General features: G+C 34.0%; 59 protein-coding genes, 7 long non-coding RNA genes, 3 other non-coding genes and 2 pseudogenes across 106 annotated transcripts; 21 read left to right on the top strand and 50 right to left on the bottom strand.

The window, feature by feature from the left end:
• Positions 1-6,699: 6,699 nt before the first annotated feature.
• On the bottom strand, positions 6,700-7,530 carry LOC135128382 (uncharacterized). The gene is made up of 2 exons (XM_064055293.1): positions 7,338-7,530; positions 6,700-7,277 (listed from the first exon to the last, which is right to left on the bottom strand). The coding sequence occupies exons 1-2, from the start codon at positions 7,385-7,387 to the stop codon at positions 6,872-6,874; spliced, it is 456 nt and encodes a 151-aa protein (XP_063911363.1). The 5' UTR covers positions 7,388-7,530; the 3' UTR covers positions 6,700-6,871.
• Positions 7,531-7,867: 337 nt separating this feature from the next.
• On the bottom strand, positions 7,868-10,368 carry LOC135128381 (transcriptional regulator ATRX homolog). Of its 3 annotated transcripts, none has more exons than XM_064055290.1 (5): positions 10,129-10,368; positions 9,786-10,079; positions 9,562-9,732; positions 9,300-9,503; positions 7,868-9,253 (listed from the first exon to the last, which is right to left on the bottom strand). In XM_064055290.1, exons 1-5 carry the CDS (start codon positions 10,188-10,190, stop codon positions 8,074-8,076), a joined length of 1,911 nt encoding a protein of 636 aa, XP_063911360.1. In that variant the 5' UTR covers positions 10,191-10,368; the 3' UTR covers positions 7,868-8,073. The 3 variants fall into 3 exon arrangements, with proteins under 3 accessions (XP_063911360.1, XP_063911362.1, XP_063911361.1); XM_064055292.1 differs by having other exon boundaries at positions 7,868-9,247; XM_064055291.1 differs by having other exon boundaries at positions 9,300-9,500.
• An 8,001-nt stretch (positions 10,369-18,369) lies between these two features.
• On the bottom strand, positions 18,370-42,465 carry LOC135127878 (uncharacterized). The gene is made up of 23 exons (XM_064054542.1): positions 42,416-42,465; positions 42,290-42,364; positions 42,160-42,196; positions 41,960-42,108; positions 35,635-35,777; positions 35,190-35,587; positions 34,700-35,139; positions 34,275-34,654; positions 34,017-34,222; positions 33,789-33,966; positions 28,319-28,549; positions 27,938-28,264; positions 27,632-27,889; positions 27,370-27,585; positions 27,180-27,320; positions 26,988-27,133; positions 26,448-26,936; positions 26,220-26,400; positions 26,029-26,172; positions 25,775-25,983; positions 20,056-20,399; positions 19,772-19,998; positions 18,370-19,690 (listed from the first exon to the last, which is right to left on the bottom strand). The coding sequence occupies exons 1-23, from the start codon at positions 42,435-42,437 to the stop codon at positions 18,389-18,391; spliced, it is 6,243 nt and encodes a 2,080-aa protein (XP_063910612.1). The 5' UTR covers positions 42,438-42,465; the 3' UTR covers positions 18,370-18,388.
• LOC135128380 (uncharacterized) lies at positions 40,052-41,389 on the bottom strand. 2 transcript variants are annotated; one of them, XR_010280382.1, is made up of 5 exons: positions 41,091-41,389; positions 40,947-41,035; positions 40,841-40,863; positions 40,715-40,783; positions 40,052-40,663 (listed from the first exon to the last, which is right to left on the bottom strand). It is a non-coding gene; the product is annotated as an uncharacterized LOC135128380 (long non-coding RNA). The 2 variants fall into 2 exon arrangements; XR_010280381.1 differs by having other exon boundaries at positions 40,055-40,663; positions 40,720-40,783; positions 41,091-41,384.
• A 174-nt stretch (positions 42,466-42,639) lies between the features above and the next one.
• LOC135128379 (uncharacterized protein y4hQ-like) lies at positions 42,640-43,740 on the bottom strand. Of its 3 annotated transcripts, none has more exons than XM_064055287.1 (2): positions 43,572-43,740; positions 42,640-43,518 (listed from the first exon to the last, which is right to left on the bottom strand). In XM_064055287.1, the coding sequence occupies exon 2, from the start codon at positions 43,473-43,475 to the stop codon at positions 42,669-42,671; it is 807 nt and encodes a 268-aa protein (XP_063911357.1). In that variant the 5' UTR covers positions 43,476-43,518; positions 43,572-43,740; the 3' UTR covers positions 42,640-42,668. The 3 variants fall into 3 exon arrangements, with proteins under 3 accessions (XP_063911357.1, XP_063911358.1, XP_063911356.1); XM_064055288.1 differs by having other exon boundaries at positions 43,576-43,740; XM_064055286.1 differs by having other exon boundaries at positions 43,580-43,740.
• A 268-nt stretch (positions 43,741-44,008) lies between these two features.
• Positions 44,009-45,177, bottom strand: LOC135128378 (uncharacterized protein y4hQ-like). Its single transcript, XM_064055285.1, has 3 exons — positions 45,071-45,177; positions 44,747-45,004; positions 44,009-44,700 (listed from the first exon to the last, which is right to left on the bottom strand). Exons 1-3 carry the CDS (start codon positions 45,091-45,093, stop codon positions 44,058-44,060), a joined length of 924 nt encoding a protein of 307 aa, XP_063911355.1. The 5' UTR covers positions 45,094-45,177; the 3' UTR covers positions 44,009-44,057.
• Positions 45,178-48,831: 3,654 nt separating this feature from the next.
• Positions 48,832-96,628, bottom strand: Ltl (larval translucida). 2 transcript variants are annotated; one of them, XM_064054537.1, is made up of 7 exons: positions 96,540-96,628; positions 57,955-58,123; positions 50,808-51,200; positions 50,527-50,757; positions 50,250-50,471; positions 49,850-50,063; positions 48,832-49,787 (listed from the first exon to the last, which is right to left on the bottom strand). In XM_064054537.1, the coding sequence occupies exons 2-7, from the start codon at positions 58,021-58,023 to the stop codon at positions 49,228-49,230; spliced, it is 1,689 nt and encodes a 562-aa protein (XP_063910607.1). In that variant the 5' UTR covers positions 58,024-58,123; positions 96,540-96,628; the 3' UTR covers positions 48,832-49,227. The 2 variants fall into 2 exon arrangements, with proteins under 2 accessions (XP_063910607.1, XP_063910606.1); XM_064054536.1 differs by lacking the exon at positions 96,540-96,628 and adding an exon at positions 77,822-78,224.
• Positions 96,629-96,661: 33 nt separating this feature from the next.
• On the top strand, positions 96,662-97,322 carry LOC135127876 (MIP18 family protein galla-2). Its single transcript, XM_064054540.1, has 2 exons — positions 96,662-96,863; positions 96,918-97,322. Exons 1-2 carry the CDS (start codon positions 96,740-96,742, stop codon positions 97,271-97,273), a joined length of 480 nt encoding a protein of 159 aa, XP_063910610.1. The 5' UTR covers positions 96,662-96,739; the 3' UTR covers positions 97,274-97,322.
• A 10-nt stretch (positions 97,323-97,332) lies between these two features.
• On the top strand, positions 97,333-98,071 carry LOC135127877 (transmembrane protein 234 homolog). Its single transcript, XM_064054541.1, has 4 exons — positions 97,333-97,433; positions 97,493-97,635; positions 97,695-97,854; positions 97,910-98,071. Exons 1-4 carry the CDS (start codon positions 97,418-97,420, stop codon positions 98,002-98,004), a joined length of 414 nt encoding a protein of 137 aa, XP_063910611.1. The 5' UTR covers positions 97,333-97,417; the 3' UTR covers positions 98,005-98,071.
• Positions 98,072-98,144: 73 nt separating this feature from the next.
• LOC135127874 (uncharacterized) lies at positions 98,145-99,984 on the top strand. Its single transcript, XM_064054538.1, has 3 exons — positions 98,145-99,263; positions 99,314-99,413; positions 99,466-99,984. Exons 1-3 carry the CDS (start codon positions 98,752-98,754, stop codon positions 99,598-99,600), a joined length of 747 nt encoding a protein of 248 aa, XP_063910608.1. The 5' UTR covers positions 98,145-98,751; the 3' UTR covers positions 99,601-99,984.
• A 3,658-nt stretch (positions 99,985-103,642) lies between these two features.
• Positions 103,643-109,744, bottom strand: LOC135127869 (large proline-rich protein BAG6). Of its 4 annotated transcripts, none has more exons than XM_064054530.1 (17): positions 109,441-109,744; positions 109,224-109,290; positions 109,052-109,169; positions 108,771-109,005; positions 108,408-108,623; positions 108,169-108,351; positions 107,249-107,387; positions 107,008-107,199; positions 106,745-106,944; positions 106,424-106,689; positions 105,639-106,360; positions 105,393-105,532; positions 105,158-105,326; positions 104,838-105,062; positions 104,576-104,785; positions 104,224-104,518; positions 103,643-104,168 (listed from the first exon to the last, which is right to left on the bottom strand). In XM_064054530.1, exons 2-17 carry the CDS (start codon positions 109,284-109,286, stop codon positions 103,963-103,965), a joined length of 3,579 nt encoding a protein of 1,192 aa, XP_063910600.1. In that variant the 5' UTR covers positions 109,287-109,290; positions 109,441-109,744; the 3' UTR covers positions 103,643-103,962. The 4 variants fall into 4 exon arrangements, with proteins under 4 accessions (XP_063910600.1, XP_063910602.1, XP_063910603.1 ...); XM_064054532.1 differs by having other exon boundaries at positions 107,011-107,199; XM_064054533.1 differs by having other exon boundaries at positions 107,249-107,375.
• A 39-nt stretch (positions 109,745-109,783) lies between these two features.
• Positions 109,784-110,953, top strand: LOC135127872 (magnesium-dependent phosphatase 1-like). The gene is made up of 4 exons (XM_064054535.1): positions 109,784-109,990; positions 110,042-110,099; positions 110,150-110,371; positions 110,420-110,953. The coding sequence occupies exons 1-4, from the start codon at positions 109,882-109,884 to the stop codon at positions 110,589-110,591; spliced, it is 561 nt and encodes a 186-aa protein (XP_063910605.1). The 5' UTR covers positions 109,784-109,881; the 3' UTR covers positions 110,592-110,953.
• Positions 110,954-111,039: 86 nt separating this feature from the next.
• On the top strand, positions 111,040-119,700 carry LOC135127870 (calcium-independent phospholipase A2-gamma-like). Of its 3 annotated transcripts, none has more exons than XM_064054534.1 (2): positions 111,040-114,159; positions 119,467-119,700. In XM_064054534.1, the coding sequence occupies exon 1, from the start codon at positions 111,661-111,663 to the stop codon at positions 113,254-113,256; it is 1,596 nt and encodes a 531-aa protein (XP_063910604.1). In that variant the 5' UTR covers positions 111,040-111,660; the 3' UTR covers positions 113,257-114,159; positions 119,467-119,700. The 3 variants fall into 3 exon arrangements, 1 of the variants encoding a protein (XP_063910604.1); XR_010280293.1 differs by lacking the exon at positions 111,040-114,159 and adding an exon at positions 115,373-116,379; XR_010280292.1 differs by lacking the exons at positions 111,040-114,159; positions 119,467-119,700 and adding exons at positions 115,373-116,379; positions 118,914-119,460.
• A 3,833-nt stretch (positions 119,701-123,533) lies between these two features.
• Positions 123,534-273,612, bottom strand: LOC135127866 (F-actin-monooxygenase Mical). 12 transcript variants are annotated; one of them, XM_064054522.1, is made up of 20 exons: positions 273,419-273,612; positions 195,373-195,708; positions 195,251-195,323; positions 194,958-195,201; positions 186,421-187,608; positions 186,237-186,364; positions 171,773-171,985; positions 170,964-171,200; positions 165,235-165,556; positions 165,030-165,184; positions 158,123-158,625; positions 157,883-158,064; positions 135,227-137,625; positions 131,419-134,358; positions 131,243-131,272; positions 130,880-131,015; positions 124,959-125,115; positions 124,575-124,858; positions 124,405-124,519; positions 123,534-124,062 (listed from the first exon to the last, which is right to left on the bottom strand). In XM_064054522.1, the coding sequence occupies exons 2-20, from the start codon at positions 195,666-195,668 to the stop codon at positions 123,975-123,977; spliced, it is 9,690 nt and encodes a 3,229-aa protein (XP_063910592.1). In that variant the 5' UTR covers positions 195,669-195,708; positions 273,419-273,612; the 3' UTR covers positions 123,534-123,974. The 12 variants fall into 12 exon arrangements, 11 of the variants coding, with proteins under 11 accessions (XP_063910592.1, XP_063910594.1, XP_063910587.1 ...); XR_010280291.1 differs by having other exon boundaries at positions 123,974-124,062; positions 124,137-124,519; XM_064054517.1 differs by having other exon boundaries at positions 123,970-124,519.
• On the top strand, positions 226,983-228,203 carry LOC135127868 (bifunctional endo-1,4-beta-xylanase XylA-like). Its single transcript, XM_064054529.1, has 2 exons — positions 226,983-227,807; positions 227,864-228,203. The coding sequence occupies exons 1-2, from the start codon at positions 227,025-227,027 to the stop codon at positions 228,113-228,115; spliced, it is 1,035 nt and encodes a 344-aa protein (XP_063910599.1). The 5' UTR covers positions 226,983-227,024; the 3' UTR covers positions 228,116-228,203.
• LOC135128376 (uncharacterized) lies at positions 234,661-235,525 on the top strand. Its single transcript, XM_064055284.1, has 2 exons — positions 234,661-235,057; positions 235,104-235,525. The coding sequence occupies exons 1-2, from the start codon at positions 234,773-234,775 to the stop codon at positions 235,350-235,352; spliced, it is 534 nt and encodes a 177-aa protein (XP_063911354.1). The 5' UTR covers positions 234,661-234,772; the 3' UTR covers positions 235,353-235,525.
• A 9,000-nt stretch (positions 273,613-282,612) lies between the features above and the next one.
• LOC135127864 (ER membrane protein complex subunit 1) lies at positions 282,613-285,565 on the bottom strand. The gene has a single exon (XM_064054515.1). It carries the CDS (start codon positions 285,490-285,492, stop codon positions 282,862-282,864), a length of 2,631 nt encoding a protein of 876 aa, XP_063910585.1. The 5' UTR covers positions 285,493-285,565; the 3' UTR covers positions 282,613-282,861.
• A 98-nt stretch (positions 285,566-285,663) lies between these two features.
• Positions 285,664-288,058, bottom strand: LOC135127865 (ADP-ribosylation factor GTPase-activating protein 1). Its single transcript, XM_064054516.1, has 7 exons — positions 287,843-288,058; positions 287,249-287,775; positions 287,082-287,196; positions 286,907-287,029; positions 286,736-286,795; positions 286,456-286,649; positions 285,664-286,403 (listed from the first exon to the last, which is right to left on the bottom strand). The coding sequence occupies exons 1-7, from the start codon at positions 287,900-287,902 to the stop codon at positions 286,166-286,168; spliced, it is 1,317 nt and encodes a 438-aa protein (XP_063910586.1). The 5' UTR covers positions 287,903-288,058; the 3' UTR covers positions 285,664-286,165.
• Positions 288,059-288,327: 269 nt separating this feature from the next.
• LOC135127862 (gamma-soluble NSF attachment protein-like) lies at positions 288,328-294,951 on the bottom strand. The gene is made up of 7 exons (XM_064054512.1): positions 294,746-294,951; positions 294,625-294,692; positions 294,488-294,572; positions 294,195-294,420; positions 289,432-289,502; positions 288,968-289,373; positions 288,328-288,914 (listed from the first exon to the last, which is right to left on the bottom strand). The coding sequence occupies exons 1-7, from the start codon at positions 294,934-294,936 to the stop codon at positions 288,831-288,833; spliced, it is 1,131 nt and encodes a 376-aa protein (XP_063910582.1). The 5' UTR covers positions 294,937-294,951; the 3' UTR covers positions 288,328-288,830.
• LOC135127863 (DNA polymerase epsilon subunit 3-like) lies at positions 294,901-295,467 on the top strand. The gene is made up of 2 exons (XM_064054514.1): positions 294,901-295,271; positions 295,319-295,467. The coding sequence occupies exons 1-2, from the start codon at positions 295,001-295,003 to the stop codon at positions 295,417-295,419; spliced, it is 372 nt and encodes a 123-aa protein (XP_063910584.1). The 5' UTR covers positions 294,901-295,000; the 3' UTR covers positions 295,420-295,467.
• Positions 295,429-298,768, bottom strand: LOC135127861 (E3 ubiquitin-protein ligase LRSAM1-like). 3 transcript variants are annotated; one of them, XM_064054511.1, is made up of 13 exons: positions 298,522-298,768; positions 298,232-298,474; positions 297,884-298,184; positions 297,749-297,834; positions 297,585-297,614; positions 297,274-297,375; positions 297,118-297,226; positions 296,829-297,072; positions 296,537-296,780; positions 296,321-296,487; positions 296,152-296,270; positions 295,875-296,101; positions 295,429-295,827 (listed from the first exon to the last, which is right to left on the bottom strand). In XM_064054511.1, exons 1-13 carry the CDS (start codon positions 298,576-298,578, stop codon positions 295,705-295,707), a joined length of 2,052 nt encoding a protein of 683 aa, XP_063910581.1. In that variant the 5' UTR covers positions 298,579-298,768; the 3' UTR covers positions 295,429-295,704. The 3 variants fall into 3 exon arrangements, with proteins under 3 accessions (XP_063910581.1, XP_063910579.1, XP_063910580.1); XM_064054509.1 differs by having other exon boundaries at positions 296,537-297,072; XM_064054510.1 differs by lacking the exon at positions 297,585-297,614 and having other exon boundaries at positions 296,537-297,072.
• Positions 298,769-299,052: 284 nt separating this feature from the next.
• On the top strand, positions 299,053-330,809 carry LOC135127857 (cyclic GMP-AMP synthase-like receptor). The gene is made up of 10 exons (XM_064054506.1): positions 299,053-299,214; positions 328,633-328,752; positions 328,813-329,072; positions 329,127-329,271; positions 329,321-329,479; positions 329,536-329,667; positions 329,723-329,845; positions 329,895-330,087; positions 330,138-330,284; positions 330,334-330,809. Exons 2-10 carry the CDS (start codon positions 328,636-328,638, stop codon positions 330,738-330,740), a joined length of 1,683 nt encoding a protein of 560 aa, XP_063910576.1. The 5' UTR covers positions 299,053-299,214; positions 328,633-328,635; the 3' UTR covers positions 330,741-330,809.
• On the bottom strand, positions 299,364-328,473 carry LOC135127856 (muscle M-line assembly protein unc-89). The gene is made up of 4 exons (XM_064054505.1): positions 327,377-328,473; positions 322,255-322,445; positions 315,149-315,365; positions 299,364-299,921 (listed from the first exon to the last, which is right to left on the bottom strand). The coding sequence occupies exons 1-4, from the start codon at positions 328,324-328,326 to the stop codon at positions 299,555-299,557; spliced, it is 1,725 nt and encodes a 574-aa protein (XP_063910575.1). The 5' UTR covers positions 328,327-328,473; the 3' UTR covers positions 299,364-299,554.
• A 9-nt stretch (positions 330,810-330,818) lies between the features above and the next one.
• Positions 330,819-331,915, bottom strand: LOC135127859 (uncharacterized). The gene is made up of 2 exons (XM_064054508.1): positions 331,364-331,915; positions 330,819-331,317 (listed from the first exon to the last, which is right to left on the bottom strand). The coding sequence occupies exons 1-2, from the start codon at positions 331,849-331,851 to the stop codon at positions 330,819-330,821; spliced, it is 987 nt and encodes a 328-aa protein (XP_063910578.1). The 5' UTR covers positions 331,852-331,915.
• A 3-nt stretch (positions 331,916-331,918) lies between these two features.
• On the top strand, positions 331,919-334,766 carry LOC135127858 (uncharacterized). The gene is made up of 3 exons (XM_064054507.1): positions 331,919-333,400; positions 333,461-333,521; positions 333,569-334,766. Exons 1-3 carry the CDS (start codon positions 332,958-332,960, stop codon positions 334,691-334,693), a joined length of 1,629 nt encoding a protein of 542 aa, XP_063910577.1. The 5' UTR covers positions 331,919-332,957; the 3' UTR covers positions 334,694-334,766.
• A 4,815-nt stretch (positions 334,767-339,581) lies between these two features.
• On the top strand, positions 339,582-341,853 carry LOC135127855 (cyclic GMP-AMP synthase-like receptor). 2 transcript variants are annotated; one of them, XM_064054504.1, is made up of 7 exons: positions 339,584-339,956; positions 340,011-340,264; positions 340,318-340,456; positions 340,508-340,663; positions 340,713-340,850; positions 340,904-341,047; positions 341,097-341,853. In XM_064054504.1, exons 1-7 carry the CDS (start codon positions 339,819-339,821, stop codon positions 341,280-341,282), a joined length of 1,155 nt encoding a protein of 384 aa, XP_063910574.1. In that variant the 5' UTR covers positions 339,584-339,818; the 3' UTR covers positions 341,283-341,853. The 2 variants fall into 2 exon arrangements, with proteins under 2 accessions (XP_063910573.1, XP_063910574.1); XM_064054503.1 differs by having other exon boundaries at positions 339,582-339,956; positions 340,904-341,853.
• A 148-nt stretch (positions 341,854-342,001) lies between these two features.
• LOC135127854 (cyclic GMP-AMP synthase-like receptor) lies at positions 342,002-343,738 on the top strand. The gene is made up of 7 exons (XM_064054502.1): positions 342,002-342,355; positions 342,407-342,660; positions 342,709-342,850; positions 342,895-343,047; positions 343,095-343,232; positions 343,280-343,423; positions 343,472-343,738. The coding sequence occupies exons 1-7, from the start codon at positions 342,221-342,223 to the stop codon at positions 343,649-343,651; spliced, it is 1,146 nt and encodes a 381-aa protein (XP_063910572.1). The 5' UTR covers positions 342,002-342,220; the 3' UTR covers positions 343,652-343,738.
• Positions 343,739-343,814: 76 nt separating this feature from the next.
• Positions 343,815-345,691, top strand: LOC135127849 (cyclic GMP-AMP synthase-like receptor). The gene is made up of 7 exons (XM_064054495.1): positions 343,815-344,280; positions 344,327-344,580; positions 344,635-344,776; positions 344,823-344,975; positions 345,022-345,159; positions 345,212-345,355; positions 345,401-345,691. The coding sequence occupies exons 1-7, from the start codon at positions 344,116-344,118 to the stop codon at positions 345,584-345,586; spliced, it is 1,182 nt and encodes a 393-aa protein (XP_063910565.1). The 5' UTR covers positions 343,815-344,115; the 3' UTR covers positions 345,587-345,691.
• LOC135127853 (cyclic GMP-AMP synthase-like receptor) lies at positions 345,629-348,797 on the bottom strand. Its single transcript, XM_064054500.1, has 8 exons — positions 348,597-348,797; positions 347,464-348,070; positions 346,779-347,032; positions 346,579-346,732; positions 346,363-346,521; positions 346,175-346,312; positions 345,983-346,126; positions 345,629-345,934 (listed from the first exon to the last, which is right to left on the bottom strand). Exons 2-8 carry the CDS (start codon positions 347,578-347,580, stop codon positions 345,746-345,748), a joined length of 1,155 nt encoding a protein of 384 aa, XP_063910570.1. The 5' UTR covers positions 347,581-348,070; positions 348,597-348,797; the 3' UTR covers positions 345,629-345,745.
• Positions 348,798-348,866: 69 nt separating this feature from the next.
• On the top strand, positions 348,867-352,321 carry LOC135127850 (cyclic GMP-AMP synthase-like receptor). 3 transcript variants are annotated; one of them, XM_064054496.1, is made up of 7 exons: positions 348,867-349,178; positions 350,235-350,478; positions 350,529-350,939; positions 351,183-351,329; positions 351,379-351,519; positions 351,570-351,879; positions 352,175-352,321. In XM_064054496.1, exons 2-7 carry the CDS (start codon positions 350,365-350,367, stop codon positions 352,225-352,227), a joined length of 1,176 nt encoding a protein of 391 aa, XP_063910566.1. In that variant the 5' UTR covers positions 348,867-349,178; positions 350,235-350,364; the 3' UTR covers positions 352,228-352,321. The 3 variants fall into 3 exon arrangements, with proteins under 3 accessions (XP_063910566.1, XP_063910568.1, XP_063910567.1); XM_064054498.1 differs by lacking the exon at positions 348,867-349,178 and adding an exon at positions 349,211-349,699; XM_064054497.1 differs by lacking the exon at positions 348,867-349,178 and having other exon boundaries at positions 349,962-350,478.
• A 528-nt stretch (positions 352,322-352,849) lies between these two features.
• On the top strand, positions 352,850-355,492 carry LOC135127852 (cyclic GMP-AMP synthase-like receptor). The gene is made up of 7 exons (XM_064054499.1): positions 352,850-353,227; positions 353,308-353,624; positions 353,675-354,076; positions 354,336-354,482; positions 354,532-354,672; positions 354,723-355,032; positions 355,330-355,492. The coding sequence occupies exons 2-7, from the start codon at positions 353,511-353,513 to the stop codon at positions 355,380-355,382; spliced, it is 1,167 nt and encodes a 388-aa protein (XP_063910569.1). The 5' UTR covers positions 352,850-353,227; positions 353,308-353,510; the 3' UTR covers positions 355,383-355,492.
• Positions 355,493-380,740: 25,248 nt separating this feature from the next.
• LOC135128191 (anillin-like) lies at positions 380,741-382,157 on the bottom strand. The gene is made up of 4 exons (XM_064055084.1): positions 382,071-382,157; positions 381,672-382,017; positions 381,338-381,624; positions 380,741-381,280 (listed from the first exon to the last, which is right to left on the bottom strand). Exons 1-4 carry the CDS (start codon positions 382,155-382,157, stop codon positions 380,741-380,743), a joined length of 1,260 nt encoding a protein of 419 aa, XP_063911154.1.
• A 10,112-nt stretch (positions 382,158-392,269) lies between these two features.
• Positions 392,270-394,020, bottom strand: LOC135128189 (craniofacial development protein 2-like). The gene is made up of 2 exons (XM_064055083.1): positions 393,369-394,020; positions 392,270-393,315 (listed from the first exon to the last, which is right to left on the bottom strand). Exons 1-2 carry the CDS (start codon positions 394,018-394,020, stop codon positions 392,270-392,272), a joined length of 1,698 nt encoding a protein of 565 aa, XP_063911153.1.
• A 23,100-nt stretch (positions 394,021-417,120) lies between these two features.
• On the bottom strand, positions 417,121-420,875 carry LOC135127836 (uncharacterized). Its single transcript, XM_064054480.1, has 7 exons — positions 420,794-420,875; positions 419,120-419,427; positions 418,721-419,069; positions 418,387-418,673; positions 417,978-418,335; positions 417,311-417,375; positions 417,121-417,252 (listed from the first exon to the last, which is right to left on the bottom strand). The coding sequence occupies exons 2-6, from the start codon at positions 419,411-419,413 to the stop codon at positions 417,314-417,316; spliced, it is 1,350 nt and encodes a 449-aa protein (XP_063910550.1). The 5' UTR covers positions 419,414-419,427; positions 420,794-420,875; the 3' UTR covers positions 417,121-417,252; positions 417,311-417,313.
• On the top strand, positions 420,000-949,066 carry LOC135127835 (puratrophin-1-like). 5 transcript variants are annotated; one of them, XM_064054474.1, is made up of 20 exons: positions 420,000-420,199; positions 651,312-651,776; positions 685,127-685,312; positions 837,286-837,883; positions 874,722-874,811; positions 901,710-901,827; positions 909,437-909,620; positions 920,660-920,901; positions 921,051-921,306; positions 935,376-935,507; positions 940,102-940,428; positions 945,791-946,515; positions 946,567-946,906; positions 946,954-947,184; positions 947,231-947,377; positions 947,431-947,644; positions 947,702-947,818; positions 947,884-947,991; positions 948,047-948,298; positions 948,447-949,066. In XM_064054474.1, the coding sequence occupies exons 1-20, from the start codon at positions 420,110-420,112 to the stop codon at positions 948,515-948,517; spliced, it is 4,893 nt and encodes a 1,630-aa protein (XP_063910544.1). In that variant the 5' UTR covers positions 420,000-420,109; the 3' UTR covers positions 948,518-949,066. The 5 variants fall into 5 exon arrangements, with proteins under 5 accessions (XP_063910544.1, XP_063910546.1, XP_063910548.1 ...); XM_064054476.1 differs by having other exon boundaries at positions 420,001-420,199; positions 948,047-948,274; XM_064054475.1 differs by lacking the exon at positions 420,000-420,199 and adding an exon at positions 562,330-562,872.
• Positions 422,070-422,511, top strand: LOC135128375 (uncharacterized). Its single transcript, XR_010280380.1, has 2 exons — positions 422,070-422,164; positions 422,229-422,511. It is a non-coding gene; the product is annotated as an uncharacterized LOC135128375 (long non-coding RNA).
• On the top strand, positions 425,188-425,690 carry LOC135128374 (uncharacterized). Its single transcript, XR_010280379.1, has 2 exons — positions 425,188-425,270; positions 425,411-425,690. It is a non-coding gene; the product is annotated as an uncharacterized LOC135128374 (long non-coding RNA).
• On the bottom strand, positions 426,429-427,506 carry LOC135128373 (farnesol dehydrogenase-like). The gene is made up of 4 exons (XM_064055283.1): positions 427,365-427,506; positions 426,843-427,307; positions 426,632-426,793; positions 426,429-426,575 (listed from the first exon to the last, which is right to left on the bottom strand). The coding sequence occupies exons 1-4, from the start codon at positions 427,458-427,460 to the stop codon at positions 426,534-426,536; spliced, it is 765 nt and encodes a 254-aa protein (XP_063911353.1). The 5' UTR covers positions 427,461-427,506; the 3' UTR covers positions 426,429-426,533.
• Positions 427,762-428,812, bottom strand: LOC135128372 (farnesol dehydrogenase-like). Its single transcript, XM_064055282.1, has 4 exons — positions 428,646-428,812; positions 428,130-428,591; positions 427,909-428,070; positions 427,762-427,858 (listed from the first exon to the last, which is right to left on the bottom strand). Exons 1-4 carry the CDS (start codon positions 428,751-428,753, stop codon positions 427,817-427,819), a joined length of 774 nt encoding a protein of 257 aa, XP_063911352.1. The 5' UTR covers positions 428,754-428,812; the 3' UTR covers positions 427,762-427,816.
• LOC135128371 (farnesol dehydrogenase-like) lies at positions 429,578-430,580 on the bottom strand. The gene is made up of 4 exons (XM_064055281.1): positions 430,457-430,580; positions 429,945-430,406; positions 429,735-429,893; positions 429,578-429,675 (listed from the first exon to the last, which is right to left on the bottom strand). The coding sequence occupies exons 1-4, from the start codon at positions 430,550-430,552 to the stop codon at positions 429,634-429,636; spliced, it is 759 nt and encodes a 252-aa protein (XP_063911351.1). The 5' UTR covers positions 430,553-430,580; the 3' UTR covers positions 429,578-429,633.
• Positions 430,860-432,020, bottom strand: LOC135127832 (farnesol dehydrogenase-like). The gene is made up of 4 exons (XM_064054472.1): positions 431,773-432,020; positions 431,256-431,717; positions 431,045-431,206; positions 430,860-430,989 (listed from the first exon to the last, which is right to left on the bottom strand). Exons 1-4 carry the CDS (start codon positions 431,878-431,880, stop codon positions 430,948-430,950), a joined length of 774 nt encoding a protein of 257 aa, XP_063910542.1. The 5' UTR covers positions 431,881-432,020; the 3' UTR covers positions 430,860-430,947.
• LOC135127833 (farnesol dehydrogenase-like) lies at positions 437,965-439,013 on the bottom strand. The gene is made up of 4 exons (XM_064054473.1): positions 438,876-439,013; positions 438,359-438,820; positions 438,140-438,301; positions 437,965-438,084 (listed from the first exon to the last, which is right to left on the bottom strand). Exons 1-4 carry the CDS (start codon positions 438,981-438,983, stop codon positions 438,043-438,045), a joined length of 774 nt encoding a protein of 257 aa, XP_063910543.1. The 5' UTR covers positions 438,984-439,013; the 3' UTR covers positions 437,965-438,042.
• On the bottom strand, positions 440,872-441,161 carry LOC135127848 (uncharacterized). Its single transcript, XR_010280290.1, has 2 exons — positions 441,057-441,161; positions 440,872-441,001 (listed from the first exon to the last, which is right to left on the bottom strand). It is a non-coding gene; the product is annotated as an uncharacterized LOC135127848 (long non-coding RNA).
• LOC135127837 (farnesol dehydrogenase-like) lies at positions 442,737-443,904 on the bottom strand. The gene is made up of 4 exons (XM_064054481.1): positions 443,750-443,904; positions 443,233-443,694; positions 443,018-443,179; positions 442,737-442,962 (listed from the first exon to the last, which is right to left on the bottom strand). The coding sequence occupies exons 1-4, from the start codon at positions 443,855-443,857 to the stop codon at positions 442,921-442,923; spliced, it is 774 nt and encodes a 257-aa protein (XP_063910551.1). The 5' UTR covers positions 443,858-443,904; the 3' UTR covers positions 442,737-442,920.
• Positions 442,737-459,233, bottom strand: LOC135127838 (farnesol dehydrogenase-like). 4 transcript variants are annotated; one of them, XM_064054485.1, is made up of 6 exons: positions 458,308-458,386; positions 457,463-457,617; positions 456,946-457,407; positions 456,737-456,895; positions 456,647-456,680; positions 442,737-442,809 (listed from the first exon to the last, which is right to left on the bottom strand). In XM_064054485.1, the coding sequence occupies exons 2-6, from the start codon at positions 457,568-457,570 to the stop codon at positions 442,805-442,807; spliced, it is 768 nt and encodes a 255-aa protein (XP_063910555.1). In that variant the 5' UTR covers positions 457,571-457,617; positions 458,308-458,386; the 3' UTR covers positions 442,737-442,804. The 4 variants fall into 4 exon arrangements, with proteins under 4 accessions (XP_063910555.1, XP_063910554.1, XP_063910553.1 ...); XM_064054484.1 differs by lacking the exon at positions 458,308-458,386 and adding an exon at positions 457,813-458,218; XM_064054483.1 differs by lacking the exons at positions 442,737-442,809; positions 456,647-456,680; positions 456,737-456,895; positions 456,946-457,407 and adding exons at positions 458,513-458,974; positions 459,027-459,233 and having other exon boundaries at positions 457,491-457,617; positions 458,308-458,466.
• LOC135128370 (farnesol dehydrogenase-like) lies at positions 445,141-446,187 on the bottom strand. The gene is made up of 4 exons (XM_064055280.1): positions 446,025-446,187; positions 445,512-445,969; positions 445,303-445,461; positions 445,141-445,247 (listed from the first exon to the last, which is right to left on the bottom strand). The coding sequence occupies exons 1-4, from the start codon at positions 446,134-446,136 to the stop codon at positions 445,209-445,211; spliced, it is 768 nt and encodes a 255-aa protein (XP_063911350.1). The 5' UTR covers positions 446,137-446,187; the 3' UTR covers positions 445,141-445,208.
• On the bottom strand, positions 448,568-449,671 carry LOC135128369 (farnesol dehydrogenase-like). The gene is made up of 4 exons (XM_064055278.1): positions 449,507-449,671; positions 448,990-449,451; positions 448,777-448,938; positions 448,568-448,721 (listed from the first exon to the last, which is right to left on the bottom strand). Exons 1-4 carry the CDS (start codon positions 449,612-449,614, stop codon positions 448,680-448,682), a joined length of 774 nt encoding a protein of 257 aa, XP_063911348.1. The 5' UTR covers positions 449,615-449,671; the 3' UTR covers positions 448,568-448,679.
• LOC135128368 (farnesol dehydrogenase-like) lies at positions 455,369-456,474 on the bottom strand. The gene is made up of 4 exons (XM_064055277.1): positions 456,272-456,474; positions 455,760-456,221; positions 455,549-455,707; positions 455,369-455,489 (listed from the first exon to the last, which is right to left on the bottom strand). The coding sequence occupies exons 1-4, from the start codon at positions 456,377-456,379 to the stop codon at positions 455,448-455,450; spliced, it is 771 nt and encodes a 256-aa protein (XP_063911347.1). The 5' UTR covers positions 456,380-456,474; the 3' UTR covers positions 455,369-455,447.
• Positions 459,456-460,548, bottom strand: LOC135128367 (farnesol dehydrogenase-like). Its single transcript, XM_064055276.1, has 4 exons — positions 460,350-460,548; positions 459,819-460,280; positions 459,613-459,771; positions 459,456-459,559 (listed from the first exon to the last, which is right to left on the bottom strand). The coding sequence occupies exons 1-4, from the start codon at positions 460,455-460,457 to the stop codon at positions 459,518-459,520; spliced, it is 771 nt and encodes a 256-aa protein (XP_063911346.1). The 5' UTR covers positions 460,458-460,548; the 3' UTR covers positions 459,456-459,517.
• Positions 463,702-464,708, bottom strand: LOC135128365 (farnesol dehydrogenase-like). Its single transcript, XM_064055275.1, has 4 exons — positions 464,574-464,708; positions 464,047-464,508; positions 463,839-463,997; positions 463,702-463,785 (listed from the first exon to the last, which is right to left on the bottom strand). The coding sequence occupies exons 1-4, from the start codon at positions 464,679-464,681 to the stop codon at positions 463,744-463,746; spliced, it is 771 nt and encodes a 256-aa protein (XP_063911345.1). The 5' UTR covers positions 464,682-464,708; the 3' UTR covers positions 463,702-463,743.
• Positions 465,117-466,228, bottom strand: LOC135128364 (farnesol dehydrogenase-like). The gene is made up of 4 exons (XM_064055274.1): positions 465,976-466,228; positions 465,459-465,920; positions 465,251-465,409; positions 465,117-465,203 (listed from the first exon to the last, which is right to left on the bottom strand). The coding sequence occupies exons 1-4, from the start codon at positions 466,081-466,083 to the stop codon at positions 465,162-465,164; spliced, it is 771 nt and encodes a 256-aa protein (XP_063911344.1). The 5' UTR covers positions 466,084-466,228; the 3' UTR covers positions 465,117-465,161.
• Positions 468,858-470,041, bottom strand: LOC135128363 (farnesol dehydrogenase-like). The gene is made up of 4 exons (XM_064055273.1): positions 469,803-470,041; positions 469,288-469,749; positions 469,072-469,230; positions 468,858-469,020 (listed from the first exon to the last, which is right to left on the bottom strand). The coding sequence occupies exons 1-4, from the start codon at positions 469,908-469,910 to the stop codon at positions 468,979-468,981; spliced, it is 771 nt and encodes a 256-aa protein (XP_063911343.1). The 5' UTR covers positions 469,911-470,041; the 3' UTR covers positions 468,858-468,978.
• LOC135128362 (farnesol dehydrogenase-like) lies at positions 470,154-471,538 on the bottom strand. The gene is made up of 5 exons (XM_064055272.1): positions 471,449-471,538; positions 471,041-471,187; positions 470,533-470,994; positions 470,323-470,481; positions 470,154-470,273 (listed from the first exon to the last, which is right to left on the bottom strand). Exons 2-5 carry the CDS (start codon positions 471,146-471,148, stop codon positions 470,232-470,234), a joined length of 771 nt encoding a protein of 256 aa, XP_063911342.1. The 5' UTR covers positions 471,149-471,187; positions 471,449-471,538; the 3' UTR covers positions 470,154-470,231.
• Positions 471,858-472,876, bottom strand: LOC135128361 (farnesol dehydrogenase-like). The gene is made up of 4 exons (XM_064055271.1): positions 472,719-472,876; positions 472,208-472,669; positions 471,997-472,155; positions 471,858-471,944 (listed from the first exon to the last, which is right to left on the bottom strand). Exons 1-4 carry the CDS (start codon positions 472,824-472,826, stop codon positions 471,903-471,905), a joined length of 771 nt encoding a protein of 256 aa, XP_063911341.1. The 5' UTR covers positions 472,827-472,876; the 3' UTR covers positions 471,858-471,902.
• On the bottom strand, positions 477,490-478,560 carry LOC135128360 (farnesol dehydrogenase-like; annotated as a pseudogene).
• Positions 484,447-485,505, bottom strand: LOC135127840 (farnesol dehydrogenase-like). Its single transcript, XM_064054486.1, has 4 exons — positions 485,321-485,505; positions 484,809-485,270; positions 484,608-484,757; positions 484,447-484,543 (listed from the first exon to the last, which is right to left on the bottom strand). Exons 1-4 carry the CDS (start codon positions 485,426-485,428, stop codon positions 484,502-484,504), a joined length of 762 nt encoding a protein of 253 aa, XP_063910556.1. The 5' UTR covers positions 485,429-485,505; the 3' UTR covers positions 484,447-484,501.
• Positions 488,820-489,815, bottom strand: LOC135127839 (farnesol dehydrogenase-like; annotated as a pseudogene).
• LOC135127842 (farnesol dehydrogenase-like) lies at positions 494,663-496,475 on the bottom strand. The gene is made up of 4 exons (XM_064054487.1): positions 496,301-496,475; positions 495,786-496,247; positions 495,586-495,735; positions 494,663-495,530 (listed from the first exon to the last, which is right to left on the bottom strand). Exons 1-4 carry the CDS (start codon positions 496,406-496,408, stop codon positions 495,489-495,491), a joined length of 762 nt encoding a protein of 253 aa, XP_063910557.1. The 5' UTR covers positions 496,409-496,475; the 3' UTR covers positions 494,663-495,488.
• LOC135127845 (farnesol dehydrogenase-like) lies at positions 499,984-501,425 on the bottom strand. Its single transcript, XM_064054491.1, has 4 exons — positions 501,230-501,425; positions 500,671-501,132; positions 500,478-500,624; positions 499,984-500,422 (listed from the first exon to the last, which is right to left on the bottom strand). Exons 1-4 carry the CDS (start codon positions 501,323-501,325, stop codon positions 500,381-500,383), a joined length of 747 nt encoding a protein of 248 aa, XP_063910561.1. The 5' UTR covers positions 501,326-501,425; the 3' UTR covers positions 499,984-500,380.
• Positions 502,909-505,398, bottom strand: LOC135127843 (farnesol dehydrogenase-like). Its single transcript, XM_064054488.1, has 4 exons — positions 505,259-505,398; positions 504,744-505,205; positions 503,063-503,209; positions 502,909-502,986 (listed from the first exon to the last, which is right to left on the bottom strand). Exons 1-4 carry the CDS (start codon positions 505,352-505,354, stop codon positions 502,942-502,944), a joined length of 750 nt encoding a protein of 249 aa, XP_063910558.1. The 5' UTR covers positions 505,355-505,398; the 3' UTR covers positions 502,909-502,941.
• On the bottom strand, positions 504,462-507,104 carry LOC135127846 (farnesol dehydrogenase-like). Of its 2 annotated transcripts, none has more exons than XM_064054493.1 (4): positions 506,856-507,104; positions 506,339-506,800; positions 506,147-506,290; positions 504,462-504,677 (listed from the first exon to the last, which is right to left on the bottom strand). In XM_064054493.1, exons 1-4 carry the CDS (start codon positions 506,949-506,951, stop codon positions 504,633-504,635), a joined length of 747 nt encoding a protein of 248 aa, XP_063910563.1. In that variant the 5' UTR covers positions 506,952-507,104; the 3' UTR covers positions 504,462-504,632. The 2 variants fall into 2 exon arrangements, with proteins under 2 accessions (XP_063910563.1, XP_063910562.1); XM_064054492.1 differs by lacking the exon at positions 504,462-504,677 and adding an exon at positions 505,917-506,010.
• LOC135127847 (farnesol dehydrogenase-like) lies at positions 515,989-517,238 on the bottom strand. Its single transcript, XM_064054494.1, has 4 exons — positions 517,106-517,238; positions 516,591-517,052; positions 516,402-516,542; positions 515,989-516,094 (listed from the first exon to the last, which is right to left on the bottom strand). Exons 1-4 carry the CDS (start codon positions 517,199-517,201, stop codon positions 516,050-516,052), a joined length of 744 nt encoding a protein of 247 aa, XP_063910564.1. The 5' UTR covers positions 517,202-517,238; the 3' UTR covers positions 515,989-516,049.
• Positions 517,594-518,785, bottom strand: LOC135127844 (farnesol dehydrogenase-like). Its single transcript, XM_064054489.1, has 5 exons — positions 518,768-518,785; positions 518,560-518,709; positions 518,043-518,504; positions 517,851-517,994; positions 517,594-517,709 (listed from the first exon to the last, which is right to left on the bottom strand). The coding sequence occupies exons 2-5, from the start codon at positions 518,653-518,655 to the stop codon at positions 517,665-517,667; spliced, it is 747 nt and encodes a 248-aa protein (XP_063910559.1). The 5' UTR covers positions 518,656-518,709; positions 518,768-518,785; the 3' UTR covers positions 517,594-517,664.
• Positions 521,266-521,712, top strand: LOC135128359 (uncharacterized). Its single transcript, XR_010280378.1, has 2 exons — positions 521,266-521,346; positions 521,398-521,712. It is a non-coding gene; the product is annotated as an uncharacterized LOC135128359 (long non-coding RNA).
• Positions 528,157-529,224, bottom strand: LOC135128358 (venom allergen 5-like). The gene is made up of 3 exons (XM_064055270.1): positions 528,691-529,224; positions 528,581-528,641; positions 528,157-528,530 (listed from the first exon to the last, which is right to left on the bottom strand). The coding sequence occupies exons 1-3, from the start codon at positions 529,131-529,133 to the stop codon at positions 528,177-528,179; spliced, it is 858 nt and encodes a 285-aa protein (XP_063911340.1). The 5' UTR covers positions 529,134-529,224; the 3' UTR covers positions 528,157-528,176.
• Positions 529,536-530,542, bottom strand: LOC135127750 (venom allergen 5-like). Its single transcript, XM_064054341.1, has 3 exons — positions 530,066-530,542; positions 529,963-530,002; positions 529,536-529,920 (listed from the first exon to the last, which is right to left on the bottom strand). Exons 1-3 carry the CDS (start codon positions 530,515-530,517, stop codon positions 529,537-529,539), a joined length of 876 nt encoding a protein of 291 aa, XP_063910411.1. The 5' UTR covers positions 530,518-530,542; the 3' UTR covers position 529,536.
• Positions 547,319-549,433, bottom strand: LOC135127831 (uncharacterized). Of its 3 annotated transcripts, none has more exons than XR_010280289.1 (5): positions 548,950-549,433; positions 548,719-548,900; positions 548,319-548,669; positions 547,972-548,266; positions 547,319-547,919 (listed from the first exon to the last, which is right to left on the bottom strand). It is a non-coding gene; the product is annotated as an uncharacterized LOC135127831 (long non-coding RNA). The 3 variants fall into 3 exon arrangements; XR_010280288.1 differs by having other exon boundaries at positions 547,972-548,669; positions 548,950-549,147; positions 549,291-549,432; XR_010280287.1 differs by having other exon boundaries at positions 547,972-548,669; positions 548,950-549,432.
• LOC135128476 (U6 spliceosomal RNA) lies at positions 610,529-610,635 on the top strand. The gene has a single exon (XR_010280421.1). It is a non-coding gene; the product is annotated as a U6 spliceosomal RNA (small nuclear RNA).
• LOC135128357 (uncharacterized) lies at positions 807,226-808,045 on the top strand. Its single transcript, XR_010280377.1, has 2 exons — positions 807,226-807,427; positions 807,486-808,045. It is a non-coding gene; the product is annotated as an uncharacterized LOC135128357 (long non-coding RNA).
• A 16,226-nt stretch (positions 949,067-965,292) lies between the features above and the next one.
• On the bottom strand, positions 965,293-965,365 carry Trnav-aac (transfer RNA valine (anticodon AAC)). Its single transcript has one exon. It is a non-coding gene; the product is annotated as a tRNA-Val (tRNA).
• A 76-nt stretch (positions 965,366-965,441) lies between these two features.
• Trnav-uac (transfer RNA valine (anticodon UAC)) lies at positions 965,442-965,514 on the bottom strand. Its single transcript has one exon. It is a non-coding gene; the product is annotated as a tRNA-Val (tRNA).
• Positions 965,515-972,060: the final 6,546 nt, after the last annotated feature.

Below are 972,060 nucleotides of genomic sequence, written 5' to 3'. Positions count from 1 at the left end.
TTAAGTATGTACTTACTTAATAAGTACTTAATTCGTAACAAGGTAAGTAGGTATAGGAAAATATGTAAAAATGAAAAGACTTGACGAACCACAATTTATTGTTTACAGTAAACAACAATATGTTGTTGAACCATTTATATTTACCAATTCGTAGTTCCTATGTTACGTCACAGTAAACAGCATTAATTTTAAAATAGCTATTTTTATGTTCTCACAACTGAAAATAGCATTATTTACTTGACGTCGTTGAACTGCAACGGATGGAAAAGTCAAAAATAAATCAACCGCACGAAGTTCAGTACTACGAGTGTGTTTCCGGTGTTTTGTGTTCACTAGTTTGGTTGACACTGGAAAAATTGCTATTTCATTTAAGGGTGCCCAGTAGCAGACCGAAAAATGAGTTAAATAGATTTTCATTTTACGGGCGTAATTTCAACTTTGAAAAAAAGATCGACATTTCAATTGATAGATTATGTCTACATCTCTGGGGAACACACAATATTTTTTAAAATAAGTGATTGTTTAGTGTTTCATTAATCGTTCATTCTTCGAAGGAATTTGCATTTTTAGACGAGGAGAGAGCATTTTACGCTTCAACTTTTATATTAGTGCAAATACAACACTGAGCTCAATGGGGAAGACCCGGTCATTTTTATTTAAAATTTACATTTATCAAAATATTTGCTTTTTAAAAAAATACTGACTAATGAAAATAAAGTGAAACTAGGCAACCCTATTTACAAAGTTTTCCGTTTCAATAAATGGTTGAGTTTTACACAGCAGGGAGCTTTGCCGCCGACCCTTTCAGGTAATCAGTCCAGGTACTTTAGGTCATAAAACTCATAAATACTCTTAGCTGACCAACATTGTTGAAACTCTTTTACAAGTCGACTTCTTTCATTGCTGACATAATTTGATCACATACCTTCCAAAAAAATAGAGGATGGGTGGGCGGGGCTAGTTTTGGTAAGATAAATCTGCTTTCGGCACTTTTAATATTTTTGGACCATTTTCAACCATTTTCGAAATAATTGAACTCATTTTACTGTAGATTTCGATACCCAGTTTTTGAGCTAATTTTGGGACCCCGTTTTTTTTTTTTTGAAAAATTTAAAACGGGGTATTCCTGTTTGGAACGAACTTGAAACTGCTTTGGAATCTCGTGTCTTTTCTTATAATAATTTAATTAAATTTCTTAAAGGTTACGTCATTTGAAAACTCACTCTTATTTTAGCAAGTACTAGCATTTTTACTTTTACAATTGGTCGAATTTGAAGTTGTCTATTTTTCGGGTTCTCAATTTTTACATATTTTGTAATTCTTCTTTTTATAATTTTTAGATAGTTTTTCACTTTTTAGCTTCTTCTTTACGAACTTACGATTGTCGTTTTTTTTTACTTTTTTCACATCGACACAAATTTTACAGCTAAATTTAACTTTTTCTGTAGAATCCTATAAGCAAGTAATAGCCCCGCCCATACATCCCCTCTTCATTCCAGTTATTACTTTTAATATTGTTTAGTCATTTACCGAAATCAGTCTAAAACAATATTAAAGCGTAATGACTGGAATGAAGAGAGGGTGGGTGGGAGGAGCTAAACTTAACTTTTTTCTGTAGAATCTTTTATAAATAAACAATAGCCCCGCCCACCCACCCTCCTCTTCATTCCAGTGATTACTTTTAATATTGTTTAGTCATTTACCGAAACCAGTCTAAAACAATATTAAGAATAATCACTGAAATGAAGAGAAGGTGGGTGGGCGGGGCTAAATTGAACTTTTTTCTGTATAATCTTAACAAGCACGCAATAGCCCCGCCCACCCACCCCCTCTTCATTCCAGTGATTACTTTTAATATTGTTCAGTCATTACCGAAATCAGTCTAAAACAATATTAAGAGTACTCACTGGAATGAAGAGAAGGTGGGTGGGCGGGGCTAAATTTAACTTTTTTCTGCAGAATCTTAGCAAGCAAACAATAGCCCCGCCCACCCACCCTCTCTTTTCTTAGAGAGTATGTCATTTGCCTGAATCAGTTTTATCTTATCTAGCTAGTACTTGCTAAGATAAGACTGATTTTGGCAAATCACAACCCTCCAAGAAAAGAGAGGGTGGGTGGGCGGGGCTAGTATTTGATAAGATAAAACTGATTTTGGCATTTTTGACATTTTCGACCAATTTTCGAAATACTTGAAGTCATTTTCTTGTAGATTTCGATATCCAGAAGTTATTTTCGGCTTCATTTCTTCGGAAATTCCTACCGTTTTCTCAAAATCGCCAACTGAAATATAGCAATTTTTACAGTTCCGTCAAAATAGCTGCTTATAAAAATTTTGTAGATAAAAAAGCAAATAATTATTAATTTCTGTTTCACAAAATACAATTATTTTAAGAATGTACTTTGTGGTTTTTATATATTCACAGAAATGTTTAAAATTTGTTTATTTGAATAGAAAAATCAGAACAGGTCAGGAGACGTTAGGTCAAGTCAGGTCAGATGCATGAAATAAGAAATATATTTTATAGCAAATAGTATAACAAAAGAAGTTACGATTGGCACTTTTTTTTACTTTTTTCACATACTTTTTCCACTCCCACTCAACAGAAGAACATAATTAGCTCCGCCCACCCACACTGTCTCTATTTTAGTGATTGATTTTATCCGGTCTGAATGAAATGAATGATCTTATATTGAATAGAAATAAAATTAGTGGTTAGAATGAGAAGAGAGAGGGGGGGGCTAGTAGTTGCTAAGATAAGATTGATTTTGGCAAATCACATACCTCCCAAGAAAATAGAGGGTGGGTGGGCGGGGCTAGTTTTGGTAAGATAAAACTGATTTCGGCACTTTTAATATTTTTGGACCATTTTCAACCATTTTCGAAATAGTTGAACTCATTTTATTGTAGATTTCGATGCCCAGTTTTTGAGCTAATTTTGGGACCCCGTTTTTTTTTTTTTGAAAAATTTAAAACGTGGTATTCCTGTTTGGAAAGAACTTGAAACTGCTTTGGAATCTCGTGTCTTTTCTTATAATAATTTAATTAAATTTCTTAAAGGTTACGTCATTTGCCAAAATCACTCTTATTTTAACAAGTACTAGCATTTTTACTTTTACAATTGGTCGAATTTTAAGTTGTCCGTTTTTCGGATTCTCAATTTTTACATACTTTGTAATTCTTCTTTTCATAATTTTTAGATAGTTTTTCACTTTTTAGCTTCTTCTTTACGAACATACGATCAGCGTTTTTTTTACTTTTTAACATCGACACAGATTTTACAGCTAAATTTAACTTTTTCTGTAGAATCCTATAAGCAAGCAATAGCCCCGCCCTCCCACCCCCTCTTCATTTCAGTTATTACTTTTAATATTGTTTAGTCATTTGCCGAAATCAGTCTAAAACAATATTAAAGTGTAATGACTGGAATGAAGAGAGGGTGGGTGGGTGGAGCTAAATTTAACTTTTTTCTGTAGAATCTTTTATAAATAAACAATAGCCCCGCCCACCCACCCTCCTCTTCATTCCTGTGATTACTTTTAATATTGTTTAGTCATTTACCGAAACCAGTCTAAAACAATATTAAGAGTAATCACTGGAATGAAGAGAAGGTGGGTGGGCGGGGATAAATTGAACTTTTTTCTTAGCAAGCAAGCCATAGCCCCGCCCACCCACCCCCTCTTCATTCCAGTGATTACTTTTAATATTGTTCAGTCATTACCGAAATCAGTCTAAAACAATATTAAGAGTACTCACTGGAATGAAGAGAAGGTGGGTGGGCGGGGCTAAATTTAACTTTTTTCTGCAGAATCTTAGCAAGCAAACAATAGCCCCGCCCACCCACCCTCTCTTTTCTTAGAGAGTATGTCATTTGCCTGAATCAGTTTTATCTTATCTAGCTAGTTCTTGTTAAGATTAAGGCTGATTTTGGCTTTTTTGACATTTTCGACCAATTTTCTAAATACTTGAAGTCATTTTTTTGTAGATTTCGATATCCATAAGTCATTTTCGGCTTCATTTCTTCGGAAATTGTTACCGTTTTTTCAAAATCGCCAACTGACATATAGCAATTTTTACAGTTCCGTCAAAATAGCTGCTTATAAAAATTTTGTAGATAAAAAAGCAAATAATTATTAATTTCTGTTTCACAAAATACAATTATTTTAAGAATGTACTTTGTGGTTTTTATATATTCACAGAAATGTTTAAAATTTGTTTATGTGGGACAATAGAAAAGTCAGAACAGGTCAGGTCACGTTAAGTCAAGTCAGGTCAGGTGCTTGAAATATAAAATAAATTTTATAGCAAATAGTTATAACAAAAAAATTACAATTGGCGCTTTTTTTTACTTTTTTCACATCCTTTTTCCACGCCCATTCAACAGAAGAACATAATTATCCCCGCCCACCCACCCTGTCTCTATTTTAGTGATTGATTTTATCCGGTCTGAATGAAATGAATGATCTTATACTGAACAGAAATAAAATTAGTCGTTGGAATAAGACGAGGGGGGGCTAGTACTTGCTAAGCTAAAATTGATTTTGGCAAATCACATACCTTCCAAAAAAATAGAGGGTGGGTGGGCGGGGCTAGTATTTGATGAGATATAACTGATTTTGGCAGTTTTAAGATTTACGACCATTTTTCAACCATTTTCAAAATAGTTGAACTCATTTTCTTGTAGATTTCGATATCCAGTTTTTAAGTTAATTTTGGGACCCTGTTTTTTTTTTTCAAAAATTTTAAACAATTTTAAGGTTTTCCGTATTCCTGTTTGGAAAGAATTTGACACTGCTTTGGAATCTCTAGTGTCTTTTCTTATAATAATTTAATTAAATTTCTTAGAGGATATGTCATTTGCTAAAATCAGTCTTATCTTAGCAGGTACTAGCCCCGCCCACCCACCCTCTCTTTTCTTGGAGGGTATGTCATTTGCCAAAATCAGTCTTACTTTAGCACATACTAGCCCCGCCCACCCACCCTCTCTTTTCTTAGAGAGCATGTCATTTGCCAAAATCCTCCAAGAAAAGAGAGGGTGGGTGGGCGGGGCTAGTATTTGATAAGATAAAACTGATTTTGGCTTTTTTGACATTTTCGACTAATTTTCTAAATACTTGAAGTCATTTTTTTGTAGATTTCGATATCCATAAGTCATTTTCGGCTTCATTTCTTCGGAAATTGTTACCGTTTTTTCAAAATCGCCAACTGACATATAGCAATTTTTACAGTTCCGTCAAAATAGCTGCTTATAAAAATTTTGTAGATAAAAAAGCAAATAATTATTAATTTCTGTTTCACAAAATACAATTATTTTAAGAATGTACTTTGTGGTTTTTATATATTCCCAGAAATGTTTGAAATTTGTTTATTTGAATGGAAAAGTGAGAACAGGTCAGGTGACGTTAGGTCAAGTCAGGTTAGATGCATGAAATAAGAAATATATTTTATAGCAAATAGTATAACAAAAGAAGTTACGATTGGCGCTTTTTTTTACTTTTTACACATACTTTTTCCACTCCCACTCAACAGAAGAACATAATTAGCCCCGCCCACCCACCCTGTCTCTATTTTAGTGATTGATTTTATCCGGTCTGAATGAAATGAATGATCTTATACTGAACAGAAATAAAATTAGTGGTTAGAATGAGAAGAGAGGAGGAGGGGGGGGGGCTAGTAGTTGGTAAGATTGATTTTGGCAAATCACATACCTTCCAAGAAAATAGAGGGTGGGTGGGCGGGACTAGTTTTGATAAGAGAAATCTGATTTCGGCACTTTTAATATTTTTGGACCATTTTCAACCATTTTCGAAACAGTTGAACTCATTTTATTGTAGATTTCGATACCCAGTTTTTGAGTTAATTTTGGGACCCCGTTTTTTTTTTGAAAAATTTAAAACGGAGTATTGCTGTTTGGAAAGAACTTGAAACTGCTTTGGAATCTCGTGTCTTTTCTTATAATAATTTAATTAAATTTCTTAAAGGTTACGTCATTTGCCAAAATCACTCTTATTTTAGCAAGTACTAGCATTTTTACTTTTACAATTGGTCGAATTTTAAGTTGTCTATTTTTCGGGTTCTCAATTTTTACATATTTTGTAATTCTTCTTTTTATAATTTTTAGATAGTTTTTCACTTTTTAGCTTCTTCTTTACGAACTTACGATTTGCGGTTTTTTTCCTCTCCCATACTCGAAAGAAGAACATAATTAGCCCCGCCCACCCACCCTGTCTCTATTTTAGTGATGGATTTTATACAGTCAGAATACATTGAATGATTTTATTATAGTCAACATAAATAAAATTAGTCGTTAGCATAATTATCGACACAGAACTACGGCATGGACGTGAAGACTTTTTACTTCCCGTTGGCTAACCAAAATAACATTCGTGATTTCCAGATGTTTGAATCTATTGGACCGTACTATAGAATTTTAGGTAATTTTCTATTTCAAGGTTATTGATAAACAAAATATCTGATCCCGCCACAAATCTAATGACGTCATCAATATTCGCAAAAAATAGTTATAATACCTAGTTATAGAACTGATTTTAGAATTTGAACATACACTGAAAAAAAAATTAATGGACCAACTTTAATTTTGTTCTATAGTATAGACGTGACAAGGAGTGGGTGTTATTAAAGATTTTTTAAGAGTGAATGAAATAAATACCCAGTACATAATATATCCATGCTGATTCTCCATAAAAAGTATATTGAAAAAGACATGCACATTAAGTTATTACAAACTATTAAACAGTAGAAAAAAAATATCTATGAGTAAGTCCAACCATGTCGTCCACATTAACACAATATAACATAGTACCTCACCACTTTCAGTATTATAAATGAAATAATAGTGGAATCCCAACATTCTTACCCTCTCGCGCACCTTTTTGATGGCGATAAAGTCATCAACACTCTAATAATCTCTTCCAACCAGTCTAGCATTCGTTCATGAACTTGTAAAATAATTTTGAACATTTCTAAAAGTCTTTTATAGTTTATACATATATCATAATAGGTCTTCAACAGAGAACGGAGTTCACCTGAATATTCAGACTCTCTCCATGATGAAGTCTGGGGTGAAGCTTGGGGTAAATCCGTTTCTTCGCTTATTTTTGGCTCTTGTTCGTCAGCTTGCTTGGTCACATTTTCCCCGATTAATTTAACACGGAGGTCTTCAGTTTTCAGTCCAATTTCTGGTTCACCTTTTTGTAATTCATTTTTACTCGGAAACTGATTGTTGGAATATTTGTTTTGGTTGGATGGGGTTCCAATGCTTGAAAAAAGACCACTTTAAACCTTAACCTTAATTTTTAAATTCCATAAATTTACTTACTTTGTTTTTTTCGCTGCTGCGTTGTTCGAGTATTTATAGGACCTGTCCATTTTATTTATTCTTTTTCGACAAAATACAACGGATTCACAGAAAAATTATAATAAAACTAATAAATTGTTACTTAGTTTTAAATATCCGTCTAATCTTAATTAGTTTTTCGATGGGAAATTAAAAACTTGTACAAAAAACAGGAACTGCGATCAGTAACTTTTGCGTGACCAACGTGAGAAATTAAACAACCAAAATCCCAATCATAAAAGATAGCAGGGATTTTTGATGAACTTATACTCTTGATTTCTACTCTGTGCAGCTGGGGGAAACCCTGATCACAAGTAATGTTACGGTACATACCAGCATGTTATTCCGCACGCTCCAATTAAAACTTGCTTTGCAAAATATTGGAGTGACGTCACTAAGTTTTTGGAAGGGATGAACAGGTAAGTGGAAAAGTAAAAACCGTATTTTGTCAGCAAATATCAGAATGAAAAGCTTTAATATAATACATTAACTACAAAAGAAAAGATGGAAAATAACGACTTAACTATAATATAATAAACATAACACAGTAACTACAAAACAAAAAACAATATAATACGTTAATACTTTGTCACTGATGACAACTGAAACCAGTAATTCTATAGTCTTATTATCTATAACCTGCCTCTATTATAATTAAATCGTTGGAGATCAATTTGATAAAAAATAAAATGGCACCCCAACTTTTCAATATTACACATTACAGGCCAGCTGGAGCCCAAACCCACATTCTCACCTTCCTGAACACCTTCTTTTTGTCAAACTTTTCAGGATCCCAGCCAGGATTGTACTCGCCCAACCAGTCGGTGATTAATTCTTCGTACTCTTTGTGACTAGGATTTTTATAAACTTCCACCAAATGGTTATACCCATCGACCCCGCCGCAGTCTTCCGGGGGACACGCCCGCTTCCCCCCTGTACATTTAGGATATTCTGCTTTAGGTGGCGGCGGCGGCAAAATTTTTTCCACAATAACTTCATGCACCCAGCTATCACCTAAATCAAATTCATACAAAAGTCTATCATCTTTCGCCGACAGAAATCTTGACAATTTAGTAGTTTCTTCTTTGAGCAGATGTCGTTCAGTAAAATCGTAAACTAAGCCTTCAAGGGTTCCATTAACGATTAATATATTTGAGTTTGTTTTTGGATTGGAAACGATAAATTGGTGAGAACGGTCGGAAATCCAGCCCATGGCTTCATTGATGTTGTTGCGGAGATCGAAAAAAGTGCTGTTATTCAAGACTTGAATGCGGCGAAAAATTGGAGGGGTGATGTCTCTCAAGGAAATTTTTAATTGTAGAATGGATTTGTTCGGGGGCTTGGGAGCTTTTTCCTCTTTATTTGAGGAAGGAGTGGCTTTCTTTGGCTTAGTCACTTTTTTTGTAATGGGTTTTTTAATTTCAAAATCGTCATCTGGAGAAACGTCGTCTGTTTCTAGATCTTGGGTTTGTTTGTTCATATTTGCATCACTTTCTTGTTTTTCTAATTTTTTATTTTTCTTTTGTTTGGTTGCTTTATTTGCAGGTTTGGTCTCTTCTTTACTGTTGGAGTCATCCGATTTTTCGTGTTCAGATTTTTTATCCTCTCTTGTGGCTTTAGTTAGTTTCTTATTTTTAGTAACAGGTTTTTTGCCGTCATCTAATTTGGTTTTCTTTTCAGGTTTTTCAGTATTTTTGGTTTGTCGGGTCCGTTTTTTTGTTTGTGGCAAGTCACTAGTTTCTTCTTTTATTACTTCTGTACTAGTCATTTTAGATTTTTGGACTCTAGTTTTTTTGCTTGTCTTGTTTGAATTTTTGTCAAGTTCTGCAACAGCTTCAAACTTGTCCTTCTGTTCATCTTTAACATCATTTTCTTCCAGAAGAGCCAGTGAACTGCCACTTTAAATTAAAACACTTTCAACCTTATTTAACAATACAAACTTACCTGTCTTTAAAGTTCATTTTTTCTATCTGCACTGTTGGATTTTTCTTGTCATTCTTAGCCTGTTCATCTTTAGGCTTCTGGGCTCTATTTCTTTTGCTCATTTTAGTTGAACTTTTGTCAGGTTCTGCAACACCTTCAAACTTACCCTTTTGTTCATTTTTAACATTGGTATCATTTCCTTCTTGGGGAGTAGGTGAAGCGCTACTTTAAATGAAAAAAACTTTAACTCCTACTGGAACCTTTACAACTAGTACTAACTTACCTCATATCTTCATCTTTCTTGTCGATTTTAGCTTGTTCATCTTTAGGCTTCTGGACTCTACTTTTTTTAATTCTTTTATTTGAATTTAGGTTAGGTTCTGCAGCAGCTTCAAACTTATCCTTCTGCTCACTTTTGACTCCATCATCACTTCCTTCTGAAGGAGGCGTTGAACTGTCATTTCAAACAAACAAATTTTCAATCTTCAAAGCTTAATATGAACTTACCTGTCTTCGAATGAGCTGATTTTTTCTACCTCTTCCATCTGATTTTTCTTGCCAATCTTGGCCCGTTTTACCTGTTTTCTTGGCGGCTGATCAAAATCTGAGACTTCATTTTGTGCTGTTGCTTCACAATTTTCATCCGTTGTCTCTGGAACGTCATTTTCCTCCTCGATAACGGGAAGATTTGCAGGCCGCTTCTTCCGTTTTTTAATCAACTCTTCTGACTTCAGAATTTCGGTTTTCTTTGATTCATCAACACTCAAAGTGCTATCATCCACGATCGGCGCACTTTCGTTACTAAAAACGACACTCATTATTTATAATTTTTAATTTGAAAATAACTTACTCTGTGTTGCTAGGCAATTTAGTTTTCGCTGCACGTTTGCGGGATTTGCCTTTGTTATTCATTTTAGAGCTTGATTACCACTTTCAAATACACTATTTTCTAACCTTTGTACTTGGTCTTCAAGTAAGGAAGCTTTATTTAAACACCTGGTTTCCGTTTCGCTATTATGAAAGTATAATAACGAAACCACAACGAAATATGTGTCTGAAATCCCGCGTTCCAAATAACGACATTTGTGTTGCCAATATTAACGTTGCAAAAGCAGAATTGCCAACCTGACGAGAAAACAGGGATTTTAGGGTACGTGTGTTTTTCAGCTCTGCGAGATTAGATCAGGGGAAATACGTATATCTCTGCTTACTGGCCGAGCCACACTTTTAAATACGGGTATGTAACACTTGCAGGGCTTTGTATTTCTCTCAATGATAACACTCAAATGTGTAATATGTTTTGTCTTATGGTTGGCCACTCTGTAAATTTTCGGAAATGTTTTAATAAAATGCGTTTTTACGACAAATTAATTAAATTAGTCTACATAATTGTTCTGAACGAAAAGAGTGTTAAATGCTCGGTTAAATGCGTGCTTTATGGTGTCATAATATATAAAATATTTATACTGAATGATTGTGAAAAAAGTTACTAAAGCCTCCGCACAAAAAACTAGTTCTAGCGGCAATTTTAAATTAAATAAAATTTACTTTATTAACCAACTTTTACTGATTTCTGACGGATCCAAATGGCACCAGTAAAAACAAATCCTTGAAGTTTGTGTTATGATAGAAAAGTTACTAAAAATTCGAAATCTAATAGTTTAACAACCTACCTGTAGATCAAATATCACTGATAACTCGTGATACCCTTTCTCACTACTGTGACCTTGGAAATTATAAAATAAATAAAATATAAAACGAGATATTTTCTGTGGATAAATGATTCTTTGGGAAAAGTAAAACTTATTTTATTTTGAAGATGTAATCGAAAAACCGGAGTTGTGACATTCTCCTTTTTACTTCCCGATATGATACCATACATTAATATAGATGAGGCTGATTTTGCAAAACCACCCTTATTGACATTGGAGTCCTCAACCGCCAAAGACAAGCGCCAAATTTAAATAGTCGATGCCAATAAAAAAACTTGTTTCACAGCTCGTCGGCTGAGAACTTGTTTGATCTACAGACCAGAGTGCGCTCAGGCCAATGTCGACTCTAAAAGCGTTCAAAAGCGATTTGGTTGGTTTGGACTATAATTTCTGGTCGGTTTTTATAACGACCAAGTCAATATTTTTGATATATTAAACTAAGAATATTGTTGAAATCGTAATAACCCAATGGATTTTTTTCGGGAAAATATTTTGGAAACACTGTTCTATTTTGTATGCATTTTTAAATGTTTTTAGTGACAATTTTTGTGGTTGTTTTCGATACACTGTATGATACTAACAGTGAAAAAAAAAAAAATGAAAAATTCGAAACCCTAAAAAATCGTAAAACCGAAACATTGAAAAATCTAAATATCGAAGAACTGAAAATCGAAAAATGAAACACCAGAAAATCGAAAAATGTAAAATTTAAAAACCGAATAACGAAAAATCGAGAAATCGAAACTTCCAAATTTAAAAGATCGGATAACTGAAAAATCGAAACATCGAAAAACTGGAAAATCGAAAAACCGAGAAATCGAAAAATCAAAAGATCAAGAAATCGTGGGGTCGAAAAGTCGAACAATTGAGAAACCGAAATAGGTCTAAATCGAAAAATTAAAAATTGAGAAATTGACAATCAAAATATCGAAAAATCCAAATCTCGATAAATCGAGAAATCAAAAAACTTAAAAATTCGAAAAATTGAAAAATTGGGGGATTGAAAGATCAAAAGAACGGGAAATCGAAAAGTGATGAAGTCGAAAAATCGAAAAATAGAGAAATCGACAAACAAAAAGTTAAAAGTTGAAAAATTGAAAAAGCGGAAAAATCAAAAAACGAAAAAATGGAAAACTGGAAAAACTGAGAAACCGAAATAGGCCAAAATAAAAAATTGAAAACCTGATAAATCGAAAACTTGAATAATCAAATCTCAATAAATCGGGAATGAAAAATTAACAAATCGAAAAATTGAAAATCAGAACATCTAAAACCAGGAAGTCGAAAAATCGAAAGACTAAGAAATATTGAAAAATTAAAATATCAAAATATTGAAAAATTTAAAATCCAAAAATTGGAAAATCGAAAAAGTAAAAAGGTAGACACATTGAGAAATCCAGAAGCCAAAAACAGAAAAGCCGAAGAATTGCAATATTGAAAAATCCTAAAATTGAAATATCTAAAAACTGAAAAATCGAAAAATCAAAAAGTGAAGTCGAAAAATAGAAACCTTAAAAAATCAAAAAATTAAAGAATTGAGGAATAGGAAAATCGAAACACTCGAAGGTCAAGAAATGGGAAAATCAGAACATCGATTAATTGAAACATCGAAAAACTGCGAGTTTATGAAAGTCAAATTTGAAAAATTAAAAAATCGAAAATTTAACAAAACGACAATTGAAAAACAGAAAATGTAAAACCGGGAAGTCGAAAAATCAAAAGATTAAGAAATCGAAACATTTGAAAAATTCGAAAACGTGAAAAATTCAAATATCGAAGAACTGAACTGAAAAATCGAGAAATCGAAAAATCTAAAATTTAAAAATCGAAAAAGTAAAATAATCAACACATCGAAAAATCCAAGAGTCAAAAATCGAAAAGTCGAAGAATCTAAATATTGAAAAATCCCAAAACTGAAATATCGAAAAACTGAAAAATGAAAGAAAAACTGAAAAATGGAAAACCTGAAAAATTCGAAAACTGAAATATCCAAAAACTGAGAACCTAAAAAGTCGAAAAATTGAGCAACCAAAAAAATCCAGAAAGTGAAGTTGAAAAATTGAAACTTTAAAAAAACTAAAAAATGAAAAATCGAAAAATTAAAGAATTGAAGAACAGGAATATCGAAAGCATCGAAAGTCAAGAAATGGGAAAATAAAAACATCGGTTAATTGAAAAATCGAAAATTTGAAAAAACGACAATTGAAAAACAGAAAACCTAAAACCGGGAAGTCGAAAAATCGATTGATTAAGAAATCGAAACATTTGAAAAATTAAAATACCAAAAAACTGAGAAATCTAAAATTTAAAAATCGAAAAAGTAAAAAGTCGACACATCGAAAAATCCAGAAGTCACAAATGAAAAAGTCGAAGAACAGAAATATTAAAAAATCCCAAAACTGAAATATCGAAAAATTGAAAAATGAAAGAAAAACTGACGAATCGAAAAACTGAAAAATCCCAAAACTGAAATGTCCAAAAACTGAGAAATTAAAAAATTGAAAAATTGAGAAACCGGAAAAAACAAAAAAGTGAAGTTGAAAAATCGAAACCTGAAAAAATTGAAAAACTGAAAAAACAAAAAACCTGAAAAATCAATTAATTGAAAAATCGACAAATAAAGAGTTTAAAAATTGAAAAATCGAAATATTTAAAAGTCGTAAAATTAAAAAGAAAAACTGAAAACCGAGAAATTGAAAAATTGAGAAATTGTAAAATCCAAAAATTGAATAATAAATATGAGTAAACTGAAAAGTCCCCAAACTAAAATTTCGAAAAACTGAGAATTCGAAAGTTGAAACATCAAGAAATTATGGTCGAAATGGCTAATAAATCAAATCGTTTCCGAACGCTAAGAGTCGACATTGGCCTGAGTGCGTTCTGGTCTGTAGATCAAACAAGTTCTCAGACGACGAACTGTAATTCTTGTGACCTGAATTAAAATGAAGGAAATAGTAAGCAGCTTGTAATATTCTCGTTAATTTGTCGAAAGTAAAACGCGTCGTTAAAAATATTATGACATTTTTTCTATTGTACAATAGTTAATTTTATTCCTAGTTAGCAACAAACACTATTTCCAACATAAGTCGAGGAGTCCTCAAGCGTCATTTAATATTAAACTATGACGCTTCTCTATGTTCTCTGATGATACTTATGATAGGCATGATAAATTTTTCATCAAAATATATTTACTTATCCCCTCCAAAAAATTGATGACGTCAGGTCAAAATTTTGCCGAATAAATCCTATCTAAAATGTAGAAAATATGATGAATCTGTACTTATGATTTATCAATCCATTCATATTTTTGGATTTGCTTATACAGGCTGACTCAAAAAAATTACCGAATGCGTGAATTTATTTTATTGATTTAATCAGGAACTACAAAATCGAATGCTTTGAAATCTTGGAGATGTCTTAAAAATATCACAGCATGGTAAATTTTTGATCAAAATGTATTTGCTCATCCCCCTAAAAAATTTTGCTGAACAAATCACTGCATTAATATTTTTTAGATTTGCTTATAGGGGGTGCCTTAAAAAAATTAATGACTGAGTCAATTTATTTTATTGTTTAAATCAAGAATTGCAAAACTGAATATTTTAAAATCTTGCAGACGTTTTGAAGTTATTGTAAGCATTATGGAGACCGAATTTGAATTAAAATTTCGCGCTGAAAAAATTAACAGCGGCCCGAAATCGCATTTGAATCATTTGAATTTGAAAAAAAAATCAATCAAAAAAATCGTTAAACATAGGCAACGTTAGGAAATTTCTGTTGGTGGATAGAGGGGCAAGAGTTGTTACTTTTGGTTTGTGTATTGTACATGAAGTTATGTGGTGAGTAAGCTAGGTTAAGTTTAGTTGGTTTGGTAGTTAATAAAAATGGAGAGCCTTTGTTTAACAAAAATTAATCGTAACGACGACGACGCCACAGTTTCCCCAACACGCGCTACCACGTGTAAATTTGGTTCATTGTTTGTAAATTCCTAAATTCACAGTTCGTGTTAGGATTTTAATCGTTAACAGTCATAAGTTTGTTCAGACAACAGCACTTACTAGCAGGTATCGTGGACTGAGGTCCAGTGGGTTTACAAATTCCTCTCCTTAGGCAGTTATTATCATCATATCATCAATACATCACCGAGACATTTTCTCGCAACATGGAAAATTACATCACCGAGACGCATATTCCTCGCAGCGCCTAATGCACTTTGTGTTTATTTACCATGTGTTTTGTCTGGGATAAGCTGAGGACAGTTCACGATATAAACTCTCAAGCTAATTGTTTTAAGTAACCAATCAATTGGATACTGGCATAATTTAGCATGATGTAAATTCTTTGTTTGAATAATCCTCGATAAAGTGCGGCATAATTTAACATAATGTAAATTCTTTGTTTGAATCGTTGATAAAGTGGGGCATAATTTAGCATAATGTAAATTCAGCACATGTTTGAACTGTAAAATTTTATTGAACAAATTAACAACATTTTTTTGTTTGAACGACGCATTCGTCCGACGCCATTTTGAGTATCCAGATTGCCTGCTATGTTTTTTTATGTTTGTTTGGGGAATGTAAAACGTTGGCCCACAATGCAGCTGAATTATTTCACTTTTGAAAATTAACCAATAACTCGATGGACATAAAATATTAAATTCATGTAATTTTATTAGCTTTTGCAATTTTTCACCTCATACAATTTTAACCTCAGTAATTTTCTATGCTGTATAATTTAATTTCAACGTAAATTTTCATGCTCTGGAATTTCTAACCTCACGTAGTTTTACAAATCTTTGCTAGTTTTTTTTTTCTTGTAAATATTTTGTTAATGCTTCCATCATATAATTGTCTGATGTCCAATCCTAATCTCAGATAAACATTTTTGCTGTTTAAAAATTTCGTAGTATATGGCGAATTTAAATGTTGTTTATTGACTTTTTGAAAGTTTAACACTTGTTCAGCTATCGTTAATATAGGTATAACTCTGATAAGTGAACATTTAAATGAAACTGAGGTTAAATAATACAGAAACACGTGGCAGAAGCGGAGGGCGCGGTGTCTAGTCGAGCTGGCGGGATTTATTGCGTCATCTGCACAAAAGTGGAATATGCATGTATTGTTTGGCAACCAGAATAAACCGTTAATTACAGATAGAACGTATTCAGAGACGATTTTTGAAATTTCTTTCTTTCAAATGCGATGGAGTATATCCTTCTAGAAATATTAAACGCTACATTTATGTGGAAATTAATTCATAACTATGTAGATTGTGCCCAACTTCTTGCTAGTATTAATTTTCATGTGCCACGTTTATTTTCGCTTTATTCATCTACATTTTGTGTACAAGCGCCTAAATCCAATGTATTAAGGAATTCACCAGTACGTGATTTATGTCGGAATGCTAACAATGTATATCTTGATATATTTTTTGATAAAATTTAATTAATTAGGAATTAGAATAGTACTTTGGGTAGCCAAAATTTATAGTAAACCTGTTTTTTGTTCTAATGTTGATATTATTTTGTTACATATTTATAGTGTAAAGAATGTATTTAATTTAAGTTTTTTATTTTGTCCTGTTATTGGGGTTACTCCTGTTGGGTAATAAAGGATTATTATTATTAAAAGACGCAGATTTGAATGGAAGTCAGGGGCGGTCGAAATAACGTGACGCTGTCGGCTTCTCCCCATAGCTGAGACCCAACCACGGGTTTGCGACCGTAAGGGCCTGCTCGTAATGGAGGGGTGCTTGCTAGAATGACCGTCGTGGGTAGGAGAACAGCCACGACCAGGGGCCCCAAACTCCGGTCGAGCTACAACGCCCCCTGTGGGTAATCCTGCTGTGTTCTAATTCGATCGCCACACTCTTATGGCGCTCTGGTGCCGCTGCATAGTCTTTTATTAAAATTTTGTTCTCTTGTTGACTGTCATAATTTTAAATTTGCCGCCACACGTCCGTAATAACTTGTGTATTTGCATCCAGTTACTCAAATTCAGATTTTTTCGTTTTTATTAAATTTGTGATATTCAAATATTTGCATTGATTCAGAACGTTTAATTTGATTCCATTCAAAATTAAGCAAGGTTTTTTTTTTAGCTGAGCATGAAGGGATAAATAATTATGAACGCATTCCGCCACAGAAAAAAGCACACAACGTAGGTTCCATTTTGTTAGGCGATCACAACCAAGGCCAAATTTTTGAATTGTTCGCGGGGTTTCAGTTTTTTTTTCATATGTCAATTTAAGGCGGGATGTTTGGATTATCACAGCACTGTAACTTTTTAATCAATCAACCCCAAAAATTTAATTACGTCATCTCAAAATTTTGTCGAATAAATCCTATTTAAAATGTGCAAAATACACGGAGGTAGAAGAGTCTCTTCTACCTCCGTGGTAAAATATGATCAGTTTATACTTGTAATTTATCATCGCATTCATATTTTTTAGATTTGGTTATACAGGATGACTCGAAAAAATTAATAAATCGGTCAATTTACTTTATTGAATAAATCAAAAATTGCAAAACTCAATGCTTTGAAATCTTGCAGACGTTTTAAAGTCATTGTAAGCAAGGTAAATTGTTAATCAAAATAAATCTGCTTATTCCTCCCAAAAAATTGATGACGTTATCTCAAAATTTTGCCGAATAAATAACACCCAAAATGTGAAATGAGTTTTTACTCGTACTTCATCATTGCGTTGCATTTTTCCCGAAAATGTGAAAATACAAACGTGTTTATTTAATAAGAATTATATTAATGATATTCAAAACGTTTTGTCGATTGTAGCTTACCTACTACTTAATAGTTTTGATCGTCTGTTTTGAGGGGACGAACTAATTCAAATCAAACTAATTTCTACGTGACATTGTTCCGATGTATAAACAAACACTTTCAAGTTGTTTTTTTATCGAGGATGACCTAATAGTCCATCGGACAATTTGGTACTTTCATATTTTTTAGATATTTCGTAACTCCTAGACAAGGCCGTAGTTAGAGGGAGGCTAGGGCATGCTAAGCCTCCCCTAGATCTAGACACGTTATAATTAACCAAATGTGAATTACAACATCGAAAATCAAAATAAAATGTAGTGTTTTATTCAATAAGCGGGAGTCAGAGCAATAAAAAAGTCTGGACCGTCGGCACTGTGATCCGGTTATTGCAATTCGTAGGAAACATCTTTTAGTTTAGTTTCTGTTTCACTCTCACGTCTATAGGTTGATAAGTGTTAGAGACAGGTAGACTTTTGGAAGGCCAGGCACTTAAATCGAGATAACCTACCAAGTTTTTGTAATGTGTATATAGTAACCCGGCGCATCCGCGAAGTATATTCACTCACAAACTTCAATTCAGACTACCCAGCAAAAAAACACACATTGAAAAAAATCTTTACTTCTAATTCAAATTACGTAACAACCGATCAATCGAATCAAACGTAAAAGACATCAACTTCAACTGCAAACTCCACTTTCTTAGCATATTATTCTTCTGATGAATCAGTCTGACGCAGCGAATGAGTGTTACATCACTTCTTGACGTTGTGGGTTCGTCAGATTTCTGTTTGAACATTAACTTAACAAAATCAGCAACTTTTGTAATTCGCTTTTCATCAATTAGACGAACTCTTTCTTTCTCGAAATGCCCCTTAAAAAATAGTTCATACTCGTCTTGCTCCTGATTTCCCAGAACAAACGACTGACAAACTCCGAGCATGAGTTCTGCTTCGTACTCGGTGAGTTCATCTTGCTCTTGCGCTGATTGGCTCATGTTTCTCACCACGCAAGAAACGATGAATCGCATGGATTGGATCTGTTTTTTGGCAATTCCAACACAGTTCGCATACCGAAATTCATCGGCTTTTGGGGTTACTATGTGGTCTTCTTTTTCTCCTGCTCTCAAACGGTGTAGTTTGGTTTTTATTAGTACAGGGAGGTATTCCATGCGTTCTCGAATGTAATCGCCAACTGTGTAACTGTCTGGTAACACTGAGAGTTCCAACTGAGCTTTTACGTACGCCATAATGATCACCGTGATGTACAGAAGTAGGATCACTTGCATGCACACCAAGTAAAAACTAAAGTAGCAATACGAAATTTGGAAATCTAAATAATCGCTTAAGTCGAATTGGTCAGGCTTTAGGGCCATTTGAATAAGAGTAGCAACGATTTTTATAAATGAGGACAGTTCAGGGTATTCATTTCCTAAAATCAGAATTCCCGAAAATCCAAAACCTGTTAAAATGATGGCAAAAGCGAAAGTTACAGATAAGAGAGGAAACGCGGCTATCGAAAGAGTGCGTTCCATAACTCTGAAAAATATTCCGAATCTCAGAAATTTCCACAAACGAATAGTTGCTACTCCGACGAGAATCCCAGAAAATAGTGTGAGAAATCCTTCGGCATACAACAAATTGAAGTAACTCACGAATTCATTGTGCTTTACTTCTTCCAACTTTTCAAGGTACTCTCCTACACTCCGCATTCGGAGTATAAATGTGGATATAGTGATAACACTCACAAATATTATGAGAAAGTCGATCATTACCCATACTTTTTTGTAGAAAGTTGCAAGGTTCTTAAGAATGTCGAAGAACAACTTCAGGATAAGCAGCGTCAACCAGACGCTAAATAAAATGAAGAAAACCATCGTGGCGTGTTCCATTTCGTTTTGGACGAACAGCATTCGTATCACGTCCACCTAGAATAAAAGAAGTTGTCTAGTAGACCATGAAATTTATTTTTAAAATGAAACGAATGAGAGTAAAAAAATACATTTTACCTGTATAGTTTTGGCAGCATATCCCGTAGCGCTGTACTCGTACAACAACGAAACCACCACAAATACGTTATAATTCGCATTGTACATCAAAAATTCAATAAAAAAAGCTCGTGTTTTGTGATCCACCCAGAAACCTCTCCACAGTTTCAGGAAATTGGCGTATGAATTATAAAAGTGGCGTCCTAGATATGAAACATATCCTCCTCCTGGATACGAAGCCATCCTTCCTGAAAACAGAGCAAAGAAATGCTCGCTATAAATTAAGTAACACTGTTTAAACCTACCCCAATTTAAAAAAGTTTCAGTCTCCTTTTGAGTCTGATAATAATATATATCTTTCATTCTATCATATTCGTCACTTGGGTGAAATTTACCCCACTGGTAGCCAAACGTTCGATATTCGGCATTACCCATAGTAAATTCTGGCCAGCAAGTAGTGTTTAAGAATTTTAACAGTTCGGGGATTACACAATCGACTGGGGCCATCCGATGTTGTCTCAGTCTGGCGATACCAATGTATTTGTTTGCATTGTCTATCATAAGTCCGGCGTCCGGAATTGAATAATTCGCGTACCATGTAACAGGTTGCATTGTTGGAATTAAAGTTTCATTGATATACTGGTATATTCTAAAACACAAAGTATTATCAGTAGCAGATAAAATTAGTAAAGTGTATATTATGGAATGGCAATTTCCCATTTCAAATGTATAATTTTACTATGTTGTGCTAAAGTGCCAATAAGTATGAGAAAAGTTACCTTAACCACAACACATTTCACACCTTATTCGACTTTAGTACGTTCATATGTCGAGAAGCATCAGTGGAGGCATTTGTGTTAAAAAATGAAATTTGATACATTCTATTTAATTATCTTAGATCTTATCAAATAATATACTCCTATATTTGTGGTTTATAAATCCGCCTTGGTTTTTTAAATCCGAATTGTATAATATAGCATACAAGCAGCCGTTCCCGACTTGTCAGTGGGATTTATAAACTAGGTGTTGACGTTGAAGTTCCCGTTGCAGTAATTTTGATATTCAACTTTTGCCGTATTTAAAGGGGTTGTAAAAGAAATGTGGAGGATTTAAGTTGATTATTACAAAAATTTACGATTTTAGACGTGTTTTAAGTTTCTTGTTGTCGAAATAAGTATACAGATACTAAGAAAAAAAAGACAAAATGTAGCCCCACCCACCCGCCCTATCTCAATTATGACGATTTTTTTTATTCGTCGTGAGCCAGGAAGGCGGAGCTTAACTGCAAAATCCTTAATTCTCTACGAGAAATTAAAAACAAGTTTTTGAGTATCGTGTTGTTTAAAGAAGACCATGTATATTAAGAAAAAAATTATGCTAAAGATTAGGCCCCACCCATACCTACCCTGATCTAAATAGTAATGAAGTTTTCATTTGTTGGCAGATCTAGGGGCGGAACCTAATTGCAAAATCCATATTTCCTTACAAAAATTTTCCATTTTAAACGTGTTTTAAGTTCCTAAGAAAAAAAAAATGATCACAATCGAAATGGGGTGGGTGGGCGGGGTTTATATTTTGCCTTTTTTCCTTAATATACGTCGTATTCTTTGAACAACACGATACTCAACAACATGTTTTTAATTTCTTGTAAAGCAATAAGTATTTTACAGTTAAGCTCCACGCCCTTGGTTCACGGTGAATTAAAAAACATACAATTGAGATAAGGCGGGTGGGTGGGGTTTATATTTTGCACATAGGACAATTGAGAAATCGAAAAATAAAGAAATCGAGAATTTGAAAATCTGAAGAATCGAAAAATTGGAAAATCCCAATACTGAAATATCGAAAAAATTAAAATTGAAAAATTGAAAAATCGAAAAATTGAAGAAAAAAAAACTGAAAAAACCCAAAACTAATATCAAAAAATTGAGAAATCGAAAGTTTAAAAATCGGAAATTCGACAAACTGAAAAATTAAAATAGAATTGAAGAATCAAAAAATCAAAATTTGAAGAATCGAAAAACTGAAAAATCGAGAAATTAAAAATTCCAAAACTGTAATTACGAAAAATTGGAGAATCGAAAAATCAAAAAGCTGAAAAGTCGAAATGAAATAGAAGTCGAATATCGAGAAACCGAAACATAAAAAAATCGAGAAAAATTGAAAAGTTGAAAACAGGAAATTAAAAAAATCGGTAAAAATAAAAAAATCGATAAATCGAAAAATCGTGGCGTGGAAACTTTGAAAAATCCCCAACCGAAATATTGAAAAATGGAAGAAAAATTTAAGAATGGAACAACTGAAAAATCCCAAAACTGAAACATCGAAACACCAAGAAACCATGAAATGGGAAAATTAAAAATCGATTAATCAATTTAGAAATGTCAAAAATTGAAAAATCGAAAAACTGAAAAATCAACAACCAGAAAATTAAAATACACATCGAAATATTGAAGAATCGAAAAATTTAGAAATCGAAACATCAAAAAATCGAAAAATTAAAGAATCGAAAAACTGTAAAATCGAGAAATTAAAAAATCCAAAACTGAAATTACGAAAAATTGGAAAATCGAAAAATCAAAAAGCTGAAAAACCGAAATGGAATTGAAGTTAAATATCGAGAAATTGAAAGATTGAAAACAATTGGTAAAAATGAAAAAGATCGATACATCGAAAAATCGTGGCAGGGAAACATTGAAAAATCCCAAACTGAAACATATCTCAATTCTGATGATTTTTTTGTATTCGTTGTAAGCCGAGGGGCGGAGCCTAACTGTAAAATTCTTATTTCTTTACAAAAATTTACCATTTTAAACATGTATTAAGTTGTTTTGAAAAGATAGCTAGGTATATTAAGAAAAAGAAGGCAAAATATAAGCCCCGCCCACCCACCCTATCCCAATTCTAATGATTCTTTTTATTCGTCGTAAGCCGAGGGGCGGGGCTTAATTCTACTACGAGAAATTACCATGTGAAATGTGTTCTTAAGTAATCGTGCTATACAAAGAAAACCAAAAGAGAAGCCCCACCCATCCGTCTCCATCTCAATCGTGATGAATTTTTCATTCGTTGTCAGACCAAGGTACCGAGCATAATTGCAAAATCAATATTTTCCTATACATTTTATACACGTTTTAAATTTTTTGTGCTGAAAAGACGACCTCGCATAGTAAGAAAAAATGCAAAATATAAGCCCCGCCCACCCGCCCTACCTCAATTGTGATGATTTTTTTTTTAATCTTCGAGAACCAAAGGAACGGAATTTAATTGCAAAATTCTTATTATTTCTCTAGAAGAAATTACCATGTAAGATGTGTTGTTGAAAGAATACTGTGTATCTTAAGAAAAAATTAAAGCCAAATATGAGAAATCGAAACATCAAAAAATCGGAAAATTGAAGAATCGAAAAACTGAAAAATCGAGAAATTAAAAAATCCAAAACTGAAACTACGAAAAATAGGAAAATAGAAAAATCAAAAAGCTGAAAAGCCGAAATGGAATTGAAGTTAAACATCGAGAAATCGAGACCCACCCATACCTGCCCTGATCTAAATAGTAATAAAGTTTTCATTTGTTGGCAGTTCTAGGGGCGGAGCCAAATTGCAAAATCCATATTTCCTTACAAAAATTTTTCATTTTAAACGCGTTTTGAGTTTCTAAGAATAAAGAAAATCATCACAATCGAGATGGGGTGGGTGGGCGGGGTTTATATTTTGCATTTTTTTCTTAATATACGTCATATTCTTTGGACAACACCATAGTCAAAAACATGTTTTTAATTTCTTGTGAAGAAATAAGTATTTTCCACTTAAACTGCGCACCCTTGATTCACGGTGAATAAAAAAAAATACAATTGAGATAGGGCGGGTGAGCGGGGTTTATATTTTGCAAATAGGAAAATTGAGAAATCGAAAGATAAAGAAATCGAGAATTTGAAAATTTGAAGAATCGAAAAACTGAAAAATCGAGAAATTAAAAATTCCAAAACTGGAAAATCGAAAAATGAAAAAGCTGAACAGTCGAAATGAAATTGAAGTCGAATATCGAGAAACCGAAACATAAAAAAATCGAGAAAAATTGAAAAGTTGAAAACTGGACATTTAAAAAAATCGGTAAAAATAAAAAAAAAACGATAAATCGAAAAATCGTGGCGTGGAAACTTTGAAAAATCCCCAACCGAAATATTGAAAAATGGAAGAAAAATTGAAGAATGGAACAACTGAAAAATCCCAAAACTGAAACATCGAAACACCAATAAACCATGAAATGGGAAAATTAAAAATCGATTAATCAATTTAGAAATGTCAAAAATTGAACAATCGAAAAACTGAAAAATCAACAACCAGAAAATTAAAATACACATCGAAATATTGAAGAATCGAAAAATTAAGAAATCGAAACATCAAAAAATCGAAAAATTTAAGAATCGAAAAACTGAAAAATCGAGAAATTAAAAAATCCAAAACTGAAATTACGAAAAATTGGAAAATCGAAAAATCAAAAAGCTGAAAAACCGAAATGGAATTGAAGTTAAATATCGAGAAATTGACAGATTGAAAACAATTGGTAAAAATGAAAAAGATCGATACATCGAAAAATCGTGGCAGGGAAACATTGAAAAATCCCAAACTGAAACATATCTCAATTCTGATGATTTTTTGTATTCGTTGTAAGCCGAGGGACGGAGCTTAACTGTAAAATTCTTATTTCCTTACAAAAATTTACCATTTTAAACATGTATTAAGTTGTTTTGAAAAGATAGCTATGTATATTAAGAAAAAGAAGGCAAAATATAAGCCCCGCCCACCCACCCTATCCCAATTCTGATGATTCTTTTTATTCGTCGTAAGCTGAGGGGCGGAGCTTAATTCTAAAATCCTTATTTTTCTACGAGAAATTACCATGTGAAATCGTGTTATACAAAGAAAACCAAAACACAAGCCCCACCCATCCGTCTCGATCTCAATCGTAAGACATGTTTTAAAATTCTTGTTCTGAAAAGACGACCACGCATAGTAAGAAAAAAGGCAAAATATAAGCCCCGTCCACCCGCCCTACCTCAATTGTGATGATTTTTTTTTAATCTTCGAGAACCAAAGGAACGGAATTTAATTGCAAAATCCTTATTATTTCTCTAGAAGAAATTACCATGAAAGATGTGTTGTTCAAAGAATACTATTATATTTTGCTTTTTTTTTCTTAATATACATAGTATTCTTTGAACAACACGATACTCAAACACTCCACACTACCGCAATTTGATTGGTTGAAAACCCAACGTCAACGGCAACATAACGGCGAAAGTTAAAAGTTGGTCATCACGAACGTCACCCCAACGGCATGCCAACTTTCAGCGGATGATATAAACAACGCATACCTTCGCTACGTGTTTATCTTACAACGGCAACGTCAGGGACAAGTTTATAAATCGACTTTAAATGCGGTAAACATCAAAATCAGGTGGGTTTGGTGGCATCTCAAGTTCCGTGTATGTGTTAAAAGACAAATTAAACCCCACATTCCTACGACCCAGGATATTGTTAATTTGACTGATGATAATTAAGGTCCTTATTCTCAAAATTGATCAACGTTAAGGATTTTTATATGTGAGCACTGATTGCTTTTCAACTTAATACTTTCAATCAAAAATTAACAAAAAAAGGAACGAGTTGAAGTCCACCGGTCAATTTCGGCAATGTTAGCTAGTTTCAACCTTCAACCTACTGAAAGTGCACCTAGTCATAGCTTATACTTTTTCTTTTTTTGCCTCTCCAGAATGGAAGAATTAACGATTTTTGTCTTCCATCGAAAACAAAACGAGTTAGCTGTGACAGGTGTGTGCAGGTGGTACCACTTCATAAATGTCATATCAACCGCAGTTGTGGTACGAAAAAAAATTAGTTGAACGTTATGGTGGTACTGACTAAGGCAGTAGTACCACACAAAGTTTGACAGGCACGCCAACCTTAATTCATTTTATTTTCGACCGCACGCTATTTAAACCTGTTAAAGAGTGACACTTACTGAGGCAGAGATTTTATCTTGGAAAAAGACAGAGTTCTTGTGTGTTGACCCTCCATCATACTAATTACTTCAGTTTTGCTGATTGTGGTGAGGTCACCTTTGTTTAATAAAATTACCACGTACAACATTATATTGTAGATCCCATACATGACCAAGTCTTCCAAATCATTGTAAATACCAGCCCTCAAGTTTCCCACTATTCTTCGTTTCTAAAAAAGTTATTCTAGATGAAAATTGAGCTTCCTATAACTTACAGTAATCTGCATAGCTCTCAACGGCCTGTATAAGTGACTCATGTATGGTCGTAATAAAGTCGTTCCAAATTTTGTGTGCAATTCCAGACGTTCACTCTCCACAAATTTCACAATTTTATTGTAGCCGCCTTCGACAAAAATTGACTAAAAATTCGTCGATTAAAACGAGCCATAACTTTTTTCTCTTTTACCAATCTAAAATTACAGATGAATGCCTGCACAAGAATAAAAAGGTTTTCTAACACGACTACGTCAAAGAAAATGGCCATGATACAGCTAATCAGCCAAACCAAACTACTGTGGAACGGCACCCAAAATCCGAAAAAAACCAGCGACGTTATAGAAAATGCAACTAACAAGCCAAGTACAATCCTGAAAGCTTTGACTGCAGTATTTCGATTTAAAACCACAACACTCACCAGCAGAATATGCTGAAGTCGAGTACACGTTCCACCCTCCTTCTGCAAATAAAAAATTCCATACTGCTCGAGATGCGAAAAATCCAGGCAATGATAATGTGAATCAGAAACGACAACGAGCCCGCGGTTACAGCTATGTTCAAAGCATCTTTGGAAATATAGAAGCTCTGGTATTCGTCAAAACTATCTCTCAGATCTAAAGCAGGTACACCTTGTAACGCGAGCACTATGGTATAAACCATCACAATATTTGAAAAAACAACGGTCAGTCTTGCAGTAAAAGAAAAATTTTTTTCCATCGCCCACAGTTCCCACGTGTGGAAATGGGTACAGATTTTCAGGCGAGAAAAAATGTTTCTTTGTTCACTGAATTCTGTTGGAAATGATACTAAATAGGCAACTCCGTTGGTAACACTAAAGTCAGTTTTTACTCTGAAGTACCATTGTGTGTCTTTCTGCATATCGTGAACGAGGATATCTCTACAGTACCTGAAAAATAGTTGTCTGGACGCACGTAAGTTAATGGAGATGAGTAAGTACCACGAAGGGCTTGCTCCGGTGCAGTCGTACCAAATTTCAATTCCTTGAAGTTTTCCTAAATGTTCTGGGGTAGTCAACATAAACATATCTTCACCCTGTTTTTGCAGCAAACGTAGTTTCGGATCGGGGTAATTGAGTACGTGTGGCTATAAATATTTCGTTAGAAGGAAAAACCCTTGATGTAGTACCTACCTCGCTCGAGCCTTTTGTGCCGCTGAGTCTTACCATCACGTTCGATGTAGTACCTGCATTCCTTCTGTTCTCGGTTCTAACAATTAACAAATACGCATACAAGTCATCTTGCGAGTTATCACTTAAATAGTACACTGGAGGCTGTTAGAAACACAAATCAGTGAAGGCAAAATCTAGCTATTGTAAGTACTTTTTGCCTGACAGCGAGTAAAATGAGTAGGATACAATATACTGCCACCGTTATAGAAAGAGTAATAAAAATAATGTAGCAAGAATCCAGATCCAGTAAAATTTCAATCGGTGACAATTCCTGTGTCAAGGATTCCGCATTTTGCAAATACCCCGCAAGAACAGAGAAATGTAGACATTCACAATTAATAACTTTAAGAGTAGTCGCTAACCCCGGCTAAAACCACAAGAAAATTTTAATCATCACTTTATTGCTAACTCACTCTGCATGATGGCTTCCACACTTTATCTTTGCGTTCCCAGCGCAGACAAAATGAAGTCAAAAAAGTCACTTTGTACTTCATCACACGCGCTCTACTGTGATAAAGATCCCGCTTACTGGGCAAAATCGCCAAATAACCCCAAATATCGTACTTTTCGTAATTTATAATCCGTAAGTAATAGCTATCGTCCTGAGTATTGATCGTTTCGTTCACAACGAAATTGCTGCTAGATGGAAATTCAAACTTCGTAACAACTACCTATAGAAATTCCTGCCAGACTGTTACAGACACTCGCAAGCCACTTACGTCAAACACATCCAAATACGATACTCTTTCAAACTTGATATGTACAACAGACAGTGCGATGATTCCAATCCTATGAATGCGTATATACGGATTTAATTTTTCACCAGATATAAGAGTATATTCTTCGGGAATGGTAACATTACTTTCAATCAAGGTTTCATTGAAGGTGTCTGAAGCGGTCATGCTCATTAATAAGTTCACAGGAGACTTGAAACGCTTGATGCGTTTCTTGCAAGAAGAATGCCAAAACTGCACGCTAAGAATGTTTGTTGATACGCGAGTCTGCTTTAAATTCCACCACATTATGTCTTTAGACCAACTAGACATCTGCAAAGTTTGCTAAAGGAGTCAGAAAATTTGACTAGTAGGATAGTGGTTTACAATGATGTCGAACTTATGTTCCTGGTTATCGAAATCGTGAGACGGTATTAAAACTACATCCAGTAGTTGTATTTTAGTTACAGCTAAATGTTCTCCTTCGTCCTTAGCTACAAGGGTGGCTGAGTATTTTCCCGAGGTTTTTGCAAAGTGTTCTCCTGAAGCTGTAGCCAGTGCTAGGGACTTCGCTGCTTTCGCAGTGGAGTCAATTACGGTGTTTGTAATCTCGTTCAACTGATTGGATATCAAAATGAAAAGCGGAAAATTACATCGGGATTAAACTTTTCCAGTTCATACGTAATTCTTAAGATAGATATAAAATTTGACAACAAGTGGTCCAGTAGTTTTGGAGATTATCTATATAAATATCGACGCAGAGAAAAGTAATGAATGTTTTGACTTAAGTTATTACTTGTTACGTTATCCACACTTCATAAAAATTCTTGCCCGAGAATTATAAATATAATAGCTCATTCATGAGATTTAAAATTTGATCCACTTTCAGAAAAATAACCTTGAAAATTTTCATCAGTCAAACTAATTACGAGCTAAATTTGTAATTTTAATTAATGTATTATATTTTAATACATAGGATTTAAATTTTAAGTGACATTGTATTTTGCCTTTTTTTTTCTCTATATACATAGCCATCTTTTTACAACAAGAAACTTAATACATGGTTAAAATGACACAGTTTTGTAAGGAAATATGGATTTTGCAATTATGGGGCGGAACCTAATTGCAAAATCGATATTTCCTTATACAAATTTTCCATTTTAAACATATTTTAAGTTTCATGTTGTGAAAAGAAGTCACACATTAAAACAAAAACGCAAAATATAAGTCCGTCTGTACTTGAAATACTGTTTGCTCAGTCGGAATATACCTGTTTATTAAATGTTTATGACTTTATGACTTAAGACAAACCACCCTTTAAAATCAAACTGCAAATGTAAACTGTAATAAATTTTCAGGTATATGTATTTAAAAAAATACCAAAAAAAACAAACAGATGTTCAGATGTTCTTAGACTTTATTTTTTAAAATGAAACCTGAACATGCTCGCTCCGCTCGCATTATAAACGTTTTTTTTTCACATTTAGCCTCATCAATATTTAAAAAAGTGTGGTAGCGAAATTGTTTGGGTTCAATTATAGCAAATAATAAATGTCTTGATTTTTGAAAAATACGCCCTCAGAATACGAGCGCAACGAGCACGTTCAGATCTTTCCAATTTTAGTACTTAAGTGATTAAGAAAGAATCTCAGTCAAGTTACCTAGGCTTTATTGAAATAATAAATCTAAAATTGTCTTAATTAGTGAAGTTCTTTGGGTTCAGTTAAAGTAAATAATAAATCTCTACATTTTTGAAAAATACACCCTTGGAGTATGAATATAGAGAGTACGTTCAGATCTCTCCAACTTCAGTAATTTTTTTGTAGACGATAAATACATTTTTATTATAGTCGAGTCCATCAGCCAACTCTAGAGGGTACTTTATTTGGCAATATCAGTCTTAACTTGGCAAGTACTAGCCCCGCCCGCCCACCCTTTATTGTCTTAGAGGGTATGTCATCTGCCAAAATCAGTCTTATCTTCGAAAGTACTAGCCCCGCCCACCCACCCTTTCTTGTCTTAGAGGGTACGTCATCTCCCAAAATCAGTCTTATCTTGGAATACTTTTTTCTTTACAAGAAATTAAAAACATAGTTTTGAGTATCGTGTTGTTCAAAGAATACTACATATGTACATTAAGAAAAAAGGCAAAATATAAACCCCGCCCGCCCACCCCATCTCAATTGTGATTTTTTTATTCCTGCAAACTTAAAACACGTTTAAAATGGTAAATTTTGTAAGGAAATATGGATTTTGCAATTACGCTCCGCTCCTAGATCTGCCAACAAATGAAAACTTCATTACTTTAGATCAGGGCAGGTATGGGTGGAGCTTAATATTTGGCTTTAATTTTTTCTTAAGATATATAGTATTCTTTGAACAACACATCTTACATGGTAATTTCACCTAGAGAAGTAATAAGGATTTTGCAATTAAATTCCGTTCCTTTGGTTCTAGAAGATTAAAAAAAAAATCATCACAATTGAGGTAGGGCGGGTGGGCGGGGTTTATATTTTGCCTTTTTTCGTACTACGCGTAGTCGTCTTTTCAGAACAAGAAATTTAAAACATGTTTAAAATGGTAAATTTGTATAGGGAAATATTGATTTTGCAATTATGCTCGGCCCCTTGGTCTAACAACGAATGAAAAATTCATCACGATTGAGATCGAAACGGAGGGGTGGGGCTTCTCTTTTGGTTTTCTTTGTATAACACGATTACTTAAGAACACATTTCACATGGTAATTTCTCGTAGAAAAATAAGGATTTTAGAATTAAGCTCCGCCCCTCCGCTTACGACGAATAAAAAGAATCATCAGAATTGGGATAGGGTGAATGGGCGGGGCTTATATTTTGCCTTTTTTTTCTTGATATACATAGCTATTTTTACAAAACAACTTAATACATGTTTAAAATGGTAAATTTTTGTAAGGAAATAAGAATTTTACAGTTAAGCTCCGCCCCTCGGCTTACAACGAATACAAAAAAATCATCAGAATGGACATATATTTCAGTTTGGGATTTTTCAATGTTTCAAGAAGGTATATCATCTGCCAAAATAAGTCTTATTTTGGAAAGTACTAGCCCCGCCCACCCACCCTTTATTGTCCTAGAGGGTATGTCATCTGCCAAAATCAGTTTTATCTTCGAAAGTACTAGCCCCGCCCACCCACCCTTTATTTTCTTAGAGGGTATGTTATCTCCCAAAATCAGTCTTATCTTGGAATACTTTTTTCTTTACAAGAAATTAAAAACATATTTTTGAGTATCGTGTTGTTCAAAGAATACTACATATGTACAAAAAGAAAAAAAATTAAAATATAAACCCCGCCCGCCTACCCCATCTCAATTGATTTTTTTTCTTTCTGCAAACTTAAAACACGTTTAAAATGGTAAATTTTGTAAGGAAATATGGATTTTGCAATTACGCTCCGCTCCTAGAACTGCCAACAAATGAAAACTTCATTACTTTAGATCAGGGCAGGTATGGGTGGAGCTTAATATTTGGCTTTAATTTTTTCTTAAGATACATAGTATTCTTTGAACAACACATCTTACATGGTAATTTCATCTAGAGAAATAATAAGGATTTTGCAATTAAATTTCGTTCCTTTGGTTCTCGAAGACTAAAAAAAAATCATCACAATTGAGGTAGGGCGGGTGGGCGGGGTTTATATTTTGCCCTTTTTCTTACTATGCGTGGTCGTCTTTTCGGAACAAGAAATTTAAAACATTTTTTTTGTATTACACGATTGCTTAAGAACACATTTCACATGGTAATTTCTCGTAGAAAAATAAGGATTTTAGAATTAAGCCCCGCCCCTCGGCTTACGACTAATAAAAAGAATCATCAGAATTGGGATAGGGTGGGTGGGCGGGGCTTATACTTTGCCTTTTTTTTCTTGATATACATAGCTATTTTTTCAAAACAACTTAATACATGTTTAAAATGGTAAATTTTTGTAAGGAAATAAGAATTTTACAGTTAAGCTCCGCCCCTCGGCTTACAACGAATACAAAAAAATCATCAGAATTGAGATATATTCCAGTTTGGGATTTTTCAATGTTTCAAGAAGGTATGTCATAATCTGCCAAAATCAGCCTTATCTTGGAAAATACTAGCCCCACCTACCCGCCCTCTATTTTCTTAGAGGGTATGTCATCTGCCACAATCAGTCATATCTTGGAAAATACTTTTTTCTTTACAAGAAATTAAAAACATATTTTTGAGTATCGTGTTGTTCAAAGCATACTACATATGTACATTAAGAAAAAAAGGCAAAATATAAACCCCGCCCGCCCACCCCATCTCAATTGTGATTTTTTTTTTCTACAAACTTAAAACACGTTTAAAATGGTAAATTTTGTAAGGAAATATGGATTTTGCAATTACGCTTCGCCCCTCGATCTGTCAACGAAAAATTCATCACGATTGAGATTAAGACGGATGGGTGGGGCTTCTGTTGGTTTTTCTTTTTTAATTAATACATTAGTTTTCTTTGTATAACACGATTACTTAAGAACATATTTCACACGGTCATTTCTCATAGAAAAATAACGATTTTACAATTAAGCTCTGCCCCTCGGCTTACGACAAATAAAAAAATCATCAGAATTGAGATAGGGTGGGTGGGCGGGGCTTGCATTTTGCCTTTTTCTATTTATCTATGAAAATCTCTCGTTTTGTCATGAACATTTTTTTTATTAACAAATCGGGGGTGGCTCTCCTAAAGTTTTCACTAAAATTTTTTCGTCTTAAGACAGAGGACGATTTTTTATTAAATATTTAACTGAGTTCATTTTTTTTAATCAAACGATTTCACTCGCGCAGAAAGGAAATGAAATCCCGCACATCATGTGACTTACTGGTAGGGTCACTGTTCGAGTAGGACCAGATTCCAATACCGCGACTAAACGCACGGTTTCCATGCCAACGGTGTAAACAAATCGTCTAAATGAGGCATGACTTGGTCTCCGCTTTTATCAGTACTTCAGCAACGTATCATACATCCAAGACACATCTTTAGATGTATGTTTTGTTACATTTTATACAAATGGAGCGAAATAAAAAAATTAGTTTTGATAATTATGACACAAATTTCCGGATATTTTTTTAAATTTTGAAAATTACTATTTTGCAATGTCCAGTGTGTTTGTAGACGTTCAAATTTTAGGGGGGCACGTACAAAAAGGCAAAATGTAAGCCCGCACACCCGCCCTATCTCAATTCTGATGATTTTTTTTATTTGCCGTGAACCAAGCTTAACTGCAAAATACTTATTTCTTTACAAGAAATTAAAAATATGTTTTTGAATATCGTGTTGTTCAAAAAATACTATGTACATTACCAAAAAAAGGCAAAATATAAATTAAGATCCGCCCCTCGATCTGACAACGAATGAAAAAATGCATCACAATTGAGAATTAAGATCGGGTCGGGTATGGGTGGGGCCTAATCTTTGGCTTTATTTTTTCCTAAACATACATGGTATTTTTTAAACAACACGATACTCAAAAACTTATTGTTAATTTCTCACATAGAAATAAGGATTTTCCAGTTAAGCTCCGCCCCCTTGGCTTACGACGAATAAAAAAAATCATTACGATTGAGATAGGGCGGGTGGGCGGGGCTACATTTTAGCTTGTTTTTCTTAATATGTGTAGACTTATTTCGGCAACAAGAAACTTAAAACATGCCTAAAATGGTAAATTTCTGTAATAATCAAGTTAAATCCTCCACTTTTCTTCTACAACCCCTTTAAATCTAAGCTTTATATACGGAAAAAGTTGAACACCAAATTAAGTTTTTACGTGAACTGTAAACTTGTTTAATCCCCAACCAAACTATTTATACTTACGTTGTCCAAATGTTTCCCATACATCTCGTCAAAATCAATGTAATTGGGATAATATTCAGAAACTACTACTCCATCTACCGATGGCGCGTCCAAATCAAGTACTGTAATATTAAATGACACCGGTCTAATAATATCGAAATTTTCTCGCACGTTGGCCTCCATACACTTGGTCAAAACGCTAGAAAACCTTGATAAAATCACATAACAAAACAAAAATAAAATACACACGTTCCGACTCTGTTAAACTGTGCTTCAGAATTCAGTGGAAATTTCTGTCTTTTTATCTCGTCGGCGTGTGCGTCTATCATATACTTGCACACTTTTGACGCAAATCTTGCGAGTAAAGGGTCTGATTTTGCCAGGTCGTGATATTCGAGCATTCTAGTAACAGACTCGCTAACAGTGACCAACTGCAACGTGTCATTTGGTGGCGACTAAAAAACTAAATTTCAAAAAGAAAAGCAATCTTTTGAAACGGAAAATCACCTTCAGAAGATCTTTAACAACGGAATAAGTGATGTTTTTCACAAATTCGTACGTTTCGTCTATAGGTTCATTGGCGATTACTTCGTTGACCAAAGCTTGAAATATCTTAATTCCTTCCTCTTTAAACTCGGGTTTCTTACTCAAAAGTAACTGGGAAACACTCATACCGTGACTGCCGTTCACGAATTTTTGGTAGATCTCCAAAATTTCGGCTGTTGTTTTACCCTCAGATGCTGCCCTCACATCAGGATTTACATTTAAAAATATGGCCGGTCCGCTCCCTTCCACAATTTTAACTACAAATTTACGCCCTTTTGAAGGCGGCAAGAGGAATTTTATTCTAAATACGTCTGGGTAGTAACCGTCCACTACATACTCAGCTGCAAAATCAAATTAGTGCCGTTCTTTATCAATGACACACTTACTCAATGCCTCGTTTATAAACAAGTAATAGAAATTGTTTTTGTCAATGGGTGGTTGTTCCTCACAACGAAGCCTGAACCACGTCCGCAGACTTATTCCTGATGATGGCTGGGTTTCACAACTGGTCACCAGTGGAATTTTCGCATATTTCACAATCATTTTTGCTTGACCCACAGTACTATCCTTAAATCTCACCGATATGTAGTAATCTGTGCCCGCTTTAAGGACGTTTTTATTGATTATAAATTTAGGCCCATTCCTTCCAAACTGGGTATCACGATCGTAGTCAAATTTGAAACCAGGATCATCTTTCACTGGTTTGATTTCCCAAATAAGGTTATTTTCTTCAGTTTCAGTACAATTCGACAGGCAACGAGCGAGAAAAAACGTTATGGATTGGATATTTGGTGCATCACTCGCAGGAGGGCAATTTTTCCTACATCTGCAACCAAATTTTGCACACCCATGGTACTTAAGCCACAAAGTACTTACACAATTGTCAAAGGGATGGCCATAGGCCGCACTTCTGCGACTTGAAATGTACTGCTACGTTGAAATCGTGTTGAAGTCACTTCTACCGTCGCATTAATAAAGTCACCTTTCAAAACATGTTGTTTTGGTACTTCAAAATACGCCTTATCGTTCACAGATGATCTGCTACAGAATGAACCAATCGTCTGCGTGCACGACCAGTTGAATCTCAAAGAACGTGGGGTGTTTATTTCCCTATAACGTTCATCCAAATCCATCGAATAATCGGCATGGAAAACAAGTTGTTCATCTGCCGGTACTACTCTGTGAACCCCCCCTCGTATCACTGCAATAGGTGGTAAAGGTTTAATATAAAAAAAGCAGTTCTTCGTTACGGCTGAGAGTTTTTGTTTAAAGATCTGCAAGAATAAATAAAATTACTTTTTTCTATGTAGTTCTTACTTACATCACACGGTGTGTATGTAGTTCGTAATCGGTAAAGTCCTACCGTTCCCTCGTAAGCAGTAACTAGTATAGATCTTTTACTATTCATGAATTTTTGGATGTTAAAGGAGTTTGGAGAGCGCCCGTTTTCGTAATCACTTGGGTCTACAAAATATGAACTGTCATAAAATTTTGAACACGTACGACTAGGGTCACTTATAACTATGAAACATTGTTGATTGTTGATTAATTAACTGGCGCCGGTTTTACGTTAAATTATTTTTTGTTCTTTTAATTGGCTTAATTGCACGCAAAGCACATATACGATATAAAAGGGGCCAAGTTTTTGACACACTTTTGAATGTGATTTTAAAACATGTTGGTGATATTTGTCTTGCTGTTTGCAATAATAATAATAATAATAATAATATAAATTTGCCAAAATCAATCTTATATTAGGAAGTACTAGCCCCGCCCACCCGCCCTCTATTTTCTTAGAGAATATGTCATTTTCCAAATTCAGTCTTATATCTTGCCCCTTTTTTCAATTTTATAATTTTAGATTTTTTCTATTTTTCAGTTATTAATTTTAAAACTTTTTCATTAATTTATTTTCCGATTTTTAATTTCCCAATTTCTCGATATTTAATTTTTCAGTTTTTTTATCTTTTGGTTTTTCGATTTCACAGTTTTTGGGTTACCAATTTTTCGATTCTTTTCTTTTTTTCTGTTTAACAATTTATGGATTCATTAACTTTTTTCGATTTTTTTCTTCCATTTTGAATTTTTCGATTTTACAAATTTTCATTTTTTCAATTTTTCGATTTCACAATGTTTCCATTTTTCATTTATTGGATTTTAAAACGATTTCATTGATTCGATTTTTAATTTCTCAATACTTACATTTTCAATTTTTCGGTCTTTCAATGTTACAGTTTTCCCATTTTACAATTTTGACGATTCTGTAATTTTTCGATTTTACAATTTTTGGGTTTTCGAATCTATTCAATCTTTATTTTTTCTTAAAAATCGAAGAACTAAAGATTGATTGAATAGAACTTGAAAAATCAAAAAGAATCAAAAATGAAAAAGCGAAAATGTAAAAATGAAACGTTTGAAAACTAAAAATTGGAAGAACTTGAAAAACTGAAGGAACGAAAAATTCAAAAATCGAAAAAATGGAATATGTGTTGCAAAATCGGGATATTGAAATTTAAAGAAATCGGAAAATCGGACAACTAGAAATCTTGCAAAATTGAATATTTTAAAAATACGAAAACTGAATAAACGAAAAGTAATAGAATGTAAAGAAACATTAAAAAAAATAAAGGAAATGAAAAAATAAAAAAAATTTGTATGAAATCGAGGAAATCAAAGTGAAAGTCGTGAAAAAATTTGTTCGTAGAAAAATAAGGATTTTGCAAATAAGCTCCGCCCCCCGGCTTACGAAGAATGAAAAAAATTCGTCACAATTGAGACAGGGTGGGTATTCATTTGTTCACCATAAGAAACTTAAAACATATTTGAAATGATAAATTTTTGTACGGAAATATCGTTTTGCATCTCCGCCCATCTGTCTGACAACGAATTAAAAATTCATCACAATTGAGATAGGGTGGGTGGGTGGGGTTTATATTTTAACTTTTTTTTTCTTAATATACGTAGTCATCTTTGCACAACAAGAAACTCAAAGCATGTTTAAAATGGTAAATTTTTGTAGGGAAATATCGATTTTGCAATTACGCTCCACCCCTAGGTCTGACAATGAATGAAAAATGAATCGAAATTGAGATGAGGGGGGGTGGGCGGGGCTTATATTTTACTTTTTTTTTAATATCTTGGCTATATTTTAAGTTTCTTGTTGTGGAAAGAAGATTACGAATATTAAGAAAGAAACAGGTTAAAATATGAGCGACAGAATACGAAAAAATCCAAGAGAATTGAAAAGAATTCTAGAACAAATACAGAAGAAAACGATAGAAAACAAAAAATCCAAGACAATCGGAGGAAAACCGAAAAAATCAGTGTTTTGCCCATTTGTGTATTTTTGATTATGAGTGCCTTTTTTGCATTTTTTCTGTCTATATTATTCTAAAATCTGAAATTTCTATATGCCTAAGCACATGTCACTTTAATATTTCCGGTACTATAAAGTACTTGCTAAGATAAGACTGACTTTGGCAAATGACATAGCTTATAAGAAAATAAAGGGCGCGTGGGCGTTGCTAGTTTACTTCATAAGATACGACTGATTTTGGCAAATAATATACCCTTTAAAAAAATAGAGGGTGGGTGGGCGGAACTAGTATTTGCTAAGAGAAGACCGAACAATATCATGAGTAGTCACTAGAATGAAGAAGAGGTGGGTGAGCAAGGCTACCCCCCCATCTCCTTTCTCCATTTCACTGACTTATTTTATTTCCTGTAAAATAGAAATTGAATTCTGTTTTGAAAAACGGTACAACCTGAGATTTACAACAAAGTCAGAAATTGCCCCACCCACCCACCCCTATTCTGTTTCGATTACTGATGTTATCGGCTCTGAGATGGCAGTTGTAAAGCTATTGCTTGCTTATAAAAGACCTTGTAGAAATTGATAAATTGATAGTTAATACACCCCGCAGTATTCCACTCCAACTGAAGAATCAAGGTAACAGTTGAGTTTGGGTAAATGGGTTGCCCTCCTACAACTTTCCCCGCCCACCCACCCTCTATTTTCTTAAAGGGTATATCATTTGCCATAGTCAATCTCATCTTTACAAGTACCAGCCCCACCCACCCGCCCTTTACTTTCTTACAGGGTATGTCATTGCCAAAATCAGTCTTATTTTCGCAGCTACTAGCAAAATCCATATTTCCTTGCAAAAATGTACCATTTTAACCATGTTCTAAGTTTCTTGTTCTGAAAAAACGACTACGTATATTAAGAAAAAATGCAAAATATAATTCTGATGATTTTTTTTATCCGACAGAATCCAAAAAAATCCGAGAGAATCTGAATAAATACACAAGAATACTGGAAAATACGAAAAAATCCAAGAGGATCCGAGATAATTCGAGAGAATCCGACAGAATCTAGAACAATCCGAAAAAAATCCGAGATATTCCAGGAGAATCCGATAACATCCGAAAAAATTCGAAAGAAGACGCAATAATACGAAGAAATCAAAGAGAATCGGAGAGAATTCTGGAAAATCCGACAGAATCCAGGAGAATCCGTGGAAATACTTAAAAATAAAAACGAAAAAACAAAGAAAAAAATGAGAGAATTAGAATAGTCCAAGAGAACTGCAGGGAATCCGAAAGAATTCGGAAGAATACTAGAATATGAAGAAATCCAAGAGAATCAGAAAGAATTCGAAACAATCAGGACGAATTTAAAGGAATCCGAGAGACTCCAAAAGAATGCGAAAAAATACGGGAGAATACGGAGGGAATTTGGGAAAATCGGAGAGAATGCGGAAAAATACAAAATAATACGAAAAAACCCACGAGAATTCAAGAGAATCCAACAGAATCCCCAAACGAAAACGTAAAAATCCGAGAGGATCCGAAAGAATCCGAGAATAAACGAAGAAATCTAAGAAAATCGGAGAGAATTTGTGAAGATTCGAGCGAACCTTGAAAAATTCGAGAGAATATGAGAGAATACGGATGAATAGGTACAAGGGAATACGAAAAATCCAAGATAATCGGAGAAAATTCGAGAGAATCTGCAAGAATCCGAAAAATTCCTACAGAATACGAAAAAATCCAAGAGAATTGAAAAGAATTCTAGAACAAATACGATGAAAACGATAGAAAACGAAAAATCCAAGACAATCGGAGAAAAACTGAAAAAATCCGTGTTCGCCCATTTGCTGTATTTTTGATTGAGTGCCTTTTTTGCATTTTTTCGACCTAAATATTATCCGTTTTTTCTGTCCATGTTGTTCTAAAATCTGAATTTTCTATATTTCTAAGCACATGTTTCTTGCGAAGGTCACTTTAATATTTCTGGTACTATAAAGTACTTGCTAAGATAAAACTTACTTCGGCAAATGACATAGCCTATAAGAAACTAAAGGGCGGGTGAGCGGGGCTAGTATACTTCTTAAGATACGACTGATTTTGGCAAATAATATACCCTTTAAAAAAATAGAGGGTGGGTAGGCGGGGCTAGTATTTGCTAAGAGAAGACTGAAAAATATCAAGAATAGTCACTAAAATGAAGAAAGGGTGGGTGAGCAGGACTACTGGTTGCTTATAAGACTCTGTAGAAAAAACTACCCCCCCATCTCCTTTCTCCCCCCAGTAACATTTTATATGTAATCAATATTGAAGTTCTAACATTTAAATAATATGGGTAACGACAGATTTTTTTTTAAAAAATCAATATTGGTTTTAAATATTGAATATATATTTATTTTCAATGTTTAATACTTATTTAGTTCAGAACATTTAATAAATGTTCTTCATATGAAAGGGGGTATGGATATAAAAAAAAACTTGTATGGAATACAATATAATATTTATTAAATACAAAAATACATTGTCACTGGAAATAACAGTGTATTTGAAACGTTGCGGCAATATTTATACATTTAAAAATAATTTGTCCTAGAACCAATTCGTTGAAAATTTGTACCGGGTGATTTTTTTTTAATTTCTGCTTTTTTTTTCAGTTTCACTGCTTATGTCAGCAGTGAAACTGAAACTGCTGGCATAAGCTTCATGGGCAGAAATTTAAAAAATCACCTGATGTGAAACACAATATAAATTTTTTAAACATAAAAATACACTGCCAACTTACAATGAAATAAAAATACATTGTCAATGGAAATAACAATGTTCTGCTACATTTCAATCGTTATACAGAAATATTTATTTAATAATTATTTGCTCTATAACCGATTCATTGAAAAGCGATATAATTAATTAAAATAAAAAAAATCATACCTCATGTTTTTTTCGATGAGAATTCACTCTTGCTTTTGTCTGCGCTTAATGAGGTCCTACCATTTTTTAAATTTCAGCAGTTGTGGCGTTTTTGTGACGTTTCCGTGTGGTACCTACAATTAAATTAACTTACAAATTTCGTAATTTTTAAAAAATCACATAACTTTACATATTGTAGCCTTGTTAATTGTGAGTTTACTAAAAGAGAGCTTATTTTTTCCTTGCCCTGAAAACTTGAAAGCAATTTGGTTCATTATTAATAATTTCTTCAAAATTGCATAGGTACCTACATGTTTTTTTACATCTTCTCTTCCTGGAAAATAAACATTATTATCAGTCTGAAACTAACTAGTTTATAAATACTAGGAGTTAATAATAAGAATAATAAATGCTTACCAATTCATTCAATTTCTGCGTATCTCCCGCAATTTCTAACTGGATTTCTTCTTTTTTTTGGTTGCGCCCGGACATTCATCATTTTGTTTCTACATTCATAATGTGCTTATATTCAGGAATATTAAACCTCTTAAATATACTTACGTGTTGAGAAATTGCATTTTCTGCATTGCTTGTAGAAGTGAGGTTATGTAGAATTAGTACTGTTTTCTTGACAAAACGGTATTTACTACACTATTCTGAATTTATCGCAGTACCGATAATCACAATTCACAATAGAACAAACACCATGAACTTACAGAAAATACTTTTTGAACCACCAACAACAACAGAAAATATGTATATGTTGCACATTGCGCAAACGCGTTCCAGCAGAGCAAGCGCAAATTTAAGTAAGTTTTACAAAAATGATGAATAAAATTATTATTTTTTGTTCGCAAAAATAAAAAAAATATTACTTTTTAATGAGCAATTAATAGTATGCAACACGATATTTCGAATAGTGTCAATTTCACAATAGGTGGTATTTTTTCAAATCAATTTTTAATATTGCTCCGATAAAAACCCTATGACATAAATTACCTACAAGTTGTCCCAACATGGTACTTTTTTTTCATTTTTGTTGTTCGGTATCTTGATAAAAAGACATTTCATAAATATGTAATATATGTTGAAATTCATATATAAATTTATAAATATAAAATGAATATTATATAAATATTTGTAATATCTAATCAACATTTAATATTATATCAATCTTATATAAATATTAGAAAAATATTGCTTGCTACTGGGGCCATTTCACTGACTTATTTTATTTTCTGTAAAATAGGAATTGAATTCGGTTTTGGAAAACGGTACAACCTAAGATTTAAACCAGTCAGAAACAAACTGTTCGGTTTGAAATTATAGAGAACTAGGTATTTGCTTATACATATTACTTTTTTACAAAATTTCACCAGATTTCACGACAATAAATGAACAAAGATGAAAATTACGTTATTATCACATACCTGACCATCTGTCTGCCACCACTTGTATATTATAATAATCGTACGGATCGATGTCTTCTTCGTCTCCTGTTTCACTCCATATTAAACTTAGAGTAAACCCATTCCTTATCAAAAAGTACTGCTCCACGGCACTTTTAGCATCTGCCACGCTACATAAAATAGACAGTTAAATCGACATAACAATAGATTTTTTATTTTACCAGTTAGCAATATCTGGCTTTCCACGGGGAACTTTCTCTGAAAATACAATACATTACTTGCCTAGCCCAGCTTGAGAATCGCACACACGTATAATTATCCCATTACATACACAAAATTTATACCACTTACCAAATGTTTTTTTACAAGCATGTGCCACATTTTCAAATAAATACATTAACAGAATCGACTTCACGATTATCATACCTACAACAATAAATATTTATATAACATTTAAATACTTCCAGAAAAACCTACTTCCAACTGAGTTACATATCATTTTCACAAAACGTCAGAAATTGACATCCATGCTCTTGGTAACAAATAACATTCACTGCTTGTGATTAATAAGTTTATTATCTATGGTTTTACTGTAAAATAAAAACATTCACGCATCTCAATTTGGCACAGAGATGTTTTCACAAACATAAATTTGGTGATTATCAACACAAATAAAAATAACTAAAAAAAACTTCCTCTAAATAAAGCTCCAAAAATAATTACATTTAATTTAATCCTTTTTAAAAACTGTGTTTATATCAAACGTTTCTGGATCAAATCCAGGATACAATCGATCTAACCAGTTTACAATCAACTCTTCGTACTTTTCGTGCTCTGGATTACTCCTGACTTCCAAAAGCTGCAAATACCCACGAACACCCCCACAATCTTCCGGCGGACAAGCCCTCTCTCCCCCCACACATTTTGGAAAAGGGTGATTCCGATTTACAGGAAGAAGCAGGAACTTCTCAAATACTATTTCATGCTCCCAGGTGTTCCCATGGTCGTACTCATACAGTACCGTGTCTCCGCTTGTTTTAAACAGCTCTTTCAAAGTCACCTGTGCTTCTTTGGTGACTTCAGTGCAGCCCATTTCTGCGTAAATATTATACGCAAACTCACTCACTAACGTCACGTCTTCACAAGTGAACGAATGTGCATGGCAAGATTTCCACCCCATGACCTCCTGAACGTAGCGGTGAAGATTTTCAAAATTATCATTACAGAGGACTTGTATTCGGCGCCAAATTGGCGGCTGAATATCTTTTAAGGTGATTTTCAGTTGCATTATCACTTCTATGTCGAGCTCTGACTCATCTGTTTCACTTTCAGATTCACTGGAATCTTCGAATGTTAGTTCAAAGGGGTCACTTTCATCCAAGTCTGTTGCAGTTTCTGACATATCGGCCAGATTTAGTCCTATGAATACTTCAAGTGGTTCTTCATTTAGATTACTACAGCCTGCTGGATTATCTGGTAAAGCTTCTTGTTTTGTTATTTTGAACTGGTCGATGCTATCAATTTTGGGGTATTTCATTTTAATAGCAATTATATTGTCATTGTGGTCCTTAATGTGTTCTCTGCTCACAAAGCAACATGAAATGTAGTGGCCTAGAATTTAACGAGTACTTACATACTTACATACTTTGTTGACCGGTGGCCATTTTATCCAATTGTAGGATTTTAAATGTGAATCTGTTTGTAACAACACGACAACATTTGTAATAAAACAAGCTACATGTAATCATTGACCACGATATTTTAAACGACTTGTTTAAATTTTATAAACCAGAACAAAAAGATGGCGGCCACGTATGTTTAAATAATGTAGGAAATTTAGTGGCTACTGCGAATTCTGTTGGTAGTTCTGGAGCATGGCCACCTCTATGTATTTAAAACATTCTTTTTTTGGAAAAATTCATCATCATAAATGTTTAATTAGAAATAAAAAATTACACTATAATGCTTATATTTATATTTCAGACAACTAGGTTAATGGATAGAAAAAATGATAACATAAAGGCTTACTTGAGCTTCTAAAATTATCAACATCTAAACAGAACAAATATTCTTAAGTCTTTTTAACGCAATTGGAAAGGAACATTAAGTTGCTTGAGTCTTACGAAAAAAATCCTAATACATCTGGGTCAAATTTATCAGGGTCAAAGTCTGGATGAAAGTTGTCTAACCAATCTGTAATTAAATCTTGGTAATCCTCATGCTCTGGATTAGCTCGCACCGCCAACAGGCGCTGATATCCATAAGCGCCCCCACAATCCTCTGGAGGACATGCTCTTGCTCCTGATACACACCTTGGATATTCTCTTTTGCGATCATAAGTTAACACCTCTTCTACTACAACACGATGGGTCCATCCATCACCAAAGTCATACATATAAATCACCTTATCCCCTCGCTTGCGTAAAAATTTATACAACTGTGTTTTATTTTCTTTCCTTGATTTACAAGAAGGCACCCCAAGCATCTGTTGGAAGAGACGGAGTTGGACACTTTCTTCTTCCATATTATCAGCAATTATGCGCGTTTTACGCCCCTTTGGCCTACGTCTGCCCGAAAATTCGTGAAGGTGGCAGTCCCACCACCCCATGGACAATTGAATGTAGTTGTGAAGATCTTTGAAAGTGTCAAGATTGGAAACCAAGATGCGCCGCCAAATTTTCGGTCTGCAATACTTGAGGACTATTTTTAACTGAAGGATTGATTTCTCTGGAGGGTCAGGTTTGTGAGCTTTTTGTGGTGATCTAGAGACAAAAATTAATGTTAATGTTGCAATTTTGCGATTCTTACTTTTGTGGTCGAGGCTTCCATGAATTTTTGTTCAATATTTCATTAGCATCTGAAAGTTCGATTTCTTCCTCGGTTTCCCACTGCGAGTCGTCGTCTGCGTCAAGTAGAGCGGTAGAAGCTTCCGATGCGCTATTCAAAGATGTGGTGTCGTCGGATATTGCGTTGTTAATTGAATCTCCTGCGCCTGCCGTTTCGTCAGGGTTGTCATTTTCTCTGTTTTTCAGTTCGTCAGTTGGGGTAGAGGCGGTTTCTTGCACCCTGTGGATTAAAATGTTATAATCATGTAAATTCGCTTTCCCCACTAGGGGAAAATGTAATCTTAACCTGGTTGCTTCAGTGGATTCCATTGTGGCACAAATTTGGTTACAAATCACGCTGAACACAGATTTATTGCTTTAAATTAAAAACACAGATTTTTAACACGAAAGTTTTTTCAGTTTTTTTAGGCTATTTGAATTTGGTTATTTTACTTCTTGGTTATTGGCAGCAATGCAAGGACTAGGTCGCTCATACTTCGTTTCAAATCAATATGGTCAAACTTTTTGCAAATAATCTCTAATTCAAATCATTCAGTTACTCGCTACGATAAGACTGATTTTGGCAAATGATCTATTCTCTAAGAAAACAATGGGCGGGTGGGTGGGGCTAGCACTTGCCAAATAACCTACCCTCTAATAAAATAAAAGGCGGGTGGGCCGGGCTAATATTTGCCAAAATAAGACTCATTTTGACCAAGGACCTACTCTTCAAAGAAAATATACTAGCCCCGCCCACCCACCCTTCATTTTATTAGAAGAATAAGTCATCTGCCAAAATCAGTCTTATCTTGGCAAGTACTTGCCCCACCCACCCACCCTTTATTTTCTTAGAAGAGTGGATCATCTGCCAAAATCAGTCTTATCTTTGCAACTATGAGACTGAGTTTTGCAAATGACATATTCTCTACGAAAATAAGGGTGGGTGGGCGGGGCTGGTACTTGTCAAGAGAAGACTGATTTTGGCAATTGACCAATTCTTCTAAGAAAATAAAGGGTGGGAGGGCGGGGCAAGTACTTGTCAAGATGTGACTGATATTGGCAAATGACATATTCTCTAAGGACGGTGGGCGGGGGCTAGTACTTGCCAAGATAAGACTGATTTTGGCACTTGACTTACTTCTAAGAAAATAAAGGCTGGGTGGGTGGGACTAGTACTTGCTAAAAATTAAAAAAATAAACAATGACAAATTGAAAAATCGGAAAATTGTACAACTGTATAATCGGAAAATCAAAAACTGAAATATCGAAAAATTGAACAAAAAAAAAACAAATCTCATAAAATGGAATTCGAAATTCCAGTTTTCATTTTCTTTTATTTTTTAGATTTTTCAACTTTTGAATATTTCATTTGATAATTTGTTTGGCAGTTTTGCTGTTTTTAATTCCAATCTTTTGATTTTTCAAGTTATAACTTTGGAATTTTTTGATTTCTAATTTTTCAAGATCTCATGTTAAAATTTGATTTTCGGATTATACAATTTTACAATTTTCCAATTTCTCATTTATTCGATTTTTCAATTTGTCATTTTTTAATTTTTACATTTTTTATTGTTAGCAAGTACTAGCCCCACCCACCCACCCTTTATTTTCTTAGAGGCGTGGGTCATCCGCCAAAATCAGTCTTATCTTGACACGTACTGCCTCACCCACCCTCCCTTATTTTCTTAGAGGATATGTCATCCGCCAAAATCAGTCTTATCTTGGCAACTATGACACTGATTTTTGCAAATGACATATTCTCTACGAAAATAAGGGTGGGTGGGCGGGGCTAGTACTTGTCAAGATAAGACTGATTTTGGCAGATGACCCATTCTTCTAAGAAAATAAAGGGTGGGTGGGCGGGGCAAGTACTTGTCAAGATGTGACTGATTTTGGCAAATGACATATTCTCTAAGGAGGGTGGGCGGGGGGCGAGTACTTGCCAAGATAAGACTGATTTTGGCACTTGACTTACTTCTAAGAAAATAAAGGCTGGGTGGGTGGGACTAGTACTTGCTAAAAATTAAAAAAATAAACAATGACAAATTGAAAAATCGGAAAATTAAAAACTGGAATATCGAAAAATTGAACAGAAAAAAAATATATAAATCTCATGAAATCGAATTCGAAATTCCAGTTTTCATTTATTTTTTAGATTTGTCAACTTTTGAATATTTCATTTGATAATTTGTTTGGCAGTTTTGCTGTTTTTAATTCCAATCTTTTGATTTTTCAAGTTATAACTTTGGAATTTTTTGATTTTTAATTTTTCCAAGATCTCAAGTTACAATTTGATTTTCGGATTATACAATTTTACAATTTCTCATTTATCCGATTTTTCAATTTGTCATTCTTTAATTTTTAATTTTTTTATTGTTAGCAAGTACTAGCCCCACCCACCCAGCCTTTATTTTCTTAGGAGAATAAATCATTTGCCAAAATCAATCTCTTCTAAGAAAGGGTACTAGCCCCACCCACCCACCCTTTATTTTCTTAGAAGCGTGGGTCATCTGCCAAAATCAGTCTTAACTTGACACGTACTAGCCCCGCCCACCCACCCTTATTTTCTTAGAGGATATGTCATCTGCCAAAATCAGTCTTATCTTGGCAACTATGACACTGATTGTTGCAAATGACATATTCTCTACGAAAATAAGGGTGGGTGGGCGAGGCTAGTACTTGTCAAGATAAGACTGATTTTGACAGAAGATCCACTCTTCTAAGAAAATAAAGGGTGGGTGGGCGGGGAAAGTACTTGTCAAGATGAGACTGATTTTGACAAATGACATATTCTCTAAGAAAATAAGGGAGGGTGGGCGGGGGGCTAGTACTTGCCAAGATAAGACTGATTTTGGCACTTGACTTATTCTTCTAAGAAAATAAAGGCTGGGTGGGTGCTACTAGTACTTGCTAAAAATTAAAAAATTAAAAAATGACAAATTGAAAAATCGGAAAATTGTACAACTGTATAATCGGAAAATCAAAAACTGAAATATCGAAAAATTGAACAAAAAAAAACAAATCTCATAAAATGGAATTCGAAATTCCAGTTTTCATTGATTTTTTAGGTTTGACAACTTTTGAATATTTCATTTGATAATTTGTTTGGCAGTTTTGCTGTTTTTAATTCCAATCTTTTGATTTTTCAAATTATAACTTTGGAATTTTTTGATTTTTAATTTTTCAAGTTCTCAAGTTAAAATTTGATTTTCGGATTATACAATTTTCCAATTTTTCAATTTCTCATTTATCCGATTTTTCAATTTGTCATTTTCAAATTTTTAAATTTTTTATTGTTAGCAAGTACTACCCCCACCCACCCAGCCTTTATTTTCTTAGAAGCGTGGGTCATCCGCCAAAATCAGTCTTATCTAGACACGTATTAGCCCCGCCCACCCACCCTTATTTTGTTAGGGGATATGTCATTTGCAAAAATCAGTCTCATACTTGCCAAGATAAGACTGATTTTGGCAGATGACCTACTCTTCTAAGAAAATAAAGGGTGAGTGGGCGGGGCTAGTACCTTTTCCTAGAAGAGTAGGTCATTTGTCAAAATGAGACTGATTTTGGCAAATGATTTATTCTTCTAAGAAAGTAAAGGCTGGGTGGGTGGGGCTAGTACTTGCTAAGATAAGACTGAACAATATTAAGAACAGTCATTGAAATGAAGAGAGGGTGGGTGGACTTATAATAAGACTCATCAGAAAAAAGCTAAATTCAGCCCCGCCCACCACTTTTCTTTATTTCACTGGCTTATTTTGACAAATTGTAGAATCTAAGATTTAAAACAAAGTACCCCACCCCTATTCCGTTTTGATCATCCATTCTTATTGGCTTGGATTTTATATCGATATATTATTAAAAAAAAAAAAACGATTAGAATGCGAGCGCAGCGAGCTGGTTCAAGTTGCAATGGTTTGTGAAGGTAAATTACTTTGAAAAAATCAACGACAAAAGGCGAGCGTAGCGAGCATGTCGAAGATGTTTCAGCATGTTAACACAAAAAATAAAAAAGAGGTCATAGTGACACACGAGACATCGAATATAATAAAATATATTTTTCAGTAATATAAATACACACAGTTTCCTACGACTAACTACATTGTTTTATCATTTCAGAAATAGTGGAAAAGTTAGTAATGAAGTATTTACATCACTAGTGACTACTGGATGAATTCAAAATCATAAAATTAAAAAATAAAAACGAATTAAAAGCTACTAAAAATATTTCAATAAATCAATGGCACTCGTTATTGTCATATACTGATCTAAAAATAAATTGTACTCATAACTAAACATCAATACTTTATCCCCTCTTTTGTCTTCAAGACAGCCCTAAATTTCTCCCTCATCGTCTTGATAAATTTCTGCGTTTACTACAAATGACTAGGAATAAGTTACTTGCGTCACAATCTACACCTAACGTTAAAAAAGATTAAAAGGCACTACGACACCTCCCCCCATTCAAGGCTTCCTATCTTCTCCTAACTCTTGATTTGGCGGCTTTTCCGTCGACTTATTGCCCAGCTGCTGATTCAGCAGAATCTGGTTCTGACTGGCCAACTCCTCCACCCTACTCCTCAACTCCTCAATTTCCGACGCTAACTTCGATAGCTGCTTTTCCTGCTTCACAGGATCGATTGTGGCTTGCGCCTGATCCACTCTGTACTGATCGTTTTGATGGAGATCAACCACTTGATCTTGCTGGACGTGGTGATTGGGGTCTTCCAAGTTGTTCCTATGGGGTATGGACAACTGGATGGCTTCGTACGCGGACGTTTTGTACAAAGGTTTCACTTGATTGTTGGGCTCGCCATCTTGTTCAATCGTGGGAAGGTTGGCGGAAATGGCGGCGGGGAGAGAAGGGGTGGTGTCGGGGACGTAGCCCAGAAAAGCGTTGGGTTTACTAGTGACGGGTTGCTCGCTTAGGGGCGGACAGTGGGCTACACCGTAGATGCGAGTATGGTTGATTTCCATTGATGACGTAATTTCTGGGAGAGCAGCGTCACACAAAATGGGGTTGTCTGGAATAAAAATATGGAAGGTTAGTTAGTTTGGTTGTTTTGATCGAGCACGAGTACTCTACCTTGGAGGTAGATTTTCAGAGTATCCCAGGTACCTTCATGGACACCATGACCAATTTTACACCGAGTTTTGCTAACTAAATCTCTGCCTAGTGCGACTATTTGGTTATTTGATAAATCTGCGTGACACAAGACCGGGAGTCCGTGGAAATCCCTTTCTAGTATTGTCAGGTAGTTGTGACTGGCCCTTAATTCTTCTAGTCGTGGAAGGAATGTCTAAACAGAGTTTTCATTTAAGAAAATAAACCACCAATAATGGAAATTTTTAGATTAAGTGTGCCGCTCACCATCGCAGAAACCTTTACTACACGTCATAAATTGACATGACGTCACGTCGACAGTGACTATAATCCACGTTTTGACAAGGCGGCAAATTTTATACCTTATTTTTTTGACTCATACCTTGCTTGTCTCTTCCATTGTGGTTAAATAGTTGTGAGAGACATCCAAGAGCCTTAGTTGGTCTAAACCAATAAGGTCATCCGGCGAGATTTTTCGTAGTTTGTTGAAGCTTAAATTTAACCTCAAAAGCTCCGGTAAACCGGATAAAGCACCATTCAACGACTCAATTTCATTGTGATCTAGCTTCAACTCCGTCAGCTTTATATTCCATTCAACTAGATTCTACACAAAGAAGAAAAATTGAAATCTGTTTAAAAATCTTTTCATATTTATTTACCGTAGCTGGTCCAACCAATGTTCGGATTTGGTTATAAGACAAATCGATACTTTTCAATTCTTGCAGCCCCACTATCTCTTGAAACGAGAACTCAGTAAGTCGGTTCATCGTGATATTCAAAAAGTTGAGACTTTTGAGGTTGAGTAGCGAGTTATTCAAAGCCGGTATGCGGTTGTGGCCTAAAATCAGGGATTCGAGTATCTCATTCTCAGCAAAATCTTCTTTTGTTAACTGCAAATTTAAACAGTAATACTTGAGAGATGACATTCGGGTTTACGTACCATGCTGATGTGGTTGTGCTCCAGAACCACCCTTTGAAGTCTTCTCGCTTTGCCCAAAGTGCCGTCTAGGCTTTTCAGGTGGTTGAATTGGAAGAAGAGCGAGTCTAAGTTTGTGAGGCTTTTTAGTTGTTGGGGAAGTCTTTCAATTCTGTTGTTGGAGAAATGGATCATTTTGAGTTTTTTCGCGTCGTACGGGAGCTCTGCTTCTATGTCTGTGAGGTCGTTGGAGTTTGCGAATAACCAGACTAGGTCGGATAGGTTGGTTAGGGTTTTGTTGAGGGTTTTGAGGTTGTTGCGGCCTAGGTGTAGTCGTTCGACTTGTCTGGGAAAGGTGTTTTGGTCCATATAGGAGATTGAGTTGCCGGCGAGGACTAAACAAACGACGGGAAGACCCTGGAAATAGGTTTTTATTAATTTTTTAAAACAGGAAAATATAAAAAATTTTCATTTATTTATTCATTTAAATTTTATAACCGTGAGATAATGTTTTATCTTTGTCCTATTAGTCAATAAATGTATTTTATTTTTTTAGTTTATAAATTTATTTCTTTGTTGCATAATAATAAAGATCTGTAGACTGGTAAGTACAGCTGATTATAAAAAGAAAACATGATATTAAGAATGGGAATAAAATATGTACGAAATACCAAATAATCTCCGAAATTTCCATAATCTTGATTACGTTTGGTGTCATAATCTATAAAAAGGTGATGACATATTGTTCCACGAAAAATGGTATTTTAATAAATACTGAGCTTTACTATTATCAAAAATTGGATTTGTATAATTATCCCTGTAAAGATAAGCGAAACAAGTAAACATCATAAATTTTCATGGAACGCTGTATTGGCAGTCATGTATGAACATCTCCTACAGACTTTTATTGAGACTTTTATACCATAAGTACTTTTTATACAGGGTGTTAATACATCTAGAAGTGTATTGTTTGTGATAAAAAAATAAATGTTAAAATTTGATTCTAAGATTGACAACTAATTAGTTCTCAATTGACAGATTAATTCATCTAGCAACAAGTCAAATGAAGCGGCACATTAATAAATGAATTTCATAGACGTAAATCATTTATTAACATCCTGTCCTTTTTTCCAAGATATAAAAAAGTATGTATTAAAGAATATTGAAAAGTATTTTATAGAAGAATATTTTTATAATATTTCCTGTAACAATAAATTAGAATAGAATTTGAAACACAAGTAAGAAGTAAGAAAAATTCATTTCAGTTCAATATGCAACCTTTATTGTGATTTTGGTCAACTTGCAATTTGTTAAAGGTCAAGAAATTAGTTAATGTGGATAGATACATGTTAATTTTTTCAGGGTATTCAGGGAAACTTGTGTCCAACAACACTGAATTTAGATGGCGCACAATGACTTAAGAAAGATTAAAAATGCCGTAAAAAGACATATTATTCTTGAATAGGAAAATTTAAAAATATTTTCACAATTGTCAATGCTGTCATTCCTGGGGGTTATTTACGAGAAGCTCGACGCGTAAAAAATTTAAAACGCAACCTGAAATACAATTTCAAAACCACGTTTATTTAATTTTTTATTTATTTTTTGTTTTAACCTAAGAATTAATATTCATTTCCTAATTATCAAAACCTAACTGCTGTTTTGCTAAAAAAAAGTGATACTTACTAAATATCAAAAGTTCAGTACAGGATCTTTTTCGGGTTGGAACTGTGTAAATTGAGTTTTTGGGCTCAATGTTTCGCACACTTTCGTAAGTGGCATCTTCAGGAGCAGGTTAAGAATAATAATGAGTTACCGTGCTCTTTTGCCTTATTCTTAACCCTGCTCCTGAAGATGCCACTTACGAAAGTGTACGAAACGTTGAGTCCAAAAACTCAATTTACACGGTTCCAACCCAGAAAACGATCATGTATTGATTCCGACCGTGAAGCCTCCGAAATTGATATCAAAGGTTGCTATAAATTGTATTATTGGTTGCGTTTTGAATTTCTTAGGCAAGCAATTTCTCGTGACCATGGCCGACTAGTATAAAGATTATGGCCTGTCCAAGACGTACCATACGTGTTGCCATCTATTAATAATTACACTTAATAATTTAGCAAAATTTTAATCTGATTTGACATTATGAGACTTCAAAACGTGTAATGGTCGTTTGTTCGGTATTAATGCCTTTGTGCCTTTCAAAAAGTGTTAATAATTCTTTTGTCGATTTTGAATTATTAATAGATGGCAGCACGTATATGTACCCTTGGACAGGTCATAATCTTTATACTAGTCGGCCATGCTCGTGACTAACCCTATATAAATAACCAACAAACACATAATTTTTTCTATAAAAAAAAGTTTTTTCTAAAGCCTAACGAACTGCTACATTTTAGCTTATACTATTGAATTAATTATGTGTTTTCGCTTGTGCTAGGTTGAATTGTTATGTATTTTTTTACCACATTCTCCATTATAATATAATAAACTGTCATTTATAAACTCGGTTCCAAAGTTACCGTTTATAGTACTTTTGTTCAACTTTTGTGGTATTTAAAGGGGTTGTAGAAGAAAAGAGGGCGATTTAAGTTGATTACTACAAAAATTTACCATTTTAGACATGTTTTAAGTTTTTTGTTGTCGAAATAAGTTTACACATATTAAGAAAAAAAAAAATATATAGTATGTATATTAAGAAAAAATTAAAGCCAAAGATTAAGCTCCACCCATACCTACCCTGATCTAAATAGTAATGAAGTTTTCATTAACTGGCAGATCTAGGGGCAGAGCTTAATTGCAAAATCCCATATTTCCATACAAAAATTTACCATTTTAAACGTGTTTCAAGTTTCTAAGAATAAATAAAATCATCACAATGGAGATGGGGCGGGTGGGCGGGGTTTATATTTTTCTTTCTTTTCTTAATATGTGATATTTATTCTCTGTACAACACGATACGCAAAAACATGTTTTTAATTTCTTGTAAAGAAATAAGTATTTTCAGTTAAGTTCTGCCCCCTTGGTTCACGGCGAATAAGAAAAGTCATCACAATTGAGATAGGGCGGGTGGGCGGGCTTACATTTTGCCTTTTTGTTTTAATATAATGTAGACTTATTTTCACAACATGAAACTTAATACATGTTTAAAATGGAAAATTTGTATACGGAAATATCGAATTTGCAATTAGGCTCCGCCTTATAATTGCTAAATCCATATCTCCTTGCAAGAATGTACCATTTTAACCATGTTCTAAGTTTTTTGTTGTGAAAAGATGGCCATGTATATTAAGAAAAAAAAAAGGCAAAATATAAGCCCCGCCCGCCCACCCTATCTCAATTCTGATCATTTTTTTAATTCGTCGTAAGCTGAGGGGCGCAGCCTAATTGCAAAATCCATATTTCCTTACAAAATTTTACCATTTTAAACGTACGTATTTCAAGTTTTTAAGAATAAAAAAAGCATCACAACGGAGATGGGGTGGGTGGGCGGGGTTTATATTTTGCCTTCGTTTCTTATTATATGTGGTATTCTTTGAACAACAAGATACTCAAAAACATGTTTTTAATTTCGTATGAAGAAAGAAGTATTTTGGAGTTAAGCTCCGCCCCCCTTGATTCATGGCGAATAAAAAAAACACCACAATTGAGATAGGGCGAGTGGGTGGGCTTACATTTTGGCTTTTTGTTTTAAGATGTGTAGACTTCTTTTCACACCATGAAACTTAAAACATGTTTAAAATCGAAAATTTGTATAGGGAAATACAGAATTTGCAATTAGGCTCCAATTTGCAATTGTAAAATCCATATTTCCGTGCAAAAATGTACCATTTTAATCATATTCTAAGTTTCTTATTGTGAAAAGATGGCCATGTATATTAAGTAAAAAAAGGCAAAATATAAGCCCCGCCCACCCACCCTATCTCAAATCTGATGATTTTTTATTCGTCGCAGGCCGAAGGGCGGAGCTTAATTGCAATCCTTATTTCTCTACGAGAAATTAAAAACATGTTTTTGAGTATCCTGTTGTTCAAAGAATAATATGTAAGAATATTGAGAAAAAAATAAAGCCAAAGATTAGGTCCCGCCCATACCTGCCCCGATCTCATTTCTCAATTGTGATGAATTTTTTATTCGTTGGCACACCTAGGGGCGGAGCCTAATTGCAAAATCCATATTTCTTCACAAAATGTACCATTTCAAACGTGTTTCAAGTTTCTAAGAATAAAAAAAATCATCACAATGGACTTGGGGTGGGTGGGCGGGGTTTATATTTTGCCTTCTTTTCTATATGTGGTATTTAACTCTTTACAAAACGATACGCAAAAACATATTTTTAATTTCTTGTAAAGAAATAAGTATTTTGTAGTTAAGCTCTGCCCCCTTGGTTCATGATGAATAAAAAAAATCATCACAATTGAGATAGGGCGGGTGGGCGGGGCAAATTTTGCCTTTTTGTTTTAATATGTGTAGACTTCTTTTAACAACATGAAAGTTGTTTAAAATCGAAATTTTGTAAAAGGAAATATCGATTTTGCAATTCGACTTCGCCCCATAATTGCGAAATCCAAATTTCCTTGCAAAAATATACCATTTTAATCATGTTCTAAGCTTCTTGTTGTGAAAAGATGGCCATGTATATTAAGAAAAAAAAAAGGCAAAATATAAGCCCCGCCCACCCGCCCTATCTCAATTGTGATGATTTTTTTTATTCGTCGTAAGCCGAGAGCCGGAGCTTAACTGCAAAATCCTTCTTTCTCTACGAGAAATTAAAAACATGTTTTTCAGTATCATGTTGTTCAAAGAGTATTATGTATATTAAGAAAAAAATAAAGCCAAAGATTAGGTATCATACATACCCGCCCCGACCTCAATTCTCAATTGTGATGAATTTTTCATTCGTTGTCTGATAAAAGAATTTACCATTTTAAACAAGTTTTAAGTTTCTTGTTCTAAAAAGACGACTATGTAGGTATATTAAGAAAAAAGGCAAAATATAAGCCCCACCCACCCACCCTATCTCAAATCTGATGATTTTTTTTATTCGTCGTACGCCGAGGGCGGAGCTTAACGGCAAAATCCTTATTTCTCTACGAGAAATTAAAAACATGTTTTTGAGTATCGTGTTGTTCAAAGAATAATATGTAAGTATATTGAGAAAAAAATAAAGCCAAAGATTAGGTCCCGCCCATACCTGCCCCGATCTCATTTCTCAATTGTAATGAATTTTTCATTCGTTGGCAGACCTAGGGGCGGAGCCTAATAGCAAAATCCATATTTCTTCACAAAATGTACCATTTCAAACGTGTTTCAAGTTTCTAAGAATAAAAAAAAATCATCACAATGGACTTGGGGTGGGTGGGCGGGGTTCATATTTTGCCTTCTTTTCTATATGTGGTATTTAACTCTGTACAAAACGATACACAAAAACATATTTTTAATTTCTTGTAAAGAAATAGTATTTTGCAGTTAAGCTCTGCCCCCTTGGTTCATGATGAATAAAAAAAATCATCACAATTGAGATAGGGCGGGTGGGCGGGGCTACATTTTCCCTTTTTGTTTTAATATGTGTAGACTTCCTATGACAACATGAAAGTTGTTTAAAATGGAAATTTTGTAAAAGGAAATATCGATTTTGCAATTCGACTTGGCCCCATAATTGCGAAATCCAAATTTCCTCGCAAAAATGTACCATTTTAATCATGTTCTAAGTTTCTTGTTGTGAAAAGATGGCCATGTATATTAAGAAAAAAAAAGCAAAATATAAGCCCCGCCCACCCGCCCTATCTCAATTGTAATGAATACAGCCAAAGATTAGGTACCACCCATACCCACCCCTATCTCAATTTTCAATTGTGATGAATTTTCATTCTGAATTTTTCTTGTTCTGAAAAGACAACTGCGTAGATATATTAAGAAAAAAGGCAAAATATAAGCCCCGCCCACCCGCCCTATCTCATACGAAAAAAAGAGTTCGGCTTTGTTTAGAATATGACGGAAGACATTTTGTTTAATGCATATACGTGAAAAATATGTATTTATTGAAATAAACTTATTTACTGGTGCCTCAGATCCCAAATTTGCATATTCTAAATTATTGGAGATATCGAGATATCGACGAACCCAAAGCTGTACAGATGTTTATTTTTTATTGTTTCTGTTTTCAATTGAGTGATTTTTATTATATCGAGAAATCAATAAAAACACGATCAAGAACAGCCATGGATTTTTAAAGATTTGTCTTTGGTAGAATTTTCGTTTTGTCAGATTACTGTCACCGTGAAAGTTCGAGTTGCGAAGACAAACTTTCAAAAATCCATATCCGTCTAAGATCGTGTTTTTGCTCCCTTGATACATATTTTGTATATAGTTGTATATAATGGCATATTGTATATAATACTCCATATTTTTGGTTTTTACTACATATAAATACACTGACCGACAAAAAAAGCGGCCACTCAGAAAAATTTCGTAAAACCACTTGAAACATTATTAATTTAATTGTGATCGTTATTTTATTAAAGAACTATTCACTATTGACACATGATGTACAAATTAGCAAAAAAAGAAGGGAAATAAACGCAGAATTAAATTTAATTTAACAAAATAACAGAAACAGACCAAGTTACGATATTTTATTAACTAAAACAATAAAGGAGGCTGTTGTAGACAGTGTTTTTCATCATTTGATTATAAGTTTGGCAGTTAATAAACGTTTTCACGCGAAAATTATGCCGTTAACTCTTACAGACGTCTCTCAAATTGTCACTCCGTTTCTGTTATTTTGTTAAAATTAAATTTAATTCTTTTTTTTTGTTAATTTATACATCATGTGTCAATAGTGAATGGTTCTTTAATAAAATAACGATCACTAGATAAATTCATAGTTTTGAAAATTTGGTTTTGCGAATTTTTTCAGGATGGCCGGTTTTTTTTGCCGGTCAGTGTATATATTTTGTACATAATATCAGTTCTTTGCATTTTATTTTTATTGCTGAAAGATTTTTCGCTCAGGTTTGAATAAACAGGCCAAGTATAGTCCGTTCACCGAACAGATGGAATGATCACAACTTATTTATTTAAATTTTGTCCTGTATCGGTGTCAATACACACATGCCTTTCAACTAATTTCTTTCATGTTTGAAAAAGCGCCTTTGACTTTCTCCCGTACCTTAAAATTGGACTCGGTCAGCTCCGTGATTTTCGTCCGGCCCAGATCCACCGTCTTGACCCCCGTCATCCGCTTCCACAGGTGCTCCGGCACCTTCCCCAGGTAATTATCGGCCAGGCTCAAGAACACCACCTTGTTGAGGCCCTCGAACGTGTCCGCCGCCAGTTCCCTGCAACAACACAGTCGACGTTAGTCTCATCTCGCGTATTAGTGATTCGATTTGGTTTTTCTGACGGGGTCAACGATACAGCCGATGGCGCCTACGAGAAGAAGACGATGGCCGGCACGGCGACGGTCTAGGTGTCCCTTCGCCGCCGAATGTGACATGGCGCGACTTCCGGCACACAGGAATGCGGGAAAAAGCGGTCTGGAAAAATGGCCGGGCGTTGAAGTCTCCGCAGACAGAGAGCTTTCTGTCTGGGCACGCGACGTCTTGTTTACGAACGAGCTTGAGCGTGACGAGTAATCGGAGATTGGCGCCGATGTTCACTTGATGGATCGAGGGCACAGAGGTGTCGAGTCGGCAGCAGGTCGCGGTTACGTAACGCCCGAAATCTGGCAAGAATGCCGAGGCTTGGCGGCAAGAAGAGCGACGAGATAAAGGATGCGACCCTGCGCCAGACCGGGTCATTAAGAAGTTGTAGCTTCTTCAAATTATTGAGAAATTTAAGAAATAATATGTGTACCAGTGTTTCAGGATACAAATATTTTTTGTTTTTCAGGTAGAATTATAATTATACCAGGTGATTCAAGTGATTTTATATTATATTTGCATTTTCAAAAAATAGATATTTTGAAACAACCGTAAATTCAGAGCGATACTGGCAGGTGATTTTAGTGGGATTTATAAACTTGCTGTTGACGTTGAAGTTGCCGCTGCAGTTGCTGTTCCCGCTGACGTTGCTGCTAGAGCTGAAAATTGTCATTTATAAACTCCGTTGGCAGTTGCCGTTCGCACAGGCCGCAGCTGTCAAATCCAATTGTGAGGTTACGTTTTCACGTCAACATTGCGTACTTTCGAACGAGTTAATTGTTTTAAGTGAAATGAAGTCAACCAAAATGCGACAAAAGTACTTATTAGGTTCTCTCGGCTATCTTTTGTGTGTTTACGCAGCCTCATTATTTGATTTTGAAATTTGATTTTCGTGGAATTAGTGCTGTCAACCAGAAAAAGGTCCCGCCTACTTCAGGGAATTTTCTTTCAAGTTGACAGCACTGCACACCACCTCAATTTGATTGGTTGAAAACCCAACGTCAACGGCAACGTAACGGCGAAAGATAAAAGTTGGTCATCTCGAACGTCATCCCAACGGCGTGCCAACTTCCAACGGCAACGTCAACGGATGATATAAACAACGCATACCTTTGCTGTATATTTATCTTCCAACGGCAACGTCAACGGCGAACAGCAACGTCAGCGTCAAGTTTATAAATCGACCTTTAAGAATAATTCATAAACCAACTGGATGATGCAAGGATTCATTCAACAAGATGGTGCCACGGCCCATACACCCAATACAACAATCAATCAGAATACATAATGAACTGAAGTTTGTCCAGCTATATCATCTCAATTTTTAATTCATGTTTATAAGAATCCGAAAAAAAGAGTTCGGCTTTGTTTAGAATATGACGGAATACATTTTGAACAATTTTCCAAAGTTAAACCACTGGTTAAACTTTATTTCCAACTTTTAGACAACCAGTAATACTTAACAACAAAATAAGAAAAATATTTAAAATAACAGTTTAATTTTCCTTTTAAGCCTTAATTTTTTACAATAAAATAATCTCATAATAATGTTAAGTGACGTAGTAATAATCTGGTAATAATGATCAAAGATAAACAACACATTACTACTTTATCTCTAAACATTCACTAAGAACGGTAATGTGGTACTCTGATGGAGATGCTTCATATCTGAATAGTATTTTTCAACATTTTGCAACAAGAACGATTAATTAGAAATAAACGTACTAAAGACTGAGATAAAATATATTTGGTTCACGTTGCATCAACTCTTTCAAGGTCACTCAATTATAAACATATTTTAATAGTGTGACTGTGACTTCTCTGTGTACGTAACCAACAAGGGTCGGTTTAATGACTATGTCAAGCTTTCCGTCACTTTTTATTCTGTCAGATATGATTTGAGAATTTGACGTTTACAAAGACCGAAAACCTGGCAAATGTTTTCAGTCATCTAAACATCAAGATAAAAAAATCCCCAATGAATGACATACAGGTATCCAACACTATTCTAAATTTGACACGGTTACTGCGAAGTGAACTAAGTTTACTTTTACGACGTTAAAAGTCAGATACAAATGACAAATTAATGTTCCACAAGACCTCACTTCAATTTGTTACAGAGTGTAAAATCAGGCTCTGTTCATCGTATGACGACTACCTAGCTTCGACGGATTCATTGTAAGTTGTATTTTTTACGTGGGATACCTAATTATTTTTACTATCTGCGAAATATAACCAAATTATCAGTGTTTGAGACGCAAAAAATAGGTATCCCGTTTCTGTCCGTCTGTCTGTTTGTCTGTCTGTCTGCTGTCTGTCCGGATTTTTATTTGACAGATAATCTCCAAAAGTACTGGGCCGATTGTTGTCAAATTTTGTATTTATATTAGGAATATCACGTAGATGGTAAAACAAGAATCAAAATTTGTCTAATCATCTCCACCAATAATGTGATGACGTCACTTCAAAATTGTACATACTAAATGGGTCTTAAATTGTATAAAATAGATTTCCAAATCCTACACATGTAGTTTATGACACGGTGTTGCGTTTTTACCCGAAGCGTCCAGATTTTTGGAAAGAAAAACAAAATTATAAAACAACATTTCGCAATTTAATTTTGAATCTGCAACACCGAATGCTTTGAAATCTCGCAGGATTTTTAATTAAAATATATTTGCTTCAAAAATTTTGCCGAATAAATCCTAAGTAAAATGTGCAAAATATGATGAGTTTTTATCGTAGGTAGACATCGCGAGTTTTTGAAAGAAAAAAAAAAACAAAACAAAATAGCATAACTAATTTTCGAATTTTATATTTATTTTATTTCTCGATTTTTCAACTTTCTTTTCTCAATTTTTCGATTTTCAAGTTTTAGGATTTTTTCAAATTTTCGATCTTTCAATATTTACATTCTCGATTTTCTTTGATACTTCAGTTTTGAGATTTTTTAATTTTTTCATTCAATTTGTCGATTTTCTTAAATTTTCGACCCCTCGATTTTTTATTTTTCGATTTCTCCGTTTTGCTATGTTTTAGTTTCTCGATTTTACAGATTTTTTAAATTTAATTTTCAATTTTTGTCGTTTCTAAATTTTCCATTTTTGTATTTCTCGATTAATCGATTTTTCGACTCTTCGATTTCTCGATTTTTTGACTTTTTGATTTTCCCATTTTTCGATTTCTCAACTACTGATATTTGGAGTTCTCGACGTTTCGATTTCTCGATTTTTCTGTTTTTCAATTTTTTAAATTTTCGATTTTTCGACTTTTGGATTTCTCGATCTTTCAATTTTTGATTTTTCAATTTTTCTTCGATTTTTCAATTCTATGATATTTCAGTTTCGGGATTTTATCAGTTTTTTGATTCTCCCCTTTCTGGATTCTTTCATTTTTAATTTCGATATCTACTTCACTTTTGGAATTTTCAATATTTCGATTTTTCAATTTTCAGACTTTTCGATTTCTAGATTTTCTAGTTCTTCGATTTTTCAATTTTTTGATTTCTTTAATTTCAGAATTTACGATTTCTCAATTTTTCGATTCTTCAACTTTTCATTTTAATTTTTCGATTTTTTAAATTTTAGAATTTTCGATTTCTCAATTTTTCAATTTCTCGATGTTTCGGTTTCTCCATGTTTCAATTTCTACATTTTGCCGTTTTTCAATTTTTCGATTTTCGCAATTTTTGATATTTCGGTTTTTCAGTTTTCTGTTTGTGGAATTTTTCCATTTTTTGGTTTTTCGATTTTCCAATTTTTCAGTTTTTTAATTTCGAATCTATCGACATTCCGATGTTTCAATTTTTCGATTTTTCAATTTTTAAATTTGAGTTTAGATTTTCAATTCTTTCATACTTCAGTTTCGGGATTTTTCATTCAAATTCTCGATTTCTTTAATTTTCGATTCCTCGATTCGAATTTCGATTTTCAATTCTTTGATACTTCAGTGTCGGGATTTTTCATTGAATTTTTCGATTTTTTTAAATTCTCGTTTCCTCGATTTTTTATTTTTCGATTTTTACGATGTCTTAGTTTTTCGATTTTACAATTTTTTAATTTTCAATTTTTGCCGTTTCTAAATGTGTCATTTTTATATTTCTCGATCTCTCGATTAATCGATTTTTCGACATTTCGATTTCTCGTTTTTTTTGACTTTTCGATTTTTTGATTTTCCCATTTCTCGATTTTTCGACTCTCAATGTTTGGAGTTCTGGAAGTCCCGATTTTTGATTTCCCATTTTTCGATTTCTCGACTCTCGTTGTTTGGAGTTCTGAAAGTCCCGATTTCTCGATTGTTCAGTTTTTCGATTTTTCGACTTTTGGATTTCTCGATCTTTGAATTTTTGATTCTTTTATTTTCCTTCGATTTTTCAATCCTCCCATGTTTCAGTTTCGGGATTTTTAAGTTTTTTGATTCTTCACTTTTTCGACTCTTTAATTTTTCGGATTTTTAATTTCTCGGTTTTTTAATTTTTAATTTCTAGATACCCACCTCACTTTTGGAATTTTCAATATTTCGATTTTTCAATTTTCGGATTTTTCGAATTCTCGATTTTCTAGTTTTCCATTTTTCAAATTTTTGATTTCCTTAATTACACAATTTATGATTTTTCAATTTTTCGTTCCTTCAACTTTTCAACTTTTCATTTTAATTTTCCGATTTTTCGATTTTTGCAATGTTTGATGTTTCGATTTTTCAGTTTTCCGCTTGCTGAATTTTTCCATTTTTTGGTTTTTCGATTTTCCAATTTTTCAGTTTTTTAATTTCTGGATTTATCGACATTCCGATGTTCCAAATTTTTGATTTTTCAATTTTTAAATTTGAATTTCGATTATCAATTCTTTGATACTTCAGTTTCGGGATTTTTCATTGAATTTTTCGATTTTTTTAAATTTCCGATTTCTCCATTTTTTTATTTTCGTTTTGATGTCTTAGTATTTCAATTTTACAATTTTTCTGTTTCTAAATTTTTCATTTTTGTATTTCTCGATCTCTGGATTAATCGATTTTTCGACTTTGCGATTTCTAGTTTTTTGATTTTTTAAAGTTTCGATTTTTCGACTTCTGGATTTCTCGATTTGCAATTTTTGATTTTTCTATTTTCCATCGATTTTTCAATTCTCCTATATTTCAGATTCGGGATTTTTCAGGTTTGTGATCCTTCAGTTTTTCGATTCTTTAAATTTTCCGATTTTTCAATTTTTAATTTCTCAATTTGCATTTTTCATTTCCTACTTCAGTTTTAGAATTTTTCAATTTTGCGTTTTTTTTCAGTTCAAGATTTTTCGATTTTTAAAATTTTTCAATTTTTCGAATTTTTTAATTTTAGATTTTTCAATTTTGATGTTTCGATTTCTCCATCTTTCGACTTTTAGATTTTACGGTTTTTCAATTTTTCGGTTGTTGAATTTTTACATTTTTTTTTGTTTTTCGATTGTCCAATTATTCAACTTCTCGAGTTTTCGACTTCTGGACTTTTCGGACTCCTCGACTTTACGACTTCTCGATTTTTTAATCTTTTAAAATTTCGATTTAGCAGTGTTTCGATTTTTCGGTTTTTAGATCCCTCGGCTTTTCGATCTTTTGATTTTTAAATTTGAATTTCGATTTTCAATTCTTTCATAACTCAGTTTTGGGGTGTTTCATTCAATTTCTCGATTTCTTTAATTTTCGATTCCTCCATTCGAATTTCGAGTTTCAATTCTTTGATACTTCAGTTTCGCGATTTTTCATTGAATATTTCGGTTTCTTTAATTTTCGATTCCACGGTTCGAATTTCGATTTTCAATTCTTTGATACTTCAGTTTCGGGATTTTTCATTGAATTTTTCGATTTTTTCAAATTTTCGATTTCTCCATTTTTTTTCCGATTTTTACGATGTCTTAGTTTTTCGATTTTACAATTTTTTCGTTTCTAAATTTTTCATTTTTGTATTTCTCGATCTTTGGATTAATCGATTTTTCGACTTTGCGATTTCTAGTTCTTTTGACTTGTCGATTTTTCGATTTTGCTATTTCCCGATTTTTCAGTTTTTTGGTTTTTTAAATTTTCGATTTTTCGACTTTTGGATTTCTCGATCTTTCAATTTTTGATTCTTCTATTCTCCTTCGATTTTTCACATCTTCCATATTTCAAATTCGGGATTTTTTAGTTTTTTGATTCTCCAGTTTTTCGATTCTTTAATTTTTCCGATTTTTCAATTTTTAATTTCTCGATTTGCATTTTTCATTACCTACTTCGGTTTTGGAATTTTTCAATTTTTCGAATTTTTTAATTGTAGATTTTTCAATTTTGATATTTCGATTTCTCCATCTTTCGATTTTTCGACTTTTAGATTTTACGGTTTTTCAATTTTTCGGTTGTTGAATTTTTCCATTTTTTTTGTTCTTCGATTTTCCAATTGTTCAATTTCTCGATTTTTCGACTTTTCGGACTCCTGGACTTTTGGACTTCTCGACTTTACTTCTCGATTTTTTAATCTTTTGAAATTTCGATTTAGCAGTGTTTCGATTTTTCGGTTTTTAGATCCCTCGGCTTTTCGATTTTTTTATTTTTAAATTTGAATTTCGATTTTCAATTCTTTCATACCTCAGTTTTGGGGTGTTTCATTCTATTTGTTTAATTTTCGATTCCTCGATTCGAATTTCGATTTTCAATTCTTTGATACTTCACTTTCGGGATTTTTCATTGAATGTTTCGATTTTTTTAAATTTTTGATTTCTCAATTTTTTAATTTTCGATTTTTACGATGTCTTAGCTTTTCGATTTGACAACTCTTAGATTTTTCAATTTTTAATTTTTGCCGTTTCTAAATTTTTCGTTTTTGTATTACTCGATCTCTGGATTAATCGATTTTTCGACTTCTCGATTTCTAGTTTTTTTTGACTTTTTTTTATTTTCCCATTTCTCGATTTTTCAGTTTTTTGGTTTTTTAAATTTCCGATTTTTCGACTTTTGGATTTCTCGATCTTTCAATTTCTGATTCTTCTATTTTCCTTCGATTTTTCAATTTGTCCTGTATTTCAGATTCGGGATTTTTCAGTTTTTTGATTCTTCAGTTTTTCGATTCTTTCATTTTTCCGATTTTTCAATTTCTCGATTTTTCAATTTTTAATTCTCGATTTGCACTTTTCATTACCTACTTCAGTTTTGAAATTTTTCTCAAGATTTTTCGATTTCTCCATCTTTCGAATTTTCGACTTTTAGATTTTAGGGGTTTTTCAATTTTTCGGTTGTTGAATTTTTCCATTTTTTTTTTGTTTTTCGATTTATCAACCTCTCGACTTCTTGATCTTTTGAAATTTCGATTTATCGATTTTTCGATTTTTTGATTTTCCCATTTCTCGATTTCTCGACTCTCGATGTTCTGGAAGTCCCGATTTCTCGATTTTTCCGTTTTTCGATTTTTTAAATTCCGATGTTTCGACTTTTGGATTTTTCCAATATTTCGATTCTCCAACTTTTGATTTTAATTTTTCGATTTTTTTCAATATAAAATTTTTCGATTTTAAAAATTTTTCAATTTTTCGAATTTTTTAATTTCAGATTTTTCAATCTTGATGTTTCGAATTCTCCGTCTTTAGATTTTTCGACTTCTAGATTTTACTGTTTTTCAATTTTTCAGGTTTTTTTTGTATTTCGATTTTCCAATTGTTCAATTTCTCTCGACTTTTCGATTCTTCGACTTTTCGACTTCTCGATTTCTTGATCTTTTGAAATTTCGATTTGTCAATTTCTCGGTTTTTAGATTCCTCGGCTTTTCGATTTTTTGATTTTACAATTTTTCCAAGTTTCAGTTTTGGGATTTTTCAATATCTCTAGACTTTTTAGTTTTTCGATTCCTCAATTTTAATTTTTTTCGATTTTCAACGTTTTGAATATTGCAAATTTGTCAATTTCCGGTTAGTTTTGATTTTTCAGTTTTTTTGATTTTTAAAATTTTAGACGATTTTTGATGTTTCGATTTCCCAATTTTTTATTTTTTTTTAATACGTTTCAATTTCTCGATTTCTCGACTCTCGATGTTTAGGGTTCTGGAAATCCCGATTTCTCGATTTTTCAGTTTTTCGATTTTTTAAATTTTCGATGTTTCGACTTTTGGATTTTTTCGATTTTTCGATTCTCCAACTTTTCATTTTAATTTTTCGGTTTTTTTCAATACATTTTTCGATTTTTAAAATTTTTCAATTTTTCGAATTTTTTAATTTTAGATTTTTCAATTTTGATGTTTCGAATTCTGTGTCTTTTGATTTTTCGACTTCTAGATTTTACTGTTTTTCAATTTTTCAGTTTTTTTTTGTTTTTCGATTTTCCAATTGTTCAATTTCTCTCGACTTTTCGACTTCTCGATTTTTTGATCTTTTGGAATTTAGATTTATCGATTTCTCTGTTTTTAGATTCCTCGGCTTTTCGATTTTTTGATTTTCCAATTTTTCGAAGTTTCAGTGGGATTTTTCAATATCTCTAGATTTTTTAGTTTTTCGATTACTCAATTTTAATTTTTTTCGATTTTCAACATTTTGATTTTTAAGTTTTTCAGTTTTTTTGTTTCGATTCCTGGATTATTCAATTTTCAATTTTTCTAATTTTTAAATTTTATATTTTTAAATTTTTTGATGTTTTGATTTTTCGAGTTCTCGATTTTAGATTTTACATTTTTCAATTTTTCTGATTCCAAAATTTTTGATTTTTGAATTTTTCGGTTGTTCAATTTTTTGATTTTAAAATTTTCGATTATAGAATTTTTGATGTTTCGATTTCCCTATTTTTAATTTTTTAAAACATTTTTCAATTTCTCTACAACTCCGTTTTTCAATTTTTAAAATTCTTCGAATTCTCAGTTTCAATTTTTCAACTTTCGAGTCCATCGGACGAAATGCCACTTTTATGTTTTCTCGACGTTTCATGACTCCCACAGTACGAAAAAAGTAGTCTCCCGTTTCCGTCTGTCTATCTGTCTGTATCCATTTTTATTAAACACGTAATCTCCGCAATTCCTGGACCGATTATTATTATCAAATTTTGTATGTATATTAGAAATATCATGTAGATGGTTAAATGCTAACCAAAATTTGGCTAATCATCCCCACCAACAATTTGATGATGTCATTTCAATGAATGGTATTCTAAAATAAACTTGAATGGTACACAAAAATATACTCATATATATGTACTTGTAGTGTAAACACTCAAATTTTCACAAAAACATTTGCAAGGTATAATAACGTTTTATTCCCGACACGGTTTGGACGTCTCTCAATTCAAAGTAACTTCTACGTAACATTCTTTCGATGTATAAACATAAATAAACACTGAGCTTCAGATTGCTATTACCTACTGCTGAAGGACAAGGGTGTTATTTATGCCTCTGGTTTTTACTTTGCAGCGATTATCACAAAATGAAAATCGTAAAATCATTTTTTTTTATTTTTTAAAGAGCCGGATTTGTTGGATTATACTTATAGCCTGCGACCAATTTTTTGTACATCAAATTAAGAACCACATTTTTAGATTTGCTTATACAGGTGACTCAAAAAAAAATTAATGAAGCAGTCAATTTATTTTATTGTACAAATCAAGAAATGTAAAACTGAATACTTTGAAATCTTGCAGATGTTTTGAGTGATTGTAAGCATGGTAAATTGTTAATCAAAATCTGTCTGTTTATTTCTCCCAAAAAATTGATGACGTCATCTCAAAATTTTGCCGAATAAATTCTAGACAAAATGTGCAAAATATGAAGTTTTATTTGTTTTGTGTCTTATATATTTTTTCCCCTTTTTAATAAAGAAAATACGTAACGTTCACAAGAGCATATATTTGAAAATAAATTTCGTTGTAGTTCTAAATGACAATTCTTAACCTTTGTCATTTTTGCAATAACCATAGAAAATGGGCAATTTTCAACTGTCAGACCTTTAGGACACCCTGTATATTTGAAATAAAATTAATTAAATAATTTCTCGAATGAATATCGTCTCCTGGTGGGGAAAAGCATATTTTATATTAATCTTGGTCTGTAGATCGCATTATGTTCATCGAATTTCAGGGACAGTTTAATAAACTACAATAAATCAGTTAGTGAATTTTTTTTTATTTGCTGGTTACTCAACAATGTGTGAAATTATTTGTTCAGAATTTTCTGAATCAGTAGAAGTGTTTTTCTCAGAAAAGATTTATTTAATAATTTTTGAGATGGTGTCATCAAATATATTATTATTACTGATATGTATAACAGCAATCATACCGTTGCTGAGTTCTAAGAAATGCAGGACAATTGAATGAGTTGTTTCTTAATCAATTCACGTCGTGTGTTACCGATTCTAAAAACAAGAGCCTTTTATTGAAACACCCAGAACACCATATTTTAGAACGTAATGTATCTACGATTAAAGATTTACTACTTCATCAACTTTCAAAAGGGAATTAACAAATTTTTATTGTTCTGTAATTCCCAAGTTGCTTTTAGTGTTTTACCAAGATTTTTGGGAAATCCTGACATACATTGTAAAATTTGATCAAGTTAAATACACAAATTGATTATTATTACAGGCAATTGAGTATCACGTCATGCGTATCCCGACACAGATTCATTTAACAGTATTTTCCGATGATATTATCAATTTTTAAAGTAATCAGTGTGGTAACGGATACACACCAGACAAAGACAGAACACAAAGAGAAGTTCAAAAACTTTGTAAAATTCTACAATATCTGATGAAAAATGTTTTGAATGAATCGATCGCTTTTTCTCAAAGGTAATAATTCGCAGTTTCAAATTTACATAAACATAACAAACTCGAAAACAGGAAATTATTTAAATATATGTTAATCCACTATCTAAATAGGATAATTTTATCAAATTAACACAGTCTACGATTATTTCATTAAAATGATTAAGAAAATAAATTAATGTTCACTGGCAGCTTTTTGTGTGGCAAAATAACACACATAACACCTGGCTTTATTCCATTAATAAGATATGCAGAAAAATTGTATACCAACAAAAGTGAGGTTATTTCCATTGTCAGTTGTCATCTATTAAATTTAAGGCCAACTTGATGACTTTTTCAATTCAATAATATATATTTAAACCAAGAGTCAGGAGCTCAGTCGAAGATGATACGGTTTTCGTCCTTGATAAAATTAAATTCAATAAAATTAATTAAAATATCAATGGAATTAAGGAGCCTAAATAAATCGATAAAAATTTCACGGACAATTTTTTTAGAATTCATTGAACAAGACGTCTTAAAAAATACTGAATGGAGCAATTTATTCTATTGAATAAATCAAAAACTTGCACGCAAACTTAAACAATAACAAATCAGAATTCAACTAAGTTTCTTTGGTGCTTCTGACGGACTCATTACTATTACAAGCACGTACTATTAAAAATTTGTCTGATAAAATGGTCTAATAACTGGTGGCGCCAACAACTCTGGAAATGTATTCATCCGTTCTTGTTGTCCCATTATAGTATATCGTAATGGCCCCCGTAACGACCAAACTGGCGTGTTTACAGCACTCTTAATTGCCTCTGAATGAAATTTCGAACCTTTTTCGGGGTTTAGCAACAATGATTCGGTTTGTTATTGTGATCGAATAGAAACAGGTGGTTGCAGCTCAAATTGATTCGACATTTGCCTATTAACCTAGTTAACCTCTTATTTGCATTAATGCGATGACAGATTTATGAATCGGAACGAAATGAATACGTCAATTGCTCGTAAATAATAAACCCTGGAGCGCGATTGATGACCAGCAAAAACGCGTAAAATTCGTTACAAAGTAATCGTCACATTCGAGCCACTCTTCCGGTTTGGTAATTTTAGCAAAATCGGGCATCTCGTCGTCTCACGTCACGCCAAGGAGGAAAATCCTAATTATGCTCAATTCGGCCAGAACGTGACCGTTTAAAACAGTGTAAATACTCGAATGCGTTTCACAGAAATAAATCTAGCAATTTTCTTAACACTTGGCAGGATTTTTCGGAAGGCGGCAACCTTCAACTTTGGCCGCACCATCAAAAAGGCATTTTTTTTGTTCCATTCATTAAATCCGACACTTCATCAACAAAATGTAGTTTATCGACACAGCGTGCCATGTTATTAGAGAGCAATTCCGGGAAAATTAATTTAACAGTGATAATTATCGAACGAATAAATCAAGTAGGCGACGCTGTTATAACGTGTAATTGATACATGAGAAGGTCGGAGGTTATCTACATACTTTGACTATCATTTGTCAGTGCGTCTATTTGTCATTAACGAATTTCAAAATTAATCTAATTTCGTTGTTTTACTTACAATGTTTTCAAGTTCGCGTTTCTCGTTAAAAGTTCGTTATGAAATGCCAGCAGCAACGATTTTCGCATCACGCATCATATGGCGGAGAAAAAAGTGGTCCAGCAACCTTTGAAATTTAATGTTAAAAAAACATAGGTTTTTTATTTATTTATACGTATATTTATAGGCTATTGTACTCTCAGAAGCAAATACATTCTCATTAGCGATTTATTACATTAACAACTATAAATTTTTAAATTTCTTCAAAAAAATTTAGAAGTAAAAAAATAAAATCGGGTTAATAAACCACAAATATAAAAACATTGTTAGCATAATTAGATAAATTTTGGTTTCATCTACACGACACTCTAGAGTTTATTTCACTTATTAAGTAATAGTGCAAAAAATTATTTCACCAATTTAAATTGAATAATAATAACTTGGGATTCATTCGATAATAATTTTTAAAAATAACTATGAGTAGGTCAATAGTGTATGATAAAAAGTTAATTTAGGTTGGTCGCGGATAAAATTAAAATTCATTATTATATGCAGGTTTGCGTTTAATTTGTACTTGTCATTTGTTAAAAAATTAAAATTAAAGTTATCTGTTATATCAAATTGAGTAAAAACAACCAGGTGTTACTAAAATTTAATTCATTGATTCAATTCGGAGCAGTGATTTTTTTTAATTCTAAACAGACATCCAGCTGACATCGTGTTATTAAAAAAGAATATTAAACATCCCGTTACGCATCACCAAAAATACATCAATTAAAATAACTTTCGCGAAATAAATCAAACCTGGAGAAGACTAATTAAGATTAGATGAAATATTACGTCAAATACGCAAATTTAGAAATCTGACATTTCGCAATGAATACGGATTTTGGTGTTCTTTTAACAGTTGGGATTTGGTGAGATAAAAAAATCTGTAAAATTGTTTGACAGTTACGGTCACGTGACGGTTAAATAACTGTCAAATAAAGTGCAATGCCAACATCATTGTTTTAAAACTAAATTTCGTGGCTTACTTGAGATTATATTATTTTTCTAGAGAAAATTTGACCCACAGTCATAAGAAATGTCTATTGCATGAGTTCCCAGTTTGAAGTATTTAAACATATAATAAGATTTATCTAGGCTATTTTTTGTATAAAATTTTTAAACGGTATCTTAATAATTCAAAGTAATTCTTAAAATAAAAACTAATGACGTTATATCACGAGATAAACTACAAATTATTAACTGTATATTTAATAAATCAATGATTACAGTTAAAAGTTGGTAAAAATGTCTAGTAAATGTGATTTTTTTTTTATATTAAACGTACAAACTTGTTTCTAAATTCATTCGTTCAAGTTCAGTGTGCTAATAAAATTGATAAAAAAAAAAAACAAATCAACCCTTAAGGACTCAATTTTTATATTTTTATTACGTCGAAATGACTTTCAGGAAAAACATGTTTTGGTTTAGTGATTAGAAAACAAAGGTCACATTGCAATCTTTCATGCAAAAAACTTATTTTTCATGGTTGTGATTTCATGAGTGTAAGCTTAAAAACTCAAAACCGACAGCTAATATACGAATTTTTAGCGACACTCTTTTCCAGTTCGGATTTCAACATATGTATTATGTTTGACAGTTAGTATTCGGTATAAGAAAATATTTCGGTTCTAATCAAATTTGCCCTTTTAAGTATTACAGCATCATATTGTCTCAAACATCTTGCATGCAGTCGTGAAAGTATGCTGGATCCTGTCTAGAATAGTCCTTTCACTTTAAATTTTGGTTCGTGTATTTAATTATAATATACTCGTATGTAGTACAAGTTTTCTTCTTCGTTTGAATAGGACAGCTTCAACTTTACTTTGTAACATTTAAATGAAATGAACTTTGGTCTTTCTTGCAGTGTAGGGTTTATAAACAATGATAAATAAAATTAAAGTGGAAACGGGGAATTCAATAACATAAAATAAGAAAATAGTAAACATTTACAAGAGTATAATTTTTAATTAAAAATTGGTCTAAAGTTAATTAGACAGAATTGCCCTCGCCTCTGAAGTACAATCAAACAAATGTAGTTTCTTAGTAAAGTATAAAATTTACTCCGGAAAACTGAAAAAAATTTTAAGTAATATTTATTGTGTCTAAGATAATCTTAAAACGTTTGCAAGATTTCAGAACATTCGGTTTTTGTAATTTCAAAGGTAAATTTCCAAGTTTTATTAAATTTTGATTTTTACTTCCCGAGCGTAAGCAAAGAAAGTATTGTAATCGACTCTCTACTTTTACGTTTTCTCGTGTCTGTCTGTCTGTCCGTCCATCTGTCTGTCTGTTTGTCCGTCTGTCTGCTTTTTATGGACTTTTTTTCCTGTTACAATTAACAATGAGATGTTTTTCCAAATTTTGTGTTTTTTTCTTAATATTCGTAGTCTTCTTTTCGTAACAAGACACTTAAAACGTGTTTACAACATGAAATATGAATTTTGCAATTACGCTCCACCCCTCAGGCTGACAACGAATAGAAAATTCGTCACAATTGAAAACCAGACGGATGGGTGGGGCTTATCTTTCTTTTTTACTTAATACACATAGCTTTCTCTGAGCAAGATCATCAATGAAGAACACGTTTCATATGGTAATTTTTGTAGAAAAATACGGATTTTGCAATTAAGCTGCGCCCCCCTTGATTAACGAACAGAGAAAAAGAGTCACAATTGAGATAGGGTGGGTGAGTGGGGCTTATGTTTTGGATTTTTTTTTCTTCTCAATATATACTGTTTTTTTCCACAACAAGAAACTGACAGCATGTTTAAAATAGTAAATATTATCCCATACACTTCTCTACAAATTTACCCTTTTAAACATGTTTTCAGTCTCTTGTCGTGAAAAGAAAAGTACGTATAGTAAGAGAAAAAAAGGTAAAATACCAACCCCGCCCACCCGCCCTCATCTCAATTGCGATAACGTTTTTATTCGTTGTGAGCCGAAGAACGGCGTTTATTGCAAAATGCTTATTTCTCTACAAGAATGTAGTGAAACATATTTTTAAGTAACATGTTGTTACTTACTTAGGAAACTCTATATATTAAGAAAAATAAGCCCCACCCACCCGCCCCAATCTCAATCGTAATGAATTTTTCATTCGTTGTCAGACCGAGGGGCGGCGCTTAATTGTAAAATCGATGTTTCCCGACAAAAATTTACCATTTTAAACGTTTTAAATATATTGTGAAGATTGATACGCATATTCAGAAAAAAGCAAAATTTAAGCCAAGCTCCACTTACCCATCGCCATCTCAATTGTAATGATGTTATTCGTTGTGAATATTTAAATTCTAAAAAAATTGTTATGTTTCATATTGTAAATTGTGGAGATGCGAGGGAAGTTCTGTCGAAACAACTTCCGAACAATTTTTTTTCCTAAAATCTGTTTAGGGTAAAAACTCAACGAATTCATAAACCACAAGTGCAGGAGTATCTTATTTTATGACACTTACATAATATTTACTACTGTAAATTTTGGAGATGACGTCATCCCATTGTTGGGGGGGATGAATAGACAATTTTTATGTTTTTAATTTTTCGTAGAAAAATAATGATTTTGCAGTTAAGTTCCGCCCTCTTGACTCACATGAATAAAAAAAATCGTCACAATTGAGATAGGGTGGGTGGGCGGGGCTTATATTTTGCTTTTTTTTTTCTTAATATACATACCCATTTTTTCACAACAAAAATTCCATTTGACAGCAATGTTTGCCTGGTATAAAGCGAAGGTACAAATCAGCAAAAATCGAATAAGCAGTTAAAACTGTTTGACGTTTCAAAAATTGTCAAAGTTTTCAAAACCCTACGTTTAAAATGTTCACAGTTAATTTTAGGTGCCCTGGTGTTTTAATTTCAGATAAATTTAAGGAAAGTTTTTATTGTTTTATTTTTTATGAATTTGAAAAAGCCTTGAGTGCCGCAGTGTGTTTTTTTTTTTAATTCGGGAGACTCTTGGTGTATTATTTTGGGAGCCATGGAGATTTTTTTTGTAAATTATTTAAAATAATTTTGGGGGACTTTGGTGTCCTATTTTTGGAAAATTCGGACCTGACCTGTTTTTGACTTAATTCTGGGACCCTGTTTTTTTTGAAAAATTTAAAATAATCTTGAGGTTCTAGGTATTCCTGTTTGGAAAGAATTTGAAAGTGCTTTGAAGCCTCTAGTGTCTTTTTTATAATAATTTAATTAAATTTCTTAGAGGATATGTCATTTGCTAAAATCAGTCTTATCTTAGCAGGTACTAGCCCCGCCCACCCACCCTCTCTGTTCTTAGAGGGTATTTCATTTGCCAAAATCACTCTTATCTTAGCAGGTACTAGCCCCGCCCACCCACCCTCTCTTTTCTTGGAAGGTATGTCATTTGCCAAAAACAGTTTTATCTGAGTAGGTAATAGCCCCGCCCAGCCACCCTCTCTTTTCTTAGAAGGTATCTCATTTGCCAAAATCACTTTTATCTTAGCAGGTACTAGCCCCGCCCACCACCGCCATCAGAATTGTAATGATTCTTATTCGTTGTGAATACTCAAATTCTAAAAAATTGTTATATTTCATATTGTAAATTTAATAGACAATTTTTGGTTAGCCTTTTACCATCTACACGACATTCCTAACATTTTGACAACAATCGATCGAGTAGTTCTAAGAGATTATCAGTGTAGTAGAAATTGACACAGGCGATAGACAGAAAGACAGATAGGCGATAGACAGGCGGAAACGGGAGACCTACTTTTTCGTACTCTATGAGTCATGAAACATCGAGAAAACTTGAAAACAGGGATATTACAATAATTCCTTAGCTTACGCTCAGGAAGTAAAAAGGGACAAAAAACAGGACAAAAAATCCATAAAAATGCGACTAAAAGAAGATAGTCGAAAAAAGGTCCACAAAAAGGCTACAAAAAACAAATGCAACAAAAGTGTATAGGAAAAAATTCAACAAAAAGGCGAGTACAACACAAAAAAGCGGCTGCAAAAAGCGACAAAAAAAAAATAATAAAAAAAAATCACAAAAAATGCGAAAATAAAAGACAAAAACCATAAAAAATGTGAAAAATAAACCACAACAAAAAGACTAACTAAAAAGGGGACCAAAAATGCGACTAAAGGAAGAGAATCAAAAAAACGACCAAAGAAAGACAAAATAACACGATCATACAGAGTGATTAAAAAATTGCGCACCAACTCGACTGTACAGTATTAATTATATTCACAAGTCAAAGTTCGAGAGAATCATTAAAAAAATCCTTACGTCAATGTGACGTTGACTTACAAAAACAAAATATCCAATGAATCAAAATATGATCAAATATATAAAATAAAAAGGCATTATATTTTCTACATTTGGGCGTTGGGCCCCAGGATTTTGAAAATCATTTTTTCTTTGCTCAATAAACAGTTCTTAACAGCGTGTCATAGGGTTAGAGCGGTATTTTTTAATCACCCTGTAGATGTACATATCTTGTTTTAAGAAATTTAAATGACATTTACTATGCAAAATTTTGAGGTGACGATGACGTCATCAAATTTTTAGTGGGTATGATCGAACAAATTTTGGTTAGAGATTTACCACCTACACGATATTCCTAAAGTACATCTAAAATTTGACAACAAGTAGCCCGGTAGTTTCCGAGAATATATGTCTAATAAATGTCGACACACACACAGAGAGAGACGGATGACAGGCAGACGGAAATAGGAGACCTATTTTTTTAAAAGTAAGAAAATATGAGAAAATTTACAACAAATAAACAAATTAATTAAAAAACAAATACATACATAAATAATAAATAAATTGTTATTTTTAAAAAATATCTGCAAATAAGAGTAATAAAATTTCTACTTTTCCAAAATTTTTTTGAAATACTATTGTGTCCTATTCTTTGTTGTCCCAGACTATAAAATAAAATATAAAAAAACAACGAATGCCATCTTTTTCACAAACATAATGAATCAAAGAGGAGATATTTTTCACAATTTTTTTTCGAGATGACATCATCTACTTTTGAGAGATTTTCAGAAAAAATGCATAAGAAATATGTTCCTCTGTGTGTCAAATAAGATTTTCTCGACTAAAAATTTTTGATAGCATCACAATTTTTTGCTAGTAAATTAAAATAGTTACATTCTCTGTGTAGATAATTCTAAAATACTTATAAAAAATTACACTATCAAAACACCAACAATTTAGTAATCACGACATACTTGGAAAAAAATGTATTTACTGAGATGACGTCAGTAAGTTTTCGAAGGGAACAAATCAATAAATTTTTGTTCTCAATGTTAAAGTCTTATCATTTTTTTTTAATAATAATCTCTGTGTGTAAGGTCGAAAACACGAATAAATTATCAAACCACAGATAAGCGAGGCCGCTAAAAACATCAAGTGACGTTTACGTTATAAAATTTTAAGATGAGGTCATAATATTTTTGGAGGGGATAAGTGGTGGCGTTTTACTACTGACACAATAATCTTGGAGTATAAATAAAATTTTAAAGTTCCGCATTTTCGAAAATATGTATCCGACAAAATTACAAATAAACAGACGGACAGACGGAAATAGGGGACCGATTTTTTCATTCGTAAGCTGACAGCGTGATTTTTGTGTTTTCCAAAAATTTTTAAATGAACCATTGCTTACATTACCGATGATGTTAACGTTTATGTTCCAACCTTACCTTTCATCATTAAATTTTAATCATTATTACTTTGATAACAAAGTAATTAAATTTCAGCAAATTCATTAGATAGGTACTTTCACCATTTTCTAATAGCACTTTAAATTCATAAATTTTATTTTCCTACTTTAATCAACTAATACTTTTGGAATGCATAAAATACCATTGATTAGTATCCAAATGAATTTGTTTAAGTTTATTGACATTTTAGAAACTTTTATTTATGAAAAAAAAACCTTATCCACGTTTTTGCTAGTTAATTATTTAGACACATTTTACAAAATTTCATCACAGTATTTCGTAATAAGTCACAATTTTTGTTAGGTACCGCTCGAGATAAGAAACAGCAAGAAAGACAAAAAGTTATCAACTGTCAAAATTATCCCACCTTTTGCATATCACTGCCATTTCTGACGTAATAATTCTGATAAAACCTTTAACTCTATAAGAAACACTAGCACAATGCTCGTAAGAAAAATTTCAAACCGACACGATTTTAGGGCGCAAATCTCGCTTGTTTCAAGACACCACACCATCGCCAAATCACCCTCCTTAATTCCCGCAGCAAGAAAATCCTCTTTCTAGAAGAAAATCTCACCCCAAATTGTCGTGGTTGAGCTTCAAATTCTCGATGGACATGTTCAGCTCCTTGAAGCTCCTGAAGGGCAGATCGTCCAGCTTGCTGAAGGACAGCTTGAGCGACACCCTGTCCGCCGGCGAAAAGTGCCCTTTGAGCAACTTCACCACCTGGTCGTACGATGTCATCCGGTCGCAGTGGATCGTGGTGAGTTTGGTAGAGTCCATCCGGCAAGTGCAAGGGACGATCTCTTTCCACATGGGGCAGTGCGGGATGCCCACGGACAGGCCCAGAATGGAGAGAAGAAGGGCCGACATTTTCGAAACTAGCATCAGAGATCACCGGACGCGGATGCCCTTCGCGGAAGTTGTAGGGCTGGCGGTGTTTGCTTGGTGGCGGTCAACGTGTGACTGAATGACGGTGGCGCCTAAATTTTCTTGAGTGGATCGCGCCGTGCGGCGCCACTGCCGGTCATGGGCGTCGATTACGGAGCAATTAAGGGGCAGGAAGGATGTTTTTTCGCTGGATTGGCTCGGCCGGAATCTACGGGTTACGTAAGGCTCGGACGAATGGAGAAAGGGGATTCTCGAAATTCCTGAAGCTGGTTGAGATACTTTTTCCTCAAACGTGTGCGGTTATTTTTGCAGTTTTGCGAGGCCGTGGACTGGTGCAAGTTTATTGGACGTTTGACGTTTCGTTTTTTAAAGTGATCAAATCATGAGAAAAGAGAACTTGTTTAGTGTTTTTAATATAAGCTAATAAAAAAAAATCCTCCAGTAAGCTTTGAAATTTGACGTTAAAAATTATAGTTTATTAAAATATTATTACTAATTATTATTATTAGTACTAATTTTTTTAAACAAATACTAACATTATAATTTCTAATTCCCTGCCTGAGTGGAAAAACATATATTCTATATTTTATCTTTTAAAAACACATGGTAAAAAGTAAAATGAACGCGCACGTGCCTAATATTATTGCCCTCTGGGGCTTTTTCAAGTACTGTATGACGCAAATTATAAGCAGTTGCCAGAAAATATGATAAATTATACAGTGTTGAGTGGCAGGAAGTCGATTTGTTGTATACTTTATTATACAGTAACAAAAACGAAGGCATTTTAATTAGCAAATATGATTTGGCTGACTGACGCATAACATTTTGGCTATTATTATACAGGATATTCCAACGGTTTGACTTATTGAAAAAAATTCTTGATGTAGTCTAACAGAATTCATTTAAGGTTTTTTTTAAAATATATCGGGTGTTTCCGTTGAGAGTTCCATACCACATTAGCGACATTTTTAATCGTAAGTAACGGATTTTTGATATTAGGTCTTACTAAAAAACGAAAAAAGTCAGTCAGGCAAAACGATTTTTTGATCTACAATGTTGTTATATAATTTTTATTTTTGTCTAAAGAATGGTCCTTTTGACACCAAATTTGGTAAGATTAGTTATAATAATTATTTAAGAATTATTCTTATATTATTTTGATAAACAAACTGGTATCAAAGAAAGCCTACTTAGAAACAAGTTCTTGAAGAAACTGTCAATCTACAAATTTAATCACCCTGTATAACAAAATTTAAAGTTTTTTTCCATACACATTAATAAGAAACGCTCGCAACTGATACCACTTATTTCTTTTTTGACATGTAAAGAAGCTAAATCTGTGAAAATATATAGGTGTTTCATAAAAGAATACAATTTTAATGTGTAAACGTCTTGTATATTTGAAAATAACCATAACTTTTAGTGCTATTAAATTTCGTCGAAGATTTTTTTCAGTGGTATATAAAAAATGTATAATTTTTTGTCACCAGATTATTGGGACAGCCTGTATGGATTATTGTGTATATCAGATGTAAAATTGAATGCATGGAAAAATTTATGGTTATTCCAACAGCACAACGGTGGTGTTTAAGTTTAAGATAACACACATAAGTGATAAATGTTTTGACATATTTATAAAAAATATATAAATTTTATGACCTACTAGAAAAAAAAAATTGGATCATGTGGTTCCAATTATCTGCAACCAGTAGTCACCAGTCCTTGTCTATTATTATTAATAAAAGAAGCTGTTATTTTTCATTAATAAATAAACCAAAAAAAAATCAATGAGGCATTTATAAATTAGAAACAAAACAAAACCAACAAAAGAAAAATCTATTAAAGCACAACCAACTAAACACTATAGAGAAGATGTTCAAAATTCCTGCCTTGAAATTTTGATCATTTTTGTAAAAATTAGTCATCAATACTTGCTAAGATAAAACTGATTTTGGCAAATGACATACCTTCCACGAAAAGAGAGGGTGGGTGGGCGGGGCTAATACCTACTCAGATAAAACTGCTTTTGGCAAATGACATACCTTCCAAGAAAGGAGAGGGTGGGTGGGCGGGGCTAGTACCTGCTAAGATAAGAGTGATTTTGGCAAATGAAATACCCTCTAAGAAAAAAGAGGGTGGGTGGGCGGGGCTAGTACCTGTTAAGATAAAACTGATTTTAACAAATGACGTATCCTCTAAGAAATTTAATTAAATTATAAGAAAAGACACTAGAGGCTCCAAAGCACTTTCAAATTCTTTCCAAACAGAAATAGCTAGATCCTCAAGATTGTTTTAAATTTTTCAAAAAAAAAAAAAAAAAACATCTCAAAATGAACTCAAAAACAGGTCAGGTCAGAGTTTTTCAAAAATAGTCCCCCAAAATTGGTTTAAATAGTTTACACAAAAATCCCCACAGGCTCCCAAAATAATACACCAAGAGCCCCCAATTAAAAAAAAACACTGCGGCAGTCAAGGTTTTTTCAAATTCATGAAAAGCTCAAAAGATTGTTTCAAATTCATCCAGCAACAAAACACCAGATTCACTTAAATTTATCCGAAACTAAAACACCTGGGGACCTAAAATTAACTGTGAACATTTTAAACGTAGGGTTTTGAAAACTTTGACAATTTTTGAAACGTCAACGTCATTTTTAACTTCTTACTCGATTTTTGCTGATTTGTACCTTCGCTTTATACCAGGCAAACATTGCTGTCAAATGGAATTTTTGTTGTGAAAAGATGGCTATGTATATTAAGAAAAAAACAAAGCAAAATATAAGCCCCGCCCACCCACCCTGTCTCAATTGTGACGATTTTTGTATTCATCGTGAGTCAAGAGGGCGGAACTTAACTGCAAAATCCTTATTTTTCTACGAAAAATTGAAAACATATAAAAATTGTCTCTTCATCCCCCCCAACAACGGGATGACGTCATCTCCAAAATTTACAGTGGTAAACATTATTTAAATGTCATAAAATAAGATACTCCTGCACTTGTGGTTTATAAATCCGTTGAGTTTTTACCCTAAACAGATTTTAACAAAAAAAAATATTCAAAAGTTGTTTCGATAGAACTTCCATCCACAATTTACAATATGAAATATAACAATTTTTTAGAATTTCAATATTCACAACGAATAACAATCATTACAATTGAGATGGCGGTGGGTAGGCGGAGCTTAAATGTTGCCTTTTTTCTGGATATACGTCGTAATAATCTTCGCAAGACCGATTTTGGCAAATGACATACCTTCCAAGAAAAGAGAGGGTGGGTGGGTGGGGCTAATGCCTGATAACATAAGAGTGATTTTGGCAAATGAGATACCCTCCAAGAAAAGAAAGGGTGGGTGGGCGGGGCTAGTACCTGCTAAGATAAGACTGATTTTAGCAGATGACGTATCCTCTCAGAAATTTAATTAAATTATTATAAAAAAAAGACACTCGAGGCTCCAAACCACTTTCAAATTCTTTCCAAACCTAGAACCTCAAGATTGTTTTAAATTTTTCAAAAAAAAACAGGATTCCAAAATTAACTTAAAAACAGGTCAGGTGAAAATTTTCCAAAGATAGGACACCGAAGTCCCCCAAGATTGGTTTAAATAATTTACAAAAAAATCTCCATAAGCTTCCAAAATCATACACCATACAGAAGGCTTTTTCAAATTCATAAAAATAAAACACTAAAAGGTCAAAGTTTTTTCAAGTTACAGCAATAAAACACCAGATTCTCTTAAATTTATCCGAAAATAAAACACCAGGGCACCTAAAACTAAGTGCGAACTTTTTAACATAGGGTTTTGAAAATTTTGACAATTTTTGAAACGTCAAACATTTTTAACTGCTTACTCGATTTTTGCTGATTTGTACCTTAACTTTATGTCAGGCAAACACTTTTGTCAAATGGAATTTTTGTAGTGAAAAGATGGCTATGTTGAGAAAAAAAAGGCAAAATATGAGCCCCGCCCACCCACCCTGTCTCAATTGTGATGATTTTTTTTTATTCGTCGTGAGCCAAGAAGGCGGTACGTAACTGCAAAATCCTTATTTTTCTACAAGAAATTAAAAACATAAAAATTGTCTATTCATCCCCACCAACAATGGGATGACATCATCTCGAAAATTTACAGTAATAAACATTATTATATTAAGATACTCCTTTTATTTACAATAGAAATATAACATTTAAAATGGTAAATTTTTGTTGGGGAATATCGATTTTAAAATTAAGCTCCACCCCTCGGTCTAACAACGAATGAAAAATTCGTCACAATTGAGATTGGGGCGGGTGGGTGGAGCTTATTTTTTTACTTTTTTTTCTTAACATATATTGTTTCGTTTCAACAGCATGTTACTTAAAAACATGTTTCACATGGTAGTTTCTTGTAGAGAAATAGTCATCCCGCCCTTAGGCTCAGAACGAATAAAAACGTTATCACAAATGAGATGAGGGCGGGTGGGCGGGGTTTGTATTTTACCTTTTTTTTCTTAATACATGTACGTACTTTTCTTTTCACCACAAGAAACTGAAAACATGTTTAAAAGGGTAAATTTGTAGAGAAGTGTTTAGGACAAAATTTACCATTTTAAACATGTTTTCAGTGTCTTGTTGTGGAGAAAAAACAATATATATATTAAGAAAGAAAAAAAATTCAAAACATAAGCCCCACCCACCCACCCTGTCTCAATTGTGACGCTTTTTCTTTGTTCGTTAATCAAGTGGGGCGCAGCTTAATTGCAAAATCCGTGTTTTTCTACAAGAGAAAACTATGTGTATTAAGTAAAAAAAATAAGCCCCACCCATCTGTCTGGATTTCAACTGTGACGAATTTTCCATTCGTTGTCAGACTGAGGGGTGGAGCGTAATTGCAAAATCCATATTTCCTGTTTTAAACACGTTTTAAGTTTCTTGTTACGAAAAGAAGACTACGAATATTAAGAAATACAGGTAAAATATAAGCCCCGCCCACCCACCCGATCTCAATTGTGATGATTTTCTTTATTCATCGTGAGCCAAGAGGGTGGAGCCTAAAATCTTTATTTGTCTACAAGAAATGATCATGTAAAACATATTTTTGAGTATCGTGTTGTTCAAAGAATACTATGTATATTAAGTAAAAAATAAAGTTATAACACGTGGTTTATTCCGTAAAAACTTTATTCAACAAGACACAGTATATACACTGCATAGACATAGACTGGTTACACGAGTTCTTAAAAATGGTCACTCCGCGGACGAACAGTCCTGATAACTCGTACACTCGCGAACACCCGGAGCGTTTTTCCACGGCCGGACCTGCGGGACCCCTCGGATACGCCGCTGATACTCAAGCCGACTTACTACTCGATTTGGACCTCCAAGACCCCTCGGATGCAAGGTGATACGCAAATGAGCTGTGAAGTTCGCAGATGGAAAAACTTGCCGAATCTGGCCGCTCGGGTCCTATGTAAAGGCGGCTAGAAATGCGTCGCGTGGGAGTGAAAGGGCGCACCGCCCTCTGGTAAGGGAGCGAGCGAGTACCGGGGTGCTGCGGCAGGGTAGTGGTGGTGCGTGGGCGTGACAGAGGGCGCTAGGGGTACTGATCGCGCTACAAAGTCAAAGATTAAGCTCCATCCATATCTCTGTCGATTTATCTCAATTCTCAATTCTGATGACTGATGAATTTTTCGTTAGTTGTGAGATCGCAGTTGACTTAAACAGTAAAAATTTAATATTAAAGTCGAAAAAACATTGTAACTTAGGAAAATACAGGAAAAAACTAATTCCTGAAGCTTCCAACTCGTAGTTTCTGGAATTGGAGATGCTTGTATACCACGTACAGTAATTGTTTAACAAATTAAGCAAAATATATATTGTATAAATGAGATGGACATTTTTTGACACTTTGTTTAATATACAGGTGTTTGACTCCAATTGTCAAACTGAACAGCGAATCCGTTGGTGTTGCCAACATCATTGTTTTAAAAACAAATTTCATGGCCTACTAGATGACTTGTTTTCCATCATATGAAATTACTTAACACCTAAAACCATATTATTTTGAATGTACATAATTCTTCATCGTTAAAAAATCTAGATACATACAGTATATTAAATAAAATTATTTAACGAAGAAATTTCTCTATAATTCCATTATTAATCCACGCCGTCTATGGCCTGATCATGTGTCTCTATCGATGTCCCCGGGGTATATGTATGCAACAAACTCCAGCTTTACCACAAAGATAATTGGACACGAGCGGTCCACCAGCTGCATTCTTCAAGTAGAAGATTTACGGCGAAGTGGCGCCAACATACCACTTCCTCATTTAGACCGGCGCCAAGTAGAAGAATGTACGAAATTTCTTAGAGTTTCTGTTGGTACCTCTGATAAAAGTCCCAAGTCTGACACTAATCGGTAATCAGTAATTAACTTTGTCCCAAGATGCGTCCTCGAGACGACGTACACTCATTAGCACAGACGGCCTTATCATTCTTGGGGGAATTTTGTTTGTGTGTAAATTTGAGCGACCTTGTAATTCGTGGATCTAGTTCTGCAAAAGAACCTCATGACTTTTAATGTTAATAGGTCATATCACAGCGGACTCATCGTGTTAGTTTTGATTGAAATATTTTGAATCGGCTAATCGCTGTTAGATGAGGAGCAGACGTCTCCGCTGTGATTGTGACTTTAAACACTGTTATCGCTTATCAGTGTCGAATGTTTTTAAACAAATCACCCTAAACGATCAACTTATCATTCACAAACAATTACACAGTGTAAAGAGTGCAGTAAATTTACGTAAATACATCGCTCTGGATACGTTACAAGGACCGTAAATATAAAGTCATATACTCATTAAACGGTAGCGCTCACGGTAATTTACAACACACGTTCGAAAATTCTTACATTCCCATAGCGGCCTTAAAATATTAGGAATTTTCGACGTCAACGATCGTAAACACACAAGTAAATCAATGATGCTCACGCTGGAATTCTACTTATTCACAAAATAAATTTTATGACTCGACGCGATTTTGTTCAACTTTGTCTATTAATAGATAAAAGTGACACGCTTACTCTGCGTCTCCTCTACAAATATATTTCTCTTGACATAATTATTTTAAATAAAAAAATCTATTAAGAGCGCCATTAAAAAGCCGTATGTTTGGAACGACTTTTCAAAATAAAGTTTTTCGAGAGATATTAAAGCAGGTGTGGTCGTAAATAAAATCTGGGTTTAAAAAAATATGGCTAGACGGTTTACATAAGCTTTGCGGAAATGGGACTGGCGCATCCACCATTCTTGATGTAGACGGTATCGCAAGTTCGTATTATTTTTTACAACTTGAAAACACATAATTTTTTTAAATCGCACCTTTATTCGCTGGAATGAATTAAAAGTAATGTATCACAATAAAAAAATTACCAACTTCAAAATGCTTATGGCAGCACTGAGATTCCAGTTATGACACCGTCACTTGCACTCTATAAACTCCAAAACAGGCTAGTAGTTTGTGGACTAACAAATTTAAGAAAATGTTAAATTCGAATTCAGATTCAATCAATGAAAATTTCAAAGATAATCCGCAAAAATTCAGAATCGTGAATCGCAAAATTTTAAACTTTGGACAGTATACGCAACATAACCTTGCATAACTAAATTAGTGATTACATCACAGTACAGTCAAAAAAGCGATATCAACTCAAATTAATTCTCAAAACTTTAACAAGGTCGATTCGAGTTTTCACCAAACTTACTTATTTAAAAAATTCCCCTTGTGTAAATGTCAATGTTATTTCTGATATTTTTATTATTTTGAATTTTATTACGTATTTTATTGCACACAATTTTGAATGATTAGATGAACCATAAAAAATATGAAGAGTGTAGCGATCGAACTATCCCAGTTTAAGTTTAGAGCACAGTCAAAATTACCCATACTCCTGACTTCTATTCTAGCCTGCATCCTTTGTGCAAAAGGCGCGATAAATCCTGCCAGCTCGACTAGGAACCGCGCACTCCACTTCCGCTACGTGTTTCTGTGTTATTTAACCTCAATTCCACTTAAATGTTCAATTTCTATGACTCTGATATTAAACTACAACTGACAAGTATCAAAGTTTCAAAAAGGGCACTAAACAACATTTAAATTCGCCATACACTCTTGTGACATTTTAAACAGAAAATAATTCTTATCTGAGATTAAGATTGGACATCAGACAATTTATATGATGAAAACATCAATCAACAAAATATACGAAAAAAAAAACTAGCAAAGATTTATAAAAACAAAAAAAATCTGGTGTGGAGTAAAACTTGTGCAGACAAAAATTATGTGAGGTTAGAAGCTGCAGAGCATGAAAATTTACGTCCAATTTAAATTATACAACAAAGAAAATTACTGAAGTTAAGGTTGTGAAACACTTTATCAACGATTCAAACAAAGAGTTTACATTATGTTAAATTATGCCACACTTTATCCAAATGACTGGTTACTTAAAACAATTAACTTTGGGAGTTTACATCGTGAACTGTTTACCCCAAACAAAACATATGATAAATAAACAACACAAATGTATCAGGCGTTGCGAGGAAAGCTCCTCGGTGATGTAATTATCCACCTTGCGAGATAATATGTCTCGGTGATATAGCTTTCCACGTTGCGAGATAAATGTGTCGGTGATGTGATGATGATATGATGATAATAGCGATGGTAACTGCCTAAGGAGAGAAATGTTTAAGAAATGTGTAATCCCCCCCTGTACCTCAGTCCACGATATTATGAATTCTGCCGTAATGGACTATTAGCATCCTTGTGTGAGGAATTAAGAAGTGTTATAACGTAACACTTAAGTATAGGCATCCAGAAACTTATTTATCTAAACAAATTCCTGATTAATAAATTGTGTTAGAACTAGTTAATGATTAAACTCCTAACATCAACTGTGAATTTACAAACAATAAAATAAATTTGCACAACGGGTTGGCGTCGGTCTAAAATTCGCTTTTAATTTTTTTCAGCGCGAAATTTTAATTCAAATTCGGTCACACACTATTATTACGCCAACGTTTCGAGACTGTATTTTCTCTTCTGCAGGGCTAGTAATCACTTTAAAATATTACATTTAACCATGTAACCACTAGTATAAAGATTATGGCCTGTTCAAGGGTACCATACGTGCTGCCATCTATTAATAATTCAAAAACGACAAAAGAATTATTAACACTTTTTAAGTAAGGCATACAGGCATTCATACCGAAACAAACGATCATTACACGTTTTTAAGTCTCATAATGTCAAATCAAATTAAAATTTTACTAAATTATTAAGAGTAATTATTAATAGATGGCAACACGTATGGTACCTCTTGGACAAGCCATAATCTTTATACTAGTCGGCCATGATTTAACATTGTTATTTAATAAACAAATACATGAATAAAATTGTCGTTAAAACGATTGAATGATGAGATCTCAAAATTGTCAAAAAATTTTAAACTGAAAACGAGAAAACACGGTCTCGAAACGTTGGCGTAATAATCAATATATTGTTTGGTCCTCTTTCCTCATTACTTCTGATCTAAATTAATAACAACGGTCGTGAATCTTATGAATCATAATTTTTAACTTTATACTTGCCAAGATAAGACTGATTTTGCCAAATGATATATCTTCTACCCTTCATATTCTTACGGTGTATGTCATTTGCCAAACTCGGCCTTATTTTAGCAGGTACTAGCCCCGCCCACCCGCCCGTTCTTTTCGTAGAGGGTATACCTCATTTTCTAAAGTCACTCTTATCTTAGCAGGTACTAACCCGGCCCACCCGCCCTATCTTTTCTTAGAGGGTATCTCATTTGCCAAAATCAGTCTTATCTTGGCAGCTAGTAGCCCCGCCCACCCACCCTTTCTTTTCAGAGGGTATGTCATATGCCAAAATCAGTTTTATCTTAGCAGTTACTATCCCCGCCCACTCACTCTCCTTTCTTGAAATGACTTTATTTTTTTCTTAAGATACATAGTATTCTTTGAACACGATACTCAAAAACATGTTTTTAATGTCTGTTTTTACAGAAATAAGGATTTTGCAGTTACATTCCGCCTTGTTGGCTCACGACGAATAAAAAAAATCATCACAATTGAGATAGGGTGGGTGGGCGGGGCTTATATTTTGCCTTTTTTTCTTAATATACATGGCCATCTTTTCATAACAAAAATTCCATTTGACAACAATGTTTGCCTGATATAAAGCGAAGGTACAAATCAGCAAAAATCGAGTAAGCAGTTAAAAATGTTTGACGTATCAAAAATTGTCAAGGTTTTCAAAACCCTTCATTTTCTTAAAGTATGCCATTTGCCAAAATCGGTCTTATTTTAGCAGGTACTAGCCCTGCCCACCCCCCACCCCCTCTCTTTTCTTAGAGTGTATGTTATTTGCCAAAATCAGTTTTATCTTAGCAGTTACTATACCCGCCCGCCCATCCTCTCTTTTCTTAAAATGGCTTCATTTTTTTCTTAAAATACATAGTATTCTCTGAACAACACGATACTCAAAAACATGTTTTTAATTTCTCTGAGAGAAATAAGGATTTTGCAGGTACATTCCGCCTTGTTGGCTCACCACGAACAAAAAAAATCATCACAATTGAGATAGACTGGGTGGGCGGGGCTTATATTTTGCCCTTTTTTCTTAATATACATGGCCATCTTTTCATAACAAAAATTCCATTTGACAACGATACTTGCCTCACATAAAGCGAAGGTATAAATCAGCAAAAATCGAGTAAGCAGTTAAAAATGTTTGACGTATCAAAAATTGTCAAAGTTTTCAAAACCCTTCATTTCTTAGAGTATGTCATTTCCCAAAATCGGTCTTATTTTAGAAGGTACTAGCCCCGCCCAGCCGCCCTCTCTTTTCGTAGAGGGTACCTCATTTGCCAAAATCACTTTCTTATCTTAGTAGGTACTAGCCCCGCCCACCCACCCTTTCTTTTCTTAGAGAGTATGTCATTTGCCAAAATCAGTTTTATCTTAGCAATTACTATGCCCGCCCACCCACCCTCTCCTTTCTTAATAAAAAAAATCATCACAATTGAGATAGGGTGGGTGGGCGGGGCTTATATTTTGCCTTTTTTTTCTTAATATACAAGGCCATCTTTTCATAACAAAAATTCCATTTAACAACAATGTTTGTCTGGTATAAATCGAAGTAAGCGGTTAAAAATGTTTGACGTATCAAAAATTGTCAAAGTTTTCAAAACCCTTGATTTTCTTAGAGTATGTCATTTGCCAAAATCGATCTTACTTTATCAGGTACTAGCCCCGCCCACCCGCCCTTTCTTTTCTTAGAGGGTATCTCATTTGCCAAAATCAGTCTTATCTTGGCAGTTACTATGCCCGCTCACCCACCCTCTCCTTTCTTAAAATGGTTTTATTTTTTCCTTAAAATACATAGTATTTTTTGAAGAACGCGATACTCAAAAACAAGTTTTTAATTTCTCTGAGAGAAATAAAGATTTTACAGTTAAGTTCCGCCTTCTTGGCTCACGACAAATAAAAAAAATCATCACAATTGAGATAGGGTGGGTGGGCGGGGCTTATATTTTGCCTTTATTTCTTAATATACATACCCATATTTTCATAACAAAAATTTCATTAGACAACAATGTTTGCTTGATATAAAGCGAAAGTACAAATCAGCAAAAATCGAGTAAGCAGTTAAAAATGTTTGACATATCAAAAATTGTCAAAGTTTTCAAAACCCTTCATTTTCTTAGAGTATGCCATTTGAGTATTTCATTTGCCAAAATCAGTTTTATCTTAGCAGTTACTATCCTCGCCCACCAACGCTCTTGTCTTAAAATGGCTTTATTTTTTTCTTAAAATACATAGTATTTTTTTAACAACACGATACTCAAAAACATGTTTTTAATTTCCCTTATATTTTGCCTTTTTTTCTTAATATACATAGCCATCTTTTCATAACAAATTTTTAACTTAATTCAGTATTTCAACCACTATAAAACCGAACGTTTTTAGTTTGTCGCACTCATCTGTTCACACCTTCCAAAAAATTGATGACGTCATTTTAAAATTTTGTTACGTCAATCTAATTTGAAGTTTACAGTATAACATTATTATCTGTGGTTTAATAATAAAATCCAGGGCAGTTCTATTTATCGACTTGATAAAAATTAAGGTTAGTTACACTGCCCTGCTTGGGCTTTTTGTTCATATAGTTGACAGACATGAGACTAAATTAAATTTGTGGCGGCACAATAATACGTAGTAGTAAGCGAGAAAAGATAAGCTCCTCCGTAGTCTAGTGGTAAGGGCACCCGCCCGGCAAGCGGTAAACGTGCGGTTCGATTCCCACCGCAGAAGCAACATTTTTCTTCGCTTACCTACAAATTAAATTAACTAAAATTAAGTGGCTGACTTTAACTTGGTGTTTTTTACGTAGAAAAATACAAAATTTCATTTAACGATATTTCTTGCCCAAATCTTGTACTAAAAATTGCATTGTGTCAAACGGGCTTTAGAAAAAGAGAAGTTACAATCACACTGCCAAAAATATAAATGTGTGACCTTGTAACGGTTAATACAACTTGAACCAAGTAATATATAATTTTCCCAAAATTGTGAGACCATAAGTGTATTTTTTATAATTTGTCTAAAATAAGCTTCAAGATAAGATCATAGTACTGTTTTTAAGTCACTACACTATAATTAATTTCTAATTTAGTTTGTCAAAGCAACAGTAATAGTAGTAATAATACCTTTACAGTTTTTTTTAATCATATTTTTGGCAGGTAATTTAGGGTTCAGTGAAGATGAAACAGCCTGTAGATGTGAGATTTTGCATAATAGTGTATGTAAATTTTCTGTCGATTTGTGGTTGGCGCTAAAAAGTGAATCTCCTTTGTTTGTGGTACAAAGTAGCCAAATCGTGAACCGTTCCGCATGATCATACTCTTGTTCGGTTTGTAGAGGCCCAGTGGCCTAGGTCAGTGGCACTCGAGGCCGTTTGCGACGCAGTATAATTCCGTGGAACCGGTCCCAAATATGCATAAAAAGAGTGTCGTGCATCACAAGCCATAAATTTAATATGGAACGTGTTCGAAATTCCAAAAATTCCAAATCAACAACCGACCAGATAAATATAATAACATGTTACCAAATTTATAAGGCTTTCGTTTATTTTTACCCGGTTCAGACCCACGCAATTCGTGAGTGTCCCCCTCGGTGTAACAGTCGACTTCGGCATCCGAAATATGCTAGCAAAAAGTCGAAAATCGGTGCAGTTTTTTCAGCGCCCTCTGGCGACGCCGCGGACCGAAAATCGCGCGACCCTTAGCAGTGTATTTTCTCGGCGATAATCGCAGACGTCAGAAATTAATTAACAAATTGCTCAACAAACCGGCTCGATCTGAATAATTTTACGACCGTTTTATTGCTAGTTTTAAATATTCAATTATCTCCGTTTATCAATCAAAAAACATCAACATGTTGTATGCCATCAGACCCATAAAATCATAGCTGGCACCAAAAAACCCCTAAAATTTAATTTATGATATTTTTCGTATCGGGTCAGAGGGTATCGCCCAAAACGAAGCTGGGGGTTCGGTATATCCGGTGATGACGAGTGGCGCCTCAGTGGCGTCCGTCAACTCGATGACCAAAAAAAGACAATTTTCTGGTCTCGATGTTGATTGATAGTTTTATAATCTAGATAACGGCGTTGTGGAGACGTCAAGAACCCTGATTTAGGTATAGCAGCATTCTTATGACACAATCTTCGAGCCTGACGCCGGCGCCTGAATATTTCTACACACTTTTATTTTTATTTACATATTGATATATTAATTGCCCCGTGCTGCCGCTCATAAACAACATAAAAAAGACAGTTTAGTGCTGGCGGAATGTTGACACGTCGGATTTTATTGACTCAGTGTGGACAGGATTAGCGCAAGCCAGTAAAATCACTTTAAGACACTTTACTTAGTATCGATATTGCGAGATTTTTTGCAAAAAAAAAACTTTCTACGATGTTATTATTGCCTGTTTTTAACATTTACTATTATCAGAGAACAGAAAAAAATCTGATGATATTACCAATGTTTCTTGTTTTTTTTTGCTTAAATTTGCAATTTGTTATATGTATTATAAAATCACAAAAAAAATTACGTGCCACCTAGTACTTCCTTATAAAATCTATATCTGAGCTTCTTTCTTTCCACAAAAAAGATTCCAAGTGTTATTCTAGGAGTATAATCATGTTAAGGTATTTTTTATATAAAAAAAATGTAAACAATAACACCTGTTAATCTTAAATTTAAAATGTGTTTAAAAGTTCCTGCAAGAAATATTAAAATACAGTGGATCGAAAATAAAATAGATTAAAGTTGGCGTTGCGTGTCAAGCTGTCAAGATTTGGGTGTTACTACTGTCCTCAGTTTGAATTAAATGAGTGCCAACATAACCTTTAATTAATTACTAAGTATTGGTACATCATATGAATACATACATTACGGTCAAATAAAGCGTCAAATAGCGGCAATACCAACATCATATTTTAAAAATAAATTTCATGGCCTACCAGACGTCTTTTTTTCAATCATTGGTCGTCTAAATAATTACTGCATTTTTAATTGTTCAGTTTATTTAAGTCTATAATTATTTTTTCAGTTAAATTGGGTTGACATTTTTTAAATTTCTTCAAAAACTGCCTTTACACTTTACCACCCAAAGGTCAAATTAAATTTTATTGCTCGTGAAGAGTTGTCAATAATAATTATGATTACATTGCTGCCTATATAATTTTTCAAATTCCTATTAATTTTCAAAGAAGTCCAAAGTATCACCAGTGAGGCCAACATGGCGACATTTTGACAATTTATAAACTTGTCGCTGACGTTGTAAGATAAATTAAGCTCCAGGCCCCCTTGGCTCACGACGAATAAAAAAATCATCCGAATTAATATAGGTCGGGTGGGTGGGGCTTATATTTTACCTTTTTTTTTCTTAATATACATAGCCATCTTTTCACAACAACAAACTTAAAAAATTGTTAGAATGGTACATTTTTGCAAGGAAATATGGATTTTACAATCATGGGGCGGAGCCTAATTGTAAAATCGATATTTCCTTATACAAATTTTCCATGGATTTTTCAAAATTTCCTTTTTTAAAATTGTTCTATTTTTCAAGTTTTGATTTCTCGATTTGTCGAACTCAGATTTTTCGATGTTTTCATTGTTCAATTTGTCGATTTCTCGATTCTCTGATTTTTCGGTTTCTCGTTATCTCAATTTTTAAATTTTTCCATGTCTTGATTTTTGGCCTTTACGGTTTTTCGATTTTTTGATTTGTCATGAGTTCTTCCTATTTTTCAATCTTTCAAATTTTGACGATGCTAAATTTTCAGATTTCCGATTTCTCAATTAATGTATATTATATTATCGAAGATTCGATTTTTGAGTTTTTTAATTCTTGGATTTTTCGACTTTGCTTTTTTGGTTTTTCGATTTTTCAATTTCCAATTTTTAAATTTTTCAATTTTTGGATATTTCATTTAGTTTTGGGATTTCCCAATATTTTGATTCTTCGACTTTTCGATTTTTCGACTGCTGGATTTTTCGATTTTTTATTTTTTGGATTTTCTCTTTTTCGATTCTTAAACTTTAGATTTTTTAATTTTTGGACTGTTTTATATTGCGATTTCTCAATTTTTCGACTTTCCGATATTTTAATTTTTCAATTTTTAAAATACTAGATTTTTCAATTTCTCAAGTTTTCAGTTCTTTATACTTTAATTTTTGAATTTTCCGGTTTTTTAAATTTTCGATTTTTCAATTTTTTGAGATCTCGATTTAACGAGATTCGGATGTTTCTTTGATTGCGTAATTTCTCGCTCTATCAATTTTTCCATTTTTAAATTTTCGATTTTACTTTTGGTTTCTGAATTTTTTGATTTTTCGATTTCTCCACCTTTCGACTTCTCGACTTTTCGACTCTTCGATTTCTCGATATTTTCATTTTTCGATTTCTCGATGTCTCAGATTTTAAATTTTCGATGTTTCGATTTTTGAATTATCCGATTTTTTAATTTTCGCATTTAAATATTTTTTTTTAATTTTTTGATGTTTCGATTTCTCCACTTTCAATTTTACGATATTTTAATTTTTTATTGCTTTAAATTTTAGATTTTTCAGTTCTTCAATATTTTTCAATTTTTCAAATTTTGACGTTTCTGAATTTTCAATTTTCCGATTTCTCAATTAATCTATTTTGATTTTCCCAAGGTTTCGATTTTTCAGTTCTTCAATTCTTGAATTTTTCGATTTCTTCAGGTTTTTGATTTTTCAATTTTTCGATTTTTTAAGTTTTCCAATTTTTTAACTTCCCAATTTTTGGATATTTCGTTCAACCCTATGATTTTTCAGTTTTTCGATTCTTCAATTTTTCCTCTATTTCTTTAATTTTTTCATACTTATTTCAGTTTTGTAGTATTTCGACTTTTCGATTTTTCGAGTTCTGGATTTTTCGATTGCTCGACTTTTTACTCTTTCGTTTTTTAAACTTTGCATTTTTCGATTTTTCGGCTGTTTTATACTTCGATTTCTCAAATTTTCAACGTTTCCTCGAGTTTTCAGTTCTTCTATATTTAAATTGTCTCAGTTTTCCGAATTTTTGAATTTTCGATGTTTCAAATTTCCCTTTTTTAAAAGTTTTCGATTTTAAATTTTTTGGATTTCTCGATTTGTCGAATTCAGATGTTTCGATGTTTTGATTGTTTAATTTCTCAATTTATCAATTTTTCAGTTTCTAACTTTTCTTCTCGGCTTTCCATTCGTCGATTTCTCGATCCTCTGACTTTTCGATTTTTCGATGTCTCAGTTTCTGAATATTTCTATGTTTACACTAAGTCTATAATTATTTCAGTTAAATTAGGTTGCCATTTTTTAAATTTCTTCAAAAACTGCCTTTACACTTTACCACTCAAAGGTCAAATTAAATTTTATTGCTGGTGAAGAGTTGTCAATAATAATTATGATTACACTGCTGCCTATATAGATTTTTTTAAACCCTATTAATTTTCAAAGAAGTCCAAAGTGTCACCAGTGAGGCCAACATGGCGACATTTTGACAATTTATAAACTTGTCGCTGACGTTGCAGTTCGCCGTTAACTTGCCACTGGAAGATAAATTAAGCTCCTCCCCCTTGGCTCACGACGAATAAAAAATCATCAGAATTGAGATAGGGCAGATGGGTGGGGCTTATATTTTGTCTTTTTTCCTTAATATGTGTAGACTTATTTCGACAACAAGGAAAACAATAAACTTAAAAGATGTCTAAAATGGTAAATTTTTGTAGTGATCAACTTAAATCCTCCAGTTTTCTTCTATAACCCCATTAAACGGCAAAAGTTGAACATCAAAGTTCCTATCAACGGCAACTTGGCAACAGAGTTTATTATTTTGCCATCTGCCACTCAAAACTCCGGCCAAACGTTCTCTGTTTCCAGATTTTTTTTGATGATTTTAAAAAATAGAAACATAATATTGGAATAAAGTTATTTAATATATAATTTTTTTTACGGAACACAGTAAACGTAGAAACTCGGTGTAATATCAAGCACTGGTACAGTCCTCGCATCACGAGTTAAGTAGAATTGCGGCTCTCCGTTCAATTCGCTCTTCGTATTTACGCTGCCATGGGCAATTTGAATTAATTTTATCCATTAAACAGTACAGAACCAACGAAAATTTTTCTGTTCGTCAGAAACAACAAATAACAGTAAATCAATAATAATTTTACCCTTACGCGTACGGATTGCCGTAAAAAAATTAAGAATTAAATTTTTCTTCAAACATGTATAACCCGTTTTTTTCAATTTTGGTAGTACGTACATATTTATATTAACTAATATCTGCACAATAGTACAAACCGACTTTGTAAAGAAACCAAGTATACACTAAAGCATCTGACGTCTGACGTATTTATATATTGTGTTATACATAAGTATAAAGTTGGTTGCCGACCTCCTCGACTAAACTTATTTGTGTTTTTAGCATCAAAAAATTGACTTATTGGAGGCGAATTAAGAGGTTTAATTGCAATTAATCCTTAAATTTGAGAACCCGATTGGTTAAACTTGCATTACTTGATTGGTTAATTGAGTGATGTAAATAATGTTTGTAAACGGTCTAAACATAATAAAATTAGAAAGTTAGTGCGTGCTGTAAATGTCTTGCTGATAAAAATGTTTCCATTGGAGGATTATCACTTATCAGTGAATAAGAAAGTACAGATTACTTTAACCTGGGAATCACCGAAAATAACCACTTTTGTCAGCACAGAAAACGAAAAATCGAAATACTCCAATTAAAATTAATAATAATTGATAAGTACTACGTACCCTTAACTCCATCACAATTCATAATACAGTTTTTGTGTTTGAATTAACCTTTCAATCACACAGCAATTACATCTCGATGACAATGATGACGAACTGTCACTTTTTTTGAATCGTCAAGTTGGTATTCGTTTACAACAACGACAACCTGACAACACAACAATCAACCATGTAAATAGTAAATAGCAATAATAAAATCAACCATGAAGCTAGATCAACTCGAAAACGAGAACCCCAATATTTACAGCAAAACCGACGACCGAATCGCAACAGCCGAAGAGGAAGATGACAACATTGTGGACGAATTTGACCCTAGAGAAATTTTCGGTGAGTAAACATAACCTCACAAATTAAAATTGTGTCAACGAAAACGATCCCCAGATCTGATCCGCACCATAAACGACCCAGAACATCCCCTCACGTTGGAAGAACTTCACGTGGTGCAAGAAGACCTGATCGAAGTAGACAATGGCAAAAACACGATTTTCGTCAATTTCACCCCAACCATCCCACACTGTAGTATGGCAACTCTGATCGGTCTTTCCATTCGAGTGAAATTACTCAGGTGTCTACCAGCCAGGTTTAAAGTAAAAGTGGAGGTTACGAAAGGAACGCACAACGCTGAAAACGCCGTGAATAAACAGTTAGCTGACAAGGAAAGAGTGGCTGCTGCCTTGGAAAATTCCCATTTAATTCAAGTTATAAATCAGTGTATAGCTAATAGGCGTAAAGCTTAATTGTTTTGTTGAGTTTGATCGTGTATAAAATAAATAGGGTAGGCGAGTATTCCAATTTTTTTTATTTGGTTGGTACAAGATAAAAGAACGTTTATATTGACAGATAAAAATGTGAGGTTATAAAGAACTATTTTTTGGGTCAAAATGATTTTCGAAACAGGTAAACGGCGTAAAACTACTTTTTAATTATACAGTGTTTGGTATTTATCCCTCTTACAGCATGTTTGATTGGTGTGGCCATGTTGTGGGGCGGGACTAACCCACTGTTGAAGAAAAATTCAAAAGATATAACGAAAATCAAGGAAAATTCTAAAGTTAAACAGTTTTTGTTAGAAGTTAAATATCTAGCAACTAACACCAAGGCCAGTATTTATGATTAATGACTCCTGATTTACTGACTGAATATGGACTCATGTTATAGTATTTGGTACCAATGGCCCTAAATCAAACTGGATCTGTTGTTTATTTTCTTACACTACAAAATGCCGATTTGTCGTTGTCTGTCCCAGTGGCAAATTCCCTCACTTTTGTTTTTACTGCTGTTTCAGGTTGGATTTTAGGAGAACAATTACCTAAAAAGAGTAAGTTGTTGAACTTTGTCTTGAAAAGTGGGGACTGAATTTTATTTCATTCCAGACACTATGTTAGGAGTAATTTTGGTGTTACTAGGAACGACCTTGTGTTGTTATGACAATTATCTACGGAGTTTTCAAGATAAAATAATTAATTAGTGGTTGTAAAATAGGAAAATTCCAAAGTCCTGTGATATTAAATAAATAAATATTATTATTATTAGTAGCTGAAAAAATTGTCCGTTGAGTTGAAAAATGACCTGTAATCCAATAATTCTGACTGTACAGAAACTAACTTTCAGGGAGTTGTGATTAAACAAGTTCCAAACTTATATAGAACTTTCATATGTATAACAACCACTCATAAAATGTCATCAACGTTGAACAGCAATCTTCCAGAATTCCTAATCCAACAAAAACCTCATTTTAAGTACGTAATTGGTAAAAACTCGGTTATTAGGCTAACGATAAAGCTACAAACTTTCGGAAATTATAGAGTAATATATAATACTCAGAACATCGTTTTTTTCAAGTTCAGTACTAGGCCAGAACATCATGGTTCTGTTAGATCTTGAAGGTGAATTTACACTATACAAAGGTGGCGCTTAATTTTATAGCAACAGATCCTGAGTTTTAAAAATCCGTTTCAGTATTTCCGGAAGACCCGTTACAGTTTTTATATAACTCCACAATGGGACTAATTCGTTTCAAAATTATTAGAATCGCTTCTTTAATCACATTCGTCATTCATGCCATTATTAGTTTCCTATATTTGGTTGAACTGGTGATGACATTCGACTCAACTTTGCTCACAAGCTACGGACCGATGATTTTTATTTTTGGAAATGTGTTATTACCTGTCTGTGGTATTGTATAATTTTTATCAAAAAATATTTTTAGGGGTTTATGGGTCTAGCCGTTATCTTCTACATAGAACACACAATCAGGGTGTTATTGGGTCAAACGATTGGACATTTGTGGGAATTCGATACCCAGTCACCGTTATACAAACGCATTTCCAAAGAAGCAAAGACATTTTTAGCTGCAGTTCATTTGAATAATTTCATAATGGCGTTGATGATGTTTTTTGATTTTCCAATAGGGGGTAATAACACTAATATTTATTACGCGAAATATTTCTTTGATAGAGTTTTACCAAATTACACTACGTATTTGTGCTACTTGTACTACGCAACTTTTCCTCTTTTGGGATATATGATGGTAATCAACCCCAATTTAATGTTGTATATAACGTCTCAGTTGAAATTCCAAGTGTACTATTTAAACGACTTGTTGATGAATATCGGTGCTACGTACCAAAATAACGACGATTATGATTTAATACGAAACGAAAATTATCAAAAAGAGGTTTCCATTCAACTTTCACGTTGTGTACAGAGACACTGGATTCTTAAATAGTACGTCGGACGGTAGCCTTAACTTCCACAAATATATTTTTTTGTTGTAGTTGGGAGAAAAAATTCAATGAAACAATTTACATGCCATTGATTATCCTCATGGGCTTATCAATAATGGCCTTCATTAGTTTGTTCTTTGGTATTATTGTGGTATTTTTATAATTATCAGACTTGTGTCTGTTATCAAATTTCTGTCTTCCAGGAACGCCAAGAAACGTATCTTCTTAGAGTTGGTTCTTCACTAGTCTTTGCTTGTATTACGACTTTCTTTGCGGTTGCTTCGGGGCAGCTTCTAACGAATGAAGTTTATTCTTTCATTATTTTTTTTTTAAACTAATGTGTTGATTTTTCTTTTTAGTCTGCGAATATTCTAACTAGTGCAGCTAACTGTCGTTGGACTTCGTGGAATTGTTCAAATCGGAGGACTTTGTTAATTTTTATGATAAACGCCCAAGAACCGTTCATTATCGGGACCCCTTTTTTTCTTTGTGAATACCCCTTCATTATCTCAGTAAGTTTTCATTCGTCTTGATAGTATGAGAAAAAATGTGTTGCAGGCCGGCAAGTTTATTTCTTCAATGTGTGGATTTTTTCTCCAGATAGCTAAAATGAGGGAGGCTGAAATGTTAGCAAATACAGTTTCTGATTCGCCTGAAAGCAATTGAATATTATGTAAAAACGTGTTAAATTATCGACAATATATATTTTTTGTGGTTAACAATATTTTATTTGAAAAAAAAACTGCAGCGCGAAATCACATTTGAATAATTTGAATTTGAAAAAAATTCAATCAAGAAAAACGTTAGTGCTTTTTGGGTGGTTGGTAGCTCTCCTAGGGAATTTTCTGTTGAGAGGGTTGGTAGAAGTTGATTTAGTTGTAGAGGGGTGAGAGGCGTCACTTTTGGTTTGTTTGTTGTGAGTGAAACCACGTGGTGAGTCAGCTAGGTTAAGTTTAATTTTTAGTTTTAATTAATTAATCGTACCGATTGCGACGCCACAGTTTTCCCAATACGCGGAGCTAATTCTTGGGGTTTTTCCAAGCGGAAATACGCGGATTTTCGACCGACGCTAACACGTGGTATCAACTTGTTTTGTTGTTTGTACATTCACAGTTCATGTTAAGATTTTAATCGTTAACTCTATAGTTTTAACGATACTGAAATTGTTTAAATACAGCACTTGCTAGATTTCATGGAATTCACTTAGTCAGGACTCATCCTTTTTTAATCCTGTTCATCAAATTATGAATAAGGTTTCTGGATACTTATACTTAAGTGTTGCATTATAACACTTCTTAATTCCTCACACAAAATTGCTAATAGTTGATTTACGGCAATTAAATCAACCTAACGTTGTCCCACTGTGGGAAAAGGACCGTGAAAGTACGGCAGAATTCATAATATCGTGGACTGAAGTACGGGGAGATTAAAAATTTCTCCCCTTTGGCAGTTATTATCATCATATCACCGAGCAGTTTTTCTCGCAACGCTGGATGCTTTTTTGTGTTTATTTATCATGTGTTTGTTTGGGATAAGCTGGGGACAGTCCACGATGCGGGGGACACGATATAAGTTCTCAAAGCTAATTGTTTTAAGTAACCAATTACTTGGAAAATGGCATAATTTATCAGCATGTAAATTCTTTGTTTAAATCGCTGATAAAGTGTGGCATAATTTAACATTATGTAAATTCTTTGTTTGAATCATTGATAAAATGTGGCAAATATTAAACTCATGTAATTTTGGTAGCTTTGCAATTTTTCACCTCATGCAATTTTTCTCTATCTCACAACTCTAGCTGCAGCTTACTCTTTGTTTTTTTTAACATATAGAGTTTTCTTTTAACAACATATTTTCAGTTTCTTGTTGGGAAAAAAAGACTTCGTATATTAAGAAATAATGGACTAAATATACGCCCCGCCCACCCACCCGTTCTCAATTGTAATGAATGCTTTATTCATGGTAAGCTAAAGTGCGGAGTTTAAATTGCAAAATCCAAATTTCTCTACAAGAAATTACCACATGAAATATGTTTTTAAAAGGGTAGAATTTTTTAGGGAAATATTGATGTAGATTGATGAAAGGAAGTATTGTAACCGAGTCCGTCGGCTGATTCTCTACTTTTACATTTTCTCGACCTTTCATGACCCCTAGAGGACGAAGAAATAGGTCTCCCATTTCCGTCTGTCTGTCTGCCGTCCCGGATTTTTATTAGATAGACAATCTCCGAAAGTACTAGGCGGATTGTTGTCAAATTTTTTATTTATATTAAGGATATCATGTATATGATATCACGCTAACCAAAATTTGTCTAATCATCCCCACCACTAATGTGATGACGTCACTTTAAAATTGTACATAGTAAATGGGTTTTAAAATGTATAAAATAACGCATGTAGTTTATGACTCCTAATTGAATTTTTACCCGAAACGTCCATTTTGCAATTTAATTTGGAATCTGCAAAACCGAATGCTTTGAAATCTTGCAGATGGTTTACAGTTATGATAAGAATGATATATTTTTAATCAAAATATATTTACTTATCCTCCCTAAAAAAATGATGACGTCACCCCAAAATTTTGCTGAATAAATCGTATCTAAGATGTACAAAATATGATGAGTCTGTAGTTCTGATTTATCATTCCATTCATATTTTTTGAATTTGCATATACAGGTGACTCAAAAAAATTAATGAATGCGTACATTTATTTTATTGATTTAATCAGGAACTACAAGACCGAATGCTTTGAAAATATTGGAAATGTTTTAAACTTATCATAGCAATGGTAATTTTTTTATCAAAATGTATTTGCTCATCCCCCATAAAAAATTGATGTCATCCCAAAATTTTTCTGAAAAAATTCTTAAATGTATAAAGTATGATGAATGTATTGTATACTTGTGATCTAACACTGCATTAATATTTTTTAGATTTGTTTATACGGGGTGACTGAAAAAAAATAATGACTGAGTCAATTTATTTTATTGATTAAATCAGTAATTGCAAAACTGAATATGTACTTTGAAATCTTGATGTTGTGAACTTATTGTAAAAAAAAATTTATTAGGTCATCTCAAAATTTTGCCAAATAAATTCTTTCGAAAATGTGCAAAATATGATCAGACTATACTTGTAACTTATCATTGCATTCATATTTTTAGATTTGCTTATATATGACAAAAAAAAAATGAATCAGTCAATTTATAAGAAAGTGAAACCAGAAGTGAGGGAAGTTCTGTCGAAGTAACTTTCGACCAATTTATTTTTTTTTCATGTAAATATTTTGTTGTTTAATGTTTCCATTAAATTGTCTGCTGTCCAATCTTAATCTCCGATAAGAATTCTTTGCTGTTTAAAAATTCACGACTGTATGGCGAATTTAAATGTCGTTTATTGCGTTTTATTTAAATGGCAGAAGCGGGGGGCGCGGTTCCTAGTCGAGCTGGCGGAATTTATCGCGTCGTCTGTACAAAGGACGCAGACCTAGAATAGAGTTACAGGCGACCGAGATGACGTGACGCTGTCGGTTTGGCCCAATAGCCGGGACCCAACATCATGTGGGGAGAACAACCACGACCAGGAGTCCCAAACTCCGCTCATGTTACAAAGCCCCCTATGGGTAATTTGGCTGTGTTCTGGAATTAAATTGATATAGTTTTTATTGAAATTTTGTACTTTTGACTGCCATAATTTTAAATTTGCCACCACACGTCCGTAATAACTTGTGTATTTGCATCCAGTTACTTTAATTCAGATTTTTCTTTATGTTTATTAAATTTGTGATAATCAAATATTTACATTGATTTAGCACGTTTAATTTAATTTAATGCCAAGGCCAAATTTTTGAAATTTTTCAAATTTTGTTCACATGCCAAGTTAAGGCGGGATGTTTGGGTTATCACAACACATGTCTCAATTAATGAACTGTTAATGATTTTGGGGGAAATGTCAATATAAAGATGTATAGGAACGACTTTAATTTATAGTTTTATAAAAAAGATGCAGAGAAAGTGCAAGTGATTATTAATAAGAACATTAAGACTGTTGAGTAAACTATTAAATTCGAATTCAAATTAAAATGCGGTTGGCGCCTAAATTGGAGCATATGATTGGTTGAATATGATCACATGATGACAGCCGTGCGTTTAAATTAATGGCGCAATTACGTAACTTTTCAGCTACAATATACAAAGTGACGAAATAATTTAAAAGCTTTAAATATTTTGATGGGTTTAGTAAATGAGGCCTTCTTTCTAAATAATATATTTTACAATCAGTTTTATTCTCATTATTCTAGTAGTTTTTTTAATGTCGATTTTTTATTTGTCTAACTTAAATTGAATTTATTCATTTAACACGCTACTTAAATTACTCCACATATAAATAACTGTTGGTGATTTATTTATTCAACTGTCTAAATTTACAACTTTTTTTTTCCAAAGAAAAACAATATCAAAGCACATCTCATCACTAATCACATAACACATACTTAATAAAAATACAAATTAACTGAAAAAATCTATATACTAATCAGTTAAACAATAAATTAATTACAAGTGTGAATGCAATCAAAGATCTTACAATATAAGAAAAATAACCCACAAAACTATAAACAACCAGTACTCACAGTGATGATGATAATAATATAGGATAAATACAACGGTTAAAGTGAGACTATATTTGTCCAATATTATAATATTACTGCGTCTTAAAATAAGTTGAAGCGTTTGGAAACCTCTCTGGCGTGAACTCAGCGTTATCTCTTAACGCAGTCTGCACTGTCGTTCTCAACAAACTCCTATAAGCGGCTTGTACATCTGCAGAATCGCCTGCTCCTTGGGATACTACTTCTAGGGGTGCGACTGATGCCAATCCCGTCGATGTCACCGCTCTCCTTACGCTCTCTACATCACACGACAAAATTACACGAAATAGTTGGCAACCCTGACAATCACCCACCTGCAATGACCTGTGGAAGACTCCCTTGTGGCTTAGTACTATTAACGATCTTTCTCCTCTTGGTTGGCATTCCTGACAAATAGGCGTCACTAAAAGGCGCTTGTGGGTTTTGCCGCCTCTGCCTCTGTACATCCCTTGTGATAATCGGCACCCAGTCCTCAGGCACTTGACCATGCCACGGTTCCGCACCTAACACTATATTAGGTAAAGGCTCTTGATCATCACCTAGTGACAGTGGCGGCAGCTCAGGCACTGGCGTCTCGCCTGTAGCTAAAGGCTCATCCAACTCCATAGGCTAAATTAATCATTATAAATTTCCTTGTTGTATGACTTCAAACTGTCAAACTCTTACCTCTGCTTCTTGTTGTGACGTACTCCTAACCTCACTCTGTACCGGCTGCTCAGGTGGCGTTGGCATCGGCACATCCGTGTTTCGGACAATATACGGTTCAATTTCAGCCTCGTTGAGGCCTAAATTTGCCATAAAGTGCCGCAGGTTGGCACAACTGGTGATCATCGTCCAGTTTTGTAGCTCCGCCGGGATTCCTTGCATGTACGACGTCTTTAATAAAAATTATGTTTGGAAATGTTTATGCACACGTTTTCGGACTTACGATGATTTGTTGGAACGTTTCTTCGACTCCTTGCTGACCGTTAAGGCTACTGTGGAGAGCTAGTGCGCACATCATTTTAGCCAACATTAAACACTGATCGACCAGTGTTCGCATGTTTTCGGAAGTGAGGTTGGTAGCAGTGGTGATTATGTCGGGTAACCGTCTTCTGAAAAGGGTCTCCACGGATCTGACTATGTCTATGTCGTCCCGAACGCGCAGGCGGCTCTGAGCATAAATATATGAGTCACCGTGGTCTAACCAATCGCAGCCGAGTTTTTTATAAATGGCGAGTGTTTTGCTTTTTTTACTCTGTAACTTACAAAATTTTGGAAGAATGGCTGCATCTCGTTGACGAATCTATCCACTCCCGCATTGATAGCTTCTGGTGTGTTTGAACCATCAAGCACTCTGGTATTGAAGAAAGTTCGTATTTCATTGGTCACTCGATTCAAGGGTTCGAAATTTCCGGTATTCAAAGTAATCATGTCACTGAAATTTGACAACGAACAATGACGTAATGACAATATTCTGTTTGTAAATTGTTAGCGCACTTACACGATAGTCAAATTTCTCGACAATAACATGATGAGGTCAGTAATGATGCTTTCACCAGGATTGTCCTGAGACTCGTCAAGCGGTAGTTGTTGCAAGATGTCTGCAATTGTGGGTCCTTGCAACATGCTGGGAAGATTGGCCTAAACATTTATAACAATTTAGTGTAATAGAAATATTTCTTTGTTCACTTGCGGCGTTGAACTCGGGCACCAGTTTTTATTGTTTTTTTTTTTTTTTAATACGTACCAACGTGCTCTGCAAATTCGGCAACAAATTGGCCAACCCCGGCGGCATTTGTCCAGCCGCCAGCCCGGCGCCAACTCCGCCCTCCGGCCGGCCCTCTCCGCTGGCCTGCCCACTCGAACTCGCCGCCTCTGCGCTGGCTCCGCTCTGCTCCGCCTGGGCGCCGTTCGGGGGCGGCGCGTTCGCGGCGCTGGCCTCGCGCCTCCGCCTGTACGCTGTCCTCAGCGACGAGTAGATCTCGTCGAATAGACTGTGCAGGTTCTGCGTGGGCGGCCGCTCCCGCTGCTCGCCTCCCTCCTCCTCGTCCGGCTGGCGGGGCGGCTGCCTGGCGGTGGGCACGCCCGTCGCCTGCGGCTGCACCCGCCTCCGGTGAGTCACGTGGTGCGAGTTGCACGGCAGGAACGGGTCGAAGCCGCCCTGCATGGCCTGCTGGGCCAGGTGGACGTGAGGCCGCGGCGTCGAGCGGGTGTGCGTCGACGTGGTAGGATTGGTCTGGGTGTTGCTGCGGGCCTGGGTGCTCTGGGTGGCGGTCATCTGCGGCTGCGGCGGCGGCGTGGTGCTCGCCGCGGAGGAGTCGGCCGAGGCGGTCGGCGACGTCGTCGTCGTCGTGGTGTTCGTGTCAGAGGTGGGGGCGGTGGTGGTGATGCGGTTCATTATCTGACCGGCCATTTGGACGAGGGATTGCAAGAATTCGGGCGGAGGACCATTTAGGGTTCCTTGCAAAACTAGAAATAAATTAAAACAACGGTAAATGTGTCATGATGTTCAGGTCTTGCATTTCTTCTAACCTTCAGGTGTCACTTCCATAAAAAATTCAACACTGGAATTATTAAAGTTGGGCACGTTAAAAGTATTTGTTGTAGACGTCGAAGTTGTGGGGGTCGTGGTGGTCGGCGTCGAAGTGGTAGTTCTATTTTCGCCAGCTCCGACTGTGTTATTATTATTATTCTGCATTCCTCTAGCGTGAACTACGTTCACTGGCCGCGATGTAGTCCGAACTTCAATCGGGAAAGATTGCACGCGCATTGAAGCAGCAGGAATGAACGGGAACCCCCTGAAACACCCCAACTTACAACCACTTCAAAAGTGTATCCACGAAAGAAAACCACCTGAAATTCATCGTCGGTGGAGTTCCAGTTCCAGTTCCAGTTCCGGTTCCGGTTCCACTTCCATTTCCCGTCGCCGCCTGCGTAGTCCTCGTCGTATCCCCCGAACTCGACGCCGCCGTCGTCGTGGTCTCAGTGCTTGTGGTGGCAGCACTGGTTGTTGTGGATGCGTTTGGACGCTCCGCCGACAGGTTAAATTGAGCCTTTACGTGAGAAAATGTCAAAATCACAAAATACCGTTTTTAATCGAATTTCCTGTTACTTACTACCTCGACTTGGATTGGGATTCCGGCCTGCACCACCGCAGAATGCTGAATCAGGATTGGACGACACAGCAGCGGTCTTGGTGGGGGAGTGCGAACGCGAATGATGATGTCGCTGAGGGAGTGGTAGGCGTGGCCTAGGAAGTGTAGCACTTCGGAGACTCGGGTGAGCATGGCTTGGGTTTGACGAACATTCTAGGGAATGCATTTATATAGTCACCGAAATGGGGAAGCTAAAACGTACTTCTTGTGGTATTATGGGGTCCTCGACCATGAAATGGCGGTACCGTTCCAAGAATGGCTGGAATCTGGTCTGTAGTTGGTTTAGTGTTGATAGAAGTTCCGCCATCTCTGAGGTCCGGCAAGCATTTCTAGAAGCACGACTTACATAAAAACGATATTTTCTTGTTTTTAAGTGAAAGCTGAATTTCTAAAGCTATATATAAAAAAGTCTCTGGTTTTTTTGCAACACTTGAAAATGTATTTGTTTGGTTGTACGTCAGTGACAAGGTAAGTTTTGTCTAAATAAATTTAGACCTTTTTTTTGGTGTTATTTTTCTTCTTTAACTTTTAACTTATTACAAGATTTATTAATCAACCATTTGTTAAAGAAAGATCTATGAAATAATTGTCGAAAGTTACTATCGCACACAAAAGTATTGTCGGTACCCAGCAGCGACGGGTATTAAGACTGCTCCGCCTCCTCACTGACTGTTTCCATAATCCCTAAACATCTAAATAGAATACAATGGACAAAGATCAAAACTTTCTAGTTTCCATAAATTAGGAAAAAAAGTTAGCCGAAAACGCTCAGGAAGATTTTTGCTTGCATCGAAAATCAAAACAAAATGTAGTGTTTTAATCAATTAGCGGAAGTCAGAGCAATAAAAAAGTCTGGACCGTCGGCAATGTGATCCAGTTATTGCAATTCGTAGAAAACATCTTTTAGTTTAGTTTCTGTGTTTTAAATTACGAGTACCATAAATGATTTTCAGTTCTGTCTGCAGTCGCACCTCTGTTATTAGATACGGCAGCCGTGATTAAATTGTTTCGTTATTTATTGATTATAAATCACTATTCAAGAATAACAATACAAAAAAAAAAAAACGAAAAAATTGTTGCACCTTAACCTAGATAATTTTTTCAATATTTCAAAAAACTCACTCTGCAAGAGTCCTAGCGCTGACGCCGCCGCCAGCTCGCTGTTCACTGCTGGACCCTTCCGCCGCATCCGCCGGGGGCGTTGCTTCCTCTGGTGTTGACGACGCTGACCGTTCAGCCGGGGGAGACTCTGAAGTGCTTTGCGTCGGATTGTTAGCATCAATGGTGACCTCAGCTGCCATTGGTCTAAATCAACACAATCGGTCGCAACGTATTTACACACAAAATAAAAAATAAGTTACATGGAGCCCGAAGCGGCATCAAACAACGTGTTCTGTACAGCCGATAGAACCATGGCCTCGTCAATAGTTTCGTTATTTCCAGGAGGAACTATGACGCGTGCTTCTATAATAGGAGTGACTTCCTCTTCCTGCTGTTCATCTGTGGATGGCTGGTCATTGGGTCGGGCCGAGGGATTTTCCAATAAAGTTATAACAGCATCAGCACGTCTCAGCATTCTAAACATAAACCACTTTTTAAGTAAAGCAGGCTGTGTCTACATCTGTCAATGAATGTGTCATTCATGACAGCTTAACACTCGCCTACGCTGATTTAACGTTTGAAATTAAAATGTTGTTCGGATGACGAATATATGATAAAAGTACCTTCTAGCGACGTTCAGACGACTCCCGGCTAAACTATGTGTCGGCGGCGGGGGTACAATCCCCTGTGACTCCATTAAATTACTGGGGAAGGCCATGGAACCCAAATACATAGTGTTCTCGGTTTCAAAGCCTCTGAAGCCCCGTCGCTGGGGCTGGGGGGACGCGGACCGCGTAGTTGGGGGGTTCTGGCTTGGCGGGGCCCTTTGTACCAAGTGTACAACCTTCCCATTGACATCTACCAACAACAATCAATAACGCTTCAATGTTTCCACAAAACTCACCATAATCGCTAAGTTTCGCGCTATCTTGTAGCACACGTCCACAGTATATGATCCTCTGCGTATCCGCCGGAATGTTCACCGTGTCTGCAATTTTCGCTTTAAATTCCTCGACGGTGATCTATCGAATCAAGTTATTAATGCAATTTTACGATTTGATTTTCAGCGCACTTACGTCGTCGTCGACCGTGAAGGTGTGATTCTGAGAATCGAGGGTTTTCACCGTGAGCACAATCATTTTTCTGGAATGTGAAGGAGGTTAGTGGGCTTATGGAAATGACGAAGTGACGACGCCCGTTCAACTACGCACCGAAAACGATTAATTATCGCGGAACGGTGCACAGTTTGTTGCTCACGCAAGATAATTTTATCGTTTGGGCAATTTGCTGTACCTGAATGTTTTCGGATCTCACAACATTTTTAGAGGTTAAGCGATAACTTTGGGGGCGCAACAGATCGTCCACCAATGTACACACAAATTTGGAAATGAACCTGTACTTGGAGCGATTGCTAGTTTTTTTTTAAACACACCTTTCACAACAAAATGACGACGGATAGACTCTGCGGAAAACGCAAAATGACGACGAATACCACACGACGGTTAATGACAGGACGCGATCATTGGCTGCCAACGTTGCGCAACGAAATATAATTGCGTCTTTTTGGAAATATCACCCGTATTACCTATTTCAACCAGTTTTTGGTCGTGCGTGGCGATTTCTAAAGTTTACTTGAATTAGTAACGGGTATATTTTGCTTGAATCGGTGCAAAAGTATTAAAATAAGAATCAAAAGCCCCCATAGTTACTTTTAGTACCACCTGAAAATCAACAATGCTGCCAACTAACCTCGTATCTACGTGTATTTTCATTGTTCAATTTGCAAAAACTCTTTCAAGTCAGATGGCAGGTGTTAAACCAAAGGTCTTAGTTTTCGATTTGGGTAATCACGTACGAAGTTATCATTGCAAATATATAATTATTCATTTTATAGATTACACACTTTGGCCTTTTTGGGTTGATACTCATGTTACCCCCCCTTTCCGAAAAACGTAACTATTTCAAAATTTACAACAATAACAAGTTAAATAATAACTTCTAGGTCACAAGGAGTGATTATTGATTCACTTGGCTATAACGTCAATCAATATCCTGAGCCCTCAGAAGTTCTAAGTGACTTGCATAAGCAAGGTTATATTTTAGCAGTGGCGTCTCGTACTGGAGAAGTTCAAGGGGCCCAACAGCTTATTGAATTACTTGGTTGGAAAAAGTACTTCTCGTACCAACAAATTTACCCAGGCGGTAAAACTAAGCATTTAACAAAGTGAGTACAGATGTTTTTAAGTGAACAAATAGCGACTTCTCTTTTAAGCATAAAAAAAGCCTTGGGGGTGGAGTTCAAAGATATGATATTCTTTGACGACGAAGGGAGAAACATTAGAGACGTTTCAGAACTGGGAGTACTTTCCATACTTGTGAAAAATGGAGTAACAAAGAAAGTGGTCAATGATGCAATACAACAATTCTCTGCACAAAGGTCATAAATTTTATAAAGTTTAAGCAGAGATGGTTATTTGAGTAACAAACACAGGCACAGGCAAGGTAACGGCGGAAGCAGCCAATTGCGTCAGAACAAAGCCAAAGAACATATTTTTCCAGTATTTGTTTTCTATCAGATGTTAACTTATTTTGTTTTATTTTTGTAAATGTGTGGCGTCTTTAATTATTCCTTGTAAATTAAGTTCTTCAGATTGTTGAACTCTTTGTTTGTGTAAATTTCGTCATTGGAACTTACCTAAAAAAAATCATGAACTTATGTTGCATAGTATGTTAGATCTAACCTTTAACGCTAATACTTCCAGTACGGGGCTTAATTTGTTATCTAATAATAATGAATAGTAAATGATCGACTTCTCTAAATATAATCTACAAACCCGCTGCGTCATTCTAGTACAAATATTTAAACATTTACAATGCACATAATCGCCTTACACAAAAGTGGCGCGTTGAACAGAATAGGGAACACTCGTCTCTGGAAAATCAAACACCCTGTTTTCTTGTGGAAAACTTCGAATACAAAACCAAATTGTTTAAAAAATAAATATTGACATAACCTCAATTACACCGTGACGAATATCACACACCCCCACGTGACGTCAGGTTGGCATTACTTATCGTTTTTTAGTCATCAGTCCATCGAGCGTTGCTATAGTAATTCGGGTTTAAAAATAACCTCTTCACTTGAAAATTTTCTATATTTATGTGACGATGCACTTCTTTTTCCGATGAATTTTAAAATGAGACACACTTTCGAAATTAATCGAAACAAAATTCCCGAGTTGTAGCTAGCGCTTTGGTCTGTATGCACCATACGTCAGCTGTTATTGTTTACCAACTGATGAGGTGATTGCGCAAACCCCCTACCACCAGTTTATCTCACGCCACTCACTGCGTAACATCACAATGGTATAAAGTAGGAAGTGTAAATAGTGAATCAACACTTTAAATAGTTTTTGGTTAACAGTCATTTAAAAATTACTCCAGTGATCGATTTTTTCGAAAAATCGCGTAGTGACAGTTCCGCGATTGTACCATGAACTGAGTCTTCGAAGTATGCAAGGACGAAATTTGATTGTTTCTCAAACGAAATTAATGAGTCAGTTACGAAGTTATTTATCCAAGCTTGTAACGGATAAGACTGTCGACAATGCCTTCAACCAGGAAGTTGCACAGTTTTTACAAAAGTTCCAACCAACCATCAACAGTATTAGTTTTTGGAGATATTTTGACTCCCAGTCGGAGACAGCCCTCAAGAAAATCGACCCATCGGAGAAGGCAGAAGTGATCCCCGTGAAAGACAGTCCAAAGGAGCTTAAAAAAATCGTACCGAAATGGAAAGAAACAAGTGTCATAGTGAGTAAGGAAAGTGTGGCTGCACAAACTCACCATATCTTAACACTTATAACAACCGCGACCACAAACCAGTCAATACTGAAGAGAGTAGAAGACTTAAACACCCAATTAAACAAGCATGCCGATGCCAAACATATCGCAGAAAAAGCAAACGCTGTGAGACTGCTTTTAAGGCTACGACAAAAAACCACAAGCCACGAAATCCATAGTGCCACGAACGAAGCGCTGTCTTTGTTGGGGTACGCCAGTCCCGTCAAAGGAAGAGGAATCAGGGTCCTATCCATCGACGGCGGCGGTGTTCGTGGAATTCTCGTCATCGAAATGTTAAAAAAATTGGAAGAACTAACCGGTAAGCGCATTCAAGAGATGTTTGACTTGATTTGTGGCGTCAGCACGGGGGCTATCATCGCAAGTTTAGTAGGAGTGAAGCAACACACCCTGGACGAAATCTCCGAGATTTATAAAAACCTCAGTATTCAAATTTTCACGCAGTCTGCTTTGAAAGGTACAAGCAGCTTAGTCTGGAGTCACTCTTATTACGACACAGCTCTGTGGGAGAAGCTCCTTCAAGAAAAAATCGGCGACCAGACACTAATAAGCACGTCACGGAGCCTAGATTGCCCCAAACTTTGCATTCTTTCGGCAGTGATAAATCAGTCATCACTATCAGCCTACGTTTTTCGGAACTACACCCTATCGTGTCAGGTTCATTCAAAATACGACGGCAACCACAAACACATGATTTGGGAAGCCGTTCGGGCGTCGGCGGCAGCCCCCACGTACTTCGAGGAGTTCAAACTAGGCAACAAGCTGCACCAGGACGGGGGGATTTTATTTAATAACCCCACGGCTGTGGCTATTCACGAAGCGCGCCTACTCTGGCCTGAGACCCCCATTCAGTGCGTTCTTTCGTTTGGGACCGGGCGCACCATTCCTCTACCCGTCGACCCGAAAAATCTAAACTCCGTGAGTGCGTCATCCTGGAAGAGCAAATTTTACGCGGTTATTGAAAGCGCGACGGATACTGAAGGGGTTCACACCATGTTGTCTGATTTGCTTCCTGACAAAATTTATTACAGGTTCAATCCGTATCTAACCGAAATGCTAGATATCGCGGAGATTGATTCCAAAAAATTGGAGCAGTTGAGGAGAGACGCAGTCATGTATTTGAGGAGGAATGAGGACAAGTTTCAGGAGGCTGCGCGGATTTTGAATCACGAGAAGACGGCGAGTCAGAAGGTGGTTGATTGGTTGGGGTTGCAGAAGGAGATTCTGGGATTAAAAATGATAAGATAAGGGTGGGCTTGTATTATTGTATGTAACAAAATTAGAATATAAGTTGCTGCGGTAGTGGCGTGTTACCCGAGTTTTTGTTATTGTTTTTATTATTGCCGTGAAGATGTTCTAGGTAGATGTACCTAAGGTTTTGTTTATAGATAAGTTTTAAAAACCTACAAAAAATGTGATGCAAAGAATGTGATATTTGACTTAAGTAGAAAAAAGTATTTACTGTGTTGTAATGACGATATGCAAATAAATATTTTAGTTTTGATTAAATTTTTTTTATTTGTACTGATGGGTTTGGGGTAACTTGAAAAACTAGAAATTAAAAATAGAAGTGTCTAGATAAATTAATTGTTGGTGCCAGTAATTTAAATGAAAAATTCCGCTTTCAGTCTACATTGAGCTGAGGCCTAGGCTACGAAAATTATTGTTGCTATCTTGTTTACTGCATAAAATATCTGGAGGTGTGTCCCACACACGTGCCGCTGTACCTCTATTTTTATAAAATGTTGACACTGACACGTGTGTTTACAAAGGATTCAAGGATCAAGTGTCTACGTTTTATTATTGTTTTTTCTTAAAGCTCCAGAAATAATCTAAGAGATTTGCAAGGCCATTGTAAAACGAATAATGTTTATCTGAACCGTAAAAAGCAACGACAGTTGTTATTTATAGCCTGCAGTTCCGGCAATTATTTTTTGTTTCAATTCCAAGAATATAATATAGTCAGTATTAAGTAACTAGCTATCAATGATGTTGCCAGTTTGTTAACACCCCGAATTTTAGAAATAAGTGGACATAAATTCTGCATAATTTCTCCGGCACCGACTAGTGTTAAAAATCATTGTTTATTTATTAATTGCGCAATTGTACATCCTTGTGGCTTTATCAATCCGTGACTTCATTGCGTAGTTTGTAAGTGGTTGTCTCGCACTATTGTGCTGCTGAATCGTTATCATTTCCTCCTAATAATTAATAACACAAGCTAAAAAAAAAGCTTCAATCTGTTTTATTTTCTAAGCTAAACAAAGAGAAATATTGTAATAGCGTTTAATAATAATTTAATATCGGGAGTCCAAATAAACACGTTCACAACATTTCATATTAGAAAATCACTTGTCGGAGGGGGACAGTGGCGTCGAATGTGATTCATTTTTGTTTAAACAATAATTTCTCTTGGGTGAAATTACAAATAAAAATTTATGTACCCTTTCTGTTTACAAACACGTGGTTTTCACTAAAATGGCAAAACAAGTGACGTGGCAAAAACAGAAGGTGTGAGTGATGTCCTTTTATAATTATATTTTGCTTTTTTTTCTTAATATATATATATACTATTCTTTGAATAACACGATATTCAAAAACATGTTTTTAATTTCTTGTAAAGAAATAAGTATTTTGCAGTTAAGCTCCGCCCTCTTGGTTCTCGGCGAATAAAAAAATCATCGGAATAGCGATAGGGCGGGTGGGCGGGCTTACATTTTGCCTTTTTGTTTTAATTTGTGTAGACTTCTTTTCGCAACAAGAAACTTAAAACATGTTTAAAATGGAAAATTTCAATAAAGAAACATCGATTTTGCAATTAGGCTCCGCCCCATGTTTTATGTTTCTTGTTGTGAAAAGGTGGCTACGTATATTAAGTAAAAAAAGCAAAATATAACCCCCGCCCACCCACCCGGTCCGAATTCTGATGATTTTTTTTATTCGTCGTGAGCCAAGGGGGCGGAACTTGACTGCAAAATCCTTATTTCCCTACGAGAAATTAAAAACATGTTTTAGAGTATCACCCATACCTGCCGTGATCTAAATATGCAGTAATCAAGTTTTCATTCGTTGCTAGAGCTAGGGGCGGAGCCTAATTGCAAAATAATTGAAATAGGGTGGGTGGGCGGGGTTTATATTTTGCCTTTTTTTCTTAATATACATTGTATTATTTGACCAACACGATACTCAAAAACATGTTTTTAATTTCTTGTGAAGAAAAAAATATTTTGCAGTTAAGCTTCGCCCCCCTGGTTCAAGGCGAATAAAAAAAATCATCACAATGGAGATAGGGCGGGTGGGCGGGCTTATATTTTGCCTTTTTGTTTTAATATGTGTAGACTTCTTTTCACAGTATGAAATTTACAACACGTTTAAAATGGAAAATTTGTACATATAAGGAAATATCGATTTTGCAATTTGGCTCCGCATTTTAACCATGTTTAAAGTTTCTTGTTGTGAAAAGATGGCTACGTATATTGAAAAAAAAAAGGCAAAATATAAGCCATTTTTTCAAATATAATATGGTCTGATTTTTTCCGACAAAATTTGTGACACAAATTACCGAGTAGCTGTTGCGACGAAAATCACACGAGTCGACGAAGGAGACGAGTGTGATTTTCCAAAAGCAACAGCTACGAGTTAATTTTCACACAAATTTTGCAGAAAAAATCAGATCACGAGTTATATTCGGCTTGACAATCCAAAGAGAAAATTTTTATTTACTTTTTACGGACAATAATTCACATAATTTATAGTTAGCATAGTAGTTGAGTAACCATACCTACCCAGTCTAAATAGTAACAAAACAACAAGACAAAACGTAAATAAATTTCTAAACATCAAATTTTGTGTGTGCTGCTGGTTGATTTTCTTAATTATGGGAGCAAGATTTGGTAACAAGACTGTGTTTGAAATTCGAAATGCAGTGAAAGAAAGTCAGTGCCGAAACACTGCAAGAACGCAAGATTCAATTTGGAAGCAGTTTACAGAATTTTGTGAAATACGCAAGTTTTCTCTAAATAAAGCAGTCGAAATGAACGAGGTGGGCAGTATTTTGGAAGATTATGTCTTTAACGCCAACAGAAAAGTAATTTGTATTATCATTTTTTTATTAAAGTTCATTTGACAAGTTTGACAAATTAATTTGACATAATTTATTTCGCTGAAAAACAGTGTTGTTGCCTGACAGAAGAATGTTTTTTCACTGAAAAAATTTTTCGGTGAATGCCATTGGACAAATTTCAAATAATTCTGCCATTGTATTGGTTAAGAATTTTCGAATTGGATTGTCATAACAAAAATTCCATTTGACAACAATGTTTGCCTGATACATCCTGATATAAAGCGAAGGGACAAATCAGCAAAAATCGAGTAAGCAGTTAAAAATGTTTGACGTATCAAAAATTGTCAAAGTTTTCAAAACCCTACGTTTAAAATGTTCGCAGTTAATTTGAGGTCCTCAGGTGTTTTATTTTCGGATAAATTTAAAGGAATCTGGTAGTTTGTTGCTGGATAAACTTGAAAAATATTTTGAGCCTTTGGTGTTTTTATTTTTTATGAATTTGAAAAAGCCTTGAGTGCCGCAGTGTTTTTGGGTATCCATGGTGTATCATTTTGGGAGCCTATGGAGACTTTTTTTGTAAATTATTTAAACCAATTTTGGGGGACTTTGGTGTTCTATTTTTGGAAAAGTCTGTCTTACTGACCTGTTTTTGAGTTAATTTTGGGACCCTGTTTTTTTTTGAAAAATTTTAAACAATCTTGGGGATCTAGGTATTCCTGTTTGGAAGGAATTTGTGCTTTGGAGCCTCTAGTGTCTTTTCTTATAATAATTTAATTAAATTTCTTAGAGGATATAGGTTTTTGATTTTTCAATTTTTCGATTTTTTTAAGGTTTCGATATTTCGACTTCACTTTTTTGATTTTTCGATTTCTCAATTTTTCGATTCTTTAGGTTCTCAATTTTTGGATATTTCAGTTTTGGGGTTTTTCAGTTTTTCGATGTTTCAGTTTTGGGATTTTTCAATATTTCTGTTCTTCGACTTTTCCATTTTTGACTTCTGGACTTTTCGATGTGTCGACTTTTTATTTTTTCGATTTTTAAATTTTACATTTCTCAAATTTTTAGTATTTTAATTTTTCAATATTTAAAATTTTAGATTTTTAGATTTCTCGATTTTTCATTTTAGCTCTTCCATATTTCAATTTTTCAAATGTTTCGATCTCTTAATCTTTCGATTTTTCGACTTTCCGGTTTTAGATTTTCTGTTTTTCAATTGTCATTTTTCAATTTTTCGATTTTTGAATTTTCGATTTTTCAGTTTTTTGATATTTTAATTTTTCAATATTTAAAATTTTAGATTTTTCGATTTCTCGATTTTTCATTTCAATTCTTCGATATTTCAGTTTTTCAAGTTTTCGAATTTTTCAAATGTTTTAATTTCTTAATCAATCGATTTTTCGACTTCCCGGTTTTAGATTGTCTATTTTTCAATTGTCGTTTTTTCAAATTTTCGATTTTTCAATTTTCAAATTTGACATTTATAAACTGTCAATTTTTCGATTTTTCAATTAATCGATGTTTTGATTTATTGCTCAATTTTTCGACTTTTTAGGTTCTGAGTTTTTGGATATTTCAGTTTTCGGATTTTTCAGGTTTTCCATTTTTCAGTTTTTATTTCATTTCTCAGTTTTTGAATAGTTCAGTTGTGGGATTTTTCAATATTTTGATTCTTCGACTTTCCCATTTTTGGCTTCTGGATTTTTCGATGTGTCGATTTTTTTACTTTTTCGATTTTTAAATTTTAGATTTTTTAATTTTTAGAATTTTCAATGTTTCGATTTCTCGATTTTTCAATTCAGTTCTTCGATATTTCAATTTTTCAAGTTTTCGAATTTTTCAAATGTTTCGATTTCTTAATCTTTCGATTTTTCGACTTCCCGGTTTTAGATTTTCTGTTTTTCAATTGTCATTTTGTCAAATTTTCGATTTTTTAATTTTTCAAATTTGACTTTTATAAACTCTCAATTTTTCGATTTTTCAATTAATGGATGTTTTGGTTTCCCCATTTCTTGACCTTCGTGTGTTTCGATTTTCCTGTTCTTCCAATTCTTTAATTTTTTTATTTTTCAGGTTTTTTATTTTTCAATGTATCGATTTTTTAAGGTTTCTATTTTTCGACTTCACTCTTTTGATTTTTCGATTTTTCAGTTTTTAGATATTTCAGTTTTAGGATTTTTCAATACTTCAATTCTTCGGCTTTTCTATTTTTGACTTCTGGGTTTTTCGATGTGTCACCTTTTTACTTTTTCAATTTTTGGATTTTTGAATTTTAGATTTTTCAATCTTTTGATATTTTAATTTTTCAATATTTCTTAATCTTTCTATTTTTGGACTTCCTGGTTTTAGATGTTTCTATTTTTCAGTTATCCGATTTTTTAAATTTGGGAGTTTCGATTTCTCGATTTTTCGTTATTCGGTTTTTAATTTTTTGATTTTTAAATTGTACATTTTTTCGATTTTCAGTTCTTCTATATTACGATTTTTCAATGTTTCGGTTTTACGATTTTTTAGGTTTCGATTTCTCGATTTTTTTAATTGTTCATTTTTTTTCACACTGTCAATATCATGCAGTGTATCGAAAACAACCACAAAAATTGTCACTAAAAACATTAAAAAAAAATTCATGCAAAATAGAACAGTGTTTCCAAAACGTTTTCCCGAAAAAAAATCCATTGGGTTATTACGATTTCAACAATATTCTTAGTTTAAGACGTTTTGCTAGAATAAAATACAAATAAAGAATTAATTCTTAGTTAAACAAAATATGTAAAATCATCTAAATATGTACCAAAAATATTCACTTAGTCGTTATAAAAACCAACCAAACAACTATTTCCCGCAGAAATTATAGTCTAAACCAACCAAATCGCTTCTGAACGCTTAGAGTCGACATTGGCTTGAGCGCGTTCTGGTCTGTAAATCAAACAAGTTCTAAATTTGGCGCTTGCCTTTGGCGGTTGAGGACTCCAATGTCAATAAGGGTGGTTTTGCAAAATCTGTGGTAGAACAGATTGGATAGATTCAAAGACTTTAGGTAATATTCATATCCACAGCATCCACTTTAATACTGTAGGGTGTTTTTCAGTGTTTGCTGGTACACAGGAATAAGTGGTTAAGAAAAGAAGACCACAGTAAATAAAGTTGGTTTCACAAAAAACGGGAAAAATCAGGTTCTCATAGATCAATGAAAAGCAATGGGAATATGACGTTCATGTCACTGTCATTTGTCCCGTTTTTTTTTTGAAACCAGCTGTATGTGATCATTTTCTGCTGAAGAAAATTTAACAGTATGAGTGCGCCAACAGATGAGCGTTTTATTGACGATTTGATCAGAAACTCATCAGTTATTTGTACAACGCGAACACAAGGATCAGATTTTATTTTTTGGTTTCTAGAATATCCAGACTCATTCTGCTCTAGAGGATCTCAGCTGATGAACTTGGACACGTTTCCATTGAAGAGGATCCACTAGATATTGAAAATGTTTGCCTTCCAAGACCCCACATTAAGTGTTAATATACAAGAATTGAAAGTAATTTTAGACAGAAATGTGCAGGAGCACCAATCAATTTAAGTCAAATGGACTGTATAGTGTATAGTTTCTTAAATAAATGTATTTTATTATTTCATATGTAGTTTTGCTCTTCCCTGAAATTGACGCCCTTGCAGGGGTGTTATTTACGCCACTGGAGCGAGGGAAGTTCTGTCGACCAATATTTTTGTTTATAATTATTAGATTTGGTGGGAAATGCTTGAAAACATTACAACAATAGCAGTAATTAAAGTACAATCAAACCTAATAGCGCATAAAATTCGTTCCCCTGTAATAAATAAATTCCGGGTCTTCAATCAAAATTGGGAAATTTATATAATAACGTGGATTTTCGCTCGGCTAATAGGATCATAGAAAGTGAAAGAGGTCTCAAAACTGCGATAATTACTCCTGCTTTGACATTTGTTGCAGGTTTCTGTAATAGAACTGTCAGCTGTCACATATTATTATGGCCACATGATGGCGCTGCGATCGAGTAATCACCATAGATAAAATAAAACCATAATATAGAACGCAAAGTCCCTAAGAAATTTTGGGTACAGCGCCACCTATCCGCGTGGTGACGGTGCAAAACCACGACCTCCCAGGACTTTACATTTATTTTATTTTTTTTTATTTTTTCGCACTTTTACAGAAAAGAAAATGCTACGAATACTTTCGATTTTTTATTTTTAACCTTTTGTTATACAATTCCGAGGCTTTTTTATAAACATTATTAGTAAATATTTTTGTTCGCGTATCTTTACCGCTTAAAATTAAATTCAACCCTTTAACATAAGTAAATATTGTTAAAGAAACCATTTTGTCTATAATTTCTTCTTCAATTTTGTTTTTGTGCTCACAGGTGAATGAAAAATTAATGTGATATCGAAGGACAGTTAAAATTTTGATTTTAATATTATTTGCCGAGGTAATGTTACTTAAAATAATTTTGGAAATATTATATATTTTGTTGAGGTTTTTTATAAACTCTAAATTGCAATATGTTAATTTTCGACGTGTTGGGTTATATTCTCTTGTACTGATCAATTCATGGCATGGCTCATTTTCGGAATATTGACCAACTATGTGAGATTTACATACTGAACACTCTAAATTTTTTAAAGTTTTACAGATCCAACCGGACACATATCCAATAACGCTTTGGTGTAAATTTTTTTCTAATTCAAATGCCGAAAGATTTGATATGTACCTGTTGACATTAAAGGTTTCATAAAAAATTTCGTTGTTTTGATCATTATTACTACACTGGCTAATTTTATCTATTATTCCACGTACATTAAATAAATCGGGAATATTTGTACTTTCACAATTTGTACCTATTGATTTTGATCCACAAAAATTTCGAATTAAAAATGATTTAAAATTGTCTCTAAATTGTAAAGCTGTTGGATTTGTGGCTCGGCTTCTTTGACTTCGAATTTTTCCAAAATAATTTTCAATGACATCCTGATTTAGAGCACGAGGTAAAAAAAACTTACACTTGCCACCTTCTATCAAAATCTTATATAAATTTAAAAATCCTTCCAACGTTTTGATCCAATTCTTTAGAGAAGGGGGTACTGTTTTCTGTCCATTACTATCTACAAAATACATATTGCCCAAGTGTTGAATAGCTTCTTTCCAAAATTTTGTATGTCCCGAATTTCTGTAAACCCCACCAGAAAAAGGCTTTCCACAGCGTGGACGAAGTGTTCCTCCATTTATGCTATCGAATAGTTGGTCAAAAAATTTTATAATCCTTGCAGTTCCCAGGGTTTCTCGACTTAATTTGGTATTACCTATTAAATATACATATTATACATCAGGTTATTACCTACAGTGATTTTACCAATTACCACTCTCAACTAATAGTTTTATAGTTGACGCCATCGAATGACTCAACACTTGAGTTGCATATGCCACTTTCATTTTTGGAATTTTGTCTGGTATTACATGCAGGTCCGTAATTTTATATAGTGCTCTTAATTCGCCACACGCTGAATCATTGACATAAGCTTCCACAATATCATCCCATTTTGCTACTAAAATTTCGTCATTTACTTCCCAAACCAAATTCTTCGTTAACATATTGTTTCTTATCCCCTTTATCAAATGAGGCCCGTCATACAATGGTATAATTTCTTGTTCTTGTACTATAATTTTTCTTTCTAATTGCCGACTAGATTCTTCGTTAATTTTGAATGTTTCCTTTATTAACATATTTACACCTGCTTGGTTTGTTGGTCCCTGGTCACAAACTGTAGCGATAACGGTTAACCCACAATTTTGAACTTTTTGAATCAAAAATTTCAATAAACTGGCTATACGCGTAGATTTGGTTGTAGATGACGAAAATCCGCAATAAATAGGTTGCTGCCATTTCTTAAAAAGCCCAGCGAGAAAAAATACAAGAGCGTGATCCGCAATTTCTAAACTTTGTTCCTCACCAAAATCTTGAAATCCATAAAATTTATCACTACTTTTTTCGTAATCAATATGAGGCATTATGGCCATTTCATCAAAAATCATGCTACAAATTTTATCTCTTTCTTTCAATTTTAACACAGCTTCCCTCAAGTTATCAAACACTAATTTATTAAATCCAGGATTAATTGAGACCTTATTCAACATCGACATAACTGTTTGTCTAGTTGGAAGAGCAAAAAACTGTCTTAATTTTGAATAACCCCGTCCTGTGTATTTGTGTAAGCAGAGTGCAAAAATTTTCTCTTCAGTGGTGTACCTGCGTCCTCTTGGTTTCACATTTCTTTTTCTCAACTGACTCAGACAAAAATTTATAGCGTCCTGTCCTAATACTTTGCTGTTCAGTTTCATTTCAAATTTCGAAAATATTTTCAAACGTTGGCGGTAAGATGCTGCTCTAATTTTATCTCTGCGATTTGGAGGTTTAAAGTGGGACGAACATGTGGATGAAGTGGCAGGAATCTTTCTTAGTTCAGGAGAAGTCCTGTTTTCCAAATCTAAATTCGGTATTATACTGTCTTCCGATATATTGACTTGTTCACCCGAATGCGTGGGCAAATCGCTTAGTGTATTATTAGCAATTTCTAAAAAAATAATTGTTTTGTATTTAACTACTTGGTTAAATACTTAAAGTTACCATTTGGAATCAGTATACTAGGCACAGCAATGTTCCGTAGTTGTTTACCGTTTAGAAAATCAGATGCGGTAAAGTGCAGACTACAAACCCGGTGTGATTTATAAACCTGCGTTGGATCTAATGTTTGGAGCGCAGGATTTTGGATCCGTTTCAGCCATTCCCTGAACCGTGTTTGGTCTTTTAAGGGATTAGGAAACCTGTGCCCCTTAGCACCAACACTGTAGCACTTGTGGACGCTACACAGCCTCATTTTAAACAGCTAGTTACTCAAATAATAAATAGACAGAAGCACTGACAATGACAGTATTCAAAAATTTTTTTGAATAAAAGTCAAATTCCCGGTTGCGCCAGCTATTGGCGTGGTGACGGTGCGCAAAAAAATTTCTTAGGGACTTTGCGTTCTATATTATGGTTTTATTTTATCTATGGTAATCACGCGGCTGTTATCGCCTTTCGCCACCTCTTCGACGATCTGTGATCCTGGTCCAAAGCTGAGCATCGAGGCTCGCCGGCTTTAGCACTGCCAGCATGGATTTAGCACCGACAGCATATATTTTCGCTCGACCAAGCTCGCCCGTCTAATAGGATCACAGACAGTCGAGGAGGTCTTGAAATTACTACCAGAAACCTTGTAATAGGCGCAAAAATTAGGCAACCCAAAAAACACATGCTATAACTAACGCACCGATTTTAGTTATTTTGTTTAAATTAAATAAATATATTTCGTTAAATGTTTACTGGCGTTGCATGAAAATCAACAATTCTTTTAAACTTTTATTTTGTATTAGAAATAAAACTGTAGAACGTATGATGTATAAAAGCATTTATTCACACAAAGACAACACTTATAATGCATTCACAAAATAATATTCCTTTGTACAGTACTTTACAATTCCTTATCAAAAAATACAATTCACAATCACAATTCATGTTTTAAATATTGTAAACTTAATGCTAACAAATGTATCACTAAATCATAACAAAAGACTAGTTAACGTGAATTAGCAGAAATGGACGTTAATAGAAATAAACAAAATTCGAAAAATATAATAATTATAGTGTTAAGAGTCTATAGGTATAGTCAGAATAAACGAAGAAATACGAAATAAAAAAAATTGCACGTATCAAACCAAACTCGTATGTTTACCCTGCCTATCCTCCTAGTTAATAAAATTGCCCTAAACGAATCAAAAGTGATGTTAATATGGAAAACATAATTTGCTAGAGAACAATTTGTTATGAAGCGATTACTTTTCGGGCGTTTTCCTAATCGGAGTTAATCTCAAACCTTTAGCGAGCATCTGTTCTTCGAAATCCCGATCTTCGTTAGAATACCTGCAAAAGGGAAGTTCTTGTAACCTCTGTAACTACGAAATCCCAACGACAAGAGTCAAATGAACATGCCTTACCTATTCTACAAGCTTGCCGCTAGGAGAATAGGTGCTCTATAATGTTTAAACTAAAAATGCGTGCAAGTGTTAACGGAAAGCGACTTAAAGAAAATGTTAATGGAGGTAAACGTCAAAATCGATACTGGAAAGACCCCAATGCACAACTAAGCCCCACACGATATAAGCAAAGAGTAAAAGCAAGCATGCGAGTATGGAGATTCTCTGGTGTTCAGGCTGCCGACCGGTCGTCAGATGAGGTGCTGAATCTCTACGTCTACTTAAACACCTTAAGCGGTCTTCCTCTAACAGAGCGATCAAAGAGTCTCTCTTCGCTACGATCTCCATCATTTCGTTGATGATACTGCCCTCGATTTCGACTTCCTCCTGCGTTTTTTGTTCCTCTGAAAGAACAAAAAATGTGTATACGATCGACTTTATGTATAATATTTTAGTTACCATTTTCTAGTCGTTCTCTCAACTCGTGCTGCAACCTAGCATGCCGGTCCTCCAGTTCCAATTCCTGCGCCCGAACCATCAACTCCCTCTCGTACCGCCTCAGCTCAGTCCTATCTCTCATCAAATCGAACCACTCTTGCAACAACTCGGATTCTTCTTTGGGATAGCGACCCTCGACTTCGCCTCTGAGTGCCTTCTCCACTAAAACCCCCCTTTCTTCCAATTCGCGCGTCTTCACTTCCGTCTCTTCGAGTTTTCGTTGTATTTCTTGCGCCATACGATGTCTGTCGAGTTAGTTTTGTTAATTAGTTTAGTTAGTTAGTCAACACACTAACAAACTTTAGTTTTGTTAAGTTGTCTACTAGGTAAGTATGGGGTGTTTACCGTTTTAACTGAGCCTGGCGAGCCAATTTCCGAGCACTTTTACTCATTCGGTTGTTCGAGAGACTTGAGACCGAGTCGAGAGTCCCGGACTTGTCCAGAGTATCGCATGAGCTCCGGTCGTGCCGCTTCCAGTCGTGCTCTCCATCAGAACTGTCATCTGTCGTAAATTAAAGTTAATTTTAACAATTTTCTTGTATCTACGAACGCCAGAATGTATAAAACTAACTCAAACGTCTCCTTTTCCTAATCTGAGACGATTCTGCATGCTCTAAGTGTGTTTCGTCGCTCAGAATCATCAAAAAATGTTGAAATATAGTTCAGATTTAACAAAAATCGACAAAAATACTGTTTCTAGTTAAAATTTGATCGTTTCGTTGCTCTTTCCGAGACCGTTGGGTGTCTGATTGGCTTAAAACTACAAGAAAACGCTACAAAAGTGACGCTTCTGAAGAATTTTAACAATTTTCTTGTATCTACAAACGCCAAAATTGACCCAAACTTCTCCGGAAGGTCAAAGAGTACAGAGGAAGCAGAAGAGGGTACAAGCAGGAGACATGGACGAAGTAAAGAATATGTTCAAAACGTTAATGGAGGAAATCGCAGGAATGAAAAGAGACCAAAGAGCATACCAAACAGAAGTAACAACACTAAGGGAAGAAAAGTAAAGACTGACCGAAAGATTAGAAAGAGTGGAGCAACACTTAGAAAAACTGGAAAAAGCAGAAAGGAGAAACAACATCGTAATCAAAGGAGGGAAACTACAAGGAAGCGAAATAACAGCAGGGGTTGAAGAACTCCTAAAAAATAAGGTAGGAATCCAAACTAAGATACAAGACGCAAGATTAGTCAGCGAAAAATACGACATAGTAGTAGCAAAGATAGAGAACTGGGACACAAAAAGAGCAATCATGAAACAGAAGAACAAATTAAAAGGATCAAAAACGTTTATTGAAGACGATTACACCAAACAAGAGAGCGAGATACAGAAGAAAATAAGAGGAATAGCAGCAGCAGAAAAAGGGAAAGGAGTCGAGGCAAAAGTAGGGTACAAAAAGATGATATGGGCAGGAGAAGTCTGGCATTGGGACACTAAATTAGACAAATTAGTGAAAGCACCGTCGCACCCCAAAGAAAAAATCCAAAAAACTAACAGAGGAAGAAACCACACACCGGAAAACAATGACGACGTATGCAAAGCTCATGGATGACCCGATAGGAATTACGAAGAGAAAGAAAAACCCGAAAATTAGAATAGGAACATGGAATGTTCGAGGAACATATAGCGAAGGAAAACTCAAACAAATAGTTCAAGAATTACAAAGGTATAATATAGATGTAGCAGCTATACAAGAGACGAAACAAAAAGGCAAATTCATCACTGAAATAGACAACTACATATTATTTAATAGCGGAATTGACAACAGAGAACTAGGAACAGGATTCATGGTGAAGAAGAGCCTGAAAGGAGTAGTAATTACTTTCAAACCAATCTCAGAAAGAATGAGCTATATAAGATTGAGAAGTAAGTACAGGAAAATAAGCCTACTGAATATACATGCACCGACTGAACAGAAAGATCTAGAAGTAAAAACAGAATATTACGAAGAACTAGAAAGAGAAGATGTGAAAATACCAAAGCATGACATTAAAATGGTTATAGGAGACGCCAACGCAATGATAGGTAAAGAGAATTGCTACAGGCCAACAATCGGGAAAGAAAGCAAACACCAAAAAACGAATCAAAATGGAGAAAAACTGATAGAGTTTGCAGAAGAACATAAAATGGTAGTCAAAAGCACCTTCTTTGCGCAGAAAGAGATCTACAAAGGCACATGGATGTCGCCTGACGGAAAAACGGTCAACCAAATATACCACATACTGGTAGAAAGGAGAGATGCCCAACTAATAATCAGATTAAGAAGCTACAGGGGAGCAGAAGCGAATTCAGACCACTTTCTAGTAAGAGCAGACCTCAAACAAGAAATACCGAAGAAAAAAGAAGGAAAGAAGACGCAACGTGATATAAATGTAAACAAACTTAAGAAAGCTGAAGTACAACAGGAATACGAACAAAAGATGAATGAGAGAATAAGATCAACAGAGCAAGACATACCTATAGAAGAGAGGTGGGAAGAACTACAAGAGAACATATGGAAGACCTCGGAAGAAGTACTACGGTTCGTCAAAAAAGACAACAAAAATAGAAACGAATGGTTTGACGAGGAATGTAGAAAAGCAATAGAAGCGGGGAGGTCAGCCAGACAGAAATATCTAAAATCAAAAAATGAGAAGAACCAAAAAGATTAACAAGAAAAAAGGAAAGAGTACAAGAAGATATGCAGAAATAAGAAACGAGCAAAGATGGAAGAACAAATACGACAAATAGAAGAAAACTTCAACAAGAATGAAATAAGGAACTTCTACCAGGGCGTGAAAAAAGAGAAAAGAGGCTATCAACCACGAGTAATATATTGTAAAGACAAGGACGGCAACCTGATAGGAGACGAACGAGCAAGAATAAAACGATGGGCAGAATACTTTGAAGAGCTGCTAAACGAACAGGATACACAGCAAGATACGAACGAAAGAGTGAACGACTCGGATGACCCAGAAGAAACAATAGAAATTGACGAAGGAGAGATCAGAGAAACACTAAGGCAGATGAAAAACAACAAAAGTCCTGGTAGAAACGGAATAAAGGGCGAGATGGTAAAGTACGAAGGAGAAGCAGTAGCAGCAGAGATACATCGACTAGTGCTAGAATGTTGGAAGGAAGGAAAAATGCCAGAACAATGGAGTGAAGCAGTATTTTGCCCTATATTTAAAAAAGGAGATATTACGAAATGCGAAAATTATCGTGGAATAGCGCTGCTAGACGTAACGTATAAGGTAATGGCCACTTGCATCAACCGAAGACTAAAGCAGCATATGGAAAAAATAGTGGGAGAATATCAAGCAAGGTTTAGGAAAAATAGATCTACTATAGACCAGATATTTATATTAAATCAACTACAAGAAGTACATTACGAACAGGGAATCAACTTATATCTGCTGTTCATAGACTTTAAAAAAGCCTATGACACGGTTAACAGGAAAGAACTGCTAGAAGCCATGTAAGAACTGGGAGTCCCAAGAAAACTAATAAAACTGACAAAGATGACCCTGTAGAGCACCAGAAACAGAGTCAGGATAAATGGTCTGTTGTCAGAACCATTCCAAGTAAGAACAGGACTCTGGCAAGGAGATCCAATATCGACTCCCTGTTCAACCTAGTACTCGAAGCAATAATAAGGAGAAGTGGCATCCACAGAACGAGCACGATATACGAAAAAAGACACCAAAATATAGCCTTTGCAGATGACGTGACATGTATAACGAGAACAGACGCAGAAATGAAGAAAATGACAAAAAATCTAATCAGAGAAGCGAAACGAATGGGTTTAGCGATCAACCAAGAGAAAACGAAGTTTATGAAGATGGAAACAAAACAAACCCCAGCAAAACCACTGAAAGTAACTACAGAAGAAGGAACAACATACGAATTCGAAGAAGTAAATAGGTTCAAATATCTAGGAGTAGTAATTACAAATAAAAACGAAATGAACGAAGAGATAGAAGAACGGATCGCGAATGCAAACAAGAGTGTAGGAAGATTAAACAGATTTCTGAGTAGTAAGAATGTAACACGACGAACAAAGAAACAAGTATATAAGACAATAGTAAGACCTACAGTCCTGTACGCTAGTGAAACATGGACACTAACGAACGAAAAGGAACAGAAGTTGGCAGTATGGGAACGCACGATACTACGAAAGATATATGGAGGTATAAAAGAACTAGACCAATGGAGAAGAAGAACAAACCGAGAGATCGAGGAAATATACGGAGAACCAACAATCACGAAGATAATCAGAGCACAGAGACTAAGATGGCTAGGTCACGTCGGAAGAGCACCAGAGGAAAGGACAATTGGGAAAGTATTAGACCGCTTAAAAGGAGGAAAGAAAAAGAGAGGAAGGCCAAAACTGAAGTGGATAGACGATGTTCGAAAAGATCTTCAAAACTTAGGCATTGAAGATTGGAGATCCAAAGCAGCCGACAGGAACAAATGGAAAATTATTGTTAAAAAAGCCCAGGGTCTTTAAGGCCTGCAGAGCTGAATTATATATACGAACGCCAGAATGCATAAAATTGACCCAAACGTCTCCTTTTCCTAATCTGAGACGATTCTGCATGCTCTAAGTGTGTTTCGTCGCTCAGAATCATCAAAAAATGTTGAAATATAGTTCAGATTTAATAAAAATCGACAAAAATACTGTTTATAGCTAAAATTTGATGGTTTCGTTGCTCTTTCCGAGCCCGTTGGGTTTCTGATTGGCTTAAAACTACAAGAAAATACTTCAAAAGTGACGTTTCTGAAGAATTTTAACAATTTTCTTGTATCTACGAACGCCAGAATGCATAAAATTGACCCAAACGTCTCCTTTTCCTACTCTGAGACGATTCTGCATGCTTTAAGTGTGTTTCGTCGCTCAGAATCATAAAAAAATGTTGAAATATAGTTCAGATTTAATAAAAATCGACAAAAATACTGTTTCTAGCTAAGATTTGATGGTTTCGTTGCTCTTTCCGAGTCCGTAGGGTTTCTGATTGGCTTAAAACTACAACAAAACACTTCAAAAGTGACGTTTCTGAAGAATTTTAACAATTTTCTTGTATCTACGAACGCCAGAATGCATAAAATCGACCCAAATGTCTCCTTTTCCTAATCTGAGACGACTCTGCATGCTCTAAGTGTTTTTCGTCGCTCAGAATCATCAAAAAATGTTGAAATATAGTTCAAATTTAACAAAAATCGACAAAAATACTGTTTCTAGCTAAAATTTGATGGTTTCGTTGCTCTTTCCGAGCCCGTTAAGTTTTTGATTGGCTTAAAACTACAAGAAAACGCTACAAAAGTGACGTTTCTGAAGAATTTTAACAATTTTCTTGTATCTACGAACGCCAGAGTGCATAAAACTAACCCAAACGTCTCCTTTTCCTAATTTGAGACGATTCTGCATGCTCTAAGTGTGTTTCGTCGCTCAGAATCATCAAAAAATGTTAAAATATAGTTCAGATTTAACAAAAATCGACAAAAATACTGTTTCTAGCTAAAATTTGATGGTTTCGTTGCTCTTTCCGAGCCCGTTGGCTTTCTGATTGGCTTAAAACTACAAGAAAACACTTCAAAAGTGACGTTTTTGAAGAATTTTAACAATTTTCTTGTATCTACGAACGCCAGAATGCATAAAATTGACCCAAACGTCTCCTTTTCCTAATCTGAGACGATTCTGCATGCTTTTAGTGTGTTTCGTCGCTCAGAATCATCAAAAAATGTTGACATATAGTTCAGATGTAATAAAAATCGACAAAAATACTGTTTCTAGCTAAAATTTGATGGTTTCGTTGCTCCTTCCGAGCCCGTAGATTTCTGATTGGCTTAAAACTACAAGAAAACACTTCAAAAGTGACGTTTCTGAAGAATTTTAACAATTTTCTTGTATCTACGAACACCAGAATGCATAAAATTGACCCAAACGTCTCCTTTTCCTAATCTGAGACGATTCTGCATGCTCTAAGTGTATTTCGTCGCTCAGAATCATCAAAAAATGTTGAAATATAGTTCAGATTTAATAAAAATCGACAAAAATACTGTTTCTAGCTAAAATTTGATGGTTTCGTTGCTCTTTCCGAGCCCGTTGGGTTTCTGATTGGCTTAAAACTACAAGAAAACACTTCAAAGGTGACGTTTCTGAAGAATTTTAACAATTTTCTTGTATCTACGAACGCCAGAATGCATAAAAATAACCCAAACGTTCCCTTTTTAATTAACTCCCTCCCTTTGGAAGGAACGCGGAATAGTCAGTCACGTTACTCACCAGTGCCTTTGATCGAGTGTCCTGTGTAATTGAGCGGTAATGGCGGCACCGGAGGCGGCGAGCTATTGTCGATCATAGGCCGTTGCCTCACCTCCGAGAAGCTGTTTCGTCGGACCGGCTCTTCAATCACCACGTCCTGTTAACAATGACTTTCAATTCTCTCGATTTTGACACGCGAGAAAAAAAATTCTACAAATTAACTGTACTTGAATACGAAAAACTACAGATGAATGATGGTGTCGAGATGAGTACATGCAACAATAAAGTAAAACCCAATGCAAAAAACGAGGAAAGACAGGCGTGCAAAGAAACCAAACGACACACAAAAATACACATAGTTAAAAAAAAATAATAAATTCTTACAGGATCTCTCAGGTCCAGATTCGCACACGACTGTAAAATACATAATCCAGTTAAAATGTTGTAGACCGTTTAAGCTCGTATTAGTCATCGACATTGTACAAGTTAATAAAACAAATAAATAAATAAATAAAAATGATGGTGATGACTCAATGACTAGTAGCTTCGGTAACAGTTACCTTTGAAACGTCTTTGGCTTTAGGCGAAATCCTAGACAAGAACCCTCTACCGTTGCCCGGGGGACTCTTCTTCGAGAAGAACGTCGTAAACAGCTTAGTAATACTTTTCCTCCTCTCTTTATCTTTGTTCTTCTTCTTCCCCTTTTTGGAATCCATGTCCAGGAGATTCGGATCCGACTTACAAATCTTCTCCACGCTCTTAATACTCTTACTTAAGTCTCCAACCGACATCACGGTATCCTCCCCACTCTTCGACCTCGTAAACAAACCCTCTCGCTTATTCAAAGCCTCAGTGGAGTGCAAAAACGACTCAATTTTAGCCACCTTGGGGACATCTTCTTTCTTACTCAATTTTTCCTTCAACTTTAGTAGTTTATCTTCAGGGCTCAAACCTAACTCTTCGTTTGACAACAATCGAGCCCTTACGCGAGCCTCCTGCTTTAGTTTCTCGGCTGTCCGCTTCGCTTCTTCATGTTTAAGTCTAGGAGGCGCCACTGGAGTTATAAACTCCTCAGAGAACAACTCTTGCCTCACATCAGGTAGGCTAGGATTCTCCTTAATCGGCTCCTCATTGGTCAAACGTTCCGTTTGAGTCACATGGAAACTGACAGGTCGCGACAGTGGCGTAACAAACTGGTCACTCTCGGGTGACTTCAAAGTCGACAAAAGAACATCAGGGGTAGCATACACGCTGGAACCACTGGAATACGTTGAATTTCGATTCGAATCGTCCAAGTTGTGGTTAATTTCAGACACGACGTCAGTCGTAGCCGACCTAGACAACTCAAACTGTCGACTTCGACGTCGTTTCCTCTCCAAACTTTTATTCTCGGCTTTCATTTTATTCATCACCATTTCTTGCACCAACTTCTGGTTCACGTCTCTCTCCTTTTCGATGACGTCTTTTCGGTAGATGACGTCAGGTGTTCGGACAGTGGGTGACAGTTGAAGCGTGAAGTTCGGACTCGGAGGCGGCGACTGCATTTCTTCTTGAATGAGATCGGGTTTCTGGGGCGAATCTTTACTCTTTCGGCGCGACTTTCGCACATCTATCGAATCTTTCACGTTACTAAACTCAAACTTCGACTGGAGTCGTTGACAGTGTTCGTCGAATTCCACATTGTCGACGTTGTTGTGACTAGATTGTTTGGAAGCTTGTTCGGCTTTCAACTTGGCGAGTTTCTCTTCGAGTCGCTTCTTCTGGAAGTTGTTGTTTTCGATCGGGTCTTCCCGTCGCTTGTCGGTCGATATTTCGGTCAGATTTTTGACAGTCGAGTCGCTGCACGTGTTTTCTTCGGTCGTCGTACCCTCCACTATCAATAAACTGTCTTCGTCGTGCTCGGTCGTGCTTTGTTTGGCTTTGAGTTGTTCTAAATCGGATGGCTTCAAGTCGGTAACTGAAGCACCGAAGTTGTCTTGGGTGTCGATAATGCAGTAACCTGTGTTTTTGATTGCTTCGTTCTTCGTTTCCACGACGTCGTTGACGTTCGGGTTTAGACTATCCTCGGCCAGTTCGTCTTCGTCGTTGAAGAGAACGTACCCGTTTTGACTGTCCACCACACCGTCATCACTACTAGTCTCAGTCCCCGTGTCCATGAATTCGATATCGAGATTTTTACTTAAGACACTATTTAAAGCTTCAGTTATGATGGTTTTGTTCAAGTCTTCCTTGCCACAAACGTGCTCGAGTTCCTCCATTTCGGCCATCCGCGGTTTTTCCCCGAAGTTGATTTTCTTCTGGAGAGTCGTCTCCAGGTTGAGGTCGAAGTCGTCACCGAGGTCGTCCGAAACCGCGCCGTCTCGGGCCCAATCGGACAGCTCCGTCTCGGTGAGCGCTGCCGTCGGTTCCGCGATTGAATCAGCTTCCGAATCGCCGGACTTGTCGCCTTCGTTCGACAATTTCCGCTTGACGTGTAAGACGTCGTGGATCTCGGGAAGCACGTCTTTGGTCTCCAATTCGGGTAGTACTTTGGGTTGGTTGAGGGTTTTCTTCTCGCTCGTGATGGACTTCGGGGGTTCACTCGACGCCACCGATCGGTTATCTTCGATTTTCTCTTCTTCCATGCACAAGGAGTCCGGCGGGATCTCGTCGATTCGTACGGTTGGAATCGACTCGAAGTTGAATTCGGGCGTCTTCGGAGCCTCGCCGTCGCTCACCGAATCCGTCGAAATACTATCGTCGGTCTGCTTAGTTTTGGACCAATCGATCTTCGGCACGATGATCGACGTTTCGTGAACGGGGCTCCTCGGCCGGCCTTCGGGTTCGTTGACCACGCCTCCAGTTTCTTCGACTTTCTTCGTGTCGAAGCTCTTCGGAGACGGCGGTGTGAGGATCGGGGACGCTCTTTCTGTGAGTTTGTTGCAGAAGGTCTGCATGGCGGCGCTGACTTCCGGCGCCGGTTTTAACATCTTCTGACAGTCGGTGATGTTGCTGTGGAACGACCTCAACTTGGTGTCCAACGTGGACGCGCTCCCCGACTTCTGTATCGAGCCGGGGCCGCTTTCCCCTAACAAATACTTCTTTTTTAACTCTAAGGAAACCTTAGCCGCTATCCCGCCAGTGCTCTGAGTGCGATTTAGAGCATACCCCTCCGTCCGGGGCAGCAAACTCGGTGCGGTCTTTCTGACGATAGATGGTGCTGAAGGCACTAGAGGTGTGAGCTTGAGTTCGATATCTTGCTGGGGTGAGGCGGTGGGTGCTTTAGCCTTGTCGGAGGGGCGCTGCAAGTAACCACTCGTCACCTGGATTTTCCGCAAGGGGGTGGAGCCCCGGGCGCCGGTGCCGCGCCTCTTGGTCACGTTGGCGTCGTTGAAGGAGGTGAAGGGCAGCTCGCGCGTGGGTGTGGGGTCGTCGTGGGCGAACTCCGAGTCGGTGGAGATCTCGGTGGCGGAGTTGCGCACCTCGCTGGAGGAGTCCGAGGTGCTCTCGTCGGAGACGATCTGCAACAGACGGGTGGTTGCTTGAGAGTGCGGGGACTGGGTTCAGGAAAATTAACACTGAGCGGACGGTAGTCAAGCGGACGTGTACGACGGGTATGGACTTTGCCTGTCTTCGCGTTAATTTCGGGTTAATTTTCCTGAAAGGGGTGCGACAAGCGCAGTCGGCTGCTCGAGCACTATGTATACTAGACAAGGTTATTATGGCGGTGGCGGTGTTTAGACCGGATTGAGTCGCCCTGCGTCAGCTGCAGAAAAAGGGGGCGGAGCGGCGGTGACAGGTCTCGCGTTTTCTCTTTCTTTTTGTGAGAGAGAACATGTGTGAATCGGCTTCCTGCCACCGCCGCACACAGTGTTAGCGTTTGGGTTAGAACAACACTCACGTCAGCAATGGATTAAGTTGCACACCAAAATATGGGAAAGAAAAAACAACAAAAAACAAAAACGACACGCCATAGCCATAGTTACCTTCTCTACCATTGCTTTAACGTGACTGTTGGCCACACAGTGATGTCGTACTCGTCGTCCGGTCAATATTTTGCGAATGCATTATACTACTTAAACATTTAAAAAGCGCCAACACTGATAAACTTTAACAACTCAACACTGAATAAACTTTCGACAACTCAACAATTAACAAATAAGAAGCGTATAAAATCGCAGCTTTCGCGGAACTTCTCCGTCGATTAATCGCGCGCGTACAAAAACGACAAACTATATAAAATTAGAAAATTAGTAAAAATGCTCATTGTAAATTGCAGTCTTTATCTTTGTCCTTGATTTTATTTTTCGACTTTGAATCGAGAGTCCGTGCTCGGGACGCGTTCTGAAGACGAGGCAAGTCCTTCAAGCGGACGATTTCTTTTCTAACCTCTAAATTTGTGGTCGAACGGCTTTTAGTATCGTGTTTAGGCGCTGGTGGCGCTAACATCGCCTTGTGTTTAGGCAGAGGAGAAGAAGTATTGGCTCTCTTACGCTGGGGCGCCACTGGAAGAAACTCGTCGTTGTTATTAGGTTCGGTGGGGGTCTTAGGGTGGTCGTGAGATTTTTGACGTTGAGGTCTTTGCGGAGGAGGAGGAGGAGGAGCCTCCTCTGTGGATTTCTTACGGTTGCGGCGAGGTACTGGAGGCGACGAAGTACGTAATGGAGGAGTTGGGGCCCTCTCTTTACGGGGTTTGTTTACTTTAGCGTATAAATCTTCAATGTTTAGGACCTTTTTGGGTTCCTCTTTAGGGGGGTCGTTGTTTTGGAGGTTCTCCAACTCTTCGATTGTTGCATATTCAGGACTTGGGTCTTTAGAAGGGGTTTTTATTACATCTAACGACTCTTCTATATCAACTACGGGATTAGAATCAACAGTAAGTAGGTTTTGGTTTTGAGCAACTAATTCTACTTCGTTTTTATCTTTTTCTGAGGCTATTTTTTCTTTCATCGATTCTATTTCGTCTGTTATTACTTTCATAGTTTCTTCAATTTCCGATTCTTCATCAGAATCTGTCTCTGAGCTGCTTGTTGAACTAGCGTCGGTACTTTCTTCCTCATTATCATCAACGTCAGGTGATAATTGATCTAAGTCAATATTTACAACATCGTTTTCTTTGACACTATTTTGATTATCGTCTATTACGGATACCACTTGTTCTACATCTACAATTTCGACTTCTTCGTCTTGTATTTTTGCTTCTGTTTGGTCTACATCTACAATATTGTCACACGAGTTTGTGTTGTTCATTTCATCCTGATAACTTAGATCGAAATTTCCCAGTCCCAAGTATTCTGGATTTGGTATAGTGGAAACCGTGATATTGACACACCAATCTTTACTCTCTTGCTTCTCCTGATCTTCCATATTGTCAACAACACTTTCAAAATCTTTGATTGCAGCCTCTAGATTCTCAGAGTAGCGTCTCTGGCTATCCCTCTTTTTCAAATCAGCCAAAGAAAACCTCTTCCCAAAACTCCTTCTAGGAACGACTTTGTCTTTCTCTTTTTCTTTGTCGTTTTCTTGTTCCGCGGTCTCAAACTTCATCATAACTTTCTTAATATCGAAATTACTTACCGCATCCAAGTCCACAGAGGTGCGCGGTTTATTACAATAAACGTCTGTCTTAGACCTGGCCAAAGCGAAGGTTTTCGGTGGTTCTTCTTCATCGACACTTTTCCCAGCGAGAAGTCGCTCAAAATATTTAACGTTGTCTTTTGGTAGTTTACTGACAACGGAATCCGCTCTTCGAGGAACTTTCAACGATCTTTCCAAATTTTTGTATTTAGCGTCGCTCAATGACCTATACGCTTTCCGATCACGTGACTGGTGCTCTAAATCGTCCATCCAGTTGAGAAGATCTTCGATCTTTTCATCAATTTTGTGATCGATAGTTGGGTCACCTTCTGGCTTAGTCTCAGTCTTTAGCGCTTTGAACAAGTCTTCAATACTGCTCGAAATCGCGTCTTCTTTCTTGTCATCCTCTTCCTCCTCGCTTTCCGGCTCCGGCTTAACCGCGTATTTCTCGGGATCAATCGGCTTCATCAACTCCTCCTCGTTCGCCAGGAGATTCTCAATATACGTATCGATCTCCCCGCTATCCTCCAACGGCTCGAAATTAAACCTAACCTCGCTCTTTTTCTCGTCCTCCTTCGTCTTCTCCGGCAGACTCTTCTGCTTGACGAACTTGTTCCTCGGCACGCTCGCGACGGTTTCCGATCGTTTCAAGATCGGCTTTGGCTTCGGCTCCCCGAAGTACTTTTTCGCGTTTTCGAAGTTGGCCGAGACGGCGACCTTCGGCTTACCTATCTCCTTGGGCATGTTCAGCTTACTGGGGGTTCGTTTGATTATTAGGAGCGGTTCGGGGTCGCTCGCGGGGAACTTCGGCACGAATTCCGCCCCGAAACTCTTGCGCTTTTCCCTGGGCGGGAGGATAAAGTTTCTGGAGGGTTTCGGGGGCGGTAACGCGCCGGCGGTCGCGCTTTTCGCGAGGGCGAAATTTTGGGCTTTAGTCTTTGCGTCGTCGGAGTCTATTTCGGGCTCACAACCGGAGACGGCGCTGCTGAATTCGGCCGAATCGTCGTCCGAACCGGGCGATTTCGACTCGGGGACGCGCAAGTGATTGTCGGATAGAATGTCCGGAATTGTGGATAAGTTAGATGACTTCACCTCTGTGTCTGTGCCTGTGTCGGTTTGGACGACTGGGGGCTCCACGCGGACTTCTTGACGGCGGAGCTCGCGGGCGCGGATTTCCTCTTCGCCTTCGGTGGCGGTGTCGCTGTCGTCATCTGGAAAAGACAGATAAAATAGTGGGGGTAGAACGGGGGAGATATACAGGGTGTATAGTGTTAAGTTCCGAGCTTTACCAGCAGATGTGTGCTTACACTTACCATGTGCAAAATATACATTTATTATTACAAATACAATCAATTTGTGTTACATCCTGATTTGGTGTAGGGTCACAATGACGTCACGCGCAGATTTCAAACTGCTTTAAGTTGTTCTAACTTGAAAGCTACACATGTTAGTTTCTCTTCGAGGCATTCTTCACTAAAGCTTTTTAAAATATTTTTTTGAAACTGCTGGCAAAATATTGAACTTAAGTACACTACAGCCTGCATACTGACATACAAAATGCAACATCTATAGCCATGAACCTTCCAAAAACTGTTTTTTAGTAGTAAGAAGCAACTGATTAAATTCTGCCGCAGAAAAATAACAAGTACATGAGTTATTAATAAATTATGCGTCATAGCGTCATACTTATCGTCTCCCGATCCTGGCCAGAGGTCTTTGAAAATGCTTCCAATTATGTTGTTTGTACTCCTTTGCATCCACAATCAGTTTGTAGTATTCTCCCAGTTCTAAGAACCTGATCTTTGTCTTTACCAAGTTGAGTTTCGTAGCGTGCTCCAGAAAAATAAAGCCTGGGGCACTTTAGCAAAGGAGGTAAAAGTTATCTTAGACGTTTATCCATGCAATGATTAACCTCTGACGACAGTGGATCGGAAATAGTTGCTTGTAGCGTTGAAAGAATACTAAGGACTGGTGCAATTTTCCATCTTCGGTAGACTACATACATGTTCCATGTAATAACGCACAATTTTATGACAAGAAAAATGCCACAGATGTCACCTTTGTTTGATGTATATACATCCAAATGTAAATTTTTCAGTTGCTTCAAAGTATAGTAATTTCAAATTCCGTTTCACAGGTGTTATTATAACCTCTTCAAACCAAAATTTTTGACAGTTGGCAAACGCACCTGTGTAAATTTCAACGTTCCAATTTTTATAAGCTGTTGCATTTTATACGTCAGTCAGTGTATATTCAAAATGGTGATGAAATAAAATGAAAAATCATAAATGAATGAAGAAGAGTAAAAAAACACTTAGCCTAATTAGATTTTTCATATGCCATACAATGACTACGCATAATAATTTGTTTAATGTACATTTCTACGTTTTGAATCATTGTGTGACCCAAATTATAAAAAAATACAAATTTTAACGAAATTTGTGAAAGAACATTATTGTTTGTAAGGTTTGTACATATGTGACATGTATTAGTTTAGGAAGGAAAGGTATGTAGAAGTGATGAGTGAACACAAAATGGAGATGTGTGACGCATAGATGCCAATAGGCACTGTAGAATTACTAAATTATTTGACGATGTATTATTATTTTATTAACATTATTACCTTTGAAAATTTGTTAATTATTTAAAAAATTTTAACATTCTAATTAAAATTCTTGAGACTAAATAACAATTATAAAATTTTTAAAAAACATTAGAGTATTTTCACAGTATAATTGATTAAATAAATATAGATAATCCCATTCTATAAGATTAATATTATTTTGGATAAGTAGCAGTGACTATGATAATCCTTATTTTATTATTATTAAATACAGGCGAGCGCAACATTACTGCATTCTCAAATTTTCCAGAAAATGGAGTGAATTGTTCTTGATTTGATCAACAAAAAGATGTCATCGACTTCTGAAATCGATATTACTCAGCACCAAAAAATGAAAAAACTAGGTAATGGCTCACCACGTACTATTTGAAAAAAGCTCATTTATATTTAAAAAACTGTGACTTTTTACCCAGAAATTTCCTCGCTTCTGAAGCAAAATGTAAACTGTATATGTGGCAGTGTAATATTTGAAAAATTTTAATGAATGTCAGGGGTCTCTGGTGTTTTATTCCTGAAAGTGTTTAAAGATCTTGGGAAGCCCTCCGTGTTTTATATTCGAAAAATGTTTAAAAGATCCTGGAGTTATCAGGTGTTTTATATTCGAAAAAGTTCAATGAATTTCCGGGAGCTCTGATGTTTTACATCGGAAGTGTTTTAAAAAACTTTGCGGGCTGTCGTGTTTTATTTTGGAAGATTTGTAAAGAATCTTGGAGTCCTCATGTGTTTTATATTTGAAATATATATTATATTTGAAAGTGTTTTAACGAGTCTTGGAGTGGGCTTTTAAAGATCATGAGATCCTCATTGAAAGCGTTTTAAAAAATCTTGCGGGGGGCCTCATGTTTTATATCTAAAAAAAAATTACAGAATCTTGAAGTCCTAAGGTGTTTTAGAATTGCGACAATTTAATGAATCTCAGGGGCTTCTGGTGTTTTATTTCTGAAAGTTTTAAAAAATATAAAAATATTGAGTGCGGGGAAGAAGGGGGGGGGGCTTGAGTTTTGTATTTGAATAAAATTTAAAGGATCCTGGAACCCTCAGGTTCCATTTTAATGAATCTCAGCGCTCTCTGGTGTCGCTCGTGTTTTATGGGGTCCCCTCGTGGTTTATATCTGAAAAATTTTAATAAATCTTAGGAGCCCCTGGTGATTTACATCTACACGTGTTTTAAAGAATCTTAGGGGGGCCGTTGTGTTTTATATTTGAAAAAAAATTAAAGGATCCTGGAACCCTCCGGTGTTTTATAACGGAAAGTGTTTTAAAAAATCTTGGGGACCCTCGTGTTTTATTTTGGAAAAATTGTAAAGCATTTTGGAGTCCCCATGTGTTTTATATTTGAAATATATATTATATTTGAAACCCTGGGTGTTCTATCTCTGAAAATGTTCTAAAAGATCTTGAGATCCTGAGATGTTTGATGTCTGAAAGCGTTTTAAAAAATCTTGGGGAGGGGGGCTCATGTTTTATATCTAAAACAATTTTAAAGGATCTTGAAGCCCTAAGGTGGTTGATATTTGTGAAAGTTTAATGAATCCCAGGAGCTTCTGGTTTTTTATTTTTGAAAACATTTTAAAGGATCTAAGGATCTTGAAACCCTGAGGTGTTTTATAGGTAATTATAAAATTTTAATGAATCTCAGGAGCCTCTGATATTTTATACCTGACAGCGTTTTAAAGAATCTTGGGAGGGCGCTCGTGTTTTATATTTGAAAAATTTTAATAAATCTTAGAAGGCCCTGGTGTTTTACATTTATAAAATTTTGATGAATCTCGGGAACTTCTGGTGTTTTATAATGGAAAGTGTTTTAAAAAATCTTGGGGGCCCTCGTGTTTTATTTTGGAAAAATTGTAAAGAATCTTGGAGTCCTCATGTGTTTTATATTAGAAATATATATGTATTATATCTGAAAGTTTTTTAAAAGATCTTGAGATCCTTAGATGTTGTATATTTGCAAAAATTTAATGAATTTCAGAGGCTTCTACATCTAAGTGTTTTAAAGAATCCCAGGGGGGGGGCCACTTGTGCTTTATATTTGAAAAAAAAATTTTGAGTATCCTGGAACCCTCAGGTGTTTTACATTTATAAAATTTTAATGACTGTCAGGAACTTCTGGTGTTTTATAACGGAAAGCGTTTTAAAAAATCTTGGGGGCCCTCGTGTTTTATTTTGGAAAAATTGTAAAGGATCTGAAAGTGTTTTCACGAATCTTAGAGGGGACTTCATGTTTTATAGGGACTCTTAGTGTTCTATCTCTGAAATTTTTTTAAAAGATCTTGAGATCCTCAGGTATTTTATGTCTGAAAGCGTTTTAAAAAATTTAGGGAGGGCCTCATGTTTTATATCTAAACAATTTTAAAGGATCTTCAAGCACTCAGGTGTTTTATATTTGCGAAAATTTAATGAACTCAGGGGCTTCTGGTGTTTTATATTTGAATAAATTTTAAAGGATCCTGGAACCCTCAGGTGTTTTATATTTGAGAAATTTTAATGAATCTCAGGGATTTCTGGTGTTTTATAACGGAAAGTGTTTTAAAAAATCTTGTGAGCCCTCGTGTTTTGTGAAATTTGGTGGTCAAATATAATTTAGGATAATGTTCACAAATAGTACAAGGTATTGTATCTTCGTTTTAAAATTTCGGTAGAATTTTTCATGACCTGTCTTTAAAAATCCATATCTTAATTAAGTATTTAAACAAATTTCGGAACACGGTTTTCACCACTGTTTTCAGCTTAAAAATCGATAAATAGTATCAAAAACATTGTCAACTTTTTTGGACGGAAATGAGATAAAAAACTTCTTCGACACAACCTGTTTTTGATTTACTGTACCTTTCATTTGACACTTACACAAAAAAAAACCTATATCCATCCAAAGTAAAGGAGTAATATTTTCCCATTATTACATTATTTACTGCCCTAAAAAACTAAGGCAAAATTTGAATATATATTCAAGAAAAAAATCCGCAGACAAAATTTTAACAAATAAAAATTGCATTAATACAGTGAAATTATTTTTGGAAAATGAAGTTAATAATCACTAACAAGTGTTTTTTTTTTCAATATTTTATGTCAGTAGAGGAGGGCTGGAAATAAACGTGCCCCCCCGGGATTAAACCCCTGGTGTGGGGTCGTCAAAACAGCCCCGCGGACAAGCTCCCGCGTGTTTGTGCCGTGCGTGGAGACCCGTAAGGTGGGATGAAGGAATCCTGGAGGTTGAGCTCCCCTTGGTGCAGTGTGTCACCAAGGCTGGGCAACACGCCTCTTTGGCCTGGATTTCCACCAAAACGGGAGGTCGAGACTAACCCATCTCAGATCAATCGGCTGTGTCGTCGGGTCAGACCGCCGACAGGGTGAGTCCTTGGGGGAAGTGTAGTCTGAGCACGAGTAGCCTCACTAGTTGAGGCTGCGTACTGCAGGATGAGCTTCCCTGGGGGCTATATCCTTCTGCTAGCCCTGACGTCGAAGTTCGACGTCCCCTTGTTGGACTCCGTGGTGGGTGGGGACGCAGGAGGACGAAATCAAAATCCAGATTATGGAAATCGACAATAAAAAAGCCACTGAGGAAGTGCCTTCGGGTGCACCTCAAACAGAAAACCCAGCCAATGTGGGGTCGCAGCCTCCTAGGAGGAAGCGAATCTGCGGGGCTGAGGTAAAAAGGCGGAGGAAGGCTCGTTTGCAGGCGGAGGCGGCGAATACCGACCTGCCGAAACCGGGTCCATCCTCCTCCGGGATAAACCCCAAGGGTAAAGGGCAGGCTACGATAGCCAACCCTAAACAACCCGCGGGGAAAAAGACCTCAGGGTCAAAGAAGAGAGTGAGGTCTTCAACCTCCACACCTCCGGCAGCTGAAAAGCAAAAGAGGATGAGGAGGCAGGAGACTACCTCTAGAGAACAGAGCTACAGGGAGGCGGCTGCAAGTCATCTCCGTGTAGCTGTGATTGATGTGCAGCATCCACTTGGTAAGCTGACTGCTGACCAGGTGGAGATAGTACAAAAGGGCCTGATGGGAGCGCTGGACAGGCAACTGGACCAGTGCTTGGCATCGGGTAGACAAGCAGCCACTTTCAGGGGCATGAAGTACACAGGGGAAGTCCTAAGGATAACCTGTGAAGACGAGTTGTCCCTGAAATGGCTACAACAAACAGTGCGCTCCCTAACACCCTTGTGGGAGGGCGCACAACTTAACGTGGTCTCCTTGGCTGAGCTACCAAGGCTGGTGAGGGCGACCCTGTGGATACCGGGACCACCGGTGGATGCAGGAGTCGTACTTCGCCGCCTGGAGGGTCAGAACCAATGGGCCCACGTCAAAAAATGGCTTCTTTTCCATCGCGAGGCCAAACCCGAGGCTGCCTCTCCAGGCAACCTCTTTGTGTTTGGTCTTGGGATGGAAGAGGCCAAGATAATCAGGGAGAGAGAGGGCAGAATCAACTATATGCTGTCCTCTTTCAACCTGAAACTCAAGGAGAACGAGGCGTCGGCTCAGGAAGGGCGGACCCCTATGGAAGAGGTAGAAACCCCAGGGGGTGAAGCCTCTACCAGTGGGGGCGGGCCCACCTGAGACATATGCCTCGCGTCTCCTAGGACAATTATGGGATTTTTTGGTTGCAGAGATGGCGCTGCAGCAGATAAATTTCATTCAGATTAACCTGCAGCATTGTCGCATGGCGACGACTGTTTTGTGTCGTCGTCTAGACAAGATGCAGAACACTATAGCAATAATCCAAGAACCATGGATAGTAAAATCCAGGATCGCAGGGTTGAGCAATTTAAATGGCACTGTTGTTTCAGGTACCACAATAGAATCTCCAAGGACATGCGTCTACATTCCGAGGAAAATTAAAGCCGTCCTCCTACCTCAGGTCAGCTCCAGGGATGTGACTGCGGTAAATGTTAAGTGTAACATAGGAAGAGGCGAAGAGCAACTGGTAATAGCATCCGTGTACTTACCACAGGGAGCACAGGAACCATGTCCAACATGGGAAATGGCGAACTTGGTGGAACACTGTGATACCGGAAATATAAACCTCATCGTTGGTGCCGATGCGAATGCCCACTGTCTGTCGTGGGGGAGCAAAGACACTAATGATAGAGGAAGAACACTAGCTGAATATCTTTTATCAACAAATCTAGAGATTCTCAATCGAGGCTGCGAACCAACTTTCGTAACATCACGTAGTCAGTCAGTAATAGATATTACACTGGCTACATGGGATATCTCACAATATATAATGGGATGGCACGTCTCTAAAGAGGCGTCAGTGTCAGACCATAGATGGATCATGTATACATCAAAATGTATAGACATGGAGACAAAGACGTACAGGAACCCTAGGCTGACGAACTGGGCTTTATACAACGAAGAACTGGACGACAGACTGGGGACCTCCGTGCAGTCTATACCAACAGAATACAGATCGACAGAAGACATAGAGAAAACCTTGACCATTATCAACGACTCTCTAATGTCAGCGTATGAGAAAAGTTGCCCCCTAAAGAAGGAAGGTCTGGGCAAAGGTACACCATGGTGGAACCGAAGGCTCAGCCTACTTCAATCGGGGCTAAGAAAACTTTTCAATAGAGCAAAAAACACTAAGAAAACTGAAGACTGGGAAGCCTATAAAGAGCACCGGAAAGAGTTTAAGAAAGAATTAAGAAAGAGGAAACGGGAAACGTGGAGATCCTTCTGCAGCGACATAACGTCGACTGCTTCGGCCGCAAGGCTGAAGAGAGTTCTCTCGAAGGACCACACACATCAACTAGGTTTCCTAAAGAAAGAAGATGGCACCTTTACAGCCACCCTAGAAGAGTCCGCAGAACTTTTGCTGCAGACCATGTTTCCAGGCAGCACAAGGACTACCTCTCATTCCAAAAGGGATGTAGCCGGTACTCAACCTTCCCCGAAGGACTGGGCGCTGGCTGCAAAGGTAGTCACGGAGGCAAGACTGGAGTGGGCAGTGGACAGCTTTTCCCCATACAAATCTCCAGGAGTTGACGGTATTTATCCCGCCCTCCTGCAGAGGGGAATGAGCAGACTACGCCCTATTTTGTTGCCAATGCTTCGGGCGTGTCTGGCTTTCAGCTACATACCGAATGCATGGCGAAAAGTAAAGGTTATCTTTATACCTAAGCCAGGACGACAAGATTACACCTTGGCTAAATCCTACAGACCAATTAGCTTAACATCATTCTTGCTGAAAACGCTAGAAAGACTAAGCGAAAAAGAGATTCGGGAGACTGCTTTGAGCAAGCGACCTCTACATCCGAACCAACATGCCTACATCCAAGGAAGATCCACCGATACGGCCCTACACACAATTGTAAACCGTATAGAGTGGGCGATGGAGAACAAACTCTTCACCTTAGGAATGTTTTTGGATATTGAAGGAGCGTTTGATAAAACGACCTTCAAAAGCATAGAGCTAGCCCTACGAGAGCACGACGTGGACCCCACCCTAAGTAGGTGGGTGGCCGGTATGCTGAGGAACAGGGAAGTAATGATTAATGTAGGTGGCACTGAGATCGAGGCTGTTGTAGACAGGGGATGTCCTCAGGGAGGAGTTCTCTCTCCTGTACTGTGGGATACTGTCGTTGACAGCCTGATACGACGCCTCAATGATCTTGGCTACCACACAATCGGATACGCGGACGATCTAGTCATTCTGCTAACAGGAAAAAACGCAGATACATTATGTGAGATAATGCAAGCTGCAGTAAAAATAGTCGAGGAATGGTGCAGCAGACATACCCTCTCCGTTAATGGAGAAAAGACGAAACTAATCCTGTTCACTAGGAAAAGGAAAATTGGCACACTACAGATGCCAAAAATATTTAACACAACGCTTCAACTTTCGGACGAAGTCAAATACCTGGGAGTTGTATTGGACTGGCGACTGAATTGGAAGAAGCATGTTGATGATAAAGTAGAAAAAGCACGCTCGGCTCTTTGGCAATGTCGTAGGGTGGTGGGAAGGTCGTGGGGTTTAAATCCCAAGATCGCCCTCTGGATCTACACGGCAATAGTCAGACCGATGCTGTGCTATGGAGCTTTAGTTTGGTGGCCCAGAGCCAGACAAAAAACAACAGCCCTGCAACTTGAACACGTTCAGAGAATGGCGTGTCTCAGTGTTACAGGAGCAATGAGGACCACTCCCACAGCGGCTCTGGAGACTCTTCTTTGCTTAGCACCTCTTAATCTTCACATAGAGGAAGCGGCAATGACGACGTCTCTAAGACTTCACTCTCTGGGAGTATGGAACAAGCAAGGCCGCACAACGAAGCACACTCGGATCTTAACGGAGGCGTTCAACAGGATACCCTTGTTAAGGCTGGGCTGTGACCGAATGGGCACAAAATTAATATATGAGAAGACATATAGAATATCAATGAATGAAAATTCAGAAGGACGAGCCGACATAGATATCTATGTCGATGGTGCCAAAACAGATAGTGGTTCAGGAGCCGGCATCTACTCCGAACAACTGAACGCACAAATCAGTGTACCTCTCGGCACCCACACGTCTGTCTTACAAACAGAACTGATGGGAATAATGCTGGGAGCTAGAATCATTGCTGAACGTGAAATCGGCAACAAATCAATACGCATACTTACTGACAGCAAGTCTGCACTACTAGCCCTGGACAGCTGTATGGTTCGATCCGGGCTGGTTTGGGAGTGCAGACAAACGCTAAAGTATGTAACGCAGAGGAATAGTGTGGAACTTCGTTGGATCAAAGGACACAGTGGCAACGAAGGAAACGAGAGGGCAGATGAGATGGCGAAGCGAGCCGCGCGCATGCCCTTCTGGGGACCTGAACCGGCAATCACGCCTTCGGTCGCCCTCTCGAACGAACTCGTAAAGCAATATACCCAGAGACGCCATGAGCAGATATGGGTGAAGTTGAGCAGCTGTCGGCATAGTAGAGCTTGTATGGCGACACCAGACCGTAAGTTGACGAAATTTTATCTCTCACTTTCAAGGGACAAACTGCGTAAACTGGTAGGATTCCTTACGGGACATTACCAGTTTAACAAACATCTACATACGATAGGGGTGGTAACAGACCCAATCTGTCGTGGATGCAATGAAGAAGAGGAAACAGCTGAGCACATTCTTCGTGAGTGTCCAGCCCTAGCCTCCTACAGGGAATCCATACTAGGGGACGTCTGGCCTAGTATGGCAAATATCAGGGAGTTTCCACCCTCTGCATTACTCAAGTACATTCAAGCAGTTGGGTGGCTTGACGAGTAGAGGAGCGGGAAAACACCCTGATATGGACTTGGGGAAGGTACAATGGGCCCAAAGGCGAGGCCTAAGTGCCGGCTGGCTACGGTCAGCCCCCATAAATTAAGAATCCAGAATCCAGATGACTGTCAGGAACTTCTGGTGTTTTATAACGGAAAGCGTTTTAAAAAATCTTGGGGGCCCTCGTGTTTTATTTTGGAAAAATTGTAAAGGATCTGAAAGTGTTTTCACGAATCTTAGAGGGGACTTCATGTTTTATAGGGACTCTTAGTGTTCTATCTCTGAAATTTTTTTAAAAGATCTTGAGATCCTCAGGTATTTTATGTCTGAAAGCGTTTTAAAAAATTTAGGGAGGGCCTCATGTTTTATATCTAAACAATTTTAAAGGATCTTCAAGCACTCAGGTGTTTTATATTTGCGAAAATTTAATGAACTCAGGGGCTTCTGGTGTTTTATATTTGAATAAATTTTAAAGGATCCTGGAACCCTCAGGTGTTTTATATTTGAGAAATTTTAATGAATCTCAGGGATTTCTGGTGTTTTATAACGGAAAGTGTTTTAAAAAATCTTGTGAGCCCTCGTGTTTTGTGAAATTTGGTGGTCAAATATAATTTAGGATAATGTTCACAAATAGTACAAGGTATTGTATCTTCGTTTTAAAATTTCGGTAGAATTTTTCATGACCTGTCTTTAAAAATCCATATCTTAATTAAGTATTTAAACAAATTTCGGAACACGGTTTTCACCACTGTTTTCAGCTTAAAAATCGATAAATAGTATCAAAAACATTGTCAACTTTTTTGGACGGAAATGAGATAAAAAACTTCTTCGACACAACCTGTTTTTGATTTACTGTACCTTTCATTTGACACTTACACAAAAAAAAACCTATATCCATCCAAAGTAAAGGAGTAATATTTTCCCATTATTACATTATTTACTGCCCTAAAAAACTAAGGCAAAATTTGAATATATATTCAAGAAAAAAATCCGCAGACAAAATTTTAACAAATAAAAATTGCATTAATACAGTGAAATTATTTTTGGAAAATGAAGTTAATAATCACTAACAAGTGTTTTTTTTTTCAATATTTTATGTCACCATTATGTCATTAATAAATAAAAAAGACGATCAAAGATTGCCAGGAATTTTTAAGATAACATTGGTGCCGCCATCTCTTATTTTATTCGCCGGCCGTTGAGTTGCATGCTCGAAACTATAGGATGGAACTATCTATACGTATTTAAACAATGGCAGTTTTTACTCAGCCCAACACGAGATGCCAGAAACACACTAGATAGATTTCCTTGTATTGAAACCTATGTGTCCCACATCTCCCATATAAAAATAACTGTCTTAGAGTTTATAGTTTATTGCACACTAATGAATCCAAATGAGTTAAAACAACAAACTACTTAATTAAAGATACTAAAACAACTGCGTAACAACCCAAAATCGAAACACGAAGTGAGCCTCTAAAAGCTTGTAAACAACATTTGTATTTGTAAGTTTCAGTTCTGGAAAAGTTAGTATATAACACTACTTACAACTACGATAAATTTACAAACAAAAACGATAACACTGACATGAATTTAGGTTACTAATACATCGAGCTGTTAGTTAAATTATTCAAAATTCTACAAATGAATATTCTTCTTTTTCCTAATCACAATTTTTAGTTGTTTCTAATAACGACAAAAGTGACTTTTTCGTCAGTCAGTGGGCAAATCATGAGAGCCCACGTCATGTGTGACCTCTATGCTGAAGAAAGAAAAAAATTTAAATGTTAGTGTTAAAAGTAGCTGCATTTAGTAGAACTGAGTTTTTCTCATACTAAACACAGATATCATTTTATCTTTTTTAGTTTCAGAGGATCCCCTTCGGATCATTCATCTAATAACGGTAACGTTAGCACAAGTGCGCCCTTTACGATTTTGTGTAAAAATCGGGTTTGTCTTTCACTTGATTATAAGCATAATCGAGTTAATTCATGGATTGGTGATTTTCAACGGAGACTTTTTAACTCAATATGGACCCTTTTTCCTTATGACATGTCAGGTAAATTACAGCCACGTTGACAATAGCAACTTTTTTTTTATTTTACAGGGGCAAGCAGCTGTAATAATACTATTCAACTCCGACAAGAAAACCATACAGATAATGAACGAAACGTTTCTAAAAATGTGGGACTATGAAACCTTTCACCCAAAAATAGCCAAACTGGTTAAACAAAAAGCACGAACGATAATGTTTTTCGTATTCTTGAATGATACTTTGGCTTTAATAGCTCTCGTATTGTATTGGCCAATAACGGGACAAAACGACGACATCTATTACGCAATTAGTCTATTTAACAAGGTACCAATCGAGAAAATTTCGTATTTTTTGAAAATCTCTTACTATTTTACACTTCCTTTCGGAGCTTATTTGGGTATCTCGCTTTGTCACTTTATAGTGTACTTAATAATGCACTGGACGTTTCAAACCTATATTACCAATACACTTTTCGAAAATATTGACACAGAATACAGACACTTTGACGACGTTAACTTAATTCACGACCAAAATTATCAACAAAAAGTCGCGACGAGACTAAAAGTGTGCATTCGTCATCATCAACTTTCTAAAACGTAAAATCAGCGACTGTTGTCACGACTGTCAATATATTGCTGCTTTTAGTGCTATACGAAGGATCAATGACGCTATTTTCGTTCCATTTTTGACTCTATTAATTCTGGGAACAGCATTTATTATTGCTGTATTGTTTGTAATCATTGTGGTAAGTGATCACATTTTCTATAGTCGCAAAAAGTCGTCATACGTTTGTTAGGAACGCGTCGAAGTCGACTTTCTTCGGATTTTCTTCACACTCTTCGCCGCTTCTATAAACGCATCTTTACTTTTTTATTCCGGACAATCATTGGAAGATCAAGTAAGTTAGACATAGGTACATGTTTTGGGTTTAATAATTTTTGCAGAATTTGAAAATTTTTCGAAACGCAACACACTGTCGTTGGACGGCTTGGAATAAAGGAAATAGAAAGTTGTTAGAAATTTTTCTAATCAACTCCATGAGTCCTGCGACATTTGGTAATTCTAGTATTTTTGTGTGCAACTATGCGAACACTCTCAAAGTAAGTTTTTGACGTTCTTTTATCAAATTGATCGATATTTTTTATTGTTAGCTTTACTTACTGATCATTTTCAGATAATACAATTTCTTTTATCGTTATGCACATTTTTCTGGCAAATATCACAACTGAAATATGCCTAAACATATGAGAAAAGTTGTAGTCAAATATTATTATATTGGCAGTCGCCCCCAAGTAGGTGGATACATATATGTTGATAATTCACATTTTCTTGGTTCTACAATCATAACAGCATTTACCCAAAGTCTACGAATTACAAATTTATTTGAAATACACATTTTTTATTTATTTGCCACAACACTTTCGACGAGGTTCCAATTATCACCGAAGTGTGGAACAACTCTTATCGTCTCTGGATTTTCCAGAGCCACATCTTCATCTCCAGCAACCAAAGGTTGACTCTTCTATAACAACTTCGGTTTTTTTAACTTTCATAAACTTTCGTTATGTCGCGAAGCAATTAGGTGCAACACGAGCTCAAGTAGAAACTCTATAGACTCTGCGAAGACATTCAGACACATAAGGAAGAAAATAAATAAGAACACCACTGCGTAAATCGCTTTCATGATTTATGAAACGCGAATTTTTCATTTTGTATCACATTAATTTTTTTGTGGAGATGACAAGAAATTTAGCTTGTCATTCGCGTCATTTATTTTGGACAAATAAAATTTGACGTTATCCCGTGATGATTGTTGTGGTTCAGTGCAACTGAAGAAACAATGAAGGTCAAAATTTAAATTAGTACTTTTATTAACACAAAATGGGACAATTCTTTTTAATGCCATGACAACCACTTCCAAGTCAGTAATGTCGTTTTTAACCATTGATGTCTATTATTAAAGCTATTAAGTCCATCATAAAGTCCATTATTCCGTACAACGCAGTCGCGGCGAGTTCTAACCCGTCCGCTATACTTGCACTAGCAAAAACAATCACACAGTAAGTAGTGAGAATCATCGTAAGAATAACGACTGCTGTCCAGAAGAGAACTATGTAAAAGGCGTGTAAGACAACGAAGATGTTTCTCTGCTGCGGCTGCATGGTCGGGTTTTAACTCATGTACATGTAATTTCCCATTATGAAGATTAAAAATGTCACATAACTTGTCAGTTTTTTGAAAAAATAAAATTAAAAAAATTGGTATGTATTTTGTTAAGTCTTGGATACTAGATCTGTAAATAGGGTCAATTCGACGAATGGCTGATTTATGGTTTGTGGTGCCTCAGACCTTGTAGAATACGAAAATGCATAGTGTTTCCGCGATTTTATTAACTGAAAATTAATACATTGCGATTTTTTGTCTTCTTGGTTTTAGATTTTTCAGTTTTTCAATTTTTCGGTATTTAAAATCTTTGATTTTTGAATTTTTCGGTTTTAAAAATTTTTCTTTTTTCGATTTTTCAATTTTCCGTTGTTTCAGTTTTACAATTTCTTAATTTTTCGCTTTATTGATTTTTTAATAAAAAACTTTTCAGTTTTTAACTTTTCGATCTTGCCCTTCTTCGATTTTCCCAAATTTTCGACTTGTGGACTTTTCAATTTCTCGATCTCTTGATGTTTCGATTGTCGATGATCAAGTTTTTGAATTTTTTGATGTTTAGATGTTTCAGTTTCGCAGTTTTCCGATTTTTCGACTTTTCGACTTTCCGCTTTTTTGATAATCCGATTTTTCATTGTTTGAACTTCCCAATTTTTCGTCGTTTCAGTTTTTTGAATTTTTCAGTTCGTTCGATGTTTCGGTGTCGGGATTTTTCAGTTTTCAGATCTCCAATTTATTTTTTTATTTTTGATTTCTCAATTTTCCGACGTTTCGGTTTTCCGATTTTTCAATTTTCGATTTTTCGAGATTTCCTGATTTTTCAATTTTCAGTTTCTCAATTTCTCGCAAAAAAGTCGGAAAACTGCGAAATTGAAACATCTAAACTTCAAAAAATTCAAAAACTTGATCATAGGGAATCGAAACATCGACAGATCGAGAAATTGAAAAGTCCACGAGTCGAAAAATTGGGAAAATGGAAAAAGGGCAAAATCTAAAAGTTAAAAACTGAAAAGTTTTTTATTAAAAAATCAATAAACCGAAAAATTAAGAAATCCAAAAATAGAGAAATTGAACAACCAAAAAATCTAAAGATCGAAAGCTCGAGAAATCGAGAAATTGAAAAACTAAAAAATCTAAACCTAAGGAGTCAAAAGATCGAGAAATCAAAACATCAAAAAACTGAAAAATCGAAAAACTGAAGAATCGAAATATTAAAAAATCCCGAAACTGATAATATGGAAAAGTTGAAAATTGGAAGAAAAATTAAGAGATCGAGATACTGAATAATCTAAAATTTAAAAATCGAAAAGTAAAGAATTGAGAAATCGAAAAACTGAAACTCAAAATTTTAAAAATCCCAAAACTGATAATATCGAGAAATCGAAAAATCAAAGAAAAATTGAAAAATTCCAAAACTAAAACATCGAGAAATTGAGAAATTTAAAAATGAAAAAAATCAAGAAATTGAAAATCTGAAAACTGAAAAATCCCGACACCGAAATATCGAAAATCGAAAAATTGAGGAATCGAAAAAAACTGAAAAATTCCAAAACACAAACGACAAAAAATCGGATTATCAAAAAAGCGGAAAGTCGAAAAGTCGAAAGCTCGAGAAATTGAAAAACTAAAAAATCTAAAACCAAGGAGTCAAAAGTTCGACAAATCAAAACATCAAAAAACTGAAAAATCGAAAAACTGAAGAATCGAAATATTAAATCCCGAAACTGATAATATGGAAAATTGAAAATTGGAAGAAAAATTGAGAAATCGAGATACTGAATAATCTAAAATTTAAAAATTGCAAAATTAAAATATCCAAAAATTGAAAAATCTAAAATTTAAAAATCGAAAAGTAAAAAATTGAGAAATCGAAAAGTCGAAAAATCGAAAAACTGAAACTCAAAATTTGAAAAATCCCAAAACTGATAATATCGAGAAATCGAAAAATCAAAAACAAACCGAAAAATACCAAAACTGAAACACCAAAATTGAAAAATCTAAATATGAAAAAAATCAAGAAATTGAAGATCTGAAAACTGAACATCCCGACACTGAAATATCTAAAATCGAAAAATTGAGGAATCGAAAAAACTGAAATACTATTCCAAAACTGAAACGACGAAAAATCGGAAAACTGAGGAACTGAAACATCTAAACATCAAAAAATTCAAAAACTTGATCATCGTCAATCGAGACATCAAGGGCCGGTTGCATTAACGCAAATCAAATTTAATCTCTGATTAAGAACAATTGTAACTATGATAATAACAATCGTTACTATGGAGTTAATCAGACATTAAATTTGATTTGCGTTTATGCAACCGGCCCTTGATGTCTCGATTGACGATGATCAAGTTTTTGAATTTTTTGATGTTTAGATGTTTCAGTTCCTCAGTTTTCCGATTTTTCGTCGTTTCAGTTTTGGAATAGTATTTCAGTTTTTTCAGAAATTGAAAAGTCCACAAGTCGAAAAATTAGGAAATGGAAAAATAAGAGAAATTGAACAACCAAAAAATCCAAAGATCGAAAGCTCGAGAAATCGAAAATCTAAAAAATCTAAAATACTTCAAAATCAAAAAATTGATAATCTGGAAAAATTGAAAATTGGACGGAAAATTGAGAAATCGAAAATCTAAAACATCGAGGAAATCGAAAAATCGAAATCTTTAAAAAAAAATCCTTGGAAACTTGAAAACCTGAAAAATCGAAAAATTGAAAAATCGTAAAACTGCAACGTTGGAAAATTTAGAAATCGAAAAATGAATAATTTTAAAAACCGAAAAATTGAAAAACTGAAAAATCTGACACCAAGAAGTCGAAAATCGAAACATCGAGAAATGGAAACACTGAAAACTAAAAAATCGAAAACATAAAAATTCGGAAAATGGAAGAAAAATAGAGAAATCGAAAAACTGAAACATCGGGGAAATCGAAAAATCGAAATCTTAAAAAATCAAAACATTGAAAAATCGTAAAACTGCAACGTTGGAACATTGAGATATCGAAAAATGAATACTTTTAAAAACCGAAAAATTGAAAAACTGAAAAATCTGAAACCAAGAAGTCGAAAATCGAACCATCGAGAAATGGAAACACCGAAAACTAAAAAATCGAAAAACTGAAACATCGAGGAAATCGAAAAATCGAAATCTTAAAAAATCAAAACTTTGAAAGTCAAAAACCAGAAAAATCGTAAAACTGCAATGTTGGAAAATTGAGAAAACGAAAATTGAATGATTTTAAAAACCGAAAAATTGAAAAATCGAAAAATCAAAAATTTTAGAAACTGAAACATCTGAAACCAAGAAGTTGAAAATCGAAAGATCGAGAAATGGAAACACCGAAAACTAAAAAATCGAAAACATAAAAATTCGGAAAATTGAAAAATAGAAATGTCAAAGAACTGAAAAATTGGGAGATCGAAAAGTCTAAAATTTAAGAATAAAAAAATTAGAATATCTAAAACTTCAAAAATCGAAACTTCGAAAAATTAAGGAATCCAAAATTTATACATTGAAAAATCGAAAACGTAACAAATGGAGAGACATCGAAAAATTGAAGAATTAAAATCCTAAAACTGATAATATCGAAAAATTGAAAAATGGAAGAAAAATTGAAAAATCCCAAAACTGAAACATCGGAAAATTGAGAAATTGAAAAATAGGGAACACGAAAAGTCGAAAAACGGAAAATTTAAAAAATCAAAAGATTGAAACATTAAAATATTGTAAAACTGAAACGCCGATCGTTCAATTTATTCTTCGATTTTTCAGATTTTCGTTTTTTTATTTTTTTTTTAATTTCTAATTTTAGATTTTTTGAATTTTCCATTTCTCGACTTCTCGATTTTTCAATGCTAAAATTTTTCGATTTTTCAAGGTTTCGATTCCTCAACTTTTCGGCATTTCTATTTTGGGAATTTTTTCGTTTCTGTATTTTTCAGTTTTTTGATAATTTAATTTTAGATTTTTCGGTGCATCGATTCCTCAAATTTTCGACTTTTCGATGTTTCGGTTTCTCGATTTCGCGTTATTTCGATTTTTCGGCCTTTCGATATTGCAAATTTTCAATTTGCGAAATTTCGAATTTTCAATTTATTTCCTTTTCGATTTTTCAGTTTTTCCATTCTTTAGTTCTTAGTCTTTTCAATTTGCTTTTCGATGTTCAAATTTTGAATTTCTTTACTTTTCGATTTTCAGTTTTTCCGTTCGAGAAATTGAAAAATCGAGAAATCTAAAAATCGAAACATCGAAATCCGGATCATTCGAAAAATCGAAAAATGATAATACAGAAAAAATTTAAAAACTAAAAAATTGAAACATCAAAAACCGAGAAATCGAAGAAATTAACAACAAAAAATTGAAAAATCATAACATATAATTGAAAAATCCTAAAATTCGATCTCCAAAAATTGAACAATCGATAAGTTGAAGAATTAAAAAATCTCAAAATTGAAAAAGAAAAACTGAGATATCGAAAGATATCAAAATCGGGCCGAGACGCTGAAACATCGAAAAATTGAGCAATGGAGAAGTGGGAAAATCAAAATATTCAAAAATCGAAAAATCTAACAGTCAAAAGGTCGAGAAGTCGAAAAATCGAAAAGCCGAAAAATTGGAAAAGTCAAAAATGGAAAAGTGGAAAAAAAAACACAATCGAAAAATCAGTCGATCGAAAAATCGAAAATTTAGAAACACCAAAAACTGGAATATTAAAAAATCGAAAAATTGAAAATTCGAAAATTAAAAAATCCTAGAACTCGAATGTTACAAAATTTTAAAATCAAAGAAAAATTGAACATAAAACTCAAAAATCTCAAAACCGGAAAAATTAAAAAATCGAAAATGCGAAAAGTCGAGACACCGAAACACCGAAAAATTGACCAATCGAGAAATAAGAAATTCAAAATATCGAAAAATCAAAACACCTAATAGTCGAAAAAGCAAGAAGTCGAAAAATCGAGGAATCGAAAAACTGATTGACAGAAAATTAGAAAATTTAAAAACACCAAACACTGGAATTTTTAAAAATCGAGAAATTGAAGAATCGAAAAATTGAAAAATCGTAACACTGAAATACATATCGGAAAATAAAATAATCGAGAAATAAAAAATTGGAAAAATCGAGAAATAAAAAATTGGAAAAATCGAGAAATTTAATAATCGAAAAATTCAAAAATCCCAAACTCAAAAATTGAAAAACGGATCAATCGGTAAATCAAAAATTTGTCGAAAATTGTACATTTTGACTAAAAAGTTACCATGCTTACAATAACTTCAAAACGTCTGCAAGATTTCAAAGTATTTAACTTTGCAATTCTTGACTTAAGCAATAAAATAAATTGATTCAGTCATTAATTTTTTTTGAGACACCCTATATAAGCAAATCTAAAAAATAATCAGACTCATCATGTTTTGCCCATTTAAGACAGGATTTATTGGGCAAAATTTTGAGCTGACGTCATCAATTTTTTGGAGCCGATCAGCAAATATATTTTGATTAAAAATGTATCATGCTTATCATAAGTTTTAAATTTCAGAGCATTCAGTTTTGTAGATTCAAAATTAAATTAAAAAAATCTGGACGTTTCTGTTGAAAACTCAACACGGCGTCATAAACTACATGTGTAGGACTATGTTATTTTATATAATTTAAAACAGATTTACTATGCACAATTTTGAAGTGACGTCATCACATTATTGGTGGGGATGATTAGACAAATTTTGGTTAGCGTTTTACCTTCTACATGATATTCCTAATGTAAATACAAAATTTGACAACAATCGGGCCAGTACTTTCGGAGATTATCTGACTAATAAAAGTCGAGAAAACGTAAAAGTAGAGTCGACCGACGGACTCGATTACAATACTTCCTTCACTTACGCTCGGGAAGTAAAAATAAAGCAAACATTCTAGAATCGATCATTTCTGTACGTTTTTATTGACCTTTGTTAAAACAATAAAAATTTCCAAGAGCAACGCAGGATTGACAGTTCCATGACAACGTCAGTTATGTGCGTCTTTCAAAAGTTCCGAAGATAATTCATTTGGTCTCGTCCAAATAAGAACTCTACTATACTTCCAATGAATGACAGAAATGCGGCCACGGCCACAAACGTAAGCAGAATCATCCCCTTAACTAGAATTTCGGCGATCAAAATCCATACACCGAGCAGCAGAAAAATCACCATGAAGGGGAAAAAAAATATCCACAGCAGAATAGCGCAGATAATAGATAGAACGTGAATGCACTCCTGTTGTCGCTCCATTCCACAATTTGTTAGCTTTTATTGATCACATATTGATTTGTACGTAGTCATAATAAATTGATTTTCAAAAATGATTGTCAAAATGAATATCATGGAAACGTGTTTCTCCAAAGTAACAATAAAATAAGAAAAACTCACCGTCGCTGGTATTCTCATAGTAACTCGACCTATCGGAACTGCTGTAGCCGTCTGAGTCCGAGTCGTCGCGCTTCTTCGAGTAGCGTCGGTTAAATCGCTCCGCCCACTTCAGAGTTCCTTCTTTAGTGGCCGGTTCCTCCAACGCCTCTTCGTACGCGTCCTCATCATCGCTATCAGTGTCGCTGAATTAAAAAAAAAAACACTCATTTCTTTTCTTCTTTATAACAACTTAACCTGTACCTCAAACTCGACGACTCGTCGTCGCTGCTTCCCAACTCCGCCGCCGAAGCGCCGAAGTTCTTGTCCGTCCACTCGTCTTCGTCCATCTGGCTCAGGGACTCCTCGTGGTCGGAAGGATTCACGCCGCTCAGGTTGGCAAACTCGATCCTTTCGGGTGTTTGTACTCTGTCGAGCAGATCGACGCCGGCGATTCCGCTCAGGGGTTTCTTCTCCGGGCTCTTGCCTGGCTGCCGCTGAGACGGTTTGCGCGCGACCTTGGTGGCCCGTACTTCGCCCTGCATGCCGTAGTGGTGGATGCAGAAGAACTTGTGGTCGTAGATTCCGTCCCTGTCGAAAGCGTAGGAGCCGAGGCGAAGCTGGGTGTTGCAGTATTGACATTTGAAGCAGCCGTGGTGGAAGAAGCGGCCCTCGGCGGACAGGCGCTCCATCAGGTAGACGCGTTTGCCGCAGAAGTGGCAGAATTCGGAGGCGTTTTGGCTAGGGAGTATCACAGGGCGGGAGTTCTGCAACGAAATTTGTGTTTGTTATTTTTATTTGGCATTTTCTGTCAAGGGTAAAATAAAAAGTATAGATCGATTTTTTTTTGTTAAAAGTGAAAATAAAAGATGAATTATCCAGAAAATCATCTGTTGTGACGACTGACTGAATTATTTTTTGCAATGTAAACCTAAAATGCAGCTAGAAGTGCGGATTTTGATCGTTGATGGGATAATTTTTCTTTGAGGTTATTCATCCCATATATTCGAGGTAAACGTTGCAGTTTCAATTAAACTGTCTCAACTAACTTTCCAAAATTTCATACTGTGAATAATTCGTCAATTTTGTAAGTATGCTATCAATCGATAAGCATGATTTTAAAAATGAATTGCACAGTCCACTAGAGGAGTTTTTTTCCCATGTGGTATTATTACAAAAAAAATTAGGTCAAGTATTTCCACCAAGGAAATTTCAAAAGTTAAGTCAAGATTTGTAGAACAATTTTTCAACTTTCGGTTTCCCAGTTTTTCGATTTTTCAACTTCCGGATTTTCAAATTTTTCAATTTCCCGATTTTTAAAATTTTCGGATTCTGGATTTTTTATTTTTCAATTTTTTTATTTTTGGCATTTCTAAATTTTTGATTTTTCGATTTCTGAATGAATTGATTTTTTGATTTCCTCATTTATCAACTGTTCCATGTTTCAATTTCTCAATTTATAATAATTGCATTTATTAACGCCAATAAAGCTATTACAGAGTAAAATAAAAAAAAAAAAACTACAATAAACTACAATAAACAGAAACGCACAACTTACATTCTAAAATAAATTCCTAAAATAAATTAATTGCATAGAGAGACGAATTAATGGAGCTTGTCATGGTTTTATGGTCAGCTGGGTGCTTCTTCGAAAAAAAATATTTACCAAAACACCTTCAGGCCAATAACTAGGAGAGAGGAGAGTTTCTTTAAGATCTCTGGGAACTTCAATTTTAAAAGAAGAGTAAACATCGGGTTTCTTGGAAACTAACTTTTCACATAAAACGTACTTGTTCAGAGTACTAAGGTAATCTAAGATATCTCGTTCAGTTGTGGCAGGGACAAGGCGACTTAGATGTATAGAGATAGTAGACTTTTTGAGAACACTTAAGAGTTTTCTGTTGTTTGAAGTGCCGATAATTGGTTTAGTCTTGTTTTGAGTGAGGCCGGTAGAAAAAAAATCGACAGACTTCTTAGGATTAGCCTCTGACTCCTTGACGTTACTTTTGATAACATTTCTTTTTTTCTTGTATACCACTTCTTTGAATTGATTATTACTGACCAAATCTTCGATTGGATGAGAGTTACTTACATCGTTGTTAATATCAATTAGTGAGTTCATTACAGTTTTCTGAAGTTCTTCCAATTCATGAAGATTTTGTTTTGTATTTAGATCATCACTCGTAGTGAGAGATAAACTCAGACCAGCGGCATGTGTCGTTTCCGAAATTTATCTATTTTTTTTACAATTAAAATTCTTCAGTTGATTTTGGGCTATTTTGATTTCCCGATTTTTGGTTTTTCGGCTTTACTATGTTCGATTTCTCAAGCTCTCGACTTTTCCATTTTTTAAACTTTTTGATTTTTGGATTTTTCAAGTTTTCGATTTGTCAGTGTTTCAACATTTCAGTTTACGGTATTTTTCCTTTTTTTTGATATTTCAGATTTTTCAATTTTCTGATACATCGATTGCTCGGTCTTTCGATTTTTTGAAATTTGGATTTCATTATTTCGATTTTTCAATTTTTCAATTTTTCGAGATTTCGATTGTTCAATTTATCTTTTTTTCAAGTGTTTTCAATTTTTCGGTTTTGGGCTAATTCGATTTCTCGATTTTTCCAGTTCTCAATTTGTCGATCCTTTGATGTTTCGATTTTCCAATTTTTCGATTTTAGATTTTTCAATTTATCGATTTCGAAAATTTTGGACATTTCAGTGAGAGAATTTTTCAATATCTTGATTTTTTCGTTTTTCAACTCGTCGATTTTTCAAATTTTACATTTTTCGATTTTTCCATTTCTCGATATTATGATTTTTTCATATTTCGATTTTTCGATTAAAAATATTTTTTTTATAATTCAATTTTCCGATTTTTCGAGTTTCCGATTTTCCAATTTATCGATTTCTTGATATTTAAATTTTTTGATTCTAAATGAATTGATTTTTTGACTTTCTCAATTATCGATTTCTCAAGTTTTCAATTTCTCAATTTATCGATTTTTTCATTCTTTAGTTTTTAATGTTTTGATTTTCGGCTATTTCGATTTCTCGGTTTTTGGTTTTTCGGCTTTTTTTCGACCAAAAAATGATTTTTTTTTAATATTTCGAATTATCAAAATTTCGATTTTACAAACTCTCGGTTTTTCCATTTTTTAAACTTTTCGATTTCTGGATTTTTCAAGTTTTCGATTTCTCAGTTTTTCAACATTTCAGTTTACAGGATTTTTCATTTTTTCGAGATTTTAGATTTTTCGATTTTCTAATGTTTCGGTTCTTCGGTTTTTCGATTTTTCGAATTTTGGATTTCAATTTTTCGGTGTTTTGATTATTCGATTTTTCAATTTTTTAATTTCTCGAGATTTTGATTGTTCAATTTTCCGATTTTTCAAGTGTTTTCAATTTTTCGATTTTGGGCTATTTCAATTTCTCGATTTTTTGATGTTTCGATTACGTGATGTTTGAATTTTTCGATGTTTCGATTTCCCAATTTTTTGACATTTCAGTGTTATATTTTTTTATTTTACATTTTCCGATTTTTCCATGCCTTGATTTTATGATTTTTTAATATTTCGACTTTATTTTTTATTATACTAATTTTTCGATTTCTCACCCTTCGGTTTTTCCATTTTAAAAATTTTTTCTACTTTTCGATCTCTGGATTTTTCAAGTTTTCGATTTCTTAATTTTTCAACATTTCAGTTTTGGGAATTTTTCATATGTTCTATATTTTAGTTTTTCGATTTTTTTATATTTTAAATTTTATGAAGTTTCGATTGTTCCATCATTCGATTTTTCGAATTTCCCATTACAATTTTTCGGTTTTTCAGTTGTTTTTTAAATTTTTGATTTTTCAGTTATTCGATTTTTCAATTTTTCAAAATTTCTAATTTTCGATTCATCGAGATTTCGATTTATCGATTTTTTTTATATTTAACATTTTTCAATTTTTAATTTTTCGATTTTGGGCTATTCGATTTCTCGATTTTTCGCCTTCTCAATTTGTCGATCTTTTCAGTGTTAGAAGTTTTGAATATCTTGATTACATTTTTCGATTTTTCTATTTCTCGATTTTACAATTTTCTTGATATTTCGATTTCCCTATTAAAAATAATTTTTTTAATACTTCAATTTTCCGATTTTTTGAGATTCCAATTTTTCAATTTATCGATTTTTGCCCATTTCGATTTCTTGATGTTTCAATTTCTCGATTGTTCAATTTTTTAATTTTTGGCGTTTCTAAATTTTCCACTTTTCGATTTCTAAATGAAATGATTTCTTGACTTCCTGATTTATCGAACTTCAATATTTCAATTTCTCAATTTATCGATTTTTTCACACTTAAAATTCTTCAGTTTTTAATATTTTGACTTTTGGGCTATTTCGAATTCTCGGTTTTTGATTTTTCGGCTTTGCCATTTTTCGATTTCTCGACTGAAAAATTATTTTTATATGTATCAAATTATTAAGTTTTGCATTTCTCAACCTCTCAGTTTTTCCATTTTTAAAATTTTTCGACTTTTCGATGTCTGGATTTTTTAAGTTTTCGATTTTTAAAATATTTACTTTTTACGATTTTAACACTTTTGGACTTTTGTGTTTTGATTTCACGACTTCCCTATTAAAAATAATTTTTCGACTTTTCCTTCTCTAGATTTTTCAATTTCTAAATTTTTTTAACATTTAAATTTTGGGAATTATTTATATTTTCGGTATTTTAGTTTTTCGATTTTTTATTTTATATTTTAGATTTTTTGAAGTTTCGATTATTCAAACTTTTTCAGCTTTTAGATTTAAAAATTTTTTGATTTTTCAATTTTTAAAATTTTCTAATTTTCGATTAATCGAGATTTCGATTTATCGATTTTTCAATATCTTATTTTCTCAGTTTTTCAAATCTTCGTTTCTTTAAATTTTACATTTTTCGATTTTACGATTTTTTGATATTTCGATTTCCCCATTAAAATTTATTTTTTTATACTTCAATTTTCCGCTTTTTCGAGTTTCCAATTTTTCAATTCATCGTTTTTTTACATTTAAAATTCTCCTATTTTTCATTTTTTCAATTTTTGCCCATTTCGATTTCTTGATGTTTCAATTGTTCAATTTTTTTAATTATTGGCGTTTCTAAATTTCCGATTTTTCATTTCTAAATGAATTGACTTTTTGACTTCTTCATTTATCGATTTCTCAAGTTTTCAATGTTTCAAAGTTTCAATTTATCGTTTCTTCACACTTAAAATTCTTCAGTTTTGATTTTGGGCTATTTCATTGCCTAGGTTTTTGATTTTTCGGCTTCTCGACTAAAAAATTATTATATATTTTTTTAATTTCAAATTATCAAATTTTTGATTTCTCAACTCCTCGGTTTTTCAATGTTTAAAATTTTTCGACTCTTCAAGATTTCGATTCCTCAGTTTTTCAACTTTCCAGTTTTGGGTATTTTTCATGTTTCGATATTTTAGATTTTTTGATTTTCGCATATTTTGGTGTTTTGATTTTTATTTTTTTTTATTTTTTGTTTTTTCAGTTTTTCAATTCTTCAATTTTTCGATTTAGAAAATTTTTGATTTTTCGATTTTGGGTTATTTAAATTTCTCGACTTTTTGACTTCTGGACTTTTCGATTTTCCAATTTTTGAATGTGTCGATTTCCCAATTTTTTGACATTTCAGTGTGAATTCTTTTAATTTTTCATGTCTTCATTTTAGGATTTTAATGTTTCGACTTCTCCATTAAAAAATAATTTTTAATATTCTAAATTTTCGATTCCACGACCTCTCTGTTTTTTTATTTCAAAAATTTTTCGACTTTTCGATCTCTGGATTTTTCAAGTTTTCGATTTCTCAATTTTTCAACATTTCAATAATTTTAGGAATTTTTTACATCTTCGATATTTTAGTTTTTCGATTTTTTATACATATTTGAAATTTTTTCGATTGTTCGATCTTTTGATTTCTGAATTTCGTGTTTCAATTTTGCAAAGTTTCTAATTTTTGATTAATCGAGATTTCGATTTTTTTTTCATATTTAAAATTTTGCAATTTTTAATTTTTCGATTTTGGGTTATTTGCAATTTCTCAATTTTTCGACTTCTCAACTTGTCGATCTTTTGATGTTTCGATTTTTCCGCTTTGCGATTTCCCAATTTTTCGACATTTCAGTGTTAGAATTTTTCAATACCTTGATTTTTCAGTTTTTCAACTCTTCGATTCTTTAAACTTTTTTCGATTTTTCCATTTCTCGATTTTACGATTTTCTTGATATTTCCCGATTAACCTTTTTTTTTTATATTTGAAGTTTCCGATTTTTCGAATTCACAATTTTTCAACTTATGGAATTTTGGGCCATTTCGATTTCTTCATGTTTCAATTTTTAGATCTTCCATATTTTCGCTGTTTTGATTTTTCAGTTTTTTGATTTTAGAAATTCTACATTTTTCGATTTTTTGATTTTTCGTTTTCTCCATCTCTCAGTTTTTAAATTTTTTTTGACTTTTTCAGTTTCTCGAGTTTTTCAAGTTTTGAGAATTTTTCAAATTTTTGATATTTCAAATTTTAGATTTTTCGATTTTTCAGACTAGTTTTCCATGAGATTAGTTTTCTAAAATATCTTGTAAAACGTGTCATTTTTTGATTTTTTTCCACTTTAAAATAAAAATTGCGGTTTTTTAAATTTTGGGGAATTTTGTTGTGGTTGGTACAGCAAATGGCAGATTTTAACATTTTACATTTAAAATTTCACGATAATAAATTATTATTAATAATGTGCGAAGCGGAAAACAACTTTATACCCCCCTAAATACGGAAAAGTAGCACCCAAAATTTATTATCGAATAAATATTGTTCTGTGTACGAAAAACAATTTTCATTGTTTTGTCGGTTATTTCATTAGTTATTTGGCAGTGACATTTGTAACGAAATTACTACCAATCTTGAAAACATAGATTACACCAGTTCTATCACGAAATTCATATAAGTTATTTGTGTTGGCAATTCTGAATTAATGGTAACAATGCTAATATGTCACTGCGAAGTGCTTAACCTAAAATTCTAATAGGTCAAATTTCAAATTGTACTTGATATTCTGTCAGTAGTACCAACTTGCACACAAAAAGCATGACCCACTAGATATCAAGTATTAATGAAAACCCTGTTTAAAACCTGTATACTTACGCTTTTCTGGATGGGCTTAAGCTCAGGCTCTGGAGCTTTACTTGTAAGTTTCTCCGTAATGGAAGCTACTTTATTTTGTCCTAATTCTCTACTATTGCCTTCTTTCAATTTGAGATCTAAATGCTTAATACTCTTGTCTATATCTGCAAACTTGGCTGCAATGAAAACGTTTACAAACATGAAACCACCAATAACGAAAACTTACTACCTTCGGCGCTATCTTGTCTGTCCAAATGCTGCTTTTCCATCTTCGTCTGCCGCGCCTTAAACTGCTCCTTGCTCCATTTTGGCACCTTCTCTTTATCCTTACCGGCAGGTTTTCCTAACTTGTTTTCGCGAATTTTCTTCTCGATTTCTTTAATATTCCAGTCTGAAGTCTCTATTTTGCCTATTGCACGTAAGAGATCTCTTGGTTTCTTCTCAGCAGGCTGAGGATCCCTCCACTTATCTTCAAGATTTTTAATTCTAGCAGCAAAATCTTCATCGGCGTTGCCACGAGTCTGATTGGGTAGTTTGTTCTCATAGTCCTACACAAAAACACAAAAGAGGTTTTTAGAAGTATGTCAAAAATAAAAACAGTCACGGATGCTGTGTATGATGTTGGTATAACCATGTTAGGTTCATGCATTTTTTCAAACATGAGTGATAAAGTAGTTTTTGATTCTCCTATTGTCTAATAAAACTTTATTAGTGTTGTAGCTTTCGATTCTTTGAAGCACAAAATAGTTATAGCTAAAAGCTACTGTACTTACTTTATAAATATAATCAAAAAGTTAATGTCAAATACAAGTCGAATCAACTTCAAAACAACATCACCTGCTGAAATTTTCAAAAACTTGTTGAAAAAATTGGTCGAAGGTTATTTTGACAGAACTTCCCTCGTCTCTGAAGTGTAGTCCAACAAATCCCGCTTCGTTAAAAAATTATATATTTTTTGGGATTTTTGTTTTTTGATGGATAACCAGTAAAAATCAGTGGGGTTAATAACGCTCCCGTAGCCCCTGCACCGCGGGGGCGCAAATTCTAAGTACAAGTACAGACAATATGAAATATATTTAAAATAGAGGACCAAAGGGAAAAATGCTTTTCAAACTACAGAAAAATCGAATCCAAAAATTGAAACATCCGAATATGGATAAATCGAGAAATCAAAACATTTTAAAAATCGAAAAATTGAAAAATTTTTTGCAAAATGAAAAAACCGAGAGGACCAGAATTCGAAGAATTGAATTATTACAATTTTTTCATCGGGAAATCCAGTAAAAAAATAGTAAAAACGAAAAATGAAAAAAATAGAAAAATTGAAGAGTCGAAAAACTGAAAATTCAAAAAATTGAAAAATCCGATCACTGAAATGTTGAAAAATTGGGAAATCGAAAAATTGAAAAATCGAAACACTGAAAAATTAACATCGAGAAATCGAAAATTTAAAAAATCGAATGATAAAAATATTGGAAAGTTGAAAAATTTCCAAAATTGACATGTAAAAGCGCAAAATGAAAAAACTGAAAAATAGAAAAACTCGAGTCGAGGGGGTGAAAAATCAAGATACTGCAAATTCGAACATTGAAATGTTGATAAATGGAGAAATTAAAAAATTGAAAAATTACCATCGAGAAATCGAAATGGCCCAAAATGGAAAAATTAAAAATTGAAAAATTTTAAAAATAAAAAAATTCAAAATTTGAACACTGGGAAAATTGACCCGTCGAGAAATCGAAAAACGGAAAAATTGAAGCATCGAAAGATTTATAAACCGAAAATGAAAAAATCGAAGTTACGTTTTAAAAATTGAAAAGCTGAAAAACTGAAACATCGAAAAATTTATAAACCGAAAATGGAAAAATGGAAGTCAAAAATTTAAAAAATCGAAAAACTGTAAATCCAAAATTGAAATTTTGAAAAACTGAGAAATAGAAACTATAAAAAAATTGGGAAATCGAAAAGTTGAAAATTTTTTTAAATGAAAATGAAAAAATCGAAGTCAAAAATAAAAAAAAAAATTGAAATGAAAAACTGAAAAATCGAAAGATCAAGCATCAAAACAATCCAAAAATCTAGAATTTAAAAAAATCGAAAAACTGTCACATTTCTAAAATTAAAATTTTGAAAAACTGAGAAACAGAAAACGTAGAATTAAAATTCGAGAAATTGAAAAATCCCAGTAGTGAAATGTCGAAAAATTGGAAAATCGAGAAATCGACATCGAAATCAAAAAATTTTTAAAATGGAAACTTTTTTTTTTTAATTTTTTAATCGAGACATCGAAACATCAAGAAATCGTAAAACGAATAATGGAAAAATGGGAAAATTCGAGTCGAGAAAGTAAAAAATCAAGACATTCAAAATTGAAAAATTGAAAAGTTGAAAAATGGGGAAATCAAAAAATTGAAACATTGATAAATTAACATGAATAGATCGAGATATCGAAATGTCCCAAAATGGAAAAATTAAAAAACTTTAAGAACTTTAAAAGCAAAAAAATTCAAAACTCGAAAACTGGGAAAAGTTGACTCGTCGAGAGAAAAAGTGAAAAAATTAAACATCGAAAGATTTATAAACGAAGATGAAAAACTGAAAGAACGAAAAATGGAAGTGAAACATTTTAAAAATCGAGAAATTGAAGAATTGAAAAACTCGAACAATCGAAGCATCAAAAAAATCTAAAATCTCGAATTTAAAAAATTGAAAAACTGTAAAATTATCAAGATTGAAATTTTGAAAAACTGAGAAATAAGAAATTTAAAAAAAGCCAGATATCGAAAAGTCGCAAAAAACTCAAAAATCTAAAAATGCAAAATTCAAAAATCGAGAAATTCAAAAATCCCAACAGTGACATGTTGAAAATTTGGGAAATTGAAAAATCGAAACATTTAAAAATTGGAAATTCGAAATATCAAAAAATCGAGAAATCAAAAAGTGACAAATTTTTGAAACGGAAAAACCGAGAAGTCGAGAAATCGAAAATTCGAAAAATTGAAATATTAAAATTTTTTAAATTGTTTAATGGGGAAATCAAAACATCAAAAAATCATAAAAACGAAAAATGGAAAAATACAAAAATTGAAGAGACGAAGAAGTGAAAAATCAAGACATTGAAAATCCGAAATTGAAATTGAAATGATGAAAAATGGGGAAATAAAAAAAAAATGGAAACATTGAAAAATTTCAAAATTAAAAAAAACAAAAACAAATTGAAAAATGGGAAAACTGACCCATCGAAAAATCGAAATCTCCGTATGTCGAGAAATCGAAAAGCTGAATTACTGAAACATCGAAGAATTTATAAACCGAAAATGAAAAAATCGAAGTCAAAAATTTAAAAAATCGGAAAATTGAAGAATTGAAAAATGGAAAAGTCTCGAATTTAAAAATCGGAAAAACGTTAATATTACCAAAATTGAAATTTTGAAAAACAGAAATAAAACATTTTAAAAATGCAGAAATCGAAAAGCCGAAAACTGAAAAATCGAAAAATGTTAAATTAAAAAAAATCGTGAAATTGAAAAATCCCAACAGTGAAATGTTGAAAAATTGGGAAATCGAAAAATCGAAACATTGAAAAATTGCAAATTCGAAAAATCAAAAAATCGAGCAATCGAAAAGTCAAGAGTTGAAAAAGCGGGAAATCGAAGTAGCACAAAACAATTGAAAACGAGGAAAATTGACTGAACTATCGAAAAATACAAAATTTTAAAATTCAATAATTGAAATTCGAAAAGTTGAATATTCGAAAAATGGAATACCGAAACACCAAAAAAAAATCGAAAAATCTTCAATTTAAACAATTGAAAAATTGAAAAATTCCCAAAAATTAAATCTTGAAAAATCGTAGAAATGAAAACTCGAAACATTTTTTAAAGGGAAAAACCGAAAGTTCGAGAACTCCAAAATTCCAAAAACTAGAATATTAATTTTTTAAATTTTTTAATCAGGAAATCGAAACTTCAAAAAATTGTAAAAACGAAAAATGGAAAAACAGTAAAATTGAAGAGACGAAAAAGTGAAAAATCAAAACAAGAAAATCCGAACATTAAAATGTTGAAAAATGGGGAGATCAAAAAATTGAAAAATCGAAACACGGAAAAATTAACATCGAGAAATCGAAACATCAAAGGTCGAGAAATCGAAATGCGCCAAAAACTTCGAAAAATTGAAAAATTTTAGAAGTGCAAAACAGAAAAATGGAAAAAACGAAGGCAAAAATAAAAAAAATTGAAGAATTGAAAAACTGAAAAATCGAAAAATCGGACAATCAAAGCAACAAAAAAATCCAAAAATTTAGAATTAAAAATATCGAAAAACTATAAAGTTCCTAAAATAAAAATTTTGAAAAACTGGAAAATCGAAAAATGTAAAATAAAAAAAATCGAGAAACTGAAAAACCGCAGTAGTGAAATGTCGAAAAATTGGGAAATTGAAAACTTGAAAATCGAGAAATCGGAAAGTCAAAAAATTTTTAAAATGGAAAAACCAGGAGGTCGAAGTCGAAAAATTGAAACGTTTTTTTTTTTAATCGAAAAATAGAAACATTAAAAAATCGTAGAAACCAAAAATGAAAAAATAGAAAAATTCGAGAAGGTGAAAAATAAAAAAACAAGCAAATCAAAAAATGAAAAATCAAAATTTTAAAATTGAATAATTGAACTCCGAAAAGTTGAATATTCGAAAAATCGAATATGTACCGAAATATCAAAACAATCCAAAAATTAAATCGTGAAAAATTGAGAAATCAAAAATCGAAATTTTTTTAAATTAAGGCGAGACACCGAAAATTCGAGAAATTGAAACATTAGAAAAAATTTTTTAATAGACAAATCGAAAATATATATTTAAGAAATCGAAAAAAAAAACGATAAATCGATAAATTGAAGAATCGAAAAACTTAAAAATCAAGAAATCGAAAAATTTCAAAACAGAAATATCGACCATAAAAAAATCGAAACATCAAAAGATCAAGAATCGAAAAATCTAAACATCGAAATCTTGATAAATCGAGCAATTTAAAATTAAAAATTTTAAAAATCCAAAAATTGAAAAACCGAAAAATCTAACATCGAGAAATCGAAAAATCGAAGAATTAAAAAATTGAAAAATCGAAAAATTGAGAAATCCAAAATTCGAAAAATCAAAAATCGATTAATGGAGAAATTGGGAAATCGAAATTGAAAATTTAAAGACGCAAAAAACTGCAAAATTCCATCGTTAATTGGAATATCGGAAAATTCAGACATCGAAAAATAAAGAAATCGAGAAATCGAAAATGTGAAAAATCAAGAAATTTAAAAATTCAAAAAACTCAAATATCAGAAAATTGAAAATCGGGAAATTGAAAAACTGTTCGGATTATCGATTTCCCATGTTTCCGATAACCTTAAAACGTTTGATTCGTTATATCAATTTTGATTTTTTTCCGAAAATCTGGATGCCTAGGGTAAAAATACGGATTCATAAAGCACAAGTTAAAGAGTAAAGAGGAGTACGTTATTTTATAAAATTTAAATAACATTTACCCCTCTAAAATTGGAAAATAACGTCACTCCATTGTTGGTAGGGATGTTTACACAAATTTTGGTTAGCGTTTTATCATCTACATGATAATCTTAACATGCAGACAGACAGATTGGCAGACGGAACCAAGAGACTTATTTAATCGTACTCTAGAGGTCATGAAACGTCGAGAAAACACGAAAATTGTCAGTCGCCCAATGGCCTCGATTAAAATACTTCCTTAGCTTAAGCTCGGGAAGCAAAAATCACTGTATGCAGAAGCGACTTAAGTCCCCCCTACATTAAAATAAAGCCACATTTTGTTACTAAGTCCCCCAGCAGGTGACGACAATAAGCTCAATTTCATTCTGCTACCCTCAAACATTTGTTAGTACCACGAAACACAAAAGCAAACAACACTCTTTAGCAAACAACACTTCTTACGGGTACGTAAGTGAACTTTTTCTCTAAATCTTTGACTCTGTCTTCAAAATTGGGAGCAGTTTGTCTATAGACAAAAAGTGAATAGTCTTCAAAAGGCAAATCGGATTTAGCATTCGCTTGCAGCATCTGCATGCTCTTTACGAATTGTTCAGTTTGCAATCTTCTTTGCTGCCTTCTCTTGTTTTGTCTCTCTGTTCTATTCGCGGCTATTTCTTCTAGAATTTTCTGCCGTTCCTCCTTCGAAACGGAATTAAATGTCAAAATGTGGTGACACGATTCATTTACCATGCGCATCCACTTTGCTAGTTGACGGATTTAGGAGAGCATGAAATTCTCAAGCTTCATGGTCTCCTTTCGTCCGAAGTACAATTAGAAAAAGCCATTAACAGTAGGGTCCTTACTATGTTATTTAAATAAAACAAAAAGGTACGATACAGTTTACTTAAAAATAATTGCTTGTGAGTTCAGGGGGAGTCTGTTTGGAATTTAGGAGTAAGTCCAGGACGACAAGGACAAACCCCACGAGGGTGCTTTCAAGGAAGGCGTTCAGGAAGTTGCGAAAAATCTGAAAAGGAGGACATTTAGTGCGTTAAGTAGGAGTGATGGAAACATAAAAAAATTAATAAAACATACTGATGTATTGGAACACAAAACTAATCTATACATGTCAAAATAAGTTAGTAAAGGATAAATTATTAACATGCAAAGAAAATAATGGACAGGATCGACATCAAGATGATGTAGAAAGTTGAGCTTAAATTGTGGCACAGTATGTCGGTCCACAAACTAGCTAACAAAATTGTACTCACAACACTAGCACCGATTTTTTCGAGAGTCCTTCGCTTCCTCGTTTTCCTCTCGAGGCTCTGTCTGTTGACGGAGATGGGCTCCGCGTGCCTTTTGTGCCTGCTTGAAGGTCTAGGAACCGAAGGTTGATAAGATGGAGGTTGCGGCTGTTGCTGAAGCGGAGTGACTTTAACAGATTTGAAAGAGATTTCGCTCTTCTTCGTCTCGGGTAACTCCTGTAATAATCCCAAAAAAATTAGTACGGATAAATAAAACAAATACCGCTGAAATAAAGGGCAGCTTAAGGAGGAAGCACTTCATGCCCACCTCCCACGAACTCTGAACGAACTTTCCTCGACCCTGAAGTACAGCCCAACAAATTCCGCTTCTTTGAAAAATTATACAACATTTTTTACATTTTTGTTTTCTGATAACCTCTATAAAGTAAAAACTAGTGGCATAAATAACACTCCCGCAGCTTTTTTGACCTGGATTTTTCAATTTTTCGATCTTTATTTATCATTATTTTAATCTTTCGTTGCTACAATTTTTCGATTTGCAATTTTTCAATTTTTTATTTTTTTCTGTTTCTTCAATTTAACGATATGTAATTCTTCAAGTTTTTATGTTTAAATTTTTCAGTTTTTCGATTTACCAACTTTCGAATGTTTGAATTTTTAATTTTTCATTTTTTTATGTTTCAATTTTTCATTTCGTCAATTTTTTATTTTGTTAATTCTTCGATTTTTCCTTTCTTCAATTTTTCGATTTGTAATTTTTCTATTTTTTTGTTTCCTCAGTTTTCTGATTTTCCAACTTTTGGATGTTTCAATTTTTTAATTTTTCAATTTTTCATTTCTTCAATTTTTCGATTTGCATTTTTTTGTTTCGGTTATGTTTTGTGTCTCGGCAATTTCACGAGTTTTCAATTTTTAATTTTTCAATATTTTGATTTGTCATTTTTTTTGTTACTTATTCAATTTTACGATATGCATTTCTTTGAGTTTTCTATTTAAAATTTTTCTGTTTTCCGATTTTCCAACTTTTGGATGTTCCAATTTTTTGTTTTCCAATTTCAAATTACCTCAATTTTTCGATTTGCAATTTTTTTGTTTCGGTTTTTATTTATTTTGTCTCGGTTTTCAATTTTTCAGTTCTTCAGCTTTTCGTAGTTCAATTTTTTATTTTCTTTACAATTTTTCGATTTTTCCTTTTTTCAATTTTTCAAATTGCATTTTCTCAATGTTTTATTTTTTTTTGTTTCCTGTTTTCTGATTTTCCAACTTTTGGATGTTTCAATTTTTTATTTCATAAATTTTTCGATTTTCATTTTTTTGTTTCGGTTTTATGTTTAAGGCTCCTTTCTTAAATTTTTAGATTTGCGATTTTTCATTTTTTCCTTCAGTTTTCCGATTTTCCAACTTTCAATTTTTCAATATTTCGATTTTTCAATTTTTCATTTCCTCAATTTTTCGATTTGCAATTTTTCAAATTACTATTTTTTTTGTTTCCTCAGTTTTCTGTTTTTTTTATGTTCAGGTTTTAAATTTTTCGTTTCTCCAATTTCAACTTTTTCAATTTTTCATTATTTTTTGTTCCTTCAATTCCTGCAAGAAATGCATATCTTCTTCCAATTTTCGTTTTAAAATTTTTCTGTTTTCCGATTTTCCAACTTTTGGATATTTCAATTTTTCATTTCTTCAATTTTTCGCTTAAATTTTTTATTTTTTTGTTCTTACAAAAAAATTTTCGATTTTTCCTTTCTTCAATTTTTCAAATTGCATTTTTTAATGTTTTATTTTTTTTGTTCCTCAGTTTTCTGATTTTCCAACTTTTGGATGTTTCAATTTTTTGATTTTTCAATTTTTCGATTTGCATTTTTTTTGTTTCGGTTTTTATGTTTTATGTCTAAGTTTCCAATTTTTCGATTTTTCCTTTCTTAAATTTTTCGATTTGCAATTTTTCATTTTTTTCCCTCAGTTTTCTGATTTTCCAACTTTTGGATGTTTCAATTTTTAAATTTTGCAATTTCACGAATTTTTCAATATTTCGATTTTTTCATTTTTTTTTTGTTTCCAATTTCGACTTCTTCAATTTTTCATTTTTTTTTGTTTCCAATTTCGACTTCTTCAATTTTTCATTTTAAAATTTTTCAGTTGTCCGATTTTACAACTTTTGGGTGTTTCAATTTTTCGTTACTTCAATTTTTCGATTTGCATTTTTTTTTTGTTACGGTGTTTATTTTTTTTTATTGTCTTGGTTTTCAATTTTTCGATTTTTGAATTTTTCATTTCTACAATTTTTCGTTTCAGTTTTTTATTTTCTTTGTTTTTACAATTTGTCGATTTTTCCTTTTTAAATTTTGTGATTTGCAATTTTTCATATTTTTATTTTTCAATTTTTCATTTCCTAAATTTTTCGATTTGCAATTTTTCAATTTTTTATTTTTTTCCCTTAGTTTTCTGAGTTTTTTAGTGTTGAGGTTTTATAATTTTTCGTTTTTCCAATTTCGACTTTTTCAATTTTTTGATTTTCAATTTTTCATTACTTCAATTTTTTGATTTGCAATTTTTTTGTTTGGGTTTTTATTTATTTTGTCTTGGTTTTCAAATTTTCATTTCCTCAATTTTTCCTGTAGCTTTTTTATTTTCTTTATTTTACAATTTTTCGATATGCATTTCTTCGAGTTTTCATTAAAAAATTTTTCAGTTGTCGGATTTTTTAACTTATGGATGTTTCAATTTTTCGTTTCAGTGTTTTATTTTCTTTGTTTTTACAATTTATCGATTTTTCCTTTTAATCATTTGATTTGCAATTTTTCTTTTTCATCTTTTTTCTCAGTTTTCCGACTTTTCAAGTTTCGGATGTTTCAATTTTTAATTTTTCAATATTTCGATTTTTCAACTTTTCATTTCCTCAATTTTTCGATTTACAATTTTTCCTGTAGGTTTTTTATTTTCTTCATTTTTACCATTTTTCAAATTTTCAATGTTCAGGTTTTATAATTTTTTGTTTTTCTAACTTCGACTTTTCCAATGTTCTTTTCTTGTTACTTCAATTTTATGATATGCATTTTTTCGAGTTTTCGTATTAAAATTTTTCTGTTTTCCGATTTTCCAACTTTTGGATGTTCCAATTTTTTGTTTTTCAATTTCTCATTACCTCAATTTTTCGATTTTTCAATGTTTCAGTTCTTCAGTTTTTGGTTTCAATTTTTTATTTTCTTTATAAAAATTTTTTCGATTTTTCCTTTATCGATTTTTCAAATTGCATTTTCTCAATGTTTTATTTTTTGTTTGTTTTCTGATTTTCCAACTTTTGGATGTTTAAATTTTTTGATTTTTCAATTTTTTATTTCTTAAATTTTTCGATTTGCAATTCATCATTTTTCCCCTCACTTTTCCGATTTTCCAACTTTTGAATATTTCAATTTTAAAATTTTGCTATTTCACGAGTTTTCAATTTTTAATTTTTCAATATTTCGATTTTTCAATTTTTCATTTCCTCAATTTTTCGATTTACAATTTTTCGTCTACGTTTTTTATTTTCTTCATTTTTACAATTTTTCGAATTTTCTAATGTTTTTTTCTGTTATTTCGATTTTACGATATGCATTTCTTCGAGTTGTCATTTTAAAATTTTCCAGTTTTCCGATTTTCCAACTTTTCGATGTTTCAATTTTTAGAATTTCACAAGTTTTCAATTTTTAATTTTTCGATTTTTCATGTCTTCAATTTTTTGTTTCGGTTTTAATTTTTTTTCAATGTCTCGGTTTTCAATTTTCTGATTTTCTAATTTTTTTTCAATGAGGAATTTTTCATTTTTTCGATTTGCAATTTTTCGATTTTTCAATTCTAGATTTTTTTTTAATTTTTCGTTGCTTCAATTTGCGATCTGCAGTTTTTCTAGTTTTCGCTCTAATACATAACCTAATAATCTTTATAATTTTTAAAATTTTATACTCTTTCAATTTCAAGATTTCAGAATTTTTCAATTTTTCGATCCTCCAATGTTACAGTTTTTGGACTACAATTTTAACGATTCTATAATTTTTCGATTTGATTCGTCTTTTCTTCTTTCCAATTTTTCGATTCATTAGTTTTTTAATTTTTAAGTTTCTCAATTTCTAGTTTTCAGTGTTCAGATCTTTCGTTTCTTTAGTTCTTCGTTTTGTAATAATTCAGTTCTTCAATTTTTCAATGTCCTGATTTTATCATTTTTCTTTTTTCAATGCGAAATTTTTCCATTTTTTGATTTGCAGTTCTCCGGTTTTTCAACTTTTAGATTTTTTAATTTTTCGTTTCTTCAATTTTTGATTTACAATTTTTCTAGTTTTCATTTTAAAAATGTAATAATAATCATGGTCATTAAAATTTTTCACTTTCTCAATTTTTCAATTTTTACAGTTTTTCGACTTTGCAATTTTGACGATTCTATAATTTTTCGATTTTACAATTTTTGGGTTTTCTAATTTTTCCGATCGATTCGTTTTTACTTCTTTCCAGATTTTCGATTCATTAATTTGTTTCAATTTGTAAGTTTCTCGATTTTTAGTTTTTCAATGTTTGAATTTTTCGTTTCATCAGTTCTTCGATTTGCACTTTTCGATTTTGCAATATTTTTTTTGTCTTTTCAGTTTTTCAATTTTTCAATTTTTTCCAATTGTTTAGTTTTTCCACTTTTAATTTTTCGATCGTTCAACTTTTCAATTAAAAAAAATTGAAAAACTTCAAAATTGTAAAATTAAAAAATCTAAAATGAAAAAACGAAAAAGCTAAAAATTGGAAATTAAGAACTTGAAAAACTGAAGAAATGAAAAATGGAAAAATCGAAGGATTAAAATTGAGCAACTTAAAAATCGGAAAAGTGAATTATTGAAAATTAAATAAATTTAAAAAAAGGGGAAAATCAGATAATTGAGAAATTAAAAAATTACAAAATTGAAAAATATAAAAATTGGAAAATCGAGAAACTGAAAAATCAAAAATTGAAAATTTGAAAATTCATTAAACGGAAAATTGTAAAATCGAAAGAAACAGTGAAAAGATGAAGAAATGAAAAAACAAGAAACTGTGAAATACAATCGAGAAAATGAAAATTAAAAAATCGGGAAAATGAAATATAAAAATCAAGAGCTTAAAAAATCGGGGAAAGGAAAAACTGAAAAATCGAAAAATGAAAAATTGTAATATGAAAACAGTTGGTCGAAGGTAAATAAATCCAGGTTTTTCAAAAAAATTGTAAGATTTCGGAGCATTCGGTTTTGCAGTTTTAAAGTTAAATTACAAACTTTTTTTAAATCTGGATCTTTAGGGTAAAACTGAACACGGATTTTTGAACTACATGTGAAGGATTATCTTATTTTAGAAAATTGAAATAATATTTACTAATGTAAATTTTGGAGATGATCCAAATTTTCCTAATACATATATGTATATAATTTAACCACAGTCGATTGTTATCTGTCTAATAAAAATTAGATCCGTTTTTTCGTACTCTAGGGGTCATAAAACGTCGAGAAAACGTAAAAGTAGCTACTCGTCCATTGAACGCGATTACAATACTTCCTTAGCTTACGCTCAGGAAGTAAAAAGCCACCCTCAGCCACACCCTTTATTCAGTACGGACAAAACAAAGCCGCTATCATAAATTCATAAAAATACAAGGAAATGATGATATACAGGCCAAGGATCAATAAAAGGATAACGTTAAGGTGGGAACATACTAGCTCTTCCCCTTCGACGATAACGGAAAAATGGCTCGGCGACGACGTCCTGTTCCGGCGCTTCTCGAACGGCGAGTACTGCGAGAACTTGGTCAACGTCTTGATGAAGCCATCGTCCTTGTCCTTGCACTCCGTGATATCGCCGCACTTGACGACGTCCGTCCGCTCTTCGACCACCAGTCCGTCGTTGAGCATGACGCCCCCTCTCCGGGTTCGTTCGATGTTCTTCGTGACGGAGGTGATGTCCGTGATGCCGTCCACCAGGTTGGTTTCGACGCCTTGGTCGTCGTGTGGCCGGAAATCGTGCGTGCTTATCCAGTTTGACACTCGGTTGAACACATGATCCGGCTCGGCGACGTTGCTGTTTTCTTCGGACTCGCTCATTTTACCACACGGAAATTTCAAGACATGTTTATTGACTTTGTGACAAACTGACGCACGGCCTTCTGATATTATGTGGAGGACGTTCGATGACGGCTCGAATTTGATCCTTGGCGACGGGATGGTTGATGTGAGGAGAGAATTTCGAAAAAAGTGGAAGATCGAAGCGAATTTTTGTTAACAAAAATAAATCTAGGGTTCTATATAGTTATTTTTTATTTTTCTCTGTCATTTTTATATGTATGAATTATTTATTTATTATGAAAATGTGAGGTTTCAAAATCCTGAAAGGCCGTAACGCATAGGAAAATACAAACGAGTTCTGAATTGCCAGTTTGAATTTCGTAATGTAACTTGCAATACTTTAATTATATCCACACAGAAAAACTAACATTGGAGACTGTTCTATATCTGCACACGACAGGTCAAATTTAAAAATTTTTTGACTCTTCTAAAATTTTGAAATCAGAACTATGATTTTGGAACTAAAAAAAATATATGTTCACAACTTTTTTCAGTTAATGTTTGTTGACAATATACAGGTATGTAAAATACATTTTACAAAAAAATTGAGAAATGAAATTTGATAAAAATGCTCTAATACATTACATTAGTTTTTACGAATACATGGACTTCGTCAAGAACCATACTGAAAATTTTGTTTCTGAAGAAGATTATTTTAAAAAAGAACAAAAATACCTTATAAATATACCGAGAGAACTTTAATAACTCATTTGTTTGTATTGAAATGCAAAAGAAATAAAAAATCAAACATTAAAACGTAATTAAAAGTTAAAAAAAAATCGAAAAGCAGAAACATTGAAAATTCAAGTATCGAAAATTGAAAACGTGTGCCGACTTCGACTTTTTCTGCATCTTTTAATGTTTCGATTTATCGATAGTTGTTTAATTTTCATTTATTCGAAGTTTCGAATTTTCTCGGCTTTTCGATTTTCCAATTTTTTGATGTTTCAATTTTTTTATTTTTCGATTATGCAATTCGTCTTTTTTAATTTCAGATAAATCAATTTCTCGATTTCTCGTTTTTTGATTTTTTAGATTTTCGTTTTGTTAAATTTCCCATTTATCGATTTTTCAATTTTTCCATTTTACGATTTTTTTATTTTTCTTTAATTTCGATTTTTCGAATTTTCCATTTCTCTACTTATCGGTTTTTCAATTTTAAAGTTTTTCGATTTTTCAAGTTTTCTGCACTTTTATTTTGGGAATTTTCTCGTTTCTGTATTTTTCAGTTTTTTGACATTTTAATTTTCGATTTTTCGATTTTCCAATTATTGCTCAATTCCTCAATTTTTCGACTTTTCGATTTCTTGACGTTTCAGTTTTTCCATTTATCAAGTTTCCGGTCATTTGATATTCGATTTTTTTTTAAATTCGACCAATATTCGAATTTTCAGTTTATGTATTTCCTTTTCGATACTTCGACTTTCAGTTTCTGAATTTTTCCATCTTTCAAACTTTCAAACGAATTTTCGCATTCTCGATTTTTCAATTTTTCCATTCTTCAGTTCTTACACTTTTCAATTTCTTTGCTTTTCGATTTCTTGATGTTTGAATTTTTCGGCTTGCGATTTTTACGTTTTTCCAATTTTTGAATGTTTCGATTTTTCAATTTTCGAAATTTCGAATTTTCAATTTATTTCCTTTTTGATTTTTGGACTTTCAGTTTTTCAATTCTTCGATTTTTCAAACTTACCAATTTTCGCATTTTCGATTTTTCAATGTTTCCATTCTTCAGTTCTCAGTCTTTTCATTTTATTTGTTTTTCGATTTTTCGATGTTGGAATTTTCAATTTTTTTACCTTTCGATTTTCAGTTTTTCCGTTCTTTAGTTTTTAAGTCGAAAAATTGAAAAATTGAGAAATCTAAAAATCGAAACATCGAAATCAGGATAATTCGAAAAATCGGAAAATGATAAAACTGAAAAATTTTAACATTTAAAAATCAAAAAATTGAATCATAATAATTGAAAAATACCAAAATTCGATCTCCAAAAATTGATCAATCGATAAATCGAAAAACTGTAAAATCGCAAAACTGAAAAAGGAAAACTGAGACATCGAAAAATTACAAAATCGAGAAATCGAAAAGTCGAGGAAGAATCGAAAATATGAAAATGGAAAAATCGAGAAACCGCGAAATTGAAAAGCCGAGACGCTGAAACATCGAAAAATCTAATAGTCAAAAGGTCGAAAGTCGAAAAATCACAACAATCGAAAAATCGAAAATTTAGAAACACCAAAAACTGGAATATTAAAAAATCGAAAAATTTAAAAATCGAGAAAAAGATGATCCGAAAATGAAACAATCCTAAAACTAGAATATTGAAAAACTGAGATAAGGGAAAATTTAAATATCGAGAAATCGCAAAGTCGAGAAATAATCGAAAATACGAAAATCGAAAAACTGCGATGTCAAGACATCGAAACACGGATTAATGGAGCAACGAGAAATGGAAAATTCAAAATATCGAAAAATCAAAACACCTAATAGTCGAAAAATCGATTGATAGAAAATTAGAAAGGTTAGAAACACTAAATACTGGAATATTAAACAATTGTAAAATTTAAAAATCGAGAAATTGAAAACTCGTAAAACTGAAAAATAAAACGGAAAATAGAGAAATCGAAAAATAAAATAATCGAAAAATTCAAAAATTCTAAAACCCAAAAATTGAAAAATTAATGAATCGATAAATCAAAAACTGAAAAATATAAAAATTTAAAAACCAAAAATTGAAACATCGAAAAACCGAAAAATCAAAATACGAGAAATAGAAAAATCAAAAAACGTAAAATCCAGGAATCGAAGAAATTAACATGACAAAAAATTGAAGAATCATAATAATGGAAAAATACCAAAATTCGATTTCCAAAAATTGATCAATCGATAAATCGAAAAATAGAAAAATCCTAAAATTGAAAAAGAAAAACTGAGATATCGAAAAATTTCAAAATCGAGAAATCGAAAAGTCGGGGAAGAATCGAAAATATGAAAATGGCAAAATCGAGAAATCGCGAAATTGAAAAGCCGAGACGCAGAAACATCGAAAAATCTAATAGTCAAAAGGTCGAGAAGTCGAAAAATCAAAAAGTCGCAAAAGTCAAAAAAGGAAAAGTCGAAAATTAACAAAATCGAAAAATCAATTGACCGAAAAAAATTTAGAAACACCAAATACTGGAATATTAAAAAATTGAAAAAAAAGATTCGAAAATGAACAAATCCTAAAACTAGAATTTCGAAAAATTTTAAAATCGAAGAAAAATTGAAGAACAGAAAACTGAAAAATCTCAAAATTGGGATATCGAAAAACTGAGATAGGAGAAAAGTTAAAAATCGAGCAACTGAGAAGTCAAGACACCGAAACACGGAAAAATTGAGCAATCGAGAAATGGGAAATTTAAAATATCGAAAAATCAAAACATCTAATAGTCGAAAAGTCGAGAGGTCGTAAAATCGAGGAATCGAAAAGTCGAAAAATGAAAAAATCGATTGATAAAAAATTAGAAAATTTAGAAACACCAAACACTGAAATATTAAACAATCGTAAAATTTCAAAATCCAGAAATTGAAAAAACGTAAAAATGAAATATCGGAAAATTTAATAATCGAAAAATTCAAAAATTCCAAAACCCAAAAATTGATCAATCCATAAATCAAAAAATTGGTCGAAAGTTGTACATTTAGACTAAAAAATTACAATAACTTCACAACGTCAAGACTTCAAAGTACATAATCAGTTTTGCAATTCTTGATTTAATTAATAAAATAAATTGACTCAGTCATTAATTTTTTTCAGACACCGCGTATAAGCAAATCTAAAAAATATTAATGCAGCGTTAGATCACGAAGTATACACTCATCATACTTTGTACATTTAATTTTGGGGCAGCGTCATCAAATTTTCAGGGGGATGATTTTGATCAAAAATTTACCATGCCTATGATAACATTAAAACATCTCTAAGTTTTCAATATGCAAATCCAAAAAATATGAATGGAATGATAAATCACAGGTACAGACCCATCATATTTTGTACGTTTTAGATAGGATTTATTCAGCAAAATTTTGGGGTGACGTCATCAATTTTTTAGGGGGGATGAACAATTATATTTTAAAACATTTGCAAGATTTCAAACAATTGATTAAGCAGATTCAAAATTAAATTGCAAAATAATAATAATAATAACTTTATTGAGTATCAAAAAAAAATAACAAATAAAGAAAATAAGTAAACAAAAATAAAAATAAATAAATAATGTATACTCAAAAGGGGAAAAAATTTGTTTTATATTTTTGATTTTTTTTTCCGAAAATTTGAACCTTTTGGGTAAATAAGTCATAAACTGCATGTGTAGAACTGTTATTTTATACAATTTAAAACTGTGTAAAGTGACGTCATCACATTATTGGTGGGGATGATTAGACAAATTTTGCTCAGCGTTTTACCATCTACATGATATTCCTAATATAAACACAAAATTTGACAACAATCGGAGATTATCTGTCTAATGAAAATCGGGACGGCAGACAGATGAACAGACGGTCAGATAGACAGACGGACAGACAGACAGACGGAAACGGAAGACGTATTTCTTCGTCCTGTAGGGGCCATGAAAGGCCGAGAAAACGTAAAAATAGAGAGTCAGCCGACGGACTCGATTACAATACTTTTTAATTTCGTATACATATGTATTTTTTATATGCAGGTGTCCAGTTTCCTTATTTCTTAAAAACGGGAAGGTATTGATTGACATTCTGTAAACAGCGTTGTTTTTAGTTTGAAGGGTCAAGGTTAATTTAGTGCCACCACTTTATTTTACAAACAATTATCAAGAACTGTTTCAAAAACTTAATTAACCATATTTTCGAACGTATTACTTGCTAAAGAGCAGCCAATTTATACAAAAAAGTCTAATGGTGTTAAATCTGGACTGCAAGCTGGTCAGATATACCTCTAGGTATTGCCGACCCAATTTTCTTAATAAATGTTTTCCAGAATTCAAAAAATTCAACCATTTTCTACATACAGTATAAATATATTGTAGTAGTCCAAGATTTCTGATTTTAACATTTAACACCCGTAGGGTAATTGCAGGGTAACTTCTGTTTCCACGACAGCTAATCCTTTTAGATAATTTGTACTTACAGTTAAAACTAGTACAACACATACAAGTGGTTTAGGTTGTTGTATTAGTAACTTAATGATTCATCAAAATCCGTTAAAAAAGTCTATGTTGCACAATGTACTAACTAAATTAAGTTTCCACTTTCAAGCTAAAAACAATGACGTTTACAGAATTTCAATATTTTAGAATAAAATTTTGATTTCTAGCAATTGATATCACTGTCCGAAGTTGGTACGGAATACAACTGCTTAACCTGCAATTTACTGAAGTTTTTGAAAGAAATTGATCGAAGGTTATTTCCACGGAATTTCCTCGCCCCTAAAGTACTGTCCAACAAATACAGCTTTGAAAAATTTATCAAATTTAATTTTGATTTTTTTTTTTTGATGATAATAATCCCTATGCATCGTATGCATGTTTTTAGTGAGTTTTTCCATATACAAATTTTAAAACGTTTGTAAAGTTTCAGAGCATTCGAATTTGCAATTTCAAAATTAATTTGTGAAGTGTTGTCATACAATTTTGATTTTTTTTTTTCAAAAATCTGAATGCCCAAGGTCCATCTACACAATATTCCTAATACATATACTTAATACAAAATTTGACAACAATCGGTCCGGTAGTTTAGAAAATGATCTGTCTAATATAAACGGGCACAGACGCGGTTGGACGGCAGACAGACGGATACGAAAGTTATTGTAAGCATGGTAAATTTTCAATCAAAATATATCTGTTTATTTCCCCCAAAAAATTGATGACGTCATCTCAAAATTGTGCCGAACAAATTCTACCCAAAATGTGCAAAATGTGATGAGCTTTTACTTATGATTTATTGCATTCATATTTTTTTGATTTGCTTAAACAGGTGGCTAAAAAATTAATGAATGTGTCAATTTATTTTATTGATTAAATCAGGAACGGCTCACTCTATTTTCCGAGCAAATTTTGGAAATAAAATACAGTTATTTTTTAATTTCCATTTTACACTAAATAAAATCTCAGTGAAATGGAGAAACGAGGTGAGGTGGGCGGCTAAATTTAGCATTTTTCTAGTTTTATGAGCAAGCAGTAGTCCCCCCACCCACCCCTTCGTCATTCCAGTGACTACTCTTAATATTGTTTAGACCTAGCTTAGCAAGTTTTAGCCCCGCCCACCCACCCCTTTTTTTCTTAGAAAATATGTCATTTACCAAAATCAATCTTATCTTAACAAGTACTAGGCCCGCCCACCCGCCCTCTATTTTTTAGAGGGTATGTTGTTTGCCACAATCAGTCTTATCTTAGCAAATACTACTCCCTCCCACCCACCCTTTATTTTCTTAGAGGATATGTCATTTATCAAAATCAATCTTATCGTAACAGATACTAACCCCGCCGACACACGAGATTTTATCTCTCTTCAAATGAGATCCACCTTTCATACGGATTAGACAAATTGAATCACTGAAACAGAAGCGGAGTGGGTGGGCGGTATGAATTGTATGTTCTTTTGTAAAGTGAGAATGGAACTGATAGAACCTTGACTGTTAAAAAAAGCGTTAATCGTATTTTTTTTTGTTATACTACTTATTTGCTATAACATTTATTTTTTATTTCTGAAGAAAAAATGAGAGAACGGGTGGGTGGGTGGGGGTCAAGTTAAATTTTTTCATATAGAATCTTTTATAAGCAAGCAATAGCCCCGCCCACCCACCCCCTCTTCATTCTAGTGATTCCTCTTAATATTGCTCATTAATTTACCAAAATCAATCTTATTTTAACAAATACTAACTCCGTCCACCCGCCCTTTATTTTCTTAGGGGGTATGTAATTTGCCACAATCAGTCTTATCTTAGCAAGTACTATTGAAATTGAAGAACATTGTGTCACCATAATTTGTATATTCTTTTGTAAAGTGAGAATGGAACTGATAGAACGTTTGCTGTTAAAAAAAGCGTTAATCGTATTTTTTTATTATACTACTTATTTGCTATAACATTTATTTCTTATTTCTGTAGAAAAAATAAGAGAAGGGGTGGGTGGGCGGGGCTAAGTTGAATTTTTTCAAATAGAATCTTTTATAAGCAAGCAATAGCCCCGCCCACCCACCCCCTCTTCATTCCAGTGATTGCTCTTAATATTGTTCAGTAATTTACCAAAATCAATCTTATTTTAACAAATACTAGCTCCGCCCACCCGCCCTCTATTTTCTTAGGGGGTATGTAATTTGCCACAATCAGTCTTATCTTAGCAAGTACTATTGAAATTGAAAAACATTGTGTCACCATAATTTGTCACTTAGGTTTTGATTGGTGGCCTATAATAATTTATCAGACGTGTCTACCTGCGTCGATTTTTATTAGATAACTAACTACTGGACCGATTGTTTTCAAATTTTAGATGTACAAAGAACATACGTTATGAATATCGTGCAGGTGATAAAATGCTAACTCAAATTTATCTAACGATTTGATGACGTCATTCCAAAAGTTTCGCAGTCGCCTAACGCAAATAATTTATACGCCAATTAGACAAACTCGCTGCTTCTCTTAACCACCAAAGCGTTGTATGTTTTACGCTTAAAGACCGAAAACATTAGTGAATGAAACCAAAACGCGTTGTGGTCGACTGTTTCGCTGAGCGAGGATTTTCAGTATTTAAGTCTAAATGACTACGTAATCCAACCTGTCTGACCTTTTGTTACACAAAAAATCGATACAGCACTTTAGTTATTGATACAGTCGATTCTATTAAAATGTTACAAAATCAGAACGTCATAGCTTGGTGTTCTGCAATATTTCATACTTGGTCCAAGATTATTTTAATTTTATGCCAATAATGTACAAAAATTACTTCGAACCCACTTTTTTCGCAGCGGCAAATTTACCTTTTTATACTTTCGGACTCACGAGCATTCACAAACTTCACATCGACGACTTTATTCGATGTCTTTTGTTTTTCCGCAGTCACGTTGACCATCGATGTAGTAGGGTCATCACATCGACTGTTGGGGACGCTTTCGTCCAACAGCTGAGACCTTTCCGAAAAGGACTTGTCCGAACTTATTGTTATTTCTTCAGGGATCGTGTCAAACGTAACGCATCTTGAGGAACTTTTGAAATCTATTGGTGGCGGATGGGGTTTAAGAGGAAGACAGGGAACACATCTTATGAATCTTGGACGTGTCAAAGGAGTTACATCCAACGGAAGGTTTGAAGAATCTTTTATATTCTGTGTTGTTAAGGGACTTACCAGTTTTGGATGCTTGATGTGAGGTATTTCGCAGCGGAAACTATCGTATACTTGCGTCAAATAAGTCGCCATTGCTAAGTAATCCGAGGTAGTTGTGATTTCTTCACCAGTCATTATGGGTGAAATACCTTCAATAAAATTCTCAAGTTTATAACAAAATTGATTAAGAAATATTTGAACTCACCTATTTCCCGCTCAAAAATATCAATCGCTAATTGGTTCATCTTCGCCGGCCCCTCCCCTTTCACGGCCCCATAATCCACCAAATCAGGCCTGTAGTGATTCAAAATGGCGCACAACACCTTCCCGTCCTTGAACACAGACGCAATATCAGAGAGCTCGATATCACCGTGTTCGCGAACTTGTTCGCCGATCCAGCTGAGCAACACTTCGTTGTCCACGTTTCCTCGCCTCCTCTTCTTCGGGACTTCGACCGGAGCGACATCCAGCGAATTCCTCCTCAACTTCTCCACGCTCTTCGGGTCGTCGCTGTCGAACAGCCCGACGGTTTGCAGCGGCATCACCATGTTCTTGTTCAAGTTGGGGTACCTGGTGGCCGGCTCCAAAGTGTACGACTTCCACTCTTTGTTGAGGTTGTCGGGCGTGGTCTGGCCGAGGAGGCGATAGATGGACTCGCGCTCGGCTAGCACGTCGAGAGGGGTCATGGTGCCGGAGCACCAGCTCCTGATGGCCCACGCCGCGTCCAGAGACGACAGGAAGCCGCGGGCGCAACCCGACCCGGTGGGCCAAAAGGGCTCCAGGAGACTATCGCCGACCAAAATCATCAACAGCTTATCCCCGTTCCTCTCCAACACCTTCGACGCGTTCTCAGCGGCGTACATCGACGTGAAATCGAACATGGCCACGTCGGGTTGTCCGTAATGGTTGACCGCGAATTCCAAATCCGGCATCTGGTAGTGCGTGCTGAAGTTGGCAGCCTCTATGGCGTAATCCATCAACGCTTCCCTGTTGACGTTCTCAAGGGAAAGGAGGCGTTCCGTGTCGGCCAGATCCTGCTTGATAACGCCCTTTTCTATAAGACTAGGTTTTTTAGCTGTCATAACGAAGTAATGGGTTTCGTCCTTATAATAAACTATATTCTCGAGATCAATTCCAGTCGCTTCGTACAATTCTTTGAAGAACTTCTGGTTGAAAATGAAAGCTACGCCGCTGATTTCTTCGACGCGGGCTTCCGCTTCCGTTCTTTTGTTGATGAAGTTGGCCGTGATGGCTATGGCTAGCTTGCCGCGGAATTCTTTTCGTTTGAAGCCCTGGAGGGTGTTGCGCTTGCCGTCGGCGCCTATGACTACGTCGAACTCGAACTGGGAGACTGGGTGAGTGGACGGTTTGAATTCGGCCTTCCAACCAGTTTCTAGAAATCGTGAAAAATATATATTGTTGTATTTTGATTGAACACGGCGATCATTTTACTGGAAGAACCTTCTCGAAGTAGGTTTTTTCGTTGTTTTAGTTATGTGTTTGTGAAAAATACATTCAAGGCTTGAGTGAGATATCGTACGAGTTGGGCCCATTTATCGCGAGTATGAAAATTTTATGAGCCGAAAGCGAACGCCACAATTCACACGAATGAGAAATGAGTACTATATGACTTTTTTTTCGACTGCTTCTAATATTTTTTTCTAGTCACTTCTTAATTTTGTTTTGGCTGAAACGTGAAACTTTTTGTAGAGGAGTAGAGTAAATTTACTTTTTTAAAACAGTTTCTTTTACTTGGTTTGCTAACTAACGAACCGATTACTTTAGCGGAAACGTAAAACCTGACACGCTCATTAGCCTGTGGTATTTACATTGACCTCTTCACGTCTGAGACTAACTAATTCAGTATTTGTTCATAATTTTACATATTTTAAAGGTTTTTGGTTTTTTCCACTAGTTGAATAATTTGTAGTAATAAAATAATAGTTCTTTGTATGTCTTTTTAAAAGATTTTATGTAGAAAATAAAAAAATCGACGCCTGGAAATTATGTTGTTATGCAACCAGTTAAACACAAGCACTTTCGTAGCCATCTATTATAATAATCGATGTCTGTGTTTGTAATTCATTATATCAGAGTTCCAGCTAGCTTTATTGCTTCCGATATTCATATATTATTTACCAGTGGTACCCAACAAAAATAAATTTAGTTCCTTTTGAGGAATTAGATGCTAATTTGTCCAAAATATAAAATTCAAAATATATTACCTCACTGAAAGTAATTGAAATAAGTGTAATTTTGTAATTACGAAAAAAAATCCAGTGTTCTATTTTCAGGGGAACACGATATTCAAATTTTCGCCGTGTTTTGATTAATTGCGTGTATACTTCAATTTTGAAGGAATAATGGGGCTATTACGAGCTGACAACGTCTATTTAACACTGAATAATAACTGTAACAACTCAATTACTTAATGTCTCAGAGAAAATAAGCTAATGAAAATAATAAACTGACTTTAATAAGACACCTGACAACTATCAATATCACACATGAAGAATAACACAAAACTATTTCGAACAAAGTATTAATATTGTATAGTTTTAAACGTCAGATTTAGGTAAAATATCCTAAATTTGGTAACAATGATCGCTTACAACAGAATTACACGAGAAAGTCGCTAGTTGCAGCTGGATATGCACAGCTGAACAAATATCGTGCACCATGGTTGCTTTTACATTTCTAAATTATGGTTAAACAACAAACGTTCAGTTATACACATTAACTACACCATCTATTTTTAGAGATTCATGTATCATACTTTAATCATCGAAACTCTACCACTGTCCATGATTATGTTACGAAAAACACTATTAACTTGTTTTTTATTTTGTATTTTTAATGAATTTTTCTATTTGAAACAAGGACACTTATGTCAATTCCGACACGTGCAGGGCAATATGTATAAATAATAAAACACTGGGGTGTGGCTTTCTTGAGATTTGATCAACAAAAAAATATAGATAATAGCAGTAACAGTGTAAGAAACAACACACTCCATTCGAACGTGCGCGCATTTTGCGTTACAAATCCGAAGGTGAACATTTTACGCGATAAGCTACCGAATAATCTTGTACGCTTATGTTAGAATAAAAGGTTGCTGCACAAGTTGTTTTTTGTTTGGGGAAAATTTGAATGCCTCGGGGAAAATCTCAAGACCGATTCATAAACAACAAGTACACGAGTATGTTATTTTTTATAAAATTTAAAACCTACGTATGAACAATTTTGATGGGATGTCATCACATTGTCGATAAAGATGATTAGGCAAATTTTGGTTAGCGTTTTACCCGGCCCAGTAGTTTCGGAGATTATGTGTAATAAAAAATTTATTATTTAATAATATAAAATAAATCCCGCTTCTTCCAAATATTTTTTGCAAATTTTTTCTGATAAGTTAGTAAAAACCAGTGGCGTAAATAAAACGCGGGGAGGGATGAGCCATTTGAAAAATTGATACATCGGAATATTGAGAAATAAAAAAAATAAAATCGAAAAATAAATAAACCGAAAAATCCAGAAATTAAAAAAATTCTCAAAATTGAAATGTTGAATAAATGAGAAATCGAAAAATTGAAATGTTAAAAAAATAAAAAATTGAATCAAAAAAATGGAAAATCGAGAAACTGAAGAATCTCAAAATTGAATTGTCGAAAAATTGGGAAATCGAAACATTGAAAAATCGAAATATTGAAAAAATAAAAAATAATGAAATCGAACAGCAAAAAAATCGTATTGAAGAATCAAAAAAATGAAAAATCTCAAAATTGAATTGTGGAAAAATTGGGAAATCGAAACATTGAAAAATCGAAAAATTTCAAAAAACGAAAAATAGAGGCCGAGAAATCGAAAATACAAAAAATTGGTAAATAGAAACATCAAAAAAATCGTAAAATTCAAAAATGAGAAAATACAAAATAGTATAGCAAAATTTAAAAAAATCGAAAAATTAAAAACCCAAAAAAAGCAGAAACTAAAAAATCTACAACTTAAAAAATCGAAAAATTGAAGAATCTCAAAAATTAATTGTCGAAAAATTGGGGAATCAAAACATAAAAAAATCGAAAAATTAAAAAAAATGGAAAATCGAGAGGGACCGTGAAATCGAAAATACGAAAACCGAAAAACTGAAATGTTAAAAATTTTTAAAATTAATAAATCGAAACATTAAAAAATCGTAAAATCAAAAAATGAGAAAATAGTATGGTAAAATTAAAAAAATTGAGAAATTAAAAAACCAAAGCAGAAATCGAAAAATCTACAATCTAAAAAATCGAAAAATTGAAAAACTGAAACATTGAAGAAACTCAAAAATTAATTGTCGAAAAATTGGGAAATCGAAACATTGAAAAATCGAAAAATTAAAAAAAAAAAACGAAAAATCGAGGGGCCGAGAAATCGAAAATACGAAATACCGAAAAACTGAAATTTAAAAAAATTTAAAAATTGGTAAATTGAAACATTAAAAAATCGTACAATCATAAAAGGAGAAAACAGTATGGCAAAATTTAAACAATCGAAAAAATTAAAAAACCAAAAAAAGCAGATACCAGAAAAATCTACAATTTAAAAAATCGAAAAACCAAGGGCCAGTTTATTTAACGAGGCATTTGGGGACATTTGATTGGTGCAGAGTCGGTCATGTGGTACTTTAATGCCACGTTAAAAATTTAATCGCAATGAAATATTTAATTGTACTTTCGTAAATCCCCATTTAAACTTAAAAAAATAAAAAATTGAAATCTCGATAAATTGAAAAAATTAAAAAACGAAAAATGAAAAAATGGAAAATTTAAAGTTTAAAAATTCGGAAAATTAAAAAATAGAAAAATCGAAAAATTAAAATATCGTAAAACTGAAAAATCGAGAAATCAAAACATCAAATCTTAATCGAAGAAGCCAAAAATCGAAAAAGTAAAAGATCAAGAAATCGAAAAGTCAAAAAATCGAAAAATTGCAAAATTTAAACATCGGAATATTCAGAAATCCAAAATTTTTTAAAATCGAAAAATGATAAACCGAAACATCGGGGATCGGTCAACCGAAACATCAAAAAATCCAGAAATTGAAAAATTCTCAAAACTGAAATGTTGAATAAATTAGAAATCGAAAACTTGAAGAGTCTCAAAATTGAATTGTCGAAAAATTGGGAAATCGAAACATTGAAAAATCGAAATATTGAAAAGTAAAAAATAATGAAATCGAACAGCAAAAAAATCTTAAAATTGAAAAAAGAAAATATAGTACAGTAAACTTTAAAAGATCAAAAAAATGAAGAATCAAAAAAAGGAAAAACCGAGAAATTGAAAAATGTCACAATACAAAAAATCGAAAAACCGAAATGTTAAAAAATTTAAAAAATCGAACCCTCAAAAAAATGGTAAAATCAAAAAATGAGAATATAGTATAGCAAAATTCAAAAAACCGAAAAATTAAAAAACCAAAAAAATCAGAAATCCAAAAGTCTACAATTTAAAAAATCGAAAATTCTACAATTTAAAAAATCGAAAAATTGAAGAATCTCAAAAATTGTCGAAAAATTGGGGAATCGAAAAATGGGAAAATCAAAAAATCGAAACTTCAAAATCGAAAAACCAAAGGCCAGTTTATTTAACGAAGCATTTGGGAACATTTGATTGGTGCAGAGTCAGTCATGTGGGACTTTAATGCCACGTTAAAAATTTTATCGCAATGAAATATTTAATTGTGCTTTCGTAAATCGCCATTTAAACTTAAAAAAATAGAAAATTTAAAAAATTTAAAAATCCAAAAATCGGGAAATAAAAAATTGAAATCTCGATAAATTGAAAATTTTGAAAAATTAAAAAATTGAAAAATCGATCAATTAAAATATCGAAAAACTGAAAAATCGAGAAATCAAAACATCAAATCTTAATCGAAGAAGCGAAAAATCGAAAAAGTAAAAAATCAAGAAATCGAAAAGTCGAAAAATCGAAGAAAAATTGAAAAATCCCAAAACTGAAACATTTAAAAATTAAAAAATTGAAACATCGGAATATTCGGAAATCCAAAAATTTTTAAAACCGAAAAATCAAAAAATCCAGAAATTGAAAAATTTTCAAAACTGAAATGTTGAATAAATGAGAAATGGAAAAATTTTAAAAATCGAAAAATCGAGAGATCCAGAGTTTGAAAATTCGAAATATGTATTAAAAAAATAAAAAATTATACAATCGAACATCAAAATATGAAAAATCAAGAAAATGCAGAATCTCAAAATTGAATTGTTGAAAAATTGGGAAATCAAGACATTAAAATATTTTAAAAAAAACGAAAAATACAAAGGCCGAGAAATCGAAAATACGAAAAATATATAAACAGAAATGTTATAAAATTAAATTGGTAAATGGAAACATCAAAAAATCGTAAAATAAAAAAATGAGAAAATAGTATGGCAAAAATTGAAAAATTAAAAAAGCAAAAAAGGAGAAATCGAAAAATCTACAATTTAAAAAATCGAAAAGTTGAAAAACCGAAAAATTGAAAAATCGGGAAATCAAGATATGGAAACATCAAAATCCAAAAATCTAAAATTTAAAAATTCGAAAAAATGAAAAATTAATATATATATCGAAAAACTGAAAAATCGTGAAATCGAAACATCAAATTTTAATCGAAGAAGTGAAAACTCGAAAAAGAAAAAAATCAAGAAATCGAAAAGTCGAAAAATCAAAGAAAAATTGAAAAATCTCAAAATTGAACCATCTAAAAATTAAGAGATTTAAAAATTAAAAAATTAAATAATTGAAACATCGGAATATTGAGAAATCAACAAAATTTTAAAATCGAAAAATAGATAAACCAAAAAATCGTAGGATCGGTCAACCGGAACATCAGAAAATAAAAATCCACGAATTGAAAAATTCTCAAAATTGAAATGTTGAATAAATTAGACATAGAAAAATCGAAAAGTTCAAAAATTTTATAAATTGAAAAATCGAGAGGTCCAGAGTTCGAAAATTCGAAAAATAGAAATATTAAAAAAATAAAAAATTGTAAAATCGAACATCAAAAAATCTTAAAAACGAAAAACGGGAAAATCATAACGTAAATTTTAAAAAATCGAAAAATTAAAAAACCAAAAAGAGGAGAAATCGAAAAATCTACAATTTAAAAAAATCGGAAAATTGGAAAACTGAAAAATTGAAGAATTCCAAACTTGAACTGTTGAAAAATTGGGAAATCGAAAAATCGAAACATCAAAATCGAAAAATTAGAAACTGAAAAATTTAGGGCCAGTTTATGAAATATTTAACAAGGCGTTTAGCGAGATTTGATTGGTGTAGAGTCGGTCATGAGGTACTTTAATGCCAAATTAAAAATTTAATCCCAATCAAATATATATTTAATTGAGCTTCCGTAAATCGGCTTTAAAACTTAAAAAATAAATAAATAAAGAGTTAAGAAATTGAGAAATCCAAAAATCGGAAAATTGAACAATTGAAATCTCGATAAAATGAAAAATTGAAAAATCGTAACATCAAATCTTAATGGAAGAAGTGAAAAATCGAAAAAGTAAACAATCACGAAATTGAAAAGTGGAAAAGTTGAAGAAAAATTGAAAAATCGCAAAACTGGAACATCTAAAAATTAAGAAATCTAAAAATAAAAAAATTGAAAAACCGAAAAATTTAAAAATTGAAAATTTAAAAGATCCAAAAATTTAATTTTTGAAGAACCGAAAACCTGAAAAATCGAAACATTCAAGAACTGAAAAATTGAGAATCGAGAAATCAAAAACTCGAAAAACCGAAACACTGTTAATTCAATTTTGATATTTTTAGACAGAAAGACGGACGGAAATGGGACCCCATTTTTCGTACTCTTGGGATCGTCGAACGTCGAGAAAACATGAAAGTAACCAGTCACCCGATGGACTCGATTACAAGACCAACTTAGCTTACGCTCGGGAAGTGAAAATCGACACAGACGGCAAACAGATAGACAGACGGAAACGGGAGACCTATTGTTTAGTACTTTAGGGGTCATGAAACGTCCAGAAAACATGAAACATGGACGCTGTTACAACACTTCCTTGGCTTACGCTCGAAAAGATAAAATCAACAGTGCATTTTACTTAAAAAAATTTGAGAACTTTCCTCGCTTTCGAAGCACCTCATCTCCAGTTCATATAAAAATTATGAAAGGTGATTTTGCAAATTTCATTTCTTTTGCGATACGGTGTATCAACTTAAATGGGATTTACATCGAAAATGTTTGAGACAGATAATTGTCAATTCCTCAAGCCTAAATTTCAGGGCAATTAATTTAATATTTTCTACAATAAATGGCAGAATTTTGATTTTTTTCCCAAAAATATGTCATTGTAGGGAAAAACATGTAGATTTAAAACAAGTTTTAATCAATTTCTTTGTACAATTTTCTTTTTTTTTTTCAAAATTCAAGTACATATGTACAAAAATAGAGCGGATTAATAAACCACCAGTGTAAAAGCAAATTATTATGTAAAATTAATGTGGAGTTACTTATCAAAATTTTGAAGTGACGTCATCAAATTGTTTTTGGATATGAACAAACAAATTTTAGTTATTCTTTAAGCTTTTACACTATGGTCTTAGCGTGTCTTTTTGTCTTTCACTTATGTTACTGAAGATTAATTAAAAGTGTTTTAGATCCTACTCACTGAGTCATTTTACTTATCATAGTGTAGGTACTTAAATCTTAAATTGCAATGAACAAACTTACTTTCGATGGGATCCGGCTCAACCAATCTCTCAAAGCTCACTTCGGTGTGAACTTCCACGCCTAGCAGAAGCACGACCTTCAGCAAGATGCATTGCAGTTGTCTAATACTAATATGATCTATAGCACCCGCGCAGAACTTCCCAAAAAACTTCTTAGCACCAAGAGCCCTCAAATCCTCGATCACGAAAGGCCACAAGTGGAGGACATTGTGCCGTGACAGCCTATCCCTCTTCTCGACAACCACCTTCAAAAACACCATCAAACCACACCCAAACACCCCATGCCACACATACCACTTTAGCTCCAAGAAGCTGCGCCTCGATAGCCGTCCGCAGTCCGCACGGTCCCGCCCCGATGATCAAAACCCTGCAAAACCGCATTACTCCGGTGTGACCAGCAGTCGTCCTCCACGTACCTGCTACTCGTGCACAACTTCCCCTTGCCGTAGCACTTATGCACAGCCCTCGCGTCGAACTTCTTCCACAAAGCCTTGGCCCTCCACGAGGTCAGATACGACTTCAGCTTCGGATAGAACAGCGGAAAATGGTTGGGCTTGAGATTGAGGTGTTCACAGATGCTGCGGTAGTATCCTAGGATATTCTTGAGACTGGTGGCGTTGAGGAAGTGCTCGAAGTAGTCGTTGGCTTGAGCCACATCTTTGGCAGTGACAGTCCGACCTCCGCGAGGAGGCGGCTGGTTGTGGTGGTCCATGAAGATGGCGGGATTAGGTTTTCAAATGTTCGAAACTCATCTACAACAAAAAAGTCAATGAATGATTGTTTACATCGAGTGGACTGTCAAAAAATGTCATTAGGATTCGGGCGTCGATTACGGTCGGTGGAACGATTTACAAGACGTAAGTCGGCTCAGGCGCGAGAGGGAATTTTAATGGAGGAGTTGCATGCACGTTTCGGACGTGGAACGCTTAGTCATGTGACCTGTTATAGCCACTTCACGTAAGTCTAATAAAGCGAATATTATGAATGCAGGGCTGCTTTGAGTCAATGGCTTAAGTATAGTGCGATATAAATAATTCGAATGCAGTGCGTCATTGCGATTTAAGTAGTTTCGGTTGAACTTTATCAATGTCAGTAGTCGCCTTAAATGTAAATATTTACGTACGTAAGGAGTTTAATGGTAGGAATTTGTTAAAATTCAAAAACAAATTCATATACAGGAAGAGAACTTTAGCAAAAAAATTTAATTGGAATGCGTGTGGTTTGAAGCGAAAGTACTTAACATCTGCGCGAATAATTCATTAATAACTGATTTTCTATTACGTTGTACACCGCATAATTAAAAAGGGGTGTGGACGATTCTTCATAAAGATAGTATTGCAAACACAAGTGTGAATCACCGTCTTTATAAATTATAATTAAATTAACCTTCATGTACATACTAATGAAATAACGAGCGAAATAATAAATACAGAACAATGCACAGCAACAATTTTTTAGAGTTGAATATTTCAGCTGGGTTTGGATTGGACGCGTTTGATTTAATTAACATTTCCCCCTGAGTGTAAAATAATTGAAAATTTGTTTATAAAAAAGTCCGATTCGCTCTTTTTAAACAAACACGAACATACTTTTTTAGAAATGTAATAAAAGGTTGTGAGCGAAACATGGTAGGCACAAATAGTAGTCGTTTAATAACCACACAACATAAACAAGTGCCAACTTTACGACCAAAAAACGATTCTTAACCTTATTTCAAGAGCTTAAATTCGTGGAGGAATTGTAATGTATAATTTTAACGTGAAAAAAACTGTGGTTCTAGCTTCATAAACCAATTTATTACTGCATTGTTGTCCCAGATTTGATTAGCACATAAGACATGAAAAAATGCCATTTTTAATTAATCATTTATAAAAGTATAACACTTCAAAAATTTACGCAATGCAGTTTGCGAAAGTTTATTAAATTCCATCAAGATTAATTGAATTTGGAGATTAAATGAATGCTATTCCACCGGGTTTTTCTTATCTCTACCTTTCAGTAGCGTAATGCAGTTATTTATAGTAATTTAGAATCTCCGAGAAAAATTCTAAATTGTTTGAGTCATTTATTGTTGATGGTATCTAGTTAGTATGGTGTAATTTCGAAACATTTTAAGCGAAATGTCAGTTATATGAAATTCTATTAATATTACCTTTATTAAAGATTTTTTTTAATTTCATCGAAGCCCACCTACAATCAATCGATAAAGTAAATTGAATGAATCAATTTATTTAATTAATTCATTATTAATATATCGGCGTTCTTATACAAAAATGAAATTTGTAGTTAACTTTTACAATTTTTAGACAACTTTTAGTAAACATTTAAACTATCTACTTTAAGAAATGGCGTGGTCAAAAATCTACTTCTGGATATTAATCGGTCCTGTAAAGTCGTACCTTAAATCATGTTTAAGTATTACTGACAAATAAAACGACTGCGTCCAAGTTTATTCAGTTGGACGCTGCTATCATTTGTTATTTTTAGCGAGAAATATTTATTAAAGCACTTATATTTTTTGTCTAGCGCGTTTCATAATCTAAAATAAACCACAAAAAACGTTCACTACGGAAATTTCTTGAAACTGTATTTTTTTGTAACATCTGTCGTTTAGTTTCCTTCGTTATAATAACCTCACTTTTTTGAGATATCGTATCTATGTAACTGTAGACATGATAATCTTAAGGTATGTTAAAACTCTAAAGTAAACGGTACGAAAGTTTTGCAGATTATTTCATTAACATTTCTTAAACTGACAAACTGAAGATCTTATATTTTGAATATTTATGTAAGCAAAATTTTTTATAGAAAATGTAAATCAGATATATTAAAAAATAATCTTTGTACAGAGTTTTTTTACTTCCTAAACCTAAGCTAGGAAGTATTGTCAAAGAGTCCATTCGGCCGACGGCTAATTCGATGTTTTATCGATGTTTCATACATGTGGAATAAAAAAAAACACATGGAATGACGGTACTTCAAAATTATGTATAGTGAATGTTACTTAAATTTAATAAAATAACGTATTTTTATACATGTGATTTATGATTATGAATCCGCCTTTATTGTTTAGCCTCATTTTAATATTAATAATTTCATTTTAGCAGTGTGGACCAACGCCGTACTCACAACTTTTGAACCCCGTACTATATGAACGATGGACTTGCGTACTTTCTAAATTTTGAACGCAGTATTTTGTATCTTCTGAATCAAGTACTCCGTAAATTCTGAACAATGTACTCGACAATGATGGGGGTCCTGAGACAAGTGGTCGAAAAATAAATGATGGGAGTCCTAAGACACGCGGTTGACAAAAAAAATGATAAGTCCTAAGATAAGGTCCAAATGGTCGACAGAAAATGATGCCGTTTCTAGAAGAAGCCGAATTAGTTGACAGAAAATGATGCTCGTTCCAAAACAGGTCAAATTAAACGACAGAAAATGAAGGTAGTTCTAAAACAGCCCAAATTAGTCAACAGAAAATGATGCCGGTACTAAAAGAGGTCAAATTAGTCGACAGAAAATGATGGGGGTCCTAAGACAGGTCCAAATGGTCAACAGAAAATGATGCCCGGTTCTAAAAGAGGTGAAATTAGTCGACAGAAAATGATGGGGGTCCTACGACAGGCGGTTGACAAAAAAAATGATAAGTCCTAAGATGAGATCCAAATTAGTTGACAGAAAATGATGCTGGTTCCAAAACAGGTCAAATTGATCAACAAAAAATGATAGGGTTCTTAAGACAGCTCTAAATGGTCGACAGAAAATCATGCCGGTTCTAAAAGAGGTCAAACTAGTCGACAGAAAATGACGGGGGTCCTAAAACAGGTCCAAATGGTCAACAGAAAATGATGCCGGTTCTAAAACAAGTCAAATTAGTCGAAAGAAAATGATGGGAGTCCTAATACGCGTCAAATTAGTCGATATAAAATGAAGACAATTTTAAAACAACCAAAATTAGTTAACAGAAAATGATACCGCTTCTAAAACAGATCAAATTGATCGACAAAAAAACGATGGGGGTCCTAAAACAAGCCAAATTAGTCAACAGAAAATGATGCTGTTTCTCAAACAGATCAAATTGACCGACAAAAAATGATGGGGGTCCTAAGACAGATCCAATTGGTCGATGATAGAAGTCCTATGATAAGGTCCAAATTGTCGACAGAAAATGATGCCGGGTTTAAAACAGGTCAAATTAATCGATAGACAACGATCGGAGTCCTAATACAGGTCAAATTAGTCGATAGAAAATGATGGGCGATTCTAAAACAGCTAAACAGTCAATGACCTGTTAATAGAAAATGATGGGGGTCCTAAGACAGGTCCAACTGATCGACAAAAAATGATGGTGGTTTTAAAACAGGTCAAATTAATTGACAGAAAATGATGGGAGTTCTAATACAAGGTCAAATTAGTCATAGAAAATGATGGGGGTCCTAAGACAGGTCCAATTGGTCGACAGAAAATGATGGGGGTTCTAAGACAGATCTAATTGATCGACAGAAAATGATGCCGGGTCTAAAACAGGTCAAATTAGCCGACAGACAAGGATGGGAGTCCTAATACAGGTCAAATTAGTCGATAGAGAATGATGGGGGTCCTAAAACAGGGGGTCGACGAAAAAAAAGTCACAGAAGTGCTAAGATGAGGTCCAAATTGTCGACAGAAAATGATGCCGTTTCTAGAAGATGCCAAATTAGTTGACAGAAAATGATGCCGGTTCTAAAAAAGGTCAAAATAGTTGAAAGAAAATGATGGGAGTCCCAATACAGGTCAAATTAGTCGACAGAAAATGAAGACAATTTCAAAACAGCCCAAATTAGTCAACAGAAAATGATGCTGGTTCTAAAACAGGTCAAACTAGTCCACAGAAAATGATGGGAGTCCCAATACAGATCAAATTAGTCGATATAAAATAAAGGCAGTTCTAAAACACTTCAAATTAGTCAACATAAAATGACGCCGGTTCTAAAACAGGTCAAATTAGTCGAAAGAAAATGATACGAGTCCAAATTCAGGTCAAATTAGTCGATAGAAAATGAAGGCAATTCTAAAACAGCCCAAATTAGTCAACAGAAAATGATGCCGGTTCTACAACAGGTCAAATTAGTCGATAGAAAATGATGGATGATTCTAAAACAGAAAATGTGGGGGGTCCTAACACAAGCGGTTAGTCCTAAGACATTCCATTCTAGATGTTAGAAAATGTTTTGTTAAATTTGGACGCGAAATTAGTCAACAGAAAATGATGTCGGTTCTAAAACAGGTCAAATTGATCAACAAAAAATTATAGGGTTCCTAAGACAGCTCCAAATTAGTCGACAGAAAATGATGGGGGTCCAAATACAGGTCCAAATGGTAAAGAGAAAATGATGCCGGTTCTAAAACAAGTCAAATTAGTCGAAAGAAAATGATGGGAGTCCTAATACAGGTCAAATTAATCGATATAAAATGAAGACAATTCTAAAACAGCCCAAATTAATCAACAGAAAATGGTACCGTTTCTAAAAGAGATCAAATTGATCGACAAAAAATGATGGGGGTCCTAAGACAAATCCAATTGGTCGACAGAAAATGATGCCGGGTATAAAACAGGTCAAATTAGTCGATAGAAAATGATGGGTGATTTTAAAACAGCTAAACGGTCAATGACCTGTCAATAGAAAATGATGTGGGTCCTAAGACAGATCCAATTGATCGACAAAAAATGATGCTGGTTTTAAAACAGGTCAAATTAATTGACATAAAATGACGGGAGTTCTAATACAGGTCAAATTAGTCTAATAGAAAATGATGGGAGTCCTAAGACAGGTGGTCCACAAAAAAAAGTGATAGAAGTCCTAAGATGAGGCCCAAATTGTCGACAGAAAATGATGCCGTTTCTAGAAGACGCCAAATTAGTTGACAGAAAATGATGCTGGTTTTAAAACAAGTCAAATTAATTGACATAAAATGACAGGAGTTCTAATACAGGTCAAATTAGTCGATAGAAAATGATGGATGATTCTAAAACAGAAAATGAGGGGGGCCCTAACACAAGCGGTTGGTCCTGAGTTGTTAGAAACTGTTTTGTTAAATTTATGAATATTTATTCAGGTTATTTCATCTCTTTTGTTTTTTTTTTTTTTGGAAAGTTAACTTTTATTTATTTTTGTGTTATTGTAAATTTACTTTATGTCCTTTTGGATCTTTTTGTTTCAATTACCATTAAATGTATGTATCATAAAGGGTATCCTGTTGAATAAATAAATAAAATAAATAAATAAATAAATAAATCAATCAATAAGGTCCAAATGGTCGACAGAAAATGATGGCCTTTCTAGACCACGCCAAATTGGTTGACAGAAAATGATGCCGGTTTTAAAACAGGCCAATTTAGTCAAGAAAAAATGATGCCGGTTCCAAAACAGGTCAAATTGAACGACAGAAAATGAAGATAGATCTAAATCAGCCCAAATTAGTCAACAGAAAATGATGCCGTTGCTAAAACAGGTCAAATTGATCGACAAAAAATGATACCGGTTCTAAAACAGGTCAAACTGATTGACAAAAAATTATAGGGTTCCTAAGACAGGTCCAAATGGTCGACAGACAATAATGCCGGTGCTAAAAGAGGCCAAATTAGTCCACAGAAAATGATGGCGCATTCTAAAACAGCTAAACGATCAATGACCTCTCGATAGAAAATGATGGGGTTCTAAAACAGCTCAAATGTGGTCAAACTATTTTAGAACTCCCATTATATAACTACTATTGTACATTCTGAAAGCCGTACTTCATAAATTTTGGACGCTGTATTTATAAACGACGTAGGCTGTATTTTGTGCAATCTCAACATCGCATTTTATAAATTGTTTGAACGCCGTCTTTCTAAATTTTGTACATTCTGAACCTCGTATTTTGTAAATTCTGAACATCATACATTATAAACGCTGCATTTATTTAAATTAATGCATGTGTCTTAGCAAAAATGTTGGTGACGTCACCACAAAATTTTGTGACGGAAAAACTCACTTGAAACATACGCACAGCACTCTTTTTTACTTGCACTCTAACAGACCTCACGTGTATTTCCACTTACAGAATTAAAATTTTCAAAACGATATTTTAGATATATGCATGTATTTTTTATTAATGTATTATTTTTTTTTAACATTGAAAATTAAAAACTGGTCAAAAGTTATTTATATTCCTGTTTCATATCTAGCATGCCATGCAATTTGTTTGTAAGTTGATTCTACTGACATACTGTCGAGTTCAATTTGAAATTTGATGTTAAGAATTTTAAATTCCATGGCCTAGTAGATATAGAACATTAATGAAAGGCCGTTTGTTAGAAAAATTATAAATAAAATTTGATTTTTAGTGACAAGTGTGACGTCACGTTGACGTAAGCGACATCTACAATTCTTCAGTTTGCAGGCTGAAAAATAGAATGTTCTACAATTTTAATTTTTATTTAAAACAATCTGGTTGTCTAGGGTAAAAATCAAGGTGGATTCATAAACTACCAATATAGAAGTAAGTTATTTTAAAACTTAAATTTCATTTACTTTGCAAAATTCATAAACGACAGACGCCAGTTCGCGAGACTTGCAGAAGATGTTAGAGAATACAACTTTTTAGTCACCGAAATACTAAACCCAAAGTCGATCACTTTAAAACAAACACTTCTCCGTAAATTTTTAAAATCCACCGATAACACCAAATTGCGCAACGGAATGCACTTGCAACAACCCAAACCCACAATCTTTTCACAGATTACTCCAACACCCCCGACACCGGCACCATTTTCCCCTTCAACCCTCGTAAATCTGCGATTTTTATCGCTTTCTTCTTCACACACACAAAAACCGCCACCACACCACCCTATAAAATGTAAATTTAACCCACGACCATAACCCACACGTCGCACTCGAGTCCTCCGAATCGATGAAACTGACCTACCCGTCGGCGACATCGACAAGAACAAACATCGCTGCGATATCGAAAAAGCGACAAAACAAAACCCACACCGGAACGATGTAATTGCGGAAACCTTACACAACGTACTAAATTGATTCGTGCCGGCTTCACAGAGACCACGATGTCTTTTTCATGTCGTATCGATTGCGACAATGGTATAAATAACTCACCGATTCATCTGATGTAGTACGCTGCCAGCGAACCACTGGGATACAATTAATCTGAATTTACACTGAGACGGAGTGTTTGGGCGCGTCAATCAAGATTATCCTTATCGAGATCTTATCGATGAGTAATAGTTTCTTGTTGTTTTTGGCCGGGGAGACTTTGTAATTTTGGGGCGATTAAGGCGAGGAAGTGGCGATAAAAGTGCATGGTTGATTCCGAGAAGTGGATTATTTAAATTGGTTAAGTGAAACGTGAATATCACTTTTGTTTTATCTATCAACGTCAGTGTTGTACGTGTATTAGACGTCCATTAATCGATTGTTTTGGAAAAATAAAATATGTATGTATGTGAATGGGGGAATGAGCACTTACCAAAATAACACTTCAATGAAAATGCTGTTGAATTTACCACAAAAATTTTTTCCACAACAAGATATTTCCTGTTATAACACAAAGTCGAGAATAAGTACACGTTGTGATACAAATACAGCGCAAAACAAAATAAATACAGACAGATATTGTTTATGATCTTAACATTAAATACTTAAAACCCGTGTTCTGCTTGTTACCGTAGTAGGTAAAAATTCCGATAAGGATAATTTTGAGTGATTAATAAACCATTTTGCCTTTTAAGTAAGTAAATTCTCTTCATTGTGAAAAAAAATCACACGTACGTATCTAATCTATGATAATTTGATAATGACGATTTATCTTTTACCTTTAAAGGAATTGTAAAAATTATCTTATCAGACAGCAGTAAACTTGAAAATGTCATTTATACTTACGACATGCAATGAGAGAAATACGTGTGACACAAATCAGTAAGTTAAGATCTGATCTTTTCCTAACGTGGTTCATTGTTTGTGTCGTCATGAAGTTTGAACTGTGTACCATGTCACAGGCAATTTGACGTTAATTTCACAATAAATTATCAAAAATGGGTTTCCCGGAATATTCTTCGATAATTCTATTAAAAAACGTGTACTAGTTAACTACTTTCCTTTTTTCAAATTTGAATTTGATCTGTTAAGTGTGCTAAACACCCATTTACAGTTCGGAACGTTTTATTTTGGTAAACCACAAGACGCTCCAAATTACTCATGCCGTTAACTTTGAAACTATCTACTGTTGATATCAAATGTTAAGGGGACTCGCTAGACGAGGTATAACATTTTTTTGGTTTTTTGTATGAAAAAATGATATTAATACAGACGTATCATACATCAAACTGCAGCTTTTTTCATATTCTAGAGCGCAGAGACCAGTTCAATTAACTAAAAAAATATGGCTGAGAAATATCGTAAAAAAAGCACCATTGTATGTTTTCTTTTCAAGTTTTGTGAGTCATAACCATCATAGAATCGCTTGAAAATTCGCACATGGATAAAACATCACTTTTTACAGGGCGCAGAGTCATTAAATGTTTGTTAGTGGTACAATTTGTTTAAATAATAATGTGTTTATTAAAATCAAAATATACCACAAATTAATGCAAAACACGTCGAATAATTTTAACAGGAATATCAGAGGAAAATTAATGATCTATTGGTTAGCAGAGTTTTTAACAAAAACTAACAATTATTGAAAAAAAATGGGTATCAATTCGACAGAATTTGAGCAGTTAGTTCAGTACTTTGCCGATAGGAGCGCCACTAAAATTTACGGAAGCGACTTTCCAGGTAAAACCCTTATCGCCTGCTCTACCACAAGCTGATTGTTAGAGTTCTCGGCTGATTTTTTTAATTTATGGCAAGGAACTCAGTTTTATAACAAGCCGCCATTGTTAATATATATTTTGCTTTCTTAATTAATAAAACTAATAAACATATTTATAATAATAATAAAAAATATATAAAATACAGCTTTTGTTTAACACGTATAAGTAGCTAAGTGTATCTACTACTTATCCCAGAAAGGAGGTGTTTTAAAAAAGCTCTACGCCTAGTAACTTCTCCCTTCATTGTTTACTCGAAAAAAATGCTCGTATATGTTTTCATTTGCCGAGAGATCATTTTCAAAATATATTTATAATAAAAATATGCAAGTCTTGGTGATGAAAAATGTACTCCTAATAAATTATTAAAGTACATAAAAAAATAGAAACAAATTTTATTTATTTAAAAAAAATCTCTCGAAAAGGCAGGTTCCTCTTTCTTCTTGAATCAATTATTTCGGGCAATAATGCGCCAAAGTAAAATCTGCGAAGTTTATCTGCCATCTTTTTACATATGTTTCTTCGTCTTTATATATTTCTTTTTTATATTTATTCCTTTGGGTGTCCATACAACAAAATAAACTTGTGAAATACCCGTAACAAGCATTTGTCCCTGGACTTGAAAGTAGTAATCATGATTCTTTTTTTAGTTTCAATTCTCTGTCTGTGAATGTACACAATTTGATTATTTTTTTTCTAACCGCTTCTTCGGGAGACAAATCTTGCGATTTTGAAGGGCACTTAATTTCGACTAATGCCCTCCTATCCTCTAGAACCCTGTCTGGACTAGCAGCCAAGTAAGGAAATTGTTTTGAAATAAACAAGCCATACCGTTCAGTTTTTATATTTTTATTTATTTCAAAACACTTGACACCTTTTTCCTCACTTTGCTGTCCATAGTATGTATGACTATTATCTCTAAATGTACTGTACAACAGAGACTCCACAGTTTTAGCTATTGCTGTAGTCGGTCTAAGTTTGTAAATACGTCCAAAATTTGAAGCCGTAACCCTAATTTTTCTTTCTTTTGCCCAAATGTGCCTGTTGCCTAGTGTCTATTTCAATTTGGTCTAAATTCAAAGATAATTTTCTCAAAAAAACCTCTTTGGCTGTCACAAATGTTTCTACATCCATGACAGGATTTTCTAAAAAATATTTAAACCATAATCGCAGTCGGAACCAGCATACATAAATTTTTTTACGACATACTTTTTTACGAATACTTTGTCTAAGACGAGCTTGTTTTATAGACGAACAATATTTTTTTGTTATTAAACCAAGACCGTTTTAATCACAATATGTTTACTTATCCCCTCTAAAAAATTGATGACGTCACCTCAAAATTTTGTTGAATAAATCCTATCTAAATTGTATAAAATATGATGAGTCTCTTCTTGTGATTTATCATTCCATTCATGTTTTTTGGATTTGCATATACAGGATGACCCCAAAAATTAATGAATGCGTAAATTTATTTTATTGATTTAATCAGGAACTACAGAACCCAATGCTTTGAAATCTTGCAAATGTTTTAAGGTTATAAAGAGCATAACAAATTTTTAGTCAAAATATGTTTGCGTATCCCCTCCAAAAAATTGATGACGTCAGCTCAAAAGTTTGCCGTATAATCCTATTTAAAGTTTACAAAATATGATGAGTCTCTTCTTGTAATTTATCATTCCATTCATATTTTTTGGATTCGGAATACAGGGTGACTCAAAAAATTTAATGAATGCGCAAATTTATTTTATTGATTTAATCAGGAACTACAAAACCGAATGCTTTGAAATCTAATGTCAAAAAAAACATAATAGGCATGCAGTCGTCACGTTTCCGATAGCGAGGGAAGTACTGTCTAAACTCTTTAGATCAATTTTTTTGATTTTCCAATTTTTCCATTTCTCAATTTTTTAATGTTTCAGTTTGGGATTTTTTCACTGTTTCGATTCTTTAATTTTCCTTCCATTTTTAGGTTTTTCAATATTTCAGCTTTGGAATTTTGCAATATTTCGTTTCTTCAATTTTTCAAATTTTTGATATTGTGTTTTCTCGGTTTTTAAATTTTTCGATATTTTAATTTTTCAGCTTTTAAAGTTTTAGGTTTTTAGATTTCTCACTATCTCGACTTTTCGATTTTTCAGTTCCATGATTTTTCAATTTGTCGAATTTTTAAATTTTAGATTTTTTGTTCTCGATCATTCAATTTTCAGGTTTAGATTTTTTTTGTTGTTCAATTCTTGGATTTTTAAAATTTTTGTTTTTTAAATTTTCCAAATTTATCAACTTACTGGGATTTCAATGTTTTGATTTTTTGATTGTTCAATTTCTCGATTTTTTGAATTTTTAGTTGATACGATTTTTTTTTCAATTTATTAACTTTACGATATTTCAGTTTTACGATTTTTAATTTTTTTATTTTTCAGTTTTCAATTTTTGACGTTTCTAAATTTTTCGATTTTTCAATTTTTCGATTAACTGATTTTTTGATTTTCCCATTTCTCTATTTCTTGATTTTTCAATTCTCTCTTCAATTGTGATTTTTCAATTTTTCGATTTTTCGATTTCTGGATTTTTCAATGTTTCAGTTTTGGATTTTTTCACTTTTCCGATTCTTCAATTTTCTTTCCATTTTTCAGTTTTTCAAGATTTCAGTTTTGAATTTTTTCACTTTTTCGATTTTTCAATTTTCCTGCCATTTTTCAGTTTTTCAATAGTTCAGTTCTGAGATTTTGCAATGTTTTGGTTCTTCCATTTTTCCATTTTTTGATGTTTCGATTTCTCGGTTTTTCAATTTTTCGATAGGTATATAGTTTTTAAGTTCTAGATTTTCCGTTAATTTTATTGTTTTCCTTGATGTTTTGATTTCTCGATTATTCGATTTTTCAAGTTCTCGGTTTAGATTTTTTGGTTTTCCAATTCTTCGATTTTTAAATTGTTTAATTTTTAGATTGTTCAATTTCTCGATTTATAGATTTTTCAATTTTTCGGTTTACCGATTTTTTTCATTTAAAATGTTTTGTTTGAATAATATAATAATTATCCCGAATATTAAAATTAATATGTCAAAAGAATACGAGAAATGATTATTCTGTGCTGAAGGTATGTTGTGGTCCGCCTGTCATAAGAGACGCTTTTATGACCCACGTCCGGTAGTCGTCTATCCCAGCGCGTCAGGTAGATTTAAAGAATTGCTGGTTGCGTTTAAGGCAACAAATGGCGCCCAATTCAAACTTGTCTCTCGTCTAGCGATCCCCCTTAACCATAATGATTTTTAAACTTTGAAAAAGTTTGACATTTCCGAGGGTTAAAAGTATAAAAAATGTATGTAGTATTCAAAATAAATAGTGATACTTGATTTGTCGCAGGAATTCATCCATGTTACACCGGAAGTCAGTTATACTACTCTATAAAATCTAATAATGTATAGTTATATAGTTACGGTTTCAAAGTTATGTAGACATCAGGATCATTATTAATAGAAATGCTACTTCAAGACATATTTTAACACACAAAAACCATTAATTGCAGATGTTCGGTCGAAGCTTGGCGGTGGGCAAACGGTGAACAGGGACGGACTAGTTTTATGTTATATTATAACTTTGATTTTCAACATTAGACAATTTTGTTTTAGTATTTGGGCTAATGAGTTTCTGACGACCAATAAATAATTTTAAACACAACCCTGAAATTTAAATTTTCATTCAATAATTTTTTTGAATCACGTGTTTGCATAAATCTAAAAAAGATCATTGCAGTGATGTTTACTTGTGTAAAAACTCATCATATTTTGCACATTTTGGGTAGAATTTATTCGGCAAAATTTTGAGATGGCGTTATCATTTTTTTGGGGTTGATAAACATTTTGCTTAAAATTTAGCATGCTTACAATAACTTCAAAACGTCTGCAAGATTTCAAAATTTTCGGTTTTGCAATTCTTGATTTAATCAAGAAAATAAATTGACTCAGTTATTAATTTTTTAGAAACATCCTGTATAAGCAAATCTAAAAAGAAATAATACAGTGATAAATCCCAAGTATAGATTCATCATATTTTGCACATTTAAGATAGGATTTATTCAGCAATATTTTGAGGTGTGGTCATCAATTTTTTAGGAGGGATGAATAAATAAATTTTTGGACAAAAATTTACCATGTTTATGAGAACTTTAAAATATCTCCAAGATTTCAAAGCATTCGGTTTTCCAGATTCAAGATTAAATTGCCAAATGTTGTGTTATAATTTTGACTTTTTTTTCCAAAAATCTGGACGTTTTGGGTAAAAACTCAACACGGTGTCATAAACGACATGTCTAGGACTATGTTATTTTATACGATTTAAAACCCATTTACGATGTACAATTTTGACGATCGGTCTAGTACTTTCGAACAGACGGAAACCGGAGACCTATTTCTTCCTACTCTAAGGGTCATGAAAGGTAGAGAAAACGTAAAAGTAGTTGTCTACGCTCAGGAAGTAAAAATGTGGTTGAAGGTTATTTCGACAGAATTTCCTTCCACGGGAAGGTGGTATTTAAAAAAAATAACCAACGGAAAAAATATATCAGTCCATGCTTAATTTCGATTGTTTATGTTTATACTACATAGAAAGAATGTGACGATTAAGTACATAGTAAACCACTACTTAAGCTACAATAGAGTAAAGCGGTTTGACTAGTATTATAATTCTTATTTTATTATTATTAAATACAGGCGGTCGCAACATTTTTGTATTCTCAAATTTTCGCCAAACTTATTTTAGATTTAATTATTAAAAAAAAAAAAAAAACAAATAACCAAGTCAACCGAACCAGCGACACGCAACTTTCCATATGGGTATAAAATGTGATGATGTAATTTAGATTTTTTTCGGAAAATCTGGGTGCCTAGGGTACAAAATCAAGGCGCAGTTATAAACCACAAATATAGGAGTATATAATATACATATAAAATTTGACAATTATTTTTTTTTAATTTGTTGAGCTGGTGGCTGAAAATTTTTACCATTTTTTTTTCTTTCAAAAAATGCAATAAAAGTAGAGTTAATACTTAAAAAGTAAAGTATAACTAAATACACCGGACTACTTATTATATTTCGACTTGTGGGATATGGTATTTTTCTAGTCAACCGACATTTAATAATCGTTTTTGGTCACGACATTTTCCAAAATTTTAAATTTAAAATTTTCCCCTTTTCTGATCCATTATTCGACAATCTGATTCATAGGTTTTGGATTTTCGGTTTTTAAAATTTTCGATATTGCAGTTTTGGGATTTTTCAATGTTTGGATTCTTCAATTTTTGACTTTTCGATTTTCGTTTTTTACTTTTTCGATTTTTTGATGTCTCAATATTGCAATTTTTCGCGTTTTTAAATTTTAGATTTTTCTATTTCCCAATAATTTTTCGAGTTTTCAATTTTCCAGTTTTTTTATTTTAAATTTTTCAATTTTTTATTTTAAATTTTTTTTGACTTTTTCGATGTTTCCATTTCTCGACTTTCCAGTTTTTCAATATTTCTGTTTTACAGTTTTTCAACTTTTCGATGCTTCAATTTTTCGGTTTTCAATTTTTTCAATATTCAATTTTTCGATTTTTTTGATATTTCGATTTTTCTGATTTCACGACTTCGCGATTTTTCGATCTCCCGATTTTTCACTCGATTCAATTTTTCGTCGATTTTTCAATTTTTCAATTATACGATTCATTTTTTACTTTTGAAATTTTCAATTTTTCGATTTGATGTGTCGATCCCTAGTTTTTTCAATTTTTCGATTCTTTAATTTTCCGATATTTTAATTTTTCAATATTTTAAATTTTAGATTTTTACTTTTTTGACAATTTTTTTTTTTAATTTGTTGAGCTGGTGGCTGAAAATTTTTACCATTTTTTTTCTTTCAAAAAATGCAATAAAAGTAGAGTTAATACTTAAAATGTAAATTATAACTAAATACACCGGACTACTTATTATATTTCGACTTTGTGGGATATGGTATTTTTCTAGTTAACCGACATTTAATAATCGTTTTTGGACACAGCCCACGAAATATTTACACAAAATTTTAAAAAATCGTCTGAAATACACTCAAACAAATCCAGTTGTTTAGAAAAAAAACTGAGTTCGTACCAGTCAGTTAAGATAAAAAAAAAATTACTACAAGTTTTATATGGGCCGATCCTTTGCGTTGTTTCATATCAGTATAAGAGTTTATTATGGATTTTTTTTGCGAAAATCTAGACGCCTAGGGTAAAAAATCAAAATAAATTAATGAATCACAAGTACACAGCATTTACCATGCAAAGTTTTGAGGTGACGTCATCAAATTGTTGGTGGGGAGAATCAAACAAATTTTGGTTAGCGTTTTACCATCCACATATTTGACAACAATAGGTCCGATACAGTCCATCCAACAAATGGCTACTTTTATGTTTTCTCCACATTTTATGATCTCTAAGTACGGAAAAATAGGGCTCAAGTTTCCGTCTGTCCATCTGTCCGTCCGGCGTCTGTATCGATCTTTATTAGAAATTGCCGCACTGATTGATGTCAAATTTCGTTATGTATATTAGGAATACCATGTAGATGGTAAAACGCTAACCAAAATTTGTCTGATCATCACTACCAACAATAGAATGACGTCATCTTCAAATTTTACGCTCGTAAAAATATTTAAATTTTATAAAATAACGTACTCCTCCACTTGTAGTTTATAAATCCGTGTTGAATTTGTACCTTAGATAACCAAATAGAAAAAAAAAAAATCAAAATTGTATAACAATTTTTCGAACTTTCGATTTTTGATTTTTCGATTTTCAAATTTTCGATTATGTACTCAATTTTTCGATATTTCAGTTTGAGGATTTCTCAATTTTTGAATTTCTCGAGTTTTCAAATTTTCGGCTTCTCGATTTTTAATTTTTGGATTTTTCAATTTTTGGCGTTTCTAAATTTTTAATTTTTTGATTTCTCATTTCTCGATTTCTTGATTTTTTAGTTTTTCAATTCTTCAACTTTTCGATGTTTTTATTACTTACGTAATGTCTGGAACTATTGGACTGACTGTTAATTTTACACATCTTTTAGGAGTATCATGTAGATGGTAAAAGACTAACCAAAATTTGCCTTGGCATCCTCACTAACACGATTTAATGACGTCATCTCAAAATTTTGCATAGTAAATTTCTTAAAATAACATACTTTTACACTTCTGCTTTATGAATCCGCCTTTATGTTTTGCCATGGACAACCAGGTTTTTTAAATTTTAACAGTGTACTTTACGTACCACCGACTCCGTACTTTGTGAATTCTGACGACGTACTTTTTAAATTCTGAACTGCCTAATAGACCATGAGCGGTTTTTTTAATATAATATATTTCTTACTAAAATTCGTCACTTCCCAAAAACTATAATAAACAACAAAGTTTGTTTTTTTGGTTACTGTGTTTATGGTAATGTATATTCTGGGTAGGTTAATGTGAGCTTCTCCATATTTCATTAATTTTTATTGACGTTAAACTGATCTAAAGTTGTTTAAACAGGATTTCCCTTGTACGTGAATTCAAACATTTAAACCGACAAAGATGGGATTCGAACCCACGCGCGTAGAGCTCAAGTTCGATGCTGAGGCGTCCACTGACAGGTCGTTATGCGTCTATTTTGGTAGAGTAATTATGACAAAAATCAAGGCGGGTTGATGAAACACAAGTACAGAAGGATGTTGTTTTACATAATTTCAATAGTATTTCCTAGGCGTACAACTTTGGTTAATTTTTTTTCTGTTAGTACTGAATTAGTTAGTATTATTTATTACATATACGTATAATTAACATTAAATAAATTTTATAAACTATATATGTAGTTTTTTATTATTTACCACCAAACCGATTTAATGCTACTGAAACAAGTGCACAATTAAACAATATGTGCTAACTCATCCAAGTAGTTAACACAATGAACTTATTGTTACTGATTGTAATCTCTTGAGTTTCAGATTGACAATACACTTACGCGAACTCTTATATAAGTTATTTGTGAGTGGGAAAAACATATCACTGTCACCTATTACGAAACTAATTGCTAGGATATTTGTCACTTGTCAGATGGCCTTTTCCAATAATGGTAAAAGCAACGATTAGTGGGAAAATCTATCACTAACTGTCCCATTAATTAGAAAATAGCTTATTTCTTCTCACATCAAATGAGCAGGATAAATGTTCCTATAAGCCGAACAGATCTTTTTACCTACATTTCAAAAGTTCAGAAAAAATGCTTTTGTATTCGAGATAAAATTGGAGACATTTCTGATTTAGTCCCATTATAAGTTATTAGCCTACAAATTCATTAACCTGGTTTTAGATAGATAACCTTCACCATTTTTAAGATCTGTATCTAAATCATCTCATTCTATTTCAACAAAATAAACATTGTTTCTGTATTAATGAGGTTAGAGCAATACAAACTCGTGCAGAAATATCTATGTTTTTGACTAAAACAGCCTAACATATTTTATAAGGTTTTGTTTAACTTTTTTTCGTAATACAATAACTCCACTCTGTAACCATTAATAAACCGAACATAGCCCAAAATCAATTACCGATTCCCTCAACCCCTCCACGCTTCCACCACAAAAACGATCATTATAAAACAATCACCCAAACTTCATTAAACCAACCCAACCCCACCCATCAGCACACGGTTTTTACATTCGCCACCACATGTTACCTCTCCTAATCCCCAAATCCGAAGCTAACTGTTTCTGCTAAAATCCTCCGTTTAAAATGCACAGCTCGTCCTCCGCCCACTTTTCCGCCAAATTCGACCCATCCCTCTTCAATTAAAACCCACAACGCACGAAAACAATCCATTAGGCATTTCGGTCATCAAACTGCATCGTTACGCACGCCACTGGGTCAGACACCTGGTGGGAGGGCCGTTGACACCGGCGTCTTTTGCCGCTGCTCCACTGACCTTGACTCGGTGCAACTCTTCCGGGCGCGCCCGGAGCAGTTCCGATCAATTCCGGTACGTTGACATTATTGTAATTTTGGCGGTAAGTGGGATAACCGGTGCGGCCCCCGCGCGCCGGGTGTGGCCGGCGCCTCTGTGCGAACCAGTGGCGTAACAACCATCAGATTTATCGTCGACAAAAAAATAGAAAATAATGTTTTTGTTATTGTAAGTCACATTAAAAAGAAAAAAACCACAAGGGGAACTGAAAATTAATGGCTTGTTTATAGTTGCTATTGTATTCTGAGACTACAATTTACTGTGGCACAATACATATATTACGATATAACCATATACAACGTGTCTTCTCGAATTTCTTTATGTCACTTATGTCAGTCCAACTTTTTTGGTTGGTAACGACCCCCACTCTTTGTTGCGCCACTGGCGGTGTTGGCAGAGTACCAAAGTTCTGCGAGATCGATCTTGTTTTCGCGGAGGCGAACTTGTGGTAGTTTTGCTAAGAGTTGCTTTCGATTGGTTAATGCGTCACTGTGCCATAATTAAACTTCCGTTTGAGATGGGCATGGGCGGAGAAGAGGAGGGGGGCAATGACATTTGGAGTGATTAAGTCGTGATTGAAGATGGACGACAGATTAGGCAGTTATTGAGGACTGTTGGTTTTAGACGCTTCGTTAAAATTTTCCACTTCATGTGCGTCAAATCGCGAAAGCTTATGACTGCAAACAATAACACATAAGTTGTACCTTTGTTCAAATATGACATTTCCTGTAGGCTTTAAATAGTGTGTAATGATAATCGTAAAGTTTATTTGCGGATGGTCAACAAAGAAAGACTAATGACAAATCCAGTCAACGTTATTATGTTACTTTTGATTTCATGATTAATAAATGCGTAAGTTTTAATTCATAGTTCGACGACAACGTTTGTACTTTATGGTTTAAATCTAGAATTAATATCAAACTTGCGTGGCTAAATTCTAATATTGATTCTTGACAGATATCCGATACAGATAACGAATAAAGTTTACAGTGTGTAGGTATTCATAAAATATGTATGTTCAATCAGTTGTATTTTTATTTTTCGAGCTTAATAGCTCAAGAAATATTGTAATCGCTTCCGTCGAGCAACTGGCTACATTTTTGAAATCACAATTTTTCAATTTTTGGCGTTTTTAATCGATTTTTGGTTTTTTGATTTTCCCATTTTTCGATTTGTCGATCTTCAATTTTTCAATTGTTCAATTTTTTATGTTTTTGATTTTAGAATTTGCCAATTTTTCGACTTTTCGATCTCTGAATATTGCAGTTTTTCGATATTACAATTTTATAATTTTTCAATATTTTCGTTTTTAAATGTTAAGACTTTTTCGATGTTTCGATTTCTCGAATTTTCGACCTCTCAGTTTTCCAATCTTTCGATTTTTAAAATTTTGAATTTTTCAATTTTCAGTTTTTCGATATTCCTTCTTTTTCAATTATTTGATTTCTCGACATTTCACTGTTTCGATTATTCAGTTTCCTTATTTCTTTACGTTTAAATTTTTCAATTTTGGGATATTTCGATTTTCCAATTTTTCGACATCTCAGTTTTCGAAATTTTCAGTTTTTTTAATTCAACAATTTTTTGACTTTTCAATTTCTCGATTTTTAAACTGTAGATTTTTCAATTTCTCAATTTCTAGTTTTTTTAATTTTTAGATTTTTTATTTTTAAAATTTACATTTCGATTTTGCCATTTTTAGATTTTTTTTGATGTTTGATTCCAACTTTTCCTTTTTAAATATTCCAATTTTTCGACATCTCGCTTTTCGATTTTCCAATTAAGTAATTATTTAACATTTCAATTTTTAAAATTTTTCAATTACTAGATTTGTTATTTTTTGACTTTTTAATATTAAATTTCTTTCGATCTTTCAATTTTTCGATTTTTAAAATTTTTAATTTTTCGATGTTTCAAATTTTCGATTTTTAAAATTTAAAGTTGTGTTACAAGGTAAGACTCAACTTTACGATCACATATTTGGTATAACAGAATACACCTGACTGTAAATACAACGAATCGTTATATAAAATAGCAATTTTTTCGATATTGCAGTTTTGGGATTTTTCAATATTTCGATTCTTCAATTTTTGACTTTTCGATTTCTCGTTTTTTATTTTTTCGGTTTCTTGATGTCTCAATATTGTAATTTTTCGAGTTTTTCAATTTTAGATTTTTCTATTTCCCAATAATTTATCGATTTTTCAGTTATTCGATTTAAAAAAATATATCTTTTTTTAATTTTTGATGTTTCGATTTCTCGACTTTCCAATTTTTCAATTTTTCAATTTTTGTTGTTCCTAAATTTTTTATTTTCCCATTTTTTTGATTTCTGGACTTCCCCATTTTTCGATCTTCACGTTTTCAATTCTTCAATTTTTCAGGTTTTTGATTTTGCGACTTTTCGATCTCCCGATTTTTCACTTTTTTCATTAAATTTTTCGCCGATTTTTCTTTTTTTCGATATTACAGTTTCGGAATTTTTCAGTAATAAAAAATCTTTTCAGTTACTGAAAAATCGAAAAATTATTAAGAAATAGAAAAATCTAAAATTTAAAAACTCCAAAACAATTATAATGCAATTCATTTTTTACTTTTGAATTTTTCAATTTTTCTATTTTTTCATGTGTCGAGTTCTCGTTTCTTTAATTTTTCGATATTTTAAACTTGAGATTTTTCACTTTTTTGGTGTTTCAATTTTTCGATCTTCTGACTTTTCCACATTTCAATTTCGAATTCTTCGGTTTTTTAACTTTCGATTCATCAATTTTTCAATTTTTCGATGCTGCAGTTTTAGGGTTTTTCAATTTTTTGATATTTTGAATTTAAAATTTTTCATTTCATCAGTTTTTTGATTTTTCCAATTTTTATTTCGATTGCTTACTTTTTTATGTTTCAATATCTCGATTTTTCGACTTCTACGTTTCTCAATTTTTTAATTTTTCGATTTTTAGTTCTTCGATTTGTGTTTCAATTTTTCGAATTTCTAAATTTTAGAGACTTTGTTTTTTGATGTTTCGATTTCTCGAATTTTCGGCCTCTCAGTTTCCAATCTTTCGAATTTTAAAATTTTGGATTTTTCGATTTTTCAATTTTCAGTTTCTCGATTTTCCTTCTTTTTGATTTCTCGACATTTCGATGTTCGGATTATTCAGTTTCCTTATTTTTTTTTTCAATTTTGGGATATTTCGATTTCCCAATTTTTCGACTTTTAATTTTTTGAAATTTTAATTTTCGATTTTGCCATTTTTAGATTTTTTGATGTTTGATTCCAATTTTTCATTTATATTTATTTCATTTATATATATATTCCAATTTGTAGATTTTTCGACATCCGGGATTTCGATTTTTAAAATTTTTCGGTTTTTCAATTTTTCAAGTTTTCGATTTTCCAATTTTTCACCATTTCATGTCTGAGAATTTAAAATTTTTCAATTTCTGAATTTGTAATTTTTTAACTTTTTAATTTTAAATTTCTTTCGATCTTTCGATTTTTCGATCTCCCGATTTATCAATTTTTGGATATTTTGATGTGTCGATTTCTCGTTTTTTCAATTTTTCGATATTTTAATTTTTCAATATTTTAAATTTCAGATTTTTCACTCTTTTGGTGTGACACTTTCGAGATTCCGATTTTTCGAATTTCGGTTTCGAATTTTTCGGGTTTTCAATTTTCTACTAATCAATTTTTCAATTTTTCGATACTGCAGTTTTAGGATTTTTCAATTTTTCGATATTTTAAATTTAAAATTTTTGAGTTTTTTTTTAGTTCTCTTGTTTTCAATTTTTCGAATTTTTAATTCGATTTTTCAGGTTTTTTGTTTCAAATTTCTCAATTTTTCAGTTTTTCGATTCCACGATGTTTCGACTTCTCCATTTTTTGTTTTTTTTAAATTTTAGATTTTTTGATTTGTCAATTTATATTTTTTATTTTTTAGTTTTTCAATTTTTTAAAATATTTACATTTCCGATTTTAGCATTTTTAGATTTTTTTCATATTAGATTCTAATTTTTGATTTTTTAAATATTCCGATTTTTCGATATCTCGGTTTTCGATTTTTAAAATTTTTCGGCTTTTCAACTTTTCAAATTTTTGATTTGTAATTTTTTTACTTTTTAATTTTAAATTTCTTTCGATCTTTCGATTCTTCGGTTTTTCAATGTTATATAAATCTGACTGTAAATACAACAAATCATTATATAAAATAGCAAATATTGCGCACTTTGAGACTTTCAAATCCTGGTGGAAAGTCTTATACCCAAAAATCGGACCATTTGATTGAATTCACACCCAGCTGTGTTCAAGTCGTCTCACGCCATATACATAGTTAAATTTTTATGACAAAATATATGGTTCTGTTGTATAACAGCAGTGTTATAATCTCAAACATTGATAACTTAAACAAGCTTGTGTGCTTTTCGTATTGTTTACATTTATATAGGATGAAAGTCAAACACATATTTATTGTGAATCATAAATAGAGACGCATTAGAGGTTGAGAAGTATAGAATATTTTCTGATTTTATTGAAGGACGAAAACCCGGCGCATCCACCAAATTTCCACAACGTATATATTTATAAAATTTTAATTAAATTAATGTAATTAATGTGAGACGAGATTCTGGCGAATAATAATTGACAGTGTAATGAACCTCGCGTCGGAGCACGTCATGACAAAAATTATATATATATAAAAAAATAATAAATAAAAATTAACATGTCCTGCTAGGATTTTGGGATGATTATAAATAACGTTGAGGCTATAATCGATATACATTTATTCCCACCAAAAAATATTACATAAATCCCTGATATCCAAATAATATTGATCCTGTTTCGGAGGGAAGTCCTCTCCAAATGCTTTCACAATCTTCCAAGTTATTTTTACCCACAGCAAAAAACAAGTAAAATTAAGTGAAAACACTACCTACTCTGACAACAGACGAATCATTTATGCATCAATCTTAATTTCCTGTTTCGAATGTGCTAACTTTAACTTAAAATTTTTCTAAAAATACACCTTTGAAAATTTAAACGAGACAGTGCAAATTTGAGACGTAACCGAAAACGACGTGGGAGGAAAACGAACTTGATATTTAACGTGAGGTCCTCTTTGTGGATGTGCGATTACGAAGAGGTTATCCGAGGCCACGAAAGCCGCTAGTTAGTCAGACTGGTGTATTATTAACTCAGATTTGCATTGACTGATTTAAAGCTTTCCCCTGTACTTCAAAGCGCTTCGTAAGCCGGCATTCCCACTTTTGGGTCCGCTTTTTATCTGACAAACTCGCAAGTTTGTTTTCCTTCGTCTCTAGTTTCCCATGCATGATTTGATGTCTATATGATGCAAATGTGGCCCGTCATGAACTTTTCCCATTTTAACGTGAAAACATGTTGACTTTATAATGTCCGCTAAAGTTCGAACAAGGTGTTCAAATTTTTACAATTCACCTGTGACAAAATATTTATTTACATTTAAATTTTAATTAACGAGACTTTGCTACTTTTTTCGTATATTTTTGTATTTATTCAAAGTAAATGTCAGCATAAAATTAAAAATGGATTTCTTTTATATCTTTGTTTTTCAAAGCTTTTGTACTGTATTTACGAGCTGCTTTAGCCCTAAATTTGGTTTTAAATTTAGTGTACACCAGAGCTTTTTAAGTTTATAAACCTTTAAATTTAAATGATCAAATTTGTTTGCTGTAGTTCTCAATAACTCTAAAAAAATCATCTTTGTGTCTTTTTAAAGTAATATGAAAGAATCTTGCAGGTCCCTTATGTATTGTTTTTAAAGCAGTTTCAAAAAATTCTGGGACCCTGTGTCAGGTCAGGTTAGCTCAGGTCAGGTCAGATTTTTTATAAATAGTAAAAGAATGTCGGGCTCCGCAGTCTTTTTTTCCAAAATACGAAAGAATCTTGCGCGCTTCTTGTGTCTTTTTTTTGTCACGAAAGTAACAAAATCTTGAAAGCCCCTTGTGTTTTTTTAAAGGAAGTAAAATAATCTCAAGGTCCTTGGAATCTTCAGTGTATCATTTAACAAAATGTGAAAGAATTGTGAGGACTACTTGTGTCTTTTTTTTTTAATGAAGTTAAAAAAGCTTTGGACCCCTACTTTTTTAAGTTTATGAAAGTGAAAGCATCTTGAATATCCCTGGTGCATTTTTTAAGAATGTGAAAAATCTCTAGTGTCTCTTTTTATAAAATGCGAAAGAATCTCTTGAGGACCCCTTGTGTTTTTTTTTCAAGAGAGTAAAAGAATCTCGGGGTCATTTCTGTCATTATTTTTACAGAATGTGAAAGAATTTCGGACCCGTGCTGTATTTATTTTTACGAAAGTGAAAAAATGTTAGAGCTCCTAGTGTTTTTTTTTTGTTTAAGAAAGTGGAAGAATTTTGGGGACTCCTTGTGTGTCTCCTTTTTTTCAGGAATGTGAAAGAATCTCGGAAACTCTAGTGTCTTTTTTTCTAGAATATGAAAGAATCTTGAAAAACGCTTGTGTATGTTTTTGACGAAACTGAAATAATTTTGAGGAATTCTTGGGTTTTTTTTTACGAAAGTAAGAGAATACCGAAACACCTGTTTTTTTTTTTAACAAAGTGAAAGAATGTCGGTGACCTTTGTCTTTTTTAAAGAATGTGAAAGAATTTCGGTGTTCGTAATATAATTTTTATAGGATGTAAAATAATCTTGACCTCTTGTGGTTTTTTAAGAATGTGAAGAAATCTCAAGATCCCTAGAATCTTTATTTTTATAGAATGTGAAAGAATTCCGGGGCCTCACTGTGTTTTTTTACAAAATGTGAAATAATCTTGAGGACCACTTGTGTCTTTTTTTTACAAAGTTAAAGAATTTCTGGACCCCTAATGTATTTATTTATAAGAAAGTGAAAGAATCTCGGAGGTCGTAGTGTTTTTTTTTTAAATATAGAATGTGAAAGAATCTTGGCGACCGTTGTCACTTTTTTTTAGAAAATGAAAGAATATCGGGTACTTTGTGTGTCTTTGATTTAAAGGGCATGAAAGAATCTTGGAAGCTCTTTACGTTTTGTTTGTGAAAGAGTTTGAAACAATCTTGAGGGTCTCTTGGGTCTGTTTTTTAAGAATGTGAAAGAATCTTGAATACCCCTGGTGCATTTTTTTTTAAGAAAGTGAAAGATTCTCTGAGTCATTTTTTTTAAGAATGTGAAAAATCTCTGGTTCCCTAGTGTCTCTTTTATAATATGTGATAGAATGTTGAGAACTCTGTGTTTTTTGAAGAAAGTGAAAGAATTTCGGAATTCCGAATTTCTTTTTCTAGAACGTGAAAGAATCTTGAGGACCCGGTTGTATGTTCCTTTTTTTTAAGTGAAAGGTTCTTGGGGGGCCCTTAGTGTATTTTTGTAGGATGTGAAACAATTCTGAGGACGCCTTGTCTTTTTTTAAGAAAATGAAAGAATCTTGGGGACCGTTGACTTTTCTTAGAAAGTGAAATAAACTTGGCGATCCTTCTGCCTTTTTTTTCTTTACGTTTTGTTTGTGAAAGAGTGTGAAACAATCTTGAGGGTCCCTTGGGGTCTTTCTTTTTTTAAGTGAGAGAATCTTGGGGCTTTAGTGTCTTTTTTTAAGAGAGGGAAAGAATCTTGGAACTCCAAGTGTTTTTTATTTATAGAATATGAAAGCATCTTCAGGACTTTTTGTGTCTTTTGTTTAGAAAGTGAAACACTCTCGAGGACCCCTTGTGTCTTTTATTTAAAGGATGTGAAAGAATTTTAAGGAATTCTTCTGTATTTCTGTTTTTTAATGTAGTAACAGAATCTCGAGACGCCTGGTGTCTTTTAAGAATGTGACAGAATCTTGGGGACCATTATGTCTTTTCTTAGAAAGTTAAAGAATCTTGGCGATCTTGTGCCTTTTTTTAGAAAGTGAAAAAATCTCGGGGACTTCTTGTGTCTTTTATTTAAAGGATATGAAAGAATCTTGGATGCTCTTTACGTTTTATTTTTGAAAGAGTTTGAAACAATCTTTGGGATCCCTTGAGTCTTTTCTTAGAATGTGAAAGCATCTCGAGGACTTCTTGTCTTTTTTTAAGAAAAAAAGCCTATTGTTTTTTATTTGTAGAATGTGAAAGAATCTTGAGCATCTATTGTATCTTTTGTTTAGAAAGTGAAAGAATCTCGGGGACTCCTTGTGTCTTTTATTTAAAGGATGTGAAAGACCTTTGGGTCCCTAATGTCTCTTTTTATTAAAAGTGATAGAATCTTGAAGATCCCTTGTATCTTTTTTGAAGAAACTTCCAATGTTTTTTTTCTAGAATGTGAAAAAATCTTGAGGATCCTTTTGTGTCTTTCTTTTTTTAAGTGAAAGCCTCTTGAGACCGTTGTCTTTTTTAGAAAGTGAAAGAAACTTGGCGATCCTTGTGCCTTTTTTTTAGAAAGTGAAAGAATCTCGGGGACTTCTTGTGTCTTTGATTTAAAGGATATGAAAAAATCTTGGAAGCTCTTTACGTTTTGTTTGTGAAAAAGTGTGAAACAATCTTGAGGGTCCCTTGGAGCTTTTTTTAAGAATGTGGAAGAATCTTGAATCACCCTGGTGCATTTAAGAAAGTGAGAGAATCTCTGAGACATTTTGTGTCTTTTTTTAAGAATGTGAAAAAATCTCTGGGTCCCTAAAATGTGATAGAATCTCTTAAAGATCCCTTGTGTCTTTTTTTCAAGAAAATGAAATAATTCGGAACTTCCAATGTCTTTTTCTAGAATGTGAAAAAATCTTGAGGATCCTTTTGTGTCTTTCTTTTTTTAAGTTGAAGACTCTTGGGGCCCCTTAGTGTCTATTTTAAAGAATGTGAAAAATCTCTGGGTCCCAAGTGTCTCTTTTTATAAAATGTGATAGAATCTTGAGGATCCCTTGTGTCTTTTTGAAGAAAATGAAAGAATTTCGGAACTTTCAATGTCTTTTTTTAGAATGTGAAAAAATCTTGAGGATCCTTTTGTGTCTTTCTTTTTTTAAGTGAGAGAATCTTGGGGCTTTAGTGTCTTTTTTTAAGAGAGTGAAAGAATCTTGGAACTCCAAGTGTTTTTTATTTATAGAATATGAAACCATCTTCAGGACTTTTTGTGTCTTTTATTCAGAAAGTGAAAGACTCTCGAGGAGCCCTTGTGTCTTTTATTTAAAAGATGTGAAAGAATTTTAAGGAATTCTTCTGTTTTTTTTTTAGGTAGTAACAGAATCTCGGGACGCCTGGTGTCTTTTTTTTAAGAATGTGACAAAATCTTGGTGACCATTATGTCTTTTCTTAGAAAGTGAAAGAATCTCGGCGATTCTTGTGCCTTTTTTTAGAAAGTGAAAAAATCTCGGGGACTTCTTGTGTCTTTTATTTAAAGGATATGAAAGAATCTTGGATGCTCTTTACGTTTTATTTTTGAATGAGTTTGAAACAATCTTTGGAATCCCTTGGGTCTTTTCTTAGAATGTGAAAGCATCTTGAGGACTTCTTGTCTTTTTTTAAGAAAAAAAGCCTATTGTTTTTTATTTGTAGAATGTGAAAGAATCTTGAGCATCTATTGTATCTTTTGTTTAGAAAGTGAAAGAATCTCGGGGACTCCTTGTGTCTTTTATTTAAAAGATGTGAAAGACCTTTGGAAGCTATATGTTTTGTTTTTGAAGGAGTTGAAAAATCTTGGGGACCCTTGTCTCATTTTTTTTTAATAATGTAGAAGAATCTTGAAAACCTCTGGTGTCTTTCTTTTAAGAAAAAGAAAGAATATTGGGGAACTTTCGTGATTTTTTTTAAAAGAATATGAAAATTTCTTTTTTTATAGGACGTAAAAGAATCTTGAGGACCATTTGTGTCTTTTTTTAAGATACTTTCGGGAACATTAACATGAATGCTTAGCCCACGAACAATTCGGATAAACAACATATTCTTGTGTAATAAACCACAGCACAGTCAAGATAAAATAAATTTAGCGAAATTAAATTGACAGTTATAAATTAGTCATTGCACACAAATGTTGTTAATAAAATTTTAGTGGTAAAATAAGGAAATATTACAACCGGAGACTGCCACTTTCATGTTTTCTCGACGTTCCATGACCACCAGATTATGAAAAAATAGGTCCCCGTTTTCGCCCGTCTGTTTGTCGATTATGCTAATAAGGTAATTTCCGAAACTATCGGACCAAATTTTAGATGTAAGTTAGGAGTATCGCGTATCTATGTGGTAAACCATTGACCAAAATTTCGGTCACCCCCACCAAATTTTGATGACATAACCTCAAAATTTTGCATTTTCGTAAAGAAATCCACATTGCATACATAATATTTTCTACTAATTTAGGAGGAACGTTTCGGAAGCGGTCGATGGCTCGGCGCGTGCTAGTAATATGATGAATGACTATATTTAATATATATAAAAATATAACATTATATGTGTACTTTATTACATTCAGTTCACTTTTTTAACTGAAAAGTCGTTGTTTGTCTCTGTGTCTGCCTTTTTTATTTGAAAGTTGGTTTAATCGGGTTCGCGCGAAGGGGGAGAGTGTGTCGACCGTCGCAGTGAATCTTAACCAATTCCAGACTTTCGTTCGTTGTTTTTGAATATTAATTTGTTCATTCACTACATTCGTGACAATAAAGTGAACTTCACGGACCCATTCCATAAATAACTATCAATAAGCCAAGTAGTATTTAGTAATTTTCATACAGCAGCACAATAAATGTCTTTAAAAAACTTCTTTATACTTAATTATACTTATCAAGCGTAATTACCGTCGTGTGCGCATACATGGAAAAGCAAAGTTGGTATGTTTTTACTGTTTACAGAAATTAAAAGAAAATCAATAAACCGGAAACACGAAGTGACGAATCGTTATACAACATCGTAATGACCAAATAGTTACTTAAGTCATTTATTTCATTTGACATTAAACTTATTTTTACGTACGTATTTATTGTACATAACAACGATCGCCATACGAATTTATTTTAGCTGAAAACCATACTTCATTAAAAAGTAAATGTAATTAATTACTATTTTATGGAAAATGTTTCAATATTTTCAACCCAACTACAATTTAATAAAACACCAATGACAAATACAAAACCAAAAATAACAAAAAAAATCCCTGACGGGCAATTAAAATACGTTGTAAAGTTTGTGCTAGATCAACCTTTTCCCCAAATAGATATATGAATTAAAGTAGAGACTGATAACAGTGATATCAATCTTTACGTAATCCACACTAATAACAAACATTCTTATAATATTACGAAAGAAGCAAAATTATCAAAATATTTTCAAGTACAAAAATATAAAATTTTAAAAATTAATCTGAAGTCTGGTGAAACTAAAATGGAAGCACGAATACGAGTTACACAATTATGGAATTCACATGTTTACTTGTCAGCAACAAAAATAAAAATCTTCACATAAAATCCCGACGCGTTTCGTAAACAAGGTTGGCACTATCAGGATTAATAGTTGCCAATTGACTGCATTGAGCTAGGTATTCCAGTGACATATGTCACAACGGTGGAATGCTTAGTTACAAAATTTCTCAAATGTTAAATTCACGCCAAAATGTTGGCAGTCTCGAACCCTTCAATTAAAAAAAACGATAAATAAACATCGTAACGACCTGTAAAGTCTAAATTTGTTGAATGACAACTAAAACGATAAATTAAAAAATAACTATAATCCAGGCGAAATAAAAATTAACTACTTGTCTATAAATATTGATATGATCTATCTGACGACTTAACAGATTGTAAAGAGCGCAAGTTGCACTTTAAAGCAGCTAATCCGCCGATATAACAGCTACCGTAAAACTGCGTAGACGTGATATGTTTTAATTTTATAACATGATTTGGATGCACGTAACAAAGGTGGTAGTTCTTTGTGTCTATTCCGAGTTGTCTAGAGCGTTATGTCCAATTTAACTTGGCTACGTTCCATTATTCATGACGAAGTCTGTTTATGACACAAAAAATATTTCGCCTGCACCTGGATGAGTAATTCAAATTGATGGTACGTCAGCAACAAAATTAAAAACGTATTTTTTTTTTTTTTTCGAAAAAAAGGTAAAACGAGGTGTGCGTTTTTTGGAATTTTCATTCATGATTCTATACATAGATATGTAGTATGGTTCTTAAAGCCAGTGATAACGGTAAGATTAATTGATGATTAAGAAGCTTCAAAAAAATTAAGCCAGGCTTTACGCCAAGATATTAGAAATAACCTTCAATTTGGCGGATTGCGGCTCATCAATTTTTATATATATCTCCGAAACTACTGGACCGATCGTTGTCAAATTTAGTATATATGAGAAACTTAAAAATCGAAAAATTATATATAGTTCTTGAAGGAATGAATGACCGTTATAAATAAAAATTCGAACATTGCATCGATATCTACCAATGCAAGGCCAGTATCACGATGCAACTCGATGGCCGTTGAACAAACGATAATGTTATCAGTCTAATGAAACATAGCGCTTTAGCTTTACACAAACAAAAATAATTCTTGTACAGATAACAAAACAGCACGCGATGTATACTATTTTCAACGTAAAATCCAATTCATGCTTTCGGCCAAACCAAAAAAAAAAATATAATAATAGCTTTATCGCTGTAAATCGCCGCAAAGGTCACGCCACCACTCTCACTCAACTAATGAAATTTTTCCCGCCAAAGCAACGAAAAAAAAGATGAGATTTCTCCTCTCGAACTAAGTAGGTAAACGGGCTGCCGAGTTCGGTATCGCAATTACAATCAAACTCGGTCACTTCATTCATTTTGGTAATACGTGCCTGGACTTTATTGTCTTAACGACAGGTCCGGAACGGCGATAATTGCACTTTTACCTGAAGATTCGCGCCTTCGTCATCCAAGTTAATACAGCGCGACGATGATGAGCAATTTCTGAATAGGACGAATTATTTACTTTCTTTGGATGATGAGCACGATCTTCTAAATTCGGCGTGAATCATTCGATGAAATTGTATTTTTTTTTAAATCTGCGAAGTCAACAAGCGACTCCTAACAATAGTGATGAGTAAAATTTCAAACAGAAAATTACAGCCAGCTTTCCCGTATAAACAAAAATTATTTATGATGCTGTTTTCTCTGACGCCACAAGTTTGCTTTTCTTATCGTGGAAACGCAAAATCTTTCTATATAAAAGAGTCGCAGGTAATGTGTTAAGTAATTCGAAAGTTGAGTGATTAAAAATGAGAGTGCTTTTATTAATTGTTGCTCTAGTGGCCTTCATTGTTAAAAGTGAAGCTCAGAACAGTACCCAATGGAACGCAACAGCTCCAGTGGACACACCGGTGATCAACAGACCTGGGTGGAACTTACCACGATTTAACAGAAGCCAGTGGGACTTTGGATTTAATAGAACCCAACAGAACCCTTCTGTCAACAGAACCCAACTGCTTGGTCAAATCTTGAACCAAAACCAGAACAAAACGTCATGGAAGAATCAATTCTTTGACAGAACTAATAATCAAGCCAAGAACAGAACTAACGGGAGACATCAGCTGCTGAATAACACTCTAGCGAACATTACATCAAAAAACTCGAGTCGACGAAATGGTACCATTTTTTACAGACCGAAGCGCAGCGATCGTACATGGGTTGTTCCTGTGAGTAATCAAACCGCAGACTTAAACAGAAGCCAATGGGACGTACCCGCCTTTAATAGAACCCAATTGCTCGGTCAAATCTTGAACCAAAACCAGAACAAAACGTCATGGAAGAATCAATTTTTTGACAGAACTAATAATCAAGCCAAGAACAGAACTAACGGGAGACAACAGCTGCTGAATAACACTCTAGCGAATATTACATCTAGAAACACCTCTCGATGGAATGGTACCATTTACAGACCTAGACGAAGCGATCCCAAATGGGTCCCTCCTGTAAGCAACCACACCTGGAACCAAACCACGCACAATGGGGACGTGATAGTGGGTCAAATTGGGTACTTGGATCGCCTATTGTTCAATCAGGTACTACATTCTTTTTCAAACTATGCGAATATCATTTAATTGTGTTATTATTTTAGACGTATCGTAAAGAAAGTCGCTGGTGGTCCGGACGTGAGAAAAGTATCGAATACCCGCACGATTTAGGAAAATATGGCGTAAACAGACAAGAAACAATTACAGCGATAAGAATCTACAATAAATTCCTAGATGGACTGCATTCGTCGGCGAAGATCTCGTCCGGTGGTGTCGGTTATAGATACGTAAAAATAAAACTGTCGTCTCCTTGGAACAAAGGCTTCGAATACCTTGTGCAAATTTTTGGACGCTAGTCGAAGCACTGAACTTTTGTAATAATAAAATTCCAATATTTATACAGTCGCAAGTTACAAAGTAAATATACTCTTGGCAACAGTAAAATACTTACTTTTTTAATAAATATTATTTTCCGCGAACCAAGAAAAACACACTTGTTTAGATGGAGATTAAACAAAATTGCACTGCTGGGCGAACGAAGGTCGCAGTCTGATGAATTTATAAGCGGTGTAATTTCTTCGGGGAAAAATTGGGTGATTCATGGAAGCTCACGGGCACTTACCTAAAACAAAGAAATATCGAATTAATAGAATTCTTTATGGGTGGGAAAAATTTATGGCCAAACATAATTAAAAAATCGATTATTTTTTTTTAATATGATTGAATGTTAAAGTAGCGGATTTATGGATGCTTGGAGTCAGTCAAAGAGGAGATTAATCGCGTAATCATCATCACGCTAATTCGATTAACAGTACTCCTATTGACTGATGCAAAAAAAATAGTAATGTTTTCTCGATGTTTCTAAGCTATTCAAATACGAAAATGTTGGTGTTTTGCTTCCGTTCTGTCTGTCATCTGTTTGTCGTTTGTCTGTCACATGTCTGTCGTTTGTTTATCGTTAGTCAAGCGTACGTGGGTGATTTTAAAGGCGGATAATCTCCGGAACTGATTGCCTTGAAATTTTCGGTGTATTACTTTATGCTTATCAGTATCACATAGATAGTAAAACAAAATTTATCCACCTATTCAATCCGAGGAATTATTGACGTCATCTCAAAATTTCGTTCCACCAATCCCGCTTGAAATTTATAGTGATTTAAAGTTTGTCTTAAATATAAACACAACAGATTTATTTGGACTTTTGAAAGAAACGCAATGTAAGTGTGTTACGTCCTAATGTACTGCCTGATTTATGAAAAATTAATGTGTGCAGCAAACTGGAAGTCACTGTCACTCACTTAAATCTACAAAGTGTCATACTAAGTAAACTGATGAATTAATTATGCAACGTAAATGTAACTTTTATACATACACGGGAAAACCTGATGTTTTGCGATACATATTTATATATGTCGTACACGTGGTAACCTATGAAAAGTGGAAAACTTACAGCAATTTCAACTTTATTTACCTTAGCAATTGTAAATTCCTACAAATGGAGTTTTGATTGCTGTTTTAAAAGTTTGATAAGTGTCAAAATTTTAAAAACTGCGTCGTATCGTTGGCTTAACGACTCTTTAGAAATGTGCAACTTTTCAATCAAATATAATATAGAAAAATTGGTTTAAGGTTGTTTAAACGTAACTTCTCTCGAACCTGGAGTACAATCAAACAAATCCAGTTTCTAAACTTTTTTATGATGACAATTAAAGTTTAAAACAAAAACAGGTATGACAATCATGTTAAAACTAGGTGTAGAAGTATGGTATAGGTGTGGTTAAAAAAACTACAAAAAAAAACGTGCGAAGACAAAAAGAGGGATTAAAAAATCACAACAAAAATGGGAGTCAAAAGAAGACAACAAAAAAGGTCACTAAAAAGGCGATAAAAAGAAGACACAAAAATTAGAAAAAAGGCGATTACAAAAAAAAAAACAAAAAAGACGATAAAAAAGGACCAACAGAAGGAAATCAAAGCTTCCAAAAAATTCAACAAAAAAAATGGTAAAGAAGAGAAGAAAAAAACATAAAAAATGAGAAGAAAGGCCACTACAAAAAATTACTACAAACGGGACTAAACAATTCGACAAAAAAAGCGACTAAATGAAGAGAGTCAAAAAAGGCGAAAAAAGCTACCAAAAAGTTCCCAATAAAGGCCATGAAAACAAAAAAAGAGGGACAAGAAGGTCCACAAAAAAGTAAACGTAAACGGTGACTACAAAAATTCACAAAACAAATCCACACAAAAAAGCGTCAAAAAAGTAACAAAAAAGGAAATTAAAAAAAAGACAAAAGTCTACAAAAAAAAGGCGACAAAAAATGTGAAATATTCGTAACAAAAATTGGGTGAAAAAAGAGAAAAAACCCGTCAAAACAATTTCAGAGAAAATGCATAAAACGCGATTAAAAGAAGGGAGTCAAAAAGGGGGAAAAACACAAAAAAAATACTACAAAAAAATTGGGCGATAAAGCGACACAAATTTCAAAGATAAATCAACAAGGAGACTATAAAGTGTGACAAAAAACGATTAAAAAAAGATAAAAAACGCAACGAAAAAATCCACAAAAACACCACTACAAATAGTCCTTTTTTGTTACTTACTTGTCATAAAAAAAAGACAAAAAACGCGACAAAAAAGACGACTACAGAAAAATTACAAAAAAAAGACCAACAGAAGAGGATCTAAAAAAGTGGCAAAAAAATGCAACAAGAAAAGACAATGAAATAAAAATGACAAAAAATCCAAAAAAAGGCGACAAAAATGGAAAAGTGGACAAAAAATCGACAAAAATTCCACAAAAAATGAGAAAAAAGTTCACTACAAGAAATGGCAAAAAAAGGTTTATTAAACGCGACAAAAAAGCGAGTAAAAGAAGAGAGTCAAAATGGTGACAATAAGTGTGACAAAAAATAAGAATAGAAAACGCTAAATAAAAAAAAGACTGCAAAAAAACCTACAAAAACAGATCAAAAAATTTTACAAAAACGAAAAAAAGACGATAAAGAGACAAAAAAGCACAACAAGGTCCACAGAAAAATGAAACAAAAAAAGATGAATACAAAAATTGCTAAAAACAAAAATACAAAAAACGACGGCTACAAAAACCGCCGAAAAAATAATAAAAAAAGAATAATTAAAAGAAAGACAAAATCTATAAAAACAGGCAACAAAAATGAAACCAGCGGACAAAGAAAATCCATAAAAATGCGAAAAAAGAACGACAAAACGAGGGAAAAAATGCGTCAAATCAATTATGTATAGAGAAACTGCGAAAAAAAGATGACTACAAAAAAAATGCAACAAAGAAGAGGTTACGACTAAAGAAAGTCAACAGGGCGACAAACACAAAAAAAACGCTACAAAAAAAGTGCACAAAAAATGGTAAAGAGGACAAAATAAACATAAAAAATGAGAAACAGGCTACTACACAAAAATACTAAAAAAAATACACCAAAAAAAAACGACTAGATGAAGAGAATCAAAGAAAGGCGAAAAAAGCAACCAAGAAGTTCACAAAAAAGACAGCAAAAAATGGTAAAGGTGAGGACAAAAAAATTAGAAAAAGGGCTAAACTACAAAAAATGACTAAAAAAGGGGACCAAAAAACTGCGACAAAAAAGCGACTAAATGAAAAGAATCAAAAAAGGCGAAAAAAGCGACCAAAAAGTTCTCAAGAAAGCCTATGAAAACAAAGAGAGACAAGAAGGTATACAAAAAAAGTACATAACAGAAAAAGGTGTCTACAAAAATTCACTAAACAAAACCACAAAAAAAGCGCCAAAGAAGTAACAAAAAAGAAAGTTAAAAAAAGACAAGTCTACAAAAAAAGGCGACAAGAAAACGAAAAATCCATAACTAGAACAGGGTAAAAGAAAGAGAAAAAACACCTCAAAACAATTCCAGAGAAAATGCGTAAAAAACAAGACTACAAAAAAGCCTTTATTGGCTTGGAGACAAAAAACGCGATTAAAAAAAGGGCGACAAACAAAAAAGAGGACAAAAAAATGACAAATTTCACAAGACAAATTGACAAAAAAGGAAACTACAAAAAGAGACAAAAACAATTAAAAAAACGCAATCAAAAATCCACAAAAATACGACTACAAAGTGTTTTTTGTCACTTTTTGTAGTAGCGATAAAAAGACAAAAAAAAAACGCAACAAAAAAGTCAAAAAAAAGACGACTACAGAAAAATTACGAAAAAACGACAAACAGAAAGGGGCCAAAAAAGGTGACAAAAAAATGCAACAATAAAAGACAATGAAATAAAAAGGGCAAAAAATCTACAAAAAGGCGACAAAAATGTGAAAGAAGAAAACAAAAAATCAACAAAAATTTCACAAAGAATGAAAATAAAAAACGCTAAATAAAAAAAACAAAAACAGATCAAAAAGTTCTACAAAAGCGACAAAAAGACGATAAAAAGGGATAAATAAAATCACAACAAGAAGGTCCACAGAAAAAGATAAATGCAAAAATCGCCAAAACAAAACCACAAAAAAACGACGGCTACAAAAATCACCGAAAAAAAACTAAAAAAAAATTGAATATTTACAAAAAGACGAAATCTACTAAATCTACAAAAACAGGCGACAAAAAATGAAACCAGAGCAAAGAAAATCCATAAAAATGCGAAAAAAGAATGACAAAAAGACGGAAAAAAGAATAATAAAAAAAGACAAAACTGCGAAAAAAAGATTACTACAAAAAAAGCAATAAAGAAGGGGTTAGAAAATGCAACTTAAAAAAAGTCAAAGGGGCGACAAACACAAAACAACACGATAAAAAAGTCCACAAAAAAATAATAAAAAGGTTACTACAAAAACTGACTAAAAGAAGGGAGTAAAAAAGTCACAAAAATGAAAACAAAAAAACGGTTGAAAAAACGACAAAAAGCCTACAAAAACAACAAAAAACTCAACAAGGCCCACAAAACGCAACAGAAAAAGGTGACTACAAAAATTAATTAAACAAAACCACATAAAAACGATGTCTACAACAAACGCCAAAAAAGTTACAAAAAGAAAATTAAAACAAAAAGGACAAGGACAAAACCCCCAGAAAAACCGTAACAAAAATGAGGAAAAAGGGTATAAAAAAAGGAAAAACCGAGTTAAAAAATTCTAAAGAAAATGTGGAAAGAAAACGATTACAAAAAAGGCTATAAAGAAGGGGTTAAAAAAAGCGACTAAAAGAAAGTAGCCAAAAAATACGACAAACAAAAAATGCGACAAAAAAAAAGAACAAAAATGTAACAATTCTACAAAAAAATCAAGACAAAAGGTGACTACAAAAAGTGACAAAAAAATAAGATAAAAAAAGTGAAAAAAACGCAACAAAGATATTTATAAAATTTGAAACAGCAAAATTTCATGTATTTTTATTATTATTATGTATTTGTTGCTGCATATCGGTTACATGAAACGCGTGGGAAATAGTGTATAAAAAAATCATAAATTAATTATGATGAATATCAGAGCGGATTCATAAACCACGAGTACAGGAGTACATTATTTTATCAAATTCAAATAACCTTTACTACGCAAAATGTAAGCAGATAGAAAACACTGGATTTTCACTTATTGCACGTAACTTCTAATTCACTACTATTATCTGATTATCTATGAAGTGTTTTGCAAAGTTGCTTAAATTCACGAATGTTGAAACCTATTTCCCAATTAGATCAAGGAGTAATAAATAGTGTACAAAACGTTTATCATATGTGGCACAATCCATAAAGATGTACATTTGTATTTGAATACATTGACAACGAAACGCGAAAACAGAGAGTAACTAAGAACGAGAATAACCACTGATATTAATTTATTTCTCTTTAGAGTGTTCTAGTTATTTAGGCTTTCAGAGCTTAAAATTTTTTGGTAAAATTTTAAAACCCACTCATATTTCATTATATTTCGCAATATAAATTAGGTTTTTTTTCTGCGTTAAAAATTTTCATAGGACTAAATTAGAAGTATGTATTAATAACAGTAATGTCAAATGTTTTTTTGTGAGCATTCCCATATTATACAGACGTTTTCATCATTTTATAAGTTCACAGACGACTTTAATATTGCTCAGAATGAATGTGTCTTATTTTTCGCATTTTTAAATCTATTTTGTTTTTGGACATGAATGTCAAATTGACGTACGTATTATAACAAAAATATTTTGTTTTGTGAAATATAACACACAAAGAATTACTTTTTATGTACTTTACTTTTTATACACAACACTTGTGAATTTCTAGTCGAAAATAATAACCACTTAAAACCTTGTCATACCAAAAAAGATAAAAATCTGCGATTCTAATAAGCGAGTTTTGTGCTAAACAATTTGTTTACTCTTAAGAACAAAAACAATGCCCCCGCTCCTTAATGAATACGGCATTCTCGTAATTAAATTTTTCCAAGTACTTTCCTTTCGCTTCCCGCAAAACAATGCGTCGGATTAAGACAAAGTCAAAACAACGAACTTCGCCCACCACGCACGAATTAAAGGAAAGATCAAAACAAAATTTCCAACTCCTACTCAAACGAATACGCCGAAAACCGCCTTACCGGAAACGCTGCGCTCTAAATTCAAAATGATACTCGCCGAACGCGCAGGAACGTAAAACTGAAATGTACGTTCTCAACAAAAATATACATCTTCTAACAAATCTAAAAGCGCGCTTCGAGAAACGATAAATTGACTATAACGGTGTTTATTCCAGAAGCGCGGAGTGTATTTCACCTTGCAAGACATTTATTTATTGCACACGACTCAATGTTTACAACTGCACCGTAAAGCCACGTGTTATCTATAAAAATAAAACAAATAAATGAAATTTTCCCGTTGCTTCTGCTGGGTCTTCCCATTTTTGCATTAGTTTTTCATTAGTTTGAACAATCAGTGACATCCCCCAAATGACGTTTAAAAGCAAATTTGCACTTCTTATCTATGACACGATTGCCTGTTATAAAACCCCGTGACTTGACGCCACCCTTCAATTAACCATCAACGAACGACAATGAAGGTGCTAGTTTTGGTGCTATCGCTATTCGCACTTTTCCTTTGGGTGCAAGCCCAAGTCCATTACGTGCCCGCCCACGTCCTCATCCCGACGCTCAACATCTCAACGGTGCAAATCCTGCACAATGCGACCATCAACAACAAAACAGAACCCAGGAATCACACTGGGTACAATAATCCTCTTTTGAACAAAACAGGTGACCAGAACTTCAACCAGACCAACTCCAATGGTGATTTAATCGTCGGGAAAATCCATCCCATGGACCATCGTCTGTTTAAACAGGTATGTTTAGGTGGAAATGGCGCTTTAATTTTGACTAAAGATTTAGATTTACTGGAAAACGGGACGATGGTGGTCTGGCAGAGAAAAAATTATACAGTATCCCGCTGATCTTCCTGGAAGTTATGGAAGACACGAGACGATTTCTGCAATTAGGGCCTTTAATCAGTTTTACGATGGGCTGAATTCAAAGGCCGAACTGGTGTCAGGTGGTGTTGGAAAGAGGTTCGCCAAAATAAAGTTGTCGTCGACTTGGGGAAAAGGGTTTAGATACTTGGTGGTAATTTATGGGCACTGAGTCTATTATTCTGGTATTTTACTAGTCTTGTAAAAAAACTAACAACATAATTAATGGAGCTATGTACTTTTGAGTATCTATTGATGTTTTGTAAAAAACGTATAATAGATATTGCAAATTATTATTTATTTATTTACCTACTACATAAATAAAATGATAAGATATTCGATGTATATTATTCTTTTTGTGTTTCAATTCACACCTATGTGTAGTTTTAACTGCCATAATATGCAATTACTAATTAATTAATTAATTTCTGAAGCGTGAACATTTTAATTTTCTAAATTGATACAAAGCGAAAGAGGAGGCAGAACGAAGGAGAGAACAAGACTGTAACACTTTCTTCATTAATTTATAAATAAAAAATTCAGTCGGAATAGAAATTCGTATCATCTCAGTAATCTTAAATTCCAGAAACTGGAATAATTACTCTGGTACATGTCGACTTTCTCACACTTCCGAACACTAGCACCCAAAGTGAGTAACATTATCATGAAAAATTTAATACCAACCACAATTTACAAAAAAAATTAACAAAAATTAAATTACAAAGTCTGTCGTTTCACGAGTCGTCAAATAAGAAAATGAAAGTTTCCCGTTTCTGTCTGTTGTCTGACTTCCGGAAATTTATTGTCTAATAATTTACTGTAATTTTCGCTAGTTTTGATGATTATCTGTGTAAATAATCTCCTGAACTAGCGAACCGATTAGTTTTTTAAGCATTCTTTAAGACTACGGAAAACGTTGACAGAATTTATCCATTCATGCCTTTAAAAAAGCGCACAAATTTTAGTTTATCTCAGAAACGACTTATTCAAATGTTGGAAATACAGTTACGTCGTAGTTAGTGACACATTGTACATATCAAAATTAATATATGTATTCCCACGAAAAGCTCGATGTCATTTGGAAAAAATATTCTTTCAATACAATTTCAATATCGTATTCTTGAATACCACTTATATTAAGAACATGTAAAATGTTGGTATACAATTGTGAATTTTTCCATTCTTGATTTGATCAATTATTTGCTTCATTAATTAGTTCTTTTCTGTCGTCGAGTATATGCAATTATAAATTAAAAATACGACCTTCGTTTTTTATAAAGCAGGACAATGGAAGTTTGCAATTTAACATCTTTAGATTAATAAGTTTTTACAGGATTAATAGGGGCAAAATCAGTACTAGGCCCGCCCACCCGCCCACTCTTTTCTTGGAAGATATGTCATTTGCCGTAATAAGTCTTATCTTAGCATATACTAGCCCTGCCCACCCACCCTTTACTTTCTTAGAGAGTGTGTCATTTGTCAAAGTCAATCTTATCTTAGCGAGAAATAGGCCCGCCCACCCGCCCCCTATTTTCTCAGAGGATATGTCATTTGCCAAAATAAGACTTGTGCGAGGAAGTACTAGCCCCGCCCACTCGCCCTTTATTTTCGCAGAGGGTAGTACTTACTAGTACTTGCTAAGATAAGTCTTATTTTAGCAAATGTCATATCCTCTGAAAAAATAGGGGCGGGTGGGTGGGGCTAGTACTAGCTCAAATAAGACTGATTTTGGCAGACGCCATAGCTTCTAGGAAAATAGAGGGTGGGTGGGCGGGGCTAGTACTTGCTACGATAAGACTGATTTTGGCAAATTATGTATATAAACTCTGAGAAAATAGATGGCGTGTGGGCGGAGCTTGCACTTGCTAAGGTAAGACTGATTTTGCCCCTATTAAACTTGTGAAAACTTGTTAAATTTAAAAGGTGTTAAATTGCAAGTTTCCATTGTAACGAGTTAAATTTTTAAATCTGAGACACCTTGTATAAGCAAATTTAAAAAATATTAATGCAGTGATAAATCATAAGTATAGACTCATCATATTTTGCACATTTAGCGGTCCCTCGAGTCCGAACTGGTAACTTATCCAGGTCAAAAACTATTAGACACGACTAGAAGACTCCAATTTATCGAGTGGTACAAACTCCAAGTCGAAATCTTGAACCGTTTTGAAATGATAAATCCGTAAACTCAAAAAATATTTTTTTGGGATTTTGATTGAAACACGATTTCAATTGAAATGGAATTGATTCAACAACTGATGACAAAAATAAATTTTGCACGCCAAAATTAGTCTTGACACTCAAAATCAGGCAGATTGGAAGAGATTCATTTTTGCACCTCATTTTTCTCTATTGCGAAAATTTTGGACTTCCGCTCGTTTAAAATATCTCGGTTAATTAGGGTCACAGCGTTCTCAGAATTAGTCGCCTTACTAATTCGAATCTCCTGAACACAAATTCGCATTCAGAATTGACCTACGGACTTTCCTGATTTTTTTTTGCTTTTTTGATGATAGCACCCAAAAAAAATGACATAGGTCCGTCGAGTTCGAACTGGTAACTTATCCGGGTCAAAAATTATTAGACGCGACTAGAAAACTCCAAGGAATCGAAGGGTACAAACCCCAACTCAAAATCTTGAACCGTTTTGAAATGGTGAACCCGTAAACTCAACAAATATTTTTTGAGATTTTAACTGAAATGCGATTTGAGTTGAAATGGAACTGATTCAACAACTGATGGCAAAAATGAATTCTGCACTACAAAATTAATCTTGACACTCAAAATCAAGGAGATCAAAAGAGATTCATTTTTGCACCTCATTTTCCTCTATTGCGAAAATTTTGGACTTCGGCCCGTTCAAACAATCCTAGTTAATTAGGGTCACAGCTTTCTCAAAATTAGTCTCGTTACTAATTCGAATACTCTGAACTCGAATTCTGTTTCAGAATTGTCCTACGGACTTTTCTGATTTTTTTTTCGCTTTTTTGATAATAGCACTCAAAAAAATTAACATGGCTTGCTTCATCGGTCTCTCGAGTCCGAACTGGTAACTTATCCGACCCAAAAATCATTATACGCGACTAGAAAACTCCAAGGAATCGAAGGGTACAAACCCCAAATCAAAATCTTGAACCGTTTTAAAATGGTGAACCCGTAAACTGAACAAATATTTTTTGAGATTTTAATTGAAACGCGATTTCAGTTGAAATGGAACTGATTCAACAACTGATGGCAGAAATGAATTCTGCACTCCCAAATTAGTCTTGACACTCAAAATCAAGGAGATCGGAAGAGATCCATTTTTTCACCTCATTTTCCTCTATTGCGAAAATTTTGGACTTTGGCTCGTTTAAAATTTCTGGGTTAATTAGGGTCACAGCGTTCTCAAAATTAGTCTCCTTACTAATTCGAATCTCCTGAAGACGAATTCTGGTTCAGAATTGACCTACGGACTTTCCTGATTTTTTTTTTTTTTGCTTTTTCGATGATAGCACCCAAAAAAATGAGATGTTTTGCTTAACCGGTCCCTCAGATCTGAACTGGTAACTTATCCGGCTCAAAAATCATTAGACGCGACTAGAAAACCCCAAAGAATCGAGTGGTACAAACCCCAAGTCGAAATCTTGAACCGTTTTGAAATGGTGAATCCGTAAACACAAAAAATATTTTTGGAGACTTTGACTGGAACGCGATTTAAATTGAAATGGAACTGATTCAACATCTGATTGCAGAAATGAATTCTCCACTCCAAAATTAGTCTTAACACTCAAAATCAGGCAGACCGGAAAAGATTAATTTTTTGACCTGATTTTCCTCTATTGCGAAAATTTTGGACTTCGGCTCGTTTAAAATATCTCGGTTAATTAGGGTCACAGCGTTGTCAGAATTAGTCTCCTTACTAATTTGAATCTCCTCAACACGAATGCGAATTCAGAATTGCCCTACGGACTTTCTTAATTTTTTTTTGCTTTTTTGATGATAGCACCCAAAAAAATGACATGGTTTGCTTAATCGATCCCTCAGGTCCGAACGGGTAACTTATCCGGCTCAAAAATCATTAGGCGCGACTAGAAAACTCCAAGGAATCGAACGGTACAAACTTCAAGTCGAAATCTTGAACCGTTTTGAAATGGTGGATCCGTAAACTCAAAAAATGTTTATTGGGATGTGGATTGAAACAAGATTTGAGTTGAAATGGAACTGATTCAACAACTGATGGCAGAAATTAATTCTGTACTCCAAAATTAGTCTTCACACTAAAAATTTGACAGATCGGAAAAGATTAATTTTTGGACCTCATTTCCTCTATTGCTAAAATTTTGGGCTTCGGCCCGTTCAAATTTTTTAGGAGGATGAGCAAATACATTTTGATCAAAAATTTACCATGCTTATGATAACTTTAAAACATCTCCAAGATTTCAAAGAATTAGGTTTTTCAGTTCCTGATTAAATCAGGATTACAAAATGTTGTTTTATGATTTTGATTTTTTTACAAAGATCTGGACGTACCTGCTAGTACTTGCTAAAATAACTCGTATTTAGGCAAATGACATATCCTCGGAAAAATACGGGCGGGTGGGCGGGGCTAGTACTTGCTCAAATAAGACTGATTTTGGCAAACTCCATACCCTCTAAGAAAAGAGAGGGTGAGTGGGCGGGGCTAGTACCTGCTGAGACAAGACTGATTTGTTAACGACTCTTCCACCATCGAGGACTCGATTTTGCATTGATACAAGCGCATTATTCTAAGAAACCATAAACGGAGATGCCCGACGGACACAATTTAGGATTGTTTCTTTGATTGGAATACAAAATTCAGTTTCTTCGAAAAATTATCAAATTAAAATCAACACTCACAGGGTAAGGAAAAAAAATATATAAATTGGAGATCGAACCCCGGATCCTTCAGATACAATGCTTTAATAAATCAACATGTCTCAATTACGAGAAATATTAAATAATAAAAATTATAATAATAACAAATTCAAGGCTAATTCATAAACTACAGTTACAGGAACGTGTTATTTTATAAAATTAATACACACATAAATTTAAAAAAATCGAATTTTTTATCTACATCACTTGTCCACTATTTTAAATGATAGTTTACGAAGCACGCGATTTATTTTATTTTTTCCGCAAAGGTCACTGATTTTATTTTAAGAATCCGCGGCTTCACTTCGTTGTTAACAGTCTGATATAAAAATGTTTTTTATTTGAACGTGTTCCAAAAAACAAATCACATACAACAAAATTCTAACCAAATGATTGAAAATTTCATGTCAAGAATGCTCTTATCAACGACACACTGTTTCAGCCATTACTCAAAAACAGTTTTAATGTACACAAAATTACCTGTTGTAAACTTCGTGCTGCTGTGTCGGAAAATAATAAGTTTCCCAACAAAAGTTAGAACATGAAGCCTTTTAACAAAGAAAATTTGTTTTCATTTCCGGAAACCGAAACCGCCAAGACTAATTTTGCGAATACTTTCAAAGTAATTTGATTAATCACTTGATACCGAAAAGTTGCACATTTTGACGAAAACAAATTTCGTTATCACAGAAAAATAACGACAACTGCGGCCATTGCACTAAAGAGCAAGTACCAACCAGAGCCGTCCTGTGGTAATTTTCACGCAAATAACCCCTCAATACTGTCCTGCTTCCTGTAACGATTTTTCAACCATATCTATACTCCGACACGAAAGCGCGCTCCGGCGGTTCCCCGACCCAATTTTTCTTCTTCAGCTGCAGGATTTTCGTCAGGTTAATGCGTCACGTGATCCGGAACTGCGGCTCCTCTTCCGGAAAACGCAATCGTCCGTAATTTCTTCGGTCACGTGACGCCGTGATTTCGGCCGGTGGCGGTCAGCGGCGCGGAAAAAACCACTTATTTTTGTGTGTGCGTGCATGAGTTGTGCGTTGGTCGGGTTTGGGTAGGTTACATTTTAACGCAGGTGTTAATGGGCATCGCCATTTCCTATTTGCTTTTGTGTTTTTGGACTGTGAAGAGCGTAGCTCCGGCTGGCACTGCTCCAATGGAGGTGGTGGTGCAAGATGCAGGCGGCCTCGTTTTGCTCGTTTCCCGGTTTGTTGGCGATTATTTTTGAAGATGTTGCTAGACAATTTCACGATCTTATTTTGGGCGGCACAGAGGCTGGATCGCGGTGTAATTGGAGTTCGATCAGGCCAACTGAGAACCTGCGAGTTTTTTTACGTCGAGCTCCGGACAAATTATTTAAAAGTTTGTTTTTAAATAAAAAATTGGAAAAATAATTTTGGACGGCATCAGCAAATTTCAATTAAAGCCCTGTAATTTCTAACTCAGTATTAGTCTGCTATTTACGATAAGTCTATGGTGTAATTTCAGAGATCAAAGCAACGAAGTATAATTTACGTTGAACAAAATTTGAAACGAGGCAATTAATTATTTTTTGAAAAGAACGAACAAACAATTTTAATTGGTATTAAACCATCTTACGATAATCGTCAGGTATCAAGTTGGAGAATTTCAAATGTTGTTTATCTAATGAATCCCAAACAGAAGCGGAAAATCTGTCTTTTCTTACTCACGAAGTCATTAACAACGAAAAAACCCAGTGCTACTTCATGTTAATTATTCCGGTGCAATATTACTTAAGTGTAATGTGTATCAACTGCAAAGTAAATTTTAAAAGTCGTAAAAATAACGTAAGATTTACAACAAGCAGCTGCAGGACGAGGTCGTGGTGTCAGCCTCGACTTCGGAGTGAAAATTTTCAATCAAGTCTCACAGCTATTTTCAACTATTATTATTACTATTATTATTTAAAAATACTGATGATACTTCCCTTCTTTACGAGTCACGACATGCCACAGGAAAGTGGTGTTGACTGTAACACTTTAAAATCCAACCTACTTGGCTTCAAATGTACTACTAAAAAAATTCCGGAAATGCAGCGAGTGGAGATTAAACATAAGAACCTGAAAGATAATATTTTTCTTGTTTCTGAACAAAATAACCATAAAATTGAGTTGTATTAAAATTGTGTTACTTTGTATTACATTGTTCTTTTAACTTGTTCTATATTTCTTCTGCTTTGATCTAAAACCAACTTAGAATTTAATATCACGACGGTAATACACAAAGTATCCATCAAAACATATTTTTAACCATCATATCGATAATGACAAAGAAAAATTCAAAGAAGAGGCTGTTGATTTTGAAACTGGAATTTGTTAATTTATGTGATAGAACGGTTTTTGCCATGGAACGTATAAAACGTACGCATTACTATTTACGTAGATTAACACTGACTGGATAAAAGGAAACTGGAATGTCTTTTTCTTAGGTCGACAACTTTCCCGATATGACCATACCACTACTGAATGGGGCAATTTTTCTTTTCCTGTAAACAACCAGTTTATAAGAACGTGATTCTGAAAAATGGGAAATTATTCTTTACTATTTATTGTAGAAGAACGGAAACAAGTTTTTAATAAAATATATTTTTTATTAAAGTAGGTAAATGCACACACTGAGATGACATTTAGTTCATATTTTTGTTCTATATGGTAATGCTTAATTCCAACCACATGATCGACAAAAAAACTCCTCTAGTAGATCGTGCAACTTATATTTAACTATTTGACTCTTGATTTGACAGCTATTTGACTGTAATTGTTGAACGAAACACGGAACACGTTAGTGGTGCCAACATCATTATTTTAAAAATAAATTGCCAGCCTACTAGACAAGTACGGGATATTGAAAAATGTTGTTTTACAAAAAATTGCAATATTTTAGTGGAGGTCCAAATTCAGTACTGCTATTATTAGGACTCCACTGACGTCATCACAAAATTTTGTTATGGAAAACCTTAGTTGAAATATACACATACCACGATTATTTACCTGTACTTTAACAATCCACACATATTTTGTTTTAACTTATAGGGGTTATCATAAAAAAAACCATCGTCAAAAATTGTTAAATTTTTGGAAGGAGCTAGATTTATTGAGCTGTACAGGGCGAGGGAAGTTCAGTCTAATACCCTGGACCAATTTTTCGTACTTATGGATATCCCTCGACAACGTACTCCAAAGAGTGTTCACGACATTCCAGACAGCCTGTATATTCTGCGACATTGTAAAGAACACAGGTTCTGTCTTTCTAACTATGTTTTTATTAAAATACACCAATGTAATAACAAACAATAACTTCTACGCGCTGAAAAAATTTTAAATGTTCATACATTTCACTTACATAACTATTTACGAATTAAAGTGACTTTAATTTTTTTTACATTTTCTTTTTTATTTTTCTAAGGTAAAATTTTGCTCAGTTTGCAAACGTGAAATTAAGAATTATTAAAGCCTTTTCTAGAACTTTTCTTGGAGAACAGTGTTATTTTTAAAATGAGAGATGACGTCATCAAGTTTTTGGAAAGGATGGACAGCTGGTGTCTGTGTCCATTTTTATTAGACATGTAATCTCCGAAACCACTGGACCGATTGTTGCCAAATTTTATCTGTGTATTAGGAATACCATGTAGATGGTTAAACACTAACCAAAATTTGTCTAATCATCCCTATGAAAAACGTGATGCCATATTCTCAAAATTTTTAACAATAAATATTTTTCAGGAGGCGGAGCTTAATTGAAATGTGTATATTTCTCTATAAGAAATTACCACGTGAAACATGTTTGCAGTATCGTTTTGTTGAAAGAAAACTATATACATATATTTAGAAAAAGAGTCGAAAAATGTGTCCCACCCACCCACCCGGGTTCAATTGTAATCAATTCTTTATTCGTTGTGGGTCCAGAGGGCGGAACTTACTTGCAAATTTTGCTTTTGAGAGAACAGGAATATTTTTCGCCACTTTTTCGCAAAATAGTCCATTTTCAACAATATCATAACACCACAAACATATTTCTCTTGGTAATTTCTTCTATAGAAATGTAGACTTTGCAATTAAGCTCCGCTCTCTGGTCTCGAAACGAATAAAATATTTGACACGATTTGAGACAGGGTGGGTGGGTGGGGCATAATTTTTGGTTGTTTGTTCTTAATTTATATAATTTTCTTTCAGCACTATGATACTAACAATATATTTCACGTGGTAATTTCTTGTAGAGAAATATAAACTTTTCAGTTAAGCTCCGCCCCCCGTCTCACAACGAATACAATGTTAAGCACAATTGAGATGGAGGATAAGCCCCACCCACCCGCCCTCATCTCAATTGTGATGAATTTTTTATTCTTAGATACTTAAAATACGTTTAAAATGGTAAATTTTTGTAGAGAAATAATAAGGATTTTGCAATTAAATTCCGCTCCTTTAACTATCGACGATTAAAAAAAAAAACATCACAATTGAGATATGGTGGGTGGGCGGGGCTTTTATTTTGCCTTTTTTCTTAATATACTAGTCGTCTTTTCAGAACAAGAAACATTAAACATGTTTACAATGGTAAATTTTTGTAAGGAAATATCGATTTTGCAATTAGGCTCCTCCCCTAAGTCTGCCAACTAATGAAAACTTTATTACTATTTAGATCAGGGCAGGAATGAGTGGAGCTTAATCTTTGGCTTTAATTTTTTCTTAATATCCATAGTATTTTTTGAATAACACATTTACTCAAAAACATGTCTTAAATGGTAATTTCTTGTAGAGAAGTAATAAAATAGAGAAATTGAAAAATCTAAACTTGAAAAAATTTAAAAATTTAAGAATCCAAAAATTCAAGAATTTATTGAAAAAAAAAATGTATAAAATCAGAACGCTGAAAAAACCTCAAAATTAAAATATAAAGAAAGAACAGAAAGAAAAAATTGCAAATCGAAAAATTGAAGACAAGAAAAATTAAAACACCGAAAAATTGAAAAATTAAATTTTGAAAACTCGTGAAAATTTAAATTTAAATACTCAAAGAAATTTTACATTGAAAAAAACAACATTTATAAAATCAGAACATTGAATAATCTAAAAATTGAAAAAATTGAGAAAATTAAAAGCCGAAACGAAAAACTAAGGAAATGAAAAATTGCAAAATCAAAAAATTAAAAATTGGAAAATCGAAAAACTAAAAAATTGGGTAAATTGTAAAATTGAAAAAGTGGAAACTCTAAAAACTGAAAAGTAGCATAAATGAAGAAGTTGTAAAATCCATTGAATAACTGAAAAGTGAAAAAATTCTATAATCGTAAATATGAAAAATTGGAAAATCCAGAAACTGAAAAATCTAACGCGAAAATTTTTACAGTTCAAAAGAATTTGTTTTTTTTGTTATTACTGTTTTTTATATTTCTTTTTTATTGATCAAATTTCAAAAACGGTACACTCCAGTGTTTCATTATTAATATTACACTACATGTCGGCATAGTCCTTGCTGAAATAATGTTGACAATTTCAGCAATAAATTTAACAAGTTTTTACAGAATTGCACCTCTAGACTCTACCGTTATCAACGCATTCATATTTTTGTAGCAATTATTAATCCGTTTCCTGTTATGGTCACTCCAGACGAAATATAAACAAGTGTGTTTTCGTAACATAATGCGCTGGAATGCGAAGTGGCACGGTGTGGGTAATTAAAGTATAATACATTAATGAAATGAAAAAAACACGCTCTACAAAAATCTGAAAAAAAAATTATAGAGTATCATTAAAAAAAGAAAATTGGTCAAAAGTTGTTTCGACAGAACTTCCCTCGCAGCGAAAGTACGATCAAACATATCCAGCATTTTCAAGCTCAGTTTTACTTTACACAATTTTGTGATGATGTTATCAACATTTTTGCAAGGACACGTATATGAACTTGGATTGGTGCAGTGCAATACTTGCTAAGATAAGACTGATTGTGGCATACCACATACACTCTAAGACAATTGGGGGCGGGTGGGTGGGGTTAGTACTTGCTATGATAAGAATAATCACTGGAATGAAGAGGGGGTGGGTGGACGGGGCTATTGTTTGCTTATATAACATGCTGTTGGAAAAAGGTAAACTTAGCCCCGCCCACCCACCCGTTCTTTCATTTTTTTTTATTCTGAAATAACAAATAAATAGTATAACAAAAAAAATACGATTAACGCTTCTACATTCAATTAGTTTCCATTCTCACTTTACAGAAGAACATATAATTCACCCCGCCCACCCTCCCCGACTCCATTTCGGTAGCTCATATGCAGTCCGGGCTAGTATCTGCTAAGATAAGATTTATTTTGGTGAATGACACACCCTCTGAGGAAATAAAGGGTGGGTGGGAGGGGCTAGTATTTGCTAAGATAAGACTGACAAACGACATACCCTCTAAGAAAATAGAGGGCGGGTGAGGGGGCTAGTACTTGGTAAGATAAAATTGATAAATCACATTTTGCACATTTTGGGTATAATTTATTCGGCAAAATTTTAAGATGACGTCATCAATTTTTGGGGGGAATAAACAGATATATTTTGATTAACAATTTACCATGCTTATAATTGCTTTAAAACATCTCCAATATTTCAAAGCTTTCGGTTTTGTAGTTCCTGATTAAACCAATAAAATAAATTAATGCATTCATTAATTTTTTCAGTCGCCCTGTATAAGCAAATTAAAAAATATGAATGAAAGTATAGATCCATCATATTTTAGATAGGATTTATTCAACAAAATTTTGAGCTGACGTCATAAATTTTGCAGAAGGGATAAGGAAATATATTTTAATTAAAAATTTATTACGCTTATCGTAACTTTAAAACATCTGCAAGGTTTCAAAGTATTTGGTTTGGCAGATTCAAAATTAAATTGCAAATATTTTTATAAATTTGATTTTTTTTTTTTTTTTTCAAAAAATGTGGACGTTTCGGGTAAAAACTCAACATTTTGGTGAGGATGATTAGACAATTTTGGTTAGCGTTTTACCATCTACATGATATTCCTAATATAAATACAAAATTTGACAACAATCGGTCCAGTATTTCCGTAGATTACCTGTCTTATAAAAATCCGGGACGGCAGACAGACGCACAGACAAAGGGACAGACAGACGGAAACGGGAGACCTATTTCTTCGTACTCTAGGAGTCATGAAAAATGGTCGAAAAAACGTAAAAGTAGAGAGTCGGCCGACGGACTCGATTACAATACTTCCTTTGTTTACTCTCGGGAAGTAAAAAGTGGGTCTTAGACGAACACAAAAATTCTAGAATATCAAAACACATTTAAATTATTACTATTATATTGATTTTAATGTATTTAGGTTATCATAAATAAATATTTAGAAAATTCTTTTTTTTAATTTTCCAAAATAACGGGATTTTTTGGGCTGTACTTCATGAGCGAAGAAAGTCCTGTAGAAATAAACTTCGACCATTTTTTTTTAATATAAAATCTTTCGGTTGTTACCTGAATTGTTAAGATTTCAGATTTTAAATTGCAGGTTTTGTATTTTATAGGGTTTTGTAAGCTGAAAATAACGCTGAAAATCGCGTTCCGAAATTTCCTTAAAATAAAATAATTCAGATACTGATTTTTAAAGAGAAAAAAAAACTGCAATTGCGTTGTATAGAGAATTGTGGACAGGTTCTATTTAAAATATATACATCTACTAATAATGGAGATACATATTATACTTCTAAATCTAAAATTGTATCCCCTTAAACTACAAATATTAATACGGCTTTTAATTTCAAAAACTAGTCACCTAATTTTTATTATCTTATTAAGTTTTATGAGTCTAAAACAGTTACGATTTTACTTTAAAAATGTACTAAAAAAAGGGGTAAATGCTAGTTGCACCATAATTGATATTCTAGAATAAAACACCATAAAGCAAATGTTTGTCAAATTCTTAATTTATAAAAATAATAGTATAATATAACAAAAATGTCTTACTTTTTTTTAACAATCTGCCATTGTGTTTTCAAATTTTGGGTACAAAAATGTGTTTAAATTTTTTTCATTCTAAAAATAGTTCTTTACAAGATAACTAAAATACATTCAAGTGTTCAGGTTGTTGGTCGACGAGTATATTTAATTTATGAACCCAAATGTATACCGTAGATAATTTTATGTTCTTTAACAAAATCTATTTGCTCAAAGTATTAGCACCAAAATATAAATATAAATTGTCACCCATAGTTTGTAAAAATCAGACAAACCTTCCTTCATTAACATTTGCGCATCCTTCACAAAAAACAAAATTTTGCACAATTGCAATGTTCAAACCCAATAATCATGGAAATTAGGAGCCATCTCCCAAAAAACATCTCCTTGGACTCCCAAATTACTTTCAACAAACAGCAATGACTTGGCAGAAAGTCATTAATTATATAGCAATTTCGTACAAACCTAACGTGACTGAACCTCACCAAATTAAGTCAAATTTCGACAATAAAATGCAAGATAACGGCACCACATAAAACCATAATTCTTCCTGAATGATATTAATTAATTAATGAATGGTCTAATGCACCTCCACTGCATTAAGACGCCAATTATCGCGATCATTAAAGAGAAAAAACGGCAAAAGTGTGTCACTCGTTGACGCTACGCTGATTTTTTCGTTCCTTCTCAGATCGCTTCGAATAATAAATTTTGACGTGGTTCGCGTTAAAACTCAATCAATTCAGAAAAGCATCGCTCGAAAGTCGCCGATTACTGTAAATTACGAATCAACCTGATTTCTACGTAATTTGTCGTGTGCAACAACCGATAATTTGTCTCTAAACGCCGCCTCTAAACCGCCAATTATTCGTGAACGCACCGTCGATTCGCTAACTCGACCTGATGGATAAATTTTTTTAACAGTTCTGGAGCCTGCTTCTGCCTGCAGCCGTTTTAAATTTCAATTATGCTTCGAGACGATGTAATTTTGCAATTTTGCAGAAAATATTACACGGGTACACGCCGCATCGCATCAGACGAAAAAGAATGCGTGAAGACGTGGATTCTGAAAGTTTATTTAGCTAATTGTTGAAACACCAATTTCGTTGTGTAAACCTGTAATCTTACATGGAGAAATTAGCCAAGCATCAATTTTTCGGAATAATTAAACGGGCTGTGCTGAAGGCGGTCTTTACAAACCAGTTCATAACTGTTAATCGTTTAGTAAAATTTATTTATAATTGCGATGGCTTGATTGAAAATCGATTATAGTCTTAAAACGAATCTCTTGTCAACTAGGAAATTATGCAAGATTATTAGTTCGACGGACGATTTCGTCATTAGCTTTATTCATGATGCCCCCCTTTGTTGGCGAAAGGCGTCAAATATAGTGTTTTCTGCAATGCAAAGCAGACAACAAATTACTATGGATCTTTCCATCTCCACGTAAATGTACTATCGTATCATTTTTCATTGTTGACAGCTAAACAACTTTCCCAGAACTGTGAAATTATATTCCCAGAAGCACGCCGATTTTTTTCCCTAAGAGACTACTAATTTATACCGTATCGATCCAACACCTAAATAATAAACTTCCCACCTTAACAATATGCAGATTACAAAACGTCGAACTGTCAACATCGCACAGCTTCCATTCTATCAATCTTATTAGTCTTACGTAAAGGTTGACGTGGGTAAAACAAGTAAATCAGATCAACATCTCAACATCTTCCATAAACAGTGATTTTATTGATTCAGACATAAATCCCACACGGTATAAAACAAGAACTCTGTGTCCATTGCGGTAATTGCCGCCCACAACGGAAAATTCGTCCGCTTGAAAAATTATGGATGGAGTCGGCTTTATTCAGGCGCAAAGCAAACACGCTGTTCGGAACATACAAAGTTTACACGAGTGATTATGTCAAATAAATAAACAATCATCGAGAGATGATGCACAATCAACAGTGTTAACAGGACGAATAAACAGACGTTGCATTGCGATGTCTCTGGAATTTTAAAATTAGATGTTACAGATTTTGATAGTTTTATTGAAATACAGTCGCGTGACGGAAGCCCCCGCAACAATTGGGAAGACTTAAGTTGTTAAAAAGCCCACTCCAGATTATCTTTTACTACGTAAATCACACTGTTAGTTGAGTCGAAGAAAATCCACATTCTTGCTGAAATTACTGACAACGGCAGAAAATTGGCAAATTGTAGCTTTACTCCAACTTATGATAACAACACTTACAGAGAAAATTGGTTTCATAATTACAATTTAATTTTATTTGTATTCGTATAACCTTGCTTCTAGATTTTTTTTATTGTTTCTTCAAAATATTTTATTCAACTATATTTCATATTTCATTAATATTAAATAGGCTTCACTTGGTGAAATTTTGAGATAACGTCATCAAATATTTGGTAGAGATAAACAAATAAAAAAAAGGTTATTGTTCTGTCATCTATAGGGTAATCCTAAAATATATCTAAAATTTTAGGCTAATTTGTCCAATAGTTTTCAAGATTTTTTAGCAACTCATTTGAATTTCTACCCTTTTTTGAATGTAATTAAAAAAATTACTTTTACAGACAATTTTTGGAAAATATTGGACCTCAAACAATCAATATTTTTTAAATCAACTCGTCGAGGTCTACATCTCACATTTTATTCATATTTTTTTATAGGCTACATACAGATATTTTCGAAATTTTGAGATATTTAAAAAAATCGCTTGCAAATCGAACTTTTCGAAAATCTTGGTTGGGTAGTCTTTACGATTTATATTTTTCAAATCAGATCGTCGAGCTTTATATACCAGAATTTTCTGAGGATTTTTGGGCAACTTTTCAAAAATCTCAATCTTTTAATACCCGTTTGAAATTTGTGACCTTTTTTCGAGCTTCCGAAAGTTGTCTATCTAAAAAAAATATTATTTTTAAACCGAATTTTTTATTTTTTATACATCTCGTCGAGAACCATATCCCTCATTTTTTTTAGAATTTTTTAGTAACTTTTCAAAAATCTCAATTTTTCAATAAACCCACGTATGTATTTTTTTACCCTTTTTTGAATTTTTGAGATATCTATTTCCAATCTCAATTTTTCCTAAATCTTGGTCGGGGATTATTAACAATTTACATTTTTCGAATCAATTTAGGTCCCAAATTGTGAGGATTTTTAGACATTTCAAAAATCTCAATATTTCAATACTCGTTTGAATTTTTTGACCTTTTTGCGAGCTTCAGATATTAAAAAAATCATTTTTAAACAGATTTTTTTCAAAATATTTATTGCATTTTTAACAATTAATGTTTGTCGAATCAGTTCGTCGAGATCTATATGCCAGATTTCTTTAGGATTTTTTAGCAACTTTCCAAAATTTCAGTTTTTCAGTACAACCCAAATACGAGTTTTTTTTTGAGATATCGAGATTTCAAAATTTTTATTATCACGCTGAATTTTTTGAAACTTGGTGGAAGACTGCATTTTTTGAGGATTCTTTGGCAACTTTTCAAAAATCTCATTTTTTCAATACTCATTTGAATTTCTGACTTTTTTTGATATGAATTAAAAAATTCATTTTTAAAGAAAATTTTTCGAAAATATTGGGCCTTAAACACTTAATGTCTTGTGAATCAACTCGTCTCGCATTTTTTTAATGATTTTTTATAGGCTACATCCGAATCATTTCAATTTTGTATGAATTTCTTTACCGTTTTTTCGAAATTTCGAGATATTAAAAAAAAAAACACTTTCAAACCGAATTTTTCGAAATCTTAGTTGTAGCCTTTACGATTTATATTTTTCAAATCAGATCGTTGTGACCCTTTTTCGAGCTTCTGAAATTTATGTATTTAAAAAATTTATTTTTAAACAGATTTTTTTAATTTCTATACACCTCGTCGAGAACCACATCCCTTAATTAATTAGGATTTTTTAACAATTTTTCAAATATCTCAATTTTTCAATACCCACATATGAATTTTTTGACCTTTTTTGAGCTTTCCAGATATTTATTTCCAAACCCAATGTTTCCGAAATCTTGGTCGGAGATTGTTAACAATTTATATTTTTCTAATCAATTTAGGTCCCAGATTTTGAGGTTTTTAGAGATTTCAAAAATCTCAATATTTCAATACTCGTTTGCATTTTTGGACCTTTTTTTCGAACTTTCGATATAAAAAAAAAAATCATTTTTAAACAGTATTTTTCGAAAATATTGGGTTTTTAACAATTAATGTTTTTCGAATCAGTTCCTCGAGATCTATATCCCAGAATTCTTTAGGATTTTCAGTACAACCTGTATATTTTTTTTAAGATTTCGAAATTTTAAAAATTTTATTCTCAAACTGAATTTTTCCAAAATCTTGATGGGAGACCGAATTTTTTAGGATTCCTAGGCAACTTTTCAAAAATCTCAATCTTTCAATACTGATTTGAATTTCTGACATTTTTTGAAATTAATTACAAAATTCACTTTTAATGAAATTTTTTGGAAAATAGTGGACCTTAAAGAATTAATGTTTTTGGAATCAGCTCGTCGAGGCGATTGTATCCCAGAATCTTTTTTGGATGTTTTAGCAACTTTTCAAAAAGGCCATTTTAAATTTTTTTCACTTCTAAATTTGTTTACATTTTTTGAGCTTTCGATATACAATGGACATATTTCAAAAATTTTATTTTCAGACCGAAATTTTCGAAAATCTTGGTAGGGTACCATTAACAATTTATATTTTTCAAATCAGCTCGTCGAGATTTATATCCCAGATTTTATGAGGATTTTTAGACAACTTTTCAAAAATTTCAATTTTTGAATATGATTTTTTTAACTTTTTTCGAGCTGGCAAGATATGTATTTAAAAAATTTCATTTTTAAGCAATATTTTTAAAAAATATTGGACCAACAACAATTAATATTTTTTTAATCAACTCGTCAAGGTCTATATCTCACATTTTTTTGATAATTTTTAATAGGCTACATCCGCCATTTCAATTTTGTATGAATTTTTTTACCATTTTTCGAAATTTCGAGATATTTAAAAAAAACATTTATTTTTTTATATAGCTCGTCTAGATCCATATCCCATCAATTTTTTAGATTTTTGAGCAATTTTTCAATACTCGTTTCCATTTTTTATCCTTTTTTTCGAGGTTTCTACAAAAAAAAAATATTTATAAACAGAATTTTTCAAAAATATTGGATTTTAACAAATAATGTTTTTCGAATCAGATTTTGAGGATTTTTAGACGTTAAAAAATTTTAATATTTCAATACTCATTTGCATTTTTTAACATTTTTTTCGAGCTTTCTACATAAAAAAAATATTTATAAACAGAATTTTTCAAAAATATTGGATTTTAACAAATAATGTTTTTCGAATCAGATTTTGAGGATTTTTAGACGTTAAAAATTTTTAATATTTTAATACTCATTTGCATTTTTTAACATTTTTTTCGAGCTTTCGGTATTAAAAAAATCATTTTTAAACAGAATTTTTCGAAAATATGGGATTTTTAACAATTAATGCTTTTCGAATTAGTCGTCGTGATCTATATTCCAGAATTTTTTTTTTCAGTTTTTAACAACTTTCCAAAAATTTCAGTTTTTCAGTACAACCCAAATATTTTTTTTTTTTTGAGAATTGGACATTTCAAAAATTTATTTTCAAATTGAATTATTCGAAAATTTTGGTGGGAGAACAAACTTTTTGAAGATTCTTAGGCAATTTTTCAAATCTCAATCTTTCAATATTTATTTGAATTTCTGACCTTTTTGAAATTACATAATTAAAAAATTGATTTTTAAAGAAAATTTTTAGACAACATTGGACCTTAAAGAATTAATGTTTTTGGAATCAGCTCGTCGAGGCGATTTTATCCTAGATTCTTTTTTGGATGTTTTAGCAACTTTTCAAAAAGGCCATTTTTCATTTTTTTCATGTCTAAATTTTTTATATTTTTTGAGCTTTCGATATACTATGGGCATATTTTAGACAAGTTTTCAAAAATTTAAATTTTTCAATATGATTTTTTAAACTTTTTTCGAGTTTGCAAGATATGTATTTAAAAAATTTAATTTTTAAGAACAATTTTTTAAAAAATTTTGACCAACAACAATTAATATTTTTTTAATCAACTCGTCGAGGTCTATATCTCACATTTTTTTGATAATTTTTAATAGGCTACACCCGAACCATTTCAATTTTGTATGAAATTTTTTAGCGATTTTCGAAATTTCGAGATATTTAAAAAAACAATCATTTATTTTTTTATATAGCTCATCGAGATCCATATCCCATCATATCCCAACACTTTTTGAAAAATTTCAATCTTTCAATAGTCGTTTCCATTTTTTGACCTTTTTTTCGAGCTTTCCATGTAAAAAAAAATCATTTTTAAACAGAATTTTTCGAAAATATGTATTGGATTTTTTACAATTAATGTTTTTCTAATAAGTTCGTCGAAATCTATATCCCAGAATTTTTTTTGAGTTTTTAATAACTTTCCAAAAATTTCAGTTTTTCAGTACAACCCAAATATTTTTTTTGAGATTTCGAGATTTAAAAAATTTATTTTCAACCTGAATTTTTCGAAAATCATCTTGGTGGGAGACCAAATTTTTTGAAGATTCTCTCTTTTTAAATCCCAATCTTTCAATATTGATTTGAATTTCTGACCTTTTCTGAAATTACATAATTAAAAAATTTATTTTTAAAGAAAATTTTTAGAAAATATTGGATCTTAAACAATCGATGTTTTTCGAATCAGCTCGGCGAGGCCCATTATCGCAGAATTTTGTTTGGATTTTTTAGCAACTTTTCAAAACTGCCAATTTTTCATTTTTTCACGTATGAATTTTTTGAGCTTTCGATATACTATGTATTTCAAAAATTGTATTTTCAGACCGAATTTTTTGAAAATCTTGGTACCATTTATCGAATCAGCTCGTCGAGATTTACATCCCAAAATTTGTTGAGGATTTTTAGATAACATTAAAAAAAATCTCAATCTTTCAGTACCCGTTTGAATTTTTTGATTTTTTTTTCGAGCTAAAAAATTTTATTTCCAAGTAAGATTTTTCGAAAATATTGGGCCATTAACAATTAATGTTTTTCGAATCAGCTCGTCAAGATCTACTACGTTCCAGATTTTTTTTCTCAAATATGTAGGTATCTCAATTTTTCAATACACCAACATATGAATTTTTTGACCTTTTTTTCAAGCTTTTCAAGCGAATTTTTCGAAATTCATAGTCAGGTACCAGTAACAATTTATACTTTTGGAATCAGCTCATCGAATTTTATATCCTACAATTTTTTGAGGATTTTTAAACAACATTTCAAAAAACTCAATCTTTTAAAACCCGACTTTTTTTCGAATTTTCGACATATTCAAAAACATTTTCAAACCGAATTGTTCGAAAACATTGGATGGGGACCATTAACAATTAATGTTTTTCGAGATCTAAACAATTTTTCAATTCGAAAGTTTCAAAAATTTCATTTTTTCACCGAATTTTTCAAAAATCTTGTTAGACGACCATTTATATCTTACGAATCAGCCCGCCGAAATTTATGTATTAAATTTTTTTGACGAATTTTAGATAACTCTTGAAAGAATCACAATTTTTCAATCCCGATCCGTATGATTTTTTTACCGTTTTTCGAGATTCGAAATATTTAAAAAACGTCATTTTTAAAAATCAAATTTTCCGAAAATCTTGGTCCGGAACATTTTGTTTTTCGAAAAGGTTCGTTGATTTTCATATCTTTTGGGGTCATGAAACGTCGAGAAAACATGAAGTACGCATTACGAAAAATTTTGTGGTGATACGAAAAAAAAAATTGTTATCGTTTTATAATCCGCGCGGTAATCCTGAGACATACCTAACTAGCTACAAACACATAAGCTAAACTACATTAAACCAGTTATAAATAAAAAAAAACTTCAAATGAAGCGTGAAGAAAGAAAAAAGAATGAAAAAATTAAAATAGGGTCAAATTAAAAGGGGAAATAAGATGAATAAAATCAGAAAATAAAAACAATCCTCATCCATCAAGTAACTACTTCAACCTACCTATTTCCCTTTTGGTTACTGCAATTTTTTTACCAACCACCAATTTTACACCGTACCCAGAAAAAAATTAACCAAAGCAAAAATTACATGAAAACATCACTTTTTCAACTGAAAACAAAACCCGACCCGTCCTGCTTCTTCGTGGTTTGAACTTAATCTCCAAACCACAAAACTTTCAGAATCCTAACATCCACAAATAACCCAGTAGCGCTATTCAAGATCACATGCTCACTTTTTAAACCGCGCTATCGATTACACCTGTCAAACACTAAAGCTACCTGTTTCATTAAAAACCGTCCAAGCGATAAGATACCCCGACGATCCCTCGGCAAACACGAATCCGTCGCCTAATAAATTCAGGCTTAGCCGTGGACCGTCCCGATCCCAGTCCCATCGAAACCGCGTGGGCCGCCGATTCTTAAATAACTCACACTCGATTTCTCTCACGTCAGGAATAGATGACAAAACGAGTTCAAACTGTCAGCGACACGACCAATTTTGACGCGGCGCGAGCCAACAGAAAAATTATTGACTTTTCACACGGCTGATAAATTTATTTGGACAGTGAACCCTGGCGATAAAACAACAAAACATCGGATTCGAAAAGCGATTTACGGTCTATAAAACAAATCGGGAGTGGGATTAGGCTTGTGATAAGTTTGGCGATTGTAGTGTTGATGTGGCGTTTATTGTCATCAACGTTTCCTTGATTTGTACAATTTTTATTTTGGGAGTTGGCAAATTCTCAATTTTTCATGAGGTTAGTGACCACGGTGTTTTTCCGTTTTCTTTTCGAAATAAACCAGACTCTGGACTCCCCGTGTGGATCATATTTACGATTTAGTGGGTGTTCTGACCACTGTACTATCCGTCGACGACAGAACTCTGCATTTGCGTATTCCACGGCGTGTGGAGGCCAAGAAAACCGATATAGTCGATTTTTTATCGCAAACCCATAGAATGTTCCTTGTTTGTTTTGCACTGAACCCATGACAGATCGTTGGAGTTCCACGCACCCAAGCAGAACGCAATGCAGGTTTCTCGGTTTGTTTTTTCCTGCCTTTTCCGCTTTGGTGGTTTCGCGTCGATGAAAAATTATACCGAAAGAGAAAACTGCAATGATCGACGTTGTACTAAGAGAGGATTCTTATCTTATCTGGAGCGGTTCTCGACCGAACGAGGACTCGTCGCAGTTCGAGTGCATATTAAGATCGTAAAAATGCTGCTATTTAGAAAACAACGAGGGACGATAATTAGTTAAATGCCTGATACGGCTGATATGGAATGCGTTCCGCATAATTGTCATTCCAGGGTTAATTAATGGATTATTGCGGCGAGCTGATTATTTCCGGGGTTTCGCACAGGTGAAATTTCAGCCACAATCAACGGTTAAACGATGGGAAATGGGCAAGTGTTATCGTTTTGTTAGTGCTAATGCTAATGGGTTATTGGGGCTTAATTCCACCGGCATTGAAACCGAACAAGGGACAAATAGCGATGAGCTAATTTTTAGGCAAATATTGGCAATGGAATTTGCAACGCTTGTTTAAGGTTTACAAAAGTTGTGATAAGGTTGCAATCATTCTTATTATCGCAGACTAAATAATTTTATTTGTAAAAAAACGAATTTTATGACTAACGTTACAGGAATAAATAAAATCGAAAAAATATAAACCAGGTTGAACACTTTATCATTGTGTATCCATTAGATGTGGGTTATTCAATTAAGTTAAGCTAGAAACGTATGTGAGATGTAACTGGCTAGTGAGTAATAGGAGTAAAATTGTAATTACGCGATCATATTTCTCATGTTGTTTCAAGTAAAAAAAGATAAAACAAACACGTTCTTAACTACACACTTTCTACATTAAAGGTTATACAATAAACTCGGTAATTCCATCAGAAAATAAAGTTTCTACAACGGTACGTATCACGATTTTTATAAAAAAGGTACATTAAATTACACATATAAATAAAAAACAATCATAACAATAACGGCAGTGTTTGGAATTGCTGGCTTATCAGCTATTAGACTTCGTTCACACGAGCGCGTTTTTGAACGCAACTCCTTTTTAGGAATTTGAATGTTCAAACACGCTATGCTACTGCTCAAAAAATTTTAGACTCTTTGATACACAAGTGGGCCATCTATCACTGAACTTGATACTTGACGTTGCTACCAAGGATACATCGATTAGAAGGGCTGGAGCACCGGAAGGGAGACTCGCAATGATACTAAGGGTTTCTAGATCTAACGCCATGACGTTCTGATATATTTCATACACGGCACGCGAATGCTATTTATAGGTATCTTTGTAAGCCGTTATTTTAGCACTCATGCGTATGACTACGTCGAAATTCATACGATTTATTTACTAGAGGTAACCGCACCGTCCGAAAAATAGACTAGAAAGTGTTCCGTTTGGAAAATCTTGGCAGTCTTTTAAGTATACACTAAAAAATGTTTTATTTTGATCGGCGGCAAACGTAGCCTTAATGAGTAACTTTTCTTTACCCTCCAGCAATAGGTCTTACTATTATATTTATTTTTTATAGCAGAAGAAACTTCGTTTTTCCTCTTCTTTTTCGATGCTGGGTTTTGTATCAACGGATGATCATTTTATGGCATTGTTATGAAAACTGAAATCGAAACGTTCTTCGAAACCTGGAAGATTATATAGCCCCAATAAAATAATTCTGTTGTGGTAAAGTTAAGATGTTTACAGTTGAACAAATTCAGGATTGTAAATAATGTGATGCGTGCTTTTGCCCCCTTATCGTTTCGTTCAGGGTTGGATTTAAGACTCTTTTGTAACATGGCAAACAGCAACTTTCTCGAATGTGGTTATTATTTTTATGTGAGGTTTGGCAATAGTTACCCAAATTTATGGAATGTACTATTACCTTTCCCCATAACAAAAGTGGAATTCCATTTAATCCGGCTCTGCTGAGTTTAACAGAAATGTTTGGAGCATGATTTATTTATTACCTGCCCGGGAGTCTCCCCACGGATGGCACAAGAAAAATATGTATTAAATATTTTCGGCTCAAAATTCAGGCAATAAAACTTAAAATTGTCCTCGACTACATAAAAAGAGGTAATAATTAACCCATAAAATTTGGATTCCTAAAATACATTAAATACAAAATTTCACAACAATCAGTCAGATTAGAGAAGACGACAGACAGACGGAAAAGGGACACATATTTTTTCGTGCTCTAGGAATTATAAAACGTCGAGCAAACATGAAAGTGGCCGTTCGCCAGATGAACCCTATTACAATAGTAAAAATCAGACCATCCTGATACGTTGCACGAGTGAACCAAACGCTCTCCAAAAGCTGACATCGTTCCTATAGAAAATACTTGTAGGTAGCCAATCTAATCACAAGAAAATAAAGCTTTCAAAATATTTTTCCTGCTGTTTTTGTTTGTTCTTTTATTAATATATGTATTATTGACATTTCATTAGGTATTTCGTATTTTGTATAGTATTTTTACTTCCCGAGCGTAAGCTATGGAAGTACTGTATTCAAATCCATCGGGAGACTGGCTATTTTCGTATTTTCGCGACGTTTCAGAGTACGAAAAAATTTCCGCCGTTTGTGTCGATTTTTATTAGACAATCTCTGGAACTACCGGACCGATTGTTGTTAAATTTTATATTTTGTATTAGGAATGTCGTGTAGATAGTAAAATTAAATGTTTTTAAATTTTACAAAATAATAATAATAATTTATGAATCCGTGTTGAATTTTGATTCTAGATATCGAGATTTTTGGAAGAAAAATTAAAACTGTATAACAATCTTTGCAATTTCGCAAATTAAAGATATTTCAATATTGGGATTTTTCAGTTTTTTTATTTGATTTTTGAATTTTTCAGTCTTTCGATTCTTAGGTTTCTCGATTTATTGAGATTTCGATGTTTCAGTTTTTCGACTGTTCAATTTTTCGATTTTTTTTCAAGTTTAAATTTTTCAATTATTAATTTTTCGATTTGAGGCTACTTCGAGTTCTCAATTTTTTGACTTTTCGATTTCTCGGTGTTTCAATTTTTTGATCTGGTTTTTCAAGTTTTTTATTCTCCAATTTTTCGAGGTTTCGATTTTAACATTTTTTGATGTCCCGATTTTTCGACATTTGAATTTTGGGATTTTTCAATTTCTTCATTCTTCAATTTTTTGATTTTTTAAATTCCAGATTTTTCGGTTTCTCGATTTTTTTTTTAATTTTCAGTCTTTCAATTTTTCAGTGTTTTTAAATTTCACATTTTCTATTTTCCCATTTTTCAATTTTACGACTTTTTGATGATTCGATTTCTCGATTATTAATTTTTTTAATATTTCGATTTTTCGAATTTTCGATTTCTCATCTCGGATGTTCGATTTTAAAAAATTTTCGACTTTCAATTTCTCAATTTGGGGCTATTTCGATTTCTTAATTTTTCGACTTCTTGACTTTTCGATTTCCCGGTGTTTCAATTTTTCCATGTTTCAATTTTTGCATTTTTTTGACTTCCCGTTTTTTCGACATTTCAGAATTTTTGATTGTTCAATTTTTTCAGTTTTTCGATTCTTAGATTTCTCGATTTATCGTGATTTCAATGTTTCGATTTTTCGACTGTTCAGTTGTTCAATTTTTTCAAGTTTAAATTTTTCGGTTTTTAATTTTTCGATTTGGGGCTATTTCAAATTCTCAATTTTTCGACTTCTCGACTTTTCGATTTCTCGATGTTTCAATTTTTCGATTTCCCAATTTTTCGACATTTTCAACTTTGGGATTTTACAATTTCTTCATTCTTCAATTTTCTGATTTTTTAATTTTTAGATTTTTCAATTTCTTCAGTCTTTTTTCAAATTTCACAATTTTTCGATATTTCGATTTTTACATTTTTTGAATTCCCGATTTTTGAAGATTTCAGTCTTGGGATTTTACAGTTTTTTGATTAAGTTTTTCGGTTTTTTAAATTCTAGATTTTGCAATTTTTCGATTTTCATTATTCAGTTTTGTTATTTTTCCGTTTTTCGATTCTTAGATTTTCCGATTTATCGAGATTTGGAAGTTTCAACTTTTCGACTGTTCAATTGTCCAATTTTTTCAAGTTTAAATTTTTCGGTTTTTAATTTTTCGATTTGGGGCTATTTCGAATTCTCAATTTTTCGACTTCTCGACTTTTCGATTTCTCGATGTTTCAATTTTTCAACTTTTCAATTCTCCAATTTTTCCATTTTTACATTTTTTGATTTCCCGATTTTTCGACATTTTCAACTTTGGGATTTTACAATTTCTTCAGTTTTTTTTTAAATTTCACATTTTGTATATTCTCACTTTTCAATTTTACGATTTTTTTGATGTTTCGATTTCTCGATTTTTATTTTTTTTAATATTTGGATTTTTTAATGTTTCGATGTCTCGTTTTTTAATGTTTTTAATATGTATTTCAATTTTTCGAATTTTAGAATTCTCGTCATCTCGGATTTTCGATTTTTAAACTTTTTCGACTTTCAAATTTTCATTTTTCGATTTGGGGCTATTTCGAATTCTCAATTTTTCGACTTCTCGACTTTTCGATTTCTGGGTGTTTCAATTTTCCGATTTTTCGATCTCAATTTTTCAACTTTTTAAATCTCCAATTTTTCGATGTTTCGATTTTTACATTTTTTGATTTCCCGACTTTTCGACACTTTCAACTTTGGGATTTTTCAATTTCTTCATTCTTCAATTTTTCGATTTTTTAAATTCTAGATTTTTCGGTTTCTCGATTTTTTTTTGAATTTTCAGTCTTTCGATTTTTCAAATTTTCAGTTTTTTGAAATTTCACATTTTTCAGTTTTACGATTTTTTGATGTCTCGATTTCTCGTTTTTTAATTTTTTTAATAATATGTATTTCGATTTTTCGAATTTTCAATTTCTCGTCATCTCGGATTTTCGACTGTCAAAATTTTTCGACTCTGAAAATATTCTCAATTTTTTGATTTGGGGCTATTTCAATTTCTCAATTTTTCGACTTCTCGGTTTTTCGTTTTCCAGGTGTTTCAATTTTTCCATGTTTCAATTTTTACATTTTTTGATTTCCCGATTTTTCGACATTTCAATTTTGGGATTTTTCCGATTCTTGATTCTTCAAATTCTTCACTTTTCTAAATTCTAGATTTTTCGATTTCTCGATTTTCAATTTTTCGATTACTCGATTTTTGGATTCATCGAGATTTCGATGTTTCGATTTTTCGACTGTTCAATTGTTCAATTTTTTTCAAGTTCAAATTTTTCAGTTTTTAATTTTTCCATTTGTGGATACTTCGATTTCTCAATTTTTCAATTTCTCGACTGTTCGATTTCTGGGTGATTCAATTTTTTTATGTTTCCATTTTTACATTTTTCGATTTTTCAATTTTTCAGTTTTTTAAATTTCACATTTTCGGTTCTTTCATTTTTCTATTTTACAATTTCTTTTAGATTCGATTTCTCGATTTTTACTTTTTTAATATTTCGATTTCAATTTTTCGACTTTTCGACTTTCGATTTTTTTTCAATTTCTGTTCTTTTAATTTTTCGAAATTTTAAATTTTAGATTTTTCGAATTTTTGATGTTTCGAATGCTCGATTAGTCGATTTTTGGATATTTCAGTTTTGGAATTTTTTCAGTTTTTCGAATCTTCGGTTTCTCAATTTATTGAGATTTCGATGTTTCGATTTTTCGACTGTTCAATTTTTCAATTTTTTTCAAGTTTAAATTTTTCAGTCTTCGATTGGGGCTATTTCGATTTCTCAATTTTTCGACTTCTCGACTTTTCGATTTCTCGGTGTTTCAACTTTTCAATTTTCTAGTTCTTAAATGTTTCGATTTTTACATTTTTTGATTTCGCGATTTTTCGATTTTTTAAATTCTAGATTTTGCAATTTTTCGATTTTCAAGTTTTCAGTTATTTTAAATTTCTCGATTTTTAATTTTTGTAACATTTCGAATTTTCGATTTCTCGACATTTCGGTTTTTCGATTTTTAAAAGTTTTTGACTTTTCGACTTTCGATTTCTCAATTAAAATGTTGAAATTTCAATTTTGGGAATTTTTTAATTTTAGATTTTTCGAATTTCTGCTGTTTCGAATGCTCGATCATTCGATTTTTCAATTTCCCGGTTTTTAAAATTTTTCATTTTTCGATTTCCACGTCCCCTTGGAATTTGCGCCCTTTGAAAAAAAAACGGGGTTTGTTGCGAGGGAAGTTGTTACCTGGATTTAAACAAATTAAAAAAAAATGCATCTGCGTCATACCTACTACAATTTTTTATGAAAAAAAAAAAACTATATTTTTGTAGACAATTTTAAATCATAAACATTTTTATTTAGAGATTTCTTTAAGAATGTTTGGATTTCAATCTTTGGAAATTTTTAGTGCACTACGCAGAATGATTCATCAAAGTTCTCTGCCAAAAATGCATGGTAGCTCAATTTTGTCTGCTATTTTTGCTAGTTGTTATGAATTAGAACACAAATAATTCCAAGATTTACGCACTTAAATGATTTTAAATCGCAACCATCAACATTTTTACTTTCCAAGGGTAACCTAAAGAAGTAAGGTAAGAAATAATCTACTCCTATACATGTGCTTTATGAATCCGCCTTATTTTTGTTTATTATTATTATTATTATAAAAACACAGGCACAACCTTGAGCGTTAATCGAGCTCTATCATCAGTGGAGAAGTGCAAACTGATAAGTCAACGCGTTTTCGTAACATAACGCAATCAAATCAAAGTCAGTGGCGGGGTACGGGTTATTAGTTACATAAGATCAGTTTTAAATATTCCAATACAAACAACCTTTGTGGTACCTGTGGCTTATAAATCCAGCTTTATTTTTAAAATAACAAACAAGGTTTGTCGAAAAAATCAAGAAAAGTTAACAAATTTCAATCTTGTGAAACTATGTATATAGGGCACCGTTTCCCGTACTTTTGCAAATGTGAATCAAGTACAAAGGTATCACATAAACACAGAAAACTACTTTTGCTTTACTCCAACCACACTTTCTCCACGTTCACTGCGTTTCCGTTCATGTTTATCTATCTTCACGACATGGTTTCGATTTTCCTTTTGACCATCTTTATAATTTACTGCAGATAACAGCCAACTATCGCACATACCAGACACAAACACGTTATATTTCTCGTTAAATTCAGCATCATGGTGCCGCAAACACAAAACACCCATTAATTCCACCATCGGCAATCACCTACGACAATCATGCACAAAAGCCTATCGATTTTTACGATACCTCCCAAACGTCAGACCTTATCGCAATTCGCCAAATCCGTGACGCAAATGAACAAAGACCCACTTCACCACGCGGTAAACAACCAATCCATTTTCCCTTGTTAATTTTTGCGAAAAATATTTCAGACTTTCGCATTTAACAAGACAGAGAAGAGAGCGAAAAAGAGAAAGACAAGATATGACTCAACCGAATTTCAAAAGACCAAAATGGCCCTGCGACGTCATCGACTTTCCCAACCTTTTCCCAATGACAAACGAACGTTGGCCGGCGTCCGCCTCTAAATATAGAGGCGGCTGTGGTGGCAGAACCACATCCAGCGCTCCGCGAACCGAGTGTATTGTGCTGTACGACGTTTCGACGGCGGGACGTTTCGATCGTGTCGGCATCCGCAGTGTGGGCCGATGACTCATCGCTGATCGACGAGATCGCGTTGGCCGAGAGCACAGCCACCCTTGATCTTCCAGCTCGCCGACGGCTAGACCGTGGTGGAGTGGCGCGGAAATCCGACGTCGAAAGGAAAAGTTTATTTATTCACACGCCACCTTCGCGTTTGCGGTGTCAATGCATCCCCACCGACAATTTGATGACGTTAACCCAAAATTTTGCATGGTAAATGCTATTTAAATTTTATAAAATAACATATAGACCGTAATAGGTAATCAAAATTTACCGAAATTTTTCTTACGTTCTTCTGCGAGACTTTTCGGAAAAGTGAAAACCCACGCGCGACTTATCTCCACAATGTAATCGAGAAAATGTTTGAAGCTGCGGCTGTTTATATTTGGGCCACAATGTGGGTGTTTATGGACGGCATCGCAAAACAAATTCCTTTCTTAATTGCATTTTTAAATTCGTTTTTTTGGACTAATCCGTCCCACCTGAATTCACTAATAAATTATCTGATTATGCGACTCCGATGTGTTATGTAGAGCGGGCATAAATCATTCGTTTACGCGCATTAATGTTGATTGGCTCGTTTTAATAATTGAGACATAATAAAAATAGCGAAATTGCTGGATGGCCCGATTCTTTATTTATTGGTGGCTTTTAGACTATCGATTTGAGCGGAATTAAGCTCTAACGAATTGCGAAACAGATGGCTACCAGAAATAAACACCGGCTAATAATTTATATTCAGGGAAAGGTTTGGTCACGATTTGAATTTCCCGAAATATTCTTCGTTTGTGGAAGTTTTCCCGGTTCGAATAGGATACACGGAGGTCGGATCTACCCGCATATTTTCAGAGTGGGGAAAATTATGGGGGATTTTAACGATTAATGTTTCGTAGTCGACATTAATATGCAAAAGATTCCAAGAAGGGGTCAAATTTTCCCTCTGGAGAAATCCCCGGTTTGCATGATTTACTAGTCGGTTATTTATTTCCTAAAGTACGAACCATTAATATTCCCTTTTTCCATTTCCAAAACGAAAAAATTGAAATTAGTGTGTAATTAGCGTAACAACTTGAAATGACGTCATCAACTTTCCAAAGGGATGACTAACAGAAATTTTGAAATTCGTACAATAAAAAAAGAAAAGTCAAAAAACGCGTTACGGTTAGTTCCCTGAAAACCAATTATTTAAAAATTATAAGATGATTCAAAGTTATGAGTAATAGTGACAAGTTCTTTCTATGTTGGTTCACAATAACCGCCGACCGAGCTCAATGTTCTTGTTTCAGGTCTCCTTTGTTGGTCTAGATGCCATGTCAAGACTCCTAATTATTGATTCCTACTGAGTTCTATACTAAATTCTACGAATATTTTGAATAAAATGATTAATTCTAAAATTGTTCGTAGCTCCCGCATTAGAAATGAAAATTCCAGAGTGTAAAGCATGCGACTCATGGTAGAAAAACACTAATTAACTTTAATAAAACTAATTACGTGCTTATAATGTACTGACGTAGCCGTATTAATATTTAACTCACGCAATTAAAGAAACATGAAAAATATAATAAATAGAAGAAAAAATATTCTATGTATATTGCAAATATTTAAAGCGTGCTATTATTAAAATTTGAATAGTTTTGAATTTATTTATAATTTTCAATAAAACTGGAGTAACACTATGGAAGTAGGTAAAACAGGAATTGCGTCATTTTGTGTTTGACGCAGGTCTCGCCGATGAATTGCACATGCATTTTAAATTAAAAAAAAATAGTTTGAAGGTTATTTTGACGGAACTCCGAAAAGCTGAAAAAAGAAAGATCGAGAGCAATTGAAACATCAAAAAATAAAAAATATCGAAAAATTGAAAAATTCCCAAAATGAAAATGTTGAAAAATTGAGAAATAGAAAAATTCCAAAACTGAAATGACGAAAAAATTGAAAAACCGAAAAGTTAAAAATTAAAAAGAAATCGAAAACTTGAAAAATCGAGAAATTGAACACTGAAAACATTGAACCATCGAAATCACGATAGACCGAGAAGTCGAAACACTGAAAAATCGAAAAATCAAACATTTTAAGAATTGAATAATTAAAATATAGAAAAATTGAAAAATCGAAAAATTTAAAAACTGAAAAATTGAGAAATTGAAAAATTCCAAAAATTGAAATGAGGAAAAATTGGCAAATTGAAACATCAAAAAATACAAAAACTCAAACATCGAGAAATCGAAAAGCTGAGAAGCCGAAAAATCGAAAAATTGAGAAATCGCAACCAAAATTAAAAAATCCAAGTTAAAAATTAAAATACTCGATAAATCGAAAAATTGAAAATTCCAAAAATCGAGAACGTGAGCAATCAAGAAATCGAAAAATTTAAAAATCGAAAACCTGAAAATTCAAAAATTTTAAAAATTGAAAATTTGAAATATCGAAAAATTTAAAAATCAAGAAATCAAAACATCAAAAAATCGGAAAATAGAAAAATTATTATAGAATCGAAATATTGAAAAATTCCAAAGTTGAAATAAAAAATCCCAAAACTGAAACATCGAAAAATTTAATAATCGAAACATTGAAAAATCGAAAAACTAAAAATTCGAGAAATCGAATAACTGAAAAATAACGAAAAATTGAAGAATCGAAATACTGAAAAATCCAAAACTAAAACAATGAAAAATTTAAAAATCCAAAATTTAAGAATCGTAAAATTGAAAAATCGAAAAACTAAAAAAGCTAGAAATCGAAATATGTAGTAAAGAAGAAAACTGAAAGATGAAAAATTGAAATAAGAACGAAAAATTGAAGAATCGAAATATTGAAAAATCCAAAACTAAAACATTGAAAAATTGAGAAATCGAAAAATCGAAAAGTCACAAAAACGAAAAATTGTAGAAACTAAATATTGAAAAGTTCCAAAGTTGAAATCTCGAAAAATTAAAAAATCCCACAACTGAACATCGAAAAATTGAAAAATCTAAAATTTGAGAATCGAAAAATCGTAGATTCGAAATATTGAAGAATTCCACATTTGAAAGATGAAAAATTGAAAAAAAAATGACAAATTCAACAAACGAAATATTGAAAAATCCAAAACCGAAACATTGAAAAATTGAAAAATCGAAAATCGTTGAATTGAAATATGTATTGAAGAATCCCAAAATTGAAAGCTGAAAAATTAAAAAAAGGGCGAAAAGTTGAAGAATCGAAATATTGAAAAATCCAAAACTAAAACATCGAAAAATTGAGAAATCGAAAAATCGAAGTCAAAAAATCGAAAACTTAAAAAAATCGAAAAATCTAAAATTCGAAAATCAAAAAATCAAAAGACTGAAAAATCCCAAAGTGAAATAACGAAACATTGAAAAATGGTAGAAAAATTGAAGAACAGAAAAATGAAAAATCCCAAAACTGAAACATCGAAAAATTCAGAAATCGAAAAAGTAAAGTCGAGAAATTGAAAAATTGAAAAATCAGAAAATTTAAATTGAAAAATTGAAGAACAAAAAAACAAAAAAAAAATCCAAAACTGAAATACCAAAAAACTGAGAAGTCGAAAGTTGAAAAATCGAAAAATCGAGAAATGGAAAAGCCGAAAAATTGAAAAATTATAGAATCGAATTATTGAAAAATTCCAAAGTTAAAATCTCGAAAAATTAAAGAATTCCAAAATTGAAACATTGAAAAATTGAAAAATCTAAAATTTAGGAATCAAAAAATTGAAAAATCGAGAAATGATAGAATCGAAATACTGAAGAATCCCAAATTTGAAAGATGAAAAATTGAAAAAACAACCAAAAATTGAAGAATAGAAATATTGTAAATTCCAAAACCAAGACATCGAAAAATTGAGAAATCGAAAAATTGAAGATTTAAAATATCGGGAAATAAAAAATCGAAAAGTCGCAAAAATCAAAAATTTTAGAATCGAAATATTGAAAAATACGAAGTTGAAATCTCGAAAAATTAAAAAATCCCAAAACTGAAACACCGAAAAATTAAAAAATCGGTAAATCGTAAAATCGAAATATTGAAGAATCCCAAATTTGAACGATAAAAAATTGAAAAAACAACGAAAAATTAGTGAATTCAAAACTAAAACATCGAATAATTGAGAAATTGAAAAATTCAAATCAAAAAATCGAAAATTTTAAAAATCGGGAAATAGAAAAATCGAAAAATCGCAAAAACGAAAAATTGTAGAATCAAAATATTGAAAAATTCCAAAGTTGAAATTTCGAAAAATTAAAAAATCCCAAAACTGAAACATCGAAACATTGAAAAATCTAAAATTTAGGAATGGAAAAATCGAGAAATCGAAAAATCGTAGAATCGAAATAGTGAAGAATCCTCAAATTGAAAGAAAAATTGAATAAAAAAAAACGAAAAATTGAGAAAAATGGAAGGCAAAAAATCGAAAATTTAAAAAATCCCAAAACTGAAAGAGTCAAAAAATTGAAAAATCGAAAAACAAAAAAATCGAGAAATCGAAAAATCGTAGAATCGAAATATGTATTGAAAAATTCCAAAATTGAAGTCTCGAAAAATTGAAAAATCTGAAAACTAAAACATCGAAAAATGGAAAAATCTAAAATTTAAGAAGCGAAAAATTGAAAAATTCAACACCAAATCATCGAAAAATTGAGAAATCGAAGTTAAAAAATCGAAAATTTTAAAAAATTGAAAAATCTAAAATTCGAAAATCGAAAAATCAAAAGACTGAAAAATTCCAAGGAGAAATATCGAAAAATGGTAGAAAAAGTGAAGAACAGAAAAATGAAAAATCCCAAAACTGAAACATCGAAAAATTCAAAAATCGAAAAATTGAAAAGTGGAGAAATTGAAAAACTGAAAAATCAGAAAATTGAAAAACTAAAAAAATTCCAAAATTGAAATACCAAAAAATTGAGAAGTCGAAAGTTGAAAAATCGAGAAACTGAAAAACCGAATAATCAAAAACTTGTAGAATCGAATTATTAAAAAATTACAAAGTTGAAATCTCGAAAAATTGAAAAATCTAAAATTTAGAAATCGAAAAAAGAACGATAAATTGGAGAATCGAAATATTGAAATATTCAAAACTAAAACATCGAAAAATCGAATTTAAAAAATCGGGAAATGCAAAAATCGAAAAGTCGCAAAAACGAAAAATTGTAGAATCGAATTATTGAAAAATTCCAAAGTTGAAATCTCGAAAAATTAAAAAATTCCCAACTGAAAACTAAAAAATCATAGAATCGAAATATTGAAGAATCCCAAAATTGAAAGATGAAAAATTGACGAAAGAGGAATAATTGAAGAATCGAAGTCAAAAATCGAAAATTAAAAAAACCGGAAAATCTAAAATTCGAAATTCGAAAAATCGAATGACTGAAAAATCTTAAAATGAAATATCAAACAATTGAAAAATGGTAGAAAAATTGAAGAATAGAAAAATGAAAAATTCCAAAACTGAAACTTCGAAAAATTCAGAAATCGAAAAATTGGAAAGTCGAGAAATTGAAAAATCAGAAAATTCAAAAATTCAAGAATATAAAAAAAACTAAAACAAATCGAAAACTGAAATACCAAAAAATTGAGAAGTCGAAAGTTGAAAAATCGAGAAATTGAAAAACCCAATAATAAAATTTATAGAATGAAATTATTGAAAAATTAAAAAATCCCAAAACTGAATGAAACATACAAAAATTGAAAAATTTAAAATTTAAGAATTGAAAAATCGTAGAATCGAAATATTGGAGACTCTCAAATTTTAAAGGTGAAAAATTGAAAAAACAGAAAAATTGAGAAATTGAAAAATCGAAGTTAAAAAATCGAAAATTTAAAAAAATCGAAAATTTAAAAAAATCGAAAAATCTAAAATTCGATAATCGAAAAACTGGAAAATCAAAAAACTAAATAATACAGAAATGGAAAAATCGAAAGACAGAAAAATTCTAAAATGAAACATCGAAATTCGAAAAATTCCAAAACTGAAACATCGAAAAATTGAAAAATAAGAAGACTGAAAACTGAAACACGGAAAAACTGAGAAGTCGAAAGTTGAAAAGTCGAGAAATTGAAAAGCCGAAAAATTGTTATATTTACAATTTCGATTTTTTCCAAAAATCTCGATATCTAGAATAAAAATTTGAAACGGATTCATAAATCACAAGTTCAGGACTATGTTACTTTTAACATTTTAATAACATTTATTTGACAAAATTGAACAGACAAATTTTCCTAACATACGTACAAAACTTGAAAACAAAGTAAAAGTCTCAACACACAGCAGACAGACAGACAGACGGAAACGGGAGACCTTTTCGTACTTGAAGCGTCGAGATTACAAGACTTCCTTAGCTTACACTCGGGAAGTAAAAAATGTGTCATAAATTTGTGTTACGGCAATTGCAATGCGCATTGTTTGTATTTTTATTAGTAACTTCAGCGTTGTCACACTTAACTGAGTCATTATAATTACATCTACCTAAATCTCATGGCACATTACTGTTGTATACAATTTTGTACCTAAAGTCGTCTTTCATACGTTTTTCATCAAAATGCACTACATTAATTAAACCTTTTTATGTTTCTACTTCATAAAAATTCATTATCAGTAAAAATGAACCACATAAATTACATTTTCAAATAAAGTTGATTGTTTTGTTGCTGTTTTAATCAGCGATAAATTAAAAAAATATCTCCCCATTATTTTACCTGTAAATACGAATCACCTGTCACGTTGTCGACTTCTAAGAATAGAAAATAAGATAACATAAAAATAATATGACTCATACCAGGAAACAGAATACAGAAAATACGAAAAAACAAACTAAAATTTATGGAACTGATAAAATATATAGTGTAAACAATGCACGCAGCTTGAATCACGTTGCGAAATATGTAAAAATCGTGCGTACAACAATTTTGAAAAATTTGTCCGAATGTGATCAAACTTAACAATTAAAAATTCAAAATTCGTTGTACGTATTTTCATGAGTGTTAACCAATGCAAGACAAAATTTAATTAGGTTCGTTTACCTCCTGCACGGTCCAACGTAGCAAGATTATATTTCGTGAAGCATTTTACGGTCTATTTGATAAACAATATTTCAATGTAGTGTAACAAAAATATTTTTTTTTGTGTCATTGTTTAATTTTATTATCTCAGTGTGTGGAGGCTGTTTGTGTTCAAAATTACGATGAGCTATGGAAAATTATTGCGGCATTATTTCTGAGAAAACCACATTTATGATTAACAAATAAAGTACGCACATATTTAAACAACTAAGAAATCTGTAATTTGGTTTTTGTAAGATTTTAACAATGTCTAATTTCGAGTTTTTCGGGATCCCAAAGCTCGTAGAAGATTGTAAAACGATAAGCGAAATGTGTCTATTGTTTGAACGAGATAAAATAATGCAAGAAAATAATCATAAACCGGAGCAACGATTTTTTCTGGACATCTTATTCCTCTTATTTCGATTCTCCTAAGGTCATCTACATCGACGGCAAACATTTTGGCGGGCGCTGATGAGATTTACGTAAAACATCAACACAGCATAAACAAGCCGTAGTTAGAATTACGTTGTTGACTGTTTCGCATCATTAAAGTTAATTGCAATTGTGACTTCTATGGTAAAAACAAGTTTTTTATCAGACACCAATTTCCCGATTAGCATAAAACCATATCAAAGCTTTATTGTCTTGTTCATCGTAATTTATTTGCATGCGTTTATCAAAATATTTCGGAGCAGACGACCTCACGCATTTTTATTAATACAGCTTCAGATATCTAATGCAAAAGTGTCAATCTACTTTTAGACATTACCTCATACCTACGTCCATTAACGTGAGAATAAATTGAAAGTTATCTTTAATTTTAAATGGATATAAATGACTCCGTAGATTTGCCACAAGATAATTAAAAATAATTGCCAATTGATGTTGAAAGGAATCACACAAATCTTCATTAGCAACAATGAAATGTCGAGAGAATTGCCCCCCTGATCGCTGTACACTGTCAAGTCCGTAAATTTACGAAACCGTAGAAACTGAAAGGAAAAATCTTTCTTCTGATTGAAACTGTCCGACTCTGTCGCATTCATTGACATTAATGGCATTATTATTAGGAAACGTGGGAAAATTTATTATAAATAATACCGCTACAATTACGCCCAGAGACAATCCGCGTTTGAAGGACGAATGCAAGGATAAAACAGACACTCACTTCCGGTCGAAGCTGCAAGACACAGGATCAACTCCTCAAGGATCACTCGCACAAACACTCTCTGAAAATCCAATTATTTACGCACTCACGCACAGCATCTGCACACCTTCGCCTCCACGAGTCAACTGAAATAAAACATCCAAACGAAAATATTTGCGGTCTGTTGTCGGCGCTCTTAACGCTGAACATTTCAGCCATCCCAACACTTTTAAGCCGGGATTCTCTGGCTGACAACAACATGAACAAAGGGGAAGGATCAAGGGAAAATCTATCGACATTTTTCAAGGATTTCGCTCACGCACACGCACGCATTCGCATTCCGTGCGTGTTGGCTCGACTTAGTGAAGCCCCTGGGGTCAGCCTCCGACTTTTTGAGTGAAGACGCCCCACGCACAAATAAAAATCAAAAACTAACCTTCAAAACGAATCGATGAGAAGCGGCTTGTGCTCGCACTTGTGGAGAGGAAATTCGCACTTGAGTTCAATAAACTGATAAGTCTGTCGTGACGGTTTCGCGTTTTTACGATTTTTCACATTCTGGTTGTGTTATTTGTGTTTTTGACGCGAACGGTTGCACCCCGTAAACGTCAAACTGGCGACTGACATTTCGAAGCGTGAAGCGGCCTCTGGTGGCGGGATTGAGAGAGGGGCCACAGGGGCGGAGCTAAGGTTTAAATCGGTGGGATACACTGGTGGACACAAATTTCGACCAATTAGGTGGTTGGACCACGTTTACAACAACACTGCATGGAATTAGAATGTCAATTATTAATTAGTTGGGTAATTGAATTCATATCAAGAAAGTAAATCAAACTGAATATCAAATTAAATTATGCTTTAAATTATTTAAACTCCACATTATGAGCGAAATATATCACTGTCATTTAAGGTGGATCATGGCCAAACTGATAACAAGAGGCAGATAGGACCATCTGAAAATCGGGCGCCGGTGCCCGAATCCAAGTTTTATACAGTTTTAAATGAAGTAAAATTTAGGTCCTTCAAACCCTGGTCTAAATTTTTCCCGTACTGGTTCTTCGACATTCTGTCAAAATACTTCAAAAACTAAACACACGGAGTCCTCGAGAGTCTTTCAAATTACTTCAAAAGCAGATAAGGGATCTCCAAGATTCTTCCGAACTACTTCAAAAACAAAACAAAAGGGGTCCCCGAGATTCTTTCAAATTACTTCAAAAACAAGACACAAGGCGTCTCCGAGATTCTTTCAAACTACTTTAAAAACAAAACACACGGGTCCCCGAGATTCCTCCACATTACTTCAAAAACTATTTTCATATTCAGAATTACATAACGCCTCAACAGCATGGTTTTATGAGTAAACGCTCCACTGAAACAAATCTCACATGTTTTTCACAATTTCTTTCAGAGGCACTTGACAATCAGTCCCAAGTTGACACTGTTTACACAGACTTTGCAAAGGCCTTCGACCGAATTGATCACAGGTTATTATTGTTAAAGTTAGAATCGTACGGTTTTTCTGGTAAACTTTTGGAACTTATAAGATCATACTTAAGTGATAGATTGCAATACGTTTTTTACAATGGTTTTTCATCATTCTTCTTTAAGGCAGTATCCGGTGTTCCCCAGGGCTCCAATCTTGGGCCCCTACTTTTTTCTGTTTTTATCAATGATCTCCCTGATTCACTGAATTGTCACATTCTATTATATGCAGATGATGCTAAGCTTTTTTGTATTATAAATGATCTTAATGATGCTTTGCAACTTCAGGAGGACTTACATAAACTTACAATTTGGTGTTCTAATAATAACTTCTTCTTGAATATTAGTAAATGTAAAATTGTGTCATTTGGTAATAAAAAATCTCTTATTGTATTTGATTACACAATAAATGGAGAACACGTCACCAGGTGTGATGTTGTAAAAGATTTGGGAATTTATTTTGATTCTCGGCTCTCTTTTCGGTTCCATATTGATGAAGTAGTAAAACATTCACTCTCTTTGCTTGGATTTATAATTAGACAATGTCGTGACTTCACTTCTACTGAACCTATGAAGATGCTGTTTAATACGTACATTATATCACGCTTACAGTATGGTTGCCTAATTTGGTATCCAATCTATTATTGCTATATTAATGTCATCGAATCAGTTCAAAAAAAATTTCTTAAATATTTATGGTTTAAAAAATATGGCACCTACCCTGCTAGAGGATGTGAGAATTTGATACTTCAAAGAGAGTTTAATATACCGTCTTTACATGCTAGAAGAGAAGTTAGTGCTGTAATGTTTCTTTTTAAAATCGTCAATTATAAAATTGACTGCAGTGAACTTTTGGCCAAAATCTTCTTTCATGTACCACGTGTAAATAACAGACACTCTTTACCTTGGCATCTATCCACCGCTCGCACAAATATTTTGGTAAAAAGCCCGATTAATGTTATGTGTAGTAATTTTAACAACAAACTGAGAGATTGTGACATTTTTAATATAAATCTAAAAGATCTTAAGTATTTAGCTTTAAGTATCTTCGCAAGAGAGTAATTATTAATTATCACTTATGTTTAGAATTATTATTATTATTATTATTTTTTACTTTATCTTATCTTTTTCGTCTGTTTTCTACTTGCTAAGTAACTCTTAATTTAGACTTATTATTCAGGTATCCGGTATATTTATTTGTACTTATTTATTTACTTTTCATTTTTTGTATTGATAATACTTTAGTTTGTGTCAATTGCTCTGTAATAGGTTCATATGAGCTGTTGGGCAATAAACATATCATTATTATTATTATTATTAAAAACAAGATATAAGTGGTCCCCGAGATTCTTTCAAATTGCTTCAAAGACAAGACATCACGGGCATCTGAAAATCGGAAATTTTCCCAGAGGCAGTAGCAGTGGTACACTTGGTATATTTTTAAATGAAGTAAAATTTCGATCTTTTAGGCGCCGGTCTAAATTTTTCTCGCGTTGGTTTAGCAGGTCTCATCCGCCCCTCTGATCCTATAAAAAAATATTGACATACTTCAGAAAATGAACAATTAGGTATTAAAAAAATTAACCCCATCAATGCAAAAATGTTCATATTAAAAAAATTGGTCGACAATTGTCTCGAACTTCCCTCGCTCCTAAAGTACAATGAAACATATGCAGCATTCTCGAGTGTTTATTTATGTTTATACTTCGAAAGAATGTCACGTAGAAATTAGTTTGATTTGAATTATACCACATTCGAGCAAAATGATCTGAATATTATAATTCTTATTTTATCATTATTATTATAAAGACGAGTTTTTCACATTTTCGAGGAAATCCGGTGATTCGTTCTTAATTTGACCAATAAAAAATTGCCACGGGGACTCCTGTACTGTCTTGGCAATATATATAAGCGTATTGAACCTTGGAATTGTTTCTGCGAAAATTTGAACGTTTAGCGAAAAACCTGAAAACGGATTCGTACACTATTGTACAAGTATAGGAGTATATTTTTATTAGGGATGTACCGACTAGTGGCCGACCGGTCGGATAAGCCGACTATTCGGCCGTTTTTCATCGTCGCCTGCAGTCGGCGACTGGTCGGCTAAACAGCCGACCGGTCGGCTTTTTTTATTAAAATTAAAATAGTCTATAAAACAATTAAACCCGGTTCACAGAACCTCAATTAAATATTTAATTGCGATTTAATTTTTAACCCCGCGTTAAAGTACCATGTGACCGACTCTACGCCAATCAGACGTCGCTAATGGCCTTGTTAAATGCGCGATCAACTTAATCTTAGTTAAAATATTGTATAAACTGGCCCTAAATTGTGTTATTCTTTATTTTTGTACTGAGTTACTAAAAAAATTAAATGTTAAAATTATCCAAACAAATTTAACACATTTTTTGGAAAACAAAGGAACTTTAGTTATTCCTTTTATTAAAATAAAACAAATTTTTAAGGTAGTCAGAGAAATAGAAAAAAAAACACACTGTCTGTCGCATTTATAAACCGGTTTTAGCAAAGCCGAACAGTCGGCCGACTAGTCAGTTTTTACTGGCCGAAAAATCGGCTAGTCGGTTAGTCGGCCAGACCTACAGTCGGTACATCTCTAATTTTTATATAACATTAAAATTATTTTAAGATACGATTCAATGAAATGACGTATGAAATTGTTAGTGGGGATGATTATCCAAATTTTGGGTAGTATTTAACCATCTACATGATATTCCTAATATACATACAAAATTTGACAACAATCGGTCCAGCAGTTTTGGAGATTACTTGTCTAATAAAAATGGATACAGACACCAGACAGACAGACAGACGGAAACGAGAGACTATTTTTTTCGTACTGTAGAGGTCATGAAACATCCAGAAAACATAAAAGTGGCACTTCGTTCGATGGACTCGATTACTATACTTCCTTACGCTCAGGAAGTAAAAAGCTTACAAATGTGAAAAAATATACACATTTCATGATCAATAATTTATTCATCCATCCAAATTTAAGTAATTGCCATAGAAGTCCTTCCATCTTTTTGAGCTTGAACCCTCTTACAGAGAGCTCCCATAAATTGGGTAAATTTCAATCGGATTCTATTTTAGAACTTAATAATTGCACTATATCTCAACCTACTGAAGTGAGAGTTCCAGCATGAGGCTCAATCGATCCTATAAGGGTTGCGTGTTGGATAATTCTTCTTGTAAGACTCGACAGTAACCTCATGTATCAAGGGGGGCATTTCTTATGGTTCTTCAAACATGTTGGACTCTATTTGACAGCTTGGCCCAAGATCTTTTTTTAAGAGGACCCCCTTGTAGTAGTCCCAGTTTGAATGCTAAATCGGATGTATCGATGTTCTGCTGAATTGAGCTCTATTTTTGATTTCATGAGTCAACCCTATTTAACTCAAAGTCATGTCACTTTAGCAACGAAAGTAGGTTAGTTTCCACCGTTCAGAATATCCAAACCCGTTATAGCGATGTAATTCATAAGAGGATCTCCTCTGGAATAGACATCAAAACTCCTTCATACTGTGTTGTATGAGTTCGCACTGCATCCTAGGTTGAGAGGCCATCCCTTAACCTTTTGCTAAAGTCTATTACCACTATTAACTCAGCTGAGAGTGGCAGCTAAGGTGTGTAGGTAAGCGAAGAAAAATTTTGCTGCCCCGGTGAGAATCGAACCCAACTTCTCCCAGTTCCCGGGCGGGTGCCTTTACCACTAGACTACAGAGCTGTTTATCTTTCTCTGCTTACTACTACTTATTATTGTGTCGCCACAGGTAAATCATACACCAAATTGTATCCGAGGCCGAGCACACTATCAGTGTTCGCGACGTTATACGACTTATGATATTTACACGGGAGCCACTACATCCCTAGAGCATAAGTGTTTCAAAGGAAGGACCTGTACCCGTTTGGATAAGTAAAGGTAAGCTCTGTTTTATATTCGATAGGACCAATAATTACTGATCCTTTCTGGAATGACAGACTCCTTACCCGCCCCTCTAATATCCAAGGTTCCTGAAGAAGCCCAATGTGTATACCCCAGATGTGATGCAAACTGAGCTGCAGAAATGACAGCCGGCCCTTATTCACTAGGTTCTATCATTTTCAGCACCTTATAATCGCCGGGTTGAAGACATAGAAAATCCTGAAATTTCTCACCTTCAAGGTTGCTATGTGGATCTTTCCCATAGCCCAATAACGAACCGGGGTTTGTGAAGCCCAAGACTTTGGACTTCTAAGAGCCTCACGGTTACCTCGGAAACCACAAGTGGTCTGGAGAAGTACCAAGGCTTTCCTTGGTCTTAGAAGTTCCGAAGTTCCTGAGTTCTCCCATTCTCACACTTTACATCGATTACCCTCTATGAAAGTCATCTATTTACAATGAGAGATTGAATACTCATCTATGTGCGACACTCAGAGGAGTCTAAATCTGTCCCCGGCTCCGTTTAATACTGGGTATCGGTTCAGTCTCTCTATCCACTAACCTAGAGCCATTCTTCCCTTGGGCACGGTAGATTATCTCACGGTATTTTGAATGCATTTTAGAGACTTTTATCTTACGCGGCATCAGACGGTAGCGGTATTCTTCAGCTCCTAGAGACAGAGCACTAAGTTACTGTTACAAGTATTACTCTTGTGGCGGCACAATACCACGTTGATAAGCGGAGAAAGATAAGCGGCCTTGTGGTCTAGTGGTCAGGATACCTGCCCGGCAAGCGGGGATGGTGTGGTTCGATTGCCACCGAGGCAGCAGCATTTTTCTTCGCTTACCTACACTCTTATTATAGCATTCCTAAACGCCGCCTTGAAAACGGCACTAATGAAACAATACTGTAATCGAAAATGCTGATATCGATATCTACTTGCTTTATATTTTTAAATGTCAACAGTACCTTCTGTGGGATAAGTGTGGCCTGGCTCCTTTGAAACCGGGAAACCGGGACGGATAAGCGGTACTTTCGTATGGATGGCATGAGAGGAGCAGTACGATCTTACCGATACAGCGAAGTACCGGCAAAACCAATGGCAAACTCACACTAATCTTGGCGGTACTTAGGTGTAGACATAGGACGTACTTCATGGAACAAAGAAGGGAAAATATAGCCTCTCTTGCTCTACGTCTACTCTTCAAAGCCTTCATCAGCTCCTTGTAAAAGGGCTGAGAATTTGGTACCGGATGCTTCTACCGCATTGGTACTCGGCTAGTGAGAGATCCTGGGGCGGCAAGGAGTATGAGGAAGCCATGAAGAGCTTTTGCCGGTCTTGAGGAAAGCGGCAAGCTGGTTTCCAAGTCAACCCTGCTGGTACCTGGGTCGTGGAAACTCCCACTACTGGTCGCCGACCCGATGAAGCATTTAAGGTTTAGTTTTTCGAACTGGACAAATTTAGGCTTCGAAGGTTGTGAGGTAGCCGTACCCGTGTGGGAGGCAAGAAAGAGGACAGTTAAACACCTTTAGGGTGTATTCATTGGGAGTACTCTTTGGAGTGCAACTTTAAAAAAAATGAAAAATGTGCGCACCAATGAGAATTATTATTATTATTATTATTCAAATGCTACTGCTACTAACGTCGGTTGACGCGAATATGTAGCCTCTGACATTTAATAGATCAAGGCTTATTAATCTCGAAGTGATACAATGGCCAGTACCCATCGAACTTAGGAATGCGATGCACAGTATTGTATCTACAGTCCTTACGAACCAGCTTTACACAAAACTGGTACATGGAAATGTGAAAACGGCTGGTCCGATGAGGAGTGAGTTACTTGCTCTTTCGCAGTTCAAATCCTGGGACCTCAGGCTGGTGTTCCAAGACTCACCGGATGAAAGCTGTCTTCCGGTGTTAACCCGCATTGGTATTGGACCCGCGGAGGTAGTAAAAAGCTTCTTGATGGTGGTTCCTCCTTTCAGGGAAAGTTTTAGAACCTTAGAGCGAGAAAGGTGGGAGCGCGGTCTTGTGGTCTAGTGGTCAAGGCACCCGCCCGGCAAGTGGGAGACGTTGAGTTCGATTCCCACCGGGGCAGCAACATTTTTCTTCGCTTACCTACATTGGTGACCACCGACAGAAGCAACGCACGTTCGCACGCAACATCTTTCTGTTACCGCCCTGTGCCGGCTGTGTTCGGGGTCCACAGCACCGCCAAGGTTCGAACAACGACCGTAAGAGTAGCAGGAGCGACGCCAGCACCTATTTCCTTCGCACCCAGCACGACCGCGCTATGTCGCTAGGGGGGAGGTACTGTTGGGGCACAATAACAGGTTGGTAAGCGAAGAAACATAAGCCGCTCTGTAGTCTAGTGGTCAGGACACCCGCCCGGCAAGCGGAAAACGTGTGGTTCGATTCCCACCGGGGAAGCAATATTTTTCTTCGCTTATCTACAACAGCTTTTAAAGTGGCCTATTTCTCGTTTCATTTTAAAATATGGTTTCGGGAGTTATTTAACTCAGTTGTGAATTTTTTAGACTTATAAATGATCTCGCAAGAAAGTTGTCACTATTCTTCAGGGTACCTCATGTTTCAGAACTCAAATCATTCTAGAATTTCCTAAAAAGAAATATAAATGTGTCCCTTTCGAGTGGTCTAAAAGATTGTCAAGTTGATAATTTTTTTTAGTAAATAAATCTCTATAAATATAAAAGATGTCCTCTGTTGGACTCAAGTTTGTTAATTCGACATTATTTTTTCAGGGCAGTATATCTCGTGTTTTTAAAATGCAACTCCTGAAACCTCGATGATGTTCCCCATGTTTTTAAGATAGGACGAAACTAGACCAGACGGAAACCTTAACAAGATCATTGATTTTAGACATCTTAGAAAATTCTCCTCCGATTTTTGTAGCGTTAATAAGACTAAAACGTAGTAGAGAAATGTCAAAAGTAACTAAAATAAAAGCGTTCAAAAAAGTTCGAGTCTGTTTGGTCTGTTTTAAAGACAGTTCTCACCACTAAAACATCCAAATTTTCGTTTTCACCAATCTAAAGATCACGTCCTAGGATTATTCACCTCCATGTCCAAACTCTGTAGAAGACAGCAAGCTTTGATCTGCTAAATTGAGTGTTCTGTGGTTTCTAATACTCTTTGTTTAATTTCAAATTTGTTGTTTAAAGTTTAAAATAAATAATAGTAATCAATAATCTATATCTATCAGAGACTTTAAATACATAGACTGGCTGTTAGTAACATTTCTAATGCATTTTGGTGAAGCCACGGCGCATGGTAGTATGGACGCCATTGCTATAACTTTTATGTCAAATTAATATTTAATAAGTGAGGTTGTGGTGGTTAGCAGCAGTAGTTTCTAGTACAGAACGTTTCGAGACCTCGAAATAAAAGTGGTTGTGTGTCGGGACTTACGAGATTGTTTGTAAATATGGCCATTAAAAATGATTTGGTAACTAAAATGTTTGCCTTAACTTTGCGAAGTAGGACCATACATTTTTTTTCTACATAATGAACATTGTTTAGTATGGATTAGTTGGACGTAAATAATTCTTATTTTAATTTATTGCTTAAATTAATTTTAAGAAATTATTTGACTCTCGGAACAAGTTATGAGTGCCGCTTAAGTACTGAGCGTGAAAAAGCTATCTCTTTAAGACAAAAATTCACGAAATTAATTTTGTTTCAAGGACATTAATATTTTTAAAGGAATTTACATATACATATAGATAGTCTTATGCTAAATAAATAATTACAATTTGTTGTCTTTTTTATTTAACATTTTAAATTGCATTTTGTGACCGGAAAATTCAAATTTCGCGCACTTACGGTTATAAGCAATATGGCGGTCGAAAAACTTCACGTTTTTCCTGACACAGCCAGTCTATGTATTAAAGTCTCTGATATCTATATAAAGCTAAACCACGTCCATATTATAATGGGTGTTCAATTGAAAAACCGCTGAGTGAGCGTTGGAATTTTATTTGACACAAACGGCACGTGGATTCCTATAACATGCATTTGATAGAAACATAACCTTACCAAAGAGCTGCTAAGGCATCATGTAGAGTTATTATATTAGAACTTACCTAGTTCGTATTCTTTTTGGATAGCCTCTAGACATAATGTTTCCAAATTGGTTTTAAAAAATGCGGGAGTCAGGGGCAAAGAAAAATGATCTACAGTATCACCTCACTTTTGATTTTTTTATTTGGTCTTTTATACACGTTCCAACAATTCTAAATATACAAAAATTCCATACAATTCGCCTCAAATGTCCTTATTTTACAAAATGCATGTATAAATACGGTATCAAACAACAAAACAACATATTGATGTACAACAGAACAACAAAGGTGCATATAAAACACAAAGAAACCATTTACTATAACCACAACTGACAAAACACAATTTTATTGCCTAACAAATTGAACCTAAGGATTATTTCCAAGCCTGTCGCAGCGTCTTTTTGGACGCCAGGTACTTGGTAACATAAGAAGCTATAATGAGTCCAGACAAAACAAGTACTATCAATTTATGATCAAAGTCTTCTTTCAACAAATCGAAAGTCTTAGAGGGCGCCACTCGAGTATAAAACAAGTCCAAACCGTGCACTAGAACGTGACTAGTACTTTCCAACTTGGCCGGAGCCACCTCGATTCTCCTGATTCTACTCAAAGTCTGATTGTAGTTGATGATGGCTTCAGCCGGCAATGGGATTTCTGGCATGTACGGAATACAACTTTCTTCGGGACCACACGCTATGTCGGCAAATCTCGGCTGCAGCAGCATCCACGGGATTTCCACGACGCTGCCCGAACTCATCCCCACCAACAGAAACTTGTTGGTGATCCCCCGCTCGGTGAGGGTCACAGTCATAGACACTGGGTTGGCGGGGGTTATGTACGACTGCGTTTGAATGTGCGGCAGCTGGCTCACTCCAAACGAACTAAAAGCGGTACTGTTGCTCTGAATGTGACCCTCGTACAACTCAGCTGCCACGATTTCGTTCCTTCTGAACCTTTCATTGAAGAAAGAATAAACGAGCCAATTCTCCGAATGTACTAGATGCACCGGTCCTTTAGCTTTTTTATGCGACGCCGAATACAAGACAAGTCCGGTAACGCCATCTATCAAATACACACTCAAAACATGCTTGTGGATGGGGTCGTCATGTAAAGTTGCCAACGCCACGAGATTCGGGTTGACGTATTTGTAATATACAGATCTATCCGGAAGCACGCGACCTTGAGAATGAACGCGTTCGTTGATTGGTCGAGTGCTGACAGCCACTAACTCCGATGGTCCCAAATTGACTTCCCACACTTGTGTCAGGGCAAAGTTTGCCTTGATTTTGTAACCCCTCATAATAGTTCCATCAAGCATGTACAAGAACGTCGTATCGCTGTGTTTCTGCACTACACTGCGGCCCTCATCAGGATACACGTGTACGGCGTTGTCACTTGCGACCACGACGATTGGTTTAACGTGATCGTCGTCTTCGTGCGGCAGAAGGAACGCCTGCTTTATCTTGTAACCCAAGCGCTCGATGCCACGTTGCGACATCCCACTAATCGGATCGAAGGTGAAGCTAACCCCCGCCCCGGTGTTCGCGTCTTCGGCCAATAGCACACACTGGGCGGGCAAAGGGGCGTAGCGTGCCGTTCGTTGCACCAATAGCATCATGGCGGAGTCTTTGAAGGGTTTAACGTTAGGGAGGCGATAAGTCCACACGATGGAACCCGTGAGGGTGTCGATTCCGAATAATTTACCGACATTGGTGGCCACTACGATGATTCTATGGAGACCGAATTCGTCACGAACTAAACCACTATTTCCCAAAAGTTGGCCGCTTAAGACGAGATTGTAGAGTTGTCTTGTTTGGGTGGATATACGATGAGAGAACATGCTCACGACGTCATTCGAGGCAATTGCGAATTCTTTCTCTATGCTAGCGTCAAGTTCCGACACCGGTAGTTCAAAAAATTCGACTGAGACGATGTTGCTTAAGGCCTCCTCACGTGTCCAAATTACTTTACCTTCAGGCAGACGTACCAGAGTCAAGGCGTTGTCGGTGCTGGAAAGTAGTAAATCACAGACTCCGCCTCTGCACTGACCTGCTACGATATAAGGGCCTCCTAAACCCAAAGGGTAGTCAACCTCAACCGACAACCCTTCTTGTCCAGTCAACAAATTCAACGACTTCACTTTTATTAGCTTGTCAGGGTTTTCTAAATTGGCCTCTAGTTGATAAATCGCATTTTCTACGTATATGGCGTTAGAAATCAACGAATATGGTAAAGCTTTGGCAGTTTCCTCATCTACTTCAACTACTTTAGCGTTATTGTTTCTCACTAATAAAACTGCGGGTTTAGGACCCTCAAATTCGAGGAGGTGCAGATTCCCTGGGTCCGACTCCCCTATCAAAGTTTGAACTGACTGCGAACGATGGGTGTTCGCATCACTATTTACAACGTTAAACCAAAACAACTGGCCATTTGAAACACAGACAAAGTATGGGTTGGCGATAGCGCATTTGTTCGTTCCTCCGACCCACGTTTCCGGGATTTTTCGCGTCTTCCAGCGCACTTCTCCCGTTTTTGCGTTGTAATGGGTCACTTCCATATGGGATCCGGGGAATGGCGCGATGTGAACGAGCGTATCGTCTTTGACCAGCCAAAACGAGTCTGCACTTTTCTCGGTAGCTATGACCCACTCCCATAATAGGCTGCCCGTTGGGGAGTCCCAGCCGCGAACATAGTGGTTGTTTCTGTTGCCCGAAACCGTGATCACGTCTTTGTCTACATGTAAATGTAGCGGCTGCTGTTCCTGGGGGTTCTCCATCACCTGGCGCCATAGTATTTGGTCGTTTTTAAGGCTTAAACTAGCGACGACATTTTCGTGTGAGGTCACAATCAGTCGTTTGTTGTCAAATCGAGCATGTTTCACTTTACCGATAAAAGAACGTTTCCAGTCGAATTTCCCAACTTGGTCTTCGTATAAGGCATTCGATAAACTTATTGAAATTATTGTTATTGATATTGTGGCTATTATTGATCGAAAATTAGCCATTTTTGCTACATCGAACCTAACCTCTAGCGAACGAACCCACTTAACCTCACTTACTTGACAGATCCGGCAAGTCACTAAAAAGTGATAAGGTGACGAAACGAAAAGCGCAAGTTTTTTCTTATCAGCTGTTTATCAATGCACTATTACGGGATTGTTATTAACGAAGTGAAATTAATGCATAAAATAATATTTATTTACCTTAAAATTTGGAGTAAAACATGTTTATCATAATATATAACATACGTCTGCCTTAAATTACGCTAAACTATTGTATGCTACAGAAAATATTTACATTAACGGCAATGGACAACAATAAATGCGTTTCGTCAATTTATGGTTTGTGCTGTTGCAACACTGACCAACACGACAAATTTTAAGGAAGTTTCCCATTTCTTTTGCAGTCTTCGTTACATAAATCAATTGACCGTGGTTCACCATAAACAAAAAATAGTAATAAAATAAATAATCTCAAAGTACGCTGCTCTAAGCATCGATAATTGCGTCTTGTTGCAATGAAGTAAATAATAATGATAATAAATAAATTAATAAAAGTCCGTTGGTAACACTGAGCTAGCAGAGTTATAATTTCTCTAATAAAAAGATTTAAAATAATGAACATCCATGATGCTGAATATTATTTCACAAATTAATTGGTCTAAATTGGTCACAGTTGTTACTTATTCAGGCTTTCCCATAGTTCGTCGTCGCCCCATTTATCGTCCCAATTAGGCTTCTTCTGCTCTTTGGACTTTTTCTCTTTTTTACTATGCTTCTGGGAGATGGAGCCAGTTGGCGATGTGGCGCTGCTTCCCGAATATTCCCTAGATTCAGACTGGTAACCTTGAGGGTCACTTTGATAACCGCCCCAACTACTGTCCCAATTCTGACCTGGAGATTTTGGACTAGATGCCCTATTATAACATTATGGATGAAAACAGCCTTTTATAGAGTAATAATAACTACTTTGAGCCTTGTTGACTACTACAACTCCAGTCGTCGTCCCTAACATAGCCGTTACCGCTGCTAACTAGTGAAGATTTTTCTCCAGGCGAATGGTAGTTGTCACCACCGACTTGCCCATAACCGCCCGAATGGTAGTCCCCACTGTTACTACCACCAGCCACTTCTTTCCAACCCTTACGTCCTAATTCGCCCATCTATCATCAAACTCGTTTTAGAAATTTAAAGTACTTCGAGTTGTTCAGAACATGAAATAAATAAATAAAATAAAAGTGTGCATTACCTTATTGGTGAGACTAGTAAACTGATTTCCTACATCTTCTAATAAAGTACCCTCTTTTACCTGACATGAAACACAAATAAAATCAATATAAAAGAAAACAACAGCAAAAAAAGATAGTGTGAGATCTAGAAAGAAATCACGAAAGGGAAAATAAAAGAAAACAAAACGAACCTTGTCACCTACATGTGAGCTAATATCAACTACCTTCTGAGTGGCAAGTCCGCCATATTTGACGGCGTTTTCGGTAGCTTTGGTTGCTATTTTACTGGCAGATGAAGACAAAAATGACCAACCCTACACACAAAAATTATACAATGTGCCAACGTGACAACAATAAAATAATTACGCTTGCTAAAGAAGAAATTGCTGTATCCACAAATTCTTGCGATTGGCTCCTCGGGGGCGGCTCCATCGTGTATCCAAAACCACTGTACTTGCCACCCTGACTAGGAGGTAAGTCCCTGAAAAAAAATTAGTCATTATTTAATCCACAGTGCAAATAATAATAATTACCCTCGCCGATTGGCATTTTCCGCCTGCTTCTTCGCAAAGAACGCATCCTTCTGGTCTTTAAACTCCGTCGAATTATAATTCTGGTACCCCCCTTGATAGGAGTCCGAATTCTGGTAAGTAGTAGTTGAATTTGAGTAAGAACCAGAAGTACTATAGCTATTGCTACTATTAATTAAACTCCCTGTGTAGTTCTGAGCTGGCGACTTTTTCTCATCCCAGGCCTTTCCTTGAGCTAACGTCGAAACTTTGTCTCGATAAAGGGCGGCAGCTTTAGTATTGTATTTCTGTTGAATGGTCATATGGTCGTCCCAGTCGGGTTGTGCTTCGAAAAATACGCGAGCGTTGCGGTTGCCCCCTACTTTCATTTTTTCTAATTCGATGTCTTTCCATTTATCCATCGTGACGGAACGGACAAAGGATAAATGCACGCCGAGGCCCCGATGTTTGCCAGAACACTCGAGACAGATCCATATGCCATAGGTTACGGACACCCATTGAGGGTTATGGGTGCCACATTCGAAACATTTCTGTCAGAAAGATGGAAATATGAACAATGTGTGTGGATTTTAGGAGAAATGACCCCAATTTACTTACATCGTTCTCGTCGTGCGGCTTTAACTCTTGTAACACACGTCTGGTCCGGGGGCTTGCCATTTTCACTCTTTACTTAGAACCAGCAAGGGGCACCAATTTGGTACGGCACGAAGTTAATAAATCGGCATTTTTTATATAAAATAAATTAAATTTTATTTAAATTAGGTAAATGTCAAAAATGATGTTGACGTGTGAAAAGTTCGATTGGTGATTGGTAACTTATGACGTTACTGCCAACCCAGGCGCAAAAAATTACTACATCTGGAATTTTAATCACAAAGATATTCTAATTCACCAGTAAAGATGATAGAAAACAAAACTAAACAATGCAATTCTTGAATACTATGTATATTCTAATATAGCTTGATTTTTTGTTTTGTTATTTAACTCCTCTTGAATAGTTTCACAAACATAAAAATAAGATCAACTCGTTACTTTCATAGACGTATAAATTCTAGATCGTCCGAAAAGAAACAACCACAATGCTCATTTTTGCTTGTATGTATTTACAACAAATAGGTACAGGAAAGTTACAATAAGTACATTTATTACTTTGAAGTGGGTCTTTAAATGATACAAATAAAACCTATTATCTACAAGCTGTTGACAATACCCGCATCATGAGCGTTTGTTGAATGTTAACATACATATTCCATACAAAACTCTGTTAAACAAAACATACGAGTTGTCAATGAGTTCAATCACATTTTTCACAAAAAATCATCCTTTTTATCACTGTGAACGACTAGATTGAAATGTACTTATTCAAGGATAACCAACAAAAATATATTCTTTAGTGATAACAAGCTAAAAAGCCTACCTTAAAAACATCAGATCAGTCATCAATGCAAAATCGCTTAACTTTTTTAATATCTCGGCGGCAAACGAAGCTAAAACTTTGAACTTTGATGGAATGTTAAATAGTATCAACACAACTTTTCACTATACTAGAACTCAATCAGAAAAATGGTACAACAAAACACATCGTTTAACACAGTCCACCTTCGAATTCGTCGTCACTGCCCTCTTTCGGTTCGCTTTTCTGGCTTTCGCCTTTCTCCTCAGGACGGTCCTGGAAACGACTTCTGGGTGAGCGAGACACGACTATGACACGCAATTACTCACCTGCACAGTCGCCGTTGTCTGGGAGTTCGGCGACACGTAAGAGGGCGCTGCGTTCTCTCTGACTGTTGCTTTAGGTGGTACCGATATGCCTTCAGGTAGAGGCATATCTCTTGCTAAAATCGCGTATTCTACGTCCATGTGTTTAATGAATGGATTATTCAGGGCTCTCTTCGCCGATTCTGGATCTTCTTCGTCGTATGCTTGTAGAAGCATTTCCAGGGTTTGTACCTCAGGGGCTTCACAGTAATTTCCCCATTCTTTAAATGCCTTCTCTGCAGCCACTACGTCTCCTCTGGCTAACTGGACAAGGACCAAGGCTACGGCTAAGCGACCTGTCGCTTGGAAAGACTCGTTCTGTTGGTGAAGACCTAGTTCGCGTCTGATGGCGTCGGCGGCTAGATCGTACCTTTAATATCGGTAGATTTTACATTAGTGGCTTTGTTTTAGTGTCATGCAGTACTTACTGTTGTAGTTTGACGTGGAGTCGGGCTACTTTGCTTATATATTCTGCCGCCTGTCTGGAACTGTCCTGGATCTGTAAAAAACCAATATTTAATAGTTGTAAATACAGAGATGTTAAAAAATTGTTTTTTATTAAGTGGGTTTGTTTTTTTTTCGTTCTATAATTTCAAAATTTCTGCTCTCTCTAACAAAAACAAATATTAGTCACATCAAACTTCTGAAAAAGCAATTAAAAAAAAAAGCATGTCTCATGTTTAAAACAAAACAAAAAATGTTTAAAACAGTCAGTTTGGACACCCGAGACTTTCACATTGAAAAAAAAAAAGCAAAAAAAAAAAAATGGCGCCCCTGAGGTTTTAAATTTTTAAAAATGACAATTGGGACCCTTGAGAAAGTTGCACATTTTTAAAAAATACACTTGGGGCCCCTGAGGTTTTACATTTAAAAAAAGCCAGTTGGGACCACCGATAAGGTTTCACATTGTAAAAAAAAAAAAAAAAATTGGCGCCCCCGAAATTTTACAAAAAAAAGCCAGTTGCGACCACCGAGAAAGTTTCACATTAAAAAAAAACATTTGGCGCCCCCGAGGTTTTACATTAAAAAAACAATAATTGGGACCCCTGAGAAGGTTTCACATCCTTAAAAAATATATTTGGGGTCTCTAAGAACGTTTTACATTTTAAAAAAGTCAGTTGGGATGCCCGAGAAGGTTTCACATTCTAAAAGGAAAAACATTTGGGGCCCCTGAGAAGGTTCTACATTTTTAAAAAAGCCAGTTGGGACCCCTGAGAAGGTTTTCCATTTTAAAAAAGCCAGTTGGGACCCCCGAGATTTCACATTCTAAAAAAAAACATTTGGGGCCCCTGAGAAGGTTTTACATTTTCAAAAAAGATAATTGCGACCCCTGAGAAGGTTTCATAATTCCAAAAAAGACAATTGGGACCCCCGAGGTTTCACTTTCTAAAAAAAAAAAACATTTGGGGTCCCTGAGAAGGTTTTACATTTTTAAAAAAGACAATTGGGACCCCGAGAAGGTTTTACATTTTAAAAAAAGCCAGTTGGGACCCCCGAGAAAGTTTCACATTCTAAAAAAAAACATTTGGGTTCCCTGAGGTCTTACATTTTTAAAAAAGACAATTGGGGGCCCTGAGAAGGTTTCACATTTTCAAAAAAAGCCAGTGGGGAGCCCCGAGAAGGTTTCACATTCTAAAAAAAATCATTTGGGGCCCCTGAGAAGGTTTTACTTTTTTAAAAAAGACAATTGGGGGCCCTGAGAAGGTTTTCCATTTTCAAAAAAGACAATTGGGATCCCCGAGAAGATTTTACATTTAAAAAAAAGACAATTGGGAACCCTGAGAAGGATTCACATTCTTAAAAATTATATATTTGGGACCCCCGAGACGGTTTCACATTAAAAAAAAAGCATTTGGGGACCCTGAGAAGGTTTTATATTTTAAAAAAAGCCAGTTGGGACCACTGAGAAGGTTTCACATTCTTAAAAAATATATTTGCGGGCCCTGAGACGGTTTTACATTTTAAAAAAGCCAGTTGGGACCCCCGAGAAGGTTTCACATTCTAAAAAGAAAAATATTTGGGGCCCCTGAGAAGGTTCTACATTTTTAAAAAAGCCAGTTGGGACCCCTGAGAAGGTTTCACATTCTAAAAAAAAATATTTGGGGCCTTTGAGAAGGTTTCACATTCTAAACAAAAATATTTGGCGGCCCCGAGCTTTTACATTAAAAAAAAATACATTTAGCCCCCCTGAAAGGTTTTAGACTTTAAAAAAGCCAGTTGGGACCCCCGAGAAGGTTTCACATTCTAAAAAAAAAAACATTTGGGGACCCTGAGAAGGTTTTACTTTTTTAAAAAAGACAATTGGGGGCCCTGAGAAGGTTTTCCATTTTCAAAAAAGACAATTGGGACCCCCGAGAAAATTTTACATTTTAAAAAAAGACAATTGGGAGCCTGAGAAGGTTTCACATTCTTAAAAATTATATATTTGGGACCCCCGAGACGGTTTCACATTAAAAAAAAAGCATTTGGCGCCCCCGAGAAGGTTTTACATTTTTAAAAAGGTAATTGGGACTCTGAGAAAGTTTCACATTCTTAAAAAATACACTTGGGGACCCTGAGAAGGTTTTATATTTTAAAAAAAGCCAGTTGGGACCACTGAGAAGGTTTCACATTCTTAAAAAATATATTTGCGGCCCCTGAGAAGGTTTTACATTTTAAAAAAGCCAGTTGGGACCCCCGAGAAGGTTTCACATTCTAAAGAAAAAAACATTTGGGGCCCCTGAGATGGTTTTACATTTTTAAAAAAGCCAGTTGGGACCCCCGGGAAGGTTTCACATTCTAAACAAAAACATTCGGCGGCCCCGAGGTTTTCTATTTAAAAAAAAAATACATTTAGCCCCTCCGGAGAAGGTTTTACACTTTAAAAAAGCCAGTTGGGACCCCCAAGGTTTCACATTCTAAAAAAAAAAACATTTGGGGCCCCTGAGATGGTTTTCCATTTTCAAAAAAGACAATTGGGACCCCCGAGAAGGTTTTACATTTTAAAAAAAGCCAGTTGGGACCCCCGAGAGGGTTTCACATTCTTAAAAATTTTATATTTGGGATCCCCGAGACAGTTTCACATTAAAGAAAACCATTTGGCGTCCCCGAGGTTTTACATTTTTAAAAAGAGAATTGGGACCCTGAGAAAGTTTCACTTTCTTAAAAAATACACTTGGGGACCCTGAGGTTTTATATTTAAAAAAAAGCCAGTTGGGACCACTGAGTAGGTTTCACATTCTTAAAAAATATATTTGCGGCCCCTGAGGTTTTCCATTTTCAAAAAAAAAACATTTGGTGCCCCCGAGGTTTTACATTAAAAAAAAGGACAATTGCGACCTCTGAGAAGGTATTACATTAAAAAAAAAGACAATTGGGACCCCTGAGAAGGTTTCACATTTTTAAAAAAGACACTTGGGGCCCCCGGATATTCGCACCTTTTCGATAAGGTGCGGTAAATTCATCAAAAATAAAGTTGTTATGACGTCATAAACATAGATATGTAATACAGTGAAAAAAAAAGAAAAGAAAAAAAAAGGCCAAGTTTGGAATTGAACGTGCGTCGTCCAGACACCAGACAGACAGTCATTCGTCCGATGGTCTCGATTACTATACTTCCTTAGCTTACGCTACGGAAATAAAAAATAGCTCAGATGTCATTTTTGTCAGTTGAAGTTATGATTTTGAAAAACTAAACTAAAGACGTCACTCTTATAAAAATTTGTGAAATAAGCAAATTCAAAATGACGAAGATTACGTTACGGACTGACACACGTGTTCCTGACAAGACAATTGAAATGTCAATAATGAATTTCACAATTATGAAGCTAACCTACTGCTAACTTTATTTCGTATTTTCATAGCTATCTGCGTCGACAACCATTTTAAAATACATAATAAATATTCTTGCTAAAATCTACATTAAATTGTACGAAGATTTCTGAAAAGTCCCGGAAAACTTTAAATTCATCTGTGAAGATTTCCGAATGATACCCGAAGATTGTCGAAGGCATCTGCCGAGCGCAGGTTGGATGTTCTGAGATCGTGTTATAACGTTTATTCATAATTTTTTCAAGCTACCTATCTTGTTACTCATTTTTGTTTCTATATAAACTAGATGCTGAAATTACATAAATTTATTTTGTCGGTTTGGCAGCAAAATTCCAAGGCAAGTTTTTGGTTCTCACTTAGAACTAATTACTTAGCTATCACAGAAATATTGCAAATACTTATAAATAAATAAGTTCAAAAATGTTTAAAATTCGGTGACAAAATATTAATTGCTTCAGCAAAACATTTTTTTTACACTTGTTACAGAATTAACTATCACTGTTTTGTTCAAACCGTTAGTCATTTTAATGTTTTGAATTTGAAACTACAGCGAAAATTTTGCAAGAATAGTAAAAGCTACACTCCAGTCTGTGAAATTAATTTTTAAAATAATGAAGTTGCCATTGCAGTTCTTTGACACTAACTGTTGTAAATGTTGCCAACATTATTATTTTAAAAATAAATTTCATGGCCTTCTAGAGAACTTTTTTCGATAATGTTACGACATTGTTAAATTATTAAAAAATGTAATTCAAATAAATAATTAATAGTAAAATAAACAAAGACTTTTGTGTGACATTTTGTTTATTTATTATTGTGGAGCAACGAATGAACTTTTCCCGATGAATTTATTTTTAAACTAATTTGTAAGGCTTTTAATCTGCAAACGAAGTTAAAACGAAATTCTATGTCGAGGCAAATTGCGTTGACCTTTTCAAATAAGCGCTGACCTTTCAGGGTAACTGCATGAGATAAGTTCATGAAAACAAATTTCATTTGCAAAATATCAACACTATTCTCAGAGCTCCAAAATCCGACCAAAGTGAAATTAATGCTTAGAGGAGCATCAGGCGATATTAAAATTGCAATTTTGTTAAGCTCGCAAACTACAATTTATTTATCTGCGTTAGAAAGGACGAATAAATAAATTACAGATATACACGTGTACTACCAGTGTACTGAAAATGACATTTATGTAACAATATACAATATTACGTCATAATTTTTTTGGGGGGGATCAATACACATTTTGGTTAATCAACACAAGACCGTCGTTCAAAAAGTTAAGAAAAATGCTGCAATTCCGCCAAAAATAACCATTAATACCGCACACGGAATTAAACAAAAACCTAGACAAGATAATAAAAAAATGATTTCCTACCATCGCCACCTCCGAGGCATGCTGGAACAACTTCAGAGCTTGCTCTGGATGTTGCGCTTCCAATATTTTCGCCGCTTTATCCAGAGAGGCTGCAGCTGTGTCACTGCTACCGTGGTTCTGATACATGTTTGCCGCTCTTTCCGCCAATGACGCAACATCCTGCAGATCCCCCAGTTCCTTGCATATTAGAACCGCCTGATCTAGAGCTTTGGCAGCCGAAAACAATCTAAACACTGTTAAGAAACATACCCATCAACGCACTAAAGCCGCTAATTTGATACCAAAAAGGATACGCTCTGTTCTGTTTATAGCAATCGACAGACTTCAACAGACACTCCTTGCACTGCGCAAAGTTCTTAGCGTTACGAAAACAGGTAGCTGCAAATAATCCCGTAAAAATTGTCCACATAAATCCAACTTATCCACAAACCTGCTTTGTTATATTCGTCTGCGGCGGAATCGTAATCGGGTCGCCATTTCAGCAGGGACGTCTTCAGGCTGTAAAATAACACTTATATTGAAGCTCTAGACATTGCTAGACGAATTTTTACTGTTTTTCCGCATTGCGGATGTGTTCCAGACCCTCTTCGTTCTTTTTGTTGGCCGACATCGCAAGTGTTCTTGTTAAGTTTACAGATGATTTTGACAGCAATGACAGTGGGCAGGTCAACGTTTTGTCGTCGTTGTGGTGGTATTGCTGTTTCCCTATGTCAATGTCACTGATGTCGCGGTATCGCAACATGTTTTTGGGGGGAAAGTGCTTATTTTGATCGTTTTAAGAAAACTGCAGCGTGTTTGGTGTAACAATGGCTGAAAAGTTGGAAGATTTGAATTTGCCGAACTTGACAGTGCAGAAAATTATTAAGGACGCTTTACCTGATAGTGTGAATGTGGGGAAAGACGCTCGGTCTGCTCTATCCAGAGCCGCTTCTATTTTTGTTTTATATATCACGTCCCAAGCGACTAAGGAGTCGCAGAAAGTTAATAGGAAAACGCTGTCGGGGCCGGATATAATAGCGGCGTTGGAGGAATTAGAGTTTGACGAGTTCGTGGAACCATTACAGGCTATGTTGAAGGGTGAGTTCACTACTGATCCAACAAACATCACCGCTTTTCAATTTTAGAATTTAAAGAAGCCAAGCAGAAGAAGAAAAGCCGGAAAAGCGGAGACGTTGAAACCGAAGAAAACGACGAGGTTGTGGAGGAAGAGGAAACGGGTGAATGAGCTGTATAATTCAGTTTTTCTAAATATATTTTATTTAAAAAACCACAATATCATGACTTTAATGTTGAAAATAAAGTAACATGCAAAAATTGAGTAAAACTTCAACAACTATTTAGAACTTATTAAATATAAAACCACGCGAGATTTAAGACTAGATTGAGTTTTAAGGCCACACAGAATCGTGCATTTCACATTTGTTCATTAGTAATAAAATAAACACCAATGAGCAGTACGAATTTATCTTTGGCAGTTAAATGTCTTTAAGCTTTGTTGGATAGTGGAAAATTATGTAGGGATTATTCTTATTTTGCGCTCAATGGGCGATCGACACATTGGGCAATCTGTCAATGTGGTGGGACACTCAGAACAACAACAAAAGTGTCCACATGGCACGAAAATTACTTCACACTAGAAAAAAACTGTGGTATAAATTCAACAAGATGATGAATACTTACGGATTTGTCCATGCAAATAACGCATTCTGTGGTCATGTTTGAAACGGTTTCAAGAGGTGGGGCGCTTGCTTCCTCTACAGGCAAGACTGGAGCGGTAGGCGTGACCGGGGAACGACTCACCAGCTCCTTTTTGTACATTTGGAATGCATCTAAAGTGTGAATTCTATCAGATCTGTTACTAATTCCGGCCTCCTTTAAATCATCATCTGTAATTTTATCGAGATCACCTAAAAAAAGTACGTGAGCGTTAAGACACTTGGGATATATTTTTATTTACATTGGCACTGTGTCATGTTCGCCAAAAACGGTAAACAACTAATCACTCCATTCATGAGTAGAGCTTGCGCTAGAACTGGATCAATATTCTTTTGGGCTTCTGATAAACCAGTGGGCAACCTAAACACGCAAAATTACGCAACGAAAACGAAAATTTACGTACGAATTACTTATCCAGTAATCTTTGATACTGCTTCAACCAAAAGTCGTCTGAATTATCGTTAAACTCTTCCAAATTTTGCAGCGTGGATAACAATTGCGTCCGTCTATCTTTCTGCTGCTCCAACAAGTCAATCAATAAACACGACAAATGCATTCGTTTTTCACACAAATCATTCTACAAAAAAACTATCACACGTTATGTCACACATTTTTAGAAAAAGCACCAAATTTTGATCAATTTCTAATTTCCGCTTCTCCATTTCAATGACTGTCAGTGCTGCCAACTGCGTTTCTACCAACTTAACCTGCTGTAACAATCCCCAACTCCTAGCGTCGCCTCGTTCCAGCAAAGTCCCGACTGCGGCTTTCTGCAAGTCACTGTCTTCATGCAACTTCAGTAAAAGCTCGGCTTTGTGCAAATCCTGATTTTGCAATATCTCGGAAACGCGGTAGTCGTGATCGGTTTCTCTGAAAGACAAAAATGAGTCACTTAGTGTGAGAATGGTTGTTTCATACTGTTCCAAAATGGTTTTGGATGCCTCTAGACGACTCTCGTGGAACTGCTGAAACCTGAGCAGTTCTTGCTCAAGCAGGACTTGCATGTCCTCCAAAATGTCGTCTTTGCGTAAAGCTGCGTTGTATTTGTTGGCGGCGGCCAACAAACGCTCCTCTTCCTCTTTTTCTTGTTCTAGGAGCTGCGCCAGGGGCTCACTGTTCATTTCCAGTAGCTGCTTTATCGCCCAGTCGGCTTTTTGTTCGTCTGAAACGACAGTGTAGTGGGTGAATGCGCTAACAAGAAAGATACCTTGCAGAACTTTCTCGACCAAGTTGAACCGCTCAATTTCCTTTTCTTGTTGTACTTTCAACAGCTGCTTGTCAAATTTGTTTTGTAAGTGAGTGATGTCCGCTAGTAGCTATAATTACACAGTCAAAATGTAACTCTGGGGTATTAAATCAGTACCTTCTCTTTGTTGACCTTTTGGGCATTGGCCAATTCAAACTCTTGTTTTTGTAATAACTCATTCGCCCGTTCCATCTCTAAGAAATCTTGTAATCTTTGTTTCTAAAATGGTGAAAGCATCACATTTTACGTCTCTGGCAGTTGTATCGCGTGCAAAAAAATTAACTTAAATATGTGTGACTTGAAAAATCAAGTAAACAAAGCAAAAGCGAAAATCACAACTAAAGCAGAAAGCAACGGAAGTGTTGAAGCCACTAAAGCAATTTGTATTGAAAAAAAAAAAAAAAAAAAAGTAATAGAAACAAACATGCCTTAATATTTTCTAGCTTCCATATTTTGGCCTAAAAAAACATAAAAAACCAATTAGAAAACAATGAATGGTTAAGACTATTGCTTATAAGCAATAATGATGTTATGTACAGCGACTGTCAAGGATAGATTGGATCGCTGCACTATCTTATATACATTGAATTACCTCAAAAGCGTCAATTTGGTCCCCGCCATCATCAATCGCTTCTTGTTCACACTCTTGCTCAAAATCTAAATAATCAACACCCACATCTGGAAAACAATCACACAGTTTTCAGCGTTTCATACTTCAAAAAATTACCATCACAGATATATTTTCTAATGGCTTCAGTTCCACCCTCCACAATACCACTCGGTGGATAAACGAAATTAGCAGCGTCGGCTTCCAAGATCGCCAATCTCTGCGCTTTACAAATACTTTTGGGCAAATGTTTTAAATGTTTGTTAGCATTAATACTCAATAACTTTAAATTTTTCAAATTCCCTACATTTTCCGGCAGCGATTTTAACGAATTATTAGCGACATTTAACACAGCTAAATTACTTAAAGTACAAAGAGTTTCAGGCAACTTTTTTAATTGATTATCGTTCAAATAGAGTTCCTGCAAGACAAAAATCAACGTTTGGTCAAACCTCAACGCCTAATCACCCTTAAGTTTTTCAACAACTGTATATCATCGGGAAGATACACAAAGGCATTATTATGTAGATCCAATATTTTTAATTGAAGTAGGTCCTTCAGCTGCCCGCCTCCGGTCAACGACGACAAGTAGTTGCCGTCTAACCGTAGCACCTCTTTGAGGAACACCCGACATAGCGAGTAGATCCCTTGGGGGACCTGTCGCAAGCCGCACTCGGACAAATCGAAAACGGGCTCGGGGGCCTCCCTGGCCTAAGACTGCCGGTTTAACAAAGTCTACTTGGGGGTGAAATACTCACAAGGTATAATTTATGTTCTAACTTGGCTTTATTTTCCTTGTTGTTCCGTCGAAACATCACGGGAACATCACATCACACGAAAGGCACTGTTGAAAATGACGCGGCCAAGGGTTAGGTTATTCGGTGGCCGATCAAAAATTGTGCGGGTTTTCCAGGGAATTCCGTCATTAATGATTTGCTCGATTTGCGCAATTTATTTGTTGTTGTGAACCGCGGCCATTGTGTGCGGTTGCAGAAACGTCACAAATGTCAAGTGTCAGGTTTTATCAATAAAGCAGCTAAAGAGTAGTTTACACTTGTGAAACGTCAATCGAAACCATTTGTTTTTTAAAGACCACGACAAAATATTTATGCAGCTATAATGTGGGCTACCACTTCTACTACTATAGTGTTTAATTTACTTCTAGAGATACATTTTTTAATTTGATTTTAATTAAAGTCAATTATCGATTTGTAGTGTGAAAGTAGCATTATCATTATTTCTTTATTGTCTATCTTAGTAATTTTCGTTTGTGGGTTTGTAGTCCTGTAGAGGTTGACGTATTTCGGCCGAGGGTGAAGTACACAAATTGTCGCATATAAGGCGGTGTGGGACACGTCAGGCGTAACTGCAGGTCAGTGACGGCTGGAAACACTGCAGTCTTGTATTTTCTATACATTATTCAACAAATTTTCAGTAAATCCCCAGTTTTGGTGAGTCAGTTTTAGTTTTCTGCTTTTGCTTCTATAGTGGACGTAATCGACTCCCTAGGGTGTCGCTCTAAACGTTACTTTGAATTGGTGAACCCCATAGTCGATTCCACCCACTACATCACAGCGGGTAAAAGAACGAAACGATCCCAGGATTCTTATAATTTATTTCTTTTTTTCTATAAAATATAAGTTGTGCGTTTGTCGCATACATACATATAAAATTATTTGCCTCTATAAAAAGAAATTGTATAAAAATCCGTCTATAACAAGCGCTGAACAAATCTCGGGACTACGGGGAAGTACACAAATGGCCGGCCGTCGCCATTTTCCTACGTCTAAATTACGGTGGATTTGTTTCTTCAGTTACAGGCGTAACACTTTCTCTTCTCCGCATTCTGTACTCCGTGGGAGTCAACATTCCTCTTAGAATCGTGTCGTACGACACTTTCAACCCTTTATCCGTCATTTTGCAGTACATATCCCAGCACTCCTTCTCTTTGGTCGAACCAAACTTCGGCTCGTCGTCATTCCCTTCCTTTTCTTTCGCTTTAGTCTCGACTTCCGCCTCAGGAACGATTTTCGTTTTTTCCTCATTTACCGTTTCTTGTGCTTCAGCCGCCTTTTCTTTAATGTCAATTGTGATCGTGTCGCTGTTCACCGGTTTCTCTCTTTCTTCTTCAATCTTGGAAGCGGCGTCCTCTTCGGGACTGGAATTAAAACACATTTAAAAAATGTCTGCAATTTTTAAATAAGTGTACGATAAGGGTGTAATTTCATCCCGTGGTTCGTCGGTTACACCATGGGAATGCCCGGCATTCTCCAACTGGTTACACGCGAGTGCAACACATGAAACTGTTTTTTCCGTCTATATGTTCGTTTCGTTTAATAACATCATAACGATTGATTTTATTAATACTGAAAGCAATGGGGAAATTTCAATAACTTAGCAATGTCGGCTGGTACCGATCGCGAATGAATTGCGGGTTGAAGCAGTCAATAACCGAAATATTACAAGCTTGATTGGTTGTTTTCAGGATGGACAGTTGTATTATTAAAAAAGAAATAGCTGTTCGCATGTTTCGTGGGGAAAAGATTATATTAAATTTGTGCTAAAGTTTTATCAGTCGGATCGGAAAGTCGGAAGGTTGTTCGACCTGGGGGGAAATAGGTAACTGGGACGAGCTTTTCCGGTCTTTTATTTTGCATAACAGCTTGAATAAGAGGTCAATTATTGATAGGGGTGGATGATTCATTGGTTTGTGGGTTCGTATCACCGGAGTTTTTCCTTATTCGGCGTCTGGAATTTTATTTTAGTCAGGAGATCAAGTTTTATCTTTGTAAAAGTCATTGCGGTAAATAAATAAATGTTGGGTTTTAACAATGGTTGATAAGCGATGCTTGACTGATATTATATAGATTAAAATCGTCAAGTGTTAGTATTGTCGCAAAATTTTATGAAAGGTAAGTGACCTTGTTAGAGTTCGTTCATATATTTACGATTTATGTGTGTATTTGTTCAGGCGTCTTTTTACTTTGATGTTGTATTTTTCTGAAACACACCGTATTACAGTTAAGAAATGGCATCTCTAATGCAAACAGTCAATAACTATTCTTGATTTAAACAATTAAATTATTATTTAAGCCCAAACGTATTTTTTGAACAAATACCGGATGACTGAAACAAATTTTTGTGTTGGTAGTTCTGAATAATTGGCAGCAGTGCTAGTTTGTCAGTTTACACTTATCAATTTTGACATGCCATCATAAAATTTTGAATATTTTGCCAACCTGACAAAAAAAACACAGATATTAATACATTTTTGCGATGAGGACGTTAACTTTCTAAAAGCGATGAATAGATAAATTTTAATCATTAGGAAATTCAAATAAAATTTACTAAACAAAATTTTGAGTTACGCATATTGTTTTTTCTGTATTTTAGTTATAAAAATAAGTGTTTAAGGTTATTTAGATAGAGCTTTTTTCGCCTCAGTCCAACAAATCCAGCTTCTCCGAAAAATTATAAAATTGGATTTTGAGAAATGTTATTTATTGTGTGATAACCTTTATAAGTTTGTACGTATTTAACAACAATTGTATTAAAATAAAAAATAAATCAGATAAAAAGATTATTTCGCGAAAAATTGCAAACTCGTACAACTGAAAAAAGAAAAGTTGGAAAATTCAAAAATTGAAGAACGGAAATTAAACAAGAAATTAAAAAAATAATTGATTAAGTCGAGAAATTAAGAAATCTAAAATAAAATAATTGTAAAATGGAAAAGTTGAAAAATTAAAAATCGAGAAACTAGAGGACTGAAAAATCGAAAAAAAGAACGTCGAAACATTAAATAATTAAAAATCAGGATATGAAAAATTAAACGAGAAATTGAAATATCGGATTATTGAGAAATCAAGGTCACAGAATTGTAAAACTGCAAAATTTAAAAATTGAAAAATCAAGGCACTGAATAAATCAAAATTGAATAATTGAGAAATTGAAAAATTAAGAAATCTAAAAGTTGAAAAATTACAAAATCATAAAATTGAAAAATCTAAAAATTTAAAATGGAGAAGTTAAAAAATTGAAAAACCGAAAAGTCGAAAAATGGAAAAATTGAAAAAAGAAAAATTGGAAAATCTAGAAACTGAAGAGCTGAAAAATTAAAAGTCGAATTGTTGAAACATTATTAACAAATAATTAACAATCTGGATATGAAAAATTAAACGAAAAAAATTACAGCATCTAAACATTGAAAGTTTGAAAAAATCAAAATTTGAAAAATTGAGTCATCAAAAATTTAAAAATTGAAACATCGGATTGAAGAATCGGAAAATTATTAAATTGAAAAATGAAATATTCAAAAAATTGAAAGATCGGATTGAGAAACTGAAAAATGACAAAATTGTACTTTTGAAAAAATAAAAATTGAAAATCGAGATATTGGAAAATTAAGCAATTGAAAAATCGAAAAGCTGGAAAATCGAAAAATTGAAAAAAAAAGTCGGGGCATGAAAAATTAAACGAGAAATTGAAAAATTGGATCATGATAAATCGAAAAATTACAAAATCCAGAAATTCGAACAAGAAATAGAAAAAATCGGAAGTTGATAAATTCAAAAACTGAGAAATTGACAAATTAATCTAAAAGTTGATTAATCAAAAAATCGTAAAATGTAAAAGTTGAAAAATAAAAAATAGAAAGATCGGATTGAGAAATTGAAAAATTACTTAACTGAAAAATGAAAAATTCGAAAAATTGAAAAATTGAAAGTGGATTGCGAAATTGAAAAATTACAAAATTGTAACTTGAAAATTTTAAAGCTTGAAAATCGAGAAATTAAAAAATTAAATAATTGAAAGATTGAAAAACTAAAAAATGGAAAGATTGCAAATTCGTAAAACTAAAAAAAAAAGTACGATTTTGCAATTTTTTCAGTTTTTTAATTTTGAAATGAAAAATGAAAGCCGGAAAATCGAAAAATTACGAAACTGTAAATTTGAAAAATTTGAAGCTTGAAAATCGTGAAACTAAAAAATTAAACAATTGAAAAGTCTAAACAAAAAAAAAATGGAAACATTGCAAACTCATACAACTGAAAAATGAAAAGTTGGAAAATTCAAAAATTGAAAAACTGAAAAATTAGAAATTGGGACATGAAAAATTAAACAAGAAATTAAAAAAAATAATTGATTAAGTCGAGAAATTAAGAAATCTAAAATAAAATAATTGTAAAATGGAAAAGTTGAAAAATTAAAAATCGAGAAACTAGAGGACTGAAAAATCGGAAAAATGAACGTCGAAACATTAAATAATTAAAAATCGGGATATGAAAAATTAAACGAGAAATTGAAAAATCGGATTATTGAGAAGTCAAAGTCACAGAATTGTAAAACTACAAAATTTAAAAATTGAAAAATCAAGGAACTGAATAAATCAAAATTGAATAATTGAATCGAAAAATTAAGAAATCTAAAAGTTGAAAAACTACAAAATTATAAAATTGAAAAATCTAAAAATTTAAAATGGAGAAACTAAAAAATTAAAAAACCGAAAAGTCGAAAAATGGAAAAATTGAAAAAAGAAAAATTGGAAAATCTAGAAACTGAAGAGCTGAAAATTAAGAGTCGAATTGTTGAAACATTAAATAATTAACAATCTGGATAAGAAAAATTAAATGAGAAGAATTACAGCATCTAAATATTGAAAATTTGAAAAAATCAAAATGTGAAAAATTGAGCCATCAAAAATTAAAAAATTGAAACATCGGATTGAAAGATCGGATTCAGAAACTGAAAAATGACAAAATTGTACTTTTGAAAAAATAAAAATTAAAAATGGAGATATTAGAAAATTAAGCAATTGAAAAATCGAAAAGCTGAAAAATAGGTAAATGGGGAAAAAACACTGTAAAATCGAAAAATTGAAAAAATAAAAGTCGGGGCATGAAAAATTAAACGAGAAATTGAAAAATTGGATCATGAGAAATCGAAAATTACAAAATCTAGAAATCGGAACAAGAAATAGAAAAAATCAAAAGTTAAAAAATTCAAAAACTGAGAAATTGAAAAATTAATTTATAAGTTGAAAACTCAAAATATAGTAAAATGGAAAAGTTGAAAAATGAAAAATTGAAAGATCGGATTGGGAAATCGAAAAATTACTTAATTGAAAAATGAAAAATTCGAAAAATTGGAAAATTATTGAAAGATTGGATTGCGAAATTGAAAAATTACAAAATTGCAATTTGAAAAATTTAAAGCTTGAAAATCGAGAAATAAAAAAATTGAACAATTGAGAAATTGAAAAACTAAAATAAGTGGAAAAATTGCAAAACCGTAAAACGGAAAAAAATACGATTTTGCAATTTTTCCAGTTTTAGTTTCGAAACGAAAAAAGAAAAGCCGGAAAGTCGAAAAAATATGAAATTGTAAATTTGAAAAATTTAAAGTTTGAAAATAGAGAAATTCAAAAATTAAATAATTGAAAAATCTAAAAACTAAAAAAAATTTGGAAAAATTGCAAAATCGTAGAACGGAAAAAAGAATTGCGATTTTGCAATTGTTCCATTTTTTTGTTTTGAACTGAAAAAAGAAAAGTCAGAAAATCGAAAAATTGAAAAATTATAAATCGGGTCATGAAAAATTAAACGAGAAATTGAAAAAATGAATCATTATGAACTCGAAAAATTAAGAAATCTAAAAGTCGAAAAATTAAAAAAATTGTAAAATAGAAAAGATGAAAATTTAAAAATCTAAAAATTGAAAATTCGAAAAATTGAAACATCGAATGGAAAAATTGAAAAACTACAAAATCATAAAATTGAGAAACCTAAAAGCTAAAAAATGGGAATAGAAAGAAGAAAAACTGTAAAAGCTAGAGACTGAAAAACTGAAAAATTAGTGGTTGAATTGTTGAAACATTAAATAATTAACAATTGGGGTATTAAAAATTAAACAAGCGAGAAATTGAAAAATTGAATCATAAGAAATCGAAAAATTACAAAATCCAAAAATTGGAACAAGAAATAGAAAAAATCAAAAGTTGAAAAATTCAAAAACTGAGAAATCGAAAAATTAGTCTAAACGTTGAAAAATAAAAAAATCGTAAAATGGAAAAGTTGAAAAATTAAAAATTGAAAGATCGGATTGAGAAATTGAAACATTTCTTAATTGAAAAATGGAAAATTCGAAAAATTGGAAAATTGAAAGACTGGATTGCGAAATTGAAAAATTGCAACATCGTAAAACTAAAAAAAGAATTACGATTTTGTAATTTTTCCTTTTTTTTAGTTTTGAACTGAAAAAAGAAATATCGGAAAATCGAAAAATTGAAAATCGGGACATGAAAAATTAAACGAGAAATTGAAAAAAAATGCATAATTGAGAAATCGAAAAATTAAAAATCGAAAATTAGAAAAATTGAAAGATCGATTTGAGAAATTGAAAAACTACAAAATCATAAAATTGAAAAATCTAATAATTGAAAATAGAGAAACTAAAAAATTGAAAAATCGAAAAGCTGAAAAATTAGAGGTTGAATTCTTGAAACATTGAATAACAAATAACAATCGGGATATGAAAAATTAAACGAGAAATTAAAAAACTGGATCATGAGAAATTGAAAAATTACAAAATCCAAAAATTGGAACAAGAACAAGAAAAAATCAAAAGTTGAAATATTCGAAAAATGGAAAGATCGGATTAAAAAACTGAAAAATTACAAAATTGAAAAATCGAAAAACTGAAAAATGGAAAAATTGCGAAAAGAATAATTGGAAAATCGAAAAAATGAAAAAGTGAAAGTCGGAACATGAAAAATTAAACGAGAAATTGAAGAATTGGACCATGAGAAATCAAAAAATTACAAGAAAAAATAAAAGAAGAAATTGAAAAAATCAAAAGTCGAAAAATTAAAAAATTAAACAATTGAAAAATCGAAAAACTAAAAAAAAATGGAAAAATTGCAAACTTGCAAAACTGAAAAAAGAATTACGATTTTGCAATTTTTCCATTGTTTTAGTTTTGAAATGAAAAAAGAAAAGGCGGAAAATCGAAAAATTACGAAATTGTAAATTTGAAAAATTTAACAATTGAAAATTCCTAAAAAAGTGGAAAAATTCCGAAATCGTAAAACTGAAAAAAGAATTACGATTTTGCAATTTTTCCATTTTTTTTTTGTTTTGAACTGAAAAAAGAAAAGTTGGAAAATCGAAAAATTGAAAAATTATAAATAGGAACATGAAAAATTAAACGAGAAATTGAAAAAATTAATAATTGGGAAGTTGAAAAATTAAGAAATCTAAAAGTCGAAAAATTAAAAAAATTGTAAAATAGAAAAGTTGAAAATTTATAAAATTGAAAAGCTACAAAATCATAAAATTGAAAAATCCAAAAATTGAAAATAGAGAAACTAATTTAATAATTAAAAATCGGGATATAAAAAATTAAACGAGAAATTGAAAAATCGGTTGATTGAGAAATCGAAGTTATAGAATTCTAAAAGTACAGCATCTAAAAATTGAAAAATTGAAAAAATAAAAATTTGAAATATTACTAAACAGAAAAATGACACATTCGAAAAATGGAAAGATCGGATTAAGAAAATTGTAATTTTGAAAAACCTAAAAATTGAAAATCGAGAAACCAGAAAATTAAACAATTGAAAAATGAAAAAACTGAAAAATGAAAACATTGTGAAATCATAAAATTGAGAAAAGAATCATTGGAAAATCGAAAAATTGAAAAAGTGAAAGTCGAGACATGAAAAATTAAACGAGAAATCGAAAAATTACAAAAAAAAAAAAATAAAAAAAGAAACTGAAAAAATCAAAAGTTGAAAAATTCAAAAATTGAGAACTTGAAAAATCAAAAAATCTACAAGTTGAAAAATCGAAAAAATTTGGAATTGAAAAAGTTGAAAAATTAAAAATCGAAAGATTGAAAGATTGGATTGAGAAATTGAAAAACCAAAAAATTGTAAAATTGAAAAATCTAAAAATTGAAAATCGAAAAATTAAAAAGTCGAAAAATTGATAAATTGAAAATCCGGAAATGAAATATTAAACTATGAGTTGAAAAATCGGTCGATTAAGATATCGAAAAATAACAGAATTGTAAAATTAAAAAATTAGAAATCGAAAAACTGAAAATTGAAAAACTGAAAATTGAAAAATTGAAAGATCGGATTGAAAATTCCGAACAATTTATGTATAATGTATATCTTTTGAAAGAGTTAGACCATTAAGCATGTATAGAATTCGCGGTGGCAGAAAATAAAGTGCAATATTTCGGCAAGCACACGCATGTCAATTCAGCAGTGTATTCTAAACAACAAGAAAAAAATTTAAACAATAAAAATAATAAGAATAATAAACAAAAGTGAGGTGGATTCATAAATTACAAATACAGGAGTATACTATTGTATAAAATTTAAATGGTGTTGACTAATAAAAATTTTAAAGTGACAATATTCCTTACGTGTACATAAAATTTGAGAGATTGTCTAATAAAAATCTGGGTACACAGCAGACAAAAAACACTTTTTGCTTTTGTAAACTTATACATCATTTTATAAAAAACGTTAATTTACCTTAAACAACATCCAAATGGGTTATAGTTAAGGAAAAACTGATTTTTATAAAATAAAGGCCATAAAACACATTATACATAAAACACAATCCAAACACGCACGACAATAAAGCAAAAGAGAAAGAATTTATCGCAGATGTATACTCAGCCCTGATTTTTAATAGTGGACTCGTCCGATCTTTGTTTCGCCTTCTGCGCAAGTTTGTGGGTGTGTTATTCTCAAATAATTTTACTTCTAATCCATTTTCATTTTCAAATGGTTTTATCCTACCTTGACACTTTCAATTAAATCAGAAATATGTTTTGTGATGTTTGTTGTATGAACAGTAAAGCTTTAACCAAAATTGATTTGTTCATCCCCGCCAAAAATTCGATGACGTCATTTCAAAATTTTGTGAAACTCACTGGAAATTTGTATTGTGTGCACTGTAACAATTAATTATTAACTGAACCGAGAGTAAAATGACAAGTTTTACGCAAGTTGCATGCAACATTTTTTCTAGTGCCGAGAATTTAAGAACTGTATTGGAAGTTAGGCAATTAAAAAAATATAGTTTTTTGAAACACTAGGGGCTCTCAGCCATTGTAAAACAGATAGCCTTGGGGCTTTTGTTCTCAAGTTTTATCAGCTGGCTTTACTTAAAACTAAAATTAGTCGACTAAACAATATAACAATCTGTTTCAATATATTGATTGATTACTTCCAAGGATGTCATTACAAATTTCGAAAAGAATTATTAATTATGAATATTACTTAGAGATAATTCAAAACGCTGCCTCGTTATTAACACCAACAAAAGCGCTCCCGTCAGAAATTAATCCCACAATGACCTCCCATAAATCACTACCGGTAACCCAAAAATCCATTGACACCATATTAATCCCTCAGTTTCGTCCAATTATCTAATGCACCCCAATTTTAATTCTCGATTAAAATGTATGTCAATGTACTATTGACGTGTTGTCTGAAGTTTGCGCGTTTCGGTTCAGTCTGGGGTCGGAGTTGAGGCGTAAAAAACAATAAATCATACAAACTCCTCAACATTTTCGTGATGGGTAAGGTTCAGTTGCAGAGATATCTCTAGGTAATACTTGAATGTCTTGTAAATTTTGTTCGAAAACAAGGAATTATTACGTTATGTTGCATATTCAGCTATGTAGCGGAGAGGAAGTGCATATTGACTGTTGTTAATACGAGGGTCACGATTAAGGCTGATTCATGTTATTTAATGTTGTGCGACTTTTTTGTCACGTTCATGACGTGACTTCCACGTTAGAAATAACACGCGACGTATCTCAGTCAAATTTAGGTCTTTATTTTAAAGCGTAATCAGTCGTGATTTATGACGAAACACCGAGGAAGTGATAATTCTTGTTTTTAGTGGCATGAGTTATGAAGAGGAAATTAAATGGGTAAAACGGTGGAATTTGAAAAGCGGAAATTGAGATATTTTTAAAAGGGTGCGCATGATGAAAAAAGTCTTCATTATTTGTATAATTTTTTTTATTTAGTACGTAACACTAGTTACACAACACGTAATTTTTGTTTATCAGTCAGCACGAGCCACTTTATCTTTTTCCAATTATTCGCATGCTTTACAATGTTATCACTTTTTACAGTTCATTTACACAATATAAATTTACATAACTTTCATCAGACCTACTAATTTTATGTCAGAATTTGCATCTGGAAATCCAAAGTTGGGGTAAATCTGTTAAATAAATTCAAATATCACGACTTCTTCCCCCGAAACGCGACACATTGTTTCGGTTTATTTTTACATTTTTAACACCCTTGCATGTTATAGCACGAATACAAATCGAAAATGATTTGGCCATATTTTTTATATACCCAGGATCGCGTTTTAGGTTCAACTTGGAATCTTTCAGACCTTCGCCTCCTTTGAAATACTTTGCTCGACCTCTGGAAAGGAGAAACTTTCAATTTAGTTAAATTTAGCGGAAATTTGTTTTTTTTTTTATGAAATAAGGTGATGATTTTTTTCTTATTGTAATTCCAATTCTATTGTTCTATGTAATTTAAATTCCAAATCAGTGTTGATTTTCCAGTTACAATGTTGTACTTGGATTTTTAGATAAGACTATTTACGGAAGAATGTACAATGAATTTGTTGAAATTTGGAAAAACTGAAAAATTGAAAGTTCGGATTAAAATATTACAAAATTGTAAAATTGAAAAATCTGAAAACTGAAAATCGAGAAACTAAAAAATAACAAAAAATTTAAATCGAAAAGTTGAAAAAATTAAAAATTGAAAAATCAAAAAATTGAAAATCTGGAAAATGGAAAGATTGCAAAATCGTGAAATTCAAAAACAAATCTTGGAAACTGAATAATTGAAAAATTGATAAATTAAAAATCGGGCCAAAAAAAATTAAACGAGAAATCAAAAATCGTTTCGAGAAATTGAGAAATTATGAAATTAAAAAACGAAAAATTCGAAAAATCGAAAAATCAGTGGGATTGAGAAATTGAACAAGTATAAAATTGCAAATTAAATCAAAAAAGAAAAACTGGAAAATCGAATAACTAAAAAATTAAAAATTTGGATATGAAAAATTAAACGAGAAATTGAATAATCGTATCGTGAGAAATCGAAAAATTACAAAACAAAAATTTGAAAAATCGATAAATTGTAAAAAAAAACATTTGAAAACGAAAAACTGAAAGATCGGATTGAGAAATTGCAAACTTACTAAATCGAAAAATTAAAAAAATGAAAAATTGGAAAATCTAAAAATCGAAAATGGAGAAACCAAAAAATCAAGAAATCGAAAAGCTGAAAAGTGGAAAAATTGCAAAACCGTACATATGGCAAAAAAAAAATCGAAAAATAAAAAATCGGGTCATTAAAAATTAAACAAAAAATTGGAAATCAAAAAATTAAAAACTGAAAAACTGAAAATTCAAAAAATTAATGGGGTTGATAAATTGAAAAAGTACAAATTTGTAAATTTGAAAAAATCCAAAAACTGACAATAGAGAATTTAGAAATTAAATGAAAAAAGAAAAACTGGAAAATCGAATAACTAAAAAATTAAAAGTTGGGATATGAAAAATTAAACGAGAAATTGAAAAATCGTATCCTGAGAAATCGAAAAATTAAAAAATTAAAATTTGAAAAATCGATGAATTGTAAAAAAAACATTTGAAAACGAAAAACTGAAAGATCGGATTGAGAAATTGAAAAATTACTATAAATCGAAAAATTAAAAAATTGAAAAATTGGAAAATCTAAAAATCGAAAATGGAGAAACCAAAAATCAAGAAATCGAAAAGCTGAAAAGTGGAAAAATTGCAAAACCGTACATATGGCAAAAAAAATCGAAAAATTAAAAATCGGGTCATTAAAAATTAAACAAAAAATTGGAAATCAAAAAATTAAAAACCGAAAAACTGAAAATTCAAAAAAATTAATGGGATTGAGAAATTGAAAAAGTACAAAATTGTAAATTTGAAAAAATCCAAAAACTGACAATAGAGAATTTAGAAATTAAATGAAAAAAGAAAAACTGTAAAATCGAATAACTAAAAAATTAAAAGTTGGGATATGAAAAATTAAACGAGAAATTGAAAAATCGTATCCTGAGAAATCAAAAAATTAAAAAATTAAAATTTGAAAAATCGATGAATTGTAAAAAAAACATTTGAAAACGAAAAACTGAAAGATCGGATTGAGAAATTGAAAAGTTACTATAAATCGAAAAATTAAAAAATTGAAAAATTGGAAAATCTAAAAATCGAAAATGGAGAAACCAAAAATCAAGAAATCGAAAAGCTGAAAAGTGGAAAAATTGCAAAACCGCACATATTGCAAAAAAAAACCTGAAAAACCGAAAAATTAAAAATCGGGACATTAAAAATTAAACAAAAAATTGGAAACTTAAAAAATTAAAAACCGAAAAACTGAAAATTCAAAAAATCAAAAAACTGTTAACAGAGAATTTAGAAATTCAAAGAAAAAGAAAAACTGGAAATTTGAATAATTGAAAAATTAAAAATTGGGATATGAAAAATGAAACGAGAAATTGAAAAATCGTATCTGGAGAAATCAAAAATTACAGAATTATAAAATTACAAAATAAAAATTTGAAAAATCGATAAAATGTAAAAAAACATTTAAAAAACTGAAAAACAAAAAAATTCAAAATCGAAAACTGGAAATTCGAAAAATTCAAAAACTGAAAGATCGGATTGAGAAATTGAAAAATTTCTTCATCGAAAAATAAAAAAATTAGAAAAATTAAAAAATTGAAAGATTGAGTTGAGAAATTGAAAAATCTAAAAATTGAAAAACTGAAAAGTGGAAAACTAAACCGTATATTGCAAAAAGAAAAACTGAGCAATGGAAAAATTGAAAAAACCAAAATCAGGACATGAAAAATTAAACAAAAAATGAAATTGAATAAATTACAAAATTTTAAAATCTAAAAATTGAAAATCGAGAAACTAAAACTGAAAAAGTGGAAAGTTGAAAAATAGAAGCACTTCAAATTCGTCGGTTTGAAAAAAGAAAAACGGGAAAATCGAAAAATTGAAAAATTAAAAATAGGGGCATGGAAGACTAAACCAGAAATTGAAAAATCGGATGATTGAGAAATCTAAAAATTACAGAATTTTAAAATTACAAAATTTGGTTAAATGTAGAAACTGAAATATTAAAAATTGAAAAATTGAAAGTTCGAAAAATTGAATAAGCTGAAAAATTGGATTGAGAAATTGAAAAGTTACAAAATTATAGAATCAAAAAATCTGAAAATTGAAAGTCCAGAAAATAAAAAATTAAAAAATTGGAAAATCGAAAAGTTGAATATTGAAAAAAATGCAAAATGAAAAATTGAAAATTCTAAAAATTAAAAATTGGATGATGGGAATTAGAAAAATTACAGAGTTGTAAAAATGACAAAATCTAAAATTCGAAAAATGGAGACATTATAAAAATAAAAATTTGAAAAATTGAGAAATCAAAAAATTAAAAGTCGCAAAACGAAAATTCGAAAAATTGAAAAAGTGGGAGATTGGATTGAGAAATTCTTCAAAATCGAAAAATTAAAATTTTGTTAAAACTTGAAAGATGGGGTTAAAAAATTGTACAATTACAAGGTTGTAGAATTGAAAAATCTAAGAGTTGGAAAATGGAAAAATTGCAAAATCGGAAAATTAAAAAAAAGTAGAATCGAGAGATTGAAAAATTGAAATACTAAAATTTGAAAAATTAAAAATCGGGATATGAAAAACTAAACGAGAAATTCAAAAATCGAGAAATTAAAAACATTAAATATTGAAAAATTTTGCAACGAAAAACTGAGCAATTAAAATTCGAAAAATTTAAAAACTGAAAGATCAGATTGAGAAATTGTAAAATTACAGAATTGTGAAATTACAAAATCAAAATTTGGAAAATCGATAAATTTGAAAAAGTCAACATGTGACAAACTGAAAAATCAAAAAATTAAAAATCGAATAGTTGGATATTCTAAAAATTCAGAAACTGAAAAATTAGACGGAGCAATCGAAAAATTACTAAATCGAAAATAAATTACAAAAATTGAAAAATTGAAAGATCGGATTGAGAAATTGATAAATTTAAAAATTTAAAATGGAGAAACTAAAAAATCGAATAGCTGAACACTGGAAAAATTTGTGGACGTATTTGAAGAAAGAAAAATTGAAAAATCCAAAAATTGAAAACTTGATAGATTAAAAATTTGGACATGAAAAACTAAACGAAAAATTGAAAAATCAAAAAATTTAAAATCGAAAAATTGAAAATTCAAAAAATTGAGAAATTGAAAGATTTATATAATTACAAAATTTTAAAATTGTAAAATCTAAAAGTTGAAAATCAAGAAAATAAAAAATCAAAAAATTGATAAGTCGAAAATCTGAAAAATGGGAAAATTGCAAAATCATAAATTTGAAAGAAGAAAAACTGGAAAATCGGGAAATTGACAAATCAGAGGATGAAAAATCGAAAAATTACAGAACAATAAATTGTAAAATTACAAAATCTGAAAATTGAAAAATCGAGAAATTGAAAAAAATCAAGTACTAAAAAATTGAGAAATCGAAAAATGAAGAAATCGAAACGTTGAAAAATTGAAAAAATTGTAAAATGGAAAAATTAAAAAATTAAAAATCCATAAAAATTTTAAATTCGAAAAATGGGAAGAACAGATTTAGAAATTGAAAAACTACAAAATAGTAACATTAAAAATCTAAAAATTGAAAATTTAGTTTCTCGAAAATAAAAGCTGAAAAAATGGAAAGCTGAAAAGTGGAAACACTTAAGTTCGTAAAATTGAAAATAAAAGAATAACTCGAGAATCGAGAAATTGAAAAATTAAAAGTTTGGCCATGAAGAACTAAACGAGAAATTGAAAAATTGGATGATCGAGAAATCTAAAAATTACAGAATTGTAAAACTGATGAAAAATTGGATTGAAAATTGAAAAGTTAGAAAATTATAATATCAAAAATACCTGGAAATTGAAAATCGGGAAAATAAAAAATCAAAAATTGGAAAACCGAAGATGAAAAAACTTGCAAAAGCGAAAAATTGAAAAATTAAGAATCTAAAAATGAAAAATGTAGAAATTGAAAACATCGAAATTTGAAAAACTGAAAAATCAAAAAATTAAAAATCGAAAAACGAAAATTTGACAAATTGAAAAATTGGAAGATTGGATTGTGATATTGAAACATTACTAAATCAAAAAAACAAAAATTTCAAAACTTAAAAATTGGATTGAAAAATTGTATGATTACAAAATTGTAGAATTGAAAAATCTAAAAGTTGAAAAGTGGAAAAATTGCAAAATCGTAAAATTGAAAAAAGAAAAATTGGAGAATCGAGAGATTGCAAAATTGAAGCACTATAAAAATTGAAGAATTAAAAATCGGGTTATGAAAAATTAAACGAGAAATTGAAAAATCTAGAAATTGAAAAAATTGGGCAATTAAAGATCGAAAAATTAAAAAATTGAGAAATCGGATTGAGAATTTGGAAAATTACAAAATTGTAAGATTGAAAAATCGACCTGTAAAAGGAAAAATTGCAAAATCGCAAAACTGAAAATTCGAAAAATTGGAAGATCGTATTAAGAAGTTGAAAAACTACGAAATTATAAAATTGAAAAATCTAAAAATTAAAAACTGAGAAACCGAAAAATAAAAAAATTGAAAAATCGAAAAACTGAAAACTGGGAAAATTATAATTAAAAAAAGAAAAACTGGAAAATCGAGAAATTGAAAAATTGCAGAATTGTAAAATTGTAAAATCTGATAATTGAAAATTTGAGACAATGAAAAAATTGAAAAAACGAGAAATTGACCAAATTGATGGAGACATTTAAAAGTCGGATAGAATACTACGTAGACAAAACTTAATTAACATTTTAAGTATGTTATGATATATTAAATCTGATAGGCAGACGAGGGGCAACCGACAAACAGACGGAAACGTGAACTCGCATTTTTTTATGTTATGAAACGCCAAGAAAATGTGAAATTTGAGATTTCTCAAAATAACTGAATTAGAAGCCTTATTTTCCGTTAATTAAGTTACTTATATAGTTGCTGTGGTCACAATATGGCGTCATATTTTTTTATAGAATCATATTAGTTATCTTGTATTTGCACTTTGTTAGCTTTTATTATACTGCTATTGATAATTCTTCCAATTATCAATATTATATCAGAGTGATCAGATTTTCGTTCAAACTATGCCTTATCAACATCGTTTAGTCCATTACCTCTAGCGGAACACCCTGTATATTTGTACTGTCTTCTACAACCTTGATAATTTAATAACACAGTTACCTTCTTTGTGTCTTGTCCGTCGCACTCCTCACCAGCCTCCGTTTCGGCCCCCTTTCGTCGTCATCCGGCGTCGTCGAGTTCGTGGCCCTCTTCTCTTGATTTTTTTGATTTTTCATTCCGTGTGCGAGAATCAAGGACGTGGCCATCGAAGCGCGTCTGGCCGGAAAGCTCGCTGAAAAACTTCTGATGGCATGTATGCTTGATGATTGGAACGAAACTAGAAGCAGAAAATACGCATAAAAGTTGCAATAATGTGCCGTGATTAAAGATATAACCCTTGCAAAAAGGGAAATAATCGTTGAAAGTTATTGGAAAACGATCGCTTTTTTTTCTGCTACGTTATATATTTGTGACATGACAAGAATATGTTGGGGGAGGTTTATGGGGACGATATTGTCATGTCGTGCTCTTATTATCAATAGTTTATGGTTTGTATTCGATTAAACATATTTTGTTGATTTTATTAGGACGCGCAGTTTGACAGGGGATGCACGCTAACGACTAATCTTGTATTGTTTTTGCAATAATTTTCATTCTGGGTGCTCTAGATATTGGATTTAAAATCATGTGCGGGAAGCGCAGGAATGGTTTATAATGAAGATTCGCAATGAATAGATCTGTTCATAAATTGAGGTCTCGCAAGTTGAAATAAACGATTTGCTGTTGAACAGATTGGCTATAAATGGTTGTCACACCGTGGCACTGACACCAAAAAATTGCTCGTTGCTCATACCGACTATAATGTACATGATTTATCGTCATTCTTAAAAAAAAAAAACATTTTAAAACGTTTGAATATTATAATTTTAAAACTTTGGTAAAAGTGGTGAAGATCGAATTCAACCCTAGTTCTCTGCATATTAAACGTTTGTTTTCAGACGTTTCAGTCTTCTGCGACGTCTGCAATTCTTGTTTCAGAGTCACTTCATATTTTTCGAGATGACATCATCAATTTTATGATGGGTATGTAGGGAAATCTTGTAATAGAATCCACTTAAATGAGCCATTTCATGAAAAAATAGCTCCCTCGTTTCCGTCAGACTGTCTGCTGGCTGTCGGCAATTTTATTAGATACGCAATCTTCGAAAGTTTATCTTAGATAATAAAAATCCGACTTCGTTGAAATCGTATAAACATTTAGGGTTATCGTAAACATGGTAAATTGCTAATCTCCATTCAACTATTTATTTCCTTCAAAAACTTGATGACGTCATCTGAAAATTTTATGAAAAAAATAATTTATTTAAGAAACTAAATTTGTTATCGTGATTGTGTTGCCAAGACGAGAAAATAGAGTTTTTTTTTACGATGAACATAACACTCTGAAGCGTTTTTTTTTTTTCTAATTATTAACAATTGTGACTTCCTGAGGGTAACCTAAGGTATTCTGATAGGGTCCATCCGACGAATAGATACTTTCGGGTCTTGTCGACGTTTCATGATCGCCAGAGTACGAAAAAATAGGTGTCTTATTTCCGCCTGTCTGTTGTCTCTGTGTGTCGATTTTTATTAGACAGATAATCTCCAAAACTACCATACCGATTGTCGTCAAATTTTATATGTATGTTAGGAACAGGCGTGGATAGGACTATCTGGAAATCGGGAATTTAGTAAAATTGATTTCCTTCAGGGGACGGTCTAACATTTTTCCCGCTCTGGTTCAGCAGGTCCGAGCTCCAAGATTCTTTTAAACTATTTCAAAAACAAACCACAAGCGGTATCCGAGATTCTAAGTAATTGCTTCAAAAACAAGACAAGGGATCCCCGAGAATGTTTCAAACTACTTCAAAAACAAAACAGAAAAGGTCCCCGAGATTCTTTCAAATTACTTCAAAAACAAGACCCACAAGAGGTCCCCGGGATTCTTTCAAACTACTTCAAAAACAAGACACAAGTGGTCTTAGAGATTCTAATTAATTATTTCAAAAGTAAGACAAATAATCCCTGAGATTATTACAAACAACTTCAAAAATAAAACACAAGGGATGCACAAGAAACTTTCAAACTACTTCAAAAACAAAACACCAAAGGGGGTGCCCTAGACTCTTTCAAATTACTTTAAAACAAGACAAGGCATCCCCGAGATTCTTTCAAACTACTTCAAAAAACAAAACACAAGGGGTTCTCGAGATTCTTTTAAATTACTTCAAAAAACAAAACAGAAGAGGCCCCCAAGATTATTTCATATTACTTCAAAAACACGACACAGGTAGTCTCAGAGATTCTAATTAGTTGTTTAAAAAACAAGACAGGAGATCCCCGAGATTCTTTTAAATTACTTCAAAAACAAAACCCACAGAGGTTTCCCGAGATTCTTTCAAACTACTTCAAAAACAAGACACAAGGGTTCCCCGTGATTCTAATTAATTGCTTCAAAAACAAGACAAGGGATCCCCGAATTGTTTTAAACTAGTCCAGAAAAAAATAGAAGAGGTCCCCGAAATTCTTTCAAATTACTTCTAAAATAAGACCCACAGAGGTTTCCCGAGATTCTTTCAAACTACTTCAAAAACAAGACACAAGGGTTCCCCGTGATTCTAATTAATTGCTTCAAAAACAAGACAAGGGATCCCCGAATTGTTTTAAACTAGTCCAAAAAAAAAAAACAGAAGAGGTTCCCGAGATTCTTTTAATTTACTTCCAAAAACAAAACACAAGGGGTTCCCGAGATTCTTTTAAATTACTTCAAAAAACAAAACAGAAGAGGCCCCCAAGATTATTTCATATTACTTCAAAAACACGACACAGGTGGTCTCAGAGATTCTAATTAGTTGTTTAAAAAACAAGACGGGAGATCCCCGAGAATCTTTTAAATTACTTCAAAAACAAAACCCACAGAGGTTTCCCGAGATTCTTTCAAACTACTTCAAAAACAAGAACCACAGGAGTTCTCCCACATTCTTTTAAACTACTTCAAAAACAAACATAAGGGGTCCTTGAGATTCTTTTAAATTATCAAAAAAAGACCTACAGGGTGTTTCGAGCTTCTTTCGAACAGTACCTACTTCAAAAACAAAACACAAAAGACCCCTGAATTTTTTTCAAATTACTTCAAAAACAAGACAAGCAATCCCCGAGATTCTTTCAAACCACTCCGAAAACAAAACACAAGGGGTCTCCCAGATTGTTTCAAATTACTTCAAAAATAAGACAAGGGATCCCCGAGATTGTTTTAAATTGGTAAAAAAAATACACAGATCCCTGAGAATATTTCAAATTGTTTTAAAGACTACACGTCACAGGTAGGGGCGGAATCCAAATTTTCTATGGGTTTAAATGAATTAAAATTGCGGTCTTTCAGGTGCCTGTCTAAATTTTTTCCGCTCTGAGAGTTCTTAAGGTCCCATCCGCCCCTTCATTTAGTAAACGTCATTTGCATTTTTTAAAATAACATACTCGTGTATTTGTGGTTTATGAATTTGACTTGAGTTTCTACCCTAGGCATTCAGATTTTTTCGCAAAAAATCTAAATTGTTTCATCACATTTGATACTACCATAACAACATTAACGTGTGGTAAACTCTGTGTTCGTGCCTTAGAAATGTTGAATTACAATTTTTTTTTTTTATTGATCAAATAAAGAACTTTTCAACGATTCACCCCCTTTTTCTCGAAAATTTGAAAATACAGTAATGTTGCACACACCTATATTTAATAATAATAATAAAATTAAGAAAAAAAAGGGCGCGTGGGCTATCCAAAAAATATCCTTCATATCCTTCGAGCACTCCGAAAATTAGCCAAGCGCAACTCACTTTTTTAATACGAAATTTTGACTTTTTTTCAGCCACCTCCGAAAATTACCTAGAGAGATTTTTTTTACAGATGTCGACCTCTAAAAGTTATTTTTGGCTTCATTTTGTTAGAAAAGTCCCACCGTTTTTCCAAAATCGCTCATATACTAAGTGACATGGAAATCAGAACACCCAGTAATAGTAAGAATATTTTAATAATTTTTTGTATACATATGTATTAGTGTAAGATAAGTAGAGTACTACTTGCCAAAATAAGACTGATTTTGGCAAATGACATACTCTCTACAAAAACAAAGTGTGGGTGGGCGGGCTAACAGTTGTTTACTAAGATAAGACTGATTTTGACAAATGTCCTTCGAGCACTCCGAAAATTAGCCAAGGATTTTTTTAATGACCTTAGGTTTGTAGAAGCTGTTTTCGGTTCCATTTCTTCGAAAATTCCAACAATTTTACCAGAATCGATCAAATGAAAAAATGTCAATTTTCGAGGCAAAAAAATTCATTATAAAACCAAATTTTTCGAAAATTTTGGTCTGTGGGCATGAGCACTTTTTGTTTTTCAAATAAGCTGTCCAGATTTATATCCCAAAATTTTTTTGAGTATTTTTAAGCAAGTTTTCAAAAATCTCAAATTTTCCACCGCATAAATTTTTTCAGCGTTTTTCCAGCATGATTTGGAAATTACTCAGACATCATTTCATCAAAAATTCCAATAATTTTTCCAGAACTAATAAAATGAAAATTGACAATTTTGAAGATGTTTGTTTGAAGATTTTCATTTCAAACTGAAGTTTTCGAAAATTTTGGTACGGGACCATCAACACGATAAGCTTGCTATTACTAAGTGTTCTGATTTCCATGTCACTGAATATATTCAAAATAATATTGAGAACATTTTGCTCCAATGTAGCTTAATTAATAATTATAGTCGATTCTTCTGTTTTGAGGAGAGGTCATCATTCAAATCGGGTAGTTTCCTACGTGCTTAATCGTCGCATTCTTTCGATGTGTATACAATACAATTATTATAAACAATTAAAGTTAAGTAATATTTTAAGGTTGTCGTAGTCATGGTAAATCGTTCAGCAAAATTTTGAATTGAATTGAATTTTTCGTTTTGAAATTTTTCAAATTTGCAATTTCTCGATATTATAATTTGTCATTTTTCGCGTCTTCAGTTTCTCAATTTTTAATTTTTCGATTTTCCCATTTTTTGTTTCCTTGGTTGTCAAGTTCTTTATCTTTATTTTTCGTTTTCCCGATTTTTTAATTTTCATTTTCTTGATTTTATTCACAATTTTTCGATTTTCATTTTCTTTATTTTTCACTGTTTCTTCCGATGCTACAAGTTTTCGTTCATTTCATTCTTCAAATTTTTCATTTTTCAATTCCTCGATTTTCCAATTCTCAAATGTTTCAATTTTGCAATTTTTGAACTTCTCAATTATTCGATTTTCCGATTTTTTTGTAATTTCCAGTATTTCGGTTCTACAAAATTTCGTTTTTTCGATTTTGTAGTTATTCGATTTGTAATGCCCGTTTGTACCGCTTAATCTTTGTTTTTTTTTTTAATATGTAGAGTTTTCTTTCAACAACAGGATAGATAAACATGTTTTCAGTTTCTTGTTGGGAAAAAAGACTTCGTATATTAAGAAAAAAATGGACAAAATATTAGCCCCGCCCACCCACCCGTTCTCAATTGTGATGAATATTTTTATTCATCGTGAGCAGAAGGGTGGAGCCTTATTGCAAAATCTTCATTTTTCTACTGATTAGGAATGAAAAACTCGTCACAATTGACATTGGGGCAGGTGGGTGGAGCTTAATCTTTGTTATTTTTTCTTTATGTACGTAGTTTTCTTTCAACAATTTTTTAATAACTTTGAATGTACTTCTAATGTTAGCCACGTTTTTCTCGAAAAAAATTGAATAAACAATAAATTAAAAACTTCAAAATTCAAAACTGGTGAAATTTCAAATCGAAAAACTGAAATATTTAAAAGTGAAAACTCTAAAAGTTCTCGTAGATTTTGTTTTTCAAAAAAAAACAAAAAAATGAAAAATTGCAAATGGAAAAATTAAAAATCGAAAACTCGAGAAACTCAATCGAAAAATTGCAAAATCTATAAATTGACAATTTCAAAAGTTGAAAACTCGAAAAATTTGAAATCGAAAAAATGAAGGAATAAAAAAATGACACATTGAAGAACTGAAAAATTCAAGTCAAAAAAGCTGTGGGCAAAAAATATGACGTAATGTTCTATGACGATTAGTTCAACGTTGACGCGAAAATTTCAGGGAAGTCTGTTGTGTGGAATTAGAGGGAAATTGTAAAGTTTTATGTAATTTATATTTTACGGCAGCCACTGAGCTCGTTTTTGGAGATTACGTCATCATTTCTTTGGAAGGAGCAAAATGAAATTTTATCATTCGCATTACTGAAATAATAAAATACAGTTTTCAGTTTATTAATGCTGTAAGGAAGTGTTGCTGTTTCGAAAACTAATTGGGAAAATTTTTAGAATGTCTAAAATAAAATCGTATTTTCGAAATGGACAGAAGATGAAAAAAGAAAATTAATTCCGGGAAGAATTTTCCAACATTCTCGACTATACCCATCTTGTGATTTGTCATTTTTTGACACTTATCATTTAATCACCGACATGTCAAACCCAAAACCAGAAGTTGATAAAACTGGATTGAGGAGCATTTGGTTGCATTCCTAGAAGTTTCTCTTAAGAATGTATGGATTTGTTAGCTTTCCGAGTAGCTAGGTCATACAACGGTGTGTGGTTTCAGGGTTCTTTTCTTCCCATAATTAGCGCAGTGCCCCGGATCGATATTTGGGTGTTCAGTTCGATTAAACATATTCGAATGATTAGTGCGAAGGGTGGCGTTTCCTATGGATGCAGACCAAACATCCAATTTGGTCCCACCATCTCCATTTCCCCTCGAATCTTGGGGTTATCGTTTCCGCGAAGGTCGTGCGATGGCGTGACTTCCGCTCCACTCCTTCTCCGCAATTAAACTTGTTAATTAACAGGCGTAGCTGAAACTTGGCGATTCCTCGCCGGCACAAAGAACCCACAAGTTTTTCCATTTAACCGGGAAAGTTTTTCTCGTGGTGATTGACGCTTTTTGAGTGGAAGCTTTCAAAATTTTAATGAGAAATTCGCGTTAGCACAATGGCTTTTTTCCACTCGCCAAGCACACGGAAGCTCGTTGTGCTTTTAACTTTTTCATTACGGGTTTTAATCGATCAAATAAGTGTTTCTTCAACAGGGACGATTCCAAGTTTTATGGTTCGAATGTCGCTTCGTGTGATGGACCGCGGCACGCGATTTTCCTCACCTGATTTCACCGTTTTTCGCAAGGACACGTTCTTCGCGCCGTCCTTCTCCTCCTTTTTGGCCGGGCTGGGCTTGCTGGGGGAGGTTTTGGCTTTGGGCTTGACTTCCACTTCCACTTCGTCGGTGTCGCTGGCGGCGGGGCTGATGAGGGACACCATGGTGACGATGTCAGTGCCGTTGACGGCGACGAATCTGCCGACATTAACGTTAAGAGAAGATCAAAATTCGACTTGGCGTTTTGAAAGTCCATAAAAGTGCGATTTTACTTTTTTGATTTTTTCGATTTCGTTGCGTGAAAAACTCAAGCAGTTGTCCTCATTCATTTTATCAAAGAAACTTTTTAATGGAATGAATTTGGCTCTAATCCAGGTGAATCGGTCGTTGAAAATGAAAACATTGGGCTAAGAATGCAATTGATTGGGCTCGGAGAAAGCGTGCAAGTGAACCAAGAATTAAAACAATTCTAACTGCGAAATATGCGAGTAAAGCAGGGTGTTACAATGCGGCTTAAATATAATGTGGTCTAAATTGTAGTCCTATAGTATTTAGTCGCAACTTATTTGGTGAACAAAAAAGACTTCGAAAACAGCTTTATTGTTTCAATAAAATTTTAATAAAAAACTTGTCTACCTTTGGAGGACTAGAACAATTCCTTATACAGTTTTTGACAAGTAGTTATTCCAAAGACAAGTAAGTAATCAGTTTAAACATTATCTAAAAGAAGAGGAAAAATATCTAGAAATGGTAGTGAAAACCGAGCCTTTCTGTTTTTATACTCTTAAGACTTAAAGTGGCGAAATCTGCGCGTGGCGCATGACGCAGCAGAAATAGATAAAATCATGCATTTTGCCCTCTACAAGATGTTAGACTAACGATTTTTGTATTTGAGAGTTTCTTCTGTCATAATAAAAAATTAACAATGATTCTTCATTTTTAAATTCAGCACTTTCGCATATCCGAGCATGATAAATTAGAGTTTTTTGGACTGCGTGTCACTTAAGCTTTGACCAAAAGCATTTTAAAAAGTGTGTTTTCATATATATTTATATTATATAGATACCGTGAAAAAAACTGACTTGAATAAAGACAAAAAATACTTATTTCAACCTATTCCAAAACAAAACGTAAGGGGTCTCCGAGATTCTTTCAAACTACTTTAAAAACAAGACAAAAGATCCTCAAGATTCTTTTAAACTACTTCAAAAATAAAACACAAAGGGTCCTCGAGATTTTTTCAAACTACTGCAAAGATAAAACACGAGGGGTGCTCGAGATTCTTTCAAATAATGTCAAAAACAAAACACAAGGGATCCCCGACATTCTTTCAAATTACTTCAAAAACAAGACAAGAGATCCACGAGATTCTTACAAACTCCTTCAAAAATCAAACACAAAGGGTCCCCGAGATTCTTTCCAATAGCTTCAAAAACAAGACCCACAGGAGGTTTCCGAACTTTGTCGAACAGTACTTCAAACACAACACACAAAAGACCCTTGATTTTTTTCAGATTACTTCAAAAACAAGACCCACAGGAGGTTTCCGAACTTTTTCGAACAGTACTTCAAACACAACACACAAAAGACCCTTGATTTTTTTTCAGATTACTTCAAAAACAACACAAGGAATCCCCGAGATTCTTTCAAACTACTTCAAAAACAAAACACAAGGGGTCCCCGGCATTCTTTCAAATTACTTCAAAAACAAGACAAGGGAACCCCAAGATTCGTACAAACTCCTTCAAAAATAAAACACAAAGGGTCCCCGACATTCTTTCAAAATTACTTCAAAAACAAGACAAGGGATCCTCGAGATTCTTTCAAACTACTTCAAAAATAAAACACAAAGGTCCTCGAGATTCTTTCAAACTACTTTAAAAAATAAAACACGAGGGGTGCTCGAGATTCTTTCAAATAATGTCAAAAACAAAACACAAGGGGTCTCCGGCATTCTTTCAAATTACTTCAAAAACAAGACAAGGGAACCCCGAGATTCTTACAAACTCCTTCAAAAATAAAACACAAAGGGTCCTCGAGATTCTTTCAAACTACTTCAAAAACAAAACACAAGCGGTCCCCGGCATTCTTTCAAATTACTTCAAAAACAAGACAAGAGAACCCCGAGATTCTTACAAACTACTTCAAAAATAAAACGCAAAGGGTCCTCGAGATTCTTTCAAACTACTTCAAAAATAAAACACGAGGGGTGCTCGAGATTCTTTCACATAATGTCAAAAACAAAACACAAGGAATCCCCGACATTCTTTCAAAATTACTTCAAAAACAAGACAGGGGATCCTCGAGATTCTTACAAACTCCTTCAAAAATAAAACACAAAGGGTCCTCGAGATTCTTTCAAACTACTTTGAAAACAAAACACAAAGGGTCCCCGAGATTCTTTCCAATAGCTTCTAAAACAAGATCCAACAGGAGGTCTCTGAGCTTCTTTCGAACAGTACTTCAAACACAAAACACAAAAGACCCCTGAATTTTTTTCAAATTACTTCAAAAACCCCCGAGATTCTTTCAAACTACTCCAAAAATAAAACTTTCAAATTGAATCTATTCGACAGTAAACAAATCTAAGGGATAAATCGATTCGAACAATTTTTATCCAAACTATCCAAGTGGAATTTGGACTTTGAAATGGGTGTTTTGTATCCGTAAGTCATTCATAATTCATAAGGGACGATGGTGTCATTTACGGGATATTTGACCATTACCAATTGTGAGTCTAGTGATGTGGAGCCTTTTAACCACTATTTTTCGAAACTTTTCGAAATTTTCATTTCCCAGTAAAATAAATCCTGTCAAAATTGGTCAAAAGTCTCCTAAGTGGGGGAATTTAGACGGTTTTTTGGAATTAAAAAAAAAATGACAACAAAAATGAGAATTGACAGAAAAACAAAACATTGTTCCAAACTTATTTAGAGAACTGCCCTCGCTCTTGAAGTACAGTCCAACAAATTCCGCTGCTTCGAAAAATTGTAAAATTTGATTTTTTAGAAATTTTATTGTTTATATTAAGTAGTAATAAGTGTCTGTAAGTTAAAAAATTATGGGGAATACCAGTCATAGTAAATTAAAAAAATGCTGCGTAAGATAATCGAGCAACTGCAAGCGCTATTAATATCAAAATTTGTTACTCAATTCTGATTTTTTTGCGAAAATCTGAATGTCAAAGGAAAAAACTCAGACGGATTTCAATAACTGGTTCATAGTTTTGAGGTGACGTCCTCGAAGTGTTAGTGGGGATGATTAAACAAATTTTGATTGGCGTTTTACAGTCTACATGATATTCGTACCCCACATAAAATTTAACAATAATAATAATCAGTCCAGGAATTTCGTAGGGTATCTGTGTAATAAAAACGACAAACAGACAAACGACAGACAGACAGACGAAAATGGAAGACCTATTTTTTCGTACTCTAGGGGTCATGAAACGTCTAGTCTGCCGATAGACCATATTACAATACTTTCCAAGCTTACATTCGAGAAGTATATAAAAAGTCACAACAAATCTTTTGTTTTTTTTTTTCAGGTGATATAAAGTAACCATGAAAATTTTGGAATCTTTGATAACTCGGTGCACGATAACAGTATAGCGTTTATTCCCGACAACCCCGAAAATACAAAAAATTGTTGACGCGTTTCGCCAACCACATTGGCATCATGTAGACAAGACTAATTGAAGTTTAATCTTTCATCAAATTCTTGATGAAAATGATACAATAGTAGGCCATGAAATTTATTTTTAAAAGAATGAAGTTGGTATCGCCGTTATTTGATAGTTAATTGACCGTAACTGTCAAACCGAACGCGTTGCCAAAATAATTATTTTAAAAATAAATTTCTTGGCCTACCAAACGATTTTTTTTCAATATGTTTTGCTTTCAAAGTTATATATTCGAAATTATTTTCTAGATCCAATTTCGTTACTTCAACATGTAATGAGGGAGATTTCTGGCTGCAGAAATTGTAGTAAAGGCAGATTAAAACTTTCTGTAGGTATTCTTTTCCGAAAAATTGAATTTTAATGATTAAGCCACATCTACGTCCTCTAGTAGGCCATGAAATTTATTTTTAACATAATGATCAACGCCCTCCTTATTCAGTTTGACAGTTGCAGTCCAACAACTGTTAAATAAAGTGTCAAATTGCTGCAGTGTCAACAATATTATTTTAAGATTAAATTTCATGGCCTACTAGAGGACTTTTTTCTTCGATCATGTGGTATCAGTTTTCAATACACACTTTACTGTAGGTTGTTTAACAAAAAACTTCACAGCCCGCTACGAATTTTTTTCTTTTAAAATTTTTAAAACTCTTCTATCTTCAGCAAATTTTAGTTTTTTCGGTTATTATGACTAGAAATTTATGGGTAGAAAATTATTCCATAAAATTCATGCATGGCTTCATCCGAAACAAATTAAACCATATGATCGAAAAAAGTCGTCTGGTCAGCCATGAAATTATTTAGAAAAAAATGTGTCGGCAGAATCTGTGCCGGCATCGGTTGATTTTGAGGTTATATGAGGTTATTAAAATTCACAAAAAATTTCTGTGCATCGTATTCACCGTTTTCTTGCGTGACTCAATTTCGGTAATAACTTTAAATAATAAAAATTTTATATACTGTTTCAAGCATTTTTTAGTACACTGACAATACAAATGTTAAACTGACTTCAATGGTATTCGACAGTGCTGCCGTCAGTTAGGAAAAAATAATTCCACGGCTGACTAGACGACATTTTTTCATCCATATGGTATAAATAAGTTATCATCGTGTTGTTCTACGCTTTGTAGGGTATTTTTGGCTGAAAACTAAAGACCTGTGACTACTCAAAATAATAATCCAGTATTCGTTTCACTTTTGTTTTTTTATTTGCTTATTTTTAAAAAACAATGGGTTCTTTAACTACCGAATTTTTTATATCATACTTGTGGCACGTGTAAAAAACAAAGTCGACTTGGAATACTCTGCATAATATTTATTGCAGTTTGAATGACATGCTATGTATTTTTATTTGGAGCAAATTGGTGCGTGCGTTTTTCTCATTTTTAGTATCGAATTAGTTCTTCAGTGACATTAATTTTACACAACTAAAGCATCTCCCACTTACCTGTTCAACTCTTTTTTACTTTTAGGATTCTCCTTATTACTAAGACTGTCATCGTCTTCGCTCGTCGGCGTCTTCGGCCCTCGGCCCTTCCCCGACTTGATCTTCCTCTTCGTAGCCAAAAACTTCGGCTTGACTTGCTCCGGCTTCGTGGGCGCCGATAACGACCTCACTAACGGCGGCCTTATTGCCCCTTCTTTAATCACGGAGTTGAAAGCTGTGTTATTACGCCTCTGAAATCTTTCGCGTTTGGCAGCAGCCGTGGCAGGTCTAATTATCACATTTTTTATTGCTTTGGGGTCTTGTTTTTCGTAACTGCGATCGCTAGAAGGAGGAGTACTTACATCTTCAAGAATCTGCGGCGGCTCCTTCTCCACAATGGGTATCACCACAACGGCGTTGGATTTCGTCGGAGTGTAGGCCATCTCCTTGCTCTTCCTTATCTGGAAGACGTTCTTCATCGTGTTCTCCAAGGGGGTTAGCAGCGGCTGCATGATTTTCGGCGACTCCTTCGGGAGTATTTCCGGTTCGTGGGCTTCGTAGATGTCTTCTTCGGTGCTGGTGTTGTGAGCTAGGAAGATGTTGAGGTTAGGTTTCTCCTGCTCGCGGTCTTTGAGGGCCTGCCTGAGCCTCTCGGCCAGTTCTTGTTTGGAGTAGAGGATCGACTCTTTCTCCAAAGAGCTGTGTCTGCTCAATTTTGGCGGCTTTTTCACCTCCTTGATGCACTTCTTGGCTATGACGCCTTCTTCCTTCGGGGATGCGATGCTCTCGTCGGCCCATGCTATCCGGATAGGATGCGGTCGGTCGCGGGTTTTCGCTCCGATTTTCTCCTTCGCGTCGCAGAAGTCTTCGGAAAATTGCTTCCTGAGGGACTTTCGCCGCTGGTCAATCGTGGGACTGTCGCAGTTCAGCGAGAACTGCCGGAGCGTTGAGAGTTTTCGCATGTTTGCCATTGTGCTAACAATAGTCGATTCGCATCTTGGAGCGGTTCACGGACCTGCACCGGAAACGGGTTGTTTACCCTTGGCTCGGAAAACTTTGACTGAAACGTGCTTTACATGCTTTCGTTTCAGTCGGTCATTATCGATTGCGACTTTCGCTTTGTCGCTGTCACTTCTTTGTCAAGTCGCGAGTTGTTTTTTCGGTTTTTAAGGGCATGCGACCCTTTTTTTGCCGGGTCGATGATCTTGGAAGGGCTTGTTTGGTTGCTATGGCTACTTTTTCTAGGAATGTGAGAATGAGAGTGACGTTTTTTGCAGGACATGAACACCGACGATTACAAGAAGTACAACATTTTGGAAAATATTTTTCAAAAGATAAATCAGAAGTATGTGGCCCTTCCAAATGACGAGACCAAACGGAATAATAAATTATTGCAGGTTGGCAACGTGAATAGAATTTAAATAGTCTTTTTTTACTCACTTTTAAAAATTGCGTAGGTCATTGATCGTATCATCCAAACGTTGCAAAACAAGAGTACACTGTTCACCAATTTGTATCAAAATAAATTTTATGGAGGGAGCTTTTACGACGGTTTGAAAGTCGGTAAACCCTCAGAGTATGACTTGGATTGCCTATTGTGTCTTCCAAAAATCGTGGAGCCCACCGTTAAGGTCAGTGACAAACCTGGCTACGTTCACATCGTCCTCAACAATATGGAAGCCCTCAGGAAAAGCGAAATAGAAGGACCAAAATATGTGTATGTGAAGACCGTGGATAACTTACAAGTATTTATGTCTTATTTACTTTTCAGTGGTTTGGACAATTTGTTGGTTGGAAATCGCTTATCAACGCAAAAAGTTAGATCATGGATGGAAAGTTTAATGACTTCGGCCGTCATTGGAAACAGCACAATGGAAATAAAAATGGATGATTCGGATTCCAAATGCGTCGTCAAAGTAGGTAGTACAGTTTTCATAAAATTAGTGAATTAATAAGTTGAAGTAGTACAAGGTGTTCAAAAGTGGACCAGCACTAACTCTCAAGTTGGAAGGCAACCTGAATGGCCAGGACTTTAAAATAGATATAGATTTAGTTCCGTGTTTTACCTTTTTTGATGATCACTGGCCAGGAAATGAATATCGGCCCAACCCATCACAAAAAAAGGTAAAATTTAATAAAAACACGATAAAGTACTACATTTTCACTTTACTTAACCCTAGAACACATTTTTTGTCGTACCAAAAAGTCCCAGTGAAGATGCGCCCCTGCACTGGAGGTTGAGCTTCCAGGAGCAGGAGAGGGAACTCCTCAGTGGCTACGCAGTCATGAAGCCTACGATTCGCCTAATCAAAGTAATAAAACACGTTTTCACTTACAATGCTATTAAACATTGTCTCCTTGTTTTAGAAATTGCGAGACAGACATGAACACAAAATCGCAAGTTACTACATCAAGACTGTTTTCTTGTGGGAGTTAGAAATGCTGGATAAAAATTTCTGGAATAAGCCACTCAGCTTTGTGTTCGTAACGGTATGTTTTTCGCTCTCACGTTGCTTGTCGTCACGTAATTTTGTCATAGATGCTGAGAAAATACGCAGAATATATTGAGAGAAAAAACATACCCTATTATTGGAACGACTCCAATAATCTCCTTGGGGACTTAAATGAGATAACGGCCTCTTGTATTGCCAACAAGTTAAAAAACATCGTCGACCATATTGACAAAATTTGCAATTCAAAATTGGGTTTCTACGACGTGGTCACCTATTTCCGTAAGTTCTAAACACCTTTAATACCTAAAATTCCAACCTTAATCTTTTAGTAAGATCTGAAGAAGTCAACATGGACACTTTTAAAGCGGAAGTACCTCTTCAAAAAAAATTAATGAAACAGATGGAGGCCGCAAAACTACTAGAATCCCCCCCTCAAGCTCAAACTCCTCAACTAACTGCGAAACCTCAAGAGCATGGTTTGCACTTTCCTTTCAATAGTTTCAAATTTTCAGAGATTTGTTTTAGTTTTACCGACTTCCGCGTCTGCAACGTCGTCTAGATCGTCCAGTTTTGAAGACATTTCCAAAGCCATGGTATCCGAACTTGCGAAACCAAGTTTTTCGCAAGATTGTTCGAAAATGTTGGTCAGAGTGGAAGCCCAATTGATTATGGTGGCTTCAGAACAAAAACGAATTTTTGGATTGATGGAGACGATCCTTGATAAAGTTGAACGATGCGAGAGTCAGCTTCAAGAATTGAAGACTGAAGTTAATAAGAAAGCAATCGAAGATATAGTGCGTATGCACACACTGGAAAACAAGATTACAGAGATGGGGAAAAAAATAGACAATGCAAAGAACGAAGCGCCCTCTGTGGATGATCTTTTGGGTTTAACCCATCGACTGACTAGTTCGTTGAATTTCCAACCGTGAACTATATGTTATTTATAATTTTACAATGTGCTTTATTAAAATTTACTATTAAAATTGGTTTTTAGATTATTTTGTGTCTTAAACTTGGTTACCAGGATGTAAAAGCACAAGTAAACCGCAAACGGCTGGTAAGGTCGTGAAGACTCCGTTTTGTGTCGCTGTAGAGTTTTCGGGGTAAACAACCCATGGGTCGGGAACTGCCTGTGGCGCATCCTTCCAATAATATGTGGGAACAGGCGCAAGTTTGCCACATAAAGATGTATACTGTTTGTTACATTCGGGATCATCGAGTTCCCAGAAATACGGCGAAGGACATTCACTGCACCCTGGACCCTTACTGTAAAGCTGGACGCCTGGGCGATAAGCAGCCACTGATCCTTCCCAACTTGCCAAAAGGCAATAAATACGCATCCTTCGACCCACACTTTGTCCAGGTTCCACGGATCTTGCACACCCGATTTTAAAATGTTTGCTGAATATTAACTGGAAACAAAACTGTAGCTCGTTCTCCAGGTACGGATCCTGGCCTGTTTTATCCATTTGTTCTGGGTTTAATGTTTGGAGACAATCGTCAAGCCTAAAAAAATTAAATAGTATTTGCAACTAAAAGTAGCATGACAAACTTCTGGTCGAGAAAAGCCATAGCGTCAGCAATATTGTTTATCATCCAACTTTTATCCTCCGGCATAAGCATCACAGGAAAGTTACCTAATGCTTCGTGGTTTTTGTTTCTGGTACATAGATCCATACCAGCCGACTGAGCTCTTTTCAAAATACATGCAGCGGAATATTCCAGTCCTACGTCATAATTTAGCACCATCATATCTGCACCGGCGGGCATGTCTGTTGAACCAGAAGCTATTTTATTTCTGAACTGGTTCAGTTTGTCTAGAATTGCTTCACGGAACCCGAAAGTTGAATTAAGAACTTTTAGGCCAAGTCGTGGTGTGACTTTTTCACATCCGCAAGCTACATTTACTTTAAATTTAGTTTTGGTTTCATAACACCTTAGGTCACAGTAGTTATGCTCTCTCAAGTTGAAAAACTCTTCTTTAGTATCATAAGAAGTTATACATAATGGCGCAGTCAAAAAAATTAGCAAGTTCAACATGAATATGACTTATGCTGTCAGTTCATTACATGTTCATTAATTATTTGACAATATGCTCACGATCACGATCATTCAGTAGCTGCTATGGTAATTTGTTTCATCTTCAAAGTGTGGTCTGCTAAACAGTAAGTGTGGTTGGAGGATCAATTGCTCTTTGATTTTATACTGGGTGTCCCCTAGAAGTACACACGTTCACACGTTATTATTGGGTTACTCGCCCTTTCTTAGACCTAGCCTTAAGTTTTAACACGTGTTTATACTGCACTCACTAAACAAGAAATATCCGCTAGAAACAAGAAGTGAGGGCTCTTTCTGAATTCCGGCTGCCTCATTATCAACTCTTGATCACTACTGTGGGGGCTGGCAAGTCCCACAAAATTGTATAGTATTTGTATATAATCTGTATTTAATTATTTCCAACCAGTATCCGAAACTTTCTCTTCGTCCACCTGCATGTCGTAAAACCTATCCTTTGTTCACCCTTCTCAGTAATACTTATCCTTTCCCAGATTTCGAATACCTTCCAAGAACCCTTTAGACACTACTGTATTCACCGCTTTCTACCGACCTTTCTTTTCATTTCAATTTCACAAACTCTAAGACTCTTCCTTCATCTGCCGTACCGACAACATCAAAATAAATACGGCAAAACGCAAGTACTGTTTCAATCACCTGATCACCCCACACTACCAACGTAAACGATAACATTCACTAATTCCCTAGATGCTCTACAATGTACATAGGTGATTGCTTAGGTTATTGAATGATTTTTCTTAGTTTCAATTTTTCAAACGCAGTTGCCAGAAGCTACAGCCAAAGTACTCAGTGGATTAAAAATTTGAACATTTGACTGATCCAAAAGTGAAAAAGTTCGTAAGTTCCTCCTTAATTTTAAGCGCACGATTTCTGCGGAAAACGTAGGAAATGCCACTGCCATGAGAAACCAGAGGACGCTTGCTAATCCCTAGTTTCACGTGAACCAATGTTGTTCCAGCAAATTTTCAAAAATTTTGGTTTTTACAACAACTCAGAATATCATCACCGTTGTTACTCAATCTAGTAAGCAACTTATTTTCAATTTACTGACATGAGAGTACACGTCAAAAATGATATTTGCTCTTCTGATCTTTTCGTGCCTGAATATCTATGGCGCCGCAAGTTTTGATCCTTCAAGAATTAACTATTGCGAGGGAAGATGTCCAACTGGAAAACATGTAGCCTGCAACTGCGGCAGACTTCAACCACCTCGAAAATTATTTAGCGACAACGTAGACGCTTTCCGAAAAGAAATTGTTCACAATCACAACTACTGGAGGAACTATGTAGCATCTGGAAAAGCGCATAAACTAAATTCAGCTGTTAAACCGGCGTCTGATATGAGGGTCATGAATTATGATTTAGAACTGGAGTATATTGCTACGTGTTACGCTGCTAAATTCATTGAAGGCCATGATGGTTGCAGAAAGAAGGCAAATGGGTATGAGATCGGTCAAAACTTATATGGAAGTACAAACCAAAGTGTAACTATAAAAGAAATACTACGGGACTGGTGAGTAGCTGTCTTCATTTTGTTTAGTTATCTTTGAAACGCGGTTAACTGTTGTTTTAGGTTTCGCGAAATGAAGAATATTGAGTCCGAAACACAACTCCAATTTTTTACGTCTGTAGTGGTAAGTTGTAGTCGAAATCGAACTATTAGTCAAAATATCTGTTTCAGACCAGTAAAGGCTTTATTGGTCACTTTACTCAAATGGTTCACGCCAAAAGCGATATTGTAGGATGTGCCAGAGTCTGGAACTCCAAGGCTGCCAACAAAGCTTGGTCGTATACACTTATTTGTAATTATGGATCTGCTTTCGGAAATGGAACGCAAGTCAGAAAGAGACCCATTTATAAAACCGGACGTGCATGTAGTAGTTGTCCTAATATCAGACGGCGGAACAAATGTGGAAGTAAAAGATACCCTGCCTTGTGTGGCAAGGTCTTAATTCCTCCTGCTAGTCCTGCTATTGGTGCATCTCTCAGTAGTTACAAAAATCCAGGGCGTCTTCGTGTTAGACGTGATTACGCACATCGTACACGTGGAGCTAAAATTCAAAGGGCAGCCCAACGTGACCCTGATGATGATCCTGACGATTCTGAACCTAAGAACCTTGCCGAACCTGGGACCCTTGACGAACCTGAGCATCCTGACGAACCTGAGAGCCTTCAGATTCCTGACGCGCCTGACGCTCCTGACGATTCTAACGTTGCTGATCATTCTGCTGGTCCTGACGATTCTGATATTCCTATTCCTGACACTCCTGAGGGATCTGAGAGTCTTTCCATTCCTGAGGCTTCTGAGGAATCTGAGACTTCTTCCACGGCTAGCGTTCCTGATGATTCTGGCGACTATGTTGACAATTCTGAGAGTCCTCCCAATCCTGATGCCCCTGAGGATTCTTTCCACGCCCGAGCTCTTCCCACTAGTGACGATTCTGATGGTGATGATTCTGTCGGTGTCGACGATTCTGAGAGGCTTCTCAGTCCTGACACTAGTGACGATGATGAAAGTTTTTCCGTTCCTGACGATGTTGACGTTTCTGAGAAGCGTGGTAATGGTAACGCTAATGACAATTGTGTTACTACTACTACCCCTGCTGTCGAGTGTACGACTCTTCCAGGTCCTAAGCGTCTCGCCAATAAGACCAAATCTAACAATCCTGGCAACGATAGTGATAAATTTCTTGGTGGTGCTCCACGTGAAACCCAAACAGCCTCATGTTTTTCAGGAACATATCACATTCGGAAAAATTCATTTGTATTAGTTGTTAGTCTTCATATCTCGCTTCTTTTTTACTAATTTGTTAGAAATAGAAGGAAATGTGCATGAAGACGCTGGACAGATACAGGAATTAATATATATACATATCTTTAAAAAACCAAGTGTCTGCGTTATTTCCCAACCCACTCCATATGTCAAATGTCATAATCACAGTATGATAAAGTCGTCAAATTTTATATGTATTTTAGGAATATCGTGTAGATGGTCAAGATTGGTTAACAAACCAATAATTTGATGATAATACTAATACATTTGTGGTTTATGAATCCGCCTTTTTTGGCAAAAAAACCAAAAGTGTATGAAAACACTTCACAGTTTAACTTGGTAGAGTTGTCATGTGCTCAAAAAAATCAGTAAATGACGATTTTATTTTATTGATGAAATCAAAAATGATTCATCCAGTTTTTTTGAAAATTTGGGACTATAGGGCTATTAGAAACTGGCTTTTAGCTTTTCAATTGAAATTAAGGCACGAAGGAAATTCTGTCTAAATGACCCCAGGCCATTTTTCTGTTGGGAAATCGTAGCTAATGAGAAAATCAGCGCTAATCATTTTTAACTGACTGCAATTCTTCAAATCGTGAAAGAATTCAGTACACCATTTGAAGAAAAGTATTTCCAAAAACTTCAAATCAGGACAATTTGTTTAATAAAATTAAAAATTACAAAAATCACATTACAGAACATATACATATTATATATGATTTTACTTTTTTCTTCTTCTTAATATACACAACCTTCACCGACAAGGACTGAAAACATGTTTGAAATGGTAAATTTTATCCCCCACACTTCTCTACAAATTTACCATTTTAAACAAGCTTTCAGTTTCTTGTCGTCATTAGAAAACTACGCACATATAAGAAAAAAAATTTAAATACAAATCCCTCCCACCCACCCTTATCTCAATTGTGATGAATTTTCTTATTCGTCGTTAACCGAAGGGCGGAGCTTAATTTAGGTTTTCCTTTTTACTTAAAACTTTTCTTTGAAGAACACGCTTACTTAAGAACGTGTTTCAAATGGTAAATTCTCGTAGAAAAATAAGGATTTTGCAATTAAGCTCCGCCTCCTTGCTGACAACGAATAAAGAAAAATCGTTACAACTGAGACAGGGTGGATGGACGGGGCTTATGTTTTTACTTTTTTCTTCATCTTAATATACACAACCTTCACCGACGAAAACTGAAAAGATGTTTGAAATGGTAAAGTTTAACTCCCACACTTCTCTACAAATTTACCATTTTAAACAAGTTTTCAGTGTCTTCTCGTCAATAGAAAACTACGCACATATAAGAAAAAAAGATTAAAATACAAACCCCGCCCACTCGCCCTCGTTTCAATTGTGATGAATTTTCTTATTCGTCGTGAGCCGAAGGGCGGAGCTTAATTTAGGTTTTCCTTTTTACTTAAAACTTTTCTTTGAACAACACGCTTACTTAAGAACGTGTTTCAAATGGTAAATTCTCGTAGAAAAATAAGTATTTTGCAATTAAGCTCCGCCTCCTTGCTGACAACGAATAAAGAAAAATCGTTACAACTGAGACAGGGTGGATGGGCGGGGCTTATGTTTTTACTTTTTTCTTCATCTTAATATACACAACCTTCACCGACGAAAACTGAAAAGATGTTTGAAATGGTAAAGTTTAACTCCCACACTTCTCTACAAATTTACCATTTTAAACAAGCTTTTAGTGTCTTGTCGTCAATAGAAAACTGCGCACATATAAGAAAAAAAGATTAAAATACAAACCCCGCCCACCCGCCCTCGTTTCAATTGTGATGAATTTTCTTATTCGTCGTGAGCCGAAGGGCGGAGCTTAATTTAGGTTTTCCTTTTTACTTAAAACTTTTCTTTGAACAACACGCTTACTTAAGAACGTGTTTCAAATGGTAAATTCTCGTAGAAAAATAAGTATTTTGCAATTAAGCTCCGCCTCCTTGCTGACAACGAATAAAGAAAAATCGTTACAACTGAGACAGGGTGGATGGGCGGGGCTTATGTTTTTACTTTTTTCTTCATCTTAATATACACAACCTTCACCGACGAAAACTGAAAAGATGTTTGAAATGGTAAAGTTTAACTCCCACACTTCTCTACAAATTTACCATTTTAAACAAGCTTTTAGTGTCTTGTCGTCAATAGAAAACTGCGCACATATAAGAAAAAAAGATTAAAATACAAACCCCGCCCACCCGCCCTCGTTTCAATTGTGATGAATTTTCTTATTCGCCGTGAGCCGAAGGGCGGAGCTTAATTTAGGTTTTCCTTTTTACTTAAAACTTTTCTTTGAACAACACGCTTACTTAAGAACGTGTTTCAAATGGTAAGTTGTCGTAGAAAAATAGGGATTTTGCAATTAAGCTCCGCCTGTTTGCTGACCACGAATAAAGAAAAATCGTCACAACTGAGACAGGGCGGGTGGGCGGGGCGTATGATTTGATTTTTTTCTTGTTCTTAATATACATACTCTTCACATCAAAAGAGTGAAAACATATTTGAAATGGTAAATTTACCAATTTAAACAAGTTTTCAGTTTCTTGTCGTCAATAGAAAACTACGCACATATAAGGAAAAAAGGCAAAAAAAAGAAGTAGATGTTTAACCATCCAGCTATGAGAAGAGAAAGGTTGGAACTTCAATATTTCAACACAAGTTAGAACGTCAAATTGTATTCATTTCATCGGTTAAAAGTCACACTTCAAGACTTTTGCTTCGTCGAGGTCTCACCATCATTGTCATCCTATTCAGACTATAATCGCTGTCCCTGAACGTTCCCCAGTACATAATTTTCCACCTAATCCCTGAATCTCTAGCCTTCTTCAAATACATCGCCGTGGGGTTACTTCGGGTACACTCGTTATACCACCAAGCTCCATCTGCAATAACCTTCCCCTTCAGAGCTTACGTTTATCGATTGTACAGTTACTATTATTTCGCATATCGTGGTCCTTATCTTGCGTGGTAAACTTCATCCCAGAATACCAATACATGGAATCGCCAGCATCTTCACTATACCCACTCACAGCTTTTAAAACGTACCCTTCGTTTTCCGAACCCACAACGAAAACCTTATAGTGAGCATACGCAATCTTGTTGCCCCAGTCAGCCATTTTCACCAACATTTCGTAATCCCCTGAAGCTAAAACACAAAATACAGCAGGTGGATTTATTGGTGTTAAGGTAGTACCAGTGATCTGATGCAAGTACTCCAATCCCAACCAGTGCTCCCCCACTAGGCTACCGAACCCAATTTTCTATTCGTTCCACTTCAAATAATAGTCCCTAGAACCATCAAACTTGTGCAAGAAGTACGTCCACCCTCCTCCTCTAGTGTCCATGTCGCAGAAGACAGCAAAGGGCTGCGGCCATATAATAGATTTATATTTTTTGGATTTGCATATACAGGGCGACTTAAAAAAATAATGAATCAGTGAATTTATTATTGATCAAATTAAGAACGAGCCACCCCATTTTCTCGAAAATGTGAGAATATGCCCGTCTTTATAACAATAAAAAATTGATAAGTTAAGAATGATAATAACAACATTTAGAATATTTTATTCAATTGAGGTTTATTAATAATTTTAGTGATCTGTTTCGAGGTGATTAACTCATCCAAATTAAACAAATATCTACGTGACATTCTTCCGATGTATAAACATAAACATTGTAAATACTACGCATATTGCTCAGATACCATTGTTCCCTTTGGTAATATACTGAAAATATATATTTTGCTTCTGAGGCTGGACCATCAGGCCATCTGGCCTAAATGTAACGGAAAATAAAATTTATTTGCTTTTAATTTGGTTATACAAAAATACGATTTCGCCTTCGACTGACCGTTTGTTGACACATTTGATCTCGAGATTGTGCAAAATGCAACATTGGCCACTTCCGGGCGTTCCCATAATTTATGACTTGCAGCCGGGCAACCACCTGCACAAAGAGCTGTCGCCTGAGTTTTGTTTGCACTATCCTTTCTCATTCTTATTTTGCTTTTTTATCGTTCAATAAAGTATTCCGCACACTTTCGATTTGCTTATACAGGGTGATGCAAAAAAAAAATTAATGACTCAAGTTATTTTATTGATTAAATCAAGAACTGAAAAACCGAATGCCTTGAAATCTTGCAAACTTATTTGAAATATACGCGTAGCATGCTTCTTTACATTTACTTTAGCATTACATATTCACATATGTTTATTCCAAATTATATAATATTATAACAAATATAAAATCCGCAAAATCAAATTTTATATAATTTTTCGAAAATGCTGGATATGTTTTCATTGTACTTCAGGAGCCTGGGAAGTTCTGTCGAAACAACTTTTGACCGATTTTTAAAGAAGTAAAGAAGTGCGTTTCCAGTTCATGCGCTAGGAGCGTGCTAGAACAGCTCGAATGTACGTTGTTAGGGATTTCCCCGAAAAATATATCGAGTGCAATAATAACGATGATGAAACCACAGAGCACTTTTATCTTAATGGATGCCTCAAATAATATTTGTATTGTTTTGTTATTTTTAACGTTTACGCTCAACAAACTTATTGATTAATCAAAGTCGGCGTCACCTGTGATAACGATCCAGGTACTTAATCACTCTTATATTTTATTAAAATAATGAATTCCTTAATATTTTATTAAAAACTGCTGAAACGAATATCTGACATATTTTTAATTCTTGATTTTGTAGTTGGTGACCTTACAATAATCGCCTCAGGTTATTCCAAATTGTGTTTAAAGCAAAAAAAATCTCTTTAGTCGAAAAATGGCATTTCTGATGCAGTTTTTCTCTCCTCATGATATTTTCAAGCAACATAAGCGACTTATCGCATAAAACAGTGCACCAAACCGACCTTGAACGAGGTCATTATCAAACCGCCTTTATAAATAGCAGCAGAAACTACTAACGCAGTTAATCAGCCAGTGGACACTGTGTGTAATTGTAGCGAATAAATCCAAACGCGATTTTGATCCTTATTATTTCCAAACATAATCAGTGTATTTATCTAAAACACTCGACTCCTTTTAGTCACAACCGGTATATAAAGAGTGAAACTGCTCCAGATTTCATTATTTTAAGAAAGTTATCCACAACGATCGACATCCTTATATTGTGTAACATTGTGCCAAACAATGTCCAAAGCAAGACTTAAAAATGAGGAAGATTATCGTGAGTATGTCGGGATAGAGCCTGGACCACAATACGCCAATCAGCAATACATTTCCATCGATAAAGATGATATGGAAACGAAGAAATTCTACGTTGAGCGTGTAAGTGTCAAAATATGACTAATAATAACTCAGATAACTCAATCCACGATTTAGATTATCCGTTTCCTTATCCAACTGATGAAAGCCGAATCTCCGGCTTTTAAGCGCTTGTATGTCGATCTCTTTGGCGGTGGTAGCGGCTACGAAGGATTAAAAATCACCAAACCTGACGAATTTGATATTGATATTCTCATGCGAATTCCTGAACCTGCTGCGCCTGTTCTACTGGAAAATAATATTCCTGGATACGTGAACTTGAAACTAGAACACTTTCAGAGGCTTCAGCACAAGTACCCGGAAGTGTACGAGTGAGTGAAACCCCCAATCGTGTTTTATTATTAAATTATCAAATGTTGTCTAGGGTGATGCAAGATTTTGTCGACGACAATAATTACTTGTTGACTAAAGAAATGAAGAGCTCGTTCATGCAAAGTATATTTGATAGGGTCATGAACACCATTTCCAACAACACAATCCAAGTTTTGGGTTCAGATTTCAGAGTAAGTTGATGATCGTTAAAAATTTTGACGTAAGTGTGATATTTTAATTAGATATCGCGTGTGCAAAATTTGGGACCAGCTTTTACGTTGACTATTGAAGGCCTAAATGAACTGAAGATTTCTGTAGATCTTGTGCCTTGTATTTTGTTGGACGGGAGTCAATGGCCTGGTGAAGGGTTCGAGCCGAATCCATATACATCACCAAGTGTTAGTAGATTATTTTTGTCTAAAATTATCATCTATTGCCACATTCTAGGACTTCTTTATAGTTCCGAAGAGTCCTAGACGGGACGTGCCACACATTGACCGTTACTGGAGATTGTCGTTCCAGAAACAAGAAAGGGAAATTATTTTTGACAGGCAGTGGCTTAAGCCAACGATAAGAGTCTTGAAGGTACTTAAGTTTGTATTTTGTAATGTGTATATATCTCAGTTTTTATATTTCAGCGAATTCGTGACAATTTTCAACATCGAATTTCGAGTTATGCCATCAAAACTATGTTTTTTAGAGAACTGAAGATAGGCAATCCCACTCTGGATGACGACACTCCCGCACTCTGGTCACTACCATTTAGTTATTGCGTTGTGCACGTACGTCACATGTTGTTAACTGTGGTTGAAATTTACCGTCCCATTGTAGATGCTCGAGGTCTACGCAACTTGTCTACACAATTCCAAAATTCCCTACTTCTGGAACAAGAAAATGGACCTTTTGGACGACTTAACCCCCGGACAAAAAACACAGTACAAAAACGACATCGAGAACATGCTCGACGACATTAAAGCAAACCCCGATTTTGACACAATTCTTAGCTACCTAGACTAAACCGCTGTGAAAAATGGATGGAAAAATTTTGGCGCCGGAGTGTCAATTTTTTCATTTTTGGAACTTCGCCAAGTCGCTATTTTCAAAATCTTGTGGCGTCGTGTGTTTTTCGTTTCGGAGCTTTGGGTTTCTTTCCGAGGGGAACTTTGTAATTTTCGGCCACGTTTGATAAATGTCAAACGTGGCCGACAAGATCGAAGTTGTTTTCGGAAAAAGAACCCAAATTTCCGAAACGAAAATCTCGTGTAACGCCACAACTGCTTGAAACTGGCGACGCGGTGACGTTTGTGGAATGAAAAGAATGGTGTTTTGGCGCAAAAATTTTTTGATCTAGGGTGTGTGTGTGATGGATGAAAATGATTTCGCAACAAGCGGCACCTTTGTAGGGGTTTAAACGTCAACAGGGTGACTTTTTAAAAATTACGAGTAAGCCGGAACGCGACTCATTTTAAAGTAATCACCCTGTAAATATTCAAAGTCCTAAAAAGGTGGCGTGTGTTTGGAAAATGTTTTAATCTAGTCATTTTTGTATTTTTTCATAAAAAAAATTTAATAAAGATTTTTTATGAAACTGTTTTTTTTTATTTTATGTACGTATTACAAGCGTATACAATCAAATAGACTTATATAATGGACCATGTACAATTTTTGCTAGCTATTTTTATATCCCCGTAGTTGGTAATACTTGACGAATTTGTAATAAAATTATGTTCACTATGTTCTTAGGGGATTTTAGTTACATTAGTAATTTTAGTACACGTGTTTTCAAGTGGTCTGTGCAACAATTGTCCCCACTCTCCTCTAATAGACTTCCCGAAAGTTGTCCGATGAACCACGAGCACTAACGACCTCAAGTCACGGTTTTCCCCCATTTTCTTCGCGTCTGAATAATTGCATCTTCATCATAAAACTACCAGTGTTAACCAACCCGTGCCAACATGAAAGACAAATCCAAAGTAATCGCACCCCGAAAATACATCCAAATGGAATTGGCTTTAGCTGAAGCAAGCAAAAAGTGCATTGTTTCGTGTGACAGGGTTGCCATCCACGGAACTAAACTCATAGTTGAGAAGGTACCAACGTTTTTATTATTTTTGGTTATTCTAATCAAAGTATATTTTCAGATCATCCGACGAATTGTTTCAGCTATGAAAACGCAGTCTTCCATTTTTGCCTCCATGTACGTTAAAAACTTCAATGGTGGCAGCATTTACGAAAAAACCAAAATAGGAAAACCTGACGAGTTCGATATTGACATTTTGTTGAAAATACCGGAAATTATGGGTGCGGTGTTGAAAGAAGGATACGCCCCCGGATTCGCACAAATTCAGCTGACAAATTTTGGAAAATTGCCGGACATAGACGAACAGTGGCAGACGTATTTGTTACATCTTTTGCGGTATTTTTTCTCATTTTCTGATTTTAGAGTATTCGGGGAATTTGTGGACCCAGAAAACTACGTTCTATCGAGTGAAATGATGGCGTTTTTTGTTTGGAAAATTTTTGAAAAAGCTCTCTTGAACGTTTTCCCAGATTCGGTGATCAAAATTCAAGGCAACTGTTACAAGGTACGTGAGGATTGTCACACTTTTGTTTTAAAACGAAATTGTAGATCACTAAAATCGAATATATTGAACCAGCTGTGACTCTAACCATCGAGGGTTCTAATTTCTACGTTGACGTTGATTTAGTTACGTCTTTGGTATTGGATGGACGATTCTGGCCTGGAGGTTCATGTCGTCAGAACCCTTACATCACCCCAAACGTAAGGACTTTTCGTCAAATAACAAAGTGAGCAGCCACAAATTTCAGGAATTTTTTCTCACTCCGACCAGACCTAAAGGGGACTATGACCACAGAGGGAGGTTCTGGCGGTTGTCTTTCCACATGCAAGAAAGACAAATTGTTTTCAATCGGTATAAAATGAAACCAGCGTTCAGGGTGCTCAAAGTAAGTGCCACCATTCGAGAGAAAAAAAAGTAACTAAATTTTTGTAGTGGATACGTGATTATTTTGACCACACGGTTCGCAGCTACGCTATTAAAACGATATTTTTGTGGGAATTGTGTAAAGATAATCCAGTTCTGGATCAGGATACGCCTGATTTGTGGAAAGCTCCTCTCAGTTATATTGTGGTTCACGTAATTTAAACGAGTGTCCATATTCTTTTGTTTTATGGTTCATTGTAGATGCTGGAGAAATATTTGGAGTGTTTAGCGCAAGCCAACATTTCCGATTTTTGGAATAAAGATCTGAATCTTCTGTGTTACCTCTCGGAAGCCGAAATGGAGGTGTACAAAAGGGACACTGCTGAAGTGCTTGATCACGTTAAGAATAATCCGAAAAATTTACTCAGATATCTAGAGTGAAATGATCCCGGGTACTTTTTACACTTAAAACTTAGATCTGATAAATGTATATTAAGTATTTTCTAATAAATGATCTGCTGCTTGTAACGACTTTATCTAAAGTACTTAAATTAATTGCAGAAAATAATACACGTTATTCAGGTGTGATTCCCGCAATTTTCGAATTTTCATTCCCAAGAAAATGTGTCGAATAACAGTCGTTAATTATATTTTGACGTATCTAGGTTACTTCGGCTACCTCTTCCGTGTTTTTATCTTCGCAAAGTTTGCTCTGAAGATTAGAATGTCCGTCGTTACAACACGTCCATTGTTGGCAAATGCAAAACCTCCAGTGCTTCCCCTAAAGCCAATGCTTTATCGCATTGTGGGAGGGGTGCTTTCAAGGAATCACCAGAACCATCGTCGGTACTTCCTCAAATTTTCTACTTTTCACCGAGTCATCTATAAATTCGAGTTTTTAAACTATGACTTCAGTTCCACCTGAAGCCGCAACAATGAGAATTAAAACCAGAGTAAGTGATAAGAAGGTGTTGGCTGAACTGGACAGGTGTTTGGTTGAGGCGAACCGAAAACACCTAATTTCCTGCAACAAACGCGATTTGCACGAAACCAGAACCCGAGTCGAGCAAGTAGGTACTTCATTATTTTTGGCGCGAGTGTAATTTAAGCTTGTAGATTATTAATAAAATCGTGGCTGCGATGATCAAACAAAGCCCGACCTTCTCCAAATTGTATTGCAAAATTTTTGGCGTGGGAAGCAGCTACGAACAAACCAAAATCGAAAAACCGAATGAGTTTGATGTCGATATTGTTTTGAAAATACCAGAAGTGGCAAAACCGGTACTACAGCACGGCGAAGTGGGAGGTTTCGCCCACGTTCAACTAGAAAATTTTGAAGTGTTGTCCAAAGTTGATCCAGATATGTACAGGTATGAAAAGTACAATTGTAACGAGTTAGTATTTTATTTTGTTTTTTTTGACAGAACCTTGAAGGTGTTTGTCGACCAAGAGAATTTTCTTTTATCTGAAGAAATGATGTTGCTGTTCATACAAAAAGTTTTCAACGATGCAAAACTTCATGATTTTCCAGATGGAGTTATCAAAATTGCGTCTAAAGAATACAGAGTGAGTAACTTAGAATTTTAGAAAAAATGTCTATACCGCATTTCAGATTACAAAAGTCGAGTACATCGAACCTGCCTTGACTTTAAATATAGACGGTCCCGAGTTTTCGGTTAGTGTTGATTTAGTGGCGTCTTTTCTTCTTGGTGCGAATTTTTGGCCACCAGATAATTACAGGAAAAATCCGTATTCTCCTGAGAACGTAAGTCGAAAAAATGTCAAAATGTGTAACTGTGGTTGTTTTTAAGGACTTTTTTCTGGCTCCGGCACGACCTATTCAAAACCACCCTCACAAAGAAAGATTCTGGAGGCTATCGTTTCACGTCCAAGAAAGACAAATTATTTTTCATCGATATCGTCTGAAACCTGCGATGCGTGTTCTCAAGGTGGGTACTCCCGTCCGTTTGACTACACAAGTTATAACTTTTTTTTTTGTAGAAAATCTGTGGTCACTTTAACCAAACAGTTTATAGTTACATCATTAAGACTATCTTCTTGTGGGAGCTCTACACCGAAAACCCTAGTTTAAGTTCCGACACGCCTCTTCTATGGAAATCCTCGTTAAGCTATATCGTGCTCTATGTAAGTCTTAAATAAGAAAAACCTTGTTGTGACGACTGTTTGCAGATGCTGGAAAAGTATCTACAGTGTTTGAAAGAAGGTACTATTTCTCATTTCTGGGACGCACGCCTGAACCTCTTGTCGTATTTATCTCAACAAGAAATAGAACAGTACCGGAGTCAGATTGACGCGTTGTTGGAAGACATAAAGCACAATCCTCACCCGGAGGTACTTCTAAAGTACCTTAAATAACCCTTCCAAATACTGAACTTGAATGATAAATGAACAAATCTGTTTTGTTTGTAATTTTTATTTATATTTATTAGAAGTATAAAAAATAAAATTTTATTCTATGTATCTATGTAATTCAACTTCTAAATTACAATCATGAAGCACAAACATTTTGAAATATTAAAACGTCAAGTAGTTGGTAATAGCGAACTGAGTTGGATTTTGTTTGATGCTTTGAAGCAATTCGTCGATTTGTCTCCTATAAGTGTTGATTTGTTCCTTGCTCAAATTATCCAAAAGGTTCAACTTTTTATTCCAAAAATATGAAATCGTTTCTTTAGTCAAGCACTCAAGGTACCTTTCTAACATCTGCAACAAAGTGTCGATAACGTGAAAATTAAAAAACATTGTGTTTACGTGGATGAAGCAACCGCTGGAAGATTTTTTCCACAAATCCGGAGTTTCCTGAGTGAGCTCTGGATTACCATAGAATAATTCCCACATACAGAGTGTCTTAATGGCGTAACTACACACGCCCTGATTGAAATGTTTTTTAATACACTGCAACTATATGATCAAAAAAGGGTATAAAGATACAATAGATTGTACCTTTATTATTCTAATCGTCGGTTTCATCCAGAACCTGTGACTGATGATAATTCTCTCCTGAATTTGGAAAGATAATCTAAAATATCTGTTCAAATGAGGGTGATCCCGTTTTGGTTGTTTTGGAATTAGAAAAAAGTCCTAAAATATGTGACCTGAGAGTCGTCTAATCTGAGTAAGACTCGACTTACGCCACGTCTCGGACAAGGATTAGCTCTAAAACCGCCTTGTGGCCAGTGGCTCTTATTTAACAAAATACAAGGAACCAAATCGACTTCAACAGAAAATTTCGTGTTAACACCGTTTATTGTAAGAGTGAAAGCTGGTCCTGCTTTTCGAACTTTTGAAATCTAGAAGACATGCAATGAATTTTTCAAAAGAAAGACAATTTTTTTCGTCTGACTTACTCTAAATACTTCGTATTTATTTCCTTTAACTGTGACAATTCCTCCCGGAAAGTACTTGGATCGGGTTTTGTCAAAAATGCTTTGCATAAATGTCGACTTGAGTTCTTCGGTTAAGAGAAAATTCTTCTCATCGACAAATTTGTTGTTCATAGCTCTACAAAAAACCAGTAGTTTTGAAAACCAACTCAGAAAGTACTTGCTTGTATAGTTCCGGGTCCTTTTGTTCCAACTTGTGGAAATTTAGTAGCTGTAACTGGACATAACCGGGGATATTGTCTTCGTGTAATTTTGGTTTGGTTATTTCTGGTATTCTAAGGAGGATGTCGATGTCGTAATCTCCTTCTTGTCCTGTTTTTAATCCTTCGTAGCTGCTACCACCACCAAAAGTTCTCACGTATAATTTAGCAAAAACTGAAGATTGTTTTTTCATGTCAGCGGTTATTTTTTTCACGATCTAAAAATGCAGAAATTGAAAGTAACGTGAAATTTGTTTGGATTCAAGAAATGTAGATTTAGGAAAATGTTCTGTTTTTAAAAATTTCCACTGGTTTATTTTCGTCAAAAATTTTCAATAAATCACAGTTACATATATTATTTCGCATATTTGAAAGAGGTGATACCTAGCAAAATTTTAATACGACGTCAGCAAATTTTTAGTTTCCGTCTGAATGAGTAAATTTGGATTTAGCATTTTTATGACATATCGCAATCGGTACGACAGTTTCACAGCATACTCGTCCACAAAATTTTCACTAGATGAACACAAGAAACCCGAATGTTTGTATTCCATGAGCTAGGAACCGTTGAGACAACATGAAATTAGATTTTGATCAAAATAATCTGGTTATAATGCCCCATCACCCAATAGATTACAAGAAAACATACCTTTTCAACCAAAGTCTTCGTGTCATGGTTTATTTGCTTGTCCAGTCGGATTTTTTTGTTGGCAGCAGACAGTCCAGGCTCTAAAGCGGCGTAAGGGTTTGTACTTTTTTTGCCCATTTTCTACCAGAACACTTCGTTCCACAAAGCTTCTCACCGACTGTTGCTTGTTTACAGCACCGTCAGAAAACGTGCGACTACGCGTGACTTACAACTCCGCACCAATACAAAACGTTATATAAATAATTTTAACTGTATTGTTGTTTTGTTGGATTTATTCCATCGGTAGTACCCACATGTCAAAAACGACATAAATCTCTAAATAAATTTTAAGTCTGACTGTGGTAATTGGGTGCCCCTAAAAATTCTCAGGTTTTCCCGAGTTTTTACCATTCTGGCAACAGTGCACCTGCCATGCGCGGCTTTACTTCCATGCGTTCGAAAACACGAGTGCTCAGCAAATGACTCATACTTATCATACGTTATGTCTACTTCAATGTGTTGATTACAGTGTCGCTGCTATCTATTATTTCTCGGAATTTTGTACTATAAGCTTCAAATTTAGAGTTGCTTTCGTGCTGATCACATCCATAAATTCTCTCCAAATCTCCTACTCAAAATTAAAGAAATTATGAATTATCTTGTTATTATTATTATTATGAATTGTTAAGAATTAAAATAGCGATGTCAGAGATAACGATAATTTTTATTGTTATTGTTTTATTGATGGAAATTTTTTTAAGGTAGATACCGCCGGGGGAGTCCCGGTTTTCGTGAAAGTCAAGGTGACACTGAACCGTCGTAAACAGATTACTAGAACAAACTTTACAGTTGTACAAATTTGCTAAAAAGTTTAAATCGATACGAAAATTAATCGTCTGATTCTCCGAAATTTTGGGCATAGTCTGAACCAAATCTAACATAACCGGAAAGAGGAATTGTAGTGAAGTAAACGAGTGTACAATTCTCATCAAACAATCAAATTTTTTACCAGTGGTGTTTTTGCCAACGATATCTAGAATAACGAAATTGCCCAAATATTTGCATAATATGTGTAAAAAATGACATTGAAGGGAGAGACATTGGCGATAAGAGTTTTTATGAAACCCTCTGCTGTGGGTTATTCCAAAGCTCACCTGTGGAGATCCAACTTTATTGAGTCTTTACATAAGAATCATAATAAGACCGAGTTTCCAAACAGGGTGACATCATTGCACTTGATTACAAAGTTTGAATTATAAATACATATAAATTTGGAAAGTTGCTTGATTTCACAACAGTGGGTCACATCATTTTACGAATATTTCTCTCTTATAGCTCAAAGTACTGAGACATTTTTTTGTGCTGCAACCTGCAACTAAAAATGTGCGTAAAAATTATCTTCCAATAAGTTGTAGTGTCAGTCCAATTAAATTGCAGTTTTCAGATGACGTTATTAGTTTTGGGGGGGATACGAAAAGATAAATTTTAGGTAGTGTCAGTTTTTATGGCTGCGACTGAGTTTCGCAGGTCTCTTGTGTTAAATTTGCCATAAATCATAAATTTTGAGGTCCAAGTTGAATCGCCAACGGTGATCGGGAATGAAAAAAGCATCCATTCGTAATGTTTTGGGAATAGTGATCGGTTTAAAAGTTTTGGAAAGAAGAAAGAAGAAGAGTTGAAAAAATAAATGGCCTGTATTTTCAAAAAAATGTCATAATTAATGACAAGGAAGCAAGGTAAGTACTGAACAACTCTTATTTTAATGAAATGTTTCCAAGTGTAAATTTTGCTCAAATTTTGCGAGTCAAAATTGTTCAGTTTAAGAACTGCCAAAATCTATGTGTACTGTAGTCACATTTAGCACTGGTACACAGGTTGCATGAACCAAATACGTTACACACACCCGCGACATCGAAAATTTTGGTCTGCCGTTTTTGCATTTCAACAATCACGTTTTACAATAAAAAAATTATTCATTTCGTTAACCACAATAAAAAAAAAATGTTTCTTCTGGTACGAACATCTTCACGGAAAACAATGTTATCGTTATCGTTGTTTATCAAACAATACAAGTTTCATCGTCACCAATGTTTTTGTGTGCTAAAAAAAACGGAAAGCAATAATAAGATAAATAATGCGCCATCAACAACAAACGTTCGCAAATTGGCTATTTTTCTCATTGTTTGTAACTTGACACTGGCAAATGATGAAGATCGGGCGCCAAATTGAAGACATTTTTGTTGATTTTGATTGAAAGGTTTGTATTTATATATATTTTTTGTGTTATGCTCAGTATTTATCCAATTCTTTCTTGACACTTTGTCACAACAATTGTGGAATTTATTTCAACATTGTGACCGATTTTTCTTGTTTTAGCTATTTCGTTACAATTGTAGTCCGTAAGATATACAAAGTGGGCCAAATTTCGGATGTAAATTCTGTCGTTAATACTGAAAAAAAAGTTTAAATAATATTTTTCTAAAAATTATTTTGTTTCGTGATGCAACTCTTTGGAATTTAACACACAATATTTCTTCATTTCTTGGTGTTCGTCTATGACGAATTTGCTCGGAAATTGATTTTCTTGGGACAAATTGCTCCAGAGCTAAATTTTACATTGCTGTGGAATTAAAAAAAAAATAGATAATAGGTAAATGTTTCACTCCAAACAGCTGCAAAATAAGAAGAAATCATTTTAGAAAAAAACTTGTTTGAACTTGTTTCTTCAGTGTTAACCAAAGAAGTGATGGCCTACACACCCTGTATATACCATTTTAGCATTCATATTTCAGAATAATCGATAGATGTCAATCAATTTACTGGCAATGAACGGAGATAAGCCAGATAATATTTCTCAGACCCAATAAAAACTCAGCGACGTTCGAAACATATGCTGTCAGTTTCGGCCCCCCGAGAGTGAAGATGGCTGAAAAGAAAAAGTATAATTACATGGAAAATGTCCTCACCGAAATTAACAGAAATTTTATATCACTCGATGACAACGAAGTGAAAAGAAATAACAAAATTTTAGAGTCAGTGAGTATTTATCGCTCCAGTTAATTTGTGCCACATATCAGAGTTTCTAGATTTTGTCAACAATTATTGACAAAATGAAACAAAAGGATCCACTTTTCAAAGACATGTTCAGTCGCGTTTTCTACGGTGGAAGCTATTATGACGGCTTGCGGGTTGGTAAACCCGAAGAGTTCGACTTGGATCTGTTGCTAAGTTTGCCGAAGTACGCCGAACCCGAGGTTACGACAAGTAACATGCCTGGATTTGTCCACGTGCAGCTGAAAAAATACGATGCTTGGATAAGGCAACCTGAAGCGATGCCTACGTATAGAAATTTTGGCTCGTTATTTGACAAAGATTATTTTGCGGACACGCAAAAGGTGTTGGCTTGGATGGAAGGAATTGTTCAGAAAACATTAAACGAATTTCCGAAAAAAGGACCCAAAAGCGTTTTGACCACCCAGAAGGATGGCAGTTTTGAGGTGAGTTGATGGTTTGTCAGGACTGTGTGGGTAACTATTTTGTTATGAAATGTTTATATTTAAACAGAGAAATGCGGAACGATAAAATCCGATAAAATAATTTAGCCTTTAATAAGTTTATATTTTACTTGTTGAGTTTGCTTCCGCAAGTAGTTGAATTTCTAGGAAAACGAATACGATATTTTATCAAATATATATTATTGAATCAATAGATAAAAAGGTAACTAATAAAGACATTTTCAGATTATCGTTCAAAAAAGTGGACCAGCCTTGACACTCAAAATTTCTGGTTCTGGTATTACCATGGACGTTGATCTCGTCCCATGCTTCGTTTTTCGTGAAGACAAATGGCCTAAATCGGGATTTAAACCCAATCCTGTAAAATCGAAAGTAAGAGAATACACTTTCATTAAATTTAAGTCTCTTCGAAAAATTGTAGCCTGAATTTTTTATTGTTCCGAAAAACCCTAAAACCACCAATGGGACCCCAACCAGATACTGGAGACTGTCGTTTCAAGAACAGGAACGAGTTTTAATAGACAACAAACGCACTCTTAAACCAACAATTAAATTGTTGAAAGTGTGTACGAAGACAAATGTCAATGTGTTAAGTAATCGTCTGTTTTTTAGAAATTAAGAGATAATTTGCAGCATAAGTCTATTGCAAGCTACTATATTAAAACTGCAGTTTTACATATTTCCGACACCAAATCTGATGACTTCTGGACAAACTCGCTGAGTTATACTTTTATGACAGTATTAAAGGAATATATAAATTTTATTAAAAATGGAAAAATTCCTTATTATTGGAATACAAACAACAATCTAATAGGAGGGCTTAATCCCAGTACCTTACAAAATATGGTTAATAGACTTAATGCCATGGTAACTGTCATCGAAAAAAAACCAGATGATCCTTACACCATCGCAAAGTATTTACGTAAGTATTACACGAAATCGTTAATTATAAGCGAATTAGCTAAACTTATAAATGAAAAAGTTTCAAATCTAAAGTTATAAATCTTATTTTCAAATTTCAAAAATATGTTTTGGAAAATGAAAAACTTCTGTGCCAAACTATGGCATTACTGTTATCAATGTTATCGCGTCTTATCATATTTTAATTACATTAAACTTACAACCTGTCAATCCACATCCGAATCTGTGGCTAACTCTAAAGTACAGGTCCATTTTTCATAATATTAATTAATAAAACAGTTTTCTCTTATTTTCAGTGAACAACGAGGAACAAATCATTTTAGGTATGGGCGGACTTGCACTAAAGTAAGTGTTTTTATGGATCGTTTGCTCTATATGCAATATGAAAAGTGGTGTGAAGCCAGTGTGGAACAATGTACAAATAAACTTTTATTTATTATTTTCATCAGTATTTTTTTCACCCACAGATGTTCACCTAGATGAGATATGTTATAGTGTACACCGAAATGAAATTCCATAAGTTTAGCATCAATTCATCACGATAATTTAAAAATCTTCTATATTATATGTAACCAAATAAACATCGTAAATTTGTACTAGAACTCAATAATCAAGGGTTTTACTTTGAGGATTAGTTCCTATTTGAGTGCTCTGAGTTCCCAAAGGATTCTGTACAATTATTCGAAGCCATTTTCTCAATCAGAGGATATTTTAAATGGGTTTCAAAATTAAAAATATGTTAGAAATATAGTTTTCAATTATATCTACATAAATAATTAAGACACAATTACAAAAGGACACTGTTAGTAATTTAACACACGGTATTACCGAGATTTGCGTATAATAATCATCACCCGGAAAAGTGTAAATTTTTGGGTCTGCAGACCATAAGAATAATTTTTTGTGAATTTGTTACTTCCCTTATTTTCCCTAAGAAACGTTTTTAAATCGCAAATTTCTTTTATGTAACAAAATATTTAGTCAGTAATAAAATTAAATTAAAAGAACTACTCAGCTTTAATGAAATTGTTCACGTCGACTACCGGCTTCAGTTCGACGAGTCAAAGGATTTCGCACATTTTTAAAAATGTTAGGGATGTTGCGAGTTCTTTCCACAATGACTTCAACGAAACCACTTAGGTCTTCCAAACTGTCAATCTTAATGCTGTAAATCTTGTTCTGTAAAGCACTCCAGAGGAAAAAAACACGTGATCGTGCGGGACACTGAATTGGCTTCTTCATTTCTTGGTTCGTTTATAACGAATTCTCCCCGAAATTGATTTTCTTGGGACAAATTGTTCCAGAGCTGAATTTTCCATTGCTGTGGAATTAAAAAAGATAGATAATAGGTAAATGTTTCACTCCAAACAGCTTCAAATTAAGAAGGTAATCATCTTGGAAACAAATTTGTTTAAACTTTTTACTTCAGTGTTAACCAAAGAAGTGATGGCCTACACTTTCCGAAACATCCTGTATATACAATTTTAGCATCCATATTTTAAAATAAACAATACACGTCAATCAGTTTACTGGTAATGAACGGAGATAAGCGAGATAATATCTCTCAGACTCAATAAAAGCTCAGCGAAGTTCGACACATCTGCTGTCAGATTCGGTCCCCCAAAAGTGAAGATGGCTGAAATGAAAAAGTATAATTACATGGAAAATGTCCTCACCGAAATTAACAGAAATTTTATATCACTCGATGACAACGAAGTGAAAAGAAATAACAAAATGTTAGAGTCCGTGAGTATTTATCATTCCAGTTAATTTGTGCCACATATCTGAGTTTCTAGATTTTGTCAATAATTACTGATAAAATGGAAGAAAAAGATCCACTTTTCAAAGACATGTTCAGGGGCGTTTTCTACGGTGGAAGCTATTATGACGGCTTGCGGGTTGGTAAACCCGAAGAGTTCGACTTGGATTTGTTGCTAAGTTTGCCGAAGTACGCCCAACCCGAGATTACGACAAGTAACATGCCCGGATTTGTCCACGTGCAGCTGAAAAAATACGATGCTTGGATAAGGCAACCTGAAGCGATGCCTACGTATAGAAATTTTGGCACGTTATTTGACAAAGATTATTTTGCGGACACGCAAAAGGTGTTGGCTTGGATGGAAGGAATTGTTCAGAAAACACTAAACGAATTTCCGAAAAAAGGATCCAAAAGCGCCACCAAGGATGGCAGTTTTGAGGTGAGTTGAGGTGCTTTGATGGTTTGTTAGGACTGTGTGGGTAACTATTTTGTTATGAAGTGTTTATATTTAAACAGAGAAATGCGGAATGACAAAATCCGATAAAATAATTTAGCCTTTAATAAGTTTATATTTTACTTGTTGAGTTTGCTTCCGCAAGTAGTTGAATTTCTAGGAAAACGAATACGATATTTTATCAATTATATATTATTGGGTCAATAGATAAAAAGATAACTAATAATAACTAAGACATTTTCAGATTATCGTTCAAAAAAGTGGACCAGCCTTGACACTCAAAATTTCTGGTTCTGGTATTACCATGGACGTTGATCTCGTCCCATGCTTCGTTTTTCGTGAAGACAAATGGCCTAAATCGGGATTTAAACCCAATCCTGTAAAATCGAAAGTAAGAGAATACACTTTCATTAAATTTAAGTCTCTTCGAAATATTGTAGCCTGAATTTTTTATTGTTCCGAAAAAACCTAAAACCACCAATGAGACCCCAAGCAGATACTGGAGACTGTCGTTTCAAGAACAGGAACGAGTTTTAATAGACAACAAACGCACTCTTAAACCAACAATTAAATTGTTGAAAGTGTGTACGAAGACAAATGTCAATGTGTTAAGTAATCGTCTGTTTTGTAGAAATTAAGAGATAATTTGCAGCATAAGTCTATTGCAAGCTACTATATTAAAACTGTAGTTTTACATATTTCCGACACCAAGTCTGATGACTTCTGGACAAACTCGTTGAGTTATACTTTTATGACAGTATTAAAGGAATATATAAATTTTATTAAAAATGGAAAAATTCCTTATTATTGGAATACAAACAACAATCTAATAGGAGGGCTTAATCCCAGTACCTTACAAAATATGGTTAATAGACTTAACGCCATGGTTACTGCCATCGAGAAAAAACCAGATGATCCTTACACCATCGCAAAGTATTTACGTAAGTATTACACGAAATCGTTAATTATATAAGCGAATTAGCTAAACTTATAAATGAAAAAGTTTCAAATCTAAAGTTATAAATCTTATTTTCAAATTTCAAAAATATGTTTTGGAAAATGAAAAACTTCTGTGCCAAACTATGGCATTACTGTTATCAATGTTATCGTCTCTTATCATATTTTAATTACATTAAACTTACAACCTGTCAATCCACATCCGAATCTGTGGTTAACTCTAAAGTACAGGTCCATTTTTCATGATATAAATTAATAAAACAGTTTTCTCTTATTTTCAGTGAACAACGAGGAGCAAACCATTTTAGGTATGGGCGGACTTGCACTAAAGTAAGTGTTTTTATGGATCGTTTGCTGTATATGCAATATGAAAAGTGGTGTAAAGCCAGTGTGGAACAATGTACAAATATATGTTTTAAAGTACAAGTAAATTTTTATTCATTATTTTTATCAGTATTTTTTTCACCCACATATGTTCACCTAGATGAGATATGTTATAGTATGCACCGAAATGAAATTCCATAAGTTTAGCATCAATTCATCACGATAACTTAAAAATCTTATATTATATGCAACCAAATAAACATCGTAAATTTGTACTAGAACTCAATAATCAAGGGTTTTACTTTGAGGATTAGTTCCTATTTGAGTGCTCTGAGTTCCCAAAGGATTTTGTACAATTATTCGAAGCCGTTTTCTCAATCAGGGGGTGTTTTAAATGGGTTTCAAAATTAAAAATATGTTAGAAATATAGTTTTTAATTATATCTACATAAATAATTAAGACACAATTACAAAAGGACACAATTTATAATTACTGCCAGAAATTAATTATGGCAAAATGAAAGCTATCACAACATTGTACACGTAATAATAATTATTAACACACTATAGTGACACATACATTAATCGACTTTTGTTCCAAGTTTTGATTTGTGTAAGTGCAATATTTAGGTACTTAGCCCAACATTCAAATTCCTGTTGCGTTTCAAAACACATCAGAACGCCGTCACTTCCATTTATTTTCAAACAAATGGTGCGTTTCACAAAACACTCTTCCCTTGATGGAATTGTTAACTCACAGGTTTCTAAGTTTATAACATCTATTGGTGTGGTCTCGCACAGGTCGTTTGGCCGATAGTTATAGTAATTCAAAACTCCATCCACGAAGTAACAAAACTTTCTATCCCAAGAAAGATAATGTTCCCAAGTTTTGTTTACATATACAAATCCATATAATTTCATATTGATATTCGCACGACTGGAGATACGAGCTGTAAGGAGTCCGGAATCCATTTGTATTTGCAGATTGCCAGATTTCGTTAGATGACGAAACTCGATGTCCTCTTCACCGCAAAGCGAAAAAACTGATTTTCGATAAGGGACTTCATTCTCGTACTCACGGTAATCACAAAAAGCGTCTGAGGGGCTAATTTTTTTTAAGTCCTGTAATTGATGAGTTTGTTTATTTTCTGATAAATTAGAAAAAGGAAAAGAACATACCTTAGAACAAGCCGAATATATTTGAAGATTCAACTTAAAATTGGGTTGTAAATTAGGTATCTTGAATTTTGTGTTAAAGTAAATTCCGCCGTTGGATTTCATTTTCTCTCCTTCAGTAGCAAATACCTTGGACCCGGAAATAATCAGACACACAAAATGTTGATTTTTGTACATTTTAGGAAACACATGGATATTGGAAATTTCGATGTCTCCTGAACTAAATCAGTTTGCATTTTCAACAAGTGCAAGTTGTTTAGGTTCGCAATAAAGCGATTCTAGTCTTGCATCTGTAAAGAGAATGTAAAAACTGTCCAATAACATATGCACAAGATTTACCTATGATAAGAAGTAATTTTTCGGCTTCCAGCCTCCCTTTGCTCAAAGTTAATCTGTTTTGCTTTTCGTGACATTCCATTGCTTTCAATATTTGGTCCTTAGTTTGTTGTAGAATCCAATATTTTGTTTTCAGTAATTCTAACGACAAGTTAGAACTTTTGTCGCTACTTGTTTTCTCGGTTTCAGAAGAATATTCTTCAGACGACGGTGAACTAATCTCCTGTGTTGATGTATCTGCATTTATGCAATTATCCAAATAGCGTAGCACATTGTCAACAAATTCCCCAATCGTTGAAATTCCACGTTCATTTGAAATTAAAGTTGATAAATCTGACGTATTGATGCTGAGACCAGAGTTCTAAAAGAAGTTGTTTTTAATAGTTAGCAACTTTATCGAGTTGTTTATGCTTACGTTTTTAGTAATTTTGGTACTACACTGCGAGTTTTCGCAGTTACTGCCACTGGAGGAGCCAACCATTTGCCACTTTGGTCTCCGACAAGACGAATTTACACAATTTTTGTGAAATCGGGAACCAAATTTCGACATTACTAGAGATTGCACAACTTCCTTGTTTCTTGTGGGGTTGAAAGAATTTTCAGTAGAATTAAGTGATGCACCTCTAAATGGACACACAGCACACAATGCTCTTCGAAATACTGATGTCCCGGACCAGGTATAGGGTGGTATTTATCCTTGAGAGAGATAAACCCAACGCAAATGTTTTGAGCCTATGGGCGGATCGGTTTAGCCTGCCCTCACCGAAGAAGGCGGTCCAAATCCTTCAAGGGCAGAATTTGTAGGTAGGCTCAAACTACAACGAAATTTACATTTGGTACATGGCTCACACCAGTTCTCTCGAATTTGTCGGAGAAGATTTAGCAGGTAGTTGTTCCCATAAAATAATGGTCACTTTCGTTCGTGAGTAACGATGGTCCGGACAGGAATTATTTTGCTTTCTAACATCTTTCGACCACTTGTTCCGTATAAAAAATTTCATCACTTTTTCAAATAAAATACTCTTAAATGTTCATAATAAATAAATAAAAAAAAAACGATATTGTCGTTGAGTGACATGTATAACTGTCATAATAATAAAAACGTGCCATTTTTGTTAACTGATATTTTTTTCATAAATGTCGGAAAATTATCATATTTGTCTAATCATCCCCACCAATAATGTGATGACGGCACTTCAAATTTATGCATAGTAAATGGGTTTTAAGTTGTATAGAGTAACATAGTCCTACACATGCAGTTTATGACTCCGTGTTGAGTTTTTATCCGAAACGTCCAGACTTTTGGAAAAAAAATCAAAATTATAAAACAATATTTTGCAATTTAATTTTGAATTTGCAAAATCGAATACTTTGAAATCTTGCAGATGTTTTAAAGTCATGATAAACATGATACATTTTTAATTAAAATATATTTGCTTATCCCCTCTAAAAAATGTATGACGTCACCTCAAAATTTTAGAAGAAATCCTATCTTAACTGTATAAAATATGTGATGTTATGAGTTTTTATACTTGTGATTTATCACTGCATTAATATTTTTTAGATTTGGTTATACAGGGTGTCTCAAAAAAGTTAATGACTGAGTGAATTTATTTTATTGAAGAAATCAAGAATAGCAAAACTGAATACTTTGAAATATTGTAGATGCAGCATTTCAAAGCATTTGGTTTTGCAGATTTTATTGATTTAATCAATAAAATAAATTGACTTGGTCATGAAATTTTTGAGACAGCCTGTATAAGTAAATCTAAAAAATATTACTGCAATGATAAATCGCAGGTATAGACTCATCATATCAAATTTTGCGATGACGTCATGCATTTTTTGGCGAAGATAAGCAAATACATTTTGATCGTGGCTTTGAAAGTATTCTTCGACTTTCGTTCCATTTCAAAATTTACTCTTTGTATATTTCAGTGGTCACAACGAGCTCACTAACTACGCTGAAGTATGCGAAGATTAAATTTGTCACCGAAAAGATGTCGGAAGTAATAAATTATCCTATCGGTCGAAGAACGTTCGGTCCGGTGTTACACCTCGACCCAAGAAAGACCGCAGTAAAGGATAACAAATGGAACGAATAAAATAAAGCGTCAAACATGGTTGATAAACTTTAAACCAAAATTATGAAGTTTATAAACTGAACATTTTTTTTGTTTTATGAAATGTAGTACACTTCAAAAAATGTCCGTGACTTATTTTAATGTGAATTTTATAACTATGGTTGGTACAATTAGACCTAATATTAGTGTGATTTTGAGCATATTCTCGATTTTATTAGAGCAGAATAGGTTTTTTTTTTCTAATTTTATAAGTTACGGAAACTAATAGCACATCACAGATATTGCAAAAAAAATTGGGCTCAGGTTCCAACTAATTGACAAGATTTCAAAGTATTCAGTTTTGCAATTCTTGATTTCTTCAATAAAATAAATTTACTCAGTCATTATTTTTTTTGAGTCACCCTGCATGTATAAACAAATCCAAAAAATATAAATGGAATGGTAAATCACAAGTATAGACTCATCATATTCTGAACATTTTAGATAGGGTATTTATAAAATTAAAACTAATTCAGAGTAAGAATTTGGTCAACACGTAATTTCGTTGTACTTTGAGCCTACCTACAAATTCTGCCCTTGGACGATTTGGACCGCCTCCTTCGGTGACGACCGGCAAAAATGATCCGTCCATAGGCTCAAAACATTTGCGTACGATTGTAAAGATTCTCCAGAATTATAAGAATTTTATGGACTCCCAACGTTAATTTGTTTCATAGTTCAAGCGTCAACTCTATTGTACAGGTAAAGAGCCTGTCAGGGGAAAACCGATCTTTTCTGTACCTGAGTTCGTCCCGCTCATCAGCTAAACAATAAAACTGACAACAGGGCTGTAAAACAAATTAATTTTGGGAGTCCATAATTCATATAATTCTGGACAATCTTTACCACGAATACGAGTTAATCCGTTCTAGGAAGAGAAGAAAATATTAGTACTATAAGTGCCAGTTCAGCACAAAACTCATCTCATGGTTTTTTACCCTGTTTTTAGAGGTATATTTAAAAATGTAACATTTTTAAACACGTTACTGGGCTTTTAAAATACGTTAAAAAAGTTAAAATTTTAAGGCATTTTGACCTGTTTTTAAGTTTGTACTGTAAGGGTCTGTTCAGTACAACTGTTAAAATTTTGAGGATTCTGCACTGTTTTTAAGGTAAAATCGGGAAAATGAAAAATAAAAACCAAGAATTTGAAATATTGAGGAAACGAAAAATTGAAACATTGGTCTAAAGAGTTTAGACAGTACTTCCCTCGCTGTCGGAAACGTGACGATTCCATGCCTATTATGTTTTTTTTTGCAGTAGATTTCAAAGCGTTCGGTTTTGTAGTTCCTGAGTAAACCAATAGAATAAATTTACGCATTGATAATTTTTTTTGAGTCACCCGGTATATACAAATTCAACAAATATGAATGGAATGATAAATTACAAGTACAGACTCATCATATTTTGTATATTCTAGATAGGATTTATTCGGCAAACTTTTGAGCTGACGTCATCAGTTTTTTGGAGAAGATAACCAAATATATTTTGACTAAAAATTTATTATGCTCTTTATAACCTTAAAATATTTTACAGATTTCAAAACCTTCGGTTCTGTAGTTCCTGATTAAATCAATAAAATACGTTTACACACTCATTAATTTTTTTGGGTCACCCTGTATATGGGGTATTCCATACCAAATCGACCACTTTTTAACCCGACCCCTTTTGATATGCCTGAAAGTTTTTCATCCTTTTCTATCCTATAAAAGACGTTTCTCAGAATTTTTTCAATTTTTTTACCCGACTCAAAAAAAGTTATGAATTTTTGAAAAAAACCGCTCATTTTTTTTTGAACTGCTAGAACTTTTTCAAAAATTGACCGTTTGGGACCGTTTTTTTTTCAAAATTTTTGTTTTTAAATGTACTTTTCGGAAAAAAATATACCAACATTTTTAAAGTTCATCTTATAAGAAATTTTTCAGTTTTTTGAGAAAAACCATCAAATTTTCGAAGTTCGCCATTTTTTATTTTTTATTTTTTTTTCTCATAAAAAACTTCAATCAATTCTCCAATTATCCCCACTAATCCCGGAGTGGGCCGATTCTTTTTTCTATTTTTTTTATTTAATTGAAAAAAAAATCTTTTCATTTTCAATAGTAAACAATTTTTTTTTTTATCTATATTATTTATATTACAAAAGAAACATAATTAAATGATTTTCAGGTAATATATTTTTTATTTATAATCTTAATTTAAGATTTTATTGACCAGGATTAATAATTGACACAGTAAATACTTAATAAAATCTTAGATTAAGATTATAAATAAAAAATATATTACCTGAAAATCATTTAATTATGTTTGTAGGAACAACCGTTCCCACAAAATCAGGTGTTCTACCTGAGGGGAGTCATAGTAATTGTATAAATGTAAATACTTCCTATCTTTCGTCTACCTGCCCTAAGATCCTACATACTTTCTCTTTTCCCTTCTAGAATTTTCTAAACTCCGTTTTTACCTACTTCCACCTCTTCGAAACCGAGCTTACCTGTGTACCATTTTAAACACCCTTCCTTCTTCTCCCTGGCACCCTCGAACAGTAAACAGCGAAATAAAATCTCAAAACCGTACCGTCGCTTTTAAATCACCAACAATACCCACAACTGGTGACCCCGACGTGATTGAAAGAAGAAAAAAACGTGAGTATTACCAGTGATCGCGACGAGTAGAGTGCGGAATTTCGAGAGAAAATCAAAAACAATGGCGCCAAACGATACAAATAGCCCGTCAGTCGATCGCGTTGCCGTAAAAGTTCCACCGTTTTTGCCCGAGGATCCGGAATTATGGTTCCTGTTACTTGAAAGTGGTTTTGAAGGGTCGGGCATTACGCAAGAAAGCACTAAATTTAGTTACGCGGTCGGCGCCCTGGATGCGAAATACGCGGTCGAGATACGCGATGTACTCCTAAAGCCCAAAAGCGAGCGGACATACGAACTGCTAAAACGCGAATTAATCAAACGGATGGGGCCATCAAAGGAAGAAAACACGCGCCGCCTCCTGGAGAACGGTCCACTTGGGGACCGCAAACCCACACAGTTCCTCCGCCACCTACGAGTTCTCGCCGGGACGGAGTTCCCAGAAGAGGTCCTACAGACGCTGTGGATGAGACGCTTGCCCACACACATGCAAGCGCTGCTGGCCGCGCACAAGGACCTCACGCTGGATAAGAGAGCCGAGATCGCGGACTCCGTTGCGGAAGCTTATGGTAACCTGGGTAAAATAGCCGAGACAACCATATCACCCGCAACCCCGTCATCGACCCAGGAGCAATCGAGGATAGACGGAGTGGAACGCACCTTGGCGGCCGTCTTGCAAAAGTTTGCTGCAATTGAGATCTCCCAAATATCGCAGCCCCAGAACCGTTCGCCTTCAGACTCGCGGCCAGAGACATCGTCGCGTTCGCGTTCGCGATCGAGATCCCGTCATCGAACGAAAGGCGACAGCGGTATTTGCTATTACCACTGGCGTTTCGGCGACACGTCAAGAAGATGCGACAAGCCGTGTAGGTACAGTTCCCTGTCGGCGGGAAACGCCGAGGGCAGTCGTTAAAGACGGCCATTGACGCCTGCCCCACCACCCCTACAACAACATCGAGCCGTTTATTCGTCACCGAGAGGACAACAGGTAAAAAATTCCTCATCGACACCGGCGCCGATCTCTGTGTGTTCCCGCATGCCCTGCTACCAAAACCGCGTACGAAGTCCGCATATGAACTTTCCGCGGCAAACGGCACCGTCATCGCAACGTACGGAACAATCACGTTGTCGTTGAATTTAGGCTTACGACGCGATTTTACGTGGAGATTTGTTGTCGCGGACGTGGTGAAACCCATTATCGGAGCCGACTTCCTGGCTCACTACGGACTCCTGGTGGACATAAGAAACCAGCGACTACACGATCAAATTACCCAACTCACTTCCATCGGAGAGGTGACTGAGTGTGAGATCCCGTCCGTAAAAACCATCGCCGGAAGTTCACCGTTCCACGAACTCCTCCAACGGTTTCCCGATGTCACACGTCCAGACGGAACCCCTAAGGCGGTGAAACATTCCACCCGCCACCACATCGTAACCACGCCGGGCCCTCCCATTGCGCAACGTCCCCGAAGACTCGCGCCCGACCGACTCCAGGCAGCAAGAAAAGAATTCGACGCCATGGTCCAGCTAGGAATTGCCCGCCCTTCCCAAAGTTCATGGTCTTCACCGCTTCACATGGTGCCCAAAAAGGGCGACGAATGGAGGCCATGCGGAGATTATCGTGCCCTCAACGCGAGAACCTGCCCCGACAGGTACCCGGTGAGGCACATCCAAGATTTTGCGCAATCCTTACACGGCAAAATCATATTTTCAACGATCGATCTGGTACGCGCATTCAACCAGATCCCGGTCGCAGAAGAAGACGTTCCGAAGACTGCCATTACCACCCCATTCGGCTTGTTTGAATTTCAATTTATGACGTTCGGCTTACGTAACGCAGCGCAGACGTTCCAGCGATTCATGGACGAGGTGTTGCAGGGTCTCGATTTTTGCTATGCATACATCGACGACATCCTCGTCGCATCCGCATCACCACAAGAACACCTCCAGCACTTGGAAACTGTGTTTCAGCGTTTGAGAGAGTACGGCGTCGTTATCAATCCCATGAAATGCGTCTTCGGCCAGCCAGAGGTCAAATTCTTAGGATATCTCGTTTCCGGCGCTGGTACACGTCCACTTCCAGAAAAGGTCGAAGCAATCCGCAGCTTCCCGCAGCCAAATACAATAAAAAAGTTGCGTCAGTTCTTGGGTATGTTGAATTTTTTCAGAAGATTCCTACCTAAGGCGGCAGAGACTCAAGCACCTTTGAACGACCTCCTCCAGGGCAACGTCAAAGGAAAAACCCCGGTCAACTGGACACCAGCAACGGTGGCCGCATTCGAGGCGTGCAAGGAGAGCCTCGCCGGAGCCACATTATTGGCACATCCCGAGCCAAACGCACCATTGGCTATTTTTTCGGACGCGTCAGATTTCGCCGTCGGAGCAGTCCTCCAGCAGAAGGTTGACGGTCACTGGCAACCGTTGGACTTCTTTTCCAAAAAACTGAGTCCCACCGAGTCAAACTAAGGGGCTTATGATCGAGAACTACTAGCCATTTATCTCGCAGTCAAACATTTTAGGCATATGGTAGAGGCGCGGTCTTTCACCATTTATACAGACCACAAGCCGATCACGTACGCCTTTCAGAAGAAGAATACCGAGTCCTCGCCCCGCCAAATACGACACCTGGACTTCATCAGTCAATTCACGACTGACATTCGCCACATAGCAGGGAACGAAAATGTTGTCGCAGATGCTCTTTCTCGCATCGAGGCCGTGGAAACCTCGATTGATTTCCAGGCTCTGGCAGCAGCACAACAGCAGGATGAGGAACTCGAGAGATTTCGAACAGGTAATACAGGCCTGCAGCTCAAACTGGTACGAATCCCAGGCTGCGACGTATCGGTACTCTGCGACGTCTCCACGCGAACAGCGCGTCCTTACGTCACCGAGTCATTTCGCCGAGCTGCATTCGAGTCGATTCATCGTCTATCCCATCCAGGCGTTAAAGCCACCGTAAAACTGGTGACGCAACGTTACGTCTGGCCATCGGTCAAATCAGATTGTCGAGAATGGGCCCGCAACTGCGTAGAGTGTCAGCGTTCGAAAATCTCACGCCATGTCTCTTCGCCCATCGGTACATTCTCGCCACCATCAGCGAGGTTTGAGCACGTGCACTTGGACATAGTAATTATGCCACACTCAGAGGGTTATCGTTACTGCCTTACCATGGTAGATCGGTACACCCGCTGGCCAGAAGCCGTACCCATTAGCGACCAGGAAGCAGCAACCGTGGCACGAGCTTTTTACGACACATGGATCGCACGATTCGGCACCCCGCTACGAATAACCACCGACCAAGGTAGACAATTCGAGTCGTACCTATTTAAACAACTAAATTGTTTATTAGGAACCACTCATTTGAGAACTACAGCCTACCACCCCTCAGCCAACGGAATGGTTGAACGCCTACACCGACAGTTAAAAGCGGCAATCATGTGCCACCAGAATAATCGCTGGACTGAAGCCCTATCCACCGTCATGCTCGGCATTCGTGCGGCATGGAAAGAAGACTTCCAGGGTTCCTCCGCGGAGCTCGTATATGGCCAACCTCTCCGCCTGCCCGGTGAATTCCTAGGCATCCCACGCGACGAAAACAGCGCAGACAACAGCACCGCAAACTTCGTCAAAGAGTTACGTCAACACGTGCGTAACTTGAAGCCATGTGAGGGAACACGGCATGGAACAAAGAAGACCTTCATTTTCAAAGATCTCGCCACGTCAGAACAAGTTTTTGTACGCCACGACGGTCCCAAGCAGCCGCTTCAACAGCCATACGACGGTCCGTTCAGAGTCGTCAGGCGATCGGCGAAAACGTTCGTCGTCAACATCAAGGGTCGAGATGTCACCGTTTCAGTAGATCGGCTCAAACCCGCGTACATACTCAATGACGACACGCCCACGTCATGGTTTGGCCGCGACACTACGAGGACGACGCCCACAACAGACGAACCAGCGCCCTTCGCAGATCAACCCCACGACGACGACGAGATGCCAGCTTCCACAACGACGAGGACCACGAGGTCAGGAAGACGGGTGCGCTTCCCTGAGCGCCTGCAAAGCGGTTTTTCATAAAAAAAAAACACTAGCAGGGGGGTACTGTAGGAACAACCGTTCCCACAAAATCAGGTGTTCTACCTGAGGGCAGTCATAGTAATTGTATAAATGTAAATACTTCCTATCTTTCGTCTACCTGCCCTAAGATCCTACATACTTTCTCTTTTCCCTTCTAGAATTTTCTAAACTCCGTTTTTACCTACTTCCACCTCTTCGAAACCGAGCTTACCTGTGTACCATTTTAAACACCCTTCCTTCTTCTCCCTGGCACCCTCGAACAGTAAACAGCGAAATAAAATCTCAAAACCGTACCGTCGCTTTTAAATCACCAACAATACCCACATGTTTCTTTTGTAATATAAATAATATATATAAAAAAAAAATTGTTTACTATTGAAAATAAAAAGATTTTTTTTTCAATTAAATAAAAAAAATAGAAAAAAGAATCGGCCCACTCCGGGATTAGTGGGGATAATTGGAGAATTGATTGAAGTTTTTTATGAGAAAAAAAAATAAAAAATAAAAAATGGCGAACTTCGAAAATTTGATGGTTTTTCTCAAAAAACTGAAAAATTTCTTATAAGATGAACTTTAAAAATTTTGGTATATTTTTTTCCGAAACGTACATTTAAAAACAAAAATTTTGAAAAAAAAGAACGGTCCCAAACGGTCAATTTTTGAAAAAGTTCTAGCAGTTCAAAAAAAATGAGCGGTTTTTTTCAAAAATTCATAACTTTTTTTGAGTCGGGTAAAAAAAATTGAAAAAATTCTGAGAAACGTCTTTTATAGGATAGAAAAGGAAGAAAAACTTTCAGGCATATCAAAAGGGGTCGGGTTAAAAAGTGGTCGATTTGGTATGGAATACGCCATATGCAAATCCAAAAACTGTGAATGAAATGATAAATCACAAGAAAAGACTCATCATATTTTGTACACTTTAGATAGGATTTATTTAGCAAAATTTTGTGGTGACGTCATAAATTTTTTAGGGGGGATGAGCAAATACATTTTGATCAAAAACTTACCAAGTTTATGATAACTTTAAAACACCTTCAAGATTTCAAAGCATTCGGTTTTGTAGTTCCTGAGTAAATCAATAAAATAAATTTACGCATTCATTAATTTTTTTTGAGTCACCCTGTATATGCAAATCCAAAAAATATGAAAGGACTGATAAATTACAAGTACAGACTCATCATATCTTGTACAGTTTAGATAGGATTTATTCGGCAAACTTTCGAGCTGAAGTCATCAATTTTTTGGAGGGGATAAGCAAAAATATTTTGACAAAACATTTATTATGCTCTTTATAACCTTAAAACATCTGCAAGATTTCAAAGCATTCGGTTTTCTAGTTCCTAATTAACTCAATAAAATAAATTCACGCATTTGTTAATTTTTTTGAGTCACCCTGTATATGGAAATCGAAAAAATTTGAATGGAATGATAAATAACAAGAAGAGACTCGCCATATTTTGTACATTTTAGATAGGATTTATTCGGCAAACTTTTGAGCTGAGGTCATCAAGTTTTTGGAGGGGATAACCAAATATATTTTGACTAAAGATTTATTATGCTCTTTATAGCCTTAAAACATCTGCAACATTTCAAAACATTCGGGTTAGCAGATTCAAAATTAAATTGCAAAATGTTGTTTTATAATTTTGATATTTTTTCCAAAAATCTGGACGTTTCGGGTAAAAACTTAATTCGGAGTCGTAAACTACTTGTGTATTACTATGTTATTTTATACAATTTAAAACCCATTTACTATGTACAATTTTGAAGTGACGTCATCGCATTAGTGGTGGGGATGATTAGACAAATTTTGGTTAATCCGGGACGGCAGACAGACGGACAGACGGACAGACAGAGGGAAATGGGAGACCTATTTCTTCGTCTTTTAGGGGTCATGAAAGATCGAGAAAACGTAAAAGTAGAGAGTCGGCCGACGGACTCGATTAAAGTGGCCGTCAAATTAGATCGAATGCTGCCTGTAATTTTTGTTACTCTCTACTGTTTGGCCACAGCGTTTCTCTTATTTAAGTACTAACTGCATGGAACGCGGCATTTGGCCCAAATTTATGGCATCTATAAGCTGTGGTTAGGGGTTTATTGAGTGCTTGAGGCGTTCAGCTTATTGTGACAGCTACCATACAATACTTCCTTTGTTTACGCTCGGGAAGTAAAAATACAAAAAATAATGAAACTGAGACATTGAAAAATTAAAGAAAATGAAAAATCGGAAAACTATGATTACAAATAATTGTAAAATCGAAAAAAAAAAAAAACGATAAACGATAATTCATTAATTTTTTTGAGTCACTCTTAATAAGTAATTCTAAAAACCATGAGTGCACTGATAAATAAGTAGAGTCATAATATTATGCATATTTCAAAGCGGATTTATTCGGCAAAATTTTGAAATGATAAACGAATACATTTTGATTAACTTTTTACCATACTCACGATAACCTTAAAATGTTTGCAAAATTTCAGAGCATTAGGTCTTGCAGTTTCAAACAACTTAAATTGCAAAATGTTGTTGGGGAATTTTGATTTGTTTCAAAAAATCTGGGTGTGTGAAAACAAATTTGCTATTGTAAATTTTGGAGATGACGTCATTAACTTGCTGTTGATTGGTATTGTTACTTATTATTATTATGGTTTATTATCTACATTGAAATAAAAATATATCTCATTAAATTAGAATAGTGGACACGGTAATTTTGACGTTCGCCGAAACTAAACTACCTGCTGGTCGTTAAACACCCGTATTTGAGAATTAAACCTATTGACAGAAATACTGATAATTATCACTCTCTTTCAACCTTTTCAAGCTGTTGGTATCATAATGTCAAAGAATTTTTAAAACTTAGTTAATACGACTGTAGTGTCCCAAAAGGATTATAGTGATTTACGATTTTAACTGCTTCATTACCCACCTGTTTCAAAGAACAGTTCAGGTTGTTGTATGCAAATTTATGCGGCCACCCTATTCTTAAATAGCGGCTCTTTGTTATATTTGGGAAGAAGAAAATTTCAAATTTTGTTAATCTTCTTTGATATTTGGCTGGTAGGCTTCTTGACTGTTTTTAAGTTTTCGTGGGTATTAATTTAAAACGTTCTTTGTTTCCAAACTAGAATGTGCAAAAGAAAACCACAAGATACCTGGTCACATACGCTGAACACTCTGAACTTTGTGACCAGTGGCGTACCATTTACTTTTTAAAACGAGGACACTGCAGACATCTTTGCGAGACCAGAAATGCACTCGCGTTTTACTAATTTGTACTATAACTGCAACCCTTTACACTTTTACCTGCATCTTTATTATGACTTAGGAAATCCATTGAAACATAAGAAAAGAATGTAATTTCCATGTCTTTCCACGGATAAGTTTAAAAAAAAATCCGAAATATTTGAAAATAGTATGTCATCATAGTCAGTGTCACAGTGTGCCAAAGAGAAAAACACGACCAGTTGAGTCCATTTTCAAATTATAGGGAGGGTAGCTGCACCAGTGGCGTTCGTTGGTTTGTTCGTGCTTCGTCATTGGTGTCGTTTGCTGTATTTGGATTAATATTACTGTATAAAAATCAGTTATTTATTGCTTTATCACATTACAATTTATGTAAAAAACCGCAAGTCCAGTCCAAATCAGTGTAACCTTTATATAAAATGTTGTGTTTTAGTTAAGTTACAGTGTTGTTACTTCCACTAAAACGATAACTTTATTTTCAGTTTTTGTATTTTTTCGTGTAGTATTTCATTTTATGTGATAATCTTTTTGGTGAAACTAAGCTCCATTTACAAAATCATACGTAAATTAAAAAAAAAAATGTCCGCCGTTTATTAATCCGACACTTTTGTCTGCTTCCATCTTCGACCATTGGACATTGTGAAGTAAAAATTATGTGTTGGACAGTATACAGGACGATTAAAAAATGGATAAGATCGATGGTACGTTTTTGAGAAGCCACTGTAGAACTCGAAAAATGTTTAAAAAAATTCTTGCACCAAAGTTGTGAACATATTAAATTTGGAAATTAAAGAATTAGCTTCGTAATTCTGATATGTTTTAATGAACTGCATGTCTAAATAGACAGTTAAATATTCAATTATTCTTAATTTATAATAATTTGCTGGACTACTATCCACAAAGCCATGATTTTACTGTTGGCTTTTTTTACTGTATCTAGAAATACGGTTTCCATTATATAATATGAAGTTCTCTCATTAAGGCGTTAAGGATAGTGATTCAGGCACTCCAGGTATCAGTGACAAGAAAATAATACAACATTTTGAAATGTTGATGTCCAGGATCAGATACAGGGTCCTATTTATATAAAAAATTAACAACATTAGGAAAGATTATATTTAGCAAAATTAATACTATCACAGTATGTACATATTCTAAAAATACGATAGTAAGTAGTATAGGTATACAATTCTTAAAGCACTTTTCCCTCGATGGCATTGTTAACTCACAGGTTTGTAAGTTTACAATATGTGTCGATGTGGTGTCACAAGGGTCACTTGGTGGGTCATAACAGTTCAAAACTCCAACACTTAAATACCAAAACTGTCTCTCTCGGGAAGGATATTTTCTCGAACTTTGTTCACATGTACAAAACTCGATAAATTCTTATTAACATTAGCATGAATTGAAATGCAAGCTGTCAACATTCCATCATCGAACTGCGCTTGCATCTGGCCAGTTGTTGAATGATTACAACCTTTAATATGAATTTTTCCCCAAAGGGAAAAAGAAGACTTTCTAAAAGCACTATAGTTGTGGAGATCTTGTAACGAGCTAGATGTTTCTAAGGCCTGCAATTAAGTGGTTTGTTTATTTTCTGCTACAATAAAAAATTAGAACATACCTTAGCAGTAGTCGAGTATATTTCCAGACGCATCTTAAAATCGGATTGTAAATCAGGGATTATGATTTTTTTGTCGAAATAGATTCCTCCGTTTGATTTTATTTTTCCTCCGTCAGTTGCAAACACATTTGACCCGAAGACGACTAGGCAGACGAAATGTTGATCGTCGTAACATTTGGGAAATATGCGGATATTGGAAATTTCTATATTTGCTGAATAAGACCAGGTTATACTTTGACGATATTTACGTTCCGCAATTTCAGAAAAGAGGGATTCCAGTTTTAAATCTACAAAAGGAATGTTAAAAATGTCAAATAATAGGCAAAATATTTACCCGTCACAAGAAGTAATTTTTCGGCTTCGAGTCTCTCTTTGTAGAAACTTAACTCCTTTTGGTTCTCCTGATATTGGATCGCTTTTAGAATCTGTTCTCGAGTACGTAATAACGTAAATTCTTTCCTAATAAATAATTCTAATAATAAATTTGTACTCTTGTCACCACTTGTTTCTTCATCTTCTTCTTCTTGAGACCAGGTTGTACTTGCACTTGAATTTGAAATTAAATCGGATAAATCAGCTGTACTGACGCTGTAATCCGAGTCCTAAATTTTTTTTTTAATAATTAACAACCATTTCTAGTTATTTATGCTTAATTGCTTACCTCTGAAGTACTGTTGACGCTGCCACTACACAGTGGGTTTTCGCAGTTACTGCTCCTGGAGGAGCTACCTCTTTCGAATTTTAATCTACGCGAAGTCGATTTTAACATATTTTTCTGTAAGCGGGAACCGTATTTTGACATTATTAAATCTTCTTCAATTTCTTTGATTTTTGTAGGATTGAAAGAGTCTTCAATAGAACGGAGTGGATGTGAATAGTTTTACTTTCGAGATGGATGATTGTGATAAAGTATTCTAAAATAATTCAGACAGTATTAGATTGGTGATCATATCTAAGAAATGTACATACCTCGAAACGCACACAACACTTGTCGAAATACTAATGTGATGTCCAGTCTCAGGTCCTTAAAAATATTTAATATGCCCCACCACGTAATAACGATATGTGATAACGATACGTGGTGGGGGTGTTGCTGTGCCAATAGAAATAGAGGGGTTGGCACATTCTAGGAAAAGAAGAAAATATTTTCAGACTTTTCTTAAATTCATAAAACGGTTTACAACTTTTTTGTGAAGTTTCAATGTATAGTTGCATCAACACTTTAAGAAACTTTGACTGAAGTTATAATTGATAACGACAAAGAAACTCGTCGGATTTAAATACCTACTTTACCACAGTAAGTGGGCTAAATACGCCCCTCTGATAACGTTAATGCACCCCATCCTTTTATACCTGCTTTATTTCTATAATATCTTTGATCATTCATTGACACTATTATTACTATCTAAATTAATTTAATTCAACTAAAGAGGCTCTGCAATGGGGTCGTATGTACCCATACTGGCATTTGAGGAATATATAAATATTACACATAAAGCAGGTAGAAAAGGATGGGGTGCATTAACGTTGTCAGAGGGAAGTATTAGCCTAAGCTAGTTACTGCGGTAACGTACTTAAATTCGACTCAAAATATTACTTGAGGCGGTAAGCTGTAATTTATGGCCCACACAATAGAGCACCTTTGAAATACCTTAAGCTTATTTAACCACCCTTTGCATTGTCTGACAATAGCATTATAAGAAGGTTAACTGCGAGTAAAATTTTGACAGAAAAATGATGACATTTGTACGTTCTTGTTTTGATTTGATTCCCCCTTTTAATTAAATGAATGATATTAATTAAATGGAATTTTATTATTGAAATACATTTATTCAAGCCATATTAGGGATATAGGATGTGTTTAAACAATATGTGCACTATGTGCAGTAAAGGAAATAAAATTGCAACTTCTATAAATTGCTACAATTCCTAAGACTAAGAGTACTTACAAGGTACAGATTGAAAGAATTTCCAAGCAGCAAATATAAATGTAGGTAAAAACTGTAATCTATATCTATACTTATATAATAAAGCTGAAGTGTTTGTTTAATTGAACACGCTAATCTCAGAAACTACTGGTTCGAATTCAAAAAATCTATTTGTGTTGGATAGTTCATTTATCGTATCTACATATAGGTTATATAACATCATGCTACGATCAGTAGGAGCGAAGTAGCAATGAAAAATTCGGAAAAACGGGAAAATTATTCCTCCTTTGACAGCTTCCGTTGCTTACGCTGCTTAAACGGTTAAAGTTACGTAAAAATCATGTATGACGAAATTGTTCCCCTCTAAAAGTTCTAAAGAAAAGTCCGCGACAGCATATGTCTATCTTTTAAAGTCGGTTCAGTATAACCCTTTTTATGGTAATGAAATTTGTTCTAAAATAATAATGCATTTATGTATAAAATTTTCGCGTCACAGTGTTTGTAACCGAATTCCTCCGAAGTGGGTTGACCGATTTGTATGAAATTTTTTATGTATATTCGGTAGGTCTGAGAATAGGTTGTAAAGAATTTTTGTTTATTTTTTTAAGATTTGGCATCAAAAAGTACATACTTATAACCCTAAATTTTCACCTTTCAACCACCAACCCCCATTTTTTAATCTTCTATATAATAAAAATCAATTGCTGTTCCTGTTAGTCTCGCTAAAACTCAAAAACGGCTTGACCGATTTGAAGAATTTTTTATATTACGGGGATGCTTTATAAATAAAAAATAGGGAAAACTTAAAAAAACAGCTAAAAAATCAAAAAATTCTAAAAATTTTGTATGGGAATCGCCACTTCAAATTAATTTCAATAATTGACGTTCCTGATGACGGACCTGTCGTCTAACTGACGTATCATACAAAACTATTTCTTCCGTGCGATTGTGAAAAATATATTGCATTTCAAATCGTTCTTTGTTTTTTCGTAAAAAAAACGTCGTTTATTTTAAGAAAAGTCTTGGTTAAAATGAATTTACTTACACATTGCGAAAGTTTCTTATTAATTTTGATCTGCCATTCTATTTACCTATATTCACTTTGTTGGTTTTGTTCGCAGGCCACAAACAATGTTTTCGTGGTGTTGTCAGTGTTGGGGACAGATACTTTTAAAAGTATCTAGATACAGATTGCTTTCGATTTTTTCGAAATGTATCTAAATACAGATACAAGAAAACAGATACTTTTTGAAGCTTTGGCGAATAAAATAACTGCAACCATGTTTATGTATTTTTTTATGTATTGTTTAATGAATTTTTTAAAATTAACAACATTTCGATTTGTTACCTAAATTATTCCTTTTTGGTGTCAGAATTTGGTTTCCGCTACTACGAGCCCTAACAACTAAATGTTCGGACACGTATTCTTTTATACAAAAAAATGTAATTTAATGAAAAAAAAATGTATTTTACAAAAACAAAACTAGAGTAATATATAAGTAGGTATCTTTAATGCAATATTCTCAACAAAAATTGTAATATTATTAACTTAACAAAATTATAACACAACAAGAAGCTGATATGAACGAATAAACTTGGCAACTAAATATTCGGACATGAGTATTTTTTTTTACTTAGTATGGTGTAACATCTCCTTTTGCTTTGATTACTGCGCGTATCCTTGCAGGCATAGTATTTACAAGACTTCTGCAGTATTCAGGAGTAAAACTTGCCCAAACTTCGTCGATTTTTGCTTTTAAACCTAAGAGTGTTCGTTGGGGGTTGTTGCGCAAAACGGATTTTATGTCGTGCCAAAGTGTCTCAATGACATTTAAGTCAGGGCTGTTCGCAGGCCATGAAAAGACTCTTATATCATGATCCCCAAACCATTTCTTAGTACTTTTTGCGGTATGACATGATGCATCGTCCTGTTGAAAAATATAATCGTTGTCCGGATACAGTTTTTCAACAGAGGGCAACAAACTGTTTTCTAAAATTTGTTGGTATTTCATGGCGTTAATAGTCGTTTCCACCAATTCATAATTCCCCAACCCTTTAGCTGACATGCACCCCACACCATTATTCCTTTAGGAAACTTTACAGTTCGTTTTAAACAGTCTTTATTGAACGCTTCACTTTTTGATCTCATCACTCTTCTCCGCAAATCTCCCACGCCCACATCAAATTTTGACTCGTCACTAAAAATGACCTTTGACCAATCTTCCATGGTCCATGCCAGCTTAGACTTTGCCCAGTTGTACCTATTTTTCTTTTGATTTGCCGTTATTAAAGGTTTTTCTTTGGCCTGTAACGGCACGGTGGAACAAATGTAAACCAAAAACTTAAAAATTACCTTATAAAAACTTAATCGTGACTTGTGAATCAATTTCCTACAACATTCTCGTGACAGCTTATGCCCTATTGCATCCGTCCATTGTGCTGTTATGTCCCGCAATGTGTTTCTTCGATTTTTTTTACAAAGTTTTACAAGGAGCCTTTGACTTCTCTGTGAAACTAATTTCGGTCTTCCTGAACTTTTTCCTTTAACGTCTAGTCCACCAGTTTCGCGATAATGTGAGATTATATCCGCTACAGTGGACTTTGCTAAATTCAGTTCTTCACTAATTTCCAGAATTTTTTTACCTTGGCAATACTTCTTTACAATAAGTGCACGTAATGATTTTTCAAGTGGACGTCCACGAACCATTTTGTTAAAGAATATATATATTTTTCTATGGATCTTACAACACAGTTAGGTAAAGCAGGAAGAGGAGAATGATATTTATTAACAATCAAACAATTCACAGCGCCTACTTAGTGAAAATTAATTTTTTTATTTATTTGTCCGAATAATTAGTTGCCAAAGTGTATTCATTTTTTCTGAAAAATCCACAGTCATATTTGAATTAAAATTCTATGTAAAGTAAAACATTCAACTTTTTTATTAAAAACTATTCTTTGAAATCTTAGCTTCCTATTTTTATGTGATTTGATAATAAAAATTAAAAATTAATTCATAAAGAGTGGTTTTTGAACGCTCCGGTTAGTTTGTCCGAACATTTAGTTGTTAGGGCTCGTAAACACCCGTTCCACAGGTGCAGAAGAAGGGATTGTGGTATTAAATTTAAAAAATAAACATTTTACTGTAGCATAGTTATTCAAGACTGAAAACTCTTTTCCTTTTTCCTGCAAATAGGCCATCGCTTCGCTGTTTGATGTGTCGCAAATTGTGCAATATTTATTACGTACGCTTAAAAACAATATTTTTTTTATTTTTATTCCCATACTGCAGTGTCCAAATTGTGCTTGAGTATATCTAATAATTATCTCCAGCATTAAAATTAATATTTCTGTTGTCGGCAACCTGTCATAAATTATTATTCTTCAATATCGGTTTAGGATGTTTTTATGACCATGTCCGGTAATCGTCTATCCCGGTGCGGCAGGTATATACATTTTAGGAAGAATTGTTGGTTCCGTTTAAGGCAAAATAAGTACAATTTTTTAGAAAGGTATTTAAACCCCTTATAACATATATCAAAGGCTGCCTGGCAGGCCGGAATCACCAGAGTGCAACTTTAAATTTTCAGATTTTTGTGGAAACTCATTTTATTTTAATCTCGTTTCACGTTTTCTGAGAGTATATCACGATACATTATTCTACCGAGGGTTGTAAAAATATTAATTTTATTGCCCAAGATTTAAACTTAAACATAATCGGCACATTCTAGGGCAAAACGGACCTGCCAAGCCCGCCTCGCGTTAGGTCCAACAATCAAAAGTGAAGAAATGACACATGTGGCAACAGGAAAAGATGCTACATTTGTCTGAAAAATAAAGGTATAAAACAAATATGCGATTTATGCGAGAGAAATGTATGTATTGAACATTCGATTAGTCGATTACAAAACTTTGTGTTAATTGAAAAAATTAATCATTATGTAACACGCAATTATTTTCTAAAAATAATAACATACCTTAAGGGGACTCGCTAGACGAGGTATAACATTTTTTTGGTTTTTTGTATGAAAAAATGATATTCATATAGATGTGTCATACATCAAACTGCAGCTTTTTTCATATTCTAAATGTTTGTTAGTGGTACAATTTGTTTAAATAATAATGTGTTTATTAAAATCAAAATATACCACAAATTAATGCAAAATACGTCGAATAATTTTAACAGGGATAAGCAGAGGAAAATTAATGATCTATTGGTTAGCAGAGTTTTTAACAAAAACTAACAATCATTGAAAAAAAATGGGTATCAATTCGACAGAATTTGAGCAGTTAGTTCAGTACTTTGCCGATAGGAGTGCCACTAAAATTTATGGAAGCGACTTTCCAGGTAGAACCCTTATCGCCTGCTCTACCATAAGCTGATTGTTAGAGTTCTCGGCTGATTTTTCTAATTTATGGCAAGGAACTCAGTTTTATAACAAGCCGCCAGGACCGGCCGTAGTAATCTATTGTTAAGGAAATTAACTTTTACGTAATGAGGTACTATCATAAAACCGAATTAAAACCTGGGAACTATAATATTTTTACTCCACCCAGGATGCTGAATTCAATACACATGATTACTAAAAATTCATTGTAATATTATTGTTAATATATATTTTGCTTTGTTAATTAATAAAATTAATAAACATATTTATAATAATAATAAAAAATATATAAAATACAGCTTTTGTTTAACACGTATAAGTAGCTAAGTGTATCTACTACTTATCCGAGAAAGGAGGTGTTTTAAAAAAGCGCTACGTCCAGTAACTTCTCCCTTCATTGTTTACTCGAAAAAAGTGCTCGTATATGTTTTCATTTGCCGAGAGATCATTTTCAAAATATATTTATAATAAAAATATGCAAGTCTTGGTGATGAAAAATGTACTCCTAATAAATTATTAAAGTACATAAAAAAATAGAAACAAATTTTATTATTTAAAAAAAATCTCTCGCAAAGGCAGGTTCCGCTTTCTTCTTGAATCAATTATTTCGGGCAATAATGCGCCAAAGTAAAATCTGACAAGTTTATCTGCCATCTTTTTACATATATTTCTTCGTCTTTATAAATTTTTTCTATATTTATTCCTTTGAGTGTCCATACAACAAAATAAACTTGTGAAATACCCGTAACAAGCATTTGTCCCTGGACTTGAAAGTAGTAATTAGTTTCAATTCTCTGTCTGTCAATGTACAAAATTTGATTATTTTTTTTCTAACCGCTTCTTCGGGAGACAAATCTTGCGATTTTGAAGGGCATTTAATTTCGACTAATGCACTCCTACCCTCTAGAACCCTGATTGGACTAGTAGCCAAGTAAGGAAATTGTTTTGAAATAAATAAGCCACACCGTTCAATTTTTATAATTTTATTTATTTCAAAACACTTGACAGATTTTTCCTCACTTTGCTGTCCATAGTATGTATGACTATTACCTCTAAATGTACTGTAGAACAGAGACTCCACAGTTTTAGCTATTGCTGTAGTCGGTCTAAGTTTGTAAATACGTCCAAAATTTGAAGCCGTAACTCTAATTTCCCTTTCTTTTGCCCAAATGTGCCTGTTGCCTAGTGCCTATTTCAATTTGGTCTAAATTCAAAGATAATTTTCTCAAAAAAATCTCTTTGGCTGTCTCAAATGTTTCTACATCCATGACAGGATTTTCTAAAAAATATTTAAACCATAATCGCAGCATACGTAAAATTTTTTACGACATATTTTTTTTACGAATACTTTGTCTAAGACGAGCTTGTTTTATAGACGAACAATATTTTTTTGTTATTAAACCAGGACCGTTTTAATCACAATATATTTACTTATCCCCTCTAAAAAATTGATGACGTCACCTCACTCAAAATTTTGCTGAATAAATCCTATCTAAATTGTATAAAATATGATGAGTCTCTTCTTGTGATTTATCATTCCATTCATGTTTTTTGGATTTGTATATACAGGATGACCCCAAAAATTAATGAATGCCTAAAAATTTATTTTATTGATTTAATCAGGAACTACAGAACTCAATCCTTTGAAATCTTGCAAATGTTTTAAGGTTATAAAGAACATAATAAATTTTTAGTCAAAATATATTTGCTTATCCCCTCCAAAAAATTGATGACGTCAGCTCAAAAGTTTGCCGTATAATCCTATTTAAAATTTACAAAATATGATGAGTCTCTTCTTGTAGTTTATCATTCCATTCATCATATTTTTTGGATTCGGATATACAGGGTGACTCAAAAAATTTAATTAATGCGCAAATTTATTTTATTGATTTAATCAGGAACTACAAAACCGAATGCTTTGAAATCTAATGTGAAAAAAAACATAATAGGCATGCAGTCGTCACGTTTCCGATAGCGAAGGAAGTACTGTCTAAACTCTTTAGACCAATTGATTTTCCCATTTTTCCATTTCTCAATTTATCAATGTTTCAGTTTGGGATTTTTTCACTGTTTCGATCCTTTAATTTTCCTTCCATTTTTAGGTTTTTCAATATTTCAGCCTTGGAATTTTGCAATATTTCGTTTCTTCAATTTTTCAAATTTTTGATATTGTGTTTTCTGGGTTTTTAAATTTTTCGATATTTTAATTTTCCAGTTTTTGAAGTTTTAGGTTTTTAGATTTCTCACTATCTCGAGTTTTCGATTTTTCAGTTCCATGAGTTTTCAATTTGTCGAATTTTTAAATTTTAGATTTTTTGTTCTCGATCATTCAATTTTCTGAGTTTTCAGGCTTAGATTTTTTTTGTTCAATTCTTGGATTTTTAAAATTTTTATTTTTTAAATTTTCCTATTTATCAACTCACTGGGATTTCAATGTTTTGATTTTTTGATTCTTCAAATTTTCGATTTTTTGAATTTTTAGTTTTTGATACGATTTTTTTTTCAAAAATTTTCAGTTTTTCAATTTATTAACTTTACGAAATTTCAGTTTTACGATTTTTAAATTTTTTTATTTTTCAGTTTTCAATTTTTGACGTTTCTAAATTTTTCGATTGTTCAATTTTTCGATTAACTGATTTTTTGATTTTCCCATTTCTCTATTTCTTGATTTTTCAATTCTTTCTTCAGTTGTGATTTTTCAATTTTTCGATTTCTGGATTTTTCAATTTTCAGTTTTGGATTTTTTCACTTTTCCGATTCTTCAATTTTTCAGTTTTTCAAGATTTCAGTTTTGAATTTTTTCACTTTTTCGATTTTTCAATTTTCCTTCCATTTTTCAGTTTTTCAGTATTTCAGTTCTGAGATTTTGCAATGTTTCGGTTCTTCAATTTTTCCATTTTTTGATGTTTCGATTTTTCGGTTTTTGAATTTTTCGATAGGTATTTTAATTTTTCAATTTTTAAGTTCTAGATTTTCCGTTAATTTTTTTGGTTTCCTTGATGTTTTGATCTCTCGATTATTCGATTTTTCAAGTTCTCGGTTTAAATTTTTTGGTTTTCCAATTCTTCGATTTTTAAATTGTTTAATTTTTAGATTGTTGAATTTCTCGATTTATAGATTTTTCAATTTTTCGGTTTACCGATTTTTTTCATTTAAAATGTTTCAATTTTTCAGTTATTAAGTTTTCGATTTTTCAATTTTGGTGTAATTTGAAAACGGGATTAATAATACATTTAGGCGAATAAACTAATAGACGGGCTTGATAAGCCTTGTTTGCTCTACAGATTCTAAATTGTGTTTGAATAATATAATAATTATCTCGAATATTAAAATTAATATGTCAAAAGAATACGAGAAATGATTATTCTGTGCTGAAGGTATGTTGTGGGCCGCCTGTCATAAATTATCATTATTCTGCATTATCGGCTTACGATGCTTTTATGACCCACGTCCGGTAGTCGTCTATCCCAGCGTGTCAGGTAGATTTTAAGAAGAATTGCTGGTTGCGTTTAAGGCAACAAATGTTTCCGCGAACGGGTTAAAATTTTGTGTCAACAATTCGCGTATTAAGAAATAAGCAAATGACGAGTTTTGATTTGATTGGAGCATTTTTAACCCCCAGTCTGCAAATTAGAGAGTTTGTTTACATTGTTTATGTAGGGTTTGAAAAATAAATACAGAACTCAATTTTAAAAATACAGTTTTTAATTTTATTTAGCTAAATAATTAGCACACAATTACAAAAGAGCACAATTTATAATTATTACAAGAATTTAATTATGGCAAAATGAAAGCTATCACAACATTGTACACATTCTATAGTGATACATACATTAATCAAATTTTGTTCCACATTTTTATTTGTGACACTGCAATATTCAGATACTTAGCCCAATATTCAAACTCCTGTTGCGTTTCAAAACACATCAGAACGCTGTCACTTCCATTTACTTTTAAACAAATGGTGCGTTTCCTACAACACTCTTCCCTTGATGGAATTGTTAACTCACAGGTTTCTACGTTTATAACATCCGTTGGTGTGTCCTTGTTCAGGTCATTTGGCGGATAGTTGTAATAATTCAAAACTCCATCGATGAAGTAACAAAACTTTCTATCCCAAGAAAGATAATTTTTCCAAGTTTTGCTTACGTTTACAAATCCATATAATTTCATATTAATATTCACACGACTGGAGATAAAAGCTGCAAAAAGTCCGGAACCCATTTGTATTTGTAGATTGCCAGATTTCGTCAAATGACATAACTCGATGTCCTCTTCTCCCCAAAGCGAAAAAACTGATTTTCGATAAGGGACTTCACTCTCGTAGCTAGGGTAATCACAAAAAGCTTGTGATAATAGGCTATTTTTTTTAAAATCCTGTAATTGATGAGTTTGTTTATTTTCCCATAAATTAGAAAAACAAAAACAACATACCTTCGAAGAAGCCGAGTATATTTGAAGCTTCAACTTAAAATTGGGTTGTAAATTAGGTAGCTTGAATTTTGCGTTAAAGTAAACACATCCTTTCCATTTCTTTTTCTCTGCTTCAGCAGCAAATACCTTGGACCCGACAATTATCAGACATACAAAATGTTGATCTTTGGACCCTTTAGGAAACACCTGCATATTGGAAATTTCGATGTCTCCTGAGCAAAACCAGCTTTCATTTTCAACACGTGCAAGTTCTTTAGGTTCGCAAGAAAGAGATTGTAGTTTCGCGTCTGTAAAGAGAATGTAAAAACCAGCCAATAACTTGCATAAGATTTACCTGTTATAAGAAGTAATTTTTCGGCTTCCAGCCTCTCTTTGCTCAAAGTTAACCTGTTTTGCTTTTCATGGTAAGCAATTGCTTTCAAAAGTTGATCCTTAGTTTGTTGTAACATCCAATTTTTAGTTTTTAGTAATTCTAACGATAGGTTCGAACTTTCATCACCACTTGTTTCCTCGGTTTCAGAAGAATATTCTTCAAACGACGGTGAACTAATCTCTTCTGTTGACGTACCTCCATTTATGCAATCATCCAAATAGCGTAGCACATTTTCAACGGTTTCCCCAAGCATTGCACTTGATATTGAAGCTGAATAATCTGACGTATTGATGCTGAGATCAGAGTTCTGAAAAAATTGCTTTTAATAATTAACAACTTTTTCATATCATTTATACTTACGTTTTCAGCAATTTTGGCACTGGTACTACAATGCGAGTTCTCGCAATTACTGCTACTGGATGAGCCACCTATTTGCCACCTTGGCATCTGAGAAGACGAATTGAAACATTTTTTGTGAAATCGGGAACCAAATTTCGACATTATTAGATCTTGCACAACTTCCTTGGTTTCTGTGGGGTTGAAAGAATTTTTAGTAGAACTGAGTGAGGTACTGTCTTTGATATAATATCACATGTCTTTTTCACAAGACGCGCAATTGTGGATAAATTTACCTCTAAATGGACACACAACACACAACGCTCTTCGAAATACTGATGTCCGTCACCTGGTATAGGGTGGTATTTATACCTACTGACAGAGATAAGCCCCAGGTAATTAGAATGAGAGTTAATCTGTTCTAGGAAGTGAAGAAAATATTAGGACTATATAGACCTGTTTAGCACAAAACCCATTTCATTGTTTTTCACCCTCTTTCTAAAGAATTTACTGTTTTAAACATATATTTAAAAAGTAAAGATTTTAAGGCATTTTGAACTGTTTTTAAGTTTATACTATAAAGGGCCTGTTTAGAACAACAGTTAAAATTTTGACGATTCTGTCCTATTTTTAAGATAAAATAGGGAAAATGAAAAAAAAATTCCAAGAACTTGAAAAATTGAATAAACAAAACATTGAAAAATACAAAAAAATATGAAACCGAAACATTGAATAATAATTAATGAAAATGAAAAAACGCAAAACTGTAATATCAAAAAATTGGTCGAACCCAGATTTTTCGAAAAACTTTAACATTTGATTTCTCGTATTTAATTTTTTTATGATAACCATTATAAGTTAATGTAATGTTCAAGTAAATGTATAGAAGCGTGCTACGCGATTGTGTCAAGTGAGTTTTTCCATTACAAAACTTTGTGATGACGTCATCAACATCTTTTTTTTGGATAGATGCACTGTGTGCTCGAATTTCAATATCAATACCATATGCAGTGTCATTTATTAATTTTTTTGACTCACCCTGAATAAATAATACTAAAAACGATGAGTGCACTGATAAACCAATAGTTTGCATATTTCAGAGAGGATTTTTTTGTCAAAATTTTGAAATGATGCCATCAATTTTTTGGAAGAGGATAAACGAATAAATTTTGATTCACGGTTTACCACGCATACGATAACCTTGCAGTTTCAAAGTTTAATTTCAAAATCTATGATTTTAATTTTCCTTTCAAAAAATCTGGGTGTGTAAGGTGTAAACTCAATATAGATTTCTACAGTACAAATTAGACATAATTAAAAAAAAAGTGAACTTAAATGAAGTAATTGCAGTTTTAGGAGATTAATTTAGTTTTATTTATTCTCTACAATGAAATAAAAATATTTCTTTATCTTTATATAATATTAGGATCGTGGACACGGTAATTTTGACGTTCGTCGAAACTGAAGTACCTGGCTCTTAAAGAATTAAACCTAATGACAGAAACAATATTAGTACTAAATCTTTTTCAACCACCGCTTTTGGTGTTATAATGTCAAAGAATACTACCCCTAAACATCTCTGAAGACAAAGAAAGTGTAGAGTACAGTGTTCCAAAAGGAGTACAATGATTTACGATTTTAACTACTTCATTGCCGACCACGGCGGTGGGTGGTCATAAAACCCACCGGTCAGTTCGATCAAGGTGTTCGACCTGAGGGATTAAATAGATAAGAGCATTAAGTAAAGGGTGAAGATGGAAACAACCATTTTTTTTATTATATACATTTAAACAAAAGAAGAAAAGTTACAGAGTAGGCAAGTACATTACAAAAGTGTAACGAGATATAACACAAAGTCAATTTTCCGTTTAACAGTTTTTCTGGGATTTTTTATAGTTAAGTTAACGGTTCTAATCTTAAGGGGGAACGCTAGACGAGAGACAAGTTTCAATTGGGCGCCATTTGTTGCCTTAAACGCAACCAGCAATTCTTCTTAAAATCTACCTGACACGCTGGGATAGACGACTACCGGACATGGGTCATAAAAGCATCGTAAGCCGATAATACAGAATAATGATAATTTATGACAGGCGGCCCACATCATACCTTCAGCACAGAATAATCATTTCTCCTATTCTTTTGACATATTAATTTTAATATTCGAGATAATTATTATATTATTCAAACACAATTTAGACACGGTAGAGCAAACAAGGCTTATCAAGCCCATCTATTAGTTTATTCGCCTAAATGTATTATTAATACCGTTTTCAAATTACACCAAAATTGAAAAATCGAAAACTTAATAATTGAAAAATTGAAACATTTTAAATGAAAAAAATCGGTAAACCGAAAAATTGAAAAATCTATAAATCGAGAAATTGAACAATCTAAAAATTAAACAATTTAAAAATCTAAATTGGAAAACCAAAAAATCTAAACCGAGAACTTGAAAAAAAGAATAATCGAGAAATCAAAACATCAAGGAAAACAAAAAAATTAACGGAAAATCTAGAACTTAAAAATTGAAAATTAAAATACCTATCGAAAAATTGGAAAACCGAAAAATTTAGAAACGTCAAAAATTGAAAACTGAAAAATAAAAAAAATTAAAAATCGTAAAACTGAAATATTGTAAAGTTAATACTTTTGAAAAAAAAAAATCGTATCAAAAACTAAAAATTCAAAAAATCGAGAAATTGAACAATCAAAAAATCAAAACATTGAAATTCCAGTAAATTGATAAATAGGAAAATTTAGAAAACAAAAATTTTAAAAATCCAAGAATTGAACAACAAAAAAAATCTAAGCCTGAAAACTCAGAAAATTGAATGATAGAGAACAAAAAATCTAAAATTTAAAAATTCGACAAATTGAAAAACTTTAAAAACTGAAAAATTAAAATATCGAAAAATTTAAAAACCGAGAAAACACAATATCAAAAATTTGAAAAATTGAAGAAACGAAATCTTGCAAAATTCCAAAGCTGAAATATTGAAAAACCTAAAAATGAAAGGAAAATTAAAGAATCGAAACAGTGAAAAAATCCCAAACTGAAACATTGAAAAATTGAGAAATGGAGAAATGGGAAAATCAAAAAAATTGGTCTAAAGAGTTTAGACAGTACTTCCCTCGCTATCGGAAACGTGACGACTGCTTGCCTATTATGTTTTTTTTTCACATTAGATTTCAAAGCATTCGGTTTGGTAGTTCCTGATTAAATCAATAAAATAAATTTGCGCATTCATTACATTTTTTGAGTCACCCTGTATATCCGAATCCAAAAAATATACTGAATGGAATGATAAATTACAAGAAGAGACTCATCATATTTTGTAAATTTTAAATAGGATTATACGGCAAATTTTTGAGCTGACGTAATCAATTTTTTGGAGGGGATAAGCAAATATATTTTGACTAAAAATTTATTATGCTCTTTATAACCTTAAAACATTTGCAAGATTTCAAAGCATTGGGTTCTGTAGTTCCTGATTAAATCAATAAAATAAATTTACGCATTCATTAATTTTTGGGGTCATCGTGTATACGCAAATCCAAAAAACATGAATGGAATGATAAATCACAAGAAGAGACTCATCATATTTTATACAATTTAGATAGGATTTATTCAGCAAAATTTTGAGGTGACGTCATCAATTTTTTAGAGGGGATAAGTAAATATATTGTGATTAAAACGGTCTTGGCTTAATAACAAAAAAATATTGTTTGTCTATAAAACAAGCTCGTCTTAGCCAAAGTATTCGTAAAAAAAATATGTCGTAAAAAATTTTACGTATGCTGGTCCCGACTGCGATTATGGTTTAAATATTTTTTAGAAAATCCTCTCATGGATGTAGAAACTTTTGTGACAGCCAAAGAGGTTTTTTTGAAAAAATTATCTTTGAATTTAGACCAAATTGAAATAGACACTAGGCAACAGGCACATTTGGGCAAAAGATAGAGAAATTAGGGTTATGGCTTCAAATTTTGGACGTATTTACAAATTTAGACCGACTACAGAAATAGCTAAAACTGTGGAGTCTCTGTTGTACAGTACATTTAAAGATAATAGTCATACATACTACGGACAGCAAAGTGAGGAAAAAGCTGTCAAGTGTTTTAAAATAAATAAAAAAAAAAAACTGAACGGTGTGGCTTGTTTGTTTCAAAACAATTTCCTTACTTGGCTGCTAGTCCAGACAGGGTTCTAGAGGATAGGAGTGCATTAGTCGAAATTAAATGCCCTTCAAAATCGTAAGATTTGTCTCCCGAAGAAGCGGTTAGAAAAAAAATAATCAAATTTTGTACATTGACAGAGAATTGAAATTAAAAAAAAAATCATGATTACTACTTTCAAGTCCAGGAACAAATGCTTGTTACGGGTATTTCACAAGTTTATTTTGTTGTATGGACACCCAAAGGAATATAGAAAGACGAAGAAATGTATGTAAAAACTTGGCAGATTTTACTTTGGCGCATTATTGTCCGAAATAATTGATTCAAGAAGAAAGAAGAACCTGCCTTTGCGAGAGTTTTTTTTTAAATAAATAAAATTTGTTTCTATTTTTTTATGTACTTTAATAATTTATTAGGAGTACATTTTTCATCACCAAGACTTGCATATTTTTATTATAAATATATTTTGAAAATGATCTCTCGGCAAATGAAAACATATTCGAGCACTTTTTTCGAGTAAACCATGAAGGGAGAAGTTACTGGGCGTAGGGCTTTTTTAAAACACCTCCTTTCTGGGATAAGTAGTATATACACTTAGCTACTAAACAAAAGCTGTATTTTATATATTTTTAAGACCCACCACTGACCCGGAAATGACCGGCATTCAGGCAAGACTTCTATCATTACTACTAAGACCAAGTAATGATATGCATTGATTAGATTTTATTATTATTATTATAAATATGTTTATTAGTTTTATTAATTAAGAAAGGAAAATATATATTAACAATAATATTACAATGAATTTTTAGTAATCATGTGTATTGAATTCAGGATCCTGAGTGGAGTAAAAATATTATATTTCCCCAGTTTTAATTCGGTTTTATGATAGTACCTCATTGCGTAAAAGTTAATTTCCTTAACAATAGATTACTACGGCCGGTCCTGGCGGCTTGTTATAAAACTGAGTTCCTTGCCATAAATTAGAAAAATCAGCCGAGAACTCTAACAATCAGCTTAAAGTAGAGCAGGCGATAAGGGTTTTATAGTGAACCAAGACCTATAAGGTTATATGGCCGTCATAAAAGTAGTTGACCGCAAATATATACCCCCTTTGTGTGGTTCGCACTAAGCTTACCGATTGGCAATAAATCATCTTCTAAACATTTCTTGCTCATATTTAACAGGGCCGGCTTTCAAAGCGAGTGGTTATTTCGGAACCCTCAGCGGCTGCAGGTAGTAAAGAAATAGTGGAGTGGTGGATTTTCATATTTAGTGAAAGCCGCCCCTGAACGAAACCACAAGAGCCGGTCGAGCTGCAGTGGACACGTTATTTACGACCCTAAAACCTTTTCTATTGTAAACAACTTAACTTCGACACAATGGGATGATTTTATGATGGCCATATAACCTTATAACTCTTGGTTCACTATACCTGGAAAGTCGCTTCCGTAAATTTTAGTGGCGCTCCTATCGGCAAAGTACTGAACTAACTGCTCAAATTCTGTCGAATTGATACCCATTTCTTTCATTAATTGTTAGTTTTTGTTAAAAACTCTGCTAAACAATAGATCATTAATTTTCCTCTGATATTCCTGTTAAAATTATTCTACGTATTTTGCATTAATTTGTGGTATATTTTGATTTTAATAAAGACATTATTATTTAAACAAATTGTACCACTAACAAACATTTAATGACTCTGCGCCCTGTAAAAAGTGATGTTTTATCCATGTGCGAATTTTCAAGCGATTCTATGATGGTTATGACTCAAAAAACTTGAAAAGAAAACATACAATGGTGCTTTTTTTACGATATTTCTCAACCATATTTTTTTAGTTCATTGAACTGGTCTCTGCGCTCTAGACTATGAAAAAAGCTGCAGTTTGATGTATGATACATCTATATTAATATCATTTTTTCATACAAAAAAAAATGTTATATCTCGTCTGATTATGCCGTTTTTACTGGTGTGGACTTGGAGAATTTAAAACCATCACATATTAACATGATATTCCCATTTTCGCTGCACATCGTTTCTGCTTGAACTTTTGAGTCTGCCATCGTAGATAAAATTGTTAATTATTCCTTGTCATTCATACATCTGTTTTGCAACACAAATAAGTTAGGTAAATAAACTCCTTAATACATCCACGATAGTACTCTTCTCTCACCTAATGCATAGATCGCCTCCGTCTTTAAACATCTACAAAGTGGTCTACAAGACGTAACTACTCATATAATTACGATTGAACTTCCTTAAGGTTAAGTCGTTTAATCTTAAATTATCAGTGGTCTTCGAACTGACCGGTAGTCCTAATCCGTTGGGTTATAGCTAAAAGGATTAAGTCTGTTTGGTAGTCGAACTTCCGGTTATTGTATGCAAATTTATACGACCACCCTATTCTTAAATAGCGGCTCTTTGATGTATTTGCAAAGAAGATTAACAAAATTTCAATTTTCTTTGGTATTTAGTCGGTACGCTTATTTTAAACAGGACTTACTTTATTTTTCGCGGTATCAGTTTAAAATGTTTTTTGTTCTCAAACTAGGACGTGCAAAAGAAAACCACTAGATCAAACTCGCTGAACAGTCTGAAGTTTGTAAACTTTAATGCCAAGCCTACAACTTCAGCTTTAGACAGTCTTTTATAATTGTATGAAATTTCGTTTATTTGGAGTTAAATTGAAAATACTGTGACCAGTGGCGTACCATTTACTTTTTGAAACGGGGATATTACAGACTTCTTCCGGGTCTCTATTAGCGTTTAGATAACGCGGTTAGTTCCCTCCATTGTCTTACTACCACGTTGCGGTTCGCTATTAGCAGTGAGATTAGAAACGCACTCGAGTGTTACTAATTTGTACTATAACTGCAACCCTCTACATTTTATGGTTTTACCTGCGAAAGTTATAAATCATAACGACATTGAAACCCCTCGCAGAATACCTCCCTCTGGTAACATTAATGGACCCCCATCCTGTTGTAAGTACCTAGGTTTGAAGATAAGATTTCCCAGAAATTTGTCTGTGCCGAATTTCACAAATCAAATTACTGCAATTCTTTGATTCTGAATAAATACATATGTATACATTTCTTTGCAATACAGGGTGTTGTTGAAAGGTACGTACAACAAAATGGACAGTTCTGCGTGAAGTCTAAGAAATCTGAAAAACTTATTTTGTGTTATTAAAATTATAAGGGCAAAATTCACCCTTATCCAACCTTTTTAGACGCTACTGAACGACAATTAGGTAAAATTAATTTATTTTACTTAGACTAAATGCTGCTATAGAAACGAAAGAAGATCGTTTTATCAGAGGCGTATAACGAATTTGGACATACATTTTAATCTCTAAAAGGAGAACACTTTTACGAGTACCTGAAATTTTTTTAACTTTTAGCATCCATACTTTGAGAGCAATTGCCGATTTTATTTTGTACGTACCTTTCAATAACACACTGTATAATATAAAAAAATTCAAAAATTGGTTAAATACTTAATAATGTTTTTTACTTTCTATGTGGTTCAAGTCGGGCCAACATAGAAGTTATGACTTTGGGAATCTACTGAAACATAATAAAATAATGTTATTTCCATGTTTTTCCACGGATAAGTTAAAGAAAAATTTAAATTATTTGAGAATAGCATGTCATCATAGTCAGCGTCACAGTGTGCAAAAGAGAAAAACACGACCAGTCGAGTCCATTTTCAAATTGTTAGTGGGGTAGCTGCAGCAGTGGCGTTCGTTGGTTTGTTTATCGTTAATTTTGCTCGTGTTTCGTTTGTCATTGGTGTCGTTTGGTGTGATTAGATTAATTTTAGTGTATTTTTGTCTTTGTTTGGTAAGACTTTGTTGTTTTATATAAAAAAACGGTTATTTATTGCAAATAACCCCTCCAAAAATGTAAAACGCCGACGCTACTGACGATCAACGGCTGCGACTTAATTTGTTTAACGTTTCCAATAATATTAAAATAATAAAACGAAAAACTCTTTAATTATAATTTAAATTTAGTCGCAAATTTTCGACTATTGGACATATATATATTACTATCAATACATGGCATTACATTTTATTAAATTGTAGCCGCTCTGTTGAGCTCTTTGGACTCGGTTAGTCGTGGGGAGTCAGTCCACCATTTCCTCTTCTGAATTTACAATTGCCTGTACGTTTTCGCCTGCTCTACTATTTCTTTCCACTGTGTCCGGTCCTGGATTTTCTTCGACCATTCTTGTATATCTAGCTTTGACAAATCCTTTCTTACTTGATCCTCCCACCTGATTTTTGGTCTTCCTCTTGATCTGTTATTGTCAGGGTTCCATTCAGTAATTTTCCTCGCGTGTTTGTTTTTCTCCATTCTTTTTAGATGACCATACCAGCGTATTCTACGTGCCTTTATCGCTCTTACTATGTTTTCTCCTTTGAGGATATCTTCTATTTCGTGGTTCATTAATGTTCTGTATTCTTGGTCTTGTATTTTTTTTCATCCCCATTATTCTTCTGACTATTTTTCTTTCAAATCTACTCATCTTTTCTTCTGCATCTCTAGTTAGGCTCATTGTTTCTGCTGCGTATGTCACTACAGATCTTATTGCTGCCTTATAAACTCGCAACTTTGTATCTTTGGATATTCTGCTACTCTTCATGATGCTGCTATATTTGAAATACGCTCTGTGACCAGATTGTATTCTTTGCGTTATTTCTACTTGCCGTTTGCCCTCATTATCAATAATGCTTCCCAGATACCTAAAGTTTTCAACAATTTCAAACTTAAAATTTCCTATTTCAATTTCTTTTTTGTCTCTTCCTTCTTGCCTCTTACTTGTTGATAAATATTTTGTCTTCTCCACGTTAATGTCCAATCCTCTTTTGCTTGCTTCATTCGTAATTACTGCTAGTAATTTACTAAGACTTTCCTTGTCTCTCGCAATTAAAGCTAAGTCATCAGCATATGCTATGATTTGCACTGACTTATTTATAATTGTTCCTTCCGCATGAGTGTTCTTAACTATTCTGTCCATCACAATATTAAATAAAGTAGCTGACATACCATCACCTTGTCTAACCCCGGCGTTGAAAGCAAATTCTTCAGAATTTCCATTCTTTGCTGCTACTACTGCTTTTGAGTTCTTTATGCACATTCTGACTAAGTTTATTAGTTTTCTAGGTATCCCCATCTTTTCCATATCTTGGACCATCGCGTCTCTGTTGATACTGTCAAACGCTTGCTTAAAGTCGACGAAGAGTATATGTATGTTGATATTGTGCTCACAGCATTTTTCAATTATTTGGTTCATACTATGGATTGCATCGATTGTTGATCTTCCACGTCTGAAACCATATTGATATTCCCCTACTTCTGTTTCCGTAATTTCTTGTAACTTCTTATTTATTAAACTGGTTAATAATTTATATGCAGCATTAAGCAGACTAATTCCTCTGTAATTTGTACATAAATGTGGTTTGCCTTTTTTCAGTATTGGAATTATTATTCCTGTGTCCCATTCCATTGGCATCTTTTCAGTAATCCATATACTCGTAATTAACTCGTACATCTTCTCTTCTAGTATTTGACCTCCATATTTAAACATCTCATTCACTATACCATCTATACCTCCTTCTTTGTTCATCTTTAAGCATTTCAATACATTGAAGTATTCTTCTTTTGTTGGTAGGTATTGCTCATCACTGGTGTCTCCGTATACTATCTGATTTTGGTCCATTATATCTGCATTGTAATCTCTTCTCAGTAGTTTCTGAAAATGTTTTTCCCAATCTTTACTATCAATGTTCACAATTGTTTGTTTACTATTCTGTTTTCTGATCTACTGATATAGCTTCACATTGTTCTTATTGTCTTTTTCTAATTCATCCATTGTTTCTTCAATCCATTTCGTTCTTTTGCTTAATAGTAGTTTTGTGCATTCTTTTCTTATCGTCTTGTAATTCTGGTATTCACTTTGTTTACCTGATTTTAGCCATCTTATTCTTGCATTCCTTTTCCTGTTTACAATCCACTCGCACTCGTCATCAAACCATTTCTTAAACGCCCTCTTTGGTTTTCTGCCTGCTATTTTTTCTGTCGCTTTTATCATACAATTTTTTTAAATGTCCCCAAGTATTGTCAATATCATTTTCTTCTACTTCCGCTGCCAGCTGTTTTCCTAACTCACTTTCATATTCATCTTTTTTCTCTTTTAATTCTTCTAAATTCCATCTTTTCTTATTTTCCGTTTTTATTTTCTTATTGACTATCGTTCTCATCTTCATTTTCACTATTACCAGATGATGATCGGTATCAACATTTGCTCCTCTGTAGGATCTTACATCTTGGACCATCTTTTCTCTCTTTTTTGATATCAAAGCATGGTCGATCTGGTTACCTGTAGTTTTGCCTGGTCGCATCCATGTCACTTTGTGCTCTGGTTTGTGCATAAACTTTGTGCTCACAATAAACATATCTGTCCCTGCTGCCAGGTTGCACAGCCTCTTCCCATTGTCATTCGAGATATTGTGCAATGATTGTTTCCCTGCTACTTTTTCCAGGTATTTCTCTTTTCCTATTTTGGCGTTGGTGTCCCCAATAATAATCATTGTGTCATGTTTTGGTATTGATTCACATGCTCTCTCTAAGTGGTCATAGAAATCGTCTTTATCGTTCTCGCTTGCATCTTCCGTAGGGGCATATACATTTACTAGTGTAATGTTAGCAATCTTATTTTTGATTCTTATCGTAGATATTCTACCATTAATCCTTTTAAAGTCTATTATCATATCTCTATATTCTTTGCTTATCATAAATCCTGTTCCATTTCTTCCCTGCTTATCTTCTCCGGCATACAATAGTGTAAAGTCCTCTTTGTCGACTTTCCCTTCGCCGCTCCATCTTATTTCTTGTAAAGCTAATATTCCAATATTATAATTTTTCATTTCCCTTGCTATTTCTTCCATTTTTCCTACTCCTAGCATTGTTTGTATGTTCCAAGTGCCAATTTTCGTCGAAGCTGTTTTCTTGTTCCGCTTTTTCCAATTCATTTGCCCATTCATATCCCTATTTTTAGCCTTGTCGTCTTTAATTGAGTTCAGTCCTACCTCAGTTATTAGTTTTTTGCAATCTTGCTTTGCTGTGTCACCTCCTCACTTAACGGCGACCTTTCACTAGAGGTTCGTTTATCTTTGCTCTTAACTGTCATTTCAAAGTGCTCTTTACCATACACCTTTCCGTCTATGATCATTTTGTTGTACCTGAGATATGCTGTACTTCCTTGCTGTCTAACTTGCTGTAAATAAGTTGTTAGGCATTTTCTTTCTGCTTGTACCTTTTTTGAGAAATCATCATTGATCCATATGTCCGATCCTTTCAGATTTTTTGTTAATTTGTAAATTTCCATCTTCGTTTTCCATTTTTGTAGCTTCACAAGTATTGGCCGATTTCCATTCGGCTTATATGTACCTATTCTTCTTATCTCAGATGCATCTATCTCTACATCAACCTTAACTCCCATTTTCGTCAGTATATTCTGAATTTTCTCTGTTAGTTTTTCCTCTTTTTCGTCGTTTTCGTCAGCTACTCCCTGAATAATAATGTTGTTTTTTCGGACTTCTTTTTCTAATAGTTCGAGTCTACTATCCTGCTCTTTAATTGACTCCTTTAATAACAGATTTTCTTTCCTTATTGTAATCATAGCTTCTGTGTTTCTATCAAGTTTTTCCTCCACCACTGTTAATTTGCGATTTATTGCGGAGAACATTTTCCTGATTTCAGTCATTTCGCTCTCTTCTTTTTCAGACATTTTAGTAGTCAATCTTCACTGTTTGAATAACACTTAGTCCTATCCTGCCCTTCTTTTTGCAGCGCTGTTTGTCCAAGCGATAAGGCTCTCCGCCCCGGTCGACCCGTCGAAAGCGTGACCTTTTCCTGCGCCGCTCGTGAATACTACTAGTTGAAAAACAATTCCAATGTTTACCTCTTAATATAGATGTACGATGATTAACACAAGGCACAAACACCCTTTACTATCTTATTTGAAACCTGTTATACTACACTACTTAAACTTGTAATTATTTTGCGCTAGATTTCACTTTCTCTGCACAGCTGATATTTATGCGTCTACTCTCAGACAACTAAAAATTATACGGTTATTTAATTACTATTTAAATTTAGTCGCAAATTTTCGACTATTGGACATAGTGAAGTAAAAATGATTTGTTGTTATAAATTGTAACATAGTAAAGTGGCCGTCAAATTAGACCGAATGCTGCCTGGGGCGCGGTCGTGCTGCCACTCATTGAACTGATTAGGATGGTTGTAATTTTTATTACTCTCAACTGTTTGGGCACAGCATATCTCTTATTTAAGTACTAATTGAATGGTACGCGGCATTCGGCCCAAATTTATGGCATCTATAAGCTGTGGTTAGGGGTTTATTGAGCGCTTGAGGCGTTCAGATTATTGTGACAGCTACTATGCTAACAGGCACTACTTAAGTAGTGAGATCCGAAACGCACTCGAGTGTTACCAATTTGTACTATAACGGCAACCCTCTAGATTTTATGGTTTTACCTGCTTCTTTTCTTTTGTTGATTAGTGGAAGGGTTTGTAAGTATAGTCCCCTCACCACTTCAATAAACTTTAACGAAAGTTTTAAATCATAACGACAGAGAAACCCTTCGCATTTAAGTAATAAGTAGCTTAGGCTAGATACTTCCCTCTGGTAACATTATTGGACCCCAATCCCGTTCTAAGTACCTAGGTTTGAAGATAAGATTTCCAAGAAATTTGTTTGTGCCGAATTTCGCAAACCAAATTACTGCAATTCTTTGATTTTGAATAAATACATATGTATACATTTCTTTGCAATACGGGGTGTTGTTGAAAGGTACGTACAACAAAATGGACAGTTCTGCGTGAAGTCTAAGAAATCTGAAAAACTTATTTTGTGTTATTAAAATTATAAGGGCAAAATTCACCCTTATCCAACCTTTTTAGACGCTACTGAAGGACAATTAGGTAAAATTAATTTATTTTACTTAGACTAAATGCTGCTATAGAAACGAAAGAAGATCGTTTTATCAGAGGCGTACAACGAATTTGGACATACATTTTAATCTCTAAAAGGAGAACACTTTTACGAGTACCTGAAATTTTTTTAATTTTAGCATCCATACTTTGAGAGCAATTGCCGATTTTATTTTGTACGTACCTTTCAATAACACACTGTATAATATAAAAAAATTCAAAAATTGGTTAAATACTTAATAATGTTTTTTACTTTCTATGTGGTTCAAGTCGGGCTAACATAGAAGTTATGACTTTGGGAATCTACTGAAACATAATAAAATAATGTTATTTTCATGTTTTTCCACGGATAAGTTAAAGAAAAATTTAAATTATTTGAGAATAGCATGTCATCATAGTCAGCGTCACAGTGTGCAAAAGAGAAAAACACGACCAGTCGAGTCCATTTTCAAATTATTAGTGGGGTAGCTGCAGCAGTGGCGTTCGTTGGTTTGTTTATCGTTAATTTTGCTCGTGTTTCGTTTGTCATTGGTGTCGTTTGCTGTGATTAGATTAATTTTAGTGTATTTTTGTCTTTGTTTGGTAAGACTTTGTTGTTTTATAAAAAAAACGGTTATTTATTGCAAATAACCCCTCCAAAAATGTAAAACGCCGACGCCACTGACGATCAACGGCTGCGACTTAATTTGTCTACAGTTTCCAATAATATTAAAATAATAAAATAAAAAACTCTTTAATTACTATTTAAATTTAGTCGCAAATTTTCGACTATTGGATATGCTGAAGTAAAATTGATTTGTTGTTATAAATTATAACATAGTACTGTCGTATATATACAAAAATGGATAAGTTCGATGGTACGTTTTTGAGAAGCCACTGTAGAACTCGAAAAAATACTTTAAAAAATCCTTGCACCAAACTGGGAAATATTAAACTTGGAAATTGAATAATTAACTTCGTAATTTTTATATATTTTAATGAACTGTATAATGATAGTCAACTTTTACTGTTGGCATTTTTTTCAGAGAATTCTTAACAACGTACCATCGAATCAAGCTTCAACACTAAAAAATACCAGAGTTATGAATTTTGGTAGTGCATTGTTTGAGAAATAAAAAAAAGTTAGTTTTAAAAGCAGAGGTTTTATTTTTAACTATTTAGACAATTACAACCAATACGCTACCTATAAACCTGAATAAACAACAAACAATAATTATTGTCAAATTAAAACAAAATCAAAGCTATTACAATATTGCACAAACAAGTAGTCAAGTAGTCAATCAGATTGTAAGATTGTCAATTAGGGATTGTGATTTTTTTTGTAGAAATAAATTCCTCCATTTGATTTCATTTTTCCTTCCTCAGTTGCAAACACCCTTGAGTCGGTAATGATCAAACAGACGAAATGTTGATTTTTGTAAAATTTAGGAAATATCCGGATATTGGAAATTTCTATATTTTCTGAATAAAACCAGTTTACACTTTGAAGATATCTACGTCCTGCAGTTTCGAAGAGCGGGATTCCAGTCTTAAATCTGTAAAGAGAATGTAAAAACTGTCAAATAATAGGTAAAATATTTACTCGTGACAAGAAATTCTCATTCATTAAGAAAATGTGCGCAAATTGTCTAAAAGTTGTATAATTATTCACCGAAACAGTAACAGGTCCAAATTTTTTGTATTCATACTTTTGTCAACTTGTCCCAATTGCTTTGTAAAGAAAGAATTTGAACTCGTGGAAACTCACATCTCCTCTTATCTAATCATCTCAATATAAGAACCCATTCGCCATTGCAATTATTTAGTCTAGGAATAAAATTTGAAGTGCCATCAACTTACGAGTTTTTGTGTCCAATTCTCCTAAAGCCCATAACAACCGATAGCTTTTAAAATATGTTTTCTTATACGTATTAAAATCAACTTTTTCCTAGGTAATTCTAATGATATACCTGTACTCTTGTCACCACTTGTTTCTTCATTTTCTTCTTCATCAGACGAGGTTGTATTAATCTGTTCTGTTGAAGTAGTGTCGATTGTGCATGTGTTCGAATGGATTACCATATTGTTATCAGTTTCCACCTCACTGGTTGTATCTGGACGTGCATAGGAAATCAAATCTGATAAATCAGATGTATCGATGCTGAGATTCGACTCCTAAAATTTTTTTGTAATAATTTACAATCATTTCGAGTTATTTATGCTTACCTCTGTAGTAATTTTGACCCTGGCACTACGCTGTGAGTTTTCGCAGTTACTGCTACTGGAGTAGTTACCCATTTTGCGTTTTAGTCTCCGCGAAGTCGATTTTAAAATATTTTTCTGAAAGCGGGAACCATATTTTGACATTATCAAATCTTCCACAACTTCTTTCATTTTTGTAGGGTTGAAAGAATCTTCAGCAGAACGAAGTGACGTACTGCCACTAAAGGTGGAATTGTGAATAGTTTTACTTTCCTGATGCATCATTCTGATAAATTATTCTAAAATAAAGCAGGCAGTATTAGATTGGTGATCATATATAAGAAACGTACATACCTCGAAACGCACACAACACTTGTCGAAATACTAATGTGATGTCCAGTCTCAGGTCCTTAAATTTTACGGTAGGTGGAGGGGTGTTGCTGTACCAATAGAAATGTTTGGCGAAGAGGGGTTGAAACCTTCTAGGAAAAGAAGAGAATATTGTCAGTTTTTCTTAAATTTATAAAATAGTTTCCAACTGTTTTGTGAACTTTCTGTTTATGATGGGGCACTTGTTTTTTCTACTTTTTTTAATGTTGCATTATATAGTCTAGTGGCGGCTCATGACCTTTTGAAATGGGGGACACACACTTTGATTGATGAGTTAATTGTGAAGATATAAAGCGGCCTGTTATTAGTATTACCAATTAATAGGTGAAATTGTAGACGGAAATAAATACAAAACTACATTCAGTAAAAGTGAAAAAGTATTTGTCTACAAACTTTTTTGCCTTCTGTCAAAATTTTACAGTGAGAATAAAAGTGAAACATCAACATTCAAATGCGACCCGATTCCAGCCAAATACAGCGGCTAGACGCGCGATTTCCATGGCAATGGTGTAAATAAAACAAAATGAGTCATTATTTTGGTCTCACAGTCTCCGCTTACAACATCTTTGGACGTAAGTTTTGATACTTATGACACTAACTTCAGTATAATTTTTTTAAATATGAAAAATTACGATTTTGCTATGACAAGTTGTGCATCAGCCACCTTTGATATAATTAAAAAAAAATCAATGTTAATTGAAATTGATAATTTTACTGAAAATTTTTTCAGATTTGTTTGGACAGAACAATAGAAAGTTGTTTAAGATTGAACGATCTTGATTAAAACTGCATAAAATTTTAGTATGGAGAATTTTTTGTCAAGTTTTGAGTTTCACATTCCAAATCGGTTAGGTATATGAAGTCAAAACTTATTCTTATTTGATTTAATTGTTGTTTTACAATATCATTATGTAATACGCAATAATTTTTTTTTTTAGGAAATATATAATACACTGACTGGAAAAAAAAACCGACCACCCTGAAAAATTTCGCAAAACCAAACTTTAAAATTATTAATTTAATTAGTGATCGTTATTTTATTAAAGAACCATTCACAATTGACACATGATGTATATATAAATTAGCAAAAAAAAAGAAGACAAATAAAGGCAGAATTAAATTTAATTTAACAAAATGACAGAAACAGAGCGACAGTTTGAGAACCGTCTGTAAGAGTTAACGGCATTGTTTTCGCGTGAAAATGTTTATTAACTGCCAAACTTATAATCAAATGATGAAAAACATTGTTTACAACAGCCTCCTTTATTGTTTTAATTAAGAAAATATCGTACTTGGTCTGTTTCTGTTATTGTGTTAAATTTAATTGTGCGTTTATATCTTATAATAACATATAACAGGGATTTCTACCAAGTGGATGTTATAAGAACAGACATGCCGTTTGTGTTAAATGAAATTCCAACGCTTTCTCCAAGTGATTTTTCAATTGAACACCCGTTACAACCAACTTCATGCCTAAGCAGGTAAAATTTGTTGTCCCTACAAGCACAGTATCTATAGTAGTCCAGAAGCTATAAGGTTATATGGTCATCATAAAATTATTCCATTCTGTCGAAGTTGAGTTGTTTACAACAGAAAAGGTTTTGGGGTAGTAAATAACGTGTCCACTGGAACTCGACCGGCTTTTGTCGTTTCGTTCAGGGGCGGCTCTCACTAAATATCTAAATACACCACTCCGTTAATCTGCTATTACCTGCAGTCGCAGAGGATTCCGAAATAACCAGTCGCTTTGAAAGCCGGCCCTGTTAAATGTGAGCAAGAAATGTTTAGAAGACGATTTATTGCCAACCGGTAAGCTCAGTGCGAACCACACAAAGGAGGTATTTATTTGCGGTCAACCACTTTTATGATGATCGTATAACCTTATAGCTTTTGGGCTACTGTACATATCTACCGCCCGCCTAACCCCAACTTTCAGGTAGTCCCCACCCCCAACCCTAATTATTATCAGTGGTGGTCGAACTGACCGGTAGTCCTAATCCGTTGGGTTATAGCTAAAAGGATTAAGTCTGTTTGGTAGTCGAACTGACAAACTCCGCCATTGCCTACCGATTTCAAAGAATAGTTGACCGGCTCTTTGATGTATTTGCAGAAAAATTAATTTATTTTACTTAGACTAAATGCTGCTGTAGAAACGAAAGAAGATTGTTTTATCAAAGGCGTACAACGAATTTGGACATAAATTTTAATCTCTAAAAGGAGAACACTTTTACCTGAACTTTATTTTAACTTTTAACACCCATACTTTGAGAACAATTACCGATTTTATTTTGTAGGTACCTTTCAATAACACACTGTATAATATAAAAAATTTCTAAAATTGGGTAAATACTTAATAATATTTTTTCCTTTCTATGTGATTCAAATTGGGCCAACATAGAAATTATGAGTTAGGGAATCTATTGAAAACATTATAAAATAATGTTATTTCCATGTTTTTCTACGGATAAGTTGAAGAAAAATTTAAATTATTTGAGAATAGCATGTCATCATAGTCAGCGTCACAGTGTGAAAAAGAGAAAAACACGACCAGTCGAGTCCATTTTCAAATTATTAGTGGGGTAGCTGCAGCAGTGGCGTTAGTTGGTTTGTTTATCGTTCATTTTGGTCGTGTTTGGTTTGTCATTGGTGTCGTTTGCTGTGATTAGATTAATATTAGTGTGTTTTTGTCTTTGTTTGGTCAGACTTTTTTGTTATATAAAAAAAAATAATTATTTATTGCAAATAACTCCTCCAAAAATGTAAAACGCCGACGCCACTGACGATTAAGTTTGCGACTTAATTTGTCTACCGTTTCCAATAATATTAAAATAATAAAATGAAAAACTCTTCAATTACTATTTAACTTTTGCTTTTTCACATTACAACTTATCTAAAAAACAGTAAGTCCAGTCCAAATCAGTGTAACTTTTATATAAAATGTTGTGTTTTAGTTAACTTCCACTAAAATGATAACTTTATTTTTCAATTTTTGTATTTTTAATATACTTATTAATCTTTTTGTTCAAACTAATCTTCATTTACAAATTCGTATGTAAATTAAAAGAATTGTCGGTCGTTTACTATTCCGACAGTCCGCGACCATCTTCGACCATTGGACATGGTGAAGTAAAAATAATTTGTTGTTATAAATTATAACATTGTACTGTTGTACATTGTACAGGGCGATCAAAAAATGGATAAGTTCGATGGTACGTTTTTGAGAAGCTGCTGTAGAACTCGAAAAAAAGCTTTAAAAAATCCTTGCACCAAACTTTTGAAAATATTAAACTTGGAAATTGAAGAATTAGCTTCGTAATTCTGATGTTTTAATGAACTGCATGTGTAAATAGACAGTTAAATATTCAGTTATTCTTAATTTATAATAATTTGCTTGACTAACATCCACAGAGCCATGATTTTACTATTGGCTTTTTTTACTGTACCTAGAAATACGGTTTCTATTATATAATATCAAGTTCTCTTATTAGTTTGAACTGGAGTTAAGGATAGGGATTAAGGCACTCCAGGTATCAGTGTAACGACATATAACCTTCCACTGGAATTGATGATGATGTAAAAGAACACAACGTTTTGAAATGTTCATGTCCAGGACCAGGTACAGGATTCTATTTATATAAAAAATTAACAACAGTAGGAAAGATTATATTTAGCAAAATTGATACTATCACAATATGTACATATTCTAAAAATAAACATAGGATAGTAGTATAGGTATAAAATTCTTAAAGCACTTTTCCCTCGATGGAATTGTTATCTCACAGGTTTGTAAGTTTACAATATGTGTTCATGTGGTCTCACAAGGGTCACTTGGTGGGTCATAACAGTTCAAAACTCCAGCACTTAAATAACAAAACTGCCTCTCTCGGGAAGAATATTTTCTCGAACTTCGTTCACATGTACAAAACTCGATAAATTCTTATTAACATTAGCATGAGTCGAAATACAAGCTGTCAACATTCCGGCATCCAATTGCACTTGTAGGTGGCCAGTTTTTGAATGATTACAAGCTTTAATATGAGTTTTTTCCCAAAGGGAATAAGAAGACTTTCTAAAAGGAACATAGTTGTCATGCCCATAATCACGAAAATTGTGGAGAGTTTGTAATGAGGTAGATGTTTTTAAGGCCTGCAATTAAGTGGTTTGTTTATTTTCTGACACAATAGAAAATTAGAACATACCTTAGCAGTAGTCGAGTATATTTCCAGACGCAACTTAAAATCGGATTGTAAATTAGGGATTGTGATTTTTTGGTTGAAATAGATTCCTCCGTTGGATTTCAATTTTCCTCCCTCAGTTGCAAACACTTTTGACCCGGAGATGATTAGGCAGACGAAATGTTGATTGTCGTAAAATTTGGGAAATATGCGGATATTGGAAATTTCTATATTTCCTGAATAAAACCGGTTTACACTTTGAAGATTTTTACGTTCTGCAGTTTCCCAAGAGAGGCATTCTAGTCTTAAATCTGCAAATAGAATGTTAAAAATGTCAAATAATAGGTAAAATATTTACCCGTCACAAGAAGTAATTTTTCGGCTTCGAGTCTCTCTTTGTAGAAAGATAACTTCTTTTGGTTCTCCTGATACTGTATCGCTTTTAGAATCTGTTCTCGAGTACGCAATAAAATAAACTCTTTTCTAGTACGTAATTGTAATGATAAATCGGCACTCTTGTCACCACTTGTTTCTTCATCTTCTTCTTGAGACGGAGTTGTACTTGCAACTGAATTTAAAATTAAATCGGATAAATCAGATGTACTGACGTTGAGATCCGACTCCTAAAATTTTTTTTAATAATTAACAACCATTTCTAGTTATTTATGCTTACCTTTGAAGTACTTTTGATGCTGCCACTACACAGTGAGTTTTCGCAGTTACTGCTACTGGAGGAGCTACCTATTTCGAATTTTAACCTACGCGAAGTCGATTTTAACATATTTTTCTGAAAGCGGAAACCGTATTTCGACATTATTAAATCTTCCACAACTTCTTTGATTTTTGTAGGGTTGAAAGAGTCTTCAATAGAACGGAGTGACATATCACCGCTAAAGGAGAATAGTTTTACTTTCCAGATGCATCATTGTGATAAATTATTCTAAAATCAAGCAGGCAGTATTAGATTGGTGATCATATCTAAGAACCGTACATACCTCGAAACGCACACGACACTTGTCGAAATACCAATGTGATGTCCAGCTTCAGGTCCTTAAATTTTACGAAACGTGGTGGGGTGTTACTGTGCAAATTGAAATGTTTGGCGAAGAGGGGTTGATACATTCCAGGAAAAGAAGAAAATATTTTCAGACTTTTCTTAAATTTATAAAACAGTTTACAACTCTTTTGTGAAATTTCTATGTATAGTCGCCTCACCACTTTAAGAAACTTTGACTGAAGTTATAAATGATAATGACAAAAAAACCCGTCGGATTTAAATACCTACTTTACTACAATAAGTAGTAGGGAGTAGTTCGTTATTGCATATAACCCTTCCAAAAATGTAAAACGCCGACGCCACTGACGATCAGGGTCTGCGACTTAATTTGTTTAACGTTTCCAATAATATTAAAATAATAAATCGAAAAACTCTTTAATTACTATTTAAATTTAGTCGCAAATTTTCGACTATTGGACATAGTGAAGTAAAAATGATTTGTTGTTATAAATTATAACATAGTAAAGTGGCCGTCAAATTAGACCGAATGCTGCCTGGGGCGCGGTCGTGCTACCACTCATTGAACTGATTAGGATGGTTGTAATTTTTATTACTCTCAACTGTTTGGGCACAGCATATCTCTTATTTAAGTACTAATTGAATGGTACGCGGCATTCGGCCCAAATTTATGGCATCTATAAGCTGTGGTTAGGGGTTTATTGAGCGCTTGAGGCGTTCAGCTTATTGTGACAGCTAGTATCCTGCCCCAGTTAGCTAACAGGCACTATTTTAGTAGTGAGATCCGAAACGCACTCGAGTGTTACTAATTTGTACTATAACGGCAACCCTCTAGATTTTAGGGATTTACCTGCGTCTTTTCTTTTGTTGATTAGTGGAAGGGTTTGTAAGTATAGTCCCCTCACCACTTCAATAAACTTTAATGAAAGTTATAAATCATAACGACAGAGAAACCCTTCGCATTTAAGTAATAAGTAGCTTAGGCTAGATACTTCCCTCTGGTAACATTATTGGACCCCAATCCCGTTCTAAGTACCTAGGTTTGAAGATAAGATTTCCAAGAAATTTGTCTGTGCCGAATTTCGCAAACCAAATTACTGCAATTCTTTGATTTTGAATAAATACGTATGTATACATTTCTTTGCAATACAGGGTGTTGTTGAAAGGTACGTACAACAAAATGGACAGTTCTTCGCGAAGTCTAAGAAATCTGAAAAACTTTTTTTGTGTTATCAAAATTATAAAGGCAAAATTCACCCAACCTTTTTAGACGCGACTGAAGGATAAATAGGGAAAATTAATTTATTTTACTAAGATTAAATGTTGTTATAGAAACGAAAGAAGATGGTTTTATCAGAGGCGTACAACTAATTTGGACATAAATTTTAATCTCTAAAAGAACATTTTTACCTGAACTTTTTTTAACTTTTAGCAGCCATACTTGTACATACCTTTCAATAACACGCTGTATAATATAAAAACTTTCTAAAATTGGTTAAATACTTAATAATGTTTTTTACTTTCTATGTGGTTCAAATCAGGCCAACATAGAAATTATGACTTAGGGAATCTATTGAAACATAATAAAATAATGTTATTTCCATGTTTTTCCACGGATAAGAGAAAAACACGACCAGTCGAGTCCATTTTCAAATTATTAGTGGGGTAGCTGCAGCAGTGGCGTTCGTTATTTTTGTTTATCGTTCATTTTGCTCGTGTTTCGTTTGTCATTGGTGTCGCTTGCTGTGATTAGATTAATATTAGTGTATTTTTGTCTTTGTTTGGTAAGGCTTTGTTGTTTTATAAAAAAAGCAGTTATTTATTGCAAATAACCTCTCCAAAAATGTAAAACGCTGACGCCACTGACGATCAAGGTCTGCGACTTATTTGTCTACCGTTTCCAATAATATTAAAATAATAAAATGAAAAACTTTTTAATTACTATTTAAATTTAGTCGCAAATTTTCGACTATTGGACATGGTGAAGTAAAAATGATTTGTTGTAATAAATTATAACACAGCACTGTCGTATATACAGGAGGGTCGTAATTAAGTGTGCATTATTTTTAATACTTTGTGCATTAAATTTTATACTATGCACAATAACATTTGTGCATTAAATTTACTTTGTTGCGCCATAAGTTTTTGCATTTTGTGCATTATATTAAGTGCAAATTGGAATAATAAAATTATTGTTTTAGGCAATGATTTTCTGTACTGCGTGCATTATTGAAACTGTATAGAAAATAACAAACAAAAATAGACCTGCTGTACTAAAATGTATTTTATGAATGCATACAAAATTAACAAAAACAAAAGATATTCATAGCAAAAAAGTAGCCAAACAAATTAAAAGTTTTGAAAAAATTAACAAAAAATTTTTAAATAAGCATTCTTTCATCAAAAAACTCAATTACCAAACATTATTAATTTATTGAATAATAATAATTAATGCTTTTTTGTGTTTAGAAGGGCGGATTCGTTCCCTGCCGAACTGGCGCGAAATAAAGCACATGACACGTCTTTTAAAGAGTGAGAGTGTAATGCCCACTTTACTGTGAACTAATGCACATTTTAGTAATTTACGGAACATTTGAAATGCTCGTTTATTTTTTCTCAAATACAAATTGATTTATTAAAGAAACAGTTATTTTAACGAATGAGCAAATTTAATTAAATAATTCTAAATTGCATTATTTATTGCGCAAATAGAAACAATAATCTGCCATTATTTTATTTATTGCCCTTTCATTTTTACAAATGCTGAAATAGTTTCTTCTGTGCGGAAATGTTTTTAATAATGCTGTGACTTATTTCACATTTCATTAAAACTAGTGCGCATTTAAATTGTTCTCTATACAGGACGATCAAAAAATGGATAAGCTCGATGGTACGTTTTTGAGAAGCCACTGTAGAACTCGAAAAAATACTTAAAAAAATCCTTGCACCAAACTAGAAAATATTAAACTTGGAAATTGAATAATTAACTTCGGAATTAATATATATTTTAATGAACTGCATAATAATAGTCATCTTTTACTGTTAGCGTTTTTTTCAGAGGATTCTTAACAACGTACCATCGAATCAAGTTTCAACATTAGAAAATACCAGAGTTATGAATTTTGGTAATGCAGTGTTTGAGAAATAAAAAAAAGTTTTAAAAGCAGAGGTTTTATTTTTAACTATTTAGACAATTACAACCAATACGCAACCTATTAACCTGAATAAACAACAAACAATAATTATTGTCAAATTAAAACAAAATCAAAGCTATTACAATATTGCACAAATAAGTAGTCAAGTAGTCAATCAGATTGTAAGATTGTCAATTAGGGAATGTGATTTTTTTTTGTAGAAATAAATTCCTCCATTTGATTTCATTTTTCCTTCCTCAGTTGCAAATATCTTTGAGACGAAATGTTGATTGTTGTAGAGTTTAGGAAATACGCGGATTTTGGAAATTTCTATATTTTCTGAATAAAACCAGCTTACACTTTGAAGATATCTACGTCCTGCAGTTTCGAAGAGAGGGATTCCAGTCTTAAATCTGTAAAGAGAATGTAAAAACTGTCAAATAATAGGTAAAATATTTACTCGTGACAAGAAATTCTCATTCATTAAGAAAATGTTGTATAATTATTCTCTGAACCAGTAATAGGTCCAAATTTTGTCTATTCATACTTTTGTCAACTTGTCCCAATTACTTTGTAAAGAAAGAACTTGAACTCGTGGAAACTCACATCTCCTCTTATCTAATCATCTCAATATAAGAACCCATCCCCCATTGCAATTATTTAGTCTAGGAATAAAATTTGAAGTGCCATCAACTTACGAGTTTTTGTGTCCAATTCTCCTAAAGCCCATAACAACCGATAGCTTTTAAAATATGTTTTCTTATACGTATTAAAATCAACTTTTTCCTAGGTAATTCTAATGATATACCTGTACTCTTGTCATCACTTGTTTCTTCATTTTCTTCTTCATCAGACGAGGTTGTATTAATCTGTTCTGTTGAAGTAGTGTCGATTGTGCATGTGTCCGAATGCATTTCCATATTGTTATCAGTTTCCACCTCACTGGTTGTATCTGGACGTGCAAAGGAAATCAAATCTGATACATCAGATGTACCGATACTGAGATCCGACTCCTAAAATTTTTTTGTAATAATTAACAATGATTTCGAGTTATTTATGCTTACCTCTGTAGTAATTTTGACGCTGGCACTACGTTGTGGGTTTTCGCAGTTATTGCTACTGGAGTAGCTACACATTTTGCGCTTTAGTCTCCGCGAAGTCGATTTTAAAATATTTTTCTGAAAGCGGGAACCATATTTTGACATTATCAAATCTTCCACAACTTCTTTCATTTTTGTAGGGTTGAAAGAATCTTCAACAGAACGGAGTGACTTACTGCCACTAAAGGTGGAATTGTGAATAGTTTTGCTTTCCTGATCCATCATTGTGATAAATTATTCTAAAATAAAGCAGGCAGTATTAGATTGGTGATCATATCTAAGAAACGTACATACCTCGAAACGCACACAACACTTGTCGAAATAGTAATGTGATGTCCAGTCTCAGGTCCTTAAATTTTACGGTAGGTGGTGGGGTGTTGCTGTACCAATAGAAATGTTTGGCGAAGAGGGATCGAAACCTTCTAGGAAAAGAAGAGAATATTGTCAGTTTTTCTTAAATTTATAAAGTAGTTTCCAACTGTTTTGTGAACTTTCTATGTATGATGGGGCACTTGTTTTTTCTACTTTTTTTTTTAATGTTGCATTATATAATCCAGTGGCGGCTCATGACCTTTTGAAATGGGGGACACACTTTGATTGATGAGTTAAATATGAAGATATAAAGCGGCCTGTTATTAATATTACCAATTAATATGTGAAATTGTGGACGGAAATAAAAACAAAACTACATTGAGTAAAATTGAAAAAGTATTTGTCTACAAACTTTTTTGCCTTCTGTCAAAATTTTACATTGAGTATAAAAGTGAACTAACGTAGTTGAAACATCAACATTCAAACGCGATCCGATTCCAGCCAAATACAGCGGCTAGAGACGCGATTTCCATGGCAACGGTGTAAACAAAACAAAATGAGTCATTATTTGGTCTCACAGTCTCCGCTTACAACATCTTTGGACGTAAGTTTTGATACATTTGATACAAATGGAGCGACATAAGTTTTGATACTTATGACACTATAATTTTTTCAGTATAATTTTTTAAAAATGAAAAATTACGATTTTGCTATGACAAGTTGTGTATCAGCCGCCTTTGATATAATAAAAAAAAGATCAATGTTAATTGAAATTGATCATTTTACTGAAATTTTTTTCAGATTTGTTTGGACAGAACAGTAGAACGTTGTTTAAGATTGAACGATCTTGATGAAAACTGCATAAAATTTTAGTACGGGCAATTTTTTGTCAAGTTTTGAGTTTCACATTCCAAATCGATTGGGTATATGAAGTCAAAATTTATTCTTATTTGATTTAATTGTTGTTTTACAATATCATTATGTAATACGCAATAATTTTTTTTTAGAAAATATATAATACACTGATCGGAAAAAAAACGACCATCCTGAAAAATTTCGCAAAACCAAACTTTAAAAATTATTAATTTAATTAGTCATCGTTATTTTATTAAAGAACCATTCACAATTGACACATGATGTATATATAAATTAGTAAAAAAAAAGAAGACAAATAAAGGCAGAATTAAATGTAATTTAACAAAATGACAAAAACAGAGCGACAGTTTGAGAACCGTCTGTAAGAGTTAACGAAATTGTTTTCCAGTGAAAATGTTTATTAACTGCCAAACTTATAATCAAATGATGAAAAACATTGTTTACAACAACAGCCTCCTTTATTGTTTTAATTAAGAAAATATCGTACTTGGTTTGTTTCTGTTATTGTGTTAAATTAAATTTAATTGTGCGTTTATATCTTATAATAACATATAACAGGGATTTCTACCAAGTGGATGTTATTAGAACAGACATGCCGTTTGTGTTAAATGAAATTCCAACGCTTTCTCTAAGTGATTTTTCAATTGAACACCCGTTATAAGTTATAACCAACTACCTGCCTAAGCAGGTAAAATTTGTTGTCCCTACAAGCACAGTATCTATAGTAGTCCAGAAGCTATAAGGTTATGTGGTCATAATAAAATTATTCCATTGTGTCGAAGTTAAGTTGTTTACAATAGAAAAGGTTTTGGGGTAGTAAATAACGTGTCCACTGGAACTCGACCGGCTGTTGTCGTTTCGTTCAGGGGCCGCTCTCACTAAATATCTAAAAACACCAATCTGCTATTACCTGCAGTCGCAGAGGATTCCGAAATAACCAGTCGCTTTGAAAGCCGGCCCTGTTAAATGTGAGCAAGAAATGTTTAGAAGACGATTTATTGCCAACCGGTAAGCTCAGTGCGAACCACACAAAGGAGGTATTTATTTGCGGTCAACCACTTTTATGATGATCGTATAACCTTATAGCTTTTGGGCTACTTTACATACCTACCGCGCGCCTAACCCCAACTTTCAGGTAATCCCCAGCCCCAACCCTAATTATCAGTGGTGGTCGAACTGACCGGTAGTCCTAATCCGTTGGGTTATAGCTAAAAGGATTAAGTCTGTTTGGTAGTCGAACTTCCGGTTATTGTATGCAAATTTATACGACCACCCTAATCTTAAATAGCGGCTCTTTGATGTATTTGGAAAGAAGACTAACGAAATTTCAAATTTCTTTGGTATAGCTGGTACGCTTATTTTAAATAGGACTTACTTTATTTTTCGCGGTATCAGTTTAAAATGTTCTTTATTCTCAAACTAGGACGTGCAAAAGAAAACCACTAGGTCACACTCGCTGAACAGTCTGAAGTTTGTAAACTTTAATGCCAAGCCTACAACTTCAGCTTTAGACAGTCTTTTATAATTGTATGAAATTTAGTTTATTTGGAATTAAATTGAAAATACTGTGACCAGTGGCGTACCATTTACTTTTTGAAACGGGGGATACTACAGACTTCATCCGGGTTTCTATTAGCGTTTAGATCACGCGGTTAGTTCCCTCCATTGTCTTATTACCAAGTTGGGGTTCGCTATTAGCAGTGAGATTAGAAACGCACTCGAGTGTTACTAATTTGTACTATAACTGCAACCCTCTACATTATATGGTTTTACCTGCGAAAGTTATAAATCAAACGACATTGAAACCCTTCGCAGAATGCCTCCCTCTGGTAACATTAATGAACCCCCATCCTGTTGTAAGTACCTAGGTTTGAAGCTAAGATTTCCCAGAAATTTGTCTGTGCCGAATTTCGCAAACCAAATTACTGCAATTCTTTGATTTTTGAATAAATACATATGTATACCTACATTTGTTTGCAATACAGGGTGTTATTGAAAGGTTCGTGCAACAAAATGGACAGTTCTTCGCGAAGTCTAAGAAGTCTGAAAAACTTATTTTGTGTTAAATAAAAATTATATATATATAATTCACCCTTATCCAACCTTTTTAGACGCTACTGAAGGATAAATATTTTCCTAAGACTAAATGTTGCTATAGAAACGAAAGAAGATTGTTTTATCAGAGGCGTACAACGAATTTGGACATACATTTTAAGCTCTAATTAAAAGGAGAACACATTTACCTGAACTTTTTTTAACTTTTAGCACCCATACTTCGAGACCAATTGCCGATTTTATTTTGTACGTACTTTTCAATAACACGCTGCATAATATAAAAAATTTCTAAAATTGGTTAAATACTTAATAATGTTTTTTACTTTCTATGTGGTTCAAATAGGTTCAACATAGGAATTATGACTTAGGGAATCTATTGAAACATAATAAAATAATGTTATTTCCATGTTTTTCCACGGATAAGTTAAAGAAAAATTTAAATAATTTGAGAATAGCATGTCATCATAGTCAGCGTCACAGTGTGTAAAAGAGAAAAACACGACCAGTCGAGTCCATTTTCAAATTATTATTGGGGTAGCTGCAGCAGTGGCGTTCGTTGGTTTGTTTATCGTTCCTTTGCTCGTGTTTCGTTTGTCATTGGTGTCGTTTGCTGTGCTTAGATTAATATTAGTGAATTTTTGTCTTTGTTTGGTCAGGCTTTATTGTTTTACAAAAAAAAAATCAGTTATGTTTTGCAAATAACCCCTCGAAAAACGTAAAACGCCGACACCACTGACCATCAACGTCTGCGACTTCATTTGTCTACCGTTTCTAATAATATTAAAATCATAAAATGAAAAACTTTTTAATTACTATTCAAATTTAGTAGCAAATTTTCCTTTTTCACATTGCAACTTAAAACAGGAAGTCCAGTCCAAATCAGTGTAACTTTTATATGTTGTGTTTTAGTTAACTTACAGTGTTCCACTAGACTAGAACGATAACTTTATTTTTCAATTTTTGTATTTTTGTTAATAGGTATATCAATATCAACATTTTTGTTGAAACAAACCTTCATTTAGAAAATCGTATGTAAATTAAAAGCATTGTCGGCTGTTTACTAATCCGACACTCCGCGACCATCTTCGACCATTGGATATGGTGAAGTAAAAATGATTTGTTGTTATATAACATAGTACTGTCGTGTATACAGGGCGATCAAAAAATGGATAAGCTCGATAGTACGTTTTTGAGAAGCCGCTGTAGAACTCGAAAAAATGCTTAAAAAAATCCTTGCACCAAACTTTTTAAAACATTAAACTTGGAAATTGAAGAATTAACTTCGTAATTATTGTATATTTTAATGAACTGCATAATAATGGTCATCTTTTACTGTTGGCATTTTTTTCAGAGGATTCATAACAACGTATCATCGAATCAAGCTTCAACATTAAAAATAAAATAAAAAAGCCAGTTTTAAAAGCAGAGGTTTTATTTTAAACTATTTAAACAATTACAACCAATACGCTACCTATAAACCTGAATAAACAACAAACAATAATTATTGTCAAATTAAAACAAAATCAAAGCTATTACAATATTGCACAAATAGTTATAATAAACGTACCTATACTAAAAACATAAAGACATAAGAACGTCGTCACTTCCGGTTATTTTTAAATAAATGGTGCGTTTTCTAGAACACTCCTCCCTTGGCGGAATTTAATAATAAGTTGCTTGATTACAATCCAAAAAGCCATTTTTTTCAGAAGATTCTTAACAAAGTATAATCCAAGTTTATCCCTACAATTGAGTGGTTTGTTTATTTTCTGATATAATAGAAAAACAGAACACACCTTAGAAGTAGTCGAGTATATTTGCAGACGCAACTTAAAATCAGATTGTAACATTGTCAATAAGGGATTGTGATTTTTTTTTTTTGTAGAAATAAGTTCCTCCATCTGATTTCATTTTTCCTTCCTCAGTTGCAAACACCCTTGAGTCGGTAATGATCAAACAGACAAAATGTTAATTGTTGTAAAATTTAGGAAATATGCGGATATTGGAAATTTCTATATTTTCTGAATAAAACCAGTTTACATTATGAAGATATCTACGTCCTGTTGTTTCAAAGAGAGGGATTTCAGTCTTAAATCTGTAAAGAGAATATAAAAATTGTCAAATAATAATATGTAAAATAATTACTCGTCGCAAGAAAGATTCGTTAATATCTCTTAGTATGCCATTCTCATTCATTATTTCATTAAGGAAATGCGCACAAATTGTCTAAAAGTTGTGTAAATATTCACCGAAAGAGAAGAATAAAATTTGAAGTGCTGCAATTTACGAGTTTTTGTGTCCAATTTTTCTAAAGCCGATAACAACGGATAGCTTTTAAAATATGTTTTTTTATACGTATTAAAATAAACTTTTTTCTAGGTAATTCTAATGATAAATCTGCACTCTTGTCACCACTTGTTTCTTCATCTTCTTCTTCATAAGACGAGGTTGTATTAATCTGTTCTGTTGAAGTAGTGTCGATTGTACATGTGTCCGAATGGATTACCATATTGTTATCAGTTTCCACCTCACTGGTTGTGCCTGGACGTACATATGAAATTAAATCGGATAAATCAGCTGTACTGACGCTGTAATCCGACTCCTAAAATTTTTTTTAATAATAATTAACAACCATTTCTAGTTATTTATGCTTACCTCTGAAGTACTTTTGGCGCTGCCACTACACAGTGAGTTTTCGCAGTTACTGCTACTGGAGGAGCTACCTATTTTGCATTTTAATCTACGCGAAGTCGATTTTAGAATATTTTTCTGAAAGCGGGAACCATATTTTGACATTATCAAATCTTCCACAACTTCTTTGATTTTTATAGGGTTGAAAGAGTCTTCAATAGAATGGAGTGACATACTGCCACTAAAGGTGGCATTGTAAATAGTTTTACTTTCCTGATGCATCATTGTGATAAATTATTCTAAAATAAAGCAGGCAGTATTAGATTGGTGATCATATCTAAGAAACGTACATACCTCGAAACGCACACAACCCTTGTCGAAATTCTAATGTGATGTCCAGGCTGAGGTCCTTAAATTTTACGATACGTGGTGGGGTGTTGCTGTGCAAATAGAAATGTTTGGCGAAGAGGGGTTCCAACTGTTTTGTGAATTTTCTGTGTATGATGGGGCACTTGTTTTTTCTACTTTTTTTTTTAATGTTGCGTTATATAATAGTTTTACAATATCATTGTATGACAGTTTCAAACTATGAGTTCTTATAATTTATTAAGGTAAATCCGAAGTCATCTTAAAAATAAAAATGAAACGGTAGCGCTCCGGTCATTTTCATTATTATTGTAGCAAAATTTTCTGAAATGTTTTTTTTTACTTTTTACGTATTTTGTAACTCGACAATTGTGAAAAATATTAATGGATTAATGGTCTAATTGAGGAATAATAACTTGTGTATGTAAAAAAAATATGCTTAAATACTATTGATTTTTTAAATGGTTAATAACGACATGATTAACTTAGAAAGTTTGTTATATCTGTTTCCTTATCAGCAGCTTGTGAATGGTCTTTTTCGATTTTTTGTTATTTTATGTCCCAGATTAGAGTGCACCTTACAAAATTTTTAGCTTCAGTTCTTTATTGTTTTAGTCAAATTTGGTAAATTTGCCTGGAAAAGGATTTTACGTTTCAACTCAAAATTAAAAATAAATTTGGTCTTTGAAAAGATCATTTGGCTTCGAACATTAAGTACTGATTTAATTACAAGTCGGTAGTTACTGGTTTCCGGTTTTCTGGTAAATTATCTGTCGTTACTCTGAGCGGTCACACAGTCCCTCAGCGCACAGAAATGGCAGATTCTAATTATGGACATGTCGTCGCCTGAGAACTTGTTTGATCTACAGACCAGAGCGCACTTATGCCAATATCGACTCTAAGCGATTTATCTATAAGCCGACTTTCGTTAGAGCTGATCTGATACACATCCATTACGAAGGACTAACCCGTTTCGATCATCTGGTCGGACTTTACATTTCAAATGGTAGAACGTTCACCAAAATTTGTCACCATCAATGAAATGACGTACTCTGCAAATTTTACAGCAGTGGATGTAATTTAAATTTTATATCCTCCGTTTATGGTTTATGAATCCGTGTTGAGTTTTTACCTTAGATGTCAAGATTTTTGGAAAAAAATCAACATTTTCCAATTTATAGTTATTGGAACCAAATGTTATTTAAATGTTAAAAAGTAGCATAGTCCTGAACTTGTGGTTTATAAATACATTATTGAGATTATTCGGCTTTTCGATTTCTCAATTTTTCAACTTTAGATGATTCAACTTGTCACTATTTCAATTTTGGACATTTTCGATTTTTCCATTCTTTAAATTTTCGGTTTCTTCATTTTTTTATTTTTCGATTTTTCAATTTTCCGATGTTTCAATGATACAATTTCTCAATTTTTATCCTCTTCAATTTTACGAGTTCTAAATATTTCGATTTTTGAATTTTTGAATTTTTCAAATTTTGACGTTTTTAAATTTTCAGTTTTTCGATTTCCGAAGTAATTTTTTTTATTTTCCCATTTCTTCCCAAAGCTTCGACTTTTCATTTCTTCAATTCTTCAATTTTTCGATTTTTTAGGTTTTTGATGTTTCAATTTTTCGATTTTCATTTTTTCGTTTTTTAAACTTTTCGATATTTTAATTTTTCAATTATTCTAGATTTTTGATTTCTCGAGTTTTCAGTTCCTCTATATTTCAATTTTCGGGATTTTTAAAACTTTCGATTTTCCAATTTTTATTTTTTTTATTTTTTCATGTTTGGATTATTTATTATTGCTAAAAGTAAAAGTAAGAAATAACTACCAAAATTGTAACTAAAAATATGTAAAAATGAATAGAAAATATTTATTCTCTATATCGAAATATGAATAAAAATATCTGTGTTTAAGTCAGGATAATGGTGACGGTAATTTTGACGTTCGACGAAACTGAACTACCTGGCCTTGAAACATCATTATTTTAGGATTAAAACTAACGGCAGGAATAATGATAGTACTAAATCTTTAACTGCTTTTGGTATTAGAGAGCCAATGAATATTGTCGTTGGAAATATCTGGAGAGAGAGAATTTTTAAAATGTGGTTGACAAGAGTTTAGTGTGCCAACGAATGTAGTAGTTGTATGACGTTAATCCTTTCATTACCCTCGTCAAGGAATAATGCAAGTTATTAAATGCAAATTTATGAGATCACCTCATACTTAAATAACAACTCTTTTTTGTATTTGGGTGGTATACACTTCTCCCCCAAAAAGGACCGGCTTATCTTTAGCGGTATTCCAGCCACAGGGACGTGTTATAGTCCTGGCAAAAAGAAGTGGCAGACCTAACTTTAAAAGCCTCCATAGCACTACCATAAAAGTATCAACTTCTAACACAAATTTCTCTAATGAGTCCAGTATTTGACTTGCAACACTACAAACACCAGTCTTTTTTCCTATTGACTGTAAAAAACTAACGAATGCATTTGCCATTATAGGCAACCAAATAAACACGAAAATTACAAGCAAAAAACCGGAGTTATGAATTTCGGTTTTGCAGTGTATGAAAAATAAAAGAAAACCAGTGTTAAAATCAGACGTTCTATTTTTAACTATTTAAACAATTATAACACAATACGTTATATATAAACACGAATAAACAACAAATAATAATTATTGTCAGAAATTAATTACAGCAAAATCAAAGCTATTTCAACATTGTACAAATAGTAATATAATACATGTACACTAAAAACAGAAAGACACTCGTCCCTTGATGGAATTGTTAACTCACAGATTTCTAAATTTATTGACTTGAAAGCGTGCGAAATGCAGATGCTTTAACAGAGCAGAAAAAGTTGATTTTACAACGTACTATAGAAAAACTTGAAAGCTATCGCCTACCACGAGAACCAAAAGAGATTAACTGTCTATAGAGAGGAACTGGAAGCCGGAAGGATTCTTCTTATAACAGGTACAGTTTTACAGATTCAAGACTAAAATCGCTTTTTTGCGAAACTCAAGAACCCACATATGCGTGAAATGTATACTGATTTAGTTCGAACAATACAGAAATTTCCAATAACAGTTATTTCCTGCAATCAACATTTTGTCTGTTTGATCATTTCCGGCACATATGTATTGGCAACTGAAGAAGGAAATCCGAAATCAATTGGAGGCAGCTATTTTAACAAAAAATTAATCTTATCTACAACCCGATTTTAATTACATATGGAAAGGTATGTTCTGTTTTTTCTAATTTATCAAAAATTAAACCTGGCCTATCGCAAGTTTTTTGAAATTTTCGTGAGTATTTCAGAAAATCTTCTTTTTCGCTTTGGGGAGAAAGTCATATGAAAGCTTTTCATCTTACAAAATCTTGCAACCTAGTGTAATTGGATTCCCGATTTTACAGCTTGTATTTCGAGGCATCTTAACGTTAATTACAACTTAAATGGATTTCTAGATGTGTGTAAAACTGCGAGGAAATATCTTTCTTGGGACAGAATGTTTTGCACTTAAATCTGCCCTGTTAAAGTCTGCATGTATTCAAATAACATAGCACATTATGAACAGATTGCATCAATAGTTGTTTCACGTTTCACTGAAGGAGTTACCTATTTTCCAGCTTGGTCCTCGGGAAGACGAACTTGAACGATTTTTGTGATATCGAGAACCATATTTTGGCTTTACTGGGGTTTCCACATTTTCCTTGATTTCTGGGAGAGTTTCCAATAGAACTGTGGATAGTACTTAATACTTCTAAAATAATGTGTATAGTATTAGATTGGTGATTACATCATAAAAGGAACATACATACTTCTCAACGAACACGACACTCTTTGAAATAATAATGTTCAGGACCACGTACATATAAGGGTAAATCTGAAACATAAACCACAGATAATAACAATATATTGACACAATGCAAATATAAATATTTCCCGAATAGCGGTTAGTACCTTCTAGATCAAGAAAATATTGAACATTTCTTAAACTTCCAAAAGAATTTCGAATTTTGATTAATGAAATTTCTATGTACAAAATAATAAAAATCATAGTGATGTAACTAATTTTTTTTTAATATAGAACAGCAAAAAGGTGATTCTTGAAGTTTGGGATGGTGTCACAAATAAGCAGGATCAGGTACAGGCATATAGATGAAAAAAAGTTTTCAAAGTGAGTCAATGTAATAAAGACGAATACAAAACAGCAATAGAGAATTATTGCCACAAACTATTTAATAATAAAATCAAAGCTAAAAACATCTACATTATAGTAATAATTAACTTACTATAGAAATACATAAATTTATCAATCTTTGTTACAAGCTCTTATTTGTGACAGTGCAATATTTAGGTATTTAGCCCAACATTCAAACTCCTGTTGCGTATCAAAAGACATAAGAACGCCCTCACTTCCATTCATTTTTAAACAAATAGAGCGTCTCCTAGTACACTCTTCCCTCGATGGAAATCTTAACTCACATGTTTTTAAGTTTATAGTGCGTGCTGGTGTGCTCTCAAGTGGATCACTTGGCGGGTAGTTATAATAATTCAAAATTCCAGCATTTAAAGAACAAAACTGTCTATCCCACGAAGGACATCCTTTTGAAATTTTTCTCACATTTAGAAATCCCGATAAATTCTTATCAACATTAGCATGAGCCGAAATACAGACTGTAAACATCCCAGAATCCGCGTACATTTTTAGGTAGCCAGATTTTGAGAGCTGGCAAGCCTTGAGACGAATATGTCCCCATAGAGAAAAACTGGACTTTCGAGAAGAGATATCTCTGTCGTAATTACGAAAAGTTCGTGATGTGCTAGATTTTTTTAACAACGCCTGTAAAGAGAGATTTGTTTATTTTCTGATACAACAGAAAATAGTACATACCTTAGAAGTAACCGAGTATACTAGCAGATGCAATTTAAAATCAGATTGTAAATAAGGGATGGTGATTTTTTTGCTGAAATAGATTCCTCCGTTTGATTTCATTTTTCCTCCCTCAGTTGCAAACACCTTTGAGCCAGAAATGACTAAGAAGAGAAAATGTTCATTGTTGTAATAGTTAGGAAATATGTGGACATTGGAAATTTCTATATTTCCTGAATAAAACCAGTTTACACTTCGCAGATATGTATGTTCTGCAGCTTCACAAGAGATGTGTTCCAGTCTTAAATCTGTAAAGAGAATGTAAAAACTGCTAAACAATAGGGCAAGTATTTACTGGTTAGAAGAAGTAATTTTTCGGCTTCGAGTCTCTCTTTGTAGAAAGTTAACCTGTTTTGATTCTCCTGATGATAGATCGCTTTTACGATCTGCTCTCTAGTGCGTAATAAAATCATTCTTTTTCTGGTAACTAGCTCTAACATAAAGTCTGCACTTTGGTCACCATTTGTTTCTTCTTCTTTTTCACAGGAGGATGAATTAATCTGGTCTGTTAAAGTACTGTCAATTGTCCATGTGTCCGAAAAGCTTACAACATTGCCACCAGTTTCCACCCCACTGGTTGTGCTTTGACGTTCACATGAAATTAAATCTGATATATCGGATGTATTGACGCTGTAGTCTGACGTCTAAAACAAATTGTTTTAACAAATAGAACTTTTCAGCTGTTCATACTTACTATGTCAGCAATTTTGAAAGTACTTTCTGAGTTACTATTTGTGGAGAAGGTACTTAGTTGCGATCGTGATCTACGAGCAGCCGATTTGAAACAATTTCTGTGATACCGGGAACCATATTTTGCCATTACTAAAGAGTCTACAATTTCTTTGATATCTGTGGGTTTGTAAGAAGTTTCGATGGAACTCAGTGAAGTACTGCCACTGCTATATTGCCAGAGGTGTTTCGTTTCTGGATTAAGTAGATTTTCATCAAATGTGGAATTGTGGATGCTTTCATATTCTGGATACCCCATTCTGACAGGTTATCCTAAAATAATGCAACATTTTGGAAGTTTGGTGTAAAATTTGTAAACATTCATTACTAATATAATTATTTAACATAGCATTTTTATCATCTACCACATAAATATTAATTGCACAAACTATCCTAGACATGAACCGAATATCAATCACCTATTTAAAAAACATTAGCTAGGCGCACCTCAAGACTCCTCCCAGAACACATAACGGATGCTCTTTATGATCCCAGAATGTTTAAGACTGCTAATTATATAGTTCAGACCTCAATGAAAACAGGCAAATGGTAGCAAGGTTAAAAACAAAAATAAAACAAACTATAGTGATCCGAAACGACCTATCACCACAAATTTTAATTAGGTGTAAAACAAGAATAATCTTTGCAAACTTTCAACAATCATACAAGGAAAAAATAAACGCAATAAAAAGTCAAAATCTGTTTATTTTACGTCAAGCGTCCGCTATTTATAACGTATGATTTGGACACCCTTGAATCGCCGAGAATACTCAATTGGTGCCAAATCAGCACGATTTGCTGTAGTCCTACCTGTTGTTCCGTACACACGTGTTACTATTGTTTATTTTATTAGTGCCGTAATAATGCGAGGAGACAAGTGACCGAATAAGGTGGCCGATTGCGGAATAAATTCAGTGCTTGTGTTACAGACTTTGGGTGTTGGTTTTTTCGGAAAATGTTTTGTGGACAGTGCACTGAAGAAAAGGCGGATGATGTTTTGGATGTGTTGTCCCAGTTTAGCGGAATTTATAAATATTCATATGAGGTAACTGCTATATTTAAATCGATCTAGGTACTTACAGTATTTAAAATTTACATGTCAACAGTTTAATATTTTTTGGCGTATTTCCATTTGGTAATTATTGGAAATTGATATTTTATTTAGTTATGCAGGTACTATATTATTTTTTTTGCATAATTGGTTATCGTGTTTTGTATTTTTACTAAAGTTCCTAGTTGAAGGTGATTTTTTTCAATTTGCCAGTTATGTATCTTCCGGTTAATCAACTATATTTAATTTTAAAAATGGTGATGTCATTGAAGAAAATATCATTGTTTCTTTAATGTGCACAAAAAAACACTTTAGAGTACATGAAAATGGGTTATTTTTGCTTCATCAGAGTGCAAGTGGCACCGCTAAAGCGTCAGTTTTTAAAATAGAATTATTATTTTATAACTCTAATAAAGGTGATTTTCTTTTGCTTTGTTAAAAAATGTATGGAAAGTTGAAAACTTCGGAAATATAATAAGACCAAGCGATGTTAACGCGACGTGTACAAGAGCAGCCCCAAAAAATCCACGAAGTGATAAAAAATCAACACCTACGCTGTGTAGTAACAATTAGTTCAACTTTACTTACGTATTTAAAATTGTAGAGATATTACCACTGTAGTTGGAATTGAAAGTAATTGCAAAAATATGGTTCACTGTGGGAGCGTCCTACACCCAACGAAACACCTCCGAAAAAGAAAAAAGTAAAAAACCCCAAGCTTACTTTTTTCTCTAGTGTCATGCGTAGCGTAGCAGGTGTCTGAAGAAAAAACTGACCTTTTTTAGTCTTATGCTTTTGCTAAAAATCCTCATTGTCAACACATAGTTCTACTTTTAAGTCGATTGTAGTAAATAAAACAAAAACATTTTTTTTATTCTATATTTTAAGACACGTCAAGAATCAGCCGGATACATTGTTCTAAGATCAACCTCTGGCGGCAGCAACGCTTCCTCCACTGACTGCCAACTGGCTGAAATAATCGCTCAAACTTTTGAAAAGCTCCACGTTGCTTTTGTATGCAGCTTCTTGGCCCTGTATGTTGGGTTGCAGATAAAAGCCGTAAACGGTGGCCAAAGCAAGAACGAAGATCAAAAGAACGGCTTTCATTTTGGCTGTAAAAAAAATAATTGCGTTTTAATTTTTTAAAAGCTGGGTATACATACTTGATATAGCTTTCCTTCACACTTGATAGAAAAGTTAGTGATGATCCACAGGCACTGGGAGCTTTTATATGATTGTAGGCCCAGAAGATAAGCCCTCAAAATGTAATAGGATGGGTTCTAAGTAGGTAGTAATTGGTCCCTCTAAATTAATTAATGAAAAGTTGTTCATAATGTGTGGCGGAGATTGTGCATCATCATGCACTATTAATACGATTCACTGCAATTGGATAGGTACAAGATAAATAAGTTCTATATGAGTAAGTCAATATATATTTTTCTGTATACAAATAGGACATTGTTTTATTTTGAGAGCTCGTAACATCTCTAATATTTTTTGAAAAAGTTTTTTAAAATTAATTCTTGGGTTTTCCTATCATATCCAATTTCATGACAAGTATATTGATAATTAAATTACGAAGTATTTAAACTTTTTTTGTATTGATGATAGAATTTACATCCGAAATTTGGCCCACATTTTCCGAAACACCTGTATATTACATGTGTAAACGCAATTTTTCAAAAAATTTTGTTTATCATTAGAAACGTCTCTAGAGACTGAGACTTTTAGTTTTTGAAAAATTTGTATTGTCATGTAGTACAAATAAAGTGGTATCTTTTGTTATTATATTAACCCCTTTCAGCAAACGCCAGTTAATTAAAATATTGCTTCAATAGATAACACCTACACGTGAATTGTTATTTGTTCTAGACTCAGTTTTACTTCAATATATAAAGGGCGTCTGAATTGTTTGTATTATAACACTTTTCTATCAACTGTACGAAAAGTCATAAAAAGGTATATATATTTTATTGTTACTATTTTGTTTTCTATACTAACTAAGCGAATATTTGGTTTTTAGCCAAAATGAGAGCCGCTCTTTTGATTTTTGTTCTTGTCTTGACCACTGTTTACGGATTCTATCTTCAACCGAATATGCCTGGACAGGCTGGAGCCTACCAAAGCAATGAACAACTCTTCAAAGCTTTGAGCGACTACTTCTATTCTTTGAGCACTGGAGCTGTTACCGGAGTTGCTGCTACCAGAGGATAAATCAGAATCACATGTCTTGATTTCTACCGTTTAGTGTTTGGGCTGATATGATTTCATGAAATTAATTATCTTAAATAAAAAAATCAAAATAATTTTTTCTTTTAATTTTTTAATAAACTGTTCTCTTACAATTATTAGTTTTTAAATAAACACCTTGTACTAAAAAACTATTAAAGGAAACATTCCATTAACAATTTACAACATATGGTGCAAAGAAAGTCAAAGATCAATATTTGTTTGAAAGTTAAATTGTCTAGAAATTAATTTTTGCAAGAAGTCTAAATTAGGACAGAATTTATTTAATAAAAATAATAATAATAATATTCAAAACATTCTGTTCCACTATGGCTTAATTCATAATTTTAGTCCCCTGTTTTGAAATTCCAAATTAAACAAATTTCTGCGGGACATTCTTTCGATGTACAAACAAACACTTGAAGTTATTGTTGTTATTATTGCTGAGAGGCAATTTTTCCTGTTGGTGATCTGTTTTAAATATATTTCACATTGTCCGTACTTGTGCAATTTGCGCAATTCCTTGCAATTTGAGCCCCCATGACCTTTATAGAGGTTATCACGAAACGAACACAGCGATATGTTATTTTATAATTTTTCGAAAAGTGGGATTTATTGGATTTGTACTTCAGGCGCGGGGGAAGACCTGTCGAAATAAACTTGGACCATTTTTTTATTGGTGTAAATAGAACTGCTAAATTATAGGTAAATCGGTATATTTTATGCACACTTAAAGTGAAATTTGGAGAAAACGACGCAACTTTCTGAAAAGAATGAATAGAAAAAGTTGGGTTAGCGTTTTACGATCTTACTCTCCCAAAATGCTTCCTTACAACACCATATTTTAAATTAATATTGTGACACCTTTTTACGAAATTATGTAGAGTATCCAAAAATATTGCGTAGATATTTTTTTTCTTAAAAAACACTTAATCTTTGAAGTGTTCAAAACTTTAAAAAATCTAAATAAATGAACAGAGTCCGAAACTGCTCTTGAGTGGAACAAAATGATCTGCTTAAAGTGGGATTTATAAACTTGCTTTTAGAGCTGAGAATTGTCATTTATAAACTCCGTTGCCAAGTTGCCGTTGATAGTAACTTTGATGTTCAACTTTTGCCGTATTTAAATGGGTTGTATAGTTTTGGAAATTTCATTCTACCCTATAAAATTTTATTGACAATAACGAGACGGACCTCGCACAACATTTAACAGGTAGATAGATGTATTAACAAAATAATGGTCATTTTCATTAGTGAGTAACAATGGTCCCTGTCCGGACCTGGATTATTCTGCTTTCTAACATCTGGGAAATACCAGCAAGCGACAACTTTAAGTCTTTATCTCTTGCTATTGTACTAGTGTCCGTCTCGTTATTGCCAATAAAATTTTATAGGGTAGAATGAAATTTCCAAAACTATAGAAGAAAAGTGGAGGATTTAAGTTGATTACCAGAAATTTAACATTTTAGACATGTTTTAGGTTTCTTGTGATCGAAATAAGTCTACATATATTAAGAATAAAAGGCAAAATGTGGGTTCGCCTACCCGCCCTATCTTAATTCTAATGATTTTTTTTATTCGTCGTGGGCCAAGGGGGCGGAGCTTAACTGCAAAATCCTTATTTTTCTATGAAAAATTAAAAACATGATTTGAGGATCGTATTGTTCAAAGAATACTATGTATTAAAAAAGATAAAGCCAAAGATTAGGCCCCACCCATACTGGTCCCGATCTCAATTTACAATTGTGATGAATTTTTACTCGTTGTCAAATCGAGGGGCGGGGCTTAATTGCAAGATCCATATTTATCTACAAGAATTTACCATTTTAAACATGTTTTAAGTTTCTTGTTTTGAAAAGACGACTACCTATATGAAAAAAAGGCAAAATATAAACCCCGCCCACCCGCCCTATCTCAATTGTGATGTTTTTTTTTTTTGAATCGTCGAGAGCCAAAAGAGCAGAATTTAATTGCAAAATCCTTATTATTTCTTTATAAGAAATTACCACGTAAGACATGTTTTTGAGTATCGTGTTATTCAAAGAATATCATGTATATTAAGAAAAAATTAAAGCCAAAGATTAAGCCCCACCCATATCTAAATAGTAATGAAGTTTTCATTCGTTGGCAGACATAGGGGAGGAGTCTAATTGGAAAATCCATATTTCCTTACAAAAATTTACCATTTTAAAAGTGTTTATTTTTATTTTATTTTATTCTATTATGTTCCCCAACAGGCCAGGGGCCCAATTACAGTATTCTTTGAACACCACGATACTCAAAACATGTTTTTAATTTTTTGTAAAGAAATAAGTATTTTGCAATTAAGCTGCGCCCTCTTGATTCACGGCGAATAAAAAAAATCATCACAATTGAGATAGGGCGGGTGGGCGGGCTTACATTTTGCCTTTCTCTTTTAATATGTTTAGACTTCTTTTCACTACATTAAACTTAAAATAAGTGTATATCGATTTCTGTTGATGCATTTTTGACAAATTTGTTAAAACAGTGTATAACAGTTTGATTATTTTTTTTTTTCACTGTAACATTTCTAATATTTCTCTTCAAACACTTTACACTAGACAAATAACACCGAAAATTAATTATTTCTAAAAACGAAATTGTATTCGTATTTGTTCTTTTTTGCATATATTTAATTTTCCTCATATTTAATTAAATACAGCAAATCTTTAATTAAAATATTGTGATAAATGATGACGCTTCAGTTGTATTTGTTTTGCACTCGTTTGCATGTACAATCAGGTGCTATAAATTCGAACCTGAATCGCTTTTGGCGTAGTACTTTTCTGCACCGTTTCTGCAAAAGTTTGTTGAAGTAAGTAGATATTTCTTTTTTATACAAAATTATTCCTTTTTTTTTAATAGAATAACTATGTTAATAAGTTGGCTGAAAATGCAAACATTAATAACCTTAGTGGAATGAAAAATATTTCTTTTCTATTTTTTTTTTTTCAGTCAAAATGAAAGCCGTCGTTTTAATCTTTGTTCTTGCTTTGACCGCCGTCTATGGCTTCTATTTGCAACCCAATTTGTCTGGACAGGCCGGTGCCTACAAAAGCAACGAACAGCTTTTCAAAGCTTTGAGTGACTACTTCTATGCCTTGAGCACTCGAGCTGTTAACGGTGTTGCTGCCACCAGAGGGTAGATTCGATAACTTTTAAATACGATTATTGGAGTTGTGGTATGACTATGTATTAGATACAATATAATTATTAATAAAAACATAAAAAAACAGTGAGTTGTTTTAATAGGTTCATAATGTTTTTATTTTGGGTAAGTACATATTATTACGCTAATTATTATTTTATTATTAATAATATACGTGCATGCGACATTAGCGCATTCTTACAATGATAAAAATGAAAATGATGGGACTTCATCTTTGAAACGTCTTATTATTAGATACTTTAAAAGGTCTATCACCAGCATTACTTTCTGAATATATTTCTAAACTAAGGTTTTTTATAACGGTTAGATTTTCCAAAGTGTGTACATAATAAACTGAAAAAAAAAGTGATTACGGACAAACAAACAAACTGATAATGGTATCAACAGAACTAAAATCGTATACTGCTTTTCAAGTACCTACTTAGCGGCATACTTTTTATTTAAAAATGAATTTCGTGTTAAGCTGAACGTGATATTAATCTGAAATATAATTAGGTGCACTAAACGAGTTTTTCCGTATATAATATTACGTACATAAATATACAGTGTGTCCAAAGCATCAACCTAAAACAAATTGGACAAAAAAAAACAGAACTGAGTTCGATAGATAAAAATTACATTGCTGGCAGCCAAATATTACGTCAAAAATGTCACGAATGCAAGTGACACTTTTTTTAAGTTCTTAAACCTTTTCCTTGACACATGAGCACAGCATAACCGGAAGATTAAGCTAGATTTTTGAAAAACAGCCTGTATTAGTAGAAGAAAATGTCGTCAGGAGTAATTATTTTTGTTGTTATTTATTTGAATAAAATACATACATAGCACTTCAACTACTCTGTTATTAGAGAACACAGTAATTGCACATATTAGTAACGAATTAAATACAATACAGTAGTACACGGAAAGCTATATAAGGTCACCGACAGGTCTAATAATTATATCTTCAATCTAAACAAAATTGTTATTAAACATATAATTTAATTTTTTGTATTATTTTGTCTCACCTGAACATGTGGAGGAGTACTCAAAGCATACAACACTGCTTCGGCAACATCTGTTGCCTGTAGTGTCGGCATCGTCTTCAAAGTATCTGCGAATGTCGAATCCAAACTCTGGCTGACAGTTGCTCTGATAATCTCAGTATAAACTGCACCAGGACTGACACTCTAAAAGCAAACCCAAATAACTGGTGTCCTATGATAATTTACCACTTACCGAAACCTTAATCTTAAGACCCAGCGATTGTAACTCCTGCTGAAGAGTTTCTGTGACTGCCCTCAACGCATATTTGGACGCTGGAAACACATTAGCGTCCGGAAAAGTATAAGGCACTCGGTGTCCGCAAATACTGTTAATATTAACAATATGACCATCGATTTTGTTCGCTTTCATAATCTTTACGGCCTCTCTGGTTGCAATGCAAACGCCTAACACATTCGTGTCGAAGACTTTTTTCCATTTTGATGTGTCGCCACTGGTTAGGTTGGTGTGTTGGAGAACTCCGGCGTTGTTAATTAAAATGTGAACTGGGCCTACGTTTTCCGCTACCCATTTGAATCCTTTTAAAATGTCCTCTTCTTGGGTTACGTCTACTTTCACTGCATACAGTTTTCCTTTATGGTTTTTTAGTTTTTGGGATCTTGCTTCGATGCGTTGGTGTCTTCTGGCAAAACCTACGACCTAGTTTTTTTTTTTATTTTGATACCTAGAAACCACAAATTTGACTAAAGTAATTACTTGCAAGCCTTCTTCTACTAGTTTTTCTGCAATTGCTGCCCCTATTCCTGCACTAGCTCCTGTAACTATAGCTACTTTGCCTCTCCAACGATCCATTGTTCAGATGTAGAAGTTGAGTCAGGCTCGACTGAAATGAAAATGACGGCAGTTGTACTAATATTGCAAATAATGAGTTCGTGTTTTCCGCAAAGTACCTCATTATTATGATTTACAAAATGATAAGGAACTATTATCTGCTTTACGAGAGAAAAATCAATAAAAATTACATCGGTGTACTTCATCCAGGTTTAAAAACATTTTTTTTTAATTTGAATATTCCTGAGAACTGAGTACAATGCCATGCTCATTCATTGCTGTTGCAACAAAACTCTAACAATTTAAACTAAACTGAAACTACTTATAGAATACAAATTCATTTATTGTACATTATTAAACACTGAATATGTCAACAATTACATGGGTTCTCCAACAGGCTTGATCATTAGTTCATGCACCTAAAACACTAAAATCAATACGAAAAAGCAACAATTTATTTGTGTCGAACCTGTACGTGTGGAGGTGTTGCCAGAACGTACAGCACCGAATCCGCAACATCTTCAGCTTTCAAATATGGAAGTTTTGAAATGGCTTCCTTCGCTTTTGGGTCTTCAATCTTCCAATCGGCTGCTTCCATTATTTCCGTAGTAACAGCCCCAGGACTCACACTCTAATTTTTCAATTTTATATTTTTCTTTAGTATTAATAAAACACGCAAAATATACCTACCGTGATTTTAATTTTGAGTCCAAGATGGTTCAATTCTTGCCTCAACGTTTCCGTCAGTGCGGTAACAGCATGCTTCGATGCCGGATACACATTCACTTTTTCAAAAAATGGCACTTTATGACCGGCGATACTGTTGATGTGGACTATGTGGCCATCAATCTTATTAGCTTTCATTATCTTCACGGCCTCTCTTGTCGCGATACACAGACCCAAAACATTAGTGTCGAAAATTTTCTTCCACTTTTCGGTTTCTCCCTCTGTCAGATTTGTGTTTTGAATAACGCCAGCGTTGTTGATGAGAATGCTGACGGGGCCCAGGTTGTCTGTAACCCATTTGAAACCTTTGAGAATGTCTTCTTCTTTAGAAATGTCGACTTTAACAGCATGAACTTTTCCTTTTTTGCCGCTGAGCTTTTTGGCTAGTTCTTCTACGCGTTCAGAACGTCGGGCGAAACCGGCTACCTAATTCGAGGTGATTAATAATTACGAAGGGGAGAATTTAGTTGGTGTGTTTACCTGCAAACCTGCTTCTGCAAGTTGTTCGACGATGGCCGCTCCAATTCCGGCGCTGGCACCAGTGACGATTGCCACTTTGCCTTTCCAGCGATCCATAGAGATTACCATGGTTATATAAGTGGAAGATATGAGTTAAGCAAGGTTTAAAAATTGACTGAGTGTTTATTTCTCTCTACGATTTAAATAGGATGATAACTATTAACTAGGTACTTTATTTTGAAGTGGGAGATACTGCCGAATCATAACCTTGATTACTCATCATTAAATTGTAGAGTATCGGAAAGGTTATTAAAAATTGCATGCAGATAGAGCAATGCAATTTTATGGCGTCAAGTGTATTAATAAATAGTGGAATAGTACGTTAAGATAAAGGTGGTGAAAGAAAAATTTAAAAGACCACCTAATAGCGTAGTATATGTTTTCTTATTTACATATTTATGTTATAGTAAAGTGTTTAAGGAAATGTCTATAGTAACCAAATTTAATAATAAATAATAATAATTATTACTGACCTCAACTTATTAATGCCAATTGATTTTTGATGGGAGTTTCTGAGTTTCTAACGGTTTACTTTGACAATTTTATAAGATCCATTACTCTCACAACGAATTTTACCTGTTATTTTCCCAATCCAATAAGGATGTAGAGTTTATTATTCTACACTATTTTCAAACAGGCTTTATTCATTGAACTTTTGAAGTGACGCCATTAGATTTTTGGTAAGAATGAGCAAACGTGTTTTGACTGCGTTTTTTTCAAAAATACAATAAAATTGTCAAAAAGCAGACAGAAATCAGATATTTTCAAATGGACCTTATTATGTAATTTTTACTTACGCCTGTAAATTAAAAATTAGTATAAATAACGAACGTCTTGAATACCAATTTAAACAATTGATTTTACAAAACTGAAGTTTACATTAAAGCCACAAATCAAACAACTATCCAATAAAATTTTATTTAAGCCTTGTACAGTTGTAAATAACATCTCACTCTTTGTTTCCGAAAGGGTTAATAATTAATTCATGCACCTTTAAAAACAAAATTGTAACAATTTTGTGAAGAATATTGTTAATTTTATAATACATACTTGAACATGAGGTGGCGTTGACAGAGCATACAATACAGAGTCAGCTACATCTTCTGATGTCAATTTCGGGATTTTGTTTACAATTTCCATTAGTTCCTTACTCATAACCAAATCGTTGTTTTCAGCCATTGAAGTACTAACCGCTCCAGGACTAACACTCTACAATTTGTAGCCACTGTAAATGACAATCATAATTTCCAAAAAACTTACCGTGATTTTAATTTTGAGACCCAAATGGTTGAATTCCTGCCGCAGAGTTTCAGTCAAAGCTGTTACTGCGTGTTTTGATGCCGGATAAAGGTTTAAACCAGGAATATTTAACACAGAATGACCCGCAGTGCTATTAATATGGATAATATGTCCATCAATATTATTAGCCTTCATGACTTTGACAGCTTCTCTTGTGGATATGCATAAACCAAGAACGTTTACATCGAGGACCTTTTTCCACTTTTCGGTTTCTCCATCACATAAGTTGCATTGTTGGATGATGCCTGCATTGTTTATTAAAATGTGAACAGGGCCCAAATTGTCGGACACCCATTTAAAGGCTTTCAGGATGTCTTCTTCCTTAGAAATGTCTGCTTTTATGGCGTGTAATTTTCCTTTTTTGTTTTGGAGCTTTGTGGAGAGTTGTTCTATGAGCTCGGAACGGCGCGCAAGTCCGACGACCTAAGTAAATTAACAAAGTATACTTTTGTAACTATAGTTGGAATAAATACTTGCAAACCCTCTTCTACTAGTTTTTCAGCAATGGAGGCACCAATTCCGGTACTGGCTCCGGTGACTATAGCTATTTTGCCCTTCCAGCGTTCCATTGGCACAACCACCTTTTCTATGTGTTGTCGGTACCTGCTTAGATCGACAAATGTTTCAAATGACAGTGTGGACAAGGCTCATTTTATCACTTAGATAAGAGTGTGCTGATTTTTTATAAGGAAATCATTTTTAAGGAGTAGGGAGTACAATATTTCAAAAATTCTTTCCAGTCGTTTTAACAGCAATTAAAAAAAAAAACATAAAGATATAATACATTTTTTATTTGGTCACACATTTTGAGCTTTTTTAGCTTTTGCCATCACACTCTGTATCTCTATCAATATAAACTAAACTAAATTGAAACTATTTATGGAATACATTATCATTTATTGTACAATGTGTATAACTGAAGATTGAAACTATTGTGTGTGCTTTTTTTCTAACTTGTCAACAATTATACGGATTCCCCAATAGGCTTAATCATTAGTTCATGTACCTAAAATGCAAAAATTAACATGAAACAGCAACAATTTATGTTTAAAGTGTCGAACCTGTACGTGTGGAGGCGTTGCCAAAACGTACAACACCGAATCCGCAATATCTTGAGCCTTCAAAAATGGAAATTTTGAAATGATTTCCTTCATTTTTGGATCGTCACTCGCCCAACCGGCTGCCTCCAAAAATTCCGTAGCAACAGCCCCAGGACTGACACTCTAATTAAAAAAAAAATGAATATGATAAAACAGTCAAAAATATACTTACTGTGATTTTAATTTTAAGTCCAAGATGGTTCAATTCTTGCCTCAACGTTTCCGTTAGTGCGGTAACTGCGTACTTCGATGCCGGGTATACATTCGCATCTCCAAACTCTGGCACTTTATGACCGACAACACTGTTGATATGGACTATGTGGCCATCAATCTTATTAGCTTTCATTATCTTCACGGCCTCTCTTGTCGCGATACACAGACCCAAAACATTGGTGTCGAAAATTTTCTTCCACTTTTCGGTTTCTCCGTCTGTTAGGTTTGTGTTTTGAAGAATACCAGCGTTGTTGATGAGAATGCTGACGGGGCCTAGGTTGTCTGTAACCCATTTGAAGCCTTTGAGAATGTCTTCTTCTTTAGAAACGTCGACTTTAACAGCGTGAACTTTTCCTTTTTTGCCGCTGAGCTTTTTGGCTAGTTCTTCTACGCGTTCGGAACGGCGGGCGAAACCTGCTACCTAAATTCGAGGTGATTAATAATTGCGCAGGAGAGAATTTAGTTGGTGTGTTTACCTGCAAACCTGCTTCTGCAAGTTGTTCGACGATTGCAGCTCCAATTCCAGCGCTGGCACCAGTGACGATTGCCACTTTGCCTTTCCAGCGATCCATTGAAATAACCATGGTTATGCAAGTGATATGTGTGTGGGCTAACCAAGGTTAAAAAAATGACTGAGTGTGCATTTGTATCTACGATAAAAATAGGATGATAACTGCTCTATGTTGTAGTGGGAGATACTGCCGAATCATAACCTTGATTACTCAGCAAAAAATTCGACATTATTTGAGAGCTTGTTAAAAACTGCATACGGTTAGAATAATACAATCTTAGATATCAGCTGCATTAACCAACAGTGGAATTATTACCTTAAGATAAAAATTGCGAAATAAAAATTTAAGAATTAACCTGTGGTACATTTTTTCTTATCTTATTAATCATTAAGAAACGTTTAGTAAAGTGATGCATCTGAGATTTCAGGTTTTGTTTAACATTTAAGAACTTTCTTGTTAATGAAGATATCCAATAAAAGCCAAATTTAATGACAATGTAATAATAATTATTAAGACCCACCACTGACCCGGAAATGACCGGCATTCAGGCAAGACTTCTATCATTACGGGTACTAAGACCAAGTAATGATATGCATTGATTAGATTAACAGAACAACTTTCGAGATTCTAGAATTACAGCATACAAATTAGTCTGCTATTATTCTCTAATCTCACCCCATCCCCAAAAGTCCAGCGTAACCACCGACCATTTATCCGCGCATCACATGAAAAGTGACCTACACTACTCTGACCTACTGGTGCTAATCTAATCTGACTGACATGATCAGACTGTTCAAGAAACTTACGAACAATATGACATGTTCCTAACAAAACAGCTTTTTGAATTTTGACAATTATTGAATCATTCAAATGCAAAGACTTTAAATTCTCAACTAAGCTATTTGGAACTACACCTACATTAGAGATAACTAGGGGTAGAATTGAAATTTTTTTAAGATTCAACATGGATTTCATTTCTATCGATAATTGTAGATATTTTGAAATCTTGGTGTTGTATGTTTGAATAATGTTGTTTCTGTTAGGAATAGCAATGTCAATGGGAATGGCTTCGTTCGTGTGTTTTTTGATAAGTATGATGTCTGGTCTGTTAGCTGTAATGTTTAAGTCTGTAAGTATTGTGCGATCCCAGTATAATTTGTATTTGTTATTTTCAAGGAATGGAGACGGAATGTAAGTGTAATAGGGTGTCGTATCTTCGATTAAGTTCATAAGTGTTGCTAATTCTTTGTGAATGATTTTGGCTGCGTTGTCGTGTCTAGCTTTGTAATCAGTTTGTGCTAGGATGCTGCAAGAAGAGATTATGTGCTGGATCGTTTCAGGTTTTGCTTTGCATAGGCGACAGCAGTCGTTTTTTATGTTCGGATCTTTGATGATGTATTTTCTATAATTCTTGGTATTGATTACTTGGTCTTGAATAGCAAACACAAATCCTTCTGTTTCGGCATACAAACTTGATTTTTTTAACCAAATCAATGACATCTTCTTATTGACATGATTTTCTTCTAAGTCTTTGTAGAATTTTCCATGTAGTTGTTTTTGTTTTAGCCCACTTATTATTTTATCTATTGTGTGGGGGGTGTGGATTTCTCGGTGTTCGACAGATTTAAGGGTGTGTGGTTCAAATCTGCTCTTGTGATGGTGCGAAACATTTCATTTCTTTCCGCTCGTTTCAAGAAATACTTCTTCAAATCTGAGATTTGTCTCTGATATAAGTTTTCTAAGTTCTGGAAACCCCTTCCTCCATTCTGTCTTGGTAATGAGAATCTTTCAATCGACGATTTTGGATGATGCCTTCTATACTGTATGAAAATTTTCCTTGTTGCGATGTTTAAATTTTCAAGATCAGTTTTGGACCATTTAATGACTGATCTCAACTTGTTAATAATGCCTATTAACATTGTTCATACTTTTGTAGCACACAAAAAATGCTTTTTTATAGCATACATATCATTCATTTATAGAAATAAATCAGGTATATAGTGAGAATTTCTGAGTTGACAACTCTCTAACGGCTTCGCTATAGTCTTGTCGCAATATAATAATTTATGAAGAAACATATTTTATGTCCATTGCTATCATACGACGCAAGGTTATAAAACGAGCAGTTTTCGGCGAGTTATAAAGAACAACTAAGATAATCACCTTATAAAATAAGAGTTCGATACTTTTTTTTTATTGACGAAATTTATAAAAGTTGTCAAAATAAATTTAGTTACTTTGACAGTCTTAATTGGCAGTCATGCAAGTTACTGTTGAATTTTGGCCCATCGGACCTTGTCATATTTGATATTAAATTAAAATAGAAGATTTGTGGTAATAAGGTTATAATAAAAATAAGAATTAAATAAGAGCGATATCTCTGACTTTATAGGTTCACCAATTTGACTTATATCTCGACGACTCCTATTAAACAAAATCGTCCTCACCATATTAGAATTAATATAATCTCTTTAATACACAATATGGTGCGATTTTGGTCTGTACTTCATGCAAATACTGGACAATAACATTAGGTAAACTCATAATTGGTCGCAAGATGGAACTTCTCCCTGAAGAACAGTACAAACAATACAGCTTTTTCGAACAATTATAAAATTTGGTTTTTGCGAATTCAGGAAATTCCGAAGGTGAATATGTTTCAAAGGTTCACCAAGCCATAACAGAAAGTAGTTCTGGAGTTCATACTAAAAGGTATATTCATAGAAGGAAAGCGGTGTTATGTCGAAAAGTCTCCGCTATGGCAGAGTGAAGAGAAACACAAAAAGAGCTCCAATGGACAGGGAGGTCTTAGAAGAACTAAATGATAGTTATGGAAACAGATTACACAAAACTGTGGCATAAATAATAATAATATTAATAATAATAATAATAATAAGTTTATTGTCCCACAGGTTTCACTAATTACAGGACAAAATATAAAAAAAATACGTAATAATAAATATACAAATAACTAAATAAAAGGAAAGAAAAAACAGCACAATCGACCACAATACAAACAGGACTAACCCAAGAAAACATCACTCACGAGCTTACTAGCACATTTGCACATCACTGAAATCGGTGAAGGGCATAAGACGTTCGTGCGTGGAGACGGCACATAAAAGGTAACTACATGTCGTGAAGAGAATTGTGGCACATTAAATTCAACTTTCGATAGTAAGGACGCACAGTCAATCCTATTATTAATTAATTTTACAATAAAGTTCGCACACTGCCCATCACGCCGAGATGAGAGGGACATCAATCCATGACGCTGGAGCAGGATCACCATATCACAACCTCTACTAGGATAAAATCCGTCCAGTTTATATGACAGATATTTAAGGAACTTCCTGTGGATTCTATCTAGTGGCATATGTTGGCACAAATAAATTGGGTACCATATAACTGACGCATACTCCAACTTGCTCATCACAAATGAAAAGAAAAGAGACTTAAGCAGATCGATGTCATTGAAATATTTTTTAGAGACACGCATTATGAAGCCAAGTGATTTACTAGCAGAACTGCTGACGCATTTTATGTGATCATTGAAGGTAAGTTCCGAGTCAAATATCACTCCTAAGTCCGTAATAGATGTCTTTCGTTCCAATGATTCTAAACCGATGCCATATGAGGTGACAATTGGCTGTAATTTACGTGTAAATGTGACATAATAACACTTTTTTGTGTTCAAAAACAGTTTATTTTCGGATGAGTACTGCACTATCTTGTCAAGGTCCGTCTGAAGTAGTGCAGTATCTACTATCGACGAAATATTATTGTAGATCTTGACATCATCGGCGCGAGGCAGGAGCATCTTAGCGAGGAGAAGAGATCATTCAGGTAAATGTTAAAAAGTAATGGACCAAGATTGAAGCCCTGCGGGACTCCTGATGTAGATATAAATTCAGACGATGTGTACCCATTGTAAAATACATGATTTACCCGACCCGTTAAATAGGATGATAATAATTTCAGTAAAGTGTCAGAGCAGCCAAAGCGATGCAATTTAACGAGCAAGATGTTGTGCGATATAGTGTCAAAGGCACGAGAAAAATCCGTATAGATAACATCTATCTGACCCCTTCTATCAAGTGACTCACATAAATATTGGGTTAATACAGCTAAATTTGTAACAGTGGATCGCGCCGTCATAAATCCATGTTGGTTCTCAGAAATGTAGCTATGAACGTTACCATCTATACATCGATAGAGAACTTGTTCAAAAACTTTTGCAAAATTGGGAAGGATGGAGATCGGTCTATAATTACTTAACAGATGTGGGTTATCCTTTTTTAAAACTGGGATAATTCTATTTCTTTTCCAACGACCCGGAAACGAACCTGAACGTAGCGCCAAGTTTATTATTATGGCTAAAGGCTTCGCACGAACCATGAAGCTAGGGATTGAATCATCTCCAGCAGTTAGATTGTTTGAGCATTTTGCCATTATAGGGATTAGATAAATAACCCAAATAAAAGATTTGACTAAGGAACAATCAAGTTGTAAGTACATTGAGGCATGAAGAAAGACGGATCCGTTTTGCACCTTCCGCTTTCGGTCGAATATCTAAGCTTCGACATCAAACAGAGTGTTCTAAGTTTAGTAGCCCCATTTCGATAGGATTTAAAGGCAACACGAGTACCAGGTATGGAACAGACAATGAAACAATAGCGCGACGCGAAATGGAAAGTATTTTAAAAGGAAAAATTCGTCCATGTGAATTATTTATTCATCCAGTCAATATGACGGCGATAATATACTTTTGGAGATAAAATGACCATATGCGGCCAGATTCGTCACACCTGAAGAAGCCTTTAATCAAAAAAGTAGACATTGCAACAATTGTAAATAATAAATTCACACTTAAACGCAATCTCAACTATTATTATCAGATTCAAGGGCAACTCTACGTTGCTAATAAACAAAGTTGCTCCTTTGTTTTTTGGACGCCAAAGGAAATCTTAAATGAAGAAATTTACAGAGATAAAAAATTTTATACTGAAAATATGCATCAGAAATTGAACGATTTTTTTTTTCAAATATTATGTGAGCGAATTAATTATGGATGCTCACAAAAGTTAATTTTTAAAAGTAGGAGGCAGAAAGTCTTTGTTCCATATGTTTGAATTTTGAATTGTTTGTTGTCGTTATTATTGTTATTTTATCGTTTACACTGTAACTCGACTACACAAAATGTTCATTTTACATTTTGCATTATTTGTGGATGAAGAAATTGTAACAAACTTTTATGTTTTCGTATACTAATTATTCTTATAATTATTTATTAGTAGGTACATGGTACTGAAATTTTATTGAACTCTTATTCTATGAACCTATTCCACTATTTTTCTAATATTTTCTAATTTTTGTTTACCAGAAATTTTTTAGACAAAGACGTAGTAACATACGAAAAAGGATTATATGCGTACGGTAGTAATTTACAGTTTATTTTATTTTTCATAATGTACTCGTATCAAAAAATTTGTAAAAAAGTTTAAAAATCATACCACCATCATTATTTGATCCCTTAGTGTAGAAAATTCGAATCATTGCTTTTATAAATTATCATTCGGATTTACTGGTAATGTACTTGATCGGAAATCGTTTGTGTACATAAAATGAAAATGTTTCTTTCGACTTGTTTGTCGTACCGGCAATCGCGGTACCAGTTGAAGTTACAGCATTCGCCCCCTTAAGGTAGTCCATTACAATGCCATTTGCTAATCATAGTAAAACACAACTTCACAACACATACCGTAATTTTTATTTTAAGTCCAAGATGATTCAGCTCTTTCCTAAGACTTCCAAAGCTGTAACTTTGAACCTGGGGTGGGATTTTGTTTCTACCGATACGGTACGAAGCGATAAATGACAAGGATGAAAATATAAATTTCAGATACGAAAGAAAAAGACGAGCAAATTTTTTGTAGCTATTGACAAACCGATGACGTTGGTATCAAAAATTTTCTTTCATTTTTCTGCGTCTCTTTCAACTAAGTTGGGGCTATCTTTTTTGTAACTCATTGGAAGGTTTTAAGTATATCTTCCTCCTTAGAAATTTCGGTTTTTCCTGCATGCACTTTTCACCTTCGGCCTATAAGTCACATTTTGAGATTTTTTACCTTTTGTCACTAAACTAAACTGAAACTATTTTCGGAATACAATATCATTTATTGTACAATGTTCATAGCTGAACAGTGTGAGTATTTTTTTCTAACTTGTCAAAAATTATATGGACTCCCCAACAGGCTTAATCGTTAGTTCATGTACCTAAAACGCAAAAATTAAGACGAAAAACCAACAATTTATCTTTAAAGTGTAGAACCTGTACGTGTGGAGGTGTTGCCAAAACGTACAACACCGAATCCGCAATGTCTTCAGCTTTCAAAAAGGGAAGTTTTGAAATGGCTTCCTTCGCTTTTGGATCGTCACTCGTCCAATTGGCTGCCTCCATTATTTCCGTAGTAACAGCCCCAGGACTCACACTCTAATTTTATAATTTTGTTTTATTTTGATTTTAACAAAACACGTAAAATATACCTACCGTGATTTTAATTTTGAGTCCAAGATGGTTCAATTCTTGCCTCAACGTTTCTGTCAGTGCGGTAACAGCATGCTTCGATGCCGGGTACACATTCAACTTTTCAACAAATGGCACTTTATGACCGGCGATACTGTTGATGTGGACTATGTGGCCATCAATATTATTAGCTTTCATTATCTTCACGGCCTCTCTTGTCGCGATACACAGACCCAAGACATTGGTGTCGAAAATTTTCTTCCACTTTTCGGTTTCTCCTTCTGTTAGATCTGTGTTATGAATAATGCCAGCGTTGTTGATGAGAATGCTGACGGGGCCTAGGTTATCTGTAACCCACTTGAAACCTTTGAGAATGTCTTCTTCTTTAGAAATGTCGACTTTAACAGCGTGAACTTTTCCTTTTTTGCTGTTGAGCTTTTTGGCTAGTTCTTCTACGCGTTCGGAACGTCGGGCGAAACCTGCTACCTAAATTCAAAGTGATTAATAATTAGGAAGGGGAGAATTTAGTTGGTGTGTTTACCTGCAAACCTGCTTCTGCAAGTTGTTCGACGATGGCGGCTCCAATCCCGGCGCTGGCACCAGTAACGATGGCCACTTTACCTTTCCAGCGATCCATAGAAATAACCATGGTTATATAAGAGATATGTGTGTGAGCTACGCAAAGTTAAAAAAATGACTGAGTATTTGTATCTACGATAAAAATAGGATGATAACCATTAACTAATACTTTATGTTGAAGTGGGAGATACTGCCGAATCGTAACCTTGATTACTCATCATAAATTGGATATTATTTGAGAGGTTCGGGGGACTTTTGGGTACCCACGCCGCATTATTTTGGGAGCAAATGATGAGATTTTTTTTATGAATTATTTATAGCAGTTTTGAGGGACTTTTGTGTTCTTTTTTGAGAAAATTCTGACCTGACCTGCTTTTGACTTAATTTTGCGATCCCGTTTTTTTTTTTGAAAAATTAAAAAAAATATTGAGGTTCTAAGTATTTCTGTTTGAAAAGAATTTGAAAGTGCTTTAGAGCCTCCAGTGTCTTTTTTTATAATAATTTAATTAAATTTCTTAGAGGATACGTCATTTGCCAAAATCAGTCTTAACATGTACTAGCCTCACTCACACGCCCTCTCTTTTCTTAGAGGGTATGTCATTTCCCAAAATCAGTCTTATCTTAGCAGGTACCACACCACTGCATGATTGTAAAACGAGTCGTTTTTGGCGAGTTGTTACCAACAACGACTGAGATAAACACCTTATAAAATAAGAGTTTGATACGTTTTTTTATTGAAGAAATTTAACGTTTCTATTTATAAAAAATTTCAAAATAAATTTAGTATAAAATTTAAGCAAGAGTGATACTCGAAGATTATTGACTTTACACCATTCAACATATCACACAATTTGACTTTCATCTCAACGAGTTCTATTCACCAAAAACGGACTCACTAGTAGATACGTTAAAATTAATATAATCGCTTTAGAACACAATATGTTGCGATTTTGGTATATAATACTTAGTTAATGTAAATACTCATTAACATTAACATTAGGTAAACTCCAATAAAATATTGGGGTCAGGTGATTTAGATCGAACTTCTCTCGCCCTTGAAATACAGTACAACATATCCAGCTTATTCAGAAAATGATAAAATTTGGTTTTGCGAATTTTATTTTTGTTGGGATAACCTCTACAAGTTAAAATAAACGTAAAGAAGCATGCTGTGCTTATGTTCCAAGCTCACTCTTTTTCTCTCACAGGTTAAATATTTAATTCATGCACCTTTAAAAAAAATGGTAACGACTTTGTGAAGAATATTGTTTAATTTTATAATGCATACGAGGTGGCGTCGACAGAGCATACAATACAGAGTCAGCTATATCTTCTGATGTCAATTTTAGAATTTTGTTTACCATTTCCATTAGTTACTTACTCATAACCATAACCAAAACGTTGTTTTCAGCCATTGGAGTGCTAACCGCTCCAAGACTAACACTCTACAATTTGTAGCCACTGAAAATTACAATAATAATTTCCGAAAAACTTACCATGATTTTAATTTTGAGACCCAATAATGGTTTAATTCCTGCCGCAGAGTTTCAGTCAAAGCTGTCACTGCGTGTTTTAACGTTGGATAAATGTTCATACCAGGAATATTTAACACAGAATGAACCGCAATGTCCATCAATATTGTTAGCCTCCATGATTTTCACAGCTAATTTTATCACTTAGGTAGATAAGAGTGTGCTGATTTTATGAAAATAAGGAAATCATTTTTAAGAAGTAGGGAGTACAATATTTCAAAGATTCTTTCCAATCATTTTAACAGCAATTAAAAAACATATAATATATATATTTTGTTTTTGGTCAAATGACCAAATTTTCTTCCTTGGAAATGTCGGCTTTTACGGCATGCAGCTTTCACCTTTTCTCTACAAGTCACTCATTTTGAGCTTTTTTAGCTTTTGCCTTCACACTCTATCAATATAAACTAAACCAAATTGAAACTATTTATGGAATACATTATTATTTATTGTACAATGTGTATAACTGAACATTGAAACTATTGTGTGTGCTTTTTTTCTAACTTGTCAACAATTATACGGGTTCCCCAACAGGCTTAATCATTAGTTCATGTACCTAAAATGCAAAAATTAAGGCGAAAAAGCAACAATTTATGTTTAAAGTGTCGAACCTGTACGTGTGGAGGCGTTGCCAAAACGTACAACACCGAATCCGCAATATCTTCAGCCTTCAAAAATGGAAATTTTGAAATAATTTCCTTCGTTTTTGGATCGTCACTCGTATGATAACCATTAACTGCTTTATGTTGAAGTGGGGAATCATAACCTTGATTACTCATCATAAAATTCGACATTATTTGAGAGGTTGTTAAAACTGCATACGGTTACAATAATACAATCTTAGATATCAGCTACATTAACAGTGGAATTAATACCTAGATAAAAATTGCGAAATAAAAATTTAAGAACTAACCTGTGGTACATTTTTTCTTATCTTATTAATCATTTAGAAACGTTTAGTAAAGTGGTTAACACTTGCATCTGAGATTTCAGGTTTTGTTTAACATTTAAAAACTTTCTTATTAATGAATATATCGATATGACAGTAAAAGCCAAATTGAATGACAATGTAGTGATAATTATTACTAATCTCAACTTGTTAATGCCTATTAACATTGTTCATACTTTTGTAACACATCAAAAAATGCTTATTTATAGCATATAATTCATTTATAGAAATAAATCTGGTATATAGGCAGCCATGCAAGTAATTGTTGAATTTTAGCCCATCCGATCCTGTCACGTTTGATATTAAATTAAAATAGAAGATTTGTGGTAACAAGGTTATAATAAAAGTAAGAATTAAGTAAGAGCGATATCTCTGACTTTATAGGTACCATTCACCATATCATTCAATTTGACTTAAATCTCGACGACTCCTATTAAACAAAATCATCCTCACCATATTAGAATTAATATAATCTCTTTAATACACAATATGATGCGATTTTGGCCTGTACTTAGAACAACCTTTACAAGTTAAAATACATATAAATGTAGTGTTAAAGTAAACGTAAAGAAGCATGCTGTGTGCTTGTTTCATTAAGCTCTTCCTTTACAAAAATTTTGAGATGACGTCATAATTTTTTTGGGGCATGAACATAAAGATTTTGATTAACGATTTATCATGCTTACGGTAATCTGAAATCGACTGCAAGATTTCATTTCGTGTTGCAGTTTCTAAGTTAAATTGTAAAATGTTGATAGTCTCCGAAACTACTGAACCGATTGTTGTCAAATTTTGTATGTATTGTTACGTTGCAGGGGTATTTAAAATCGACGTGGGTAAACTCAACAATGTATTTATTAGTAACTCAAATTTACACGACCAATTACAAGCGATTATGTACAAAATAACTTCGGCGCAACTTGACTGAATCCATTCAGTGGACTCGACTCGTTGACAGAATTGACTGAATAATCTCTATTTAAACTCATACTTTAGTTCTAGATGTTCCGCAATCGAGATCTTTCTGAAATACCCATCGCGACTTTCGCTTTCAAGTTTTTCTTTAGCGAACGCCGCCCGGCCGCCGTCACCGACACCACACAATTTTCAATGAAGTTTAGAGTTGACATTAGATTTTTGATAAGAATGAACAGACGCATTTTATTAGAGTTTTCATGTACCTAGAATTTAACACTAATCTGTAATTTATCCATTACTTTCAAAAAATAACAAAATTGTTAACGAAAGGACAATCAGACGGAAATCAGATGTTTATCAGATGGACGTTGTTATATTTTTCCACCTGTGAATTAAAAATGAGTATAAAAACGAAGGCAAAAAATATAAATATATAATTTTTTTATTTAGTCACAATCATGAACAAAAATTTTGAAAAAAAGAAAATCTCTATTAACCTGCTTCAACTGGCTGAACTGTTTGTTCATGTAATAAAAACGGAAAACTTGTTAACCACGTTTCCCTCTTCTTTAACTAAGCATACTTTCTTTTTTGTAACTTGTCAACAGTTATACGGATTCCCCAACAGGCTTAACCGTTAGTTCATGTACCTAAAACGCAAAAATTAACACGAAAAAGCCACAATTTATGTTTAAAATGTCGAACCTGTACGTGTGGGGGCGTTGCCAGAACGTACAACACCGAATCCGCAATATCTTCAGCCTTCAAATATGGAACTTTTGACATGATTTCCTTCACTTTTGGATCGTCCTTCGTCCAATTGTCTGCCTCCATTAATTCCGTAGTAACAGCCCCAGGACTCACACTCTAATTAAAAACAAAAGTTGAATATCGACAAAACACGTCAAAAATAAACCCACTGTGATTTTAATTTTGAGTCCAAGATGGTTCAATTCTTGCCTCAACGTTTCCGTTAGTGCGGTAACAGCATACTTCGACGCCGGGTACACATTCGCCTTTTCAAAATGTGGCACTTTATGACCGGCAACACTGTTGATATGGACTATGTGGCCATCAATCTTATTAGCTTTCATTATCTTCACGGCCTCTCTTGTTGCGATACACAGGCCCAAAACATTGATATCGAAAACTTTCTTCCACTTTTCGGTATCTCCGTCTGTTAGATTTGTGTTTTGAAGGACACCAGCGCTGTTGACGAGAATGCTGACGGGGCCTAGGTTGTCTGTAACCCATTTGAAACCTTTGAGAATGTCGTCTTCTTTAGAAATATCGACTTTAACAGCGTGAACTTTCCCTTTTTTGCCGCTGAGCTTTTTGGCTAGTTCTTCTACACGTTCAGAACGTCGGGCGAAACCTGCTACCTAAATTCAAGGTGATTAATAAGTACGAAGGAGACAATTTAGTTGGTGTGTTTACCTGCAAACCTGCTTCTGCAAGTTGTTCGACGATTGCAGCGCCAATTCCGGCGCTGGCACCAGTGACGATTGCCACTTTGCCTTTCCAGCGATCCATAGAGATAACCATGATTATATAAGTGAAAGGTATGAGTTAAGCAAGGTGTAAAAATTGACTGAGTGTTCATTTCTAATTACGATATAAATAGGAGAATAACTATTTACTAGGTACTTTATGTTGAAGTGGGAGAAACTGCCCAATCATAACCTTGATTACTCATCATAAAATTACAGAGAATCTAAGCGCATTGTAAAAATTGCATGCAACACAGTAATGCAATTTATCGCGTCAAGTGCATTATCAAACAGTACTTTCAGATAAAGATGTCGAAAAAAAAAGTTTAAAAGACTACTAACAGCGTAGTATATTTTTTCTTATTTATTTATATTTTAGTAAAGTTTTAATAACGAAAGCAGATTATTATTAAAGTTGATTCGCGATTAACTTTTAATTGGGGTCCATTGCTAGGAAACGATGTGTTAACCAATCACGGGCTCATATCCTACATTTTAATTTTCTCTAAAATTAATTATTGAGGATTAAATTTTTAATTCGCTTTCTATTAGAAACTGGCCCTAAATCTGGTATTTGGTTTTGAGTTTCGGAGTCTCTAATCGCTTGCTTTGTAGTTTAGTAGCAATGTATGTAGTAATGTATTAAAAAACATATTTTAGAAGATTCATAACAATCACACGAATCCAAAGAACGAGTATAATAACGACCTTAAAAATAAGTTTCTTTAACCTATTTTTTCTTACTTTTACTTTTTTTACTTCATTGTTGATTTGTCATATGACCTACATGTCTAAACCACCGTAACGGTCCTTCTATTTTATCATTATTTTATCGAATCAATTTGTAATAATTTCTGGGAGTATGTTTCATTTCTTATCTTATCCCTATTGGTTTTATTTTCTATTTTTCTCAAGAATTTCATTTCAATTGCATTAACACGGCTTTTTTTTCTGCCGTTTTCCACGTTTCACTATTATACTCGTACATAAAAGCTGGTATTACTAATTTTTCTACTATTTCTAATTTTATTTGTTTTGGTATTTCCTTTTTACCTGTTATTGTCCACATCGTGTTCTCTTCACTTACCTAAGATTAAAAATAAGGATATAGAGTTTGACACAACCATGTTTTCTGTGTGTGTTGGTACCATATCGACATATGTTTCAAATGACACTATGAACTCGGATAATTTTGTCACTATAGATAGGAGTGTACTGATTTCATGAAATAAAGAATATACATATAAAGAAGGAAATAATTTCTAAGGTGTTGGTGAGTACAATATTTCAAAGGTTTCTTCTCAGTGCTTTTAACAGCAGGTGAAAAAAAAACGTAAATATATATATACATATATTTTTTTATTTGGTCACAATCATGAACAAAATTAATGAAAAAAAAATCTATGTTAATCTGCTCCAATTGGCTGAACCATTAGTTCATGCACCTAAAAACAAAAAACTTGTTGACTATGTTTCTCTTTTTTTTTAACTTAAACATACCTGAACGTGTGGTGGCGTAGACAGTACATAAACTACAGCGTCACCGATATCTTCAGCATCTAGTTTCGGAATTTTTTCAAACTCTTTCATCAGATTTTCGTCGACCACAAAGTTATTAGTTTGTCCCAGTTCGGAGGTGGTTATTCCGGGACTAACACTCTAAAATATCATTAGCTAATCGTACTAAACCACAACTTGACAACTCGTACCGTAATTTTTATTTTAAGTCCAAAATGATTCAACTCCTGCCTAAGAGTTTCAGTTAAAGCCGTAACGGCGTACTTTGAAGCCGGATATACATTTGCGAAGGGTTGGTAAGAAATCCTGTGAGCTAATGTGCTGTTGATGTGAATAATGTGGCCGTCAATTTTGTTTTGTTTCATGATTTTTACTGCTTCTCTTGTGGCTATTGACAAACCGATGACGTTGGTATCGATAATTTTCTTCCATTTTTCTGCGTCTCCTTCAACTAGGTTGGTTTGTTGGACTATACCGGCGTTATTGATTAAAATGTGGACCGGGCCTAAATTTTCGGTAACCCATTTGAATGCTTTGAGGATGTCTTCTTCTTTGGAAATATCGGCTTTGAAGGCATACAGTTTGCCTTTTTTGCCTGCAAGTTTTTTCGCGTGTTCTTCGACTTTTTCGGATCGCCGAGCTAGACCTACTACCTAAAAGAACAAATATTTTTACACCATAAACTACGAAGATTGTGTGATTACGTGCCACTAGACCCTCGTTCACCAGTGATTCAGCAATGGCGACACCAATTCCTACACTGGAACCAGTCACAATGGCCACTTTGCCTTTCCAACGTTCCATCGACAGTACCATGATTATATAAATGAAAGGTATGACTTAAGCAAGGTGTAAAAATTGACTGAGTTTTCATTTCTAATTACGATATAAAATGGAGAATAACTATTTACTAGGTACTTTATGTTGAAGTGGGAGATACTGCCGAATCATAACCGTGATTACTCATCAATCACCATAGAGTATCTAAGCGCATATTAAAAATTGCATCCAGACATAGTAATGCAATTTTATCGCCTCAAATACATTAGCAAACAGTGGAATAGTACATTAAGATAAAGATGCTAAGAAAAAAGTTCAAAAGACTACTTAACAACGTAGCATATATTTTTTTATTTATTTATGTTTTAGTAAAGTGTTTAACGAAATATCTATAGTAAACAAATTCAGTTATAATTATTACTGACCTGAACTTATTAATGGCAACTAGCCTTAGGTATTTAACTTCTTTGTAACATAAAAATAGTAGCAATGTAGTAGTATACTAAAAAACATATTTTATAAGATTCATTACTATCACACGAATCCAAAGAACGATAGTCCGGTCAAAATAGACATTTCAAATTACAAAAACTTCGACAGAGCTGAATTTTGGTAGAAACCTTGGGTACACCAGTAGAAATAAAGGGGCAAAAGTCCCCATAGATCCCATGTGGGCTAAAAGTTATACAAAGTCAAAAGTCAAAATTTTTGGTTTTTTGGATTTTTCTCGAAAACAGTAAGTTTTATCAAAAATATAGTTCAGACAAAAATGATGCTTATACTGTTTTTCCTAAGAATCGCCATTCCCAAGATATCGCCGTTCTAAAAGTTGAAAGAGTTACATTCCACATGATATGCACACAAATGCCACGTATATACATAGTCAGACTCTTAATATAAGTAAAAATGCCATTCGTGTCTTTTACATGTATAAAATATCTACGAACAATATAATAAATAACTAACAACAATTCTGGGAATATACACTCAAAAGAAACTCACTCCCTTAGCCAGTCCCTTCTACCATAGATTGATAAAATTATTTACTTTTTAAAACCTGGAAAGGCTCAACAGCGAACAGAAATATATTCTTCAAGAAGTTTATCTCATATTTTTTTGCCTTTTTTTCTCAATATGCATAGCCATCTTTCCACAGCAAGCAACTTAGGACATGGTTAAAATGGTAGGTACATGTTTGCAAGAAAATATGGATTTTGGAATTATGAGGCGGAGCCTAATTTTAAGTTTCATGTTGTGAAAGGAAGTCTACACATATTAAAATATAAAGGAAAAATGTAAGCCCGCCCACCCGCCCTATCTCAATTGTGATGATTTTTTTTATTCGACGTGAACCAAGGGGGCGGAACTTAACTGCAAAATACTTATTTCTTTACAAGAAATTAAAAATATTTTTTGACTATCGAGTTGTTCAAAGAAAACTATGTACATTAAGAAAAAAAGGCAAAATATAAACCCCGCCCACCCACCCCCATCTCAATTTTGATGATTTTTTTATTCGTATAAACCTAAAACACGATTAAAATGGTAATTTTTTTTAAGAAAATATGGATTTTGGAATTAGGCTCCGCCTCTAAGTCTGCTAACGAATGAAAACTTTTTTTTTCTTAATATAAATGTACATAGTATTCTTTGAATAACACGATATTGAAAAACATGTCTTACGTGGTAATTTCTTGTAGAGAAATAAGGATTTTGCAATTAAGCTCCGACCCCTTGGCTCACGACGAATAAAAAAATCATCTGAATTGAGATAGGGCGGGCGGGTGGGGCTTATATTTTTCCTTTATATTTTAATATGTGTAGACTTCCTTTCACAACATGAATTTGAAGAGTAGGAATCAGATTAAAATGTTAACAGAAATTAGAACTATAGTTTAAATCAATCAACTAAATATATCAACATCAAAATCAATAATCATCATTCAGTAAATACAGTATTTTCCAATAAAATTCCGTCATAACACTGGGGAAACCACGTTAAACTCTTCCCCCCCTGCCCCAGTACACTACCCCACAGGTGATGTGGAAATATGTGCATATCATGTAAAATGTAACTCCTTCAAGTATTAGAACGGCGATATCTTAGAAATGGTGTTTCTTAGGAAAAAAGTATAAGAACCATTTTTGTAGATAATTTTATGCTCTCTAATTTTTGTCTGAACGATATTTTTGATAAAACTTACCGTTTTCGAGAAAAATCCAAAAAACCAAAAATGTTTACTTTGACCTTGAATAACTTTTTTAGCACACATGGGATCTATCGGGACTTTTGGAACTTTATTTCTACTGGTGTATCCAAAGTCTCTACCAAAATTCTGAGTTTTTGTTATTTGATCACTATTTTTATCTCTATTTTGACCGGACTACGAGTGTCGGCGTTTACAGTATGCAGCTTTCACATTTTGAGCTTTTTTAGCTTTTACCACCACACTCTACAATGTAAACTAAACTAAATTGAAACTATTTATGGAATACATTATCATTTATTGTATATTATACAGTGTGTATAACTGAACATTGAAACTATTGTGTGTGCTTTTTTTCTAATTTGTCAACAATTATACGGGTTCCCCAACAGGCTTAGTCATTAGTTCATGTACCTAAAACGCAAAAATTAAGATGAAAAAGCATCCAGTTATGTTTAAACTGTCGAACCTGTACGTGTGGAGGCGTTGCCAAAACATACAACACCGAATCCGCAATATCTTCAGCCTTCAAAAATGGAAATTTTGAAATGATTTCCTTCATTTTTGGATCGTCACTCGTCAAACCGGCTGCGTCCAATAATTCCGTACGAACACCCCCAGGACTGACACTCTAATTAAAAAAAAGTTTAATATCGATAATGCACGCCAAAAATATACTTACTGTGATTTTAATTTTGAGTCCAAGATGGTTCAATTCTTGCCTCAACGTTTCCGTTAGTGCGGTAACAGCGTACTTCGATGCCGGGTACACATTCGCATTTTCAAACTGTGGCACTTTATGACCAGCAACACTGTTGATATGGACTATGTGGCCATCAATCTTATTAGCTTTCATTATCTTCACGGCCTCTCTTGTTGCAATACACAGACCCAAAACATTGATATCGAAAACTTTCTTCCACTTTTCGGTTTCTCCGCCTGTTAGATTTGTGTTTTGATGGACACCAGCGTTGTTGATGAGAATGCTGACGGGACCTAGGTTGTCTGTAACCCATTTGAAACCTTTCAGAATGTCTTCTTCTTTAGAAATGTCGACTTTAACAGCATGAACTTTTCCTTTTTTGCCGCTGAGCTTTTTGGCTAGTTCTTCTACACGTTCGGAACGTCGGGCGAAACCTGCTACCTAAGTTCGAGGTAATTAATAATTACGAAGGAGAGAATTTAGTTGGTGTGTTCACCTGCAAACCTGCTTCTGCAAGTTGTTCGACGATGGCGGCTCCAATTCCAGCGCTGGCACCAGTGACGATTGCTACTTTGCCTTTCCAGCGATCCATAGAGATAACCATGATTATATAAGTGAAAGGTATGAGTTAATTAAGGTGTAAAAATTGACTGAGTGTTCATTTCTAGTTACGATATAAATAGGAGAATAACTGTTAACTAAGTACTTTATGTTGAAGTGGGAGATATTGCCGAATCATAACCTTGATTACTCATCCTAAAATTATAGAGAATCTAAGCGCATTTTAAAAATTGCATTTAGACATATTAATCCAATTTTATCGCGTCAAGTGCATTAGCAAACAGTGGAATAGTACCTTCAGATAAAGATGCCGAAAAAAAAAGTTTAAAAGATTACCAACAGCGTAGTATATTTTTTCTTATTTATTTATATTTTAATGAAGTGTTTAACGAAGTGTCTGTAGTAAACAAATTTAATGATAATTATTACAGACCTCAACTTATTAATGCCAACCAGCGTTGTTTAACTTCTTTACAACATATAAAAATATACTTTTGCATAGTATATCATTCTTTTAAAGGAATCAGACCTGGTTTATAGAAAGCAGATTGTTAAAGTTGTTTGAACCAATCACGGGCTCACATCCTACATTTTAATCTTCTCTTAAATTAATTAAGGATTAAATAATATTTAATTCGCTTTCTATAAACTGGCTCTAAATCTGATATTTGGTACGAGCTTCTGAGTCTCTGACCGTTTACTTTGTACTTTAATAGCAATGTAGTAGTATATTTAAATAGTATATTAACCACGTTTGTGAAGCCAATTCTAGACCTCGCGCTTTAGAGCCCTCGACGCTGCGCGTCTCAGATTCTAATTTGCGCTCGGTCTAGAATGATTGTCTTCACAACCTTGATTAATAATATACTATTATAAGATTCATTACTATCACACGAATCCAAAAAACAACCTTAAGATTAGGTTTTTTTAACCTATTTTTTTCTTCTTATTATTTTTAATCCTATGCCTTTATACCGTTAAGTGTAAGACGGTATATTCCGTCTTCTTGCAGCTTGTCTATCACAGTCATTCTCTCCTGGTCTTCCTTTCTTGCTCTTCCCTAATACACGCGACTCATACACTTTTTTACTTCATTGTTGATTTGCCATATGGCCTACATGTCCAAACCACCTTAACTGTCCTTCTATTTTATCATTATTTTATCGAATCAATTTGTAATAATTTCTGGGAGTATGTCTCATTTTTTATCTTATCCCTATTGGTTTTATTTTCTATTTTTCTCAAGAATTTCATGTCAATTGCATTAAGGGGACTCGCTAGACGAGATATAACATTTTTTTGGTTTTTGTATGAAAATGTGATATTAATATAAATGTATCATACATCAAACTGCAGCTTTTTTTTATATTCTAGAGCGCAGAGGCCAGTTCAATCAACTAAAAAAATATGGCTGAGAAGTATCGTAAAAAAAGCACCATTGTATGTTTTCTTTTCAAGTTTTTTGAGTCATAATAACCATCATAGAATCGCTTGAAAATTCGCACATGGATAAAACATCACTTTTTACAGGGCGCAGAGTCATTAAATGTTTGTTAGAGGTACAATTTGTTTAAATAATAATGTCTTTATTAAAATCAAAATATACCACAAATTAATGCAAAATACGTCGAATAATTTTAATAGGAATAAGCAGAGGAAAATTAATGATCTATTGGTTAGCAGAGTTTTTAACAAAAACTAACAATTATTGAAAGAAATGGGTATCAATTCGACAGAATTTGAGCAGTTAGTTCAGTACTTTGCCGATAGGAGCGCCACTAAAATTTACGGATGCGACTTTTCAGGTAAAACCCTTATCGCCTGCTCTACCACAAGCTGATTGTTAGAGTTCTCGGCTGATTTTTCTAATTTATGGCAAGGAACTCAGTTTTATAACAAGCCGCCAGGACCGGCCGTAGTAATCTATTGTTAAGGAAATTAACTTTTACGCAATGAGGTACTGTCATAAAACCGAATTAAAACTGGGGAACTATAATATTTTTACTCCACTCAGGATCCTGAATTCAATACACATGATTACTAAAAATTCATTGTAATATTATTGTTAATATATATTTTGCTTTGTTAATTAATAAAACTAATAAACATATTTATCATAATAATAAAAAATATATAAAATACAGCTTTTGTTTAACACGTATAAGTAGCTAAGTGTACCTACTACTTATCCCAGAAAGGAGGTGTTTTAAAAAAGCCCTACACCCAGTAACTTCTCCCTTCATTGTTTACTCGAAAAAAGTGCTCGTATATGTTTTCATTTGCCGAGAGATCATTTAAAAATCTATTTATAATAAAAATATGCAAGTCTTGGTGATGAAAAATGTACTTCTAATAAATTATTATTAAAGTACATAAAAAAATAGAAACAAATTTTATTTATTTTACAAAAATCTCTCGCAAAGACAGGTTCCTCTTTCTTCTTGAATCAATTATTTCGGGCAATAATGCGCCAAAGTAAAACCTGCCAAGTTTATCTGACATCTTTTAACATATATTTCTTCGTCTTTATACATTTTTTCTATATTTATTCCTTTGGGTGTCCATAAAACAAAATAAACTTGTGAAATACCCGTAACAAGCATTTGTCCCTGGACTTGAAAGTAGTAATCATGATTTTTTTTTACTTTCAATTCTCTGTCTGTCAATGTACAAAATTTGATTATTTTTTTTCTAACCGCTTCTTCTGGAGACAAATCTTGCGATTTTGAAGGGCATTTAATTTCGACTAATGCACTCCTACCCTCTAGAACCCTGTCTGGACTAGCAGCCAAGTAAGGAAATTGTTTTGAAATAAAGAAGCCACACCCTTCATTTTTTATATTTTTATTTATTCAAAACACTTGACAGCTTTTTCCTCACTTTGTTGTCCATAGCATGTATGACTATTACCTCTAAATGTACTGTACAACAGAGACTCCACAGTTTTAGCTGTTGTTGTACTCGGTCTATGTTTGTAAATACGTCCAAAATTTGAAGCCGTAACCGTAATTTCTTTTTCAAAAACCTCTTTGGCTGTCACAAATGTTTCTACATCCATGTCAGAATTATCTAAAAAATATTTAAAGGGACCAGCATAAGTACATTTTTTTAAGACACATTTTTTTTACGAATACTTTGTCTAAGACGAGCTTGTTTCATAGACGAAGAATATTTTTTTGTTATTAAACCAGGACCGTTTTAATCACAGTATATTTACTTATCCCTCCTAAAAAATGGATGACGTCACCCCAAAATTTTGCTGAATAAATCCTATCTAAATTTTATAGAATATGATGAGTCTCTTCTTGTGATTTATCATTCCATTCATGTTTTTTGGATTTGCATATACAGGATGACACCAAAAATTAATGAATGCGTAAATTTATTTTATTGATTTAATCAGGAACTACAGAACCCAATGCTTTGAAATCTTGCAAATGTTTAAAGGTTATAAAGAGCATAATACATTTTTAGTCAAAATATATTTGCTTATCCCCTCCAAAAAATTGATGACGTCAGCTCAAAAATTTGCCGTATAATCCTATTTAAAATGTACAAAATATGATGAGTCTCTTCTTGTAATTTATCATTCCATTCATATTTTTTGGATTCGGATATACAGGGTGACTCAAAAAATTTAATGAATGCGCAAATTTATTTTATTGATTTAATCAGGAACTACAACTAATGCTTTGAAATCTAATGTGAAAAAAAAAACATAATAGACATGCAGTCGTCACGTTTCCGATAGCGAGGGAAGTACTGTCTAAACTCTTGTCGATTTTTTTGATTTTCCCATTTCTCCATTTCTCAATTTTTCAATGTTTCAGTTTGGGATTTTTTCACTGTTTCCATTCTTTAATTTTCCTTCCATTTTTAGGTTTTTCAATATTTCAGCTTTGGAATTTTCCAATATTTCGTTTCTTCAATTTTTCAAATTTTTGATATTGTTTTCTCGGTTTTTAAATTTTTCGATATTTTAATTTTTCAGTTTTTAAAGTTTTAGGTTTTTAGATTTCTCACTATCTCGACTTTTCGATTTTTTAGTGCCATGATTTTTCAATTTGTCGAATTTTTAAATTTTAGATTTTTGTTTTCTTTAATGTTTTGAGTTCTCGATCATTCGATTTTTTGAGTTTTCAGGCTTAGATTTTTTTTGTTGATCAATTCTTGGATTTTTAAAATTTTTGTTTTTTAAATTTTCCTATTTATCAACTTACTGGGATTTCAATGTTTTGATTTTTTGATTGTTCAATTTTTTGATTTTTTGAATTTTTAGTTTTTGATACTATTTTTTTTTAATTTTCAGTTTTTCAGTTTATTAACTTTACGATACTTCAGTTTTGCTCGATTTCGATTTCTCAATTTTTCGACATATTACTGTTGGGATTTTTCAATTTATCGATTCTTCGATTTCTCGATTCTTCATATTTTCGGTTTGTCGAATTTCTTCATTTTTCGATTTCTCAATTTTCCGATGTTTCAGTTTTACGATTTTTAATTTTTTTTTATTTTTCAGTTTTCAATTTTTTACGTTTCTAAATTTTTCGATTTCTCAATTTTTCGATTAACTGATTTTTTTATTTTCCCATTTCTATATTTCTTGATTTTTCAATTCTTGCTTCAATTGTGATTTTTCAATTTTTCGATTTCTGAATTTTTCAATATTTCAGTTTTGGATTTTTTCACTTTTCTGATTCTTCAATTTTCTTTCCATTTTTCAGTTTTTCAAGATTTCAGTTTTGAGTTTTTTTACTTTTTCGATTTTTCAATTTTCCTTCCATTTTTCAGATTTTCAGTAGGTATTTCAGTTCTGTGCTGAAGGTATGTTGTGGCAGCCTGTCATAAATTATCATTATTCTTCATTATCGGCTTACCATGTTTTTATGACCCACGTCCGGTAGTCGTCTATCCCAGCGCGTCATGTAGAGTTAAACAAGGATTGCTGGTTGCGTTTAAGGCAACAAATGGCGCCCAATTCAAACTTGTCTCTCGCCTAGCGTTCCCCCTTAACACGGCTTTTATATTTTTCTGCCGTTTTCCACGTTTCCCTATTATACTTGTACATAAAAGCTGGTCTTACTACTTTTTCTACTATGTCTAATTTTATTTGTTTCGTATTTCCTTTTTACCTGTTATTGTCCACAACGTGTTTTCTTCACTCTTTCATTTATTTTTTGATCTATTTTCCGTTACTTTGTATTATTTTTCCCCAATTTTTGTAACTCTGCAGGTGTTGTATTATTTTTGCTCGGAGCTTTATGTTACTCAATTTTTTTACCCTTTGGTTGTAACAGTTTTGGTTTTTCCGAGGTAGGTTTTTCCTCATATTTAATTATAATATTTCCTTGTTCAAGATTTCTAAATCACATTGTAACATTAGTTCACTCAGGTAGAATTGTTGCGCCTGCCGGTATCCCATTTTTAGTTTCTTTTATTCAAGTTAGATTCGTTTAGTAAAATTTGGAAACGACGTCATCAGGTTTTTGGAAGGGTTGAACAAAAATTTCCCAAAAATATTTAAAAATAAAATAAGTTAAAAATAAGGATATTCTACACTATTTTCAACTTGCCTTTATTTCATGAAGTTTTGAGATGACGCCATTAAATTTTTGGTAAGAATGAACAAACGTGTTTTGACTGGGTTTAAAAAAAAACAACAACAACAATATTTTGTTGTTATTATATAATTTTTACTTACGCCTGTGAATTAAAAATGAGTGTAAAAATCGAACGTCTTGAAATACCAATTTAAAAATTTGATTTTACAAAACTGAAGTTTTCATTAAAGCTACAAATCAAACAAATGCAATAAAACGTTATTAAATCCTTGTACATACAGTCGCAATTACATACATATCGTCGTAAATAACAGCTCACTCTTTTTCTCCCACAGGTTTAATAATTAATTCGTGCACCTTTAAAAACAAAATTGTAACAATTTTGTGAAGAACATAGCTAATTTTATAATACGTACTTGAACATGAGGTGGCGTTGACAGAGCATACAATACAGAGTCAGCTATATCTTCTGATGCCAATTTCGGCATTTTGTTTACCATTTCCATTAGGTCTTTACTCATAACCAAATCGTTGTTTTCAGCCATTGCAGTACTAACCGCTCCCGGACTAACACTCTACAATTTGTAGCCACTGAAAATTACAATAATAATTTCCAAAAAAACTTACCGTGATTTTAATTTTGAGACCCAAATGGTTCAATTCCTGCCGCAGAGTTTCAGTCAAAGCTGCCACTGCGTGTTTTGACGCTGGATAAACGTTCATACCAGGAATATTTAACACAGAATGACCCGCAATGCTGTTAATGTGGATAATATGTCCATCAATATTGTTAGCCTTCATGACTTTCACAGCTTCTCTTGTGGATACGCATAAACCGAGAACGTTAACATCGAGGACCTTTTTCCACTTTTCGGTTTCTCCATCACATAAGTTGCATTGTTGGATGATGCCTGCATTGTTTATTAAAATGTGAACAGGGCCCAAATTGTCGGACACCCATTTAAAGGCTTTTAGGATGTCTTCTTCCTTAGAAATGTCTGCTTTTATGGAGTGTAATTTTCCTTCTTTGTTCTGGAGTTTTGAGGAGAGTTGTTCTATGAGTTCGGAACGGCGGGCAAGTCCGACGACCTAAGTAAATTAACAAAGTATACTTTTGTAACTATAGTTGGAATAAATACTTGCAAACCCTCTTCTACTAGTTTTTCAGCAATGGAGGCACCAATTCCGGTACTCGCTCCGGTGACTATAGCTATTTTGCCCTTCCAGCGTTCCATTGACACAACCATGTTTTCTATGTGTTGTTGGTAGCTGTTTAGATCGACAAATGTTTCAAATGACAGTGCGAACTCGGCTAATTTTATCACTTAGATAAGAGTGTGCTGATTTTATGAAAACAAGAAAATCATTTTTAAGGAGTAGGGGAGAACAATATTTCAAAGATTCGTTCCACTGGTTTTAAGAGCAGTTAAAAAAAAACATAAATATATATATTTTTTTATTTAGTCACAATCATGAACAAACATTTTGAAAAAAAAAAGAAAATCTATATTAACCCGCTCCAACTGGCTGAACTGTTAGTTCATGCACCTAGAAACAAAAAACTTGTTGATCATGTTTCTCTTTTTTTTTTAACTTAAACATACCTGAACGTGTGGTGGCGTAGACAGTACATAAAGTACCGAGTCAGCGATATCTTCCGATTTTAGTTTCGGCATTTTTTCAAACATTTTCTTCAGATTTTCGTCGAAAACAATGTCATTAGTTTGTGCAAGTTCCGAGGTGGTTACTCCCGGACTAACACTCTAAAATGTCATTAGCTATTCGCAGTCAAACACAACTTCACAACACGTACCGTAATTTTTATTTTAAGTCCAAGATGGTTCAACTCCTGCCTAAGAGTTTCAGTTAAAGCCGTAACGGCGTACTTTGAAGCCGGATACACATTTGCAAAGGAGTGGTAAAAAATCCTGTGACCTAATGTGCTGTTGATGTGAATAATGTGACCGTCAATTTTGTTTTGTTTCATGATTTTCACTGCTTCTCTTGTGGCTATTGACAAACCGATGACGTTAGTATCGAAAATTTTCTTCCATTTTTCTGCGTCTCCTTCAACTAAGTTGGTTTGTTGGACTATACCGGCGTTGTTGATTAAAATGTGGACAGGGCCTACTTTTTTTGTAACCCATTGGAAGGCTTTAAGTATGTCTTCCTCTTTGGAAATGTCGGCTTTCACAGCATGCAATTTCCCGCTTCTGCCTATAAGTCTTTTAGCGTGTTCTTGAACTTTTTCGGATCGCCGAGCTAGACCTACTACCTAAAAGGATAAAAAATTTTACACCATAATGTACGAAGACAGTGCGATTACGTACCACTAGACCCTCATTTACCAATGTTTCAACAATGGCGGCACCAATTCCTACACTGGCACCAGTCACAATGGCCACTTTTCCCTTCCAACGTTCCATCGACAGTACCATGGTGGTTAATCTTGCTGTTTACTTCTACGTATACATAATGTCGAAAACTAGAAAATCCGTTGATTATATAATCTCTAAAAAAATGTGCTGACTTGTAATTTAACAGATAACATTTATTGATTGATAATTAGTTATTGTCCTAGATAACATTGTTTTGAAAAAAAAAGTTACAAGGTAGTTCTAACTTTAGAATAAATCAGTATAGAAACTGTTAATAAAATAATTTGCTAAGTTATACCTACTGCTGTTTAAATTCTGTAACCTTCGAACCAGAATTTTAAATAGTAGCTTACAACTTCTAAATCACCTAGGTATTACAGAAAATTGCGCAATACTTGATTGGGAAAATATCAATTAGAGTTTTATCTACCACTCAGCCGAGACATGCAAATTTAGGTGCTTGTCCTTGAAATACGTTACTTGCAAAAATGAGTTGTCTCGAATTTAAATATCCCGATCTTCAGTCTGTCGTCAATATTCGAATCCAATAAATCAACATGGTACAAAATCAAGACGGATTCATAAACCATAAACCACAAGTGTAGGAACATAAAGTAAAAGAACATGCACAAGTTGTTTGAGAATTTTGAGTGTGTCATATTTTTATTTAGTCACAATAATGAACCAAAACTTAAAAAAAAAATCTAGAAAGGATCTCCAACTGGCTTGATTATTAACTCATGTACCTGAAAACAAAAACTAAGCCACGTTTTCCTTCTTCTTCAACTGAACCATACCTGAACATGTGGTGGGGTCGACAATACATAGATCACACCGTCGGCAATATCTTCAGTTTTAACGCGCAGTCTTTTTTCCATCATTTTCTTCATATTTTCGTCAAAAACAAAATTATTAGTTCGTGCAAATTCCGACGCGGTTGGTCCCGGACTGACGCTCTACAACACCATTAGCAACAATATTCAAAGCTATAGTATCACCTACCGAAATTTTTATCTTAAGTCCAAGATGATTCAACTCTTGTCTCAGCGTTTCAGTTAAGGCCGTAACTGCGTACTTGGAAGCCGGATAGACATTTGAATACCGCTGGGACACAACTTTGTGACCTAAAGTGCTATTGATATGGATGATATGACCGTCGATTTTGTTTTCTTTCATTATTTTCACTGCTTCTCTTGTTGCGATTGACAAACCGATTACGTTAGTGTCAAAAATTTTCTTCCATTTTTCTGCGTCTCCGTCAACTAGAGTTGTCTGTTGGATAATACCAGCGTTGTTGATTAAAATGTGGACCGGGCCTAAATTTTCGGTAACCCATTTGAATGCTTTGAGGATGTCTTCTTCTTTGGAAATGTCGGCTTTGAAGGCATGCAATTTGCCATTTTTGCCTGCAAGTTTTTTCGCGTTTTCTTCAACTTGCTCGGATCGTCGAGCTAGACCTACTACCTGAATTTATAAAACTATATAAAAGCAAAATATTTTCTTTTGTACCAAGTACCTGTAAACCTTGCTCCACTAGTTGTTCAACAATGGCAGCACCAATCCCTACACTTGCACCAGTCACGATGGCCACTTTGCCCTTCCAACGTTCCATTGACAGTACCATGGTTGTTAATATTGCTGTTTACTACTACGTAAAGTACAAATAGTTGAAAGATCTACAATGCGTTAATTATATAGGTTCTTAATGAAGTTTGCTGAGTTGTTGATTAACGTGATAACGTTGTTACTATAGATAACATTGTTTATTTTTAAAATAATGTGAAACAAACCTATCTTTATATATCTCGTGTCTCCGAGTGAATAATATTTACATTTTTACGTATAAAATGAGGGTTCTGGATCCTCTTAAATTTAATTTCTTTTTTCAGTTCTAGTGTGTAAGAAGAAATAAGTGTACTAGTTTATAATAAAAGATCTATTGACATAGTTTTCCATATTTTTATTTAGCCATAACAATGACCCAAGATTTTAACAAAAATAAAAGGTCTAGTAAGGATCTCCAACTGGCTTGATTATTAATTCGTGTACCTAAAACAAAAACTTATAACCCAAGTCTCTCCTTTTCTTCAGTTGGAGTATACCTGAACATGTGGTGGCGTTGACAATACATAGATTACCCCATCGGCAATATCTTCAGTTTTAACTCGTACTCTGTCAGCCATCATTTTCTTCATATTTTCGTCGAAAACAAAATTACTAGTTCGCGAAAATTCCGACGCGGTTGGTCCCGGGCTTACGCTCTGAAACACTCCTACTAGCCAAAACTCAAATTCACAATATCACGTACCGAAACTTTTATCTTCAGTCCAAGATGATTCAATTCTTGTCTGAGGGTTTCAGTTAAAGCTGTAACGGCGTACTTTGAAGCCGGATATACGTTGGAAAACTGCTGGTACACAATTTTGTGACCCAAGGTGCTGTTGATGTGGACAATGTGACCGTCGATTTTGTTTTCTCTCATTAGTTTCACTGCTTCTCTTGTCGCTATTGATAACCCGATTACGTTAATATCAAAAATTTTCTTCCACATTTCTGTGTCGCCTTCAACCAGGGTTGTCTGTTGGATAACTCCAGCGTTGTTGATTAAAATGTGGGGAGCGCCTAAGTTTTCGGTAACCCATTTGAATGCTTTGAGGATGTCTTCTTCTTTGGAAATGTCGGCTTTGAGGGCATGGAGTTTGCCTTTTTTGCCTGCAAGCTTTTTGGCGTTTTCTTCAATTTGCTCGGATCGTCGAGCTAGACCTACTACCTAAAATGATAAATGTTCTCAAATTAGTTCAAAATTTATAGAAAAGAACAATATTTTGTAATTACGTACTTGTAAACCTTCTTCCACTAATTTTTCAACAATAGCAGCACCAATTCCTACACTGGCGCCAGTCACAATGGCCACTTTGCCCTTCCAACGTTCCATTGACAGTACCATGGTTGTTGATCTTGCTCTTTACTGCTACGCACAATATAAATTAACTGCTGAAAAGCCTAAAATGCGTTCGTAATATAAGTTCTTACTAACATTTTAGTTATTGATTAATGCGATAACGATGTTATCGCAGATAGCTGTTTATTTTTTTAGTATAATGTGGAAAAAAAGTTATCTTTAAACGTTGTTGCCTTTAGCGCACTGTTAGCCCAAGGTAAAGGTACCCAGTGTAAAATCGGGAGCGCTGACGAATATTATACTGATGGTGGGGGTAAATAAAGGTGAGCAGTAAAAGAAATATGTCAAAATCCATTAAGAAAAAGTAAAAACTACAAAAATTCAATTTAAAGAAGACGACGGAAAATTAGATCAATTTATCAGAATGATGCAGCAAATGAAAGAAGACCAAAAAGAGATGACGCTCCAGATACAGAAGATTCTGAAAGAACCGAAAACATTTAATGATGGGAGAACTAAAAGAAGAAAACAAAAGTCGGAGAAAAGAAAATGTGAAATAATAATAATAAAAGAAATAATTCGTTATCTGAAGACAGAGGGAATGAAGACACAAAAAAAGAAGGAAAAATAAGGTTATGATAAATGGGTTAACGATCAACGCAGACGATCCAGCGATGTTAGAAAATGGGATAATAAATTTCCACGAGAAGAACCGGGACGTAACGAAAAATCTATCATAAATTACCTTATAAAAGAAAGATCATCGATGTCAAGGTGAACTGAAGTGCTGTTAGAGGAAAAATCAGAACTGCTAGTAATAGTGTAAACAATGTCTAAGAAGTTAAAGTGGAAATCAAAGAAAAGAAAACTAAATCGAAAATCTATCTAAATGAAAAGAATTAGCAAGCTTATAAAACATACAATGAGGCAAAAAAAAGAGTCAAAAATATGATAAAAAACGCAAAAAACAGAAGAAAGTCTGGATGGAAAACCAAAAACTGTTCCATAGGGTATTCAGAGGTATGCGAGGGAAGAAAGGACGTACAGTAAACTCACTTGACATGCACTTTGTAAAACTTTTATGACTTAATCGGCTTAAGCCAAACCACCCTTGTCAGTCAAACTGGCTATTGTAAACTTTATGGACCCGAACCGCAAGGATTATTACTGTCCATTGTTGCCATAATGGGGCTGTGAACTGAGTTAAGTCAGTTTGACTTATAAGGGTGTTTTGACGTAAGCGGCTTAAGTCATAACAGTTTTGCAAGGTGTAAGTCAAATGAGTTTACTGTAATCCAAGACAAATTTAGCACAAAAACGATAAACTACTCAGTGAATCAAGGGAAGTCATACATAGATGGAAAGAGTATTTTTCTGAACTGCTAGAAACAGCAGCAAAAGAAAAAGAAGAAGAAGAAGAAAACGAACTAGAACAGGATATAAATGGACTAACGGAAGGCAGATCAGGGAAAATAAAGATTGAGGAAGAAAAAGAAGCTCACGACGAACAAAAAAATATATCAGAATAGAGATAGGGCGGGTGGGCGGGGCTTATATTTTGCCTTTTTTGTCTTAATATACATAGCCATCTTTTCACAACAAGAAACTTAAAACATGGTTAAAATGGTACATTTTTGCAAGGAAATATAGATTTTGCAATTTTGGGGCGGAGCCTAATTGCAAAAGCGATATTTCCTGGTACAAATTTTCCATTTTAAATATGTTTTAAATTTCTCGTTATGAAAAGAAATCTACACATATTAAAACTAGAAGGCAAAGTGTAAGCCCGCCCACCCGCCCTATCTCAATTGTGATGATTTATTTTATTCGCCGAGAACCAAGGGGGCAGAGCTTAATTGCCAAATACTTATTTCTTTACAAAGAATTAAAAATATGTTTTTGAGTACCGTGTTGTTCAAAGAATACTATGTATATTAAGAAAAAAAAATACAACCCCGCCCACCCTCCCCATCTCAATTGTGATGATTTTTTTATTTTTAGAAACTTGAAACGCGTTTAAAATGGTGAATTTTTGGAAGAAAATATGTATTTTGCAATTAGGCTCTCTTTCGTTTTTAGAAATAATTAATTTTCGGCGTTATTTGTGTAGTGTAAACTGTTTGAAGAGAAATGTTAGAAATGTTACAGTGAAAGAAAAAAATAAATAATCAAACTGTTATACACTGTTTTAACAAATTTGTTCAAAAATTCATCAGCAGATATCAAAATACACTTAAGGTCGATTTATAAAACTTGCCGCTGACGTTGCTGTTCACCGTTTTTTTTTTTAATTTAACAATTAAAGCTCCCCCCTCGGCTTACGACGAATAAAAAAAAATCATTAGAATTGAGATAGGAGATAGGGCGAGTGGGCGGGGCTTATATTTTAGCTTTTTTTTTCTTAATATACATAGCCATCTTTTCACAACAAGAAACTTAAAACGTTGTTAAAGTGGTAGATTTTTGCAAGGAAATATGTATTTTCAATTATGGGGCAGAGCTTAGTTGCAAAATCGATATCCTTATAAAAATTTTCCATTTTAAATATGTTTTAAATTTTTTGTTGCGAAAAGAAGTCTACACATATTAAAACAAGAAGGCAAAGTGTAAGCCCGCCCACCCGCCCCGTCTCAATTGTGATGATTTTTTTTATTCGCCGACAACCAAGGAGACGGAGCTTAATTGCCAAATACTTATTTCTTTACAATAAATGAAAAACATGTTTTTGAGTACTGTGTTGTTCAAAGAATACTATGTATATTAAGAAAAAAAATACAAAATATAAACCCCGCCCACCCACCCCATCTCAATTGTGATGATTTTTTTATTTTTAGAAACTTGAAACGCGTTTAAAATGGTAAATTTTTGGAAGGAAATTTAGATTTTCCAAGTAGTCTCCGCCCCCTTGGCCCATGACGAATAAAAAAATCATCACAATTGAGATCGGGCAGGTGGGCGGGGCTACATTTTGTCTATTTTCTTAATATGTGTAGACTTATTTCGACAACAACAAACTTAAAACATCTCTAAAATATAAATTAAAACTTTTTACATAATCGTGTTTACTTATTTTTGTTTAGTGAAATTTTTGACACCATCGACTACAAAGCTTCAGATCTCTTCTGTATATTACAATGCGTATATGTATGTATAGAGAATATCTAACTATAGATATTTACGAAAATCAGTTCAGTGGTTTCAAAATGTTTAATGACTAATATAAGTCAAATTATTATCATTATTAATGTAAGAGAAATATAGACCTATAGAAACTTGTTATTTTTTTATTTGGTCACAATAATGAATCAACACTTTAACATAAATTAAATATCTAGAAAGCTTCTCCAAGTGGCTTAATTATCAGCTCATGCACCTAAAACCAAAAACTTATCATCCAGATTTTCCTTTCCTTTAACTGACACATACCTGAACGTGTGGTGGCGTAGACAAAACATACATCACACCATTAGCAATATCTTCCACATTAAGTCGAACCCAATTTTTACGCGCTTTCTGCACTTTTTCATCGAAAACAATATTATTAGTTTTGGCAAGTTCCGACGCCGTTACTCCGGGACTAACACTCTAAACATTATTATTAACCAACTAAACCCAAATCTACGACATTACATACCGAAATTTTGATCTTAAGTCCGACGTGGTTCAACTCTTGCCTAAGAGTTTCAGTTAAGGCAGTAACGGCGTGCTTTGACGCCGGGTATACATTTGAAAACGGCTGATACACGATTTTGTGACCCAATGTGCTGTTGATGTGGACAATGTGACCGTCGATTTTGTTTTCTTTCATGATTTTCACTGCTTCTCTTGTTGCTATCGACAAACCGATGACGTTAGTATCGAAAATTTTCTTCCATTTTTCTGTGTCTCCTTCAACTAGGTTGGTCTGCTGGACGACACCAGCGTTGTTGACGAGAATGTGGAGAGGACCTAAGTTTTCGGTTACCCATTTGAAGGCTTTAAGGATGTCTTCTTCTTTGGAAATGTCGGCTTTGAAAGCATGGAGTTTACCCGATTTGCCTGCAAGCTTTTTTGCGTTTTCTTCGACCTGCTCGGATCGTCGAGCGAGACCTACTACCTACAATAGCAAAAATTAAAAAGCTTATTTTTTCAAAATGTATATAAAAAATATATATTACGCACCTGTAGACCTGCTTCTACCAGTTTTTCAACGATGGAAGCACCAATTCCTACACTGGCACCAGTCACAATGGCCACTTTGCCCTTCCAACGCTCCATTGACAGCACCATGGTTGTTAATCTTGTTGTTTACAGCTACGTACGGTACAAATAGTTGAGAAAGCTAATTCCGTTAATTATATAAGTTCTTAATAAAATTTGCTGAGTTGTTGATTAGCGGGATAACATTGTTACTACAGATAGCATTGTGTATTTTTTAACATAATGTGAAAAAGAATTATCTTTAAATATCACTTGTCTTAGATGTTTGTACATTTATCGATTCCCTGTTTATTTTTTTAGTATATGTCGTATTTTTGACGCCATATGATAAAAACAGGCTTATTCTCAAAATTTCAACAAGCTGTTGTGTATTTTATTATCAAATCTGACCCCTGTATATACATATTTACGTTTTTACGAAAATTATGTGGAATGTATATTAAACAAACTTGGTTTACATATAAACAATGAGGTATGCATAACAAAAGAAATTAGACGCAGAAAAACTTGCTATATTTTTATTTATACACAATAATAAAACTTTATTATCTAGAGAGCTTCTCCAACCGGTTTAATCGTCAGTTCATGTACCTACAAAAAGCATTGTTAATCTAATTTTTTCGTCTGATGAAACTTACCTGAACGTGTGGTGGTGTAGCCAATACATAGAGTACGGCTTCAGCAACATCTTCGGATTTAAGTTGTGGCCTAGTTGCAGCCGCTTTTTTCATATTTTCGTCCATAACAAAATTATTAGTTTGTCTAAGTTCTGTAGCAACCACTCCCGGACTAACACTCTAAAATACGTTTAACTGTTACATCTAAATCTGTAGTGACACCCCTTACCGTAATTTTGATCTTCAGCCCAAGATGATTGAACTCTTGCCTAAGAGTTTCAGTTAACGCCGTAACGGCATATTTTGAAGCTGGGTACACGTTTGAAAAAGCGTGGTATGCAACTTTGTGCCCCACTATACTATTAATGTGGACAATGTGACCGTCAATCTTGTTTTCTTTCATGATTTTCACCGCCTCTCTTGTGGCTACCGACAACCCGATTACATTGGTGTCAAAAATCTTTTGCCACTTTTCTGTGTCTCCTTCAACTAGGTTAGTCTGCTGGACAATACCAGCATTGTTAATTAGAATGTGGACAGGGCCTAAATTTTCTGTAACCCATTTGAATGCTTTAAGGATATCTTCTTCCTTAGAAACGTCGGCTTTAAAAGCATGCAGTTTGCCCTTTTTGCCTGTGAGCTTTTTCGCGTGTTCTTCGACTTTTTCAGATCGGCGAGCTAGACCTACGACCTAAAATGATTCTTGTTTTTAATAAGAATATAGAGGTTATGAGAAAAATACATACCTGGAGACCTTCTTCCACCAATTTTTCAACAATAGATTCACCAATTCCTACACTTGCCCCAGTCACAATGGCGACTTTGCCTCTCCAACGTTCCATTGACACGACCATGTTAATTCTGTTGTTTACCTGTGCGAGCAAGTATATAAATTAATACTGTAAAAATGCGTTAATTTATATAATTTCTGGTTAAAAGTTGCTGAGTTGTCGATTACGCGATAGTATTCTATTCAGTGTTCGTTTAGATAACATTGTTTACTTCTTAAAATAACATGAAGATAGCGCCGTTTAAATATATATTATAGATATAGAGATATCCAGTTCAAAATTAGTTATAATTATAGGATAAGTAAGTATTTTTTGGGATTACGTGAGTTACACCACTGTAAAATTTTCAAAACTTTCCGAACCATGGTTCTATGTCGTGACTGTTATCTACGCGTAGTAAGTAGTTGAAGTTTTTAAAGAAACGCTAAATCATGTATTTGTACATTGCAGAAAATTGTGCAATATTGACTAAGAAGGTGTGTACTTGTTACTCATTTACATCTATAATATAATTTTATTATTAAAATTAAAACACTTATCGATCTATAGTGTATTCGTGGCAGCAAAACGAATGCAAGAACAGACACAAAGAACTACCTAAAATTTCTTAATTCGGTTACATTTCCAGTACAAATTTTTGACCACCTCTGTCAAAGTTATGACTGACGTCATCGATTTTATATAACAACTTTTAAGTAACACGTTCTTTCAAATTTTGTGTTTAAGTTGTTTTAAGTTTAATTTTTTGGGTAAAGTTTATGTAATAACTAAAAAGCGGCGAGGAGGTTTTAATTTCATAGGTCTGCATAACTTTGTTTGAACTCTAATCAAGATCGAACATTTGCATACACGACAAGTGTTCGCTGTTGATTTTCGTGCAAGTATTTTGGAATCAAAATCATTACAAACATTATCTTAAACCATACTCTATAAAAAGTGTACATTGTTAGAGTGTTTGGTTTTATTACTGTTAAAAAACTAAATCAAAATTTTGAATAGTTTTTGAAAAATGACTCGATAACAAAACAAAAAGGTTAAATAAATAAATTGGTAGGTTTTGATAACTGTGGGTATATTTCAAGGGAGACTTTCTTAACAAATCGTACTTTTTTTCTAAAACGTAGTGTACAATGTTCAAAATAAGACGAATTTATAAACTATAGTTTAATCGTCGACAAACAATAGGTAACAGACGACAGACAGACGGAAATGGAGAACCTAATTTTCATATTCGTAGTTTACGCTTATTGCAAACATACAGTTTGAAACTACCACCTACCTTCTGAAGTTAAAATTAAATTTGCATTTATTCCACGATTATATCTCCAGTTTTGATGTGACGATAATTTGACAGAATGAAAATTCTATCTAAGACAATTTTTACTTCCCGAGCGTAAGCAAAGGAAGTGTTGTAATCGAGTCCGTCGGCCCACTCTCTACTTTTACGTTTTCTCGATCTTTCATGACCCCTAGAAGACGAAGAAATAGGTCCCCCATTTCCGTCTGTCTGTTCGTCTGTCCGTCTGTCCGTCTGTCTGCCGTCCCGGATTTTTATTAGACATATAATCTCCGAAAGTACTGGACCGATTGTTACGAAATTTTGTACTTGTATTAGGAATATCATGTAGATGGTAAAACGCTAACCAAAATTTGTCTAATCATCTCCACCACTAATGCGATGACGTCACTTCAAAATTGTACATAGTAAATGGTTCTTAAATTATATAAAATAACATAGTCCTACACATGTCGTTTACGACTCCGAATTGAGTTTTTACCAGAAACGTCCAGATTTTTGGAAAAAAAAACAAAATTATAAAACAACATTTTTCAATTTAATTTTGAATCTGCTAACCCGAATGTTTTGAAATGTTGCAGATGTTTTAAGGCTCTAAAGAGCATCATAAATCTTTAGTCAAAATATATTTGGTTATCCCCTCCAAAAACTTGATGACGTCAGCTCAAAAGTTTGCCGAATAAATCCTATCTAAAATGTACAAAATATGGTGAGTCTCTTCTTGCGATATATCATTCCATTCATATTTTTTGGATTTGCATATACAGGGTGACTCAAAAAAATTAATGAATGCGCACAATTTATTTTATTGATTTACTCAGGAACTACAAAACCGAATGCTTTGAAATCTTGAAGATATTTTAAAATTATCATAAGCATGGTAAATTTTTGATCAAAATGTATTTGGTCGTCTCGCCTAAAAAATTTATGACGTCACCACAAAATTTTGCTGAATAAATCCTATCTAAAATGTACAAAATATGGTGAGTCTCTTCTTGTGATATATCATTCCATTCATATTTTTTGGATTTGCATATAAAGGTGACTCAGAAAAATTAATGAATGCATGAATTTATTTTATTGGTTTAATCAGGAATTACAGAACCGAATGCTTTGAAATCTTGGAGATGTTTTAAAGTTATTATAAGCATGGTAAATTTTTTATCAAAATGTATTTGTTCATCCCCCTAAAAAATTGATGACGTCACCCCAAAATTTTGCTGAATAAATCCTATCTAAAATGTAGAAAATATGATGAGTCTGTACTTGTGATTCATCATTCTATTCATATTTTTTACTCTTTAGACCAATTTTTTTTATTGCTTTCTCAGTATATCTTTAGACATGAAAGAAACTGAATTTTCATATTCTAAATTCCTTGTCTTATAGAGATTTGTACGTATCTTGACAATGAGTCACAGTTTTACTTATGTCTGAATTTTTGTGTAAATATCTAAAAACGTTTTAATGGAACGACGAAAAGATTATTTATTATTGATAAAATTATGCTGAGTTAACACAATAAATCTGTAGTGGCAACAATTTAGAGAAATATTTTTAGATTGCGTTTACTGCTGATAATTATATAACGCATTATCTTTATTACACAGCATTATAAACACTTTACTAAAAATAACAAAAAAAGTACATCTTCTTTGTAACTATTGTAATTCGCCTATTGGTTTAATAGTCAACTCATGGACCTAAAAATGAAAAATTAGATATTCGAAATCCTGGATGAGTCATAGCTTTACCTGAACAGTAGGTGGGGTAGAAAGGACATACAAAACGGAATCTGCAATGTCTTCGGGCTGCAGATAGGGCATACTTTTCAATAGTGCCTCAGTTTGGGCATCTATTACAAAATTGTTAGTTTGGCCCATTTCGGTACTGACCGATCCAGGACTAACACTCTAAATAAAAAAAAATAGGAGTATAAATTAAAATTAAACAGAAATCAGCAATCTTACCGTGATTTTAATTTTTAAATTAGCCTGACTTAGTTCCTGCCTCAACGACTCAGTCACAGCAGTTACAGCGTGCTTGGAAGCCGGATAGATATTCAAACCAGGAAAATCTGGAACGTTATGACCAGAAATGCTGTTGATGTGGATAATGTGACCGTCGATCTTGTTAGCTTTCATCACTCTAATAGCTTCTCTGGTAGCTACACATAGCCCTAAGATATTCGTATCAAGGACCGCCTGCCACATCTTGGTGTCTCCTTCCATCAAACTTGTTTGTTTAACGACTCCAGCGTTGTTCACGAGGATGTGAACGTGGCCTACGTGCTTTTCCACCCACTGGAACGCCTTCAAAATTTCCTTTTCCTTGGAAACGTCGGCTTTAACGGCGTGAAGTTTCCCTTTTTTGTCGTGGAGTTTCTTCGCAAGCTCTTTTACGCGTTCAGCTCGTCGAGCGAAACCGACGACCTAGAGGTAAATCGGAATTGTTGAAATAGGAAGACGATTTTGGGGGTGCTCACCTGTAAGCCTTCTTCTACAAGCTTTTGGGCAATGGCTGCACCAATTCCCGCACTGGCTCCGGTCACGATGGCCACTTTACCGACCCATATTTCCATTGATCCGTCCATGATTTGGTTTCTGCTGGGAAGGGTCGATTTTATTCTGCACCTTGATAGTTGGCTAGCAATAAATATATGACAACACTTTGAGCAATTGATTGTTATATCTTAATTGCTTGTGGATTTTTACAGATAAAAGTGACAACAAAATGTTCTAGTCACGATACTTTTCGGAATTAGTCATGATAGTTTTTGCAAGATTAAATGCAATGAAAGTGTTTGTGCTTAGGGACACAGAAATATAGCGTCAAGTAATCTTAATTGTTTATTTAAATATTTATTTATTTATTTCTGCAATAATATACACAGTGAATAATATCTTTATTTTATTTACAGTTTTTCTCCAACAGGTTTGATAATCAGCTCATGAACCTAAAACCCACGAGAATTAAATCTCAAAAACGTACTATCTGTTTGTTACCTGGACATGTGGAGGTGTAGACAACACATACATAACAGAATCAGCTATATCTTCCGATTCCAATGGCGAAACATTTCTATTCATCTCCATTACTGCAGGATCTGGCTTAAAGTTGTTAGTTTGAGCAATTTCAGTACTGACACCACCAGGACTAACACTCTAAAAACTCACAACTCAACCGACAGCGTAAAAACAACAAGACAAACCTACCGTGATCCTGATTTTAAGACCCAGATGGTTTAATTCCTGCCTTAGGGTCTCTGTTAGCGCCGTCACCGCGTGCTTGGAAGCTGGATATACGTTGACACCAGGAATATTAATCGCGGAATGGCCGGCAATGCTGTTGATGTGGATAATATGGCCATCGATCTTATTAGCTTTCATTACTTTAACAGCTTCCCTTGTAGCCACGCACAAACCAAGAACATTAGTGTCAAAAACTTTCTTCCATTTTTCGGTCTCTCCTTCAACCAAGGTGGTTTGTTGAACTATTCCTGCATTGTTAATTAGGATATGAACTGGGCCTAAATTTTTGGATGTCCAGTCGAAAGCTGCCAAAATGTCTTCTTCTTTGGTTACGTCGGCTTTGAGTGGATGAAGTTTTCCTTTTGCTCCTTCCAACTGCTTGGCGAGTTCTTCTACGCGCTCAACGCGTCTAGCCAGACCTACAACCTTTACAAATATGAGTAAGTTTTGGTGTTTTAGTGGGGGAACAGACTTGTAGGCCTTCTTGGACGAGGGCTTTAGCGATGGCTGCACCAATTCCTGCACTGGTACCTGTGATGATGGCAGTTTTGCCCTTCCAACGATCCATCGACAACACCATGTTTAAACTTTGGTTAACCGGTAGACTTGTAATGGTGAACTAGCAAAAAAAAACAAGTTAATATGTTTTGGAGGCTAGAGATAGCGAGTTATCTAATCACAGATGGTGATAGTCGTTAAGTATAACTAATTACACTCGTTGTAGGGGACCGTGGCGTCGAATGCGATTTGTTTTTGTTTAAACAATTGCCCTTACACAGGCGCTAAACTTTGTTATTTTTCTCTTTGCGCGAAATTTTATTTTTAAACCGGGACACCACAATTTAAAATGATTGGAAAAAAATTACAACTTGTTACTCACACTTTGATTAGATTCCTTCGTTTCCACGCCTAATTTGCCTTTCCCTGATAAGTTTCACAACACTTGTGATCACGTTCCCACATAGTGCTGCTACTTATAGAAAAATAAAATTCAAATTCAAATAACTATGCAATTACACTGATGCATTTCGTCAATAAATTTATTTTTATGAGGATTTTAAGTGGTTTTTAAATGTCCTGATTATGCTAACCTTGTCAATGATGCGTCAACATATTGTATACAATTTTATGTTGTCGTGGTGTCAATTCAGTGATACGCCTAGCACACTGATAAAGTGGGTTCCTTTTAGTTTTCTTTACAAATTTTGGACTAATTCATCAAATTTTCGAAAAGGATAAATACATAAGAAGACTTTGTTCGGGTTTATATCAAATATTAAAAACTAACACACATTATATTTCTTTATTTGCCGTTTTACATTGTCAACTATAAATTAAAATTTTTCTCCGATTGGTTTTATGGTCAATTCATGCACCTGAAAAAATCAAACCTAGATTTAACACCAAAACGTTATCTCCAAAATCTACCTGAACATGAGGAGCCGTGGACAACACATACAGCACCGAATCAGCAACATCTTCCGATTGTAAAAAAGGAAAATCCTTAAACTGTTCCGCCAATTTAGGATCCATTATAAACTCATTAGTCTGAACAATTTCAGTGGCCACTCCACCTGGACTCACACTCTGAAATCTCCCAAATAAGAAAATCTCTCACAAACTAACAAACCCCTTTTACCGTAATTTTAATTTTAAGCCCCAAATGGTTCAACTCTTGCCTCAGAGTTTCCGTGAGAGCCGTCACAGCATGTTTAGACGCCGGATACACGTTCATTCCCGGATAATTAGGTACACCATGACCTGCTATACTGTTGATGTGAACAATGTGGCCGTCAATTTTGTTAGCTTTCATGATTTTGACGGCTTCTCTGGTGGCAATGCACAAACCGAGGACGTTCGTGTCGAAAATTTTCTTCCATTTTTCGGTGTCGCCTTCTGTTAGATTGGTTTGTTGGATGATTCCGGCGTTGTTTATCAAGATGTGGACGGGCCCTAAATTGTCTGATACCCACTTGAAAGCTTTCAAAATATCTTCTTCTTTCGATATGTCAGTTTTTAGTGCGTAGAGTTTCCCTTTTTTACCTTCGAGTTGTTTGGCGAGTTCTTCAACGCGTTCGGAACGTCGGGCTAAACCCACCACCTTTAAAATCGTATTTTTATGGTGAGATAAAAATCGTTGTATGTTTTACCTGGAGGCCTTCTTCGACTAGCTGTTTGGCGATAGCGGCGCCAATGCCGGCACTGGCTCCGGTTACGATGGCGACTTTGCCTCTCCAGCGGTCCATTGATAACACCATTGTTAGATAACTCGTGTCTTACTGCTTTAAATTTTCACTCTAAACTGATGCGAGTGAAATTAGAGGTTCTAAATATAACCCGAGAACCTACTGAATCATGACCTTGCCTATCTTCCTCTTAACAGTTTATGTTACAAAAGAATGCACTATCATGGTGAGAAATGTGTTTATTTATGATAGCATTTTTTCTATAGACTGTGACACAAGTTTTGTATCAAATCATGTCATTTAATAGCAGATAATTTTAAGTGTTTTTATCTAGTGCATAATTGCGGTGGAGTCTTGATTCATATGAAAATTTAACAAATTTTTGTTTTTTCTTTTTCAATCTTGCACATCGTAATTTGTACTATTTTTGCCACATTGACTTAAGACAATTATCACGATCAAAATCAAAAACTTTGAAAATCGCTGCAATTATTAGTAGACGATAACAGACAAATTAAGAAAAGTTATGTCCACAACACAAACACTCTACTGTGGCGTCCCTATTTAAAATTAAATTTTGCGCCCAGAGAAACAAAAACAAAGTCGCAAAACTCCATTGAAAATTAACGTAGGCAACCATCCAAGTTACTATAATCTTAAATATTCATCCACCATGAGATAAATTTAAATTAAAATCACCGTATCATGGTTTACAAATTAACATTTTAATTCGACTGATAACGATGTCATTTAAAAATTTTTAGTAATTGTAAACTCGTGATTTCCGTCATGTGTCAAAAATATTGAAATTTAAATTTTCGATGACACACATTTTCTATTTTTTGATCCTTGAAATTAAAGATACTTTTGGCAAGTCGGTAAAAACAGTCTTCTTTTAGCTTTACAAGATAAAAAAAAATATTTGTTAAGTGGTCGCTTATAAGCCTAACTCATTTTATTTATGGTTAAAATGGGAATTAAATTCTATTTTGACAAGTGGTTCAATCTAAGATTTAAAACAAAGTAAAAGGTGGCCCCTGCCGTTTTAATCATTCATTCTTATTGACTATAAACGAAAAATTTCACGAGTTTCCATTTTTTAATTATTCGCTTTTCGATTTTTCAATTTTTGACGTCTTCAATTTTCCGAACTGCTTTTTTCAATTTTCCTTTTTTTGTTACTATTTGCTACGATAAAACTGATGTTGGCAAACGTCATATCCCCTAAGAAAATAGAGGGCGGGTGGGCGGGGCTAGTATTTGCTAAGGTAAGACTTCACAATAATAAGAGTGGTCACTGGAATGAAGAGAAACTTAGTGGGCGGGCCTACTGCTTACTTACAAAACTCTTAAGAAAAAACCTAAACTCAGCCCCGCCCACCCTCTTTCTCTGTTTGACTGACTTATTTTATTTTCTCTACAGTGGAAATTGATTTCTACTTTGACAAGCGATAGAATCTAAGATTTAAAACAAAGTCAAAAATGGTACCTCCCACCAACCCCTCCGTTTTGATCATTCATTCTTATTGGTGCTGAAGAAAGAATTTCACGAATTTTATATTTTTAATTATTCACTTTTTGATTTTTCAATTTTTTGGATGGCTTCAATTTTTGGGATTGCATTTTTTCAATTTTTCTTTTTTTGTGTTAATATTTGCTAAGATAAAACTGATTTTGGCAAATGACATATGCTCGAAGAAATGAGAGGGCGGGTGGGCGGACCAAGTACATGCTAAGATAAGACTAATTTTGGCAAATCACATACACTCTAAGAAAATAGAGGGCGGGTGGGCGGGGCTAGTATTTGCTAAGGTAAGACTGCACAATAATAAGAGTAGTCACTGGAATGAAGAGACACTTAGTGGACAGGCCTACTGCTTGCTTACAAAACTCTTAAGAAAAAACCCAAAACTTAGCCCCGCCCACCCTTTCTCTGTTTGACTGACTTATTTTATTTTCTCTACTGTGGAAATTGATTTCTACATTGACAAACGGTAGAATCTAAGATTTAAAACAAAGTCAAAAATGGTATCTCCCACCAACCCTTACTCCGTTTTGATCATTCATTCTTATTGGTGCTGAAGAAAGACTTTCTCGAGTTTTCTATTTCTAATTATTCACTTTTTGATTTTTCAATTTTTGACGTTTTCAATTTTTCGAAGTGCATTTTTTCAACTTTTCTTTCTTTTTTTTTTAGTATTTGCTAAGATAAAACTGATTTTGGCAAATGACATATCCTCGAAGAAAAGAGAGGGCGGGTGGGGGGCCTAGTGCATGCTAAGATACGACTAATTTTGGCAAATCACATACACTCTAAGAAAATAGGGGGCGGGTGGGCGGGGCTAGTATTTGCTAAAGTAAGACTGCAGAATAATAAGAGTTGTCAATGGAATGAAGAGAAACTTAGTGGGTGGGCCTACTATTTGCTTACAAGACTCTTAAGAAGAAAGCTAAAATCAGCTTTTATTATTATTATTAATAATTTAAAGAATCTAAGATTTAAAACAAAGTCAAAAATGGTACCTCCCACTAACCCCTACTCCGTTTTGATCATTCATTCTTATTGGTGCTGAAGAAAAAATTTCACGAGTTTTCTATTTCTAATTATGCACTTTTCGATTTTTCAATTTTTGACGTTTTCAATTTTTCGAACAGCATTTTTGCAATTTTCCTTTTTATTTGTTAGTATTTGCTACGATAAAACTGATTTTGGCAAATGATATATCCTCTAAAAAAAGAGAGGGCGGGTGGGCGGGCCTAGTACATGCTAGGATAAGAGTAATTGTGGCAAATGACATTGATCGTTCGATTTAAAACAAGCCAAAAGTGCTCATCCACCCGTCTGACCTCTATTTTCTTAGAGGGTAATATATATCATTTGCCAAAATCAGTCTTATCTTAACCAGCCCTGCCCACACACGCTGCTCTCATTATAACGATTTTATTTCTATTCAATTGAGATCTATCTTTCATTCGAACTAGATAAAATGAATCACTGAAATGGAGGCGGGGTGGGTGGGCGTGGTTAATTGTATGTTCTTTGGTAAAGTGCGAATGGCAACTAATACGTAGGCTGTTAAAAAAAGCTATAAGTTTATTTTTTTTCTACAGAGGCTTTATTAAGCAAGCAATAGCCCCGCCTACACACCCCCTCTACATTCCAGTGATTACTCTTAATATTGTTCGGTCGTTTATCAAAATCAGTCTTATATTGACAAATACCATAGCATTAGGTTTTTTCTACAGCCTGAATTCGAACATTTATTCTCTCATTATGCCTGTTCCTAGAGAACCGAGACTACCAAATTTTGACCGTGTTTAATACATGCCCCTCGTATTTATTTCATAGTGCTTTATTTTACGTTATAAAGGAATTTATAATCCTGTGTGGCGTAATTTAATGTTGTTGCTTGCTTTCTCGTAATTCTAGACCTCATTCAGCTATGGTTCTAAATTCTACAGATACAGTTCGCAACATTAATTAGAATAAATCAAAAGCTGACGGGTTTTTTCTGATGTCATTTGCCCTAATAGATGTTCAATTCATGGTATGACCGGAGTCCGCGTGAAATGCGCAAGCAATAGTTGGTTGTTTTGCGAAGACGGGGTATAGCGTAGAATATGCGGCAGATTTCCTGGGCACAAAGATGTGGTGTGTGTTTTACCTGGATTAAAATCACAACGTCCTCTGTAGCACGTTACTTGTCTTCACGAGTGTCAGTGATATCAGATTTTGTCAGGAAGCAAATATAAAAAAACATTCTTCTTAACATTAGAAGACATCATTGGTGATTCCAATGATTGTATTGTTTTTGTTTGTTTAAATAACCTCGGGACTTGTCAAGGTCATAAATTGTTAATAAATACATTACAAGACAATAATTAACAAAAAAAGTGTAAGAAACGTGAATGTAAAAAAAAAATAAAAAGATAGACCCAGGAAAGCATGGTAGATATTAATGATGTTAGAGTGCGAGAAGTAGGAGAGGAAAAAGGAATAACAGAGACAGAATTAAAACCGCAAAAACAGTTTTTATAACATTAGATAGTAAATAAAAAAACATTTACATAAATCAATATCATTGCATGACGATAGACTAGAAAATTTTTATGAAATATACAATAAACATCGTTCAAAATGTTGTCAGACACTTATTGCAATTCAAGTAGTAAGATTTAGAGTTACAATCGACACTATGGAAGTATCAATGAAAAGATGCAACGGTAAATTGGCTAGTGCCGAAAAACTTCTAGAAGAAGACCTGTAAATGACAAAAATTGATACAGTTAATTTGTCCCCTAAGACATTCTCGTCTCTCCGCCTTATCTTTACCTATTCATGTCGGTATGTTGGCTGACCGTAAGTATTACTGATTATTATCAGCGCATTGAAAGTGTTTGATACTTACATCGAGTGTCTGTACATCAAAAATGCATTGCTTTGTTGACTCATCTTTATAACTATCTGTATATCGTGGAGAGTATCTGCACACCTCAAGGTTTAACCACTTAAAAGAAGTACGTAAAGCGGGAATGTATGGTATGGTAAAAGTTACATCGGATTTTTGGCACCGCGAAAATATAGCCAAATTACAAGTATCAGATTCCGTCTGGCACATTTGGTGATGGATAGCTCACAATCCTTACATTTTTGCAGATTGTGTAACTGTAATTAATCCAATATCAACCCTTACAACTTAAAAGCGAGTTTATTAGTAATGTTGTTAATTCTCAAACAAAAATATTTAAAAAAATACTAGCCTCTCCTACACGATTTTATTTGAATACTGATGAAAATAAAAGCATAAGCCTTTAAATATACAAAAAACTAACCAATAACGAATTAGACAGTTTCTCCGACCGGCTTAATAGTTAATTCGTGCACCTGAAACCAAACAAAAATATAAATAACGTAAGTAATAGACAAATAAGCGACGAAATAAATTACCTGAACATGAGGTGGTGTCGATAACACGTACAACACGGAATCAGCAATATCCTCTGATTCCAGAGAATTCATTTTTTGCAGTTGTTCCGCCGTTATGCCCGAGTTGTTAGCTTCAAAAATGTCAGTACCGACAAGACCTGGGCTGACACTCTAAAAATGTAACCTGCTATCTTAATCCTGACCAACATCGTGCAACTTTACCGTAATTTTTATTTTAAGTCCCAAATGGTTCAACTCTTGCCTCAGAGTTTCCGTGAGAGCCGTCACAGCATAAGGTATTTAGATGCCGGATACACATTCAGTCCCGGAACATTAGGTATCTTATGACCTGTTACACTGTTGATGTGAACAATATGGCCATCAATTTTGTTAGCTTTCATGATTTTGACGGCTTCTCTTGTGGCTATGCACAAACCGAGGACGTTCGTGTCGAAAATTTTCTTCCATTTTTCGGTGTCGCCTTCTGTTAGATTGGTTTGTTGGATGATTCCGGCGTTGTTTATCAAGATATGAACGGGCCCTAAATTGTCTGTTACCCACTTGAAAGCTTTGAGGATGTCTTCTTCTTTAGATATGTCGGTTTTAACGGCGTAGGGTTTACCCTTTTTACCTTCAAGTTGTTTGGCGAGGTCTTCAACGCGTTCGGAACGTCGGGCTAAGCCCACCACCTTTAAAACCGTAATTGTTATAGCGAGGTAATAATTGTCCGATTTTTTACCTGGAGGCCTTCTTCGACTAGCTGTTTGGCGATAGCGGCGCCAATGCCGGCACTAGCTCCGGTTACGATGGCGACTTTGCCTCTCCAGCGGTCCATTGATAACACCATTGTTAGATAACTCGTGTCTTACTGCTTTAAATTTTCACTCTAGACTGATGCGAGTGAAATTAGAGATTCTAAATATAACCCGAGAACCTACTGAATCATGACCTTGCCTATCTTCCTCTTAACAGTTCACGTTACAAAAGAATGCACTATCATGGTGCGAAATGTGTTTATTTATGATAGCACTTTTTCTTTAGACTGTGACAAAATCAAATCATGTCATTTCATAGCAGATAATTTTAGGTGTTTTTATCTAGTGCATAATCGCGGTGCAGTCTTGATTCATATGAAAGTTAACAAAATGTTTGTTTTTTCTTTTTAAATCTTGCACATGGTAAACTATCACGATTAAGATTAAAAACTTTCAAAATTGCTTTAGTTATTTAGTCGACGATAACAGACAAATTAAGGAAAGTTATGTTCACAACATGTTGAAAATTATTCGTGAAGCTCATAAATTTTTCGTAGACGGCAAATCAAATTGTGAAGTAAAAACACTTTACTGTGGCGTCCCTATTTAAAATTAAATTTCGCGCCGATAGAAACAAAAATAAAGTCGCGAAACTCCATTGAAAATTAACGTAGGCAACCACCCGAGTTACTAAAATCTTAAATATTGATCCACTCTGAGAGAAATTTAAATTAATATCATCGTACCATGGTTTACAAATTAACACTTTAAGTCGACTGACAGCGATGACATTTAAAAATTTTTAGTAATTGTAAACTGGTGATTTCGTAATTTCCGTCATGCCTCAAAAATATTGAAATTTGATTTGTCTAAATTTTCGATGACACACATTTTCTATTTTTTGATGCTTGAAATCAAAGATACTTATGGCAAGTCGGTGGAAACAGTCTTGTTTTAGCTTTACAAGATAAAAAAATTATTTTATTTATTGTAAAATGGGAATTAAATTCTATTTTTACAAACAGAAGAATCTAGGATTTAAAACAAAGTAAAAAGTGGCCCCTGCCGTTTTGATCATTCATTCTTATGACTCTAAAGAAAAAATTTCACGAATTTCCATTTTTTAATTATTCGCTTTTCGATTTTTCAATTTTTGACGTCTTCAATTTTCCGAACTGCTTTTTTCAATTTTCCTTTTTTTTGTTAGTATTTGCTACGATAAAACTGAGTTTGACTTTTAGGAAAAAAGTTAAACTCAGCTCCTCCCACCTTTCTTTTCTTTTAACCGACTTATTTTATTTTCTGTATCTGCGGTACGAATTGAATTCTATTTTGACAAGCGATAGAATCTAAGATTTAAAACCAAGTCAAAAATGCTACCCTCCACCTACCCCTACTCAGTTTTGATCATGCATTCTTATTGGCGATGAAGAAAGAATTTCACGAGTTTTCTATTTCTAATTATGCACTTTTCGATTTTTCAATTTTTGACGTCTTCAATTTTTCGAACTGCATTTTTTCAATTTTTCTTTTTTTTTGTTAGTATTTGCTAAGATTAAACTGATTTTGGCAAATGACATATCCTCGAAGAAAAGAGAGGGCGGGTGGGCGGGCCTAGTGTATGCTAAGATACGACTAATTTTGGCAAATCACATACACTCTAAGAAAATAGAGGGCGGGTGGGCGGGGCTAGTATTTGCTAAGGTAAGACTGCACAATAATAAGAGTAGTCAGTGGAATGAAGAGAAACTTAGTGGGTGGGCCTACTGCTTGCTTACAAAACTCTTAAGAGAAAACCCAAACTCAGCTCCGCCCACCTTTTTTCTCTGTTTGACTGACTTATTTTATTTTCTCTACAATGGAAATTGATTTCTATTTTGACAAGCGATAGAATCTAATATTTAAAACAAAGTCAGAAATGGTACCTCCCACCAACCCCTCCTCCGTTTTGATCTTTCATTCTTATTGGAGCTGAAGAAAGAATTTCACGAATTTTCTATTTTTAATTATTCACTTTTTGATTTTTCAATATTTTGGATGTCTTCAATTTTTCGGATTGCATTTTTTGAATTTGTCTTTTTTTTTGTTAGTATTTGCTAAGATAAAACTGATTTTGGCAAATAACATATCTTCGAAGAAAAGAGAGGGCGGGTGGGCGGGCTTAGTAAATGCTAAGATAAGAGTAATTTTGGCAAATCACATACACTCTAAAAAAATAGAGGGGGGGTGGGCGGGGCTAGTATTTGCTTAGGTAAGACTGCACAATAATAAGAGTAGTCATTAGAATGAAGAGGAAGTCAGTGGGCGGGCCTACTGCTTGCGTACAAGATTATTAAGAAAAAAGTTAAACTCAGCTCCGCCCAACTTTTTTCTCTGTTTGACTGACTTATTTTATTTTCTCTATAGTGGAAATTGATTTCTACTTTGACAAGTGGTAGAATCTAAGATTTAAAACAAAGTTTAAAAAAAAATGGTACCTCCCACCAACCCCTCCTCCGTTTTGATCATTCATTCTTATTTGTGCTGAAGAAAGAATTTCAAGCATTTTTTCAATTTTTCTTTTTTTGTGTTAGTATTTGCTAAGATAAAACTGATTTTGGCACATGACATATCCTCGAAGAAAGGAGAGGGCGGGTGGGCGGACCTAGTACATCCTAAGATAAGAGTAATTTTAGCAAATAACATACACTCTAAGAAAATAGAGGGCGGGTGGGCGGGGTTAGTATTTGCTAAAGTAAGACTGCACAATAATAAGAGTAGTCAGCGGAATGAAGAGAAACTTAGTGGGTGGGCCTACTGCTTGCTTATAAAACTCTTAAGAAAATGCCCAAACTCAGCTCCGCCCACCTTTTTTCTCAGTTTGACTGACTTATTTTATTTTCTCTATAGTGGAAAGTGAATTCTATTTTGACAAGCGGAAGAATCTAAGATTTAAAACAAAATGAAAAATGGTACCTTCCACCAACGCCTACTCCGTTTTGATCATTCATTCTTATTGACGCTGAAGAAAAAATTTCAGGAATTTTTTATTTCTAATTATTCACTTTTCGGTTTTTCAATTTTTGACGTCTTCAATTTTTTGAACTGCAATTTTTCAATTTTTATTTTTCTTTGTTAGTATTTGCTAAGATGAAACTGATATTGGAAAATGACATATTTTCTAAAAGAAGAGAGGGCGGGTGGGTGGGCCTAGAACATGCTAGGATAAGAGTAATTTTGGCAAATGACATTGATCGTTCGATTTAAAACAAGTCAAAAGTGCTCATTCACCCGTCTGCCCTCTATTTTCTTAGAGAGTAATATATGTCATTTGCCAAAATCAGTCTTCTCTTAGCAGATACTAGTACCAACCACCCGCCCACCCTCTATTTTCTTAGAAAGTACATGATTTGCCAAAATCAGTCTTATCTTAGCAAGTACTACCCCCACCCACCCGCCCTCTATTTTCTTGGAGGGTATGTAATTTACCAAAATCAGTCTTATCTTAGCAAGTACTAGCCCTGCCCACACACGCTGCTCTCATTCTAACCATTTTATTTGTGTTTAATTGAAATCTATCTTTCATTCGAACTCTTAGATAAAATGAATCATTGAAATAGAGGCGGGGTGGGTGGGCGGGGTTAATTGTAGGTTCTTTGTATTAGCTTGTTTTTCCCCAAATTTAGAAAAACACAGCGTCCAAAACAAATTCTTTATTCGCAGCTCCTTTACAACGTATCTCGTACAAGCTCAGCTACTGAATGACGCCTCCACCAGTCCGTGGTAGTTTCCTTGCATGCCTCTTGACCTCGCACCGCTTCTCATATTCCCAATCGCACGATGCTCAGCACAAGCTCAGCCTTGAGTCGCGACGTCCAGCATAAGCGGCGCTAACATTTGCTAGAGTACGAATGGCAACTAACAGAGCGTAGGCTGTTAAAAAAAGCTATAAATTTATTTTTTTTCTACAGAGTCACCCCCTCTACATTCCAGTGATTACTCTTAATATTGTTCAGTCATTTATCAAAATCAGTGTTATATTGACAAATACTATAGCATTAGGTTTTTTCTTACAGCCTGAATTTGAACATTTATTCGCGAATTATACCTGTTCCTAGAGAACCGAGATTACCAAGTTTTGAACGTGTTTAATATATGCCTTTCGTGTTTATTTCATAGTGCTTTATTTTACGGTATACAGGAATTTATTCCACCATATAATCTTGTGTAGCGTAATTTAATGTTACTTCTTTCCTTTCTCCTAACTCTACAGATACAGTTCGCAATTTTAATTAGAATAAATAGAAAGCTGACGGGTTTTCTCTGACGTCAGTTGTCACATGTACAATTGTCAGCTATTCATGGAGAGACCGGAGTCCGCGTGAAATGCGCAGGAAATAGCTGATTGGTTTGGGAAGACGGGCTGTAGCGTATAATATGCGGCAGGTTTCCTGGGCACAAAGATGTGGTGTGTTTTACCTGGAGTAAAATCACAACGTCCTCTATAGCACGTATGTTTGTATTGATGAGGCTGATACGTGTTTAAACTCCATATTAATTTTAATAATAATGAAAAAACTTTCAGAGTTTAAATAATATATTTGTAGTCACTGCTACACGTGTTTCGGAACACAGTACCGTCTTCAGGCAGACGGTACTGTGTACCGAAACACGTGTAGCAGTGACTACAAATATATTATTTAAACTCTGAAAGTTTTTTCATTATTATTAAAAATATAGCACGTATGTTGTTTTCTCGAGTGTTAATAATATTACATTTTGTCAGTAAGCAAATACATATAAAAAAAACATTCTTATTAACCTTAGAAGACATTGGTGATTTTTTCAGATCGCTTTTTAGAAGTCAGGTAACTTCTATTCAGGCTTTAATCATTGCAGTTTTTTATTGTTTTTGTTTGTTTAAATAACCTCGGCACTTGTCAAGGTCATAAATTGTTAATAAAAACATAATAAAACAATGATTAACAAAAAAAGTGTATGAAACGTGAATGTCTGAAAAAATAAAAAGAAATACCCAGTAAAACATGGTAGATGTTAGAGTGCGAGAACTAAGAGAGGAAAGAGGAATAGAATGGAGCGGAATTAAAACAGCAAAAAACAATTTTTATAACGTTAGATAATAAATAAAAAAACATTTAGATAAATCAATATCATTGCATGACGATGTTTTTTTGTGTCCTTAGGCACAAACACTTACAGTACAAACAGTTCAAAACGTTGACATTTATTGCAATTCGAGTATCAAGGTCTAAAGTTACAATCGACACTATGGAAGGATCAATGAAAAGACGGAACGGTAAAGTGGCTAGTGTGAGAATTGGTATAGCCAAAGCCGAAAATCTTGTGAAAGAAGACCTGTAAATGACGAAAATTGACAAAGTTAATTTGTCTCATAAGACATTTTATTCTTTTCGCCTTATCTTTATCTATTCATGTCGGTATTTTGGTTGACCTTAAGTATTACTGATTATTATCAGCGCATTGAAAGTATTTGATACTTACATTGAGTGTCTGTACATCAAAAATGCATTGTTCTGTTGACTCACCGTTATGATTATCAATTATCACACCGCAAGGTTTAACCACTTTAAAAAAAGTACGTAAATCTGGAATGTATCCGAAATTTTGAATATGAGTTATTGCAATCAGACGTACACATATTTTCGGTAATTGAAACAATTCACCTAATAATGAATTTCAAATACATGACGTAAAAGATCACTAAAAATACATACTTTATAAAAAATAACCACTACGAGACTAAGATTATTTTTGATATTGATTATGATACCTAAAAGTTATATCTGATTTCTGGAGTCGCGAAAATATAACCAAATTATCAAATTACGAGTACCTTTGGCACATTTGAGGATCGATATCTCACAACACTTTACACTTTTGCAGATTGTGTAACTGTTATTAATCCGATATCAACCCTTACAACTTAAAAGCGAGTATATTAATAATGTTGTTAATTCTCAAAAAAAGGGTATTAAAAAAAATAGTAGTCTTTTCTACACGAGTTTATTTGAATACTGATACACAAAAAACTAACTAGTAACGAATTAGACAGTTTCTCCGACCGGCTTAATAGTTAATTCGTGCACCTGCAACCAAATGAAAAATATAAATAAAGTAAATAATAGACAAATAAGCGAGGAAAAAAATTACCTGAACATGAGGTGGTGTCGATAACACGTACAACACGGAATCAGCAATATCCTCTGATTCCAGAGAATTCATTTTTTGCAGTTGTTCAGCCGTTATGCTCGAGTTGTTAGCTTCAAAAATTTCAGTACCGACAAGACCTGGGCTGACACTCTAAAAATGTAACCTGCTATCTTAATCCTCACCAACATCGTGCAACTTTACCGTAATTTTTATTTTAAGTCCCAAATGGTTCAACTCTTGCCTCAGAGTTTCCGTGAGAGCCGTCACAGCATATTTAGATGCCGGATACACATTCAATCCCGGAAAATTAGGTACCTTATGACCTGCTACACTGTTGATGTGAACAATGTGGCCATCAATTTTGTTAGCTTTCATGATTTTGACGGCTTCTCTTGTGGCAATGCACAAACCGAGGACGTTCGTGTCGAAAATTTTCTTCCATTTTTCGGTGTCGCCTTCTGTTAGATTGGTTTGTTGGATGATTCCGGCGTTGTTTATCAAGATATGGACGGGCCCTAAATTGTCTGATACCCACTTGAAAGCTTTCAGGATGTCTTCTTCTTTCGATATGTCAGTTTTAACGGCGTGGAGTTTCCCTTTTTTACCTTCAAGTTGTTTGGCGAGGTCTTCAACGCGTTCGGAACGTCGGGCTAAGCCCACCACCTTTAAAACCGTAGTTGTTATAGCGAGGTAATAATTGTTAGATTTTTTACCTGGAGGCCTTCTTCGACTAGTTGTTTGGCGATAGCGGCCCCTATACCGGCACTAGCTCCGGTTATCACGGCGACTTTGCCTGTCCAGCGATCCATTGATAACACCATCGTTAGATAATGCGTGTCTTGCCACTTCGAATTTTTACTACAGACTGACGCACGCACTAATCTAGGAACTGGAGTGGAGATTGATGCCGCAGTCGAGGCCACCTTAAATCAGTAGGTAGCATCGAAGCTTTTCGGTAAATACCGGAAAATGTCGGTAGATTTAGGAATGATGAACTTTACATTACATATACTTTAATACAGTGAGTCAATAAGTCAACGTCAGTGGCTAATTTGTTGCCAATTTCTTTTCCATGGGTTTTTTTGTACAAGAAAACCCTTTCTACATTACCAAAACAATGTGGTAGACAAAGTAAACTAAAAATAAAATTCGAGTGACCCAAATATAAAAGTTGCATCACTCGAGATCATTTTGTGAATTTCTTGACAAAATATTTCTATACTGTCAGAAAACAATATCTGAAGATTGAATGTCTAACTTAGGGTCAGTTCTGAACTGCTCCATGCTGCTGAAAATGCTTAAAAAATAGCAAAACAGAATAAACAAAATTAAAATCGAAGAATTGAGACTTTTCGAAATAAATTCAACACGTCTAAATTCGGAATGAAATCATGGATTCTCAATGTAACTCTAAAACCTACTGAATCATGACCTTGTCTATATTCTTCTTAAGAGTTTACGCAATAAAGAAATGCTGCATCAAGGTGAAAACTATATTGTTTGCCAAACTAAAAAAACGCTACCTGTTGATTTTAGTTTAAAAAAAAAAACCTCCAGTGGTGTTTTTCATATTCTTAGGACGACACTGCGTTTTATACCGTTGAAACTTCAACGAACATCAAAGTTGTGATCACAAAACACGCAAGTAATAAGTTCTACAACACCCGATCTAGTGAATTTAATAACTTGCCAGTCAGACTGTTGGTCCTAAACGGCTTGGAGCAACAAATCATTGAGGATTATGTCCAAATAACCAACGTTTGTATGAAACAAAATCTTTTTGAATGTAACGGGCAGTGTTGGACAGTATCTAGATACTTGTATCTAAATAAAGTATCTAGATACATTTTTGGGTATCTAGTATCTGTATCTAGATAAAATCGAATTTAAGCACAAAATATCTGTATCTAGATACAAAATTAATGGCGCAGATACAGATACATTTTTTTATTTCACTTTTTTTTTCAGTAGTTATTAGTTGAGTTATACTAGTAGTAATTTTTGATACTTCATGTTGGTGATTTTGGTCACATAAACAAAAATAGAGGTAAGAGGTCCACTAATAGTGTTCTGTCACGGAAATTTTCATATTTTAAATACCATCATTTCCTACATTGTAGCCTTCAGTACTTATACATCTTTAAATATAATCCTGAGGGGTAACAAATCTAAGCCATGGTAAGATGGTATTTTAAAAACTAAACCACAATTCACTATTCACTGCGTTTTACGCTTGTCGGGGCAATGCATTTTATCTGTGTACCTGAGCAACCCGGGTACGGTAGGCCCGCTGGTTGTATTTGTGTTATTAAATAAGAGTAATTTTTATAGTAAATATATTTGTTTAAGGTATGTTATTATTTTTAGAAAATAATAATTGCGTGTTACATAATGATTAATTTTTTCAGTTAGCACAAATTAGTTTTGTAATCGACTAATCGAATGTTCAATACATATATTTCTCTCGCATAAATCGCATATTTGTTACTGTTTTATATCTTTATTTTTCAGACAAATGTTGCATCTTTTTCTGTTGCCACATGTGTCATTTCTTCACTTTGTCATTGTTGGATTTAACGCGAGGCGGGCTTGGCAGGTCCGTTTTGCCCTAGAATGTGCCGATTATGTTTAAGTGTAAATCTTGGGCAATAAAATTAATATTTTTACAACCCTCGGTAGAATAATTTATCGTGATATATTCTCCGAAATCGTGAAACGAGATTAAAATAAAATGAGTTTCAACAAAAATCTGAAAATTTAAAGTTGCACTCTGGTGATTCCGGCCTGCCAGGCAGCCTTTGATCCTATAAGGGGTTTAAATACATTTCTAAGAAATTGTACTTATTTTGCTTTAAACGGAACCAGCAATTCTTCCTATGTATATACCTGCCGCAACGGGATAGACGATTACCGGACATGGTCATAAAAACATCGTAAGCCGATATTGAAGCATGATAATTTATGACAGGTTGCCGACAACAGACCTTCAGTACAGAATAATCATTTCCCGTATTCTTTTGAAATATTAATTTTAATACTGGAAATAATTATTAGATATACTCAAACACAATTTGGACACTGTAGTATGGGAATAAAAACAAAAAAAATATTCTTTTTAAGCGTACGTAACAAATGTTGCACAATTTGCGACACATCAAACAGCGAAGCGATGGCCTATTTGCAGGAAAAAAGAAAATATTTTGCAGTCTTGAATAACTATGCTACAGTAAAATGTTTATTTTTTAAATTTATTACCACAATTCCTTCTTCTGCACCTGAGGAACGGGTGTTTAGTAGCGGAAACCAAATTCTGACACCAATAAGAAATAATTTAGGTGACAATACGTTCAAAATGTTGTTAATTTAAAAAAATTCATTAAACAATACATAAAAAATACATAAACATGTTTTCAGTTATTTTATTCGCCAAAGCTTCAAAAAGTATCTGTTTTCTTGTATCTGTATCTAGATACATTTCGAAAAATTCGAAAACAATCTGTATCTAGATACTTTTAAAAGTAGTGGTGATAGTCGTTAAGTATAACTAATTACACTCGTTGAAGGGGACCGTGGCGTCGAATGCGATTTGTTTTTGTTTAAACAATTCCTCTTACAAACTAAATTGGATACTGCTCAGGTCGGTGCCTTTGTTTTTTTTTCTCTCTGCGCGAAATTTCATTTTTAAACCGGGACACCACAGTATAAAATGTTTGTATTTGACAGTTTGAGTTGCGAGTGCAATGATTGGAAAAATATTACAATTTGTTACTCACACTTTGATTAGATTCCTTCGTTTCCACTCGCACAAATTGCCTTTCCCTGATAAGTTTTACAACACTTGTGACCACGTCTCTACATAGTGCTGCTACTTATAGAAAAATGAAATTCAAATTCAAATAACTATGCAATTACACTGATGCATTTGGTCAATAAATTTATTTTTATGAGGATTTTAAGTGGTTTTTAAATGTCCTGATTATGCTAACCTTGTCAATGATGCGTCGAAATATTGTATACAATTTTATGTTGTCCTGGTGTCAGTTCAGTGATACACCTAGCACACTGATAAAGTGGGTTCCTTTTAGTTTTCTTTACAAATTTTGGATTAATTCATCAACTTTTTGAAAAGGATAAATACATATTTTTTGGGCTTTGTAATCTTGGAGTTAATAAGAAGACTTTTGGTATTACATCAAATATTAAAAACTAACACACATTATATCTCTTTATTTTACATTCTACATTGCTAACTATAAATTAAAATTTTTCTCCGATTGGTTTTATGGTCAATTCATGCACCTGAAAAAATCAAACCTAGATTTAATACCAAAACGTTATCTCCAAAATCTACCTGAACATGAGGAGCCGTGGACAACACATACAGGACCGAATCAGCAACATCTTCCGATTGTAAAAAAGGAAAGTTCTTAAAATCTTCCGTCCGTTTAGGATCCAATATAAACTCATTACTCTGAACAATTTCAGTGGCCACTCCACCTGGACTCACACTCTGAAATCTTCCAAATAACAAAATCTTTCACAAACTAACAAACCCCTTTTACCGTAATTTTAATTTTAAGCCCCAACTGGTTGAACTCTTGCCTTAGAGTTTCCGTGAGAGCCGTCACAGCATGTTTAGAAGCGGGATACACATTCATTTCCGGATAATTAGGTACACCATGACCTGCTGCACTGTTGATATGAACAATGTGGCCATCAATTAGCTTTCATGATTTTGACAGCTTCTCTGGTGGCAATGCACAAACCGAGGACGTTCGTGTCAAAAATTTTCTTCCATTTTTCGGTGTCGCCTTCTGTTAGATTGGTTTGTTGGATGATTCCGGCGTTGTTTATCAAGATGTGGACGGGCCCTAAATTGTCTGATACCCACTTGAAAGCTTTCAATATATCTTTTTCTTTCGATATGTCAGTTTTCAGGGCGTAGAGTTTCCCTTTTTTGCCTTCAAGTTGTTTGACGAGGTCTTCAACGCGTTCGGAACGTCGGGCTAAACCTACCACCTTTAAAACCGTATTTTTATGGTGAGATAATAATAATCGTTGTATGTTTTACGTGGAGGCCTTCTTCGACTAGCTGTTTGGCGATAGCGGCGCCAATGTCGGCACTAGCTCCGGTTACGATGGCGACTTTGCCTCTCCAGCGATCCATTGATAACACCATTATTGGATAACGCGTGTCTTACTGCTTCAAATTTTTACTCAAGACTGATGAGATTCTAAATATATCCCGAAAACCTACCCAGGCTATCTTCTTCTTAACAGTTTACGCAAAAAAATGCAATGTCATGGTGTTTGTATTTTTATCACAACATATTTCGTAACATTGCTCATTAAATTGATTTTTTATTTGTTTCTCTCCTTAAGGTGACGCTGCTTTGATTAAATCATGTCAATTAATTGCACATAAACTTCGGTGTTTTGATTGTTATGGAAATTAATAAGATTTTTGCAATGCGAATTTTTAAAAGCATAGACTTCATTTATGAAAGAACCTAAAACCAAATGAAAAATATAAATAAAGTAGATAAAGCTGGAGCACATTAGTATTGGGGGCTTATTGATGGAATGGATTTCTCCCTTTTTATCAAATCGTACTTTTTCGATCAGAGTAAGATCTTCTCACTCTCAAGCTCTGAACGTTTTGTCGGGTGTCCCTCAAGAGTCGTGCTGAGCCCTTTACTATTCACCTTACACATAACAGATTTCGCTTGTTTTGATCCAAAGTCATTACTTGTTCTATACAAACGATCGTAAGGTCTTTCTATGGTCCACGAAGTTAACAGATCCAGATTGTGCTGCAAGATTTCACTATTTCGAAGGGTACTAATAGATAAGAAAACTGTGAGATCATCAGTGTACAGTAGCTTTTGATAAGTTAAAAAGTTTACGACATCATTGACGAATAGCAGAAACAGCAAGCGGCCTAGATTGGACCCTTGCGGGACACCTGACGTGGGACAAAATGGCTCGGAAACAGAATTACGGTACTTAACTGAAAGCTTTCTATTAAGTAAGTATGATTCAAGCAGCAGGAGCAGATAATCCGAAAATCCGAAATGATTTGGTTTACGACGTAGTAGGTAATGACCAATCTCATCAAAGGCTTTATGGAAATCTGTGTAGATAACATCTACTTGGTTATTTTGATCAATAGCCTCTGATCTTTTCTCCATAAAGCCCATGCTGGAAGTACGAGATTAAAATTTTAACCGAGTAATGCAAACGTTTATAAATGACAAATTCAAAAAATTTTGAAAAGTTGCAGAGAACACATATTGGTCGGTAATTTTCAATCACAGACAGATCGCCTTTTTTAAATGCTGGAGTAACTATGGCTTTTTTCCAGATAATGGAGAGGTTTTACAAAGTATGATAAAGCTGAGAATGTTATCTGCACTTGCGATTAAAGAATCTTTGGATCGTTTTAACGCTTCAAGTATTTCGTCTTCTGTAGTCAGTGCACAATATCCTCAAAAATATACTCGACGCTAGATATTACCATAATGTTTACTAGTGCCATGAATGATTGTCTTACGTATTTGAAATTTCGCATGTCATGTTAATTTGAGTTAAATAGGTTTCATAACCTCTGCTCACTGTACAATAATAACAATAATAATACTAAATTGGAGGTTCTAAATATAACCCAAGGACCTACTAATCATGACCTTGCCTATCTTCTTCTTAACAGTTTACCGTACAAAAGAATGCTGCATCATGGTGAGAACTGTGTTCATTTATTGCAAAGTATTTCATAACATTGTGCATTAAAGTGATTTCTTATTTTTCTCAAAATGACGTTGCTTTGATCAAAACGTATTAATTGACATAATGCAACTGGCCATAAAGTTCGGTGTTTTCATCTAGTGCTTTCATGTCCATTCGTAGCCACAGAATGTTTTAGTCGGGTTTTATGCAATAAAAGTTTAAATTGTTGATCGGTCGCTGCATCAGACAACATAACTAAAATCTTCTCTGTCAGAACATTGATCAGGAAGAAAGGAATTCAGGAAAGTTAAATCTTAATACAGTTAGAATGTTGTTTTTTCCTAGTTGTTTGCATACAAATAAATAAATTCGCTTAAATAGCCGACCAGAAATGGTCTCATTGCCAATATCTGGTACATCATTTTTTGTAAGCGTACTTTCGTCCGGTATAACATATTTACAATTTTTTTCTGACGACACTTTCAAACCATAGTCTTGGCCTTTTTAAGAGGAATACTGATATTTGGAATTTGCGCTCAGATGTTATTAAAAAAAAAAATTAAAGCGAAAGCAGATTAAAACAATCATGTTAAAAAATATGCAATATAAATTAAAAGAAAAAACACTTACCGTTTTCCCACAAGCATTGAAGAAACCACCCAGGCAACATGATGTCGCCTTTGTCACGTGAATAAATGGTCGTCAATTACGTCATAGTGACCGAAGATTTCACGTGATATTGACGTACCAATGACGGTCAAATGTCTCGTCCAGATGACATAATTTTCTAACGAACTATTGACGTGATGTACTGACGTCTTAGAGACGGCATTTATTGTCCATTTTAAGACGTTTTTTAAATTTTGATTTTTAGAAAAAAATATGGAATAAATAAAACGCTGAAATAATTTTATATTTTTATATTGTTTACCTTAAATAAAATATTATAATTCGTTATAATCACCAGGTAAACCCCAAAACAAAATATCTATTAATTAAACTTAAAACAAATAAAAAAATATATCTCAATTAAACAAATTAAAGATAAACCACTTCTATGAACACAAACAAATCTACATACAGGTAATTACGAGTATAATTATTTAGTATAAACAAAAAAAAAGGATAATATACAATCAAAAATAAACGTTGCAATAAAATATGCTATTTAAAGAAAAATCAGTTTTAAAAACACAAAGAAATCTATTTAGTTACAAAGAATATTAAAAGAAAACTATAATAAACTATAAATCAGTCTTATAAACACAAACAAATCTATTTACAAAAAATATTTAAAAAAAAACTAGAATAAAGGGAAACGACAAATGAATCGCATTGTTGAAGTTACTTGATTTGAAAATGCACTGTAAAACTATCTAATTCACAACGACTTGACTGTCCCCAACACATAAAAAAGTACCATTAAGAATTAATTCTGTTTTAGCAATCATATTAATAACCTAAGTTTTTTAAGGAAAACGTATAGCCTATCAGGAAAATCTCGTTGTAAATACTTTTAACAATGAAGCGATATGGGCCATGTATAGTAAGTTACCAAAAAGTATCGTAGTATTACAGGCATCTACCTGTATAAAAATCCAATATTATGTTATACATATATGTACATATGAATTCATTGTATTTTTTTAACTTACAAAAAAATATGCTTGTTCTAATAGGCAAAGATAATCTTGTAATTCGTCAAAATTTGTTTAGTTGTGGTCTTGGCGGCATAATTTCTATTTTTGTTTTCTTTTTCAGTTTTCAGATTTGATGACGTTTCCATGTTGGAGATTTTTTCACTCGTTTCCTTTAGCATTTCTTTCGTTTCGCACATTTGTTTTGTATTTGTTTCAAATCTTGTCCCGTTTTAGGGACAATGGACAAAGAATTTTTTTGACTTTGTTTGTGTCGTTGGGTCTTTTCGCTCAACCCCAGATGTTCTATTTATAATTTGCCAAGCAGGTACTTACAAAATTACACTTCCAGAGTAAACAAGTTTTCAGAAATAATTATTTTATTAGAAATTATTAGAATGAGAAAACTTGTCTTTGGTGTATTTCTAATTAAGGCGTTATATTTTTTGCTCTAAATATAATTAAGCATTATCAAGGCCACTTTTTAAAGAATACGACGACCCACATCTAATTGATCATATAATCTATAAAAAATAACGAAGAAAAGATGGCCTTTTGACGTGATTAATTGACGTCAGAAGTAAGTCATAAAAATCTCGTCATTATCACGTGATTTTTTGGGCGAATGACGTCGCCGACGAGTTATGACCAAAAATTGACGTGAATTAGACGACAGTCTGCTGCTTGGGCCTTCTTCACTCTTCAGTGTCTTGTAGTGAATGAATTAGAAATATTTTGTCAAATTATTCTCCTTATCTTTATTTGCCAATGTCGGTATGAAATACTATATGCTCAGTCGACCTAGCTAAACTTTTATGACTTAAGATAAACTACCTTCATAAATCAAACTGGCTAATGTAAACTGCCACAAACAAATTTTAAGGTAAATTTATTAAGGAAAAAAGGTAAATTTATTAGGGAAAATACAAGAAAAACTGAAACCGATATATATTCGGATGTTCAAACCGACAAAATATGCAATGGATCGTCAAAATATGCAATAATAATTAACCTACGACAATCAATTTAAGAATAAGAGGATATACTAAAGCACTTATTTGTCTTATCGAAAATACGGGATATGAAAAATTTGGATTTTTTAAATTTCTGGAATTTTGTCGTGGTTCGTACGATAAATGTCAGACTGTAATATTTGAAGTTCAAATTTTCACATAATACTTAATATCAAGATATTATTTTTAAATGTTCTTACGTTGATGACAGAAAACTTATTTCAAGTTTTTTAAGCATTTTCTTTATTAGTAACAAGTTTCAAATCCACCTTTAACAACGTCGCATATTATACGACAAAACTATTGAAAAAATAGACTAAAGTTATATAGACCGAACTTCCCTGTCCCTGAAGCACAATTAAGTCCAATTCCAAAATAAAAACCTGTACTATATTCTGAATTAAAAAACAAAAATACTACTAAAGTGCAAATAACGTTGCATCTAAAAGCACATTTTAAACAAACCTTATTAAATAAAGTTTAAGGATAACGTGATTGACTTTAACGTCCTTAAAAAAAAAGTATAACATTTTTCATTAATTTTTTTTATAATGGATACGTTTGTTTTATAAAGCTAGAAACGTGAAGTGCCATCCGTTTTTTTACAAAAACTATGTCATATAAACGTGTCATGTTTTAACTGAAAAAATTTAAACATAAACCATAGAAGGCTGCCGACCGATCAACACTTTTGTCAGAAATTAGAACTCATTGAAAAATTTTGTAATTTAGTTCTTTTCTGAGTACTTTGTATTAGTTTCTCAGTGTTTTGTGGTACTTTGTGTGCTCGCTCAATGAAATCGGACATCCATGAACATTTCTCGTGCACTTTTGACGAAATTATTAAGGCGGAAAGTACGGCCACATTGAAGCTCCTGCCGGAAAAATCCAAGAGCCAGAGTTTAAAAGAGTACGACTTATTTTTGAAATGGAGGGCTGCTTTTGAAGTAGGTAGTTCTTGATTTTTATTACGAATGTGAAACCAGTTTTATATGCAAGTCGGGAGTAAAGTTACTTTTTCTGCTCGGCCTTCAGTTCGTGTGACAAATCTTAAAAAAAAAACACTTTACTCACTTGTTGCATAAATAACTATTAAATTTTTATTACAATAAATCACATATATACTTAAAAATAATAATATAGATACATAATTAAATCACAAATAAAGGACCATGGAACTTTATAAATTTAAGATGACTTCATCATGATATTTCGTCAGTGTTGACTACTTCAAAAATCGAAAATAAAATGAATACTCCCAAAATAAAAACATCGTATAATGACGTATGGTGTAACGAAGTCCCAGGTATGTACCTGCTGAAAAAATAATACTGATAACTCATAAATAATACTGTTAATTTTGTTTTTCTGCCCAACGTTCAACTTTTGACGTTGTGATGAAATATATCTTAAATTAATTATTCTATATATACAAGATATCATTTTTTTTTTAAACAAATTTCCGTGGTTGCTCTAGTAGTTACATTTCATACAAATGTGTTAAACTAAAATTGTTCTCCAACTGGTTTAATTGTCAACTCGTGCACCTAAAAAACAAAGTCAATATTCAAACATGCTATACCAAATACTAAGAAAAAATACCTGAACATGTGGTGGCGTAGACAATACATAGATCACACCGTCCGCAATATCTTCTGCTTTCAAGTACGGTATACCTTTCCAGTCCTCTGGATTTACATCAAAATCATTACATTCCAAAATCTCTGTGTCAGTTACACCAGGACTAACACTCTAAAAAACAAACCATTATCCTCGCTCTTACTAAACCATCATCACTGTACCGTTATCTTAATTTTAAGTTCCAAGTGATTAAGTTCTTGCCTCAGTGTTTCCGTTAAAGCAGTGACGGCGTACTTGGACGCTGGATACACATTCTGCCCCGGATAATTGGGCACGGTATGACCTACCACACTATTAATGTGAACAATGTGACCATCGATTTGATTCGCTTTCATGATTTTGACGGCCTCTCTTGTTGCAATGCACAAACCGAGGACATTCGTGTCGAAAATTTTTTTCCACTTGTCTGTGTCACCTTCTGTTAGATTCGTCTGTTGGATAATTCCGGCGTTGTTGATTAGAATGTGGACGGGACCTACGTTTTCTGATGTCCATTTGAAAGCTTGGAGAACGTCTTCTTCTTTGGAAATGTCGGTTCTGTAGGCGTACAGCTTGCCCTTTTTGTCTTGGAGCTGTTTGGAGAGCTCTTCGACGCGTTCGGAACGACGAGCGAGACCAACAACCTTTGGAACACTAGTTTCAAGAATAATGTATTGATAGAATTAGAATTACTTACTTTTAAACCTTCTTCTACTAGCTTTTTGGCAATTTCGGCTCCAATGCCAGCACTAGCTCCAGTTACAACGGCAGCTTTGCCTACCCAGCGTTCCATTGACAATACCATTGTTTGTGTACGAAATTCGGTGTTGTTAGTTCGATGGTTCGGTTTAGACTGACGAGGATGACGGACGGTGGCGGTACTAAGCTAAAGAACTAACAATGGAATCTAGTGGGAATGACCGTTATCAAGCTTGCGCAACTATGTATAATCGTATACATAAAACTGATAAAATAAACAAATTATTCGTGTTATCTTTATCTAAAAATACGAATTCGGGGGATGGACTCTGAGCTCACAGCTAAATTTTTCAAAATTTTTTTAAAAAACTTTCACCTTAAAATGTTCTTCCATCAAACTGAAGTTTTATAAAGCTAAACAAGTACGAAGCGAGAACGAAGCAACGACTTTATTGTTCAGCAATGAAATTTTTGGCGAATTCTACACGAATTCTTTCCGAAGAAACCGGAAAAGTATTGTAAAGGTGACTTTGTCTGTGAAAAAACTGGAGGTTATTTTATTATACAAAAAGTCTCCGCAAAGTAATTAACTGATTGCATTGAAATTTCTGCTCAAATAACCAGTCTAAGATAGAGCTTTCTAAAAATTATCTACCTCTCTATCTGAAACTGTAAAAAAATTGCTGCATCAAAATTTTGTCAAGTAATACCTCTTGAAGTTTGGACTCCATATTTCAGTTAACATATTGGCGTTACTTTAAATTAAATACATAAATTGTCGAAATCGTCCTCAAAGTCAGAAAAGATGACCTCAAAACTAATTTCTCTTTTTCTGATGTTGAAGTCATCCAAACAGAACAGAGCTACAAAATTAAATAAAAAATAGAAATAAATATGAAAATGTTATATAGGTTTCGTGGCCTCCAACTCTGCTAGATTAGGATATTGTGTACGTGCGAATCTGGCAGGCTCTTTTTTCAGAATAATAATAAAAAAGTTATTCGTATAATTCTAAAATTTTGACTGTGACAGGATTTATTGAACACATTTTTGAGATGACGATATGACATTTTAGAAGGGGTGAAATTTTAAAGCGTTTCCAAGATTTTAGAGCAGTTGGTTTTGTAGTTTCTAAGCTAAACTATTGCTGCAAAATTTTAAACTTTTTCTAAAAATTAAGACGGATTGATAAAACACAAGCATAGAAGCATATACCGGGATATCCTTTTTCATCCTTTAAAGGTAAGAGATTTCGAGAAACCAAAATTAACTATTAAAAATAATCAAAGAGGGCGTGTATTACTTGTATGAAATAATTTTCAACAAAGTATTTAAAGCCTAATGATAAAATCAACAACAATATTGAATACATTTTTATTAAAAGATATAAAAATGTCAAGTTGTTATTCGCTAACTGCGCATAATTAAGCATTATTAATAGCCCGGAGAATATTATTTTCAAGATTCCAGAAATTTTTGGCATCGACGAGTATATACAATTTTTTATTGTTGCGTTTGTTGTAGCTTCTTGACCATAGTATTAGAACAAAAATCTCTCGATAATAGCACATCACACAAAAGGCACCCGTAACATTGGTCATAATTCGTCATCATTCCATACATTCCGTCATCATCCTTCACAGTCCGTCATGATCCGTTATCATAAATAATAGTAAGTAAATGTTCTATTAATACTTCCTAATCTGTCATCATAAATAACAGTAAGTAAATATTTCCTCATCCGTCGTCATCATCCGTTATGACGGAATATGATCTGTCATAATACGTCATAATCTGTCACCATCCATGATAATAAATAATAATAAATATTCCGTCATCGGTCATAATAGGTCAACATCCATCATAATCCATCATTATCCGTCATCATTTGTAATAATAAATAATAATAAATAAATATTTCGTCATCCGTCATAGTCCGTCATAAAAAATAATAGTACCATTATTTTTTAATATTTACTTACTTAAGTAAATATTCGATCAGTTGTCATCATCCTTCAAATTAAATAATAATAATAAGTAAATATTTCATCAACCTTCATAATCCGTCTCTATCCATGACAATACGTCATAATCGGTCATCATCCGTCACAATACGTTGTAACCTGTCATCATACCCCATCTCCATCAAAATAATTAATAACAAGTAAATAATCCACCATTCATCATCATCATTATCCGTCATAATCTGTGCCAATCATACCCTATGATAAATAATAGTAGGTAAATATTCCGTCATTTATTATTATAATCCTTAAAAATAATAATAATAAGTACATATTTTGTCAATTGTTATAATCCGTCGTCATCCGTCACAATCCGTCATAATCTGGAATAACTGGCTAAAACTGAAACATTTAATCGTCTTGTAAGATTTTTACTTCCCGAGCGTAAGCAAAAGAAGTATTGTAATCGAGTCCGTCGGCCGACTCTCTACCTTTACGTTTTCTCGATCTTTCATGACCCCTAGAAGACGAAGAAATAGGTCTCCCATTTCCGTCTGTCTGTCCGTCTGTCCGTCTGGACCGATTGTTGTGAAATTTTGTAATTATATTAGGAATATCATGTAGATGGTAAAACGCTAACCAAAATTTGTCTAATCATCCCCCACCACTAATGCTATGACGTCACTTCAAAACTGTACATAGCAAATGGGTTTTAAATTGTATAAAATAACATAGTCCTAGACACGTAGTTTACGACTCCGAATTAAGTTTTTACCCGAAACGTCCAGATTTTTGAAAAAAAATCAAAATTATAAAACAACATTTTGCAATAATTTAATTTTGAATCTGCTAAGCCGAATGCTTTGAAATGTTGCAGATGTTTTAAGGCTATAAAGAGCATCATAAATCATTAGTCAAAATATATTTAGTTATCCCTTCCAAAAAATTGATGACGTCAGCTCAAAAGTTTGCCGAATAAATCCGATCTAAAATGTATAAAATATAATGAGTCTGTACTTGTGATCTATCACTCCATTAATATTTTTTGGATTTGCGTATACAGGGTGACTCAAAAAAATTAATGAATGCGTAAATTTATTTTATTGATTTACTCAGGAACTACAAAACCGAATGCTTTGAAATTTTGAAGATGCTTTAAAGTTATCATAAGCATGGTAAGTTTTTGATCAAAATGTATTTGCTCATCCCCCCTAAAAAATTTATGACGTCACCACAAAATTTTGCTGAATAAATCCTATCTAAAATGTACAAAATATGGTAAGTCTCTTCTTGTTATTTATCATTCCGTTCATATTTTTTCAATTTTCATATACAGGGTGACCCAAAAAAAATGAATGCGTAAATGTATCTTATTGATTTAATCAGAAACTACAGAACTGAATGTTTTGAAATCTTGTAGATGTTTTAAGGTTATAAACAGCATAATAAATTTTTAGTCAAAATATATTTGGTTATCTTCTCCAAAAAAACTGATGACGTCAGCTCAAAAGTTTGCCGAATAAATCCTGTCTAGAATGCACAAAATATGATGAGTCTGTACTTGTAATTTATCATCCCATTCATATTCTTTGAATTTGCATGTAGCGGGTGACTCAAAAAAAAATAATGCATACGTAAATTTATTTTATTGATTTACTCAGAAACTACAAGACCTAATGCTTTGCAATCTACTGCGAAAAAAAAACACAATAGGCATGCAGTCGTCACGTTTCCGACAGCGAGGGAAGTACTGTCTAAACTATTTGGACCAATTTTTTGTTATTAATTTATTTACCTATCTTTATTCATCAACACTTTATAAATTTGGACTTAAAATTCACTGATTTTCAGTTGTACTTCTTGTTTGCTTTGATAAGCTGATATTTGGTTCCAGTTACATTACAAGTAAGCAACTAATTTGCAATGCATGTATGTATTGAAAGTGTTTGTATGTTATAAATGCATTGCTCGATTAAACTTATATCTTTAAAATTAAAAAAAAGTGTGTATGTCAGCAAAAATAAAATGTTATATAACCTATAAAGACCCCTCTAAATCCCATATATGTATATCTAATAAAAAACTTGCACACGCCCTAATTTCTTTTTATTCACTTAAAACATCTCTCCAATTGGTTTAATCGTTAACTCATGCACCTAAAAACCACGCAAATAAGCCAAAATATGGCAAGAGAAAATAACAGAACTAAACCTGAACATGAGGTGGTGTTGACAACACGTACAACACAGCATTCGCAACATCTTCAGGTTTTAAAAACTCCAAATTCATCTCTTCAGGAGTCGTTGCCGTTTCACCAGAATAGTAAAACTCAGTGTTCACCACACCAGGACTAACACTCTAAAATAAAATTTAAACATTCATCTTCAAAATAGTTCCAGCCTACCGTAATTTTAATTTTGAGTCCTGCCCGAGTCAGTTCTTTCCGCAAAGTTTCCGTCAAGGCGGTAACGGCATATTTTGACGCCGGATACACGCTTACGGTTGGAAAATCAGGCACAGTGTGACCAGCTATACTATTAATGTGGACGATGTGGCCATCAATTTCGTTCGCTTTCATAATTTTCACAGCTTCACGTGTGGCAATACACAAACCGAGGACATTCGTGTCGAAAATGCTCTTCCACTTTTCCGTGTCGCCGTCCATTAGGGTTGTCTGAGACATGATACCGGCGTTGTTGATTAGTATGTGAACGGGGCCTAAGTTATTGAGGGTCCACTGGAAAGCTTTCAGAATGTCTTCTTCTTTGGAGATGTCGGTTTTAAGGGGATAGAGTTTTCCCTTTTTGCATTTGAGTTGTTTTGCGAGTTCTTCGACGCGGTCGGAGCGGCGGGCCAGACCTACAACCTTTGAAAGTCTAAAGTTATTTAGATACAACTTTATTACCATTGTTTAAGTATATTATACTATTAGACGCCTAGGGTAAAAATAATTTTGTACTTACTGTCAAACCTTCTTCTACTAGCAGCTTCGCCAGTGCTGCGCCCATACCGGAACTAGCTCCAGTCACAATTGCTACTTTTCCTCTCCAACGGTCCATATTTTCAACACTGTGATCTTATTAGTTTTACGTACTAGTTCTGGCACTACATACGAATAGAGGATTAACATGTATGGGTTTTGTACACTTTGCTTGCATTAAAGTACTGTCCTCATAACTTATTCCTGACAGACAGTTTGAATTTATCATTGATAATGTTGAATTATTATTATTTTGTTTACAATGAACTGTTTTGCCTTGATTGATTTATGTGAAGGACACTTTCCGCAAAAATAAATTATTATTATAGTTTTAGTTGCTTCATAAATTATGGTTTAGCTTCTAAAGTAGAAATTTAGACTGATAAAGTTTGATGTTGTGATAACCCAAATATCCATCCAAAAATTGACAAGTGAACACACACTCCACATTTCTATACCCAAAAAACCTGCCGCATAATTATACTGTCTACCCGATCTTGGAACAAGCTACGCCTTTTACGCGAACACGAGTCTATCCTAAAGTTTAATTTCAACAACTATTTAGGAAATGCCAAAACCACAAACTTAACTAGAAACCGTGTGTTTCGCTTTCGACACGCGAACTTGTGCCGTTTTTTTCAATTAAGTTAAAATTATATCCCTTTCGAATTGAAAATTTCAACCAACAAAGATTTAGCATGATGGTCATTTTACCTCGTTAATCGAAAAACCCCCATATCACATACAAACAAAAAAATAAACATATATTCAATGCGGTCAAAATTAAGATGAGCTGGGCTCGGGAACGCTACGCTTTGAGCGGCACCGTCGAGAATACAAGTACACAACTTTTATTGTAAATAGTATGGTAGCAATAAATTTGTGTCTACTTACAATATATTAATACATATGTTTGTTTTAGGTAACGTTTTGTGTAAATTGTGAACGAATTCCGCTAATATTTGGGTAAGCAATGTTTTCTATTTATTCATAACTTACTGTATCGAGTTCGCACAAAATTTGTAGGCATGTATTGAATTCTTCTAGGTATATTTAAACGTTTCAGGTAGAATTTTTCTCCCACAGGTTTAACAGTTAACTCGTAAACCTTCAAATTGTAAAAATTTCATAAATGATATAATTATAAAACCGCGTTGCGAGTGCAAAGCATTCCACTCTAACAAGCCTTTCGGGTCAACTTGGATATCATTAGTTTGAACAATTTCAGTTTCTATCGCACCGGGACTGACACTACAATTCTCCACAATGTGTAACATGTTCACCCAAATTTGTCTACTATACCGAAATTTTAATTTTAAAACCCAAGTGATTAAATTCTTGTCGCACGGTTTCCGTCAAAGCGGTCACAGCACGTTTGGACCCTGAATTTGCCTTTTTTGTTTTGGAGCTTTTGGGGAAGTTCTTCTACGTGGTCGAAACGTCGAGCTAGGTCTACCACCTTTAAGTACTTGATAATGATAATCACAGGAAGAAGATTGTTAAAACACTTACTTGTAAACCTTCTTCGACCAGTTTTGCTGCGCTAGCGTCAGTTACAATAGCTGTTTTATTGCAGGGTGGAAATAAATCAAAACACAATTTTTGATTGAAGGAGACTCTATTTATTTAACATAATGATTCCGAGTAACTACAGGAACGACCCACGTACAAATAATTGACATTTACATACATGTGTTACACCAGTGTTTCTCCAACAGGTTTAATACATATTTCGTGAACCTGTAAATTTATCATTATTATTATTGCAGTGAAATCAAACACATCCTAAAATAAAATTGTGTCCCTTGTATGTTACCTGTACGTGAAGCGGGGTCGAAAGAACGTAGAGAACACAATTCGCAATGTCTCTGGGTTCTAAACCAGGTGCATCATCGAAATTTTTATCCACTGCTACATCATTATTTCTCGCAATCAAAGTATCAACTCTTCCTGGGCTAATACACTAAAACCTAGTACATAGTATAAGCAGTAACTTACGCCAATCTCTTACAGTAACTTTTATCTTTAGACCAAAACGATTCAGTTCTTGACGATAGGTTTCAGTTAGCGCTCTGACTGCGAATTTAGAGGCCGGATAAACGTTGATCTCCGGAAAGTTGGGTACGGTATGACCAGCAGCACTACCAATATGAATAATGTGACCATCGATATTATTCTCTCTCATAATTTTGACAGTTTCTCTTGTCATTATGCATAAGCCCAAGATATTTGTGTCGAGAACGGTTCTCCAGGTGTCTGTTTTACCCTCGATTAGTGTATCTTGACGAACAATGCCAGCACAGTTGATGAGGATGTGGACTGAGCCTAGGCTTTCACTAATCTTTTGGTAAAACTTTACAACTTCTGCGTCGTTAGTTACGTTAACTAAATAGCCGTGTAAAGATTTGGTCTTGTTTTTGAATCTTGTAGTCAGTTCTTCTAGTCTTGTTGAATTGTTGTCAACAGCTACAACCTTAATCATTTTAATTATTTTATAATATACTTATAGTTTATTAGAAAACTGTTACTTTTAAGTCTTCTTTCAGTAGTGTTTCAACCATTGCTGACCCAATACCACCGGCGGCACCAGTAACAATAGCAACTTTACCTCTCCAACGGTCCATTGATAAGTCAGTTTCAGTGGACGTGATACCAAACGCACTGTTTTTACGGAAATGTGTTTGTGTATATAAATGTGCGTTCAATTACGTAAGAGTAATTTAAATCAAGTTATACCAATGGATTTAATTGAAGCGTGTTTTATTTTTAATTATACCTGGTGTCCTAGTGATTAAATTAACATCTCGGTAATTAAATACTGTTCAAACCATACACTCCGCGTTATGATATTTTCGAGTTCTAAGTCAGGTTTTGGAATTATTTGGAGACTTAAAGGACAAATATAATTACAAATAGTTCATTTGAGAAGGAAAATTTTGTTAACTTAATTCGATTAGATCTGGTTAGGTTTGTTTTCAAACGCTACGGGAGTGGCGCCTTCTAAGGGGGACAGATAAGAAGGTTTAGAGTGACAAAAATAAAAACAAAGTGGAAGTGTATTAAATACTCCAGGTTTCGTAGAATAAAGTAAATATCATTATTATTATTTTTTTAATGATTACATATTATTATTTAGAACGTAAACAAATAAACAATTTCTTGCCAATCAAGTTTAGTTATAAGTACTTGTAAATAAAAACAAGTCTGAACTTGAATCTTTGGTGTAAGTCCATGGGTAATTAAATAACTACATGGGGTACTACAAATCACATCTAATCTGAAAACAAAGCTACTTATATGATGGTATATCTTTCCTTCTTTACAAAGAGTGGAATAATAAATATAGAATCATTATAAAAGTGAATGATTAATGCGTTCTTAATTTTTCAAGTCCATATTTCTCCAATAGGTTTAACACATATTTCATCTACCTGTAAACCCATTGTTATTAATCTCGTAAAACATAGCATACGACGTAACTTACTAAAATCTCTTACAGTAACTTTTATCTTAAGACCAAAACGATTCAGTTCTTGGCGATAGCTTTCAGTTAGTGCTCTCACTGCAAATTTGGAGGCTGAATAAATATTGGTATCCGGAATATCAAGTACGGTACGTCCAGCAATACTACTAATGTGAACAATGTGACCATCAATTGTGTTCTCTCTCATAATTTTGACGGCTTCTCTTGTCATTATACACAAACCCAAGACATTTGTATCAAAAACGCTCTTCCAGTTTTCTGTTTTACCATTGATAAGTGTATCGTGACGAGCAATTCCGGCACAGTTGATCAGAACATTCACTGGACCTAAAGTTTTAGTAATGTCTTGATACAGCTTTATCACTTCTTCGTCCTTAGTTACGTCAGTAGCATAGGTGTGTAAATCTGTAGTTTTGTTTTCGAATTTTTTGGTCAATTCTTCGAGTCTTGTGGAACTGTTGTCAACAGCTGCAACCTTGACAATTCTCGATTTTCTGTAATGTTCTCATAGTACTAGAAAAACCTTACCTTTAGTTTTGCCTTCAACAACTGTTCAACCACTGCCGATCCAATACCACCTGCAGCACCGGTAACAACAACGACTTTATCTCTCCAACGGTCCATTGTTCAGACAGTTGTAATGGTCGTACTCTAAATGAGTCTACTAGAATATCGTGTTTTTATACATAAATAACAGATCGATTACGCAAATTTGAAACCCGGTGCTACAAAAAATGGATAAAACTGTCACAAGGCAAACTGGAATCTGGGAAGAGCAAAGGCGATCTCGTTTTATTGGAGACATTATAAAGTCATTTATATAGTTTATAGCTTTGTAATAGTGTATTTTGTGTAGTACTCTGGCTGTTATGAAGTATAATCTTTTTACTAATTAATTTTGGTTTAACACAAAATGGGATAGGCATATATAAAGTGTTAACATAGACTTTTAGAGAATGAGCTGTACAATATCAGGTACGAAAAGTCATAGAGGATGAAACGAGAAGTGTAATTTGGGAGAGATAAAAATCACAGAAACAATGGAACGAAAAAAAGAAAAAGCCTATCGTAAAAAGCAATACTGCATTACTAGTATACAAGTCAATGACATAAAAGTGTTTTGTCTCTCTTACGGGGTGTGGATTATTAATGAAAATAAATGTGAAACATTGTATAGTTTTTATTAGTAAAATAAAATAGGGATCCACCTATTTAATGATAAATGCGTCCCTAATTCAGCTGTATATTTCTCCAACAGGTTTAATACATATTTCATGCACCTGTAAATTCACAATTATTATTAATCTTGCAAATAAAAACAGACATGCATCCAAAAATAAAGCTTTCGTTTTAACTTACGTATTAGAGACGTTGGTATTAAATAAATACTTAATTATTTTGTTTCTCCTAGTTTACCTGAACATGTGGTGGAGTCGCAAGGACGTAGAGAATAGAATTTGCGATATCTCTAGCTTCTAAACTAGGCGACTCTTCAAACGCTTTATTAGGTGCTACACCAGTTTTCGCAAGTAGAGTATTGACTTTTCCTGGGCAAATACACTAAAATCTGGAACTTGGTACTCGGAACGACTTATTAAAAATTCTTACAGTAACTTTTATCTTAAGCCCAAAACGATTCAGTTCTTGACGATAGGTTTCAGTTAATGCCCTTACTGCAAATTTGGAAGCTGGATAAACGTTGAGTTGTGGAACGTCAGGTACATTACGACCAGTAACACTACTAATGTGAACGATGTGACCATCAATTTTGTTCTCTCTCATAATTTTGACCGCTTCTCTTGTCATTACACACAAACCCAAGACGTTTGTGTCGAGAATGATCTTCCAGTTCTCTGTTTTACCGTCAACTAGTGTATCTTGACGAATAACTCCAGCACAGTTGACCAAGATGTGAACCGCACCTAAACTTTGAGTAATTTCTTGATAAAACTTCACAACTTCTTCATCCTGGGTTACGTCAACTGCATAACTGTGCAAACTTTCAGGTTTGTTTTCGAATTTTTTAATTAATTCGTTTAATTTTATTGAACTGTTGTCAACTGCCGCAACCTTAACAATTTAAATTTTGTGATAATCTGCTCGTTGTGTAATAGAAAAAGGTTACCTTTAAATTTGCTTTTAATAGTTCTTCAACCACTGCTGATCCAATGCCACCTGCGGCACCGGTGACAACAGCAACTTTTCCTCTCCAACGATACATTGATAAAGCAGTTGCAAGAATGTCGATGCACTGAATGCTCTGTAGATGTGTCTTCTGAAATATTGTGTTTTTATACCTACGCAAATAAGTGGTCGATTAAGAAGCGACTTTTCTAGCGCAATTGTACCAATGGGTAAAACTGGTATATACAAGGCAAACTGGCCTGAAATAAAAACAGTCTACTTAAATATATCAGATACATTCATAAACAATGTTTATTTGATACCACAATCAGCCACTCAGTGACATAATAGTTATTTATGCAACTAGTGAGTGAAGTAAATTTTATTAATTAATATAATCTTTTTGTTGAGCGTATTGTTACTTTGAATGGGTGATTAAAATCGACAATAACTCAAATTTGCACTACTGATTACACGGCGATTATGTACAAAATAAATCCGGCACAACTTGACTGTACTCTCGAGGACGGAACTGGCTGAATAATCCTCGTTCCCGAAGATGAGCTCTATTTAAAGCTATACTTCCCTTCTGGAAGTTCCGCAGTCGAGGTCTTTCTGGATTGCCTATCGCGACTTCCGCTTCCAGGCTTTTCTCCGGGCGCCGTCACCGACAGTGACATCATCGCCGTACATACTAGAACCCATAGTCGTCTTACCGGGGCGGCGTATGGGTTTCTTTCGTAACAGTACGTTATGTGGATTCAATTCAATAATAAATAAATGAAGGAATCGTATATGATAGTGTTATTTGTAATTTTTCGTATATAAGTAACCATTTTTTCTAATACAAAAGAGTCACTAACAAATACTGTTTGAATGAGAAATAGATTTAATTAATTCCGAAACATTTTTTTGTGGTGCCCAATCTGATCCAAATCCTTAAGTTATAAATATTAACAATCTCAGACATCCTCAGTATTTTTTACCTGAGTTTAAATAAAGTTCAAGAAAGAATCTGACAAGTAATGGCTAATTTTTATGCGCAACTAAGCACATCACAAGAAACAAATGTGGGAGGGCGATTTATAACCCTGGAATCGTGTAGCTGGTGAATATAAGAGTATATAATTCATTTTTAAAAAAGAAGTGGGATCTATCTAAACTAGAGAATGGTACGGAAGCGTAGAATGGTCAGGTGGAATTTTTTTTGGAAAAAACTCTACATGCCGAGATTAAACTCGACATATCGAGAAAAAACTCGACATGTCTAGAAAAAACTCGACATGTTGAGAAAAAACACGGCATGTCGAGAAAAACTCCACATGTCGTGATTGAACTCGACATGTTGAGAAAAAACATGACATGTCGAGATTAAACTCGACATGCCGACATTAAACTCGACATGTTGAGAACAAACTCGACATGTCGAGTTTAATCTCGACATGTAGACTTTTTAATGACATGCCAGTAGTAAATGCGTCTCATTAGGCAACTTTCACCACTAATTACCCGCGCCTCTAATTACCAGCGCCTTAATAACTAGCCCACCAAAATGACCACTGTATTAAAAGTGCCGCCTGCTCTAATGAATTAATGAATCTATATTAATAAAAATGAATCGCCGAAATGTATGTACGCCCATAACTTCAGAACGGCTGCACCGAATCGGACGATTCTTTTTTTTACGTGTTCCTTATCGTCAGGACAAGGTTTATATGTAAGAAAATTTATAAAAAATAAGACGGCTAAAAGATTAAAAAAAAAAATAAAAATTTTGCATGGGAATCTCCACTTCGAATGAATTTGAATAGTTGGCGTTTCTGACGGACCTGTCGCCTAACTGACGTGTCATACAAAACTATTTCTTCCGTGCGATTGTGAAAAGTATTATTGCATTTTAAGTCGTTGTTTGTTTTTTCGTAACAAGAAACGTCGTTTATTTTAAGAAAAGTGTTCGTTAAAGTGAATTTAGTTACGCATTGCGAAAGTTTCTTATTAATTTTGATCTTCCATTCTATTTACGTATATTCACTTTGTTGGTTTCGACAAAACCTCAAACTTTACCGTTATTCGAGGATTTAATTTGAAATTTTCAATATTTTAAAATTCTCAAGACAAAATTTACAGATTTGATTGACGGTGAAAATAATTCTGTGTCGTTTTATGCCGAGAAGACGACAAGCTGACATACGTCCACGAAGTCAATCAAATGTGCGACGAACTACCTCAGGTGCAAATCGCAATCATTTATTTCATGGGTAATTCGGATACGGAAGTTGATCAGCGTTGTGCTCATAATCAACATAATAGTCAAACATTGAAGCGAGACATTGGGTGGTATGAATAAAACTGAGTAGATACTCATATTCGAAGTACGAAGTACCTACTTGCCAACATTGTATCTCCCCGGACACAAATTGAACATCTACGTGTTTTGTGAGCATTTAATCTAAAAATGAGCATCGGTGTGGCAAATGACTATTTCTCCTCATAAATAATAAATTAAATGTAATATATTTTTGTTTCCTTAATAATACAAAGTTAACAAAGTTAGTTGAGTTACAAAAGTCTCTTTTGCTCCACGTTGGCCACCAACGAGCGATTTTCAAGATTTTTGTGAAACTTTGCTGGTTTTGAATTTGAATTTCCTGTCCTCGATAGTTGATGCTCAGCAAGAACCACGGGAAGGTCTGGAGCAGATCTCGCTAGGAAAGGAGAGGGCTAGGATTTGTTAATGAGGGATAGAACGTTATACAGTACAATACAATGGAAATACAATACAGGTACCTACAATCTAACTACAATACAGAATACACTACAGATACAGATACAATTCAGATACAATACAAATGCAAAGTTAGTAGCCAATACACCACCGGAAGAAATTGCACCAAAAATTGAGAATGTTGCAAAATGAAAACCCAAGCAAGCACACCCATGGAACTCGGAACGAAATCTATTGGTCGCAGCGCTCACACGCCTAAGGGAGAACGCAGCCGCATAAATCCAAGGCCGACTGACCTCATCCTTATAGGAGATGCGACCCAGCGTCTAAGGGCCAACAATACCCCCCCAGGCCAAAGCGTCTGACGACATGGAGAATTCAGACTCTGAACCAAAGTATGCACTGTTGCAAAATGAAAACCCAAGCAAATGCACCATGAAAACAAAGCATTTGCACCACTGGAGCCAAATTGGCAAGACCCAAGTTAAGTTAGTAACACATACAATATACAGTACAAAATGCTTAAATTACAAAAGTTACAATATACAAATTTCTCCACGTTTGCCACCAAAGAGCGATGACTTTGCTCGCTCGTTGCTGTTGCCCAGCAAGAACCAAACAATACGAGGAGGTCTGGAGTGCGTCTTGCCATTAAAAGAGAGGACTAAGGTTTGATAGCATGGGTGAAGGACACCGTATTTTGTAAATTTGGACGCCGTACTTTAAAAATGATGAATACGGTATTTTGTGAATTATGAACGCAGTACTTTGTATATTCTAAAGGCGTACTTTATCAGTCCTGAATGCATGTTATTAACAACATATTTAAAAAAAAATCGGGCATTTTTGGAAAAATATCTACTTTCCTTCACAGCACTTAACAAAAAACATTTTCGCTAATATTTATTAACAATAAATTAGAAATTCGCGAACATGTGCTACTTTTAACCGAAAACGAAGCTCCAATGTTGCTGCTACCAGACCGGAATCAAAACTGAACAGAAAGGATCGAAAATGTGACCTTTTATCTGGTAGCTCACGTGACAGTGACATCATCGTACGTCACGATGAGATTGCAAAAATTATTTTTCATATTTTAGATCAGAAATTGTACATTTTCGGGGTTAATGCAACAACGTTTAAACAAACTAATTTGTTTTTACTAAACTCGTGTTCTTAGGAAAACGGATTTCGGTTTAATTATCATATATTGATAGTTATCATATTTGAACATTATGAATTGTATTAATTATGTTTAAATTTTATTTAATTATATCGCGAAAATGTATAGCTTTGACCCTCCAACTTCAATCGTTTCGAAAATTTATCCAAAATGTAAACATTGTCGACTAAACGAATCACGGAATCCGATAAATTAAAACTGAAGTCGTACTTACCCTGTTTTCGGTCCTTTTCGGAAAAATATCCATTTTCGTTCGTGTTCACAGCACTAACACAACATATTGTCCGCAATATGTATTAATAATAAACTAGAAATTCGCTAAAACGCTCCACTTTTACGCCGAAATGAAGCGACGATCTTGCCGCCATCAAACAGAAATTAAAACTGAACACAAAGGACCGAAACACGTGACCTTTATACAAGTAGCTCAGGTGACATTGACGTCATCGTACGTCACGATGAGATTGCAAAATTTATTTTTCATATTTTGGCCGGGAAAATGCACATTTTCGGGGATAATTACATTGTTTAAACAAATTGATTTGTTTTTAATAATTTCAGGCTTGTAGGTTTCGGTTTAATTATCATACATTGATGCTTATCATATTTAAACATTATAAATGATATTAATTATGTTTAAAATTTATTTATTTATGTCGTGAAAATGTATAGTTTTGATCAACCGATTTCAATCGTTTCGAAAATTTTCCCAAAATTTAAATATTGTCGAGTGAACGAATCACGGAATCCGATAAATTAAAACTGAACTCGAACTTACCCTGTTTTCGGTCCTTTTCGAAAAAATATCCATTTTCGTTCGTGTTCACAGTACTAATACAACACATTTTCACTAATATTTAAATATATAAATTAGAAATTCGTGGAAAGAGCCCTACTTTTAAGCCAAAACGGATGTTGCTGCCACCAAACCGAAATTAAAACTAAACGCAGAGGACCGAAAAATGTGACCTTTTATCAGGTGGCTCACGTGACAGTGGCGTCATCGTACGTCACGATGAGATTGCAAAAATTATTTTTCATATTTTCGCTGAGAAATTGTACATGTTCGGGGTTAATTTAACAATGTTTAAACAAACTAATTTGTTTTTGCTAACCTCGTGTTCTTAGGAAAATGGTTTTCGGTTTAATTATCACATATTAATAGTTATCATATTTTTTGTACGACCATTGCTTTTTCGATCATTTACCGTACAGGTTTCCATAGCAGTAAGTTCAGTTTACGGGTTGCTACGACTAACAACTAAGAGGCGAACGGTAAGTAAATTACTTACTGTTCAGCTGAACGGTAAGTAATCCTGCATTCAAGATTTTTTTATTTTAAATTCCGTGCGTGTTCGACTTCGACATTTTCGCTTTCAGAATCACTCATGACTGATATTTTAAGCAAATAAATCACTCACTAAAAGTCGCGGAATGAAAATTAACTCGACATCAAGCCAGATCAAACCTAAATCGACAGCGGTCAAAATGGAAACTGATTTTTAAAATTGTTGTTTATATTAATCGAAACCATAGTAACAAATTTTAAATTAAAAAACGACCTTGTTGATGTTTGATATAAATTCTTTCAATTTATGAATTTGATAAAAAGACGCAAATCTTTTGATGGTCGTACAAAAAATAGTATAAGCATCACGAACGTTAAGGGGGTTTACTGGTTACCGTTCTCAATACTTAATATACTATAAACATTTTGAATTATATTAATTATGTCATTTCTGCAACTCTTGAGTTATTTCTAAAATAAATTGACTGATCCATACATTTTTTTGTCACTGTAAAAGCAAATCTAAAAAATATGAATGCAATGATAAATTTACGAAAATATACTGATAATATTTTGCAAATTTTAGATAGGATTTATTCGGCAAAATCTTGAGATGACGTCATCAAGTTTTTGGGCTTGATAAACAGATATATTATGATTAAAAACGTACCATGTCAAACAGTAACTTCAAAACGTCTGCAATAAATTTAAAAATTTAGTTTTGCAATTCTTAATTCAATCAATAAAATAAACTGACTCAGTGATTAATTTTTTTGAGACACCCCCTATAAGCAAAACTAAAAAATATGAATGGAATGATAAATCACAAGTATAGTCTCATCCTATTTTGGATATTTTAAAAAGGATTCATTTGGCAAAATTTTGGGCTGACGTCATCAATTTTTTGGAGGAAGTAAGTATTATTTTCAATACAAATTTATTATGCTTATCAGATGTTTAAATCATCTGCAAGATTTCAAAGCATTCGGTTTGCAGATTCAAAATTAAGTTGTAGGTGAAACGAAGTTCACGGGGTCAGCTAGTTATATGTATAAAAATATTAAATTACGTAAGACAAATTTCAACAAAAAAAATCCGTGACTGCAGGATCTTGTGTCAACAAACGATCAGTCAAAGATGGAATCGTATTTTTGTAATAACCAAACTAAAAACAAATACATTTTATTTTATTACATTTAGGCCAGAAGGGGTCCCTTAACTTGGTCCAGCATCACAAGCATATCCGTATAATAATAAAAGTTAGGTGCTCTGTGGTATAAACCGTCTCTGCACAAGTACGGACATATTAGTAATAGTAATTTACACAACTAGTTCGGGATAGCCTGCTTCCTGCATGGACGGTTACGGAAATGCAGGAAGCAGGCTTCACGAACGTGTTTGGTACAAAATTTTTTGCAACGAATAAACGTTTAAACCAAAAAGATTAATTGTGAGTTATTTATAAACAATGACGTTGACAGCGGCGTAAACACTTGCATTTTGACATTTCCGGACTATTTTAAGGTTACCATGGCAACGGAAAGAAAAAAGCACGTGTGCGAGAAGTTCGACCTCGCATGCTGGTGAATGCCGCAGTTATCAAAAAAGGTCATAAGTGCAAAAAACATATTTACAGCATATTATCAACGGGAATAAAGCTATCTGAGCAACATGCGTAGAATTAAAAATGTTAATGTTTTATACATCGGAAGAATGTCACGGAGACATTTGTTTGATTTGAATGAATTTATCGCCTCAAAACAGATGACTAAAATTATTCAAATTTCTAGTTCCCCGGTCAAACATTAGAAACCCTTTATGTTTTTATACTGACATTTCTAGAACAAATGTATATTTACAGTTTCTCTGTTTGACTCTCACGTATGCTATGTTACGCTTGTCGTCTTAAATTAAGAATGCTTATACATAACCGATTTTCAGTTGCCTCTCCTAGTATACGCCGGCGCCGTATACGTGAGTAAATTGTTTCGTTATTTTATTGATTATTACAAATCAATATTCAAAACGACCCAATTCATTTTCCTGAAAATTTGGGAATACAATAATCTTATTCTTAGTATTACACTACATCTATCCCAACTGACATACGTGTCCTTGCAAAAATGTTGATGACGTCATCGCAATTTTTTTTTAAATTCCCACTTCAAAAATGTAAGGAGAAAAAAAAACACAATAGGCATGCAGTCGTCAAGTTTCCGACAGCGAGGGAAGTACTGTCTAAACTCTTTAGACCAATTTTTTGGAACGGAAAAGTAAACATATTTTAATCAAAAATTCATCATGCTTATCATAACTGTAAACCATCTGCAAAATTTCAAAGCACTCAGCTTTGCAGATTCCAAATTAAATTGCAATATCTTGTTTCATAATTTTGATTTTTTTTTTCTAAAAATCTGGACTTTTCGGGCAAAAACTCAATTCGGAGTTATAAACTACATGTGTAGGACTATGTTATTTTTTACGATTTAGAACCCATTTACTATTTGCATTTTTTTTAAGTGACGTCATCACATTTATTGGTGGGGATGATTAAATAAATTTTGGTTAGCGTTTTACCATCTATGATATTCCTAATATAAATACAAAATTTGACAACAATCGGCCCAGTACTTTCTAAGATTATCTGTGTAATAAAAATACGGGATGGCAGACAGACGGACGGACAGATAGACAGACGGACACAGGAGACCTATTTCTTCGTACTGTAGGGGTTGTTGAAGGTCGAGAAAACGTAAAAGTAGAGGGTCGGTCGACGGACTCGATTACAATACTTCCTTCACTTACGCTCGGGAAGTAAAAAGTCTAAATGTCGAGATTAAACTCGACATGTTAAGTTTAAACTCGGCATGTCGAGTTTTTTCTCGGCATGTCGTGTTTTTTCTCAACATGTCGAGTTTAATCTCGACATATCGAGTTTTTCTCGACATGTCGAGTTTTCTCTCGACATGTCGAGTTTTTTCCAAAAAAAAATCCACCTGACCATTCTACGCTTCCGTAGAATGGCCAATAACCTACGTTGAAATTATTTCCTAGGCTTTCATAAATGTTTCGTACGTCTAGTCTCTAGTGAACTGTGAAATTTACAAATGCTGCAGATTTGTCACTTCTGCGTAATTGTAGACATTTTTATAGTGTTAACTATTATGGTTAGTATGGCACCTGTCAGAATCATTATGATGGAAAAACTTAGCAATCTCCCCCCGTGAAAAACATGGTTCTAAACATGGAAATTCTTACGATTATCTGGTTCCTGGAATGTTTCTGCGAAAATGTGTGTTTATTTGGTTGCCTATATCACAGACGAAAAAATGCAGGAAAGCATATAATATTATATGTATAATTATATTCATTCGTCCATGTTGAATACAATAATACCCTTACTATACGATTTTACAACGAGTTATGGCAAAAGAATGAAGGAAGAAGAAGGAACAATGATAAATTCCAACAAGACACAGTAGGAGAATATGACCCTAAAGAGATTTTAAGACATTTGAAAAATGTTTGAAATATAAGTAAGGTCAAAACACTAGAAGCTCCGAAGATTTTTTAGCATCTTTTCAACAATATAACGCCAGACGTCTCCAAGATTCTATAAAATTAAAAACAGTAAATAAGTAAAACACCAGGAATTCCTGAGAATCTTCCAGATCCATTCCAAAATAAAACAACAGGAGACCCTAAAATTCAAAAATCAAATAAAACACCAGCGGCTCTCGAGATTTTTTTCATTTTTTGTAATCGAGTCCCTCGGCCGACTCTCTACTTTTACGTTTTCGCGACCTCTCATAACCCCTAGAGTACGAAGAAAAAAGTCAAATTCGCTTACGCTCGGGAAGTAAAAACAAAAAGTTCGAACTATACTATAGATGGTATAACTTTCCCCCTTTACAAAGGGTGAAATAATAAATAAAGAATCATTGTCAAACTTTAATATAAAAAAAATACCAAGCCATACATCAACAGTGCATCCTTTATTCAAGTCCATTTTTCTCCAATAGGTTTAACACATATTTCATGCACCTGTAAACCAATTGTTATTATTATTATCACAATAAAATAAACACAGCTAAAAACAGAATAACTTAGATTTTGAGTTACGAACTCTAAGACCTGGTTTATAGAAACCGAAGTTAAAGTTACTTCGCGATTAACTTTTAATTGAGGTTCGTTGCTAGGCGACGTGCAGGTTTTAACCAATCACGAGCTACCATTCCACATTTTAATCCAGTGTTAAATTAATCGAGGATTAAATATTTAACTCGCGTTTCTATAAACCGGCCCTTAATTTTTTATATTGAATAATTAGAAAATTACGTATGTAATTTACCTGAACATGTGGTGGAGTCGAAAGAGTGTAGATAATAGAGTCTGCGATATCTTTAGGTTCTAAACCAGGCATCTCGTCATAACTTTCATCGAATGCATTATTTTTCGCAATCAAAGTGTTGACTTTTCCTGGGCAAATGCACTAAAACTTAAAACATAGCATACGACGTAACTTACTAAAATCTCTTACAGTAACTTTTATCTTAAGACCAAAACGATTCAGTTCTTGACGATAGCTTTCAGATAGTGCTCTCACTGCAAATTTGGAGGCTGAATAAACGTTGGTATCCGGAATATCAAGTACGGTACGTCCAGCAATACTACTAATGTGAACAATGTGACCATCAATTGTGTTCTCTCTCATAATTTTGACGGCTTCTCTTGTCATTATACACAAACCAAAGACATTTGTATCAAAAACGCTCTTCCAGTTTTCTGTTTTACCATTGATAAGTGTATCGTGACGAGCAATTCCGGCACAGTTGATCAGAACATTCACTGGACCTAAAGTTTTAGTAATGTCTTGATACAGCTTTATGACTTCTTCGTCCTTAGTTATGTCAGTAGCATAGGAGTGTAAATCTTCAGTTTTGTTTTCGAATTTTTTGGTCAGTTCTTCGAGTCTTGTGGAACTGTTGTCAACAGCTGCAACCTTGATAGTTCTCGATTTTCTATATTGTTCTCATAGTACTAGAAAAACCTTACCTTTAATTTTGCCTTGAGTAATTGTTCAACCACTGCCGATCCAATACCCCCTGCAGCACCGGTAACAACAGCGACTTTATCTCTCCAACGGTCCATTGTTCAGACAGTTGTGATGGTCGTACTCTAAATGAGTGCTAGAATATCGTGTTTTTATACATAAATAACAGATCGGTTACGCAAAATTTGAAACCCGGTGCCACAAAAAATTGATAAAACTGGTATCTATACAAGGCAAACTGGAAGCTGGGAAGAGCAAACACGACGGAGATATTTCAAAGCGATTTACTTGCCCTCAGGATCAGCACAAAAAAATTGTTTATATCTTTGTGACAGTATATTTCGTGTAGTACTCTAGCTGTTATGAAATATAATCTTTTTACTAATCAATTTTCATTTAACACAAAACGGGATAGGCAGATAGAAGGTGTCAAAATTGACTTTTAGACATGAAATTGGTGTGGTGTGGATTAGTAATGAAAATAAATGTAAAACATTGTATAGTTTTTATTAGTAAAATAAAATAGGGGTCCACCTATTTAACGATAAATGTGTTCTTAGCTCAGCTGAATGTTTCTCCAACAGGTTTAATACATATTTCATGTACCTGTAAATTCACAAAGACTATTATTAAGCTTACAGATAAAAGCAGGCATGCATCCAAAAATAAAACATCGTTCATTTTGACTTACCTATTAGTGACTTTTGTATTAAATAAATAGAAATAATTTTGTTTTTCCGATTTTACCTGAACATGTGGTGGAGTCGAAAGAACGTAGAGGATAGAATTTGCGATATCTCTAGGTTCTAAACTAGGCATCTCTTCAACCGCTTTATCATATGCTACATCAGTTTTCACAATTAAAGTATTGACTTTTCCTGGGCAAATACACTAAAACCTGGGACTTACTACTCGTAGCGACTTACTAAAAATTCTTACAGTAACTTTTATCTTAAGACCAAAACGATTCAGTTCTTGACGATAGCTTTCAGTTAATGCCCTTACTGCAAATTTGGAAGCTGGGTAAACGTTCATTTCTGGAAAGTCAGGCACATTACGACCAGCAGCACTACTAATGTGAACGACGTGACCATCAATTTCGTTCTCTCTCATAATTTTGACCGCTTCTCTTGTCATTATACACAATCCCAAGACGTTTGTGTCGAGAACGATCTTCCAGTTCTTTGTTTTACCGTCAATTAGTGTATCTTGACGAATAACTCCAGCACAGTTGACCAAGATGTGAACAGGACCTAAACTTTCAGTAAGTTCTTGGTAAAACTTCACAACTTCTTCATCTTGGGTTACGTCAACTGCGTAAGTGTGCAAACTTTTAGTTTTGTTTTCAAATTTTTTGATTAATTCGTTTAATCTCGTTGAACTGTTATCAACTGCCGCAACCTTGAAAATTTAAATTTTGTGATAATCTGCTCGTAGTGTAATAAAAAATTATTACCTTTAGATTTTCGTTTAGTAGTTGTTCAACCACTGCTGATCCAATACCACCTGCGGCACCGGTAACAACAGCAACTTTTCCTGTCCAACGATCCATTGATAAAGCAGTTGCAAGAATGTCGATTCACTGAATGCTCTGTAGATGTGTCTTCTGAAATATATGTAGTGTTTTTATACTTGTGCAAATAAGTGGTCGATTAAAAAACGACTTTTCTAGGGCAGTTGCACCAATGAGTAAAACCGGTAAACAAGGCAAACTGGTCTGAAGTAAAAACAGCCTATTTATAAATATATCAAATATATTCATAAACAATGTTTATTTGCTACCACAATCAGAGAGATAACACATAAAATGTTCTCATCTTCTTAAGTTCTATATTTTAAGTTTTATTGAACATTAACTGAAATAAATTTTTTATTTATTTAGATTAAAAAGATGGAGAATGAAATAGGAAGATATAAAATACAAAATAACAAAAATACCTTACAAATGTGAGACAATGAGCTTCCAAACACTAGAAATTTTGTTAATTAATATAATCTTTTGATTGAGCATAGATAGTGTGATTAGTAATTTTACTACTATATAAATATATATACATAAATAAGTAACCATTTTCTAAGTTAATAAAATATATACCTTTATATAGAACAGTGTCACTAACAAATACTGTTTGGGTTGGATAACAATGTGCCGTTTTTACCATTTAGACTATTAACCATGGTTCTTAGATGTTTCCGCGAAAATGTGTGTTTATTTGGTTGCCAATATTATCACAGACGAAACGAAATCATGCAGAAAAGCATACATATAATCTTCTATAATTTTAAGATATTTCAAAAAAGTTTGAAATATAAAATATAACAACGGTCAAAAGACTAGAAGCTTTATCATCTTTTCAAAAATCAAACATAGGATTCTCAAGGATTCTTTCAAATACTTCCAAAAACACAACACCAGAGGTCTCCAAGATTCTTTCAAATTCTTCCAAAAACTAAATAGCATTCTATCAAATTAAAAAAAGTAGAGGCCCCTGAGACTTTTTCTGTTTTCTTTTTTTTTTAAAAAAAACGAAGGATCTCCAAAATTCTTTTTTTTTAATAGAACACCAAGCGCCTCGAGGGACATTTTTTTTTTTCAGAAATAGAACACCAAGTATCCCACACATTATTTGAATTCTTTCATTTTCAAAAATTATGCACCCAGGATTGCCAAAATGCTTTCAAATTCTTCCAAAAACAGCATACTAAAGACCCACAAGATTCTTTTTGCACTTTTTGACTTTATTGTTTATAAAATAATTATTTTTTACCTACAGAAGTAGTAAATTTGTCCCATTTACTGACAACAAATTATTATTTGCCTAGAAAAATAAAGTTAATAAAATTGTAATTTTTTTCCTTCAACCGAGAGAAAAAAAAACATGTTATAAAAATCACATCAAGGGAATAGCTAATAATAATTAACATGTTTTTCTAATCTTTAGGATAATATACTGTTCTGGGTATAGGCAATCAGTTATACAGTGAACACTGCAGGTTACATAACATCTTATATTAAATGACATTTAGCTAACATTTTTACTTGTTATTTAAGTACACTTGAAACAACTTTTTTTTTCAAATACAAATAACAATGGTAATTAATTTTTACCCATTTATTTATGAAGAAAATTTTGACCAGAATTATTGTAACTTTTTTTTTATCAAAAATTGTTCTCATCACTGCTACTTTTCAAATAATTTCTTAAAAAATGTTGCATCTAAAAGGGTATAATAAAATATTCACCATTATACTATTATACTCAAATCAAATAAAAAATCAAGTTTAAAAGGTCTGAATTGACAAGTATAAGTTAAAAATTTACCTACTTCTGCACAGTTACTACTTTTCCTGTAATGTCCTAATCTAAAAGATTAGATTCTATTTATCAGTTTTGTTGTCTTCTGCATTAATGTTTCTAATTTAAAGTATGTTAGTGTAGCTTTTCTGTTTGGATTTAATGTCAGATGTGATAAACTTTTATTAATTCAGCGACGACCTAAATACCGTTTTCCGATCTTGATAAAATCTCTTGTACTCTATATTGTGTGTTTAAATTTGTTGCTTGTTATATTCACATAATTTTATGTGAATAACGCTGCCTGTAATTATTTGTTTGAAGGATTAGAAAAACCGTAATGCTTTCAATTAACTAGGTTTAAATACGTTATTCACTACTTTTTGCATCGATAAAGTCAATCAGTGACATATTTTAAATTGTTAATTACCAGCATTCCTATTGATTTTCAATCAAATTAACGACACAACACAGGATAAATCGCAGACAACGAATAAATTCTTGCTTGGAGTAAATGTAAACATTTTCTAAAAATATAGTTCATTTCGGTGGAAATAACTTAGCTTTGAACTTGATCATCACCTTCCTTAATGTAAACTTCTGAGCCATTTATTTAAATTTCGTAAAAGTATTACGAAACAAAAGTAATTCTTTCAGCATTAGTGGCGTTGGTATGAAGGATTTCAGTGTTAATTAAATTAGATAAAGATCTTATTTCTGATATAAATCTCAGCAGTTTGTTTGCATGGTACTTCACAAAGAATAAATTAAAATATTTTAATAATAAAAAAATATAATAAAAAAGTAGAGATTATTTATTTGGTGTATTACAACCCCACAGATATAAATAATAAAAAGATAACAGGAGTGGATACGTACTATAAAAGACCGTCCAGTTGTTGTTGAATTAGTCTCATCGTTTCTGTACAGTGTATACAATCGAACAAGTAAGCTCTACGATTTATTTTTGTGTTGTTAATTACTATGTATATTTGTAGCAAAAATGAAAACCTTCGCTTTATTTTTCATTTTCGCCCTAATTTGTGCGACCACTTTCGCCAAATACTACCAACCCAACATCTTCGCGGGACACCAGCGTGTCCTGGACCAGCGAACCGAACCTGCTGACATTTTCAAAGCCCTAGGCGACTTCTTTAACAAATTGAGCAGCGCGAATTCAGGCTAGAAGAGACCAACGATAAATAATTTCAGAAGAAAAGCTCCTGTCATTTGTCCACCTACTATCACGGAAGTAATAGCGTATCATAACCATATTCAAAAGAAATAAATTTCATCCCTGTCAGTTTGATTAACCACGCCATGATTTATTTCCCCTAGCATTCATAATCTTTCTGGTGACCAGTAATGGACAATCCCATTCATGATACCTTTAACCTCTAGCGGTGTAAATGTCAGTTACGAATTTAAAAGAACAAGAGACCATGTAAGGCTGCTAACGGGTGTTTGCCACTCCCAATGGGAGTTTTGTCGAAGGGTCATTTCGATGGTTTAATTTATCAAATTAACGTGTTTATCTTAGCGTGTCACTACTTTAAAATATAAATAAACATTACCAGACTGCAAACAATGTTGAATAAATTTGATAAAAATTTAGAAAATATTTGGACAAAAACGGTGTCAATGAAATTACTTTCGGCAGTGTGCAAGTAACTGTTTTATTTACTTGATTAAAACAAACTGAGTCCACAAGGGTCTAACTTGGGTCCCCTGCCTTTGTTCATATTTATCAACGATTTATTAAATTTCAAAAATATCTTTTCGCATCTATATATTCTATGCTCCCAAATTATAAACAAAACATTGACAATGACCGCAACCAGTTCCATAACTGAGACCATTAAAATAGTTTGAAAGCTCTGAGCGTCTACAAGGACTGGAATTCCACCATGAATCATAACATAACTCTAATTGATAGTCTGACGTAACAATCGAGGACATCTTCGGATCGTCCTGGGAATGATGTCAATCTAATTTTTATTGAATTGACAAAAGACGTTTAAAAGACCACCCTCTGAGGTGTAATAAGCGTTCGAACGAGCAGAGATAAAGATCTTAAATTAACCCAGAGCCCCAGTTAGACCTAGAATGATATAATCGTCGACTTCGTGCCTGGATTTCTAAGGCGGATGGAAGTTCGCGCACGAACGGCTGATTTTGACATTTAGGAACAAAAGATCGGTACCGTTAATGACGATGCTCCGGGTTCACTGATTTTCTTAGGAAAAAATTCAGCGCTGAGGGTGACGAATTTCATGCAGAATCGTGGACCAAGTGACATATATTGTTTTAATGGATGATGATGCGCTGACCCAGTCTTCAACAAAGAGCTGGAGTTAAGTGTAATGAAGACAAGTCACGAAATGTGGAATCTGATTTTGACTGGTTTTGGTGATGTTGTTGTTTATGCGGATGTGGTTCTTATAACCTGTATCCATTTTGGGCAAAAGTCGATAACTACCTGATTTACACTTGCTTGATTTGTTCACGACGTGGTAAATGATGTGAAAGGTAAATCTTCCAATTTATGCCACAAGATGAAAAAACATTATTACAGTTTTTATGTAAAACAAATATTACGGTTTTATTATTCAACCCAATGAAAGTATTTTAAAATGTAAATACCGAGTTTATTGTTTTGCAATTAAATATTTGTTGGATCCATCTGAAGTCCGATTGTGCAATTGTCATAATCACGTTATAAAATTATAGTGGACATAAAAATAACGTTCTGAGTATATTTTTAGCCAAATTTTGAAAAATAATGTTATTTAACTATTGTTTTTTGATACACTAACAATGGATTTTTTCTACAAGTCGAACAGAAGAGTTAAGACAGAAAAATATATAATACAGGAAGGAAACGGTAAGGAAATTGAAAAGGGAGTCAGGGAACGAAAATGGAATAGGGTTGTTTATGGTGCTAAAAGGACTTAGAGGAGAAAAAACGTCAGGTCAGGTTAGGTTAGGTTAAGTTAGGTCAGGTCAAGTTGGGTCAGGTTAGAAATATATTATTATTATCATTAAAGGTCGATTTTTAAACTTGCGATTCGTCTCAAAAACAAATTAGGTAACATTCCGCCCTTTTTTCTTAATATGTGTGTTGTGTGAATCTGTAATCTTCTTTTTACAACAAGAAAGGTAAAACATTTTTGTAGGAAAGTATTGATTTTGTAATTAGACCCCGCCCCTCTGTCTGACAACGACTGAAAAATTCATCACAATTGAGCTTGGGATCTTAATTTTTGGCTTATTTTTTTCTATATTGTATTCTTATAGAGAAATAAGGGTTTTACAATTAAGTTCCGCCCCCTTGGCTCACGACGAATAAAACAATCTTCACAATTGAGATAGGGCGGGTGGGCGGGGCTTATATTTTGCTTTTTTTCTTCATATACATAGTCGTCTTTTCAGGACAGAAACTTTAACATGTTTAAAATGGTAAATTCTTCCTGATCTAACAACAAATGAAAAATTAGTCACAATTGAGAAATAAGATCGAGGCGGGTATGGGTGGGGCTAATCTTTGGCTTTATTTTCCTTAATTTTTCGATTCGATCCCTTCTTTCTTTTTTTCCAATTTTTGATTCATTAATTTTTTTCAAGTTGTAAGTTTCCCGATTTGAAATAGTTTTTCAATGTTTCGATTTTAAGTTTCTTCAGTTCTTCAACTTGCAATTTTTCATTTTTACGCTTTTTCGATTTTGCAATTTTTTGTTTTTTTAGTTTTTTGATTTTTCAGTTTTTCGATTTTTCGAATGGAAAATAAGGAAAAACTATAAAATTGTAAAAACGAAAAAGTACGAAATGAGAACTTTGAAAAATCTACAAATTGACAAATCGAAAGATTAAAAACTGAGAAACTTAAAAATCCAAAATATGCAAAATCAAAAAAGCCAAATATCAAATCGAAATATTGCAAATTAAAGAAATTTTAGACATGTTTTAAGTTTCTTGTTGTCGAAATAAGTCTGCACATATTAAGAAAAAAATGCAAAATGTAGCCCCGCCCACCCGCCCTATCTCAATTGTGATGATTTTTTTTTATTCATCGTGAGCCAAGAAGGCGGAGCTTAACTGCAAAATCCTTATTTCTCTACGAGAAATTCATGTGTTTGAGGATGGTGTTATTCAAGGAATACTATGTATATTAGGAAAATATTAAAACCAAAGATTAAGCCCCACCCACACCTGTCCTGATCTAAATAATAATAAAGTTTTCATTCAGACATAGGGGCGGAGTCTATTTGCAAAATCCTTATTTCCTTACAAAAATTTAGCATTTTAAACGTGTTTTAAGTTTCTAATAATAAAGAAAATCATCACAATTGAGACGAGGTGGGTGGGCGGGGTTAATAATTTGCCCATTTTTCTTAATATGCGTAGCATTCTTTGAACAACACGATACTCAAAAACATGTTTTTAATTTCTCGTATAGAAATAGGGATTATGCAGTTAATCTTCGCCCCTTTGGCTCACGACGAATGAAAAAGATCATCACAATTGAGATAGGGCGGGTGGGCGGGGCTACATTTTGCCAAAGAATACTATGCACATTAAGAAAAAAGACAAAATATAAAATATAAACCCCGCCCACCCACCCCATCTCAATTGTGATGATCTTCTTTTATGCTTATAAACTTAAAACACGTTTAAAATGGTTAAATTTTTGTAAGGAAATATGGATTTTGCAATAAGGCTCCACCCCTAGATCTGCTAACGAATGAAAACTGCATTACTATTTAGATCAGGGCAGGTATGGGTGGAGCTTAACATTTGGCTTTAATTTTTTCTTAATATACATAGTATTCTTTGAACACGATACTCAAAAACATGTCTTACATGGTAATTCCTTGTAGAGAAATAATAAGGATTTTGCAATTAAATTCCGCTACTTTGGCTCTCGACGATTAAAAAAAATCATCACAATTGAGGTAGGGCGGGTGGGCGGGGCTTATATTTTGCATTTTTTCTTAATATACATAGTCGTCTTTACAAGAAATTTAAAACATGTTTAAAATGGTAAATTCTTCCAGACAAATATGGATTTTGCAGTGAAGCCCCCCCTCTCGATCTGACAACGAACGAAAAATTCATCACAATTGAGAATTGAGATCGGGGCGGGTATTGGTGGGGCCTAATCTTTGGCTTTACTTTTTTCTTAATAAACATTGTATTCTTTGAACAACACGATCCTCAAAAACATGTTTTTAATTTCTCGTAGAGAAATAAGGATTTTGCAGTTAAGCTCCGCCTTCTTGACTCACGGCGAATAAAAAGAAATCATCACAATTGAGATAGGGCGGGTGGGCGGGGCTACATTTTGTCTGTTTTTCTTAATATGTGTAGACTTATTTCGACAACAAGAAACTTAGAACATGTCTAAAAGGGTAAATTTTTGTAGTAATGAAATTAAATCAACTTCAACGTCAACAGCAAGTTTATAAATCCCACTTAAATGTTGGAAACTGATGGTTTTTCCTGGATTAGAATATTTTGTATTACTATTATTCCTAACATCAGAAAGTGAAATAAATAGGAAGGAAATTAGACAGGGGGTCATGGGAGCGGTGTTTGAAAGACAAAGGGAAAGAAGAAAATGAAAAAAGGTTATTTATGGTTCTAAAGGGACTTAAACGGGAAAAAATGTCAGTTCAGGTTGAGTGAAATCAACCCACTTCAGATCAGGTCAGGTCAGCTTATGTCACATGTGCTCAAGTCAGGTCAGGTCAGGAAATTAAAGTGGGAGTTATGGGAAGAATAGAAGAAAGAAAATGAAAAAAGGTTACTTTTGGTCCTAAAAGGGCTTAGATGGGAAAAAATATCAGGTAAGATCACGTCAGGTCATGCTTGGTCACATCAGATCATGTCAGATCATGTTAGGGCACATCAGGTCATGTAAGGTCAGTTCAGGTCAGGTCAGTTTAAGTAAAATCAAGACAGACAAAAGGTACCGTGAGTCAAAAATAAAGACGAAAAATCATTGAAAGGTAAATTAAAAAAACGGATAATACGTAAATTATTCGCTTTTGAGTTAAAAAAATTGCAAGGTTGACAAAACGGGAAATTAGCAGGTCTGACGCAATTTAGACAGAATTTCCCTCTCTCCTCACATACAATTCAACAAATCCCGCTTCGATAAAATTTTATTTCGGGAAATATTTTTTTTGTGAGAACCTCTATAAGTTAAAAAATATATATGTATATAGTCATAATGTTAAAAAAAAAACGCCGCGTGTGTTAGGATTAAAGGTCCTTGTTCAATTCTATTTTTTTTTTGAGAAAGTCTCCTTACGGAAAAACTCAAGGTAGATTCATAAATCGCAAGTACAGGAGTATGCTATTTTACAAAATTTAAAGACCATGTATTATGTAAAATTGACAGTGACGTCATCGAATCGCTGGTGGGACTAGACAAATTTTGGTTAGCGTCTCACCATCTACACAATACTCCTAATATATATGCGAGTGTAAAATTTAACAACAATCGGTGCAGTAGTTTCGGAAATTATCTGTCTATTAAAAATCGACACAGACAGATGACAGATAGACAGACGGAAACAGGAGATCGCCATTCTTCGTGTTGTAACATTTCCTTAGTGTACGTTCGGGAAGTAAAATTGGGATACTCTGAATTGTGCGGACAAAATATTGGAAACAGACTCAATCTTATGATTGTGATGGTGATTTCGACAACAACATTTTCAGGAATTCCTGCAAAGAATCGCTTCCACTGTTCTTTACATTTTCAGGAATCTTGACAAATCGCATTTTTTCGGTACCCACAAGCTAAAACGTAGACAGATTATAATCTAGTATTCGATTTACCTACAAGAGCAGAAACAACATCAATAAACAGGAATATGTAGTTCTATGAAATAAATAATTATTTAGAATAAAATTTGAAAAATGTTTTTGCTTGTACGAATTTCTTAAAAAAGTTAAAACAATTCTCCGTGTTTTTTAATCCGCATACAGATTAAACGCACACCGTTTTCCGTTGCGTACAACAAAGAACTAACACTTTCCTCTGCCGCATCTGCCTGAAAATTCGAACTCGCGCGAAACAAAGGGGAAAGTAAAAGTCCATTCACAATTACGCTTTAAAAAAATCGAGACGTTACCAAAAGATAAAGCGGGAACCAGATTACACGATTTTGAGACGCATTTATTCATTGAGCCATTGTATACTACCAAAATAAATAAATTAGCATGGATTTTACAACCGCACGTCCCAATTAAGCAACACTTACGACCGTTAATCTCCAATACGAAGTCGTAGGAGAAAAAAGTAGGATAATAACCTACACGAAGACAAATTGGTATCTCCAAACAACAATAGACAATAATACGTCATTTTTGAATGGCACCGAGGACACGTGACGTTTAAACTCAATTTAATTATTGTTCGGATAGAGTTCATGTACTCCAGGTAAACACGCACTACCGGGTATAAAAAAGGATCGATAGAATAGAGGAGCGCCGTCTGGACTACATATTGAATTGCTTTGTAATGGGTTGTGTAATTTCTTTTGTCTGGACGCTGACCACGATAAGACCGACAAAGTTTGAGTCTTGAGGATTCAGTTGTATCAAGTGTTGCAAAAAATGGAAGAGAAGAAATTCTTTACGATAATAATTAATTTCTTTAGTTATTTTCTTCGGACAATTTACGTTATGGTTACATCCATGCGTACTAGCCATGAATGAGGTTATAGTAGTTAATTTAGTATCACCCATGAAAATTTAATGGTAACTTTCAAAAAAATAACATCATTACAAGAAAAGCAGCGATTACAAATGGACTGATGGAAATTTGGTTTGGTTGGCCTGACTCTATCGCTAGAGCGCGCATACTATGCGCAGTCAAAGGGTTGCCACACAAAGCAGGATATTTTCCAGTTTCACATTTAAAACCAGAAGGACAGTCACTACATGCATCACCCTTTATGTAGACCGATTGCCCTATTAGATTGCTTCCAGCTCCAGACGTGCTTCCATAGTTACATATAAGGCTATAACTCCAACGCAAGCTACGTGCTTGAGGGTTCCAGACCCTAGCACATCCTACAAGATCAGCATTCGCCCAAACCATTTGAGTGAAGCGCGCAATCTGAAATATCCATAATAATTTTTCTCTTCGTTGCGCCTTTAACAACTTACCTTAGTACTAGCAAAAGACTCTAAAGTTGCTTCACTGTCCACTGCATTAATTTCGTCGTACCTAACGACATAATGAAAGAAAATCACCACTAATAAAGTTAGTTACGTACCAGCTTGCTATCATTTTACCTAGATCCTCGTTTCGTACGCTACTTCCAGCTAAATTCTGACCCACTTGGTCACCTTTATGTTTATTTCTGCATTGGTCATGATGTTCCTTAAATTTGCCAGCCAGACAGGTTGCGATGTATTCCAGCTCCAGATCATAATTCATAACCCTCATATTAGAAGCTGGTTTGACAAATTCGTTGATTTCTTCTTCTTCTTGGCCAGATGCCACTTTGTTCCTGTATTCATTATGAATGTCGATAATTTTTTGGCGAAAAGCGTCCATATCTCTAAGATTAAGTTCTCGTGGTGGCTGAACCTTGCACTCGCACGCTGTATGTTTTTCCCCGTTGCAGCTGTGGTCGCAGTAGTTCACAGAAGATGGATCGAAAGAAGAGACGATATAAAATTTTAGTAAGAAAAGTATTAGTACCGAGAATGTCATTTTTCATTTTGCACACTGACAATTTTTGCATTTATTCGCTGTCATAGAAACTTCCTTATGTCGACTGATGGGTCCATTAAAACGGTTGATGGTCCCTGGGTCCCTCCAATTTATTATAATAATCGTCCGACTTGTCAAAAGGGAAAATATTAAAGAACTCCCTCACTTCGGGAGTTACAAGAATCTGTAATCGACACGGACACGTACAGACAGACGGCAGACAGGAAGACGGAAACGAGAGACTGATGTTTTTATACTTTAGGAGTCACGAAACGTTGAGAAAACATAAAAGTAGCTAGTCGTCTGATAGACTCGATTTCAATACTTCTTTAGCTTACGGTCGGGAAGTCAAAAAACAAGTTCTTAAATTTTTAAATTACTCGGTAAAGTTTGATCGTGCATTTTAATAAAATATAGTAAATACAAGGAAAGCGGCATTTAATACAAAAAATGCACTGCTGGAACTTTGTTTTGATTGGCTTGATTTTTTGTTTAGATCGTAAGTAGGTACAGGCAGAAGTTTACCACACAAAGCAGGGTATTTTTCAGTTTCACATGTAAGACCGGAAGGACAGGCACTACATGCACGACCTCTTGCGTAGATTGGTTTTCCAACTGTTGCTTGGCCTGTTATATTCTCAGACGTACTTCCATAGTTACAAACAAGTATGAAAGACCAGTGAAAGACAGTCTCAAATTGCTTATGCTCAAAGGGTTTAGGGGTGTAGGATTTAGCACATCCTATAAGATCAGTATCCGCCCAAATCATCTGTGAGATCCGTGTAACGTACCCCCATCAAGGTACTACTGAATCAGTATAATCGTCTACAGTAACTGATTCGTCGTCGAAATAACTGATCTCGTCATACCTAACGAAATCATAAAACGAAAATCACTGCTGAACTTAAAAACAAAACTAGACAAATGCTTACCAATAATTTGTCCATTCATGTGGATCATCAGATCTGAACGTAATTCCACCTAAGAGCTGACCCACCAAACCCTCTTTTAGATTATTGTGAGTTTTTCTGCAACTGTCCTTGGTTCCTGTAAATTTGCCAGCGTAACATTTTGCGATGTACTCCAGCTCTAAATCGTAATTCATAACCCTCATATTAGAAGCTTCTGGGACAAATGTGTTTTTATGTTGCGCCATACCAGATGCTACTGTGTTTCTGGCTTCATTATGAATATCTAGAATTTTTCGGCGAAAAGAGGCAATCCTTTTCACAAGTAGTTCTAGAGGTGGCTCAACCTCGCACTTGCACGCTGTATGTTCGACGGTTTCGTTGCACTTGAAGTCACAGTAGTTAAAAGTAGACGGATCAAAAGTAGAGACAAAAGAAAATATTACCAAGAAAAATATTAGTGGCGAAAACGTCATTTTTAATTTTTCACCCTGACATGCTTTTAAGATAATACCTTACTGCATTTATTCGCTGTCATAGCAATATGCCTAGGTTTATTGACATTATAATACATTTTAATAAAATGAAGTGAATGCAAGAAAAATAATACTTAGTGCAACTAAACTGCTTACAATTTGACTGATTTTTGCAACATTGAAGTATATAGTCTAAGGCAAATGCAGGAAGTTGAGATTATGGACAAAGGTTATAAATATAAGGAAAAAAAGACCAAAGGGAGAAAAATAGTGAAGAATCACCTCACCAATGGGACATGAGCAGCAAAGAAAAGAAAATTTCAAAGTAGGCATTAGAGATAGACTGAAAGTTAAGAGTGTAGTGATTAGGATAGAAACTCAACAGTTAGTAGAAATATTGTTCCTATAGAAACTTAGCCGCCCAAACTTAGACACCACTTTTCACCCTCTTTGGGGTCGAATCTCCGAAAATGCTTAAATACGTGTTTCGTTATTTGTGTTGAAGAGCATTATTAATACCAAGTTTTAAATAAACATCACCTCAAAATTTACAATAGAAATACTTTTCGGATACAAAATTAGCCACCACTTTTCACCCCCTTTGGGGTTGAATCTCGGAAAATGCTTAAATAGTCTTTCATTATTATTATTTATGTTTAAAAGCACTAATTCTAAATTTCACGTGAAAATTTAATTTTACAATGGAAATACTTTTTCCGCACAGAGTTAGCCAGTACTTTTCACCCCCTTAAGGGTTGAATCTCGAAAAATGCTTAAACAGGTGTTTCATTATTTGTGTTGGAGACAATTAGTGCCAAGTTTCACGTAAAAATTTAAATTTACAATAGAAATATTCCCACACAAATCTAGACACCATATTTCACCCTCTTAGGGGTTGAATTTTAGAAAATGCTTAAAGGCGGGTTTCATTATTTATGTTGAAGAACATTAATACCAAGTTTCACGTAAAAATTTCAATTTATAGTAGAAATATTGTTCCTATACAAACTTAGCCGCCCAAACTTAGACACCACTTTTTACCCCCTTAGGGGTCGAATCTCCGAAAATGCTTAAATACGCATTTCCTTATTTGTATTGAAGAGAATTAAAATGTGCCAGGTTTCACGTAACGATCTAAATTTACAGTACACATATTGGTCCTTTACAAATTTTATCACCCCTTTTTAACCTCCTTAGGGGATGAATTTCGAGAAATCCCTTCTTAAACGATGCCTCCAGTATAAAATGAACATTCTCTCGAAATTTCAACTTTCTATCATAAGCGGTTTGCGCTGGGCGTTGATATGTCAGCCGGGACATTGCCTTTTATATATAAAGATAACCCGTATAACTTTTTTATTTTTAAAGATAAACCTATAGTTCTTTGACCAGAATTATATTTTGGACATGACAATGACACCAACATCATTTATTTAAATGGAATATTCCCCTTTTTTTAAGTGGAAACCTTGCACCCTTTATTTTCTTCGAAGATATGTCATTTGGCAAAATCAGTCGTATCTTGGCAAGTACTAGCCCCGCCCACCCGCCCTCTATTTTCTTGGAAGGTACGTCATTTGCCAAACTCATTCGTATCTGAGCAAGTACCTACTAGCCCCGCCCACCCTCCCTTAATTTTTTGAGAGTAGGTCATCTGCCAAAATCAGTCTTATCTTGGCAAGTACTAGCCCCGCCCACACGCCCTCTATTTTTTTGGAAGGTACGTCATTTGCCAAACTCATTCGTATCTTAGCAAGTACTAGCCCCGCCCACCCTCCCTTTATTTTTTAGAGAGTAGGTGATCTGCCAAAATCAGTCCTATCTTGGCAAGTACTTGCCCCGCCCACCCACCCTTGTTTTTCTTAAAGAATATGCCATTTGCCAATATCAGTTTTATCCCAACAAATACTAGCCCCGCCCACCCTCCCTTTATTTTTTTAGAGAATAGGTCATCTGCCAAAATCAGTCTTATCTTGGCAAGTACTAGCCCCGCCCACACGCCCTCTATTTTTTTGGAAGGTACGTCATTTGCCAAACTCATTCGTATCTTAGCAAGTACTAGCCCCGCCCACCCTCCCTTTATTTTTTAGAGAGTAGGTGATCTGCCAAAATCAGTCCTATCTTGGCAAGTACTTGCCCCGCCCACCCACCCTTGATTTTCTTAAAGAATATGCCATTTGCCAATATCAGTTTTCTCTCAACAAATACTAGCCCCGCCCACCTTCCCTTTATAAGAATAGGTCATCTGCCAAAATCAGTCTTATCTTGGCAAGTACCTCCTAAGAAAGAAAGAAAATAGAGGGCGGGTGGGCGGGGTTTTAGTACCTATTTGATAAGGTAAGACTGATTTTGGCACTTTTGACATTTTCTTGTAGATTTCGATATCCAGAAGTCATTTTCGGCTTCGTTTCTTCGAACATTTCTACCGTGTTTCTAACATCGCTAATTGAAATACAGCAATTTTTAGAGTTTCGTCAAAATAATTTTCTATACAAATTTTGTAGATAAAGAAGGAAATTATTGTTAATTTTTGTTTTTGTACCCCATGTCAATAAAAAATTGTTCTTAAACTATTAAAGTTATAGCTTTAGATATCCAGAATTTCGTTAATTTTATAAAAATGTAATGATTTTTTAAACTGACGAAGAGAAGTTAAAAAAATTGGTCTAAAGAGTTTAGACAGTACTTCCCTCGCTGTCGGAAACTTGACGACTGCATGGCTATTGTGTTTTTTTCTCATTACATTTTTGTAATGGGAATTTAAAAAAAATTGCGATGACGTCATCAACATTTTTGCAAGGACACGTATATCAGTTGGGATAGATGTAGTGTAATACTAAGAATAAAATTATTGTATTCCCAAATTTTCGGGAAAATGAATTGGGTCGTTTTGAATATTGATTTTTTATAATCAATAAAATAACGAAACAATTTACTCGCGTATACGGCAACTGAAAATCGTTTATGTATAAACATTCTTAATTTAAGATGACAAGCGTAACAGCATACGTGAAAGTCAAACAGAGAAACTGTAAACAAAACGACCATCGGTTTTATTGCTTCGACTTCCGCTTATTATATAAAACATTGGGTTTTATTTTAATTCTTGACGGTGAAATTCACAATTGGTTGATTATAAACATGTCTATTTCACATTCGCGGAACCAAGTGATCGCATAAAACAAATGCAGGTCTGTAATGTTAAAGTCGATATAAATAAGCGATGCTACCCTTATGTTTCAACCGAGTTTTTCCTTTAACAAATTTTGTGTCTACCAAATTGGGTTGGTTGGGGTGTAATACTAATAATAAGTGTTGCCTTTAATTTAATCAATAAAATAAATTGACTTCATTAATTTTTTTGAACCACCTCTTAAGAAAATCTAAAAAATATGAATGGAATGATAAATCACAAGTACAAACTCATCATATTTTTTGCATTTTAGATAGGATTTATTCAGCAAAATTTAAGGGTGACGTCATCAATTTTTTTAGGAGGGATGAACAAATACATTTTGAACAAAAGTTTACCATGCTTATAATAACATTAAAATATTCCCAAGATTTCAAAGCATTCGGTTTTGTAATTCCTGATTAAATCGATAAAATAAATTCACGCCTTCATTAATTTTTTTGAGTCACCCTGCATATGCAAATCCAAAAATATGAATGGAATGATAAATCACAAGTACAAACTCATCATATTTTGTACATTTTAGATACGATTTATTCGGCAAACTTTTGAGCTGACGTCATCAGTTTTTTGTAGAAGATAACCAAATATATTTTGACTAAAAATTTATTATGCTCTTTATAACCTTAAAACATCTGCAAGATTTCAAAGCATTCGGTTTTGTAGTTCCTGATTAAATCAATAAAATTAATTTACGCATTCATTAATTTTTTTGAGTCACCCTGTATATGCAAATCGAAAAAATTTGAATGGAATGATAAATCACAAGAAGAGACTCACCATATTTTGTACATTTTAGATAGGATTTATTCAGCAAAATTTTGTGGTGACGTCATAAATTTTTTAGGGGGACGACCAAATACATTTTGATAAAAAATTTACCATGCTTATGATAATTTTAAAATATCTTCAAGATTTCGAAGCATTCGGTTTTGTAGTTCCTGAGTAAATCAGTAAAATAAATTTACGCTTTCATTTATTTTCTTGAATCACCCTGTATATGCAAATCCAAAAAATATGAATGGAGTGATAGATCACAAGTACAGACTGATCATATTTTGTACATTTTAGATATGATTTATTCGGCAAATTTTCGAGCTGACGTCATCAAGTTTTTGGAGGGGATAAGCAAATATATTTTGACTAAACATTTATTATGCTCTTTATAACCTTCAAACATCTGCAAGATGTCAGAGCATTCCGTTTTGTAGTTCCTGATTAAATCAATAAAATATATTTAGGCATTCATTAATTTTTTTGAGTTACTCTGTATATGCAAATCCAAAAAATATGAATGGAGTGATAAATGACAAGTACAGGCTGATCATATTTTGTACATTTTAGATATGATTTATTCGGTAAACTTTCGAGCTGACGTCATCAAGTTTTTGGAGGGGATAAGCAAATATATTTTGACTAAACATTTATTATGCTCTTTATGACCTTAAAACATCTGCAAGATTTCAGAGCATTCGGTTTTGTAGTTCCTGATTAAATCAATAAAATATATTTACGCATTCATTAATTTTTTGAGTCACCCTGTATATGCAAATCCAAAAAATATGAATGGAGTGATAGATCACAAGTACAGAGTCATCATATTTTGTACATTTTAGATATGATTTATTCCACAAACTTTTGAGCTGACGTCATCAAGTTTTTGGAGGGGGTAAGCAAATATTTTTTGACTAAAGATTTATGATGCTCTTTATAGCCTTAAAACATCTGCAACATTTCAAAGCATTCTGGTTAGCAGATTAAAAATTAAATTTCAAAATGTTGTTTTATAATTTTGATTTTTTTTCCAAAAATCTGGACGTTTCGGGTGAAAAGTCGATTCGGAGTTGTAAACTACATGTGTAGGACTATGTTATTTTATACAATTGAAAACCCATTTACTATGTACAATTTTGAAGTGACGTCATCGCATTAGTGGTGGGGATGATTAGACAAATTTTGGTTAGCGTTTTACCATCTACATGATATTCTTAATATAAGTACAAAATTTCACAACAATCGGTCGAGTACTTTCGGAGATTATCTGTCTAATAAAAATCCGGGGGCAGACGGACAGACGGACAGACGGACGGACAGACGGACGGACGGACAGACGGACGGACAGACGGACAGACGGACAGACAGACGGAAATGGGAGACCTATTTCTTCGTCTTCTAGGGGTCATGAAAGATCGAGAAAACGTAAAAGTAGAGAGTCGGCCGACGGACTCGATTACAATACTTCCTTTGCTTACGCTCGGGAAGTAAAAAGAAGACCTTTTAACATATCTTTCAAGGAATTTTCTAAAATGTGTGTTGATTTCACTAACAATAAACCTCGAGAAAAATTAACAACTTAACTGAATTTATTAATTTTTTCCAAACAGTTTTGAATGTTTCAGTATTGTCAATTTTTAATGCTATCAGCATTTTTGGGTATTCTTAGTACTATAACCAATTTATAAAATTTTGAGAAAGAATTATTTATTTTTATCGAAGTTTCAGATTTTCAAAAGAACGATTTCAGAATATTTCAGAATACAGGAAATCGTTTTACAATTTTTAGATAGTCAAGCCTTCAAAAAAGAGAAATATTTTTTTATTTTAACAGAAAAAGTTACGATGAGCACTTTTTCTTCTAGATTCTATTATTAGTTTCCATTCCCACTCCTTTTCAGTGATTATACTGAACAGAAATAAAATTAGTCGTTAGAATGACAAGAGGGCGGGTGGTCGGGGCTAGTATTTGCTAAGATAAGAATAATTTTGGCAGAAGACATATCTTCCAAAAAAATAGAGGGCGGGTGGGCGGGGCTACTACTTGCTAAGATAAGACTGATTTTGACAAATGACGTATCCGGAAAGAAAAAGAAGCTGGGTGGACGGGGCTAGTACTTGATAAGATAAGACTGATATTGGAAAATTACCTACTCTCTAAGAAAATGAAGAACATAATTATCCCCGCCCACCCACCCTCTCTCCTTTTCAGTGATTATACTGAACAGAAATAAAATTAGTCGTAAGAATGAGAAGAGGGGGGGGATGGGCGGGACTAGCTCGCTTTATTTTTTAGAGAGTAGGTCATCTGCCAAAATCAGTCCTATCTTGGCAAGTAGTGAAAATGGGTGAAGACAGATCAGCAAAAGTGATTTGGGAAACCCATGTCGATGCAAAGAAGAGGCGGGGAAGACCCGAAAGAACATGGAATAACCAAATCGCTAATAATCTAGGAAAACGGGTCTCAATTACTTAGGAAGGAAGCGAAGAATATGGCAAAAGGCAGAAAATCCTGGAGGAAATTTATCACCTCGACACCAAGAGTAGAAGAGATTGCGGATAAGTAAATAAGGACAGAGACGACAATCGGTAATAGATTATTCAGTAGTTAATGAAAATACATGACAAGAAATTTCGCATTTCAAAGTAGGATAAAGAATAAATTCCGACCATGTCCATTGGAGGTTGAAATAGAAAGATATGAAAAAAAAGACCAAAGGAAGAAAAGTAGTGAAGGATCACCGTACTAATGGAAATTGAGCAGCAATGAAAAGAAAATTTCAAGGTAGGCATTAGAGATAGACTGAAAGTTAAGAGTGTAGTGATTAGGATAGAAACTCAACAGTTACAATGGTTCGGTCATGTAGTGAAAATGGGTGAAGACAGATCAGCAAAAGTGATTTAGGAAACCCATGTAGATGCAAAGAAGAGGCGGGGAAGACCCGAAAGAACATGGAATAACCAAATCGCCGATAATCTAGGAAAACGGGTCTCAATTATTTAGGAAGGAAGCGAAGAATATGGCAAAAGGTAGAAAATCCTGGAGGAAATTTATCACCACGACACCAAGAGTAGAAGAGGTTGCGGATAAGTAAATAAGGATAGAGAGGACAATCGGTAATAGATTATTCAGTAGTGAATGAAAATACATGAGAAGAAATTTCGCATGTCAAAGTGGGATAAAGGATAAACTCCGGCAATATCCACTGGAGGTTGAAATAGAAGGATATGAAAAAAAAGACCAAAGAAAGAAAAGTAGTGAAGAATCACCGCACCAATGGGACATGAGCAGCAAAGAAAAGAAAATTTCAAGGTAGGCATTAGAGATAGACTGAAAGTTAAGAGTGTAGTGATTAGGATAGAAACTCAACAGTTACAATGGTTCGGTCATGTAGTGAAAATGGGTGAAGACAGATCAGCAAAAGTGATTTGGGAAACCCATGTAGATGCAAAGAAGAGGCGGGGAAGACCCGAAAGAGCATGGAATAACCAAATCGCCGATAATCTAGGAAAACGGGTCTCAATTACTTAGGAAGGAAGCGAAGAAAATGGCAAAAGGGAGAAAATCCTGGAGGAAATTTATCACCTCGACACCAAGGGTAGAAGAGGTTGCAGACAAGTACATAAGGACATAGAGGACAATCGGTAATGTATTATTTAGTAGTGAATGAAAATACCTCAGAAGAAATTTCGCATTTCAAAGTACGGTAAAGGATAAACTCCGATTATATCCACTGGAGGTTGAAATAGAAGGATATGAAAAAAAAGAGCAAAGGAAAAAAAGTAGTGAAGGATCACCGCACCAATGGGAATTGAGCAGCAATGAAAAGAAAATTTCAAGGTATTAGAAATAGACTGAAAGTTAAGAGTGTAGTGATTAGGATAGAAACTAAACAGTTACAATGGTTCGGTCATGTAGTGAAAATGGGTGAAGACAGATCAGCAAAAGTGATTTGGGAAACCCATGTAGATGCAAAGAAGAGGCGAGGAAGACTCGAAAGAACATGGAATAACCAAATCGCCGATAATCTAGGAAAACGGGTCTCAATTACTTAGGAACGAAGCGAAGAATATGGCAAAAGGCAGAAAATCCTGGAGGAAATTTATCACCTCGACACCAAGAGTAGAAGAGGTTGCTGATAAGTAAATAAGGACAGAGAGGACAATCGGTAATACCTATATTATTCAGTAGTGAATGAAAATACATGAGAAGAAATTTCGCATTTCAAAGTGGGATAAAGGATAAACTCCGACAGTGGCACAAAGATTATTTAAATTCTATTTATAAAATATAATAGAGTTTAGAACCAAAAAACAATAATTATTAAAACGATCTAATTTATTAGAATTCGAGATTTAACTTTTGTTGATACTTAAAATTAAGTTTCATTGTGCCATGGTCTTAAAAAGGACGGTACAATAGTTAATGATTAGAAAAAAATTATACTCTTATCCACAAACTTATGACAGCCAAGGAAAAATGTTGTGTTACCAACCTAACGCACCCGGAGCAGGAAGACGAGAACTGTCACTCGCCATCCCAAAGTTTCCGATTACACAAGCGCCGCCTCGTGAGAGAAACCCGTAATGAAATGTAAACGGTCGACGTTTCGACATGTGTAGTCGAGCGCAAATCTTGACAAAACAATCGTCTAACATTTCAATACACAAATCAGCTGTCCGAGCTTTCACAGATAACGAAGTCGATGACAAGAATTGTCCATGACGGAGATGGAATCATTGATCAGTCAGTCGGTCCAGCTGTAACGCACACCCACCCACCAACAAACATTGTCTGCGCATTTTGTACAACAACCCGCGTACACTGGAAATTTGCATATTTTTTGTGTAAAACTTAAGGACAAGACGGTGTCAATTCTATTTTTAGTTCGACTAAAATAAACATTGCAAGATAGTGTTTGTTTTTCACAGGTACCGTTGCTGTTGGAGTATCGATGGTATTACATTATCGTTTTAATGAATTTTGGAGCTTCCTCGAGGTTGTAGATTTTTAGTGAATGAAGCTTAACCGAACCATCCACCAAATTAACAAATATTCAAATAGGTGTTATGTCTGTGCATGTAATTCATGCAGCATATACATTACGTAATTTAATTAAAATTATTACCATTATCTGCATTAAATTTTAATTTATAATCACCTTTTTACGAAGTTTGTGTCATGAAAAAAATTTAAAAGTGCCCACTTCATATGCAGTAGTTATCAGAAAGGAAAGAGAAACGAATTTTAAATAGCGTCTATGTTTATTAATAAGTTACTAACGAAGCCTTTGTTTAAAATGTAAATTGCAACGGTTTCTTATCAAAACAATTACATTCGGTTTGCATTTAATGAAATAACGGGTAAAATTATGGGTTATATTTTATCTCATGTGGTATAATTTACAGATTTCTGAAAATAATAACAATGAAGAAAAGAATTAAAACGCACGAACAATTAAATTGGGTTAAATGGAACATTGTTAAATGTGTAGGAAAAACTAGACGAATAACCGTTAAGCAGAAAATAGTATTAATTTTATAGGGTCACACATGAAATATTTGCCATTAAATTATTAGCTATAAATTACGGGTTAGATTACACTACTAATTAATTATAGTTTTAAATTATTCAAATATGTTAAAATTGAGTTATTGAGCTGATTTCTCAATTGGAACCTAATGTTCTAAACAATTGAAAAACCATTGCGTATATTGTTGCCATAAATTACTTAATTATTTTTTTTTATACTATTAAACTATAGACTGAGTCGCTGAGGGTTTCGTCTGTGTAAATTTTATCTTGGGGAAAACATTACTATAAATGTTTCAATCAAACAAAATTCTTCGCTTCTAAAGATTTTCCCATCTTTAGATTTTTAACATCTAAATTATTACTTTTTTTTCGCTTTTAGCGAAAGTTTATGCCATCACAACGAATTGTAAACAAATTTTAGGAATTAAATTGGCTTGGACATTTACACAAATTTTAAATTAGTGTGCAAAAAAACTTGAGTAAAAAAATAAGTTTCCCATTAACGTATGTGTCTGTTCGTCTGCTGTCTGTGTCGATTCTCATTATTCATATTATCTAGATGGTAAAACAACAACCAAAATTTGTATGATAACCTCCACCAACAATTTGATGGCGTCACCTCAAAATTTTGTATAATAAATGTTATTTAAATTTCATAAAACAGCAGACCATATAATTGAAAAATAAACTCCCCAAATAGGTCGTACAATTTATATTTACAATAATGAATGCAGCTATTTGGCCCTAATGGTCAAACTGAACAATTGTTGTTTTATCGCGTTTTTGATTTATTTCTTATAGTGGCATTTTTGGCACCAACATATTTTTGTCGTGGCTTTTTTTTCTGTTGTCGCATTTTTTGTCACCTTCTTTGTAGTGACTTTTTGTCCGGTTTTTCCTTTCTTTGTGATTTTTTGTCACTTTCTGTGGTCACTTTTCTAGAATTTTTCCTCTATTTTTGTAGCCTTTTTTGTATTTTTTGCTTTATTGTTGCATTTTTTGCCACATTTTCCTTATAGGCTTTTTGTTTTTTGGCACCATTCTTTTGAGGAAGATTTTTTTTGTAGGGTTTTTGTCCTCTTTTTTATTCTCTTCCTTAAGTCGAATTTTTGTAGCAGTTTTGTTGTCTGTTTTTAGTCAGTTTTGTCGCGGTCTTTTTCCGCATTTTCTATTATTCACTTTTTCCTCTGTTTTCGCATTTTTTGTCGTCATTTTTGTGGCTTTTGGACTCTTTTTCTCTTTAGTTGTGACCTTTTTGTCGTTTTTTTTGTGGATTTTCTCGGTCACTTTTTGTAGTCGGAATTTTTCTTGTTAAATTTTTTTGTCCTTTGTTTTTGTAGCAATTTTTGTGAGCATGTTGTTTGCTTTTGGTAGTATTTTTAGCTTCATTTTTGCCTTTTATTTCTGTTTTTCCTCGGCGCTTTTGTGGACTTTTGTCGATTTTTTCACTGTTTTTCATTGCATTTTTTGTGAACTTTTTCTGTAGTTAATTGTTTTCCTTGGTCACTTTTTTGTAGCCGCTTTATTTGGAAATCTTTTTTGAAGCGTTTTTTGTCCCCTTCTTTTTGTTGTATTTATTCGAATTTTTTAACTCGTTTTTTGATTACCTTCGTTTTGTCGCATTTTTTGTCGTATTTTTCGCTTCTTTTTTTAGTCATTTTTTGTCGTCGTCTTTTTTCGTATTTTCTATGATTCTTTATGTTCTCTGTTTCCGCGTTTTTTTCGTCCATTTTTTCAGCTTTTGGTATCTCTTCTTTCTTATTTGTAATTTTTTTAGCCGCTTTTTTTTGTGGATTCCTTTGTAGCATTTTGTATTCTTTTTTGTCACTGTTTGTGGTCACCTTTCTAGTTGAATTTTTCTTGTTCTTCATTTTGTAGCCTTTTTGTAGACTTTTTTGTTTTTTTTTTTTTGCTTTTTTGTTGCATTTTTTGCGACCTTTTCCTTGTACCTTTTTTTGTCATCATTTTTTTGAGGGAGGGTTTTTTTTAAAGGGTTTTTGTCCTTTTTTTTCTATTCTCTTTTTTAAGTCGAATTTTTGTAACATTTTTGTTTTCCATTTTTGTCACTTGTGTTGTGGTTTTTTTTCGCATTTTCTATTATTCTCTTTGTGCAGTTTTCATATTTTTTGGCGTCATTTTTGTGGCTCTTGGACCCTTTTTCTCTTTCTTTGTGACTTCTTTTGTCGTTTTTATTTGTAGATTTTCTCGGTCACTTTTTGTAGTCGCCTTTTTTTCGTGGACTTTTTTGTAATTTTTTATCATCTTTTTTTATTTTTCGTAGTCATTTTTGGTGATTTTTTTTTTGTCTTCTGTTTTTGTAGCAATTTTTGTAAACTTACTTTTTCTTTTTGGTGGTGTTTTTTGCTTCTTTTTTGTAACCTTTTTCTGTCGTCTTTTTTCTTTCTTCGTTGCATTTTTGTGAACTTTTTCAGTAGTATTTTTTCTTGGTCACTTTTTTGAAGGCGCTTTATTTGGAGGAAATGTTTTTTGAAGCGTTTTTTGGCCTCTTCTTTATGTTGTATTTGTTCCAATTTTTTAACGTTTTTTTTATTACCTTCCTTTAGTCGCATTTTTCGCTTCTTTTTTTGCCATTTTTTGTCTTTTTTCGTATTGTCTATGATTCTTGATGTTCTCTGTTTTCGCATTTTTTTCGTCCATTTTTTCGGCTTTTGGCACCTGTTTTTTCTTTATTTGTGACTTTTTTGTTGCGATTTTTTCTTGTTTTCCTTTGTCAATTTTTGTAGCCGCCCTTTTTGATGTAGCTTTTTGTATCCTTTTTTGTCATTTTTTGTGGTCACCTCTCTTGTCTTTTATTCACTGTTTTTTTTACCATTTTTGTCCATAGCTTTTTTTGTCGCTTCCTTGTAGTTTTTTCTTTGGGGGGGACTTTCTTAATATTTACAATAATTCATAAAAATTTTGTAGCAAGCTAAAAATCTTTTTATTCTCATATTTGTTGTAATTTTTTTTGTTGTAGTTTTGGTTCCCTTTTTTTAGTCACTTTTTATCGCAGTGTCTGTCCTTTTGAAATTGGGGGCACAATTTGAGTGATGAGTTAAATACGAAGATATAAAACAGGCTATTATTTTATTTTAGCAGGAACTAACACCGCCCACCGCCCTCTATTTTCTTAGAGAGATCTCATTAGCCAAAGTCAGTCTTATCTTAGCGGGTAGTAGCCCTCTAGGAAAAAAAAGGGCGGATGGGTGGGGCTAGTACTTGCCAAAACAAGACTGATTATGGCATATGACCTACCCTCTAAGAAAAGGGGGGGCGGGCGGGCGGGGTTAGTACTTGTTAAGATAAAACTGATACTGCTATATGACTTATCCTTGAAGAAAATAAAGGGTGGGTGGGCGGGGTCAATATTGACAAAATCAGTCTTATCTTAGCAAATACCAGCCCCGTCCACTCGTCCTTCATTTCCTTAGAGAGTAGGTCATTTGCCAATATCAGTCTTATCTGAGCAGTTACTAGCCCCGCCCACCCACCCTCTTTTTTCTTAGAGGATATGCCATTTGCAAAAATCAGTTTTGTCTGAGCAGGTGCTAGCCCTCTAAGAAAATAAAGGGCGTGTGGGCGGGGCTAGTGCTTGCCAAAGTAAAGCTGATATTGCCAAATAACATACCTTTGAACAAAATAAAGGGTGGGTGGGTGGGGCCAATACTTGCCAAGATAAGACTGATTTTGCCGAATGATATACCCTCCACCCTTCATTTTCTTAGGGGGCTTGTTATTTGCCAAAATCAGTCTTATCTTGACAGCTATTAGCCCCGTCCACTCGTCCTTCAGTTTCTTATAAAGTAGGTCATTTGCCAAAATCGGTCTTATTTTAGCAGGTACTAACCTCGCCCACCCACCCTCTTTTTTCTTAGAGGATATGTCATTTGCAAAAATCAGTTTTTTATCTTAGCAGGTATAAGGAATTCACGTTCGGTAGATGTAACTAGATTTGGTAACTTTTTTTTTAAGCTGTGTAACTGCGGACATAATTGTTCTAGTGTATAATGTATTACTGGAATGTCAAAAAGTAGCTATCAAAAATGTGACATGTAAGTAAGTAAAGGTCAAATATCGAAAATGTGATGGTTTTGTGGTAATCTGGTGAATCTATTTTTGAACCAAGGAGAAAATCGCATCCCTCTAAAAGCCCAAAGAGCAACCCGCATGTAAAATTTTGAATCTTTTCCCATCACTAGTTTTTTTAGGAGGACAAGCTTTGATGTCATCATCATGGATCCACAATTTCACCATGGATCCGTTCTGGTATATCCATGTCTCATCCAAGAAAATGAAAAGTAAATCTTCACCACAATCACGCAATTGGAGATAGGTACCACCTTAGAAATTTGATTCTGGCAGCTATAACGTGTTTAAAATGTGAAAAACTTCGCCTTCGGAAACCTAAATTTATATGTGTATTACGTACAATTATTTTCAAAGCCGAGTGTTTTCCCTCTTACAAAACAATAACGATTATATAAAACTTAAAAACCAATTGTAGAACGGAACCAACAAAGCATGTAGGTATATAAATCTGCGCAGTCGTCTTTCTGATTCTGATCATAATATTAACGGCACAAGCGCCGCTGTATCTGTATTATTTTAAAATACGAAAAACACTCGACAACACTAGCGAACTTTACGGAGAATATTTCTGCCACCAGTTTAACTGTTTCCGTTTTACCCAATTTTTTGAAAACCACGAAATATTTCTTGTTTCTTTTCCTTTAAAGTGGGCTTTCTCGTGACTACTTTTATGGAAATTGTTTCCATGCTGTATTTAAGGATTTTCTTGAAACGAAGCGTGTTAAAATTAGAAAAACTTCGTTTTTTTTCCACACAATTCAGATTTGACATTTGAATTAGAAAATTAGACAGTTGATGCCAATCTTAAATTTCTAGTGATCTTAAGATTGCAACTTAACCACAGAAAAGTTTCTGTCAGTTACTTCTACCGAACGTGAATGCTTATTACTATAATTAATAGACGAAATTGTGTGACCGATATAATAAATAATATAATGATAAAAAAAAATATTTGTCCACACATACCTTTAGTTTTAACTCATTACTCATTACTGAGTAGACACACGAAACAAAACAATTTATAATTTTTTTTACAACCGCACATCCAGGAATATTTGTCATACGTGTTACGTCTATTAAAATATCAATGAAAGTCTCTCGTTTTGCCATGAACACTTTTTTTATTAATAAATCGGGGCTAGCTCTCCCTAAATTTTTCACTAAAATTTTACCGGCTTGACACAGAGGACGATTTTTTATTAAATATTCAAGCCAATTCATTATTTTTATCTAAAATCAAACAATTTCGCTCGCGTAGAATGAAAATTAAAACCCGCAATTGAGTTACTGCTGGTGGGCACTGTCGGAACAGGATCCAATTCCAGTTGAATACCGCGACTAGACGCACGGTTTCCATGGCAACGGTGTAAACAAAACGTCTAAATCAGCCATGATTTGGTCTCCATTTCCGCTTTTATCACCACTTCATTAGCAATAACGTATCATATATCCAAGACACAACATCTTTAGATGTAAGTGGATGTAAGTTTTGATACATTTTATACAAGTGGAGCGAGATAAAAAATTTAGTTTTGACCCTGTTTTGTTAGTCGCACTTTTTGTGACCTTTTCTTTGTAGCTTTTCTGTTTTTTATCATTTTTTAGCGGCGTATTTTGTCGCATTTTTGTGTTTTTCTTGTCGCTTTCTTTTGTATCGATTTTTTGTCGTCGTTTTTTGATTCCCCTTTTTAGTCGCAGTTTTTCTGGCTTTTTAGATCTCTTTTTCATTACCTTTTAGTTAATCGCTTTTGATAGTAGTCTTTATTTTTGTCATTTTTTTTTATGGAATCGTTTTGGTGCTTTTTTTCCGCTTTTTGTCGTCCTTTTGTCGCATTTTTTGTCGTCTTTGCTAAAGAGTTGATGACCATAAAATTTTGTTAAAAAAACTCACTTGAAACGCCCATAAGATACTCCTTTACCTATAGTTTAACAATCAACATTTGTTTTTTTTTTTTCAATGTTTTCATAAAAAAAAATCTAAAAGATTCTAGTTTCACTTGCTTTTTCTTTTGTAATAAAATTTCAAAACTTTATTTATTACTAAATTTAGTGCTTAACTTATAAATTAATAATATTTTGATTAGTGTAACATTGCTGACGTTAAAATTAATTTTAACTTTACCGACAAGCTTATGAACTGCATAAGGAAATTTTTTCCGATAAAAATGTCTGTCAGGAAATTTTATGCGCTCTGACATGTACGTGATATTGGCGATGTTGGAAACCACTTTCAACACCGATTTTTGTGTAATTAAATAATAATCCGTCCCTTCTATACTCCTGATCAAAAAAGCGGGAAGGCGGATATAGTCAGGATCACGAAGCAATGCGTACACGTCACGGACTCTGTATGACGTCATGCGTCTACCACGTTTATTATACAAATGAATCGGTTTGAAAACTGTCAACAAACATGTCGGCTTGTTATTGTTTTGGTTTGTTCTATTTATGATTATAGCATGAGAAGACCGTTAGTGTGAAGCAACAGTTTAGAAATAAGCTACACTTGCAGTGTTTCAGCATACAAGGGCATGCTGCAGGCTGCATAGACGCTATGAATTACAAACTCAGGCACAGGAAAGATCACGACTGTAACCCCTTTCACGTGTTCCTAGTCACTGAAGCCTGCCACTCACGTTCCAACGCCGCGGTACAATTGTGTAGGATATGACAAAATTGAAGTGTTTTCGAACATCTGTGTATGCGATCAAGCAAATCGGTTGGATGTGAACGGTTGGTGAACAAGTCTGTCTGCAGCAGTACAATCGTGTTGTATTGGTTGGAAACTTAATCGTGTGGGGACAGTGTATGTTATACAAACCGTGAAAGCAGGTATAAAAGTCCATTTTCTTCGGACATGTTGCCACCACGATCGCAAATTTTTAACTGCAAGGTCGTAACGTGTGTGTACTGCTGCTTTTCAGCAAAATTGTACAGCAGTTGTATCCAATACAATCGTACCCCGGCGTTGGAACGTGAATGACTGGCTTTAAGAACGTTCATTTTTGCATTGACTGCTGGTAAAAACTGCTGACAATTGGGTGTTAAACACATACTTGGAGGGTGGTACAAGGCTTCATACTGTACTTAAAGCTACCAACGAGAATGTTAACATACGTCTCAAACAGACAGCATTGAACAGTTGTGACAGGCTTCAAGTTAGAGAAATATGCTTACCGTCTTCAATGCCACAATAGGCACGTCACATCTACAGAATAAGTTACTTTATTGACATGGAATAGATACAAAAGTAAAGTATAAACAATAATAAGTATGCATGTTGCACAACGTCGTCGTCTGACCAGTGATTTGTATATTTGGCCAGTGAAGTGATAGTGTGATTATAAAAGACATCAGCAGAACATGCCGCTAGTACAATCAATTAGGATGGTAATGGAAAATAACCTACATGTTACAGTGGCTGAATGCCCTCTGCAGTATTAGAATCTTCACTGTCATAATCACTAAAACTATAATGTGAATCTTCGTTAATGTCGATTATAAACGGCGCAATCTCTTCACGGTCAAATACTAATTCCCGTTCCCACCACTCCCGTATTATTTTATTCATATGGTCAACAGTATTTTTCCACATTGTGGGCGTGACATGTGCTAACGCTTCTTTCCACATTTCCACGGAATTTTTTGACCATAACCATCACGCCCAATGTGTTTGGAATAAAAATTTGTAGTAATTCCCCAAGTATTTTCTATAGGGTTAAACACACAATGATATGGCGGCAATCGCAATACTCTATGGCCATTCTGTTGGCCCAATTCACGGCAACATACGTTTTTGGAGGTTTATTTCTGAAAAACATGATATTTTAAATGAAACGATAGAGAATAGTATATGCATTACTGTGCAACCAAATGAAGAAGTTCCGTTTTTAACAGCTGTGAATCTGAACTTACGTCATGTTGTTAAAGCCATTCACGAATTTCTGCTTTTTTCCATGAACCACTGGGACATTTGTTTGCAAAGGTACTGTGGTAGCTTGCATTGTCTATAATAATCTGTGGTGGTTCTTCAAGGTTCATGAGCAATTGAAACCACTTGAGAAAATTCTGTTGATTCATTTCGCCATGATAGTCTGGATTTTTGGTATTAGAAGAAAATACTAGCGCTGCTTCATCAATAAATCCATTGCTTGTACCTGCATGTAATACAATATACCTAAAATATAGTGAGAAGAATAAATAACTAACGTGAAACTGACACATTACTAAATTTTCCCTTCTATTTTGAACATCCTGATACTTATGACACTATCGTCTTGCAATGACCTAACTACCGAACCATTTTCAAATATCCATGTTTCATCAAGATATACACATGGCAAAGAATTTGGGTTCTGCTGATTGTGCATGTATTCACGTAAGAATTTGGTTCTTGCATGAACAACATGTTGTAATTCCATAAGACGCTTCCGTACACTGGTTGGCGAATAACGAAACCCAATTGAGAATGTAAAATTTTTCCTAACGAGCTCACAGAACCCTCAAATATATGTTTCTCCTTCAAGCAATCAATTAATGGCGATCGTGTAACATGTATTTCTGTAAAATAGTCGTTAGTATCTATAAAGCGTGCGCATCAAATTCATACTTTCTTCGACCATTCCATATAAGCATTCTCGAATAGCACACTGCTCCGAAGTGCTAATATCACACACTTGCTTTGTTCGGGGGTCTCTATTTCTTGGGAGAATGTACACCTTCTCCGGTTTTTATTTGTTGTACCACGGAGTTCACTGTTCGCACACATACACCCAGAGCAGCAGCAACCCTCTGTACAATGTGACTGCATTAGTAATTGTAATAAAATACACCTACTTACGTCTTGAACAGCTGTTAGTGGTAAAAGAGGTTCCCCGCTATCGCGTTCTTTAGCAAAATAGTCCACTAAATTATCGTCCATTTGCTTTACATCTTTGTGCAAGGGCTTCGGCATGGTGGAATGTTTACGTTCAAGCAAGCGACACGTACCACGGTACAGGACAGTTAACTTGGAGTTCTATAAAGAACTGTTATAGTTCTGAAAAGAACTGATACAATTACACGAGCAGAAAAGTAGAAAAACGCGAAAAATCAAACAATAACACAACATAACCAAAGTTGACACCAATGACACTTGTGAAATCGATAAAACTTTAGCATATGTTTCGCTATCAGTCGTACCAATATAATTTCCCCCAAATTGATCGATTTTGATCCGTATTGCCACGTATTGCGGCGCGTATTTTTGATTTAGTGTTGGTAACGGATCTACGTCATCCATGACGTGTACGCATTGCTTCGTGATCCTGAGTATATCAAATTGTTATACGAATAACACACATGCTGTGCAAACAAACATACAATCGACCAATGCACCGTAATAGGGTCAATAAAATTTAAAACAAACAGCTAAACAAGCACATAATATTGTTTGCCCACATAATAATTTTACAAGTGTCGCTTACACACTCCATCCTTTTAAATCTTCCAACGCCGACGAAACCCTCCTTCGCTCAGCAACTTCGTTCCGTTTTCCGCAAAAATTCAAGTCCACACCGCATTGTTCAAACCGGGGTCTAATCTACATGTGGAAAGTCAAAGGTTAGACAGGTTTTGTCCGTAGAAGACGAAGTGGATCAAGATTATTCTCAATTCGCCGTAAAATTTTATAACAAATGCGTACAACTCGCCAGCCGGAGAAACAACACATGCAGATCCATTTTTGGAAAATGCATACATTACCAAGAAAAAACAAAACAGATCGAGTTGGTGAAATCTAGCGATGTGCAATCAACTGAAAGTTTCCAGTCGCTGCAAACCGCTGTGGACAGGAAATGATATCCTGGAAAAATATGCACAGAGGAAGGAGTTTATTTTTAATGTTTCACGAAAGTTCCAAGTGTAATCCGAGCCGAGTACGTGCGGTGAAAATAAAATAAATATTTAAAGAGTGGAGTGGAAAAAACGCCCACATTTCCACAAATATGGCAATATTGTTATTGCTACATTGGTACAACAATGTCTTGTAGTTTTATCTCGCACATGGCTATTTGAAATTATGATGTTCGTGGGCCCGTTGCTATGTTAATTGAATTATTCATTCTAGAAGTGTTAATTGCTAAATCGTTTAGTAGAACGGGCACGGAAATTTAGAAATTACATACAAGTAAATGGTGCGCAAGAAAATTAGTTTACTTAAGTAGGCGGATCTTGACAAATACTTGGCTGAAAATGGTTGTCCTGAAAAACTATTTTTCGATTTCTTTGAACTGGTTTCCACGTAACAGGGTCGACATCGATAATGTCACCTTTTGTTATTTGTTTTATGATGTTATAACAACCAATAAGGTCACAGCCTGCGCATACCAAGATACGAGGAATAAAATATACTTTCTTCCCGAATTGCACCCACAGTTTTTCTACCACGGAAATATACTTTCTGCAAAATGACTATAAACGACAGGACCAAAATCTTTTTGCCTTTTAAAAGCCCTACAAATTCTATTCTGTACTGCGTTCCAGGTGATTTTTTTTTTTATTTTTGCATGACTTGTGAATTTATGAAGCTCAAGCCAGTTAGCGATATTCCGAATAGCAGAGATGTATTTCTGGATTACTGGAGTTACTAAACCTTAGTAATCTTGAATTGGACGTATAACCCGCATCCTGACGACATTTGTCTCCGCTCCTTTCCTAGTACTTCTCTTTGGTGTACCTCAAGCCACGCATTCTGGACCTATTCTGTTGTTACTATTTGTAAATGATCTGATTTGCTATTTTCAACATTCAGATTGTCTGTTATACGCTGATGACTGGAAGCTATTTAAAGTCATTCGTTGCATTCAAGACATGCAACTTTTACAACTTGATTAGGATAATTTATTTAAATGCTCTGACAGAAACTAGTTGCGCAATACACACACACGTTTGTGGGTTGGTATTACGGGTTTTTTTAATTTTAAGGGATTGTGAGGTTATGTTGGGCAATATTAGATCAGGAAAAACATCTATTTAAGCAAATTTGATTGTGCTCATGGAGTAGTTTATTGATTTCCATAGCTTCTAGGTAATAAAAAAATCAAAAATCGCAGAAATTGTAGACTTTGGTAAAAAGCTACAAAAAAGGAAAACAGAAACGATTAGAAAAGCTACAAAAAATGGACAAAAAAAATTGTTGAGTAAAAAGTGTTCAAATAAGGGCGTTGTGAAAAAACGAGAAAAAAGCGACAAAAAACGACAAATAAAAAATCGAAAAAAAAGGACGTCCAAAAAAGCTGTAACAAATACCAAGAGAGCATCAAAAGTGTTCACAAAAAGCGACAAAAATGTGCTATTAAAAAAAGGACAAAAATAAAGTTATAGAAACAGGTGAAAATAGCGCAACAGAGTTTAACGACAAGAAAAGCGTTAGACAATCCATAAAAAAGCGAAATAAAATGCGACCAAATATAAAAAAGAAGACAAACAAAAGAAGCGTAAACAGAAAGCAGCCATAAAAAGAGGCGCATAAAAGACGACAAAAAATTGAAAAATAGGCGACAAAAAAACAACAAAAACGGGCATAAAGGAAATAACAAAAAGTACATAAAATCGACTAAAAATGAACATTTGAGAATACTGTAATGTTACACGCGTCTATATTTAATAATAATAACATAAGAATTGTTAAATGATTCTCATTTTATTATATTATAGCTTAATAATTTTAGTCGCCTTCTCTGTCTTGAGGAGAGAAACTGATGATGCCACTAACTAAATGAAGCATAAGAATGGGACAAAAAAAAGGACAAAGAAAATGCCACTAAAAAATGCTACAAAAGAATGGAAAAAAATGGCTGCAAAAGAAGACTGAAAAAGAAGCGGCATAAAAAGAAGTGAACAAACAAGCAAGGTTACTTAAAGAACCGCGGAAAACAAGTAAAATGCGATAAAAGTGCAAATTTGAAAATACTGTAATGTTGCAGCTGACTATACTTAAGACTAAAAATTATTTTATTATATTGTGGCCTAGTGTTTAATGGTTGGATTCTTCCGAACTATATAAAGATAACCAATCGACGTTAGGCACGTACTGATATTTTTTTCCATTGGTTATCCGTTTTAAATATATTTAATATTATCGGGGCAGGAGCTGCGGCAGTGCGCCACTGATTCTTTACCAATACTTTAACAGTCTACAGGTAAGTTTATTTTAAATTATAATAAACCATAAAACAATAAATAAAATTCGCAAAATTAAATTTTACTATTTTTCGAAGAACCTATATTTATTTTACTGTACCTGAGAGACAAAGGAAGTGCTGTCTAAATAACGTTAGGTCAATTTTTTTGTATTCAAAAAGTTAGGCAAATTTTCAAACAATCAGATACAATCGTAAATTTTACCGTGGCTTCCTTTTCTGAGTTTATGGTTTCTTAGAATAATGCGTTTCCATCAATGTAAAATCCAGTCCTCTATAGCGGAGAAGCCATTAACAATTCACTGTTCTCTTTTATATTTCGATGTATGTGGTTGTTTTGAGTGACACCTTAAATTGAATTATTTACATAGAATGACCCTAAAAAAAATGAACAATAGCGACAATTTCTTTTTTTGATTAATTCAAGAATGGATCACCCGATTTTGCTATAAAAGACTCCCTAGAAAAAGTTAAACTTAGTACCGCCCACCCACCCGTTCTCCCATTTATTTTTCTTCTGAAATAAGAAATAAATTTTACAGCATTTCAGTGATTAATTTTATAAAAAAATAGTACTACCAAAATTTATTGCAGCGGAAAGAAGACGAAATTTATTGTTTAAAACAAAAAAGTCACAGTTTAAATTTAGGTAATTTAAAAATTAATAACAAACTGTCCAAAATTTTGGACTTTTTAGACTTTGCATTAATTTGTATTTTATATTTTCCTTATAACACACTTTTTTTTGTATTTTTATCTGACATGCCATTAACGTATGTTGTATATGTAATACTCGCGAACATCACTATCACTATCACTATAAACAAAGAAAAAATCCTTGAAATATAAGGTGTGGATCGAATAATTTATAGAAGCAAAGTAACAATTTATCTGTTTTCTCACCAACGATTTAATACATTTGCCGAAGATTCTAATAAGACAATAATATTGTCAGTAATTGACAGTATTTAGAGTAGTCGCCAGAATGAAGAGGGGGTGGGTGAGCGGGTCTTTTGCTTGCCTATAAAAGACTCTCTTGGAAAAAGTTAAACTTAGGCCCGCCCACCCACCCTTCTATTTCCTAAGATAAGACTGATTTTGGCAACTGACGTAATCTCTAAAAAATAAAGGGCAGGTGGATTAGAGGCTAGTACTTATAAAGATAAGACTGATTTTGGCAAATCATATATCCTTTAAAAAAATAGACAGGGCGGGTGCGTGGGGGTAGTATTTGTAAAGATAAAACTGATTTTGACAAATGACATACCCTCTAAAAAAATAAAGGGCGGGTGGGTGGAGCTAGTACTTGGAAAGATAAGACTGATTTTGGCAAATCATATATCCTTTAAGAAAATAGAGGCCGGGTGGGCGGGGCTTGTACTTCCTAAGATACGACTGATTTTGGCAGATAACACCCTCAAAGAAAATAAAGGGCGGGTGGGTGGGGCTAGTACCTGCTGAGATAAGACTGATTTTGGCAGATATATTCTCTAATGAAAGAGGGGTGGGTGGGCGGGGCTAGTACTTGCTAAGATAAGGGTGATTTTCGCAAATGAGATACTCTCTAAGAAAAGAAAGGGTGGGTGGGTGGGGCAAGTACTTGGAAAGATAAGACTGATTTTGGCAAATGATATATCCTTTAAGAAAATAGAGAGGGGCAGTGGGCGGGGCTTGTACTTCCTAAGATACGACTGATTTTGACAAATGATACCCTCTAAGAGAATAAAAGGCGCGTGGGTGGGGCTAGTACTTGGAAAGATAAGACTGATTTTGGCAAATTATGTATATACGTTTTAAGAAATTAGAGGGCGGGTGGGCGGGGTTTGTACTTCTTAAGATACGACTGATTTTGGCAAATGCCACCCTCTATGAAAATAAAGGCCGGGTGGGTGGGGCTAGTACCTGTTCAGATAAGACTGATTCTGGCAAATGATATATTCTCTAATGAAATAGGGGGTGGGTGGGCGGGGCTAGTACCTGCTAAGATAAGAGTGATTTTGGCAAATGAGGTACTGTCTAAGAAAAGAGAGGGTGGGTGGGTGGTTGGTACTAGTATCTGAGAAAAAATAGGGAATGAATATCGTATCCTCTCAAAAGCAAAACGAAAGAAGAAAAGAAACTACATATACAGAAATAAAAATTTTGGTATAAACTCGTATTTGCTGAATCAAATTTTGTATTTATCCAAGAAACTGAACTTTTTCGAAAATCATCAACTACGATTGTTATAGCGATTACCGATTATAGACCATTGACAAAATTTTATTGCTTGATCTTTTCCAAAAATACAGACGACGTTAAAAAGTACACTAAACAAAAAATGTTACTTATACTAAAATAAGGAATGATGAATCAGTTTAAACATGTTTTTAGTTTTCCCAGAAAGAGTCGGTCAGATTTTTATTACACCTAAAGCGTCCCAACCAATTCCCGTGAAATTCGTAGAACCCATTAACGTCATAAAGTTTTTGCATACAGATAGTGAAATTAAAATGTTTGTCCTTCCGAGACATTGATATTGTGTTGAAAAATTCGCACTAAGATGCATCAAAATTGATTGTGCTTCGGGGCCAAAGAAAGTTCGATGTAAATAATTTTACACCAGTTTTTAACGTGATTTTACACTCGATTAATTTTCTAATAATTGGATCCCATAATGGAGACAAGACTTCTGAGTTTCTACCCAAAATAAAAGAAACTGAAACTAAATACGTAAACATTCCTCCGTCGCAAATCCAGTTTGTAAATTTTTTAGGAGCATTTTACACAGCATGTAGTACGAACAACGATCTTTTTGTAGTAAATTGTTAAATTTTTATTTTTCCTTGTGTTGATCAGAAACCAGCATTATTGTTGGGTGGTCATTCGGAATTTCGTTGCATTTGTATTCACAAAAAAATCGTTCTTTCAAAAGCAGCGAAAAATTATAATGGAAGTAAATATCACTACGGCCATTACGTAGATTACAGATGTAAGCATAATACACCAAAACTCGTTTGCAAGTTCAATGAAAGAGATACTTTTATAAACACATCTACGTTGAGTTCCACTAAATTCACAACAAATGAAAACTTTATGTCGTGTAACATTTACACTTACAGCTGTAAAACTTGTACCTAAATCGAGCACAATAATTTTTATACCGCTATTTATCCAACTTTTATTATTTTTATAGCAATTTCTAACAACATCATTAACTACAATGATTTACAACGGTGTTTTAGCGAAAACAAACTACATTTACACTTTTACAAGTCGACTGTTCTTTCCACCATGCTTTCAATTCAAAGTTCCTTAACCTCCAGTTTTACAAGTGAATTATTTTTATATCAATTTTTATTTGATTTATAACATCCTTCCCCGATAGTAACAAAATGTTTCTTCCATATATTGTTCGCTCGTCCGCAAAAAATGAGCAATCTCCGATTACTATTGACCAGACCACCTACTCACTTGACCCCACAAAAATCACAAGACTGTGTGAAAAACCGAAAATACTGACTCGATTACTGCTTCAGATCGCCAGGGGCCGTTTTCACGTACAAAAACAGCCGCTTCAAAAATTCGCACCTACCCACAACCACCATTATTATAGAGCTCCTACGTTCTGCGGTTCTTGCATATCTGGTCTTGGTCATGGCATAAATTACTCTGTTTGTTTTGATAAAATGTGAGCGAATTCCGCAAATATCGCACGCCCAAACAAACGAGCTGAAATAGCCAGAAAGTGTTCTTTGTAGCTGCTTCAGACTAATTAATTTGAGGAAAAATTAACGGTGCGTTAATTAACTTCCTTCGAGTTTGTACCACGAAATGAACCAGAAAGGAAATTCCATCTACGTTCGTGAACTACCAGACAGGTTTCGGAGGAAAGTTGGTATTTCGTCAATTTTTATGTCGGTTGGTGCTGTGTGAACAAAATCGTGGAGATGTCGCTTTTAAATTTCGAAACGTCGATTTTTGTGTTTTTGGGTTAACAACAACAATCGGTTTCCGCTAGATTTAACGGTCAAAGTCAACTAAAGTGAAAAGAGGGACCCTCTGAATTTTTTTACCAGGTCTGTGGTGTGTAGTCGATTTTTTTTTTATTAATGTGAAATTTTAGGGGAATTTTAAGAATATTGTGATGGTAAAACGTTAATTTGTCTACTTTCCTCCCAAAAATTTGGATATGTCATCTTAAAATTTGCAGAATTATTATCCGAGTTCAATCTTTGGCATGTTTGATATTTTTTTTCAAAATCATGATAATATATATTCTAAATTGCTATTATATTCAAATCTTCATATCGGATTTTTGAAACAGAACACACTGTACATTATTACCCTTTTTTTTTCAAACAATTTGATGTTTTTTAAAAAATTGAAAAATTGCAAAAACTGTCAATTTTAGGTAGAGAACATATCAGTAAAAGCCAAGATTTTTCTGAACACTCTATATATTAATGCATCTTGTTTTTGATTTTATAGTAAAGCATTTTTTCTATCTATACATAAAATACTTCTACACATGTCACGTTTTTTTGTAAACTTCTCCATTGTACGAAATTTCAAGAAAATTAAAATAATTTGGGAATGTCGTTTAAGAATTTCAAAATCAGGGTCTCAAAAACAGAAAATAATTTTATTAAAATTTTTATTTTGCAATTTTATCTTATTTTTATGATGACCTCAAAAGTTAAAATAAGTATAGATGTGAATTTTTCAAAATAAAAATTTGGTAATTAACTGTTTGGCAAGGACAAGAAAAGTAAAAAGACTCAAGAATAACATACAAAACGCTCTTGAAGTACAATCCAACAAATTCCGAAAAAAAAAATATATAAAATTTGTGTTTTCAGATAACCTTTATATAGTAAAAACCAGTGGTGTAAATGATGAATGAATTTCAAGGAGGTGCCATCCGCAGATATACAGACAATATGAAATGTATTCAAAGCAAAAAAGCAACGAAAAATAGTGTATATTATTATCAGTGTACATGCTTAACTTCAATTGTTTATATTTATACATCGAAAGAATCTCACGTAGAAATTTGTTTAATTTGAGTGAGTTGTCTCCTCAAAACAGAAGACTGAAATTATTAAGTCACAATGGAACAAAATCTTTTGAATATGATTATTATTATTCCCATTTATTTATCATAATTAAATAAAAACGTGGATATTTTCACATTTTCTAGAAAATGAGGTTCTTATTTGTAATGCGACAAATCCAGCTCTTTAAAAAAATTATAAAATTTGATTTTACGATTTTCGTTTTGTAATAACCGCTGTAAAGTAAAAACCAGAGACATAAATAACACCCCTTGTCCTTCAGCACTAGGTAATAGCAATCTGAAGCTTAAGTGTTTATTTATGGTTTATACATCGAAAGAATGTCACGTAGAAATTATTAATTAAACCACAATCAAACAAAATGTTCTGAATATTATAATTCTTACTTTATCATTATTATATAAAGACATGCGTATTCTTCACATTTTCGAGAAAATGGGAGACTCGTTCTTCATTTGACCAATAAAAATGTGTGATGACGTCATCAACATGGATAATTCTAGTCACAGCACAAAAGAAATGTAGCCGTAGCGTTATACCAACGCAAGAAAAAAAAAGGAAAGGGCCAAGTTCGGCATCGAACCCACAAGCGCAGTACCCCAGGTTGGCGTTCTCTTCGATACACCCACTGCGCGACGGAGACGTACAAACCGTGTTGGAAATAAAACGTTATTATACCTTGCAAATATTTTTGCGAAAATTTGAACGTTTAGTGAACAACCTGAAAGTGGATTCGCACACTACAAGTATATCAGCATATTTTTGTGTAACATTCAAATCATATTAAAATACCATTCATTGAAATTGTTGGCAGGGATGATTAGTCAAATTTTGGTTAACATTCAAAATTTAACAACAATCGGCAGACATACAGACAAACAGAAACGGGAGACTGCTTTTTTCGTAGTGTAGGGGTCATGTAACGTCGAGAAAACATAAAAGTGGCCATTCGTCCGATAAACTTGATTACAATACTTACTTCGCTTACACTCGGGAAGTAAAAATGGTTAAAAAATGCGACAAAAAAGGCAATTTGCAATTAAGTTCCACCCTCTGGCCTCACAACGAATAAAAAAATTAGTCACAATTGAAATGGGGTGGGTGGGTGGGGGTTAACCTTTGGTTTTCTTAGTACATATACATAGCCTTCTTTCAAAACTAAGATACTTAAAATATCAAATGGTAAATTTGAAGTAAGAATTATGATTTAAATGTCTTGGGGTTGAAAATAGGTATACTTTAAGACAAAGGAGCCAATAATTAAGCCCCACCTACCCACCCTTGTCCCAGTTGTGATCAATTTTCTATTCGTTGTCAGACTAGAGGGCGGAGCTTAACTGCAAAGTTTATATTGATGTACAAGAAATTACCAAGAGAAACATGTGTGTGGTATTATGGTATTGTTGAAAACCGACTATTTTCCGAAAAAGTAGAGAAAGAATATTCTTATTCTCTCAAAAGTAAAATTTGCAATTAAGTTCCGCCCTCTGGTCTCACAACGAATAAAAAAAATAGTCACAATTGAGATGGGGTGGGTGCGTGGGGCTTAACCTTTGGTTTTCTTAGTACATATACATAGCCTTCTTTCAAAACTAAGATACTTAAAATATCAAATAGTAAATTTGAGGTAAGAATTATGTTTTAAATGTCTTGTGGTTGAAAATAGGTATAATTTAAGACAAAGGAGCCAATAATTAAGCCCCACCCACCCACCCTTGTCTCAGTTGTGATCAATTTTTTATTCGTTGTCAGCTAGAAGGGCGGAGTTTAACTGTAAAGTTGATATTGCTGTACAAGAAATTAGCAAGACAAGAAAATATGTGTGGTATTATGGTATTTTTGAAAACGTACTATTTTCCGAAAAAGTAGCGAAAGAATATTCTTATTTTCTCAAAAGTAAAATTTGCAATTAAGTTCCGCCCTCTGGCCTCACAACGAATAAAAAAATAGTCACAGTTGAGATGGGGTGGGTGGGTGGGGCTTAACCTTGGATTTTCTTAGTACATATGCATAGTCTTCTTTCAACAATCAGATACTTAAAATATCAAATGGTAAATTTGAAGTAAGAATTATGTTTTAAACGTCTTGTGGTTGAAAATAGGTATACTTTAAGACAAAGGAGTCAATAATTAAGTGAAAAAAGTGATAAAAAGTGATTACAAACCCGTAAAAAACGGTAATAAAAGTGACAAGAGATAACGGCAGAACAAAATTGAATAAAGGCGACTAAAAAAGAGCAATAAAAAAAGTACAAAGGAAACGCCAAAAAGTCCACCAAAAACGATAAAAAATCCGATACAAAAACACATAAAAACGAGAGACTAAAAATGGCACAAAAAAAACAACAAAACAAAAAAAGGGCTAAGAAAGCCAACAACAAAATCGAGAAAAAGACACAATGAAAGTGCCAAAAACTGCATAAAAAGTGATACAAAAGGCGCTAAAAAGAAGGTGATAAAAAAGGACACAAAAAGTTAAAAAAGGCAAAAAAATAGGCAAAACCATGAAAACTTAATAAAATGCAGTGCCGGGTACAAAATCGACAAGAAAAATGGGAAAAAAACGCGATATAAAAGGATAAATTAACACCAAAAAGTATACAAAAAAACGCAAAAACGACTATAAGAAACGAAAAAAAAAATGATACAAAAATCAGTTGAAAAACGGGGACTAAAAAAGCTAAAAAAGGACTCAAAGGGTCAACAAAAACCAGTTGGGGAAAACGGGGGTAAAAAATGCGGAAGAAGTGAAAAAAAAATACAAAAAAGATGCCAAAGAACAAAAAACAATAAAAAAAGGCACAAAGAAAACGCGAAAAGGTAGTAAATGGCCAACAAAAAAGTGAGACAAGAGGGGCGTCCAAGTAAGGACGACTAAGAAAGCTACAAAAAATCAACGAAAACAAAAGGGCAACAAATAAAAAGCGACATAATAAAGGGACAAAAACACAACAAAACACGGGGGCAAAAAATGCGACAAAGAAGAAGCCAAAAAAGCTGAAAAAAAAGACGACAGAAAAGCATTAAAACAAAAGGGACAAAAATGATGAGTAAAAGAAAAAATACGGCAAAATATGCAGAAAAAGACGATAAAAAATGGTTCAAAAACAACAAGTGATACGAGACAAAAAACGCAACGAAAAAACAAAAAAGACGAGTTAAAAAGCTATTTAAACGATCAAAACGGCATATAAAATAACAAACAATCGAACAAAAAGGCACAAAGAAAACATCGATAAAGGAACGACAAAAAAGGGCTATTGATAAGAGCTACAAAAAGAAGGCAAAAAAAGGTTATTTCGACAGAACTTCTCTCGCCCCTGAAATACAAAAAAAATATCCAGCTTTTTCGAAAAATAATAAAATTTCATGTTGCGAATTTTTTTATTTTTATCACTACTTCCAGAAGTTAAAATAAAGATATATATGCAGTTTTTCTTTTATAAGCTTTTATGATGACGTCATCTACATTTTTGCAAAGACATGTATAATTAGTATATAATACTAATAATAACGTAATTGTTTTCAAAAATTTTCCTAGTTTAATCAATACAAAAAATTGACTCCTTCCTTAATTTTTTGGGCCGTCCGGAATAAATAGATTTCAAAAATATAAAAGCAATGAAAAATGACAAGTATATATCATATTTGCACATTTTTTGGCAAAATTTTGAGACACGTCATTAAATTTTTGGAGGTGATAAACAAATATAAGTATATAGATTACAAATTTACTGTACTTGCGATAACTTTAAAACGTCTAAAAGATTTCAAAACATTCGGTTTTGTAGTTTCTGATTTAATCAATAAAATAATTGACTAATTCATTAATTTTTTTGAGTCACCTTGTATAACCAATTCTAAAAAATATGAACAAATATATGCTTAACACATTTTCAACAGGATTTATTCGGCAAACTTTTCAGATGACGTCATCAATGTTTTGGTGGGGATAAACGAATAAATTTTGAATAACGATTTACCATTATAAGATAACCCTAAAATGTTTGAATGTTTGCAAGATTTCAGGGCATTAGGTTTTGTAGTTTCAAAGTTAAATTGCAAAATGGTATACAATTGTGATTTTTTTTTCTAAAAATCTGAATGTCAAAAGTGAAAACTCAAGACTGATTCACACATCACAAATTAAAAAAATATATTATAGTACATTTTGGAGAAGACGTCATCCCTTTGGTATTGGGGAAGATTAACGAAATTTAGGTGAGCATTTTACCATCCAGATGATATTCCTAATGTACCTACCTACAAAATTTGACAACAATCGGTCAAGTAGTTTCGGAAACTATCTGTCTAATAAAAATTCGGACATACCGCAGACATACAGACAGACAGACGGAAACGGGAGACCTATTTCTTCGTATTTTAGGAGTCATGAAATGTCGAGAAAACGTAAAAGTTAAAACAAAAAATGTTAAAAGACGCCAAAAGAAAAGACATAGAAAACCCGACGAAAATAAAAAAGATAAAAAAAGGCGACGACAACCGATTAAAAAGTGCTAAAAAAGCCACTAAAAGGACAAAAAATAAAAAAGTACCCAAATGGTGATAAAAAAAACAGACCAAAGAAAACGCGACAAAAACAGAAATCCTGCATTTTCGTGGTTTTAGAGTTACAAAGTTACAGAAGGATATTAACTCGAAGAATTATATTATTCAAAAGAAAATTATAACTTGACTTTGTTTTGTATCGCGTTATTGTAACCAATCACTACACCCCCGATCGAAAATCGATCCCTTACCGTCTAATCGTCAAATTACAAAGTACAACATGTCGACACACCTCCAGACAGCGACCGTCAAATAATTAATGACAAAAAGATCCACCCTCTCCCTCTTCGTCGCCGCTCTCTCTCGCTCTCTCACTTTCGCCGATTCTCCTTCGCACATTCCTCGCCGAAATCTGTCGGAACCCGCCGAAGAAGCACGTGTGTCGACCGCAGTCGTTCGTTTCGCGCGCGGCCAAGTTGATGCAAGTTTACCTTTGCTACCGCTGGATTGTCGGCGCAAAATGTGGCTGTTTTCCGCGTTTTTCGCGATGGACATCCGAGAACCGCCAGTTCCGGCACTTCCGGAAGTCGCGATGTGTTTAGTGCGGCCGTAAATACCGAACAAGATTAGAATTTTTTTATGATGAACAAACAAGAATTCGTGTTAGGCAAATATAATTATCTTCGTAATCATTTTTAATGCTGCGGTGTTCAGTGTACGATAGAAAACAGTGGGCTGTGAATGCAAATAGGTGGTCACGTGCTGTGTTCAACGTCATTTACCTGAAAAAAGTGGTATTGTCTTGTAATTGATAAACCAAATATGTTGGGTAAAAATAAACAAAGCTGATTGTGTGTGGTAACGAGACCTTCGGGCGAATTTTGCAACAGGTTTTAAAGTTCTTGGTGTTGTGATTTTCGGCGACAAATGGTTTGTGGTTGTGAAAATGGCTTACGTCATATGGAGAGTTGTCATGAAGAAGTACTCGAGGATCAGGTTGGGGCTAAATGGAGCATCGGTAGGTTGCAAATTATAGGTTAATAAAACGAATTTCATGGGCTGATTTATGCCATGATTCAAGGTTAAATTTAGTGATGCACACATGCAAACATTCAAAGAATTAAGCCAGGTATAAATTAAAGCAGCAACTAAGTGCGAAACGTCAACTTCATGTCTGCTTTTTTGTTTAATTAAAGAGCTGGTTTTTCCCAGACACTAGGAAATTTTATCATTATTGTTTTGAATTTTTTTAACGTACCTAAGTTTTCGACACTTCGGACCCCATTTTTGTATTGTACTTTGTGTCTAAATAACCACATAAATACGGTTTATTTCACCAAGTTTTCTTTACGTCCGCACGAATCAAACCTCATAACAAGTAATTCCCTCGACATAATACATACTCTAATTTGTGACAAAATTGAAATGTGCAAAGAAATAATGAAGCATTACAGTCAATGATCCTGTCACATATATTAACAACAACTCCTACGTCATAATAATAAGTAACTGTCTTGACATGGTGCCTGCGGTAACCCAGAATTCGATAGAAAAATCAATATTTGACCCCCCATCAATTTTACTTAAGTTTAGTAAGAAAACCGTTGTGTTTTCTATGTTAATTCATCAACAGTTACTCTTCAAGCAGCTCTGTCACTTAATGCATGATCAGGAGTATCAGGATTTTTTTTCTTCAAGTTTAGTGTCTTTGGTTTTCACCCTATATAGATGTGTTTAAGGAGACATGTTGCTTGTCTTAGACGACGTGTGTGTAAACATCTTGAAATAAATTAGATTTGTTAGATGTTGAATAAGTCAAATATTATGTTTCTTTGTTGGAAATAGTCGCTGGCGGATCCACTTATTGGTTGTTTTTTTTCAAATGGTTTTGTCTAAACGTCGAAAATTAAATTTCCTGAGGAAAGGTACATTTTTTAATGGGTTACGTTGCTCGCATTGTTTTTTGAAATTTTGTTAATTTTAGATCCAGGAACCCGAAATTTGTATAAGGGTCCACATTAAAATCTTTGCCATCGAGCATATACGTTATTTTTTCATTACTTTGTATAACAAGGGTAAATAGGGTCTGGAAATTTTTAATGATGTTTAGTGTCCAGTGTCGTAAGTTACATCTTGCAAAAAGCGATTTTATACCTAAAAGGTAAAACTTTTTTTTAACAGTGTATTTTATTAATGTTTACAAATTTCACTTTCTAGCTAGGGATCAACATTTCTTTAGTTGTGAATACAATTCGAATTTATTTTAAGAGTCAATTGTTTTTATGTATCAAGAGATCCCGTACTATAAAGAGACGAATGTTTCCGTTTTTGGGTCCCTTGGGAACGTTTTTGAAAAAGTAATTCATGAAATTAGCATTTAGATAAATACGAAAGAAAGTAGCTGGAAGACGACAGAAATAACGGTGGTAAAACCCTTGTTTGTTCAAAATACCCCCTCTCCAACTGATGACGTCACGTCGGAATTTTGTTAAGTATACACCATTTGTAACTCCCCTGTTATTTTAGTTGTCATACCACTTTTAATTTTTCTTATACGGGATTCCGTATAAAAAGGAATTTTCAAATTATTTTAAGGTTTGAACACTGACAACACTAATTAGAAAAATTTGTTCTTCATCAGCTCTAGAAAATTGACGTCGTTTTTAGATGTTTTCTGTTCTTAAATTTACTCTTCACTGTCACCATCGTGCTATTTGATCGAAAAAAAAAAAATGCCAGTAGACTATGAAATTTAATTTTAAAATATTGATGTTGGTATGAAAAAGAAATATCAAACTTACTAGAGGACTTCTTTTGTCGACCAGATGGTATATCTTAGATAATAATATTTCAGGTTCTTGCTTCATATAATGCTAAAAAAATTGGTCGAAAATTATTTCCAGAAAACTTCCCTCGCCCCTGAACTACAACCGAACAAATTGCGCTTTTTTGATATATTATAAAAATATTATTTTTTGCGATTTTTGTTTTTTTATAGCCTCCATAAAGCTAAAATCAGTGGTGTAATAACACTCCTGGAGCTTCTTTGGACTTGAATTTTTCAATTCTTCAATTTTTAATTTTTTTGTTTCTTCAGTTTCTCGATTTGCAATTTTTTGAATTTTTAAGTTTGTTTTTAAATTTTTGTACTTAAAATTTCTGCAGTTTTTAATTTTTCAATTTTTCGATTATGTAATTTTTCATTTCTTCAAATTTTCGATTTTCAATTTTCCGTTTCGGTTTGTTATCTTCTGTTTTTCAATGTTTTGATTTTAAAATTTTCTTTTTTCAGTGTGAATTTTTCAAATTTTCGTTTTGCAATTTTTATAGTTTTCGCTTTAAATACATATGTAATAATAATCATAATTTTTAAAAATTTTCACTTTTTCATTTATTCAAGTTAATTTTTCAATTTCTCGACATTTAATTTTTCAATTTTTCGATGTTTCAATGTTATGTCGTTCCACTTTACAACTTTGAGTATTTCATAATTTTGCTATTTTAAAATTTTTGGTTTTTCCAATTTTTCGATTGGATTAATTTTTTCTTCTTTCCAATTTTTTGATTTATTAATTTTTTTAGATTTTTAACTTTCTGGATTTTTAGTTTTTCAAAGTTTCAATTTTCCGTTTCTTCAGTACCATTCCATTTGCAATTTTTTCGAATTTGCTATTTTTTCTGATCTTTTAGTTTGTCGATTTTTTAATTTTTCTATCTGCAATTTTTCGATTCTTCAATTTTTTAGTTTTTCGATTTTCCAAAAATTTTCTAAAAAAATGGTTAAAATTGGTTCAATTAATCGAAAATTGGTGTCAAATTTTAGATAATCTTCCGCCGGTTTCAAATTCGAAATCGGTTATCTATTGAAATAAAAGTAATACATATGGTTCCAAAATTTCGAAAAAAATGGTTAAAATTCCCGGTCCAATCGACCATACATTGGCGTCAAATTGCAGATAATCATTCGTCAGTTACAAATGTAAAATCGCGGTCTGGGTATCTGTTCCAATAAACACGAAAAGAGAATTGAAAATTTTCCAAAAAAATGGTTAAAATTGGTTCAACTAACTGAAAATTGGTGTTAAATTTTAGATAATCTTTCATCAGTTACAAATCTGAAATCGCCGTCAGAATATCTTTTTCAATACACGAAACGAAACGAAAAGTGAATTCAAAATTTTCAAAAATTTTCCAAAATAATGGTTAAAATCGGTTCAATCCACTGAAAATTGGTGTCAAATTGTAGAAACTCTTCCATCAATTACAAATCCGAAATCGTCTTCACGCCATCTATTCACATGAAAGTAAAGTTTGATTCTAAAATTAAAAAAAAAAAAACAAAAAAAAATGGTTAAAAGTGGTTCAATTAACCGAAAATTGGTGTCAAATTATAGATAATCTTCCGCCGGTTACAAATTTGAAATCGCCTATATATTAAAATAAAGGTAATACATATATGGTTCGAAAATTTTCAAAAACTTTCCAAAAAAATGGTTAAAATTCCCGGGTCAATCGACCAAAAATTGGTCGATTGAACCGGGAATTGCAGATAATCAACCGCCAGTTACAAATCTGAAATCGCGGTCTGGATATCTGTTCCAATAAACACGAAAAGAGAATTGAAAATTTTCCAAAAAAAATGGTTAAAATTGGTTCAATCGACCGAAAATTGGTATCAAATTTTAGATTATTTTTCATCAGTTACAAATCTGAAATTGCCGTCAGAATATCTTTTTCAATAAACACGAAAACTGAATTAAAAATTTTCTAAAATAATGGTTAAAATCGGTTCAATCCACCGAAAATTGGTGTCAAATTGTAGAAACTCTTCCATCAGTTACAAATTCGAAATTGTCTTCACGACATCTATTCAAATAAAAGTAAAGTTTGATTCTAAAATTTAAAAACAAGTTCCAAAAAAATTGTTAAAATTTGTTCAATCAACCGAAAATTCGTGTCAAATTGCAGATAATCTTCCGTCGGTTACAAATCCGAAATCGCCTTCTTGACATCTATTGAAATAAAACTATAATTATGGTTCCAAAATTAAAAAAAAAAATCCAAAAAAACGGCTAAAATGGGTTCGATCGACCGAGAATTGGCGTCAAATTGTAAATCATCTTACGCCAGTTACAAATCTGGAATCGCCATCACGATATCTGTTCGAGTAAGTACGAAAAGTTCATTCAAAATTTTCAAAAAAAAGAGGTTAAAATGGGTTCAATCCAACGAAAATTGGTATCAAATTGTAAATAATCTTCCGCCAGTTACAAGTCTGCGATCACCGTCAGGATATCTGCTCCAATAAACACGAAAAGTGAAATCAAAATTTCCAAAAATTAGCGAAGAAACTGAAAGCGGATTCGTATACTACAAATATAGGAGTACATTTTTGGATAACATTAAAAAATCATTTTAAAGTACGGTTCATTTAGATGACGTGATCAAATTGTTGGTGGGGAAGGTTAGCCAAATTTTGGTTAGCATTTAACCATCTAGTACATGCTATTTCTAACATATATACAACAAAATCTGACAACTATGGGTCCAGCAGTTTCGGAGATTACGTGTCTAAGAAAAATGGATACAGACACAAGACAGACAGACAGACAGACAGACAGACAGATGGACAGATGGACAGATGGAAACCAGAAACTCGCTTTTTTTCGTACTATAGGGGTCATGAAACGTCGAGAAAACATAAAAGTGATTACTATACTTCCTTAGCTTATGCTCGGGAAGTAAAAATTAAAATAATTGATGAAAAAACTTCAAAAATTCAGCAAATGCTTGATATTGAAGGCTAAAACCAGTACCCTCAAGTCAGAAAGTTGAATAATTCTACCGGATTATGTTACGTTAATTACGAAACAGAATTGTAAAGTCAGTTTAGAGAGAAATTCGCTCACCTCTGAAGCACAATCAAATTTTCAGATAATACAACTGTAAACCCCTAATATTTTTCACATTGCAGATACTATTTATTGAGGAACATTTTTATATTAAGTTTTTAGAGAGGATAAAGAGATCAATGTGACTACTTCCAGCATTTCAGAGTAATCGATTTTGAGTTTTAAAATTAAATTATGGAATGATTTTGATTTTTTTTTTCCAAAAATTTAGACAAGAATACATAACGAACGATAACAACACTCCTACTTATGTCTCTCGATGCTCAAATGTTTTCTAGACGTGTGGCCTAGCTAACAATAATTTGATTCATTCACGAGTTTGACACTGATAGACGTGTGATGTACGATGTTAACTACGCCGTACGTTGAAAAAAACGTTTGTGCATCTAATAGTAACAAGAGATTTTTATTTTTGATCGCACGTTATATTATTTTCTAACATTAAAAAAAGGATTTATTTGTGTAAATTTTGAGCTGACATTACGAAATTGTTGGTGACGATAACCACACAATAATTTTTGTTAGGGTTTCACCATCTACAGGATAGCCCCAAAAAACACGTACAATTTCACCACAATCAGTCCAGTAGTTTCGGATATTAACGGTCTAATATAATCGCCAACATATGCCAGATATTTTAGGAGCTACGAAAGGTCGTGAAAACAAGAAATTGTGAATATCGTGTAGATGGTAAAATGCTAATGAAACAACAATTTAATGGGGTCACCGGAAAATTTTGCATTGTAAATGTTTTTAAAGTTATAAAATAACATACTTGTGGGTTATGAATCCACCGTGATTTTTTGTATTAGGTATGCAGATTTTCACAAAAAAAAATCCAAATTGTCTAACAATCTTTTATACCAATACAAAAGTCGTGGCTTCGTTCCAATCACGGGTTCGTTCCCCCCCTGGGCCACTTAATTTTTTCTTACACTGAGATTGGTTTTATTTTTTTTCCTAAAATACTGATTTTGTTTGATTGTACTTCAGGGGCAAGAGAAGTTCTAAAATTGTATTCAAAATTGGTACCCCAAACCAACGGTTCTACCAAAAATTATATTGTGCTTCTCTAGACATTTTTTATTTCTTTGACAAATATGTGATAATTTCGATTTACTAAGGGCCGGTTTATAGAACAGCGAGTTAAATATTTAATCCTCGATTAGTTTAACAGAGAATTAAAATGTGGAATATGAGCCCGTGATTGGTTGAAATATGTACGTTTCCTAGCAACGGACCTCAGTTAAAAGTTAATCGCGAATTAACTTTAACTTCGCTTTCTATAAATCGGGTCTTAAACTATGATAATTATACAAAAATATCTTTAATCTCAAAGGTCTTTTTTTGGTACTCTTGTCAACAGAATTAGAAAAATACTGTATCAAGCATGTGGCAAAAGTGTCTTTTATATTCACGTAGCATGTTAAAAGTATCACTTTTACTTTTAGTTGTATAAATAGTTGTTCGACTTTGTTACGGTTCATTCAATTTAAAAAACCTGTGCGTTGTATACGCAGAATTTCCTTTGACGCCAAGACGGAAATAGCACATGCATGTTAGGACGTGGCAGATAATTTATTTAAACCGGAATGATTTAATTAACTTTTTATTATTTTTTGTTTAGGACTCCCAAAAAAATTTCGAAAAAATCGTCAAGTGATCTTAGGTAGCAGATGTGCTTACACTTATATAAAGTCTACTTCCATTTTCGCGTTCTAGACATTATATATTTAAAATTAGAAGCTTATACGATTTGAATTTCGATTTCAGCTATTGCCAATGTTGATATTTGAGTCGTGAAGAGAAATTTTTAGAGATCAACACATTATTTATAGCTTTAATTATAAATATATTTGTTAATGAATGTACTCCGACATGGTACAGTCGTTATGTTATCGCTAACCTACTATCAGAAGACTTTGCGTTAATGGACTGTTTTTAAAAAGGAAGTTGAGTAATGTGTCGTTATTGTTATAAAATAGTTTTCTTTTGTTTGCTAATTATATTTTCTTGTAGTCTCCTATGAAACCGGATTGTTAATACAATTGCACTTATATGAGACGAAGTAAACAATAAGTCTATTATTAATTTTAGTGATTATAAATTATATAAAAAAAACATGGCACCAGACTGGCTCCACGGATTATTTGTCTGCTTTCTGCAAACTCTGATAAAGTTATTTGTTTTGTTTGTTGGCGTTAAAAATACGATTTGAAAAAACTTCTAATCTGTTTAATTTAAAAATGTTGCAGTTTGTAAAATTCCGGTACATCAGTGCGCAATAATCAAGACTTCTACAAAATTTGGGTCACTTCTTTCGCATAAGTATCCCACTTTAATTGTTTATATGTAGTGCATCTAAATTATCAACTTAAGAGAATGATGTCAAAAAAAATCAAAAGCAGTTTTCAAAAATGACACATTTGTGTTATGCATAATTTTGCACACTAATCTCTAATTACGTCGTTTGCCTTTTCCCAGTAGAGCTTGTTAACACTGCACTAATTACAAATTTAGCAAGCATTAAGATTCCGAACAATTTTATTACCCATACACGAAACAACCCTAATTGCCTAATTGCCTATTATTTCTCTCAGTAAATTGGCAGTGCATAATACAAGTGGCTCGCTTTCGGAGTACTCCACTCTTAATTGGATTGTTTTGTCACGTTTCGTCGCCCGTTGCGCATCATCAGGCATCGGGAACGGTTACATCACACCAAGGCCGTCGGATCAACTGTCACTATCTGTCAGCTGATGTCAACCTAGCGTAATTTTACATAACTCCTTACCGCACTTTCAAATTTATGACTTTGGTCGTGCCGATGTATAAGGAGTTTTATGTAAGCGATAAAAAATTGTTTAACACGTTCGTGAAATCGCATTTACAGTACGGTTCAGAGAATTTTTTGTCGAATTTGGTTCGTGTTGTGTCTGATTACGACACTCCTGACGTTGCGTTTTACTCGAATCGACGTTTCGGCGCTGACACTGAGCAACATCAATTTGCGTCTAGCGGGACATTCGCTACCTTCCTTTTCCTGTCAAACCAATTAGATTCTCGACTTTGCAGATTATTCGCCGGGATTATTAACAGATGCCATATGGAGTTTTTATTGCTTTATTAGTTATTAGTTTATTAGAGTTGTCAGTTTAATAACCGCTTGACGCTAATTTCTTTAGATTTTCCTGTGCTCTACTGGTTTAATTGCTCTAGATAAGGCAAGGTGAAGAAAGCGATTTATCTAGCACGACTAATGAATAAAACACAATTCAGATGTGCGCTGTTATCTAAAAGTCTCATTAGTTGTGAAAAATTAATTCCATTTTTGTGATTTCCTGTTTTTAATTATTCTTGCATAAAGTGAGAATCCGAGTTTTTAATTTTTAACAAGCGAATACGGAAATCGGTGTTATGTGATACTTTTCCCCGTTTTTGGATTTTTCTCTTCCACTTTCGGTTTTTATGCGTCGTTTGTCCTTCGTCCATTCGTCGTCCGACAGATTTAATAGCGCCTACAAAATTTTTATTTCATTTCTAATAATAACAAATGGCACTCGTTGCTTTCTTATCGATTTCATCCCGTTTAGAACGACAATTACAATTTTACTACGACGTTTACAACACAAGCTAAATAACGACTCCGAACACTATCTTTAATTAACATTAGAACGGGTTTTGTATCACATTTTACACTCGTTATTCAATTACTGATCGTTTTTCATTCAACCGCAAACGAGGGAAAGTTCCGATTTTTACTGCACTTTCTGCATATGCTAATGAAAATCTTCGTGTAATCTGTGTGAATGCACTTTCCGGTGCGTTTTGTGTTTATAACACAGGGTTGGTGTGTGAGGGTCGTTTTGTAGCAAATGCGATTCGAAAATCACCCTGAAATTGTATTGCGTGACCCCATTCACAAAAGTTGCCCAATATTTATCTTGATTTGAGGTCCACGAGGCCACGAGGGGTTCACATCTATTTTTATCTTTATCTGAAAACTTGCAATTGCGTTTGTTGGGGTTTCGTGTAGTTGATCGTGCAATTCATCTTTGGTATACTTTTTATCGTCACATAACGAATCATAAAACTGAAAACCCGTTAATGATAAATATTTTAACAAGTCATGCTATATATTTTAGCGGAAAAAGGGTTTGATTGGTTGGGTTGTAATGAGGGTCCTTGTTTCCTATAAATCGTTGCACCCCATTTTCTAGCTAATGAAACCGATTGTTTTTTAAACAAAACTGCTAATGAACCATTATGTGGGGTGTTTTATCTCAATGATCTTTCAGTAGTGTGTCAAAACTACTATCTGTTTAAGAAACAAGGAAAATTGATGATGGGTTTCCGGTCTCGTTGGATAAGAATCGACGTTTGTTTTTTAAATCTAGTAACACATTCTTTTACATTTTTTTGAAGATAATTCATAACATAGAAGACAGAAGAAACGCAAAAAATTAGAATCTAGTTAGTATTATACACACTCTGTATTATAAATTTTTTTCATTTAAAATAGAACTGGGTGTATAACTGTATAGTACGTATGTTTCAATATTCATTCTGGAAATTAGTAATAAGTAGTATGAATTCAATAATATAAACGTCTCTTTCAAATATCTGAGACCTTGAGTTTATTTATAACTAATCAAGATAATTTGGATAATTGGTTACAGAATTAAAATTTCAGACATTTTTTCCCGGTGTCATCACAGTTCATACTCTTTTCCTATAATTGGCACTGTAGCAAAATATGCAAAATTATTCAAAATACTGAAGTTTCCGTTAAAAACACTAATTAAATATTAATAATGGATTCAGTTTTCACATCTCCGATGATCATAAAAAGTTATTGTTGAGTAACGTGTTAAAAATATTTCGTCAAATTGGTAGCATCAAGAGGAAATCAAGAAGTTGCACATTAATAGAACTGACTTTGATTATTTGGGCCCGTTTTCTCCGAGGAGTAAGTTATAGCTGCGAAATATCAAAACATGCTGCAGGAATTTATCGATCAGTTTGATTCTGAAGACTTGCAGAATGGATGTTTTCAGCATGACGGCGCAACAGCTCATACAGCTCAAAGAAGTTTGAATTTTCTAGGGGAATTTTATGGCGACCGTCTAATTAGCTTCCACACAGAACTATCCACCTCGATCACCTGATTTGACATCTTTGGATTATTTGTTGTTCCCGACTTCGAAATATTTTATATTAGTAGCATACAATTCAAGACCTAAAAGTAAGATTTATGGAAAAATTGCAGTAAATTAAATTAAAAATGTTACTTATCATAAATAAATGAGTTTAATTCTTGTTGACATAACATAACCTAGCTTTCTAAAGTGGCCGAACAAATTCTTGGGTTACTAGATAACAAATCAAAAAAAATCATCCAATCAAGGATCTAAAAAAAGACGATGGGAAATCGTGAATATTAATATACATTGTCAAAGAAAATTTAGATTACCTACTCTTTTTCGCAGAGAAAAGATGTGTCAAAATTTTTCGTCTGAACTGATTGTTTAAATTACGTTAAAACTACATACCTTTTGTAGGAAAATAACTTAAACTAGAGGATCCATAAAGTGTAACCTCTTTAGAAACATCACACAAGATTATTTTGTGTTACAAAATTATTTTATTGTTTTTGATCAAAAAAAAAACAGCAATTAGTTGGTAAAAATTTGATTTATTTACTTCTAAAATTTTTAAAACTTAACAATTAATGAAAAGTAGTTCTTTTGATGATATTTTGTAGTTCCAGCTAAAAATGGCAATAGTAGATATATACAGGGTGAGTCACTAAGCGCACGATCCTCGATATCTCATTAATTGAAGGGTGTCAGGAGAAAGCAATGAATGTCACATTGGATAAAAATCCAGATATTTAAAATGTAGTCTATGAAAGTATATATTTTTTTATTGTCACATTATATTTTCATAGTTTACACAAAAATTGTTCAAATCGAACAACACTTAATTTGAACAGAGTATCGATACGGTTGGGAGAAAACTGTGAATATCCGGGCTCTGTTCTGTCCATATATTTATCTATAGGAAAATGTCAAGTATTAGCTAACTATAAATCTCACATTGTGAGATTGGGTGGAGTTAGTTTTAGGTTTTTGTTTAGATTCCACTGTTGTTCAATATACAATGCGCTTTTCGTCCAATCAAATGAGTGACCAAAAAGAAAACCGGGTGGGTGGGCGGGGCCACTTTGAATATTTTAAGCCTAATTCGCCACTTGACGCAGTAAAATTCAGTCTTCATCTAATCAAAAAAACTAATGAAATTCAAAAGCGGTGGTGGGTGGGATTGTTTTACGTTTTTTGTCTTGATTCCAATGTTTATCAACATAAAACCTATTTTTTGTCCAATAAAATGAGTAATCAAGACGAAAATCGGGTGGGTGGGCGGGGCCACTTGGAATTTTATAAATAAATTCGATCACATGACAAAATAAAATTCAATTTCCCTCTATCCGAATAAGACAATGAATTTCAAAACCGAAGGTGGGTGGGGTTAGTTGTAGATTTTTGTTTAGATTCCACTGTTATTCAATATAAAATTCACTTTTCATCCAATAAAATGAGTGACCAAAAAGAAAAGCGGGTGGGTGGGTGGAGCCACTTCGAATTTTTTAAGCCTAATTTGCTACTTGACGTAGTAAAATTCAGTCTTCATCGAATAAAAAAAAAATCAATGAAATTCAAAAGCGGTGGTGGATGGGATTCATTTTACGTTTTTTGTGTAGATTTCGTTGTGATATTTATTGTTTTCTCCTCATCTGTTTAAGTTTTACGTAGACATCCAATGTTTTGTCCCACACAAGATTTTGGTATTTCTAATATTATTAAGGACTACTAATGTTTTCTCCTCATTTTACAACATTTAAAAAGATACTCATTGAATTTTTGTAAAATTATTAATAACTAAAAAAATAATAAAGATGTGACATTCATTGTTTTCTCGCAACAACCTTCAATTATTATAGAGATAGAAAAAGGTCAAAGACGAAACAGATCTTTGAGGACTATACTCTAAAATTATTTTTAACTATACAGAATGTTCTGTTGTCAGGTGTAACACATAACTTAGTTTTTTTTATCGAAACACCATATATATTTTTATATACTTATTCTGATTGATCTCTTCGTAAGCAGCTTACTCTTGAAATCCGATACGACGTTGCCACGTTATTCCAATTTTCTTGAAATGGCAATGGAAGGGTCCACAAAAAATTCGCAATAGGGGTATTTTTAAAGTCTGTATTACAATATTTTGTGGAAGGATAGATGAAGGTACGCGCTTTGTTATGGTATCAACTAAATCAAATTTGAATATATGGATATGTTTATAAAAAACTATGAAAGTTTACAATTTTCAAATTTGGATATATCAGTTTTTTTCAAATGGAACATTTGAATTCTATCATTTGTATTCTGTCTTTTGGCCTTATTCTTGTAATTTGTCGATCAGTCCCTTAAAGAAGTAAAAAGTAGCTGTGACTGTCAACTGTAAATATAGAAAATACTCAACAACAAAGAAAGAAAATAAAAAATAGAATCAGATGCAGTAATAAAATAGAGGGTGTTCTGTTTAAAAGGGTAAAAAAAACTGAAATATCGATATTTAAAAACCATAATATGTAAAACATTTTTTGTATTTCCTCTGTATAAAATGTCCGTTGCTAAAAAATTTCAAGAAAATTGGAATAACGTGGCAACTGCGCATCTTAATGTCAAAAATACATTGTGGCTGTAGAGCCTAAGAAGAGGTCAACTAAAATATGTAAAGGTATATAGGGTGTTTCATTTTAAAAAACTAAATTATGTGTTACCCCTTAAAAACAGAACACTTTGTGTAGTTAAAAATCATTTGAAAGTATAGTCCTCAAAGAACCGTTGCCTTTTTTTCTAGTTCTAATGATTAATGAGATATCGAGGAACGAGCGCTTACTGAGTCACCGTGTATATCATAAAAGATGTTTTAGGAGGTCCACGAGGTCAAGTTTGTAAAACGGGCCTTGATCGGGTTTGACAATAACCTTATAAAAGGTTTTTGTTATACAATTTTTTTCTATTGAGAAAACTTAACGTCTTTATTTAAAAAAATCATCAAAATAAATTTAGTTATTTGGACAGCTTTACTTGGCCTCCATACAACTCTGTCGAATGTCGGCACACACTCCAATAAATGTTAATTTTTACGTTAAATTAGATAGAAATAAGATCTGCGTTCTCCTTCTTGTGTAGATAATGCCAACGTGGTTGGCGAAACGCGTCTACAATTATTTTGTGTGGTTTCGGTGTTTGGTAAATAAACATTATAATTCAAAATGTATCCAAATTTAAAAAGGGTTTCTACGTTTCGCAAGAGGCATTTTCAGGAAGCAAAGAACTAGAAGAACGAGAAGTTAGGAAAGAAATATCTTCGATTTCGTTAAAATGGCAAATTATAAGGAACTCTTTGTAGTAAATTACTATTACTACTACAAATATGTATTTAGTGATATATTATACAACTTTCACAAATTATTATTAAAAATATACGCAGGAATTATGTAACTAACATCTTTACTATTCTTTACACGTAACGACTTTTATTGTTGAATGTTTTGTTTTTAACGTTGGTGAGCTCTGAATTACAAAACGTTCTTGCAGTACGTCTCTGTATTAGCAAACAACTTTCAAATGAAATTTCTACCATTAATTATAAAAAATGCTTTAGTTTCCTTATTATTGGTTTTGAGAAATCGACAACAGCTGGACAACAGTGAGCGACGTATTAAGGGTGTGAACTACTGTTTTTTATCGAAGTGTGTAATTGAAGCCTGAGCATTTAGAGAGGGCTACAAAATACTAAAAGACAATTTGTGGACTCAAAGCTGGAATTTTCCTCGAATTTTATAAATTTTTCATTGCCAAATGAACTACAGTTGTGAAAAGTCCAAGATTTGCAAAGCTGTTATTACAAGTCACCAAATTTGGACGTTTAACCGCTCTTCAGAAACGAAAGTCGCATTGCATTGGATTATAGTCCGAAAAATGAAAAAAATTAACCAGAGATCGAATTAATGAATTCTTCCGGAAGCTCCTGACAACAACAAATGAAAATAATTAATGAAATTGATGGATTCGTTGATAATGATGATTAATTTTAAAACAAGTCGTATTAATTTATGGAATTTCTGGTGCGTATCGCCGCAAAGAATAAAAAAAAAATGACTTTGGATGAGGTACGACAATAAAAACTAATTTAGAGGATGTTTGCTACAATAAATAAGTTATAATATGCTAAGCTGGTGATAGGAAAAAATACGCTTGGAGTAAAATAGCAAGTTTCCCAAATCCATTAAATCCTGAACACTACACTGGACATGGCTTCAGGCGAACATCATTAGCCACCCTTTTAACTGACATGACTGCAAAAATATTATTAACAGTCGATCAACGGTGACTAAAGAGAAGAATATAGCATCAATTTTGCAATCATAATAAAAATGTATCAGTCCTATCAAACTATTTTATTGCTGAAGTGTAGTCGTAAAAAATCTGTGTGTAACTCGTGTCTTTAGACTCTGGAACTTAGGTGGAGAAATAAATAAAAATGACTGCAATATTGTGTATTAGCTTTTATTACCCTTCACAGCGTGACTAATCGCAAAACCCAATAAAAGTTCGTCTACTGACAAGCTTGTTTGCCTGCGGAGAGATCAGTACCGGACTCGAAAAATTTATAAACCTGTTTATTATTATTAAAATAAGGTGTGTAGATTTACAAAAATCCCTATCATTAGTCATAGTCGCAGAGATACTTAGTACTACAAGTGTGGTAGTTGGAACCAAACCGAACTCGAACTTAGGTACTATAGTAGTGGTAATTTTTAAATGAATATTGATATCGACGTCTTACATTTGTCTGTGTTGCTAGTAACATTTAACTTGTGAGCCCAATACGTACGAAATAAGTCCTTGAACTACATTTAAACTGTGTAGTTTTGCGGACCACAAACAATGAAATCATTTACACCCAGGCGGTACCATATGAATAGCTATAAATCAGTTCCTTTAATAATATACCTACTCAACCAACGAAATTATTCATTTCAATACTTTTCTAAAAGACCTAGTTACTTTTTCTAAAATTGGAAGAGCAGTTCTCTTGTGATAGTGAACTTCGTTCTCTCAATCATTGAGTTGTTTATTGCCCGATCCTGGTACTATTCCCCTAGGGCCATCGGACCCTTAATTAGATAATGATGAACCATTACATCTCTTGAATGAATCCAGCATCAAAGTGTCAACCACACCGACGGATTAGGTAAGGTCAGAGAACAAAAATAAACCAGAATAATAAAAGTGTCGCGGCCATGAACCATGCGTACCTCATTGGAGCTGCACAGCTTGAATGTGCAATAAAGCTATAAAACGAACGAAATGGAACAGCATTTAATTTTCTCGTTGTTTCGTTCCGAATGACAGTTTCGCTCAACTAAACGCCTAATTATTATCTTTTTCTCCCCAGGCTACGAAAAATAGATTAAGCAACGTAATAGACGCTAATGTTACGTTATCATCACGATATTAAAGCCGGGAAAAATTGCTTTGTGAACGTTGCACGTTTAACCTATTTATTTATCGTAACGTAATAAATCAAAAGACAATTAAGCGGCAATCGGTTCCCATGACTCTTTTCTTTGACGATTGCCGATCGAGAAAATGCATCGGGGAGTTTCCCAGAAGACTCGGTGTCATTGTGCGATCTGAAGAAGATCTGGTTTTTGTTTTCGAGTTGTGGCGTTCCATTTCCACATTTGCACTAAATAAGGCGCGGGATTTTTGTGACCCGCGGATTAACAACGTACCTTGGCACAGAATGCGTTCTTGTTGCAGCTGCGTTTTCGATTTCTTTCCGTTCGCGGACTGCTTTTAACATGTAAGCACTTGAAGCCTTCAGCTAGATCGGAACCTTCTCCTTCCGCTGTTTATTGCTCAACAATTTGTCGCTTTGTCTTATTTCGTTTCACGGACCGTGTTTGGAGCATTTTTTGGACGCAGTAAATCTTGACATGTGGAACGGATGCGATTGTAAATCTACTGGACTTTATAAAGTAGGTGCAAAATGATAAAAGATGTAAGACATTAGAAAGTTTAGTATTCAGATATTTTTTTCGTTGATTTTTCGAAAACCAGTTAAACGTCCAACGGTCACCTGCTGTTGAGTAACAGTTGTAGCAAGGTTGTGCAAAAAGTACCATTGTCTCACCCGTTGTTTCTTTTGTTGATGAATATGGATATTATGTTGGTGGCTCCTAAAAGCTTTCTGTAATTGCATATAATTTGAATTTAATAGCAGCTCTTTCCAGTTTTATATTTATTTTCTGATCACTTGAAATTGGCAAGAGTGTGGGAGAAAATGTAGGCACTTGGGAGTTCTAGAAAACTTTATTAAGAAATTATTCGAAGGTTTAAACATAAATGAGCTACCTACAAGCTGTAGGCGTGAATTAATTCCATTGCAAAAATATTTAATTTGGTTAATATTTGAAAAGTAATTGTTCGAGTCACGAATAGATTGTTTTTGGTGCTGGTTTTTATGAAATATAATATTTTAAAATTTTTCCAGGAAGACAAAAGATATTTAAATTAAGTAAGTGTAAGTAAGTGCTAAGTTTGGCAATGTTTGTGTGTTTCAAGGTAGTGAAGCATAGTTTAAAAAAAGTGGAACACTAAAATTCTTTATTTGGGAGCATAGATTTTGGTGTTTTTTAAATTCTGGTAGAACTGGATTTTAGTATTTTGTCTTTACTTATGTTTTAATATAGCTGAATATTTATAAAAGGCTTAATTTGAAAGTTTTGAGTTTACATTGCTATTTATCATGTTTAGGCAAAATTAACTGTCGTTTTTACTTACATATCTGCTACTCTATTATTTTTTTATATCCGTAATTTAAGAAATATATGTATGTTTTGTGAATGGTAGTCATGACTAATCAAAAAACCATTTATGGTATAAAACTGTCCTTGGCATTGATACACACCTGCACAATTATTACTTATGACGGAGTTCAATTGTTGTAAACGGGAATAAATAACTTATAAATTTGTAATCTTGTTTTGACGCAAGAATTGGAAAACTTGGAATAGTTCGGTAATTACTGTTAATTTATTCGAAGAGTTATTAGATTATTATAACTAGTACAAAAGGACAACGAGGCATAAACTGAGTAAAAAACATTAGAAAACGAATCTTTTATAGAGCTGCTCAAGTAAATTGGTAAATTATTCCGTATTGTTATTGGCTTCATTTTGCATTTTCTGCTTTAAATGAAAGGAATGAAAGATCCGTTACCAGAGGAATCACTATTGAAATATACCTCTGAACCTTGCACGAAAATACTTTTTGTATATAGTTCGTGGATATTTTCGAGAGTTGCTTTAAACAATTTGAAAGATATATTATTATTATATGGTTAAGTTCGTTTGTTTACACCGAAAGAATGCGACGATTAAGCACATAACAAACTGTCTCTTCAAAACAGAGGAGGCAGGGATATATAGTGCTGGTATATAATGTGAGAATATAATTTGGATTTTTTTTACGAAAATTTGATGTCTAGTTTAAAAAGTCAAGGCTGAATCATAAACCACGAATATAGGAGTATGCTATTCTATAAAATTTAAATAGCAATTAGTGCTAATATATGTGCATATACAATTTGATAACAATCTTCACAGACGCCAGACAGCAAACATTTTTTTCGTACATTTGTTACAGCTGTTTTAGATATTTTCTAAAATTGTATTGTAGTTATCTTATAGATTTTTTTTTAATTTACGTATATGAGTAAGACTGATGGATAGGATCAAAATGACTACATCTTCCCAATGGATTATGACGAAAACAAATACTCGCAACATTTGGCGCAATTTAAAAAAAGAGCAGGAACCTCAAATTCTTGCTAGTTCATTTCAAGTACAAAATATTACAGTAGGGCTCATCGGACGAATGGCTGCCTTCAAGTTTTATCGACGTTTGATGACCCCGACAGTACAAAAATAGGTCTCCCGTTACCGTCTCTCGTCTGCCAATGTTGAATTTCAATAGAGGAATAATCTCCGAAACTACTGGACCGATTGTTGTAAAATTTTATATGTAAGTAAGGAATATCGTGTAGATAACGTTAACCTAAATTTATCTAATTATCTCCACTACTCCTGTGATGACGTCACATGAAATTTTCCAAAATAAATACCACTTAAATTTATAAGATAACATATTTTTTATGCTTGTCGTTTATGAATCTTCCTTGAGTTGAGTATTAGAGTATATAGTTTCCACAATCGGCGAGAACTTTGCTATGTGTAACACTAAAAATGTGTTTCGATAACAATTAATGACATGAAAGAGCTAATTTTTGCAATAGTTGTAGAAAAAAATAAAAATTTAATGCAACTAATCATCAGAATATCGAATAAAAATGGCAAACTTTGATTTGGTTTGTAAAATTATTAAAAAATTCAAATGTCTCTTAATACCAAATAGTGTACTTACGTATTTCTAAAGAGGGATTTGGAACAAGTGGCGACTAGAATTTTTTTGGTAGCAGATTTTAAATTTTGGATTCATGAACAATTTGGAAAATTTTAGTCTACCAAATGAAATACCTTGGTAAGTATTATAAAATTTAAATAATGTTGATTGCCAAAAGTGGCTACGAGCTTAAGGAATATTAAAAGTTTTTCACTGACATGAACCGAAATGCCGTAATTACTTAAATTTGTGGAAATAAAAAAAATTTTCGGAACTCCTGGACAGATTGTTGTCAAATTGCTTTTAAATTTTATAATAAAACATACTCATGTAGTTGTGGTTTATGAATCCACCTTGAATTGTTACCCTAGGCATCTAAATTTTCGTAAAAAAAAAGTGCGTCTACTTAGGGACGCACGGATGGAGTTTAAACTCTGCGTTGTCAATTTATATGAATTAAACACGATATGCGGCGAAGTCACAAATGTTCTTTTAAAAAATAATAAAAGCCAAAAATATGTTGCATTTGTATTTTTTGACAAAATGGTGATTAATGATGATGATTGGGTTAATTAAAGTAAATATCCATGTAGTGTCAATTGTTGTTTATTATAAAATATACTTTTTTATTATTATTAAGACCCACCACTGACCCGGAAATGACCGGCATTCAGGCAAGACTTCTATCATTACGGGTACTAAGACCAAGTAATGATATGCATTGATTAGATTAACAGAACAACTTTCGAGATTCTAGAATTACAGCATACAAATTAGTCTGCTATTATTCTCTAATCTCACCCCATCCCCAAAAGTCCAGCGTAACTACCGACCATTTATCCGCGCATCACATGAAAAGTGACCTACACTACTCTGACCTACTGGTGCTAATCTAATCTGACTGACATGATCAGACTGTTCAAGAAATTTACGAACAATATGACATGTTCCTAACAAAACAGCTTTTTGAATTTTGATAATTATTGAATCATTCAAATGCAAAGACTTTAAATTCTCAACTAAGCTATTTGGAACTACACCTACATTAGAGATAACTAGGGGTAGAATTGAAATTTTTTTAAGATTCAACATGGATTTCATTTCTATCGATAATTGTAGATATTTTGAAATCTTGGTGTCGTATGTTTGAATAATGTTGTTTGTGTTAGGAATAGCAATGTCAATGAGAATGGCTTCGTTCGTGTGTTTTTTGATAAGTATGATGTCTGGTCTGTTAGCTGTAATGTTTAAGTCTGTAAGTATTGTGCGATCCCAGTATAATTTGTATTTGTTATTTTCAAGGAATGGAGACGGAATGTAAGTGTAATAGGGTGTCGTATCTTCGATTAAGTTCATAAGTGTTGCTAATTCTTTGTGAATGATTTTGGCTGCGTTGTCGTGTCTAGCTTTGTAATCAGTTTGTGCTAGGATGCTGCAAGAAGAGATTATGTGCTGGATCGTTTCAGGTTTTGCTTTGCATAGGCAACAGCAGTCGTTTTTTATGTTCGGATCTTTGATGATGTATTTTCTATAATTCTTGGTATTGATTACTTGGTCTTGAATAGCAAACACAAATCCTTCTGTTTCGGCATACAAACTTGATTTTTTTAACCAAATCAATGACATCTTCTTATTGACATGATTTTCTTCTAAGTCTTTGTAGAATTTTCCATGTAGTTGTTTTTGTTTTAGCCCACTTATTATTTTATCTATTGTGTGGGGGGTGTGGATTTCTTCGGTGTTCGACAGATTTAAGGGTGTGTGGTTCAAATCTGCTCTTGTGATGGTGCGAAACATTTCATTTCTTTCCGCTCGTTTCAAGAAATACTTCTTCAAATCTGAGATTTGTCTCTGATATAAGTTTTCTAAGTTCTGGAAACCCCTTCCTCCATTCTGTCTTGGTAATGAGAATCTTTCAATCGACGATTTTGGGTGATGCCTTCTATACTGTGTGAAGATTTTCCTTGTTGCGATGTTTAAATTTTCAAGATCAGTTTTGGACCATTTAATGACTCCAAAAGAATATGTTAGCAGTGGAACGCAGAATGTATTTACTGCTTTCATTAAATTTTTTCCATTTAACTGTGTCTTCAATATTAATTTTAATCTCGCTACGTATTGATCTTTCAACTGTGTTTTCGTTTTGGTATGATTGATGTGGGAGGATTGACAGAAACCCAGATATTTGTATGTATCGTTTCGTTCTTGGGCTTCAATTATTTCCTTATTCTGTGTTATATGTGGTACTTGGTGAAACACGCCTTTTCTGATTGCTTGGGTCTTACATTTCTCAATACCAAAGGACATACCAATATCACCGGAAAATTGTTCAGTCAGATTTAATAGGTTTGTTAACTGATTTTGTGTACTTGCATATATTTTTATGTCATCCATATACAGCAAGTGACTTATTCTGTTTTCTCTTTGTTTGTTAATTCTTATATTGAACCCATAATTGCAGCTGTTCAGGATATCGGAGAGGGGATTTATTGCTAAGCAGAACCATAACGGGCTAAGAGAATCGCCTTGAAAAATTCCTCTTCGGATCATTATTGGGTCTGACTGAATTGTTTGTTCATTTAAGGTTATTTGGAGGGTGGTCTTCCAAAATTCCATGGAACATTTGAGAAAAGTGCAGATTTTAGTATCAATCTTGTATAATTCCAGAATTTTGCATAGCCAGGAATGAGGGACAGAATCGTAAGCTTTCTTATAATCAATAAAAGCAGTATATATGTTTCGGTTTTCTTTTCTAGCTTGTTCACAGATGATGGAATCTATGATTAATTGCTCTTTGCAGCCAAAGGATCCTTTAATACATCCTTTCTGTTCTTCATTAATGATGTCAGAGTTAAAACAGTGTTGATATATTTTTTGTGTAATGCATGAGGTTAATATTTTATAGATTGTCGGTAAACATGTGATAGGTCTGTATTTTGATGGATTTTTTGTGTCGTTATCTTTAGGTTTTAAGTATGTTACACCATGACATAAGAATGTTGGAAAAGAGGATGGGTCAAGAAGGAACTGATTTAAGTGATGTAGTAAATGAATATGTACACAATTTAATTTTTTTATCCAAAAATTATGGATTTTGTCTGGTCCTGGTGATTTCCAGTTGTGTGTCTTATTGATGGTATTTATTAATTCGGCAAGTGTTATCTGATGATCATTCATTGGTGTAACGGTGGATAGTTTATTATATATATGAGGAATCCATTTGGCAGATTGGTTAAATTCAAATTCTTGAGACCAAAGTTTTGACCAAAATGTTGTTACATCTTGTGAACTTGGTAGTTCACCGGATAATTGAGTTTTGCTTGAATTAGTTAAATGTTGATAGAATAGTTTTTCGTTGTTTAAAAATTTAGTGTTATGAATTTTTCTGAGATGTGATTGTTTGTATCTTTTAAGTCTTTTGCTATATAAGGAAAGCTTTTGTAATAGTGTATCTTTAATTTCGGATAGTGTTGTGTTGTACTCATCGTAATCAGTTTGATGAAAATTATTGTTGGTCAGTATCGAATGCATACATGTCATGATGTGTGGTGTTTTAACTCCTCTAAGGTACTGTGTTATTTGACCCAGTTGTTTTCTAATGTTATTAATTTTATAATTTAACCGTGTTTCCCAATGAGGGGTGGAGGGTATGCGATTGTTGTTTGTATTTATTATGTTATCTTTACATGTGTTAATTTGAATACAAGTTAAAGCTGCACAGTAGATAATTGTATGAAGTTTTTCAAAAGAGATCGAGTTTGTGAGATATTTTGGTAAAATGAAGGAGTTCATTATTTCTACAATTGCCAGAAACTTTTTAGAATAACACTGGCGGGGAAGTGATTGTCTATCATTTGGTTTTAATTTAGAACATGTTTCGAAAGTTAATTTAAATTGGTCTTCAATTTCATTTTGGAAATTTTTGTTTACAGTTTTGATTAATGTGTCTTCTTTGTTGTAGTACGTGTTTTGTAGATTATCTGTGATGTTAATTTGGTTTTGGTTTGTTCTTGATGAATTGTTAAGTGATTTGTCAGTTAATGTGTTGGTAATTTGTGTTACGGTTGTGATCTTATTTTGAGGTGTTTTGTTTAATAAATCTTTAGTAAATCTGTCAGTTCGTGTCTCTGGTGTATTTAATATACTACTATTACTATTTTGTGGTATAATTGGGATCTTATTTTGAGATGTTGTTTTTGACAAATTGGTGACAGATGTGTCAGTCAGTAATGTATTTGGTACTGTGTTGTTGATATCTTCAGGAAGTGGATTAATGGTTTTAGAAAGTTCATTTTTTAATTGTTCTAGAGTAAGTTGAGGTATGTAGTTATTTTTAACTATAGCTCTACGTTGATCTGCTAAATTTTGAATGGTAACTGGAAAATTTGGGTACTCACGGCTGAAGGCTTCGTGTAGAGCTGTACGATAATTACTTACATCAGTTTCATTGTTTGTAATTTTATAATATAAGCGCATAATATGTAAATTCATGTCTAGAGACCATTTTTTACGCTTTTTCGGTTCTTCTCGTCTTCTAATGGTCTGAGGCTGATTTGTCTGAGAAACATTAGAGACTAATACGTTGTTAATTTATTTATTTATCATATAGAAATATCATAATTAATTATTTTAATAATATTGTATAAAAAAAAATTACAATGTGTAATTTACCAACTAACAAAGTAAATATTTACGAATGCTAGCGCAGTATTTATAATTTATTCGATTTAAAATACAAATTACTGGCCAATCATAGCGCTTTCGGTATCTTTATCCCTATCATTTGATACAGTTAGTAGTGACTTATGATGACTAAAATGAGTGATATAAATATCAGTTTTTAAATGAGTAATAAAGCCTGTGAAAACGGCATCAATTGTTGTACCTAATTTAGTCGTTGGAACAGTCAAGCGAACACATTTTATTAAATAGTTTATTTCTCTCTCTCTTTCTAAAGCGCGGCGATACATGCGTATGTTCAGACTCAAGTCAAACCGGTGTCGGTGTCGAGAACACCGACACCGACGTCCTATTCCGGCGTGCGTCGTATACGTGTTCTATAAAGAAAGGAGTTAAAACTCCAAAAATATGAAAAATGTGTAACATTTTGTAGTAATATAACAGGAACGTTATACATATTATTAACTAACGACCGAATAGCCCAGATGGTTACAGCAACTGTTAATATTCGACCCTCACGGGTCACTTTTTTTCTTACATTGTCATTGGTATTGTCTATTGATTTTTTTTTCCGAAAAACTGGATTTTGCAGTTATTTTTAACGCAAAGGAACTGCAATATCCAAATTGATAAAAATATGTGCATTAAAATTTGTCTCCTGTTTTCGCTTGTCCCAACACCCTCTGCAGAATATTTCTTCTCCTTGAAACAAAAACAGATACACTGAACCAACTTTGGAAAAATATATACATTTTTCTATCACTGTACTGTGAAATAACAAATGTTGGAAATAATCTAAATCTGAAACGTCAACACTTGACGTAACTGGGTGATCAATATGGGGTCCAGTAATGTAGAAAGTCGGAAATATTATCCCAGCGAAAACGCAGATTTTACGCTTCTCGGATTTAACTCGTACGTTAATAACAATTGGAAATATTGACAGTATAAAATACGGTGCCAACTTTACGACGACGTCGACATCCAAACTTTAACTTAAATTTTAAAGCTTCACCGCTTCCGGTTCCACTGTCTGCACACCGTTCGACCGCGCGCCTCCCCAAATCGCTCGGACCTTGTAATCCCACCTTAACCCGATAAATCTCGACAGCATCCATTCATGACGAAGAGTACCCCCGAGGTCAGTGGCTCACAATCAGTGCAACTGCACTCTCGCCACCAATTCATTCGCAGGACATATGTCGCAGCCTCGTCCACACAAAACCCGCCTCCTGGATATCGTTCGCACGTCTCTATTAATTACGCCGTCGTATCTGACCCCTAGCGGTGCAATGTTGAACCTTATTGTTGAAGAAACTTTATATTATTACATGGACGATTATAATTAGCGGGTCATTCCGCATTTACATATCCATCTCTCACGGTTCTGCCGTGCCATTTCCTGTTTGCGCCTCGACTTCTCCAGATTGACATTTAGCACGTGACCTAAATCTGTTTCCGCTGTGCACGCCATATTTATCGCTTTGTTACGTATAAAGGGGGTGGTGGGTGATGTGGGGGTCGGAGCCGCTGGCGTGTGTATGGGGCGCTAAAAATACATTGTGGTGGGACCTACGTTGTGTATTTGTCTTGGTGTAGGGAAATTTTGAGATAACGATACGAAGTTTGAATTAGGAATCAACGCAGAATACTTATTTTTTATTTTCCGGTCACATATTTTTGCTGAATTTATCTGGTTTCAGGGGCTTAGAACGTAAAAAAGGTCCAGTTTGATGCTTTACTTACACCTATCTCTTTAGCTTACGTTCAAGAAATAAAAAGGAAGAAAATTGTTGTATCTTCTCTAGTGAGTCCCTTAACACCGGTCTGGCGTCTGAGGGGTGTTGGCCGGTGGGTGGCCACACCATCCAAAGGTCACTGGGTTTTCCCCATCACCGAATAAATCAGCTCGATCCCGTAACAGGAGGCAAATTGATTGCGAATGACTTGAAACCGCTCCTTTATTTAGTTGGTAAAAGCGCCGCCTCTGGCGTGGGCGCCGTAGTCGTTCTTCGAAACAAGCGCCACTCCTTTTTTTGGGATTATGATGTCTGAATTTTTTCAGACTATGATTTGTGAAAACGATTTTTGAAGCAAACTGTACGCATATGTCACGTGGGTGTGGAAACAGCGTTCAGGGTTATAAAAGCAAATTAATTATTACACGTAACTATTGTTTTCGATACGGTTTGTTTGGTGGCGGTGGAGAGTTACTTCACGCATTTTTGAGATTATAGTTGCCAAGAAGTGCAGACTAGGGGGAATTTAAGGTACGAGTTCACGTATTGGCATCGGTCGTATTTTTCAAACAATATTGTACTGTAGACGCGTAGCTTTACTTTAATCTGCATGTTGTATAAACCCTGGGGGATGGGGTGAGGTTGGTGGGTGTATTGATTGCACTCGTGTGGATTTTCTGACGTGGAAATACCTTGACCCAATCTGTAAAGTGCTGTGTTGGTCTAAGTCTAATTTGCGGTCATTATGCGAATACCGGAAGTAAAGGGAGTTATGGAATTTTGACCTTTGACATAGCTTTTTTATGGGCGTGGAGAAGAGTTTAGGGACAGGGTGTGTCACCACGGGGAGTTCACTGAAACTACTAAAAGTCAAATAAAATGAAAATACCTTGGAGAATATTATGTAAATGCCCGTAACACTGTTGCAAGCAGTTTCGGTTATGTGTGCACTCGTGGGTACATTAAGTTTGTTACATGGCGGAATTCTGAGAGATCATTTTGCATCTTTATGGGGTATTTCAGTAGCTCCTTTATAATGTGACAGATATGGCTGTGATAAATATAACTTGTATGACAACAAATCGGAGAATTTTTGGAAAGATAATACTTCGATGAAGTCGTAGCTATGCAACTTTGGGAAATGGAAAATAATTCCTGGAAAATTATACATTGCGGGTTCAGTGCACTTGTCCCATATAAGTGGTGGAGCGGAATGATCTTATCAGTAAGGACGATTCGCACATTGTGTGATAATGATAAGTGACACCGGTGTGAGTTATTCTTATAAACTGTCTAGAGCCGATCGCCACGTTTCTACCAGAGTTCTAAATAAAAGAAACAGCACTTTGCTGGAAAATATGCACCTAATTTTCATTTTAAAACTCCTTTAATTAACATATTTTTCCCATTAATAATTAAAATCATAATAACACTACCAGTAATCATCAAATACGGGGAATTGTCAAACTAAAAATAGCAACAACTACTTCAATGTAATTCATTTGGTTTTTAAAAAGATACATGTATCATATTTTTCTGAAACAATGTTCTTTTATTGGAAAATTCTACAGCCTTATACCCTGAGACCAGATAAAAAATTTGACATTTTGAAACGCCATTGTCTTTAGCTTGAAGGAGGAACATATCGTTTTACTTCCCGAGCGTAAGCAAAGGAAGTATTGTAATCGAGTCCGTCGGCCGACTCTCTACTTTTACGTTTTCTCGATCTTTCATGACCCCTAGAAGACGAAGAAATAGGTCTCCCATTTCCGTCTGTCTGTCCGTCTGTCCGTCTGTCCGTCTGTCCGTCTGTCCGTCTGTCCGTCTGTCCGTCTGTCCGTCTGTCCGTCCGTCTGTCCGTCTGTCCGTCTGTCCGTCTGTCCGTCTGTTGTCACGGATTTTTATTAGACAGATAATCTCCGAAAGTACTCGACCGATTGTTGTGAAATTTTGTACTTATATTAAGAATATCATGTAGATGGTAAAACGCTAACCAAAATTTGTCGAATCATCCCCACCACTAAAGCGATGACGTCACTTCAAAATTGTACATAGTAAATGGGTTTTCAATTGTATAAAATAACATAGTCCTACACATGTAGTTTACAACTCTGAATCGACTTTTCACCCGAAACGTCCAGATTTTTGGAAAAAAAATCAAAATTATAAAACAACATTTTGAAATTTAATTTTTAATCTGCTAACCAGAATGCTTTGAAATGTTGCAGATGTTTTAAGGCTATAAAGAGCATCATAAATCTTTAGTCAAAAAATATTTGCTTATCCCCTCCAAAAACTTGATGACGTCAGCTCAAAAGTTTGTGGAATAAATCATATCTAAAATGTACAAAATATGATGAGTCTGTACTTGTGAACTATCACTCCATTAATATTTTTTGGATTTGCATATACAGGGTGACTCAAAAAAATTAATGAATGCGTAAATATATTTTATTGATTTAATCAGGAACTACAAAACCGAATGCTCTGAAATCTTGCAGATGTTTTAAGGTCATAAAGAGCATAATAAATGTTTAGTCAAAATATATTTGCTTATCCCCTCCAAAAACTTGATGACGTCAGCTCGAAAGTTTGCCGAATAAATCATATCTAAAATGTACAAAATATGATGAGCCTGTACTTGTCATTTATCACTCCATTCATATTTTTTGGATTTGCATATACAGAGTGACTCAAAAAAATTAATGAATGCGTAAATTTATTTTATTGATTTAATCAGGAACTACAAAACCGAATGCTTTGAAATCTTGCAGATGTTTTAAGGTTATAAAGAGCATAATAAATTTTTAGTCAAAATATATTTGGTTATCTTCTACAAAAAACTGATGACGTCAGCTCAAAAGTTTTCCGAATAAATCGTATCTAAAATGTACAAAATATGATGAGTCTGTACTTGTGATTTATCATTCCATTCATATTTTTGGATTTGCATATGCAGGGTGACTCAAAAAAATTAATGAAGGCGTGAATTTATTTTATCGATTTAATCAGGAATTACAAAACCGAATGCTTTGAAATCTTGGGAATATTTTAAAGTTATTATAAGCATGGTAAACTTTTGTTCAAAATGTATTTGTTCATCCCTCCTAAAAAAATTGATGACGTCGCCCTTAAATTTTGCTGAATAAATCCTATCTAAAATGCAAAAAATATGATGAGTTTGTACTTGTGATTTATCATTCCATTCATATTTTTTAGATTTTCTTAAGAGGTGGTTCAAAAGAATTAATGAAGTCAATTTATTTTATTGATTAAATTAAAGGCAACACTTATTATTAGTATTACACCCCAACCAACCCAATTTGGTAGACACAAAATTTGTTAAAGGAAAAACTCGGTTGAAACATAAGGGTAGCACGCTTATTTACATCGAGTTTAACATTACAGACCTGCATTTGTTTTATGCGTTCACTTGGTTCCGCGAATGTGAAATAGACATGTTTATAATCAACCAATTGTGAATTTCACCGTCAAGAATTAAAATAAAACCCAATGTTTTATATAATAAGCGGAAGTCGAAGCAATAAAACCGACGGTCGTTTTGTTTACAGTTTCTGTGTTTGGCTCTCACGTATGCTGTTACGCCTGTCATCTTAAATTAACAATGTTTATACATACACGATTTTTAGTTGCCTCTGATACGTAGGTATACGTGAGTAAATTGTTTCGTTATTTTATTGATTATTACAAATCAATATTCAAACGACCCAATTCATTTTCCCGAAAATTTGAGAATATAATAATTTTATTCTTAGTATTACACTACATCTATCCCAACTGATATACGTGTCCTTGAAAAAATGTTGATGAGGTCATCGCAATTTTTTTTTAAATTCCCACTACAAAAATGTAATGAGAAAAAAAACACAATAGGCATGCAGTCGTCAAGTTTCCGACAGCGAGGGAAGTACTGTCTAAACTCTTTAGACCAATTTTTTACGCTTAAAATATTTACAGTGGCGAAGAATATAGCGGTCAAGGGTAGAACAAGATCATGAAGTTAATAATGACAGTAAAGAACACATATAAGAATAAGTAGTATAAAATTAATTGCCTGTTCGAAGCGAGGAATTAATGAGTGAATTATAACACGGAATTTCTGCTATGGTTTCGATATTAACGACATTTTATTTCTTATTACATAAGACAGGATAACATAAACAATATTGTTTCAGAGGTTTTAAGCACGTTTGACTTGACATTCTTAAATTGTTATTAAAGTAACAATGGAAATGTATGCACTCCAAGTGAGTTTTGCTGAATAAAGCTTTGTGATGTCATAATGTTTGTAGTGGGGATAAATACTCTAATTTTGATATGTACATCATAAACAAATTTTACTGTGTTCTTGGAATTCCAGAATAATTCGGTGAGGTCTTTTTAATTTTATACGGGTATATAAAAAAAATCATAAATTATTTTTCAGAAATTTTGCACCCTACGATCGAAAAAAAGTCGTCTAGAAGGTCATCAAACTTGTTTTTAAAATAAAGAGCTCGGCATTGCAGCTGCTTGACAGTTATTTTATTTCATTAAATCTTTAAATCAATATAGTGTCTTCAGGTCAGTTTCAAAGAATTCTGCTATGTAGGCTCTAAGAAAAATTGTAAAATCTTATTTTATAACTTTATTCTTATGATTTATTAACATGTTAACATCTTTATAAAAATTTTGAATTTTTATGAATTTCACTTGTCTAAGATCCTGAGATTTTGCCCAAGATACTCCTAATCTTGAACTTTTTGTTTTCAGATTTCTTTAAAAATACACAGGTTTAATCTCAGGTTTGTTACTGACACATTCACAGTTTTCGAGAAATTCCGAATTTTTATTAATTTCATTTTTCATTGGAATCTTAATTTATTTTTCAAAAATTGTTTTATCCTTTCAAATCTTGAAGTTTTTGTGTTCACATCTTTTTTCAGAATCCTCAGTTCTTGAAATCCCAGCTTCGTTATTAATATTTTTCTGAAAAAGTTTGAATAATTTTTAATCTATTTTTTTCAGAATTTTGTTGTAGATATGCTCTTTTTAAGATCTTGCATTTTCCCCCAAAATTTCCACTTTTTTTATCCCAGGTTCGTCATTGACACCACTGAAGATTTTGAATTTTTTATGAATTTTACTTCTTCTCGAAATCTTGTTCTTTGACAAAATTTGTTTACCCTTGGACGGTTTTGACATTCCCACCCCAAAATATTCCAGATGCTGAAATTTTTGTCTTGAGAATTTTTTTAAACCCCAGTTTTAATCTCAACTTCCCTACTAACTGACACAGCGACATTTTTCCAGATTTTGAATTTTTGTTAATTTCACTTTTCCTCGGAATTTTAATTTATGATTAAAAAGTTTGTTGGATGGTTTTTTAAGACCCTGAGATTTTGTCCAAAGTACTCTGAATATTGAGATTTTTGGCTTTAGATTATTCTTTCAAAATTTCCAGCATTTTTAAATCCTAGCTTTTTTATTAATATTTGTCTGAAAAATTTGAATTTTTATTAATCTTAATTTTTTTCTTTAAAATTTTGTTTTTTTTTTATCCCCAAAATCCCCACTTTTTTTTATTTAAATTTAACTTCGTTATCAGCATCCCATTTTTCTGAAGATTTTGAATTTTTATGAATTTCACTTGTGTTTTGTCAGTTTGTTTACCCTTCCAGAACCTGAAATTTTTGTCTGGAGATTTTTTTTAATTCAATTTTAATTTTAATTACTGACATAATTTTTTGAAAGATTTTCATTAATTTCACTTTTTCTCGGAATTTTGATTTATTTTTCCACGTTTGTTGTACATATCTTCAAATTTTTTAAAATCCCAGCTTTCTTTTTAACATTTCCCTGAAAACTTTGCTTTTTTTATGATGCTCATTTTCTCCCAGAAACTTTTTTTTTGAAAATTTGTTCTGTTTTGTTTTAAATTTATTTCATCTTTACATTTTTCCCAAAATAAACCGGATACTACTGAATTTTTTGTTTTTTTTAATCGCATTTTTTATTGACATATTAACATTTTTTGCAAGACTTTGAATTTTTTTTAATTTCACTTTTTTTTACTCTTATTTTTTCTCAGTTTGTTTACCCTTTGAAGGTTTTGATATCTCCACCCCAAAATGTTCTAGAAGCTGAAATTATTGTGTGGGTTTTTTTTTTAAATTCAGTTTTTGACATGATTTTGAATTTTTATTAATTTCACTTTTTCTCGGAATTTTGATTTAATTTTCAACGTTTGTTGTATAAATTCCATTTTAATTACTTTATTGTTGATATAATTTTTCTAAAGATTTTGAATTTTCATTAATTTCACGTTTTTTGGAATTTTGATTTATTTTTCAACGTTTGTTGTATCTTAATTTTTTTTTCCAAACTCCCCTTTTTTTGAAATCCCAGCTTTGTTTTTAACATTTTTTTGAAAATTTCGAATTTTTAATGATACTCAATTTTTTCCAGATTCTTTTTTTTTGAAAATTTGTTGTGTGCATTTTTAAAGTCTTTAGAGTCTTTTTCAGTATATTCCAAACGTAAAAAGAAAGTTTTGGTTTTCAAAGTCTCCACATTTTTTTTTTTTAATTTTAGCTTCGATATTGACAGGACCATTTCCTTGAATTTTTATCAATTTCAGTTTCCTGAGACTCTTGTTTATTTTTATTTCGTCCTGATATTTTTCCGAAAATAATCCGGATGCTGATGAATTTTTGTTTTTTTAATTACCAACAGGTTTTTTATTGCATTTTTTACTGACATATTCATATTTTTTTGAAAGTTTTGAATTTTTATGAATTTATTCTTTTTTTCAAAATCTTGTTTTTTGTCAAAGTTTGTTTATTCTTTGAAGGTTTTGATATTTCCACCCCAAGACGTTCTAGAAGCTGAAATTTTTGTCTGGAGATTTTTTTTCAAAAAATTCAATTTTTGCCATGATTTTTCCAAAGACTTTGCATTTTCATTAATTTCACTTTTTCGCGGAATTTTGATTTATTTTTCCACGTTTGTTGTACATATCTTCAAATTTTTTTCCAAAGTCCACATTTTTTAAAATCCGAGCTTTCTTTTTAACATTTCCCTGAAAATTTCGATTTTTTTATGATGCTCATTTTTTCCCAGAAACTTTTTTTTTGAAAATTTGTTCTGTTTTATTTTAAATTTATTTCATCTTTACATTTTTCCCAAAATAAACCGGATACTACTGAATTTTTTGTTTTTTTTAATCGCATTTTTTATTGACATATTAACATTTTTTGCAAGACTTTTGAATTTTTATGAATTTCACTTTTTTTTAATCTTATTTTTGCTCAGTTTGTTTACCCTTTGAAGGTTTTGATATTTCCACCCCAAAATGTTCTAGAACCTGAAATTATTGTTTGGGTTTTTTTTTTCAAAAAATTCAGTTTTTGACATGATTTTGAATTTTTATTAATTTCACTTTTTCTCGGAATTTTGATTTATTTGTCAACGTTTGTTGTATAAATTCCATTTTAATTACTTTATGGTTGATATCATTTTTCTAAAGATTTTGAATTTTCGTTAATTTCACGTTTTTTGGAATTTTGATTTATTTTTCAACGTTTGTTGTATCTTCAATTTTTTTTCCAAACTCCCCTTTTTTTTAAATCCCAGCTTTGTTTTTAACATTTTTTGAAAATTTCGAATTTTTTATGATACTCAATTTTTTCCAGTCTCTTTTTTTTGAAAATTTGTTGTGTGCATTTTTAAAGTCTTTGGAGTCTTTTTCAATACATTCCGAACGTAAAAAGAAAGTTTTGTCATAAGTCTTTGTGTTTTCAAAGTCTCCACAGTTTTTTTTTTAAATTTCAGCTTCGATATTGACAGGACCATTTTCTTGAATATTTATCAATTTCAGTTTCCTGAGACCCTTGTTTATTTTTATTTCGTCCTGATATTTTTCCGAAAATAATCCGGATGCTGATGAATTTTTGTTTTTTTAATTCCCCCCAGGTTGTTTATCGCATTTTTTACAGACATATTCATATTTTTTTGAACGCTTTGAATTTTTATGAATGTATTTTTTTTTCAAAATCTTGTTTTTTGTCAAAGTTTGTTTATCCTTTGAAGGTTTTGATATTTCCACCCCAAGACGTTCTAGAAGCTGAAATTTTTGTCTGGAGATTTTTTTTCAAAAAATTCAATTTTTGCCATGATTTTTTCAATGGTTTTGAATTTTCACTAAAATCACTTTTTCTCGGAATTTTGATTTATTTTTCAACCTTTGTTGTATAAATTCAATTTTAATTACTTCATTGTTGCCATAATTTTTCGAAAGATTTTGAATTTTCATTAATTCCACTTTTTTTCGGAATCTTAAAGTCTTTAGATTTTTTCTCAATATATTCCGGATGTAGAAAGAAACTTTTGTCCTAAGACTTTGTGTTTCAAAATTTCCACAGTTAATTTTTTTCTTCTCAGGACACGTGTTTTTTTTTTAATTTATGTCGTCCTTACATTTTTCCCAAAATAAATCGGATGCTGATGAATTTTTTGTATTTGTTTAAATCTCCACAGTTTTTTTAATCTCATTTTTTATTGACATTAATATTTTTTGGAAAGTTTTGAATTTTTATGAATTTCACTTTTTCTCAGAATCTTGATTTTTTTGTTTCAAAATTTGTTGCGGGTATTTTTAAAATTTTGAAAAAATGTTTCTCAAGATGTTCTAGATGTTGCGATTATTGTCTTAACTTCTTTTTTTTTTTCGAAATCTCCAGTTGTAAAGGAGCATGTCAAACTTCTTTTTTTTTTTCGAAATCTCCAGTTGTAAAGGAGCATGTCACGTTGCCAGGTTAAGTCAAATTTACATATACATACTTACTTAATCAAAATTTTGAGATGGCGTCAATTTTTTGGAGGGAAAATTTGAGAAGTATTGTAAATGGGTCGGTCCATTCGGCGAATGGCTATTTTAAAGTTTTTTCGACGCTTTACGATACCAGAGTATGAAAAAGTAGGTCTTCCGTTTCCGGCTGCCTGTTTGTCTCCTGTCTTTGTAGGTTATTGTCATATTTTATATGTATGTTAGGAATGTCGTGAAAATGGTAAAATAGCTGGTAAAAGTAGTTGTAAAAACAGTTTATTCACTTTGTTTAAGTACTGACATTTGGATCTCTATTCAGGAAGATAAAACTTACAATAACAGATCAAGTTTATCTTTTATTTAGAAATTTTATATATTTTTGGCACAATGAAAACAAAATAGATTTGTGAGTGTGGATTTTTGTTTACGTAAATTTGAAGAGACTAAAGATTAAATCGGTAAAAAATACATACCCAACAATTCTGACAAAATTTGTTGTCTATCGTATTCTTTTTAAGGTTGGTACTAATTTCAATAAAATAGGATTAGGATTTCAACCTATAAGGCCAAATCACCCATGTTAGGAAAATTGAGAGGTACCATTTAGTAATAATCTTCCCATTCATTAGAAACAACGAACAGAAGAACTTTGATTTAGTTTTTTGTATTTCGAAATTTGTAAATTGTTTAATAATAGCAAGTTAAATATTTCTTTTTAAGTTAGCATCATTATTATTATCGCCAAACCGTTACGTACATAATTGTTTACTATTTATAAAGAAAAAGGACTCCATCTAATTATAGTCAACACTAATTTTAATTTTTTATCACTTTTTTTTTGACGAACGATAACCCGATAACCGATTGACACCCGACTTCCGTCACACTGTGCAATTCTTATCAACACCACTCCACTTTTCCACAGCGTGCTCCAAAACCATCCACACTCCCAACCTCCGTCAAAAAATTCCTCTCTGTCAAATTCGAAGGTGTGAGGAAGGTCAGAATCGCCGCACGGCGGATGTGGGTTTAATGGGGCCAATGCCATATGGGCCGCGTAGGCATAATTTTTCACTTTTAGCCCATGTTTGGTGGATCCTGCTGTTCTTCAGTGATTCATTTTGTTTTTTATTATGGGGCTACCATCGTATTCCGTGTAAGGAACATTGCCATTTCACACGATATGGAATTGTCTATTGACACTTCGTCGTCTTGGAACGCTGTGGGGGCATTGTTCGAACGCGGAGCCTTTGAACTACTGAGTTATTAATAATCATGGAAATTGCTCGTTCTGGGGGTTGGAATTATCGGGTGAAGGTTCCGGAAGTCGTATAAAAATTTAATGTGGTTTTGCGTTAATTGGGGAGTGGTTGAGGCTTCACTGTCTTGAATGAGTCTAATGGGTTTGAGGTGGGGTTGGGTTTTTAATTCGAATTAACTGAAATGTTTTGAGATAGTTGGTGTTTCGAGGAAATTTTAGTGGTGAAGGTTAATGGTTGACCGCTTTATGTTATACAATATAGATATTGAAGTGCAAATTTTACACCATAGATGAAAAAATATACAAAAATACGGAAGAAGTTTTGAAGGAAGACGAGAAATTACATTACAATAAATATTTAAATAAATGCAAAATCGATAACCTGATTACAATTATTATTTATTACCGTCTGGAGTACGTAAGAACGATCGATTGTAGACACGAGTTCTGTTTTGAAGAAGTTCCACTAATCAATACTGAGTCTTTATGTTATAATTATGTTTGCTTTTTATTTTACGTTACGGTAAAAAAAAACTAAACTTATGAATTAACACATTAATGTCTATTGTACTACTTCGTTAGAAAAGAGTAACTGATATTATCTTGCTTGGGAGACATTTTTTTTTACTTCCGTGTCTGGTGAATTTTAACAATTGTGTCATAGTTTTTTGCTACTTGTGATGTAGCCGAAATTTATAATATAATATTTAAAATAATGAGAACTCGAGATGACAAAAGAGAGATAAGGTCCTTATTCTCTCAGTTAACTAACCAAGGTTGATTTGTACTTTTAAAAATAAAAAAAAGTATAGTACTAGTCTATTTAATATTTTAAATAAATTCAAATTTTTGCCTTCTTTGACAATTTCTTAGTAAAATAATACTGCATTCAAAAAGATTGGTAGAAGGTTATTTCTACAGAACTTCTTGACTTGGAAGTAAAACCCAATAAATCTCCTTTTTTTGAGAAGTTATTAAATTAATTTTGCGATTGTTGTTTCTTATCTCTATAAAATAAAAATCAGTAGCGTTAGTAACAACTCAAAATCGAAAATCGAAAAATGGAATATCGAAAAATCGAGAACTCGAGAAATCAAAAAATCCTAAAGCAAAAAAAAAATGAAAAATCGAAAAACTGAAGAATGGAATTGAAAATTTGAGAAATCGAAAAGTAAAAAATTGAAAAATGTGAAGACTGAAGAATGTAAAAATTGAGAAATTGTAAAACTCGAAAAGTCGAAAACTTGAGAAATCAAAAAATCGAGAAGTAAAATAGTTGAAAAATCGAAAATTCGAGAAATCAAAAAATCGAAAAGCAAAATTGTTGAGAAATCGAAAAACTGAAGAATGGAAAAATTGAAAAATTGAAAATTCAAAAATTCCAAAATTCTAAAAATGAAAATTTATAAATCGAAATATTGGAAAACTAAAAAACCGATAAATAAAAATTCGATTAATGAATTATTCGAAAAAACAAAAATCCGAGAAATCGGAAAATCGAAAATTCGAAACCTAAATTAATATTAAACATCGAAAAGTAGAAAAATCAAAAATTGAAAATTTTAAAATTTGTAAAATTGAAAAGCCTAGAAGTCGAAACATCGAAACATCAAAATATCTAGCGATAGGCCGAAAAATTTAACATTAAAATATCGAAAAATTTAAAAATCCAAAAATTTAAAAATTCCCAAAACTGAATGTTAAAAAGTTGAGAAATCGTAAACTTAAAATACCCAGAAATCGAAACATTTTAAACATTGAACAATCGAAAGAAGTCGGAAATAGAAAAATCGAAAAGTTGGGATATTAAAACATTAAAAAATATAAATAAATCGAAAAACCACAAATGCGGAAATCAAAAAATCAAAAATTTAAAAAATTGAAAAATGAAAAAATTGAAGAATCGAAAAATTGAAAAATCGAGAAATCCAAAAATCGAGAAACCGAAATAGGCTAAAATTGAAAAATTGAAAAGTTAAAATTTAAAAAATCGGAAAATTTAAATTAAAAAAAAAATGAAAAACTGAAAAATCGAAACATCGAAATCTGAACAAATGGAGAAATCGAAAAATTGATAAAACTGAAAAATCGAAAAATTTAAAAACTGAAAAATCGAAACATCGAAATCTGAACAAATGGAGAAATCCAAAAAATTGATAAAACCGAAAAATCGAAAAATTTAAAAACTGAAACATTGAAAAATCGGAAAACTGAAAAATAAAAAAAAAGCGAGAAATAGAGAAATCGAAACATCTAAAATTTAAGAAATCATGAAATTAAAATATCGAAAAATCGAAAAACCCCAAAATTCTTATATCCAACAGTTGAATGATCGAAAAACAGAAAAATCCAAAAACTGAAACATCGAAAAACTAAAATATCGAAAAATTGAGAAATCTAAAAGAAATAAATTTTGAGAAATCTAAAAGAAATAAATTGAGTATCAGAATACCGATAAATCGAAAATTTGATGAACCAGATATTCGAAAAAACAAAAATCTGTGAAATCGGAAAACCGAAAATTCGAAAATCTAGAAAAAAAAACATCGAAAACTCGAAAAATCAAAAATTCAAAAATTGAAAATTTGTAAAATTGAAAATCCGAAAACTCGGAAAATCGAAACATCAAAATATGGAGAAATCTAGCGACAGGCCGAAAAATTTAACATTAAAATATCGAAAAATTGAAAAATCCAAAAATGTAAAAAGCCCCAAAACTGAATGTTGAAAAGTTGAGAAATCGGAAACTTAAAATACCCAGATATCGAAAAATTTGAAACATTGAAAAACCGAAAGAAGTCGGAAATAGAAAAATTGAAATATTAAAACATTAAAAAATCGAAAAAATAAAAAAATGTAACTAAAAGAACGAAAAATTGAATAAATCGAAAAACCACAAATGCGGAAATCAAAAAATCAAAAATTAAAAAAATTGAAAAATCGATAAATTGAAGAATCGATAAATTGAAAAATCCAAACATGAAAAAATTGGAAAATGGAAAAATCGAAAAATGGAGAAATCGAACCATCAAAAGATACAGAGATCGAAAAGTTGAGAAGTTGAAAAATTGACAAATCGAGAAATCCAAAAATCGAGAAACCGAAATAGGCTAAAATTGAAAAATTGAAAAATTAAAATTTAAAAAATCGGAAAATCTAAATTAAAAAAAAGAAATACTGAAAAAACGAAACATCGAAATCTGAATAAATGGAGAAATCGAAAAATTGATAAAACTGAAAAATCCAAAAACTTAAAAACTGAAACATTGAAAAATCGAAAAACTGAAAAATAAAAAAAAAAGCGAGAAATACAGAAATTGAAAAATCTAAAATTTAAGAAATCATAAAATTAAAATATCGAAAAGTCGAAAAACCCCAAAATTCTTATATCCAACAGTTGATTGATCGAAAAACAGAAAAATCCCAAAACTGAAACATCGAAAAACTAAAATATCGAAAAATTGAAAAACCGAGAAATCGAAAAATCTAAAAGTAAAATATGTAGTTATAAAATCGAAAAACTGAAGAATGGAAAAATTGAAAAATCTAAAATTCAAAAAAATCATAAGACAAAAATTCCAAAATTCTAAAAATTGAAAATTTGGAATATCGAAAAATTGAAAAATCGAAAAATCGAGAATTCTAAAAGGAAAGAAATTGAAAATCCGAATACCGATAAATCGAAAATTTGATGAATCAGATATTCGAAAAAACAAAAATCTGTGTAATCAGAAAATGGAAAATTCGAAAAGCTAAATAAAATCGAAAAAGTGAAAAATCAAAAATTCGAAAATCTAAATATTGAAAATCGAAAAACTGAAAAATCAAAAATTCGGAAATCGAAAATTCTAAAATCGAAAAATCAGAAAATCGAAAAATAGAAAAATCGAAAATTCGAAATTCAGAAAATTGAAAATTTGAAAAATCGAAAAGCCGAAAAATCGAAAAAGCAAAAAATCGAAGCATTGAAAAATTGAAGCATCGAGAAGTCGAAACATCAAAAGATCAAGAAGTTGAGAAATTTGAAAGCTTAAAAACTCGACAAATCGAAAAATTTTAAACATTGAAAAAACGAGAAGTCGAAAAATTGATAAAACTAAAAAATCGAAAAATTTAAAAAATGAGAAATACAGAAATCGAAAAATCTAAAATTTAAGAAATCAATAAATTAAAACGTCGAAAAATTGAAAAACCCTAAAACTCAAATTGATAGTTGGAAAAACAGAAAAATTCCGAAACTGAAACATCCAAAAACTAAAATATCCAAAATCTGATAACTCGAGAATTCGAAAAATGGAAAAGTAAAATATGTAGTCGTAAAATCGAAAAACTGAAGAATGGAAAAATTGAAAAATCTAAAATTCAAAAATTCTAAAAATTGAAAAGTTGAAAAATCGAAAAATTGAAAATTCGAGAAATAGAAAAGGGAACAAACTGAAAATTCGAATATGTACCCATAAATCGAAAATTCGATGAAGCAAATATTCGAAAAAACAAAAATCTGTGAAATCAGAAAATCTAAATATGTATTGAAAATCGAAAAACTGAATAATCAAAAATTCGGAAATCGAAAATTCGAAATGCGAAAAACTGAAAATTTGAAAAACCAAAAACCTGAAAAGTCGGAAAATCGAAAGTCGAAACATCAAAAGCTCAAGAAGTCGACAAATTGAAAAATCTAAAGTCAAAATATCGAAAAATGGGAAAATTCAAAAAAGGAAAAATTTCCAAAATTGAAGCTTTGAAAATTTGAGGAATCGATAAATCTAAAAATTTTAAATATTGACAAAACGAGAAGTCGAGTAATGGAAAAATTGAAATATTAATACATACATTAAAAAATCGTAAAATTGAAAAATTGAAAAATTGAAAAATAAAAAAATGTAACAAAAAAAAACGAAAAACTAAAAAATCAAAAACCAGAAATGAAGAAATTTAAAAAACTAAAATTATAAAGTCGAAAAATTGAAGAATCGAAAAAATGAAAAACTGAAGCATCAAAAAATAGAGAAATTAATAAGTTGAGGACGGGAAAAATTTAAAAATTAAGAAATCAAAAAATCGAGGAATCTAAATATGCTAACGACAAATCGAGAAATCGAAGGATTTATAAAACTGAAAAATTGAAAAACTCAAAAAGCGAAAAATTGAAAAATCGAAGATTTAAAAAATAGAGAAATCGAAAAATCTAAAACTGAAAACATCAAAAAATTAAAATATCGAAAAATCCCAAAACTCCAATAACCAACAATTGATAAATCTAAAAACAAAAATGCCAAAAGTGAGACATCTAAACATTAAGATATCGAAAAATTGAAAAATTGAGAAATCGAAAAAATGAAAAAACAAAAACCTAAAAGATCAAAAAATTGAAGAGTTGAAAATCGAGAAAACGAGAAATGGGAAAATTAAAATATCGAAAAATTTAAAAATTGAGTATTTGATAAATCACGCAATCGAAAAACCAAAGGAAAATACAGTATTTTGATTTAAAATACAAATGATTATAAGTAATTACCCATCAAGTTATTTCGTGAATTTTGCCGTCTCGTTCTGACGATTGATGACTGTCACAAATGTCAGTCATAACCTAACTTTGTCAAGCTTTTTTGGCCGTTTGTTGGTAACCAATTAATTCTCGAATGTAAAGTTCGCCACCTATCTCAAGAAAACGGTAAATTCTAGTTCGATTTTGATAACCACTTGTATTGTGGGAAAATTTGAATATTTAAAACTGCAATTGCAATTGTCAAAATATGCACTGATTTCTCACAAATCTAAGCGGAAACAGCATCTCGTGCTATTTTTTGCCAATCAAGTTTCCCATCTTTAAAACACTTTAATCTGTAACTGTTAACACATTTATTTCAGTTTCGAGCGTTTAGACGATCCTTCGTCTAGAATACAGCGATAAAAAGAATAAATAATACAAATAGCAGAATTACATTTAATTATAGAAATTTCTGATTTAATCTCACTATAAGCTAATAACATTAATAACCTCTAAATTAAAAATTTGTTGATTATTTCGTTCGTTATTTTGCATATAAATAGATCTCTAATCGGAACGACTATTAAACAAAAAGCAAATCAGTGCAGAACACTTAAATTATTTAGTCTTTAATTGTAGTGCAAAGTCACACTGATCTAGAATAACCGGAAATTAATTACACTTGACGCACTTTTTCAAAAACTGACTTGAGAATTCTCGAGAACATTTTTTTCAAGAAATTTAAGAACGTTAATGCTGTTAAAAATCGGTTTAAGAAATGTGAAAAATTCAGGAAAAAAATTGAGACTCACCAACCAAGATAATAAATCTGTATGAAATGTTTTCCGTATGGTTTAATAGGTTGGCAACTATAGAAGTGACTGGACAATAGTTTAAGATATAAAATTAATCTGATAAGAATAATTCCAGTGCTGGTAACACGATATTGGTTTTTAGTATCCGATATTAGTGCTACGGGTTTACAATCCATTGTCTCTTTTTAAAATTCTTCATAATACAATCAATTTAAAATTCACAAACCCCAGCTGTTTAAAATAAATGAGGTTTAAATACGACAGTGGTAACGAGTTTATTAACCATGACTCAACATTACTTTTCAAAATCCTTATATAATAATTATTATAATTCGTTCTAAATAAAAACCTATTCATAGTGTGTTAATATAACATCAGTCAAAAAACTTAGTAACAATAAAAGCGTAACAGTAAAACTTGTGTAATTAAAAATCAAACGCCACTGCCTGCCATAATAAGATCTTCGTGGGCTTCCTTTTAGTAGGTTACTATGCCTTTTATCTTGGGAAGTCAACTACATCTTAATTTATGCATAATAAGAACGGTGCTGCCTAAAGCACAGATCCTCTACGCGCCGGTGTGAAATTTTTTCCTTCCTTTAAAGTCTCTAAACAAAGTACTTGATTTTTTCAAATGACCCACCTATGTCTCATTAAAAATACACGCGTTTCCCTTGTTTCGGTCTATTGACTTCACAAAAAAACACATAAAAACGTACAATTCGTGAAAGTTGATTAAGATTATCGAGATCAGCATTTTCTGATGATTACTCCGATATTGCATAGAAATAACTTCAAGTAATTTACATGCAAATTACGGCTCTCATAAAACCGTAGCGTGAGGATGCAACCGAGTGCAATGAAGAAATCGACTTTTCTTGAAAGATGCATGAAAATTAGGCCACAATTATCACCTTCGCACCATCGAGACGGAAAATTCCGGGTAATTGACACCACATTCAACGCCAGTTACAGTTGCCAAAATTCAGAGAGATCACCACGCGCACTAACCGTGGGAAAAAGATCACAATGTGTACCATCGGGTAAATCACGTCAGCATTGTTCCATAAACACATGGGATAATTTCTCTTTCATTTTAATTAACAGTCCGCCTATCACTCAGCCTCCACCAGCAGCCCACGAATTCTGGGACCGTTTTCATGGTCAATGTTACCTCTGCGGAAGCAAAACAACACAATTGCATTCCTCCAAATTCTCTCACGTGACTTTCTTCGGTCGCGACTTTTAATTGTCGTGTTAAATCGAATGAATTCAAAGACAATCCGGAGAAATTTCCTAATTAGACGTTATCAGACCTTCGGATTTCTTGGCGGATAATTTGGACCATTAAGGAGAAATTCGCTGGGTAATTAAAACATTTGATGTTCTGAAACAGTAGATTATGCTCGAGATCTTCTCGTTGAGATAATCACATGGTTGTCTTCTGGATTACTGTAATTTTGCCGCGAAAAAACGTCCGCGGACGATGTTTCCGTTTAATAATTCAAATGTGATTATATAATGCCCGACAACTGAGTCATTTGGGATTAAAAGTGGGATGGATGTTGCCCTGCCATGTCGAAATTCAATTTATTTACTTGTGTAATAGTGTCATGATTCACGTTTGCTTGCAAATTCGATGGGTAAATATACAGTTGTCGTCAAATGGGTGGGCGACGAGGCACTACGCGAAATTTGTAGGCTGGGAGATGAATGGGTTATTTTGAGTTCAAAGCGGGTTCCAGAGGCTGATTCGTACTTGAACTTGAATACTGGCAATTAATTGGTATATGTAAACAGGGACAATCGTATGATAGTGGAACAACATGAATAGCGGTAGCAACAAATATGCTAATCGAGGATCTATTTGATTTAGTTAAGACTTAAGTATTACATAATTTATTTGTAACCTTTGCAAATAAAGGTTTTATTAGTGTTTGCTTTTTCCTAGAAGTGGAGAATCGCATTTGCTAATTAGACTGCAAATATTGGGAAAGTTAGTGGAGTTTAACCAGGTATCTGAAACTTGGACAAAGTACTTGTGCAAGCAGAGAATCGAAATTACGGATTTCTTCTTTTGTGTTTTTCTACGTTTAGGGTTAACCCACTTTTTTCCGTCAAACATGTTGTGTTTTTCTTCTTAGCCACTTTTGCTCACAAAATTTAATTAATGCAAAAGTCACGACCAGTCAATACACCGTTGTGAAATTAATTATTTTTTTGTTTGTTTGTTTATGTGTTTTTCAGGCTGCTGCTGTGGTAATTCATTTTCTGTTACTTTTTGTATTATTAAATTGACCTTTTGAGTTCAGTTATATAAACAATTAAAAAACTGTATAATAATAATACCTTCTGGTAAATATATTTTGCCTTTAAAGCCATAGAAACTGCTTCTTGTTTTTTCACTTCGTAATGGAATTTAACAAATATATAGATAATACTAATGACAGTGTAAGAAAAAAAGAGGTCTTTGAGAAGATCGAACCGGCGACCTCGTGTGTTTTCGCGTTCCAAGTCCAAACGTAACATTGCTTGCACTTTAATGCTTGGGGCTAAAATCTAAGGCGAATTCATAAACCACTAGTATAGGATTATGGTAAAATTTCAGGTACATTTACCAAGTAAATAGACGTCATTAAACTGTTAAAGGGGAGACAAATTTTCCTTAGCGTTTTACCATGTACATGGTATTCCTGACGTACATATAACAACATATTACAACAACAAAAATTGACACATACCGTAGAATGAAACGAGCGACCTACTTTTTCAAAAATGTTTGTCTAGCCGTCCTAAGTGAATCTCCGAAACTGCTGCACCGATTGTTCCCAAATTTTGTGTATATATTAGAAATATTATGCAGATGGTAAAACATTATAAAACTTGGCTAATTGTCCCCACCATTAATGGGATGACGTCATCTCCAAAATTTTCAATAGTAAATATGAATCTGCTTTGAGTTTTCACCCCAGACATCGAGAGCTTATTGGAAAAAAAAAATCAAAATTGTATAACATTTTGTAATATAACTTTGAAACTGCGAAACCGAATACTCTGAAATTTTGCAAACGTTTTAAGGTTATCGTAATGGTGGCAAATCGTTAATCGTCAATCGTTAAATTATTCGTTTATCTCTTTCTATAAAACTGATGACGTCATCGCAAAATTTTGCCTAATAAATCCTCTCTGAAACATATGTATACTCATAGCTTTTAGAATTACTAATACAGGATGACTCAAAAAAAATTATGAATGGGGCAATTTATTTTGTTAATTAAAATCAAGAGCGACTCACTCCATTTTTTCGGAAATTTCGGAATACAGTAACTGTTATTGTTATTATTACACTGCATATATCGAACTTGATATACGTGTCCTTGTTGATGACGATCATAAAATTTTGTATAAGGGTAAAAAAATAAAATTCGCAAAATCAAAATTATAAATCTGGATTTATTTAGCTTCGACCAATTTTTTTATACATATCACAATTTTTCGTTTTTTCATTTTCTTTCATTTTTGAATTTTTTTCAATTTTTCTTTTATTTTTTTCGATGTTTCTTTTCAATTTTTTATCATTTTTCGTTTATCCAATTTTTCTAATTTTCAATCTCTGATTTTTCAATTCCTCGATTTTCCAGCTTTTTAAATTTTTCAATTTTGCATCAAGTTATGCCTTTTATTTCTTAATATACGTTGCCATCTTTTGACAACAAGAAAGTTAAAACATGGTGTTTCAGTTTCCTCATCAAGAGGTTATGATCGATATGGCCAAACGCTGTGGAAAAGTTAGTATAGATAAATTTTTGTAGGAAAGTATCGATTTTGAAATTAGCCACCGCCCTTCGGTCTGACAACGAATGAAAAATGCATCACGATTGCGATCGAGACGGATGGGTGGGGCTTCTGTTTTGCTTTTCTTTTTTAATTAATACATTTAGTTTCCTTTGCATGACACGATTACTTAACATATTTCGCATGGTAATTTCTGGTAGAAAAATAAGGGTTTTACAATTAAGCTCCGCCCCTCAGCTTACGACGAATAAAAAATAGATAGGGCGGGCGGGCGGGGCTTGTATTTTGCCTTTTTGTCTTAATGGCCATATTTTCACAACAAGAAACTTAAAACGTGGTTAAACTAGTACATTTTTGCAAGGAAGTATGCATTTTGCAATTATGCGGCGGATATTTCCGTATATTGTTCCATTTTAAACATGTTTCAAGTTTCATGTTGAGAAAAGAAGTCTACACATATTTCAACAAAAAGGCAAAATGTAAGCCCGCCCACCCGCCCTATCTCAATTGTGATGATGTTTTTTATTCGCTGCGAACCAAGGGGGCGGAACTTAACTGCAAAATACGTATTTCTTTACACGAAATTAAAAACATGTTTTTGAGTATTGTGTTGTTCAAAAAATATTACGTATATTAAGAAAAAAAGCCAAAATATAAGCCCCGGCCATCTCAATTGTAATGATTTTTTTTTATTCTTAGATACGTAAAACACGTTTAAAATGCCACATTTTTGTAAAGAAATATGGATTTTGCAATTAGACCCCGCCCCTATGTCTGAATGAAAACTTCATTACTATTTAGCTCAGGACAGGTGTGGGTGGGGCTTAATCTTTGGGTTTAATGTTTTCTTAATATACATAGTATTCTTTGAACGACACGATACTCTAAACATGTTTTGAATTTCTCGTAGAGAAATAAGAATATTACAGTTAAGCTCCGCCTTCTTGGCTCACGATACATCAAAAAGAATCATCACAATTGAGATAGGGCGGGTGGGCGGGGCTACATTTTGCCTTTTTTTCTCGATATGTGCAGACTTATTTCGACAACAAGAAACTTAAAACATGTCTAAAATTTCTTTAATTTGCAATATTTCGATTTGATATTTGGTTTTTTGATTTTGCATTTTTAATTTTCTCAGTTTTTAATCTTTCGATTTGTGAATTTGTAGATTTTTCAAAGTTCTCATTTCGTACTTTTTCGTTTTTACAATTTTGTAGTTTTTCTATTTTTTCCATTCGAAAAATCGAAAAACTAAAAAAACGAAAAATTGCAAAATCGAAAAAGCGTAAAAATGAAAGATTGCAAGTTGAAGAACTGAAGAAACCAAAAATCGAAACATTGAATAACTATTTCAAATCGGGAAACTTACAAGTCGAAAACGATTAATAAATCAAAAAATTGGAAAAAAAGAAAGAAGGGATCGAACCAAAAAATTGGAAAACCCAAAAACTGTGAAATGAAAAAATTATAGAATCGACAAAATTGTAAAGTCGAAAAACTGTAACATTTAAAGATCGAAAAATTGAAAAACCTATTAAATGAAAAATTTTTAAAATCTAATAGTTGAAAAATGAAAATATTGAAAAATCGTGAAATTGAAAAAGTGAAAAATTTTAAAAATCATAGCTATTACATATTTAAAATGAAAACTAAAAATTTTGAAATCAAGAATTGAAGAAACGCAAAAATTGAAAAAAACGAAAAATTAATACATACATGAATCTCAAAGTACAAAAATCGAAAAATTGAAAAATTTAAAATTGAAAACTCGTGAAACTGCAAATCTAAAAATTGCAAAATCGAAAAAGTGAAACATCCAAATCTTGTAAAATCGAAAAACTGAAAAATTTTAAAAGTAAATCTCGAGAGGTGCATATTTTAAAACGGAGGAAACAAAAAAAAAATGAAAAATTGCAAATCGAAAAATTGTAGAAATGGAAAATGAAAAAATTGGAATTGAAAAAAGAAAAAATTATAAAATCGAAGTAGTGAAAAATCAAATATTGAAAAAATGAAAAAATTATAGAACTTTATAATTTTGTTTTTAATTATAATTTTTCGAGGAAGCTGGATTTGTTGTTCCCATTTTGCACTCGATAATTTTATAAATTCAAATCAAAAACTTTTTAAATTAGTTTTAATTTTCGGAATATTACTACTTTCATTATTTTGTGAATTCCATAGTCAAGATTACCCAGAAGCGACAGCTGACCTATAAGAGTACATAATGGCGAAAATTTTCTAAAAATATACATATTACAATACAATACTGTTAATATAAATTTAAAATCCAGCCTTGAGGTGCACTTTATGTACTATTTCCGTTATGAACAGTGGATTAAAGGCAAACATTGCATTAACGTATGTTTATTTTTGTTGTTGTTAATTTAAAATGCAATTAATTAACCTTATCTAACCTCTGAAAACACAATTTTGTATGCAACTTTATTTAAGTAACTTGTATTTATAAGATAATAGGCCATGGATATAAAATAAACAATAAATTAGTAGTTGATAACAGCGTAACATTTGAAGGTCGTTACATCTCACTAACGTTTGTCTAGCCGCCCTAACTGTATATACAGGCTGTCACACCACAGAAGTTGTACTCGCTTCGGCGGTACATATACTAAAATTGGAACGATACAGAGAAGATTAGCATGGCCCCTGCGCAAGGATGACACGCAAAATCGTGAAGCGTTCCACATTTTTTGTTTTTGTTTTTGGTAAATAAAAACAAGTGAAACTGATTATGTATATTACGCTATTTTAAGTAACACTACTATAATCAATAATTTGCGCCAGCCGAGTTTCCAACCTTTACGGTTCAGTGCTCTATGCTTTCACTTTCTTGCTTCGTACACCGCATACTAGATGCGAGCACCGTACACTTTTCTGTGCCAGCTGTTAGTCGGCCACGTTTCGTCTAGATGGCGCCGTCTATTGCGTCTGTGCCGCAGTCCAATTTAAACCGTCGATAAAATCTGCAACCAATCAATCAGGTTATATGAGTCAGAAAGCTCACAGTTTCGAACAATGGACTATATAACACAAGAAAAAGAAATACCTAAATGAGTACGTCTTGGAGGCCTGTCTGCCGCCTTTAATGACGCAATTTAATGCCGCACCATGTCAAAGGGTACCTATTTATTTGTGTGATGTAAAGGTGTGGTTGGGCACCACTACACCCAGCGCATTATTGCAAAACCGACGTTCTCTATCCAGTTATTACAATATTGTTCTCATGGATTGTCACTAACAAACACGGCGCTTTTGGTTTATGGGTTGTTGCGATAGTTTGCAACAATTAATTGTCTTGGGAGCAATTATGTAGATGATTGTTGACGATTGAATGCGTTCGATACTAATGAGGTTAGAGCGAAAAGGTTGGGTTATGGGTTACCGAAGGGGAATGTCGAGAGATGGACGTCGAGCGTTTGGCTTGGAAAGGTCTTAATCATATAAAATTTTAGTTTGTGGGTTAGGTGCGATTAATAATTAAATATTTAATAAATTGGGTCACAATATTGTATTATTCTTAGAAAATAATTTCATACATCGGCGGTAATCTATTTCCATTCAACGAAGTAATTATCAATTATCATAACCTTGAAAGCCACTTGTTCCTATTTACATTACTAATTAATTTATTTTTTATCGATCGGCTACTTTCTTTCGGAACTTGTTATACTGTTTCCATCGAAGTTTTACTCGCTATCGGAGCCAATAACGTTCCAAGAATTCATTGCCTTAGTCATTTCGTTCCCTAGATCTATACATACGAATAGTTCAGAGTTGTAGTAATTTCATTTGGCTCCCGGCAATGTTGCCAACTATGTCATCTCTAAATATTGTCCCATTTCCTAAAAAAGAAGTAAAATAAAAACGTAACTAAAACTTCATTTCAATTTTATTCCAACTTTTAATCATTTTTAAACTTCTGAAATTAATATAACCATAACTTACGTTGTTGTAATTTTACGATAATTATTATACGGTTGGTCACACTGCTTCTCGTCTAACTTGAACTAGCCTGTCTTTTTTGAGTCATCCCTCCCAGTTTTTGTTTTTGATGGAATGACCTATCATATGACATTTTTTCGAATACGATTGTTTATTTGTATAACGAAATAATAAAGAGACATAAGGTCATAGAGCGAAAAAATTAAAAAAAAAAAATTAGTCTTCAATTAATGGACAAGAAAATAATGATAGTGCGCAGGAATATTGTTCCTTCGGAACTCGAAAAAGAAAGAAATTATCACTGTCCTGAATCGATACACAATATCCTCTGCCTAGGTGAGGCTCGCATTACCAATTCCGATCATTGTGTCTGTGGTAGGGGCAGTATTGGTCGGCTTTCCACTGAAGTTATAGGGAGTCATAGTTCAAAGAAAATCCTCAACACGATAAGGTTAATAAAAGGGTTGAAATGCGCAAACGCAAAATGCATTGAAAACTCGCGTTTTCTTGTTCCTAGATTCATATTTGAGATATTCATTGTCAAAATTTTATGTGTATGCCAAAAAAGGTCAGTCCTTCTATTGACTAGAAATATGCGGGTAAACAAATTTTAAATTAAAAAGAATTGTTGGACCCAAGCACGTAATAATTTTTGTTTTGTCCCATAAAAATTACTTTCATTTATGCTTCGAATACAACTAACTCAAAAATACATTATCAAGCTCAGAAGTCAAAATTCGATAAAATCAAAAATTTACTTATGTTGACGTTCACTTACAAAAATAAAATATCTGTTAAAATGGATAGCTTAAAAAATGTGAAAAATTAATCGCTATTATATTCATTCGGGACATTTTTTAAGTTTTTTGTGATTATAAAATGAAGAAAACGATGGATCAAGACAAGATCTCCAAAATTATTTTGAATGTTAAAACTCCGATCGATTTCATCTATCTACTAAAGTACTTAATCAAAATATAGTGAAATATCAAATATGTCTTTAACTAACCTTGGGGCCCAAGGATTTTTAAAATTGTTCGCTTTGTTTTTTTTTGAATTCTTTCGTTTGTCAGGAATTCTAATAATTTTGAAACGAATCAATTTTATGATGTGCGATCATTATATTCCCTAATTAAGGTTACCCAAATTTTATGAAATAATAGACTCTTCTACTTCTGGTTTAGGAATCTACCTTGGTTTTGTTTATTATTATTATTATCGTAACAGGTTTAGACGTGTACTTTCGCAGTCTACACATATTTCTACTTTAAATTATAAGATTTATTTGAATTTTATAATTTTTCGCAGAAGTTGAAATTGTTGGATTGAACTTCAGAGGGTGTAACCTTGGATAAATAATATTTAAAAAAGTATAAGCAAGTTAACAAATGAGCGAAAAAAGTCGTAAATAATTGTGATCGTCGCCTGTGTTCGTTTTCTGTTCTGAGTTTATGGTTTCTTGGAAAAATGCCTCGATAGCAGAACAACCATTAGCAGTTCACTGTTTTCTTTAATATTTCGATGGAAAAATTCACTTGAAACATGCGATTAACTTACCTACCTTTACTACACACATATCTTTATTTTAATTTATAGAGGTTATCATAAAAAACAAAGAGTTAAATTCGCAAAATCAAATTTTATAAATTTTCGAAACCGTTGGATAAGTTGTATTGTACTTCAGGCGCGAGGGAAGTTCTGTCGAAATTACCTTCGATCAATTTTTTGTTTTTGCTTCCCGCGTGGCATTTGTATGTCTTGGTCTGTTATTAAGTTTTATATGCTGGTTTAATTTTTGAAATTTTGATGCGACGTTGCCATGTTAAACAAGTTTTACTGAATTCCAGAAAATGGTAGTAGGTTATTTTGGTTGTATTTCAGAAGCGAGGAAAATTCGCTGTAAATTACTATATACATATCGCGTTTTTTTTTATTTTCTAAAAGTATCGTTTAAGATAAAAGTTGTTTTTCAACAGGAAAGTTCCAAAAGTATAGCATCTTCTTTTTTATATTATGAGAAGAAATAATTTAACACTTTGAAAAATATACAAACTGTTGCCAGTGATTTTCTGAATTTAAATATAAATGACATTTGCGGTTGTAAGGTACAGTATGTATTATGACTGTCAGATGTATTTCTGTATTCAGAAAATTTAAAAATTTTACTTTTGAACCATAAAATTATAGAGCTTTTAAAATATATAATTCGGCGACTATTTTAGAAATTTAGAAATAAAGTTTAAGATGTTAATAATCTAAATTATTTGAATTATTAGTTTTAGATTTATAGGTTTTTGGTTTCGATTTTTGTTTTCGACCAACTGTCATATTTTTTACCTGTTTGAAAAAATAGGTGTACTTGTTCCGTTTAATATGCCACATTTAATGAAAAACAGTGAAAATCCAAATTTTAAATCATAAAGGCTTGGCAAATTTTGGCTTTGAAAAATTTTTCCAAAAAATCGTCAGAAAATTCTGTGATATAGATTTCGATCTGCTGATTCCAAAAATTTGACGTTTTTTTTTCCGGGGATTTTGGAAATATTTGCTTTGAAATACATTTTTAAAAAATCCAAAAATTCATATTTCACTGGGCGATTTTGGAAAAATGGTAGGAGTCATTGAAGAAATAAGAGCGAAAGTAACTTGTGGAGGTCGAAATATACATGAAATGTCTTTATTAATTTTTCGGAAAATCCGAAATTTCCTTCGAGGAAAACTTTGATTTTATAAAAATTCTAAAAATATATTGTTTTTATAATTTCGGGACATGATTTTTGAAATATTCGGTTTGAAATGCAGTTTTTTTTAAATTCAAAAATGTCATAAATATTTCAGTGGGCGATTCTGGAAAAATAGTAGGATTTATCTACGAAATAAACCCGAAAATTACTTATCGAGGTCGAAATGTACAATAAAATCTCTGAGTGGAAATGAAGTTTTAAGTGTCGTCGAAAAATTTTCAGAGGTTTTAAAATATTTTGGTTTTGAAAAAGTTCTCTAAAAATTCTCAAAAAATTCTGAAACAATGAGCTCGAATTGCTGTTTCAAAAAATACAGCTTTTTTATTTTTCCATGGCAAGATTTTAGAAATATTCAACTTGAAATGCAATTTTTTTTTAAACCAAAAAAACTCAAATTTCAATGGGGAATAATTCTGGAAAAATAGTTCGAGTCATACGAAATGAGGCCGAAAGTTGCTTCTGGTGGTGGAAATATACGTGAAATGTCCTTATTAATTTTTCGGGAAATCCGAAATTTTCTCCAAGGAAAACTTTGTATAAAAATTGTCTAAAAATTATCAAAAAATTCTGGATATATGGATTTTGGAGTGCTTCCAAAAATATACTGTTTTTATAATTCCGGGACAAGATTTTCGAAATATTCGGTTTGAAATACAATTTTTTTTTATCTAAAAAATGTCATACATATTTCAATGAGCAATTCTGGAAAAATAGCAGGAGTTATCAACCAAATGAGGCCGAAAGTTCTTATGGAGGTCGAAATGTAGAAGAAAATGTCTGAGTAGAAATGAAATTTCGAAGGTGGTCGAAACATTTCGCAGTTTTCAGAGGTTTTGAAAAATTTCGATTTTGAAAAAGTTCTCTAAAAATTCTGAAAAAATTGTGGAACATAGATTTCGAAGAGCTGCTTTGAAAAATGCAGCATTTTAATTTTTCCAGGGCAACATTTTAGAAATATTCGATTTGAAATGCATTTTTTTTAATCCAAAAAAATGTTTTTAGTTAAATTTGAAGGTGGCAAAAAAATTACGAAATTTTCATATTGAGAAATTTTGGTTTTGAAAAAGTTCTCCATAAATTTTCAAAAAATTCAACGTTGTAGAGTTCGAAGTGCTAATTCCAAAAATATAGCGTTTTTATGATTCTGGGGTAAGATTTTCCCAATATTTGATTTGAAATGCATTTTTTTTTAAATCCAAAAAACTGTCATAATGGTAGGAATTATTGGAGAAATATGACAAAAAGTAAGTTCTGGAAGTCGAAATGTGCAAGAACATGTCTAATAAAATTTCAAAAGTGGTCGAAAAATTGCAACATTTTCACAAAGGAGGGGTCTGGAAAAATTTTGGATTTTAAAAAGTTGTCTAAAAATTTTCAGAAATTTCTAGGATATAGATGTCGAAGCGCTAATTCCAAAATTATAGAATTTTTATGATTCAGGACAAGATTTCCTAAATATTGGGTTGAAATGTAGTTTTTTAATCTAAACATTTCAATGGGCGATTCTGGAAAAATGGTAAGAGTTATCAAATAAATGAGATCGAAAGCAACTTCTGGAGGTCGAAATTTACAAGTAAATGTCCTTAGTTAAGTTTTGAAGGTTGGTGGTGTTCCAAAATTGTGCAAGTTAAGTATGTGCGTCTCAAACGGTTGTAGTGACAATTTTTTTGGTTCGAACATAGAAAAACTTTATTAGCCAGCAACATTAATTTTTTTGCATTTAAATAAGGTCACCATTGTTTCTATAAAGTTGTACTTCAATTAGTTCTAATTAGATTTCCCTTTCCAGTTATTTATTCAAATCTATGCAAATAATAAATACAAAGTTATAAAAGGAAACACCTCGAAAGAATCCAATTTAACTTATTTAATTGTTTCCGCTACATTAATTACAAACAAATCTTCGTATTTTAAAAACTCGGACCAGTATCCAATTTTCTTATGTAAAAAAGGCCGACTTTCACACACACACAAAAGAAAACTTCTAATCGGTTTTCTTCTTTCCGAATTCTTTCCTCCACCTTAACCAATAACGTTATGCAGATTTATCAAAGAGAGAAATTGAAAATCGACTCCTGGCCGTTGAAGTTCATCAACTTTTAATTAATTTTGTCCCCATCTGTACAAACTTGCTTCTCAGCGGCCTGCTTTCCATATACAAACAAGGGAGAAAATGAAAATACGCAAGGTCTAGTGCACTGCAAGGACGAAGAAGAGGTTTATTCAATTTTAGGAAAACCCACTTGTGGATGTGTAGAATTGGGGTTGCAGCGAACTCGATTTAGATAGTAATCACACTTGTAGGGGAATGCAGCGAATACAGGGTGTTCCATCGCTAACACTCAGTAAGAATAACGACTACTCCTTTTTCATTTATTTATCGAATAATCTACGAAGCTGAACAGTCTGAAAAGGGGACTCCAAGTTTATTTAGACAGAACCGCATTGTAAGATTTTTTTTTCTGTGGAAACATAGCAACTCTTCATCACTCTTCCAGTGTCAACCACCTTCAAACATCGCTTTGATCCTCCCGCAGGAAAGCGAAAGTCTCTCCCCCGGGCTACGCCGCCCTCCAAGGCCACGATTTTTCCTCTGTTTACGCCGCTTCATTCATAGGAAATTCCTTGAGGGGGCGCAGACTCTCTCTCCGTTCGCCTCCGACGCTTGCTCATAACGTCGCGGCGGCCGCCGTCGTCGAGTCTCGATCCTCGTTCCTGTTCCAGTGCTCGAAAATTCCGGGAAAATCCGTGCCCTCCAGAGGGTGGCATGACCGGGACGCGTTGAGGACGACCGGGGTGGTTCACCCCAGCACAACACACCGGTTCACCTCGCGTGACGGCCGATGGGCGTGTTTCGTTTGTGCAAAGTTGAATTACCGTGGTGTGCGCTGTGATGGGCTCATTTGTGGGTTTGGGTTGCTGGACTGATGGAATGCTTTCCGGGAATTTATTGATTCGTGGGTTTATTGTTTAAGTTGTGATTGCATTGCAGTGGCCTAGATTTGTTTACCGAGCTGTGCGAGCGAATCAATTCGTTTGGCCTAGATCAGTGGTGGAGCAGGCGGAAAGGAGGATTTTTGAGATTGGTGTAGGTTTGATGTCGAAGGGGCGGTTTTGGGCAGAGTTAATTAAATTTTATTGGGAGTCGATCGGGTTGGGTTTCGAAATGGTAATTAAAATTGAAAGAGATGTCGCAGTTGCGACTGTTTCAAATGTAAGGTTAAGTTGGTGGTTGTCAATTCTAGAGCGCTGGTGTTGATTTAATTAGGTTTTACGTAAAGTAGGATCTTGAGTTGTAGGTTCGGTACTGAATGGGTTTCTAGCTATTTAAGCGAGTTTTATGGCTGTTTGACTTCTCTGATAAGGTTTAATTTATTATTGCTTGCTGGAGAAACAGTTACCTAAATAACTGTTGGGTGAGCTAATAGTTGATTAAAACTTAAGCACACTTCATTTCAGTAATTTACTTACAATTGGCAAAAGCTTGGTGGTAGATGAATTATGTAATTACTTTATTATTACTGTCGTTATTTTGAGCACTAAATGCAATGTTTAGTCTCTTTATTCTATAATTTACTGCGGTCACTGAACAACTATTTAAAAATATTAAAAAGACATTCTAATTTTAAGGCGCCGTCAAAACAGCAATAAATTATGTAATACAGACAAGTTCATTACTGGTTATACCATAGTATAGAAATCGTATTTATCCTAAAGTTAGTTTTAATTTTATTGTCCCGTCAGATACGCTGTACAATAAATTTTTCATAGGCAAGGATCGATAAATATGAAAAACAATCAAGTTTTGTTTATATCGAAATAAATATACTATTATTGTTGCAGTTTTAAATCATTAGCATCTTACTGAGATATTAAAGTTTTAATAAAATATGATGAATTTCATTCCAAAATAGATTGAGTTGTTTCAGTGAAGGGTAACCCTTGAGTTTGTTTTGAATCAGTAAGGTTTAAATTTTAATGTAAAGTGAATTCGATTTTTTTTTTGTATTGAGTCGAGCTGTTACTATTTTACTAACTATATGCCGAAATTTTCGGCAATTTTGTATAAAATTTTTATTAACGTCACATTTTATTTCATTTATAAAGTTTCATACATAAGGAAGTTATATGCGCTAATCTTAGAAATGATCTACAGTATGTATTAAGTTTTAGCTTTGTAATTATTTAATAATTTAAACACTACTTTCAGAAAGAATTTCCTTGAACCGTATCTGCAATTGGGCATGGGTCAGTTGCACGCTGCGGTCAAAAAATTAGTCTTAGTCCCACAGGATTGTTGCGTGCAAACTACCTGAGGGGAGGGTCAGTGTGCGTTGCGGTCGGAAAGATTTGAATATAATTTTAAGGATTAATACCATAAACATCTGTCTGTTTTATATGTAGTTGACATGGTTGCTAATCATTTAAAATTAAATATGTATTAGCAGAAAAAATTGTTACTTTCAGACAGTGTTGGATTGAGTACATGGAGGCCCATCGTAATTAAATTTACAAAGTGGGGCCTGTGATATGTATACAGATGTTATTGGGGTATTATTATTATTACTATTATTATTTCCAGTTTTGTCGGCGACATCAGCGTTTTGAAAAAATGATGTTGTTTTTAGAATTTTGATGACGCTACCAAGAAAAACAAAGCTAGTAAAAAAATTATGAAAAGTTATTGTGACAGAACTTTCCTTCTTTATAAAATTATAAAATCAGATTTTGCGATTTTCGTTTGATGATAATTGTTAATCTCTATAAAGTGGCGTAATTAACATCCCCGCAACCCCTGGGTCTTTAAATATAAAATATATTTAAAGGAGATAACTAACGAGAAAAAATGTAGGCAATTCGAGTATTAGCACGTTCAGATTACAGGCTTTAGCGGTTAAAAGAAAATGAAATTTAGTTGATTTTGTGTTCTCAATGCAGAGAAAAGGACAAATTGATTAATTCATACTATTTTTTTTTCAAAAACGCTCATAAATTTGAATAAAGTCCTCAAAAATGCTAGATAACGGACAAATTTTGATTAAAGATTTACCATGTTTCAAATTATCTTAAAATGTTTGCATGATTTCACTGCGGTTTTTGCAATTTCAAAGTTATTTTATAAAATTTAAAAAACATTTGTTTGGTAGAATTCTAAGATGACGTCATAATTTTTTTGGCAAGGCTTAAACGAACAAATTTTCATGAACGATTTATCATCTTTCCTATAACCTTAAAACATTTTCAATATTTCCCTTCATTCGCTTGCAGTTTTAAAGTTAAATGGTAAAATACAATTTTGAATTTTTTCCAAAAAAAAAAACTCAACACGGATTTTAAATTACAACATTTGTTCTGTAAAATTATAAAATGACATCGTCATTTTTTAGGAGACCATGAACGAATAAATTTTGATAAACGATTAATCATTTTTACGACAAACTTAAAAACGTTGCAGGTTTTCAGAGCATTCGATTGTACAATTTCAAAGTTCCATTACAAAATTTTGTTATACAATTTTGTTTTTTCCCCTGGATGTTTAGGGTGAAATTTCGACAGGGATTCATGAATCACACATGCAGGAGTGATTAAAAATATTATAAATTCTAATCTCAATAAAATTAAAAACACGTGTTTACGTTTTAAAGAAAAAAAAAAAAAACAACAAACCCACTAAAAATATCTTATAAAATTAAGTATATATAATACCAAAAACTGGGGAAATTAATAGGAAGTAAAATATATGTAGTACATTTCACCCCACATTTTGTTTTTTTCTTTATTATAAGATGCTTTCTAATTTTTTTTTTGCGAAAGCAGGCCCAATTGAAGCGTTTTTTTTTTAATTTTTTGTAAAAATCTCGAAGTAAGCGGTTTCTATATATGTAGATCCGCTGGAACAATGGTCAAAATTTTTAGAAATCCACATATTCATTAAAAATCACTTTAAAAATATGGTGAAATTAAAAAAAAAAATCATGAAAAAAAATTTCACGGCAAAAATCGACTTTTTTTATTTTAGAAAAGAACAAGAAAAAACTTCAACGTCAAATCTGGCCTGTATGCTTAAAAAAATGATACAGTACCTTAAAATAGATGAAAACGCAGGTAAAAAATAGTTTAAATAGATGAAAAAAAAAAATGTGTGATGAAACGTACCATTTTTTACTTTCTACTGTTTCTCTATTACTCTCAATCCTTAAATCCGAGTCATTTAGATGAGAATTGCATTTGATAAAACAAACAATGCTGTGGGAATCACCAAAATTTATATTTGGTAAATATAAATTAAAGAACAAATTTTAAAATTATGTAAATATTGTTTCAGAGGGGCCTAAACGGTTTTTCAATTTTTCAATTTTAATTTTTTTCTCAAAAATCTGGATGTCTAGAATAAAAACTCAACAGGGGTTCATAAACTACATGTACAGGAGTTTCTTATTTCATAAAATTAAATAAAATTTACTACTCGTGAGTTTTGGAGGTGACGTCAGCAAGTCGTTGGTAGGGATGATTAGCCAAATTTTGATTAGCATTTTACCATCTAGAAGATATTCGTAATGAACACATAAAATTTGACAAGTCGTTCAGTAGTTTCGGAGATTGTCTGTCTAATAAAAATCCGAATAGACGGCAGACAGACAGACAGACGGACGGACGGACGGACGGACGGACGGAAACGGGAGACCTATTGTTTTGCACTGAGTTTACGCTCTGTAATTAAAAATATGCTCTTATTTAATATATTTCATACGTATTAACTGAATGACTATTTTATCTAATATACAGGGTGAATCACCAAAAGCGCGACAAACTGTTCCTCTTCTTCTTGAAGACGGCTCTGTGTACCGGAACACGTGTAGCAGTGTCTACAAATAATTTCAACTCTTTAAAGTTTTTTACTTTACTAATCAAATTAATAATGTTAATGTAAATTTTTGTATATAATTTCATAAACGCAAGAGATTAGAGTGTTTTGGAATTTCTGGAATGCACAGCCTTTGAGAAAGTCATTAAAATTTGTTTGTACTATAGTAGCCGATGCCATTTAAACTCTTTAGATAGATCGATAGCGTTAGTCCAAGCCAGTAATTAATAATTGTCACGTTGAAACCAAAAAGTGAAAAATTTCAAATTTTGTGAGTTTTAGAAAAAAATGTTGTAAATTTTTTCGGCTCTGCTGGCCGACGATAATTTCAAATCCTTTTTATTTTTATTTTTTTTTTTTTGATGCCAAAGGAGTTTTCTATTTTTTTTCCAAAAATCTTATTTTTTCTGAACTTGTACATACATTAAAAAGTTTCAAAAACCCTTACATGATTATTAAGTTCCATTTATCATAAAAAAGCTGCTCTGTTTATAAAATTTCCTGGTAGATTTAAGAATCTTGATCTATTCCTTTTTATTCTTTCGATCATACAAGTACTGCCTTTGTTTAATTTTAGAAACCACAGGTCTTGAAACATCGACGAAGTTTCTTAAATTAAACCTCAGTTTAAAACCTATTTTTAATTAAATCGATGTTATATTTTTTAGAATATTTTGTTACCACTGTATTAGGGACCATAAAGTTTAATGTCTATTGTTGAGAAATCTTTTTACATATTAAATGCTTTTAAAGCAAAGCGCTCTCAAACTTTGCAAGCGCGAGCCTAGAAGAGTATTTGTATCTTGTTTCTATGTAAATTTTTGTCATCCTTTTTCAGTTAAATGCGAATCTAAACGTACGAATATTGAAATATCAAAGACACTCAAAGAACTGTTATTCATCGTCCCTTTAATAAAAAATATCGAATGACAGACAAGTGTTTGGAATTCAAACGGTAAATCATTAAAATCAGATAAAAAGTAGTTGGATTAAAATTGCACAAAACCGTCTTAACACTAGAACAGACTTCGTAGCTTAATTAGTTTACTACAACAATATTCAGACTCTCTTATTTCCCACCGTTTTGCTAATTGCAGTTCAAAGATGTGTTTCACTAGAACCCGAAGTCTGAATCTGGCAGAAACAAGAATAATGATGTTTCTCGTTCGAAGATAAATGACAGTTTGTATTTATCCTTTTACTCTTACTCCGCTGCGGATGAAAGTTAATTATGCCACTTTTAATTATACATTACTATTAGATTAAAGTAATCAGCGAAGGCGTTAAATAGTTCGTACGATTTTTTCTTTCGGTTTTTAATCGCTACTGACCTGACGTCATCAGCTGCCGCTGTTTCTATACCCCGAAGTCATCTTATTTTCAGTAGAAACTTGAATCGACATTGTTTACGCCGTTGTGTGTTATAATTACTAATTATGAATCAAACCACTGACAGCTATAATTTTATTTCTGGGGGCACGCATTTCTAGGAATTAAGGAAACACGTCGACGTGCTTAGTGGAACCTAACTGATTTAGTGCTGTTCTTAGAGAGACAATAACGTGTCACTTACCGTGCGACCAAACCGAAAACACTCTTTTACCGCATCACCTCGTGTCAATCCACAGAAACCATATAATTTACCCAACTTTTCCTCATTTCGTGCGATTATTATGCAACCTGTCAATTTGTTCACGAACGGTCATATTTTCAACTAAACAAGTATAATTAAAACTTTCCCATGCCTCCAAAAACCGTAATTAAAAGTTATTGATTATCACTAGATGCAGTGTTCGTATGATATATGGGTCAATGAAAATTTTATTAACGCTTGAAGCACACGTAAGAGCTGTATATATTTCATAAATACCGCACGTTGTTGAGATGCCATAAATAACAAAAAAACTATTTAAACATACTAAAATTAATTGAAGATTTCTTAATGACGCCGTGCTTACGGTACTTACTCATCCGGCAATAATTCACCAGCTATTGATATCCCTTAATTACCCGTCCCCTTTTAATCGACCCTAAACGCGCCTTTCCAGCTGCATTATTTTTCGTTTGATGGATTATACTAGATTCACGCAATTACGAAATGGTAATGATGATGGTAACATAATAACAGCTTTTGGAATTCGTTGTGCTCGCGCTCATCCTGTAGATTAAAACAGGGTTTTTTCGAAATTTTAATGGCGGTTTGTAATTGTCATGGTATATTGTATTTCCTTCAACAAGATGATGACGTCTTATCTTTTTACCTGTAGTTTACCAGTTCATTTTAATTTTCAGTGTGGAATTCTTACAAACTTTGTGATATTGTTTGTGTTTCTAAATTGAAAATTAAATTATTACAAAAATATTAAATTTTCAACGTTAAACTACGACCTGGTTATTGGTTGTGCTTTAGAGACGGGGAATTTGTGGGTAAATGACTTAACAAATTTTTTTCGTACTCGTTATATCTCATTTATAAACCACTAAAGATACAACAACTGAACAAACAGACAACTTTCATTTACTCTTAACTACCATGTAATGAATATGAACTGGAATAATTAACAAGAGATATTTACGAAGTATCAAATTACATTTCTTTCCTTCAGAACAATTTACATCTGAATGTTTAGTTTAATAATAAATAAATGATGGATAATTGGCATTATTAAGAGTATTAAATTTACTTTTCTTTTACTAATGGTAATATTTGGGTATAATTTTTCCAAATAAAGAAAATCGGAACATTATTGGGATTAATTTCTAAATTCCCTACTTTTTCGAGTTTGTGTTAAGACTTTTTATTTTTTGAGAAAAAGTTTGGTACCCACTAGACGGAAGTAAAATGTCATTGGTTCCGATTCCTCTAGAAATCCCCCACCTCGAGAGTAAATATAAGGAAAGGTAATGTTGTGGGTATTCGATTCCTCCAGGAAGTCGGTCTAATCGTCAAGAGCAGCAATCTCTTAAAAACATCTTCACGTTCACGTAATCCAAAAACTAATGTAACTTTAACAAACACAATTAATATAGATATTAAATGTGAACACCATCTGATTATTTCGACTGTCAATCGTATCGTCAAGGGTTTGAAAATATAGGATATCTATTTTTTTTTTGTTCTTAGAGGAATTAATATCCGCATTTCGAAATTTAATTAACACTTCTATTACTGAATCGTAGTAATTCTTCTCTGAGGACGGTTTTTATTTATTCTTTTGTGTACATCAGTTCGAAGATCTCCAACACTGTTTCATTAACGCTCGTAAGTCTTACGTATTTTCCATTCAACATAATCTCATTACTTGTTACATCGATACAAGCTATAAAATATTAATGACTGCTTTATCAACAGATTTCTCTCATTGGTTTGCGTTATATTTACTACAACAGAGTAATGTTTTTCTATTTCCAGAGCCCATTCACCTCATTTCCTGCCCTAATACTCAATTGTGTTTTGAACGAACTTGTTTTGAATTCCTGACGGGTGGGATATGTTTTTCAGACCCTTTTGATTGGGTCTCGAAATATTCGGGTTAAAAGTCAAATTTTTAAAATATTTTAAAATATGTGATTTTCCATTTTGGCAATTTTGGAAAAATGGCAGAAATTTTTAAAGAAATGAATATACGTAAGGAACTTCTGGAGGTCGAAGTCAAAAATACACATTTTTTGGTAATTTTCGACGGTAACCGGGGAAAGGTAAAAAATTTCGACATACCGTGTTTATGGCGATTTCGGAAAAATCGGATGGTCAAAAATTATGAAAAAGTTCGTGTTTGCCTAGGAACGATGGGTCTATCATGGAAAATTATCCAAACTCAATGTGACGATTGATTTTCGAAATATTCGGGTTTGAAGTCAAATTTTTCAAATTTACAAAATGTTACTGTGCGATTTGGTGATATTGGAAAAATGGCAGGAATTTTCAAAAAAATAAATTCCTAAGAAACTTCTGGCGGTCGAAATCAATAATAGAAATTTTTTTGGTAATTTTCGTTGGCATGTGGACAAAGGTCAAAAATTTCATACAGGTGGATATTGAAAATTGGAATTTTGTGTGAAGTTGTTTAAAAATCCGTAAAAAATTCGGAAAAGTAGATTTAGACGAGTTGACTCTAAAAACATACCGTGTAGATGGTTTCGGACCAAGATTGCAGTTAAACATGGAAAATCCCAGAATAATCGTGGCATTTTTTGTTAAGGACTTCTTTAGGGCGATTGTGGTAAAACCGGCTGGTCAAAAATTACAAAAAAATTCGTGTTTGCGTAGGAAAGATGGGCCTATCAGGGAAAATAATCCAACCTCAATGCGACGATTTACTTTCGAAATATTCGGGTTTAAAGTCAAAATTTTCAAATATCTCAAAATGTCACTGTCCGATTTGATGATATTGGAAAAATGGCAGGAATTTTCAAAGAAATGAATTCCTAAGAAACTTCTAGCTGTCAAAATCAACATTAGAATTTTTTTTGGTAATTTTCGTTGGCATCCTGGGAAAGGTCAAAAATTTCATACAGGCGGATATCGAAAATTTGAATTTTTTGTAAAGTTGTTTAAAAATCCATAAAAAATTCAGAGAAGTAAATTTAGGCGAGTTGATTCTAAAAATATACCGTGTAGATAGTTTCGGACTAAGATTCCAGTTAAACATGGAAAATCCCAGAATAATCGTGGTATTTTTTGTTAAGGACTTCTTTATGGCGATTGTGATAAAACCGGGTGGTTAAAAATTATGAAAAAATTCGTGTTTGCGTAGGAAAGATGGGTTTCTCAGGGAAAATAATCCAAACTCAATGCGACGATTGATTTTCGAAATATTCGGGTTTAAAGTCAAAATTTTCAAATATCTCAAAATCTCACTGTCCGATTTAGTGAAATTGGAAAAATGGCAGGAATTTTCAAAGAAATGAATTCCTAAGAAACTTCTAGCTGTCAAAATCAACAATAGAATTTTTTTGGTAATTTTCGTTGGCATCCTGGGAAAGGTCAAAAATTTCATACAGGCGGATATTGAAATTTTGAATTTTTTGTAAAGTTGTTTAAAAATCCATAAAAAATTAGGAGAAGATTTAAACAAGTTGACTCGAAAAACACACCGTGTGGATGGTTTCGGACTAAGATTGCAGTTAAATATAGGAAATCCTAGAAGAAGTGTGACATTTTTTTGTTAAGGACTTATTTATGGCGATTGTGGTAAAACCGGGTGGTTAAAAATTATGAAAAAATTCATGTTTGCGTAGGAAAGATGGGTCTATCAGGGAAAATAATCCAAACTCAATGCGACGATTTACTTTCGAAATATTCGGGTTTAAAGTCAAAATTTTCAAATATCTCAAAATGTCACTGTCCGATTTGGTCATACTGGAAAAATGGCAGGAATTTTCAAAGAAATGAATTCCTAAGAGGCTTCTGGCAGTCGAAATCAACAATAGAAATTTTTTGGTAATTTTCGATGGCATCCGGGGCTTAAAGGTCAAAAATTTCGTACAAGTGGATATTGAAAATATGGATTTTTCGTGAGGTTGTTTAAAAATCCATAAAAAATTCTGAGAAGTAAATTTAGGCGAATTGATTCTAAAAATATACCGTGTAGATAGTTTTGGACCAAGATTGTAGTTAAACATGGAAAATCCCAGAATAATCGTGGTATTTTTTGTTAAGGACTTCTTTATGGCGATTGTGGTAAAACCGGGTGGTTAAAAATTATGAAAAAATTCGTGTTTGTATAGGAAAGATGGGTCTATCAGATAAAATAATCCAAACTCAATGCGACGATTGATTTTCGAAATATTCGGGGTTAAAGTCCAAATTTTCAAGTATCTCAAAATGTCACTGTACGATTTGGTGATATTGGAAAAATGACGGGAATTTTCAATAAAATGAAGTCCTAAGAGACTTCTGGCGCTCGAAATCAACAATAAAAATTTTTTGGTAATTTTCGATGGCATCCGGGGCTTAAAGGTCAAAAATTTCGTACAAGTGGATATTGAAAATTTGGATTTTTCGTGAAGTTGTTTAAAAATCCATAAAAAATTCGGAGAAGTAAATTTAGGCGAGTTGATTCTAAAAATATACTGTGTAGATAGTTTCGGACCAAGATTGCAGTTAAACATGGAAAATCCCAGAATAATCGTAGTATTTTTTTGTTAAGGACTTATTTATGCCGATTTCGGAAAAAACCGGGTGGCCAAAAATTGTGAAAAAATTCGTGTTTGCATAGAAACGATGGGTCTATCATGGAAAATAATCCACACTCAATGCGACGATTGATTTTCAAAATATTCGGTTTTAAAGTCAAATTTTTCAAATATCTCAAAATGTCACTGTCCTACTTGTTGATATGTTGGAAAAATAGCAGGAATTTTCAAAGAAATGAATTCCTAAGAAACTCCTGGCTGTCAAAATCAACAATAGAATTTTTTTTGGCAATTTTCGTTGGCATCCGGGGAAAGGTAAAAAATTTCATACAGGTGTATATTGAAAATTTGAATTTTTGTTGAAATTGTTTAAAAATCCATAAAAAATGCGGATTAGTAGATTTAGACGAGTTGATTCTAAAAATATACCATCTAGATTGTTTCGGACCCAGATTGCAGTTAAACTTAGAAAATTCTAAAATAATCGTGGGATTTTTGTGCGAAGGAGTTATTTATGGCGATTTAGGAAAAACTGGGTAGTCAAAAATTATGAAATGAAACGTTTTTGCATAGGAACGATGGGTCTGTCAAGGAAAATAATCCAAATTCAATGCGAAGATCGATTTTCAAAATATTCGGGGTTAAAGTCAAATTTCTCAAATATCTCAAAATGTCACTGTCCGATTTGGTGATATTGTAAAAATGGCAGGAATTTTCAGAGAAATGAATTCCTAAGAAAATAAATAATAGAATTTTTTTTTGGTACTTTTAGTTGGCATCTGGGGAAAGGTCAAATATTATATATACAGGTGGATATTGAAAATTTGAATATTTGGTGAAGTTGTTAAAACATCCATAGGTACTTGATTCCAAAAACAGATCGCATTTATAGTTCCGGACTAAATTTGCAGGCGAACATCGAAAATCCCACAATAATCGTGACATTTTTTGTTGAGGCCTTATTTAAGGCGATTTTGGAAAAACCGGCTGGTCAAAGGTTATCAAAAAATTTTAGTTTACGCAGGAAGCATGAATCTATCAGGAAAACTGATCTAAACTCACTAAGACGATTTATTTTCGAAATATTCCGATTTAATGTCAAATTTTTAAAATAAGTAAGTATCTTCAAATATATTAATTTCTGTTTTGGCTACTTTGGAAAAATAGCAGGAATTTCCAAAAAAATGAATCTGTAAGAAATTTCTGGGGGTCTAAATCAACAACATACATTTTTCTTCTAATTTTCAAAGGCCCCCGCGGAAAGGTCAAAATTTTCATACAGACATCTACGAAAATTGGAATCTTTGGTTTCCCAAAAATCCACAAAAAATTCGTGTTGACGCATGAACGATCGATTTATCAGGAAAATTAATGCAAACGCAATACGACAATTTTAACATATCGTAAAATTTGTCACCTTCCCTTACAGCGGAATAGTAGAAATTTTCAAAGAAATAAATCCGTAAAAAACTTCTGGAGGTCGATATCAACAATAGAAATTTTTTTGGTAATTTTCGACGGTGTCCGGGGAAAGATAAAATAATTCATATGGATGATGAAAAATATAGTTTGCCCAAAAATTCACAAAAAATGGTGAGATATAGATTTCGATGGGTTGAGTCAAAAACTGTAGGGTGTTGATAGTCGCGGACCAAGATTTGCAAATAGTACATAATTGATGGTTTCAACAGGATGGTGTTCCAGCGCATTATTATAGAAGGGTTGCAGGATTAGTATTTTCAAAAAACAGGAAATTTGGCGGAGTTGTCGATTGGTGGTTACTATAGTACTCCACAAATATAACTACAGAGGGATAATATATCGACGTGGAACCTAGTTTCTAAATTATCCTTATAGGTTGCTACGGTACAATGACTTTACTGACAATATGACATTAGTAGAATCTATGAATATGGATTTGAGTTCATTTTATGTTACACAGATTAACTGTCACTGATGTTTCCAGTGAAAAGGGCTAAGCTAATACAAAACAAGCCAAACTTTTTGGCTTCACTTAACTTTCTATTACATACATACTTCATCTACTACCACCCATTTCGCCCCAACTCGCAAATGTGCCATTACTCCTTAGCCCTTCGCCCCTTCAGTGCGAATGCCTCCCAACGTGTCCCTTGTGGTACGCATTGCTCGTCACGCCATCATCGCCAGGTTACTCAACCACGTGTCCGGATTAGGTCACGTGAAGTATGCGAACCCGGGGGTTGTATAATTTATTCGGAATTGTTGAAACACTATCGAGCGACCTACCTTTGTACAAGTGTGAGTAATGCGGTCACAAGTACGTGTGTTAGATCAATATGGTCGGTAAAGGCGATCGCGGCCACTGATGATGCAATTAATTGTGCACATTTTTTCCTCGTTCCCTGTAGAATGTCGTTGTTCGTTCGAGCGGAACTAAAATGGAGAGTGTGCCATTTGGCGTCGGGACGCTGCAAACACGTGGGATTTGTTTACGCTGATGCGTTCCTATCATGATCAGGAGGAACAGAAAGGTAAATGCATGACATCTGGTTTTTAATGTTGTTTTCTTTTAATAACGGGAGGAGGGTGGGCCGGACGTTCGATGAATATTTCTCGATGGGTTTTTATTTTTGGAATTGAGTGGAAGGAATGGCATGTCTAGTGTATTAGTCTAGGCTTGTTACACTATAAATAGGGTGGTTTCTAGTTACTGGCGACGCTTTTTTATTGATTCAAAGTTTGTTATTGTTGATGCTGCATTGCTTCGTGTGGACTGAGCGAGCATTCGACGGAAGTTGGATGGATGGAAATGGAAGTTTGAGATTGTTTTAAACTACAGTATACAGTGCACATAATGTTTCCATTATATTTTTTTTTTATTTGAAAGGGTTTTCCGTAAGTTTCCTTTACTGCGTTTATATAATAGCAAATGTTGTTGCAGTTTAGTTAACAATTCGTTTGGCTTGCGTGCCTATGGAAACTATTAGAAGTTTAATTTCCGTCTCTTGGACTGTTTATATCTGCTGCCGGCTGCTATAGTAATAAAACAAGCTATTGATTTTTGTTAATTGATACCCCTTTATATTCGAAGCTTGGAGTTGGAGTATACATTTATGTTTTCAAACTCAGCTACTTCCAAACTTCTTTAAAGTTTTAGGGTAAACATTTTATATTGGCAAATTTAATTAAAATGAACAACGAATGCAACTATCTTCACTATTTTCCTTTAAAATTAATAAGTTTTTTTTGTTCCGGCTGAAGCTTTCGCAATTTCGTTTGGCTTGATCTTTGAAGAACATTTTTCTCGTGATCAGAATTCTGTTTCTGTTCCAAAACACACCTGGATGGTCTTGATTCATTCTCAATTAAAGATGTAACTTAAAAAAAAACTGAAAGCAGGGTTTTCCAAATGAAGAATTATTAATGCATTAATTAAATAGAAGTGTAAAGATTCGTGTTTCATGTCAAAATAAAGAATTAATTACTGAATGTTTTAACGACAAAATTTTCCTTTTTTCCCCGTTAGATATCAACTAAGCTCAACACAGACCTGCATTATATCCCATACTCGATGACGAGGCATATCCTAAACTACTCCATGAATAATAGTTAAAACTGCTCCAAACCAGAAAAAATTGCTATCGCTTTATTGTCCAATCTCTCCCCTACCAAATACATATCCATTATCCCTTTTCTCGATTCCCGAATCCCGCACTATACAAGCTCAAATAACTCCGCTAAAACTCCAAAGCATATCGTTTAGACCCCAATATGTTGCATATTGGTTTCCCCGGAATCGAATTAGGCCCTATCCCTAAACACGAATGCAACCATGCATCACATTCTCAATTCTAAAGGGGATGCATGTCATAAATAACAATTACCAAGGATCCGGGGGGTCGAAATACCCGGAAACGCATGTAAAAAAATCCAAGCTGAAAAATCCGATTCTCATCTCGGATTACACTCGGAGAAAATTTAATATTCTGACCAGTCGTACCCATGAATCTAATCAGGTAATAGCCCATCGAAGTGATTATGAAAATTACATGACACGGAGTTGAGTAAAAGCAATGCTCGCTGGAATTATAATGGTCCGACTAATTGTAACCTTGGCAGGCAACAAATTAACAACCAGCCGATCGAAGGAAGATAAAAAGAAAGTGGAATCAGCCTTTCGAACCGACACGTGGATTTTTGATTGTTTGTTTGTGGATCCTGTGATTTTTCGATGGTTATTTCGCTGCAATTGCCCAATCGTAATTTGGGAAATGGTACACTTTCCAAGACACCTCCAGGTGAGAACGGAGGGCTTCCAGCGGAGAAGGTGGAAATCGAGATGATTGGATTTGTGCAACAAACCTTTTCAAAAAAGTTAGAAATAAAGTTTCCGTTGCTTTGTGAATTCAGCACAAGAGTGCGTCGCTGAAAAAATGGAGAAACCTGAATATCTCTGAAACGATAATGCGGGTTTAAGTATGCCGTTGCATGTTTCTTGTGAGCGGAACACCTGCATGTTTCCAAATATCGCTGCAGCATAATAATTATTGTATGCAAATCCCCGCTTTAGATACGCCACTGCCCTCCCCTTCGCCATCGTAGCCCTTCCATCTTTCATATTTCCACGTGTGCTTTTAGCTAGATTACGTTTCCCGACTTGCGAAAATCGGCCCGATGGGGTCGCACGCTTTCAATACCGAAAAGCACACCGTGGAAATTTACAAGTCGTAGAAGACCGATCGTTTCCACTCTCTAATAATACTCATGAAGCCTTGCATGGAATACATAATCAAAGTCCAAGGTTAACACTAGCCCAAGGGTTGATGGAAGTTTTGATAATGTTCCATCGACCGTTCTTCCACGGTTCACCTTATTTCCTGCAGGATTCTCGATCGGTGGGAGCTGGGGATGTCACTGGTTGGAGACAAAAACCGATAAAACTGGTGGACGATTCAATTACACAGTCTGGTTTTACTGCAATATTAATTCAGGGAAAGGTTCAGCAGCTGTATATTACGTTGGAGTTGAGAGGTGATGTATTGTTAATGGGTTTGACACGGTAATCGCTACGTAAACACGTCCATTAGCATATCGCAAGACTTGGAGGGAATTTATGGAAAGTCATCGAAGGGCGATCGATGCTCAAGCCTTATCGGGTTATGAAGGGCCGGAATTCCCTCGCGTTGTTGCGGATTCTACCCCTAATTCCTGTCTCGTGGAGGTTTATCGATTTCAGATTATCAAGTATATTGTCGTTAACAAAATAAGGATGTGAGGAAAATTGGAGGAAATGGAGTGGCTACGGCAAAAAGCGGCGAAGGAAACTGCGAAAAGTTGGAGCTTGTAGGGTCAAGCAGCAGTAAATTGTTCTTTGGGCGATAACAGGTTTATTAGTCCTGCAGAATATGTTCACTGAGGTTGAAAGGTGCCAAACGGTGGTTTTTTGTGCTGATTTTATTTTAGTTTTAAAAAGTTAATTTATTAATAAGGTCCGTCCATGGAACGGCTACTTGACCCTAGAGAATGAAAAGATGCCTCTCCCATTTCTGTCTGTATATCGTCTATCTGAAGCAGTTGAAGCACGGAATGCCTGAAAAAATTTCCAAAAATTATAAAAAAATTACTGAAAGCTCTGCAAATCGAGTCCGAAATTAAGAACAAATTTTCTGAAGAATTAAAAAAAAATTAAAAAGCGTGAACAAGCTTCCGAAACACGATTTGCATTCAGTCGCAAGGATTTACATAAAAAAACGTGTGGCGCCACACAGATCGATAAATAAGAAAATATACCGTATTTTAATTGAAAGTAAACATGCGAAAGACGCAGCGGATGTGAGAAATTATAAAGAAGTGAATGCCGACAAAGAGCATTGATTATTTTGTGCAAAGTAAAACGAGAGGTGGTGATCATATTAAAAGAAAAAACAAAAAAAAAACAAAAAAGGAGTGTTATATTTCCGGCAAAAAATGTCAAAAACACTAAGAACAAGAAAAAACAACTGGTAAATTGGTGTGACGAAAAAGGACAAACATAGGGCCTAAGTTAGAACCTTGAGTTACATCAAAATAATCTTACAAATATCTATTTAACAAAAAAAAATAATAATAAGACAATTATAAAAATGTGAAAACAAATTTCGCAAAACAATGTCAAGTGCAATTTTTTGTAGTCCCCACAAGTGAAAAACTAGACCAGACACACTTAGATAAAACATTTCCACTGAAACAATGTCAGACAGAATTTTTTCATCGCCCTGGGCTTCCCCTACGCGCAACTCGCAAAAGTGAACACAATAATAACGGAAACCGCAAACTTCCGCCAATGGAATCGTGCGTGAGTTCTCGATAGTAAATGCTCTTGAAGTCACTTGGAACTCGTACATATCATTACGCGAACTTTCTTATTATAATGTTGCATGATGGGGAGGTGTACTCCTCGAGGGGAAACAAATTATACAATTATGATTGGAAGTGAGAAACATTAGAAAACGTAACGCGGCTTTCTGCGTTTATGCAATTAGCATTTTTGCTCGTTGATCGTTTTACACTCGCCGCATACACAATATTTATCGAATTATAAATTACAACACATCTCATTCGTTAAAGAAAACATTAATGTTATTAAGCGATTAGCGACATTTCAACAGTTCATAAATCTTAAGTGGCGGCTATTAGATAATTAATGTTTTCATGAAATTCGTGTTTGTTTTTTTGGGCTTCCGCTGGTTTTTATCTTAATACGACACAAAAATGCGCCGCGGGGCGGACCGGTATGGGAAAATCGGAAAAAACTACTTTATTAACTAACAAATGAGGGACAAATTTGCGAGCTTTTTTCTGATAAAATTAAGAAATTTCGGTTGGTGTAATGATAGTGTAAAATAATTACATCGACAACGCTGTCCTACTGGATAGATTGTTTTCAAATTTCGTACGTATTTTGGAAATATCTTGCAGATTCTAGAACGCTAACCAAAATTTGTCTGATTATCCTCGTTAAGAATGATGATGGATAAATTAAAATAAATTGTAGAAGAATTTTTTGAGGATTGTAGACAAATTTTTAAAACCAAAATTATGAAATTATGAAAATTTTCTTCTACATTTCGAACTCCAAATTACTTTTGGCCTCATTTACTTGATTACTCCGATCATCTTTGCAGAATCGCTCATTGAAAAGTTATTATTTTTTTTAAACTGCCACTTAAACGCAATATTTCTAAAATCTTGCCCAGCGGCCACAAAAACCTAAATGTTTGGCCAATCAGCACATCGAAATCTACTTCTCAGTTTTTTTTGTGGATTTTTAGATATCTTTTTCAAAACCAAAATTTTTCAATATGAAAATTTTGTAATTTTTGGACCACCTTCGAAACTTAATTAAAGAAAAAAGAGTTTCTTGTACATTTCGACTTCCAGAAGTTACCTTCGGCCTCATTTCCTCGATAACTCCTACTACGTTTCCAAAATCGTCCATTAAAATACGAGAGTTTTTTAGATTCTTAAAATGGTTAAAAAAATTTCTGCACCAAACTTTTAAAAATACTATAATTCGAAACTGAAGAATTAACTCCGTAGTTCTGATTTGTTTTATTGAACTGCATATCCAATTGACAATTAAATAATTAGTTATTAATAATTTGCTATATTGTCTTTTTTTCATTTTTTACTGTTGACAGATGCAATTTTTGACTATTTTTATCGGGATTTTAAACTGCCATTTAAATTCACATTAAAACGTATCAGAATTATCAAGTTAGTTCTTCAACTTTGAAGTTTAATATTTTCAAAAATTTGGTTCAGGGAATTTTTTTTCGAGTTCTTCAGAGACTTCTTACAGCGTATCATCAAGTTACTTTCGGCTTTATTTTTTTAATAACCCCTATCATGTTTCTAGAATCGCCTATTGGAAGATTACAGTTTTTTTTTAATTATGTTAAACCCTATATTTCGAAAATATTGCCTAGAGACCATGAAAACATAGGTTTTTGGAATCAGCATCTCGAAATCTGTGCCTTGGAATTCTTTGAGGAATTTTAGATAACTTTTTCAAAAACAAAATTTTTTCATACAGATGTCATTTTTGACCATTTTTATCGGAATTTTAAACTGTCATTTAAATTCACATTACAAGGTATCAGAATTAGCAAGTCAATTTTTCAACTTTGAGGTTTAATATGTATTTTCAAAAATTTGGTTCAGGGATTTAAAAAAAATTTTTTTCGTGTTCTTCAGCGACTTCTTATAGCAACATATGTAGCATCGAACTTCTGTAATTTTTTGTACATTTCAACATCCAAGTTACTTTTGGCCTCATTTATTCAATAACTCTTATTATGTTTTCAGAATCGCCTATTGAAAGCTTACAGTTTTTTTTTGAATTGCATTTTAAACCCTGTATTTCGAAAATGTTGCCCAGAGACCATGAAAACATGGGTTTTTGGAATCAGCACCTCGAAATCAATGTCTTGGAATTTTTTGAGGAATTTTAGATAACTTTTTCAAAACCAAAATTTTTTCATTCAGATGTCATTTTTGACAATTTTTATAGGAATTTTAAACTGTCATTCAAATTCACATTACAAGGTATTAGAATTAGCAAGTCAATTCTTCAACTTTGAAGTTTAATATGTATTTTCAAAAATTTGCTTCAGGGATTTAAAAAAAAAATGTTCGTGTTCTTTAGCGACTTTATAACAACATATGTAGCCATCGAACTTCTGTCATTTTTTGTACATTTCGACATCCAAGTTACTTTTGGCCTCATTTACTCAATAACTCTTATTATGTTTTCAGAATCGCCCATTAAAAGATTACAGTTTTTTTGAATTGCATTTTAAACCCTATATTTCGAAAATGTTGCCCAGAGACCATGAAAACATGAGTTTTTGGAATCAGCATCTCGAAATCTATGTCTTGGAATTCTTTGAGGAATTTTAGTTAACTTTTCCAAAATCAAAATTTTTTAATTCAGACGTCATTTTTGACAATTTTTATCGGAATTTTAAACTGTCATTTAAATTCACATTACAAAGTATTAGAATTAGCAAGTCAATTCTTCAATTTTGAAGTTTAATATTTTCAAAAATTTGGTTCAAGTATTTTAAAAAATTTGTTTTCGTGTTCTTCAGCGACTTCTTATAGCAACATATGTAGCATCGAACTTCTGTCATTTTTTGTACATTTCGACATCCAAGTTACTTTTGGCCTCATTTATTCTATAACTTTTATTATGTTTCCAGAATCGCCCATTGAAAGCTTATGGTTTTTTTTGCATTTTAAACCCTATATTTCGAAAATGTTGCCGAGAGACCATGAAAACATGGGTTTTTGGAATCAGCACCTCGAAATCTATGTCTTGGAATTCTTTGAGGAATTTTAGATAACTTTTTCCAAATCAAAATTTTTTAATTCAAATGTCATTTTTGACAATTTTTATCGGAATTTTAAACTGTCATTTAAATTCATATTACAAGGTATTAGAATTAGCAAGTCAATTCTTCAACTTTGAAGTTTAATATTTTCAAATATTTGGTTAAGATATTTAAAAAAAAAATTGTTCGTGTTCTTCAGCGACTTCTTATAGCAAGATATGTAGCATCGAACTTCTGTCATTTTTTGTACATTTCGACATCCAAGTTACTTTTGGCCTCATTTATTCAATAACTCTTATTATGTTTCCAGAATCGCCCATTGAAAGCTTACAGTTTTTTTTTGAATTGCATTTTAACCCTATATTTCGAAAATGTTGCCCAGAGGTCATGAAAACATGGGTTTTTGGAATTAGCACCTCAAAATCTATGTCTTGGAATTCTCTGAGGAATTTTAGATAACTTTTTCAAAATCAAAATGTGTTAATTCAGATGTCATTTTTGACAATTTTTATCGGAATTTTAAACTGTCATTTAAATTCATATTACAAGGTATTAGAATTAGCAAGTCAATTCTTCAACTTTGAAGTTTAATATTTTCAAATATTTGGTTAAGGTATTTAAAAAAAAAAAATTTCGTGTTCTTCAGCGACTTCTTATAGCAACATATGTAGCATCGAACTTCTGTCATTTTTTGTACATTTCGACATCCAAGTTACTTTTGGCCTGATTTATTCAATAACTCGTGTTATGTTTCCAGAATCGCCCATTGAAAGATTACAGTTTTTTTTTAATTGCATTTTATTAAACCCTATATTTTGTTTTTGTTTTTGTTTTTTTTTTTTAATTGCATTTTAAACCCAATATTTTGAAAATGTTTGCCGAGAGACCATGAAAACATAGATTTTTGGAATCAGCACTTCTAAATCTAGATCTCAGAATGTTTCGACGATATTTAGATAACCTTTTCAACACCAAATTTGTTTCCATATAAAAATTTCCGAAAAAGAGTTTCTTGTAGATTTCGATCTCCAGAAGTTAATTTTGGACTCTTTTTTTCGACAGCCTCTACTATTTTTTCAGAAATATGACAGTTCTTTAGATTTTTAAAATGGTTAAAAAAATTCCTGCACCAAACTTTTAAAAATAATAAACTTGTAAGTTGAAAAGTAACTTCGTAATTCTGATATGTTTTATTGGACTGAAAGTCTAAAAGACAGTTAAGTAATAATTGTTTATTAATAATTTGCTAGAATACCACCCACAACGTCATTGTTACTGTTGACAGATGCTATTTTTGACTGTTTTTATAGGAATTTTAAACTGTCAATTAAATTTATGGGTGGGCGGGGCTAGTATCTGCTCATATAAGATGATTTTGGCTAATGAGAAACCTTCTAAAGAAAGAGAGGATGGCTGGACGGGGCTAGTACCTGCTAAGATAAGGCTGATTTTGGCAAATGACGTACCCTCTAAGAAAAGAGAGGGTGGCCTATGCTAAGAAAAGAGTGATTTTGGCAAATGCCATACCCTATAAGAAGCGAGACGGCGGGTGGGTGGGGCTAGTAGCTGCTAAGATAAGACTGATTTTGGCTAATGAGATAGCCTCTAAGAAAAGAGAGGGTGGGTGGGCGGGGCTAGTACCTGGTAAAATAAGACCGATTTTGGCAAATTACTAAATAATTAAAGATGACTACAAATGTTAAAAATGAGAATAAATAACATAGTACCTTAAAATTACACAAAGAGGAAAGAACAAGAGAAAAATATAGTAATAACTGAAGTAGAACAGGAGAATATAAACAGAGCGATTTTTGCACAAGGATGAGATGCTAAGATCCTTCAAGCATATGAATTAAAAAATTTGAAGACAAATGATGAAAGATACAAACAAAAAAGATACAAATATTTTACTTCAAAACAATTAACAAGAAAACACCCAGAAAAGACGTTAAAACTAGATTGAACATACTTTTAAACGAAATATGATAAAACCATAATAAAATTATAAATGGAAAATTGAGCGGTAGAAGGAACCATTAAGAAATCCAAAATATAATTTATAATAATACATTAACAGAGTGAACAGAAACTGAAAAATTATAACTGAAGAAAACAGATTTTATTATATTTCGCTTGAAGATGTGATCTGAAACAATCATCTTTTACTGTTTGCATCTATATTTATCCACATTGAGTCCAAAGGAGCCACCTTCTTGCTGAAACACTTCGAGAATTTCTCTCACACCACCCACGTCTAATTAATACTGTAGTACCACATCTTGCGTCATTTACGTGAATATTACTGATGTTGATTCGCTTTTCTGCAGAATGCATAAACTGGTTGCGTGTTAGCTATGAGCAACTAACTATTCGTGTCCCTCATGTTTTGTTTCGTTTTGTTTCTTCAAGCCAGATTGAAATTGATTGCAATCCTGGGAAATTTGAACGAAACTCAAAAGCGAATTTGTAAGAATTCTATCTGATTTATATTCTTCGTAGCTGCAGGAAAAGTAAAAATAATGAGCTTTAGGCATGCAAAAACAGAAGCGTATCTATCATTATTAAAGATTAAACGCATGAATACAAACGACGTTCTGACAAATCTGTTACAAATAACAGACAAGTTGTAGGTATTATGAAACAATGAGTGTTTTTTCGACTCAAGCGGTTTACGGTTATTACATTATGAAAATATTTTTCAAAACTTGATCCTTAAACAAACAATAATTACAAAATGAGTTTGTTTAGTGGCACTTGTTCACACGTTTGAATGGGCTGACAACGCATAACTAGTTGCATTTACTATGAGAGATAAAAACTGTTACGGTCTGTTGAACCAAATACACCATAAATACTTCAAACCTCTTGGAATAATAAAGTACTGATAGGTGATTGGAGAATCTACTCGGACGTATAAATCAGCTATAAACTACTTAAAAGTAAAACAAATGAAAAAATACACAATTGAAACAGGTTGTAGATCTAGTTAAATCAGCAGAAAATGTATTTAATTAGGAATTAAAAACAGCAAAAACAGTTATATCTTGTTATTATTGAACAGAACTATTGCTGAAAATTCCGGAAAAATAGATACGATCGTGTGGGGAAAAATGATTATTTTGACCCCATTTGCTCCGTGTCAATTTAGAAATGCTTGTTTACACTTTTCACTTCATTACTTCTTCGTCCGTTCGTTACATTTTATTTCATTATTTTAATTATTCTTTCCTTAGGTTATAGATTACTATTTAATATTAATTTGCTGTAAAATAAAATGCGTTCGACTTAAGTAGTTTAGCTTAAGTGACCCTATTCGTATAAATAATTCTGAGATCGGTGTCACAGCAGATAGTAACCAGGATCTATGCAATCCCACAAATCGAAAATTACTGTTATATCCTAACAGAAGAAAACAAGTCCACGCCACAATAGACACTCACATGAAAATAATTACTTATCGCATTAAACGAGTCAACGCGATAAAAGCAAATTAAATTTGAAAGTTCAACCAGCAAATCAATTTGATTCGTCTTACTGACAGTTTTATTATTCTATCAAATCCATCATTAAGTACATCGCAAAAACAAATTTCTTTTTTTATTAAGGCCGTTAACAATAACAGCATGTAAATAAATGATCTTTAATAACTTCACAAAAGGTCTATTAAGATTGTCCAAACGATAGAAACATAATGGTCTCTTTGAAAACAAGTAATTGATGGTGTTGAAGTTGGTTGAAAAAAACGCGCTGATGGATGGTCCCGTGTACTAATATGATTACGGCAAGTCGAAATAGGAGAAAGCAATGTCAACGACAGATCAAACATGTCAAAAAAATTTAAATAGTGATCGTCAACATGTGCAAGCTTTATTTTAGTTCCGAGAAAATTCTAGAGACATTTTAGTCGGAATCTGAACCGCTCCTGTGCCGACGACCCGACAACTAAATCATGCTCAATTTTCTTGTCAAAAGTCACTCATCCTTGGCTATAAATAATTAATCCTAAGTGGATGGTGGATTCGCCAAAATTCCCACACTTTTCGTGTGGGTTCTCACTCATCCATTATATTCTAATCAACTTATCGCCTGCTTAGCTGTCATAAGTGCGCCGATCATTTTTCTACCCTGATAATTTACAATCAATCGCTGCAATAAATCGTCATAAAATACGTCATAAATCCTGCGAATTTACGATCCGAAGGTTAAATTGTCATTATTTCAACCGATGACTTTCGGAATTTCTTCGCGAAAAAATCGCGAAATGTCAGCATGTTTTGCTGTACCATACCGCTGTCATAAATCTTGACTATTTGAAAGCAACTTGGTTTCGCAATTAACGAAAATCGTTAAATATCGCGTGGTTGTTACGCGACGTTGGATTATGCTGTACCGAAGAATGCATTTCATAACGAGGAAAAAATACCATTGAATGATCTGAGTGATAGCGGCGACAAACGGGAGCGACGTGCACTTTTTAGACTATTTCGTACTGTTTTGGAAGTTATACGTGTACTTTTTGGACTATTTCGCACTATTTTGGGTGTTGTTCAGTTTTTAAGGTTTCCTAAAAATTCGATTTACTAGAATTATCCAATAATTTTCAGTCTGTACCTATATATTTTAGAACTTGAAAACTTTTATAAGCATTTTGAGTAGAAGTTCGTCATGCTCAAAATGGTATTTGGTAGTTCAGTCACAGAAGTTAAGTCTGTTCTACCGAGATATCGAAAGAGAAATTACTCAAAGTTGGCCATGCACGAAAAGCTGTTTGTCTTAGTTCAAAATAATTTTTTATTAAACACCACCTTGACAAAAGTAATTTACAATGTTATCAAATGAAATTAAAGATTTTTTGTGAGAATCTTACTTCATAAATGGGACAAAATTGGACAACGGTGATTTTGATTCATTTTTGAAAGTAGGTGTCATAATTCTAATTTTAAACTGTCAATTTGACATTTAATACAAACATTTAAATTACAACAAACGGCTTGTCGTGCATGGCCAACTTTGACTAATTTCTTTTTCGATCTCGCGGTATATTTTTATAAGCCTTTTCCGACGCCCAAACTAAATTATTTTGAAGTAATCTCAATCTGAATGAAGATGCGAAAAATGAAAATGGCCTAAAATCCAAAACCAAATATTTGGTAATATTAGTTCCTAGAATAGAAACAGACGAAATAGTTCAACAAACAAATTTGAACACGCTGTCATGACAATGTGATAACTAAAATTTTAAATAAAAGAATAGGCAAACTTTTTCTCTGAATGTAATTTTTTTTCAATTCCTTTTTTTTTCCAGTTTAGCTTTATTTAGATAATGCCAACGTGGTTGGTGAAACGCGTTGGGAAATATTTTGTGTGTTTTCGGGGTAGTATGGATAAGCGTTACGTTATTATTAGGGATGTACCGACTAGTGGCCGACCGGTCGGATAAGCCGACTATTCGGCCGTTTTTCATCGTCGGCTGGCAGCCGGCGACTAGTCGGCTAAACAGCCGATCGGTCGGCTTTTTTTTATTAAAATAAAAATAGTGTATAAAACAATTATAAATTATGTTAGTCTTTATTTTTGTACTGAGTTACTACACAAAACAAATAAATGTTAAAATTATCCAAACAAATTTAACACTCTTTTTGGAAAACAAAGGAACTTTTATTAAAATAAAACAATTTTTAAGGTAGTCAGAGAAATAGAAAAAAAAAACACACTGTCTGTCGCATTTATAAACCGGTTTTAGCAAAGCCGAACAGTTGGCCGACTAGTCGGTTTTTACTGGCCGAACAATCGGCTAGTCGGTTAGTCGGCCAGACCTACAGTCGGTACATCTCTAATTATTATAGCGCACCGAGTTATCAAAAAGATTCTAGTTCATTTTTTGATAAATATCGTCCTGAAAACAATGAATTGTAAGAGTAGGAAAAACACATAAACAAAGAAAGGAAAATTTGAAAGAGTCACACAAAAGTCTAATGAATGCCGCTGACAGCAAGACCTATACAGCTTCCTCCCCCTAACTTTGCTAGTAGACCCGCCCGGACTCTTTTACGCCAACTGTGACGTTTTATTAATGTGTTCTTCTCAAAGTATTTCGAGTCTAAACTTGCTCATAACGTTTTTTTATGGTTTTTAAATACATCGGAACTTGAGACAACAGATTTATACTCGTAAAACTTCATTCATTCTATAATAATTATGATTGTTTTAAAAGATTAATTAATTCATTGATTCATTTATATTTATTTAAATATTAAATTATGCAAACTCTTGCTCTAGGTACTGAATTATGTAAAAAAGTATCAGTGTAGTGAATTTCTATATTCAATAAAAACGGCAAATTTTACTAAATTGGGCATCTCTAAAAATGGTGGAAATATACTTTTTATAAATATGTTTTTATACTTTTTTGCCAGAAATTCTTTTATTTTTCCTTGTTGTATCTACGTAATTTATTAGAAAATTCACTAATAAACTATCTGCCAAAGAAAAATCTATGAAGTAATTGTGAGACTATCGCACGTAAAAGTATTGTCGACAGTCAGCAGCGGGGATATTAGACTGCTCCGCCTCCTCATTACGGGTTTCTGTAATTCCTAATAAACACCTAGATGTAATAAAGTAGACAAGAATCAAAATTTTCTGTTTTAATTACAGAAAATTTTGAATACAAAACGAGAACTTTTTAAGATAATATATGTTAAACCATGCAATAGAGTGATTTTTTTTTAACAATAATCAATCTTTATCTCTTTTGCCAAGTTCCGTTGATAGTAACTTTGATGTTCAACTGTTACCGTATTTAAAGGGGTTGTACAAGAAAATTGGAGGATTTAAGTTGATTACTACAAAAATTTACCATTTTAGGCATGTTTTAAGTTTATTGTTGTCGAAATAAGTCTACACATATTAGAATAAAAGGCAAAATGTAGCCCCGCCCACCCGCCCCATCTCAATTGTGATGATTTTTTTTATTCGTCGTGAGCCAAGAAGGCGGAGCAAAATCCTTATTTTTCTACGAGACATTAAAAACATGTTGTTGAGTATCGTGTTATTCAAAATACTATGTATATTAAGAAAAAAATAAAGGCGAAGATTAGGCCCCACCCATATCCACCCCGATCTCAATTCTCAATTGTGATGAATTTTTCATTCGTTGTACGATCGAGGGGCGGGGCTTAATTGCAATATCCATATTTATCGACAAGAATTTACTATTTTAAACATGTTTTAAGTTTCTTGTTCTGAAAAGACGACTACGTAGTTTAAGTAAAAAGGCACACTTTAAGCCCCGCCCACCCGCGCTCTCTCAATTGCGATGATTTTTTTTAATGGTCGAGAGGTAAAGGAGAGGAATTTAATTACAAAATCCTTATTATTTCTCTCCAAGAAATTATTATGTCAGACCTCTTTTTGAGTATTGTGTTATTCAAAGAATACTACGTATGTGAAGAAAAAATCAAAGCCCTACCCATAGCTGCACTCATCTAAATAGTAATGAAGTTTTCATTCGTTGGCAGACCTAGGGGCAGAGCTTAATTGCAAAATCCATGTTTCCTTACAAAAATTTACCATTTTAAACGTGTTTTAATTGTCTAAGAATAAAAAAATCATCACAATTTAGATAGGGTGGGTGGGCGGGGTTGATATTTTTCCTTTTTTTCTTAATACACATTTACTGCCGTGCTAAACCAAAACAACGTATCTGCATTCGCGCCGTTTTCGAGATAATGGCGGTTGAAAATTGGGTTACCTCGAACCGATTAAAATAACTTGCGTTTTTCGCTAACTTTGAGTTAACACACAATGGGAAATGATGTTTTTAGTAGATGAGTTCGCCCCGAAATCAATAGTTAACTTTATTTTGCGCTTAGTGTAGTTTATTCTATATTTTTCGGCAGTTACGTCTTTTTTTCCATTTAAAAATGTTGACAGTTCCATGACAAAAATAACGTGTCTGCATCCATATGCTGATATGGTAATTCGATCAGTACAAAAAGAGCTTTATACATAGAAATTCTAACGTAACTTTAAATTGGAAAATCAAGTTTTTCTCCTTTTTCATTTAAAAGTAATATTTAACAAAAAGACGTATCATAACTCAAAAGGTTGCGGCATTCAGGAATTGTAGCTTTGTCGGCCCATTTACATAGCAAAATTAACGCATCTTTCACATACGTTATATTTGCTATGTAAGATGTAAGTGAAATATGTATTTTAAAATCTAGATACGTTAAATGTATCTATTGTACCGGAAATACGTTAAATTTGACTACCAATACAGTGATAAAGAAACGTTATGATCAGATACGTTGAATTACTAATTATGCAATTATTAAATAAAAAATAGCTTAGAATTTAATAATTATATACCTGGACAATCCTTGAAACTTGTTTAATTTAAAAATACCACAAACTCAAAATCGCCCAAAATTGCAGTTACGTTGTTTTTGTTTAGCACGGCAGCATAGTATTCTCTGAACAACACGATACTCAAAAACATGTGTTTACTTTCTTGTAAAGAAATAAGTATTTTGCAGTTAATCTCCGCCCCCTATATTCTCGTTGAATAAAAAAATCACCACAAATGAGATTGGGCGGGTGGGCGGGCTTACATTTTGCCTTTTTGTTTTAATATGTGTAGACTTCTTTGCACAACATAAAACTTAAAATGTTTAAAATGGAAAATCTGTATAAGGAAATATCGATTTTGCAATTAGGCTGCTCCGCATAATTGCAAAATCCATACTTTGCCTATCTTGCAGAAAAGTGCCATTTTAACCATGTTTTAAATTTCTTGTTGTGAAAAAATGGCTATTTCCATTAAAAAAAGCAAAATATAATTAAAACAGAAACCCAAAAGAGAAGCCCCACCCATCCGTCTCGATCTCAATCGTGATGAATTTTTGGTTCGTTTTCAGATGGAGGGGCGGGGTTGCAAGATCCATATTTGTTTAGAAGAACCGTTTTAGCCATGTTCTAAGTTTCTTGTTTTGAAAAGATGGCTATGCATATTAAGAAAAAAAGGGGAAAATATAAGCCCCGCCCACCCGCCCTCTCTCAATTCGGATGATTTTTTTTATTCGTCGTAAGCCGAGGGGCTGAGCTTAAATCCCTATTTTTATACGAGAACATACCGTGTGAAATATGTTCTTAAGTAATCGTGTTATACAAAGAAAGCTAAATCCGTCTCGATCTCAATCATTACCTCTATCAAAATTTGATTTTCGTGGAATTAGTGCTCCCAACCAGAAAATTGTCCTACATCAGGGGATTTTGCTACAAGTTGGCAGCACTGCACACTACCACAATTTGATTGGCTGAAAACGCAACGTCAACGGCGAGGTAACGGCGAAAGTTAAAAGTTGGTTATCTTGAACGTCACCCCAACGGCCTGCCAACTTTCAACGGCAAAGTCAACGTCAACGTCAACGGATACCTTCGCTGCGTATTTATCTTTCAACGATAACGTCAACGGCGAACAGCAACGTCAGTGACAAGTTTATAAATCGACCTATATTGACAATTTGAACTAAACTTCGGAATGAAATGTTTAAAAATTAATATAACGTTTGTATCTGATGTTCCCGGTTATTTTATTGTTTTAATGCTGTTCTTAATTTACATGCTTTTCTTCATTCATTGACTTCACATTAATAATTTATTACGTACCTATTAGTTCTTTTCCACATACGTATTTATCTGCAAAACCGAATGCTCTGAACTCCTGAAAACGTTTTAAGGTTATAACCAAAATATATGCGTTTGTCCCTTCCCAAAAAAATATGTCGCTAAAAAATATCTGAACGTTTGTCCTGACATGGAAACCTGAATTTACTGAACTTCCTTTGTGGGATTAGTTAGTAGTAATCTTAGCTGCTGATATGTGTTAAACAATGGCTATATAGTTTTATACTCCTAGTTAACAACGCAAAATAAATATTAAAAATATTACAACGAATTTGTAGTAATAGTAAAATAGTACGTACATTCTTAATATACCATTGACTAGAAATAGAAATATTAATTATATAACTCCAAATCTACCAGTTTCTAACATAATAATCGACACAATAACATTCATTCTTCCCCACGATTTGTATAAAATTGAATTCGTCGTCATAAATTAGAAGAATCAGTCGAGAACTGTAGTAATTACCTTCTGAGAAGGTTTTGGTCTGACTGTTCGATCTGCAAGTTTAAATATCGTTGCGCTCCTAGCGGCAAGACCGTGAACTACCTACTCAAAGTGTGTCGAATTCAAACCCATTTTTTCAATAATTGTTCGTTTTTTGTTAAAAACTCTGCTAAAGATTGCATCACTAATTTTCTACTAATACTCCTGTTAAAATCGTTCGACGTATTTTGAATTAATTTATGATATATTTTGATATTAATAAAAACATCAGCAGCCTTTAAAATACGTTACTTTGTCAAAAAAAATGTTATACTTTCTCTAGTGAGTCCCCTCGGGACGGACACAAAAAATCGTTATTTTGCAAGTTTTTCCCTGACAAGTGGATTTATTGCACCCCACTCTGACGAATTAATAAAAATTATGGTAAGTTGAGTAGCAACAATCGCACTTTTAAAGCTTTCGGGAAGGCATAGATACTGGTAATAAACTCTGCCTGATCCTTCTATATGCTTCTATTGTCCTGATACGGTCCTCGGCCACCATTTTGTGAAAAATTCCCCTGATAACCTCTCACCATTCTGTTATTTTGCCAGTTCAGTCAATCAGATTAGTAATGTGAAGTATATTCTCTCCGTGGCCGATCACCGAGAAGTGCATCGTTTGGATGCAGACACCGTCCCGTAGTCCCCCAAGAAACACTTTAGCCACCAATGTTGCATTGATCGACTAGCTCCCATTAATGCGTTCATTGTCACGTTTTGCGTCCTTTTACGACGTCTGGGCAGTAGGTGTGTGCTAGTTGCGTTTCCGAGAACCGTACCACTATTGTGCCCGGCATCTTGCTTCGTTGATTTTACAACCGCCGTGTTTTTAAGTCCCGGTCGATTCGAACAAGAAGCAGAATTTTCGCAAAAAGTGCTCATGAAATAGTCGCGGCTTCAGCAGCAAACGCCAGCTCCGATCCGGCGTAGAGATAGCGGCGTTTCTTTCGTTCGAGGAGCAAATGAAAGCGAAGTCGAGGAAGTTTTTCTGCTCGCACTTACTGACAGTAATAGGATAAATGTCAGTCACTGCTGTTTCGTTTCGTTTGGCAAACAGATAAAACGCGTCTAACACAATTTCCGTGGAATTGTTTATTTTTCGATTGTTACGCATATAATGTGTGTGCAGATTTCTAAGTGAGAGTTGCTCGCAGTCGGGCTGGAAAGAAGTTAATTGTGGAAAAAAAGGACTGCGAGAGGCGGTGTTATGAGAATTATGAAATGGTTAGGTAGTAAATTTCAGTGTTTATGTTAATACGATACATAGTTTAATTAGCAATTATGACGGGCTTGTCGACGGATTGTGATCGATATTAATATTTATAATAGAGGTTTAATGGAATTGTGGATTGGTGCTTGGCGGATTAATCTAGGGAAATAAGAAAATGTCGGTTCCGGTGAAAATGACACTGCCCCACAAGCGTGCGATTGGTGCAACTAGAGTTGGTTTTGTATCTATTGAGTTCAATCGGAGTCTTGATAAGCCGAGTTGTCGGATCTTGTAAAGCAGCGAACCGATTTTATGTTAGAGCTATTTTATTTGTTTGAATCCACGTGGAATTCTATAAGATCAAGCCTTATTCAAATTTATCCTAATTCTACTAATGTCACCTACGTATATAAATTTTCAATTACATATATCACAACAATAAAAATATTTATGCGCAAACGCGCCTTATGTTCGGAAAATGAGCGCAGCTTCGAATTCTGCACCTGACACTGTGGTTGTCTTTTATGCTTCCAACAACCGAAATTCAAAATCCCTCCAGCACCCATCTGTAGTCAAATCACTAACATCAAAAATTAAAAATCCCTAGATGTGCTGTCGAAATCCTTAAACCAACCTTACACCAAAAATCGACTATAGAATATGAAATTCTGGAACTAAATAAAATATCAGTGCGAGCAAGAATGTATTTAACTATTGCACGCAGTATATCGTAAAAATGTTTGGTTTGCACCTACATAAAATTTTATTGCAGTATTCAATTAAACTATAAATTATAGGGAAATCACAGTAAAGTATTTTGTGTGTAGGTAGAATTTACATAACGCTTGAGGTAATCGCCAATAAAATGTCAGTATAACTATTCCAAAATTATAAAATGCTAATCCAACACAGCATCTATTAATTCCTTCTTTTTTATGTATTTATTTTGAAATTAATATAGATCTCAACATTTACAAGCATAGGCTACTTGATGTATAAATAATTCTATTTCCACATGTTTTTCTAACCTAACCTTTTTAACACAATAATTGTTCTTCTCCATCTGTGGTCCTCAAAATTTAATTTAACAGCACCACTAATACTGATTTTGTAGGGAGTACTGTACTCGTATAATTTGCTTGTTTACTTCTTCGTTGATAAAGTTGTCACAAGCATAAACACACACACGGTTTTCCTCGATATAGTCACTTCAGCTCAACATATCAATAACTCCCTAGACCTCGCCTATCCTCGATACCGTTGCCGCCTTTTTCCTTTTTGATTCTTTGGAAATCGGTACCTCGATGATTTACGCCGTTGCGAAGAAATTTATTACTGATACTACACTCATAAGAACGAAAATAAACCGTGTTTATCATCATCACGTGGTAAAAACACTATAAAATATTACAGTATCTCGTCTGCAGCGAGATTAGGTACGTGGGTGGTACTGTTTACGTTGCAAACGATCAAACGACGCTCGAATCGATATAAATCGATGCCGATAGGTCGCAAACACATATTGACAATCTGAGATATGATGCGCCATTGTTTCTCTCCAGTTTAATTCAAGAAGTCGATTTCTATTTATAACGTTTCTATTAGTGGGACGTGGGATTCGCTTCTTCTGTTCCGGATCAGCACCCGGTGTTGACTTGCACCACAACCGGACATTATTATACATAAACAATAACGCTTTGTACACAACTGAACAGAAAATTATCGGTTTGGATGTAGTGAAACTGATAATTTTCATGGCTTTGGTTGGCACGATTGTTTTGTTATTTACATGTGGAAGTTATCTTGGAATTATAATGGTCAGGAACTCCTCGAGAGAATAGAACGGCGAGAGGAAGTACTGCCCCGGCTAGGGAGAGTGAGGCGTTTAACGTGTACCTCTGTTACAATTCTTCCGCTGAATTTTGTTCGAAAATAATATAGTTTCATTGCTCAAGGGTCAATATTCGCAACAACTATGCACCACAATTGGGAAAAACTAACGTGTTGTACAAAATCTGAGTGTCTGAACAGATCGAAATAGTAATTTGCAGAACTTGCGGTTGGAGATTGTGTTATCGTTCGAACAAATAATATTAATTCATATTTGAATCAATTTCGTTTCCCCGGCTTAATATAGCGTTTATCTGCCGTTCGAACGGTATATTCGCACAAGAATAAAGATCGTTGGAACTATGTTACGTAACATCCAATTTGATTTTGCGGTTAGGAATTACACGTTAGAATTGGAATGGAATAAATTTTGTGGTGTAGGTGGCGAATTTCAGTTGATTTTATTGGTCTTCAATTCTCTCAAGTGCGGCGAGTCTTTAATCTTTGGTAAAAACGGGAATCGAACGCAAAATGTCGGAAAGGAAAAATTTGCCGTAAGCAGAAGTTAATGATGTGGAACTAGGAAGATCGGTGAAGTCGGAGCGGGCGATACTATAATGACACGTAAATAGGGTACATATAAGAGGACTTAAAGAAACTACAGAAACCCCAAGTTTTCTATAAAACAGAAGATTTGACAGTGTTGTTTTTACTTCTTCATCTTTTTCGACGTTTCATAGCCCCTGGAGTACGAAAAATTAGCTTTCTCGTTTCTGTCTGTATGGCAAATCGTTAAACAAAATTTGTTTGAGTTTTTATCCTTGGCATCAAAATTTTTCAGGAATAATCAAAATCATATAACAACATTATGCGGTTATTTAACACGAACAGTTAAGTATGTACTGAGAAATTGAGAGTATTTATATTTTCCCGTAGTTTACTGGCATTAAATATATTTGATATTGTCCACATTTGTTACCGCAAGATGATCGCAAAAACAAATTTTATAATTTTTTAAAGAAACGAACTATACTTCAAGGGCGAGGGAAATTCTCTCTAAATAACCTTCGACCAATTATTTTAATCCAGTGTTTCTTTTCTAGGTGACCCCTACTGGCCGCCACGTCCTCACCTACGACGAGGAGTCGTGGAAGCCAACCGCCGAGGACTCCAAATCGGACGACATCAGCCGCACCTCCGAGACCCGCCAGAGCACGACGAAGCGCGTCAAGAAGTACCTAAAGAAGTGCAAAAATGCGCTCAAGAGCGGCAGCGCGGACAGCCACTCCGAGGAGACCTCCTCGACGGCGTCCTGGTACCTGGAAGAGCTCATCAACGAGAGCGAGATCCACGAACTTGACGACATCTACGAAGACGCCCAGCCGGTGGGTGCGGTCGACAATAGTGACAAGTACCAAGTGGCCAGTGTTGTGGATGTTAAAAAAAACAAGTGTGAGGCCGCGTCTGACGCCGCCGATTCCTCTCCTACTTTGACAGAAGAGCAAGGGAAGGTTGATGGAAATGAAGGCGATGTTAATGGCGCCGAGGGAGAGAAGCCGCAAGCGATGGTGAGCGATTTTAATTGGTTTAGGGTGGCGCTTTGTTCTGGTTTTCCCTCTATTACGGTGTGTTGTGACCTAAATACCGTACGGTTTTCGATTCAAAATTGGTTGGGGAGGGGCGGATTGGGGGTGTAGGGCGGAAATGGGGATTGCATGCAGATGAAGGTGACGAGTTAGGGGGTGGACGTGCGTCGGCAAAAATTTTGTTTCGTTATACTGGCTTTGGTTTTTTTGGCATTTGATATGTGCAATGTGTGGTCATTAAGATAAATCAGAAAAAACACCGGCCCCAAGACTGAACCTTGAGTTAACAATTTTTACAGAGGGAAATAATTCCATTAAAAATAAATGTATACATTAAGTGTTCGAGTTTCTAAAATTCAACTTGAATTAATCATTATTCGTTAGCATTCATTACTAAAAGTGGGTTCCAACCCAGCGAGACGAAGTAACTAAAATGTTCGGCAAGATGTAAAGGCAGAGAAATATGTATGTATTACATGCAGATGGAGGTAATTGAGTATGATTGGAGTTTGAAGATGAACGCGTTTATATTTGTTTATGTCCATAGCTTTATTAAATGGAAGATAAATATTACGTGATAGGAGCCTGCAGGCAATAAGCTGACACTTAATTTTGTACTTGTGTTACAGAAAAATAGAGATCAAGATAGTTACGATGTAGCTACTCGTATAAATTAATTGAGGTTGATGTTATCGTGTTCTTCACATTTAGAGAATTTATCGAGATCATGTGGAGATGTACAGTTGTTATGTGTTCCTGAATGAAAATAAAATGTGTGTGCGGTGTATAAAGCGTGAAATTGACTTTGTAAGTATTTCCAGAGTCAGTTTGTTAATCTATATTTGGTGGCTCTCGTTCTGCAATTGACTAATTTTTAGACCACTTTAAAGGTTCATGCATTTTTTTAAGGAATTGTTTGTTTTCTAAAGTAGGAGTTTTTAAGCTTAAAAAATCAGCTAAACAACTCCAGAAACTGTATTTGTTGAGTTTTTGGTGGAAATTAAAGAAACAAAATTATGTCAGTGTTTTGTAATCAGCCGACCCCGATACGTATTGTTACGAAATAAACCCATACGCCGCCCCGGTACGACGGCTATGGGTTTATCGAGGCTTTTCTAGTATGTGCGGCGTTCGCATAAAGACAAGCCTGGAGCGGGTTACCGGAAGTCTCGATTGCGGCGTCCAGAAAAACCTCGAAGCGGCGTTCGCGATCCATCCAGAGGAATGTATGGCTTTAAATAGAGGCCGCCTTCGGGAACGGATTCATTCGGTCGACTCGAGTCCAGCGAATGTTGAGAAACGCCAGTCAAATTGGGCCGGATTAATAATTCCGGCCCAATTTGACTGGTGATTATGTACAAAATATTGTAGGTACATAATCGCTGTGTAGAAATGATAAATAGTTTGTAAAAAATGAATATTTTTCGGATATTTTTGAAAAAATTGGGTGCATGTAAATAACTTAAAACATAACGGAAAAATGAAAAAAAAAAAAAACAGTACAGTTCCATCACAACAGCAGTAATTAAAATGTCGAACAAAAGAATTGTTCCCGTGTAGTACGAAATAGAGATCTGTAGTACATTTTCACTAACTCCCCACCAGGGGACAGCGCCTCTCGGACCTTTAGTCTGGAGTTTCATCAACTGATAAAATTGGCGCCAGACGCCTTACTACATTCCTCTAAAAATACAAATCGTATTGAACTCATTTATAAAAAGGTCGTGTTCTTGTCAGTTTACAGATGTAAGAAGACGCCCTAAAAATTGACATTAAACGTGATCAATTGGCAATGAAATAAGTGTAGTTTGAACAAACACAATATTAGAGACGGATGTATTTTATTGCAGTCGTTTCTTTATTTCTTATAAGAGTGTTAACTTTTATCTCTGGTTTATTTTATAGTTTTATGAGTTTGTTTTGAAATTTCACAACATCTTATTACTTTTGCATTTTCTAATTTCCGCCATTTAATTTTCTTCGATAAATGTGTTTAAAGTCTAAATGCTATATCGTATACTAAAGGAGATTCAGTCGTATTTTGGTCAATGGAACCTTGTCATGCGCCCATAAATATTATTCATTACGATGTCTCTAGATTATACAAAAATAAATATTTTTTGCAGCATTTTAACGGCCATTGAACATGGACGATACTATATTTTAAAAGCGAAGCTCTCTCTTAAATTGAGGACGCGAAAACAGAGGTGATACTCCTTTTAATGGAAGTTAAAAACAATATTGTTATATTTGTTTTGTATGAATGAAGTGAGTTTGTTACTTGCTTAACAATGTAATCACTACTTTACAAATCCTGACAAATTTTTATTAGATTCGCTACTGTTCACAACTTTGTATTGACACCATATGGAGTCCCAGGTGTTCCTATTTTTGCCATTTAAATAGTTAAAGCGTTTATTTTTACTTCCGGAGCCTAAGCTACTTTGACTACTTTTATGTTTTCCCAACGTTTCATGACCCCTAGAGTACGAGAAAATAAGTCTGTCGTTTCCGTCTGTCTGTCTGCCCGTTTGTCTTTCGTCTGTGTCCAAAATACCGGATAGAGTGCTGTCAAATTTTGTATGTGTTTTACGAATATCATGTAGAAGATAAAATTATTTTTTTATAGTTTCCCGAAAATATTATTTATACAGGGTGAGTTTGAATTGCATGGAATAATTGTAACCACCGCATCACGTACCGTGGTGATGTGGAAATATAAAAAAAAACAAAAATTAAAAGTCGAATGGGGCAAAAACCCCATGAACCACCCTCGATGTGATGCCACTGATCTACCTTTTCAACGATAGGTGGAAAAGCGTTCGAATAAAAACCATGTAAACACTTTTTCAATTAAAAGTATAACCGACTTTTTGCTGCTTATCATTCGTCCATTCTTGTTTAATCGTTAAAAGTCGGTACGAAAGATTATTAGTTGTAGAAACAAAGGGTGGTCCTAAGAATGACCGATTTTTGACAATGCTTAATGGTGACCGACTTTTTATTCTGACGGATGTCCTTGCCACAACGATTCCACACTGTTTATTAGAACGAAAATAAGAACAACTTAGAATGCTACTATCGTTATACAATAAATGTTGAAAACGTTGTTCTTGGCTAGCAATACAAAAAAACTCCGGGAGTTTCACGAACTGTAGGGGCTGCCACTTCCACTCGTTGTTGAAGCTCTTCGATAGTTTCTGGACACTGTTGATTTCCATAAACCAACTGTTTCATGCTGCAAATCGGCGAGTGCTGATGTCGGGGTCTTCTTCGACGCGTTCCAAAATTTGTTCTTCAGCTTGCAGTATTTTGTTCTGTCCCATCACGGCCACGATCGTGAGTTTGAGGCTTAAAGGTACCATGATCTCGGAGATGTTGTACCACTGATGTAAATTTTCGCCCGATTTGGAAAGCACTCGATCCACAATTCGCGAGTCAACCTGGAGTTTCCATCAGCCACACCATAAAGTATTACCATGTACGCTCTCAATTGAAAATATGCACCATTGTGAAAAACGTGAACCGTACATAACGGCAACCAGCTGATGCATGATTGACCCTTACCGTGTTTTTGGACATTGCTTATCAGTGCGCCGCTGTTTTGGTTCTTAATCCTAGTCGTTCTGTGTCACTCATTGAACAGTAATTATGGTAGATCAACTCAAGAAACAATACCAGTGGCGTGTATAACAATTTATATTTAATTTCAAATAATTACTGAAAAATACAGTAAATAAAATCAATTTATTGTCAAAAGTATGCCCAGTTCCTTGTATGCATAACAATTTGATTTTTTTAATAAAAGACTACAGCATTTTAGAAATAATTTTCATCGTGAAGGGTACTACACATTACATACTGAATTATAAAAGCATCCGAAAATACTAATTTATCAGATAGAACAACTTCTGTAAGTAGTAGATCCAGAAATATAGATTATGTATGTGCAGAGTGAGTATGTATGTATTCATTTGGTCCGTCTCGAGATTTTATCTAGTTCGCATTCTATGCTTAACGAGGCTGAAAGCTGCACCCAAATAAACGCATCCTCGACAGTGGCATACTAAAAGTTTAAGGTCCGCTTTATGCTCCCAATTTTCGCTGGAGCATTCCCTACTCCTGTTTCCTGCCTCGTACAAGTCCTACTCGGTTGTTTCGAAAAGTCGCACTCCATTTTTAACGCGTCATTTATTTTTTACGGCGCGAACTCGACGTGCTCCGGAGGGTTAAATCCAAAAGTAATTTTTGCGTCGCGAGGCCGCCCGGATCATTCGTGTCGCCTCTCTTTCCGGGAGCGTGACGCAGGTAACAACAAGCAAGCGAGGACAAAGAGAAATTCTTGAAATATACGACGGATCGTCGGTAATAAAGTGAAGTTGCAAAACGAAATTTGAAATTCGCATATGCTGTTAGCAGCAGGAAGGCTGTTCGGCAGCGTTATGCGGGCATTTAGGAAGCGTGGTCGTGCAGTGGCGTTGTAATAATATTTACATATACGCGTTAATTCCTATCGCTTCCAACGAGGCATCCAGCATGTGTTTGCTGAAAACGTTTTCAGTTTGTTTTCAGGTCGTTGTCGTCCGGTTGAACGGCTTCATGAAAGGTCTTTACGAAATCAATTACGTTCGACGACGCCTTTCGGCGCGTTTATCTTCTTACTGGGCTGGTGATTGAGGCAACTTGTGAAATGTGACAGCGCTGACAACGGCTTCGACACTCACTGAAAATAATGAGGTTACGTCTTCGACGATGACAAAAAATTCTGTGTACCTTACACAAGTTCGTTAGTACAGCTGCTGTCGGTGTTCGGTGTTCGTTCAGTCAGAATGGGTCGGATTGGCGGCGTGCGAACTCTAAGACCTGGTGGCTGGGATCATTTTGCGAGGTCTATTAACGTCACTTGAACTGTGGAAGTTTCGATGTTATCTGATCTAGATATACTTTAGAGATGACAAGGGGCTGTTGGAATCTCTAGAAAGCAGCAGGAACGGTCCATTTTGTTACGCGATCAGCAATTCTTCTCATCTGTTTTCTACTTCTAGTGATTTTTTGAAAATTGTGCACACTTTTCGACAAGCGAGATTTTAAACTAAGTTATCTTCAGATCGTCTCAAATGACGTCCACCACCTGGTTTTTCACATTAAGGTCATTTTTGGTTCATTCTTAAAAAGGCGGTAAAGAAAGCTACATGAAAAAGGCGATAAGAATAAGGTGAAAAAACTCGACTAAAAAATTGATCGACATTAAAACATGCAGTTTTTTCGAAAAATCAGAAAAAACCTGATTTTACGAATGTTACTTTAAATGAAAACTCCTGTAAGTTAAAGTAGAGATAATTATCTTCGACAAACCAATTCCTTCTTTTTTTCGTACCGAAGAGGAACTATCGCTGGATCTCTTATTGCTGTTGTGTCCATTATTAATATTTCAAGCAGTGTCAAAAGGTTTAAAATATGCATACATATGTACGTAGGTCAACAACTCTGTTAAATATTCTTGCCTTGAAAAGCTTGACTTGTTGTTGATGTTACATGCACTTTTTGACTTTAATTACTCTAAACATGTAGCCTTAATACAACCCTCCTAAAAGCCTCTTTTCGGCCACAGCTGCCCGCCGTCACCGAGTGTGTTAACCCCGACGACACCACCGCCCATAAATCCAGCGAAACCCTCATCTTTTTCTTGTCCGAGTCAAAAGTTACGAAAATTACCACCTGGCAGGGTCCGTAAAATACAACCAAAATACATGTTCACCTCTGACAGCTGATTATTGGTCCACCTACATGCAAGCACGCATCGCAGCTTGCCGTGGAAGCCCCCCAGCCGCAGTAATAAGGTGCAAATGACGATCTCTATCGCCAATAATCGAGCCAGCTCTGACCCGAAATAAGGGGTCCCGTTTCGGCCGTATTTATGCCATCCGCACGAAATTTATTACCTCATGAATAAAACATTAATAATTCGACTTATTACGCAAATTGGGTACATTCCGATGCAAGCCTCAAAATGTCAATCCGAGCCACGCCCCCTTCTTAAGTGCAGCGACGCCGCTAATTATTGCTTGCCGGTTTCGTCCTGGTTAATGTGAAATCTTCAGGGTTTTTTTCGGCGCGGTGCGCAGTAGGTGGAGTTGTGGGCGAGCTTCAATTACTTACTTATCGAGGAGTTGAATTACGGGGTGATTTCCGGCCGTAAAGTCCACACAATGACGTTTTATATCTTGATGCAACAAAGTATAGTAAACGGTCTCTGTAGGCTGCGGTGTCAATTAAAAAAAATTGATACGTCTACTTGCGTATGTTGCTGGCGCATAAAATCGTGATATGTGGGATTGGAGGGGAAAAGTTGACCCCGCGCCTACCCCATTTGGGCCGACGCTGGCGCGAGTAAATTAGATTCGTGGGAAACTGGACGGAATCGATGGAAGTTTTATTGATGGAGACTATGCGGAGCCGGTGTAAACCTTGTTTGATCTTTAAACTAGTTTAACGAAGTAGAAAGAGGCAGGCTGAATGTTTTGCCAAATGAGCTCTACGAAAAATAACAAACGGGCCAAAGATGGTAAAGTCACAGTTATAACTTGCGGAAAATGTAATTGTTCCATGAGATAATATAATTTAAGAATTTAATTTAATTCCACCTTACGCAAGGTAGTACCATAGTGTGGCAGCAATTTTAAATTTGAGCAGTCGAGTAAAAAAACAAAGTTGAGTTAAAAACAAACAATGCAGCAGGAGGGTGCATAGTGACAGCGGCGCGAAGGGCGTCCCATTTTTTTTAAAGCCAAAAATGACTAGATTTTTAACACAAAATTAAGAAGAACAGATCAAAGTAAAGTAAAACAAGTTCCAGAGCGCGATTTTTAGGTGCAGTGTGTCTTACATAACGTGATGTTTTTATTATGATGGTGCAATGTAAGACAAGTGAATTAAAAAATCGAAATAAACCAATTTTGCGTAACGTTCGTACCTTTAAAAATTAATCAACTGTCGGACTTTCAACAAATCAGCGATCTCGTAAGCTTGGAATAAACCTACATCTGCTTGTAGAAGCTTTATCGTTTCCGTCCGTTGCTCCAAACATGGCACATATGCTTAGGGCAAAAATTTTGTTCACATTTTATATTCCAAGATGTGTAAACAGATTATCAAATATTCCTTTAATGGTAAAACATAATTAAGAGTCAGTTCTGTTTGATCAAGTCCAGGCTCAGGTGCGACCACCCGTAGAATAACGGTTAAATTATATATTTTATTAAATCTTCCAAGATTCCATCTCCGCCTTGACACCTCTCTTGTAGACATCTCTAGGTTCCGAGCTCGTTTTGATAATCTCGTTCCAAATACCCCAAATTAAGTACACTCCATAAATCTGGTTTTATCGCCCGCGATCAAACAGTTTCCTAATGTTTGCATCAAAGGTTCTGAAGGTTACTTTAATGAAAATAGAGGCTTCCGTTATGTACCCCGTGCTGTTCGCCCGACCGCGTCTTCTCCTGCTTTCATTACTTTTCAATCACTCCGTCGCAATTAAATTCACAGAGTCTGAAACGTCGAGGCGCGGTCTCCACTATAAATATAAATAAATGAATTAGAATTTAATTGACTTTGACCAATGATTTACAGCTCTTATTACAATATGCAAAGCAATCGCTTTGAAAAGCATTCAAGGGAAATTGAGTGTTTATGTATCGGTTTTATTGTCCAGACAGATCCTTATCAACAGAGAAAGCCTCACATATTAGGGATTTATAGGCTATTATTGGTGCGAAACGTTGATTGGACGCGCGATTGTCGTGATGAGTGGTGTCAGGTGAAAAGAATGCTATTTAAGGATGTGCTTTTCCCCATTCATGCGAAGGATACGATGACAAAGACGTTTCTGTGTGGGATCTAGGCTAGTCAGCTGGAAGAGATACAAACTTATTGGGTGCCGCTGACAGCTTCATTTTGATACGGGATCGCGGACTATACAACGAACAATAGAATGGAACTTATTTTTAAAGATGGCCAAATATAATGATCCCCTTGGAAATTGTTTCGTTGGAAACACCCAAATGTAACTGTTCAGTATTGTTTCATACTAAATATCTCACACACGAGGTAATAGGACCAGCATCTGCACTGAACATTCTATCCCTTAATTTTGCAAATCTGCAGAATGATCACTGTTCTCGTCGTAAATGCGCCATTTCTCTGGGTCCAACAACCCAGCATCACGGTAATAAAATTCCGAAAAACGAAGAAATCCCATGGTGTAGCCACCGGCATTTCCATTCCCAGCCGCTCCAGCGCAACTCCTCCGTTCCTTGGCCTGCGGCAGAATTTTTAGTTCCGGCAAAGTGATTAATGTTTTCATTCAGTCGTTACACACAGAATAGAGCTTCGATTTTTATCGGAGATGAATAGCACAAGTCTGCGGATCTCATCCAGCACGTATTAATTTCTCTCGGGTGCGAAGTCTCTCGTTGGTACACATATGATCAAAAATGACCGGAACCGGCATGCGTCACGTTCCGGTAGAAAATAAGGAAAAGACCGATTTACGTGTAAGTTTCCTTATTGGACCTCCTAATAGGGCAGCGACACGATTAAACATTGGAAAAAACATCGGCGGCGTGATTGGTGCGAGTAACCCAGTGAGCGAGGTCGGAGGTCGGACGCGGTGAGCCCGGAAGCCACACCGGAGTTGTGTGAGCACGAGTATTGTGCACTTTCACCTCCCGGAGCCATCAACCACTAGTGTGTTGTGCTGGTTATGCCATGTGAGCCTCACCCCGATGGCGCAACTGAGACGAATGGGAATGAATCTAGAGGGAAATAATGGGTTACATTTGTTTGGATACGAGAAGCCGAGGGAAATTAATTTTGTTGGGATTTTGATGCTATCCTGTGTAAATACAATTCACATTTTCGCCGATCTATCAAATTACAACATGAAGCTGGAGCTGGAAGAAACACGTAGACAGAAATATAGGCAAAGGAAGTCTCCACTCGACGAGTCGCCCCTGCTCGTTCGCCAAAAGATAACAAATAGAAACAACTCCGCAAACACACCGTAAAAAACGTGCCTACATAAAACTCGAACACCCCCCCATAATTACCACGACAATGGTCCCTCATGGCCTTCTCGATTTCCCCCATCCCCTATTATTCCCTCTAATAAGCGTAACTGATCTCGGTGGGTTGCGTAACTGAGTGCAACAACACTGCATTTTCGATAATGTAAATACATAAATCAGAACATAAACGTCCCCAGAGTGCTCAAACAATGAATAATATTAAATACGTCGCTTTTAAATGATTATGCATAGCCATTCTTGTTTGATCTTTAACCATAAATTGCATGCATGTCTTACTGAAGAAAGGGTTGTTTTAATTTCGTATGCGTGCACGCTGCGATATTTATTGTATGGGGAGTTAGAGTTAATATTTATGGTTAAAATGATATTGGATAGTTTTAGAAGTACTGGGGTGGCTAGTAGTGGACAGTCGAAAAAATAATGTGGTGCAACAAAATAATGTAAAGCAGATCGTCGTGAAAGGGTGAGAGAATTTCATTGATGGAGTTGGAGATTATATTGACTTTGGGGAATTTCGTGACTGAAAGGGGAGGAGTTGACATCTTTTGACAGTCGGTAATGAAAGCTGGCTTAAATCGTCCATTAGTGATGTATTCGGAAGGTGAGCGATGACTGACAAATGAATAGAAGGAATATAAAGACGTTGTGTAATTGTGCTTTGGAAACTTATATTTAGACCTTTTTTGTCAATACTACCTGTTTATGCAGCGAGTGTATGATCTGATGTTATAACCACACCAAACGATATCATTTCTCGTAAAGGTGTGGATATCATAAATAACCAATATATAAATACGGACGTTTATTGCCACCATACTTGCACTATTAGCACAAATGCATTGAGTGTTTGCAGTTCTGTAATTTTTCGCGGAATTTTATGACGTCATTAAATGCAACTAAAGTGTCTTCCGTCTTTGAATTTATTAGGTTTAGGTACTTTACATACCTGTCTTTTGTTCAGATAAGGTAATATGCGTGTTTTATTTCTTCCTATTTTTAATAAAATAGCAGAAAGTACGATTGATTGTAACAGTTATTTATGGGTCACCTTTCCTTTTATAATTCCCCTAAAGAATAATTATAATAATAACAGCTCGCTTAAAGTTGTATTTGGCCGGTTTTGCTGCATTAATTATACCTTAATTAATTAAATTAGCCCTCTCCTCTGTTCTGCGGAGACAAAATCAACCAAATGTCATTTTCTTTTAACGCAGATGCTTGTAATCGGAACGTGCTAATAATAATAGAATTATTTCGAAATATAAATATAAATAGTCGAAGTTACCCATGTACTGAGACAAGGAAACAGAAAAACAATATTCTGGTTAGAATCTGAAAAATATTTTGTCGTTATTTCCTACCAGGCTATAATGGCTAAGATAGGAATTTATCAGATTTAAATAGCTTATAAAAAAAAAAGAAATAAAATTCTGTCACCTTTGTCGTACATCCTTCCTAACGACGGTTCCTCACTAAACGGCATCCTTTGGAGGCGGGGGCGGTAACTCGATGGGCGGCGCTTATCGGCTGTTATCGGTGACTTTTTCCACGGTACGTTCTAGGGGTAGCAAACTGCAGGGTGCAGATACTTTCTCGGTACTCACAGATCAAATTTTGATAGAGATAAGGAGGTCCACCACTATTAAGCCATTTAATCACCTGTTCACGGAAACACTCATATTTTACATAGCTGCTATAATTTTTACACTGTAGCTTTCTGTCAATACTTATCCATTTTTCTTAATATGTTTAGTCTTATTTTCACAACAAGAAAGGTGAAACATGTTTAAAATGGCAAATTTTTGTAGAAAAGTATCGATTTTGTAATTAGGCTCCGCCCCTCGGTCTGATAATGAATGAAAAATTCATCACAGTTGGGCTTGAGATGAATATGGGTGGGGCTTAACTTTTGGCTTGTTTTTTCTTAATATGCATAGTATTCTTTGAACAATACGTTACTCAAAAACATGCTCTTTATTTCTTGTAAAGAAATAAGGATATTGCAATTGAGCTCCGCCCTTTTGGCTCACGACGAATAAAAAAATCATCACAATTGAGATGGGGCGGGCGGGCGGGGCTACATTTTGCCTTGTTTTCTTAATATGTGTAGACTTATTTTGACAACAAGAAACTTGTCTAAAATGGTAAATTTTTGTAGTAATCAACTTAAATCCTACACTTTTCTTTTACAACACCCTTAAATGCGGCAAAAGTAGAACATCAAAGTTACTATCGACGGCAACGTGACAACGGAGTTTATAAATGACACGCTTTTCGGCCCTCCAAAATTTGTTTAGTTACGAATTTAAATGGAACACTCATGTGTACGTGTTTAGATTAAAGTAAAAACTGCACTCTTCTACTAAGGCTACTAAAAAATTTGTTACCACATTTGTACTATTTTACTGTGACTAAATAAAACTGGTAGAGTCCAACAATTCCAGTTTCTTCGCAAAACTATAAAATTAAATTTTGCGAAATTTTACTCACAAATTTTGGCCAGCGCCTTACCACCTACGCGATATCTCTAACATCCTTCTAAAATTTGACAACAGTCGGCCCGGTAGTTTCGAAGGTTACCTGTTTCATAAAAATCGACAGAGATGAAAGGCAGAGGGAAAAAGAAGACTTATTTTTCTTACTCTAGGGGTAATGAAACGTCCCGAAAACATGAAAGTAGCTGTTCACCGGATGGACCCTATTATAATACCTCCTTAGCTTACGCTCGGAAATTGACAATTCATTAACATCATATTACTGTTAACCAAAACCAACGCATATTTTAACTAAACTGGTAGATAATATTTAAATATCTGAAGTTATTCGTTACATAATTTTTTGAAATATCAAAAGAGCATATGGGATGTTATTGGAATACATGCTCAAACAAAAACCCTATAACGTTTGATTTGAAAAAAATATAACTCTTGACAAATAAACGATCGAAAATTAGTAGTTATATGATATCGCTTCTGGCTCACTGTGACCTCATTTGACCTGAAGCAAAACCGGCATCATTTTCTGTCGACAGGTCACTGACCTGTCTTAGAACCCCCATAACTTTTAAGACCTGACCTCGAAATGGCACAACTCTGTAGCCGTTTCCAGCTCAAATCGATACAGAGTTGTGCCGATGCCGTGTCTAACTCAGGTCAAGTTAGTCGACAAAAAATGATGGGGGTCCTAAGACAGGTCAAATAGGTCGACAAAAAGTGATGAGATCTTAAGACAGGTCAAAATAGTCAACAGAAAATGAAGCCGTTTCTACTTCCGGTCATTGACCTGTAGACAAAAAAGGATGCCGATTCTATCTCAAGTCAAATGAGGTCAAAGTGATCCAGAAAAATCATCATATAACTACTAAAACTGATTCCCCATGGGTTTTTGGAGCGCTCCAGTGGCCACGAGAAAGATTTGTGTCCTTACAGTTGTGTTAATAAATGATTCTCACACAAAAAATGTAATGTTAAATTCGAAGAGATTTTAAAAGAAAATATAGAAAACGCTTCCATCTAGTTCTGCGACGTAAGTTTAGCATTAAAAGTACCAAAGTCTATAGTTATCTTCGAATCGACGTTCACTCAAGAAAAAAATCTAATGGATAAACCACAAACCTTAGGTACACAAACAGACAATTTCGTGTTATACAAGCTGCGAACCGTAAAAAATGCACTTAGATTTCCGTCAAAATAACTCCATTACAACACTTCCTTTACCCATTACTGTGAAAGTAAAAAATGCCTTCGAATTCAAACGCTTTAAACTCCTTGATTAAGTAATTCTCTGGTGTGAAGTACGTGTCGTAAAACATTCGTAAAATAATGTAGCTATCAATCATAAAATAAGCTTTAAATGGAAAGCACATAAATCAAAGAAAATGAAGCAGTCAAGATAAGGTGGACAAGAAAAATTTCTCACGACGCATAAGATGAATAGACGGCTATGTTTAGTTCCAAACATAATTTTTTCATTTTTTTCGTAAACTTGAAATTAATATATACACGACGAAACATGACTTTGAAATTATTTTCGGTATTTCAACACTGATTGACGATTTGTTAACGAAATACCTTTGCCACGACCCACACAGTGATGGTCCAAACGTGTCTATGAAGTTGTGGAACGAATTTATTTTCTGTTTTTAAGATTCACTATACGTATAACCCTATATATAGAAAAAAAAGGTGTTCGCCCTCTGTTTACCTAAGGGAGGATGAAGGATCACGTGCTAAAATAGGGATGGCACAGACCTAACACTTCGAGCAAGTATATCTTACTTAACTGGAGACATTGGCCATTAGTTTTTGGCTTCTGTAACCAAAATAAATACAAGGTGCTAATCAGTAAGTGACCCTAAATTTATTATTGCCATTACTTCTAATAAATTGATGGAAAAATTATAACCTTACTACATAAACACAGTTATTATATATCCATTTACGGTAACACCACTCGGGTATAATTAACTCCAGCTGGAGCAGTAATATTGATAATTAACATTTCTTCACTATTACGGACTAAGCGTAGATGAAAGTAGAATAGTAAAAATAAGAAGGTTAAAAATACTTAGTTTCATAATTTGCTAATATTAGAAACGTGGAAGTTCCAGCAGAATTTTCGTCGGCCCTGAATGTCTACAAGATGTTTAATCGCCCCATTCATCACACAATCGACAACGAAATTTTCCGAATCATTTAAATCGTGTTTATCACAGTGAAATCCTGACATCACAATACAGAATTAATCAAATCCTCATCTGCCCATTTATTTGTATCAGATCTGAGAATTAATGTAGCATTTCTCTAAACCATTCATGAATTAAGCATCAAGCAAATACCATCTCAGTTGGCAACAGTTCGCTGAATAAACATTTCGACATAAATTCAGAATGATTATTTATTTTGATTTACAGCGTGCACCCATAATGGAGTTAATAAAACTGCACTCTCGGTGTTTCAATAGGACGATCCTTCTGAGTACTTAGTGGCGCAACAGCGTTTTTTCCACTCGTTGCAATCGATACAATTGCATACCAAAGACATAATTATTCGCTTAATAACAACCCGACATGTCAAAAGTAAAAGGACCGATCCGGCATTCTCGTTCTCTTTATCTCAACCGTGCACCTTAACAGGTTGATATGGAATTATGAAATGGACCAATATTTATTACTGGTAATTTAGATAAAGCACACAGCAATCATTAGCCGGCTATTGTTCTCGTTCCATCCGAAAAAATCGCCATCGTGTACACATTGCACAATCTCCGTCACTTATCGCACAACGGCAATAATTCCCTCCATAATTAGCAGAAGTAAGGGCCGAACTTCCGAACGAAGAGCTGAATGACGCTCCCTTTTCTGCGTTCAAGTCCCTTTTAATCCTCCGGAAACAGATTGTCATCTGAATCGTGGATTATCATTAATGTGATACGATCTCGATGCCGAAGGGCGAGAAACGATTAGTTGTAATGTTAGTGAGCAAAGAAGCTTGTAATTTCATTTTACAGGCAAATTGCGTAATTAAACGCTGCAACTTGCGATAAATGCTACGAACGAGTGTGGATTTATTGTCTGGCAAAGAGCAAAAATTATAGAGTGTAATCAAGAGTCGGTCTTGGGTATGCCATTTGGTGGTGATCTTTAACATTTGTCTGGACGGCGACTCGGACTCGAACGGAAAACTTGCCGATCGGTAGATTCCTGGGACGAATGAAGTTTTTTAAATGTCAATAAAGATTACGCGTGAGTGTTGCTTTTGATGCTAATGATTGGTTAACCAAGAAGATCATTTAATTATCTTTTTCCTGCACCTACGTACTGTCATTGGTGATGAAATTTAATCATAAATTAGTTCTGATCAGATACTCTCCTACCAATTTATTTTCGACTAAATTAAACCTTCGGTTTAACATACCGAGTTTAACATGTGTAATCGTTTCGACATTCTCCGACTAGTTCCATTATAGCCTCATAATAATAATTAGTCCGTTTCTGAGCGTGTGAGTGTCTTCAGAAGCTCGCGATAGAAATAATCGGTGACATTTGGTAAATTTATGCCTGTTGTATCGTCGGTTTTATGTAGCGGAATGAATGGGTTCATCCAGAAGTGACATGACGGACTTGACACAATTCCGAAGAAACGTACTAATCCGATTAATTTCGTGGGACATGACACTGTTTCTGGGTCGATTTTTATTACCATCTCACACGTTTTCGACGCCTGAATTGCAAGTTATTTATGGAATATCGATTCTCTTGGGGACATAAAATGTATAGAGCGTTGCCAACTTGGAATAAAACTCCTCAATAGATGGCTGGCACAATTTGACATTTTATCAATACTGCAGGAAATCGACCTAAATTTTGACGCTTTTTGCCAATTCTGTTGGTGCCTTTTTGGGCAAGACCGGCGCCTGTACTGAAATTTTTCTACTTTCATGCCGAGTTCTTTGAACCCTTTCCAGCGTTTTAGTGGTTTAAGGGGTACATTTAATATGGTCTGCATGACTGTCATTCTGCTGGTAAAATTGGCCGTTGAAATGAAGCATGCAAAACTTTTAGCCAAATATAGGCTTGATAAAATGTGGTTTTGATAAAAAATTTACTAATACACACTTGGAAACAAAGACCTGACATCGAATGAAGCAAATACTCACAGTGTTGTAAAAGTCTTTGTGTGACTTCAGAAGTAGATGCAATAATCAATTCATTAGATTTATATATCGGGACTTCAGATAAACAAGACATAAGTGTGCTTCTTGTTTTGGAAATCATTTTGATAATGGTTTCTTTAAGATAATGAGGATGGTTAGCAACCATATGGTTGACCTTATAGAAATAATTCTTGAATGAATAGTAGAGTTATTTCTTAATGTTTTGTGTTTCCAGGAGCAACTACACGGCCTTTCCTATTCGTGTGTTCTACATTGCTGACGATGTCCTTTTTTTAACATTGTCAAAAAGATATCAATTAGGTCCAACTAGTAATTATTTAAATGTAAGTTTTATTTTTGTGTGGTTTGCAATATTGGTAACCTTTTGGTAAAATCCGGCTTAAAATACTGCAAATTTTAACCTTTTCATTTACCTTCTATCACTCTGCAATTTTTGCTTTCAGTGTATAAATCAAAAGTGCGGCCAAACAATCACGATCACATGTCATTCTTAATTATTATTATCTATTACTCTAGTTTAATAAAAAAAAATTGCACCAAGGTTATTCAGACGGAACTTCTGTCTCCCTTGAAGAAATTTTATTTATTTCGTGATAATCCCTGTAAATAAAAAAATGTAGATAATACCAGTCACAATGTAAGAAAAAAGTAGCCTATGAGAAAATTGAACTGGCGATCTCTGCATGCTTTCCATTCTTGGTCCGATTCGCTCGTTATTATACCATTGAATCGTCAAAAGCTGCCTCTTATGCTGAAATAAAATGTTGCTATACACGGTGATAAAAAAATCACGGGTAAGCTTGATGATATGTTGTTGAGAAACTACTGAAGAACCCGAAATAATCGTAAAAAAAAATTAGTGAACCAAATTCTCGAAAATATTAAATTTTAAAGTTGAATAATTAACTTCTTAATTCGTAATAATACACAGTTAAATATTTAGTCACTAATAATAATTTGCTTGATTTCAATCCGCGAATTGATTTTCTACCGTTGTCAGATTGATTTTCCATTATTTTTATCGGAACAGTTAAATTCAGATTAAAACCTAGGAGTATTAGAATTCTTCAGCTTTGAATTTTAATTCCTTTCAAAAGGGATCTTTTTAAGCATTTTTTCAGTGGTTTTCAACGACGTACCATCGAGCTTAGTCATGATTTTTGATCACTCTGTATATTTAATTTGGATTTTTTGTTTAAATCTGGATGCCTAGGATGAAAACTCCAGGCAAATTCATAAGCCACAAGTATAGGAGTTGTAACATTTCAATGGGATTTACTGAGCAAAATATTGAAATGACGTCATCATATTGATTCGCTTTTTATCATCTCCACGATATTCCTATCACACATACAAAAATTGACACCAATGGATCTTGTAGTTTCGAAAGTAAATAGGTAAATTTGTTTCACCCTACAGTTTGATTTATTTCTTATTGCACAGCATCTAGCCAGTAATCAAATGTTCAATGATTTGAGACTTTGGAAAGTGTATTCAAAATAAATTTGTCAACGAAGGAAACAAACGAAATGAAGGTTGAACGAACATCTGCTTGTTTTGAGTGATAGTTTCTGAATTTTTTTTAAAATATCGGATTTTCGATCATCATTTGATACCTACATTTTTTTGTTTTAGTTTTTTTTTTCTGCTGAAATCAATAAAAATGTCAAACAGCATAGCCATAGGAAAGTAAACTAAGGAATTATTATAATAGGGTCAATCTTACGAATGGGTACTTTCATGTTTTCGCGACGTTTCATGACCTCTAGAGTATAAAAAAGTAGATATCGCGTTTCCGTCTGTCTATCGTCTCTGTGTCTGTTTTATTAGATTGATGATCTCCGAAATTACCATACTGATTATTATCAAATTTTAGATGTATGTTAGGGACATTGTGTGGATGGTAAAACGCTAACCAAAATTTGTCTATTTATCTCCACCAATAAGTTTTCGACGTAATCCCAAAATTTTGTTTATCATGGCATATAAATTTTATAAAATAACATACCTTATTTTGGTGTTATTATTGAAATTTTTGTTCCATATTTGTTGTTGTATCGTTTTAATTTTTTAATTTTTCTAAAAACTGAATTTGTTAGACTGCTCATCAGGGGATTTAAATAACCTTGGATTATTTTGTTTTGTATAAAGAAAATTTCGTCTTTTCTTAGTTATAAAATGCTAAGAAAAATTCTTTGCATTAAAAAAAATAAACATGTTATAAAATCAGCAAAATCGATCGTAAGTTAGGACCGTCAGCCGTCTTTGTTTCATGTTCTGAGTTCATGTTTTTTAGAATAATGCATTTGTGTCAATGCAAAGTCGAGTCCTCGATACCAGATAACACTTCACAATTTCTAAATATTCCGTTATCGCACGTAATAGTGAGTAGTTGTTTGTTTAGGCAGAAATTGTAGATGACATATTTTGAAAATAATTCTTCAAAATGAGTTTTTCACGTGATTTTGAAGATTTGCTCAAGTTAAAATGTAAAAATCATGGTTTGTCTTTTCTTACTACTTCCCGAGCGTAAGCGAGTCCGTCGGCCGACCCTCTACTTTTACGTTTTCTCGACCTTTCGTGGCCCCTAGAGTACGAAGAATTACGTCTCCCGTTTCCGTCCGTCCGTCTGTCTGTCTGTCCGTCTGTCTGCCGTCCCGATTTTTATTAGACAGAGAATCTCCAAAAGTACTGGGCCCATAGTTGTCAAATTTTGTATTTTTATTAGTAATATCATGTAGATGGTAAAACGCTAACAAAATTTGTCTAATCATCTCCACCACTGAGGTGATGAAATTACTTCAAAATTGTACATGGTAAATGTGTTTTAAATAGTAGGAGTATACAATAACAATCCTACACTGTAGTTTATGACTCCGTGTTAAGTTTTACCCGAAACGTCCAGATTATTGCAAAAAAAAATCAAAGTTATAATACATACAACATTTTACAATTTATAATAAATTTTTAATTAAAATATTTACTTATCCCCTCCAAAAAATTGATGACGTCAGCCCAAAATTTCGCTGAATAAATCCTAAATGTACATCATGTACAAAATATCATGAGTTTTGGTTTATCATTCCATTCATATTTTTTGGATTTGCTTATACAGGTTAATTAAAAAAAAAGCAAGAATTAGTCAATTTATTTATTGAATAAATCAAGACTTGCAAAACTGAAATCTTGCAGACATTTTAAAGTTATTGTAAGCATAGTAAACTGTTAATCAAAATATATCTGTTTACCAACCCCAAAAAATTGTTGACATCATTACAAAATTTTGCCAATAGATCCTATCTAAATTGTGCAAATTATGATGAGTTTATGCTTATGATTTATCATTGCATTAATATTTTTTAGATTTACTTAAACAGGTGGCCCAAAAAAATTAATGAATGAGTCAATTTATTTTATTGATCAGGAACGGCTCACTCCATTTTCCCAGAAAATTTTGGGAATACAATACTGTTATTTTTCAATTTTCATTTTACACTAAATAAAATAAGTCAGTGAAATGGAGAAAGGAGCTGGGCGGGGTTAAATTTAGCTTTTTTCTAGTTTAACGAGCAAGCAGTGGCCCGCCCACCCACCCCTCCCTTGTTCCATTGACTATTCTTAATATTGTTCAGTCCTATCTTAGCAAATTTTAGCCCCGCCCTCCCACCCTTTTTTTCTGAGAGGATGTCATTTACCAAAATCAATCTTATCTCAACGAGTACTAGCCCCGCCCACCCGCCCCCTATTTTCTTGGAGGGTATGTCGTTTGCCACAATCAGTGTTATCTTAGCAAGTACTAGAACCTTCCACCCACCCTTTATTTTCTTAGAGGGTATGTCATTTACAAAAATCAATCTCATCACACACGCTGTTCTCCTTTTAACGATTTTATCTCTCTTGAATTGAGATCCACTTTTCATTCGGACTAGACAAATAGAATCACTGAAATGGAGGCGAGGTGGGTGGGCGCGGTGAATTATATGTACTTTTGTATAGTGAGAATGGGAAGTAAGACTACGTAGGCTGTTAAAAAAACGTTAATCGTAATTTTTTTGTTATTTTCTATAACATTTATTTCTTATTTCTGAAGAAAAAATGGGAGAACGGGTGGGTGGGCGGGGCTGAGTTTAACAGAGTCTTTTATAAGCAAGTAATAGTTGCTGATTTTTGCTGATATTTAATAGTTGAATTTGCTTTATATTGATATCGTATTCATCTCTTTTCAAGCGTTTTTTGCTTTTCTGATTATAAGGACGTGAAGAATTTTCTTCCCTAATTTTTCTTTTATTATTTTATGTCTTCCATCATCTTTTTGTTGGTTCCAGTAGTCATATTGCTGACAACATATTCTAAGGCATTAGTTCTTAAAATAAAAATTTGTGAGTTTTTGATGCAACCTGGGAAGAACCTCGTACGGTCTAGTAGTTTAATGTTGTATATAAATGATTCTTAATTTTTTTATATGCTTAACTTGAAACCTATTTAAATTGTAAATTTTCTTTTTTAGATACCATTTTTCTTAGTTGATGTCAGGATATAATTTTCTAGTCGTCGTGAAATTTGAAAAAAATTAAACGAAACTTCATAAATAATATCACTCAATCTACTCTCCTGGTGACGCATATCCCACGAGCTATATTAGAATTAATTTAACAAAATGAGATGTAAATTTGATGATAGTTTATACGAAACGTTAATCACGGGCCTAAGACAATGCAGAACCCGGCCGTGGTTAACCACGTTCAAGCATCTAAAATTACGAGGAACTAAATAGACCGTCAAAATTAAAGATATCTAAGATTAGTGGCCCATTCCAAGAATAATTTTATATTCATAGGCCAATTCCGTGTTGCTAATTTATGGATTTTCCTCCTTCCTCGATTGCTAGTTGTTCGGATCATAATGGGACCTACATAACAATGTGGTAGATACCACAGACTTTCAAAAACATTTACGTACCATCGGCATACCTAATTACAGCGCTCAATTTTACCAGTTGGGCAGGTTCTGCGTGCTCCCACCGGTTCTTGATGAAATCTTCACTCCTTTGATCCGAAGCCACAACACCATAGACCCATAATCACAACTTAAATTAAAAACGTCAGTCATTTCAAAAACAATTAAGACCCCTACGATTTTTTTTTCGTTATTCATTTTTGTTTCTGTTTTTCCAAAGCCGTGAGTTCAAAGATCACGGCCCCGAAGAACAAAGGTGCTTTAACAACGGCCTTCTTGTACAGTCATCGTCAAGTTAATGAAATTTCTAATTTTTATCCACCTGTTTGCACTCTCACTCTCGCTACCATCGTTACGTAAATCGTCGGTTCGGGTGAGGCTAATTTTGTCCATCAGACGACCATCTGGTCGGAATTCAGTTCTTAATCCGATTGCAGCGAATTGATTGTTTCGAGTCGAGTTGAATACATAATAATAACGGAGGCAGTCGAACTGTGATGTATTATTACATCACTTGTGGAAGTAGGATTAGGACAATTATGGTAACGTGTTATTATTTGGGTTAACATATTGGGAGTCTGAACTTGTTCGTGGTAATTTTGACCATTTCTGAACGTAATGCTATTCATCTGACAGCATGAGAGACGCAGTGTAAACAAATTAAGGTTAATGCAATGTAATGTGGTGTCGATGGGATTGGCTAATTGAGAACGACAAATTGACACTTCTAAGGGTTTAACAAAAAAATCAACTCCTGATTATTCGTCAAAAGTCGTTAAATATTTTTTCAGTTTTTTTTTAACCCTAGTGTCTTAGCGTGTCTGCGATCACCGTGTTACTCAAAAACGGTTGGTTGCTCATGAAAGTAATTTAATTTGGCGTTAGTATTTGCGAGTAGCTTTCAGTTTTCAGACTTCAGGAAATTCGCCCAACAAAGTTTCTTAAGTCAACAGCTCATTCATTCATTCATGAAAGCTTGCAATCGTAGAAGTTTCAAGATTAGAGTAAATCTTCTCACTGAAGTAAGTGTACCGTCTGGTCTGGTTGTATTTGAATATTGACGGTTGACTACATTATGATGCAAGAATTTGTGCCCCAACGGTATTCCAGTTCTGTCAAGTTTTTCGTCATCGTCATGATTGTTAATTTTGAAAAATAATACAGATTTTTTTCTTGTTTTCCAGATGAGTATGTTATTTTATAAATGGATATTTTTATTCTCTTTATTTGTAAGCTTTTTGATCATGATCCTTCCATACTTTAATTTATTAATTTAAACTAAACATATTTCATTAGCCTTTATATACCATAGGATCGAAAAAAAAAGTTGTCTACCAGGCTATGAAATCTGTTTTTAAAATAATGCTGTTAGCTTTGCAGTTGTTTTACACTTATGTCAACTGTCAAACAGTTATTGGATTCTAACTTGTCACACTAAACAAGGAATTGTGGTATTTCTGCTTTTTTAAATATTGAAAATTTTGATAACCCACTAAAACTCTCGATTTTTTCAAAAATTTTAATTCCTGATGGATGCGAGTTTTGTGTTAAAATTTTTAATACTTAAAATGTCAAAAGGTCTACCATAATTTGCAGTTGTGATTGTTTTTTCAATGTTACAAGAATTTCAGTTTTTGGAATTCAAAATTTTGACAACTTGGAAGATTTTCAGAATTTTCAAAATTTGCATGCTCGTAATGAAGTTGTCAGAGCTTGGGATACCGAGATTTTAAGAACGATTTTTTGATTTATAGCCCAGAAGCTTTTCCTAAATTTCAAAATTTTTGGAATTTCAAAATTTCCCCAAACGCCAAGATCGTCGATTTTGAAAAAAAAATCATTCTGGAGATGTGAGTAGACTGCGTCAAATTTTTTCACTAAAAATCTTAAAAAAAATGTTTGTGTATTATCAACTTTATTTGACAACCCAGCAAAACTCCCGATTTTATCAAAAATTTTAATTCAGGATGGATATGAGCTTTTGTGTCAAACTTTTTTTATACTTAAAGCATCAAAAAGAGCATCATAATTTGCAGTTGCGATTGTTTTTTCAATGTCACAAGAATTTCAACTTTTTGAAATTTAAAATTTTGACAACAGGGAATATTCTCAGAAGTTTCAAAATTTGCATTCTCGTAATGAGGTGAAATTGTCAGAGCTTAGGATACCGAAATGTTAAAAATGATTCTGTGATTTATAGACAAAAAGCTTTTACTATATTTCAAATTTTTTGGAATTTTTAAAATTTCTCCCAAATGTAAAGATCGTCGATTTTGAAAAAAATCATTTTTGGAATATGTGTAGACTACGTTAAATTTTTTATTAAAAATCTTTGTAATTTATTAAGTTTATTTATAATTGAAAATATTTCGGATTTTTTAAATGTTGAAAGTTTTGATAACCCAGTAAAACTCTCGATTTTATCAAAAATTTAAATTCAATGTGGATCCGCGCTTTTGTGTTCAAATTTTTATTACTTAAAACATCAAAAAGTGCACCACAATTAGCAGTTGTGATTGTTTTTTCAATGTCACAAGAATTTCCGTTTTTGAAATTCAAAATTTTCAAAATTTCACAAAACACAAAGATCGAAAATTTTTGTAAAAAATCATTCTTGAATGTATATAGATTACATCGACTTTTTTAACTAAAAATATTAAAAAATTATTTGTAGTTATCAAGTTTGTTTCATGTTTGAAAATATTTTGGATATTTAATTAAAATGTTGACAACCCGACAAAATTGACAATTTTTAAAATATTGATATTAGCTCTGCAGTTATTTTACACTTTATGCCAACTGTCAAATAGCTATTTGATTGCAACTTGTCACACTAAACAAGGAATGTGGTTGTGTTGCTAACATTTTTTTTTTCATTGAATTTATAAGCTCCCTAGATCAGTTTAAATCTCGATGATGTGGTACAATTAGGTTCACTTTGCGAATGTTTTTTTTTACTGCGTATTTTCTGACGTATAAGAGTTTTTATAAAATAAATACAATTTTGCAAAACCAAATTTTATAATTTTTCGAAAAAAGTGAATTTGGATGCAAATATATACCTACCCATACATAATTTGACTCCTGTTTAATTTATTTTTGTGATTATTTGCTTCGATTAATCAGGATTTAAATAGTAAATTGCATCTGGTTTGTACGTTGTTCATAGCGAAATCCCTACTGATTTTTTGTGTTTCTGGACGTTTTATACCTTCTAGAAAATTGAAAATTAGACTCATCTGTCTGTCGTTTGCCTTGTTGTCTGCTGCCAATTTGATTAGACAAGTAATCCTTGAAACCACCATCCAAACCGCTGTGAATTCAGACTGTGATGTATAGACACTATTTTTGTGAAATAATAAAATTTTCTTTGATCGAGAGCCTGAAATGTATGATTTTTAAATTATTTAGCTTTTAGGTCGCAAAATTTTATGAGTAGATTAATAAACTAATACTATATAACATTATATAGTAGATCTGCTTCAAAATGTTGAAATTTGGTTCTAAACCTGGTGTTTATCAATTCACCCCTTGTTCATAAAAATGTAGGTTTTTGGAAAAGAAACGATCATGTTAGAAACCATGAAACCGATTCCTTCCACATCCAAAAAGGCGATTAAAAAAATGCTGAGAAAAGGCTGCAAAAAACACACTAAAAAAGCAAAAAAAAACTAAGAAAAACTACAAAAAAAAAACGTTAAAAAGCCGACACAAAAGAAAAAAAAAAAGGCGGTAAAAAAGGAGTGGAAACGAGAAAAAACTATAAAAAAGCGACAAAAATCGACAAAAAAATCTAGAAAAAGGCAACAAAAAAGGCATGTAGAAACCGCCAAAACCACACAAAAACGACAGAAAAAGTTGCAAAAAAATGGCGACCAAGCAAAGCCGATCAGGAAAGGCGACTAAAAAGTTACAAGAAAGGTACAAAAAATTTGCAAGGTTTAAAAAAGACAACAAAAAAAGAGGTAAAAAACGACCATAAAAAACAGGGTAACACACACAACAAAACACAGCGAATAGAAAACAGAAACGCAGAAATTATTAATAAGCCGCAATGGAACAAAATATTCTGCAGATTATTATTATAATTTTTATTTTATCATTATTAATTAAAATTACTGTATTTATACATTTACGAGGAAAGGGAGTTATTGCTTCTTGATTTGATCAATAAAAAATTAGAGAGTTGAATAATTTTATTAAATATATTTCATCTAATGAAATAAAAAAGAGTTGCCATATACCAGCTTCAATCCCCTGACCTTGGATGTCCGATATCTCATATCATATCATAAATGAAATCAAGGTAGATTCGTAAACCACAAGTACAGGAGTATATTATTTTATGCAACTTTGGTAGTATTAATTAGGCAATATAATGAGCTGAGGTCATCACATTGTTGGTGGGGATGATTAGCTAAATTTTGGTCAACGTTTTACCAATTTAAAATATTAAATTCACCCCACCTTTTGTTTTTTCTTTATTATAAGGTGCTTCAAAATTTGTTTGCGAAAACAGGCCACATTTGACGATGAATAATTTTTTTTTAATTTTTTGTAAAAATCTCAAAGTCAGCGGTTTCTATATGGATCCGCAACAAAAACACATTAGTTGTTTAATAGCCGCATGAAATTTGTTTAAAGTCATTGTTGTCCAATTACGTGATAATAAATTTAATATTTACAGTATTTTGTGTTAAAAATGAATGATTTAGTTCAACTATACTGAAACGAAGATTCATTGAATTGTGAATGTTATCTCTACAAATGTTTTCTGAAGATAAGCAGCAAATAGTAAGAACAGTTTCAAATTTTTTTTTTTAATCGAAAATTGGCATATGAAGTCGAAACATTTGAACAGATTCAATGTCTTTGAACAAAAAATGTCGACGAGGATGGGATTCGAACTTGCGCAGAGCTAAAGTTGCTCAAATTCAACGCCTTAAAGCAACCGACCACGACCTAGTTCTTTACATAATTCAGGACCACAATTTTTGATAGTAGCGTTTAAGTCTTCATTCTGTGTAATGAATGAAAAACGAAAATAGATTCAGAATGGAAAAACTCAAGCAAACAATCATCATCGAAGCCGAAAACAACATCAGCATCAAATCTCCTGGACAATACATCATTCTTGCTTGCCTGACTTTCAGCTTCCTCATTTTCCTTGATAGCCCAAGCAATCCCTCATCCAATTTGCGCAAAAAGGAAACTCCGGCACGCACAATTGCCCCATCACCAATCCTTCCGCTCGTCCAAACACCCAACAAATCGACGCTTCGGCCCTTATTGCTATATTCCCAGATTCGTGAGTAGGCCACGCGACCATAATCCATATGGATGGTATTTTGTCGCGCCGGATATCCTAAACGTGATGAACCGTTTCCGGCTAGACGAATTTCATTGTTGTTTAGTCTGTTGGTCGTAAAGCACCAAGACAACCATGGACTGTGTACAATTAGGTTTATTGTTGGTTTCATTATCATTTTATTCATGATAGCGATCGCGGTACGGTTGAAAGAACGTGAGGCGGTTTATCAAAGGCTGAAGACTGAAAGTTTTTGACGGGCGCGAACCTATTGATGGCCGATGACTAATGGTCGAAGAAAAGTGAGATTTTCGTGGGGTTTGATTTATTTTAATTGGTAGATTTTTTTGCAACGGAATTAGTGGCGTGCTTTCCCTCTGGCAAAAAATCCGTTGCGAAAAATCCGGAGCGATAAATCTTCGGCGATTTGAGCAAAAGCTGGAGATTTACATGGAGGCGGAGGAAAAGGATGCCGTAAATTTGGATCTTGACTTGCTTGATTCTTTAATACACCGAAATGCCACCTGGAACGGTTTCTTAAGGCTCTGTGGAAAGCCGATTTGTCTGTGCCTCCAGTCGATTATTTATTAATATTATATGGAAACTGTGTGGCATTCATGCCGGATAATCGCAGTAAGGAGCTCAGCATGCGCAGGTGTGGTAGCCAGCGCTCCTTAACTCCGCTAATGAGCAGTCATTTAGATTTTTTCGTTTCAAAAATTTTCTTATATAATATCCTAAACAAACCACTCTATTATCTCGAGACAACCATTCCCTCAAGACAACTATTCCGCTCACGTAACGCTCACCAGACTAATAAATTAAAACATTGAGGCTGTTACGACACAAAACCGTATCGTCTTCGAAGGATAAATAATTAAAAACGATGATTAGTTGGAACGGTCGGTAAAACAGGATGTGTTAGCGCTACTGGGTCTGCGCTTACTTTTTCGTGTTTTCTTGCCGCAACTGGGTCACATTTATTTATAATAATGCTTATCTACTGCGCTACAACTACTTACCTAGTCACATTGTCACACGATTTGTTTACAAATGCTAATTTGCATCGGCGTTCCGTGAGCTGCCGGTGGGAATGTAACCATGTTGTTTCAATAAAACTGAAAGATGGCGAAAAATTGGTGCCACTAACCCGATCTACGAACTTCCCAAACAAATAGAACATTTTGGAAGTATTTTGAGCATTTTTTTTTAGTTTTTCGTGGGAAAAATAGTGAAGGTTGTTTTTAAACTGTAATAGTAATTTTACGAATTTCAAGCAAGTCCGTTATGTAACTTCCAAGGTAAATCGTAAAAGTTTGTTGTAAAAGATATTTTCTTTGTTACTTCCCGAGTGTAAGCTAAGGAAATATGTATGTAACACGGTCCACGCTTTCTCAACGTTTCATAATCCCTAGAGTATGAAAAAGTAGGTTTTCCGTTTCCGTCTGTCTGTCGTCTATCCGTCATCTGTTGGCGATTTTATTTGACAGATAATTTCCGAAACAAATATGCCGGGTCTTGTGAAATTTTAGGAATATCGTGTAGATAGTCAAAAACTAATAAAAATTTGCCTGATTATTGTCCATCCAACAATTTGATGATCAGATCCAGATTTTTGGAAAAAGGAAAATTAAATTTGTGACGGCATTACACAATTTAACTTAAAAACTACATAAATAAAATGTAGAAGTTAAAAGTTCATGACGTTATCTCCAAATTTTGCTGGATAAATTCTATCTAAAACGTGCAAAATATAATGAGGCTTCACTTGTGCTTTTTGCCTGTATTTGTATTTTTTAAAATTACTTATACATGGCGTTAAAATAATTAACTTTTTTTTTCTTACATTGTGACTGGTATCACTTTTGTAAAATACTGGATTTGATTGATTGTATTTAGTGGCGAAGAAAGATAGAAATATCTCAACAACCATTGATCAAAAAAAACTTGTGTTTATATTATTTTTTCTTTTTTTTTTTTCATGAAAATCTAAAGTGTAAAAATAGTCCATTTAAAAAAATGGTCTAAAGTTATTTAGATTCGCTTCTAAAGTACTGTCAAACAAATCCAGTTCCTTAGATTAATTGCAAAATTTGATTTTGTGAATTCATTTTTTTTATGTTGACCTCTACAAGTTAAAACAAAAACAGGTGTGGATTGTAAAACCATAGATAAGAAGTATGCTGTGACTGTGTTTCACGTGAGTTTTTCATGATAAAATTTTGTAATCATCAACACTTAAAGTAAGGACAAGATAAATTACAAAAAAGGCGACAAAAAATGCGAAGAAAAAGCGACAAAAAAAAGGACGAAAAAACAAGACAAAACAATTCACAAAAAAGGCGACCACAAAGAGTGACCAAGAAAACGGCGATAAAAATGGGCCAAAAAAAATGCTCTAGAAAATTGTGAATAATAGAGAAAGTCCAAAAAAATGCGACACAAAAGTGTACAAAAAAGCGACTATAAAAACGTAATAAAAAAAAGTTACAAAAAGACCATAAAAAGGGAGAAAAAAAAACACAAAAAAGGCGAAAACAGAGGACAGAAACCCATGGATAATGAGAAAAAAGGGCACAACAAAAGTGAGTAAAAAAGGGACCCAAGGAACTCCACAAAAATGCGGTTAGAAGCGAATCACAAAAAGTCACAAGAAAAAATACAAAAATACGGTGCAAAAAACGACAGAAAAACAAAAAATCTACAAAAACAGCAGGCAAAAAATGATACACAAGAATTCCGCAACAATGAAGTAAAGGTAACTACAAAAAAAAAACGGCTATAAAAAAGGGGTCACAAAGCCAACAAAAGAAGGCAACAAAAAGGAAAGTGACTACCAAAAATTGACAAGAAAATGTGACTGCTGAAAGTGATAAAAAAAGCGATAGGAAAGACCAAAATACGCCATAGAAAGGAAGAAAACAAATCCTTCTAAAAAAAGGGAAAATAGAGAACCAGAAATCCATGAAAACGGGAAAAAGAAAAAAAAATGTACCTAAAAAAGGGAACCAAAACAAAAAGAGACGCTACGAAAACACAAGACAAAACAATTCTACAAAAATCCAGTAAAATGCCATTAAAATCGGACCAACAAAGGCTGTAGAAATATTGGACTGAAAGAGCGGCGTAAAAAAAGGCTACAAAAAAAGGGCACACAAAAGACGGGAGGAAGTGGACAAAAATCTGCAAAAAAGGCTAGAAAAACAGAATACAAAAAAAGGGAGAGAAAATAATTCCACATAAATTCAAAAAAAGGGTCCATAACGAAAAGAATGGGTCCAAAGAACGTTCTAGGAAATTGTGACTAAAAGCGGGGAGTAAAAAAAGCGAAAAAAGGGGCAGTCACAAAAAGAGGTGGCGATCTTTTTGTCAACTTTAGTCAAAAAAAAGGAACTACAACAAGTGCCAAGGAAGATGACTACCAAAAGTGACAAAAAAAGGAGATAAGGATGGCCAAAAAACGCGATAGAAAAGTTACAAAAATGGGACTATAAAAAAGTGCCAAAAAAACAATAAAGCGGCAAAAAAGTCACAAAAAATGTGATTGTGACTCATTGAAGGGAGTCAAAGAAGGTCAAACAAAAGGGAAAAATCCACAAAAAATGTGAAAACAGAGAGCAAAAATTCGATGAAAAATGAGAAAAAGACCACTATTCAAGTGACTAAAACATGGTGCCAAAAAAACTGTCAAAACACGCGATTAAAAGAATTGAGTCACTAAAGGTCACACGAAAGAATGTAAAAGAAACGCTACGAAAAGAGCGACAAAAATCCACAAAAAGAGTTTCAAAAACAGAAAACAAAAAATCAACAAAGAAGGCGGTTACACAACGTCTACATTTTTTTTTTATTTTAATAATTATTTCGAAAATGGATTACCGCATTTTCCTGAAATTCTAGGTACACATAATGTTGTTAATTTTTGTTATTGGTGTGAAATTTTTGAAGGGTGCAATTTTTTTACATTTTAAATAAGATTGGCTTAGCAATATTTTGAGACGACGTCTCAATTTTTTGGAAAAGATAAATTGACAAATTCTATACAGTGATTTATCTTGTGCATGATAATCTTAAGACGTGGACCTATTTTCAGAGCAATGTTTCTTGTGTAATTATTATACAATTTTGTTATATAATTTTTATTTGTTTTTCGAAAACCTTCATGCGGAACGTTAAATAAAAGTGAATCAAGAGACTACATGTATTCCTATACACTATAATCCAGGGGCGGCTGGTGCCAGGGGGCAAATTACAAGGTCTATAAGCACGCTGGACATAGCAAAATAGTAATTTTCAATATTTAAAACATTATCCGAAATTTGTGTCATAATTATCAAAACTAATTTTTTTATCTCGCTCCGCTTGTATAAAATGCCTCAAAACTTACATCCACTTATATCTAAGGATGTTGTGTCTTGAATATATGACATGGTATTGCTGATAAAAGCGGAGACCGAGACCAAATCATGGCTGATTTAGACGTTTTGTTTACACCGTGGCCATGGAAACCGTGAGTGTAGTCGCGATATTGGACTGGAATCGGGCCCTGTTTCGACAATGCCCAGCAGCAGTAACTCAATTGCGGGTTTTAATTCTTCGCGCTTCCTAAAGGAGAATCAAATGTTTCCTAAGAACTACTATGACTCAGGATAGATTAAATGCACTCGCGATGCTATCACTTGAAAAAAAATTAATGCAAACAATTGAAAATTTTGACAATAAAGTGTTAAATATTTTTGTGAATAACAAAAACAGAAGATTAGACTTTAATTATAAATAAAATTACACTCTAGTGATCAGTGAAAGACAGTATAAAATAATAGTATATTATTAACCAAGGTTGTGAAGACAGACATTCTAGAATTGGCTTCACAAACGTGGTTAATATACTATTTTTTCCACTAGTAGCCCACTTGAGCTTTGCGAATTTTCAAAATGTTTTTTCTGAAGTGCATCAATAAAAACGTCTACTCACGTCATTTTAGTAAGCTTTGGAATTTTATTATTTTTTGACAATCCAGAAATGGTCCAGAACTTTTGTTTTAATTTCCTCCATATTTCTCGTTTTTAATAAATTTTTGTGTGAAAAATGTTGTAAAGTGAACCATCATGTACCCCTCCTCATTCCGTCGTATTTCCGCGACCGCGACAAATTTGGCTGAAAAAGATATCGACCTTTTATTGTTAAAGCGACACGAGGAATGGAAATCCGTCAGGGTAGCAGAAGGATACAACGACGGCTCGATCTTTAACAAAAAAAAGTCGCCGAAATCGTCCAAAGCTCATCTACGACAAATCAAGTCAAACCAAATCGGAACCATGAGTCAGTTTCACTCCCGTAAACTTCATTTTCACTCCCGTAAACTTCATTTTCACTCCCGTAAACTTCATTTTCACTCCCATCAACATCATCAACTTAGTTTCACCAATTTATGCTCAATTACACCGAGAATAATCAATTCAGGGTTTGGAAATCATTCCAGGGCTTAATTTAAAAGCAACTTTTCCAAAATGATTATTTTCAGGTTATGTCTCATTTTTTCTGACAGTTGTGGACAGTTGTCACATTAGGTGGCCAACTTCACGTTTACATTATTGACCAAGGTTCACAATTTTCCAAATTACAAACCTCTAGACAAGTCGACAATTGGCCATTGTAATGCTACTAGTGGAAAAAAACAATAACATTATTGTGTATGCATTGTGACTTGTATTTTTATAAATTTTTAAATTTTGTGTAAAAATCAGACGTTTCATCATCACAACACCAGCATAAAATTTTGACCGAAGGCAAAAAGGTATATGGACAAATGCTTTTTTACTTAATGTATTTTTACGTTGATTGGTGAATAAAATCGACGTGGGTAAAACTCAACAATTTATTTCTTAGTAACTCGAATTTACACGAATAACTACACAGCGATTATGTACAAAATAATTCCGACTGGAATGGAGTTGACTAGACTCTACTTCTTCCATAAATCTGTCTGCTCTCGACGGTGGCTCCCATTTAAAGAGCCACGATGTTCTTCTCGAAACGCCTCCGTCACCGCTGCTAGACTTGTCTGGAGCACCCATTCGCGACTTCCGCTTCCAGGCTCTTCTCCAGCCGCTGTTACCTACAATGAGTCATCATCGCCCTACATACTAGAACCCATAGGCGTCGTATCGGGGCGGCGTATGGGTTTATTTCGTAACAGTATTTTTGTATTTATTTCCGTCACACAATTACGTCTATTAATTGGTAATAACAACCTGTTTTATATCTTCATAGTTAACTCGTCAATCAAATTGTGTCCCCCATTTCAGAAGGCCACGAGCCGTCACTGCTATAAATCTGAAAATACAAAATTACAAAAGTACTCGCTTCGCCAATCACGTTGATGTTATCTAGTTAATACTAACCTAAAGTGGAATTTCAACTGTCATAGCTTATGTTCTATACATAAGGGCGTATGGGACGAGTCCGGGAGGGGTCCGCGATATGAATTCATTACATAATTTTTGTTTTTAAATATTTCTATACTTTCCCGAATGTCTAGAAATTTACTGCTATTAGCATATTTTACTAATATTAAGCAGTTGTTGCATAATATGAACTGGTAAACGTTAAAGTGTTATCGAGTACTGAAAGATCGAAGAACCAACAGCATATTAGTCATCAAATTTTTGCTGAGGGACGGATAAACAAATGTTGATTAGGGTTTGTCTGTCTTATAAAATATCCAATAAATAAACTTCCGAGATCTACTTTTTCTTGTTCTAGGCACCATAAAACTTCAAGAAAATATCAAATTAATATTCCTCACAAGAATCTTTTACAATACTCAGTTTATGTTCGGGAAGTAATAAATATCATAACACTCGTGACTCAAACAGGAAACAAATACCTATACCAGAGGAAAAAAAATGCCAACAAAATTGTGATTGTTAAGGATATAGAGAAACAAGAGACGGAAACTATAAATAAAGAAATCAACATTCAAAACTTCAATATCGCGTTAAGAAAATATAAAAAATTATTTAAACTACTAGTTTAACTGTAAACTATTAAATCAACGTTAAAACGTATCCATTATGTAGATAAACATGGCTAAAATTAATGTATCAGTGAACTCATTTATATTTATGAGCAGAACTTTTTTAATAACAATTTTTCGCAGTAGAATTTGTATGTATTTTGAGGGAAAAATAACAATCTGAAGTGAAAATTTGCCATTCAATTTTTCGTTTACATTTCCTTTGGATAAAAAATTATTTTAAAACGGGTGTTTGATTTTTGCAATAACGTGATCTTTTTGTTACAGGCTAAGAGTGATGTCGCCAGCTTGGTAGAAAAGTATTTCGGGAGTCTGTATGAGAACTATCAACATTCGAAGAAGTGTTTGGTTAGGCAAGCTAGGGATTTGCTCGTCTGTGAATATCATGGGTGTTTACACAGATTTGAGAATGAATTCTGCATACAGGCCGCTAAGCTTCTGCAACGTGTTAAGGTGAGTGGCTTAGGGTTAATGGCCGTCAGGGCTATAGGGTGCTCTTCCGAGAAGTACGCACCAAGGGGATCAACCCCAATTGATTACTCAAGCCTTCATTAATTAAGACACAAAGGTAGATTCAAACAGCTACTTCAAGAAGAACTCGACTTACGTAAATACAAATTAAACCAATTTAATGAAGGGGTAAAGTAAACGTTCCGGCCCTTCCTATAGCCACAAATTGTAAGATTTATGGCACGTCCGTGTTTACTGAGTTATTGAGTATCATCTTCACAGAAAAAGTAACCCAGTAGCCGCTTATTAATAAGTGAAACCATAATTTTTTCGCCAGAAACGTGATGAAAGTCCATACCATCAATCTCTTCCTTAATTATGTCAAATTTACAACTATCTAACAGTTTAACGCGGCGCGATTCCGTCCAATGAAAGAAATATTGCTGTACGCTGGCAATTTGAAGAATTACAGGAACAGGAGACCCACTTGGGCAACGGAACGCCGAAACGGCCAATTATAAAATTCAAATCGACTATTTTGTGTCAATTACAAACTTATGACTTCGGAAAAGTCCGACAATCCGGACTGCAGAACCATTTTACATAAATAACTTTGGCCGAACCCATTCGTTTGAATTTATCGCCGGTCTAAATGCATTCGTTATAAAATTGGTTAATGGGTCCGACACACGCCATAATGCAAGCACACTCTGTCATGGGAAAAAACACCAAAAGCTTGTAGGTGATTTAACATGTAGGAAACGGACATTCGTAATTAATTCCTCCACTTTCATATGTCTCATTTTTGAAACGGCGCGTTTTATAGTCCGCTGGTTAGGTCGTTTGTCTTTGGGCGAGGGATATTTAGGAAAATTGTGTGTGGATTTGTTGTTGATTAATTGATACATGGAGCGGGTCCGATTAGGGACATTTTCTGAGTAGTTCTCGATGATGAATGGAGGGAATAAGTGCGGAATGTATAAATAATAACAAGGTACGTACGAGATGCTCAGTACCGTAATTGCTTCTAATGTTTCCGTAAAGTACTCGAGCTTAATTGTGAAACTAGTTTCATTTATACCATTCAAGGTTTATTGCACGACGAAGAGGATCTTTTGTGCGGCAGGTCAGCTAAATCTGTAGAGGGAAACGTCGTCGTCTAATTGCCGCTCGTTTACTGACTGGAATAGTTAATTACTGATTCTTTAACTATATTTAACAGATATTTGCTAACGAAAAAGAGAAAAACACGTTGTTAAACGGATACTTTCTTGTTTTCTCGACGTTTCATGACCCCTAGAAAATGAAAAAGTAGGTCTCCGTTTTCGTCTACCGTCGTCTGTGCCAATATTTGAAATTTGATAAAATAACATCGTCTTGTACTTGTGGTTTATGAATCCGCCTAGACTCGACTAATTCTCTTTTCACTCTCGACATTGGAAAAAAAAATGTTTTAAAATGTGGATATCCACTTACGTATTTTCGTAAATCTGTTCGAACGTATGTTTGCTCTCTCACTGATTCGTGTTTATTTAGAAATTTCGTTTCAGAAAATCTTTGCTTCACCACATTAAACCTGTGACCTCATCCACGTTTTTTAAAGACCTCTTATAAACCTGTCTTCAATTTGTATTTTCTTTTAAAGTATTTCACAAAACCTCTGATTTTACCATTTTTCAATTGTGTTGCCCATGTTATGACTAAAATAATAAAAAATTGGTCTAATGTTATTAGAGAAAATCTTCCTCGCCCCTGAACTACAATCAGACAAATCCAGTTTTTTCATAAATAAAAAATATAGATAATACCAGTCAGAGTGTAAGAAAAAAAATGGTTACAATGTAAAATTTTGAGATGCCATCATCAAATTTTTGAAATATTCGGTTTGAAAATCAAATTTTTTAAAAATTCAAAAAAATGCCATACTTCATTTGGTGATTCTAAAAAAACGGAAGGAATTTTCTGAGCAAGATAAGTAACTTCTAGAGACCGAACTCTACAAAAAATCTCATTGGATAATTTTTGACGGTATTGTCAAGAAATCGTCGACAATTTCGAAAGTATTGAAAAAAAATGAACTTTATGAAAAGTTGGCTCAAAGTCCACAAAAATTTGGCAAATCTTCACGTGTTGCTTCGAAAAATATAGCTTGTTTTTGGTCCTACATCAAGATTTTTTAAACATTCAATTTGAAACTCGAAATGTTTTTAAAAGTCCTAAAGATTGTCATTTATCAACTGGTGATTCTGGAAAAATGGAAGGAATTTTAAAAATTGGCTAAAAGTCAACAAAAAATTCTAGAATATAACTCTTTACGTGCTGATTCGAAAAATACCTGTAGCTTATTTTTGGTTGCGGGGCAAGATTTTAGGAATATTCAATTTTCGACATTTTTTCAAAATCCAAAAAATTGCTGAATTTTAACTGATGTTTCTGGAAGAATCGACATCATTTTCGAAGAAATGAAGCTGAGTATAACTTCCGGAGGCCAAACTCCACAAAACAATCCTTTTGGATAATGTTTGACGGTCGTCGAGAAATCGTCGAAAATTTCAAAAATATCGAAAAAAATTGAGCTTTTGGAAACGTTGGCTAAACGTCACAAAAAATTCCGTTATATTATATATCTTCATGTACCCATCCGAAAAATGTAGCTTGCTTTTGATCCCGCACCAATATTTTCGAAATATTCAACTTGAAACTCGAAATTTTTGAAAAATCCCAAAAATTGCCATATTTCAATCGATTCTGGAAAAATGGAAAGGATTTTCGGAAAAATGAAGGCGTAAATAACTTCTGGAATAAGAACTGTAGAAAAAAATCCTTTTGGATAATTTTCCACGGTGGTTAAGAATTCGTCGAAAATTTCGGAAATATCGAAAAAATTGATCTTTCGGAAAAGTTGGCTAAATGTCAACCGGGATATTATAGATATTCATGTATTCGTCGGAAAAATGTAGCCTACTTTTGGTCCCGAACCAAGATTTTCTAAATATTCAATTTGCAACTTAAAATTTCTGAAAAATCCTAATAATTGCCTTATTTCAATTGATTCTGGAAAAATGGAAAGGATTTCGGAAAAGTGATTCGTAAATAATCTCTGGAATCCGAGCAAAAGGTCCCTTTGGGTAATTTTCGACATCGTTGAAAAACTATCGAAAAAAATTGAGCTTTCGGAAAAGTTGTCTAAATGTTAACAAAAAATTCCGGGATATTATAGATCTTCCTGAATTCATCCGAAAAATGTAGCGTACTTTTGGTCTCGGATCAAGATTTTCGAAATATGCAGCTTGAAACTCGAAATTTTTGAAAAATCTTAGGAAATTGCCCTATTTCATTTGATTCTGGAAAAATGGAAAGGATTTTCAGAGAAATGAAGCCGAAAATAACTTTTGGAGACCGAACACTTCAAAAAAATTCCTTTGGATAATTTTCGACGGTGGCTAAGATATCAAGGAAAATTTCGAAAGTATCGAAAAAAATTCAGCTTTCGGAAAAGTTACCTAAACGGACATAACAAATTCCGGGATATTATAGACATTCTTGTATTCATCCGAAAAATGTAGCTTAATTTTGATCCCGGCCCAAGATTTTCAGAATATTCAATTTGAAACTCGAGATTTTTGAAAAATTCTAAAAATTGCCCTATTCCAATTGATTCTGGAAAAATGGGGTTTTCGGAAAAATTAAGCCATAAATATCTTCTGGAATCCGAACTGTACAAAAAATCTCTTTGGGTAATTTTCGACGGTGGTTAAGAAATCGTCGAAAATTTCGAAATTATCCAAAAAAATTGAGCTTTTGGAAAAGTTGGCTACACGTCAACAAAAAATTGCGGGATGTTATAGATCTTTGTGTATTCATCTTAGAAATGTAGCTTACTTTTGCTCCCCGACCAAGATTTTCGAAAAATTCATTTTGAAACTTGAAATTTTTGAAAAATCTTAAAAATTGCCCTATTTCAATTCATTTTGGAAGAATGGAAAGGATTTTCGGAAAAACGAAGTCGTAGATATGTTCTGGAATTAGAACTCCACAAAAAAATCTTTTTGGTAATTTTGGACAGTGGTTAAGAAATCGTAGAAAATTTCGAAAATATCGAAAAAATTGAGCTTTCGGCAAAGTTGGCTAAACGTCAACAATAAATTCCGGAATATTATAGATATTCATGTACTCATCCGAAAGATATAGCTTACTTTTGGTCCCGGGTCAAGATTTTCGAAATATTCAATTTGAAACTCGAAATTTTTGCGAAATCTTAAAAATTGCCGTATTTTAACTCGTGATTCTGGAAAAATTAAAAGAATTTTTGGGAAAAATGAAGCCGTAAATAACTTTTGGGATCCGAACTCTACAAAAAATTCCTGTGGGTAATTTTCGACGATGGTTAAGAAATCGTCGAAAATTTCGAAAGTATCGAAAAAAAATGAGCTTTCGGAAAAGTTGATGAAACGTCAACAAAAAATTCCGGTATATTGTAGATCTTCATGTATTCATCCGAAAAATGTAGCTTACTTTAGGTCCCGGACCAAGATTTTCGAAATATTCAATTTGAAACTCGAAATTTTTGAAAATTCCAAAAAATTACCCTATTTCAATTGATTCTGGAAAAATGGAAAGGATTTTCGGAGAAATAAAGGCGCAAATAACTTCTGGAGACCGAATACTTAAAAAAAATACCTTTGGGTAATTTTCGATGGTGGTCGAAAAATCGTCGAAGTATTGAAAAAATTGAGCCTTCAGAAAAGTTGGCTAAACCTCAAAAAAAAATCGTGTGATATTACGCATCTTCACGTGTTGATTTGAAAAATATAACCTGTTTTTGATGCCGAACAAAAATTTTCAAAATATTCAATTTGAAATTCAATTTTTTGAAAGATACTAAAAATGGGCGTATTTCGATTGGTGATTTCAGAAAAACGGAAGAAATTCTCGAAGAAAGCTGAAAATGATTTCTGGTGGTCGAACTCGACAAAAAAATTTCTAAAATATTGCAAAAAATGGAGCCTTCGGAAAAGTTGACTAAAAGTCAGTAAAAAAAACCCTGGATCTTCACGTTTTGTTTCTAAAATTTCGAAATACTTATTTAATTTGAAACTCGAAATTTTTGGAAAATATCTAAAAATTGTCGTATTTCAACTGTTGATTCTGGAAAAATACAAGGAATTTTCAAAGAAATGAACCTGAAAATAATTTCTGGAGGCCGAACTCTAGGAAAAATCCCTGTGGGTAATTTTCGACGGTAGTCCTCGAAAATTTCGGATAGTCTTGAAAAAATTGAGCTTTCGAAAAAGTTAACTAAAAGTTCACAAAAGATTCTGGGATCTATATGTTCACTTATAAATACGTAAAATATTGCCTATTTTTGGTCCCGGATGAAGGTTTTCGAAATATCGGAATTGAAAATCAAATTTTGAAAAAATCCAAAAAATCTCATATTTCAACTGGCGATCCTTGAAAAATGGAAGAAATTTTCGAAATAATGAAACCGAAAATAACTTCTTGAGTCAAAACCCTACAAAATGAAGCCCGAAGAATTTTCAACTGAAATAGGTAAACAAGGATTGACGCTACAAAACAAGAAAAATAGGAAAGAGTATGAAAATAAAATTAGGATATTGGAAAATTTGTTTTAGTTCAGCCAGAACAAAATTTACAGCACAATAGAATGTATTCCATAGTTTCTGAAGATCTTGAAATTTCTCCATGTTGTTTAGGAAATTTTCTCAGTGAATATTTGTTAAGAAAACAGACTTCAAGTATCAAACAAATACCGAAAATATGACGTTTTAATTACAAAATAAATGTTTAGAATGTTCTTACTGATGCCGCCAAATACCCTCAAAAGTGTGGGTTAATGTCGTAAAAATTTACCATAAAATGTAGCATGGCATGCAAGAGAAACTGCAATAGAAAGAGCATTAAAATCATCCACTGAAGCGATTAAAAATTTTTGAATTGATATACGCTTCGTGTCATAGACCTGAACCAAGTCTCTTTTCACTAGTGACAGGCGTTCAAAAACGAGGGTGAGGAGGAGACAGCTAACTTTTCAGTGGCACCACATAATAGAAGCAAATCTGAATAATAATAACCAATTACATTTACAATAAAAATCATAACACCGCTTGTTACTCCGCATTGTTATTGTCAGCCTTGATCTTTAACAGTTTCGGTTGTGATTTACAATCAACTTCCTCGTTAAAATTTAAAATTTTGATTATTATCGACCTTCTTCATACGGTTTTGCAATTCGCACACTTCCACCATGTAAGGCCACACTTACGCCGCCTTGAAGAATTTTTCAAAAAGTACAAAGCTCTCCAGGACGTGACGCGAGACCTCAGACGGTACGGTAAACCCAACTCGACACCAGACTAAAAAAAATCCCATGAAAAATGAAAATGATAATGAAACGACCATCGGGACCGTGATCCACCGCGATCTGCACAAACCCATTGTTAAAGGCCCATCTCCACACCCACCATCACCTCTTATTACACACTTAAACGTTTTTTACCTCCCGCATCCGCGCCTTCCTTTGTAGTACCTGTGCCTATCTCCATATCCCTTTACGGCTCATAAATAAAACGGAATATTTTGACAGGACCTAATGTAAATGCCGCGATATAACTCAGCATCTCATATCTAGTAACAGGTTGGAAAAAAGATTTTTTGTGTTTGTTTTATTTATGTCTTTTCACGTGTGTATACCCACCCGGGTTGTTGGCATAGTGCGTATCTTGTGTTTGCCGCTTGTCTACTAATATTAAACAATAAACTTCTAAAAGACTTTACCTCTGTGTCGTAAAAAAACATTTAAAGTGATATTATTGCCGCCTTTATTACCTTTTAAATGGCTTCGAACGTAATTGTGGACAATGGTGGAAGAATGGGTCAAGTTCACGACCATGGGCGATCACAGGTGACACGATTTTGGAAATTGGGACGGTGCAGATACCATGTGAGAAGACGTGCTAATGAAGAAGGCGGAAATGAGATGTTACAAGTCAATTAATAAAGTGCAAAAAATGGTATTTAGTGGACAGGGTCGGTCTTGGACTGCTTTTTTGCGAAAAAATCTTTCATTGATTTATTATTCCAGCAAGGGTAGGAGTGCCTCCAAGGGAATATATATACAAAATATAAATATTACTAAGTCCAAATTTAGGTAAAAACAACTACCAAAAATAAAAGTGCAAGCACCCTACTTGGAGTTGATCCCTGAAACGGTTTCTCGCTTACTCACAATCCGAAGCCGGCCCTGGAAGTGGGAAAAATCCTGTCGACTTCTACCGGCTCGCATGAACACAGCGAAATTTTTGCCACTTAGAAACTAATTAGCGTGTTCATTTGTTTGTGGAAAATGAGTGCCTAATTGGAAGCACCTTGACGTTTTTTTAGCTAAAAAATTTCATCCTTCCTCAAGTGATCTAACGATGGAAACGTTTCAAAATACCGATTCGTCGGGTTTCTCTTCCGATTTCCCCGTGGTGAAGGGTCTGCGTTAGCTGTCAATCATGAATTCTCCGATTTAATGAAATTAATACAAAGCCGGCTCTAAATACCTCAAGCAAGCGTGCGTTACATAAATAATAACCTGTACATATTTAATATCAATCAAACTGAATCTAATTAAAATAATAGTTACGTCTGTATGTATATTTGTGGAATAATTGACACAGTTCCCATTGCTCCGAAAGGTCATTTCCTCGGGTTAACGATAATTCGAGCTAATGAAAAAATGTCCACTTTTGTTCCACTTTTATGGCGAAATGTCAAGAACGTAACAATTGCGGCATTTAAACAATCAGATCGTTTGTTTTAGATTTTTACTTGTTGTGGTAATAACTCAACGCCTCATTAGGGTATTACTCTCATAACCTCGATGTGGAGAGGGCAAAAAAGGATAAACTAACAGTGTACAGAGACAAAAGTCGCATGCGAAGGATAATTTCTTAATAATGGATGCAGTCGTGTTGCAATAATAGTAACAATGGATTCTTGTTAAACGCATATGTCAATGATAGAATGATGTTAGTAAAACTAGTAGATAATGCGTCTTATGAATATCGGAAAATTAAAACTAACTGTTTTCGTGAACATGAGAAATTTTAGAAAATAAAAAAATTTTAGTAGCCACCAGAACTGGTTATTTTCATACAATGTATTGTCAACATAATAACAACAAAGTGTCGTATTAGGAAAGAAAAAATCTCATCAAATTGCCGTAAATCTGATGGTTAATGGATTATTATTATACGTGACAACATTTGAGCGTCTAGGATTTGAGGATGAGGAAGAACCACATGATAATCGGAAAAATATTTGGATTCTTTTTTAGTATTTTCACACTATACGGTGCTGAAAGATATCTTTATAGCAGTTTATAAATCACAAGAAGGTGCTGCAATAGTTCAATAAGTTTTTAAGATTCACTCTATCCAACCTTGGTTAACATTAACTGATAATTATTTACCATAACGGAACTAATTGTTCATACAACAGTTGTTTTCCGGTTGTTTTGAAGTGTCTATAAAAGTAAAATAAATCGCAGTTGGCAGTGAAGTCACAAAAGAATTTGCCGCTCCATATAAATATCGGTCAAATAGATTTTTTTAATAGTGAACAAGAGTTTAGTGTCTCATGTCAGTCAATCTTTGTATTAGTGCATCATGAATTCAAATTTTGTATTTCATGCTTATTAAATATTGAAAATCAGAGTTGATTAACAAATAATGGATGGACGATTTTTTGTTTTCTTGTAGCAGCAGAAAATTTGTTGTCAATTTTTACTTTGTATTTATTATTTATTTGAAGAGCGATTTTCATTTTTGATTCCTTTCTTTATCCCTTCAAGATGATCTTTTTCACAATACTTGCCCTAGAGTTATCTAAAATAATTGAATTCTATATCCATTTATGATCCATGATTTATTTCGTACTGAAGGTCATGAAGTCCCAAAATTATTATTTTTAGTTTCGAATGCTTTTAATGAAGACTTTTTTTTTTCTTACTAGTTTGGTTTCATTTCTCTAAGGATGGTAATTACTAAAATTTTATTTTAATGATTGGAATGAAAATTATCAGAATGATTAAAATATTTTTGCATTTATTTAAAAATTATATTCCGCTTGTTTTTTCAACGTAATTTGGAATTACTCTGCCAAAAATCTTGAATCTTTATAAATTTTTTAAATAGGTTGCATAATTTTCACTAGAGTGTCTGAAAACATGGAAAACCGGTCACATTATAGATAGAAAACGGTTTTATGGCTCCTTTTTGAAAAAGGGTACGATTTGAGGTAATTTCTTTCCTTTACAATATATAATTGGCTATTAATGGCTTTTTTGTCCCTGCAGCTTTCTTATTTATTTCAAAATCTTAGCTATTCCTTTCCAGTTCTTCACTTCTTTTTCTCTCAGATCCGCCATATAACTGTTTCTCTCCATCTTTTCTTTGGACTAACTAAATTCTCTCTCTTCTTTCTTCTGGTCTTGATGTATCCCATAAATCTTTTCATGTGTTTTTCGGTCTTTTTCCGTCCTACTATTCTCCTAATAATTTTCCGTTTCCTTTTCTGTAACATTTCTTCTCTGTTCTTTTTTATTTCCACGTTTCGCAACCGTATAGCTCTGTTGATTTTATTAAGTGGTTTATTATCCCTGCACATTTTGATGCTTTTGATTTTCTTGTCTCTATTTATATCTTTTCTTCGGATTTAGATGAAATAAGTGCACCTAAATACACAGATTTATTTACATCTGCAAATTTCATTTCTTCTTTTTTTAATGTTGTTTAAACTGTATCAGAATGCGATTTTATACCCAAACAAAAATTACCAACCTCTAAATTTAGAACAGATTCAGAGGATTTATTTATTTATAGCTAATTTAGTTCGTTTCGACTGAAAGTCAGGTTGACCGAATAGACGAAGATGCTAGACTTAAACTCGGGTTCGGAAAAGGAGCGCGGGTTCGAATACTGCACTCTCGTTGACTATATTATAATTTTATGATTAATTTTTTTCTGATGAAGCAAAATTTTTAAACAAGCGTAACTGTCTTCATTACGGTCCATACAACCCGTATTGAACGGTTGTTATAATTTTATTTTAACACAATTTTATTCAAACTAATTTGCCACTACTGTTCCAAAATGCTAATTTTTAAACTGGGATTGATAAATTTGCTGTTGACGTTGAAGTTCCTGTTGCAAAAAATTGTCATTTATAAATTCCATTCCCAAGTTGCCATTGATAGTAACTTTGATGTTCAACTTCTGCCGTATTCAAAGGGGTTGTAGAAGAAAAGTGGAGGATTTAAGTTGATTACTTCAAAAATTTACCATTTTAGACATGTTTTAAGTTTCTTGTTGCCGAAGTACTCGTAAGTCTACACATATTAAGAAAAAAAAGGCAAAATGTAGCCCCGCCCACCCGCCCTATCTCAATTCTGATGTTTTTTTTATTCGTCGTGAGCCAAGGGGGCGGAGCTTAACTGCAAAATCCTTATTTCTCTACGAGAAGTTAAAAACATGTTTTTGAGTATCCGACTGTTTAACGAATACTATGTATATTGAGCAAAATAAAGCCAAAGATTAATTTTCAATTGTGATGAATTTTTTATTCTTGGCCAGATCGAGGGGCGGGGCTTAATTGCAAAATCCATGTTTGTCTACAAGAATTTACCATTTTAAACATGTTTCAAGCCTCTTGTTCTGAAAAGATGACTGCGTATATTAAGAAAATAGGCAAAATATAAGCCCCGCCCACCCGCCCAATCTCAATTGTGATGATTTTTTTTATTCGTTGTGAGCCAAGGGGGCGAAGCTTAACTGCAAAATTCTTATTTCTCTACGAGAAATTAATAACATGTATTTGAGTATCGTCTTGTTCAAAGAATACTACGCAAATAATATTAAGCAAAATAAATCCAAAGATTAGGCCCCACCGAACCCGCCCTGATCTCAATTCTCATTTGTGATAAATTTTTCATTCGTTGTCAGATCGAGGGGCGGGGTTTAATTGCAAGATCCATATTTGTCTAGAAGAATTTACCATTTTAAACATGTTTTAAGTTTCTTGTTCTGAAAAGACGACTGCATTTATTAAGAAAAAAGGCAAAATATAAGCCCCGCCCACCCACCCTGTCGTAATTGTGATGATTTTTTTTTTATCGTCGAAAGCCAAAGGAGCGGAATTTAATTGCAAAATCCTTATTATTGCTTTACAAGAAATTACCATGTAACACACGTTTTTATGTATCGTGTTATTCAAAGAATGTTCTGTATATTAACAAAAAATTAAAGCCAAAGATTAAGCTCCATTCATTCGTTGAGGAGCCTAATTGCAAAATCCATATTTCCTTACAAAAATTTACTAGTGTTTTAAGTGTCTAAGAATAAAAAAATATCCGTTACATATAAAATAAAGTAAAATAAAATAAATAACCAAAATAAAACTTACAAAATCTGCCTTTTTCCTATACTTCAGTTTTTCTGAAGATGATGCAAGAGTTGCTTCGAAAACTAGTTTAAATGGTGAATTTTTAAATAAAGCACCATTGGTTATTTTATTTTATTTTTATTTTATTTTATATGTAATGGAACATCAAATTGCCCCACCATGGTCGAACATGAGATGTACAGTAAATAAAATCATCACAATAGAAATGGGTTGGGTGGGCGGGGTTAATATTTTGTCTTTTTTTCATAATGTACATAGTATTTTTTGAACAACACGATACTCAAAAACATGTTTTTAATTTCTTGTAAAGAAATAAGTATTTTGCAGTTAAGCTCCTCCCCCTTGGTTCACGGGGAATAAAAAAAATCTTTACAAATGAGATAGGGTGGGTGGGCGGGCTTAGGTTTTGCCTTTTTGTTTTAATATGTGTAGACTTCTTTTCACAACATGCAAGTTAACATATGTTTAAAATGGAAAACTTGCATAAGGAAATATCGATTTTGCAATCAGGCTCCGCCCCATAATTGCAAAATCCTTGTTTCCTTGCAAAAATGTACCATTTTAACCATGTTTTAAGTTAAGTTTCTTGTTGTGAAAAGATGGCTATGTATATTAAGAAACACAAGCAAAATATAATCCCCGCTCAGCCGCCCTATCTCAATTCTGATGATTTTTTTTATTCGTCGTAAGCCGAGGGGCGGAACTTAATTCTTAAATCCTTATTTTTTTACGACAAATTACCATGTGAAATATGTTCTTTAGTAAACGCGTTATTCAAAAAAAAACTAAATGATGATCGGTGTTTAAAGCGTCGTGGGTGAAACTCAACAATTTATTTCTCAATAACTCAAATTTACACGACTACAGCGACTATGAATAATTATTCCGACTGGAATGGATTTGAGTAGACTCCACTTCTCCCATTGTCTGGAATTCACTAACTGCTCCCGACAGTGGTTCCATTTAAAGAACCACGTGGTTCTTCTCGAACAGTCGCCGTCACCGCTTCTATGCTTATTCTAGAGCATCCATCGCGATTTCCGCTTCCAGGCTTTTCTTTAGCGCACGCCATCCGGTCGCCGTCACCGACGATGAGTTACCCCTCATCGCCGCACGTACTAGAAAACCCGTAGGCGTCGTACCACAAAATTTGTGGTTCCAACAGGACTGTGCTCCTGCGCGAAGAAGGGTGCGGAATACCTTGATATAGCCTTCTCTGATAGATGGATTGAGAAGGGATCTGTTAATCCTGCACTTCCCAGAAGCCCAAATATTACGTTTTTATTGTTTTTTATGGGACACAGTTAAAAAAATAGTTTGGCAAACTTCAATTAACAGCGTAGAACATTTGAAAAATAAAATAAGAGACGCCGTCGAATCAATCTATGAGTTATTTTAATGCGGATGAATAGGTTAAGCAGTTATTGCGTTAATTATATAAATTACAAATTGTGATAATTACTGAGATTACTATGTTCAATGTTTTTAGTAAAGTAAATAAAATAAAAAGATGAACGAATCCTTTGAAATTATATTCTGGGTTATCACCCTGTACAATGTAATTGTTTTCTTCCTGCATATGTACATGAACCTCATCTCAAATAACGTATTATTACCAAAACATAGGTTTAATGCACCATTGTAGCAAAAAGACACCCATTATTTCCAGCTATCTTTAATACTGCAGCAATTTCCTTTCTGATAACAGCATAAACTACACCCGCATACTTCCGCAGAAATAAGAAAGTCGCTGGATCTATTAGAACAGAAAACAATAAACGTCAATAATGAAGGCAGCTGCAGCAATCGAACAATACACTCGTTCATCTAATTTTTATCCCTTTTGCGGCATTTCAGGCGCAGTCCCATTTCACGAACCCATTTAGGGTATTACTCTCATAACCTCAATCCTCCGATCCGAAGATAACAGAGCCTCCGGCCCAACAACGTTATAATTGCTAGCATGTGCCTGGAATGAAATGACGTTTCCGTGTATATTCAAATGCGCTGTTGACACGTGACCCGCGTGGTCGCGAGGGTTGTTTTTTTCCTGCGATTGACACGACGAGATAAGGGAATGTGGGTGGTCCAGTGTTTTTCGATGGTAGAGACAGCCGTTTCCAGGTATCTGTCGATGGAAAAAAATCGGCTCCTTTGGTTGAAGGATATCTCGGAAAGGATCTCCGGGGTGAAGTAGTTCTTTGTTTTGGTTATCTGATCGGTTATCTGGTGTGGGATTTTACCAGGAACTTGGTTTAATTGGACCGGAATCGGGGAATAAATCACGAAATTGGGGTTTAGGATGATTGGTGAGAGACGTTGAGAAACAATGTTTTATTGTGTATGGGTCGAAATTCAAGGGAGGTATTGTGTTATGTAAATGCTGTTTTACCTAATTGTGGTGATGCAAAAGCGAATGTCGTGGTGTCTTGCGCAAATGCTGTTAATTGTTACATAAAAGTTGATAATTTGTTTAATTATTTTTCGTATTAGGGGACGAGTGCGCAACTGTGTGTTCACCTTTGGACGTAAATAAATATGTACAAATGGAGGCATTTTTATGGTGGAGGATATAAATGTTTACCTGTTTGGTTTATGAAACGATCATTTAAAATTGTGTTTTCTCCCTTCATTGAATACATTTTTTTAACACTGGTTTACGTGGTTTACCTTGTTTTAATGTTTGCTAGTAATGTTAAATATACAGGGTGACTGCGAAATAAGTGCAAATATTTTAACCACGGCATCCCCCACCCTAGTAGAGCCGAAATATAGAAAAAAGAAATTAAAAATCGAATGGGGCAAAACCCCCATGAACCACCCTCGATACGAAGGCACTGAGCCACCTTGTAAACAGAGTTGGAAAAACGTTCGAATAAAAACGACCTAAACACTTTCAGTTTCAATTAAAAGTAAAACCGACTTTTTGCTGCTTATCATTCGTTCATTCATTTACTCATTCATCGTTAAAGGTCAGTGTGAAAGTTTTTTGGTAATTTTGATTCTGACGGATGTTTGGTCCTTGTCACAACGATTTTACGTTGTTTATTGGAACAGAAATAAGAGCAACTTAGAATGCTACTACCTTTTTACAAGAAATGTTGAAAATGTTGTCCTTGACTAGCAATACAGGCGTCAGAGCGTCGCAAGAGGTTTGTTGATAGGTAAAAAAACACCGGAGTAGCGGGTGTCACTTTCACTTGTTGAAGCTCTTCGATAATTTCTGGACACTGTTGATTTCCACAAACGAACTGTTTCATCCAACTGATACACATTTATCGAAAACCGTCTCTTGAAATCGTACTTGTTGACGACTACGTGGAGTTCCATCGGACAAAAAGTGAGTTACACAACGTGAACAATCAGTGGACTCCAAACCGTGCACTTTGTCAACATGGTATGGATGTGGCCGTATTCTTTTAATGTAGGATGCACTACAAGCTGTGAAAATCCAACTTCTTCTTTCTGTCCTATCACGGCCACGATCGTGAGTTTGAGGTTGAAGGTACCATGATCTCGGAGATGCTGTACCACTGATGCACCCATTACCATATCGACACAATCTGCATGGGAAAACTGCACCATAAACCGATTTCACCGACCGCTCGATGCTAACTGGCCCTTTTCGTGTTTTTCACGTTGCGATTAAAAAAGTGCCTGATAAAGTAACTTTTTTGGTTCTTTAACCGACTCGCTCTGTTCCATTCATTGTAGTAATTATGTAGGTCACAAAACAGTCCAGCGGCGCGTACAACAATTTACATTGAATTTCAAATAATTTTTTCTAGACACTGCTACTACTTAGGACCGTGAATTTTACCCAGTGACATAATCATATTGTGAGCTATTCCCCATTTTTTTTTGTGCATGTATTTCGCAGTCACCTTGTAGTTGTTTGTTATAGATATTGCAATAGTTATCTGTATCCTTGATGCACGTACTGCACTTTGCGGAACTGAATGTTTAAGATTTTAGAAAAATCATTGTCACTGATTTCTGGAGATCCAATTCTATAAGAAAATGTCTTCAGTTAAATTTTGAAAATTAGTAAAAATTGGTCGAAATTTTCTTTTTTCTTGAAAAATTTTGCTTTTGAAAAAGTTGTCAAAAAATTTCTAGGATGATGCTTCCGGAACTTTCGACCAAATAAATCTGCAATTAACTTTTGCTCGAAATCCATTAGAAAATGTATTTGGTTAAATTTTGAAAATTGTTGAAAATTGGTCGAAATTTTCATGAGAGTTGAAAAACTTAAAAAACTGCTTTTGATAAAGTTGCCAAAAAATTCCCAAAAAATTCTGGGATATAGGTTTCGTCGTGTTTATTCCACAAACATCCCTTGTTAATGCTTCCGGACCAAAACTTAAATATATTCGTTTTGAAAATATTTTTTTTTAATCCAAAAAAATGTTTTTAGTTAATTTTTTTGTAGGAAACTGGCCGAAATTTTCATAGGGGTTTAAAAAATATTAGTCTTGAAAAAGTAGCCAAAAATTCTGCTGTTTGTGCTCCCCGTGAAAAATTTAAAAATATTCGGTTTGAAAATCTGTATATTTTTAATCCAAAAGATTGCAATATATGAGCGATATTGGAAAAATGGTATTTAGAAGCTATGGAAGAAATGATTCCGAAACCAACTCCTTGAGGTCGAAATCTGTAAGAAAATGTCTTTGATTAAATTTCAAAAATTGTTGAAAATTGACGGAAATTTTCATAGATTTGAAAATTTTGCTTTTGAAAAAGTTATCAAAAAAATCGCAAAAAATTCTGGGATACAGATTTCATCGTGCTGATTCCAAAAACATAGGGTTTTAATGATGCCAAGGTGCAAGATTTAAAAATATTCGTTTTACAATTTTTTTTTAATCCAAAAATTGCAATGATTCCGTGGGCCATTCTGGAAAAATGGTAGATGCTATCGAAGAAATGAGTTCGAACTAACTTTTGGAGCTCGAAGTCTATAAAAAAGTGTATTTGGTTAAATTTCTCACATTGGCCGAAATTTCCGTGTACTCCAAAATTTTGCTAAACATCTGGGATATAGATTTCGTCGTGCTGATATCAAAAACTTTGCTGTTTATGTTTCCTAACTAACTTCTGGAGGTCGAAATCAACAAGAAAATTTCTTTAATTATATTTCGAAAATTGTCGAAAATTGGCTTAAATCCAGGGACAGCTCACGAGTTGAGAAGTTGATGAGGCAACGCACAAGATGCTCAAATATCTAAATATCGAAAACATTACATACATCGTTGTTTTTAGGAGTTCACGTAGAAATATTTTGAAAAAACTTGAATTAGGCAAGCCAAAAAACGTGCAGTGTGTAATTTTCTTTTTTTATTTGATTATTTTCTTTTTTATTTTTGGTTTTTCAATTTGTCGTTTTTCAGTTTTTCGATTTGTAGCTTTCCGTATTTTCAGCTTTTGGTTTTTTCAATTTTTGATTTTTGAACTTTTTCGGTTTTACGATTTTGTCGTTTTTAGTTTTCAATTTTTATATGAAATTTTTTTTTAACTTTATGGTTTTCAATGTTGTTGCTTTCGCCGCGTTTACATACATCGTGTTGACTGAGGATTTTTTAATAGCACCCATTTCCGAATTTTTAAAAATTATACACTATTTTCGATTTTTATTTTCCAAATGTTTTATTTTTTTACAATGTTTCGATTTGAAGGTTTTCGAGTTTTAAATTTTAAGTTAAGTAAAAAAAAATTGATTCAACATTTGATTTTTTCAATTTTTTTATTTACAATTTTTCGATTTTACAGTTATCCCGATTTGTCAATTTCCAGATCGTTTATTCAGATTTTGGATTTTCCAGTTTGTCGATTTTTAATATTTCGATTTTCAAATTTTCCATTTGTGAATTTTTGTTTCCTCAGTTTTTTCGGCTTTACGGTCTTAGGTTTTCTAGTTTTCAATCTTTGATTTTTCAATTTAACAGTTTTTGGCATTTTTTTGTTTTTTGAATATTGTAAGTTTTCGGTGTCCCAGTTTTCCCAGATTCTAATTTTTAATTTAATTCAAAACGAACAAATTTATTAAAACTGAAATTTTCACGATCTTACAGTTGTCGAATTTTTAAATTTTTATGCTTAAATTTTTCTTAACTAATTAATTTTTAATTGCTTTCACCGTGTTTATTTTCATTATGCTAACAGAGCATTTTTTAAATAGCACCCATTTCTGAGTTGTTTAAAGTCCTTTAGTTCTCCGATTTTTGTTCGATTTTACAACTTTTTGATTTGCAATTTTTCAAATTTGTGTTAAGTTCAAAGTTCAAAGTTTCTGTTTATCAACTTTTAAATTTAACTTTTTCGATTTGGAATTATTCAGTTTTACAGTTTTTCTATTTTACAATTTTTCGCTTCCAAATTTTCTAGTTTTTAATTTTTCGATCTTGCAAATTTTCGTTTCTCCAGTTTTTCGATCTGTAATTTTTTCGGTTTTTCAATTCTTCGTTCCTCCGATTTTTAGATTTTTGAATTAGTTGAAATTTAAATTTTCCTTTATTTCAATTAAAAGGTAATTCAAATTTTCATTTAATTTTTCGATTTGCAATCTTTTCTAGTTTTCTATTTTTAGTCTTTTCAAATTTTAGCTTTTAAATAATCTAATTCTCGTTTTTGCATTCTTAAATTTTGGATAAAAAACCAAGTTTATTAAAACAAAAATTTTGAAAAATTGTGAATCAGGAGTTTTTTCGGGTTGCTGTTGTATTTTCTTCAAAAAATGGCATCACCAAAAATAAAAAATCAAAAAATTGGAAATCGTACAAACGTAAAAATGAAAAAATAAAATATCGAAAGATTGAGAAATCTAAAAACAATAATAGAAAGAACCAGTCTAAAGGGTAACGAAATATTGAAAAAGTGCAAAATCTAAAAATTAAAAAATTTAAACTGGAAACTCAAAAAATTGCGGAAACGATAAATTAAAAATCAAAAAACTGAAAATTTTAAAAATTGAAAAAGCAAAATTTGAAATTTGAAATTTCGAAAAAATTGCAACACGAGAAATTGAAGAACCGAAAAATTAAAAGATAAAAAAATTGCGGAATGTAGAAAAAAAAATCTCAAAGGTGAAGCAACAATCGAAAAATTAAACTGGAAACTCCGAAAATTGCAAATGAAAATCTTGGAGAAAGGAAAAATTAAAAATCGGGGAACGGAAAATTCGAAACACTGAAAAAACGAAAAAAGTAAAAATCCGAAAGTTGAAAACTGAAAAAGTTCCTAACCGAAACATGTATTTATAGAAAAATGCGAAAAGTTGCATTACGGACAGCCTATATATTAAACGACATCAGTTTTGCTTGCAATACAGGGGCAAGATTCGAGTCCGTCTCTGTATGGTGTGTTCAAGGGTATTGTGGCGACAGCGAATACCCACCTTCTAAGTTGAGAGTAACAGTAATTTTTCACATTTATTTTTAAAATATTGGAAAAAAATATTGTCCAGAAATATATCGGTCAGAGATAATAAAAATAATAATAGAGCTCAAATTCATTGCTGAGGCATTGTCTCAGCTGCCTCATAGAACAAAAGCCGCTCCTGCTTAAATCTTCATAGGGATGGATATTAAAAAATTTGCTTTTGAAAACACTGCGAAAGAATTCCCAAAAAAATGTGAAATGTAGATTTCGATATGTCGATTCCAAAAAGATAGCGTAAGAATGCTCGCGGTCCAAGATTTAAAAATATTCGTTTTGAGAGTAAATAATATTTGAATTCCGAAAAGTTGCAATATTTCAATGGGCTATTTTGAAAAATTGATAGGAGCTATCAAAGAAATAAGTCCAAAACTAACTTCTGGGAGGCGAAATCTATAAGAAAATGTCTTTAGTTAAATTTTGAAAACTGTCGAAAATTGGTCGAAATTGTTCATAGGGGAGAGTATTGAAAAATTTTGCTTTTGAAAAAATTGCCAATAAAATGTCGAAAAAAATCTGGGTTATAGATTGCATCGAACTGATTGTGTTATTATACTTCTGGTGCAGGATTTAAAAATATTTGATTTGAAAATATTTTTTTTAATACAAAAAAAAAAAAACATTTCAGTGGGCGATTCTGGAAATATGGTAGGAGCTATCGAAGAAATGACTTTGAAACTAACTTCTGAAGCTAAATATCTCTTTGGTTAAATTAATTTTCTGAAATTGTCGAAAATTGACCGAAATTTGATTTTCTTGGGGGCGGGGGAGGTATTCAAAAATTTTGCTAGCAATCTGAGATATAGATTTCGTTGTGCTGATTCCAAAAATATTCTATTTCAATTTTTCTTTTTTAATCAAAAAAAGTGCAATATATCAGTGAACGATTCTGTAAAAATGGTAGGAGTTATCTAAGAAGTCAGAAACTAACTTCTGAAGGTAGAAAGCTGTAAGAAAATATCTTTGCATAAATTTCGAAAATTGTTGAAAATTGCCAGAAAGGAAATAATATCAGAATCGGCAAACAGATGCAACAATAAACACGTCACAACGAACTTACCGTTCCTGCTGGTCAGAAAGCACGGGTTTACAAGCCAGTTTTACAGTATACTTTCTAAAAACAATTTATTGACCTCGTATTGTATAATTAATTACTATAACATCAGCCACATAATTATTGCAAAATAGTTCAACATTTCAAATAAATAGAGTAACGAGGAATAACATAGTTATAAAAAAATAATAATTAATTGAGACCCCAGTAGGAGGTAGAGTTCTAAGCTAACAGGATAAAGTTTTCCGTTTTCTCGATAATTTTAGAGTGAACTTTAGAATAGGTCTCAAGCGACATTCCAAGAACAATAAGCGATAAAGTGGTAGTGCGTTAAACGGTGGACAATAATAATAATAACTGTACACCACTAGACTCACAATACCCAGAAGCGAAATGTCAAGACAAGCTAGGAAATTAACATCTAATGAAGAAGAATTACTTAAATGTGTTAATAATGATTGTGCTTACGACTTTTTCAGAACTGTGGATAATTGAAGTGTTGGCAAAAAGTGTTGCTCCTTCTGTAAATATCCAATAAAATTATTACATTACGAAATATCCGGTAATCACTTTAACCTCATACCGTCAAGATTTACGAGACCAAAATCACGAATTAAACGTAATAACAACCTGAGGCTCACCATATAATAAGAACAAAGGGAAAGAAAAATTTATACATATTCACCTGATTTATCGTCCCCATTATCTCTTCAGATAATATTTCATATAACTTCATTCTCTTATGACCACATATCACTTTTGATAGTTCATAGAAACGCTTTCACTTGACTGCATTTAACACAGCTGAGAGGCAATAAAAAGGGATTTTTATCAGTGGGCATAAATTTTGGGAAAGGTACTGATAATTTGTCTGAATGAAATTTACTGAACGGTACCAAGGTATAATATTCCGTCCAGCGGATCTAAAATGTGCTTGTGACACTAATGGTTCCATAAGAAGTAGCCCTTTGATACGATGGCGTGTGTAAGAGACATTACCTGTCGAGACGCTCCAAAAGAACCAGCTTTCAGTATTCTAATAAGTCTATTGTTATCTCCCAGCTGTATGTTAATCAAGTGTTATTTTTTTGGCTCCGCTAGGTATAATCGCGTGTGACGTACACTTTCGCTACTGGATTTTTACAAATTCCTCAACAATTCCCACAATTACGACGAACTAATTCCTTCGCTACTAATAAATCATGGTTAACCTTGGTCTGGCTCTTAATAATAATCAATTTAGAAAAACGAACAATCGGTCACGCATTATTCTTGTACTTGTAATTATTATTTATACGTTAATAAGACGTTTAATATATCAAAAGTTTAATGGCACTCGGTTGGTGCAATCACGTAAGGGCGTTGGCTAGGAAAATGTAGAAATTTGACCACATAATTGAAGGTGTCGGTTTGGAATTCATTAACTTTCGTTTATTTTTGCATTTTATGGCGGCTGAAAAAATAACATATTTGCTAACTAGATCAGACTAATTGCGGCGTTGTTTTTTCTTTTATTGCAGGAGTTATTAGAAAAGTGGCCAACATTAAATAGTGAGACGTCACTACGTATCACTCTACTAATTAAATGTTTTTGTGCGATTTCGTCAATAACCACCCTGGTTTCTTCCTAAACAGGACGCATAAATGACAGACCCTTCGTTATACCTGAATTAAAGTAGGGCATGACGTTTCTCAGCTACGAATCCCTTCAGTCATCCATAATTAACCACGTGAAACCCTCCAGACCGAAAACTTTTTAAGTGGCCGTTTTAATTAGGCGTGCATTTTTCAAATAGTCATTGTTGAAACACCCACATGTAAATATAAAAATAATTAAATTAAGTCGGGTTAGACCGCAAGGAAGGCCGTCTCATCAACCACATATTGTATCTGTGTGTGCATCCATCCCTCAGAATTTTCGATGCTCCATTGTCTGTTTAGTGTCTCTGAGGGGCCCCAACACTTTTCGTGTTCGCTCTCACAATAACAAAGCAGGGGCGTAGCTCGGATGAAAAGAGATTTCTGTCTTTATAACTTAGAGCTAGCACAAAGTGTTTTAGTTTCCAGCATATTTCGCATGTAAAGCGGCTATAATAATTATTGTTATAAATGATAAAAACAAATTGTTACATGTTCAATGGAATTTTGGAAGAACAATTATTGTCAAACCACTAAATTAGATCCAATAGTCATCAGAAGACGCCCCTTTGAAGGAGATTCCCTTTGGCAATAAATTTCTACCCTACAAACCAATGGATGTTTTTCCTTCCTTTCCGATATCTCCTTGATAGGTGTCGAAGTGGTATCTTTTGAATTCATATTCCATTTTTTCATTCTTCTTGGTCCCGTGATAAATCTTTCAATTCGGTTATAGTTTTTCTTCGTGTTCTCCAATCTCAATTATTTCGGTATTTCGAGGCTCGATTCCGGAAAAGCGGTTGCAGTTATCAAAGAAACGAGGCCTGAAGTGAGTTCTAGAGCTCGAAATCTACAAGAAAATGTACTTAGTTAAGTTTCGAAAATGTCAAAAATTGGCCGAAATTTGAAGGACGGGGGACCATTGAAAAAATTTCACTTTTAAAAAAGTTGTCTAAAAATTGCGAAAAAATTCACGGACGTAGATCTCGTCATGCAGATTCCAAAAATAAGGCATGTTGATGGTCACGGAGCAACATTTTCGAAAGAATTGGTACGAAATGCGAATTTTTGAAAATTTTTAAAAATCTCGATATTTCAACGCTCGATTCCGGAAAAACGATTGCAGTTATCAAAGAAACGAGGCCTAAAGTGAGTTCTAGAGCTCGAAATCTACAAGAAAATGTATTTAGTTAAATTTCGAAAATGTCAAAAATTGACCGAAATTTGAAGAAGGGGGGACCATTGAAAAAATTTCACTTTTAAAAATGTTGTCTAAAAATTGCGAAAAAATTCAGAGAGGTAAACCTCTACATGCTGATTCCAAAAATATATCGTGTTGATGGTCACGGAGCAACATTTTCGAAAGAATCGGTATGAAATGCAATTTTTTGAAAATTTTTAAAAATTTGAATATTTCGACGGTCGATTCTGGAAAAACGATTGCAGTTATCAAAGAAACGAGGCCTCGAAATCTACAAGAAAATGTATTTAGTTAAGTTTCGAAAATTGTGTCAAAAATTGGCCGAAATTTGAAGAAGGGGGACCATTGAAAAAATTTCACTTTTAAAAAAGTTGTCTAAAAATTGCGAAAAAATTCACGGACGTAGATCTCAACATGTTGATGGTCACGGAGCAACATTTTCGAAAGAATCGGTACGAAATGTGAATTTTTGAAAATTTTTAAAAATTTGGATATTTCAACTGTCGATTCCGAAAAAACGATTGCATTTATCAAAGAAACGAGGCCGGAAGTGAGTTCTAGAGCTCGAAATTTACAAGAAAATTTATTTAGATAAGTTTCGAAAATGTCAAAAATTGGATGAAATTTGAAGAAGGGGGGATCATTGAAAAAAATTCACTTTTAAAAAAGTTGTCTAACAATTGCGAAAAAATTCAGGGAGGTAGATCTCTACATGCTGATTCCAAAAATATAGCATCTTGATGGTCACGGAGCAACATTTTCGAAAGAATCAGTATGAAATTAAAAATTTGAATATTTCTACGGTCCAGTCAGGAAAAACGATTGCAGTTATCAAAGAAACGAGGCCTGAAGTGAGTTCTAGAGCTCGAAATTTACAAGAAAATGCATTTAGATAAGTTTCGAAAATGTCAAAAATTGGCCGAAATTTGAAGAAGGGGGGACCATTGAAAAAATTTCACTTTTAAAAAAGTTGTCTAAAAATTGCGAAAAAATTCAAGGAGGTAGATCTCTACATGCTGATTTCAAAAGTATATCGTGTTGATGGTCACGGAGCAACATTTTCGAAAGAATCGGTACGAAATGCGAATTTTTGAAATTTTTAAAAATTTGGATATTTCAACGGTTGATTCCGGAAAAACGATTGCAGTTGTCAAAGAAACGAGACCGGAAGTGAGTTCTAGAACTCGAAATCTACAGGAAAATGTGTTTAGTTAAGTTTCGAAAATGTCAAAAATTGGCCGAAATATGATGAAGGGGGAACCATTGAAAAAATTTCACTTTTTAAAAAGTTGTCTAAAAATTGCGAAAAAATTCACGGACGTAGATCTCGACATGCTGATCTTAAAAATACAGCGTATTGGTGGTCACGGAGCAACATTTTCGAAAGAATCGGTACAAAATGCAAATTTTTGAAAATTTTTAAAAATCTCGATATTTCAACGGTCGATTCTTGAAAAATGGTTGCAGTTATCAAAGAAACGAGGCCGGAAGTGAGTTCTAGAGCTCGAAATCTACAAGAAAATGTAATCAGTTAAGTTTCAAAAATGTAAAAAATTGACCGAAATTTGAAGAAGGGGGGACCATTGAAAAAATTTTACTTTTAAAAACGTTGTCTAAAAATTTCGAAAAATTCACGGACGTAGATCTCGACATGCTGATTCCAAAAATAAAGCGTGTTGATGGTCACGGGGCAACTTTTTCGAAAAATCGGTATGAAATGCGAATTTTTGAAAATTTCTAAAAATTTCGATATTTCAACGGCCGATTCCGGAAAAACGATTGCAGTTATCAAAGAAACGAGGCCTGAAGTGAGTTCTAGAGCTCGAAATCTACAAAAAATGTGTTTAGTTAAGTTTCGAAAATGTCAAAAATTGGCCGACTTTTGAAGAAGAGGGGACCATTGAAAAAATTTCACTTCTGAAAAAGTTGTCTAAAAATTGTGAAAAAAATTCACGAACGTAGATCTCAACATACTGATTCTAAAAATATAGCGTATTGGTGGTCACGGAGCAACATTTTCGGAAGAATCGGTACAAAATGCGAATTTTTGAAAATTTTTAAAAATCTCGATATTTCAACGGTCGATTCTGGAAAAACGGTTGCAGTTATCAAGGAAACGAGGCCGGAAGTGAGTTCTAGAGCTTGAAATCTACAAGAAAATGTATTTAGTGAAGTTTCGAAAATGTCAAAAATTGGCTAAAATTTGAAGCAATTGAAAAAATTTCACTTTTAAAAAAGTTGTCTAAAAATAGCGAGAAAATTCAGGGACGTAGATCTCGACATGCTGATTCCTAAAATAAAGCGTGTTGATGGTCACGTAGCAACATTTTCGAAAGAATTGGTACAAAATGCGAATTTTTCGAAATTTTTAAAAAGTGCGTGATTTTAATGGACGATTCTGTAAAAACAGTTGAAATTATCGAAGAAATGAAGCCAGAAGTGCCTTCAACGGCCGAAAATCTACAAGAAAATGTATTTTGTTAAATTTCGAAAATCGTCGAGAATTGGTCCAAATTTGCATAATAATTTAGCTAATGCGAATAGGTACATAATGGAAAATTTCATATTTGAAAAAGTCATCTTAAAATTCTGAAAAAATTCAGGGAAATAGTTCCCGAAGTGCTGATTCAAAAAAGATAGCGCGTTTAATGTTCACGGAGTAATATTTTTTTCGAATGTATCTATTATCCATTGTTGATTAAGAATACTTTATTTCTGGTTAAAAAAATTAAGGTTTATTTCTTGAAGTTTGTTTTCAGCAGTGTATGAAGTTGGTATTCAATTCCCTTTCGGATTTTTGGGAAAATCGCTAATTCGAACATTAATTTTCCCCAATGAATTCGGATAATCAAGGTTCCACTGTATATAAATTCGTCCTTTTACAAATGAAACTCAAAATACTGCCATCCAATGCATCACAAATTCTAACAAAATGAATATACTGTGAAAGTTATTGCATATTCTAGCATTTTATATGCATATTTTGTCATTTACCAATGCATGTACATGTAAATCCCTCCTTTGCTGAACAGCAACCGGGGAATCAAAAAATTATAAATCATAGAAGTTCTAAAATTAATCCTGATAAATGACCAAATAACCGCCACGCCACTGGCTACAGTTTCACCATAGAAGGGTTGGAGCTGCACAGATATAATTTCATCGAGGGCTAGTGTTAATCTCGTTTTCAATTATCTCGGTTTATTGCACTTTTCAATTAACGTAGATTCAACCTGTCGCTGTGCTTTGTCTTTTTTTGGCAGACTGAAGTATTATCAACGTGGATCGTTTCCATAGCACCGAAAATGGATGCGCTGCAGATGTATCACTTCGGAATTGTCTGCTTCTGACACTGCATTATTATTTTAGTGAAATGAATGTCGGTTGACGTAAGCCCGTTAACTAGCTTATCTAATTAAAAATAGCAACGAATCTCTAAGAATTTCCTTAGTGGAAACGCCACTTAGAAACGACGTAAAAAAGCTCCAAAACGAGGTGAGATATTGAGGAATTTCCTTTAGATGCTTAATTATAGACCAACGAAATTCTTCTTTTATGCATAACTGTGTTATAGGTAGCTTAAGATCAAACGAGTTCATTGACGTTTTTTGGAAGCTCGTATGTTTTTTTTTAATAATAATGTGTCGATAAACGTGTGTAGGTATTATAATCGAGTGATTTTTGCCCATGGACATAAATTTGGTTAAATGCTAAACGTTCAGCGTTGGGCTAGGTTAGGTCAGATTACGGTTATTGATTTGAGTTTGGGTCGAAATGTCGATTTGATTAATAATTCAGTGGTTTCGCTTACGCTATTCTTGTTTGAGGTTCGGTTATCTCCTTTATTATCAGATACAGGTAATTTTTCACTCTGCAAGTGTTAGGACGTCTCGGATTGTATAGTAAGCTGAACGGATATTTAAGGAGGATGTTAATCATGACACCAAAACAAATAAATCACACGTCCTGTTAATAATGGTTTTTGTGTCAACATATTAAAATTGTTTTGGAAGAATTATGCGGACCACTTTGTTAATGAGGTTTCTTTACCAAAAACAAATTAGGTTTTTAGACTCCAAAGACATCAAAAGACGAGTAATTTGCATAAGTAATCAACGTGTCAGCGAAGAAAGAAAAAATGGGCGCTTGTTTTAATTGTCTTACGCTTACGATATTTCGCTCGTTGTGTTTGTGTTTTTTGATTTAACTTAAAGATTTATCTAATTTAATTTCGCGTCGTAATTAATTTTCATGCTTGCTTGCTTTATTAAACACATGAACAAATTTTTAAGTGTAATTTTCAGTTAGTGTTGAGATAATAATGGTTGCTTGAAGCGTGATAAATTTCCATACGATTTTGGCGTGTTTGAGATAACTTGAGATAACAATTAATCAAATTACGAAACTTCCTATCATCGCTATTCGAATTTCATACAAATTTTATGCAAAGTTTGTTCTCATTTTAACCTTGATCAGTATTGATCTTATTTTTTGCGACAGGAACGATTGAATATTAAATTACAGTTGATTGAAACACGCTGCTTTTTTCTTCTAAATTAAGAAAATTGTACAATCTAAAGTTACTGTAATAGAGTTACTCGTAAATTACAAGCTTGGCGGTCGCCAAACCTCGAACAGGACCGTATTTGCTTGACTGAGTACGGAATTTAACTGAGCTGTCTACGGTAATTGAATATTAACTTGTTTGCGTTTTTATGTAGGTGTGTTTATAGTTGACTTTCAACGTTAGGAAACCGTTTTATCTCAGCATTTAGCGCAGTGAATCTTTGAAGAACAATTATTTTGCTGAAAGCAACCCTGACATTTATCTAAGCGCGTTATCTGTCACAGAATGAGGCGGACAATAATTAACTGTAAAATGTTATTACATAAATATGATGTACAAATAATACACTACGATTGTTGTTTGGATGTATTTAATTATTTTTCTTACCAAAAAAGTATATGTATATGTTTTTTTACTCTTAATTAGGGATGAGCGAAACTCGGTACAAATAACAAAAAAATCACTAGACATTTTAGACCTTTTCTAGCTCGAATCTAATTTATCATTTGAATAACATAACGAGATTATTTATTTCTAAATTTGGCTAGTTTCAACATACATTTTTGTAGTAAACCTATCTGTCGATATTTTCTTGAGGAGTCAATTTAACACAATTTTGGCCTGAAATTTTACCAAAAAAATTAACTTGTATTTTTAGTTTTTGTCTTTATAGAGAAAGATCTGAGATTTTTCCACTTGCTAGTTCAGCAACGAACGTCTTAAATAAATATTTTTTTCAAAACGTTTTGAGTATTTTTAGCAAAAAAATCGGTTTGAGCATATCGTTTATTAATTATAAGTATACCGGGTGAGTCACTAAGCGCAGTCCTCGATATATATTAATTATTAAGGATATATAAAAAAATACAGACCAGAGTTGCACAGAAGACCCTATATATTTTTAAATATTCTCTTCTTAGGTTTTATGACCCTAGTTTATTTTTGAAATTTCGATGCGACGTTGCCATGTTATTCCATTTTTCTTGAAATTTTTTATCAATAGAAGGGTTCACAAAAAATTGCAATAGGCTTATTTTTAAAATATGTGTTACAACCTTTTGTGGAGTTTTGGTTGATTGATGAATTTTCAAGTATCCATATTTCAGTTTTTTCTGTATTTTCCTGTATTTTTTGTTTCTTATTTTTCCAATATGTCGATGTAGAAAGAAAGAGAATAAGAAATAAAAAAAAAATAGGCCGAAAGCTGTTTCGACAGAACTTTCCTCGCACTTAAAGTACAGTGAAATATATCCAGCATTTTTGAGTTGAGTTTTTTACAGAATTTTGTGATGACGTCATCAACATTTTTGCAAGGACACGTATATCAACTTGGCTTGGTGCAACGTAATACTAAAAATAACAGTATTGTATTCCCAAAATTTTCTGGGAAAATGGAGTGAGCCGTTCCTGATTTAATCAATAAAATAAATTGACACATTCATTAATTTTTTTGAGCCATCTGTATAAGCAAATCTAAAAAATATAAATGCAATGATAAATTACAAGTAAAAACTCATCATATTTTGTATATTTCGGGTAGATTTAGGAATTTAACTCGTTACTATGGAAATTGACAATTTAATACGTTTAAATTTCACAAGTTTTTTACAAGATTTATAGGGGCAAAATCAGTTTTATCATAACAAATACTAGGCCCGCCCACCCGCCCCCTATTTTCCCAGAGGATATGTTATTTGCCAAGATCAGTGTTTTCTTATCAAGTACTAGCCCCACCCACCCGCCCCCTACTTTCTCAGAGGATATGTCATTTGCCAAAATCAGTCTTATCTTACCAAGTACTAGGCCCGCCCCCTATTTTCTCAGAGGATATGTCATTTGCCAAAATAAGACTTATGTTAGCAAGTACTAGCCCCGCCCACCCGTTCTTTATTTTCTCAGAGGGTAGTACTTACTAAGATAAGACCTATTTTGGCAAATGACATACTCTCTGAGAAAATAGAGGCGGGTGGGCGGGGCTAGCACTTGCTCAGGTAAGACTGATTTTGGCAAACGCCATACCCTCTGAGAAAATAGAGAGCGGATGGGCGGGGCTAGTACTTGCAAAGGCAAAAACTTATTTTAGAAAATGACATAAATTCGGAGAAAACAGGGGGCGGGTGGGCGGGGCTAGCAGTTGTTAAAATAAGACTGATTTTGCCCTGATTAAACTTGTAAAAACTTGTTAAATTTAAAAGGTTAAATTACATATCTCCATAGTAACGAGTTAAATCCCGAAACCTGATTGGATATTTATTTATAAGCAAATTAAAAAAATATTGATTATGTACCTATTGAAAATAAATCACAAGTATAGACTCATCATATTTTGGACATTTAAATTAGGGTGTATTCAATAATATTTTGAGGTGACGTCATCAATTTTTTAAAGGGGATGAGCAAATACATCATGATCAAAAATTTACAATGCTTATGATAACTTTAAAAATTTCCAAGATTTCAAAGGATTCAGTTTTGTAGTTCCTGATTAAATCAAGAAAATAAATTCATGCATTCATTAATTTTTTGAGTCACACATTCAGTTTGGCAGAGTAAAAATTAAATTCCAAAATGTTGCTTTATAATTTTGATTTTTTTTCGAAAAATCTGGACGATTTGGGTTAAAACTCAACACGGAGTCATAAACTACATGTCTAGGACTATGTTATTTTATACAATTTAAAACCCATTTTCTATGTACACTTTTGAAATGACGTCATCACGTTATTGGTGGGGATGATTAGAAAAATTTTAGTTAGCGTTTTACCATCTACATGATATTCCTAAAACAAATACAAAATTTGACAACAATCGGCCCAGTACTTTCGGAAATTATCTCTCTAATAAAAATCAGGACGAGAGACAGACGGACAGACAGACAGACAGACAGACAGACAGACAGACAGACAGACGGAAACGGGAGACCTATTTCTTCGTACTCTAGGGGTCATGAAAAATCAAGAAAACGTAAAGTAGAGAGTCGGCCGACGGACTAGATTATAAAAATTCCTTCAGTTACGTTCGGGAAGTAATAAGATGCAGTACTCAAATACAGGGTGTTCTATTTGATAAAACAGAAATATCGATATCTGAAAATTATAATCATAAAAAAATATATATAAACACTCAGTATACGAAGATTCATTTTTATTTACACTACTACAGTGCTTATCTTTATTTATCTCTCCACAAAATATTTTAACACGAATTTTAAAAATAGCCCTATTGCGATTTTTTGTGAACTCTTCCATTGCTAAAAAATTCAAGAAGTTTGGAATAATGTGGCAACGTCACATTGAAATTTCAAAAATGAACTCTAGTTGTAAAGCCTGAGTTGTGTGTTTTGTCTTAAAAACACAACACTCTGTATAGACAAAAATAATTTTAATAATAATAGCAACCGTACAACTTTGGTCTTTGACTATTTTTCTATTTCTAAAAATTAAACAAATATTGAGAAACCAGCCATTAGTGGTTCACCCTGTACACATTAAAAAGACGAAATTTGTTACGATTAAATTTCTACACGTTTTTTCAAATGGAAAACCCTGCATTTTATTAATATCTCTTATTTTGTTTTATGATTCGTTTATAAACACCCTGTATATAAAAAAATTGATTAAATTGATGCTATAAAACGCGCGTACCTCTGTTTATCTCTCCATAAAGTATTGCAATTAAATTAAAAAAAAATGACATTAATATTTTTTGTGATCCTTTGTATTTTTAAGAAAATATAGAAAATTGTGGCAACGTAGCATTGAAACATCAAAAATAAACTGTCGTTATAATAGCATGGAAAAGACTAATGACCATACATACAAATATCTGGGGTGTACTATTAAAAAATAATAATAATAATAAGTTGGGTGCCCCAAAAACAAAACACTCTGTATAGTCGAAAATAATTTTACTGGCTGTAAGAAAGAACGGTAAACTTCCCTCTTTGATTTTGTTTGTCTATATAACAATAAGTGAGATATTGAGGACCGCTCGTAGTGATTCACCCTGTATATTAGTTAATTATTTTTAAATGCTATCAACAATGGTATTTAAATTTATTTGTCCAAACATTTGAGTTTTTCATTACTAATTTGACCTTATTTAAAAGCTGTTAATCAAATAATCTCTTTGATGTTGTTAACACCTGACTCAAATTTGTTTATTTGTAAATAATATGAGTGTTATTTATTTTAACTAACACTTAGTGAGGCATCATTAGCAGATAAATTATAAAATTACATTCAACGCAATTGCAGTATTTGTATTACTAATACAAATAATGATTAACAAATGCTCCAAAATACTTCCTTGTGATACCCCAAATTTTTTCTTTAGTTCTAGTGGATGAATGATTGCGGGTTTTTATTATTTCTTTTTTTTATAAATAACTAATAGTTGTGTCTTAGCAAATATCATATTCCAGTCTTTCCAAATTTGCGGGTTATGTTCTAATTATAAACAACAACAGTTTTTGGCTGTGGCTTCATACTATATTTAAATAAAGCGTAGTCATTTTCTACGTACCGGTACTATAATAGAACAGAGACTCATAACATCCTTAAAATTTGATATTTGAGAATAGAATCGGTGATGAAAGTAATGTGTTTTCATTGTGATGTTACAGAGAATTTTTTTTCGATGAGTAAACCTCTCCATGGTATTTCAGCAGTGTTGGGCCTAAATTCTGAAACTCGATCTGTGTTAGCTATTTTAAGAATGCGTTAAAATAATACCGGCTGTCATAATATTTGTAAATTTTTTCCAAAAAATGTCGCCAAGATTACAACTTTCATCCAAGGAAATTATGTTTTTAAAAGGAATTTGGAGATAATTAGCACATTATATTATACAAACAGTTCTAATATATTTAAAAATATTCATCAAATTAATACAAACCGTTTCATCCGTTTTCCGAACCTTGAGCTCATCATTGCATTCAGACTTAATTGGCAGGATGCGGATGCACCTCAGGATTAAATTAAGCTTTTTACCATTTTCTACGTATGTATTTATGTGTATTCTTTTTATGTATTTTTCAAATCTTGCAAACGAATGCTGAAACGTGCAAATGTGCATGTGCAGGAGTACAAAGTGTTAGAAATCCCAATTTACCACACCGCATTTTAAAAAACGCCGGTCTCTGCGTCTCATAACCCTCGGAAAATCGCCCCGCCATCATCCTCGGACGTGCTGTCCTCCGCCGCTATATGGGCCATCGGCGATGCGTTTTTTCATCTCTCGTCTACCACATCTTCTCGAGCGAACATTGTCCGATGTGGGGGAGACAAGAACGAAGAGAACCCAGAGAACCTGGTCGTTGCGCCCAGTGCATTCACAGCAATCTGTGATCAGCCGCGGTCCGACCAAACAGACCATTATTGGTTTGCGCTCCGTGCGGTTCGTGTCGCTGCCAGACGCAGAGACTAGACGTTCGGGTCGCCGGAAAGCTCGGTTTTCCATGTTCTGCGAGATTTTTCGAGTGTGAATGGCTGTTTTGGAAATTGTAAACTAAAAACAATAATTCGTGCCAGCTAATAAAATTTCTAGAGAACGTTTGTATAAAATCCTGGTGTGCTGTATATAATAAATGTACTTTTTTTGTTTGTATTGTGCATTTTTATGAGTGCTGCAGTGTGTTGAACGATTTATTGCTGTGTAATTTGAGCTCGCCGGATTATCGGATTACCTTGCAAAGGTAGGGTTTGTAAAGAGGAAAATGGAGTGGGTTCCGAGGATGAATGAAATTTTCGTGGAGGTGTATAGTGGGGTAATGAGACGGGGAAAATGTGTAATTTGAGCCTTGAAGGGGGTAATTCGCGAAAAATTAAGAGCGCTGGCAAGGCGTGCGAATTTGGAATGCAGACAAAATTTTGCCGTACGTCCATGAGGTTAATTTTTTGTAAGAGAACTTTTTGCATTTCTATTTTTAGAACGCGAATTAGTTTTTTTTGTAGATAATCGTGCACTAAAAAATTGATCGAACGATTCTCATTTGAAAATATTGCCCGTCGAGTTAATAATCTCCCACTACAGCAAATGTTTACAACTGATGTCACAGCTGAAAAACGTTTTACGATTGTGATATACAATACAATACTTTTTTATCGCCCGTAGTAAACAAATCGGTAATTACTTGGCAATTTTCCGGTTTTATGACAGTTATTTTTTCGTGACATTCCCATATTTTCTGTTTTTTAATCTGATTACGTAGTGACCCAATTATTTAACGAAGAAATTTGAAATGAAAAAAACTGCAATGTAGTTAATGCCCCAAGTTTGGAAAATAATGAAAATGTAAGAGTTGATTGTGTTGAGTGATTTTCATACCATAGTAAAGTTTTTCATTGAAAACCAACGACAGCGACCAAGCAGGAACTTGGTGCCAAAGCTCGATGTGGTTTGAAAATTTGAAGCTTACTTAAAGCACATTTGTATTTTTCTGTACAAGATTCAATTATTGCTGCAAATCAGACTAAAAATTTCTAGTAAATTTGCAGTTTGCGGGGTGTTTTGTTGACATATTATTAGGAAGATCTGTATGTTGCTTCGAAAACAAATTCGATCAGTGTATACTCCTTAGGGATGTTTTTATTATTATTTTATCTTTATTAAACAGTGATTTATTAGCTAACAACCAGTTTTCTGTCTGTCTGTAGAAGGTTGAAATTCTTTTTTATCAGTTTCGGTAGGTCATTGATGAACATTCAGAATAACAGGGATCCTAATATTAAATATCAATATTCACACTTCGTATTTAATTTTTACTCACTTTCGGTTCTTGAGATCGTCCAAACTATTTGTTCTGTTGATGTGACCTTAGATTTTAACTACCCCACTAAAAAAATCTAGGGACGTTAAATCTGGCGAACGAGCCGTCCTTTGGAACTGTCCTCGTCGCCCTATCCATCTTTTCTTGAATATGTTGTCAAGTCACTTCCACCTCAAAATGGGCCCATCTTGTTGAAACCAAATTCTTTGGTTGGGATTTATATGCACAAATCTATATTTGCAATTGTTGCCTAATTTCTTCACGACCCTATTTAATCAAATTAGTATATATAAATTTAATTTGTTGATCGGATATCAGGAAGAAAGAAGTTTACGTAAGATTCATTAATAAAACTTAATACAGCCAGATGGTTGATTTTTCTAATTGTTTGTATGCAATTAAATAATATTTACTAGACCTCTTAATACCCAAATAACCTACCAGTAGATAGGCAATATAACGCCCGTAAGCATCAGAAGTTTCGTCCACTACAAAATACAAAAATTGGTTTTTACAATTTCTTTAACATTAGAAATGGTTTCATTGTGAATAACTGATTCATAATTTTTTCGCACCGTACTTTCGTCAGAAATAATATTTTTTCAATATATTTCTAAAACCGCTTTGAAACAAGGTTCTTGGAACTTTTAAAGGAAATATTGACACTAAGTATCGCTTTACATAAATCTGAATTAAACACTTGAATTTCCGGCATGAGGTTGTTTCAAGGAAATTTGCGACAGCTTTGGTTCGTGGAAATTTTGACACTTCCTTTTATGAAGCTGTGTTGAAACATGTTGTGATATTTGGAACTTGCGCTCACAAAAATTTTTATTTTTTTTATTTCAAGACAAAAGCAAGTTAAAACAGTCGTTTTAAAAAATTTAAAAAATCACCTACCGTCTTCCTACATGCTTTGCATTTTCGTCAGTTGAAATAAGTTCAGGATAATCTTTTATCCTGAACTTATTTCTAACTTTTATCCAAAATTTGTTACCGTCGATCTTCTTAAAGGTCTAGTTATGAATGAATTAGAAATATTTTGTCAAATTTTCTCCTCATTTTTGCTTGCCAACATCAGGTATGAAATACTGTATGCTCAATCAACATAAACCAAGTTAAACTTTTGTGACTTTAGGCAAACCACCCTTAAGTCAAACTGGCTAAAGTAAACTGCAACAAACAAATTTTCAGCTACATTTATTTAGAAAAATGCCAGCAAAATCCAAACAGATGTTCAGATCTGCTTAGACTTTCGGCAAACGGAAAACATAAATAAATTTTATTGCTCCATAATAAACCGACTTGAAGAAGTGCTGTCTATTACAATAGCAGACCTAATTTCGGATTTTACGAGTATTTTAGAAAAAGAATTAGTTTCGATTTTTTTTCAACTGACACAGTAAAACATAGTCAAAGTTTTCAACCTACGTTTAAAATGTTCGCAGTTATTTTAGTTCCCCTGGTGTTTTATTTTCGTATAAAATTAGAATAATCCGATGTTTTATTGCTGGATGAACTTGAAAAAATCTTTTGAGCTTTTAGTTTTTCATTCTTTACTAATTTGAAATAGTCTTAAGTGCCGCAGTGTTTTTTTTTTAATTCAGGAAACTCTTGGGTACCCATGGAGATATTTTTTGTAAATTGTTTAAAATAATTTTCGGGGATTTTGGTGCTCTATTTTTGGAAAATTCTGACCTGACTTGTTTTTGAAATAGTTTTGGGACCCCGTTTTTTTTTTTTAACAATCATGGGGTTACAGGGATTCCTGTTTGGAAAGAATTTGAAAGTGCTTTGGAGCCTCTAGTGTCTCTTCTTCTAATAATTTAATTAAATTTTTAGAGGATACGTCATTTGCTAAACTCAGTCTTAGCTTAGGGTATCTTATTTGCCAAAATCAGTATTTTCTTAGAAGGTACTAGCCCCGCCCACCCACCCTTGTTTTTCTTAGAGGGTATGTGATTTGCCAAAATCAGTTTCATCTTACAAGGTATTAGCCCCGCCCACCCACCCTTGTTTTTCTTAGAGGGTATGTCATTTGCCAAAATCAGTTTTTCGTAGCACGTACTGGTGACTAACTTTTACAAAAAAAATATCAAAATGTGGAAACATTACGAGCTTACTTATAGGATAAGGCAACAAATTTGAATATATTCGCTAGTGTAATGGATTTTTCTTTTGTTTATAATTTGTAAATGTCTGGTCATCCTGTCAACAATATTTAGCAAATATTATTTTACAAATAAATTACAGTATCTGTTTTATGGAAATACTGGTAAAATTTTGAGCCTAGCAACCGATTACTTCTGTATGCATTGGTATAAGAAATAAATAAAACTAAATTGTTTCATCAAGTTTATGTACCTACTTTTCGAAACCTCATTACCAACACAGTGAATGCAACTCATTACGTGGAATACTTTTATGGATCTTAATATCTATAAACACATTTTGTACCACAATGTTACTTTCATCGTATTAGAATTATCATATCAAGGTTTATGGATAGGTTTTTCAGTTATTTGTACGCAAATTGCACGTTAGATTAATTCAATTACACCGGCGTAGTTGCTGTTGCCCCTGATTTTAATTTATAATGACGTGGAAAAGCAACTTTGTGACGTGCTAACTCTAAGGTAAATGATTTCATTTTCTGCCAGATCTTCAATGAAGGGGATAACTACTACTGAACCAAAATGCGTTTATTTTATCCACTCGCAGAAAACAGTCACTCGGCCAAACGCCTCATGCACTCCACTTATCTTTATTCCCTTGTGCCATAAACAACCGCATAACACTCTTACGTAAAAATCCGAAAAGATACGAAATATCGTTAAACCACCTTACGACTGCGATATCTTCAAAGTTTCCACGGCTACAGAAAAATCACCTCGGCTCCATTTAATGGACATCGGTCTAATCACATAACTGACGGCCATTAAACCACCCATCCAAAGTAACGGCTTCCAACTTGTCTTCTCTTCTTTTTACGTGTGGGTCCAGATTACCCCAACTTCCCCAAACTCACTTACCGTGAATGCATCACTTTGATTGAACGCCCCATTTCGATACCGAACAAATTAAAATAGTGGTATTTATCGCGAGCACAGTTACTGGACTGGAGCGGAGTTGCTCCATTAAAATTCAGTTTGCTGCTTGTTTTCAATGTATTTAAAACAAAATAAATTGCGCTCGTTTTTTGTCTCAAGGTCCACCATCAGGATCACAGTTTTACGACTGTAAAATTGCAAAAATAGCGAAAATTATTGCCGGCAACCTTGGTTACGGAGTCTATGTTAAGGTTTGGCGGCTTGAAGGTTTCAGGTGGAATTTTACATAATGGTGACGAATTGAAGATGTTTAAAACGGAAGTTAGCTTATTATTAAACAAATCGGAATCATTTATTAGGCGGTAATTACAAATGGCTTATTTTCATCGTCATTGACTCGTGCTTGGTATGGAGCTTGTTGTGGGCGAGATTAATGGAGTTTTTGATTGAGTCTGGAATTGTTTGGGTTTCATTATTACATCGTTTTTACAGTTCATTCATGTAATGTAAGTATGCGGAGGACGATCTAGAAGAAGCAAGGTACTGTTATTATTTATTTTGTATCGTTGAGTACGTAGCAAGAAGTAAAGCAACTTAATTAGTGACTGATTATTGCTACAGAGGTACAGTTTTTCTCTCAATGTAAAATAAGATTGGACTTTTATTTGTCCCGGTGTTGGGAATGTGGTCTCGGGAATAATTTATTGCGTGTGAACTACATCCAGTTGTATTATCGTTATTGTCAACAACTTGAAGCAACAATTCAATTACAAGTCGTAAAGTTGATTTTGAAAAATAAACGAAATGGTTGTGGTACAAAAATTTGACATCGGTTTAAATGGTTAAAAAATTGTCCTTGCTTGTGTTAAATAAAAGTTTGTGCAATGTTTCGAAGATTGCATGAATGTTTTTGTTATGTACCTAATTGTGATTACAATTCAAGGCGGATTCATAAACCATAAGTGTATTTATAAAATTTAAAGAATTTATGACATTTTAAAATACGAATAGAAGGGGAGTGACAAAAACTATGATAATTTCTGTTAACTCAAAGCGGAACGAACATTCCACATATATTGTCACATTATAATGATCGTATTTTTTAAACTCTTAGACTTACACGGCTACTTTTAATTAAATAAACCTTGTCCAATGTTTCATATGCCGTCAATATTGCACATTTTTGTGAAATATTATGATTAAAACCCAAGACAGATTCATAAACCACAGTTGTAGGAGTATATTATTTTATAAAATTTAAATAATATTTAATGTACAAAAATTTGAGGAAATGTTGGTGGGGATGATTGGACACATTTTGTCTAGCGTTTTACCATCTATACGACATTCCTAAAATACAAGGTGTCTGGAAAATGATGGATTAACTCTCCGCTGCGCTCTTAATAATCAACTGGTGAGTCTGGGAAAAATAGTAAAAACATTTCTTGTCAGATTTTGGTGGAGTTATAATGATTTAAAAATTGGTTCTCTTGCTACATTTAACAACTAAACAACATTCATTATCACACTAGCCCCGCCCACCCGCCCTCTCTTTTCTTAGAGGGTATTCATCTGCCTAAATCACTCTTATCTTAGCAAGTACAAGCCCCGCCCACCCACCCGGTCTTTTCTTAGAAGGTATGTTATTTGCCAAAATTAACCTTAGCTTACCAGGTACTAGCCCCGCCCACCCACCCTCTCTTTTTTTACGGGATATATCATTTGCCAAAATCAGTACTTAGCAAGTACTGATGATTAACTGTTACAAAAAATGATTAAAATTTGTAAACATGAGCTTCCTTATGTAAATTATAAATGTTTTATGAAACGTTTTTTTGGTTTATTTAATAATGAAAAATAACAGCTTGTTTTATTAATAATAATGCACAACTATTAATGACTGAATCAGAAAATATAAGCCGGAGGTATTCACGAATTTTTTATTAGTTTTTTGGGACTCTCGAAACCCTCGCACTGAGTTAATCCGCCATTTTCCAGACACACGGTATATATGTAAAATGTGATTACAATCGGTCCTGTAGTTTTGGATATTATCTGTCAAATAAGCATCGATAAAATCAGACGACAGACAGAAATTGGAGACCTACTTTTTCGCATTCGTGGGGTCTTGAAATGTCAAGAAAACATTAAAGCTTACGCTCGCGAAGTAAAAAGTTTTGTACGATTTGTAGTAAAGAAAGAAGCGCGAGGTGACGTCATAACGAAGCCTGACCAATTTGAGAAATGAAATTCGGAATGAAAATTGCCACGGACTTGCCATTTGCGACCGAAAAACTATTAACTCTGTTGTCATTAATACTGCAGTATTTGAACAAGCTACACACAGCCGGAAATAATTTTGAATTTTACACTCTATTGACACAGCTATAAAACTTAAGCTCCATTGCATACCAATAGATTAAACACGTATAGTTTTTGCAAGTTGATATGTGAATATTTCAAGCTGCACTAACTTGAAAATTGTAAGTGCAAGAAAAACACTGGTTTTTGTATTTATGTAAAATTTGATGATGTCACCTCAAAATTTTGCATTTACAAAATAGCATGTTCCTGTGGTTGTGGTTTATGAATCTGCCTCGATTTTTTACCGTAGGCATCCAGATTTTCAAAAATCAAAATTGTCTAACGATATTTTATAGTGATAGAAACGTTGGGCAAGAGCATATTGTTTCAAAAATCTTGAAATGTCTCAAAAAAAAATATTTGGAATTTACGTCATGGATGTTGAAGAGTTATCTTCTTATCAGTTATGCATATTAGGTATAATAAATTTACAATTACAAAAACTAAAGCGGAATTTGAATGTCACGAGTTAGTGATATGTTATGTGATAACAAATAAATAAATAAATAAAAAATTCTGTGTAGCTACCAAGTTCATCCACAGAACTAAAGAGATTTAAAGTAAATATTTTAGTAAAAAATTTTTTTTGATTGTGTAGCAATCACGAAATACAAACTGAGATGACACACGCTGGAGAAAAAGGAAAAAACAGAGAAATTCCAATTTTGGCATAAACGAAGGTAATAACAATAAATTAAAAGAAACGTTTTTGCGCTGTCCTTAATTAGAGAAAAATGAGAAAACCAACGTTACGCCGCCGTATAATTACTATGTTTACAGGTCACCGCCTCAAGTCAACCAAAATCCGATAACCATTATCGTCACCAATAAAACATTGACATTGTCCCCCCAAAAATAGTCTGTTTACATAATATAATAATCTCGTCGCGGCACTCGAACCCAGAAATGCACTCTCCTATTCCTAGCCATCTAAAAATATTGCATTTGAGGTCATTACACGAATATCGTAAAAGGAATGTCAACGCGAACCGCTCCAAAGAATCACTCGAAAACCGCCAAATTTACGTAACGCTCACTTTCCATTCCTGAATGACCACGGTTTAGTGGGACACATGTGTCCAATTTGGGCACGCACGCACACATACGCAATTTTCGCCATTAACTTAATTAAACAACAAACGAACGATCGTTAACCTGGATCTCTCGCCAAAAAGCGCCTCTTCCACCAAAAATCTCCGGAAGACGGCCAATTCCCATGTGACGTCACCAGACCGTACCGCAACTGTAACAGTACCGCAAGGTAAAACCGTATCGGATGCGTAACAATAAGTTCCGAATTTTAATAAAATCGACGCATCCGGGAGGAATAGCCGACCTTGAGACGCAATAGCAAAATGATAATAATAATAATAATAGTAACAACAATAACCCCTTATTTTTGAAGATTTCTAGGCTTTCTGTTACGTCGCGATACCAGAAATTGATAAACGATCGAACTGATTCATTGTAGTCGAAATCGATGCGAAATGGGGAAATTTGGGTGTTAAGTGGCAGATGGTCGATGGTGCGAGGGCGAAACAGCTGTTCTTGCAAGGAGATTCGGTCGCTCTGTTTTCACAACGGATTTTGACCGTGAATGTGGACATGTGGGTAATTTATTTTATTGCTTGCGCAACTGGTATTTGCTCGGTTGTAGTAATGTTTGGGCAAGAAAAAAACGAAAGTTTTGCACGATCGTGCGAATGGGAAAAAGAGACGCACTGTCAAAGTTTTTGAAGGATTAATCGATTTGGTTGTGGTCGGTTTTTTGGCGTTGTGAACCAGGTCTCAAGGCGAAGTTAATTCGATTACTTTTACTTGAATTTCCGTTAGATGGCTTTTGGAGTTCGTCATTATTGTCTTAATTAGGTTTTTAATTACCTTGTTTTTAGAATTGCGTTGGTTTTGTTGTTTTGTGTTTGCGGTTTTTGCGCTTCGAGAGGACCATGTGAAATATCGGTGAAATTTTAAGACGATGATGGTTATTTTTAGGTTGTTTTTGTGAATAAAAAGTCGATAAGATCGTGGCATTGGGTTGCAATTATTATTGCAACATATGTGTGGCAATAAAGTGGATTTTTTTTGGAATGACGTGCGTGGAATGAATTCTTTGATATAAATTGAAAATTTAAACTAATAATAATATAATTTTAGTAGATACTAAGTCCAACAGACCGGTTGCTATGTCACCTTTCAACATGTGTAAATAGAATCAGAATGTGTATTTACTTGGTAACTGATTTGTCAGTGAAAAAGGGTGTGACGTACTCTGTACTGATGAATTACCTGTCAGCAGCAATACCTATCAGTGTCAGTTTGTTATAACTTATGGATTTTTTTTTCAAAGGGGGCAGAAATGCCCATTGTGTCCGCTTTGCTATAAATTTACTACTGAAAAATAGTCGTCTACTTGATTATGTTTACTTTCGGTCGAAGTTTGGCGGTCGTTAAACCACGAACAGAGCCGTCTAATAAGAATATTTAACGGAAATGACTGAGAATTTCACCATTTACTTTTTTTACTGCTTATATCACTATAACAAATCTCTCATTCACTCGCTTTTTTCGGTTCTCTAATATTTCCTTAAACTTTCCTTATCTACAGTATTAAAAGCGGCTTTTGCTTTATAAATTTTCCTTTTTTATTTGTCTCTATGTTGAATGGTTAGGTACACAGATATTATCCATAACACTACGCCTTTTTCTGAAATCTGCTTTCTCATCTATAGTCGAATGTCATTGGATAATTATTATTAATAGCGAAATTCCCTTTCACCTTCCTGGTTTCTCTGTCAATTTTTTCGTGAATGGGATTTAACAAAATTGTGTTTCCACTGAGTCTAAATCATTGTTACCTTCTTTTCCATTTTATGTACTTCTGGCTGTTTGCTTTCACTTCCCAGGAGTAAGTCGACGAATTGGTCCTTTCAGGTTTTCTCGACGTTTCATGACTTCTAGATTACGAAAAAGTAGGTCTCGCGTTTTCGTCTGTTTGTCGTCTGTTTGTGTTGATTTTTATTAGACAGATAATCTCGAAAACTACCGGACCGATTATCAAATTTTACATATATTTATGTTAAGAATGTCGTGCAGATCATACAACTCTAACTAAAATTTGTCTGATGGATCTCCACCAACAATTTGTTCGCTTCGCCTCAAAGTTTTTCATAGTAAACGTTATTTAAGTTTTATAAAATAGTATATTCTTGTATTTGTGGTTTATGAATCCACCTTGAGTATTTACCCTTTAGATCCGAATTTTCGCAGAAAATCCAAATTGTGTAATAACGTTTTATACTAGTATATGCGACACGGCACCATCCTAACGTTTCCAACTCAATACGAACGTTATAGGTTCGAACCGCTTATGGGGCTTTGTTTTTTTTTTAATTGTGACGCTTATTATCTATATCTTCTTAATTTGCAGAGGTTATCTCAAAAATTATCTGTTCTAAAAAAGTTGAATTTGTTGGGAAAGTTCTGTTTAAATATCCTTAGGGCCTAATATTAATTTTGGTGGTAATTTTGGGAGTAATTTTACAACTTGTACACCGGCACTTTGATCTTTTTCCTTTTGTTCTTTGTTGATTTAGCTTCATAATTTATTGTTTGATATTTAAAAAAACATTTTTTTCTTAGTTCTGATTTTTCTTATTCCCCCTTTCATAGTAAGGTTCTATACTTGTTTTTCTTTTTCCGATTTTCGTAGCATTTTACTATACGAAAAAAGTGGTCTCCTGTTTCCGTCTCTCTCTCTGTCTGTATGTCTGTCTGTCTGGTGTCTGTGTCTATTTTTATTACACACGTAATCTCCGAAACTACCGGACCGATTGTTGTTAAATTTTGTATTTATATTAGAACGTCACCTTAAAATTGAACATATAAGTGTGTTGTAAATTGTATAAAATAACGTAGTCCTACACTTGTAGTTTATGCATCCATGTTGAGTTTTTAAACGAAACCTTCAGATTTTTGAAGAAAAAAAAATCAAGACTCTATAACAATATTTTGCAAGTTAACTTTGAGACTGCAAAACCGAATTCTCTCAAATCGTAATAAAAATTGATGACGACATCTCAAAATTTTGGCTAATAAATTCACTGCGAAATATGCAAAATACTCTGTACATGTGGTTTATGAATGCACCCATAATTTTTAGAATTACATATACAGGGTGACAAAAAAATTTAATGGATGAGGCAGTTTTTATAGGATTGACTAAATCAAGAACGACTCAGTCCATTTTCCCGAAAATTTAGGTATGTAGTACTGTTATTATTATTATTACACTACATTTATCCAAATTCATATGAAGGTAAGTGAAGAAAAATGTTGCTGCCTCGGTGGGTGAGGTGAGGTGAACCACACGTCACCCGCTTACAGGCCAGGTACCCTGACCACTAGACAACAAGGCCGCTTATCTTTCTTCGTTTACCAACGTGTTATTGTTCCGCCACACTATATGTATCATTGCAAAAATGTTGATGACGTCATCACAAAATTTTGTAATACTACATACTTATCTTTATTTTGACCAATAAGAGTTGTCTTAAAAAATAAAAATTCGCAAAATCACATCTTATAATTTTTCAAAAAGAATTTGTTTTGCTGTATTTCAGAAGCGGGGGAAGTTGTGACGAAATAACCTTCGCCCAATTTTTGGATTATAACTTATTTTGACTTTGTCTTTTTCGGTGTATGTTGTAAGTATGGGGTCTAAAGAAAGAACTATATAAATTTTAGTTCTGAATCGTAAACTAAGGAAGTATTACGACATGACCCCTCCGTCAAATGGCTACTTTCATATTTTCTTGACGTTTCGTGACCCCTAGACTACTAAAAAATAGGTCCCCGTTTTCGTTTGTCTGTTGTCTCTGTCAACTTTTATTAGATTGATAATTTTCAAAACTACCCAACTGATTGTTGTCAGATTTTAGATAATATGTTAGGATTTATCGTCTATTTGGTAAAATGTTGACCAAAATTTGTTCAATCAGCGACAATTTGATGACTTCACCCCAAAAATTTTCGGAGTAAATGCTATTTAAATCTTATAAAATAACATATCCCTGTGCTTTAGGTTAGGGTTTAAGTTTAAGTTTATTCAAACATTGGGTGATTTTTAAAATTTCTGCTGTAGTTGGCAATGACGCTTACGTCAGCCGTTTCAGTTCAGTTTTCTTTCAGAATTTCAAATCAGTTTAGAAAATTTTAACTTTTTTTTGAATTATGAGTAAATCTTGAAAAAAAATTGCGAAATATGTGATCTTATTTATTATTATTTGTTTCCAACAAAACCAATAGAAATATTAGAATCTTTTTTGGCCACTCGGTGTGCGATAATATTATATGTATTACATATAACAATAACCTTTATTCCTCGAAACAAAAAAACAAATTTCTTTTACTGATCTTGATCTTACATAGTTATAGTTTAAATTAGTTTTAAAAGTTTGGCGCTACACTGAAATTTTAAAAGGACGTCCCTGGCCCCGAATTCTACCTGCTACCGGTACAGTGTCACTTAAGGTCTGTTTACACAGTTTTGCAGCCTTTAATTCGTATACGAGAAAATGTTGAATGTTTTAGTGTTCGGGAAACAAGTTTTTAAAATTGCATTTATTAAATATCACCTCATTCACTATCGCATAATAGTAACTGTTGCTAGTAAATGTTAAAAGTTTAAATTATTGTCGATGGTTCTACTCAGATAAGGCACTTAACATGCTCAGTCGATCTTATAAACAGGATTATTATGATCCAATATTGTTTCGTTATAATGATAACGATCGTCTGCATACTTTTACTTATCTAAAAATTAGCACAACCGAAAATATTAAAAAGAACTTTAAGCACTCTCTAATCGTTACACCTGCTTCTTTTGAATTTTTTCATAACCTGTGTATGTAAATGTCGGTTGTAATCTACTTCTACATCGGAACGTTAACAAAACATGCACAACAAAACAAGCAAAGAAGAAACTAGGCTGAATTCGATTACCAATCAAATGCCTCTTTAATGAAAGTGTTTGCTTAAAATTTTTGGTGGTTTGAAACATGACGGTAATTATTTTAAGACAAATACTAGAATCTTTTCGAACAATGCTCACAATTGTGTTATTATGTAAATTGAGTACTTTTCTTTAATTTGTTTAAAATTGATAACATGGTTAAATGGCCTTCAGCTGCCACATTAACATAGTTTTCCACAAGTCCCTCTAAAAAATAATCACACTTTAAATTTTGCCGCAGATTTTATCAACCTCATTAGACCGCCAAGCGCTTTCCACCGACAAAATATCCAATTTAACAACCATAAACCAACCAGATAACGACAGTACGCCATTACCAACCTTAAAAACGACACTTTCCTAATTTATAGTATCAAAAATGTCAAAAGTGGAGGTTCTGAAGCGGCTATAAAATGCGTGTGGTCCATCTCAGTCGGCCGAGTCCGCGATCGCATTAACAATCGAACCTGTCGGGAAAAAAGTGAAACATAAAACACCAGCCAACGTGATTTTGACACAATCGAAATGGAATTGTAGGTCGCTGATAGTAAAGTTTAATTGAGGGTAATCGGTGGAGGAGGAACGCTTAAGGGGAAAAACAGCGCGCCGTAATTAAATTAATTTCTAGATGGACGTGATTATGTGGTCGAGGGAAGGAGTAGATGCGAAATTTTACTTTTTTTTTCGCTATCGCAGCCTCACTGTCACTGACCTTAATTTTGATTGATGGAATGAGAGTACTATGGAGTGTCGGCTTCATTCAACCTTAGGTTATTTTTGAGGCGGTGCTTATTGAGTTGGGTATCATAGGTGGGCATGTTTACTGGAGATTCATTGTTTTGGTTTTTTATTGGAAAGTTTACGAAGTGACTGACACAATGTCATCTTGATCCAATTACGGATGTCAGAGTGTAGAATGAGGAGAGTGAAAAAAAAGGTAAATTGAAAGGCTGGAAAAATTTTTGCCTGCGAAGAAAAGAGGTGTGTGTAAACAAGTGACATTTGCTGATTACAGGGGCAGATAAGGTTGGAGTTGGAATGGATTAGATCTACTTATGTTGTGTGTACGTGGAGATTTAAGGCACGCTTTATTAATTTTGAAATGTTGGAATTTTGGACCTGTTTTTTAGCAGGTTTTCACTTTTTCAAGGTTGCTTTATCTTGTGTTAGATGTGGCCATACGGTGTGGCTGTTCCAGATTTTTAAAAACCATATTTTCGTTGTTTCTCGTCTTTCTTCTGTACAGTTTTAAATATGTATGGTTCAGGCAGAGTATCTATAAATGATTTTTGCCGCCTCGTTGTAATAGGACCTATACCTACTAAAACTGTTAAACTCAAAAAATTTTTAAATTTCGATGGTCAGGTCAGGTCAGGTCATGCCAGGTTCATATCATGTCAGGTTATGTCAGATCAGACCAGGTCAGATAATCTCCGATCATGTCAGGTTAGATTAAGTTATCAGATGGGGTCCTGGTCATGAATTATGTGTATTCTATGACTAAAGGTAGTCTAAGTCTAGCACCGAAGTTCGTCCTTTTTCACTCGGTTAACCTAGAAAACGTATTTTTTGTTGGATTTTGCAAGCTATGCATTAAAGATGGATGACATATTTTTTTGGATTTCAATATATGTACTTATTTCTTAATTGTAATTTGCTAAAGGTGAAATTACATTGAGACTGCCTTCATTTTCAGAACTATTGTCAGAACTGACAAAAATGCAATTATTTAAAATAGTAGGGTAAGCAACTTATAAAAAATTTATGACGATTTACGTAAGTTGTCTTAGCAAAATAGAAATAAGAACCATAATAAGATTACAAGAGTGAATAGAAAAATTACAAAAGAATAAATGAATTTTAGATGGGTTAAACAGCAAATTTTTCTATTTCTTCGTTGGTATACAACATACTACAAATTCACATTTCGATTTAGTCGGATCTCCGTAATATACCACGTGTTTTTTTATTTGATACAACCCCCATAATTTTTTTATTTAAAAAAATAAACATATAGTTCTTTGACTAAATTTGTATCATTTTAAAAGATCACCTATGTGAATAAATGACATGAGTGTCAATTTTTCAAGCTACTAGATTGTCATCAATTAATATGAATTTTTCGCGTATTGATTTTAGAAATATTGGTGGCCTTTGATTTTTAGAAAAAATCAGTTTTTCCATTTATGAAAAAATATACCTAGTGTTCCATAAAAAAAATAAAGTTGATGTCATTTCCGGTTCTACCGGAAAGGATAATATAAATGTGAGGTTGCCATCGCGTAGATCTTTTAAAATGATACATTTGCTCAAAAAACTACAGGTTTATCTTTAAGAATAAAAAAGTTACAGGGGTTGTATCAAATAAAAGATACACTCTGTATATTTCAACTATTTCAAAAAATAAAATTTTGAAAATTGACACTCAGTCATAATTGTTGCAAAAAATGTAAAATGAGGATAACGCACCATTACTACTAGAATTAGTGCAGACAGTATATTTTCTCTCTTTTCAATGATGTAAAATTACAAAAATGTGAAAAATAATTAGTCTGATGTTATTGGTCAAAATATTTCTCGCCCGTATGTAGGTATTATCAAACAAATTCAGTTTAAAAAAAAATACATATGGAAAATAGGAATGTTGATTTTTTTTTGCAAAACTCTAGCTGCGTAGAGTAAAAATCAAGCCGAATTCATAAAGCGCAAGTACAGGAGTATGCTATTTTACAATGTTTCAGTAGCATTTAATATGCACGATTTTATACCTACCTATTATATTATTACCTATACAATTAGACAACCATCAGTCCACTAGTTTCAGAGATTAAAAAAAAATTGATCGAAGGCTATTTCGACAGAAATTCCGTCGCCCATGAAGCCGACAAATCCATCTACATGCTATTTCTAATATTTGACAACAATCGGTCCAACAGTTTTGGAGATTACGTGTCTGATAAAAATACATACAGACACCAGACAGACAGACAGACAGACGGAAACGGAAGACTACTTTTTTCGTGCTCTAGGGGTCATGAAACGTCGAGAAAATATAAAAGTTGCCATTCGTCCAATGGACTTACGCTCGGGAAGTAAAAATGTATAACCAATATGCTGTATCTCCTGGACATATAAAAGACAAAAATAAATTAGTTTCTGAGTTGGCTTAAAGTAAGAAAATAAGCTTCGTCTTTGTCATAAGAGGAAACTGGGAAAACCGCGACAGGAGAAGAACTAAGTAGCTAATTGAGAATACCATAACCTAGAAAATTGTTCAGTGGGCATTATACTGAGAGAGTATCAAAAATAACCGTGTATTTTTGAAGATTTGATAGAATTTTCGACTTACGGGATTACCGTCAGTTATAAACAACGCGCGGAATTGTGTTTCATACGCTCGATCCAGTGCTGTCGCGGCGATAGTTTGATTACAAATATATTTTTCTTTTGGACTATATCAACATAATATAACATTTCAAGATCACAAATCTGTGGTCCTGTGTTTGAAAAATTAAAAAGGGCATCGAGTATTTTTATTTGAAGTAATATAGTAATATAGAAGTAGTTTTTTAACACGCTGTAAACACTCCAAGCGACGCACTGGCTACGACCTTGTGGACCAGATCAAAGCGTCCCCGCTACTCGCCGTAAAACACACCTTGCTTCAACTGGGGAATTGCATCCGTAAGATATTTTTCCGCCCAGTGGTTATAAAGTTTGAGTTGAAAATGCAACGATAAAAAGCGAACTTTCAAAGATTCTTGGCAATCTTTAATCGTGTTTTTTTTTGCTGTACAGTAATAAAAATACCAATATGTTATCTCATAATCACACTTCGGCATCGCGGAAGTGATGCTCACTGCCGTCTTGAATTCTAAATAACAATGACTGCTTTTTCGCGGTTTTCCTCAGTTATACGAGTTCTCCTAGATGTTAAAATGCTTTAAAGATTAAAAATGACTATTCAACATCACAATTTTCGTGATGATCTTGATTAGATAAACCCTAATTTGCATCAAACGCCACTGAGGTTGAGACGTGGTTGAGACTGCACAGTCGGCCAGCCAAAGCTATCGCCTTTGGTCGCGCCGTCGTTTTTAATATTTGTCTGGTTGATTGCCCATCACTTGGCTGTGCCTAACTCTGCTCATAACTGTAAAGATATTTTAAAATTTTGAAAATAAAAGCACTAAAACCACAGTGACAAAACGTTTTTTACTAACTGTTAACAGATCAGTTGAAAGGTGGTTTAAAAAATACGATTTTTCTAAAATCTTCAAAATGAATAGGTATTCATATTAAACTTATTCTACATATTCAGGATATACGAGGTAAGCGCCAAATATTCTCGGCCTAACAAAGAAAGAGACCTGATGGAAAAAAATTAAATATTTATATTTCAACATAATCTCTGTTAACTTCAATACATTCAAAACTACGTCCAACTAACAGCTCTATGCGTTTAAAAAAATTATTTGAATCTTTATCACTAAAATGATGTAGTACTGCCGTTTGCACCTCTTTATCCGTCCAAAACGTTTTCCCTGCAAGTCGTTTTTTAACTTAGAGAACAGTTAATAATCGTTCGAAGCTAAGTCAGTACTGTAGGGTGGGTGATCAAGTTACTCGAAGTCACAGGCCCCTATAGCAGCTTGAGAAAGACATGCGGTATGAACGAGCGCATTTTCATGAAGCAATCGAACGCCCTTGTTAATTTTCTCGGCCTTTTTTCCCAAATACGTTCGCCTAATTTATGCAGTAAGTAAGCATAATATGTAGCGTTGACAGTGGTATTTCATCCTTTAAAATTAATCAACAACATGCCTTTACAGTCCCAAAAAATTGTGGCCATGATTTTTTTGGAAGATTGGTTCGTCTTCAAGGGTTTCTTACCCCATGCGAAATAACTGTGATCATTTTTTTTAGTAAAATGGGAAGGACAAGCTTCAGCAAACACAAAAACCATCCTGTCCTTAATACCCTTTAGAGCAATTCCATCTTTTGATAAGAATTTGATTGCCGTTCGATTTTCAATTTTAAACAGGCATGATGAGTCCATAATTTTTCAAATATTACTCCTCAAATGTATCAAAACTAATGGGCAGTGGGGCTTGAAATTTTACACACATACTGCGGGGACCCTCTAGTCTTTTATGAGTTGTACAAATTTCCCGACGAGCAATCGCAAATATATCAGGCCGAGAATATTTGGCGCTTACCTCGTATAATATTATAATATTATAATATATGCTTATTTTTGGGATATTTTGAATATTTGATTTTGAAACCGAATATCTATATCACAAAATGTTTTTTGTCTTTGTAGGCAACTTTATCAATACCTATTTTTTCATTCTCTAGCGGTCACAAAGTAGCAAGGAAAGTAGCCGTTCGAAAAACAACTCTACAGTACTTCCTTAGCTTACCCTGAGACAAAAAAGTTGATGTCATTTACGGAAAATTAAGATTTTTTTATACCAATTAATCGTTTCAAATTTCTATATTCTCAAATAACTAAGATGTTGGAAGTGGAATAGCTAAACGGGAACACTCTGTATATATTCGAATAATAAAGCAATTTGAAAGCTGATTGTGAAAAATTAGTACCAGTGTTAATCAAAAAAGACCTGGAACCTTGATGGTAAAAACTTACATTGATTTTAGAAAAAACCAGTGTCAGCTCGTCAGGGAGGTAAGGTAGACAGTGCTTATTTAAAAGATTTTGTAATTTTATAAAAAAAATGCTCAAGATGGTATCCAAATATTCAAAAATACAAAACAATACATTTGATTTATGGAGGAAAAGAATAGGTTGCAGGTGACGTCCTTGTGAAACTCCTGAATTTATACTAAAAGACAGTCTGGGTATACTGAACGTAATGAAATTCACCTCCTTATCCAGAATCAAACCGGCCTGACTGAAGTTTTTTCTAAAAATATCAGCAAAAAATAAGTTGATCGTTTATTTTTTTAAAGCAAAAAGCTATTATTATTTTAACTTTTTTTTTCCCTAACTCTTTACTTCTGTAGTTAAAACACAATTCCCTTTGTCTCTTAAAAATTAATGAAGATATATCTATAGTTGAAAAAAATCACTTGTCAGGGAGTGGAAATTTCAGAATGCCAAGACAATTTTGAGTCTTGCTTTGGTATTAAATTTTTAATGATTGAATGCTTATTTTCCACCGTTTCTACTATAACCACGAGGTTGGTTAGAGGTAGTCTTGAGATGTTTCGTATGTGGATTCAGACCAATTTAGGCTTCCTATATTACTTGTAATTCTGAAACATTCTAGCTAGAAATACATAAATTGGCGTTATGAACTGAGTTTGAACATGATACATTCCCCGGAGACTGTGTTTCCTGTCCTTTTTGCGGTTGTAAGCCTACAGAAACAATTTCAAAGCACATAAAGTCTATTTTATTATACTGTCGCTAGGTAGTTTTATTTAACGCATTGTAAACGTTGTAGTTACGCTTACGCTTCTAAGAAATGTAAGGTTATTGTTTTCATTGTTAGTAGAATAGAATGATTTATTATTGGATTATTGAACAAAGCGGCTTTTAATAGTTTTAACCCTCTCCGCCGTTGTTTTTAAACATTTACGTCCAACCTTCCGACCTTTGCCAACTCGACGTATGTTGCACAACTGTAAACCATCGCCATTAAATCGAACTCAAATCCGATTTTTTCCTACCACCTCCGCCTCAATAAAAATGAAATCTTCATCAGATCGATCTTGGTCGCGCGTTTCTTCGCTAATGGCTAGTTTAGAGATAATTAATTTGGATTTTTTTCCGAGCGTGTGCGACGTAAAAAGTGGTCGAGTTTGAATATTTATGAGGAGAGAGATACATAATCGTAAAGAAACGAAACTTATGCACTACAATTATTACTACAGCGACGAGAACGTTACACACATAAATTACTAAGTAGATTTAATAGAGATTGTGAAAGGGGGCAAAAATGAACAAGTGTGTTTGTTTACCGAAGGCGGTGTAAAATTAAGTAATAAAATTTAATTTCTGATGACAATAACATAAATTTGCTGCTCGGATATTAATTATAATGGTCGGTTAATTGGGATCAGTATAACAAGACAGGCGATGCAATAAATAATTTCGCTGCCATTGGCCGCAGGAAATCGTGTGGAAAATGAGAGAATTTCATTACGGGTGAGCGCAGGCAGTCACAAACGCCAAAAAACGTCAAAAAGGAGCGTTTCTATTAGCTCCGGCGATGACGAATCCTCGACGATTCGATAGGAAAGCAAATCATTATTTATTTATTTATTTTTTTTTAGTATGACTGGAACGTCTGTGTGGTCTACAATTGCACCATCACATATTTCGTCGATTTAGTCTTTTCACATGTGGCCCGATTTTCGTGGAATGCACTGTACATCGCCAATAAGTTTACGTAATTTTTACTATTTGCTTAATCACTCGTGCTATTTCTGTTAGCTTCATACGATCATGCTGAATTTACATGAATAACAAATACGTGTAAATTATGTTTGAAGTCGTAAAAATGTAAAGAACTTGCTCATTTATGCAAACGTAATTTACAGTTTGTTTGGAATGTGATGTCATTCCTTTTATATGCCGCAATTTGAGGAAATTAAAATACAGAAAATTAGCAATTTAATGGCAGAGGATCATTCTAATTTTTATGCTAACTTTATTGTCAAGTAAAGGTCGGTTTTGTTGTCACGACTCAACAACAAAAAGGTGATATATTGGAGGACTTCGAAGGTAAATGCATGCAAAGATAATATAACATGTCAACAAACTGCGTAATAGCTGTTATGTCAAACCTTTTTGAAAATATAGTGCGTTTCGAAAATACTAGTTTCCAGAGTGATCTCGAAAAATCTGCATCAAAATTTCATGCTTTTTGATAAATTTCTAATCTCGCTACAGTTTTTGAAAGGCAATTTCACAACCCATTCGCCACTTTTCACCATTACCACAGTCATTAAATTTCATATCGCGTAGGCCGATTTTACAATCCACTCCACAATCGGGCATCTTTTTCGCATTATGCTAAATTCGACACAGTTCTCTTGTCCATATCAATTTTTTTTATAGTTTTTGCGTTACAGCTAATTGATCGATCAAAAGCCGCAAGGCCGTGCTCTTTCATGCATCGTTCACGCTCACTAACAATAGAAAAAACTGACAAGTGTCAGAATATCGCAAATATTTAATTTTTTTCATCGTCAAATTCCGGCGGGTGACTTCATGGAACCTTGGCTTTTGAGATATCTTGATGTGATAACATTCAGCCATGCCTACAGTATTTTTAACGATGTTATGCAAAACGGGCATCATTTTTCACCAAACCTTAGCTGCCCACAGTGTTCCATCCGGTCAGGTTGTGCAAGAGCGAATTCCTCCACCTCGGCGGGTTTGGACGTGGGCCGGTTTGACATAATGTCATTGTGAAAATCGCAATTTGTAGATCAGAGGTTCAACATAACCGAACATGGGTTACCGGAGTCGGGTAGACCTGTTCTGGAGAGTCCAGTGGGACACAAATCAACGTAGTGCTCATATTAGGAGTGCCTCTAGTTTTTTTTTTTTTTTAGTACTCTGAAGACTTCAAAACTTAGTCAATTTAGTCAAAGATGAAAAAAAAAATACATTACGCAAATTGATTTATTCATCCATTGATATTGCCGCTTTACTGAAATATTGTCATTAGATTGATGTTTCATGTTAGTTTATTGTAAATGGAAAAGGCTGCTGTGGATGTGAGCGGCAAATATGGACGATTTTAAATTTCTAGCATTAGTTTGTGTGTCAAACATTTTCAAACCCTTTGTATCTTATGTAAAATTTTAAATAATCGGGGAGAAGTTGTGTAATTCGGTTTATTATGTGTATGCATTCTCACTAATCTACATAGAATGGATTTGAAACAGTCCAACTCGTGAATATTTGATCGCAACATATGTATAGTTGAGGAATTGAATTAATGAATGCTCCCTCAATTTTAAATTTATTTTGCCGTTTCGTCGAAATTTAAATTCAGTTGCTTATATCGTCTATTGTTTGCTTAAACTTCAAAACTAAATATTATTATTAAGGTAAAATTTTGGGATTTACTAAAAAAAATCTGTTCATTAATTCCTAGAAGTGAATTTTCTTAATTCTACACTTTTTTATTCTTTAAATGTGAAAACAAAGGTTCTTTTAAATATTCAAAAATAAAACAAAATTGGTTGATCAAACTGTTTATCATTACAAAATATCCCTGATACTAAAAAATAATGGCGTTTCACGTGTTGCATATTCTAAAAATCAAACTGTGTATTTCTAAGTAATAGATGTATTTTATCTTAACATTAAATGAATCTTGAAGTGTACAAAAGCTTCCCAAAGCATTGGCAATTCTAGAGTGGATGAAGGTCCGGTTTCCTAATGAATTTTTACTGTCCGAGGATAAGCTAAGGAAGTATTCTAATATGGTCCATCCCTAGAGAACGAAAAAGTATCTATCCGTCATTTGGGTGATTTTTTGTTATATGCGATTTAAAGATATCGTTTACACTAATAATTTGATGATTCATTATTTTGCGTGGAAAAGGTTTTCTAAATTTTATAAAATAACATAGTCCTGTATTCGTGGTTTATGAATCCGTCTTCAATTTTATGATTTTCCAAACAAATTTTTTGTGCAATATTTCAAGAACCGAGATCTCGCTAATGCATGAAATGCCCGAGGTTTAGTTGTTTTTTTTTTTACTGACTAAAATTAAGTATCTTTAGATTTTTACTTACAGGGCTGACCAATTATTATCGTAAAATGGCTAAAATTTTGAAAAATCAAATTGATAATTTTTCCAAAAAACTGGATTTGGGGACAAATTTTTTCAAAAATTAAACGTTTGTGGTTTCCGAGATTTTTTTAAATTTCTGTTAAAAATATAACACAAGAAGCTTCGAAAATTTGTTCGCATTCTTTAAACAAACACGCAAGGACTTCCCAAGATCTTTTGAAAATCTTAAAAGAAAAACACACACACAAGGGATCCCTAAGATTTTTTCAGGTTCTTAAAAAAAAAACACAAGTGACCCCAAAAATTTTTTCAAGCACTTTCAAAAACAGTAGAAGTGGTGTCCCCAAAATTTTTTCGAGTTTCTGTGAAAAATATAACACAATAGGTTCCGAAAATTCTTTCATATTCTTTAAAACACAGACACAAAGGATCCTCATGATTTTTTAAAAATCTTAAAAACCGCCCAAGGGACTCCAAAAATTCGTTTTTATTATATTAAAAAATATAAGACTAGCCATTCCCAAAATTCTTTTAAACACACTCAAAAACATTAGAAGAGACGTACCAAGATTTTTTCGAATTCTTTAAAAAATACAAAATTCGGGGTCTACAAGATTTTTTTTACATTTCTATTAAAATTACAACACAAGAAACTCAGAAAATTTTTTCACATTCTTTAAAACATCGACATGGGGTTCCCATGATTTTTTGAAAATCTTTAAAAAAATAAGGGATCCCAAGATCTCTTCAAATTCTTTTAAACATAAAACACAAGGTACCACGAAGATTTGTTTTTATTTAAAAAAAATAAGAAGCTAGATCTTTTCACATTCTTAAAAAATAACAGGAGACGCCAAAGATATGTTCACATATTAGAAAAGGAACCTCTAAGATTCCTGTGCGTGACGTCATAACAACAATCCGCCGATTCGGGATAACTCGAAAACAATATCGAGATAAAAAGAAGTTTATTGCTCCTCCATTGTCTAACAATAATAAGAAAATAATTACATAAATTGTAGGAGCTCTTTAACATTTTTAGAGCAAATTTTTGGAAGGACAAAAAGTATAACCATATAAAATTTTTAAAGGTAATTTTCATAAAAATATTTAAAGTGAATATTCCTCGTCTCGAAAGCACAATCAATTAAACACGCTCATTTGTATTTTCCGAGCGTAAGTTAAGGAAGTATTGTAATAGTGTCCACCCTGCCAACGGCTACTTTCATGTTTTCTCGACGTTTTATGACCCTAAGAGTACGAAAAAATGGGTTCTCAGTTCCCGTTTGTCTGTCATCTGTCGTCGTCTGTCTGTCGTCTGTGTTGATTTTTATTCGACAAATTATTTCCGAAACTACCGGACCGATTGTTGCCTAATTTTAGATGTATGTTAGTATTATCGTGTAGATGGGAAAACGCTAACTAAAATTTTTCTAGTCATCCTCATCAACAATCTGATGACGTCCCCTCAAAATTTTTTGTAGTAAATATTATTTAAATTTTATGAAGTAACATCTTGTGGTTTGTGAATTCGCCTTGAGATTTTACCTTAGATGTCCAGACTTGTACATATTTTATAATTTTTTGGAGAAGCCGAATTATGAAACGGTACTTCAAGCGCGAGAACCATTTTTTTTTTAAATCAATTACTCCTATAAAATTTGATCGACCAATGTAGGTACGAAATTCCTCTCTTATAATAATATTTGTATTTTTTTTTTAAATTTTATATTTAAGAGATGTTAAAAAGAAAATTTTAACAATATTCGTATTCGCAAAATAAAAAGTTTTGTGGCAATCGAGTTTGTTCGGTAATTACACTACTTTACAAGGGTATAGCTCCAAACAACTGCGTTTTTTGGAGGGAATTTTTAATACTGAATTCAAATCTATGTGTAAAGAAATTCCATCAAATTTGGGAAAAATGATGTTATAATTAAACTCCAACAACTTTGGTAGCATATCGTATTAATTATAGTTATGGAAATTTCGTTCTATCCTATAAAATTCTATTGACAACAACGAGACGGGCAGTAGTACAACGATAAGAAATATTTACGCTCACACCAGTTCACCCGAATTTACAGGAGAACATTTAGCAGGTACATAGTTGTACTCATAAAATTATCGTCATTTTCGTTCGTGAGTAACGATGGTCCCTGTCCGGCCTTGGATTATTCTACTTTCTAACATTTGGGGATTACCGGGACGCGACAACTTTTAGTTGTAAATATCTCTTACTATTGTACTACTGTCCGTCTCGCTATTGCCAATAAAATTTTATAGGGTAGAATGAAATTTCCAAAACTATAAAACGTTTTATTCCTTTTTTATGTACCCTTATATGTTTTTTCTATCAGTGTATTATTTGTGACTAAAAAAGATTGGCCAGTGTTCCCAATAATATAAAATTTTTCATAGTGTTAGAGAAGATAGCCAATTTTGGTTGTCGATTATAGAATTGAATATAAAGAAAAAAAAATGAGACTGCAAAAAATGCATGGTCATCAATGTGTAATGTAATACATACATAGCATTTAAAAAATTTGTAACCTAGCTAAAAAACAAGATCAGTTAGTTCTCTTATAGTTACTGTATCATTTTTTTTCTGGAACTAGACGTGATGGAATTTTTGGTTAATGAATTTGAATTCGGCAGGTCAAAAAACATACACATATTATTTTCATCTCTGGATATAATTGACTAAGATTTGTAAATTAGTGTTATTATTTCGTTTTTTTTTTTTAAAGGCTTCTACATGACTATTGTACTTTTACCGAACAAGAGGTAATACTACATATTTGAGATAAATAATCTCTTTTTACAACATAACCTATTCTTAGTTTGCAAACTTGTCTAGTGTCTGCTTTGTGACTTGGTGCACGTGCATTGTGTTTTCAGTCCTCCTAATTTTGTCGTTACATGTCGTACATCCTGTACATACAACAAATAGGCCGTCCAACCACCACAAAGGACAAGACAGTTGAATAACAAGCCGCCGAAATTCAGTTCAGTTACCTCTAACCTTGACTGTGTAAAAGCAAAAGTCAACGATATGAATAATTCATAGGTTCACATAACACGATAGTAATCAACAAACAGGAAAAAATCGTTTTATTTTTAGAAGGATAATGGGAAGAGTCGGCAAGATTGGCAAGCCCAACGTAATAACGGTATCTCTTTTGATCTAAACAATAAACAAATTCCGGAATACGCATTAATTAAAATTTGCTTCTGTTGAAGCGGCCGCCACAATCGAAAATGGTAATTGGGTGTGCTAATGGCACTCAAAAAATCACCAGCAATGCTAATGGATGTTTTTCTCCATCATCAATATTGTTATCTTTTTACATTGTGCTTCTTTGAAGCAGAACTCCACAAATTTTACAGTTACAGCGCGAATTCGGTCTGGGTCCGGTTAATATTACGCTTATTATTTTTTTGCCCATTTGGGTGTGTGCGTGTGTGCGGTTCACGGAAATTCACACATGGTAAATTTCAATATTTCGGTTTTGTGTAGTCACCGTAGGGCCGTGATGTTTCTCTAATTAGTACATTTTGTTCGGAGGTTATCTTTTATTCATGTTAAGTCAGCTGCATTGTTTACAAAACGAGTCATTATTGACAACTCACGTAACAAACGCTTTTTCTAATAATAAACAATAGAAACGACAGAAACAAACCACTGGCTCGACCGTTTTAATGAGTCTGGCCGTCTCGACAATTCTTTTCTTTGAAGGAGTTCATGGGCAATTATTATTTATTATCATTATCAGTAACCTTGATACGCGAAAGGATATTGCTGCGAGAATGATGGACCTATTAAGTTGTCGTAAAGTTTTTTATAAACAAGAATTGCGAAAAATTATAACTGGATATTGAGACTTCCAGGCATCTTTAGCTTCTTACAAGGAGGGTGCCGGTGATATTCTGGTTTTATAAAAGGCGATACTGTCAAGTTTTAATGATATGGTGGATGACTTATCTAAAAGAAAATAAGTTTGGTTCATATTATTTATAAATGGAAGCTGCAACATAAACAAGTCTAGTATGAGTGAATAACTTTGAATTTGAAGAATATGTTTTCTGTGGATGTTGTTGACACAAAAAAAGTAGTGGTGTCAAAATTTTACATTAAAAGCACTTTCAGGACAAACTGAGCGTTGATTGTTGAAGAACTGAAGAAAAATTGACAAGACAACGAATAAGAAGAGAATATAGATGAAATTCGAGAGCTTGAAAACAAAAAGCTTAAGGAAACAGATTTGGAAGATCAAACGGATTTAATCAAGAAAACCTAAAACAAGAAACCACGTTTGATTTTCACGAAAAATAATTTATGGGTTAGAAGAAACAGGAAGTTCATAGTTTCAAAAGTTGAACAGAGAGTCTGTTAAAAGCAGTTAGGAGTTCCTCAGAATTTAATCTGTGCGTTCACGCAGCATAACTTAACATATTTAGATAAGACAATCTAAAGAACAATTGCTGAAAATATTTCAAGATACGGGAAAATTCAAGCAGTATTTAGAGATTACTAAAATGACGAGAAAACGGAAATGTACAAATAAGGATATGTTGAAGATAATTTGGAGCGCTTTGTTACGGTAAACTCAAAGCCATAAAAATTCTATAGTCTATACCACTATAAAACTTTGGAAAACAAGTTAAAATCTGATCACTTGCTTGATGTATCTATTTCAACAAAAAGAGAACTATTTCAAGAGAAAAACAAATTCGTTTGTATAAAAAAAAATTGGAAGTTGATTTGAATCCACTGTCTTATCTGTCTTACACAAGCTGAGACGGATGTTGAGCAAAAGAAAATTTTTATGTAGAAATATTCTTTTCTAGTCTTGATATCGGTAGGTTATCCTAGTGGAATGCAAACATTTAATGATAACTTTAGGAGCAAAAAAAAATAGCAATCTTGACCTTGGCACGATGGAATTTACTGTGACTGATATTTTGAGAAAGAGATTTTCTTATGATACTAAATATTTCAAGAGGAGTAGATATTTTTGAATCAATCAGTCCAACGAGATCGAAAAATACTGATTGACAACGAATTTAGTATCGGTGTTATCAAATGGTTACGTCATTTGGAAGATGTTCTCTGCACATGGAAAGGAAACCAACAGACTTAAAACATAGTACAGTGTTCATAATTGAAGTGGAATTAAGTCTTAAACTTCTTGGATTTCATTATAAAAAGATCAACTCATTTGATCTTAGAATCTTAATTCTAAAATGTAATATAGAGAAAAACACAGACACTATGATTACAGAAGAACCATATCACTCAGTTCATCCAAAAAAAGTACTTTCAGGTACGTGTCGTATAGGATGAGCCAAAGTACTAAAGCTACGAAAATACAAGATGGCTAAAATGGATCATGGCATCATATAGCAAATAGCAAAATACCACTGGACCAGAGAAGAATTTATCAAAGACGAAAAAAATGAAAACAAGAAAACTAATCTTCCAGCCAGAACAAAAGAAAGAGGGAAAAGACCGACATTAACAGTTAAAAATGTTTGACGTGTCAAAAATTGTCAAAGCTTTCAAAATCCTACATTTAAAATGTTCGCAGTTAATTTTAGGTGCCCTGGTGTTTTATTTTCGGATAAATTTAAAGGAATTGGTGTTCTGTTGCTGGATGAATTTGAAAAAAATCTTTTGAGCTTTTAGTGTTTTATTTTTTACGAATTTGAAAAAGTCTTGAGAGCCTCAGTGTTTTTTTTTTTTTTTTTAATTCGAGAGACTTGGGTACCCATGGTGTATTATTTTGGGAGCCCATGGAGATTTTTTTGCAAATTATTTAAAAGAGTTTTGGGTTTGGGGGAATTTGGTGTTTTATTTTTGGAAAATTTTGTCTTGATTTTGAGTTAATTTTAGCTGCCGTTTTTTTTTTTTGAAATATAAATTCTAGGTATTCCTGTTTGGAAGGAATTTAAAAGTGCTTTGAAGCCTCAAGTGTCTTTTCTTGTAATAATTTAATTAAATTTCTTAGAGCATACGTCATTTATTAAAATTAGCCTTACCTTAGCAGGTACTAGCCCCGCCCACCCACCCTCTCTTTTCTTAGATCGTATGTCATTTGCTAAAATCAGTTTTATATTAGCAAATACTAGCCCCGCCCACCCGCCCTCTCTTTTTTCCAGAGTATCTCATTTGCCAAAATCAGTCTTATTATAGCAGCTACCAGGCCCGCCCACCCACCCTCTCGTTTCTTATAGGGTATGTGATTTGCCAAAATCAATTTTATCTTAGCAGCTACCAGGCCCGCCCACCCACCCTCTCGTTTCTTGTAGGGTATGTGATTTGCCAAAATCAATTCTACCTTAGCAGATACTAGCCCCGCCCACCCACCCTCGCTTTTCTTACAGGATATGTTATCTGCCAAAATCAGTTTCAAGTATTGATGACTAACTAAAAAAAATGCTCAAAGCTTGGGAACATTGTTTATTACTTACTTATATGCACAAGGTAGGAATTTTGAACATCTTCTCTAGTGTTTAATTGGTTATGTTTTAGTGGATTTTTCTTTTGTTGGTTTTGTTTTTGTTATGATTTATAAATGTCGAATCAAATGTTTTTTTTGGGGTATTTGTTAATGAAAAATAACAGCTCGTTTTATTAATAAAAATGCACAGCGATTAATGACTACTGGTTGTTATGGTTATTGTTCTAAAAAAAATAATAATAATAAAAGGTGGATTTTTGTCACCATCGTTACTAAGAAATCGGAGAGTAAGCCGAAGGTAATCACGCATTGGGTGCGTGCAGTGTTGCCAATTTTACTTTTATTAAAAAATAATTATTTTTGGGACTCCCGAAACCCTCGTACATAACGTACTGAAGAGTTAATCCTCCATTTTCCAGACACCCTGTATATATATAAAAGTGGAGCTTGTTTTTCGGAGTTCATTAATATTTCACCCACACTCCGCCACTGCCTTTGAGTCGAACGCACTATATTGCAACAAAACACTCTGTTAAGTTATCTATATTTAGTTTGCTACGGAGTGCCCGAAAATCGAGTAAATGATCAAACAGCTGTTTCAAAACTATGAATGCATTGATTAAACGTAAATCTTTGCCTGTTTCTAGTGAGTTTTCCCATTGCAAAATGTTTCGAGCAACATTTAAACAAGGACACGTATGTCAATTTTGACACGTGCAACACTAATCTTAAAAAAATATAGTAATACCTGTCCCAGTGTCAAAAAACCTAGAACGTGGAGATGCAATTTAAATTGTGTTTGCAAAAATTTGGACGCCTATGGTAACAAAATTTTGGCAGATTATGAATCTACCTTGATCTTTTAGCCATGTCTATCCATAACCACCTAAATTTTGATGATGTGTTCCTACTTATAGTTTGCTAAGTAACCGTAAGCTAAGTAAAATCGGCTTGCGGTAGAATTTTTATTTAGGGGTTAAGCTGTCATCTTTAATTCGGTAGCTAAGTGATGGACAGGGTTATTTAATACTCAAAATTCTGAATCAAAGAATTAATAAAAAATTAATAAATAATATGAATATATTACCTCAATTTTTAAATTTACTGTCAGTATATCCACTTTGTTTACTTCTCGCTCCTGTTATACATTATTATACAAATTGTAGTGATAATAGGTGTTCAGTTTATTCTTTTGAGTCTAACAGGGTTTGGTTTTTCTTAGGATCTAAATTTATAGCACCATAAATTATATTTCTATTCTTCTTGGAATTTATTCAGTTGCTTTAAGAATAATACCCGAACCCCGTACAGTTGGAGCACGAACCGCAGTTCGGTTAGAAGTATCGATGTTGTACCTAACTACTTGATATTAGAGCAAAATTTGCACCGCAGTTCGAATACGACCTTTAAAATGTGTAGAATAATCTGGGTGTGGTTTATTAAATTTTAAGTTATTTATTGAATCAATCAAAACCGGCTACTTTTCTAATTCTTTGAAGGTATGAAACCCAGCTCCATAACGTTCGTTGTTAGCAAAATGTTTCAAAAGCCCTGCAGAAACAAGTTTGTTATTACTTGGAATTCAAAGCTTTTGATTTGTGTAGATCATAACAGGCTTTGGTCAAAGCTTCAATTGTCATATTAATTTAATCTTCTGCTACAAAGTTAGTTAGCTCCTTTTTGCATAATAGGCAACAGGTGGTGTCTGTACATTGAAAGATGTCCTCGCCGTTATCGCTGCATTACGGTGTGCCGCAGGTTTCAATTTTTGGACCTATACTGTTTATCGTTTGTATTGTATTAAGGATATAGCATTGAACTTTCCGAATTCACAAATGATCCTGTTTGCAGGCGATACAACTTTACGGGCCTAAACAGTTCGAATTCCATCTTTAAAATTCTTCTCAGTCCAAACTAAAACTCATATCAATCATCTATGTATATTTCTAAATTTGTAGATTTTTCGAAAAATATTTAAAATCCTTCGAATAAAAACTCGCAAAAAGTATATATCGAGTCATTCCACTCAATATACATGCGCGTCGGTAAGCACAAAGCCCTGTTCTTAAACAATTCGCACCGCCAGAGATACCAACCGGTCCAAAAAAGCACTCTCTTCCCCTAATTACGCGAAGAGGTCCGAAATCCGCAACGCTTAATACCATAACATTCTTAACCCATGATGAATAATGCAACCGCTTATTGAATGAATCAGTACTTGAAGAAGAATGTAAAGTACTCCAGACGCGAAGAATGTGCCCCAACTGGTCCATTCGATGGCTGAAAATATACGACCTGCTGCTGACTCCGACAGGTGACAGAACTGCAATGCACATATTTCGCGAATACCAACACTGCGAGACGTCTGTTTCTTCTTCGGGGGTTTTGTTACCACTTCAGTCGAAGCGATGAATAAACCAGAGGGAGTTCGAAGGAGAAACAATAGGTGGTTAGAGCACGCCCAAAAAGCATCGTTGCAATTAGACTGTTGAATTTTCGTCGGCTGCATAGGGACTCGTTGCTACGAAGCGAATGGTCCAGTTGTGTGTTCTCGGAAAGGATTTTATTGGCACTGGGAATTTAATTTAATAATTTAGGAGAATTCGTTCCCGAAATAGAGCTCGGCTTGAAAGAGGGTCAGCGCAGGTCACAGACAAAAAGCGAAGCCCCTTTGAAGACAGACGTGACGTAATTGATAATGAGGAGCACGTTTCGTTTAATTCATGCAAATGGCCACCGCCAGGTCATCTTTGTTCGGAATCACTTCAGTGCCAGATTTCGACCGATCCGACTTACGGCTACCGCTTCACATAAATTTTATCAGATCCTTATCGCAACGACCACGACTCGGATTAAATTATTGTTATTAACACTAATTCGGATGTTTGTTGCAAACGATTTTGACTAGACGCCCCACAAAAAATTACTTTCACTAGACGGTCCACGATCTTGTGTATAAATCACTCCGAATCTCCAATTACAGAAATGAATTTATTGCTTCCAAATTAAAACTTTAAGAGCACCTTGTAATTTGAGTTTAATAGAGAGAGTGATTAGAAGCGAAGCAAAGTGGCTTCGCTAGGAAAGCTTCTCAGGGTTTTGGAGATCGATAGCAGGTTGAACGGTCGAGACCGTTTAGGAAAAAGTGGATTCCATAGCGAGCTGGTATTGTCCTGGTCCCGGATGCGACAATTACACGCAAAAATTACTTTCTCCGGTGCGAAATTTTTCAAAGGCTAAATTCAAGGTAGGACCGTCGGTACAAGGGAAAGCTCGCAATTACGCTATTGCACAACGTCTAGTTCTTTCTTTGAAATTACGAGTGCTGCATGACATGAGAGGTTATGGCGCGTTCGCACCGGGCGCCACAACGTGGGACCTTGGAGTGATATTACGACAAATGAGCTATTAAAATTTTTATAGGCGTTTAATAGCGAAGAGATAAGAGAAAAATGCGGCGGCGACCTTAGAGGCGTGATTGACAGGCAACCAGATGAAATGACTCTGACATGCTGTGAAAGTCACCGCAGATGTAACGCAAAAAAGTGCCCGTTCAGTGGAATGCTCCCCAAGAAATTTTACTCCATGCGGCTACTTATCGGACAGCCTGTGTGTTTCAAAAAAAGAAGCTGAAACGGATTATTGACAGATGTTCTTCTTCTTCACGGTTACGGAATCTAAATCACCTTTTAAGTATACACAACGACCAAAAGAAATAAATACAACGTATGAAATAGCGTTAAAAGCATATTTTTGGACACTAAGGGACAATTCATGAAGGACTTATTCACTGAATATTTTGCACATTTTAGATAAGAGTTATCTTGGAAAATTTTGAATTGATTTCTTAAAGTGTTTGCATAATTTGTTTGCTTCATTCATTACTTATGGACTTCTTTTTTGTTTCAAACCTTCCCAACAACTCTCTTTGAGATTCAATTTTTGCATTATCCTCACAACGCAGAATTTATGCACTTTTCTACCCCCCGAATGTGTTAAAGCAACTAAAAAATCTCAGTGTGGTTGAACGTTCCAGTGTAAATTTTCTTCTCCAATTGTATTCTTGTAATATGTGGTATTTTTTCTCTTCTTGCTGCAGTTGAAACTTTTTTAGGGTTCTTGGATTTCTGGTCGTCTAGTCTGTCCTTTTCTTCTTCCTTTACTTTTGTCTACTTTTTTCGTATGATTTTCTTTTCTTATAATTTGCGAATTCTGCAAAATAGCGTTTATCTGAGCTGATTGATCGAAATTCTAGTTCAGTCAATAGATGTAGATGTTTTTCATTTTCAAGGTAATAAGAATCGAGCTTTAGAAGTTTTAGATCTGATGTTACAAAACAACTCCTTTCTTCAATGTCACTTTCAGTCATATTCATCGGATGAATGGCTACTTTTATGTTTTCTCGACGTTTCATGTCTCCCGGAGTACAAAAAATAGGTCTCCCTTTTTCGTCTGTCTGTTTTCTGTCTCTGTAATTGTTTTATTAGACAAATAATCACCAAAACTACCGGGCCGATTGTTGTCAAATTGTATAGGTATTTTAGAAATATCGTAATTTATCTAATCAGCACCACCACCAATTGGATGACGTCAGCTCAAATTGTTTCATAGTAGATCCAATTTAAATTTTATAAGATAACTTACTGCCTAATTGTCGTTCATGAATCTGTCATGATTTTTACCCTAGGCACTTACGTTTGCGTTAAAAGAAAAACCTGTACCAACCTTTTATATTAACATAAAGAGTAACCGAAATCCGGCGTCTGCGGTTTTAAACGGATTATTCAAAAATTCGTCAAAGACGTCTGATAAGCGACATTTGATGGCGTGAGACATTTTGACTAATGGCGACGTCAACTGATGGCATGTACATTTTATTTTATTTTATTCCCAAGCCTATATATGCTATTTTTTTTTAATTAATTTTTTGCATTATAATTCTTAACTTACAATAAATTTAAAATAAAAGTACTATACAGGGTGTCTGACAAATTTCGGATTAACTCTCCGCTACGCTTTTAACAATCAACTGGTGAGTCTGGGAAAAATAATAAAACAAATCCTTTTCACATGTTGGTGGAGTTATAATGATTTATGTACAAATACATGTTTTTGTAATAATTTGATAAAATTCCTTTTGACAACAATGTTTGCCAATTAATTTTAGGCCTCCTGGCGTTTTATTTTAGATAAATTTAAAGGAATCTGGTGTTTCATTAATGACTGAACCTTAAAAATTTTTTTTGAGATTTTAGTGTTTTTTTTACGATTTTGAAAAAGTTTTGAGTGCCGCAGTGTTTTTTTTTTTAATTCGGGAGACTCTCGGGTGCCCATAGTGTATTATTTAGGAGCCCATGCAGATTTTTGTTTTGTAAATGATATAAAACAATTTTGGGGGACTTTGGTATTCTATTTTTGGAAAATGCTGGCCTGACCTGTTTTTGAGTTAATTTTGGGACTCCCTTTTGTTTTTTGAAAAATTTAAAACAATCTTGAGGTTCTAGAATTTGAAAGTGCCTTGGAGCCTCTAGTGCCTTCTTATAATATTTTAATTAAATTTCTTAGAGGATACGTCATTAGTAGCTGCTAAGATGAAACTGATTTTGGCAAATGACATACCCTCTAAAAATAGATAGGGTGGGTGGGCGGGGCTAGTACCTGTTAAAATAAGACCGATTTTGGCAAATGAGTTACCTTGTAACAAAAGAGAGGGTGGGTGGGTGGGGCTAGTAGCTGCTAAGATTAAACTGATTTTGGCAGATGACATGCTCTCTAAGAAAGGAGAGGGTGGGTGGGTGGGGCTAGTAGCTGCTAAGATAAAAGTGATTTTAGCAGGTACTAGCCCTGCCCATCCGCTCTCTATTTTCTTAGATATATCTCATTTGCCAAAATTAGTTTTACCTTAGCAGGTACTAGCCCCGCCCACCCGCCGTCTCTTTTCTTACAGGATATCTCATTTGCCAAAATCAGTCTTATCTTAGCAGTTACTAGCCCCGCCCACCCACCCTCTCTTTTCTTAGAGGCTATGCCAGCTGCCAAAATCAGTTTTATCATAGCAAGTACACATGACTAACTTTAAAAAAAATATGACAACTTGGAAACATTTCGAGCTTACTTATATGCATAAAGCAGGAATTTTGAACATCTTCTCTAGTGTTTAGTTGGTTATGCTTTAATGGATTTTTCTTTTATTGATTTTGTTTTTGTTTATAATTTATAAATGTCTTATTAAATATTTTTTTTGGTTTATTTATTAATGAAAGGTAATAGCTTGTTTCATTAATAATAATGCACAACGATTAATAACTTTTATAAAATTACGGTTTTTTCGTAATCTATATCATAAAGAATTAGCCCCCGTATATAACGTACTGAATTTCCCAGCCGCCATTTTCCAGACACCCGGTATAAACATCGAATTAATCATAATTTGCTTATAGTTTGTGAACGAAAAAAAAAATAGGAGTTTAAACTACCTAGGCAGTTTTTTATAAATAGGATTCTTTTATGGGGGTCTATGCTTACTTGGATAGAACTTCCCTCGCCTATGAAGTACTCTCGAACTAATTCAGCTTCGAAAAATTATAAATTTAATCTTGCGCATTCCATTGCTTTTACAGTAACCGCTATAAGTTAAAATAAACCACTGATAAAGAAGCATGTCATCGTATGTTTCAAGTGAGTTTTACGTAACAAAATTTTGTTCTGATGTCATCAATCATGTAGCAAGGACCCTTAGAACAATTTGAATAGATGCGATGTAATACTAAACGTAACAGTATTTTATTCTCAAATTTTCGGGAAAACAGGATAAGTCGTCCTTGATTTGATCATAAAAAAGCTGTGGCCCAACATTGATCCCGTGATCTCTCATTGGCGAAGCGGGTGCGCTACGATCACACCACGGCTGTGCGTATAGAGGTCCGTATTATGTGTCAAAGAACAAAATCAGGTTGGGCTCATAGACCACAAGTGGAGGAATATTTGATTTTGTAAAATTTAAATGGCCTGCACTAAAAACGTTTTGCTTGTACTTCATCAAATTTTTGGTGGAGATGATTGGTCAAATTTTGCGTAGTGTTTAACCATCGAAGTATGTATAAAATTTGACAGCAATCCTTCCAGTAGTTTTGGAGATTATCTGTCTAATTAAAATCGATATAGACAACAGACAGACGGAAATTAAATTTTTATGATAACATTACTGAATGTTGATAATTCTGAATATAATCGTTTCTTCCGCATTCCAAAATAAATGAATATACAGTGTGGTCTACAAGTTTGTGACAATTTAACCCATTTTTAGAAATAACGAAATTTTGTCTCCCTTCTTATTGAAAATTACCTATATTTCATTTGTAAACACTATCAATGCTATCATTTTTCATGCGCTGTTTAATGCGAAGGACCTCGATCCTCACTTATCAACTTTTTTTTTCTTACACTGTGACTGGTGTTGTCTATATTTTTTTAAATTTGGGGGTTATCATAAAATAAAATATAAAAATGTGTAATTTTCTAATAAACTGAATTTGTTGGACTGTACTTCAGGGGCGGGGGAAGTTCTGCGTAATTAATCTTAAGACTATTTTTTTTTATTTTACCAAAATTATTTAACAAAGCTTTCTTGTTGATGACTCCACATGATTTGACTCTATCAAGAACTCGTTGAAGTCATATCAAAATTTTTTAAAGCATACCTCGCTTAAAATTTATACTTTGACAGCCATTTTTTTTAATAGTTATTAACTTATTTCCTGCAGGTGTAGTAATAAATGTGCATTGAATTAAAATTAAATTAAATATAAATCTAACATCTTAAATAAAATTATATTAACATATTTAAATTCTAAAGATTTTAGATGTAGCACGTAAATTTTATAATTTTTCTTAAAAACAACATTGCGGAAATCTAAAAAATACTGACCTGACCTGACTTGATCTGACGTGACTTGCTCTGGCCTGAGTTTATCTGACTTGACTTGATCATATCTGACTTGCCATGATTTGACCTGACTTGATCTGATTTGACTTGATATACGTTCGATATTTATTGTATTCTACGTTCTCTTTTTAAATTCTTAATTTATTTTCAAAGCACACTCAGAGAAGGGAGTGGTAATTTAAGTAACGCAATTACTCTACTACTGTGTGGTAAGTGCAAAATATCGCTTTAATGCAGTAAATTACTAATCTTTGTTGAAAATTACCCTGACTAAAAAATGGCAGAACTACACACCAAAATGATCCTTTTTTGCTTGAAAGCAACGTTCCATAAGCTGATATTAATACTTTATTTATTGCCGTCGGATTAAGCACTTAAGTTAAATTTAATTTAATTTTACTACCAGCAATTTACCTATTCAGTCGCGGCGACTGAACGTTTTAAACGATTTTGCATGTAGGCGGCTTGCCTGATACGAAGTCATTCAGGGATTTTTCTTTTCAACAACAGAATTAATTGCCGTTGTTTATTGCCCGTTTTTGCTTACAAACTACTTCACCAACCCTCCGAAATAAAAAGTTCTACAAAATTTCGTTCAAACATCAGGAAGCATTCCTATTTCGTAATCCAAGAAAAGCTAGTTTCCTTATAAGAAAATATACACTTGGCACGTACGATCAAGTTCAAGTTTCCGGTCTCTGACTGACAAGTGACTCATCCAGCAGCAGGAAAAAGAGTAGAAAACACTTGTCACCTCGCATCCGGAACAGCTTTGCTCTGAGCAGAATTTATGGATGAAGACCGCCTTTGTCCGATAAATACGACGACCTCGATCCAAGGACACTCTGATAACTTTCCACCTCAATAACAACAAATAAAAATGACATAACTCGGGTTTTACGTATCGGGGGCCTTCAACAGCCTGTAAAAATGACACGCACTTTCTACTAGAGCCAGACGCTCCGGAACGCACTGGCACCTGTCTGACTTTTCTAACTTTTCTATGCTCCGGAACTGACGGACGTGGACTTTTTCTTCTGACAAATTAAACGCTCTCATTAAATTTTGCACCACTCGCAATCTACATTATTAAAGGCCAATTTCGCTTCATTTTCTCGAAACGAGTCAGCTGTTGACACGAAATGGCGTGTTCGTGACTTCATTTATTGCAAAATTTCGGAATAATTTGCAGGAAGTGTCCACTAAAATCATCGAAAACATCAAATGAAAGTTGCTTTTTTGCGCGGTCCCATTGGGTAACGAAGCTCATGCTGTGAAGTGGACGCGGATGTTTTGATGATAATAATTAAAGTAAAATCGGTAATTCGAATCCTGCTATTAATCGCAATTAAAACGTTGTAATCGATGTCATTAATATTTCTCTTTGTATGTTTGTGCGATTGTGTAATTATCAATGAGATTGAAGCGAGTACACAGTGTAATTAAGTGTCTGCGTTAATTTATGACTACCGGATTATTCTATCCTCTTAAGGAATTAAACAGCGGTTTGACAAGGTGAGTAGATTAGATGCTTGTTAATAAATCGAAGAAGAAATAATAATGGACACGATTTATGAGATGGGAAAATGTGTGGGATTTTATCATTGCTTCACAGACGACGTTATCAGATGACAGGATCGAAAAATGATCAAGGGAAATTATTCGCTATCACTTCCGAGAAATGATGATGCTGTTCTTGGAACTGCGGCTGCTGAAGAGAAAGAATAAATATACACATTTAAACAGAAAGAGTCGAGGGAAATGTTTGTTCCTGGATGGTGCAAAGAACAGTTTTGCTAACATTGAATTCTTGTGAGGAGTGCAGAAATTTGGGTCAGGTGGTGATATTTGACGTTTTATATTTTACATAAAGACCAGACATACATCTATTATAACAAAATTAAATAACCATTAAAACAAAAAATTAACCAAAAATTTGTCTTACTACAAATATTGGTGGCTAGTGTAGAGTTCGGGAAATAGTGAACATGGACTTATAGTTTTCAAGTTTTTATTGGTCGCCGACCATTAAACAGATTGCCTGCCTGAAGGGAACAAAGGTTCTATGAATCAGACGCGGGCTATAAAATACGTTCTGTTTAGAACCATCAAAACACAGGAAATACTAATTCAGTTTATTCTGTAATGTATTAAAATAAATTAAAAATCGAAATCCTTGTCATTGTTGTTCGAGGAATTTTTTCAACTTTTATCGCATCCTCTGTACTGTGTTTCCATAAGTTTTTTCTAATTTTAGGCTCTTGTCATCTCTAAACTTAATTACAAGTTCGTCAATTTGAGAAGAAAAATAGTTCAAAAAATATAATATGTAATAATAAACAAAATCAAAGTAGATTGATAAACCACTAGTGCAAGAGTATATTATTTCGTAAAATTTAGATAACCTTAACTACGCAGTATATTATGCGAACATCATCAAATTGTTGGTGAAGATAAATGGACAAAATTTGGTTAGCGTTTTACCATCACCACGATAAAATACGTATAATATTTTACGACAATCAGTTCAGTAGTTTCGGAAATTTTCTCTCGAATAAAAATCAACACAAACGACAGACGATAGACATTATAGATAAACAAACCCAAATTGAATTTTTCAATTTTTCGATTAGTTTATCAAATTTTTTGATTTTCGATTTTTCAATTTTTCGATTTGCTTTTTTTAATCCTACAGTTTTTCGATTTTTCAATTTTTGGATTTCTCGAATTGCGATTTGCAATTTTTAGAATTTGCAGTTATGAATTTTTCATTTGATCTATTACAACTTTTGAATTTTTCGAATTATTCGATCTTTTCAATGTTTCGTTTTTTCAATTTTTTGTTTCCTCAATTTCAATTTTTGTTTTTCACTTTTTCAATTTTTCTAGCTTGCGATTTTTCAACGTTTCACTTTTTCGTTTCTTCAATTCTTCGTATCACGAATTTTCGACTTTGGATTTTTTTATTTTGCAATTTTTTAACTTTTAATTTTTTCGATTTCTTCATTTTCCAATTTGCGATTTTTCTATTTTTCAATTTTTCGATTTTATAGTTTTTTCTTTTTTCAATTATTCGATATGCAATTTTTTCTTACTACAAGTTTCAAATTTTTCAGTTTTTGATTTTACAATTTTTGACTTTAATATTTTTTCGATTGTATCAATTTTTCAGGCACTTGTTTTTGAATTGTTTGATTGCTCAATGCTTTTTTCTCAATTTTTTTGTTGTCCAAATTTTCGACTTTGACCTGCTCGATTTTTAATTTTTCGATCTTTCAATTTTTGGATTTCTCGAAATTGAATTTGCGATTTTTAGTTTCCAGTTATGAATTTTTCATTTGATCTATTACAACTTTCGAATGTTTCGAATTACATATTCGATCTTTTAAATTTTTCGTTTTAGAATTTTTTGAGTTTTCACTCTCCCGGTTTTTCAGTTTCGCAGTTTATAATATTTGAATTTTACAGTTTTTGTTTCCTCAATTTTTCGTTTTTTCAATTTTTCTAGCTTGCCTTTTTTCAACGTTTCACTTTCTCGTTTCTTCAATTCTTCGTATCACGAATTTTCGACTTAAGATTTTTTTATTTTACAATTTTTTAATTTTTAATTTTTTCGATTTCTTCATTTTCCGATTTGCGAATTTTCTGTTTTTCAAGTTTTCGATTACTCGTTTTTTTTTTTTAGATTTTTCAGCGTTTTGTTTATTCAGTTTTTCGGTTTTACAGTTTTTCCTTTTTTCAATGATTCGATATGCAATGATTTCTTCCTACAAGTTTCCAATTTTTCAGTTTTTTGGTTTTTTCATTTTGTAATTTTACAATTTTTCATTTTAATATTTTTTCGATTTTAACAGTTTTTCAGGCATTCGTTTTTCAATGCTTTTTTCTCAATTTTTTGATTTTCCTATTTTTCGGCTTTGACCTCCTTGATTTTTAGTTTTTTGATTTTTCAATTTTTGGATTTTTCGAATTTCGATTTGCGATTTTTAGAGTTTCCAGTTATGAATTTTTCCTTTGATGTATTACAACTTTTTAATTTTTCGAATTATTCGAACCTTTCAATTTTTCGTTTTTACAGTTTTTCGAGTTTTCACTCTCAGTTTTTCAGTTTCTGTTTATAATTTTTGAATTTTTCAGTTTTTCGTTTCCTCAGTTTTTCGTTTTTTCAAACTAGGTTGCGATTTTTCAACGTTTCACTTTTTCGTTTCTCCAATTTTTCGGATCACAAATTTTTGACTTAACATTTTTTTAATTTAGAATTTTTTCGATTTCTCCTTTTTCCAATTTGCGATTTTCTATTTTGCTATTTTTCGATTTCTCGTTTTTTTTTTAGATTTTTCAGCGTTTCGTTTATTTAGTTTTTCGATTTTACTGTTGTTCCCTCTTTTAATTACTCTTTCTACAAGTTTCCAATTTTTCAGTTTTTTGATTTCTTCATTTTTTAATTGTACAATTTTTGATTTTCATATTTTTTCGATTTTATGAATTTTTCGGGCACTCGTTTTTGAATTGTTTGAATGTTCAATGCTTCTTTTCTCAATTTTTTGATTTTCCAATTTTTCGACTTTGGGCTGCTCAATTTTTAATTTTTCAATTTTTCAATTTTTGGATTTCTCGACTTTCGATTTATGACTTTTAGGGTTTCCAGCTATGAATTTTTCATTTGATCTATTACAACTTTTGAATTTTTCGAATTATTTGATCCTTTCAATTTCTCCTTTTTACAGTTTTTTGAGTTATCACTCTTAATTTTTCAGTTTCTCTGTTTATAATTTTTGAATTTTTCACTTTTTCGTTTCCTCAATTTCTCGCTTTTTCAATTTTCCTAGTTCGCGATTTTTCAACATTTCACTTTTTCGTTTCTTCAATTCTTCGTATCACGTAATTTTTTCCATTTCTCCATTTTCCGATATGCGATTTTTCTATTTTGATATTTTTCGGTTTCTCGTTTTTTTTTTCAGTGTTTCGTTTATTCAGTTTTTCGATTTTACAGTTTTTCTCTTTTTCAATTATTCGATATGCAATTTTTTCTTCCTACACGTTTCCAATTTTTCAGTTTTTTGATTTCTTAATTTTTTGATTTTACAATCTTTTATTTTAATATTCTTTCGATTTTTCTGAATTTTTTGATTTTCCAATTTTTCAGTTTTTACATTTTTCAATTATTCGATTTCACAAATTTTCACTTTGTAATTTTTCCAATTATTACATCTTTTTAAATTTCGTCGAATTTTCGAATTTTCATTTAAATATTTATATTTGATTTTCAGGTACCCGATTTTTAATTTTTGGTTTTTCAGTTTTCGTTTCTCCATTTTTGGATGTTTCAGTAGTCCTAGTTAACAATTTTACTAATTATCCACTTACTGGTTTTTAATTTTTCGATTTTCTGTATTTACAGTTTTCTGACTTTTCGATTGTTCAATTTTTCAGTATCTCGATTTTTGATTTTTCTATTTTTTGAGTGTTTCGTTTTTCAATTTTTGGCTTCCTCAAACAGAGGGGCAGACAAAGGAAACGGGAGACCACTTTTTCGTGCTCTGGTGGTCATGAAATGTCTAGAAAAGTCGCTCTGAAAATATTGTAATAAAGTCTAAATAATTTTTGCTACAGATTTTTGAGATGAGGTCTGGTTAAACAAATTTATGATTTGAATTATTACCAATTACACGGTATTCCCAAGATATTTTTAAAATGTGACAACAATTTTACCTTGTAGATGGTAAAATGGTAACCAAAATTTGTTTGATTTGATCACGTCGCCTCTCGCCACCAAATTGTTTTGGGCAAGCACCGTTTAAATTTTGTAAAATAATATACTCTTGTATTTGTGGTTTATGAATCCGCCTTCCAAATTTTCGCCAAAAAAGTCCAAATTGTACTAGTATAAGCGGCACCGGAATCATGGTAGTGTCGTAGCATCGATTTTGCAAATTAATAACCAGGAAAAGTGGTACGACATTTTCTAACCTTCATTTTGTTACCAACGCATTAATTAGAAAATCTCAAACTGAGTGAAAAATGAAATGTAGCGTATTCACAGTAATTATGAAAACACGTTCTTGATATTTCATGCTGGTCATTCCAAAAAAGTCCACGTTATCGATTATGCAAAAAAACGACCATGGTACGGATTTTCACACCTTCTTGGTCAGTACAGTAAGGAATGTGAATGAATTTTTTTGCCACATGTGGGATGTCCAATTTTTTTGGCGAACGCCTCCACTCCTACTCAAGAGTAGCACTTTCGATTCCCAACGAGTACTCGGTAGTTCATGTTGACGCTACCAACCTGAAGCAACACAATGACGCAATAAATATGCCCTCCTCACAACCCGGTCACACCGTTGAAAACCGTAATTAGTATGTGGGTGAGGCACTCTTCTTCCACTTAAATCCCCATTGTTCCAGCATTTACAAACCGCACAATTATCCCGCGGAGTCGGGCCGACGTTCTAAAAGTCGCCGACAAGCCATGCCTTAATTAATGAGGCATTAATTGCCACTTGATGTGATTAAGAAATTGGCAGGTATATGCGTCATGAATATGCATTCTTGCCGTAATCTAACACCCATTGTGCTTGACGAGACGGCCAACCATTGAAGGTAGAAAAAATAAACGAATGGGCAGGCACCTTTCACTGGGCGCACCATTTTATCGAGACCATCAGATAGTTATAAAACGAGCGAACGACAATTAAGCAATTACAACAGAAACACAGCCGCAATAAATATCTCTTTGAGTGCAATTGCGAGCATGTGTTTGTACACAAAGGTGTGTCCTTGCTGCTGAGCCACCCACAGAGCCGTTACTTAACAATGCGGATTTGAAGAGGCATTCCGATCCACCCCGAAAATCGAAAGTGGCTTTCCTCAACCTTGATGGCTTTTGCATTCTTCCGATGGATTGTTAAGGGCAAAAAGCTGCCTCCAGATTCGTTCGCGTTGCAAAATTTCAACCAGACAACTTTTACTTGTTGCAAACTAGTTTTGTTGCATTTTTCTTCGCGGTTTTTGTATTTTCGTAATTTTTATTCTTCCGAGCTCAACAAGCGGACGCGTTAACTCAAATAACTACTTTTACTCGACCAGGAACAGGATTTACGACGGTTTTTTCCTATTCATGTGGTCGGCGCGACGATTAAACTCTGGAAATGGCGATTTATTGGTAGCAGGAAGGAACTGCTACTAGGAACGAGAAACGAAGAACAGCTGAAATATCTTGCCGACTTCTGTTCTTAAACGATCTATATATCGTACTTCTATATAATTAATAATAGTACTCAGTTTTCTTATCTGTAGTTGTAGATGTATGTGCTAACTCAACCTCTCACCTTTTTTATAAACCTGGTTCTTCAAACTAGTACTTTTCCTGATTCATGTTGTGAGCAACATGGTTTTAGGACTGAAGATCAGGAATCACTACTCTGGTCAGTTAGATCTTCCGATTTATTGCTCATTGAAGAAGAGATGAGATCTCGCATGCCATTATCACGTCAAAATCAATTTGGTACATAAAGTGGTTGAAAATTAGAAATGATAACATAGACAACCTTTATGAAAAAGTTTTGGCCACACAGTTTTTCTGTTTCCACGAACATTTTGAAATTGTTACAAATTAATTTCAACGTGGTTGAACAGATCGTGATTTTTCTGAAGTTAATTATGTGGATGCGAAATATCAAAACGATTAATCAACCTGCACTGTTGGGAATAGATAATTTTGAATTTATCCAGATATTGTTTTAGTTTTTTAACTCTTTAAGGATAATATATAAAAATGTCAAACATAAAAAAAAAATTCAAGTACATATATCATTTCGTTATTCAACAGAAATAATATAATATTTCAAAATTTCATCACCCAGATTATTCCTTCGAGGTGAGAGGATTTCCATTTCACTGCTAAACAATCCTTCCTTAGTGTTGTTTTTGAGAAATGCTTGCTTAACCACGAGATAATTACGACCATTAAAATAGTAAACTCTTTTCTTATTTTCAAGCAAGACTGACACCTCAGAGTTTGTTATGTTTTCAAGCTGTGATTTGTGAACTGTAAATCGTCATAAGATGAATCATTCTCATTTGATGACTGGCTCTTCGGAGTAGGATTAGTACTTGCTAAGATAAGACTGATTTTGGCAAATGACATACCTTCTAAGAAAATAGAGGGCGGGTGGGCGGGGCTAGTATTTGCGAAGAATAAACTGAACATTAGTAAGAGTTGTCACTAGAATTAAAGGGGTGTCCTACATACAAGCCTCTGTTGAAAAAAGCTAAACCCAGCCCCGGCCACTTCTTGTTTCCATTTCATTGACTTGTTTTATTTACTGTAAAATGGGAATTGAATTCTATTTTGATAAATAGTAGAATCTAAGATTTAAAACAAATTCAAAAGCGGCCCCGCCCACCCACCCCTATTTCATTTTGATCACTCATTTTATTGGCTGTGAGACAGAATTTGGAATGCTATTGTTTACTTAAAAAAAAAACTCTGCAGGAAAAAGTGAAACTTAGCCTCACCCACCCGTTTCTTCATTTTTTTCTTCTGAAATAAGAAATAAATCTTATAGAAAATGGTATAAGAAAAAACTACGATTAGTGCTTTTTTTCTCTTTTTTGAACGGCCTAGGTTTTATTAGTTCCCATTCCACTCTACAGAATAACATACAATTAACCCCGCCCATCCACCTCACCCAATCATTTCAGTGATTTATTTGATCTCGTCAGAATAAAAGGTGGATCTTAAACCAAACAGAAATAAGATCGTTAGAATGAGAAAAACGCCAGTGGGCGGAGCTGATACCTGTAAGATAAGACTGATTTTGGCAAATGGCATACCCTCAGAAAATAAACGGTGGGTGAGCGGGGCTAGCACTCGCTAAGGGTGGGTGGGCGGAGCTAGTATTAGCTAAAATAGGACTGATTTTGGCAAATGAGATACCCTCTAAGAAAATATAGGGCGGGTGGGCGGGGCTAGTACTTGGTAAAACAAAGACTGATTTTGGGCAATACCCTCTAAGAAAAAACAAGAATCGGTAAATGCATGTTTTGATATAAACTTTTGCTTTTACCATCGTATCCAAGTTCATGATTTGTTAAGGGTGGGTGAGCGGGGTTCGTGCTTGCTAAGATAACATACCCTCTGAGAAAATAGAGATGTAATGACATAACTTATATTTTTCATCACCATGGATTTATAAAATTTAGATATGTAATAAATAAATTCCAAAGAGTTGCAGCATGAAAATGATTCACTTTTAGAAAAATGTTATTTAAACTTTTTTTACATTAACGACAGAATTCACATCCAAACTTTGGCCCAGATTTTTTGAAACATCTTGTATATAAATACTTCATTGTTTTTGTCTAATTTAAACAGTGTTAGAAATAGGTAATTTTGAGTTTATCTAGATAGAGATAAACATAAAAATGAAAAAAAAGTCGGTATCTAGATATCGACTGAAGATAATTGATTTAGTTTTTATGTAGATAAAGATACAAGATAAAAATTTCACATAGCAAAAAAATTAATCCAATTTGATATTTTCTTTTAAAACCATTTCCTGCACAATACAAAGCAGTACATAACTGCAAAATGTATTGCAAAAATCGGCATAAGACTGATTTTGGCAAATGACATACCTTCTAAGAAGATAAAGGGCGGGTGGGCGGGGCTAGTATTTTCCAAGAATAGACTGAACAGTATTAAAAGTTGTCACTAGAATTAAGAGGGTGTGGCTTACTTCCCTCCGTTGAAAAAAGCTGCACCCTGCCCCGCCCACCTCTTTTCTCCATTTCACTGACTTGTTTTGTTTACTGTAAATGGGAATTGATTTCTATTTTGATAAGCAGTGGAATCTAATAAGATTTAAAACAAATCAAACGTGGCCCCGCCCACCCACTTCTATTCCATTTTGAACCTTCATTTTATTGGCTGTGAGATGGAATTTGGAATGATATTGTTCACTTATAAGAGACTCCGTAGGAAAAAATTAAACCTAGCTCCACCCACTCATCCATTCTCTAATTTTTTTCTCCTGAAATAAGAAATAAATCTCATAAATAATATTATAACAAAAAAATTACGATTAACGCCTTTTTTTATTTTTTAAGAGGCTAAGTTCTATTAGTTCCCATTCTCACCCTACAGAATAATATACAGTTAACCCTGCCCACCCACCCCGCCTCCATTTTAGTGGTTCATTTTATCTAGTCCGAATAAAAGGTGGTTTTTAAATCGAACAGAAATAAAATTGTTAAAATGAAAACAATGCCGGTGGGCGGGGCTAATACCTGTAAGATAAGACTGATTTTGGCAAATGACACTCCCTCTAATAAAATAAACGGTGTGTAGGCGGGACTAGTACTTCCTAAGGGCGGGTGAGGCTGGTACTAGCTAAGATAACACTGATTTTGGCAAATGACATACCCTCTAAGAAAATAGAGGGCGGGTGGGCGGGGCTAATACTCGGTAGAATTAGACTGATTTTGGCAAATTACGTATCCTCTGAGAAAATAGAGATGTAATCACATAACTTATATTTTTAATCGCCATGGATTTACAAAATTTAGATATATAATAATTCCAAAGAATTGCAGTACGAAAAAGAATAATTTTTTCAAAAATTTGGCCTACATTTTCCGAAACATCTGTGTATAATAAATACGTTTTTAACTGTTTTTGTCTCATTTAAACAGTGTTGAGAATAGGTAATTTTGAGTTTATCCAGATGTAAAAAAACATAAAAATGAAAAAAAAACAATTAAAAATGTCAAATATCAAGAAAAAATAGTCCAATTTGATATTTTCTTTTAAAACCATTTCCAAAACAAAATTTTCACTGCTAAACAAGCTCTTCATGGGTGCGGATTAAGGAAGGACTGGTTGTTGGGAGTGTTGTTTCCATCACCATCTGAAGTTCTTTCAAAATCATTTTCTTTCGCGGCAAAGCATTCTGATAGAATTACGTTTTGGATATCTCTTGGTATCTGTCAAGCACAGATGACATTTTAAATCGTGGACGGGAAAGAGCAGATAGAATAAACCATTTACTCTTTTCACGATCTAGATCGAAGACATAGCAAAATCTATCTCTATAGTGTTTATTAATTAAGTTATCGAGAAATATCGCCGAGTCTTCAAGAGTTTTGGAAAAATCAACTAAGAAATTCCATTCCTGACGCCTTAAATTGCTTAATTTTAATCTGTTAAACACAATGATGGGACAGAAAATGTGCAACTGCAAACTTCTTTCATAACATCTGCTCAAAAGATTCCAGAAAACCTGAACCTTTGCAAATGCAGTTCTATGATTTTTTTTTTGTATGCACCATCAAAACACTGGACTTTTCAGTATCCACGAATATTATGAAAATTAAAGTAGGAGCACCCCAGGTTATATGCGCCGGCAAAGTAATTTCATCTGTTTCTTCATGATTAGTAGAGAAAATAGTTTCAACATCTACAATTTCACTATCTAAATTAACATCAATCTCTTGTGAACTTTCACACTCTTTCTGAAAAAGATCTATTTCTGTATCAGCTAATGGAACAACAGGTGTTAGGTTGTCGTTTGGTGTATTTCCAACCGAGAACAATTAGAAAGCTTTTCCAAAATTAGAGGCATTATCAGTGATTGTATGTGTAATTGTGGAAACGCCAATCTAGAAGTCCTTATGAATAGTATGTGATGAGCTGTGTTGCTCAGATAGCTATTTTCATATTTTTAATAAAGGATGGCTTGTCAACTGTTGATAGTGGTCTCATTTCATTCACAATGTACTCGATGACCAAATTCATCACCTTAAATAAAATTAAATTTTTAGGTAAAATATCTTTCAATAAAACAAAATTATCGTATCAACAGCAGTCAACACGTTTATATATAAATATGACCAAGTAATTTTCATGCTTGAATGATTACTAACTTGTTTTTTGCAGGGTACATAACTTTCAGTCAATTTCACCTCTTTTAAAGGTTGTTCTTCACTATTTCTTTTAGATTTTTTTTCTGTTCAGACTGCTTAATAAATACTGATGTTTTCTGTGACATTAAAATAGTAACAATTGGAAATTAAGTATAAGAAAACAGTTTCTCGCGTTTTACACTGTTTATTTCGTCACTGTTCCTGTTATAAACAACTTCAAAATGCAGAAACGCACGTATTTTACTCTTAGAAATATTACGTGACCAGGCGCATGACACAATTAATGTGCATCCATAGAATAACCTCATTAGTCGATTATTTTCTGTGTGTGCATACCAATGTCGTCAACATCCACTGTCAGTGTTACTAAATTGTCGAAACACATTCAACACCAAATGTTTTTTTTCATCATTGAATTCTCTGAATTAAAATTATTCATCTAGATGAATACCTTTTTCCCAAATTATCTATATGCTAGATAATAAATAAAAATAAATTATGTAGTTTGTTTACCTGTTGACAGTCTAAGAATCGTTCCCCAATTTCTAGATTAGTCCAAAACCTCATCTAAAAGTTCTATCTTGTCAAGTTTTGTCACCGTTGCCATTCCTAGAATGATCACTTTACAAACCGCATTAATCGCACGAGCGCTCTCAACCTCCATTAGCGAAACCACTCATTAATGCTAATCCAAGGGTGTACTCGCACTTACATAACAAATCCGATCAAATATTCGGATTCTTTTCTTCTGAGTCATTTTCATTCATGTGATCAACAGTTCGGATCAAGGCCAGTTTATTTTTAGAACAGCCGCGAGAGAAAGACGCAGTTGAGTAACATTACTGAATGAAATGGAAAATGTTAATTAGGCGTTCCGCACCGGCATACCTAGGAATTATATTAAATCTGACAATAATTGCATTTCATTATTCGCGCGAAAAGGCGTACGGCACGAAGGCGCGAATTGCCAGTCCCACAGACACCGCTCTCGCGACCTATTCTATTCCCATACACCCGCCCGATTTTCTTTGTCTTTGTCCATGCTCGTCTAATTGTGTTTTCTTTTTCAGGTGAGTCGGCGAGGTGGTGCCCGGAGTCAGGTAATAAATTAGATCAATTAGTACCGCGCTTGCTTTCAACTCGTGCCTTCCGACGCATCAATAAAGGCTAACGAGGAGGAAAAGGGAGGAGATGATTAATCGGGCCAATTTGTAGTCATCCACCAAATCCAGTAGAAAGTCGCGTTCGCGTAAAAGTCCAGCAACCATAGCTTCCACCTGTTTGACAAATATTTTGTCCCCCTTTTCAATTTCGTCCCAGTGTGCATCAGCCGTCGTGACTTTCCAGTGTTGCAACTCGCCGATGCCAACCATATCCAAATGCTCTTTTAATGAAATGTTATTAGTTCCCATTTCTGGGTGTGTTGGCCGCAATTATTCCCATGGTGATGGGGTTTCGCGCGATAAGTCGCATGCATGCAAAAGTGAGACGTTATGGAAAGCGGCGATTAACTCCCATAATCCATAATTCAAACGCGATTTACAATGGTGGCTCAGGCACGATTTGACCACGTGACACACTTTAATTTTAAATTGTATCATGGTACGGGCGCGTCCCGTTTCTGTTTTAAATGGTAGCTCGAGAGCTTCTTTCGCAAGAACGTGTGACCGGCGGCTGCCAATTTTCGGACGAGATGGATACATCTGAACCGGAATTGTAAGAGTTTGGCTAGAATTCCGCCAGCATATTTTATGGAAATGACGGGAAGAAGCGGAATATCAATAGAGGGACGGGGGAGCTGGAAAGGATAAAGTTGTTTTGTTTGAGAGACTGCTGGAGACGGCGGCTTGTCTGGAAAGTCGGGTTCTGCGCTGTCTGAGAGAATGTTTTCTGGAAATTTTAAAGTCTGGTCCTTATTTGAGTCGCTGCACTCTTATACAAGTTTCCAACCGACAGTTCATAATTTAACTTTTTCAAAAGACTTGTTCAAGTTTTTTATTTGAAAACTACAAACTGCATAATTAGTATTAAGGTCGTGGGGTTTAAATCCCAAGATCGCCCTTTGGATCTACACGGCAATAGTCAGACCGATGCTGTGCTATGGAGCTTTAGTTTGGTGGCCCAGAGCCAGACAAAAAACAACAGCCCTGCAACTTGAACACGTTCAGAGAATGGCGTGTCTCAGTGTTACAGGAGCAATGAGGACCACTCCCACAGCGGCTCTGGAGACTCTTCTTTGCTTAGCACCTCTCAACCTTTACATAGAGGAAGCGGCAATGACGACGTCTCTAAGACTTCACTCTCTGGGAGTATGGAACAAGCAAGGCCGCACAACGAAGCACACTCGGATCTTAACGGAGGCGTTCAACAGAATACCCTTGTTGAGGATGGGTTGTGACCGAATGGGCACAAAATTAATATATGAGAAGACATATAGAATATCAATGAGTGATAATTCAGAAGGACGAGCCGACATAGATATCTATGTCGATGGTGCCAAAACAGATAGTGGTTCAGGAGCCGGCATCTACTCCGAACAACTGAACGCACAAATCAGTGTACCTCTCGGCACCCACACGTCTGTCTTACAAACAGAATTGATGGGAATAATGCTGGGAGCTAGAATCATTGCTGAACGTGAAATCGGCAACAAATCAATACGCATACTTACTGACAGCAAGTCTGCACTACTAGCCCTGGACAGCTGTATGGTTCGATCCGGGCTGGTTTGGGAGTGCAGACAAACGCTAAAGTATGTAACGCAGAGGAATAGTGTGGTACTTTGTTGGATCAAAGGACACAGTGGCAACGAAGGAAACGAGAGGGCAGATGAGATGGCGAAGCGAGCCGCGCGTATGCCCTTCTGGGGACCCGAACCGGCAATCACGCCTTCGGTCGCCCTCTCGAACGAACTCGTAAAGCAATATACCCATAGACGCCATGAGCAGATATGGGCGACGTTGAGCAGCTGTCGGCATAGTAGAGCTTGTATGGCGACACCAGACCGTAAGTTGACAAAATTTTATCTCTCACTTTCAAGGGACAAACTGCGTAAACTGGTAGGATTCCTTACGGGACATTACCAGTTTAACAAACATCTACATACGATAGGGGTAGCAACAGACCCAATCTGTCGTGGATGCAATGAAGAAGAGGAAACAGCTGAGCACATTCTTCGTGAGTGTCCAGCCCTAGCCTCCTACAGGGAATCCATACTAGGGGACATCTGGCCTAGTATGGCAAATATCAGGGAGTTTCCACCCTCTGCATTACTCAAGTACATTCAAGCAGTTGGATGGCTTGACGAGTAGAGGAGCGGGAAAACACCCTGATATGGACTTGGGGAAGGTACAATGGGCCCAAAGGCGAGGCCTAAGTGCCGGCTGGCTACGGTCAGCCCCCATAAATTAAGAATCCAGAATCCAGACTACAAACTGCATAATTAGTATTAATAAATAGTGGTGTCATCTTGGATCGAACTAAGCCGCTTATTAATAATAATGGGATGTACTCAACCTATCTGAGAGCTGTTGAACCTGACCACATCTTTAACTCATATTGTATATCTTTTCTAAATTAAAAGAAAAGTCGTTTTGGGTATTGGTGTCTTTAGATTATGACAAAATAGGTCCCCCGTTTCCGTCCGTCCGTCTGTCGTTTGTCTGACATCTATGCCGATTTTTATTAGACAGATAATTATTTCTTGGAGATTGTCGATTTTTGTCAAATTGTATTTTTTTAAGAATATCGTGTGGTCCTAAAATGTTAACCAAAATTCGTCACCTCAGAATTTTGCATTAATTAATTTTCTGTATATTTCTTCTTTTTATTTATGTGATGTTTCTTCTTTTTGCAGTCCCTTCAGCTGTTGAACGAACATAATATGTATAAAAAATTTTGAAAACACGTTTCGTTGAAATATTAGCGTTAATGCAACCTGATCGCTTATAAAATGCTCTTTATGTGCAATAAAGAGTTTCCGTTTAATTAAATATTACCATTATTATGCACCATACCTTCTCTTGGACATTTCAAAGTCGACAGGATGCCTTTCAATTTATATAATGCACGTACACATTTCCTTAAATCCAATACGGACTCTCACTTTTTCGAAATTAACAGTTCAAATTAACGAAAGTGCAAATTAATTAAATCATACCCCAAATAATGGCAAAAAATCAATTAAATCACCAACCTAAAAGGCCAGTCTATTACCGCTGCCCATTTTATCAATCAAACCGATGATAAATAGTCTGGAAAGTGTTGCGAAATTGGCGTTAATTAAACGCATTGTGCACAGAAGCCTCGGCGGCGTCGACTCCTGCGGCCAAAAAGACTCCAAACGCGTTTGTTTCCAGCATAATTGATAATCGATCGCATAATAATCGGACTTTCACTCGCGAAAAAAGTAAATTAGTGGAGCAAAGCATTCACAAAACGATCCACAAAAATCCATTAATTATTGTCATGTGACTGTGGCTGCGGGGATAGCGATACGGGACGGTTTAACGATAGTCTGTAATAACGCGGGCTGAGATGGTATCTCCGGAGCGGCTCCGGACTCCGGGCAATTGCTGGAACACGATGCAGTGGTATGAGTGCCCATTGTGTGTTTTATGACACGTTAGTAGATAAGCGGAGGTCGTAAAGTAGTGATTGGATTTAACAATTACCGCACTATTCACCAGCTGTCGGAACAATCGTAAAGTGGAGGTCGGTAATGTCGGGATCTGCACTTGGAACAGATGGGATTGGTGCGGAACACCCAAGTGGAAGAAATTGTAGCACCGAAATAAAACACATACTTGGGTTCACAAACGTGAAGTATAAAAGTACAAAGGAAATTGGTTCACTCAATATTAGGTGGAAGTGTAGGTACCGACTTCTAGATTATGAAGAATTTCAAACAAGAAAGAATTCAAAAGAATAAATCGAGAATAAATGTTCAAATTCAAGCTGTAAAAAATTATTAAACCTGTAAAGACGTATTAAAGCCCTTCGTTTTCGAGTCCACGATGATAATAATTTAACTGGTGAAAAATTTCAAAGTCGTTTCTGTCAGAAGTGATCGCTTTTAAAATTACTTTAAGTGCCATAACTGAACAACGTATAGTTCAGTTATGGCACAACAGGCCCCGGCCTTTGCTCGGTCGCATCAACTAATAATAATCATAATAATAATAAATTTCTTAGAGGATACGTCATTTGCCAAAATCAGTCTTATCTTAGTAGGTACTAGCCCCGCCCACCCACCCTCTCGTTTCTTAGAGAGTATCTTATTTGCCAAAATTAGTCTTATCTTAGCATCTACTAGCCCCGCCCACCCACCCTCTCTTTTCTTAGAGGATATGTGATTTGCAAACATCAGTTTTATCTTTGCAGGTGCTAGTCCCGCCCACCCGCCCTTTCTTTTCTTAGAGTGTATGTCATTTGCCAAAATCAGTTTTATCTTAGCAAGTGTCTAAGTCGAGGAATAATACCTTGAAGGTATTTGTTAATGAATGATTTCTCGTCTTTTCTAATATTTTTTGGTCTTCCGGTTCTTTGACGATTTCTAAGATTAGCTATTTATTTTGAGGACGTCATTTGCCAAAATCAGTCTTATTTTAGTAGGTACTAGCCCCGCCCACCCACCCTCTCGTTTCTTAGAGAGAATGTCATTTGCCAAAATCAGTTTTATCTTAGTAGATACTAACCCCGCCCACCCACCCTCTCTTTTCTTAGAGGATATGTGATTTGCAAACATCAGTTTTATCTTTGCAGGTGCTAGTCCCGCTCACCCGCCCTTTCTTTTCTTAGAGGGTATCTCATTTGCCAAAGTCAGTCTTATCTTAGCAGCTACCAAATACATGTATTTAAAATCTATAGTGAGAAACTTAGTAATAACAAAGTAAAAACAACCAGAACATTTAGATGTATCGTTGTATTTTATGTGAATCTTTCCATTATTGTTGTTAGTTTGGATTAGAACCATGAACAGTTAAAAACATTTAATAGGAACTGTGAATTTACAAACATTTAAATCGAAATTACATGTGTTAACGGAATAGTTAAACTTTGGTACATTTCTAATTAGAAAATCATTAATAAACTGATATTACATAAACTACACTTGTTCAAGAGGAACTGTGGCGTCGAATGCGATTCATGTGTTTATGAAATTAGAATCAAAATTATACATACCAACTTTCGAAACCTGTTTACAGAAAGTGAAGGCGCCTTTAGAATCCTACCTGCGCTGTCACAAAAGAACTACCAACCTAAAAGATATTTTTCCCTATTCTTCCAAACGCTCTAATTCTGCCTGGTTAGTTGCCTATGTTACTGAATGATTTTCTTAATTTTTCAAATGCCGTTTCCCGGCGTTGTTTTTTCTCGGGGCGAAATTTAATTTTTCAAATCGGGACACCACACTACTAAAATTGTATACCGTGATTACGGGGGTTGGAAGGCACAATTTCAAAGTACGTCATTGGTACGGGATTCTGTCTGCTATCGGTTCAGTGTCATTTAAGGCTTTTAAACTCACACAAAAATAAACAAGGTAGAAAACCAAATTAATAAATGCAATAAATAAAGAATTAATACATTAACCAAAATGTAAAATATGGATTTAAAATTTTACAAATGCCGTTAGGGGCAAAATCATCATTAGTTTCAGTATGTTGTTTCTTCGGAATCATCATTCAAAATTCATTAGATTACGGCATATTCTCCGACACTGAATAATTAATGAAATTAGCAACAGTAAAACCTGTGTTAAAAAGAAGAAAGATTAATTATGAGAACTGTCCCACGTTAAGCCGTTCGTCCATTTTCTACAAATATTTGAATACAAGATAGCAAGAAGAATAACTTATTTTTTAATAAATACAGCGGATTACATCAACTCACTCTAATCATGAAGAGTCTTGCGTTTTTTTTCTAATTTTGTCAAAACTGGTTGACTCTCTCGATGATTAAAATGGACTGAATCATATTAAGAAAATCCTTAGCAAGTTGCTAAACTTGAAAAACATGAATTAAACCGCGTATCGAACTTTCTTTATAGGTGTTTCCCAAGGTAATATCCTGATTCAACTGCTTGTTGTTATTTATATAAATGACCTACCATCCTCAAAAAATGTGCTTTATGAAGTAAAACTAATGAGCAAATAATTGCAAATTAATACCATAAACGTTGTACTTTTCGCTAGTGTTCAGTCAGTAGTAAACTACGGCAATATTTTCTATAAACAAATAAAAAAATAACATCGTTAGACAAGAAAATGTGATATAAATTCAGAAATTTCAATTGCATGTCACTTATAATTTGTATATTCATGAGTTGTTGTTATTTTTGTTCAACAATAAAAAATACATATTGCTTTCTAATTAACAGTGGAAATCGTCAGCATAACACGAGATCAGAAAATTTAATGTTGCAAAACATAGGTTAAGTCTTATAAAAAGCTTTAAAGTGTTACAATAATTTGCCTAATGATATAAAATCAATTACAGATCAAACCAGTTTAAAAGAAACGTTCGAGAGTACTAATATGCATAAAATCGTGCTTGCTAAAAAACTATAATTATCACACATACTAATGTAAAAATTTCAAAACATCATGCATATTTTATTAATTTTTTGCGTTGTACTGTTTGTAAAATGCTAACGATTTTTTTAATTGAATGGAATTTTATGTATATCCTGTATTACTCGATCTTTTCAAAGAGACCGAAAAGCTCTTGAAGCAGAGAACAGTATATTCCTCCGGATGTGCGACTTTAGATGAAACTTTGAGTGAGTTCACCAAAGTATTCGAAAGCAAGCCAGAAATGATACAATGCACTCAAAAATAACAGACAGCAGACCCAGACATTTCATTAATTCATTATTAGGTAACTTTGTTTGACCTAAGTTACGAGGTGACAAATAATTTTGTGGTGTTGTGCCACTTAATGTGACAAGCATTAATGGACACTCTGTTCTTACAAAGGTTATCATAATGTCGCATAAATGTTTACGCAATTTGTTTGCAAATGCACTACATTGTATTACGAACTAATTTCCAAAACGTCCACCGAACTTTGTACCAGTTAACATAAAAAACACAGAAAACTGAACTGTAAACCGAACTCTGATAAGTCCTTTTTTTCTTTTATCTGTCAGTTGAAGAGGTTAGGAATTCCCAAAGAAAACAAATAGGAGACCTCTGGCGAAAAAATTGTTATTGACCCACTAATCGATTCCAGTCCTGAGTATCACGATTCTTGATTTCCGGTTAATCGGATTATCGCTTCGATGATTTATTTAGTCGGGTTTATTAATTACACGTTAATGGTGTCGGATCGATTTTATCTGAGTTGGAGCGGCATCCACTATATTGTGTTTACAGTTACCCATTTGAAATTTTAATTTGCTACAGATTGCCAATGTTGGAATATGGAGATTTTACATGATTTATCGCCCGAAGATTAAGCAAAAGCAGCTAGCGGTCGTTACAGAAGATAGACGCTCGCACAAGCGTTATTTCCACGAAAGGCTCAACTAGTTTTACTGTTTTCTTTCGAACTGATGGCGAGTTGCTCGGTTGGGTGTATTCAGGCGGCGACGAAGAAATTATTTTGAATTAAATTACCCTCTGAATATTCAAAAGCAAGCCCTAGGACGTTAGTGTTGCGTTCTGTTGTCCGCAGAGAATGAGGAAATGATTTGGCTATCATTAACAATACTGCGCTAACTTTTTTGAGGAAGCTCCGGCTCCATAACGAGCGAAAATCCCGCACTCCGAACTGGCAATTATCATCCGTCAAGTTTAGCATCATTTTTTACGTAACAACTTTCTATTATTCTTTTTTCACGACCACCAGACAAGGTCAAGGGAAATTAGAGAAGGTGTGCGAGTGAAGCCGAATGTTTTGATTGATTTCGATTTGCTCCTAATTTATATCCGCTCCTGCAAACAATAACCATTTTTTGATTTTGACGCGACCTGATTTTTCCAGTCATCCATCATGTCGTCTTGGAGTTGCGACATGGCAAAGCTAGATCGCTTAGTTGAGCGACGACACGCAATAGGAATATCGCAATAGCGCTCTGAGAGTTGATGTCTTAAGCAACCTTAACGCCTCTACATTTTTCTGGCGACTTTAAGTAATAGAGATTTTACTACTTGGAGAAACCATAATTTTCTAATAAATTACAGCATTAAATGGCGATAGATTAATGGTAAATATTGCATTGCTCCTGCCTCGGGATTAGATATTTATGAGATTTTAATGAATGAAGTAGTACACGCCTTGAGAGTGGTTACCTTATTAAGGCGCAATTTTCTGTTTTAAATAATTGAAACGTAGCCGCAGTGAGAGCGAGGAGTTCCGGAAATGCAAGAAAGCGGGCAGAAGCGTGTTAAATGCGAAAATGCGAGTTGTTACTTCCACAAAATTTCAAATTTTGAATGAATATTATATAAATCTGTTTCACTGAATCTTAATGGGGGTGAAAAACTTAATTAGTGGAAGTCGCAGTGTATATTTTTACTTCTCCAGCGTAAGCTTTGCAGAACTAAAAATACATTCTCTTCCCGCCTATCTGTCTGTTGGCAAAGCGCTTACCATATTTTTTCTGTTGATCCCCTCCAAAAATTTGATCACGTTTTCTCAAAATTTTGCTAACTGTCGACTAAATTGTAAGACTTTTGTTGTCAGTAGCATACAATTTGTACTTAAGCTTTTTAATAATGAATATAATTAAGAACACGTTCTTGAAAATACTGGGAAGCGAAACATGTCAGTAATGCAAAAACAAAACTTACACAGACATAGGAATTATTTGGTAGTATTAGAACAAAAACTGTCTTATGTTCAAACTTAGATTACCTTAATAGTTAATAAAATGCAAATAATAATAATTTTTTGACCATTTTTATGGTACCAGCGGACAGTAAACTGAGCACATGTTCAAGAGATTGATTTTTTTTTAACTGGCGTATTTGTAATGATTCTCATTTATTAACTAAACGAAAAAACAAAAGTTTCGATCCAATTTAAACTTCATTTTTGCTGCTCCAATTTTTAACGTTTTCATTTTTTTATTCCCTTTTACTAGAGGCCTGAAAAATTGACTAAGTATATATATTATTAAATGCTGAATTTTTATTATTTTTGTTTCTTATTCCTGCCCCAGTTCTTTGCCTCGTCAACCTCTCGTCCATCGTTTTCTTCTGTTAGATTTTTGTGTGTAACACTTCTAGTTGTTTTGTCTTTTTGTTCCAACCCATTCTTATCCTTGTCTGATTTTATTTGTACTTATTTTTTTTTCTTTTACTTCCTTCTGGTTCTGCTATCTTTCGCATTTCTCCCTCCCTATTTTTCTGTCTCCAGTTGTGCCATGTCATTGTTAAAATAAATTGTCTTCTTTTCGATTTTTTGTATCTTGTGTTTCTTTTTATCACCATTTCTTTATTTAATACTTTGTTTTTCAGTTTTGTCAAAAGATCTGAGGCAGCTTGTATTTGTACCTTCAATTCTTTACTAAAAAAAAAAAAAAAAATCCGTATCTTATTTTAGAACTATTGGGTCATTTGTCCCAACTGTTAATCCTCGCTTTTTTTTGCTATTGTAATACTCTTTTTTGATGTCTTCTTTTTTATGTGCTCTATTTGTGTATGTATTTTTCTGGTTGACATATCGTGTCGTGTTTTTTCGTCTTCCTTCTTCTGTTTTTTCTACCCGTTTTTTTCCTTTTTTTGAGGTCTTCGTTTTTTCATCTTCTCAAAAATTTCCCTAGCTTTTTTTTTTTAGAATTTTTGGGTTATTTATGTCGAATTTTACTTTGTTGTTCTGTTCTTCTTTTTCTATTACTTCCCAAGCGTAAGCGAAGGAAGTATTGTAATCGACTCCATAGATCGCTTATCTACTTATTATACGTTTTCTCGACGTTTCATGACCCCTACAGTACGCAGAAATAGGTCTCCCTTTTCCGTCTGTCTGTCCGCCTGCCCGTCTGTCCGTCTGTCTTCGGTCTGTCCGGATCTTTTTTTACCAATTTTTGATTTCCTTTTCTAAGGTTTTCGTTTTTTTATTTGCTCAATTTCTTGACTGTCTTTTTTATTTGATATTTTTCTACTTGTAGTTTGTTTTTCGTCGACAATTTAAGAATTTTTCTATCATGACGACTGTTAATCATGTTTTTTTGTTTGTTTTCCTGTGTTTTTTCTACCCAGGAAACCTCAAGATCTTCGTTTTTTCATCTGCACCAGAATTTCCGTAACCTAATTATTTAAAAATTTTTGTATCAACTCTTTCTGTGTCCGTTTTTCTTTTTCTATTTCTAGCCATATTCTATTCTCTTTTCTGTGGTTTTCGTTTTTTATCTGTTCTATTTGTTTATGGTATTTTTCTTGTTGGTTTCTTATTTGATGTGTTTTTATTCGGAGTTCAATTGTCGTCGCCAAGTTCAGAACTTTTGTCTCAGTGGTCGTTTATTTCCGTTTTTCTTTTTCTGTTTTTTCTATCTGTTTTTTAATTTGTTTTTTTTTGAGGTTTATCATCTTTCGTTATCTGCTCCAGAATTTAGAATTCGGCTGCCAGTCCTGTTTTTTCTGCTTTCTTTCTCTATTTCTACCAATTTTTTACATTCTTTTCTGAGGTCTTCGTCGCCATTTTCAGAACTTTTGGGTTATTGGTGGCGACTATTAATCGTGTTTCTCGTTGTTCTCTTTCTGTGTTTCTACCTTTCTTTTTTAAATTTTGTTTTCTGAAGTCTTCAGTTTTTTTATCTTTCCAGAATTTCCATAGATTTTTTTGTTGGAATTTGAGGGTTATTGATCTTGATTTCTACTCTGTTTTTCTTTTTTTATTTCTATCCATTTTTGATTTGCTTCCGTTTTTTTTGTGCTCTATTTGTTGATTGTATTGCTTGATACCTTCTTATTTGATGTGTTGGTGTTTGCAGTTCATTTTTCGTCGCCAATTTTTCGGTCATTGGTGACTACTGTTGATTGTGTTTTTCTGTTTTTCTTTCTCTGTTTTTTCTACCCATTTTTTTCTAAGATTTTCGTGTTTTTTTTTCATCTGTCCAAAATTTCCGCAACCTAATTGTCATTTAGGTATATCGAATTTTGGTCCTGCTTTTCCGTTTTTCTTTTATTTCTACCAGTATTTCATTTTCTTTTACTGAAATTTTGCTTTCTTTATTTGCTCTGTTTACCTATTGCATTGTTCTTGTTGCCTTCTTATTTGATGTTTTATTTGGAGTTCTTTTTTTTTAGACAATTTCAGAACTTTTGGGTCATTGTTCGTTTGTTTCTGTGTCTGTTTCGTTTTTTCTAGTCGATTTTTATTTAGTTTTCTGAGGTCTTCGTGTTTTTTATCTGTTCCAGAAGCATATTTTAAAATTTTTGAGTTATTTGTGTCAACTGCTTTTCCGCTTTTCTTTTTCTATTTCCACCCATTTTTTCTTTTCGTTTCTGAATTTTGTTTTTTTATCGGCTCTGTTTGTTTTTTGTATTTTTATTTTAGCCTTCTTATTTGATGTGTTTCTATTTGGAGTTCATTTTTCGTCGGCTTTTTCGGAACTTGTGGATCATTGGTGGAGATCGTTTGTCGTTTTTTTTCTGTTTCTGCCCTATTTTTATTTTGTTTTCTGATGCCATTGTTTTTTTTTGTCTGCTTCAACATTTCTATAGCCTATTTCAGAATTTTTGGGACATTTGTACAGAACGTTAGTCCTGTTTTTTCTTTTTCTATTTCTACCCATGTTTTGTTTCCTTTCCTGATGTTTTCGTTTTTTACTTCCATGCGACGAAGTGGTACTCTCATGTTTTCTCGACGTTTCATGATCCCTTGAATACAAAAAAGTAACTTTCGCGTCTCCAATATGTCTGTCTGTCAGCCTGTCTGTGTCTGTCGTGTATGTTGATTTGTATTGGGCAAATAGTCTCCGAAACTACACTGTAAAAAATGTATTTTTACCGTACTTAAATGTAGTAATTACCCATACTATACATAGAAGTGATTTTACCTTAATTCTGAGGAGATAATTAAGGTAAAATCACTTCTTTAATATGGGTAATTAATGACATTTACGTACGGTGAAACTGTCTGTCTGTCTGGTGTCTGTATCCATTTTTATTAGACACGTAATCTCCGAAACTACTCGACCGATTGTTGTCAAATTTTATATGTGTATTAAAAATGTCATGTAGATGGTTAAATTAAATTAACCAAAAGTTTGGCCAATCAACCCCACCAACAATTTAATGACATCATTTCAAAGAATTCTATGTTTATTTGATGTAACTGTTATACAACAATATATTCCTGTACGTGTGGTGTATGAATCCGCTTTGAGTTTTTTCTCTAACCGTCCAAATTTTCGCAAAAACATAACGTATGGTATAATACCATTAGCGTAAGACACTTCCGTCGTGGTGTAGTCGATAAATCAGGATTTCGGACCGGACGTCCTTGGTTTTTGTTTTCTCTTTTAATTTTTTATTGGTCAAATTAAAAGCGAGTTACCCCATTTTCTCGAAAATATGAGAATACGCACGTCTTTACATTGTAATGATATAATGATACAATAAGAATTGTAGTCTTCATAATATTTTGTTCGATTGTGGTTTAATTAATAATTTTAGTCCTCTTTTTTAAGAAAACAAAATCATTTATATTAAACTAATTTCTACGTGACATTCTTTCGGTGTATAAACATAAAGAAATCAATACTTAAGCTTCAGATTGCTATTACCTACTGCTGAAGGACATTTTATCCTGTTAGTTAAGTGCTTTAAATATATTTTACATTGTTCGTATGGCGCAGGGGTTGCAGGGATGTTATTTATGCCGCTGATTTTACTTTACAGAGGTTATTTCAAAACGAAAAACCTACAAAAAATATTTTTTTTAAAGAGCTGGATTTATCAGATCGTACTGATTTGGTAAAATTTTGTGTGTATGTTAAGAATATCGTGTAGATGGTAAAACGCAAACCAAAATTTGTCTAATTATTTTAATCGAGTAAATCTAGGATTGTTGCATTAATACAGATTTGCGGCTGTTGCTGAGCTATAATCAGCGTGATTGGTGTTGCTATGTGGTTAAATTCAGTTTGTGGCCGTTTTTATTATAAACATCGAAATTAATTCAAATTACAGTAGGAAGTCCATAAATTGAAAAGAAAAAATATGTTTCTCATATTTTTTATGAAAAAATTTATGAGATATTTGTGAACTTTTAAAAAAGACCTGAATCTCTGCATCATTTGGTACAGAAATGACTCTTGTTGCTTTTGGGATTGGTTGTCCATAAACCAAAAATATTACTAATAATTCGATTACTACAACTAACTTTAGTCACAGTTTCGTCCAGTTGCCACCTGGAAACCACCTCGTTTCTTCCTCGAAATAGCGTTAATTGAGAACTCGACACCATCTGTCACATCACATCAGCTCACACTCCACTTCCTTGCGATCCCAAAATTCTCGATTATCAAACCATAGCAAGTTGTTCACACGGCCCATCATTCCCATGGAAGTTTTGACTGTTTCTTCAACTTCCGCCACTTAACGACGCAAAAAATTAATTTAAACTGTAATTTATACCAATTAAACCGGTACATTAAGAAGGGGTCTCCTGAGAGCACTCTTTTACCCTTCGGCTCGATCACTATCGCTCGCGAATTTAACGACAGTTTTAATAATGGCATCGTTATGGGAGCAATTTTAATCTGGACGGTATGCAGATCTCCGGTCGCACCTGTTCGACATTTTTCGCAATGAAAATAAATTCCAGACGCCTATAACAATAAACCGCGTTCCAGTGAAATGGCAGCCGTAACTCATTCGGCGTTATAAAGCATAAGCTCATTACCATGATAATAAACACGTGCGAGTCTCTAGAAACAAGTTAGGTTTTATTTGGATCTACAGGACTGGCATAAAACCGTCTTGGTACTTGAAGCCTAATCCTGGAGAAAGACGCTTTGTGAAATGGTAGACGGTTTTGTGAAATGGTTTCAGCTGACATACACCACACCGGATATACAATCGATATACTTTTACTAATTCAATTATATAAAATCCAAAAAAAAAAAAACATAAAACCAGTTAGTCTTGGGAATGTCGCCCAGGATTGGTTACGTCGAAGAAAGAGTGATTTTTAGCGCGCGGCCTGACGTAAATCATCCAATTTTAATTTGCATAGGATTATAATATTCATTACCGATTTCCGATTAGGTGCTGATGGGAAAGTTAAGTGACGGTTGGTGTCGGCTGATTTATAGATCTGGATTGTCGGAAGAGTGGAATGATCAATCATTTGGCCAATTAATTGCGGACACGCTCTCAGATGGTCCACCTACACCACCTGTATGAGAATAATAGCCTAGAGAAATTTCTGACGGGTGGCTTGAGGAATTTTTTGTCGCTGCCATAAATTTCGGAGATCGCGGAGTGAATTTGTGGTGGCTATAAATCTCGAGATTTGCCGGGAACGCAAAGGCGGCGGATACATGGAGTGGCTTAGTGTGTCATTATGTGGTTTTATTACATGACTTAATCATAATTAACTGCGGAGGCGAGCAGAAGTAATGTTCAACTTGTAAACTGTGATAAATTGGGAAATAGTTAAAAGGGCTGATTTGCCAAGAATGCACTTGTTGTGTATAGTGCAACCCAGAAACTCAAAATGGATAAAAAGTTAAATTATAGCTTGCTTTTGTATTTTGTCATTCGTCCACTTTGTGTTTAGAACTATTCCTAGGAGTGCTCTAGGGGAATGAACTGAAAGCATTTGTATGATTAGAAAATATACCAAAGATCTTTTTAATTTTTGTAGGTCACTCAATTTGGTACATCTTAATTCAGTTTTTTTACTGCTTTTTGAGATCTTATTATAGAAATAGTTTCAATTTACTTAAAATATCGTAAAACATCCTCAGCTTTTTTGTGGAATATTATAATTAAGGAAGAACGAATACTGGTTTTTAATTTTTACTTAAAATAAAATACTGTACTTGAGAAAAACGTTCTTCTCGTCAACAAATTCACAAAGTCACAAAAAGAACTCTTTCCAAAATTGACACGATTCGAACCTGAAAGACGTTTTCTTGTTATACATACAAATGACATTAGAAGACTTAAAATTAAATATTATGGTGGAGAAAAACTTTAAAATTAAACCATATGTGTTGAAAATATTAAAACCTTCACGGCTAAAGTTCCAACGTTTCGCTCATTTTCGTAAGAGGTACGTATCTTCAAAAATTTAGGGAGAGTTCGGGAGAGGGCTCCTTCAGGAATTTAGGTACAAAATGAACTCTTCCTCCAGAATTATTCACCCTTCTTGTCTCTAAATTCCCGAAGATGCCTTTCTTCATTCCTGAAATTTTCGTTCCTTGCGAAACCGAACAAAAAATCGAAACTTTCCAAAATTGACACTATTCGAACCCGAAAGATGTTTTTCTGTTATATAAATAAAATTAGAGGACTTTTTTTTTATTTGGATCTGTCAATTTTTGAAAAAGTTCCCAACCTTTCGGTCACTTTTTCAAGGGATATGTATCTTCAGAGATTTAAGGAAAGTTCTGGACAAGCCATCTTTAGAAACTTAGGTACCAAAAAAATTTTTCCTCGGGAGTTTTTCTTGTCTTTAAATTTCTGAAGATGCCTTCAACCGAACTTCCTTGTCAACAGATTCCAGGAGATTTAGGAAGACACAACAAGAACTTTCTCAGGAACCTTTAATTGTTTTTGTCCCTAAATTCCCGAAGATGTTCCTTAAGAAAATCAACAAAAAAACATTAAAGTGAAACTAAGTGTCTCGAAAAATGTTAGAACCTTCACTCCCAAAGTTGGTAACAATTTTTTTTTATTTGGAACCATCAGTTTTTGAAAAAATCTCAACGTTTCGCTTACTTTTGAAAGGGGGATATCTTCAAAGGTTTAGGGAAAGTTCGAGACCGGACATCTTCAAGAATTTAGGTACAAAAAGAACTGTCCCTCGGGAATTGTTCGTCCTTCTTGTCTCTAAATTCCTGAAAATCCCTTCACCCGAACTCGAACTTTTCGTTCTCCATGTCAACAAATTCTAGCAGATCTAAGGAAAAAAAACTCTGTCGTGAACCTTTAATTGTTTTTGTCCCTAAATTCCCGAAGATGTTCCTTACGAAAATGAACAAAAAATTGGATCTATTTCAAAAATTGACATATTCGAACACGAAAAAAGTTTTTCTGTTCTAAAAGTAAAACTAGACGACTTAAAATCGAGTATTATGGTTGACAAAAACGTTGAAGTTAAACCATGTGTGTTGAAAATGTCAAAATCTTCACTCCCAAGGTTTATAACAAACATTTTTTTTTGGATTTGAACCTCTCAGTTTTCTACAAAGTTTCTAACGTTTCGGTCATTTTTCTAAGGGGTATCGTCGAAGATTTAACGAGAGTTCGAGACAGGCCATCTTCAGGAATTTAGGTACAAAAAGAACTTTCCCTAGGAATCTTTCGGCCTTTTTGTCTCTAAATTCCTGAAGATGCCTTCACCCGAACTCCCCGAACTTTTTGTTCTCCTTGTCAACAAATTCCAGCAGATTTAGGAAGACACAACAAGAACTCTCTCAGGAACCTTTAATTGTTTCTATCTCTAAATTCCCGAAGATGTTCCTTAAGAAAATCAACAAAAAAACATTAAAGTTAAACCAAGCGTATCGAAAAATGTTAGAACCTTCACTCCCAAAGTTGGTAACAATTTTTTTTATTTGGAACTATCAGTTTTTGAAAAAATCTCAACGTTTCGCTTACTTTTGAAAGGGGGATATCTTCAAAGATTTAGGGAAAGTTCGAGACAGGACATCTTCGGAAATTTAGGTACAAAAAGAACTGTCCCTCGGGAATTGTTCGTCCTTCTTGTCTCTAAATTCCTGAAAATCCCTTCACCCGAACTCGAACTTTTCGTTCTTCATGTCAACAAATTCTAGCAGACCTAAGGAAAAAAAAACTCTGTCGTTAACCTTTAATTGCTTTTGTCCCTAAATTCCTGAAGATGTTCCTTACGAAAATGAACTATATTTCAAAAATTGATATGAATCGAACACGAAAAAAGTTTTTCTGTTCTAAAAGTAAAACTAGACGACTTAAAATCAAGTATTATGGTTGACAAACACGTTCAAGTTAAACCATGTGTGTTGAAAATGTCAAAAACTTCACTCCTAAAGTTAATAACAGTTTTTTTTTGGGTTTGTACCTGTCAGTTTTCTACAAAGTTTCCAACGTTTCGGTTATTTTTCTAAGGGGTATCGTCAAAGATTTAAGGAGATTTCGAGACAGGGCATCTTCAGGAATTTAGGTACAAAAAGAACTTCCCTACATTTCGTTCCCCTTGTCAACAAATTCCAGCAGATTTCGGAAGACGCAAAAAGAACTCTCCGATGAATCTTTAATTATTATTGTTTATGCCTAAGTTCCCGAAGATGTTCCTCAGGAAAATGAACAAAAAATTGGAACTTTTTCAAAAATTGACACGATTCGAACACGAAAGAAACTTAAAATGGAGTATTATGGTTGAGAAAAACATTAAAGTAAAACCATGTGTGTTGAGAATATTGAAATCTTCACCCCCAAGAGTAATAACACTTTTTTTTGTTTTGGACCTGTCAATTTTCGAAAGAGTTTCCAATGTTAGGGTCACTTTTCTAAGGGGTATCTTTAGAGATTTAGGCAGAGTTCGGGACATGCCATCTTCAGGAATTTAGGTACAAAAAGAACTCCCCTTCGGGAATTTTTCGGCCTTCGTGGATCTAAATTCTTAAAGATGCCTTCAGCTGAACTCTCTGAACTTTTCGTTCTCCTTGTCAACAAATTCCAGCAGATTTTAGAAGACGCAAAAAGAACTCTCCCATAAACCTTTAGTTGTTTTTATCCCTAAATTCCTGAAGATGTTCCTTATGAAAATGAACAAAAAATTGGAACTCTTTCAAAAATTGACACAATTCGAATCCGAAAGAGGTTTTTCTGTTACAAAAATAAAACTAGAGGACTTAAAATTAAATGCTAAAATCTTCACTCCAAAAGTTAATAACAGTTTTTTGGGTTTGAACCTGTCAATTTTCGAAAAGTTTCAGCGTTACGGTCACTTTTCTAAGGGGTATCTCCAGAAATTTAGGGAGTTCGGGAGAAGGCATCTTCAAGAACTTGGCTTAAAATAAGAGCCCCCCACCTTCAGGATTGTTCGTCCTTTTTGTCCCTAAAGCCCTGAATATATGGGAAGACCCTAAAGGAACGCTTTCTCACAAATAAGATGTTCCTTACCAAAGTGAAACTCTTTCCAAAATTGACACGATTCAAACCCGGAAAACGTTTTTCTGTCATATAAATAAGATAAGAGGACTTAAAATTTAATATTATGGTTGAGAAAAATGGTAAAATTAAAATATGTGTTGACAAAATATGAAATCTTCACTGCCAAAGTTAATAATCGTATTTTAGGCTTGCACCTGTCAGTTTTCGAAAGAGTTTCAACGTTGCGCTCACTTCTGTAAAAGATATCTTCAGATATTGCGGTGGAGCTCTAAAAAGGGCATCTTCAGGAATTTGGATACAAATATAATATTCCTTAAATTCCTGAAGATGTCGTCCCCCGAATTCTTCGAACTTTTCGCATCAGTAAATTCCAGAAGACACAAAAGAACTCTGTCTCACGATCTTTTCATTGTATTTATCCCTAAATTCCTGAAAATGTTCCTTACGAAAATTAAAAAAAATTGAAACTCTTTTCAAAACTGGAACGAATCGAATCGGGAAGGGGCGACTTAAAACTGAGTATTCTGGTTGAGAAAAACCTTAAAATTAAACTATGTACATATATGTGCTGAAAATGTTAAAACCTTCATATTCCAGATTGTTCTGTGATGGTAATAAACTTTCCTAGGGTTCTTTTTGGACAATATTTATTAAAATTCAACCATGTTTGTTGAAAATGTTAAAAGCTGACAGTTAATGTGTGATATTAGAAGACGAAGGACTCTAATTCTTTATAAATTCGAAGTTTTGCCAGATTGTCGTATTTTTTGTAGTGCGATCCATTGTGCGATGTTCGGATTTCATCATGTGGAATTCGATCCGGCCCTGCTCTCGTCATTTCCCAAGACCAAGTAGGCATAATTCGAAGGTAAATTCCACCCACCGTTCACAATCGTTTAAGGTCGATGGGCAGCACTGATTATCACATAACTAGGAAGTGTACGTGAAATCATCGCAAGAAATCTATTCTCCTAATAAGTCAATTTAACGTCCACAATTTTTCTTTTGCCCATATCTGGCCAGGAACTGGGCCCGAAGTGGGTCACAATAGCCATCAAAATATTACCAATGGCAATCTTTCCTCAAAAAAATGTTTCCCTTTCTTTCTTTTAATGTCAACAATTAAACGGAATTTCTATTGACCCGACCTCGGACGTGAGTGAAGTGATCGACTGTCAATCACAATGACAGTCACCGCTGCCACCAATTTGCATACAATACCCAAACGGCACTAGCGCTAATGAACTTTTTGCGCCAGGGAAAGCAGTTTCGTCATCGGTATCACTTATTAGAATCTTATAATAATTTTTATCACGCCATGACCGCCCCAGGCCGCGAATCTTCCCGCTTCGGCCCTGATTAATTTGTCGAGGCTAATCGGCACGCCGGTTTTTTCTTCCTCGTCATCAATTTCGGAGTATTACATCTGTTCGGAATCGCCGTTTATAAAATTAATTGCCGATAAAGAGTCCCGCAAGTCACGACATAGCCCATGTTTGGGCCATTATCTGGGACAATTACGGAGTGAAAACTATGTCGCGGCGCATTCCGAATCGGAATGAATTTTTTTGTGTGCACCTATCAACCTTGAAGAGGGAAAACGACACGCTTGGCGACGACTCCTTAAAGGGAAGAGGTGGACAAAGAAAGTCCTGGTGGAGTGGAACAGCGGGATCCGACACGGATTATAAGAGAAAGACACCCGAAGAAAAATTTTGAAAAATGAATATCAAAAAAATCAACAGGTTACCAATTTAAATTTGTGCAAACCTGCTGAAATAAATCGTGACGTAAGCAAACCACTGAAAAATTTTATTACTGTGGTTTTCACAAGCATGTACTAAGTGTAAATTATAAAAAGATGCGGTCCACATAACTTGGCGATCTGCCGAATTAACTAGCGCTTCCTGCTTCGGTGCTTACACTTCACACTGTAAAGTATACTTTACACATGGATTTTTGTTCATCCGTTAACGTGGGAAAACGTTGCGGTTTAGCGCATTTGCATAAATATGATACATAGTTAAGGCAGACTTCACGGCTCTAACACATCGGGATTTTTGTGAAACCGAACCTATTAGAGTCAAAATGAATAACTTCCTCCAAGCTCGTGGAAACATCGTAAAATTCTCTTTTCTCATACCAGAGTGCCATTAAAAAAGTGCCGATCTAACAGTACTTGACTTCACATCCAGCACCGCAAGATCTCTTTATGCTCAGTTTTATCGCCACGAGTCTCCATAAAAATGTTAACGTTAAAATGTGGTCATTAACGCGCATCGACAGTGAAATTCAAGTGTTCGATCAATCATTTTCTGCCTTGCTTACGTTTTGCGTAATGGTGGCAAATGGGGAATAAATCATGAAACTAGAAAGGAGGAAAATTGTGCTGGCACACTTGTGCTTTTTTCTAGTTTTGACATTTGCGAGGTGGAGTGAAGATTATCAGTGTGGAAGAAAGTATCGAAAGACTAATTATTGCTGAAATGGGGCGCAAAAATGTCTTTGTTTGTGGCAGTGACACGAGATTTAGCTAGCATGCGAGCACCCAGATATTGTTTCCTAGATTGTTGTCTGGTTCTTCAAGCAGAAACCGTAAAACGAAGAAATCTGATAGCAGATATGCGTTGCCCTTTTCAAAACGGAAACCGGTAACATTCTTCAATTTGTTTCACCAAGTATCATTTCTGAAATCGGAGAAGTTGAAGTTCCGGTAGTACAGCCAATTCAAAGTAGTGCCGAATAGCAATAATTGTCCTCTCTCATCTTCACTAATTAGTTGACTGTTTGAAATTCGGATTTTCCGGAAGCGTTTGACCAGCGCGCATTCCAAAAATACCCGTCTTTGTTTCCATTCTCCAGTTAGTTATTAGCGTAAAGTTCCCGAAATAAACTTAAAAGCCGTTTTTACTTTAGTGGATTATCTTTTATTACGGCCATTAAATGCGAACAATCGATAAAATTAGACGAGTTTTGTTTCTGCGTCTGGAACTCCGGCGAGATTCGGAAAAATGCGCAACTATTTCCGTTTTATTACATATTTGTTTCTGTCAGCAAAGTGTCTCCTTTACGAATATTCCCGGAAGCAGTCCCAACTCAATTCCGACACCCTCGGGATAAGTTGTTGTTTATGGTAGTCGCCGCTGATTGTGAGCCTTCATGTTCCCAACCCATCAGCGTGAAAGCACATAAATCTCTCCGAATTCCTGCAATCCTGTCGTTTCTTAATACAGACGTCAAGTCTGTTTTAGGTCAATCGATGCAGAGGAAGGAGGACAAGGCAGATTGCGACAAAGACAAAGCAATGAACCGTATCACTGCTATTGTTTACTGCGAAGCTATTTAGTTTCTCAATATTGTATTGTGGAGGCAAAGGAGTATTTTGCTTTGTCCGGCACGAGGTTGCTCTAAGCAGGTTAGATCTGAGTAGGTTGTAGATGCTTTTTTAAACCGACCCAACTTTCTGTAGGTGATTGGTTGTTGATCATTTGTAGTGGTCACAAACAGGGCTGGAGAACCAGTTCCCGAATCCAAATTTTATGTTCTTTTAATTGAAGTAAAATTTGCGCCGGTCTAAATTTTTCCCGCGTTTGTTCAGCAGGTCCCAATACGCCGCGGGACTTTGAAACTACTTCAAAAAGAGGTAGACACAAGAGGTTCACAAAACAAGGGAGGTCCACTTGATTTTTTCAAACTATTTTCAACAATAGAACAAAATAGTTCCTCGAGATTCTTTCAAATTAATTCAAAAACAAAACAAATTGGGTCCCTAAGATTCTTTTAAACTACTTCAAAAATAAAACAAGAGAGATCCCCAATATTTCTCTAAACTACTTTAAAACCAAAACAAAAGGGATCCCCGACATTCCTTCAATCTACTGCAAAAAACAGAGACAAGGAGTCCTCAGGATTCTTTCAAACTATTTCACAAACAAAATAAAAAGGGGCTCCAAGATTCTTTTAAACTACTTCAAAAGCAAAACAGAAGGTATCCCGAGATTCTTTGATTCTACTTCCAAACCAGACACATGGGGTCACCTAGATTATTTCAAACTACTTCAAAAACCAGACACAAGAGGTCCCTGAGATTCTTTCAAACTACTTTAAAAACAACGCGAGGGATGCTCAGCATTTTTTAAAACTACTTTAAAAACAAGCAAAAATGATTTCCCAAGATTCTTTCAAACCACTTCGAAACCAGACACAACAAACTCTTTAAAGAACAGAACAAATGGAGCGTCCGAGATTCTTAAACTACTAACTTCAAAAATAATTCGAAAGGGGTTTTCGGGATTTTTTCAAACTACTTCAAAAACACATCAAAAAGGCACCCCAAGATTCTTTTAAACTACTTCAAAAACCTAACGCAGGTGGTTCCCCAAGATTCTTAAACTACTACAAAAATAAAAGAAAAAACATCCTAGAGATTCTTTCAAACTACTTGAAAAACCAGACGCAAGGGATTCCTGAGACTCTTTCAAACTACTTCAAAAACGGAACATAGGGGAGCCCCGAGATTCTTTCAAATTACTTCAAAAACAAGGCAAGGGATCCTCAGCATTTTTTTAAATTACATTAAAAACCAACCAAAATGGGTTCCCAAGATTTTTTCAAACTACTTCAAGCCCAAACACAAGGGCCCTCCGAGATTCTTTCAAACTATTTCAAAACCAGACACAACAAAGCAGTTAAAGAACAGAACAAATGGAGCCCCCGATATTCTTAAACTACTAACCTCAAAAATAAAATAAAAGGGGTCCTCGGGATTCTTTCAAACCACTTCAAAAACACAACATAAAGAACCCTAAGATTCTTTTAAACTACTTCAAAAACCTGACGCAAGTGGTTCTCCAAGATTCTTAAACTACTACAAAAATAAAACAAAAAGCTTCCTCGAGATTCTTTCAAATTACTTCAAAAACCAGACACAAGGGATCCCTGAGATTCTCTCAAACTACTTCAAAACCAGACACAAGGGCCTTCCGAAATACTTTCGAATTATTTCAAGAACAGAACAAAAGGAGCCCCCGAGGTTCTTAATCTACTAACTTCAAAAATAAAACAAGAGGGGCCTCGAGATTTTTTTTTTCAATCTATTTTAAACAACGCGAGGGATGCTCAGCATTTTTTCAAACTACTTTAAAAACAAGCAAAAATGGGTTCCTAAGATTCTTTCAAACTACTTCCGAAAGCAAGTGATTATCCAAGATTCTTAAACTACTACAAAAATAAAACAAGAAATATCCTCGAGATTCTTTCAAACTACTACAAAAACCAGACATAAGGGATCCCTGAGATTCTTTCAAACCACTTCAAAAACGAAACATACGGGAGCCCCGAGATTCTTTAAAGTTACTTCAAAAACAAGGCAAGGGATCCTCAGCATTTTTTTTAAATTACATCTAAAACCAACCAAAATGCGTTCCCAAGATTTTTTCAAACTACTTCAAAACCAGACACAAGGACCTTCCGAGATTCTTTCAAATTATTTCAAGAACAGAACAAAAGGAACCCCCGAGGTTCTTAATCTACTAACTTCAAAAATAAAACAAGAGGGGCCTCGAGATGTTTTCAAACTACATACTTCAAAAACAAAATAAAAAGGAGCTCCAAGATTCTTTTCAACTACTTCAAAAACCAGGCACAAGGGGCCCACAAGATTCTTTTAAACTATTTTAAAAACAAAATAAAAGAACTTTACTAGTTTTTTTCAAACTACTTTCAAATACAGCATAAAAGGGGTCGCCAAAATTCTTAAACTACTTCAAAAACAAAACAAAGATTATTTCAAAATACTTCAAAACCAGTAAGTAAGGGGTCCCTGAGATTTTTTCAAACTACTTCAAAAACAAAACAGAAAGGGTGCCCAACATTCTTTTAAACTAATTCAAAAACGAAACAAGAGAGATCCTCGATATTTTTTCAAACTAATTCAAAAATCAGACACGCGTTGTCCCCAAGAATCTTTCAAATTGCTTCAAAAACCAGACACAAGCGATCCCCAAGATTCTTTTATAGTATTTCAAAAACCAAAGAGGTTCTTGAGATTCTTAAACTACTTCAAAAATAAAACAAAATCGGCCCTCGAGATTCTTTCGAATTGCTTCAAAAACAAAACAAAAGGGATCCCAGAGATTCTCTCAATCTACCTAGAGAACCATACGCAAGTGGTCCACTTGATTTTTTTCAAACTACTTTCAAAAACAAAACAAAAGAGGTCCTCAAGTTTCTTAAACTACTTCAAAAATAAAACAAACGGGGTTCCCGAGATTCTTTAATAATAATTATCAAAATAATATACTTTTATGTAACATTTTTCTGCTCGTGTAGAATAAACTTCTTCATGAAATTTAACATATAATTTAACATATACCAAGCACGATAAAATGTAGCAACATTGTAGCGTCATAACTGATAATTTCCTAAAACAATGTTCGCAGTCAACTGAAAAACTTAGGTTAGATATTATTCGGATTGCTCATCGTGGTAGATTAGATAAGCGATCAGCGGCCAAGGAGTGACCCAAGACGAGAATGTTTTATGTCAGTCTAGCGTATACACGACCATAATAAACCGCAGGCAGAATATTTTTTGACACAATATCACGTGGTGCTTTAGGCAGAATTTTGTTTTACATTTTTAATTACTTGCTTACTTTAAGAGACCACTATCAAGCTACTAACGAATTTAGAGATTCTAGATGTTCAACATTTAAAATAATATTTTTTTTTATAGTAAAATAATATGATTTTGTCTTTGACTTATTTAATAGTAATTTATTTTCAGCAAACCAATCAGAAAGCGTATTTTTTCTTGTAATTATAGTATTTGCTAGACCCAAGTATTAAGCTGGTATCATATTTTAAAATTATTATGTCATGAGCCTCTTCATCTTTGACAGTATTCTCAATGTCATTGATATACAACAGGAAGATACTGGGACCACGCATAAATCCTTGCGGTACCCCGTAAATAACTGGGAGATAATAATTAGAAGTAGTACCCTCTACTCCTGCTATTTGATGCCTCGGAAATAAGCAAGACATTATTAAGTTTTGTGATGTTATGTCGATGTTATGTGAAATTAACTCCAAGGTAGCTATTTTTTTCGAAAGCTTCACAAAGGGGGTCCCCCAGATTCTGACAGACTACTTCAAAAACAAAACATTGAGATTCTTTCAAATTATGTATTTCAAAGACAAGACATCATTGGTAGGGGCGGATGGGTGCATCTGGAAATCAGGAATTTTCCGGAGGCACCAGTACTCGTGGGACAGCAGAATCCACATTTTATGTAATTTTATGACGTAAAATTTCGGCTTTTCTGGCGCCGCTCCGGTCTAAATTTTTCGCGCGCTTGTTCAGCAGGTCCCATTCCTGGTCACGAAAGTTCTTGTTCCACTGGCTGCGATCCTTCTCGGCAAGAAAGATTCGATTAGCGCATAGCCTTTGGTGCTGGTCGATTTTCGCGATAATCGCACACCTGCATCTGCCTTAATAAGCGAAGTCGTATCCACGGCACGGACAGAATTATTATCCTTTTATCTGTTTTTAGCGGACACGAGTGAGATTAATAGAGGAGGACTGGAGAGAGGAAAATAATTACCGAGGGATTTTTCGAGCTCGCGGGTGTTGCACACACGAACCAGTCGCAATCTCGGCAGAAGCAGTCGCATTCTTATTTCTCCAGATAACATCTCCAAACAGGTGTTAAATTCCATTCGGATTGTTTTAAATAATGGGATCTGTCAACGGCGCGCTGATCATTTTTATAGATTCCTAGGGTTTATCCCGTCGTAATTCACAGGGTAATTATGGTGGATGAGGAGTTATTTAAGAAGTTGCCCGTGAGTTATAATAGGTTCGGATTTTTATTGAGATTAATAACTAGACGGGTAAGACCAGGTGTTAGTGGCGAATGAGATGGAATGGATTGGTTACATTGCGAAGAACATGTTGGAATGACATTCCACCAGAGTGGGAAGAAGATTAATGTAAACATGTTTTTTGTGGTGTGCAGAAAAAAGCGAGATGAAAAGCGCTCATTAGATCATTAATCAGGATTCATTAATTTCTAGACTTCTTCGCTCGGAATTAATTTAACATGATGATGAGGGGTTGGACGGTACAATAGCAGGTCAAATCGCAACATATAATTCTTGATAATGCTTTATTGCTACAGTTGTCATTAATTCGTCAGTCAAACCGTCGACCTTGACCGCTATGTTTGCGCAATGCTCGGGCGTAACGCATTCACGACCATGTTTGTCAAGCACTCGATCAAAAGCTTGACAAGTTCATATTCCAACCGCACCACCTCCACTTCCATTATCTCATATGAAAGCTCATCATGTTCGATCCTCCACACATCTATCCGTTTAATTACTATGATACACTTTCCAGCATCATCCGTGTATGTAAATATGTAAATCCCTTCGGTCTTCTTTGCATAACACATGTTACACAACAAGCGGAGGATAACTGAAGTCGAAGAACGAGAAATGGTGCCTATTAACGTCAATTAAGACTTAACGCTGTACGAACTAATCACCTTAACAATTTTTTTTAATCAACTAAGTAAGCGGTTCGTTTGCCAAAACTGCGCACTGGCTCCCCAAAGTCGCTACGTGCTCAGTCGTTCCCCTAATTGATTTGCGCAGAACAAAAGTCGATTAGCGTTTTAATTGCGAAGAGAAAGAGTTACTTCACCGAAACCTGTGTGAGTCACGGTGTCATGGACCATAAAATTTAGAGCTTTGCCGAGTCAAGGTCTGTGTCTTCTTCTTTGTTGTGTTACGGCGCGACGACCGTTGGTTTTAGGAGCTGTTATTCATGACGTTAATGAGTTGAGTTATTAATAAAATTGAATTATTCATGTCGAACCGTTGAGAAGATGGTAATTTGGGCTTCTGAGTACGGCGACGAAAAAATCGACGCGCCGTATTTGGCGGTCTGTCCGGAAATCGAGCGGAAAATTATTGTTTGGTGCGATTAAATGGCAAGGCTTGGTAACCGTTAGTGGCAGAAAAGACATGTGAGACATGGTGTAATCCAAACGGGAGAGGAATTTCAGTAAATCTGAAATAAGAGAGGTTGTTAGAACATGTTATATTATATGACATGGAACTTGAGTTATTTTTCTGTTGTAGATAAATATTTTTATGGAAGTACACAGAAAATTGGAAAGTGGCCAAGCAGAAACATAGAAGACTAAAAAAGTACGGTTGTTACATAGAGACGAGAAGATTGAAAATGTTGCTACTGGTTTAAAATAAAAACAATTTGAAAACGGAACGGAAGAACATTAAAAAGTTGATAGAAAATCGATTAATGGTGCTTGTTAATCGACGTGCAAACGATGATGTAGGCGATAGGCTTAAATTACTTGACTTGCAAGATAAATTGTTGAGAAACGTGTAACTTTTAATAGTTTTCATTTACTTCTTACTTCATAGAAATTCAATACTGAAGCATTAATTTTCTATTATTTGTGTAACGTAAAACGCAAACTTTTTCATACGGGACCATAATTATCTAATCATCCTCACCAACAAAGTAACAAGGTAAAATGTGTGATAGTGAATAGGATTTAAATTTTATAAAATAATATACTCCTACACTTGTGGTTTATGCATCCGCCGTGAGATTTTCCCAGAGGCATCCAAATTTTTGCAAAAAAATCGAAATTCTATAAGCGCCTTTTGTACTATTATTATTAGCGCACTGTTATTACTGTTATCTATATTTTTGTAATAAAATTTCGCAAAATCAAATTTTATAATATTCCAAAGAAATGGGATTTGTTGGACTATATTTTAGGGGCGAGGGAAGTTCTTTCGAAACACCCTTCGACCAATTTTTTCCTTTTTATGTCGTTGATTGTGTCAATCAGTTCAAAATAATGTAGTTCTAAAAATGTGTTCCTGCCGATTTAAGGGTTTATATCGATTTCTCAATACAAAAAAAAAATCGTGAAAAGGTCAGAGTAAATGCACAAAAAATACTTCTTCCTTCAGTGATCTTAATGAATTTTGAACTTTTAACAAAAACAAAAACAACACCAAAACCACAGTAGAAAGGCGTATCATAATATTCTTTGTTGTAATTTGGAATAAATAACAAAATCTTTTGTTTATTCCTGTTATATTTACCCCTCGTTTTCAGCACTGATTAATGTTTTCGTAATAAAATATCAACAATCCTTGTTTAAACTCATGTGCTGACCTTTACTTAAATTTATCTTCATGCTCGTAGTTTGGAAGACTTAAATTACGATATTTTCTCGAATAACCGAATACTTTTTCACATTCTCTGCATTTAAGGTTAAGTTTAAATAAGTTTCAAAAATATTGTTTGTGTTAATAGTGCTGACAACATTTTGGTATAATTTTTTACAAGTACGAATACAAGTTAAATAAGTATTGTAATAGGGTCAACGTTTCATGACCCCTAGAGTATGACAATAATAGGTCTTCCGTTTCCGTCTTGCCTCTACGTGTCGATTTACATTACATAGATAATTTCCGAAACTACTAGATCGATTATTGTCAAATTTTAGATGTATGTTATGCATATTGTGTAGATGGTAAGTCGCTAACCAGAATTGGTCTAATCGTTTCCACAATATTGGGGTGCGTCATCTGCAAAATTTTCAACAGTAAAGTTATTGAAATTTTCTTATGGTTTATGAATCCGTGTTGAATTTTCACCTTAACTATCCATATTTTTGGAAAAAAAAAATTGATATTGTATAACATTTTGCACGCCCCGAGTTATTAAACAATTTTTTTTACTTGGTACTTTTTGTTTACTTTTGTATTTATTTCTTTCGGTTTTTCTTTTTTTTTATTACCCTTGTCCATAATTTAGGTTTTACGTGTTGGGCATTGAATTGAATTAATAATAATAAAATGTTTTAAGGTTACCCGTAAACAAAAGAAATATTTCTCTGTTATGCTCCTCCTAAACATGCCATTTTACAATTTTGACGCATAAAGTTAAATTTTATAAAATAACAAGTAGTCACCCAAAATAATATTCGCAACGTTTTGCTCATTCGTTAATTAAGTCTATTTCGAGTCTATTTCGAGGAGAAAAAAAATCAATCAAATTTCATTTTCTTTTAACGCATCCAATGCTTATTATCTGAACGTGCTTATAGTGGAATTCTTTCGAACGTAAAAAACGTAAACAGTTGAAGTTGAGTTAATTCTACTATTTTCTTCCCGAGCGTAAGTCTATCGACCGAATTGCCACTTTCATATTTTCTTAATTTGATTGGACACGAGACTCCGAAACTGCTGGACCGATTGTTGTCAAATTTTGCACATATGTTAGAAATATCATGTAGATGATTAAATACTAACCAAAATTTGGCTAATCATCCCTACCAACAATTTGATAACGTCATCCCCAAAATTGATAATTAAAAGTTTTTTTAATTTGATAAAATAAGATACTGTTGTACTTGTGGTGTGTGAATCCATGTCGAATTTTCACCCTAGACATCCAGAATTTTTAGAAAAAATTTAAAACTGAGTAGAATAATTTTAATATAACTTTTTTACCCCTTCTCTATTTTCTCATAGCGCATGGCATTTGCCAAAGTCAGTCTTACCTTAGCAAGTACTAACCCCGCCAACCCACCCTTTATTTTCTCGGAAGGTATGGCATTTGCCAAAATCAGTCTTTATCTGAGCAAGTACTAGCCCCGCCCACCCGCCCCTATTTCCTCAAAGGATATGTCATTTGCCAAAATAAGACTTATCTTAGCAAGTACTAGTAATCACTACCCTCTAAGGAAATAAAGGGCGGGTGGACGAAGCTAGTACTTCTAACATAAGTTTTGTTTTGGCAAATGATGTATCATCTGAGAAAATAGGGGGAGGGTGGGTGTTGCCAGTACTTGTTAAGATAAGACTGATTTTGGCAAATGACATATCCTCTAAGAAAAGAGAGGGTGGGTGGGTGGGGCTAGTACTTGGTAAGATAAAACTGATTTTGGCAAATGACATCCTCTGAGAAAATAGGGGGCGGATGGGTGGTCCTAGTACTTGTTACGGTAAAACTGATTTTGCCCCTATTAATCTTGTTAAAACTGGTGAAATTTAAAGGTGCAAATTTCCATAATAACGAGTTAAATTCCGAAATGTGCAAAACATGATGAGTTTTTACTTGTGATTTATCATTACATTCATATTTTTATATTTGCTTATACAGGTGGCTCAAAGAAATTAATGAATGTGTCAATTTATTTTATTGATTAAATCAGGAATGGTTCACTCCATTTTCCCACAAAATTTTGAGAATACAATACTGTTATTTTTAGTGTTACAGTGCACCAATCCAAGGCGTCCTTGCAAAAATGGTGATAACGTCCATCACAAAATTCTGTAAAGTAAAAACTCAACTCAAAAATGCTGGATATGTTTCACTGTAGTTTAGGTGCGAGGGAAGTTCTGCCGAAACAGTTTCGACCAATTTTTTACAATACGTAAACAAAGTAGATAACTTTAAATATTGTTATACATACAGTTCGAAATGAACTGAAATCGTAGATTCTTTTTCAAGTTTGAGGAAAAAAAAAAGAATGAAGAAGAATTTTAGATGCAGGAGTGCATGAAAAACAAAAAGAAATGAAAGGGGAAAAATATGACTGGACGAAAATCGAGATACTCTAATAGCAAAGACAGTACTATGGATAATAGTCGTAAAAGGTTTTCTTAAGCTTTAGTCATAGACTCTCAAGCAGGTAGTAAATAAAAATTTTGATGATGAGGATAAATTGGTTTTAATTCTTGGAGAGCTGAACCAATCTTTAACGTTTAAATAAAAAAAAAACCTTTGATTCATTTCTGTATAGAATTTAAAAAACCAAACTAATTTAAAAAACTAACATTGCTCGAGGTATTGCTTTTGAACTGAGAATTTTTGTGTACCTCCAACATTTTCTAAATTAGATAATTAAAATATCAGTTTTTTCTTTATTTTCCTTGCTTTGAGTGTTCAAGTGTTCAGAACAAGGCCCCTGAAGGAAGCACAATCCATTAAACAACAACAATTCAACAAATTTTATTAAAATTATTTATTTTATTTACTCAGTTCCAAGGAATATGGATGCATTTTTAATCCACAAATAAAGGACAACACTACAAATTTTAAACCAATTAACTTGACCAAATTCGCATATAAAATATTAATCTAGAATTCACAACAGTCAGTCCAGTAGTTTTGGAAAGAAACCAACCAGACGGAAACGTAAGACCGAAGTGTTTAATATTATAGGAGCTATGAAGTGTCCAGAAAACATGAAATTACCTACCCTTCAGAGAAGCCTAATCCTCTGGAAGTAAAATTAAACATAAAATATTCATTGAATATAAAGGAAAATATACAAAACAGTACACATTTATATACCTAATAAAAAAAAAACTGTCAGTTTTCTAATGTTTTTGAATCGTCATACTTTACAGGGTTTTTATATAAATACGACATTTTAATTTCAAATTATGGACCAGTTCCAAGCTAATTACTTGATTAGCGCGTAATATACAGGGTGAGTCACTAAGCGTGCGTTCCTCGATATCTCATTAATTAGAAATAAAAGAATAAATTAAGGCCAAAATTGTTCGGTTCTTTTAGTACTATTTTTAAAATTATTTTTCGTTATACAAAGTGTTTTTTTAAGGCTCAACACAACTTGAAATTTTTTAGTATTCGTTCTTCTAAAATGTCGATATGTCTCTTAACAAAGTAAAAAATCCCAGTGTCAATTTTAAATACAGGAAATATTTACCAAAAAGAAAAGAAATATCGATATTTGAAAATTGAAAATAAAAAAAAAATGTATAAACACTCTATATATTAAAATTCGATTTAATTATTATTACAACAAAGCGCGTACTTTTATTTATCGTTCCACAAAATTATTATAAGGCATACTTTAAAAGTGACCCTATTGCGATTTTTTTGTGAACCCTCCTATTGCCAAAAAAATGAAAGACAATTGGAGTAACGTGGCAACGTCGCATCGGAATTTCAATAATAAACTGTAGTTGTAAAGTCTAGAAAGAAACTAATGAGAATTAGTAAAAAAACAAAGTTAAGTGTTACACCTTAAAAACAGGACACTCTGTATAGTTCAAAGTAAGTTTGAGTATAGTCCGTAAAATTTTGGTCTTTGACTTTTTGTTGTAAGTATATCTAGTAATAATAATAATCAATGAGCTGTCGGGCACCGCGCGCTTAGTGACTCACCCTGTATACTTAGAAATTTTATACGACCGCCCACGCAAATCAGTAGCTATAAATTCACTTACTGAAATTAATTTGACAGTTATTATAATTGATTATTGTTGTACCACTTTTTAGATGAATTGAAAAACCACTACTTTTACGTTAATGATCTCCGTCAACTCGTAAATGGAATTTAATGGAGCCTCACTATCACTGTGTCTAGTCATTTTATTGAGATGTTGTTCTTGTATACCAACCTTCACCAGACGAGAAATGTCTACTTCTTATGTTCACTTCAATCTACGGAAAAATTTATAGACTCAACTTTCAGTAGATTCTAAACAATGTCATAGAACACAAGTCGAGTTATCTATTTTGTATCAACTAAATCACAACTTGTTCTTCTGCTCTGCCAAGCTATTCCAGAATTGTCTGATGACACGTCCTAGATACTCATCTCATCATCTTTCGTGTTCATAGAAGAGTCGGTGAACATTTCAACAATTTTGGCAACCCACTCTCCAGATTTTTTTTGCTTTCTGCTGTCGAAGCGCTAACGATCTTATCTTTAGATTTATTACCAAAACTTTTGACTCGTGTGTTTAATAAAAACCGCATGTGATGGTCTTAGAGCCTTCCCAGTGAAAGCAATACCAATAATCTAGTCAAAAGCGTCACGTCTAATAAATTGAGATGTTATTATGAAACATTAATTAGCTCTAGTCCGCGCATTATAGTAGGCAGAGATGCAGACATTTTGATCTTTCAGTAGATAAAACGTTGTCCATGTCGTCTTATTTACAACTAATAGCTATATTTATCAAACTCCTGCCATTCACACTCCTCATTGAAAATTTCAACATAATCACTCCACGACCCATCATAGCTCTATAATGATCCCATGAGCCGTCAAATCCTCATCTCGTAGGAGTTGATGGCCGTCTTCTGCTCACCCCCCGTCCTAGCATTACATAATCCGAAATTAACGACGTGTTAATTCGTGTTGGAAAGGCGTTTTTAAGAGCACAAACCCAGCTAATTGAAACGTCAACTCGACGTTAACATTTCGTAATAGAAAGCGAACTCGAAAATTGACAGAGCACCTTGAACGTGACTTTGTTTAACGTCTACACTCTCCTGAAACATTGCAAGATGAACCCCGGAGCATGGGCGCCGACCTCGCGGGCGCCAGGGCCGGGCCCCACGAAATATTCAACAGAACCAACACGGGAATTGTCCAAGATGTCCAGAAAACTCAGAGTGTCGTCTTGTTTTATTCTATGTTGAAGCTGGAGTATTTTGGAAAAAAAATCGCACATTCCCGGAGCGAATTTTTGAGTCGCCGCCCATGCCAGAGCCCACACAGCGCTTCGCACCTCTCGTCGGTGCAAATACGGTCCGTGGGAAAATTGACTTTTTCAGTTTACACGAAATGCGGGAGAAAAACGGTACAAAACCGTGTTAAACGTATTGTAACGAAGAAAGTGCCCGAGCTTTCCCTATTTGGAGCGGTTGATTTAATTACGAAGCTTGCCGGTACAAAAATCTAAGTGCTTTTACTGCATCGCAATGGAAAAAAATCGGCTTTGGGCTAATGCAACGTAGCGCTAATTAGGCTGTTTCCGGGACTGGTTAATTGGTTTTCTCTTCGCCGATGACCCGGTCGAAGTGTCGATGAATAAATAAGTCGTATGGTGATAAGCGATCGATTTGCATATAGAACCGCAGAAGTGAGTCGTCAGTATTTTATCCGGGTGTCTGCGGGTCAGATAGGAAGAATACGTAAGTTTATGGCTTTATAACGTGCTTTTGGATTTTATGGGAGGCGTGCGAGAGAATTCATACGGAGTTGGACGTTTTTATGTCATTGGTGATAACGGAGAAGCGGGGGATTGGTATTGAGGTGTCAGCGGTTTATGGTTTATAGTGCTTAAAACTTATTAAAATTTGTTAGAAAAATGTTGAAAAGGTGCGTGGAGGCAAGTCACCGTTAGGTAGCGCTTCCAAAATGGAATAACTTTATAATAAACAATGATTTACAAAGGAATTTAAGAAAGAAGCAAAATTTAACGAAATTGAAGATACAAGGTAATAATTCGTAATAGTAACGAAGAAGTCGTAGAGAGTGATGAAATTGTATCAACCTAGATAAAATACACAGAGATCCAGTGTTCTGGAGAAGTCGAGAAAATAAAACTCATGGTGTCACCTAACAATTTAAAGTTTAACATTTCTGGAAACACATCTTTTCAAAAACAAAATACAAGGAAGTTCCAAGATCTTTTCATTATTTCATTACTCTTTAATAAAGATACTGGGGACCTCTAAAATTCCTTCAAAGCCAAACACTTGGGATCTTGGGGTTGTTTCAAATTTTTTCAAAAATAAAACACAAGGGGACTCAAAGCTACTTACAAAATTTTAAAAATACATCAGTAGCTGTTAATATTTTTTCAAACTCTTTCAAAAACTCAAGTAACCTCCTAAGATCGTTTCAAATTGTTTCATATTTTTTGAAAAGGTACCAGGACCTCTAAAGATTCTTTCAAAATTTAAAAACTAAAGCACCTGGGACCTCGGGGTTGTTTCAAATTTGTTTTATTCTTAAAAAAGACCCTAGTGACCTCAAGATTTTTCAAACTCTTTCAAAAACAACACACAATACGCCCCAAGATCTTTCAGATTTTTTCAAATACAAAACATAACGAGCCCCAAAGAATCTTTTACGTTTTTTTAAAGAACATATTAGAACTTTCTAAAAATCTTTCAAACCCTTTCAAAAACAACCCGCAAGAAGCCAACAAGATCTTTTCAAAATTTTTCATCTCCTTTAGAAAAAAATACAAGAGGCCCTTAAAATTCTTTCAAACTCTTTCAGAAGCAAAAAGACAAACAAGGAACGCCAAGATCTGTTCTGATGTTTTCATATGCCAAACACACATCTTTGCAAATTATTTCATATACTTGGAAAAAGATGCTAGGGACCCCTAGAATTCTTTCAAAATCTTTCAGAAGCAAAACAGCAGGCATCTCGCAGATTGTTTGAAATTTCATTCAAAAATAAAACACGAGCCCTCTAAAATTTTTACAAGGAACATCAAGATCTCTCAAACTTTTTCAAATACGAAACACCAAGGTTCCCAAAGATTCTTCTATATTTTTAAAATATATTTAAATATTTAAGACACTTGGTCTCCTAAAGATTCTTCCAAACCATTTCAAAATCACAATCATAAAGAACCTCTAATATCTTTTCAAATTATTATTATTGAATAAAACTGAAGGATTCGAAAATATTTAAAAATTATAAACACACAAGGAACCTTCTAAAATCGCATGGAGTTCTTTCTTTCATATTCTTTGAAAAAGACACTATCAACTCGTGAGATTCTTTCAAACTCTTTCAAAAGCTAAACAGGAAGTATCTTGAGGATTGTTTGAAATTTCTTTAAAAACCAAAACCCAAGGATCTTGAAATATCTGCAAATTTTTTCCAGTAGCGCTTACAATTTTTTCAAACTCTTTAAAACATAACGTAGGTAGCCCCAAGATCTTTTCAGATTTTTTTAAATGTTTTCAAATACGACACACAAGAGGCCTCAAAGATTCTTTAACATTTTTTAAAAAAAGGTATTAGAGCTCCCTAAAATTATTTCAGACCTTTTTAAAAACAAACCACAAGGAACCACCAAGATGATCTTTTCAAATTGTTTCATCTCTTTTACAAAAGATTCAAGGGACCCCTAAACTTCTTTCAAACTCTTTCAGAAGCAAAACATGCAAAATTAGTCGTATTTTGCATATTTTTATATATTTCAAAGGACGATTCTGGAAAAATCTTAGGAGTTATCGAAGAAATGAAAGCGGGAGTGTCTTCTGCGACCCGAAATCAACAAGAAAATGTATTTCGTGAAATTAAGAAAATTTCATTGAAAATTGGTCATATTTTGCATATTTTGATATATTTCAAAGGACGATTCTGGAAAAACCGTAGGAGTTATCGAAAAAATAAAAGCGGAAATGACTTCAATGGCCCGAAATCTACAAGAAAATATATTTAGTGAAATTTCGAAAATTTCGTTGAAAATTGGTCGAAAGTTGGGTGTATTTTGTATTATTTTATATATTTCAAAGGACGATTCTGGAAAAACCATAGGAGTTATCGAAGAAATGAAAGCGGGGGTGACTTCTGCGGCCCGAAATCTACAAGAAAATGTATTCAGTGAAATTTCGAAAATTTCGTTGAAAATTGATGGAAAATTGGTGGTATTTTGCATATTTTTATATATTTCAAAGGACGATTCTGGAATAACCATTGGAGTTATCGAAGAAATGAAAGCGGGAGTGACTTCTGCGGCCCGAAATCTACAAGAAAATATATTTAGTGAAATTTCGAAAATTTCATTGAAAATTGATGCAAAATTGGTGGTATTTTGCATATTTTTATGTATTTCAAAGGACGATTCTGGAATAACCATTGGAGTTATCGCAGAAATGAAAGCGGAAATGACTTCTATGGCCCGAAATCTGCAAGAAAATGTATTTAGTGAAATTTCGAAAATTTTGTTGAAAATTGGTCGAAAATTGGTAGTATTTTGCATATTTTTATATATTTCAAAGGACGATTCTGCAAAAACCGTAGGAGCTATCGAAGAAGTGAAAGCGGAAATGACTTCTGCGGCCCGAAATCTACAAGAAAATGTATTTAGTGCAATTTCGAAAATTTCGTTGAAAATTGGTCGAAAATTGTTCGTATTTTGCATATTTTTATATATATTCAAACGACGATTCTGGAAAAACCGTAGGAGTTACGAAAGAAGTGAAAGCGAAAATGACTTTTCCGGCCCGAAATCTACAAGAAAATGTATGTAGTGAAATTTCATAAATTTTGTTGAAAATTGGTCGAAAATTGGTCGTATTTTGCATATTTTTATGTATTTCAAAAGATGATTCTGGAAAAACCGTAGGAGTTATTGAAGAAATGAAAGCGGGAGTGACTTCTGCGGCCCGAAATCTTCAAGAAAATATATTTAGTGAAATTTCGAAAATTTCGTTGAAAATTGATGGAAAATTGGTGGTATTTTGCATATTTGTATATATTTCAGAGGACGATTCTGGAAGAACCATTGGAGTTATCGAAGAAATAAAAGCGGCAGAGACTTCTAAGGCCCGAAATCTACAAGAAAATGTATTTAGTGAAATTTCGAAAATTTCGTTGAAAATTGATCGAAAATTGGTTGTATTTTGCATATTTTTATATACTTCAAAGCACGATTCTGGAAAAACCATAAGAGTAATCGAAGAAGTGAAAGCGGAAATGACTTCTGCGGCCCGAAATCTACAAGAAAATATATTTAGTGAAATTTCGAAAATTTTGTTGAAAATTGGTCGAAAATTGGTCGAATTTTGCATATTTTTATATATCTCAAACGACGATTCTGGAATAACCATTGGAGTTATCGAAGAAATGAAAGAGGGAGTGAGTTCTTCGGCCAGAAATCTACAAGAAAATGTATTTAGTGAAATTTCGAAAATTTCGTTGAAAATTGGTGGAAAATTGGTCGTATTTTGCATATTTTTTCATTTATTTCAAAGGACGATTCTGGAAAAACCGTAGGAGTTATCGAAGAAATGAAAGCGGAAATGACTTCTATGGCCCGAAATCGACAAGAAAGTAAGTGTTTTCGTATTCTTTAAAAAAGGCACTAGCGACCCTTAAGAGTCTTTCAAACTTTCCCAAAATAAAATATAAGGAACCCCCTAGGATCTTTTCAAGTTGCTTCAAATTCTTTGAAATACGTATATAGTAGGGAACTCTGGAATCTTTTAAAATCTTTAAAATGCAAAACACCTGGGATCTCGATTTCTCTCAAAAATATTTCATATTCATATGCAAGGGGACTTCAAGCTATTTACGCATTCTTAAAAAAAGACGTAGTAGCCCTTAACATTTTTTCAAACCATCAGAATCAAAATACAAAGAGACTCAAGATCTTTTGAGTTTCTAAAAAAAAAAATATACAAGAGCGTGAAAATTCTTTTACACTTGCTTTCAATTTCTCGTCTCAGTGTTAGGTACTTTGTTAGTCGTAGTCGTATATTCTCCTAGGGACTTTTTTTAGCTCTCACTGTTTCTTCTTGAATTTTGTTCTTTGTTTCTATATAAGTGTTTCTTTTAGGTCACTCAGTTTCCATATTTCTTTTTAATAGTTCCGTCGTTGTTTTAGCATTTTTTCTTGCTATCTACGTTCACTTGTCCCATGTTGATTTCTGTATTCTTCTTTACGTTCTTCCGTTATTTTTTCATCTCCTTCACTTTTTTATTTCCTTTTCTTCATTCCATCACTCGTTTGCTTTACTCTTTAACACACCAACTTTTCGTCAACACTTTTTACCCATCAAATATTCTCAGAAGTTTCGGGTAATCAGAAATTTGAAAATGAGGTAGGTACATTTTCGATCAAGTCGCTTAAACCGGAAACTTATTAGTCGACGTGGCTTAATTTTAAATGCTGTGACTAAAATCCACCATTAGTAACATAGTTTGAAACCCAACCATACTGGTTTGGACTAGAATTTAGTTACGCAAAAGCTCATTTTTATTCAAAATAATATTAAGAATGTCGCAATTTACCTGAATTACAAGGACATTGTTGACGTCAACTGCAAACACTGCACAAAATTTTGTTACCATTTTGTACAGTAAAGAACTTCTCACTGATTGGTGCAGGATGTATCGCAACTTACTAATATTTTTCATTTCATTTTCCCTAATGGTAGATGTTACCAAATCTGTTGTCTGTGAACCAAATTGTTCTCTAGTTTTGTGTCGACCCATAGAAAACTGTGATGGTCCTAACCAGGTAATCAAAAAACCACTAGGTGAATGTCCATCCTGTGACGTTTGTTACACTATTGTGGGTAAATATTCGATTTATTTGAAAGCTTCGGGGTATCCTGAATGTTTAAAATCTTTAAGGTGAAAAAGAAAAGTGTGGTGAAACCGAAGCAACATTTTTTGTGTGTGAAGTAGGACTTACATGCCATCATGGAAAATGCAGGAAAATTAAATAACTGCTCATAAATGACATTATTAAATATTAGGCAACTTAACACAACAAAAAATGAATGGACCACGAACATTCCCAATTATGACCCAAGTAACTGTTCATTATTTTGAATTAATCGTTTGTCACGGGTCCATCATTGTACGTGCATTGTCCCCATTAAAAACCATTAGATTTAATATATTATCTGTCGTCTGACAATAATTTTGAATAATGATGTGCTGGTAAAGTTATTAATCAATTTTTTTTTCGGCCACTATGTGAAACTAATTGTTGTTCGGCCCAGGTAACCCTCTGAGAGTGGCCATCTGCTTGGAATTCTCCCCCTGGAACTAGCATGCAGTCGTTAAGGATGATGGGGTTTATATTGTATTATCATGTAATCGGCTCATCTCGAGATAATTGTATCTTTTCTAATGGTAGTTTTGTACGAGAGGCTGTTACACTTAAATAAACTAATCATTGTTCTCTTGAGTGGATTAAATTTTAGGGTAGGTACTCAAGAGTTCGCTTAATCGTAAATTCCCATCTCAGTCTCTGGCATTGTTTTGTTTGATTAATAATATCATAGATTTATCAAGCTTTCATTTTTAGTATCTATAGAAATCAAAATTTCTTGAACTTGCCGGAGTCCGTATGTGGCCCCACTTTCTTCCAAATGCGCCTATTGCCATATCATGACTAAAAACAATAACTCTGCACATTATCGACTCACGATCGAAAAATTTCACCTTGTGATTGTAAAAACTCATTCGGATGCCCGATTTTGTATCTGGGACGGGATACACTCCGGGCACTCTTCGTTTTCACTTGCATGATTGATATTTACTCGCTTTGTTGATATTCCTCGATCGGCAAACATTAAAAGTCGATTCTTTCAAGGTTAGGATCATCTTACGAACAATGTGTTCGATAATACCCGGAGGATCATAATTAAGTCATATTAAATCATGAATGGTAGTTGAGTCATTACGGAAGTGCATATTTATTGGTAATTTCCTGCCGTTGAACGGCCGTAAAGCTTCTTCAGTTTCACTGTTTTGCTTCTTTGACAATTTAATGAAGATAATAATACAATTTCGAAGAACCTTGTACAAGACAAAGGACAATTACCTGGTTTAACGGAGAGAAGATCTGCGGAATGTGAGGCGAGTTGCATACGGCCTGGACTTAAGTACATTCTGATCGCCTCGTTAGCAAAGCTAACACCGGTCTTACAAGGCCGCAAACTAATTAAGTCAGTGATTATCTGTGTCTTAATTTCCGGGATTATTTATTTGTCGAGATTTTCAAAAATGTCTAGGATGAATCGGGTGGGTGATCGGTATTGATTGTAATTGAGTCATTAAGTCAAGAAGACAAGAGATCCCCAAGATTCGTTAGTTTCAAAAACGAAATACACAGAGGTTCAAGATTCTCGCAAATTAGTTCAAAAACATAACAAAAGGGGTCTCTGCGGTTCTTTCAAACTACTTCAAAAACTAGACCTACAGGTCCCCAAGATTTTTTCAAGCTGCTTCAAAAATGAAACACACGGGAGCCCCGAGACTCTTTCAACTTACTTCAAAAAGAAGGCAAGGGATCCCCAGGATTCTTTCAAACTACTTCAAAAACCAGACACAGGTTTACTAAAAATTATTTCAAACTACTTCAAAAACCAGAGACAAGTTCCAAAAATCTTTCACAAACCATTTCAAAAACGAGGCACAAGGGTTTTCCGAGATTCCATCGAACTAATTCAGCAACAAAAGAAAAGGGATCTTCAACATCCTTCAAACTAGTTGCAAACCCAGGCACAAATGGTTCCTGAGATTCTTTCAAAGTATTCCAAAAACAAAACAAAAGGTATCTCCGGGATTCTTTCAAATCACTTCAAAAACCAGAGACAAGAGGCCCCTGAGATTCTTTCAAACTACTTCAAAAACGAAACACGGGAGCTCCGAGATTCTTTCAAATTACTTCAAAAACAAGGCAAGGGAACCTCAGGATTTTTTCGAACTACTTCAAAAACAAAACGATGGAGGTCCCCGAGATTCTTTCAAACTCCTTCAAAAACCAGAGACAAAAAGTCCCAGAAGTTGTTCAGACTGCTCCAAAAACCAGGCACAAGGGTTCCCCGAGATGCTTTCAAACTATTTGAAAAACGAAACTCAAGAGGTCTCCGAGATTCTTTCAAACTACTTCAAAAACTAGAGACAAAAAGTCCCAGAAGTTGTTCAGACTACTTCAAAAACCAGGCACAAGGGTTCCCTGAGATGCTTTAAAACTATTTGAAAAACGAGACTCAAGCGGTCCCCGAGATTCTTTCAAACTACTTCAAAAACCAGACACAGGGTTCCTAGAAATTATTTCAAACTACTTCAAAAACGAGAGACAAGTTCCAAAAATCTTTCACAAACTATTTCAAAAACGAGGCACAAGGGTTTTCCGAGATTCTATCGAATTAATTCAGCAACAAAAGAAAAGGGATCCCCAACATCCTTGAAACTAGTTACAAACCCAGGCACAAATGGTTCCTGAGATTTTTTCAAACTATTCCAAAAACAAAACAAAAGGTATCTCCGGGATTCTTTCAAATCACTTCAAAAACCAGAGACAAGAGGCCCCTGAGATTCTTTCAAACTACTTCAAAAACGAAATACGGGAGCCCCGAGATTCTTTCAAATTACTTCAAAAACAAGGCAAGGGAACCTCAGGATTTTTTCGAACTACTTCAAAAACAAAACGATGGAGGTCCCCGAGATTTTTTCAAACTCCTTCAAAAACCAGAGACCAAAAATTCCCAGAAGTTGTTCAGACTGCTCCAAAAACCAGGCACAGGGGTTCCTCGAGATGCTTTCAAACTATTTGAAAAACGAAACTCAAGAGGTCTCCGAGATTCTTTCAAACTACTTCAAAAACTAGAGACAAAAAGTCCCAGAAGTTGTTCAGACTACTTCAAAAACCAGGCACAAGGGTTCCCTGAGATGCTTTAAAACTATTTGAAAAACGAGACTCAAGCGGTCCCCGAGATTCTTTCAAACTACTTCAAAAACCAGACACAGGGTTCCTAGAAATTATTTCAAACTACTTCAAAAACGAGAGACAAGTTCCAAAAATCTTTCACAAACTATTTCAAAAACGAGGCACAAGGGTTTTCCGAGATTCTATCGAATTAATTCAGCAACAAAAGAAAAGGGATCCCCAACATCCTTGAAACTAGTTACAAACCCAGGCACAAATGGTTCCTGAGATTTTTTCAAACTATTCCAAAAACAAAACAAAAGGTATCTCCGGGATTCTTTCAAATCACTTCAAAAACCAGAGACAAGAGGCCCCTGAGATTCTTTCAAACTACTTCAAAAACGAAATACGGGAGCCCCGAGATTCTTTCAAATTACTTCAAAAACAAGGCAAGGGAACCTCAGGATTTTTTCGAACTACTTCAAAAACAAAACGATGGAGGTCCCCGAGATTTTTTCAAACTCCTTCAAAAACCAGAGACCAAAAATTCCCAGAAGTTGTTCAGACTGCTCCAAAAACCAGGCACAGGGGTTCCTCGAGATGCTTTCAAACTATTTGAAAAACGAAACTCAAGAGGTCTCCGAGATTCTTTCAAACTACTTCAAAAACTAGAGACAAAAAGTCCCAGAAGTTGTTCAGACTGCTTCAAAAACCAGGCACAATGGTTCCCAGAGATGCTTTCAAACTATTTGAAAAACGAAACTCAAGAGGTCCCCGAGATTCTTTCAAACTACTTCAAAAACCAGACACAGGGTTACTAAAAATTATTTCAAACTACTTCAAAAACGAGAGACAAGTTCCAAAAATCTTTCACAAACTATTTCAAAAACGAGGCACAAGTGTTTTCCGAGATTCTATCGAATTGATTCAGCAACAAAAGAAAAGGGATCCCCAACATCCTTGAAACTAGTTACAAACCCAGGCACAAATGGTTCCTGAGATTTTTTCAAACTATTCCAAAAACAAAACAAAAGGTATCTCCAGGATTCTTTCAAATCACTTCAAAAACCAGAGACAAGAGGCCCCTGAGATTCTTTCAAACTACTTCAAAAACGAAACACACGGGAGGTTCGAGATTCTTTCAAATTACTTCAAAAACAAGGTAGGGGAACCTCAAGATTTCTTCGAACTACTTCAAAAACAAAACAAAGGTGGCTCTCGAAATTCTTTCAAACTGCTTGAAATATCACTCACAAGAGGTCTCCCGGATTCTTTAAAACTACTTCAAAAACACAATAATGGGGATTCCTGGAGATTTGTTCCAGTTACTTCAATGAAAAGGCAAGGGATTCCTAAGATTTTTTCAAAGTTAAAGTACTTCAAAAACAAAACGAAAGAGGGTCCCTAGATTTTTTTTAAACTACTTGAAAAGCCAGACACAGAATTCCTATAAATTATTACAAACTACTTCAAAAACCAGAGCCGAGTTCCAAAAATCTTCCAAAAACTATTTCAGAAACAAAGTACAAGGCTTTTTCGAGATTCTGTCAAACTATTTTAACAACAAAAGGAAAGGGATCCCCGATATCCTTCAAACTACTTCGAAAACCAGGCACAGGTGGTCTCCGAGATTATTTCAAGATACTTGAAAACAAAAGATATAAGGAGTCCCCGAGATTCTTTCGACTACACCAGAAACAAAACAAAGGTGGTTGCCGAAATTATTTTCAAACTACTTCAAATATCAGTCACAAGATATCCCCGATATTCTTTTAAACAACTTCAAAAACCTGACACAGGGTTCCTAGAAATTATTTCAAACTACTTCAAAAACCAGTGACAAGTCCCAAAACTCTTACAAAAACTATTTCAAAAATAAGGAAGGCACAAAGGTTTCCCGAGTTTCTATCAAACTATTTTAGCATTCAAAAGAAAGGGATCCCCCAAGATCATTCAAACTACTTCCAAAACCAGGCACAAGTGGTCCCCGAGATTCTTTCAAACTACTTCAAACAAAGCACACTGGATCCCCGAAATTCTTTAATTTTACTGCAAAAACAAGACAAGGGATCCCCACGATTCTTTCAAACTATGTACTTCAGAAACAAAAGGGATGCCCTACATGCTTCAAAGTATTTCAGAAACAAAACACAAGGGCTCTACAAGATCCTTTAAAATTATTTCAAAATCAAGGCAAGTGGTCCTAAAATTCTTTCAAGGGTTAAGTTCCCGAGATCCTTCAAACTGCTCCAAACAAAAAAACTAAACGGGTTCGGGGAGATTCTTTAAAATTTCTTCAAAAACAAGACTTAGGATCTCCGAAATTCTTTCAAACTACTGCAAAAACAAAACACAACGGGATCCCAGGATTCTTTCCAAATTACTTCAAAAAACAAGACAGGAAACTCCAAGATTCCTTTAAACTTCAAGAACAAACAAAAGGAGTCCCCAAGATTTTTTCAAACTAGTTCAAAAACAGAACAAAAGGAGTCCCCCAGCTTCTTTCAAATTACTTCAAATTTAAAACAAAAGTGATCTTCCAGATTCTTTCAAAGTACTGCAAAAATGAAACACAACATTCTTTCAAATTACGTTAAAAACAAGATAGGGTATCTCCAAGATTTCTTCAAACTGCTTCAAAATCAAAACAAAAGGAGTGCCCAAAATTCATTCAAACTACTTCAAAAACAAAACAAAGAGAGTCTCCGGGATTCTTCCAAACGACTTCAAAAAGAAAACACACGGGCAGGGGGGCTAGATTCTTACAAATTACTTCGAAAGCTAGACAAGGGTTCGTCACGATTCTTTCAAACTAGTTGAAAAAGCAAATAAAAGGAGTCCCCGAGATCATTCAAACTACTTCAAAAACCAGGTACCAGGGGTTCCCGGGATTCTTTCAAATTACTTGAAATACAAATGGAATTTTCCAAAGGTGCCAGTAGGCTTGGTACATCAGAGTACCGGTACCTGAATCCAAATCTGTACACATAAAAGTGTTCATCCTAACTGATCAACATAGAACCTAATCTGCTGAAGCTACAGACATGAAATTTGAACAGTTTGTAATGTAAGCACCCACCAAGAAAGGATTGTTCAAAATTTCACCCCCAAGGAAGTAAAATAAGGGATGAAAATTTGACTGTGAGTCCCGTGATTTTTTATACTGGTCTAAATGTTTCTTGCACTGGTTCAGCAGATCCCATTCGCCCCTGCTTGGTATCAAGTTTCTCGAATATGCTGTTTTACTACGAAATTAAATACGACAGGGAATCGCCACAAAATTCTTGCCACAAGGGCGTTCCTTTTCAAAAAGTTTGCAACCACAGTTCTAGAATGTTAACTTATCGCATTAAATTCCTCATAAAACTGCAATCAAAACGATGACCCGAAGAAAAAATCGTATTCAATTTGGCACGGAACGGGTTTCACACACCACGGATTCCTGCGGTGAGCAACAATCAAGCAATTTACTCCAAGTAAAACTGAATAATTTCACTTGCAATTATCCGCAAACAGCGCTAGGCTTTAATAGCCTCATATTTTAAAAAGTCGCAATTTCATTCACGTACGCAAAATTTACAATCAATCCCAAATATAGCAAACGACAAGAATCCGACATTGTCCTCCGCACAAAGCCCATTTAATTATCCTCCTACTTTCTAAAATCGAAAAAACCGCAGCTCCGCCATATACGTTCCCATGCAGATGCGGCGGCTGTGGTCAATAGATTTTGACGTAGATATGGGACAAGCAATCTCCGAATGCAAAAAATCCCACTTTCTAGGTCTTTCTCGGCGAGTTGTGTATCGCTACTCCTACAAGTCGTTTTTGTCGTCCGCGATCAGATTTCATTAAATCACTCGGTATTCGCAGATGTTTATCCGGCGATTATTAAGTCTCATTAAGAATCGTTCCGACAGCTAATTGCTCGCAAGAATTGACAATCAGCGTGCAGAATTGAGACGAAACCGATTAATTGAGTTTATCGAGTGCGGCGTTTCGGAGCTTTCGTCCTGCGAGGCACCAGGATAATTGAGCGACATTGTTTCGGGTTTGAAGTGCGCTAATTATGGTTTGTGTTCGACTGAATCGCGAATTAGTTGCAGATTTCAGGCATAAGTCCCGAGCTGCTTCTTAGCACACCACTTAATAAATTTCCGCAGCGTTGCTGTTGTTAACACAAGAAAAGGCTAAATTATGTTCTGTCGGCTTAATGCAATGGAGTGAAATTACATCGTGGAGTATCTCGTGAATATTAACCATTATTCATGACGAACAGACGGCGATTTTTAACTCCGTTTCTGTTATCACCTTTTTTGGGGAACGAGGAATTAATTCTAGTTCGTTATTTGCATTTACATCTACAAGGAATTCCTGTTGATAATAAGTGCTGGGAAGGTTTTGGTTTGCATATTTTATTGAAATAATGAAAATGCGATCTACTTTTGGGTGTGAAATATCAGTTTTATCCATGATCATTTTTCTCACAAATAGTTTTAAAGCCATTTTAAAATGCACTGCACTTCAGGTCGACTTCAGTTTTTGAAGCTTTAGTACGTAGTGTGGCAATTCTCCACAAGAGGGCGCTGATTAACATTCACACATAGAGTTACTGCATAAAAGAACTAGAATTTATACTAATATCTAAAAAATGACAACGGCATTTAAAATTTGGCAAAAATTACTTGCTTGGCTTAGATTTGATGTTCAAAAAAAAAAAAATAATAAATATATAAATGGAGAACAATTTTGAAGTTTTGATATTATTTTATTGCAACAATAAAATCTTCTATGTTTTTATTATCTATTGCATAATCATCATTGTTGTTCATTTGCGACGACTTTTAGCAAAGGGGTGTTGTTTTCGTGACCAATAGAATCGCTTGAAAATCCTCAAATCGACAAAGTAAAGTATTTTAAAGATTTCAAAAGATAAGACTGATTTTGGCTAATGAGATGCCCTGCAAGAAAAGAGAGGGCGGGTGGGTGGGACTAGTAACTGATAAGATAAAACTGATTTTGGCAGTTGCAATATCCTCCAAAAAAAGAAGAGGGTGGGTGGGCGGGGCTAGTAGCTGCTAAAATTAGATCGATTTTGGCAAATGAGATACCCTCTAAGAAAAGAGAGGGCGGGTGGGTGGGGCTAGTACCTGCCAAAAGAAGACCGATTTTGGCAAATGACATACACTCTAAGAAAAGAGAGGACGGGCGGGTGGGACTAGTACCTGCTAAGATAAGATTGATTGTAGCAAATGACGTATCCTCTAAGAAATTTAATTAAATTATTATAAGAAAAAACAATAGAGACTCCAAAACACTTTCAAATTCTTGTCAAACAGGAATACGTAGAACCTCAAAATTGTTTTAAATTTGTCAAAAAAAAAAAAAAAAAAAACTGGATCCCAAAATTAACTCAAAACCAGGTTAGGTCAGAATTTTTCAAAAATAGAACACCACAAATTTTAATTTAAATTGTTTTAAATAATTTACAAAAAAATCTCCATGTGCTTCCAAAATAATATACCATGGGTACCCAAGAGTCTCCAAAACACTTAACTCCGAACATTTTAAACGTAGGGTTTTGAAAAACTTTGACAGTTTTCGATACATTAAACATTTTTAATTGCTTACTCGATTACTACCTACTGATCCCACAAAAGAAGTATAGTGTGTCCACTAACGTCAAGTTTCCATGTCAGAATTATCTGAAATAATTTAACCATAATCTTTGTCAGGACAAACGTACGTACATCTTTTAGCGATATTTTTTTATGAATTCCGTCTAAATCAAGTTTATTTCATAGACGATCAGAATTTTTTGTTATTAAAATTTTGATAAAAAAAATTACTATGTTTCTGATTACCTTAAAACGTGTTTCCAGAGTATTCCGTTTTGCAATTTAAAAGTCAAATCGTAAAATTATTACACAATTACACAGTTTTGATTTTTTTTCCCCAAAAATCTGTCTATCAAGGGTAAAAACTGAACACGAACTCATAAACCACAACTACAGGTGTATAAATATTGTTATAATTTTTTTTCCTAAATCTGGATGTCTAGGGTAAGAAACAAAAACAATTATTCTCCAAAATTTTGTGATGAGGTGATTAATTTTTGTGAAGAGGATAAACGCATACATTTTGATTAATCTTTGACCAGGCTTACGATAGCCTTAAAAAGAGCATTAGATTTTGCAATTAGATACTATGTAGAAAAGAATAAAGAAATAATGAATAATAGTAAATTATTCATATTGTTACGAAATAAACCCATAACCGCCCCGGTGCGACGCCTATGGGTTTTTCTAGTATGTGTGTCGATGAAGGCTGACTCATCGACGGCCGAGCGACGGGCGCATAAAGACAAGTCTGGAGCCGGTTACCGGAAGTCTCGAAGCGGCAGTTGCGATGGATATTCGAGAAAGACCTCGATCGCAGAAGTATGGGTTTAAATAGAGGCGACTGTCGGGAACGGATTATTCAGCTAGTTGAGTCAAGAGCGTTCAGTGAAATTCGCCGGAATAATTTTTGTACATAATCGTGGCAATTGTTAGTAGTGTAATTCGCGTTATTAAGGAATAAATTGCTGAATTTTACCCCATGCCAATTTTAATCACCCGTACAACGTAAAAACATCAAGAAAAACATGAACATTAAAAAATAGCGTAAAAAACAATAAAATAACCGGGAACATGTTTCATCTTTCGAACAGACGTAAACGTGTTAATTTTTATATATTTCATTTCGAAATTTGGTCCTGTGTCATTTTCAGATTGTCAATATTCGTCAGTTTTTTCGATTTACTGCCTATTTAAAATCTACCCGTAATAAATTTATTAAATAAAGATACATTATTATCAAAAAAACACTCTAATGTTTGGTTTAAAATATTATCTCAAGTTCTCGTTTCAATTTCAAAAGTTTCTGTAATTAAAGCAGGAAATTTTGACTTTAGTGTATCTAAGTGTTAAGGGATTATAGAAACCCCCAATGAGGAGGCGGAGCAGCCTAATACCCCTCGATCCTGGGTACCGATAATGCTTTTGTGTGCGATAGTACCTCTCGACAATTATTATTTTAGTTTATCAGTGAATGTTCTAATAAGTTGCCTAGATACAAAGTAGAAAAATAAAAGAATTTCTGGCAATAAAAAATATACTTAATTTAACCAACGGAAGAGTATTGAATTTTATTAACATTCTTAAAAAAACCTAATAATATTAAATCATTATTATTTTATCTACCTATTCCAATTTAGTGACGAGTTTGATTGCGCGTTCTACAATAGTAGACAAATTTTGGAGTTTCCATTTAGTAAAATGTGTCTTTCTTATTGAATACAGAAATTTACTTCATTGATTTATCCTTTTTGACATAATTCAATACACAGAGCAACAATTTGCATAATTTAATATTTAAATAAACCGTAAGTGTCGTTTATGCAGCTGCCCGTTTACCAAGCCGGCCTAAGAAATAATAACCTAGATGGACCAGGTTAATGACATTTGATAATTTTGTTAATTATACCAGTGTCGTGAAAAGAACACGGTTCAAATTAGGACTAAGCAAATTCCATTTGATTCATTAGTCATCAAGCTTGACCTGGCAAACCTACAATTGTGTAACTGTGGCTTTAGACACACACTGATCTACGGCTGAACTTATTTTATACGAAGAGTTGCGAGTTGCAAACAAGATATAGAGTAAAAAAAAACCATGATAAATTTATGTAGAGGGTTTTGTTTTCTTAATGAACGATCAAATTACATGAAGTCTCGCTAGTTTTTTGTCGTTGCGCTTACAAAATATCAGGATTAAAAAAGAAATTAGTAAATAGAGCAGAAAAGTTGTCAAACCCGCTGCATAGCCGGCCGAAGCGTTAATGGTAATAAATTACAAGATACCGGATCTTTTTAGCCTACATCTAGTCATATATGTTTGAAATTTGATTTATATTGTTGTGTGTGTTTATAACAAGTTAATTAGTATATTGTTACAAATATTACATCTGTCTTTCGATTACAAAGACATTTGTCTAAGAAAGTTGATTTCATAACAATATTGATAAGATAAAATTTCAGCGCGTATTATCCTTCAAACTATTGTCATGAATTTTCGACACCCTTTTGTTTCTTGTGTACATATTTCTTTTGTTTTCACATCAAACATTTTTTGGTCTTACACAAAACAAATTTTCTAGAGAATTATCTGCCGTATAAATGGACGACATTAGTTGTTTGATTAAAGTAAAAGTACTAAAACGTTGAAGAGTAAAGAGAGAGGATTAGAAATTTTTGATATTTTTTTTATTTACACCATGAACATACATGGATTTTACGCTGGAAGTAATTGTACACTTGTGGAACAAATAATTTAGCTCTAGAACCGTGAAGATCCTAATCTTAAGTAGCTGATATTGATCTAACTTTCAGCAGTACTGAAATTTTACGATTAATGGTGTGTTTTGTGCGAAATGATTCTGCAACTTATGCACCTCACACATACACACCGAACCCCCCGCCACAACATCCATTTACAAAATTCCAAAAAAACCAACAGAAGCCGTCCTCTGGGGTGCCATCAGTCGTCTTGATTGATCGCCCAAGACACACCGCTCTGTCGCCTCAACATTGACTGATGACTACATTCCGAATCGAAACTCATGCCAGAGATTAATAACGACAAGCAATGTCAGGGCTGATTATGGCCAGCCGGTCCTTTGTTTCTCGCGCAGACTGGAACAATACCGACCCTGACCTTCCTCACGGTGGTACCACGAGACGAGGGCTATCGACGTGGTGGGTCCGGGTACGGAATAAAGGTGAGATAATGTCGTAATAAATTACACAACGAACACCCATGCCATACATCAAACAGCAAACACGAATTAAAGTCGCATGCGCAGGAAAAATCGCGATAAAGCCCACTGGGCTCAGAGACCTCAATGCGAAGACAGAACAGCAACCCTGCATGGGGTGGTCGAGGATCATGCAGTGGCGGCTCATAACTGATTTACAACAAGGCTGGTAGAGGATCTGAATTGTTGTCTCCCCTGTCCCGCCGCCACTGGAGTTGCCGGTAAGCCACACAGACAGCCGCTGCTACCACAATGAGGTCTTGGTGGGGCATTTGTCGTTTTGTCTGGGCGATTTATTTCCCGGAGATGGGACGAAGAATGGGTCAGCTCTTGATGGGTCACTCTTTGTGCCGGCCAAGGAATGAGTTTACCTTGCCACGGTCCGGTCTATCTGTCATCGACATCTGTATTGAATAATGCAAATTCTCGGACGTGTACATACAACCGCGACTCGGCGAACAAGGTATCTAATCGGCGATCTGGAATTCGCAACTTGTCCTGGAAAATGTTATGACAGCTGAAGAATGCAGGAGAAAAAGAACGGAAGGATAAGCGAGAGACAAGTGCATGGACGCAGAAAAAACTGACACAAAATAGAGTAGAGAAGTGGATCAGACGAGTGTTGTAAGATTGCTGGGTGATCATTTTGTCTTAAGGGGTCGCGGTTCTGTTTCTCTGTGCCGATTTCGTTTCTGCCAGTGGCGGCGCGTGACTGCGGGTTTGACAGAATGCAGAATGTCAAGTGTGTTAAAGTGTACCTAAATATATTACGCTCTAATTAGTGTATTGAAAGTGGTAACCACGACGATTTTGATTTTTTTAATGTGCTAACTTCCATTTTTCATTCCCGCAAAGGGAGCTACTAACTAGATGACCTGATTCACTGGGGTTGAAAATTCGATATGAACATTAACATTCACATGAAAACGGTCAAGAAAGATAAACTTTCAAACAATAAAAGGTTTACACGAAGTTATGAACAAAGCACATATGAAATGAACACAACTCACAAAATATTGGATACTTCCATGAGTTGTATTATATTAGAATCATGAGCAATTAAAAATTTCAATATGAACTGTGAATTTACAAATAATAAAACAAAAATTACGCGTGTTGATGAACTGGTTCAAGTTTTACGCATTTCAGATCAAAAAATTGCTCTAATTGCAGGTTGAAGGCAGACTGTGGTAGCGAACGCGATTCATTTTGTTTAAACAATTGCCCTTTTATGCAATTGCAAACAATTCGACGTGCTCTTAATTTATACACGTACCCTAAGTCGAGGGTTTTAAAATTTAAAACATTTATGGCTGCGTTATTGAATGATTTTTTGCGTCTTTAAGTTTTCAAATGTGGTTCCACGGTCTTTTTTTTTTCTGTCAGCGCGAAATTTGAATTTTAAATTCAGGACACTACAATAACAAATCGATTTTGCAAAGACTAGAATGCACACAATAATACCAGGACAGCCAGTTAAAGATACGAGAATAAGATGTGTGTAGGGACCATTATTTAGTGAAACAGAAGATAGGGAAACCAAAGCTAAAACAAAGGAAGGAAGGAAAATAAAGATAGCGATGGGACAAAAGAATGGAAAGCAATAAAACAATGAAATTGTACTAAAAATATCAATGAAAAATAACAAGGAATAAAGCAGATAGTAAAATGAGGAAATATAAGAAGTCAAACTGAAAAAGGGTAGGCAAAGTTAAGGAAGTTGCACAAAGGTAAAAAAAGCTTGGGAAGAATTCTGATAAGCAAACAGAACATCAGAAATGTTTCTACAAACACTAAAAACTCTCAGAAATGGTAAACAGAACAGTAGAACAAGAAGACCTAAGAAAGAAGCGTTGAATGAATATTATGACGAAATCTTGAATGTGGGACACGAAGAACATATCTAGAATCATGACGAAGAAGAAAGTATAGAAGAAGATAAAAAGCAGAGGGAAAAGTTAACGTTTTACACATGTCAGATTAGAAAATCGTTAATTTCTGCACTAATTACACTCGTTAGTAGTATCGAATGCGATTCATTTGCTTTAACAATTGCTGCTTTATGAAATAACAAACTAAATTCGACGTACTCTTAAATCGATATTGCTTAGGTTATTGAATGATTTTTCATGTCCTTAGTTTTTCAAATGCGGTTCCGCCATTTTGTTTTTTCTCTCAACGCGAAATTTAAATTTTAAATTAAGAACACCACAATAACAGACACAGTTTGCAAACACTAGGATACATTCAAATATACCAGGGGCGTAGGGAAGAAAAATTTATAATTAATATATTAATAAATAAATCATTAAACAAGAAATTAAGGATACGAAAATAAGAAAAGGTGTGGTAGATAACGAAATAAATGTAATTTTATAAAAGTAAAATTGGCAAACAAATCCATCTTTTATTTTTTTTGGACAATAACCATAACAGCCAGTAGTCATTAATCGTTGTGCATTATTATTAATAAAACAAGCTGTTATACTCTATTAATAAATAAATAAATAAATAAACCAAAAAAAAACATTTAATAAGACATTTATAAATTATAAACAAAAAAAAAACAACAAAAGAAAAATCCATTAAAGCATAACCAACTAAACATTAGAGAAGATATTCAAAGTTTCTACCTTGTCTATATAAATAAGCTCATAATGTTTCCAAATTTTGTGTAAGAGTTAGTCATCTGTACTTGCTAAGATAAAGCTGATTTTGGCAAATGACATACACTCTAGGAAAAGAGAGGGTGGGTGGGCGGGGCTAGTAGCTGCCAAGGTAAGACTGATTTTGGCAAATAACATACCCTCTAAGAAAAGGGAGGGCGGGTGGGCGGGGTTAGTACCTGTTACGATAAAACTGATTTTGGCAAATGACATATCCTCCAAGAAAAGAGAGGGTGGGTGGGCGGGGCTAGTACGTGATAAGATAAGACTGATTTCAGCAAATGACATTTTCTGAGAAATTTAATTAAATTATTGTAAGAAAAGACACTAGAGACTCCAAGGATTTTTTTTTTATTTTTCCCAGGCTCACCAGTTCTTTGTTACGAACGTAGCGGAGAGTTAAGCCGCCATTTTCCAGACACCCAGTATAGGGGCCATTATTTAGTTGTAGCGAATGTAAAATGAAAACAACAATGGGAACTCAAAATTAAAAGTAGGAAAGAAAATAATAAAGGCGAAGGGCCAAAAGGATTACAAAAAATAAAGGAAAAATTGAAATACTTCTGAAAATTCAATGAACAATAACAAGGAACAAACCAGGTGGTAGAATGAGGAAAGCAAAAAAAAATCAAGCTGAAGAAAGATAGGTAAACTTGTGGGAATTATAGAAAAACAATGAAAAAGGTCGAGAAGAGGTCTAAAAAGAATGGAGCAAGACAAACACGAAAATCAAAAATGTTTCTACAAAACACTAAAAACTCTCAGAAATGGTAAGCAGAACACATATATTTATGTATTGCCGAAAAAAGTGGTAGAACAAAAAGACCCAATAAAGCGTTGAATGAATATTATGACGAAATCTTGAATATGGGATACGAGGAAGATCTTTAGAAGGATGACGAAAAAGAAAGTATAGAATAAGATCAAAAGCAGATGGAATAGTTAACATTTTACACATTTCAGATTAGAAAATCGTTAAGTGCTGGACTAATTACACTCGTTGAAGGGAGACAGTAGTATCGAATGCGATTCATTTGCTTTAACAATTGCTGCTTTATGAAATAACAAACTAAATTCGACGTACTCTTAATTTTTACACATTCCCTAAGTCGATATTGCCTAGGTTATTGAATGATTTTTTATATCTTTAGTTTTTCAAATACGGTTCCGCCATCTTGTTTTTTCTCTCAACGCGAAATTAAATTTCAAATTAAGGACACCACAACAACAGACACATTTTGCAAACACTAGGATATACTCAAATATACCATAAAACATTTAATAAGACATTCATAAATTATAAACAAAAACAAAACCAACAAAAGAAAAATCCATTAAAGCATAACCAGCTAAACTCTAGATGTTCAAAATTCCTACCTTGTGGACATAAATAAACTCATGTGTTTCGAATTTTTTTGTAAGAGTTAGTCATCAGTACTTGCTAAGATAAAACAGATTTTGGCAAATGACATAGACCCCAAGAAAAGAGAGGGTAGGTGGGCGGGGCTAGTAGCTGCCAAGATAAGACTGATTTTGGCAAATGAGATACCCTCTAAGAAAAGAGAGGGTGGGTGGGCGGGTTCAGTACCTGCTACGATAAAACTGATTTTGGCAAATGACATACCTTCCAAAAAAAGAGAGGGTGGGTGGGCGGGGCTAGTACCTGCTAAGATAAGACTGATTTCAGCAAATTACATATTCCCTGAGAAATTTAATTAAATCTATTATAAGAAAAGACACTGGAGGCTCCAAGGATTTTTTTGCTATTTTTCCCAGGCTCACCAGTTCATTAAGAGCGTAGCGGAGAGTTAATCTGCCATTTGCAGACACCCAGTATAGGGGCCATTATTTAGCTGTAGCGAATATAAAATAAAAACAACAATGGGAACTCAAAATTAAAAGTAGGAAAGAAAATAAAAAAGCGAAGTGCCAAAAGGATTAGAAACAATAAAGGAAAAATTGAAATACTTCTGAAAATTCAATGAACAATAACAAGGAACAAACCAGGTGGTAGAATGAGAAAAGCAAAGAAAAAATCAAGCTGAAGAAAGATAGGTAAACTTGTGGAAATTGTAGAAAAACGAAGAAAAAGATCGAAAAAAATTCTAAAAAGAATGGAGCAAGACAAACTCGAAAATCAGAAATGTTTCTACCAAACAGTAAAAGTCCCAAGAATGGTAAACACGATAGATAAATGTATTTAATGTCATAAAAAGAATAGAATATCGGTAGATCAATAAGACATAATAATAAGAAGAAGGATAAGATATGAAGAAAATCAGTAGAAGGATTACGTTATACGAAAGTGTAGAAGAAGATGAAAGGAACAGACGAAATAAGAAAAATTTGAAACAAATATAACAATAGAAACAGGAAAAAAGCCAAAGTACCAAAAGATTCTGAAATTGGAGTGATTATACCAATATATAAAAAAATAACAAGGAATGTGGAAAGATACAAGCATAACATTGTTACCCACAGTCTTAGAAGTACATACACATACAAAAGAAAATTAAATAATAAAGTGAAACCGACACTAGAAAGAGAAATATAAGAAGAATATGGCGATTTCAGGGAGAGTAGGCTATGCCTTATAAAGCAAATGATAAAAAATAATGGAAATAATACAATAATTGTTGTAAACTTATTGTTAATTTTTAAAACTATTTGACATGTGTAACAATTTTTTGTTTTTCTGATAACGGTGTATTGAAAAAATAACCAATTTTACAACTATTCAAGCCAAACATACGTTCGAGTTCGACGTAAAATCAAAATTGGTTCTATTTCTCTAGTACAAAAATTTTATCATTAGTAATTAACTAATTATAGGTGGGCGTGAAGTAAAAAGACAAACAAGAATAAAATTACACAACAGATTGAATAAATACCAACAAGTAGGACAAAAAAATCACATAACTTGTTCTTTCGTGTTCTATTGATTTGAGTATGTACAAGGAAATAGTTTAATTGTCGGCTACTAAGTTGGTTAATGCAGCGGAACCATACCAATCTACTAAATGTAAACAAAATGCATCTACGCTATAAACTTTGGCGTCATTTTAAAAACTTCTAAATTTGCTTGACTTCCACTTACTCTTTTGTCCCAAATATCAAGACGAATGGGAACTGGAAAACACGACTGATTTACTAACATTATTTTTTTAAGACTCTGTTTTATTATTTAAATAAGTAGATTTCGGCCGAAGCAAAAACATTTTTTACAGTTCTAGAAAAACAGTCCTTGTTCATCTTCCGTTTACATTTAACAAGCTACACACCCAAAACAAAGAACAATATGACCCTCGTTACGGGAGAAAGCTGAAACTCCTCAGGGCTCTGTTCTAAAAAAATGCTCCCATAACAATGATTTGTCAAACCTCTCGGATTCCCATATTTTATTCGCGGAGAAAGGTTGAAGGAAGCAGTCGTCCACTTGCCCACAACGCAATGGCCAACAATTTATTTTTATGACCATTGCGACCATTTGAAAGTACAAGTACATAACATCTATTACGGTACTTATCTCAACACCGCTGCCATAAAAGAAGCGTGTAAACCTCTGTCCATAAATTAATTTAAGTGATAAATATAGGAACGTAAATTAATAAGTGTCGTTTGTGACGACCACTAAAGTAGTTAAATTGATTGTGTCCAACCAGAGGTCATATGTCTACGATATTTGAACCTTAACCTGCGATTTCAAAGCACTTGGAAGCACGCATGGTATTTGTTTGGTGTTTTTCAAGTCCCTAATTGAACACATGTTGGCAGTGTCGGATTTCATGTACTCGTGCTACTTGCACAATCAATTTAAATTAATTCCATTTGGGTTTAATTAGACGGAATTACTCCGACGTTTTGTTGATCCTAGACAGTCATTCACTTAAATTGCATCAACAATGTAAATTATGCACTTTTATGGATGGTACAAGCAAAAACAGGATGGGCCCACAGTGTGTGGCTTTAATAAATTTTATCGACAGATTTAGTGTCTCTTCCAGAAAAGGAAATATAAAATAAATTGCGAAAAAGACAGGAATTTGAGTAAAACACGAATTTCCTGTTTATACAGGGTAATCACGGCATCGGCTTTTATTAATGACGTGAAGACACAAATGAGCAACAGGTTTGCCTGTGGATTCAGAGAGGTCATCCTGAGTAACGACTTAATCAGAAACCGAATAAAAATAAAAATTCGTGGTCGAAAGTGGCATACGATGATTAAAATAAAGTGGAGAGAGCCAAGCAGCGGCTGATGGACGAGGCAATATAGGTAGTCGCTGTTAAGGAAACCACGGGCTTTAACTGGGTTTCAATAACTCATTTGGCATTCTAGAGTTCAGTTTAAAGAAGAAAATTTAACATTTATCATTTGTTCCGCTAATTAACATTTTTCTCGGTGTGACCGCGTTAATAAGAATCACTCCTGCCCCTACCACATACCGTTAAGCCCTTGAACAGGTCTCTAATCGTCTAATTTATCCCACATAATCGGCTTACATTCTTGCGTAAATTACGTAAATGCGTTTGATAGGGGGCTAGATTTATTGTCATTTGTGAATAGGATAAACGATCGGGGGCACCTTGCGACACAGTATAATTAGCAAGATACCGCAGAAGTCGACTTCCGCTGATGGGTGCATTCCTCCGGGCGCTTTTTAGCTTCATTGTTAAGATGTGCACAGCCACAAAGCTAAAATTATGGCGTGCAGAGCGTGCATAAAATAACATGAAATTTATTATCATTCGCCTCGTGTATGCTTATTTATAAAGACTAAGTATGCCATGAACCAAATTCCTTAATGTTGTAATTCTGGGCAAAAGTCTTGTTCCAGCGATGAGGTCGAGATAGCGAAATTTTGGATTTAATTATGCACGGTGTGGATGCAAGCGGCATAAAAGGAGATGTTGTCGTTAATGATATCTGATCGCATTCTCTTGATGAGTTATCTGGTTGGATTACGCAAGGTGGACTCGTTGCAGCGAGGTACTGACATAATTACTGAAGTGGCTGTCAACGGCAAAATTAAGACGAAATATTTTGGTCAGATACTTTACTAAAGAAACTAACGTTCCATAGATTTCACCAAAGTTAGTTGTGTGTCTTAAAATTTAGACGGAATTAATTTTTTGAGATTAGAGTGTAAAGTTTGGTACGTATCTATGTATCTAAGTCAAAAAATTATATTATGAGCCCGGGGCTAGAAACTTTTGTGGCTTCTTATAATTTCATCTTTCATCAGAGAAACGTGAAAACCGCAAAGTGCCGATTTTTTTCCTGATTTCCGTCCTATTATCTCTAAATTGGTCATATTTTTATTTTGTGAAGTTGGCTATTCACGTGCAAAATAAGCAATACGTCATCCTTTAATTTGTTCTAGGCCAAGATTGATAGTAATCTGTTTTTTTCACACCGCAATCGAAAAAAATACAAGGTTTTTTCTTGACATTTGAGGATCCAAAGAATTATTATAGTGACAGTTTCTTAGAATTTTTTTTTCAGAAAAATAGTACTTTGAGCAAAAGGTAACTTTGTCGCTTTCGAAACATTGAAGATGTTTTCTATGACCACCAAGTTTCGCAAAATATAGAGCAAAATTAATCGTTTAGTTTTATTTTGCGTTGACGGCGATCTATTTTTTTTTGTATTCGACAGGATAATTAACGCCCATTGTTACTTTTGAATAAATGGATCTCCCGTTTCTGTCCGTCTGTCGTCTGGCTGTCTGCCGTTTGTATCGATTTTTATTAGACAAATAATCTCCGGAACCACTGGACTGATAGTTATCAAATCAAATTCGAAAAATGTCGTTTTAAAATTCCAGTTATATAGGTATGTTAAATAGAAAAAGAGTCCTTATCTTAGATGCTTGTGGTGCACCACTTGATTGTTAAATAACTTTCTTCCAAATCAGAGCATTTTTTATGGCATTTTCAGAACGTATAATCTCCATTATCATATTAACAGACTTATTGTGTTATGAAATTTTCCTTATAACCTTTCCACAACTTTCACTATGGAATATGGTATATTGTGAGGACATTTTTTTTAAACAGTTTATCAACTAACATATCTTTTCAGGCAATTTTGGCATTACGTGTTTTTAAAAATCAATATTGCAGAACTTTATGGAAATTTCGGAACGAGATTTCCACCACTGTTTCAGCTTACATAGAAATTCTGAAAATCGTACCAGGTACTTTGTCGATTTTTCATAGGCATGATAAATTTATAGTCCAAATGTATTTGCTCATCCCCCCCAAAAAATTGATGACGTCACCTCAAAATTTTGTTGAATAAATCCTATCTTAAATGTGCAAAATATGATGAGTCTGTAGTTGTGATTTATTATTTCATTCATATTTTTTGGATTTGCATATACAGGGTGACTCGAAAAAATTAATGAACGTGTGAATTTATTTTATTGATTTAATCAGGAACTACAAAACCGAATGCTTTGAAATTTTGGACATGTTTTAAAGTTATCATAGGCATGGTAAATTTTCAGTCAAAATGTATTTGCTCATCTTCCCCTAAAAAATTGATGACGTCACCTCAAAATTTTGCTGAATAAATCCTATCTTAAATGTGCAAAATATGATGAGTCTGTACTTGTGATTTATTATATCATTCATATTTTTTGGATTTGCATATACAGGCTGACCCAAAAAATTAATGAATGTGTGAATTTATTTTATTGATTTAATCAGGAACTACAAAACCGAATGCTTTGAAATTTTGGACATGTTTTAAAGTTATCATAGGCATGGTAAATTTTCAGTCAAAATGTATTTGCTCATCTTCCCCTAAAAAATTGATGACGTCACCTCAAAATTTTGCTGAATAAATCCTATCTTAAATGTGCAAAATATGATGAGTCTGTACTTTTGATTTATCATTCCATTCATATTTTTTGGATTTGTATATACAGGGTGGCTCAAAAAATTAATGAAAGTGTGAATTAATTTATTGATTTAATCAGGAACTACAAAACCGAATGCTTTGAAATCTTGGAGATGTTTTAAATTTATCATAAACATTGTAAAATTTTGATCAAAATCTATTTGCTCACCCCCCCTAAAAATTTAATGACGCCACCGCAAAATGTTGCTGAAAAAATGCTTAAATGTGTAAAGAATGATGAGTCTATACTTGTGATTTATCACTGCATTAATATTTTTTAGATTTGCTTATACAGGGTGTCTGAAAAAAAATAATGACTGAGTCAATTAATTTTATTGATTAAATCAAGAATTACAAAAATGTAATACGATAAAAGACATAATAAGCTTGCAGTCGCCACGTCCCCGACAGCGAGGGAAGTACTGTCTAAACGCTTTAAACCCTTTTTTCTCTTCTTCTCTCGCATTGCAGGGCTCTCACTTGGTTCATATGTTATGAAAAAGTTCATATTTTTAATGTAAGTCGTTATTATTTCATATTTGGTATGAATTTGTTCATAAAAGTTCATATTGATTAGTTCGTATAAAAATCAAATTTAATAACATTGTAGTTTAAAAGCATACTAAATAAAAAACTACAACACAGCAACAAATTTTTGATATTTGACAATAATTTTTAACATTTTCATTATACTATAGTAATTGAAGCACTGGAAAATGAGTTGAAGACGGTAAATAAAGAAAAAACAGTTTGTCAGTTAACTGTTGATCAGTGACTAGATAAAACAAATAAAGCCATTAAAAAAGTTTTAAAGTCTACAGAGTTCGGATCAGACGTGCAAATCGCTGGCGTGTTGCTGCATTCAGTTATTGAGCAACGAAAAGACGAAAAATAAAAAACCAAGCAAACGGACAAATTACAATCCAATATTTTGACGCGCAAGAGTACTGTAATTAGTAGACTAGTTGATAAGAAAAAAAAAGTTTTCAGAATAAGATTTTATTTCTCATTTTATTTAATTTGTGTTATTACAAAGAGATAGGTATTGTTATTTTAAAAGTTATTATTACAAATAGTTTGTTCTCTTCTTATATATATTTTATTTTGTATTTATTATTTTTAAATTAAAATTTTTCCTGTTTGTTTGCTTATGAGATTTTAAATAAACTTTCCATTTTTTTGTCATGTGATTTTCTGCAAGAGTTATTTGTATCGGTTAGTGTGAACATTTTGGACAATAAATACCTGTATATTCCGTTTTTAGGACAGAATATGCAAAAATGGCACAGCCTGCAAATCTGACGGGTTCATATTGGTTCATATTCTTCAAATTCATGGGTTCATATTTTCATATTTTATTGCCAAGTTTAAGTGAGAGCCCTGGCATTGTATTACATATGATTATGGCACCATAGCAAATTTTTTATTGGTCAAATTAAAAACGAATCGCCCCTTTTTCTCGAAAATACGAAAATACGCACGCCTTTATATAATAATGATAAAAATTATAATATGCAGAACATTTTGTTCGACTGTGGTTTAATTAATGATTTTAGTCTTCTGCTTTGAGAAGACGAACTCATCCAAATCAAACTAATTTCTACGTGACATTCTTTCGATGTATAAACATAAATAAACACTTGAGCTTCAGATTGCTATTACCTAGTGATGAAAGATATTTTATCACGTTAGTTATGTGCTTCAAATATATTTTACATTGTCCGTACGTAAGGGTGTTATTTTGATGAAGGTAAACAAGAAATAGTTTGTATAGAAGAAGAAAAAATTCCTGAAATAAAATAAGTTTGAAATTTCGAAATAATTTCCTACATTTGTTGATTTGGATCGAAATTTATGTCATAATGCACATAACAATAATAATAGATAGTGGATACACACTTAAACGTTCTTCTACTCTATCTAGAAGAAAAAACAGAAACAAGAACAAAGCAAATTTTGCTGGGCCGGAGACTGCAATAAGGGCAGGGGTTATATTTCGCACCGACATGACACCGGAAAGCCATAATTGAGTCTTCCACTTCGGAAGCCGAAGAGAGATTGTGTTTTGAAGCGACCCCATAGGGTGCTAAAATGGCAGAGGACCGTGAAACGCGTCACCGTTCACTTTTTCTGTACCCGCGCGTGATAAACCGAACACCGATAGCGTCACCGCCTCCCCAGGATTCGAAGCAGAGCTGTCCAATGAAGAGCCCCCGCCATTCACGGGACTCTCTGTAGATCCGTTTCTCCGGCTTAGAGTAGTCCAGGTGCTCCCTCTCCGGAGAGGGAGTTGGCGCCCGAGCAACTGCCCCTTAGAGGCGCCACCCCAGTGACGTGAAAGCGACTTCCCATGAGTTTCGTCGCAATTCCTTTAAATAGTTTGCCATCTAATTAGGACACCAAGTCATTGTTTCTAAGTACAATAGCCTGTAGCTCCCTACGAATTAGCATTAGCAGATGTAGTTTTGGATATATTGTATAATGCTAGGTATAGCAATTTTTTTTCCGATATTTTTGCAATCCTATGTTCAGCACATGGAAGAGAGATATATTTGTGTTAAAAATGACTCCTTAACTTCGAACACTGCTACGAATTAGAAATATGTCAACAGTGACGTAGCGGGGCTTCTGGTCATTCTTTGAAAAATTAACATGGGAAATTGTATAATTTCAGAACTTTTTCAGAACATTTTTCTTGCTTTTTTGTGCGGGTTTCTGTTTCTTCTACTGCTTTTTTGTGCAAGTGGCCGCATTTTCCATTAGGGGTGAATTTTCTGGCTCACTTAGAAACGTGGTCGACGTTTTAGATGGTAAGTTTTCTGGCTTTTTTTCGCAGGTGGCTGTTTCTGTGACCACTTTTTACTTCCCGAGCGTTATCTAGGCCATCGGACGACTGACAACTTTCATGTTTTCTCGACGTTTCATGGCCCCTAGAGTACGAAAAAATAGGTCTGCTTTTTCCGTCTGTCTGGATTCCTATTAGACAGATTTTGTATATAATACGTACATTAGGAATATCATGTAAATAGATGGTAAGAGGCTACCACCACGTACGTGCAAACCAAGTGAAATTTTCGAGGGTTCGTATGAGATCTGCATGAGTGAGTTCGAATCTCATCTGAGTTGACTTTTTTTTTATTCAGAACGGTTTTCTCCATTATTTCCTCAAAAATTACAGTAATGTCGCGCCCATCTATATTTAATAATAATAAAATAATTATTATTACAATAATAGTTCATCACTCAAAATAATATTGGAAATGTCCTGCTTCATTGTAGCTTAATTAATTAATCCTGTGTGGTTTTTTGTCTAATACAAAAATTGTAGACGCGTTTCCCCAACGACGGTAATCTAAACTTTTACAATTTCTAAGATCACAATATTTTGAAAACACTCACCAGCATTCTACCAGATTTAATGTCGATGTGTATGTAATTCGTGGACTTTTTAAATAAGTATTTTTGTAGTTTTTGCTTAATTTTCACATCGGTAATAAATACTTAAACCCATTACCCGCACATTAACTTTTTTCACCAAAAAAAATTTCTCCATCCACCAAATCATTACATTCTGCTTGATAATTATCGGTGTTACACTGCAACAACTCAATTAATTTAATGCAAGTTTCGTATCAAAGATTCCGTTCCACCATCTCTCACCGGTCAGAATACCCAACATTCCTCAACCTTCCAAAATTTTACAAGTTAATCTCGTCACACCGTCGACATGTCAACATCCTGCATCGACGCAAGCCGACTCCCGACTGGCATTCCTGATCAATCCGTTTCCGCATTGTGCCCAGAACCGGTAAAATGACATCTGTTGCTTCTGTCGGTTCGGAGATTTCGATGCCGGGTCAAGAAAGTGATTTTTTTCCGGAGCGAATATGGCGTCGAAGCACTTTCATGTCGCCGTCGACATTGTACATCTACGACGCAACAAAAGTGGAGCAGGGTTATTATTAACCTGGAAACGCTAATTCGAATGAAATTTGTTGTTTCGCTATTAAACGAGGCTAATTATTTAATAACGATATGTCTTATTGAGCCGCCTCGCGAGGCTATTAGCGGCTAAAGGAGCGATTTAGTTGTGGGCTTTGTCGGGTGAGTTGTGTTTACGAGGTAATGATACGCAATTTTCGCGGAATAATTGGCCAGCTCGCCGTTTATTCGAGGGATTTAATCGACTAAATGACCGGAATGGACGGCGATGGTGTGCGCAGCCGATGGGGAAATTGCCGAAACACCGGAAAAATCCTCATTAGCGATTTTACGGATTAGGCAGGGATGTGGGGCAAGTATCGGTTTAGATGCTAGACGCTCGGAGAACTCGCCGGATTGACTCCACTTACGCTGTTTATAGTTTTTACTGGGTATAATTAGCAAAAAGCGGATGATTTTCTTTACGTATAGACGCTAATGGTGCATTTTTTTTAGTGTTTTTTTTATTCATAGTTTTTTACTTTTGTGTTAATCGTTTGTGAAAATCGTCTCAAACTTATCCATTTTTCAAACTACTACTGACAGTGATAGTGTGTCGTTCTTTGGTATTTTTGTGTAACGCCCATATCATGTTCTCCTTTTTTGCGAAAGTGGCAACTTACCGACTATTATCAAGATTTGCAGCTTGAATACAGAACGACAGAAAAAAAAACAAATTCAAATTAATTTTAGCTGCTAAGATCTTGCTTAATTTTTTTAGTTAAAAGGAAAAATATTTGGTATACTGGCACAAGTGATATAGTGGTTTCACAACTTTGACTTTTCCAACCCCTCATCAGATATTATTTAGGAAAAGCGTACCAGCCAAATACAAGACAGAACTTCGATCTAAGTTCGGGATTATGTCATAAAGTTGCTTCTAGTAAGCTGCATTATTCCTTGACAAGTGTTATGAAAGAGCCAAAGTCATAAAACCACTATATCTCTTGTGGCACTATAAGATTTTGGCGCCTGCTGATGACTCTGTTCACACTATTATCGAATCGCCTAACAGATTTCAATTGAATCTACTGGGATTTTGAAACACACGTTGCCTAATCGATATCAACGCTAGGTTCGTTGTTCCCATTCGCTTTTCTTCACTGCATGCGTTCAGCGACTCTAGTAGATAGAAGAGATCAGAAAATTCTGTTGTTCTGTTGTTTAATTTGGCGATGGCTTAAATTCGATTAATATTAACATTAATATTTCCTAATAAGTGTAAATACGTCACAGAAGGATCACGGTATTGATCTTAAGTGTAGCAAGAGCCGCTTCAGTATCAGGGTTTTTTTATTACTTTATTCTCTAGACGATAAAAGAACAGCAAAATTTTGGTTAAATTCGATTTTTTCAGCCATTATTTAGTGAATAATTGCCACAAGTACAAATATGAGTCACCACAAGAGCACAAGAAAGTACAAAAAAATACCTGTAATATTGTTACGTTGAACGGGTGAATGAAATCGGCGTAGGTTAAACTCAACAATTTATTTCTTAATAACTCGAATTACACGATTGATTATTACATAGCGATTATGTACTTTATAATTCCGGCGCAACTTGACTGTACTCTCGTGGACTCGATTTATTGAACCCTCGTTCCCGACGGTGATCTCTATTTAAACCTATACGTTCATCTCGATGGTTCGAGGACGCCGGCGCCGTTTCAAGGGTTTTCTGGGTTGCCCATTGCGACTTCCGCTTCCAGGGTTTTCGTCAGCCCAGACGATGAGTCATCACCGCCGTACACACAGAATAAACACATACATATGGGTATCTTTCGTAACAATATATGCAATATATAAAACTAAAATATTGAGAAAACTTCACGTGACATATATATAGGGTGTTTACTCAACATGAAATTCATTCAAAGACAAAATAATTCAAGCAATAACTTCCTGAATTTTTGTCGCATGATTACTTCATATTGGACTATATATTATGTGTTAATATTTTTTAAACGTAATTGACTATAATTTGGAAGGTTGCTTTTAAATGGAGTAGTAGATATACAGCTCGCTTCGCTCTGTAAAAAAATCTCATTAACTAACAGTCAGTTTTTATAACAATTTCTTCTGTATTTCCTCGCTCGGTAAGCTAAAGAAACATTGTAATAGCGAACTGCTGCTTTCATGGCTTAAAGTTTGAAACAATAAGTTTCCATTTGTCATGTGTCATCTGTGCCAATTTTTATTAAACAGATAATTCTGATTGTTGTTAAATTTTTTTGTATATATTAGGAATATCTTGTAGATGGTAAAACAATAACTAAAATTAGCCTAGTCATTCCCATCAACAATTTGATGACACTATCTCAAGATTTTGCATAGTAAATGCTATTTAAATTACATAAAATGACATCCTCCTGTAATTGTAGGTTATGAATCGGCCTCGAGTTTTTTACCTTGGGCATCCAAATTTTCCAGAGAAAAAGTCAAAATTGTTTTATGATGTATAGTAATATATACTATTACTATATCTTAATCTATTTTTTATTCTCTTTTTTTATTATTTTTTCTATATCTATTTATCTAAAGTTGATTCATAGTTTCTGTAACTCTTCACCTTTTTAAAAGGCACACCGAAATACCAAAATAAAACGTGTACTTCTGGAAAGCAATGCTAAAAAATTCAAGAAAATTGGAATAACGTGGCAACGTCGCATCGGAGTTTCAAAAATAGGCTATTGTTATAAAGAAGAAGAACGTTGATGATATCTAATATCTTCGCCATACAAGGCGTTAGGTGATTTGATTTGGGGAAAATGAAGCTTGGAATTTGTTCTGATCACCTTTTTTCTCGTTTTTGCTTTTCAAAATGTATGAATGTTCTTACATTACCTACTTGACAGAAATTTTTCCAATAACGTCCATTTTTACACCCAGCTTCATAGATCTTGTCAATTTTGGCAAAAAACTTGAAACATTGTCCTTCTTTTCAAATTAAGGTATAATTATTTGACTCAATACACTACAAAGGCAAAATCTAAGCCCGCCCACCCGCCCTATCTCAAATGTAATGATTTCTTTTTATTCGCCGTGTATCAAGGGGGCGGAGCTTAACTGCAAAATACGTATTTCTATATCAGAAATTAAGAAGATGTTTTTGAGTATCGTGTTTGTTAATACTATTGTATTAAGAAAAAAGGCAAAATATAAACCCCGCCCACCCACCCCATCTCGATTGTGATTTTTTTTTATTCTTAGACACTTAAAAGACGTTTAAAATGGTAAATTTTTGTAACGAAATGTGGATTTTGCAATTAGGCTCCGCCCCTAAGTCTGCCAACGAATGAAAACTTCATTACTATTTCGATCAGGGTAAATATCTTTGGCTTTAATTTAGTATACGTAGTATTCTTTGAACAACACGATACTCAAAAACATGTTTTTAATTTCTCGTAGAGAAATAAGGATTTTGCAGTTAAGCTCCGCCTTCTTGGCTCCCGACGAATAAAAAAAATCATCACAATTGAGATAGGGTGGGTGGGCGGGGCTCCATTTTGCTTTGTTTTTCTTAATATGTGTAGACTTATTTCGACAACAAGAAAATTAAAACATGTCTAAAATAGCAAATTTTCGTAGTAATCAACTTAAATTCTCCAGTTTTCTTCTACAACCCCTTTAAATAGCAACTGCAACGAGAACTTCAACGTCAACAGCAAGTTTATAAAGACGGATTTTTTGAAATTCTTCTCCTAAGGGTGTAACATAGGGGATGAAATCTTAATGTTCATTCCATCTTACATTTTCTAGCTAAAAGCTTGAAATTTAATATTTGGACTTCTTCTTTAAGAGAAAAGAGAAACAAATTTGAAGTAAGATATAGTAATAAACTGTGTTCTGTTTGAAAAAACTGAAATACCGTTTTTTGAAAATGGATGTACTTCCATAAATCATTTATTAAACTAAAATGAAATTGATATCTCTATAGCGCTTCTCCTAAACCCCAACCACAACACGTCAAATTTTGTTTTGTTTCATAACAACAGGATATTATATATTGTACTAACAACTGGGTCGAACACAACAGATCCAAATATGATAATTTTTTTGCTAAAATTTTGCAACACAAAAAACCTGGCGCGGTCTCCACCTCTTAATCTTTTCGGTGAGTAATTCTCACGCTTCAGGCAGAATTACTTTTTTCCATGGTTATAAACACAATAATTATAACTGGTTATCTACAACTTTCCATTAAAATGTAGATGTTCTCATCTTTTTATCACAAGGAATCCGAACTTATTAACATTTTTGTTGGATCCTTTTTCATGCATTTTTCAAATTCGCAACTAAATAACTAAATCCATCGCCAAAACTTGAATTTATTTTAATTATTTTTGTTATTTGCAGTGCAAGACCCCCTTGGACGGTTCCGCCCCCCTAGGATGGCCCCTGTGCCTCGGTCCCTCCGGTGTAGTGATCCACCTGGGCCCTCTCGACCCTTCCGTGGTGCGAAACAGCGACTGCTACCTGTGCATTAGAAGCCGCAGCGCCCCAGGCCTCGAGCTGGCCCTGATCTGGCGCCAGCACTCCCGAATCCACTGCCACACCATAGCCGAATTCAAGAATCCCCTCGAAAGCCTGGACGACATAATGTGTTCAAACCTGCGTTCGGCAGCCGACCTGGAACTCACCTCTTACGACGACTACGACGGCGCCGAGCTGCCCGAACTCCTCCAGAACCTGCTGGTCTCGGTGGAGCACGCCATCGAGAGGGTGCCTCTCGACGACCTGACGTTTCCGTGTCCTCAGTGTCTTCAGTATTTGCCTTTGGATAGGCGGGAAGACGATGTGATGTCTTGTGCCTGTCAGTGTTCGTGTAGGTTGCCCGAGAGCCCGGTGCTCAAGAGGGACTCCTCCATGCAGACTAGTCCGATGTTCGAGTTTGCCGGGTCGATACCGCACATAGATAGTGATGAGGAAGACGATCGGGACTCCATCAGAAGCGGTAAGTCCTCGTTTTACACACTGGATGTTAGAAACCATTATCGAACTAGTTTCGACGTAAAAAAACTTTCTTGCTGAGCGATAATTAGACAAAAACCTTGTCTGAAGCTTCGTCTTCACCCATTTACATATGTCAGTAGCTATTTTGCATCTAATTTCTTCCTGTCTTCAGTTGTATTCGTTTCAGTATTGGCAATTATCATCTTTATCACCCGGAGCTATCATCATCTGCCAATTAATTATTTTAATTACTCCTCAGTGATGTTAACGCGGGCCCTAATTATTTAATAATCAACCATAACGATTATTTAACTATACATATATTAATCATGAATAAATGGAAATCGTTCCGTATAAAGACATGCAAATGTTTCTCAGTGGAAGCAAACACCCCACAGCCACAACGGATAACGTCATAAATATGCATCTAGCTCTAATTGACATCTAATTATAATGGGAAGACAAAGTCGGTGTAAAATGCAATTTATTCTTGTAAAAAGGCATTCGAACCGGTTAATCCATCTGTAAAACTGTGAGCACGAATAACTCAGAATTGAAATATAGCTACAAAGCATTCCGCGCTTGCCCGCTCGGAAAAACATCTATTCAACGGACCTGAATACTTCAACGCCCCTTCTTATGCAATCGCCAAAACGTGCCCCTCAGTAACCCCACACAACACGTGTGGTCGTGAGTTCATCAGCATTCAAGTACATCCCATTTAATCCCATATTAAAACCAGAATCTCATACCTGTCAAAATCGAGATTATTTAGGTCGCCGATGCATCATGCATGTATTCATTATGAATAATCACACAGGAAGCCGTGAGGATGGTATGCGAACGATGATTAATGCTACCCTGAGGAGATAGCAGCCGCCCACGCCGAAACGTCGCCGTGAACACTCGTTATAGCCGAGTGACACCTATTTGTCGATCTGTTAATTACTAGACGCTCTTCGCCGGCTAATGAAAGTCCGGTGGCTTACCGAGCTTTTGTCCCACTTACACGAAAGTGAGTTTTTGCGGGCTCTCGGCGTTCTGGGTCGCCGCTATCGTCACCTTGTTGAAATCCGGACGAAAAATATGGAGGAATTTCGCCAATGCCCGCCGGGGATGTGATAATTGAGTTAATTGTGGGTTTTAGCAAAGGTGGAATGGCGAAGAGGCGGTTTTTTGCCGCTTTGTTAACCATCACTAATGATATGAAGTGATGATATTGGCGAGAAACGTGGCAGCCTGTATTATTCCACCGAGAGGAAATAATTTCCTGGTTTTTGGTTTAGATTTAAGTTCAAAACACTACTTGATTTCGTGGTGAATTTCTTTTTCATATTTGTAGTTAAAGGCAGTGTGCCGCAAGGGAGCTTTCGCAACCCCATTTTTATCCACACTATATTGAAACTTGTGTTTCGCGTTTTGTTGGTTATGTCAGAACTTTTTTCAGCCTTGCGGAAACTCAGAAGATTCTTCAAATTTTTTCAAAAACAATTAGTGTCCTCGAAAGTTTTTCAAATTCCTCCAATATAATATACTTGAAGATTCTTCCATAAACCGAATACCAATGGACACAGATGATTCTTTCACTTTTTAAAAGAAAAAGACAAGGGCCTTGAAGATTCTAACATATTCTTTAAAAAAGACGCTAGGAACCCCCAAGATACTTTCAAACTTTTTCAAAAATAAAACACAAGGGGTTCCCGAGATTTTTTCAGATTCGTTCAAAAACAAAATACGAGGGCTGCCAGGTTTTTTTTTCATTTTTTTTTTTTTTCAAAATAAAACAAACACAAGAGACCTCGAACATTCTTTTATATTCTTTAAAAGGAACACCTAGGAACTTCCAAGATATTTTCAGGTTCTTTAAAAAACAAATTACTAGGTCTGCCCGAGAATTTTCTTTTTTTACCAAATAGACAGACAGGGTTTTCTAAGATTCTTTCTTATTTTTAAAACGTACATTAGGAACCCAGAGGACATTTCACATACTCTTAAAAACAAATCACCAGAAGTCCCCATGATTTTTTCAACTTTCTTCAAAAATAAAAACCAAGAGCCGTGAAAATTTTCCCATGTTCTTAAAACAAAATACAAAAAACACCTAAGACTCCTTCAAACTTTTTTAAAAACAAACCTCGAGTGTTTCGGAAATTTTTTCCAATTTTTTTTTTCAGGAATAAAAAACATAAGATACCTCAAAAATTCTTTTATATTAAAAAAAAAAACTCAAGTAACCTCAAAAATCAGATTTTTCAAAAATAATGCACAAGAGGCCTCTAAGATCCTTCTATATTTTTTAAAAGATGTACAGACTACAGCTCCCTAAGATTCTTTCAAACTTTATCAAAAACAGAACACCAACTATCCATGAGATATTTTCAGATTCCTTCAAAAACAAAATAGAGGGATGATCAAGTTTTTTTTTTAATTTATTTATTTATTTTTTTTGTTTTCAGCATAAAACACAAGGGGCCTTTAAAACATTCTTCTATATTCGTTAAAAGATAGAGACCAAGAACCCCTAAAATTCTATCAAACTTTTTCAAAAACGAAATACCCTGTAGTCTCCCAGATTTTTGGGATTCTTTCAAAAATAAATTAAACGGCGTGTCCGGCATTTTTTTTTACAAAATAAAGCAGTATTATATTCTTTCAAACTTTTTCAAAAACAAAATACCAGCGGTCCTCAAGATTTCTTCAAATTTTTTCAAAAGCAAAGCTCCACGACTCCTCGAGAGTTTTTCAGATTCAAAAACAAAATACGAAGGGTGCCTAAGATATCTTTAATTTTTTTTTTTTTAATATGTGGAACACGAAGGGTTTCGAAGATTCTCTTATATTACTGTTTAAAAGAAAGACACTTTTAAGCGTTTTCGGAAACAAACCACCAAGTGGTCTTCGAGATTTTTTCAGATCCTTTAAAAGAATACGAAGTGTGCTCAAGGTTTTTTTCTTCTTTTTTCAAAATGAACACAAGATTCTTTCATATGTTTAAAAAATGTACTAGGAACCAAGAAGATTCTCAAAACCTTTCAAAAAAAAAAAAAAACACCAGAAGTACTCTTCTTACTTCAAAAATTAAACGTAAGAGCCCTCAATGTTTTCTCATATTCTTAAAAAAAAATACAAGGAACCCCAAAGATAACTTCTTCAAAAACAAAACCCCAGGGTGTCGGAGATTTTCTCATTTTTTTTTTTTATTCAAAATACAAGGTGTGCCCAAGATTTTCTAATTTTTCTGTTTTCAGAATAAAATACAAGGGGCATTCTTTGGTATTTAAAAAAAGACACCAAGAATCCCAAAAATTCTATAAAATCCTTTCAACCATAAAACAGAAGGGATCTCTAAGATTCTTTTTATTCTTTTAAAGATAGAGACTGTCGATTCCTAAATTTTTCAAAAAAGAAAACTTCAGGTGTCCTCGAGATTTCTTCAGATTCTTTCAAAAACAAAATAGCAGGCGTGCCCAAGATTCTGTTCAATTTCTTTCCAAAGATTCTTTCAAACTCTTAAATAAATAAAACACAAGGGACCTCGAAGATTCTTCTATATTCTTGAAAAGATAGATACTAAGAATCCTAAGATTCTTTCAAACTTTCAAAAACGAAACACCCGAGATTCTCGAGATTTTTTCAGATTTTTTCATTCACAAAACACCAAGAGTTTCCTAGATATTTTCAGCTTCTTTTAAAAGCAAAATGCGAGGGATGCCTGAGAGTTTCATTTCTTCGTTTGCAGCGTAAAACACAAAGGACCTCGAACATTCTTTCCAATTAAAAAAAAAAAAGACACGGGGAACCCCTAAATTTCTTTCAAATTTTTTTCAAAAACAAAACATCACATGGTCCTTAACTCTTCGATTTCTGGATCTTTTGATGTTTCGATCTCTCGATGTTTGAGTTTTTCAATTTTTCGATATTTCGATTTTTTAATTTTTCAATTTTTCCATATTTCCGTTTTTCAATTTTTCGAACGCCCAATTTTTCGTTTTGGAATTTTCGAACTCTCGATTTTTCAGTTTTTCGATTCTTCAATTTTTTGATTTTATAAATTTTCGATTTTTCAAATCCTCGATTGTTCGATTTCTTGGTTTTTAGATTTTTCGACTCTTGACTTTCGATTTTTGAATTTTAAATTTTTCAATTTTTCGATTTTTTGATGTTTAAATTTTTCAGTTCTTCGATGTTTCTTTTTTTTTAATTTTTCGAATTGTTAAATTTTTGATATTTTCAATTTTTTTTATTTTTCAATTTTTCGACTTTATGATTTTTTGATTCGATTTCTTGACATCTCAGTTTTTCGATTTAAAAATGTTTTCAAACTTTTCGATTTTGTTTTCTCGATTTTTCAAGTTTTCGATTTCTTAATTTTTCAACATTTTAATTTTGGGAATTTTTCGATTTTTCGATTTATATTTGTTTAATTTTAAATATTTCGATTTTTCAGTTTTACCTCTGCGATTTCACGATCTCTTGATGTTTCCATTTCTAGATGTCTGAGTCTTTCAATTTTTCCTTGTTTCGATTTTTCGATTTCTCGATTTTCCGATTTTTTGACTCTTTGGTCCTTCGATGTTTCGATTTTCCGATTTTTCAGTTTTCCAATTTTTTGATGTTTCCGTTTTTCAACTTTTCGAACGCCCAATTTTTCGTTTGGAATTTTCAGTCTTTGGATTTTTCTCGATTCTTTAATTTTTCGATTTTTTAAAATCCTCGATTGTTCGGTTTTTCGATTTTTCGACTCTGGACTGTCGATTTTTAAATTCTATATTTTTCAATTTTTCATTTTTTTGATGCTCCGTTTTCTCGATTTTTCGATTCTTCAATTTTTTCGATACTTTCATTTTTCAATTTTTTAAATTTTAGATTTTTCGATTTCCCGATTTTTCGAATTTTCAGTATTTCTTTTTTTTAATTTTGTTAATTTTTTAACTTTTGATATATCAATTTTTTGACTTCACGAGTTTTTTATTCGATTTCTTGACATCTCGGTTTTCGATTTTTAAAATTTTTCAACATTTTAATGATTTTTCGATTTGTATTTGTTTAATTTTAAACATTTCGATTTCTCGAAAGATATTATGCATTGACAAGCCGCAAATGTAGAACCATAATATTGTGCAGATTTTAGATAGTATAAACAAAGAAATACTCGATTAGTGATTCACCACGTTTACAATAACCTTAAACCATTTACAAGATTTCGGACAGTTCGTTTTATAATTTTTAAATTAAAATACGAAATTTTGTGTTATAATTTTATTTTGTTTTCCAAAAGTATGAACTTCTAAAGTAAAGATGTTTGTGGAGATGATCAAACAAATTCTGAGAGAGACGTAATTTTTCGTACTGTTGGGAGAAAACATGAAATTAACCATTCGTCACATGGACATATTACAATACATAATTATTTATTATTGCTGGTACATCGTGAAAGTACTTTGAAGGTTTATTTAGCCAATCATGTAGACACCTTGATAATTTTGTGGAATTCATAAACTAACACGCGGTCAAATGTATCAGGCGTCCCGCAAGGTACTTTTCACGGCCCTGTTTTACTCCTGCAGACATTTGAAAACGATGCTACTACTTTAGTGCGGTAATTATAACATCATTGGCAAAAAGGGTATATAGTGTTTATTATCCTGCCATATTAAGAGGATGTAAGCGTCACGTGCCTTCGAACACGTGACAAGGTTCCTGATGTTTCGATAGGCCAGCAGTCAGTTCTAGACTGAAGTTCTACAGTTCAGATGTCCTTTTGGCCGGGCGGCCCGCAAGGCACCTGCGGGCTCCCCGGTTCCGGCACGAGTGCGCCGCCTCCGCGCCCCGACTCTCCACTAAATCAGCATTTTCTGTCGATAAATAATCGCTCATGTCAATATGAGGCAATTTGCGTCCGAAAGCACGACCCGAACTCGCCTAATTGCGATTTATTGGCCGCGCGTCAGGAGAATGCGTGTTCCAAATACATGGCAGACCGATAAAAATGGACAAATTGTATAATGGTAATGAATATGCAACGCGAAGAAGACGCCAACGCATGGGCCCAGAATACCATGTAGTAACGTATGCATATGCATGCACGCTGCCTGCCCACCCGTCTAACTGTTTATTACAGATACAATGCAGCACGACGAGTGGGCTCTTGTATGAATTACTTTCGCTACTGCGGTCGATGTTATGAATGAAAAATGTGTCAGCGACCAACGCTGGTACTTGCTGGCGAGGCGAGATACCAACAGGTTGTAACAGGAGTTGTATGATTAGGAAACGCAAACACTCGACGCGGTGGAGATGTCTCAGTTTTTGTGGACGTGGAGGAGACTGGGTGTGACTTATGCTGACCTAGATGGCTTCATTTGGTAGTCAAAGTGAGCAGATTCTGGAGGAAATCATCTAAATGGAAATTCATTTTAATTAATGTGGCATGAATTGAAATTATGTAACGTTGTGTTGTTGATCCCAGTGGTGAGTAGACAAGGTAGCGACAACGATCGTTATTTATGGGTACGACATGCCGGCGACCCAGATTTTTTCGCTTGGTCAGGGTGTCTAACTGTTCATGCTTTTTGGGTGATTTCGTCAGACCGCGAAGACTCTCAAAGCTCCAACACATTTTGTTTTCTGGGTGTTGGTTGCTGAGCGATTGTGAGAACATATTGGCAGTCTCAGTTCGTTAATTTTTGTGCTGTTCTGTTGGTTTTCAAAATTGTTTTAAAAGACTTCTTCTTCTGCCTAAAATTTTTAAGGATACACCGGTCTACCGATTAACTGGTAGGGTTAAAAACCTTCAAGGTAATCGACTGATGTCAAAAAACGAGCATTTCGACTATCTTCCTTTAATGGACCATCATCTTTCTGAAAGTTGGTCTCTTTACTAATTCAAATCTCCATAATAAGAATCCGGGCTCGGGCAATGTCTCCGTAGTCACCTGATTTTTTTTTAACTTTTGAATGATCTTCTTTTTCGAAAAATAACAACGTGGCATATTTCCGTCTTTCGATAATAAACGGATCGAGTATCCGACCTGAAGATTAACAGAATGACAAAAAAAAAAGCCTCAAGCTCAGGTTTTAAAAAAATTTTGAGTTATCGAATCTTTCGGAAAATGATACCATCGCGTATATTCGTCTTTCAGTACTAAACGGATCGAGTATTCAGCCTGAAAACTAACCAATATGATTTGAAGCCTTCAAGGAATCCACCAGTGTAAACCCCAGGAGGAACTTTAAAATCGTTTTGGAATTATGCCCCATTAATTGCATGAAAATGGAAAATTTAAGCATTTTGAGATTATTAAACTATAGTCCTTTCATGGACGTTCCTCTCTCTCAAAATTGGTGTCTACACTAATTCGAGCCTCCATAATAAGAATTCGGGCTCGACCAATGTTTCCGTAGTCACTTGAATTTTTTCTTAATTTTTGAGTGGTTTCCTTTTTGGAAAAATGACAACGTCCCATATATTCGTCTTTCGGTACTCAACGGATCGAGTATTTGACCTGAAGATTAACAGGTAGACTTAGAAAGAGTCAATAAATCGAGTAGTATAAACCACAAGGCGGGCGCTAACACCGTTTTGGCATTATGTCCCGTTAATGGATCACGCCAAACTATCTTTCCGTAATGGTCTCTCATCTTTTTAAAAATTGGTTTCTTCACTAATTTGAATCCCCGTAATAAGAATCCGGGTTCGGACAACGTATCCGTAGACACCTGATTCTTTTTTTCTTAACTTTCGAGTAGTTTTCTTTTTCGAAAACTAACAAGGTCCCATATATCCATTTTTCGATGCTATAAACGGATCGAGTATCCGACCTGAAGATTAACAGATTCATATAGTCAAAAAGCCTCAAGCAATCAACTATCCACACCCCATGAGGAACTCTAAAATGATTTTAGAATTATGTTCCATTATAATTGAACGGAAATGAAAAAATTACGACCATGTTAAAATATTTTGCTTTAATGGGTCCTTATCTTTCAGACAATTGATTTCCTTGTTAAATAGAAGGTTTTTAATGAAGTTCCGAGTTTGTAAAATGTTTATGCAGGCGTCTGAATTTTTAAAATTTTTTGAGTTATCGAATCTTTGGGAAAATTAGACTATCGCATATATTCGTCTTTCAGTACTAAACGGATCGAGTATCCAGTCTGAAAACTAACCAGTATCACTAGAAACCTTCAAGGAATCGACCAGTGTAAATCCCAGAAGGAACTTTAAAATCAGCTTGGAATTATGTCCCGTTAATTGCATGAAAACTATGGTCCTTTCATGGGCTTTGATCTTTCTCAAAATTGATCTCCTCACTAATTCAAACATCCTTAATAAAAGTCCCCAATCGAAAACTGTTTCCATAGGCTTCTTAATTTTTTCTTAATTTTTGAGTAGTCGCGTTTGAAAATGACACCGTCCCATATATCCGACCTTAGATACTAAATGGACTCATTTAAATCTTAGGTTGTACCGTTTTTCAAAACAGAATTCAATTCCTATTTTACAGAAAATAAAATAAGTCAGTGAAATTGTTCGGTCTTCTCTTAGCAAATACTAGCCCCGCCCACCCCTCCTCCATTTTCATAGAGGGTATATCATTGGCCAAAGTCAGTTTTTTCTTAGCAAGTACTGGCCCCGCCCGCCCACCCTCTATTTTTTTTAAGGGTATATTAATTGCCAAAATCAGTCTATTTTAGGAAAAATACTAGCCCCGCCCACCCGCCCTTTATTTTCTTATAGGGTATGTCATTTGCCAAAGTCAGTCTTATCTTAGCAAGTATGCACTTTATAGTACCGGAAATATAAAAGTGACCTCCGGAAGAAACATGTGCTTAGGAGTATAAAAAATTCAGATTTTTGAACAAAAAAGACAGAAAAAAGTAAAATATTTAAGTCGAAAAAAAAATGCAAAAAAGGCATTCATAATCAAAAATACGCAAATGGGCAAAACACGGATTTTTTTTCGGATTTGCTCCGAATTGTCTTGGATTTTTTGTTTTCTATGGTTTTCTTCTGTATTTGTTCTAGAATTCTTTTCGATTCTCTCGATTTTTTCGTATTCTGTAGAAATTTTTCGGATTCTTGCATATTCTCTCGAATTTTCTCCGATTTTCTTGGATTTTTCGTATTCCCTTGTACCTGTTCATCCGTATTCTCTCATATTCTCTCGAATTTTTCCAGGTCCGCTCGAATCTTCCCAAATTCTCTCCGATTTTCTTAGATTTCTTCGTTTATTCTCGGATTCTTTCGGATCCTCTCAGATTTTTACGTTTTCGTTTGGGGATTCTGTTGGATTCTCTCGAATTCTCGTGGATTTTTTCGTATTATTTTGTATTCTTCCGCATTCTCTCCGATTTTCCCAAATTCCCTTCGTATTCTCGCGTATTTTTTCGCATTCTTTTGGAGTCTCTCGGATTCCTTTGAATTCGTCCTGATTCTTTCGAATTCTTTCTGATTCTCTTGGATTTCTTCATATTCTAGTATTCTTCCGAATTCTTTCGGATTCCCTGCAGTTCTCTCGGACTATTCTAATTCTCTCATTTTTTTCTCCGTTTTCTCGTTTTTATTGTTAAGTATTTCCACGGATTCTCCTGGATTCTGTCGGATTTTCCAGAATTCTCTTTGATTTCTTCGTATTATTGCGTCTTCTTTCGAATTTTTTCGGATGTTATCGGATTCTCCTGGAATATCTAGGATTTTTTCGGATTCTTCTGGAGTCTGTCGGATTCTCTCGAATTATCTCAGATTCTCTTGGATTTTTTCGTATTTTCCCGTATTCTTCTGTATTCATTCAGATTCTCTCGGATTGTTTTGGATTCTGTCGGATAAAAAAAATCATTAGAATTATATTTTGCATTTTTACTTAATATACGTAGTCGTTTTTTCAGAACAAGAAACTTAGAACATGTTTAAAATGGTAAATTTTTGCAAGGAAATATGGATTTTGCTAGTAGCTGCGAAAATAAGACTGATTTTGGCAAATAACATACCCTGTAAGAAAGTAAAAGGCGGGTGGGTGGAGCTGGTACTTGTAAAGATGAGATTGATTATGGCAAATGATATACCCTTTAAGAAAATAGAGGGTGGGTGGGCGGGGAAAGTTGTAGGAGAGCAACCCATTTACCCAAACTCAACTGTTACCTTGATTCTTCAGTTGGAGTGGAATACTGCGGGGTGTATTAACATCAATTTATCAATTTCTACAAGGTCTATTATAAGCGAGCAATAGCTTTACAACTGCCATCTCAGAGCCGATAACATCAGTAATCGAAACGGAATAGGGGTGGGTGGGTGGGGCCGTTTCTGACTTTGGTATAAATCTCAGGTTGTACCGTTTTTCAAAACAGAATTCAATTTCTATTTTACAGGAAATAAAATAAGTCAGTGAAATGGAGAAAGGAGATGGGGGGGGGGTTAGTTTTTTCTACAGAGTCTTATAAGCAAACAGTAGCCCTGCTCACCCACCTCTTCTTCATTCTAGTGACCACTCTTGATATTGTTCGGTCTTCTCTTAGCAAATACTAGCCCCGCCCACCCGCCCTTTATTTTCTTATAAGCTATGTCATTTGCCTACGTCGGTCTTATCTTAGCAAGTACTTTATAGTACCGGAAATATTAAAGTGACATGTGCTTAGGAATATAAAAAATTCAGATTTTAGAACAAAATAGACAGAAAAAAAGTAAAATATTTAGGTCGAAAAAATGCAAAAAAGGCACTCATAATCAAAAATACGCAAATGGGCAAAACACGGATTCTTTCGGGTTTTCTCCAATTGTCTTGGATTTTTCGTATTCCCTTTTACCTAATCATCCGTATTCTCTCATATTCTTTCGAATTTTTGAAGTTCGCTCGAATCCTCACAAATATCTCCGATTTTCTTAGACTTCTTCGTTTATTCTCGTATTTTTGCGTTTTCGTTTGGGGATTCTGTTGGAATCGCTCGAATTCGCTTGAATGTTTTCGTATTATTTTGTATTCTTCCGCATTCTCTCCGATTTTCCCAAATTCCCTCCGATTCGTTTGAATTTGTTCGTATCCTCCCTTTTTTTTCGCAAAAAATCGGAGGCTCTCGGATTCCTTTGAAATTCGTCCTGATTGTTTCGAATTCTTTCTGATTCTCTTGGACTTTTCTAATTTTCTCGTTTTTTTCTTTGTTGTCTCGTTTTTATGTTTAAGTATTTCCTCGGATTTTCCATAATTCTCTCCGATTTTCTTTAATTTCTTCGTATTCTCTCATTTTTTTTTTCAGATTCACTCGGATTCTTTCAAACTCTCGGATTATTGCGTCTTTTGAATTTTTTGGATGTTATCGAATTCTCTAGGGATATCTCGGTTTTTTTCGGATTCCTCTGGATTCTGTCGGATTCTCTCGAATTATCTCAGATTCTCTTGGATTTTTTCGTATTTTCCAGTATTCTTCTGTATTCATTCAGATTCTCTCGGATTTTTTTGGATTCTGTCGGATTCTCTAGGAGTTTCAGTTTAGTTGCCACGGTAATCTGTCATATTAACTTTGACAGTTCCCGTTTTCTCTGGAGCCAATTGTACATTACTGAAAGGATTTAATCTTTATTCTAAAGGTGTTTTTGTGTTTTATTTTCTGGAACTAAATTTAATTTGAAAACTAGACACTATAGTCGCGTCCAAGTGGCTTCAGAGTGAAACCTTGTAGAACGAGTATGCCGCCTGAAAACTAACCAGTGGGATTATAAAACTTCAAGAAATCGAGTAGTGTGAACGGCAGGGTCGATTCTAGAATCATGTTAACGTTATGTCCTGTCAATGGAATGAATATGGAAAATTTAAATATCTTGACGATGTTAAAATATCTTTCTTTATTGGGTCTTCATCTTTTTGAAAATTGCCTGGACAATGCCTCCGTAGCCGTTTGAATTTTGTCTCAATTTTTGAGTGGCCTTTTTTTTCCGAAAATGATACCGTCCCATATATCCGACCTTTGATACTAAATGGAACGAGTATCCGGCCTGAAAATTAGCTGGTAGGGTTATAAAACTTCAAGGAATCGAGTAGTTCCAACGGAACTTAAACTGTTTTGACGTTCTGTCCCCCCAATGGAATTAAAATGGAAAATTTAAGCGTCTTGACGATGTTAAACTATCTTTCTTTAATGGGTCTTTCAAAATTAACGGATCGAGTATCGATCGATAATAATTTAGTGGCGGAGCTGTGATATACCTATTTATTAGTGTTAAACAATCTTGAACAGTTGAATTAGGGTGTTTCCAACGTTATGGAAAAGAAAACAAATTTCTAGAGAATTATTTTGACATCTTAAAAAATAAAGTTAAATTTTTATCAATTTAAGTACCTACTTAATCTTCATTTTTGATAAATTCGCAAAACCCATAGAAATTGTTTCTATTTGCGACTTTTTTTGGTGAAAATGAGACCGACACTTTTTTGCTACGTTTATCATGAAAAATGAAAATATCTGGATGTGGTTAATTGCGACGTTCCCCAAAGTTGACACCTCGCGTATTAAAAGCATCCGCTTCGACTTAGACGCCACAACAAAATAAAGCAGCAAAACAGCTAAATAAAGAAGATGAAGGCATCATCCATCACCAGTCGACGACTTGACACAAGTTAAATAATTCATGGTTCCGACAAAGTTCCAATTTTAGAAAACCTTCGTCGAAGACTTCATCGTCACGTGATCGACCGCGAGGAGAATCAGCACTAAACTAAACAACGAACCCCAACAACAACGATCGGAAGAGCAGATCCTTATAATTCGATAACAGCTCATAATCGTCTTCCGCTGCAAGTACGGAGCACCTCGTCACGATAACTATAATTTAACTTTCAATTACAGCGGTACCATCGCGGAACCGTCCTTAGCCCGTTCTTCTCATCCGTCATCGCGGCCCAACCGAATGGCGCGGATTTCCAAAGAAACGCGAATAATGCACGTACGGTACCTGCATGAAAGTTCGTTATTAGTGAAATTAAAGCCGCCATCGTGCAATAAATCGCATTAAAACGAGACGAACGGCACCGTTTCCGCGTCGATCCCGCTATCGCGCAGATTCTGCCTCTTTTCCTATTATTTACTATCGCAAAAGACGGGGTACAAATATGTAATCTTCCATAAAAGCGCGTGTATTACCAAATATGGGCGTTCGGTTATAAAGCTGGCAAAAATCGCGGGAACGCGATTATTTGTTTAGCCGAGGGGCGAACGTGGGTCCGTTTCATTTGCGCTTTGCATCTTGTCCGCGAGCACCTTTTACTCGGCGACGAAAAAGTGCGGAAAACGAGTGCGGAAAAGTGCGCACCGTGGGAAGACGGCCGAAACGTTGGCCGCAACGGGGCCGATTTCCCAACAGGGACGCCCACAAGGGAACGGAACTCTGCTCCGAATTGTTTGTTGCAATAGGTCTTTCACACTTTGGGGACCTTGGGCACGGCGGACTGCTCCAGATTCTCGCGGCGCGGACCGCATGGGTCGATGGTACCTCGGTACCGACAAGTTACAGCTAACGATGCAACTAAAACTGTAGATTACATAATGTGTTAACTAAACATTTCCGAGAGGATTTGCAAAATAAAAGAAAAACTTCATTAAGACATAAATATAATTCCATCTTTCGAAACGTAAATAACATTTCAAACGAACATAATGTCCTGACACTTAACTAACTTAACAAGTTTGTTGCATCTGCAGGAGCATAAACATGACTGTTCTTCCACCTTGCGAAATATAAACGACAACATTAACACTTTTAAATACTAAATAATTAAAATAAATTACAAAGTGAGAGAATATTAATGCTTCTATTTCTTTTTTTACATGCTGTAGAAACACCCTGTATGTGAAATATTGTGCGTCTACAAGATAAAAAAAACTGTGTATCATTATCAAAGTCTTTGGGTTCAAGTCTACTTTTTCTAGATTTTGGATTAGGACATAACATAAATCAAACCTTATGGAACCCTCACAAAACTTCTGAAAGCAATTTTCCAAACCAAATATATCTTCCCCATTATAATAAAACCGCACTCCTTTAAGTTGTCCCAGGACGCGAGAATAAATTAAGTTTCAAAGTCTTTGATGTAAAACTGAATCACCATTATTACGTTACCTTCTACTAATGCGTTTTTCTTCTGCAATACGTCAACCTACTTCAAGCTTAGCAATGAAATCTTCTAAATTCCAGTCTACAAACTTGAGCAATTCGATAAACGTTTTACTATGTCGATGTCGCCAGGAATGGGAACACATTGTTATTAAATAATTAAAATTTTTACGCTCTTTATGAGGTAAACCAATTTGGAGAACAGTGTCAGGGTAATAAACTTACATTCAAGTTCACTTTATCAAAGTCGGAAGTGAACTTTAACTTCTATAGTGGAATTTAATGAAAGGTTGTGCTCTTTTACTTATTTAACGAAGAAAACGTCTGTAGATGTAAAAGGTAAAGGGCAATTGTGAAAAATATATGGAATTCTATTCTCAGTGACGTATCGAACACTTGTAATTAAATAATCAAATAAGATCCGTTGTGGGAGAAAAACTGGACTGTGAAAGGTGCCTTGTGGGACGCCTGGCTCTGGACAAGAAATTCTAGATGCTCTCATTTGGAGTCAAATCTGGCGACCTTGCAGGTCAATCATTACGACGTATACAATAATTTACGAATTTTATTTTTACCATGGTACATGATCCAATAATCCAGTGACCTAATATGCCGGCTCATAGGTTGATGGGTACGTTCTTTAAAACCAAATGTTGATTTTCGGTACTATAAAACCGACAATTTGTCAGTTTTCTTCACCACTTAAAAAAATTAACATTCGTTTGTAAATAAAGTACCAAGAATAAAATTTCTGTCATTATTTGCACACTCCATTATGATTTCACAAAATCCATGTTCTTTTATTTACCCTCATCAAATATTTCCTCATGTTTATCTTTTTTTTTTTTTTTTGTTCAAAATACAGTTGTATGATGAATTCCACAAAAAGAGTCCCATCTTCAATTTGTGGTCGAATTGTCATTAAGTTTTTGCTACGGTGATCGGTAATGTAAAATCGGCGTGTGTAAAATTCAACAATTTATTTCTTAGTAACTGAAATTTACACGACTAATTATACAACAAAATAATTCCGGTGCAACTTGACTGGATTCTCTCAACATTTACTGGACGCGACTCATTGACTGAATAATAACCGTTCCCGACGGTGGCTTCTATTTAAACCCGTCATTCCTCTGGATGGTACTCGATCGCCGCTTCCAGGTTTTTTTGGACCCCGGAATCGAGACTTCCAGTAACCCGCTCCAGGCTTGTCTTTATGCGAATGCCGCACGTACTAGAAAACCCTCGATAAACCCATAGGCGTCGTACCGGGGCGGCGTATGGGTTTATTTCGTAACAGTATGAATCTGTTTTTCTAGATGGAAAACCGAAAGGTGGTTTAAATTTATCGTAAAAATTTCCCGCCATCGTAGTTTTGGAAGCCTAAATTCTTTACAACTTTTTCCTTTACGATTTTCAAGAATTTGATTTACTTTTAAGCAGTTGTAGTCAGGCGCGGATACAGGATTTCGTTGGGGGGGGGGGGGGGGGGGGGGGGGGGCAATTTTTGTGAGATTTTACCTATCTCCCAGAAATTCGTTCTAAACATAAAATTTTAACTAGTGTACTCTTTTTCACATAACATGGGTGACATTTATTATTATTATTATTATTATTATTATTTTGGTGCGATCGGGCAGAGGCACTGCCTGTTATGCCCGCGCTAATCAAGTGATTGGTGGCTAGAATGATAAAATCTGGAAGAGAAGGAATTTCTTAAACATTGTAGGCGTCATATTTGCGTTTGAAACTGGAAATTGAATCACACATTACAATGTCGGAGGGTAGAGAATTCCATGAATCGAAAATTCTGTTTACGATAAAATGTTGTCTAACGGTGGTCTGAAATTTATCTTTGGACAGTTTTAGGCAGTGTCCTCTAGTTCTACTGTTATGTGCTAATGGAAACAGGTGTTTAATAGGAGACTGAGGAGCTTTTAAGGCTTGAAACGTAACAATTAGATCTCCTCTCTTACGACGATCAGAGAGCGTTGGAAGCTGCATCATTGATAATCTGTCCTTGTATTTTGGACGAGTACGTCCAAACGGGATTCTTGATGCTTTTCTTTGCACTGACTCGAGCAGCAGCACATCCTTTTGGAATATAGGAGCCCAGACACTATTAGCAAACTCGAGGATGGGTCTAATATAGGTCCTATAAAATTTACTGACGACGCTAAAGTGACTTTTTGCAAATACTTTACTAAGAAGAAACACCAGTGAATTTGCCTTTTTTACAACACGCTGAACATGCTCAGACCAAGATAGGCAAGAAGTCAAGAACACCCCTAAATCCGATAGTGATTCCGATTTTGTTAACTTGGAATTATCAATGGTATACGTATGTTGCGGGTTATTTTTACCAATATATAGAACCGAACATTTACATACGTTTAGAGGTAATAACCAGACAGAGCACCATTCGCCGATAGCTGACAAGTCGCTTTTCAAGATAGACTGATTGTTGCTGGTGTTGTATATCTTTATATCATCAGCATACATGGCGAAAGGTGATTGAATGATAACTTTTAAATCAGCAGTGTATGCTGTGAATAATAGTGGACCTAAAATCGATCCTTGAGGTACACCACTCAGGACCGGTCTATGCTCACTTAGGCCGTCACCAACCCTCACTCTAAACGTACGATCAGACAAAAAGGCGCCAATCCAATGAAGTAGATTCCCTGCTATTCCAAGATTTTCAAGCTTGGCTAAAAGCCGGCGTTTGGGAACCCTATCGAAAGCTTTGGAATAATCCAAATAAACAACATCAACTGGAACTCCAGAATCATAATGCCGGGTCCAGTTTGAGAGACAGCAAAGGAGATTCGAAATTGTGGACTTGCCGGGAAGAAAACCGTGCTGTTCTTCCGGAATAAGATGTTGATCCAATAGGAACTTAATGAGAGTTTCGTAGATTATAGACTCCATGGTTTTAACAACGAGGGAGGTCAGACTAATGGGCCGATAATTACAGGGATTGAACTTATCTCCCTTCTTAAAGATAGGTCTCACGATTGCTGTCTTCCAATCAAAAGGTAAGATGCCTGAAGTAAATGATTGTTTCATTAAGAGACTCAGAGGCAGAGAAAGACATTCGGCACAGTGGGCCAAAACGGAAGCAGTAATTGCGTCCGGCCCAGGGGATTTAGAAAGTTTTAGTTTCTTCAACTTACTACAAATTACATCTTCAGGGAACTCAATACTATCGAGGGAGACATTCGGTTTGGGTATTATTGCACTTGGTAATGTACTGTCAGTTTCAAGAGTGAAAGTTTTAGAAAATGTGTCTGCGAAAATATTTGCAACAGTAGCACAGTCATCGGTGATTTTGTCGTCGTCGTCTCTTAATTGAAGAGTCGACACGGGCCCAGAAAGTTTGTTACGAATATGTCTGTAAAAACGCTTAGTGTCTGTTGAGTCGGCAAGTTGCTTTTCGTATGCGATACGAGCTTCTCTAATTATGACTGAAAGATTATTGGAAAAATTACGATGTGCTTTGTAGTCGTTTTGATTTCCTGATCTCTTAAATGCTCGCCATAGAGCTCTTTTAGTTCTTACCATTTTTAGAATTTTTTTACCAATCCATGGTTTAGTTGAGGATCTTTTGATGCTAATACTAGCGGAGTGTTTACACACGAGGTCGAGCACTGTGGTCTTAAATAATTCCCAGTTATCTGCGACCGAGGAGGTAACGAACAACGACGGCCAGTGAACATCGGTTAAGGCTTTATTTACAGATCTGTAGTCAATAACAGCTCTGGTGTATGTGACTGTTCTTTCCTTCGAAAGCGTGCAAATCTGGAAATTAGCCTTGAGGGTGGAGTGATCTGATTTTCCGACAGGATCAAGGTATTCCAAATGGGCCAGAGAGTTGTCGTCACTAGTGATAATTAAGTCCAATGTCGAAGGGTTTTGATTTATCCTGTACCGGGTGGGTTGCGTTACCAACTGACTTAAGTGACTATTCAATAACAGGTCGACTAATAATTGAGAAGATGAAGCACAAGACTGAGAGGCGTTTAAGGGCCACTTTATATCAGGCATATTGAAATCACCAAAAATAAAAAGATGTTGATAAACGTCAGTCATCTCTGAGATGCACTGAAAAAGGGAGTGGTCATCTTCGATGATGGACGTAGGTGGCCGGTAAATGCAACCTAATAGAAACGTCAACCTCGTATTTGTTATCTTCAGAAATATGGAGTCAATGTTACCCGTGTCGACTGTAATGGGAATAACTGCAAAGTTCGCGCAGATGTGATCAGAGATATAAACACAAACACCTCCACCTTTGTTGTTGTGACGATCTTTTCTAAAAACTGCGTATCCATCTAAGGAAATCGGCGGGTCAGTCACTAAAGGGGTTAACCAGGTTTCTGAAATTAGTACAAATGATGGTTTCAGTTCACTGACTAGGGTGCATAATTCGTCATATTTCGCAAGTAATGACGCAAGGTTAGTGTAAATAATAGGATGAGTAAAATAGTGTGCATTAGCAGACGCCATTTTTATTAAAAAGATTAGGTATACAATAGTGGAAAGCCAGTACATTTACTTGGAGGAATGACTTAAGTCAACCTCCATGCCGAGCTCACGAGTGACTGAAGTTAAGTCAATCAAATTAAGGTTATCTGGATTGTAAGCTTTCTTAATTTTTCTAAGTATTTTTCGACATCTGTTTTTCATACTTTTGTTATTCACAATCGGGTACACGTCATACAATAAATTCATAACTCCTTGAATATCATTTGTGTATTCACGTAAAAGACTAAGAATATCATTAACACCTGATGCTTTATCCAAGAACCCGACCACTTGATCGAAGTTCAGTGGATACTGCTCAGTGTTGTTCAGTAAGTCTTGGGCAGGTAAAAGCAAATCAAGAGTCGGAGTTAAACTATCGCAGGAGTCACTCGTTTTTTTCTTTTTTAAAGTATTATTTATTTTACTGGAAGTATCACCAGAGAGATCCAGAGGTGAAATTTCGGGAGAACTGACGTCGTCGTCAATCTGCCTTTTTCTAGGGGTCTCTTCAATGCTTACTGTAGGATTAGGGTCCTGATTTGATGAAGTAACATTAGGACATTCGTTAGCATAATGGCCAGTCGATTTGCATTTGTAGCAAACGTCATCATATGTCAAAAAAACCCGGTAATTCGTATCATCATATTTTAACACTAGAGAATCAGGAAGAATAATGCTGTCGTCAGGTTGAACATACATGTATCTACGAAAACTGAGTATATGGGCATATTGTTCGTCTTTAATGCCCGCTCTCATAAAAGACATAGGTGACACAGGGACAAGTCCGAGGGATTTAATTCTGTTCTCAAAAATAACATGAGGAATAGATGGGCAGACGTTTGATAAAATTAATCGGCGAGCTGGGTTTAATAAACGACGTATACCGACGTCAACGTCTTTAACTTTAATACAGGGATGCACCGTGACAAGGTCATCAACCAAAGACTTCGAAGTAAGGTAAATACAAATACGATTTTTTGAGATTCTAGATGCAAACAAGATATTTTTAGGTGTCACAACATTACCTATTGCAACAATGTAATCCTGCAAATTCAAAGTATCAACAGCGGTGATAACTACCGCTTGTTCTTTAGTAGGGAAATTATTAGCCATCATGAACAGTGGCTAAAACTAAATAATGTGTACCCCCCAAAGGGGGACAAGGCGTAGCAAGGTACGGCAACACGCCAGCGCCTTGGTTGCTCGCCTCGTGCCTATCGAAAGAAAATTTTATCGCCAATGGACAAAAAGAGCACTGATAAGCAAATACTCGAATGTGACAACTAAATCAAATCGTAAATCCTTAGGAATATAGCAACCAACGGACTATTCCTGGTAAAAACCGGGACAACCAATGCTCTCACAAACCGATCACTAACCAGTGATTTTTCCCGATTAAAAATCAGAACAGACTCACCAAATTAGAGGTCAGACACAGAGCACAGGAAAGTGCGTGCACTTACATTCCCCACCACTTGATTGTCATCTGGTTGTTTTCGTTACACGTATAGTGTATAGTAGAACCTCGATAATCCGAATTAATTGGGAAAAAGGTCTGTTCGGATTAACGATTTGTTCGGATCAGCGATTTTCCCAAAAGTCTGAGAGGAAATTGAATAACAACTTCATACACAGTTGAAAGCAAACTTCAAGAAATAAACCTTAATTTTATTAAACAAAATTAAAGAATTCTTAAGCAATAATGGATAATAGATACATTCTAAAAAAATATTACTCCGTGACCATAAACACGTTATCTTTTGGGAATCAACACGCCGGGATCTATACCCTGAATTTTTTCACAATTTTTAGACGAATTTTTCAAAAATGAAATTTTCCATTATGTATTCTCGACGATTTTCGAAATTTAACTACCTAAATACCTTTTCTTGTAGATTTCGGGCCTCATTTCTTCGATAACTTCAACATTTTTTCCAGAATTAGTTAATTAATTCAGGGCATTGAAATATGGCAATTTTTAAAAATTTCAAAATATTCCATACAACATATGTAGAAAGATCTTGCGTCATTTTTGCAAGTAGGTGCGTGTTTCCAAGTTCAGTTCGGATTGCAGAGTTTTTGTTCGGATTAAAGAAGCATCGACTTCAAATAGCCTCTGTTCGGATTACTGGATGTTCGGATAATCGTGAATTCGGATTATAGAGGTTGTAGGTACTGTATTTACAAAATGAAATGCGATTTCAAAATTTTGAAATTGGTCAAATGTTTTTCCAAACAATTAAGCAGCTAAAAGAAAGAAAATATAATGCGGCTAACATAAAATACAAGGCGAAGATACCAAAAGCTTGGAATTCAGTACTAATGTTACCGACATGTTAAAAAGAGGACAAGAGAGGGGCTTCAGTTTTTCTTATTTTTGATATTTTTCACAATGTTTCTATTTTACAATTTTTTAATTAGCAATTTTTCAAATTTTCAACTTTAAAATATTTTCGAACTTATTAAATTTAGTAGAAATCAAAATAGGTTGATTTTGGTCCACACGTGGTCACAAGAATTAATGGTATATGTAAGAATGGATCAACATTTAAAGTTAATTTTAAGCGCTATGGAAGATTTTTTTTTATTTTGATTGAGAATGACAACTTAGGGCAAATCATCCAGAACTTTAGATATCCTTTGTAAACAAATTATAAAAGACACTCAATAATGTGGGTTTAGGGGGGGAAGAGGCACACAAGACCTAATATTTGTGATCGAGCAAGCCAGCGAAAAATTTATTAACAAGAACAAGGAGATATATGGAAAACCTTAGAAAAAATACAAATGGATAAAAGGACAATAAAAAGAATGTACAAGAAAACATAGTAAGAATCAAAACAATTTAAAACAAATATGGGAGTGAAACAGGGATGCGTGATGAGTCTACTCCTATAACACTAGTTTACAAGGTTTTATATCCAAAGACAAAAATAGCTGAATCTAAAGGATTTGGGCTCGGGAAATTCAAATCTGAAAGCAGAAAAAATCTATCATGTCAGGTTTTTGAGATATTTATATAAACATACCCCGTATTTCTTTTCTTTTATACAACTCTTGTAACGTTTTTATTTTTAAATATATATGAACATATAGTTCTTTGAGCAAATTTGTATCATTTTAAAAGATCATTTACGTAAATAAATAACATGAGTGTCAATTTTTCAAGCTACTAGATTGTCATCAATGTTTTATTTAAAATTTTTCAAGTATTGATTTTAGAATAATTAGTTGCTTTTGATTTTTCTACGGAAAGTGATAATAAAAATATGAGGTTGGCTTCACAAAGATCTTTTAAAATGATACAAATTTGTTCAAAGAAATACAGGTTTATCTTTAAGAATAAAGAAGTTACAGGGGTTGTATCAAATAAAAGCAACACCCAGTATATATTATAAACATTATTACTGAAAATTAAAAATTATAAACAGTAGCTTTTCTTTTATTGACAGTACTGACAGTTTCCCTTATAATAGACCAACAGTAACACATTTTCGTCCCAAAATCCTTGATACCTTCTTTCTAAGCATATTTGAACAGGTCTTGCTTTAGGTACTATAATTTTACCATAGACGTAACAAAACTGATTTGCACTTACTTTGCACGATCTCGAAGACATTTTTTATGTGACAATGGTGTATTAACATGAATCAGTTTGACACTAACGTGAAGGTAAGAGCAAAGTTCATTATTTTTGATTTATGAAAAAACCTGACGTGGTAAGGATAATCCGTTTTTGGATTTGTTATTAGTAAGTAATTTAGAAGTAAAAAATATTTTTTTTATTTTTGGATACGAAAAAAAGTTTAAATTTGTAAACTAGTGTAATCAACAGTATTGAATGAAGCAATAAAGGAAGCCAAAAAATACTGTTTCTAACTAAAATTTGATGGTTTCGTTGCTCTTTCCGAGCCCGTAGGGTTCCTGATTTGCTTAAAACTACAAGAAAACACTTCAAAAGTGACGTTTCTGAAGAATTTTAACAATTTTCTTGTATCTACGAACGCCAGAATGCATAAAATTGACCCAAACGTCTCCTTTTCCTAATCTGAGACGATTCAGCATGCTCTAAGTGGGTTTCGTCGCTCAGAATCATCAAAAAATGTTGAAATATAGCTCAGATTTAATAAAAATCGACAAAAATACTGTTTCTAGCTAAAATTTGATGGTTTCGTTACTCTTTCCGAGCCCGTAGGGTTTCTGAGTGGCTTAAAACTACAAGAAAACACTTCAAAAGTGACGTTTCTGAAGAATTTTAACAATTTTCTTGTATCTACGAACGCCAGAATGCATAAAATTGACCCAAACGTCTCCTTTTCCTAATCTGAGACGATTCTGCATGCTCTAAGTGTGTTTCGTCGCTCAGAATCATCAAAAAATGTTGAAATATGGTTCAGATTTAATAAAAATCGACAAAAATACTGCTGATGGAATGTAATTTAGAAATCTTGGACATGACGATATTTAAAATATATACGAAAATAAACTTCGAAAAACCAGAATTATGATAATCTTAGAGAAGAAGAAAATGTATATCATAAAACTCAGATAGTTGCAAATATTTGGGACCAATAATACAAAGCAACGGAAACATTATTATTATTATTATTATTATTAATACAAAAATAAGGATCGAGGTAAAACCTATGCATCCAAATAGAAATAAGAGACAATTTCAATAACAAAAGAAAAAAAAAAGCTGATCAAGAAATAAATGAAAGAATAAAGAAAACAGGAAAAATGTATCACAACATGAGAAAAATATTCCTTTGAAAAAAGAAAAAACGAAAGAAATAAAAATACAAATAATAGAAAAACGTATTAAGACTAACTTTAAGGCAAACATGGACTAAAACAAAAAAATTCAAAGCCATGTTAATACAAATGAAGACTCCTTTTTTCTTTAGTAGGTATTTCGACTAGTCCTTTGTTCCAATGTTTTCTTGATCTTCTGTTGTGGTTCTGTCTTTTCTATTTCACTTTTCCCTTTTAATCTGTGTCTATTGACCTTCGTCATTATTGTATCAATTTTAGCGACACTTTGTATTTTCTCTAAAATTTTCATTTTAGATGCTTCGAACTTGTTTTTTTTGCTGTCTGTATTTTTACTTCTGTATTTTTTGTTTTTCCCTTTTATCGAAAAACATTGTGTATAGCATTTTATATAGGTTTGACACTTTTTACATATATAGCTATTTATTTCTTCATCTATTTTTCACGGCCCCTTGACAACACATGTTTTAGATGATTTATTCCTTGTATGTTTTATTTTTGGATGTTTATTCCTATTTTTCGGTTTTGTGTGTTATAACTACGATTGCGGTTTTCTTTAAATTTTGTTTCATAGCACATCTTTCCATCTTTCGATTTTCCGCTGGAACTCTCTTTTGTTTGGGAATAGGCGTATGTGAACTCATTTAATAGGGCCCTGTTGTAGATTTGTGTGTCCTAGATGGATTCCTTTTTTACTTTCATTTACTTTTTTCAATATTTCGTCTCTTATTATTATCATCAAATAGTAGTGGGCTTAGAATGCTTCCTTGCGTGACCCCTCTGGTTGTTTTTCAATTCTTGTTCTTATTATACATAAACCGTTCCGTCTTGCCTTTTAGCGACTTACGCAACAATATTTCAATCCCTATCCTAGTAGAACTAGGAGCAAATGTGAAACCAAAGCGACAACATAATTATATCGCGCCATGTAAGTCAATCTTCCCTTTTCCATTAATCTTCCGTTTACATCCGAAAGAAGCCACATACCGTTCCGAGTGCTCCCACTGCTGTTTTTGATCAATGATCGCCATCCACAACGGATCCCGTTATCCGGCGTCATATTTATGCATTCAATATTCAATAAACAGCGATTTTATTAACCCGATCGAGTCGAAAGGCGCTCACGTAGGTTTGATTTGTTAAGTTAATTGCACGAAAAGAGCGACTGCAACACTCGCATGCAACAACAATCATACATAAACATTACGGCACAAGTGAAACCGTAAATTCCGTACTCCGGGACGTCCCACACGCTGCGAGAAAATCTTTAATTATATCGTCGAACGTAATTGCACTTCATGACAGGAAAATTATTCTAAACGGCCGTTCTCTCTCCTCCGATAAACCCGCCGAGATTAATCTGAATACGTCAAAGTGGAGTCCGTTAGCGCGAAGAATTATGGCGCGAGAAAGCACAAATTACTCGCGCTGATAGTGGAAGAGCTTTCGATGGTTGTGCACGAGGTTTGAGGCAGAACGCCGTTTTTTCGACGGAGTGAAATCGAAAGTAGGAGGCGAAGTCTTGCAGGAATGCTCAAAATCGAACGCAAATATTGGCTTTGATGTTGTGGGTTTGTCGAGAGCGAGGAGATGATGCGGATATTTGTGTTGGAGGGTCGTTGGGAAGTGTCTACCGAAGAAATGAGTCAATATTTCGTTATAGAGAAGAAAGTTTGTCATCGAGAATAGTAGAAAAATGTTGTAAAGTGGCATTTTAAAAATCGGTCATTTAAGGGCTTTTTTCAGGTCATAATGAAGTACAGTGCTAATTTACAACGTTAAAACAACCTCTGTCGTTCCGTTTTGCAAAAGTAAAATAATATGGTTTAATAAAATTAAAATATGACGAGGAGTGCAGAATACTTTTATAAAAATGCATAAAAAACTAAATAGAAAGATTTAAATTAGACTTATTTTGTTCACCTTGTGCTTCACTTTAAAAAAAATTTGAAACTGAATATAAATTTCACGGTTTTCTGGGAGGATAATCTTCCATAAAGGATAAAAAGGCCTTAAATTTGTCAAGTTGGCAATATGATTGCATGTGTTGTCTAGTGTCGAAGATATTTTTTCAATTTTGATTATGTTTCATAGTTTTAAAACGTTAAGGTTAAGATTTTCAGCAGTTTTTGGATATAGGTTCTTAGAAAAATTGTTAAACCTGTTTTTCAAGTCAGGTCCATTTGGTTTGCTTCAGCTAGTGAAAGTGTGCTAAAATTTTAAAAAGCGTACAATTTGAAACATTTTTTGAGAGAAAAATCTTAATTACTTAGATGGTCACGTGCTGGACAACGAAATCGAGTCGGTATTGTTAATTTCCCGAACGTAAGCTAAGAAAGTATTGTAATTCGCCCATCCGGTGAATCGCAATTTTCATGTTTTCGCAACGTTTCATGACCCCTACAGTATGAAAAAGTAGGTCTCCCGATTTTGTCTATCTGTCGTCTGTCGTACCGGACCGATTAGTGTAAAATTTTATATGAAGATCTGTTAGGAAATTTGTCTTATCATTCCCACCAACAACTTAATGGCGTCACCTCAAAATTTTGTGTGGCAAATGTTGTTTAAATTTTATAAAATAACGTGTTCCTCCATGAATCCGGGTTGATTTTTTCAGATTGTATATTTAATAACAAGCTTTGATACTAACAAAAGTAGAACGTTATCAATCGGCCGTACAGCTTTTTTTCTGAAACATTGACTTGGTTTGATTGTACTTCAGGGCCAAAGGAAGTTCCGTCTAATAGTAATAACATAAGACGATTTTTTTTTACATTCTGTCATCCGAAACGACAATGTCAATTCGTCATTATCTTGCAATTACGAAGTTATACCTAGTCGTATTCAAAACGTTTAAAAACATTCGCCTTCACGTTTAAAAAATAAGTTCGAAAATCTAATAAAACACTCCAACCCCCTTCTCGACCTAAGATTGTGCTTGGCAGACCTTACATAATCCTCGCTGCCTCCCCCGGTTATCCCAAGGGACGCAATTCCTTCTATGACGAGCGAATTGCTCAGCTAGCCGCAATTCAACTCTACCCGAGACGAGAGGATTAAGGGGTTTAAGAGGAGTCGCTATGTTTGGCTCTTATTTTTACATCGCGTATTTTAAAAAATCAATATGTCAGTTATTTATGGAAATTTTGGAAAGGGGTTGTCACCACTGTTTTCAGCTTGCAAAAAATAAAAGTTAGCAACTTCTATGACACAAGCTTTTTTACTGTACTGTGTATCGTTTCTAACAAAACAAATCTACCTTATATCTAGTATGATTTTTGGAGTTTTGTAAGCTGAAAACAGCGTTGAAAACTGTGTTCTGAAATTTCCTTTAATAATTGAAATACATATTGATTTTTAAAAATACGTTATGCAAAAATTTCGCTAAAATTAAAAGAAAAATATGATCACAAAATTGACCTTACGTTATGTAAAAAAAGTTATAGACAACATATATTTAGAATTTCAAAACCGTAGGGCTGTTAATAACGGAGATATTACATTCTGAAAATAGACCGAAAATCCCACTCAGAAAAAGTACCGACTGGCCTTAAGATTTACATACGCTTATGGTCACTCCCGCGATTACGCCGAGTGACGCAGTGCCTTCTACGTCGAGCGGATCATACAAATAGCCGCAATTCCGCTCCACCCGAAACGCGATGATTAAGAGGATTAAGGGGGCTTAGGAAGGCTTACGAATTGCACTTACGGTTATTGCTGTGATTACGTCGATTGACGTAATTCGTTCTATGACGAGCGGATCACGTAGAGAGCCGCAATTTCTTTTACCCTTCATCGGGACACTGAGGTTGATACAATTTATAACAATACATTGCTTGTCCAACCTCAACGAGGGGCTCGAAATATCACCACCTCCACAACCGGAATTTTAAAATAAATGAAGCCGAAAATAAATTCTGGAAATCGAATAAGCCAACAAAAGATTTTTCTAGATACTTAATTTTCGAAAGTACTCAAAAAATGATCACAATTTTCACCTTTTTTGGGCGCTTTCAAAAATTGTTGAATTACCCCCATTACGAAATTTTTTACCTTTTTCGATTACCTAACGAGATTTTTTTGTTGATTTCGTCTTGCTAAACTTATTTTCGGATTCATTTCATTGCTTTTGTAGAATCACCAAAATGAAATGTGGCCATATTTAGGATAGGTACTTAATTTAAAAATGTTATTTTGAAATCGATTATGTGGAAAATGTTGCTCTGGGACATTATCATAGATGTCGAAATCTATATCATAGAATTTTTTGTGGATTTTTAGGCAATTGTGCCAATAAATTGCGAATTTTTTCAACAGCAAAAGTAAGTCTAAATAATAAAAAAGTCGACACAAACACAGACAGACGGAAACGGGAGACCTATTTTTTCCATTCTCTAGAGATCATTAAACGTCGAGAAATTATGAAATACACCGTTTGTCACATAGACCCTATTGCAATATTTACTAAGCTTACGCTCGGATAGTAATAAGGAAACATAGTTCATATTAGTACATAATTTTAAAATAATGAATGAACAAAAATCATCCCCTAGATGACGTTGAACGATCAGCTTTTGAACTATACAATTCAATGTGTTAAAAAAAAAGTATCACACTCGTGGCGAAATATTACACACACATTTTTGTAAAGTAATTGTGATTAAAATCAAGGCTGATTGATAAACCACAAATAGAGGAGTATATTGTTTTATAACGTATAAAGAAAAATTATTATTAAAAAATTGATTTTACGTCATTTAACTGTTGGTGGGGATGATTAGACAAATTTTGCTTAGCGCTGTACCATCTCATCATCGTCAGATGGACCCAATTTTTTAAATAAATATTTCGAAAATTGTATAAAAATGTTCTAACAAATTAGTTTTTTTCTCAATTTTATTTGCTGAATTTGAGCTTTGACGTAACAAATTTTTTTGTTGATTTTATATTATACATTGACTTTTCCATATCTCTACCTATGATAATCGTATTTTCAATTGTTTTCTAGATAACGTAGTGTTAAAAGTGGCATTCAAAAATCTAATAAACATACATTAGGTACTTCATTAAAAAAAACGCATTAATGACGTCATAAAAAGACAAAATAAACAAATATCACCAAAAAGAGCACGATTAAGAAAATCAGTGTGCTGGTTCCAAGGTTTTCCAAAATATTATTAATTTTTAAATTATTAATTTTTTTCCTAATAATGCTGTTGAAACTCAAATTTTGGTTTACATTTAAATGCCCAAATTGTATTTTGTTCAAAACTCAAGTTTTATTTTATCTCTTACTTACAAAAGATCAGTGAAATGTTATTGTTCATTTAGACAACAATGCTCGAACAACTTCCCTGCCAAAGACCCTCGTCAATCTGTAACAGATGACGCGTGGCGCTTTGAAATTTAGATGAAATTCTGGATTATATTTACCAAAATAATTCTTCGGCTAAAATTCACCTCACTGTTGAGATAATATTACTTTTTAAAATGTTTTAAGTCTGCTACATTATGTATGTGTGTACATACAAAAACAAAGAACAAATTAATATTCTGTAAGGTCTGCGATCCTCACAAACAAGATTAAAACGTAAAATTAGATGAAAAGGTAACAGTAATTTTGTAATTTGATTTCTTTCACTCGTTTCATTGCGATAATTGTGTGGTGCCAGTTTTAACTGAGTTTATTTTCGAGGAGACCACTTGTGAGAAAAACGCTAAATTCTTTGGTAAGTTTCATCCAGTTTTTTTTCTATTGTTGCGAAAAACGATTTTCACCAAATGTCTTGTCCAAAAATCGATCATCTTTACACTCTCTCTGCAACACTGAAATTATCCTCCACACAATTGCAATTCCTCCTCACCCAATCCGCCACAAGGAGCTTTATTAAACCCATTCAATAGAGCATTAGCTTTTTTACGAAGCCTTCCAGCAAGCCAGATCCGAATCTAAAATCTCGTTCCATTGCGAACTTTTATAGTCTCGTTGAACTCAAAAGCGAACCACATCGACACATAGTCACATCGCGCATCGACACCGCTTCCTGCCACTCCAGTTTTACGAAGCACACTTCTGAAAGCAGAAATGACAGCCGACCTCCGACTGAACCCGCAATTACTCGCTATTTTCAGCATTCTCTGTACGTTCACCGCGGATTTTTTCTGTCATCCGACGTAAATTATCGGTGAGTGTATAGAATTTCAGTTTCGAGATGAGTACCTTACACTTAACACCTTCACTTATACTGTCGTATTTAATATTTGACAGGTGCATTCGCACGCGAAGCTCCGGATGGCGTTGATTAATCCCACAAATATAATAACGCGGATAGGAAAGAATGTAGATGTGAAAACATGCAATTGTGCAATTAGCCGGTTGTTTATCTGTTTATTAGTCGAGTACCGGTGGAAGAAGTTTATTACTGGAGATATCAATGCGTGAAATATTGCCTGGTTGCAAAATTTTAGCTTGTTGTGGCGCATTCAAAGGCTTTCACAGGAGAGGTGAGCAAAAATCGCTTCAGACCATCGCAATGTGGCTAAAGCTGTGATCCTTGGCGATCTTTGGTCGAATTTTTCCCTCTGCTTGCATTCTGTAGAGGGGTTTCGACGACTTTCTTCTCCTTCAGCACACCTGAAGGTTGGTGCCCTCTAGATTCGTAAATATATACTCCGTTTACCGAACAGATGGAGTTCAATTATATAGAAAAAGTACTGATAATTTTTATCAGAATGTCGCAGTGTGGTGGATTTCCAGCCGACCTTCCGTCGATTTTCGCCCATAATTCAGCATTTCATCGCCAGATTCCCGCTTAACTGTGTCACATTATTTCGCCACTGCGATCCACTATCAGTAATAAATCATCGTACCATAGATCTGTTGTGAATCTCGGCCATAACTGTATCCGTCCAAATACGGAGTTATCGTGTCGCATCTGTTAATCTTTAGCCCGGAGACCCGCGTACGACTTAATTTAATTAAAAACCTCCGTAAAAGTTCAATTAAAATGATTTATGTGCATGTGCAGGCTTTAACAACAATATTCTACAACAGGCATAATTCCATGAGGTTGCAGTGCTAAGATTTATGTCGACGTGATCTTTGCGCAACACAAATGAATTATTCATGCGATGGAACACCCGATAGATATCTATTATCGATTTGGTATTTTACTATTAAGCCCCCGATGGAGATGACAATAAGTGAATGCCGAACGTTTGCGAGCAAAATCAAACATTTATTCAATCGAAATCCTAAGAAAACATCGCGTAATGGCGACGGCTGCACCCAACGTGGGAACTGCTCGACGATTTCCGTCCATTGGGTTTGGCGGCGATTGTTTGGAAGTTGTGACTTTTGTGGGGAAATGGAGGGTGGGTCGGCTAAATTATTCCCGCTTTGGTTTGGTCGGTCGAAGTCTGCATTGTAATTTAAGTAGGGCCGGTTCAAGTTTTATGATTTTTTGTTGGTCTACAGTAGTACCAGAGGTACTATTAGCAACAATGGGACAATCAATTTTGACTCAAAAGTTTTGTTGTAAATTATTGTGTTAATTTTTTCCGTGTGCTGAAGTTCTGTTAATTATAATTTTCTGTGCAACTTTTTAAAAATGCGTGATGTAACTAAAAGGACAGTTCTTCTTAATATTTATGCAAATTTTTCGTATAAAAAGTTTAAATATTTGTCCGAAGAAATAAAGACTTATATACGTACATTCACAGATGGTTTTGATCAATATTTTGGATATGTATTATGTAAAGAGCGTTTCTTATTTTTTGCTCGTAATTAAACAAAAGTTGAAACTTTTTTTTGCGTTTGTCATTGAATTCTAAATTTTTTTTAACCAAATCATTACTATGCGACACGGAAAATAAAAAAAAAAATATGTTCAGCAAGAAAAAACAAAAATAACGGAAAAATGTTATTACATCAGTAATGGAAAAATTAAAAGTAAAAAAAATCATTCAAAACAAAACCTGATAAAACACAATTTTGTTTATAGAGAGAAAAATGTGGGTAAAGGTATACATGATCGTTTTCCGGGTTGGAACCGTCTTAATTGAGTTTTTGGGCTCAACGTTTCGTACACTTTCTTCAGGGGAGGGTTAAGGATAAGATAACGTTAATAACGTTGAGCCCAAAAACTCAATTAACACGGTTTCAACCCAGAAAACGATCATGTATTGATTCCGACCGTGGAAGCCTCTGAAATTATTTCCAAAACCTTTACGTGTTTAGTTACTTCAATTTTTTATATGTCAGTTTTAACTTCAACTTAATTATCTTATGTATAATTTAAAGATGTCATTTGTTTTTTAATTTTTTACTTACCTTGAAATCAAAATTTTAGCATACTACTTTATTCCCAATAGAGAACATTTTAAATTTCTTTAAAGTCGAAAAAAATATATAATGTCTTTGTTCTTACACTTCACATTGCTTGTAATGTCCTTCTTTCAAACCAAGATTTGTTTCTTAACTTTTGTTTAGGCAAAAAGTTGATGTAAGTAAGTCGAGCATGTCCAGCTTCTTCGTAAAGATATAACATTTGATTTTTCGAAATTTGATTTATATTATGTCCTGCAAGTTAAAAAAATATAGAAAATACCATTCACAGTGTAAGAAAAAAAAAGACCCATGTGGACATCGAACCTTCGTGTTAATTAGCACTACGCTTTTTTTCTTTTAATCTGAAGACCAACAATTCCGATTTTTCTTTTGAAATGTTTGGGTTGAGTATTTGACTCATTTTCATTGACAAAAGGGAGTACTTCTAGAAATTTCTGCAAAATCACTGTCTCTAACGCTTGTATTTAATTCTTTTGTGATAATCACCCCAACTCATTTGATGTTTCTCGTTCTTAAATTATCCTCCGATTTTCCCTCTCCTTTTCTTTTTCGAATTTCCATTGTCTGTTTCGCTTTCCTGGACCATTTCGAAATTTTTTTTCTCAGATTCGACCATTCCGGTTTCCCCTTGTCAGGTCCACCGTTCCGGTTTCCCCTTTTCGACTTTCCTTATCGAATTTTCGTTCTCGACTCTCTTTCTCAAATTCTCCTTTTCTACTCTGTTTCTTGAATTCTTTTTCGCGAATTCTTTATTTTGGCTCTCCTCGGCATTCTGTATCTTAGATTCTCCTCTTTTGACTGATCTTCTCGGGATTCCTCTTCTCTAGACTTATCTTTTCGGGATTCTCCTCAGGATTCTTGCTGGCTGCCTCCTGCCGATTTCCTTTATTGAATTCCTTTTTTTCACGATTCCTCCTTGGGATAGACTTTCTCGGGTTCTCTTTCTCTGGATTTTACTTCTCCGGCATCTTCTCAGGTTCACCATTCCGGTTCCTCCTCGACTACCCTTTCTCGTATGTTCTTCCTCCTCAGACATTCCTTTTTGAATTACCTTTCCGGAGATTCCCTTCCTCGGAATTCTCCTTCCGGAAATGCTCTTTCTCAGAATTCTCTTTTTCCAGTGCTATGTCTTGGATTTTCATTTTTTGGCTCTTCTTCTCGGATGGTTCTTCTCTGATTCTCTTTATCGGATTTCTCTTGTCGGTGTACCCTTGTCGGATTCTTCTTGTTGGATTCCCCTTGTCCGATTCCACTCCTAGAATTGCGCTTCCTCAGATTCTTCTCGGGTTTCTCCCCCGGTTCTCCTTCTCGGTTTCTCGTTCCAAGATTTTCGTTCTCGCATTCTCCTTTTCAGATTCCCCTTCTTGGCTGCCTTTTCACAATTCCCTTTCTTGAATTCCTTATTTTACGACCCATTTTCACGACTTTTTTTCTTGAATTCTTCTCGGATTATTCTTCTTGAGATAGACTTTCTCGGGATTCCCCTTCTCTAGATTCTCTTTCTCTAGACTCCCCTTCTCGGACGTTTTCTTCTCAGGTTCACTTTTCCGGTTACTCCTTCTCGCCTCCCCTTTCTCGGATTTTCTCGGGATTCTCCTTCTCGACGTTTTCTTTCTCAAATTCTGTATTTTGGATTCTCGTTTTTTTGGTTCTTATTCTGGGACTGTCCTTCTAGGATTTTTTGGATGCTTCTTCTCTGATTCTCTTTGCTGGATTTCCTTCGCTGGATTCCCCTTCTTGGATTTCACTTTCAGGATTATTCAGCTTCTCTGACTCTCCTTTCCAGGTTTCCCGTCTTGGATTCCTTTTTTCAGGATTCTCCCCTGATTCTTCTTGGTTTCTCGTTCCAGGCTTTCATTTCTTGACTTCTTTTTTCATGATTACCGTTTTCGTGATTTTCTTCTCCGATTTATTATCCTTCTTGAGACAAATTTTATCGGGATTCACTTCTCTCTCGGGATTCTCTCTTTGTCAGAATTTTTTCTCGGGATTCCCTCTTTGAGGGCTCCCGTTCTAGGAATTTCCTTTATCGGAATTCCTTTTCTCTGAAACCTTTTCTGATTCCCTTTCTCCGAATTCCCTTTTTCGGGGTTATCGTTATAGGAATTTCCTTTCTCGAAATTCTTTTTGTCGGGATTGACTTTTCCGTTGATTCCCTTTCTCACAATTTCCTTTCTCGGGATTCCTTTTGCTCGGAATTCTTTTTTTTTGGATTCCCTCTGTCGAGAATCTTTTTCTATTGATTCTCTCTCTTCGGATTCCTTTTGTATTGATTTTCGGGGTTCCCGTTCTGGAAATTTTCTTTTTCAGAATTTCTTTTTTAGGGGTTCTCGTCCTAAGAATTCCTTTTCTCGGGATCCTTTTTCTCGCAATTTCCTTTCTTGAGATTCCTTTTGCTCAGAATTCCTTTTCTGGGGATTCCCTTTTTTGGATTCATTCTCTCGGGAATCCTTGTCTGTGGATTCCCTCTGTTCGGATTCTTTTTTTCGAGAATTCCTTTTTCGAAATTCCCCTTTTCTGGATTCCCTTTCTCCGGAATCCTTTTCTATCGATTCCCTCTCTTCGGATTCCCTTTTTCGGGGTTCCCGTTTTAGGAATTTTTTATCGGAATTGCTTTTCTCGGGATTCCCTTCTTCGAGTTTCTCGTTCTGGAAATTCTCTTTCTTGGAATTTCCTTTTTCAGAGTTCCAAATCTAAGAATTTCTTCTCGCGGGATTATTTTTTTCACGATTCTCATTCTTGGGATCCCCTTTTTCGGGATTCGTTTTCTCGGAATTCCCTCTTTCGAGAATCACTTTGTAATGATTCTCTCTTTCGGGCTTCATCTTTCGAGATGCCCGTTCTAGGAATTTTCTTTCCTGGGTTTTTTTCCATCTCATTCTAGGCGGATTCATAAATTATAAGTATATTTTAATAATGTTTATAATCATTAAAAATTTGTACGTTTTTTTAGTTTGGTTCTGAAGATAAATTACAAAAAGTAAACGACAATATTTAAAAAAAAATCAAATATATACTAAACTCACTTGACATACACCTTGTAAAACTTTTATTACTTAAACGGCTTAAGCCAAAGCACCCTTATAAATCAAACTGACTATTGTAAGCTTTATGGACTCGAACCGCAGGGATTATTACTGTACATTGTTGACATAATAGAGCTGTAAAGTTTTACTAGGTATATGTGAACTGAATTAAGTTATAAAAGTTTTACAAGGTGTATGTCAAGTGAGTTTAATATACCTACATTTGAACACCACTTTTGAATGATTACATTTTTTTCTCTGATATCATTAAATTTACTTCAAGAATCTATAGGTATTTTTGTTATAACTACTTTAATTTTTCACGTCTGATTAAATTGTATCTTAAATTTGGTTACATTGTGAGTATAAAAATTTTTACCTAAATTATGTAATACTTCATAACGTCAGAATATCTATTTCGTAAATGCGAGAATCCGTCTTTTTAACATTTGTTTCGAATATAAATTCAAAAAAATATGCCAATTTTAACTAAAAAGAAGTGTTTATTAAAGAACTCAGTAGATGTTTATTCTTTATACGAAGTTTTTTATTTTGAACGTAACTTACAAAAAGGAAGCAGCAACACTTCTCAAAAATTTTGAATATTTGTGTATCATTCCATTTTATGAAGTCAGACATTAATCCTATCTACTTTTTCATGTATCTTAAGCACGATTTTAGCTTTCACAATTTTTTTTTCCAAAGCGTAAGCTAGGAAAATATTGTGATAGGCTCCATATGATGAGTTGCTAATTCCATGTCTTCTCTGCGTTTCATAGCTCCTAGACTATGAGAAAGTAGGTCCCTCGTTCCCGTCTGCATCTTATATGGTGACGCTGTTTTGTAGTGTTTTTATAAACAATTAGGATTTTAATATTTTACAGATTGTTAAAGACAACAGTGGGAGATATTCAAATAAATTGTTCAAAATAATTTAAACAATCCGAAATACGTATAGTTATCTTGATAGAATGACATTCATTTCTAATTGCTTGAAAAAACGACTTCCCCAGCAGAACTAAGCTATGTATGCACTATTATTTTATGAAATCTTTAGAATGTTTTTCAGATAAATATTAATGGCACGTGCTTTTATAAATGCAGAGTCCATGTTCAATGGAATTTAAAAAATGTTCAAAGACAGGAAGTAGTTATCCAAGAAGTCCAGATGTTACAAGAATTTTAAAACGGTTCTTTATTGTTAACACAAGGAACATGCTGTGAAATCTAAAGGAATACTAAAATTTAATTTGGCAGTTATAATTTCCTGTTGATGTCGAGATACAAACACATAATATACAGGATGTTCTATCTCAAGCGATCTATTCTGTTAAAACTAGTTCAAAATTTCTACCAATGTAAGAAATAAATAATATCGTAAAATGGATCGTAGTCAAATTTATAATTTACAAAATATTCTAGATCGTTTACACAACAAGGATCGATGTCTCGCTGTACATAAGTGATTTTCTATCCCCCACACCCCAAAAGAAAATTAACTTACTTGGCTTTAAATTACAAATTTGATCAACTGCTCTCAAACTAGCATCGTCAGCTAGTGTTAATACGTGCTCTAAATCCACAACAACTCTGTTGTTAGAGCACCCTTCATAAACCTGGTGCACCACTCCAACCACCACCACTCCGTTTGCCCCATTTATTTCTTTTAAATTAAATCCCGCAACTCTTTAATCGAATTACAAAAGCAATTAATGTCACAATGAATCATGCAAGCCATTACTCAGACGTACGCTTTATTAAATAATAATTTTCTGTTCGTAGCCCTCTTTGTGAAACGTCAATCACTACTTAAAACACAGCTGTTTAATTTCCAATTGATTGAGTCACCCTGTGTAAACAACACGAGCTCTTATTTTATGTAACTACAGTATATACCCCCAGGACCCCGATGAATTATAGCCGGTAAAAGTTTTATATTGAATGCGATTATTATAAGACGATAAATCATGATCGGTTTAAAGAAAGTGTTGGAACTAGTTGAACACCGCAAAAATCAACGAGGAAGCGAACTATTACTCTAAATGTCGCTTTGTTGCAGGATCTTCGAATCGAAAGGTGGAAATCGCCAGGCCGAAAAGGATAACGGATCTGCCAGATAAGCTTCTCATGTCCGGAATCAATTTGCCAGGTAATTTAGACGTTAATTTTGGCAGGGACCGGTCGGTCTTCACATGTTGAGACATAACTCACAAAAAGTAGTAATTATAGTGCAATTACTTGACCATTAAGGTGTATAAAAGTGAGTTGCACCTGTGGAATTTCTCTTTGGGGCTAGCAGGATTTGAGGACCACACATTGCAGGTATCAAGCGCGAGTAAACGAGATCGTAAACACACTTATCTGAAAGAAAAAGTGTATTACAATTTTTTGCGTTATTACGTTTACTATGTGAAGACCAAGTGCATGAAATATGCAGGAAGTGTTATTGCGTCATGCTCATGATTGTCGTAAGGGCCTAAATTTTAGAATGCAATGTCATGAATCTACAATAATTATATAACATTATACATTAGGTAGAAAGCAATCTAATAAGTGTAAACTCGTTTTGTTTTTGCTTACCGAGCAGTAGCGAATTTGTTTGTTGCAGACGAGGAGTTGACTGCAGTCTTTTGTCGCTGAATATGATTTAGTGATAGTAACGTATTGGTAATGACAAATTATGAAATCAAACGTTTGTTGTGTTAGCGTATTTTGTAACAATGCAGACGGCAGTTAAATTCAAAAGCTTTGTAATCTGTGTGCTGAAACGTATCGACTAATTTAAAAAACAAAGGACATTTTTTTCGCAGTGTTTATTGTTTATTTTGTCTGGTTATCGGTATGCCTACGCTGTGCTTTTTCGCTCCCCTTGTCCAACATTTATCGGCATAAAGCTTACTCGCTTCATATTTTTATAAAAGGTTTTTTGTTTAGCTTATTACATTTTTAAAAAAATACATAACGAACATAATGAATACGACAGAACTTTTGTACAACCAATTTTTTCTTAAATGAACATATTTATATTTTATTGTACGAAAGTCAAAAATGGCAGAATATTTTGTCATTAGCTGATATTTAATAATTATACTACAGTACTTAGTAGAACACATTTTCATTTTCACTTCCAGTTTAGCCGCAAAATCGGGACGAAGTCATTCTTATTTTTTTAACAAAATACCTTGTACATCTTTTCATTTTGATTAAGACAGAGTTTCTCTCGCCTTTGAAGCATAGTAAACAAATCCATTTGCTTAGATAAATTAGAAAATTTGCACCTGCGAATTAATAAAAGACATGGATGCTTTGATAACCAACAAGTGAAGGCACACAAAATTTTACCTAGTAAAATTTTAAGATGACTTCACCAAGTTATTGCTGGGGACGATTAGATTTATTTGATTAGCGTTTTAACGTCTACACGATATTTTCCTAAGATACGTATCAAATTTCGCAACAATCAGTCTGGTTGGCTGTTTCGGGGATTATAATGTCTAATAAAATTGCAAACAGACAGATAGACGGAAACGTGAGACTTAATTTTTCATATTCCTTTGCTTTGACGAGATTTTCTTCTCGAATTTTCCTGCTTAGGGTATAGACTTTCTCGGGATTCTCTTTCTCGAGATTCTTTTTCTCGGGGTTCTTCGTCTTGAGCTTCTTCCTCTCGAGCTTCATTTTCTCGAGTTTCTCCTTGCCCAGATTCTTTTTCTCGGAATTTTCATTCTCTAGATTGCGGCTTGGGATTTTCTTTCCTTGGGATTCCTTTTCTGGGGATTCCTTTTCAGGGGATTCTCTTTCTTGGAATTTATTTTCTTGGGATTCCCTTCCTACGGGTTGCCTTGCCCGTGAATTCCTGTCTCGAGGTTCCCTTTATCGTGATTCCGTCGCTCATGAATCCCTTTCTCGAGTTTCTCTTTCTCGGGATTCACGTTCTCGGCATTCCCTTTCTTGGCATTTCCTTTCTCGCCATTCTCTTTCTTGGGATTTCTTTTTTCGGGATTCCCATTCTAGGATTTTTTTGTCTCTGGATTCCCTTTTTCGAAATTCCCATTCTCTAGATTCCCTTTCTCGGAATTCTCTTTCACAAAATTCTTTTTTTCTGAGTTCCCGTCGTAATAGTTTCCTTTTTCAGGGTTCCCATTCTAGGAATTTCCTTTTTCGGGATTGCTTTTTCCGGGATCCCCTTTCTCGTGTTTTACTTTCTCAAGTGATTACTTCTGTCTCAGGATTCTCTACCTCGGGATTCCCTCTTCATGGGATTTCCTTTTTCGAGATTCTTTTTTTCGGGATTCCCTTTCTTGGGATTCCGTTTTTCTTCGGGGTTCCCGTTTCAGGAATCTCCTTTCTCGGGATTTCTTTTTACGGGATTCTCTTCCAACGGATTCCTTTTTTCAGGGTTTCCGTTCTAGGAATTTTGTTTCTCGGAATTTTCTCTCTCGGAATTCTCCCTTTCGGGAATTCCTCTCTCGGGATTCGCATTCACGGGATTCCATTTCTCTCGTAATTTCCTCTTGCATTAGAGTCTCTCTCTCAGGATTCTTTTCCTTTGGATTTCCTTCCTCGGGCTTCCCGTACTAGAAACTTCCTGTTTCGAGATTACTGTTCACAGGATTGTCTTTTTCGGGATTCCCTTTCTAGTGATTTATTTTCTCTCATGAGAGTGCCGCTCCCGATTCTATTCATTTTAGGAAATCTTCTCAGAATTCCCTTTCCCGGGATTGCTTTCCTCGGCATTCCCTTTCTGGATTAAGAGGATTACCTTTCTCGCGATTCCGTTTTTCAGGGCTCTCCTTCTAGAAATTTCGTTTCTCGGCATTCTCCCTCTCGCAGAATTCCCGTTTTAGGAATTTCCTTTCTCGGAATCCAGTTCTTCGAGATTCTCTGTTTAGGCTTTCCCTTTCTCATAATTCCATTCTTTCGGGATTCCCGTTTTCGGAATGCCCTTTCTCTGGATTCCTTTCCTCGGGATTCCCTTTCGCAAAATTCTCTTTTTCTGGGTTCTCGTTCTAGTAATTTCCTTCTTCAGTGTTCCCGTTTTAGGAATTTCCTTCCTCAGGATTGCGTTTTCCGGGATCGCTTTCCCGTGAGTTACTTTCTCTCGTGATTCCCTCTCTCAGCAGAATCTCTCTGTGTGTCAGGATTCTCTTCCTTGGGATTCCTTTTCTTGCGATTCCCTCTTCACGAGATTTCCTTTGTCGATATTTCTTTTTTCGGGATTCCCTTTTTTGGTATTCCGTTTTTCGGGATTTCTTTTCCAGGAATAACCCTTCTCGGGATCCTTTTTTCGGGATTCTTTTTGTACGGATTCCGTTCTTCAGGGTTCCCGTTCTAGGAATTTCGTTTCTGGGAATTTTCGGCCAAAGAATTCCCTCTCTCAGGATTCCATTTCTCTCGTAATTTCCTCTCGAATCAAAGTCTCTCTCTCTCTCAAAGGATTCTCTTTCTCGGAATTTTCTTTCTAGCGATTCCCTCTACGAACTTCATGTCTCGAGATTACTGTTCTCAGGATTGCCTTTTCCGAGGTCCCCTTTCTAGTGATTTATTTTCTGTTGTGAGAGTTGCTCTCAGAATTCCTTTCCTTTTAGGATTCTTTATCTCAGGATTCCCATTCTAGGAATTTCCTTTCTCGGGATTCCTTTTTTCGGGGCTCTCCTTGTAGAAATTTCGTTTCCCGGCATTCTGCCTGTCTCAGGATTCCCGTTCTAGGAATTTCCTTTCTCGGAATTCATTTTTTCGAGATTCTCTGTCTAGGGTTTTCCTTTCTCAGAATTCTCTTTTTCAGGGTTCTCGTTCTAGTAATTTCCTTTTACAGTGTTCCCGTTTTAGGAATTTCCTTCCTGGGGAATATTTTTCTCGGGATTGCCTCTTTCGAGATCCTCATTCTCGTGATTCACTTTCCCTCCTGATTGCGTCTCTCATCAGAGTCTCTCTTTCTCAGTATTCTTTTTCTCGGGATTCCCTTTCATGGGATTCCTTCGCCACGGAAGGTCCTTTTTCGGGACTCCCTTTTTTGGGATTCCGTTTTTCGGGGTTTCCGTTCCAGGAATCTCCTTTCTCGGGATTCCTTTTTTCGGGATTTTCTCTATGTATCCCCATTTTCAGGATTCCCGTGCTAGGAATTTTGTTTCTCGGAATTTTCTCTCCCTCTCTCAGGATTCCCACTCTCGGGATACCCATTCTCAGGATTCCCATTCGGGGAATTCACTTCTCTCGTAATTCCCTCTCGAATCAGAGCCTCTCTCATCAGAGTCTCTCTCTCCGGATTCTCTTCCTCGGGATTTTCTTTTTCAGAATTCCTTTTTTCGGGCTTCCTGTTCTAGTGATTTATTTTCTCTCGTGAGAGATTCTCTTTCTCAGGATTCCCTTTCTCGGGATTCCTTTTCTCGGGATGACTATCTCGTTGCTGTAATAAAATTAAATTAAAAAAATGGTTATTCAGTCAGAACTTCTCTCGCCCCTGAACAAAACATCCTATTGTTTAGAGAAATTATTATTATAAAATTTACATCAGCGAATACGAAGACATGGATGTTTTGATATGTTATAAGTACAAGAACATAATATTTTGTACCTTTTAGATGGGATTTACCTAGTAAAGTTTTCAGATGATTAGATCAATTCAATTTTGATTGAGGTTTTAACGTCTTCACGACGTTTCTAAAATATCTATAAAATTTCACAACAATCAATCCAGTAGTTTCGGAGATTGTAATAATGCAATAAAATCGTCAACGGACAGATACACGGAAACGTGGGACATAATTGTTCATATTCTTTCGCTTCGAGGCGATTTTTTGCTAGTCTATTCTAGGACAGGTAATGTTGTAGTGAAAAAATTTAAATTGTTGCTTGTTAAAATGGCCAAAACTGATTAGACTTGAGATAGATAGGGTCGAATAAGTAAACTTAAGCTTTTAAAAAACGGCCAAAAAATGCTACAAAAGCGGAAAAAAGGGGACCAAAAAAAGGCGATTAAAAAGGCAACAAAAAGTATATAAAAGAGGCGACGAACAAACTGCAACAATAACGAGAAAAAAGGGAATATAAAAAACGCGACAAAAATGACGTCAAATAAATATTTAAAAAAGGGAACAAAACAACAACAAAAGAGGACCCAGAATAAAGCCGCAACAAAAAAGCAGCCAAAAAGTGAACAAAAATGCGAAAAACGGAACAAAACGACAAAAAAGACGGCAAAAAGCGCAATAAGGAAAACAGCGTCAAAAAAACTAAAAAATGTGGAATAAAATAAGGAGATAAAAATATAAATGCACTGATAAACCACAAATAATAAAATTTATTTCGTGCATTTTAATTAAATGGATGATAACATTAATCCTGCAAAATTTTGAAATGACGTCATCAACTTTTTGGAGCAGATAAACAAAAATAACTTTATTAGCGATTTACAATCTTTGCGTTAATCTTCAAAATTTTAGAACATTCGCTTGTAGAGTTTCTAAGGTAAATTGTACTGTTTTCATTTTTTGGCCAAAAATCTACGCGTCTCGGGTTAAAACTAAGGGTGGACTAATACATAAACATGTTATTTTATAATATGACGTATCGTGGATAACTATCAAAATTGTTTTCTCCTTTAGGACACTATTTTCGGGAATCATGAGTATTGCAACTCTTGGAAAAACTGTCAAAACTTGGGATATTTTTGCAGACTTGTCTCTAATGACATCAGACCAGTTTTTCTAAACGTAACTCTACAGGCAGAGAAACCTGGAAAAAAGGTTCATATTTGTGAGACTTTCGATATATTGCCGCTTTTTGAACACAGATCTCCGAAAAACTAACAAAAACGGGTTTGAAATTCCCGAAAAGTTACCAGAAGCGGCTTTTTTTTGCAAAATGAGACGATTTGGGTCAAAACGATTTTGTTTTGGCAGTTAGAGCTTCCAATATAAATCTGTGCAAAAATTGCCTGTTTTATAAATTCAAGAAATTGCTGTGTCTTATTTTTAAATTTAGTAGAACATATTTCCCTACTCGACCAGTTGTTTTAATATCCTGCAAAATAAAAATTACGGAATACAAGAGAATAAATTTTAATGATATATGTATTATACTTTCTAGCGTACACTCGTTACACCTGCTTATGTATTATTATTTTTTAAACGAAATAATTAATTTTGCTTAACAGAACAAAATTTTTATAATTAAACATTTTGTAATGTCTATTATTTATTTCTTAATACCCTTTGACAGTATTCTAGTAATTTTTGTTACGCACTTTGTAAGATTTTTGTTCAAAATTTTATGTTAACTTACAGTTTTAGGACCTCATAAGCCTACAAAATTTAGAATTGATCAAAATCATCAATATTTGCCCGTTGACACTCCAGTTGTCAACCAATACTAAGCCACAAAAATTACGACTCTTCTTTAGTGCAAAGTAGTACGTTGCAAAACCCAAAGGTCAAACTAGAATATTCAAGTAAATAATCGACCTATATTCGGAGCCCAGTTTCATCGATCCGATTTCGTTTGTTTCTCATTTCGAGACAGTTAACAAAACATTTTGCAAGCTACAGCAAGAATTTACGAAACTGTTACCCAGATAAATTTGCGCCACGAAAGTAATCTAGAACTGTCGTAAAATCGACGCAAGTTCAGTGAAACCATAACAGCGATGATATCGGAGTGACACGAAACTTCGTGTATCAAAAGAAGGGAACAATGAACTCGACACAGTAGTAAACAGAAGGACCAAACTATGCGATAATTTAATAGATTTCGTAATCTTCCAGTACACAAACTCCCATCGTCATAAATCCCTTTTATCGCTCTGTGTAAATAATTTTATCTCGACGAAAAAATCACATTTATCTGTTCCACAATGCAAAAACTCCGATAGCACCGATAAAGAATGCAATGTTTGTTGTGCGACAGTGTAAAGTTTGTGGGACGCGAATTTCGCTACAACGTTAGATGTGGTCGAGAAACCCATAAATCGAGCAACGCTTTTTGAACCTATCCCCATTTCCCATCATTTTTCTGCATTCTCCAACATCCATATCATAGCTGGGTTACGGGCACATCGCTAATGGTCGCCACTCTTGGAACACAATAGCTTCATTAGCCGCACCAGCTATGAAACTATAATGAAAACAATCAATAATTACCATGCAGCATGATCGATTTTTAAGTCGAGCGTGGTACTCGGTGACGGTGGATGATCGGAGCACCAGAAGTCGCAGATTGATCTATGGTAATCAGTCGCGTAAGGTCAACCATTGTATATACAGGCCGTGAGAAAAGTCAAACTGCCCGTGCACATACACACACCGATACCGAGAGATTGTCGCATGTCAAGACGCTGCCGGCAATAAGTGGCGAATTTTTTGCAAACAGAAGATTATAGATTTTCAAGATTCTAGTGATTTATTACCTGCAGCTACGTTGTAATGGCTCCGTTTTCACTTGTAAGACATCGGTGTATTGTTTTTGCAGATGATAGTTGGTAATTGATACGGATAACCATATATTTGCTTTGGTATACAGACAAAATGTGGGAAAATGGAATCCCGGATTCGGCGAGGATTTCTCTTCGGTACGCAACAGTACTTCGTTTAAAAATTCGGAGAGTGGATTTTGTTCCAGAATATTTAGCATACATTATCAACACGGCTGTCACAGATACCAAAGTTAATTTAATCTGGAACCTTTTCCGGTTTTCAAAAATGTAACCAAATATGAAAGATCGGTACTTGCAATCCCAAATTTAAATACAAAAAAAAAAGAGAAATCTCAAATAAAGTAACTGGATGGTAATATTCAAGTTATTCCGATGATTCTTCTCTATTGACAAGTATAACACACACTCCACATCTGTATGCCCAAAAAACCTGCCGCGTATTACACGCTCTACCCTCCTTTACAGACCCAGCTATTACCAACTTTGCGTATCACGAGGACGCGAGTTTCCTCATGAAGTTTACAATTATAAATCCATTTGGGCAAATTACACGAGAAAAAACCGTCAACTTTAACTACGTACAAACCATATCTTCCGCTTTCGCCACGCGATCTTGCGCTTTTTTTCGATTTTAAAAAACTCATTCTCAAATTTATAACATAACTGAATGAATATTAAAAGTACAAGCAATATGAATTACGCTACATTCGTAACAAGAATTTATATGAAGCTGAATTACGCATTAATTTATTGACAAAATCAAAATTTGTTCCTGGACATCATGAACTCAACAAATTCATATAACACATAAATAAAGCACAACACAACATATACTCAACGCGATCAAAATCAAAATAAGGTGATCTTCGGAAACGCTCCGCTGTAGCGGCGATTTCGAAAATAAATGTTCAAATTCAAGCAGTAAGAAATTACGAAACCCATTTTCGCGTCCAGAGTGATACTAATTTAATTGATGAAAATTTTCAGGGTATATAAGACTGGTTTGACCGGAACTGTCAAACTTAACTAGAGACGCGTTGGTTTTGCCAACATCATTTTTAAAAATAAATCGTGACCTACTGGAGTACTTTTTTTGGCCATAGGATATATTTCGTATTTTTAACACTGCGTATGTCTCAAAAAATTACTTAATCTAATTTTTCATTTCGCACATCTCGTTTTCCATTTGGCACATCTCATTTCCCATTTCGCTTATCTCATTTCCCATTTCGCTTATCTCATTTCCCATTTCGCTTATCTCATACTTCATTTCGCACGTTTCATATTTCATTTCCGCATATCTCATGTTTAGTTTCACACATCTCATTTCATTTGGCATGTCTCATTTCATTTCGCGCATCTCATTTCGCACATCTCATTTCCTATTTCGCACATCGCCTTTTGGATTTAGCACATCTTATTTCTTATTTCTCACACCTTATTTCTTATTTCTTGCATTCTATTTTCATTTCGCATATGACACTTTTCATTTCCCACAATTCATTTCTCTCTTCGCACGTCTCATTTCGTTTGCACATCTCATATTTCATTACACACATATCATATTTCATTTTGCACGTCTTGAGTTTCATCTCACACGTCTCATGTAATTTCGCACATATCATATTTCATTTCGCGTATCTCATGTTTCATTTCGCACATCGTGCATTTCATATTTCATTTCGTGCATTTCATATTTCATTTCGCACATCTTGACTTTCATATCGCACATTTTATTTCATTACACACGTCTCATATCTCATTTCGCACATATCATCTCATTTCCCATATCTCATATTTCATATGGCAAGTTTCATTTTTTATTTTGCGTATTTCATTTTTCATTTCGCACATTTTATTTCTTACATTATCCTATTTCGCATATCACACTTTTCATTTCCCACATCTCATTGCTCTCTTCACACGTCTCATTTCATTTGCATATTTCATATTGCCTTTGGCTCGTCTCAGATCTCATTTCGCACACTTCTTTCATTTCACACATCTTATTTTTCTTTTCGCACATCCCATTTTCCATTTCGCACATCTCATTTCTCATTTCGTACATCTTTAATCGTATTTCACACATTTCATGCTTCATTTCGCACATTTCATATTTCATTTCGACTGTCGTATATTTCATTCCGTACTTCTCATATTTAGTTTGGCACATCTAATATTTTATTATGCACATGTCATTTCATTTGGCAATTTCATATTTCATTTCGCACATCATATAGTTCATTTTCCACATCTCATTTCCTTTGCATATTTCATATTTCATTACGCATATGGCATCTTTTATTTCGCACGTCTCATATTTCATTTCGCACGTCTCATAGTTCATTTCGCACATCTCATATTTTCATTTCATACGTCTCATATTTCATTTCGCACGTCTCAGATCTCATTTCGCACCTCTCATATCTCATTTCGCAAACTTCTTTCATTTCGCACATCTTGAATTTCGTTTCGCACATCTTGAATTTCATTTCGCACATCTTGAATTTCATTTCGCACATCTCATATTTCATTTCCTATGTGTCATATTTCATGTGGCAAGTTTCATATTTCATCTCGAACATCTTAAATTTCATTTCGCAATATTTCATTTTTCTTTTCGCACATCCCATTTTCCATTTCGCACATCTCATTTCTCATTTCGTACATCTTTAATCGTATTTCACACATTTCATGCTTCATTTCGCACATTTCATATTTCATTTCGAATGTCTTATATTTCATTTCGTGCTTCTCATATTTAGTTTGGCACATCTAATATTTTATTATGCATATGTCATTTCATTTGGCAATTTCATATTTTATTTCGCACATCATATATTTCATTTCCCACATCTCATTTCTCACTTCGCACGTCTCATTTCATGTGCATATTTCATATTTCATTACGCATATGTCATATTTCATTTCGCACATCTTGAATTTCATTTCGTACGTTTTATATTTCGCATAACTCAATTTCTTTACGCACGTCTCATATCTCATTTCGCACATCTCATATTTCATTTCCTATGTCCTATTTCATGTGACATGTTTCATATTTCATCTCGCACATCTTAAATTTCATTTCGCAATATTTCATTTTTCTTTTCGCACATCCCATTTTCCATTTCACACATCTCATTTCTCATTTCGTACATCTTTAATCGTATTTCACACATTTCATGCTTCATTTCGCACATTTCATATTTCATTTCGACTGTCTTATATTTCATTTCCTACTTCTCATATTTAGTTTGGCACATCTAATATTTTATTATGCATATGTCATTTCATTTGACAATTTCATATTTCTTTTCGCACATCAAATATTTCATTTCCCACATCTCATTTCTTACTTCGCACGTCTCATTTCATTTGCATATTTCATATTTCATTACGCATATGTCATATTTTATTTCGCACATCTTGAATTTCATTTCGTACGTTTCATATTTCGCATAACTCAAATTATTTACACAGGTCTCATATCTCATTTCGCACGTCTCATATGTCATTTCCTATATGTCATATTTCATGTGGCAAGTTTCATATCTCATTTCGTACATTTCATATTTCATTTCCTATATGTCATATTTCATGTGGCAAGTTTCATATTTCATCTCGCACATCTTAAATTTCATTTCGCAATATTTCATTTTTCTTTTCGCACATCCTATTTTCCATTTCACACATCTCATTTCTCATTTCTTACATCTTTAATGGTATTTCACACATTTCATGGTTCATTTCGCACATTTCATATTTCATTTCGAATGTCTTATATTTCAAGCCGTACTTCTCATATTTAGTTTGGCACATCTAATATTTTATTATGCACATGTCATTTCATTTGGCAATTTCATATTTCATTTCGCACATCATATATTTCATTCCCCACATCTCATTTCTCACTTCGCACGTCTCATTTCATTTGCATATGTCATATTTCATTACGCATATATCATCTTTCATTTCGCACATCTCATATTTTCATTTCACACGTCTCATTTCATTTCGCAGGTCTCATATTTCAATTCGCACACTTGTTTGATTTCACACATCTTATTTTTTGTTTTACACATCTCATATTTCGTTTCGCATATCTTGAATTTCTTTTCGCACGTTTCATATTTCATTTCGCATATCTCAATTTCACTACACACGTCTCATCTCATTTGGAACATCTCATATTTCATCTGGCAAGTTTCATATTTCATTTCGCATGTTTCATTCTTATTTTGGCACATCCGATTTTCCATTTCGCACACCTTTAATTTTATTTCACACATTTCATGCTTCATTTTGCACATTTCATACTTCATTTCGCACATTTCATATTTCATTTCGAATGTGTTATATTTCAAGCCGTACTTCTCATATTTAGTTTGGCACATCTAATATTTTATTATGCACATGTCATTTCATTTGGCAATTTGATATTTCATTTCGCACATCATATATTTCATTCCCCACATCTCATTTCTCCCTTCGCACGTCTCATTTCATTTGCATTTATCATATTTCATTACGCATATATCATATTTTCATTTCACACGTTTCATTTCATTTCGCAGGTCTCATATCTCAATTCGCACACTTCTTTCATTTCACACATCTTATTTTTTGTTTTACACATCTCATGTTTCGTTTCACATATCTTGAATTTCTTTTCGCACGTTTCATATTTCATTTCGCATATCTCAATTTCATTACACACGTCTCATCTCATTTCGAACATCTCATATTTCATCTGGCAAGTTTCATATTTCATTTCGCATGTTTCAATCTTATTTTCGCACATCCGATTTTCCATTTCGCACACCTATAATTTTATTTGACACATTTCATGCTTGATTTCGCACATTTCATATTTAATTTCGAATGTCTTATATTTTATTTCGCACTTCTCATATTTAGTTTGGCACATCTAATATTTTATTATGCACATGTCATCTCATTTGGCACATTTCATATTTCATTTCGCACATCTCATTTCTCATTTCACACATCTTATTTCCTATTTTGCATTTCTCATTACTCATTTCCCACATCTCGTTTCCTATTTTGCACATCTAATTTTCCATTTAGCACATCTTATTTCTTATTTCTGACATCCTATTTTCATTTCGCATATCACACTTTTGATTTTCCACATTTCATTTCTCACATCTCATTTTTCACTTCGCACATCTCGTATTTCGTTTCGCACGTTTCATCTCATTTCGCACATTTTATATCTCATTTCGAACATCTCATTTTCTATTTCATACATTTTATCTCTCATTTCCCACATCTCAATTTTCATTTCGCATTAATTCAATTCATTTTTTTCTGATATTTTAGGAATACGTTGTTATTGATGTTAGATTTTTGTGTTGGCACCTCTGAATGTCAGTAGGTCAGTTGACAGTTGGTGTCGTAAATGTTAATTCAGTCATGCCATCATAAAATGTTAAGTATGTGGCCAAGTCGAGAAAAAAATTGCGAATATTGATAGTCACTCGGTACTTAATTTTATTATGCTTCAAAAGCTTTGAACAACAAAAAGCGTCATGTTGTAGCAATTATTATCTCAGGAACGCCTCATTCGATTTTTTCTAATACTATGAAAAACATTGTAATTAATTAATATTATGTCGTTTGTATCAAAATTAATGTATCGATTTCCATAAAAATCTTAATGGCGTGGTCTCCAGCAGATTTAAATTTTTATGGAAGCGTAATTTATGATCTACAACATGTATCAAGACGCCGTTGTTTGTGTTAGTGTCAGTATTTGTCCCGTTTGATGTCACATGCTTGTCACATGAAGGTAGCACAGTAAAATTTATATATCGTCAAATGTCAAAAATGTATCCGTAATTTATCGGCATTTATATTTAAATTATGTAATGTGTGATGTAGGGTTTTCGAGATTGGTTATATGAGATTTAAAAACAGAAAGTTAATCATAGCTCTGAGCTCCAGATATATATTTGCACTAATAACCTGAAAACAAATTCCGACACGTTCTGTATATTTATCAGCAATAAAATAAATGAATCTAGTGTAATCAATAATTGATTGTTCCAAGCAATCGTAACAGAAATTGTCATGTGGTAATAAAACTGTTCCCACACACTGGCTGAAATAACGCTCATTAAACGTTGTGGACGTTAAAACAACGTTTTTATTGGAACCACTAACCGCTGCTGAAATGCAGTTTTAAACTCAATTTATACCCGTCAATGTTGCAACAATGTAAATATGACTTTATCTCCACATGCTTGATTGAAAAATGCGTTAAAAATACGTCATTCTGACGTAATAATAATGATATCAAAGGAAACAACGTGTTTTTAACGGGATTTTGTTTATTATGTTTTAAATAATTTTTTTAAAGATTTACATAAGAACTCACCATGGACAGCTAAGTTTAAACAAAAACGTTAATTATCTTGAAAATGATATTTATATTTTAAAATTTCCATTGGAAACGTAATTAATCATAATAGTTCAACGAACGAAACCAACTATGGCGCGAGTGTTGTTTAACAAATTCTGAAGAAGCTGAATTTTAGGGTATGTATTTTTACCGTTACAATATAAACACTTCTTAACTTATCTCTACATACACCATTAATCCTCATAAGTGTTCCACTACAAGCAAATAGGTTGTTCTTCTTAGTAAAAATCCATCTAACAACCACCGTCCAAGAACACAATATCGTGTTCGACCGCAAAACAGCGTGCAACAAACACAATACGTTTCCGATAAAGTCGGCAATTAGCAGTGCTAATTCCTGTTACTCTCAATTAGAAATGAATGCACGCCGAGCGGGGGCGGCACTTGTATGTACGTTCGTACGGAGTACAAAGACTTGCGATTAGGAAATGGGAAAATCACGTAGTCCGTGCACGGCCTTAAACTGGTTCAATGAGTTAATAAAAGGCGATCGACGATCTGGCCGAGCAACAACAATGCAATGAGCTTTTACTTCATCTGCATAATAGTGGAAAAAATTGAGACGTGGTGAAACGAAAAACCAAAGATGTGGCAGAAAAGAGTGAAAGGTGAGGCAGCTGGCCGGGGGTGTCGGGAAAAAGGCACCTGTTGGTATTTCAGTGGGTCGGTGTGGGTTTGAGGTCGAATGAAACCCCAAAAATACTGAAATATCAAATTGTTGCGTTAGACAAGATGGAGGTGGCACACCAAATGGCGGATGTGTTCGCAGGTGCGCTAAAATTTACGTGTTATCATCACAAAATTTTGATTTTTTTTTTCAAAAATCTGCAGGTCGAGGGTAATAACTCAAGATATATATAATAAGTTTTTTTTTAATTTAAATAACATATATTCAACAAAATTGTAAGACGACGTCATCAGTTTTTAGGGAGGTCGTAGTGTGATAAATTTTGACCAACGATTTACAATGTTTCCGATTATCTTAGTGGAGGAGTACGTTATTATTTAAAAGTTAGAGATGACGTATCATCTACACGTTATTCCTATTGTATGTACGTACAAAATTTGACAACAATCGGTTCGGTAGTTTCGGAGGTTATCTCTCTAATAATTATAGACATAGGCACGGACAGACGGCAGACAGACAGACAGACAGACAGAGGGAATAAGAATTGATATTTTCAGGGTCTGTATCTACAGTAAGGAGGAAGCAATTGAATTTTTGTTTCACGATTTTTATTTTTCGATTTCCAATTTTTCCAGTTGGCAATTTTTAATTTTTAGATTTTGTAAGTTTTGAATTTTCTAATTTTTCGATTTTAAAATGTCTCTTTAATTTAATAATAATAAGTTGTTAAAAACTTTCACTTATCGCTTTTTCCATTTTTCAGTTTCTCAGTTTTTAATTTTTCAGTTTCTGGATTTTCAATTCTTTTCACTTTTAATTTATCGACTTGTAGTTCCTCTATTTTTAATTTTTCATTTCTCGATTTACATTTTTAGATTTTTAAATAATAATAATTTAAATCAACTATTTAATTTTAATTTCGCAATTTCTCGTTTTCACAGTTTTTATGTACAATTTCTGTTTATTAATATATCAATTTTTCGATTTTTAATTATTTTAATTTTTTTTTTCAGTGTCTCAACATTGCGATGTTTTTTCTTCCTCAAATTTTAATTTTTGATTTTTCAATTTTTCGTTTCTTCAGTTTTACGTTTTTGAAAATTTTCGATTTTTCAAATATGTATTAGATTTTTTAATTCTTCAATTTTTCGATGTTTCAATATTACAGTTTTTTTAGGTTTTTCGTTTTTCAATGTGTCGGTTGTTCCGAGTTTTCAATTTTTTTATTATTTAAATTTTCAGTTTTTAAATATCTCGATTGTCGATTCTTCAATTTTTCAGTTTTTTCGATTTTAATTTTTTTAGATTTAATATTTTTTGCTTTTTCAATTTTTAGATATTTTGATTTTTAGTTGTTTTCAATTGTGCGATTTTTGGTCCATTCACATTTAATTTTGAAGTTTTTAAATTTTTATAGTTACAATTTGTGGAATTTTTATAGGTACTTTCCGATGTTTCAATTTTTAATTTTTTCGGTTTTTTCCGATTTTAAACTACTTTGCCAGTTTTTAATTTCTCGTTGTTTTCAATTTGCGATTTTTCGGCTCCCAGTTTTTCAATTATTTCGATTTCTATTTTCTCGATTTAATATTTTTCGATTTTCCAGTTTTTAGATATTTTAATTTTTCGTTGTTTTCAATTTTGCTATTTTTCGTATCTTAATTTTAAAGTTTTTCAATTTTTATATTTACAATTAATTTCACGAATTTTTAAACTTTTCGATCTGTCAATTTTTAATTTTTTCGATTTTTTCCTATTCTTCCATTTTTTTATTTCTTATTGTTAAGTTCTTTATTGTTTTCAATTTTGCGATTTTTCGTCTCCCAATTTTTCAATTTTTTCGATTTTTATTTTCTCGATTTAATATTTTTCGATTTTTGAATGTTTTAATTTTTCGGTATTTCCAATTTTTCGATGTTCAATTTGTCGAATTTCAATTCCTAAGTTTTCGATGCTTCATTGTTGCAATTTTTCTATTTTGCATTTTTCAATTTTCCGATTTTTTTTTAATTTTCACTTTCTCGAACTACAAGTTTTTGATTTTTCAATTTTTAAATACATATTTTAATTTTTGCTTGTTTTCGATTTTGCGATTTTTCATCTATTAATTTTTAATTTTATGATCAATGTCTGGAGGTTCCGAATTTTCAATTTTTCGATTATTTAAATTTTCGGTTTTTCAATATCTCGATTTTCAATTCCTCAATTTTTCAATTTTCTCGATTTTTATTTTGTCGTATTATTTTTCGAGTTTTCTATTTTTAGATATTTTAATTTTTACTTGGTTTCAATTTTGAAATTTTTTTGTCTCTCAACTTTTAGTTTTTAAGTTTTTCAATTTTTATACATACATAGATATTTACAATTTTTCGAATTTTTAAACTTTTCGATGTTTCAATTTTTAATTTTTTCGATTTTTTCCTATTCTTCCATTTTTTTATTTCGTATTGTTAAGTTCTTTATTGTTTTCAGTTTTGCGATTTTTCGTCTCCCAATTTTTCAATTTTTTCGATTTTTATTTTCTCGATTTAATATTTTTCGATTTTTAAATGTTTTAATTTTTCGGTGTTTCCAATTTTTCGATGTTCAATTTGTCGAATTTCAATTCCTAAGTTTTCGATGCTTCATTGTTGCAATTTTTCTATTTGGCATTTTTCAATTTTTAAATACATATTTTAATTTTTGGGTGTTTTCGATTTTGCGATTTTTCATCTCTTAATTTTTAATTTTATGATCAATGTCTGGAGGTTCCGAATTTTCAATTTTTCGATTATTTAAATTTTCGGTTTTTCAATATCTGGATTTTCAGTTCCTCAATTTTTCAGTCTTCTCGATTTATGTTTTCTGGGTTTCAATTTTGCGATTTTTTTTTTTGTCTCTCAACTTTTAATTTTTAAGTTTTTCGTTTGTTATACATAGATATTTACAATTTTTCGAATTTTTAAACTTTTCGATGTTTCAATTTTTATTTTTTTTGGAATTTTTTTCCATTGGTTGAACTATTTTACCATTTTTTAATTTCCAGTTATTTCAGTTTTTTGTTGTTTTCAATTTTGCGATTTTTCGTCTCTCAATTTTTCACTTTTTCGATTTTATATTTTTCGATTTTCCAATTTTTGGATATTTTAATTTTTCGTTGTGTTCAATGTTTCTGTTTTCAAATCCTCGAATTCTTAAACTTTTCCATGTTTCATTTTCAATATTTCGATTTTTCAATTTCGCGATTTTTCGTCTCATAATTTTTAATTCTTCGGTGTTTGAAATTTTTCTATTTTCTAATTTTTCGTTTTTCCGTTTATTGAATTATTTATCGATTTTTACTTTATTGAGCTCCAATTTTTCGATTTTTCGATATTGCAATTTTTGTAGGTTTTTCATTTTTGATTATTATCAATGTCTCGGTGTTGCGAGTTTTCAATTTTTCCATTATTTAAAGTTTCAGTTTTTCTATATGTCGATTTTCAATTCTTCAATTTTCCAATTTTTTCGATTTTTATTATTTGGATTTAAATTTTTTCGATTTTTCAATTTTTGGAAATTTCAATTTTTTGTTATTTTCAATTTTTTGTTATTTTCAATTTTGCGATTTTTGGTCTCCCAATTTTTCAATTTTTTCGATTTTTATTTTCTTGATTTAATATTTTTCGGTTTTCCAACTTTTGGATATTTTAATTTTCCGTTATTTTCAATTTTTCTGCTTTCAATTCCTCGAATTCTTAAATTTTTCCATGTTTCATTGTTGCAATTTTTCGCTTTTTCAATTTTTTGTTTTGTCAATTTTTTTCGAATTTTCAACTACATATTTTTCTATTCTGCAATGTTTCGACTTTCCGATTTTTACTTTCTCGCACTCCAATTTTTCGACTGTTCAAATTTTAAATATTTTAATTTTTCGTTGTTTTCGATTTTGTGATTTTTCTTCTTTCAATTTTGAATTTTTGATCAATCTCTCTCGATGTTCCAAGTTTTCAATTTTTCAATTTTTAGATATTTTAATTTTTTTCAATTTTCAGATTTTTCGTCTCTCAATTTTTCAATTTTTTTCGATTTTTATTTTCCGATTTAATATTTTGCGAGTTTTCAATTTTTTATTTTTTCAGTTTTTTCCGATTTTCAACTATTTTTCGTTGGTTTCAATTTTGCGATTTTCGTCTCCCAATTTTTAATTTTTCGGTTTTTCAAATTTTTTGATGTTCAGTTTTTCGAATTTCAATTCTTAAGTTTTGGATATTTCCTTGTTGCAGTTTTTCTATTTTCAGTTTTTTCGATTTTCCGATTTTTGAATTATTCTACGATTTTTGCTTCCTCCAACTCTAATTTTTCGATTTTCAAATTTTAAACACATACATATTTTAATTTTTGGTTGTGTTCGATTGTACAATTTTTCATCTTTTAATTTTTAATTTTACGACTTATTACTTACATTTTTCAGTGTTTCAGTGTTGCAAGTTTTCGAGATTTCGGTTTTTCAATTTTTCGATTTTTCTGATTTTCGAATTATGTATTAACTGGCCAATATTTGCAAAATGTTGGACAACTTTGATTTTTTTTTTTTTCAAAAATCTGCAGGTCTAGGGTAACAACTAAAGGTGAATTCATTAGTCACACAAACAGAAAATCTTATTTTAGAAAATTTAAATAACTTTTTTACAGAATTGTAAGATGACGGTGATCAGTTTTTAGGGGACTCGTAAACTGATAAATTTTGAATAAGGATTTACCGTGTTTCCAATAATCTTAAAACGTTGCAAGGTTTTGAAAGATAAATTGTAAAATGTTGTTATACAGGTTTGATTTTTTTTTACAAAAATCTGGATGCCTACGGTAAAAACGCAACACGGATTCATAAACTACAAGTGCAGAAGTATGTTATTTTATAAAATTTAACCTTTATTATTGTAAAATTTAGAGATGACGGAATATCATGGGGATGATCAGACAAATTTTGGTTAAGATTATCTGTCTAATAAATATGGACACAGACGCGGACAGACGGTAGACAGACAGAGTCCCCACCAACAATCTGATGACGCCACCACAAAATTTTGCACCGTAATATTATTCAAATTTGATAAAAGAACACACTGATAAATTTGCTTCATTATATGGGTAAGGTTCGAATTTTTGAATAATTCAATTGAATCGAACATTACCTAACAGCCTTAATCAGCATCTCTGCGTAGCACCGAAAAGTTCAGCACCTTGCACGTTTCCGTCATCGCCGCTCACGACCCGACCATCAACAATCTAATTATGACTGAAATGTCAAATAATATTACTTAACTTAATGAATATGCACTCCCCGGCGGTTGGCGGTACCGCCGCCGCAAAAACGGCACCATTTTGAAATCAATTATAAGAAATGGACATGGTCGTGCGTCACGCCCTTCGGATCGTGATGGTATTGTTAAGTTGTTTACTTTCGCAAACTTACTTTCGATCAAGCCCACCGTGTCCCATATGATGGACACAGGTCAGGTGTAGCCTGATTGACTCGTCCACGGTATAGACAGTTGAGGCACGGCGAACATGACGAATTCGACCCAGTTCGCCGGGGATGGTACGATGGTACGCGGCTCCGTGGTGACCGCTATGCGGAAGCGGCGCCATGTCAGAGTTCACCCACACCCATAGCCAATTGACCGGATGCTGGGGCTTTGATCATTTCATGCATGCGCCGCCATGGATGCTTTTTCGCTGCGATGGGTGTATATAACTGTGAATGAATGGATCGGCCTACATATTATTGGAATGGAAGCGTTTTCAGCCCGTTTGTGGGAAAAATCGATCTTTCAGGAACGCAATAGTGACGGACGTCAAAATGATGGCAGGCTCGACATATGCGTGTATATTTTTAACTCACTGGTGGTTTCAATGCGACGTCATCGCCCTTTGGCCAATTTGCCGGATGCCGGGCATTGTTCATGCATGCGCCTCGATGGGTGATTTTTCACGGTGATGGGTGTACATAACTGTGAATCGATCGGCCTACATATTATTGCACTATGGGCATGGGCACGGGTTCACGATCCGTCTGATTGCGCACCAGGGGCCCGTTTCATCATTGTAGATTATCGATAATGGGTTTGGGAAACTGTGGCGATCGATGGGCTGACGGCGAGCTGGTTCGGAAGTGTTGCAGCGGACAGAATGAGTTGAATGGTTTGTTGGAGATAATGAAGGCTTCCTACGAGGAAGAGAAGGAGAGATAAGCGCGATGAGCTGTAGCAGGTGGCTTCGGGAATCCCACGCGGAAATCGAGAAGTTTATCACCTGCTGAGATGCTTGTGGAGGATGAAATGAAGAGGGAATGGTGCACGGCTGAAGCAAGTGTATTATTTAACACAAAAATTGGTGGAATCCGCTTCTTTAAAAAAATGATAAAATTTGGTTTTGCGATTTAATTTTTGTGATAAACTAACTAGCGGCGTAAGTACCATCCCAGCAGCCCCTGCGCCAAAAATTTGCACTAACTACAGACAATGCAACATATATCTAAAGCACATAACCACCGGGAAAATTGTCTTCCCAGCTTAAGTTCAAGTGTTTATGTTGATAATACATCAAAAAAAAGTATTATTATCTTAATTTAGATGCTTATTTAGAAAAATAAAAGAATTTGGCACTTCATAATAATTATTATTGTTGATGACAGTTTTATGAATGATTCGTTTGTCCAGCGTTACGAATTTCCACCTGCTCTTACAAAATTTTAACAGTTTCAAAGTACATAGATGTAATTAAATTAGTAGTGTGGCGGATCCAGAATTACTGTGGGTAGCGGAAACTTCATAAATGTAATGATGTTAATCCACCCTTAATGGGAAATGTTTCTCCTTGTTCTGTTCTGTAAACTAAATTTGTTATACAAACTTCCAGTATCACTAACACACAGGATCGAAACTATGTACTTGTTGATAAAGTAAGAAACTAATATTTAGAAAGTGGCAATATTAAAAAAAAGTATTCATTCCGTTCAAAGAATTGATGACGTCATCTAAACAAATTTATTTACTCACTGATTCTCATAAGACATAAATTTGTACAAAACTATTAATAATTTTTTAATTTTATTTGGAAAGTAATCTATAGAATGCAGTATTCGTGTTTGTGCTTCAGTAATATACTTTTATTTTTCACAGTCGATTTCACAGGATGTGTCAAAATTACTAAGGTATGAATTCATTTATTTTAGCAATCATTTCTGAAATTTTCATCCGCTTTTTCTAATTAGTGTTACATTGTGCACATCAAAATAAATATAGCTATATTTAAAAAATATTATGATTCTATTTTATTAGAATACTTTCATAATTTTTAGAATTGTTGGATTTGATGAAGAATATCCGGAAAAGTTAACGTATTTTTCATTTCACACGGTTATAACTAAATCACTGTCTTAAAGAAAAATTCAACTTCAAATTATTCTTTCTTTTGGAAAATGTGTAATTTTTCTTTTATTATTTCCTAAGGAGCTGTTCTAATCGAGTTCATCAGACGAGTGGCTACTTTCATCTTTTCTCGTTCCTACTTCCGTCTGTCTGTCTGTTTGTGTATCGATTGATGGTAGACAATCTCCAAAACTATCGGACCGATTGTTGTCAAATTTTACATGTGTGTTTTGAATATCGTGTAGATGGTAAAACAGTAACCGCACTTCGTCTAATCATCCCTACCTACAATGTGATGACGTCAACTTAAAACTGTACTTAGTAAATGGGTTTTAAATTTTATAAAATAATACATATACTGCACGTGTAGTTTATGAATCCATGTTGAGTTTTTACCTAATACATCCAAATTTTTCGAAAAAAATCAGAATTGTAGAACAGTATTTTGTAGAGATGCCGACTAACCGACTAGCCGATTGTTCGGCCAATAAAAACCGACTAGTCGGCCGACTGTTCGGCTTTGCTAAAACCGGTTTATAAATGCGACAGACAGTGTGTTTTTTTTCTATTTCTCTGACTACCTTAAAAATTTGTTTTATTTTAATAAAAGGAATATCTAAAGTTCCTTTGTTTTCCAAAAAATGTGTTAAATTTATTTGGATAATTTTAACATTTATTTTTTTTTAGGAACTCAGTACAAAAATAAAGAATAACACAATTTAGAGCCAGTTTATACAATATTTTAACTGCGATTAAGTTGATCGCGCATTTAACAAGGCCATTAGCGACGTCTGATTGGCGTAGAGTCGGTCACATGGTACTTCAACGCGGGGTTAAAAATTAAATCGCAATTAAATATTTAATTGAGGTTCTGTAAACCGGGTTTAATTGTTAATTTTATATACTATTTTAATTTTAATAGAAAAAGCCGACCGATCGGCTGTTTAGCCGACCAGTCGCCGACTGTAGCCGACGATGAAAAACGGCCGAATAGTCGGTACATCCCTAGTATTTTGTAATTTAAGTTTGAAACTGCAAAACTGAATGCTCCTAAATTTTTCAAACTTTTTAACATTATTGTAAACATGGTAAAACGTTAATCAAAATTTATCTGTTTAACTCATCCAAAAAAAATAATTACGTCATCTCAAAATTTTGCTTAGTAAATTCCCTCTGAAGTGTAGAAACTATTCGACTTGTACGACTCTCTACTTGTGGCTTCTCAATGCATTCATAATTTTAAGAATTACTTATACAACCTGACTCAAAAAATTAATGAATATTTTATTGATCACATGAAATTTGAGTATACACTTTACAGTACTGTTAATGTTAGTATTAGTCAAATTAAAATACGTGTCCTTGCTAAAATGTTGTTACGGAAAAACTCACTTGAAATGTATACATGGCATGCTTCTTAACATTATTAAACTTATTTTTTTACATTTATACAGAAATTTTTTTACTTATTCGATTTTTCAAAATATTGCGACTTTTTAAATCTTACATTTTTCGATTTTTCAGTTTTTAGATTTTCCGGTTTTTCAATTTTTCGGGATTAATTTTTTTTTTAAGTTCCAATTTTTCAATTTTGAGTCTTCCCATTTTCGATTTTTAGCCACTTCCATTTCTTAATTTTTCGATTTGATTTCTCAGTATTTCGATACATCTTTTCGATTTTTCGATTTTACAATTTTTCAACGTTTCAGTTTTGGGATTTACGTATTTAAATTTTTCGATTTTTCAATTTTTGACGTTTCTGAATTTTTGGATTTTTCGATTTTTTAATTTCTCTTAATTTTTAATTTTTTCGACTTTTCGATTTTTCGCCTTTCCGATTTCTCAAATTTTCAATGTTAAGTTTTGGAATTTTTCAATATGTATTTCGGCCTTTTACATCTTACATTTTTCGATTTTTCAGTTTTTTTATTTTTCGATTTGTCGATGTTTTGATTGCTCGATTTTTTAAATTTTCAATTTTTCAAATTTTTAAATTTTAGATTTTTTACTTTTTTGTTGTTCGATTTCTGATCTTCCAGTTTTTTGCCTTCTCATTTTTAGATTTTTCATTTTTCCATTTGTCGATCTTTAGCTATTTCAATATCTCAATTTTTCGATTTTTTGACTCCTCGACTCTCTTGATGTTTCGATTTCAGGTTTTTTCAATTTTTTGATTTCCATTTCTCGATTTCTCAATTTTTCGATTATTCGTCTTTTCGATTATTCGAGTTTCCAATTTTTCAATTTTTGGCATTTCTAAATTTTTGGATTTTTGAATTTTTAGATTTTTCGACTTCTGTTTTTTTTTATTTTTTACTAACTAGATTTTTCAAAATTTTGCGAGTTTTTAAATCTTACATTTTTCAACATTTGTTACTATTCGATATTTTAATTGTTGGATTTCCGGATTTTTAGATTTTTAAAATGCGTTTTTTCAATTTTTCGGTTTTGGCAATATTTTGATTTCTCCTTCAAAAACGAAACATCACATAGTATTTAAAGAAATGACGCAAGGAGCCCTAAAGATTCTGTAAAATTTTTTCCAAATAAAGAACTCCACGGATTCTCGAGATTTTTTTAAGTATTTTAAAAACAAAACACAACAGGCTCCGCAAAAAATTAGTCTAAAGTTATTTAGACAGATCTTCGCTCGCCTCTGAAGTAAAAATATATATTATATTATTAGTACAACTTCAGTTGTTTATGTTTATACATCGAAATAATGCCAAAAATAAGCACGCAGCAAATTGTCTCCACAAAACAGAGGAAGCCATTAAAAATTTGTCCCTAGGAAGTAAAATTATTTTATCCTCCATGTAAAACAATAAGATTTATCAAAATTTAGCGAAGTCTGACCTTCTTTAGTTAGATTTGTTTATTGTGTGGGAACAAACATCTCCTACTGAAGTATACAGTTTTCATACTTCATGTTTACATGTTTTCTCGACGTTCATGATCCTAGAATGTGGAAAAAGGGGTCTTCCGTTTCTATCTGTCTTCTATATTAATATGCATGAAAAGTAGGGACCAATTGTTATCAGATTTAGTATGTATTTTAATAATACCGTGTAGGCAGTTAAACACTAAACAAAATTTGTCTAATCTTATCAATCTCATACTTGTAAATTTATTGCAAGTGTGACGGTAAGCTTTAAGGCAATTTTGAAAACAATAATCGTCAACGTAAATTCCCGGCCTTGATATTTGCAACCTAAGGTCCGCACACTTCTGGATTAGTCCGCGGAGTCAAAAAATAACTGAATGAGGCAATTTATTTTATTGAGCAAATCAAGAATGGTTTACCGCATTTATATAATTGGAAATAATCTTTTTCAAACATTTAGATCAGATTTTATAAATTGTCAGTATTAATGTTAAAAGTTAGGCGATATTATGAAACCAGTTTTTACCCACTGGAATACCTATAAGATTGATTATAGTTATTTGCTATAATTCCAAGTTACATATGGAAACTTGTAGCGCCCGATTTGAAAACACGAATGATACAAAAAGAGAGAAATTTTCCAGTATTATAATAAAGTAGTTTTAATTTCATACATTCTTTTACAAAAAACGTGTGGTATGTCCAAATTTCGTATAAAAATACTTTCTCTTCAATTAAAAATAAAATATTAAAACGCATTCCCATAATGTTTTTCTTGCACAATTCTGAGCTTTTCTTCTTACCATAAACAGCATGTGTTGAAATAACATCATTATCACACGTAATTCGATACGTGAGAGACCTTTCTTTCAAAAAATACACGAAACTGTCATAAATCAGTCGGCGTTTTCATAAATCCCACTCTAAATCGACAAATTTTCCCCATTAAGTTGAACAAGAAGCTCTAACAGTGTTATTCGCAATTTATCAAACACTATAAATTAATCACATTTGACACAAATCACGCCTGAACGGTACCTCTACAAGACTTACAATACTTATTTTATTATCCTTGGCGATAATAATTGTACGGGATGTGCCCGAGAATTTTAGCACCACATTCCAGTACATCGAGCGGAGTGACATTTGAATAAACAATGGTCATTTGTCCCCTTTAACCCTGAGGTATGAACGACAACAACGGAAACCCACATTCGATGACCGAGAAAATCTAATCTTTACAACCGCAGGTTAAGATTCATGGCCATTGGCCATTGTCTCTTTCTTGTTAATTCGTTCCTGCGTCGTGTAGTGCGTAATATATTGCCTCCACAATCATTTGTTTTGATTAAATGTCAAAGGCTCCGTTGCATTCTTGCATTAACAATGCAAAAAAGTAATTATGACATGTTGGAACGGAATTGCTGGATGGGATGATTTAGACGTGACGTGACTGACATTCGTAACGAGGAAGCGGGAAATTACTGTGTTTAGTTTGTCGAAAAATTGTGCGTATACGGTTGTTCGACAGCTGAAGGGAAATTATAGGCAGCAGATTTTTATGTTGCGTTTAGCGCGGTGCAAAAGAAATAAAATAATGGCGGTGGAGATACGTTGCTTGACTGAGAAATTGTTCTGCTGTCTTTTGATAATCAATTGATGTTGTGAGCTATCGAGCAAAACGAAACTTATCATTTTCTTTTTAAGCCTAGCAAAAGCTTTTAAGCTTTCGATCATCTCTGCTATAATTATGCTATCGCTACTTAACCCTAATTACCATTGTCGAATGATTAGCTAAAGGATCATCCAAATGGACTCACGCCCCATGTCGCTATCAACTCCACATTCTACAAACCATTCGTCTCGAGGACACTCAAATTACCAAGTAAAATCAACAATTTACAAGCATCGACTTTAGAAAGTTAATTGTGAACAATCCGACATCTTCATAACTCGGATGTTAACTCAGTGATTTACCAATCTTCTAATACATATATCTAATGAAGTCGTTTGGATAATAACCTGAACGCTCACCAGGCTTATTACACACTCAATTAGATTCACACTGAGCGAACAGTTGTCATATTACCATAATATTTAAATTCGAGTCGTGGTGCGACTTATTCAAGTCTTTATCAGTGTGGTCACGGCTCTGTCTTGTTGAAAACATGCTAAAAAATGGGAAAAAGAGAAATGTGGCGACTGATTAATGAATGAGAAGATGTGGTTAGCGCTTGGTTTGATGTTTTTGTTCTTTTTGTTGCAGGCACTGCGGATAATGACGGAAGACCGATTGTTTTGTGCTATGCGGAGTGTGTCGCAAGAGCTGGACTCAACAAGTACGAGATCGCCAAGCTCCTGTTGTACTACTCTTCGATACCCACGTAAGTGTTTGGTCGAGATTCTAGCTCTTAGTGAAGTTATCTGTTAATCTTGGAGCAGAGCGATTTAAAAACTTTGATTTTATCCAGATAAGAAAAACATGTTTTTTTGCTTGATTTTAAAATTTTTTAGATGTGGGTAAAATTCGTCCTAAAAGGAAGAAATATTAAAAAAAAGAAATTTTGTGTCCAAAATTGTTATATGGATCAAAATATCACAAATTGTTAAAGTTGAATAATGAACTAAAAAAAATAGAGGGGCTCAATTTGGATCGATCCTATAGGATTTTATTTGCATTTTTTTTTTTTTTTTGTATTTCTGTTATTTTAAATTATTCAAAAATATTTCGAAATTTCTGGAACATAATTCCAACTTTAAAATAAACTTGGGATTCCGACTTGATATAAACTTGATCTCCTCTTTGCAAATATGACTTACGAACATGGAATTCCGACTTTTATACAAACTTGGAATTTTTTTTTCCAGTTTTGTAACACGAAATTGTAACTTGAAATTGTACTTTAAAACTCATAATTATTTTTTTTATTTTGCTTATGTAATTGGTATTTGTTTTTCTGAAATTCCGACTTTAAAACAAACTTACTTAGAATTGCGACTTTCATAGAAACTTGGATACTTTTTTCTGATTTACCTTATGATTATAAGTCAACATTTCCGTTTTGGGCCCCGTAATTCCAACTTTAAACTTCATAATAATTTTTTATTTTACATAGGTAAGTGAGGTTATGTTCATCTTCAGGAATTCTGATTTCAGTATGTGGAGTTTCGACTTTAAAACTCGGAATATTTTTTCGAGTTTAATAACTCAGAATTTCGATTCTACAACTCGGAATTCCAGCTTTAAAACTCATAGTTATTATTTTTCTTATTTTACGTTTTTATAACTCAGAACTTCGCTTCTGGAACTCAGTATTATATTTTCATGTTTCATTTACTTAATTGAGATTTCTTCTTCTGGAATTACGACTTTAAAACAAAGTTGAAACAATTTTTTCCGACTTTATAAGTCGGCATTTCGGTTCTGGGACTCGGAATTCCAATTTTAAAACTCAGTCATTTTCCTATTGTACTTGAGTAAAAGGTTTCATCTTCTGGAGTCCCGATTTAAGTATATAGTCTTCTGACCTTAAAACTTGGAATAATTTTTTCTGGTTTAATAACTCAAAATTTCGATTCTATAACTTGCAATTTCAACTTTAAAACTCATAATTTTAATTTTTTTAATTTTATTTATGTAATTGGTATTTCTTCTTCTGGAATTCTGACTTACGACTAAAATCGGAATAATTTTAATTTTTTTCCGGTTTTATAATTTAAGGTTTCTGGAACTATAACCTTAAAACTCATAATTATTTGTTCCTGTTTTATTTGTTTAATTGGCATTTCTTCATATGGAATTCCGAATTAAACAAAACCTGGAATACCGACGTTAAAACAAACTTGAAATAATATTTTCCCACTATGTGGCAGCATTTCGATTCTGAAACAAAAATTTCAGCTTTAAAACTCTATAGTAAATTTTTTACTTTCCTTATTCTGACTTAGGAATAGGGAATTCCAACTTTAAAATTCGGAATACAATTTTTCTGATTCCAAAACTCATAATTATTTTTTAAGACTTTACTCATGTAATGGAGATTTCTATTTCTAGAATTCTGACTTGTGAATAGGGAATTCCAGGTTTAAAACTCGGAATTTCGATTCTGAAATTCGAAATGATAGCTTTACAGCTGATAATTATTGTTTTTAATTTAGTTATGTATTTGGATTTCTTCTCGAAGCCTAACTTAGGAGCGTGGAATCCCAACTTTAAAAATCAGAATCAAAATTTTTCCAGTTTCAAAAGCCATCATTATTTTCTACGACTTCACTCATATAACTGAGATTTCTACTTCAGAATTCTGACTTAAGAAGAGGGAATTCATGCTTTAAAATTCGGAATATTTTTTCCGGTTCTCTAATTGGGAATTTCATTTCTGGAATTCGCAATTCCAGCTTTAACAATCATAATTATTTTTTTTTTATTTTGTTATGTAGTTGGGATTTCTTCTTCTAAAATTCTGATTTAGCAACATGGAAGTCCTACTTTCAAACAAATTTGGAATTCCCAGTTTAATAGAAACTTGGAATTCACTTTAAAAAAACCCGGAATAATTTTTTCGGATTTTATAAGTCAGCATTTCGTTTCTGAAATTCCAAATTCCAACTTTAAAACTCTAATATTTTTTTTACTTTCCTTGGGTAACTGAGATTTCTACTTCTGGAATTCTGACTTAGAAATAAAGAATTCGAATTTTAAAATACGGAGAACAATTTTTCTGATATCAAACCTCATAATTATTTTTTAAAACATTCATGACGATTTATACTTCTAGAATTCTGACTTTGGAATAGGGAATTCTATGTTTAAAACTCGGAATAATTCTTTCCAGTTCTGTAACTCGGAATTTCGATACTGGAATTCGAAATTCTAGCTTTAAAACTGATAATTATTGTTCTTAAGGTAGTTACGTAATTAGAATTTCTTCTCGAATTATGACTTAGAAGCGGGGAATTCCAACTTTAAAATTCGAGATCAAAATTTTTCCGGTTTCAAAAGCCATAATTATTTTCTACGACTTGACTCATATAACTGAGATTTCTACTTCAGAATTCTGACTTAAGAAGAGGGAATTCAAGCTTTAAAATTTGGAATACAATTTTTCCGGTTCTCTAATAGGGAATTTCATTTCTGGAATTCGCATTTCCAGCTTTAACAATCATAATTACTTTTTTTAAATTTAGTTATGTAGTTGGGATTTCTTCTTCTAAAATTCTAACTTTCAAACAAACTGGGAATTCCGAGATTAATAGACAATTGGAATTCTTACTTTAAAAAAACCCGGAATAATTTTTTCCGATTTTATAAGTCAGCATTTCGGTTCTGAAACTCGGGATTCCAACTTAAAAATTCTAATAATTTTTTAACTCTACTTGGAACAGAGATTTTTACTTCTGGAATTCTGACTTAGGAATAGGGAATTCCAGCTTTAAAATTCGGAATAATTTTTTCCGGTTTTAAAACTCGGAATGTGGATTCTGGAATTCGGAGTTCTAGCTTTAAAACTGTTAATTATTGTTCTTAATTTAGTTACAGAATTAAGATTTCTTCTTGAATTCTGACTTAGGAACATTGAATTCGAATTTTAAAATTCGGAATCAAAATTTTTCTGGTTTCAAAACTCATAATTATTTTCTAAGACGTCACTCATATAACTGAGATTTTTGCTTCGAATTCTGACTTAAGCAGAGGAAATTCAAACTTTAACATTTGAAATATTTTTTCCAGTTCTGTAATTGGGAATTTCAGCTCCGGAATTCGGAATACCAGTTTTAACAATCATTACCATATTTTTTAATTTAGTTATGTAGTTGGGATTTCTTCTTCTAAAATTCTGACTTATCAACATGGAATTCCTACTGTCAAGCAAACTTGGAACTTCGAGTTTAATAGAAACTTGGAAATCCAACTTTAAAACTCTAATAATTTTGTTATTGTACTTGGATAGCAGAGAATCTAAGTCTACTTCTATAATTCTGACTTAGGAACAGGGAACTTCCAACTTTAAAAATCCGGAATACAATTTTTCCGGTTCCAAAACTCATAATTATTGTCTACGACTTTACTCATGTAATGAAGATTTCTACTTCTAGAATTCTGACTTGAAAACAGGGAATAGCTCTAAAACCCGGAATAGTTTTTTCCGTTTCTGAAGCTTGGAATGTCGATTTTGGAATTCCATATTCTAATTTTAAAACTGATAATTATTGCTCTTAATTTAGTTATGTAAATAGGATTTCTTCTCGAATTCTGACTTAGAAACATCGAATTCCAACTTTAAAATTCGGAATGAAATTTTTTATGGTTTCAAAACTCATAGTTAATTTCTACGACTTCACTCATACTGAGATTTTTACTTCTGAATTCTGATTTAAGAAGAAGGAATTCAAACTTTAAAATTCGAAATATTTTTTCCGGTTGTGTTATTGGGAATTTCAGTTCCGGAATTCCGAATTCCATCTTTAGCAATTATAACTATTTTTTTTTTTTTAATTTACTTATGTCATTGGGATTTCTTCTTCTAAAATTCCGAGTACCATTTTTTCTGTTTTTTTTTTTTTTTCAATTTTGAACGCCGGAATTCGAACTTTAAAACCCATAATTATTTTTCTTATTTTACTTATACAATAGGAATTTCTTTTTCTGGAATTCTAAATTAATTAGGAACATGGAATTATGTCTAAAATCAAAATAATTTTTGTCTTAATTTCTAACTCAGGATTTCGATTCTAGAACTCGAAATAGCTACCTTAAATAAAACTCCTAATTATATTTTCTTTTTTTACTGGTGTAATTGAGATTTATATTTTTGGAGTGCTAATTTACGAATATGGAATCCCGACTTTAAAATTTGGAGTAAAATTTTTTCGGCTTCAAAACTCATAATTGTTTTCTACATTTTTAGACTGATGTAACTGAGCTTTCGACTTCTGGAATTCTGATTTAGGCATATAACATTCCGACTTTAAAACAAAGTTGGAATAATTTTTCCATTTCTATGACTCAACGTTTCGACTCTGGAATTTGCTAATTGTAACTTTAAAACTTATAATTATTTTTCTTATTTTAGTTGTATAATTGAGATTCCGCTTTCGAAATGCTGATCTACGAACACGAAATTCTAACTTAAAAATTCGGAATAAAATTTTTGAGGCATCAAAACTCAGAATTATTTGCTCTGTTTTTACTCTAGTGAGATGGAGGCTTCCGTTTGCGGAATTCTGACTTAGGAATATGGAATTCCGACTTTTAGACAGGGAATAATTTTTCCTGGTCTTATAACACACTATTTCAATTCAAGAACTACCTACGACTCCAACTTTAAAACTCATAAATATTTATTTTTCTTGTGGAATTCTGACTTAGGAATATGGAATTTCGGCGTTGAAACTCAGGATAATTTTTTTCTCTTTTGCAACCTCGACTTTCGATTCTGGAATTCGGAATTCCAACTTGAGAACTTCTGTTCTGCTTAATCTTATGTTTTATGTATTTACTTATTAGTTTGTAGTTAGGTATATTTGTACTTTCTTTATTGGTTTTCTCTTTGTTTGACGTTTACAAACTCACATGTAGCTATGTGATTGTTTCGAACAAAGGTGCAGACATTACATTACTTTTATAGCTGAGATTTAAATTTTTGGAATTCTGATTTAGGAATATGAAATATCGAGTTTAGAAACCGGAATAAATTTTTCCGGTTTTGTCGGATTTTCCATTCTGAAATTCGAAATTCAACTTCAAAAATCACGTTACTTTATCCGGCTTTTCTCACGTAAATGAGATTTTTGCGTCTTTTACTGATACATTGAAATCCGGTTTTAAAAATTGTAATACCAGCTTAATGCTTCTAGAGCTCGTAAATCTTGTCGCAGAATTGAATAACTAGTACCACTGTCATAGAAGTAGGCAATGTAGAACAAAAATCAAAAAAGAAAAAATACAATATACAGATTTTTTTTATTTATTTAAAAAATTGTGTGTTGAAACAAAAAAAAATGAATGATGCAAGAGTCGTTTTTGCAGAAAAGATTTATGCGTTAAATTAATTATGAAATGTCTTCTGTGTAGTCTAAACAGTTCTGTATATCTCCTATCAAAGTATGTCAACTGCTTAGTGCAGAAAAAAAATGTTATCACTAAAAATATATTTAGTAATAAACTGACAAATTAGAACACTATATGAATTTACAAATTTTTCTTCCTTGTAGTATGTGGTGTTACATTAAAAAAGATACAACTTTGTAGTCAGTCATGGATACCTACATGCAACGACAGCTTGTAACCAGCATTTTTCTGCTTCCACACAAAGTGAACTCTGTATAACAGTGAACCGCTAATGAAAGACTTCGAATAGAAACTTTGTATCTGAGTGAAAATTGAATCAATAAAACAAGCCTTAATAACCTAACCTTCCTGACATCCAACACCGCAAAAACCTTAAATTCCAATACCAAAGCGTCGATATCGCCTCGTTAGCGGCTAGTTAAAACCCTATTACAAGAATCCTCTATAATCATCAATAAATAAATGGCAATGCGAACGCACTAAGTGATGCATAGAATCGCCGTAATTGCTAGATTACCGACTAGAAGTCCTCTTCGACTTATTCACCTCTTTGCCGTTTACACGCAACTGATAAGAATGGCAAAATTGCAATTACATACTTGTAAACGCAAACATTGCACCGTTCCGGCTTTATCTCTCGTTCCATATCTTCTTAAATAGGATTGGTACTCATCGGTGAATTCTAACCCGTTAGCTCGCCGCGTGTTCCGACTTGTTTATGGATGCCACTGCAAAAATCGCAATCGAAAGGGGTCAACAGAGCCGACCAAAGGACATTACCGAGCTGTTGCGCTAATCGTGGGATAGCGATTGTGGGTTCAGGCGGAAGTGACACCGACTTTTTCCTTCGGAGGGCTTGGCTGCTTTTGGGCATGAGTATGCATGGAAAATGGTACATACCACGAAAAAGGAACGACGAAACCGCACAAGATAATTGTTTTCGAAAAGGAAAAACAATAGTGGGACCAGACTGCACCTTTGCGGTATGCAAGTGTCGGGGTGAACGACTTTGGAGCAAGTGGCGCATTTAAACTGCTCTGGATCAGTTAAATTGGAATTAATTAACAACAAATGGAATTGGAAATAACGTTAAAGGTATAATTACACATCGGAACATTGCACGAGCCAAGTCTCAAACATAATAAATCAAGTGGACTGCGTTTGTCGGAAGATGTGTTTGATTCAAAAGGTGACCCCTTCGAGGCGTACAACCGTGTAATCTTGGCTTAACGTTGCATCGGTAATTGCGATTTTTGGAAATACTGCACACTCGTTGACCTGCATTTCAGGCTGTGATTGACGTCGCCTTATTATGTTGAAAAATGGTCTCAATTATTTTAATTTATCAGCAGCAGCTGCCACATCTCGGTGGCGTTTCAATTCCGTCTAAACTTTGACCTAACCTCTATAATTTGATTGATTGTGAACTACATGTTGAGTAAGATAAGTAAAGAAAAAGCTTCTCTTTCCAACAAGAGGATCGATCTGTTTCTTTCTCGTGCTTGAGTAAATTGAACCACCATCTGCACATACATTATGAAGTACGGTAGTAAAAGCAGTGCTCGGGGGCACCAAAGCGATTATGAAACGTTCCACACACGTCAAAAATTTCCATTAATACGCAAATTTGACGTATTTTGAATTATCGATACGCTGAACAAACAGTGCGTGGGTAATTACCTCGTTCATTGAAAGTAACAGCGAGGTTTTCTTCGACTTGTTCAAAACTAATTATTTATTTGACACCGTTTTATTTCCATTATTAGAATTTCTGACAGGGAAACCAGTTGTTTCAAGTAGCCGATTTCATTTCTCTTTTGATTAATTATAGCAATAACCCTGCAAGGTTCATGGCGCTGATCATAAATCAATCTAATCGCGAGTTTGACGCGCTGTTGATTCTTCTTTCTTCTTTTTTCCAGACTCGACTGCACGAAGAAAGGGTTCACGATTTTGCTTCTAGCCGAAAACGAATCCAACTACAAAGTCCTGGAACTTCTGGACAAGTCCGTGTTGTTGATAGCCAATAGTATGAAAGTGGCGAGGTTCTTGGTCTGGAAACCGGGAGCCGATAAGAAGAGTCAAGTGGTAACTAGTCGAATTCAGGTAGGTACTATCTTGGAGTACGAAACGTACGTCGTTCAAGTGACCACACCTCGTAAGTCGTTACTACTCAACATGTGTGTTGATTGACTACGATATCTGACACCGTTATTCTTCTGTCGGTCATCACCGTCAGTTCTTGAATACATTAAGTATGTATGTGGACGGTGATGAGTCGGTTAATTTCAAAGTACTTTAGCTCATTATCCGCCGGGACTTTTGGACTGACTGTGAAGAATCGAGACATGTCACACTGTTGATTAAGTGATAAGAAATGTGTTTACGTGGTGGAATGAGTAATGAAGATACGTGAATTTTGTTGTACCTCGTAGACAGTAAAAATAGAATACACGGGGTACTTTTTTTGGAGGTCTAAAGCGCTAGTAAAAAACGGCGTCATGAGGCAAAATCCCATAAGCTACGATTACGAGTCGTAATTAAAATGGATAAAAGGTTATTTACCTCGGATTACCTTGACGACATGGCGGCATAAAGAAAAGTTTATGATGTTGACGGTTGTAAAAAAAAACGATATTAAATTATTGCTGCCTTGCCTCCGAAGCAGTGCGAATACCAACTGGCGCGTTATTAATTTGTACAAAACTTACTGTGGTCTCAGAATTTCAATCAATGTTAGTGCCGTCAGGTTTATTCTTAAGTTATTTAGTAATTTTTGGAATAAATTGCAAAATTTAATGGTACGAATTAATTTTCAGTGGGATTTTTAAATTTTTCCCAAATGTTACTGTAGGTTGTGGAAGCATATTTTTTATTTCCCGTATTTTTTATATTCATATTGCTTGATATTTTCGTTTTCACTTTTAATTTTACAGTTTATTTTTCATCAGATCACATTTTTATTATTTTTATTGATTCTGAGTGTGATTATCTCTTTTGGATGAAGAAGAATCCGCTGGTCAGAGGTCCTCGGACCGTCTAGACTTTTTTTTATTTCTAATCGGCACTTCCGAAAAACGACACCATCCCATATAATCGTCTGTCGATTCCAAACAGATCTAGAATTTGGCTTGAAAATCAACCACCTCGATTTAAAAAATCCAAGAAATCCAATGCTAAAAACCGGAATCCGGTATCTTATCACATTTCGGATTTATGTCCCCTGAAAATGGGAATTTGTTTTATGAGTATGGGTGTTGATCGCTGAAATTAAAAAAAGAATCACGAAGTTGCAGAGGGCTTTTTTTCAGCCCGGATTCTTATACAAAAATTTAGAATTATTAAAGAGAGCTGTTTTCCGACAGATCGAGAGAATTTTTTGTTATTTAATTTTTTTATCTTGAATACTTTCATTTTTAAACCATGTCATTCTGTTTCGTTTAAACGGACTCCGATTAGTCTGAAAAGTGTTCTTTTAGCCATTTCGAATCTCCTGAACACGAATCCGCTCTCTAAACATGTCTCCAAGACCCTCTGGATTTTTTTTAATTATTGGACAATCGACAGCTTCTGAAAAATGACACCGTCCGATATAATCGTCTGTCGATTCCAAACGGATGTAGAATTCGGCTTGAAAATCAATCAACACGATTAAAAAAGTCCAAGAAATCGAATACTGGAAACCGAAATCCAATTTCCCATCATATTCCGGAATTATGTCCCCTCAAAAATTAAACTTGTTTTTTGAGTATGGGTGTTGATCGCTGAAGTTTTTTTTTTAATCAGGAGGTTAAAGGAGCTTTTTTCTAACCAGGATTCTTGTTCAAGAGTTTCGAATTAGTAAAGAGAGCTGTTTTCACACAGATCTAGAGAATTTTTTATTAATAATTTCGGGGGCTTTCACAGTATTAATTTTTTTTTTTTGAATAGTGAAAATTTTCAGATTTAAACTATGTCAAGCTATTTCGTTTAAACGAACTTAGACTTGTCGAAAGATTGTACTCTTAACCAACTCGAATCTTTTGAACAAGACTTCGCTCTCCAGAGCTTCTATTTTTTTTTTATTTTAATTTTTTAAAATCGACATTTCTGAAAAACGACACCGTCACATGTAACCGTCTGTTGGTTCCAAACGGATGTAGAATAAAAGCTTGAAAATCAACTAATACGATTTAAAAAAATCCAAGAAATCAAATGCTGAAAACCGGAATCCGGTATCTCACCGTATTCCGGAGTTATGTTCCCTCAAAATTAGAACTTGTTTTTTGAGTACCTATGGATGTTGATCGCTGAAATTAAAAAAAAAAATCCGGAAGTCCCAGGGACTTTTCTAGCCCGGATTCTTGTTCAAGAGTTTCGAATTAGTAAAGAGAGCTGTTTTCAGACAAATCTAGAGAATTTTTTGGTATTTATTTTTTTTTGAATTGTGAAAATTTTCACATTTGGACCATTTCAAGCTATTTCGCTTAAACGGACTCCGATTTGTCTGAAAATTGTTCTGTCAACCAATTTGAATCTCCTGAAGAAGGCTTGACTCTCTAAATATGTGTATCTCCGGAGCCTATAGATTTTTTTTTATTTTTAACGATCAGCAATTCCGAGAAACGACACCGTCCGACATAACCGTCTGTCGATTCCAAACGGATGTAGAATTCGTCTAAAAAATCAACTAAAATAATCCAAGAAATCGATTAGTGAAAACCGGAATCCGGTATCTCATCACTTTTGGAGCTAGGTGCCGTCAAAATAGAAATTTGTTTTTTTAGTATGGGCGTCGATCGATGAATTTTTTTAAAAAAAATTCAGGAGGTCCCAGGGAGCTTTTTCAGCACGGATTCTTGTTCAAAGCCTTCGAGTTAGTAAAGGCAGCGGTTTTCAGACAGGTAGCGAGAATTTCAAGTTATTTCCTTTAAACGCACTCCAATTTGTCTGAAAACTGAATCCGTTCTTCAAGCATATCTCCGAACTCTCTGGATTGTTTTTAATTATTATTATTATTTTTTTTTTAATAAATTTATTGAGTACCATGAATAAAAAAAAAAAAACAAGTAAACGAAAATAAATAAATAATGCATAATACTCAAAAGGGAAAAAAAACAGATTCAGTATTACTGATTTACAATCTGTCCCTATGTTGAAAAGAAATGGAAATGAGATATGAAATACAAGTTGTAAATATGAAAGAGGAACATAATTTTTTATAGATAGTATTAAAGGTACAGAATTTAAAAAAGATTTAAATTTAATTTTAATTTTATTTCTGCTTGCTCAGCCAATAAGAGATCCTTTACAGATTTGATGATGTAATGGTTATTTAAGTTGGAATAATGACGTAAAACGTTATTTATGACATATGCAGCTAAATATGAAAATGACGATTTATATGAACTCAAAGAATGAGAAGGTATGTCAACAGTCAGATCTATTTGTCGCAGGTTTCTGTCATGTACAAAACTACGAATTGAAATTTTATTTTGCAGATAGTGAGGCTCATTATGAAGTCGGATTTTTGTTATGAGTTTGATAAAGTGATGAAAACGTCTTTCATGCATTTTCATCCAGCCTAAATTCCGTACAAAAGGTGTAATGTGGGTGTCACGTGGAATAGAATAAATATATCTCACACAAAAGTTTTGAATCTTTTGCAAACGATATTTGTCCACACAAGATAGACAGGGACCATATACTATGTCAGCATAGTTTAAATGTGAAAGTATCAAGGCATCAGTCAACAGGCGTTTGGAGCGAATGTCTAAAAGGTTCTTATAAGGGGAAATCAATTTGAATCCATTAAATGTGGTTTGGCAGATCTTATTTATATGGTCAGTAAATTTTAGCTGATTATCAATATGTAACCCAAGACTTTTAACTACTCGGGCAGAAGAAATAGTGGTACCTCCAATATGAAGATTAAGATCTGAGTTTATTGCTCTTATTTTATTTGGTGTACCCAAAGTAATTGAAATAGTTTTTGCAAGATTTAAGGAAAGACAGTTCTTACAAGTCCATTCACGTGAACGTTCAAGATCTGAGTTATTTTTTTCTGGAGCGTTATGTTCAGATACAGGATTAAAAGAATAATAAATTTGAAAGTCGTCAGCATACATATGAAGTTGACAATGTTGAAGATATTTAGGGAAGTCAGCCGTATAAATAGAAAACAAGACAGGACCTAGTACAGATCCTTGAGGTACACCATTTTTTATTGTAAGAGGTTTAGAAATAGAACCATGACAGGATACGACGATATTTAATGATCGACACTTCTGGAAAATGAAACCATCCGATATAATCGTCTGTGGATTCCAAACGGATGTAGAATTCGGCTTGAAAATCAAGCAACACCATTGAAAAAATCGAAGAAATCGAGTGGCGAAAATCGGAGTCCGGTATCTTATCAGATGCCGGAGTTAAGTGGCGTCAAATTTGAAATTTGTTTTTTGAGTATGAATATTTATTTATTTATTTGTTTATTTTTTTAATTCAGAAGTTTCCAGGGACTTTTTTCTTGTTCAAGAGTTTCGAATAAATAACGAAAGCAGTTTTCAGACACATCGTGAGAATTTTTTGTTATTTAATAATTTGAAATCATGAATATCTTCAAATTTAGACCATGTCGAGGTATTTCGCTTAAATGGACCCCAATTTGTCTGAAAATTATTCTCTTAACCAATTCGAACCTGCTGAACAAGACCGTGCTCTCCAAATATGGCTCCGAAGCCTCTTGATTTTTTTTTTTAACGGTCAACACTTTTGGAAAACGACACCGTCTGATATAACCGTCTGTCGAATTCAAACGGATGTGGATCGTGAAAATCAACCAACACGTTTTAAAAAATCCAAGAAATCGAGTGCTGAAAACCGGAATCCGGTATCCCATCACCTTCCGAAGTTATGTCCCCTCAAATTTGAAACTTGTTTTTTGAGTATGGGTGTTGATCGCAATTTTTTTTTTAATATTCAGGAGGATTTGTTTCGAGTCCTTGTTTAAAAGCTTCGAATTAGTTTTCCGACACAGGGAGAGAATTTTTTGTTATTAAATTTTTTCGAATCGTGAAAATGTTCACATTTAGACCATTTCCAGCTATTTCGCTTAAACGAACTCCGATTTGTCTGAGAATTGTTTTCCTAACCAACTCGAATCTCCTGAAGAAGAATTCGTTCTTCAAACATGTGTCCGGACCTTTAGAATTTTTTTAAATTTTTTAACGATCGACAGCTTCCGAACCTTGACAATTTATTGGAATATTAAGAATTTAACAAAAAATTTTTGTTTACTTATACTGCTATATTGAATTTTGAATTTTCCATACTTCTGAGAACATCCACGCGTACAATCTTGAAAGTTCAGTTTTGAAGTTATTGTAAGCATTTTTACATCCCAAGCCGAAGCTGTGGAAGTAGATACATACATATTATTATTATAATAGAGTTCGTCCAACAGATTGCTACTTTCATGTTTTCTCAACGTTGCATTACCCCTAGTGTATGAAAAAATAGATATCCCGTTTTCGTTTATCTGCCGTCTGTGTAGAATTTTAATTAACAGATAATCTCCGAAACTACCAGACCGATTGGTGTCAAATTTAATATGTATTTTAGAAATGTTGTGTAGATGATAAAACGCTTACCAAAATTTGTCTAATCGTCACCACCAATAATTTAATGACGTCATCTCAAACTTTTGCGTCGTAAATGCTATTTAAATTTTATAAAATAACATACGCCTATACTCGTGGTCTGTGAGTCTTCGATTTAGAATTTCTCTAGCATATTAGATCATTCTCCAGGATTTTTTTCATCTTTATTGTAAGGTCTGCTGATTTTGTTCGGATATTATAAGAAAGACCCTTCCCTTTTCTACGTGTTGTTAGATCTAGGGAATTCAGTTCAATTCTGTACTTTTGATCTATATAAGTATTTGACCGAAGTACCCTTAAAAAAAGTTTTCTTCTTCATCCTTTTACATTTTCTTTAAATTTACTACCTTCAAGAATGTAATGTAATGTCCTGTTGGAAAAAACAGTAATGGTGAACTCATGCCGAAAGACTATCGATTTAGAATTTTGGGCGTTGAATGTCTCATCTTTGTAGATTTCATCTAACGCTAAGTCTAACGCTTTTCCCCTTAGGATACTCGTAAATAGATTTTAACATTGAATGACGTTAGTAATGATTGTATGTTCAATTTCTATTTTTCTAATTTTTCAGTGAGGTGTCTGAGTTGATAGCTTTAATATTGTTAGATCTTTTATAACCTCCGTAGAAAATCTGCCGACTTCATTCTCATACTCTATAGAATCAGTAGCCTCACTGAATTGTTCTTTTTATAAAGTAATCATTCTATAAATTCCTGCTGCATTTGTAATATGATATGTATTCAATAAATGTTTGCTTAATCCTGTAAACTTCTGTGTTATCTTATCTACTGTCCTTAGATTAAATCTTCTCTTATTTTCTTCCATGTTCCCATCAGGGTTTTTTACTCGTTTGTATTCGTTGTATTTTTTGCTCATTTCTTTCTTTCTTTTAGTTATCAGTTTTGTTTCATCTAGTTTCCTAGAATTGTTCATTTTTTCTGATCACGACTATTGTTTGCATCGATATTGTGATATTCACGATCAAGGTTACGATTTTATAGCTACAGCTTTCAAACAGTAGATAATTTTAAAAAGATTACTTCAATGACTCATTTTCGGCTCGCTTCGTCCGTTGACGTATTCGCTGACATTTCGCCGGTCGCCATTTTCGCGCCAACTATTGCAAGAACGCAGTAATTGCATCTGCATATTAATTACTGCCCGTACTCATTACCACAGTCCATACCGACCCACCTAAGTCTAGATTAATTGGCTCGTGCATCATCGCCAACTACTTCAGAAAGTAAACGGCGTCGGACATAATATTCCAATTATCGCGACAAATTGCCCGTTAACGTCGAATAATATATACGACCTTTTCGATTTTATGCGTGGGAAATGCACTATCAAAATATTTATCTTGTATTCTTGCAGATATGCACTCTTCAAAGCGTGCATTTCCTCATTCTTCGGGCTTTGAGATGTACCGCAAGGCGCTTGTTTGGGACATTGCTATGCTTTGACGTTAGTGCGAAATGTGTATTTTTTCTATATTTTTGTATAAATTCAAAGACGACTGTTCCTTTATTTTTCATTTTCATGAATTTACTAATTATCTAGAATCGAACCGTTTTTCACATGAGCTGTGTTTTAAAAACAACTTTAAGGCTTTTTTTGCTGCCGTCAAACTAATGATATACATATTTATCAATATTTTTGGACTACCACGACGACATGGAAGTTAGGCAATTGATAAAAATACACACTCCTAGAGATAATAAATAAAGATGTCATCTAAGAAAATATCCATGACGTTAGCGATTTCGATGATCTGATAATATGTGAGAGAGTTTCAATTTTAGTGATTATTGGTGTAACGGGTTTTCACCGTTTTTGTCAAATTTTGTCCTTTTGTGGATCTCCCAAAAAGATAAGTGTGCCTAAATTGACTCAGATGCCAAAAGAGTGACGATTTGAGTTGGTATGTTTTGTTTCTTCGGTTTTTCGTGTTTAAATTTTTTCTATATTTCACTCTCTCCATTTTTCAGTTTCTCGATTTTTAATTTTTGATTTTTTGAATTTTTCGTCTCTTCAATTCAATTTTCCAATTATTCTAACCACAGTTTTTCGATTTGTTAAACTACCGATTTATTTTTTTTTTAATTTTCACTTTTCAATTCTCCATTTTTGGAATTTACAGTTTGTCCATTTGATTTTTTTTTTTGTAGATTTTTTAATTTTTAATTTCTCGATTTTCGAATTTGAAATGATTCGATTTTTCAATGTTTTTCTTGTGAATCTTTTTATTTTTCAATTTTTGGAATTTTTAGCTTCTCGAGCTTTAAGTTACAAGTATTTTATTACTTAAATTTCGGTTTATGAATTCTTTAATTATTGGATTTTTTTATTTGTAGTTTTTTCAATTTATCGTTTTTATAATATTTCGAGTTTTCTCTTTTCCAATTTTGTATTTTTTCAATTTTTAATTTTTGAACATTCCAATTTTTCGATTCTTCAGTTAGATTTTTTACTTTTTCGATTTTTCAGTTTTTCGGTTTTTTAAATTTTTTGGATTTTTTATTTTGGTTTTAAATTGTCCAATTTGCAATTTTTCGTTTTCAGTTTATCGATTTTTAATTTTTAGATTTTTTAATGTTTCGTTTCTTCAATTTTTTGACTTGCGATTTTTTGATCCTAAAATTTTTTGATTTTTCACTTTTTGGATTTCCCAAGAGAGTTTTCAGTTTTTCGATTTTAGAATTAATCGAGTTCTAAATGTTCCGATTTGAAATTTTAGATTTTTCAATATTTTGATTTTTCAGTTTTCCCGTTCTTTTTCGAGCTGTCAGTTATAAATGTGGATTTCAGTTGTTCCATTTCAATTTTTGAATTCTTTAAATATTGGATTTTTTTCTTCAATTTTTAATTTTTGGACTTTCAATTTTACGTTTTTTCAGTTTTTCGAATTTCAATACACCCATTTTTTTTCGGTGTTATATTTTTTCGATTGTTTAATTATTCGATCTTTCAATTTTTGGATTTTTAAATTTTTTCCTTTCTTAATATTTCGGTTCTGCAATTTTTTTATTTGATTTTTTAGCTTCCGAATTTTTAATTTTTCAATTCCTCAGTTTTTACCTTTTCAGTTTTTCCATTTACGATTTCTTGATTTTCAACTTTTTGGATTTTGCGGATTTGCGATTTTTCTATTTGCAATTTTTCAAGTTTTCGGTTATGAATTTTTTTATTTAATCGATTTCAACTTTTGAAATTTTTCCAATTATTCCACGTATACAATTTTTCGTTTTTACAACTTTTCCAGTTAATGTTTTTCAGTTTCTCGATTTTTAATTTTTGGATATTTCAGTCTTTGTTTCGTCGATTTTTCGAATGAACCTTTTCCGATTTTCAATGTCTCCTTTCTTCAATTTTTCGACTTTTCAGTCAAGAATTTTTTAAATTAATCGATTTGAACTTTTGAAGTTTTCGAATTATTCCATGTATACAATTTTTCATCTTTACAATTTTTCCAGTCAATGCTCTTAAAGTTTTTCAGTTTCTCGATTTTTAATTTTTAGATATTTCAGTTTTTGTTTCGTGGATTTTTCAAATTAACGTTTCTCGACTTTCAATCTCTCCTTTCTTCGATTTTTCGATATTTCGGTTTTTCGATTTCTCTAATTTTCGGTTTTACAGTTTTTGGATTTTTAAATTTTTTCTGTTTCGGTTTTTCAGTTTTCCAAATTGCAATTTTTTGTTTTTTCACTTTTTCTGTTTCTCGATTTTAAATTTTTCGATTTTTCAATTTTTCGATTCACAAGTTTTTGGTCCTAAATTTCTTGGATTTTTCACGACATTTTTCAGTTTCACAATTAATCGAACTTTGAATTTTTCGATTTCTAAGTTTTCCGATTTGAGTTTTCAGATTTTTCAGTTTTTCTCTTTGCCATTTTTTCGATTTGCAATTTTTTGGGCGTTCAATTATAAGTATGAATTTTAATTTTTGAATTCTTTAATTATTGGATTTTTTCTTTAATTTCCCGTTTTTATAATTTTTCGAGTTTGCGTACAATTTTTCACTTTTTCAATTTTTAATTTTTGAACTTCCGATTCTAGGTTTTTTCAGTTTTTCGAATTTCAGTACACCCATTTTTTTTTCGACGTTATATTTTTTCGATTCTTTAGTTTCTCGATGTTTCAATTTTTCAATTTTTTCGATTTTTCAATGTTTTGTTTCTGCGAATTTTTTATTTTTTCAATTTTTGATTTTGCGGCTTCCTGATTTTTAATTTTTCAATTTCTCAGTTCTTCCCTTTTCAGTCATGAATTTTTTTAATTAATCGATTTGAACTTTTGAAGTTTTCGAAGTATTCCACGGAACAATTTTTCACTTTTACAATTTTCCCAGTTAATGCTCTTTTAAGTTTTTCAGTTTCTCGATTTTTAATTTTTGGATATGTATTTCAATTTTTGTTTCGTCAATTATTCGAATTAACGTTTCTTGATTTTCAATGTCCCTTTTCTTCAATTTTTCAATTAACTTGCAATTTTTTGGTATCACAATTTTTCGATTTCTCGATGTTTCAGTTTGTAATTTTTCAAATCTTCAGTTATGAATGTTTCATTTGTTGGATTTCAGTTTAATGTTTCATTTGTTGGATTTCAATTTTTCGATTTTTCCATTTTCCGGTTATGTCATATACTTTTCTAGTCAAACATGAATTTCATTAGATTTTCATGACTGCGATTTTTACATTTAACGCTTTAGATGCTATTTTGTCATGAAATTTTATCCAAAATTTTGTAAAATCATAATTTATTCATTACTTGTATGTTGTATAAATGTTATTTGCTACAAAAGTTTGTATGCTTAGATGATTTTTGATTTTAAGAAAATGGCTTATATAATAATAACTCATCAATCAGTTGCATGACAAAAAATTTAAAAAATTTGAGTAATTTGAGGTTTATAAATTTATTGTTTTGGTGTTCCCAATTTTGTTCATTAATAAATAACCTAAATCCCTGCGAGGTATTAGTATCTACCGATAACATTCTACGTATTTGTAGAATACAATCATGTCATAATATAATAATATCTGTAAATTACATTTTCCATTCTGTTTTTTGTTACAAGTTTTGAGCTTTCCATAAGAGATTAAATTAACACAATTTAAAGGACTCCATCTTATTTCTTTTTATGAGTATTATTCCTAAATGAATCCTTTACTAGTGATGGAACTAAATAAAAAATTATAATGATGGTAAACCGAATTTTGTCTTCGTGCACTTTTGAATTAATACCGATTAACTGATCCATGACTGAAGCAAATTTTTGTGTTGGCAGTTCTGAATTATTATTAATATTGAATTATCCGCGCTAGTTCGTCAGTCCACAGTTGCCAAGTTTGACATGAGCTCGCCCAACCATGGCCGACTAGTCGGCCATGGCCCAACATATGTTGATTGTTTGAAACGATGGCAGCTGTCATAAATGTCACTTTGACAATCAGGTGTGCAATCATGAAACATTAAAAAATATGGTCCGGTGTTAATCATTTCCAGGTCACCGTCGTCACCGACGAGTCGACCCTCCTGCAATACCTATCAAAAGAAGAAACCCCAGCCAGCTGCGGCGGTTCCTGCAGCCACGACCAACTCGAGTGGGTGGAGTTCTTCAAGCAGTTCGAACCCTTCCTAGCCTCCTGCAAAACAGCAGGACGCAGCCTCCTCTCCGCTTTATCGCAACTGCGTAACGAAGACATCCCTCATCAGATAACCCGCAGATTTCTGAATCACCAGTGCAGGTAAACTATCTAATCTTATCTCATCTCGACTAATTTAGACAAAACGTATACGCTAATTTAGTTGCTAGAACATCATGACCGACGAGAGCAGTGGGTTCGATAACGATCCACTTATCTCCTTCCACCGTCCTAACCTATAACTTTTCCAGACAAATCACCAAGGCCCTGGACTTGGACCACGTCCAGAAGCTGCGTCGCGACGGCCCCAAGACGCTATCCAGCCTGAAGGAACGCTCCCAATGGCTCGGCGGCAGCAGGGACGTCAAACGGAACGTCAGCTTCTCGGAGGCGTCGTTCAACTCCGTGGACAGGGTCACCAGGAAGCTGGAACAGCTGCGCCAGGAGAGGATGGAGCGGCTGAAGGAGCTCGCCAGGTTCAACACCCTCAAGGAGGAGGCCGAGGAAGTGAGTCTTTTCCGCATTGTTTTTGAAGAGTCGGGTTTCTGGGAAGAATCGGCGCAACAATGGTTATTATGTTCGCGATTTTTTGATCTAATCTGGTAGTTTACAATGAGCGAGACGTTGCGCAAGCTAGGATCTCACTTTTACACGAAATGATATCAGATTTAATTGGGTTAGCGTGAGCAGGTGCATTGTTTACGTTTTGTCGTTGTTACGTGTGCGTGTGCGTCGTAAACATGCAGAAAACGAGGTAAACGTAGCCAATTACCGGAAAAAATTTCTACAAATTAGTTGAATGGGAGCAACTACGTATTTTGTCTGTAAATGGGAAAGACTTGATGGTCGTGTGTTCGTTGCGACATCATGAGCTGGATGGAGGTTTTCATGATGTGGAAATTCGAAATGTATGGTAAGATGAAGGAAACTGGAAGTGGAGGTTCAAATATTAACAGGAAAAATTTATTTAACAATAATGAACTTGGTGCCACAAAAAGTTAACAAATTGCGCATTAATTTTATTTGTTTGTAAGGTGTATTTAATTAACATGAGTTATTTTAAGATTATTTACGACCAAACAGCAAGTTAAATAAAGCGTAATTAGACAAACCTTAAATGAGGATAATTCTTGCACCGATTCGGTCTATTCTTGATGGTTAAAATTCAAAATGATGTACATATTTAACTTGTAGCTTTTAAAAATAGACCTAACCAATATCTAATCATTTAGAACTCTTAATCAACCTGGAAGGAGGCTGTTCAGTTTTTGTGATAACTGGTTATCTTTATCTAAAACATGTATAAAAACTTGGAAATACCATCCAGAGGGAGTTACACAATGTACCTATATTTAGCTCTCAGTGTACACAAAAGATTATTGCAATTATTATCATTGCGTGTTGACTTCATACGTTAGTTGCATCTTTCCGCGAAAATTATATGTCAATATGTTATCTTAAACAAATTTTTAACAATGAAGCATTCTCATTGATAAACATCCATTAGTCTTTAAAGAGGAACCGCGCTTCCATTTTTTTTAACTGAAATTTTTTTATATTCTGAGGTATAACTACTAACAAATTTGGACAATTCGGAAGATTGTAATTTGTAGAAATCTTCCTTTTCGATTTATTTTCTTGTTCGTGGTTGCGAAAATAAAGGTTTTTTTTTTCTTTTAATGTGACGACAAATAATTCCAATTGTTTTGAAATTTTTAGGTTGACCATTTTACTCATTTTTTGCCAAAAGGGGATAACTTGTCAAGATTTCTGTAAAATCACTACTGCTGACGCTTTTATTTAATTCTTGTGTAATAATCTCACCTACTCATTGATTTAAGAATTTAGATAGATTCGAAAAAGAAACAATAGAAGTTCGGTTGGTTCTTTTTCTCGGCTGCTCCTTCTCCGATTTTCCTACTGGGATTTTCCTTGTCGATTATTCGTTCTGTTCGATTGGCTTTTCCGAAGTTTTCCCATATTTTTCTCCAAATTCTCTATCTCGGGATTTTCCTTCTCGGATTCCCTTCCCCAAGATTCATTTTGGATTTCTCATAATGGGACATATAGGATTGTCTCCCAATTTCCCTTCTCGGATTTTCCTTCTCCGATTCTCTTTCTCGAAGTTCCATTCTCTAATTCTCCTTGTCGGGTTCTCTCTCCTTCGCAGGTCTATCTTTCCGATTACTCTTTTTCGACACTCCTTTCTCGCTTCCTCGAAATTCTCCTTCTCAAGATTCTCCTTCCCGAATGCTCTTCGGATTCTTCTCATCGAATTTCCCTTGTTGGATTCCCATTCTCGGGATTCTGCTTGGACTTCTCTTCTCTGGATTCTCCTTCTCGGTTTGTCACTCTTGGATTTCTTGTTATGGATTGTCCTTCTCGGATTCCCCTTCTTGAATGCCTGTTTCCGATTCCTTTTTTGACGATTTCTTTTCTCGTTATTGTTCTTCTTCTTCTTCTTCTTCTTTCCCGAATTTTTCTACTCGGAATTTATTCTTGGAATAAACGTTCTCAGAATTTCCTTTCTGAAGATTGCCTTTCTTCGACGTCATCTCCTCGGGTTCTTCTTTCTTGAGTTCTCTTTCTCAAGTTTATTTTTCTCGAGTTTTCTTCCTCAGATTTCTCTTTCTCGAGCTTTTCTCTGGATTCCTTTTTCGAGATTGTCATTTCAGGAATTCCCTTTCTAGTGATCCCTTTTTCGTGGTTGTCTCTCGGGATTCTTTTCAAGTTCCCCTTCTCGATTTCTCGTCCTAGGCTTCTCGTTCATGGATCCTTTTCTCAGATTCTCGGATTTTCCGTCCTCGATGCCTCTCCCCGTGCCCTTTCTTGAATTCCTTTTTTCGCGATTTCCCTTCTCGCGATTCTTCTTTTTGGGATTTTCCTCAGATTTTCCTTCTGAGGTAGACTTTCTCAAGGTGCTCTTTCTCGAGATTATCTTTTTCGGGATTCTCTTTCTGGGGCTTCACTTTATCAAGATTCCCCTCCTCGTGATTCTCTCAGGATTCTTTCTGGGATATCTTTCTTGGGATTATTTCTTTCGGGATTCTCCTTCTCGAGATTCTCCTTCTCGGAATTATCTTTCTCGCATTCTGTATCTTAAATTTTTCTTTTCTTATACTCGGATGCTCATCGCTTTCTCTGGATTCTCCTTCTCGGTTTCTCGCTGTCGGATTTCTTGTGCTTCTCGAATTCCCCTTCTTGAAGCCGATTCCTTTTTTGACGTTTCCTTTCTTACAATTGTTATTCTTGGAATTCTCCTTCTCAGATTTTTCTACTCGGATTCTTCTTCTTGGAATAGACTTTCTCGGGCTTCTGTTTCTAGAATTCTCTTTCTCAAGTTTCTTTTTCTCGAGTTTTCTTCCTCAGACTTCTCTTTCTCGAGCTTCTCTGTGGATTCCTTTTTCGGGGTTGCATTTTCTGGAATTCCCTTTCTCGTGATCCCTTCTCGGATTCCCAGTATTCGATGCCTCTCTCTTTCTTGAATTCCTTTTTTCGCGATTTCTCTTCTCGCGATTTTTCTTCTTGGGATTCTCCTCAGATTTTCCTTTTGAGGTAGACTTTCTCGAGGTTCTCTTTCTAGGATTGTCTTTTTCATGATTCTCTTTCTCGGGCTTCACTTTAGCGGGATTACCCTCCTCGGGATTCTCTCGGAATTCTCTCTGGGATATCTTTCGTGGTACTATTTCTTCAGGGATTGCCCTTCGAGATTTCTATTCTTTTTTCTCAGCATACCCTTTCTCGTGATTCTTTTTCTGTCGTGATTCTCTTTTTCTGGATTCCCTTTTTGGGTTTTCCTCACACTTCCCTGCTCGAGATTATCATCGCTTCTCGTCCTTGAATTCTCTTTCTTAGATTGTCCTTCTCGAATGTCCCGTCTTAGATGCCTGTTCTAGCTTCCCTTCCTTGTATCCATGTTTTCGCTATTTCCGTTCTCCTGATCTTTCCTCTTGGGATCCTGCTCTTCGGATCCTCCTTCTTGAGATAATCTTTCTCAGAATTCTCTTCCTCGAAATTTTTTATTTCTAAAATTTTTTTTTCATGATTCTTCTTCTCGGGCTTCTCTTAATCGAGATTCCCTTTCCCATTTTGAAATTACCTTTATCGAAATTCCCTTTCTCGAGATTTCCTTTCTAGAGATTCTCTTTTTGGGGTTCTCCTCACGCTCTCCTCGAAATTCTCTTTGGGTTCTACTCCTCGATTTGTCGTTCCAAAGTTTCTAGTTCTCGGATTCTCTTGATTGTCCTCTTCGGATTCGTTATCTTAGATGCCTCTTCCAGATTCATTTTTTCACTGTTTCCCTTCTCGGGATTTTTCGTCTTGGGATCCTCCTCGAACTCGCCTTCTTGGAATAAACTTTCTTAATAATTCCCTTTTTCGGGATTTTCCTTTTCGCCGTCTTCTTCTTGGGCTTTCCTTTCTCAATTTTTAATTTTGTAATTCACTCTCTGGATTTCCTTTCTTAGCATTATCTTTATCGAGATTTCCTTTCTCGTAATTGATTCTCGGGATTTCCCCTTTCGGAGTTCCTGCTCTAGGAATTTCCTTTCTGGGGAATTTTGTTCTCAATATACCGCCTCTCAGGCTTCCCGTTCTTATTATTCCCTTTCCCGGCATCCTGTTATAGGAATTTTCTTTCTCGGAATTCCATTTCTTACAATTTCCTTTCTGCCTTTTTCCTTTCTCGGAATATCTCTTGCGCAGATTCCCTTTCTTCTTAATCCCTCTCTTGGCATTCCTGTTCTAGGAATTTCTGTTCTGAGAACTTTCTTTCACGATTCTCTTTCTGCTTATTATCTGTCTCAGGATTCCCTTTATCGGGATTCCTGTTCTAGGAATCTCCTTTATCGGAATTCTTGTCGTCGGGATTGTCTTTTCCGGGATCCCTTTTCTCGTGATTTCCTTTCTCGGGAGTTTTTCTCGTGATTCTTTTTCTCGATATTTCCTTTTTCGGGGTTTTCCTCGGAATTTTTCTTGGGTTCTCTCCTTCTCAATTTGTCGTCTCAAGTTACTCGTTCTCGGATTCCCTTTCTTAGTTGCCCTTCTCGGATGTCCCGTCTTGAATACCTCTACCGGATTCTTTTTTTGGTTTCTTTTTTCAGGATCACGCGATTTTTATTCGTAGGATTCTCTCTTTCGGATTCTTGTCAGATTATCCCTTTGGGATAGACTTTTTCAAATTCTCTTTCTGGAGGTTTTCATGTTTTGGATTAAATTTTTTGGGATTCTTCTTCTTGGCGTTTTCTTCTCAGGTCTATCTTAATCGAGTTTCCTTTCCCGAGATTCGTCTTTTCTCAGGGTTCTCGTTTGTCCGGGTTCTTGTCCTGGAAATTTCCTTTCTGAAGAACGTCTTTTTCGAGATCCTCTCTTTCAGGATTCCCTTTCTTCTTATTGTCTCGGAATTCCCTTTTTTGTAGTTCCCGTTCTAAGAAATTCTTTTTTCCGAATTTCCTTGCTCACGATTCCATATCTTTTATTCTCTCTGTTGGGATTCCTTTTTTGGGATTTTTGTTGCAAGGTTTTTCTTTCTAGGAATTTCGTTTTTCTGAATTCCCTTTTTAGAGGTTTCCTTTCTCGAGATTGTCTTTCTTAGGATCCTTTTCCTCGGCTTTCCTTTTTTCTGAGTTTTGTCCCCATCAAGTATTTTCGAAAGTTTTGTTGTGTAGTATACACTAAGAAGTGTGAAAATGTACGTATTTAAAAAAAAACTGTTCAAGAACTAGTAAAAAAGTTATAGGCCTACTTAAAAATTTAAATTGTGTCATTTTCGCTGAAATTGGAAAGAATCTTTTTATAAATCTATGAAAGTGTAATCGCTTTTATCCACTGAGATGAAACATTCTGTATGCGTGTGTGAAAAGTAATGAGTGTGATTCCCAGAGCAGTTCTATATCATAAAGAGCCCATCATAAGTAATCCCAAGACGGCGATTACAACACCCGAGTGTTCGTTCGTTGCAAAATGGTGAGGACCTTAATTGCTATAGACGTGATACGTGTTTACTTCCACAGTCATTTAGTTTAGTAATTTTCAGAGGTTATACAAATCTGGTAATACATATTTTCGTTATTATAACTTAAGGGAGGGTTTACAGTTTTAAATTAAACTGAAGGTGCTTCCTTCAGACGATCACCGAATTTTTAATTGACGCTGAAACCATTATAATGCCATTTTTCACATAAACAACTCTGCTTAACTTTTCTTTTGTCTTAAGCATTCTTTCCACACTGGCACCGCTGCCGGCACAAGGTAAAAACTCGCTTAAATTTAAATAGCTACCCATCTATATTGCTGATTTGTATCCTGTCATTCATGCATAATATACTGCGATTTTTTGCACTCAACATCCGAACATCCAATTATAAGAAGCTGTATGGACTTTCTTATTTGTTGATAATTACGTACACGCACAGTAAAAGAACTAATTGGAAACACCACGCAATTAATTTCTTGCATTGCGTTGCGCTCAGAGGGTTAACAAGCCTTGGCAGATATCGCAACATCCACTCATAAGCGATTTAGACCATATCATTCCATAATTGGATACCGTAACGCCACTCACAACCACCGCGTTTGCTTTTAATTGAAATGAACAGCCGGCGAAAAATCTCAAATCTCCATTCCAGCCTTCGCTCCACTGCGTCCACAATACCACAACCACGACCGTCCGTCCCATTGTACGTTTCCAATCCTCATAAATACAGCGCTTCTCATTTAAACGTCCAGGAAATAGAAAAGTTATCTGCCGTTTAACGTTGACAGCAGCCCATATCGGAATAAAAACGGAACGTTATATCGTCTCGGCGCTGCGAGTGCAAGTGATGGGTAATGGTCTGTGGCCACCCACTTCGCTCCATGTTCCGATAGTGGTTTCACTTACAAAATGACCAAGAGGAATATTGATGAAGTTCCGATGATGATGGTCAGGTAGACGGACGTGCCGAGACGGAGTTTTAATGAATATGGCGTGGGCGATTTCGATGCTGGTGGATGGCGAACCGTGGTAAAACCTCATGCAAATGGGCACGATAGCGTATGGTATGGTTGTCGTTTTCTATTGCATGCAAATTGGGAACATTAATAATGTCTGGGAGCCATTGACGGTGCGGAGTGTCTATTCTGGTGTACGTAGGTGATAAGTGATAAAATGACAAGTGGGTTTTCCGGAACGGTGTTTTTAACGGGATATTTGGGAGAATGATTTGTAGATTATTTATGCTGGGTTATTGGAGGAAGACCATGGTAATTTATTTTTATAACGGTGGCCGCCAACGAGCTTTTTTCGAATGCTCTAGTAAATTTTCCAATTCTGAAAAAATCTAGGGTAGAAATAATGAATATTGGCTTTCTGCTGCTTTCAAAAATGTTTATTGGAAGCCCTTAATAAACCGCTTTCGAATATGGTACAATGATAATTTACAGCCCGAATTTGTTACCTGAGAAGCACAAAGGTTCTATGAATCAAACGTGTGTGGATACATTTTACGCTATAAAATGCGTTTTATTTAAGATATATTACAACAATCGAAACACAGGAGTTAAACTAACTCATTGTATTCTAAAATTTATGAAAACAAATTAAAAATGGAATTTCTAAATTTGTATAAAGAAATTTATGAGATATATGCCCAAACCACTAATAACCACAAAAAAAAAAGAACATCCACCGAAAACCCAAAAAAATAGTTAGTAATGCAACAGAGATTCATTTTTCTCATTTGTAATAATTTTTACGCAATGGGTGTGGTCTATGTGTGAAATATCGTGTAAATTTTATCTACGATGGTATATTTATAACAAATGACAAATATTTGTATTGATGTGGCGAATACTTGTTTAAACTCCATCATTAACTTTTAAAAATATCAGTATAAAGATAATACAAATTTTTCCTTGTCGGCAATTGACGTGTATATTGACTGTAAAGAAACACTTTTTCCCAACATAAAAAAATGACAAAATATTTTGATAACTGTTATTTTTGTTAATGTTAAGTTTATTAATTTGATTTTTTTTCCTCGCCTTGGCCCTCAAAAAATTATTTTTGGGTGCGCCACTGTACATGATATTTCAAAAATAAATTTGTATACATAGAATTTGACAGCAGTCAGTTCAGTAGTTTGAGAGATGATCTCTCTAATAAATAGCGGCACAGTCAACAGACATACAGACAGAAATAGGAGACCTATTTTTTCATTCTTTTTTATGAAACGTCGAGAAACCATAAAACTAACCGTTCAATGGAATCCTGAGAAGAGGAACCCCAAGAAGAGGAATCCTCAAAAGGATTATTCCGATGAAGGAAATTGGGGGACCCAGAAAACGAGAATCCCGAAAAAGGGAAATCCCGAGAGTAGAAAGGGATTCCCAAGAAAAGACATCACGTGGCAAAGAGAATTAGGAGAGAAGAAATCATGCGAGAAAGGGTATCGCAAGGTTGAAAATTCCGGAAAAGGGAATCCCAAGACTGGGAATCACGCCAGAAAGATTATTACAACATAGGAAATCACGCGAGAAAGAGAATTAGGGGCGGGAAAATCACGCGAAAAAGGAAATTATCAGAAAAGGAATCCCTGGATAGATAATCCCGAGGAAGGAAATCCCTAGCACGGGCATCCTGCAAAAGCGAACCCCAAAAATGAAGTCCCGAAAGACAAAATTCCGAGAGTGGCAATCCCGAGGGAAAAAGATTCTCGAAAAAGGGAATTTCGATAAAGAGAAGCCCGAAAAATATGTCCAGAAGAGTTGCCTGAGAACCCCGAAAAAGGATTTCCGAGAGAAAGGCGATATCGGAAGAAATAATCCCAAGTGATAGAAGACCTAGAGAGAAGCCCAAGAAAGAGAAGCCTTAGAAGGAAAAATCCGAGAAGAAGACGTCGGACAAGGACAGTCCCAAGAAACTAAGTCTCTACAAAGCAACTCCTAGTAAAATCTATTCCAAGAATGGAAAATTCCAACAGGAAAAATCGCAAGAAGGGAAATCATGAAAAAAGAAATTCAAGAAAGGGAATTGGGAAGGGCATCCAAGACGAGGAAATCTGAGAAGGAGAATCTAAAAAAGGAAATCCGAGTACGAGAAGTCGAGAACCAGAAATTCGAGAAGGGGGGTCCGAGGAGGTTCCCGAGAAGAGCAATCCCAAAAAGAAAATCTCGATAAAGAGAACCTCGAGAAGAAGATGCCAAAGAAGGAGTATCCCCAAAAAAAGGACCTAGAAAATGCCAAACTTGAAAATGGAATTCCGGAGAAAGAATCTCCAGAAAGGAAGTTTCTGGAACGGAAATCCTGTAAAAGAGAACCCCAAAAATGTAATCCCGAAAGACAGAATCCCGAGAGTGGCAATAACGAGGAAAAAGGATTCTCGAAAAAGAGAATTTCGATATAGAAAAACACGAAAAAAATGTCGAGAAGGGTTGCCCGAGGAGAATCCCGAAAAAAGGATTCCCGAGAGAGGGAATAACAAAAAAGGCGATATCGGGAGAGATAATCCTGAGTGATAGAAGACCTAGAAAGAAGTTCAAGAAAGAGAAGCCTGAGAAGGAAAAACCCGAGAAGAAGACGTCGGACAAGAACAATCCCGAGAAACTGAATCTCTAAAAAGAAACTCCTAGTAAAGTCTATTCCAAGAATAGAAAAATAACAGGAAAAATCACAAGAAAGGAAATCGTGACAAAAGAAATTCAAGAAAGAGACATCCAAGAATCGGAGAAGGAGAATCTAAAAAAAGGAAATCCGAGAACGAGAAGTCGAGAGCCAGAAATCGAGAAGGGAGGTCCGGGGAAAATCCCGAGAAGGGCAATCCCAAAAAGAGGATTTCGATAAAGAGAACCTCGAAAATAAAATGCCCGAAAAGGAGAATCCCTAAAACAAGGATCTAGAAAATGACACACCTGAAAATGGGATTCAGGAGAAAAAGAATCTCGAGAAATAAGTTCCAGGAACAGACATGCTGCAAAAGACAACCCCAAAAATGTAATCTTGAAACGGAATCTGGAGAGTGGCAATCACAAGGGAAAAGGATTCTCGAAAAAAGGAATTTCGATAAAGAAAAGCCCGAAAAGAATGTCGAAAAGGGTTGCCCGAGGAGAACCCCGAAAAAGGGATTCCCGATAGAGGGAATCACAAGAAAAGCGATCACGGGAGAAATAATTCCGAATGAAAGAAGACCTAGACGGAAGCTCAAGAAAGAGAATCCTGAGAAGGTAAAACCCGAGAAGAAGACGTAGGACAAGGACAAACCCGAGAAACTGAATCTCTAGAAAGAAACTCCTAGTAAAGTGTATTCCAAGAATGGAAAATTACAACAGAAAAAATCGCAAGGAGGGAAATCATGAAAAAAGAGATTCAAGAAAGGGAATTGGGAAGGGACATCCAAGACGGGGGAATCTGAGAAGGAGAATCTAAAAAAGGAAATCCGAGAACGAGAAGTCGAGAGCCAGAAATCGAGAAGGGAGGTCCGGGGAAAATCCCGAGAAGGGCAATCCCAAAAAGAGGATTTCGATAAAGAGAACCTCGAAAATAAAATGCCCGAAAAGGAGAATCTCCAAAAAGAGGATCTGGAAAAAGACGGACCTGAAAATGGGATTCCGGAGAAAGTGAATCTCGAGAAAGGAAATTCTTGGAACGGGCATCCTGCAAAAAAGAACCCCAAAAATGTAATCTCGGAAGAAGGAATCCCGAGAGTGGCAATCATGAGGGAAAATGAGTGTCGAACAAGGGAATTTCGATAAAGAAGAGCCCGAAAAAAATGTCAAGAAGGGTTGCGTGACGAGAACACCGAAAAAGGGATTCCCGACAGAGGGAATCACAAGAAAGGCGAAATCGGGTGAAATAATCCGGAGTGATAGAAGACCTAGCGGGAAGCCCAAGAAAGTGAAGCCTGGGAAGGAAAAACCCGAGAAACCGAATCTCTACAAAGAAGCTCCAACTAAAGTCTATTTCAAGAATGGAAAATTCCAACAGAAAAAATCGCAAGAAGGAAAATCGTGAAAAAAGAAATTCAAGAAAGGGAATTGGGAAGGAGCATCCAAGACGGGGGAATCTGAGAAGAAGAATCTAAAAAAGGAAATTCAAGAACGAGAAGTCGAGAGCCACAAATCGAGAAAGGGGGTCCGAGGAGAATACCGAGAAGAGCAATCCTAAAAAGAGAATCTCGAGAAGATGCCCAAGAAGAAAAATCCCCAAAAAGAGGATCTAGAAAAAGATGTATGTGCAAAAGAGAATCCCAAAAGAGGAATACCGAGAGAGTTGAGAGTAAATCACAAGAGAAAAGGAATCACGAGAAAGAGAATAATGGAAAAGGCCATACCCGTGAACAGGAATCACGAGAATATAGATTCCTAAAATAGGAATCCCGACAAAGGAAATCCCGAAAAAGGGAAACCTGAGAGAACAAATAAGAATAAAGGGAATTCCTGAAAGGGGAATCCCGAGAAAAATCTTTCAGACAGGAAATTCTTAGAACAGAGATTGCGAAAAAGGGAATCTCTAAAGAGAAGTCCGAGAAGAATGAGTGTAGGATGAAAATATAAAATCTTAAGAAAGAGAATCCGAGGAAAAGAAGGAGAATCTTAACAAAAAAGGAATCCAAGAAAGGAATTGGGAAAAGACCTGGAACAAGAAATCGAGAAATAGATTGGCATGAAGAGAAGTCCGAGGAGCACACTGAAAACAACCAGAACCACAAGAGTAAAGAAATCACGAGAAAGGAAATCTCGAGAAGAAGACATCCGAGAAAGAGAATACTGTATCAGAATCTAGAAAAAGAGAATCTGAAGAAAGAGAATCATGATATAGTCTACCCCGAGAAGAAACGGAGAGGAACCCGAAAAGGAGAATCTCAAGAAGAAAAATCGTGCAAAAAAGAAATTCAAGAACGAGAAGCCTGAAAAAGAGAAGCTCGAGAAATAAACGTCGGAGGAGGACATTCCCAGGAAGGAAATCTCAAGAAAGAGAATCCTGGGAAAGTCAGTTTTACGAGGGAAAATCCGAGAAGGAGAATTTGCAAGAAGCGGAATTCGAGGTCAATTTAAGAAAAGAATTTCCAGTACAAGAATCCTGGAACGACAACCCGAGAAAGAAAATCCAGGAAAGGGGAGTCCGAGGAGAATCACAAGAAGGGGAATTAGATAAGGAGTCCTAGCACAGTGTGGTAAGATACAAAACCTCGAGAAGCAGAATTTCGAGGAGAATCCTAGAAAGCGGAATGCGAGAAGGAAGAATTCGAGAAAGAGGAGTCGAGAAGGAAAAATAGGAGAAGGAAAATCGGAGGAGAATCCGAGGAGAATCGCAGGATATTCCGATAATGAGAGTTCTAGAAACAGAATTCCGCGAAAGGAAATCCGAGGAAAATCCGAGAAGGGAAACCCGAGAGGGTGGGTGCAATACTTAGCTTACGCTAGGGACGTAGAAAGAATAGAACGTTGTCTGGGTTTAAAACAATTTATTGCAGAACATTTCTAGTTAGTTGTCCGCCTGAAGACGTCTATAGTAAATGATTTTAAACACGGAAAATGTTTTCCTAGCGAAAACTAAAGATACAAAATGTCGAGAAGTAAAATTTCGAAGAAAATCCCAGAAAGCGGAATGCGAGAAGGGAGAATTCGAAAAGACAGCGTCCATTCGACGAATAGCTACTTTCATGTTTTCTCAACGAGAAAGTTGGTCTCGTCGCCTGTCCGTCGTCTGTCTGTGTCGATTTTTATTAGACAAATGTTGTCCAAAACTACCAGACCGATTGCTGTCAAATTTTGTATGTATATTATAAATAGCGTATAGCCGGTAAAACACTGCCCAAAATTTGTCTGATCATTCCAACCAACAATTTGATGGCTTTTCTTCAATTTTTTTTTAGTAAACGGCATTTAAATTTTAGGGAACAACATACTCTTGTACTTGTGGTTTATGAATCTGCCACAAAAAATACACCACATAATTTTTGAAATAGTCTTTTTGTAGTAGATGTAATAGATGGTTCTTATGGTCGTAATTTTGCTGTAGACCCCTGAAACATTTCATACAACAAACCCTTTAAATGCTCTGATAATGCCTGCTTGATTAACGAAACTCATTGATATTTTGTAACAAGTTTATTCTTACTCGGAGAGTTATGTCATTGCTGGAAAGTATTAAAAATGAGATAGTTTGAACGCATTTTTTTTTTATTCATTGTGACGAACAATGTCTTAATTTTTGAATTTTGATTTCTAATATTTGTCTGACTTTTCTCGCTGCATTAAAATTTGCATGAAATGTTTCAGAATCTGAAATACTTACTCAATTTCCTTCGCAAAATATAAAAAATTTATACATGACATGAACATAGACAATATTACCCAGATATTATATCAAGAAAACCAGAAATTTGAAGCAGAATTTATCCAATCTCCTGAGTAAGCTCGAACGAACGACATCTCCTTCGACATCATTATTTCTAACCCCCAGGCCAGAGTACTCGAACCATTTTTTCACTATTTTGAAAAACGTCATCAACGATTTAATCGAACCGCAATTCAACCACAAACCCCTTTTCAAGCAAATTTTTATTAAATCGTCACCTGTACCCGCCATCCTGCCATCACCATCCGAAGACTTAATTAAATTCAATGCATCATTTTCACGCCAATCAAACGTGAACATCTTCGGTATTGAGTTTTCATTTTGATATAATTACACGTCGCCTCGTAATGGCCACGTTTTGACCTGCACGTTGCCTTTTTTTTTCGAATTTTTGTCAAGCAAAAGCGACGACGCACAGGTGGTATTCTGTAATTATTTCCCCATGCAAGAGCTTTCAATGGCGCTTTGAAAAATCGGACGTCAGTGGCGCGATGAGATGATTAAAAGTGATAAGTTAGTTAATGATACACGGATAATTGCGATAATAATTATTAAACTTGTTCATTATTGATAATTGTTGTGCATGAAATTAATAACGAAAACTGACAATTATAAATAAGATTGTTCGAAGGAATTAATGCGCTTGTATTATTTTGCGATAATTTCCGTTTGTCGGCGTCAATGTTGACTAATTGTAAATGAGATAAAGTAAATATTGATTAATTATTATTGAATATAGAACTACTAGGAGTAATTGTCGAGGGGTTCTGTGGTAGATTTTTGCGAATCAGTGTAGTGTTCGTTCGTGATCGCGAACCATTTCCAAACAAGAAGTTAGACAATGAAAAATCAGTTTTGTTCAAAATTTTGCAATTGTGTATGTAAGTTGGACTCCACATTTATCAATTATCATATTGAAGTAAGCAAAATTTTTCTAGTTTAACTTTGTCGAACCCTCTTCTTTTCGCACGACCGTCGCTATCTTCATCAAAATCTCCTCGTCCCTCATTTTTCTCTTGCCATATTAGCGCACCGACTTTCCTCTCATTACGAATGTGGGGAATTGGGTTCCCATTTTTCCTTCGAAACAAATTAAGTAGCTTCTTGCCTCTTGTGACTTACTGTCGGCAAAAATGAGCAAAACCGCCTGGTTCTTGTTCTTCCTCGGAACGGGTTCACGCCAAGCCGATTGTTTCGAATGGCTGGGAACTTAATTGTCTAATAAGAATTTTTCTTTCAGCTCCTGTCGTGGTTCCGCAAGGCCGGCGAGGACAACCTCAACAGTCTGACTCTGAAGCTGCGGTCGGCGGCGGACGTTGTCGGTGTCAAGGAGGTGGCCAACGATTTTGAAAAGCTGGATTTCATAGCGTGGGTAAGTTGATAAAAGTGTTCGAGACCTAACGGCGTTCGGTAGAAAGTTAATTTATTTTAATTAGAAGACAACAGCGCTTCTCCATTTGTGTGAGAGTGGCGTACTGTGCACTGTGTCAATTATTTTTTCTTCGGTGGCTGATTAGTTTTGAGTTATTGACCAGAGTGCTTTGTTCGATTGGAAAAATTATAATTAAAATCTTGGCGTTTTTATGGCGGAGCTGGTTATTACAGTTACTTATTTTGTGTTTAATGGGGAGAAAGCGACAACAAAGCGGGATGGTTTGGTTTTTTACCAGTGTTGAGTGCCATTAAACGTTGGGTTAATTAAACGGTGTTAAATGGGAAGTAAATAAGGGGAAATCAGACTGGGAGGCGACCATTGACTACAAAGACGAGAGAATTCAGAAATGATGGGCTAATAAGGAAGTGAGGAACATGGACAGTTTAGAAGATGACGATGAAATGACCCTTTAATCAAACATTAAATAAATTCCAACTCCCTCAAGTCAAGCGTCAATATAATTTCATGTGTCAGTTAAAGTACTAGAAAGTACTATAATTGTAAAATAACAGCAAAAAAATCAAGGAAAATTTGAAATTCTAGATTCGCTAGGAATCTAATTTGGCTTATTCGTTTAGCGTAGTCATATGATGCACGTTCTAGCCTAGGTCAAATGAGGTCAAAGTGGGCTAGAACCCCCATCACTTCCTTTGGTGGTTGGTTTTTAATTCTCCGCTATATTAATCTCTTTCTAACTTCTAAGATGTGACAGAGTAAAATTGGAGTGAGAAATTCGCATTGGGTGGAAAAAACAAATTCAGATTTGACTTAAAAATTTACAACTGACATTAAACTATCTTTATTTTAAGACTAATTTCATAACTGATGTCCTGCTCTTACGAGATTTAAAAAATCTAGTAAATGGTTTTTTATTTCCTGTGGATGTTACTTTGTTTTCTTACAAGAAATGTCACTTATTTTTTTATGATAAAATTTAAAGGTTTTCAATGTTTTGAAACTATACATATTTTAGATCGTATTCTTTAGTAAAAATTTGTAATTATTAAATCCGGATTAATGTATTACGAAAATGTCAAAACAATTTGTTGTACAGGTAAATTTCATTGTGGGAAGTTTGAACAACTGAGCAGATTTAATAATCATAAATACTTAAAAATCTTGAAATTTGTAGACAGTTCTAATCTGAAAAGTCCTAAAAATACTGGATAAGTATGTTTTTGGAGACTTTATGAATCGGAATGCATCTTAAAAGTATAAACACGTGAGTCAAGAAATACAATCATAAAACTGTAAAAAGGAATTATGAAGATTTACTACCAAAATTTGTGGTGTTATCGACTTAATTCATCCAATCTAGGTATTAAAAGATAAAACCCGCCAACTGGCCGTTTTCCAGGACTCGATTTATAAAATTAAATAACCGGTATTTTTTTAATAAAAAGCAAAAAAAGTGAAATAATGGAAAAATGCACCGCTAGTGAATATATGAAAGTCACAATTTTAGTAGAAACTAACGTGATAACAATTTTCACCACAGAAAAAATGAGAAACGAAGATATTTCTAAATACAATTCGTGACTTGTTTCTTGGTTCCTTTTATACTGTTATACGATGTTATATAATTTGGATTTTTTTTTTGAGAAAATATGGACATTAAGGTAAAAACTCAAGGCGGATTCATGAGCCACAAATATAGGGGTGATGTTTTATAAAATTTAGGTAGCACTAAAATTTGACAACAATCGGTCGAGTAGTTTCGGAGATTATTTGTCTTTGTAAAAATCGACACAGACGGATACGGAAATGTCGAGAAAACATAAAAGTAGTCATTCACCGAATGGATCCTATTACAATACGCCTCTAGGCGGTAAAGTTGGTCCTGGACATGCTACACCTAGAAAAAAAAAATGGTTATTTGAAAAAAAAAACTCACTCCTGAAGTACAGTCGTTCAAGTACAGCTTTTTTGAAAAATTATAAAATTTTATCTTTCGAATTTAATTTTTAATTTATGATTACCATATAAGTTTAAAAAAGGGTAGATGTGGATTGTTATATTACAATAAAGAATTTTTTTTTCCACATGTTTCAAGCGAGTTTTTCAAAATAAAATTTTGAAAATGTTTTAGCAGAAACAATGAAAACAACAAAAACAACAAGAAAAACGGGACAAAAAACGCGATAAAAAATACAAAAATGCACTTTAAAAAGCTACAAAAGAAGTATAAAAAGGCGATTAGAAAACCGCAACAAATGCAAACAAGGCAAAAAAAAATTTTAAATGCGATAAAAAGAAGCGAAAAAAGGGCCATTAAAAAGGGATAAATGAACTGAATAAACCTAGCAAAATACAGTCACAAAAGGTCTACAAAATTGGGGTCAAAAGCGCCGTAAAAATAGTACAAAATAGCACAAAGAAAACGCTAAGTTCATAAAAAGGGTAACTAAAAAAAGCGGTACAAAAGCGACTCAAAGAAGCTACAAAAATGACAAAAAAGGGCTCGGAAAAAAATGGTAAAAGGGACGACAAAAAAGAGTCAAAGGAAACGCAACAAAACATCTTTTAATACTTTTTTCCAAGTTTTTTTCTCATTTTTGTAGCTTTTTTGAATTGCTTTTTTGTCGCTTTTTTTAGTTGCCCTTTTTTATGAACTTTTTGACGTTTTCATTGTGCTTTTTTATATCATTTTTATGGCGCTTTTTTACCCTAATTTTGTAGACCCTTTTTTTGTGGCTGTGGTTTGGTGGGTTTATTCAATTTATTTATACCTTTTTTAATCGCCCTTTTCGCACAAAGTAAAGATGGCAAAAATGGGGTAAAAAAACACGAAAAAAAGAGGCGACATAAAAATGCTACAAAAAATACAATTAAAACGCCAAAAACGTCCATAGAAAAGAACGACAAAAAAGGCCTACTAAAAAAACTACAAAAATGGCAAATGAAGGTAACAAAAAAGAAGCAAAAAAACGATTTAAAAAAGTTGTCAAAGGAAACTTGACATATAAACGGCGTATTTTAGAAATCCCATGGTAAAAATTAATTAAAGTAAATTATTACTATGCAAAATTTTGAGGTGATGTCATCACATTGTTTGTGGGGACGATTAGATAAATTTTGGTTAGCATTTTACGATATACACGGTATTCCTAAAATACATATAAAATTTAACAACAATCGGCCCAGTAGTTTCAGAAATTATCTGTCTAACAAATATCAATACAGATGGCAGACAGACGAAAACGGAAGACCAATTTTTTCATACTCTAGGGATTATTAAACTTCAAAAAAATATGAATAGCCCTTCTCCTTACCTAGCTTACACTCGAAAATTAAAAATCTTAATATATTTAAAACTCGGTAAAGTGAAGGGCATTTTCAAAAAAAAAGTTAACTCAAAGAAAATACACTTTTTTTTTCCTAAAATTTTTGCATTTTTCATGATTTTTTCACGTATCTTATATATTTATTGTTTTTTGTTTTTTATTCATTTAACAATGTATATGTCGGCATGATCTTTGCAATTTTGATTCTTTGAGTATTTTTGCTCAATAGTCTGAAAATGACGTTAATATGTCTCAGGGTGACTTCGAGTTCAATATTTATACTTTTCGTTTTCCAAAGATAGCATTGTTGTCGCATCGCATATACCGGGTGACTGCAGCAAATTTTTGAGTTGGCAATTCTGAATTATTGACATCAACGTTACCATGTCAGTTCACGGTTCTCAATTTTGACATGAGCGATCCTAAAAACCAATGGGAAGATGGCAACTACCGAATTGGCGGCCATAATTTCAATTTTACATCAGGAATGTCATCATAAAATTTTAAATATGTTGCCAACCTGACAGAAAAATCACTAACATTAATAATCACTCCGTATTTTTCATGAAGCGGATTCGAAAAATATCTTACTTTCAAAAAATTATGTTTACCACCTGTCTTAGTTTTATTCCAAACGACATTTTAAAACGTTCAAAAGTTTAATAATTTTGGAATTAATGAGGTTTAAATTTCCGAATAGCAGAAATTGTATTAAAATTTTTAGAGTTCGGTACTAAAATTCAACTAAGACCACGTTGTTATTTTAATTTGGAAAGTTCTTCAGTTATCAATCCCTTGCCTCCGCTTAATGAGTTAATTACTGTGATAAAAAGAGACCCCTAAACCCGACAAAAGAATGAAATATGCGATTTTAACTGAACAAATTGCTTAAATACCGCTCCGTCCTACCCGCTCCTAAAACACTAAACACCGAATTACTTATAATTCTCCGGCATGCAACCTGGTGAAATTTCCGCTGCCAATCGAACTCCCATTTCCCGTAATGTCGTGACTCCAATTCCACCAACTATCCAATCCTCAAATCTCCATAATCACCCATTAGGAAGTAGTTTCGTCGTCACCTCACCGGAAGGAAATATCAACGCATGCGATCATTATTAATATTATTATTTATAAGGAGAGAAACCGTTTATAGATCGTCGATAATTGTCGCGTGATTACTGCTTTTCTCACCGCCACTTTTATCAGCAAAAACCAATCGCTGCTCACAATCACCGCATTTGCAGAGACAATTCGAGAAATCAACGGATTTGCTCGAAGAATGCAAGAACATCAGCGACCCCAGAGAGCAGAACTTGAAGGAGACGAACAGCAGCCGCCATCTTCTGGACAAGTATCAGAGTCTGAAGGATGCGACGGCGAACCTTCAAGTGCAGATGAAGACGTTCAGGGAGAATTTGGAGGACACGAGGGAGAGGCTGGAGGAGTGTACGAGGTGTTTCCTTTTGTTGGATTCGTGCGGGGATGTGCTGGAGGATGATGGGAAGGATTTGCAGGATTTCGTGCGATGGGCGGAGAAGTCCTGCAACGATAAGCTCCTGCAAAAGTGGAGGGTGAGTGTTTTATTTTTGTTCTGGTTTCGAAGTTCGTGTTTATTTTTTTCGTTCAAAGACATTATCCTAGTGTAAATAAGGTAGCTAATAGAAATCTTTACGAAAGGAGTGCACTTTTTAGAATATTTAGCGCACAGACAGTATAAATGACATAGGTACAGAAAATCAAGCTATTGACAAGAATTTCGTGACATGAAAATGAAAAATCTTAACATAAAATTTTGATTTTTTTTTTTTTTTGTTTTCGAGAAAGAAGAATTTAAAAACAAGGAAGGTACTTCCAAAAAACCATACCCTGCAGAAAAATCAAATACAAAATAAATCCGAAATGACGAAAATTTAAACGTGCCCTAGTCTATTTTACGTCCAGATTTTTCAGATTTTTGACAATTTTCTTTTTTTTTTTCCTCACAAAGAAACCTTAAAATATAGAGTCCAAAAATGAAATCTCAATGAAATTTTATAACATAATAACAAGAATCTTAATTAGAATGCGAACTCATCAATTCAGGGACGAAAAAACCGAAAGTCGTGAAGTAAAACTCAAAAAGACATCAGTTATTTTGCATCTCAAAATATTAAATGGAGAATTGTGAAAGACATGTTGCTTTTTGTTTTCAGCCAGTTTTCCTTCCTTGGACTCCTAGGTTTTATGTTTCTTTGGCACTGCTTTTTTTTGTAACTGTTTTCTTACGTTCATTTTTTTTTTGACACTCATATCTTTATGGTTTTTCTTTGACACTTTCCCATTCCTCCTGTTTTTGACTCTTTTTCTAGCGCTCTTTCTTCGTCACCCTTTCTTTGTTCTTTTTGTTTGACACCCTTTTTTAAAATAATGCCAAAAAAAGAGGTCATCGAAAGAACTAGAAAGACAAGAAATGATGTCAAACGGTAGCGAGAACGAAGAAGCGTCAAATGAGGGGAGCACATATAATAAAGAGCCTCAAAAGAAAAAGCTTCTAAAAAAGGGTGTCAAAAAATGACGCCTAGGAAAAAGATTCATAGGAAAGCACCAAAAAACGAGGGAGAGAGAGATTAAAAAAACACCAAGCTTTTTTGGCCCTTTTTTATGAGGCTTTTTCTTTTACCCTGGTTTTTCAATTCTTCTTTTTTGTTTCTCATTTGTGTTGATACTTTCTTTGGCTGTTTTTTTTTTTTTTTAACTTTTTCGTTGGAACTCCTTTGACGCTATTTTTTAGCGTTCTTTTACTCCCTTTCTTTAACACTTTTTTTTAATGTCCTTTGTTGTAATTTTGTTTTAACTCCTTTTGCGCTTTTTTTATGGCGTCGCTTTTTTGCCTCCCGATTCATGACGCTCGTTTTTTTGATTCTGTTTTTATACGACATTTTTTAGATCTTTCTTTCGATTTCGATCTTTTTTTTTCATTTTTTGGATTTTATTTTCAGTCTTGCTTCCGATCTTTTTTGTGTTTCTGTTCACTCTTACCGATTTAGATCGCCTTTCAATTTCTAACTTTTTCGATATTTTTTCAATTTTGTTAAGATTTTTTACCGATTTTTCTTCCAAATTTTGCTTTTTTGGATTTTTTCAGTCATTTTTACGGCCTTTTTTCTTATTTCAGGTTTTATTTTCGATTTTTTTCCAATCTTTCTTTTGGTGATTGTTTCCATTTTATTCGGCCTTTCCTATTTTTTCGACCTTTTTTTAATTATTTTGTATCGATTTCTTTTCTGTCATTATTTCACTTTTGTTTCGGTTCAGCTTTCATTTGTTTTGATCTTTCTTTCCTTTTTTTTTTTCACGCTTTATTCCATTCTGCATCTTTTTCCCCATATTTTTTCAGTTTTGTGTTCGATTTTTTCAAATATAATATAACAAGTGGTCTGATTTTTTCCGACAAAATTTGTGACACAAATTAACGAGTAGCTGTTGCGACGAAAATCACACGAGTCGACGAAGGAGACGAGTGTGATTTTCCAAAAGCAACAGCTACGAGTTAATTTTCACGCAAATTTTGCAGAAAAAATCAGATCACGAGTTATATTCGGCTTGACAATCCAAAGAGAAAATTTTTATTTACTTTTTACGACAATAATTCACATAATTTATAGTTAGCGTATTCGTTGAGTAACCATACCTACTTAGTCTAAATAGTAACAAAACAGCAAAGCAAAACGTAAATAAATTTCTAAACATCAAATTTTGTGTGTGCTGCTGGTTGATTTTCTTAATTCTGGGAGCAAGATTTGGTAATAAGACTGTGTATGAAATTCGAAATGCAGTGAAAGAAAGTCAGTGCCGGAAGACCGCAAGAACGCAAGATTCAATTTGGAAGCAGTTTACAGAATTTTGTGAAATACGCAAGTTTCATCTAAATAAAGCAGTCGAAATGAACGAGATGGCCAGTATTTTGGAAGATTATGCCTTTAACGCCAACAAAAAAGTAATTTGTATTATCATGGCCGACTAGTATAAAGATTATGGCCTGTCCAAAGGAATGTCAAAGGTACATTACGTGCTGCCATCTATTAATAATTCAAAAACGACAAAAGAATTATTAACACCTTTTGAAAGGCACAAAGGCATTCATACCGAAACAAACCACCATTACACGTTTTGAAGTCCCATAATTTCAAGTCAAATTAAAATTTTGCTAAATTATTAAGTGTAATTATTAATAGATGGCAACACGTATCGTACCTCTTGGACAGGCCATAATCTTTATACTAGTCGGCCATGGTATTATCGTTTTTTTTTATTAAAGTTCATTTGACAAGTTTGACAAATTAATTTGACATAATTTATTTCGCTGAAAAACAGTGTTGTTGCCTGACAGAAGAATGTTTTTTCACTGAAAAAATTTTTCGGTGAATGCCATTGGACAAATTTCAAACAATTCTGCCATTGTATTGGTTAAAAATTTTCGAGTTGGATTGTCTATCTATCTTTACAATTTTTTTCGGTCTTTTTTTTTCGACTTTTGTTCTGATATTTTTCCATCTTTTTTCCGGTATTTTTTCGGTCATTTTTGGTCGTCTATTTTTTGCATCGTTTTTCGAACTTTACTAGATTTTTTTTGTTTGAAATTTGTTTGATTTTTTTTTCGATCCTTTTTTGTTCTTATTTTTGGTGTTTTCGATTTTTTCCGGTATTTTTTCGGTCTTTATCCGCTCTTTTTTCGTGCGTTTTTCGCCCTTTTTTTTTTGGGTTTTTCTTTTTAGTTTTGATTTTCCTTTGTCTTCTTTTGGTGTTTCTTTGGACTTCTTTTGCCCTTGCTTTGGCCTACTTTTGCCCTTCTTCGGGCCTTCTTTTAGCCTCCTCTAACCTTCCTGTGGCCTTCCTCTGGTTATCCTCTGGTCATCCACTGGTCATACTCTGGTCAACCTCTGTTCATCCTCTAGTCATCCTGTCTTCCTCTGGTCATCCTATCTTCCTCTGGTATTCCTTTGTTTGTCCTCTGGTCATCTTCTGATTGCCCTCTAGTCTTCCTCTGATTTTTCTCTGATCTTCCTATGATCTTCCTACGATCTTCCTACGATCTTCCTGTGATCTTCCTCTGATCTTCTGAGCTTCCTCCGATCTTCCTTTGATCTTCCTTTGATCTTCCTCTGATCTTCCTTTGATCTCCCTCTGTTCTTTCTCTGGTTATCTTCTGGTCTTTATCTGGTCTTCCGTTGCTTGTCCTCTGGTCATCCTCTGATTACCTTCTGGTCTTCCTCTGATCTTCCCCTGATCTTCCTCTGATCTTTATCTGGTCTTCCTCCGGTCTATTTTTGCTTGTCCTCTGGTCTTCCTCTAATTTTCCTCTGATCTTCGTTTAATCTTCCTGTGATCTTGTGATCTTCCTCTTTTCTTCTCTGATCTTCCTCTGATCTTTCTCTGATTATCCTCTGGCCTTTATCTGGTCTACCTTTGCATGTCCTCTGATTATCCTCTGATCTTCCTCTGGTCTTTATCTGGTCTTCCTCCGGTCTTCCTTTGCTTGTCCTCTGGCCATCCTCTGATTGCCTTCTGGTCTTCCTCTGATCTTTCGCTGATCTTGCTCTGATCTTCCTCTGGTCTTCCTCTGGTCTTTATCTCGTCTTCCTCCGGTCTTTTTTTGCTTGTCATCTGGTCTTCCTCTGATTTTCCTTTAATCTTCCTCTGATCTTCTTTATTATCTTCTTCTGATCTTCCTCTTCTCTGATCTTCCTCTGATCTTTCTCTGATCTTTCTCTGGTATTCCTCCGGTCTTCCTTTGCTTGTCCTCTGGACATCCTCTGATTGTCCTCTAGTCTTCCTTTGATTTTCCTCTGGTCTTCCTCTGATTTTCCTCTGATATTCTTCTGATCTTCCTATGATCTTCCTTTGATCTTCTTTATGATCTTCTTCTGATCTTCCTCTTATCTTCTCTGCTCTTCCTCTGATCTTCTGATATTCCTCTGATCTTCCTCTTATCTTCTTCTGATGTTCCTCTGATCTTCTTTTGATCTTCCTCTGATTATCCTCTGGTCATCCTCTAGTCATCCTCCGTCTTCCTCTGGTCTTCCTCTAATTTTCCTCTGATTTGCCTCTGATTTTCCTCTGATTTTCCTCTGATTTTCCTCTGATTTTCCTCTGATTTTCCTCTGATTTTCCTCTGATTTTCCTCTGATTTTCCTCTGATTTTCCTCTGATTTTCCTCTGATCTTCCTCTTATCTTCTCTGCTCTTCCTTTGATCTTCTTCTGATCTTCCTCTGATCTTCCTCTTACCTTCCTTTGGCCTTCTTTTTGCCTTCTTTTGGTATTCCTTTGATCTTCCTTTGGTCTTCCTCTGATCTTCCTCTGACCTTCTTCTGATCTTCCTCTGATCTTTCTCTGATGTTCCTCTGGCCTTCCTCTGATCTTTCTCTGATCTTTCTCTGATCTTTCTCTGATTTTCCTCTGATCTTCCTCTTCCACAGTCTTATTTTTGATCTTGAAAATAAAGTAACTTGCCTAAATTTCAGGAAAATAATTATAAAGTAATATAAAGCGTTGAAATATCAAACACTCGGAAGAAGTTCTTGAGATAAAGTTTCAAAATCATAACTTACGTCTGATAAGAAAGTAGATAATTTTCGTATATGAGGAAAAATGTCTGCATTGTTGGACCAAGATAAAGATTATATGAAAAATTATGACACAAAAAAAGAAGACAGCAGTTTGTAGTTGCCAGTGTCCTTAGAAAAAGTCTTAGAACATCAGTTGTAAAACACTTAAAACATCTTTAGCATTCTTTTGTCTAATTATGTGATTTTTCTCTGAGCTTTGTTTTGAAATTTTGTAAGAAATAGTTTTAAGGACAAAAATGCAAGAAAACAAAACAAAAAATTTAGTAATAAGAATAAGTTAATTTGAAATTTTTTAAATTAACAAGATAACGTAATTCCCTTTTTTAGGCTATCAAGCGAAAGGAAGAATGCATCACCGTCCAGCCCCCCGACAAGTACCCCAGCGACCCCCCAACCGCCACCAGCACCCCCGTAAAATCTCACAATACTCAAATCCGCCGCAGATCTGTAAGTTCCCTGGCCTACATCTACCACTGCAACCACCACGCCGCAGGCGAACTGTGCAACTGCTGCGAATCCGACACCGAGAACACCGTTTCGTACAAACTCAAGAAAAAGTACATCCAAACCCTCCAAACGTGCGTCTGCAGAGACACCCTAGAACGTAAGAACAGCGCCACCCTCGACGGCATCAAAGAAGAACGCGAAAGCGTGGAGGACCTCCTCGAGAAAATGGACGACCATCGGTGCGACAGCGGCCTGTCGACCGCGGACAATTCTGTGGGTGAGGAAAGTGTTTGCAACAAGAAAAAACTCCAAAGGACATGTTCGTGCCAGTATTACCGCGAAAGTTGTGCTGCGTGCAGTGCGGGAAGTTCGAGTGCGGGTTCTAATCAAGATCACACGGATAACCAGCAGGACAGTATCATCGAGGAGGGAAGCGATGGCTTCATCAAGAGCAACAGCAGCGACGACATCGAAGAAGAGCACTACAGCGAAGAAAGAAGAAAAGTGCCTCCGATTGCGGCCAATAACCACCTGTATTGTCACGCGTCGAGTCTCGATCTTCCTTCTGATGCTTTGTACAGTAACATGGATCCAAAAACACAAAAGTGAGTCCTGGTGGGGTTTTTATCGTCATTGTAGCTAATTGTTTTGTGTAGGACTGTAACTTTTATCATCAAGGAGATGATTGAGACTGAACGCGATTATGTCAAATCCTTGGACTACGTCATTGTCAATTATATACCGGAGTTGATGAGGGAGGATATTCCACAGGCTTTGAGGGGTCAGCGGAACATCATTTTCGGCAACGTCGAGAAGATCTACGAATTCCACAGTCAGCACTTCCTTCTGGAACTGGAAAGCTGCGAAAGTAACCCTCTACAAGTTGGACAGATTTTCCTCAAGCACGACAAGAAGTTTTACTTGTATGCGCTCTATAACAAGAACAAACCAAAGTCGGATTCGTTGATGTCCGAGTATGGATCTTTGTTCTTCAAGGTGAGTTTTCAATCACGTTAGTTACGATATTCACTTTATTGTTGTAGAGCAAACAACTGGAACTTAAAGACAAAATGGATTTGGCTAGCTACTTGTTGAAGCCGGTACAAAGGATGGGCAAGTATGCCCTTCTTCTCCAACAAATGATGAAAGCGGTGGGTCCTTCCATAGAACGAATCCAGGAACTCGAAGACTTGAAGCAAGCCGAAGAAATGGTTAGGTTTAAGTTGAGGCACGGCAACGACTTACTTGCCATGGATTCGATAAGAGAGTGTGATGTAAGTTGTCTCTGTTCGTGTTCCTTTTGGTGACGTTGTGTTTCAGGTGAATCTCAAAGAACAAGGAAGTTTGTTGCGCCAGAACGAGTTCTTGGTGTGGGAGGGTCGCAGTGGAAAAAAGTCGCTAAGACAAGTGTTCCTTTTTGAAGAGTTGATACTGTTTAGTAAGGCTAGAAGATTCCCGGATCGTAAGGTACGGCCACACTTTTGTCTTAAGTACTGTATGCGATGTTAGTTCTGTTGTAGAATCTAGATCTGTACATTTACAAGAACAGTATCAAGATGACTGACATTGGATTGACGGCGAAGATTGGCGACAGCGCCACTAAGTTCGAAATTTGGTTCAGGAAAAGGAAACCCAACGATACTTTCACGTTGCAGGCGATGTCGGAGGATGTCAAGAAGGCTTGGATTGAGGAATTGTCCCAATTGTTGTGGAGGCAGGCTATCAAAAACAGAGGTACGTTGTGTGTATTTTCCACCTTTAACAAATCTAGCTTGTTTATTACCCTTTCAGCCGTCAGGATGGCCGAAATGTCTTCAATGGGCATCGGAAACAAGCCTTGCTTGGACATCCGGCCCAGCGCCGACCAAATCAGCGACCGCTCCATCAGCGTGGACCAACTCAGTAGAAGTAAGCCCTGATCCCACCTCAGCACTAACACCTCTTCCCCACTAACACATTCGCTTAACTTTTAGAAATCACCACCCCGTTGTTTCCTTGTAAGATACCGGAATGCGCCTGCCTGCGTTGCTGTAGCGACCTTAGCGCTTATCTAACCAGTAGTACTCTTAACCTGCATGATGGTAGCACTCACCTACCGCGCATGCGTGACTCAATTCGCTGACTCTTTGTTTGCAGCCGCCCCAAGATTCCGAAATTCGATCGTGGGTCCAGTCGTAGAGTCGTGCAGGAATGCGAAGAGACCGCATTCGGTGATTTCCATGTCGTCGAGTGTTTCTTCGGGGAGCACCAGTTCCGCCAACAGCGGAGGACCGAATAATTCGATGAATCTCAGTTTCGAATCGGCTTGCGATAGTCCCAAGCCCTACCATAGATCTGCCACTTTGAATAGCCAGTGCTCCACGGGTGTGTACAGTTTTAACGATTTAGGTATCTATTATGAGGGAATGCACATCGCGAGAGTGCCACTGGTATACAGCGCTAGATGAATCCAGCATTGTATAGAGTGACATGATCGTAGTATGTTAATGTTGTGTTATAGTGCCACAGATCTAGAGTGAGAGCTTTCTTGTTGCAGAAAGTGGGATCATCGCCGACATGTCGATGGGTTCCGACGAGTGTTCAGAGCAGACCCACACTGGCCTTTAGAGAATCAAATTTGCGGTTAGTTTAGGGAATTTTGGCTGTTTTAAGTCAACACACACCATGTGCCAGATAATCTACCAGTTAGCTTTAAGTTATTCTATATTTTTATTATATGAAAACATAACGATTATTTAAGCACTGTTTTATGTCATAGAATGTATTATTGTTATGGCATCGAAACACTAAATAGGTATTGTACATATTTTAAGATGTATGTTTATTTATATATGATTAACAGAATTTCCATCATTGAAAGTCTAGTAAATTTTATTCTCGTTGTGTACGTACTTTGTACTTAAATTGTTTTTCCCATGAGCTAACATTATGTGCACATGTTTTTTCAATTTACAAACACAACACTCACCATAGATCAGGGATTTTTCATCTGCTTCTAACAGAATTTTAGATAGTGTCTATCTTATAAATTTGTGCGAGTAAATTTACAGCAACCACTAATTTTACGATAGAGATGTATAGCGAAGTACATATGCATGTATGATTTTTATATTAAAATTGTAGTCATAAATATATAATAAATATGTATAAAAGCTATGTTTTATTTTATTTGCATTTAAAACTGAGGTGCAGCTTTTTTAGGTTCTGACTGACAAAATGGTGTCCTAAGTTGTATATCAAAATGGCGGAGTAGCAAGTATTACAATAAAATTAGGGTGAAACAAGGGTCAGAAATTATTACCATCATGTTGGCAATATTGTTAGAAGACCCCCATAGAGATAATAATAGCTAAGCTTACACATTAAGGTCTCGTCGATAGCAGGCTAAATTCTATATTCATTAAATTGTACTCCTTTTTAACAAGATGTTGCAAATGTGTAAAGTAAAATTTTGCAAAGACTGATTAACTGATTACTCTGAAACGCGATTTAAAGTCAACTTTGTATAAATCATTAATCAGAATTTATCTGTTCATTCCTTTCAAAAATTTGATGATGTCTCAGATCATTGCTAAGTAAATCTGGCTTGACATTTACAGTGTGAGAAGTTGCTTTATCTATGGTTTAATAATGCATCTAATATCACTAATATGGCAATTTAGATATAGAATGAGCTAAGGAACGGAATGCTGATTATATAGAAGCTGAATGAACACAGCTTTTCAGTAGTTCAGTGATCCCATGTCTCTGACTGTGTGACACCGAGAGGGCGATGCTCGATTCCTTGCCAGACGGCGGTGTTTTTTGGTTAATTAAAACCAAATTTAATGTAATAATTACTGTTATTATTTTGTCATTTCTATTAATTATTCTGGCACTTTTTATAGCGACACGGTACAGTACAATACTGAACAGCATAATTGCTTCACATTTTTTCATTGCGTATCTGGAGCCTGCATTGTCTACGTTTCAGAAAGAGAGAGAAGTATTGTCTCAACTCTTTCCGAGAATTTTTTGTTTTCAAGACGTGATTTTTTATTGAATTGAGGTAAAACGAAAGTAATATAAATATATGTATTAATTGAAGTTTTCATAGGAAAAAAGGATGATTTATGAAGAAATGGAACCGAGATAAGAAACACATCTAAACCAAGATACAAGAATGACATCTTTCTGTATTTATTTGGTTGTACTTAATGTGCTTGAATATTTTATTGAAGATTTTTAAGAAGATCGAGAAATTTTGAAGTTCTAGATTTTCTTTCTGTATTTTTCAAATTATTGTTTGTTATTTCTTAAAGTTAAAATAACATTTACTGTGGAAAAGTTTGAGGTGACGTCATCAAATTGTTAGTAGAGATGATTGGACAAATTTTGGTTAACGTTTTACCATCTGCATGATATCTGTAACAAATATATAAAATTTCGCAAGATTTAGTCCAGTATTTTCGGAGATCTTTGCCTAAATCGGTAGACGGACGGTAATAGACGACTTATTTATTTTATTATAAGACACCTGTCACTCCACCTTACTCCTTTTGTCAAAACTGACATGGTTAACAGTGATAATATTTAATTCACGTCAAAATTGTCATTGATTCAAGCTTAATTAATAGGGAAATCCATTAAATGATTATTTTTTATTAATTACTAGCTGATCCCGTGAACTTCGTTTCACCTACAACTTAATTTTGAATCTGCAAACCGAATGCTTTGAAATCTTGCAGATGTTTTAAACATCTGATAAGCATAATAAATTTTTATTCAAAATAATACTTACTTAAATTGATGACGTCAGCCCAAAATTTTGCCAAATGAATCCTTTTTAAAATATCCAAAATAGGATGAGACTATATTTGTGATTTATCATTCCATTCATATTTTTTAGTTTTGCTTATAGGGGGTGTATATATATATATATGTATATTAATCACTGAGTCAGTTTATTTTATTGATTGAAGCAAGAATTGCAAAACTAAATTTTTAGATTTATTGCAGACGTTTTGAAGTTACTGTTTGACATGGTAAGTTTTTAATTAAAATATATCTGTTTATCAAGCCCAAAAACTTGATGACGTCATCTCAAGATTTTGCCGAACAAATCCTATCTAAAATGTGCAAAATATCATCAGTATATTTTCGTAAATTTATCATTGCATTCATATTTTTTAGATTTGCTTTTACAGTGACAAAAAAATGTATGGATCAGTCAATTTATTTTAGAAAATAACTCAAGAGTTGCAGAAATGACATAATTAATATAATTCATAATGTTTAAATATGATAACTATTAATATGTCATAATTAAACCGAAAACCATTTTCCTAAGAACACGAGGTTAGCAAAAACAAATTAGTTTGTTTAAACATTGTTAAATTAACCCCGAACATGTACAATTTCTGAGCGAAAATATGAAAAATAATTTTTGCAATCTCATCGTGACGTACGACGACGTCACTGACACGTGAGCTACCTAATAAAAGGTCACATTTTTCGGTCCTCTGCGTTTAGTTTTGATTTCGGTTTGGTGGCAGCAACATCAGAGTCCGTTTTGTCTTAAAAGTAGGGCTCTTTTCACGAATTTCTAATTTATATATTTAAATATTAGTGAAAATGTGTTGTATTAGTACTGTGAACACGAACGAAAATGGATATTTTTTCGAAAAGGACCGAAAACAGGGTAAGTTCGGGTTCAGTTTTAATTTATCGGATTCCGTGATTCGTTCACTCGAGAATATTTAAATTTTGGGAAAATTTTCGAAACGATTGAAATGGGTTGATCAAAGCTATACATTTTCACGACATAAATAAATAAATTTTAAACATAATTAATATCATTTATAATGTTTAAATATGATAAGCATCAATGTATGATAATTAAACCGAAACCCGTTGTCCTACAAGCCCGAAATTATTAAAGTAAATCAATTTGTTTAAACAATGTTAAATTATCCCCGAAAATGTGCATTTTCCCGGCCAAAATATGAAAAATAAATTTTGCAATCTCATCGTGACGTACGATGACGTCAATGTCACCTGAGCTACTTGTATAAAGGTCACGTGTTTCGGTCCTTTGTGTTCAGTTTTAATTTCTGTTTGATGGCGGCAAGATCGTCGCTTCATTTCGGCGTAAAAGTGGAGCGTTTTAGCGAATTTCTAGTTTATTATTAATACATATTACGGAAAATATGTTGTGTTAGTGCTGTGAACACGAACGAAAATGGATATTTTTCCGAAAAGGACCGAAAACAGGGTAAGTACGACTTCAGTTTTAATTTATCGGATTCCGTGATTCGTTTGGTCGACAATGTTTACATTTTGGATAAATTTTCGAAACGATTGAAATTGGTGGGTCAAAGCTATACATTTTCGCGATATAATTAAATAAAATTTAAACATAATTGCTACAATTCATAATGTTAAAATATGATAACTATCAATATATGATAATTAAACCGAAATCCGTTTTCCTAAGAACACGAGGTTGGTTAAAACAAATTAGTTTGTTTAAACATTGTTAAATTAACCCCGAAAATGTACAATTTCTGATCTAAAATATGAAAAATAATTTTTGCAATCTCATCGTGACGTACGATGATGTCACTGTCACGTGAGCTACCTGTATAAAGGTCACGTTTTTCGGTCCTTTGTGTTCAGTATTAATTTCTGTTTGATGCCGGCAAGGTCGTCGCTTCCTTTTGGCGTAAAAGTGGAGCGTTTTAGCGGATTTCTAGTTTATTATTAATACATATTACGGAAGATATGTTCTGTTAGTGCTGTGAACACGGACGAAAATGGATATTTTTCCGAAAAAGACCGAAAACAGGGTAAGTACGACTTCAGTTTTAATTTATCGGATTCCGTGATTCGTTTGGTCGACAATGTTTACATTTTGGATAAATTTTCGATACGATTGAAGTTGGTGGGTCAAAGCTATACATTTTCGCGATATAATTAAATAAAATTTAAACATAATTAATGGAATTCATAATGTTCAAATATGATAACTACAATATATGATAATTAAACCGAAATCCATCTTCCTAAGAACACGAGGTTAGCAAAAACAAATTAGTTTGTTTAAACATTGTTAAATTAACCCCGAATATGTACAATTTCTGATCTAAAATATGAAAAATAATTTTTGCAATCTCATCGTGACGTACGATGACGTCACTGTCACGTGAGCTACCTGATAAAAGGTCAATTTTTCCATCCTCTGTGTTTAGTTTTGATTCCGGTCTGGTAGCAGCAACACTGGATCTCCGTTTTGGCTTAAAAGTAGCACGTGTTCGCGAATTTCTAATTTATTGTTAATAAATATTAGCGAAAATGTTTTGTGTTACGTGCTGTGAACACGAAGGAAAGTGGATATTTTTCCAAAAATGCCCGATTTTTTTTGAAATATGTTGTTAATAACATGCATTCAGGACTGATAAAGTACGGCTTTGGAATATACAAAGTGCAGCGTTCATAATTCACAAAATACCGTATGCATCATTTTTAAACTACGGCGTCCAAATTTACAAAATACGGTGTCCTTCACCCGTGCTATCAAACCCTAGTCATCTCTTTTAATGGCAAGACGCACTCCAGACCTCCTCGTATTGTTTGGTTCTTGCTGGGCAACAGCAACGAGCGAGCAAAGTCATCGCTCTTTGGTGGCAAACGGGGAGAAATTTGTATATTGTAACTTTTGTAATTGAAGCATTTTGTACTGTATATTGTATGTGTTACTAACTTAACTTGGGTCTTGCCAATTTAGCTCCAGTGGTGCAAATGCTTTGTTTTCACGGTGCATTTGCTTGGGTTTTAATTTTGCAACAGTGCATTCTTTGGTTCCGAGACTGAATTCTCCATGTCGTCAGACGCTTTGGCCTGGGGGGGTTCTCTGGGCCCTTAGACGCTGGGTCATCATCCTAAAAGGATGAGGTTCATCATCCCAAAGGGATGAGGTCAGTCGGCCCTGTATCTATGCGGCTGCGTTCTCCCTTGGGCGTGTGAGCGCTGCGACCTATAGATTTCGTTTCGAGTTCCATCGGTGTGCTTGCTTGGGTTTTCATTTTGCAACAACGCATCCTTTGGTTCCAGGTCTGAATTCTCCATGTCGTCAGGAGCTCTTGGTCTGGGGGGGGGTTCTGTTGGCCCTTAGACGCTGGGTCGCATCATCCTATAAGGATGAGGTCAGTCGGCCTTGGATTTATGCGGCTGCATTCCTGCCTTGGGCGAACGAGCACTGCGACCAATAGATTTCGTTCCGAGTTCCATCGGTGTGCTTGCTTGGGTTTTCATTTTGCAACATTCTCAATTTTTGGTGCAATTTCTTCCGGTGGTGTATTGGGTACTAACTTTGCATTTGTATTGTATCTGAATTGTATCTGTATCTGTAGTGTATTCTGTATTGTAGCTGGATTGTAGGTACCTGTATTGTATTTCCGTTGTATTGTACTGTATAACGTTATATCCCTCATTAACAATTCCTAGCCCTCTCCTTTCCTAGCGAGATCTGCTCCAGACCTTCCCGTGGTTCTTGCTGAGCATCAACTATCGAGGACAGAAAATTCAAATTCAAAACCAGCAAAGTTTCACAAAAATCATGAAAATCGCTCGTTGGTGGCCAACGTGGAGCAAAAGAGACTTTTGTAACTCAGCTTTGTTAACTCTATATTCTTAAGGAAAAAAAAAATTACATTTAATTTATCATTTATAAGGACAAATAGTCATTTGCCACGCCGATGCTCATTTTTAGATTAAATGCTCACAAAACGCGTAAATGTTCAATTTGTGTCCGGGGAGATACAATGTTTGCAAGTAGATATACAGTACATCGGGTAGATGCTCAGGTAGAGAAGAGTAATAATGAAGCAGGTACTTTGTACTTCGAATATGAGTATCTACTCAGTTTTATTCATACCACTCAATGTCTCGCTTCAATGTTTGATTATGTTGATTATGAGCACAACGCTGATCAACTTCCGTATCCGAATTACCCATGAAATAAATCATTGCGATTTGCACCTGAGGTAGTTCGTCGCACATTTGATTGACTTCGTGGACCTATGTCAGCTTGTTGTCTTCTCGGCATTGTAATGGACTTAATAAAACGACAGAATTATTTTCACAGTCAATCAAATCTGTAAATTTTGTCTTGGGAATTTTAAAATATTGAAAACTTCAAACTAAATCCTCGAATAACAGTAAAGGTTGAGGTTTTGTCGAAACCAACAAAGTGAACATAGGTAAATGGAAGGGCAGTTCAAAATTAATAAGAAACTTTCGCAATGCGTAACTAAATTCACTTTAACGAACACTTTTCTTAGAGTAAACGACGTTTTTTGTTACGAAAAAACAAACAACGACTTGAAATGCAATAATACTTTTCACAATCGCACGGAAGAAATAGTTTTGTATGACACGTCAGTCAAACGACAGGTCCGTCAGGAACGCCAACTATTCAAATTCATTCGAAGTGGCGATTCCCATGTAGAATTTTTATTTTTTTTTTATCTTTTAGCCGTCTTATTTTTTATAAATTTTCTTACATATAAACCTGTCCTGACAATGAGGAACACGTAAAAAAAAGAATCGTCCAATTCGGTGCAGTCGTTATGAAGTTATGAGCGTACATACATTTCGGCGATTCATTTTTATTAATATAGATTATCAAAACGTCATAATCAGTTTCAAAAGCGCTTAAAAGTGACGTAACGCCAAGCATTTGAACCAGATTTGGTAATAGTAGCGCAAAAATGTTTCCAGAATTGGCTTTATTTCGGTAAAATATTAACACTTAGTAGGCGCTGCATGATTGACATTTCATTAAATTAACTCGCGATACTTTAACTAGATGTTAATTAATAGTTTAATCGCCCAGTAACGCCCCCAAAAATCGAAAATGGTTTAATTTTCGACCGATTACGTTAATTACTGACCAATTTCAAACTTTTCCGACCTTTTGGAAAGTGTATCCATGTAATCGCTCATTTTCCAGACTTTAAAGGGTTACAGGAACTGATGTTACTAAGTGATTGTGAATAAAACGTATGACCGGCGTTTCTGTTAGAAAAACTTGTCGCAAAAAAGAACCTTCGATAAAAGTGCACTTGCAGGTTGTTAGTCATCGCGTCGTGTTCTGTGAAATTTGTTGTTTGTTTCGGTAAAAATTAATTCAATTTTCGAGTTTTGTGGGGTGTCGAAGTGGCTTATGCTAGTGCTAAATTAACCCAGAGACATAATTTTGTGTGGTGGATCTTTGGGACCAAGACTTCTTCCTAAAGTGTTCGTCTTCCCGGTTTGTAATTTCAATTTGTGTGTGACGAAGTTCATCTCAACAAAATTTCGACATGATGGATTCAACAAATGTGTGGATAATGACAATGATGATGAACACTTGGAACATTTGCTGCAGGTAAGTGAATCAATTTACTGGGCTATATCTACTTACTTTCTTGTTTTACATACGGAATTGCCGTACTTAATGGCCACTGTAACAATAACAAGTTATTGATTATTGCAAGATTCGATGTAATATTACTTCGAGTAATATATTTTTTTCCATTTAGCATTTTTGTGTTGACGAAGTTAAAGTCTACACACAAGCGGTTTTTGTGGCAAATTTGTTGAAAGTTTTATGCCAAAAGCGAACAATTTTTAGAGCATATGTTAAGAAGATAAATTATTCTTGTTGTATTAATAATAATTCGTTGGCTCAGTGCTAGTTTGTTCCATATGATTTTTATGCCAGCCAGTTACTATAGTCATTCCCTTTTTGCTTTTAATACATAAAACCAACTACTTTGGTTGATAATATTTAAACTAAATTATTTTTAGATTGTTCCATATACATTTCAACTGATTTCTTAAATTTTAACATAAAAATTTGTGGGGTTTATAATTTTTATCTTAGAGTAGAAGGTTTTGGGGTAGTTTATGCAACTGTTTTACGATACAAAAAATTAACATATGAACCAGTGTATATTCTTAAAATTTTCGAACTACAACAGAAAAATTAAGTAATCTACCAAAGTCAAATGTTTACAGTACAAAAAAGGAAAACCAATTTCAACGATGACGAACCTTCCGTGTGTGTCAGATTCTGTCCAAATGTTGTACCACAAAATTCTAGAACAAATTAACGATAATCCACAGACAGATTAACAAAAATACAAAAACTTTTTTTTTGTTTGTTTTCATAAAATCACAAATACATCAACCATCTTATAGTACCACTTTAGATCTACAGTATGTTCCCGGATTGACTTCACAAGGGGGAAAAATTAAATTAAAGAATTATTTACGAGTTAGAATTGAACTATGTTCTGAAAGGGGTGGTGGGTTATTCGGACATGTAGTAGTATTTTTCGTTTTTTCAATTTTGGGAACATAGTCATTCATTTCTACTAAAAATGTAATATCAAATCCCAAATTCTTTAATTTAAAACACATTTGAAACCATTTCGTTATGTTCAACATTTTTGTTCAAATTTTATGGCAACACTTTAAGGGGGAACGTTAGACGAGAGACAAGTTTGAATTGAGCGCCATTTGTTGCCTTAAACGCAACCAGCAATTCTTCTTTAAATCTATCTACCTGACGCGCTGGGATAGACGACTACCGGACGTGGGTCATAAAAGCATCCTAAGCCGATATTGCAGAATAATGATAATTTATGACAGGCGGCCTACAACATACCTTCAGCACAGAATAATCATTTCTCGTATTCTTTTGACATATTAATTTTAATATTCCAAACAATTATTATATTATTCAAACACAATTTAGACACTGTAGAGCAAACAAGGCTTATCAAGCCCGTCTATTAGTTTATTCGCCTAAATATATTATTAATACCGTTTTCAAATTACACCAAAATTGAAAAATCGAAAACTTAATAATTGAAAAATTGAAAAATCTATAAATCGAGAAATTGAACAATCTAAAAATTAAACAATTTAAAAATCGAAGAATTGGAAAACTAGAAAATCTAAACCGAGAACTTGAAAAATCGAATAATCGAGAAATCAAAACATCAAGGAAAACAAAAAAATTAACGGAAAATCTAGAACTTAAAAATTGAAAAATTAAAATACCTATCGAAAAATTGAAAAACCCAGAAATCGAAACATCAAAAAATGGAAAAATTGAAGAACCGAAACATCGCAAAATCTCAGAACTGAAATACTGAAAAACTGAAAAATGGAAGGAAAATTGAAAAATCGAAAAAGTGGAAAAATTCAAAACTGAAATCTTGAAAAACTGAAAAATGGAAAGAAAATTGAAAAATCGGAAAAGTGAAAAAATCCAAAACTGAAACATTGAAAAATCCAGAAATCGAAAAATTGAAAAATCACAATTGAAGAAAGAATTGAAAAATCAAGAAATAGAGAAATGGGAAAATCAAAAAATCCGTTAATCGAAAAATTGAAAAATCGAAAAATTTAGAAACGTCAAAAATTGAAAACTGAAAAATAAAAAAAATTAAAAATCGTAAAACTGTAATATCGTAAAGTTAATAAATTGAAAACCTGAAAATTTTTGAAAAAAAAAATCGTATCAAAATCTAAAAATTCAAAAAATCGAGAAATTGAACAATCAAAAAATCAAAACATTGAAATCCCAGTAAGTTGATAAATAGGAAAATTTAAAAAACAAAAATTTTAAAAATCCAAGAATTGAACAAAAAAAATCTAAGCCTGAAAAATTTAATGATCGAGAACAAAAAATCTAAAATTTAAAAATTCGACAAATTGAAAAATCATGGAACTGAAAAATCGAAAATTCGAGACAGTGAGAAATCTAAAAACCTAAAATTTTAAAAACTGAAAAATTAAAATATCGAAAAATTTAAAAACCGAGAAAACACGATATCAAAAATTTGAAAAATTGAAGAAACGAAATATTGCAAAATTCTAAAGCTGAAATATTGAAAAACCTAAAAATGGAAGGAAAATTAAAGAATCGAAACAGTGAAAAAATCCCAAACTGAAACATTAAAAAATTGAGAAATGGAAAAATGGGAAAATGAAAAAAAGAGAGTTTAGACAGTACTTCCCTCGCTATTGGAAACGTGACGACTGCATGTCTATTATGTTTTTTTTTCACATTTGATTTCAAAGCATTCGGTTTTGTAGTTCCTCATTAAATCAATAAAATAAATTTGCGCATTTATTAAATTTTTTGAGTCACCCTGTATATCCGAATCCAAAAAATATGAATGGAATGATAAATTACAAGAAGAGACTTATCATATTTTGTAAATTTTAAATAGGATTATACGGCAAACTTTTGAGCTGACGTCATCAATTTTTTGGAGGGGATAAGCAAATATATTTTGACTAAAAATGTATTATGCTCTTTATAACCTTAAAATATTTGCAAGATTTCAAAGCATGGGGTTCTGTAGTTCCTGATTAAATCAATAAAATAAATGTAAGTATTCATTAATTTTTGGAGTCACCTGTATATGCAAATCCAAAAAACATGAATGGAATGATAAATCACAAGAAGAGACTCATCATATTTTATACAATTTAGATAGGATTTATTCAGCAAAACTTTGAGGTGACGTCATCAATTTTTTAGAGGGGATAAGTAAATATATTGTGATTAAAACGGTCCTGGTTTAATAACAAAAAAATATTGTTCGTCTATTAAACAAGCTCGTCTTAGACAAAGTATTCGTAAAAAAAATATGTCGTAAAAAAATTTACGAATGCTGGTCCCGACTGCGACTATGGTTTAAATATTTTTTAGAAAATCTTGTCATGGATGTAGAAACATTTGTGACAGCCAAAGAGGTTTTTTTGAGAAAATTATCTTTGAATTTAGACCAAATTGAAATAGACACTAGGCAACAGGCACATTTGGGCAAAAGAAAGAGAAATTAGGGTTACGGCTTCAAATTTTGGACGTATTTATAAACTTAGACCGACTACAGCAATAGCTAAAACTGTGGAGTCTCTGTTGTACAGTACATTTAGAGGTAATAGTCATACATACTATGGACAGCAAAGTGAGGAAAAAGCTGTCAAGTGTTTTGAAATAAATAAAAATATAAAAACTGAACGGTGTGGCTTGTTTATTTCAAAACAATTTCCTTACTTGGCTGCTAGTCCAGACACGGTTCTAGAGGATAGGAGTGCATTAGTCGAAATTAAATGCCCTTCAAAATCGCAAGATTTGTCTCCCGAAGAAGCAGTTAGAAAAAAAATAATCAAATTTTGTACATTGACAGACAGAGAATTGAAACTAAAAAAAAATCATGATTACTACTTTCAAGTCCAGGGACAAATGCTTGTTACGGGTATTTCACAAGTTTATTTTGTTATATGGATACCCAAAGGAATAAATATAGAAAAAATTTAAAGAAATATATGTAAAAGGATGGCAGATAAACTTGGCAGATTTTACTTTGGCGCATTATTGCCCGAAATAATTGATTCAAGAAGAAAGAGGAACTTGCCTTTGCGAGAGATTTTTTTTAAATAAATAAAATTTGTTTCTATTTTTTTATGTACTTTAATAATTTATTAGGAGTACATTTTTCACCACCAAGACTTGCATATTTTTATTATAAATATATTTTGAAAATGATCTCTCGGCAAATGAAAACATATACGAGCACTTTTTTCGAGTAAACAATGAAGGGAGAAGTTACTGGGCGTAGGGCTTTTTTAAAACACCTCCTTTCTGGGATAAGTAGTAGATACACTTAGCTACTTATACGTGTTAAACAAAAGCTGTATTTTATATATTTTTTATTATTATTATAAATATGTTTATTAGTTTTATTAATTGACAAAGTAAAATATATATTAACAATAGTATTACAATGAATTTTTAGTAATCATGTGGATTGAATTCAGGATCCTGAGTGGAGTAAAAATATTATAGTTCCCCAGTTTTAATTCGGTTTTATGATAGTACCTCATTGCGTAAAAGTTAATTTCCTTAACAATAGATTACTTCGGCCGGTCCTGGCGGCTTGTTATAAAACTGAGTTCCTTGCCATAAATTAGAAAAATCAGCCGAGAACTCTAACAATCAGTTTATGGTAGAGGATAATGTAAGAAATAACAGTAGGATGAATAAAGGGACATCACAGCTGCAGATGATACTGACTGATGACGTCACTGACAGAGAATTTTTGAATTTTGCGTACTAATTTTAGTGGTTGAAAACATAGCACTTCGTAGTTTGTTTATCAATTTTTACGATATTTTGTTTATCTATACTTCTACACTTATATTATAAAGATGAAGTGTTTGTTTGGTTGAACGCGCCAATCTCAGAAACTACTGGTTCGAATTCAAAAAATCTTTTTGTATTGGATAGTCCATTTATCGGATCTAGATATAGGCAATGTTGGGCAGTATCTAGATACATTTTTGGGTATCTAGCATCTGTATCTAGATACAATCGAATTTAAGCACAAAATATCTGTATCTAGATACAAAATTAATGGCACAGATACCGATACATTTTTTTATTTCACTTTTTTTTCAGTAGTTATTAGTTGAGTTATACTAGTAGTAATTTTTGATACTTCATGTTGCTGATTTTGGTCACATAAACAAAAATAGAGGTAAGAGGTCCACTAATAGTGTTCTGTCACGGAAATTTTCATATTTTAAATACCATCATTTCCTACATTGTAGCCTTCAGTACTTATACATCTTTAAATATAATCCTGAGGGGTAATAAATCTAAGCCATGGTAAGATGGTATTTTAAAAACCATAAACCACAATTCACTATTCACTGCGTTTTTCCCTTATTGGGACAATGCATTTTATCTGTGTACCTGAGCAACCCGGGTCCGGTAGGCCCGCTGGTTGGATTTGTGTTATTAAATAAGAGTAATTTTAACAGTAAAAATATTTGTTTAAGGTATGTTATTATTTTTAGAAAATAATAATTGCGTGTTACATAATGATTAATTTTTTCAATTGGCACAAATTAGTTCTGTAATCGACTAATCAAATGTTCAATACATGCATTTCTCTCGCATATCGCATATTTGTTACTGTTTTATACTTTTATTTTTCAGACAAATGTAGCTTTTCCTATTGCCACGTGTGTCATTCCTTCACTTTTTCATTGTTGGACCTAACACGAGGCGGGCTTGGCAGGTCCATTTTGCATATTTAAGTGTAAATCTTGGGCAATAAAATTAATATTTTTACAACCCTCGGTAGAATAATTTATCGTGATATATTCTCAAAAATGGTGAAACGAGATTAAAATAAAATGAGTTTCAACAAAAATCTGAAAATTTAAAGTTGCTCTCTGGTGATTCCGACCTGCCAGGCAGCCTTTGATCCTATAAGGGGTTTAAATACCTTTCTAAGAAATTGTACTTATTTTGCCTTATTAAACGGAACCAGCAATTCTTCCTAAATGTATATACCTGCCGCACCGGGATAGACGATTACCGGACATGCAAAAGTATAATGAAAGATATTCAGCATTTTCCAGTTGAGTCTTTTCTTCACACAATTTTGTGATGACCTAATCAACATTTCAGATCAACACGTATACCACCTTGGACTGGTTCAGTGTAATACTGTATTGTATTCCCAAAATTATCTGCGAAAATCGAGTGAGCCGTTCCATCAATTTTTTGGGGGGAATAAATAAATATTCTTAACAATTTACCATTCTTACAATAACTTTAAAACGTTTGCAAGATCTCAAAGTAGTCATTTCTGCAACTCTTGATTTATTCTCTAAAATAAATTAACTGATCCATCAGTGGCGGCTCGTCAGGGGGGGCCAGTTAGGCCAGGCCGAGTCTGTCACCGAACTTGTCAATTTGCGATATTCATTTTTATTTTAAACGCAAGAATATAATTTAAAGCTATTTTGAAATCACCTGATTTTACTGTTGTTATTATTTTTTTAATTACAAAAAGCGTTATCTAATTTATTCACTTTCGTTCGGAAGCACAAATCGTGCCGGGAAGTTTAAATATTTTTACTGCGAGGAGCAGCAGCTGAGGCCGGCCGACTACAAGAATAAACGTCGAATAATGTCATATCTGCTATCGCTCTCTGTTTAGCGGAATTAAAGAGAAATAGCTATAAAGACTGATACGTGTCTGATACCCTCTGATTAACGCGCCTGCAGCAGTGATTGGTCAAATGTCTGCTAAAATCGGCCGGCCTTTTGGCAGTACATCAAGTTGTTATAGCGCTATCACCTTCTGTTTGTATAAGTTAGAAGGCAATAGCGATGAAACCGTACAATATTACGTTTCATCACTCCACTTCTGCCGTGCACTTTTCCATGCGGTTCCCCACTACCAGCACCGGCCGGCCGCTGTCTGTATATTGTGAATTTCTGCAGTCTTCACGTGGATGAAATTGGTTTAGGTTTGTTTCTAATTTCAGTAACAATGACAACAGTTAGTAAGAGAAGTAGTAACTGATTTAAATTTTGATGCTGTTACACATCTATTAAATAATGACTTTCGACTTTTAACATACGATGATCAATTCCTGGGATATAAAAGAAATGACCCGTTCGGAGCCGCGCATGCAACATTTAATCGAAGCACGGAGCAATAATAACGTCAGCTCCGGTGCAATAGCATATTAATAATTAATAATTAATACAGCATGGTATGAAAATTATGAATGGCTGACGGGGAGCAAGTCAAAAAACAAACTATTTTGTTGATATTGTTTAATTTTTGAATATGATGTGGACAATAAATTCAAAAAAACTTCAGAAAAAGAGTTTTGCCTCTGGTCGTCTGGTACGATTGACATATTGAGTTACCGTGCTCTTTTGCCATCTTCCTAATTTCTCAACCCTGCTCCTGATGATGCTACTTACGAAAATGTAGAAGCCTCCGAAATTATTTCTGTCTTTAATTTTAATCATATACCTACCATCCACATCAGCATATGTTGAACGCAGTTTTTCAGCTTTAAAGCGAATTACAAATTTTACTAGAAACTCCATTAGTCAAAATCGATTATCCAAATTATTCGTTTTAGCAATAGAAAAAGAAGTGCTTACAAACTTAACGGCAGATCAAAAGTTCTATAATCAAGTAATTGACCACTTTGCCAATACAAAACAAAGACGCATTGAATTGGTTTATAAAAATTTCTAATTTACTTTTTTAATTTTGTTTTTTACTAATAAATAGTTGTTGACGTTTCATGTTATATTTTTTGTTAGAATGTGTTACTTTATAACTTGAATGTTATTTTCATTTTTATTTGAGTTTATTGTCGTTATTTTATTATTATAGATGGCTTATATTGTATAAGTATATGCTTTACTTTATACCTATTTGAAGAATATTTTTTATTTTGTTTTACCAAGTTGTTAGGACTATATGAATTAACACCATACAGGAAGCAAATTATAGATAATGACTGACTTGAGGTCCCTGGTTCTTGTATTCTATGTCTTAAAACTTTGGGTTACTCACTGCTGGCCGACCCAACCAAAATAGTCACGAGCCGCCACTGTGATCCATACATTTGTTTGAGTCACTGTAAAAGCAAATCTAAAAAATATGAATGCAATGATAAATTACGAAAATATACTGATGATATTTTGCACATTTTAGATAGGATTTATTCGACAAAATCTTGAGATGACGCCATCAAGTTTTTGGGCTTGATAAACAGATCTATTTTGATTAAAAATCTACCATGTCAAACAATAACTTCAAAACGTCTGCAATATTTCAAAATTGAGTTTTGCAATTCTTGATTCAATCAATAAAATAAATTGACTCATTAATTTTTTTGAGACACCCCCTATAAGCAAAACTAAAAAATATAGTCTCATCCTATTTTGTACATTTTAGATATGATTCATTTGGCAAAATTTTGTGCTGACGTCATCAATTTTTTGGAGGGGATAAGTAAATATATTTTGAATAAAAATTTATTATGCTTATCATATGTTTAAAACATTTGCAAGATTTCAAAGCAGATTCAAAATTAAATTGTAGGCGAAACGAAGTTCACGGGGTCAGCTAGTTTTTTTATAAGAAGACAGGCTACCAAAAGCAATGAAAACAATTCAAGAAGCTGGAATTAATTATCACAAACAGGACTGTATAATGAAAGGAGCAAATAATTAACTGACTGCCTGATTTTACAAATCTCAATTCCTCTCTTTTCGTGTACGGATTCGCGTTAGAATAATTAACATGAAGACACTAAATCATACGAAAAGGTACAAGTTGTAAAAAATAAATTAATTTTTGTTGTTGCCTCGTTAGCTCCTTAATTTTATTTCAAACATTTGCCTCCTCGTATATTATTTTTTTAAATCGTGTTTGTTTGTCGCAGTTGCTTATAATAATATACATATTTACAAAAGGTGGTAAAGAATTCCATATTTATTCAAAAAGTGATTCCACCCAGGATCGAACTGGGGACCTTCTGCGTGTTAGGCAGACGTGATAACCGCTACACCATGGAATCGATGTCTTGCATATGTTGCTCCACTTTTACAATGTAATTCGCGTACTACTTTTCGGTGAAAGTAGAAAAAAAAGAGTGGTTCCGCCCAGGATCGAACTGAGGACCTTCTGCGTGTAAAGCAGACGTGATAACCGCTACACTACGGAACCGCGTTACTCTAGGTTAATACACTGTGAATGATATACAACACAGCAGCACAAATTCTAAATTTTTAAGGGATTATTAGTATTAAGCTATTAAGATAATTATATAAATAGAAAAAGGTAATAAAGCATTTATGTTTTTATTGATACAACCGCGGAAACTTTAGACACATCAAAATATATACAAAAAAAAACATAAAATTAGTGTACATATAGTAATAGTAATATTGTTCTTTTAAATAAGTGCCACCAACAAAACTGGGCTTCTAGATGACGTTGGAGCCTGTTGTTTTTCTCATCTCTCTTGGTCATGATCATGAAAATCTTCTTCACGTATTTATAGACACGGCATGATAGAACCCAAGCACACGTGTTCAAAGTATCAAAACGACAATGAAATAATAAGCATTGCACTTTTACCAGAATGCATGCCGTATGTTCTACTGTTTATCTCATAAACATATTCCATGATTTAAATAAATGGATTTGGAAAGATATATATTTAGATACATGTGACTGCTATGTGACCTTTTGGATGTTTCTGACAATACCTCGGCTTCGTGCGTGCGTGCGGTTCAGTTGACCTGTGCTGCTCGTGGTTATAGTGGTAGTTATTGAGGATTAGGATTTGGCATAATAATCTTAAAATCCTAAATTGCACTCCATCTTTGTTTGTGCCTTTTTGACCCCTACCAGGGGTCGGTAAGTTTGTTAATGCAAATTTAGTTCCAATTTGATTACTCGTGATTGGTTCCATTAACCTATACCTTGAATATTATCGGTTATTTTTCTTTATCTTGTACCTACTTTTTCTTGGTGGTTGGTTATCTATCTTTTTACACCGCCTCCTTGATTGGGGCGGTGTACAGTAGGTTTAAGTCGTACTGACTTTAATTTTATTTAGATCTACAGCATAATGGCGGTAAAGTGCAGTAAATGTGCACGCACAATTGGCCGAAGCGACAATTACGTGTCTTGCAATCAATGTAAAAGTAACTTCCACTCATTATGTGCCGGTCTAACCGAAGAAAAACTTTGCAATTTACAAGACGCGGGAATGGCTGCTACTTGGTGTTGCTCTTTATGTAAGGTAGGCAATTTTTCATTAGAATTATCAACTGTTAGTCTTCCTGTTAAAGAACTTAAACAATTAGTTGAGACAATTGTTCGGAGTGAACTGCAGCCCCTGGCAGATAAAATTGAGTCCATGCAATCTGAAATTCGTAGTTTGACCGATATAAATACTCAACTTCGCACTGAGATTACAAAATTAACTAGAAATCCTCGGAGTAGTGAACTAACAACAGCTACTGATTTACATGCCAAAGTGTCTTATGCAGAAAAAGTTGCAAAGAATGCCCAAAAATCAGTTATAGTCAAACCTAAAGACAAAAACCAAACCACCAATAAAACTAAGTCCGACATTCTGTCTAGTTTCGACCCCGTTGAATCATTTGTGAACATTAGTAAGGTAAAAAATCTCAAAGATGGCGGCGTTTTACTTGGTTGTCAAGATCCTAGAAAATTTAAACAGTTGATCAAAAATAAACTTTCCTCAGCTTATGATATACGCGAAACTAAAACTCTGCGACCTCGTATTAGAATTGCTGGCGTATCAAATGAGATCGATGAAGACAACATTTTGAATTACCTAGTAAAGCAAAACGAATTTATTTTTGAGGAAGGTAATGATTATAATTTAATAAAATTCTATCCAGTTAAGAATAGTGAACATAATAGGTACCAGGGGATAATTGAAGTCGACATACCCACTTACAAAAGGGCGTTCAGTGTTGGTCATTCCTCTAAAGCCTGTAAGAGCAAGTTAATATGTCCGCGCTGTTCAGAAAGTCATGGTCTAAAAGAGTGTAAGGCTGAAACTCTCAATTGCATAAACTGTCTTAATCTGAAATCCACCGGTAAATTTGAGGACATTAGGGTTGATCATGCTACCTGGGATCGTAATAGCTGGCATGCTCATATCTTAGCTATTAGCAAACTTAAAAGTGACCTTTTTGGCGTCTCAATATAGCAACCAACTTTGTTTGTGATCTCTGAGTCTTCTGACTCTCATGAATCCCATTTAAATTCTGGTGGTGATGTAATTAATTCTTCTTATGCTGCTTCTTCTCTTTCTACAAATAATTTTTCTTTCAACTCTATGCCGCATTCTTTATCCATTTATTATCAAAACACTCGTGGTATCAATTCAAAATTAAATGATCTCTATAATTCTTTACTATTTTGTAGTTTTGATATCATATGTCTTTCGGAAACGTGGCTTAATGACTCGGTTAGCAATTCTGAGTTCTGCCCTTTGGATTTCAATATTCTTAGATCTGACAGAAGATTTCACAAACTAAATCTTACTAGAGGCGGTGGAGTATTAATTGCATTTCGACAACACTTTTCGATAACTCAAATAGACTTATCTTCTCACGGTTTTGACAAACTGAACTCGGTTGACATTATCGGTGCTAAATGTCTCTGTTCTTCCTTCTATATTTTTGTAGTAGGTATATGTTCAACCAAACACAGCCATTGAAGAACTCTTATTATTATTCAATTTATTAAGTGATCTAATACAACTACATGATCAACATATTTTAATCATTGGGGATTTTAATATACCAGAATATCACACAAACTTAGTAGACGTCGTTATTGGTAATAACAAACTATCTGTCTTAATTTCATTTCTAAATTTTCTCGATCTTAAACAGTACAACGGCGTCGCCAACATCAATGGTAGATACTTAGACTGCTTATTTCTTTGGAATATCATCCACCAAAAGTAAAGGTTATAAGTAACTCTAAATCTTCACAAAAACGCTGGAATTTTCGTAGAGCTGAGTTTCCAAATTTATATCGTCATTTAGATGAGATAAGTTGGTCTTTCTTGGAGAATGTTAAAAATGTTAATACTGCTTGCTGCCTCTTTTATAACAAACTTAATAGCATATTGGATCTTTATGTACCCAAATCTCAGCATTATTGTAATAATTCGTTTCCACCATGGTTCACTTGTAGTATTATTAGAAAAATCAAGCGAAGACTATGGCGTAAATATAAATCCCACAAAAACCAACTAAATCTACAGCATTTTAAAACTATTCGTAACGAGCTTAAACATGACATCAAAATCGCGTATCAGTTGTATACTCAAAATCTGGAAGCCACTATTAAGACCGATCCAAGGAAATTCTGGACTCATATTAGTCGTCTGAAAATGCGTTCTGGTATACCTTCTGAAATGAGTTATTTGGATAATATTTTGCGTAATCCCAAAGACATTGTAAATGCCTTTATGGAACACTTTCACTCCAGTTATTCGGATTTTAGTCCAAGTTCTATTGATGAGTTTATTGATGAGTTCAGCAATAATTCCAATAATTTTATTTCGGTTACGGAATCCAACGTCTTTGAAACCTTGATAACTATCAAACCTAATATGACTAGTGGCCTTGATAATATACCAGGTTTTTTATTACATGACTGTGCCTCAGTGTTTTCTTATCCTTTATCAGTTATATATAATATTATTTTGAAAACTGCATCGTTCCCAGACGTCTGGACATTACCTGTGATCTCACCAATTTTTAAGAAAGGGGAGAGACATTTAATAGAGAATTACCGACCCATCTCATTGATTTACAATTTTTCAAAGATTTTTGAGATGATTCTTCATAAATTTCTCTCATTTAATGTGCACAATTGGTTAACGGAATCCCAACATGGATTCATAAAGTGGTCGTTCTACTGTAACGAATTTGAGTTGTTTCACCCGATTCGAAGCCAATAGTTTCGATGCTAAACAGCAGGTGAACGTGATATATACTGATTTTTCCAGGGCGTTTGACAAAGTCAACCACAGAATTCTACTGATAAAATTACGCAACTTTGGCTTCTCCGATTGATTACTGAAATTAATGGAATCTTACTTAACTGGTCAATCAATGCGTGAAGTACCTTCAACATCAATCCGAAAAAATTTCGGTCCCGTTCGGCGTCCCACAGGGCTCTGTTCTAGGTCCGCTACTTTTCAATGTCTACATCAACGATGTTATTAAAAACATTAGTTCTCAGGTTTTAATTTACGCAGACGACCTAAAAATCTTTCGTCATATTATTAATATTGAAGACTGTCAAATTGTACAGCAAGATATTCACACTTTTGAAAAGTGGAGTAAATCTAACATGTTACCTATAAATTTTGGCAAATGCTTCATTATGTCCCTAACAAATAAAAGTTGTAAGCTTAGTTTCAATTACACTATTAACTTGAATATCTTATCAAGAGTGGATTCCTTCAGAGATCTTGGAATAATGTTTGATACTAAACTCACGTTTTTTCTACATATTAGTGATATAATTGTTGAAGCGTTTAAATCCCTTGGGTTTATCATCAGATGGTCCAGTTCTTTCAATAACATCACTACTTTTAATACGTTATATTGTGCTTTTGTAAGATCAAAACTTGAATACGCCAGTATTGTATGGGCTCCTTCAGCTCAATTTTACATTCAATCTATAGAAAAAAATCCAGAGGCGTTTTCTCAAGTTTTTAACATTCAAAATAGACGCTAATTATCCTCCTAGAGGCCTACACCAATCTGACCTTTTGATCAGATTTGGATATAACGACTTAAAGACTAGACGTATCAGAGCTTCTCTATATTTCCTTAAAAAACTAATACATTATGGCATCGATTGTCCACAGCTTTTGAAACAGCTTCACTTTTGGTTTCCCAGGCCATCATCGCGCCTTCAACAACTTTTCTATCTGCCGACGCCAAGGATTGACATTCAGAAATACTCTCCTCTACATGAAATGTGCTCTAACTATAACTGCCATCAAAACATGTTAGATTTCTTTAAGTAAAAATTCCTGGCTGCTCTTTAATTATTAATCTCTAATTACGCGTTGACTTTAGATCTCACCTTGTATAGGGGCAACAGTAATTTATAGCTGTTGTTTGAGAGAGATCAATTTGATGATCCGCTAACCGTTGGTCTATACTTAATTGGGTATTACCTGTTGACCAACTTACACACATAATAACATTAATAATAATAATAATAATAATATCTTCCTAGATCTACACCAGCTTTGGTTAAAAATAATATTCTTCGAATAATATGTAGTTCAATTTTTAAATTATACCTACTAGGTTGACTTAATTTCATACATATAAACAAGAGAATTCTAACGCAGCAAGTTTTTCTTTCATGGAATTTTCGTGTTTGATTTTCCATTCAACTAACATTTATCTACATTTTGTACCGCTTGTATGGGATGTTAAATGTAACACCTTTTTCATTATTTTAAAATATAAATAGAAATATCTTCTGTAGGTCAAGATTATTTGGTGCCCCCCTACCCCAGCGTTCATTTCTCTAAGGAAATAAATATTCTGTCCTTAGATTAAAGATTTGTCGAAATACATAATCTTCTAATTATTAAATTCGACTTCAGAATTCTTTTTCTCAGATTAATTAAAATGTAACCAGGATATTATATACAAATTAATGACAGTCTTACACGTTTTAAATTTCAAATTTTTAAGATTATCTGGTTACCAGTCCTATCCCAGTTTTTTTTTTCACTACTACCTACCAATTTACTTGGGTGTCCATAAAAAAGCTTGCTGCTTGGACTAATTTTTATTTCAAAAATGCCTAATAATAATGGAAACAACCATTTTCAACTCATTTGTATATTACACTTTATGTACAAGATTGCAAAGTACCATTATATATATGTATTAGCACTGCAGGACTTGAAGGCCCTGGGCTTTTCTGACGATAGCTTTCCATTGGTTCAACACTTTCCCGATAGTTCTATCCTCAGATGCTCTTCCTATCTGATTCGTTGCGCGCTAATTATCTTGGTAATTTTCGGTTCTCCATACACTTCTTCTACGTCCTTGTTTATTCTTCTTCTCCATTGTTCAAAATTTGTATTCCCGAAATTCCGATGGTGAGATCTTTAAAAAGAACTAAGTTACATGAAGTTAAATTATGACACACTTTGTCAACAATTCCAAACAACAAAGCATTTACATTGAGGTTAAATGATGCGTTTTTTCAGTATATTTATTAATTGAAAATGCGTTCATCGATTACCTCTGGATCGAAGCCTCCACATCACATACAAACAAAAAAAAAACACGTATTCAATACGAACAAAATCACAATAACCTGAGTCCATGAACCAAAGTTTAAGATCAGATTAGATGCCATAATTGAACTATTACTAATCTCGAGTGAGAAACCTTAGTTATAACTTGATAAACAAAAGAGTTAACCCCGAATAAGTGAATTTCCTTACACGTGGTTTATACGAACAATTTGACGTTGCTGCTAAATTGTATTAGAACCAGGAACAGTTGAAATCTTAACTTGAACTGTGAATTTAAAAATAATAAAAAAACTGTTTTTATATGGTGCGCTTTTTTTGGCACGTAGTGTATATTGTTAAATTAATGTAATGGTAATGTGTGCTAATATCCAACACGTTTCAACAGGAATAATTTCAAGATTCAACGTTAA

This window comes from Zophobas morio, unplaced genomic scaffold, assembly GCF_036711695.1.
Source record: "Zophobas morio isolate AGI-343-1 ecotype UQ-CSIRO unplaced genomic scaffold, CSIRO_AGI_Zmor_V1 ptg000012l, whole genome shotgun sequence".
Taxonomy (NCBI): Eukaryota; Metazoa; Arthropoda; class Insecta; order Coleoptera; family Tenebrionidae; genus Zophobas; species Zophobas morio.
The sequence above is the reverse complement of the archived record's forward strand: the minus strand, read 5'-3'. Positions and strand labels throughout refer to the sequence as shown.

Bases quoted from the DNA above. Each gene is read 5' to 3' on its own strand.
- LOC135128382 (XM_064055293.1), bottom strand. From the start codon at position 7,387: ATGGACAGGTCCTATAAATACTCGAACAACGCAGCAGCGAAAAAAACA. The intron at 7,278-7,337 runs GTAAGTAAATTT...TCTTTTTTCAAG, and splicing joins GCAGCAGCGAAAAAAACAAA to CATTGGAACCCCATCCAACC.
- LOC135128381 (XM_064055290.1), bottom strand. From the start codon at position 10,190: ATGAATAACAAAGGCAAATCCCGCAAACGTGCAGCGAAAACTAAATTG. The intron at 9,504-9,561 runs GTAAGTTAGTAC...TTTCATTTAAAG, and splicing joins AAGAAAGATGAAGATATGAG to TAGCGCTTCACCTACTCCCC. The intron at 9,254-9,299 runs GTAAGTTTGTAT...TTTAATTTAAAG, and splicing joins AAAATGAACTTTAAAGACAG to TGGCAGTTCACTGGCTCTTC.
- LOC135127878 (XM_064054542.1), bottom strand. From the start codon at position 42,437: ATGATATGTAACTCAGTTGGAA. The intron at 26,937-26,987 runs GTACTTACTCAT...ACTATTTTTCAG, and splicing joins ACCGGAGCAAGCCCTTCGTG to GTACTGTAGAGATATCCTCG. The intron at 26,173-26,219 runs GTAAAAGAGAAA...ACGAATTTTTAG, and splicing joins TCATCTGTAATTTTAGATTG to TCAATTTTTGTCGAAGGCGG.
- LOC135128379 (XM_064055286.1), bottom strand. From the start codon at position 43,686: ATGATTACATGTAGCTTGTTTTATTACAAATGTTGTCGTGTTGTTACA. The intron at 43,519-43,579 runs GTAAGTATGTAA...CTTTGTGAGCAG, and splicing joins GCCACCGGTCAACAAAGTAT to AGAACACATTAAGGACCACA.
- LOC135128378 (XM_064055285.1), bottom strand. From the start codon at position 45,093: ATGGAATCCACTGAAGCAACCAG. The intron at 45,005-45,070 runs GTTAAGATTACA...TTTAATCCACAG, and splicing joins GAATCCACTGAAGCAACCAG to GGTGCAAGAAACCGCCTCTA. The intron at 44,701-44,746 runs GTAAGAATCGCA...TTTTGTCTCTAG, and splicing joins TGGAAGCCTCGACCACAAAA to ATCACCACAAAAAGCTCACA.
- Ltl (XM_064054536.1), bottom strand. From the start codon at position 78,132: ATGCTAGTTTCGAAAATGTCGGCCCTTCTTCTCTCCATTCTGGGCCTG. The intron at 58,124-77,821 runs GTGAGATTTTCT...GTGTTGTTGCAG, and splicing joins CTCAACCACGACAATTTGGG to GGAACTGGCGGCGGACACGT. The intron at 49,788-49,849 runs GTAGAGTACTCG...TTTTTATTCCAG, and splicing joins TCTGAAAATCTACCTCCAAG to ACAACCCCATTTTGTGTGAC.
- LOC135127876 (XM_064054540.1), top strand. From the start codon at position 96,740: ATGAAGCTAGATCAACTCGAAAACGAGAACCCCAATATTTACAGCAAA. The intron at 96,864-96,917 runs GTGAGTAAACAT...AACGATCCCCAG, and splicing joins TGACCCTAGAGAAATTTTCG to ATCTGATCCGCACCATAAAC.
- LOC135127877 (XM_064054541.1), top strand. The intron at 97,636-97,694 runs GCCAGTATTTAT...CTCATGTTATAG, and splicing joins ATCTAGCAACTAACACCAAG to TATTTGGTACCAATGGCCCT. The intron at 97,855-97,909 runs GTAAGTTGTTGA...ATTTCATTCCAG, and splicing joins AGAACAATTACCTAAAAAGA to ACACTATGTTAGGAGTAATT.
- LOC135127874 (XM_064054538.1), top strand. From the start codon at position 98,752: ATGGGTCTAGCCGTTATCTTCTACATAGAACACACAATCAGGGTGTTA. The intron at 99,264-99,313 runs GTACGTCGGACG...TTTTTGTTGTAG, and splicing joins AGACACTGGATTCTTAAATA to TTGGGAGAAAAAATTCAATG. The intron at 99,414-99,465 runs GTATTTTTATAA...TCTGTCTTCCAG, and splicing joins TGTTCTTTGGTATTATTGTG to GAACGCCAAGAAACGTATCT.
- LOC135127869 (XM_064054530.1), bottom strand. From the start codon at position 109,286: ATGATTGTGCTCACGGTGAAAACCCTCGATTCTCAGAATCACACCTTC. The intron at 107,388-108,168 runs GTGAGTTTTTTG...TTTTTATGTAAG, and splicing joins AGCGCTAGGACTCTTGCAGA to TCGTGCTTCTAGAAATGCTT. The intron at 104,519-104,575 runs GTAAGAGTTTGA...TGATTAATTTAG, and splicing joins CGTCACAACAAGAAGCAGAG to CCTATGGAGTTGGATGAGCC.
- LOC135127872 (XM_064054535.1), top strand. From the start codon at position 109,882: ATGCTGCCAACTAACCTCGTATCTACGTGTATTTTCATTGTTCAATTT. The intron at 109,991-110,041 runs GTAATCACGTAC...TTCATTTTATAG, and splicing joins GGTCTTAGTTTTCGATTTGG to ATTACACACTTTGGCCTTTT. The intron at 110,372-110,419 runs GTGAGTACAGAT...TTCTCTTTTAAG, and splicing joins AAAACTAAGCATTTAACAAA to CATAAAAAAAGCCTTGGGGG.
- LOC135127870 (XM_064054534.1), top strand. From the start codon at position 111,661: ATGCAAGGACGAAATTTGATTGTTTCTCAAACGAAATTAATGAGTCAG.
- LOC135127866 (XM_064054517.1), bottom strand. From the start codon at position 195,668: ATGGACCACCACAACCAGCCGCCTCCTCGCGGAGGTCGGACTGTCACT. The intron at 165,557-170,963 runs GTAAGAAGTGTT...GTTTTTGTGTAG, and splicing joins AAAAGTTCACTTACGTACCC to GACTATGAGAACAAACTACC. The intron at 158,065-158,122 runs GTACAGGTTAAG...TTTTTAATTCAG, and splicing joins GACGAGTCGTCGAGTTTGAG to CGACACTGATAGCGATGATG.
- LOC135127868 (XM_064054529.1), top strand. From the start codon at position 227,025: ATGAGAGTGCTTTTATTAATTGTTGCTCTAGTGGCCTTCATTGTTAAA. The intron at 227,808-227,863 runs GTACTACATTCT...TTATTATTTTAG, and splicing joins ATCGCCTATTGTTCAATCAG to ACGTATCGTAAAGAAAGTCG.
- LOC135128376 (XM_064055284.1), top strand. From the start codon at position 234,773: ATGAAGGTGCTAGTTTTGGTGCTATCGCTATTCGCACTTTTCCTTTGG. The intron at 235,058-235,103 runs GTATGTTTAGGT...CTAAAGATTTAG, and splicing joins ACCATCGTCTGTTTAAACAG to ATTTACTGGAAAACGGGACG.
- LOC135127864 (XM_064054515.1), bottom strand. From the start codon at position 285,492: ATGGCTAATTTTCGATCAATAATAGCCACAATATCAATAACAATAATT.
- LOC135127865 (XM_064054516.1), bottom strand. From the start codon at position 287,902: ATGGCAAGCCCCCGGACCAGACGTGTGTTACAAGAGTTAAAGCCGCAC. The intron at 287,197-287,248 runs GTAATTATTATT...ATTTTTTTTCAG, and splicing joins GAAAATGCCAATCGGCGAGG to GGACTTACCTCCTAGTCAGG. The intron at 287,030-287,081 runs GTAATTATTTTA...TTTTGTGTGTAG, and splicing joins CAATTTCTTCTTTAGCAAGC to GGTTGGTCATTTTTGTCTTC.
- LOC135127862 (XM_064054512.1), bottom strand. From the start codon at position 294,936: ATGTTGCGATACCGCGACATCAGTGACATTGACATAGGGAAACAGCAA. The intron at 294,693-294,745 runs GTAAAAATTCGT...GTTATTTTACAG, and splicing joins ATCCGCAATGCGGAAAAACA to CCTGAAGACGTCCCTGCTGA. The intron at 294,573-294,624 runs GTTTGTGGATAA...GATTATTTGCAG, and splicing joins AGACGAATATAACAAAGCAG to CTACCTGTTTTCGTAACGCT.
- LOC135127863 (XM_064054514.1), top strand. From the start codon at position 295,001: ATGGCTGAAAAGTTGGAAGATTTGAATTTGCCGAACTTGACAGTGCAG. The intron at 295,272-295,318 runs GTGAGTTCACTA...TTTCAATTTTAG, and splicing joins ATTACAGGCTATGTTGAAGG to AATTTAAAGAAGCCAAGCAG.
- LOC135127861 (XM_064054509.1), bottom strand. From the start codon at position 298,578: ATGTTTCGACGGAACAACAAGGAAAATAAAGCCAAGTTAGAACATAAA. The intron at 297,376-297,584 runs GCATGTTTGTTT...TCACCATTTTAG, and splicing joins GGAAGCTAGAAAATATTAAG to AAACAAAGATTACAAGATTT. The intron at 296,488-296,536 runs GTGCTTTTTCTA...GTTTTTTTGTAG, and splicing joins TAGAAATTGATCAAAATTTG to AATGATTTGTGTGAAAAACG.
- LOC135127856 (XM_064054505.1), bottom strand. From the start codon at position 328,326: ATGGCAAACATGCGAAAACTCTCAACGCTCCGGCAGTTCTCGCTGAAC. The intron at 322,446-327,376 runs GTAAGTGGGAGA...TAATGTCGGCAG, and splicing joins AGTAAAAAAGAGTTGAACAG to ATTCGTCGCCGTCAACGGCA. The intron at 299,922-315,148 runs GTAACTGTGTTA...TTTTAATTCCAG, and splicing joins ACGGACAAGACACAAAGAAG to TCCCGAAGAGGACGCCGCTT.
- LOC135127857 (XM_064054506.1), top strand. From the start codon at position 328,636: ATGAACACCGACGATTACAAGAAGTACAACATTTTGGAAAATATTTTT. The intron at 329,272-329,320 runs GTAGGTAGTACA...AAGTTGAAGTAG, and splicing joins ATTCCAAATGCGTCGTCAAA to TACAAGGTGTTCAAAAGTGG. The intron at 330,088-330,137 runs GTAAGTTCTAAA...TTAATCTTTTAG, and splicing joins CGACGTGGTCACCTATTTCC to TAAGATCTGAAGAAGTCAAC.
- LOC135127859 (XM_064054508.1), bottom strand. From the start codon at position 331,851: ATGTTGAACTTGCTAATTTTTTTGACTGCGCCATTATGTATAACTTCT. The intron at 331,318-331,363 runs GTTTGTCATGCT...TAATTTTTTTAG, and splicing joins ATGGCTTTTCTCGACCAGAA to GCTTGACGATTGTCTCCAAA.
- LOC135127858 (XM_064054507.1), top strand. From the start codon at position 332,958: ATGATATTTGCTCTTCTGATCTTTTCGTGCCTGAATATCTATGGCGCC. The intron at 333,401-333,460 runs GTGAGTAGCTGT...CTGTTGTTTTAG, and splicing joins AAAGAAATACTACGGGACTG to GTTTCGCGAAATGAAGAATA. The intron at 333,522-333,568 runs GTAAGTTGTAGT...TATCTGTTTCAG, and splicing joins AATTTTTTACGTCTGTAGTG to ACCAGTAAAGGCTTTATTGG.
- LOC135127855 (XM_064054503.1), top strand. From the start codon at position 339,819: ATGTCCAAAGCAAGACTTAAAAATGAGGAAGATTATCGTGAGTATGTC. The intron at 339,957-340,010 runs GTAAGTGTCAAA...TCCACGATTTAG, and splicing joins AGAAATTCTACGTTGAGCGT to ATTATCCGTTTCCTTATCCA. The intron at 340,457-340,507 runs GTAAGTTGATGA...TATTTTAATTAG, and splicing joins TTTTGGGTTCAGATTTCAGA to ATATCGCGTGTGCAAAATTT.
- LOC135127854 (XM_064054502.1), top strand. From the start codon at position 342,221: ATGAAAGACAAATCCAAAGTAATCGCACCCCGAAAATACATCCAAATG. The intron at 342,356-342,406 runs GTACCAACGTTT...GTATATTTTCAG, and splicing joins CTAAACTCATAGTTGAGAAG to ATCATCCGACGAATTGTTTC. The intron at 342,661-342,708 runs GTATTTGTTACA...TTCTGATTTTAG, and splicing joins ATAGACGAACAGTGGCAGAC to AGTATTCGGGGAATTTGTGG.
- LOC135127849 (XM_064054495.1), top strand. From the start codon at position 344,116: ATGACTTCAGTTCCACCTGAAGCCGCAACAATGAGAATTAAAACCAGA. The intron at 344,281-344,326 runs GTAGGTACTTCA...TTAAGCTTGTAG, and splicing joins CCAGAACCCGAGTCGAGCAA to ATTATTAATAAAATCGTGGC. The intron at 345,356-345,400 runs GTAAGTCTTAAA...GACTGTTTGCAG, and splicing joins TAAGCTATATCGTGCTCTAT to ATGCTGGAAAAGTATCTACA.
- LOC135127853 (XM_064054500.1), bottom strand. From the start codon at position 347,580: ATGGGCAAAAAAAGTACAAACCCTTACGCCGCTTTAGAGCCTGGACTG. The intron at 347,033-347,463 runs GTATGTTTTCTT...CTGCATTTTTAG, and splicing joins CGAAGACTTTGGTTGAAAAG to ATCGTGAAAAAAATAACCGC. The intron at 345,935-345,982 runs GTAAACACAATG...ACTTTGTTGCAG, and splicing joins CCAGCGGTTGCTTCATCCAC to ATGTTAGAAAGGTACCTTGA.
- LOC135127850 (XM_064054496.1), top strand. From the start codon at position 350,365: ATGGCTGAAAAGAAAAAGTATAATTACATGGAAAATGTCCTCACCGAA. The intron at 350,940-351,182 runs GTGAGTTGATGG...AGACATTTTCAG, and splicing joins AGAAGGATGGCAGTTTTGAG to ATTATCGTTCAAAAAAGTGG. The intron at 351,330-351,378 runs GTAAGAGAATAC...GAAAAATTGTAG, and splicing joins CCAATCCTGTAAAATCGAAA to CCTGAATTTTTTATTGTTCC.
- LOC135127852 (XM_064054499.1), top strand. From the start codon at position 353,511: ATGGCTGAAATGAAAAAGTATAATTACATGGAAAATGTCCTCACCGAA. The intron at 353,625-353,674 runs GTGAGTATTTAT...CTGAGTTTCTAG, and splicing joins ATAACAAAATGTTAGAGTCC to ATTTTGTCAATAATTACTGA. The intron at 355,033-355,329 runs GTAAGTATTACA...TCTTATTTTCAG, and splicing joins CACCATCGCAAAGTATTTAC to TGAACAACGAGGAGCAAACC.
- LOC135128191 (XM_064055084.1), bottom strand. From the start codon at position 382,157: ATGCCAAGGTGGCAAATAGGTGGCTCATCCAGTAGCAGTAATTGCGAG. The intron at 382,018-382,070 runs GTAAGTATAAAT...CAATTTTTTCAG, and splicing joins GTGCCAAAATTGCTGAAAAC to AACTCTGATCTCAGCATCAA. The intron at 381,625-381,671 runs GTAAATCTTATG...TTCTCTTTACAG, and splicing joins AAAATTACTTCTTATAACAG to ACGCGAAACTACAATCTCTT.
- LOC135128189 (XM_064055083.1), bottom strand. From the start codon at position 394,020: ATGTCTGAAAAAGAAGAGAGCGAAATGACTGAAATCAGGAAAATGTTC. The intron at 393,316-393,368 runs GTGAGGAGGTGA...TAACTGAGGTAG, and splicing joins TAGTGAAAGGTCGCCGTTAA to GACTGAACTCAATTAAAGAC.
- LOC135127836 (XM_064054480.1), bottom strand. From the start codon at position 419,413: ATGGGGTATCCAGAATATGAAAGCATCCACAATTCCACATTTGATGAA. The intron at 418,336-418,386 runs GTATGTACTATT...CTCTCTTTACAG, and splicing joins TATACTCGGTTACTTCTAAG to GCGTTGTTAAAAAAATCTAG. The intron at 417,376-417,977 runs GTGAGTTAAGAT...TTTATGTTTCAG, and splicing joins CACTATAAACTTAAAAACAT to ATTTACCCTTATATGTACGT.
- LOC135127835 (XM_064054474.1), top strand. From the start codon at position 420,110: ATGTTTTGTGGACAGTGCACTGAAGAAAAGGCGGATGATGTTTTGGAT. The intron at 947,185-947,230 runs GTAAGTTGTCTC...GTTGTGTTTCAG, and splicing joins ATTCGATAAGAGAGTGTGAT to GTGAATCTCAAAGAACAAGG. The intron at 947,645-947,701 runs GTACGTTGTGTG...TTACCCTTTCAG, and splicing joins GCAGGCTATCAAAAACAGAG to CCGTCAGGATGGCCGAAATG.
- LOC135128373 (XM_064055283.1), bottom strand. From the start codon at position 427,460: ATGGATCGTTGGAGAGGCAAAGTAGCTATAGTTACAGGAGCTAGTGCA. The intron at 427,308-427,364 runs GTAATTACTTTA...AAAAAAAACTAG, and splicing joins TAGTAGAAGAAGGCTTGCAA to GTCGTAGGTTTTGCCAGAAG. The intron at 426,794-426,842 runs GTAAGTGGTAAA...GTTTGCTTTTAG, and splicing joins GTCTTAAGATTAAGGTTTCG to AGTGTCAGTCCTGGTGCAGT.
- LOC135128372 (XM_064055282.1), bottom strand. From the start codon at position 428,753: ATGGTAATCTCTATGGATCGCTGGAAAGGCAAAGTGGCAATCGTCACT. The intron at 428,071-428,129 runs GTAGGTATATTT...TTGAAAAATTAG, and splicing joins GACTCAAAATTAAAATCACG to AGTGTGAGTCCTGGGGCTGT. The intron at 427,859-427,908 runs GTTCGACACAAA...TTAGTGTTTTAG, and splicing joins CAACACCTCCACACGTACAG to GTGCATGAACTAATGATCAA.
- LOC135128371 (XM_064055281.1), bottom strand. From the start codon at position 430,552: ATGGAACGCTGGAAGGGCAAAATAGCTATAGTCACCGGAGCCAGTACC. The intron at 430,407-430,456 runs GTATTTATTCCA...TAATTTACTTAG, and splicing joins TAGTAGAAGAGGGTTTGCAA to GTCGTCGGACTTGCGCGCCG. The intron at 429,894-429,944 runs GTAAGTTTTTTG...TACAAATTGTAG, and splicing joins GTCTCAAAATTAAAATCACG to AGTGTTAGTCCTGGAGCGGT.
- LOC135127832 (XM_064054472.1), bottom strand. From the start codon at position 431,880: ATGGTTATTTCAATGGATCGCTGGAAAGGCAAAGTGGCAATCGTCACT. The intron at 431,718-431,772 runs GTAAACACACCA...CCTCGAATTTAG, and splicing joins TTGCAGAAGCAGGTTTGCAG to GTAGCAGGTTTCGCCCGCCG. The intron at 431,207-431,255 runs GTAAGTATATTT...TTTTTTAATTAG, and splicing joins GACTTAAAATTAAAATCACA to AGTGTCAGTCCTGGGGCTGT.
- LOC135127833 (XM_064054473.1), bottom strand. From the start codon at position 438,983: ATGGTTATTTCTATGGATCGCTGGAAAGGTAAAGTGGCCATCGTTACT. The intron at 438,821-438,875 runs GTAAACACACCA...CTTTGAATTTAG, and splicing joins TTGCAGAAGCAGGTTTGCAG to GTAGCAGGTTTCGCCCGACG. The intron at 438,085-438,139 runs GTTCTACACTTT...TTTGCGTTTTAG, and splicing joins CAACACCTCCACACGTACAG to GTACATGAACTAACGATTAA.
- LOC135127837 (XM_064054481.1), bottom strand. From the start codon at position 443,857: ATGGTTATCTCTATGGATCGCTGGAAAGGCAAAGTGGCAATCGTCACT. The intron at 443,180-443,232 runs GTGGGTTTATTT...GTTTTTAATTAG, and splicing joins GACTCAAAATTAAAATCACA to AGTGTGAGTCCTGGGGCTGT. The intron at 442,963-443,017 runs GTTCGACATTTT...TTTGCGTTTTAG, and splicing joins CAACGCCCCCACACGTACAG to GTACATGAACTAACGGTTAA.
- LOC135128370 (XM_064055280.1), bottom strand. From the start codon at position 446,136: ATGGTACTGTCGATGGAACGTTGGAAAGGCAAAGTGGCCATTGTGACT. The intron at 445,970-446,024 runs GTAATCACACAA...TCTTTTAGGTAG, and splicing joins GAACGAGGGTCTAGTGGCAC to TAGGTCTAGCTCGGCGATCC. The intron at 445,462-445,511 runs GTACGAGTTGTC...ATGATATTTTAG, and splicing joins GACTTAAAATAAAAATTACG to AGTGTTAGTCCCGGAATAAC.
- LOC135128369 (XM_064055278.1), bottom strand. From the start codon at position 449,614: ATGGTTATCTCTATGGATCGCTGGAAAGGCAAAGTAGCAATCGTCACT. The intron at 449,452-449,506 runs GTGAACACACCA...CCTCGAACTTAG, and splicing joins TTGCAGAAGCAGGTTTGCAG to GTAGCAGGTTTCGCCCGACG. The intron at 448,939-448,989 runs GTAAGTATATTT...TTTTTTAATTAG, and splicing joins GACTCAAAATTAAAATCACA to AGTGTCAGTCCTGGGGGTGT.
- LOC135128368 (XM_064055277.1), bottom strand. From the start codon at position 456,379: ATGGTTGTGTCAATGGAACGCTGGAAGGGCAAAATAGCTATAGTCACC. The intron at 456,222-456,271 runs GTATTTATTCCA...TAATTTACTTAG, and splicing joins TAGTAGAAGAGGGTTTGCAA to GTCGTCGGACTTGCCCGCCG. The intron at 455,490-455,548 runs GTACGTATTATA...TTGTTTTTAAAG, and splicing joins CAACGCCACCTCATGTTCAA to GTGCACGAATTAATTATTAA.
- LOC135127838 (XM_064054483.1), bottom strand. From the start codon at position 459,134: ATGGTACTGTCAATGGAACGTTGGAAGGGCAAAGTGGCCATCGTGACT. The intron at 458,975-459,026 runs GTACTTGGTACA...TTATAAATTCAG, and splicing joins TAGTGGAGCAAGGTTTACAG to GTAGTAGGTCTAGCTCGACG. The intron at 458,467-458,512 runs GTAGGTGATACT...ATGGTGTTGTAG, and splicing joins GACTTAAGATAAAAATTTCG to AGCGTCAGTCCGGGACCAAC.
- LOC135128367 (XM_064055276.1), bottom strand. From the start codon at position 460,457: ATGGTACTGTCAATGGAACGTTGGAAGGGCAAAGTGGCCATTGTGACT. The intron at 460,281-460,349 runs GTACGTAATTAC...TTATCATTTTAG, and splicing joins TAGTGGAAGAAGGTTTACAA to GTAGTAGGTCTAGCTCGACG. The intron at 459,560-459,612 runs GTATACTCCAAC...TTTTTGTTTTAG, and splicing joins CAACGCCACCACATGTTCAG to GTACACGAATTAATAATCAA.
- LOC135128365 (XM_064055275.1), bottom strand. From the start codon at position 464,681: ATGGTGCTGTCAATGGAGCGTTGGAAGGGCAAAGTGGCCATTGTGACT. The intron at 463,998-464,046 runs GTATGTAATGTC...AATAATGTTTAG, and splicing joins GACTTAAGATCAAAATTTCG to AGTGTTAGTCCCGGAGTAAC. The intron at 463,786-463,838 runs GTATGTGTCAGT...TTTTGGTTTTAG, and splicing joins CTACGCCACCACACGTTCAG to GTGCATGAGCTGATAATTAA.
- LOC135128364 (XM_064055274.1), bottom strand. From the start codon at position 466,083: ATGGTCGTGTCAATGGAACGTTGGAGAGGCAAAGTCGCCATTGTGACT. The intron at 465,921-465,975 runs GTATGTATTTTT...GAATCATTTTAG, and splicing joins TGGTGGAAGAAGGTCTCCAG to GTCGTAGGTCTAGCTCGCCG. The intron at 465,410-465,458 runs GTAAGGGGTGTC...AACGTATTTTAG, and splicing joins GGCTGAAGATCAAAATTACG to AGTGTTAGTCCGGGAGTGGT.
- LOC135128363 (XM_064055273.1), bottom strand. From the start codon at position 469,910: ATGGACGGATCAATGGAAATATGGGTCGGTAAAGTGGCCATCGTGACC. The intron at 469,750-469,802 runs GTGAGCACCCCC...ATTTACCTCTAG, and splicing joins TTGTAGAAGAAGGCTTACAG to GTCGTCGGTTTCGCTCGACG. The intron at 469,021-469,071 runs GTAAAGCTATGA...TTTCATTTTTAG, and splicing joins CTACCCCACCTACTGTTCAG to GTCCATGAGTTGACTATTAA.
- LOC135128362 (XM_064055272.1), bottom strand. From the start codon at position 471,148: ATGGTGTTGTCGATGGATCGTTGGAAGGGCAAAACTGCCATCATCACA. The intron at 470,482-470,532 runs GTAGGTTTGTCT...GTGAGTTTTTAG, and splicing joins GTCTTAAAATCAGGATCACG to AGTGTTAGTCCTGGTGGTGT. The intron at 470,274-470,322 runs GTAACAAACAGA...CGTGGGTTTTAG, and splicing joins CTACACCTCCACATGTCCAG to GTTCATGAGCTGATTATCAA.
- LOC135128361 (XM_064055271.1), bottom strand. From the start codon at position 472,826: ATGGTGTTATCAATGGACCGCTGGAGAGGCAAAGTCGCCATCGTAACC. The intron at 472,670-472,718 runs GTAAAACATACA...ACGATTTTAAAG, and splicing joins TAGTCGAAGAAGGCCTCCAG to GTGGTGGGTTTAGCCCGACG. The intron at 472,156-472,207 runs GTAAAAGGGGTT...GGGAGATTTCAG, and splicing joins GGCTTAAAATTAAAATTACG to AGTGTGAGTCCAGGTGGAGT.
- LOC135127840 (XM_064054486.1), bottom strand. From the start codon at position 485,428: ATGGTGTTATCAATGGATCGCTGGACAGGCAAAGTCGCCGTGATAACC. The intron at 484,758-484,808 runs GTAAAGTTGCAC...TTACATTTTTAG, and splicing joins GACTTAAAATAAAAATTACG to AGTGTCAGCCCAGGTCTTGT. The intron at 484,544-484,607 runs GTAATTTTTTTC...ATTTGGTTGCAG, and splicing joins CGACACCACCTCATGTTCAG to GTGCACGAATTAACTATTAA.
- LOC135127842 (XM_064054487.1), bottom strand. From the start codon at position 496,408: ATGGTATTGTCAATGGAACGCTGGGTAGGCAAAGCTGCCGTTGTAACT. The intron at 496,248-496,300 runs GTAAGTAATTCT...AGTGTTCCAAAG, and splicing joins TAGTAGAAGAAGGTTTAAAA to GTTGTTGGTCTCGCTCGTCG. The intron at 495,736-495,785 runs GTACAGTGATGA...TTTGTTTTTTAG, and splicing joins AACTTAAAATTAAGATAACG to AGTGTTAGTCCTGGTGTAAC.
- LOC135127845 (XM_064054491.1), bottom strand. From the start codon at position 501,325: ATGGACCGTTGGAGAGGAAAAGTAGCAATTGTGACTGGAGCTAGTTCC. The intron at 500,625-500,670 runs GTAGGCTGGAAC...ATTTTATTTTAG, and splicing joins GACTCAAAATTAAAATTACG to AGTGTTAGTCCTGGTGTGGT. The intron at 500,423-500,477 runs GTTTAGTTCTGT...CGTGGTTTTTAG, and splicing joins CAACACCACCTCATGTTCAG to GTGCATGAGTTAACGATTAA.
- LOC135127843 (XM_064054488.1), bottom strand. From the start codon at position 505,354: ATGGACCGTTGGAGAGATAAAGTCGTTGTTGTTACCGGTGCTGCAGGT. The intron at 503,210-504,743 runs GTAAGAGATTTT...ACTAGGTTTTAG, and splicing joins GTCTTAAGATAAAAGTTACT to TGTATTAGCCCAGGAAGAGT. The intron at 502,987-503,062 runs GTAACATACAAG...ATAAATTTACAG, and splicing joins CGACCCCGCTTCACGTACAG to GTTCACGAAATATGTATTAA.
- LOC135127846 (XM_064054493.1), bottom strand. From the start codon at position 506,951: ATGTATCGTTGGAGAGGAAAAGTTGCTGTTGTCACCGGTGCCGCAGGT. The intron at 506,291-506,338 runs GTAAGAATTTTT...TCCAGATTTTAG, and splicing joins GGCTTAAGATAAAAGTTACT to TGTATTTGCCCAGGAAAAGT. The intron at 504,678-506,146 runs GTAAACTAGGAG...ATGGGTTTACAG, and splicing joins CGACTCCACCACATGTTCAG to GTAGATGAAATATGTGTTAA.
- LOC135127847 (XM_064054494.1), bottom strand. From the start codon at position 517,201: ATGGACCGTTGGAGAGATAAAGTCGCTGTTGTTACCGGTGCTGCAGGG. The intron at 516,543-516,590 runs GTAAGAGATTTT...TTTAAGTTTTAG, and splicing joins GTCTTAAGATAAAAGTTACT to TGCATTTGCCCAGGAAAAGT. The intron at 516,095-516,401 runs GTAAATTACATA...ATTGGTTTACAG, and splicing joins CGACTCCACCACATGTTCAG to GTGCATGAAATATGTGTTAA.
- LOC135127844 (XM_064054489.1), bottom strand. From the start codon at position 518,655: ATGGATCGTTGGACAGGAAAAGTTGCTGTTGTTACCGGTGCCGCAGGT. The intron at 517,995-518,042 runs GTAAGAATTTTT...CCCAGGTTTTAG, and splicing joins GTCTTAAGATAAAAGTTACT to TGTATTTGCCCAGGAAAAGT. The intron at 517,710-517,850 runs GTAAAATCGGAA...GTGAATTTACAG, and splicing joins CGACTCCACCACATGTTCAG to GTACATGAAATATGTATTAA.
- LOC135128358 (XM_064055270.1), bottom strand. From the start codon at position 529,133: ATGACATTCTCGGTACTAATACTTTTCTTACTAAAATTTTATATCGTC. The intron at 528,642-528,690 runs GTACGTAACTAA...TTATGTCGTTAG, and splicing joins GGTAAAATGATAGCAAGCTG to GTACGACGAAATTAATGCAG. The intron at 528,531-528,580 runs GTAAGTTGTTAA...TGGATATTTCAG, and splicing joins AGTCTTTTGCTAGTACTAAG to ATTGCGCGCTTCACTCAAAT.
- LOC135127750 (XM_064054341.1), bottom strand. From the start codon at position 530,517: ATGACGTTTTCGCCACTAATATTTTTCTTGGTAATATTTTCTTTTGTC. The intron at 530,003-530,065 runs GTAAGCATTTGT...TGATTTCGTTAG, and splicing joins CATGAATGGACAAATTATTG to GTATGACGAGATCAGTTATT. The intron at 529,921-529,962 runs GTAGACGATTAT...TGATGGGGGTAC, and splicing joins TCGACGACGAATCAGTTACT to GTTACACGGATCTCACAGAT.